The sequence below is a fragment of the Neofelis nebulosa genome, chromosome 17, assembly GCF_028018385.1.
Source record: "Neofelis nebulosa isolate mNeoNeb1 chromosome 17, mNeoNeb1.pri, whole genome shotgun sequence".
NCBI classification, from domain to species: Eukaryota; Metazoa; Chordata; class Mammalia; order Carnivora; family Felidae; genus Neofelis; species Neofelis nebulosa.
Genome location: NC_080798.1, coordinates 43426787 through 44494622, shown reverse-complemented (window position 1 = coordinate 44494622; position 1067836 = coordinate 43426787). Strand labels below are relative to the sequence as shown.

Sequence of the window (1067836 nt, the reverse complement as noted above, 5' to 3'; positions counted from 1 at the left end):
GTGCTGGCACTCTTACTTGTTGGCTAGCCAAATTAAAACAAACATGCCTTTTAATCCTCACAACAAACCGCTAAGTACTACTACCCGCCCCCCCCCCCCCATTTCACAGGTGGGGAAACCGAGACCCAATCAAATAAAGTGTTTTACCCAATGTCACACAGCTAGGAGCTGAAAGGCAAACCTGAACCTTTGATGTGCTTACTCACAAACTCTCCTGACCAGCCATACAGACTTCATTCCCCTCCTTGAAGGCCTAAAGCCCTAAAAAGAGATGGGAGTTGAGGCAGAGTAGAAACTCAAAGTCTGAATTGTGACAGGTGCCTCTCGGGGATTTTAGGATTTTGGCAGCTCCTGGGAGATGTGAGAGGTGATTGCTTCAGCGTCTGGCTTATCTGGGGTTACACTTGGAAGGGAATGTGTAACAGACACCAAGGTGAGCATTTCGGAAGAAAAGTCTCACCCAATAAAAAGCTCCAGAGAGCAAACAGGGATTTCCATAACCATCTGGCAGAGGCAGGACAGGTCCAGCAGGCAGGCCCCAGGGGGAGCAGCAGCCAGACTTCCTTACATAGCCTTGCAGGGCCCAGGACCTGGGAGGACCCAGATCTCCTTCCCCGGTGAGCTTGACATTAACCCTTCTCACAGATGTGAGTAATCATGAAGTGAGTGAGTTTGAGGGACAGGGGAGTGGGTGTCTGATGATGTAAGGAGATTCCCAAAGCAGGTTTCTGTATTTGTTTTTTTTTAAGCCCAGTTTAATTAGGAGGCCTGCACCCTGTTTCTACCACCTTTCAGCACATCTTTTAGAAAAGGGGGAAATGGATGTATTTAATCCACACAAGTGGGTGCTTGAGAGCTAGGTCAATCCATCAAGGAGCCAGAGCTCAAACCCAAAACAGAAGCCCTGTACACCTGAAACCAGGTGGTGAAGCAAAGCAAGAAGCCATTGGTTTCCAAGCCTGTCTGCTTTTTGCAGCTCACCCCTCAATCAACTTAAAGCTGAAGGCAATATGAAATAGCCGGGGTTTCTCAAACCAGTTTATGCCAGAAAAAAGAAAAATTCTCAAACTCTAGAGAACCAGTTTAAAGTTGTTTGTTTTTTAAATCATTCTCCATTCTAGAACCTGGAGAGTTACCAAAGACATAGATTCAAGGCCGAGGCCGTGGGGTCGTCCATCTCACAGAGCACAACAATCGCCCCAGCAAACCACTCCAGGGTCCCCTGAGTTCGGTCAAACCCTATTCGTGACACCCTATGGCAAACGGTGGACAAAAAGTAACAGGTTCCTTATTTCCAAACTCCCGTGAAGCGAATATTTAAACCTGGTGCTAATGTCATATCCTTCCACTTCCCTGGAGGGTCCAAAGAGAGTGAGGCCACCACCCTAAATCCTAACTGCCTTTTAAGTCACAAAGCCAGTCTTCTAAGGTCACATGTGTGATTTTACCAGAAGGGCACTTCCGTCCTGGGGTAATTCCACACTGGACTCGGAGGAAGGTCTAAATGGTGAAATGTCAGAAAATCTGCTGATGGGATGGCTCTTGGACATAAAGGACACTGAACCCAGCCACACAGGCGGCTTTCAGAAGCTGCCTCTCCCACCAAGCTCACCACCACAGGCCTCCCTCCACTTCCCACCTGTTGTGACCCATCTCCATCACCACCTCCTCCTGTTCTCGGGGTCCTGCTATATCAACACCTCTGCTCTCTCAGGCACACAGGGAAGACAACGTTTACTGCACAATGGACACTAATTCTCCAAACACCTCTTTTTTTGAAATTATTGAGAGGGGGAGAGAACAGGACAAAGACCAGCTGTGGATCTCTGAACAGATTACTAAATTGCTTTATGTTTCAATTTCCTCCCCTGCAAAATAGAAATAACAGTGCCTACCCTCATAAGATTCTTGGGAATAGATATACATATTTTTTAATGTTTATTTTTGAGAGCAAGAGTGCAAGTGGGGGAGGGGCAGAGAGGGAGAGCAGGCTCCACACTGACAGCACAGAGCTGGATGGGAGGCTCAAACCCACAAACTAGGGAATCATGACCTGAGCCAAAGTCAGACGCTTAACCGACTGAACCACCTAGGTGCCCCAGTTCTTGGGAATATTAAGTGGGATAAAATCCAGAGTCTGGTTCAAAAGGAATAGGCTGCTATTAATAATAATGGTAATATGTATATTATTATGCAATAATATTCTTGGTCGGACCAAGAGCTTGTCTGGGGAAGAGGGGTGCAGGAGTGATAAAAGCAGACTAACTCACATCTGGACTTACCAAAAGCCTTGGTACGGGAAAACAAAGTGACCAGCGCTTGTCTTGGAACACCCCCATATACACAGGCACACCCCCAATTTCTAACTCCTGCCCCAATCTTCAAGGCCGGGTCAACTTTGCCTCCTCCAAGAAGCCAGCAGCCCTCACTGCCAACTGGTACTCATCAAAACATCCCACACCACCCACATTCTTTGGCACCTGAATGCCCATGTCCCACAGTGCCCTCTAAGCGGGTCCTGGGGCATTCTCCATAATCTGCTGGAACGTGAAATACCAACAGCAGGCTGGAGTGTCTCCATATCTCTTCAATTCATTCCTGAGTTACCCAGCACAGGGCTGGGCAAGCTGTCAACCATCGACTAATGGTGGACCCACTGCAAAATCAGACACTTCCTTTCTCACTTCATAGAAAGCTCCACACAACACAGGGAGGCCTCAGAAAACGAAGTATGTTTAATCAATGGAGCTGCAGTTTCACTGTTTGGGGGGTGGGGCGGGGCGGGAGGGAATGCCGCCCACTATTGGAACAACTTCCAAAATTCAAACAATTTTCACACAACAGCGTGATTGCTCAAGTTTTCATGTGGCCAAAGACTGGAAGAATAAACGCAGTGAATTTCCTCAGGGGAATTGTGGGTGATTTCTCATTTTAAAAAGTGTCTCTTTTATACTTATACTTGCCCAATCAACTGAAATCAAGAGGAAGAAATCATTTGGTAGGAAATAAGCATCTGGGAATCAATGAAACCAGAAGAGAAACCAAGCTTCCCTTGCTCTCTCATTTCTGGGCAACAGTGAAATAAAGCTAACTCTAGAATCCTGATTATCACAGTGATAAGGCCCAGAAGTACATTGTATGTGTTTTCATTCCTGAGTCACAGCTACTGGTTTTTTTTTTGGTTTTTTTTTTTTAAACCATTATTCATTGGGGGAATAGTAACTGTATCAAAATGTTTTCATCTCTTTGAGCAAATGCCACAACCCTTGGCACCTCAGTCATCCCAGAGATGGTGCAGAATGGGGCCTGGGAATCAGTCCTAGTTCAAATTCCTGCTTGGCAGACCTGGGGCAAGTGGACTCCACCCTCTGAGCCTCCGTTTGCTCATCTGCAAAACGGGAATTACTGCCGCCCCTCATCCCACACATCAGGTTTTAGCAGCCTGAAATGACAGACTCTCAAGTGGTCAGGACAATTTGAGACACATTAAAGGCCTCTAAAAAAATGCCCCCCCCCCCAACATAATTACCAATACCATAGCTCTCTCAACCACAGTAAAAGTTTAGATCGTTACATCTGTGTAAATTCCAAAGGGGTGCCATTTGAGCCAGGAAAAAAGGGTTTGCGCAGTCCAGCCCAGAGCCGTGGGAGCAACTTCTCGGACCTTCCCACTCCCACCGCACCTAGCTCAGAACCCCAGCAGTAGTCCTCACCTCTGCCCAGGACTCGGCCTCTCTCCAAATGTCGACGGGGCACGGTGAACGTGTAGCTGTCGGCGCCAAAGCCAGGACGGCAGGGCTCGGGCTCCTGGCAGAGCCCTGATGTGACCTGGAGTAGGGGAAAGGTATGGAACCAGGGTGATCGGGGGAGGGGGGTTCCCCCCGGGGAGGAGGGGTCGCCTCCTGCCCACACCGAAACCAACCGCGCCGCCCCTCCCTTGCTCCCAGCGTCGGCCTGTGGGAGGGATCCACCCTCACCCCCAACCCCCAGGGCAGGCAGCCACGCCAAACTCTTTCATTCCGAAACTTGCTGCCGCCAAGCTCCCAGGTACTCCCGGGAGAGGGGGGCTGCTGGGTCAACCTCCTCCCGACCAACCACTCCTTTCTTTGCATTCTCCTTTTTAGTTTCAATAGAGGCAACTTTACTGTTCCCCACTTCACTTTCCTTATGCTGGGAACACCCCCACTCCTAAGTCTAGTTCCTCACACCGAGGGGCGCCCCAACACCTTTTGAGCCCTTTATTAACCCACGGCGCCCCATACCTGTTTACGAGCCTTTCTTTACAGGCAAGTGCTTTTATTTCTGTTGATTTCCCTTTCCTTACCTCAGGGGTCATCTCCACTACTCCTGGCTCCCCCGACTTGCAGCGGGACTCCCCTTTTCTGTACCCCGGCCCCCACCCTGCCCCACGCCCCCCAATGCCCGCCCCCAGCCTCTACCGCCGCCAGCTCGGAGTCCCCAGAGCCCGCAGCGAGGCTCGCCCCCCACCTCTAGTATTTGCGCGAGGGAGTGGGCAAAGCCACGCGCTCTCCACCCGCACCCGCTCCCGCTCCCACTCCCACCTCCGTGGAGCCCAGAGCGCGGCGCAGCTTCCAGGCCATTCCTGGACCTAAACTTTCTTGGAAGAAGAGGGGACGAGAGGAGAAAGAGGAACGGGGCCGGGCGCGTGATGGTGGGGCCGGAAGGCGTCCCCCGCAAAACCAAGGGACGCGACGTACCTGTAGCAGCAGCAGGAGCGCGGAGACGCTACGGGACGGAGGGCCCATGGCGGGCCGGGCAGAGGTCGGGTCGGGCTGGGTCCCGCGGAGCTTGGCCGGGCTAGAGTACCGCAGGACTTCCGCGAACCCACAGGTGCTCTGCGGTTCCCGACGCCACTGAGCCGGGCAGCGTCGCGGCCGCCAGGTGAGCCTGGAAAGCGCCGCCCCCCACAGCGCTGATTGGCTGAGGGTACACCTGCGAACCGCAGCCAATGAGCGGCGCGGCTGGGTCTCGGCTTTCCCCGCGGGCTGGGGGCGGTAGGCCCGCCCCTGACCCCGCCTCGCAGCCTCCAGCCGACCGGGTGACCGGCTGGCCGGCTGGCCAGCGATGGATTGCTAGTCCGGGTAGGAAATAGGGGCTCCAGGATTCCTGTTTCCACCAAGTTCCCTCCCAGCCGCGCGGTGGCTCACTAACACCTGGGGGCAGAAAGGACTTCTCTCTTTATCGGGGCCTGTCTTCTTAACTGCAGATCTCCACAGGTTCGTGAGTGTACAAATCAATCCACTGGGCAGGACCTACCTTTCAAGTCTCAGTTTCTCCACCCTCCAAATGGGAATAATAATCACAAAATCCTCTCTATGTTGTTGTGAGGTTGCCAACCAATTAATAAGACCAATGTTTTGGGGCGCCTGGCTGGCTCCCTCGGTAGAACATCTTGATCTCAAGGTCGTGCCCTCAAATCCCACATTGGGCATGGAGCCTACTTAAAAATAAATAAATAAATAAATAAATAAATGAAAATAAATAAATAAGGGGCAACTGGGTGGCTCTGTCGGCTCTTAGTTTGGGCTCAGGTCATGATCTCACAGTTTTGTGAGTTCCAGCCCCGCATGGGGTTCTGCCCTGACAGTGCTGAGCCTGCTTGGGATTCTCTCTCTCTCTCCGCCCCTCCCCAAGTCGTGCTGTCTCTGTCTCTCTCGCAAATAAATAAATAAACAAACAAATAAATAAGACCAATGTTTCCTGCACCATAAAAGCTCTATACAGATGTGAAGGATAAGGATAACAATAGCAACAATAGGTGCAGAGCATTGAAAGGTACTGAGCCAGGCTCTATGCCAAGCATTTAACATTGACCCTCTCACTTAATATCATCTCCAAAACAGCCCAAGAGCTTTTATTATTCTCATTTGCTAAGCAACTGAGGAATAAACATTTGGAGGCAAGGAGGTGAGGGAGGTGCTCTGATTCCAGGACCCTTCTTTCTATCAGCTTCACCGCGTGTAGACCCCAGATTGTCTTGGAGCTAGAGCTGGAGTTTTCAATCTGTCCTTTTTTTTTTTTTTTTTTTTAATGTTTATTTTGAGAGAGGTAAAGAAAGAGAGAGTGTGAGTGGTTGGAGGGGCAGAGAGAGTGGGAGAGAGAATCCTAAGCAGGCTCTGAGCTGTGAGCACATAGCCCTATGTGCTCTCACAAAGCTGGAGATCCTGACCTGAGCCAAAATCAAGAGTCGCATGCCTAACCAAGTGAGCCACTCAGGTGCCCCTCAATCTGTCTTTTAATGTTGACCTGGAAGAGACCCTTTAAAGATCATCCAAGCCTGTTATTTGCAAATAACTTTCTTTTTTTTTTTTAATGTTTATTTATTTTTGAGAAAGAGAGAGACAAGAGTGTGAGCCGGGGAGGGGCAGAGAGACAGAGAGAGATCCAGAATCCAAAGCAGGCTCCAGGCTCAGAGCTGTCAGCACAAAGCCCAAGGCAGGGCTCTGGCTCGTGAACTTCAAGATCATAACTTGAGCTGTAGTTGGACACTTAAGCAACTGAGCCACCCAGACACCTCTGCAAATAACTTTCAATGTCCCATAGCAAGTTAACATCAAAGCCAAGACTAGAACCTGAGATCTCCAGATCCCTAGATTGGGGCTCTTAACACCATGCTCTTGCCACCACTGCCTTCTCTAGAGAATTCTGTCCTTAGTGAAATAATTTTAGGGTAAAAAAAAGAACAGACATGCAAACGTTGGGTCAGATAGCTTCCCTGTCCAACTGCCAGAGGCCAGCCGTGTCAGTGTGCTTTGGCTACCCTGACAAGGACACTATGTTTCCCTTCACCCTCCTAAGCACGGTCAGAACTACAAAACAGTGTGGAGTCAGCCGCTCACCAGCTGCAGGACTTTGGGCAACTCGATGCTCTCATCTGTATAAATGGGTCGATGGAAGCCATGCAGGAAAATCACTAGGGAATACTTGGCACCAGGTAGCAACTGCTTGGTAAATGTTTGGTGTGGTGGTTGTTCTTTAGGAGGGATCACCCCGTGTCCCCCTTCCTCACTGGGGAGGCCCCGTTTAGAATACCTCATGCAGACCTAAAGGTGAATCTGAGCTCGCCGAGGCTACTTTCTCAGCCCAGAGGAGAGGTATTTGTTGCCAACCAAGGCGATCTTTGGAATCAGCCCAGCTCCCCTCCCCCACCCAGCCCCTCAGTTGTAATGGGTTTCCTCACCTGTCCCCACAGTTTTAATGGGTTTCTGAGCACCGGCCCAGGCCATTTGGATTTCTGCATCTTGGCTCTCTCTGCCTCTTAACCCACCAGGAGGCTCATAGGGAAAAGGCTCCAGTATTTCCTTTCCCACTGCGGCTCCTGCCCGACTGTGCATTACACAAGATAATGGAAATACGGAAAGAGGCGTTTCCCCCATGGGGTGGCTTGTCCGTTTCTTTTTTTTTCTCCCAGTTATGTAAAAATACATATTTTATACCATTGCTCAGCCCAGGGAGCCTTTAGGGCTTTGCTTTTCTCCACCCAGCAGGCCCTGGCCTTGTAACTCTGAAGCGACTCTCATCGACTCTTCCATTACACTCTGATAATTCAATAAAAAGGATTTTAGAAAACAATTAGGGGCAGTGAAGACAGGTCAGCATGATGCTCTCTTCAGACTTCTCAGCAAGTCCTTCAAGCTCCAGGGAACGGTCATGAAGCACTGCCCACTCTCAGCTTATTGTTGTGAGGAGGGGACACATGGGGGTTGGAAGTGGAGCACTGAGTGACTGTGGCCCTCAGTGAATTGCCTGTTTCCTCTTCCATCAAAAAAGGATGGCCTTTGATCTTAGGCTGATGGAGGCCTCAAATTCCCCCTCGGCCACTAACTGCATAGCCTTGTCACTTGAATTTTTCTAGTCTCAGCTTCCTCATCCATAAAATGGGGATGCTGGTAGCACTTAATTCACAAGATTCCTGTAAGTGCTCTATAAAGTTAGCTATCAGCACTCTAGGCTCACTACATTCCCTTCCCAGTGCTAGGCAAAACTGTGAGCCCCTGTGCAGCCTCCCCACCCCAGCATTAAAATCTCTTACGCTATCTCTGGCCAAGCTTGGAAAAACTCTTTCAAACAGGCTGGTTAGTCTTTTCAACCCTCCCAGGGATCATTTGCATTTTAAAGAGGGCTCTAGGGTGTGCTCCTTTCAAAAGAATGAGAACTTTGAAGCTGTAAACTCCGCCCAGGGTTCTTAAACTGGTGTCTGTGGATGGGCTTCTGGGAGGGCCATGTACCTTCTGAAATTGTATCCAACCTTGTCAGTGCAGGTGGTAAGGTCCACTGCGTTCATTAGCTTCTCAACTGAGGGGAAGAAAAATCAAAATCTTGGAGTTAGATCTCTCTGAAGGCCGGTCCGCTGTTAATGGTAGAATTTCGAGTATCTACAGTGAAAAGAAATGTTGACCAGAGGCCTTGCTGGAGCTGCTCCAGGTGGATGACAGACCCTACCGCCGGTGTTCACTGGGCATCCATCACTGGGACAGCAATAAGATTTCCTTATTGCAGGGTGTGACTCGGATGAACTTTCATTTCCTGGGTGTCCTCGCCACTGATCGGCCAGGAGGCTAATGATTAATTCCTCAGGCACTCTGGTTGCTTTCATCTCCTGGCAAAGCGGTGGTAGTACTGGTACTCAGACTGAGAGGGGCACCCCCTCCCCAAGCCTCTCTGACAGGAGCTTAACCCACCGCTGGCTGGAGAGGAATCCCGGGGAAATTGAAATTCCTAGAAACTCCAGCCAGATCAAGCACCCAGCACTGTGGAGAGAGGAGGCTCTGTCTTAGGGGCTCCTGGAACCTCTGCTGGGCCAGGCTGCCTGCCAGCACACATGGGAGGGGACTGGATATCCAGCTTCAGCCTCCTGTTAAAATAATGGTAACCGATAGGGGTGCGGCCCTTGCCCTTTGCTGCTCAACCACTCACGTCTGCAAAAAACATTTTTCTTTCAAACACAAAGTAAAGAAGGTAGTGTACTGCGTACCATGTAGAGTGTAATGAAATACCACGTATCTATCATCTAGGTCCAATCATTATTTTTTGCAATTTTCATAATTTCCTAATTTGTAAACTTTATAGTTGTACCAAGTCTTGTTGCACCTTTCACCCCTCTTTTAAAAAAAAAGACTGTTTTACAGCAGTTTTAATAATTAAACATTTTTTTAATATTTGTTGATTTTTGAGAGAGAGAATGAACACAAGAGGGGGAGGATCAGAGAGAGAAGGGGACAGAGTATCAGAAGGGGCTCCATGCTGACAGCAGAGAGCCCAAAGTGGGGCTTGAACTCATGAACCGTGAGAACATAACCTGAGCTAAAGTTGGAGGCTTAACTAACTGAGCCACCCAGGTGCTCCAACAGCATTTTTACGTTTACAGCAGATTTGAGAGCAAAGTACAGAGATTTCCCAAATACCCCTTGACACGTCATAGCATCCCCTAACACACCCCACCGGAGTGGTACATTTGTTACAGGTGATGAGCCTACATTGACACTTACAATCACCCAAACTTTACATTACAATTCTATGAGTTTGAACAAATGTATAACGACATGTATCCCCCATTATAGAGTCACACAGAGTCACTTCACTGCCCTAAAAATCCGCTGTGCTCAAAACAAAACAAAACAAAATAAAATCCTCTGTGCTCTGCCTGCCTGTTCATCCCTGCCTCACTGCTAACTCCTGTCAACCACTGATCTTTTCACTGTCTCCACAGTTTTGCCTTTTCCAGAATGTCATGTGTTTGGGGGCACAAGTCAACCCCCCCCATATGCCATTTTGGCATATCAATTATTTTAAATTATTTAAGAAATAGCCAGTGCAAAAAAGACACTTGGACCCTCCTTTGTCTGCCTGAAAGTAGGAAATAAATCTCCCATGTGAAAGGTACCCTCCCTGTACCAGGAGGTAAATAGACATCCATCCGTATGGTGAGACACAGAGAAGTGAGAGCCAGGGAAGCTTATATAAATAAACCTTGTTAGTTGTACTCATTTACTACCTCAGCCCAAATTCTGTTTAGAATTCCTTATTAATTGGAGCTCCCAGGGCGCCTGGGTGGCTCAGTTGGTTCAGCGTCTGACTTCGGCTCAGGTCATGATCTCACGGTCCGTGTTTTCAAGCCCCGCGACGGGCTCTGTGCTGACAGCTCAGAGCCTGGAGCCCGTTTCAGATTCTGTGTCTCCCTCTCTCTCTGCCCCTCCCCTGTTCATGCTCTGTCTCTCTCTGTCTCAAAAATAAATAAACGTTAAAAAAAAAAAAAAAAATTGGAGCTCCCAACCTAAATTTTCTTTATCCTGTCAATTCCTCACAGATTATATTTCTTCATGTAAAATGTATGAAAGCTCTGTGGGGGATGCCCAGCTGGCTCAGTCAGAAGAGCATGTGACTCTTGATCTCTGGGAGTTCAAGCCCCACACTGGGTGTAAAGATTGCTTAAAATAAATAAATAAAATTTAAAAAGGGGTGCCTGAGTGGCTCAGTAGGTGAAACGTTCGTCTTTGGCTCAGGTCAGGATCTCACGGTTTACAAGTTTGAGCCCTGCATTGAGTTCTCTGCTGTCAGCACACAGCCTGCTTCTGATCTTCGGTCACCCTCTCTCTCTGCCCACCCCCCCACCCCTCTTGTGCTCTCTCCCTCAAACAAACAAACAAACAAACAAATAAACCAATAAACATTAAACAAACAAAAAAAAAAAACTTAGAAAAAAAAAGCTCTGTAGAAAACAGTATGGAGTTTCCTCAAAAAGTTGAAAATAGAATCGGGGCTCCTGGGTGGTTCAGTTGGTTAAGCATCTGACTCTTGATTTCACTTCAAGTCATGATTTCCTGGTCTCCTGATTGTGAGATCAAGCTCCATATCAGACTCAGAGCTGAGCATGGAGTCTGCTTGGGATTTTCTCTCTCCCTCTCTCTCTCTGCCCCTTCCCTGCTCTCTCTCTCTAAGTAAATAAATAAACATTTTAAAAAATAAAAATAAAAATAGAATCACCATGTGATGTAGTAATTCCACTACAGGGTATTTACCCAAAGGAAATGAAAACATTAATTCAAAAAGATATATGCTCTACAATAACCAAATTATGGAAGTGTTCCAAGTGTCCACTGATAGATGGATAAAGAAGATGTGGTATATATGCACAACAGAATATTACCCAGCCATTAAAAAGAATGAAATCTTTTCATTTGCAACAACATGTATCTGGAGGGCATAATGCTAAATGGAATTAAGTCAGAGAAAGACAAATACCTTATAATTTCACTCACATGTGGAATTTAAGAAACAACACAAACAAAGAAAAAAAAGACACAAACAAAAAACCAGACTCTGAACTACAGAGAACAAACTAGTGGTTGCCAGAGGGGAGGTGGGGGGACGGATTAAGAGTACACTCGTTATGGGGCGCCTGGGTGGCGCAGTCGGTTAAGCGTCTGACTTCAGCCAGGTCACGATCTCGCGGTCCGTGAGTTCGAGCCCCGCGTCGGGCTCTGGGCTGATGGCTCGGAGCCTGGAGCCTGTTTCCGATTCTGTGTCTCCCTCTCTCTCTGCCCCTGCCCCGTTCATGCTCTGTCTCTCTCTGTCCCAAAAATAAATTAAAAAACGTTGAAAAAAAAAATTTAAAAAGAGTACACTCGTTATGATCAGCACTGAGTAATGTGTAGAATTGTTGAATCACTAATTGTACACCTTAACATAATACGGTATGTTAATTATATTGGAATTAAAATTTTAAAATGCATAAAAGCTGCATGCCTTGATCATTTCTTTGGGTCTCAATTTTATGATTCGGCCTCCACGTGCATGTAATTAAGCTTTTTTTCCTTCTGTTAATCAGACTCATGTCAATTTTATTCTTAAGTCACCTAGAAGAATTTTGAAGAATAAAGAAAAATTTTCCCTCCCCAACTGTTGGAATCATAAGGTTTGTAGACTTTTCAGTTGGCTTTATTTATGTATGTATGTATGTATGTATGTATGACTTCTTTTTTTAATATAATTTAAGATTTCTCCATGGCTTTTTGTGGCTTGCTTGTTTGCTTGGTTTTTTTTTGGGGGGGGGGGCACTGAATAATATTCTACCGTCTGGATGTACCATCATCTAACTATGCACTCACCCCTGAAGGGCATTTTAGTTGCTTCCAAGTGTTGGCAATTATGAATAAGGCTGCTATAACCATTCGTGTTCAGGTTTTTGTGTACATTTAAGTTTTCAAGCCCTTTGGGTAAATAAATACCAAGGAGCATAGTTGCTGGAATGGATGGTAAGAGTATGTTTAGTTTTGTAAGAAGTTGTCAAGCTGGCTTGCATGCCACCAGCAGCGAGGGCTCCTATTGCTCCAGGGTGTCACCAGCATGTGGTGGGGTCATTTGGCCATTTTAACAGAAGTGTACCTCTGCATTTTATTTTATTTTATTTTTTAAGTTTATTTATTTATTTTGAGAGAGAGAGAGCACGAGAGGAGGAAGGCAGAAAGAGGGGGGAAGAGAGAGCATCCCAAGCTGGCTCCTGTGCTGTCAGCTTGGAGCCCAGTGGGGGGCTCGAATTCATGAACTATGACATCATGACCTGAGCTGAAACCAAGAGTCGTACACTTAACCGACAGAGCCACCTAGGCACCCCTACCTCTGCATTAAATTTTTTTATTTTTGCAGAATATTTTTTTAAATCCCAGATAACATGTCACTTCTCCTATGAATATTTCAGTCTACATCTCTGAGACATTTTTAAAGCATGACTATCATCCCATTATGTAATGATGCCTAATAAAATTCACAATAATTCCTCAATATCATCCAATGGCTAGGCCATATTTTTAAAGATATCTTTTTTACACAGGGCACCGGAGTGGCTCAGTTGGTTAAGTGTTGGACTTCAGCTCAGGTCATGATCTCGGGGTCTGTGAGTTCAAGCCCCACTGAACTGTGCTGACAGCACAGAGCCTGGAGCCTTTTTCAGACTCTGTGTTTCTCTCTCTCTTTCTCTCTCTCTCTCTCTCTGCCCCTCCCTGGCTTGCACTCTGTCTCTCTCTCTCAAAAATAAGTAAACATTAAAAATAAATGTCTTTTTTACAATTAGTTCATTTGAATCAGGATCCTGGCAAAAGTCACAGTTCACATTGGGCTGTTATGTCCCTTAAGTCTCCATAACAGTCTCCCCACCCCTTTTTGTTTAGCTTTTGAAATATAACTGTACATATTTAAAGTATACAATTTGATGATGAGTTTTGGCATATGCTGTGAAACCATCAACACAGTCAAGGTAATGAACAGATCCTCTTTTCTCTAATTTGATATAATCCCATTCTATTTTGATTTTTTTTTTAAGACACTGGATTATTTGTCCTGTTGGAGGTCTTATGTTTTGTATTTGGTCAAATGCATCCTCACCATGTCATGTAACATGTACCTCTATCCTAGATGTGACACAAACTAGTCCTCAGATCCAGAGGCTTGATTTGATTCAGGTTCATTTTTTTTTAGGCAAAATATTTCATATGTGATACTATTTCCTGCAACATCATATCTGGAAGCAAGAAATTCGTCAGCTCTATTAGAATACTAAGATTCAGTTAGTGTCACCCGATCCCCCATTATCAAGTTCTCCAGCAGCCTTTTACCTTGTGGTTTTAGCACCTCAGATGACGGCTGCCCAGATCCATAACATTAGGGCAAACAACAAACATTTATGAAGCACTCCCATGTGCCAGGTACTCTGCTCAGCACTGGGGACACAGAAATAAATATGTTTCCTGCCCTCGGGGTGCCTGGCTGGCTCAGTTGGTAGAGCATGCAACTCTTGATCTTGAACTCTTGGGGTTGTGAGATGAAGCCCCGTGTGTGGTGTAGAGTTTACTTAAAAAAATTAAGGCATCTTCTTCCTGATTGGTTTTTGGTGCGTTCTGTCTCAGGGCTGCTGACAGCAAGAAGTCTTGAGGAAATGCCAAAACTGGGCATCCCGCCCCCAACTTCAAAGCCACGGCTGTTATGCCAGATGGCCAGTTCGAAGACATCAGTCCATCTGACTACAAAGGAAAATACATTTTGTTCTTCTTTTACCCTCTTGACTTCACCTTTGTGTGCCCCAAGGAGACCATTGCTTTCAGTGACAGGGCAGGAGAATGTAAGAAACTTGATTGCCAAGTGATTGGTGTCTCTGTGGATTCTCATTTCTGTCACCTAAAGGGGAGCCCTGCACCCAAGAAACAAGGAGGACTGGGACCCACAAACATTCCCTTGGTATCAGACCCCAAGGTACCATCGCTCAGGACTATGGAGTCTTAAAGGCTAACGAAGGCATCTCGTTTAGGGGCCTCTTTATCATTGACGATGAAGGTATTCTTCGGCAGATCACCGTGAATGACCTTCCCATCGGCCTTTCTGTGGATGAGACTCTGAGAGTGGTTCAAGCCGTCCAGTTTACTGACAAGCATGAGGAAGTACGCCCAGCTGGCTGAAAGCTTGGCAGTGATAGCATCAAGCCTGATGTCCAGAAAAGCAAAAAACATTTCTCTAAGCAGAAGTGAGCACTGGCTCATTTTAGGGCCGGGCTGCAGTGGGGGGCCATGAAAACAGAATCTCTTTTGTATTATTGTCATGCTTAAAACACAAGACTTCAGACTCAGTGCAGATGTGGTACGAGACAGGACAGGCCTTTCCTTCAGGGGTTGAGGGGGCCCGCCTTTCTTCCTCTGGAGAGAATGGCCTGAGCTGTGCTACGAGGGTAGGCCAACTGATCTGTATGGTAGTGGGGCATCCCTTTGGATCTTTTGCCATTTCTATTAAACTTGAACTGAGACCATAATATAATAATAATAATAATTTTTTTAAAAATGTGTCCTGCCCTAAGAAGCTCAGAGGTAATGAGGGATGCAGACAGGTAAACATTATCCATTTATTTATTAAATATTTATTGAACGCTAACTATATACCAGGCATTGTGCTAAATGTCCGTAATTGCAATATGTGGTATCATCAAGAAGATAGCTTGACAAGATTTGTCCAGGGTTACACAGTACAAGTGATAGAACTGGAATCTGAACCCAGGGCCACTGGCCTCCAAAGCCTCTTAATCTCCATGCTACGCTGCTAGGGTCAGGGCAGGCTTTATTTATAGGTACCATTTTAACTGAGAGGCAAACCTTGCTTCATTGAGCAAGGATTGATCTGTCAAGTTGACCTGAAATTCCGGACCCCAGGGCAGCCGGGAGAAGGTGGTAAGGGCATGGCTGGAGCTGGTGATTGTTCAGCCAGGCTGGGGCTTCAGTGCATCAAGGGGTGGGGTGGGGTAATGATGAGAGCTAAAACCAGAGGGGTGGGCCCTGGTGGGGGTGGGGGGGGGTCATGTGGTTCTCCAACCTGCCTACAGAGCAGAATGTATTATACCCATTTTCCAGAAGAGGTGACTGAGGCCCAGAGAGATGAACAACCAGGTCATAGCAGAGTAGGCTTGAGGCTGGTGATCGGGCTCCAACACCAGTATGACAAAATGGTTCCCAGCATGGAACTGGCATGGATAGGTGCTCACTGCCTGAGCCTGAATCCTGCTCCTCCACTGGCTAGTTAAAAGCCTTTGAAGGAGTCAAACTCTCTTTGGGTCTCAATTTTCTCATCTGCACAAACGGGGATAACAGCAGCACCTACCTGGTTCGGTGGTCGTGAGAAATGGGTGAAATAACCTAGGTAAATGTGGCAGACAGGAAGTACTAAATGAACATTAACTATTACAATTTCCACATTTCACGATGCTCAGGGTTTCCCGCAGTGCAGTCTATGGGCAGCGGGCTCCCTCCAGCCTCTCACGCTCTCCCAGGCCTGCTGAAAGCGGGGGAGCTCCATAGCTGGCTGTGTGCCCTCTCTTTGCACCAATATCTTTTTACCCGGTAACTCAGGAATGACAGATAAGCTGCTGCAGAACTCCTGTCCAGGCGGGCCCCACAGACCTGTCTCCCACCTTCCAGCAGAAAAGGCCCCTGGCCTCCTCTCAGAGCCAAGGACACTACCCAGAGGGGATGGAGAGAGAAAGCCCCTCCTACTCTTACCTTCACCTTTGACAAGGCCACCCTCCAGGCTCTGCCAAGGAAATCTTGTCTCTAAAATGACTCAGCTGGCCTGGAAGGATTCTTCAGTTTCCTTCTGCCTCTAAAAACCATGACTTTGGGGCGCCTGGGTGGCTCAGTCGGTTAAGCATCCAAATTCAGCTTCGGCTCAGGTCATGATCTCCAGGTTTGTGAGTTCAAGCCCTGCATTGGGCTCTCTGCTGTCACCTCGAACCACCGTTTCAGATCCTCTGTCCTCCTCTCTCTCTCTGCCCCTCCCCCCTCGCACTCTCTCTCAAAAATAAACACTAAAAAAAATAAAAATGAAAATAATAAAAACAATGACTTTGAGCTTCTTGAGATAGGAAATTGGGTCATGGGCCAGGTTCACGTTTCCTTCTTTTGGAGGCCAGGGGTTCTCAAGTGAGTGACATTTATGGAATGCTGATGTTGCCTTTTGCTTTCAGTTTTTAGATTTAACCTCCAGACAAAGCACAGAAGACTTAATTATAGTCACAGACAAAATATAAGTATTATGAATAATATATAACTATTAAAAATTGGGTTGGCGTGCCTGGGTGGCTCAGTCAGTTGGGCGTCTGACTTCGGTGCAGGTCATGATCTCCATGTCAGGCTCTGTGCTGATAGTTCAGAGCCCGGAGCTCCTTTGCATTCTGTGTCTCCCTCTCTCTCTCTGCCCCTCCCCTGCTTCTTGCACTGTCTCTCTCTCTCTCAAAAATAAACATTAAAATTTTTTTTCAAAATTAGATAAAAAAATTGGGAGTTGTTTGAGAGGGAAGCTGGGACGGTTGGGAGGACACCAAATCCTCATCTTCCCACAGATATTTCTATGAAGAGGGAAATTTGGGGTGAGTGGCGAGTGCACAATTACCCATTATATTATGTTTTGTAACATATATATATTTCTTCTTCTTTTTTTATATATTTATTCTTCTAAAAAACCTCAAATATTATCTCTTTAAAAGGTAAAGAAAATATAAGGGGCACCCAACTGGCTCCGTTGATAGAGCATGTGACTCTCGATCTTGGGGTCATAAGTTCATCTGGGGCATCAGGTGGCTCAGTCGGTTAAGCATCTGACTTCGGCTCAAGTCATGATCTCACGGTTTGTGCTGACAGCTCAGAGCCTGGAGCCTGCTTCAGATTCTGTTCCCTCTCTCTCTCTGCCCCTTCCCTGCTTGCGTTCTGTCTCTCTCTTTCTCTCTCAAAAATAAATAAACATTAAAAAAATTTACAAAAAAATTATAAAAGTAAAAAAATAAAATAAAATCTGAGCGGGGGGGGGGGGTGTGCCTGGGTGGCTCAGTTAAGCAACTGACTCTTGGTTTCAGCTCAGGTTATGATCTCACGATTCGTGAGTCTGAGCCTCACGTGGGGCTCTACACTGACAGCACAGAGCCTGCTTGGGGTTCTCCGTCTCCCTCTCCCTCTGCCCCTCCCTCCCTCTCTCTCAAAAATAAACATTAAAAAAAATAAGCAAAATAAAGACAAAAAAGATTTTAAAAATCAATAAGGAAGGGCAAAAGAAAATGTAAGATATAATGAATAAAAGAAACAGATATAGGGGCGCCTGGGTGGCTCAGTCGGTTAAGCGTCTGACTTCGGCTCAGGTCACCATCTCGCGGTCCGTGAGTTCGAGCCCCGCGTCGGGCTCTGTGCTGACTGCTCAGAGCCTGGAGCCTGTTTCAGATTCTGTCTCCCTCTCTCTCTGACCCTCCCCCGTTCATGCTCTGTCTCTCTCTGTCTCAAAAATAAATAAATGTTAAAAAAAAAATTAAAAAAAAAAACAAACAGATATAGCAAAAATAAAAAATTATTTGGTCTCTGTCTCCACAAGCTCAAACTTGTTCTGACTTGCCGAGTGTCTAACCCTTTCTAGATATATCTAAAATGGATTGAAGGGGGGCGGTGGGGTGTCAGGCATGAAAAGGATGAAGGTCTGATACACACTACTGACATGGATGAACCTTGGAAACATGGTGCTCAGACAAAGAAGCCACATAGTTTATGGTTCCATTTTTATGAAATGTCCAGAATAGGCCAACCTATTAGAGAATAGGTTAGGGGTTGCCTAGGGCTGGGCAGGACTGGGGGGTTGGAGGGAAAATTGCGAGCGACTGCTAACAGGTACCGGACTTCTTTTAGAGAGGGAAGTATATGTTCTAAACTTAGATTGCGGTGATGACGGCACAACCTTGTGAATACACTAAAAGCCACTGAACTGGATGCTTGAAATGGGTGAATTGTGTGGTTTATGAATTTTATCAGAAGAAAGCTTTCTTTTTTAAGTGGGGAGGAGAATCTTGCTAAGAGTAAGCTTAGCCGAGGGGTGAATTTTGTAGCCCTATACCTCCTACATTTTCTGTTTTACAAATGGAAAAATCCAGAAACCTTTCATCCATGTACATATATAGTTGTAACAACAACAACAACAACAAAAATGGCCCTCATTTATGTAATACTCATTGTGTTCCAGGTACTAGTACCAGGCACTTTTCATATTATTGACTCATGCACATCTCTGAGGAAGATACTATGCTGTCCCCTCTTGAGGACGCCAAGAGGTGAGGTGATTTTCCAAGACTAGTAAGTGGCAGAGCTGCGGCAAACCCACCACGTGCCTGGTCCTGGGCTCAGCACCAGCAACACAGAAGTCCATCTGAAGACCATCACCCCTCCACTGTCCATGAAGAATGACTCAACCAACCTTCAGTGCTAGAGACCAATCATCCCTATTTGCCAGGGATAGTGGATGTTCCTGGAGTATAGGACCCTTGGTGTTAAAACCAGGAAAGTCCAGGGGCATCTGGGTAGCTCAGCTGGTTGAGTGCCTGACTGTTTTGTTTTTTTTTAATTTTTTTTTAATGTTTATTTATTTTTGAGACAATGCAAGAGACAGAGTGCAAGCAGCGGAGGGGCAGACAGAGGGAGACACGGAATCTGAAGCGGGCTCCAGGTTCTGGGCTGTCAGCCCAGAGCCCGACACATGGCTCAAACTCATGAACCCGTGAGATCATGACCTGAGCGAAAGTCGGACGCCTAACTGACTGAGTCACACAGGCGCCCCTCTTTTTTTTTTGTTTAATGTTTATTAACTTTTGAGAAAAAGAGCACTCACATGCAAGCAGGGGAGGGGCAGAGAAAGAGGATCTAAAGAGGGCTCAAATTCACAAACCATGAGATCCTGACCTGAGCCAAAGTCGGATGCTTAACCAACTGAGCCACCCAGGCACCTAGAGTGCCCAACTCTTGATTTGGACTCAGGTCATAATCCCAGGGTTGTGGAATTGAGTCCTGTGTCAGGCTCTGTGCTGAGCATGGGACCTGCTTAAGATTCTCTCTCCCTCTGCCCCATGTGTTCTCTCTCTCTCTCTTTCTCTCTCTCTCTCAAAAAAAGTAAAACCAGGAAAGCCCAGGGTAAACCAGGCTCAGTTAGTCACCTTACCACAGTCAGTGAGCATGCTGACTGTCCCCTCTTGTCTTTGTGCGTGTTTGCCTGTGTATATGGACACACGTGCTTGTCTACTCATGGGCTCATGAAAGAAATGGATCCATCTTGGTCCTCTCAGGGTCAGCAGTTCTCAGTGACAGTCCATGTTTTATAGGAAGGGAAAGTGAAACTGAGAAAGACTGTGGCAAGTGGACGGAGCCTCCTGCAGGGGTGGAGACCAGCACAGAGATAAAACCTGGGCAAAGAGCAAGGTCTCCATGGCAGGAAGGAACTCCAGAGTCCAGACGGAAGATGAGAGGCCTGTAATTTTCCGGAGTGACTCTCCAACTTTTCAGGCTGCATTCATTCCTCACTCACTCATCCATCCATTCATTTGGTAAACACACATCAGGCACTTAGCATGTGCCAAGAGTTTTGCTGGTGAAGGGGGTGGCTTCCTGCCCTCAAGGAGCTTTCCATTTGGTGGAATAAACGGACAACATAACCAGGTGTTTACAACCCAGGGCAATAAGCAAGAATGACATTAGTAATATTTAACAACTGGCAAACCCAGGTACCACTCAAAATAATAAACACCAGCCCTTAACACCAGAACAGGGACCCCAGGCCCTTTACCCTTTTGATTACTGGGTGGTAGGGAGGTTTGGGGGCCATGGGGGCAGGCAGCAGGTGTGGGGAGTCCTTGAGGGCCTCAGGGAAGCAGTTGATTATGAACTAATATGAAAAAATGTCAATATAGTATCTTAGCAACTAGAATAGCCGTATCAGTGACCCTAGTTGGAGCATGTGACTCTTGATCTTGGGGTCGGGAGTTTGAGCCTCATGGTGGGTGTACAGATTACAACAAACAAACAAACAAACAAACTTTAAAAATAATAATAATAAGGGGCGCCTGGGTGGCGCAGTCGGTTAAGCGTCCGACTTCAGCCAGGTCACGATCTCGCGGTCCGTGAGTTCGAGCCCCGCGTCAGGCTCTGGGCTGATGGCTCGGAGCCTGGAGCCTGTTTCCGATTCTGTGTCTCCCTCTCTCTCTGCCCCTCCCCTGTTCATGCTCTGTCTCTCTCTGTCCCAAAAATAAATAAAAAATGTTGAAAAAAAAAATAATAATAATAATAAAAATTAAAAAGTAACTTTCTGGGGTGCCTGGCTGGGTCAGTCAGTAGAACATGAAACTCTTGATCTCAGGGTTGTGAGTTTGAGGCCCATGTTAGGTGTAGAGATTACTTAAGATTACTTAAAAAAAAAAAAAAAAAAAAAAAAACCTTAAAGAAAAAAAAAAAGTAACTCTTCCTCTCTGGTTCCCCAGCTACTCTGTTCCTCTCCCCAAAGACAAGTACTGTTACCATTTTTAATGTATCCTTCAGGAATAAACTACCTAATTCTACCTGTTCTATAAAGTAACCTGTGTTTTACTCAACAGCAGTTCGTGAGCACCCTATCACATCAATAAATAGAGATTTCCAATAGCATTTTAATGACTGTATACTTTTCCACTGTTAGATGCCTATAATTTTTTTTTTTAATATTTATTTTGAGAGAGAGAGCAAGCATGTGCACGTGTGTGAGCAGGGGAGGGACAGAGAGAGAGAGAGAGAGAGAGAGAGAGAGAGAGAATCCCAAGTAGGCTCTGTGCCATCAGCTCAGATCCCAATGCAGGGCTCACTCTCATGTACAGTGAGATCATGACCTGAGCTGAAATCAGGAGTGGGACACTTAACTGACTGAGCCACCCAGGCACCCCGATGCCTATAATTTATTAAACTAATCCCTTTTCTGGTAGACCTGGGGGTTTTCCAGTGATTAGTCTTATAAACAATGTTATGAGGAACTCCTTTATATATACACTTTTGATGAATCTCATGGATAGGTTTTGCCAGGGGAGTTACCGAGTCAAAGATAATGTGCATATTTCAGGGGGTTGAGCCATATATTGTGCCCACCAGCAAGAAGAGAGGGTATTGTCTTTAAGAGGTCTGGCAGCAGACCTGGTACTGTGAGGTCTTTTGTTACTAAAGCTACTTTAGAGGTTATTCACCAGCAAAGCAATGTTAACCATTCCCAGGACCTCCCTGTGGGGTAGCAGGAAACGGGGTGGCTTCTCTGGCTGAGGAAAACAAGTCTTTATTAAAATGCTATACAGCAAGAACGCTTTATTAGTACAGATCTTGGCCTTGCATTTGGGCAACTCCCTGCAGTCTGGCATGGGACTATGTCTCCTTGGAGAAGATGAGCAGGAGTTCAGGGTGTACCAGGCTCCTTACCATCAACCCTACTTCCGTTCATCACTATGCAGTTATTATCATGCAGTGGGTAAGAGTTCGCACTGGAGCCAGATGGCCTGGATTAAAATCCTTGTTCCTCCACTTCCTGGCCGTGTGACTTTGGGCAAGTTTAGAATCTCTCTAGTTTCAGTTTCAGTTTGCCCTTCTGGAAAATGGGGCTAATGATACCCACATCCTGGGATTGTTCTGGCATTTAAATGAGTTAGTATACAGGGGTGCCTGGCTGGCTCAGTCAGTACAGCATGTGACTCTTGATCTTGGGGTGGTGAGTTTGAGCCCGACATTGGGAGGAGAGTGTATTTTATTTAAAAAAAATTTTTAGGGGCGCCTGAGTGGCTCAGTCGGTTAAGCGGCCGACTTCAGCTCAGGTCATGATCTCGCGGTCCGTGAGTTCGAGGCCCGCGTCGGGCTCTGTGCTGACAGCTCAGAGCCTGGAGCCTGTTTCAGATTCTGTGTCTCCCTCTCTTTGATCCTCCCCCGTTCATGCTCTGTCTCTCTCTGTCTCAAAATTAAATAAACGCTAAAAAAAATTTTTTAAAAATAAAAATAAAAATAAGTAAAAATCTTAAAAAAAGAAAAAGGGAATGTGGGCTGGGAATATTAAGGCAGAGGCCCTCAGTGAGCTCAAGACATAGAGGAGATGGACACAAAACGCCTAAGAGTTAGACTCTCATGGGGCACCTGGGTGGTTAAACCTCAGACTCTTGGTTTCAGCTCAGGTCATGATCTCATTTCTCATGAATTTGAGCCCCATATTGAGCTCTGTGCTGACAGTGTAGAGCCTGCTTGGGATTCTCTTTCTTTTCCCCTCTCTCTGCCTTTCCCGTTCTCTCTCCCTCTCTTTCTCTCTCAAAATAAATAAGTTTTAAAAAACTTAAAGGGGCACCTGGGTGGCTCAGAGCCTGGAGCCTGCCTCAAATTCTGTGTTTCCCTCCCTCGCTCACACTCTGTGTGTGTCTCTCTCTCAAAAACAAACATTAAAAAATAATAATAATAAATAAAATAAAATAAAATAAAATAAAATGTTTAAAGGAAAAAAGAGAGCTAGGCTCTCATGAGCTCTACTAGCATAAGGAACAAAATGTCAAGGGAATAGGTAATTCTGACTCTCCTAGGATTATATGGAAGGCTTTGCAGAGGAAATGCTTGTAAGAGTTTACCAGATTCAGGGACAGGTGGGGTGAGAAGGAAAGACTCTCAGACAGGGGAACAGCACAAGCAAAGGAGAATAGGAAAGCGTATGTTCTGGAAAAGTGAACTGCCCAATGTGGCTTGTGGGGCCTGTACCTGGTGAGAGGTGATGAGCAGGCAGGAATTAGGCCTGTAAGGTCAATTCAGGCCAGGGTTTTGAGAGGGCTTCACATGACATGTTACTTGGACTTCATCTAGTAGGTCATGGGAACGGAACTGAAGTGTTTAAGCAAAGAAGGGACATGATGAGATCTATGCTCTGAGAAGGTCACTCTGGCACAGAGGGGGGAGGGGTAATCCTTGGGAGGCAGCGAAACTCAAAAGCAACAGTATTTGTCTTAAGCAAGAAACCTGGTAGGTACAGGGAGGATGGGCAGAGTGTTTGTAAGCAGCCCTCTGAAACACTTGAAATGAAAAACCTGAAGTTATTCCCTGGTGGCTCATGAGTCAAGATGCCTAATACCTCTGGAAAAATAAACTTGCTCCTGACCCCAGCCAGCAGGAGCAAGAGCAACCTGATTAGCATTAGGGAAACTTTTCCTCTTTAATTGTGGGTCAACTGAATTACTAGGGGGAATAAAAAAGAGTGACGTATAAGAATGAATTGACTTGGTTTTATTGTTTTTTCCTTAATGGAAACAATATATGAGATCCACATTTAAAATATTTCTCAAGGATCATAAAGTGCATTCCACCAAAAACAATCTTGACTTCACTGCCATTGAGACATAGGGAGGGAGGGAGGGAGGGGAGGGATGGAAGGGTGGAGAGGTATCAGGAGGAGAAAGAGGGGGAAACACTGGCCAAGGGCCAATATCAGTGGGAGGGAGAAAATGCCACGCCAGGGAGGATGATGTGTTGGGCCTAGAAATGGACTGCATAAGGACCTCAGAGCTAGGAAATCCTGAGTTCAAATCTCAGCTGTTTCCCTACCTATCTTATCCCCATTTTCTTATTTCTTACTTATTTTTTTAAAGATATTTTTTAGGGGCGCCTGGGTGGCTCAGTCGGTTGAGCGGCCGACTTCGGCTCAGGTCATGATCTCGCGGTCCGTGAGTTCGAGCCCCGCGTTGGGCTCTGTGCTGACAGCTCAGAGCCTGGAGCCTGTTTCGGATTCTGTGTCTCCCTCTCTCTGACCCTCCCCCGTTCATGCTCTGTCTCTCTCTGTCTCAAAAATAAATACACGTTAAAAAAAAATAAATAAATAAAAAAAATAATAAAGATATTTTTTATTTTTATTTTTTAATTTAAATTTGCTTTTTAAAATTTTTATTTACAGTAAAACCTTGGTTTGTGAGCATAATTCGTTCCGGAAACACGCTTGTAATCCAAAGCACTTGTATATCAAAATGAATTTCCCCATAAGAAATAATGGAAACTCAGATGATTCTTTCCACAACCCAAAAATATTCATATAAAAATGATTATAATACTGTAATATAATACAAAATAACAAAGAAAATACAAAATATAAAGAAAAATAAATGAACCTGCACTTACATTTAAAATACTTCATGGCTCGTGTGAGGGAAACAAGAGAGAGGACAGTTATTATGTAGGACAGATTTTCCTATCACTAATGGAATCACTGCTATCTATTGGCTCAATGGAATCTTCTTCTGCATGGGGGCCACTGTATACACTCACATGTGTGTTGACTACAGTAAAGTATTGATAAACTCTTGTCATATACTGTATTTAATGTAACCGGCAATAAGGCAGCAGAAGACAGGGTCTATATCTGCAGGCAGCCTGACCTAGAATGAAGCAAAACATTTCTAAGCTTACGCTTGTTTGGAAAAGCAAAGGACTGTCCATACATGCTTTGAAGTGAGAAAAAATAGGCTAGTGCCAGTTGTGGGCACCTTTTAATGTTCTGGAAAAGTCACCGATTTCTGCCAAACACCGGGCTGAGACAGAGCATTGGAGCATAGCAGACAATCACCCACAATCCCGCAGCAAGAGAAAGAAAGAGAGAAGAACCACTTGCTTAGTTGTGATCATGTGACATTCAGCATCACATACTACTCCTATTGTAAGACGTCGCTCGTTCATCAAGTTAAAATGTATTAGAAACGTTTGCCCGTCTTGGGGAACACTTGTAGAACAAGTTACTCCCAATCCAAGGTTTTCTTGTATTTACTTTTTTATATTTATTTATTTAAGTGTTTACTTATTTTTGAGAGAGAGCACAAGCAAGGGAGGGGCAGAGAGAGGGGGACAGAGGATCTGAAGCAGGCTCTGTGCTGACAGCAATGAGCCCGGTGTGGGGCTCGAACTCACCAACTACGAGATAATGACCTAAGCTGAAGCCAGAAGCTCAACCAACTGCTCCACCCAGTCATCCTTGTATTTACTTTTTTAGAGAGAGCATGAGCAGGGTAGAGGCAAAGAGAGAGGGAGAGAAAGAATCTTAAGCAGGCTTCATGCATAGCACGGAGGCTCGATCTTATGACCCTGGGATCCTGACCTGAGCCAAAATCAAGAGTCAGATGTTCAACCAACTGAGCCAGCCAGGTGCCCCTCCCCATTTTCTTACCTGTCCAATGGGGGTCATAATATCCTTATCATAGAGCACAATGAATGTTATCAGATCTATATCTTAAAAACATTAGATTGTCTGGCCACCTGATTGGAATGGGTTAAAAGGAAAAAAAAGTATTCTGCAAACTACTTGGCTTTTACAAGTTTTCTTAAGCTCTTGAGACAAGGGGGTTATTATTATTATTATCGTAGCTTTACTGTATTATCATTTCGTTTGAAGTTCTCATTGGCTACTTGTTATTCAGCTTTTCAGCTGCTCTTGTTGAAACTTTCATAGACTCATTGATTCATGGGGTCATCCAGGATGGGGGTACTCTCTTAGATTTTCAGTACTGGGGTTGGCCCAGTGACATCCTACTTCCCCTATCCCCAAGATTTCTCACTGCTGGGCTGCTAGGAAGCACAGGGGTAGACTGGGTACCTTGTTCCTCTTACTGCCCGTTCCTCCCAATTGCCTGGCAAGTCATGAGATGATAGAGCAGGGTCCCTGAAGCTCTGTCTCTCCTTCCTGCCCTATACTTGGGTCTTGTCCCTCAGCTTTTACTTCTTTCCCCAGGAAACCACTCCATAGAAATGAGAATTATGACATAAAGATCTTGAAGGGTCTCCCCACTTCTCCTTTACTCTTCTTCCTTCCTCTCTATCTGGTGGCCACTTCCTTCTTCTTCCCATCTCTAGTGGGAAGCAGGATGGAGGCTGTGGGAAGCTAGCACCAGTGCCCCTCCCTTCCAAGGTCCCCTGGCCTGGGTGTGGCCCAGACCTCTCTCCACAGCCTGATTCTCATATAACTGTACTGCATCTGAACATCTGCACTGACATGTCCCATAGGCACCTCAAAGTATTCAAAATACAGGCATGTCCAAAACCAAACTCATCACTGCCCTTCTCCAACCTGTTCCTCTAATTTTCTTCTTCATTTCAGAAAATGGCACCATTATCAACCAGTTGCCTAAACCAGAAGCTTGAACATCTAGTCTGTAACACCTTCCTTATTACTTTTTTCTTTTTTTTTTCAACATTTTTATTTATTTTTGAGAGACAGAGAGAGACAGACAGACAGACAGAGCACAAGCGGGGGAAGGGCAGAGAGAGAGGGAGACACAGAATCAGAAGCAGGATCCAGGCTCTGAGCTGTTGGCACAGAGCCCGACGTGGGGCTCAAACCCACCAACTGTGAGATCATGACCTGAGCTGAAGTCAGAGGCTTAACCGACTGAGCCACCTGGGCATGCCCCCTGCTTTTTTTTCGAGTAAATCTACCCCCCATGTGGGGCTCCAACTCACAACCCTAAGATGGAGAATCACATGCTCTACTGACTGAGCCAGACTGGTGTCCCTGTAAGTCCATCCTTTCACTCACCTATCAGCCCACATCCAATCAGCCATCCAATCCTCCCAAATATCCCTGAATCTATTCACTTCTGTCTACTCCTCACTACCACTCTTGCCCCACCCATCATCACCTCTACTTGGGTCACAGCAATGTTTTCTGTGCTGGTTAGCTCCCCTTTCCACATGTGGCTATTTAAAGTTTATTTATTTTCTTATTTTTAGGTAATCTCTACACCCAATGTGGGGCTCGAACGCACAACCCCAAGATCAAGAGTTGCATGCTCTTCTGACTGAGCCAGCCAAGCATCCCTCCACAAGTGGCTATTTGGATTTAAATTTAATAATTAGGTAAATTAAATGAAAGAAACATTCAGTTCCTCAGTCACACTGGCCATATTTCAAGTGCTATGTGTGGCTAGTGGCTACAGTGTCGGTCAGCACAAATACAAACATTTCTGTCATCACAAAAGGTTCTTTTGGATGGTTATTCTATTCTATCCTAGAGTTTCTCTCTGCATGTTTAGGTAAACAAAAACAAAAACAAAAAAACTCATACCCTCATTCCTCCCCCCCCCCCCCCGCTTTTTTTTACGCAAAAAGTAGCACACTTTACACATTGTTCTCTAACTTGCTCTCTCACTTGGCAGATACCTTAGAGATCTTTCCACATCAGTCCTTAAAGAGCTTCTTCCTTCTTTGCTTTCAGTTGCAGAATATCCATCCCAAGCCGTGAATATGGCAGTTTATTTAAGCAGCAACCCCCCCCCCCCCCACCGCCAAAGTAAGCGTTGTTACCAATCTTTTGTTCTTACAGACAATGCAACAACATTGAATGGCTTTGTCCATCTGGAATTTTGTATATATGCAAGTATATCGGGGACACATGCTAGAGGGATCATTCTAGAGTACTAATTTGGTCATGCCCCTCTGCCTGCTGATCACATGCTGTTCCTCCTGATCTCCTTCTCCAGCTCCTGACAAACTTCTACACAGACCTCAGGTCTCAGCTTGGGTGTTACCTCTTCTAGGAAGCCCTCCCTGACTCCATCCACACCAGGTCAGGCTAGGTTCCTCCTGGTCTGCATTGTAATTGCCTGGTTCCTCCTGGAGCTTTATGAGGAAGGCATGGGGTGGGGTCTTCTTGTTTTTCCATATATTCTTAGGTCCTGGCACTCAGTAGCAGCTCAATAAATATTTGCTGAACGATGAGGCAGGCACCAAGTTCTAGTAGTTGTTCTTCCCTGTACTCCATGGGCTCCCACACCTCACGAAGCTGGAAAGGAGAACCCCAGAGAGCAGAGCAGGTGATTCAGATGGGAAACTGAGGCACAGAAGTGGCAGCCTTCTTATCAGCATCCTTTTTTTTTTAATAAATTTTTTAAAAAATGTTTATTTAGGGGCACCTGGGTGGCTCAGTTGGTTGAGCATCTGACTTCGGCTCAGGTCATGATCTCACAGTTCATGGGTTCGAGCCTCGTGTTGGGCTCTGTGCTGACAGCTTGGAGCCTGGAGCCTGTTTCAGATTCTGTGTCTCCCTCTCTCTCTGCCTCTCCCCTGTTCACGCTCTGTCTCTGTCTCAAGAATAAATAAACATTAAAAAATATATATTATTAAAAAATGTTTATTTATTTTTGAGGGGGAGAGAGAATGAGTGGGGGAGGGGCAGAGAGAGAGGGAGACAGAGGATCTAAAGTGGGCTCTGTGCTGACAGCAGAGAGACAAACGTGGGGAGCCACCCAGGCACCCCAACACATTTTTTTTAAGTTTATTTACTTGAGAGAGAACAAGAGTGAGGGAGGGGCAGAGAGAGAGGGAGAGAGAAAATCCCAGGCAGGCTCAACACTGTCAGCTCAGAGCCCAATGTGGGGCCTAAACTCATGAACTGATAGATCATGACATGAGCTGAAATCAAGAGCCAGACACTCAACCGACTAAGCCACCCAGGCGCCCCTTGATCAGCATCTTGACTCCAACGTCTTGTTTTTTCCAGTCCACCCTATAGTTAGTAATAATAATAACTATAAGGATTAATATTTATTGAGGACTTGCTATATACTAAGTGCTGCTCTAAGTTTGTTACATGCATCAACTTATTCAATTGTTATAGCAACCTTGTGAGGAATGTACCCTCATCATCCCCTTCTTAATGAGTAGAGAAATGGATAACTTGTCGTGAATGACAGAGAGTGACTTGAACCCAGGCAGTGGGGCTCCGGAGCTCATGCTCTTATGCACTCGGCCTACCTGTTTGCTGTTCTTAGGGGACTCTCCCTTTTTCCAAAGCCCACTGGGACTCCTTACTGCCTCAAGCCCAAAACTTCTCTTGTCCTCTCCTCCCCACCCCCACTGCCACCCTGGTCCTTGTTGTCCCTCCTTTCCCTGCCACCCCTGGTCCTACCTCCCCTGGCTTGGCTTGGTTTATTTTCTACTTCATTGGGTTCCCTCAAGACTTGAGCTATAACTACTCTCTGGGCCTCAGTTTTCTTACCTTACTCGATGGCAAGTGAAAACAGGGTACTCTTCTTTTTTTTCAGCCCTTATCTAACTCCTATATATACTTAAAACAATTTTTTTAATGTTTATTTACTTTTGAGAGAGACAGACACAGAGAGAGAGAGAGAGAGAGAGAGAGAGAGAGAGAGAGAACACGAATGAGTGGGGGAGGGGCAGAGAGAGAGAGAGAGGGAGACACAGAATCCAAAGCAGGATCCAGGCTCCAAGCTGTTAGCACAGAGCCCGATGTGGGGCTCTAACCCACGAACCGTGAGATCATGACCTGGGCCTAAGTCAGATCCTTAACTGGGCGCCACCCAGGCGCCCCTAACTCCTATGTATATTTTAAAGCCAACTCAAAGGGCTTCCTCCTTCAGGAAGCTTTCCTGGATTTCTCCAGTCCCTAAAGTTCCCTCCCATTCTCCTCTGAACTATAGGCAACTTTAAAAAAAAATTTTTTTTTAATGTTTACTTATTTTTGAGACAGAGAGAGAGCATGAAAAGGGGGAAGGGGGATCAGAGAGAGGGAAACACAGAATCTGAAGCCAAAGTTGGACTGAGCCACCCAGGCACCCCTGTAGGCAACTTTTAATACCCAGATTAGCACATAATTTTTCTTTTATTTTCTGGATGTAAATTGCCACCCCCTCCAAAAAAAGTGAATACTCTTTGAAAGAACATCTAAAATGTAGAGCATGGATTTTAATTTTATAGCTTCATTCTTTGAAATACCACCTTCACTGCTAATGGCTCCCCTGAGTTCTACCTTCACTAATGTTTACTTAATATTGTTTCTTTAAGTGGATTCACTATTTGTTTATTTGTTTAAAAAATATTTATTTTGGAGAGAGAGAGAGTGTGCCCACGTGCATGTGTAAGTGAGCAGGAAAAGGGCAGAGAGAGAGGGAGAGAGAGAATCCCAAGCAGACTTTGCACTGTCAGTGCAGAGCCCAACACGGGGCTCAAATGAGATCATGACCTGAGCTGAAATTAAGAGTCAGATGCTTAACCGACTGAACCATGCAAGTGCCCTTAAATGGACTATTTTTTTTTTAATTTTTTTAATGTTTATTTATTTCTGAGACAGAGAGAGACATAGCATGAGTGGGGGAGGGGCAGAGAGAGAGGGAGACACAGAATCTGAAACAGGCTCCAGGCTCTGAGCTGTCAACACAGAGCCCAACGCGGGGCTCAAACTCAAGAACCGTGAGATCATGACCTGAGCCGAAGTCGGATGCTCAACCAACTGAGCCACCCAGGCACCCCTTAAATGGACTATTTAAAATTTAAGGAACTATTATTTATTTATCTATTTATTTATGTATTTATTTATGAAATATATTTTGTTTTAAAGTTTTACTTAATCTCTACACCCAACATGGGGCTTGAACCCATAACACCAAGATCAAGAGTCACCGTGTGTTATTCTAACTGAGCCAGCCAGGTGCCCCAAGAAAATATATTTTATCTCATGAAACCTCATTCATTTATTTTGAGAGAGAAAGAGAATGCAGAAGGGGCAGAGAGAGGGAGAGTGAGAACCCCAAGCAGGCTCTGCACCATTAGCACTGAGCCGATGCAGGGCTTGAACTCATGAACTGTGAGTTTGTGACCTGAGCTGAAGTCGGTCGCCTAACTGAGTGAGCCACGCAGGCGCCCCAAGGAAATATATTTTGAACGCAAAACATTTACAGTAGTGTAAATGGAAAACCAGCATCATTTGCCATAACTAGAAAGTAAATACAAATATAATAATGACAGAATGATGCCGTTAAATTCTAGGCCTTCTAAAAAAAATTTTTTTTAAATGTTTATTTATTTTTGAGAGAGAGAGAGAGGTGAGGGGAGCAGAGAGAGAGTAAGACACAGGATCAGAAGTAGGCTTCAGGCTCTGAGTTGTGAGCACAGAGCCCAACCTGGGGCTCGAACCCAAGAACCATGAGATCATAACCTGAGCCGAAGTCAGACACCCAACCGACTGAGCCACCCAGGTACCCCTAGGCCCTCTTAGCCAGAGAGAGAACCATAAGTCTTAAGTCATTAGACTTGCTAAGGACAAAAAAGGAGGACTCTTTCCTTGATGCAAGCAGGATTGCAGGAAAATTGAAAATAGAGTAACTTTCTAGGTGAGTTAGGATCATTTAATACTTCCATACCTGCCTGGTGTATGGGCCAAAGTCACCTCAAATCCCGCCACAGGCAAGAAGCCCTTATTACACAAAACAGTGGCTTGGTCAGGACAGAACCAGCTTCACCTCCAACCTGTGCCACTCTCCGGCCTTGGTTTGCTCCTCTGTAAAATGGGATGATCATAACCTTTCCTGGGACTGCTGTCAAGGTTAAATGAGATGTCACACATGCTGTTCCTGGATTCTCTCAGCTCTGCTGCTTGTCATCTGTACATGACCCCAGGTGACTTGCCCTGCCTCCCTGGGCCTCAGTTTCCTCATTTCTGAAAAGGAACTTCTAAAACCTGCCTTGAGAATTTAAAGCACCTTTATTCAACAAATATTTACTGAATACCTGCTATGTTCCTATCACTATTTTGTGGCTTGAGGATGTAACAATGAAGAAAAGGGACAAAAATCCCTGCCCTCACAGAGCTAACCTTCAAAGGGTACGGGGAGGAGAAAAACTAAATAGGACGATAGATGAAATATAAAGTATAGTATGGTGGGGAACAATAAACACTATGGAAAAATAAGGTGTGGTGAGGGGGCAGCGTTGCCAGTTCTAAACTGGGTAATCCAGGCATTGAATCTCTGACAGACTGACATTTGGATGATGTCTCAAGGAGGTGAGGGAGTCCTGAGATATCGAGGAGAACGGCAAACCAGGCAGAGGGCACAGCAAATGCAAAGGCCCTGAGGTAGGAGCCAGCCTATAATTTTTCAGGACAAACAGGAGGCTGATGTAGTCATAACAACAGTGTGAATGAAGAAAAAGAGCAGTAGGAGGTGACGTCCCAGAGGCAAAGGGGTCAGATCCTGTAGACATAACTCTGTTTTTGATTTGGAGTGAAACTTCAGCATATTGCCTGGTACATGGTAAGTATCTAATTCACACAAGCTTTAACGATAATAATTGCTGTAATCACTTAGCACTGTCTCCCCACAATGTCTTGGTCGTCAGGTTCCAGGGTGACACACAGAGGCCTGCCCTGTCCTATCAGCCGGCCCTGGTTTACTGGAAGGCAGGGGGCACAGAATGGATGGAACCCAGCCCAAGCATTCCTGGCCCACCCATCCCCTCTCAGATTCCTCCCCAGGCCTGCCACACCCCTGCAGCTTGCTGGGCAGTGGGTACAGGAATGCTGAGGCAGCTGAGGGTTGGGCCTAACTTGGAGAAGGCCACATAACAAGCAGCAACAACAATAACAGCAGTCACCACTTACTGAACGCTAACTGAACACGAGGCAGAGCGCTGAGTGCTTTCCAAGTGTTACCCCCCAGCAGCCTCTTTTCAGCCCTGAGAGAGAGGGCCGTCTTAGGAACCTGAGGCTTAGAGAGGTCACACCCTCAGGTGACTCACACCCATTCTGTGCCCTCTAGGGGCTTCACTCTTCACCAGGACTCTGCCCCACTGGACTTTGAGGACCCTTTCTGACAGGCTCCCCCACCCACTGAGAGAAGAATCTCGCAGCTCCTGCCTGCCAGCTCTGCAGCTGCCCGCAGGCCTGGACAGGTCCTGGCTGCTGCCTCCTCAGCGGCTGTGGATGGAGCAGAGGAGGAATCAGGTTTCACCAGCTCTGGGAGAGAACCCAGGTTGCTGAGTCAGGCCTTTTTCCAGGGCTTCTTAGACTTAGCCTCCAGCCCTGGAGTAGAGGCAGCGGTCCAGAACTGGGAACCCTGGGCCAGGCATCTGACCTCACCTCCCACTGCCCTTTGACTCCTGCTCTGCTCCAGGCACACTGGCCTCCCTGCAGAATCCCACCCAGCACACTCTTGCCTCAGGGCCATTGCATTTGTTGTTCCTTTTATCCAAACATATCTGCATACTTGCTCCCCAGTACCCTCCACTCTGCTCAAATGCTCCCTTCTCAGTGAGGACTTCCCGACTATTAGAACTGAGCCCCGCCCCCAGCCCCATCCCTCCTGCACCCGATCCCAGCTTTCTCTTCTATAGCTTCACCTTTCATTGTACCATGTATTTTACTGATTTATCCTATTTATGGTATGTCTCCCATTGAATGTTAGCAGGATTGCCCTTAGACTGGGCAGAAAGGGCCTCTGCACTGTGCTCTAGAAGGCCCTGCTCTGGCCCTCCAGCTCCTTCCATGAGGCCAACGAGTTGTGATTGCTAGCACCTGGGTCCCCTCCCTTGCCATCGGGACCTTTCCCCGACCAAATGGCCCTAGGCCTTCACCAGGTCTGTCCAGAGGGCAGCCAGAATAGCCCAGGTACATATTCCCAGGCTCAGGGGATGGAAGGCTGTCTGTGGGGGATCAGTAGACAAAGCTTGGATGCATGGGCTGCGGTATACACACAGGAATGTCATGGTGTGGATGGAGCATGAGGTGGGTAGAAAAGTGGATTGACCTTTGCTCCTGGGCTGGGGGCTAACTCTGCCTGTGCAGCCACATTCTGGCCCAGTACTCTGGATGTGTGAAGAACCAGATTAAAACCTGGCCTTCCAGATAGCTGTGAAGCCATGCTTGTTCCAGCAGGAAGATAGAATATCTTTTATTTAACAGTTTGAGTCAACTCATATGGTTTGTGAGTCTTATCCACAATTTTACCCAAAGTCCCCAGTATATTAAGGGCTGGGATTGTGAATATTTTCTGCATTTCTGTATCTCCAGCACCTAGAACAGTGCCTGGTACAGAATACACGTTCAATAAATAGTTAAGTGAATGAATGAAAAAGATGTAGGGCAATGCTCCACATAATCAAGGGGACCCCAGAAGTGGTTGGAAATGCTGTGGCTTTTCAGTGTCAGGGCCTCAGAATCTCAGGGTCAGGTAGGGTCAACTCTGCCTTGCATGGGGGACACTATGCCTTATATGAAGACCCTCTCTCACTACCTGTCAGCATCCACACCCCCATCATGGCTGGAATTTTTATTCCTTTTGTTTTTTTTTTTAATTAAGATTTTAGGGGTACCTGGATGGCTCAGTCGGTTAGGCATCCGACTCTTCATTTCTGTTCAGGTCATGATCTCACTGTTCTTGAGGTTGAGCCCTGCATTGGTCTCTGTGTGGACAGCATGGAGCCTACTTGGGATTCTCTCTCCTTCTCACTCTGCTCCTTCCCAGCTTGCATGTGAGCTCTCTCACGAAAGAAATAAAGATTTTAAGTAATCTCTACATCCAAAGCAGGGCCTGAACTTAGAACCCCAAGATCAAAAGTTGCGAGCTCCAGGGGGCCTGGGTGGCTCAGTCAGTTGAGCATCAGCTCAGGTCACGATTTCCCAGTTCATGAGTTAGGGCCCACGTTGGGCTCTGTGCTGACAGCTCAGAGACTGAAGACTGCTTCAGATTCTGTGTCTCCCTCTCCCTCTGCCCTACCCCTTCTCATTCTCTCAAAAATAAATAAAAACATTAAAAGCAATTTTTAAAAAAAGTTGCAAGCTTCACCAACTGAGCCAGGCAGGTGCCTTGGAGTTTTTATTCTTAATAGTAAAAAGAGATCATACTTGGGAATCAAGGAAACCTGGATCCCAAAACTGCCTCGGTCATTCATTGTCTGTATATGGCCTTTACTCTCTTTACTCTCAATTTCTTCTTAAAAAGGGAAGCATAAAACCTGTTATGACTGTTGGTGGAAGAATGCAGGTAACTGACTCCACCCACGTGAAAGGCAGGGCCAGTCACTGCCCAATACTGACTGCCGCTGCCTCCACTATCGTCACCAAAATGTCCAAGGCATTTCCTGGCGCACAGCAGACTCCCGTTGTAAGGTGCGTGCCAGCCAGGGAGACTGTTCTGCCCTCAGATTGCCTTCCTGTAGACTTTGCCCTCAGTCGCCAGAGTGGAAGGCGCTCGGGACGGTCTGCGGTTCTGATGAATAGTGCCCTCTGCTGGGCATGTGGGGAAGGGCTTGCGGAAAAATCATGGCTGCCCTCACTACTTTGTGCAGACAGGGAATGTCTCTCTCCAGGTGGGAAGTGCAGTTTCCACTCAGGCTGTGGGTGTGGAGATAAAGGAGCAGTAACTGGACCTGTCAGTCTCAACAACCACCACAGTAGAGATCACACTTAACGCAGCTTTGTATGCCAGGCACCCTTGTAAACATTTTACAGATACTAATTTATTTACTATGACCATTTTACAGATGAGAAAAGTGAGGCACAGGTAGGCTAAGTGGTTTGTCTAAGGCACATACACTGGAAGTGCCAGAATTTGAATCTGTGCCCTGAACCGTGGCTCCTTAGTGGAAGGTGGGAAGTAGCTCTACCTTTAGCCCAAGAGTTGGCCCTGTGGAGTTCCCATGCGAGTTTGAAACTGGACATACAGGCTGCGGGCTGAAAAAGGGGCTTTCCAGTGATTGCCCCCACCCGTTCAATGGCAGGCCACCAAGCTGACCTCAGGGCCCCTTCCCGACTGGCCATCCTTCGGCATTTCCTTGCCTGGACCTTTCTTGGAGTGCCTTTGTGTGGGCCTGTGGTTAAGAAAGGTCCATGCCTTGCAATGGAGGCCATGAATTTGAGGCCTCAGCTACTTGCCCACCTTCCAAGGATGATAGTCATTTTCCTCAGGCCCCTTCAAGGGCCTGGACAAGCCCACCTGGGGAGATGGGTCCTATCTGCAGCCCCTCAGTTCAGGTCAGCAAGGGAAAACGCACTGTGTGAAGTGAGGCCTGGGCTCTGCCCATCTCTGCCCTGCTGGATGATCTTAGGGGAGGGCTTGCTTTTGGAACTTGTATCTTTTCCTATCTGAAAAATGACAGGGGTGGGTTGGGGGCAATTTTCAAAGTGCTCTGCATTTGGGGGTTTAAGGAGAAACACTGGGAAGATGAGGCTAAACAGGCATGTCTCTTGGCCATCTGAACTCTTATTTCCAACAATTTCATTTTTGTAAGATTTTTAAGCAATCCCTATACCCAAAATAGGACTTGAACTTATAAACCCCGAGATCAAGAGTTGCATGCTCCACCAATCAAGGGAGCCAGGTGCCCCTCCAACAACTTCAGGCTTTTTTGGATTAGGGATCTGGGACCTTGGCTTTTAAGTCTGGATGAGGGTGAGGGGGGAATCACTTAAAACAATGAGCCCAAGGGGTCCTTTCAGCACCAAGCTGTCATCCTTGACTGAACCCTCCACTTGGAAAACAAGCAGCCTTGATCCCAAACAGAACCACAGGCCCCTCTCACCCTAGTGAGACTCATTCCTAGTCACTGGAGGACTGGCTTTGAAGCATCTGCAGAGTTGGGTGCTCCAAGGAGTTTATTTCAACATTGTTAAGGGCAAAAAAGTAGAATCATTCATGTCCATGGATGATGGTGGGGACATTGAATAAATGCTGACATCCAAACTGGGTATGTCATAGGCAGAAAGGCAGCCTCCGAGGCCCTGTTGTGAAAAGGTATAACGCAAAATGTGTGTGTAATGAATGCACAGGGGGAAAAGGTTGGAAGGACACGTGCCAAACTGTTGCACCACAAAATATGAAGGATTAACATTCAGGTGGTCCTCACTGGTATGGCCAAACACACTGGTTATTTATGGGTGCTAAACTTTACTTGGATTCCTTATTATAGGCCCTAAAGGCCAGAGTCCTAAAATCCCATTTTGCAGATGAGAAGCAGGCCCAGAGTGAGAAAAGGATGTTATATATCCATCCCCATCCCAGAGCCCAGGTTCGTTTTCTCCAACTCACTCAGAGTCTGGTGACTAGTTCCAGTGCCAGGGGAATCTAGATCCATCCACAAAGACCAGCCTTGGCTAGAAAAGGCCACTTCTCCTCCTCAACACCTTCCAAAAATCCCAGGGGAGGAAGGCCAGTCTGCACAGTGGCTGTTTGGTTTTATTATTAGTCTCAGCTGAAGATAGGGTTTCAGGCTTTTCAGAGAGGAGTTTAAGATAAGGGGCAGCAGGTGTTTGCTGGCTGAGACACCGAATCCTCTCACCTTATCAGCAAAAGCAGCAGGGCCCTGAGACAGGGGAACCTGAGGCCACAGGAGCCAGAGGCTGCAGCTTGAGGGAGAGCCAGGAGGTAGCCTTGACCTGCAGGCTAAGGAGCTGTGGACCAAGGATGGATGAGAAGGTTTCTCACTTAACTTCGTTCCCCTTTGACTTCCCATCCATGATCTGAGACTTCGGACACCCTCAATCACATCCTCCTCCAGAGCCTTGGTGGCAAACCTGACTGGACATCAGAATTGCCTGGAAGGCTTGTTAAAGCAGATTGCAGGGTCCCACCTAGAGTTTCTGATTCGGCAAGAAATGCAGATGCTGGCAGTCCAGGAACTGCACTCTGAGTACCAGTGCTTTAAAGCATTAGTCCCTCTTGTGGAAAGAAAATTTTTAATTCAACTTCAGCAATCCCTATGGCTTCACTTGAGATTCTTCTCTCTTGGTTCATCGCAAAGAAAATGTTAAACTTCGCTTTAACAAAGGAATGCACGGAATAGTTCTTTCCCTGCTGTCTCTTCATCCTTATTCCTGCATCCGTGTATTGTTGGGATCACTCCAATTTCACATACATCCTGGGTGAGTTCTCTAATTTTCTGTCTGGCTTGATTTTGATGATGATCAGGTGTCATTAAAAAAAAAAATACAATGAGGCCATTCTTTAAAGGAGGAAAATCCCCTCAGAGGGTGATTGTGAGGATTTGTTTAAAGGAAACAGTGGAAGTTAAGTGGTATTTGGCCCTAAAATGTATCAAATAAATGGTAGCTATTACCAGTGAACACAAATTGCACCTACAGTGTGGCAGATATGAAGCCATCCGGTCTCCATAAAAATTCCCCATTTTATACATGAAAAATGTGAGGCAAGTAGAGGTTAAATTACGTTGCTAGGAAGTGGCAGTATCAGATCCTCCCCAAACCGCCCCCCCACCCCCCCGGCCCCGGCTTTTCCTTATAGAGCCCACCACACAGAAGAGGAAATGCTTGCCCACATGACAGCAGCCACTGTTCCAGAAAAGACGTTGCCTGCAGTCCTGGTGGGGGCTCAGCCTGGAGGTAAGGGAGTTAATGTTTCTGTCCCACAGAAGAGAAGCTCAGAATTTGCAGAGAGATGGGTGCCTGGCTGATTTAGTCGGAAGAGCATGAGTCTTGATCTCAGAGTTGTGAGTTTGAGCACCACGTTGGGTGGTTAAAAAAAAAAAAAAAGAATTTGTAGAGAGAGGGCAGGCTCACCCTCTTCAGGCCTCCTCGGGCACGTACACAAATCCTGAGCTTCCTCCATCATCAGGACAGGACAAAGTTGGGTGAAGCCAGCAGGGTTAGATGTGCTCACTCCCCTTATAAAACTCTGAAAATTCTAAACACCTCTGAATCGGACACCGAAGTAGGTGAATGGTATGGTATAGGACTCATAGGGCAATAAAATGGCAATAAAAAAAAGTTCACTCCCCAGGCACCTCTGGGAAAAATTCCTTTAATAAAAAAGTTGTAATACATTTACACGATTGTCATCACCCTTTTTCTACAACACTCAATAGGGAAAATAAAAAATAAAGGACAACCTAGTCGCGCTCAGTATAAAAACGCAGTAATTCATTCCAACAGGAGGCCTTATCGCCTGGAGAAGAGACACAAATCCATGAGGGCATGTAAGTTGAGCAGTTGAGGTCTGGACTTCTGGAGGAATCCAGAGGACAGCTGAAGACCCGCCTCTAACTTTTTGAAGACAGTATTTAAAAAAAAATTAAAAAAAAAAAAATCCAGGTTGTGATAAGAGGCCTCATTCTAAGGAGCTGGGTCCATTCCAGAGAAAACATCACTGGGGGGGGGGGGGGGGTGTGCAAGGGGGTGGTCAGAGTCTGTCCAGTCTCAGGACATACAGCCAGGCATTTTATGGCAGGTTATAGACTCCTGGAAATTTGGTCTCAGAAGCAACCCTGGCCTAGTCTGAGAGGTTTTCAGAAGTGAAATCAAACTGCCCATGGCCCTCTATTCTGAAAGGCTCAGAAACCACCCCTTAATGTCAGACTGGACACCTCTCTCCTCCAAGTTGCTAAGGCCACTTCTTGACAAGCTCCCAAGTTCTTGGCTGAGGAGAGGACTCAGGCTCCTTGGAAATGCCCCTGCGGCCCACCTTTAGCCCGGGTCCTGTTGGAAGGCCTAGTCGTCCTGGCCACCACCATACATGTCTGCCAGCTTCTTGAAGCGACTGCCCCACTCGTTCAGATAGTCATAGTCTTGGTCCTGGTCAGAGGCTGAGGAGGTGAGGGAGCTCAGGGACGCGGCATCAGAGCCGCTGCCCTCGTAGTCAAACACCAGCAGGGAGTCGTAGGGCGGGGCTGTGGGGTCTGTGTTTGCCGCCTTCAGGTTCTGTGGCGACAAGAGCAGGTGGTTAGGGGCGGCGGTCAGACACTCAGCAGCTGTGGGAGCTCGGGTAAGGTAGCTCACGCTGCCAAGCCTGCGTTTCCTCATCTGTGAAGACCTCTCTTTCCTCCATTCAGGTTTCAAGGGTGAAATGAAATAATGCACATGGATACTTAGCACTGAGCCCAGCATACAGCAGGTGCTCACTGTGGCAGGTCAAGAGCAGGGAGGAACTCTGAAACCAGACAGCTTGATTCAGAACTCAGACTTCACATACTAGTTTTGTGACCTTGGGCAAGCCCCTTTTTATCTCTAGGTGCTGTTTTTGTCTGGTCTCCAAAACGGGAGACTTCAAATAGTTTTAGAGGAATACACTAATACATGTAAATATATGTAAAGTGTGTATTAGAATAGTACCTGGCATATAGGGGAACATCATTTTCCTCATTTGTAAAATCAGGACAACAATAGGATTCCTTCCCTGCAGTCGATGTGGGGATTGAATGACAGGGTATTTGCAAACTATCTGACACAGAGACATTCTGGAAATGGTCTTCATTTAACTGGAGGAAAAAGTTCCAGGTATTTAGTTCCAAGGCATCTTTTCAAACCATCTGCTCTGAGCAACTTTCCCCAGATGCTTTTGTTTTTGCACAGCTCTCTCAAATATGCTCATGCTAAACAATAGAGTCTAACCACCAGGCTACTTCTAGAAGGCAAGAAGGGGAAGCAGAAAGGTTCAAGCCAGAGTGAGGTATTTTAACAAGCCACTGGGCCCTCTGCCCATCATTGCTTCCCCAAACCCATCTATCTTTCCTCCCTTCCTTCGTTCTTCCCTCCCTCTTACTGAGCACCTCTATTTTACAGAGCACCCAACTGGCTCAGTCAGTAGAGCAAGCAACTCTTGATCTAGGGGTCGTGAGTTCAAGCCCCACGTTGGGTGCAGAGCTTAAGGAAAAAAAAAAGAAAGAAAAACCTCCATTTACTGCTAATGGGGTCCCAGGCTGTGAGAGGCTCCTATCATTTATTTCCTGTGTACCTAGGTCAGTGGTTATCACAACCATGCCTGTATATTTGATTTTAAGCTTGGGGAGCTTTAAAAAAATTAGAGTCTTAAAAAGAAATCCCTGGTTTCCAGGAATTGTTATTTTTCAAAATCCCACAGATGAATCAAATGTATGATCAGAATTAAGAACACTGGAGACACTCAGCTATTATCAACAATAACTGTCATAACCTAATAAATGCCAGGGGTACCTGGGTGGCTCAGTTGGTTAGGCGTCCAACTTCAGCTCAGGTCATGATCTCACGGTTTGTGAGTTTGAACCCTGTGTTGGGCTCTGTGCTGACAATGCAGAGCCTGGAGCCTGCTTAGAGTTCTGTGTCTTCCTCTCTTTCTGCCCCTCCCCACCTCACCCTCTGTCTCTCTCTCAAAAATGAATAAACATTAAACAAATTTTTAAATAAAATAAAATAAATGCTACATGCCAGGCCAGTGGTTCCTAGACTCAAATTACTTGGGAATATTTAAAAAATTCTGAAGCCCAGGCCATATCCAGATCAATTAAATCACAATCTCCATGGGGAGTCAGAAACGTCAGTAGTTTTTTAAGTTCCCCAGGAGATTTCAATGTTTGGAAACTACTGTTCTAGGTGCTTACTCATCTGACCCTTAAAGTGACCTATAACAGCGGGTCCCCAACTCTGTTCCACATTGGGATCAGCTGGGATCTTTAAAAATTTAAACCCAGGTAGTCTGGCTGCACAGTTTTCAAGCAACTGTTATGTGTGTTGCATAAATGAATAAATTATTCTTAACCTACTGTTAACCACTCTGCAACTTAGGGTTTTATGGAGGAGAAAACAGAAGCCCAGACGTTAGCCAAATGTCAGGAGATCACACAGCTGGTTGGCAGGGGAGCCAAGATTTGAACCCAGAGCCAAGACTCCAAGCCCATGCTTTTTTTCCCATGCTGCTGGTGCTAGAATCAAGGGCTTCCCTTGGCTGGCCCCCTATGCCTCACCTCGATGATGAAGTTCCCAATCTCATCTGGGTTGGCTGGACGTGGACGGTACATGGGTGTGGGGATGAAGGACGGCGCCACATCATTGCGGAGAACGACCTCAGGCCGGGCCTCCAGACCACGGTGGAGTTGGGTGATGTCATAGTCCTTCATGAAAGTCAAGGACAGCATGGGGTTGAGAAGTGAACTCCTCCACCATTTGTATGTCATCCCATTTCCCTGCCACTTGGATGTTCTGGTTCATGGGTAGGTCTTAAAAGATAGCCTTTGTCAGATATTTCTGAAAGCCCTTGTTCCCACAGCTCCTCCTCCAAAATTAAGCACAGGCTCAAGGTCACCTTAGCTGGGGCCAAAGGGACTACAGCAGTAGACCAGACACCCTCTCAGAAGAGAAGAGGTATCAATCTTACATGAAGATGGATGCTTTAGGCCAGAGTCTGGTCAACGTAGCTAATATGGTTAGTTGGTTAACCCAACCATCCCTGCCAGTGGCCCTGGAGGCATCCATTTCCCAACACTTAGACCTTCCCAGTGCCTCACCTGGTCCTCCTCACCACCTCCCTCTTCGCCATAGTAGAAGACATTGTCACGGGTGTCATCTTCTGGGAGCAGAAGGGGCTCCTTGACCTTCCTCTTCTTCCTCACCAACAGGAGGAGGACCAGCAGGAGAACTGCAAGAGTTAGGGAGTGTGAATATTCACCCCTCACAACCACGGAGCTGGCCAATAGCCCCAAACCCTTAGCGCCCCATCTAATTTTAGACCCCTTCACTCCTCAGCCAGGGTTGAAAACACTTCAGTGGCTCCCCTGCACCTAGGAAAACCCCCAACTCCTTATCAAAGTGTACCGGATTGGCCCCTGTCTTTCTCCACACATCTACACCCCCACGTGGGTCTGGTCACATTTCCCTCCTTGGAGTTCCTCACACCTAGCAGTTTACCACTTCAGGAGCTTCATGTGGGCTTTTCTCATCTGGAACATTTTGTACACGTGGCTCTCACCCTTCAGGCCTCAGTCTACTATCCCCTCCTCCTAGCAGCAAACTGACTTCATTCCCCCACCAACAATTCTGTGCCATTTATTGTCAGTCTTCCCTTATCGGTGATACTGGTCCTCAAGGAAACACTCCTCTATGGGGATGGGAATCTCCTAGCAGATGTTACTTTTCAACAAGACTCTTTTTCAATCCCCAGTGACCCCTACATTAGCCACAGATTTTAAGTTAAAAAGCGAGACGGTGAAACTCTGATATGGTGCAGTAATTTGAACTTAGGTGCAAATACTATTTTGGTGTTTCAAGAGAGGAACTTAGCTTTTAGTAATATGGTTTGAAAGGTTGGCAGGCCATGTGGACATGGGAGTATTGGCCAACTAATGCCTAGCTGTTCTCCCTAATGCCAGGACTACCCCCAGCTGATCCCATATGAAGAAGCGACCCCAGGGTCCTCTCTGTGGCTGTCCAATGTGAGAGGATACACCCACCATTTAGCTTTAGCACTTTTTTTGGCCTGTTTACACAATTCCTGTCCATCTCTGGCCAGTCAAAACAGACCTAGCCTTCTTGGGGAGTCTGTGGGTTATCAGCATGCACACCCTATGCGGGCCAGACTGTAACCTTTGCCTCCCCTTTTCCTCCTCACTGAGTCTGGGGAAAGGCAGGAAGGAGGTGAAGTGGACTTCTCACCTGCACCAAAGTTACGTGTCTGCCTACTGATATCTCCATTTGGACCGTCTGGCAATTCTCCTCCCATGATCCTTTCCAAGCTGGCTAATGGAAACTCCAGTTTCTACTTGTTTGGGTATTAGAATCATTGATGGTTCTTTTCTTCATACCACATATGAATCTGAATAGATTCTGCCTTGAAATACAACCATCTCTCACCATCTCACTCCTAGAATATGGCAATAGCTCCTTAATAGTCTCCCTGTCTCCACCCTTACCCCTGTACAGTCTGTTTACTGGGAATCCTATAAAATTCAAGTCAAATCACATCACTGCTTTGCTCTAAACCTTCTGATGACTTCTCATTTCACCACATCCTCACAATAGCCTACAAGACCCAACAGGATGCTCTGCCACAACCATCACCTCTCTGACTTCATCTCCTACTTTTCCCTTTTGCTTTTTCCACTCCAGCAATTTATTGTTTCCACACACCAAGCACAGTGCTGCCTTGGGGCCTTTGCACTTCTTGTTCCTGAGATAGCTGCACGATTTGCTGCCTCACCTTTTTCAGGTCTTTACTCGAATATCCCTTCTCACCAAGGCCTTTCTCACCCATCCTACTTAAAATGGCAGACCTCATCACTCCACTTCTTTTTCTCCATACTAATACCTATTTCTCTGCCAGATGATTTACTGTCTGCTCTCTGCATGCAAAGTAAGCTCCATGAGGGCAGAGAGTGGTCTGTGTTATAAAATGCTGCACCCCCAGCGCTGAAACAGTGCTTAGAGCACAGTATGTGGATTCGTTAAAGTTTGCCCTTGTTGAATTCGTACTGGATTGTGTTTCTGTGTGAGGAATTCAGAGGGTAGAAAAAACAAAGGTGATAGGTGCTACCTTTAAAGAACTTAGCTTGTAACTAAACACTTCCGCCCACTAGACTCGTGACTCTCAAACTCTAGCATACATCAGAACCCGTGCTGGGCTTGTTAAAACACAGGTTATTGGGTCTTACCCCTAAGTTTCTGAATCAATGGGTCAGGAGTGGGCCTGAGAACTGGCCTTTTTAACAAGTTCCTGGGTAATTCTAATGTCGTTTGTCTGAAGATCACACTTTCAGAACCACTGCTCTAGCCTCTAGATGACATGACAGTCGGGCTGGGTCTGTCTGTTCACGACTGTATCCCCAAAGCCTGGCACATTCCAGAAGTTCCATCAACATCTATTGACTGAATGACACTCCTAGAATTAAGAGTATCAGGAACAGATATGCAATGTTGGGGATGTCTTAGTCCCAGCAGTCCAGGGTAGAACTGGGCCTTCTAACTACCCCATCCAGAGAGTGGGAGAGGGCACGGGTACTCACGCAGCAGAGCCAGGACAGCCCCCAGGACCGGGAGGAGGAAGCCCCCCTTCCAGGGTTTGGGGCAGGTCTCCACATGGCCGTGGCAATCACACACCGTGGCGCTGATCACTGTGAGCTGTTCCTTGTTGCCATGGTCAGATAGAGAAAGGTGCACATTGTATGTGTCTTGCTTCAGGAACTTCTTCAAGGACAGGGCCACTGTGTTTCCTGGAGTGGACAGATAACATTCACCCTAGGAGACCCCCAAGTGGAACTGGGCAGATCATGTTGGAGGTCTGAGGAGACAGCCTCTACATCTGGGCAACAGGGAGAAATATCCCAAAAGCACACCTATGTCAAGTGTTAAAAGTTGATATTTGGCCAAAGCCAAATATGCACCATCATGGAAAGAATTACTGGAATAGGAAAATTTATTTATTGGGGCGCCTGGGTGACTGAGTCAGTTAAGCATCTGACTCTTGATTTTAGCAAAAGTCATGATCTCGCAGCCTGTGGGTGTAGGCCCTTGTGTCAAGCTCTGTGCTGACAGCATGGAGCCTGCTTGGGATTCTCCTTCTCTTTCTGCCCCTCCCCTTCTCACACTCCCTGTCTGCCCCCTCCCCTCTCTCAAAAGAAATAAACCTAAAATTTTTAAAAATAAGGGAAAAGAAATTCATCATTTTCCTCCTTAAAATCAATTACACTATTTTTATTTATTTATTTATTTTTTTTTTTTTCAACTTTTTAAATTTATTTTTGGGACAGAGAGAGACAGAGCATGAACGGGGGAGGGGCAGAAAGAGAGGGAGACACAGAATCGGAAACAGGCTCCAGACTCCGAGCCATCAGCCCAGAGCCTGACGCGGGGCTCGAACTCACGGACCGCGAGATCGTGACCCGGCTGAAGTCGGACGCTTAACCGACTGCGCCACCCAGGCGCCCCTACACTATTTTTAAAATAACGAAGTTTTTTAAAAAGTCATGTCATGCAAGGCCAAAAATTTCTCAGCACCATTAGCTGCTAGACTGTTCTCTGCCTCAAAAAAGAATACATTGGAATAAATTCTTTCTGAGAGATAATCAACTCATGAACCACTAGATCATGACCTGAGCTGAAGTCAGAGACTCAACTGACTCAGCCACCCGGGTGCCCCTCAAGCCATTTTTAGTTCAAAGTTTCTGCATGGGGTGCCTGGGTGGCTCAGTCGGTTAAGCGTCTAACTTCAGCTCAGGTCGTGATCTCACAGTTCGTGAGTTCGAGCCCCGCGTCGGGCTCTTTGCTGACAGCTCAGAGCCTGAGCCTGTTTCTGATTCTGTGTCTCCCTCTCTCTCTGCCCCTTCCCAGCTCATGCTCTGTCTCTGTCTCAAAAATGAATAAAGCATTAAAAAAAATAAAAAAAAAAAGTTTATGCAGACTCTCTGGCCTCCTCCTAGCAAGATGGCTAGAAGGGAGAATTTGCCCTGTTCCAATTCAGTGATGGCAAGCAGAGAGGGAGCTCTGCAGGCTGAGAATTTAGTCTACTACATAGAGGCCAACATGGTGTGTTTCCCTGAAACATCCCTACCACCATCCTATCCCCATGCTGGATGGCGATTTCTCAGGTGCTGATGACAATGGTGGTGCCAGTGACTAAGCAGGCACTAACTGGGAGCCACGCCCTACTCTTCTCCACTACCACTTTAAGAGGCAGGTACTATTTTTTTTAATGTTTATTTACCTTTGAGAGAGAAAGTGGGGGAGGGGCAGAGCAAGAGGGACAGAGGATCCAAAACAGGCTCCACTGACAGCAGAGAACCCAATGCAAGGCTCAAACTCGTGGACTGTGAGGTCACGACCTGAGCTGAAGTCTGACATTCAACTGACTGAGCCACCCAGATGCCCCAAGAGGCAGGTACTATTATTCTGATTTTACAAATGCAGAAATTGAAGCTCAGAGAGGTCAAGTAACTAATGTGAGATCACACTGGGGTAGAGGATGGATTAACTCCCCTGAAAACAAGGATATGATCAGTTAGAAAAACTAATCTAAGCTGAGGCACCTGGGTGGCTCAGTTGGTTAAGCAGCCGACTTCAGCTCAGGTCATGATCTTGCAGTCCATGAGTTCGAGCCCTGCATCGGGCTCTGTGCTGACAGCTTGGCGCCTACAGCCTGATTCATATTCTGTGTCTCCCTCTCTCTCTGCCCCTTCCCCATTCGCACTCTGTTTTTAAAAAATGAATAAATGTTAAAAAAAAAACAAAACAAAAAACAAAAACTTAAGGGGCCACTGGGTGGTGTCCGACTTTGGCTCATGTCATGATCTCACAGTTCCTGGGTTTAAGCCCTGTGTCAGGCACTATGCTGACAGCTCAGAGCTGGAGCTTGTCTCGGATTCTGTGTCTTCCTCTCTCTCTCAGCCCCTCCCCTGCTTGTGCTTACTCTCTCTTTCAAAAATAAACAAACATACATTAAAAAAAAAAAAAACAAAAGGAAAGAGAAACTAACTTAAAACCAAGAACCAGGTATCAATACTATCACCAGGTGTTGGTACCAGTGGGCTTTGGTCATAATGCTCACACCTGACTGAACCAGATCTGTGATTGCTGCTGGGAAATAGTGGTGATGAATGAAGGTGGCTGTTCACACACCTACTGAGCACTGATGTACCAAACAACGTGTCTCTTGTGTCATCACTTAATCTTCACAATAACCGTATGGAAGTAGGTACACTTATCGGCACCATTCTACAGATAGGGATAACTGAGGAACAGTGAGGTTCAGTAGCTTGTCCATAATCATAAAGCTAGTAAATGGAAAAACTGGGTCTTGAACTAAGGCATTCTGGTTCCAGAGTCCATGCTCTATAAATGATAAGGTCAGGGATGGGGAAAAAATGGCTTCCAGGCCACAACGGGGTAACAGGAGACCAACTTGCACTCCTCAAAGGAAAGGTGCTGGTCATACACAACCAAATCACAGGAATCACAAAATTGAGATCATGTGGGTATCTGAAGCAGGTCTCCTGACCTTTCAGGGATAGGCTCAGCAGCAGTAATAGACACTGGACATATCCAAGTAGGATATATAGATAAATATCCTATTTATAGGGGCAGAACCTATATATACTGGTTCCCCATTTCCTTCCTAGGGGATCTTAGCCCCAAGAGGAAAGGGGACACATTTTAAACCAAAGTGAACAGTGTCTCTCCAGGGGCCTTCCTGGCACTTGAGGCTGGATCCACCTTTCTCACACACCCCGGGTCCTCACCCACTTGATACCAAGTTAGACCCCTTTTCAGTCCTGTGACAACTAAAATACCATGACAGACTGAGAACCTCTGGGTGGATGGAAAGAGAAAGCACAGGGAGATGGATTGGAGCGGGGGTGTGGGGGAAAGGGACTGTGGCTTCAATTTCTGCTCCATACTTACCCACTCTGTGCCCTTGGGCATACTATTTAACCTCTCTGAGCCTCATTCTCATCTTTAAATAGGTATAAAAATACTGACCACAGAAGATGGTAGAAATATTACAGAAGGAAAGAAAAAGCATTTTGCATATTGTTCAATATGCATTCAATAAATGGTAGGAAGCAGAGATCTAATGATAAATCAGACTGTCTGGATCCAAATTCTGGTGGCCATCATTTTCTAGCCATAAAGCCTTTGGCAAGCTATTTAACCTGCTGTAAGCCTTGGTTTCATCGTGTAAGATGGGTGCATACACATTTATGTGTGTTAATAGTACCTTCTTCACAGGGTTGTTGTGAGGATTAAGTCACCTAATCTATGAAGCATCTGAAGTGGTATAGTATATACCATATATAGTATATACCAGTGCTATACTAGCACATAGTAAGTATGCTCACGACATGTTAGCTATTATCACTGCAGGAATCCTAGCTCTTTCATTATGTGATACTGAGAAAGCCACACCCTCTCTCTCCCGGCCTCAGTTTTTCCATCTGTACGGGAAGGTGGTTGGACAAGAACAGTCTTAAAGGGCTGCTGTGGATTTCCACAGGCTAACACAAAGTTAAAAAGTAGCGAAAGTGTTGAATGGTGTCTCTCCAACATTTTTTGTCTTTTTTTCCTTTTTTTTAAAAGTAGGCTTATGCCGAGCATGGAGCCCTATGTGGGGCTTGAACTCATGATTCTGAGATCAAGAGTTGGATGCTTAGGGGTACCTGGGTGGATTCTCCTTTTCTCTCTTTGCTCCTCCCCCTCTGGTGCATGCTCACTCTCTCTCTCAAAATAAATAAATAAACTTAAAAAAAAGTCAGATGCTTAACCAACTGAGCCACCCAGGCACCCATTGGTTGACGTCCTTAACTCAGTGACCCACAAGATGCTGGAATGTGTACAGGGTCCCGATTTGGGGCAGACACCCACCTACTACCTACCACCACTCAATTACCTTTCTCATTGACCTCTGCTGTCCAGTAGATATCCGAGTCATGTGTGAGCTGGGCCTGGAAAGGCGAGGTGTGGGGGGACAGGTCCTTGTCCGTGATGTTCAGCACTTGGGGCACAGGGCTTTGGTTGCAGATAGTGATCTGTCGGGGCTCGGGGACCGGGCCATGGTCGTTGATGTCCATAAGTGTTAGCAGGAGGGTCCCAGTGCCAGTGGTGGGAGGGCTCCCTGTTCATAATTACATATAGGATCCTTTTAGTATCTGCCGTTGGTTGGGGTGATGAATGAGTGTTAAGCTCTCCTATGACCTATCCAATCAGCCCCAGGGAGTTTCCTTTTTACTGCCCAGCTGTAACTTTTCAAGACCTTCCATGCCCTGCCCTGGTCTCATCATAGATCAAACCAGTGATGGTAAATCCATGGCGGTTATGCCATCTTTCCCATAGCAGACATTACTAAGTGATCCTAGCACCCTTACAGCCACTTCATCCATATGGCCACTACCAATCTATCACAAAAGGAAACCTACTGGCCATCTCAGGGCTGATGCAGTGTTTGCTAATGAGCTTTAGGGATGCTTCCCTTCACAGTCCTGCGGGAACCTTTCATCTGCCTCCAGACCTTGCTTCACTGTGTCAAGCAGCAATGTCAAGTCACATCCTAACTCCCAATCCTGTCATGGTATGACATCACTAATCAATCATGGCACTTCCCAGGCAGCCCCTTTCAGTCAATCACAGGGCCAATTCTGGGCTCGGTGAACCACACACTTAGGCTAAAAGAAGTCATTCTCCTAACACTTGGGTCTTAGGGAAACCATAGCCAATCCTGGTCTTTGAAAGACTCCTCTCAAGTCCCCTTTGACCCTCCAGATTGGTTTGCTGACATCTTTCCCTGACACCATACTCTGTGGAGGGGATGTGCTGTGCCATGGGCTCCAAAAGTACCCAAGTGGAGGGATTGGGAGGAAGCTCTCACCATCATCTGTGGCCAAGACCATGACTTCATAGACATTGTTCTTCACAAACCGTTCATCCTCACGGTCTAAAACCCCCGTGGCAGTGACCTGTCCACTGTCTGGGTCCATTGCTAGCCACCCTGCTGGGTCTCTGAGGATGTGGTAGCTGGAGTGGAAAAGTTGAAAAGAGTCATATCCAGAATACTTAGAATTCTGGTTGTCCTCCAAAGCCTACTCATTCAACTGGCAGATACTGTTACGGGTCTCGGGGCTCCTAAGCAAGATCACATGAAGAACGCATCTCACCCCAAATGGAAGCGAGAGCGGCAGAAAGAGGGCCCAGCAGGGACACATGAGAGAGAGTGGGAATACCTACCCCCTAGACCTCTGTTCAGAGTCTTCAGTGTTGGGGAGGGTAGGAAGGGAAGGTCCCGTGCGGGGATGATGTTCAAAATATTTAGCAATCTTTCTGGTAATGGGAGCAAATGCTGGCCATAATAAATAACCCGTCCAATACTACTAATGCTTTTGGATGCATCTGAGCCCAGCTCCTGTGTACCTGATCTTCTGATTTCCCTCGTCAGGGTCCTGCGCAGTGTAGGTGCAGACAGACTCCCCGACAGAGATGCCCTCCTGGACCTCGATGACTTTGGAGGGTGGGACAAACACAGGTGCCTCATTCACATCCTCCACATGAACTACTATGGTGGCCGTGGAGGTTGGGAGCTTCACCACAAAGGGAGCCTCATTGGTCACTTCAACGTACAGGGTGTGTTGGTTTTTGGCCTCGAAGTCCAAGCCCTGAGAGAGAAGAGGAAGGAGAACCTGAGCCACCAATTTGTGAGGAGACCCCATGCAATGCTTTTAGGTCAGAAGGAAAGGGCCCACAGTGAGGGGCTCAAGGTTTCCAGGAAAAGCAACGTTGCCCTTTCCATATAGCCTCCTGCACTTTGAGTGGACAGCCAGTGGGGCCTCTCAGACCACCCCTAAACCAGAAAGCCCTACAGTTGGTTCCCAACAGGGTGGTGGAGAAACTCGTGGAGGCCTTTCTGGTGATCCTAATGACTGGGGATGCCGCTGGCATTTATAGGCTGGGGCAGGGGAACCAAGAACTGTTCCACAGGCCGTGTGACTTGCCAATATCCCCCTGAACATTCATGTACTTGTGGGTGTGAAAAATCTGTTGATAATTCCAGTCTAGAACACGTTTTATGTATTTCTGGTGCAGTTTTCTAGGAATGCAAGCTTCTGAGGGGAGCCTGTAATTTGATTTGTTCAGGCCCTTCCCAAAAGCTGTTTATTTGCTGTCCTGTAAAGATACCAGTATGACTTGTGGTGTGTATGAGCCGACAGAGTGACACGCAGCATCCGCTACAGTTGGATGAGTCTCCAAAGAGAGGCAAGTAACTGACCACCTTCATTGTGTTTTCTAGTATGTTCTCAGAAGCTTGCGTACAGAAATATCTTATTATCAGTAAATTTTCCTGTAAAATTCTTCTTTATTTCACAGTTAGGGCAATCTCTTTTTCTAGAAATTATGTAAGTTAGGTAAGTTTAATTATAAATGAAATTCATTTCACAATGTAAAAAGGGCATTACAAAGTTTTTGTTGAAAGAAGGGGATAGTTTTTAAAGTATTATATATAAAACTCTGCTTCTCAAACTAGGCCATTCTAAAAGCATCAATTTTATTCAAAGACTTTTTGAGAGACAACCATACCTCAAACTACTAACTAACATAAAATATTTTGCTATGCAAAAACCTAGATATGTGTTATGGATTAAATGCAAAATTTGCAAGCATTCCAATAAAACAGAGCCTCTCTGTTTAAGAAGGCTGACTGGGGACAGCCACTGGACACCAGGATCTGGGAGGAGGAGCTCTACTCATCTGCCTTAATCAAATCAGTGACTTCCACCTGTTTTTTTGAAAGGAGTCCCTGGTTAAGATTTAGTTTGAACAAAGCAATACACTGACACAAGAGGGATGGGAAAGGGTCAGAAGCCACCAGCTTGCTGCACTCCCAGTTGAATGGTTTAAAGTAGGTGTCCCCAGGCAGATGGTATCTCCTTTTCCCAGAGGCTGCAGACCTGACTGCCCCAGGTGTGGGCTTGTCTAAAGCCCAAAATGACTCACCTTCCTGGTTGTCAGAATGCCCTGGTTGCTCTCGGGGTGGGTGGTGATGGTAAAATGGTCCCCATCGTCACCTTCCAAGATGCGGTAGGTGGCGTGCCATGCGGGTGAGTTGGGGGCATCCAGATCAGTCACTGTCAGCCTCTGCACCTCGTGCCCCACCACGTTCTCAGGCACTTGGGCCTCGTACTGTTGGTGTGGGAAGCACAGCACAGTCAGAGCAGAGACTGAACACCCTGAGACCGTTCCACGCTTCACCAGCTATGGATCCTCCATGTGATTCCATGGGAGCTCCATTCCATGCCGCTCACTCTTTCTGGGATGACCCAATACCACACACCAGGGTTTCAGGGCACACACAGATGCAGAATGTCCTGAGACTCAGCCTTCCAGCTTCTGGGACAGACCACAGGGATGGTGAGCCTACTATTCGTACATCCAGGGCCTACTACTCCAGTAATCACACTGGTCTGGGTGCCCTAAACCCTGCCATGCCTAGCCACCTATCTAGCTGAGATCAGAAAGGTATGGAGAAGGTGGCAAGAGGGACTAGCTGCCTGATTGCTTTACGGCACTGAGCAGGAACTTTTTTGGAAGCTCTGGAGTAAGTGGCAAAAGTTGGGAACTTGGCTGCTCAGAACACATTTCTAATCAAGCCTAAATAATGTTCAGTAGCCAGAATTATCGAAGGATGGAAGGGGGGGGTGGGTGTCATCTTGACTGGCACTGAATCCCCCGTCGCTGCAGGTGTACGAAGTATTCACTGGGTGAAGGTGGACAGGTATAGGTGTGAGGCAAATTATAAGTTTTCATAACAACACGGATTTTGTTCCTTTCTTTCCTCCTTCCTTCTTCCATTCTCTCTGTCTCTCCCTCTCTCTTTCTCTGTAAAGTAACCTCTACCTCTAATGTGGGGCTAACAGTCACGACACCACGCTCAAGAGTCACAAGCTCCCCCTGACTGAGCCAGCCAGGGGCCCCTCAACAAAGATTTTCATATTAAGCACTTATGTACCAGGGATTGTGTTATGAACTGTACATAGATTATTTCATTTAAAACTCAGAACAGGGGCGCCTGGGTGGCGCAGTCGGTTAAGCGTCTGACTTCAGCCAGGTCACGATCTCGCGGTCCGTGAGTTCGAGCCCCGCGTCAGGCTCTGGGCTGATGGCTCGGAGCCTGGAGCCTGTTTCCGATTCTGTGTCTCCCTCTCTCTCTGCCCCTCCCCCGTTCATGCTCTGTCTCTCTCTGTCCCAAAAATAAATTAAAAAAAAAAAAAAAAAAAAAAACCGTTGATAAAACTCAGAACAATGCAGCAGGTATTATTATTATCTCCATTTCACATATTAGGAAATGGGGCACAAAGAGGTTAGGTAGTTTGCCTCCGGTCTCACATCTAGTAAGCGGTGGCACAGGACTGGAAGCCATGTGGGCTGTTTCCAGAATTTCATGAGAAAGAAAAACCTCAGGGGCATCTGGGTGGCTCAGTCAGTTAAGTGGCTGACTCTTGATTTCGGCTCAAGTCATGATCTCACAGTTCAGGAGTTTGAGCCCTGCATGGGGCTCTGCACTGACAGTGCAGAACCTGCTAGGGATTCTCTCTCTGACCCTCCCCTGCTTGTGCGTGTGCTCACTTTCTCCCAAAATAAACAAACTTAGAAAAGAAAGAAAGCTCAGTCCTTCATCATCTGATGAGGAAAGAAGGACTGAAATCAAATTTACCTTCTGAGGATCAAACACAGGAGCATTGTCATTGGCATCGAGGATTTCCACTATGGCCACTGCTGTGGTGGTAGAACCATCTCCATCCATGTCTGTAGCCTGGATGGTCAGTGTGTACTCAGGGACTCTCTGGGGAGGAAAGGCAAGTTCAGGCCAAGAGGTCCCTCAGCCTGGGTTCACAGAGGCACAGCTCTGGATATACGTGGAAGGAAGGGGAATGTTTCCCCTTCTCACCGTGCTCTCTTGAATCCCTGCCCCACTACTCACCCATGGCAGAAAAGAACAGAGGCAAAGGGTGGAGGGGGAGGGGAAACACAGAACTAAATCGTTCTCCTGGGCCAACTGTGGGGTGGAGCCTGGGGATTGCCCCCTGACCCCGGGCTGATACAGAATGGGAGCTTTGAGTGGGGATTCGGGTAAAGGTATTAATTAGGAAACAGTAGGCAGCTCCAATATCCATGGAGCTAATTCTACTTTGTAGCACACAAGGGACAAATCTGGGCAACGTGCATGCTAAGTGAGCCATTCCGAGAGGAAATGAGAAAACCTACAGAAAATATCAAACGCTTGCATTTTACAGCTGCCTCCTCAGCCTTAACGAGATCATTTGGCAGCAGGCCATTGGCCCAAGAGAGCTGTGGGACATCAACATGGGAACACAGCAGCAGCCATTCCCAGCTGACTTGGATTCTCACTGCTCCACCTTGGGCTTTGGAGGCTTGGCTTCTGCTCTTGAGTGTCAGGCCCCAGCCTGAGAAAGCCTGGGTAGGCAGCACTTTCCCTAAGGGCCACTCACCTCCCGGTCCAGGCCACTGGAGATGACACTGATGGTACCCGTGCTCCGGTGGACGGTGAACATGAGGTCATGTGGGTCCTTTGGCTCTTGGCTATGGATAGAGTAAGCAACCACCCCATTGTAGGTGTTGATGGCATCGTCCTCATCTGTGGCTGTCACCTGCATCACAGAAGTGCCTGAAGAGGAGAAGGAATGAGTGAGCACCCTTCTCTCCCAGCTCCGATTACAGCATTGCCTACTTCTGGAACTATGAGAGGCTCCACCTTGGACCCATCCTCTACTTTGTGGCCGATTGCTAGGTGGTGTCCTTTTTCCTTTCTCTGCTTCTTTCTTAAAAAAAAAAATGCTCATCATCATTTTAACCTGAGCACAAGGTCTGCCTGGGACAAAGATTATTTCCTATCCCTTCTTGTAGCTAGCTGTGGCCTTGAGACTAAATTCTGACAAATGGGATATACGACTTTGGGAGAAGTGTTTTTCTGAGTTTGGGGCTTATTCTTCCCATCGCTTCCCTCCTTCCAGGTGTAATGGTTGGAACTCCAGGAGCAACCACAAAGTAATCTTGGAAATAAAGCCCCAATAGCAGAGCAATGAGAGAGAAGGAGCCTAGGTCTCCAACACTGCAAAGCACAATCTAGTCTTGATTGTCCACCTCTAGATTTCTTGAATATAAGGAGAAAGTAAGGTTTCATCTCATTTAAGGTCCTGTTCTTCTTTGGGGGATTTCTGTATTGGCAGCATAACCAATTCATACTTCTCAAATCTTCCACAACTCAGAGAGGAAGGAAGAGGAGAACCCCTCCCCACCAGCATCGGTTTTTGAGGTCATTATGTGTTATATCCAATCTTCACAATTATGAGTATTATAATTCCCATTTTCAGATGTGAAGATTGAGGCTCAGAGATCATGAACTTGCCCAGGGTCACAGAAAAAGAGGTCACATGTAAAGAGGCAAATCAAGATTCAAATCTAGATCTTTGTAGCTCTAAAGCTAGTGGTTCCCAAACCTGAAGCTTCTGGGAAACTTTTAAATATACAGATTGCAAAGCTGTATATTTAAGATCATCCTTATTCAGGGATCTTGGGATAGAGTAGGGGGAATCTGAATTTTTAAAGATTTTTGCTTTATTTTTGTTTTTAAATTTTTAATTTATTTTTTTAGAGAATGTGTGTGCAAGTGGGGGAGAGTGTTGGAGGAAAGAAAGAGAGGGAGAAGGAGAGAGAGAGAGGGAGAAAGAAAGAATCTTAAGTAGGCTCCATGCTCAGCTGGATGCAGGGCTCAATCCCACAACCCTGGCATCATGACCTAAGCTGAAACCTAGAGTGGGATGCCCACCCTACTGAGCCACCCAAGCACCCCAGGAATCTGATTTTTTAAGATTATCCCAGGTGATCTGATATACAGCCAAGGAAATCAAGTATGGAGGGTTTTTCCAGCCTTTAACGGTCTTGGCTGACTTCCAGATGGTTCTAGAAGTTGACCCAAGGCTATGTCTGGGACTAGCAGACCTCTCTAGGTGTCCCCTCCCAGTCCTCTTACCGGGTAGTACCCCTTCCAAGACGCTCCCTCTGAAAACATCCTGGGTGAACTTGGGCTTGTGGTCGTTCTGGTCAGTTACAATGATGGAGATGTTCATGGGGTCTTCCACTGAGGCACCGTTCTCTGATACAGCGTGGCCAAAGAGCTGTGGGTGCACAGGTCTAGGGTCAGCCTGACCCCACCCTCCCCACCTGGCAACGGGGCCCTGCTTTTGTTGGATGCTCCAGATTACCTACCTCATACTTCGCAATCTTCTCCCGGTCCAGCGGCTTATTCAACAACAACCAGCCTGTTTCCTTCTCTATGGTGAAGACACCCTCAGGGGGGCTGTCTGCTCCAGGGCCTGTGATGCTGTAGAAAATCTTGGTGCCTCTGTCCTTATTAGATTTGAGCTGGAAGCACAAGAAAATAGCTGACAAAGTGACAAATCTCTCACGACTGCCAACAAAAGTGAGGAGAGGTGAAGCCTTATCAGAAACTGTTCCCAGTACAGAAGCTTTCAGGGTCAAGAAACCTTATAGTAAGGCCTTTGGATGAGGGTCCCTGTACCCACCAGTGACTCCCTGGGAGAAAGCACAGTCATACCTGATTGAGCTTCTGGGGGAAGGGACCCTTGCCATTCTCAGAGACGGATATCGGTGGAACCACCCATTCTCTCTTGCGTCTTCGTAAGATACGGTTGGATGGGGAGATCTTCAATGGTTTCCTCTCCTGCAAGGAGAGAAGACCCCTTAATCTAGACACGCAAACAGCTGGAAGATACTCGACATCCTCTCACAGACATTAAGGGTGAGGAGGGAGACCTAAATAGGTTTATTGCACAAGACAAATTGAAAAGAATCCTAAGTGTTTATTTACAGAGAACCAATTAAATACACTAGAATATATCCATCTAGTGGAACTGCTATACAGCTCTAAAAATTAGGAATGAATGAAAAAGAACAAAGTTAACCTACAGTATAACTAATTAAACTACAGTATAGTTTAGTATTTTAACGTTTTTTTTTTTTTTTTTTTTTTTTTTATTTTTGGGACAGAGAGAGACAGAGCATGAACGGGGGAGGGGCAGAGAGAGAGGGAGACACAGAATCGGAAACAGGCTCCAGGCTCCGAGCCATCAGCCCAGAGCCTGACGCGGGGCTCGAACTCACGGACCGCGAGATCGTGACCTGGCTGAAGTCGGACGCTTAACCGACTGCGCCACCCAGGCGCCCCTTATTTAACAACTTACATAATTAGTATGTACCAGCTTTTGTGTATAAGTGTAGCAAAATAAAGCCACATATTCATAGTGGCTTATATGTAAACAAAACCTATTTTTAGATGCAGAAAGAAAGTGCATACATGTAAATAATATATCTTTTTGCATAAAAGAGAGGAGAAAAAAGTATTTTTAGATCTGTAAATATATAAAATACATATGTTTAATATAAATATAGAATATATAAATAAACTTCAAAAGGAAAAATAACTGGTAACAGTGGTTATCTGTGTATTCTCTTGGAAAGGGCATTAGGTAAATGCAGAGAAACAAAAGGAGGTTATTCACTGTGTAACTTTTTAATATTTTAAAATTGTTGAGCCACATGGATATATTAGCTATTCAAAAAATTAAAAGAAAGAAATGTGGCTGAGTGCCTCAGGTCTGTCTTCCCAGAGGCTCATGGATGTTCATGGGGTCTTGAATCACCTTCCCTTGGGGTTTAGCAAGATGATATGGGAAAGAAGGAAAGGGTGATGGGAAAGGGAATGCGAGGGGCAAAAGGTACTGGGCCATGGTTCACAAGGCAGTTCTTTGCCCCACTGGCAGGACTCTCTGGCGCCCCTAATGGAAGGGTGCAGGCATTACCCTGCTTAGATCAGTAGCCACGCCCATAGGTGTGAGCAAACTGAGGGCTAACATTGTCTCTTCTGAAGGGGTAACATGGTTCATAACCCAGCAACCTCGAACTTCTGGCCAGCAGCAAGCTGGGCATGCACAGAGAACATCTTCCTTCCTCCTGGCAGGTGCACGTGGTATCTTACCTGGACTGTTCTACCATTCAGCACAGCAAAGTCACCATCAGTGCTAAGCAGGGCTGACTCTTGCCCAGGGCAGTCCACGAAAATCACTGTGGGTAAGACAGAAACAGAGTATTAGGAAGAAGAAGGCTTCCGGAAGCTACCCTAGTGGAAGCAACACCTGACGACAGCCTCCTGGCTGGATCAAAGATGGTTTCAAGCCACTGCAGGAGACCTGGCTTTGGTCTCCATTATAATCAAATACAAGTTTCAGATGGGGCTTCCAACTTTGGCCTCAAGAGGGAGGACTACATGGTGGTTTGTGGGCCAAGCTGCTTTCTTTGTTCATGAGACCAAAGAATCAAGATCATATACATTCAGCAACATCAGCCCCAGATGGCCTCATGAGACATAGGGTTGACCTGAGGTCATGGTTGAAGGCAGGAGATTTTCAGCATTTCAGAAGACCATGAGTCCACCTATATCCAATATGCATCCTGCTACACTGCTACTCACACAGATCATTCTGGACAATCTCTAGCTGTTTCAGTTTTTCATGTTCCCTCTGAACCCCCCTGCTTAGCCACCTTTTAAATAAGCACTCCGAGGTGATAACTACCACTCACTAAGCCAGAGACTGGGCCCATTTCATCCTAAACTACCTTAGCTAAGGTAGGTATTATCTCCTTTTCAAAGGTAAGAAAACTGAGGTTCAGAAGCCCTATCAGCCTGACTCCAAACCATTGGCTAGAGAGTACTTACAACCAATGTTCTTAACCACCCTTCTTTGAAGCCAAAGCAGGAAAAGAGGGTACCTGCTGAGGGAACACATGGGCCCATCAGCACCTGCTCTGGCCGAGACACCAGTCTGCATCGTTTTCCTAGGCTGCAGCACAACGAGGACCACAGGGACAGTGCTGTGCCACAGAGATGTCAGCGTGAGGCCTTCCAAATGTCCTTTTTCAAAAAATTGTCCTTTAGTCTCAGATGATGAAGATTGTTGTCTCCCCACCCCTGCCTCCACCATTCCCTCCCTCATTTTTTAAATTATTTATTTTGAGAGAGAGAGAGAAAGAGCGAGAGAGCATGGTGGGGGGGGGGAGGGGGAGAGAGAGAGAGAGAATATAAATGAATATGAATCCTAAGCAGGCTGTGTGCTGTAAGCATGGAGCTCAATGCGGGGCTCGAACTCAAACTGAGATCAAGACCTGAGCCAAAACCAATAGTCAATCGTTAACCCACTGAGCCACCCAGGCACACCTACAATAACTGTTTTAAAAAAACCCTTCCTTGGGTTGCCTGGGCAGCTCAGTCAGTTAAGCCTCCAACTTTGGCTCAGGTCATGATCTCATGGTTCCTGAGTTTGAGCCCTGCGTCGGGCTCTATGCTGACAGCTCAGAGCCTTGCCTTCAGATCCTCTGTCCCCTTCTCTCTGGCCCTCCTCTGCTCATTCTCTCTCTTCATTGGGGTGCCTAGTTGGCTTAGTCTGTAGAACATGAGACACTTCATCTCAGTGTTGTGAGTTCAAGCCCCACATTGGCTGTAGAGATTACTTAAAAATAAAATCTTAAAATCTGGGGTGCCTGTATGGCTCAGTCAGTAGAGCATGTGACTCTTGATGTTGGAGTCATGGGTTCAAGCCCCACATTTGGGGTAGAGATTACTTAAATAAAATCTTTTAAAAACTCCTTCCATAAAATAAGAAAGGGTAATAGATGAGTAAACTACAAATGTAATGTGAACATGCCAAAGAATTCAAACAGTATATAATATAAAAAAGTAGAATTCTAAATTATAAGTATCCAAAATATAAAATCTCCTAAAACTCATATTCAACAAACATTCTAATTAAAGAAAACAAAAAAACGGGGGCGCCTGGGTGGCTCGATCGGTTGAGCATCCGACGTTGGCTCAGGTCATGATCTCAGTTCCTGAGTTTGCGCCCCGCATCTGGCTCTGTGCTGACAGCTCAGAGCCTGGAGCCTACTTCAGATTCTGTGTCTCCCTCTCTCTCTGCTCCTCCCCTGCTCATGCTGTGTGTGTCTGTCTCAAAAATGAATAAACTTAAAAAAAAATTTAAAAAAGAAGAAAAAGGGGGGACAAAACATAAGAGACTCTTAAGTACAGAGAACAAACTGAGAGTTGCTGGAGGGATTGTGGGTGGGGGGGATGGGCTAAATGTATAAGGAGCATTAGGGGAAACACTAGTTGGGGTGAGCACTGACTGGGTGTTATACATAGGGAATGAATCACTGGAATCTACTCCTGAAATCATTACAGCACTACATTCTAACTAAATTGGAGGTAAATTAAAAAATAACTAAGTAAATAAATAAAAGCAAGAAAAAGAAAAAAGCAAAGGACCTGAAAAGACATTGACCTAAAGATATACAAATAACCAATAAGCATATGAAAAGATGCTCAGTATCATTAGTCATTAGGGAAATGTAAATCAGAATCACATTGTGGTACCACTTCACACTTGCTAGGAAAACTACTTTATTTTATTAAAAAAAATTTTTTTAATGTTTTATTTTTGAGAGCGAGAGAGAGCGCAAGCGAGGGGAGGGGAAAAGAGGGGTACAGAGGTCCAAAGCAGGCTCTGTGCTGACAGCAGAGCCTGACGTGGGGCTCGAACCCACCAACGGTGGGATCATGACCTAAGCTGAAGCTGGATACCCCCAACCGACTGGTCTGCGCAGGCGCCCCTGGGAAAACTTTTTTTTTTTTTAAAGAAAAACAAAGTCCTGCCAAGGTAGGAAGAAAATGGAACCCTCCTGTATTGGGAATGCAAAATGGTGTGAAAAAGTTTGGTGGTTCCTCACAAGGTAAACAGAATTACCGTATGATCCAGCAGTTCTACTTCTAGGGGTTTACCCCAAAGAAGTGAAAGCAGGAATGCACAAAGAAACTTGTACACTGATGTTCATAGCATCATTTTTCACAATAGCTGAAAGGTGCACACCACCCAAGACTCCATCAAGATATGAAGAGATAAACAAAATGTGTTATATACATGCAGTGGAATGCTATTTGGCTTTCAAAAGCAATATAATTCTGATACATGCTACGATATGGGTGAACCTTACCAACATTAAGCTAGGTGAAATAAGCCAGTCACAAAAGGACAAATACTGTAGAATTCTGTGTATATGAGGTACCTAGAATAGTTAACAGACATAGAAAATAGAATAGAGTTTACCAGGGGCTGGAGAGAGGGGCAAATGGGGAGTTACCATTCAATGAGTGCAGAGTTTCTGCTGGAAGTAATGAAAAAGTTCTGGAGATGGATTATGATGCCAGTTGCACAACAGTGTGAATGTGCTTTAACGCCACTGAATTGTTTACTTTAAAATGGTTAAAACAGCCAATTTTAGGTCATGGATATTTTACCTCAGTAAGAAAAAACAGCAGAAGTCTGATGTGGGAGTATAAAACGGAATAGTCATTTTGGAGAACTGTTGGGTGGTATTTACCAAAGCTAAATATACACATTCCCCAAGACCCAGCAATTCCCCTTTGCAGTAGAGACCCAACAAAAACACATTCACCGGAAGGCATGTGTTATAATGTTCACAGCAGCACTGTTTCTAATAGTGAAAAACTGGAAATAACCCAAAGGTCCATCAAGGGAGAATGGACAGAAACACTGTAGTATATTCACACAATGAGATCAACCACAAGGACAGATAACAACGTGGATGAACCTTACAAACATACAGCTGAGTAACAGAGGCTAGGTGTAAGAGAGGACACAGGTATGATCACATGGACAGGAGGTTCAAGAACAGGCACAACCAACCTAGGTAAAAGAAGTTAAGACATTGGTCATCTTTTGGAGAGAGGGGGTCAGTGAATGGAACGGAAAAGAGGGGAGGCTTAAAGGCATACAGAGGTGTCTTCAGCACCCCAGAGCCCAGGGCAAGCTCCCTAGAACCCAAGAGCCCCACAGAGAGAGGCAGGATCCAGTCGGGGAAGGCTGGAATGTGCCTGTGACAAAGAGAGAAGATGTTTAAAAATCAGATTGCCCTACTGACAAGGTCCCCACTGAGGGGTGGTGGCCTGTGTGTGATATGCTTGGCCAGTAGGGGAAGAAAGTGGGATCTAGGCCTGAGTCAGTTCCAGGAGGCCCTGGAAACCGCAAGACTCTCAGGCCACCTTTCAGGGTGACCCTGACCTTTGCCTTGAACACAGCTCATTGGTCTCATCATCTGAGGAATTTGCTCTAGGGCTAAAAGGCCCAGGAATGAGATGTGGCAAAGGTTAAATCACCTTAATATAGAGCAACAGTTAAATAATCCATGGATTTACACTCCAGTGTTTACACTCCATGGATTATTTATCCAACTATGCAAAATGGTATTTATAGTCGAGTTTTTAAGTTACCTAGGGAAGTTCTTATGCTATGAAGTGAAACCAAGTAAGCAGAATGTAAGCAGAATGTAGAAAGACCTATATAATATATGCAACTATGCACATATAAAAAGTTTGGAAGGGGACACCTGGGTGGCTTAGTCAGTTAAGCCTCCAACTTTGGCTCAGGTCACCATCTCACAGTTCCTGAGTTCGAGCCCCACATCGGGCTGTCTGCTATCAGCGCAGAGTCTGCTTCAGATCCTGTCTCCTTCTCTCTCTGCCCCTCCCCCACTCACACTCTCACTCTCAAAGATAAACAAACATTAATATTTTTAAAAATAATAAATAAAATACCGGAAGGAGGGGCACCTGGCTGGCTCATTTGGTAGAGCACATGACTTTTTTTTCCTTTTTATTTTTGAGAAAGAAACAGAGCGTGAGTGGGGGAAGGGCAGAGACAGAGGGAGACTCAGAATCTGCAGCAGACTCCAGGCTCTAGCTGTCAGCACAGAGCCCGATGCGGGGCTGGAACTCAAGAACCACGGGATCATGACCTGAGCCAAAGCCCAACATGTAACCAACTGAGCCACCCAGGTGCCCCAAGCATGTGACTCTTGATCTGGAGGTTGGGTTTGAGCCCCTCTTAAAAATAAAAATCTTTTAAAAAGACTGGAAGGAAATAAACCTTTCCGATGACTGTGGTTACTAGCAACTACTGTTTACATTTTTCTGTAGATCCATTTTTCTTTTAACATGAATCGTCTCCCCACCCCCCGCCCCCACTTCAACTCATATGTTTAAGTCCTAACCCCAACTACCTCCAAATGTGACTGTATTTGGAGACAGGGCCTTTAAAGAGGTGACTAACTTAAAACAATGCCATTAGGGTGGGCCCTAAGCTAGTATGACTATTGTCCTTATATGAGGAAGGAATATGACCACAGATACAGAGAGAAGACCATGTAAAGACAGAGAAGACAGCCAACTACAAGCTAAGGAGAGAGGCCTGAAACAAAACCGACCTGGCTGATACCTTACTTTTTGTTAAGACCCTCAACCTGGGTTACTTTGTTACCCTAGCAAACGAACACAGCATACACCATTCTCAGCAGTCAAGACTCCCTGTGCTCCTGAATTCTCCCAACAGCTGACATTTAAATCTTTTTATTTATTTTATTTTATTTTTTTTTAAATTTTTTTTTTTTCAACGTTTTTTATTTATTTTTGGGACAGAGAGAGACAAAGCATGAACGGGGCAGGGGCAGAGAGAGAGGGAGACACAGAATCTGAAACAGGCTCCAGGCTCCGAGCCATCAGCCCAGAGCCTGACGCGGGGCTCGAACTCACGAACCTCGAGATCGTGACCTGGCTGAAGTCGGACGCTTAACCGACTGCGCCACCCAGGCGCCCCTAAATCTTTTTATTTTAAGATTTTATTTTTAAGTAATCTCTACAACCAACAAGGGGCTCAAACTCACAACCGTGAGATCAAGAATTACATGCTCTGCCAACCAAGCCAGGCAGGCGCCCCAACAGCTGACACTTAAATACATCTTTTGGGGGGCGCCTGGGTGGCTCAGTCGGTTAAGCGTCCGACTTCGGCTCAGGTCATGATCTCACGGTCCGTGAGTTTGAGCCCCGCGTCGGGCTCTGGGCTGACAGCTCAGAGCCTGGAGCCCATTTCAGATTCTGTGTCTCCCTCTCTCTCTGCCCCTCCCCTGTTCATACTCTGTCTCTCTCTGTCTCAAAAATAAATAAACGTTAAAAAAAATTTTTTTTTGCCTGACATGGGGCTTGATCCCACAACTCTGGGATCACCACTTGAGCCAAAATCAAGAGTCAGACGCTTAACTGACTGAGCCACCCAGGCACCCCTTAAATACTTATTTAATCTTCACCAAGCACTCTATGAAGTAGATTTAATGTCTATTTTCTAGAATGGAAAACCGAGAGGTTAAATGAATTCACTAAAGTTACGTAGCTAGGAAACAGAGGAGCTAGAAGTGGTATCCATATCTGTCACAGCCTGTCATTTTCTTACCCACTAAGGTTAATCTTTCTGATACACCCAAGACTTAATTAATATCTTTTCCCTACCTCCCATTACCTCTTCTCCTCCAACTACTGAAATAGCAGACTCTGATTTCTGGATGCCCAATGAGGCAGTGTGAGATTTGGAATAAAGCACTAAACTTGGAAGAAGTAACAGCACTTCTCTTACAGTGTTGATGTGAGCACTGAATGAGAACACCAGTAAAGGGCTGACAGAATAGGATGCATCGGGTCAGGGTCTGCTGTTGATGCAGTTAATGGACACAGAGACCCCTGTAGGCATTGACATGAACTTGCTTGGTGCTCCTGGGTAAGGCACTTGAATTCTCTGGGTCTCACAATCAATCGTTAGCTCAAGCTTTGAACCTGAGGCCTGGTTTCCCTTGGTTTGAAAAGAGAAATGCATGCTATTAGAGTTACTCAAGAGTAGTATGGGGGCACCTAAGTGGCTCAGTTGGTTAAGCATCTGACTCTTGATATTGGTTCAGGTCATGATCTTACGGTACTAGGATCAAGTCCCATGTTGGGCTCTGTGCTGGCAGCACAGTCTGCTTAGGATTCTCTCCCCCTCTCTCAAAATAAATAAACTTAAAAAAAAAAAAATAGCAGTAGGACCAAACGTATTTGCTCCTTGATGTAATAAGAGTAAGAAAAGCTTAAAAGGAATACCTAAACCTCCTTAGGTGATTCAGCACCCTGCAGGTGTTTTAAAGATGCATACAAAGATCCCACAAAACTGTCAGTTGGAAACATCATTATGTTCATGCAGAAGTTGAAGCAACTTATTAGGAATTTATGTTTTCTCATTTGGAAGATGGAAATTAGACTTTACAGAGCCATCTTCAACACCAAATAAGATAGGGCTCAGGTCATCAAGGTTCTTGAGTTCAAGCCCCACATCGGCTCTCTGCTGTCAGCATGGAGCCCGCTTTGGATCCTCTGTCTCCCTCTCTCTCTCTCTCTATACCCCTCCCGAGTTTGCACTCTCTTAAACATTTAAGATAAAAGTCTAGGGGCGCCTGGGTGGTTCAGTCGGTTGGGCATCCGACTTCGGCTCAGGTCAGGATCTCACAGTCTGTGAGTTCGAGCCCCGCGTCGGGCTCTGTGCTGACAGCTCAGAGCCTGGAGCCTGCTTCAGATTCTGGGTCACACTCTCTCTCTGCCCCTCCGCTGCTCATGCTCTGTCTCTGTCTCAAAAATAAAATAAAAGAACATTTAAAAAAAACCTTTATAAAAGTCTAAACTACAAATTTGTGAGCCCCAAAAGCTTACCTGGATTCTTATGCCACATGAGGAAACTGAGGTTCAGAACTGAGATGATAGCCCAAGGTTACACAACTAGTGAGCAGAAGTGGAGTTAGAACCCAGGGTAGTCAGATTCTAAAGCCAGGTTCCTCTTGTTCATTCAAGAGCTAGTTGAGCGCTTCCTTTGTGCTCAATTTTCTTCTAGAAACTAGAGATGCATTGGGGAACAACTATCTATCCTCAAGTATCTTTATTTAAAATTTTTTTTCAAATGTTTGTTTATTTGAGAGAGCAAGAAAGTGAGCATGAGTGGGGAAGGGGCAGAGAGAGAGAGTTGAGAGAGAGAGGGAGAAAGAAAATCCCAAGCAGGCTCTGTGCTATCAGCGCAGAGCCCGACTCAGGGCTCCATCAAACAAACCGTGAGATCCTGACCTGAGCTGAAATCAAGAGTTAGACACTTAACTGACTGAGCTACCCAGGCGCCCCTCAAGTACCTTCAATAAGTACAGGATACTGCCTCCTGTCCAAAATCAACTTTTTCAGCTACTTACCAAACTAATTAACAATGCATTGACTGTAATAGCAAAACTCCAGACAATCCAAATGCCCATCAATAAGAGATTAACTTTATGTTATAACAACATCTATATAAGAGAACACCATGCAACAACAAAAAAAAGCTATAAATGAGGAGCAATCTCCTACGTATTATATGGAAAGCTTTGTAAGACATACAATTAATTAAAAAAAAGAGATACAGGTCAATATAGTCTTTGCTAATTTGCTAACATTTGTATGTTTAATTTTGTTTGAAAATACCTTTGAAGGTAACCCCCAAACTGGGTTTATAGGTGGAAAAAACAGCAGGTAAGGAACAGAGATGAGTTTTTCTGTACACTATTCTGAATTCTGACCTGCATGAATGCAGTAGTTATTCAAACACTGATAAAAAAAAAAATTAAGTCACTTTTCCCATTCATTTTTTTTTTAATGTTTATTTTTGAGAGACAGAGAGAAAGAGACAGAACGAGTGCAAACAGGGGAGGGGCAGAGAGAGAGACAGAGAGAGAGAATCCAAAGCAGGCTCCAGGCTCTGCTGTCATCACAGAGCCAGATGCAGGGCTTGAACTCATGGACCATGAGATCATAACCTGGGTTGAAGTCAGACACTTAACTGACTGAGGCACCCTGGTGCCCCTCCCACTCATTAAAAAAAAAAAAAAAAAAAAAAATATATATATATATATATATATATATTTTTTTTTTTTTAAATAGAGAGTACACACACTTGCACAAGAGGGGTAGGGTCAGAGAAAGAGGGGGGCAGAGAACCCAAAGCAGTCTCTGTTGACAGCAGTGAGCCTGATGTGGGGCTTGAACTCATGAATCATGAGATAATGACCTGAACCAAAGTAGATTAACCTACTGAGCCACCCAGGTGCCCTGCACTTTTCCCATTCTTAAAACAGCCTTCTTCCTAAGGTTAGGTCTTCAGCTAGCAGAGGGCTGGCCAGGTACGTCTGTCAGCTGTTTCCCTAAACCAGAGACTATCAGCTTTCCAATCCTCTCCTATCAGGTTGTCCAGCCAACAGCTAATGGACTGACTCCCCCAAAAGAAGCCTTAATTCCCCAACTCTAAAAGTTGCCAAGAACCCAGAAACCCTCTCCTTGTTTTCTACCAAATCTGCCCTGCCCCCCAAAATGTACAATACACTTCAGTGTCCTGTGTGCTGGCACATTTCCATTATCATATGGTTCCAAATATTTATAGTTGGCCTGTCCTATTGTTAGAGAGGACAGGGCAACAATCAAGAAGTCAACAGCGATGCACTCCAAGTGTACGTGCCTCCCACTCAGGCTGCATATTCCAGTTGCGTCAGAGGGCCTGGCCCCATCAGCTCTAACCTGCATTCAGTTAGATACAGAGCACATCAAGGGGCATGATTCAGGCAGGCAGGAACAAGCTTCAACCCACTCTGCCTGAGACACCTGGCTAAGTGTTTTCCTATCCAAATCCTCAGAAAATAACCTGCAAGGTGGCTATTACTGCCCCCATTCTCACAAGTCAGGAAACAAGAGGCTGCCTGGAATTGAAGTGCCTTAGGAAGCAGCTTCAGAAGGATCTGAGGCCCCACAGGTAGGAAGCAGTAGGACCAGATTTCAAATCCTAATGGCAAGTAAATGATGTGGGATTTCAAGTCCAAAAGACTTGGGCTCAAATTCATATTGTGTGGGGTGCCTGGGTGGCTCAGTCGGTTAAGCGTCCAACTTTAGCTCAGGGCATGATCTCACGGTCCATGGGTTCAAGCCCCGCGTCGGGCTCTGTGCCGACAGCTCGGAGCCTGGAGCCTGCTTTGGATTCTGTGTCTCCCTCTCTCTCTGCCCCTCCTCTGCTCATGCTCTGTCTCTCTCTGTCTCAAAAATAAATAAAAACACTAAAAAAAATAAAAATAAAAAAACTTCATATTGTGTGAGCATATGGAAGTGGTTTCCTCATCTAAAAATGGAGATGCTACTACCTAACTCATAAGATTTGGGGGAGGATTACGTAAGACAATGTTTGTAAAGCACTGAGCACTATGTCTGACCCACAGCAAGCCCTCAATAAAAGGCACCTCTAGCTTACTCACAACTAATCGAGGTTTCTGATTCCAACTCTGAGTCTCTCCCTACACCACAGAGAAACCATCAGCTACAGCCAAATGCTTTACCTGAGGGATGAAGCACCAAAGCAAGGAGGAGATACACAGGACCAAAGAGCCTAAGAGGGAGCTGGCTTGGTCTGCAGTTGGAAAGGACTGTGTTGCAGGGGTGCTCCATGGTTTATCGGGGACCTCAACAGACAAGTTCAACTGCCCAGGGAAACTTGCAGAGGCACCTGTAGGAACATGAACAGTTTTTTTCTGCAAGCCATGAGTCACAGAAAGGCTGGTAAATGGTAAGCCCTGGGGCAGATCGTTACAACTTCCTCCCAGATGTTCCTGGCACCACTGGCTTGTATTACTGGTTTCAAAAGGTAATTGATCTGAAACCAGGTCTCATCATCACTCATCCCCTTTTACCCCACCTTGTAACAGCTAGTGAAGTAAGCTGATTCCCATTCCTGACTGCAGCCTAGCTCCACAAGGCCACACATCTTGGCCAAGTCATGGGGGCATGAATGGACTTGTGTCAGACTCTTTCTGGGGCAAGCTGGTGAGCACTGATGAGCACATGGGGCAACAGTTCAGATCCTAATACTGGAAAAGACACCTAAACACAGGTCTCCCACACCCACCTGGACCTTAAAGTCATGTGACCGCTTTAGACTCAAGAGATTCTGAATCACAAAGTCAATGAACCTGATGGAGAGTTCAGTATTTCTACCAATATAAATTGATAGCTTTCAGCCCTGAGCTTAAGTACACAATTCCTAAAATATTGTTGGGGAAGGGATTAGAAACTTGAGACTGCTTCCCGACAAATAGTTAAAAAATCAGAGCTCTAGATCTAGTATCTGCACTAGATAGAAAGACATCCAAGGGAACCAGGAGTCTCTGGCCTGTGCTCAAAGCTCCTGTCTAAAGACCATCCTACCAAGCCCAGCCTCAGACCCTGAACTGGCACCACTATACAAGCTGGTCAAGAAGAAGAGTTGAGTCCCTTGGGGTAAAAGAACTGTTGAAAAAAAGAAAGCTTTTTTCTTAATATTTATTTTACGTAATTTTTTTAATGTTTATTTTTGAGAGACAGAGCGAGAGAGACACAGTACGAGCAAGGGAGGGGCAGAGAAAGAGGGAGACACAGAATCCGAAGCAGGCTCCAGGCTTTGAGCTGTCAGCACAGAGCCTGAACCGGGGCCTGAACCCATGAACCGTGATATCATGACCTGAGCTGAAGTCAGACGCTTAACCGGCTGAGCCACTCAGGTGCTCTTTCAAAAGAAAGCTTTTAAAGTAGACTTCTAGGAACTGATGGATACTGGGCTGAGAATTCATCCCAGGCCAGCTTTTAGGTCGAATTGCCTAGACACCTCCAAACTGCCAAGGGAACACCCTTGAAGGGCAGGTAATTGTCTTCTCAGCCATGACACATAGGTACCATATTGTCCCAAAGTTCAACCTTACAGGGTGTTCTGACAAAATAAAACCACCCATCTCTCGGGAAATAAAATGTCCTTCAAGTGATCAATCTTGGCCAGTTTCCTGCTGATCTTTGGGCATTTTGACTAGAATGGAAGGGTATTATCAGTTTTAAAGTATTGCAGCCCAAAGGAAGCTTGTGGGGGATGGAAGAAAGATAATCAAGTCTCCATTCTGGCTTGGCTTAGGGATAGACCTAGCTCATAAAGCAAACGTGTGCTCATAGCTATCACTGCTTTCTGGGGTAAGTATGCAAAATTGCTTGAAAAAAAGATTCTGGCATTTTCCTGAGTAAAACTACATATAGAAAAAAGTTCACTAAGAAACACAAAAGAACAAGTGTTGTGGAATACTTTGGAAACAGGTGCTGCTATATACTATTAGGGAGGAGGGGAGTGTAAAGTGGCACAACGTTTTTGCCAATTAAGAAGCCTTAAACAAGCCCTTTGGCCCAGGAATTGTGCCAGAAAGCATCCCAGACAGGACAAAACCATACCTGCAATTATATCCATAACTGTTGCTCAAATTAAAAAAAAAAAAAAAAAAAAGAAATTAGGGGCACCTGGGTGGCTCAGTCGGTTGGGCGTCCGACCTCAGCTCAAGTCATGATCTCAGGCCCTGTGAGTTCAAGCCCGGCATCAGGCTCTGTGCTGACAGCTCAGAGCCTGGAGCCTGCTTTGAATTCTGAGTCTCCCTCTCTCTGCCCCTCCCCTGCTCATGCTCTCTCTCCCTCCCTCTCTCTCAGAAATAAACATTAAAAAAAAGATTGTAAAAAAATAAGTCAGTCTCAACCACTTAACGTTCAACAGAATAACTATGTGTGCCACTGTCACTCAAAGGTCTCACCTACAGCATTCAATGTCATAAAAGAAAACCTATGGGCAGGGGGTGGGGGGGTGGGGGGTAGCTGCTGGGTGGCTGTCAGTTAAACATTGGACTTCGGCTCAGGTTGTGATCTCACAATTTGTGATTTAGAGCCCCGCAGAGGGCTCACTGCTATCAGCGCAGGGCCTGCTTCAGATCCTCTGTCTGCCTCTCTCTCTGCCCCTCCCTGATTTGCACTCTCTCACTGTCTCTCAAAAGTAAATAAACATTTTTTAAAAAGTTAAAAAGAAAGGGGGCGCCTGGGTGGCTCACTCAGTTAAGTGTCCTACTTCAGCTCAGGTCATGATCTCACAGTGCGTGGGTTCAAGCCCTGCGTCGGGCTCTGTGCGGACAGCTCAGAGCCTGGAGCCTGCCTTGGATTCTGTGTCTCCCTCTCTCTCTGCCCCTCCCCTGCTCACACTCTTTCTCTCTCTCTCAAAAATAAATAAACATAAAAATAGTTTTTTAAGTTAGAAAGAAAGAAAGAAAGAAAGAAAGAAAGAAAGAAAGAAAGAAAGAAAGAAAGAAAGAGGGAAAGAAGGAAAGAAAAAAAGAAAGAAAACCTATAGGGTGCCTGGCTGGCTTAGTAAGAAGTGCGTTCAACTCTTGATCTTGGGCTCTTGAGTTCGAGCCCCACATTGGGTGTAGAGATTACTTAAATTAATAAAAACTTTTTTTTAAAAAGAGCATTTATTAAAGAAAAACTGCTCTGCTCAGAAAAAAAAAACAAAAACAGGTCACAAAACAGCTATCTATTTATGTTTATTTATTTATTTTTTTTAAATGTTTTATTTATTTTTGAGACAGGGAGAGACAGAGCATGAACAGGGGAGGGTCAGAGAGAGGGAGACACAGAGTCTGAAACAGGCTCCAGGCTCTGAGCTGTCAGCACAGAGCCCGACGCGGGGCTCGAATTCACAGACCACGAGATCATGACCTGAGCGAAGTCGGCCGCTCAACCAAGTGAGCCACCCAGGCGCCCCTATGTTTATTTATTTTTAGTAATCTCTACACCCAACACAGGGCTCAAACTCACAACTCCGAGATCAAGAGTCCCATGCTCTTCCAAATGAGCCAGCCAGGTGCCCCACAATGCAATCATTCATAGTTTGACAATTACAAAATATTAGTATTTTTATACCTGTAGAAGAGAGCAGAGAGATGGGGGAAGAAAAGACACAGAAAGAGAATGGGGCTGAGTCTTGGCACCAGTAAGGTGGCCCAGCTATCCCCAGAACCAACAATCCCAGAAGCAAAAGAAACCAAGATGGCAGAGGGTGACCAAGACCTAACTTAAGGCACTTAGATTGGGTCAAGGGAGCAGGTGCAAAGGAAGCTGGGAGTGGGTGGGGAGAGTCCATAAGGCATGCTGGGAAGCCAAGGGGCTCCAGGGGTCCCCAAGGCCATCCTCAGGACCTAGACTCTCCTTCCAAAAGCTGAGAGCAGAGCTAGCCAACTTGCTGTCATAGAGGTGTTCCTGATGATTCATCACTACCAGATCACCATTTTAGGGCACGCCAAGGAGTCAAGTACTGTGCTCGAGCGGAAGCACTCGGTGGAAAGTGGCTACAGGGGCAGCAGTGGCTTTGCATAGACAGCCAGCTCCTGGACAACAGCGTGACCCTGGCAGAGTGTTGCCATACCTGGCAGATGGCCCCCTCAACGCACCGCTCATCTTGGACCTGGGTCTTCCAGCAGATGGGGCCAATGGAGCTCTAGAGGCCCTCGGCATGGAGCCTTCTCCTACCCACCAAAGTAGAAGATGAAGCTGGATTGCTAGGGAAGTGGGACTGGAGGGTGAAGTGTAGGGCAGTGAAGGAGTGGAGTGGAACTCAGGCCTTTTCCCTCAGATCAGGCATCAGTGAACACTTGGTTAGGGAAACAGACCTGGAAGATCTATTGAAAATGTTCATTTGAAACGACAAAGGTCCTTTATGGATGGTGGGCTTCCATTTTGCTTATCTTCCAGTTTTCCATAAACATGTTTTTGATTTGTTATCAGAATGAGACGTTGTGATTCCCCCCTCTCCTGACTAGAAAAGTTGTATGGTAACCCCATATTGTTGAGGAGAAAACAGTTCTTTCTAGCAAGTTCCTTTTGTCTCTCTGTTGAAAATTCTGCAAAGAGCTCCATTATTCAGGTTCCTCCTTACCCTTGGGAGCAGGGGGGGTCCTCCCTTATAATCTGCAGAGAGAAACCCAAGATGGGCTGTACTCCACAGCACCCTGGAGTTTGGGATAGGGCTGACTCAGAATTAAGCATAAAGTGTGCTGTCTGGCTTAAGGATTCCCACCCTCAACAACCATACCAGAACAGGGATCCTAGCTATCACCTTGGGACATCTGGGATAGCAACTAAGGGTCTGGTAGCTAAAAGCATTGGTTCCCATTCATAGCTGAATGGTTCACCTGGAGAATTTTTGAAAATCCAGATCCCCTACTTCTAGCCCACCCATCACTTCTTCTGAATCATCTGGAGGTAATCTTGGGAAGGCAGTTTATTGGTTTTTAAAAGTTCCTGGGGGTGCCTAGGGAGCTCAGTCGGTTAAGCATCTGACTTGGCTCAGTTCATGATCTCGCAGTTGATGAGTCCAAGCCCTGCATCAGGCTCTGTGCTGATAGCTCAGAGCCTGGAGCCTGCTTCAGATTCTGTGTCTCCCTTTCTCTCTACCCCTACCCTGCTCATCCCTCTGTCTCTAGCTCTCTCAAAAGTAAATAAACACTAAAAAAAAATTTTCTTTTCACTTTACAGACAGGATACATTTATTACCAAGTCTATACAAATAGTATTAAAATAAACCTTATAAACCAACCTCAGTATGAATATAGATCCAAACACTTTATTTTTAAAATTTTTTTAATGTTCATTAAAAAAAATTTTTTTTAAAGCTCCTAATTGTTTCATTTCTCTGAAATAGGCCAATTGGAATTGCTTTTTGAGGGCACTTCAAAAGATGTTATCAAGATTTCAAACATCCAGATCCTTCCTCTGAACAGCACATTTATCTGTTTATTCAGTATCACCCCCTGGAGGTTTTAAAGGTGACTTGAAATCAGTATGTCAAAAACCAAATCCATGATCTCAGCCTAAATATGGTTCTTTTCCACTGTCTCCTAGAGAAATGACATATCATTCACTTAGGTACTCAAACCCAAAATCTGGGTCTCAGAAGCAGCTCAGTCTGGGTCTAGAGTACCTGGGCTCAAATTCTGGCTCCACCACCAACCCTGGGCAAATTTGTTTCCTCACCTATAAAATGAAATGATGCTAATAGTATCTATGTCAGTTAAATGAGTTAATACTTAGCACAGTGCCTGGCATATGGTTAGCTAGAGTCATCATCTTCTATGACCATTTCCCCTTCAGACTTTCCTTCCAAGTCAATCACCAAGACTCATTATGCCTCTTCATCTCTACTCATGGTACTTTAGTACATACCACATCATATTCACCCTGAGAGTGCAAATATTTCCCTTTTAAAAAAAGGATCTTTTAAAAATGCAACAAATGATACATTTGAGAAAATGAAATAAGATCACTTCCTTGTTTGAAACTCATGCATGGTGTGCCATTTTTGTTCTTGAATGTGCTCATTCTCAGTTTCCACTGTCTAGTCACAGTAGTACTCTCCTTAAATACAGCATAACCCCCTTCCCACAGGACCTTTGCACATGCAGCTCCCTCTGTCTAGAACAGTGTCTCCCTACACTCTCACTCCAGTTTACCCAGTTAACTCCCACCATCTTTCACATCCCAAAGCAGGTTACTTTGTCAGGAAAGCTCTATGTAACTTCCTGCCGTATAACTCATTACAACTGTAATTATATGTTTACTTGTTATTATCTAAATGCCTATCTCCCTTAATACTCTCAATATATGCCCAAAGGCAAAGACTATGTTAGAATTTGCTTATCACTGTATCTCAACACTTAGCTCAGTGCCTGATACAAGGTAAGTGTTCAGTAATTGTTGAGTGAACTATCAAAGTCCTTTGACCTAGCAATTTTGCTTCTAGGAATTCATTCTTTTTTTTTTTTAATTAATGTTTACTTATTTTTGAGAAAAAGCAAGAGCAGGGGAGAGGCAGAGAGGTGGGAAGAGGATCCGAAACAGGTTCTGTGCTGCCAGCAGGGAGACCAAAGTGGGCCTTGAACTCACAAACCATGAGATAATGACCTGAGTGGAAGTCAGATGCCCAACTGACTGAGCCACCCAGGCGCCCCTGAATGCCACATTTTCAAGCTCTCAACACCCAAGGAAAATAATGCAAGTGCTAAGAGATTTGACAGTTTACTTCTGAATTAAGCAGTTTACATTTTTAAAATTTTTGATGATCTGAAACATTCAGATAATTAAGTCATCAAACAATAGTTGGTGTGAAAACTAATGATTTTTAAACAGCATAGTAACCTTACTAAGCTTACTGCAAAGCCTATCTTAAAGGTATTACTCAAACATAAAAGCTTAATTTATCTGAATGGGGTTAAATGAACAATTCATGTGATCATCCTTCTCCAGCAGTCTTTCCTAATAAGGTGATTCCTGACAGTCAGATTTCTGAAAATCCAAACACTTTACAACTTTTATGTTAACTCCTCCCCACTTCCACATCTGCAAAAGATACAAGTTGGGTTAGCTAAATAAATCATGTATATCCACCACATAGAGGACAATGGAGCTGTTAAAAACAAGATAGATGTGTATTTAACAGTCTGCAGAGATGCCTGTGATTCAATTAAAAAGGCAAGTTGCAGGGGCACCTGGGTGACTCAGTCAGTTAAACCTCCAACTCGTGGTTTTGGCTCAGGTCATGATCTCAGTTGTGAGTTCGAGCCCCATGTTGGGCTCCACGCTGGCAGTGTGGAGAGAGAGACACTCAACCGACTGAGCCACCCAGGAGCCCCACTCCCAATTCTTGTTTTAAAAATTCCTGAATGCACACAGAAGCTTCCCCTAAAGAGAAAGGTCTACAAGGATTCACATTAAACCATTGGATGTGCTCATCCTTAGGCAGGAGAACTAAGAAAGGGAAGAACTTTCATGAGTTTATTTCTGGTTTGCTTCTATTGAGAGGCAGTGGCATTCAGTGGTTAAAGCTTGGGCTAGTTAGATTTTAATCCAAGCTCTGCTACTGACCACTTGTGTGATCTTGGGCAAGTTACTCAACCTCTCTGGCCTCAGTTTCCTCATCTGTAAAATGGGGATAATAACAGTACCTACTCCCAAGCATGTTATGGTGATTAAACATTTTATATTTATATATACACACACACACACACAAATATAATTATATAACACATATAAGATGGTAAGAGCTGTACCTGTCACATACTAAGTGCTACATATTTTACTAAAAAACACGGTCTTTACAGTGAACATATATTCATGTATTAATGTAAAATTCCAACCAACCAGCCCAACCCTAATAAACAATATAAAATGGTACATATGGAGGGGGATGTGATAATAATAAAAAGCTCCCTAGGCAATTCTGATATTCAGCCAAGCTTGCAAACTACTGACTCAGGGGCCAAAGACACTGACTGGTAAACCAGTTGGAGTGTGGTTGAGTCCCAGCTGGGGAATGCAGGAGAATTCTAGAAGCGGAAAAAGACCATAAAAGACAAGAAAATAGCAGGTCAGGCAGCCCTGGTGGGAAGCTCTGGCTGAGGCCGACTCCACAAAGAGAGGGCAGGGTGTGGGCCTGGCACCTTGTTCTGGCTTGTAGACGAAGAGCCCACAAGCAGCTATCTTTTCTCTCTGCCTGAAGCTACAACAAGATGAGACTCGTTATGAAAAGGCAGCCAGCCTTAAGCAAGATGCCCAGCACAGTAGCATAGCACTCCAATCCTGCCCTCTTAGTGACCAGCCAGCAGTCCACCTCCTCATAGCTCCAGGGACATGAAGGCACTTCTCACACACAGGACAGTTAGAGCCTCAAGGCCGAGGAGCTGGGACCGAAGTAACTTGCCTCAGACCACATAGTTTGGGATAAGAAACCAAGTTGAGAACCCCCATCTTCCCCTGCCTGTGCCCAGATGCACACCACCAGGTCTGTCCCCACCACTGGGTTTGACAAGACTCTGAAGAACTGAATGGACGTGGGCTGGCGGCAGGGGCGGGCGGTTTGTGGGGACAGTGTAGAATATGTTAGGTTTGCCAAATTTGCGGTGGGGGGGGGCACGTCATCTCAGAAAAATACATAGGCAGTCTTGGACACAATGAATTCCAGGGGAACAAGGACTTCCTAAAACTAACATGAGACCCTGAGGTCAGAACTCTAGGCAAGATCAACCTACTTCTAGCCTCCACATAGGTTTAAGGTTTCTTGGTAAGAGAGATGGAACACTGAACTAATCTTATGTGCTCTTAAGCAAAAGTTAGGGTCCTGAGATTGAGAGGGAAGAGGAAACCTTGGGATTGTGCCTCCTTGGCCTGATCTCCTCATCCAGCTCTTGAGATGCCTGGGTGTCCCAGTGGAGAACAGATCTCTCCTCCCTGGAGGTCTGTTTAGCCTAGAGAGGCTCTCATGAAGTGAAAGCAGCCACCAACTTGCCCACCTCCTGGCTGTGGGGCCCTGGCTCTGAGCACTCTCCTCGGATGTCAGACAACAGAGTCAGAGTTCTGAGTTCAAAGATGGGTAAGGGGAGAAAGGAAGGTGTCTGTTTGGCTTTGTTTCCAGGATAAGGCATTTTGGTTTACTGAGAGCATAGCAGGATGCCGGCACCCCAGACCCACTACCATAGCCTGGAGGGGATTCTGTCAGCTTGAGGAATTTGCAGACCACTGATGCTCTAGTGACCCAGAATTGCGAGGATGCCCAGATTTGGCTGGGGGAGGGGGAGGGAGGCAGAGTATATCAAGCTCCTCCACTCAGAGCATGGTGGGGGTGGCGGGGAGGTGGGGGTGGCGGGGAGGGTAGGGGTGGGGTGAGGAGAGGCAGAAGATAACCAGCCAGAAGGCAGATTCTCTCTGAGAACTGTTGGAGACAGTGCTTGCTATCAGGCCTGGTATCTGAACCTGCCCTGTCCTCCCACATCCTAGAAGAGGCCAGGGGTCCTGGAAAGAAATACCCCCGCCCCCCAACTCCAGCTCCTGGTGATTAACAAGAGGCCTGTGGAGGGAAAAGGAATTCAAATCCCTTGGGTCAGAAGTTAACTATTTCTCATCTTCCTTTAGCATGCCTGGGGTCAGAGGACTCACAACCTCTTCCACTCTCTCACACTCAGGGAGAGGGAGCTGGGTTCAAATCCTACCTCCACAATTCACTAGCTGGGGGACCTCGGATAGGTTACAAAGTTACATGCCTAGGTTTCCTGTCCAGCTAAATGGGGCCAATTTCACCCCTCCCCCAGTGGGGCTTTTAGGAGGATTTTAAGGGCTTATTACATAAAGTACATAGCATAGTCTCTGGAACTCAGTAAGCTCTCAGTAAATGGTATTTAGGTTGTGATTTTTTTTTGGTTGTTTTGTTTTGAGCCCTTCCTTGCGGGTAGCCCTGCTGCCTGGCAATGACAGGTAACTAAATGAAATGAGGGGGGAAATTTGACTGAGACTTATAACATCCCGAGGTCTGAGAAAAGCCAGGAAGGGGAGTCAGGAAGAGATGCTGGAGGTGGGGCCCAGCATCCTGGTTCCAAAGGAGACTTCAGCCGACTCTGGCTTCCATGAAGGCATAATTGGGACTTCAGCCACATGTGCCTTTCCCAAACACCTTGCTGCCTCCCTGATGGGGTGGGTGACAGTCTAAACTGGACTGGGCCCTGCCTACTTCTTTTATTTACCTCTCCCCACCTTACACTCCATGGTCCAGCCAGACTAACTGTAGTTAAGTTCCTGGCCCCCATGCTGTTCCCTTGCCAGGAAAACTCCCTGCTACCTCTCATACCTCAACTCCCCTGCAGAATTCTTCCTCAGACTTCAGTGTGGACATCACTTCTTTCAGGTCCCCCCAAGAACATGTCAGCAGCCTTTCTTATCTGACTCCATATTTTTTCTCCCTCACTTCCTGCTGGATCATATGTATATACAACATGTGAGATATATATATAAACATATATATAACTTATATAAAAACATATATATATAACTTATTTTGTCTATCTTTCTCCACTAGCAGGTAAATGGCCCCCAAAGCCTGGGTTTTGTGCATGTTTTCCTCATTAATAGAACGCTAGCACTTAGAACAGCAGTATCTGGCACTTAGTAGGTGCTCAATAAATACCTGTTCAGGTCAGATTCATAGTTAAAACTGCCTGGTGGCTGATCTGCTTCCTCCTCTAATTGCGGAGCTCATGATGTTAATGAGCTATGGGTTTTTGTCATCTCTGAACATCTACTAATATTCGTTGGCTGAATGACCACTCAGCTGGGCCTTGGGTCTCAGACACTTCACTGCCTCCCTAATGAGGCAGGAGCTAGATTTAACCACCTCATCCATGTGAGGAACTTGTTGCCCACTTATACACTGTCCAGGATAAACATCATCCAGGAAGCCCTCATCTAAGAAACCCAGGGCCATTTCCAGATTCCCTTTATATTTGGGGGGACAATAACAGGCATTGGCTTAAGGACAAATAAAGGGAAGGATTTCTCCCTCAACACAAAGGATGTGACCAAAGACATAATAAGATTTGCTGTCTCTTAGCATAGTGCTAAGGGAGAATCAAAAATCCAGCAAGGGTGGGGCACCTAGGTGGCTCAGTTGGTTAAGCATCCAACTCCTGGTTTCGGCTCAGGTCATGATCTCACAGTTTGTGGGTTCGAGCCCCGCATCGGGCTCTGTGCTGATGGTGCGAGGCCTGGAGCCTGCTTCAGATTCTGTATCTCTCTTTCTTTGCCCTTCCCCCACTCATGCTCTGTCTCTCTCTCTCTCTCTCTCTCTCTCCCTCCCTCCCTCCCTCTCAAAAATAAAAGCTGACTTCTCAGTACAACAGCCACAGTACTGAGATACTCAGGTAATCCTCAGTTAACCCAGCAATTATGCTCGCAGGTATGTACCTAACAGATAGTGTATGCTGAGACCGTCCACGGAGACTGGAACGATTATGTTCACAGCAGCACCAGTCATAATGGCCAAAACCCATAAACTCCTCAAATACCCATCGACAGTAAACGTGTCAATTGTCACATAATGGAATACTACAGGACAGTGAGAATCACCTACAACTACCTCCAGAACTATGGAAGCATCTCACAAAATGTGTGATACCCAAGAGGATATTCTGTATGGTTCTTTTACATAAAATTCAAATACAGGCAAGTAAACCTGTGGTATTAGAAGTCAAGATAGTGGTTTTCTTGCTGGGAAGGGTAGAGAACAGGAAGGGGCATCTGAGGTGCTGGCAATGCTGTTTCTTGATCTTGGTATGTGGGTGTTTTAAATCTGTGACACTCATTGAGCTGTACACTTAGCATTTGGGCACTTTCCTCCATTTATGTTATTCTTCAATAACAGTGATTCTCTGAATGGAGACAGTTCAGCCTCAGAACCAAAGCCTCAACTGATTTGGACAGGGGAGGTCCTTCTCTCCCTCCTGCTCCTCCATCATCCTCCAAATGCTTTGCAGAACTATAGTTTCCAGCCTTAGAAACCCACTGCTTAATGTAAGCAATGCCTTCCTCATCACACAGCAGGGAGGTGAGGGCACCCAGCACTGGGTAACCTAGGAACAGAGTGCCATGTGAGGAAGTGGGAAGGGAGATTAGAGGTTTGGGACCTGCTCCCCAAGCACAAGCTAACAGTGATGTGCAACAGGCTTTAGCAACCTACCCCAGTCTGCTGCTGAGCCAGGAAGGCAGCCAGCCATGCTCAAAGCCTGATTTCCCAAATAATTCATTCCTGAGGCAGATTTATTTGGCCCTGTGAAATCCCACTGGATTTAAAATCCTGGCCTTACTGCTGACTGCCCCCGTGACCTCACACCAAGTTGCTTACCCTCTTTTACAACAAAAGGGAGTTACCACCACCTGCTTTGCAAGACAATCGTAAGCATAAAAAATATTGGACTATAAGCTCCCCAAGGGCAGGAGCTTAGTTTTGTTAATTGCTTTAGCCGTAGTTCTAGAATCCTGCGTAGTTCTAGAATCCTGCCCGATACATGCAGATGCTAAATATATGTTTACTGAAAGAACAAAATGTAAAAACAGAGGACATGGCCCAGGCTGGAGGCCCCAAAACAAAAGGCAATTTTTACACAAGTTCAAATAGCCAAACCATCTTGAAGTGAATTCATGCTCAGTCAGATTCATTACTGAACTTTGAAGTTTCCTACCGAAGCTAATGAGGGTTAGCTTTAATCTTACTCAAACACTGACTAAGGGTGAGTTGAACCTGCTGAGGGGCCATAATGAAGTACTGGATTTCTTTTACTGTAATTAAGCTGCCTCTCTCAACTGTTTGCCATTAATGATGTATAGACCACAGTTAGGTCAATCACTTTTAATCACTGTACTAATACCATGCAAATTCCTTCCTCCCACCTCTTCTTTGTCTTAGCTTCCAGACCACACTTGAAGGCAGCCCCCCAGACTGTGGGGTGGGGGTGGGGAGAACATTCCAACTCTTCCTCCAGATTAACCTCTTGCTCTTAGTCTAGGCACCCAAGCCCCACCACTAGGACACTTAGAGACTGTATCAAAGCCAGTTTCCCTACAGGAATGTTTCTGGAAAACCTTACGATAAGAATGAACAAATGATTAATTGCTCTTAGGACAGGGGGTGGTAACTGGTGTCTTTAGGATCTGGCGCTCCAACATTCTACTTCATTTCATCCACTTCCCACTTTCTGGTAGTAAAAAATGCCACTGAACTCAGGAGTCAGAAACTTCCATTCAAGTCACTGTAGTAATGACTTTCGTGAAGCCACAACCACTCAGGTTTCATTTGTAAAATAGTCAGACCTTCAGCAGATTGTCATGATTCACGTGAACACCTACTGGGCATCCTGTGAAGTATCAGGTCCTGGGAATAAACCTAAAGGTACAAGCGATGGTTTGTGACCCTCACGGAAGCTCATGAGCTGTTCAGCCTAGCAAACTGAATCCATTAAGCTGTTCCTGTTTCTCCACCTTTAAAACCTCCAGCAGGGCTGGGCTACAGGTTTTCTGAAGTACCAACTCTGAGATTAAGAGCTCAAGCTGTTTAATAGTTACCTTACCAGCTTTGAGAGAATGTCAGGAGGACAAAGCAAGCTCAGAGTTGTGGAAGTGCTTTGAAGAGGAAAGTGCACATGCAAACAAGGTATTAATTATATCAGATAATTTCTCTGAGCTCGACTTCATAGACACCTGTGATATTCATAACCCAGGGGCGAACAACAGAGGCAATTGTTCCTTAGCAATAAGGAAACTTGTCTGCTTGGCCAAACTTGAGAGTTTGTATGTACCCTCAGGATAACCCTTTCAACATGGCTGGATCCATCCTGTGCACAGAGGACAGAGAGCCTGGGGTGGAGGTGGGGAGGTAGAAAGATGTTAGCAACTGAGGACTAAGAAGAGAAATGCCAGTATTTTCTGTTGAGGTGTGTCAATTAGTTGAGACCAATTGGACTGAGAAACTCGATTTTACTTAAAAAAGAAGGCAACAGTCTATTTCACAGGAAAACCACTCTAAGAACCAGTCATGTTGCAGGGAGGCTCAAGGTTAGCCAAGCACATTAACCTCCCCCCCCCCTTTTTTTTTATAACCCAGGTGTGCTCCTGGCATGAACCCACCATTTTCACAACCATAAACCAGACATCCAAGAAAGCAGAATTTTCTCAAAAGGTTTAAAATGCCTGACGTCACTGGGAAGCATTCACCAGCCAACCGGACCATGAAATCGAAAACCTGATCACCGCTTCCCCTCGACAACCTCAAGCTTAGTGAAGTGACAGTTAATCTGATATTTCTTGCTTCAGTAAGAAAGATAAGGCACAGTCAACACTCAAAAGCCACGAGATTGTAGCCAGAGAACTTGACAATGAGGGGGAGTACAGATCTGGCAGAGGTCTGGTTACCAATAAAGCTTCCTCAGGGAGCCGGAATTGGATTTGGGGCCCTGCCCAAGGTAACATTTTTACAGGTTGGCTGAGTTGCAGTTTGTTAGCCAGTCAGTAATAAACCCATGTGCAAGAATTTAAAGTTTATGAGGCATGGCCTCTTAATGCCTCTGCTTGGCTCCCTACAGCCAAGAGTTTAAGGAGCCTGGCCTAGCCTGGGTGTTAATTGTTTTGTCAATCTGCAAGGTTATTCGGGGAAAAGAAAAAAAAAAAAAAAAGGCCCCAACAAACTCCAGACCCCAGTCCCCTTTTGGAGAAACAAAGGAGAGCCATCTGTCCCCTAGGCACTGACACCCCAACATTCAAACTGTGGAAATTTGTATGTGGGGTGAGGGGTATGCTGACGAGGGCATTAGATTAATGCTAGGTGGCAACAGTTTTTAGTTGTTTTGAAAGCCAGGTAAACTGTAGGTCCTCTCCCTGGGAAAATGCATACACAAATTCTTAAACAATCTCACAAGTTAGGGATCCTCTGGAACCCCACCCAAGGATCCTGGGTAATAGCTCTTTTTAAGAACTTGGGTTTGATCCGTGGAGAAACCCCCACTGTCCTGGATGGAGGCAAAGGGGCCCCCATCAGCCGGCAGCTGCAGGGGTCTCCTAACACCAAAGTGACTCCCCACTCTCCAGTTTTTGAACTTGGGGGTGGGGGTGGGGGTGGGGAGAGGGAGACACAAGTAAACTGGGTGATCAAAAACATGCTTTGATCACCCAACCACCGCCCCCTCAGCTCAAGACCTTCCAGCTTGGGAACCCCCCCCCCCAATTCCCCCAAGTACCCTAACATTCCAGTCTCAACACGGGGGTGGGGTGGGGCGGGGGTGTCCCCAAGTGCGTGATGGCCCCAGCCCAGGTGTGCCAAGCCCAGTTTCCAGGAAGGCTGCGGGGGCTCAGGCCCTCCGGGAAGGGCAGGGTTAAGAGTGCATTCCAGAAGGCGGGGAAGAAGGGGGGCGGAGGAGGGGAGCGCGAAGAAGAGAAACAGACCCGGTCTGTCTGTCGGGAGACACAAAGCACGGTACACAAAGGGGGCCCGAGAGGGGCGAAGGGGGCTGCCCGGGGCACGGCTCATCCCCACACCTGCGCGGGGGTTGGGGGAGGAATGTGGACCGCGCATTCCTTTGCTGGGGCCAGTGGGGGAGAGCTTTCCACGTCCAGGCTGGGTGAGGAGCGCAGGCGCCTCGCACCCCGAAGCAGGTCAAGGTAAGCCGCCGCAGAGGGGCAAAGAGGGGTTGGACGTCAGAGGGCGCTATGCTCTCCATCCGCCTCGGTCCGCCATCCACCCGCGCGTTAGCCCCCGAGAGCCTTTCTGCGCCTTCTCCATACCTGAGGCGGAGCCGGCGGCGCCAGAAGTCCCCCGCCCCGGCCTGGACACCCCTCGCGCGGATCACACCGCGGCGGACCACGTGCGACCCCCCGCCCTGCGGTTCCACGGGGCTACCTCCCGGAGGGTCCTACCTCTCCTCGGCGCCTGGCCGGGCTCCAGCTCCGCGCCTCCCGACTCCAAAGTCACTTCAGCTTCCCCGAAGCCCGCCCGGCACGGCTCGGAGGCCACGCGAGGCAGCCAGCAGACCTGCGCCTGAGGGAAGAGGGGGAAAGAGGGAGGCCGGGTCACAGGCATGCCCGGTTTCTGCATACCCATCCCGAGATTCTTTACTGGCCTTTCGGGGCCACCTTGACTCCAAAGAGCCCAGCCCCGCACTCTCCCCGACGCCACCACCGCCTGCGGACCCCCACGCAGCCAGAACTGCCCGGCCCGGGCTAGGGCAAGACAGTGGAGTACCTGAAGGAGGAGGAGGAGGCGGAGGAGGAGGGACGCGAGAAACCCATTAGGGAGTCCCATGGCTGGAGAGAGAAGAACGAAGCTGCCGCGACGGCGGGCTAGCGCTCGGCTAAGCTTTCCGCTCCCCTTTGCGAGCAGCAGCCCGCGGGAGCGAGCGGGAGGGGGCCAGGTGAGCGCAGGTGGGTGCTGATTGGTCCGGCGCCGCAGGGTCCCGCCCCCTCGCAGGTGGGGCCGCGGCTGGCTTGGTCGAGGCACCGGCGAACGCCCTCCGGTCCTCTTTGATGCCTTCCAGGGATCCCTCGGCTTTTCTGGAGCTCCTCCCGGCAGGCGCGGAGGCCTTGTCTCACGGATTCCGGGTTCGAGGGGAAAAAACAAAAATCAAACCAACAAAAACCCACCCCGTTCCTCAGCCTCCGCAGCACGCGAAGAAAAATGTTTTGTGCCTTGCGGCTACAGTGGAAAAAACAGTGGAGATGCATCTGAACCCGACTGGAAACAGAGGCGCCCCATTCATACTCCCCCGAGGCATTCTGTTATCCAAAGCTTTGATGGAGGCCGGGTGTGTCCGCCCCACACCCGGCTACAGCCCGGGCTGCCCACTGCCTCTTTCTCCACCTCCCACGCCAGCCAGCCCGCTTCGAGGACACAGAGTAAGGTTTAAAACTGGCAGTGAGGTGCAACTTGCGGAAGACTCATTACGTCCACTGCACAGCCGAACAAATGGAGGCTGGAGAGAAGGTCCCAGTTTGGAACAGAGTTCGGAGGCTGTCGTGGGGCCCAACTGGGCAAGGTAGAAGGGTGGTTATTAGCCCCACCATCTCCAGCAATCCCCTTCCCCCATTAAATATAAATAACACTTTCTCAACTTTAGGTAACTTTTATTTTAAGTTTTTTAGTGTTTTTGAGAGAGACACAACGCAAGCGGGGGAGGGGCAGAGAGAGAGGGAGACACAGAATCCAAAGCAGGCTCCAAGCTGTCAGCACAGAGCCCCAGGCGGGGCTGGAACCCACCAGCTGTGAGATCACGACCTGAGCGGAAGTCAGATGCTTAAGGGACTCAGCCACCCAGGCGTCCCAACTTTAAGTAATATTTAAATAAAAACTTAAAAAAAAAAAACATAAAGACATTTACCTGTTCCTGAGTGGTTCAGTTGGCTGGGCGTCAGACTTCATTTGGCTCAGGTCTCGGTCTCAGGGTTCGTGGGATTGAGCCTGCTTGGGATTCTCTCCCTCCCTCCCTCTGTCTTGTCCCTTCCCACCCCACCTCAAAATAAAAAATAAAGACTTTTCAAAATGCGGCTGTTTTTATTGATCTGAAATACTGATATAAGTGAAAACTGTTATATGCAAGCAGCCTTCCAGTGAGCCTCCTTTGGCAACCACTCTCCCACCACCCTTCTCCCACCAACCTTCTCGAGAAATGCTGAACCAGCGGGGCTGGGATTTAGACCTACTTTAGACCTGAAGTGCTTCCCTCTTCAGGAAACACAACTGGGCCCCAGGCACAGAAACTGTCCTGAGACTCAGTCCCTCCACTCTGCCAGCCTTCTCCCAATCAAGCCGAGTTTCCCCATCTTCCAGTTCCCTGAGGTCTCTCCACCTTCTCTAGATGCCCTGAGAACCCAAGCTGACACCTCCTCGACACTCTCCTTCGTCCTCCCCAGCTCAGATTCAGGGGTTTGAGGAGGGGACTAGAGTCTCTAATTAGAGATTGTTTGGCCCTCAAGGGCTAACCTGGTGGCCTCCCTGGCTTTCCAACTACCAGTCCTGTGGCTATGAGGATGACACTTGCCATGAGACCATGGTAGTCCTCTCTCAAGCTGAGCATCAGCTCTGGGGCCCTACCACCTGCGTTCAAACCTGTGTTCCACCACGATTAGTGCTACAGCCTCGGGCAAGTGAAATACCTCTTTGAGGCTCAAATGGGACTGTGAGCATCAGATGGGACTATTAAGACATCTGCCCTGTAAAGTACTAGGATTAAGTGAGTTACTACATATAAATGAGGATTAAATTAATACGTTTAAAACCAAATCTCAGTACCTGGCACAGAACAAGTGCCCAAATGCTGCCTGGTATTATTGCTTTAGGATCTGGCTCATTTGTCCTCTGCCTCGTGAATGGTGTCTGTCCTCCTTGGCACCCTCACATTCCCCAAACTAAGAAATGAGAAACACTGCAACCCTTCAATTTCACGGCTGATGGTAGAAGCAAGCAATTGGCATCTGGTGTTAGGGGAGAGCTCCTTTATCTGGCCTGTGGTCCCAGCAGCTGTGGGTTGGGCGTGGACAATGCGCAGGAATAGCCTGAGGCAGCTTGCTGAGCTCCAAGCCTGCCTTGCTTGCCACGCTCCTCCGCAGGGGTCGCTTTCCGTGCAGGAGAGAAGGTTAGATGTCCGCGCTGGGGAGCATGGTGGCAGCGAAGACCCCAGAGGGTACCCCGTGGCTCCACCTATCTTCGCCTCGAAGGTTCCGCTGAGCCGGCCCGGAACCAGATGAAGCCATTAGGTGGACCGTTAAACACAGACGAGCCTCGAGATACAGGCCCTAATTAAGTAAACACCCGGCTAGAGGGCTGTTGAGCGCGCTCATTTCCGCCTCCTTCCAGGGCACTCAGCATTCCGGGAGAGGGCGGGGAGAGGAGAAATGGAGAGTCAGCTCTTCTGCCTGCAACTTGGACCACACTCCTGTCTTCTTTGTGGCTCCCCCTTATTGGTCATTTATTTATTCATTCATTCATTCAACAAATATTTGCTGGTAGCATGCTATGTGCCAAGCACCGGAGATACAATAGTGAACAAAACAGATAACTCTGCACCCTTGGACCTTCCATCCTCAAGTGTGGGGGTGGAAGGACTCAAGGAAAATAACCAAATAAGTAAATGTATGTTAGATAATACATGCTGTGTAGATGAACAAGAACCAGGTGGGAAGTGCCAATTCATGAGACATAAGGTAGGGTTGGAAATTGTACATAAAGTGATCTGGAAGGTGTTTCAGTCAGGGTCCAGCAGAAGACAGACTCCAGGTCAGGTGGTTCAAGTCTTAGTGAAGGGACTAGAGGAATGGGCAGGGTTCAGAGAATCAAGAGGGATGTTGAGGCACCAGGGACCCACAACAGAAGAAAGGCCTTAGAACTTTGAAGCCTGAAGGGCAAAGGGAAGAAATGGTGTCATTGAAAGTTGGGGGTTGGGGAGAGCTAGAGAATGAAGGACCACCCCTCCCAGATGCAGCTTGTGTCCAAGCAGACACAGGCACTGCCCAGAGCAGGGAGGATGTGGGAAAACTCCAACATCTCTCTCTGCTTGCCATTCATCTCCTGGCAGCGCTTCCCATGGACTAAACCCACCCAGAAGCCTGAGGGCAAGAAAGCCCAAGTAGTGGAGTGTCTAGGGGTCATTCTCCCCAATCACATGGCAGGATGGGGGAAGACAGAAAGAAAATGGATGAGGGGTGGGTGAGCAAGGGGCAAAGTCCAGACGCCTCAATGAGAAACGGACATTTGAACAATACCTGAAGGAAGTGAAGAAGCAGGTTACACAAGGATTCTGAAGAAAGAGTATGCCAGGCAGAGAAATCTGGGCAAAGGCCCTAAGGCAGTAGTTCACTTGGGACAGAAAAAAAAAAAGAGAGAGAGAGAGAGACAGTGGCTGGAGTAGAGTGAGCAAGTAGGAAATGAGTCAGAGTTGGAAGGGTGGGGAATAAATCATAGGCCACTGTCAGAACTTGGGTTTTACTGAGTGGGAAGGAAGGAAGGCACTGGAGACCTTGAGCAGAGGAGTAGTATTGAGACCGCAGAGGATGAGGGTAGAAGCAGGCAGGTCAGCTGGGATCCTACCGCAATCATCCAGGCAAAAACTGAAAAGGCTTGGTTTAGGGTGGACATTATAGAAGGGACAAGAAATGATCGGGTTAAAAACCAAAACAAAACAGAAAATAACAAGTGTTGGTGAGGATATGGAAAAATTGGAACATTTGTGCATTGTTGGTGGGAATGTAAAATGGTGTAGCCAGTATGGAAAACAGTGGAAAACAGCATGACAGTTACTAAAAAAATTAAAAATAGAATTATCATATGGTCTAGCAATTCCACTTCTAGATACATACTCAAAAGAATTGAGAACAGGGACTCAATTAGATATTTGAATATCCCTGTTCGGGGCGCCTGGGTGGCTCAGTAGGTTGAGTGTCGGACTGCGGGTCAGATCGTGATCTCGCAATTCGTGAGTTCAAGCCCCGCGTCAGGCTCTGCGCTGACGGCTCGGAGCCTGGAGCCTGTTTCAGATTCTGTGTCTCCCTCTCTCTACCCTTTCCCCGCTCATACTCTGTCTCTCTCTGTCTCTCAAAAATGAATAAACGTTAAAAAAATTTTTTTGAATATCCATGTTCTTTTTTTTTTTTAATGTTTATTTATTTTTGAGACCGAGAGAGACAGAGCATGAACGGGGGAGGGTCAGAGAGAGGGAGACACAGAATCTGAAACAGGCTCCAGGCTCTGAGCCGTCAGCACAGAGCCCGACGCGGGCCTTGAACTCACGGACCGCGAGATCATGACCTGACCTGAAGTCAGCCCGCTTAACTGACTGAGCCACCCAGGGGCCCCTTGAATATCCATGTTCATAGCAGCATTATTTGCAATAGCCAAGAGGTGGGAGTAATCCAAGTGTCCATCCACACATGAATAAACAAGATGTTGAACAGGTACAGAGTTTTAGTTTTGCATGATGAAAAGAGTTCTGTGGATGGATGGTGGTGAGGGTTGCACAACAATGTGAATGTACTTAATGCCACTGAACTGTATGTTACATGAATTCTACCACGATTTTTAAGAAGTTACTTTAAAAGAGTGATTAGGCTCTGAGTATATTTTAAAGATACAGCCAGGACACCTGGCTGGCTCAGTCAGTAGAGCACGGGACTCTTGAGCTCCCGATCATGAAATCCAAGCCCCATTTTGGGCATAGAGATTACTTAAAAAAATTCTTTTTTTTAATAAAGATATTGCCAACAACAAGATTGGCTAAAGGATTGGATATGGGTGTGATAGAAAGAGTAGGTCAAGGATGACTCCAGGGTTTGAGGCCTGAGCAACCAGCAGGATGGCAACACCACTTTTTGAGTTTGGGAAGGTATGTGTAGTAGACACGGCGAGGGTACCACTCAGATCCTCCCTGAGATCCCTTTGATGGTTTCTGAGCTCCCCTTTCTTGGCTTGTGTGTGCGGATGCTTCTAGCAGCCTGCACATGTGACCCTCTTCAGAGACCTGCCCGTCTGCTACTGGGGTTCCTTTGCTCTTGTAAGGAAGTGCCTAGGAGCTCACTTCCCCAACTCTTAGCCAATAACCAACTGGTACAGGAATATGGAAGCCCAGGTCCCTTTCCCCCAGCCTGACAAATTCAGAGTAACTTATATCTAGCATTCTTCTGTGGGATCAGGCTGAAGCTACTCTCTGGGGACTTGGTCTGAAATCACACCCCTGTTCAGCTTCTTGCCTCCCCGTCCTCCTTCTTCTTTTTCTTCTTCTCCTCTTCCTCCTCCTCCTGATCCTCCTCCTCTCCTTCTTCTTCTTCTCCTTCTTCTCTTTATCCGTCTCCTTCCTCTTCTTCTTCTCCTTCCCCTCCTTCTCCTTCTTTTTTAAATTTATTTTTTTCATAATCTTACACCCAACATGGGGCTCCAACACACGACCCTGAGATCAACAGTCACATGCTCTTCTGACTGAGCAAGCCAGATGCCCCGCTAAGGGCCTTTTTTGTCCTGTTTCTCCCACTCCTTTACCTACTCCTCTTGGGATCGCTTCCTTAGTAAGTCATCCAGGCACATGAGTCCATCTCAGGTTGGGCTTCTTGGAATCCCACTGCAGATGGAACAAGTTTGGAATTGGGGGAAGATCAGGACTTCAAATTGGGGCATGTTTAGAGATGCCTGGTAGTAGCATGTTGAGGAGGCTGTGGTTGGAGACACCAGGTCTGGGGGAGAGGTCTTGTCTGGGGATATACATTTGTCATGTTGGGAAAGCATCAGTTCTAGGGGCAGTCTGTAGAAAAAGACCTGCCTGGGTAGAATTCTGAGCCTCTGGGGCCTTCCCATCTCTGACAGAGCATGGCCTTCAGCAGTCAGAATGTCTATACTGTCCGGGACACCCTCCACGTACACAGAGCCAGGAGTCTTTCATTTTTTGCTTTTTCGAAAAGAAGTACACAAAATGAGAGAGAGAGAGAGAGAAGAAAAGAACATAAGAAAAGTAAACTTTTCTCTGATTAAAAAAACAAGAATTACACTTTTCCTGAGTTTCTTGTCTGCATTTAAACTCCTGGTAGGGGTACCTGGGTGGCTCAATCTATTAAGCATGCAACTTGATTTTGGCAGTCATGATCTCATAGTCAGGTCTTGAGATCCAGCCCTGTGTCAGCTCACACTGGGCATGGAGACTGCTTAAGATTCTCTCTCTCTCTCTCTCTCTCTCTCTCTCTCTCTCTCTCTTTCTCTGTACCTCTGCCCCTCCCCCAAGCATGCTCCCATGTGCTTGCTCTCTCTCGCTCTCTCTCAAAATAAATAAATAATAAACTCATGCTACTTACTGTGGTGTGCAGTCTCTGGCATTGTTACTTTCCTCTGTCTTTCTACCTCACTCTCTAGCACCCCTTTTCTCCCTCATTGGGAGCTCCGGGTCAGGGATCAGAATATAACTTCTCCAGATTCCCCCACACCACCCAACCTGGGAAAGGCCTGTGGCATTGAAATTAAGGTTGACAGAGTCTGAACCTTGCCTCTAAAGACGACTGCCTGGGTGACCCGGGGTGAGTTATTTAATCCCGCAAAGCCCTCTGGAGTTAGTCGTTCCTATTTGATGGGTGATGGTGAGAATTATCCCAAACTGAACTTCTGACTTCCCCTACAAACCTGCTCCTCTCACAATCTGTCCATCTCAGTGAAAGGCAATTGCATCCTTCCAGCCTGAGGTGTCTTTCACTCCCTGACTCATCTTGTACTCACTCTGCTTTTCCAGCACTTGCCTCCCTGCGGTTCTGTGAACACACCAAGCGCGGGCCTGCCTGCAGCCTCTGACTTGTGCTTCCCTCTGCTGGATCGCCCTTCCCAAAGACGTCCACCTGCCTCTCTCCCTCACTCCTTCAGGCCTCTGCTCAGATGTTGCTCCTGTGAGATGGCTTCCCTGACCATCATGCATAGAGAGCATTCTCCCATCACCCTCTTTCGCCCTTCACCCTGCTTTATTTTTTCAGAGCATTTATCACACACTAATTTATTAGTACATACATTAATTTTTTTTTTCTTTTTGGAGGCAACACACAGTAATGATTAAGAGCAAGGACTCCAGGGGCGCCTGGGTAGCTTAGTCAGTTAAGTGTCTGACTCTTTATTTCGACTCAAGACATGATCTCATGGTTTGTGGAATCGAGCCGTGTCTTGGGCTCTGTGCTGGGGGTAGAAACTACTTAAGATTCTCTCTCTCTCCCTCTGCCCCCTCTCCCCTGTGTACTCACTTGCCTGTGTTCTCTTATCCTCCCTCCCTCTCTCTCTCTCTAAGAAAAGAAAAAGAAAAAGAAAAAAGAGTAAGTGGCAAGAGCCACTGTCTGGCTTTGAATCCTGAATCCAGCTTTTCTGACCTATGGGATTAGGTAGGTGATTCTAACTCCCGTGTGTTCCAGTATTCTCTAGGGGTTCCGGGCTGGCTCAGTTGGTAGAGCGTAAGACCCTTGATCAACTCTCTTGTGCTCCAGCAGTCTCATCTAGAAAATGGGATAAGCATAATAATACCTTCCTCATAGGTTATGATTTACTATTTGTAAAGCACTTTAGAACATTATAAACATAAGTGCTTATTAAATTGTATTTATTGTCACTCTCCCCTCATTGAGTGTATCCTCTGTGAAAGATAGGTAATTTTTTAAGTTTATTTATTTATTTTGGGAGAGAGGTGGGGGAGGGGGGAGAGAGAGAGCTGGAGAGGCCAGAGAGACAGAGGGAGAGAGAATCCCGAGCAAACTCCACGTTGTCAGTGCAGAGCCTGATGTCAGGCCTGAACTCATGAACCATGAGATCATGACCTGAACCAAAACCAAGAGATGAATGAAGGTTTAACCGACTGAGCCACCCAGATGCCCGTGAAAAGTATTTTTGTCTGCTGTTCACTGTTGTACATTCAGCGCCTAGAACAGCCTAGCATAAAATACTCAAGTATTTATTGAATGGATGAAATCAACAAGATCTTCCTGATGAGAGATCCAATGAGCTAATACAGAGATAAATGTTTTGCAAAGTGTCATACAAATAAAACAAGTCATAATAAAATGAACTACTGCTATTTCCTGAGCACGCACTGGACACAGACTCTGTACTAATTACTTTTATGCATGAACTCATTCGAATCCTCACAACTTGACATAGTAGTTCATATTATTCTCTTTTCACAGACAAGGAAACTGGGGTTAAGTCCCTTGCCCAAGACCACACAGCTAAGGCAGAGGCAGAGCCACAGTGCAACCCAGTTCTGCCTCACTCCAGCATTCATTGCCTGAACCAGTTGCCAAGCTGCTATCCATCAATATTTGCTGGAAGAATGAATTTGTGAAGCAGGTCTTTGGTATATTAGGAAGAATTCCACAATATCCAATCCTTTCTCTTAAAAACCTCTTAAAATAAACATATTTGCCCCTGGTTCAAGGTTAAATTCTGGGTCCTCCAAGAAACACTTAGAAAGAGCTTTCCTGCCCATTTTTGGTAGCAAAAATTCCCAGATCTCCACTCCCACACAGCACATTTATGGGGATGTGTCCCAAAGACAAGCGGGTATTTTGTAGTCTTTTCTAGGAAGTAGCCTTAAAACTGGGTGAGGTCCTATTTCCTGTCCCTCCCCTCCACTGCCCAGTGCTCTGAACAAACGATTCCATAGTCTTACTTCTTTATATTTGTTCTTGATTTTTCTGAGACCTTCCTTTTTGTCTGGCAATGTCACTGGCCAACTCCTTCCATCTATCACTTCTGAATCCTTTAAGGTGCTGAGACAGCTGATCCCCAGCAAGAAACTTGATCCATATTCCTTCCCTTTCCGTGAATCTTGGGAGGGGCTGTGCTGCCTTCAGCACTGGTGAAGTTTTGCCAAGGTCTGAGCTGTCAGTTTCCAGAGATCAGAGGCCAAGCATTTATGTATGTGTGTACACCGAGCACACAGAATCAATTAATCGATAAGCACTCACAAAGCCCTGAAGACTTGTGGTTGGCCAAGGTCTAGAGACTTTGAGAAGTGTATGGCCAAAAAGGGCCTTAAGGAAAATAATAATAACAATAAAATAATAATAATAATCTATCCTCAAAGCCATTCTTCATCCTTCCTCTAAGAGGCAGGTGACCTGCAATTTAGGTTTCCCAGGCTCCCTTGAGAGATAACTTCCTGCTGGGGTCGGACAGTGGGAAGCACTAGAGGGAGACTAGAGGGTGGGACAATGGAAAGGCCAGGGTATTTCTTCTCCTACAGCAGTGTCTTGGCAAAGGCTGTGTCTTGTCTACAGCTCCAGCTCCTGCTGTGGTTCCAGGTTCTGCCAGACTCTGGGCTCCAGTAACACCACCGTTTCCCTCTCTTCTTCCTGCTCAGTGGTGGATGATTTCTTGCTGCCTAATCTGTAGGTCACATCACTGTCCTCTATTTGACTTCTCAGCCTCTCCATCACTTCTGTATTAAGCTCCCTTTGCTTTAAAGACTCACAGTGTTTTTTGCCTTCCCTATTGGAACTTGACTGATAGAAGAGTTAAAACTTACACAGTGCTGGGGCACCTGGGTAGCTCAGTCAGTTGGGCATTTGACTCAGATCATGATCTTGAGGTTTGTGAGTTCAAGCTCCGCATGGAGCTCTCTGCTGTCAGCACAGGGCCCACTTCAGATCCCCTATCCCCCTCTTTCTCTGCCCCTGCTCCGCTCATGCTCGCGTGCTGTCTCTCTCTCTCTCAAAAATAATAGACATAAAAAAAAGAAAACTTACAAATACGTGCCAGTGTCCTAAGTGTATTATGCAAGATAACTTTCTCAATTCTACCATCTGAGGAATGATTACAGTCTACAGATCACATTTACATCACAAAACTGAGGCACAAAGAGTTTGATCTACCCTAGTAACATCCCAAATCTGGATGCATATCAAAAATTTGCTCAGGAAGCAAATTAAAAATAGAGGAGATGATGGATGCCATCCTATACCTACTGAATCAGACTCGTTGGTCCATGGGGCCCAGGAATCTGGATATTTAAAAGATCCCCAGGTGATTCAGATGCTGCTAACCCAGCAGGCCTCCATGAACTGGTATTCAGGAAATCCTGACCTTGTTCTGGTGATGAAGACACCTAGATCCAGATCAGGAAGGTGGCCTGCCCCAGCTGCACAGCAAGCTCTCTGGCAGACAAAAACACCACCAAGGGCAGCAGTTTCTGCTATCTTCACTGCCTTCTCCTTCAAGGTCACATGGCTGGTTCTGACGTTTGGACTTGCTTTCCCTAGGAGGCATCTGAAGCCACTTCTTATAAGAACTGTTTTGGAAAATTCAGTGTATAAACAGACATGTACGCAGGATTTCTGACTGGCTGATCAGTGTTTGGGAAAGAAAAAAGGAGGCACTTTAATCCACATAATCTCTTATTTTCAGTCCTTTCTGAACAACTTCAGGGAGTTAGTTAATCCTGCATTCTACCTTCCCTATTCTGACCAAGACTCTGGTTGGGTGAAGAATATATATTTTTTAACAGGAGCCCATGGCGATCAGACAATTTTGAAAAGATGATCAAAATCCAAAAAGCCCACAATCTAAATGGACTTCATAATAACCAACCCCATAAGGGCTGGATTTTTGTCTCCTCTCCGCACACCATTACTATATTCCCAGCACCAACGGCAGTGCCTGGCACTTAGCAGGTGCTTAATAAATATTTGTTGAATGAGATAATAATAGTAATACTTTTTCCTGAATTTTGAAAATATTTTTGGTACAGTTATTCCCTGATCCCCACGATGGACAGGATAGATATCAGAGTCTTCATTTTACAGATGAAACTGAGTTCGGAGAGACTGGGTGCCCTACCAGGTCACACAGCTAATGAGAAGTGTTAGAAGCTCTCTCTATGAAATTCTCCCTCCCAGCCAGTGGTGATGAGGAGAAACACTAGTGGGAAGACGCACATATGAATGAAGAATAAACTGTCAGAATACAGTTCAAATAACTTGACAAGGGAAGAAATTCTAGCCTTTCACCAGGGGAGGAGATTGGGGGCTCAAAAATTCCAGAGGATACACAAATCTCTCTCTCTCTGAACTCAGCACTTTCCTTAGTCAGTTCAGGCAGCCCTTGCTTGCCTGCTTTATTGGTAATAGTAACTCCCCCTTTGTCCATATCATCAAATGCTAAACGCTTTGTGCATCTTATTCTACCATCTCTCTCCTGGACGACTGCAGTAGCCTTCCTTAATTCCCCTCCTACCTGTTTTCCCCACTCATGTCAGACTGATCACTTAAAACTGCCTAAATAGGGGCGCCTGGGGGGCTCAGTAGGTTGAATGTCTGACTTTTGATTTGGCTCAGGTCATGATCTCACGGTTTGTGAGTTTGAGCTCCGCATCGGGCTCTGCGCTGACCGCATGGAGCCCGCTTGGGATTCTCTCTCTCTCTCTCTCTCTCTCTCTCTCTCTCTCTCTCTCTCTCTCCCTCTCTCTCTGCCCTCCCCTGCTTGCATTCTCTCTCTTTCTCAAAATAAAGAAACGTTTTAAAATAAAACTTCCTAAATGAATAAGCAAATAAAACATAAAACATAAACAAACAAACAAACAAACTGATCACTTTATCTGATTAAAATTCCTAAAGGCCTCTGCACTATGCTCTGTCAAGGTTCTGCCTGGTCTAGTCCCCACCTACCTCTCTATTTATTACATTCAAGAAATACTTATTGAGGGCCTACCATGTGTCAGGTGCTATTTGGGGCATCGAGGATGCAGCAGTAAATCAAATAAACAAGGTCCTTTCAAGGAGTTTGTAAGAAAAAAAGTAGAGAAGTTAACAAACAAGATAATTAGAGACTACTGAAAGTGCTAAGGTGGAGATAAAGTAACAAGAAAATCTCTAGGGAAGCCAATTTATTGACAGAATGGTCAGGGCAGATGCTCTGAGGAAGCAACACTGAAGCTAAGACCTGAAGGCTGAGAAGGAGTCAGTCATGGAAAAGTTGGGAGAAAGTATTCCAGGCAGAAGGAACAGGCATGTGCCAAGGTCCTGAGGTAAGCAACTTCTACAAACCAGGAACAAAGAAGTCAGTGTGGCCGAAGCAGAATGAATCAGAGAGACAGATGAGGTAACGGCAGAGAAACAGGTGTGCGCCAGATCATATAGGGCTCTGTAGCCACAGAGAGTAGTCTTTTATTCCAGAATAAAAGAAAATCACTGAAAAATTTTAAGCAGAGGAGGAATATTGCCTGATTTATATTTTGTAGCAATCCTTCCGGCTGCTGTGTGAAAATGAACTGGGGGCAGGAGGAATGAATGAAGGACAAGAGAGAAGGCTGGTGCTGGGTCCAGGCAAGAGATGATGAGCTTGCCTGGGGCCACAAGACAAGATGAAGTAGAGTGGTCAGATTCCAGATAGAGCTGTGGGGTGAAATTGACAAGACTTGATGATAGATTGATTTTGAGGATGAAGGAAAAGAGGAGATGGTGCTATTTATGGAGACAAAATCAAGTGCAGGAGGAATCAAGTTACATCTGGATTGTGAAGTTGGAGCTAGCCAGATGCAGATGTCAAGTTCACCATGGGCTATGGGCAGGGTTGGATATACCAACATGGGTATCTCCGAACAGTCAACACTCAGATGCATTGGATTAGCCCTGTTGCCCTGTGACATTTGAAGACTGGGCAGGGAAGGAGGGACTAAGAGAGGTAAAAGGAAAACCAACCATAAGATTGAAGTCCACAAATGAAAGGGTTTCAGAAAAGAGGAAGTGATCAGTTGGGTCAAAGTTGCTGGGAGCTTGAAAGATGTGGTCAGAGATATGTCCATTGAATTTGGCTGCTCGAGTTTGTTGGGAGCATAGTTTTAGCAAGAAGTCAACCCAGTAACAATACTGGATTAGACAGAAGAGTAAATTAGAGGTGAGGAAAAATGTATGGACAATTCTTTTCAAGTTTCCTTCAACAGAGAGTGTAGCTGCAGGTGTGTATGTGCAGCCAAGTGACAGTTTGTTTTTCTAGCTCAAATTTACTAGAACCATGTTCTCCAAACTTCAGTCATTGAAGAATAGTCTTTGGGGGTGCCTGGGTGTCTCAGTCACTTGAGCATCTGACTTTTGATTTTGGTTCAGGTTACCATCCCAGGGTCATGAATTCAAGCTCCACATTGGGCTCCACACTCAACGTCGATTCTCTCTCTCTCTCCCTCTGCCCCTCTCCCCCGACTCCTGCTCTCTCTCTTTCTAAAATAAAAAAAATAAAAAAAAATAAAAAAATTAAAAATTGTTAAAAAAAAAGAAAAGGAATCATTTTTGTTTTTGCCCCATCCATATCCCAGGAGTACTCTATATGTAAAATTAGTATTAAAGTCAACTCACTTTTAATTTAAATTTGCTGGAAATATTTACTTAAAAAAAAAGCAACATTACTACATCAAATGGGAAACCAACACCACTTGCCATAAATAGTGAATCAGTTCAATAAAAATAAAACAATGTCACTAGGTTCCAGCTGGAGATTATTGCCTGCTGGGGGCCGAGCCTAGGATAAGCTCTGTTTAAAAAGGGAAATCACTAAGTGTTAGATGTTGAAGACATACGGACATCAAAGTGAAACTTTCTCCTTCAAGGACTGAAAGAGAATTAAAAGGAATTTTGGAGGGGCAGGGGGTGGCCTATGTGATTTAAAACCACCTAATGGTAGGCCTATACTCTGAGAAATACTTCTTAGAACATTTTATTTTATTGAGAAATAACTTACACTTAGTTGAGTGTGCAAATCTTAAATGTGAAGCTTGAATAATTTTTACAAATGTATATACCAGTGTAACCAGCACCCAGCTCAAGCTCTACAATTTCCCAGCAAGCAGGCCAGTGCCAACCTCGAAACATAACAGACAAGGTGTGTGTCTTCATGGGATTTACAGTTTGCTCCCCATGATATCGCTAGCTCCTAGCACAGTGCTAGTACATACTAGGTGCTCTCTCTCTTTCTTCCTTTTTGGCTTGTCTATGTTTTGTGTTTTGTTTTGTTTTGTTTTTTTTCCTATTAGTTTTCTACAGAGAGCGTGTGTTATTTGTGAGTTAAATACCAGTCTTATCCAGGACACCTGGCTGGTTCATTTGGTTGAGTGTGCAACTCTTGATCTTGGGGTTGTAAGTTCGAGCCTGATGTTGGGTGCAGAGATTACTTAAAAATAAAATCCTAAAAGAACAAAAACAACCAGTCTTATCCAAACTCCAATTTTCCAGAGTGTCTAATCGAGAACTTATCAAGGAAAACCAAAAAGAACAACATCAGGATCTCCCTGTGGATATAAAACCCTGGACTGACAAGAGGGAAGTGTCCAAACAGAAGAATCCAGGAGCAGGTCTCCTGATTCCAAGCCTCTCCCTCACCTACTAATCTGTATTTTATAGCCCTCTGCAGCGGTCTTTGCTCTCACACCCTCACACACAGTAGTTAAGGACACCAGAACCCATTTGTGTGCCCTCCTCATTAAAACAGGGACAGCAAGACAAAACATCACCAACAAGTCTTTAAAAATTTAAAGAGCCTGATAAAGTCCTTCATTTGGCATCTGCCACGGAAGGAAATCGCCTCTGGCGTGTGTGTCTGTTGTGTTCCCCCTTTCTCAGACATCTTTTGTACAAACACCCCTCCCTAAGGTTTACCTGCAGCTGATTGTAGGAGGGTGTCAGGACCCCTTGCAGTGGAGGATGGGGAAAGCCCTTATTTTCAGACAGTGAAGCTAATGAGTTGATACTCTTCAAGCACGTTGAGGATCAAAGCGTGAGATCTGAAACTTCGGCAATAATACAGCCACCTGCGGGCATGGGTGGGCCCAAGCTGGGGGGCCCTGGAGAGCAGTACCGGGTGCCGTGCACACTGGCTGAGCCTGCCTGTGACAAGACAGGTGTCAGGGCTGACTGGAGAAGGCCAGGTCCCCAAGCTGCATGCAGGAAGAAAGAATTCAGAACAATTGTAATTAAATTAGTTACAGGAATTTGGGGGTTGGAGAGGGGTGGAAGTAAAGGACAAGGAAGAAAAAAAATATTCCCACCAAACCAAATGAACAAATGTTAGAGTTTTAGCTTTAGTTTGCTTCCAAAATGATGCAACCAGTGTCCTTTGTGTCCAAAATGTGCAACCGGAATATCGTGATTAAGGTAAAAATACTTGATTTCTACTTAGAAATTCATTCCCATCTTTACCTCCAAAGATGCAAACACTCTGAAGTGGTTTATGTGCTCCTCCCTGAATCTAAAAAATAGTTTTACATAATTGTAATAGCCCGACAACTTACTTTTCCCAATAAGTCACATATTTGTAAGAATTGTCCAAGTTGATATACATGAATTTACTCCTTTATCACCTCCAGCACATACATGGACCACATTTTGTTGGTGGCCATGTAATACCCATAGCCAACACTTAATAGCATTCCTCTCTCCCAGAAACGTTTCCAAGTCCTCTCTGCATATTAACCCCTTTAATTCTCACAAGGACCTAGGAGGGCATAGGCATAAATCAAATTTCTCATCATCACACAGCTGGTAAGTTGTCAGGGTATGATTTGGGGCCCAAGTCTGGAGCCAAAGTTAGGCTCTTAACCACTACATCATCCAGCCGGCACTTGGGTTGCTTCCCAAGTTTTGATCTTTCAGGCAAGTTGTCCCAGTATTGTATCAATCAGCTATTGCTGGGTAACAAACCATCCCCAAAATGTAGTGGCTTAAAACAATAATAGTTTGTTATTTCTCATGATTCTGTGGGATGACAAGATGATTCTTCTGATCTCACCTGGACTCACTTAATGGCTGTGGTTAACTGAAACAAGCTGCGGTTAACTGGCAGCTTGACTGATTGGCTTATGGTGGCCTCAATGACATGTCTGGAGCCTCAGCTGGGATTTCTGGCTGTCTCTTTCCAGCTGGACTTCTTCAGAAAATGGTGGCAATGTTCTAAGAAAGTGACAGCAGAAGCTCCAAGGTCTCAGCAATATTGGTTTAGGAAAGTCACAGGGGTGCCTGGGTGGCTCAGTCAGCTGAGCGCCCACCTTCAGCTCAGGTCATGATCTCACTGTTCCCAAGTTCGGGCCCCTCGTCAGGCTCTGTGCTGACAGCTCAAAGCCTGGAGCTTGTTTCAGATTCTCTCTCTCTCTCTCTCTCTCTCTCTCTCTGCCCCTCCTCTGCTTGCACTCTGTTTCTCTCTCTCAAAAATAAATAAACATTAAAAGAAGAAAGAAAGAAAGGAAGGAAGAAAGAAAAGAAGAAAGAAAGAGAAAGAGAAAGAAAGTCAAAAGACCAGCTCAGATTCAAAAAGTGGGAAAATAGACCCACCTTTGATAGGAGAGAAAGCAAAGAATTTGTGGTCACCTTGAATCTACTAAAGTAAACATCCTTATATATACCTCTGGTGCATGGGGAGTGTGTGTGTCCCTAAAGTGTACCAAGAACTAGAATTTCTGGAACTGGATTTTCTAACTTCATAGTTGTTTTTATTGAGATATAATTCACATACCATAAAACTCACCATTTTAAACTGGTGAATTCAAGAGTTTTTAGGCTGTACAACCATCACTGTTATTTAATTCTGGAACATTTTTATTAACCCCAAAATAAATTCCTAACTCATTGGTAGGAAATTTCCATTCCCCCTCCTCCTCAGCCTTTGGAAAGCACCTTTAGATTTAACTATTCTGGACATTTCATATAAATGGAATCATGTAATATATGGTCTCATATCTGGCTTCTTAAACTTAGCATAATGTTCTCAAGGTTCATCTGCATTGTAGCATGAATCAGTACTTCATTCCTTTCTACGGCTGAATACTAGTCCATTTACTGACTAACCACATTTTGTTTATCCATTCACCAGTTGATGGACATCCACGTTGTTTCTACTTCTGAATAATGCTTCTATGAACATTCATGCACAAGCTTTTGTACAAAAACACATTTGCAATTCTCTTGGATATATATCTCAGAGTAGAACTGTTGGGTTGTGTGGTAACTCTATGTATAACTTTTTGGGGAACTGCGAAACTGGTTTCCATAGCGGCTGTCCCATTTTACATTTCTCCCAGCAATTCATGAAGTTTCTGAATGTTTCTGAAGTTTTCCTCCATGTCTTTGCCAACATTTGTTATTTTTCATTAAAAAAAAATTATAGCTACGGGTCACCTGGCTGGCTCAACCTCACGACCCCAAGATCAAGAGTCACGTGCTCTTCTGACTGAGCCAGCCAGACACCTTCAATACTTTGTCCATTTTTGTTTTTTTGTTTTTTTTTTTTGTTTTTTTTTCAACGTTTTTAATTTATTTTTGGGACAGAGAGAGACATAGCATGAACGGGGGAGGGTCAGAGAGAGAGGGAGACACAGAATCGGAAACAGGCTCCAGGCTCTGAGCCATCAGCCCAGAGCCTGACGCGGGGCTCGAACTCACGGACCGCGAGATCGTGACCTGGCTGAAGTCGGACGCTTAACCGACTGCGCCACCCAGGCGCCCCATGTCCATTTTTGTTTTTAAAAAAGTTTTTAACATTTATTTTTTAATGATTTTTTTAATGTTTATTTATTTTCGAGAGAGAGAGAGACAGAGTATTAACAGGAGAGGTGCAGAGAAAGAGAGAGGAAGACACAGAATCCGAAATGGGCTCCAGGCTCTGAGCTGTTGGCCCAGAGCCTGATGTGGGGCTGGAACTCATGAGCAGGGAAATCATGACCTGAACCAAAGTCAGACACTTAACTGACTAAGCCACCCAGGCGCCCTGTCATTTATTTATTTTTGAGAGACAGAGAGAGACAGAGTGCAAGCAGTGGAGGGGCAGAGAGAGGGAGACACAGAATCCAAAGCAAGCTTCAGGCTCTGAGTTGTCAGCACAGAGCCCGACGTGAGGCTTGAACCCATGAACCGTGAGATCATGACCTGCGCCAAGTCAAACGCTTAACCAACTGAGCCACTGAGGCACCTCTCCTTTGTCCATTTTTAAAATTTTTTATTGTTGAATTGTAAGAGTTCTTTATATATTCGTTAATAGACCCTAATCAAATATATGATGTCCAAATATTTTTTCCCATTCTGTGGGTTGTCTTTTCACTTTCTCAATAGTGTCCTTTAAAAAACACAAGTTTTAGGATACGTGGGTGGCTCAGTTGGTTGAGCGTCCAACTTCGGCTCAGGTCATGATCTCACCGTTGGTGAGTTCGAGCCCCGCGTCAGTCTTTGTGCATACAGCTCAGAGTCTGGAGCCTGTTTCAGATTCTGTGTCTCCCTCTCTCTCTCTGCTCCTCCCCTGCTCGTGTTCTGTCTCTCTCTTTCTCAAAAATAAATAAACCTTAAAAAAAAAAAAACTGAAAAGAAAAAAACCACACAAGTTTTGGGGCATCTGGGTGCTCAGTCAGTTGAGCATCCAATTCTTGATATTTGCTCAGGTCACGATCTCGGGATTGTGGAGTCGAGCCCTGCATCAGGTTCAGGGCTGAGCATGGGACTTCCTTGGGATTCTCTCTCTGTGCCCCTCCCCCACATGTGCTCTCTTTCTCTCGAAATAAATACATAAGCATTAAAAAAAAATAAAACACACAAGTATTTGTTTTGATTTATCTATTTTTTCTTTGGTTGCTCGTGCTTTTAGTGTCATATCTAAGAAATCATTGCCTAATCCCAGGTTATGAAAATGTGTACTTATGTTTTCTTCTAAAAGTTTTACAGTTTTAGCTCTTACATGTAGGTCTTTAATCCATTTCTAGTTCATTCTTTTTTTTTAATTTTTTTAACATTTATTTATTTTTGAGACAGAGAGAGAGAGAGAGAGCATGAACAGGGGAGGGTCAGAGAAAGAGGGAGACACAGAATCTGAAGCAGGCTCCAGGCTCTGAGCTGTCAGCACAGAGCCGGACGTGGGGCTTGAACCCACGGACCGCGAGATCATGACCTGAGCCGAAGTCGGCTGCTTAACCGACTGAGTCACCCAGGCGCCCCTAGTTCATTCTTATATATGGTATAAGGTAAGAGTCCAGCTTCATTCCTTTGGATATCCACTACCATTTGCTGAAAAGACAATATTCTTTCCCTGTTGGGTAGTTTGGAGATCGTTGTTGAAAATCAGCTGGCTACTATTACAATATCAAATAGTAAGAATAATACCCAGCATCCTTGCCTTGTTCCTAGTCTGGGAATAGTTTTATTGTTTCACCATTATGTATGTTGTTTGATACGTATGTGTCAGGAACAGGACTTTCTCTTTAACTCTGGTTTACTAATGTTTAATCATAAATGAATATTGAATTTTATTACCTACTTTTTGCAGTTATTGAGACGATCACATTTTTCTCCTTTAACCATACAGTGAGGTGCATGTATTACATTACATAGATTTTCTGTTGTTGAAATGCCTCTGCATTCCTGGGGTAACCAATTGCAATTATTTCCTATTCTGAGTTTCTTTTATAGCTCCCTGTCTCAGCTCATGCTTTGAGGGTCCATGTTGTTTCATGTTCTGGATCTGCATCAAAAGGTCCAGTTTCTTAGTTGGAATGTTCTCCTAGAAGCTTCCGGAAGCTCAGGTTTGCTCATTAGTGATGTGGTGGAGGTGGCCAAGAGGCTCTAGGGCAGAGCCCAGTGCTTTAGGCTGTGTGCGTATTTGCCACAGAGGAGCCAGATAAAAGCCAGGTGCCGAGCAGGTAGCAGCATTCCAAAGTCACTACTTTGGTCTTTAAGCAACAGAATTCAAATTCTTTGTCCTTGTCTGTAAAGTTTATTCTGTGTTGTAAGCACTGTGCTAACTGTTCTACAGTAGAGTTTCCTTTAATCCCCTTAACCTCCCTGTGGAGCAGGTATTATCGTCTCTCATGTACACATGAGGAAACTGAGGCTGAGAGAGGTTAACTTGCCAGTGGTCATCAGACAGAGAGCCACGGTGGCTCTCTGACACAAAATTAGGTTTGTGTCATTGCAGAGTCTGTGCCCTTAGCCACTGCTATATGTGCTATGTGTAATCAGCTCTGTCAGCCTGAGCTCCCATGATCGATGTTAAGTACCAACAGCTCCGTGTGACCAGAGCGTGACCAGGCATCACCAAGTGTGATTGGCTGGAGTCGTTTGTGGTCGGCTTGGTCTCAATGTCAGGCTGTGACCCACGCTCACATGAGGTGTTCTGCAGTAAGGGCCCCCTTAGGGAAATTGTGCTGTGTGCTTTTCTTTCAAGCCTTTAAGAAATAACAGCTTTATTTGTGATGTAACTAACCTACCATACAGTTCCCCAATTGAAAGTGCACAATTCAGGATTTTTTGTACATTCACAGACTTGAACAGCCATCACCATAATCAATCTTAGAGTATTTTCATCACCCCTAAAAAGAAGCTCTGTGCCCCTTAGTAGTCCTCATTTCCTCCCAGACTCCTCACCACCAATCTGCTTCCTGTCTCGACAGCCTCGCCTTTTCTGGATATTTCATCTAAATGGAATTGTACAATATGTGGTCTTTACTGACCGGTTTCTTTCACATTAAATAATGTTTTCAAAGATAGGGTATATGTTTGTAGCATATACCAGTATTTTATTTCTTTTTATTTTCAAGTAACATTCCAATGTATGGATATACCCCATTTTCTTTTTCCATTCATCATTTGGTGGACATTAGGGTTGTTTCTACTTGTCGACTATTAATAATAATGCTGCTATGAATATTTATACACAGGTTCTAATGTGGGCATATGTTTTGTGGGTTTTTTAATTTTATTTTTTAAGTAGGCTTCACAGCCAGCACAGAGCCCAAAGAGGAGCGTGAATTCACAATCCTAAGGTCGAGACCTGAGCTGAGATCGGGAGTCAGATGCTTAACGAACTGAACCATGCAGGCGCCCTGTGCACTTCTCACTTTCTAATGTAATATAATTTACCTTTTCTTATGATCATCGTTCTCGCATCCTCTTACACTGCCGTCCCCACCCTTGCCAAATCAGCACAAGGAGGGCTGAGATTTTTGAGTAATTTTTTCCAAAGTCTGGAACAGGCCTGGCACTGTTAGATGTTTAACAGATACTTGCTGAATGAATGATCCAGCTGCTAGGTTAGATCAGCCCATCCCAAGCTGCTCTCTTTCCTCCTTTTCTCTCTCCTGATACAAACACATCTTAGGGACACTCTTAGGTTCTTTGCTTTCTGCTCCCCACTTTCACACCAGCTAATTTCCCACCAGCAGGTAATGCCTGAAACTTCCTTTCAATGAAGCTGCACTTTGGGTTAACATTTTCTTTTAAGCTTATTATTTTGAGAGAGACAGAGAGCACAAGGGAGGGGCAGAGAGAAAGGGAGAGAGAGAGAGGGAGAGAGGGAGAATCCCAACCAGGCTTGATGCTGCCAGAGCAGAGCCCCACATGGGGCTTGAACCCATGAACTGTGAGATCATGACCTGAGCCAAAATCAAGATTCAATGGCTTAACTGACTGAGCCACCCAGGTGCCGCTGGGGAGGCCCACCCTCCCTCGTCCTTCCCTTCCCCTTCCCCTTCTTCCCCTACTCCTTCCCCTTCCCTTCTTCCCCTTCCCCTTCCCCTTCCCCTTCCCCTTCCCTCCCCTCCCCTCCCCTCCCCTCCCCTCCCCTCCCCTCCCCTCCCCTCCCCTCTCCTCTCCTCTCCTCTCCTCTCCTCTCCTCTCCTTTCCTTTCCTTTCCTTTCCGGACTGGGAGCCTGACTGGCTCAGGCCAGCCTGAGAGTTACTGTCCCAACTCTCCCGGATCTGTTGTCCACTCTAAGTTCAGTCAGCCCTGGCCCAAGCGGTGAGTGATGAGACACAACACAGCAGCAGAGGTAGTGGGCTGAGATCCTCTCAGAACTGCATGTGGCTGAAAAGACAAGGAGCAGCTTCACTGGCTCCCCCAAGAAGCACAAATGCCAGATAAGAAAGCAGGGCAGCGGCTGTGCTCAGGATGTCTCCTGGCAATGCTGAGGTGGATCTCAGTTCTCCATGCTGCCTGCTGGCTGTCCTAGCCAAGGGACAGCAATAAACCATCAATCCTGCAGGGTCATCTCTGCTTGTCCAAAAAAAGCCCTAACTAATACACTCTCCTCTCACAAACCAGTGCTGGGGGGATTTGCTGAGACCTTTTCCTCTCAATTCATAGAAATTTCAAGAAAGAGAAATTTTGTCAAAATAGGGCAGCTCCAACCACAATGCTGCTAAAGCCCCGACTGATTATTATGGTGAAGACAGTAAGAGGGAAAAATAAGAGCAATGAAAAGGAGTCTCCTAGACTCTGTAAATTTAGGGAGGACTGAAGGTAATTTTATTTTATTTTTGAAAAGTACTATGATAAAAAATATATAGACAACTCCAGTTGACTCCAGCAATCCATGTGGGAGAAGGGAAAAATTCAACTCCAGTCCACCCTAGCCATCATATCCCAACTACAGGGGGGAACAACTGAGAAGCACATGTGAAGTTCACAGTCCAGAGGCACAGGCTCACAAAGAGTCTGAGACCTAATCATAGGACTATAGAACACTTCTTCTCTCAGCAACACGTTACTACTGTATTACTTAGCCTATTTGCAGAAGTTCCTTTTACATAGTGCATCATGACTGGCTATAAAAAAAAAAATTACAAGACATACTAAAAGGCAAAAAACACAGTTTAAAGAGACAGAACAAGCATCAGAACCAGACTCAGAAATGGCAGGGACGTTGGAAGTATCAGATTAGGAATTTGCCACAACTGTAATTAAAATGCTAACAGCTCTGGGGTGCCTGGGTGGGTGGCTCAGTTGATTAGGTGTCTGACTTCAATTCAGGTCATGATCTCTGAGTTTGTGAGTTCGAGCCCTGTGTCGGGCTCTGTGCTGACAACTCAGGGCCTGGAACCTGCTTCGGATTCTGTGTCTCCCTCTCTCTCTGCCCCTCCCCCACTCAAGCTCTGTCTCTCTCTCTCAAAAATAAATAAACATTAAAAAAATTTTAATGAGGGGCGCCTGGGTGGCGCAGTCGGTTAAGCGTCCGACTTCAGCCAGGTCACGATCTCGCGGTCCGTGAGTTCGAGCCCCGCGTCAGGCTCTGGGCTGATGGCTCGGAGCCTGGAGCCTGTTTCCGATTCTGTGTCTCCCTCTCTCTCTGCCCCTCCCCCGTTCATGCTCTGTCTCTCTCTGTCCCAAAAATAAATAAAAAAACGTTGAAAAAAAAAATTTTAATGCTAACAGCTCTAATGGATAAAGTAGACAACATACAAGAAGAGATGGGTAACCTACACGGAGAGTTAGAAATTCTAAGAAAGAACCCAAAGAAATGTTAGAGATACAAAAAAAAAAGTGTAACAGAAATGAAGAATACCTTTAATGGCTTATTAGTAGATTGGACACAGCTGAGGAAAGAATCTCTGAGCTTGAAGATATTTCAGGAGTAACTTCCAAAACTAAAAAGAAAACGGAAAAAGAGTGGGAAAAAACCCATAATATCCAAGAACTGTTGGACAACTACAAAAGGTGTTACAGACATGTAAATGGAAATGCCAGGAAGAGAAGAAGGAACAAAAGAAATCTTTGAAACAATAATGCCTGAGAATTTCCCCCAAATTAATGTCAGACACCAAACCACAGAACCAGGAAGCTCAGAGAACACCACATGGAATAAATGCCCCCGAAAAGCTATACCAAGGAATATCATCTTCAAACTATAGAAAATCAAAGATAAAGAATAAAAAAGTAGAGGGGCACCTGGGTGGCTCAATCGGTTGGGCAGCCGACTTCAGCTCAGGTCATGATCTCGCGGTCCGTGAGTTCCAGCCCCTCATTGGGCTCTGTGCTGACAGCTCAGAGTCTGGAGCCTGTTTCCGATTCTGTGTCTCCCTCTCTCTGACCCTCCCCCATTCATGCTCTGTCTCTCTCTGTCTCAAAAATAAATAAATGTTAAAAAAAATTAAAAAATAAAAAGAATAAAAAAGTAGAAAGTAAGAAGATAAATCCTGAAAGAAGACAGAGGAAAATATACCTTACTTATGGAGGATCAAAATTGGGAACTAAATTTACGTTCTCCTCAGAAACCATTCAAACAAGAAGAGAGTGGAGTGAAATATTTACAGTGTAGAGAGAAAAACTCCACCAACTTACAGTTCTGTACCCTGTGAAATTATCATTCAAAATGAAGGAGAAATAGGGACTTCTGGGTGGCTCAGTCAATGGAGTGTCCAACTTGGGCTCAGGTCATGATCTCCTGGTTGTTGTCAGTGCAGAGGCCACTTCTGATCCTCTGTCCCCCTCTCTCTGCCCCTCCCCTGCTTGTGCTCTCTCTCTCAAAAAAAAAAAAAAAAGTAAAGGAGAAATAAAGTTTTTCTCAAACAAAAATTGAGAATTTGCTGCCAGTAGACCCGTTTTGCAAGGAATTTTCCTTTAGAGATAAGGAAACATATAGGTCAGAAGCCCAGATCTACATAAAGAAAGAAAGAGCATTGGGGCACCTGCATGGCTCAGTCAGTTAAGTGTCAGACTCTTGATTTTGTCTTAGGTCATGATTTCATGGTTCATGAGATTGAGCCCCACATTGGGCTCTGTACTGACTGTGTGGAGGCTGCTTGGGATTCTCTCTCTCTCTCTCTCTCTCTCTCTCTCTCTCTTTCTCTCTCAAAATCAATATACACTTTTAAAACAAGGACCTCAAAGAAAGAATAAGTGAAATTAAAATACAAACTTTTCTTTTTCTTATTCTTTTTTAAATGTTTACTTATTTATTGAGAGAGGGAGAGAGAGAGAGCAAGGGAGGGGCAGAGAGAGAGAGAGAGAGAAGAAATCCCAAGCAGGCTCCACACTGTCAGTGCAGAGCCCAATGTGGGGTTCAATCTCATGAACTGTGAGATTATGACCTGTGCTGAAATCAAGAGTTGATGCTTAACTGACTGAGCCACCAAGGAGTCCCTCTTTTTCTTACTCTTAATTGATCTACAGATAAATTTGTTCAAAATAATAAATAGCCACAATGTATTTGATTATGTATATATATGCTTATGTATATGTCAAATAAATGACATCAGTGATACAAGGGACAAGAGGGAGAATCAAGATTATTTTGTTATTATAAGGTACTCACACAACCTGTAAAGCAGTCTGGTGTTATTTGAAGGTAGACTTGGATTAGGTATAAATGTGTATGGCAAACTTAAGGCGATTACAAAAAAAAGTAAAAAAAAAAAAAAAGAAAAGAACAAGAAGTAAATTAATATGCTAAGAAAGGAAAGAAAACGGAATTATATAAAATGCTCAATAAAAACCACAAAAGCAAAAAAAGAGCAGGAGACAAAAATAAGAACAAGGAGCACCTAGGTGGCTCAGTCAGTTAAGCATCTGACTCTTGATTTTGGCTTAGGTCATGATTTCATGGTTCATGAATTGGAGCCCAGTGTTGGGCTCCATGTTGACAGTGTGGAGCCTGCTTGGAATTCTCTCTCTCTCTCTCTCTCTCTCTCTCTCTGCCCCTCCCCCACTTGTTCTCTCTCTCAAAATACATAAACATTAAAAAAAAAAAGAACAAGGAGAGCAAATAGAAAACAGGTGCAAATATGGCAGATATTATTCCAACTATATCGATAATCACTTTGAACATCAATGGTCTAAATGCACCAATTAAAAGATACATTGTCAGAGAAGATCAAACCCAACTATATGTCATTTATGAAAAACCCTCCCTTTAAATATAAAGACACATATAGATTAAAAGTAAATGGATGGAGAAAGGTATACCATTCTAACACTAATTAAAAGAAAGCAAGAGTAACTATATTAACTTTAGACACAACAGGGGCGCCTGGGTGGCTCAGTCGGTTGAGCGACTGACTTCAGCTCAGGTCCCAATCTCACAGTTTATGAGTTCGAGCCCCGCATCGGGCTCTGTGCTAACAGCTCAGAGCCTGGAGCCTACTTCGGATTCTGTGTCTCCCTCTCTCTCTACCCCTCCCCTACTTATGCTCTGTCTCTATCTCAGAAATAAATAAACACTTAAAAAAAAATGTTTAAAAAAAAAACTTTAGACACAACAAACTTCAGAGCAAAAAAAGTCTTCAGGGTTAAAGAGGGGCACTGAATAATGATAAAGGGGTCAATTCTCCAAGAAGATATAACAATTCTTATTATATATATGTCTAACAACAGAGATTCAAAATCTGTGAGGCAATGACTGATAGAATTTCAGGGAGAAATAGATGAATCCAGTATTATGGTTGAAGATCTCAGCACTCCTCTATCAGAAATGGATAGTCCTCTCTGGGCTCAGATCTAGTTTGAAGCAACATGGCTAAATGCACCAAGAAGGATGGAATTGTCAGTAAATATGGGACCCATTATGGTGCCTCTCTCAGGAAAATGGTGAAGAAGATGGAAATACGCCAGCACGCCAAGTACACTTGCTCCTTCTGTGGCAAAACCAAGATGAAAAGATGAGCTATGGAAATCTGGCATTGTGGTTCCTGCATGAAAACTATAGCTGTGGTGCCTGGACCTACAACACCACTACAACAGCACTTCTGCTGTCACAGTAAAGTCGGCCATCAGGAGACTGAAGGAGTTTTAAGACCAATAGAAACTCCACCATTTGAAATATTGCTAGCCTATAATAAATGGGTTTATATAACAACAACAACAAAAAGAAATGGATAGACCCAGCAGTCAGAAAATCAGTGAGTACACAGTTGAACTCAACATCACCATCAATCAACTGATATAATGGACATCTATAGACTACTTCATCCAACAACAGCAGAATACACATTCTTCTCAAACTCACATGGAACATTCACCAACATGGGCCACATTCTGGGCCATAAAATACACCTTAACAAATTTAAAAACATAGAAACCATACTATGTCTGCTATCAGACCACATGGAATTAAAATGAGACATCAATAACAGAGAGATAGCTGGAAAATCCCCCAAAACTTAGAGATTAAACAATATACTTCTAGATGAGTCAAAGAAGAAACCTCAAGGTAAATTCAAAAATATTTTGAACTAAAAAAATGAAAACACAACTTATCAAAATTTGTGAGATATAGCAAAAGTAGTGCTTAAAGGGAAACTTACAGTATTGAATCATAGAAAAGAAAGATTTAAAATCAATCATCTAAGCTTGAACCTTAAGAAGGTAGAAAAATAAAAGAAATTATTAAATCCAAAATAAGGAGAAGAAATAATATAAATTAGAGCAGAAATCAATGAAATTGAAAACAGGAAATCAAAGAGAAAATCAATAAAACCAAAACCTGGTTCTTTGAAAAGATCAATAAAATCAATAAGCCTATAGCCACACTAAGAAAAAAAGAGAGGGTACAAATTGCTCATATCAGAAGTGAATGAGAGGACATTACTACAGATCCTGTGGATATAAAAAGGATAATCAAGGAACAAGCCTATGTCCACAAATATGATAACTAAATAAAATTAACCAATTCCCTGAAAGACACAATCTACTAAAACTCATACAAGAAGATACAGACAATCTGAATAGCTTTATATCAATTTAAAAATGGAATCAATAATCAATAACCTTTCAAAACAGAAAGCATCAAACTCAGATGGGTTCCCTAGTGACAACACTGAATTGAATGACAACATTCAAGGAAGAAATTATACCATCTCACCACAATCTTTTCCAGAAGATAGAAGCAGAGGGAATACTTCTGAACTCATTCTATGAGGACAACATTACTTTAATACCAAAACCAAAGACATTACAAGAAAAGAAAACTGAAGACAAATATCTCTCATGGACATATTTGTCATATCAACAAAACATTTGCAATTCAAATCCAACAATGTGTAAGAATTGTATACAATGATATTTATCCCAGGTATGCAAAGCTGGTTCAACATTCAAAAATCAATTAATGTGGGGTGTCTGGGTGGCTCAGTCACTTGAGCATCCGACTTCGGCTCAGGTCATGATCTCAAGGTTTGTGAGTTTGAGCCCTGTATCAGTTTGACCTCAGAGCTGTCAGCACAGAGCCTGGAGCCTGCCTTGGATTCTGCGTCTCCCTCTCTCTCTGCCCCTCCCCCACTCACGCTCTATCTCTCACAAACAAACATTAAAAAAAATCTATTAATGTAATCCATCACATCAACAGGCTAAAAAATATTTCATAATCATTATCAATAAATGCAGAAAAAGCATTTGACAAAATTCAATATCCATTAATGATAAAAATTCTCAGTAAACTAGGAATTGGGGGGAACTTCCTCAACTGGATAAATAGTATCTACAAAACACCTGCAGCTAACATCATAGTTAGAGGCAAGAAACTTAAAGCTTTCCCACCAAGATGAGGGACAAGGCAAGATGTTCCCTCTTACTACTGCCTTTCAACATCATACTGGAAGTACTAACTAATACAATAAGATGAGAAAAGGAGGGGCACCTTGGAGGCCTGATCAGTTGAGTGTCTGAATTCAGCTCAGGTCATGATCTCACAGTTTGTGAATTTGAGCCCCTCATTGGGCTCTCTCCTGTCAGCACAGAGCCTGCTTCGGATCCTCTGTCCCTCTCTCTCTCTGCCCCTTCTCCATGCTTGTGCTTGCTCTCTCTGTCTCTCTCTCTCTCTCCCCCTTTCTTTCTCCCTCTCTCTCTCTCTCTCTCAAAAATAAATAAATATTTGGGGTGCTTGGTTGGCTTAGTCGGTTGAACGTCCAACTCCTGATTTCGACTCAGATCATGATCTTGTGGTTTGTGAGTTTGAACCCTGCATCAGGCTCCATGCTGATGGTGCGGGTCCTGCTTGGGATTCAGTCTCTCTCCTTCTCTCTCTCTGCACCTCCCCTGCTCACTCTCTCTCAAAAATAAATTTAAAAAATGGTCTTTTTTTTATTAAAAAATGAATATTTTAAAAAAGATGAGCAAAGGAAATAAAAAGGATACAGATTGGGAAGAAAGAAATAAAACTTTTTGTTCACAGATGACATGATCATCTATGCAAAAAATGAGAAAGAATCAACAAAAAAACATCCTGGAACTACGTGATTAATAGCAAGCTGTAGGATATAAGGTTAATATATAAAGAAAAAAAGTCAATTTGTTTTCTATGTATCAGCAATGAACATGTGGAATTTGAAATTTAAAACATAATACTATTTATGTTAGCACCCCCCAAATAAAACTTACATATAAATCTAACAAAATATGTACAACATCTATACAAGGAAAACTATAAAATTCTGATAAAAGAAATCAAAGAAGTAACTAAATGGATAGTCCATGTTCCTGGATAGGAAGATTCAGTATTATCAAGGTGTCAGTTTTTCCAAACTTGATCTATAGATTCAATGTAATCCCAATCAAAATCCCACATAGTTATTTTGTGGATACTGACAAACTGATTCTAAAGTTTATACGGAGAAGAAAAATGAGACGAGAAAACTGAAGGGACCCCATGAAAGACTGCATCTTTGCTGTCTCTATTCTTGCCAGAACCTACATCCCTGCCCTACACAGGCCTCTGGTACAGATGAGGTATGTCCTCCTTATAAAGGTCAAGGACTTAATGATTTCTTTGGAGTCTTCCAGCACAAGAGATAACATCTAAGCATCTAAGGAGTGACTGAGTGAGGTCATCAGGTACCTTTTCCAAGACCACAGACTCATAAGACCCTTGGCTCCAGAATATAAGTGACTTATGGAGGACACCTAAACACTTGCCTTTGTTTTAACCAGTTCCTGGACCCTTCAGGAGACACATCACCAGACCACAATCCTCAATAAAAACCCCAGATCCCAAGCAAAGATGAGACTCACTCTTCTTTCCTTTCTGAGTCTTCTGGACACTCTGTCCCTATCTATACTCTCTCTATATCTTTAACAAACTCTGCTCTCACTTCCTCTCAGCTTGCATTTGATTTCTATTCTATGACAAACCAAGGACCCTCCTGACTGGTCCTGCAGGACCCTCTCTGAGTTCTCAGACCCAGCCAGCCTGAATCAAAAATGTGAGAAATAAGCCCACCGACCCAATCAAAGGAGGGATGCAGAGACTCGGAGCACAGTGACGCGAGGCTTTAATCAATGTTCTTGTTGGGGAGCCTGGGTGGCTCAGTCGGTTGAGCATCTGACTTTGGCTCAGGTCATGATCTCACAGTTTGTGGGTGTGGGCCCTGTGTGTCAGGCTCTGGGCTGAAAGCTCAGAGTCTGGAGCCTGCTTTGTATTCTGTGTCTCCCTCTCTCCCTGTCCCTCCCCCACTCAGGCTCTGTCTGTCTGTCTCTCTCTCAAAAATGAATAAACATTAAAAAAAAATGTCCTTGCAAGATTGGGTGTCTGATGGACAGGCACACTCAGGGAGTCACAGCCTACAACTTATCTCCTAGCATGTATTGGCTAAGTACTATAGAGGTTACAGCCTTACTTGGATGTTGCCTATGCCCATGTAAGGCAAAAAGTAATCTGATTGGACACTCCCTGAGGTGACTCAGATACTTTCAGTCCCTCCTCTCTCTGTTCTTCAGTGCAGGCTCATTTCAAAGCCCACAAAAATAAGCCCATGAAAGGGAGGGGGAAAGAATAGGAAGCAAAGTGTCTAAGGGTTTGGGACTCCATTGTGTGAGGGGGGTGGGTTTCGTACATATTTCCAATAGGTTGTAAACCTATTAATTAGCACAGATTTTATTTGGTATTTCTGAAAATGAATCATCTCCCTTACTTCTCATAAAAAAGACCCAGAATAGTCAACACAATAATGAAGAAGAACAAGGTTGGAGGACTGATACTACCCAACTTCAAGACTTAATGTTAACCTACAGTAATCAAGACAGTGTGATATTAGCAAAAGCATAGACAAGTAGATCAATAGAACAGAATGGAGTGCCCAGAAATAGACCAACATATAGTCAATTGATCTTTGAAAAGGAGCAAAGGAAACACAACAGAGAACAGTCTTTTCAACAAATGGTGCTGGGACAATTGGACATCCACATGCAAAAAAAGAAAGAAAGGAAGGAAGGAAGGAAGGAAGAAACAAACAAAAAGAAATAAACACAGACCTTACACCCTTCACAAAAATTAACTCAAAATGCATCATAGACCTAAGAGTAAAATGTAAAACTATAAATCCTTTGTAGAAGATCACATAGGAGGAAATCTGGATGCCCTTGAGTTTGGCAATGACTTCTCTCTCTAAGTAAACTCTACCCCTAAGATGGGGCTCGAACCCACAACCCCAAGATCAAGAGTCACATGCTCCACCAACTGAGCCAGCCAGGCACCCCAGTAATGACCATTTACATACAATAGCAAAGGCATAATCCATGAAAGAAAGAATTGATAAGCTAGACTTCATTAAAATTAAAAACGTCTGCTCTGTGAAAGTCTCCTTGAAGAAAAGAAAAAGTCACAGACTGCATTTGCAAAAGACATACCTGATAAAGAACTATTCAAGAAAACAAACAACCCAATTAAGAAACGGGCAAAGGGGCGCCTGGGTGGCTCAGTTGGTTAAGCAACTGACTTCAGCTCAGGTCATCATCTCGCGGTTTGTCGTAGGTTTGGGCCCCATGTCAGGCTCTGTGCTGACAGCTCAGAGCCTGGAGCCTGCTTCAGATTCTGTGTCTCCCTCTCTCTCTGTTCCTCCCCTGCTCGTTCTCTGTCTCTCTCTGTCTCTCAAAAATAAATAAAGGCTAAAAAAAAAAAAAAAAAGAAAGAAATGGGCAAAAAACTTGGGAAGATATACAGCTGGAAAATAAGCATTTGAAAAGATGCTTCACATCCAGTCTTCAGGGAAATGCAAATTAAAAAAACGTTTTTAATCCTTATTTATTTTTGAGAGAGAGAGAGAAAGAGCATGAGAAGGGGCAGAGAGAGAAGGAGACATAGAATCCGAAACAGGCTCCAGGCTCTGAGCTGGCAGCACGGAGCCCAACACCGGGCTTGAACTCATGAGCCAAGCTGTGAGTTCATGCCCTGAGCTGAAGTCAGGTGCTCGACCTACTGAGCCACAGAAGTGCCCCAGGGAAACACAAATTAAAACCATGAGATAACACTACACACCTAGTAGAATAAGCCAGCAGGCAGAACACTGATAACACCAAATGCAGACAGGGATGTGGAGCAACAGAAGTCTCATTCATTGAGGGTGGAACCCTTACTGCAAGGGAGTATGGGAAGTGTAGGGTTTAGCTTTCCTACATCTCCAGCTAGAAGAGGGTGGAATGAATGAGTTTGAGAGAGCCAATCTACTACACCCTCCAAAGAGATGGCACCATATTACACTCCCAACAACACAGAATTTAACAACTCGAGCTTTACCAATCTAGCACATGGAAACCTAGTACCTTCTTGTTTTAACTGGCATTTCTTTTATTATGGGAGAGGTTGAGCATCCTCTCTTATAGACCACCACAATGTTCATCTCTGTGAATAGCATTCAGTGTGAATGCTGCCCCCTGGAGTTGTATAATATGGTGACCCTGTAATATGGTTACGTACCATTTCAATTTCCTTTTGTGAGTTCTTTATGTATTTTGCTCACATGCTGGCTTTCTTTTTTCATGATATATTTAACTGGAAATACATGGGGCCTGAGACTATGGTATCTCCAGTAGCACACTTTTCTAAACCTAAACCTTACCTAGTGTGATGTTTAACTTTTTTTTAAGTTTATTTTTATTTATTTTGAGAGACAGAGAGCATGCACGAGCAGGGAAGGGGCAGAGAGAGACGGAGAGAGAGAATCCCAAGCAGGCTACTCACTCTCAGCGCAGAGCCCGACTCGGGGTTTGATCCCATGAACCTCGAGATCCTGACCTGAGCCAAGATCGAGTCAAACGCTCAACTTGACTGAGCCACCCAGGTGCCCTGGTGGTTAATTTTGTGTCAGCTTGACTTGGCTAAGGAATGCCTGCATAACTGGTTAAATATTACTTCTAAATATGTCTCTGAGGGTGTTTCTGGAAGAGATTAGCATTTGGGTCAGTAGACTGAGTAAAGAAGACTGTCCTCATCAATGCTGGTGGACATCATCACATTCACTGAGGGCCTGAATAGAACACAACGGCAGAGAGAGGGTGGCTTTGCTTTCTTTTTGAGCTGGAGACATCCATCATCTCCTGCCGTCAGATATTTGTGCTCCTGGTTCTCTGTCCCCTGGACTCAAACCGGGACTTACATCATTGCCCCTCCCCCACTTCTAAGGACTTCAGGTTTGAACAAGAACCACATCACCAGCTTTCCTGGGCTCCAGCTTGAGGACAGCAGACTGTGAGACTTCTCAACCTCCACAAATGCATGAGCCAATCCTCATCATAAATCTTGTTCTGTCTATATATGTCTATCCTATCGGTTATGTTTCTCTAGAGAACTCTAACTAATATACCCGGTGACCCAACCTTTTTTTTCTCCCTTTGGGTCATCTCCCTCCCAAGGGATGGTCCCAGGGAGGGGTAGGGAGGAACAGCCTCAACTCAGAATGCCACAAGAATTTCAAGGTCTGGAACACTAGACCTTTGAGATTAAATTGTCATCAAAATGCTTCTCCAACACCAGTGCACAAAATTCTAGTTTGCCTCCTGCCTGCCACAGATTTAATTACGAATCATGCTGGATGGACGGAAGAGGACACAGTGTGCCCAGTGAGCTGGGTGGCCATTCCTGTCTGCCAGGCTTGTGTTCTTGTGGTTTATAATGTCTTCGAGGGTGAATAATAACCTTGCGTTCATGCCAGGCCCTTAGGTCTTTGCTGATGACCTATAGAGCCTGGAAGCCTGAGATCTCAAATTCAACAGCAGGCCTTTTAAGCCTGGTCAATCAATCAGGCCACATAGAGGCACAGAAAGCAGAATCTGCTGATGCAGAAGGACCCAAGAACCCAGAGGAACATACCACTTGCCTGGAAGTGTGGGGCTGAGTGTTTTTTTTTCTTGAAAATGCCCAGTTTCCAGGGGGCTTCAGGTGCTCAGTGGCAGGGCCAGCTAGTAAGTATACTTAGGGACTTTCCTCTAAGTCCTGATGTGATGCACCGAATTCCATCATTAGATATTCATTCCTTTGGCTTAAACCTTCCCCTAATAACTCAGTACTCCCTCCTGACTTACTGATTATTTCCCATTTGGTCAGGCTCAAAGTGTCCCAGTCATTTTTAATCCCTTCCTCTTTTCTTCCCCTCCTCCCCTCCCTCATCTAATTAATCATGAAGACTCCTTGATTATTCCTTCAAAGTATCTCTGGGGAAAGCCTACTGTAGTGGTAAGAATACTGGTTGTGTGGCCTTGAGCAAGGGATTAAAACTCTCTCTGAGCCTTAGTTTCTTCACCTGTAAAGTGAAGCTAACAACATCCTCCCTCAGAGGGTTTTTTTGTAAAAATGAAAAATATATGGTCTTATTTAAAAAAACACCCACACCATTTCCTCCAAAGCCTCTTTGGCTGATTATTGTCAAGCTTAGAGATTTATAAGATGCTTTGTACATACTATATTTTAAAATACACACACAAATAGTACATGGTTTTATAAAAATGAGATCATATTCCATACTTTGAAAAAAGCAATGTGGCCCAAGCTGGTCCTTTCCTTTCTGTTTCCTCCTCCACGACCCTAATTTAGGTCCTCATTCATTTCTGTAACAGCTTCTTAACTTCTTAACTAGCCCCCGTGCCCCCACCCCCACCTGCAGTTTTCCCCTCTCCAAAACATCCTCCTCCTCACTGCTGCTTCTCAGTAATTTTTCTAAAACTCTCTTCTGATGATGACCTCCTGATGCTCAAAATCTTCTATGGCTCCCATCACCTTTGAGTATTACGTCCCAACTCCTGGTAATGAAGGCTCTCCTAAAGTGGCCCCAACCTAGTCCAGTTCAACAGGCATTTCCTGAATGCCCACTGTGTGCCAGCCTCAGGCATGGCTCAGGGATAGATTCAGCAAGAATAAGATGTTGTCTCCTCCACCATCTAGTGGGGAGTCAGATAGATGAACAGACATTTTCTAGAATACATAGTAAACAATAGGATAAAGGTAATCCCAGGGAGCTACAGGATCTTCAGGAAGCATCTACCTTTCTGGTCATGTCCTCATCCCCTATTATCCAAATCCTCCCTATTCTGTATCTCAAACATATCATGGCAACACTATCTTTACCCCCAGGTGTGTAGGGCCTGGTGACTCAGATAACAACACCTGCTGCACATTATTCCATTCATTTGTTGGGCCACTGTCAAGACGTCACATTCTTCAAGGGCATCGACAGTAGAATGGATAAATCAATTGATGCAGTCACTCAGTGGAATACTGCACAGAAGTGAGATGAATGGGCTCCAGTAACGTGCAGTAACACGGATGAATCTTACAGACACAACATTGAGTGAAAGAATCAGACACAGGAGGGTACATAGCATTATGATTCCATTTACATAAATCCAAGTATAGGCAAAATTAACCTATGGTGTTAGAAGTCAGGACACCAAAGTTTCATGAAACAATGCTCACTCTTACTGTGTGTGATGTGCTCTATTGTTTCTTTTTGGCTCTATTTCTTTCTTTCCTTTTTAAGTGCTAGTCATCACTCATTTAATTGGCTCGATAAAGGATCAAAACCCACAGTTTGAAAAACACACTACTCTAGGGGTGCCTGGGTGGCTCAGTTGGTTAAGTGACTGACTCTTGATTTCAGCTCAGGTTATGATCTCACGGTTTGTGAGATCGAGCCCCACATTGGGCTCTGTGCTGACAGCACAGAGCCTGCTTAGGATTCTCTCTCTCCCTCTCTCTCTGTCCCTCCCCTTCTTATGCTCTCTCTCTCAAAATTAATAAACATTAAAAATAAATAAAAAGAAAGTGAGCGAACTAAGTAGTCCTCCTTCAACCCCACTTTTTCCTTGAGCTCCTACTTCATAGCATGCTTCCCCTTCCCAAAAGAGCTTCTGCCCACACTGCTGTCCCTCTCTCCTCCTTCCTTCCTCACTCTGCACTGGCTAACTTTGACTTATCTGTTGCATTGAACCCACTCTAGCAGCCAACAACTTCCATGTCGCCAATCAAGAGGTGACTTTTCTGCTAGCTCTGACTTTGCTTCTCACTGGCATTAACCTCTCTTGGCATCTGTGATGGTTAATTCTATGAGTCAACTTGGCTAGGCTAATAGTGCCCAGATTTGGCCTAACATTATTCTGGATGTTTCTGTGAGGGTGTTTTTGGATGAGCTTTACATTTAAATCAGTGGACTTTGAGTAAAGCAGATTGCTCTCCATAATTGGGTGGTCCACATCCCATCAGTTGAAGGCCTGAGCAAAACAAATGGCTGACCTCTCTTGAGCAAGAGGAAATTCTGCCATCAGACTGCCTTTGGATTTCATCTGCAACACTGGCTCTTCCTGGTTTGCCAGCAGACTGCCTTTGGACTTGAACTGCAAATCTTTTCTCCAGTCAACTGGTTCCCCCAGCAGATTTTTGACTCCCCAAGTCTTTGCTATTGTGTGAGCCAATTCCTTAAGAAATCTCTTTCTACATATATTCACATTCTGTTGGCTCAATTTCTCTGGAGAGCCTTGACTAATACGGTATCTAACTCTGCACCCCCTGGTCTGCTCCTTATTCACTGGCCTGTGGGAAGATTTTTATTCATTTAATAAATATAAATAAGGTTTAATACATACACAATATTTATAAATTGAATTATCATTGTCATTCTTCTTTAAAGAGCCCGTTTCCCCAAAGTACTACCTCCTGGCTCAGTGGGGAAGCGCCTCCATCAGCAGGTTTCTGAATGCCCATCTTCTGCCCCCAGTAGGTTCATAAGGTAGCTTTCTGGATTCTACTTTCTAGATCTTATTAATTGACTGGATGCCTGCCATTCCCAGCTGTGAGATCCTCAGCAAATCATTTACCTCTCTGCCTCAGTCCCCTCATTTATAGAATGGGAAAAATAGAAGAACCTACCCCATAAGGTTGTGGTGAGGATTAAATTAAAATGCTCAGCATGCAGTAAGCATTAAGTAGATGCTTGCTAAGTGTGGTCTTTCATCTGTAACATTGGGGCCATCCCAACTGTCTCCTACCTTGTCTCCTCTCTAAAGGGCTGTATTGGTTAGCTATTACTGCATAATAAGCCATCCCAAAACTCGATGGCTTGAAACAATTCCTTGTGACTCTGTGGGCCAGCTGGGCAGTTCTGCTGATCTGAGTGGACTTGCCTCATCTCTACTGGGCCCATTCATGTATCTACAGTCAGCCAGCAAGCAGCCTGCCAGTGGCTGGTGGGTCTAGGATGGCCTCTTTCACATGTCTGGCATTTGGCTGGGCAGCAAGAGTGACTGGGTCATGATCAGCAGTCTAGCCTTCCTTGTTTTCATGGAAGAGGCAATGTGCCAAGAGAAAGAGCAGTAGCATGCAAGGTTTCTTGGGGCCCAGATGTGGTACCATTACTACCATTGCATTCTAATGCTGGTCTAGATCCAAGGGCTGCAGAAATAGACCCTACCTTTTAGAGGAAGGAGGTGCAAAGTCATATTATACAGGGTAAGGACACGGAGAAAGGTCAGGATGGCCAGTGTTGATATCAAACTACCACCAGAACATTGATGCTGGTGTGGGGAGTTCAGAATATCCATGCCACTTGAGGTAGCAGGGGCATCACCTCCTAGTTTTGAAGCCAGATCAAACTGGATTTAAACACCAGCTCCATCAGCTACCTTGGGAAGTCTTTGGGTGATTTACTCGACCTCCCCCAGCCTCGGTTTCCTCATAGGTTGTTGTGAGGATTACACAAGGTTATTCAGGGAAGGGGCAGAGCACACGCAGCCCATCCTGGGCTGTGCCAAATCCTCCCTCTGCTTCCCACAGCTGAGGAGATGGAAACCAGGCTAAGCAGGACTGTGATTTCAGATGGGGAACTATGAAATGGCAATTACAGAGTAAGAGCTTAATTACAGTTCTCTGGGGGGGAAAGCGAGGAATGCAGTCTGGTTGGTAGAGGGAAGGGGACTGGTGGGGGGGCGGTGTTAGTGGAGGGGAGAGAGAAAGGGAGGCCTGAAAATGGAAAAACTGAGCCATTGAAAAGGCATCTCCCCTCATCCTCTAAAAAAATATCAATGATATTTTTATGTCACCTTTTGTTGCTCTGATTACAAAATTACTCCCGGGTACTTGGCTGGTTCAGCTGGTTGGGCCTCTGACTTCGGCTTGGGTCCTTTGAGTCCCATATCAGGCTTGCTGCTGTCAGGGCACAGCTTGCTTCAGATCCTCTGTCCCCCTCTCTCTCTGCCCTCCCCATCCCCAAAATAAATATTTAAAAATTAAAAAATAAAATTGGGGCACCTGGGTGGCTCAGTCAGTTAAGCATCTGACTTCGGCTCAAGTCACGATCTCATAGTTCATGCGTTCAAGCCTCACGTCAGGCTCTGAGCTGTCAGCACAGCTGAGGAGCCTGCCTCAGATTCTGTGTCTTCCTCTCTCTCTGCCTCTTCCCTGCTTATACTCTGTCTCCTTCTCTCTCAAAAATAAATAAACATTGTTAAAATTTTTACATAAAATACAAACAAAACAAAAAACAAAATTACTGTGTGATCACTTTATGCAGTTTAAAAAATACATACACTGAGGGAGTTTTGCTAAGTCATATAAGTCAGAGAATGACAAATTCTGTATGATCTCACTTATAGGTGGAATCTAAAAAAAAACAAAAAAACAAAAAAACAAAATCGAATTCACAGACACAGAGGAAAAACAGGTGGTTGCCAGAGGTGGGTGGGCAAAATGGGTGAAGGTACAAAGTTTCAGTTAGAAGGTAAGTCAGTCTTGGGGCTGTAATGCACTATATGTATGATGACTATAGTTAATACCATAATGTATATTTGAAAGTTGCTAAGGGAGTAGATCTTAAAAGTTCTCATCACAAGAAAAAAAAATTGTAACTATGTGTCATGATGGATGTCAGGTGGACTTATTTTGGTGATCCTTTCACAGTATATACAAATATTGAATCATTATGTTGTACACCTGAAACAAATACAATGTTACACGTCAATTATATCTCAATTAAGAAGTACAGAAACTATTTTACCCATAACCCCACCAATCATAGTGGCTGATATTTACATGCATCTCAATACAAGAGCCCCTACTCACAAATGCTTTATACTCCAGTGACTCATGTGACTACCCCACACTGCTATCCCTATTGCACAGGGGAGGGGCGGAAACAGGGGCACAGAGAATGTAAGTAACTCACCCAGGGTGTCACATCTAGTAAACAGCAGAGTGGATTCAATCCAAGCCACCTAGTGCCAGAGGCCTTGTGTGTCACCACTGGGTCACAGTACCACCTGGACACAGCTGACGCCTGGTATATCGCCCTCCATCGTCTTTCACTTTCAGGGAAGTGTACCACTATTTCATTACTTCTGAAAGGCTATGTGAAAAAACTTATCTTTCCCCAATTTTATTTTTGTTAGTACTATTCCCAGGAGAGTATTAGTTTATGTGCTTTTCTCCTTCCTGCCTTTTTTGGTAATTTATAATTTTGATACAATTTCCAACTTACATAAAAGTTGCAAGACTAGTGCAATAAACTCCCAGAAACTTTTAACTTATATTAACCAGTTGTTTACCATCTGCCTTATCATTTTCTCTCTCCATATAAATATATATAAGGGCGTGTGCATTTTTGTGAACAATCTGGGATTAAATTGGAGACATCAGGGCCTTTAACCCCTAAATACTTCAGTGTGTATTTCCTAAGAGATTTCCATCCATAACCACAGGCCAATTGGCAAACTGAGGGAATTTAATATTGCAACAGTACTATTATTAACAGTACTGATCTACAGTCCATATTTAATCAATCAGGGGTGTGTGTGTGTGTGTGTGTGTGTGTGTGTGTGTGTGTAATTCTTTCCCAATCCACTATCTAAACTGGGATCTTTCTTTGCATGTAATTGTCATATCATTTTAGCCTCCTTTAAAAGGGAATAGTGTCTCAGCCTTTGTCTTTTTTGATCTTGACATTTTTTTATGATACAGCCCAGTTACTTTACAAAATGTCCCTCAATTTAGGTTCCTTCCTGTCTTTTTTCTACGCAAATATATACATCCATATTTTAAAAATTAGTATCACATAGTCGTGCTATGTTTTTAAATTTTTCATTTAAACAGAAAAGTGAACAGATCATAAGTGACACTGAACACATATGTCATCAACACTCAGAGTAAGGGACAAAACATGACCTGCCCCAGAAACACCCTTGTGCCCTCTGTCAGTCCCTGGCCACCCGCCAACCCAAAGGTAACCACTAACTTGACTTTTAAAACAGAGATTAGTTTTGCCTAATTTTGGGCTTTATATAAATGGACTTGTACAGTGAGTAATACTATTTTTGAACCTGACTTTTTCACTTAAAAATGTTGTGAACGCTTTTCCATATCATTGAAAGTTCTGCCCCAGCATCATATTTAATGATTTCAGAGTATCTCTTCCAGGAAGTACACCATAATTTATCTGGTCAGCGCCCTGTTTTGCAGCCTGTAGCTTATTTTCCATTTTTCCATATTATAACTCATACCGCAGAATCATCCTCCCAAGGAAGAAGCAGCACAGGGTAGTGGCTAAAGCACAGGCCTCAAAGCTGTCCTGCCTGGACATGAATCCTGGATCTAACACTTGCTATGTAACTTCAGGCAAACTGCTTCATGGCTTGGTGCCTCAGTTTCCCCACATGTAAAATGCGGGTGATGATAATGATGATGATGACACCCACGTCCTCTCGTTGTAAGGATCTAAATGTATTAATAGAAATATAGTGCTTAAAATAATGCCTGGCACAAAGAAAATGCTCAATAAGTGTTAATCACTATTATCAGTCATTGGGAATATTTTCTAGAAGGAAAAAAAAAACCATTAAGTTGATCCTAAAAGGCATTTGATGTTTTTTCTTTTATGTATGGTATTTGTTGGTAAAGTCATTGAGTGGGATTTATGTCAGAATATGCTGAAGTGAGAAAGCCCTAGAGTGGAGGGAACAAAACCCTGGGCCTCAGCCTTGATTGCTAGTTCAGGAGCTGCTGTATGATCTTTGAAAAGTCCTCTGATGTCTCTGAGCTCCTATTTCCTCATATGAAGTAGTGGGACAACTATTGCATATAGTCCAGGGTTAATTAGGCCGGCTTTGGGCTCATGCAAAATTGAGGTTCAATTCTTACTCTGCCACTTATTCTCCTAAAACCCTTGGGTAAGTTATTTAACTTACTTAAACCCGCTCACAAGGCTGCTGTGAGGACATAAAGATGCTCGGGAAAGCCTTGCAGAGGGCCACGCACATGTAGATTCACTATTGCTGCCTTTTTTTTTTTTTTTTTAAAGTAGGTTCCAACACCACATCAAGCCCAATGCAGGGCTTGAACTCACAACCCTGAGATCAAGACCTGAGCTGAAATCAAGAGTCAGCTGCTTAGCCAAATGAGCCATGCAGGTGCCCCTATTGTTGCTAGTATTAATGTTACCAATCCTAGCCCCAAATTAAAGTAAGAAGAAATTACAAACTTTCAAGTGTTATTATTGACTAAGTTAGGAGCATGAGCTCTTAAATAGGAGGGCTGTTTGGCAAAGTGGCAAGTCAGGGTGAAACAGCAAACAACAGAAGTTCTAAAGTTTGGGGGGAAAGGGATAAATAAGAAGCAAAACAACTTCAAGTTGGGCCAGCCCCATTTCCCAAACTTGCCTGATTATAGGACTCACCTGGGGAGTTTTTAAAACTATAGATTCTGAGCAATAGGTCTGAAGTGGGGCCCCAGAATCTTTATTTTTAACAGATGCTCCAGATAATTCTTGGAATTATCAGTTTTGGAAACATAGGTTCTGAGCAGAGTAGAAAGCATGGACTTGCTCCCTGGGGCCGCTGGGAGGGGTCAGGTAACTACATGGAAATCATCGTGTACCAAGCACCTACTAGGGGCCACGTACCAAGCTCAGTATGTTCCTACAATGTTAATCGTTACAACAGATCTAAGAGACAGAGATTATTGTCCCAGTTTTACAGACAGCAGCCTAAGGATCAGAGTTGAATGGCTTGCCTGAGGTCATAGATAGCAAGATATCCAGGTGTCTCTGATTTCAAAAGTCTTAAGAACTACTCTAAACTGGCCAGAACACTCAGCTCTGTCCATTAGGATAGATCATTTCCTATGCAAGTGAGTATCACTGTATCTACTACTTTACAGTTTTCAGAGCGCTTTAAGAATATTCTTTTTAATGTTTATTTATTTTTGAGAGACAAAGAGAGACAGAGCCTGAGTGGGGGAAGGGCAGAGAGAGAGGGAGACACAGAATCCAAAGTAGGCTCCAGGCTCTGAGCTGTCAGCACAGAGCCTGACGTGGGGCTGGAACCCATGAACCGTGAGATCATGACCTGAGCCAAAGTTGGATGTTCAACTGAATGAGCCACCCAGACTCCCCTCATAGCACCTTTTTTTTTTAAGTTTGTTTGTTTGTTTGTTTATTTTGAGACAGTGTGTGCAAGTGCTCGAGGGAGGGGCAGAGAGAGAGAGAATCCCAAGTAGGCTCCATCAGAGCCTGACGTGGGGCTTGAATCTACAAACCTGTGGATCGTGACCTGAGCCAAAACCAAGAGTTGGATGCTTCACCGACTAAGACACCCAGGCGCCCCCAGAGCACTTTTAAAAAACAGCCTTGGGGCGCCTGGGTGGCGCAGTCGGTTAAGCGTCCGACTTCAGCCAGGTCACGATCTCGCGGTCCGTGAGTTCGAGCCCCGCGTCAGGCTCTGGGCTGATGGCTCGGAGCCTGGAGCCTGTTTCCGATTCTGTGTCTCCCTCTCTTTCTGCCCCTCCCCCGTTCATGCTCTGTCTCTCTCTGTCCCAAAAATAAATTAAAAAAAAAAAAAAACCTTAAAAAACAGCCTTATTAAGGTATAATTTACATATAAAATTCATCCAGGTTAAGTATGCAATTCTCTGGGGGGTTTTTATGAAAATTTTTTTTAAAGTTTATGTATTGAGAGAGAGAGAGCATGAGAAGGGGAGGGGCAGAGAGAGAGGGAGAGATAATCCCAAGCAGGCTCCACACTGTCAGCACAGAGCCCCATGAGGGACTGGATCCCACGAACCATGAGATCATGACCTGAGCTGAAACCTCGAGTAGGAGGTTTAACTGACAGAGCCCCCCAGGCACCCCAATTCACTGGTTTTTAAATCTATTTACCGAGTTGGGTAACTATTACCACAACCAACTTTAGAACATTTCTATCACCCCAAACAGAAACCTCGTGTCCATTTGCAGCCAGTCCCATCCCCTCCCCAGCCCCTTGGCAACCACTAATCTATTTTCTGTCTCCATGGATTTGCCTATTCTGGACATTTCTTATAAATGCAGTCACATAATATGTGGCCTTTTTGTGTCTGGCTTCTTCCCTTTAACATAATGTTTTCGGGTTTGTCTCTGTTGTAGCACGTGTCTGTTGCAATACTTCATTACTTTCTATGGCTGAATAATACTCCAATGTACGGATGTGCCACATTTTATTTGTCTTTATCAGTTGATGGATATTTGGGTCCTTTCTACTCCTTGGCCATTCTGAATAATGCTGCTGTGAATGTTTGTGTACAAGTTTTTGTGTGGACACACATGTTCATTTCTCTTGAACACATACCTAGCAATGCAATTGCTGGGCCATATGGTGACTCTACATTTAATCATGTGAGGAACCACCAGAATGTTTTCCCAAGTGGCTGTGCCATTTTGCCTTTCCACCGGCAGGGTAGGAGGGTTCCTTTCAGAACATTTTTATAGGTACAAACTTGGTTAATCTCCACAACAACCCCAGAGATAGGTATCCTTACTTGTATCTTCCTGATGAAGACAATGAAAGGCAGAGAGGGGACATGACTTCTCAGAAGACACCAGCTATGAGGGCTGGGCTCCAACTCCAGGACTCCCTTCTTTCCTTCAAGAAGCCTGTTTTGGGGGGCCAATTCAGTGGGTTCTGGGTCTTTAAGAGGTGATGGATGATGGGCAGAGAGAAGGAATCTGTGGTGCAAAGCCTTGGAATGGAGAGGGAAGCTTCCAGTTTTCAGGATGGAGAGATCAAAGCCACTTCTGTTTGTGTTTTAATAGGCGACAGCTGGAGCCAGGTTCTGACTAATTAATGATGATCAAAGTGCTCTGACAAGATGGAGTGCTCTGCAAACGCCAGCCATGAATTATTCACAGCCGGTCTTCCTAGCTGGAGGGGAGGAGGCTGCCCAGGAGTAGAAGAACAAGAGGCCCTTACTCCTTCCTTATTTTGCAAGAGCCTGAGCCTTCCCACATGACTCAGTTTCTCAGTCCAGAAAATGGGTCCAGCTGTGAACTCTCATTCCTTTATGCTCCAAGCCAGGACCTGACAGAGAGGGGCTGGTGACCTGAGTCCTGTTCCCATCAAGGCAGCACACACTCAAGCTGCCTCCACCAAACAATAAATAATTAATAATAATAACACCAACATGTAGTTCATGGGGTGGCAAACATTTTCTATAAAAGGCCAGTTGGTAGGGCACCTGGGTTGAGCATCTGACTCTTGATTTCAGCTCATGATCCCAGGGTCATGGAATTGAGCCCAGTGTTGGGCTCCATGCTGGGTATGGAGCCTACTTGAGATTCTCTCTCCCCTTCTCTTTCTACACCTCTCCCTTACTCACAATCTCTCTTTCAAAAGAAAGAAAGAAAGAAAGAAAGAAAGAAAGAAAGAAAGAAAGAAAGAAAGAAAGAAAGAAAGAAAGAAAGAAAGAAAGAAAAAAAAAAAGAAAAGAAAGGGAGAGAAAGATCAGAAGGTAAATATCTTAGGCTTTGCAGGCCGGTCACACAACTCAACTCTACCACTATAGCTTGAAAGCATCACAAACAATACATAGCGAATGATGTAACGGTCCAGTGAAACTTTAGTAGTGGCCACTGAAATTTGACTTCTATGTGATTTTCACATGTTACAAAATATCATTCTCTATTTTATTTTTCTCAACCATTTAAAAACATAAAAACCACTCAGCATCTAGACTGTATGAAAACAGGCGTCGCCGCAAAGTGTGAAACATAGGGGTGCCTGGGTGGCTCAGTTGGTTAAGGGTCTGACTCTTGATCTCAGCTCAGGTCTTGATTTCAGGGTTGTGAGTTCAAGCCTTGCTTTGGGCTCCATGCTGGGTGTGCAGCCTACTTTAAAAAAAAAGTGTGGAATATAATTACTCTTTGATCCAGTGATTCCATTCCTGTCTCCAAAGGAAATGAAAACATACGTCCATATCAAATGTGTCCATCCAAGTATATCCGCACTATCCGTGATAGCCAAAAAGTAGAAGGAAAAAAAATATGTGGTCTATCAGCTAATGAACAGAGAAACAAAATATACAATGAAATATTGCTCAGCTGTAAAAGGGAAAGGGTTTTATATATGCTACAACATGGACGAGCCTTAAAAACATGCTGGCCAAGTGAAGAACCAAGAGGGCATGTTGTGTGACTGCACGGACAGGAAATGTCTGACTAATTAATGATGATCAGATTAATTAATGATACAGACAGAAAGCACAGGAGTTGTTGCTTGGGGCTGAGAGGGAGAGGGGTCTGGGGTGATGGCTGAAGGGTACGGTGTTTCCTTTGGGGTGAGAAAATGTTCTAAAATTGATTGTGGTGATGGTAGCACAACTCTGTGAATGTACCAAGATCCACTGAAGTATACACCCTAAATGGGTGAATGTGTGGTAAGTTAGGTCTCAATAAAGCTGTGAAAAAGGAAGGACAAGAGGTGCAGTGTAGTTTGCGGACCCCTGACACAGCGCATACTTGTTTAGCTTTTCATGAAGCACCTTTCCTCATGCTGTCACAAACAGCCAGGCATTCACACCTTCAACCTTGAAGAAAGCCAAGGCTCAAGAAGGGACCGACTTGCTCTAGGACACAGGTTACCAATGGTGAGGTGTGAGCACAACTCAGGTCTTTAGACTCCCTCTCCAGTGCTCACTGCAGCGCAGACCTTCCCAGAGTTACAGAGTCTAGGTAGTCACTCCTCAAAGCCCCAGAGGGGAGGAGATGAGAGGCAGACCCCTCCCTAGACCTGTCTGTCCCAGTGGCTGGCTCCTCTGCCACTCCCCTTCACTTTCCTTCCCAGCACTACTAAGCAAGGCTTTCCCTCCTTATGCCTCACTCAGGGGGCTGAGAAGGGATTGGGGGAGAAAGAAAGAGCAGGCTTCTTCAGAAATTCAGTCCATAGGACATAGCTGGAAAATGGCTCAGGAGGGAGGAGCAACGGGTCCAAGGTTGTATAGCTGATATCTGACCTTTGATTTCCTTGATCTGAATGAAATGAGAGGGTTTGGGGCTGGGGTAGGATCCGAGGCAAGCAAAGCTCCATCCTATTCCTGATTCTTTGCCCCATGCTGTTTACCCCAGCATCTCCTGAAGTTGCCATTTCCAAAGGCATCAACACCTACAAGGGAGCTAGGGTGAAGAATCCTCCTTAAAAAATTAGTTGTAGAAAAATCAGGAAATAAAGATAAAGTAAATAAGGATCACCTTGGTCTGTCTCACTTCCCAGGAGTAACTATTCCTTGGGGGTATTTTGTGGTGGCTCTGGGGCCAGTGTCTGGGTTCAAATCCTGGGTTCATCACTTACCATCTGTGTGACCTTGAGCAGCTCATTTCACCCCTCTTGGCCTCAGTTTCTTCACCTGTAAAATGGGAATAACAACAGGAGCACCTGGGTGGCTCAGCTGGTTAGGTGTCCGACTTTGGCTCAGGTCATGATCTCACAGTTTGTGGGTTTGAGCCCCATGTTGGGCTCTGTGCTGACAGCTCGGAGCCTGGAGCCTGCTTCGGATTCTGTGTCTCCCTCTCTCTCTGCTCCTCCCCCACTCACGCTGTCTCTCTCTGTCTCTCAAAAATAAAATATTAAAAAAAAATTTTTTAATAAAAATAATGGGAATGACAACAGCGCCTATGCAAAGAGTTGTGTGAGAATTAAGTGACGCTGTAAAGCACTAAAAACAGTGTGTGGCCCTTAGCAGTACATTATTGCATTTTCCCAGCATTTCCTACTCACATACATATTTTCCTTACAAAAATGAGACCATTCTGTATCCACTATTTTATAACATGAATCTCTCCCCCCATCGTAAAGGAATTACTAAAATTTTTCCATTAGCATTAGAAATCCTATAGAATATTTTTCTTGTTTTTTTAATCTTTTTTTAAATGTTTATTTATTTTTGAGAGAGAGAGAGCACAAGTGGAGGAGGGGCAGACAGAGAGAAACAGAGAATCTGAAGCCGACTCCGCACTGACAGCACAGAGCCTGCTGCAGGGCTCCAACTCACAAACTGCGAGATCCTGACCTGAGCCAAAGTTGGACGTTTAACCAAATGAGCCACTCAGGTGCCCCTAGAATATCTTTCTTAAGATAGCATACATAGTGTAGCAAAGGTGGTCATAAGAGGGAAGTATTTAGCAATCCAGGCCTTCCTAAAGAAGGAAGAAAGGTCTCAGATACACAACCTAACCTTACACCTTAAAGAGCTGGAAAAAGAACAGCAAATACAACCCAAAACGGTAGGACACAGGAAATAAGAAAAATTAAAGCAGAAATCAATGCTATCAAAACCAAAAAAAACCAGTAGAACAGAATGAAACCAGGAACTGGTTCTTTGAAAGAACTAACAAATTAATAAACCCCCAAACAGTTTGATCAAAAAGAAAAAGGAAAGGACCCAAATAAATAAAATCAAGAATGAAAGAGGACAGATCACAACCAGCACAGCAGAAATAAAAATAATAAAAGAGAATATTATGAGCAATTATATGCCAATAAAATAGGCAATCTGGAAGAAATGGACAAATTCCTAGAAACATATAAACTACCAAAACTGAAACAGGAAGAAACAGAAAATTTGAACAGACCCATAACCAGTAAAGAAATCGAATTAGTAATCAAAAATCTCCCAAAAAACAAGAGTCCAGGGTTGAATGGCTTTCCAGGGGAATTCTTCCTAACATTTAAAGAAGAGTTAACTCCTCTTCTTGAAGCTATTGCAAAAAATAAAAATGGAAGGAAAACTTCCAAATTCTTTCTATGAAGCCAGCATTATCTTGATTCCAAACTAGACAAAGACCCCAATAAAAAGGAGAACTACAGATCAATTTCCCTGATGAACATGGATGCAAAAATCCTCAACACGATACTAGTCAACTGGATCCAACAATATAAAAGAATTATTCACCACAACCAAGTGGGATTTATACCTGGGATGCAGGGCTGGTTCAATATCCGCAAAACAATTAACGTGATTCCTCACATCAATAAAAGAAAGGACAAGAACCATATGGTCCTCTCAATAGATGCAGAGAAAGCATTTGACAAAATACAGTATCGTTTCTTGATAAAAACCCTCAAGAAAGTAGGGATAGAAGGAGCATACCTCAAGATCATAAAAGCCATCTATGAACGACCCAACGCTAATATCATCCTCAATGGGGAAAAACTGAGAGCTTTCCCCCTAAGGTCAGGAACATGACAGGGATGTCCACTCTTGCCACTGTTATTCAACATAGTATTGGAAGTCTTAGCCTCAGCAATCAGACAACACAAAGGAATAAAAGCATCCAAATCAGCCAGGAGGAAGTCAAACTTTTGCTCTTCACAGATACTCTATATGGAAAACCCAAAAGATTCCACCAAAAAACTGCTAGAACTGATCCACGAATTCAGCAAAGTCACAGGATATAAAATCAATGCACAGAAATTGGATGCATTCCTATACACCAATAATGAAGCAACAAAAAGAGAAATCAAGGAGTCGATTCCAATTACAATTGCACCAAAACCCATAAAATACCCAGGAATAAATCTAAACAAAGAGGTGAAAAATCTATACACTGAAAACCATAGAAAGCTTATGAAAGAAATTGAAGAAGACATACACATAAAAAAAGGAAAAATATTCCATGCTCCTGGATAGGAGGAACAAATACTGTTAAAATGTCAATACTACCCAAAGCAATATACATATTCAATGGAATCCCTATCAAAATAACACCAGCATTCTTCACAGAGCTAGAACAAACACTCCTAAAATTTGTATGGACCAGAAAAGACCCCTAATAGCCAAAGCAATCCTGAAAAAGAAAACCAAAGCTGGAGGCATCACAATCCCGGACTTCAAGCTGTATTACAAAGCTGTAATCTTCAAGACAGTATGGTACTGGCACAAAAACACTCAGATTAATGGAACAGAATAGAGAACCCAGAAATGGATCCACAAACGTATGGCCAACTAATCTGTGACAAAGCAGAAAAGAATATCCAATGGAATAAAGACAGTCTCTTCAGCAAATGGTGCTGGGAAAACTGGACAGCAACATGCAGAAAAATGAACCTGGACCACTTTCTTACACCATACACAAAAATAAACTCAAAATGGATGAAAGACCTAAACATAAGACAGGCAGCCATTAAAATCCTAGAGGAGAAAGCAGGCAAAAACCTCTTTGACCTCAGCCACAGCAACTTCTTACTCAATACGTCTCTGGAGGCAAGGGAAATAAAAGCAAAAATTGAACTGTTGGGACCTCATCAAAATAAAAAGCTTCTGCACAGTGAAGGAAACAATCAGCAAAACTAAAAGGCAACCGACAGAATGGGAGAAGATATTTGCAAATGACATATCAGATAAAGGTTAGTATCCAAAATCTGTAAAGAACTTATCAAACTCAACATCTGAAAAACAAATAATCCAGTGAAGAAAGGGGCAAAAGACATGAATAGACGCTTCTCCAAAGAAGACATCCAGATGGCCAACTGACACATGAAAAAATGCTCAACATCATTCATCATCAGGGAAATACAAATCACAACCACAATGAGATACCACCTCATACCTGTCAGAATGGCTAACATCAACAACTCAGGCAACAACAGATGTTGGCGAAGATGCAAAGAAAGAGGATTTCTTTTGCACCGCTGGTGGGAATGCAAACTGGTGCAGCCACTCTGGAAACAGTATGAAGGCTCTTCAAAAAATTAAAAATAGAACTACCCTATGACTCAGCAATTGCACTACTAGGTATTTATCCAAGGGATGCAGGTGTGCTGTTTCTAAAGGGGACACACACATGTTTATAGCAGCGCTATCAACAATAGCCAAAGTATGGAAACAGCCCAAATGTCCATCGATGGATGAATGGACAAAGAAGATGTGGTATATATATATACAATGGAGTATTACTCGACAATCAAAAAGAATGAAATCTTGCCATTTGCAACTACGTGGATGGGACTGGAGGTTATTATGCTAAGTGAAATTAGTCAGAGAAAGACAAAAATCATATGACTTCACTCATATGAGGACTTTAAGAGGCAAAACAGATGAACACAAGGAAAGGGAAGCAAAAATAATATAAAAACAGGGAGGGGGACAAAACGTAAGAGACTTTTAAATACAGAGAATGAACAGAGCGTTGCTGGAGGGGTTGTAGGAGGGGGGATGGGCTAAATGGGTAATTCCTTAAGGGGCATCAAGGAATCTACTCCTGAAATCATTGTTGCATTATATGCTAACTAACTTGGATGCAAATTTAAAAATGAATTAATTAATTAATTAATTAAAGGTTCCTATCACCTCCTAAAAAAAAAAAAAAAAAAAGATAGCACATGTAGTATTTCATCTCCTAAAGTCAGATATTTAGGAGTGATTTTTTTTTCCCCCCCAGCTACCAAACACTTTTCTCCTTGTCTTTCACCAGTTACTGCTTCAGGACAAATTCCTAGGAAATTTTCTGAGTCAAAGTATGTGCAGGTATTTAAGGCTTTTGTCAGACTGGCCTTCAGAAAGGTTTAGAACTAGTTTCACTTCTGAGCTGGAAAAAGAAGGCCCCATCCTCTGCAGCATCATTTCCAGTTTGACCTAGAAGTGTTATTTGTTATCTTACTCTGATTTGCAGTCCAAGCTCTTCCTAATGGTACTCAGCTTCAGCATCTTTTCAACACCATCATCCCTGTGGGTGGCCCTGGGCTGGAAATCAACCTCCCTGAACCCAGAAGTCTCAGTTGTAGTCTCCGAGATTTCTAAATTGAGATGATATAAGTAAAAACCCAACTCAAGGCCCAATTCTTATTATTTGAAACATAAGATTTCAGAAACGGGGATGGCATTTCGGAAGAGCCTTGTAGGTAACTGTGGTGCAGAAGTGGAAACTGAGACCGAGGAAGGGGGAAGTCTTCCCAATAAGAAAAAGTCAGAAACATCTGCTAGAAAAATGGGTAAAGAACATGAACAGACAATTTAGAGAGGTAACCTAAATGGATGCTAGTATACAAAGAAATGTCCCCACCCATTAGCCATTAGGGAAATCCAGGCCAAAACAAGGAGGAGATACAAATTCACACTGGCAAACATCAGAACGTTGGAAAACACCAAGTGTCAGGAGGGTGTGGAGGAAATGGGGCTCTCGTGCACCACTGCTGAGTGTAGACTAATACCCTGAAATCCAGCAATTCCACGCCTGGGCAAGTATCCCAGGGATCTTCCCACGCAACCAAGGATGTTCACTGCAGCTGTTCATGGTAGCTGTGGGAGTAGGAAATAAACAAATGCCCCTCGTTGGGAATAGATATGGGATCTATTGGCAAATAGATCCAATATCGGCAAATATTGGCAAAGTATGGGATATTTTGGAATTATGGAATTATTGTGCAGCAGTTCAAAACAATGAAACAGACCAGAGGTCAATACACAAAGGCCTCTGGACCAAATTTGACTTGTTGCCTGTTTTTGTGCAGCTTGGCTCATGAGCGGAGAATGATGATTACATTTTTTAGTGGTGGGGGAATAAAATCAAAAGAATATTTTGTGACACATAAAAATTGTATGAAATTCAAATTTCAGCATCCATGAAGTTTTATTAGAAATACAGCCATACTCATTCATTTATATATTGTCTGTGGCTGCTTTTGCACTACATCAGCAGACTTGAGTTGCTGCAACAGAGACCATATGGCCTGCAAAGCCTAGAATATTTACAGGTAGCTCTTGACAGTAAAACTTTACTGACTTCTAAACTAGACAAACACAAAGAAACCTGAATGAATCCACAAATGTTATAGCTAAATTTAAAAAGTAAGTATCAGGCCACCTGGCTGGCTCAGTTGGTAGAGAGTCTGACTCTTGATCACAGGGTGGTGAGTTCAAGCCCCACGTTGGGCATAGAGCTTGCTTAAAAAAATAAAAGATGAAAGAGAACAACGACAATAAAGTAAGTATCGGTTTATCCATTCCTGTGTAACAAATTACCAAAAATCCTAATGACTTAAAACAAGATAAACATTTATTATCCTACATAGTTCCTATGGGTCAGGAATTTGGGAATGGCTCAACTGAGTGGTTTTGGCTTGGGATCTATCATGAGAATGCAGTTAAGATGTCGCTGGGGCTGATGTCATCTGAAGGCTTGACTAGGGTTTGAGCATCATTCAAGGTGGTTCACTTACATGGCTGGAAAATTGGTGCTAACTGTTGGCAGGAGGTCTCATTTCCTCTTAGACCTCTCCATAGGTCTGCTTCAGTGTCTTCACACCGTGACAGCTGGCTTCCCTTAAGGTTGGTGACCCAAGAGATGGCAGGGAGGATGTTGCAATGTCTTTTATCACCCAGTCTTGGAAATCACACATTGTTACTCTTGCAATATTCTCTTTTGAGTAGGGTCAGCTCTGTTCAATGCAAGAAGGGACTGCTCAAAGATGTGAATACCAGGAGATTTACTGGGAACCATCTTGGAGGCTGGCTACCACAGTAAGAAATAGAACGTGATCTATAGCCAGATACTTTTTAATTAAAAAACTAAATTCATATTAGCAGGAAACAACACTATATATTTGACAAAGCTACATACAAATTAAAAGATATTTATTAGGGGTTCCTGGGTGGCTCCATCATTGAGCGTCTGACTCTTGATTTCAGCTCAGGTCATGATGTCACAGTTTGTGGGATCAAGCTCCATGTAGGGCTCTGCGTTGACAGCACGGAGCCTGCTTGGGATTCTCTCTCTCCCTCGCTCTGTGCCCCTCCCCTGCTCACCTGTGTGCATGCATGCCCACTCTCTCAAAATAAATAAATAATTAAAACATTAAAATATATTTAATTATATATCTCACGAATTGTGAGATCATGACCTGAGCTGAAGTCAGACGCTTAACCAACTGAGCCACCCAGGCACCCCAAAAATATTTTTAAAAAGATATTTATTGAACAGAGTGGGGGAGGAGGGTAATGGAAGTGGAAGATAGGGATAAAAAAAAAAAAGAATGAGTGAGTGAATTAATAAAACCAGAAAGCAGTCTTACACAATTAATTCAACTCTCTTTACTCAAGTTCCCCCCTCCCTTGAAAAAAGAGAGAGAGAAATTGAAAGAACAGTTTCCTTGTCCAAGATCACAACCAAGATCACAAGAACCCAGCCTCCCTAACCAAGTCTGTCTCTCTCTGCCACATTCTCCTTCAGTTCAGGGTTGACCTGCAGAGACTTCAGAGAGCTCTGGTTCCTGGCTAAGTAGGGAAGATTTTTGCCTGCGGGGAGGGGTGTGGGGACCAGCAGAACTAGCCTGGGAAGAAAAGGCTTAGTTATTACCCAAATAGTGGTGCTGGTGGATTGCTCACCCTTCCTGCCAGGGTTCTGCCTTCTCTGGAGACAAAGGACTCTCACAGCCCAGAGCCCTGTGAACACCCCCAGGTCCAGCCTGTTAGTAGTGGAAGAACTGAAACTCTCATTTCTTTAAAAATATACCCTGGGGCTCTAGGCCTTGTGACTTCTTTTCTTTATTTCTTTTTATCTTCATAAGCTCACCAGGTAAGAACTGTTATTTCAAGAAGTGAGTTGAATAGATCATTTCTGTTTTACCTCCCTGTGAAGTCACTCACTCGTCATTTCAGCAAATCCTTATTGAGCATCTACTGTGTGCCGGTACTGGGGATACAGCAATAGACAAAGCTGGCAAAGCCCCTGTCTTCATGAAGGGTGGGAGTAATAGGAACAGACATTCGACAGCAAACAAATAAACAAAAAAAAGTAAAGATAAAGTAAAAGAGGTGAAGGAAAGGAAAATTATTGTGTTATCAGGGAAGACTTGTATTTGAACTGAGATCTGAAGGTGAGAAAGAGCCTGCTCACTGGAATGAAGAGCAATTTACAGCAGGTGTAAAAGCCCTGAGGTGGAATTCAATGTGCTGGGTTTGTGGAGATTAGGGAGGCAGGCAAGGCCCAGATCAGACAGGCCCTCGTAGCCATTTGTCAAAAGAGTTTGGAATTTATTCTGGGCATCAGATGGAACTCACTCCACCATCATTAGTTATATGATCTCAGACAAGTTACTTCACTCCTCTAAGCCTCAGCTTACCTTTCTATAAAGTAGAGTTAATAATTATGTCATTGTAGTAGACAGCCTCTAAAGTCCCCCTACAACAACTGTGCGTCCTGGTGTTCACACCCCATGAATGTGGGCTGATTCGCTTCTAACCAGTACAGTATGGCAGAAGTGATGGTGTAATCATCTCCTCTTCCTGCTGGAAAAAATCACCACAAACATAGCAGCTTAAAACAGCACAAACCTACTACCTTGAAGTTCTGGGGGTCAGACATCTGCGTGGGTCTTACTGGGCTAAAATCAAGTTGTTGGAAGTTCCCAGGGAGAATCCACGTCCTTGCCTTTTCCAGCTTGTAGAAGATGCCTGAATTCTTCAGCTCATGGCCCCTTTCTCCATCTTCACAGGGTATCACTCCAACCTCTGCTCCCATTGTCACCTCTCCTTTTTTGTCACCACTGTCCTGCCTCCCTCTTTCCCATATAAGAACCCCGTGATTACATTGGGACCCATGTGGCCAATGCAGGATAATCTCCCCCACTTTAACTAAATCCTTAACTTTATCTGTTACCTTGCCATGTAAGGTAACAAATTCACAGGTTCTAGGGATTAGGACTTGGACATCTTCGGGGACCATTATTTTGTCTGCCACAGATGGTAGGTCAATTTTGTGATTAGGTAATAAAAGACTGTATCTTTTGTCTCAAGTGCTTTTGTCCCCTACCTCCTTTCCCTTTTTCTTTCTTTCTCCTCCCTTCCTCATTTCGACTCTCTCTCCCTTCCCCCTTTCTTTCTTTTGCTCATCACTTTGGGGGGAGCCAGCTGCCATGACATGAGGCAGCCTTGTGGAAAGGTCCGTGTGGCTAGGAACTGAAACTCCCAGCCAACAGCCAGTGAGGAATGAGGTTTGCCAACAACCATGTTTGTAAGCTTGGAAGTGGGTTCTACGGCCCCAGCCAAGCTTTGTGATTGCTGTAGCTCTGGCCAACACTTGACTGCAGTCTCATGGGGAACTTGAACTTAAACCACCCAGCTAAGCAGCTCCTAGATTCATGACCCTCAGAAACCATGTGAGAGAGTCGTGATCTCATGGTTGAGAGTTCAAGCGTCACATTGAACTCCATATTGGGCGTGGAGCCTACTTTAAAAATACATACACACACACACATACAGACATAAATACACAAACTAAAACTAAAAAGTGCCTGGGTGGCTAAACTAAAGTGCCTGGGTGGCTCAGTCAGTCAAGTATCACTTTTTTAAAAAAAAATTTTAATGTTTATTTAATTTTGAGAGAGAGAAAGAGACAGAACATTAGTGGGGGATGGGCAGAGAGAGAGGGAGACACAGTATCTGAAGCAGGTTCCAGCCTCTGAACTATCAGCACAGAGCCTGACATGGGGCTCGAACTCACAAACCACGAGATCATGACCTGAGCCAAAGTTGGACGCTTAACCAAATGAGACACCCAGGCACCCCCTAAGTGTCTGACTCTTGATCTCAGCTCAGGTCTTGATCTCAGGGTCATGAGTTCAAGCCCTGCATTGGGCTCCTACTTAAAGGAAGAAAGGAAGGAAGGAAGGGAGGGAGGGAGGGAGGGAGGGAGGGAGGGAGGGAGGGAGGGAGGAAGGAAGGAAGGAAGGAAGGAAGGAGCAAGGAAGGAACCATGTGAGAGAATGTTTGTGGTTTAAGCTGCTAAATTTTGGGGTGATTTGTAATGCAGTAATAGATAACAAATACATTCATTCATTGATTCAGCATATATGTATTAAGGACTATACTACGCACCAAGTTGTTTGAGGTGCTGGGAACATAACAGTGAATAAAGCAGAGAAAAATCCCTGCTCTTATGGAGTTTACATACTATCAAGGGGAGATGGACAGCAAACATGGCCAGTTATGTGATCTGTCAGAAGGTGACAATTGCTAGGAGGAGAAAGTAGAGCAGGGTAAGGGAGATAGGCTAGTCAAAAAAAGCTTTGCTGAAAAGGTGCTGTTTGAGCAAAGACTTGAAGGAAGTGAGGGAGGAAACCATGCTCTTCATGGGGAAGAGTATTCCAGGTGGAGGGAAGAGCAGGTACAAAGGTCTCGTGGCAGGACAACGCCAGACTCTTAAGAAAAGCAGTATGGAGACCAGTATGATTGAAATGAAGAGTACAGAGGGCAGAGTGGTGGCAGATGATGAGAGAAATGAGGTGGGGATTAAAGTAGATAGTGCATGTTAAGCTTTTTGAACCTAGTAGTTGCTCAATAAATTAAAGCCTTTGTTTTCTTTAAGAAGCTACATTTTATTTTATTTTTTAAAGTAGTCTCTGCATCCAATGTGGGGCTCACACTCACAACCCTGAGATCAAGAGTCACATGCTCTATTGACTGAGCCAGCCAGGTGCCGTGCTACACTTTTTTTTTTTTTTAATTTGTGAAATAATCTAAGGAGAACACAAAAAAGGAAAGATAATAACATAATGAACACCCATTTAACCATGACCTACTCTAATAAATAAAACCCAAGAGCTACTACTGAAGCCTCCAACATACCTTCCCATATCCCAATCCTCTACCCCAAATATCACTCACTGAATACAGCGTTATCATTCATATACATGGCTTTATATTTTTATATATGTGTGTATCCATAAAGAATCTCCAGCACTGTCTTTCAGGAAATAAATAAATAAATCTGATAAGGGATGAATATCCAGAATATATAGAGAACTCCTAAAACTCAACAACAACAAAAAACCAAAGAGCCTCAAAATGGACAAAGGACTTGAATAGGCATTTCTCTGAAGAAGATAGGTGAATGGCCAATAAGTACATGAAAAGATGTTCAACATCACTAATCATTAGGGAAATGCAAATCAAAACCAAAAAGGTACCACTTCACACCCATTAGGATAGCTATTATTAAAAAACAGAAAATAGGGATGCCTGGGTGGCCTGGTGGGTTAAGCTTCTGCCTTTGGCTCAGTTCATAATTTCATGGTTCATGAGTTTGAGCCCCTTCAGCTCAGGTCACGATCTCATGGTTTGTGAGTTCAAACCCCACAGCACAGAGACCGCTTCAGTTCCTCTGTCCCCCTCTCTCTGCCCCTCCCCAACTCGTGTACTCGCGCGCTCTCTCTCACACTGTCTCTCTCTCTCTTAAAAATAAATAAACTTAAAAAAAAAACCAGCAAACACGTATTGATGAGGATATGGAGAACTTGGAACCCTTGTGTACTGTTGGTGGGAATGTAAAATGGTATATAGCCTCTGTGAAAAACAGCATAAAGTTTCCTCAAAAAAATTAAAAAATAGGGGTGCCTTGATGACTCAGTCGGTTAAGCGTCCAACTCTTGACATCAGCTCAGGTCATGACCTCACAGTTCATGAGTTCAAGCCCTGCTGAACTCTGCTGACAGCACAGAGCCTGCTTGGGATTCTGTCTCTCTCCCTTTCTGCCCCTCCCCTGTTTGCTTTCTATCTCTCTCTCAAAATAAATAAAAATAAATAAACTCTAAAAAAATAAAAAAAAAAAATAGAATTTCCATATGACCCAGCGATTCTACTTTTGGGTATATACCCCAAATAAGTGAAAAAAGTCCCAAAAAGATATTTGTACACCTATGTTCATAGCAGTATATTTACAATAGCTAAAACATGGAAGCAACTCAAGTGTCCATCGACCAATGAATGGATAACTGAAATGCAGTATATACAGCCCCTGTATTATTCTTTGGTCTTAAAAATGAAGGAGATTCTGCAATATGCTACAACATGGATGAACTGGAGAGCATTGTGCTAATAATGTGAAATAAGCCAGTCACAAAAACCAAATAGTAATTCCACTTATGTGAGGTATTTAGAGTAGTCAAAATTTAAAGAAAGTATAATGGTAACTGCCAGGGGCTGGAGACAGGGGAAAACAGAGAATTGTTTCTAAATAGGTATTGAGTTTCAGATTTACAAGATGAAAAGAATTATGGGGATGGATGGTTGGTAATGGGTTGGATGGGGAGGGGATGGCTACATGACAATGGGGATATATTTAATACCATTGAACTGCACACTTAAAAACTGTTAAGATGGCTAATTTTATGTTATTTGTATTTTAACACAATAAAAAAGAGAGAAAAGCAAATCCTGTATATCATATATATTACACCCTCCCTATATATAAGGGTATCATTGGTATATCAATTGTATCACTCTATAATTTATTTTTTTCCACTCAACATGTTATTCCTGAGATTTATCCAGCATGATAAATCTTTTTCCATTCTTTTTGGCTGTATAATATTCCATCGCATGCATATATTATAATTTAATATATTAAAATGTTTTGAAATGATAGCCATGCCATTATCACACCAACAAATTCTCAGTGATTTTTATGTTTTTTTTAATTTTTTTTTTTATTTTTTTCAACGTTTTTTTTTTTTTTTTTTTTTTTTTTTTTGGGACAGAGAGAGACAGAGCATGAACGGGGGAGGGGCAGAGAGAGAGGGAGGCACAGAAGCGGAAACAGGCTCCAGGCTCTGAGCCATCAGCCCAGAGCCTGACGCGGGGCTCGAACTCACGGACCGCGAGATCGTGACCTGGCTGAAGTCGGACGCTTAACCGACTGCGCCACCCAGGCGCCCCTAATTTTTTTTTTTAATGTTTATTTATTTTTGAGACAGAGAGAGACAGAGCATGAACAGGGGAGGGTCAGAGAGAGGGAGACACAGAACCTGAAATAGGCTCCAGGCTCTGAGCTGTCAGCACAGAGCCCGACGCGGGGCTCGAACTCACGGACCGCGAGATCACGACCTGAGCCGAAGTCGGCCACTTAACCGACTGAGCCACCCAGGTGACCCATTGATTTTTAAATATTATCTATACCCAGTCCATATTAAAATGTCTCCAATTATCTCAAGGATGTCTTTTTACAATTAGTTTATTCAAATCAGGATTCAAACAAGATCTATCCAATATATGTGGCCATATGTCTCTTCAATCTTTCATTCTAAAACAGCCTTTTCTTCTCCTCCCCACCCACACCATTACATAGATGGTTAGAGAAACTGGGACATCTGTTTCACATCCTGGATTTAGCTGTTTGGTTTTTTGCTTGTTTTTGTGTTTTAAAGTTTATTTATTTATTTTGAGGGAGGGAGAGATAGCACACAAGTGAGGGAAGGGCACAGAGAGAGGGGGAGAGAGAGAGAATCTTAAGCAAGCTCCACACTGACAGCACAGAGCCTGACACGGGCTTGATCCCATGAACCGTGAGATCATGACCTGAGCTGAAATCTTGAGTTGGATGCTTAACTGACTGGGCTACCCAGACACCCCCCCACACACCCTTTTTTTTTTTAATGTTTATTTATTTTGAGAGAGAGAGAGCATGAGTGAGGGAGGAGCAGAGAGGAAGAGACAGAGAGAGCGAGAGATAATCCCAAGCAGTCTCTGTGCTGTCAGTGCACAGCTTGACTCAGGGGTCAAACTCGTGAACTGTGAGATCATGACCAGAGCCTAAATCAAAAGTTGACCTGAAACTAAATCAAGAGTCAGACACTTATCTGACTGAGCTACCCAGGCATCCTAGCTGGTTGCTTCTGACAGTGTCTTGATCAGATTCAGTTTTGTTGGGGAGATAAAGGGAAGTACAGGAAACTCATGTAGCCCAGTGACCAAACCTCGTGTCACCAATATGCTACAAGTCTACAAGATGGGCTTCCTGATAATGATGTAATGGGAAATAGATAACAAGGGCTATTATCTATTTTACCAAAAGTGATGTCACTTGGGGTGCCTGGGTGGCTCAGTCGGGTAAGTGTCTGACTCGGTTTCGGCTCAGGTCATGATCTCAGGGTTAGGGGGTTGGAGCCCTGCATCGGGCTCCGCACTGCCACTGCTGTTAAGGGCCTGCTTGGAATTCTCTTTCTCGTCCCTCTCTCTGCCTCTCCCCTGCTCGAATGTTCTAAGTAAAAAAACTTAAAAAAAAAAAAAAAGTGTACCTGAATCTAACTATGAAGAATAAATAGGACAAATTCAGATTGTGGAATCTTCTACAACTTGTTTGGATTCTTCAAAAATGTCATAAAAGGGGGCGCCTGGGTGGCGCAGTCGGTTAAGCGTCCGACTTCAGCCAGGTCACGATCTCGCGGTCTATGAGTTCGAGCCCCGCGTCAGGCTCTGGGCTGATGGCTCGGAGCCTGGAGCCTGTTTCCGATTCTGTGTCTCCCTCTCTCTCTGCCTCTCCCCCGTTCATGCTCTGTCTCTCTCTGTCCCAAAAATAAATTAAAAACGTTGAAAAAAAAAATTAAAAAAAAAATGTCATAAAAGAAAAAATGAGATGAACATTGATCAGATCTTGGATCACAAACAAAACAAAACTACAGCTATACAGGACATAACTGGACAAATTGCGGAAATTTAAATGTATATAAATGTGGAGTTTCTTAGATGTGATAACAGCATTGTAGCTATATGGGAGAATGTCCTTGTTGTTAGGAGACACAGGCTTAAGTATTTAGGGGTAAAATGTCAGAATGTCTGCAAGTAACTGTCAAATGATTTAGCCAAAAATAAAATATATGTGTGTATATAAATAACCTGGTAAGGTGTATTGACAATTGATGAATACAGATGAAAGGTATAAGGATATTTATTCATTGCAGTTTTTAAAACATTGCTATTGGTTTGAATTTTTCTTAAAGAAAAAGTTGTGGGAAGAAAAAAAAAACAACCCTCCTTTGCTCTCAGAACTGCTGGGCACCCTCTGCATTATTACCACAGGGGCGCCTTGGATTTGCGAGTCTTCACCATAGCTGACATTGACGCCAATCTCTTTTATTGCCGAGCGCTCCCCACCCCCCTCACCTCCCCCACCCCCCTCACCCCCCCCCACCCCCCACCCCCCGCGCCAACCCACTCCCGTTGCAAGAGCCATGGTTAGAAGCCCCAAGAGGCCGGATCCTATCACTTCCAGGCTGCTAAATTCCAAACACTAGAGGAGGAAGAAAAGGAAGGCCCTGACGGTCCCCTGGCACCCTCTGCGGTCCGGCACCGCCCCCTGGTGGCCGCCAGCATGCACGCGGCGTGGGTGCCGGGAGGTGGGCACTTCCGGGGAAAGATTCCGCCCACCCCCCCCACCCCCCCAGACTAGCGCCCTCGCAACCCCAGCCTGTTCACCCTGGGACTGCACATTTTAAAGAACACCAACTACGTGCCCAGCATGGTGCAAAGTGCTTAACAGATGTTATCTCGCTTAAGTCTCACATCATCGGCCCTTACAGGTGTGAGTATGGCAGGCCCCATTTTAAGGACAAAGTGAGGTGCAGAGAGGGGAGGGGAAGTGCACAAAGACTGCAAGGCTAATGTCACATTTTTTCTTTCTCTTTCGTTTCATTTCTTTCTTTCTCTTTCTTTCTTTCTTTTTCTAAATTTACTTTTGAGAGAGAGTGTGAGTGAGCAAGAGGCAGAGAAAGGGAGAATGCAGAGCCCAAAGCAGGACTCAAGACCTGAGCCAAGTCACATGCTTAACCGACCGAACCACCCAGGCTCCCCTAGTGTCACATTTTCTAACTCAGGTCCAATGCCCATTACACTATGTGCCCATTACAGCCCAGTTGATTCCAATGATGGTGACGTGATGATAATTACCACAAAATAATAGCAAGATAACCTACAGCGCTTTGAGCCATGCACTGTGGGACATTAACACATTTAGTCTACAATAGCCCCAGGGGGTAGGTTCTATTAATATGCCCATTTTACAGTTGAGGAAATTGAGGTACAGAGAGTATTAAGAAATTTGTCCCAGGGCACCTGGGTGGCTCAGTCAGTTAAGTGTCCAACTCTTGATTTGGGCACAAGTCATGATCTCATGGTTTGTGAGATGGAGCCTCACATCAGGCTCTATGCTGACAGCGGGGAGCCTGCTTGGGATTCTCTCTCTTCCTCTCTCTCTCTCTCTCTCTCAAAATAAATACATTTTTTAACTTAAAAAAAAAAGAAAAGAAAGAAATTCATCCCAGGTAACTCAGAGAGTAAAGAGTACTGTGAAGGCATCAGGAGACGTGGAATTGTCCAATGGCTCTGTTCATAAATCTTTACTGCACACCTACTAGGTGCAGGCCCCTGAGCTGAGGCCTGAGTGCAGCACAGAGGAGGACTAAACAATGCTAGCACAATGAAGCATGGGAAACTACAGAGCAAGTCTAAACACCAGAAATCTATTATTGAAAATGAGATCCTCAATGAGGAAAATGGTTTAGGATCAGCCGGAAATAAAAGTAAACACAAACAACTGACCACTTCTGGGGGAGAAGAGGATAGTTTAAGTAAATATAAACACTGTCACTGCAACATGCCAGCAGGGATAACACAATGGTAACACCTAATTTGAGGCTTGGCTGAGCATTTGCTTTGAAGAAAAGTAAAAGGCGCTGCCATTCTCCTGAGAAATTCGGAAAAGGAGTAGTATTTTAGACACGAATTAAAATTCCTACTCCTAATAAACAGAATCTAGCGATTCAATCTGACTTTCAGAGAAGGCCATTAGACCACCACCTACAACCAACTCCTCCTGCTCCAAGCCTGGGGCCTCAAGAATCCCCTCCCTGGTTCTAGGAAAGTCCACTGTTCTCTGGCCCAGCCGCCTACCCTCTCCCTCCCTCGGGTGCCTCCCAAGCTGGCTGCTGAGCATGTCTCCTTAGGAAGGTTCCAGACTTGGGGCCGCCGGTTCATTGCCAGAGATACACCCCTTCCTTACCCGGGTGAGACCCCAGGGCGAAGGGACTGTCGCAGGAGGCCAGATCTAGGGCCCACTGTGGGCTGCCGCTGGGACTGGAGCACTCTCAGGGCCAGCCCAGCGCTGCCCCTCTCTGCCCACACATTTTTCTCTTTTCTTGTAGACATTTTGTAAAAAAATGAAGAACATAAAGCTTTATCATTTTCATTAACCAACCCCCCCACTTTATTAAGGTATGATGGGCATACTTTAGCTGTACATAATGTTTACAACATGTTGTTTGGGTACCATTTTTTTATTGAAGTATAATTAACATACAATGTTTTATCAGTTTCAGGTGTACAGCATAGTGATTCAGTGCTCACCAGGATTAGTGTAGTCACCATGCAACATTATTACAATATTACTGAATATATTCCTTATGCTGTACTTTCCATTTCCCTTAGCTTATAACTGGAAGTTTGTACCTCTTAATCCTCTTTACGTATTTTGCCCATTCCACCCCCCACCCACCTCCCCTCTGGCAACCACAGATTTGTTCTCTGCATTTAAGAGCGTGGAGTATCATTTTCATTCTTGCCATTCTTGTTACTATTTTGGTCTGTATCATCCATGAAATGTTGTTTGGACATATTTGAGGGAGAGATAAGGCTGGAAAAATTGGCTAAGAGTTTGAATAAACTGGAGAAGAGTGTTTGAAAAACAAAACAAATACAGCTTCCCCTAAAAGTAGCTGTAGTTTTGATAACCTAGATTAGCAGGACTCAAAGTGTGGTCCCTGGACCAGCAGTGTCGGCATCATCTGCAGATTTTTTAGATCTGCAAATGCTCTGGAAGAGATCTGCTGAATAAGAAAACAGCAGGCTGGAGCCCAGAAATCTGTTTCAACCAGTGCTCCAAGAGATTCTGATGCGTGTTCAAATTTGAAAACCACTCTACTACACAATAACCAAATCTCCTGTGAATTCAGTCATATTTTAAAAATGAATTTATATTTCCCTAGCCATAACAACAACTTCTATCTGAGACACTATGGAAAGAGGAGCCCGGAAAATGCCTGGTGTGGGGACAGAGTTTTCCCACCCAGAATTTCTCCTGGAGGTAACAAGTAGTATGAGTTACAGGCACCCAGATGGGTTGGGCAATGTCAAGGGTGTGGTTCCTTAATCCCCACCCCCGACAAAGTGTTTGTAATGAAACTGGAAAATAAAATGAAAGTGGAAAAGGACCAAAATGTCCTTCCTGAGCCTGGCTAAAGGTAGGAGTGGATGGGCATGGAGGAAAGGGTTACTGTAGTTTGTGCAAGATCTCCCTTAACTGAACACCCTTGAGCTCCCAGGAGGGGTCCCCTGGGTGTTTTTTAGGCTCCCACCCCTCTGTCACTTGTCTTCCTCTCTTCATCCCTTTCAGGTCTCCTTTTGATCACCCTGGGGCCCATTTCCCCTGGCTCCATCTTTTTACTCTCTACCTTTTCCTGCACCCCACCACACACAAGCTCCTGGGTCTCCAGCTGCTGACTCTTCAGCACAGAGAGCACAGAAGTCATCACCTCCTTTTGATCCCTACATAACCCTTCACGGACTTCAGGGGCAGAGGGCAGAAGCGGTGCAGGTGAAGGAGGATGTGCAGAATCCTGCTAGGCCTGGAAGGAGAGGGGGACCCCTGTAGGGCCTGCAGGGGTTCATAAAGCTCCCCAATTTGGAAGCCGTTTTTGTCCCAAGGAAAGGCCACAAAGCCACTACCTTTTGGGGAGGCTCACCACTGCTGTTCTGCTGGGTCTTTGAGTCAGTGAAGTCACCCCCACCTCTGGCTGGATCCCTGAGCCAAGAAATGCCACTGACCTGGCAACCTTTGGGGAATGTCACACACTAAAAGGGGAGGCAAATAAGTACTCCTTTTCTCTCCCTGCCTTTGGCTGTTTCCTTGCTGGACTCCTGTGCCTTTGCCCCCCACCCTTATGGACACAGGGACTATTTCTGGGCAGAGGCGTGGTAGGTGAAAGCCACTCCTTTCCAGAAGCTGCAGAATTTCTTCCAGATCAAGTTGGGATAGTGAGGCAGGGTGTCTGTGGCTGTGGAATCCTGGGATTTCTCTAGGCCAGGGCTGGCATCCAGCCCATTACCCAGGTCACAAGTTCCGGTTCAAGCCTGGGTCTCAGATGAAACTTCATCTGTCCACTGACCCCCACAAATAAGAGTCAAATTGCCCATGGTGACTCCTCAGCTGGATTTGCTACATTTGTGGATATTCAGAAGGCTCTTGACATGTTTTTTTCTCACCTTATGAATTAATGAAATATCTTTATTTTGTTCTTTCCATTAGCTTGTTAGACACCTGTGAGGTTTTATTTTGTTTTGACCATTCTTTCAGTATTTACTCTTTAAAGGTAAAATGCCTTTTTTTTCCTTTTGCTGTTTTTAATGTTTTCTAGTCTTTTTCAACCGTTTTACAATTATGTGACTAGTACAGTCAACTGTCTCTGTGGGAGAGGAGGCACTGAGAATGCTGGGCTTGCCTCAGTGAACAACCCTTCTCTTTGGCATCTTGGATCCTCAGTTCCTGCTGCTTTGGGAGCTCTCTAATGCCTTCAAATATATATATATATATATATATATATATATATATATATTTGTATTTTATCCATCTCTTCTAGCTATCTCTAGTAGACGTGTTAATTTATAACACGCTATTCTGTTAACACTAGAAATGGAAGCATCACTGTCTTGGATTTTAATTCTGTATGTTTATTTTTTTTAATGTTTATTTTTGAGAGAGAGAGAGAGAGAGCGAGCGCAAGTGGGGGGGGGGTGGTGCGGAGAGAGAGGGAGACAGATGACCCCAAGCAGGCTCAATGCTGACAGCAGAGAGTCCGATGTGGGGCTCAAACTCACAAACCCTGAGATCATGACCTGAGCTGAAGTCAGACACTCAACTGACTGAGCCACCCAGGTGCCCCTAATTCTGTAATGTTTAAAGACATATAAATAATACTGTTGTTTTGTATACTTAATTATTTATTCACATATGATCACTTTCTTTGGGCTTGATTCTTTCTTATGTCTCTGACCATCCATCTGGGATTATCTTCCCTTTGTCTGAAATACAGCCTTTACAACTTCATTTAGGGTCTGCTCATGATGAAATTCCTGTTTTTAGCTGAATAAATAGGTCCCCATTCCTGAAAGATTTTTGCTATACACAGAGTTCTAGTTAGGCACATATTTTAAGTGAAGATTTCATTCTTCACTCAAGTGGCTTCCCTTAATGATACTGGGAAGTCAGATGTTACATCTCTGAAGTTAATTGATCTTTTTGTCTAATTGTTTTAAGATTTTATGTACCTTTTATATTCTTTAACCATGATGTGTTTAGTTGTGGACTTATTTTTATTTATACTCTTTTGAGTTTCATTTGGCTTCTTGAATCTGGAGCTTGGTAGGTCTTTCATCAGTTCTGGAAAACTCATAGCCATTAACTCCAAATATTTCTTGTTTTCCTCTGGAATCTAATTAAACTTATGTTGGGCTTTCCTACCCAAAGGTTTCATGTGTTTTACTTTGTCTTGTCCCTTCTTCTGTCTCTTCATCTCACTGTCTCTGCCCACCAGTTTCTGGACAATTTCTTCCTACCCATATTCCAGTTGATTCTCTTTTATGTGTAATTTGCTGTTAAAAAGGTTGTTTCATTTTTTTTTTCCAAAGGTCAATCTTTTTAATTTTTTTTTAACATTTATTTATTTTTGAGAGACAGAGACAGAGCATGAGCAGGGAAGGGGCAGAGAGAGAGGGAGACACAGAATCCAAAGCAGGCTCCAAGCTGTCAGCGCAGAGCCCGACGCGGGGCTCCAACTCACAAACCGCAAGTTCATGACCTGAGCCAAAGTCGGACGCTTAACCGACTGAGCCACCGAGGCGCCCCAAGTTGTTTCATTTTTAATTAGCTATTTTTTAAAGTTGTTTGGTCACTTTTCCAAACCTACTACATGAATTTTTTAAGCTTTCTTGGTTTTGTAGGTATTTTCTAGTTTTTTTTTTTAATAACTCTTTAAAAATACTAAAAATTGCTATTTTATACTCTGATAAACAATTCTAGTATTTGGAGTTTTTGCGTATTTGTTGTGCGTTATTTCTGTATGTTCTCTTTCATGATGTCCTACATCTTTGTGTATCTGGTTATCTTTGAGAATGTGCTGGAAGTTACTAAGAAAATGGCTGTGTGTGAATACTCTGATGTCTGAGATGACAATACCTTTCTCTAAGGGTCATTTTCATTTGCTTCTGTCAACACGTGGACACAACACTAGTGTGGTAAATACTGAAGGTTGAGATTCCTTTACACGTCCAAGATAACCTGAATTTGGGAGACATGTCTGCGCCAGGGCCTTTTTATCTCAACATTTACTTGAGGGTACCTACATTTGGGGGTCCCTGTTCAAATGTGGGGTGATTATTCAGACTCCCAACTTTCAGCACTTCTATACTTGTACCCCTTATACTGCAAGTCCACCAATCTTACAGCTGGAATTGTCAGTTGTCTTCTTCCATCAGCAAATGCCTTCAGGCAAAAGCAGCTTGAGCGACGGATTTATTAAGTCAGTCTGTTTCATCTCTTGGAGTTTGATTCCTAATTCTTCACTCTTCTTGTTAGCTCTTTTGAATGCTGTCGTTTTTCAACATTTCAACCAGCTCAGGTTATTTTGTATGTTAGAGTTGGTCCTAATTACCTAGACTACCATTATTGGGAGTGTGGCCCTTCACTCAAGGCTTTATTATTCTCCCTCCAGCCTGCCTGCACAGGACCGCTCCTATCCAGAGTTAGGGAGAAAGGAGAGCGGAAGAGGAGATGGTGTCTCTCTTTTTTACAGCCTTGTTTCAGGGGAGCAGAAACTTACACTTCCTCAGGAAGAGCCACATTTTCTCAGAGAGATAAGATATGGTTACCTGGTTTCTCCACTTACCTACACAATCCCATTTGGTTGAACTTATCCCCATTTTGTCGGGTAGGTCACATGATCGGAAACGGTCGTGTTATTAGGGCGAAGCGCGGGGAGAAGAGGGGCGGGGCCTGGCCTGGGGTTTTCTGGTCATGGGACTCCCGTGGCTGGTGGCGGCCACTGGAAGAGGGTAGCCTGGCCCCGGGAGCAGGACGCTGGGCACAGGTCGCGAACGCCCTTGCTCCTTTGCACTCCGCGCACACAGCGCGATGGCCACGCCGACGCAGACTGGAACTGGGTGTGCCGGTGTCAGCGGCGGATGACGTCAGACACGGTGGCATAAGTGCGCCGACGCGAAGGCTTTCGGGGAATGTAGTCTCCAGCCGCGCCACGCGTCTCTGCAGGCGGAGGCCCTCTTGGTGCGCGTACTCACCCCGCTTCCCACCTAGCTCCCGTAAAATGTGAGGGCACGCAAGTGGGCCTCCTTTGACCTCTTTAAAAGGGCACACTTAGCTCTTCCTATTACTAATTCTAAATTTGGTGGTACAAACCCTTCTAACCTGCCTTCTCACCGCCGCCACGCTGTCACATCCCCTTTTAAGATGCTTAACCTGAGGGAAAGCCAATTTGTGCTTACTAATGGATATTGAAACTTACAGTCTAGCCCTGTTTAAAACTCCAAACTCAAACCTTACTCTCAGATGGCCGAATGCCCTGCCTGCTCCGCGCATGGGTGAGGGGAGAGTGAAGGAGAAAGAAGATGCCCGTTTGCCGCGTTAGGTCCTGTTTGGGGGCCGGTGGCCTGCCCTCATCGGGAGATGGGCACCTGTCTGGGCGCGGCATTCAACTTCGCCCCAGTCCCAAGTGTTCATTCACAGCGGGCCGTCTCTCATCTCTTTGGCCCCATGCAGTGCTTGCATTTTTTTTAACCCCTTGGCAGATGGGTTGGTGCGGCACCTCTAGCTTGGTGCAGCAGTCACTGGGTCACAGCCCTATGGCTCCTGCCATCCTATTTTCCTTCCCTCTTCTGAGACCCCCAGGCACAGAGAAAAGATTTGCCGCGGTTTTCGAGAACCGCCCCCAGCTTCTTGTTTGGTTAGCTCCCCATTCATTCTCAAGGGTCTTGGTTTCAATGGTCAATTTATATAGTCACCCTCTTCAGCGTCTAGTGAAATCCTGCCTTGGGATCTTTGGCAGCAAAGAAAACAGTTGGAGTGGCCTTATCCCTTGCTTCCTAGGCACAACACGAACTCGGACCCTTAGAGGGCTTCATGATCTGCTGGTAGGGGCTACTCCAGCAGCAGCCGCCCCTCCTTCAGAAATCTCGTTTAGCCCCTGCCTGTTTTGTTCCTCCCCACCCCCTCACCACCGCATATACACTCTTCAGAGGTAGGTACACGGCAAGCTCTCCCAAGAAGGGGGCCTGTGGTTTGCTGGAGATGGAGCCACCAAGCTCCAAGGATTTCTGACGTCCCCAATATCTCCAGTTATTCTCTTGGTGTCGGAGTCCCCCCCACCCCTCCCCATTCTATGGAAAGGGCAGAGGCCTTCACCCCAGGGCTATAAGGCCCCTCTCCTCTGGATCTGAACCTTGTTATATGGTAACATGTCAGTGGAGGCCCAAGAGCAAGAGGTTGTGTGAATCTTAAACCTCCTAGAGTCTCCTGTGGGACAGGGTGTCCGAGCCTTGTGGTACCCTTTAGAATGCAGAACACGAGATTTTGCCTTTGGGGTTTTATCAGCAACTCCCAGCCAACAGAAAAGTTCCTGTCAAAATCCTGTGATAACTCTTCTGAAAACAAGCACTAAAATTCAAGAGCAAATGCTAATTGCTAGTTTCTTAATGCATACAGTGTTACAAAAACCCCGTTAAATTATAATTAATACTTATCTGTTCATAGTGCAGTAAAATACCATGTATACTTCAGGTCCAAATTCTTGGTTCCTTTATCCACTAAAATGTGTCCAAAAACTGTTCAAAGGAGTGTTTTTCCAAAATAACAAGGTTTTTACTGAAATGTATTATCAAAAATCAGTTTTCTCCTCCCACCAACTCCTGCAAATAATCACTTGGGTTCTGGATCTACAGGAAGTTCTCTGCTCCCCTGCCCTTCCCCCCCTTCTTTTTAACTGGTCCCTAAAGAGGCATTTACAGGGAGTGGAAATGACTTTGCTTGATCTTGACAGTGCCAAGAACCTTTTTTCATTCTTAGGGTTGGATCAGCTTTTCACCCTTGAGAAAAGGAATGTCTATTTTCCTTCTCCTAAATCCTCCTAAATGTTTGATGTACAGGTCAAACAGGCTCATACCCTGAGGGGAACCAAGCTTTGCGGGAGGAGGGACCGGATAAAAGCAAGGAGGCAGACTTTAAAAGAGTTTGAACATTCAGAGTTGCACATATGACATATGCAACATCCTTTAACACGTTAGTATTTTGCCATGTTTGCTTTTAAAAAAGAGAAATGATGCTTTAAGCTTTATCGTATTCCTTCCTACCCTCTCCCCTGTAGCCCCAGAGGAAACTACCATTCTGAAGCTGATATTTTAATACTTCCCTACTTTTACTTCATATGTTTATTAAAAATAGGTATTTAAAGATTTTTAAGTTATAACACCTCACACTTTACGTATCCCTCAACTTTATTTTCAACACTAGCCTCATTAAGACATGTACATCCAGCACAACCATTTATTACGTATTTATGTATCTCCTGTGCTGAGGACACAGCACCGAATAAGATGCAAACATTGCTGCCCTCGATCACCACGCTGTTTACTTGCCATTGTGCACTTTTCTTTTTGTTATGCTTCAATAGTTTGTCTCCTCTTCCCCCCACCCCCAAATTCCTACTTTCATGGAGTTTACCTTCTAGAGAAAGACATATAATAAGTAAAATATTTAGATGGTGGTAAGTATTATGGGAAAAAATGAAGCGGAGAAGGGAGATAGGGTGTGCCATGGAGGCGGGAGTCTCTTTGGATAGGGTAGTCAAAAAAGGGCTGTTGAGAAAATCTGGAGCAAAGATTTGGAGGAGATCAGGGATAGACTGTGTGACATCTAGGGCAATGGACTCCAGGAAAGGGAGCAGCAAACGTACAGGCTCTAAGGTGGAAGCTTGTTGTGTGTGTAAGTTACTGCAGGGGTTCAGTGGGCCCAGAGCAGTGATAAGAAAGTCGTAGTGGGGGGTGCCTGGGTGGCTGTCAGTTTGGCTGTCAGTTAGGTATCCAACTTTGCCTCAGGTCATGATCTCATGGTTCGTGGGTTCGAGCCCCAAGTCGGGCTCTGTGCTGACAGTGCAGAGCCTGGAGCCTGCTTCGGATTGTGGCTCCTTCTCTCTCTGCCCCTCCCCCACTCACGCTGTCTCTCTCAAACATTAAAAAGATTTTTTTTAAAAAGGTAGTAGTGGGGCGCCTGGGTGGCTTGGTCGGTTAAGCGTCCGACTTCGGCTCAGGTCATGATCTCACGGTCTGTGAGTTCGAGCCCCGCGTCGGGCTCTGTGCTGACAGCTCAGAGCCTGGAGCCTGTTTCAGATTCTGTGTCTCCCTCTCTCTCTGCCCCTCCCCTGTTCATGCTCTCTGTCTCAAAAATAAATAAACGTTAAAAAAAAAAAAAAAAAAAAAGGTAGTAGTACGTCAGAAAGATCAAATAGGGAAGCAGGTGGTAGCAATATTATGTACAGGTTTTTAATTTTTATTCAGTGAAACGAAAGCTATTTGAGTACTTGAGATGAATGACATGATCTTAGGTCACTAAACTATCACTCTAGCTGCTAAACTGTAAACAAAGGGGGGCAAGGATGGAAGCAGAGAAACCAATTAGGCCTTTACAAATATCTAGGCCAGAGATGATGATGGTGACTTGGGTTAGGGTGGCAGAGGGAACAAGAAATGGTCATCTGCAGGGGCGCCTGGGTGGCTCAGTCAGCTGGGCGTCCAACTTTAGCTCAGGTCATGATCTCACAACTCGTGAGTTCGAGCCCTGCATCGGGCTGTGCTGACATCTCGGAGCCTGGAACCTGCTTCGGATTCTGTGCCTCCCTCTCTCTCTGCCCCTAACCCACTCACATTCTGTCTCTGTCTCTCTCAAAAGTAAACATTAAAAAAATTTATTTAGAAATGGTCATCCGCATATACCCTGGAAGTTAGCATACAGGACTTACTGAGGCTTGGATGTGGGGTGCAAAAGAAAAGAATCAAGAACAGTTCCCCAGTTTGGGGACTAAGCAACCAGAAAAATGGGGTTCTTTCTCCAGAAGGAAAGACTGAGGGAAGAACATGATTATGATAGGGCTGGGAGGAGGAGATCATGAGTTAGTTCATGGACACATTAAATTCAAGATGTGTTAGGCATCTAGGTAGGGATGTCACATATGCAGCCCATCATACAAGTATGGAATCCTGTGCTAGAGATACAAACTTTAAAGTTGCCAAAAAGTAGATATTTAAAGCCACGAGACACAGTGAAAGGCACAATGAGTGTGACTGTAGAAAAAGAATCCTAAAGATTGAGCCCTAGAAGAATTCCCATGTTTAAAGAAAGAAATTTAAAAAAACTGGAAGTAGCTGTCAATAAAATATAAGGGAAAGTGTGATAACCCAGAAGCAAGCAAAAGCAATGTGTCAAGGGTGAGGAAGAGAAGAACTGTAACAAATAATGCCGAAAGGTCAAGCAAAAGGACTGACAAAAAAAACCCAGTGCATTTAGCTACATGGAGTCCCTCAGTGCCCTTTAGCAAGAGCAGAAACAAAGACCTGACTGGGAGGGTTGCAAGAAAGAATGGAAGGAGAGGAAGTGGAGACCATGCGCATTGGAATATTCCTAAGTGAAGAAATGGAGTGGCAGGTGGAGGGGGATGCAGTGCGTATATTTACAAATATATATTTAAGATGAGAAAAACCACACATTACTATGTTAATGGGAAAGATTCTGTAGACAAGGGGGAAAAAAGATACAGAAAAGAGGACACCTGTAGGAGCGATGTCCTAGTTTAAGGACAGGATCTAATACAAGAGAAGTTGGCTGTAAAGAGAACCAAGCATCACCCCATAGTAACAGGAAGAGCAGGAAGAACACAGACAAGATGCACATAAGTGACAGTAGTTATCTTCTAAATGCTTTTATTTCTCACTTAACTAGGACACAAGGTCTCCAGCTGAGTGAGGACTGGGTAGAAATGCTGGAGGCTGAGAAGAGAAAAACTATAAAATTATAGTTCAGGAGACTGGGACCTTAGGAGACTGGGACAAATGACTGGACTAGGGAAACAAAAGTTTGAGGTTTGCAGTCAGGAATTTAAGGTCTGGCTACTCACCATGGCTCTGTTTTTCTGCAGTCTCATCTAGCTCCATGGGGACAGGAGTGATATAAGCAGAACTAGAATTTTTTTTTTTTTCTTTTGGCCAGATGCTCTGGTTACTTCACTTAAAACTGTTTTGTATTTAATTATAATATGCCACAACCTATTAACCACTTCACTTACTGATAGACATCTATCATGCGTCCGTATTTTTACTATTGCAAACACTGCTGCAATAAACATCCTTGCGCATCTTTGTGCTCATGCAGGAGTTTCCAGTCCGGGGTACACACCAAGTGGTGGAAATGCTGGGCCATGAGGTATGCTCAGCTTTACTCTTAACTGGATATTGCCAAGTTACTCCCCCAAATCATTATGTTTATCCTCTCACCAGCACTGTGTACATGTTCTCATTACTCCCCCTCCCAGACTTCTAAATTTTTGCCACCCTAATGGGTATGAACTAGTATGATGGCTCAGTCAGTTTTAAGCATCCGACTCTTGATTTCAGGTCATGATCTCACAGTTTGTGAGATCGAGCCCCGTATGGGCTCTGCGCTGACAGCATGGAGCCTGCTTGGGATTCTGTCTCTCCCTTTCTCTCTGCGCACCTCCCCCCCCACCCACCTCACCAAATAAACTTTAAAAAATATATAGTATCTTATTGTCTTCTTTTGTAAAATTCTGATTTCAAGATTAAACATCTTTTCATTTATAAGCCAGTCTTCTTTCTCTAACAACAGATCTCCATTCCATCGCTCACTTAGTAAAACTACAAAAGTACCTACTATGTGCCTGGCATTGTGATGAGCAGGGGAACAAAAAAGTTACCAAAATAGAAATAGACCCTGCCTTCCCAGAACTCACAATCTAGTGTGAGGTGGAGGTGGGGAGAACACCAAATAATCACAAATACATACTATGGTAACATAAAGCACATTAACAATAATCTCTGAAAATTTAAAAGAGGGTGACCAATTTAGTTGAAGTAGGGAGGCAAAACCTTCCCTGAAGTGACATTTGCACTTCAACAGCTGAGTAAGAATTAGCTAGTTCAGCAGCTACAAAGAACCAGGCACCATCATCAGCATGGCTAAGAACTGGAAAAGTGTTTTCTTTCCATGCTGGCACAGAGGTGTGCTAGATGCTGTGACAGAAATAATGCCTGCCCTGGGGTCCTTCCCCAGACACACCCAGGGACCAGGAATGGAGGTTTTCTCCTGGCTCCCTTCTGCAATTTTGGACTATTACTCCTGTGCTATTGTATCCAGTTTATTCCTGTACGAGTCTCACACCATCTGATTATACTAACATATACACACTGACCCAGAAAACTCATTTTTGGATATTTTAAGAAAAAATTCTATAAAAAGGAAGGGGTGCTTCAAAAGATAAAAGTATTAAATGTCATTATTATGAAAGCCAATAACAAAGCCAATCCAAATGTGTCCCAACAGTAAGGGATTTAAGGAGATCTTGAGACTGTATAGCAACACAGAAAATATTTACGGAAAATGGTGCTTCATGTATGGGCAAATGTAAATAACAACTTGATATATTAAGGTATGAGGGTTATGGGTGAATTTAGGGGATTTAATTTACTAAAGTAGTCAGGAAATGTATTGCAAAACCCTTCACCATTTTCTCCCTGTTTGGTCTCCAACCTTACATATCACCGTATCCCTTCATCCACTCCTCCCAAAACAATACTACCTTACATGCACCTCCTTGAACAGAACATGGCTCTGGGTACATCAGAGTTAGAGGTAAAAGGCCAGACAGTCCTGGGTTCAAAGCCTCAATCGTCCATGGGAAATACTACCTCAAGGGAATTGCTTTACCTCTCTGGTCCCCCCACCCCCGTTAGAAAACAAAGATACGTGTATTAGGTTTCTTTAATGCAAACAACAGATATCTGACAAATTAGCTTAATCAAAAAAGGGTAATCACTGAACTGACAGTAGGGAGTCCACTGAATCCCAGGAAGGGCTTCAGAAATTGAGCCAGGTCCAAAAGGATCTCAGGATTAGAAATGAGAGTACCTGGGCACCCAGCTGGCTCAGTCAGTTAAGTGTCTAACTCTTGGTTTGGGCTCTGGTCAGGATCTCATGGTTTGTGACATCTGCGCTGACAGCGTGGAGCCTGCTTGGGATTCTCTCTCCCCACCTCCCGGCCCCGCCCCTCCTTGGTTCTCTCTCAAAATAAATAAACTTAAAAAGAAAAAAAAAACTTAAGAAAAAAGAAAAGAAATGAGAATACCATCATGTCAGCTGCATCCCCTCCTACAACTGAACTCCTCTCTCTGGTAAGGAATTGGGCTCTAGGCAGTTCTAGAACTTCACCTTTCCAGCCTAGCAACACAAAATAAAAATGGCCCTGTCAAACCTATTTTGAAAATATTCTGGCAAAGGACTCTGGCTCAGCTAGGTAACAGACTTGCCCCTAGAACTATTACTGAGACCCAGGGATATCCTGACTTGTGTTCCTGTGGTCAGTACAGCAGAGATCTTACAAGAGAAAGAGGGAGGGAAAAGTTGGGCAAAGACAAGAGCTACCACAAGATCTAGAACAAAGAGTTGTAAGGATTAAATGAAATGATGGTTGGGGCGCCTGGGTGGCTCAGTAGGTTAAGCGTCTGACTTCAGCTCAGGTCATGATCTCACACTCCGTGAGTCTGAGGCCCATGTCGGGCTCTGCGCTGACAGCTCAGAGCCTAGAGCCTGCTTCAGATTCTGTGTCTCCCTCTCTCTCTGCCCCTCCCCTGCTCATGCTCTGTCTCTGTCTTGAAAATAAATAAAAACACTAAAAAAATAAAAAAATAAATGATGGTTATGAAATATTTCACACAATTTCTTTCTAGTAAACATTCAATAAATCATACCTATTATTAACTCACCTGACTGTGATAAGATTAGCAGTCAATCCCTCCTTCTTGACACACCATGGTTTTAATCTTAGCCATGTTGTGAAAACTGAAAAAGACAAACTGACTCCCATTCAACTAAGAAGGCTATTTATTGAAATAATACAATGATGTTACAAGGATGCATTTCATGTGGCCTAAAAAGTTGGGTGTTCGTAAGTGCATGGTGCCTGGTTGCTGGAACTAGAGAATCCTCTGCTCAATCAACCACGCATACCATGAACATTCTGGGCTCCTTCACTATGAATGAAGATGTGCTGATATTCAGACACTGGGTGATCTAGGCCAAGCTCCACACACAAACCAGTGGTTTTCTTTGAGTCTTCTGGAACCAAGTCTTTATAAACTTTCATAAAGGTAGGATAGCACTCAACTGGTTGCAATTTATGTCATTCTTGCAAACAGTCCTCTATGAGGATCCCCAATCGGCAGCAAATAAGCTCCTGATAAGAATGGTAGCCACTCAGTAGTGGAGGGTCTATGTAGAATTACCCATTGTCAAACTACGTATCTGACAACACGTGGTCTTGGCACTATGTGTGTGTGTGTGTGTGTGTTTAAGTATGGAACATCACAAACAAGGTGTTTTTGAACAGTTAATGTCTTGGAAGAGCAGATTCTCATCTTGTTCCACTTATTGGGCTGGAAACCACACATTTCAGCCCCCACGCACATTTTTCCTGCAAAGAATTATGAAGAATCATTGGGAGCTACCTCATGTGGTCCAGGATGAGACAAGGATGATGGATCCTGCTACTTGGCATGCAAAGAAGGCAGTAAGGAAGGCTTACCATCGCCACTACCCATATAACTCCATCTCATGATTCATCAGAGTGGGAAATTTTTATTATCTTAAAGGGGGAGAGGCTCTTGTGTGAAAGGGGTCAAAGTGCACACTTGCTTCCAAATTTCTCTCCACTGTTGGCACCATGAACAAACAAAGGTTTAGGAAATTCCTTTGGGATAGCCCATGGGAGGCATGAGAGAACATTAGGGATTGGAGTGGGCTATGGAAGCTTAACTTAGGCTTTACGGACAGAAGAGCAACACTGAACTAAAAAAAGTAAAGGTCATTACATGGATTCCCTAAACTGATTTAAAGACAAATTTTATGACAATGGGTAATTACATTTATACTTCTCCACAGTAAAATTAATTTGGAGAAAATATTCCCTGTTAGTCTTGTGTTGTTTTCCCATTGATCCAATATAGGAAGCTTGGAGCAGTGATTTTTCATGGGAGTGTCATAAAAAACACAATAAGAGAATTTAATAGGTTTATGAAACTGACATATGTTAGATTAAAGTATAAATATTACACTTGGGAAAAGGCAAAAAGTCACTAGTAGTTGAACTATTCACAGCTTTTGTTAACATTTTGGTATGTAAGCCCCCAACAAGTTGTTTAAAATAGGCCCGTGACAAATGTGCATGTATTTTGTTGTCTCTTATGCTTTTATGAATTCCCAAAGTATCCAACTTGAGTGCTCATCAAATGTTTGTGCATCTGATTTATTTCAAAATTTACTTTAAAGCCCTCTGAATTCCAAAATACCTTTTCAGTGGACAGACCACTGAAAGATCCAGGCAAAAGAATCTTTTTTTTTTTTTGAAAGGGCAAAAGATCCAGGAGATCTGCATTCTCCACCCAGCTTTGCCATCATAAGCTCTATCACACGGTGCAAACCACTTCACATCTTTGGCTTTTGGTTTCTTCATCTGTACAACGAAGTGGTTGAACCAGTTGATCTCATTCTTTGAATGACGAATTCCTGGGGGTGGAACTGGTTTCCATGGTGAATTTAACTTAAAAGCTGCAGATGAATGCAGTTGTCAAGCAATTTTAAAAGTAAGTTTTGGTCATTACTGCAGGAGTTTTATTTATTAAAAAAGGCTGTAAACAGAGTGACAAGTCAAACTGTTCAAAGTTGATGATCTCCTGCACAACTGTATTTAAAAGCTTTATAAAGTCCAATACATAGGCATATCATTTCCAACTGGTTATATATGATGTTTATAGTTGTTTTTACAAAAGTCCGTAATCAGATTTGAGAATGTAGCTTCTATTTATTAAAAAACATGGTCTACTAGCATAGAGCTTTCTTCTCACACCACACACATGCATGCACACACACACACACACACACACACACACACACAGACACAAATTCATTACATTCTCAAGCTTCCTCTCCATTAAGAATCTTCTGATACTGAATATGAACAATATTTTAGCTAAAATTTTCTGCACATTCCTTAATTTCAGGGTTTCTACAGTTTATTTCGTGTATGAATTCTCTGATGTTTAGTTAGCGCTGAGCTTCTACTGAAGTTTTTCCCGCATTCCTTACAAGCATAGGGTTTTTCTCCAGTATGAATTCTCTGATGATCATGCAGATTGGTTTTCTTTCGAAAGGCTCGCCCACATTCATTACATTCATAGGGTTTTTCTCCAGTATGAGTTCTCTCATGCTGAATTAGGGATGAACTTTGACTGAAGGCTTTCCCACAGTCAATACATTCATAGGGTTTCTCTCCAGTGTGGGTCCTCTCATGTTGAGTAAGTGATGAACGTCGACTAAAGGCTTCTCCACATTCATTACATTCATAGGGTTTTTCTCCAGTATGAATTCTGTGATGTTCTATGAAGCTTGTACTCCTTTTGAAAGCTTTTCCACATACATTACACTGATAGGGTTTCTCTCCAGGATGAGAAACAGGTTGTTGATTAAAGTTCTGCTCACATTCATAGGGGTTCTGTCCGGTATGGATCCTCTGATGATCAGTAAAGTCAGTGATGTGACTGAAGTCTTCCCCACAATCATTACAATGATAGGATTTCACTTCATTGACAGTGCTTTCATCTTGAGTAAGAGATGAGCTGTGCTTGAAATCTACACTGTAGTTATTGCTTTGGTAAGGTTTGCCTCTCTTATGAATCCTCATATGCTTATAAAGGGACGGGCTCTGACCAAAAGCCCTCCCACATATGCTACATTCAAAAGGTTTCTCTCCTGTATGAGTCCTTTCATGCTGGACAAGAGAAGAACATCTACTAAAGGCTTTCCCACACTCCTTACATTGGAAGGGTTTCTCTCCACTATGTGTCACCTCATGTTGAGTGAGGGATGTGCCATGCCTAAAAGATCTCCCACATAAATTGCATCGATAGGGTTTCTCTCCAGTGTGAATTCTCTGGTGTTGAACAAGGGAGGAGCTGCGCTGGAAGGCTTTCCCACAGAGACTACACTGATAAGGTTTCTCTCCGGTATGAGCGTTCTCATGCTGGCCAAGCGATGAGCTATGCCTGAAGGCCTTCCCACACACATTACATTCGAAGGGCTTCTCCCCAGTGTGAATTCTCTGATGCTCAGTAAGTTGTGTCTTCCAGAGGAAGGTTTTTCCACAGTCAGTACATTCATGGTGTTTCTTTCCAGGATAAATTCCCTGATCTGTACCATTGGGGCAAGCTCCCTCTCCTTTATGAGTTTTCTCGTGTTTAGTAAGTGATGATCTATGAATAAAGGCTTTTCTACATTTATCACATTTATAAGGTTTCTTTTTTGCAAGGATATTACTCTGATTAATTATATCTGAATTCTGTCCCAAATTGCTTCCAAGTGTATCACATTCACTAGGCCTTGAAGGAACATTCAGTTGTGTAACCAGAACTGTATTCAATCTGGGGTTTTCACCAAATTTACTTTGCTGAAAATTTTCCTCTGGTGTGATTGTTTTCTTCTGGGTGGATGCATCTGGCCCCAGATATCTTTTCCAGTTTTCCTGGTGTCTTTCTAACTGGCTACTAACATCCCAAGTGTTTTCGAATGTGGCACGTGAAAGGCCATCTGCACTACGGGATCCTTCAGATACACTCTGCTGCAGATGTGATGATTTGCCTTCAGGCCTGGTCTTCCAGTCTGAAAGAAATCCAAAGTGCAAAAGTCCCCTATTCCCTCCTATTGAAACAAACTGCTACAGTAGGAATAGGGAAATGAAAGAGATAAAAACTATTCATGATTCCGTCTTGAAATTAATCCAGGAGTTTGGAGAGAAGAGCCAAAATGAAGGAAAGGAAGAGTAAAGAGAAGCGACAGTGCAGGTTGCAGAGCCAGAGTGCATGGCAAGTGTAGAATGAGGAAGCCCACCTAGGAGGGCTGGTTACGAAGTAAGGGAATAAGTGAGCATGAGAATGTTGGGCACAGATACTACTGGAATAAAATCATGGTATGTCTTGCAAGATCCTATCTGCTCTCCATGCTTCTTGTCCATTCTACAAATTATCCCCAAATCTGTCTTCCTAATACAGCCATTTCACAATTTCTTTAAAAGTTACCTCTGAGGCTCCAAATCTTTAAATCCTGCTGAGAAGATCTGCAGCCACTGATGTAACTGAAATCATTCTTTGATATACTTGGAGATCAATGGCTATACTTCACAAGCTGAAATAAAATAATATTTCTGGAGGCAAATCATCCTTGCCTTTACCATTAGGGCTGTGGTTTTTAGTCTGAGTTCTGGTTCCATACTATTCACCTCTCTTGACCAAAAAGGATTTTACTCTGCCTAATAAGTTGATCTCTAAACCCCTGTTTAACCTCAGAATACTAGTAGCAGATAATTAATTAGTTTCTAGGTTCTAAGAATGGTAACTTTTAAAAACTAAGGGGAAGAAGGGTTCTGGAATGATGGAAATGTTCCATATCAAAATGAATTTGGATTAGATGGGTGAATGCATTTGTCAAAGTCAACTGGATGGTACTTAGAAGAGTTGTGTATCTTATTGTATGTACATTTTTCTTAACAAAAAAACATAAATACTGAATTCTGGTTAATGATACATATGAAGTATGCAGAAGTGAAATGTACTCGTGCCGGCAACGTAGTTGGAAATGCATCAAAAAGACAGACTGAGAGACAGGTGAAGAATATGTAATAAAGCAAATATAATAAAATGTTAACAACTATAGAATCTTGGTGGTAGGTATACAGTGTTCACTGTATTAATTTTTTTTAACTTTCCACACGTTTGAAAATATTCACAGTAAAATGTTAGGAGGGAAAAAAACCAACAAGGGACCCTAACCCCCCAAATTCCTTACCCTGAAATAACATTCAATTCTAATTTCCCAAGGACGGAAAATGCTTTGAATTTCTTTTAGAATACTTCTCAGAGAGACATTCAAGAAATGCTTGTTGATATGAATGAATGAGAAAGTTCTCTCCCCAACCATATTCCAAAACAATCAAGTAATTCCTGACTGCCTTCTATGTGCTCTGCAACACAGACAGAATACATAGACATATAACAGTTTCTTTCTCCATGCGTTTGAAATCTTAGAAATAAGACTTAATCATCTGACAAAAAAGGAAAACCATCAGATGGTATATTTTTAAATCTGAGTTTGTGTAGTAAAGATGATATAAATGGTACTTGTGATCAGGGAAGGAAAAAATACACATATTAGTATATATTATGTTTATGGACAGACACCTTGAACATAATATATAGCTTTGGATAGGGAGAAAGCATTATCCAATGAGGGAAAGTGTACACTACTTACAGAAAACATTAAAAAGAAGTTCAACCCAAGTGAAGCTTGTTTTAGTGGGAACAAAAAGAGAATACTGGAAGGTATGATAGGGGACCTTTAAAATGAGTGGGAGTTTCTATTTCCTATAATGAGCTACAGGGAGTGACCGCAAGAGCTTGTCAAAGGCGGGTGGTTTATGAAGACAAAACGTTAACATCCAATATGGTCCACCCAGTGATGAGTAGAGAAACAAAACATGGTATGTCCATACAATGGCATATTATTCAGCAATACAAAGTAAGGAGGTACTAAAACATGCTACAACATGAATGAACCATGAAAATATTACACTAAGTGAAAGAAGCCAGTCACAAAAGGCTACATATTATACAATTCCATTTACATAAAATACCCAGAAATGGTAATCCATTGAGAGAAAAAGATTAATGGGTGCAGGGGTAGCGGGGAATGGAGAGTGCTTGCTAGTGGGTATAGGGTTTCTTTTCGGGTGCTGAAAATGTTCTGTAGTTAGATAATGGTGAAGGACGCACAACTCAGTAAATATGTGAAAAACCATTACATTGTAAACTTTAAAAAGGTCAATTTTATGGTATGTAAATCATATCTCAAAAAAGCTAAGATTAAAAAAATCCAATATAGGTTATAAAAGAAAACACAGGGTGAGCAATTTCAACTGGGAATTCTAGTAATCTCCACCCAGGGCCTGGTTTAGGAGGAAAATAACCTGAATTGCAGGAAAACACTAAACTGACTGGGGTGTCTGGCCTGAGGGATTAGAAATCCAGTGGTTTCTAATGGGCAAAGTAGCAAAATGTGCTGGCTGGGGATGAAAGATGATTTAGACTTTAGGTATTTACTTGCATGGGACGTCTACATGGAGAGGTCCCGTGAGAAGGGAAAAAGGTGACCAGGGTAGAAGTAAGGATGATTTCTGAGTCCACAGTAGAGATTCAAGAGCTGTAACTACCAGAAGGCAGGTGCCCTTTTAAGGTGGTAACAAAGAAAGGGGAAGAAGTTGGAGAGCAGACTCCTTAAGGCAGATTTGCAAACTCCTTATGGCAGTCAAAGACCTAAAGCCAAGAAATACTTAGCAAGCCAGGATACCAGGCGAGGATGATATTCCAGGAACTGCAGGGAGAGGCAATGAAGCAAACTGGCATAAAGGCATGATGGAAAGAAGGTGGTACTACTCCCTAGACAGGTTTTGTAGGAGTACAGTCAGGGAGAGAAGTCTGACGGAGGTTAGGAAAAGGCAGAGAATCAAGGCTGTGAGTATTTCCTACAAGTCTGGGGCCAGTGACAGTAAAAGCAGCAAGACTAAAGAAGACGGGAGTTCAATTAAAGTCTGAATGAGTAAGAAAAGGGATCGCTAATAATGAGAGACTGAGGACACCTGAGGAGAAGACAATCGAGCAATAGGGTGACAGTATAGGGAGAAATGGTATTCTGTGTAGGACAAAGGGGCACGTTTTCCTCTAATGCCTGCCAGCAGCAGGAACACCCTATTGGAGAAGGGAGACAGAGAGAAGTGTCATCCAGGAGATGGTGCAGTCTCCTGCAGGTGTAGAAGCTCCCAAGGTACCAATTTGAAGGTGCTTCCCCCCTCCCTCAGCTGTGCCACTGTCTGTATTGATTCCTGCACGCCTGACTCCCCCTCGTTTACCTGGACAGAAAGGTCTTTGGATTTCTCCCTCTGATATCCATGGCTCTTCTCCTTGTTCCAATTTGAAGATCACCTCTGGCTTGGAAACTTGATATCCTGCTCATGGGTAAATACACAAGATTTGGTTGTTTGTGCAAGTGGACAAAGACCCCTCCTATAAGTCAGTACTAGTCCTTGATCGTCAGGAACTCTGAAGGAAAAAAAAGGTGCAACTTGAGGAGTCATGCAATCAAATGACCTATTTCCAGTTCTGCAAAAGAAAGAACTTCACTTAAAGAACAGTCTCAGAAAACTGTAAAGCTGAGTCCCAAAAGGGAGAACAAGCTCTAATGGTGAACATCCTCCTCACAGCCACCCGATCTACGAGCCCCACAACCTTAGCAAATGAGAGAGGAAAGACCTGCCAGTAGGCAAGATACTGAATTGGTCCTTACCAAGAGAAACCAGGTGGCTATAGTTCTCCAGCATCACATCCCTGTACAAGCGCCTCTGAGCAGGGTCCACGTGGTGCCATTCTTCCTGGGTGAAGTCCACAGCCACATCTTTGAATGTCACGGATTCCTGTAGGATCACATTCCTGTTCAACTAGGGATCAACATCAAAAATGTTCCCATGGCAATACTGGGAATATACTGTAGGGTCATCAGGAACAGTGATCACACATTTGATATCCTGTGGGGGCAATGTTGGGTTAAACATACTAGATGTTTATGTAATTTTGTAAAGGATCCAGTATGGCAGGCAGGAAAGTCATGAGGGGCAGTATGTCTTGCAATCCCATATCCCTATTAGCTGCCTTGTTTTCCTGCAAAGCCAAGCCTTGTCATACAATCACCAATTCCTCACTGCCCATGCACTTCCTTTGTTAGAAAATCCAAATACAGCGGGGAGTAAAAACAACAGCCCTCCTTTACCCGCATCACCAATCCCACCATGCTCCCTAGAAATAATGACTGTTTAACAGTTGGGTATTGCGTTGAATTGCTTCATAGTACTCCACATGCAAGTATCATAACATATTCTTGATTACAACCAACAGCACTCCATGCTACTGTGGAGAAGATCCAGATATTCCCACCACTTACTGGGCTCTAGCCAGGCTCACCTTGCTGATCCCTGAACACATCAAGCTTGTTTCTACCCTGGGCCTTTATGCTTGTTTCTCCCTCTTCCCCTAGGATATCCATGTGGTTGACAACTAGTTACTAGTTATTCAGTCTCATTTTGAGCACAGCCCCCTCAGAAAAGCTGTCTTAGCACCCTCCAATTTATTCTCCATCACATTACCACATTAATCTCTCCCCAAGCACAGCTATCTCTCATGGCCAAATCCCTGCCACCTGAACTCAGGAACCAAACACATTCAGGTAAAAAGTACTTGTACTTCCAACAATAATCTGCAATTAGCTTACTTGTTAGCTTCACTGTCTCCTCCACCATGAGCTCCACAGGAACAGGGACTTGATCTATCTTGATTGGTTTTATACCCAACACAGAGTGGATGCTTAAAAAATGTTTGGTGAGGGGCGCCTGGGTGGCTCAGTCGGTTGGGTGTCTGACTTCGAGTCAGGTCATGATCTCACAGTTCGTGGGTTCGAGCCCCGCTTCGGGTTCTGTGCTGACAGCTCAGAGCCTGAAGCATGCTTCAGATTATGTGTCTCCTTCTCTCTCTGCCCCTCCCCTGCTCATGCTCTGTCTCTCAAAAATAAATAAATGTGAAAAAAAAATTTAAAAAAAAGCTTGGCGAATGAATAAATGGAACAGTCCCTGTTAGTAGACATTTGGATTATTTTCAGTATTTTGCTACTACAAACATCCCTACAATAACTCCTTTGCATAAATATAGCTAGTAAGAATTGGAATTGCTGGGTCAAAGGTCTTTTCCTGCTTCTTACCCCCTCCAATCATTTCTTCCTCACTACCCCACTGAAGCTGTGCTGGCTGAGATCCCTTCAATCCGATACTCATGGACTGATTATAGTCTTGACTTACTAGGCCTTGTTAAACCATGTCACCATGCCCTACATAAAATATTTCCTCTGGTCCTGGTTAGACTTCAAAAAAGTCTATATAGTAAAATATGGTAAAGACAATTAGTGTGAAAAGACTTTGAAAGCAGAGCTGACTACAGCAGTGAAGGAAGTTTCAGACTTACTTTGTATCCCCCCCCCCCCACCCCAGCTGCACTTAGCTACAGCTGAACTGGAGTTCTTTCAATTTCCTGGAGGGTACCACTCTCTCCCCACCTTCCCACCTGTCTTTTCTTTGCTAATTCTGTTTCATATTTCAGGTGCTGGTTAAAAGATCTTCAGTGAAGTCTTCTGATCCCCTACTGGAGGGCCAATCCTCTTATTATGTGCTTTAAGCATTTTGTATATCCACAATTACCGATTTAATACTTGTTTTCCTAGTTAGATCATGAGCATTATGAGGGCAGAGACTCTATCTTTTTTTTTCTTTAACTTGAAAATACCAGTGTCCAGCAAGTGCCCGATTCATACTAAACTCTGGTTTCCTGACAGAGATTTGAACTTTACAGAAGACAGGAGTGGCCCCTCACTCCCCTGAGTGAGGAACATGACCACATCCACACATACCACTCACTCATCTGTATCGTATTCTGGCTCAACACTGCAGCTAGGTTCCCGAGGGAACAAGGAAGTGCTGGAACACGAAACTTTTCTGACTGAGATCAGGGATCTGAATGGGCCAGGTAAGATGATACTCAACATTTACTAGGCACCTGGCTTTACCAGATGCACTATGGCAGGAAAAAAAAAAAAATGCAAATGAAAAACACTGCAGCCCTTGAATACATTCCAGTTTATTTTAAAATGTGCTATTTATTAGAGCACAATATGAGATGATACATAGTGAGGTACCACAGGCGTTCAGAGCAGGAAAAACTGGGAAAGGGAGAGAAGCTTCAAGGCAGGCAATGTACTGAACCTGAAGAGGCAGAAGTACCATTTGGACACGTGAAGGAAGTGGGAATCCAATCCAGGGATTACCAAGCTTGAAAGGGGAGGCTGGGGCACCTGGGTGGCTCAGTCGGTTGAGCGTCCGACTTCAGCTCAGGTCACGATCTCACGGTCTGTGAGTTCGAGCCCGCATCGGGCTCTGGGCTGACAGCTCAGAGCCTGGAGCCTGCTTCGGATTCTGTGTCTCACTCTCTCTCTGCCCCTCCCCCGTTCATGCTCTGTCTCTCTCTCAAAAATAAATAAATGTTAAAAAAAATTAAAAAAAAAAAAAACCCTTTAAAAAAAAAAAAGAAAGGGGAGGCTGGGCTTGAGACAGGCATGGGCAGCAAGGAAAAAGGGGTTGGATCAAGGCAAGGCAACCTAATTATAAGTTAGGTTGTGAGAAGTAACACCTTCTCCCCACTGCCTACTCTGTCCTGTAAACATACAGCCCGCTCTGGTTAGTAACAGGTGGTTATCAGCCAACCTGGACTCCTTTGTTCAACTGGCTCCCCTTATTTATTTACAGTTACTTACTTAATTAATTAAAGTAATCTCTACACCCAGTATAGGGTTCAAACTCATGACCCTGAGATCAAGAGTCACATGCTCCTTCTGACTGAGCCAGCCAGGAGCCCCCAGGTCCCTCCCTTCCCCTTCCCCTCTTTTCCTTTTCTTCTTTCTTTTCCCTCTTTCTTTCTTTTATTTTAAAAAATAAAAAAAATTTTTTTTTAACATTTATTCATTTTTGAGAGAGAGACAGAGTGTGAGCAGGGGAGAGGCAGAGAGGGAGAGAGACACAGAATATGAAGTAGGCTCCAGGCTCTGAGCTGTCAGCACAGAGCCCGATGCAGGGCTTGAACTCACGAACAGTGAGATCATGACCTGAGCCAAAGTCACACGCTCAACTGACTGAGCCACCCAGGCACCCCATTCCTTCTTTCTTTCTTAAAGTTTATTTATTTTGAGAGAGAGAGAAAGAAAGAGCAATGCCTTCTTAAAATTAAAGAATTTAAAAGTTAACAAGGTTATCATGAAGTATCAAGTATTTCGTCTTCCTCATGTTGACATAAAAGGTCCAAAGAACTAGAAACAGCATATACTAACTTGAGAAGACTCAATTTCCTGGGCCTGTAAAAAATGGCACATTAATAACGTATAATATCCCTTGGGTAAATCACAGACCTCCTGCTCCAATCTTCTTATCTATAACATGGGCTCCCTGAACTAAAGATACAGGAGTTTTAAGAGCAGAAGGGTGAAAGGTCACTTCCAGCTGTACAGGACAACACTTGCAAATACAGATAGCCCTCCAACTCTAACATGTGCCAACTCTGGAGGAGAAATCTGCTCAAATTCTAACTCAGGAAACTTTGTAACTTAGAAACTTTGCAAAGCTGAAAACCAGAGAACAGCAGCTAGTAAGTAAAAACAATCAAATTTATAAAAACGACTCCCTCTGCAACCAAAGTTGATTTGGAACACATTACATCTGCTAAGACATAGTGCAAGGTTTTCACTCAAGTACTCAGTGCTCTCTGATATCAGGCCAATAATAGTTTGGTAAACTGGGTTAACAGCATATCTAACAATTGAGCCCGGAGAGAAGAAACTATTCACTGTTAGCCTTTACACACACAGATGCCCTACTTAGGCTAAGGGCATCATCTATTGCATCCTAACTGAAAACCCGGACCTCATCCTTGACCTTTCATTTTTCCTTTACGCCCTGGAATCCCCAAGAGCCTCAAAAACATCAACCTATAGTCCCCTCCCCTTCACTTATCAAATCCTGCTCAAATCCTCCCCTGCCAATGATGCCATTAAGCCAGGAAGTAACTTTCTAGATCTATGCTAATACGGTAGCCACCGGAAACATGCGCACTACTGACACTTGTAATGTGGCAAATTCAAATTGGGATATGTGGCAAGTGTAAAATACACATTGGATTTCAAAGACTTAGCACCAAAATAAAGAAATAAATAAAATGCCTCGTTAAAAATTTTAAAATATTGATTCATATAGAAATATTTCAGTTATATTGGGTTAAATAGTATGTGTTACTAAAATTAATTTCACCTATTTCTTTCTATCTTGTGACTACTAGAAAGTTTTAAATTAAATATGTAGTTTGTATTTCTTTTGGACAGTGCTGTTCTAGACTGTCCTAGCTCTCCACCTCAGCCACTCTCCAACTGAATCACCTTTCTCTCTTGGGGGGAGACGGTGGAATATGAGGATTTTAGGCTTGCCTCGTCCTGTGGATATACCTAGATAACATCCACATCTGTGTAAGTAATCCAGAAAACGACCCAGAGACTGGCAGAATAGACTCTCCACAGCGAAATGTAGAAAAGAGTAGGAAGGGCAAAGACTGGTGAAGGGCCAAATCGATCTGTGGGACAGTATACAGGAGGGAGTGACAATGTGGGCATGGAGAGGAGAGATGCAGACCTCCACCTGAGTCACCCCAGGCACACAGGACTGCCACTGGGAAGATGAGTCCCTACAACATTTGGCTTTGAAAGCCAGAAGGGCCTAACTTTGAGAGTTGCTACAATAAGTGGGGGCTTAGCACATAGAACTAAATATCAGTGGGTTCGGCTCTGGAAGAGCCAGACAGGGTGACAGGAAACTGAGTGCCTGCCCTAAAAAGAGCACAACAAACAGCCCCACTGAGATAAACCATAGAAGCAGCAGTTTGGAAAACACCTGGGGTATAGGGACAGGAGATTTATTTGCTAATCTCAGGGCATGTGCTGGAGGAGCAGGAGTCTTTGGGAGATCTCTCCAAGAACAAAAGAGCTGGAGGGCACCACTTCCCTTTCCCACTCCCCAGCCTGGATTCACCCAAAGCAGTGCCACAAGCCTGGCAACATGCAAACAGCCCCGACAGGGGCCAGCACCACTCCAAAGTTACTCATACCCCAGAGAAAGGGGAAAATAACCACACGCACCAGTCCCAACTGTGGCCCCAGCAGTGGGCTGGGGGCTGACAATGGGTCTGACTGTAGGCCCCGCCCATCAACAAAAGCTTCTCAGGGAACACCACCACAACACCAGGAAAGCACCCTGCAATTCCGTGCTACCACTAACAAAGCTCTGGCAAATGCTCGGCATGACTCAACTCAAGCTCAAGGCAGCCCCAGACCGGCCTGCTAACAACAGAGCGACTAAACTCTTCCCACAACAGGCAAAGAAAGTCCAGACAACTGGACTGAAGGTTAAACATGGCTTAGCCACAATAATGGGGCACACAAACACACACAGGAGACACCCCTCAAGTGCCAGGTTCTGATGAACAAGGGATAGTGCACTGCAGGGCACTAAAGAACCTCTTCTTCATAAGGCCACTACTTTCAAGAGTAGAAGACAGGGGCACCTGGGTGGCTCAGTCAGTTAAGCGTCCAACTTTGGCTCCGGTCATGATCTCACAGTTCTTGAGTTTGAGCCCCACGTCGGACTCTGTGCTGACAGCTCAGAGCTTGGAGCCTGCTTCGGATTCTGTGTCTCCCCTCTCTCTGCCCCTCCCCCACTTGCACTAGTTCTCTCTCTCTCTCACACACACAAAAATAAATATTTTAAAAAATTAAAAAGATAAAAATAGAAAATAAAAAAGAGTAGAAGACATAGCTGACTTTCCTAACACTGAAACAGTCACAGAGAATTAGACAAAATGAGGAGACAGAGAAATGTGTTCCAGATGAAAGAACAAGACAAAATCACAGCAAGAGACCTGAATGAAATGGAGATAAGGAATATGCCTGATACAGAATTTAAAGTAATGGTCATAAAGATACTCACTGGACTCAAGAAAACAGTGGAGAACTTCAATGAGACCCTTAACAAAGAGAAACCATAAAAAAGAACCAAGCAGAGATGATGAACTCAAATAACAGAAATTAAAAATACACTAGATAGGGGCGCCTGGGTGGCGCAGTCGGTTAAGCGTCCGACTTCAGCCAGGTCATGATCTCGCGGTCCGTGAGTTCGAGCCCCGCGTCGGGCTCTGGGCTGATGGCTCAGAGCCTGGAGCCTGTTTCCGATTCTGTGTCTCCCTCTCTCTCTGCCCCTCCCCTGTTCATGCTCTGTCTCTCTCTGTCCCAAAAATAAATAAAAAACGTTGAAAAAAAATTTAAAAAAAAAAAAAAAAAAAAATACACTAGATAGAATAAAGAACAGAACAGTGAAAGCAGAAGAATGGACCAGCAACCTGGAGGACAGAGTAATGAAAAGCAATCAAGCTGAACAGGAAGAGAGGAAAAAAAAAAAAGATAAATGAAAACAGACTTAGGGAACTAGCAACACCATCAACCAAAATAACATTCACATTACAGAGATCCCAGAAGGAGAAGGGAAAGAAAAGGGAGCAGAAATTTTTTTTTGAAGAAAGAACAACCAAAAACTTCCCAAATATTTCCCAAATCTGAGGAAGGAAACAGAAATCCAGATCCAGGAGGCACACAGAGTCCCCCAAAAAATCAACCCAAAGAGGTCCACAAAAAGACACATAGTAATTAAAATGGCAGGGGTGCCTGGGTGGCTCAGTTAAGTGTCTGACTCTTGATTTTAGCTCAGGTCATGATCTTAGGGTTTGTGAGTTTGAGCCCAGTGTCAGGCTCTGCACTATTGTGCAGAGTCCACTTGGGATTCTTTCTCTCCTTCTCCCCTGCTTTTGTGTGCACACCGCTCTCTCTCTCTCAAAATAAATAAATAAACTTTTATTTATTTAAATAAATAAATAAATAAATAAATAAACAAACAAACAAACTAAATAAGTAAAATGGGAAAAAGCAGTAATGAGGAGAGAATTTTAAAAGCGGCACAAGAAAAGATAACAGTTACATACAAGAGAAACCCCATAAGGCTATCAGCTGATTTTTCAGCAGAACCTTTCCAAGCCAGAAGGGACTGGTATGATATAGTCAAAGAGCTAAAAGAAAAAAATCTGCAGCCAAGAAAACTCTATCCAGCAAGGCTATCATTCAGAATAGAAGGAGAGGTAAAGGGTTTTCCAGAGAAACAAAAGTTAAAGGAATTCATGACCACTAAACCAGCCCTACAAGAAATGTTAAAGGGGACTCTTTGAGTGGAAAGGAAGGACCATAAGTCAGAGTAAAGAAAAGTAGAAAGCCCAAAAGCAGTAAAAATCAATATATGTCTAAAATGAGTCAAGGGAGGGATACCTGGGTGGCTCAGTTGGTTAAGTGTCCAACTTTGGCTCAGGTCATGATCTCATGGTTCATGGGTTCGAGCCCTGTGTCTGGCTCTGCGCTGACAAACTCAGAGCCTCAGAGCCTCAGATTCTGTGTCTGCCTCTCTCTCTGCCCCTCCCCCACCTTGTGCGCTCACTCTCTTTCTCTTTCAAAAATAAATAAACTTCAAAAAAATGAGTCAAGAGAGTCACAAAATAAAAGGATGTAAAGTATGTCACCATATGCCTAAAGTGTTGGGGGCAGAGGAGTAAAGAATGGGTTCAAACTTTGGTGACTACTAATATGGACTGCTACATGCATAAGATTTTATATACAAACCTAATAGTAACTACAAATCAAAAACCAGTAACAGATATGCAGAAAATAAAGAGAAAGGAATCCACGTATGTCACTAAAGAAAGCCAGCAAACTGAGAGAAGAGAACAAGAAAGGAACAGAGAAGAACTACAAAAACAACCATAAAACAAGGAACGAAATGCAATACATACCTATTGATAATTACTTTGAATGTAAATGGACTAAATGATCCAATCAAAAGATATAGGGTAACACAATGGATAAAAAGCAAGGCCCATCTATATGCTGCCTACAAGAGACTCATTTCAGACCTAAAGACATGCAGATTGAAAGTGAAGGGATGGAAAAGCATCTATCATGCCAACAGAAGTGAAAAGAAAGCTGAGGTAGCAATACTTATATTGGACAAAATAGACTTTAAAAACAAAGACTGCAACAAGAAACAAAGAAGGACACTATAGGGGCGCCTGGGTGGCTCAGTCAGTTGAGCGTCCGACTTGAGCTCAGGTCACGATCTCACAGTCCATGGGTTCGAGCCCCAAGTCAGGCTCCGTCCTGACAGCTCAGAGCCTGGAGCCTGCTTCAGATTCTGTGTCTCCCTCTCTCTCTGCCTCTCCCCTGCTCATTCTCTGTCTCTGTCTGTCTCAAAAATAAATAAAAACATTAAAAAAAAAAAAAAAAGGACACTATATAATCATAAAGGAGACAATCCAACAAGATATAACAATTATAAATATTTATGCACCCAACATGAAAGCACCCAAATACATAAAGCAGCTTGAACAAACATAAAGGAAATAATCAAGAGTAATACAATAATACTAGGGGACTTTAACACTCCCCTTACATCAATGGATAGATCATCAAAACAGAAAATCAACAAGGCAATAGTGGCTTTGAATGACACACTGGACCAGATGGATATAACAGATATATTCAGAACACTCCATCCTGAAAGAGCAGAATACATATTCTTCTCAAGTATACGTGGAACATTCTCCAGAACAGATCGTATGTTAGGCCACAAAACAAGTCTGAACAAATTCAAAAAGAATGAAGGCATACCATGCATCGTTTTCAACCACAATGCTATGAAACTAGAAATCAACCACAAGAAAAAATCTGGAAGAAACACAAACATATGGAGGTTAAATAACACGCTGCTAAACAATCCAATGAAACCAAGAAATCAAAGAGGAAATAAAGAAATGCATGGAGACAAATGAAAATGAAAACACAATGGTCCAAAATCTTTGGGATGCAGCAGAAATGGTTCTAAGAGGGAAGTTAGAGGGATACAGGCCTGTATCTTTCTCTCAAATTTTGCCTCCTGCCATACACCCCGTGGTCCTACTACATGGACTCTTTGCGCTTATAATATCATGTTCTTTGTAGTCTCCTTGTCTTTGCACATCTTATTCTGACCACCATGTACTTTCTTCCCTCGGCCCTATAGGAAAAATTCCTACTCACCTTTCTAGAACCAGTTCAATGATGCCTTCCCTCATGAAGCTTTTCTGGAAAAGCTCCCTGCCTCCCCCTTCAGCATTTGGTCCACATCTCCATTTCAGAACTGTAGTTGTGTTGATGCTTTTTTAAGTAAATATGCTTTTCTTTTTTAAATTTTTTATTAAGTAATCTCTATCCCCAAAATAGGGCTTGGACTCATGACCCCAAGATCAAGATCTGTATGCTCTACTGACTGAACCAGCCAGATGCCCCTAGTACTGTAGTTGTTTATTCACATTGTTCTCCCTCAACATTTTCTCAAACTCCTTTTCATTTCTGTATCTCTAAAACCAAGCACGTTGGAATCATCCAGAATCATGGGGGCAAGTGACAAAACCTGCCCATGCATGCATGGAGACCTCTGCTAAAAATTTTTTAAAAACTCCTCAGGTGATTCATTATCAAAGAGCAATAGCTAACATTCAGTGAACATTCACCCTCTCACTAAATTTCCTCATTGAAGCCCTACTGCTGCCCCAAAGGAAGCAGGTACCTTCTGCTGACAAGTTATGAAGTGTGGGCCTAGTCAAGAACCACTGTCTGGCACAGAGTAGGTATTCCACTGCTGAGTGAACAAATACAGAGTCTGGGTCATTCTTAAGAAAAATGAGGAGATTTTGAGGCTCCAAAAAAAATCAGGTGAATTAAATTCTTGGAAAACAAAAAGCAGCATTAAGAGCCTAATTCAAAAGCTGGTTCCTCTTAAATACCAGCCAAACAGAAAGAGTTTTGAGAAATCTAGTATATCAAAGAAACAACTGGGGCACCTGGCCAGCTCCATCAGTGGCGTGTGTGACTCTTGATCTCAGGGTTGTGAGTTCTAGCCCCACATTGGATGTAGAGATTACTTAAAAATAAAATCTTAAAACAAAAAGAAACAATAACAAAATAAATGACTTTAAAGGGAATAAACAAACCCGTAAAATATATAGCAGGTATTAAGAAATGTGAAAAATCTTAATGAAGTGGGTAATTTTTAAATTTTAAATCACCAGTGTTGACAGAAAAAAACCTTAATAATTGAGGAAGAAACAGAGCAAACTGTTCCCAATTATCCTTTCCATTAAAAATCCTAGATCTAAATGTTTTATAGGTAAATTCTTTCAAAAGGCAGAAAAAGATAATAAGCAATCTGAATGCTTCTGTAAGTTCAGGATAAACATATCACCAAAACCTGTAGTAGATCTTTCTCACTCTAAGGGCTATTTAACTTAAGAATACAGATGCAGGGGTGCCTGGGTGGCTCCGCTGATTAAGCATCTGACTTCAGGTCAGGTCATGATCTCACAGTTTGTGGGTTTGAGCCCCACGTTGGACTCTCCGCTTTTCAAGTGGAACCCATTATAGATCCTGTTTCCCTCTTCACTGCCCCTCCCCTGTTTGTGCTCTGTCAAAAATAAATAATAAAAAAAAAGTGGTTTTTTTTTTTAAGATTTCCTTTAAAAAATACAAATGCAAATACTTTTAAAAAAAATTTTTATTTACTTAGGGAGAATATGCACACAGGGGAGGGGCAGAGGGAGAGGGGGAGAGGGAGAGGGAGAGAAGGAGAGAGGGAGAGAGGGAGAGAGGGAGAGAGGGAGAGAGGGAGAGAGGGAGAGAGGGAGAGAGGGAGAGAGAGAGAGAAAGAGAGAATCCCGAGCAGACTCTGCACTGACAACATGGAGCCTAACTCCAGGCTCAAACTCACGAATTGGGAAATCATGACCTGAGATGAAATCTAGAGTCTAGAAAGTAAGCCATTCAGGCACCCTGCAAGTAATGTTTTTAATTGTATTTTCAAAAAAAAACAAAAACAAAAAACTATCCACTGTAACCAATTTTATCCCAGTATTATTTGTAATTGTAAAAATTTTAGAAAACAACCTAATGCTGAGAAAATGGTTAAAAAATTTTAGTATGCTCATGGAAATCAATATAAACAGGGGCACCTGGGTGATTGTATGGAATCACCATACATTGCCATTGAAAGTGATTTTTGGGGTCACCTGAGTGGCTCAGTCACTTGAATATCTGACTCCTGACTTTGGCTCAGGTCATGATCCCAGGGTCACGGGATCAAGCCCAGAGTCAGGCTCCACACTGGAGCTCGCTTAAGATTCTTTCTCTCTTTCTGCTCCTTTACCCTGCTCGCTCTCTCATTCTCCCTCTCTTTCATGTTAAAAAAAAAAAATGATTTTTAAAAAAACATAAAGGGGTCACCTACGTGGCTCAGTTGGTCTGACTCTTGATTTCAGCTTTGGTCATGATCTCAGGGTCGTGCAGGGTATGGAGCCTGCTTAAGATTGTCTCCCTCTCCTTTTCCCACCACTTGTGCACTCACACTCTATCTAAAAAAAACTAAGTAAATAAAACAAAATAAAACTCTTCATAAAAATTATATGAAATTTAGGGGTGCCCGGGTGGCCCAGTCGGTTGAGCATCTGACTCTCGACTTTGGCCCAGGTTATGATCCCAGGGTCATGGGATTGAGCTCTGTGTCAGGCTCCAGGCTGAGCATGGAGCCTGCTTAAGATTCTCTCTCTTTCCCTCTGCCACTCTCCACCACCCCGGGAAAAAAAACTTACAATAAAACCTTGGATTGCAAGTAACTTGTGCAAGTGTTCCACAAGATGAGCAAACATTTCTAATAAATTTTAACTTGATAAACGAGTGATGTCTTGCAATACAAGTAGTACGTGATCACATGATCACAAGTGAGCCAATGGTTCTTCTCTTTCTCTCTCTCTGTGGGATTGTGGGTGATAGTCAATGCAATGTCACATTTCCATGAAATCCTCAAAAGGAGGCAAAAGCAAGTGTCATTGGATAAGTTCCTTGTTAAAGTTGCACAAACTTTCTTGCTTCCCTCACACCAGCCACAAAGGTTTTCAAAGGTAAGTGCAGGTTAATTTATTTTTTTTTATATTTTGTATTTTATTATTCTGTGTTATATTAACAGTATTGTAATCATTTTTATATGAAAATATTTCGGTTGTGGAATGAATCACCTGAGTTTCCATTATTTCTTACAAGGAAATTCGCTTTGATATTAAGTGCTTTGGATTACAAGCATGTTTTTGGAACGAATTATGCTCACAAACCAAGGTTTTACTGTAGATGAAATTTAAAATGTTTTTATTGAAAATGTTTAAGGGAAAAACATGCATTAAGGAGAAAAGAAGGAAATTTATTACAACAAATACAGAGGTGCTAAAGAAGGATGACAAATGACTCTTTTCTGTTAAAAAGTCTATGTTAGGGAGGAGTCAAGAGGAGTCAGGCAGAGGAGTACGGAGACCCTACGCTTGCCTCATCCCTTGAACAGAGCTAGATAAATATCAAATCATTTTGGGGGTATCTGGGTGGCTCTGTCAGTTAAGTGTCCAACCCTGGATTTTGGTTCATGTCATGATCTCAGTTTGTGAGACTGAGCCCCACATCAGGATCTGCACCGACAGCATGGAGCCTGCTTGGGATTCTTTCTTTCTCTCTGCCCCTCCCCCACTCCCTCAAAATAAATACATAAACTTTAAAAAGATATATCAAATCATTTTGAACATCCAAGAAATTGATCTGAGGATTCAGAGAGTAAAAATGCACAACTAGAGCTGAAAAAAACCTACCACATTGTGGAAAGTAGTAACTGCAAAGAGTTGATTTGGGGAGGAAAAGAGCTCTAGGTGCTGCAATGGGGAAGGAACCCTGATCGCAGAGAGAGGAACACGAGAGACAGAAAGAGACAGAAGAAAGAGTGAAAGTGCACGTGGGGAACTGCATAAGAAAAACTCTTTCCCCAAAACCACTGCCTTGGGAAAGGAGAGGGGCTCAATACCACAAGTTCGAGTGCAGAGTCTGAAGTTTCAGAGGTTTGCACCATCACCAGAATCTCACTTGGCAGGCTGAATCGTCATCTGGTGGGGAAGGAGGGCAGAGACACAGAGCAAGCACCATGGTCTGAAGATCCCCTGGATCACATGGGGAGAAGCAGTTATGCTGCTTCAAGTGCATTTGGGAGAGGTGGCACAGTCTCTCTGGGGGCAAAAGATCTGGCAGGTGCCACTGAGCTGCTCCATTCGCTAACATAGCATAGGACGCTAGCTGAGGGCAGCAAGCCTTGGTGCCAGCTTTCTGCTGTGCTTTACATTTTTTTTAAGTTTATTTATTTATTTTGAGAGAGACAGTTTGTGTGCAGGAAGGGTAGAAAGAGAGGAGAGATAATCCCAACCAGGCTCCACACTGTCAGTGCAAGGAGCCCAATACAGGTCTTGAACTCACAAACTAGATCATGACCTAAGCTGAAATCAAGAGTCATGCTCAAACACCTGAGCCACCCAGGTGCCCCTCTGCTGTGCTTTACTATAAATAATGAACTGCTGTGCGTTTGCATAACCCATTTCTGCAACAAGCTGGCACCGGGCAGTCTTGCAGAGCAAGACCCTCCTCTAGAGGATCAGCATGGGTACTCCCTGCGCAATCTCTAAAATGTGGAGTTTTGAAACTCGGCCAATGCACCTGAGATAAAACACAGAAGTGCTGTGGCCTGTCAGGTGGACAGCTTAGATACAGGCAGGATGAAGTTGGGGATCTGGCAGAAGCCAGCCACACAAGAAAGGTGATTGTTTGCTCTCCTGTGAGGGCTTCCTGAAGAGTGGTGGGTGTGAGCTCCTCGCTGGGGGAAAAGGGAGCCAGGTGACACAATTTTCACCCCACCCATCAGCAATGATCAACTTCAGTGAGCAAAACAGCACCACCAAGGGAGGCCAGAGTCATTTACACCAACCCCTGCCCCCTGTGCCCTGCAGGTGTATCTCCACTAGGGCAAGTCAGTCTGAATCAGTGCAGCAGCCTGCACCTCCAGAAGACAAGCATAAACCCTCACATGCACAAGTTTACTGATCATAGAATGTTACAAAGCTTCAGCTCTAGGGGAAATATTTCCCACTCTTCTTGGGATACAGAAAAAGCAATTTTTAATATTTAAAAAATTTTTTTAAATTTAATGTTTTATTTGTTACTTATTTATTATTTTTTTTGATCTAGCTCCTTTTAACAAGGAGACCAAAACACACCTAGGATCTAGCTTCCTTTTTTGTTTTGCTTTGTTTTTTGACCTGGACAATACGAGAAGACAGGAATTCACCCAAAAGAAAAAACAGGAAGAAGTGAAGGCATGGGATTTAATAAATACAGATGTAAGTAAGATGTCTGAACTAGAATTTAAAACAACAATTATAAGGATACTAGCTGGGCATGAAAAAAGCATAGAAGACACTAGAGAATCCCCAACTGCAGAGATAAAAGAACTAAAAACTAGTCAGGATGAAATTAAAAATGCGATAATGGAGATGCAAGCTCAAATGGATGCTGTGATAATGAGGATGGATGAAGCAGAGGAACGATTCAGTGATAACAGAAGATAAAATTATGGAAAATAATGAAGCTGAAAAAAAGAGGGAAAGAAAGGTATTGGGTCAAAATGCAGACTTAGGGAACTCAGCAACTCTTTAAAGCGTAATAACATTTGTATTATAGGAGCCCCGGGATGAAGAGAGAGAAAAAGGGGTAGAAGGTTTATTTAAGCACATTATAGTTGAAAACTTACCTAATCTGGGGAAGAAAACAGACATCAAAATCCAAGAAGCACAGAGAACTCTCATTAAATTCAACAAAAGCAGCCATCACAGGGGCGCCTGGGTGGCTCAGTCGGTTGGGTGTCCGACTTTGGCTCAGGTCGTGATCTCACCGTCCATGGGTTCAAGCCCTGCACTGGGCTCTGTGCTGACAGCTCAGAGCCTGGAGACTGCTTCGGATTCTGTGTCTTGTTCTCTCTCTCTGCCTCTCCCCTGCTCAAGCTCTGTCTCTCTCTCAAAAATAAATAAATATTAAAAAAAATTTTTTTAAAGCAGGTATCACCAAGACATATCATAGTCAAATTCATAAAATACACAGTTAAGGAAAGACTCCTGAAAGCAGCAAGGGAGAAAAAGTACTTAACATACGAGGGAAAACAGATCAGGTTTGCAGAAGATATGTCCATAGAAACATGCCAGATCAGAAGGGAGTGGCAGGATATATTCAATGTGCTGAATGAGGGTAATATGCAGCCATGAATACTTTATCCAGCAAGAATGTCATTCAGAATAGAAGAAGAGAGGGGCACCTGGGTGGCTCAGGCAGTTAAGCGTCCAGCTCTTTGTTTCAGCCCAGGTCATGATCTCATGGTTTTGTGAGTTCAAGTCCTGTGTTGGGCTCTGCTCTGGCAGCATGGAGCCTGCTTGGAATTCTCTGTCTCCCTCTCTCTTTGCTCCTCTCCCACTCACACAGTCTTTCTCTCTCAAAATAAATAAACTTAAAAAAAAAAAGAGAGAGAGGAAGAGATACAGAGTTTCCCAAACAAAAACTAAAGGAGTTCATGACTACTAAACAAGCCCTACAAGAAATATTAAAGGGGACCCTGTGAGTGGGGGGAAGAAAAGGACCAAAAGTAACAAAGACTAGAAAGGAACAGAGAAAATCACCAGAAACGCTATTTTTATAGGTAATACACAGGCACTAAATTCATATCAATAATCACTCTGAATGTAAATGGACTAAATGCTCCAATCAAAAGACAAAGGGCATCAGAATGGACTAAAAAACAAGACCCATCTATATGGTGCCTATATGAGATTCATTTCAGACCTAAAGACACCTGCAGATTGAAAGTAAAGGATGATGTAAAGGACGGAGAACCATCTATCATTCTAATGGAAGTCAAAAGAAAGCCAAACTTTCATCAGACAAAATTGACTTTAAGCCAAAGACTGTAATAAGAGATGAAGAAGGGCATTACACCATAATTAAGAAGATCTAACAATTATAAATATTTATTTCCACAACTTGGGAGAACCCAAATATATAAATCAATTAACATAAAGAAATTTATTGATAATAATACAATAATAGTAGGGAGCTTTAACACCCCACTTAAAGTAATGGACAGGGCATCCAAACAGAAAATCATCAAGGAAACAATGGCTTTGAATGACACACTGAACCAGATGGAACTTAATAGGTATATTCATAACATTTCTTCCTAAAGCAGAACACACATTCTTTTCAAGTACACACAGAACATTCTCCAAATAGACCACATACTGGGTCACAAAACAGCCCTCAACAAATATAAAAAGATTGAGATCATACCATGCATATTTTCAGACCACAATGCTATGAAACTTGAAGTCAACACAGGAAAAAATTTGGGACGACTACAAATACATGGAGGTTAAAAAACATCCTGCTAAAGAATGAGTGGGTTAACCAGGAAATTAAAGAAGTAAAAAAGTACATGGAAGCAAATGAAAATGAAACCACAACAGTCCAAAACCACTGGGATGCAGGAAAGGCAGTCCTAAGAGAGAAGTATGTGGCAACCATACAGGCCTACATAAGAACCAAGAAAAATATCAAATATTCAAGTTAACTTAACACTTAAAGGAGGTAGGAAAGGAATAGCAAATAAAGCCTAAAGCCAGAAGAAGGGAAATAATAAATATTAGAGCAGAAATAAACGATATAGAAACAAACAAATGAACAAACAGAACATATCAATGAAACTAAGAGCTGGTACCTTGAAAGAATAAAATTGATAAACTTCGGGCACCTGGGTGGTTGAGTCAGTTAAGCATCTAACTCTTGATTTCAGTTCAGGTTATGATTTCATGGTTGTAAGATTGAGCCCCACGTAGGGCTCCATGCTGGGTGTGGAGCCTGCTTAAGATTCTCTCTCCCTACTCCCTCTGCCCCTCCCCCACTCACGTGAACGCTCCCCACTCTCTCTCAAAAATAAATAAATAAATAAATAAATAACCCCCTAGCCAGACTTTTCAAAAAGAGAAAGGAGTCAAATAAATAAAATCACAAATGAGAGAGAAGAGATCATAACCAATACCACAGAAAAACAATTACAAAAGAATGTTATGAAAAATTATACACCAACAAACTGGGCATCTGGAAGAAATGGACAAATTCCTAGAAACATACAAACTACCAGAACTGAAATAGGAAGAAATACATAATTTGAACAGACCCATAACCAGCAAAGAAATGGAATCATTAATCAAAAATCTCCCAACAAACAAAAGTACAGAGCCAGGTGGCTTCCCAGGGAAATTCTACAAGACATTTAAAGAAGAGTTAACACCTATTCTTCCTAAACTGTTCCAAAAAATAGAAATGGAAACTTCCAAACTCATTTTACAATGCCAGTATTACCTTGATTCCAAAACCAGACAAAGACTCCACTAGAAAAGAGAATTACAGGCCAATATCCTTGATAAACATGGATGCAAAAATTCTCAACAAGATACCAGGAAATCAAATCCAACAGTACATTAAAAAAATTATTCACCATGATCAAGTGGGATTTATTCCTGGGCTTCAAGGGTGGTTTAATATTCACAAATCAATGCAATATATTACATAATAAAAGAAAGAATAAGAACCATACAATCCTCTCAATAGATGCAGAAAAAGCATTTGACAAAATCCTGCAACCATTTTTTTTTTTTTTTTAGTTTATTTATTTCTTTGGGCGGGGGGAGGGGCAGAGAGAGACAGAATCCTAAGCAAGCTCTGCATTGTCAGCATGGAGCCTGATATGGAGCTCGAACACACAAACCCTGAGATCATGACCTGAGCCGAAACCAAGAGTTGGACGCTTAGCCGACTAAGCCACCCAGGTGTCCCTACAGCATCCATTTTTTATAAAAACCCTCAACAAAGTAGGGATAGACAGAACATACCTCAAATCATAAAGGCCATATATATTAAAGACCCACAGCTAATATCATCTTCAATGGGGAAAAAAATGAAAGCTTTTTTCTTTAATCAGGAACAAGACAGCGATGTCCACTGTCACCATTACTATTTAACATAGTACGGGAAGTCTTAGTCTCAGCAATCAGACAACAAAAAGAAATAAAAGGCATCCAAATTGGCAAGGAAGAAGTCAAACTCTCACTATTTGCAGATGGCACAATACTCTATATGTAGAAAACCTGAAAGACTCCGCCAAAAAATTGCTCAAACTAACACATGAATTCAGCAAAGTCGCATTTCTATACAACAATAATGAAGCAGAAAAAAAAAAATCAAGGAATCAATCCCATTTATAATTGCACCAAAAACAATAAGATACCTAGGAATTAACCTAAAGAAGTAAAACTATAGAACACTTATGAAAGAAACTGAAGAGGACACAAAGAAATGGGAAAACATTCCATGTTCATGGAATGGAAGAACAAACACCGTCAAAATGTCTATACTACCCAAAGCAATCTACACATTTAATGCAATCCCTATCAAAATACCACCAGCATCTTTCACAGAGCTAGAGCAAACAATCCTAAAATTTGTATGGAACCACAAAAGAACCCGAATAGCCAAAGCAATCCTGAAAAAGAAAAGCAAAGCTGGAGGCATCATGATTCCAGACTTCAACCTATATTACAAAGCTGTAGTCATCAAGACAGTATGGTACTGGCACAAAAACAGACACATAGATCAATGGAACAAAACAGAAAACCCAGAAATGGACCCACAACTATATGGTCAACTCATCTTCAACAAAGCATCAAAGAGTATCCAATGGAAAAAAAGAGAGTCTCTTCAATAAATGGTGTTGGGAAGCTGGACAGCAATGTGCAGAAGAATGAAACAGGACCACTTTCTTACACCATACACAAAAATAAATTCGAAATGGATAAAAGACCTAAATGTGAGAGAGGAAACCATCAAAATCCTATAGGAGAACACAAGCAGCAACCTCTTTGACCTCAGTCACAGCAACTTCTTACTAGACACCTTGCCGGAAGCAAAAAAAAATGAACTATTGGGACTTCATCAAGATAAAAAGCTTCTGCATAGTGAAGGAAACAATCAACAAAACTAAAAGGCAGCCTATGGAATGGGACAAGACATCTGCAAATGATATATATATCTGACAAAGGGTTAATATCCAAAATCTATAAAGAACTTACCAAACCCAACACCCAAAAAACCAAATAATCAAGTTAAGAAAATGGGCAGAAGACATGAATAGACACTTTTCTAAAGAAGACATCCAGATGGCCAACAGACACATGAAATGATGCTCAACATCAATCATCATCAGGGAAATACAAATCAAAAGCACAATGAGATACCACTTCACACCTGTGAGAATGCATTAAAATACCTGTGAGAATGCATTAAAATTAACAACCCAAGAAACAACAAGTGTTGGTCAGGATGCAGCAAGTGTTGGTCAGGATGTAAGGGAAACCCTCTTACATTGCTGGTGGGAATGCAAACTGGTGCAGCCACCATAGAAAACAATATGGAGGTTCTTCAAAAAGTTAAAAATAGAACTACCCTACAAACCAGCAATTGCACTACTAGGTATTTACCCAAAGGATACAAAATTACAGATTCGAAGGGGTACATGTACCCTGCTGTTTAGAGCAGCATTATCAATAATAGCCAAACTATGGGAGTTAAGATGGCAGAGAAGTAGGGGGACCAGGATTTCCCTCTTCCCTCAAACACAGCTATATTGAGGTCAGAGCACTTGGAACACCCAGGAATCAATCCTGTGTCGCATCTTGTGTTGTTAATTTTATGCATTCTGACAGGTATGAAGTGGTATCTCATTGTGGTTTTGATTTGTATTTCCCTGATAATGATGCAAAACAAACTAGATATAGTGACCAAAGGAGAGAATAGAAGAAGTGAAGAGGACAGAATAGAGAATAGTGAAATAGAAGATAAAATTATGGAAAATGATGAAGCTGAAAAAAAGAAGAAAAAGAAATTCCTAGACCATTAAGGGAGAATTAGAGAGTTAAGTGATTCCATGAAACAAAATAACATCCATATTATAGGAGTTCCAGAAGAAGAGCGAGAGAAAGGGGAAGAAAGTTTATTTGAACAAATTATAGCTGAGAACTTCCCTAATCTGGGGAAGGAAGCAGGCATCCAAGTCCAAAAGGCACAGAGAACTCCCTTCAAAATCAACAAAAACGGGTCAACACAACATATCATAGTGAAACTGGCAAAATACAAAGATAAAGAAAGAATTCTGAAAGCAGCTAGGGACAAAAGGGCCTTAACCTACAAGGGTAGACAGAAGAAGGGTGGTAGTAGATCTGTCCACTGAATCTTGGCAGATCAGAAGGGAGTAGCAGGAAATATTCAATGTGCTGAAAAGGAAAAATATGCAGCCAAGAATCCTTTATCCAGCAAGGCTGTCATTCAGAGTAGAAGGAGAGATAAAGGCTTTCCCAGACAAACAAAAACTAAAGGAATTCAAAACCACTAAACCAGCCCTGCAGGAGATCCTAAGGGGGACTCTGTGAGTGGAAAGCAGCAAAGACTACAAAGGACCAGAGACATCATGACAAACACGAAACCTACAGATAACACAATGACACTAAATCCGTATCTTTCATAATCACTCTGAATGTAAATGGACTAAATGCCCCAATCAAAAGACACAGGGTATCAGAATGGCTAGAAAAACAAGATCCATCTATATGTTGCCTACAAGAGACTCATTTTAGACCTGAGAACACCTGTAGATTGAAAGTGAGGGGATGGAGAACCATCTAACATGCTATGGGGCATCAAAAGAAAGCCAGAGTAGCCATACTTATATCAGATAAGCTAGATTTTTTACATTTTTTTTAATGTTTACTTATTTTTGAGAAAGAGAGAAAGTGAGAGAGATAGTGTGGGAGGGGCAGAGAGAGAGGGAGACAGAATCCAAGGCACGCTCCAGGCTCTGAGCTGTCAGCACAGAGCCCAACGTGGGGCTCAAACTCACAAACTGAGAGATCATGACCTGAGCCAAAGTCAGACGCCTAACTGAGCCACCCAGGAGGCCGCAGACAAGCTAGATTTTAAAATAAAGACCGTAATAAGAGATGAAGAAGGGCATTATAGCTTAACTAAGGGGTCTATCCATCAAGAAGAGCTAACAATTATAAATGTTTATGCCCCCAACGTGAGACACCCAAATATATAAATCAATTAATCAAATGTATAGATAATAATACCATGATTGTAAGGGACTTTAATACTCCATTTACAACAATGGACAGATCATCTAGGCAGGAAATCAATAGGGAAACAATGGCTCTGAACGACACATTGGACCAGATGGACTTAACAGATATATTCAGAATTTTTCATCTATAAGCAGCAGAATACACATTCTTCTCGAGTACACATGAAACATTCTCCAAAACAGACCACATACTGGGTCACAAACAGCCCTCAACAAGTATAAAAAGATTGAGATCATACCATGCATATTTTCAGATAACAATGCTAAGAAACTTGAAATCAACCACAAGAAAAAATTTGGAAAGCCCCCAAATACATGGAGGTTAAAGAACATCTACTACTAAAGAATAAGTGGGTCAACTAGGAAACTAAAGAAGAAATTTAAAAATATATGGAAGCCAATGAAAATGAAAGCATGACAGCCCAAACCCTTTTGGATGCAACAAAGGCAGTCTTAAGAGGAAAATATACTGCAATTCAGGCCTGTCTCAAGAAGCAAGAAAGGTCCAAATACACAACCTAACCTTATACCTAAAGGAGCTAGAAAGGCAGCAGCAAAGAAAGCGCAAAGCCAGCAGAAGAGAAATAATAAAGATAAGAGCAGAAGTAAACACTATAGAATACCAAAAAGCCAGAATAGATCAATGAATCTAAGAGGTGGGGTTTTTTTTTTTTTTTTTGAAAGAATAAACAAATTGATAAAGCACTAGCCAGACTTCTCAAAAAGAAGAGAGGACCGAAATAGATAAAATCATGAATGAAAGAGGAGTGATCATAACCAACACCATAGAAATACAAACAATTACTAGAGAATACTATGAAAAATTATATGCCAACAAACTGGACAATCTGGAAGAAATGGACAAATTCCTAGACACTCACACACTACCAAAACTCAAATGGGGGAAGAAATAGGAAATTTGAAGAGATCCATAACCAGCAAATTGAATCAGTTATCAAAAATCCCCCAACAATAAGACTCCTGAGCCAGATGGCTTCCCAGGGGAATTCTACCCGACATTTAAAACAGAGTTAATACCTATTCTCCTCAAACTGTTCCAAAAAATGGAAACAGAAGGAAAGCTTCCAGACTCATTCTATGAAGCCAGCATTACTTTGATTCCAAACCACTAAAAAGGAAAATTACAGGCCAATATCCTTGATGAACATGATGCAAAAATTCTCAACAAGATACTAGCAAATTGAATTCAACAGTATATTAAAAGAATTATTCACCATGATCAAGTGGGATTCATTCCTGGGCTGCAGGGCTGGTTCAATATTCATAAATCAATCACTGTGATATTAATAAAAGAAAGAATAAGAACCATATGATCCTCTCAATAGATGCAGAAAAAGCACTTGACAAATTACAGCATCCTTTCTTAATAAAAACCCTCAAGAAAGTCAGGATAGAAGGAACATATCTTAACATCATAAAAACCATATATGAAAGGCCCACTGCTAATACCATCTTCAATGGGGAAAAACTGAGAGGTTTCCCCGAGATCAGGAACACGACAGGGATGTCCACTATTCACCACTGTTTAACATAGTGCTGAAGTCCTTTCTTCAGCAATCAGACAACAAAATGAAATTAAAAATGAAATTAAAAAGTATCCAAATTGGCAAAAAAGAAGTCAAACTTTCACTCTTCACAAATGACATGATACTCTATGTGGAAAACCTGAAAAGACTCCGCCAAAAAACTGCCAGAGCTGATACAGGAATTCAGCAAAATCTCAGGATATAAAATCAATGACCAGAAATCAGTCACATTTCTATACGCCAATAATGGAGCAACAGAAAGAGATATCAGAGAATCAATCCCATTTACAATTGCATCAAAAACCATAAAATACCTACAAATAAACCTAACCAAAGAGGTAAAAAAAAAAAAAAAAATCCGTAAGCTGAAAACTATAAAAAGCTTATGAAAGAAACTGAAGACGACACAAAAAAATGGAAAAACATTCCCTGCTCATGGATCAGAAGAGCAAATATTGTTAAAATGTTGGTAATACCCAAATCAATCTACACATTCAAAGCAATCCTAATCAAAATAGTACCAGCATTCTTCACTGAGCTAGAACAATCCTAAAACTTGTATGGAACCACAAAAGAACCCAAATAGCCAAAGTAATGTTGAAAAAGAAAACCAAAGCTGGAGTCATCACAATCCCAGACTTTAGCCTGTATTACAAAGCTGTAATCATCAAGACAGTATGGTACAGGCACAAAAACAGACACACGGACCAATGGAACAGAATAGAGAACCCAGAAATGGACCCACAAATATATGGCCAACTCATCTTCGACAAAGGAGAAAAGAGTATCCAATGGAAAAAGACAGTGTCTTTAGCAAATGGTGCTGGGAGAACTGGACAGCAACTTGCAAAAGAGTGAAACAGGACCACTTTCTTACACCATACACAAAAATAAACTCAAAATGGGTCAAAGACCTAAATGTGAAGCAGAAAACCATCAAAACTCTACAGGAGAAAACAAACAGCAACCTCTTTGACCTCAGCCGCAGCAACTTCTTAACTGACATGTCTCTGAAGGCAAGGGAAATAAAAGCAAAGATGAACTATTGGGACCTCATCAAAATAAAAAGCTTCTGCACAGCAAAGGAAACCAATCAACAAAACTAAAAGGCAACCGACAGAATGGGAGAAGATCTTTGCAAATGACATATTGGATAAAGGGTTAGTATCCAAAATCTATAAAGAACTTACCAAACTCAACACCTCCCAAAAAAATAATCCAGTGAGGAAATAGGCAGAAGACATGAATAGACACTTTTCCAAAGAAGACATCCAGATGGCTGACAGACACATGAAAAGATGCTCAACAGTGCTCATCATCAGGAAAATACAAATCAAAACCACACTGAGATACAACCTCACACCAGTCAGAGTGGCTAAAATGAACAACTCAGGAAACAACAGATGTTGGCGAGGATGTGGAGAAAGGAGAGCCCTCTGTTGGTGGGAATGCAAATTGATGCAGCCACTCTAGGAAACGGTGTGGAGGTTCCTCAAAAAATTAAAAATAGAATTACCCTACAACCCAGCAATTGCACTACTAGGAATTTATCCAAAGGATACAGGAGTGCTGATTTTAAGGGGCATATGCACCCCAATGTTTACAACAGCACTATCAACAATAGCCAAATTATGGAAAGAGCCCAAATGTCCATCAACTAATGAATGGATTAAGAAGATGTACACACACAGGAATACTACTTGGTAATGAAAAAGAATGAAATCTTGCCATTTGCAACATCATGGATGGAACTGGAGGGTATCATGCTAAGTGAAATGAGAAAGACAGATATATAATTTCACTCATATGTGGAATTTGAGAAACTTAACAAATGATCATAGGGGAAGGGAAGGTGATAGGCATTGATGAGGGCACCTGTCGGGATGAACAATGGGTGTTGTGTGTAAGTGATGAATCACTGGAATCTACTCCTGAAGCCAAGACTACACTGTATGTTAGCTAACTTGAGAATAAATTAAAGAAAAAAAAAAAAAGCCAAACTATGGAAAAAGCGCAAATATCCATCAACTGATGAATGGATAAAGATGTGAGGAACGAACACACACACACACACACACACACACACACACACAGGAATATTACTCAGCCATCAAAAAGAATGAAATTTTGCCATTTGCAATGACATGGATGGAGCTACAGTGTATTATTCTACGTGAAATGTCAGGTAGAGGAAAACAAGTATCGTTAAGATTTCACTGATCATGTGGAATTTAAGAAACAAAACAGATGCATCTAACATATGGAAAGGGAAAGAAAAAAAGGAGAGGGAAACAAAACATAAGAGACTCTTTATGACAGAGGCACCTGGGTGGCTCGGTTGGTGGAGCATCTGGCTCTTGATTTCAGCTCAGGTCATGATCTTGGGGTTTCTGGGTTCGAGCCCTGCCTGGGGCTCCAAGTTGATAGCACAGAGACTGCTTGGGATTCTCTCTCTGACTCTCTGCCCCTCCCCTGCTCATGTGCACGTGCTCTCACTCTCTCTCTCTCTCTCTCTCTCTCTCCAAGTAAACAAAAAAAAAAAGAGAGATTCTTATGATAGAGAACTGAGGGTTTGGGTTAAATGGGTGATGGTCTTAAGGAAGGCACTTGTGTTGAGCACTGGGTATTATTTGTAAGTGATGAATCACTAAATTTTACTCCTGAAAACAGTATTATACTGTATGTTAACTAACTAGGATTTAAACAAAAATTAAAAAAAAAAGGGGGGGGGGGAGTCTATATGTATGCTCACATGCTTTGGTTAAGATATATTTTTAAAAAATTTTTTAGTGTTTAATATTTAAGTGACAGAGAAACAGAGAGCACAAGCAAGGGAAGGGCAGAGAGAAAGGGAGACACAGAATCCGAAGCAGGCTCCAGGCTCTGGGCTGTCAGCACAGAGCCTGATGCGGAGCTTGAACTCACAGACCACAAGATCACGACCTGAGCCAAAGTCAGATGCTAACCAAGTGAGCCACCCAGGTGCCCCAAGATATGTTTTAAGGAAAGTAGTACAAGACATAGAAAACTCAGGAAAATAATCATATTTTTGAAATAGGTCTTAGAAGAGGTTTTGACATCCTAACATTGTCTTAAAGACAAAATTTCTTAAAACCGTTTAGTGAGAAAAAAAAAAACTGTTTAGTGAAACTTAAACTGTTTCATGCAATTATTTTACCAGAAAATTGGGGTCACTGGAAAAATATAGTTTTTCTATGTTAGGAGCAGAAAATGCAGAAAGCACAAAATTACTGCTTGGCATTAAGTGGTTATGAGTGTTTGCTGTGACACCCACTTACAGAGTATGTACTTTGGAGAAAGGGATGAAACCAGTCAAATGGCCCTGTCCTAAAGGAGCTGAAAGCCTAGTACAGAGATGGATGGATAAACACATACATCCATATGACATAAAAACAGTACTAGGACAGCTGTGTACATGTGCTGTCGGAATGCACAAGAGGGGCACCTGACCTTACCCAGGGGCAAGAGTGTCTCGGCTGAGCTTAAAGCCCAGCTCCAGTGAGCTCAGGAGAAGGCTGAGAAAGAGGATCTCTGGACGGAGGCAGCCTGAACATCCCTGACTGCAAACATCCTGAGCTGGTTCAACAAGTGGCCTGGCTGCCCCTGGGGGTCCAGGAGCATCTCGTCTGAGTTTGGATGACCTGGGCCAGCTTTGGCTGAGCCTGTTCATCCTGATGATATAACCACAGAGCTCTTGGGATCTGGATTCAATGGAGACCAGGTCCTGGTCCCTATTTCCTCCCCTTCAAGGTAAATTTGGTCTTCATTTGCAGCTTTTTCTTCTAAAACTTTCCCCATTTCTTACTCTCCTGGCGGTTTCACCGTTTTTTTAATTCCTCCTGAAAATGGAGTGCACATATAATGAAGAAAAAGATACATAACGTCTATGCAGATATAGCTACTAATGATCCCACAGATCCTAAGGATTTTCAGGGTATCCCTCCTTTTGCTCCCATTCCCCTCCACTTTGGAGCCACTTCAGGTATTAGCAGAGCACGGGGGGGAAGGTCCTATCTACCAAACACCTCTCCACAGGAGCTCCAAGCTTCAAACTCTTGTTCCTACACTTCATCATTCACAGAAATCTTTAAAACTAAGAAGAAATCGTCCTAGTTTCCTGCTCAAGAACAGTGACTCAAGCTCTATTAACCATTAACCATTTCCAACATTCTGAACACACCAGACACACCCATCCTGCTGCTCATCCACCCAGAGCACTCTCCTCCAGACCTGTGCATCGCCTCCTTCTGTACAGATGTCACCATCTCAGTAAGGATAAGGCTTCCCCTGACCACCTTATTTAAGCTGTACCCTTACCATAAGCCACTCAATCCCCCTTACTTTTCTCTACCGTTTTTCCCCCCAGGTACTGTCACCTTCTAGGATATTATAAAAGTTACCTACCGAATCTTCCTTTCTCCTCCTTCTAGGATGTAAGCCCCGCGAAATCAGAGATCATTATAGATTTTGTTCACTAATGTACCCCAACTACTTAGAAACGTGTCTTAGCACATCACAGGGGTTCAATGGCTATTGGCTGAATGAATAGATGAATGAATGGATGGATGGATTATGAAGGCCAAAAAGAAAAAAGTCCAAAACTCCTTTCTATTCTCATCTACCCACTGCCTGCAGCCACACACACTGTCACAAAGAACAAGGGTTTTGTGAACATGCCCTTCACCTTCTGGCCTCCCAATGCCCTGACCCACAGTCAATTGGCTCTATCTCCACCCCCTTCATTTTCACTTGTTGGACTCTGCTCCTATTCAGTGACATCTCCACTCACTCTTTCCCACAAGCAGAATTTCCTCTCCCCTCTCTGTACTCACAGCAGCCTCTGGACCTCTGAGACAACACCTGACACCACCTCTCTGGTACTATATACTTCTGCCAGATGCTTCCCCCACTCAGTTAACCTCCTGGATAAACAGTCACATGACTCAATTACTCATCTCTTGCATTCCCGGAGGGCCAAGCTCAGAGAAAGGGAACCTCCGACAAAGGGAAATTTCTGCCTAAAAAGCCCCCTTTGTAGAGTCCCTTGTCCTGTCCTTTATCCTGTCCTTTATCCACGGTCATCACCTGCAGCCTGGGTTAGGTAACCCAAGTGGACTGTCAGGCCATTCCATGAGAATATAACTGAACTAGAGTATTTAGGGAACAAAGCTTTGAAAGTGTTGTTTAAAGCAGTCCCTAAATTCACTGCTCAGAACACAAATCCACTTCCACCATTAAAAAGGCAACCCTTATGGAAAGGATTATCACTCCACCTTGGATCATCACCCCCATGAAATGTTAAGTGTGTTAAGTGATTCTAATTCTCACAGCCTGCTGAGGAAACACTTTCTATGGAAATGCACTGATGACCAGTGATTTGCTCTGGCTCACCTCAAACCAAACTGTCTTGTACTAGTGTTACTTGTCTTCCTCCTTAAGGCTCACCCTTATAAAGCAAAAACATATAACAAGAAGTAAAAGATATAAAGGCATTATACATACTGTGTGTGTTTAATTTACAGTAAACTGCTTTTAAATGACATTACTAGTCAGTATTTTTATCTGGATTGATTTTTTTTTTTTATTCTACTTTTAAGTAATCTCTACACCCAGTGTGGGGCTCAAACTCACAACCCAGAGATCAAGACTCACATGCTCCACCAAGTGAGGCAGCCAGACATTCCTGGATTGATCCTGATAGTCTAAAACACTCAACAGCTAGAATCTGTGATTTTTCCTTAATTCTAAAGAGAGTGTAGATTAAAATACCATCTGAAACTTGTTATATTTTCATGGATATACTCTATGCGGATCAATGGATAACCTCAGAGTTGTGATGCTTCTAGACAACGCCTCCTCCCTCACAAGAATAAATGAGTTGAGAAATCAGCTTCATAAAATTAACGAAAGCTGAAGGCTGGACGCCTGGGCTGTGCACTATTATACCTTTGTTAAAGCAGAAAAGTACACAAAAAGTAATGGGACAGGTCCTTCTTGTTCTGTTTTTTCCTCTGGGCCCAAGAAAGCCTATCTCCAGCCTCTTCCTACGCAAATCCTGACCAAGCTTCTTTGGCTCCTTAAGGTCTCTTTATGGCCCCTGGGTCGCAGACTGGGGCTCCTCTCTCCTTCACTCACTAACAGTTACTTCCTCCTCTACAGTTGTCTATCCTGTGACCCTCTCCATTCCTTGACAAGAGTTCAAGGAATTGGCTTGGCACTCAGGACTCTCAACAGTGACACTTCCCAACATGTTCACTCTTAACTCCTCCAGCAGAACCGCACCTGGTCCCCTCCTTTTGGGAAGCCCGCTCCTCCCAGCTCTGGACATCTTGGGTTTTCGCAAGGCTAGGAAGCTCAGAGGCGAAGACCGAGCTAGGAAAGGGAGTCGCTCAGGCGGAGAACAATGACCGCTCTAAACCTGCCCCAGGGGCCTCGCTGGATGGGACGCCCTGGGGTAGTGTGAAACCCGCTGCTCACCTGGGGCGCGGCCATCGGAGGCCTCGGAGCCATGCCTGCCACGCCGGGGTCGGCTTCCAGACCGGGGCTGGGGAGAGAGGACAGGGCCCACTCACCCGGCTGCAACCGCCAACCCCTCACCGCCGCGCCGCACCCGCCTCTGCCCCTCAGCCAGTTCTCTGTGGAGAGGGAAAAGGGGCTGCGCGGACAGCGTCTGGGCCTGCCGTTCCCCCACCCCCAAATTAAAGGGTCGCCGCGTCCGGGACACCGTCCTCTGGCCACGCCCAGTCCCATCCGCAGGATGGTGGGCGCGGCCCGGCGGATACAAGCCAAACCCGTGGGAGGTGCCGCCTGGACCCGCGCACTCTGAATTACCGCTTCCTGGGGACTCCGGATTTCACGACCTCGGGCCCACGCAGGGCTCGGGCCAGCTCCTCCTACACCTGCTGCAGGGTCCGTCCTCTCCAATGCTGATGTGCGGAGGGACGGCCCAAAGCGGCCTCAGCCGCACTGGGGCCGGACAATGGCCGCAGCGGCGGGGCAGAGACGGAAGTGCGCTTGCGCACGCGGAGGCTCACTCCCGCAACTCCCGGGCAGCGGCCGACTACACTTCCCAGAGGCCTCCGCGTGTGGGTCCCATAGAGGCAGCCTGGGAGGTCTCTTCGCCACTTTTGGGCCGCTGTGGTGGGGTCGGCAGTGTGGCTTGGGTACTCGTGCGTCCGTTTATTCCAATAATAGTCACTGAGCACCTCCTCTGTTTGGGGCATGTTGCTAGGGGCGAGATTCAGCGGTAGATCAGAAAGAAAAGACCCTGCTTTCGGGGTGCTAGCGTGCACTCCTGTGGACGAGGCCAACAAACACGTAAACATATCAAGGTACTGACTTCAGCTACAGGAATTAGACAGTTAAGCGAGTGGGGCAACGTTGCATATTCATCACAAGATGCTACTTCCTTTTCCTCTTCTGTGCCATCTTCACCCATGGGTCACTACGGAAGGTTTAAACAATGATTCCCCAGATCACACTTATTATGACTAAGATACTTGAGTCACTTATTGCTCCTAGAGGATAAGAGAAACTTTTTCTTTTGTCCCAGAATTGGTAACCCGGAATCAGCTGAGGACTTAATTCTTCTTCATCCTAAAGAAAGACCAAACATTTGAGACGAGACATCATCAGGTCTTATAAAAGGGGGGCCAGGTGCTGAATTTTTGCCCTATTGCTATTAACCGTTGCCTGGACACAACCCCTTTCCCAGGTTCTATGAAGAGACTGGAATGGGAAAGAAAACAATTCCTCATAATGGCATGTTCCCAGGAAAAGGGGAGGTTGCATAAACTACCCCCAATGCCTGCCAGAGCAAGAGAAAGGGAGTTAGAGAAGAGGCTGGGTGTAAGGAGAGCAGCCTGAATTCTCATTGTGTAGTAAGTGGATACACTGGAAAACAACTGGGCTTTAGCTCTAAGGGAGTGAGAGGGGTGCAGCTCACAACATTACTGGGTGTGAAAAGTTGCTGAGGAGGTTGGAAGAGGTTGAAGCAAGAGCCAGATCTCCCAAGTCAGATATCAGTTGATTTACTCTAAGAATCTCACAAATGCACTTACGTTTCTCCCAGTGTAGCTAAGCAACTTTAATGCTGGATGAAATCGTTTTAAAACCTTTTAAAATACACCAATGCACTGAAAATTGGTAAGATACACTGAAATCAAAAACGAAGCAAAAGTAACAACTTAAGAGTGGTAGGTGGAGGGGCGCCTGGGTGGCTCAGTTGGTTGAACCTCTGACTTCGACTAGGGTCATGATCTCACGGCTTTTGTGTTTGAGCCCCGGGTCAGGCTCTGTGCTGACAGCTGGGAGCCTGGAGGCTGCTTCGGGTTCTGTGTCTCCCTCTCACTCTGCCCCTAACCCACTCACATTCTGGCTCCGTCTCTCTCAAAAATAAATAAACATTAAAAAAAAATTTTTTTTAAAGAGTTGTAGGTGGAGCACTAGAGCCAGCTCTCACCTGGAAGACTTTTGCAAATAAGGCAAAGTTGAACTTTGTTTTCCATGGTCTCTTACTTTCCTTTCAAGGATGCCCTCTGGCCGGGAAGGCCAAGGGTGGGGCATCGAGATGGGAGCCACAGGCTCCTCTCAGGGGGAAGTGCGGCCCTACCCGGCAGGCTCTGCCGCTGAAGGTCACGACGGTGGCCAGGTGGGTTGATGTCCAGCCGCACGGAGAAGACAGCAAGCTGGCCAGTTCCTCCTAGGCCAGTGCACACCTTAGGGTTGATGGCAACCTCTCAGGCGTGGGGCGTGGCGCTAACCTGTCTTCCAGCCAGTGGAGTCACATTCTTCTCCGAGCCTCCTGTTTCCATGACAACCGCCTCGGAGTCCCGGAGCTGAAAAGACCAACTCGCAGGTTCAGTTGAGGTCCCGGGGCACGGGGGCTGGGCCAGGGACATCGGCGGGGGCTACCAGGTGCCCGAGTGGTGCTCCAAAGCCTCTCACGTCCCCGCTACACGGTGGCCAAGAGGCTGCCCCTGTGCTGGGGAAGTGACTAATAATGCTGTATTCAGCGGGTTATTGTCCCAGCCACGACAGAGGCGAGAAGACCAGTCGTTAATGCCAAATGCCTTCCATATTGCCTTCTCTGTCTTTTTTTTTTTTTTTTAATTTTTTTTTCAACGTTTTTTATTTATTTTTGGGACAGAGAGAGACAGAGCATGAACGGGGGAGGGGCAGAGAGAGAGGGAGACACAGAATCGGAAACAGGCTCCAGGCTCCGAGCCAGACGCGGGGCTCGAACTCACGGACCGCGAGATCGTGACCTGGCTGAAGTCGGACGCTTAACCGACTGCGCCACCCAGGCGCCCCTCTCTGTCTTTAATATCCACGTGGATTTGACCTTCAATTCCTCACTTGGCCCGCCGTGGGTCCAAGGCTTCTGGCTGGGGCCTTCCCCACAGCACAAGAATATCCAAGTTCCAGTCCCTTAAAATGTTCATTAAACTGTTCCACCCTCTCGTTTCCAAGAAAATTCGTGAGCAAAAAGGCGGGGGGGGGGGGGGGGGACTTGACGAAGGTAGCTCGTCCAGATCCTACCCTGTTAAGCCAGAGAACCAGCGATTCCTGAACCAACAGTGAACTTGGGTCCCCTGTCTTCCCTGCATTCCCGGGCTGGCAGGACACGAATGAGGCGCTGAGTGGAGGCTGTGTAGCTTCAACCACCCACTGCTAGATCTGAAGCCGACCTTCAAGTCGGACACGAAGGGAAGCGAGTTCTCAGCGCCCAGGTCCTCTCGCTCACATCGACCAACACCTGCTTTAAGTTTGGAACTTAAGGGGTCAGTCCGCAGAGCGCTGGGGCTCTAGCGCCACCTGCTGGCCACTAGGACCCTCTACTCCTGTAAAGTTTTCTGCATAACAATATTGAGAACATTAATTTGACAGCTTCCGGACCATTGCCGACCCTGCCAACCGCCCACCCTCAAGTTAAGCTTCCTCCATACGGCCCAGAAAATGTTTTTCAATTCAACAAAATTTCACTTAACACCTATGTAGCCCTCATTCCCTGAGCCCCCGCAGCCCTCTATTTCCTCACAAAACCTCCCTGGTGGTCTCCTGCTACTCTGGGCTGAGCTGAAGATTCAGCTCTTGCTCCAGACTCAGCTGCAGCTACTCAGGCTGGACCCGAGTGGTGTCGCCTCAAGGGCAACGTAGTCCCCACAGGTCACAAGAGCCAGGTGTCAGGAGACCTTGATGTGGTTTTGGGGTGATGGTGGGGTTCGGAACTGACAGCCAAGAAAGAATTCTTGAAGTCGTCTTTGGTGCAAAAAGGTGATTTTATTAAAGCACAGAGACAGGACCCCTGGGCAGGAAGAGTTGCACTGGGGTTGTGAAGAATGGCTGGTTATATACTATGGGACTGGGGGAGGTAAAGTCGAGAGGAACTTTCTTAGAGGCACCTGGGTGGTTCATTTGGTTAAGCATCTCACTTCAGCTCAGGTTGGCTCAGGTCATGATCTCGTGGTTTGTTATTTCAAGCCCCGCATCAGGTTCTGTGCTGACAGCTCAGGGCCTGGAGACTGCTTCAGATTCTGTATTTCCCTCTCTCTCTGCCCTCCCCCCCCCCCATTTCTGTCAAGAATAAATAAACATTAAAAAATATTTTTTTGATTAAAAAAAAGAGGAAGTTTCTTAAAGGGATTTTCCAGATGCTAAAGACTCACAGATTACTGGAGGCCTAGCTATTGTCAAGCTAAGGTTGTTTTTCCCTTTAGCAAAGCATTAACATTAAGACAGTAGGGAGTTCCTGGAGAAAGCTTTACTCTGCCTACCTCAAGTAGTTGTCAATGGGCTGTAGGTTATAAGGAAATTTAATTTTATATGCCATGTCCTTCTTGCCCTTGTTCCCCACATCACTATGGAGGGGAAGGTGATGTTGGGCTCCAGGAAACTGAGTCTATAGGTTTCTGGAGATTAGGCTATTGATAAGATTGCCTTTTCCTTGTAATTTACTAAGGTATTTGTAAACCAATGGAGACTCTATCAGTTTAACCATTTGTTTCTGTCCTTTCCTTTGACCTTGGGCAGCCAGGAATGCCTGAGGAATGTCACACATATCCCACAGGCGTGCTAGCTTGTGCTGGGCCCTCAGCTTGCTTCTTGGTCCCTTATCAACCTCATTTTGGCTTCTGGCTCAGCCATCTTGCTCTCCCTGTCGCTTGCTCCTTGTTTATCAAGTCTCCTTATGTCTCAGTGGTGCCTTAAGTGTATCCTGGCATCTCATCTTTGCCCTGGCAGTGTGGCCTGGTCCCATTCTCTCCCCTTATGTCTCAGTGGTGCCTTAAGTGTATCCTGGCATCTCATCTTTGCCCTGGCAGTGTGGCCTGGTCCCATTCTCTCCCCGGGTTTGGAGTCATGAAAAATGTCTACTCAAGGAAGGTTTTCCTCAGATACCTCTGTTATCTGAGACAAGGGTGTTCAATGACTGTGAGATGTGGTTAGTTGTGTGGGAAGATTGATCCTACCTGGAGATCCAAGATGCAAACATCATCTGAGGGCTTTTCTGGACAAACACAGGGACACTTCTTAGAGACCAAGAAGTGGACAAAATGAGCCAAGGACAGAATATGGAAGGAGGGCAGAGAACGGATGAGGTGTTAGAAATAAACAAGATTATATTATACTTTTTGATTAACCGTGTTTCTGAGTTTTTGTTTTTAAAATAAACTTGCAAGTTAATTAACTTGAAATTATTCTCAACAAGGTAATTTTTGTTCATGGCTAACGTTCTCTAACATTACAACCAGATATATGAGTCCAAGGGACCTGAGTTAGGCTGCCCTTAGACTAAGCCTGCCAGGAGCCCAGTTCCAGAGACATCTGTGGACTGTAGCCCCAACTGGACTGTAGCCACAAGTGGATCTTGCTCACTTGCATGCCCAATAAACGTGTGCCCAGTTAACCTGGCTGAGTTTATGAAACGAAGGCTTTGCTTTATTAAAAAGAGTAATGGGCTCTGAGATCAGCTAGACCAGCTTCTTCCTTTTAAGGATGAAATAGAAGCCCAGAGAGGGAAAGACACTAGTTGGAGAAGAAAGAAAATGGCACAGGAAGACAAAGCTGCATATGATCAGCTGAAGGAGATTCATAACTTACATGTGGCATTGGGCTGGTTTTTTAAAAATGTTTATTTAGGGGCGCCTGGGTGGCACAGTCGGTTAAGCGGCCGACTTCAGCCAGGTCACGATCTCGCGGTCCGTGAGTTCAAGCCCCGCGTCGGGCTCTGTGCTGACAGCTAGGAGCCTGGAGCCTGTTTCGGATTCTGTGTCTCCCTCTCTCTCTGCCCCTCCCCCGTTCATGCTTTGTCTCTCTCTGTCCCAAAAATAAAAATAAAAAACGTTGAAAAAAAAATGTTTATTTATTTATTTACTTAATATTGAGAGAGAAAGAGAGAGAATCCCAAGCATGGGGCTCAGTCTCACAACCGTGAGATTATAACCTGAGCGAAAATCAAGAGTCAGAAGCCCAACCAACTGAGCTTCACATTGTGTGAATCAGGTGAATGCTGAGGTTTAAAACAATTTAAATTTTCAATTTATTTTTATTTTTGAGAAAGAGAGCACATGAGCGAGAGCGGGGCGGAGAGGGGGAGACAGAATTTGAAGCAGGCTCATGTTGACAGCAGTGAGCCCACCCCATGTGGGGCTTTAACTCAAGAACTGTGAGATCATGGGGAGCCTGGGTGGCTCGGTCCGTTAAGCATCCAACTTCGGCTCAGGTCCTGATCTCACAGCTCTCCTGAGTTCAAGCCTGGCGTTAGGCTCTTGTGCTGACAGCTCAGAGCCTGGAGCCTGCTCCGGATTCTGTGTCTCCCTCTCTCTCTGCCCCTACCCCACTTGCACTCTCTCACTCTCTCTCTCAAAAATAAATAAACATTAAAAAGAAGAAGAAGAAGAAAAGAACTGTGAGATCATGACCTGAGCCCAACTTGAACGCTTAACCGACTGAGTCACCCAAGCGCCCCTAAAACAATTTAAATTTTAAAATGGTAATTAAAAAACAGAACACATTCTAGATTAGGTTTTTGGTCATTTGCATCATTTTCTTCTTTTCCATTTTCTATTCAGCCTTATTTGAAGGACTGCAGTTGTATGGTCACCAACAAGTGTGTTTCCTTCTCTGGGTTCTATTTCATCTGGAAAATGAAAGATCTGGTGTGCTGATCCAAAGCCAAATTTTATTTTTCCCCTACAACTGTTATGCCTGGCTCAAACTGCATAGGTGTGACCCGCTGGGAGGTGAGAAAACGTGGAAGTTAAAATCAGCTGGGTCTTCGACCTGCCTGGGCCTTTGCCAGGAGCTGACTGCCACACATCCGCTGGCATCTGGGACCCCATACCTTGGGCGTTTCCTGCACCTCCCGGCACAGAGGCACAGGTCTAGAGGGCTAATGCGGGAGACAGGCCCTGCCGTTACCATGGTGACCTGCCGGCTGCTACAGCCTTGGTTGCCGCCTAGCAACCAGGGCATCCAGGGCACCTGCAGCTCTATCATTTCCCTCTGGCCATGTATTGGGGGCAGCTGTGTTCAGGGAGATGGCTGGCTACCTGTCCCTCTACTGCTAGGCCCGGACCTGACCTCTTTAGCACTTGTGGGTTCTCTGCCTTGGGGCCAGGCTTCTATGACTTTGTTTCCCCAGGCCCAGAAGTCCTAACCACCCACCCCTTCCAGCCAGGGTCCTGGGAGCTTAAAAAGAGTTCTTACCTCGGACACTCTTGAGTCCCTCTAGAGGAGCAGAAAGGTCCAATGTGGTGTGAACTAAAACACCTTTCTCTCCGCCACACCACCCAGCAACCGTTGATTTAGGCCTCAGATTTTGGAGCCACTTTTCTGGATGGATAATCTTTGGGATGGGATACCATTGACAGGACAGCCTGGCTAGAACCCAGGGAGGCATCAGTGTTGGGGGGTATCACCAGAGCTGGGGATCCCTTCCACTGGGAGATGGGCAGGCATACAGACAAGCTAATCCAATATAGGTAGGGGTGGGATGGGCAGTGACAGGGTTGGTGGCACAGGGTGTACCAGGAGCCTGTATGGGGAAGGGGACTCACCCCAGGCTAAGTCAGAAAGGAATGTTTCTTGGGGGACACGATGCCTGAGTTGAGGCTGGAAGGGTAAATAGGCATCTAGGTTGGAGTCGAGATTTCCATGACGGTGGGCTTTAGGTGGACTGGGAGGTCTTCAGAGTCTGCCTTTCTGAGGGTGTGATTCCCCATCCAAACCCCACTGATCTTGTGTCTCCTTGTCTGTTTCCTCCTCTTATCCTGTCCCCTTTCCCTGGGCGATCTCCTCCAACTCCATGACTGTAACCCACACTCCTTTGTCACATGTGGTCCCTTCTCCCTGGGCTACTCACAACTTATTTGTCCACCTGGTGAACTCTTACTCATTCTTCAAGACCCAGCTTGATGTTCACTCCTTTCTGGCCTTACCAGAACCACCCTTTCATTCATACATTCAATTCACACACTTCTAATGAACAGCAAGTGTTAGGCCTAGAATGTGACCCTATATTGTAACTGTCTGTTCACTTGTCTGTCTCCTGGGGGGGCTGGAGATGGCAGGGCTCTTTTGTTTTTCTTTTTTTTTTTTTAATTAATTTTTTAAGTTTATTTATTTTGAAAGAGGGAGAGAGAATGCAAGAGAAAATACACCCAAGGCTCAGAGAGAAGGGGAGAGAGAGAATCCCAAGCAGGCTCCGCACTGTTAGCAGAGCCTGATGCAGGGCTCAAACTCATGAACTGAGAGATCATGACTTGAGCTGAAATCAAGAGTCAGAAGCTTAACCGTCTGAGCCACCCAGGCCCCCCACCCCACCCCATCTTTTGTTTTTCTAATCCTCAGGCTTTAACATTTACTCTCTGAATGGATGGATGGATGGATGGATGGTGGATGAATAATCACACAGTTTCCTGTAAAGCAATGAAAATAAACACCCCAGGTAACTCTCTATCCCAGTTCTATCCCCTGACACCAACCCAAAGGGATTTGGCCATATGTTATTAAATTATAGTGAATTAAAATTTGCTTGAAATAACCACAGACTCCCCCGCTCCCCTGAGCCTGCAATGACCAGATTACATCTCCTCCAGGCACAGAAGTTTGATATTTCATTGCAAAGTCATTTTCTTCTCATTTCCTTATGTTGCTAAAATATTCTATTTCTCTTCACTTCCCCTTTGTGTCCCCATTACTCATGTTTAGTTAAATTTATCTGCTGCCATTTTTAATCATCTGAGATAGGCTTGCTGATGTAGATGTTCCTGGGGCACTGCCTGGCCTTCCAGACCATCTGTCTCCTCCTGAGCCACTCTGAGAATTGAGCATGGACCCCTCCCTCAGGGATTCTGGGTTGACCCTCAGACCCAAGGTTTTTCCCCAAGGCGTCTCTGACTTCAGGGTTCTCCCTTTCTCCCCACACTCATTATCTTCCTCCTTCCAGTCTCCTCCTCTCCTGTTTCCTGGGGCATGGTTTTCATTCTACTTCAAGGCCTGGTACTTCCTGAGGTCCCTTTGGTCACACTGAGCAAGGGCCTCCTAATTCTTCTCTCATAAGTTCCCTAAGTAAGTCCCTAATGGGACAAAATAGCCAGCAGCCAACGTGGGGATTATTTGGTGCTTGCCTGGGACACTGCCATACCCATCACATTTCTGTGGCTGGATGGATATCTTCCTCTTTCTCACTAGCCCATCCATCCTCATAATATAGGGGTAGGGATACTGTTCTCCCTGGAGGCAGTTGGCAAAGAGCAGAAAGGAATATTTTGGCTTGGAGTGGAATCTCAGTTTGGCCTCTCAATAACTGTCTCACTTAGGGACCTGGAATTGCCTTTGGGACTTAGGGCTTAGAACTACTCAGGAAGGGGCACCTGGGTGTCTCTTCCCTTACCCCTAGGCCTGGAATTTTTGTTCCCCATCCTCAAGCAGGCTCATTTCTGCTCCCAAGCTTCCCTGGGCCCCTCAATCCCCCTTTAAAAAAATTTTTTTTTAATGTTTATTTATTTTTAGACAGAGAGATACAGGGCATGAGCAGGAGAGGGGCAGAGAGAGAGGGAGACACAGAATCTGAAACAAGCTCCAGGCTCCAAGCTGTCAATACAGAGCCCCTTAATGGAGGTTTCTTGCACTCTCCAGACTAGTTGCTGCTCTTGAGCTTCTCTGGGGCACTCAATTAATAAAAATTCCTTTATTTTCAGTACGTTAGGTGCCCAACTTTGGCTGAGGGAATGATCTTACATGTTGTGAGTTCAGGCCCCACGTTGGGCTCTCTGCTAACAATGCAGAGCCTTCTTCAGATCCACTGTCTCCCTCTCTCTCTGCCCCTCCCCCTACTCAAAATAAAACAAATGTTTAAAGATTAAAAAAAAAAAAAAAAAGAACTGCTCAGGAAAGGGGCAGTCATTTCCCAGTGGCCATTGAGAGGCAGGTAGGTCTCTGGGAGGCAGGATCAGAAGGCTGGGATGATTGCCATTTACTGAGCATTTGCAGTGCACCGGGCTCTGTGGACATATTTGGGGAGTTAGGGTTGTGAATCCCCTTTCTCCAGGGTGATAGTAAAAGATGCTTGTTCCTCACCTCAAGCTTAGGGAAAGGAGCTTCTGTGGGATCACTCAGAAGGCTCAATACATGTCCTTTGGAGTTCAGGGATACAGCGAACTAGGGCAGGGAAATCTTAATGGCAGGAGACAGGCTGGCCAGATGTGTTCACAGTGCAGCTAGGAGAGGGGCCGCATTGGGGTCTGCCTGCAAGGCCAGAGATCATGGGGGCGAAAGATGAGTGAATGTTTCCAGTGGACCAGAGGTGGCTGCTGACATGAGAGAAACAGCATGGGGTCATTTTACAGCTTGATCACAAAAGCCTCTGGGAGGAAGAAAGAGCTGAAAATTACTGCCAGGCCAAGGGGTAAAGAAGAGGTCATATGGGAATTTAGCTTATATTTCATCCAAGAGCAAGGCAAACGATTTTATAGTTCTATTTTGTGAGTCATGTTTATAGGGCTACACATAAATTACCTTATTTTCTTTTTGTTTAATGAAATGTACTTCACTCTTGTGTCAATTCAAAACATATTTCATCTTTCTAGAATAAGATCATATCTCCAATCTACACTCATCTACATTTTCTATGATTTCCAGCTGCATTTAGGCCAAAGAGGTCTATTATCTTTATTATTTCCCAAATAGTTTATGTTTCTGAACTCTTATCTCATTTGATTCTCATAACAACCCTGGAAGGAAAGTGCCCTTGTTATCTGTTCCACTTTTGGGCATCAGTGATTAAGAAAGGAGCTCAAAGGTACACAAGAGTGAATGGCAGAGTCAGGTTTATTATTTTATTTTATTTTATTTTATTTTAATATTTTATTTTATTTTATTTTTATTTTTATTTTTATTTATTTTTTGAGTCAGGCTTAATTAGATAAGTAAGGCCGGGATTAGGGTGGGAGTTCAGGCAGTAGTGGTGCCAGTGTGAGGAATGAGAGGCGTCAGCAGCCCTCCCCCAAATCTCCATCCCTGCTCCCACCTTAAAATATGGGCAGCTACTTTCTAGACAGGTTCCACGTGGGACCTCCTGACAAACAGTGGCCCTACCGCTGCCCAGGACTTTGACACAGGTGCTTGGGGCACTCTGTCCCTGGACACCCTCCACAAAGGGGCCAGAAGAGGGTTTCCTTGATTGATAGTGGCTCTCCAAGCACTGGGTCAAGTGCCATGACCAGATGAACCCAGAGTCATGTTTGTAGGAGTTCAAGTTTTGGGAGGGGAGCAGGAACCAAGAGCGCACCTGCAGAGAGGGGTGCCCAGAAGCAAGAGATGGATGAGCAGCCTCAGGTCTGGCGCCAGGGAGGTGCTGCCTGTGACCAGACAGCTCCCAGGAGGCCTGGACTGCTCTCCCATTTGGCTCCATCCCAGGATTTCCTGGTGCCTGCGGGTACCTGCTCCACCCTTGTAACCTTGGCTGTTGATGGTTTTATTTTCACATCAACACATCTTTGACTGAGACAGAAATTCTTAAAAAACGTATTTCATTAAAATTTACAATTCCCCTGCATGCACTGGCCCACATCAGATTCTTCCTTCCTTTTTCTTTCTTTTTTAAAATTTTTAATGTTTATTTATTTTTGAGATTGAGAGACAGAGTGCAAGCAGGGGAGGGGCCGAGAGAGAGGGAGACACAGAATCTGGAGCAGGCTCCAGGCTCTGAGCTGTCAGCACAGGGCCTGACGCGGGGTTTGAACTCGTGAATGGTGAGATCATGACCCGAGCCGAAGTCAGGTGCTTAACTGACTGAGCCACTCAAGCACCCCAGATTCTTCCTTCCTTAATACCACTTACTCATCAGTACTATACCTCCAGGAATGCAACATGCCCCCAAGAACGCCATGCATCCTGTGCTCGCTTCGGCAGCACATATACTAAAATTGGAACGATACAGAGAAGATTAGCATGGCCCCTGCGCAAGGATAACACGCAAATTCGTGAAGCATTCCATATTTAAAAAAAAAAAAAAAAAAGAACGCCATGCATCCTGTCTAGTCCACCAGCCTCTTTCTGGCCACTTTGTTTCCTTGGAATCAACGGAGAAAAATGAGCAGACTGGCCTAAAAGCAAGGGCCTTGAACAGACACACGGCTGTAGCTTGCAGCAGGGCTAGAATGAAGTCCCGTGGGTTTTTCTCAGCCCAGCTGCATCTGCCTGGTGGCCAGAGGAGGCGCCAGGGGCTCAGACACACAGACATCTAGACTGGTTCTGAAGGAGAAATCTTGTGCTTTGCCCGCCACTGGGACTTCACCGGTGATTTAACGGGACTCTGGAAGAGGACACAGCTGGGGTGTCCCACTGGTGTTATTTGAATCAGAAGCTCCTCTTTCGTTTTTTTCCCAGTGAAGCAGCTTCAGCAGGTGTTGAAAAGTCTGAGGCAGCCGAGGGTGAGCTGCAATAAGCAGCTTGTGTCTGGCATCTAATTTGATTTGACTTGTTTTCCTAGCCATGAGAACTTGGAGCCAGGAATAAAAAGCACAGGCTGCAGAGGTGACAGCTCCCTGCTTCAAGTCCCTGCCTCTCTCAGCTGGAGGGTTCACTCTATAGCCACAAAGCTATGCATAGGGAGCATAGCCAAGGACTCATGTCAGGCACACACAGCATGGGAGATTATTTTTTATTATGTTTGAAAAGCCCCAGAAAAATTGCTTCCCCAAACTTTCCATGTTCAGGCAAGGGAGTGATTTATTAAGCATGAGTCGGGACTGGGCCAACTCTCCTGGTCGGCTAAAATTGGTCTGGAAAATAAAGTAATTTGTGGTTGTCAGATCCTAAATTAAATGATTCAAATACTACTGTGGCTGATTAAAGGACTTTATTCAATTTCCTCTTGACCACATGCTCTTCTGTGAGGGCAAGAGATACTGTTTCTGGAAGAAATGCAATATTTGGGGACCGTCGATCTAATCTAATGGGTGGTGTTTATTAAGTATGGTCTCCCCTCCCTTTTTTGATGACAGGTAAGACTTAAGTGGGAGGAAGAAGTGACTTCCTGTTTATGAATGATCCTCCCCATGCCAGGCATCTGGGGGTAGGAGCCACTGCAATAAACCAGGCTGGGCGCCTGAGGAATTTTTTAGGACCCTGAAAAGACCTCAAGACAACAATAACAAAGGCCAAAAACTGAAACACGAGCATGAGTAAACAATAAAAAAAAATGAATCTGGGACCGTAGCAGACAGTCTAATAGTGGTGTCTGCATCACCCTGGCCACTGGCAGAAGGGACAGCTGGCTACCTTGGTGCCCTACCTTTTTGGCCCCAGTGGTTGAACCCGGATGGGACTATCCAGAGATATATGATGTGCCCTGGCATAAAATAGATGAGCTGGCTTGGGGACACAAATGAAGAACTCCAGGGCTGAGGTGGCCAGTTTCTGATACAGATGCTGAAAGGAGAAAAGAGAGAGGTCAAGGAGATGTTCAGATCAGTGACGTGGTCAGATATGAGAAAGCAGCTCAGGAAAAAGAAGCTAGGAGCCAGGGAAAGGAAACTTTAAGTAAATGGGGGACGAAGGTGCTGCTGGTGGAGAAGAGAAGAGAGCAAGCTCAGAGAGAGACTCTGTGACCCTGGGAGAGAGATGGAGATACCAGCCGGCCCTCCCCGGGCAGCCCTTATGCTAAGCTCCTTCTCTTCCAGGTTCTGCCCCAGTTTGTGCTCATCTTGAAAACAAGCTCACCCCTTCCTAAGGTCATCCAAGCAGGACTCAAAAGAACCCAGGTGGACACAAGAATCAACAGAAGTTTTCAACACTGAACCACAGGGCAGTTCACCATATAAAACATAAGCAGTTTTTAGAGAGTGATTCATCTTATCTCAAAGGGATGAAATGAGACCAAACCAGTAGGGAAAATCATGGCCTTTTGGCCACAGCAAGGAGGAGGTGGCAGGCACTGAGAAAGAATTGGGTTCACCTCCTCTGGGGCTACCTGCTCTCCCTCTGACCTTACTCTTGGGTTTCTGTCTCTGGAGGAAAGGAGACCCTGCAGACTACAGTCATGGCCTGGCCCTCCTATCCTGGGGCCAGACAGGAAGCTCACTAATGGGACATTTCACTCAAAATCCCAGGTGCCTCTAAGATCTAGTGAGGAAGACCACAGAGACCCGTGAAGGGAACACAGAAGCGAGAGCATCTGGATCCTGCTGGGACCACTGGAAGCTGCAGATGCACTCATCCAGATTCCCTCAGGCCTCTCAGAGTCTGGGCTAAGAGTTAGATGGTTCCCCCGGTAATGAAACTTCTCTCACCGCATTTAACAGGGCTAAATTTTGCTGTGTCCCAGCCCAGAGACCTGGAACCTGGGTCAGTTATCCCCACCCCCAAATATTAGTGGGGGCTTTCCCTTTCACTTCCCCAGATCCATCCACCTTCTGCTGAGACCCATGGGGGATAAGTGTCACACTGGGCCAGTGGCAGGGAGGTGAGTGAATACTAGGAGCAAAGATGAGCATCATCCCCACTGAATGGTTAACATGCAAGTCTTCCTCCCCAAATGTCTAGCACAGTCCTGGGCACAGGCAATGGATCACAGCAGCTGGACAGGAGCCCACCAACTCCTGTGGACTATACAGACAGTGCCTTCAGCAGTGGCTTCAGGGACCTTGCTCTCCCTAAAATGCTCTCCCCACAGATAACCACGAGCCTCCCTCCCCCACTTTCTTTAGGTCTCTGCTCAAGTGTCACCGTCTCAAAGAGAAGGATCTGATCATCTGATTTAAATATCCCTTCTTTTCCCCTTTACCCTGCTATTTTCCCCCCAAGCACTTATCCCACTTGCCACAGAATATAGTTTCATGTTTATTTATTTATTTACATTGGAATGTAAGTTTAATGTTTTGTGTGTTTTGGTATCCATTCCTCTGCACACAGAATAGGACCTGGCTCACAGTAGGCATGCAGCAAATACCTGTAGAATAAATTTATTGAATGGATTGTTTTAATTTACACTTTGTTTTTTAGCCAGAATGTACATTTTTCATATATTGACAATCAGTCTAATACAGTGAGTAAGGCCATAGACTCTGGTGTCAGGCCGCTGGGGCAGATTCCTAGCCTTGTCACTTTATGTGTGGGCTTGAGCAAGTTCTGCGCCTCAGTTTACTCATTCATAGAATGGGAGTACTCTGTCTTCCTACTAGTGTTATTGAGAGATTTAAAGGAATCGATGTATGTAATGGCTTGCAACAGATCCTGCCTATGTAAACGTCAGATTAACGTTTTATTGGGCATTTGTGTTTCATTCCAAATGTTTCTGTTCCTGTCCTTTGTCCACTTTTATGGGGGCTATTTTTCTAGCTGATGGGAGCACCCTCCTGGGTCTGGGCTGAACGCCTGCAGTCCGCACAGCCTCCAGGGGGCGCCCGGGGCCCGCGCTGCGGGGATGAGGCAACCCGTGAGTGGGCAGGGAACGGCGGCCAGAGCCGCGATCTGGGTCCCCCTGGATTTGTCCCCATTGTCCCGAATCCTTTTCTCGCTGCCCCATCCAAGTATGGTGAGCTGGAGAGGGGCCTGGCGCTGGCGGCTGGAGCGTCGTCTGGGGACTACAGCCTTCAGGATCGATCCCACTTTTGTCCCACCTTTGTGTGGGGACCTCGAGTTTTCAAACCAATGTTACATTGTTTCTCCACCTTCCCGCCCCGCCCCCGCCCCGCGCCCTTGGGAAGCAAGCGGGGGGATGTTTGCCCTAGTGTCTCAGAAGATGCCCCCTGCCTGTTGCCTGCATCTGAGGCGCGGGGGGGGGGGGGGGCAGGGGGGGTGTCTTGGTTATTTTACTATTAACACGTTTTCACGGCCGTTTCGCTGTGACCTTAGGAACTGGGGACAGAAGGCAGGGAGGGGTAGGGGCGTGGGAGGCTGCACGGTCAGGATTCCCTCCGGGGCTGGCTAGTAGGGTCGCCAAGCAACAGCTCCATGCCCAAGCAGGGGCCTTAGATGGCAGCTCCTGGGCTGAGGGATGGAGATGATGGGGTTCAGGAGCCCCAGACAGAGTAAGAGGGATGGCCACAGCGTCCCAGCCAGAAATGAGGCCACAAAATCCTTGGGGCTGGGGACCAGAGGCCTCCGCAGGAGCAGAGGGTAGGGGAGATACAGGGCGCTCACTGTGGCCAAGGTGTCACCTAATGGCTAAGATTATCAGGTCTGGACATGGCAGCCTGGTTGTGAAAGCAAGTGGAAGGGTATCAAGGAAGTCTGTGACCTGGCCAGTGCAATGGGCCGTTCACACCATGTTAAAGTTACCCAAGATGAAGGCAGTTCTTTGAGGTGAGAAAGGGTAAACCAGGGCCCAGAGCAAGGGCTGAGAAAGGGGGGAACAGCATGCAGGAACCTCAGAGGCTGGGTGGGGTTGTTCAAGGGCACAGAAGCCATGGTCTCTGGGAGTACTGGGGGTCTGGAGAATGAGTGGCAATGCTCAGGGGGTATGGGGAAGCTTAGCAGGAGGGGTCAGGTTCCAGGCAGAAGATGGAAGGAGAGGTTGTGCATGTGTCAGTGGGAGATGGCCCGTGTTTTCCAGGGTGGGAGGAATGCAGATGGGGGCAGGTGAGGTGATACAAGACTTCTCAGGTTGGCTGGACAGGATAGGGTGACCAAGGAAGGGTATGAGGGCTGGACAGGCCCCAAGGCCTCACGTGGGGCCCTGGACAGAGACAGGGCAACAGAGAAGTCATTCATGCTCCAGGCCTCAGCTGCTGCTTCAAAGGACCTATCTCCTATTAAGAACCCCCTGCAGGGGCGCCTGGGTGGCGCAGTCGGTTAAGCGTCCGACTTCAGCCAGGTCACGATCTCGCGGTCCGTGAGTTCGAGCCCCGCGTCAGGCTCTGGGCTGATGGCTCGGAGCCTGGAGCCTGTTTCCGATTCTGTGTCTCCCTCTCTCTCTGCCCCTCCCCCGTTCATGCTCTGTCTCTCTCTGTCCCAAAAATAAATAAAAAAATGTTGAAAAAAAAAAATTAAAAAAAAAAAAAGAACCCCCTGCACCACGATATATCCTTAGAGGGAGCCAGTCATGGGCTCTCAGCGCACGCCAAGGAGCCCCACACGTGCAAACACTTCCTGAAGCATTAAGTGCTTTAAAAGGCCCTCTGCCTGGCATGTCAACCCCATTAGAGGGAACATTTATCACAATGGAGGCACAAGTGGGTTGTTTGATGGTAATTGCTTTCCTAACCCATAGAGAAAATGCATCACAAACCCACCACAATTAAGTAAAATGGTCGCATTCCTCTTTTTTGATTTAGAGCTGTTTAGAAATATTAGCAACCGACTTTGTTTCCAGTTGTTGTTGTTGTTTTTCTCAACTGAAACTTTTTTCTTTTGAATCCCATAAAATATTCTAAGTGCTCCAGGAGAGGGGAATGAAAGGGTGTTTGCACTTCCAGCTCGGCAGCCAGCCATTGCTCAAATAATACCCTCAATATGTAACCTGGGAGCTTAACATCCTCAAATATTTATAATTACACAAAAATGGCCCTAAGAAATGTTCAGCTTACTCACAGCTGGATAATTGTTGGCATCCAACGTTCACAGACTCAGAGCTGCTTCTGAAATTTCAGTGGTGTCCCTCTGCCACTCAAAGCATGCACGGTACGTGGAGTCTGTGGGCAGATCCCCAGTGGGGCAGAGAGATGGCACATAGAGGCCCTAGCTCTCCCTGGCACGTTGCAGCCTCCTCTCCTGCTAAGCCTGAGTTCCCTTCTCCTTCTCCAGAGCGTGAGGAAATGCAAACGGCACCCAGCCTCCTGGTCATGAGGAAGAGCCAGTGTGTTGTACAAACACACATACACAGGTGGACTCAATCATTCCCAACAAATCCTTCAGCCACTCGTGGATGAAGTCCCATATCTGGTGGTGTCCCATGGAGTCTCAGATGCTTCCCATAAAAGGGTGCTGTGGTCAGATGAGCATGCGACTGACTGCAAATCCTAACCTATGCCCCTTTGGAGATGCATATCCTCTACTAATACATTTTCCCTTTCCCGTGGTCTCTCCTGCTGCTCCCTGTGCTCCATGCACATTTCCAGAAGAACATCAAGAAAAGTATTTTCCCTGCATAATTATCCGCCTCCTCCCCACCCACCTACACACATCTTTCCTGCTTTGAAGTGGCAGCTGCTCTGATTTCTTTAGGTGGACTGCACTCTGCATTTACTAGTCAGGTGGAGTTAAACTGCAGGAGCTGCCAGCCAAGGCTGGGGCGAGGGACCCTGGCACCAGCCCTCCCCTCACCCCACCTGCCTAGACTTTTCTGTCCATATTCAGGTCTCCTTCCCACTTCTCCTGAGCTGGAGACACAAGGCTGTTGGTCCTTGGATGGGTCACTAACCAGTGCCTGCCCCTCCTTCCCCAAACCCAGACTGCCTTTCAAGGTCAAGAAACCAGATTTGAAATTCCTCTTCGGTGAGATCAGCGAGTATGCTCTCAGCTGCAGGACACAGACAACCCAATCCAAACTAAATCACACAATAAAGAGAGTGGATTGGCTCACATAACCTCAGAGTCCAGAGGTGGCCGAGGTGCCCGCCGAGGTTCAGGCAGGGTGCTGACTCCACTGCTCTGGGATTCCCTCAGGCCTGCCTAGCTCTGGCTATGGGCTTCATCCCTAGCTGAGCCACACTCAAGGCCGTAAAGAAGTCAAAGCTGTTCCAAACCCATGTCCACACTCTGACCACACAGAAGAGTCTGTGGGTCTTTCTCCCCATGATCAAGAAACCATCTTCCCAAGGACCCATCAAAAGTCCCTCTGGTACGGTTGATCCAGATCGGGTCTGGTGTCTACCCATTGGCCAATTGCTGAGGCCAGGTGGATGGGACGTGCTGATTGGTTTCACTCTGTCGAGACCTGCCTGTGTAGCTGGGGGAGGGTGGGAAGTCTAGAGGCTGCATGGGGGAAAGATGAACATTCAAATAAAGTGTGTAATATGTCATCAAAGGGAAGAAGAAATGGATGCCAGAAGGCCCACAATGGTGAACATCCACTTCCCTGGGTAACTTGTAATAAAGTCCCCTCAGCTTATCTCTCTGAGAAGCAAAGAATCGATCTCTTTCTCTGTGCACTTCAATAAAGAGCTTTCCAGGGGCGCCTGGGTGGCTCAGTCGGTTAAGCGTCCGACTTCAGCTCAGGTCACGATCTCGTGGTCCGTGAGTTCGAGCCCCGTGTCGGGCTCTGGGCCGATGGCTCAGAGCCTGGAGCCTGCTTCCGATTCTGTGTCTCCCTCTCTCTCTGCCCCTCCCCCGTTCATGCTCTGTCTCTCTCTGTCCCAAAAATAAATAAATGTTAAAAAAAAAAAAAAAAAAAAGAGCTTTCCAAACAAGGTCCTGCCCTGTGGTCACAACATCTAGAACACTGGCTGGCCCATCTGGTGCTCCACCAGTTAAGAGTGGAAGGAAAGGATCAAAGACAGGAAGAAAAAGGAAAGCCAACTTCCCATTTGCTTGTTGCACGTGGCTCTGGGGCTCTGGGGCTCTGGGTGAGTCGATGGACTGAGACAGCCCTGGGATCAACGGTGCTGGCTGGTTGCAGTCTAGGACCCAGAGTGACATATGCCCTCCTCCAAAGACCTCGCTTCTGAGACAGCCAGGAGAAGGAAGAGTTTTTGCCAACAGCACTATGTGGCCTGTCACGTAAGTATCCACTACCTGAGCTGCAGGGATAATTCAATGAAATTCTGGAAGCATTTATGGAACATCTACCTATGCCAAGCCCAAGAATGGTCACTGTAGAGCTCACAAGTGGACAAGACACAGCTAGTCCATGCCCTGTGGGTGTGTAGCTTGGTGGATATGGGTCACAACAAAGCCAGGACAAAAACAATGGGAACTCCATCACCAAAGGTTGAAGGAGCCCCCTCTGCATCACCTTAGACCTCTCTCTCAACAGCAGGAATGAGCCCCTCAGTGCTCTCACACAGCTACTGGGTGTTCTAGATACTCCTTTTATAAACATAGATTAGTGACAAACCATTCCAACCTTCATGTTTCCATCTTAGTTGCGAAGGCTTAGAGGAAAGGGTGCCTCCCCAATTTTCTTTATGAAGTTGGTACCTTGGACACAATGTCCAGTTTCTTTGAAAACTCTTCTTAGTAAGAAGAATAATTTTTTTTTCTTCAGCAAAATAGTCTCTTCCTCCAAGTTTTTGAAAAACATTTTAATCTCTATGCCCAGTTCCAGAGTGGATGGGTGTTCAATGTCAAGAGCTAACAGATGCCCCAGGTCAGGTGTTAGGGCAGCAAGATGGGATCCTGTGGCTTCCTAAAGCCAGATCCCATTTTCCCAGAAACAGGGGTGCCTGCCTGGCTCAGTCGGAAGAGTATGTGACTCTTGATCTTGGGATCAGGAGTTTCAGCCGCACACTGGGTGTAGAGATTACTAAAAAAATAAGTAACAAACTTAAAAAAATAAAAACACACAAATAAAAGTCACATGGCACTATGTAATATATGAGACGCAATGGGGACTTTTCATAATCTGCTTATGTTTTGTAGTGTGCTTTGGTTGAGAAATTTTTGAGTATGTTTGCAGTTTTGGTTGAAACTACCTGGTGGCCCTTCCCCAGCTGACTCCACTGAGGTTCCCTGAAGCCCTTGGGTCTAAAGAGGGGCACTCTTGGGGTCGGGACCCATGATTTTCAGTGAGAGTCCATGTCGGTCACGCCTCGAGGGCATTTCTTCTCCTTACTGAGCTATTCCAATTCAATCACCAGACTGAAAGGTATTCATTTACTTTGCAAGTGTTTTTGGGAATTACCAGGTTTAAAGTCCTGTTCTAGGTACTGGGTCTGAAACTCTGGGCAGCCTGTTCCTTAGGACAGTCACACTGAAAAGGATCTCCATGTTCTCTCCCACTTTTCTCGGCCCTGTGAGGAGGTGTGCTGCAAAGACGAACGTGAGAATCAGGACATGGCCATGCGGTGACTCCCAACTTACCAACAGTATTAGTTTCATATTGCTGCTATAACAAATCAACACAAACTTAGGGGTCAAAACAAATGTATTCTCTTATGGGTCTGGAAGTCAGAAGTCCAAAATCAGTTTCACTGGGTTCAAGTCAAGGTGTCGGCAGGGCTAGTTCTTTTAGAGCCTGAGGAAAGAATCCTTGCTTTCTTGGCCTCTGATGGCCACCTGTATTCCTTGGCTTGTGGCCCCTTCCTTGGTTTCAAAGCACATCACTCCAACCTCTGCTTCTGTCATTACATCACCTTTCCAACTTCCTTCTTTGACCTTTCCTCCCTCTTCTAAAGATACTTGTGATTATTTTTAGGGCCCACCCAGATAACCCAGGATAATCTCCCCATCTCAAGGTCCTTAAATACATTTCAAAATCCCCTTTGCCATATAAGCTAACGTTCACAGGTTCTGGGGAAGGCCATTATTCATCCCACTGTACCAGCCCAGAACAAAGCTGGGTGAAATTTCTCTCTCATGCCTCATATCAGAGCATAAACTCCTGCCAGTATCTGGCTGGGTTTTACACCCTATCCAAGCACCCCCCCCCCCAACCTGAAAATCTAAGATTTTCCTGGGGACTTAGAGATTTTCCTGTCAGCTTTTTGGCTATGAGGTTGCCTCTGTGGCCTGGGACCCTGAGATGACCACATAGCTGAGCATTGCTGGCCTCCCTGGCTACTCCTAAGGCCCCACTCTGGCTTCAGGAAGGGTTTCTTCTTCTTCTTCTTTTTTTTTTTTTTTTTAACTTTTTTTTCAATGTTTATTTGTTGTTTTTTTTTTAATTTTTTTTAAATGTTTTTTTATTTATTTTTGGGACAGACAGAGACAGAGCATGAACGGGGGAGGGGCAGAGAGAGAGGGAGACACAGAATCGGAAACAGGCTCCAGGCTCCGAGCCATCAGCCCAGAGCCTGATGCGGGGCTCGAACTCACGGACCGCGAGATCGTGACCTGGCTGAAGTCGGACGTTTAACCGACTGCGCCACCCAGGCGCCCCAATGTTTATTTGTTTTTTGAGAAACAGAGCTTGAGTAGGGAAGGGGCAGAGAGAGAGGGAGAGACAGAATTCAAAGCAGGCTCCAGGCTCAGCTGTCAGCACAGAGCTCGATGCGGAGCTCGAACCCACAAACCGTGAGATCATGACCTGGGCCAAAGTCAGATGCCCAACAGACTGAGCCACCCAGGTGCCCCGGGTTTCTTCTTCTTAGAGCCAAGAGATCTGTCCTAACAAGCCTCATTGCCAGATGTCAGCTCTTCTAAAGTCATTCGCCTCAGAAATGACTTGTCTTTGGCCACTGCCAGGGCCTCCACTGTGATCACCTGTCAGTGCTGCCACCGACCCTTCTAGCCAACAGCAGCTGCCTGGTGGGACCTCTATTATCTGTTCCCCTGCTCTTTCCTGCCTCAATGTGAGCACTTGGTCCCCATGCTGGAACCACCCAGACATCTCCATGTAGGGTGACCAACTGTCCCACTGGCCTGGGACTGAGGAATTTCCTGGGATGCAGGACTTTCATTGTTAAAACTGGGATGGTCCCAGGCAAACCGGGATGATTAATCCCCATCTCCATGTCTCAGAATCCAGAGGCCTCTCAAGCAGCCCCAGAGAGAAAAGAAGGCTCTCTGTCATCCAGTATTAGGACTAATTTCATTCCTGGCCTCAAAAGTAATCATTTCCAGGATAGTTACCTAAGCCAATTAGTCTTTTCATGGGCAACTGCCCCTCATCCTCCAGGACCCAACTAGACAATCAAATAATCTGAGAGGGGTCCAAATCCCAAAGTCTGGGGGCTCTGTCCAACTTGGGCATTACCCTCCTCGTTAGAGCTAAAATAAAACAGCCTTCCTTATCAACTGAACATTTTGCAGGCAACTCAACAGGATGTATGCAGAGGCCCCAAACAGTGAATGGCTGGGAATGACAAAGTAAAGCATATCTATTATTGAATATCTTCTGTGAGTCCAGTACTAAACTAGGGTTTGCAGGGGAGGTTGATAACCTAGGACTTAGGCCCTCAAGAACTCATAAACCCCAGATCTTGGGGGATCCCAGTTATTTCCTATTGGCTTGACTTGAAATCTGGATATTGGGGTGGGTCTGACAAAGAGGGGTTGAAACCTAGATTCCAACTGCTCCAGGAGAAGAGGCAACCCTTTGCATCCCTTCAAGGAAAAGGCTTTCCTGGGGAAAATCTCATTTCTTGATGGCACACTCATTCCTGGGGCTGATGCTAACCTCAAGAAACACAAGAACATCAATTATCTTGTCATTTCCCCCCAACACGTAGGTCAAGGTTTCCTGTGAGCCAAATCAGCCCTAGCTGTAGGTAAAACGTCACCATCAATGTGCAAATGAAACTTCCAATTCAGACTTCTCCTGGGGCAGACTGTGTTGCTAGAACATGCGTGGGCTTTGCTCAATGTCAAGCAGACAAATGCATACCTGGTGCTATCTATATTCAAGGCTGCCTTACCAGGCACTGGGAGGGCATCCCTGAATAAATCTCGTAGGCTTTAGTGGGAAGAATCCCCAGCGACTCTCAAGTTCATCTCCTTTATTTGAAGGGTGAACAAACTGAGGCCCCAGAAAATAGGGAGGGATGCCCAGGAAGCCATTAGAGCAGGAGGGGGACAGAAAGGTGAACTGAGTCCTGGACTCCAGATCCCCCAGGCAACATTCCTATCAGATCGATTAATTAGGCAGGGTGCCTGGGTGGCTTATTCAGTTAAGTGCCTGCCTTCAGCTCAGGTCATGATTTCATGGTTCATGGGTTTGAGACTCGCATCGGCTCCACACTCACAAAGTGGAGCCTGTTTGGGATTCTCTCTCCCTCTCCCTCTCTGCACCTCCCCCACTTGAACTTTTTCTCTCTGTCTCTCAAAAATTAATAAATAAACTTAAAAAGGGAGAGAGAGAGAGAGAGAGAGAGAGAGAGAGAGAGAGAGAGAGAGAGATAGGGGCACCTGGGTGGCTCAGTATGTTAAGCCTAGGACTCTTGATTTTGGCTCAGGTCATGATTTCACAGTTTGTGAGTTTGAGCCCTGCATTGGGCTCTGTGCTGACAGTGTGGAGCCTGCTTAGGTTTCTCTCTCTCCCTCTTTCTCTGCCCTTACCCTACTTGCACTCTGTCTCCCTCTCAAAATAAATAAATAAACTTTAAAAAATATTTAAAAAAATCGATTAATTAGGGAATATACCAATAGTATCAGCTGACTGCAATGGAACCTGGATGAACTGCTTGCACTGGGCTAGTTGCTTTCTGGGCATTATGTCATTTACTAGGGGGCCCAATTGTCCTAGTTTGTCAAGCACTGAGGGGTTTCTCTGGAAGCAACACTTCCAGTGTGAAAATGGGAAAGTCCCAAACAGCGACGAGTTGGTTACCCTACATTTAATCCTCTTAGAAACTCATGAGGGAGCCACTGTGGCTGCCCATTTTACAGATAAGAAAGTTGAGGTTTAGAGATGCTATGTGACTTCAGGTCTCACAGTCCGTAGGTAATAGAAGCAGCACTGAGACTCAGGAAATTCAACTCCAGAGCCCACCAGTTTAACCACTAAATTATAACTTCCTGAAAGATGGGGAATCTTGCAAATTTTGGCCTTTGACCATATGTATTTGGGAGACATTTTTTCTGGAAAGAGACTCTAAGGCACTCTTCAGGACCCCATACAGGCTGAAGAGAAGAGAAGGTATAGGGTGGTGCAACAAAGGGTCCTGCACTGGGTTTACTTCCCTCTTACGCTGAAGATAAGAAAGTGCCAGCCATGAGATCAGGACTCAGGCACACCCCAGGATAGCATACAGAGGGTGGGAGCTAAGCAATGCTGGACCAGGTCCTGAGGAGTTGTGAAATCACCTTCCCTGGAAGTGTTTACAAAGGGGAGTGTCCCTGTTCAGCTGCTGTGACTCAAGCTTGACCTCCACAAGGTTCTGAGGATGTGATCCCTTGAGGAACCCAATTTGAAAAGGCAGAAAACAGCTCTAAGCTTGACCAGCTCAGCAAGGCCACTTCCTCTGCTGCCTGCTTTGGTCAGCAACTAGCAGGGGGTTAGGGACTCCACTAGGAAGGGCTTTCCTCATACACACATATATACATACTCCACTGGTTCATACACACCATATACGCTAATACTCACTGGGTATTGAAGTACTTTATGTGAGAGAACTCATTCATTTCTCACCATAGCCTTACGAGATAGATACTTTATTATAGCTGAGGTCACCCACGTGATAAGAATTGGCCCTGGGCTTTGAACCCAACCAGTCTGAGCCAATCACCCCTCTATCAAACACTTGGCTGTGTGCTTCTTCAGCCACTGCAGTCTCTGTGGCCTGGTTAACAATGCCTGCTCCCCTCCTGTGGGGCTCCAACGAGCACTCTGAATGTTATTCCTCCCGCTTGGTGCTTACCCTGTCTATGGAGCCCATCTGTGGGCACTACAATCATCAGCATGGTGACAGAAGTTAACATACCTGCATTAAGGATGGAAAGTGAAAGGAGAGAGAGAGTGAGGCCTCCTCATGACCCACCTTTGTGTCACCCACTCCTCAGGATGAACTTAGAGAAGGCAGAACTGAGGGGCTCACAGCTACTCAGCCCTGCAGAGAATCAGGGGGTTTTCATCTGCAGGAAGTGAAAGAAAAGTCTAGCCCTGGAAAGGGAGGGCTCTCAGCCCACACCTTTCCACATCCCTGGTCCTTCCTCCCTATTTTGGCCAGGGAGCCACTAACCCACACAGCATCCAAATAAGCATCCTACAAGCTAATGGCTCTTCCCCAGTCCCAGATAACCCCCTGAGCTCCAGACTAGCGCATCCAGGCTACCATGCAGAGTTGTATAGTTTGTTTGGGGCACGAGGGTGCATGGCCAAGGGGACTGATGGAGCTGAGGTCCAGCTGTGCTCTGCTCACCAAGCCACATGCCCCGGTAGGAGGCTACATTTGCCTGGAGGAAAGGATGTCCTTCTCTCATTTGCACAAAGGCACCATATGCATCCATGGAAGCTTTGCATTTATCTATCTGGCTCCTGGACAGCTCTACTTGATATCTGACAAGCATTTCAAACACTGCATGACCCCTGATTTCCGGTCCTCTCAGTCTGCTCCACCCCAGACTTCCCCCTCTCAATGAGTAGCATCTGTGTTTACCCAGTTACTCAATCCAAAAACACTGGACTCTTCCCCTTTCATTGCCCCTCACATCTAAACCAGCAGCCTGTCTGTCAGCTCCACCACCATCCCAGCCAGCTCCCCTGTCTTCCACAGCTCCCATCCCAGGGAAAATAGCATAGTCTTTTGCCTGGACAATTACAGTAGACACCTATCATGTCCCTCCACTGCTGCACAATCCCTCTGGGGGATTCTCCACATTTTTATGGTGCTAACATCCAAACTTCTCACAGTGGCTTATAGGTGCCTAGGCTCCACACTCAACCCCAAACCGCCAGCAGGCAGGACCTGGCCTGGGGTCATCATAAAGGAATCCTGCCCAAGAGAGCATCCTTCCAGGTGAGGAGGCAGTGAAAGAGGCTGTGGTGGGCCACAAGCAGCCACTTGAGGAGGTGAACACCATGCCAGAGAACTGTTTGGGAGTTCCTAGTGGGACAGGAGGAGAAGGATCTTTGAGGAACCCACGAAAGTGCCCAGCTGGGAAAGATCCAGAAGTTATACATGTGCCACGGAGAAAGCCAGAATGTCAGATCCAAGATTCAGTGAAAAGAAGCCCTTTGGGGCCTCGTGCTCCTCTCCCCACCTCACTCTCCCACCTTAGTCCATCCCCAAAGACATGGACAACATAGCAGCTAGCAAATGGAGATAAGCTGGAGCAGGAAAGAAATTAGAGGCACAGTGTAACCTGCTATCCCCACTTCAGGCTTCCCATGTTGCAGAAGGGAGAGGTCTGAATAGGGTATATATTTGGTTATGTAATGGTGGCTGGAAAAGATTTTGTGTCTACCTGAGTTTTTCTAATAGAGAGAGTTGACGGAGAGGGGGTTTTCAGAAGCCAAATCCAGCTCATTCCATAATTTGCCAGCATGAAAGTTGGAGACAGAAAGTGCAAGGCATGTCCAGGAGACAAGTCACTCCATGCAACTTGTGGGATATGGAATATGCTGGGGGCATTTGGGAGAGTAGTGATGAGGAGCTGGCAGGGACAGATCACATTGGTCTTATGGGTTTGGTCAAGTAATCTGAACCTTACCCTGAGGACAGAGGGAAGCCATGGCTGGTTGTAGGCAGAGAGGGCCATGATCTGATTCATGTGTGCTAAAGTTCATTCTGAGTGTGAAGAATGGACTGAGGGTCAGAAGAGAGGTCTGAAGAGGCCTGAACAAGGACAATGACGGTGGGGCTGGCAAATGGCAGTGGACTGGTGAGAAATTAAGGAAATGAAACTGGGAGGGCATGCTATATTGGTCCTAGGGTCCCCTGCTACCCCAATGAGTCACTGAAGCCTGTGGGACGAGCTCAGTAGCTACTGCATGCCAGGCCCCAGGCTGGGTATTTCCATTTGTTCTCTCACCCAATCCTCAAATGACCCTTGAGGTACAAATCATCATCCCTACATGGCCAGTGAGAAGCCCAGTGACTTGTTAGAGGCCATACATCTGGGTAGTGAAGCAGCCCAGACTGGAATCCAAATCTGTCCCAAGGCAGGGGCACTGGCCTACACAATCCTGAGTCTGTTGACAGATATACCTGCTGACAGTTGGGAGCAGCACCTCACATGAAGGACATCGGGTGTGTCGATACAGGCAGCCAGGTACATGCTCACTGGGGCACTGAGAGGAAAAGCCAAAGTCCCAGAGAGTCACTGAGGGTCCTGACCAACATGGCAGGCACCAGACATGGTGCACACTGAGAAGAACAATGAGGACAAAGGTTGTGGAGCAAAACTGAGAACTTGGCCAAGGTCCCTTCCTAAGCAGAGGAACTTGGGCTGAGAAGTTACAGGGAGAGAAGGGCTCAAATCCTACACAAGCTTATTGCCCTAACCAGGTGGAGCTATGCAGCTGGCAGCCTGCCCTGGCCTCACTGCCAGCCTGAAGGCCAAGGTCCTTTCTTTCCTGCCCCTTATGAGAGGAGAGGGTCACAGGTTACTGACTGTCCTGTCATCTACTCACAAAGGGTCAGAGCAGGGTCAGGTCGGGGCTGGGCCATAGGGGACTGCCCAAGTGTCAGGCACATTTCTAAGTGATTTACACTAAACTCATTTAACCATTTCAGTGGCCCTTGGTATAAGTTACTGTCATCATCCCCATTTTATAAACAGGTAAGTGGAGGAACAAAGAAGTTCAATAATTTCCCAAGGTTATACAATATCTGGTAACTGGCCAAGCTGGGGCTTGAACCAAGGTGACCTGGCTCAAGTATAATATCCGTGTGCTTAGAGCTACTCACTACTCCCACACCCCTCCTCAGCTCTCCCCTGCCTGCATCCCTTCCCCAGCTTTCTCACAAAATGGTCCCAAATCCTTTTGCTTGAAGACCTAGGTACAGACCAGGGCTGAGTGACCTTGACCCAGCCACGCCCTCTGACTCAGACATGACCCTGGCTATCCAGTCAACCCCTAGCATCTGCCTTGCCCTGCTCAAGTGCCTCAGGCAGAAGCCTATGGATGGACCTTCCCTGTCCATTTGGTCTGAGGGGAGTCAAGCCAGACCTTTGGGGTGGAGAATGGGCATCCCGCAGGCATGCTGACCCACAGTAGGTCAGCTGGGGACCTGGGATCTAAGCCTACTGGTGTCCTTCCCACCACAGCCTTGCCATGTGCACAGACCACAGACCACAGAGACACCGAGGCCTTTGTTCCGCCCAGCTTAAAATAAGTCAGGCCTTGCTCCATAGTGAGAACTGCCAGGCCACCCTCCTAAATGGACTCATGAGCCAGGGAGAGCTGTGGCTGCAACTTTGTGACCCACCGTGACCATGTTAACTCCTGCCTCTCCATGGAGGGCTGCAGAACAGCCCCCATTCCAGACAGGACCCCGCTTCCCATCCTGGCCTGGTCACTCTGGGCTCCCCTGCTTTCTGGGAGAGTGGTCACAGCAGAAAAGTGGGAAGGGGGAGCAGTTCTGTGGATCACAAAAGGCATGGGGACAGGAGTCCTGGGCACCTAGGGCAAGCCAGAATTGGGCCTCAACCTTTCCTGCTCTTGCTGCTAAGCTGCCTTTTATCATCTCCAAGGGGACTGTGCATTCCAGCCCACCAGGAAGCTGAGCCAGCCTTTAATCCCATTTTAAAGGTAAAGCAGGTGAGACCTGGAGGCGTAGGACCTACCCAAGGGCAAAGCCAGGATTCAAGCTCCAGGCTGTTCCTACAGCACCCTGCTTCATGAGCACCCCATAACCACACCCAGGAAAGGTCTTGTCTTGTTCTGACGCCTCAGGACACCCCAGACATGCCACCAAGTCAGTGAACATAAAGCCTGCCATCTCCCCGGCAGGTTTTTCTAAACCACAAAACTGTAATTTTCCCTTCCATTTATTTTTCTACTCATCCACATGAAGAAGACATAAAGAAAACATAATAAAAGAGTACCCAAATTAGAGATGCATCAAAATGGCAGAGAAGTTTAACTATAAATAGGAGAAAACTGGCCTCTCTTGGGATGGTCTAATTAGACAGAGGCCTGTACCCTCTCATTAAGCAGCCTCACTGTCCTACCTTGGACCCTCAGAGTCCAAGCCGCTTGGTGGGTTGTGAGGCAGTCAGTAGGGCTAGGGAGGCACTTCTTGGGTGACCTATACAGACAAGTTTTTGGGGAGGGAGCCTCAGCATCCATCTAATGTGGGTGGCATTCCCTCAGCTAGGGTGGGAGGTCAAGGGCAGGCAGGAGGTCAGGTTGTGGACAGGGGTCACCTTGGCTTGGGCAAGATGACTGGTGCCCTCCCAGTACATATTCTTCTCCCCCCGCAAGTACATATTCTTAAATAAGAACCATGGATGTTCAAGGAGAGTCAGAAAAAGCAAGTTTAGCACCATTGACAGCTGACCTTCCTTGGGTATTTACTGAATGCCAGGTCGAGCACTGCCAATAAACGATCTCATTTATTTCTCCCGACAACCCTGTGCAGTAGTATTATGATGTCCCTTATTTTACAGATGATGCACAGAGAGGTTAAGCAACTTTCCCAGGGCCACACAGCAGGCAAAAGGTGGAGACAGGGTTTGAACCCAGGAAGCCATCTCCAGTGCCTGTAGATCTAACCATGATACTACACTGCTCCCCTGAGAAGGCTGTGGAAGAGACTTATATCAGCCCTGAGGGGGTCTCTGGCAAGGGGCCATTGGGCTCTGGCCTCAGTTGCATCTGGTTTGACAGGCCCTGGATAAGGAAAGAGATAAATAATATGCTGGCAATGTCTGAGTACATCAGGAAGCCAGTAGGGAGAGTGGAAGGGAGGGGCTGCTGACATGGAGGATGATGTTCAGGATCTTCAGAGCTACCCAGCAGGAGTGACAAGTTGCATCCATCAGGTTGTAACATTCCCAGGGGAAATGTGAAGAGCAAGGATTAATCCCCGGAAACAAAATCTAATGTGGGGCAAGGCTGTGCCAGGTCTTTTTGTTGTTGTTAACAGGTTTGTTTTTGTTTATTTTTTGTTTATTTTTAATTTTTAAAAATTAAACTCAGTGCCCAACTTGGGGCTCGAACTCACGACCTCAAGATTAAGATTTGCATGCTGCTCTAATAACTGAGCCAGCCAGGCACCCCATGTGCCAGGTCTTAACAGGTACTCATTGAAGGGGTCAGTTAGAGAGGTCCACATACTAGAGGCTGGCCCAGGGTCACAAGCCCCAAGGTCAGCAGGCACTGGGGGCTATGAGTCTCCTGGGTTGAGGGAGGTAACCTGGGCTGCAGATCTTTAAGTTCATAGACCTCCAGGGTCTTTAAAGTCAAGGATCACCAGCCCCAGAGCTGAGAGCATCTAGGGCCATAGATACTGGCTCCCAGCCCATGCCTCCATCTACCTCCGCTGCTTTGGCCGGAGAACCATCCCAGAGGTTACAAACGAGTTCACAGAATCCAAGGCAACAAGGCTCTGCCAGGTGGGGATGGTTCTGCATGGCATCAAGATGTCTAGCATAAACAGGCTGGTGTGAGGTGCTCTCTTGTGAGGGGCCCAAAGGATGATGTGGTCTGACAGGATTTATCTTGAGGGACAGTGCCAAAACAAAGGAGGAAAGAGGCTATGCCACGCAGAGTCCTGCTGGGGGAGGGTGTTTAAGGGGACCAAGAAGGAGCCATCAGGCAGTAAAGACCCAAGCTAAGGCAAAATAGGATGGTCCCATGCCCCCAGGCTGCTATGGGCAGAGGGCAGAACCAGTCCCCGGACTCAGGGACTGGGTAATACAGAAAGGATGGCCATCTGGGAAGATGTCAGGAGCTCTCAACAAAGTCCTGAGATTTGTAAAAAAGGAAACACTCTACCTTTCTTTAGGCTTGGAGTGAAAATCACCTGTGGGGTACTGTGGGGGAATCTATCTGGTTTCCTTCCTCAGATCTGCAAATCAGATGTCTTTGTCCATCAGGAGCCTGGCCACAGTGCTCAGGGCAGGGAGGAGGATGCCCTGAAGCCCCAGACTGGCCCAGACCACTCGGACCCCAGGAGTGGCCTAGAAAGCAAGACAAGGGAGTAGGAGAGATAGCTTCAGCCTGGCCTGGACACTGGGGGCCCAGCCTTTCCAGGGAGCTAAGTCAGTGATAAGAAGGCTGGCTTCTTTCTCTTGAGTAATGTGCTGGTACTAATAAGGCCACTGCCATATAGATTTACAGAACCTCTGATTTCACAATCACAGAGAGCCTCACAGTGAGTATTAATTAAGGCTCAGAACCCCTGGAGTCTGGAACAGATTCTCATTAACCTCATTCTGTAGAGGCTATGACTCCGCTTCCTTTTTAGAACCCCATGGATGTGGCAATAGCTCTAGCCCAGGGAGCCGGGCCAACAGGGTTCCCTCCTCATGTTAGTGGGTGGTGTGGTGGGGGAGGTTCTAAGGTTCCTGATGACTCTAAGAAACTCATGTCAGAGCACACAGACCTCGGCTTCTATTAGAGTAGCTGACACAGAAAGGATTTTCCTTCTTTTGGCTTTTTATGTTTTTTTAAAGCACATTAATTGAGATATAAACTCCATCCATTTAAAGCATTCAATTTAATGGCTTCTAGTATATTCGCAGAGTTGTGCATCCATGACCACAATCAATCTGAGAACATTTCATCATCACATTTCATTACCACAAAAAGAAACCCTGCACTCCTTACCCATGACCTCTCATTTTCCTGGCATCCTCCTCAGCCTTAGGCAACCACTAATCTACTTTTTGTCTCTATAGATTTGCCTATTCTGGATTTCTTTTTAATGTTTATTTATTGGGCAACTGAGTGGCTCAGTTGGGTAAGTGTCTGACTTCAGCTCAAGTCATGATCTCGTGGTTCACAAGTTCAAGCCCTGCACTGGGCTCTCTGCTGCCAGTGCAGAGCCTGCTTGGGATCCTCTGTCCCCCTCTCTCTGCCCCTCCCTATGTTCTTTTGTGTCTGGCTTATTTTACTGAGCATACTGTTTTCAAAGTTCATTCTGGCTTGTATTTTTTTTAATTATGAAACATTTCAACAAAAAGTACAGAAAACAATATGCAACACACCCCTGTGATTTAAGTCCTAAATCTCAGATTTGTTAAATCTATTTGCTAGCCTTTTGCCATATTTGGTTTTTTGTAATGCCTTCCCTAGAGCTAATTCAGTTCTGAAGTTAGTATTCATCTTTCTTGTTCATGTTTTTATATTTCTAAGTTTATAATCATAACAATATATGGTACTATTTTGTCTTTAAAATATACTTAATGTACATAACTATAGTTAACGCCGCCATATGATATATTTGAAAGTTTCTAAGAGAGTTGATTGTAAAAATTCTCATCACAAAGAAAAACATTTTTTGGTATCTATATGAGAACTTACTGTGGTAATCATTTCACAATATATGTGAGTCCTGCTGTATACTTTAAACTTATACAGTACTGTTTGTCAATTATCTCAATAAAACTGAAAAGAATTAAAAAGTGTTTTTAAATGTAATTTGATATTTTTGAAGAATCTGCACATATAAATACAAGGTGTCCAACTACTAAACAAAAACTTCAATGGTGTCATATATTGTCTAGCTTGTCATCTGTTCTCCACTCCACATGGTATTTTTGAGATCGATCCATGTGGACATGTGCAGCTCTGGTTTGCTCATTTTTATTACTGCTATACAGTGTTCCTGTGACTGTATACCCCACATGCTGGGCTTATCCAGGGGGTTCCCACATTCGGATTCTTACCAGAGAAGCAAGCGTTACTCCTATCTGAGCTGGGCAGACACAGATAGTTCCCAAGCAGAGAACCAGCCACCCAGCAATAAAACTGTGTACCTAAGTGAGCCCAGAGCCCCAACACTCTGCCTCAGCTCAGCTCCATGTTCAGAGCTGTGAGGGGCATGGCCCGGCCAGCTTGTGCAAGATCAGCACCTCAGAGAGAGAGCAAACCCTTCCCGGGTCCTTATGATTTGTTCCTCACCTTGGTCTCTCTTTTATGAGTTGCAGAATCCCTTGTGAGGGTGACAAAGCTAGGAATTCCTCTCCTCATGAAAATGTACCCACAGAGAACCTTCAAGCTCGCCTGCAGGCCCCCAGGGTTGGGCTCTCACCACATCTTCCTGCCAGTTTCTCTATACGACTTAGGGAGCCGTGGGGCTTGAAGGCGTTAGAGAGGAGTAATTAGACATTGTGCACCTTGTGGAGGCATCAATAAATGCTTGCTGAATGAGCGAGCAAATGAGTGGATGGATGAGAAAACACTCAGAGCCCCTGGCACAGGGCCTAGTAGGTGCTCAGAAACAGTGGCTGTGATTAATGTATGCGTGTGTGTGTTTTAAATCAGGTTGAATGTAGTATTATTTATAGACCGTAAAATCCACCCTTTGTAGTGTACAGTTCTAGGAGTTTTGATAAATGCACGGTGGTATAATCACTACCACAACCAACACAGAAAATATTCCCATCACCGCAGAGGGTTCCCCGGTGCTCTTTTGTAGTCGAGCCTCTCTACCCCCACTCCCACCTCCACCCCTGGCAGTGCCTGATCTCTTTGCTGTCCCTGTAGGTTTGCTTTTTCCAAAATATAAGTGGAATAACATCATAGAGCCTTTTGAGTCTGGCTTCTTTCACTTAGCACAACACACTTGGGATTGATCCCTATTTTTACTCATATCATATCATACATTTGAAAGTTTGATTTCCTTTTTATTGCCAAGGAATATCCCACCATATGGATGTACCACAGTTTGTTTATCTACTTGCCGGTTGAAGGACATGTGGGTTATTTCCAGTTTGGGGCAATTAGGAGTAAGTTCACTATAAATGTTTGTATACAGATTTTTGTATAAGGGCAAGTTCATTTCTCTTGGGTAAATATGTAGGATTGGGATTTCTGGGTCATATGGTAAGAGAACGCTTAACTTTATAAGAAAATGCCAAAGTGTTTTCCAAAGTGGCTGCACCTTTTTGCATTTCCTCCAGCCATGTTTAAGAGCTCCAGTTGCTTTGCATCTTGACCAGGACTTGATATCATTTTTTTTTTCTTTTGACCAATCTAATAGTTGTGTGGTGGTATCTCCTTGTGGCCTTAATGTGAGCTTCCCTTAGGTTAAATTGATGTGTGTTATTGCTAGTTAATCCTGTAGTGTGTGGTCTGTGGCTGGCCAGGTCTTCAGGCCCAGGCCCAGACACTGCTTCCCTGGAGTGCTGGGAGAACCCAAGACACCATGAGGCCTTTTCAGGGGCAGATGGCATGTTCAGGGCTCTGCCAGGAGCCCTATTTTGCTCAAAATAAGTGGGTGCCTGCAGTCCCAGCATGCTGAGTTCCTCACCTGTGTGGGCTGGTTGGCTGGGTAATGACTTTGGCCAGGCTGTGACCACTGGTGCTGAGAATACCTCCAGCTACCTACAGTGGCCTTGCTCAGGCAGAGATGCACTTGTGGTACGAGAAGTAGGAGTAAAGGATGGGGCGGAGCTGCCCATGCCAAAGGCCCTATGGTTGCCTTCAGTGAGTGCCATTCTAAAACTGCCAGAAAGAGGTGCTGTCCCATTTAAAAAGTAGAGCTTATGGGGGTGTGCGTGTCTGCTTCTGCACCCAAAATGGACTTTCTAGTGACTCATGATCAGATTTGTCACTCTGCTCTACTGCCTGGCCCCTGCTACCAAATCTCCAGGGAGACTGCATGTGGTAGGACCTCGGCCTTTGCCTCACCATCCAGAGAGACACAGACCCAGGTGTCTGCCTTTCCTCTATTTTGCTATATATTCCACTGACCATGGCCACAACTAGTACTCCCAGTGAAGCGTGTGCCTGTCCCTATCGGCCTGGCCCTCCGACCAGGGCTCCCACTGTTCATCTATCCCTGTTCCTCACCCCTGATGGTACAGATTTCAGAGAGATGACTACCCCCTCAGGCCTTCTTTCTTGGGAGCTCTCTACTCCAGGCCCCTGCTTGGCTGTAGATAAGCTGGCTGTGTCTTGCTCTCCTCCTGCCTTCCTTCCCTGGATGCCTCCTCCATCAGCTCCCTACCCTATCTGGGACTGGTACAGATGGGAACAGATAAAGGCAGGAAGTCTGCGAGGCCTGGTGCAGCAGGTTAGGAAGAGGACTGAGCTGGGCCCGGGGGCAGGGAAGGTTTGGAAGAAGGAGGAAAGGATGGGCAAAGAGCCAGGAGTAAGAGCATTGCTGGGAATATAAGGGCATGAGGGGAGAGGGAAAGGGTAGTGTCTGTCCACATCTGAAGGATCTGAGGTTTAACTCTGGAAGTGCTCAGTGACCATCAAGAAGCCAGGGTCGGAAGCTCATCCAGCCTGTTCCTTTCCCCCACCATGCCCCAATCCAGATACGCTAGAGCCCTGGGTCATCCTCCCCCCGCCCATGCTTGTGGGTGCAAGGCCTGGGAGCTGAGGGACCTCTGTGTGGCCACCTGCTCCTCCCTTTCCATCACTCATGCAGCAAGCAGCCAGGGGCATCTCCTCTCTCTTTAAAAGGCAGGGCATGGAGGATAAAGAGAAAAGCCCAGAAGAAGGAGGTGGAGGTGACTCATGCCACTTGAACTATACACCCCACATCTGCAGCTCCCAGGTGGCACTAGGAGGCCTGGGGGAGTGTTTGTGGCACAAATATAGCACAAAGATCATGGCCTCTCTTCTCAGACCATGGCCCACCCAGTCCTTCCGCATTCCTCCCCACTCACCTGAGACAGCTGCCCCAGGTAGGCCTCCTGGCAGAGCCATGGAGATTTACAGGTTGCCCCTCTGCTCCAAAGTTTCTGAGTCACTGGCAGGAATCCATGCCCTGGGTCCAGGGATGCCCAGCCTGTACCATCTGGCCTGGGGCCAAACACCTCATCACCAGGCCTCCTTCTCAGGGTTTCTCAGGCTGGCATCACCATTCGGTCCCTGGCTCTGACTTTTACCATCAAATCCAGGCGAGTACCCTGGACCGAGAATAACAACAACCGGGCTACCTCCTCTGTGTGCCAGGCACCACCCAGCTCATCATAAGCCTTATCTTATAGCACTGGGCCTCTGCCGTCCCCTCCCCACCCTTGGGTTCCTCACCTCCATTGTCTGTACCTGGACCACTTTCCCCCCTCCTGCTGCTATTATTGCTGCAATATAGCCTGGCGGACAGGAAGGTCACATTCACCAACTAGGCATGACCAGGCAGGCTCCCTTCTCTAAAAGGTTCAACAGACAAGGGCAGGAGGGCCCTGTTGGCGGTGCCACAGGGCAGGGAACAGGGCCAAGGCTGTTCCGAGTCCATGACCACTGGGTGCCTCCTGTACTGCAGCAGCCCAGAACACCAAGCACTGAGGTCCCCCAGACCCCCTCAGAGCCCAAGTGGACAAGCTTGGCCATTTCTGCTACTCGGCCTCAGCTGCTCTTCCACCTTCTCAGGGCTTCTATTTCCTCTCACAGCAAAGGGTTGAGGGGAAGCCACTCGGTGCTCTCCCAGCTCTGAAACACTAAGACTGAAATTCCAGGTGATTCAAAAGGTTTGTGAGCACCCCCCAGGCCAGAAGCAGATGACCACACAATCATGTTCCTCATGACCAAATCAAAACCCTGAACCTAGGCTGAGAGCTAATGCCCGGGCCCCAGATTTAGAAATATAGCAATTCACTCACTTTCAACACTTGGCATCAACTCCCAACAAGTTGCAGCCTGAGCAGAAGCAGGAGTGAACATCTATGATCTGTCTTTTCAAACCTGGTACCTCGACCCTCTTGGGGCCCAGATTGAAGATGAGGGAATGCAGACATAGATGTCAACTTGCAGACCATGAGATCAGAGTCCAGATCAGCTCAGACAGGTGGAGTGATTCTCTCTTGTGGTCGCCCAGGGGAGGGGGCACAGGGGATTGGAACCCAGGATGCTAGGCTTTTCCTACATGTCAACAGTGCTCTTTCCTCCACATCATGCAAGTCCAGTGGCCTGTGCCCACAGCCCCTCCATCCTTCCCCCTCTGCCCCTGCACACTATTTTGGGGATGAACTCTGGTTATGGTGAATGCCATTCTGCGGTCCCCTGTGGATGGAGCTTTCACGAAGCCATTAAAAACCACAGAAAAGCAGGGCACCTGGTGTCTCAGTCAGCTGAGCATCTGACTCTTGATTTTGACTCAGGGCATGATCCCACAGTTGTGGGATTGAGCTCCACATCATGCTCTGGGTTGACAGCATGGGGCCTGCTTAGGATTCTCTCTCTCTTTCTCTCCCTCTGCCTTTCTCCCACTTGCATGCTCGCTCTCTCTCTCTCTCTCTCTCTCTCAAAATAAATAAATAAACATTAAAAAAAAAAAACAACAGAAATGTGTCTGGACAGTGCTGTACTCACTGTGCTTAACCAGACAAAGATCACATGACATTAACACTCAGCGATCACGGCTGTGACCCAACTCCTTAACAGGCATCAGGCTGAGACCTTTGACCTTCCTACCAGGATCTGGCTTGTCTTGCCCTCCCCTCCTACCCCCAAGGATGGGGTTTTCATGAGAAACTGAGGTCTTTCCTTCCTAGAGGTTTAAAGCTTTGGTTCCAGGGAATCCTTCACTAATTTAGGAATCTAGGACAAGAAGGGACTGCAGTGCCCTTGTTTCCCAGGTGACTAACTGAGCCTCCAGGAGTCAGTCTATGCTGAAAGCTGTCAGCCATGAGTCAGTGACATCCTGCTGGACCAGGAGGACACCTGAAGTCCCCATCTTCACCTCACTGAAGGATGGCTGCTCAGGCAGGAGGTGATAGAAACATGTGTGGAGAGATGTATGTCTTGGCTCACTCCTGAGCCCCAAAGCCATCACGCTATCCTTCCAAACATCCCTCTGCTTATTTATTATTCATGCAGTCCGTGGTTGGTGGGAACTGGGAGACAGCAATGTCACTAAAGTCATGAGAGAAGAGAGCTAACAGCTGTGAGGTGGTGTTGACTCTTCTCTTTCTCAACCACACATTGGTCCCAAGTTCCTTGTCCTCCCACCGCCACTGCCTACTCAGATCTTCCCTTACCTCTTCCTAATGACCTCCCTACCTGAGGTCTGCCACACTCAAATCCATCCTCCACACTGGCTGCCAGGGTCCCTTTCTAAAACGTAAGCCTGATATAATCACCAGGTTATGCCCCTTCCATAAAATCCATCCAAAAGTCTGGCAGAGACTGGAAGATTTCACAACGTGACCCCAACTTGCCTCAGTCATCTCTACTTCCAAAGAGGCACTAATGAATGTGAATGAATGAACAGCACACTCAAAACTCTGGCAGGGCTCACACCCTACAGACATAAGCATCCAAAAAAGCCAGGCCCCAGCAGTGGCCAGAAGGACACAGACTTGGTCTTGCTCTCTACTCTTTGATACTGCTCCGCAGCTCATATCTGTGGGGAATGTACCTAGATTAGCAACCTTCACCTGGGAGGTCTGCAGAGCTCTGGAACCCTCAGTTTTATGGCTCTTCCTAGAACAGTGTGGCTGGGATGCCACCTCCCTAGAACAGGGCTCTGACCCAGAGACCACGGCCACTCCCACAAGTGGTTGGGGCCCCAATCCAACATAAGCTAAAATCATTTATTTACACAAAAATTCATTTCTGTAGAATTTGGGCTTTAATCTGTGGGCTTGTGGCCTCTTTGGGTCCAGAGGGATTTTCTCAAGTTCTGAGCCAGAGGTGTCCTTAGTTCATTATCCTCAGGTGCCACTCAATTCCCCCAGCTCCTGGGGCAGTATCAATGACAAATAAGCCTCTCAAAATGATGCCAAGTCTTATCATCTTCAGGAAGGATTTTCAGGATGCCCTTCTTACCTTTCCTGGTCCCAAGGAGTGCATGTCTCAGGGCTTCAGTTGTAGTCACTAGCTGGGCAAATCCAAAGGAGACTCAGTTCTGAAGGTTCATCCTGCAGTCTGTAGGCAGTCAGAAAAAGATATGTATAGGAATATAAAACACAGTTTGGTAATTTCTTTAAAAGTTAAACATGGGGGGGCGCCTGGGTGGCGCAGTCGGTTAAGCGTCCGACTTCAGCCAGGTCACGATCTCGCGGTCCGTGAGTTCGAGCCCCGCGTCAGGCTCTGGGCTGATGGCTCGGAGCCTGGAGCCTGTTTCCGATTCTGTGTCTCCCTCTCTCTCTGCCCCTCCCCCGTTCATGCTCTGTCTCTCTCTGTCCCAAAAATAAATTAAAAAAAAAAAAATGTTGAAAAAAAAGAAAAAAAAAGTTAAACATGGGGCACCTGGGTGGCTCAGTTGGTTGAGCACTGACTTCAGCTCAGATCATGATCTCACAGTTCTGTGGGTTCGAGCCCCACAATGGGCTCTGTGCAGACAGCTCGGAGCCTGGACCCTGCTTCAGATGCTTTGTCTCCCTCTCTCTGCTCCTCCCCTGCTCACGCTCTGTCTCTGTCTCTCAAAAATAAATAAACATTTTTTAAAAATTTAAGTAAAATAAAAGTTAAACATATATCTGTCATGGGAATACAAGCTGGTGCAGCCACTCTGGAAAACAGTATGGAGGTTCCTCAAAAAACTAAAAATAGAACTACCCTATGACCCACCAATTGCACTACTAGGTATTTATCCAAGGGATGCAGGTGTGCTGTTTCAAAGGGACACATGCACCCCAATGTTTATAGCAGCACTATCAACAATAGCCAAAGTATGGAAAGAGCCCAAATGTCCATCCATGGATGAATGGATAAAGAAAATGTGGTACATATATACAATGGAGTATTACTCGGCAATCAAAAAGAATGAAATCTTGCTATTTGCAACTACATAGATGGAACTGGAGGGTATCATGCTAAGTGAAATTAATCAGTCAGAGAAAGACAAATATCATATTACTTCACTTATATGAGGACTTTAAGAGACAAAACAGATGAACATAAGGGAAGGGAAACAAAAATAATATAAAAACAGGGCGGGGGACAAAACATAAGAGACTCTTAAATATGGAGAACAAACAGAGGGTTACTGGAGGGGTTGGGAGGGGGGATGGGCTAAATGGGTAAGGGGCAGTGAGGAATCTACTCCTGAAATCATTGTTGCACTATATTCTAACTAATTTGGATGTAAATTTAAAAAATTAAATTAAATTAAATTAAATTAAATAAATAAATGCATGCATGTGCACGCACACACACACAAGATGGAGGTTTTCAAAGGTAGAAGTACTCAGGTAGAAAAATAAAAGAAAAATATGAAAAAAAACCCATACATCTGTCATATGACATGACCATTTCATTCCTAGAGATTTACTCAAGAGAAATAAAAGCACATATTCACACAAACACTTGTACACAAATATCCATAGCAACTTAATTTGTAGTAGCCTGAAAGTGGAAACAACCCAAATATCCATTGATAGGTAAAGAGATAGCCAAATTGTTGTATCATTCATGCAATAGAATACTACTTAGCAATGAAAAGAAATTAACTGTTAATATATACAATATGGATGAATCTCAAAACAATTATGCTGACTGATAAGAAGAACAAATAAAAATATTACATACTAGATGAGTTCATTTATGTAAATTTCAGACAATGCAAACTAATCTACAGTGACAGGGCAACAGATGGGTGGTTGACTACAGATAGTGGGGATGGGAGGGAGAGATGACAAAGGGACATGAGGAAACTTTTGGGAGTGATGGATATACTCATTATGTTGATTGTGGTTATGGTATTACAGGTGGTCGCATGTGTTAAAACTCACTATATTGTGTACTTGAAGTATGTTCAGTTCATATATATTAATATATAACTTAATAAAGTTTATATACATTAATTATAACAATAAAGCTATTTAAAAAGAAGAAGAAGAAAGGGCAGAGTCTCCCTGTATCCCCATTGTGGTCTTCTGTTGCCCTCAGGATATAAGAAGCACCCAGCTCAGTCTGCAAGTCCTTTCTAGCAGCCTGGTCACCCTTTCCAGCCTCATCTCTTGTATCTCTCTTGTGTGGCAATGAATCAGTTGTGGCTCCCTGAATGTACCATGCTATTCTTTTTTTTTTTTTTTTTTTTTAATTTTTTTTTTTTCAACGTTTTTTATTTATTTTTGGGACAGAGAGAGAGACAGAGCATGAATGGGGGAGGGGCAGAGAGAGAGGGAGACACAGAATCGGAAACAGGCTCCAGGCTCCGAGCCATCAGCCCAGAGCCTGACGCGGGGCTCGAACTCACGGACCGCGAGATCGTGACCTGGCTGAAGTCGGACGCTTAACCGACTGCGCCACCCAGGCGCCCCTGTACCATGCTATTCTACACTTGTGCGCGCTGTGCCCACTGCCAGCAGGGCTGTCTCCTGCCTCAACCACCCAGAAAATTCCTACTCCATTGTCAAGGCCCTGCTCAGTAGTGCCCTCTCCACAGAAGGCTTCCCAGCCCTAGCAGGTCACTGTGAACAGCAACTTCCTCTGTACTCCACAGTCCAGGTACACAATTTGCTGTTAGCATCCGTTCATCCCAGCAGACTATGGGCTCCTTGAGGCTAGCGACAGCATCACATACATCCCTGTCTTGTCTGTGCCAGGCCCATGAGCATCCGTGAGGCTTTATTCAGTGAATTTAATATGCCCAAGAAAGTGGGGTGGGTCAGCATGGGGTGGGGCATGAGAGATTCAGAAGAACAGGAGCTAATAGGTGGGAAGAGACAGGAAGGGCAGAAGGCACAGCCTCCAAGGAGAGGCAGACTGCTTCCCTATAAAGAGAAGAGATTATACTATTAGGACTCAGCCAGAGCCTCAGGTGGGTGGGGTTGGGTAAGGTGGGCCCCCTTACTCCCCACACAAGGAGCTGAGGACTCTGCTCCAAGGCTCATCAGGAAATTCCAACAACTGTTTGTTTGCCTGCATTCCCCAGGCCTGGTGAAAAATGGCACCAGAGACTCCATCTGCACTAACAGCTCCGAGGGGTGGAATGGGCGGCAGGCCCCTCAGTGACTCCTGGACACAGTAAGAGAGAGAAACACTGCAAAAGGAACCCCATGAGCCCTGATGACTTGAGTAACTGCCCAGCAGTCCTGGCCACCTCTTCCTCCATGGGTTCGGGGGTCCTACGCAGCCTTCTGACTGGATGACTGTGTGGGGGCAACCCTTTCTCCATTTAGCCCTGCAGCCTTGGCATTCCCATTCAGCTGTAACCTATTAGGAGCTGGACTACACAGGTGGAAGAGAGCTCCCACTCTTCCTGATCAATCAGGGAACAGTGCCAGGGACTAGTACAGTCGGCCCAGAGGAAATCAGTCTTCGGGATCAAATCTGGGAGAATAAATACCCAGCAATGATGGGTATTCCCACAAGCATCTAGATTGGTAACTAGAGACACATGTGTGTGCCAGGGGCTGAAAGTCCCTGCACCACTGGAGCATACTCAGGAGGAGGGACAGCCAAGAGCCAGAGGCACTGCCCCGGGGTAACAAGTCTGGGCCCAAGTCAGAAATGCATCATTTGTCCAATGATCATCAAACTATTTTCTGATGCCACAGGCAGATAATCGTAAGTGAAATTCTTCTTTCAAAATACAAGGGATACCACCGGGGCCGATCCCATTATTTACTCTTGAGCAGAACCAGCCATGACCTTGTTGCTCTTGGGTCCCATCCAAGCTGGTTAAGTAAGGCTTCCCACCAAAGGGCTCATTAAAGGTCAGCCTCTCTTAGAAGGTATCTTGTGGCACCTCTCTTGGAGATGGGCCTTCTAATGTCACATTGTTTGAAAATTTGTCAAGCTGGCATCCCAAAGTGAGATCCTACAAACTCATTCTTAAGCCTACACACTCTAGCTTAGAAAAGTTGCTAAGACACTTGGCACCTCGGCATCTTCGATGACAAAGCGTCTGTAATTCACTTCTTTTCTTTCAATCCACAAATGTTCTTAGGTTCCTGCCGCATGTGGAGCACTGTGCTAGGTATCTCAAAGAAGAGAGATGAATACCTTACCAGATAGAGGCTTGCAGCCAGCACTCAGACACTCACTGACCCTCACAGCCTGAGAGCCAGGTCCAGTGAGAGTGCTTAGGGATGTTGAAAGTGAGGGCAAGGGCAAAGGGCTCACAGCACAGTGGCCACACAACACAATTCAGAGTGCTCTATGAACTGATCAAAGATGTTCCAGAGCAGGTGTAGCGGGAGCAAAGTGGGAACGGCATCTGGATTATGTCATTATCATTCATATCTCACTCTCCAGCAGAATTAGATGAGCTGGTCTTTCTACAGGGAGTGTCAAGGGTCAGGGAAGGCTTTGTGGGGAGGGGCTGTTTCAACAGTCTCCGAGTAATAAAAAGAGGTTTGCCAGACGGATAAAGGGTGAAAGGGAAGCCCAGGCCAAGAAAACAAGATGAGCAAATCTGAGAGAAATGTCTTAAGATATGAGATAAGATGTGCCTTAAAAGAAGTACAAACTTTGCTATTCAAAGAATTCCAGAGAAATTCCCCAAATTAAAAAAAAAAAAAAAAAGATGCAGTAATATTGGCCTCTTGATACAGGAATGTGCGCCTGAGTCTGGCACTGGCCTAATTCTCCTCCCTCTGTGTCTGCAGAGAATTTCTTGGAGATAGCTAATGCTAAAAGCCCTTGTTAATGTTTTCTTCCAAAGACACACCGATTCCCCACTGGATAATTAGGATGTAGCTGAACCTTTGGAGAACAGTTGTTTTCTCTAAAGGGTATAAACTGCGGCAGTCCAGGGACTGACTAGGGCTCCTTAATTGATGTATTTTATCTGCATTTGAATCTCATATTCTATTTTGTAAGGGCATGCACCTTCTTTTTTTTTTTTTTAAGCTGTTTGAGCTTATTTAAAGAGCTGTCTATTTTATACATTCATATGAGTAAAACGGCATAAAGTGCCGCATTTGATAAGAAAGTGGTTGCATTATACAATGTAGTCTATAATGATTTTGGATCATAGAACTGCTCTTTCTTCCAGACCTGGGCTGCTCTATAGCCAGTGCAATGATTTCCAAACTGCTGCCTACCCCACCCGATGGAAATCTAGAAAGGTCTCTCTAGGCAGGGACCGTGCAATACACATTGTCAGAGTGGACGTGTCCAGACCTCACCTCCCAGGGAACTGATATAAGGGCCATAGGGACAGGAATGACTGAGGTTAAGCTCAGGAAAGGACAGGGGGTTCCCTAACCAACACCAAATGGTCTGAAGGGACAGGATACTGCAGTGTCATCTGAGTTTTGGTAGCTCTTATTTTTTCTAATTTTTATTATTATTATTTTTTTTAGAGAGAGAGAGTGCATGCGAGTGAGGGAGAGGGGCTGAGGGACAGGGAGAGGGAGAGGGAGAGGGAGAGAGACAGAGAGAGAGACAGAGAGAGAGACAGAGAGAGAGAGAGAGAGTGTCTTAAGCAGGCTCCACACTCAGCACAGAGCCTGACATAGGGCTCGACGTGGGGTTTGATCCCATGACCCTGGGATCATAACTTGAGCCAAAATGAAGAGTCATATGCTCAACCAACTGAGCCACCCAGGTGCCCCTTTTGGGAGCTCTTATTAAGAAGAAAATGTGGGGCGCCTGGGTGGCGCAGTCGGTTAAGCGTCCGACTTCAGCCAGGTCACGATCTCGCGGTCCGTGAGTTCGAGCCCCGCGTCGGGCTCTGGGCTGATGGCTCGGAGCCTGGAGCCTGTTTCCGATTCTGTGTCTCCCTCTCTCTCTGCCCCTCCCCCGTTCATGCTCTGTCTCTCTCTGTCCCAAAAAAAAAAAAAAAAAAAAAAAATGTTGAAAAAAAAAAATTTTTTTAAATAAAAAAAAAAAAGAAGAAAATGTTATTGGGGCTTCTGGGTGGCTCAGTCAGTTAAGCGTATGACTTCAGCTTGGGTCATGATCTCACTGTTCGTGGGTTCAAGCCCCACATCAGGCTCTGTGCAGGCAGCTCGGAGCCTGACGACTGCTTCAGACTCTGTGTCTCCCTCTCTCTCTGCCACTCCCCTGCTCAAGCTCTGTCTCTCTCTCTGTCTCTCAAAAATAAATAAACATTAAAAAGAATTACAAAAAAAAAAAAAAAGAAGAAGAAGAAAACGTTATCCACAGAAAACAGGTCTGTGACCTTGGAAACAGAAAACCCTCTGGTGTCAGGGAGAACTGTTGTGAGCTGGGCTGGCAGGGGTGGCCAGGTGGGGGGCTGTAATGGAGTGGGAAGAAAGGTCAGAATTGACTCTAGGAAGAGCCTGCTTAGCCCCCAGGGGAGTCTCTTGTTGCAGCTTCCCATGATGGGGATGGACACTCCTGGCCTCCTGGCCCCAGGAAGCCGGTTCCTCTGGGAAGGGACACTCACCAGAAGCCTTCTAGACCCAGGGGGAGTGATTTTCCCAGAAGTTCAGCTCGTAAGCCAAGGCACCCCAAACCATCTGCAGTCCAATACCCTAATAGGCCTAATGGCACTTCCGGAGATACTACTGAGGCCATGGTCCAGACTTCCTGAGAGGCTCTTCATGCTCCCCAGCACTAGAGCTGCTGGTCAGGCGCCTCTCCTGAGAAGTGAAGTGACTTATGTAAGGTCAAATAGCATGAGAAGATCTGCCAACTTCTGTTTTAGGAAATATAGTTGCTGAAAATAACAAAAACTGCTGGCTGAAACATGAAAAATGCCTTCTTGAGAACAATGAAGAACTGGGGAAAGAAAAAAGAATATGGTCAAAATGGAAGGAGAGGCAAAAACCTAGAGAAGTGAGGAAAACTGAAGTCCTTCTGGCTCTCTGCTAATATAGGCATATCTGAATATCAATTTTAATGGCCTTGAGGGGCAATGTGGATAAATGTCAAAACTCAGGACCTGACCCAAGTAAGGAGTCTACCAAAAGACACTCCCAGATTAAATTGGTACCCAGGGGATGAAAAAGAAGGGGAAGGGGCTGTTCCTGAGAAGTTACACCATCAGCTGACTTTCACACAGAGTAGCAGCCCCAATTCACATCATTGGGATGGTTCAAAAAACCCAAAGTCATGAATTTAGCTCAAAGTACTCCTGCACTGCTAATACTGTGGGGCACCTGGCAGAAGGATGTGTAAATCCTACCTGGGGGAAGGCATCTTCATCCTAAGCCTCAACAAATACCCACTAATAAATTTTCCAATATACTGAGTGGTACACAAGCTAGAAATAACCAAGCACACGAGGAAACAATGAACAAGAACCAGAAGAGACAGCACATAGCCCACATGAACCTACACCTTCAAATGACAGGATTGCCAAGCACAGATTATAAACCAACCATATTTAATATGTTTAATGAAATAGAGGACAAGTTTGGAAATATCTGCAAAAAATAGGAAATTATAAAGAATGACCTAACAGATCTGAGAAAGAAGCAAACAGAACTTCCAGAAACGAAAATACTATAACTGTAATTTTAAAATGCAGTGGAAGATTAGATTTAGCTAAAGGGGCCATTTGCAAACTGGCAGATGGATGAGAAAGAAAGCAAGAGGAATGAGCAGAGAGAGACCAAAAGACAGAAAATATGGAATCCACATACTGCAAAATTCATCCCTTTAAAATGTACAATTTAGAGGCACCTGGGTGGCTCAGTTGGTTAAGTGTCTGACTTTGGCTCAGGTCATGATCTCACGGTTCATGGGTTGGAGCCCCGTATCTCTATGCTGACAGCTCAGAGCCTGGAGCCTGCTTCGGATTCTTGTGTCTCCCTCTCTCTCTGCCCCTTCCGCGCTTGCACTCTATCTCTCTCTCAAAAATAAACATTTTTAAAAAATTAAATAAATAAAATATATAATTTAGTAGTCTTTAGTGTATTAACAGAGTTATGCAACCACCAGCACTACCTAATTTTAGAATATTTTCATTACCTGAAAAAGAAACTCCATACCATTAATAATCACTCCCCATTCTCTCCTACCCCCAGACCCTGCAGGTCTATTGTCTCTGTGGACTTGCCTATTCTGGATATTTCATATAAATGGAGTCATACAATAAGTGGCCTTTTGTGTCTGGTTTCTTTCACTTGGCATAAAGTTTTCAGAGTTGATCCCTGTTGTAGCTGTAGCCATACTTCATTCCTTCAATGGCTGGGTAATGTTGCATTGTGTGGATATGCCATTTTTATTTGTCCATTCATCTGTTGATGGACATTTGGGTTGTTTCTACTTTTTGGCTATTAAGAAGCATGTTGCTATAAACATTTGCATTTAAAAAAAAATACAGAGGAAGGGCTCAGAGACATGGAAAAGAATGGCCTAAGATTCTCCTCTAGAAGGAGAGAGAGACTGGAGAGGCGATTCTTTTTTTTTTTTTAATTTTTTAAAAATGTTTACTTATTTTTGAGAGAGAGAGAGAGACAGAGTGTGAGCAGGGAAGGGGCAGAGGGAGAGGGAGACACAGAATCCAAAGCAGGATCCAGGCTATGAGCCATCAGCACAGAGCCGGATGCAGGGCTCAAACTCACAGGTCAGGAGATCATGACCTGAGTGGAAGTCAGAAGCTTAACCAACTGAGCCACCCAGGCGCCCCTAAAGAGAGGCAATTCTTGAAGAGATACTGGCTTAGAATTTTTCAGAACTGATAAGAGATGCCATTCAGAGATAAGAATACCAAGAAAATTCAAGCAGGATTTTAAAAAGGAAGAGGAAAATAAAGAAACACATATAGTAAATTGCAGAACACAAACATAAGAGACAGAGACAGTGACAGAGAGAAAGAGAGAGAATAGCAAAGAAAAAGTAGCGTACCATATATCAACAGCTCATTTGTCAATGGCAACAGTAGAACCTGGGGGTGGAAGGGACCAGACAACCCAGAATTCTTCAACCAGGGAAAACATCTTCCATGAATGACCACAAAGCAAACACATTTTCAGACAAACAAAAACTGAGAGCATGTGTAACCGGAGAACTCTCATTAAAGGATATTGTAAAGAATGTATGTTGGGCAGAAAGAAAATGATCCCAGATGGAAGATCTGAGATATAAGAAGACGTGAAGAGCCAAAAAAGTAGTAAGTATGTGTGTAAAACTAAACAAATGTTGGCTTATACTATAATGATAATTACAAGGTCTTGTGAGGTTATAGCAAAACAAGACAGAATTAAAGCACAAAACATATAATGAAGGGGAAAACAGAGTTAAGATGCTTTAAAGTTCTGCACTACCAAAGAGGAAGGTAAAGTAACTAGCTAACTTTAGGCCTTGGTAAGTATACATGTGGTAATTTCAAGGTAACCACTAAAAGGAAAAAGAAAAAGAAAAAGAAACACAATGTGTAACTTCTAATTAGTAGAGGAGAAAAAAAGACAGTAATAATACTAAAAAAAAAAAAAAAATCAGTCCATAAGAGAAACAAAAAAGAAGACTAAAAAGCACAAAATAGGATAAAGGATTCAACATCACATTGTGTGTGTGTGTGTGTGTGTGTGTGTGTGTGTGTGTGTGTGTGTGTGTAATGGAGCCGGGTTTTGTTCCCTGCTCCACATGGCTGCGGAAAGTCACCCTCCCTCCCCAGGGGACCCCCAGTGCCTCCTGACACAGCCCCCACACTACTTGTCCACTTTAGACATCTGAACGCTACCAGGCTTCACAGCCTGCCCCTTCCGGTGCCCTCTCCCACAACCCCCAGCAGTGCTGGGCTTCCTGAGGCAAGAGACTCAGACACCACATTAACAACTGTCTGGTGCAGCAATACCTCCATTCACTCCTCAAAGCTACTCCACAAGTTGGTGTTAACATCATCCCAGTTTCATTGATGAGGAAACTGAGGCTTTGAGAAATGAACTAACTTGCCCAAGGTTGCCCAACTATAAAAGCAGCAAACCTGGCTTTGTTTGTCTGACTCAGAGGTCCCATGCCCTTAAGCATTAAGCTAGCTAGCTTTCAAGGTTGTTGTTGTTGTTGTTGTTGTTGTTTCAGTTGTGGTAAAATACACATAACATAAAATTTACCATCTTAGCCATTTAAAAAAAATGTTTTAATATTGATTTTAAGAGAGAGAGACAGAGCACAAGTAGGAGAGGGGCAGAGAGACAGAGGGAGACAGAATCTGAAGAAGGTTCCAGGCTCCGAGCTGTCAGCAGAGTCAGACGTGGGAGCCTGAACTCACTGACCTGAGCCAAAGTTGGACGCTTAATCGACTAAGCCACCCAGGCACCCCCATCTTAGCCATTTTTAAGTGTCCAGTTCCATGGCATTAAAGTACATTCACACTGTTACATAACCATCACCACCATTCATCTCCAAACTTCTTTACATCTTACAAAGTTGAAACTCTGTGCCCATCTAACAACTTCCCCCTTCCCAAGCACAGCTTGGGAGACCAGGGCACATTCTCCTGGATCTTGGCATGTACAGCATTCATGCCTATGCTGTGTAACCCTCCCAGCCACATGCTCTCCTTGTGTGTGAAGCAACAGGGAAGTTTCTGTGGGCACGGGCACTCCTGGGTGGTCTAAAGGCTGGTTCTGAATTTAGGAGTTGTCTTATGTGGACCTTCTTACCCCTCTCACCTTCAGAGGTGAACACTGGCTTCTATTAACCCCAAGTCTCCAGCCTGGACAGTGGTATGCACCTCTGTACCATCACACAGAGTTTTAGAATTCCTTTCCAGAATTCATAACAAAACTATACACTGCAAACCTCCCACCATTCTGCCAAGACTCAGACCCAATTGAAGCAATCCATATAGATACGGTGCTGTGTGGATGACACCAGGTGCTGAGGGGCTATGATGCAATGAGGAAGGTACAGACCTGTCTGTGTCCAGAAGGAGCTGACAATCGAGGTGGAGAGATAAGTCCCGTGGAAAAGCTATGAAGACGGAAATGGGATGAGGCCTAATTACCAGTTTCAGGCCACAGGGGAAGAGGTTCTGCAAGACCGAGCCTTGGACACAGGGTTAGTACATCTGAGGGTGCCAAGGCAGGAGCAGGTCCAACCAGCTGACAGAAACTGAAATGCAAGCTGGCTCATGAGAGACCAAGTGCAGGGGGTACTCGTGTACACAAAACTGAGGGATGAGAAAAGTGCACACCAGGTAAAGGGTATGGATGTCCCTGAGGCCACCAGCCTGTCTGGGTGGATGGAGGCTAGATGAAAGAGCCAGGTAAAAGAAGCTGAGGTTGGAAGTGGGCCACGCTGATGACATCAGGCTGAGAAACTTGGGTCTTCATGGGGACAGTGAGGCATTGTGGAGGGCCTGATGAGTGCAGGACTGAAGGGAATATACATCAGGTAGCCCCTACTTTCTTTCCTCCACAGTCTCAGTGCTATGTACTGAGCCCTGAACCCTACAGGAGCACTTCCTTTCTGAACCCAACAAAGGGCAGAAGAAAAAATAAAGCCCAGATCCATCTCACAAAGGGAAAACCAGCCTCTCCCAAACCTAGTTCTTCAACTTACACCCAAGACCTTAAGTATGCTCTTTAAAACCTTTCACCCATTGAAGTTCCTTTTCTTTGAAACCATAAAAGAACACGGGACTAGTTTGTCCTTTTGGCAGGAAAATCCCACATGCAACTTGCCACATTTATAGAGTGGAAACTGCTGGCCTGGGAGCCTGGGTCCTTTGTGGACCCAGGGATTAAGGCACTCTGTGATGAGCCAGTTGAGTGATCTTGGACAGGTCACTGAATCTTATGAAACCTCAGTTTGCTCACTCCTGGTATGATGATAACAACAGCTGGTCCCACTCAGAAAGACTGCCTCCCTTCCATACACGTGGGTTGTTGCAAGTGCCAACAAGGATGTCAGGCAAGTTGAGATTCCAGTTGGTTTTTAGAACCCTAAGAGTGGTTGTCTCTCCCACTGGGGAGTTCCAGATCCTTTGGCTGTCACAACAGGAAACAGATGTCAGGGAAGGCAAATTATCACCAGAACCACATGACCATCAAGCACGGAATGGCCTCAAAAGGATGTCGTCTGGTCTTTGCCTCCATGACCAATGCCAGAGGGAAACACCAGAGCATCCAAGGCACGATCCCCACCAAGTGCTTGAGTGTCCATCAAGAAGTCAGAGCCTGAATAGTTTATGAGACATCAGAGACTGGAACAGGATGGTGGCTTCATGAAGAGGTAGAGATGGAGGTGTGGTGGGGAGAAGACAGTACTGACCCAGAGCACTAGGAATCTTGAAAGAAAATGAACCTAGATTCTTACCTCACATCAGATACAAAATTTAAAATGGATCACTGACTTAAAGGTAAGAACAAAAACTACAAAATGAGTAGAATAAAATATAGGAGAAATTCTTGATGGCCATGGATTTGGCAAACATTTCCTACACAGTACACAATAGTACAGGCTTTAAAAGATAAAAATCAAGGGGCGCCTGGGTGGCTCAGTTGGTTAAGCATCCGACTTCGGCTCAGGTCATGATCTCGCGGTCTGTGAGTTTGAGCCCTGCGTCGGGCTCTGTGCTGAGAGCTCAGAGCCTGGAGCCTGTTTCAGATTCTGTGTCTCCCTCTCTCTCTGACCCTCCCCCGTTCATGCTCTGTCTCTCTCTGTCTCAAAAATAAATAAACATTAAAAAAAAGATAAAAATCAATATATTGATCTAAAAATCTTCACCGAGATTTTAAACTTTTGTACTTCAAAATACACTGCTACAAAAATGAAAAGGTAAGCCAAAGACTAGGAGAAAATATTTGCAAAGCATACATCCATCTATTAACAAATATAAACATTAGTCTTTTCATTGATATTTCAACATAGTTGTTACCTTGTGCCACTTCACCACGGAACTTGTCAATAAACTCCAAGGGGGAAATATAACATATTTGAATATATATTTGAAATACAAGCCTTTTGGTGGATAGTTTATAAATATTTATAATATATATAATTTTATATAATATGTAACACATTATAATATGCAACATATTTTAATGTATCATAACATATAATATACTATAAATTATAATTATTTTATATATTATATTAATATGAACACCCCAACTTTAAAAGTGGGAAAAAATTTGAAGAAACACTTTACCAGAGAAAATATATAAATGGCAAGTAAACACATAGAAAGATGCTCAACATCATAGTTATTAAGGATATGTAAATTAAAATCATAATGAGATACTACTACACACCCACTAAAATGGCTAAAATTAAAAAGACTTATCATACCAAGTGTTGTCAAGGATATGGGCCAACTATAACTCTCATAGAAATTGCTGGTAGAAATATAAAATGATTCAACCACTTTGGAAAACAGTTTGGCAGGTTTTTACGTTTATTTATTTATTTTGAAAGAGAGAGAGAGAGAGAAAATCCCAAGCAGGCTCTACACTGTCAGCTCGGAACACGACATGGGGCTCAAACCCACGAACTGGGACATCATGATCTGAGCTTTTGAAACCAAGATTCAGATGCTTAACTGACTAATCCACCCAGGTGCCCCAGTTTAGCAGTTTTTTAAAAATTTAAAATGTACATACACCATATGTCGCAGCCATTCCACTCCTAGGTAATTACTCAAGAAAAATAAAAACACACATTCACTCAAACACTTGTACATGAACATTCATAGAAGTTATATTTGTGGTAGCCCGAAACCAGAAACAACTCAATTGTCCATCCACAATTGGATATGGATAAACAAACTGTGGTATATCCACACAATAGACCACTACACAGCAATAAAAAGAAACTATTTATACATGTAATGACATGGATGAACACTAAAATAGTGAAGCTATGAAATAAGGCAGACAAAGTGCACCTACTATGATTCCACATATATACAATTCTAGAAAATGTAAACTGATCTACAGTGGCTGATAGCAGATCAGTGGTTGGCTAAGTGGGACAGGAAGGACAGGGATGAAGGATTTCAAAGGGGCACAGGAAAGTGAGTGATGAATACATTCCTTGTCTTGACTGTGGTAATGGTTTCACAGGGATAGACACATGTCAAACTCATCAAATTGTATGCTTTAAATATATGCAGTTTACTGTACATAAATTATATTTCAATAAAACTGTTCAAAAGAGGGGGAAGAAGGTGTCCACACTTGGCCCTTTGGTGGAGACCAGTCACTCTTCTTCACCTACTCATCCATACCTCTCTCACTTGTTCTAGGGTTCTCAAGGGAAAGGGCTGTATCTTCTGTGTCAAGTCTCCTGTAGAGGATGAGGGTGACATCATATGATGGAGGAGACTCCTTGGGCAGCAGCAGAAGGCCAGTGGTGATTACATTTGGCTCCTGGAGGAATCTACCCAACCACGGGACATGTATGCCACTGTCATTCCTGCCTTATTTGTGGAATGTGCAACAACTGACTCTGGAAATAGTCCCAACATTGCTGCAGAGCTGGATAAGGAAGAGGGGAGGTGCTGAGCCATGCTTGGCTCTTGAAGGAACTGAACTACCCAGGCTTACACTTCAGGTTGGGGCTGTCAGACAAGATGGTCATTATATAACCTACAGTGACTCGTCAAATTCTGGAGCCAGAAAGCCAAAGCTATGTGCAAGGTGCTCCTGCAGCAACTGGCTAAACCTAGATTCCAATCTTTCCTACGCTGACCTGATTGAAGTCTTTTGAGGTACTGACTCCTGAGGGCTAAACACTTGACTCTATACGAGGGAGTTAATTTCTATGGCATTCAACTAGGCTAAGAATGCAATCCTCCACCCTGTTGGCAGTCCTGCCAACAAGTGTGACCTGCCCTCAACCTCTGTGTGTTTTCCTTGATAGCATGAGCCTTACTAAAAGAAAGCTGGATTCAAAAATATCCAACCAGGGGCACCTGAGTGGCTCAGTTGGTTAAGCATCCAACTTCGGCTCAGGTCATGATCTCGCAGTCCATGGGTTTGAACCCCATGTCAGGCTCTGTGCTGACAGTTCAGAGCCTGGAGCCTGCTTTGGATTCTATGTCCCCCTCTCTCTGCCCCTCCCCTGCTCGTGCTCTGTCTCTCTCTCTCAAAAATAAATAAACATAAAAAAAATGTTTCTAAAAAAAATCCAACCTTAAAATGGACTTACGTGTTAGGGTTACTACTCACATGACTAAAGGAAAAACTGTTTCCTCTACTCACAACACTTCTGATACCAAATGTGTGGGTTTTCCCCTCACCTTAGGCAATTCTGACACTAACTACCCAGAGTTAGTGCAGACCCTGCAGGTTAAGGGCTCAGGCTCACAAGATTGCATATACTTCAGATGCCAACTGAAAGTAGTGGGTGCCCAGGTAACCCACACTTCTGCCCAACTTGGCTATAAATCAAAGGTTCCCATGAGCCCCTTTTCAGGTTCAATAATTTGCTACATGGCTCACAGAACTCAGGGAAACACTTCACTGTTCCCGGTGTATTATAAAGGTCACAACTTGGGAAAAGTCAAATGGAAGAGTTGCATAGAGCAAGGTCTGGGGAAAGGGTATGGAGGTCCCATGCCCTCTCTGGGTGCACCACTCTCCCAGCGCCTCAGTGTGTTCACCAACCCAGAAGCTCTCTGATCCTCCCTTCATTCACAGATTTTATGGAGGCTCCTTTGCAAAGGCACAAATTGATTAAATCATTGGTTGTTGATGTTTAAGTCAATCCCCAGCCGCTTTCTCCTCCCCAGAGATGGGGGAGGGTGCAGGGCAGGGACTGAAGTTTCCAAGGCTCTAATCACATGCTGGTTCCTCTGGAAACCAACCGCCATTCCCCAAGAACCATCTCATCAACATAAATTCAGATATGGTTGCAAGGGCTTATAGGAGTAACAAAAAATACCCCTCTCACCTCTATCACTCAGGAAGCTGCAAGGATTTGAGAAGCTCTGTGCTAGGAACCAGTGACAAAGACCAAATATCTATTTCTTATTATATCACAACATTACAATGACAAAGGAATTAGACACCTGATGGACAGGCGTTCTGGGTGTTCCTTTAAATCACACACTCTATCACCAGCATCCACAAAATGATCTGGTTTCCAGAAACTGCCTACAGGTATATTTTCAGGCATGCCTGAGAAGCAGGGTGACTCTTCCAGTGACAGTCATCCTCTCCCCGCTGGGTTCTAATGTGGTTCCATTTCCTTAGGAAGTTCACCTTGATTGTGACAAGGGCCAGGCTGCAGGGACAAGGGGCTGTGCTCTGGATCACTATCAGTGCTCCAGTGACCTTTGTGGATGCCACAGGCCTTGCTCTGTTCTCTGGCTCAGGCCCACATCCATGTTCTCTCCTCAGCTCACTGTCTCTGTAGGCTCAGAACCTGGAATCACTCCCCATCCTCCCACACATTCCTGACGGAGCTCAGCCATCCAAATGGCGGGGAAAGCTTGCTTTCTAGATCTCTCACCCAAGAGACACTAGCTAACAACTCACCACCTGGCCAGATAACCAGGCAAAGTCTGATGAATTTTAATTAAAATCATGTGCCCAGAATGGCCATCCCAATAGGCAAGGCAAAACTAGAAGTCCTCTCTTCTAACCAAGCACTTGTCCAGGGCTCACATTGGCACAGCACATTTCCCATTGGTGTTGTAACAGAATACGGTCTTCCCAGGAGAGCTTTGGTCCCTGCTGGCATTCCGAGAAATAAGGGTGTGAACAAGAGGGCACTAAAGCCAACTGTAGTCATGTGTGGAAGGACACAGAGCTCTGCTATCTGTCTCAGTGCCCCAGTACCTGGCCTTTAATGTGTACCACACACAGATGTACATCTATGCAGCACAGGGTGGAGGGGGCATCAGGGACCTGATCTGATTAGGAACTCAGGCCCCTGATCAAATATTTACTGGGCCCTTACTATGTGATGTTACTGTGGATTCAGCCTCATTCAGATGGATGAGGCCCCTGCCCTCATGGTTCTCACAGCCTCAGCCCTGTAACATTAGCCCTGAGAGGTCATGAAGCAAGAACAGGGCTGACCAGGTTGGATACCAGAAGCAGCCCAGGTAGAACTCCAAAATCCCATCCCTGAGTGAAGGGAGAAAGAACTCAGGACAGGATAGGGCAAGGCCAGATACAGGAAGAAGCAGTCAACACCTCAGCCAAAAGCAAAGAGATGTGTATAGGGAGTATATCTGTGAGTGAGTGAGTGAGTGAGTGAGTGAGTGAGTGAGTGAGTGAGTGAATTCTGGTAGGATTTAGCAAGTGGCCAAGGCTGGCTGGGTGCCAAGGGAGTCTAAAGAGAGTGAGGGCCCCCACCAGAGCTTCTCCCGAAGGCTTGATGTGCTGCTCTTGGCCTTAGCAGGGCAGCTCCTGTACTAGCCTTGGGCCAGAGGTCCAGCAATGTGGGCTGGGAGCAAAGGCTGGGCTTTCAGGGATGTAGTGAGGAATACACAAGTGAGCAGAGAAGTTCAGAAGGTGGGCCTGACAATGCAAGCAGCACACGATAGTCAGGACTATAGACCATGGCTACATCTCCCACACATTTTCTGCTGAGATGCACGAGAACCAGAAACGCTTAATTGCTGCAACTGGCCTCCAGGCTCTGCTTTTCACTCACCAGTTGCCTCCCATCCCCCTTCCCCAGACTTTGGCCTTCTTGGCTGTGCCCAATTAGAGCTTGCCTTGTGAACTACACATCAGACTTGGACTTCCATGGCCTGCCTCCTGGGTAGCCCCAGTTCACCCACCCTCTTCATCCTCCTGCTATTACGGCTCCTATCTGATGCAGCTCTAACTCCCACCCCACACTCACCTGCCAAACTATCAAAGTAGCTGGTTGTGCCCCACAAGGCTTTCTTAACTCTAGTTGATGGGAGTTGGTCAAGAAAGATCAATGATGGTGTGGCTCTAGGGAAGAGAGCAAAGTACAGGGACTTTTGTTACGAAATTAGGGGTCACTCAGGAGCTGAATGGGGAGGGGACCAAGGACACCTGAACAGGCATGGGCTGGAGGCAGGTCTACCTCAAGATTCAAGAGACAGAGTTGGGGGGCACTCATGACTGAATTTGGGAAGCCTCCTGGAGACCCCAGGAGTTGAGGTGAGAGGTGTCAAGAGTCACTAAGTGGGGCTTGAGGCCAGGAACCTAAGAGACTGCAGGGAACTCAGCTGGGGACAACTATCAAATTGGGCGTCTTTCTCATCTGGGCTTTCTGTGCTCTTGTCCCAAGGCATCTCAGAGATACTGCTGGCCCCTAAAGGTCGAGCAAAGCAAAGAAGACAGATGGGACAGGCCAGCAGGAAGAAGAGCCACAGTGACCAAGACAGCTCCACACTTGGGGTAAAGAAGCCTGTTGGGTGCTCTGAAGAGACTGCTACCTTGCTCACCTTACAGCCTGAGCTACATTCTCCCCAGGGCATGGCACACCATGGGTATAGCACTTCAGAAGATTTCCTTACTTCCTGCAGGTCACAAAGATACAGTTAGTAAATCTTGCCCTGAGGAATTTCAGATTAACTGCTCCCATCTGTTCAGCACCCAAAATCCGGAGCAGAGTTGGGACAAGACATGAGACATGTAACGATTCCAGATTCCAGGATCTCAGATATCAAAGAGTTAATTTGATTTCAGAAACATGTCATCAACTCCCAAGGAGAATGTGGCTCCAAGGCTCCTAATAAGTGAGAATGACAAGGCGATGCCAGTACCCACCAGTCCTACAAGTGCCATCCACAACCACCTGCAGCTGCATGGCACAGGCTAACCAAGGTGAAGACGGAGAGCAGCCTAGCGCCAAGCCAGGCTCTTCCAGTTTACTGCAGGATCCTGGACAGATCACTTCTCTCCTGGCCTCAGTTCCGGATCTGTAAAAGCCTTCTGCCCTGTGTCAGGCTACCTGGGGCAATCCTGCCCACTGAGCATGCCTTGCTCTGCACAGGCTGAGCTCTGGGTAAAGGCTGTCTGGGCCATTCACCTCCCCCCATCCGAGAAACTGAACTTCCTCTAAACCTCTGTGGCTTGTGGAAGGCTCAGCCAGCACAGAGCACTCAGGGGCCTTCCTCTGGAAGCAGCCAATTCTAGCCGTGTGGCCCTAAGTGACCAAGGATGGCTAGCTGAAAGGAGAACAGAGAAAGGAGAACCAGACTCAGAGAACACTGTTTCTGCCCCCAGACCACTGGGCTCAGCACTGCCAGACTCCCTGCTGTTCTTGAGGGAGACAGTAGTTTGAACTGACAGCCCCTAGGGCTTCTATACACTGTGGCCTCGACTAAGTGACTGCCCTGCTCTGTGCCTCAGTTTCTCCACCTGCAAGTGGCTCGGTTGTGAGGATTAAATAAGGAGATGTGTTAAACAAGTGTCACAGAAATGTAATTTCCCTCCTTGCTTTTCTTCTAACCTCACAGCCACCTTCCCTCAGGCAGGGCGAGCTGCGGTTCTGCTGCTCTGTTTATCATAAGACAAATTCAGAACCTGACCCCCAGATTCTGGGTGAATCAGTTAAGAAATGACTATAAAAATGCGTGGCTACGTTAGGAATAAACAAACATGTGGGTGTTCCCAGTTGCTTCCTTTACATTTTTTTTTTTTAAGCAAACTCTACTGGTAGCCGTAAAGACCCCAGTATTTTGGAAAATTTCAGTGGACAGGAATAGCAAAAAACTGTTAGCCCAAATAACTTTTTTTTAAGTTTAATTTTTTATTGAGAGAGAGAGAACAAGCAGGGGAGGGGCAAAGAGAAGGAGAGACAGAATCCCAGCAGAGACTGACATGGGGCTCAACTCACAAACTGTGAGATCATGTCCTGACCTGAGATCAAGAGTCCAATGTTTAGGGGCGCCTGGGTGGCGCAGTCGGTTAAGCGCCCGACTTCAGCCAGGTCACGATCTCGCGGTCCGTGAGTTCGAGCCCCGCGTCAGGCTCTGGGCTGATGGCTCGGAGCCTGGAGCCTGTTTCCGCTTCTGTGTCTCCCTCTGTCTCTGCCCCTCCCCCGTTCATGCTCTGTCTCTCTCTGTCCCAAAAATAAATTAAAAAAAAAAAAAAAAAGAGTCCGATGTTTAACCGACTGAGCCACCCAGGCACCCTGCCCAAATAACTCTTCAAATTTTCTATTCTGACCCAAATCCAATTTTAGATCACGTTGAGAATGCCTTATACTCATATTGAACAGAATATGAAATTAATATTTCTATTCTCAATATTTGTTGAGAAAATAGTCTTAGAATTTTAAAAACAAATTTGTTTAGAAACATTGCAAAACTAGCTTTTACACTATTTCTCATCATGCCTTATTATTATTTCTGGTGGAGTATAGTTGTGTTAATCAAAATTGCCTTACTTTTACTGGTGATTATCATGTCGACTTTGTATTTCACAAGATTAGACAAAGAGCCACACATTGTATTAGCCAAATAGAGCTGTAGCTGGCTTGTCTCTAGAGGGAGTTTCCATGCTTTTCCATCAAATAGTTTTTTTAATTTATTTTTTAAAGCTTATTTATTTATTTTGAGGTGGGGGTAGGCAGAGAGAGGGGGGGAGAGAATACCAAGCAGGCCCCATGCTGCCAGCACAGAGCCCAATGCAGGGCTCAATCCCATGAACTGTGAGATCATGACCTCAGCCAAAATCAAGAGTTGGATGCTTAACTGACTGAGCAATCCAGTTACACCCAAATAATTTTAAACATTATTTTGGTACTTGAAGACTTAACCTTAGTGAATAAAAACACTGCTACATTATTAAAACAAAGAAAAACAAGAGAAGAATTAAGTTAAGTGACTGAAGCCGTTGGGGCAAAAGGAAGAATGCAAACTCCAGACTTGACAATTTGGGGATCTTTTTGCAAAAACCATGATGCCTGTGCCAATAAAATTCAACACACTCACAGTGATTTCTCCAGCTAATCCAGAATATGGCAGGCAAGCAGATCTTGGCAGCTGGGTCTGAGGGGTGTGGCACGTAGGGCTGGCTTCATGGATAAGCGACAGTGCAGTTGTGCTTGGCTCTCCACTCAGGATTTCATACTCTATAGTGGCTACCTCAAAGTCCTTAGTAATTTTATTTTTGAGCTCATGCTTTGTAAACGAAGTCCAATGGGACAAGAGAGCATGCACCAATGGTAGGGCACCTCGATTCCCCCGTGGCCACCCTTCCTGGGACAGGTTCTCTGCTGTCTGCCCACTGTCCCCACCCAGTGGCCGCACCAGCCCTGGAAGGGAGGATCATGGTTGGGTGTGTGTGCCGCATCACAGGGCAGGGGCCTAGGCACTGTGAGGGTCTACATATGCAACTGTGAGTCACCCTTGTGCCTGAGGAAATGCAACATTAAACAACGAATTAAAAACACTGCTACATGGGGCGCCTGGGTGGCTCAGTTGGTTGGGCATCTGACTTTTGATTTCGGCTCAGGTCATGATCTCGCGGTTCGTAGGTTTGAGCCCCACATCAGGCTCCTCACTGTCAGTGAGGAGCCTGCTTGGGATTCTCTTTCTCTCTCCCTCCCTCTCTCTCTGTCCCTCCCTTGTACTCACTCATTCTCTCTCAAAATAAATAAATAAACTTTAAAAAATTAAAAATTAAAAAAATAAAAACACCACTACAGGTCAAGACAAGAAGGAAAAGGAGAAGGAGAAGGAGAAGGAGAAGAAGAAAAAGACAATTCCTGCTTTTTAAGCAAGGGGCCCCACTTCCTACAAATTACGAAGCTAGTTCTGGCAACAGGCACTCATAGGAGAAAGTTCTAATCCTGAAAAAGTTGGAAATAGCTTCAGTGTGGAGCATGGGGACTTCTCCCAGCAGGGCTTAAGCAAGAAGACAGCCCAACACCACTGAGGGCCCAGGCAAAGATGGAAAGCAGACACTAGGGTCTGGTGTGGTACCCACATAACCATGTGGAATGCTCTAGCAGCAGGGAGATGCCTGGGAGCAAGGAAAAGTCAAGGTGGAGCTTTCACCTTTACCTTTGGTTTAAAATGTTGGGGACTATTATGCAAACCAGTAGGAGTGCACATTGGTACAAACTTTGGAAAGCAACTTCGCATCTCATCCACTAGTAAAATCCAAGATACACACATACTAGAGAAATTCTGCACATATGTACAGGGGACCCATATGAGAGTGTTACAGGGCATTGTGGGAATATAAAAACCTAGGAATAATCTTAATGTTCATCAGGAGAATAGATATAGCAGTATATCCACATGGTGGAATAACACAGAGCAATGAAGATGAATGAATTACAGCTACATGTGTCAACATAGAAGAGTCTGGACTGTAACATGAAGCAGCCCTGTGGGCATACAGCCTTCAGGAGTGACAGCTCTTATGTCCCCCATGTTGGTTGAGTCCTTGAGCAGGGAAGGGGATGGCCTCCTATAGTTGAATATCAGACACTTAGAAGGCCTACCTCATCCAATCCACCAAAGGTTCAATGGCAAATTTCCATTATTAGAAACTTACTCCTCTGTGTCAAGGCTATGTGTTAGAAATCAAAGAGACTGATGGTATCTAGTTCTACAGAATTCTGCTGGGCAGCCACTGGCCCAAACCCCTTGTCACTAAAAAGCTCATGGAAGGAAGCCAAGGTAGAAAGGTTGAGAAGCTGGGTCAAGGACGGGTCAATATCACGAGTATTGAAGGATTGGTCAGATGAAGAGAGGTCAGAGGAGGCAGTAGAAAGCATCAGGGGACAAGAAATGCCAAAGAAACCAGAGATTTAAGGAGGAGTTATACGTGTGCCTTGGTGGCTCCATTAACGGCCTGACTCTTGATTTCGGCTCAGGTCATGATCTCACAGTTGGTGGGATCAAGCCCCACTTTGGGCTCTGTGCTAACAATATGGATTCTCCCTCTCCCTCTCTCCTGTGCCTTTCCTGCTCGCTCTCTCTCTCTCTCTCTCTCTCTCTCTCCCTCAAAAGAAATAAACAATAAAAAAGGGGGGGGGTAGTTATAGAAACTGATCACATATCAGAGGTACATCAGTGAAGATTGCATTTAATAATTTGACAATTAAGAAGCTGCTGGTGACCTTAGCAAAGGCCACTTTGGTAGAATGATGGGGGTAGAACCTACACTTGGTGGGGAATAAAAGAAACTGAGGAAATGGAGGCACAGTATGTAGGCTACTTTCAAGAAGTTTATTTACAAAGTGCAGGATGGGAGCTGCCAGAGAAGAGAAAGTGAAGGTTAGAGCACCTGCCTAGAATAGGAAAGAATTATGTGTGCAGGGTAGAGGAAAGGAAACAGACACAAAGGAAGGATTAGAAAATCAGAGAAAGAAGGTAATTTATTGTCCTGGATCCTGGAAGAGTCAAGGGGGGCAGGGGCGCCTAGGAGGATTCGTCTTAGAAATGCCATGTGGATCCTTTAGAAACAAAAAAGAGAGGAGCTGAGAACCTGATATGCTTCATTGTCCCAGGACAGTAGAAGTTAAGGTCATTGGAGATAAAGACAGCAGTGGGGTGGACAATTTGAGGAGAGCTAGACAAGCAGGAAACAAGCCACCACTGGGAATGGCATTAGTGTCTGGCTAGGTGTGAATAAAAGGACTGGCAAAGAGCTGGCTTGAGTTGGAAACCACATCTCTGTGTGGTACTAATTTTCTTTTGTCCCAGTAGAGCTCAATAGCTCTGAAGTCCTGCAGACAAGATGAGAGGCTGGATTATTCCCAGGTTAGGGTAGGCAAAGTGGGTACAGGTGGACATAGGGTTAAGGCCACAGAGAGTGCTGGGCAAATGACAACAGCTCTGGGAACATCTGCAGTTGCTAGACAAAAGAGACTTTTCTGGTTTTCTTTCCTTTTCTTTCTTTTTTTTTTCTTTTTTTTTTTTTTAAGATTTTATTTTTAAGTAATCTCTACACCCAACTAGAACTCACAACCCCGAGATCAAGAGTTGCATGCTGTACCAACTGAACCACCCAGGCACCCCTCCAGTTTTCTTTTATAGAAGAGATAATAGTCTGTTGTAACTTAAAATATAGTAAATAGAAAAGCCATTCAAATGAATAGAGTTGATGTTTTCAACATTGAAGTAGCAGCCCACACCCCACCTTGCTTCTGGGTCAGCAATCAAGGTCAAGTGCTTCTATGGGCACATGACCTTGCCTGCCCACATCTCTCAGCATTATGTCCACCCCACAAACTCAGAGGTAACAATGGGATGAGATTCTTATCTGTACCTCCCACCCCTGTGCAGATGACTGGTGTCGAAGGTACTTAAAAAGAGAAGTTTACAAGTTTCTAAAATGCAGTAATTTGGTCAACTTGATGAACTATTATTGGAAAAGGGGGATGAAAATGATTAAGTCCTTGCTTTTTGAATAGAAACCATGCTGCTGAACACTGCAGCAATTTTATCACCCTCTTAAACATCTTTCAGCAATTTTATCCTTTTTTCAGAATTTAGAGATGGAGTCTACTTTTTGTGCTTTATAATTTTTAACTATTTTCAGCCAGTTATTCCTGCTCTGCACTGTTTTATATTCATAAAAGTCAGAATTACTTAAATAGACAACAATAGGATTTGTTATATAGCTCTTTTTTTTAAATGTTTGAATATTTTATTGAATTGCTATGACTCCCTTCCTTATCAGTGGTATCTTTCTTTCTTTCTTTCTTTCTTTCTTTCTTTCTTTCTTTCTTTCTTTCTTTCTTTCTTTCTCTTTCTTTCTCTTTTTTTTTTTTTTTGAGAGAGAGAGAGAGAGAGAGAGAGAGAGAGAGAGAAGGCAAGGGGCAGAGAGAGAGAGGGAGAGAGGGAGAGAATCCCACAAGCAGTAGAGTGAGAGAAGCAGGGCTTACCCAGAGTGGGGCTCATGTTCACCCAAAGTGGGGCTCGAGGTCACCTGAAGTGGGGCTCAAGCTCACCTCATGTGGGACTCAAACTCATAAACCATAAGATCATGATCTGAGCCAAAGTCAGATGGTTAACGACTGAGTCACCCAGGCACCCTATAGTTCCTTATTTTAATGTTTATTTATTTTGAAAGAGAGAAAGAGAGCGCCAGAGCAGGAGAGGGGCAGAGAGAGAGAGAGAGAGAATTTCTTTTTTCTTTTGAGAAAAATAACTCATGTTAATGACAGGAAAATTTTAAACTACAGATAGGTAGAAGGAAAACTGGCAGCTAGTTAATATGTAAGAATATGTCTTCCAGCTCCTTCTCTAACCTGTATACAGTGGGTTCATACTGTATTTACTTTTTTCAACCACCTGTAAGGAATCTAGCTCTCCAGGATTCAAGTGCCCTATCTACCTGACACATATCTGCCTGCCCTGGGCCCTAGGGAAGGAGTTTTAGAAGAAAGAGTAGAGGGTGCTGTGAGCTTAACCTAAGGAGAAGAAAGACACTATGGGCTCTCCCTGGAAGGTGAAATGGCCACTTCTGCTTCAGGGACCGCAATGTCTTCACTGAATAATCATGTTAACAACCACCTCCGGACATCTGTGAATAATCTGGAACCTTGTAATTTGTGCTTTTGGAGAGTTCCACAAAACCATGGTGTGGGTCCCTCAACCAGGGGCATTCAACTCATGGCTGAGAGGAGCCAGTGAAACTTGAACCTGAGCCATAACAAAGTAGGAACAAAGTTCAAAAGATTAAACCTGTTAAAAATGCCAACAACGACCCTGAATGGTTGTTATCCTAAAATAACATAGCAAGTGAGCCTTTTTTCTCATGGAGCATCCCAGTGTACTCTCACTTGGCCTGTTCAGGAATGAGGGGATGTGCTCCAGACCCCCAGAGGTACTGCCTTCTTCTGCCCACAGTCAAGTCCTGTGACCCCTGCTCTTTCAGCCTTCAGTACCAGGAAGATAGAATATGGTGTTTCTTTCATGCTCCCAGGACATAGCAGTGGGCCACATTGCCCATGAAGTCTCTAAGAAATTGATGGGTAAACTGGCCTCAGGTGGCCACATGGTGTATGGAGAGAGCAGAGGCCCAGATAGACCAGGATTTTCAACTTGGTCCTGCCCCATTCCAGACCTTGAGAAACTTACCTAATTTCTCTGATTCTCCAGTTACTTGCCTATAAAATAGGGATTCTTGTAAGGTCATGAGGATGAAACTGGGACTACATAGGTAAAACACCTGGAAACTTATGTGGCATATAGGTGATGCCCAATTAAGTATTAATTTCTTTACCTCCCAGCCCAGTGGACTTTTCAGACTTGCCATGACCTGGAGCACCCTGGATATTGAGATGAACAACATTCATTCATTCAACCAACATTTACATAAAGTGTCTATACATCTAACACCCCGGAATATCAACTTCATTTAAAGTTTTTAAAATGTGATTTTAACACTAAGACAAATATTATGGAGGAGAATGCAAATTTTGTATTAAATTTGAAAGAAAAACATAAGTCATTAGGCCCATGCCCTGGACTTCCCAGGGATCCCATTCACGGCAGCTTGAAGATGCTAAGATGCCCAAGGATATGACCTCAGGTCCGATTCACACAGATCTCCACCTTTTCCTGCTGTAAGATATGAACCAGAAGTGACACGGCCCCTTCCTAGGAAATCAGCGTAGAAGCAAACTGGCCCAGAAGACAAACCAAACAATTACACAGTGAGTCCTCGGGCTCACCACCCTCACTGTCCCGACAGCCTCGCTTGCACAGTCTGTCTTTCTGACTTGCGAGCAAAAATCGGGGCAGATTCTTCCAAGATTATCCTCAATTCTCATGAAAAGACACTCCCAATTCTAGGAAAACTTTGTGAAATTTGTCACATCTAGGATGTTCAGCCAATTCAAAGTTGTTTTCCTTACTCCCTCCCATTCTAGCCTTCTGCTACTTCTTGGATCACCTTCTAAGGTCAGATTCTGGGGTGTGAACCGGAGTGACCCTATCTATTTGTTACCTGTGTCTTGCTGGACTCACATCTGTTGCTGCTCTTAACACAGGTTGACCTGGGCTGGAAACCAGATCTCCTGTGTTTACTTTCTCATCAGAAAAATGTAGCTCCTTCCCTGAATCTATCACCACGTTAACTAATTTCAGTATTTGATAGAAACAGAGAAATGGTGACAGTGATCACCTCTGAGTGATAGGACTAGAAGTGATTTCTATATTCATCATTTTGCTTACCCATATTTTTTTTATTTTTAACAATGAGCATGTAATATTTGTGTATAAACAATGAGAAAAATGTAAGAACCAGCAATCTTCTCACTTAGCTCTTTCTTAATGATTTTACGTTCTGAATTTAAGCTCAACATTCAAAGCAGAAAGTCACAGAACGTTTTTCCGAAAGATAAGATACGAGAAATCCAATAATTCCTGAAGGCACTTAGGATGAGCACTGGGTGTTGTATGTAAGTGATGGATCACTAAATTCTACTTCTGAAATCATTATTACACTAGATGTTGACTAACTTGGATTTAAATAAATTAAAAAAAAAAAAAGAATAGGGGGAAAGAAAAAAAAAAAAAAGAACTCCAGTAATTCCTGCATATTGCCCTTTACCAAGCTAAACCAATTTCTGGTTTATCCTTAGGTTTACAAGAACAAATGAAAGATTTTTAAAAGTTTATTTATTTATTTTGAGAGAGAGAAAGAGCATGAGCAGGGGAGGGACACAGAGAAAGAATCCCACGTAGGCTCCACGCTGCCAAAGCAGAGCCCAATATAGGGCTTGAACTTATGAACCTAAGAGACTATGGCCTGAGCCAAAATCCAGAGTCGGTTCCTTAACTGATTGAGCCACCCAGGTACTCCTAAATGAAATTGTTTTTAAAATAGGATTATTTATTCAGTGTACTTTACATACAGTTAAGGTTATCTTCCTATGAATCAAAATCACAACAAAACTAGAAAAATTGCTGGTGAAGTAATGGAAGAAGAAATTCAAAGCCATGGTCTTGGGAGATCACATTATTCTCCAAAACAACTTAGTAACCCAAGGAAGTAACACCAGATGTAGATTTTAATTCCCTTTTTACAGACAAGGATTCATTTAATTCTAGTAATTTTTTTTAATGCTTTTATTTATTTTTTTTTTTTTGAGAGAGAGAGAAAGAGTGTGAGCAGGGGAGGGGCAAAGAGAGGGAGACACTGAATCTGAAGTAGGCTCCAGGCTCTGAACTATCAGCACGGAGCCCAATGTGGGGCATGAACCCACAGACTGTGCAATCGTGACCTGAGCCGAAGTTGGATGTTTAACCGACTGAGCCACCCAGGCACCCCTAATTCTAGTAATTCACTTAACAAATATTTGAATATTTACTATGCTCCAGGCATACATAGTTCTAGGCACTGGGGATACAACAGGAAACAAAACTAGCAAAAATTCCCACCCTCATGAAGCTTGCCTTCTGGCCAGAGAAGCAGAAGATTCCCATGCAGCAAAACAATCTTTAGCACAGTTTTAATACTATTTGTACTGTTTTGACTGTTTTATTGCCATTTTACTTAGAGAAAGAGAAATTTCTACCAAGTCCTTATTTACTTGTTTGTTTATTTGTTTGTCTGTTTTTGAGAGAGAGTGCATGCAAGCAGGGGAGGGGCAGAGAGAGAGGAGGACTGCAGATCCAAAGCAGGCTCTGTCCTGACAGCAAGAGAACCCAATGCTGGGCTCAAACTCTTAAACTGTGAGATCATGACCTGAGCCAAAGTCGAGCACTCAACCAACCGAGTCACCCGGTATCCCCCTACCAAGTCCTTCCTAAGTGTGGCTAGGTTTACTGTTTCTTGCCATAACTCTGCCAGGAGTGGGACAGACTGCATGCCAGTACCTTTGGAGTCAAAGTAACTAGAAAATTGGTGAGCTACCCAACCATAACCTTCCTACAGTGAATGTCTTAGGATTTAGTGGATACAAAATGGTTCAGATGCTCCCAGAAGAAGCTAAAGTGTCCCCAGGTATGACTGGAGTAGAGAACTGAGCTAAAAGGTTGAGATACCTCAACCTGGGATGTTGGGACTGCCATGGTGGGCTACTGGCATAAGCAGAAACAGAAATGGTACTAACTTAGTGAGAAGGAGATTTTTAGCTTTATGTGAGAGAAAACGTTTCAATAGCCAGAGATGTTCCACAGTAGAATGGGCAGTAGGAAAGGCAGTACTCAGGCTTTGACAGTGGATGGCTGGCACATCTCTCCCATTTATTGGCTGTGTGACCTTGGGCTAGTCTTAGAACCTCTATAGGCCTCAGTTTCCTTGTCTGTAAAATGGGAATTTTTTTTTAATGTTTATTTATTTTTAACAGAGAGAGACAGATTCAGAGACAGAGCATGAGTGGGGGAAGGGGGAGGGAGGGAGACACAGAATCTGAAAGAGGCTCCAGGCTCTGAGCTGTCAGCACAGAGCCGGACGCAGGGCTCGAACTCACAGATTGCAAGATCATGACCTGAGCCAAAGTCGGACGCTCAACCAACTGAGCCACCCAGGTGCCCCTGTAAAATGGGAATTAAAACGGTACCTAGTTCCGGGCACCTGGCTGGCTCAGTCAGTAGAGCATGCAACTCTTGTTTTCAGGGTTATAAGTTCAAGACCCACGTTGGGTGTAGAGATTACTTAAAAACAAAATCTTTAAAAAATATAAAATAAAATAAAATAAAATAAAATAAAATAGTACCTAGTTCATGGGATTATGGTGAAGATTAATAAGAGAAAGCAAGAGAAGCAGAGCTCACCCGAAGTAGGGTTCATGCTCACCCAATGCGGGGCTCAAACTCATGAACCGTGAGATCATGACCTGAGCAAAAGTCTGTTGGTTGCTTAACTGAATGAGCCACCCAGGCGCCCCTATTCTATGCTGTTTTTATGGTGGATTTTATTCTATTTGTTTTGATATCAAAATAATATTATATACATTCATATTTGGCAAAATGATTAAAATTTGGTAGTTGTGATGTTAACATCACAAAATCCATGGCTATAGCAGGGATAGAACCTACAACTCCCTACGAGGATTCCTCTCAACAATGCTTGATGCTACCACATTTTGGATATGACCATGGTCTGAGCCCAGGACATGACCCCTGACTAATCAGGGAATGCCCTAAAGCAAGAGCACCACCACCCATACACACACCCAACAGGGCTGATTTGAAAGGCATCAGGGGTTCAAGACAGAGAGTCCCCAGGGAGGCTATCCTCAATGTCACAAAGATGCCAAGAGCCAACATCTGAACAGAGCAGCAGTGCCAGCCTGAGCCCCACTCTGGGATACCAGAACTGATAGATGCAGATGGCAGCCTGCAAGGCAGGACTCTGGAGGCATAGCCAAGCTGGGCTGGAAAGCCAAGTTGTAGCTCAGTGGGATGAAGGGCAGCCTAAAGGTAGCACAGGACAGGACCCCAACCCAGTCATAACCCCTCTTGTGATTGGGGCGTGGGGGGGGGGGGCGGGGAGGGGGCAGATATTCAGACAGGATTCTTCTTCCACCCCAGTGAGGACACTCCAAGGGCAGCTGTCCAACCCCAAGAGACTTGCTTTACAGCCCAGCCCTACCTCCTGGCCCTGGCTGTTGGTAACAGTCCAAGGGCAGGAGACAGCAAGCAGCCAATCTACTTACGTGTGCCCGGCAGGACCTCTGGCAGCTGCCATCCCCATACCAATGCCTTAGGGTCAGTGGGCAGCCTTACTGTTGAGCCAAGGTACAGGCCACAAGTTCCTGCCATCATACCCTCCCACTGGCCAGCTTTCCAGGCATGCCTAGGCCTGTCTGAACTCTCAGCAGGTAGAGTTCAGGCCTATCTCCCCCACTCCCCTCACACCCACTACAATAATGTCTTGTATGTGTGTGGTGCTTAGCGCTTTCCAATACACTTTTCATATCCTGTATGTACTGATTAGGATTTTTAGTTGTAAGCAAAAGTAACTAACTTTGGCTAATGTGCACAGCAAAGGACATAAATTAAAAGATAGTGAGTAAGTAGCTCACAAAATTTCCAAGAAGGTAGAAAATCAGGCTTGGAAGCACGCAGTCAGAAACAATGCCCTAAACCCCAACTCAACAGCGGTCTAAGAACACATGACTGTGACCACTGAGTCTGGAATGGCAGGATACCATCCCTGCCACCTACACCACAGACACCCTCATACTGGATGCTGCCGGGAAAACTGCTACCACTTAAACTGAGATTGTACCCATCAAGTCACTAAAAATAGACACTGCTCCTTTGCCGTCATTGGCTTCCAATTCAAAATTGGTGAGGTGTAGCAGGAGGAAGGGGGCCTGTCTGACTGGAGGAGCCCGAGCCTCAAGCCAATGTCCACGCCCTAGCTGTAAAGGAAGATGGCTCCACCTCATGAGGCATAGGATTCCTCAAGCATAGGAAGGAGGCTCAGTTGCTAGGCAACCAAAATGGGTGACAAATGTTCAACTGTGCATTGTACTCAATCATCACACTAACACATGAAGTTGTCAGAATGACTCCTATTTTCCCCATTTTATTTATTTTTTAATGTTTATTTATTTTGGAGAGAGAGAGAGCACACACACGCGTGCATGGGGGAGGAGCAGATAAAGAAGGAGACACAGAATCTGAAGCAGGCTCTAGGCTCTGAGCTGTCAGCACAGAGCCTGATGTGGGCCTTGAACCCACGAACTGCGAGATCATGATCTAAACTGAAGTTGGACACTTAACTGACTGAGCCACCCAGGTGCCCCTTGTTATCCCCATTTTAGACAGCAGGAGTGTGACCAGAGCAGCTTCTCTACTGATATATTGATATAAAACAGGGAGAAAAGCAAAGTTTTGTTTTCAGGTTTAAAAGATCAACTGCATGGGGCGCCTGGGTGGCTTGGTCGGTTAAGCGTCCGACTTCGGCTCAGGTCATGATCTCACAGTCCATGAGTTTGAGCCCCGCGTCGGGCTCTGTGCTGACAGCTCAGAGCCTGGAGCCTGTTTCGGATTCTGTGTCTCCCTCTCTCTCTGCCCCTCCCCTGTTCATGCTCTGCCTCTCTCTGTCTCAAAAATAAATAAACGTTAAAAAAAAAAAAATTAAAAAAAAAAGATCAACTGCAGAAGTGTGTGACCTGGCTACAGGTCACTTAAAGAAGGTCTCAGAATCTCATCTAATCTTAAACTTCATATGAACCCAGCTGAAGAGGTGGCTGATATACCACTGCAGATTTATGGGTGGGACAGCATCTTGGGTTCTAGGCCTGCTGGACTTATCCGGGCTTGAACATTCTAGTCTGGCCACATACTTGCAGAGAGGGGCAGCCAAGGTAAAGAGGTTCCGTAACATCTGGTACGTGGGCTCTGAGCTTCAGAGGGCAGAACTGGGGCCACACGGGAACCACAGGGATGAGGGGCCACCTCAGTACCTGTAGAACCTGGCAAAAACAAGATAGACTTCCCCATGAGGTTGTGAGTCTCTATTGCCAGGGATTTGCCAACAGAGGCTAGACAGCCATCTACTAGAAATTTCAGTTGAACTAGATGATAAACACAATCTCTTCCAACTCTAAGATGCTATAAGCCTCTGATGTGTGTTAAAAAGGGCAGGCATGACCCACAAGTTAGGACAATGGCCCTCCAAGAACCTCCTAGGGACCTAGTGAATTAACCAAAGACAAAAAGATAAGAAAAAAAAGAAAACAAAAAATGGACACTTTTACTAGACATCAATTATATGCAAAAATACAAAGAAGAATCATTTTATACTTTACATCAGCCAAAACAAAAAGAAATGTCTAATGCTGGAGAGGCTGGGATAAAATTGGAATTTGTGCTGGTGACTGGATAAAGTGGGTACCACTTTTTTGGAAATCGACATGGCAAGTAATATCAAAACACCAAAATTATTTTTAATCCTTCAACTCAATAACTGTTCACTTGGGAATTTACCTTAAGGAACAGTTTAAAGGATAATTGCTATTGACTTGGAAGTACTCATTACATCATTATTAATAATAAACAGTAAGCCTTAAATAGGGAAGAGATTAAATATAGTATAGTTTTGATGGAATATTAGGCAATAATTACAGATGGTGTTTATAAAGAATCTTTGTTCCTTGAGGGCAAGTCCTGCATCCTGTTTACTACTATAGATCCAGCTCTGTCTGAAACACAGAAATAGTTCATTAAATATTTGTTGAACGAATGAGTGAATGAACAACTGAACAAATGAATTCAATCTTAGCAAGAGAAAATGCTTATTACATGTTATGTTAAAAAAAAAAAAGCAGAACTCAAAATTATATCTAAACTATGATTTCCAGAATATGAAAGACTATATATACATGTGTCCTACATGTAGAGTGTAATGTGGAAAGAATTTTTAAATAAGATGTTTGGGTTACATACTAGGGATGATGTGTTATTCTTATTTATTCAACATGTCTTACTGAGTATCTATTATATATCAGGTGCTGTGCCACATGCTGTGAATACAACAGTAAAAACAAAAACAAAAACAAAAAAACAGACAGTCTCTACCCTAATGGGTAGTTTATGTTAGTGGGTTAACTGGAGGTGTGAGAGTGGGAGAGAGATCGAAAATAAACAGATAAGAGAATGTATAATATGTCAGATGGTGATAAGTGCTATTGGAGGAAGGAAAAAAAAAGCAGAATGGGGGATAGAGAGTGTTAGGAGAGGAAAGGCTGTCATTTCATATGGGTGTCCATGAGGATATATAGGAAAAGAGCCTCCAAGCAAAGGAAACAACAAGTGCAAGGGCCCTGAGGCCAGAGTGTACTTGGTACACTCAAGGAACAGCAAGGAGATCAATGTGCTGAAACACGGGGTACTAGGAGACAAGGCAGAGATGCTACAGGAGTCAGAGTATGTTTGCTTTCAGTGAGACAAAGAAGCCACTGGGAGTTTGAGCAGAGGTGTGATGTGATTTGACTTATGTTTAGAAAGAATCATTCTTTTTACAAGAATACTTTATGAGAGTTTAAGATAAAAGGAAGTATTTCAAACAAAGAACAAATTATCATAACATTCATGAACTGATTTACAAAATACTTTCTGAGCACCCCCACTATTCTCAGGGTCTGGAATAGCAAAACTACTTCAAGATTACAAAGACATTAACCATACAAAAATATTTTTAAATAACATTGGGTTTTTTAAGACAAAGATTGTTCATAGCAATGCAGCGATTTTGTCATTTTTCTTTAAAAACTATGAAAAATCATTTTTCTCAATTAACATTTAGATGCAATTTCATATTCTATTCCAAGTCCCATAATTGTAAACTGAGCTGCTTCTGGGAAAATCTTTTTTTTTTTTTTTTATCTTTTAATGTTTATTTATTTATTTATTATTTAAAAAAAATTTTTTTTTACGTTTATTTATTTTTGGGACAGAGAGAGACAGAGCATGAACGGGGGAGGGGCAGAGAGAGAGGGAGACACAGAATCGGAAGCAGGCTCCAGGCTCTGAGCCATCAGCCCAGAGCCCGACGCGGGGCTCGAACTCACGGACCGCGAGATCGTGACCTGAGCTGAAGTCGGACGCTCAACCGACTGAGCCACCCAGGCTCCCCATAATGTTTATTTATTTTTGAGAGAGAGACACACAGAGTACAAGTGGGGGAGGGGTAGAGAGAAAGGGAGACACAGAATCTGAAGTAGGCTCCAGTCTCTGAGCTGTCAGTGAAGAGCCCGATGGGGGGCTCCAACCCACGAACTGCGAGATCATGACCCGAGCCAAAGTCGGACGCTTAACTGACTGAGCCATCCAGGTGTCTCTGTTGGGAAAATCTTAAAGTTGGCTGCTTACTTGACTTGTCTTACATAGCTCACATACAGCACTCCTACAGCATCACTCACAACCCAACATTACTGATAGGAGGCCCTTGTGGAAAGTCTGTTATGTGCTGGCAAGATTATCTGAAAAACTAATAAAATCCTTGTAATCCTTTTCAAGGATGCAGAAAGGAAAATGGCTGCATTTCAAATTCATGGCATTTCAAAGGCATGAATTAAGCTCTAAACTCTACATTTGAAAAAAAATCAACACAAGTTCTCTAATTTATGTTCTAAACTGAGAAAACAAATCGTTGCTAAGAAATGAAATTTGCAAAATTTTTAAAACACATTTTCTAGTTGATATGCACATACTTAAATCTACAAACTACACCAAAATATAAACTGCAGGAAACACTACATTGAACTTGGTTGATACAACTTCACCATGAAATCTAGAATTGTTTTTCGGTTTCATTAAGTTTATTCCTAGACATCCTGCCTTTTAGGTATGTATAAAACTGATCATGTTGAGATGATACCTCTATGAAAATGTATAAGAAAGTCATGGCTCTTATGAGAGTGAGAGGGCTTCTTCTTAGCTCTCCAACATCTTGATTTCTGTGTCACTCATGTCAGAGGTTTCTGCACCCTATCCCTCCTTCTTACCATCTGTTAACTTCTCACTTACTATATATTTTGACACAGAACTACCAGGATTCCTCTCTCCATCAAAGCAGCCATCTTTATGAGTGACCTGCCAATGACCTACAAAATTGCCTTTCAATGCCTTCCCATGACCTCCTCTGTCCTCTCCAGTCACCCTGCCATTGCCCCTGACCAGACTTCCTTTACCTCTGATCAGCACTGCCCGCCCTCCCTGCTCTTCCCTCCCACCCATCACATCATTCTTCTTACTATACTAAGAACTCCACCCCTCCACCTCCACCCCTCTGCCCACTCCATCCTGGCTTCACCTCCTTCCTCTTAGTGGCCCAGCACTCCTACCTCTTTTGTCAACATCTCCAACTTCCTTGCTTTATGGTCTCCTTTGTCCAGCAAAGCCCAGCCCTGGAACAGCCTCACCAATAGCCTTTCCCACACCTATCTCATCGTTGATAGGATGCTGAAGAAAGCCTCGAACCCTACAAATTAGTGCCCCATAAACCCATGGCTTTCAACCACAGCAAGCCCTCACTACTGCCCTGTGGTGCGTGTGGGCTGCTATTAACTTTCCGTCCTCTTTTCCACAGCAGCCATCTTGAACGTTTTCACTCTTTTTCCAAGCTTTCCATTCCATCCAATTCCCTCACACTGAGCAGATATCCTTGCCTCTGACATCACATAAGAAGTAATGGCCACTGGGTATGAACTGCCTCCATTTCCTGAGCCCATCTCCCAACCACCTGGTACCTACTGACCTACCAACCTACTTGCATCTCCAACTCCTCCTTCCTTTTTCCCCTCCCATCTTAAATGAAAAGTAGGCCCTCCTCCTGCCTGAGGCTGAGTCTGAACTCTACCACCTTCTACCATCTTGTTGACCTCACTCCATCCTTCCACCCTTCTCTTTCCTTTATCTTCAACTGTCCCTCTACTGGCTTTTCCCCATCAGCATTTTTAAATGTCCTAACCTCTCTCAACTTAAACCAAATTGTCTCTCAACTCTACATCCTTTCTGGTTTTCTCCCTCCTCCCCTTCAAAACCATTTCTAAGAGTTGTCTACATTGGTATTTCCCAAAGGATTTTGGTTTTCTCTTTGACTCTCTCTGGTGAAGGATTTTATCCATTCCCATGGTTTTGATTATGATGTATGTACTCCTAACTTGTTAACTTATGACTCTTTTTTCCAGATCAGATCTCTCAAGTATGATAGGCTCTCAGGATCTGTTTTCTTGGTTTGAATTAGTTTTAGGGTAATAGTCCCTCTGGTTATTTCTTCTTGGACATGAACTCCCAGATATTAAGGCATTTTCCCAAGCCAAACCTACTGGACATCTCACCTGGTTGTCTCCCACTCATTTCAAACCCACCTGCTCCTTTACTATTCCTCACCTCAGGGGAAAGTACCACCATCCGTCCACCAAGTTTTCCAAGGCAGACATCCAGGCATCATCCTTAACACACCACTCTCCTCCAGGCCCTCAACTCATCACTCACAAAATCCTTTGAATATTTACCTCCCTAACACATCTCAGATCTACCCTCTCTTTTCTATCTTCATAGATGCTGTGCTGGATCACTGCAGTAGCTTCTGACCTACATTCCAGCCTCATCTTCTCCTGACCATTTTCCACACAGGCCTCAGACTTTTCAGAATACATGTCTCCCTAAAAATCTTCATCTTTAGAATAAAGTTATATTCCTTAGCCTAGTATACTAGGCTCTTCAAAACCCAGCCCTGGTTAATCCAACCCCATGTCTGAGATTCAACATTCTGGTTAATCCCCACAATACTTAATCAGAAGACCTATGGAACTTCACTGAGACCTTTTTTTCCCCTTTAACACGGTAGGAGTCTAGCTCAATGTTCCCCTAAAATCCTTTGTAACCCTAGGTTCTAAGTAGCTAGAATTCCATTCTCTTAGGCTTCTATTTTCTAAAACCACCCCTAAAAAATGGCAAAACAAATATATTGAGCATATACCTGACCAAAATCATACCATTAGTAAGAGAGAGAACGGAAATTTGAACCCAGATTAGCCAGGACACCACCTCCTGCTTGTTTATTCACAGTCAAACCAATTTCTGATAATCCAAGATGAAGAACATTTTATTAAGTGCTTAATATTTGTGAAGTGCTTTACATAAGGCATCTCATTTATCTATTAAAACATTGTCAAATAAGCAAACTGCAGATCTGATAATGTAGTTTGCACAAGTTTGAATCCCCCCACCTTTACCCTATTAGCTGCTCCCTAAAACCAATAAATACCATTTTACAACTGAAGAAACAGGTCCAGCCCAGGGTCACACATCGAATTGGAGGCAAAGTCAGAATTAGAATCCAGATTTTCTGACTTCACTTGACCATGTGGATGATGCTATTTTAGTCCCTGCTTTCCGGGAGAATCACGGAACCCTAGTTTTCACTATTTGCAACGATTTCCTGAAAAGTAGCCCTACAACTTAAGGCTACGCTGACCTCCGGAGTTTCAGCTGTGGCTCTACGCAGCATTCTTTGTTAACCTTCTGTTGATAACTCTGCCAATGCTCTGTTGATGCCCATCCTGTGGCCTAGTCTTCCCCCACCTACTTTTCCAAAAACCTCTGCTCTCACTGCATCCAGAGAACTAGGCACTCTGTGTCAGCACAAATCCTATTTCTTCCCCTTCCTTATAGTTTTCTCATCTTCAGTAATGAGGCCCCCCCATTTGTTTATCCAGCTCCAGTGGCCTTCCCTTATGGTTTGGTCTGGATCAAAGTCCCTCTGCCATGCCTCTTAGAGGTCCTGTTATTTCCTCCCCAAATGCAACCCATTTTACTCATTCCCCCATCCTAGCCTTCCCTCCGTGGATATCATCAACTCAAGAATGACAGCGTTGCTTTTTCTCAGGATCTGTCTCTTGGGTTTGAAACAGGTTCAGGGTAACAGTCCCCCTGGTTATTTCTTTGGCCATGAATTAATTATACCCATATATTAAGGCATTCTCCCAAGAATGCTTTAGCTGAAATACACCCAAAAGTCTGGTGGGGTGACATATGAAGCATGTGTGGGATTAATTGGACCATCTGGCCAACACCAGAGCCCTGAGTGGGAAAAGATTCAGGGAAAAAAAAAAAAAAGCAAACTAGCAAGGTGGGACATCACCACCAGGGCCCTATGATGCTGGCAGAGTCTGAAAGAAGGGCAGGCATCTCAGACTGTCATTGCTTCACAACTGACAGGGGCAGAAGATCTTTCCCAGAAAGGGAGTGGGAGGTAGGGAATTTAGGCACAGAAAGAAGGGCAAACAGCTAGAAATAGGGGAACATGAAGAACTGATGACCTTTAGTGGAGAACTGACAAGACTTCCAAGTAATGATCAGCATGAATCTATCATTCCCTAGTGTCAGAGGATTCTAAGGACTCTCAAAGCACTCAGGCAAAATTCCAATCCATTATATGAATGACAAACATTTCATCATGAGGGTGGCATTCCTCTAGTTGAACGTTTTCAACAATGGAAAATACACAACCTTAGGAAATTAAGAGCACGGAGGTGTGAGTAAAATTCAATTAGTGTTCAATTCATTTTCAACTCAACAAATATCTCAGAGTACCTACTATGTGTCAGACACTATAGGCACTGGCTTATACCTATGAATAATACAGACATGGCCCCTGTTCTGTGGATCTTATCATGTGGAAGATGGATACATAAGCACACAAATGGAATAGGGGAAGTAGAGGGTGCTGCTCATATGCAAGGTGGAATACCTAATATGGAGCCAGACATCTAGGAAGGCTTCACAGAAGATGCAACATCTAGGCTGGGGCTTGAAGAGTGTGAGGGGTTAGCTGACTACAAGGGTGGAGGGAACCACCAGAGTGAGAGAAAACGGGTGGTTAAGACTTCCCAGCCACCAAAAGAAGTTCAGAGTGTCGCAAGAACAAGGTGGAGACCAGATTTAGAAGGGCCTTTAGAGCAATGTTCAGAGGAGTGTGGGCTTAATTCCATAGATAATAAGAAGGAGTAGCGCCCTCTGGCTACTCTGGGAGAAATGTTGCCGTATCAGGGATGGCGTAAGGAGGCCAGAATCCTGGATGGGAAGACTGGATAAGACCTTGACGGCTCAAGGGATATGACCAAAGTAAAGCACTCCTCTATAAGTTCGAGACAAAACTAAAGCGATAAAGTTCAGAATGCCACACTCTCAAGCCACAGGTCTCCTCCGTCCTCTCTCACCTTTGCTGGGCAAACCAGAGCGGCTCGACCTCGGTTTGCCCCATCACCGCGGACTGTGGGCAGGGGGACGGCTCCACACCCTTCTTCTCAGGTAGGAAAACTGAGGCCCAGAGTCCCGTGGAGGGTGCCGAGGACAAAAAAAAAAAAAAAAAAAAAAAAAAAAAATCGAAACGCCCTCCCAAGAGGCTGCCGGTAGTCACGCACAATCCGAGGGTCCCGCGGCCTGCCCCATTTCTCAGTCAGCCAGCCCCAACCAGCCGCCTTTGCTATGGAAACAGTCCTCCCGCCCTCCTCAGCGCCTCGGTTTCTTCATGCACCCTGGGAAATGCAGTCCACCCCCGGTAACCTGCCCGCGGCATAAGCCCCCTTCGCGTCCTTAAAGGACTACGAGTTCCAGAAGGCAGTACAAAAACTCCGACAGTCTCTAGGGCATGCGGTCTTGACGAAAAGCTAGAGAAACCCGCCGGCTGGGCCGAAGAGAGTGGAGAAGGCGCCCCCAATGGGCGGCCTTCTGGGCGTGGCCAGGATCTCCATTGGCTACGGCCGCGCAGGGGAGGCGGAGTCAGCGGAATGAGGCGCGGAGCTGTTCGCCGCTCCAGGTGCTGAGTCCGAGGCAGGCTCCCGACGCGAGAGCCGCGGTCTCCGCCGCCGCCGCCGCCGCCGTCACCGCGAGAGCCACCGCGGGAAAGCCGGGGCAGTGAGGAGCGCAGAGGAGCTCGTTGCGCTGCCGAGCGCTGACAGCCCTCCCTCCTCTTTGAGGTCGGTGCTGCTAGATTCTCTTTTGTTTTATTGGGGACGGAATGAACTGAGATGAGGGGGCCTGGGGAGTTGATGGGACCTCTCCTCACCGCCCTCAAGACCATCTGTCCCGGAGAGCTGCTGACTGACTCCTTGCGGGCCTCTCTGTGGCCTGTCGCCTGAAGTCGGAGCAGCTTGCGTTAGTTTTTGTTCTATGGTAGAGGGGATTCTCGAGTGTGAGGGGCAAAGGCTGGGGGAACTCCCCCCGTCTCTACTGAGGGGGCGTTGGGGAGGTTGCAGCCTTCCCCCACCCTTGTGCCTGAAAACGAGGCTGCTTGGATTATTGAGGATGGGAAGGAGTGTTATGGGATGAAAGGTTCAGAGGCAGGGGGACCCTTCCCCAGAACACCTGTACTGCTTGAGGTTACAAAGGGGGTCTGGATGTGATGGATGACACCGGGAAACTGCTCCTCCTCTGCTCAGACCCTCCTGGGCTTATTGAGGAGGGGCTGTTTGCGATGTCAGGAAGATCCTTTCCGTGCCCACCCCTCTCCAGAAGCCTAGGTTTTTGTGAAGAGGAGAAACGGGATGGAGATGGAGATGGGACTCTTCCCCCTCCCACTTGGACCCGCCTCGGTTATTGGGGGAGGGGATTGGGACGTGAGGAACTAGAGCCGGGGAGACCCTTCCCCACAGTACTTGAAGTCGCTGGCACAAGAAGGCACTGACGGATTCTTGGGGTCCTCCATTCGGGGCCCCGCGCCTAAGGTCTGAGTGGCCTGGGTGTGGATGTGCGGTGGGGGAAAGTAAGAAGGGTGCTGGGAATCCACCCGACCTCCCCCTACTTGAACCTTACCTCTCAGGCCCTCTCTACCTGGATCCAGGTCAGGGGCCCAAGTCGAGAAGACCCTCCCTGTCCCGCTCAGTCCCGCCCCGCCCGGCGACCCGGCTCCTGCACCGCGGCAGGGAGCCAGACGCGGATGGGCACGTGCGGGGCGGGACGGGGCGGGTCCCCTCTCTAGCCCTACGAAGCTCCAGGCAGACGCCCCCTGAGCCTCCAGACCTTTGGGACTGCTCGGCTCCACGCGGGGCGCGCCCCAGATCCGGCTACCGAAACCTGCTTCCAGGGCGCGCGGCGGCAGCTTCGCGAACAGGGCTTTTGCGCTCGGCCCAGGCATCCTCGTTAGGACAAAGCGGCGGTCTCCGTACTGGCGGGCCTGCGCCACCCTCTGGGCTGGGGGCGCGGCTAAGGGAGGGGGGGCTCCGGGCGCGGCGCGGAGAGCTTCCGCGGAATCACGCCGGGAGCCGGGCGGGAGACAAAGCGCGCTAGCTTCTCTCGGGCCTGCGCGAGCCGGCATGGAAAATCCCGAGGGAGGAAGCGGCTGCGCCCTGGCTCGGTACTATGCCCTGCACCCTTCTTTCCCGCACATCACCCCCTAACGCTGGCCGGGCACCCCAGGTTGCAGTGTGTGCAGTGGTAACCAGGGTTCCTCCTGGGGGACATTCAAGATCTGTGGCCACGAGGACGCACGCGGACAGGCAGGGGGCTCCGCCTGAAGGGTAGGGTCCCAGGATTCAGGAGATATAGATGGGCCAGGGTCTGGAGAGGCATCCTGACTCCATCTCGCTACGCTCCATCAACCATGTTAGGTCAGGTTTGATTCTCGGGTTCGAGTGTATGTGTCACCGTGTGTTTGCATGGGTGATGATGTGGGTCAGAGTGTGAATATTAACGTGTATGACTGTGTGAATGTGCCAGTGTGTGCTCCAATGTCCATGTGTGTGTCATGATGAGCTTGTGAATCTGTGTGTGCTTGTGGGAGGAGGAACCACTCTCTGCTGACCTTAGATGTTGGGGGTGTGGGCAGGTTGGTTGTCTCTTCCACTCTAAAGCCACAGTAATAATTTAGGGTTCCAGTGGGTGCCCTCAGGGTGAAGGTAGCTTCAGGCTGCCTTGGGCCTAAACTGCATGCTTGGGTGTGGCCTAGAAGATAGGACATCACAAGTATGTGGAGCCCTCTTCAGCCTTTCTGGGGTCTCAGATCAGACCCTAACATCTCCACCATTGCCCTGCCCTTCCCATCCCTCAGAAATCTTATCCTGCTGCAAGGGGTTGCCCTGAGGCCCAGAATTCCACCCCACCTCTCCACGTGGGCTTCCAAGTGGGGCTTGGGGGGGGGCTCATCAGCATAGTCTTTTATGATTTTGGGGTGCAAGATATTGTGGCAAGGAAATTTCCTCAATTTGGCCTCTATGCCTGGAAGGTCTATGGGTCTGGGGTTGCCAGTCAGTGGCAGGTGGCCTCTCAGTAATACCAGGTATACTCACAGAGAGGGTATGAGTGTGGCACACAGATACCACTATGAGTGGACACCCCTAGAGGATGACAGCCCTCCCAGACCTGCCCATTCCCAGTGAGTGACCTCAGTTTCATAGTACTTTACAGCAAAGGTGTTGTGTGGCTTTGAGACAATACCCACCAGAGACCCCCTTCCCATAGGATGAGGGGCTAGACCGTTTTGAGTGCAACCACAGAAAGACCCGTTATTAGACAGTGGAGCCACCATCCAGCCCAGCCCTGCCTGATCCAGTCTGAAGTATCCACTGCCAGTATCCACAGCGACCTCTACTGGGAAAAGTAGTAAATTTGCAACTAACACTCTCCCTGAGTGTGGAGGTTCAGAGTGGGTGTGGGCACTGTTAGGTAAAAATCACAAACCCTTCCATATGGGGCTCCCTATCAGCCTTTCGAGTCCTAAGTTGATATTCTTAATGGAAGTGACTTCAAACTAGTCCAAGCAGTGAAATTGCCACTGTCCTTGCCCATACAGAAGTATTTGAAGAGGGCCAAAAGGCCTTTGTCCAAGTTTCCATCCAATTGGGGATGGTCATCAAATCCATTTGTGAGGAAAATGCATGGAAAACACTTATCAAGTTCAGGGAGTTTTAAGCATCTTTCTTATCTCTTCCTCTCCTACTATGATTCCCACCCTCCCCTTCTTATTCCACTTTCTCCTCCTCTCTTCCTCATTATTAGCCAATAACATATTTTTGTTTGTTTTCTAATGTTTATTTTTGAGAGAGTGGGGGTGGAGGAGGGTCAGAGAGAGAGGAAGACACAGAATCTGAAGCCGGCTCCAGACTTCGAGCTGTCAGCCCAGAGCCTGGTGTGGGTCTTGAACACATGAGCTGTGAGACCATAACCAAGCCAAAGTTGGATGCTTAACCGACTGAGCCACCCAGGTGCCCCGCCAATAATGTATTTTGAAAGATAAGCCTTCTTTTCCTTGTTGAAAATGTGGCCCAGAAAATGCAGAAATCAGAAGGCTATTACTAAGTGCAAAGAACTGGCAAACACTGGCTCTCCTAGATCTAACGGGAGTAGGGGAGATGGATGAAATATGCTCTGTCTTAAATGCTTACCTGGTGACATGTGTCTCTTCTCCCGGAATTGCTCTGAAGAGATTTCACACAGCCACAAAATCTTTAGAGCTCCTTAAAGGAAAGGAGGTATTTAAATACCTAGTATTGTTCTTACTTTGGCATCCATGTGATTTGCATTGAACTACATGACTCAGTATCATAAAGTAAAAATAGGACTTAATCTCTTCCTTGCCTGTTCAGAAGGTGACTGCATATGTGTGTTGCATTCTGCATGAAAGAGTGAAAAGCCAAATTATCTCATAAATTGAACCACCTGCTTATTCTGATTAGAGAATGGCACTTAACATCACCTACAGGCAGTAACATTATTTTATGTTTCTTTTAATTCATACCTGAATCTCTTTGTCTTGTAAAACCTTTCTTCATGCTCATACATTATTACTTTCACTTGAACTTAATCAAGAATGTTTAATCCTTGTACAAAAGCCAAACAAATTAAATATCAGCAGATACAGGAAGATGTGGGTGGTGTTTCTGTTCTTGGGCTCAAAAAAATCATTGGAGTTCACAGGAGAGTAGTAAAGGGGCTGAAGAGTTAGTAAATCTTATGGGTGTAGTTAACAGGTTCCTGAAGAGGAGAAGCTCCTCAAAATTTTTCTAGGAGTGCTGGTCGTGTTGAAGAATATGAGGATGCAAGCAAATAGTATGCATGCTGTGAGTGAGAATGAATGAGTGGGATTCCTAAATCCAAGTATTAATACAGCCTTTGTGGGAAAAATCCACCAAATCCCTCCTGTTCTCTCAGGTTGCCAGTAGCCAAGAAGGAGTGGAGCTGTCCAAGGTTCTGGAACTCTGCCCTCAACCCCACTAGTGGAGAAGGCAGGATCCAGGGCAGGGAATAGAAGGAAGCTCCGAGGACCAAGGCTTCTGTAAGGATTTCCCCAAAGCTCATCACAGAAAGAAATAGGAGGAAACAGAGCTGTAGAGGCTTTTATTGTATTGCTTCAAACGAAGCCATTGGCAAACCCTATTTAAAGAATTACAAGCTAATAATAAGAAACAGTATTTCTGAGTCAGGCTTTTCAAATGTATTTAATCTTCACAGTCCTATGAGGTAGGTGGTGGTAGTGTTTCCACTTTCAAGAAGAGGAAATGAAGCTTTGGGAGGAAAGGGACTTGCCCATGATTACACAGATCAGAAGGAATAGAGTTTAGATTCCAAACTGGATCTCTTAAACTCCAGAGTCTCCTCTTACCATTATTTTTTCCTACTGCTATTGTAGAAGCAAAATTGAAGTTTCAGACTGTCCTATAAGAAATTCTAACTAACTTTTAGAGGAATGGATTGGGGACCAACAAAGATTCAGACATAAGCCATAAAAAGTCCTTTCAAATGTATCAAGGATATTACCACAATACTTTACATATTATCCTGACAAAAGGCTTGTTGCCTGTACTTGGTTATAGGTAAAGAAGGAGAAAAAGGAGTACAATGACCCTGACGGCCAGTGTCCCAGGGTTTTCTTTCCAGAGTGGAACAATTTCACAAGAAGCCAAGCTTTGATGGCAGCAAAATGTATTTTTCATAATCTGCAAGAATGGGGGTGGGGAATGAGGAGGCTGTTATTATTTCACAGAGTACACGTAGAGCCAAAGAAATAGGGCTTATATTTGCTGGTGTCCTGTTCCAATGCTGAGGACACTTGGATATTGTTAAGAGGCTCCTTCTCCCTATTCCCACTCTCAGATTTTTACAGCAAAGTCTTTAACACCAAAATAAAAGTTTTCATTGTTGTGAGCCTCAGCTAATCCCAGGGAAGTGCCACATTCCTGCCCTTGTGTCATCATAACCAGTGTTCTGCCTTCATATGTGGCTGCACGACTCCTGCAGGTTGGCAAGTTTGGGGTGTGATATGCTTCAGGCCACACATCCTCTGGTCCTCCCAGGGTGGCAGTGCCAACTGCCCCAATCTTGCCACACACACAAGTGACCTGGGCCTGAGAACTCCCCATTCAGTGGCTGTCAGTTTAGGTGTCTAAAGAGAGTAGAGAGCAAGAGATTTGCTTTTTCTCCTCTCTTGACCTCAGTCTGCACAATGCACAGAAAGGGGGCCTCACCTTTTAAGAAAATGCCTCACATCAGGCTAGGTCTCCTGTCCATTTTGAGTCTTTCTTTTCCCTTCTAGGTTTGGGCTTTGCAGGATTCTGATGCATGCAACAAATCTGCTATTGCTTTTCCCGAGTGCACTCGGAGGCCAAGGACCCAGCTCCCATCCGGGTCTGTTCTGACTCATATGACTGCAGACAGATTTGATTGTTTTCTTATTTAGAGTCATTAATTAACTCTCCTCAGCATCAGAACAGCATGTATTAAGAGGGGAGCCATTCGTGGGGGTCTCTAGGAAGCCATGCCTACAGCTGAGTACTGTCTCTTTTTCTAACAGGATCAGGAAATGGTTTTTAATTCTGGCTGTAACCCTTCAGTAAGCTTAGATTGTCAAGATTTTATGCCAATATGAGGAAGGAAATAAAATTGTAATTAATTGCTAAGGCTGCTATGGTTATTCTGGCAAAAACTGGGAAATTCCAGGGTCACTGAAAGAGCAGGACTTTCATTCATTCAACAAATATTTCCTAGACCTGCAATGTGCCAGGCACAGAGCTCTGCATAGTGAACACAATCCAACGTGGGATAAGCCCTGTCATATCGGAATCTTAAATGGAAAGTGCAAACAGATGCAGAAATGCTGACAAGGGTGTGTGCTGTAAGCAGAAAGAGTCTTTAGAGGGCACCTGGGTGGCTCAGTCAGTTAAGCGCCCACCTTTGGCTCAGGTCGTTTCACAGTTTGTGTGTTCGAACCCCACATCAGGCTCTGTGTTGACAGACCCTGGAGCCTGCCTCAGATTCTGTGTCTCCCACTCTCTCTTCCCCTCCCTCACTCACACACTCTTTCTCAAAAATAAACATTAAAAAATTTTAAGAGTTTTTAGAAATGGAAGGAACCTTAATAATCATAAGCCATCATCTCTTTTTTAACATAAGGAAAGAGGCTGAGGGAAATTGAGTGTTGCCACTAGCCACACACAGCCCTGGTTAGTGGCAAAGAGGGGGATTAGAACCCAGGTTTTATTAATTCCTAAAATTTCTTCTCTCCACTGTACTCAACTGCTGCTCTGCTCACCAAATTATCCAAAGGGCAGGTTTCCATCAACAGAGACTTTTTAGATCTAATCCTAATGCAAAACTTAAGTTGAAATAGAAACAATAGATTAAATGGGAAAAGAAGAATGCCCACTTATATCCGTGTTGTACAATATAGTAGCCACATGCTATTGAGCACTTGAAATGTGGCTAGTCCAAACTGAGGCACCAGATTTTGAAAAATTAGTATGCAAAATATATATAAAATAGCTCAATAATAATGTTAATAGTATAAGTTGAAATATTATTTTGGATATATTGAGTTAAATAAAATATATTAAAATTAACTTCACTTGTTTCTACTTTTAATGTGTCTACTAGAAAATTAATAATTATATACATGTCTTGCATTTGTAACTCATTTCTACTGCATAACACTTCTCTAGAGTGCTTCCACTTAGGAGAAAATGTTCTTCACAAACTAAGGCATTTAGCAAAGTAGGTTTTGTAATCAGTCAGCCAGAGATGAATACTAGCTTTACCACTTAAGCTGTGTGACCTTGGACAAGTTGATTAATCTCTATGCTTCCATTTCCTCACCTGTAAAATGATGATGATAATAGAACCTACCTCCTTGGTTGAGTCAAATCACTTAGAACAGTGGCTGGTACATAGTGAGTACTCAGTATTAGCTATCAGAGGAGACTTCAGTATTAGCTATCAGAGGAGTACTCAATATTATTATCAGACGAGACTTCTAGAATCTTACAAGACAGGGGCAACAAGAAGGAGAACAAGCAGACAATTTTCAAATACATGAAGGAAAGGACTTACTACTACTTAAAAGATGATTGAAAATGCATGCTCAGTACAAGCTCATGAACTACTTTGATGTGGCCCCAATTTTCTGACAGAAAATGAAACTGAGGAAAGACTTCAAGCCACTTACATAAGTACACAATGGGTAAACACATTAGCTAACTGCATTATGCACAGGTCCTGACCTCTGCTAACAAGTTGAGGAAGAGAATGATTAGTGTGTACTGTTAACAGAGGACCCAAGAACTCTGAGTCTCTTGGATTCCAAGATTCCTCAGAGAAATGTAAGCCTTATGCTCTAGGAGAAAGATCCTGGACAAGAGTCAGACCTATGTGAGGTCAAAGCCATTCTGCCATCCATTGGTCTTGATCAAGACACTGTCAATCTCCTCCTCTGTAAAATGGAGACAGTACCACCACTCTTGCAGGCTGTGGTGAGGACTAAATTAGATAATGCAAATAAAACATCTCATACATAGTAGGTACTCAAAAGATGGTAGCTTTGATGAAATGAAATTTCAAATGTTAATAGAGAACTTGTGGTTGTTTAATAGAGAATTTTCCATTCGGAATCTCCGTGGTCTTTTCTCCAATTTTTTTATGTTTGTATTTTTAACTTATAGAATTTCTTTCTAGACATATAAAAACATGTGCTGTTGATATTATTTTATATTTTCACTCTTTTCTACAGTTTCACTGCTGCATTCTGCATCTTTGCTTTGTCTCTGAAAAAGGTTGAAAGGACAGTTTCATCTGATTGTGTCTACACCAAAATGTAGGGTCTCAGTAACTTTGGGCATATTACACAGTCTGTCAGGTTCTTCTCTCTCTCCCATTAACATACATGAGCTTTCTCTCCTGGGATGATAAATTAAGAACCAAAATGGGCATTGTTCTCCATCATATTTATCCTAAGGTTCTGACATTCTGACCTTAGTGGTTAGAGCACTTTACATGCAGCTTTGCTTTAAAAAATAGATGGGACATCAATCTAGAAACCATAGCCCCAGAAGAATCATGTTCTCCTGGCTCTTACAGCAGGTGACAGGTCCATTCACTGCATAGCTCTGAGGGAGCACATTGCTGCTGTCCTTGAATATCTAGTTCTCTCCCAAAAGTTTGCTTTCTGGACCAAAGAAATATAGGTTAAGCTCAGTGAAGACTTATGTTAACAAAGCATGTAGAACTCTAGAGAAAACACTGACTAGTCACACAGAAATTGTGGGGAATCCCTAGAAATATTTTGGCAGGAGAGCAACATGGTCAGATGTCTGGGGTCAAAGTGTGGTGGGTGTGGGTACCTAATTGGCTCAGTCGGTTAGGCATCCGACTCTTGATTTTGGCTCAGCTCATGATCTACAGTCATGGGATCAAACCAGATGTCGGTATCCATGCTGAGCATGGAGCCTGTTTAAGATTCTCTTTCCCTCTTTCTCTGCCCCTCTTCCCTGCTCACGCTCACTCACTCACTCTCTCTCTCTCAAAATAAACATTGGAAAAAAAAAGTGTGGTGGGTGTGTTGAGGTGGGGAAGAGCCTGGAGGGCAGACTCACCCCTGATTTTGTTGAGACACCCATGACTTGCAGGGACCTAAGTACCATTACTAAGTTCTCCTGGGATAGGGTCTGATCTTGAAATGGATTTTTCCCATCCATTCACTCTTGTTCACTCAATGAATGCTGAATGCTGCATTTTGAAAATGCAGCTCTGGAGGAACCTAGGGTCTGGCTGGGGAGAAGGGAGATGCCCATGTGTAGAGTGAACGAAGGAACAAAGGCTGAAGTAAACACAAGAGGCTTGACTACGGTGCATTGGCTATGGCAGTTGGCTAAAGCTGTAGATCCCAGCCCCCCGACCTGAATCTGAATCTCAGCTTCACAACCAATATGTGAGCAAGCACTTGAGCAAGTGCTTTAACCTTTCTGAGCCTCATTTTTCCCATCTGGAGCAATAAAACATACTTTCCTGGGCTGTTATGGCTATTACATGACAATATATATGAAATTTCTTAGGGTAATACTAGCCTTTCTTAATGGAGTGCTTACAGTACATCAGGCATTGTGCTTAGCAACTTATATGCATAAAAGCTACCATTATTATTCCTATTTTATGGCTGAGGAAAGCAATGTTCACATACTTCAAGTAACTTACCCAAGGTCCCAGAAGCAGTAAGGAGTGGGACGAGCATCCCAACCCAGGAAATTTGACTGCAAAATCTTCTCTTAACCATTGTGATCATTGCCTCCCTGGTTCAAGGTCAGCAGGAACCCAGTAACTTATTTTGAAAGAGGGCAAAATGATTTGTTAATCAACTTGCATAGAGGTCTTCTGCTTGGTCTTCAGGAGTGGGTACAATATGGAGAGGCTCTGAGGAGTGTGTATGGTACAGAGGGAAGACAGGGAAAAGCTGTGATCCAATGAACAGGGCTGGGAATGCCAATGATGTGTTCTGGGAGTCCTGAAATGGAGAAGAGGTTTTCAGTAGGAAACAGATGTTTAGAAAGAAGAGTTTGAAAAGCCTTGGATATCAGGCTAACAAGTGTTAGAAAAACAAAAAAGTTCACAGGAAAAAGATGGGATATGAAATCTGAAAGCACCAGTTTGAAGCATCTCATTGAATTTGGGCATATTGTTGCAGTGAGGAGCAGGCTCACCAAGCATGCCCAAAGCCAAAGTTTGTGGAGAGTGTGGCCAGACCACAGTCTAGCATTCCTACCAGTGCTCTTTGCTATCTAATGTGCATAGCCTTTTCTTTCATTTGGTCTTCACAAAAGCCCTAGGCAAGAGCCAGGTGGGAGGTCTGCTACCAGCATTGCTGACTGTATCAAGTGGCAGGCAGTATGGGCTGCCAGGAAACGCAGATGCCAAGCACAGCTGCAGTGCTCAAACCCAGGCAAAAAGCTTAGGAGGACTTTTTCTGTGGGGAAGGAGGCAGATGCCTTGCCCACAGGACTCAGTCCTTTTCTCTGTGCTCCAGGAAGCAGGCAGTGTCATCCTTTGGTCCATGATTTCCCAGTGACACCCCTGAGTGGTGGTGAGGGCCTGACTCAGGGTCATTGCAAACAAACCCCATGCAGCATCTGTCAGCCAGTGGCCCCCTCCCGTGCAGAGAGCTTGTTTCACAAAAGGAGATTTTTCTGAATTTGCCATCTTGAATTCATTGTGTTCATTTCTCTGCAAACTACAGGGACCAGAAACCAAACCTATTCTCCTTAGGGGGGTTAGAAGAAAAATCTATCTTTTCTAATGGCTGCAGTCACTGCTGACCACCAGATTTCTCTCCATGGCTACACTTTGAATAACAGTGGAAAACAAAGGCGGGAAAGGAGAGGGGCACAGATGGGGCACTTCTTCCAAGAGGCACCTGCGGTTCTGTGAAGGATGTGAAGCAATGGGGAGGGAACTTGCACAGCTTTGAGAGAACCCCTTGATGAGTAAAGGAGGAGTTCTGATGTGCAAGATGATAGAAGATGAAAGAGATCATGGTGCTTACTATGTTTTCTCTAGAAAGTCATGGTAGGATTCCAGGTGCCCTCCACAGTTCTGGAAGGATAAATAAACTGGTGGGCAAGGCCACAGAAATTTTGACAAGTTATCCAGGAATAAGTCCCTAGGGATTTTAAACGTACTGCTAATGAGAAATGACACACACTTGGTAATAGAATGTCAAGGACTCCTCTGGCCATTGACCCCATAATGATTAATGTGTGTCAGACACTGAATACAACAGGGTGGAATGGTGACTTCTGAAGGATAAAATCAAACTGGAAAATCAAAATAATAATACTAAAGGTATAGATGTTTAGAATGGTTGGGCATCAGGAAGTACAGCTGATGTTACTGCAGAATAACTTTACCAGCCAAGTCCCTTTTACCTCATCATTCTGACCCCGAGGGTCAATTCTTAGATGTTCCTGTGATCAGCCCCCAACTCAGGGCCTAGCACACAGTAGGTGCTCAGCAAGTGTTCACAGCTTGCTCACGCATTTAACACTACTGTGTGCTAAGCCCTGTGGCCAGGCAATGGAGAGATAGAAGTGAATGAAACACAGTGCCTGTCCATAGAGGGTTAGTCAATTCCAAAATAGAACAAGGAATACACTGTAGGAAATGTGCAAATGAACAAAGTTACCTCATGATGTTACCTTCTAGGTGCTTCCTCACACCTCTGGAATAATGTAGCCCAGCAGGTGAGCCAAATTGGGATCTTCTACTGGCAACCTTATCTCACATCACATCTGAACAGGTCCAGCTGTGGAAGCTGAGATAGCAGCATGAAAGTGAAGGAGGCAGAGGCTGGTATATTGCAGAAACGTGTTGGGTGCACTCACTGGAGATGTTTTTCCTTTACATGCTTTGTTTGAAAGACCTGCTCTTGAGACGCTTTGCCTGCAATTAGAGCATGCTGCCACAAGGAGCACCATGAAGCACCATGAAGTGTGGTCCAAGTAGACACACCCTCCACAGGCATGGCATGCTGAGCAAAATAGCTTTCCAGTTGTTAACCTTCAGTTGAACATAATTTTAAATTAATTGATCAAAAAAGAATTGCACATTTAATTGGACCAAAGCACTGTAACCTATGTATATACAGTGAGTGGAATTATGAATTCATCAACATTCATTTAACAAAATTCATGTATGTCTACTGTATACAAAGAGTGGCACAAAGTCCCTGCCCTTAGGTACTGCCTCCTACAAGGAGAACAAACACAGACAGATAATTATAGTGCAGCAAAGTAAGTGGTGCAATGGGGGGATGAGCAGAGAGCACTAAAGGCACAGAGAAGGAGTGACCAACTCTCATGGGGGACGAGGGGGAGTAACACACACTCTCTCTCTCTCTCTCTCTCTCTCTCTCATGGCCCAGATGTTAACACCTAAGTCACAGGGTTTTACATCAACACATATAGAAGGGAAAAAGCAAATAGGTTGAAATATTGGGACACTGAAAGGAGTTGGGATTGGCCTGTTGAGTGACTTTGGATGTATCTATCTCTGGACCTCAGTTCCCACATCAGGTACTCCAAGGATGTGATAGTGGCCATCCTGACCATGTGGGCCTGGAACAACATGGAGATTAGAGGGATGAGCTTGATCTTGTTGGCCAAGGCCTGGACTTGTCCCAGTCTCAAGGCTCTGGACCCTCTTTTAAAAAATATTTTTTAATGTTTATTTATTTTTGAGAGAGAGAGAGAGAGCAAGTGGGTGATGAGTAGAGAGAGAAGAAGACACAGAATCTGAAGCAGGCTCCAGGCTCCAAGCTGTCAGCACAGAGCCCAACATGGGGCTCAAACCCATGAACTGTGAGATCATGACCTGAGCCAAAGTCGGACGCTTAACCAACTGAGCCACCCACGCACCCCTGTCTGGACCTTTTTAATTCTGGCTGAAATATTCCAAGGGATTCCAGAGGATCAGCTGAGATGCTGGGCATAGAGGAACTTGTCATTTGTGAGGGCTTTTGGTATCCAAACAAATCGTCTAGCTCTTCTAAATCACTACTTGGTTTTACCACCAATCCCAGAAGCCAGGCCGGCCCCCTCAAAACTCTACACTGCATGTGCTATCCTGCTTCCTTCTTACCAGCAGGTCTGAGGCCTGCTTTGGAAAGCCTTGGCCTGGTCAGGGGAGGGTCACTGCTGGCAGACCAGGCCCACCCCTGCCTCCAGGCCCTTGAGAAGACAAAGACCTGTGGCAACCATTTCTCAACATGCTTACGTACCAAATCATCACATTGGACACCTTCAACTAACATGTTGTATGTCAATAAGATCTCAATAAAGCTGGGGGAGAAAAAAAGAAAAGAAAAGCTTTACTCAGCCTGTGTCTCCCTCTGGAGACCTTCTTCAGCCCTGGCAGGCTGTCCTCCCCATACAGTCCCACCTTGCTGTTCCTGGGGACCCAACCCACCCTTGTCTGTGGGTGTGGCAGTGCCCTTCCCAGAACTGGGACCTCTGTGTTGGGAATACAGAGGAGCAGCTATCTTGCATCAATTTTTAAAATGCCAGAGTGTTTAATTTAAGCAAGTCATTTAAAGCTTTTAATTGCTCCATAGAGAGAATTTTAGTATACAATACATTACAGCAATACCTGGTTAAGAGAGAAGACAAATGGAGGCACTGAAAAAGCCCTCACTGAAATTCTTTTTACAAGTCTTAAAAAGCATTTTTTCAAATAATTCATGCGCCCAGGAAATTTCATGCAGAAGACTGACAGGCTCTGAACCACCTCTCTAGGCCAGAGCCAAGACCCAGCCAGCTCAGGTCTCCCCACTCTCCCTCTCATCCTTCAGCCTTGCGCCCCTCTCTCTGCAGAGAGCTCATCATTGCCAGCTGGGACCAGGTCTGTGCAGGGTGCTTTTCTCCACTGAGAGCCAGCAGGCACCTCTTCCTGGGGCTTCCACAGGCGATGCTGAGGACACTTCCTGCCTTGCCACCTCACCGTCACCAAACACACCCCCCCCTCTGGCTGGGGCCTGGATGGTCCCTTCATCTTGCAGGAAGCGCGACTGGGCAGCTATGCGGGACTCCCTTCCCAGAGTGAGCAAACAAAGAAAAATCAACAGAGGGCCTTTAAAACCATTCCACAAAGGATGTCGCCTCCACCAAAGGAGATGAGAAGAGGCCAGGCTGAGATAAGCAGAGCTGCTTAGAAACCGAACACAGAGACAAATCAAAACATTCATTGGAGGCAATAGAATGCAGATCAGTGGAGTGAGAAACAAGATGTCTCCCTTCCAAATCACTGCAGAAGATAAAAGAAATCATCAGCTATGGCTCAAAAGTCAGAAAAGAAAGGAAATGCAGAAAACATAAAACAAGGTGACAGGAGGCTACCCACAATGGTTAGGACAATAAATGTAAGCATTTAACATTCCCTTGTTCCAAGACAAAGGCTTCCAGATTAAATAAATACAAGAGACTCGCCCAAAATAAAACAATGCCAGGGTGGGCAAAGCTATACCAGGTAAATGCAAACAAAAGAAAAAGCCTGAGTGCCTATGTCAGACAAAGCACAATTTAAGGCAATAAGTAGCATCAAGCAGTATAAAAAGGGCAATTTTATATTCATAGGAGCAATTGTGAAAACCTAACTGTTCTGAACATTTGTACACTCAGTATTCTAGCATCAGGACACTTGAGCAAAACCCATCACCATTGGAAATACAAGATGAAGACAGTTGTGGGCATTAATTTACATACTATTCTCAGAACCTGATGTCTAGTAGCCAGAACATATATAACAACAGAAATGAGTAATATTCTGAAGAAGATTGAATTAAAAGGTGGGTGCTGAACTTTATACCAGTCTGAATGATGTTTGCCACGTTTTAAAAGACCATCATAGATTGGTACTTGGGATATAAATGTTAAATTGAGCGCAGATTTATATATACAGTATAATTATAATCACAGTTTTAAAAACCCTTAGCCACTGAAAAACCACCGAAAAACCACTGAAAGAAAATAGACCAAAATGTTAACATTTGGTGTGTTCAGAAAGGTTCAAATTCAGGTATTTAAAATTTCTTTCCACTTTCTCTTTCCAAATGTTCTTTAATGATCATATAATATTCTATGAGTTTAAGAAAGCGAACTGGAAAAAAAAAAAAAAAAAGTTAGTTTTAGACTCATCCCCATGGCATAGGGCTTATGATTTTTAAGATTTCGGTAAAATTTAACAAGAACAGCAAACAGGAATCCCAGCAGGCCCCACACAGCCTGGGGCTCCCAGCCCTTCTAGAACCACAAGGTCTCTCCCTCCTCAAAACCCTGGGGGCAACTGTGTTTTCCCAACTCCACTCCCACCTCTTCTACTGAGCCTTTGCAACCCTTCTACCCTCCAGTGACAGCTTAACTGTGGTTTCCCCAGAGACAGACCTGGTCTTGCTTTTCCCCTCCTCCCATGCCCCTGGTGACCTCACCTACTCCTGTAAAGGGATGCAGTTCCCTCTGTATGCCAAGAACTCATGAATGCATCTCTATCCCCAGACTCCTCACAGAGTTTCCAGGGTGTGGGTTTCCAGGTCAACCCACAGATGTGGGACAGGCACAGTGGACATGCCTAAAGAGGAAACAGTCAGTGAAGCCTCTCTCAACACATGATGGTAGGGCACAGGGATTGAATGTGAAACAGGGATGCCCCAAGGGGTAGTGGTGAGAGCATGTAGGCATCCATGGTCAGAGGTCAAAGAAGGTTTCCATGAAAGAATCAGATAAACCATCACCTTGGGCATAGTTCTGTCTATGCCACCTGCAAACAACACTTACATCTCTGATGTACAGGGCAATGCATCAGGATTGTGGTAGTAATCAAGCAAAACAAAATCAAATTTAAAAACCAGGCTTAGGGGCGCCTGGGTGGCTCAGTCGGTTGAGCGGCCGACTTCAGCTCAGGTCACCATCTCACGGTCCGTGAGTTCGAGCCCCGCGTCGGGCTCTGTGCTGACAGCTCGGAGCCTGGAGCCTGTTTCGGATTCTGTCTCTGACTCCCTCTCTCTGACCCTCCCCCGTTCATGCTCTGTCTCTCTCTGTCTCAAAAATAAATAAACATTAAAAAAAAATTTTTTTAATAAATAAATAAAATTAAAAAATAAAAAATAAAAACCAGGCTTAGACTGACCTGGCCCTTGGAACACTCATGTGGGATACCTCAAATTCTCTTCTGCCCACCACACACATCCAGCTACTGGTTCAGCGGACAGACCCGCTCCACCACCGAGATTTGCTGGGCAGTAGTTTCTGGTCTGGCCTCCTAACTTTTCAGGGCAGAATAGAAAGTCTGTAAATAACTCTGAAGTCTTTAATCTACCAGCCAAAAGAGTAAAGATGAGATCAGTTTTTTAGCCCAGTGATGTGGTATGTTAATTTTAAGGTACAGTTTCTTTTGAAAATGATAAAAATAAACTTAACTACTAACCCTAAACATATATTCTTATCAATCTCAGCTCTAAGTACATACTCTCAATGGGAAGTAAATGACTGTAACAGAGCTTTCTAAAATTATTGCATATAATTTCTCTTGCATTCCTAGGTCTGGGTTGCTATCTAGTTACCATTTTGTTTTGAAAGACAAACATGCATGAGACCACTCTTTAGCAACAGGGTTTCATGAAATACTATGCAGCTACCGGGCTCCAGAGAAGAGACATTGCTAAGTCACCTCTAGCAAGTCACTTAACTTGTCTAATTTGCAAGCTCCTCTTCTTAAAAGTGAAGGGAATCATACCTACCTTAAAATACTGTTGTAAAGAAAATCGTGCTTCCCTGCACAACAGGCCTAGTACAGTGTCTGCTTGCAGCAGGAGCTCAGTAAACATAGCAGTTATGCTTCTATCAAGCAGCGCATTTTAGCCTCTGTGCCCCTGCCACTGCACATAATGGATGCGAGTCGTTCTGGGAAAAATTCCTGGGCTTCCCACAATTCCCAGCCATACAGCTCTACTTCCACAACCTTTCTCCGCCCACTCAAGAAACATCCAAAGGCACGTGACTAGAAATGAAGTGATAATAGGAAAAGCTCCCAGAATCTTTGCTTACTTGCCTTTTCATGGAAATTAGTCAAAACCTTCATTATCGTACCATCAGTGACAAATAAACAGGAATGCACCAATGTCTAAAAGACAACTCCCAACTATTTGAGAACCTAGTTTCTCAGAACCAGGCACATCACAGCTTCCTTGGAGCTCACAAGCCCTAACATCCCCCTCCTTGTCCTGTGACACCAGAGGCCTGTCTTCTGAGCCCAGACTCTCAAGCAATTGGGTATCCAGAACCACATTTTCTTACTCCCCCCAAACCACGTGCTCTCCCTGGTATACTTCCTTGTCTTTAGCAGACAGTTAATAAATGTTTCATAAATAAATACATCTGAATTCTGGCTCCACTTTTGTGCCTCCCTTCTCTGGGACTAGCAAGTGTGCATTATGAGCCAAAATCAGGTCAGGTGACCTGGCTTCCAGCAATAATGTGCACAGAAGGCAAATGATTAAATAATGCATGTCTATCCACTTGACATGACTATGACATTTTGAAGCCACTGAAAATGATGGGCTCAAAGACTCAAAGGCCACATGGAGACACAGTTAACGTTAACTGAATAAATAGACCATAAAGCGAGTGTCCTTGTCCAGCCATCACACACATGGACCCAGACGGAAGGGGAAAGCTGTAGAGAATTTGTTGCTATGGGAGGGGCGGGATTCTGCCTGATAAGTTTCCAAATTCTCTTCTATGTTGCTTGGTTTTTACAATGAACAGGAGATGGCAGGGAACAGCCCCCAAGATTAGAAATTAGTCCAGGGCTTCCTCATAGGCACATGGCCAAACTCAGTGTGCTGAACTCAAAATGAAGGCCGAGGAGCTGGACCTGGGAAAGGATGCAGAAGCCAGAGTCCATTCAGGAACAAAATGTGGACTTGACCCAAAATAGCTGTCATGCTCAGCCTCACAGTCTGAATTAATCCTCTTTGTAGTTTATTGACATCTATGAAATTGATTCTTACCACAGAATCACAGCCCATGGCCCTTTTTACAGTCGATAAAAAGCATGACTGGGGAGGCGGTAGAAAGCATCTGTACCAAATACTCACAGAGCGCCCCATGGTAGGCTCTACTGAGACCTATGTGTTTCTGGAAAATGTTCCCAGGAATTCCTGGGAAGAATGAGAAAGGGGAGAGGTAGACTGACAGGTCGGGGAGAGGGAGCTAGGCAGCTTCTGCCGGTGTCAAGTCAAACCTGACCTTGAGGGTCACCTCCTCTACGCTCACAGAGGAGGTCTGACCCTGCCTTAGGTTCCTTTCCTTGAAGCAGACCTGAACATCACTCCCCTCTCCTAAGACAGGACCCAGTGCTTGGTCCAGAGAACAGTTTCCCTGTCTTGGTCCTCAAGTCCTTCATTTGGAAAAGAACGGGAATAGCATAGCCCAAAAGACCCATAGAGACTCACTGTGGACAAGGATACCTAGGCCAGCCAGGCCAGTGTCAGCCCTGGGCTACACATCCCCCCCCCCCCCCCCGCCCCTGCCAGCTGGGCTATAACTGATTGTGTTACACTACAAGCCAGGGAAGAAGGGCCTGTGGTACCCATCACATGTACCCCAAGTTTTGCCGAGAGTAGGAACCGGTCTTCTCTTAGAATCAATGCAGTAGAGGCCCAGTGACCCCCAACCTACCCAGATCCCTCAGAAGATCCAGCCCTATACCAATGTTGCCAGGGCAAAGTTTCCTGGTCACTGTACACAGAGGCCTCCTCACTTTTTCAGAAAAATACTGCTCGAACACAGAGCACTAACCGGCTCTCGTATAGCCCTGACTGCTGTCTGGCTCAGGAAACCCTTATTACAATGAGCCTTACTTTTAGTTCAGGATCTGGCAGGCAGATTGCCTGGACTGAGCCCACTGTGTCTGACAGGAAAGCAGATAGGCTTTGACTTTGTCCACATTTGAATCCAGATCATCAGTGATCCTTCCTGAGGGTTTCCATGTACCTTATCTCAGAGTATCTGGTGGGCCAGAACCAACTCCAGATTAATAGCCCTGCAATGACCTAGACCCTCACCCACGTCTGCCTCACCTAATGTACAGCCTTGAGAATGGGGTCACTTCCCACAGGGCAGACAGGTTTGGTTATACCACTAAGAGTCTTCCCTGGCTCAGCCAGATTGGTCTGCTCCAACCACAGCCACCACCATGTGCTGGGACTTTTGACGTACAGTAGTTCCCAGAATCAAGAATCTGATGGATCATGGCCTCCTCCGGGCTCTCTACACATACCACACTGTGGCCATCTGTGGCCATGTCTGCCTTTCTCCACCAGGCAGGGACCAAGGCTGACCCCATCCTGCCCCAAATCCAGGCCCACGTGTGGGATGGAGGGCTCTTTTATGTGGGGACCACAGGGAGTGCCTCTTGCAAACCTCCCAAGCTTACCCTTTCTTATTCCATAATCAAAACAGAGAAGAAGGAATTAGATATCCTACTTCACAGCATGACTTCCTGGAAAGGCCCTTTTCTCCCTGTGACTGGTTCTGCTATGGACCTTCTGCCATTGAAGTCCAGACTCAAGACAGTATGACGACAGGAGAGTAAACCCACCCTCTCCTTTGAAAGCCCAAGGCAAGAAGCCCCCTCTGGAGCAAGTTGTCCAGCTTGTTCTGCTGCTGCACCTGCTTCCCCCGATTTTCAGGGTAGGGTGAGAGTGAGCTTAAGGGTGCTTTCCATTTGCAAACCAGAGGCAGAGGAGCTGTTGGAGGCAGCCTGTGTGGCTGTCCTATTCGAACTGTGGCCTCCAATGCCCCCATCAGGGATTTGTCCTTAGTCTTTCTGATCACAGTTTATTGCCCTCAGCTTCCTAATGTCTTTTTCCATGGCCAAATCTTCTCAGGCAATGCTCACAGAAGCAAAAGGGCCTTCAGGCTGGAAAATCATGGGCCGTTAGCCACTGTAAGTGGAGTCAAGTGATTTTGTCTCCACGGTGATGTTTGTTTCCCTGCTCCCAGGATGAGGCATAGGCTGCTTGGATGCTCCAAGGCAAACAAGAAGTAGGAAGCAGACAAAAGTGGTCACAAGCTCGTAAGAAGTCTAGGGCATCCTGCAGAGGGATTGGAAGATGCTTTCCTTTGGGGCAGGCCTATTAACTGGCAGTGAAACCCACTCCTTTCTCAGAAGATTTCTTTCCTTTGCATTACTGGGGCTTTAGCACAGGGAACAAGGGGCTGGGTCCTCAGGTGAACCCATCTTGTACCTGCCTCCACTTTCCAAGCCCCATCTCTCCTCTCTGCCTTGACCACTTCCTCCCTCCTTTTGTTCTCTGATTTAATGTCTTAGCTCCCACATTTAGAGGTGACTGCAGAGACCGCACCCACTGAAGCTCAAGGACACAGCGTATCAGGGTCTCTCAGTTATTCTCAATTCCCTGTCCTGTTCCTATGACTCAAAGGCAAGAGTTACACACATCCTGACCTAGAGTCATCCTGTTGGTTTCTGCCCATAGTGCTAGGTATGGTATGGTCTAGATTAGTAGCCCCCAGCCACATGTGGCCAATTAATAGGAGTTAAATAAAATTTGAGGTCTGTTTTCTCAGTCACACTGGCCACATTTCAAGTTCTCTATAGTCATGCATGGTTCGTGGCTACCACATTCGACAGCACAGATACGGAACATTTCCATCATTGCAGAAAGTTCTATTGAACAGTGCTGCCCAGGGCTGCAGGCTATTTCAGGGTCCTGGTTCCTTCACTGAATGCATTTACTGTTTTTCCAGGCTCTTCCCTGTCACCTACAAGTTTGATGACCAGAGAAAAGTAGGGAGACCATCTTGTTTTAAATGAGACAGACTTGAGTTTACATCTCTGAAACCTAAGAGCTGAGTATTCCTAGGATGCTCTAGCCGCCTCATCTGTAAAATGGGAATAATCCTATCAACCTAAGTACATTGATAGCAAAATTCAAGGAACAAATGTAAAGTTCCTGGCAGAGAAGCAGTTCATAAACATAGTTCTTGTTCTTGATAAAGTGTCAAATAGCACAGAGTTGAAGCCTGGGTCTGCGAAAGAGATTAAATGCACTCATGGTCAGGACTGGAGAATGAGTGCAGGGACAGAAATAGCAATGAGGAGTGTAGATTGGTCCCTTGGCCTCTTGGGGGTATTTCTATTTTTGGTGCAATTACATTGCCAAATGGATTTTAAATCAATTGTTAAGAGCTTTTCATTGTTTCACAGTTTTCTGAAGCGTGTCTCTCTTGGATACTCAGTAGTTGCCACTGGAAACCCCCATCAATGAGTCACTTCTGTAAGAGCCAAACTGGAGTGGGGAGCTGCTAGGCCATCTGGGGTCAGTTTGAGGTCACCATCAAGAGACCCAGAGGAACTGCTTGGTATTGTCACAAACTGGTTATTAGTAGGACCTAGGCCAGCCAGCTCACCACCCTTTGTTTCTTCTTCTTCCAGAGCCCCGTCCCCATAATGGCATAATGAATGGGGTTGTCAAAGATCAAATGAGGTTATTGAATCAACATTCATTTCCTTGTGGGTGCACCTGTGTCTGGCACCCGTGGGGCCTGGTTCTGTATGAAACCTGAGTAGATGCTCAACAAACATGTTGACTGGATGACTGATCATATAAAGATCCCATTTAGAACTAGTTTTGCAGTTTGCAAAACTGGGGCAGGATTATTAATATTACAATATATAAGATAGTCTAGAATAGAACCTCCACTCTCCTACTCTCTGAAGTTTGTTTTCTTTGAGGAAAATCTGGCCCATGGTCAATACCAGAGGTCCCTGTTCCCTTTTTGGTCCAACTCACTCCCTCAGCACCCCTCTGAGCACTCTTCACACACCAGGCTCCATGCTAAGAGCAGATCTTCAACCTCAGAGAACCATATGCGACTGGCTTCCTGGAGCACAGCACAAGAGGGGGGACTAGCAGCCCCAGGTGCTGTCCTTTCTGGGTCGTGCACATCTCCCTCTCGCTCGGCAGGGCTGCTGCTTCTCCAGATCCCACCACTCAACACTAGCCTGGGTTGGGCCGCAGCCAAACACGAAGTGTCTACCAACCTCCAGTCTCTAGGTTCACCCATCTTCAACTTCTTGCAGCTCTAATAACAATCTCAAGAGCTTAGGATTTGATGTTTCCCATGGGGCTCCATCTTTTTTTTTTTTTTTTAATTTTTTTTTTCAACGTTTTTTATTTATTTTTTGGGACAGAGAGAGACAGAGCATGAATGGGGGAGGGTCAGAGAGAGAGGGAGACACAGAATCGGAAACAGGCTCCAGGCTCCGAGCCATCAGCCCAGAGCCCGACGCGGGGCTCGAACTCACGGACCGCGAGATCGTGACCTGGCTGAAGTCGGACGCTTAACCGACTGCGCCACCCAGGCGCCCCCCCATGGGGCTCCATCTTGCTGCCTTTTTCTTTCTTCCAATCCCAGATCTGCTCCAGCGGTCAGCAAAGCCACTCTGGCTTCTCTCTGGGGACCTTCCCTGGTCCCCATGGCATCCAATGGAATCTGCCTCCTACTCATACCGTATGCTTCAGGAACCAAAGACGCCTGGAGAGATGAGGAAGCTGGGCCCTTCCCTTTCCCCTGGGGCAAACCCAGCCACTGACTCTTTATATGGAATCTTCTTGTCTATGCCTGGAGGAGACCTTCTTGGCATACAGGGCTCCTACCAATGCTACCTTTACCCCAAGCAGCCTACTTCTTTTGCGTAGGAGAGGTCCTCCATCATCAATTCCAGCCTTGAGTGGAGGGCTCCTCCAGGGACATCCATGGCATCCATTTTTTGTTCTCCAAGTGAGGAGAATTGACAATCATAGGCCCAAAGCCAGAGGTTCTGATTCTGCCCTTTGTAAGCCCCATTGTCTGATGATGAGTGGGAATAGGTGCCACAACAGGCACCCTCCCATCAGCTGAGAACCAGGCCTCTCTTCCACACCTTCCTAGGAGATTTCCACACCTTTTTATTAGGGACTATTTCCTTGAGAAACTTCTGGTTTATAGTAGAGTCATCAGAGCCCCATAGATCTGCAGGAGAACACCACAGCATCGATTGAGCATTCCGATGCCCTGCACAGTGCTGAAACATTGTGCATGGCTTTTTAATGTCCTCTCAACCCCCTTTTGATGTGGCTTCTGTGAGTACCTCCATTTTACAGATGGGAGAACTGGGGGCTTAGAAGTGAAATCACTTTACTCGTGTCACAGTGAAGTCATGTCCAACTTGACTTCCATGATGCCACAGACCCCTGGACACTGTATCTGTGCTGTATAGAGAGTACCCAGGAGTCACTAGGGTCTCTGGAGATGCTTACCCACACCCCTCCCCCCCCCCCGAAGTCCCCATGGCACCATGTGGAGGGGTGAGTGAAGCAGACAGGAGAACAAAGTTGATACCCTGGGTGAGAGCACAGGATTCAAAGCTCTGAGATAGTATCTGGCCATGTACACAGAGGGACTCTAGTAGTGTAGACATGGCAGTACTCATGGTCAAAGAGAGGAATCAGAAGAGACAGTTGTCCCAGTGGCCGGGACAGGAAAGGCTATAGTCACCCCCAGTCCCTGAGGCCTACCTTGCCATGCTTCCAAATGTGCGGACCCAGCATCCCCAAACTCATAGCTGGAACCCTGAAGGGCTCAGCAGGTGTTTCCCACTATGAAGCAAAGAGAAGGACTTGTGAGGAAGGCAACACCCAGCAAAGGCAGAACCAGCTCCTCTGGCTTTGGTGCAAGAAGGACCTGGCTAAGCAGGGGATCTCCCCAGGCCGACTCCTTGGTCACCTCAACTTCTTACCCACTCACTGTGGACCATGTCCACTGTCATTGTGGGCTGCCCGCCCCCTACTGAGGCCTCTAGACTCTCACTCTCCCAGCATGACTCTGCTGGATGGCGTCACCCTGATGGCTCCTGTAGCACCCCCAGAGCCAACCACACCAGTGTCCAGGACTCGCTCTACCTGTGTCCGTCCATTCTTCCATGCTCAGAGCTGCCCACAGAGCCTGGAAGAGCACCACACTTAGGAAATACTGGTTAGTGGGTGGACAATGTGGTGGACAGTGGACAGAAGTCCAAGGTCTCTTGTCTAGGCCCGAAGGAGAAGTCTGGGGTGCAGGGGAAAGACCCCGGGAAAAAAAGACCCAACCGAGTTTGCTGGCAACTCCCTGTGGTATGCCAGGAAAAGCCCTGGGCCTCACAGAGCAAGGTCACAGAATAGCAGTGAACAGGATGATCTTTGAGCTCCCTTCTGCATCAGAGGAAGGCCAGGAGGAGGCCGGAAAAGCTGGGTCAAAATCCTGACTCACAACCAACTTAACGGGTCATCTCTCTGAGCCTCAGATTCCTCAACTGCAAAATGGGATGATACCAGTATCTGCCTCAGAGGTTGCTGTGAAGATCCATGAACTAGTCCCCCTGAGGATTGTGTGAATGTTACAATCGTAACTAAAATCCTGTAAACCAGGGCAGGGCCGTATATTTGTACAATGGCTAAAGACACTTCCTTTTCAAGGAGAATTTGACATTTTAAACTGAAAGGAGGTCTCACATGTCCTTTGACCGCCTCACTGTAATAAGGAGCCCGTGCAGCTGGCACCTCCCAGGCAGTGGCAGAAGCACCCAGAGGAGACAGAAATTCACCCTCTGTTCCCAGGAGGTCAAGCTGAGGAGACTGCAGAGGAAACAGTTTGCAATCACCCGGCTCTGTGGCTTAGGAGAAAGCTCCCTCCGCCTTCTTTCCAGCTCCTAAGCAACAGCAAACTACCACAGAAACCCTCAGCAGGAGACGGAAGCCTCACCTCTGGTTGTCCCCTCAGCCCAGACCTCTAGCAGCTGGAGCTCACACTCAGCGATGATAGCAAAATGCGCCTTTTCTCCCTCCAACCGCTTTCCTAGCCTCTGCCTCCAGTGCCCTTCCGTCCCCTTTCAGGAGGTTCATCCCTCTGTCTTCCCCATACAAACCCTGACCAAGGCTCAGATGAGGGCCAGGCCCAGGGTCTATGGCTTTCCCGGTTTGGGGCAAGGAAAGAGATCGATTCTGAAACCGCAAGGGCCTCTGCAGAATCGACATAAACCTTTTCCTTTGCCCAGGATAAACTGCACCTCCTACAGAGAATTTTGGTTGTAGTTGTGATGCTGAGGGTTATCTTACCATTATTTAAGTGCATTACCTTACAGTTTGGGACGCCAGAAGTCTAAGATCAATTTCACAGGGCTAAAATCAGAGTGTCAGCAGATTGGTTGCTCCTCTGGAATCTCTAGGGGAGAATCCATTTCCTTGCTTTTTCTAATCTCCAAGCGTTAGCTGCATTCCTTGGCTCGCGGTGCCTTCTTCCACCTTCAAAGCCTAACACTTCGGCTTCTACTACCATCCGCCTGCGCCACTTTGGTGTTCTTGCCTCCCTCTTATAAGAACCGCTGTGATTACACCAGCCCACCTGGATACTCCACGATCATCTCCCCAGTTCAGAGCCCTTAACTTAACCACACCTGCAGAGTTCCTTTTCCCACAGGTTCTAGGGATTAGGGCATGCGTGAGCTTTTTTCAGGGGCCACAATTCAGCAGACCACTGCAGGTCACTTAACCCCAGAGCCTTGGTTTCATCAGCAAAGCGGGGAGCAAATGCCCACCCCCCAGATTCCTGTGTGGATCAAGCTCAATGGTGCCTTGGACTGTCCATGGCCCAGGAATGGAGGCTGAGGTCTGAGTGTGAGGCCTCACTCCCTGGCCAAGCTAGAAAGGATGGTGCCTGGGAGATAGTAGTCCAGGAAGTAGGTTTCGGGCTTGGTTGTTCTACCTGACATGATTTCTCTGGGGCAGCTGGTTTGCACTAACATTGCCAAGTAGGTCATAAGTTTACTAAGTGCAGTGCCAGACACAGAGGGCACAAATGCCCAGTGGAGTGGATCTGATGACCAGGAGCTTCATCTAGACTTCCTCCTTCTACCTCATCCTTACCTCCAGGTAGTCACCAAGCCCTGTTAATCTTGTTTCCAAATGCCCCTCAAGTGCCTTCTCCACCCCACTGCCATGGCCAAGTGGAGCTCTATCCGTACTCCCCTGGCTCACTGTCATAGTCAATGACCCCAAAGCCTCAGGCCTCCCCATCCCTCACCCCACATACATATCTCCCTGAATTTTAATCACAAAACACAAAGTCCAAGCTCTTTACCCTCAGTTACGCAGTCTCTTCTCACCTCCCAACAAGCTCCAGGATGTCAGAACCACAGGAAGCAGGTGGCAGATGTATGAAGGCAGAGCTGGGATGGGAGTGAAGCAGATAAGTGATAGGGGCTGGGAGGGCGGGGGTACTGTGCGGGTGGTATGGCAGGAACAGGCCTGACCCAAAGTCCCGATGTCCAGGTGCAGTAGGCTCTGATATGCCCACAGGTGCAGGCTGAGCTACACTAGCTCCTCGTTAGTTTAGGTGGACCAGTGTGTGGGCACTAGGCAGGGCCCAGCCACAGAGCTGTTGGCCTAACTCAAATGGGGAATGTCTTCCGAGGGCCCGTTATTATTTTGAAGTCTGGAGGGACAAGTGAGGAAATCTTTTCTCTGCAAATGATTTTGGCCAAACTCCAGGGACGGCAAATGCCCACTGGGGCCTGGCAGAGCTGAAGGCCGTGGCTTGTTGGGGGAATGATTTGGTCTCTGTCTGCATCAGCTAAAGACATGTGAAGTGGATTCAGGGCCCCCACCGACCTGAGCCACCACCACAAAGCTTAATTAATGCTCTCGAAGTGCTCCGAGGCCTCAGCCGAGAGGCCTCACACACACGCAGAATGTCCTTATTAATCACTGCCGCAGCGTCAAGTGGGGTGGCCTGTGGGCAGCTGCCTCCATGCATAGAACAATGGATGCAGCCGAGCAGTTAAATTGTGATTTTGAAGAGCGGTCGGTCCTGATCAGCTGGCTCAAAAGCAGCTTAGCAGGAGGAGGCAGGCCTGTGTAGGAACCACTTAACTCACCTGGCTGTTATCTCCGTCCATTAAGTAGAGGTGATAAAACTCCCACCCGGCTGAGCAGGGATAATGGGAGGACTTTCAGGTAATAGTAGAGCATCTTTTCCAATTCTGGGTGCCCAGACTATTCTGCCTTGCCAAGGTGAACCAGGTAGAGGAGCACATGGACTCTGTATCAGGATGGGTGTCTTTGGGCAAGTCCCTCAACTTCTCTGAGCCTCAGTTTCCTCATCTGCACAGTGGGGTAATAATAATCGTACCCTCTCCCTTATAGGATTGTGAGATTCAAATGACATTGCCCATGAAAAGGCCTACTGTAATGAGACCAAGAGGAAGAATAGTAAGAATACTGCATATCGGGCATTCTGCTAATTAGCTACTCCTAAATAGCCATTAGCTATTATAGACAAGGGAAAAGAAGCAGCACAAAGAAGTCAAGTGACCTCCAGTGTCCCATAGCTAGTGAAAAATGGATCCAGGATATGGGCCCAGGCAGTCTGGCTCCAGAGTCTATTCTCTCCTCCATTGTCAGGCACTGCCTTTATCAGTATTGTCATTATACTTATTTTAGCAACAAGGCTGTGTGCTTCCTTATGATTGCCATTATCATCATCATCATCATCATCATCATCATCACTCGGGGTAAATGTACCAGCCGGTGCTTGGAAACTGGACCCCGAGGCTTCTGTGCTGTCGGGCATGGGGGTGGTATCTTCTCTAATCCTCCGTCTGCCATAGGAAGGGAAGAAACATTGTTATGGAGATAGAGATGAAGTAGGTGGGTTTTCTCACTCATCAAAACTCTGGAGATGCAAGGAAATGTGTAGGTAACATATTTTTAGGGAGAATAGTCAATAGATGCTGGGAGAGACTGAAAACTGCAGCCTCCCATCTCCTTCCTCAGGTTATGCATTAAGGGGGACATTGTCCCCACATGTGACAGACAAGGGGCTGCCTGTAGGTGATAGAGCAGGAGGGCTTTGGTCCCCCAGGCACTGACTGTCCCTCTCACACTGGCTGATCCCTCAAAGAAAGGCTCCTGAGGCCTCACCCAAAGTCCTGAGGCTGATTAATGTGCTTAGTCCATGTCCCAAGACGTCAGCAAATCCCTGCAAAGGGCTCAAGACCCGTCAACTCTGAGCCTCTCCTTGCCTCAACAGCTCTGAGACAGCTTGTCTAAGGCCCACCTGGTCCCTCCCAGACCGGTCCAAAGGTGTGGCCTAGGATCCCTCTCCCCTCCAGGACTAAAAGCCCAGCCAGACACTTACTCTGCCCCCTAACCTCCCTTCACTTCTCTGCTCCTCTCCCCCCCCTTCCCTGAGGCCCACTCCTACAGACCATCCCAGGGCCTGCTCTGCACCCAGGTTTGCTCTCATGACACTCTCTCTCCATCCTGCCTTCACACTACCCACCCCCCCAAGATGATGCACCCTGGAGGCCAGTTCTAGATGGTTCCCTGCTCCAGACTCTTCATCCCCAAGAAAGACAAGGAACTCCAGTTTTATACCCATCTTTGGACGAGTTCAAAACTAAAGTTCAAGTCCAGGCTGCATTTATGTAGGGAAAGAGCCAGGGGCAGGTTGACTTTAGAAATGGACAAAAGAAGGGCTCCTGGGTGGTTCAGTTAGTTAAGCGTCGACTTCAGCTCAGGTCATGATCTCACAGTTCGTGGGTTTGAGCCCCACATTAGGCTCTGTGCTGACAGTGTAGATAGAGCCTGGAGCCTGCTTTGAGTTCTGTGTCTAACCTCTCTCTCTGCTCCTGTGTCTCTCTCTCTCTCTGTCTCTCAAAAATGAATAAACATTTGGGGCACCTGGGTGGCTCAGTTGGTTAAGCGTCCGACTTCAGCTCAGGTCATGATCTCGCAGTCCGTGAGTTCGAGCCCTGCGTCGGGCTCTGTGCTGACAGCTCAGAGCCTGGAGCCTGTTTCAGGTTCTGTGTCTCCCTCTCTCTCTAACCCTCCCCCATTCATGCTCGGTCTCTCTCTGTCTCAAAAATAAATAACGTTAAAAAAAATTTTTTTTAATGAATAAACATTTTAAAAAATTAAAGAAAGAGGGCGCCTGGGTGGCGCAGTCGGTTAAGCGCCCGACTTCAGCCAGGTCACGATCTCGCGGTCCGTGAGTTCGAGCCCCGCGTCAGGCTCTGGGCTGATGGCTCGGAGCCTGGAGCCTGTTTCCGATTCTGTGTCTCCCTCTCTCTCTGCCCCTCCCCCGTTCATGCTCTGTCTCTCTCTGTCCCAAAAATAAATAAAAAATTAAAGAAAGAAATGGACAAAAGAAAGGCTTCCAAGTCACCTGCCCTTTGAAATGGGCTTTTCTGTTCCAATATGGGTTCCAAACTGGTTTGTAAGGTAACCTGTAGCATATGGGGTGCTAGTGTCCACTGGAATACATAAAACCTCCTAAGTTGCCTAGAGGGGGATGTGATGCGGACAAGGATGTTATTCTTTGCTGTCCCTACTTGCCTTTTGGGGAACGTGGCCCTATCAGGAAAGTGAGTCTCTCACCCTAGGAAAGATCTCAGCTTTAAAAAATTTAGTGCAATTCTTTTTATATCAGATGGTTATATTTAAAGTATCCAAAGGCCTAGATTTACATCGTCTTGGTTAAATTACTCATCTCCAACCTCTCATCTACAACCTTTTTTTCCCCCATTTTCTGAAGGCTCAGTTTACATAAAGGGTTTTGGTTTTAGTTTTTCTCCAGCCAAGTATGTGGTCATTTATGCCATGGCCATTTTAACTGTGTATCCACCTACCTGCATTAACAATCAGTAAACATCTCCACTGGCCCTTCCAATGGTCCACACAGTCTGCTGTGAGCTGTGGGCGCCTGGGTGGGAATCTTGCTCCCATAAGAAAGTAAAACCCAACAGGCCAAAAATGCATCTTGGCTTACAGCCAGCATGCTCCAGAAACAAAGGAGGAAGTTCCAACCCCCCACATGGTAGGACCTGTTGGTGAGAGCAACGTGATTTTATTAAAAAATTGTTATTCCTGTCTACCCTTTGAGCACTTGACATGTACCAGCCACGTGCTTACTGTATCTATCTTGAAAATAATTCTGTGATACAGGCACCAGGCCCACTCCCTGGCTGAAAAAACTATGGTTTAGAGAACTTCTAACTTGGCAGATGTCCCAGAGCTGGTAACCAGCAGCCGGGCCTCTCTAACAACACACCCCTACGGCTGTCTGCGTATGTTTACTCATTTTTAGCCCACCTCATCCAAACACTTTGAGGCAGCTCGGAGGGAACTGTGTGATATAGTAAACCAGCACAAATAACAATAGTGAGAAAGGGACTTTTAGGGAACTCAGAAAGCAACAAGTGTCTTGTCACACGTGAACCTTACACCTGGCTTCAAGATTCCTAGCAGCCAAAGCCAAGAAAGCCCAATCTCTTCCCCAGTTACTGGTGTCAGTAGCATAGACACGAATCAAACACAGACTAAAGGCCCAAGAAGCACCATATTTCCTAAGTTCAAGTCCAAAAACAAACAAATGCCTCCCAAGTGACCTCTTAGGGACTCTTGAGTGTGTACCAAAGGAGTGTAACAATACAACAATCAAGGCACCTCAGCAGCCCAGGTGGCCAGGGTGGCGCTGGAGGTGAGGAGGGGGGCCACGGGTCGGCCCAGCCTCTCTCTCTTAGCTAAGCCGTGGCAGCTGTCTTAGACTGTTGTGTGTGGATTTGATGGTGATGCGAAGAAATGAAGAAGGCAGGATGGAGCAGAGAGACAAAGTGACCCGGGCTATGGTTGCAACTGAGGCCTCGGCATTCTACAAGGAACGAAGGAGCTGAGGTGGCCCCTCAGAGATGTCCCAGTGGAGACCAAGGGGCCCAGTCTCAGCACCTCCTTGCCATCCACCAGTCATTGACCACAGGCCAGCCTCCGGGAGGGGGCTTAAACCAGAGTGAGGCAGCTCCCCTCAGCCGAGGGCTATTCCCGGGGAGGGATGCAGCTGTGAGATAGAGCATCTAGGGATGGATGGGTCAGTCCCGGGGCTGGGGTCTAGGCAGAAACCACAGCAGCCACTACAAAAAGCCTTTGGGTACAGTGTTTGTGACTGAGAGCCAGAGCAATCCGTAGGGAGCTTTCCAGCCACAGCACTTTTGTGGGGGCTGAGGCATCCTCCAAGCATCCAGTCTCCTACCTGGGTTTGGACAAGGCAGGCACTAGGACCACCCATGATGGCCTTGGAATATAGCACTGGCTGTGCTCTGGCACCGGGTAAATAGGGCTGAAGCCCCAGAGGCTGCTCCTATTAGCATGGGCAGCAGTAACTTGGGCCTGGAAACTTAAACACCCACCTAAGGCACACCTACCTACACACACACGACTTCAGAAATAAAAAGTCCATCAAGCACCTGGCTTTGGCAATATTACTGCTTCCTGGTGAACCTGCCAAGGTAAACTGTTTGCTAAGCATACGAGGAGGAGGCAGAATGAGGGAACAGGTCGGGTGGTGCCATTTAGAGGAAACCTGCCAGGGTTGGGAGAAAACGTCAGTGGGGCCTTAGACCCAGACTTTGTGCGGTTTGCCAGGGACATGCTAGATGAGAGGGTCGGGAGGGATCAGGAGCAAACCCTGCTGGAGAGGCTGCAAGGGCTTGTGGAGGGAAGCATGGGACAAGGAGCGGAGGCCTGGAACAGCTCGGGGTCTGCGGCCCAGGGAGCAGGAGATGGGGGGAAGCTGGCAGGGGACTGTGAGGAGGTGGGAGGTAAGGCACAGAGCAGCCCCATGAGAGTTTTCATTCGCTGTGAGGAGTCTTCCCTGCCTCGGCCCAGCAGGAAGCAGCTGGCACAGGCCTGATCATCAGGCACGGTTAGGACAGCAACCTGTCACTCTTCGTAATGGAGGCCTGGTTTCAGAGCCTCGTGGACGGCAGGATCCACGGCCCCATCCAGACTCCATTTGGTTCTGCCTGGCCTCGCCTCGATGCCCTGGCAGCACAGATGTTGTCGGTTTGAATCTGATGCGATGAACTCTTTAAATAGCTGCCCTAATGGATAATCAATTATTTTGGAGCTTTAACACTAAACCAGGCCATTGGACACATTTGGGGGCACAATTGCTGTATCTGAGCCAAAAACTGCCCTTTCTCTTTGACATTGCAAAGCAGAACATGTCACATTAAATCCCTAATGGTCTAAGATGGGTCTCTTGTGACCTAAAAAAGAAAAAAAAGCTGAAGAGGTAGACTCTCCAAGATTTGTATAGGTAATTTATAGACCTTTTCAAAATAGGCTCTTCATGTGAAGAGTATAAAGGATAGTAAAATAGAACCTCTTGCTGCCGTTTAAAACAAGTGTCTGCTATAAATATTTTTTCAAGTCAAGATTGAGAGAATGTAAACACAGTGGCCATGGTTATGCTTTTCATGCTACCTATATTAAAAAGTCCTTAAGATGTGGAATAAAGTTTCTGCAGACAGATCTCTCGGAAACCCCCAAGAAAGCCCACTTTGAACCTCCCATCCAGAAAAACAAACCATCTGCAAAGCTGCCGAACTGGCTGAAATCACAGCACAGCCACGGCATTGCTGACCAGGCAGGATCCCTCTCAGTCCTGCACAGGCTAACGCAGCCTAGAGCCCAGGTTCTAAAGCAACCCTCGCTGTGTGCCGCCCCCACCACCGCAGACTCTCGAGGTCCCCCTGACTCCATGCTCTCCCAGAAACCTCTCTGACCACTTCTTCGGCTTCTCCACAAGTCTGTTTCCTCAAACTTGAATGTCAGTGATTCCCGGATCTTCTCTTCCTGTCCCTCTTTGGATCTCACCCTGTACTCGCCCTGTGGGATCTTGTCCGCTCTTTGGCTTCACTTGTCGGCTCCCCGTGTGCTGGCCTCATCCACTTTTCTACCTCTGGCTCGACTGTCTCCCTAACTCTGCACTTTCATGCCCTGTGCCCCAGTGGACAGGTCCACTTGGACATCCCTCAGGCAGCTCAGTTGCTACCTGCCCAACTCTGCCTCATCACAGATGCCCAAACCCATGCCACCCATCCCCCATCTCATCTCATACCGAGGCATCGGCATCCACCCAAGCGCCACAGGCTGCAGAGACCTCCTCCCAGGACCACCTCTTCCTCACCCTCCATGTCCCGCCAGTCAGTCCTCCAGACACATCTCCTGTATCCCTGCCACCTCATCCCTGGGTGACCAAGGCAACCCCCTACCTGGTCCTGCTGCCTCTGAGCCCTCCCCCCTCCCCGCAGCAGCCGTGTAACCTTTGTAGAACACAAATGAGACCTGTCACTCGCCGGGTCCTATGTCTGCGGGATCTGGCCACTGCCAGCCTCCTTCATCTCCTGCCACACCCCTGCTGGCCAGAACCACGAGCCAGCACTCGCCCATGCGCTCCTTCTGTTCTACTTGGACACAAGTCAAGAAACAAAAGCCAGCTCCCGTTTGTGGGGCTTGGAGTCCTCCCAGGCCCAGGGACTGCCACCAGGAAACCTGACTCCACCAGTGGGTGGGCTGATGTGGGAGAGACCGGGCTGGGCCTACCCCCGCAGGCAGGGCTGCGCACAACACAGCAGAGATGGAGCCTTGACTTAATGACGAAGAGGGGACACAGCTGTTCCTTATCTTCCCAAAGACACTCGAAGATCTCCTCAAAGTTCTTAATTGGTAAAGAGGAAAGTGAGGATTTTCCTGTCCAGGCTGTGTTTTCAAAACACTCTCTCATTCTCTAGTTGCTGGCTCAGCTTGACAAAAGCAGTTGAATTACCAAGTGCCCCTTTAAAATGTCCTCATGTTAGGGATCTCGCAGATACTTGTTTATTTTCCAGCTGTAAGGACTTCACAGGTCACCCAAGTGCATGTGTGGCCGAGCCCTGTCACAGTCTGGGGACGTCCAGTGGCCAGAGGCAGGAGAGGAAGTCAGCGCAGGATCTGTCTCCAGACTGGGGTCCGGTAGCGCCCTCCTCAGGGTCTCCACTGGCAGCAGGCCAAGCCAGGCCTCACCTGTCCTGCCTGGTGGAAACCATGGACAGGACGGTAGAAGTTTCTCAATGTCCACCGGCCTGGACCTTACCAGGCAGTATATTAGACCTCTAGGAAAGGGTGGAAATGAGGAAATCTTTCCCATTTTTCAGGTGAGGGAACTGAGGCCCGGGGAGGTGAGGCTTCCTGCTTCAGCTTTCACACTTGGCAAGCAGCAGCTGGTCAGGGATTCTGACCCAGGACCCTGGTCCGTACGGTCCTTGTTCTATACATTGAAAGTCACTTACTTCGTGTCCTTGAGCCTAAAAACAGGAATTTAATGCACACATAGTGGAGAGTAAGGCAGGGGGATTATTACGAGCTGTTTCCAAAGGAGGATTAAATCCTTTTTTGGATCCATTTTCATACACTGCCACGTTTTCATGACTAGCCTGGGTTTCTCTGAGTCCACTTATCTTTTTATAGTTTGACCTTTACACAGGAAAAACCTCAATGATTTTCCACTGTTTTGAATAAACCGAAATGGATGTATTTTTCTGAATGATTAGAGAATGAAAAACAGGGCCTGTCACCATCAAAGTCCTTCGGGAGTAATTCCCCTGGAGGATGGGGTTCACAAGACTACTGGTTGTGATGGGGCTCTCACAGCCATGTGTTTATCTGCCAGCTACAAGGACTTCACCGCTCACTGTCTACCCGCAGGGAGAGGGGAGCTTTGTCCTGAAATCAGAGGCAGGAGCAGGGCTGGTTCCCCACCCCCACCCCCCCCAGAGTAGCCAAAGCTATGGAGGCCTGGGCGGGAACTTGGGCCGCACAGTGAGCTGACTGGACAGAGAGCATCACCACCTCCCTCGAGGGCAGCCCCTGAGCTCAGGCTCAGGCCACCCACCTGTTGTCAGAGAGTAGGTGGTCCGCAGGAGCACTCTGCCTGGAACTGGGGGGAAGCGGGGGGTGATATGAGAAAAGCATTAGAAGGCAGTGTAAACTGGGACAAATCACTTCAGCTGTTTAAGTCTACTTTCTTTTCCCTAAAATGGTAAAGATTACAGTTACCTGTAGGATTGTTAGGAAGTTAACAGACTTAAGTTGGTGAGTACACAGTAGGTGCTCAATAAATGTGGCTCCATTTCCTCTTCAATAGCCGGAACTTTTTAAAGAACAACTTCCTGACATGGACCACACACTGCCTTCTTAAGCAATGGAGATGGAACATTATTTCACAACGTCTTCTTAACTTGGGGATCCTCCTCACAAAAATATGAGAACCACAGAATATCAGCCTTGAGTGGGAATTGGGAGCCTGTCCAGGCTAATCCCTCACCCTGATGATCTCACACAGTTCAGATTTTCTAAGCCACTTACATTGTATCTTTTCTCTTGATTTTGATTTTTTTTTCCCAATTGAAACCAGGTAACAGTGTTTATCAGAACTGTGTGTTAAATAAAAGTAGGATGGGGTCCTCTGGCTGGCTCAGTCGAAGAACATGCAACTCTTGATCTTGGGGTTGTGAGTTTGAGCCCCATGTTGGGCGTGGAGATTACTTAAAAATAAAATCTTTTTTTTTTTTTTTTAAGTTTACTTACTTATTTTGAGAGAGACAGAGAGAGACAGAGAGAGACAGAGAGAGAAAGCACAAGCAGGGAAGGGGCAGAAAGAAAGGAGGGAACAAGAATGCCAAGTAGGCTCTGCACTGCCAGCTCCGATGAGAGGCTCAAACTCACAAACTGGGAGCTCATGACCTGAACCGAATCTGACACTTAACCTATTGAACCACTCAGAAGCCCCAAAAATACAATCTTGAAAAAATAAATAAATGAGGGGCAACTGGGTAGCTCAGTCGGTTAAACGTCTGACTCTGTTTAGGCTCAGGTCATGATCTTGTCGTCCCAGAGTTGAAGCCCCCCCATCAGGCTTTGTGCTGGCAGCAGGCAGAGCCTGCTTGGGATTCTCTCTCTCCTCTTTCTGCCCCTCCCCCCACTCGCACTCTCGCGCGTGCTTTCGCTCTCTCAAAATAAACAAATAAACCTTACAAATTTTAATAACAAATAAATAAATACATGAGTAAAAGCAGGTTGGCTCTGAGTGAGGGCTTCAGGGTGTCTCCTTACAAAGCAAAGCATGCTGGGGGCGCCTGGGTGGCTCAGTCAGTTGAGCGGCCGACTTCGGCTCAGGTCATGATCTCACGGTCCGTGAGTTCTAGCCCCGTGTCGGGCTCTGTGCTGACAGCTCAGAGCCTGGAGCCTGTTTCAGATTCTGTGTCTCCCTGTCTCTGGCCCTCCCCTGTTCATGCTCTGTCTCTCCCTGTCTCAAAAATAAATAAACGTTAAAAAAATTTAAAAAAAAAAAAAAAAAAACAAAGCAAAGCATGCTGGTATTGGAGGCCCTGTGGCAGCCGTTTTGACTATTCAGAAATATTTTCGATTTGCCTCTGGATTCACAGCTACATTTTGGGAGGTAGATGTGGCCGGAAATCTGTTGCATTTCCTGATCTTGACCCTTTATGTATATTTGGCATTAACTGGTTTGATCTCTTGTGGGACTTGGGGGCTATCATCCCGGCTGTGGTCTCCCCCCACCGCTCACCGTGTCTGGCAGCCAGGAATGGCAGTGTATCTCGGCACCGGGCATTGGGCCAGCAGGCACTCATGGTTCCTAGCAGGCTGCTGGGGAAGTAACTTGACAGTCAAATCTTCCAGGTCCTCGCCATCCACTCATTCCTCGTGATCTGTACTTTGTGCCCTCCCTTCCTTATTGCTTTCCCAGGAAGGTGTGCAGCTCTCCCATCTCATCTGGCACAGCTCTGCCCAACGACTGCCACTGCCTCCTTAGCCTCCATGCATTGCGTTTTCCCAGCATCCTTCTACCTCCTCTCCTCCTTCCGGTTCTAGATGCCAGCCCTCCCCACAGCCTGTCTTTGGCTTCTCTTCTCAGCAAATGTCCCTTGGCTGTTCACGAACTTCCTGATGCAAATGACCCTTACCCACTGTCCACCTCTGTGGTTCCCCCTGGTCCAGGCCCACACCCCAGCTGCCTGCAACCTTCTCAAACACATCATGTCCCCAAATACCTTACATACCCTCATTTCTGCTTACGGCACACTGGCCTCCCAGCCACCCCATCTCCAAACCTAATGATCCAGATTCCTGAATTCCCATTCCTAGCCCCCAACTCCTCAGCACTTCTTTTTTGTTTGTTTGTTTTTGTTTTTTCAGCACTTGTCCATGGCTGCCTCACTGCCCCGGTATCCCAGGGTCTCACAGTCACTTCCCCCTGGGAGAGCATCAGGAACTCCATTTCACAGAGTCAAAAACTGAGTTAATGGCCCAGCTAGTTTTACAAGGATGCAGTAGATGCTGGCTCCATGGTCCTCCACTGCTGGGCACAGGCCCCATTTTCTTGGCTTATTATCCATCGTCATTTCCACCCACCCAACCTCAATTCTGGCCTCAGTGCGGCCCCCATCCTTTCCCCACTCCCCACTTCCCCCATTCCCGCCCCCTAGTCTCCACCCCTCCACTCGTGCCTGCTGGGGAGTGAGGAGCAGCACCAAGCAGAGAATCAAAAGAAGGACTGGTTTGGGTCCCACAGGCCTAGGCCTCCAGCCTGAACTGTAGTGGTCCCTTTGGCAAGGGATGGGGGAGGGGGTCGGCCCCAGCTCTGAGCCCCTCTTGGCCAGGCAGCCTGGCCCCCATAACTGGAGCTCCCCACTCCAACCTGCTAGCAGTGTCCAAATACCAGGTGCCCAAGGAGTTTGTGCCCACCTGCGATCACCGGGCTAAGGTGGTCCAGGCAGGAGGACAGGCCTGGGAAGAAGGGGACTGGGCCGGCCCTCCCTGTGGGTCTGGCCACCTGACAGGCCACACGCAGGCCTGCTCTGCCTGGACACTGCCCTCCTCCAGGCCCACAGGGGCATCCTGGCCTCAGAGCAGTACAGCCACATGGTCTCGTTCTGCTGGCTTCTCAAACTTCACACCTTCGTGTTGAGCAGCAGCCACCTCCCATTCTGCCACAGTGCCAGTGACGCCCAACTGATTCCTCACTTACACAGAACTTGCTAGCATCTGTTGCAAAGTCTGGGCAGTTGCCGCCCTGACATTTTGGGTGCCGTGTTCCTGCCCTCAGCGGGCTTCGCTCTGCCTCCACTCTCTCTGTCAATGATAGGGTTGGGGCCTATCTCTCTCTCTCTCTATTTTGCCTACACTACTTGTAGCGGGAGTGTTGGGCCCTTCATCTGGCTTATGTTATAAGTCCTTCTGTATGTCTGGGGAAATTTTTGAGTTAAAAAAACAAAAAACCCAAGCTCTATTCCAGTATATCCATTCATAGTGGCAGAGAGATAATATGACTCTCTGTTGAACCCTGTGGCAAAGTGAGGATTCGTAGTCGAGGATGCCCCTGCCCTCGCAGCTTTCTAGGAGTCTTAGGAGTCCGATGTCAGGCTGATTTAAATCCAGTCGCTTATGCAGTTTATTCTTAACCCCTTCGCTTAGAGCTGCCAGGTTTCGTGTATAAAAATATAGGACAGTCCTACCCCTGGGGCTGGGGGTGGTGGCGAGACGGGGAGGGGAATTCGTGCGTCATTTGTGCATGGAACTCACAGTGGCATCTGAACTGACGACACCAACAGTGTTCAGGTCGGTGGGGCCATCTGAGGTCCGTGGACAACAAGGACCAGCCCTCAGCTCTCCCAGCTTCCCTCTCCCCGCTTCCGCGAGGAGCATCTCCCCCCAACCCCCCAGCCCCAGCCCTGTGCTTCCTATAGTCCTCATGGAGTAATCAGTTTATATTCCCACCGCCAGCACTTGCTGGGCACTTGTGTGTGCCGGCCACTGAGCTATGGGTCTTCTTCCTTTTCTTTTTTTTTTTTTAACTTTTATTTTTTATTTTGAGAGAGAGAATGCGTGAGTGGGGGAGGAGCAGAGAGAAAGGAGAGAGCGAGAAGCCCACGGGGCTTGAACCACCAGCCGAAGTCAGCACTTAACTGACTGAGCCACTCAGGTGCCCTGAGCTGTGGGTCCTCTAAGTGCTGTCCTCAGTCCTCCAGAGGTAGAGTCAGGAGCAGGGAAGTGCCTCTCCAGCGTCTTCACAGTGCTCGATTCCCACAGCACTCAGGGGACAGGCAGGACTGGATGCCCTACTTCTCACGAAGAGTCACGGAGGCCATGAGGCTCACCTGAGTGGGTTCTAAGCTCAGCTTCCTCTTCGGAGGGTGGAACCCACCAATGTCAAGGACTTGAGACTTAGGGAAGAGAGCTGGCGGGTCCTTCAAGCTCCAGGAAATGATAACAAGCACAGTAATCATGACCACACCAAGTGCCGGGCTCTGAGCCAGGCACTATGACAGGACACCTTGATCTGGCGTGACTGACATACTATTCAAATCCCCACCTCAGAGATGAAGAAAACCGAGTCCCCAGAGGGGAAACCTGACTTATCCAAAGCCTCCCAGCTTGGCAGGAGGTCTGCTGCTGTGCCCAGAGGCAGCGCCCCCCTACCTTAGACGCCAAGCCCCCAGCACAGACCCAGTGTGGGTAGGACATGAGGGACACAAACACCCTGCCTTTGCCACAAGCAGGTCTTGCTTGCAGATATATCTGTCCTCCTGGGGGCTTGATGTCCAGGCCATGGCCCTCCTCCCTCCCTGCATCGCACCCTTCCCCTCTGCCAGCATATCCAGACCTCTGGGGCCTCCAGAGACTGCCTGCCAGAGCCTGGGACTTCATTTCTCAGAAAAGGCATTCCCTGCTGGGACCAAAATGAGGCCTCCAGGGATTTTTCAAAGAAAATGGTGAAACACAAAGGCTCTTTAGAGCAGCACAGGAATCTGCGCTGAGTAATTGAGGATGAAAGGCGGCTGCAAACCAACTGTAAAACGCAGTGCCTGCTGGAATCCCACCCTAAAGCCAGCTGGGAGCACGGCTAGAGACAGGTCAGCATTGTTCATGAGATCCCCTCCCCCCACACGTCCCTCCTGTAGCCCTTGGGAGACCTGACACAAGTCTGCCCAAGGGGACCCCTTCCGGTGAGTGCCCCATCACAAGGGCCAAGGCAGACCCTTGTAAAATGAGGCCCCAAATCACAGCTGACTAATCCCTCTAATGCTTCGTAACTGCCCATCTGCTTCTGGGCAGGTCCATCCACAAGTTCCCCACAGTGAGAGCTAAAAACTAGAAGATTCGATTGTTGTCACTGGGAGTTGCAAAAAAAATGCCCCCACTACATTGCAAATGGTGTTTGTTGTTTTATGAATACATTTCCCATTTTTAGCTTCCGAGCTGTCATCCTCCAACACTGAGTGGCTACTAGTAGCTGGCAGATACCCAAGGGGTGCTGGCACCCTGTCCGTGCCCGCCTGGGGTTCTCAACCCAGGGGAGACAGAGCCATGTTTGAGTTCTTTATGGGCAAAATATACCAGGCACTGTCTAGGCAGAGCAGAGAAAAGGAACCCAGCCTCTTCCTGAGGACGGGCCAGACACGCTAAATACCTGGGTCCTGGTCCGAAGTGATTCATTCAGCAGTGAACCAACTAGTCAAATCCGAGCTATCCCAGGTTCACCCAGATCTTAGTGGGAGTGTCTATCATTGTTGCCCAAGTTTTGCCTCTCACAAGAAAGTTTCAAAACCCATCTCTTCCTTTCTCAATATTTAAAAAATATCCCCCCATGTTCCCAAAAGTTTCCTCTACCTCTCTTTTTTATAAAGTCATGGAAAGTTAGTCAAGAATTGACATAGTTTGTCCATTTTAGTAGTTGAACTATGTAATTAATTATGTTTCCCTTCTCACCTTGGATTCCAGGAAGCTCAGAGCTAAATTTAGAGGTTGGTCACAAAAGTCAGGTTAGCCATTGTAGTTAGAAAATTTGTATGCTCTTTTCTGACTGCTTTCTAATTTCCCATTTCTATTTTAATAACCTCACTGTCGTATCTTTTGTTATAAATCTCTACAAATTCTTTTTTGATAAGAGGAGAGAATAAATTAAGTCAATTTTTAAAAAGGAATGCTCTCGAAGCATTCTTGCAAAAGAGGTTATTGATTATTTAAATTATCTTTTTCCAAGGAAGATAGCATTAATTTATGCCTATGAGCAGTGTTCCCCTCACTGCCATGATGCTGTCTCACACATGAATTTGGTAAATTGATGGGGACGTTCTCATTGCCTATGGTTTATTTTCCCTTAAAAGCCCTTAGCAACCTGTGTGCAAATCAATGTAACTTGCCAAGACACATTTACGGTTAGCAATAATTGTAACGTGCCTGGACCTGCACCTCAAATGTTTCACCTCAAGCAAGATTCCTGTCCCCTTTAATCTCCTGATCGAGCTTCTGCCCCAAGTTGGGCCCCCATACTTCAATTTCACTGAGAAGTAATTTGAAGACCACATTAATGAACAAATAGCCTGGAACACCCATCTGATTTTAGAAGATTCCCTCAGGCGAGCATTAAATCCTCAGTCTCCACCACCCCCATCCCCTGCCCTGATGTGCTGCTGTGAGCAACTTTCATTCCTACCACAGCTGATTGTGTTCTGCAAATGTTTGTAAATTTCAGTGGCCGTGTCTCCTCCACGCTAGGGTGAGTTTCCGCCCCCTGAAACTGTGTTTTCTGAGCCTTTTGTGTCTCCTAATGGTGCCTGGAACATTTTGCACATGATAAGGAACTCAAATAAAATGAACAATAAGCGTCCCCAACCAGCTAGAGCTTTTTATGAGGCTCTCAATGAAAACACTGAACCGCATCGACGTCTGATCAAGGCAAACATCTGGAGATGCCAGTGGCAGATGCCCAATTATGCTGAGGCTGATGAATGGGCACAGAGTTATTTGGGGATCAGCAGCATCACTCAGCTGGGCCCGCTGCTACTTAGGCGCCAGCCTTCCCCCTCCCACTGCACCATGCTGGCCTGGAGGGGGCTGGGAACACTTGCCCACCTACCAGCCCAAGCACTCCAGCTACCCACAACCACAGGTCTATTGCCCTGTTCCCAAGGAAGAGGAGGGCCAGGTTAAATTCACTTTCTCATTCGCTTATCCATTTCACAGAAACAGCGTATTTTCTATAAGAAAGTGTTAATTATACCATATACCATCAAATGTCACTAAGCGATAACCAGACGTTCAGGAGGTTGACATGTATATTTTTCAAGTAGCCCTGTGATTTATTATCCAATTTAGGTAAACGGCAAATAGTGATATCATAATAGCCCCCTTTTCTTCTGGTTTCCGCCTCATTGTCTCTGGGTATAGAATAAGAAATGAATCATCAAACGAGCCCCATGGGAAGAATCACAAGCTAGCTAAGGGCATAGGCTCTAGCGACACAACCCCGGGGCTTCAAATCCCAACCTTGCTGCTGACCGAAGGCAAAAGCTGTGACCTCTGAGAGCGTCCCAGACTAGGACTGGGTTGAGGATTGAGTGAGATAAGCTGTGAGGCACTGGGTCCGGCATAAAGAATGTTCTCCTTTCCTTCCTTCTGTGTTAGTTGTTGAGTCTTGGGTTGAGGGAAGAGGGACGTCTCTGGATTTTCACTCGCAAGTAAGGCCCGGCTGGGAGAGGGGCACGTGCCCACATCAGCCTCCAAACTGCACCGAGCAAGGAGGGGGAGTGAAGTGAAGGTTTAACCATGAGGGGCTGTGCCCGTGCTAGGCCATCCTGTGGCTGAGCCAGCATGTCTCCAGGGCCTATGCCATGTTTATTTATGATTCTGAAAGAGAAAAAGGCCTCTTAGGCCACATGCTTTACACGAAGCCGCCATATTCATGCGACCGACCATTAGGCCTCCCAGACAGAATGATTCTGTGCGTCTCCTTTTTAAATTTTTAAATGTTTATTTATTTTTGAGAGGGAGAGACAGAGCGCAAGTGGGGAGGGGGCAGAGAGAGAGAGGGAGACACAGAATCCGAAGCAGGCTCCAGGCTCTGAGCTGTCAGCACAGAGCCCGACGCGGGGCTCGAACCTACAAACCGTGAGATCATGACCTGAGCCAAAGCCGGACACTTAACCAGCCGAGCCACCAAGGCGCCCCTGTGCATCTCCTTTCATGGAGCATGGCCGGGCAGCCACTAGAGGCGTGGGAACCGTGCCGGCCAGGCCAGCAAGACTGAAGATGCAGGGCAGGTGTGAGAGCCAAGCCTGTGGCCACAAACCCTCATTAAAACACCTGTCTTGCGGGGCACCTGGGTGGCGCAGTCGGTTAAGCGTCCGACTTCAGCCAGGTCACGATCTCGCGGTCCGTGAGTTCGAGCCCCGCGTCAGGCTCTGGGCTGATGGCTCGGAGCCTGTTTCCGATTCTGTGTCTCCCTCTCTCTCTGCCCCTCCCCCGTTCATGCTCTGTCTCTCTCTGTCCCAAAAATAAATAAAAAACGTTGAAAAAAAAAATTTTTTTTAAAAAAAAAATAAAATAAAAAAAAAAACACCTGTCTTGGGGGAAGAAACCCCGCTGTCTGAACCCAAAAGCTGGAGATTAAACAAGTGATAAATCCCCAAAGTTAAAAATCAAATCAGCAGAAGAGGGAAATCCCATTTTCTGAGAGTTACCAAACATCTGGGTAGGAGCCAGGTTCTACCCCGGCTTGGCCCACCGAACCTCGCCAGTCTGCACCCTGTGACTGGAGCTACAGGGGGGAAACTCACAGCTTCCCCACTTCTAGTCAAGAACAGGGCCTCCCACAAGGTTCCAGGTGACTAGAGTGGTCTGGTCAAGTAAGGTGCCTCTTGTTTCCAGTTTGGGTGGGCAGGTTTCTGTTCTATGTTATGTTCTTGGAAACATTGTTTCTTGCTGTCATGACCCCCAGGTTTCTGTACTGGACTGAGCTGCAAACACAACCGCCTCCGGGAGCTAGTCCCTCAATGGCAGGGATATAGGTGACTCCCTCCTCCTCCTTGAGAGACCCCAACTTGACCCTACAGTCCGGCTACCGAAAGTCCCTTGCCAGACCCTCCTTGTGCACCACTCTCTGCACACCCACTCTTGTGTTTTCCCAACTGTGGTCATGAGGATACGAAGAGAAAACAGAGAAACCATGCCAGGGGTTGTAATGCTACCTGCCATCCTGGCCATGGCGCAGCCCTACCAGGAAGGGCTTGTGCTTCCTGGCAGAGAAAGGGCATGGACAGCTCTCTTTCCCAACAGCTCTCAGCCTTGGCCCCTCTGACTCCTGTGTAACTCTTCTAATCACGGGCCCTCTGTAAGGATGGGAGCCTTCTCTCCTCCGTCACAGGAAGATCCAGTGGAGTATTCTTCAGGGCGTGATACCTGGCCACCAGTTTTCAAAATGATCCAGGGTGAATATCTCATCATTTGATGAGACATCAGCAAATCCATTCTAATTCACTCCATTTAAAACTTTTGTTTTCCATAAAGGATTAGGTTAGAAAAGAATTTAATCACACCAAATCCACTTCCCAAATGGTTACAGATCCTAAGATCAAGAGTAATGATCAGAAGAAAAGACTAAAGTCCTGATGTCGAGCAGTCATGTTTGGTGCTTAACTGATCAAACCAGCCTTCCTGACACCAAGAAGCAACCTTCCTCCAGGCTGGGGGTGCTGTCTGTGGTGTTTTTGAGCACAAATGAAGACACAGGTAGAGGTGAGATCAGGACACTTTTCTTTACACGGCGATCATTCTGACCTGCAACAAATTTGCAATGGTGTCTGCTACGAGCCAGGTGCTGTTCCGGGTGCTCTGGACAAGACGGACGTAAGCATTGCCTTCATGGAGCTTCGCCTTCTAGTGGAGGAAGAAAGACCATGTGGAAATGCATCATGTGTTAAGTGGTTATATTTTGGAAAGAAAAATGGAGGAGGGTAAGGGCACAGAGGGTGATGGAAGGGGGCATTAAGTTTGCATGGGGTGGCACAGGCTATACCAAGGGGGTGGCATCGAGTGGGGACCTGAGTACAGTGAAGGAGTGGGCCACGCGGACATCGGCAGCAGGTGATGCACCACCCTGAGACAGCATCTACAGATCCACTCTCCAGCTTCGATGGGGGAGGACTAGTTCGTCATCAGGGGAGCGGAGCCTCCTCACTAGCAAGTCAGCAGAGTGTGTTTCTGTCCAAAGAGCCATTCTCGCTCTTCTCAGCAGCTTCTTGGAAGCCTCCTAACTCAGCACACACCGGCTTCCCGGCGGAATGATGTTCCAATTTAGGGTTGCGTTCCCGGCTAAGACACCAGCGTCCAATCAGGCTCCGACCAGCCATTGCCTTAAACACTCCCTCAGAGCACCCACAGTGCTCCATAACCAGTCTGACTACTGGAGGGACACCCCACATCTTCTGCCACCAGTATAAATGTGTCCACTGACCTCACAGGGCCCTGCTCTGTGGGGCTCCTACAGCTGGTATTAAGATGAAAAGCCCGACCGAGTCATGATGCTGGCCTGAAGCTTGTCTGCAGACTATGACAAATGTACATGCTGGCGTCAGTCCCAGGTTCAGGCCCACCACCCAGACTCAGCCCCCTTACTGGAACCTGTATGTCTCACACCATCCCCGTTTTACAGGGGAGAGAAATGAGGCCTATCTGAAGAGGTGGGTGCTTTATCACTCAGGGTTCAATCAAGGAGGCAGAATCGCTGTAAGTGTGGTGGAATAAGGAATTTATTATAGGAGTTAGACCTTAACAACTGTGAGAGGAGACAGGGGGGCGAGAGTCCAAATGAGGGACTTGGTGGATCAAAGGTCACCAGCCAGCCGTAGTGTGGGTGAAGAGGTGTTGAAGCTTGCACAGAGGTCTGGAAGGCAGGCCCATACAGCTAAGGGAGGCTGGGGTAGAAGTCTATGGAACATTGTCGGCTCTTAGCGGCCACTGCTTCCGTAAGTTTGCAAAAACTGTCTGGTGTGGGTCTGGTGTGGGCCTTGCTGTTGGTCAACTCGGCTGGCAGTTGGGAAGGAAGTGGGGACATAAAGTTCGATCCGATGCAAAAGTAACAGATCCAGGGTATCTGGGTGGCTCGGTCGGTTGAGCATCCAACTCTTGATTTCAGCTCAGGTCATGATCCCAGGGTCATGGGATTGAATCCCACATTGGAGTGTGGAGTCTGCTTAAGATTCTCTCTCTCTGCCCTTCTCCCCCACTCATTCTCTCTCTCTCTCAAAGAAACAAACAAAAAGTAACAGATCCAATCACGATGACCCAATCAATAATCTGATTATTATTTAGCCTACGTGACTCCCAAACCACCAAGCAAAAGAGAAATTCTATCCCACTCAGAGCTGGGGAGGAAGTCTGCCAATATACCTAAGCTCTGTAGCTAAGAGTTTTAGGATCCTCGGGCACAGAAGGGGTAGCAACAGCCAGCCCTGCCCACCATCTGATCGCCCATGTTGGCTTTTGAACAGGAAGGTGTTCCAGGCGTCCAGGCACTTGTGTCAAGATTTGAAGGATGAGCCACGGGCAGGATGAGACTGAGGTATGCAGGTGGCCACTCCAAAAGATGCCCTTGTCTGTGCCTGGAACACACGAGTGTATGTAATAACGTACAGTACTGGAAAAGTTTGTCTCTTCCACTTAATTTTTAAAACTGTCAGCAAATGGGTTCTTCTTGTCTGAGTCTAATCCAACCACCACTGTTGGCTATCTCACAGGACCAGCTTCTGTATCTTGATAAATGTTACTTAGAGCCACCATATTGAATTAGGAGCTGATTATATCTGATTTACCCTGTAACAGAGTTAGGTCCATTTCCCAGGATGTAGCAGAAGGGCCTGATGGTCACCAAACTGATCCATAATTACCTTATAAAATTGCAGTCCAAATGGGTCGTGTCAACAAGGGCCTCCAACTAAGGGGGCACCCCAGCAGAGCTGGGCAGGACTTGACAAGAAGCGCCACAGCTGCTGGTACCGCCACAGAGCTCCCTTACCCAGGGCCATGGCGCATGTATTTGAGGGTGGCCCCTTCCAGAGGCCACGTGTCAAGGGCAGGAGGTGGGCGCGGGAGACTCTGTGGCAGGGTAGATGGAGAAGCGCTCTGGCTTCAGAGTCAGATGGATCTGGGTTCAAATCCCACCTCCTCCACTGTGATCTTGGGCAGTGTGCTTCATCTCTCAGAGTTTCAGCTTCCACGTCTGTACAAAGGCGACAACAGTAGCCGCTCTGCTGCGCTGTAGAGTGGAGAGGTGTGATGATGGCAGGAACTTGGCCTCAGCCCCACACACTCAGGAGCTTCAGGGTATCATGGACATCACTGACATACCCCATCTGTAAAGAGATGCTCTCCTCTAGACAAGGTCACTACAGAAGCCATGTCAATACCTGGCTGCTGGGGGTGTCCTCAGTCAATGGGGACAGGCAATGAGAAGCTGGTAGTGTGGGCAAGAAGCAGCTGATTGGGCACTGAGTCCTCCCAGAGCATGGGGACCGCCACCCAGCCCCACGTGGTAGTCAGCTCTTCCGGGGCAGCCTGGGCCTGCAGGGCCCTTCTGTGTGGGTGTTTCTAAGATGGGGTGGATGGCACTTAGCTCTTCTGGACCTTATGGGACTGGAAGTGATCCTCTCCAGTCCCACTATTCTCCATCCCAGGCAGCAGACATGTCAGGGACAAGGTGACCAGATGTGCAGTGGGGCATCAGGCAGGCTGCGGGGCAGTGGGAGTAGGAATGGGCGCCCCCGCCCCAACCTGCATCTGCAGCCTGGGCAGTCCTGATTTTGGATCCTGAAGTGACCTCCCCCTCCCCTACCCAGAGGGACTGTTTTCTTCTCTCAGCGTTTGAAAGAGAGTCCCAGAGCCTCGAGGTGCCGGGAGAGGCTCTGTGGCCTGAGGAGGCCTTGCACCGAGCCAACAGCCGCAGCCTCAGTGTTTCGAAATGATAGAGGGACTGTTCATCAATATTTTAAAAAAGAAATGTAATCAGAGGTTGGTGAACCCCCAGAGCTCCTGGCCACGGATGTCAAAGGTTTCCTTGAACCCGAGCCGGGAACAGAATGAAAAACGGCCGCAGACGTGGTCCGTCGCGGTGTGTCCTGCCACAAACCCCACCTGCAGGCGCTCCCCACCGAGGCTTGGAAAAGGTTCTGTGGCGAGTGGAACAGCAGGTCACACACATCCACGTTCTTTCACTCCCAGGTGGTTTTTCCTTCTAAACTTGGGAACATGGATGTTCTATTTTAAGAACATTAATTACCGTCCAACTTTAACGTGCTGATGTGAACAACAATAACAACAACAACAAAACAACCCAAATTGGAACTGAGGAAAGGAAACAAAAGTAATTCATGGAGTAATTTGGTGCTCACATCCTTTACGTTTGCCTGAGAACATTTGTCTAATGCATTTACTCCTGCTCAAGAGAAGTGAATAGCCGGCTTTTTGGTGGTTTCTGGAGAACGAAGCGAGGGCTGGCCACACTGGCCTTGGGGATGCCAGCTGGGGCCACCTCAGGCCAGGAGCCCTCCTCAGGGCTCAAAGAGGTAGTGTCAGGAAGGTAAAAATAGAGCGAGGGATTCGGCAACAGCTTTGACACATGGTTTTCTCATCCAGGGACTGCCACGTAGGGCCCTCCTTTTCCAGCTATTCTAAGTGAAAACGAAAAAATGTAAGATTATCTGAGAACTAAATAAAAAAACACAGGGCTATATTTTAGCCACCTTTTTTGCGTTCTTCTGCCTTCTCCCAAGTGCTCGTTTTGGCTCCTTTTTCTTCACCAAGACAAAAATGGGATGAGTCCCGTGGTTCTGGCCTTGACCCCCTTTTGTCCTCTGCCTGTCCTCATCCACAGCTGTGGCTACAGCACGGGGTCCACGTGGCCACAGTTCAGGCACATTCCACACACCTGCCTGCCTTTTGGACAGCCCCCTCCTCCTATGAGGCCCCTAACTTCCCAGAACCAGATTCAGCACCTCCCTTGGGGAGCCGCATCTGGGGCATATTCCTCCCACCCCACCCCCCCAACGTTGTCCTTCCCCACAGCCTTGTCTGAATACTGGTAGCCAGGACTGTTTGGTATGTGACCCTGGTCTCAGCCTCTTCAGAGGCAGGGATGGGAGCAATGGGTGCTCCCTATGGGAGTCCCTAATAATAAATGTGAGGGGAGACTGGGAAGGCTTCCCTGAGAAAGAGACATTCCAGCTCAGGTCGAAGGGGAGGAGCAGCTGGCCAGGTGAGCAGGGGTTCCAGCGCGATGGGACAGTGTGAGCAAAGACCTGCCTTGAAAGAGACCAGGGACTGTAGGAGGAAACAGGAGGGCTCTGGAGGCACGAGCAGGGAGGATAAGGTTGGTGAGGAGTGACACAGGAGAGGACGGTGGACCCAGGGCATAGGTTTTATCCTGGGGGTGTTTTCAGCTGGGAAGGTGCTGGGGTTTGTAAGTAGAAAGAGGATTCTGGCTTCTGTGTGGAAACGAACGGTGGAGGCAAGGCTGAAGGACCCAGTGAGAGATGATGGGGCTTGACCACGGTCCCCCTGACTCCCAGAGATGCCCCCCAACAATATCTATGCCTGGCTGCTGCTGGCTCACACCTTCCCAGCCACCCCAGCTCTCTGCCCAGTCAGACGTTCAAGACAACAATCCATGGACTGATTCACACTCAGGTGTTAAGGACAAATAGTGGCACCATCCACTTCATATGTCTCCAGGACACAGGAGGGTGGCAGCAAAGAGGGAAGGGTGGCAGCTACCAGCCTTCCCAGACTTCTGGGGGGTTCCTTCCCTGTCTGTGGGTCCCTTCTGAGCATTAGAGAGCCATGTGGGGGTCAAAACTGGCCAGGATGGGGCCACAGATAAGTCTTAATCACAGAGTCTAGGCTCTGCCACACTAGCTGTGTGATTCCAGAATCTCCCTTTACACAAGGCAGCCTAAGTGATGCACTAGTTCAAACAATTGGGAAGTTTTCTCATAGCTCCTGCTGTGCCACCTGCTACACACAGAGGGAATTGAACCTTTCGGTAATTGACATTCTGGTCTGGCTAGAAACCAGTGTATTAATCCAATCAAGGTTCCCTGAGTGCCTTTCAGGGACTGGCCCCTATGCTCAGTGCTCAGGGGGTTCTAGGCTATGAGTCTAATGCCTGGTGGGTGTGCGATTGAGGGATGGGGGCTGACAGCTGTAGAGTTGAGCCGTAGAGGATGGGTGCCAGGTGGACCAACCGGGGAGGGTGTTCCGGACACTGGGGACAGCATGTGCAAAGGCACGGAGGCGTGAATGAGCATGGTATGTTCCAGGAAAGATGAAAGCTAGAGGTTGAGACTGTGAGAACAAATCAGTGGGAGGGAAGGAAAGGCAGAAGTGAGACTGAGGAAGGCTGGGTCTCATCACCAGGGGCCCCCAAACCAGGCTAGGTAGATGGATTTGTTCCGTGAGCAGAGGGAGATCTGTAGGCACTGGACAGAATGAATGGGCAGAGAGAACTCAGCAGTTCGTGGTAGAGATCCCAGCTTGGACGTGAGCATGGTGGACGGCCCCACGGGCCATGTAACTCTGCAGGCGAGAAGTGAGGAGGCCCGAGGAGGGAGGGAAGAGGAGCTGCAGGGACCAGAAATGGACTACGGAGCTGGTAGTAACTGGCTTTGACTCTGGACATGACAGGTTGAGGGTGATGGGAAGGCCCAAGAACAGAGCCTCTGCCCACTGACCAACTGACTGACGGGGGCTGGGCCCACTGAAGCTTCCAGGGGACGGAACTCCGCTCTCTGCCTCCCCTCCACTGCTTTCGGTCTCCCTCTGCTTTTCTCTCTTCTCTAACTGCCACCAAGAGAAAATCAAATACTTTTTAATTGTATAATAATACTACTCTAAAAAAATTAGTAAGTGGAATGTTTTCTATTTCCTTTTCAAAATGAAAAGCAAAGTTATCTGTACATGGTCTCTCATGTGTATGAATGCCTAGATTTTTATTTTCCCTTGGTATATTTAAAAAAAAAAAAAGCCATTTCAGGCATCAGGATGAGATTTGGCAACAGCCCTTTGGTGCCCAGCTGCCCCTAGCGCCCTCCGTGCCACCCGAGAGAGCTCAGGCTGGGTGGCACACCAGGGCTCACCACCTGAGGGTGCATGTAAGACCCTGACCTGACAGCTCTTCACCTGTGGGATCTGCAGAGCTTCCCTCCAAGTCAGAGGGCACGTTCTGAAACCCCAAGACGATGACATTTTGATAAAGTTTTAAAAAGCGATCTTACTTTGCAAGACAAACAGCTAATAAAATAGATTCTTTTTTGGTAACCACCCATACACCAATCAATCTGTCACTCGGAAAACTGTTTCCTGAGAGGTGTGAAATGAGGCCACTCTGGAGTTCTGTGGGAACAGAGAGACCCCAAGAAGCCTTCCACTCCCAGACTATACTTGCCACCCCAAAACAGGGAAACTATCAGATTCAGGGTACAGGAAATACACAGAGGATCAGTTGCTCAGTCAATACCAACTTTTGAAAGATGAGCAGGAGGCTGCTGACCCATTGTTTACATGCAGCCGGCCCACACTGTCACGTGTATCTTGCCTGTTTCTTTTCAATTCCTTCCCTATTGGGAAAAAAATTTTAAGTAAATGTTTCCCACCTAGGGGGCTTACAGAGTGAGTCATAACATGGGGGGGCCTCCTCTGTGCTGCAGCCTTTCAAGGAAGAACTTAAAACAAAGGACCATTTCAGCACCACCATCAGAAATCAAAAGGAGAAGCCACAGTCATAAGATATGTCCCTTCTGTGCCCACCGAGGCCACCATCAGAATAGACACTCTCACTTCCTGCATGCTACCTTTGTATCTCTGCTTGGCTGCTGCTTGCCTTTTCTACCTTTATTTTCCTTTAACTCTAATTCCCTCACTGCTAGAAAAAAAAAAAAAAGTCTCATTATATTGTACATAGAACAAAGTTTAAGTCATCTTAAATCTTCTTTGGAACAAGATGGAATAAATGGTTGTTAACCAGAACCTCCCTCAAAGCAGCTCTAACTGCAGAATTCTGCTGCACCTAGAAGCTCAGCAGGCCCCTGCAAGTGCTAAATGCAGAACAGCAATGTCTGCACACAGTAGGCCCTCAATAAATGTCCACACATTTGTTTTTTAAATGATGGAATCTGAAAGGACCCAGGAACAAATAAGATGAACTTACTGGGAAAAAAAGTGACAAAAAACATTACTAACAAGAACAGATCATAACCGGGGGGGGGGGGGGGGGGAAGGCTGTAATCCCATGGTGGAAACCATAAAAGAATTGAAACATGTCTGGAAGCAGTAGTTGGGATAACTGAAACAATAGAGCAGAGAAAGCAGTGATGTTGAGGACAAAGCAAGACATCAAACCAGAAATACAGATAAAAGACAACAATCAAAGGTAAACATAACCCACCTGGGAATGGGAAATGGTGTCACAGCCCTACAGAAGTTGAGAGAAAGATAAACAGGATGAGGTATATACCATGAGGAAACCTCAGAAAAGAAACAATACAAGAAAAGTTTCCAGAGATGAGAAACAGCTCAGCCTAGAAATAAAGAACGCACACAGTGTGCCTTTCAAGTGTAACTCTGAGAGAAAGAAATCAGCATTTGCTAGTTACAATGTGGTGTGATAAATGATCTAGCAGGCTGAAGGGAGATATGTTCTTTTGCAATTGGATAAGAATGATGAAAGAACTGGTATCATAAATAGTGAGGATAAGATGAATCTCAGGAAGAAATGTGCAATTCGAACCATGCATGAGTACCCTAATCACATGTCAGTTATGCTCCTAAGTAAGACTTGCTCTGGGTAAGTAGAAGAAAACAGACTCCTTTAAAAATTGGGGAGAATTTGTGCACAATTATACAACAAAAAAGAGAGAAGGGATGGTTGACTTTTTATAAAAATATGAAAGACAAAACCTGATCCAACACTCATTGGAATTAGAATGGACCAGTTGAAAAAGAAAGAATAGGTGATCTGACAAAATTCAGCCACTCCTAAGATTTAACCTACACTCTAATAATTCCCCAGTCTTGCTCCAGCCCAGACCTGTCTGCTGAGCTCTGGGTCAGAATATCCCATTGCCACCTGGACACATCCATGCACATGTCCCTCAACACCACAACCCTGCCTTCACCCACCCCACCCATGGCCAGTGAGCAACTTCAGCACCCATACAGTTGGATGAACTGGAAGCCTCTGCATTCATTCCTGGTCCTCTGCCATGCTCCCCGTGCTCAATCCCATCCACTTGTGTTAGTCTGCTGGGGCTGCCATAACAAAATATCAGACTAGGGGGCTTAAACAACGGAAATGTATTTTCTTACAATTCTGGAGGCCAGAAACCCAAGATCAAGGTTCTGGCTGATTGGGTTTCTGATGAGATCTCTCCTTCTGGCTTTGCAGTCTTCACATGGCCTTTCCCCAATGCATGGGTGAGGCCTTGAGATCTCTTAGATGTCTTTTTTATAAGGACACTAATCTGATTGGATCATGGTCTCACCCTTATGACTTCATTTAACCTTAATCACTTCCTTAGAGGCCTCATCTCAAATACAGCCACCTTGGGGGTTAGGGCTGTAATATACGGATTTGGTGGGGAGCAGCTCCTCTCACAGGCCATTCCTAGAAGTGACTCTGGGGTACTTCTGCACCCTGCCAATGAGGTCTCCACCAAGTGCGCAGACAGGCCATGTGAGTATGCCTGTCCAGCCATGCCTCTCCTCTTGCCATGGTGCTGGAGGTTTACGGTAACTCCTTCACCAAAGTTCATTCAAGACCTTTCCCCAAGGCCAGCAGCTGCTTCTCACCCTCACCCCAAGGGGATTCCACCAACCCAGCCTAGTCCCAGGCTGACCCTGACACTCAGCCAGAGGGCTGTGTGACTTTGCAAACGTTTCCAAACATCTCTGGGCTTGAACCTCATCAAAGATACTTGGCCCCAGCATTACCATGTGAATAAATAAATCAACCTCCTAAGGCGTCAGGCCCTTTGCACAGATCATTTCTGGAACTTTAAAGTCAGAAGGAAAGGAGAAACTGTAGAAAGAAAGTAGAAACTGAGGCTTGGAGAGATGCCCCTGCCAGAAGAGACCACTCCTTCCTGGACTAGGGAGCAGGTCCATCCAGCTCCAGAAATGGTTCTGCTGACTGGGGATTATCTCAGGAGAGGTAGAGGTATTCAGGAACCTGGACCAAGCATCCAAGGACATGGTCTCACTTAGAGCTGCACGTCCATCAGAGGTCACCCCAGGTGCTGGTCTGCGGTCTAGAGGCCTGTGGGCTAGAGGCTCCTGGTGGACAAGCAGGCAGGCGCGTGCTGAGGACCACTGCTGGATCCCCAGACACTGCCTCGCTGTGCTGGGTAAACAGCCCACTTTCCATGCCCGCCCCCCAGGCTCGCCCTGCCCAACTCCTGCTGCCTATTTAAACAAGAGGCCCTGACTCCACTCGGCCCAGGCACCACCAGCTTCCGGAGCTAGAAGAGCAGCCCTGCAGGCCTCGCTCACTCGGGGATGAAAGGTCCTTCTGTTTCACCATTTCCTACCGGTGCGTTTTGAACGATGATGCTGAGCTGGGTTGTAGCGGGAGCCGATTCTGCTGGCCTACGAGTGTATTGAGATGTGTAGCTGGCCCGAGGGAGGCTCTGATTGAATTTTTCCCATTTTGAATCCTTGACTTGATGTGATCTTATTTTCAAAGAGGGTGAAAGCCTGTAGTTTGTGAAAGGACAGAGGAGAGCATATTTCAAAACAAGGTCTGGCTGAGAATATCAATGATCTGACATGTTTTTCTTTTGTTTTGAGAAAAAAAAAGGTCCTGTAATTTCATTTCCCCTTGGAAACCCCTCCCTAGATAGTCAGTTCCTGTCAGTTAATTCTATTTTGAAAAACCATGCAGAGAATTTTTTACAAGAGTCTGGTGGGGAAGAGAGGTTGTGTAGCTGGAGGGGGACAATTTGGAGAATGTCTGGGGACACAGGGCCTCCTTGAGAAGCTTCTCCTTGGGAGCTGAGGAGTGAGCTCCTCCCCATCCGAGCGTGGAGGGAGCTGAGAGTTGCATTGGTTGCGCTGGCCCAGGAGAGGCCTGCCTCCTCCATGTCCACTTCTAGATGCTTGTCAGCCTGTGGCCTAGGGTCAGGTCAGCCCAGGAAGAGGGTGAACAGAGGTGCATGCAGGTCACCAGCCTACAGAGGGTGAAGAGGCAGAGGTCCCAGGGACAGAAAACAAGACCTGCCTGGAGGCCACCCTCTGACCTCCCAGCAGGCTGGACTCCCCAGGCTACGGGTGGGGAGGGATGCCTGCCAGGTGGTTAACTCAGAAGAAACAAGCTAGAGTGTCCACATGGGAAAAAGGGCCCCTAGGGGAACACATGTCCCAGGGTCTACGGCTTCCTTCTTCCCACCCTAATCTGTCAACATCTCATGCTCATTTGTCCTGGTCATAGCTGCCCAGGACCATCGAGTGACACCCCCCCCCCACCCCCAGTGTTACCAAGAAGGAGGCATCTGAGACTCAGACGGATGGCAGACCCAGGACTAGAACCCAGGTCACCCGGAAGGTTCTCGATGTGGATTCCTAGGCAGGAGGGAAGCCAGTTGCCTGCCAAGTGAAGAAACACTCCTTCCAGCCCTTCTGCAACATCTTTGGCTTGTGGGCAGGGGGACTGGGACTTAAATTTCAGATTCTTCTGAAATACAGTTTGGGTGATTTGCAAACTAAGTGTGTATAAAGGATGGAAGCTGGTCCAGAGGAGCGCTGGGGAGTAACGGTTGCCTCGACATGTCACAGTGGTAGAGAGGGCTTTGGTCCCGGCAGCCAAACTGGCTGGATTAGGTGGAGGGCCAAGGGGCACCGCACACGGAGCCTGGCGGGGTGGGGGTTGAACTTCCTGGGCCGGGTCCAGGAGCCTGGCGGGGTGGGGGTTGAACTTCCTGGGCCGGGTCCAGGAGGCCAGGCCCGGAGCCAAGGATGGGTCTGGAAAGTCGAGGACCAGACTTGGGACTGGAAGGCGGGACTAAAGAGTCCGAATAGCGGCTCAAACCAGGGGGCGCGGTCCAAGAGGGGCGTGGAGGCCTAGGAAGAGGGGGCGGGGCCAGAGTGTCGAGGGTGGGGTCAATACCCGAGGCCAGGGGCGAGGTTAGAAGGGCAGGGCGGGACCAGAGAGCGAGACCCAGCCTACCAACCCCCTGTGGGGCGCTTGTGTCTGGAGCTGCTTATGCTCAGGCCAAGCCAGCAGGAGATACAGGGAGCCGGTGGCATCTTGTCCAAGGCCTCCCCTCACACGAGTGCTCTCCCAACCATCTTCTAAGTAGACCCTGTTGAGGTCACGAAGTGTCTCTGCTGAGCGTCCCCTAGGCCAGCCTATCTTCACCCTTATCTGCTGTGAAAGCCCTCTCTTTCTCTCCACGCAGCTTTCTCCTCCACCCGACCCGGGTCCCGGTGGCCACTCTCCATCTTCTGCTGCCTGGGTTCAGTTCTCTCCACCCCCACATATCTTTGCGAGGCGGAGATTACAACGAGCTCCTGGGGGAAAACTCCAATTGTTCTAGCTTCGCCTATCAGATCAAACCCAGGCCCCGAGGCTGGAGCTCTGAATTCGCCTTTCTCCCGTCCGACCCTGCACACTCTCAGCGGCCTGGCCCAGGTCCAGCTGTCCACGAGGAGGTTTCATCCCTCCCGCCCGTCAGGCAGAGTCCTCCCCACTTGTCAACCCTCCGACCCCCAGGCCTGTGCACATTTGTCGCAGAAACCTCAGCCCCCACCCCCTCTAGCTGTACTTCGTCTGCAAGGACCGGGTCCACACCCTCCCCTTGGCGACGTGGAGGGTGTGGCGCAGTCTCTGGCGCAGGTGGGGCCCCTTGGTCTTTGTACCTGGCTCACCTGTTCTGGGCTGCTGGATGGCTGTCGGTTGAGTTCCGGACACCTCTGTGAACCGCTCATCTCGTTTCAGGTCCTGACTGCAGTGGCGCCCCCTCTTCAGACGAAGATCAAGAGGGTCCCAGTGGCTCCTCCTCAGGTAAGATAGGGGTTTCTGGAGAGGGTGGGAGTTGCCTCTCCAGGCCTCCCCTCGTAGGCTGATTAGTGTTTTATATAAAGAGGTGCTGGGTGAGATTGTTTAAGAAAAGGTTCTGCTGCTTGGTTTAAAAGTTTGAAAACACAGCTGCGCAGTAAGCCATCAGGGGGCTGGCGGTCTGATCCTGTCCAGAACTCCCTCTTGTGGAGTAGAATGCCAGTGGAGGGGCGTGTCTCACACACCCAAATCTATGGAGAAAATACAAATTCCTTCGATACCTAGGGAAATAATTGAGGTAACACTTCGCAAAAATGAAGGAATACAAGTTAAATATCTTGGGAAATGTAACCAGATATCATTACCCACTAAACTATTGAAAAATGTTTTAATTGCTTAAAACCCAGAGCTGGTAAGGATGCTATGAAACAAGCACTGTCAAACAACTGGTGGAAAGTAATTCGGGCAGGGGGTGGGGAGCTGACACTTGCCTACTATGTGCCCAACACAGCTATAGTCAGGTGACGGACTAAAATATTGAGTGCTTGCAAGGGGGGACAAAGTCCTCAGAGTTAGAAAGCAAAACCTGCATTCTCTGGGACTGGGAGTAGAGGAGGGGTGGGGCTGAGCAGCTCCCAGAGTGCTGGTGTCAGTCACAAGAGCAGGGTCCCTGGTCTACAGAGACAATCCATAGGACCACCACTTCCACCTTTTGCTTTGAGGAATGGCATTTGCCAACATTGCTCAAGATCAAATTCTGTTTCTAGCTTGGAAAATCTGAAGATGTGAGGGGCTGGTCACCCTTCTGGTGTGCAAGACTGCAAATGTGTGCAATAAGTAAATGGACAGAAACTGCCAGGTGTCTAGAGAGAAATGACCTGTTTCATCCAGGTCAAAGGTCCTCTGGCCATAGAGCCAGGGACTGGCTGGGACTTGGTAAACAGAACATCATTGTGACTTTCTGACCCCAAGCCCCCTGCTGAGGCCTCATCCCTGCACACAGATGGTGGCTACCAGGGAACAACCCCAGCAGAGGCATGGAGACCTAGAAGGGTATGGAGGGGAACTGCGCACAGCCCCTGGGACTTCAGAAATAGGAGGCGATGCAGAGTGATCAGGATGCTGAGTCTGGCCTGCCCTTCCCTGCCAGGTGTTTGGGCATCTTCCTGGGGTCAGCAGGAGCCACTGAAGAGTTTAGCAGGGAAGTAATGTGGTCTACTGTGTAGTTTTAAAAGACCCCAGTAGCTGCCATGTGGACCAGAAGAAGGGAGGCCAGCTGCAAGGAGACAAGTGGGAAGGGGTGGGGCCTGACCCCGACACACCCCTGGGAATGGATATGAGGGGTCAGGGAGGTAGAACTGTGGTCCGGTGGGAAGAGGCATGGTATGGAGGAGGTCCAGAGCCTCAGGGATGATTCAGGAGATAGAGCTGGTGGTGGGGCAGTGGAGGAAGAGGTGATCTATCAGGAGAGACACCTGGGAACAGATGACCCTGAAGGATCAACCAAGAGAGGAGAAGAGTCAGAGGAAGGTCTAGCTCCTCAGGGTAGGCAGAGGAGGAGGAGACAACAACAGGCTCTGAGAAGAAGCAGACCCAGAGACAGGAAAGGAACGAGAAGGATGGTGGTTCCAGGACTGAGGGCAGAGAGCAGAAGGACAGATGAGGATCAAGTGGCTTGCACCTCCCACTGGGCCTATTTTTAAAAGTAAAATCAGGTTGAAATTGCATAGAGTGTTTTCTCATTGGTGCTGACCTCTGTTCTGGCAATTTTCTCTCCAGAACTTTACCAGAAAGCACGGTGAGACACCCTGTCTACCTTCTGTCTGGCTGTGAGGGTGGTGCAGGGAGCTTCAAACTAGGGGGCTTCCCAGACACTCAGCCATCCAGAGCGTCGCTCGGCCCTCCCTGCTCTGAGCAGAAGACTGGCTCCAGGCTAGCCTGATCTGTGTGGTGTCAGTGGGAAGCCACTGGGACATTCTAAGCATTTAAGTTAAACAAGCCCAACTCAGGATAAACTGTCAGTGAATGCGCTGGATCCTCCCTCCAGGCCCATTTTCCACAACTGCTCCTCCCGGCGTCTCCTCCCCGGCCTCCTGGGACTTGGTGGGTCATTGTGGTCAGGGCTTGGCCCTGCAGCCTGGACTATCTGAGTGGCTCTGCCTCCCACATGCCTACTCGCAGCTCTCTCTGACTCTCCACTTCATCTCCCTCCCTTGCTACTGCTTGCTACACCCACCACCTACCACCTTCCTGTCTCAATGCCCTTGAGAAGGACACCCCCACACTAAAATATACACACCTAGAAAGCAAAGGCTCCACCCCCGGAAATTCCCAGGACCTTGCTGTGAAATCCCAAGTAGTCACAGTGCTGCATCTGACTCATCAGAGCTGGATTTCGAGCCCCCCCCACAAGCTCCCAGGCCTCCCCCACCCCGCACCAGCCCCGGCACGCACCGCTCAGCCAGCACAACCCGGCAGTGTCTGACCCCCAACCATTAAGCATAGGTTGCTGTATCCATCTCCATCTGCACCACCTCAGTGGACTCTTGACATTCCCTCCTGCCTGTCCCCTGTGGGCCTTGCTTGGCCCCTGGAACCAACCTGTACACTGATCCCTGGTAGAAGTTTTCAGGGGATTTACTTCCCCATGCCCATGGATTTACTTTGCTACTTGTATCACTAGCAGTGGCCTCTTCTCTGAGCAGAAATGGTTTCCACTAAAAATTAAAAGATTATGGCTCAGCTTCCCTGATGCCTCATGGTCCTGAGTGGGAATGGACTGTTCAGAACATACCCTGAGAGAATGGGAATGAGCCAGGTAGTGAGCTCCCTACCTGGTCTGGATTTAGGGCAGAGGAACATCATTATTGCCATTTAAAATGAAGATCTTTCTTGAAGAGATTTAGGTCTGGAGGGTGGATCTAGTTATATACCTGGGAAACTGAGGGCTGTTGATCAGTAAGGCCTTGTTTTTGGTAAATGGATTGATGAAACAAAACCAGAAGCCTTCCTCTATTGGTCAGGCTGGGATGGGCTATGCTGCGGTTTATAATCTTAAGTTTTCTTTTCATTCCTACTACACGTGGGTTAGCTGGGGCCCTGCTCCGTGTGTCCTCACCTTGGGACCCAGGCTGATGGAGCAGCCACCATCTTGAATGCTGCAGGTAGATGTGGCAAAGGGAGAGAACTCTGGAAGGTCTCACGCCTGCTGTTAAGGACTCTGGCCCCGCAGTGACCCATATCATTTTCACTCACAGCTCATCTGTCAGATGGAGCTGGTCACATTATTCCACCCAGCCTGGTCCACAAGGACACCAGGAAGCGCAACCCTGCCTCAATGCCCGAAAAGCAGGCTCTGGCCTCGCCAGGGGCTAGAGGAAGTAAGGCAGGAGTCCTAGCCTAGACTTGGAAGCGGCGGTAGAGACAAAAAAGGAAACATCTGCCCAACTCTTCACAAAGATAAAGCGTGCTTATAAGTAGTCATTCCTGAATGGAGACATGTCACTGTCTACACTAGCATGTCTATACCAGCAATCTGAGGACACGAAGCCTCTTTGGCCAGACCCAAGGGTTCTTGTTTCCCTTTTCACAAGTGCAGGATTCAGTAGCCAAGAACTGTGTAGAAATGCTACCACGACCAGAGGGGTAGGCGTTAGTTGGAACCCAGAGCCTCAGAAGACCCTTGGAAGGCAAGTTTGGTGGCAGCAGTTAGAGGGAACTTGGGGGCTATAGATCCCCACCATCTCTTCTCCCCTGGCTTTGCTGGGGACAAATGACTAATTCACAGTCTCACGCAAAAGAAGCTCAACATCTCATTCATGGGGGAAGCTGACTCCAGCAGCCCCCAATCCCCTCTCACTTATACATTCTGGAGTGGGCGCTGAAACCCCACAGGCAGGCCAGAGGCCGTCTAAGTCAGGCAGTCTTTGGTTTAGCCTGAGTGGGGTTTCCTCTCTCAGGAGGAGGGAGTTCTTGCCCATTCTCTCAGAGCGAGGTGCTCCAGTGGTAACGTGTGTGAGGAAGGACCTGAGTATGGCAGAGGCCTCGGACTCCAGGCCTCTGCGAGGGCCCAGGATGAGTGCCTGAGTGCTCCATGGTACATGAGACCCAGCCTCTGTCCAGAAAACCCAGTTGCCCAGGGCTGCAGGGAGGCTTGGCGAGACACTCACGCCTGATTTTATTTACTCATTCACACTGATTTGCTTTTTGATCTCTGCATAAATTCTCCTCTAGGACTCAGTTTGTTAAATGTTCTTTGCACAGAAAACTTTAGGTTGAATGTGAAATGATTCCCTTCAGAAGAATTTTAGCAAGTCTGTTCTGTTTTAGGAAGGTTTGTTGTCTTCATCTGTGTTCTCTGATGCCTTGAAATGCCTACACACCACTCAGGCGGCCAATCCATTCCAGGAGGAAATACTGTACTTGAAATGCAGCTGAACACTGGGTCTGCATAAATCCTACCATTTGTGTGGACTTGTATTTAAAGTTCTACTCCCACAGAAAGTATGTTGTCATTTCTTCTTAAGCAAAGGATGTTCCAAGCCTTGTTCAGCTCATGAACCATTAACATCAGCCCTCATGTCAGGGAAGCAGGGACTTCGCTGGGACAGCAGCCTCACTAGCGGAGCCTGAGAAAAGTGTGATTCCTCCTGGTCTCCATCCCTCAGGAGGGTCTCCCCTGAGGGTGGAAGTAGGGCTGGCCAGAGGGAAGCATGCTGGCACTCAGCCAGTCACGCAGGAGACACCCCAGAGCTCACCTGAGGCAGGTGATGTGACCTGCTGGGCAGTTCCAGGACCCCCTGCTCATGTCTGTTTGTGAGGACCAGCTCGGGCAAAGACCTCAGCACACGGGCAGGCTCAGGCCACTTGAGGTAGGAGCCCCATGCCAGTCTAGATGCTCAGCTATTGGCACGTGCCTCCTGATTTGGGCCTTGCTTAAGGATGTTGAAGCCTCCTCTCTGGTAGTCACAACGGCCTGCTCCAGTCCTGCCTTGGAGCTGCCCTGTCAATGCCTGTGTGGAGAAGACCCTGGAACAGACTGATCTCAGACCTGATTTTCATCATGGAGGAAGCACTCACCCCCAGCTTCCCCATGCCCTGGGCTCAGGTATAGACTTAGGTGCCAACCGCCACCTAGCCTTCTCCTTAATGGCCCCCTTTCTGGTCACCAATAGATGATTCTAGAAAGGCAGAAAGTAGAGGGTGGGGTGCCAGATCTTCAAACTTAGCCCCATCCTGTGATGAAGCACATGGTCTCAGGGCAGCTGCCCCATGGCACTGTTGTAGCACAAGGTCTTGAACCCAGAAGTGTTGCTATTTTAAATATTAGATGGATTTGGCCACCCCTGGCACATATACATCCAACGTGGCTTGAGATTTGCTTTCCAGTCATGCAGGAATCAGCTTCATCTGGGCTTTCTGAGCTCTGACATGGAAATGCCAAGGCTGACTGACTGAAGGGGTGCCACGGAGCTGCTTGCAGCCTGTTCCTATTCTCAGAAGCCACGTGATGCATTAATAGCTCCCTTGGAAAGTGTCTTTTTGAAAATTTTATGGCCCCTTGGCCTGTACCTGCACAGGTTTCTGCAGAAGCCTGTGACTTGGGCTTGCACAGGCAGCCCCCACCAGACCGTCCTGCCAGGAGAATGAGGCCCCCATACCCCCTGCACCATCCTCACCCCTTGTTTGGGATAGCACGGCACCCTGTTGTCAAGCAGCCAACCACACAAGGAGGAAACTGTGAGGGCTCCGGCTGTATCTTGAGGGCCTTTGCAGCAAGAAAATTAACAGTAGTAGCAGTAACAAAAATATTACTAGAGATGTGGCAGGCACTGTGCTAAGTCTTCATACATCATTTCCAACTATCCTGAGCTAGTTATGTTATTATAGATGCCTAACAGATATGGAAATCACAGCTTAGAGTCAGTGGCCTGGCACCTGACTTTGTGCTTGCGACATCTGCACTGCTGTCTCCTGAGGGATGCTCAAACCATAGCGGCACAAACCCCAGGCACCAGTTCCTGCAGGGCCTTCCAGAACTCAGGAGAAAGTCCCCCACCCCCATCCTTTGCCCAGTGGGCAGGCCATGAGGTGCCACAGAAGTGTACCCAGGAGACAAACTGATTAAGAATTGAGTTTTAGAAGGATCAGGTCGCTGGTATATATTAGATAGGATCTCTTTGATGGCAAGCGACAGAAACGCAACTTTGACTAGAGCAAAGGAAATGGTAATTTGGTAACTCACTCATTAGAAAGTCTGGGGTGGTGTTGTCTTCAGGCCCAGGGAAACTGGAGCTCAAAATGTCACCAGGACTCCCCTTCCAGCCCTAAGGTCTATTTACCTTTGAATTAGATTTGTTCTCAAGGAAGGCTCCAGAAGCTTCAGGCTCTTAGTGCCTCCACCTCAGAGAAAATGCAGGCCTCTTTCCTGAGAGGTCCAGTAAGAGCACCCATGAGAGCGTGAGTCGTATGACCATTCACCTTGCGATCAGGGGGCTGTGGTGCCGGTTGACTTAGTGTGGCTCACTGCTCTCCCCTCGGATTGGAGGGGGACAGACAAAAGCAAGTCTGCCACCCTCAGAGAGGTGGAGCAGGCTCGGACTTGGGTCTGTGCTGGTGCCAGAGACTCCATCAGGTGCTCTCAGGCTGCTGGGGCGGGGGGGGGCCCGATGTGCAAACAGACATGTGCCTGGTTAGAGGGCCAGCTGGGGGTGTGTAGGGAAGAGAGGGTATAGGCAGGATGGGGAAGTCAGGGAGAGCTTCAGAAAGAAGGGGGCAGGTACTCTAGATCTAGAAGGGTGAATGGGCATTTACCTGACACACCATGTCACTGGGAGTCGCTGCTATGGCACACGTGTTAATGCCAGACCCCATTTCTGTGGATTTCAGGGATTAGCCTGGATTTGTCTGACCCGCATCACTTTTAAAGGCGTCCTCTTCAATCTTTCTTTCTGTCCTCCCAATGACGAATTGACTCCAAGTTTCAGCAGATCAGAGCTCATGTTGCTATGCCAACCCTTGTGCGGCTGGCATCCAGGCAGAAATGGGCCGGCCCGATCTCGGCGCCACCGGCGGATGCAGGCACATTTGAGTAATTGGATTGGAGGGATCCTCTCGGTCTTTCCTGCAGAAACCTGGGGCTTGGCCCAATGCCTGTTTAGACATGAGCCTGTGGACACAGAGAAGATAGGAGGAGGTCCCTCTGCCCCAGGATTCCCAGCCCAGCTGCTGGGAAGACAGGGCTCAGCAGGCATACGGACCAGAGCAAAGGGCTATGAAGGAGGGACAGGTCCCACCCTACACCCAGCCTGGGGCAACTCCCAACCCTCATCAACTTCCCCCAAAGTTCCCCAAAGCTCAGAGATCCCTCAAGACAGTTCAGGCTTCCTTGAAGGGGCCAGGGCTGGCCTTGGCCAGCAGGACTGGTCTGGCTTGCTTACTTTCCTGCTGCAGGAAAAATTCAAGTCCAAAGTCAACCTTCATCTGGGACCCTCTGAGCCCCAGTGCAGCAGGCCTTGTGTACCAGCATGCCTGCCAGGTCCATTTCCCAGGGAAGTGGGAAGTGGGGTGGCTACCCTGGTGCCAGTGCCACCTGGTGCCTGTAGCAGAGGTCCCGCCCACTGCAGCTTCCCCGGGGCAGCTGCTGGGAACCTCCCCCCAATCTTCAACACCAAACAGGACAGGCCTGGCCAGGCCCTATTCCTGCAGATGCCCTCCCCAAAGGATAGCAGATCAGCTGGTCCCCGACATCTCAGGGAGATGTATGGGAGAGCAGCTTTGGCTTAGCTTGGCCTCTGAGCAGTCCAAGTCTTCCCTTCCTGTGCTGAGGCATCTGCAGGTCAGGTCACCACAGATACCAGTAACCCACAGGACCCTGATGTAGAGCTTCTCTCTGTCAATGTCCTGTGCCTGCCCAGGAGTGGCCAGCCTGTGACCACCTCTTTCTCTCCCATCTGGACTCCAAACCTCCCCAGGCAACTTCCCCTCCTTGCTGGATCAGCCTGCAAACCTCTCTGCTCCCTCCGTCTGCCCTGGTTCTGCAGCCCAGTCTCCTTGTCACAATTAGGCCCCATCCAGTCCTCACTGTAGGGAGAGGAACACGTTTGTGAAGGCCAGCAGCTCCAGCCTAAACAGTGCAGATGGGTCTCTGAGGATCTGAAAGCATCACAGGTCAGTCAGGAGCTTAGAGGATCAGGATCGGGGGCAGGGGGTGCGGCTCAGGCTGCCCCCAGCACAGTGCACGGAACCAGCTTGTACCATCTTCAAAATCCACTGAATCCACAGGTCAGGCTGAGCAGCCAGGACACACAGGAGCCAGCTTCAGGGGAGGCGGCTCCCTCCTGACCTGGTCAGGGAGGTCCTACAAGGAAGAGGAGGGAAGGTAGGGAAGGATTAATCCTCATGATTAGCCCTGGAAGGCAGATATTGCTACCACTATGCCATAGATAACGAGACAGGATCAGCGAGCCTGACCCTCCAACCCAAGCTGAGTGTTGAGCAGGGCAGTTGGAAGTGAGGGGGCAAGTCTGAGGTCTCCATTTGTAGGACAGAGGTTGACTCCCAAGAGCCCTCCCTTGGGGCACCGGGTAGCCCCCCACAGTGACCCCAGAGCTCAGGAGTGACCATGAGGAACTGAGGGTATCTGGGACTCAAGCCCAGCTCTGGAGACCATGGTATGGGGGCAGGGGAGGGGGCATCCTGAGCAACCCTGGAATCCCCTCACCAGGGCTTATAAAAGGAAGAAACCCAGGAGTGATTGTTGCTTTAAATAGGAACCTGAAAGAGCAATCCAGCGTGTGGGGTTGAGTGGCTATAGTTCAGCACATGTGGCCTTTGAGGAACCTGTCACCCTGATCAGAGATGCCCATGGTAGACTTTGCTTGGCAAAGATGCCAGTTCTAGAACAGGGAAGCAGAGAACTGGGGCATGGAGGTGACGAAGGCATGCCTCACTGGGAGACTGAGCCTGGGCTGGGCCACCCACAAGGTCCTGCCCCGCCAGGGGGTGTGGGCAAGACAAAGGGCCCAGGGATACAGGCTGGGTGCCCTGCTGCATCCCCCTCAGCACCCACACCCTCAAAAGCTTCTAGGGCTCTCTGAGAAGTTCCCAGCCTCTGGCGTTTAACTTCTACTCCCCTCTTTCATGGGGAAAGCGTAGATCAAACTAATTAATGTGTTGTTGTTTGTTTGCCCTCCTTTCATTTCACTGAGACAAAATAATTAACCACACAGCTCTAGAAACTGGCTCCATCCGTGGCAATTCCTTTTGTGTCAACTGCTTCAGCAGCTTCCGTGCATAGATGTAGGGACTGCATGCAGGAGCGGGTGGCTGGGCAGCACCTGGGGGCTCCTTATGTCCAGGGCACTGAGGGACAGGAGGCAGGGGAGGGGCCCCAGATGGGGGACCCAGTGGCCATGAAGAGCTAGGATGCTCGGATCTGCCACATCTTAGAGGAAGACTGTGGTGGCCCTTGGGCTGCCAGCCACCTCAAACCCACTGATGCCTGCATTGAGACCAACAACATTCTTGGGACCAGCCTGGGGGAACCAGAAAGATCAGGCCTGGCCGCTCACTGCCGCTGCAGGCAGGGCTGGGAAGGAACTTGCCCAGAAGGGTTCCTGTGGCCACAGCAGAAGTGAGGTGGACACAGGGCAGCTGGAGAGGGAGCCAGTCCCCACTGATAGTGCGGTCACAGCTGATGGCAGGTCCCTACCCTGCCTGGCCAGTGTTAGGGATGGGCCACATGGGAGAGCAGAAGGTTTGGGAATTTCTCTCAGGAACCTTTGATGAAGTGGGGCTGCATCTACCTCTGAGGTGCTAGGGACCCTTCCAGGGTGGGGCTGGGTAAGGAAAGAGGGGCAGAAGCACAGAGGGCCCCTAGACAGAGACTGGGAGATTGGACTTTCTCCTCCAAGGCCACGGGACTGCCAAAGGGAGGATCTAGTCAGATTGTTTAGGAAGCTCCTTCGACCACTATGCACATTGTGGCCTGAGATGGAGGATGGTGACAGGGTGCAGTAGGTGCTCAGGTAAGGGTGGTGTCGGCTGGGCTGGTGACCTCAGGCCACAGAGAAGAGGAAGAAAGAGCTAAGGAGATTTGGGAGTGGGCCTGCTCCATGCATTTGGGGGTGACATCTGAGTGTCCCCAGCAGTCCGGCCTAGACCCCTACCCCCAGCACCTTGGTGCCAAATGCAGTGGCTGCTGGAGACTTGGGAGATCCCATTCCACCTTCCCCACCTGTAGGGACAGGACCTGCCACCTCCTCTAGGTCCAGTTGGTGCAGGCGGCTCTGTGGCCTCCCCTACAGCTTTCACTGCAGCCAGTCTGAAGATGGCCAGTCCGTGCATTGCTGTATGCGGCACACTGTGCTGAAGGCAGCCAAGCCCACAGGCTCAAAGGGAGCCAGTGGGCTGTTGCCCCAGCTTCGGGTTAAATTCAAATGAAATTTTTGGGATTTTAAAGAAACAACAGGCGAGTCTGTCAGATAGCAGGTATGGGAGAACTCTGGACAGCCACCAATCTAAGTACTAAGCCACAAGCTCTGGGCCACAGAGATGACACAACTCTCCTGGGCGTTAAAGATCGTGTGCACAGAGGGTCAGCAAGCCTGCCACAAATCCTCCAGTTTCAGCCACTGTCATAAAATTGGTTTCAGGGTCTCAGCCCAGGAGCTTGGCGTAAGTTAAGGACCTCTGAATCAGCAAACCCCAAAGGAAAGGCCATCGGGGTTAGGACACCCCACATACAGAGCCTGGCCCTTGGAGACCAGGGCTCAGGCTGGGTGTGGAGGAAATGGTGAAGGCCACTGTCTGGTCTGGAGCTTCAGGACAGGATATCAGGGTCTCCTCCTATCCTCTCTGAAACAGGTTCCCCTTCCCTGCCCCATGAAGAAGGGGAAAGGGACACAGTGGCTGGCCCTCTGGCCTCACCAACATCCTTGACAGTGAACTTCATTGCCCACATCTGAGTGAGAGGCCTTGCTACTTCAGCACCAGACAAAGCCCCATGATCCCAATGCCCACAAGCGGAGGGCGTGCCTTTCCCAGATTAAACCAAGTTGCAGCACAGAGCTGTCTGCAAAGGAGCTGTTTCCCATGGCTCCTGGCCAAACAGCTGTGGTCTGAGTAGACACACCTGCTTCTACAAATTGTAACCTTCCGGCGTTTGCTTCAAAACGATTTCCTCTGAAGAAAGTAAAATCCTCATGAAATATATTCTCCAGAACGAGACACAGACATCGGCTTAGATTCGTCTTTAGACATTAAGATCTGGTCTGGGACAAACACCTCGTCCCCGTTAACTCAGCCCTGGAGATGTGGTTACCGGAGTGCACTTGGGTGACAGGTACACAGCAGAAACTCGGCACCCCGTCCACCCTGCACCTCAGGCCTGGAGGCAGAGCAGATTGACCTCCACTCACCCACCCATTTCTTGAGCTCCTGCTGGTGCAGCTCCAGGACCCACCACACCCTCAAGGCAGCCCCTTCTTTCAGGAAGCTCCCAGTCTGCTGGGGAGGTGGCCGTGTCCCATGAGCATTTATGACCTAGAAACGCAGAGACCAGGCCATGAATGAGGGGAACAGGAGCCCCCAGTGGACGTACTTAAGCTACTTGGCAAGAGGGGGCAAAAGGGCCTCTCTGAGGAGGTGATTTCTGAGCTGAGTCTTAGAAGAAAGGGGGTGAGTCAGGTGAGGGGCAGGGCATGGGCAGGAAACCACATCCTACTGAGTGGGAGATAGGGCTGCAGACACGGAGGCCTGGCTAGAAGACAAGACGCCCAATAAGGGCCAAGTGAGGCTCCAACTTTCAGAGGGTTTGAGGTATCTGAGGGATGGTCGGATCAGACAATGAGTCGCCCCAGCCACTGTGGCCTAATGGATAGGAGGCCAAGAAAGTGGGCAAAGCTGCAATGCAGTCGTGGACCAGCACAAGGGCTCCAGGAGAGCTTGGGGAGGATGTGCGGACTGAGGGAAGGCAGGACCCAGGTGACACCAGGTACTGGCTGAGGTGACCAGGGAGGCAGCAGGAAGACAGGCTGTGAGGCCAGGATGGATGGAACATGGGCACAGACCCGCTGGTGCCAGGGCAGAAGCTGGACTGGGTCGGTGAGACAGTGAGCGGGAAATGAACTCCCTGACAGAGCTGGTAATAAAGACTCTGGATTTGCTTATACCAGCTTCACCACAGAATGATCACCAACAGGTCCCCGGAGGCTGGGCAAACACTCCAGACTCTGGTCTTTATTGATTCTACATTCAGCATGATGATTGCACCTGGCAGTCTCTCCTAGGCAGGACCCCAGGGCCTGTTCTGAGGTTCATGCACTGGCTGGGACAGGGACCTGGGATGGACTCATTTCTGCAGCTGTGGGCCTCAGCTGGGCCCTGGGGTTGCATCTCAGGCTTAGGGGAGAAGCTTGGGCCAGATCTTTGCAGCCCCAGGACACTTCTCCGAAAGTCACAGGGACCATCATTCTAGAAGTTGTTTAGGCCGGGGCAGCGCCTGGGTCCTGGTCAGAAAGGGATTTCTGCTGGGGGTCACCAGGGGTGGGAGCGCAAGAATGGTCTGTCTGATGCTGTAGGCGGGGGCCAAGTGAGAGCCTGGGTGTGGGGGTGGCCCTCCTCTCAGGGTTCTGCCAGCCACACTGCCCTCTGCCCCAGGACTCTCTGGCCCCTTTCTCTGCAGTTTGCTCCCTCTCTGTTGGGACCTGAAGGACACTCCGTGACAAGCAGATGTGTTTGAGGCTCCTCTGAATCAGGGTCACCTCTCACTCATTCCAAGCACACCCCTGGCTCCTGATGGGCTTCTGGCTGCTCCAGGCTAGTGTCAGGTCCAGCCATCCTCTGGGATCCCCAGCCTGCCTCCCAAATGCCTATTAAGCTGGGCCCCTCCAAAATCCTGGGTCAGTTTTCAAGCAGTTACAAGATCAAGATGGTCAGCTAAAGGTGGTCATGTCACCAAGCTGTTTGCTCCAAGAAAACCAAACACACACAGGCAAACAGAATGCTCCTGCTCATGTTGGAGGAAGGGGACAGGGTGAAGGGAGACAGTGGCCCCTGCTTTCGACCTGCTTCCCTAAGGGTGAATAAAAGCCCCCTTCCTTTCTGTCTTGCAGGTTCTCCAGCAGGCCTTGGTGGCCCAGCATGGCCCACTGAGGTGAACCATGACCAGTTGGCCAACACTCGCCACTGACCACTCAGAGACGCATCTCACCAGGAGGTGACCCCTCCTCCAACGGACCCCCGCCCCCCGCTCACCCACCCCTCCCAGGAAAGTGCCCGCACCGCCACAGACATCATGTAGTAGGGCCGGCTGCGGCGCCCAGTGAGCTGCGATGGTTTTGTACACGGCCCCCTTTCCCAATAGCTGTCTGTCCGCCCTGCACGCCGTGTCCTGGGCCCTCATCTTCCCATGCTACTGGCTGCTGGACCGGCTGGTGGCCTCCTTCATACCCATTGCCTGCCAGAAGCGCCAGCGGGCAGATGACCCGTGCTACCTCCAGCTGCTTTGCACCGTGCTCTTTGCGCCCGTCTACCTGGCCCTCCTGGTCGCCTCGCTGCCCTTCGCCTTTGTTGGGTTCCTCCTCTGGTCCCCACTGCAGTCTGCCCGCCGGCCCTACATCTACTCCCGGCTGGAGGATAAGGGCCCGGCCGGTGGGGCGGCCCTGCTCAGTGAATGGAAGGGTACAGGTCCTGGCAAAAGCTTCTGCTTCGCCACTGCCAACCTCTGCCTCCTCCCTGACTCGCTGGCCAGGCTCAACAATGTTTTTAACACCCAAGCACGAGCCAAAGAGATCGGGCAGAGAATCCGCAATGGGGCCAGCCGGCCCCAGATCAAAATCTACATCGATTCGCCCACCAACACCTCCATCAGCGCGGCCAGCTTTAGCAGCCTGGTGTCACCGCAGGGCAGTGATGGCGTGGCCCGGGCTGTCCCTGGGAGCATTAAGAGGACGGCCTCTGTGGAATACAAGGGTGACAGCGGGCATCACTCCAGTGACGAGGCTGCCAACGGCCCGGCTTCCGGGGACCCGGCCGAAGGCGGTAGCCTTGAGGACGCCTGCATTGTGCGCATCGGAGGCGAGGACGGGGGCCGGCCCCCTGAAGCTGATGACTCTGCCTCTGGGGGCCAGGCCAGGAACGGGGCCAGTGGGGGCTCGCGGGGCCAGACGCCCAACCACAGTCAGCGGGATGGGGACTCGGGGAGCCTGGGCAGCCCCTCGGCCTCCAGGGAGTCCCTGGTGAAGGCGCGGGACGTCGGCAGCGGGGAGCCGGGCGCCACCAACAGCAAGCTCCCCTACAAGGCCTCCGGGGTGAAGAAGGCTGCAGCGCGCAAGAGGCGCCACCCGGACGAGGCCTTTGACCACGAGGTATCCGCTTTCTTCCCCGCCAACCTGGACTTCCTGTGCCTGCAGGAGGTGTTTGACAAGCGGGCAGCCGCCAAGTTGAAAGCCCAGCTGCACGGCTACTTCGAGTACATTCTGTACGACGTCGGGGTCTACGGCTGCCAAGGCTGCTGCAGCTTCAAGTGTCTCAACAGCGGCCTCTTCTTTGCCAGCCGCTACCCCATCATGGACGTGGCCTATCACTGTTACCCCAACGGGCGTGGCTCCGATGGCCTGGCCTCGAAAGGAGCGCTGTTTCTCAAGGTAGGAGGCTGTGGCTCTGCAGAGTGGCCACACATCAGCCCGTCACAGAGCCACCGGAGGAGGTGGGCTGCAGCCGGGGGTTCCTCCTGGGGGCTGGGGGTAGGCGAGGCCTTTCGTGGAGCCGAACGGGTGGGTGCCCAGCTCAGGGACAAGGAGAATAAGGATGCAGGGACAAGGGCCAAAGGTCCAGGCACAGACAGACCTGACTGGGTCCTCTTGGGCAAGCTCCTCAGATCTCTGAGCCCTCTCCCCATCTGTAAAGTGGGGGCGACCTAGTGCCCAGTCATAGGGTGGGGAGTGAGCTTGAGGCCTGAGGGGTCTTGTGGGTTGGTGGTGAAGGTGGCTGGCAGCGATGGCAGTGATAAAGGGAAGAAGGGGGAGGCAGGGGCCCCTTTCCATTAAGGGGCAAATGCCTGCTCGCTTAGGCCTGCAGCCTCACTGGCCCGGTGCACCCTCCCTCCTGGCTGTCACACAGCTGCCATGCCAGGCACCCTGCCCACCAGCCCAAGGCTTCGCTTCCATAGTCACTAATTAAAGTGAATCATAATTATTTCTGCTAATTTGGATGCAATTGGAGGAGTTTTTAGACCATGGTAATTTGGTCATTACCCCTTATCTTCTACTGAGCCTGACACACTCTGAGTGCTGACTTTTTGTTCCCTATGCAAAAGACACTGTTGGTGTTTCCAGACTTTTCAGAAGGAACATTAGGCCAGTTGATACAGCACAGGCCCCAGGCCCCACTCCAGTGGTTCTTGTGTGGCTCTTCAGGCCCAGACATGGGGGTCCTTGACTCTCCATTCACAGAGAAAATTGAATGAACTCCTTTTACCACCCCATTTTGGCATGTGGTTCATCAGTGTTCTGTTGCTTGGATATATTTTTGTCTCAGCAGCCGGAGTGACTTTTTGGGGAAGGAGGGGAAATGTTGTCAAGCTCTCAGGAGGAGAGCGTACCCTCTCCCTCCCACCCCCTACCACAGATGGTTCAGAGGCTAGGGACCCCCTTGGTGCTGCCCCCCAGCCCACACACCCTCATCTCCCTCCTTGGTATTGCACCCTGACCACCACGCCCACCAGGGTCACAACAGTCTCCTTACGACAGTCCGTCTGCTACGGGCTTTCCTCTTACCTCTCTGGCCGTTCCTTCCAGACTCTTGGTCACCTGCCCAGCCTTTAACTGCTCCCTCTGCTCCTTAGCCTAAAACTGGTCTGCAGATATGTTTGACTTGGTCCACACCATTAAAAAGTTTCCTGTGTTGGCCAGCACTGAAAAATCAAGATTATTCCAATAAAACCCAGTTTGCAACTTCTCTCTCACCTCACAGATCTGGCAGCACCTGGCAGGGCCTCCTGCCTTCCTCCCAGCTCTCAGCCTGAGTGAGGATTGGCAGCCCCCACAGCAGGGTGACCCCACTTGGCTAGACCTCTTCATTTCCAAGGGGACACTATGGCCAGCCCCACACACCTACCCCTGGGAAGTCAGTCCACAGACTCCATTTCCATATTTGCTGAGGGCTCTCAGGCTTGTCCCAGCCCAGATCTCTCCCCAAAGCCCCCAACTGTGTCCGGCTGCCCCCCTAAACACAGTCTCTTTCACTTATCATATGCCCATCTCCATCGGCCAGGTTCCACCATCCCCACCTTTACTCTTCCCTATGACCTGAGCCCATCCAGGCTCTTAATTTCACTTCCATTTCCTAATTTCCATTAGGAGTCCATCCAGACTTCTAGTTTCACTTTCTAAATACATCGGGGTCCATCCCACATCCTCAGCTGCACCTCCAAGGCCCAGGCCACCATTCCTCTGCTTTTCCTTTCCCTTCCAATCCCATCCTCCTCCTGTCCCAGTTCTGACTCCTGGTGCCTACTTCCTGCTGCCTCGGGGAGAAGCCCATCTCATAGCGGGGCCCTTCCACCTGCCCTGGCCTCTGCTCCAGCACTCCACACCCCAGGGTCCTCCACGAATGGCTCCTCTTGTCCTGGTCCCACCCTGGGTTGGTCACACCACCTGTGTGGCACTTTCCTCAGCGCAGCCCGCACAAGCCGTATTTCCCGCCATAGGCCCCTCAGCCTTTGTCCCCAGCTGTCTTACTGTCTCTCTAGTGAGACAGAAATGAAAGCCGGCCGACTGAGCTCCCTATGTGGCAGACCCAGCTGTCTGTTGATGAGAGCAGACCTGTTTCTCCAGCCTGGAGGTTTCAGGAGACAGGCCATCCCCCAAGGGGCCAGGGGCTAGAAAGATAGCAGCCATGGCTGTGGCCTTGGCTGCAGGTGGAAGCCAGCGCTCCCTCTATCTGTATCCCCTTCCCCCCCCCCCCCATTTACTCTGTGGCACGGCTATGCCTGAGGAAAGTGTGCTTTCCTGCTGCTGTCACACCCTGAAAAGGGACTAGAATCGCTGTTGTCCCCCTTGCGGGAGAGCCTGATTCTGGGCACCTTCTCTATTGACAGTCTTTGCCCACCAGGACTAAAAGACACAATCTCTTGGTGTGATTATTTGTTTTTGCAAGAGAAACACAAGCCTCTGCAACTCCTGAGGACTCACACTGGAATCAATCAATCCAAGCACGTAGTAAAGTGGCTATTGGCAGCTCACGGGCTGATGGAGAGCGGGAGGGGCTGGAAAGGGCTGAGGGAGGGGCAGCCATAGCCTCGCTGCTGTGTCTTCCCTCCCTCGGGGGCCAGTCTCCTCAGGGGAGGGCTTCCCCGGTCCCTGCCCCACGTTTCAGCACAGGCAAGTGACACCAAGTGCAGAGTGAGTGATGGGTTGGCACACTAAGACCATCAAATGGGTGAAAAGCCTGCCAAGTCACCAGGAGTTGAGAAAGCAGCAGAGAGTAGGGTGAAGAGCTGGGCGCAGGGCAGCAAACATCTGACAAGAACTTGCCTCCCCTATCTGAGCCTCATGACCCCCAAGCCAATTCTGGTATAATTTTACTTTAACCTTCGTAATTGTTGTGAAGCCCTAGGGGGGCAGTGTCCAGGAAGCACTAAACACTAGTGCTCACAGCATAGTATTATTATTATTATTATTATTATTATTATTATTGAGGGGGAACAGTCACTGCCTGGGGAACACGGGGCAAGCGCGCCATCGTGTGGCCTTTGGAGGCACTGTGGTTTTAAAACTGTGTTGTGTTTTTGCAACACAGTGCATCATTGGTATGTGATTTCCCAAGACATTCCAGGGTGGTGGTACTAAAGGCTGAGGTTTGGGTCTGGAATGTGGGCAAGAAGTGAATGGTGGACATAGGAGTTTATAAACAGCCCCAAATTCAGGCTGTACAGCCCATTATCAAGTAACCAGATGTTCATCCCCCCCACAAGAGCTGGGAAAGGAGAGATGTGCATCCATCCAGGCTGGGAAAGGAGATGAAGAGCTGTAGGAAGCTAAGGATGCTTAATGATGTGAAAACCCATATGGAGGAGAATAATGCCAATTTGACTTTGGCAGCGAAAAGAAAGATGGAAGCCTGCCCAGGCTCTCTGAGTGGAGGGCCTGTGATGTGGCAGTGGTTGCAGCCGTGAGTCCAAGACTCTCTTAGCTGGAGGATGGGCAAGGTCATGTTCAGGCAGATGTTTGCCTCGTAGCCAAGAATAGGCCTCTATGGTCACCTTCCCTGGAGAGTTCCCAGGGTCCAGGATCTCTTCTTCATACAAAACCAATTCTGGAATGGATTAAAGAAGTGTGGGAAATACTGCTGAGGCCTAGGTGGGAGGAGAGTCCAGAAAGAAAGAGGAGGAACCAACCAGAGGCCTCTGGGGAAAGGCACCCACAGATGACCCAAGGGAGCATGCCTGGAGGGGGAAGGGGTAATCTCCTATTGCAGCCTCCTGCCACTTGCCATGGACAGAGGGCCTGGGAGAGCAGCTGGCTGGGCAGCCACCCCTTCCTTACCTCCACAGCCACAGCCCTGACAAGGGTTCAGGCTTGTATCAGTGTCACCACTGGGGGCTGTTTCGGGTTGTCTGTGATGTCATTATGCCAGCCTGTAGAGAAAGCCCACCAGGGACATCTGCACTTGGGCAGGGAGTCACAGAGGAGCCCCTGGCCCCACTTCACCCCCTGGGGACTCTATCTCCAGTGAAGGAGGTGAGCAGGAGGCAAGGACTAGGTCTGGGGAGAGTGCAGCATGAAGGCCTGGAGAGGCTGCTGTGGAGGAAGGAGGGCTGGGCTCTGGATAGAGGCTATGGGACACCTGGGGCAAACCCATGTCACAGGTGTCATAGAGACATAGCCCATACTTGTCATGCCAGATCAGGGGACCAACAGAAACCACTGCCAAAAAGCAGATAAAGTGGCTTCTCATGAAGTCACAGGGGCAGAGAGAGACTGGGGAGAGTGGAGGGCAGGGTCCACTCACGTTGAAGGGATGGGTGGGAGGCTCTGCCTGCTAGGCTGCATCCCAGAGGGGAGACCAGCTTGGATTTTGGAGGGATGGGCTCCAGGGCAGTGGGATCAGGGGAAAGAGCCAACAGACAGGAGTGGACAAGGAAATGAGGGGCTGGCACATGAGGGTCATCCATGTGGACACTCTGGTCACCAGGAGATGGTGGGGGTTCAGGGAGGGAATCAGCAGTGATTTCTGCATTTTCCTTCCTGTAAAGCCTTGCATGAATTGCTAGTGGCACTCATCATGCCACAGGCTGGTATTTCTTTAAACATCTGCCTCCTGCCCTGGACGAGAAGTTCCTATAAGCATGACATGTGCTGTTCCTATCTGGGCCCAGGTCTAGCAGGAGCTGACAGAGATGGGCTCATACTTAGAGCAGTCATGACTCGTAGGCTTCATCATCAACACCTCGCCTCCTCCCCAACAGGTGCAGGTGGGAAGCACACCTCAGGACCAAAGAATCGTCGGGTACATCTCCTGCACACACCTGCATGCCCTGCCAGGTAGGGTCTGTTGGCCCCTGCTTTCCAGGGCGGGGGGGGGGGGGGGGGCAATCTGCCCGCCGCGGGCTGGGATTGGTGCCGGGGCGTGGCTGGGGTCTAACTGCAGCTCTGCCATCTGGTCTCTATGGCTCTGCCCCACAGAGGACAGTGCCATCCGTTGTGAGCAGCTGGACCTGCTTCAGGACTGGCTGGCTGATTTCCGAAAATCTACCTCCTCGTCCAGCACAGCCAACCCCGAGGAGCTGGTGGTGTTTGATGTCATCTGTGGAGATTTTAACTTTGACAACTGCTCCTCTGGTGAGGTGGTGGTCCTCCCCAGCTGGGTGGGCTACTGGGGAAGGCGTGGGCTCCAGTCACACTGGAAAGGATTGGGCTCCACAGCTTGAAGAACTTCCTGCTGCTTGTGAGCATGTGGGTGGGATATTAGCAAGACTCTGATTTCTGTGGCCCCTAGAAATCCTAAAATGAGAAGAGCCCACGCTCTGCCTAGAAAGCTGAGAGGCCTCCTTGCTGGAGACAAAGAGATGCCCTAAAAATGAACTTCTGATGGAGAAGCTTGGGGCTTCTGAAACTCAGACTGTGGGCAAGCTAGCTAACACTACCCACCAAGTCGTTACTCGTCTCCTGCTTTGCACCAGGCACAATTCTAACAGCTGTTTGTGGGCCAGCTGTTTCATTTAAATCTCATAATGACCCAAAGAGTGAGCACAGTATTAATTTACAGGGTGTGGAAGAGGAAGCTGAGACCCAGATAGGCTGAGTAACTAGTCCCAGGTCACACAGCCAGGAAGTGGTTGAACTGGGATTTGAACCCTGGCAATTATATCTTTACCCCTTCGGCTAAAAGACTAAAAATTCATCATGGGCAAACTTTTAAATAATTGACTTAAATAACTGATCTGGTGATCACGCTGATCTCAGTTTACTCCTGGGAGTTTATGCAGCTCTGAGCTTCCCTTTGCCCAAGGAGCTGATGTGAGGACCCCCCCCCCCCCCCGCCACTGGCTCCTGGGCTCCTTCCACGCCAGCCCCAGCCCAACTACAGATGAGTGAGTGACATGGGGTCTGTGAGCTGAGGCTTAGCCCTCAGTGAAGGCTGGAGACCTAAAGGTCCTACCTGGAGCACAGGGTGGTGCCCTCACTTGGTGGCAACTCTAGGGTGGGTGGGGAGACCAGTGCCTACCGTGGAACATACAGCCCCTCGATGGTAGCCCTGTGGTCCCCTCAAAGACACATTCCTGATACCAGCTCCAAATGCTAGGTGCTCCTGGGATCCTCCTGAGTCAGGGTGGGGATGTGGTACACACAGGAAGAGGCTGTCAGAGAGGGTCTCACCCAGTCAGGCCCCACTGGTGCCTGTCCTTCCTCCCAAGGGGTCTCAGAATGGCCCTCTGGCTCCATGAGTTGGCAAGACAAACTGGAATTCAGGGCAGATCACCTCTCTCTCCTAAGTCCTATATGGTCACTCTTGATTCAACCTGGTCACCCAAGTCTGTGAAGGGCAGGGGTCCCTTCCAGGACAGCATAAGCCAGCCCCCACAGGTTTTGCCACCAGATCTGGGAAGACCTCAAGATCACTGTCCCCTGGAGGCCAAGTGGGACCATGACCAGTGTCCTCAGAAGGATAGCTCACTCCCACCCCCGCTGGGGGTAGGGGGGCATTCTCAAGGACACAGAAAACCAGTGACAAAGGAGACCCCACCCAGAGGCAGTTACCTGAGTTACTGACTAGAACCTAAAGCAGGCAGCCCTCCAGGACAGACACCCTGAGCCCCACAGCATTCCCTTTCTCCCTTCACGCACAGATGACAAGCTGGAGCAGCAGCACTCCCTGTTTACACACTACAAGGACCCCTGCCGCCTGGGGCCTGGAGAGGAGAAGTCCTGGGCCATCGGTGAGCTGGGGCTGGACACAGGGTTGGGGGCCCTGAGGGGGAATGGCGGAGGGGCACTGCAAGGCCTGAGCCCACCCTGCTGAGACCTGACACTGAACCAAGGCTGGGCTCCCCACAGGCTTCCCAGAGACATTTCAGGACCTATCCCCAAGACCACTCTGCAAGGGGCAGGGGTAGAAGCCCTCACCCATGCCTCCTGCCCCCCAGAGGCAGCCCTCCTAGAGGCTGGCTGGGCCCTGTTCACAGTGACCACTCTTGCCTCCTTGTTCCTAGGTACCATGCTGGACACAGACAACCTCTACGATGAGGACGTGTGCACCCCTGACAACCTGCAAAAGTAAGCAGCCAGCACCCATGTCACTGCAGTTGTGCAGAGGTGGATGGATCCCAGGGCTGGGATGAACACTGAGCACTGACTCTGGTGTGGAGAGATGGGCTGTGCAGGGCAGACTAGAGAACGCAGTTCCATGGGAAGGAAGCCTGTGAAAGCCTCAAGGACTAAAGCTGGGGTTGGGCGGAAACCAGGCCACCTTCATGCCCCAGGGACTGGCCTGACTGAGAAGCCTTCAACCAGGAGGAGGCTCTAGAGGTGGCACTTCCTACATCAGCACCAGAGTCCAGGCTCATTTTACAAGAGCTTGGCCAGCCCTGAGCCATAGCCTGCTTCGAGGCCCTTCTGGGCACAGGGAGAGGGACAGAATCTCTCAGGGTGAGGCCAAGGGCTGCTGAGACCCCTGCAGAAGAGCCATGGAGTGGCGTCCATTGCAGGGAGCCTGGCAGCTAGTAGCCACCAATCAGGCAAATAAAAACGCAAGCGGAGCTAACACTAAGTAGACATTTTCAAAGCAGAAACAGTTCCACTGCAGCCAAGCTTCATACTTGAACCTGATGAGAATTCCATACAGGGCCGATATGAGAGGCCAGCAGCAGAACCAATTTGTAACTCACAGCCCGAGACTGCACAAAGCCATGGCAGTGGCTCCTCACAGCTAATTTAAGCCAATTAATTAGATTATAGACTAAATTTGAAACACCATCCTATGCCGAGAAAATTATCTTTTTATGAGATGATGATTAAAAAATGACTATCAGTAACTCTTAGATCATTGATGCTGGAATTAATTACCAAAGGCCAAGGACGGTAATGGATTATATTTCTGAGATGTAGTGATGCTCTGCATGTCATTAGTGTATTTATCTCAGGGCTGATAAAGGCCTTGTAGAAACCCACATTTGCTGGCTGTGCCTGTCCAGGCGCCCCTTCCATTTGTTCAATGTCCATTGGCCTCTGCAAGTCTCCCATGAAGGCTGTCCCCAACCAGTGCTCAGGCTCCAAAGGAAACCTGGCAGGAAGGGAATGGCAGACAGGAAGTCAAAAGGCCTGGATTCAGAGTGTTAACACCCAACCTGAGTCCCTTGCACATCCTGTAGAGAACCCTCACCCACATTTAAGTACCCACATCAGTTTTCTTCCTGTAAGAAATGTTATGGCAACCACATCCCACATTTATTTTTAACGTAATTTCTACACCCAACGTGGGGCTCAAGCTTATGACTTCAAGAGTCACATGCTTTTCCTACTGAGCCAGACAGGTGCCCCCAAAATTGTTCCTTTCTTGGCATTCCTGGTCCCCCAAATGTCCTGGGGCCCACAGCAATCAATCATCCTTGTGTCAGAGGAAAGCTCAGGGGTTTGGTGGCACAGCTGCTCAGAGAGAAACCAACACAAGAGTCCAGGCCCAGGATAGGGCCTGGGTGCTCTCCTGGCTCCCCCACCCCTGCTGACTTGAAACAACGGTCACAGAGGGTGGGGGTGGGTGGTTCTGAGGACCTATAGGAGAGAAGGGTCCCTGAGGTTCACTGCAAAGACCCTTTCCCACCCCACCCCCACCCCTGCGACTGGCTCTAAGCAAAGCCCTGTGTGCAGAGGGGGTGAGCACTTCTGTTCCCAACTCGGTACCACAGGCTCTGGGCAGTACTATGTCCAAACTTCAGCGACAGTCAAGCCCAAGGTGGACATGAACAGACTCTGGAGTGGCATGGCTCAGTCAGGAACTCACAGGGTCAGACTGGGTTTCCCTCCACACTAGTCCCCTTTTTTTGGGTCCCCCGGGAAAATAGATCTTAAACACAGGGTTTGGTCTGACCTGCATCTCTCCCACTTAGGGACTAGAACATGGTTCCACACTCAGGATCTGGGGTCTGGAGAATGGGGCAAGGGCTCACCTTGCTTCCTGTCCTTCCTGTCTGTCGAGCAGGGTCTTGGAGACCGAGGAAGGCCGCAGGGAGTACCTGGCTTTCCCCACCAGCAAGAGCCCTGGGGCAGGCCAGAAGGGACGCAAGGACCTGCTGAAGGGCAACGGCAGACGCATCGACTACATGCTGTACGCAGAGGAGGGGCTGTGCCCGGACTGGAAGGCTGTGAGTCGAGTGGGCCAAGCAATGCCTATAGATAGGGGATCCTGTGCCCTGTACCCCTCAGCAGCACTGAGCTCTTCTCTGAAAACGAGATCTGTCAGTCTCAGAGTCCTTGGGGCCCATGGGATGCTCCCATTCCTCTGCCTCCAGGAAGATCCTGGCTAGACCCAGCCCCCACCTCTGCCCAGAAGCCCCACCCCTGCCCTCCAGGCCCCTCCTGTGTAGGATGCCCTCTGGATCTAATAGGACTGCTTCTTTCCAACAGGAGGTGGAAGAATTCAGTTTTATCACCCAGCTGTCTGGCCTGACCGACCATCTCCCAGTGGCCATGCGGCTAATGGTGTCTGCAGGGGAGGAGGAGGCATAGACCAGCCACGTCATTCAGAGCAGTGGGGCCTTGCCAACCCTTTGAGCCGCAGCACCTCTCTGGCCATGTCCCCTCCAGCGAGCACCAGCAGTGCTGGGGGAGGAGGGCAGAGACCTGGGGGGAGACTTGGTTAGTCCCAGGTGAGCTGGAACCAGCGCTGCCCTGCACCTCTGGGCACTCACTGTGGACAGAAGGGTCAGGCTGGTCTTGGGAGCCACAGCTGCCCAACAGTGCCATTCTTTCAAAACGTGATTTTCTACAAATCTACAGCACAACCTAGTTTGTAACCCGGGGGTTAGTATGAGAACCGGGTTTCTGTACTCTTTGTATCTCTTCTCAAGCTTCGTCCAGGGTTCATTATTTTTGTCTGCTGCCATGTTGTCTCGCATGCCTGCACCCTCGCATGCACGCTGCCCGCATGTCATGTGCCACACTGTAGCCACACAGACCCCTCATTCGGGCCTCACCCAAGGCCAAACTCCAAACACAATCAGAACCAGCCAAAGAAGCATTCCTGGGCATAGGGCCGCCAGCTCCCGCCTCCAGGCCGGACGGCTAATGAGCAGGGACCATAAGGGCCGTGTCCAGTTACCAGCAAGCCCGGGCTCTTCCCAGGGTCTTGCATTCAAGGGCGATTATTTTAAAAAGAAAAACAGAAAAAGTTAAGAAAACAACCCTTCACTTTAGAAGGTCTGCAGACCGTGAGGGAGAACACTGCTCAGGCTCCTCTCTCCCAGCCAATCAGGGCCCCCGAGTCTCCCCTGAGAGACTTCAAAGTGGGCAAAGGGAATCTGAGGAGAGAGCATCACTTTTTTATAGGAAGAAGGGGAACTCATGACATAAAGTGGTCAGGGAGCTTCAGGTTTTCCAAATGATAGATTTATAGCTTCTCTTCTGTCAAAACCAACACATGCCCTTCTTTCTGCCTGATCCCATTTCCCTTCTGGACACCTCTCTGCTTTGGGACCAATCTTTCCCTGGCTGAGCTCAGGAACTGTCTGCCTGCCTCTGGGTGGGGCTGCAGCTCTGTCCTCCCAGCCCCATCCTCAAAAAGTGACCCAGGGCCCTGAATGAAGGGACAGGAAGCCAAGGTGCAGAACGGCATGTCCCGTCACCATTACCAGTGTGTAGGCTGGGGGTGAAGGCCAGGGGCCACCGCTTGCCTGGGGCATGGAGTGGTACTGGTTGGCATCCAGGCCAGTAGACACCCACTCTGCCACCGTGTGACCTGGGCAGGGCATGGCAAAGCCTGCAGGTGAAGTCCACAGCTCCCCACTCCACGGCAGCTCTGCCTCTGCCTACCTGACTTTTTAAACATGCCCGGAGATACTCCCCAGTCACACGAGGGAGGGTTGTGTCTGTTTTCCCATGCAAGGACCCTCCAACTCAGACTGTTCTTGACAACCCCCCACTGATATCCCCTCCTTGAAGTGCCCTGACCTTGTGCCCACCTGGCTCAGAGCCAGCTCTGCCTATCAAGGCTGGGGAATGCACCAGGATCTTTCTGCCAGAAGCCTCCTCCTGGTGCTGGCACACTGATGCTGTGCCTTGTCACCCAGTTGAGCTGCAAGAGGGACCAAGATGGGGCCAAGCAGCCAGTCAGGGGCAGGCCCTGTGCTGGCGGAGGACACACTTGAGAACCATACACACGGAGGCACTGGTTTGTTTGGGGCAGTGGGCTGCCGGCTTTGTTGCCAGGAGCATTCACTGACCAAGCCCCCAGCCCTACCCTGAGTCCAGAGCCAGGAGGGGCTGCTCACCACTGAAGGCACAACCCCACCTGGGCTCTCTGCTGTGCCTAAGGGCCTGGCCTTCAGGGCCTTGGCTAAGCCAAATGGGGCCCCCACTCCCAGGAGCAGCCAGGAATCTCTGCTCACACAGGTGGGGCCCAACTAAACACACTCAATGCCTGGATGGCTGGGACTGAGCAAAGGCCCCAGGCTTCGAGTTGGATGTGTGTCCAGGAGAGCAGCAGGGACAGAGGCCAGGGTTCCTGAAGCAGAGAAACTCCGGGCCCAGCCTGCATCCCTCCGAGGAGTCACCTCCCTCCCAGGGCAGCTCTATGGGAGCCACAGCACAGGGGTACATGCTTCTCTCCCTACTCACAGGGCGGCCTTAGGCAAGTCACACCTCCCTGTGCCTCGGTCACTTCCTGTCCTAACAAGGTCACCTCTGCCCAGCCTGGCCCTAGTATCTGGAGCCGGACCAGCCTGTGTCCCAGCTCCCCTTGCACTTCCCTCTGGCGCAGCTTCAGCATCAAGGACGCCACTGCCCAACCACATGTTTCATCAAGGCTGTGGACTCCTAGGGCCATGCACAAGCCAGACTTTTCCATTTTGATTTTAAAAAACAAAACACTACCAGAATCTCAGATTCTGTGGCATCTAGGCCTAGGAGGGGTGGACACAGGGGTCACTCAAATCCCCAACTGAGGCCCCCATGCCCACTCCAGGCCCAGCCTCCTCCAGAGAAGCCAGGAGGCAGGGGTCAGCTTTAGAAGGAAACAGTCATTTCCATTTGTCCAAACCACCTTGAGTTTTAAGTATGAATATTAACCTTGATGCTTTTTAACTACTGTATTAACTTGCTGAGATTTAGAAATACTGTTTTAAAAAAAAAACAAAATTTTTTAATTTCTGTATTTTTTTCTGTATTGTATCCTCATGGGACATTAGGGGTTTTATATGGTAAGCACACCTAAGGTTTTGGTAAAATTATTATCAAATATATATCCAGACGATTCTTCCCTAGAAGAAAAACAATCTTTACACCTGATAAAATATTTTGAAAAGAGAGGTGTTTTTCCCCTTTACTGGTGCTGAACAGAAAGATGGATAACAAGGATAAAATAAAACTGTGAGGCTCAAGGCTGGTATTCTCTTATTTGAGCGACAAGCTGGGGCCAGGCTGGGGGGGGGGGGGGGGCCCACCTTTCCCGGCTTCTCCCCAACAGGATGGGAATAGGCCAAGTCTGGCCTGAACTGCCAGAAAACTGGGCCACCTGGGTTCCTACTGTCTCCCTGTTCCCTCTGGAAGTGGGAGTAAACAGTGAAGGACACCTTGAACGTAGGGAGAAGCATGGCTGGGGCCTCCTCAGGATTCTACAGCCTTCCCTAGCAAAGCAAGGCCCAGGCTAGGGTGGGGTGGCTGCACGGCACCCACCTGCCCCAGACTTCCAAGGTGGAATGGGGCACACAGGAAAAGGTTTACCTCCTGATTCCCCCTCCTGATGGCTGGTTTCCTGGTCTGCATCTCAGGAACTGCTATGAGACAGCCTCTTCCCTGTCCTCTGAACAGTAGCCTGAAACCAGGTGTCAGTCTTGGGTACCTGCTGATGCTGCAACACCAATGGCAGATGTTTATGGATGTGCCTTGGTAACATTACCCAAGAGATGAAAAGGACGGCCCTGTCAGGGTCTTTCAGGCCCAGGACTGAGCCACAAGTCAGCATCTCCACCCCAGAAGCCCCTCCTAGCTGGAATCAGGCAGGAGGGACCCCAAGGTTCCCCACAGGCCAGTGGCTCACAGAGGGGCAGCACACCCACCGCAGCACTGCACAGCTGAGAGCAGCACATAACTTGCCTGGCCCAGCCAGCTCCCAGGACGGTAGAGGGAAACGCCACACTAGAGCTTTCTGAGCATTTTAGAACCATGGCAGGGGGGCTCCCTGGCCCCTCCTCGGCTCCAAATTCAGTCAGCAGTTTATGCCGCCCATCACACCCAAAATAAGGAACTGGCAGAGCAAAAACACAAAAAGGGAAGAGGGCTTTGAGCCCGGAGGCCAAGATGGGCCCTGAAAAGAGAAGTGCCTTCACCTTCCCTCCTAGAAAGCCACGCCAGTCAGAGCCCAGAGCCCTCAGGCCACTTTATTTCTCAACAGGTGAGGGTCACTGCCCATCGTCCAGAGTGTCTGAGAGTGAGAAATCCATGGTGATGTCTCCAGTGTGGGGGTGGAAATCCACAGTGTAACTGACAGTCTGAGGGCCGCCCAGCGGCGCTCTGGGGTCCGCCATGGTGAAGAAGTACACTGCCTGCTTGCAGTGGGGGTTCCAGCAACAGTCCCCCTGTAGAAGCAGCGAGAAGATAGTGAGGGCTACTAGCACCCAAGCCCCTTCCTGGCCAGTCTCCAGGCCAAGCAACTCGCAGTGAGAAGCTGGTCAGAACCAGGTGACCTGGGGCCACTGAAGAGTTACAATCGGGCTAACTTGTAACCAACCAGCTCACAGGGTGGGCCTGTTCTGGGACTCACGTGCACAGCACTACCTTGTCCTCTGCAGACTTCAGGAGGCCAGTGTTGACAGTGTTGTCCGGCGTGAGGTGGTATTCCATCCAGAGGACGGCCCCATGGCTCCTCCCAGGCCTGGGGGTGGGGATGTTGGGTCAAAGACAAACAGCCACACAAGAGATGGGCAGGCACAGCCACAGTTCCTCACCTCTTTCCAGAAACCTCTGATCTTTCTTTCCTCCCCAATCAGGAGGCTGCTAACATTCCACCTGACTAAAGGCCGCTTGGTAAAATGCTGAGCAAGAACCACAACCCAGAGCCCCACCTGCTCCCTGCAACCTGGCCAAGCACTTAGAGGAACCAGGGGACAGGGGTTTTTCCTCAGGGAAGCAGCAGCTCCTCCCTGGGAAGGGAGGTGGAGCAGGATGGCCCAACTGTGCCTCACGATGAGTAGCCCTTACCAATTCCTAACCTGCTTTAATTCCCAGCAGGGTTCAGGAAAATGGCCCACTGAGTAACCATAGCAACAAAAATCACTTTTCTCTATAGCTGTGATCCATCATGACACTTAGCTCAAAGGAAGCTGCAGGTGTGGGGGGATGTGCAAAGCTCACTCTGGCTCTCCCTCCCCACCTGTACACACCCAGAGGCTGTGGGGACCCACTATACACTCAGGGCCACTTTGGACCAGGAAGGGCAAGGCCCAAAAAAGGAGGCCACGCCACCCACATGAAAATGGCCAAAGTAAGTGCTTAGTCACCCAGGCAGTAACTAGACAGAAAGCAGGCCCTACCACTCCCTTCCCCAGCTTACTGCACCCTGGAACCTGTTCTTACCTCCTCAGCTCAATGGAGCCCTCAGCATGGATCAGGTGTGGGGGTACTGGCTGCCGAAAATCAAAGGTCAGGATCTGCTGGGGCTCAGACAGACAGCGGCATGGGTACTCCCACAGCGGGTGGGGTTCGGCCTCCTTGCTCTCCCTGAAGTCCAGGGCACGCTGAGAAGGGAAGGGGAGGTGGCAGTGGGCAGAGACAGAGACAGAACCAGAGCCAGTGGCCTAGGAGATAAGGGGCTCTTGTCCAGTCTCCAAGGTCTATACCAGTGGTCCTTTACCTCCTTGGCCCAGGTCCCTTAGGGTAACTGCCACAGTCAGATGCCTCAGTGGGTCCTCACAGAAAGACCACACACACCGGGATCAAACCAGCTGCCTTCTCTACTCTCAGCTGCCATGCACAAGTGTCTTCTCAGAGAGTTACTTCACCTGAGCCTCATTTTTTCCCTTTTTAAAATGGGATGACGCTGCCTGTCTCATGAGCTACTCTGAGGACCAAACGTCAACACTGGTAAAAACATCTGGCACTTGGACACTTGCCCATTCAGTGACCATTACTGAGCACTACAGCTGCCAGATCTCTCCTACATGAGGCTCCCAGTCTAGAGGGAGACAAGGAATCACAGTGCCTTGACACACCAGGGTCTGGCTGAGAATGGGGTTGGGCAGGAAAGCTGACCCACACGTGATCTCTGAGCAGCTACCTGAAGGTCACACAGGAGTTGGTAGAAAGAAGAATGTATAAAGCCAAGGAGTGAGAGGGCACAGGGCACAGACCAAGTGGCAGGGGTGATGGATGGGGTAACATATGGGGCCAGACTCAGGATCAATAGGTTCACCTGGACTGGGTAAAGGAAAGCCAAATGGGAGGGGTAGGAAACTGTGCACATGGAGTAGGTGGGTGGGACACTACAGGCAGGAACTGTGCCCCACCTACCTTAATCATGTCATCCATGATGTGTACGTCAAAGCCTTCGCAGTCACCACAGGGACTCCGGATCCGCCACAGGTCCTGTGAGGAAGGCAGAGCCCTTGTCGACACCCAGTTGGGGATGGATGTCACAGGTTTGGTAGGACAGCACACAGACATCCACACCCACCCAGAGACATGAAAGCATGGTGACAAGAGCGAGAAGAGTCAGTGAGGTCAGGTTGGGGGGAAGGGGACAGCCCCAAAAAGGCACCCCTTGCTATTCCCACACACTTGGAAGAGACCCCATGATTGAAAGGCCTCAGAGATACCAAGGATCTGGGAAGGTCACTGAAATCTGCAAAGTGTCACATGATCAAGTCCTCTCCTACAGGGGACAATCAAAGAGAGCCACTGGGATGGGGTTTCTTTGGGAAGAAATCTGTAAACCAGTTCCTGAGGCTCTGTGCCTATAAACAGGATGTGAGGACATTGGGAGAGAAGGGACCAGAAGTGCACTCAGGCTAGCCAATTTTGTGTCCCTTTTCCTGGATATATGTCTGGGAATGAGCATCATTCCCACATTCCCTCCTGGGCCATGAAAGCCAGAACTCCTGTGGAAATCTCGCCAGGTAAATAGACAACACAGAAGAAATGCCCAGAAAATCAGTGATGGAGCCACTAAGCTACCAATGGGTGAAGCCGTTCTTATCAAAGAAATATCAAATGAGGTTCACTCTACTTCTCAGGTTGAAAGCATTTCAAAATCCTTTTAAGAAGAAACGTCTTTCCCAAAATGACTTTGTGACTGGTTCTGCTTTGATGAGGAAATTAAAATGAAGCTTTTCAATTTTTTGTTACATAAAGAAGCTGACTTTCCATCTCAAAATGCTTTTAACAACTGGAGCGTCAACTTTTAATAAGAACAGAGTGAGCTGCACAGCATGTCTTCTGAAACTCTTCATTCAGTTTTTTTTAATTATTCTGATAAGGGATAATTGTAAAATGACAACACACAGCCATTTCCATTTCACATGCCAAATTACCGCATTTGTACAAAGGCAAGTCTCTTCCATTCAACCCTGCAGTGTGCTGATACAGAAAAGCAGAGGCCCATATCATTAAAACTCACATTGCTCTATCTGCACCCAAGGTCTCTGCAAGAAAATAAGGACCCCCAGCCCCTGCCCTTTCTGCAACAACTTCTGAGGGGCCTACCCTGAACTCCACGACCACAGCGTGCAGCGAGGCAGTCTGGGGCATCACCACAGCACCAGGCCCTAGATGCTGGTCCACGGCAGTCCGCACATACCAGAAGTACAGGTTGTGCCAGGGCAGCAGGCTGGTAGTGAAGAATGGTTCACCCAGGAGGAGAGAGATCTGGCAATCAGAGCAAGAAGGGGGGCCAAGATGTCAGAACAATTTTGCTAAAGGGTGAAGGACAGGTCACAAGGTTCATGGGAAACATGGAAATAAAAGGGCATCCATTCCCTCAACCAACAAGCATGCCAGGTCTGCACCTGCCTGAAGACACAAAGATGAGCAGACATGAGCCCTGTCCTCGGAGTGCAGAGTAGAAGAGGGAACAGACAGGGCTGGGGTTATCCTTGTACAGTGTGGTTTGACAGAAGTGAGGAAGGGACATGTGGAGGGACCCCAGGGTCGGGCCCTTCATGGGAAGGGCCAGTGTAGATAACATCTTCCTGAATGGCATCCTGTGGGTAGATTCCCATTCAAAGCTTATCATAACAAACTGTTATCAGTGCTCCTCTAGCAGTCTTCCTCAGGAGGTTCTGAGCACCACAGAAGTGGGGACATTGGCAGCACAGTATCCCCAGCACTTTGCAAAGTGCCTGGCTCAGAGCAGATGGTTAGTATGTATTTGCTGAACAAATGAACAAATGTATGAATAGGAAAAGCAAAGGACTGGGGATTCTAGCAGAGGTATGCAGGGGAAAAAGCATGGGTGTGAGAGCAAGGCCCATCAAGAGCTTTTTACATGAGTATGCAGGGTAGGATGGTAAAGGGTGAGGCCAGAGAGGTGGAAAGGAGTAAGGTTGCCCAAAGGCAGCTTATGAAAGGTCAAGGAGGCTGGACTCCTTCCTGATGGTAAGAGGGGATCTCTAAAAGCTTTAATTGGGGGTTCAAAATGAGAAGGAACGTGTTTTAGAAAGAGCCCTCCGACGACCATGAAACATATGGAGAGACCACCCACAGGGACTTGGGTGAGTACTGCAGTGGTCCAAGAAAGGAGCAGGGAGTGTACAGAAGGAAGGACTGGGAGACACAACAGATGTGGAGGACACAGGGCACCCAGGGCTGGGCCCAAGCAGAAGGACCTCAAGGGAGGGGCCAATCTGAGATGACATCTAGGTGTCTGGCTGAGGTAACAAAGATGTAGATGGAAACACCAAAGACAGAAAAGAGCTGGTCCTGAGTATTCCCTGCCCTGCAACAACAGAACAAGGCAAGAATGCCTGCTCTCACCCCTTCTATTCACACACTAGTCACCTAGAGTCTAGCCAGCGCACCATTATCAGTGGCTTATAGAAATGGAGTAACTTTCTTTTTAACATTTATTTCTTTTTGAGAGACAGAGAGTGAGCTGGGGAGGGGCAGAGATGGAAGGAGACAGAGAATCCAAAGCAGGTTCCAGGCTCCTAGTTATCAGCACAGAGCCCGATGTGGGGCTCGAACTCACAAACTGTAAGATCGTAACCTGAGCTGAAGTCAGACGCTGACCAACTCAAGTCACCGGGGCTCCCCAGAACTAGAGTAAGTTTTTAATCCTCATCTATGAGAAAAAAAAGTGCAACTTGTACTGAGTGTTCATGGCAGCATCATTTATAGCAACCAAAAAACAGAAACAACTCAAGCGTCCAGCAACTAATGAACAGATAAACAAAATGTGGCCTATCCATGAAATGGGATGTTATTTAGTAGTGAAAAGAAATGTAGTACTGATTTATGCTACATGGATGAACCTTGAAAGAAGCCAGTCTCAAACAGACCACACATATCCCATGATTCCACTTACATGAAATGTCCAGAATTGGCAAATTCGTAGACAAAAAGTAGACTGGTGGTTCCCTAGAGGCTGGGAGGGCAGGGGGCAAATGGGAAGTCACTTCTAATGGGCATGGGTTTCATTTTAGGTGATAAAAATGTTCTAAAAATTGACTCATGATGATTGTACAACTGTATGAATATACTAAATCATGGAATTTCACACTTTAAGTGGGTAAACTGTATGGTATGTGAGTTAGATCTCAAAAAAACTCTTCTTAAAAGAAAAGGCATAGGGAGAAATGGGCAAAAGACCTGAAGAGTGATTTCAGCTAGCTAGACATGGAGCAATAGGCACAGGAAACGTATTCAACACCAGTGGTTACTAGGCAAATACAAATTAAAACTCACACCCGTGAAAATGACTGTAATAAAAAAGACAATACCAAGTGTTGGTAAAGATACAGAGAAACTGGAACCTTCGTGTGTAATGGGGATGTGAAATGGTATGGCTTCTCTAGACAGTTTAGAAGTACCTTAAAAAGTTAAACAAAAATACTACACAACCCAGCAATTCTAAGCCTAAGCATTTGAGGGAACTGAAAACACATATCTTCACAAAGACATATATCAACGCTCACAGCAGTATTATTCTAACAGCCAAAAATGGTTAACCGTCCAAATTCAGCTTAAGTCCTGATTTTGTGGTTTGTGAGTCTGAGCTCTACATGGAGCTCTGTGCTGTCAGGGCAGAGCCTGCTTTGGATCCTCTGTCTCCCTCTCTCTGCCCCTCCCCTGCTCACTCTCTTTCTCTGAAAAATAAACAAACATTAAAAGAAGAAGAGAAGAGAAGAAGAGAGAAGAGAGAAAGAGAAGAGAGAAGAGAGAAAGAGAAGAGAGAAGGAGAAGACAGAAAGAGAAGAGAGAAGGAGAAGACAGAGAAGAGAGAAGAAGAGAGAAAGAGAAGAGAGAAGAAGAGACAAAGAAAAGAGAGGAGAAGAGAGAAGAAGAAGAAACAATCCAAATATCCACCAACAGGTAAACGGATAAACAAAATGTGACATGGCATATTATTCAGGATTAAAACGGAATAAAATACTGGCACATTCTACAAAACGGATGAACCTGAAAGGTGTGACTAGTGAAAGAAGCCCAACACTAAAAACCATGTATCGTTCTACTCCATTTATATGAAATGCCCAAAAAAGACAAATTGATACAAAGAAACCAGATCAGTGCTTGCCTGGGGCTAGGGGCTGGGTGATGGAAATGCTCTAAAACTAGAATGTGTGATAGTTGTACATCTCTAAAAATTTATTAAAAAATCACTGTACACTTGAAATGGGTTAATTTTATGGTATGTCAATTACATCTCAGTAAAGCTGTTAAAAAGCTGGTGAAGAAAGGTGATGGATTCCAGCTTGAAGGGCCTGCAGGATATGCAAGGAAAGCATCCAGTGGGCACTTGGACATGAGAGATTTGCAGACCCAGCTTTGGAGGCCAAAGATTCCCTTATGGGAAAGGACATGATCACTTAGAGAGGAGACACAGAGGGAGAGGAGAGAACAGACATGGAGAAACCATCAAAGACTGCTATGGAAGGATCAAGTGAAGGAAGAGAAACCCATGAAAAGCTCAGGAAGAGCAGCTAGAAAAATAAGAGAAAAACCTGGAAAAAGCAGTTTCTTAAGGCCCTAAAAAGAAATGTGTTGAGAAGGGAGAGGCCCCTGAGTCATGAGGGCCCAGGGGGCCAGTGAGAGGAAAGGCAGCAGAAGACTGTGTTTACATCTCAGGTTACTAAGGGGTGGGAGTAGTTTTAGAGGCAACGGGTGGTGGGTGGGTTGTGTGACAAGACCAACCGTAGGGGACAGAAGATCAACTGCCGAGGTGCAGGAAGTAAGCAGAACGGTGAAAAGTGAACCAAAATAACAGGAGTGAACGGGAGCTGGAGCACTGTAAAGGGATAAGGCAGAGAGGCCACAACAGGCGGCTATTCATCCTAACAGAACCATTCTGTCCTCACTCGGAAGGAGCAGAGATCGGTCAGAGTTCAGAGTAGCTCATGTATTTGCAGACCAGACATCTATGCAATGCCTCACCACATTCCCACAGGGGCTGAGTTAGGTATGGGACCCACTGCATGGCCTGAGAAGAGAAGGGGGACGCAGGCCATCTTGGTGCTGTGCTGTCCATGCAAATGCAGAGCCCCTGCCACTCACCTTTTTACCCTCCAAGTCTGCAGATGTTAACAATTCAGGCCGTTTCTCTATTATATTAATTTTATCTTCCAAGTGATTAGCCTTGAAAATCTTATGAGGAAAAAAAATGAAAGTATTGTTTTTGTCCAGAAAAAACACCTCAAAGTTGTTTTGTATGCTTGCAGTTTTCTGGCCAAATTGTTCTAAGCACCACTTTTATCTGCTTTGTAAAAATCCTCTCCTCCAGGGGCATCCTGTGCACCAAGCAAAATGTTGTAACAGCAAAAGAAATTTCTCTTACAGACGTATCAGCAGGACTTAGCAATAGGCTTGTAGTTCTGGTAGTTTCCTTCAGAAAGGAAATCAAAACCAATCGATGGCCAAGGGAAGAAATACCATCATGGAACCAATCAGTCAGGTCAGCTTGTGAATGTTGACTCCCTGGGCACTGGGTCCCAAAAACAAATCATAAATTCAGTTATATCACTGCAAAGATTGTAGCTTTTCTAGTTTTATGTGAAGCGAGGAGAAAAGCCATAAAAAATAGAGTCTAAATGTTTGCTGCTATTCAGCGACAGCCCCAGAAGACTTCTACACCGGCTCTCAAGGTGGGAACTCTCACCAGCTCCCTTACTGCCGAGACAGCATCAGAGCAATCAATCCCAGACTCAGCAAGGCAGGCCCCTGACCTGCCTCCCTGCCCGATAGTTTAGTAACAACAGTCACTTACTTTTTTCATCAGTCTATAAGAAGCTGCTGAGCTCTCTACTGTAAATACCTAAAAAGAATACGATGCTATTAGAGATTCATTTGACAAAGAAATTAAATTAACGGGCATCTGGGCGGCTCAGCTGGTTAAGCATCTGACTCCTGATTTCAGCCCAGGTCATGATTTCATGGTTGTGAGTTGGAGCCCTGCATCGGGGGTCTGAGCTGAGCATGGAGTCTGCTAGGGATTCTCTGTCTCCCCCTCTCTCTGCCCTTCCCCCACTCGTTCTTGTTCTCTCTCTCTCTCTCAAAGTAACATTAAAAAAGAAGAAATTAAAGATTAAAACTGGGGCACCTAGGTGGCTCAGCTGGTTGAGTGTCCAACTTCGGCTCAGATCACGATTTTGTGGTTTGTGAATTCGAGCCCCACATCAGGCTCTCTGCTGTTCAGCGCACAGCCCACTTTGGATCCTCTGTCCCCCGACCCGCCGCCCTGCTCTCTGCCCCTCCCCTTCTCTCTCTTTCCCTCTAAATAAAAGTTTAAAAAAATTAAAAAAAAAAAAAAAAAGGTTAAAACCCAACAAGATAATTCCAAGGCGGAATGTACCACCTAACCAAGTCTACCTGTGCTCACTACCCACTGAGACAGCACCTACTTTCTGCACTGATGCTAGCAAGGTGCACTCAGACACTGGAGCTGCAGCTATATGAGAATAGCTATAGCCTGACTCCTGCCTGCACACGGAGACAATAAACCCCAAAGCCCCCACATGCATGGCAGCTGCACTTGCAAAGGCCTTTAGTCACAGAACTGTGTACCCAGACCATGTAATATTCAAACTCAAGAGCTGCCCTCAGGAAGCTGGCAGAATGCGGTCTGGTACCTGCTCTGCCCCAAGGTGATGGGCCAACAAGGAGAGCAGACTGCCGTCACTGACGCACAGGCAGACACTGTCTGGCTTCAGTACCTGCAGGAAAATAACAACCTCAATACTTTTTCTTATAGCAGGTCAAGAAATTCTTGTTGGAAAACTGACAGAAACACTTCCTTTCTCCTAGCCCCATTAACTCACTCTGTGATCATTGAATCTACCCCTCAACACCCAGCTGGATCTTCTTGTAGCCCCAGACTTGTGCTTGCCTTGTAGGCAGTAAGCAGCCCCCACCCTCCAATGCAACCACCTCACCCACCTCTCCCTACCCAGACCTCACTGTCAGGAGAGACTATCCCCAAGCTGTCCTACAAGGCCCACCTGAAGACCTGCCCCATTTGCTAGAGGCCATCTCTCAGTTTACCATAAGCCTCTTCCCTCTCTGGTCACAGAACAGACAGCTTGGGCTTTTGAGTGACTTGCCAAAGGCAGGGATTACTTTATAGGTCATAGATCCCTTTGAGAGAAACTTTAGATGGCTGGGATCTTCCCTCGTGCCAAAATGCATGCATGTACATATGTGCACACATATTTCTGCATACAACTCCAAGAGGTCCAAAAGACACTTCTCCAAACCCTTTGTATAGTCCTGAGCTGAGAGACTCCTGCTACACGCAGCAGGGAGCAAAGGTTTCAGGCAGGAGAGTTACATAATCAGACTCATATTTTAGAAAATTTTAGAAAGAATGCAGCAGATGAAAGGAAGAATGGGGTGGCTGAATCCACTGGGATTATCCATAGGAACTACTAGTGACCACAAAGGCAAAGTATCTAGAGGGACAATGGCAGCGGCTGAGGTAAGGCTCCCAGGCAGAGGTTCTCACAGGACAGCAGAGAACAAGCCCTCAGAAAGTCTAGTAACATGCTTCCTGGCTACTATCTGAGTGCCCACCCAAAAGCCAGGTAGTACAGAAATCAAAACCTGCAAATTATAAGCAAGCAATGACCTGAGGCCCATGCTACAAACTCCTTCTTGACTATAACCACCCAAAGGGCTGGACACTTACTGTCCGCAGAGCCTGGATGTATTGATCAGTTCTGTCCTGATCGTTGATCTCTCCAAACCGAGGCCGGTTCCAGAGCAGGTGAGCTTGGCAGTCACACACGGGGCGTGCTGGATAGACTCTCCTGTCCTTTTCAGGGCTAGGCCAGGAAATAGACACACATGATGAGCATAACCTGCTAGACACCGGCAAGCATGAAGGCATGGCACAGAGATGGGCACAGGGATCTGCCCCACTAAAACTGAAACAAGCCATGGTGGGCACACCCACATCCTCTAGAGGGCATGAGTCCAGCAACTGGCTTTCAAGTAGGCATTAGAGGTTGGAGGGTCCCCCAATCCGAGACTTCTCATTCATGTCTCCCCCAAACAGGGGCCCTGCAACCAGGGCAGTCTCTTCTAAGAACATGCCAATGGGCACTAACACATATACTCACAAACTCTTGCTCTTGTTTTATTCTGTTCAGACACAAGCATGCCCACTTGTGCCACTACACTGTTTATAAGGCGAACTTACGTTAAGTACACAGTATCACAGGCCCAGTGCTTCCCCCCACCACAAGACTTGGGGCATACCTGGTCCTCTGGAGGCTGTACCATACACAATAGTCATCATGGTGCGCTACCAGGTAGATGCTTGAGCCTTGAACAACAGGCTCTTCTTGTGGCAGGAAGTACACACACTGCATCCAGTGGTCCCGCCACTGAAACAGGGAACAGAGATATCAGCTGTCCCCAAGTTGCAAAAAAGAGCAACGTCTCTAATCCAGGAGCCAAAATCTAAGCCAAAAATCAGCTTGCAGGGAGACCATGCTGCGGACTACAGATGACTACTCTTGCCACAGAGATAAATAAGAAGATTCTCAAGTCAGAGAGGTTCATGTCCTGAAGGCTTGCTGGCTTCAAGTATACCGCCCAGGGAAGCAGTCTTCCAGAAGGGTTTAAGAGAGGGGACTCCAGCCTCCCTGTCATGTGTGTGTATGTGTGTGCACATGTGCATGCCTCCACCTCACGTGTGTGCACACACACAAAGGAAGACAGAGAGGGAAGGGGGAGAGAAAGCAAACATGGCAAATGCAAATAACTGTTACATTTAAGTAAAGGGCATCTCAATGTTTATTTTCATTTATTCTATGGATTTAGAATTTTTCAAAATAAAAAGTTGGGGAAATAGTACAGAAAGGTTTTGTTCTGTTTATTCTTTTGAATTAAATATTTTTTAAAGACCTGAATACTCTAAATTGTGAAACATGGTATACAATGATCCGGAATCAACTTAATACGCTGTGTTGATCCTTTTTGACACTACAAACTCCACATACAGGATTCTATGCTAAGAAAATGCAAACAAAAAAGGAAAAAAAAGCTATATTCTCAGGAACACCCATATTACAGATTTATACTAGCAAAAACTGGACCAAATGTCCAGTTACTCTCTTAACCTTTAAGCTTCTTTTTTAAAAAGAAAGAACTGTCCTAAAAAGTGGATGCCTGGCTCAATTCTGATGACACAAACGTGTGTACTCATTCTCTGTCATCACCAGGAACTAAGAAAAACTTGGCCCCTGGGAGACTCCATCACTGCTGGGCGCAGACGCAAATGAGGCTGACACCAGCCTTACTTCTCAGGAAGCATTCCGCCCTACCCAGATTTGGATCTAACTAAAACGCAGGTGAATGACAGCCCCAGGTATCTAAGATGTCTATTTGAACATAAAAGCTAGAAAATGACAATGTAACTAGACACACTGTAGAATAAGGAAACACAAGGAGGAAAAACAGATTCTCCAAAACCTGTAGTTCATTCCTTACTATGCAAATTGACCCAAAGACAAAAGAAGCCGTCCCCAACCCCTCCCGGGCTCCCATAATGCTCCCTGATCATCCTCAAGTCCTTCTCAACACGCCAGCCTCCCAGGTTCTTAAGCTAAAGGTCTGCTGACAGAACCCACTGACCAAGGTGAGACAAACTGAATATATTTCAAACCAAGAGCAGTTTAGTGAAGTCAAGAGAGAAATCCATTAGCAAGCAGCTCTTCACATTTCTAACAGTCCACAGGCCACCACTGGTAAACAAAGGGCACAAACTGTACAAAACACTGGTAAAGGAAGGACACAATGTCAGGAGACCTGGGGACAAGCATCCACTACTGCCGCCTAGATAGAAGGCCCTGCTCCAATCACTCACTGGGTTGGGTCTCAGTCTCAGTTTGGGCAGTATGTGGTTACGCAGCAAGTCTTCCATGGGAATTCAAGGAGAAAATATACATAGTAGCACTTTGAAGATATGCAAATGAGATCATTAGCATTTCACATTCTTATGCTAATTTGTATCCTCACACTCCGAAAGGGAAAGAAAACAGCCCAACGTCAACCTCAATTCTGTAGGAGAGTTCTGACCCACGCCCTCCTCCCACCCCCAAATACACCCTGAGCCTGCAGAGGATCAGGATATGCCGAGGAAGTTCATACACACTGCTTGGAGTCACACACACCTAATGCCAGACAAGTGGAGGGCAGAAAGGAGAAGAGGGACCTCAAAGGCCCGGGAGGGGGAAGGGGACCAAGTGCAATCCTGTAGCAGGCATGACCCTTTGGCCTAAGCAGTAACTCAGAGAGCAGGGGAGCGGCTAAGGTCATCCTTAGAAGTCACACTAGAACTAGCAGATGAGCAATCAAGATAAACCCAGTGCCCAGCAAATGGTTAACAGGACAACAAAACACAGAGAGAGGATGGTGCCCCAGGGCCTCCCAGGCAGAAAAGGAAGGCTTGATTCCTTGGCCCTGAACAGGCACCTTTCCCACTTTTTTTCTCTTTAGGTGTGCATATAAGGGGTGGACAACACGTGCACTTGAGAGAAAATTCAAAAGATATAAAAAGGTCATGGAGTAAAAAGTAAGTTTGCTTTTCACCCCTAACATCTAGCCCCCTTCCCAGAAGCAACCATTTTTACCAATTTATGTAGATTCTTCCAAATATATTCTTATATACACCCACCACACATATACACTCATAAACACATACATCTTATTTTTATTGATACCAACGTTGGCATAGCACACACTGTTCAGCACCTCTATTTTTGTTTCACTTAATGATCATCCTAGAGATTATTCTCCATCAGTGATAAGAGAGCTGCCTCTCTTAGCATCAGTAAGGATGCAGTCCCCTACTGGTGGCTTCTAGGTTGTTCCAGTCTTTTCTATTACATCAGGGCTGCAGTGAGTATCCCAGCACACGTCATTATACACAGACACCAATCTGTCCAGAACCTAAATGTCTGGAAGTGGCATCCTTCCTCTGATGACAGATTAGGCCTCCTTGTGCTCCATGGAAGCTCTGATGCTCACTGGCCGGTTGTCCCCACAGCTCTCCCGACAGTGCGTTACCAAATTTCCTGAACTTCATCACTAACAGGTGGAAAATCATGTCTCACTGCAGTTTACATGTGCACTGCTCTTATGAGTGAGGCTGAACAGCTTTTCACATGTTAAACAGTACTGTGCATTTCCTTTTCTGTAGTTCACGTCCTCACCCACTTTCAATTGAGCTAGAAAAGGTACCCGTTTTTTTTTTTTAGAAAAGCTAGATTTTGAGGCCACGCAGAAAATAAGTCTGCAGACAGACTGTAGTCCTCCATTCCAACTTGATGTGAGACTCCCTGGGATTACTCGAGGGCAAGGGGTGTGGGCTCTGAGAGTAGCTGTGCTAGGACTTGGGAGAGCCAGCACATCAAAGTTTCCCCAAGGCCCCCTCTGTGGCTGCTGCCTGAATTCGGCTGAGAGATCTATTTTATATCTTATTATGATAGGTAGCCTTGCCTTTTGGGGATTTTTGTTTGTTTGTTTAACTCTTCTCTGACATTGATTCTGACATAGCCCCTCCGGTCTCTAAATTCTTGTGAATCTAAGGTTCAACACGTTACTTTCCCACAACCAGAAGTGGGTAAGTTTCCTGATTTACATGAAAATGTGCTCAGGTATTATCTCTTACCTGTAGCTCCTCTGGGTCTGAGTGTGCCCAGAAGGGGGCCATGCTGCACTTAATCTTCCCCTCAGGGTCCATTTCAATGTCCCACCAAGAGAGAACCACCTGAGCTCGACCAGATGCCACAGGTTCAAACTGCCGGCTGTGGCAGGCTGCTGAGCTACTGACTTGCTTGCTGAAGTCCACACTGTGGAAGAATATGCAAGAACTTAAGCATATTTTAAGCCCACACACTCTATTTTTAAGCTTTTATGGTGACATCACTAGCAATGGGACTTGTCTGCAATGGACTCCTGCCTTCAGAAGCAGGTGACCTCAGCTAGGTTTCCTTCTCACTCATGAAGAACTTCTAAAGACCCCAATTCCACCAAATATCTTAAAGCGCCGTCAGCTGGGGTGGTTTCTTGGTACCTGAACATAGGCAGCACATCACTGAGGACAGTGAAGTCAGCGGATGACACTTGGTTCAACTGAATGTCATAGACAGAGGGTGCACCAGGGCACCTCTCCAGTTCGAAGGGGGGGACGATGACCTGCTCTCCACAGCTGGTATGCACAGGGATAGGAAAGAGCTTATTCCACGACCACATCCTCCTGGACTCCACCAGCTGAGCATAGACAGTTGCTCTGTGAGGCACTGCCTCACAGTTTTCCTAAGTTTGTTAAAAAAACAAAAGAAGAAAAAACAAACCAGTATATTATCAGAAAATAAACCCACAGTAATCCTCATGGATCAAAAGAGGTTTGCTCCAGGCATGCCTAAGTGGCTCAGGCTCAGTCAGTTGAGCATTAGACTCTTGATTTCAGCTCAGGTCATAATCGCAGGATCTTGGAATTGAGCCCTGTGTGGGGCTCCACACTGAGCATGGAGCCTGCCTAGGATTCTCTCTCTCACTCTCTCTCTCTGCCTCTCCCCCGAGCGCGCCCCTCTCCCCTGCTTGCACTCTCTGTCTCTCTCAAGAAAAAAAAAGAGAGAAGAGGAGAGAAGGAGTGGGGGGGGGGGGGGAGAGGGAGAGAGGGAGGGAGGGGGGAGGGGGGAGGGGGAGAGGGAAAGGGAGAGGGTTTGTTCCTTAATATCAGGTCAGTTGAGCAGCATCTAACGCCTTACCACTATCAGAACAGTGAACTATTTTTGGCCTAATGTCCTTGGGAAAGGAGAAAAAAGGAACCACATTTCAAAAAGAATACATGCTATATCTAAAATGATTTATGTCAGATAAATTCCTGGCTACATGACACTTTTAAATACTTCAAAAATAACCCTTAATTGTTATCATGCTGATTAACTCCCACATCAATTTTGAAGAAAAAGTCCAAGACTTCCTGCGAAGCAGTAATTCTGGCACTGGGCTCAGAGTTTCTCTTAGGTACAGCTCTCACCCAGACGCCAGAACCTTATTGCACAGCCCAATGGACAAGTGTCCACCCTCAGATGACCTAATCTCCTGGCCTCACTGGGCACTGCCAATTGCTCCCCTTGTTTGGTTTTGGCTGAAACACCTCATCCAGTTTCCCTCCTACCCCATTCTTTCACCTGACAGCCTCTACGCACCAGGCACCAGGGGCCCAGCCATGAGGAAGACACAGCTACTACTGGAGGGAAATGACAGGCATAGGGTTTCTCTACCTTAGTACTAGTGACCTCTTGGGCCAGATGATCCTTTGGTATGGGGCTGTTTTGTGCATCATACCATGTTTATCAACACCTTGGCCTCTATCCACAAGGATGCCAATAGCATCCCCATCTCAGTTGTAACAATGGAAATGTCTCCAAGCATGACCCCTGATGAGAAGTACTGTTCTCCCCCTCTGTCTCCTTCAGAAGGCTGAACTTCCCCTGTTCATCCTTCAGAGAGAACTCCAGACCTGTTCTGGGCCCACCTTTCTCTCCCTCCACATACTCTCCCCTGAGGGAGCTCAGCCAGGGAAATTTGGTATTTCGTTTACCAAATACCACGTGTCCAAAAGCCTTCTGGTCCACTCCATTTGGCTGACCCTCAGATAGCTCAAACTCTGTCTAAACCAAACAAATCACCTTCACCTCTCCCCCTCCTTCCCAGGTCTGGTCCTCCTCCCATTCAGTAGGGAACACCAACATCCAATCTAATCACCTAGCCCCAAACCCTGGCATCATCCTCAATGTCTCCACATCTAAGTAATTACCAAGTCCTTGACCACCTTCCTCCTCCCCAAGTCTACCTCTCCAGGCCCATTTCCCTGGTCTCAGCTGAGGCCCGTCTCAGCCTCAGGGCCTGGATGACCCCAACCACCTTCCAATCAGTCTTCCTACCTCTGATCTTATACCTCAACTGCTCTCCAAATGCCTGCCTGCATGAATCCAATGTCAATCCCCTCCTGTGGTACCACACTGCCTTCTGGAGCACAGGGGCCCATCTGAATGTAGCCCTGCCTCCCACACTACCCATAATGCCAACAACTCGCCCTGTACCAGCTCGTCTTCACATCTTTGTGCATGCTGACCTCTTCTACTGAGAATACCCTCGTCTGCCAGGCCAATACTTGATGACTCTTGAAGACAGACTCAGCTCAAGCTTTATCTCCCTTCATGCTCCCCATCATACCCTACCAGAGCGGACAGGATCTCACCCCACTGACCATCTGAGCATAACTCTAACTGTACTGGGATAACCTGCTCACCTACCTGCCTGTCTGGGAGTGCACCTTCATATTCCTGGTACTCAAAAAAGGAGCCCAGAAAAATGAAGGCACTTGATAAATTTACCTTCTCAGATTAATCACTGGGTCATTCATCACCACATGGACACCAGATGGACTATCTGTCAGACATGCCAGCATCCTAGTTCCATGACCCTCAACAAGGCAGGAAGAGGGACAGGGCAATGGAAGCCTTTGTGTAAAGCCATAACTCTTTCAAGCTCAGAAACAGGGTGGACAGATGGGGACAGCGATTAGAACAGACAGTGGAGGGGCACCCGGGTGGCTCAGTCAGTTAAGCATCTGATTCTTGGTTTCGGCTCAGGTCATGATCTCACAGTTTGCGGGATCGAGCCACACATTGGGCTCTGTGCTGATAGCATGGAGCCTGTTTGGGATTCTTTCTCTCCTCTCTCTCTGTCCCTCCCCCTACTTGCTCACTCTCTCTCAAAATAAACATTAAAAATAAACAAACATTAAAAAAAAAATACCCCCAGACAACGGACACCTAGCTGCACAGGTCAGCTGAGAAAGGAAACTGCAGATGGCTGCCTGCACAACTCATAATTATTAAATGAATTAGAGAAAAGACCAATTGGGCAACACTAACATAATTCAAACATCCTCATTCTCTGTTTCAGGGATTCATCTAGTTGATAGTTTTTGTTTTGTTTTGTTTTGCTTTAGCTGATGGTTTTAATGTGAAGAAACAGCAATAATTACTACTAACATTACTAGAAAAAGATTTCACATTTTGGAGACAATGAGACATCTCACACAGCGTAGGGATCTGTGGAACAATCACCATCACATGCTGACCTGTGAGTAAAGTGGACTATGGCCCCAATTGCCCTGGAAGGAGCCACATTCTTCATTGTGCGAACACCAAGAATCCCCAAAGAGGGCCCCAGACTGGGACAGTTGCAGGCTCACCTGGATGGTTCCCACAGGACAGGTGGCAGCAAAAGAAGCAGACACTCATACCTCCCCACCTGGCTTTTGCCTCTGGGGAAGCTTATGTCCATAAAAAAAAGACCAACATCCCTGAGATAACACTTTCAACACTCTTCTCCCTTCCCCCAAAACTGTCAACGATTATCACTACCCAAATTCTTCTACCTGGAATGGTTTCGCATTCAAGGCCTTCCACCCTCTCCCCCACTCTCCACCATTAGCTCACAAGCCCACTCAGTGTGGTGTTCTCACTGACCTACCAAATAGGTCCTCTACCTGGGATACCTCTCTCTCTTCTCAGTTCCTTTCCAAATTCCACCATCTCTATACATGACCTCATCTCCTGATCCCAGACCCCATCCAGTCCTAAAACAAATGTTAGTGGTGCTTCTGTCTGCCTCTCCATTTGGCCCATCCAGTCTTTACTGTCACTGACGGTGGATCTTAGAAACAAGAAGGATGTCTGATATTTCTCCCTGGATGCTAGAACACCTTATACACAGGTGACATTCAAAGAATGTTTGCTGAATTGAATTGAAGTGAAACACAGTTTCTTGCCTTTTGACTCTAGCCTACGAAGACCTGATAAGAGATCCAGAAGTCCTAATTGAGAAGAACCAGAGTCTTGCAGGAATGAAGGGCACCCTAAGGTGTACAGAGAAGTACTGAGGGCTCAGGCTGTGCAGAGCACATTGTATCAATGAGACCTGTGTGAGCTGGCTGAGATCACAGCAATATGTGCGAGGGAGGTCCTTGATTCCCTACCTGCACGAGATGCCTGTGTGCATGTTCATAGGAAGGCAGCGCTCCCTCTCCAATCAGTTCCGTATCAAACAACTCCGTTATCAGGATATTGGCACGGCATGGCATGTCACCATCTAAGAAACATGAACAAAGAGCCAGAAGCAAGCGGTCAAAAAAATATTTACAACAAATACGTGAAAGATAAAAGGTTAACAGATCACTAAATTGAAAGCATATACATATACCGAAGAATTCAATAGTGTCATGCAACTAACTTTCCAATGGCTCACCAAAGAGCCCATTTCGATGTACATATACACATCAAAATACCAGCAACTGATAAGTCTTGCTTAAGAGAATGTAAGTGTCCACTACACCACTCTTTCAATTTTTCTGTACATTTAATATTGCAAGGGACTTGCAGAACTGATAAGAAAGCTATAAATACCCAAAAAGAAAACCAGGCAAAAATACAAATAGACAATTCAAAACAGAAAAATCAATCGATCAATTATATGGAAAATGTTATTTATTTATTTATTTATTTATTTATTTATTTATTTATTTATTTATTTTTAAAGTAGGCCCCATGCCCAGTGTGGACCCCAACACAAGGCCTGAACTCCTGACCCTGAGATCAAGAGTCAGGTGCTTAACCAACTGAGCCACCCAGGCACCCCAAAAATGTATCATTCTTATTAGCAATTGGAGAGATACAAATTAACAATTAAATAAACTATTAATATGTTAACAACAATGATTTGAAAAACAAAAACTTAATACTTCTACTTTTTAAGTTTATTTTTTATTTATTTTTGAGAGAGAGAGAGAGAGAGAGAGAGAGAGAGAGAGCGCGCGCACGAATGGGGGAGTGGCAGAGAGAGGGGGAGAGAGAGAAATCCCGAGCAGGCTCCATGCTATGAGCATGAAGCCCAACCTTGGGGCTTGAACCCATGAACCATAAGATCATGACCTAAACTGAAATCAAGAGTAGGAAGCTTAAGTGAATGAGCCACTCAGGTGCTCATGAATGCTGGTACTTCTATTTCTAGGCTGCACAGAGAGAGAAAAACCAAAGCAAGAGAGATTGCATGATTCCAATGACACTACAAGATCCAGGATTCAGAATCCCCAGTTCCTTCTACTAAATCCTCCTTAATTAAGTTAATTTCTTGCTACCAATCAATCCCCCAAATAATAGTTGTTTTAAAATACTAGGATTAGGGAAGATCTTTTTGCTGAATCTATTTCTCAAACCTCCATCATGTAATGTAATGTTACTTCTACAATTACAATTTTTAATGAGCCAAGAGACAGAAGACAAGTCTCATGGATAACACAAGGAAAGAGAAGCATTTAGGAAGCTCAAAGGAGGGTGAGGTAGAGAAAACCTGAAGTCATGGAGACCTAGGCTGGATCCCACTTTCTAGCCTTGAACCTTCAGTGCTGACCATCTTTAAAACAAGAGTAATGAGGGGCGCCTGTGTGGCTTGGTCGGTTAAGCATCTGACTTGGTCTCAGGTCATGATCTCACGGTCCATGAGTTCCAGCCCCGCGTCGGGCTCTGTGCTGACAGCTCAGAGCCTGGAGCCTGTTTCGGATTCTGTGTCTCCCTCTCTCTGCTCCCCCCCGTTCATACTCTGTCTCTGTCTCAAAAATAAATAAACGTTTAAAAAAAAAAAAAAAAAAGAGTAATGAGATATGGTGGTAGCACAGCAAAGGTGAAAGCTTTCCTTTCTTTCCTTTCTTGTGCACACATGCTCAAGAGCAAGGGACAGAGAGGGAGAGAGAAAATCCCAAGTAGGCTCTGCATTCTTAGCACAGAACCCAAGGCAGGGCTCCATCCCAGGAACCTGTGAGATCATGACATGAGCTGAAATTAAGAGTAGGACACTCAACTGACTGGGCCACCCAGGTATCTACTTTCTATGAAGTACCCTTGTGCTCAATGGCAGTATGCCATGAAAGGTGGCTGACAAGAAACATCTGTCTCTTGGCACAGAGACTGCCCTCCTGAATGGCACTGCCCACATCTCTGATATCATGCCAAACTCGAACGGAAATATATTATCCCAAACTGCACCCAACCCCTACACAACTGCTTCTCCCTCCGATGCTTCTGCCTCAGTGGATGGCACCACCGGTCACACAGCCCTGAAACCAGGGCATCATTTGTCAGCTCCAGGAGAGCAGAGACCCTACCTGCTCTGCTTGCCATTTTACCCCAATGCCTAGAACAACACCTAGCACCCACAACAACCAGCAAACATTGGCTGAATTCTTGATTCCTCCCTGTCATCTTACATCCAATCAGTTACCAAGCCCTGCCAATTCTACCTCCTGAATAATTTTTAAACCAATTTTGTAACTTAAAATGATTTATTACTCAATTTGCTTCAAATAAACAAAGTTTTATGATCCACTGAATCTCAATAAATACTCTTGAAGAGCCTGGTATCTAGCATGTGAGTGCTAATACAGGAGGGTGCAGTGGGAACCCGAGGAGGGTGGTTACCCCAGTGCCTTGTATGTCTTTGCCACATGACTAGATGGACAAATGTTGCTCCCCAAGTTACCTGTGGAGTACTTGGGATCAAACTTACCCATCCACTGTACTCAACTAGAAAACTAGATAAAATATATGAAACAAGTGTTTTCAGATGTTGAATAAGAGGAAACAAATTTGTTCTCTAAGAAGAGAAACAAAGTGACCCCTGCAACTGCTCTGGCTTTCTGCCAGTAGGTAGTTTCCAGATGCTGTACAAAAAGCACGATGTCAGGCAGAACATAGCAATCTTGCTGAGGCAAAGAGATAGCAACTGAAGCTGAGAGAGGGCAGGTGGCTGGGGCTCACCACTGGGGGCGGGGACCAGAGAGGATGTTACACAGAAAGCAGGCTTCCAAAATCTGCACAGGACTCCCCCGAAGCCTCTTGTTGAATATATTCACACATACAGAAGAATATAGAAAGTCTGGCAAAGGACGACCATAGAGCTAGAAATTGAATAATTTCCAGAGCTCACAGAGGACTGGGAAACATTCTAGTTCCAATCAGCCAGCACCAGACACTAAGCAGAGACCCCAGAAAAGCCATGCTTTGCTAGTGTGACCAAGGTAGTCTTAAAACAGGGGCGCCTGGGTGGCTCAGTCAGTTAAGAATCTGACTTTGCCTGAGGTCATGTTCTCTTGGTCCATGAGTTTGAGCCCTGCATCTGGCTCTCAAACAGCTCAGAACCTAGAGCCTGCTTCATATTCTGTCTCCCTCTCTCTCTCTCTGTCCTTCCCCTACTCATGTTCTCTCTGAAAAATAATAAACATTAAAAAAAAAAAAAAAGAAGAAGAAGAAGAAGGAACACTGGTTTTCAACAGAGGGCAATTTTGCCCCTACCCACCCCCAAGACATTCAGCAATGTCTGGAGACATTTCTGGTTGGTACAAATGCTAGTGGGGGAGTAGGTGATATCAGCTTCTACTGGTTAGAAGCCAGGGGTAAACATCCTCCAATACACAGGACAGCTCCTCCCAACAAAGAATTATCAGGCCCAAAATGTCACTGTTGAGAAAACCTGACTTAAAATTATTCTAACCCGGGGTGCCAGGTGATTCAATCAGTGGAGCATGTGGCTCTTGATCTCAGGGCTGTGAGTTCAAGTCCTACATTGGGCGTAGAGATTAAAAATAAAAATCTTTAAAAATAAATAAATAAATAAATAAAGCTATTCTAACCCTGCTCCAACAAAGCTTAAAAACAAGCCCTGAAAGGATCAAACTAACCTATTAGTAGCCCAACTGCATGCCAGGCAAAGCCTTTTTTTTAATTTAAAAAAAAAAATTATATTTATTTTTGAGAGGGAGTGAGCAGACACAAGACAGAGAGAGGGAGATAGAAAATCCAAAGCAGGCTCTGTGCTGACAGCAGAGTCCAAGGTGGGGCCTGAACTCACAAACCATGAAATCATGACCTGTGCCAAAGTCAGACGCTTGACTGACTGAACCACCCAGATGCCCCCAAAGTTTTTAAAGGGAGACAATAAACTCTGGTACTCAGCAATGCAAAACTCCCACCATACATGGCATCCAAATAAAAATTATTAGACATGTGAAGAAGAAAAATGTAATCCAGAATCAGGATAAAAATTAGCAGAATAAACCCAGGAAAGACTGAGGCAGTGGAAGCAGAAGATAAGGATGTTAAAACAGCTACCTGGGTGGCTCAGTTGGTTAAGGGTCCAACTCTTAATTTCAGCTCAGGTCATGATGTCATAGTTCATGAGATCAAGCCCTGTGTCAGGCTCTGCACTGACAGTGTGGAGGCCTACTTGAAATTCTCTCCCCCTCTCTCTCTGCCCCTCTCCAACTGGCTCACACATGTGCGCGTGTTCTCTCTCTCTCAAAATAAACTTTAAGTAATGTACTCTTAAAAAAAAATAAAAACAAAAAACTCCAGCTAATATGACAACCATTTAAAAAATCACATGAAATAAGAGCAATGCAAGTTATAAAAAAGAATCAAAGGAAACCTTTATATATGAAAAATACAATATGAGAAATAAAAAGTTCACTAGATGTACTCAGCAGATTAGACACCACAAAAGAAAAAAAACAGTAAACCCCAAGACCTAAGAAACTAACATGTCCATCAGTAGGTGAGGGGATGAACAAATTAAAGTATGCACACACACAGTGCTACTCAGCAACCCTTTATCCACAGAACGTGGATGAAACCCAAAAGCATTATGCTAAAGAAAAGAAAGAGTACATGTGGGTGATTTCACTTACTCAAAATTCTAGAAAGGGGGGGGGAACTAATCTACATTGAAGAAAGCACATCAGGGGCGCCTGGGTGGCTCAGTCGGTTGGGCATCCGACTTCGGCTCAGGTCATGATTTCGCGGTCTGTGAGTTCGAGCCCCGCGTCAGTCTCTGTGCTGACAGCTCAGAGCCTGGAGCCTGTTTCAGATTCTGTGTCTCCCTCTCTCTCTGACCTTCCCCCATTCATGCTCTGTCTCTCTCTGTCTCAAAAATGAATAAACGTTAAAAAAAAAAAAAAAAAAAAAAAAAGAAGAAGAAGAAGAAAGCACATCAGTGGGTGCTTAGGATCAGTGATATGGAGGCAAAAGACTATAAAGCGTCATGAAGAAATCTCTTTGTGCACGGTAAAGACTTTCTACAATTTGGAATGCAGAAGAGGTTACAAATGTGTTTACATTTGTCCAAACTCAAACTATATACTTAAGACAGATGCACTCATTTTTAAAAAAATTTTTTTAATGTATATTTTTGAGACAGAGAGAGAGAGAGAGAAAGAGAGAGTGCACACCGCACTGGGGAGGGGCAGAGAGAGAGGGAGAGAAAGAATCTGAAGCAGGTTCCAGGCTCTGAGCTGTCAGCAAAGAGCCTGATGTGGGGCTTGAACTCCGGAACCGTGAGATCATGACCCGAGCCGAAGTTGGGTGCTTAACTGACTGAGCCATCCAAGTGCCCCAGATGCACTCATTTTATGTACATTATACCTCAATAATGTGGACTAAAAAATGAGATAATTATTTGCACACTCTTTTGTAGGCGTCAAAAATAAGGGGACACTAATCCTTTCTTTTGGGCGTGTTTCAGATTCTCCATTTAAAAAAACATTTTTTTTAAATGGGACAAAAACGTTGATCTTATATAGATGCTTCCATCTAAAATACTGCATTTTAAAAAACTGGTGATATACATAACCTCATTCCAGAAGCTTCTTTTGCAAATCTTTCCACTGTCTCTCCAGGTACCAAGTGGCATGTGAAATTTTAGAAGTCTGACTCAAATACCTAGACTATAAAAAATATTCTGAAAACCTGGAGAGACTGTGCTATATAGGCAAATCTCTCATGTTGCATGCTGAAGCAGGATGTCAGCACTAAGCAAACCTCTTTCTGCTATCTACTTAGTTTTACTTCTGTCGATAAAACTCAAATCTCTGAGAACTGAGTCACATAAGAATTTCAACTTGCTTAAAGCAAAAGGAAGTTTCATTTGTCTCACCACTGTTGAGCATTAGTTTTGGTTTACTCACTGCTGATTTATTTTCACTAGTAGAGAAGCAAAGTACTTATCTTCAGACCAAGTGGAGAGGCCCCATTTCTCTTCAATAACCTGAATACGTTTATTCCAGATAACTAGAATAAACCTTTTCTTCTCTCCTATAAGAGTGAATAAGGCTTTTAAAACAGTATGTTTTGGCTTTTTTTAAGTTTATTTATTTTCAGAAGAGACAGAGCACGAGAAAGCACACTATCATGAGAGGGGCAGAGAGAGAATCCCAAGCAGGCTCCATGCTGTCAGAGCAGAGCCCCATGAGATCATGACCTGAGCAGAAATCAAGAGTCAGATGCTCAACCGAATGAGCCACCCAGGCACCCCTCAAAACAGTATGTGTTGATCCTACCTGGCCCCATCGTCACCTCAGTGGAATGCTTGTTAATAATCTTAATCTTATCACTGAAGCCATTTTTCTCCACGATCTTTACAGCAGCATCAGCCATAGGCTTGAAAACCTAGAAATTAGAGCCAAAACCCAAGTAAAAATGAGCAATAAATTAAATAACATCCTAACATCAAAGATTAGTAATCTCTCTTTAAATGGAGAATCAAGACACAATATGTCTTGATACAGGTTCTTAGACTTGAAGTAAAAGAGGTCTCCATTACAGAGTTACCTTCCGAATATATAAAATGTACCTCTGTTACTGTTTGATACAGGCAAAATATTTCTTGGGCTGATTTGATCAAAATAAATGAGACTTCACCTTTGTAACTTAAATAGTTTATTCTCCAAATGTATGTCATAAAAATGAACACAAAGGGAAGGCCATCCACTGGGTTTAACTTGCAGGAGTTAAACCTTACATGCTAGGCACAATGGGGACGCAGGGCTTCCCAGGAAGGTTGCACTACCTAGTAAGGACGGCAGGTGTCAGAGCCAGGCTAGAAGAAGGCAGCAAGGGGATTTGCTTCACAAAACCACACCCTGGGGGAATGGGGCTGGACAAATGTACTCTCTAGAAGGAAGTGAGACTGTTACTGCATTAGTTGTTAAATGTAAACAGGCGTCAGCTCAAAACTGTCCCAAATCCTCGCTGCTGGCATAATACAGCCTCTATTTTATGGCATTCGAGGACCTCCATAATATGAACCACCTTAGTTCCCCCAGCCTTATTCCCCTCCTAATCCATCCCCACCCATGACTGATGCTCCTGCCACACTGATCTTATTGTGCACTAGGGAAGCCGTAGCCTTCTCTGCCCTACCCCAACCTGCCAAGGCAAACCCAACTTTCCAGGAAGCACGAAGCCCCCGCTTCTCCAAAAGCCTTTCTAAACCCTTCACTTATCCCTAAACACAAACCCCTCCAACTCTTACTTTCTAGCTTGCCCAACTTAGATTGCACGGCTCCAACCACGATAGTGCATAAAAAATACAGATGCACATGCGGCCACACCTACAGAGTGGAAATAGAACAAAATGATAAAGTAACTGGTCACAGGACAAGATTTCCATTTTTCCTAAGTCCTTTTCTGCGTTTTCCATATTTTCTACCATGAACACATACTTCTTTTATTAAAATCAAGAGGAAATGCTATATTCTTCTGTAAAGGATACATATGTGCTTACCTAGGAAAAAAATCATTCCAATCTGTTTCAAATTATTTCTAGGATCTGGCTTGGTGTTTTTAGATGTAGTCTGAGGGCCTCAAGACCTCAGTTCTCACCCATCACTTTGCCTCCACCCCAAAGTATCACAAGTTTTTATCATCCCCTCAGCCCTCCTGCCTCTGGACATTATCACTCATCTCTTCTGTTGACCCTTCAGGCTTGACATTCACAGTCTCCTCCTTAGCTTAAGACCTCAAAATCTCTCCCAGAACACTTCTTTCTGGAATGGCCCCTGAAGATGGCTTCCCAACATCATTCTATGTACTCCCCTGCACCTCCAGTCAGTTTGGGGGACCGACTGTATCACTTCCAAGTGGTACACCTGTCTGATCTAAGTGTAACTGAATCTCTCAGGCCATGTCACTGAAGTAAGTTAAATAGGATTGAACCTTATTCTGGCCAAAGATACCCAAAGAGAGGTTTGCTAGAGATTTCTGAGAAAGTTCTTCTTGCTCTTACAAAGAAGGAAAATAAGTGAGGAAACCAGGACCATGCTTTATTCTCAAAACATGTGCCAAAGAAATCACTGTAACTAATACACCTTCCCAAAATATTCCTCACTTTTCAAACGTGTTAAAAGAGAAGTTTATAGTCACTGTCTGTAATTCCTTGTATGCCATCTACTCCTCAAACCTATTCCCCTGAAAATACCATTTAAAGGAGGTCACCTCCTAGCTGCCAACCTAACAGCTTTCTCTCAGCCCTCATCCTACTCAACTGCTACATCAGTGCTAATACAGTGACCACATGCATTTAAATAGAAGTTGATTCAAACTGAGTGAAATTTAAAAATTCAGTTCTCAGGGCGTCTGGGTGGCTCAGTCGGTTAAGTGTCCGACTTCAGCTCAGATCATGATCTTGGAGTTTGTGAGCTCAAGCCCCACGTCGGGCTCTGTGCTGACAGCTCGGAGCCTGGAGCCTGTTTCAGATTCTGTGTCTCTTTCTCTCTACCCCTGCCCGACTCACACTCTGTCTCTCTCTCTCTGTCTCAAAAAAAATAAATAAACATTAAAAAAAAAAATTCAGTTCCTCATACTAGTCACACTGCAAGTGCTCAGCAGTCATATGTGGCTACGGACCACTATGTTGGCCAGCAGAGCTATAGAATATTCAGCATCACAGAAAGTTCTATATGACAACGCTGGGCTAGAACATCCACACTTGCTGACCACTTCCTTTTTCCCATGAATCCCCTGCAACCTTGGCTTCCACCTCTGCCCTCCAGGATCTCTTTTCGTCTGTCTGAACTTGCTTTTACTGGCCACCTTTCTTCCTTCACAGGCATGTCCCCAGCTCTGCCCTTCTCATTTTACTCTCTCTTTGAACAATCTCCTACAATGCCAGCTTCACCTGCCGCATCTGCAAATGAGTTTGGAAATCCGCCTGTACATGCCACTCTCTAAAGATTCAGACGTCCATCTCCAGAGACTAGCAGGTTCTCACTCATTGTTCTAGACCTGTCTTTCCAGTTGTGGAGCTCAAGCAGAGTTGAAAACCACAGGGCAGTCCAGCTAGAACTGAGTTGAGAGGTTCAAAAGTTGGTCACTAAAGTAAAAGCTGGGAGGCCACCATAAGATGTCAAGAGCCAAAAAGAAAAGATCTGAGAATCACAGACCAGAGCACCAAGACAGAAATTAGAAATCCAGGTAACTGAGATGGAAATATACAGAAAAACCCAACAGCACAGTCCTACCAATTCTGCCAGAAAACATGTTCTTACCGTAAATATATATATACATATATATTATACATATACATAATATATATAATATGTAAAATACATATATAACATATATATACGTATGTGTGTACTTTTTTTTTAAGTTTATTTACTCATTTTGAGAGAGAGATCGAGCAGGGGAGGGGCACAGAGAGAGGGAGGGAAGGAGAAATCTCAAACAGGCTCTGCACTAAGAGTGAGGAGCCTGAAGTGGGGCTCAAATCACAAACTGTAAGATCATGACCTAAGCTGAAATCAAGAGTCAGACGCTCAACCGACTGAGCCACCCAGGTGTCCCCTCACCCTGTATTTTCAATTAGCAGTCCACGCATATAGTGACTCCTGCCCTGGGACCTGTCTCTCTCATACTTACCACATCCAACATGAAATGCATTATCTTTCCTACAAAGTAAGTATCTTCTTGAGTTCCTCTCACCAGTCAACAGCATCACTGTTCCCCCAGACAACCATGCTAGAAATCTCACACTCACACATCCTCTCCCATCAAAGATACCACTATAGGGCTAGCACCTTAATTAGCAACCAAAAGACCAAGTTTCCAGGTCTAGCTCTCCTATTTATTAATTGTGAGATTAAGTCTTTAATCTCTCTGGGTCTTAGTTTCTTCATTTGTAAAGTAAGGATAATAAAATTTACTTGAGACTAACTAAGGTAACTATCCTAAAATATAAATAAATTTCTTTGTATCTATTTAAAAATCATGATGATGGAGGCACCTGGGTGGCTCAGTTGGTTAAGCATCCGACTCTTGATTTTGGCTCAGGTCATGATCTCACAGTTTGTAAGACTGAACCCTGCATCAGGTAACCATGCTGGATGTGGAAGCTGCTTGGGGTTCTCTCTCTCCCCCTCCCTCTCTCCTGCTCATATTCTCTTTGTCTCTCTTCTCTCAAAAAAAAATCTTGATGATGCCCCAGAAGGCCAAGAAATGACTCTTGATCTTTTTATGAAGTCCTGAGACAAGTGCACAGAGTCATACACTCATACACATACACACACACCACTACCTCTCTCAGGTCTCTCCATGGAGACCTGAAGCCCATTCTTCTTTTTTTTTTTTTTAAGATTTTCTTTTTAATGTTTATTTATATTTGAGAGAGAGAAAGAGCACATGTGGGGGAGGGACAGAAAGAGAGGGAGACAGAATCCAAAGCAGGTTCTAGGCTCTGGGCTGTCAGCACAGAGCCTGATGTGGGGCTCGAGTGCTGAGATCATGACCTGAACTGAAGTCGGGCACTTAAATGACTGAGCCACCCAAGGGCCCCTGAAATCTATTCTTTTTTTCTGTTTAATGTTTATTTATTTTTGAGACAGAGAGAGACAGAGCATGAATGGGGGAGGGTCAGAGAAAGGGAGACACAGAATCTGAAGCAGGCTCCAGGTTCCAAGCTGTCAGCACAGAGCCCGACATGGGGCTTAAACTCACGGACTGCGAGATCATGACCTGAGCTGAAGTCGGACGCTTAACCGACTGAGCCACCCAGGCGCCCCTGAAGCCCATTATTCTTATTTCAGGTTAAGAACAACTAATTCAGGATATTGAAGTTAGAAGTCTTTATTGTAGCACTCAGGTCCTCCATAGTGTGGCTACAATCTACCTTTCTGGATTTCTACCCTGACCCTGTTTGCCACGACTCTGGACAATACAATACGGGATTCCCTCAGCCTAAAATGCCCACCTTTCTAGACCATGAGCATGAGGGCCACACTATAGGGAAAGAGGGGTGGGGAGCTAGAAGGAGTCTGAGTAGAATACCCCAGAGTGCTGCCTCCAGACTTTATGTGAGAAAGCAAAAATCTTCTATCTTGTTTAAGCCACTGTTATTTTGGGACTTTGTTATTCACAACTCAATCACCATACAAACCAAATCTTGTAGGAAAAAGTGTTTAAATACATTCCACCTTTTCCCAAAAGCTGTGAAGAACATATGCCAAAATTTCAACGATGGTTAACATTGTGTTAACATGCTATTTTTGTTTTACATTTACCATATTTTCTATGGTAGAATGCATTATTTACTTTATCAGCAAAACAATGTATGTTTAATGTTACAATAAAGAAATGAAATGACAGACTGCCCAACTACTGACAAACATAGTAAGATAGCAGGCTCAATGGAGACATTTAAACTAGCAGGTCTCAGGCGCCTGGGTGGCTCAGTCGGTTAAGTGTCCAACTTCAGCTCGGGTCATGAGCTCACAGTCCGTGGGTTCAAGCCCTGCGTCGGACCCTGTACTGACAGCTCGGGGCCTGGAGCCTGCTTCGGATTCTATGTCTCCCTCTCTCTCTGCCGTTCTCCCGCTCATTCTCTGCCTCTCACTCTCAAAAATGAATAAATGTTAAAAAAAAAAAAAAAAAAAAAAAATTAGGGGCGCCTGGGTGGCTCAGTCAGTTGGGCATCCGGCTTCAGCTCAGGTCATGATCTCATGGTTCGTGAGTTCGAGCCACGTGTCCGGCTCTGTGCCGACAGCTCAAAGCCTGGAGCCTGCTTCAGATTCTGTGTCTCCCTCTCTCTCTGCTCCTCCCCCACTCATGCTCTCTCTCTCTCCATCAAAAATAAAAACATTAAAAAATTTTTTTTAATAAAAAAAAATTTAAACGAGCAAGTCTCAACCTTAGTGCACAGTTAAAACTCCCAATGCCGAGGCCACATCTCAGAATAATTAAATTAAAACTGGAGTCAGGATAACGGGGTGGTGAGGCAGGGTAGGCAGTTACACATCAGTATTTTCTGAAGCTATTTAAGTACTTAAGTGATTCTGACATGAGGCCAAGACTGAGGACTGCTGTTTTCAGAGGAAAAAAGGAGACCCTGGGTTAAGGAAAGGTGTCTGATTCATCTCCATATCCTTAGAACCTGGCTCTATGCCTGAAACAGAGTGAGCACTCCATGAACATTTGTAAACAAACGGATAGGCAAGGTACATGACGGACTTCCCACACAACACACAGGACACATATCTGAACAGTGTGGCTCACCTCAATGGCATAGCAGTAGTCAGCCCCTGCTGTGACCGCCATCATTGACAAGAGTCCCGTGCCAGTGCCAATGTCAAGAACCAAAGCCTTCTGTCCTCTGTCCTTCACCCTGCTCACAGCAGCCCGGATACCCTGATAATATTTTATATTCTAAGAGAAAAGGAGAAACAGCTATCACTTCATACCAGTTACTATAAACAAATGCAAGGATACTTTGTGAAGTTTGGGAGTCATGGATGGCGGCAGCAGCAGTGTAAGTCATGGCTCCATGGCTTTCTGGCCTGTCAAGGAACAGCATTGGCTAGTTGAGTAAAGCAGGCCTTGACAGACTCCCAGAGCACTGGGTCAGCCTCTTGCCTTTTATTTGATGACTGTCCCTCCCTCCACACCCACTCTTTTGTACTCTGCTTAGAGGGGCTAGGGCTCTGCCAACAACCTTCTCCTTTTCCAGCTATTAGGTATGGACAACAGGGGAACTACAGGGCGACCGGCAGGTAGGAAGAGGCAGAAAACTTGTTCCTTCCCAAATGGTTGCTGCTCTCATCAGGGTCCTCCCAGAAGTGGCAGCCAGCTCCAGATGCCAGCTCCTCCCCAGCTCCTCTCTATACTCTCATCACCAGCCTCCTTGGGCACCTCAGAGACAGGTGCAGCACTCATGCAGCTGTCCCTCTCGGAGAGCTGAGCACCAGTTCCACAGGACCTCTCCTCCATGCTTCCAGACTCATGAAGCTCACTCTTCTGTATCATCAGCCCTAGGCAAGTTAGCTGCCTCCTGCAATTACTACGACTAGGTAACCTTGGCGCTCCCATTTGCTTCCCAGGTTTCCCACATCTGTGTTACCAATTCCGCCTGTGAAATTCCCTCTGTTGAAATAGTAACATGGCTTTGGATTTCCTTACTGGACTCTAATTCACAGGGGTTCCTTGTCTCAAAAAATAATCCCCTCCTCAGGAAATCGTTTCTTTGTTTTTAGTTCAGGTCTTTAGCAGCTGACACAGACAGATTTCCAATCTGTAACAGTTTGGCTCCATAGGTACCCTGACCCTTCTGATGAAAACAATAATGATACGGAAAATACATGCAAATCTTTTAAAATGCACTAATGAGCTGGCAAGTTAGAAAGAAACATTAAGAGGCCAAACTCCTGGGGGCGCCTGGGTGGCTCAGTTGGTTAAGCATCTGACTTCAGGTCATTATCTCACGGTTGGTGGGTTCGAGCCCCACGTCGGGCTCTGTGCTGACAGCCTGGAGCCTGCTTCAGATTCTGTGTTTCCCTCTCTCTTTGCCCCTCTCCCACTCATGCTCTGTTACTGTCTCAAAAATAAATAAACAAACATAAAAAAATTAAAAAAAGAAAGAGCCCAAACTCCTCTGAGGGGAAGTAGATTCCCCTCAACTGAGCCTTAAGGTGACTGCCTGACAGGGTGACACCTTGATCACAGCCCTGCAAGGGACCCAGAGTCAGGGCACACAGCTAAGCTTGAGCTCAGATTCTGAACCCATAGAAATGATGAGACAATAATAACTCTTTTCAACCATTAAATTCTGGGATAACTTGTTATACAACAGAACATAATACAGGACTGATATCAAAAGGGCAACATTCTCAGACCTGAGTGCAATCAAGTCAGAGATCTCAATAACAAAAATATAACTAAAGAAAAAGAGATTTTTTAACTTGAGAAATTCTAAACTCACAGGTAAAGAACTAAATCAAAAGAGAATTAGAAAATATCTAGAACTGAACTTTTTAAAATTACATTATCAAAATTCAGGGGATAGCTAAAAGCAATATTTGGAAAGAAATACATTACAAAAGACAAGAGATAAGGTAAGCATCTGTCTCAAAAAATTAGAAAGAGGACTGCAATATAATCTCTAATCAGCAGATAAATAAAAATAATAAAACACAAAAATTAATGAACCAGGGAACAAATATGGAGATTTTATAGAAATTTTTTATAAAAGTTATTTCAAAAATCTAATTGATGAGCCTCTGATAAGTCAAAAAACAAAAGGGAAAAAAGAAGTAAGCAAAAACTGGGAATAAGGGGTGGGGGAAAGAGCACTACGGTACCACTATATATGCTGCCAATATTAGAAAGATTAAAGATTATAAACAACTTTTAGCAAATACATTTTGAGGTACACCTGGGTGGCTCAGTTAGGCATCTTTTGATTTCAGCTCATGATCTCACATTTCGTGAGATGGTGGCCATATTGGGCTCTGCACTATGAGCTCAGAGCCTGCTTGGGATGCTCTCTCTCTCTCTGCCACTCCCCCTAGTGCATGCACGTGCTCTCTCCCTCTCTCTCAAAATAAACAAACATTAAAAAAAACTTAAGATTACAGAACTTCAAATCAATAAATAAAAATCAACTGAAATTTTATATATCAGCAGCAGCCTTTAAAACCTTGGCAGAGGAGGGGCACCTGGGTGGCTCAGTTGGTTGAGCGTCCAACTTCGGATCAGGTCATGATCTCACAGCTTGTGAGTTTGGACGCCGCATCGGGCTCTGTGCTGACAGCTCAAGAGCCTGGAGCCTGCTTTGGATTCTGTGTCTCCCCCCTCTCTCTGCCTCTTCCCCTCTTGCATGCGCTCTCTCTCTCTCACTCTCTCTCTCTCTCTCAAAAATAAATAAATGTTAAAAAAAATCAACGGGGCGCCTGGATGGCTCAGTCGGTTAAGCATCCAACTTTGGCTCAGGTCATGATTTCGTGGTCCATGATTTTGAGCCCCGCATCAGGCTCTGTGATGACAGCTCAGAGCCTGGAGCCTGCTTCAGATCCTCTGTCCCCCTCGCTCTCTGCCCCTCCCCCACTCATGATCTGTCTCACTCTGTCTCTCAAAAATAAATGTTAAAAAAAAAAAAATTAAGAAAAAAATTAAGAAAAAACCTTGGCAAAGGGGCAGCACCTGGATCAAGTGTGGGACTCTTGACCTTAGCTCAGGTCATGATCTCACAGTTCATCAGTTCGAGCCCCACATCAGGTTGGGCACTGATGGCGCAGAGCCTGCTTTGGGGTTCTGTCTCTCTTCTCTGCCCCTCCTTGCCCATGCTTTCTCTCTCTCAAAATAAATAAACTTAAAAAAAAAAAACCTTGGCAAAGGGAAGGATTTCTTTTTTTTTTTTCAACGTTTTTTATTTATTTTTGGGACAGAGACAGAGCATGAACGGGGGAGGGGCAGAGAGAGAGGGAGACACAGAATCGGAAACAGGCTCCAGGCTCCGAGCCATCAGCCCAGAGCCTGACGCAGGGCTCGAACTCACGGACGGCGAGATCGTGACCTGGCTGAAGTCGGACGCTTAACCGACTGCGCCACGCAGGCGCCCCAAGGATTTCTTAAACAAGAAACAAAAAGTACCAGCCAACAAAGATTAAAAAATAAATCCTGACATTAAATTTAAGAACTTGCATTTATCAGATGAAAAAACAACCCATAAAGTAAGACACCTACAATACATGTAACTGACAAATGATAAGTACCCAAAATACATAAAGAACTCTTATAAATAGCTAAGTATTAAAAGAAGAAACATGAAGGGCACCTGGGGGGCTCAGTTAAGCATCCGACTTCAAGTCAGGTCATGATCTCGCAGTTCGTGCATTCAAGCCCCATGTCCGCTCAGTGCTAAAAGCTCAGAGCCTGGAGCCTGCTGTGGATTCTGTGTCTCCCTAACGCTCTGCCCTTCCCGTGCTTATGCTCTGTGTCTGTCTCTCTCTCTCAAAAAAAAAGAAAAAAAAAAAAAAAAGAGGAAACACGAAAAGCCAAGGAACAAAAAGAGTTCATACTCAGTAGTAACCAGAGGAATGCAAATTAAAACTGACAATGACAGGCTGGATCATACCTATCAGACTGTCAAGAATGTAAATTGGTTAATACCAAATAATGGCAAGGACATGAAACAAGAAGAACTACCATACACAAGTATGAGAAAGTAAAATGGCATGATCCTTTGGGAGACAATCTGACATTACCTCATAAAGTTGAACAAACTCAATGGGCAGCAACTCCATTCTTAGATATACCAATCTAGAGAAAAGTATCCCAGAGTACAGGTCCTAGAATATTCTAGGAGCACTACGTACAACAGCAACAAGTTAGAAATAACCCCAAAGTCTACCAACAGAATAACAGGTAAGCGATGATATATTTATACAATGGAATCCAAACATCATGAAAATGCATGAACTACAGCCTCATGAAAAATGGATGAATCTCAAAAACAATGGTGAGCAAAGAAAGTCATGAAGATTAAACAGTGTGACTCCATTATATAAAGTTCACAAACAGGCAAAACTAAGAATTTACTTTTTTAATACAACAGGCGGTAAAACTATAAAGAAAAGTAAGGGAGTGACTGATATAAAATTCAAGACAGTGGAAACTTCTAGGGGAAGAAAAAGGAATGCAATCTAGGAGTACACAGGGGAATTGTGAGTAACTGTAATGTTCTATTTCCAAGCTGAGTGGTAAGTCTATGAACATTTACTATTCTTTTTTAAACTATACATACACATTTTATACTCTTCTGTATGTCTGTCACAATAAAAAAGTTTTTTAAAGAGTAAAGAATGCTAATAAATCTTAAAAAAGCAGCACTGAATTCTAAAAGAAAATGAATAGTGGGGCGCCTGGGTGGCTCAGTTAGTTGAGCGTCTGACTTCAGCTCAGGTCACTATCTCGCAGTTCATGGGTTCGAGCTCTGCGTCGGGCTCTGTGCTGACAGCTCAGAACCTGGAGCCTGCTTTGGATTCTGTGTCTCCTTCTCTCTCTGTTCCTCCCCTGCTCACGCTGTCTCTCTAGCTCTCAAAAATAAATAAAAATAAATAAATAATGAATAGGGGGTGCCTGGCTGGATCAGTTGGTGGAACATGTGACTCTTGATCTTGGGGTTGTGGGTTCAAGCTCCAGGTTGGGTATACAAATTACTTAAAATCTTTAGGGACACCTGGGTGATTCAGTTGGTTAAGCGTCCGACTTCAGCTCAGGTCATGATCTCGCAGTTATTGAGTTTGAGCCCTACATCAGGCTCTCTGGTGTCAGCACAGAGCCCACTTCAGATCCTCTGTCCTCTCCGCCTCCCATGCTCACACTCGCTCTCTCAAAAATAAACATTAAAATAATAATAAATAAAAGAAAATGGATAATGTCAAAATTCTGACAAAAAGTGATTTCCCAATCAGAATCCATATTCAGCCTAAGTCTTAACTGTAAGGACAGAATAAAGAAGTTTTCAGATTAGCAAAGTTTTTAAACTCTCACCTCCCATGCACCCTCTCATAGGACACTGAGGAAGAATGTGCTTCAACAAAAAGAGAGGGTGAACCACAGAGGAACACAGGGGAACCAGGAAACATGGGACTCAATATAAAAAGAGAAGAAAAGGGGGGGTGCCTGGCTGGCTCAGTCGGTGAAGCACCTGACTTCGGCTCAACTCTTAGTCTCACAGTTCATGGGTTTGAGCCCCATGTCGGGCTCTGTGCTGACAGCTCAGAGCCTGGAGCTTGCTTCGGATTCCGTGTTTCCCTCTCTCTCTGTGCCTCCCCAGCTCACTCTGTCTCTCTCAAAAATAAATATTTTTTAAAAGGGGGGGGTTGGGGCGCCTGGGTGGCGCAGTCGGTTAAGCGTCCGACTTCAGCCAGGTCACGATCTCGCGGTCCGTGAGTTCGAGCCCCGCGTCAGGCTCTGGGCTGATGGCTCGGAGCCTGGAGCCTGTTTCCGATTCTGTCTCCCTCTCTCTCTGCCCCTCCCCCGTTCATGCTCTGTCTCTCTCTGTCCCAAAAATAAATAAAAAACGTTGAAAAAAAAAATTTTAAAGGGGGGGGTTAATTAATGAAGAGGTAGGAACGTTCCTCAAACAAGTTTTGATTTTAACTTGACAACAGCGAGAGGCCACCGAGGATGGTGCTAAACAGGGTTCTGAGGGTTTTAAGCAGAAGAATAACATGGATTGGCATTTCAGAAAGACCCTTTGGGCTGCTATGTAAAGAAAGGAAGAGAGGTCAACACTAGTAAATGAGGTCTGAGCAGGCAGTAGGGTTGAAAGATTCACACAATTTGATGACAGACTGTGTGCTCAGATGAGGAAAAGGGTGCCATTTTTCTGGCCTGGCTGACTGAATGAATGGCAATGCCATTTGTTCAAATCCCCTGGAATTTGAGTCAAAAAGGATCATCTTTGCAGATGATACTAAAATCAGAGAGGCTCACAAGCTCAAGAAACCAGTAAGAAGCCAAGACCACTAAGCTAGAGAGAATTAGTCAAATTCAGAAACAATGTCTGTCCACATCCTGTAATTCCCCAATAGCTCAGCAAAGGCACTCAGCTATTTGATAAAAATCAGGGAAGCACCTAGCCCCTTTTGGTGTATTCTACACACTAATGATGCTCAAGGAGACTGTTATGTCATGATGTTGCCAAGAAGTATGCATACTGAGCAGTTAACCAGGGCTGGATGAAGTAGACACCAACAACAAAGCCCCATGACCAACCTGACCATGTGCCCTGATCTTTCTCTTACCCTACACTGCTTAGCTCTTAAGCCTGAATCCTTTGCCTTCAAGCCTCCGCATTTCTGAGCCATCCAGATGAGAATGACCAGTCAAGCACTCTGGTAGGCCAGGAAAGCTTGCATTGCTAACCACCGTTAACACCAGAACTGTAACATAATTCAAACAGGAAAAGAAAACTCAGATGAAACAAAAAGAAACAAACAAACAAAAAAAAAAGCTGAAATGTCACAGTGCAACAGAAGTCAAATTTGCTTTTACAAAACAGTCTGCAGTGGCCTCTAGAGATATGATTTTAAAATTACAAACGGACTACACGAGGTAAAACTGTGTAATTAGAGAATCTGTATCTAGAGGAGATTATGGAGATCAGCTAGTATATCCCACTCCTTTTAAATCCTAATAAAAAAGATCTGCAGAGGTCCCATGTTTTCTCCAAGGCCACACTCAAGTGAACAGCAGAGCTGGAAGTAGGACAAGGCCTCCCCACTGATTTCCTGACCATTCGTTACACCATACTGCCTCTGTACATTATTCTAACATCATGTCTCTGGAGGAAACTTTTGATCTTGTAACTAACTAAAGGTTTCAAACACCACAGCAAGATAATGGTTTCCTTTTACACTTACTCTGTCTTTGTCATGTAACATATCAGCATAGGAGGATCTAAAAAGAAACAAAAGGTCAGAACCTCTATTAATGATATCCATTAACATATGAGAGCATTCACATATATAAATGCATTCCTAAGTCAAATGGAAAAACATCCAGGCCCACTTTATTTTTTATTTATTACTGAACTATAATTGATATACAATGTTACGTTAGTTTCAGGTGTACAACATATTGATTCACAATTCTATACTCAATGTTTAATATGTTAAGTGGAGTCACCATACATTATAACAATGTTCCTTCTGCTGTACTTTTCATCTCTAACCCAGGCCCATTTTAAACTATTTTAGTAGAGTTATAAGCTAAAATTCTCTGGTATTGCAGGAAAAAAAAAATCTTAAAGATGTTTACTTTCAGCAAAGAACCTCAGAGCTAAAAATGGTCTGGGAGTTAGCCCTGTCACAGCCACCAGCATGCTGATCATGTTATATGTCACACATTTTTTTTTCTCTCCAGAACTCAGACTCAATTTGTCTAATACTTTACATAATCTTGCATACATTTGCACATTACGATAATCACAGATTCAACACTGCAGAGACGAATCAGGGACCTGCTGTATAAGTGAGGGGTATCATGCCCAGCACTTTCCATTAATTCACAAACTTGAAAAATCTCTGGCAGAGTCAGGATAAGCTCCCAGAACTCAGCAGGCCCAGCCCAAAGATGCTTTCTGAGAGATGCAGGTGAGAGCTAAGGTGCTTTCACTAAACAGAGGACCTCCAGCTTCAGATCAACACCAGAATCAACGGAGACCTATTTTTTTGTTTTTGTTTTAAATAGACTCCATGCCCAACATGGGGCTTAAACTCACGACCCTGAAATCAAGAGTTGCATGTTCTACTGATTGAGCTAGCCAGGGATCCTTGGAGAGCTTATTTTAAGTGCACATTGCCAAGGCACCTGGATGGCTCAGTCAGTTGAACTGAGTCTCTGACTTTGGCTCAGGTCATGATCTCACTGTCAATTCAAGCCCTGAGTCGGGCTAGCTGCACTAAGTGCAGAGCCCACTGCAGATCCTCTGTCTCCCTCTCTCTCTGCCCCTCCCTTGCCTGCACTCTCTCAAAAACAAATAAAAATTAGGGGCGCCTAGGTGGCTCAGTCAGTTAAGCAGCTGACTTCAGCTCAGGTCATCATCTTGCAGTCTGTGGGTTCGAGCCCCATATCCAGCTCTGTGTTGACAGTTCAGAACCTGGAGCCTGCTTCAGATTCTCCGTCTTCCTCTCTCTCTGCTCCTCCCCCAGTCATGCTCTCTCTTCCTCTCTCTCTCTCTCTTTCTCTCTCAAAATTAAACATTATAAAAAAAATTTTTAAGAAACACTGAAAAAAAATTTTTTAATGCAGATTCTCACGATACATGCAAACAGATCCTGATCCAGAAAATCAGGCTGGAGTCTGGAAATACGCACTTGAACTGGTACCCCACACAACTGTGACACAGGCAGCTCATACTCTAAACTCCAAGGAGCACTGTACCAGAAGAATAGCATTCTTTTCGTTTTAATGGCACACCATGGCTTTTACATGTGAACCCACCTAGGAATGCTTAGTTGAAATCTGGTTCTGTCTTTCCCTACCTTCCAAGAGGCATTTCTGGTCCCCATCTTCATAGCCTCATCATCCACTCTCCCCACCACTCCACAGACATCATTCTGCCTAAGCACTATCAACCAACTCCATCACTAACATCCAGGATTTCTGTCTCTGTTGGACACTCCCTCTTCCTGAAACACTTTCTTCTTTTCCACTTGCTGGCCATTCCCTCCTGGTTCTCCTGCCTCCCCTATTCCAAGATTCTTTCTTCAGCCCTCTACCTTTCTCATCACACACCCTCCCTCAGAGCCTGCCATCTTTTCCATCTTGAATTCTAATAACTGCAAACTGGCTCCAGACCCATGTTTATCTGCCCACTGCATCTCTACCTGGATGTCGAAACCCAGATACCTAATCTCCATCACCTTCTCCTCTCCAGCAACACTCATTCCTCCTGTGGTCATCCCTCTCACAGAACACAGCTCCATCCACTTAGTCACTCTAATCAGAAATCTTGGGTGCTTCTGGAATTTCTCTCTCCTTCCACCACTGAACCAATGAGTTATTAAAACTCAAGCTCCTTCAAAGCTGTCTCCCCACCTCCACTGCCTCACCTGTAGGGTTGCAATATCCACCCAAATGGCTTCCACTCCCTCCAACCCACTTTCCACACTGTTCTCAGTAAATGTCCCAAAATGCAGCTTAATCTTTTTTCTCCCCAGTTTAACATCTCAATCACTTACAAAATGATGTTCAAAATCTTTTGAAAGAAGGTAGTATCTTTGAGCCCTTATTCTATACCACACATTGTATTTGTCACCCATCAAAGAGCCCTAAAATAAGGCTTTATATGTGAGGAAATGTACATTATTATATGCATGGAGACATATATTATCATATTGAGGCTCAAGGAAGTTAAGGAGCTTAGCCAATGTCAGAGTTAAGACATGACAGAGCCCAGACTTACCCTCATGCTCCTCTTCCTGCATTTTGCTACCACCCTTTACAACATGATCCTGCCTACCTTTTCGGTACCCTCACCAGAGCCCTGCTTTTGTACCACATTCCAGCTACCTCAAACTGCTAGCAATCCCCCAAACTAACTGTTACACGTGATCCCTGCTGCTCAGAAAGCAATTTCCCTCCTTTTAGATTTGGGAAATCACTCACATATCACCGCCCCCGCGCGCGCCCCCCCCCCCCCCCCCCCCCCGCCGGTTCTTACTGCTTCCATGAACTTTTGCACCCATGTCCAGTGGCCTTTCTTCACTGTGTCATGATTCGTTACATGTCTGTCTCTTACAAAAAACTGCATGGTCCTTGAGGATGGGAACCCCATCTTCTTCATTAGCTCCACCACAGGGCTAGTATGTTGTATGCACTTAATGACTGCTAAAGAATAGTAACGCACTCAACAGTTTTAAATATCCCTTCCCAAGTCAGGGAAGAATGCATTTTTCACATTTTCCATTCAAAAGAATTTAACTATATGATAAATATGTCTCCATTTCAGTGACACAATGAATGAATTTCATAAACTCTTCAATTATCACTAGTACTACTGAGGTGGGTCCTCTCTGCTCCACTAGACAGATCCTCTGAGACTCTGATAAAGCTGTTACATGATATGTGACTCTCTACACAGAAATGACTTTGCCTAATTCCCACACAAACCTACCTGGCTGAGCAGACCTGCTCATGACCAACATCTGCCCTGATGAGAAGCACTGGGTAAAGTTTATTCCACATTTGGACAGGATTCTAGGGCTCCTACTTTGAGAGCCAGTGTCCCCACCCAGCTGCAACCAATAGTGAACACGCCCTTGTTACCTTGCAATCTCCTGGTGGTAATCATAGTGCTCATCCTCTTCCAGCCACTCCACAGAGCCAGTGGTTGGATTGGCCCGCCCGCAGAAGACCTTCATGGTGCCAATCAGCTTCTCAGTTTCACCACAGAAAAGCAGCCTTGCCAGCTCACTTCTTGTGGACAGGTCTAATCATCAGAAATCTATTCACATCATAATGCCCAAAATGTAGAGGAAAATAATTTTAAAGACAAAAAAAAAAAAAAGGAAAAAAATCATAAAATGGACAAAAGCATCAAAGCCAATGAAATTATTTGTTAATCGGTATTTTAGGGGCACCTGGGTGGCTCAGTTGGTTAAGTGTTCGACTTCAGCACAGGTCACGTTCTCCTGGCTTGTGGATGCGTCCAAGGCCTAAGCGGGGTTCTGCACTGACAGCATGGAGCCTGCTTGGAATTCTCTCTCTCTCCTTCTCTCTCGAAATAAATAAACTTTTAAAAAAAAATAGTATTTTAATCTTTCCCACAAGTTATTTGGTTTTACATTCAGCATGTAACATCAAAAACATCAAAAGCTATCTGGAAACTTTGGCAGTCCCCAGTGATTTCAGGTTAAATGAGCCTCACAGGTGCAACTCGACGCAGCCTCAAGGTAAAGGCAGATGAGAGAAGAGAAATAAAGCAAAGGAAACAGGTGGTTAACCAGAAAGGAGAAACAAAGAGGCTGGGGTAGTGGGAAAAGAGTGCCACCAATACTGCCTCAGGATATTAAATAGTTTAAACACTAGTGCCTGGGTGGCTCAGTCAGTTAAGTGTCCGACTCTTGGTTTTGACTCAGGTCATGATCTCACGGTGTGTGAGTTCAAGCCCCACATTGGGCTCTGTGCTGACAGCTCAGAGCCTGCTTGGGATTTTCTCTCTCTGCCCCTCCCCTGCTTGCTTGCTCGCTCTCTCTCTCAAAAATAAAGTTTTTAAACACTTAGTTTAAGGAAAAATACAAAGAGCAATTCAAGCAAACTAGGAAAACTTTCATCTAAACAAATATATCACAGCTATAAGTGTGGATAATCCAAAAATATCATGTTGAGCCAAAAATAAATAAGCAAATCACAGAATACGTAATGATTACATTTTTATAACATTTATAATGATGCCGAACAAGAATATATTTTTAAATTTTTTTTTTTTAATTTTTCTTTTCAACGTTTTTTATTTATTTTTGGGACAGAGAGAGACAGAGCATGAACGGGGGAGGGGCAGAGAGAGAGGGAGACACAGAATCGGAAGCAGGCTCCAGGCTCCGAGCCATCAGCCCAGAGCCCGACGCGGGGCTCGAACTCACGGACCGCGAGATCGTGACCTGGCTGAAGTCGGACGCTTAACCGACTACGCCACCCAGGGGCCCCTTAAATTTTTTTAATGTTTATTTTTTTTATTTTTGAGACAGAGAGAGACAGAGCATGAATGGGGGAGGGTCAGAGAGAGAGGGAGACACAATCTGAAGCAGGCTGTCAGAACAGAGCCCGATGCGGGGCTCGAACTCAAAAACCCTGAGGGGCGCCTGGGTGGCTCAGTCGGTTGAGCGTCCGACTTCAGCTCAGTACCTGAGTTCGAGCCCCGCGTTGGGCTCTGGGCTGATGGCTCAGAGCCTGGAGCCTGCTTCCGATTCTGTGTCTCCCTCTCTCTCTGCCCCTCCCCCATTCATGCTCTGTCTCTCTCTGTCTCAAAAATAAACATTAAAAAAAAATAATAAAAAAAAAAAAAAGACCCTGAGATCATGATCTGAGCCGAAGTCGGAGGCTTAACCGACTAAGCCACCCAGGTGCCCCAAGAACAATATATTCTTCAGGGATCACACTAAAATGCATAGCAGGGAATAAGGATAGTGGTTACCCCTAAGAGGAAAGGGAAAAGGCTGGGATCAAGGAGGGCCATACAGGGGGCTTCAAAGTAATAGTACTGTTTCTTCTTAAACAGGATGGGGAAGTGCCACCTGGGTGGCTCAGTCGGTTAAGCATCCGACTTTGGGTCAGGTAAGTTCAAGCCTCTGCATTCTGTGCTGAAAGCAGAGAGCCCACTTTGAATCCTCTGTCCCCCTATGTCCCTCCCCAACTTGCACAGGCTCCTTCCCTCCCTCTCTCTCAAAAATAAACATTAAAAAATAAACAAAACTTGGTGGTGGGAAGAAAGATGTTCATGATACTGTCCTCCTTTATGACTTACCATTTTTAATAATGATTACTTGTTACCTACTCAATATTTGATTTTAAAAGTAATTTTCTTTTATTTTTTTTTTTAACATTTATTTATTTTTGGGACAGAGACAGACAGAGCATGAACGGGGGAGGGGCAGAGAGAGAGGGAGACACAGAATCGGAAGCAGGCTCCAGGCTCTGAGCCATCAGCCCAGAGCCCGACGCGGGGCTCGAACTCATGGGCCGCGAGATCGTGACCTGAGCTGAAGTCGGACGCTTAACCGACTGAGCCACCCAGGCGCCCCTAAAAGTAATTTTTAAAAATTCTTCATCGAGAGATGTCTGGCTGGCTCAGTTGGAAGAGTGTGCAACTCTTGATCTTGGGGTTGTGAGCTCAAGCTCCACATTGGGTGCAGATTAAATAAATAAAATTTAGGGGCGCCTGGGTGGCGCAGTCGGTTAAGCGGCCGACTTCAGCCAGGTCACGATCTCGCGGTCCGTGAGTTCGAGCCCCGCGTCGGGCTCTGTGCTGACAGCTCGGAGCCTGGAGCCTGTTTCCAATTCTGTGTCTCCCTCTCTCTCTGCCCCTCCCCCGTTCATGCTCTGTCTCTCTCTGTCCCAAAAATAAATTAAAAACGTTGAAAAAAAAAAAAAATTTAAATAAATAAAATTTAAAAAAATTCTTCATCTTAAAAAATCCTTCAAATTCTCCAGATTCATCTTGTATGCCCTATTTCTGCAGAGATTTCTGACAGAGAAACACCACAGCTCAAAGTCTGAAGGCACCTGTCAGCAGGTATGGGCTCTACCAGCACCCTCCATCCTACCTTCAGAAAACCTCAAGTGTTCTACACTCCCCTTCATTTCTTGTTAAACACTGATCTATCTTCAGGAAACCTTAGAAAAAACGCCTACTCCATAGGTCCCTAAACATCCCTGAGGCATTTTACTGACCAGAGTTATTGCCTTTCTCTCAAAGTTATTTAGACTAAACACTTAATTCTCATAAAAGAGGATGGGGAAAAATCTTTTCTTAAAAGACTCAGGCAGTCAGTGGTCTGGTTCAAAGTAGTCAATTTGTCCTTCAGTGAAACTCTACTTCTAAAATCTCAGTATTACTCACACTCTCTTCTAGTGGCTCCCAAACTTTCTGGCAACACCAGAAAGAAATATACTTTACATAAAGACACAACACACACACGTACATACAAACTTTCACTAGTGTTTAGCCATTCTATGGGCAAAGTCCTTTGATACATTCTACTGTATTTTTTTTTTTTTTTAAGTTTACTTATTTGAGAGAGACAAAGAACACATGTGTGGGGAAGGGGCAGAGACAGAGGATCCAAAGCAGGCTCTGCACTGTCAGCGCAGAGCCCGATGCAGGGCTCAAACTCATGACCTGAGCTGAAATCAACAGTCAGGCGCTCAACCTACTGAGCCACCCAGGTGCCCTGATTTTTCTTTTTAAATTGATCATGATCCACTAAACTGATTTCACAATTTTTTCAATGTTTATTTTACTTTTTACTTTGAGAAGCATTTTTCAATGTTTATTTATTTTTGAAAGGCAGAGAGAGAGGGACACAGAGGATCCAAAGCAAGCTCTGCACTGTCAGCGCACAGCCTGATGCAGGGTCTGAATGCACGAACCGTGAGATCATGACCTGAGCTTAACCAAATGAGCCACCTAGGTGCCGGATTTCACAATTTAACTGAGTTGCAACCTACAGGTTAAAAAGTTTTGCCACAATCAGCTGTGAACCTCTCCTATGTTAATTTTTTTAAAGAGTATCTCCAACTATCAGAATCTGTAACGTGCTTTAAAGAAGTGTGTCCAGGGGCGCCTGGGTGGCGCAGTCGGTTAAGCGTCCGACTTCAGCCAGGTCACGATCTTGCGGTCCGTGAGTTCGAGCCCCGCGTCGGGCTCTGGGCTGATGGCTCGGAGCCTGGAGCCTGTTTCCGATTCTGTGTCTCCCTCTCTCTCTCTGCCCCTCCCCCGTTCATGCTCTGTCTCTCTCTGTCCCAAAAATAAATAAAAAATGTTAAAAAAAATAAAAAATAAAAAAAAAAATAAAGAAATGTGTCCAAAAAATGCCACAGTAGAAAGAAATAACCCTATCTGGCTGAATGTTCAGGGAAGGCTTAAAAGATGGCTAGGATTTAGATGGGCATGGGAGGGAGAGGGCACTTCACCAGATCAGACTTAGACAGTCATGTACCGTTAATAAACCAGTTTAACTGAGGTGAAACTGAACAAGAGGTCAAACATATCAGTGAGGTACATACGGTGCAGAGTCCTAAAACCCTTATCCTGTGGGCCATGTGAGATCAATTCTGAAGTTATTTAAAGGTTAAGAGTGTAATACAGAACTCTAATCTATGGAATTTCCTTTTTGTCTGTGCTGTTGCTTAGGCTATAAATAGGACTATAGTTTTTTGATAACTTAGAGAAGTTACTAGTTTCATATAAGTTTAAATAAAGGTTGCAGATGGGAACCCTGTCCTGTAACCTCTTTGAGTACTACACATCTCCTATGAATAAATCTCTTTTATTATTATGACTTGTCCTCTCCCAAAAGGACCTCACACTCCAGATTCAGGAGCTATTTTGACCCCCTCCTCATTCAAAAGACCTGTGAACTCACATGATAGTTTATAAGGCTGGAATGGAAACCACCATGCCAAGCCCTAAATGGATTACCAACCAGATTTCAGAGCAGATAGCTGCTTCATTCATTCAAATTTTAGTAAAATTTATACAATATCAGACACTGCGTTAGGGACTGGAGAACTCCCATTAAGTAAAATAAAGGAGATCTTTATCTTCCAAGGGATTAGATTCTAATAAGGGAGAGACTAAATATACAATCACAAACTATGTGATTGCAAGAAAGGAAACAGGCAGGGTGCTATGAAAGAGAATTAACAAGGTTAATTGTTAGACTCTGAGGAAGGTGGCAATTAAGATACTACAAGGTAAGAGAGAAAAGTAGGGCTTATGTTTCTGGAAACCTTACCCCTACTTTTCCAAGAAAAAGTCCTAAGGGAAAAAAGACCTGTGTATATAAGCAAGACTGACAAAAGCCGGAATGACTGAAGCACTTCCAGCAAAAGTACCGAGAAAGATAGATTAAGCGTGGGCTACTGTAAATCACACTGGACCATGCCAGCTTCGGAAACGCGTTTGGATATTGTTCTCACTCGCTGGAAACCACTCAAGGTCTTAAGCACAAAAACGTCCACGTCAGATGTACGCTTTTACAAGACCCTTCTGACTAGCGTGTGGTGAATGGACTGGTTTCCAACTACTCAGAACACAGTGACTGGGAAAAGCGAGCCCATCAGCAGTTCCCTGAATCAGAGAAGCGTGGGTCAATTAAGGATGTGATGGCTGGAGCTCCATATGATTGCGGTTCGAATTTCTGTAGCTGAAGGGAGACGCCAAGTACTAAAATCCAGGTCCCCGTAGAGGTCACCCTACAGAGTCGGGGCCCAACCGTATCCCAGTTTTCTTGCCGGCCCAGGCTCTCCCCACCGCCGCCCAGTGCAGACTCTAGAAAGGTCCTCGAGAGACGCATACCCCGGTGGCCTGGAAAGCCCACGTCAGGCCCGTCGGCCAAAGCCGCTGGGCTGACGGCCGGATGATGGCGGCACCCGGGACTCTAACTGCAACCCCACCTTCCCTACCTACCCATGCGCCTCACCCGCAGCGGGAACCGCTCCGTTCACTTCCGCCGCTACCTCCACCACGCCGAAGCCGGCGTACGGGGGCGGGATCTCTCAGGGCCCGCTGAGAATGCTGGGAGCGAGGCCCGGAAGCGGAACTTAAAGGCTCTCCCGTCGTACCCCACGGGTTCCCAGAGTCCTCCGCGACAGCCAGTATGGAGGCCGGGAGGACTGCAGTGCTTCGCGTGAAGCGGAAGCGTAGCGCAGAGGCTGTCGAAGCTCTTGTCCTCTCTTGTAAGCGCCTGCGGAGGGGCGGCGTCGAGTCGGTAGCCCAAAAAACACCTCCCGAGGATGTGGAGAGAGAGCCAGAGAATAATGTCTTCCAGTTGGTGGCCACCGTGCGCTCCCAGGTATTGGGCGGGATGGAGCCGATGTCTGAAGGGGATCTTAGGGCGCAAATGGGGGGAAATTGTATCCCTGACCCCTTGACGAGCCGCCTGCTTACTCCGGCTGCTCTTCCCTACCACCTCCCAGGAGGAGCCAGTCCAGGAGCTCGTTCGAGCCGCCCTGCGCCCTTCCCGGGGCAGCCAGCAGCGTATCCGCCGAGAACTCCGCGCTTCGGCTCGGGAGATCCGACAGGAGGGCCGCTACAGGGTGATTTCTAGCCGCCGATCCTCAGGAATTCCGTCGGGTAGCCTAGAGGCCGAAGACGTGCCGGGAAACCCAGAAGCCACCGAGGACGGAAGCTTCCAGCTGTTCGACCTAGTCCACGAGGAAGGAGACCCAAAGACCACCGCCGCCGCCGCCGCCGTCTCCTCCAAAGTGAGTAGCCGCCGGGAGCAGAGCGCTGGCCTTCCCGCGGACAGATAGTGCCAGGGTCTGGGCACTTAGCACACAGTCAAGAGGAGGCACACAGCTTCGCCCTACTGATGAATGAATGATCTATCAGCCGAGATAACCTCCTTTTACAGATTAAGTTATTCATTCAACAGTATTTACTGAGTGCCCACTATGTGTCAGGCATTGTTCTTAGGTTCTGTGGCTATAGCTTTGTGGATTTAACATTCAGGTAGAGGAGAGAAACAGAAAGCAAATTTAATAAGGGCTGTACAGGGAAGGGGGGGGGGGCAGGAAAAGACTGGTTCCATTACAGAGAGGGTCTCAGAAAATGACATTTCAGTGAGGACTTGGAGGAGGTGAATGGCAAAGTACTGTGGATATGTGAAGAAAAGGCAGTTTGGTGTTTTCAAGACCAGTGTGCCTGGAGCTCAGTGAACTCTGGGAGAATAATAAGGAATTTGGGAAAGGATTCCTGTTAGACCCTGAAGATACTTTTAATTTTTGTTCATTTTTGAGAGAGAGCGGGAGCAGGGGAGGGGCAGAGAGAGAGAGAGGGAGACACAGAAACCAAAGCAGGTTCCATCCAGGCTCTGAGGTGTCAGCATAGAACTTTATGTGGGGCTCAAACCCACGAACCCCGAGATCACGACCTAAGCTGATATCAAGAGTTGGACACTTAACCGACTGAGCCACCCAGATACCCCGACCCTGAAGGTACTTTTAAAAATTTTTTTTTTAATGTTTATTTAATTTTGAGAGAGACAGAGACAAAGTGTGAGTGGGGGTGGGGGAGAGAGAGAGGGAGACACAGGATCCAAAGCAGGCTCCGAGCTGCCACCATAGAGCCCGACGCGGGGCTCAAACTCACAAACCGTGAGATCATGACCTGAGCCGAAGTCGGTCGCTTAATCGACTGAGCCACCCAGGCGCCCCTTGAAGATGCTTTTAGGGACACATTGCCTTTCACCCTTAGCTGGGTAATTACTGGAGGGTTTTGAGCAATGTAAAGATAAAACAGATGGAAAAACTCATCAAAGGAAGGTTAAAGGACTAGTTCTCCCTAGCGAATCAAGTTTGAGGCAGATTTAAGTCTAGAATGCAAGTCTCTTCACATTTAATCCAGTGTTCTTTCCATTGTTAGATTTACTAAATTTGTTTTGTACTTCAGTTCCAAAAAACAAAGGCTACCTGTATTCAGACTATAGAAATAGAAAACTCTCAAACTAAAAGGTTCACCCCCCATTGATTTAACAAAAAAACTTGGGGCACCTGGGTGGCCCAGTTGGTTAAGCCTCTCACTTTGGCTCAGGTCATGATCTCATGGTTCATGAGTTTGATACCCACATCAGGCTCTCAGCTGTCAGTATAGAGCCTGCTTCAGATCCTCTGTCCCCCTTGCTCTCTGTCCCTCCCCTGCTTGCACTCTCTTTCTGTCTCTCTCAAAATAAACTTAAAAAAAACTTAATAAACTTCACTCTTCACTCCTTTTAAAAGTTAAAGTTTAAAAACTGAAATTTTAATTCCAAATATATCAAGCAAAAAATATTTCATCATGATGCTGGTATACTTGGATAACAATTTGTGCATGATGATGACAGCCACATCTTTTACCAAAACTAATTGAAAACTGATTTATGAGTTATAAGTCAAATAGCTTAAAAAGTAAACCAACGTTCGGTGGAATTGAATCAACCAAAGAGCTCATTCAATTTTAAAAGAAAAACTAGTATGTAAGCTGATGAAGGATGTAAACACAGACTTCCCAACAATGCAATAAAAACTAAACACATCAAAAATGTTTGCATATCAGAGAGCGGGACATCCGGCTTGCCAGTGGGCATCTTCAGTCTCCATGTGAAGAAAGCAATTTAAAAATGGGTGACGTTGAGAAAGGCAAGATTTTTGTCCAAAAGAATGCCCCGTGCCATTCTGTCGAAACGAGAGGCAAGGCAAACACAAGACTGAGCCAGATCTCCATGGTCCAGTGGGTGCAAGATAGGTCAGGCCCCTGGATTTTCTTACACAGATGCCAACAAGAACAAAGAAGCCCTGGGGAGAGGTGACACTGATGGAGTATTTAGATAATTGCAGAAAGTACATCCCTGGAACAAAAATGATCTTCACTGACATTAAGAAGACAGAGAAAAGGACAGGCTTGATAGCTTATCTCAAAAAAAGAGCTACTAAGGAGTAGTAATTGGCCACCGCCTTATTTATTACGAAACAAAAATGTCTCATGTCTTTTTTTATATGTACCATAAATATTTTTTTAATGTTTATTTATTTGGAGAGAGGGGAGGAGTGCAAGTGGGGGAGGGGCAGAGAGAAAGGGAGAAAGAATCCAAGGAGGCTCTGTGCTGTGAGTATAGAGTCCAACAGGGGGCTCAATCTCACAGACCAAGAGATCATGACCTGAGCCAAAATCCAGACGCTTAACCGCCCCTCAGGATTGTCTTTTAAACAGCTCTTCAAAAACACAGCTGTAGAATTAATCACAGGTTTAAAAAAATGCTTGTCCATAGTAATTATCTTTTTAAAAATGGATTTAAACTGAAAGCAAACTTGGGGTTTTATGTCTACTAGACTAGCAGGGGAAAGATTGATAGCACTGCTGGCAAGGCTAGATTAAAATGGTACACAATTGTAGTGCTTACAGTTGATGCAAGGCTTTTGGAAAACAGCATGGCTTTATTTATCAGCAATCCTAAAAATAGCTTAGGACCTATTTTAAAACTACTTCAATTTATTTTTTTATTTTTATTTTTTTTAATGTTTATTTTTGAAGGAGAGAGAGAGAGAGACAGAGTGTGAATGCGGGAGGGGCAGAGAGAGAGAGAGACAATCTGAAGCAGGCTCCAAGCTCTGAGCTGTCAGCACAGAGCCCAACACGGGGCTCGAACTCACAAACCGCGAGATCATGACCTGAGCCAAAGTCAGACGCTCAACCGACTGAGCCACCCAGGCGCCCCTATATATACTTTTTATTTTTTTATTTTATTTTATTTTTTTTTTTTAATTTTTTTTTTAACGTTTATTTATTTTTGGGACAGAGAGAGACAGAGCATGAATGGGGGAGGGGCAGAGAGAGAGGGAGACACAGAATCGGAAGCAAGCTCCAGGCTCTGAGCCATCAGCCCAGAGCCCGATGCGGGGCTCGAACTCACGGACCGCGAGATCGTGACCGGAGCTGAAGTCGGACGCTTAACCGACGGAGCCACCCAGGCGCCCCTATATATACTTTTTAAAGTGAAAAAGTTCAATTCATTTTATCTAGTGATCTCAACCCCAGGATTTATCCTAGGGAAATAATTCAGAAGCAAACAGCTATGGTCTTAACAAAAGCTACTGTTGGTTTACTAAGTAATTACTGTGCATTAAGTACTATGCTAAGTCCTTACTGTGTTTTCTTTTAATTTAACTCCTTTAATCCTCATGCAAACCCTATGAGGTAGGTGTTTTATCCCCATTTTTCACATGCAGGAAACACATTCATTGCAGCATTGTAGATGTAGGCTAAAAACTGAGAAATTGACATACACAACTGCCTGCACCATTAAAGTGATAACCATGAAGACTGGCAAGATAGTATGTATGTTTATACCAGCATACACATAGACTAGACTAAAGAATAATTTTTCTTTTATAAAAATGATAGATGTTCCTTATAGAAATTTTGGAAAAATATAGGAGGGGTGCCTGGGTGGCTCAGTTGGTTAAACGACTAACTTCAGCTCGGGTCATGATCTCACGGTTCTTGGATTTGAGACCCACGGCAGGCTCTGTGCTGACTGCTCAGAGCCTGGAGCCTGCTTTGGATTCTGTGTCTCCTCTCTCTGCACCTCCCTGGCTTGTGCTCTCTGTCTCTCTCAAAAATAGACAAACATTTGAAAAAAAAAAAAAATTTTTTTTTTTTTTTAAGAAAAAATACAGGAAAGTAAAAAGGGGAAAAAATCACCTATTTTACCCCCATCACAAAGGTAATTGGAGTAAAATCAGCTTATTGTCTTCAGAGTATAAAATCAGCTTATTGTCTTCAGAGTATGGCATTTTTCTGTTTGCTAGTCTTTGTAAATATTTTAATGGCTGCATGATTTGCTGGACTAAGGGTGGGGGGCTTATAAATGGGAGCCAGAACTTTGCTTGTGAACAGTTTTGAGGTTGGTCAACAGCCTGCACAAAAAGTGACATCTCTAGTTCCTTTTGACTTTGGAGCAAGAAAGAATTAATTCTCTTCATCTTCTAAGTCTGGTCTCCCTTTATCTGCCTTAGCTATGCAACATTCCTCCCAATATGGTATCTGGTTTGAGCTACACAGCCTCCTCTGATGAACCCTTTGAGAGGGGTCATTTGTAGCATGCCCCCCTGGGTTTGCAAATTGACCTATGCTACTCTGGATGACACAGCCTGTTGCCCTGGAGTACCTCTTCCCTGGGCCAGTTCTATTCTGGGGCAATCTATCCTGAGCTATTCTTTCTAGCAGTAGGATTATAGGGGAGTTCACTCCTGGTTTGTGATTAAAAGTGGGAGGGACATCATTAGAGCACCTGGGTGGCTCAGTCACTTAAGCGTCTGACTTTGGCTCAGGTCATGATCTCACAGTTCATGAGTTTGTGCCCCACATCAGGCTCTCTGCTGTCAATGCAGAGCCCGCTTCAGATCCACTGTCTCCCTCTCTCTCTGTCCATCCCCTGCCTCACACACACACTTTCTCTAAAATAAACATTTAAAAAAGAAACTTAAAAAATATTTATTGAAAAAAAAAGTGGGACATCATTGTGGGCAAGCCAGGTGGTGGTAGTCATGAGTCCAGGAATCGCCTTTAGACCCCTGTAGGAGGTCACACAAAATGCAGATCCCTAAGGGGAGAACATCATACTGAAGGAGCTTAGAAGACGTGGGGACAAGACCAGCCAGCTCTGCTGGCCCTCTTCTCAGGCCCATCTTTCCATGTGCTCTCTTCTGTCAGCCAAGCACAAAAGGACAGGAGCCTATAAGTATCTATTTCAAAAGAAAAACTACACATTAAGTTTTTAGAGATAATTGAGTTTTTAATTTCATTGCTAATTAAGAAGAAACTAGTAGGACATGGGAATAAGAATCTTGAATTTAACATAGACAACTATAGAGAGGCTTCTTTCACTCAAATCTTAGATTCCTCCTTTTGGAACATCAATGGTTTAGATCATGTATGTATTATCTCTTGATTTCTTTATAGATCTCTGACCCAGATGTGATCCTCTGCAATTCTATAGAGTTGATCCGTGAGCGGTTGGCTGTATCTGAGGATGGACCAAGAATTGGGCACCAGGAGGAACAGAAGGATGACTATGTATATGACATTTACTACTTGGAGATGGCCACTCCAGGATGGATTGAGAACATCCTCTCCGTGCAGCCCTATAGCCAGGAGTGGGAGCTGGTAAGGGGACCCATGAGGATGAGGGGCATGAGGTAGCCTAAGCAATTCTCTGGTCAGGATGCTTTGCATCCACTGGGTTCAAGGTTGTTCTTACCTCTTCTTGTTCTTGCTTAAATGGAAACGTTTATTTTAAATGCTTCCTGGGAACCTGGGTTTAGTGCAAGAAATTTTGGGAACGACGGTCTACATTGATAATGTTTGCTCTTAATACATCTTTTATAAGGTTTGCAATATCATTTTTAACATTTATACCATCCACCCTTGGGGAAAAACATGGGGACTTAAAGAGAAAATAAACCAGAGATTCTTAAACATGAACGGTGGGGCGCCTGGGTGGCTCAGTCGGTTGAGCGGCTGACTTCGGCTCAGGTCATGATCTCACGGTCTGTGAGTTCGAGCCCCGCGTCGGGCTCTGTGCTGACAGCTCAGAGCCTGGAGCCTGTTTCATATTCTGTGTCTCCCTCTCTCTGACCCTCCCCCGTTCATGCTCTGTCTCTCTCTGTCTCAAAAATAAATAAAACGTTAAAAAAAATTTTTTTTAAATAAATAAAAAATTTTAAAAAACCATGAATGGTAATAAAAGCTTTTTTTAAAATTATATCTTAAAAGGGGGGGATCCTTGGATTAAGAAAGCTAACATCCTGGGGCACCTGGGCGGCTCAGTCAGTTAAGCATCCGACTTTGGCTCAGGTCATGATCTCACAGTCGTGGGTTCGAGCCCTGCATCAGGCTCTGTGCTGACAACTCAGAGTCTGGAGCCTGCTTCGGATTCTGTTTCTCTCTCCCTCTCCCTCTCCCTCTCTCTCTCTCCCTCCCCCTCCTCCTCCTCCTCCTCCTCTTCCTCTTCCTCCTCCTCCTCCTTCTCCTCCTCCTCTTCCTCCTCCTCCTCTTCCTCCTCCTCCTCCTCCTCCTCCTCCTCCTCTTCCTCCTCCTCCTCCTCCCCTTCCTCCTCCTCTTCCTCCTCTTCCTCCTCCTCCTCCCCTGCTCACGCTCTGTCTCTCGGTCTTTCAAAAATAAATAAATGTTAAAAAAAAAATTCTTTTTTTAAAAAGAAGAAGAAAACTAACATCTTGACATCTTTATTTATTTTTCTTAGTGAGCTCTACATCCATCGTGGGGCTCACACTCATGACCCCAAGATCAGGAGTCACATGCTCTGCTGATTGAGCCAGCCAGGCGCCCCTTGACATCATTATTCTGTTTTGTTTTTTCTTAAGTTTGTTTACTTTGAGAGAGAGATAGAGGGCGTGCCCCTGCACATGAGCAGGGGAGGGGCAGAGAGAGAATCCCACACAGGCTCCTTACCGTCAACACAGAGCCTGCCATGGGGCTTGATCTCATGAACCGCAAGATCTTGACCTGAACCAAAATCAAGAGTCACTTAACTGAGCCACGCAGGTGCTCCTGACATCCTTATTATTTTTTTCCACCAGCGGGGGAGGGGCAGAAAGGGTGGGGACAGAGGATTCAAAGCAGGCTCTGCACTGACAGCATCAAGCCCATGAGATCATGGCACCATGAGATCATGACCTGAGCTAAAGATGGATACTCAACCAAGCCACCCAGGCATTCCAACTCTTTTGTTGATATTGTTTGTTTATTTTGAGAGAGTAAGAATGTGCAAGCAGGGGAGAGGCAGAGAGAGAATCCCAAGAAAGCTCCATACTCAGTACAGAGCCTGATGTGGGGCTTGATCTCACAACCATGAGATCATGACCTGAGCCAATATCAAGAGTCGGACACATAACCAACTGAGCCATTCAGGCGCTCCAGACATCATTATTCTTAAAACATTCTAAAATGGTGAAAGGCATATTTATCCCATACCTATACTGCAACCATAGTCTCACAGTCACACACCCACCCTGGACCATTGCATAGCCCCTCTTCCTGCCCTTACACTCAAGTTTTGGTTCTGATTTTTGGCATCACCCATAATCCATTTAATCCCTCTCCCACCTGGCTATCCTAAAGTTTGAAGATCACTGCCATCACCTGCTCAGAGCTGTCTCTCCTCCCCAGCCTGGTGTGTTCCCTTCGGGTGGAGTTCATCCTATCTTATCAGGATTGTAATGCCTGGAGCTGGACTCTGAGTGGGGAATAGGGCTGTTGTCACTATCTTGTAGCCTAAGGTTACTATAGCCTCTTGTGCAGCAGATTCAAAGCAGCTCCTAGGCTGCCTCATTTTCACACAGCGCTCTTAATTTTTTTAATGGTTTTTTTTTATTTATTTATTTTTGAGACAGAGAAAGACAGAGCATGAGCAGGGGAGGGGCAGAAAGAGAGGGAGACATAGAATCTGAAGCAGGCTCCAGGCTCTGAGCTGTCAGCACAAAGCCCGACACGGGGCTCGAACTCACCGTAAGATCATGACCTGAGCTGAAGTTGGACACTTAACCGACTAAGCCACCCAGGCGCCCCTTTCACACAGTGTTCTTAAATGATCTCTCCAAGTTGGTATGCTAATAGCTTCCCCCCTAAAACCTTAGAGGTTTTGATTTATACTCATGATTGTGTTGAGATGTGCAGGTGAATGATGACCAGCAACCAGAAGACATTTATGAAGATGATGATGATGAGAATAGTGAGAGTAACTGGCGCAATGAGTACCCAGAGGAGGAGAACAGTGATGGAGATGAAGATTCCAGAGGTACATGGGTGGCAGTGTTGGATGGGAAGGGACTGGTGGGATCTAAGACTGAGGTGTGAGCACGGTTCACTTACATCTTAACTGGCTTTCCTTCTCTACCATTCCCAGCAGCTCACCCACAAGCCATTGGAGCTCTAAGAGCCCCAAAGACCAGTGTTTCCAGGGGGCCTACTGGGGTTTTAATCTCAGTCAGGCCTGGGTTCGAACCCTTGGTTCTTTCATGGCCTATCTGTGGGTCTTGGGGACATAGTTAATGGCTCACTGAGCCTCATCCTGTCTCCAGAACAGTATTGCACTAACTTTAGTGATTGGGATGAAGGGAAACATCTAGCTCAGTGTCTCTTCTCTCGCTCAGTCAGGAAAGTATTGGAGAGGTTTGCCAGTAGGAGCAGAGCTAGGATTTTGACAAATCAGTTATATAACTTCTCAAAGAAGTTGCTTTGTTTATACCATTTTGAGGAAGCTGCAACACAGGCATGGTACCCTGGGGAAGGAAGAAGGAGAGATACTCTGATGATAAAGTTCCTTCAGTGATTATGTTCTTTGTGCCAACAAAAAGAACTTCTTGGTCTCTGTTAATGGAGGAACAATTAAACTATGGAATATTCTTTTGGGGAAGTGCCTGTGATATGTTGAAAAGGGCAGACATGAAACTATATTTACAGTATGACTACAACTATTATAACAACAACAACAAAAAAATCCTATACTTAGGGGGAGAAATGAAAAAATATTCCAGTGTTGAGGGACTTGGTTTAGGCGGTAGAGAAACAGGGTTGCCTTTTTTTTTGTTTATTTTTGAGAGAGAGAGCACAAGCAGGGCAGGGGAAGGGGACAGAGAAACCAAAGGGGCTTGAATTCACAAACCGTGAGATCATGAACTGAGCCGAAGTAGGATGCTCAACTGACTAAACCACCCAGGTGCCCTCCCCTGCTTTTTTAAATTCAAAATTCTCTTCACTAAGCAAGTATTTTAGAATAGAGAACAAAAAACCCAGACCTTCTTGAGATGGTAAAGGGTTGTCGTGGCCACCTAGAAACTCAAACAGCCCATTTCTTTTATCATTCTAGGCTCTGATGAATACGACAGCTTCAGTGAAGAGGAAAGAGGCAGCAGCAGACCACAGATGTGGAGCAAATACCCTTTGGATGTGCAGAAGGAGTTTGGCTATGATAGTCCCCATGACCTGGATTCAGACTGATGATCCCATGAGATTCTATCACAGGCCCTTGAGGGCTCTAACTGCAGCTTCAGCCACCCTAGTAACATCCTTGGGTTTCTTAGCTTAACAAGTAGAAGGGAAAACCCATGTCCAACAGCACCCTCCTACCAGTGAAAACCTGTGCTAAAGGAGTGTGTCTTTTTCAGTAACAGTAGGGCCCCTTTGCCTCAATCAAAAGTGACTCTATAGTCTGGGGAGAAAAAATGCTGTAAAAATGATGCTTCCTGGCCTGGGGATTTTCCCATTCTCCTCCTACCCTAAGGCCAGTAAGTGGAGGAGAGCCTCCTGTTTCCTCAGCACTAAGATTTAGCTTTCTCATACCACCCGGCCACCTGCCTCCAGTAAAAGCCTTTCTTTTGATGGAATCTAGAAGGGCTATAGTTGGTCCCTTATAGCAGCAAAGACTGGATAGTTGTGGCCATAGAGATGGAAGTAGAATCTGCTTGAGCTATGAGAGGTTTTAAGTTAACAGCTGTCTCTACCACCCTGTTTCCTGACTCTGATAATGGTTGTAAAGACTGTTATCTTCCTTTGGCAGTGGTGCCAGAAAGAACAGGATATGTATGAATGTGATACTCTTATGTTTAATAAAAACTAACTTTAAAAATAGGAGCAAGTCATTCCTTAAAAACCTTTTAGTTTTTATTTTTTTTAGAGAGAGTGAGTGGGGGAGGAACAGAGGAAGAGAGAGAAACTTAAGCAGGCTCCACAATCAGCGCAGAGTCCAATGCTGGCTTGATCCCACAACCCTAGGATCATGATCTTAGCCAAAATCAAAAGTTGGATGCTCAATGGACTGAGCCACCCAGACACTCCTCAAAAACCTTTTTTTTAATATTTTTTAAATGTTTATTCATTTTTGAGAGAGAGAGACAGGGTGAGTGGAGGTGGCCAGAGAGAGGGGGAGACACAGAATCCAAAGCAGGCTCCAGGCTGCAAGCTGTCATCACAGAGCCAGACGCAGGGCTGGAACTCACTAACGATGAGATTATGACCTAAACTGAAGTCAGATGCTTGACCAACTGAGCCACCCAGCTGTCCCTCCTCAAAAACCTTATATTTTTTTATTTTTTTAATTTTTTTAATTTTTTTTTTTCAACGTTTTTTATTTATTTTTGGGACAGAGAGAGACAGAGCATGAACGGGGGAGGGGCAGAGAGAGAGGGAGACAGAATCGGAAACAGGCTCCAGGCTCCGAGCCATCAGCCCAGAGCCTGACGCGGGGCTCGAACTCACGGACCGCGAGATCGTGACCTGGCTGAAGTCGGACGCTTAACCGACTGCGCCACCCAGGCGCCCCTCAAAAACCTTTTAAATCTGAATGGCTTTACATGTTTTCCCACTGTACCTCCCATCTCCTATCCCCACCCTCGACCAAAAATGGGCGGGGGGGCGGGCGGGGGGGGGGGGTGGTTAGTGAGACAGCTTTCAGGATTGACCTTAGACACTAAGGACTTCAGTCAAGTGAGGAAAAGAAAAGCATATCCTGAACTTAGCTTTCCAATGAGAAATGTTAACTGTGCACAGTACTCACCAAAAAGTGATTAACGGAACTTGGACTCCCTATAAACAAACTCTGTCCCTACTTCATTCCATACCACACATCTTTGCTCTGAGTTGGCATTTATTCTTCTAAGAGAACACTGTCCCATAGAACTTCATGCACAATTACATTCTATATCTGTACTGTACAATAGTAGCCACTAGCCATATGTGGCTCAGCTCTTAAAATTTATGATTAGTGCAACTGAGGAATCAATATTTTTAAATTTAATTAGCCATATGTAGCTAATAGTTAACTGTACCGGATAGTACAGGTCTAGGAAAATAATACACAGAAACTTTGATTCAAAATGTGCCTTCTTGCCCTGTGGCACGAACACCCATCACATGGAAAGATGAGTTGCACAGGGATGTCTTCTACCCACATCTTTTGTAATTTCTTAAGTATCTCTCTTTTTCTAACCTGCCTCCACCCATTCTTTCACTTTATGTTCATTTTGTGGGTCTTTCCTATATTCCTAGATTTATGTTAAACCTGCCAAAGTGATTAAATTCCATATGTACTCTTGTGGCTACAAAACCAACAAAATGTTAGTTTACCATCCTAACTATCCACAAAGGTACAATTCAGTGCTGTAAGTAACAGGCAGCAATTTACATGTGTAATACTAGTCATCTTAGTCTCCTGTAGGCATAGAAACAAAGGATTAAAAACTACTCAGTGCCATTATAATGTGCTCACTGCTGTTTCTATACTCATTAAGGTTTGCCAACATTAAAGGACTGACAACCTCACATACTGTACCTACTGCAAAAGGGATTAGCACACCAGGAGAAGGATTGAAGGAGATGAACAACAAAGACCTTGCAGAAATTTAATTCCACCACAAAGCTTGAGTGCTGTAGGGAGTCTCTGGCTTCCCTCCCACAGATGGGTTCCTGGGTGAAGTCTGTATCCAGCACAGAGGGGAAAAATGCAGATGCCATCCAGTAATGAGAGGGGGATGACATGGCTCACTAAGCTTGTATGGGGTCACTTAGGGTGTGAGGCCCATGCTTCCCCCAGGAGCCAGTGGGGGGCAGCAAGTTCTTGGGACTAGCTGGTCATTTACTTCAGTGGAGAAAGCTAAAACCTTGGTCAGGGATCCTCAAGACAAGCACACACCACTTCAATGATTAGCTCCAGAGGATCCCTGGGAAAAGTGCCATCTTGCCTCAGACAGGAGTCAAGTTTACACAGTCTAGGCAAGTCAGCCTTTGCACAGACTCCCTATTGCCCCAACCCATGACAGTAGGAATGTCCTCTCATTTTCTCATCCATGCATGCCCTGAACCGAAGACAGCTGTGCTCATGCTCCCCTGATTGTCTTTATTGAGCAAGTATGACCAAGGCCATTCCCCTGACTGCGACTGGGGCCATTTGGTGGAAAAGAATGATCAGGAAGGGAGATTGCCTCATTCTTGTCTTTACAATTGACCAATTCTAAAACCAAAGGATAAGAAGTCCAGGCAGGGGATGAGCCAAGTCTGCAGGTTCCTCTGGACCCAGGATAACAGTGTCTGGACACGTCACAGGACAGTTGTACAGTCCACCGCAACCATGGCTGTCCATGAGGGAACGAACATCCATTAGGCCAAATCTGCTCTGGCCTGACCTGGATGCTAAAGCACAGCCTGAGCACCAGAATTAGTTGCTTCCAATCACGCAGTCTGCTGAGGAGCCAGATTTGAGGATGAAGCAGCTTTTTCCCCCCCTAAGTCTTCACTTATCTCCACAGGGAGAAAATAGAGGTCCACACAAGTACCAAGCTCTTCCTGAGACTGCAGGCCCACCAAACCTCCAGCAAGCGGAGGCAGACAGGACAGGTATGCACTATCCTGATGATCCACACCAAGACAGCTCGGAGTGTAAACAGAGCCCAGTGTTGGGGATAGAAGAGGAGCATGCAGCGTGATGTGAGGTTTTCAGAAAAGGGAAATGACCACTTCTAGCACCAAGGTGGGCTTGTGTGGGTCTGCACAGCATCCCTCACACCGGCCCTTACAGAAAGAAACAAGCTATTTGGTGGCTTGGGTCCATGAGATGGTCTCTAAGCCATTGACAGCTGAGAGAATTCAGGTAATCCACTTGAATTCTAGAACAGTTCATGTCCTCTTAAAGTTCATACCAGAAACCCAGAAATTTACCTTCTATCATCTAGAACAAAGACCTAAGGTCTCAAGTAAAATAAAGGATTATCCTTCAAAATAGCAGTATTACCAGACTTCTGACTCATGAATTTGTTCATTTGTCCTTGCTGATTTGAGCCAGGTGCTTGTAATCTGTGACCTATTGACTAACGTGTAATTGATACATGAGTTTAAAAAAATCTTTAAAGTTCACCTTTGCAGCTAAGACTCAACAGAAGAATGTGCTAAAACCAAAAAATCTGTGGTCTGAGTCTGATCCACCACCACACAGAGACACCTCTAAGGGCAGAGGGACTCAGTTTGGAGTAACTTTGAATTTTTAAACACAATCAGCCTGTGGCATTCGGTAGATGAATGAACACCAATGCTTTGCTAGAACTGGGGTTCTGGATTAAATAATATCAATAAATAATGGAATACAGCCGTCTTTCCAGGGAAAGATTTTGAGTCACAGGAAGAAATGATAGCATTTTAGGCCTCTACAGTCAGATGCTTGGACCTGGTCAGAGGAAAACTTGCCATAAAGCAGCCCCTTTTGTAGAGACTTCTGATTCAAACCTCAAATATCAAATTCAGAACCACCAGCCACAGCTATTAACCTAGCACTTCCTTTTCCCCAGTGCAACTTGCCAAGTGTTTGGTAAGCTGTACCTACTCACCAGAAACAAAACTAAACAACTATTCCCCTGACCCCAAGCCCTCCCACCACCACTTTCTATACAGTTCCCACCTTCAGGCTGGCCTCAGACCCTGAGTCTGCTCCCAATGAGAGTGACCACCAAAGCAGGCCATTGGCCCTGAGCCCCCTTACATAATGTGGCCCACAGGATCCTTTAGAACAAGAGAGTTGGGCCTGTACAGTCTTGTCATCTGGACTTTGGTGGCTGTGGCTGGTCTTCCAGGCCTCAAGGGACATCACCTCTGGCCTCTAGTCAGTTTTCCTTTCAACCTTTTTCTCTTCAGCTACATCAAGCTCGGTCAGGACACAAAAGCAAAGCTGCTGGGTGACTTTGGTGATAGCAGCTAAATGAAAATAGAGAACAGAATTCAGCAAACTGATGGTTAGCTACAACCCCAATATGAACACCACAATGTTGATTAAAGCACATCTATGGCCCCCTCCCACTTGTCCCTTGGGTATCCTGTGCCAGGCTTTGCCTCTTAACCCCATAAGCCTCACTGTCCTCCATTTCATGCCCAACCAGAAAGTGATGCATGACTCCCCATCTCCCCACATGGATTGCACTTTCAGGAGGGAGTGTTTTAAACCAAAAATAGGACTCTAAAGTTAGAACTAAAGTGCTCATGTAGGGGCGCCTGGGTGGCGCAGTCGGTTAAGCGTCCGACTTCAGCCAGGTCACGATCTCGCGGTCCGTGAGTTCGAGCCCCGCGTCAGGCTCTGGGCTGATGGCTCGGAGCCTGGAGCCTGTTTCCGATTCTGTGTCTCCCTCTCTCTCTGCCCCTCCCCCGTTCATGCTCTGTCTCTCTCTGTCCCAAAAATAAATTAAAAACGTTGAAAAAAAAAAAAATTAAAAAAAAAATAAAGTGCTCATGTCACTGAGAAGTCACGTGGTCTCCAGTACATCACTAGTATAGGGGAAGCTTTTAGCCACCACTCCCACCTCTGCACACATCTGTGTGTGCACGCGTGCATACACACACACACACACACACACACACACACACACACACAGGCAGTGAGTGATGGGCAAAGAAACTTACCCAGGACATTCCGAATAAGGAGTGGCCTCTGGGACTCTGGCAGATAAACACCCACGAAATAGACAGGAACCCCGGAGAGGGCAATCCCGATGCCAATGAGGGAATTGATGGTGTCACTGAATAGAGGCACAATCACCAGAAACACAGAGCATGTGCAGAACACGATGGGAAAAAACAGGCTCAGCTGAAATGGAGGGAGGTGAGATACGAGGTAAAGCACTATGCGGGAACAGGGTACAGAGAAGTCACCTACAGGAGATGGCCCACCCCTCCTAGTCTGTCCACAGTCACTGACCTTGAGAGGCCGGAGCCGCTCAGGCTCCTTCCAGCGAAGATAGAGCTGTCCAGCAACAGACAGGCCCACGAAGAACCAGTAGCTAAAGCTGAAGTAGTTGATGAGCAGGAAAACATCTTCCACAGTGAGGTAGATGAGTGTCATGGTACACTGGAGGAGGAGGGGATGGGAAGGAGGAGTGGGCATTGTCACCAACAGGCCACCCCAGGAGACTCCAACCACCCAGCAATCAGTACGAGATCTGCTGTTCATTGCTGATTTAGCTTACCAGACTACCTCCAGTTCTTTTCAGTGACCCCTTGGCATCAGATAGGTCAATTCTCTGCATTAACCTTCAAGGTGGCATCTCTCCCTCTTCTGTTGGCTCTTCCTATACACAATGCCTCCCTACTTTTTTGCAAGCACTTCAATAAGAAGCCAGACTCCTTTCCCCTTCTGATGGCAGATATTTAGGCCCTCCTCACTTTGATGCATCAACCTCAACATGAAACACACTGCCCTCTGGAGACCATCACTCCTGAGTCCCAACTACCTGGCTTAAAAATGGAGGAAATGCCTCCAGAACCAACTCACTGTCCTGGGGTCTTAGAAATGTAGATTGGCAAAATGGATTATACCCCTGATAAAAGAGGTATGACAGAATTTGCCCTCTGGAACAAAAAAGTCCTAGAAGACAGAATCAGGGACTAGAGTCCTGGGAAAGGTCAGATTTACTTAAACTTCAAAAATATGGAGTTTCCCCATTTAATCTTTTCACCTATTATCAACAAAGGATTTAAAACAAAAAGAGCCCATTCTGGGGATAGAAGGGGGACTGTATTGAAAAAAGTGGGGTGAAAGAGGATTCAAAAACAAGATGTCAAATCTCCCCTAAATTTATAAATTCAATGCAATCCCAATAAAAATACTGAGAAGATTTTATGTTATTTTGACAAAATAACGAAGTTCATAAAGAGAAATACAAATGTAATTGCCAGGAAAACTTCAGGGGGGAAGAAAAAACTATAGAAGTATCCTTAGTCCCTCTTTAGATTTCAGAAATTCAGGGCGCCTGGGTAGCAGAGTCAGTTGAGCCCCCGACTTCAGCTCAAATCATGATCTCGTGGTTCATGAGTTCGAGCTCCACATTAGGCTCACTGCTGTCAGTTGGGAGCCCACTTCAGATGTTCTGTCCCCTTCTCTCTCTGCCCCTCCCCTACACATTCCCTCTCTCTCTTTCTCTCTCAAAAATAAATAAGCATTAAAAAAAATAGTTTTTAGGGGCGCCTGGGTGGCTCAGTCGGTAGGCGGCTGACTTCGGCTCAGGTCATGATCTTGTGGTCCATGAGTTCGAGCCCCGCGTCGGGCTCTGTGCTGACAGCTCAGAGCCTGGAGCCTGCTTCATATTCTGTGTCTCCCTCTCTCTGACCCTCCCCTGTTCATGCTCTGTCTCTCTCTGTCTCAAAAATAAATAAACGTTTAAAAAAAAATTTAATAAAAAAAAAAGAAGTAACCAAACCTTCATTAAAAAAAAAAAAAGTTTTTAGAAATTCAGTACAAAGCTAAATAATTAAGGTTGGTGTTAATGGAGAAGATAAGTTGAGCTGATGATACTACTTAAGGGGTATGTAATTGTACTTGGTACATATGAAGCACCCTAAAAATTAGCTATTATTTTTATACGAGAATAATTTTAAACTGTGGATAAATGGATTATTTAATAAATGATATTGGTATGGCTGGCTAGCCATTTGAGAAAAAATTAAGTGAATTCTCCCCCCCTCACTCCATACACTATAAATTCCAGATGAATCCAAAATTTAAACTTAAGTATTGAAACCAGAAAATAACTAAATGACAAAAATAAATAAATAAAACTGTCCACCAAATCTTGGAGTAAGGTTTCTCAAGGCCTTTGTTGGCCTTCATATATATAATACCTTAGTGCAAATGAGAAAATGGCAGTCCTACTTCAGGTCTTTTCTCATTTGTTAGAATACTTTCATAATTTACTGATTTTGTTAGAATAAAATGCTTTACTGCTATCTACTATATATAAATCTATGATGTCTATAGTATGAATAGAGGCCCCTAGGTAGTTGGTATACAACTGGACTGGCTTTTCTAAATATGGTTTCATTAAATTAAAAAAAAAAAAAAAAGAGCTAGAAAGGAGGAGAAGGAGAAGAAAAGAAATACTGACAGAAAAGATAGATAAATTTTACAAATTCATTTTTATATTCTTTTGTACTGTTTCCTTCTCTAATATAATTGTTTTACTTAAAAAAAATTTTAATGTGTATTTATTTTTGAGAGAGAAAGAAACAGAGTGTGAGCATGGGAGGGGCAGAGAGAGAGAGAGAGACATGGAATCTGAAGTAGGATCCAGGCTCTGAGCTGTCCGCACAGAGCCCAATGTGGGGCCCGAACTCACGAACTATGAGATCATGACCTGAGCTGAAGTTGGATGCTCAACCAACTGAGCCACCTAGGTGCCCTGTTTTACTTTTATATTTTTAAAAAAGTTTAAGAAAAGAGAATAAACACTAAGAGGCTTGGAAAATATCTTAACTGACCAAGCCACCCAGGTGCCCTTTGGCTTGGGAAATGTCTTAAGAAGCTGCTATACCTCCCACCCAGTCTTCTCATAATGTCAGCAGGGGGACTACAATCCCCACACCCACCCCAGCAGAGCTTACATTGAACAATAAAGCAGGGATGGGTGTAAAACGCTCAATGTGGATCATGGACAGTACATCTGGGAGGTGGCCCTCACGGGAGCCCACGAAGAACAACCTAAAAGGACAAGAAGTGTGTCAGGATGATCCTTTCACTTAGCCATGCAGCCATACTCCTCAGACAAACTAGGCTCAGAGCTCCAGAAAAAAGCAGGAGGCAGTGTCTCAGGAGCATCACACGCTCTCTATGCATGCCCAACCCAACCTACCCTCACCCTCACCCCAACTTTACCCACAGATGTTTCCAACCTCCAACCATGGGTACGGTACTTCAACATTATCCAGGCACGTCCTACCTCACTGTTGGCCATGGACAGCCGCCAGCCCCTCAGCTATAAAACCCACCAATCACCCAATGAATGCCTCACCCTCCCATCACTCACTGGCACTCCAATCCATTCCACCAAGGGTACCTCCACTCTATCACCCCACAAATTTCATACTTAATACAATGGCTGTTTAAAGAAGGGCAGCCAGGGGTGCCTGGGTGGCTCAGTCGGTTAAGCGGCCGACTTCAGCTCAGGTCACGATCTCGCGGTCCGTGAGTTCGAGCCCCGCGTCGGGCTCTGGGCTGATGGCTCAGAGCCTGGAGCCTGCTTCTGATTCTGTGTCTCCCGCTCTCTCTGACCCTCCCCCGTTCATGCTCTGTCTCTCTCTGTCTCAAAAATAAATAAATGTTAAAAAAAAAACTTTTTTTTTAAAAAAGAAAAAAAAGGGCAGCCAGCTCTCTCTATCTTCCCCGAGCTCCTGATATATGATAGGACAGGACAAGCCTGGGGCTCAAAGAGACAACCCAGGCTTCCTCTCTGTCCCCAAAGAGCCCTACTGATTGAGAAACAGAGCAGCAGAGAAATGAACCACAGACCAGGGTGTACAGCATCATCATGGAGCACATGGCATTCACCAGGCTTGGGTGGGCTGGGGGAATAAGAAACCTTACATGAGATAACCATATCTGGGCTGGGAAGAAGAGTTGGAGTTTGCCAGAAGGTGAGTGGGTAGGTGGGAAACAGCATAGGCAAAGGCAAAAGAAGCTTGGAGGAGTGAAAGAGGGTGGCCTCCTTGAAGGTTGGTACTAGAATGCCTGCAGTCCCAGGATAAGGTGTGTGAGGAGACAGCTGGAAAGAACTTGCACACAGGCCATGCTGTGGAGTCTAAACAAACACTGAGAGTCAGCTGTGGCTCTGAAGTAAAGGCCTGACAGGATTTGACACAGAGACTCTGGGGGCATCATGGAAGCCAACTAAAGGAGGGAGAGGCTAGGGTATAGGGAGAAGGCCACACAAGAAAGCAATCTGTGACAACTGTCCCATAAGAGAAGAGGCCTGAATGAGGGTAGACACCCTGGCTTAGGAGAGAACAAGACATATGTGACAACCGCAAGTAAATTTGGTGATACATTACATGTGTGTGTGTATATATGTGTGTGCATGCATGTACATGTTTGAGTTGGAAGAAGAGGGTAGACACCAAGGGAAAAATAAAGAGGCCACACAAGGAGAACTGATAGCACATAACATCACAACTAGAGACAAAGCACAAGTGGAATGCATTGAGATACCTGTGGGCCATCCAGGTGGAGCCACAGGAGTTGAAGATAGCATCTGGAAGGGTCATAGGGCAAGATATTGGGAGGTGGCTCACACGAGGTTAATAATTTGTGCTAGGTAGAGAAGAAATATGGTAGAGGGGATGCTGGAAGGGGACATAATGTCCTGGTGCAGCAAAGGTGTCTAGTACAAAGACAAAGACAACTACATAGGTAATAAAGAAAAAGTGAGAAGGTAAGACAGAAACAACTGTGCATTATCTTGACATCACTGCAGTCCCCTTTATATGCAGACCCTTACTCTCTGCATCCCCTATCCCCACCCCCACCCTGTCAATGCCACAATATAGTTGAATGAGGTTAAAAGGCACCTACCACATAAATATTTTAAGAAGACTGTCAGAGCTGGGGCACCTAGGTGGCTCAGTCAGTTAAGTGTCCGACTCTTGATTTCAGCTCAGGTCATGATCTCAAGGTGTGTGGGATTGAGCCCCACATCAGGCACTGTGCTGACAGTGTGGAGCCTGCTAGGGATTCTCTCTCTCTCTCTCTCTCTCTCTCTCTCTCTCTCCTTCTCTTTCCCTCTCTCTGCCCCTTCCTTGCTCTTTCTCTCTCTTGCTTTCTCTCTCTCAAAATAAGTAAATAAACATTAAAAAAAAAAAAAAAAAAAGAGCGGTGTCTGGTGGCTCAGTCGATTAAGTGTCCAATTCTTGGTTTCCACTCAGGTAATGATCTCTGAACTCACAGATTGTGAGTTCAAGCCCTACCTGGGGCTCCGCACTGACAGCGCAGAGCCTGCTTGGGATTCTCTCTCTCTTTCTCTCTCTGCCCCTCCTTGCTCATGCTCTCTCTTTCAAAGATAAATAACCTAAAAAGGAAGAAAGGAAGGAAGGAAGGAAGGAAGGAAGGAAGGAAGGAAGGAAGGAAGGAAGGAAGGAAGGAAGGAAGGAAGGAAGGAACGGTGCCTGGGCGGCTCAGTTGGTTAAGCATCTGACTTCGGTTCCGGTCATGATCTCAGTTCATGGGTTTGAGCCCTGTGTCAGGCTCTGTGCTGACAGCTTGGGAGCCTGAAGCCTGTTTCAAATTCTGTGTCTCCCTCTCTCTCTGCCCCTCCCCTTCTCATGCTCGGTCTCTCTCACTCCTTCTCTCTCTCAAAAATAAAAAAAAACATTTAAAGAATTAAAAAAAGAAGAAGAAGATTGACAGAGCCAATTGGGATGTCTTAGGAATCAGTAAGGGTAAGGCTATAGGAAACACCATCTCTGGGTGGGGTAACTTGTTAAGAGTCACATCTGGTGCAACCCTGGCCACACCAGGCTGAAGCAAGGGAAGATGACACCATACTGTTTTACAAGACTTTGATTTCTCTATTATTCTGGTTACCCTAGGGAGACCCCAGGTACATGGACTGGGGAGTCAAAACTAGTAAGAAAAATAAACAGGATGAAACTATTTTATTAGTTCATCTTATCTGTTCATGCAGAAAGTATCTATTGAATATCTATTACACTCCCAGTCCTGGGACAGCAACGTTTATAAGGTGAGTGGAAGAGAAATCGGGAAAGAAGCCTTTCTCTCAGATATCAGAGAGTCACAGAGTCACAGGAATAGTTTCCGAAGTAGAGGGTGGTAAGCATCACTTGCTTTGGGGATCCAGTAGGATAAGGACTAAAAGCAGGCTAAGAAGGAGGTCACTGGTACACAATGTACACAGGTACAATGGTAATAAGAACATTTTTTTAGGTAGTAGAAGCCAAAGTATAATGGTTAGAAAAATGACTGACAGTCAAAGTGCATACTATTCCCTCAAGAAGTGTGTCCATAAGGAAGAAGGGAGATAAGGAAAGTTGTTTTGTGATTTCACTAAGTAGAGATGAGAGAAGCACGGAGCTGGCTCCAACTGAACATCCACCAAAGAGAAGGGCCAAGTGATGAAGCAAAATGCTAAAGAAGAGGGTGGTACTAGAACCCAGAGTGAGCCTGGAAAAGCAGAACTGCTCTTTTCTCTGAAACAGGAGGAAAGACAAGTGCTCCTATAGATAAGTCTCTATGTATAGAGGAGAGCAAGAGCCTACCTGCCAGCCTTAGTGTTTTTGAAATGAGGGGCAGAGTTATCCTGTACTAATACCTGGTACACAGCAAGTGCTCAATAATAATCTTCTAAAGGAATGAATCCTGGGGCTGCAGATAACCCACTCTAGGAGCCTAGAGTATAGTCCCTGACAGGATCACTACTCCAAGCTACGACCTTCCTCCGCTCTACCTCTAACCAGTTTGTCCTCGTCTCAGATGGAAGTGTGAGCTTCAAGCACACAATGTTTGCACAAAGGCAAGCATATGCATGCACATTAGCTTACACACACATACACCCTATATATCCAAGAGAAAGAAGGGCTCTTACAGGCTCACCTAGAGCCTGAGGGGATTAAATACCGCAGTCTGTTATTGATAAGGCAGAAACACAGTACCTTGATGAAGCAAAGATAGACGCATTGAGGCCCCCAAAGCAGGACAGGGCAACGGCAATAGGAATGGTCCAGCTGAACATGCCAAATGTCTGGTCAGCAAATGTCTGAGGGCAGAGCACAGAAGGCACTCAGCACAGGACAGGCTTTCATAAGCCTCCTGTACCTATGCTGTCAGGACAAATGCCATCATTTGACCCACCCTCTAACCTAGACCCATCATCCCACCCTGCAGAACTGGAATGGCTGCAGAAAGAAAGATTGAGCCATTCAGTATGAAAAGGTGATGAGCAAATGGGTACTCACCACAGCCACAGCATCACTGTCAAGGACATCTGAAATGCTCAGCACTGTGTAATAGGCCACATTGGTCAGGATGTAGATGAGCGTCACAATTGGCATAGAAATCCCAATGGCCAGGGGCAAATTTCTGTCAGGACAAGTGAGACAGGACTACCTAGAATCAACTATCCTTGGAGTCAAAAAAAGTTAACCCAAGGATTTGTCTGAAGTTTAACAGTTCCCTGGTTCTAAATCTTTGAGGCAGGCTCCTCTTCCCCACATGGTCAAAGGTGGATATGAATCCCATGCCCTTTCCATGGAGAAACAGAGAGAGCGAGGGAGAGAGGGAGAAGGAGAGGGGGAGAGAGAAACCCTTCTCTGTGAGGATAGCTGGGGATCAGTATTTGATCCTCACCACAATAGGACCAGTGGACCCCACTGAAGGAGCAGTGTCCTCCAGGGACTGGAGGTCAGGCTGGGGAACTGGCTGCCCAGAATAAGCTCCTGGCTCCTCAGGCCTCAGTGTCAGCACCAGAGACGAGGTTCTAACACCTTAGCCCCAGCTGGGTCAGCTACTGCCCACTGAAGGACCTCTCCTTGAGCAAGGACCCTGGGGATCCTTCAGTGTAAACCTGAGGGTGAGGAGCCAGGGGCTTTCCCACCTTCACTCATTCCCAGCTTACCCCCTAATTCCTCCAAGCTAGAGAAAGGGCAGTAGGGAGAAGAAGAAGGAATGAGAGAAAGAGAAAGGAGGAGAGGGAGGAGGGCAAGTGTGCCCACTATTAGCAGGAGTTCCAGCCAAGTTGGGGGGAGAGAGTGTGATCCCACCGTTACCTTTCTGGGTTTTTGATTTCTTCTGTTACAAAATTAAGGGTGTCCCAACCTGAGTAAGAGAAGAGGGCAGAGTAGAGGGCGAGAGAGAGGTCTCCCATGTCCCAGGAGGAACCCTCAAAGGCATCCTGAAAGTGCTCAGAGTGTCCTGTGGGGGCAAAGGCAGGTAGGGGAAGGGGTTCAGGGAGAAGGAAGAGGAAGAAGGAGGGGAGAGATGGAAGGTATAGGGAGAAGAGGAAGAACAGGGAGAGGCAGTAAGAAAGAGGAAGTGAAGAGGGAAGAAAAAAAGAGGAGGGTCAAGAAAAGGGAAAAGCAAGCGGGCAGAGGGAAGAAAAAAAACATAATTTAACACCAAAAGAACAACCACCAGCTCCCTGTACTTTATCACCCCACCCACTCCCTCAAGAAAGTTCATATTCCTTTAGCAAAATTACACAATCTCAGAAAAACAAAAACATTCCTGGCTGCCTTCTGAAGTGATAACACCTTTTCCAAAGCTCTGCTGAATTTCCAAGTGACCTCAAGGTAGGCCAGAGTTCTTCCTATTTTTAGAAATAACCCTGTTTTACATTTTTAACTAACAACTAGACCTTCCTGTGGAACTATCTCTTTTGGCCAAGACCACTGCATGATGTGGTCAAACAGTTTTCTCATTCTCATGGAGGGAACTCTGTTGCTCTAATTGCAGGGGCTGCGGTTGCATGCAGCAGGAAATCACAGGCTATGTAGGAACTGGGGTCTTCTTATCTCTCACTGCGCCTGGGGTAGGCCTAAGCCACTTCCACCTGTGGAGAGCCAGCCTAGGCACCTGTCGTTCTCCTTGGAGGCATCTGGAGCCCACACAGTTGAAAGCCAAGGGAGCAGCACCCAGTTGCCCAGAAGAGAAACCTTCTAGACACACTGGAGGTTTTTTAAACAAGATCCATACTTTTTTTTTTTTCTTACAAGATCCATACTTCTAAGGAAGCCTGCTGTAATCCCCTGCAAAAAGCAGACCTATTCCTTCAATGTGTCAAAAAGGGATGGGTGTGCAGCAAGAGAAGGGAAAATAGGGGTTTTCATGCCCGAGACGTGTCAGTCATCATTCACAGCAGTGGTTTCCTAAGGCACAGATCTTGGTAGGAGGCTAATTCAGCTACCCAATTTGACCTGAGATGTTCCTGAGACTCCAGGGACATCCAGGTGGCTGGCTGTACTAACTTGGCACATACACCAAGGTACTGGACAAGAATCACCGAAGGCACTTGAAAACAGAGCTTTCTGAATTCCAAAACCAAGAGATCTGAGAAGGGGGTCTCACCTCTCCCTGGTAAATGTAAACACAGCTGAGTTTAGAGACAGACTATATAGAACTGGGTTGCTAAGTAAGTGATTGAGATATCCTTGGCCAAAGACACTACAGGACTTCCCTAAGAGCTCAGGAGACCTCATGAGGCCTATTACCCTCCCTGCTAGTTTACTCTGATTCAGGAATGAAACGCTTTCTAAAGCCAACATGTAGGAAAGCCAGTGCTTCATACTATTTTAATATTTTGCTGAGAGCTGACTTTGGGTTCAAATGCTAAATAAAAACAAAAAGTAAAGACTCCAAAATAATCACTCATTTCCACATTCCATCCACCTTCTATGCACACCTTCCCACTCCTCTCAAGGAGGGCCAAGTCTTCCTACTTGCTGCCTGGCAGTCACAGACCAAAAACAGGGCCACAGTAGGGCTCACTCTATCCCCATCAGCTACATTTATGACCCAATTACACACGACCCAGGTTTCAAGAATTCCTAGGCTCTCAGCTGCCTTCTTGCAATGTTCCCAGCCTCCACAAAGGGAAAACAGCCCTGAGGGAGGGACTGACTCATGTTCAGTTGGCCAAGCCAGCCTGGTCCAAGGAGCCCAGGAATAGATGTCTTACTCTCAATGACAGTCTAGGATATACATAGAATGAGCTGATCAGTTAAGCCAAGATTTCCCATGTCCTCCTCAGGAAATCCACACAAATTCCTGGAGTCATTCACCCTCCTTCCAAGCCCAGGCCCATCTTACCCTGGCACAGTTTAACGAGGCCCATGACAATGATGGCAATGAGCGCTAAGACCTTGGCATAAGTGAACGTGTCCTGCACACGTGTGCCCCACTTGACATAGGCACAGTTGACAAATGTCAGCAGACCTAGAAGGAAAAACATAAAATCACTGGCAGGCTTGAGCTGAGGGCACAGTGACCCAACCTCTCCTTAGAGAGCATCACTTCTGTCCTAACTAAAACCAAAGGGGCCAATGATCGAGTCAGAACCACAAGAACAGGCAAATGGAGGGACATCCACCATCTGCCCATCACTGTTGACAAGTTAAGATACAAAGGCATGCATTAACACATATTCATTAATTCTGACAGCCAGAATCATTTTTGGAAATTGCCCCCAGGCCCAGAAATAATGGATTTCACCCACCCTTCCCCACTCAGACTTCCAAGGTTCCAAGCCACCCAAGGCACAAAACATTTCCATGGCCATATTAGAAAGTGGGGACAAGAGAGGTCCATCAATAAATGAGGTGAATTTAAATACAAGTGGCAAGTCACCTAGGAATTAGAGAGACAATGTTTTGCATGTAAGTATATATTTTTAAAAGCCTGTTATGTACCGGACAATTCCACATGCATCCTCTCGATTAATTCTCACAACCTTAAAATACAGGTGTTCCTATTCCCATTTTATAGATAAGGCTAACCAACATTCCTAAGCTTACAAGGACCCCCTCCCCATCCACCCCCTCCATTTCTATCCAAACCTCCTGATTCTCAGTGAGGCCCATGCAAAACGAAGCTTGCTTGGACATTCTCTAGGCTCCTGTCTGCACTGCTGGCTTTACGTTCCAGCTCTTCGAGGACATCAGTGATATCTGGGCCCTATGCAGAGTGTCCCAGCACCTTACTGTTGCTGAACAGGGACTGCTCTGACCCACCAGGAAGACACAAGAACAGAATACAAGAGGCTCCACAGTGACACTGCTAAGTACTGCTCTAAGCCTCCAACAATAGAACTTTTATGTGAACCTCAAACATTATTACAAAATCTTTTGGGTTCATCCTCCAGGCTGCCTCCACCTACTCCCACCCATTTTGCACCCTCTCCTTCAGCCAGACTCTCTTCTTACTGGTGCCATATATACATTTAAAAGAAATGTCCTTTCTTCCTCCTCCTGCCACAGCCAACAACTCCCACTTTCAAGATCTAGCTAAATCCCCACCTCCTCTGTAAAATCTTCCCCAAATATACCAGGCAGCCCCTCACTGAGCTCTCTCTCCCTGAACCCTATGGCCTTCCCACTTCACAGCACAGCTTAGTAACTCATGCTATGGTCATACGGACATCTGTCTCATGAAGGTCTCCCCCTTGGGCATGTGCCCATAGAAGACCACAACTATTAGGGGGAAACAAAAGCATATTGTTTTCTTAAGCTTATTGCCAAGCAAAGAGGGGAACTGATAAACTCTGGTTGGAATCAAGATGTTGATGAACTTTGGAGTGTCTGGGTGGCTCAGTCGGTTGAGCATCCAACTCTTGATTTCGGCTCAGGTCATGGTCTTTGCGGTTCATCAGTTCAAGCCCCATGTCAGGCTCCCCACTGACAGTGCGGACCCAGTTGAAATTCTCTCTCTCGGCCCCTCCTCCACTTGCACTTGCACTTGCGCGCACGCGCGCACACACACACACACACACACACACTCTCTCTCTCTAAAATAAACATTTAAAAAAAGATGGTGATGACTTTCACTTAATCACCAATTCCCTAGAGTGAGGCAATTGTCACAAAGTTGACATTTCTCTACTCAGATGTGAGGGAGCCTAGAGCCTGTGGAAATAAACATGGTGGCTAAACAGCCTCTATAGCCCTTAAAGACCTTTCACTCAGTACTCTGGCAAATGATACAGGTGCTCACTAGTTAGTCATACGGGGGATGGAGGAAGGCAATGGTCAAAGAGGAGGGAAGGCCAAAGGAATGCATGCTGCTGGCAGGTCTTCCCAGGGACCTGCCCTGCTAATCCAAGTTCTCTGTGGGGGTTAAGCCTAGATCAGCTAGCATAAGGATTACCAAGTTAATAGCCACCAGTAATCCACAGACCCCTATCCAACACAGTAAGCATATTTTGAGGTATCTGCCAGGCCCCTTCTTGGGAACTGCCCCCCCTCACCTATCACAGCTGATCACCCAAAGTGAACCTATTCAATTGTCTTTCCCAGGAACACAGAGTGGGGCAGCAAGAAATGGAATCTATCTAACAGTAGCAGAGTTGGGAGACACAGCAAGTCGAAGGTACATACAGGCCCTTGTAACAGAGGAACAAAAACCACAAAAAAGCAGAGGAAGGAAACAGGACTATGAAAAGAAGCAGAGGTGAGAGGGTGTGCAGCTTGTGAGAAAAATACTAACAGAGAAAGGTGCAGAAATACACAGAAGACAGGGGAGAGAGAGATAAGAGACAGACCAAGAGAGACAGAGAGAAGGGACAAAAAGAGTGACAGACAAAAAGACGGACATACACACAAAGAAAGAGACTATCTCACGATGCCCTAGCTGTGCTCACCGTGCTTGTGCCTTACAGCACCAAGATGTGGCTGCAAGATGGGGGAGAAAAGAAGACATACTCCACAGCCTCACTGACAGGCACTCCCTCTCACTCCTGTTCCTTCTCCTTCCCTCCATCCTGCTACACATCTCTCCCCTGGCTTGATCCTCTCAGCACACAAGTAAATATTGCACATAGTGCAATTCAATGACTCCTGCCAATAAGTGAAAGAAGGCAGCTCTTCGTGGAAATCCCCTCAGAGCCCCTTCTGAATGACAGCTGGAAAGATACAAAAGAGCTTGGTCACAGTGGTTGCCTCTGGGGAAGAAGACCAAAGCTCTGGTGAGGGAGAGACACTTTTTCCATTGCACACTGTTTTACACTGACTTATTTACCATGCATAAATGCTTCTTCCTCAGTAAAAATTAAAATACTTAATCTAAAACAACGTGTAGCCAGGGAGCAAGGCCAGAAGTAGGGTGAGGTAAGGAGGGTGTCTGGGGCACAAAATTTAAGGAGGTGCTCACTTTCAGGGTCGCCTGGAGAACCTCAGAATGAGTGCATCTTTTTTTTCTTTTTTTTTTTTTTTTAAGTTTATTTATTTATTTTTTGAGAGAGAGAAGGGAAGAGAGAGAGCAGGAGCAGGGGAGGGGCAGAAAGAGAGAGAATCCTGAGCAGGCTCTGCATCGTCAGGGCAGGGCTCATACTTACCAACTGCTAGATCATGACCTGAGCCGAAACCAAGAGTCGGACTCTTAACCAATGGACCACCCAGACACCCCCAGGTGTCTGAGGTACTCACCCCCAGAGTGAATGCATCCTTAAATGCTGTCCCTGGAGCCTTACTTGCTTCACCGTACTCTCAGCCCTGCCAGAGAACAGGGAGCTCCAAGAACAGTCTACCATGCAGAAGCCAAGTCCCCTTAAGGTTTTCCTGATTTTAATTAAGTAAGAAACATATCACTATCTGATCCCACCCCTCCAAGCCTCCCCAAATTCCCATCCCCATCTAGCACCATAGATTCTGTCAGGGCTTAAGCACAAAGCTGAGCCTGGAGGCCAGGTGCTCAGACGCAACTGAGCATTACACATCCACAATTACAACATCCAAGACTTCCCTCTTCTCCCGATCTCATTTCCTGGCTGGAATGCCTGTCCAGCAAGTGTGGGGTCCATGTGAGGGTCTTCAGTCTCTAGGGGCTTTAGCAGATCCATACCCAACCCCAAAGCAGAAACAAATCCCTAAAGTCTCTCTGTGGCAAAAACTGCTAGTTATCTTTTAATATCTCTTCTTCCATTTTTTCCTTAGTAATAGAAATTTTAGCGTAGTCATGGCCGCCCAAAATAAAGTTGACATTTCCCAGCCTCTCTCCGCAGGCAGGTATGGCCAGATAACTAAGTTCTTGCCCCAGGGATGTAAGCAAACATTCATATAAATAAGACCTCAGGAAGTCTGTTTGAAGGGCAGCACATGCCTTTCTTTGTTCTCTGTATCAGCTACAGTGCAGACTTGACAGCTAGAGCGTGAGTAGCCATCTTGGACCACCAGCTAGATAGAAGTCGCATGCTGAAGATGGCAGAGCAGTAAAGCAGAAGGAAGGAACCCGGCTCCCCGAAAAACTATAAAGTCACCCTACCAGCCCCACGATGCTGTGAGAGAAATAAACTTCAATATATTTGAGCCATACTGCTTTCGGTTTTCAGTGTTTGAAGCCGAAATTCATCCTGGATAATACATGTGCCCTACAACAGAACTGTGCCTCTCATATTCTCTTTCTGATGAGGAGATGACTTGGCAATCTGCAGCTATAGTCCCAGTTATGCTGATAGTCACAGCTCCCTTTTCCCACAGCAACAGGGAAAGGAAGGAACCCTTCCAATTCCTCCCACAAACAAGCTGGGTGTTACTAAGGGGCACTCAAGGACAGAGGAGTGCAATCCTTAACAACAGCAGCTACGAGGCAGAAGAAGAAAAAAAGCAGGGGAGAGACCATCTACAAATATATTAGGAGAAAAATGTACAACAGTCCAGGAGAAGTAAACCCTTCCAAATGTAAATCCTGGAATCTGGAGCTACCTCTCAGGATGCATATGAATATGTCAGGTATATGCCTTGTTAAGAAACCCCCTTGTTTGTTTGCTTAAAGTCTATTTATTTATTTATTTATTTATTTATTTATTTATTTATTTAGAATATATGTGTGTGCTCATGAACAAGCGGGAAGGGGCAAAGAGAGAGAGGGAGAGAGAGAGAATCCCAAGCAGACTCCGGGCTATAAACACTGAGCCCAATGCAGGGCTCAAACCCACAAGCCCTGAGATCATGACCTGAGCTGAGATCAAGAGTCAGACGCTTAACCAACTTAGGCACTCAGGCACCCCCTCCCTGTTTTTAATTACACAGATATACACATTTACTCTTATTATCAAACCATTCATGCTCTATACAGGGGTAGACTCCAGGGTCTTTGTACTGCTAAAGACCCAGTCCTTCTGAGGCCTGTCACTTTCAGAACATGAAAGCTGTCTATCCATAGCAACAACTGACCAAAAAAGGGGAGCATACCCTTCCTTCTCAGAACCCTGCCCACGCTAGCGCCTAAGACAGCAAGAGACAACAGAAAGTTATTCAGGAATTATACAGTGTTTCTTCACTCGTCTCCCCCTTGGCAGTCTCCCTCCCCCATCTCCTCCAGCTCCTGCTCCTCCTCCTCCAGCTCTTCTTCACTGTGGGCCTTGCCAAACAAACCACGGGGGGGGGGGGGGGGGTGGAGGGTGGGGGAAATGGATCTCAGTGTGAGCAAGCCTCTGCTTTGATGCCAGTGTCAACGCTGAATGACTTCTATACTGAAACCTTTACAGCAAATAATCTCCAATGATACGTGTGAGCCTACACAACAGGCAGGATCCCACAAAGATAAACAGAATGACAACACCTAAGACAGAAACATCACAATCAAATCAAGTACTCCTGGGCACCTGAGTTATCAAGAATACTGCTGGTCACCTGGCCAGAGAAGGGACCTATGGACCTCAAGAACTGCCATTTTCCCCTACAGTCCCATAAGTGAGTAAGAGCCTCTAAGCGTACTGAGTCCAATTGGCAGCCTGAGGCCCAACCCACCACAGAAGAGTCCAAGCTCCCAGCAGAGATATGAGTAGAATGCACCTTTAGAATAGTTTCTCAACCTCGGCACTATTGACTTTTGGGGCTAGAAAAGGCTTAATTGTACGAGGCTGTCTTATACTTTATAAGATGCTTGTACTTTATAAGATCTGGCTTCTACCCACTAGATGCCAGTAGCACCCCTTCCCAGCAGGTGTGACAACCAAAAATCTCTCCAGACCTTGCCAAATGCCTCCTGGGGGACAAACTCACCTCCGGTTGAGAACCACTGCCCTAGGATAGTAAGTAGCTAAGATAGCCTGCAATTTAAAAAAAAGTTGCTAGGATCTCTCTGCCAGTGTAACCTGGGAATAGGGTAAGGGGCTGCTAAAAGCCAGGATTTGAATCAGTAACACCTTCAAGGTCCAAGTAGGTAATACAAGTGAGCAATGGTAAGAATGTCTGGGTATAAAACAAGAGGGAGTGGAGGGCTGTAGCAGACTAAAGAGTGTGTGCTCCTTTAAAGAGAGCAACCACTACTCAAAGGCAGCTGATTGTGTCAGTAAGGAATGTGGGTCCAAGGTTACCAGAACTTTTGGTTTTTCAAAAGAAAGGTCCAGTCCTGATTTTCATATTTTGGCAAGTAATTCAAAATTGCTTACAACACGAGGCCAAACAAATATATCTGTGGGTCAAGTCTGGCCCATGGGGCACCAGCTTGCAGCTCTGACCTGGAGTTGTTATATGGAGACTATCTGGGCCCTTTCTTCTAGAATGGAACTTTAATTGTCTAGCTTGGCATGGTTATTATTTCTGTAGACAGTCTCCCAAACAACAACGTGGACCCCTCTCATATCTCAATTTTAGACTAACTTAATTATCCTATCCCACCTAAATTTCACCATGGTTACAAGTGCAGATTTTGGGGGTTTCCCCCTTAATTATGACCTAATTGGTTTCTTCCAAATTTTTGTCTCTTAAGACCACGTCGCTCTCACTGCCACCCCTGCCCAAAGAGACTCCCTTCAGCACATTCCAGATTTGTTAGATGATGCATCAGCCTGATTCTACACCCTAAGTTCCAAGAAGAGGAGCAAGCTGAACTCCAAAGTCTTGTCAGTTAAAATGAGACATGGTTTTATAACTTCGGCCCGTCTCTGACAATTTCCTGCCTACAGACATGCATTGTGAAAAAGCCTGGGCTTCTAGGATAGGGGCTTGAAGGAATTCTGATCCTGAGTACTCTGGGTAAAAGTACACTTGAATAAAAGCAGCTACAGATGCTATGACTGCACTTCTAAGAAGTGAGGTCTCTTCTCCAATCAAAAGAGCAGTTCCTGATATGGGGATGGGCTTCCTAAGCACAAAAAAAATGAGGAAAATCATAAAGGAAAAAGGATTTAGCAAATAAAAATCTTTTGCACATGAAAAATTATATATAGAGGTGCCCTTTGACTTGGTTATTTTTGGAATTCACCCTAAGGCCAACACGAGACCAATGCACAGGCACTCTCAGTTGCTTAGATAAGAGCACAAACTCACAAAACCTTCTAGAAGAAAATTGGGTAACACATGAAGAATCTTAAAACAGTTTATTTCTTTAGACACAAGTATTTCTCTTGTATAATTCTACCCTAAAAAAAGATGCAGAAACTCTGAAACTATATATACAAAGACTCCCACAGCAATATTATTTATAATGATATTACAGAACACTTACTATATGCCAGACACAGAGAAGTACTATACATGTATTGATTCACTTACTCCTCATAACCATCTTTTCAGTAGGTACAATTGCTATTTCCATTTTACAAATGAGAAGACCAAAGCAACAGTTAACTAACTACTCTAAGGTTAACAGCTAGAAAAACAGCTGGTAAAGCTGGAATCAATCCCAGTCTGGCATGGAAGCCTGTGATCTTAACCACTATACCACACTGCCAGGAACCTACTTACGTGTCCCTAAACCATGTTTTCTAAGAATATATCATGAAAGGGATTAAATATTAATTTTTTATAAGTATTACACAAACCACACAGAGTATGATCTCAAAAGTACTTGTAAAAAATGAGATAAGCACAGGAAAAAAAAAATACCACAGGTATTTCACACAAATAGCAGCAATAGTTCTCTGGGAGTTAAAATTATGGGTGATTTTCTTTTCTTTTTTCTATTTTTTTGCATTTTCAAAGTGCTTGTAACATTACATATTACCTCTAAACAATAATAGTAAAAGAGACACTACTTTAAAAAATGTTTCTTTTGAAGAACATTCCACAAAACGAAAAAAAAAAATGATATACTAAATTTAAAATGCAGAATATAAAGTTATACGCAAAGTATGCTACCAATTCTATAAAAAGAAAGAAATGAAGACATGACTTAACTATTAAAAGTGCTCATCTTTTGGTGGTAGATTATGGGTGATTTGTGGTCAAGTTAATTTTCTCCTTAATGAATACATTTTATTTTATTTTTTCTTTAATGTTTATTTATTTTGAGAGAGGGGGAGGGGCAGAGAAAGAGGGAGAGAGAATCCTAAGCGGGCTCCGCTCTGTCAGTGCAAAGCCCAACGCAGGGCTCAATCTCATGAACCCATGAGATCATGACCTGAGCCGAAATCAAGAGCCAGATACTTAACCAAATGAGCCACCACCCAGGCACCCCCTAACACATTTTCTAATCAGAAAATTATTATTATTTTTTCAAACTGAGAGAGACTGAGAGCAGGGAAGGGGCAGAGAGAGGGCAGGAGGGAGAGAGGACCTGAAGTAGGCTCTCTCAGCAGACAGCCTGATGTGGGGCTCGAACCCAGGAACTGTGAGATCATGACCTAAGCCAAAGTCAGATGCTTAACTGACTGAGCCACCCAGGCACCCCAGAAAATTATTCTTTTTCTAGACAACTCAGTCTGGCCAGAGTTCCCCTGGCCAGACCCTACCAGACATACAATACAGCTGAGTACCCACTTTCCCTCTTCCTGGGGCTATATGTGGAGGGGTTCCCTTTAACATTTGTCTTTAACAAATCCTTAAAGTCAGGAGGCCCAGTGTACAGTACAATCCTTTATTGCTAACTCCAAGGTACTCTCAGCCTATTTTTAACACTGTGGATAAACTACACACACTGCCAAAGCTTTTGCAAGCAGAGATACGGAAAGGACAGAGTATAATTAAGTGCTTCTGGCAGCACAGTGCTTAAGGAACACAGGGAATTCTGGGCCACTTCTCAGCTAAAACACTAGCTCTATAAGACTGTGTAAATTCACAGCAATCTTCTTTCCTTTTCAGTGACTTTAGGCAGAATCACTCTTCACCACCTCGTAAGAGAAAAAGGAAAATAAAGAGGGATGAACTGGAATCTCTCAGGTTCTGTCCTCAGAAACCCAAATATGGGCTAGAAGCCACCTTCCTGTCACTGGCCACAAGCAGAGCTTGTTTACAAAGTCAGTGTAAAGAAATCTGAAACACCAATGGGAAAAAGCCATTTTGGTGTGGTGCCTGCTGCTTAGAATGGGCTGCAAAGAGGGGCACCTGGGTGGCTCAGTTGGTCAAGCATCTGACTTCAGCTCAGGTCGTGATCTCACAGTTTGTGGGTTTGAGCCCCGTGTCGGGCTCTGTGCTGACAGCTCAGAGCCTGGAGCCTGCTTAGGATTCTGTGTCTTCTCTCTCTGCCTCTCCCATGCTCATGTTCTGTCTCTCTCTCTCAAAAAAATAAACATTTAAAAAAATTAAAAAAAATAAAAAACACAATGGGCTGCAAAGAGTGGAAGTGGCAGGGAGCAGTGGTCCTGTGGGCCTGATGGATAACACTTGGGACCCCCTCACCCCCCCCACCCCCAACAATCTAGAGAAGCTCTTTTCTCAGCCTCTAAACTGGTTTGTTTTCTTTTTTTTAACTGGATTAAGATAAAAAGCTGGGAAGCAAAATAAAGTCCTCAGCACTGAGGTTTTTTTCTGGGTTAAGCCACAAGTAGTGCTATTGACTCCAATCAAAACATCTGATAAGACAAAAATAAGACATGCACCAACCTGTCACATAGACTGGAGCACAGAACTCTGTAACAGCAAGAGTTGAAGGAATGTGAGGCACCAAAAGCCACAAACAGACTCAAATTTCTCTCATCTCTATCCCTTACCCTTACTTATCTCTCAGGGTTAAATGGCTTTGGTGAAATTACTTCTTCAAAAGGTAAGATGCCTCTCTTCCTCCCATAAAGCAAAATATACTGTTCAAATATGAGGTACCATTAACATTATTAAAAGAACCCACATCCTCAAACATACTTTCCCACTAAACCCCAGACTTACATATGCAAGCAGCAGCGAGGAGACGGCAGGCCAGGTACGGGGGATCACAGGTGGGGAACGAGGGCTGGATGATGTAGTTGGCGAAGGTGATGGCAATGATGGCCTGACTGGTGGGCTCAACAATTAGCAAGGAGGCCCAAAGGCGGATGAAGGCAATGAAGCCCCCAAAAGCTTCTAGAATATAGGCATAGCTGGCCCCAGACTTGGTGATGGTAGTCCCCAGCTCCGCATAGCAAAGGGCACCAACAACTGAGAAAAGCCCACCAATGGCCCATATGACTAGTGACAACCCATAGGAGGCAGTGTATACCAGCACGCCTTTGGGTGAGACAAAGATTCCTGAGCCAATCATGTTGCCCACCACCAGGCTGACCCCATTCAACAGAGAGATCTCCTTTTTTAGCTGCATAGTTTCCATGGTCTGTTGAGGTTGCATGCTGACATCTTTCTCTCTGGGCTGGCTGGCCTCAGGAATGAGATGGTAGGTTGGCGTGGGGCTCTCCAGCTCCCTGGCTTCCATGGCAAATGTCTCCTTCACACTTGTGTTTCCTATGACCTGGCAAAGAATATAAATGTATTAGTCTAGGGCAGGAGCTGGTGAGTCTCTGGTTTAGAGACCTGCAAAGCCAACCTCTTTTGTAGGAATGGCATGCCTTGCACATAGATCTAAATACAATGACCTTGTATCAGTTCCCACCACAGGACACAGAGAAATAAATGGAGGTAGGCAGACATCTAGTGCTCCCAAGAAAGATGACAATGACAGGGTTCAGGCGATGGCAACTTCCAACAAGAGGTACCTGGCTTGACACCCAGACATTAGGTTGGCATTAGGCCTAGCCATAGCACAGATTCTCCCTAAGGTATAGGTTTTAGTCTGGTTAGTTTTTGAGACCAGTGCTCTAACCCCTGAGCTACAGAGTCTAGTTTGGTCAGTTTAAAACCTGCAAACCAGGGGTGCCTGGGTGGCTCAGTCAGTTAAGCATCTAGCAATTGATTTCGGCTCAGGTCATGATCCATGATTGGATCATGATGATCCATGATTCATCAGTTCAAGCGCCAATTGGGCTCTGGGGCTCTGTGCTGACAGTGCAGAGCCTGCCTGGGATTCTCTCTTTCTTTCCCTCTCAAAATAAATAAATAAACTTAAAAACAACAACAACAACAACAACAACAACAAGCTGCAAACCTGACCTGCAGAGACCAAACTCCCAGCACCAGGTTTATAGCTCTAGCCAGCCTGATAGGTCCCTCACTGCCCAAACCCACTCACCTCCATCCAAACATAAACAGGAACTCCTGCAGTATCTAGCCACAGGCAGAGAAGTCTGTAGCTACTCTCAGGCCAGCAAAAAATACGAAAGAATATGAGCAGGTGGTGAGAAGGACTAGGAAGATGCTAAGACCAGGGCCATTACAAAGACTAGACCAAGGAGAGGATCTTCATGAAAATACACACCTGTGTGTTGCTAAGTCCACCACTTCCACCTTCCCTCATTGCTGCTTTCCCTGTTCAACACATCTCTTTTTCTAAAGTGCCCAGAAAAAGAGACAAGACCAGATGGAGAAAGAACACACAGAGGGCACCCTAACCTGGGGTTCAACTGCTATCTGTTTATTTGTTTTCCTTCTCAGCATGTGCCTCTCACTACCATCTGGATTGCAAAGAGATTCTCCCAGAATAGGGCCCAGGAATTCTGACACTCAATCAGAGCTACATGACTTTTCTTATCCACAGACCCGGCATCAGAAGGCATCCTGTATGGAGATGGCACACACACTACTACTTTTGGTTTAGAGTTGGGCCAGTCCAGAAACCTCAGGAAAATTAGACTCCACACCAATCTTCATATAAAGAACCCAGAATCTGTCAGAGGAAGACAAGAACCTTCCTATGCCCCAGGAATCAGGAATTCAGATCACCTATTTACTCCCCCCTCGTGTTCTGGATAAAGGAATCCTGTAAGCCGTTTGATTCCCACCCAGGAGTCAGTCTTTTAAGGTCACAGAGATAATTTCCAGGGATAAGAATGAGATCAGTACATCATCTTCCCAGAAGCCTCTCATCTACTTAACAAAGATGGAGATGCCAGAACCTTACCTCATGGAGCTCAGAGTAAGGGAACCACAGCCACTCAAGAGTAAGTAGTTCTCAGGGAAAACTCCAGTCTCCACAGCTCCATCCAAAACTCCTGCCTTACCTGTTCTGGTCCCCTTCCAGAGTCTGGATTGGAGACGAAGTGAAAAAACTCCTCTGGGCACTGATAAGCCTTCTCTCACTTCCAGAGTGGAGCCAGCCTACCTCCGCTTAGATGAGAACTGGCTTTAAGGCAGCACCACTCTTCCTTTCACTCCTGGCACCAAGCCATGCAGGTTTCCCTCTGCAGGCACAGACACGTGGGAACATACTTGTTTTCACGTGTCTGTCAGCTGAGCCAAAGCAACCATGAAAACAAACTTGGAAATAGCAGAGGAGCTTATATTCGCCCATGAGTCAGGTGCAGAGAGATCTAGATTGCCTTTTTCCACCCAATTCAACCCAGGGCAAGCAGAGAAACCTGGTCCCTGGTCCCAGTGCCCATTCCAGCCTCTCCCCTATTCCATCAAACCCTCGCTAGCTGGCGGGAGGAGGCTGGGGCTCCCACACATTCTTGTTTGGACTTCTGACACCAGATGTATGGTTTTCCACACATCAAGCAATTTTGCAACACTTAACTTACTCCTGACACTATCCACCTGGAGATCTCACAGGTTAAGAGCTCGGTCCCACAAAACTTTCCCCTCTTCCGATGCCAAATGCAGGTTCAGGTTGTTACCAGGGCTTCCACTATGCCTGGCTATAAATTGAAGGGTCCCACTGCCCCCTCCTTGGGTTCAATTAATTTGTTCGAGTGGCTCACAGAAAAACAGTTTACTTACTAGATTACCAGTTTATTAAAAAAAGATATAATTCGGGGGGGCACCTGAGTGGCTCAGTCAGGTCATGATCTCACAGCTTGGGAGTTCCAGCCCCAGGTAGGGCTCTATGCTGTCAGCTCAGAGCCTGAAGCCTGCTTCAGATTCTGTGTCTCCCTCTCTCTCTGCCCCCTTCCTATTATGCTCTGTCTCTCTCTCCCTCAAAAACAAATAAACATTAAAAAAATATAAGAAATAAAAAGATAAAAAGGATATAACTCAGGAACAGCCAGATGGAAAAGATGCTTAGGGCAAGGTATATGGAAAGGGGTGTGGACTTTCCATTCTCTCTCTGATCAAGCCGCTACTCACCCAGCACCTCCACCTGTTCACCAACCTGGGAGCTCTCCAAACTCTCTCCTTATGGGATTTTTAAGGAGGCTTCATTACAAAGGCATGATTGATGAAAATCATTGGCCATTAGAGATTGACTCAATCTCCAGCCCCTCTCCCCTCCCCAGAGGTCAGACTGAACCTAAATTACCAATCTCCTAATCACAGGTCTGGTTCCTCTAGCAACCAACCTCCATCCTGAGGAGATCAAGATGTTTTCCAAAAATCACTTCATTAACATAAACTCAGAGGTATGGTTGAAAGGGGATTGTTATATAAATAACAAAAGACATCCATTTCACCTTTATTGCCCTTGAACTATTTCAGGAATTGAGAACAAACACAATATAACAAAAAAAAAGCCTTATATAGGAAATGGCTCTTATAGAGGAAATTATATGGCTCTTATATAGGAAATTATAGGAGCTGTGTCTAGAAACAGTTGATGAAGACCAAATATATATTTAATCACAAATTAGATTTAAGATGTAGGGGCGCCTGGGTGGCTTGGTCGGTTAAGCGTCCGACTTCAGCTCAGGTCATGATCTCACGGTCCGTGAGTTCAAGCCCCGCGTCGGGCTCTGTGCTGACAGCTCAGAGCCTGGAGCCTGTTTCAGATTCTGTGTCTCCCTCTCTCTCTGCCCCTCCCCTGTTCATGCTCTGTCTCTCTCTGTCTCAAAAATAAATAAACGTTAAAAAAAATTAAAAAAAAAAAAGATGTAGAAAGATGGTGAAAGCATCACTCCCACTCCAACGACAAGAAAAAGCCAAATAATCTACATAACTGATATGGTTTGGAGTGTTGGGGTTTGGAGATGACGGCTAAGAAAGAATTCTTGGTATGTCTTCAGTACAAAAAGGTAGTTTCATTAAAGCACAGGGACAGGACCTGTGGACAGAAAGAGCTGCACTGGGGTTGTGCAGAGGAACCAATCTTATACTTGGGAGTTGAGGAAGGTAAAAGGTACCTGGAGGTTTCCAAACAGACTTTCATATGCTAAAGACACACAGGATCCTAGGGGCCTAGGTATTGTCAAGCTAAGGTTGTTTTTCCCTCTAGCAAAGTATAAACATTAAGATAGTTGGGAGTTCCTGAAAGAATGTCATACTCTGCCTATCTCAAATATCAGTCAATGGGCAGTGGGTTATATATTTAATTTTATCTACAGTTCCTCAGCTTTGTTTCTTACATCAAAAGCTGTGACTTTTCTTGAAGCCATCAGAGAGCTAAGGTTACAGGGTAACCAAGTGGACTGAAATTTAAGGAAAAACAGGCACCTCCACGGAGAGATGTAAGGTCTGGCTCATCAGTGGCAGAGGGAGAATGGTGGGACCAATATACAGGCAGGTAAGTAGAATTCAGGTATAATTTTTAATGAATTACTAAGGGTCTAGCATGGGTTAGGGGCACGTGGGTGGCTCAGTCGGTTAAGTGTCTGACTCAGGATTTTGGCTCAGGTCATGATCTCACAGTTTAGGAGTTCAAGCCCCACCTTCACTGACAGTACTGAGCCTGCCTGGAATTCTCTCTCTCCCTCTCTTTCTCTGTCCCTCCCTGCTTGCTCTCTCTCTCTCCGTCTCAAAATAAATAAATAAAACTTAAAAAAAAAAAAAACCAATAATAAAGGTCTAGTGTGGGTTAGCAAGAGCATAGACACTTGGATGTTTTTTCTCCACAGATCTCTGTGGATTGGATGCTCATAAAAAATACTAGGCAGGAGGCCAGAGATAGCCTCTCCGTAGTGCTAGTCTGGAGAAGGAAAGCAATCACTATTCCAGGAAAAATACAAAGGTCCACCAGGTGCCCTCTCTAGAATAAAAATCTTTTTTTTTTTTTAATGTTTATTTATTTTTGAGACAGAGAGAGACAGAGCATGAACAGGGGAGGGTCAGAGAGAGGGAGACACAGAATCTGAAACAGGCTCCAGGCTCTGAGCTGTCAGCACAGAGCCCAACGCGGGTCTCGAACTCACAGACTGCGAGATCATGACCTGAGCCGAAGTCAGCCGCCCAACCCACTAAGCCACCCAGGTGCCCCTAGAATAAAAATCTTAACACTGCTGGGGAAAGAATGGCAAAACTCTGCCACTCCCAAGGCAGCTAGGGCAGGGTGAAAGAAAAATAAAACAACCCTTTACTCCTGGGGGAAGGCAGGACATTCTGATCCAGACCATTAATGATATCCTACCTCTGGGCCAAGAGCAGGATCACCAAAAAGATCCACACCCCTCCCTTTTCTCCCCCCACTCAGATCCAGAAAAACAGGGCCTGCCTAAGACTGAGGCTGAACCAAGACAACAGAGAATCCCTGCTCCCCACCACCAGGTATGCAAGCACCCAGCAACAACAACAACAAAAAGACCTAAAGCTGAGGGCAAAGCATAAACATTGAAGAAAAACCTTCCCTCCAGCAAACCAATGCTAAGCGCAAGGAAACACCAGAGGAATTTGAAGCCATGTGTGCACCTAAGGTAACCACAAGAACAACAAAACCCAAACCCAACTCAGGGTTGATGGAGGGAAGAGGGTAGGAGATGGACTAGATGGATGATGGGTATTAGGAGGGCACTTGTTTTGATGAGCACTAGGTGTTGTATGTAAGTGATGAATCACTGAATTCTACTCCTGAAAATAACTAACTAACTAACTAACTAACTAACTAACTAACTAACTAACTATGATTGGGGCCCCTGGATGGCTCAGTCTTTTAAGCATCTAATGCTCTGGTCATATCTCACAGTCATGAGACTGAGGCCCTCCTCGGGCTCCGCGTGGGGCATGGGGCCTGCTTAAGATTCTCTCTCGTTAAACATCCTACTCTTGATCTTGGCTAGGGTCATGATCTAACAGTTTGTGAGTTCAAGCCCCATATCGGTCTCTGTCCCTCCCCTGCTTATGAGTGCTTGTGAGTGTGCTCTCTTTCTCTGTCAAAAAAAATAATAAACTTAAAATAAAAGATACTCCCTCCCTCTGCCCCTCCCCTGCTCGTGTGCGCACATACTCTCCCTCTCTCTCAAAACATAAAAATATAAAATACAAAATAACTATGATTAATACATTAAATGCTCTAGTGGAAAAGTTGGGCAGCATGCATAAACAGGTGAAATTTCAGCAGAGAGATGAAAACCACAAGAGTCAAAACAGGAAAAAAAGTAAAAACCTGGAACAGTATCAAATGGTCTATGGTAAATATAAAAAAAAAATACTTTTTGAAAAAAAAAAACTCTTTTGGGGGGCCATTTAATTGCTGTAGAATATAATTGACTGCCTCAAGTAAAAATTCACTAGCAGTGAATTGTGGATTTATAGCATATATGAAAGTGAAATGTATGACAATGACAGCACAAAGACAAGGAAGAATTGGAAATTATACTGTTGTAAGGTTCTCATATGTGAAATAATGTAACATTACTTTAAAAAAACTAAACTAAAGGGGCACCTAGGTGGCTCAGTTGGGTAAGCATCCGACTCTTGATTTCAGCTCAGGTCATAATGTCACAGTTTGTGAGTTTGAGGTCTGTTTTGGGCTCTGGTTTGACAGCACCAGAACCTGCTTGGGATTCTCTCTCTCCTCTCTCTCCACTCCTCCCCCACATGCATTCTCTCCTTCAAAATAGGTAAATATTAAAAACTAAACTAAACTAAAAAGATTAAAAGAAGGGGTGTAAATAACAAGCCAACAGTGGAAATAAAACATAAAAAATACACACACCAAAAGTAAGTGAAGTAGGTCAGAGAAAAATAAGTGTCATATGATCATACTTACCTAAAAAACAAAACAAACAACAACAAAGAAAGGGACTCATAACTACAGAAATCAAACTGGTGGTTGCCAGAGGGGAGGGAAATGAGGGGATAAGCAAAACAAGTGAAGGGGATTAAGATGCACAAACTTCCAGGGGTGCTTGGGTGGCTCAGTCAGTTAAGCACCCAACTCTTGATTTCAGCTTAGGTCATCATTTCACAAGATCTGCACTGACAGTGTGGGCCTGCTTGGGATTCTCTCTCTCCCCAATTCCCCCCCTCAAAATAAATAAATAAACTTAAAAATAATAAAATAAATAAGATGCAGATGAAAAGTACAGCATAGAGAATATAGTTAATATTGTAGTAATGGTGTATGGTGACAAATGGTAACCACACTTATCGTGGTGAGCATGCGCGGAATTGTGGAATCACCATGTTGTGCAACTAACATAATGTTGTATATCAACTATACTTAAATAATAGAAATTTTTTAAGAAAGCAGAAAAAAAGACATATGGAACTAATAGAAGCAGAAGACAAGTAGCAAGAAGGAAAGATTTTAATCCAACCATCTCAATAATAACATGAAATATAAATGATCTAAACATACCAATTAAAAAATAGACACTGACAGATAAAAATGCAAAACCCAACATGTAGTCTACAAGAAACCTGCTTTAAATATAAAGGCATAAGTAAACTATAGGTAAAACAATAGGAAAAAAATAAACCATGCAAACACTAATCAAAAGAAAGATGGAGTAGCTATAGTACCATTATATAAAATAAACTTCAGAATAAGAAATACTGCTAGGGATAAAGAAGTCAATTCATCAAGAAGACAATTCTAAACATATATTTCCTCCAACAACAAAGTTTCAAAATACATAAAGTGATATATATCTAAAAAGAGAAATACACAAATCTACAATTATAGTTGGAGACTTCAAAGCACCTCTCTCAGTTGTCACTAGAATAGATAGACATAAAATTAGCAAGATCGCGGGGTACCTGGTTGGCTCAGTCAGTAGAGCATTCGACTTTTAATCTCAGGGTCATGAGTTCAAGTCCCACACTGCATGTGGAGCCTACTTTAAAAAAATCAGCAAGATCTGGAAGACCTGAAAACGGAATGTGCCAACAACATAGCTCTTGTCTAAGTAATTAGGTGAATTCTGAGGAAAACAAACAAAAACTGGCAACTGCAATAGGGTTTACCTCCATCCAGGAGACGGGGGGGCAGGCTAGGGGTAGGAGGCAGCCTTCTAGCAGGAAAAACACTACTTTGGCTCCTCAAATTTCACAACAGAGTATCAACCCTACTATCTACTCTGTTGGTATCAGAGCACAGTTAGGAACCCTCCCTCAGGTGCTACCTGAGGCCTTTAAGACCAATTCCAACCTACTTATCAGGTCCTTATCACTACACCCCCCACACCCACCCCTACCTCCAACCCCGGCTGTCCCACCCAAGGTCCTATCACACTAAATTCCTTGCAGCTTCCAGAACCTGGAATAGTCCAGGGTTCCTAGAGCCCATCAGACAAACACACCTTTGTTCGTACTGAGCCTCTGCTTCTAACACCCTACTTCTCTCACCTTTTCCCCAACATCCTGGCTGCCATCTTTCTCCACCTATCTCCTTGTGTCTGTAAGGTTTCTAATACATACTTCTGCCTCAGCAGCCACCTCATTCTGTTGCATTTACTTACCTTCAGTCTCTCCCAACTAGTTAGTAAGTTCCTTGTCTGTTTTAACAGCACCCAGTACAAGGCCCAGCACAGGCTTGGTACTCAATCTGTGATCACTGAATAAAAATATACCAAGAACAGGGGCACCTGGATGGCTCAGTCAGTTAAGCATCTGACTCTTGATTTCAGCTCAGGTCATGGTCTCGTGGTTTGTGAGTTTGAGCCGCACAATGGGCTTTGCACTGACAGCCAGGAGCCTGCTTGGGATTCTCTATCTCCTTCTCTCTCTCTACCCCTCCCCCGCTCACTCTCTATCTCTCTCCCCCCACAAAAAAAATAAATAAATAAATACCAAGGACAAAAAATAGCTAAAAGAGAAAATACACAACAAACCCTACTAAAAGTCTAACACCTTGAGCCACCTACTCACCTGCTTGCCAGAACAACAAACAAACAAGGCTTAACTAAATGAAGTGATCATTCAGAGAATTCAGTCTGAGATGGTGGTTCTTATCATTTTGTCAAAGTACTTGTTCTTTAGATGATGAAAGAGGAAAAAAAGGATAAAAAGCAACTATGACTACAATAATGGTTTTGAATTCAAGTACATTTAATTAGTTGCCACAGTATCTGCATACATTCTCAAAAAGGCAATCCTTATCTGTGAGATGCATTGTTTATCCTATCCCCACAGAAATGGGATGAAAATCAAGGAGCTCATAACTAAGCCACTATCTCCAGCTAAGTAGCCTGGTATTTGGGGGGAAGAGTGTACAACAAAATCTTACCAGATCACCCTCTCTGAACTGGCTATCCTTCTGTCTTCAGTTTTTATCCAATTGATAAGAAAAATCAGTATGTGAAGATCACAAACAGTATAGGATTCTCAGTCTCTCTCACACAGTCTCTAAAATCACTACCTAAGACAATTTCCATTAAATCATTCAGTGTACCCTGTAAGTTCCTGTTTTGAAAAACTAGTCTTAAACCCTGCCTGTAAGGGCACAATGCAGTTTTCTAGCAGGTTTTCATACTATTTTACAGGCTCCTCTAAGCAGATAATAAAGGAATTCATCAGACCACTAAAACTGCTTCATGAAAACTTAACCGTGAAACTATCACATGCAATTTCAGGGGCAAAAAAAAGAATCTTTCAGAGTTCAATTACAAGGAATACTTTACAAGCTGGATTTAAAATCTCTTTTACAATGGGTAACTATGAGGGAAAATGCTGTTGAGAAAAATATCAAAATCTTTTTTTTTTTTTAATTTTGTTAACGTTTATTTACTATTGAGAGACAGAGAGACACAGAGCGTGAGCAGGGGAGGGCTAGAGAGAGGGCAGACACAGAATCCCAAGCAGGTTCCAGGCTCTGAGCTGTCAGCACAGAGCCTGACGCAGGGCTCAAACTCACGAACTGTGAGATCATGACCTGAGGCGAAGTCGGTCACCCAACCAACTGAGCCACCCAGGCACCCCTCAAAATCTTAACTGTGGTAAAAATATAGAGGACTCTCTTTTCTATACACCTCTGAGCTTTATATATTTTCCACAATTAGTATACTTTAGTTTTCTTAATGTTTAACTGTATCTATATAATATACACACACATACTTACACTCCTATAAAACAAAAAAGTGATGTGACTCTATATTTATCTTTTTACCCAAGAAAATAGGAAACTCAAGATCCAATTCAGTTCCCAATCACAGTGAACAGATAACCTTACTTTCAACAGTACATGGTATCTATTCTTGTCCATGACTTTGGTTTTCAATTTCTTTTTAACAACCTCATTGCAAGTAGCTTTCATTATAAACCACCACAATTACTCTTTAGAAAAAGATATAATATATATACAATTTATATAATACAGTGTTACATAATTTTTAGTTATATATGAGCCATTCTCATCACTAGTATCCTGTTCATAGTGTGCAAAAATAACTGAAATTCTTTACAAATCACAAAGATCCAAGAAAGTTAACAGAGGACAGAGCAACAACATTCACCTGTGAGGAAATGAACAAACATCACACTTCCATAAGCTGCCTCATTATGAAGGGTCAGGATGTGAGAAGAAAATGAAGCCTCCACATCAAGGCCTAATTCCACCTGTCTGTCTTGGCCACTTAACCTCTGCAACAAAGAGTAAGAGGCAGCTTATCAAAAAACGAGCCTAATAAGCAGCTGGATATCTCCCTTTGTAAAATTTATGTTTTATATGCCTGGCAGGGACAGCATTCTCAACTGAGAAGTTCCATCACACTCACAGTGGAGTGTAACTGAAGCCACCAGCCCACACATGTGTCAGAGAAGTAGCTCGGTCATCTCAAATCATGCATATCTAGACTGCTGCTGCTCCCGGAGTCCCAGGTCCTGTGAGCACTGTTTGCGTCACTTTTGTAGAAACGTATCCACATCCTGGAGGCTACAGCAGGAAGCGCACAAGACAGAGGTCAGGAAATTTCCTGTACCAAGAAGTGCCAAGGAGATAAGTCACATAACTGGTATTTACTTCTGGTCTGCAATAAAAATATGTCCGCAGCCAGAGAGAGAAGAAGAAAGACAGGGAAAAACTGGGTTTGTGGTTTTCCACATACTTGTCAGGAGAGGGAAATCAAATATAAGAACTCAAATGACAGTCTGAGACCAAAGTTGGGAAGCAAAAGCCGTGAGCGCACAACGGCACCTTAGCAAAGTAGGCAGCCTGGGCAGCTTCCTCCTAAGGGCTTCACAGCAAGCGAAGAGAGACGAAAATGAGCTCAGGAAGCACTCAGACTTTCAAAAGTCTGCTGCCCCCAGATCTTCAAATCAGGGAGCAGCTCTCAGAGAAGCACCAGATGGCTGAGCATTCTGCTAACACGATGCTAGATTCGCTGGCAGTGCTTTTTTTCCCCCATCAAGGGCAGAGACTGAATTCTTTTGAACCGTGTCACCAAGCCCACAGCCCAGTGCACACAAGAGGTGCTCAAGTCTGTTAAATATTGATTCCTATTTATACCGACCATTACACAACGTGGTACCCACGCTGTTTGCCTAGCGCTTAGTGAAGAATTCTCAGAATGTTTTACAAATATCTCTTTCCATTTACAACGTGAGATGATCAAACAAGATGACAGGACATGAGACAGGAGGAGGAGCCTTCATGGCAGCAGCACGCGGTTCCCTAGCCCTGCAAGCCCCCGCCCTAGACAATCTCGCAGCATCCCAAGCTCTGATCCTGCCGGACATCCTCAGAGTCTTGCACGCCGTCTTTCTCGCTTGCAGACTTTTTCACAGCACAGGCTCGCTTTCTTCCCGTCACGCTCACCCTGGAGCACCTCTCAGTCTCTTACACAGCATCACACTCGGGGCCTCTGTCGCCAGTCTCCCTCTCAGTCTCTCGCACACTCCTGGAACCACCCTCACACGCTCAGAGAATCACCCCCAGGCTCTGGGTTTCACACACACAGCCTCCCGCTAGTCTGGGGGGGGGGGGGGGGCGGTGTGCCTCACGCACACCGAGTCTCCTTCACACCAAAGTCTCTCCCGTACTGTCAACATCATCTCACACACTCTCGGCGTCATCTTCTCACTCAGGGTCTTTCTTGCACACTCACAGTCACCCTCAGACTCAGGGGGGGTCGCTCACACACACACACTCACACAGACACAATCTGACACGCTCAGTCTTACACTCAGGGTTCCCCACACTCCTGGAGCCACCCTCACGCTCGCGGTCCCTCTTACACGCACAGCGTCACCCTCTAGCACGCTCTCACCGCGGCGTCTCTCACGTGCCGCCCGCCCGCCCACCCCGCGCCGGGTTTGGCGGGCCCGAATTCCGCACGCGGCGACTGCGGCGGCGCGGAGAGTTCGGCCTCCAGGACGCGGCCCCCCGCCCCGGCCCCGCTTCCCCCGCGCGCCCGCCCGCGGCCCGTTACCTCGCGGTAGCCAAGCGCCAACAGGATGCTCAGCAGCTCGACCGCCACGGCCGCCCGGGCCGCTGAGGCCCCGCCCCCGCCACGTCACGCGCCGCCGGATCGCGACAGCGCGCGCCGCGTCGGGACAGGACGCCTAGTTCCGTGCTGAGTCCGCAGGCGGCGGCGCCTCTGGGCCTAGGGGGCGTCGCGGCGGCCTCAGGGATCAGAAGGCTCTGCTCAGTGTGCCGTCCCGACGTCTGCGTGCACTTGGCTCCCTGGCCCCAGGCGGGCCGTGACCTGGGCCCAACCACCCTCGCTCTAAATGGCCCCCGCAGCCCGTTCCTTTATGGCTGTTGGCCATACAGCTTACACAAGTTGCGCTAGATAGCCTCCGTACCCTGTTCTCAGCCAACCCCTCCGCTACGCACCCTAGGAAGACACACAGACCCAAAACGTTTTCTCCCAAACTCCTAGCTCAGCCCAGCTCCCGTCCATCGAAGCCTCAGCAGACACATGGACACTAACTGGCTTCTGTAACCAACCCCCCGCCTCCCTAGGGCTCAGGCTGGGGGACATTTTTTTGATCCTTATCTTGTCTGACCCTACCGACACTCTCTTGGGGGAGCTGCACCCTCCTATCCTCTTCCTCTACCTCGGCTGCTGCTTCACCATCTCCTTCTAGGGGTCCTTTCCTTCTGATAGCTCTGGGGCTTTTCTAGGGTCTCTCTGACCTCTTGGACAGCTGAGCCCTCCCCCTTAGCTTCCTGTCCACAACCTCAAGCCATAGCTCTCTCCTGGGCCATGGAGTCATTTCCCACAGACACGTGTTTACACCTGCACATCCTATAGTTTGAGACTGACCATACCCAATCTCCTGCTCTGCATCACCCAATGATGCAGCCAGAGATGGGCAGCACCCTGGAAGCTTCCTCCTCCTGTCCCCCAAAGACCTGCAGGTTTTCTCATGGTTTTCTTCTCCCCAGTTATAGTAGCCTCCCAATCCCTACTCTGCTCCCTCTAACCCATCCCCATAGGGTAGGGATTGCTCCTAAAATACACATGGGAATGACTGTATCTCCTCTGCCTAAAAACACTTCCATTCTCCTATAGACCTGAGACAGTGATCCTTGAAGAACCCTCATTGCTACTGCCCTCCTTGTGCTCTCTGCTTGGAATACCGTCCTTTAGTGTGAATGAGAGTATGTGCATATTTGGAGTCTTTAGAATCTGACCCTTTGTCCCCTGGATCCATTCCTTCTGCTTCTCTGGCCAGGCAAAGTAAGAACTCTGCTCATATGTGTCACTCGGTGGCAGCCAGTCCACTTACCCTTGCAACAGCCACGTACATGACCTGCCAGCATCCAGATCTCTGGATAGAACCCAGTTATAACAATCCACCATCTGAAAGCCCATTATGCACCAAACACCGAATTAGATGTTCTCCAGCACCATCAGTGTTCCTCAGGACCACCCTGCAGGATACATTTATTCAGCCGCATTCTGCAGATAAGCAAGCTGAGGCTCAGAAAAGTTGGAAGACTCCGTATGTAGTAGCCTGGAGCTGGTAGAACTCAGATTTGGACCCCAGTAGCGTGAACTATAGCCTGCTATGACTCCATGCCCTCTCTCAGCAGCTGTGAAATCGAACATGGCAGTGGGGCTGAAACAGGTCAGGGGTGAGTAGGCAGCTGTAAGGCCACCACAAGGGGAGCAGGGGACGGTGGCTGTCAGGGCAGAGCTGGGAGTCAGGCTGGGTACGACCTGGAGGTAAGGACCTTTTGTGTTGTCATCCTTTCACCAAGGCCAGCAATTACAGCTGGACCTGTGTATCCCTTGGCATCCTCCCCCTCTTTGGGCCACATTTCTTCCAGGTTTTGCCAATAAATAGTGCTGTGAGAGGGTTCAGAGTGCCCTCTAGTGGCCCAGGGTGTATTGAAGCCTGAAGCCCAGGCTGGCCCAGGGCAGGAACTGGGGCTCTCACCACCCCACTGCCGCCAACCCCCACTCTGGGCTCTGCACCATAGAATTAGGGCTTGGATGCCATCCCTATGCATGTTTCCCTGTCTCCGGCTCTGTTTCTCTGTCTTTATCCATCTCCACTTGGTTCCCAGTGTTGTTCCTTGTCTCTGTCCACACCTAGTCTCAGCCTAGTCTCTCCTCTTCTGTCAGTCTCTGTCCCCAGAGAGGGACAGACAGTGGGCAAACTGAAGAAACAAAGAAGAAGGATGGCGTCCTAAAAAGAACTCTAGGGTCAAAAGACACTGAGACCTGAAAGATGAGAGAGGACAAAAAGGCTGGGAGCGAGAGTCCAGCCAGGGTGACCTGCGGGATTGTCCTCAGCCCCCAGCTGTGGGGCAGCATGTGGGGTTTATACACCAAGCAGGAGTAGAGAGAGGGCAGGAGCCCTCCCTTTCCAATGGGAATGTTTCAGGTCCTGGTTCTTAGGTCCAGGAGGGGAAATAGATTCCAGGAGAGGGGGCAGGAGGATCAAGCCCAAATAGGTGCACAGGAGCAATGCTTTGGTGCTGAGAGAACCCATCAAGGCCCCAGGAAAGGTCTAGCCCCTGATTACCTACCTCTCTAGCGTCTTCACCCCTCCATTACCTCCCTCTTTTCATGCTCAGAAGAGACTCTAAGCCAGGGTACTTTACAGCATCCAGAGTATTTTTATTGCCAGAATCAAGGTACAGCCTGCTCAGAGCCCCAGTACGGAGCACACCACTCAGGAATAAAAGGAGAGAGATGCTGGGTATGTTTACCACACAAAAAAATCCAGCTTCACAGAAATCTTGTGGGAGAGCAGCACAGTCCAGCCTGACTGTGGCTCTGGGGTCCCATCCTAGAGGTTAGACTCAAGTCTTGGCCTAGAGCCATTGACCACTTGGAGATCACTGCCACCAAGGCAGATCCAGATTCTCCATCCCTGCTATTATAGGGAGATCCATGCAGCACCTCTGGAAAGGAAGGAAATTACCAGGGGAGCCCCAAGGTACCTGGCTCTCTCAGGGGCGACTCAAGCTTCTGGGTTAGTCTCTGCAGACTAAGCACCACTGAGCTGCCTGGTGGGAGTAGGTGCTGGGCAAAATGGGAAAGAGTTCTACCTCCTCTCAGCTCTGCACCAGCCCACACGGGTGCTAGAAAAACCCTAGGGCTGGGTGGCAACGTGGTGGTGGATTTAGCAGGGATACCCCGAGCTGCCTTAGCTGCTTCCTTGAGTTCTCTTTCTTCATGAATACCTAAAAGGCCATGGCACTGGCCCTGCTCTCATCCTTGAACCACATTCCCAGAGGGAAGGGAGCCAGCATCAATACTGTGGGTAACAGCCCAACCACAGGAGTCAAGGCTCCTGGAATGCAGCCCCCAAGAACTAGAGGGCCATATGCTGCCCAATCCTGAGCTAGGCTGTTCTTGGAGGTGAGGGAGGTAGGAGTGAATGTCCCAGGACCTGGGAACCATGGAGAACACAACTCGCCCCTGCCTGCAGGAGGAACCAGGCTGCCTCCAGAAAGTGACAGTCAAGCTGCTGAGCAACTAGGCCACAGGGAAGCCAGCAGCTCCAGCCACCCACAGCCACTATCAAGCCTACCTGTGGCCAGTGTGTGGGAAGGATCCCCTAGGGACCAGACCATCCCTGGGACCTTTAGGGACAGGAACCACACCTCAGTAATATCCCCCACAAGAAGACTAAGGGGCCAGGGCCCAGTGGGTAAATGTGAAAAGGCCACAGGGGTAGGAGAAACAAATGACCCCTCAGTCCAGGATTGAGGCCAGGTGCCAGCCAGTCCACCTGCGGAGCCAGTCCTGAGGTCACAGCAATTCCATCATCATCATCAGCAGCAGCAGCAGCAGCAGCAGCAGCAGCATTCTTTTCAGCAAGGATCCCTCAAGTGAGTCCAGACTATTTCTTCTTTCCTCACATCCACAGAGAAAAGGATAAGAAACAGCACTTCCCAATGGCAGATATTTCACAACCCCAGACTGAGGACATTAGTCAGTCAGTCACAAACTGCTAACCTCACGGGCCACGGTAGCCAAGAGAAGCAGGTGTGGCCACGCCATCCCACAGCCCTGCCTGGCACAGGAATCAGGGCCCAAGAAGCACACGTTTCAGATAGGCCAGGGTAGTGGCGTTGGCCAGCATCTCGATGTGCTCGCTGCCCGGGAGCGCCTGCAGTGACACTTGGTGCTCCTGGCGGCTGCGCCAGGCCTGGCACTGCAGGGCGCTCTGCAAGTTCACAGTGCCATCGCCATCACCAAAGCAGATTTTGGGATCACGGTCTGGGAAGCTCTCATAGTAGAAGGAGTCTGGTGTGGGGACACCAGTGCCATAGAGGCAGTGCAGCGGCACGCCAGGGGGCACTGTGGCTTCGACCAGCCCCTCCGTGTCCTGCCGCATGAGCCATCCATCTTTGAAGCCAATGTCCTGGAAGAACTGGCGGTAGTCCCGCAGCGTGTAGTTGGCTGTGGGTGTACGCACAAAGATCTTCTCAGGGGACCAGGTATAGTTGTAGGGCAGCAGCCAGCTGGTGGAGACGGCAGACCGCTGCTGCTCCCGAATCTTCAGGGGCCCAATGACTGGGATCCGATTGTTGTCTCCTGCAGGGAGACGGCTTTCTCAGTCTGTGCTCAGGACAAGCTGGCAGGGCAGCACGGTCCCCACCAGGCCCCCCGCTGGGCCCCAGTCAGGGGCCCAGTCAGCACTCCGGCACCTCTACACTGTCGTCCTCATTATAACTCCCCCACGGTTCCCTTTATTTTTGCTCTATCTGGGAAGCACACCGCCATGACTTGTTTCTTTCCTTCTGCATTTCCTCACCAGAGGTTTAGGCAGCACATACCCACAAGGTGATTCATTGTGTAAACAGTACCCTCCTCTGAGCATTTGTTACTAGGCTTGTGGGCACTGACCTTGTGGAAGGTGAATCAGCAGGCTGTCAGCCCAGGGACACATTCATGTTTCTCTTTTCTTACACTGAGTTACAAAAACATTTTTCTTTTCCTAGGCTCAGACCTGCAGCCAGCCAGCCCTGGTCGTACCCCACTCTCCTACATGTCACTGACCTGGGCAGCCAGGTCTTTGGGAGACACAGCAGGAGGGGAGGCTGCAGGCAGAGCGAGGGTCCTTCACACACAGGAATGCCAACAACACAGAGCCAGGGAGGCCTCTGAGGAGTGAGCCAGAACTTGGAAACAGGGGCCCTCTGACCTATTCAGGACCCTGGCCATCCATCAACCCACCTTCTGACTGACGAACAGGCTTTCAGCTCTGCCTTGTGAGGTCTGGCTGTAGGACCCCTGAGGAAAGGAAAGCCCCTAGGTAGGGGTCCATGACTACCACCCCACCCCCTACCCTGCCCCTAATCCAGACTGCCGGGACCTGACAGAACAGTTTCTCAGAATCTGAGGCAGAAATCTAAGGAGACTCACAGGGAAGCTCTGAAAGGCTGAGACCTGAACCTCACCACGGTTTCCTGTCTCAAATTCACGCGTGCCCACATCTGTCCTTTTAGGTCCAGGTTGGACAGAGTAGATGGCTGTCATGAGTCCTTGTTATATCCGGACTCGTTGTCCAGCCAATCCAAGGTCACTATCGGGAGACGCACTGTGTCCGACCTGATTGCAACCATCAGTTGTCGAGCAAGTAGGTCAGGCAGTGTTGATGACATGAGGAAGAAAGTTCCTCAGACGCTTGGCATAGTGGCTCGTGGCTCCTAAAATGAGGGGCCACGGGTTCATTCCCAGTCCTAGCAGAGGGAGGAAAGCCCCATGGCTATAGCTGGCAGGCTCTGATAGCCCTGAAAAGGCAGGTGGATTGGGGAGAAACAGGGAAGGAGGTGACTTTGCCAACTGCCAGGCAAGCAGGCCCGAATAAATCTGCACCTGCTTCCTCCCTGTGTTACCCACAAAGGCTCCCCGCTGCCACAGATGGACGTATGACTCATAAACAGGAAACTGGAGTCCAACCTTCCTTCCCTGGGGCAAAGGTGGGCATGAAGAAGGAAAGATGAGGGTAAGAGAAAGGGAGAAGGCTCCCTCAAAGAACTTTGGGTCAAACCAAGTTAGGCCAGCCAGGCCAGAGCATAGTGTACGTGTGTACACATGTGCACAAGCAAATACCTGAGTGACCAATAGTTGTGCCACTCTGTGAACATGCAGCAAAAAAACTTACACAGATAACAAGAGCCATCAACTAAAGAGATGAAATTAATTAATGATAGATCCTCTTTTGGAAAAGGAGATGTTTAAAAAAGCATCCCACTCTGGAGAAGAGACATGAGGGTGGCCCAGGAGGACACTGTAGAAGGAAAGAGAGGGCACCATCCCTGACATCAGCCCCCCAAACTGGGTCAGGCAGGGTCTTACCTGAGGCCAGGACACGCAAAGTCTTGGCCACGCCCCCCCAGGGCGCACCCAGTGCCACAAAGGCACGGATATACTTGTTCTTCCAGGCCTGTGGCTGCCGCTGCAGAAAGTAGAGTGTGTACATGTTGCCCATGCTGTGGGCAACCAGCACCACAGGGCCCCCATACAGCTGATGCATCTCCTCGATCATCTCCCGGAGAGCCAGGAAGTAGGGCCCGTTTTCATCTGTAGGCCAGAGCCAGGCGGTGGTCAGGAAGGAAGGGTCCTGGGGCCTGAACCATTGAATGTTTTTCAGGCCAGATCCAGGACTAGGCGGGTGGGGAAAATGCTAAAATCCAACTGGGAGTGGTCTGGTTTTCCCTCCTTTTCCAGGAAAGGAGGAAATGTAGGAGGTCCTTTCCCCCTCCTCAGCCTCATTATCTCTCCCCAGGGCTCAGAGGCCCAGAAATCCTAGGGTGAGGGATGGAGAAGGGCAGGACAGATTGACCAGTGGTGGTAGCTGTGACTGCTAGGCTAGACACCAGAGGCCCTGGGGGACAGGGGAGAGCCCAGGGCCCCTGGGGGCTGTGACCTCCTCGTCCCCACCTCCTAAGACCTCAGAGAGGAAGCAAGAGTGACCACTTACTTGGGGCTCGGCGCCAGTCGTAGGGGGCCCCCCGGACATCCTCACCCCGTGTGTAGCCCCAGCCCACAAGACTCTCTACCATGGTATGGAAATAGGAACCTGTAGACAGAAATGTATGAGAATTGTAGAAAGGATAGCCAGTGCCAGCCACCCACACCATACCCAACAAGGAGACAGTGACATCTACTGTAGGAAGATCCCTGAAGGAGTGCTATAAGGCTCTGTGCCTACACTGATTAGAGACAGTTTACAGGCTCATTTCAAACTAATAGCATTCCTCCCACTCTAGGAATACAGAACTTCCAGCCCCATTCCCTGGAGGGCATGAGGAAGGGCTACATACCCACACTGCTTCTGCTGGGGTCCAGGAACTCCAGTGAGAAAGTCTTCCCAAAGCCAGGAACACGCACATCTACACCATCTGGAAACTGGGTGGCCCGGGATGTTCTGTTGTAAACCAGCCTGTCGGGGGTGGGGGTGGGGATATTGAGCTGGTGATCCAGGGATGACACTGAACATGGTGTGTCCTAATACTTCCCTGTATCCTAAGCCACACTCCCTTACTATTCTCATGTGTGATAAGAAGTATATAAAGTATATAAAAAGTAACAAACTTTATAAAGCACAAATCAGAGTAACCAAGTCCAACAGAGGACCCCAAACAAGACTCATTCCAAAGATTAAACCCAGGGTCCCTGTCAAGGCAATATTTTCTTCTCCTCCTCAATGTCATCAACCTCAGAATGCAGGTCTTGGATTTGGTTGGAAAAGGGAAGTATCAGGCCTGGCTCTGCCATCAACATCATGCTTGACCCAAAAGGCAGGTAGCCTAATCTTACAGGCTCCCATTCCCCATCTCCATGGATTTAGCTCCTACCACCCACCACAATACATCACAGGGCAAAGGAGATGGTAAGTGCAGCATACAGACCCAAACAGAGAAACCACCACCTTAGGGCCTGAACACCTGTGGCTGTTGTGTAGGTGGGTGGGCAAGGTGTGGAAAAATGATGGGACAAGGTGGTGGGAGACAGAAGGAAAGCTTTGTACTAGGCCAGGAACTTGGTTCTGGCCTCCCTGATACCAAGGAGGCAAATGTGCCCAAGAAAACACAGGTGCCTAGACCTGAAGTTCTTGGTGGTCCTGAGTCCTAATCCCCATAAGATCAGCCACAGAAAGCTGACCAAGATACCCAACATAGACCTAAATAATAGGTCCGGGGGGCCCACTTTCTCTAAGGTGATCTGTAGATTATCCCTACAGAAAAGTGTTGAAAACTTTCTACAAGGACAAAGCAGCTCTGTGCCAGATGAAAGTCTAAACAAGTCAGATGTCCAATGAAGGTAGACAAGCCACTCTCAGTATCAGCCTGCACCTCTGATTGGCAGTACCTGAGACCACATCTCTGGTGTAAAAATAGAATTGCAGATCAACAGCCCAGAAATAACCCTGATCACATACAAAAGAGGAAAGAGTCAACAAAGTAGGCATCATAAACAACAGGGAAAGGCAAGGCACCTGAAGAACTAGCTAATATATCTCCAGAAAAAAAACTTTAATTTGTGAGACTCCATTCAGCTCAAACATTTACTGAGCACCAATTTGTTCCTGGTTCTACCACTATAAAGATAAATGAAATATACTTTCTTTCTCTGCCCCTCTGCTGCTTGCACTCTGTCTCTGTCTCTCTCTCAAAAATAAACATTAAAAAATTAAAAAAAAAAAAAAGATAAAAGAGATATGCAACCTCTGCCTTCAGTGAGCTCAGTCTTAGCCCGGGGTCACATAATTCTGGGTTCAAATCTTAGTTCTGCCACTCATTAGCTGAGTGACCCTAGGCAACTTTGTAACCTTTTCGAGCTTCCAGGTTTCCTCGTCTGTAAACAAGGTTGAAAACAGTACCTGTTTCATAGGGTTGCTGTAAGACTAAATGAAAGAAAGTATGTAGCACAGGCTGTGCCTATATTCAATAAGTGGTAATTTTCTTTTTTTTTTTTTAATTTTTTTTTTTTTAACGTTTATTCATTTTTGAGACAGAGAGAGACAGAGCATGAACGGGGGAGGGTCAGAGAGAGGGAGACACAGAATCCGAAACAGGCTCCAGGCTCTGAGCTGTCAGCACAGAGCCCGACACGGGGCTCGAACTCACGGACTGCGAGATCATGACCTGAGCCGAAGTCAGACGCTTAACCGACTGAGCCACCCAGGCGCCCCAATAAGTGGTAATTTTCAATACAGTATTATTTTATTATCAGGGAAACATCCTTGGAAACAAAGTTTGGCAACTGATAAAGATTAAAGGGAATAGACATGTGGCATGGAAGAAGGAAAGGTTAAGAGTTCTGGGGGAGTGGCAGGGGAAACTTTACAGAGGGACCAGGCTCAGGTTTTAAAGGGTGAATGGGGGGCAACTGGGTGGCTCAGTCGGTTAAGTGTCTGACTTCAGCTCAGGTCATGATCTCAAAGTTTGTGAGTTCGAGCCCCACATCGCGGTCTGTGCTGACAGTGCAGAACCTGCTTGGATCCTTTCTCTCTCTCTCTCTCTCTCTCTCTCTCTCTCTCTGTCCCTCCCCTGCTCACTCTCTCCTTCTCTCTCTTAAAAACAAATAAACATTAAAAAAAAAAATTAAAGAGTGAATGGAGGGAATTTATCAGGCAAAGGGTATAGAGCTAGATTCCAGGCTGAAAGTATAAAGACATGGAGACATGGTATGTCCCAGGAGGAACAAGAAGTTGAGGGGCCAATGAGTGGTCAACTCAGAGGCAAGGGAAGGGATGGAGGCCACGTTGAGGCTATTAATAGGGGCTGAAGCATAGAATCCACATGTAAGGGGGTGCCTGGCTGGCTCAGTCAGTAGAGCATGCAACTTTTCTATCAAGGTTCTGAGTTTGAGCCCTACGTTGGATGTAGAGATTATTTAAAAATAAAATCTTCTGGGATGCCTGGGTGGCTCAGTTGGTTGTGCGTCCAGCTTTGGCTCCAGTCTTGATCTCACAGTTCATGGGTTCAGGCCCCACATCGGGCTCTCTGCTGTCAGCACAGAGACTGTTTTGGATCCTCTGTCCCCGCCCCCCCACCTCTCTCAACTCTTTCCCTGCTCACTCTCTCAAAAATAATAAACAAAAAAAATTTTTTAATAAAAAAAAAAAAATCTTCTGGCCAACTAATCTTTGACAAAGCAGGAAAGAAAATCCAATGGAATAAAGACAGTCTCTTCAGCAAAAGGTGCTGGGAAAACTGGACAGCGACAAGCAGAAAAATGAACCTGGACCACTTTCTTACACCATACATAAAAATAAACTCAAAGTGGATGAAAGACCTAAATGTAAGACAGGATGCCATCAAAATCCTAAAGGAGAAAGCAGGTAAAAACCTCTCTGACCTTGGCCACAGCAACATCTTACTCAACACCTCTCCAGAGGCAAGGGAAACAAAATAAAAAATGAACTATTGGTACTTCATCGAAACAAAAAACTTCTGCACAGCGAAGGAAACAATCAGAAAGACTAAAAGGCAACTGACAGAATGGGAGAAGATATTTGCAAATGACATATCAGATAAAGGGTGAATATCCAAAACCTATACAGAACCTATCAAACTCAACACTCAAAAAACAAATAATCCAGTGAAGAAATGGGCAAGACATGAATAGACACTTCTCCAAAGAAGACAGCCAGATGGCTGACAGATACATGAAAAAATGCTCAACATCACTCATCATCCGGGAAATACAAATCAAAACCACAATGAGATACCACTTCACACCTGTCACAATGGCTAACATTAACAACTGAGGCAACAACAAATGTTGATGAGGATGCAGAGAAAGAGGATCTCTTTTGCACTCCTGGTGGGAATGCAAACTGGTGCAGTCACTCTGGAAACAGTATGGAGCTTCCTCAAAAAATTAAAAATAGAACTACCTTATGACCCAGCAGTTGCACTATGAGGTATTTATCCCAGGGATACAGGTGTGCTGTTTCGAAGGGGCACGTGCACCCCAATGTTTATAGTAGTGCTATTCACAATAGTCAAAGTATGGAAACAGCCCAAATGTCCATCGATGGATGAATGGATAAAAGAGAATTGGTGAGTATATATACAATGGAGTATTATCAGCAATCAAAAAGAATGAAATCTTGCCATTTGCAACTATGTGCATGGAACTAGAGAGTATTATGCTAAGTGAAATTAGTCAGTCAGAGAAAGACAAATATCATATGACTTCACTCATATGAGGAATTTAAGATACAAAACAGATGAACATAAGGGAAGAGAAGCAAAAATAATATAAAAACCGGGAGGGGGACAAAACATAAGAGACTCTTAAATACAGAGAACAAACAGAGGGTTACTGGAGGGGTTGTGGGAGGGGAGATGGGCTAAATGGGTAAGGGGCGTTAAGGAATCTACTCCTGAAATCATTGTTGCACTATATGCTAACTAACTTGGATGGAAATTTAAAAATCAATCAGTCAGTTAATTCATTAATTAAAATCTTAAAAAAAAAAAAAAAAGAATCCATGCATAGGGTGTAAAGCACAAGGCATGAACTAGAGAGAGTAGAGCCAAGAGCTGCAAGAAAGGGAGGAAGAAAGTTCTGTCTCCGAGAGTGCAGAGGTGGTGCTGACTAGACAGGGGAAATGAGAAGGGCAAGAGGTCAGTGACCTCAGGGTCTGTTGAAGCAGGGATGAGACAGAAATAGGTTCTAGAAATTTCTTTAACCTCGGTGAGCAGCACCCCATCTGTGCCCCAGCCCCCACCTGATGTTGTCGATCCAGCAGTCAATGATGACAGGTAGCAGCAGCTCGAGGTTCAGCCAGAGGGTGAAGTAGTTGTCCGTCCTCTTGGAGCAGAGGTAATGTACGACCGTTGGCTTGTCCAGCTTTGCCTCCAGCTGGTTGCCCAAATCACCAGGCACTGCAGGGGGACACAGAACAGTCATGAGGCCCTGGACCGGCAGGCTGGAGATCCTTGAGGCTTGAACCCAAAGGCCTCCTACTATAGCTGTCCCAGGCTACAGAGTAGGGCCTTGTTTATTCAAAGGAATGGCAAACAGGACAAAGCACTGGGCCACTTAACTAGCCAAAACTGAATCCAGAGAAGGCACTCTAGGACAGGCTTGTGGATGGGGTGGCAATGAACAGAAACACAGTTGAGAGAAGTTCGTAATGGTACCTGCCAACCTCTTGAGAGCCCAGTAATCTTCCAGAGGGCAGATCATCTGGAGGGCCCTAGGCTCTCAGCACACCTGGACCCTGTGTCAGAGATGGCTACCCTGAAACAACACAACAGTCCAGCCACAGCCAGGTAGGGGAGGGTGTGACAAGGCCCAAGGATAACTTCTCTCTGCCCAAGCCAGTCTAGTCAGTCTATACACACAGAGCCCTCAGGCCCTTGTGAGACTCAAACCCATTCCCATGGCTTCATCACCCAACATTCAAGGCCCTTCCCAGAATATTGTTCCCATTGGCCTTTCAGGCCTCACTTGGTTCTACATGCCATGCTCTTGCATCTTCCAAGCATATCACCATTTAGGATCCATGATCACTGAGTGAACCATCAGCTCTTGGCTCTCCTGGGCATTCTTTGGGTTCTACAAACCTAGCCCTGCACAGGGCATGCCCTCCCTTTGCATCATCTCACAGTGTCCTCAGGACAACCATGAGACGCAGGTGTGGCACCTGTGTTCACCTCCCCTAACAACACAGATGCAGAAATGGGGAGTCCTCAGCATGACAGTGCAGAGACCTTGGTCACTGTCTGCAGCAAAGAGGAAATGGCTCAAGGAGGAAGTCACCAGATTTGCTGTGCCTGAATGCTCTTTGTCCTGGATAGGCTGTGTGGCCTCTAAAAATAGCAGTGGTCACTTCCTAAGCCCCTTTTTGCCTAAAACTAGGACAAAAGACATCCATGTAACTTTCACCTCAAATAACACTGGGAGAGAACATCCTTACTATGCTCACTTTACAGATGAGGAGACTGAGGTTGGGGTAGAAATGACTTGTTACAGTCCTCCACCAGCCCAAAGTCTTCTTCTGTATCACTTCTTTGGTCTCTACCACCAATTTGGGTCTCACTCATGGAAGGTGGTCACCCTTGGAGGCTGATCCTCTGATGGTCCCTGCTGTGTGTCCAGGAACAGCTCCTCTACTGCCCACCATGGGGTTTCCCAGGATTAATGCCAACAGCTTCACTCTCTGAGAAGCTGGGCAGATTAGGATTCTGTGACTCTGGCTGTGGCATAAGGCTCCTCTGCTGTGACCTAGGATCAGCAAGAACTGAACTGAATGAATTGAGTATAGTTAGCATCAATCCAAGCAAAAAGGCTGCCACACATCAGGGACCCCATCAGGGACCACACATTTCCCGATGTCACACCCTTCATACTCAGAACTCCTTAGGCCTACCCATGACTTCTTGTGTGCTTACAGGATAAAGTCCAGATGAGCCAACCAGTCACAAGCCCTGCACAATTCACTCCTCCCCTAACTCCATTCCAGACATCCTGGATTGCTCACCTCTCTCCCTCGGAGATGTAATTTCCTCTGCCTGGAACTCTCTCCTGGCCTCACCTATAGCCACATTCTCCAGGCAGCCTTCCTTAACTGGATTGGTAGACTCTTTGTGCTTACCCAATACAGACCTCATCTCTAGGGATCCCTGTAAACTTAGGGAACACAGGGCCAAGTCTGCCCAAATCCCGTGGTGAACCTGAACCCAGCATCCCCCTGGAGTATTTCCTGGCCTAGAACTCCTGGTGGGAACCCCCAGGGACCACATTGTCAGCCAACCCTACCCTTCTGTGATCTGCATCACCCCCATTAAAATACCCCCATCAGAAAGAACATGGGGGTCATGCTGCAGCACACTCAGTATGTGACATATACCTCAGCATGTCTCTGCCCTTATGAATCCTAGATGGCCACCAACTCAGTGCTTGAATGAGGCATCCAAGGCCCCCAAGACAGAGAAGTCTCATCTCTGCCCACCACCACAAGGAAACACTGTGGTTCCTGTATAATCACAGGGGCCAGGGCCAAGGGGTTGGCCAGGAAGGTCATCTAGACCCAACATAGCCCAGTCCAAATTGGTCTGGAAAGGGTAAGATGCTCCCTGACATCTGTTCATAGCCATTGTCCCAACCCTTACCTCTGTCTTTAGCCATCCTCAGATTCCCTTAGGCCTCCTCCCTCAGGCCAATGCCACCCATTTGGTAAGTTGGGGAGGGGGGTGTCTTGGTGGCAGGATAGGAGAGTCATTCTTTCCCCCCAAAGCTTCCTTTCAATAATGCCTCCTGAAACACATGGGGCTGGAAGAGTCGAGACAGCCTCCTAGCCATGCCCAAATCAACAATTGAGGACCCTGGAGACCAACTCCGAGAACACCCTATCCCCCCGCCGACCCTCAGGAGTGGGGCCAAAGGATCTCGGTCTCTCCAGCTAAAAAATGGACATAAAGCGAGGCAAAGCTTGGGACTGACGTAGATAGCATTACTGATAGACAACAGAACAGCAGCCCTCCCATTTACCCTATTATTCTACAGGGGAAGGTGAAGAGAGGTTGACCACACCCGCGCCCAGCATGGCGAGAGGTGGACGGACCGAACCAGGTGACAAGACAGACAGTCATATGCTCCCCACCCCACGCTTAGAGCACAGCAGATCTGGAAGACGGCTCCGCCCGCACCCTGTCCTGCCGGATGCATGAGCAAACGGACCCACGACTGTACGCGCGCCTCACCCAGCACCACAGGAGGGGGACGTCCGACCGGGAGCGTCGGGTCTACGAGCAGCAGGAGGAACAGGAGGCCACCCAGGAGCAGCGCCGCAGAGTAGGGACAGAGGCGAAGACCCATTGCGTGCCACGGCCGCTACAGGTCCGAGGTGCGGATTCAGCGCCCTGGGCTGGCGCCTAGGCCGGGGCGGCGGCGACGAGCTTAACCCCTTCGCCCGCAGTAGACCACAGCCGCCGGGCCAATCAGGATCCACCTTCCCCAAACGGCCTGCCAATAGGAACTCGCCGCCAGACACGTCCCTCCCGTTTGGAGCTCGCTGCCTCGCCCCTGCGGATCCCCTGCCAGCTCCTTGGACCGTCCTGCGCGCCGAGCGCATCGATCGATCCGGGCTCAGCCTGGCTTCTCTGCCCTGAGTCCCCGACCGGTCGCACCCAACTCGCCGCTGCTGGAGACCCAGCACAGCTTTGGGTGTCCACAATCCACGCTGCGCAGCCCGATTCCTGGTGCGTCCCTGCTTTGGGATCTGGAACGGGCTGGGCCGAGGGAGGATTCAGGGTCCAGTGCTGGCAGCTGCTGAGAAACCCTGGTCAGAGCAAGAAGAAGGGGAGAAGTGAGTCTCGGAAAGTTCTTGGGCCTTAGGGGACCGGGAGCTGACCAGGACCTTTGAGCAAACCCTACACCGATTCTATACACCCTGCTCCGATGTCACCTGGGTTCAGGCAACGGGTTCAGGGACCCCCCTGCGTCTGTCCAGGGTTTAGGAATAAGGGCAGGACAGGTAGAGGCTAAGTCAATGTGTTTCGTTTCCGAGTGAGAGGGCTCCCCTCCTGTTTCAGTTGCGCTCAGTATGGAGCCACAACATCAGACTGAGCAGTACTCGCGCCCAGTTGAAAGTGGGTTTGAACCTCAACCTTGCACCATGGCCCATCAGCAAATTTCCCAGCAGAGCAGGGCAGGGACTTTGGAGTCCACCTCCCATCCCAGGCAAACTGGGGATCCAGAGAGGGCAGAGGCTCCCTGCTAGAGGAATGAGAGGTGAACAGAGTGGCTAGATCCGAGGGCTGGCAATACGGCCAGCACCATGGGTCACCCTATGATAGGGAGACCAGCATGTTTGGAAACTGGAAGTCTTGATCCTCCACACACCTCCTCCTGAGGATTAGACAACACCCTGATCATCCCCTGGCTGGTCTCAAGACCTCTAGCCCACCCATTCCTTCCTTCCTTCCTTCCTCTTGGTCAATGGCAACACTTTCTAGCCTTTCAGAGTGCTGCTAGTAGTCACCATTTTGGCCTGCCCCTCTGTGTTCTTATAACACTGGTGGTTGGAGTACCTTATTTTTTTTTTTTAATGTTTTTAATTTATTTTTGAGAGAGAGATTGCACGAGTTGGACAGAGGGAGAAAAAGGGGAACAGAGGATCTGCAGCAGGCTCTGCGCTGACAGCAGTGAGCCCAATGTGGGGCTTGAACTCACGAACTGTGAAATCTTAACCTGAGCTGAAGTCGGTGAACAGTGAAATCATGACCTGAAGCGAAGTCAGATGTGCAATCAGCTAAGCCACCCAGGTGGCCCTAGAGTAGCTTACTCTTTTAAGGTCCACCTATCTCCCACCTCAGGCCCTGGCAAGGACCCAAAACTTCTGCCTCCCTCCATCCTAGAACCCAGAAGAGGGGTTGCCAAGGACCAATCTGTTGCAGGCCCACGGTGGGAGACCATAGAGATCATTTTTGTCAGTACTAGGGACAGGCAGGAGTCCACGGCCAAGAGTTAAGTGAAGGGAGGGTAGGCATCAGGATGGCCTGGGTTGCTTTGGACTTTGGATAGTCTGAATGTCTTGTCAACCCAGCAGCCTCAGGTGACCATGGACCCTTCACAGGGTGGCCCTGTCCTCTGGAGCAGTTCCGTGGTGCCCCAGTCCCACAGGCCTTGCAGATGATAGGAACCATGGCCATCGGGGAGAGGATGTTAAGGCCTAGTCACAGTGATCTGTGCTGGCACTGTGGAGAGGAGAGGAGTAAGAAGGTAAGGGTCTCCCTTTCTCACAATGACCCTGTCATCCACATGAACCTCCTGGCTGCAGACCTGGGTTCATCCTGGACTCTAGATACTTCCCTGATTCTCAGACCCACAACCAGGTGGTCACCAAATCTTGCCAGCTCTACCTTCCCAATGCCAAACTTTCATCCCCAAAGTAGCCTCCTTGCTGATGTCCCAATTTATGCCCTTATTCCTATGGATTTCTCTCCCTGTGTCAGGTTGTCATCATTAAACATTAAATCAGGCCCATCACTGTCTGCCTAACCCCACACATAATCCTCCTACTGCATGCATCATATGCATCTCAGTCATAGTGAGTGAGGACCCTGCAGGGGACTCAGACCTTTCCCCCAACTTCCACCGCCCCTCTCTCCCAGCTCCCTCATCTCCAGTTTCAATAGCTTGTTGGATCTATTCATCCTTGCGTAAGACAACTGAAAAATCCCTCAAGTTACCAATAGTTTTTTGGGTAAATATTTTTTTTTTTATGGCTTCAAAGGTTTTTTTTGCCTTACTGATACAGTATAAAAGGGGAAAGAATTCAGAAACTATTTCCTAAAGTAGATGAATGATACAAATGTTAGTGTGATGCTGTACACTTCAGTTTTATACAGCAAACAGTTCCAACTGTCAGCTTATGGGTGAGCTAGCAAGAAACATTACATGAATTAATTTTAAGATGTAAGCATATTTACATACTTGCTTATTTAGCTTTGAAAATCTAGTGTTCTTTACCCCATGGCAGTCAAGACTGGGGCTTAATGCAAGATGTTTCAGCATGCTTCGCCATTTGCTTTTATGCATATGACAATAAATGCAGTTTTGAAAAAAAAAAATAACCTCATTCTTCCTCAGGACTTCTGCACTTGTTGCATTGGGATCACTCTGCAGCCCCCATTTTGGGGGACTTAATTGAGCTCTGTATTTAGGTCTCAGCCCAGACATGACCATTGATTGACTCTGAAGCAGGCCCTACCTGGCTCCTATCAGAATATAATCACCAGAAGAGCAAGCCCCTCACCTGCCCATTACTGAGGCTATTGCCTTCTTTGGTTACTAGTTACCACCAGCACAGTCCCAGGCACACAGCAGGTGCTTAACATATATTTAATGAATGAGTGATACACCCCCCGCGCCCCCCCCCCACCGCCTTCTCTAACCCTTCCCCCTTCCAGGATATGGTCCTAGTGCCAGTCAGACCTGGAGGAGAGAAGGAAATGAGAGGTCCACAGGGCTGGATGTGAATTCTGGAAAAGATTGGGAAAGAAGGATAATATTCCTGTGGAGAACACTCTGGGCAAAGGGCAGATGTGGGAATAAGCCCAGAGACTGGGGAGTCAGGTCAGGTGTGGTATCTTTCTCAGGAGAGAATCCAGCCAACAGCCTTTACCTTTTCTCTTTTACTGGGCCCTTTGCATTCCCTCTTGCTCACCCAAGTTCCAAGCTCCCCTATCTGGACCAGGTGTGTGCCTGGGCTTAGGGCAACCCAACCAAGACCAGGGCTTCTGAGCTGAGCCCATTTGAAGGCCAACTGATTCTCCCTTAAAGCTCATGGCTCATGAGGCTCCTATTCTTCTGCTCCTAGTGTCTCTCTGGGGTCATGAGAGGCCAGACTCGGGGGTTCTGAACAGGGGCCCAGAACAGGGTGTCTAACCTGGCTTAGGCATCAAAGAATGTTGCCTGGAGGAAGAATTATTAGAGATGGGTTTTGAAGGATAAGTAAGAATTTGCCAGGAAAACAATAGGTGTAGGTAGGTGGGTGGTCCAGACAGGGAGCTTAGTATGTGCAGCAGCCTGAAGACCTGAACAATCATACTGTGTCTGGGGTACGTGGTGGGTGGGAGTGGAAGAGAGGTTGAGGGTTCTGAAAACCAAGCTTAACAACTTGGTGTATGTCCAGGAAGCCCGGAGCCACAAAGATGCTCAAGCTGGAGGGAGGCAGAATCAAGGGTCTTCCCTTTTCACTTCTCTCCTGGAGGATTGCCCTAGGTGGAGCTCTCCAGTGGAAGATCCTCCTTCCAGCCTCAACACCTTGTCCAGGGGACAGAGTCAGTGCGCCCTCTGGTGGGTACTCAACAGCTATATGGCAAAGGCGCGTAGCTGGGAACCTGTATGGAGGGGCAATGCACTGGCTACCCTGGAGGCCCAGGAGATAAGAAAGGGTAGTAGCGATTGACCCAATTGCCGGCCAAAGGGCTGCGGAGGGTGGGGATGGGCCTGAGCTTGGGAGTGTGGATCGCCTCTGTGGATACCACAAGGCACCCCAGTGTAGAATCCTTCCTAGAGGGGTGCCTGGCTGGCTCAGTCAGTAGAGCATGTGATTCTTGATCTGAGGTTGTGAGTTGCAGCCCCACTTTGAGTGTAGAGATTACTTAAAAATACAATCTTTAAAAAAAGGAATCGTCTCCTGCAGTGGGATATTTTCTGGCTTGGGGGAGAGAGAGAGAGAGAGGAGGGTGCTTTTACACCACTCCTAGACGCCCTGTAGGTCCACAAGGATGGTCACACTCCTGGCCCCATGTAAGGATCTCCACTCTGTATCTGTCCCAACTTTCACGTCCCAAAGGCTGGAGTGCCACTGGCCTTTGTAGCAGCCCTCAAAGAGCCAAGGTAAGGATGGGATTCCACAAGCTTGTGGTCTAGCTCACAGGACCAAGTTCCTTGCCCCCAAGTACCTGGATTACAGTTTGGGAAATGCAATAGGCTGGACCGTTGGAGCCTTACCCTTTTCACCCACCTGATTTCCAGTTCATTCACTAACAATTCATGAACTCTAGTAGCTGGGTTGGGATGGGAGACATTCCCAGTGAAATACAGAAATCTCAAACTACAGTGGGGGCCCCTGCTACAGAGGGAGGGGACTTGAGAGGAGAAAGTCTGGAGGAAGAGCAGGGGTTAACTAGGGCAAGGGCTGGGTTGGTAGGAGAGGAAATAGCACACGCAGGAAAAACCCCTTATCCCCAGGTAAGGTTACTAGTTCTGAAATAGCCAAAGGCTAAAGGTGCAAAGCACTTAAGACAACTATTTATTCATTCATTGTCTTGAGCAAGTACTATGTGCCAGGTGCACTGATAGGCACTGGGGATGAGCCTGTCCTTTAGGATCTGATGTTTGGGTGGGGGTGATGTAGGGAGACAATCAATAAACGTTCTATTGTGTTAGAAGTTACTTTAGTGTTGGGGGAAAGGAGTGAAGGTTGTGTACTATTAGTGGTATGATCTGAGAGGACCCATCTGAAGATAAGTAAAGGAGCTCAGCAACGCAGGGGCTCTAACGTTATTTTAAAGAATTTAGTTTTTCAAGAAGAGTCCAAGCACTATAAACTGTCATGAAGGAGGGCGTGGGCGGATGGGCGAGCAGGAGCTTAGGGGAGCCGCCCCACGCTGCCAGCAGGGATAGAGCTGCCACACTGGACAAGTTACTTCTTTTTTTTTTTTTTTTTTTTTTTTAATGTTTGTTTATTTTTGAGAGAGAGAGAGAACAGGGGGAGGGGCAGAGAGACAGGGAGACACAGAATCTGAAGCAGGCTCCAGGCTCTGAGCTGTCAGCACAGAACTCAACATGGGGCTCGAACCCACGAACCGTGAGATCATGACCTGAGCCCAAGTCGGAAGCTTAACCGACTAAGCCACCCAGGTGCCCCAAGGACAAGTTATTTCAAGAGGGTGGCTTCTCTGAGGAGCTGGTGACGTCGAGACCCACGCAGAAGGAAAAATACGGAAAGGCCTAGCGGGAAGGTTGAACGGATGGGGGCGCCAGGAAGGGTCAGACCGAGATCAAGTAAGCACCCAGATGGCAGGGTGGTGACTCCGGGAGACAGGAGCCCGACAAGGAACAATGTACGTCAAGGGAGTTTAGGAGTGCCGCTGGGGTGAAGAGTTTACTGCAAAGGCTTGGATAGAGGAAGCCCCAACTCCGCCTGGCGCAGGCGCGCTCCAGGAAGGGTACGGGAGGAGCCTTACTTCGTTGTTGGGCCCTGCCCGGAGAACAAATATTTGACATTCCAGGCTTATCTAAAAGGGTGCAGGACCCGAAGAGCGACGTTTCCCCCCTCCCCCAGGGCCTGATTGGCCTAGGGCTTCCGCCAGTCGGGACCAGCGGGCAGGCGCCCGAGTGGGCGGTCCCCAAAGGGGCGGATACCTGCCCAAACCAGGGGGAAGCGCTAATCGCCCGTAGCCCGTAGAGGCTGGAATACCTGTCTACTTCCCACTCCCTCCATACCGCCGAGTCCTGGCGCGAGTCAGTTCCGTACTGGACACCTCAGTCTCTTTATCTGTTAAGTAGGGACGCGTTGAAGTGTGGGTTCAGTGGTCAAGGTGTCGGAAGCGCCCCCTCCACCCTGGGCTCTTTCTCCGCCGTCCGAAGGTCCACGCAGAGCCCAGCTCTTACGAAAACGCGAGGCGCGGCTCTCGCCTCAGTTTTGGCGCGGGCTTGACAACCCCACGTCCCTTCTTCCCGCCGGACTCTTCAGTTTCTCAGTCATATAAATGGGAGAACTTAGGGTAGTCCGGAGCGGTCTGGAAACGCGCCGTAAAGGAGCCTCACTAAGCACAATCGGGCGAAAGGGTGTGGGGAGCCCTCCACGCGCGACGGTCCTTATTGGTTTGCTTGTCTCGGATGGAGAAGAGACTGAGGATCTGCAGCCCTCACGCCCCCATTACACGGCCAGTGCGCTCACATCTCCAGGCAACAGGCCCGTCGTCAAGCTGGGAGGGCGACGAAAACAGGCTGCAGTCTCCACCTGGGGTAGAGGTGAGGCTCGAGGCCCAGATCATCCGGCTTAGCCCCGTCTCCCAGTGGCGCTCTCTGGAGTTGGAACGGGGCGCTTTCTGCTTACCAAGTACCGAGGCCTGCACACCTCCTACTGGGTTTTGGCATCGAAGGCACTTCCTGGAGCCAGGCTAAGGCCAGGTCTTCACACCTGTGTGGACGAGCCCTGACCTGTGACTTCTGGTCTCTCGACCCCGTGGCTCTTAGGACCTCTGTTGATCCCTGACCCTCCCCCCAATCCCATTGGCTTATGGTGACTCCCCCCCCCCCCACGCCTAAGGGTGATATCCAATAACTCACCGCCCTCTTTGACCTTTGGTGACTTCTATCATCCCCAGACCGGCCGTCGTGACCCCCACAGCCCCTAGACTGCCTTCTGGTGATTTTCACAAATCCCGTGTGACCCTTAGGGACTGCAGAAAGCCCCTGGCTTTGCATTTTTCTTGGCGTAGGCCTCATGGTGGGGAGGGACTTGGAAGAAGATGAGATCGCCCCAGTAGTTAGGCAGGGCACGCTGGTGGAGCGGGAGTCCGGGCCATGAGCGCGAATCCCAGCCCGGCGTCAGAGCGCGCTTGCCCTGCGTTAGGCTCTAGCAGCCTTCTCCCTCGGTTCCCCAAGACGCCCTCGGTCACGTGGCCGGCGGGGAGGACAGGTAACTCGCCCAGAGGGGGCGGGGGCCAGTAGCCGCCCCGCCCCTCGGGGCGCCGCGGGCGGGTCTCAGCAGCGCCCACTGTGCCAGCCGGGCTGCAGGTGCCGCCCCCGACACACGGTGTCCCGCCCAAACTGATTCGTGTCTGCCGTCGGCCGGTGCGTGCGTGCACCTCGTCGGTCCGCGTGTGTCTGGCCGAGCTCCCCCTTCCTCTGCGGCCATGACTCCGCCGCCTTCCCAGCCACCGCCCCCGGGCTCGAACCCCGCCTCAGACTCCGCCACCGACCCCCGCCCAGGACCTGGACCCCTAGTCGTACTGTTCGGAGCCACGGCCGGTGCGATGGGGCCGGACCTGGGCTCCGACGAGACCGACTTAATCCTCCTAGTCTGGCAAGTGGTGGAGCCGAGGAGCCGTCAGGTACGATGAAAAGGGGGCAGCAGGGTGTCCAGGTTGTTTCAGGATCTGAGGCGAACAGTGGATGATCGGTTACCCCCGCCGCTCGTAGGTGGGGACGTTGCACAAGTCATTGGTTCGCGCTGAGGCGGCCGCACTGAGTCCGCAGTGCCGCGAGGCGAGCGGCCTGAGTGCCGACAGCTTGGCGCGGGCCGAACCGCTGGACAAGGTGCTGCAGCAGGTGAGTGCTGGGGCCCGGGTGAGTGGAGACATGGCCGGGCCGCGGGACATTTCTTGGCGGGAGAGGAGGCAGGCGGCAGGGCCTGGCATGCTGCGACCAACTGGCCTGGGCGGTAGGACGAGTTCCTGTTGTTTAAAAATTTCAGAGATTCCCGCGTGTGCCGGCCATTCCTGGGGGCACCTTACTTTTCAGCCTTTCCAGGGATCCACTCCTACTGAGCCGCGGGATGGAGGCTACGAGACCCCTGCTAGGGTCCCTGCCGGCGTGGCTGTGAGGCTGAGACGCCTCTGGGGACCTGCCTCACCAAGTCTCCCAGAAAAGCAGTCGGAAGCCAAAAGGGCCGAGGGACCTGGTCTTGGCCATAGGTCACGGTCCCTGCCGCCTGCGTCCTCGGCCCACCCACCCTCCTAGGAGACGCAGGAGCGGGGGCGTAGGGCGGGGTCTGCCTCAGAGGCAGACGCCGCCAGGTGTAAGCTGCTCGTCTAGGCCTGTCCCGGCCGGCTGGCCAGGCGTGGGCGCTGTCCAGACCCCGCCTGGAGGCTACCTGACTCCTGAGTGCAAAGGCCCGGGGTGCCTCCCAGCCCTGGCTGGAGTGGGAGGCGGTTCCCATTGCTGTTTTCTTTTCACTACTGTACTTACCCTGTGCCTGACTGTTAAGTGTAATGAGTTTAAGTGCTTTACACGCACAAATACTTTCATTTCTCAACAACTCCTCCGGTGGTTCTTGATTTAGGTACAAAGATGTTGAACCTGAGCCTGCTCCTGAAGGGCTCCCAGGCTAGCCCCTACTTGGGGAGTGTGCTGAAGGAGAACTGGGTTGGTTTGCTCTGGGCCCCCGCTTAGTGCTTATACCTGTTCTCCAGAGGTAGTAAGGCTGCTGGAGACTGGGCGAGGAGTGCTCCCTCCCCCCCCCCCCCCCCCATGAGTAAACAAGCCCGTGCCAGCCGGTCGATAGGGTGTGGGTCAAAGCTCATGCTGCCCCTGGCGTCCAGGTATGGGGCTCTGTCCTTGGATTTTCTCTGCTTCTTGGTTGGTCAGACTTAAGAGGTGGGGCTGCCATTGACCGTGAGCCAGCTGGGCCTCAGGCAGGATTGGGCCTCCCCCACCTGTCTGAGGGTGGTGCCTGGTCAGGGACAGGTTTAACCTGCTTTGCCCCGCCCCTTCCTACCTGCTTATCCCACTCCACCAGGTGTTTGCTCTGGCACCACTCCAGACTCTTGGAGTGTGTGTGATGGGGGCTTGGGTGATATGTGACTACCCCCATTTGGCCTGGAAGAAGTGACCGTGGACTGGGGAGAAAAGGGACACAGAGCCAGACCCAACAGGTGTGGCCAACTCCTCCCCAGGCAGGGTAGGGCTGAACATCTAGCTGAACCAGCTTTGCAGCCTGTGTCCTCCCTCCTCCTGCCCACCCAGCTGTGAGTCTGTCTGTCTCTCTCCCCACTCCCTATCCCCAGTTCTCACAGCTGGTGAGCGGGGATGTGGCTCTGCTGGGCGGGGGCCCCTACATGCTATGCACTGATGGGCAGCAGCTGCTGCGACAGGTCCTGCACCCTGAGGCCTCCAGGAAGGTATGCCACTGAGGGCACAACAGGGGGTAGGGTTCCCAGGACCCCCATCATGGGGGTGGGCAGGGCAGCTCAGTTCCCTCCATTCATGCCCACTCCCATGTGCCCCTAGAACCTGGTGCTCCCCGACACCTTCTTCTCCTTCTACGACCTCCGCAGAGAATTCCATGTGCAGCACCCAAGCGCCTGCCCTGCCAGGGAGCTCACCGTGGCCACCATGGCACAGGGTATCTGTGACCCCAGCAGGGTTAGGGTGGAGGGGAAGCTGCAGGCGGTTTTTGAGTATGTGTGTCCTAGAGGGTTATGTGAACACATGCAAGTTTACATTATCTGCTGGGTCCTTGAGGGCACATGCCTCTGTGTCTGTGCTGGGGTGCACTTGAAATATGGACATATGTTTGCATATGTCTGGGATGGGGACTTGTAAGGGCATATATTACCTGGATCCAAACAAATGTTTGCTGGGACTCTGCATTTGTCCATGTAGGGGACTTGGACCTAGGTGGGACCAAGATTGGTGCTCATGCTGGGATTTCCTCACTGTTTCTTCCCTGTTCATAGACCTGGGGCTGGAGACAGATGCCACAGAGGATGACTTTGGGGTCTGGGAAGTGAAGACAATGGTAGCTGTCATCCTCCACCTGCTCGAAGGGCCCAGTGGTAAGGTTCCCCTGCCACCTGTCACCTGCTCTCAGGACTGGGTGAATGTCTACCTCTTAACTTTCTCAAAGTCCCCCTCCCCACTTGTTACTTTCTTTGAGACCACAGGTAGATGCTCCTTTGTCACCTCATCCCCCTCAACTGTCCTCTTTTTGCAGAGCTTGGTGGGGAGACCCCCTCCACCAGACCCTGCTGACCCCCATGCCATCTCCTCTCAGGTCAATTGTTTTCGAAGGCAGAGGTGGTAAAGCAGAAATATGAGACAGGTCCTTGGTGAGTGTGGGAGCAGGGGTGGGGGTGACAATAGCTGGACAGCTCTGATTCTGTGCCCTGCCCCCACAGCAGCAAGGCCGATGTGGTGGACAGTGAGACTGTAGTTCGGGCCCGTGGGCTGCCCTGGCAGTCATCAGACCAGGACGTGGCTCGATTCTTCAAGGGACTCAACATTGCCAGGTGGGTACAGCAGGCAGGATGGGTGGCTCAGGAGGGCAGGCCCGCCCAGGAAGCACTAACCCAGCACTGGCTCCGCAGGGGTGGTGTAGCACTCTGCCTCAACGCCCAGGGCCGCAGAAATGGCGAGGCCCTCATCCGGTTTGTGGACAGCGAGCAGCGGGACCTAGCGCTGCAGAGACACAAGCACCACATGGGTGTCCGCTATATTGAGGTGGGGCTTTGGGCTGGGAGTGAAGAAAGACAGAGCTGAGGCCAGCCAGGCTGGAGACCCATGGGCTGCCCCCACTGTACCCACAGGTATATAAAGCAACAGGAGAAGAGTTTGTCAAGATTGCAGGGGGTGAGTGTGCTCCCAACAGCACCTAGTTCCCTTGGTTCTTGATCCATGTCCCACTTGCCCACCACCCCCTGCCTTTCTGCTCCCCTGTGCCAGGTGTAGGTGGGTATTTGGAAGGGCACAAATGAAGTCAGTAAGTGACTCCCATGCCTCCCACCAAGGCACATCACTAGAGGTGGCTCGTTTCCTGTCACGGGAAGACCAAGTGATTCTGCGGCTACGGGGACTGCCCTTCTCAGCTGGGCCGGCAGATGTGCTAGGCTTTCTGGGGCCAGAGTGCCCGGTGACTGGGGGTGCTGATGGGCTGCTCTTTGTGCGCCACCCTGACGGCCGGCCCACTGGTGATGCCTTTGCCCTCTTTGCCTGTGAGGAGCTGGCACAGGCTGCGCTGCGCAGGCACAAGGGCATACTGGGTAAGCGATACATTGAACTCTTCCGGAGCACTGCGGCCGAGGTGCAGCAGGTGAGCACCCAGGGCTTTCCCTACCCTCTGTGTGATCCTCCAGGGTGCCCCTTCCGTCCCCTGTGCACCGGCCCTACTCGGCGTGACCAGCCTGTTGCTGCCTTCCTTACCAGGTCCTCAACCGCTATGCATCCAGCCCACTCCTTCCTACACTCACTGCTCCACTGCTGCCCATCCCCTTTCCACTGGCAGCTGGGACTGGGAGAGATTGTGTACGCCTTCGAGGCCTGCCCTACACAGCCACCATTGAAGACATCCTTAGCTTTCTGGGGGAGGCAGCTGCTGACATCCGGCCCCACGGTGTGCACATGGTGCTCAATCAGCAGGTGAGGCTGCTGCCAGTGGGGAGACACACATAACTAGGAAGGGGTGTGTGGTTGGGAGTAAGGCATTCTTGCATACGACAGATTGCTTACAAGACCACCATGTGTACAGGGTCGGCCGTCAGGTGATGCTTTCATCCAGATGACATCAGCAGAGCGGGCTTTAGCTGCTGCTCAGCGTTGCCATAAGAAAGTGATGAAGGAACGCTATGTGGAAGTGGTCCCCTGCTCCACAGAGGAGATGAGCCGTGTGCTGATGGGAGGCACCTTGGGCCGTAGTGGCTTGTCCCCTCCACCCTGCAAGCTGCCCTGTGAGTGTCTCGGGCTGGGGAAAGGAGGCATGTGGGGGCCAAGCTGTTGTAACTCTCACTTTCTACAGTGGGGACTCCTTTCTGACTGCCTCATCCAGGGCAGTGCTGGGCTCCCTGCAGATGCACTCTCTACTTCTGCCTCCAGGCCTCTCACCACCCACCTACGCCACCTTCCAGGCCACCCCAACACTCATTCCCACTGAGACGGCAGCTCTATATCCCTCTTCAGCACTGGTCCCGGCTGCTAGGGTGCCTACTGCTCCCACCCCTGTTGCCTACTACCCAGGGCCAGCCACTCAACTCTACATGAACTACACAGCTTACTACCCCAGGTATCTGCTGCTAAGAAAACTCCAGTCTTGTCCCCATCCTGGTTTGGGGGAGGGTCATGATCCCCTTCCTCACCAGATAATCCAAGGTCTGTTAGAGCTCAGACTTATACTAAGATGGACACGGGAGTGACAGATGTGGCCTGGCTGATGCCATCTACAAATCAGAATGGAGATGACTCTGTAGAGGCAGAGGTTTTAGGCAGGAAGAACTGAACTAAACAAGGCACAGGCAAAGGAAGAGGGAGGCAGGTCTTGGTCTAGGCCATAAACGGGACTGCTTTCCTAAATTCCTTCCTCTCCCATCCTAGCCCCCCAGTTTCCCCCACCACTGTGGGCTACCTCACCACACCCCCTGCTGCCCTGGCCTCTGCTTCCACCTCAGTGTTGTCCCAGCCAGGAGCCCTGGTCCGTATGCAGGGTGTCCCATATACCACTGGTATGAAGGATCTGCTCAGCATCTTCCAGGCCTATCAGGTGAGGTGTGGCTGGAGGGCTTGGGAACCTGATTGAGGCTGGAGCTTCCTCCCCTAAATCTCTTTCCCTTCTGCAGTTAGCCCCTGATGACTACACCAGTTTGATGCCTGTTGGTGACCCGCCTCGCACTGTGCTACAGGCCCCCAAAGAGTGGGTGTGTTTGTAGGTGAGGGAGCCAGGAGGTAAGATCTGGCTGATGTCTAACATGACTCTCTTGCATCCAGAAAACCAGCACCCTCAACCAGGTGGCTTCTTTCTGGCTTGTCAGAGCTCTCAGAAAGCACCTAGAGGAGCTCAAGCCCTAGCTCCACCTCCCACTTATTGCCCTGCCTGTTCACCCCAAAGACGATGGCTGGACCCTACATGCAGGACTGGGGGTGGAATTGTGTTACCCTGCTCCCAACGGCCTGATCTGGGCCTCCTGAGTAGCATCGAGAGTCTTTGGTCAGCTTTGGCCATGGCCCATACCCTCAGATTCTGTGGGGCTGATGTCCACAGCAGGCTTGTTTTCTTTTTAAAAATGTAAGCCCTGGTGCCTTCAACGTATGACTCCTGGGAACTTCTGAGTAAAGATCCCAATGTTCTACCTTCCCCTATCCCTCCTAGTGGGGGGCAGGGAGGCAGAGAGTGCTGGCCCCAGCTCCCACGATACTTGGACCTCAATGGCCACGTTGTGCCAGGTGGTCCCATCTAAGGGACTTCCAGCTTGGCACAAGCTTTGTGGCAAAATCACAAGCTGTTTTGATGGACTATACTGCAATATCCCCAGAGGACACTAGGGGGCAGGAGGCCCTCACACAAGAACTCAGGCTCAAATTTTAAAGGGGACTTTCTGCCTACTTTTCATGCACACCTTGGGCAGGCCAGTTGTCCTGAATTCAGCAGACACCGTGGAATGTCCTTTGCACCCATTAGAGGGTACAGAACTGAAGCTTCGGAAGGAATTTGGAACTCTACTCACTCCTCCGTAAAATAAACAAAGGTTCTAACCAAGTGGACTTTTTAAAAGCCAAAGTCTCCTTAGCTTCGGACCCCAGAGTGAGGGGCTCCACACCTGCCCCAGGCAGAGGAAAACTCAGGCAGATTTCAAGGACACCGCTGACCGATCACCATTTATTATTTCAGCACTGTAACTGAGGAACCTGAATTGCTGGCTCTTCTCTGTTATTTGTGTAAGGAGCACTATACTCCTACAAAAGGTTTTAAAATACAAAATATGTAAGAAAACAATCCCAAGTGCTGTAAACACAACTGAGATCCAGTTCCTTAACTGAACATTGCCCATTTTATAAAATATAAGGTTTCAACTTTAGCTCACCTGAGCCTTAAAGATGACCATCTGTTCGGAGTATTAAAAACAGGGTTTCATAGGCAGACCCAGCAGAGCTCTAGTGATAGTGGTTAGCCCTGGGCAGGGTAGGTTGCCCTTCAGACAGCAACACCACATGTGCACCTGAAGACAAGACCTCTGTTCCCTTTCAAGCTGTTTTCAGCCATGTTTCTGTGTGTATCTCTAGTAAGCAGAAGACTGCTTAACCCATGGCTCAATTCAAGATCTAGCACAAGCTGGAAGGGGTAGGAGTGGGTGCTAGGACATGCCCAGTTGCTAAACGTTGCTACTGAAGTCAACTTGCATAGTTCAGTGGATGTGTGCTTTAACACCACTTATGTTGCACAAAGGATTAAAGTCTTTACCTCCAAAGCCAAAAAATACTGACTCGTAAGCCAAAGATTTTACAAAATGATACAAGACTGCTCATATAGTATATAAAGCTCTATTTTAAAATTTAACTTTTATTTTAAATAGGAAAGCATTTCTAGTGCTACAGGCATCAAGGTATTTAAAAGGCATCAAAATTTGGTGCATAGCAACTCTGGATCATAGAGGCTTTTATTCTTGAGGGCAGCAGAGCAACCCCCAAAGGGTCTTGTAAGGGGAACTCTTACAAGAACCTCCTGTGAGGCAGCTACCCCAGGGGCAAGAGGGAGGAGGCAAGTCTGACCAGCTGTCTGAAACTTCGAGTCAGGGACCGCCTCCCACAACCCCTCCAAACCAAAGGAAGCTGTGGGCTTCCAACTACAGGCCCTGAAGCAAATCTCATTATCCACACTCTGACATAAAACTTACTTTAAAAAGAAAATCTAAAAACACCCAGCTCCAGGAGGGACCAGAGTGATTTGCTGAAGGACAGACATTTTTTCTCTAACTAGTTTTAAGGAAAAAATATAAATCATCATGGTTTAAAGAAAAAGAAAAAAAAAAAAACAACCCATACTTCATCCTGTAGGAGGTCAACAGCTCCTACCCGGCTGACTAGAGGTGGTGGGCAATGAACTGGCTCCCTCTGCCTAGGCCCCACTTGGCTTCAATAGAGAGTCCTGGCATCCAGAACTCCTAATCCCCAAGAGTAACAACATCAAGCCCTTTGACCAGCTCAGCACACTGTCACACATAATAGGCACTCAAAAAATTTGCTTCCTGAATAAATGAAATTACATGAGTTCGTTTGAAAACATACTGCAAGCTTCAGGGGCTTTGAAATGGGCCCGGCCTTAGAACAGGTACCTAATCCCATTAAAGGGAGGGATAAAGGGGGGTTTGGAAAAAGTACCCAACTGGGGCACCTCCTTTGGTAGACAGCAGGCTGGAGTTTCTTGCTGGCCCCGGCCTTGGGCACCAGCCTCACCAGCAGCAGCACCAGGGTATCTTTGGTGTGGAGGGTCAGGTCTATGATGCTACTGCATGTTTGGGTTTGCCCCAAAGCCTTTGGGGGAAAAGGCTGGTTTTAGGCCACATAGACGGGACACGGTAGGCCAGAATCATTTTAGACTGTAAACAGAATGAGGGATAAGCTTTCCATGCCACTGTGAATCTTAAAAAGCTTCCCATCTGGAGTCCTGCATTTTCTCTACTGTTCTAAAGCATAGCTCATTTATGCTTAGCTTATGACACAGCATGGCCTCTAGAAATTAGTTAGAACCAGCAAATTTGCCTAAACCATCATGAGACTGTGGCTTCAAAGGTTACAGAGCAGCCAAATGAGGATACTCCCATGTGGAAAAGGTCTGGACCAGAGGGCACAAAAGGGAAAAGCAGTCCACAGCCTACTTGTTTGCAGGATGGCAAGATATTAACGCTACGAAGCTAAAACAACCCACCTTTCAAAGTCACCTTACGTGTAGCTATCTTATCCAAGGCCCTGAGGCAAAAAAGCAATTTCAACATGGAGTCAGTATGGAGAGATTGCAGAAAGATCACCTAGAAAGTTACAAAAGGCTATGCTCTGGAATGTCATTTAATATTCCAACACTTCAATGATTGGAATGGTCTCCTCTTACTTTAACAGTTTACTTTTATAAAGAGGTATGAGCTACATTTGGCTTTATTTCCTATAAATCTATGAAAGGCTTTAGGACATGCTGTTTCTGAGGCATAGGTGTGGGCTTGGGAGAATTTTTTTTTTTTTTTTTCTATTATGTTTGCCTCTGGAAGGTTTTATCAAAAGTTCCTACTTTAAAAATAATCATCAAAGCTAAAGAGTCCTTCAAATGACCATAAAGGAGTACAAATCACCAATCATAGCTAAGCAACCAGGTCACTTGCAAAAGCAGCACCTCTGAAATGCGAGAGCCTGCTGCATTCACACTCAAAAGCACCCATCATATAAAAGTATCCTATTTAAATATAAAAAGCAAAGCTCATTTCCCCAAAGCTCAGTCTATGCTGCTCTTGTTCTTTCACAATCTACCCAAGGCCTGAGGTGGAGGAATGCTGATTTCCCCACATATAGTGATCCCAACTCCTGGCGCCAGTCCTGAAGGCCACAGAGTTGGAAACCCAGGGTCCAAGGAGAGAAACATGCTGAGAAGTACATGGTGGTAGACACATGGCTGCAGGGAGCACTGTCAGAGCCCATCGGATCTTCCCAAATCCAGGGAATCGGGACCAGGGAGGGGAGCCTGCCTGCTCGCCCCTGTTCCTTGGGAAACAGAAATCTGGGACATGTCTCTCCCAATTATCTCGTTCACTGAAAAACAAGAAAAGGGAGAGTGATTAGTGACCTTTGTGTGACTGACCATATGATGCTTAATGGCGAGTTCCACTTCAAAGACATTTTTTCCCTCTCCATGGTTTTCTATAAAGGTAAATGCAGTGCTTTAAAGCCTGCTCCTGGATGGAATGAAGACCTCCTTCCAGAAGCTGTTCCAGACACCTCTTTCCCTTTCAGTTCAGTTTGGGTTGGGAAGGGAGATGGCTCAGAGAATAGGAAACATTTTTACCCTCCCTCTAAAAGCTTATGCTCTAGAGCAAAGGATAGGATATATCTGAAATGTGTTAACATTCACCTAACTTTTCCTTAATTTACATCTCTACAGGAGGGTTTTCCCTTTCTGATTCCTGCAGTGTACCTGTATGAAAAGTGAATGAAAATAAATACTTTGGTGAGAATAAGAGATTTGGAAGTTATTTTGTTATGCTAATAAACCATTCTTTACTATATGGGCCTTTTTTATTGTTTCTCATCCTTTCAGAAAAGACCTTGCTTTTTCTTTTTTTTAACATGGACCACTTTGTGAATTTGCATGTCATCCTTGCGCAGGGGCCATGCTAATCTTCTCCATATCGTTCCAATTTTGGTATATGCACTGCTGAAGCGAGCACCTTGCTTTTTGTTGGTTTCTGTGACAAGCCAAGCATTCCTAGAAGCATAGTGCTCTGTGAGGTCTAATACAAAAAACTCCAATCTTAAGAAGCGAGTATGGAAAGAAAACCCCAAAGTCCCCCTCAGTAAGAACCTTCAGTTCTCTCATCATGAGAATTCTTTGCTTTGAAATGAAAATTCTTTGCTTTGTCAACTGAAGATTATACTCCTAAGCCTATATTCAAAAGAACTGAAAACATACGTCCACATAAAAACTTACGCCTGGGTGGTTCAGCTGGTTGAGCATCTGACTCTTGATTTCAGCTCAGGTTATCATCTCATAGTTGTGGGATCGAGCCCCACATCAGGCTCCACACTGAGCTGAGTGTGGAGCCTGCTTGGGATTCTCACTTTCCCTCCCCATCTCCCTCACTTGTATGCCTGCACTCTCTCTCAAGATACACATTAAAAACAAAAAAACTTTGTACCTGAATACAAATTCATAGCAGCATTTTCATAATAGCCCCGAAGTAGAAACAACCCAAATACCTACCAGGTGATGAATGGATAAGCAAATTATGGGCTATCCATAGAGGGAAATATTATTCAGCTTTCAAAAGAAATGAAGGGGTGCCTGGGTGGCTCAGTCGGGTGGGCGTCCGACTTTAGCTCAGGTCACGATCTCGTGGTCCGTGGGTTCGAGCCCCACATCGGGCTCTGGGCTGATGGCTCAGAGCCTGGAGCCTGCTTCTGATTCTGTGTCTCCCTCTCTCTCTGCCCCTCCCCCGTTCATGCTCTGTCTCTCTCTGTCTCAAAAATAAATAAACGTTAAAAAAATAAAAATAAAAAAAAAATAAAAAGAAATGAAATTCTAATACATGCTACAGCATAGGTGAACTTTGAAAGAATTATGCTAAGTGAAAGAAATCAGACACAAAAGATCATATATTGTCTGATTCCATTTGTATAAAACAGCCAGGACTGACTAACCACACAGACAGAAAATAGGTGGTTGACAGAGGAGTTATGGTGAGGAAGAAAGGGGGATGACTGCTAACAGGTATGGGATTTCTTTTTGGAGTAATAAAAATTTTCTAAAATGAGATAGTGGTGATATTGCAGAACTCTGTGAATATACTAAAACCACTGAATGGTATATTCTCAAGGGTGAATTTTATAGCAATAAATTATATCTCAATTCAGCTGTTATAAACAAAAATAGGCCAAGACAAAAAAAGTTCTATACTTAGAATGTGATGTGATCATACAGCCAAGGAGACACTAATAGTCACTTAAAAAAACTTCAAGTATTAACAGCTTTTTTTTTTCTTTTAAAGAGAGAGAATTGAGAGAGACAGCATGAGCAGGAGCCCAATGCAAGGTTTGATCCCATGACCCTGGGACAGTGACCTCAGCCCAAATTAAGAGTGCAATGCTCAACCTCTGAGCCACCCAGGCGCCCCTTTCAAGTATTAACATCCAATCTTTTTACAGTTCAGGTAATTTAAAAAAAATTTTTCAAATTCATATACTCATGGCTATCAGAAAGGAACATTCACTTCATATTTATTGAGCATCTATGAGAGTTTGCAACTGAAATTTTATATCTTATTTCAATCTTCACAACATTTTAAGATAACTATTACCCCACTTTACAGATCAGTTAACTGAGGCTTTGACAGTTCACCTAATTTGCTCAGTAAATAGTGGGATCAATTTCCAAACACCTATCACTTCTTGGAGGCCAAGAGTAGAGAAACTGGTTGGGCGGGGGGGGGGGGGGGGGGGGGGAGGGGGGGGTGGAATCATTTAGACAAAGAAGATGCAAAAGATCCAGACACATGTGTTGATGCCAGGGGAGGGAGAATGAGTGTGTTAACAGAGAGGAGAGGGAGTCAGGAAAGAGAGAATATAAAGGGGACATAAATAGACAAGGCAGCCGTTGGCACCTGTTATTCCAAGCCACATAACGAGCAAGGAACAGTGTTTTCAGTGTGGATTCCATGTTTAAGTCAATGGGCTAGTCTCATGCTGAGAGGGAGCCCAAGGATGGCCCATGATCTCCATGCATAACCTCTAACATAATACATCACATTAGATTATCAGTAGGGGTCATCATTATCTGTCTCTCCAATAGCCTGTGAGCTCCTGAAGGGCAAGAACCTTACTAATGAGGAAACATCAATTTCAGATGACTGAATAAATGGATCCTAATTCAATACAATTTCTTGGAGACTATTGGGAACTAGTATACTGAAAGTTCAGTAGGTGATAGGATAGGAAGGGGACCAGAGAATGTTATTAAAACTAACACATGACATCTGATTTTGATTTTGACAGTCTCTATGTGTCTATTTTAGACAGGTCTCCCAGCTGTGGCAACAAGCCAAATATAGAAGCAAGTACCAGCTGTCAGTCATCTTTTCCCAACACTTATCCCTTCCAAGGATGGTGACTTCAGAGATGTTCCAAGCTGCCATGTAACATTGTTAAATTATCTCACTGTTCAAGTTTTAAAACTACAAGGTGATTACAAATGGTGCTTTATCATCATCAAAAACCAGGACGCCTGGGTAGCTCTGTCAGTTGAACATCCAACTTTGGTTCAGGTCACAATCTCAGTCCATAGGTTTGAGCCCTGCGTCAGGCCCTGTGCTGACAGCTCAGATCCTGGAGCCTGCTTCGAATTCTGTCTTCCTTTCTCTGTCCCTCTCCTGCTTGTGTGCACACTCTCTCTCTCTCTCAAAAATAAACATTAAAAAAAAAATAAAAAGACAACCCCCCCAATACAATGTATTGTTTTCCTGTGTCTTTATGAGAAAGTCAGTGCTTACATTTTGAGGATGAGGGTATATATCCAGCATTATCCACCCACTTACCAAGTACACTTTGATGATAAACACATCATTTTTTAAGGTAGCCAGGTAATGCTGTTTATAGCAAAAGCCTGATCAAAGCTATGTTATTTCTGCTCCCCTTTATCAAAGTTCTGTTGTTCTTTTGCCTGTTGTGCCTAATCTCACACAGCTGAAGCAATCTGGAAGGTTCCTTGACTGGGATTTAAGACTGTAATAAAGCTAAGAAGATTTTGCACAAAAAAGCACTCAAGCTGACTATACTCAAACATACTTTAACACATAATATTAATACATAATAATTAGTAGATTTAAGTTCCAGTAGGGCAGGGACATTATCTATCTTGTTCTCCACCAAACCCTTAGAGCTTGGTACATTCTGAGTGCTGAGTAAAATTAACTTGCCAAGTTAATCTTTTAATATAATTTGGGGACTTGGAAAAACAACAACAAGAATATATGCTCAAATAATTGCTACAGGTGAATAGTGAATACGAATTTTAGGACAAGGAGTCAGAACTACAACAAAGCAGTCCTTTTGCCATCCTTTAGCAAGGACTCTAGCGCAGTGCAGTATACAGAGTCAACTGCTCTTCTTCGCATTTCACTTCTCCCTAAGGCTGGGAGCTTTGGGCTCAGGCGTCTACCTCTAGATTCCTGAAATATCTTTCCATTGTGATCAAAATTTGAGTGTCAACTTAAGCAAGTTAAAATTATTACTGGTAAACAAACTTATGGTGTAATTTACATGTAAATTATCAGCAACATTTACAAAACAATATTTAAGTTACTTTTTAAAAACATTTTTTTAATATTTATTTTTGAGAGAGAGACAGAATGTGAGTGGGGGAGGGGCAAAGAGAGAGGGAGACACAGAATCCGAAGCAGGCTCCAGGCTCCGAGCTGTCAGCACAGAGCGTGCTGCGGGGCTTCCTGAGTATAGATGACATGTTGCATTAGTTTCAAGTGAACAACTTAAGTGATTTGACATTAAGTTATTTCTCAAAAATACTAAGGCTTACAACTTCATTTTCCACTTTCTTTTAATATATATATGCATGAATTTATTCATTTATTTAAACCCTAGTCTAGAAAGTATGTGAGATGGCTTTTTTTCCCCACCAATTTAAGAGCAGAAAGAGTTGTATACCCCTACTATACAATTTTATCATTTCTCTCCTTTAAAGAGTAAAGTGAATTAAAAACATAGAACAAGAGTCAACAACCCTCAACACCCATGTGAACAGGTTATATGGGTCACAGCATTTGGCCCACTTGTGACAGGTGCCATCAACTCCCACTAACCCAACACCTGGATTGTCTGTGCCACCACAACAGAAGCAGTCAGAACCATGAGCAATATTTGCTGTAAGAACAATTTTTTTTATACAAAAATTGCTATCCAAATTACCAGTCCATTGGAATGCTATTTCTCCACAAAAGAATATGGTGTCTGAGTAACAAAAGGCCTCTTATTTAGAGCTTAAGGTTTCAGAGCTAGAGCTGACAAGCATGGTATGGTATGAAATCTCACCATCCGGGGGAGAGGGGCAGGGTAACAAGACACTGCTTCTGGAGTAGGCAGATACACAGTCATGTATGCAAAAGCCCAAAAGGGCCTTTCTAACAAGCAACTGAACATCTTGGAGCATTTCTGTAAAGTATTTCTGGGTATAATTAGACTCCATTTATGTGTTATTTCATCTTGAAACTGCAATGAACATTCATCCAAGTTTGGCAAATTCACCTTTTCTTCCCTTCCCTGTACCCCAAGTTAAAGGTATTGTCTGGTGAACCATTTTATGGAGACATTATTGTTTTAAGCTGATTTATTTATGTATTTAGAGAGAGAGAGACAGACAGACAGACAGACTGGGGAGCTGGATCTGCACTGCCAGTGTGTAGCCCAATGCAGGCTTGAACTCATACACCATGAGACCATGACCTGAGCCGAAATCAAGAGTTGGGATGTTTTAACAACTGAGCCACCCAGGCACCCCTGGAGAAGTTTTTTGGGGTTTTTTTAGTTTTTAATTTTTTTAAATGTTTTATTTATTTTTGAGAGAGAGAGGGATAGTGCATGAACAGGGGAGGGGCAGGGGGAGTGAGACACAGAATCCAAAAAAGGCTCCAGGCTCTGAGCTGTCAGCACAGAGCCTGACACGGGGCTTGAACCCACAAACTTTGAGATCATGACCTGAACCAAAGTCAAACACCTAATGGACTGAGCCACCCGGGTGCCCCTGGAGAAGTTATTTTTTACAAAATGAAGATTGCAATCATTTTCTGAATTTTACTTGAAATGAAAAAATGAGAAATTTGGAAATAAATAGAAATGATTTTAAATGGATGAGAAACATAGAATAATAAACCATAAAGTAATACTAGAACAGTTTTGCTAAGATAGACTTAGGTTTTTGATGAGTTGTAAGAATACCATCTAAACTAAATACATTAAATAACTGAATTCACTGATTTATGGCATGACCTGAAGAATTAATCTGTATTTATAAAAGTTTGATTAACATACCTTCTTAAGCTAAAGACAAAAGAAAAAAAGAAAAAAAAGTTCCTGAAAATTTAGAAGGTGTCTATAGTAGACTGCTAACTGTCCTAATTCATTCTTAAGTAATTGAATTTAACTTGTCACATGGCCACTTAGCTACAAACTACATTCACAGCTTCCCTTTCATAGGTAGGTATGGCCATATAATTTGTTCTTTTCCAATGAAATGTGAATAAAAGTGTATCTTACTCACTGCAGACTCAATAACCTCTTCCCTTCCTTTCCCCCTACCTCTAGCTTCAAAGTGGTGACTCTACTCTGACAATACCTAAGGAAATAGAGGAACAATGAAATAAAGGAATCCTTATCTCTGGATTAACCTGGGGTGTAAGAGAAACTTCCAATGTGGTAAAGCCACTGTATTTGGAATCTCCATTATAGTAACCTAGCTTATACTGTTAACAAAAATAAAACTCACCACCATAAAGTAACACAGAAAGAATAATTAAGTATTTTAAGAACCAAAATAACCAGTTTGAGCTTTATCACACCAAGTTTTTAACTAAGTCATTTTAAAATTCACCCTGAATACTAGACAATTTCCAACCACAGGACAACCTGAATATATATATACCGATCAAAAGAGACCTTTTACTTTTAACGCTAGCTTTAAAAAAAAGTTTATATATTTGTTTTTGAGAGAGAAAGAGACAACATGAACAGGGGAGGGGTAGAGAGAGAGGGAGAGAATCCCAAGCAGGTTCTGCACTGCCAGTGCAGAGCCTGACTTGGGGGTCAACCTCATGGACTGTGAGATCATGACCTGAGCTGAAATCAAGAGTTGGACACTTAACCGATTAGCCACCCAGGTGCCCTTTCACACTAGCTTTTAATACTAGTACAGGAAAATTATGACACTTGTTTTCAATGAACCTGACTAGGGGGGTATCAGTCTTGTTACTGAGAGTCCTTTCTTTTTTAAGAAATTTCTTATGTGTGTGATGCTATACTCAGTGTCATACAGACCTTTCCTCTAAAAAAGGTTGTAACTCAAAACATTATTCAAAGAAAAACAGTATATCTCCAGCTGAGTAAACACTACACAGGTACCTAAAAGTGTATTCAAGTATCAGCATGTATCCTTTTGTATCAGCAAAAAGTGAAATGTGAAAAAATAAAACCCCCAAATCAAAAACCACTTCTTTTTTGTGTTAAGACGTTGGATTCAGAAAAATTTTAAGATTATAAGAAGATTCCTTCCTTATACCTATTTTTTGTCACATTGTACATTTTCTGTGAGTAGTCTTGTCCACTTTAAAAAAATTTTTTTTAGGGGCGCCTGGGTGGCGCAGTCGGTTAAGCGTCCGACTTCAGCCAGGTCACGATCTCGCGGTCCGTGAGTTCGAGCCCCGCGTCAGGCTCTGGGCTGATGGCTCGGAGCCTGGAGCCTGTTTCCGATTCTGTGTCTCCCTCTCTCTCTGCCCCTCCCCCGTTCATGCTCTGTCTCTCTCTGTCCCAAAAATAAATAAAAAACGTTGAAAAAAAAAAAAAAATTAAAAAAAAAAATTTTTTTTAATGTTTATTTATTTTTGAAGGAGAGAGACAGAGCATGAGTGGGGGAGGGGCAGAGAGAGAGGGAGACACAGAACCTGAAGCAGGCTCCAGGGTCCAGGCTGTCAGCACAGAGCCCGATGCAGGGCTTGAACTCACGGACCAGACCGTGAGTGAGATCACGATGTGGGCTGAAGCCGGACACTCAACCGACTGAGCCACCCAGGCGCCCCCTGTCCATTTCTAAATACATACTGTTGACACCCAAATTTCTGACCTCCAGGGGCCTAACCTGAGCTCCAAAGCCATAAATCTACATGGCGCATTCACCATCTGAGCTACAGATGCTATATGCTTCCCTCTTGAAGACATGCTCCAAGAATTTTTCTTCACTCTTCCAGCTCTTCAACTGATCTACCTACCTTCCCTTCTGGATCTTTCTCAACATTGAGAAGTATGTATGTCTATCTTAAACAAGCAAGCAAACAAATAAAAACCCTAGACTCCATGTAACCCTCTATATCTATTTTTTTCTTTCATTGCTTAACTTTTTTTTTTTTTTTGGGGGGACTTGGCAAAGAAAGCTTTTTTGTTTGTTTAGAGAGGGAACAAGTGAGTGAGGAGTGAGGGGGAGGGGGGAGGGAGGAGAGGGAGAGAGAGAGACAGAGAGAGAGAGAGAGAGAGAGAGAGAGAATATCCCACGAGGGACAGAGAAAAAGACTGGGAGAGAGAAGCAGGACTCACCCAAAGCAGGCCCCAACTGAAGCACGCCCTGTGTTCACCTGATTCAGGACTTGAACTCGCAAACTCTGAGACCATGACCTGAGCTGAAGTCAGATGCTTAACCAACTGAACCACCCCCAGGTGCTATGATTGCTTAATATCTTAAAGGAGTTATCTACACTGCCTGCTGTTTCTATGTTCTTACTTCCTGTTCACCCCTTAGTCATACATTGATCCCCTCATTCCACAGAAATGCTTCTTACCAAGATCACTAGGACCAACTTACTTATTGCTTCATGCAAGGGAAGAGCTATGGGGTAAACTCTAAAAGAGAGCAAACTTTAATCTTTGGTTCAGCTGAGATATAACTAGGGTGAATTACTTAATCTTCCAGCGATAAAACAGACAAGTCATGGGGTTGTAATGTACAGCATAGGAAATATAGTCAATAATATTGTAGTAACTTTTTATGGTGAGAGGTGGCAACTAGCCTTATCACAAGCATCATTTTGTAATGTATAAAAATAGCAAATCACTGTGATAGACACCTGAAATGTAACAGAATATTATATGTCAACTATACTTCAATTAAAAAAAAAAACAACCTTCAGGTTGTAACTCTCCTTAGACAGATGCAGGAATTTAGTTGCTATTTCTACTCCTCTCATGACTAGAGACAAGAGTGATGTGAGACCAGGGTAGGCTCAGTTTCTGGGAGAAGCCAATGTTTTGGTGCCTTGTCTAATCAGGAGGCTTAGTATCTCATATATAAAGATCTGGGTAGTTCCCTTCCAAATCTAAATTCATTAAATTTAAATTCAAATGGCATGTTGAGAATTACAACTTATATATTTATAATTTCTATCACATATGTTCTCAGTGGCTTTCAGAGTCTTTATTCTATTACTCAATTAGAAAAAATTTTCACGAAGCACCTGGGTGGCTCAGTCGGTTAAGCGTCCGACTTCAGCTCGGGTCATGATCTCACAGTCCGTGAGTTCAAGCCCCGCGTTGGGCTCTTTGCTGACCGCTCAGAGCCTGGAGCCTATTTCAGATTCTGTGTCTCCCTCTCTCTCTGCCCCTCCCCTGCTCATGCTCTGACTCTCTGTGTCTCAAAAATAAATAAAAACATTTAAAAAAAATTTTTTTTTCATGGGTGCCTGGGTGGCTCAGTCGGTTGGGCGTCCGACTTCAGCTCAGGTCATGATCTCACAGTTGGTGGGTTTGAGCCCCATGCCAGGCTCTGTGCTGACAGGTCGGAGCTTGGAGCCTGCTTCGGATTCTGTGCCTCCCTCTCTCTCTGCCCCTCCTCTGCTCACTCTGTCTCTCAAAAATAAATAAAAATGTTGAAAAAAAATTTTAAAAATCTTTTTCATAATGTTTATTTTTGAGAAAAAGAGAGTGAGCACGAGCAGGCAGAGAGAGAGGAAGACACAGAAACTGAAGCAGACTCCAGGCTCTGAGCAGTCAGCACAGAGCCCAACTCAGGGTTCAAACTCATGAGCCGTGAGATCATGACCTGAGTCGAAGTTGGATATTTAAACAAACTGAGCCACCCAGGCACCCCTCAGAAGCTTTCAGAGTCTTCAAAGAAAGGAGCTGCATGATAGTGAGGGAGAGTTGTGTTCCTGGTGGGTTGCTGAGGTAGAGTGGCCTGAGGCCCAGCCCCCTCCCTCATGCAGACTTCACTTATATGGATTCTTTCCAAATGGAGTCCCAGAAGAATTATTAGGAATGCACACATGGGTCTACAGGGGAGGCTCAAGGGTAAAGGATCCAGGTTTCCTCTGGCACATGGATAAAATGTCCTGCTTTATTTTCATTCCAAACTGTCTCACGTCAAAACTTAAGAGTACTTGATTGACCAGAGATGAGCAGACTTATACACTTGACTGACAACCAAGTTTACTCAGCACCCAAGCCATAGAATTTTTTTAAAGTTTATTTACTTATTTTGAAAGAGAAAGAGAGGTGGAGAAAGAAGGAGAAAGAGAGAATCCCAAGCAGGCTCTGCACTGTCAGCACAGAGCCTGATGCTGGCTTTGATTTCATGAACTGTGAGATTATGACCTGAACTGAAATCAAGAGTCAGATGCTTAACCAACTGAGGCACCTAGGCACCCCCAAGCCATAGAATTCTTACAGATGGGCTTCTCTGCTTTGATTTAATAAATTCAGTTAAACACTTGCTTTCTACTCAAACCAGATTAAATTCATAAGTACTAGTGTACAAGCCTGAATATGGTTCGATTTATAAAGTAGTTTTGGGGTGCCTGGGTGGGTCAGTTGAGCCTCCAACTTCAGCTCAGGTCATTATCTCATGGTTCATGGGTTCAGGCCTTGCATCAGGCTCATTGCTGTCAGCATGGACCTTGCTTTGGATCCTCAGTACCCTTCTCTCTCTGCCCTTCCCTAGCTCACGTTCTCTCTCTCAAAAATAAATTAAATAAATAAATAAAAAGCAGAGTCTTGGGGCCCTGGGTGGCTCAGTCAGTTAAGCATCTGACTCTTGATGTTGGCTCAGGTCATGATCTCACAGTTCCTGGGATCGGGCTCTGCCCTGACAGTGTAGAGCCTGCTTGGGATTCTCTCTCCCTCTCAGCCCCTCCCCCACTTACACAAGTTCTCACTCTTTCTCTTAAAATAAATAAATAAACTTAAAAAAAATTTTTTTTAATAAAAAGCAGAGTCTTGCAGTCAAAGTGTAGCTCCAAAGATAATGAGTGGACCTACCAAGATGCCCATGTATACCCCATCCTCTGTAGCACATGCAAATCCAGCCACTGCATGCAAATACCAGACTTGGGTATAAAAACAATGACACATTTCAATCAACACTCACCCTCTAGATTCTCCAGAAAGGAGCTGGACATGAGAGCTCACTGTGGTTAGGCCATTTCTCTGCTGAACCTGATGGCTGGTGTTCCAAGTCAGACATAAACTGGTCTGTGTCAAAGAAGACAACATCACTACTGAATGGAACAAACCAGAAAGTAACTTAATCTACTACATGCCCAGCCTGTTTTTTCTATAATAGAGGAATTTAATCATCCTTTGTCTGTCAATCACTACATAAAATGGCTCACCAAATTACATTAGATAATATGAATATTAGAGTCTAGAGAATTTAGGTAATGGCTGATTGATTTCCTAAAATTAAAAGGGCAATAATTTTAAAGGTCATGATGATGGTTTCAGCAATTTTATTTTATTTTTATTTATTTATTTTTTAAGCAAACTCTACCTCCAACATGGGGCTCGAAATCATGACCCCAAGATGAAGAGTCACATACTCTACTGAATGAGTAAGCCAGGTGCCCCATTTTCTGCAATTTTATATGACATATTTAGTTTTAAACAAAATAGTTTATATTATATTGGATATTATTAGTTCCCAAATACTTGCCCAAGGCTACATCAAAATTATCACTTAATAAAAACAGAAACTCCTGGGTTCCACTTTAGGCCACGGAATCAAAATGTGTAAGGGCAGAAGCCCTGAAAACTTCACGCACAGGTAAATTTAGGGGTCATGGAGGAATATTTTTTAAACTAAAGTGCACATTTATTTGCAAGATTATGAAATCAATTCAGCAAGTTGAGATCAGTATCTTTTTAAAAAGAAATAGAACAAAACAGAACATAGTAGGCTGCATCTTCTTTAATAAGAGTTAAGAACTGGCCTTTGAGGGGCACCTGGGTGGTTCAGTTGGTTAAGCATCAAACTTTGGCTCAGGTCATGATCTCATGGCTTGTGGGTTTGAGCCCCACGCTGGGCTCTGTGCTAACAGCCTGGAGCCTGCTTCAGATTCTGTCTCCCTCCCTCTGTCTCTCCCCTGCTTGTGCTCTGTCCCTCTCTCTCTCTCTCTCAAAAATAAATAAACATTAAAAAGAATTAAAAAAAATAACTGGCCTTTGAGACTTTCATGTTAGTTGTATATATATTTTTGTTATGTACTAGGTCATGCTATAAAACTTACTTTTTTAATGTTTATTTTTGAGAGAGAGAGCATGAGCAGGGGAAGGGCAGAGAGAGAGTGGACAGAGGATCTGAAGTGGGCTCTGCTCTGACAGCACCAAGCCTGACGTGGGGCATGATCTCTAACTCATGAATTGTGAGATCATGACCTGAGCTGAAGTCAGACACTCAAATAACTGAGCCACCCAGGTGCCCCAAACTTACTTCTTATTGTAGGAAGCTATCCAAAATGTTTAAAAGTCACTGTAGTCAAGAAGAGTCACCACTGGTCAGTTTTGTGATAATGGCTGACACATTCAGATGGCCAGTTAGAGAGCCCCAACACAAGGGATGCAAAGCCTCTTCCTTTGGCCTCTAAGGATTTATTTTTAGCCTTTGTTTGCTCAACCTCAAGCAAAAGCACCTAACCTTTTAGACTCTAGAAGAATGCTTATTTTATCTTAGCAGAGGATAATCTGTATATAGTCTCTGTGAATAATAATCAATACCCTTGTCTTAGGTTGATAAAGGAGGTAAAATAAAGGAGGAGGGAATCTGTGCAAAATGCAGCCTTAATTAAGAAGTCAAGGGGCGCCTGGGTGGCGCAGTCGGTTAAGCGTCCGACTTCAGCCAGGTCACGATCTCGCGGTCCGTGAGTTCGAGCCCCGCGTCAGGCTCTGGGCTGATGGCTCGGAGCCTGGAGCCTGTTTCCGGTTCTGTGTCTCCCTCTCTCTCTGCCCCTCCCCCGTTCATGCTATGTCTCTCTCTGTCCCAAAAATAAATAAAAAACGTTGAAAAAAAAATTTTTTAAAAAAAAAGAAGTCAAAACAAAACACAAAAGCCAGAAATTCTTCGTGTTTACAGGCAAAACTTTCCTAAGCTTATTACTAAACTTGAGATCATTCACCAAGTTTTCAAAGGGGATTTAAGGATTACAGTATATGTGAAATATTTTATTTATTTTTTAAAATGTTTATTTTTGAGAGAGAGAGAGAGCGAGAGAGAGCAAGAGCGTGCGCACGCAGGGAAGAGGCAGAAAGGGAGTTGGAGGATCCGAAGCAGCTCTGTGCTGGCAGCAGAGAGTGATGCAGGGCTCAAACTTACAAACTGTGAGATCATGACCTGAGCCAAAGTCCACCCAAGCGCCCCATGTGAAGTATTTTAGAGACTGAATATGTATAGTCAAAAGTCTCCTTTCTGTGGATGCCCAATCTCCACAACTGAATCCTCCAAAACAGACATGAAGGTATAGACCATTTGATTCAAGGTACAGTAGCACATAAACAAGAAGAAAGAAGCCCAGGAACAAAGCTAAGAGGCCAACAGATCCTAGTGACTTCTATGAGTTGGTTTATGCAATGGTAGTTTCATACTGTGCTTATGGAAAGCTGTCCTTAAGACAGCTTTCTATTTCTTGAAACATTGTTGACAGATTCAAAAAATATCTGATTCGTTTTTTCCTATCACAAAAACTTTGACAAAACTCTTGAAGAAGAATTAGCATCAATCCTCTCTTAAACTCTTCCAAAATATTAAAGAAGAGGGAATACTTCCTACTCATTCCAAGGTCAATATTACTGATGCCAAAGCTAGACAAAGACACTACAAGAAAAGAAAACTACACAATACACCCTATGAATACAGATGCAAAACTCCTCAACAAATACTAACAAACCGAATTCAGTAGTATATTAAAAGTACTATAGCAAAAATGAACTATTGGGACCTTATCAAAATAAAAAGCTTCTGCACAGCAAAGGAAACAATCAGCAAAACTAAAAGGCAACCAACAGAATGGGAGAAGATACGTGCAAACGACCTATCAGATAAAGGGTTAGTATCCAAAATCTATAAAGAACTTATCAAATTCAACGCCCACAAAACAAATAATCCAGTGAAGAAATGGGCGAAAGACATGAATAGACACTTTTCCAAAAAAAAATCCAGATGGCCAACCAACACATGAAAAAATGCTCAACATCACTCATCATCAGGGAAATACAAATCGAAACCACAATGAAATACCACCTCACACCTGTCAGAAAAGCTAACATTAACAACTCAGTCAACAACAGATGTTGGCGAGGATGCGGAGAAAGAGGATCTCTTGCATTCCTGGTGGGAATACAAGCTGGTATAGCCACTCTGGAAAACAGTATGGAGGTTCCTCAAAAAATTAAAAATAGAACTACCCTACGACCCAGCAACTGCACTACTAAGTATTTATCCAAGGGATACAGGTATGCTGTTTCCAAGGGACACATGCACCCCAATGTTAATAGCAGCACTATCAACAATAGCCAAAGTACGGAAGGAGCCCAAATGTCCCATCAATGGATGAATGGATAAAGAAGATGTGGTATATATACAATGGAGTATTACTCAGCTATCAAAAAGAATGAAATCTTGCCGTTTGCAACTACGTGGATGGAACTAGAGGGTCTTATGCTAAGCAAAATTAGTCAGTCAGAGAAAGACAAATATCCTACCACTTCATTCATATGAGGACTTTAAGACACAGAACAGATGAACATAAGGGAAGGGAAGCAAAAATAATATAAAAACAGGGAGGGGACAAAACAGAAGAGACTCTTAAATATGGAGAACAAACAGAGGGTTACTAGAGGAGTTGTGGGAGGGGGGATGGGCAAGGGGCATTAAGGAATCTACTCCTGAAATCCTTGCTAAACTATATACTAACTAATCTGGATATACATTAAAAAAAATAAAATTAAAAAAAAGTACTATACATCAAGGCCAAGTGAGATTTATTCCCAGAATGCAAAGATGGTTCAGGATATGCAAGGCAACAAATGTAATTTACTACATATTATTAGAATGAAGGATAAAACATTACAGATGATCTCAATTGACACAGAAGAAGCATCTGACAAAATTCAATTCACTTTCAAGATAAAAAAACACCCAATAAACTAGGACTAGAAGGGAATTTCCTCCACATGATAAAAAGGCCATACATGACACATCATACTCAGTGGTGAAAGACTGAAAGTTTGTTCCCTGAGATTAAGAACATGATAAGGATGTCCACTTTTGCCACTTCAATTCAAAACAATACTAGAATTTCCAGCTAGAGCAATTAGGCTAAAGAAATTTTTTAAAGGCATACAAATTGGAAAGGAAGAGGTAAAATTATCTCTGTTCACAAATGACATGATCTTACACATAGAAAGCTTGAAAGAATCAACACATAACAAATATTAGCATTAATAAACTAAGTCAGTAGTTATAGGATATAAAATCAACAGACAATATTGAGTTGTATTCTATACACTTTCAATGAACAACCAAGAAGGAAATTTAAAAATCAATTCCATTTACAATAACATCAAAAAGAATAAAATATTTAGGAATTAGACAAGAAGGAATAGGATTTGTACACTGAAAACTAAACATTTCAAAACTTACTACAAAGGTACAGTAATCAAAACAACATGATACTGGCATAAGGACATATGTACACACCAAAGGAACAGAGAGGCCAGAAACAAATCCTCACAATATATGCTCAATTCATTTTCAAACATTCAACGGGGAAAAGGCAGTCTTTTTAAAACACAATACATGTTTCCACTGGATATCCACATGTAAAAGAATGGAAGCTGGACTCCTATTTCACTCCATATACAAAGTTAACTCAAAATAGATCAGAGACTTAAGAGCTAATATTATAAAACTCTTGGGGCATCTGGGTGGCTCAGCTGGTTGAGGGTCTGACTTGATCTCAGCTCAAGTCATGATCTCATGGTTCATGAGATTGAGCCCCACCTTGGCTTCTCCACTGACAGTGTGGAGCATGCTTGAAATTCTCTCTCCTTCTCTCTCTCTCTCTCTCTCTGCCCCTCCCCTGCTCACATGCTGTCTCTCAAACATTAAAAAATTTTTTAAACATTGCATCTGGATCATTAAAATAATAAATAATAAAATAAATAATAAAATAAATAATAATAATAAATTTAAAAATAATAATAAAATAATAAAAACAATAAATAATTATAATTATTAAAATAATAATTTTTTAAAAATAATAATAAAATTATAAAACTCTTAGAAGAAGAAAACATGGGGTAAATAAATCTTCATGACCCTGGAGATTTAAATAGAACTCTAAAAGCACTGGCAATAAAAGAAAACATAGATTACAAGGACTTGATCAAAATTAAAAACCTCAAAGGACACTATCATGAGTGGAGAGAGGGGCACTTAGTTGGCTTAGTCAGTAGAGCACAGTGTGGCTCTTGATCTCTGGGTTGTGAGTTCAAGCCCCAAACTAGGTGTAGAGATTAAAAATTAAACCAAAAAAATCTTAAAAAAAATAAAAAGAGAGTGAAGAGAGAGCACAAAGAGTGGGAGAAAATTTTTGTAAATAATACGTCAAGTAAGAGATGAGTATCCAAAATGTATCAAGAACTCCTACAACTCAACAACAAAAAAGCAATGAGAAAATGAGATTTGACTGTTTTCCCAGAGAAGAAATAGAAATGGTTAAACAAGAAAAGACCATGAGAAGAAAAAAAAAAGAAAACAGAAAGAAAGAAAGAAAAGCTTATGAAAAGGTGCCTAGCATCATTAGTTACTAGGGAAATGCAAATCAAAATCAGAAAGAGATACCACTTAATATCCATTCAGTATGGCTATTATTATTTTAAAATGGAAATTAATAAGTGCTGGCAAGGATGTAGAGCAATTCGAACCCTCAATACAATGTAAATGTAAAATGGTGCAACCACTGTGGGAAAAACACCAATTCCTCAAAAAGTTGAACAAAGAATTTCCATATAACCCAACAATTCCACTCGTAAGTACCCAAAAGAATTGAAAAGAGAGATTCAAAGAGATACTTGCACACCAATGTTCACAGCAGAGTTATTCACAACAGTCAAAAGGTAGAGACGAATGTCTTTCAACAGATGAGTGGATAAACAGTATGTGATTATACATAAAATGTTAATATTATTTATTCATAAAAAGGAAAGAAATTCTGATATATGCTTACAACATGGCTGAACTGTGGATACATTATGCCAAGTGAAATAAGCCAAACATTAAAAGGACAAAAGTTTCCTTTTGGAAACTATCAGTGGAAAATATGATTCCACTATTTACATGAGATACCTTGAGCAGGTAAAGTCATAGAAACAGAAAGTAGAAGTTACCACAGGCTGGAGGTGGGGAGAATGAGAGGTGGGGAGAACTGCTTAATGGGTACAGAATTGTTGTTTAGAGTGAGGCAAAAGTTCTCAAGATAGTGGTGACAGTTACATCATACTGTGAACGTACTTAATGGTACTGACCTGTACACTTAAAATGCTAAATTTTTGGTTATGTACATTTTACCACATTAAAAAAAATTTCAAACACCAATCTTGGGTTTTCTCATAGGAAAACACTATATGAAAAGACTGAATTAGGTTTTCACAGCTCTAACCATTAACTCAAAGCAAGACCTGACAGATGTTATAACTTCCTCTTATCATTTTAAAATCTGGAATACAGAATTTGTTCCTTTTTATCTCAAAGTTTTAACAAGTTAACTATTTACAAATCCTGGGGTGCCTGGGTTAAGCATCTGACTTCAGCTCAGGTTATGATCTCACAGTTCGTGAGTTCAAGTCGCACATCGGGTTCTCTGATGTGAGTGGACAGCCTGCATCGGATCCTCTGTCTTCCTTGCTCTCTGCTTCTCCCCTGCTCACGTGCACTCTCTCTCTCAAAAATAAATAAACATTAAATAAATAAATATTTACAAATCCTGAAATATGTTTGTGGAAAGATGAGCAAAATTTCCTACTTGTCCAAGCTGCCTCTCCAGTCACTTGACTAAGCTGCTTTCTTTACCCACCTAATCAATATATAGACATTTCTGGTTTATACAAACAAGGCCATGGCCTGGTGGGCATGTAAAAATAAAGGCTTTGGAACGCTAGTTTCATCCTTTACAGTAATGGTGACCCAAAGGAAGTCATTTAATCTCTGTGAATCTGTTTACTTATTTACTCAAAGAAGGTAGAATCTCCTGAAAGGTATGTGCAGTCACTCTACAACATTATAAAGAAACACAATTATAATATACTTAGATTGATAAAAGCAAGGCAAGTAACTTATCACTTAGTGACCTCATCTAGTGTCATGGCTTCAAATACCATCTGCATGCCCTCAACTCTCAAATTTGTATCTTTTTTTTTTTTTTTTTCAACGTTTTTTATTTATTTTTGGGACAGAGAGAGACAGAGCATGAACGGGGGAGGGGCAGAGAGAGAGGGAGACACAGAATTGGAAACAGGCTCCAGGCTCCGAGCCATCAGCCCAGAGCCTGACGCGGGGCTCGAACTCACGGACCGCGAGATCGTGACCTGGCTGAAGTCGGACGCTTAACCGACTGCACCACCCAGGCGCCCCTCAAATTTGTATCTTTAGTCTAAAACTCACTTCCAAACTCTAGACTCATTCATCCAACTGACTACTTGATTTCCCTACTTGAATGTTCAACAAGTATCTTAAATGCAACACAACCAAAACTGAACACCTGATCTTTCTCCAAAGCTTGCTTCATCTATAGCCTTCCCCATACCAGGTGATGGCAACTCCATCTTTCCAGTTTCTCAGAAACAAAACAAAACAAAACAAAACAAAACAACCCTTGGTATCATCTTTAACTTTTTCTCTCATACTTTATATGGAATCTGTCAGGAAATGCTATTGGCTTTGTCTTTAAAATACATCCAAAATCAGACCATTTGAAGGCCCCTTATTTCACCACCAGTCTAAAACATCATTTCTGGCCTAGATTACTACAATAGCATTTTACCTGGCCTCCTTGTTGCTGCCCTTGCTTCCCTACAGTCTTTTTTCTAACCAGGATCAATTTCTCAGACATTCCACCAAAATAAATTCCTGATCAATTAAAGATTTACAACATCATAGAAGCTATGGGAGACAAAACAAATGATTTATAAGTTATATAAATGCAAAAAAAATTCTTTATGTAAAGAATTCATGTTACCTTGGGGAAAAACTTTTGTCAACTCCTAGCTCAATGAGGGAAGGAACCTAAGACATAAAGAGCTTCTATATTCTATAAGTGAGTAAGAAAGGATTAATAATCAAATAGAAAAGTAAATAAATACTATCAGAGATCACAGATTTGTGACAAAGATTTTCTCTTAAGCACATGAGAAGGTACACAAATCTTACTCCTAAATGAAGTGTAAACTAAAATTATACTGAGAAGCAGGTACCAGGGTGGCTTAGTGGGGTAACATCCGACTCTCGATTTTGGCTCAGGCCACTATCTCACAGTTGGTGAGATCGAGCCCCACATCAGGCTCTGCACAGAGCCTGCTTAGGAGTCTAACTCTCCCTCGCTCTCTGCCCCTCCCCCACTTGTGCACACTTGTGTGCGCGCGCTCTCTCTTACTCAAAATAAACTAAAAAAAAATTGTATCAAGAAACTATTTTCCACTTATCCCACTGGCAAATAAGATGTCTGACAGCAGAATGTGCTGGTGAAGATACTCTCTTACAATGGCAGTGGCAATGTAAAAAAAATTTTTTTAAGTGACATGCCACATTTTTTTAAAAGTTTTATTTATTTGAGAGAGACAAAGACAGTGCAAGTAGGGAAGGAGCAGAAAGAGAGAGGGAAAGAGAATCCCAAGCAGGCTCCATGCTGCCAGCACAGAGCCTGACTCAGGGCTTGAACTCACAAAACTGTGAGATCATGACCTGAGCTGAAACCAAGAGTTGGACGCTTAACCAACTGAGCCACCTAGGTACCCTATAAATTGGTAAAATTTTTATGAAAGACAACCTGGCAATCTTTCTCAAAACACTTCTAGGAATTTATCATATATACAAACATACACAGATGTCTATAAAAAGGTAGGAAATGAAATCTGTAAAAAGTTATTTATTATACTTATTAAATAGATAAAACTACAGTTCTGAAAAATGTCCAAGAGTCAACATATAGGAAAAGCAAAATGCTGAACAATACACATACTATACTAGTAAAAATAAGGAAAAAATGAACACAATTGCTTACGAATGCATAAAATACCCCTTTGGTGACAGCCAAGCAATTGGTAACCCAACTGTCCATACAGAGGACAATTAGGTACCTAGGAGAGAGAATTTTCACTATGTACTTTGTTGTACCTTTAGCATTTTTTTTTTTTTTTGAGAGAGAGAGAGAGAGAGAGAGAGAGAGAGAGAGAGAGAGAGAGCGAGCGCCCAAGTGAGGAAGGGGCAGAGAGAGAGAGAGAGAGAGGAGAGAAATAGAAGCAGGGCTCACGGGCTCGTGTTCACATGATGTGGGACTTGAGCTCACCCGAAGCGGGGCTCATGCTCACCCAATGTGGGATTTGAACTCATGAACTGTGACATCGTGACCAGAGCCAAAGTCAGATGCTTAACGACTGAGCCACCCAGGCACCCTAAAACTCCCATTCTACATAAAACCATCTACAGATGCTTTTAAATACACAATATGATTATAAGGGACTTAATTTATTACGATTCTTATAGATGTAAAGCTAGATTGCCTGTACCCAACACTCTCAACCCTATCCTATCTTCCACCAGAACTTAAAGAGTTTCATACTTTTCTTCCTGACCAGATAGACAGGCTAACGGTAGGTAATGTAAAACAAAAAAAAAACAAAAAAAAACAAAAACCTTTTTAAAATCAGATATCTTCAGAGAAAAGCTGTTTGAGTATATTTAATCTATGTTTTATCAAAAGCTAAGATCCATGGCAAGAGGTTAACCCTGTCACACAAAGCCACAGAACTATCAATTCCCACCAAACCATAAAAAGCTGAACTGGTCAGCCTAAAATTATTTCTTTCACTTAAAATATTTTTCTCTTTGTGAATGATCCATCTCCAAAGGAACTCAAAAACAAGATATAAATTTTAAAACATAATACATTTTTAGACACTGGTTTTGTATCTTACACATGGAAGACACAAGGAAGTTACAATTTTTTGTTTTTGAATGTTTATTTATTTTTTATTTTTTTTAAAAAAAATTTTTTTTTCAACGTTTTTTATTTATTTTTGGGACAGAGAGAGACAGAGCATGAACGGGGGAGGGGCAGAGAGAGAGGGAGACACAGAATCGGAAACAGGCTCCAGGCTCCGAGCCATCGGCCCAGAGCCTGACGCGGGGCTTGAACTCACGGACCGCGAGATCGTGACCTGGCTGAAGTCGGACGCTTAACCGACTGCGCCACCCAGGCGCCCCTTGAATGTTTATTTTTGAGAGAAAGAGCGCATGTGCACAGGAGTGCAAGTGGGGGAGGGGCAGAGAGAGGGGGACAGAGGATCTGAAGCAGACTCTGTGCTGACAGCAACAAACCCCATGTGGGGCTTGAATTCACAAACCACAAGATCATGATTTGACCCAAAGTCAGACACTCAACTGATCAACTGACTGAGCCACCCAGGTGCCCCAAGAGTTACTATTTATTGTGTTTATAAAGGTGAGATTATAATCAATCATAGCTATTTCAGAAACCACTGAACATTTGAGACAATCTAAATTTCAGGCAGACTTGGATTCAAATGCCAGTCCCAGTGTTTGTGGCCATATAACACTGGGAAAATAGTTAAGCTTTCTGAGCCACATCTCTAAAAATAAAGCTAATAACTCACTTTTCATAAATTGTTGGGAAGAACTAATGAGCTACTACTATACTACCAAAGAGCTCAAAAAATGATTATCAAGAAATAGTAACCATAATTCATTTTTTAAAGTGTATTTATTTTTGGGGCGCCTGGGTGGCGCAGTCGGTTAAGCGTCCGACTTCAGCCAGGTCACAATCTCGCGGTCCGTGAGTTCGAGCCCCGCGTCAGGCTCTGGGCTGATGGCTCGGAGCCTGGAGCCTGTTTCCGATTCTGTGTCTCCCTCTCTCTCTGCCCCTCCCCCGTTCATGCTCTGTCTCTCTCTGTCCCAAAAATAAATAAAAAACGTTGAAAAAAAAATAAAAAAATAAAAAATAAAAAAAATAAAAATAAAGTGTATTTATTTTTGAAAAAGAACGAAAGCCCAAGTGGGGGAGGGACACAGAGAGAGGAGGACAGAGGATCTAATGCAGGCTCTGTGCTGACAGCAGAGAGCCTGATGCAGGGCTTGAACTCACGAACCAAGAAATCATGCCCTGAGCCAAAGTCAGATACTTAACTGACTGAGCCGCCCAGATGTCCCTCATTAATTATTTTTAAATATAGTTTTTTTTTTTAATGTTTATTCTTGAGACAGAGACAGAGTGTGAACAGGGGAGGGGCAAAGAGAGAGGGAGACACAGAATCTGAAACAGGCTCCAGGCTCTGAGCTGTCAGCACAGAGCCTGATGCGGGGCTCAAACTCACGAACTGTGAGATCATGACCTGAGCCGAAGTCAGATGCTTAACGGACTGAGCCACCCAGGCACCCCTAAATATAGTTCTTAAAGTTAACTCCTTTTGAAGGCTTTTTCATTTTTTATTTGAGAGAGAGAGAGAGAGAGAGAGAGAGAGAGAGAGAGAGAGAGAGCGCGCGCGCAGGGGAGAGGGGCAGAGGGAGGGGGATTGAGGGAGGGAGAGAGGGAGAGAGTGAGTCTTAAGCAGGCTCCACACTCAACACAGAGCCCCACTTGGGGCTAGATCCCATGACCCTGGGATAATGATATGAGCTGAAATCAAGAGTCAGGTGCTCAACTGACTGAGCCACCCAGGCAGGCACCCTTTTGAAGTCTTTTGATATGCTGTGATATATGCCAGTTATTTAGTGGTAGCCTATCTTGGGTTTTTCCTAGTTTATGTACAAATCTGTGTCAAGTTGATTCAAAGAAAAATTTTTGTTCGAATGGAGTAGTTAATTTGTGTCTATGGAGATTACAGACACACTTGACATAAGAAATAAACGATCTTTTCTGGGGCACCTGGGTGGCTCAGTCGGTTGAGCGTCCAACTTAGGCTAAGGTCATGATCTCACGGTTTGTGGGTTCGAGCCCTGCGTCAGACTCTGTGCTGACAGCTCGGAGCCTGGAACCTGCTTTGGATTCTGTGTCTCCTTCTCTCTCTGCCCCTCTTCCACTTATGCTCTGTCTCTGTCTCTCAAAAAAAAATAAATGTGAAAAAGAAATAAAAAATAAATAAATAAAAGATCTCAAATGCTTGCAGTTGCTTCATTGGTTCTGAAATTAAACTTTCTTATCATATGTCTAAGAGTTGCTATGTCTAAGGTCCTGAATCCCCATCATGGTCTGTTCTGTATGAGCCACTATCCAAAGCCTACCTGGGCATTATTTATGGAACTTTCCTACCTCTGGAATTATTCATCATAAATATGTTTGATGTTCAGGAGTACATGCATGCTTCCTAGACGAGGACTCATGAGTTATCCAGAGTCCCAGTTAAAGGAGAAGGTTCAGGGGCACCTGGGTGGCTTAGTCAGTTAAGCGTCCTACTTCGGCTCAGGTCATGATCTCGCAGTCTGTGAGTTCAAGCCCCGCATCGGGCTCTGTGCTGACAGCTCGGAGCCTGGAGCCTGCCCTGGATTCTGTGTCTCCCTCTCTCTCTGACCCTCCCCCGTTCATGCTCTGTCTCTGTCTCAAAAACAAATAAACGTTAAAAAAAAAGAATTAAAGGAGAAAGTTCAGTACATTCTACCTCCCTTTTACCTCAGTGCCCCAAAGTGATTAAATACCTCATTTGTGGCCCATTCTCACCATCAGCTATGTATGGCTTTATTTCATTTTACTTAAATACAATAAACAGCAGTGAAATTAATATCCAACAGGTAGAAAAGAACACTGACAATATTTACCTCTGCTCCTCATACCAGCCTCTTGCTTTCCCCATCCTTAATCTTGTGTTCATCATTCCCTTGCTACTCAAAAGTAGGCACTTCTGCTTACCACTTATATACTGAACTGCAGTATCTGAGGTCACGTCTGGAGTTCCTGTTTACAGTCAAGTTTGTAATTGCCCTACATTTAGGATCAGCAAGTTATTGCACAGAGCCTGCAAGTGTCAGTGTCAGTTTTCACCACAGCAGTAGGTCAGGCTATATTTAACATGGAGCCTCTTCTCTGCTGAAAAGCTGCAGCTGCAGCTCTCTTAGTTTGTGAACAAAGGAGGATGGGTGGGAATTCAGGGACTCTGTAACGGGATTCAGCTCAATCAGAAATTAAATGGGCCTGTATTTAAAGGTGAAAGACAGTCTAGTTTAACAATACTATAATCTTAATTAAAATGCTTAAAACACACCTGTGACAATTTCTATATTTCTGTACTGTTTTAATATGTATCATTTGGTCCAAAGACTGGGACATACACCCTATAATGCACAAGGAATTTTTAGGAAAAATAACAACTCCAGACATACAAACTGTAATATGTGAGTAAAAACTCACTGATAATTTTATAGATGTAAAGAGCACACTTTTTTTAAAATAGGAAATGTATTTTTTTTAATGTTTATTTTTGAGAGAGTGGGAGTGGGGGAAGGGTGGAGCGAGAACTCATGAACCATGAGAACATGACCTGAGCCAAAGTTGGATGCTCAACCGACTGAGCCACCCCGGCACACCAAGAGCAGAGTTTTCAAGCAGGGGCAATGGTACATTTAGGTAGCAAAGAAAAAAGAAATAGCAAGAGTTTTGAACAATGTTTGAATTCGTTGAGTAAGTACATGTTACAAACTTCCAAGAGGACTTCTTGAAAGAAAACATCACTTGGTAAAAATCAGTATTCTGTTGTTATTCCCCCGAAGATATGCTTTGAGGAGAGAGCCACTCTATGCTGAAATGGACTCTTCTAAGTATGGAATATGAGGGGCCAAAATCACTTCCATGAAAATGAAAAAGGATAATTGTAAAGTTTAGTCTTGGGTTCCAAAACCAACATATGCAAAAACCCAAGGGGTAGGGAGTGGGGGAGAGAAAGGATGTGATTTAGCATTACTTATGACTCACTAAATCAACAGTAAGATGGAGCTAAGAAAATCCCCTGACCTCAGGCCTTATTGATACAATAAAGACTTCTGAACAAGGAAGGTGATAGTCCCAATACACTCTGAGCTGGCTACAGTATGCTCCCCTCTGGATATTTCGTAACAAAAAGGAATTAAAACACCAGGGTTAAGCAGAGGGTGGTGATGGTGCGGGAAAGGTGAAGTTGCTGGAGTGTTTTTAAGATGGGGAAAGAGATCAGATTTCACAAATGTGAAGGGCTATTACAAGAAGGATTAGGTTTGTTTTGCATGATTCCAGAGGCATCAGAGCCCACATAAAATAAGGGTAGCCAGAACTCAAAAGGCCCAGAGATGTTCCAAAGAAGGTAAAAAGGAAGAGACGAACAGGAATACAGTATCACTAAAGATACCAGAGTATGAACCCTGGTGTCAGAGAGGAGGAGAAAGAACCGTAGTGTCAGAAAGTCTTTTAAAATTCTTTTATAGTGAGAATTTAAAACTACCCTGGTCCCTCTCATAAACAGAAACTCTATGCAGAAAATGGCTGTTTCTTTCACATATTTGGCTTGCTCTACAGCAGCAGTCTCAATTCACAGACGGATAACAAACATGAAAAACACCTAAAATACTGAAGCAGGAACCAGGAGACTTGGGTTTTAGTCATGTCTTTTTTTTTTTTTTTTTTTTAAGAGAGTGAGAGCGTGAGAGTGGGGACAAGGGACAGAGGGGGAGAGAGAGAGTCATAAGCAGGGTCCACATTCAGCACAAAGCCCAATGAGGCGCTCGAACCCACAACCCTGGGATCATGACCCGAGCTGAAATTGAGTCAGATGCTCAACCCAGAGTCACCCAGGTGCCCCGGTCTTTAGTCTTTATATGCTATTAACTGTGTGTTACCCTGAACGAAAACCTTAGGCTCTGTAAAACTCAGATTCTTCATCTATAAAATGAGAGAGCTGTATGAGAGGTATTTCTAGCTCTGTAAGTCTTCAATTTCTGAGCTTAGGGGCACTAATATCTTCTCTATTAAATGTCACTAAATTTATAATAAAAAATTAAGGTGTGAATGTCCACATTTCTAAAAGTCACAAGTAATGACTGAATGATTCTTGACTCCATCTTATTAAAAACTGCAAAATAGGGGTGCCTGGGTGGCTCACTCAGTTAAGTATCCAATTCTTGATTTCAGCTCAGGTCATGATCTCCCGGTTGGTGGGATCAAGCTGTGTCGGACTCTGTACTGACAGCATGGAGCCTGCTTAGGATTCTCTCTCTCCCTCTTTCTCTCTCAAAATAAACATTAAAAAAATCGTAAAATAAAAAGGATATTTTATCTTTAATCTTTTAAAATCTCTAACGGGATTTTTTTTTTAATGAGGGTTAAATAAATATAAAACAGAAATATGCTTAACACAAGTTATTAGGATTAGGGGCACCTGGGTAGCTCAGTGGGTTAACTACCCAACTCTTGTTGATTTCGGCTCAGGTCATGATCTCACAGTTCCTGAGTTCGGGCCCGGCATCAGGCTCTGTGCTGACAGTGCAGAACCTGTTTGAGATTCTCTTTCTCTCTCTCAAAAATAAGCAAACACTTTTTAAAAAGTTCTTAGGATTAGTATATTTAACTAGTATATTTAAGTATATTTAAACTAGTATATTTAAGTTTATTTAACTAGTATAATACAAATTAAGAAAAATTATTTGTGTCCTCTAGTTGTAGAGTAGAAATTAATATTTAACACAATATAGAAAAGTTAATATAAAATCTGAGCTTAGGCTAACTGCTAAGTTCACTTTAAGTGCTTCTAATCCTTTTTGGGATGTTTCATGGCTTCCTTTTAAAGGTAGCCAGAAAGGGGACATTAAAATGCTAGGAGTGCCAGGCCTATGAGATATGTTGTTGTTTTTCAATGACTTTATACTAAAACTTTGCAGAACTGTAGGGTTTTTTTAAAACATTAAAAAAAATTATTTTTATTTATTTTTGAGAGAGAGAGAGACAGACAGACAGAGTATGAGTGGGGGAGGAGCAGAGAGAGAGGGAGACACAGAATCCGAAGAAGGTTCCAGGCTCTGAGCTGTCAACACAGAGCCCGACGCGGGGCTTGAATTCATGAACCGTGAGATCATGACCTGAGCCAAAGTTGGACACTCGACTGGCTGAGCCACCCAGGTACCCTTGTAGGACTTTTTAAGTACCTAGAATTTTACCTTCAAAGGCAAATCAAAATAACATTATCAATGAGTTAGTTGGCAAATCTCTTACATCTAACAATTCAAGGTGCCCAGGACTGCATTTTCGTCCCTGCCCCCTTTAATTATTGCTAGCACCACTGAGGTTCTGTCAAGTCTCATGATAGGTGGCAAAGAATTCAACAGCCAGTCTTCATCCTCTGTAGGGCTACAATTTGGGAACTTTACTTGATTGTGTGGCTTATACAATGAATGGAGCAAAAATGAAGGGTTTTTTTAATACGTGCCCTCATAGGCCTCATCAGCAACACATTTTCACATATTCAAAAGGTGAAATAAAATTTTAACAAAACCTTTCTAGAAGGTTCCAATTTGTTGCCCCCAAAATATCACTCCATCTGTGATAGAGCAAGTTCCACCACCTTTGTCCTTTTTTGGTTCATTCAGAAAGAAAATGAGCTAGAATACACTTTGAGATGTGTTCAATGAATCTCGTGTCTTCAGTTCCATCACAAATGGGTGGTAGGTTATCATTCAAGGTCTCAACCCTTGTTTCAGGGATTAAAATTCTAAACATACACCCTAAAAGCATGATGAATAGTCTAAAACTGCTGCAAGAATGAATAGGTAACATTTCTAAAAGCCTATGTTCAATTGAAAATCTTTTACTTATTTCACACCTGTTTTGCATCAAAGTAGAAGCCTCCTCTCTACCTGGTGCTCTAAAGTATGACACTTATGCCAGCTGTGCAGAAAAAGCACAGCAAGACACTTATACAAGAGCCATCAAGTACTCCCAATACAAACGTGACAGATCAGGTACAGTTGTGAATATGTGTTCATGTAGTGAAGTTCTGCACACATGTTCCTCTAGGAATTAAAAAAAGCTTGAGGGACCTTCTTTAGTAGAGTTCTAACCACCATGGCCTGCTGTTGCTGGAAGGCAGCTATAGTGCTGCAAGAAAAAGACCAGAATGAAAAGATCTGATTCCAGTCTTAGCTCCTACTTAACAGACGTGTGACCTTTAGAAAGCTCAATTCTTTAAATCATCACTATCTAGGTCAGAGACAGGATTAATAAGGATCAAATGAAATAATGAATAGGAAAATACTATTCAAATTGTAGATGATACTGGAGTTTACACATATACAGTTGACTCTTGAATAACATGGGTTTGAATCATAAGAGTCCACTTACATGTGGATTTTTCACAGCACAGAACTAAATGTATTTTCTCTTCCTTATGATTATTTTTTCTTTTTAAAATTTTTTAAATGTTTACTTATTTTTGAGAGAAAGACAGAGTGTGAGCCAGGGAGAGGCAGAGGGAGAGAGGGATACAGAATCCATAGCAGGGTCCAGGCTCTGAGCTGTCAGCACAGAGCCTGATATGGGGCTCGAACTCACGAACTGTGAGATCATGACCAGAGCCAAAGTCGGATGCCCAACGGACTGAGCCACCCAGGTGCCCCTCTTCCTTATGATTTTCTTAGTAACACTTTCTTTTCTCTAGCTTACTTTACCATAAGAATATAAAATATATATAACATACCAATATGTGTTAACTGTTTATGTTATCAGTAAGGCTTTCAATCAACTTTCAATCAATAGTACACTATTACTAGTTAAGTTTTTGGGGAATTGACAGTTATATGTGGATATTTTGACTGAGTGAGGGTAGGTGCCCCTAACCCCCAAGTTGTTCAAGCGTCAACTGTATCTTGTATTTACACACAAATTACCTGGCACATCCCCTTGTGGCTTTGAAAGCCATCTTTTACTATGCCATTTACCCACTGATAATCATGCTTTCCCAGACACAGCTGTTTCTGCTTATGTTGTCTGATTTGCCCTCTGATACTCATTTACTGAAAACATATACTCAATCCTCTAAGACTTGGCTCAAATGTCATCTCCTCAGGGAACCTTTGCTGAATCCTTCTTCTTCCTCTAAGCCTGATGTGGGGCTCAAACTCACAACCGCAAGATCAAGAGTCACATGCTCTACTGACTGAACCAGCCAATCGCCCCATTGCTGAACCTTTCTTAAGGAATCTGTCACATCTCTCAGATGATCTCCTAATATGCTTTTTTTAGATCTTGGTTATAAGTGTCCCAGACCCACTGTGCTATAAAGTCAGCTATGTACTGATCTGGTGGAAGCCCTGGGAGTGGGGATGCCACATTTTATTTACCTTCCTTTCCCCTTATGTTTGGAATCTGGGATGTAACACCAGCTTTGCAACTAAGCAGTAAACTCAGTTCCTCCACATGTATAAAAGAGATGGCTAACAAAGAATTACTTTTCTATACAAAAAAGTACAGATTCAGAGAGAGAATTAAATTTCTATATCGATGTTTTTAGAATTGTTAGAATTTTCATGATGAACAACAGTTACAGGTAGCTTTCACTAAATTCCTATTTAGGCAAAACTTCACTACCACATAAATGATACAGCCAAGAATAAACTCTAAGTCATTACATGAAAATCCTATCTTGGGGAATTTTCAATTATTGAAATAATTAATATTCTAGAGTTTGTTCTCTAATTTAAAAAGAGGTCTGTATACCAACTTGCTACATTTATATAAATAGCTTCTTTTTATCCTGGTGCCAACAGCTGTACCAGCTACAGCCAACCAATCTGGTCTTGCACCATCACCACTATCTGACTCAGCAAGCTGGCAGAGCCAGAGAGCAACAAGTTCTTTACTTGTGTGAGTCTCAAGGACAGGAACTCTATCTAAACATATTCCTAGTATTCCCAGCATCTAAATCGGTGCCTTCCAAATAGATAGCATGTAGCAATATTTACTGAATTCCATTTTCCAGACACTGTGACCAACTGTATGTTCTAAAAGAAGAGATGCCCAATAAATCTCATGTCCTTAGTTCCATCACAAATGGGTAAGAGACTATGATTCAAAGTCTTACCTTTTGCAGTAGGTATTAGTGGTAAACTAGATTTCAAAGTATAAATTTTCATGTCTATTCTCAAAGTCTTTAATTAACATATTTCTAGTGACAACAACTATTAAAGAAAAAAAAAAAAAGCCCAACCATAGGCCATATGCCAATAAGCAATCCATGGTAACTTTTTTAAGACTATCAGAGAAGAAAGTTCCTGGATCTTCACTGCTTGAAGAACAGAAAGATGAACTTACCATCATCTAAAGTGATGTCTTGTAGACCAATTGTTGAAAAGTTAGGTTCCTGCTCTTCAGGTTCAGGCTTAATGTTCACAGTTGCCTCATCAGGTGGAAATGAAGCTGGATCACACAAATTGTGACATATTAAGGATGAAGGTGCAGAAAGACCTCCCTGGCCTGTACTTTGTGCTTGAGTTGAGTGCTGTCCAGAATGCATTCTGGTGGCTAGAGATGGCGATGAGGCAGTTCCTGAGCTAGGAGATTGGTAAGGCATAGGCTGTAGCTGAGGAGATGGTGGCCCAGAAAGTGGTGAACTAGCCAGGGGATGAGAGGCTACTGGGGAAGCTGCTGTACCAGACCCTGAATGTGAAGGACCATATGTAATGGGCTGTAACTGAGGGGGAGGCTGGCCTGCGACCTGGTCAGCCCCTGGAGAAGAAAGAGATCTCTGTCCTGTGGTTGAACAATGGTATCCCATTGACTGCAGATGAGGCAGGGTCTGTACCGAATGAGGTGTGTGGGCTAAGAGATGTCCTGTTGGGCCTGAATTTGAAGAATGAAAAGGTATGGATGACGATGGTTGACAGCCAAGATTTATTAAAGTAGGAAGAGCTGCATCCTGTGGAAACAAAACCGGATCAAATTCTTGACTAGAGGCAGCATTAACTGGAAGACAAGTTGGTCCGTTGTACACAACATTAGTTTGCATAGGCTGATAGGAAGACCCCACAGGAGGTGTTGGTGTGACTTGAAAAGGCTGGTGCATGACTGAAGAAGGTAACATATGCTGCTCTTTACCAGCGCTTTCATCCCTACACTGCAACTGTGGCAGATGAGATGAAGTTACCATGGATGCATATGTTTGCTGGATGGGACAAACCAAGCTTCTCTGTGTTGACAGTACACTGTTATGTGGGTGTCCTGTGTCTGAAGAAGGCCTCTGGGTCTGGGCAGGATGAGGCACAGACAATGACGGAACTGAAGACAAGTCAACCTCTTCTTTGTGTTCTTGCTTCATCAAAACTAAAAAGAAAATGATTAAAGCAAACGTTATTACATAATACATACAATGATTATCAAAGGACTTCATTCTAGGCTACATAACTATAGCATGTATCCAAGTCAGGGGTTAAAAATTCAAATGCCTTCGAAAAAAATTCAAATGCCTTCAGAAAAGGCAAATAACATAAAATATGTGAAGTCAGCAAGCAAAAGACAACAGGGAGTGGTTCTTGTTCTAAAAGTATTCACATTAAAAAAAAACAGTACCACATAGAACTCTATGAAGAGATGTGGAAAGACCTCTAATACGTTCCTAAGTAACAAAAAAAAGTGAGGTGCAGAACAATGTGTACATATTACAATTCTTTTAAAATACAGTGTATGTGTGTGTGTATATATATGTATATATGTGTGTGTGTGTGTGTGTATATATATATATACACGCATATGTACAGGTACACATGTTTTTGCTTATATAGGTATGGATACACAAACCTGGTAACTGCTGTGTTTACTGCTGGGAACAAAACTAGGTAACTAGGGAATAAGAGCAAGAGGCAGATTTACTTTTTACTCTGTAAATTTTTGTGCTAGACTAGCAATACACAATCTCAATGTTGTTGTTTTTTTTAATTTTTTTTTTAACGTTTATTTATTTTTGAGACAGAGAGAGACAGAGCATGAACAGGGGAGGAGCAGAGAGAGAGGGAGACACAGAATCAGAAGCAGGCTCCAGGCTCCGAGCTGTCAGCACAGAGCCCGACGCGGGGCTCGAACTCACGGACCGTGAGATCGTGACCTGAGCCGATGTCGGACGCTTAACCGACCCAGCCACCCAGGCGCCCCACAATCTCAATGTTTTTAACCAAGTATATACATTACCTATTTAAAAATAAATGATTTTTATGGGGCGCCTGGGTGACTCAATTGGTTGAGTGACTGACTCTTGATTTCGGCTCAGGTCATCTCATGGTTTGTGAGATTGAGCCCTGCATCAGGCTCTGTGTTTGGGATTCTCTCTGCTCCTCCCATGCTCACCCTTCTCTCTCTCTCAAAATAAATAAATAGGGGCACCTGAGTGGCTTAGTCAGTTAAGCGTCTGACTTCAGCTCAGGTCACGATCTCCCAGTTCGTGGGTTTGAGCACCTTGTCGAGCTCTGTGCTGACAGCTCAGAGCCTAGAGCCTACTTCAGATTCTGTGACTCCTTCTCTCTCTGCCCTTCCCCCACTCACACTCTGTCTCCGTCTCTCTCAAAAATAAACATTAAAAAAATTTACATATTTTAAAAAATAAATGAGTTTTTAAGATACCCCAAACTCTACAGCCTAATAAAAAAGGTTGAATTTGCAATCTCTGATCTGAAACCTACCAGTCCACTGTTTTTGCATAATGCATCATATACCAGAGATCATGAATCTAATATTCATAGAGTTTCTAGTTTACAACGGTTTTCACATGTACCTCATCTGAGGAACCTCATCTGAGGCACCTCATGTGTACCTCATTTTATCCTCAACCATCATCAGGTACATTTACAAGAGGAATAATGAGTGATCAAAAAAGTACTGGGATGCACAAAAAAAATGTCAGAGCTAGTAAACAAATTCAACAAAGTTGCAGGACACAAAATCAGCATGTAGAAATCGATTGTATTTTTATAGACTAGCAATACACAATCTGAAACAGAAATTAAGAAAACAACCTCATTTGCAATAGCATCAAAAATACTAAAGAATAAATTTGACCAAGGTAGGCAAAACTTATACACTGATAACTACAAAACAGTGCTAAAGAAATGAAGGAAGACCTAAATACATGGAAAGATACCCTGGGGTCATGGACTGAAAGACTTAATTAACCACGAAGAATGCAACACTCTCCAAAACAATTTTCAGATTCAATGAAATCCCAACTATGTTTTTTGCAGAAACAGACTTATCAAAAAATTCATACCAAATCCCAAGGGACTTCAAATAGTCAAAAACAATCTTGAAACAGAACAAAGACAGAGTACTCACACTTCCTAATTTCAAAACTTACGACAAAGCTACAGTAATAAAAACCAAGTGGTACGGGCCTAAGGACAGATGTATAGACCAATGGAATAGAGAGCCCAAAAGGAAACCCTAACATAAACAGTTAATTGCTCTTCATACAAGGGTGCCAAAACCATTCATTGGGGGAAAGAACAGTCTCTTCAACAAATGGTACAGGAACAATGGGACATCACATTCAAAGTAATGAAGATGGAACCTTATCCGAGAATCATACACAAAAATTAACTCAAGTGGATCAAAGACCTAAACGTAAGAGCAAAAACTAAATTCTAAGAAAAAAACCAAGGGCAAAAAAAGCTTCATGACATTGGATTTGGCAATGGTTTCTTAAGTATCACATACCCTGAACATGCAGACAACAAAAACAGATAAACTGGACTTCATCAAAATTAAAAACTTCTGACCATGAAAAGACACTATCAAGACAGAGAAAAGATAGCCCACAGAATGGAAAATCTACTTGCAAATAATATTTCTGTAAAGGGTTTAATATCCAAAATTCATAAGAACCCCTACAAATGCCAACAACAGGACTGAACCAAAGACTTGAGTGTGACCCCAGGACTGATCTAGATGGAAGTGTGTGTGGGTGGGGGAAGGTACCAGCTCTATTCTCTAGGATTGCTAATTATGAAGATGAAACAAACCTAGAGATGCCATGTAAGTAAAGCCTGCCCTAGAGCAAAGCCAACAGAAAGAAAAGCAATGTTAAGATGAAGAGAAAGCCTAAGCCCTGGGACCACATTGCTTGAGCTGAAGCATGCCTAAAGCCAGCATTCCAATTAACTGTCCAGTTACATGAGCCAATACAATTTTTCTTGTTAAGCTAGCTTGAATGGAGTTTTTGTCATTTGTACCCAAAAGTCCTAATTCACTTCAAAACAACCTTTAAGAGGCAAGGATTATTATTACCCCTGAAGACACTAAATCTCAAAGTCGTATCACAAGGACCTGAATCCAGGTTTTTCTGCCTTCAAAGTCCATGCTTTTAATCACTGCACTATACTATATTAACAAGAAAGATTATAGTTCATCATTCCATCACACAAGCAGAGGCTATGAATACCAACCACTATCCTTTATCACATCAAAAAATGTATTTAAGATGATTTAAGATCTACCTGGTGAAAGGACTGCTTAACATAGAAATCAATGTATTTTGCTTATTTTATTTGTTTATCAAAACAGAAAAGAACCATCAGTTAATTTTTTGTATGTCAAAGCAATGGACTTTATTGTTTCTCTTGGGCAATACTTCTTCCAGTCCACTTTTCTAAAAATTACCAACTTTATCCTCCTACTGAAGTACTATAATTCATTTAAAAATAATTTTCCTGGGGCGCCTGGGTGGCTCAGTCGGTTAGGCGGCCGACTTCGGCTCAGGTCATGATCTCACGGTCCATGAGTTCGAGCCCCGCGTCGGGCTCTGTGCTGACAGCTCAGAGCTTGGAGCCCGTTTCAGATTCTGTGTCTCCCTCTCTCTCTGACCCTCCCCTGTTCATGCTCTGTCTCTCTCGGTCTCAAAAATAAATAAATGTTAAAAAAAAAAAAAATTAAAAAAAATAAATAAAAATAAAAATAATTTTCCTAGGGGCGCCTGGGTGGCTCAGTCGGTTAAGTGTCCAACTTTGGCTCAGGTCATGATACCACGATCCGTGAGTTTGAGCCCTGCGTTGGGCTCTGTGCTGACAGCTCAGAGCCTGGACCCTGCTTCAGATTCTGTGTCTCCCTCTCTCTCTGACCCTCCCCTGTTCATGCTCTGTCTCTGTCTCAAAAATAAATAAACATTAAAAAAAATTTTTTTTAATAATTTTCCTAAATTGACATCTCATTGTTCCAAGTTTGTATGAGTTAAACTAACATAATTAAAATTTTCATGATCTTCACTAAAATGTAAGTACTTCATTTTATGTCAAAAGAAAGTAACAGTGAGAAGCCAAGCATAGTCAAACCTCATCTGGCCATTTAACAAACCCATCAAGTACAAGTCTCCTCACAAAAGCATGTTCTCAATCTGAGGAAATGAAAGTAAGTAAGATTTAAAATAGCCCTGAGGTGACTGGGTGGCTCACTCAGTTAAGCGAACCAGGTCGCTCGGCTCAGGTCATGATCTCATGGTTTGTACGATCGAGCACTGTGTGTGGTGCTCTGCGCTGATGGCGTGGAGCCTGCTTGGGATTCTCTCCCTCCTTCCCTCCCTCCCTCCCTCTCCCTCTCCCTCTCCCTCTCACACAAAATAAACAATCTGCCAACTGGTGAGCCCACTCCTAACAATGAGACAACACTTAAAAGAGAAAAAGTGTATCATGAGTCTTCTTATTGCTTCTGCACCAAAGTTAACATTCTAAACTAGGCTTCCATCCAGTTTCTGATTCTTGCTCAGGTATTTCAAGTGTGGTTCACCATATCTAACAACTCCAACCTCTCTAATGTTTTGGCGTACTCACTTTTTTTTCTGACTTTAGCACAACTAGAACTTTTCCCCTGGACTATTGGATTCTTTTTTCCTCTTCTACTTCAGCTCCTACTCTGGTCCCAGGAAAGTCACAGTAAATTCCATATGCAGAGTTACATTTCTATATAAAAGAGGGAGAATATGCAAAAAAGCCTACTCTCATCTTAATTAATCCTGAATGGAGCAGGTAAGGCCCTTGGTTACCTAAGTGACTGGTTGTCATGCACTAAAAAGGAGACAGAGGGACTAAAAACTGTAACATAGTATCTTTTTTTTTTTTTTGCATGATCCAATCTTTATTTTTATGTTCCTGACCCACATCTGTGTACTCAGATTGAGAGTTCTGCTTTCCTAAATTGAGTATACTTTCACTCTGCCAAATCAACTGTCACTTTTTGTCTATAAAGGATTAAGACTCCAACCAAATCTAAGAAGTCCTCATTGACAGTCTATAGTAATTTATTCTTATTTGGAGGGAAGTACAGTTAAAGAGACCGTACATAACTAGAATGAGTTGAATTTTAGAAACAGATTAACTCTACCTTTTGTGTTAAATATCCTCATTCTCGGGAAAAAAATTTCCTGGTCTAGTGCTTTTGAAACCATAAGAAGCCTCACTGTCTTCTTCAAGTAGTGGATGTAGAAGAGTAGCATTCAAAGAGCTGGAGCTCTCTGGTTTTCCCCCTTCTAGTACAACCAGAGTATCAAAGCTAGATTTTATCCTTTTTATATATTGCCTTGTTGCCTAAGATTTTGTTTGGGGAGTAAAACAATTTAAATTTGAAAAACCCTGCTTTAGACTTATGCCCTCATTGTATAGAGATTAACCAAGAGGGTACAGTCTATGGCAGAGCTGAATGTGACCTAACTGTAAGGCAGGCTTTCTCTCCCAAATAAAGAATCACAATCCAAAAGTCTGTCCAATCAACTATTTAGAACATAGAATACACTTTCCTACAGGTAAAATATTATACATGAAAGTTTATCTCTAATGTTGTCCCCTAAAGCCCCACTAGTCTAAAACCAGAGATCACATGGTACGTCCAGTCACAAGTAACTACTGCTACGCCTCAGAGGGAGGTATATTCCCTCAAAAGCTTCAGGGATACTGGGGTGGAAAAGAGGGCTCCCACATCAGAAGGTCTGAAGCTAGTGGCTGGGCAGAAATTCAGGTAACGCCACTAAGGAAGGGTTCTGTAATTAGGGTAATTTGTGAATCATACACATAATACTGGGAACAGTCTTCAAATTACTAAGTAAACTTGACTATTGGACAAATAGTGCTAAATGTAATTTCTTTTCTTTTTTTTTTTAATGTTGCAATTTCTTTGTTTTTTAAGTTTATTTTTTTCTAAGAGAGAGAGAAAATCCCAAGTAGGCTCTGCACTACTCATCCTGCACTACTCTGCACTACTAATCCCAATGCAGGACTCGATCCCACAACCATGAGATCATGACCTGAGCCGAAATCAAGAGTTAGATGCTCACCAACTGAGCCACCCAGGTGCCCTACTAAATGTAATTTCTAATTAAAAAAAAAGTTATAACAGGGGCACCTGGGTGGCTCAGTCAGTTAAGCATCTGACTTCAGCTCAGGCCATGATCTCATGGTTCATGACTTTGAGCCCCACATTAGGCTCTCTGCTGTCCATACAGAACCCACGTTGGATCTTCTGTCCACCCTCCTCTTTCTGCCCCTCCCCCACTTGCTTCTCTGTGTGTGTGTGTGTGTGTGTGTGTGTGTGTGTGTGTATGCATGCACTCTCTCTGAAAATAAACATTTTTTAAAAATTTTAATAAAAAATAAGTTATTACACCTGAAAGTGACAAAGTATTGTACATCAACTATACTTCAATGATAAACGTCAAAACAAAACAAAACAAAAAACTCAGAACAGTTAGCCATTTGCAACTGATTATTCTTTCATTGGATATTTATAGTGGTCAGACTGCTACTGCTAGAGGGTTGTCAAAAAAGTAACAAATGGGGGCGCCTGGGTGGCGCAGTCGGTTAAGCGTCCGACTTCAGCCAGGTCACGATCTCGCGGTCCGTGAGTTCGAGCCCCGCGTCAGGCTCTGGGCTGATGGCTCGGAGCCTGGAGCCTGTTTCCGGTTCTGTGTCTCCCTCTCTCTCTGCCCCTCCCCCGTTCATGCTATGTCTCTCTCTGTCCCAAAAATAAATTAAAAAACGTTGAAAAAAAAAAAAAAATTAAAAAAAAGTAACAAATGGACAAATCCTTGAATAATAAAGAAGCAACTTCTGAATATCTAAAATTTTTGAAAGTAAAATTTAAAAGAATTGTCAGAAACAAAAAAAGGCTAAAATCTTTAATATAAATAGTTCATACAAATTAATACAACAAACAACTCTAATATAAGTATCACAAACTAGAATATGAGAAGCTATTAAAATTCTATAAAATTCTATCTGTTCATGAAGCAAAATAAAAATGTTTAGGTTACAAAATTAGTATACCGTATACATTTTGGTCCCATTTTTATTAAAAAAAACCTTTTTTTAATGTTTATTTTGAGAGACAGACAGAGACAGAGACAGAGCATGAGTGGGGGGGGCAGAGAGAGAGAGGGAGACAGAGAATTCGAAGCAGGCTCCAGGCTCTGAGCTATCAGCACAAAGCTCAACATGGGGCTCGAACCCATGAACATGAGACCATGACCTGAGCCAAAGTCAGACGCTTAACCGACTGAGCCACCCAGGCACTCCCAATTTTTATTTTAAATTGTGTCTATAAATGGATCAAAAGGATCTAGGACAGAATAACAATTTCAGAGTGGAAGACAATTTTGGGTGTTTGAAATTATATTTTCAACTTGTCTGTTTTAAAAAATAAATTCACAGGAATATATTTGCTTTTGTAAAGATTTTATTCCAAATTTCACTTTAGAAAAAAATGAAAAAAGCCAAATGCTACAGAGAAAAGATAGTAATCAACCAGAACAAGGGCTGTCCAAACACTTCTTGAATCTATTCTTCCTTCTGTTAGTGTGTGCCACCTGATTTGTATTTTGTCAATCATAAGCCCAGTAATGACAGTTGTAGTCCAATCCAAAATTCTTTCTGCACTCTGGGGCCCCAATGATTTCCATTCTCATATAGAATGCCCTCCAGGACTCTGCCTTTATGTTGTCCTCCCAACTCATGAGCTGATAATGTAAGGGCATTATATTCTCTTTGTTCAATTACTACCACTATGATGGTAGCAATCAAAACCTCTATTCACTTATCCTGAGCTTTTTTTTTTTTTTTTTTTTTTTTTTTTTACTTTTTTTATTTTTGAGAGACAGAGCAGGAGGATGGCAGGGGCAGAGAGAGAGGGAGACACAGAACCCGAAGCAGGCTCCAGGCGCTGAGCTGTCAGCACAGAGCCCAACGCAGGGCTCAAACCCATGAACCGTGAGATCATGACCCAAGCCAAGTCTGACACTTAACTGATAGAGCCACCCAGGCACACCTCTGCCTTTTTTGTTTCAACAGTCCCAGAAGCTCCTCTTCTTTCTTATTCAGGTTAGATTCTATAGTCTCTCATCTCCACAGCATTTGATAACATTCTTGGACTGTATGTCTTTAATAAATATCACCCTGGAGGAACCCTACTATTAATATTTTACCACCTGCCCTAAAGAATCTGAGTGCTGCTTAAGAAAGTTACAAAGCCGGGCTAATTAATATTCATAAATTCATTAATATCAACATTAAAGGTACCCTGTGATCATGCCCAGAGTCCAATTATATTTCTGTGGTAACTTAATCCCCCCTTTCTTTACAACTATTTCAAACTTGTCCATATTCTTCAAACTGCCAAAACACCCACACTTCCCTCTACTCACAAAAGACTGCATGTCATTCTTTAAAGAAAAAAAAGTCAATGCTATTATATGGAAACTCCCTAAACTCTCCACTATTAAATTTATAAACCTAATATATATCTATCTTTTTCATCTTTACCTTCCCTCCTTTCCTTCTCCCAACTAAGGCCCATTCCAACTTTTATATTTGAAATTATATTCCTTCCCACCTTTCTCAGAAACCTGATATGCTTTATTATCATTAATGTTGTCTCTTCTGTATATTCAAAACGCTCTAGTTATCTGAAGCATATTTTTAACCTTCTTGGGTCTCTGCCATACAAATCTCACTCTCTATAGTAATCTGAGGAAAGACTAAACTGGTCATTGACACCTTATAAGAAAACAGTAGAAATATGAGAGAAATGATTTTAATTTTTAATTTTTTAATGTTTCTTTATTTTTGAGAGAGAGAGAGAGAGAGAGAGAGAGAGAGAGAGAGAGAGAGAGACAGACAGAGTGAGCAGAGGAGGGGCAGAGGGAGAGGGGGAGACACAGAATTCGAAGCAGGCTCCATGCTGTCAGCAAAGCGCCCAAAACGGGGTTCAAACTCACAAGTGTGAGATCATGACCTGAGCCGAAGTCAGATACTCAACCGACTGAGCCACCCAGGCACCCCTATTTTATTTGTTTTTTGAAGTTTGTTTGTTTATTTATTTAAAGAGAGAGGCAGAGCAGGAAGGAGAGAGAATCCCAAGCAGGCTCTTCACTGTCAGTACAGAGCCTGATGTGGGGCTTGAACTCATAAACTATGAGAACGTGGCCTGAGCAAAGTCAAGCAGGCACTCAACCGAGCCACCCAGGCACCCCTATTTTTAACTTTTTTTTAATTGAAAATATTTGACATATAACATTGTGTAAAATTTAAGGTGTACAAAATGTTAATTTGATACATTCATATATTGTAGAGAAAATGATTTTATTTTAAAGTAGGCTCCACACCCAATATGGGGCTCAAACTCACAACCCTGAGATCAAGAATTGCATGCCCTACCAACTGAGCCAGCCAGGTGCCCTGAAAAAAATTTTTTAATACATATTTGATCATGTCACCTCTCTGTTAAAGCTCATTTCTTTTTTTTTTTTTTTTTTTTTTTTTTAAATTTTTTTTTTTTTAATTTATTTTTGGACAGAGAGAGACAGAGCATGAACGGGGGAGGGGCAGAGAGAGAGGGAGGCACAGAATCGGAAACAGGCTCCAGGCTCCGAGCCATCAGCCCAGAGCCTGACGCGGGGCTCGAACTCACGGACCGCGAGATCGTGACCTGGCTGAAGTCGGACGCTTAACCGACTGTGCCACCCAGGCGCCCCAAAGCTCATTTCTTACAACTCTTTTTTTCTAAAAAAATTTTTTTCTTAAACCTTTATTTATTTTTGAGAGAGAGACAGAGTGTGAGCAGGGGAGGAGCAGAGAGAGAGGGAGACACAGAATCCGAAGCAGGCTCCAGGCCCTGAACTGTCAGCACAGAGCCTGATGCGGGGCTCGAACCCACAAATCATGAGATTATGACCTGAGCTGAAGTCAGACGCTCAACAGACTGAGCCACCCAGGTGCCCCATTTTAGAACTCTTAATACTCCATTATCCAACCAACCACACGACCTTCGTATATGTTGCTACCTTTAATTGGAATGTTTTCCCCCTACAGCCAGATTGCCTGGATTCAAATCTCACCTCTGCCACTTACTAGCTGAGTGACCTTGGTTCACATATTTGCAAAATGGAGAGGGCAATATTACTTATCTGAGATGTACTCTAGCTTAACAGTTAGGAGCCCAGACTCTGGAACCAGATTGCCTGTGCTTGACATGTGGTTCTAAGACTGTGAGACTCTGGGCATATAACTTAGCCACTCAGTTTCTTCTTCTGTAAAATAAGATAATAACCTACTATAAAGGTCTATTATGTGGATTAAAAGAATAAATACACAAAGGGCTTAGACAGTATTATTTTTACATACATTATATATACCATATATAGAGTATGTATATATACGTATACACACACACACACACACACACACATATACATATATACACATATATCCTGGTTTTCTCAAGCAGTTAACCCAAGCAAGGGTCCCTCTGTTATTTTTACCTATAGTATTGTATCCCTTTTAATCAGAGCCCTTATTTCAGTTTCTAATTATATACATTTGTTGGTAATTAATTTATTGATCCACTATATTATAAGTTCCATGAAAGAAGGAACTGAGAGAGGTTTTGTCCACTTAGGAGGCACCCTCAAATACTTACTGAATTAATATTGAAATGACTAACCAAAATCTTTCAAAAGGGTTGTATTCTATTTGAAAATGAATAGAAATATTTTATTACCAATAATGTATTAACATGATCAAGTAATATTAATTTTCAGATCTGGGAATATAAATGGCCTTTAGAGGCTTAAAGTGGAATACAGCCAGGCTTTAAAGAATATGAATGACAAATAAGTGATCATTAATAACTAGTACCTTCTCAAATTTAAGTGTTTCTGTTTTTCATTTACTATAAACCATTTAAAAGTTTTTGCAACAGGGGTGTGTGGGTGGCCAGTCAGTTGAGCATGTGACTTCAACTCAGGTCATGATCTCATGTTTCATGAGTTCAAGCCCTGCACTGACACAGCACCTAGTACAGAGAAGGCCTCTAGAAATATCTGTTCTCTAACTACGTAAACATCAGCATGAATTACTGCATATAATATTTATGTGTTACCACCAAGAGCTGGAAAGTTACAGCATTTGAATTGCTGCAGAAAGAGGTATGGCAGCCTCCTTTGTTAGGGCACATCTATAAAACCAGAAACTCTGGAATCAACTTTATATAACCCACAGACCACAGTATACTACAGTTGCTACTTGCCAAATGAAAATCTAATGAGAGATTTTTCATCTGACTGGAAATGCTTGAGATGAACACACTGCCTTCTTGCAGTGTGCTAAGGGCACAAAGGAGTTTCACACATATTCACAAACACCTGCCTTTACTGTAGCACTGGGGATTTCTGGTAGCTCCAGATAAACAGACTTAAAATTAAAATTCAACCTTCTAATCTCCTTATAATAAATAACTACAAATAACAGCTAATATCACATCTAATATTTAAAGTCTACACAAACTTTACAGACAAGGCATATGTTAGGATTTTTATTGATTATAAGTACTCTATTGTAAACATTCTAATACAGGTTTCATTGAGTAACTTTTTATTCATTATGAAAGCAAGCTCTGTGGTAAACCATCACAACTCCCCATACCTGGTGTATAAGTAAAACGTTGAGACTGGCTTTTTTTCCTCTTGCCATTGCAAAGATAAAAGTGCACCTGCACTGCAGCTGTAACTGCTGGGTTATGATATGGAGGAACTTCAAGGACAATGTGAGCCTAAGGAGCATGGAAAGTAGTAAGATTGTGTTACATTCAGAACTAAAAATGAAATGCACCTGCTAAACTCAGCACAACTCATGAGGCTTAACTACCCAGTGTCTCCCATCATAGATCATTATGCACATCAATTGGTCATGTAAGTCATCTGGAGATTTACTCTATGAAACTCTAGTCTCAACAGAGATAAACTCTTGAAAGTAAACCATTAAAGGAGAGATTGCCTTTTAGTCATCCAATTGGGTTTCTAGTTGGAGCAGAAATAAAAACAGTCTTATTATGTACCATGTAGTGAGATATTCTGCACTACTGAATATTACACATTACTATGTATCTTAACTGGAAGTCTGTCTTGGTTTTCAATCAGGTTTAATATTTCCTCAGTTGTGTTATAATTTAGATTTCTTACCTTAAATTTGATATTCAGAATGTTCGAATCTAGCAATATAAAAAATTCATTTCCATATAAAAAATAATTTTACATAAGCAGAGTGAAACTGCAATCCTTAATCTAATTTCTCCAGGTCTCTGGAGAGCACTGTGGAAAGTGTTATTCTCTACCCCACAAAAAATTCTGTCTCCATTCCAATCAGGATGAAGGGACCACAGTGTTTAGTGTTGAATCCCGGAAGGCTTACTGCTGAAAAGTTGCAAAAATTGTGCTAAATACACAAACTCCTTAGGGCTTGTTCTCTCCCTATTTTTTCCCATTCTATGTGGGCTTTACTGAATTTGATTTTTTCACTGAATTCAGAGAAATAAACTAATGATAACAGTAGTAAGAACCTTTTAATTTCTCCTTTCCTATACACAAAAAAGGCAAAGACACCAATTGTTTATCTTTCCTAAACTTTAATTTTAGAAAAAGGAGAGTACCTATTTCATGTCCAAACTTCTAAAAATTCTAATTTACTTTTCTATTACTCATTAGATAAAAGACTCCTCATCTATAATATAAAGTAGCATTATCCAATGTTCTAAGCTTCTTAAATGTTTCTAAAGAAATAAATTTCTTACCCCTTGACATTTTTCCCGGATTATTTTCCCTTCTACCTCCCACTGAGGCCGTCCATCTATTAAAAGAAACAATTTACAGTTAAAAGTAATTCAAGTCAGAAAGTATATAAACAAAATCTAATGTATTTAGTATCACAAGCTTATTGGCAAAGGGAATCTTTTCCTCAATGACTTCCATTATGAAAATAAAATGTGTACCCATGAGAAAAAATGGGGAGAAAGACTTTGGGCTGCCTTAGTTAGCAGGCCTCACAGTTTATTTATGTTGGAAAATCCTCTGAGAGCACCTTCACCAAGTGGTAGCCAACTCCTGCTTGTATGCCTTAGGTAATGGGAAACTCACTCTCTCACCAAGTAACCCATTTGATCTTTGGACAATTGCTGTTCGAAAGCCCTTCAGGACAGATGAAATCTGCCTCCTTCCAGTATCCCACCACTGGTTTAAGAACTACTCTTTGCAGCCCCCAATCCAAAATATTTTGAGTGGTTTTCTGAGACAGTATTTAAGATGTTTAAAAACAGCTATGTTTGGGGGCCCCGGGTGGCTCAGTCAATTGAGCATCCAACTTTGACTCAGGTCATGATCTCAGGGTTCATGAGTTCGAGCCCCACATCAGGCTTGCTGTTGTCAACACAGAGCCTGCTTACGATCCTCTGTTCCCTTCTCTCCCTGCCCCCCACTCACACGTACTCTCTCTCTCAAAAAAAAAAAAAAAAAAAAAAGCCCAGCTATGTTTACATGTGTCTCCTTCTACTGATTAACACCCCCAGTTCTGCATTTACGTCTTACACAATATTTAGCCTTCCTGCCCACTCTTCTATGAACACCCCTCCAGTGTGAACATCTCTCTCCAAATGCATCAAGCCCAGAACTGAATAGCCCAGGTGGGAAATGACACAGCATGGTACAGAGTGACTAAGGCTCTTATTTCCACTTTATGTGAAGATGCTGAGTCTGTTAATAAAAGTTTTCTGGGGTAGGTGTGCCTGGGTGGCTCAGTCAGTGGAGCATGGACTTCAGTTCAGGTCATGATCTCGCAGTTCGTGAGTTCGAGCCTTGCATCGGGCTCTCTGCTGCCAGCACAGAGCCTACTTTAGATCCTCTGTCCCCCTCTCTCTATGCCCCTCCCCAGTTGCTCTCTCTCAAATATAAAAACATTAAAAAAAAAGTTTTGGGGTAGCTGCACCATGCTGCCTTACACTTAGCGTGTGGTCAGCAAGATTCCCTCAGTCTACTACACTTCCTACTGCTAAGTTCAAACTCCCACGCTGCACTTACCTGGTTTTTCCCCCAACCCTTCTTAGGTTAACTTCTCCCTACAAGACTTGGTTTGCCAGGATCTTTTTAAATACTGACAGTCTTTAGGCGCCCGGCTAGCTCAGTCGGTAGAGCATGGGACTCTTAAATACTGACAGTCTTTGAATATATTTGCTAGACTTTCCAGATTTGTGTCACCTAAAGATCTGGCCAACACATTTTCTGTCTCTTCATCCCAAGTGAATTGTCACCTGGGGAGAACCCCAACTGCTACTATAGCTCTTACTCCAGTCTGATGTTCAGTACTCTAAAGCATTCTTTTTAAGTCATGAGCATCTGCCCATTGACTAAACCCATATAAGTATCTTCACAGCTTGCAGGACTTCTTCATCTGGTCTGTGAAAACATCAGAAAAGACTCAATCCAATGCCTTCTAAATTGTGACTCTCATTTTTCAGTCCAATAAATAGGTAATAGCTAACCCTGTGTATAACAGACACTAGAGACAAATGCTATGTCTACAAAGAAATACAGCTTAGTTCAACAATCATTTGTTGGGTCCTGACATGCCAGGCACTTTGGGTTACTGAGATAGTGAAGATAAGATACTCTTACCTTCAGTCTATGAAAGGCAAATAAAAACAGTTCATCATAATAAATCGTGGTGGTTTCAATGACTAATAAAGGTGTACTCTAGATATGCCAAGAAGACAGAGTTCAGGGTCCTTACCCTACTCTTGGCATAAGGATAAGGGACAAGGAAGGCTTCCTGAGTTCTTGAACTGAGGCTGAAAAAGAAGGTAGAACTCAAGTGATATGGGTGGAAGGTTGGTCTAGGCCTAAGAGCACAAGCAAAGCCAAGATGGCAAGAAACTACACGACAGAGGAAATCATAAGCAGCTGTGTTGATGGAGTAAAAGTATGAGGTAGGGAAAAATAAGAAATGAGGCTGAAAAGAAAGGCAACAGATTGTGACCTAAATGCCACATGAAGGGCCTTAAAATATGAAGAGATTACTGAAGGTGCTTTCAGAATGGGAGTTACATAGTCACAAAATGCAATCTCATCTGAAACCAGTAATTGTATTAAGACAAAAGTTCTTAAAGGTAAAGCTCTAGTTAAATGAATTCTATAATGAAACTGCATTATATACATACATATTTATTATATTCAGGCACAAATGAATTTTTTTTAATGTTTGTTTATTTGAGAGGGAGGGTAAGTGTAGAGAGAGAGGGACAGAGGATATGAAGCGGGCTCTGCACTGACAGCAGAGAACCCGATGTAAATCTCGTGAGATTATGACCTGAGCTGATGTCAGACACTTAACCAATTGAGCCACCCAGGCGTCCCTCAGTGGGTACTTTAAAGTGCGTGTTAGGGGGCTTCCAGCTGGCTCAGTTGGTAGAGCATGCGACTCTTAATCTCAGGTTTGTAAGTTCAAGCCCCACATTGGGCATGGAGCCTATTTAAAACAAACAAAAAACAAAAACAAAAGAATAAAACACATGTCAGAAGTTTGAAAGAAATAATGTAGTTATAGACAAAGATTTGACCAGCTGATGAAATTTCCTAGAATGAGGGAATATAATGAAAAGAAAGCTGAACCACAGAACCTTGGGAAACATCTATTTTTAAGGGCCAGAAAAACTGATTAAAAAAACCAAAACAAAACAGTGGAGACATTTAAAAATGCGCCAAAAACCAGGTGAGTACAATCACACAAAGGTCAAGAAAGAAAAGAATGTCAAGGAGGAGGGTGGGTAGCTGAGTGTCAAATTTTTAGGTTATGATTTCAATATACTGGAAGTCAAAAGAGTACATAGCAGGTAAGGAAATGGCAGATGGTAGTTGACAGATTACTTGAGAGGCTGGATGATAAATGAAAACAAAATAAAACAACAGCTTATGAGGTTGACAGAGTCAAGGGAAAGGAAATGGTTTAGTATGAAAAGATTTAAACTTACTTAAACTCCAAGAAAATGTATTCGGTGAAAATAGAGGTAATAAAATCATAAGAGATAGGCAATGAAAGCAATGTATAGCCTTAAATCTGTAAGTTTCAAAAGGATAAAAAACAAATGAGATTACCATTTAAGAAAAAGAAACAGGGGCGCCTGGGTGGCTCAGTCGGTTGGGTGTCCGACTTCAGCTCAGGTCATGGTCTCACAGTCCGTGAGTTCGAGCCGTGTGTCAGGCTCTGTGCTGACAGCTCAGAGCCTGGAGCCTGCTTCTGATTCTGTGTCTCCCTCTTTCTCTGCCCCTCCCCTGCTCTGTTTCTCTCTGTCTCAAAAATAAATAAAAACAAACAAACCAAAAAAAAAAAAGAAAAAGAAACATATTGGGGCACCTGGGTGGCTCAGTCGGTTAAGCGTCCAACTTCAGCTCAAGTCATGATCTCATAGTTTGGGAGTTTGAGCCCCGCGTGGGACTCTGTGCTGACAACTTGGAGCCAGGAGCCTGCTTCAGATTCTGAGTCTCCCTCTCTCTGCCCCTCCCCCAGCTCATGCTCTCTCTCCCAAAAATAAATACATTAAAAAAAAAGAAAAGAAAAGAAAAGAAAAGAAAAGAAAAGAAAAGAAAAGAAAAGAAAAAAAGTGAAAAGAAAAAAAATACAGACACTTGGAAACAGAAAACAAATACACAACTTAAAGGACCAATAAAGCCAAAGTACTATGGAAACACTGACTAAAAAATCAGAGATGGCACAAATAAATAATAGCAGGAATAAATTTTTTAAATTTTTTTTTTTTTCAACATTTTTTATTTATTTTTGGGACAGAGAGAGACAGAGCATGAACGGGGGAGGGGCAGAGAGAGAGGGAGACACAGAATCGGAAACAGGCTCCAGGCTCCGAGCCATCAGCCCAGAGCCTGACGCGGGGCTCGAACTCACAGACCGCGAGATCGTGACCTGGCTGAAGTCGGACGCTTAACCGACTGCGCCACCCAGGCGCCCCAAGGAATAAATTTTTTAAAAGGGATAGAATTCCAGGGGTGCCTGGTGGTTCAGTCAGTTGAGCACCCAACAGTTGATTTCAGCTCAGGTCATGATCCTAGGGTCGTGATCAAGCCCCAGGTCAGGTTCCACGCTGACAGCAAGGAGACTGCTTGGGACTGTTTCTCTCTCTCTCCCTCTCTGCCTCTCCCCCTCTCTCCTGCCCGCATGTGCGCTTGCTCCCTCTATAAAAAGGGAGGGGACATAATTCAAATGCAGAAATAGAGTATTATAAGCGAATAAATGTCAACAAATTTGAGAACTTGGGTGAAATAAATAAAATCCTAGTGTGAAATAATAGGGAAAATATATATTGATCTCTGCCTCTGGCTCCTGGTATAAAGCTCCTAAAATTCTTGTAATTTCCAAGTGGTAAGAAGAACACTAGGAGTACCTTTTGTTTTTATACTTGGTCTTTGACCCCAGTTATGACACACAGAAGTCCTAAATCCCTTGGAATTTCCTGTGATAAGACTATCTTTTGTTCTAAGGAGGTGATTCTTAGTAGGCTCCTGGATGGAGGCTGGTCACTAGAAAGACTTTCAGTTCTACCCCTATTCTCCAGAGAAGGAAAATGGGCTGGAAATGGAACAGTCAATCAAACCTGTGTGAAGCCTCCATGAAAATTCCAAATGCAGTAGAGTTCAAGGAGCTTTTGGGTTGCTGAACACATGGAGGTGGCTGGGACAGGGGCAATGTCTATAGAGGACACAGACGCTTCATACCCCCTTCCCACATACCTTATTCTATGTATCTCTTTCATCTGGATGTTCATCTGTACCCTCTGATATCCTCTATTATGTAACAAACTGGTAATGGTACCTAAGTGTTTCCCTCAGTTCTGTGAGCCGCTCTACCAAATGATCAAAACCAAGAAGTGAGTCATGGGAGCCTCTGATTTGCAGCCAAGCCAGACAGAAGTGGGTACCTGGGCATCTACTACTTTTGATTGTCATTTCAAGTGGCAGGCAGTCTTAAGGGACTGAGCCCTTAACTTGTGGGGTCTGCACTAACTCCAGTTAGTGTCAGAACTGACCTCATTCAGAACACCCAACCCAGCTCATATCAAAGAATCAGCTGATATATGGGAAACCCACACATCTGGTGTCAGAAGTGTTTTGAGTGTGGTAACACTATGAGAGTAAAGGAGAAACACAGAGTGTGTTTTTCTATTTACCTGGAAAAATAAAAATCATGAAAATTAACTCAAGAAGAAATGGTCCCATACCTATGAAATGGCCCATACCTATTTAAATGGTCCGATACCTCTGAAAAGAATTATATCAGAAATTAATAGTACTACAAAGCCCCCAGCCCAGAAGGTTTCAGAGATGAGCTCAGCCACATGTTCAAAGGAAGGTGAAATTACAGGGCACACACTTGGTAAGTGGGAAAAAATGAGGCACTTTCCCAACTTGCTTTGACATCCAGAATACATAAAGAATACTATAAGGTAGTAAGAAAATGAAAACTGATTCAATGGGAAAAAGTGGACAAAAACATAAAGACATTACACAAAAAAGGAAACATGAATGACTAATAATCACCTCAAAAAGATGAGGAAAATTCAAATCCAAAGTTCAAGATACATTTTACATCTACCAGATTAACAAAATTCAAAAATTATGACATTCTTACCTATGTCTACCAGGTGATAAGAACCAAAATGTTCATGGCCACACTATTAGCTATTGTTTGGTAATGCCAAAAACTAGACACAGCCCAAAAGTCCAGTAGGAGAGCAGATAATAAATTGTAGCACGTTCATACAGTGAAGCTATATAGTAGTAAAAGTGAATGATCTTCTGTTACGTGGATCGATCTTAAAACATTAATGTTGACTTCCAAAAAAAAGCAATTTTCAGAAGAATACATGAAATGTTATATACATAGCTCAAAACCAGAGAAAACGCATAAAACTATGAAGAAAAGCATGGATTGACTTAGGAGTGGGATCCATTTGGGAAGGGACATCAAAAGGCCTTTCAGAGATAAATGTCTTATACTTCTTCAACTGGGCGTCAGGTGTGTGGGTATCTCTTATATTATTCTCATAAAAAGGTATTTCACAATTTTAAAAATGCTTAAAAAATGAGAAGGAATAATAGATGAAAAAATGTTTTAAATACGCTCAGAAAGGTTTTAAACACCCTGAAAGACATAGGATTCTTCTACACTTACAAAAATGAAGATATAATTTATATATTTATATATAAAATACATAAAATTCACCCTTTTAAATTATATAATCAAGAAGTTTTCAGTATATTCACAGAACTGTACAACCACCATCATTATCTAATTCCAGAAACCCTGTGCCCATCAGCAGTCACTCTCCACTGATCCCTCCCTCCAACCCTGGCAACCACTAATCCACTTTGTCTCTATGGATTGCTGATTTTGGATGTTGTGTGCTGAATCCTTTCACTTAGCATGTTTTCAAGGTTCATTCATGTTGTGTTATGAATCAGTACTTTATTCTTTTTTATGGTTGAATAATATCCCATTGTATGGACATCCCCATTTTGTTTAGCCATGTAACAATTGATGATTGTTTGGGTTGTTTCCAGTTTTTGGCTATTATGAATAATGTCGCTGTAAGTTTTCTGTGCAACACATCATCAATTCTCTTGAGTGTATATATATATATATATATATATATATATATATATACACTCATATATATATATATGAGTAGAAATACTGGGGATTCTTCTACTTTTGAGATCCCCTTAATGAGAATTTAACATTTATATGGAAAATTTAAGAAATATACGGCTTATCAAAAAATCTGTGTAAATGATGTTTGTAGCTTTAGAAAAACTATTTTGTTTTTGTCCATGAAACATGGGAATAATTCATTTTACTCATTTTGCCCCTTATTTTGAAGCCAATCAACTCAAATCTTATGTTATTACCTTGTCCTTTCTCAAGAAAAATGATTTTGGATTCTGGAAGAAAATTAGATCCAGTCACAATCATTTCATGACCTCCATTTACAGAACAACTGTTGATACTATACTTCTCAATATGAGGAAGTTCTTGAGCAGACCGCTGAGCTGTTTGTTTGTTTTTTAGGAGTTGAGAAGAAACAAAATATTAGTTTACAATCTTTCATATGTAAATGACAAATTCAAGCTATACAATGAAAATAGAAGCAAACTCTGGGCTTTGAAAATTCAAGACAACGGTAACAAAATCCACTAAAATAACCACATTATTTAGAAAATAAGACTTATTAGATTTGTGATTTCTAAATAATTTTCTTACAACTGTGAAGAAACCAATGACGAAAAATTAATCAATGCTTGCAACTTCATATTGACTCCAAAACATTAATTTCACCCACTTTCCTCTTTTTAGCTTAAGTCTTCAATGTATTTCTTCCCTACAACTGTTAAAATTGATGAATTTAATATAACTATAAAAAGCAAATTAATCCAAACATATGTAATTATACTGCATACAATTAAAAGACAAGTTTCTGAAGGATAAACACAAATTAGCTCTTTCATCAAGAAAATATCCAGGTCAGGGGTGCCTGAGTGGCTCAGTCGGTTAAGCATCCAACTTTTGATGTCAGCTCAGGTCATGATCTCACGGTCGGTTGTGGGATCGAGCTCTCTCCCTCTCTCTCTGTCCCAACCCCTCCCACATGTGAGTGCATGTGCTCTTTCTCTCTCAAAAATAAAAATCATGTTTTTTTAATCCTCTTAAATAAAAAAGAAAGAAAATATCTAGATCATCACCAAGACAACAAGATGCCATTCTGGACAATTTTCCAAATAACTAAATAACTGAAGCATACATGAAGTACACACTAAATTTTTAAAAACGGAAGTAAACGTTTCTACAGTGCACTGCACTTTTCCTTCTAGGGTATGTGAACATAATTTTTAATGCCTCAGAGCCATTCTTTAAATTATCAACTTTTATAAACAGTACCCTTAGTGCCACCTTTCTCTGATATTGCCTGATTCCAAGTCGTTATATTTTGTGGAGATCCTATTTCTGGATTCTCTTTCTTTATTTCTTTTTTTTAACTGCTTGAGCTTTAAACTACACATTACAATTCTTTTGAGGGCTTAGATCCTCTAGGGGTTTCTTGCAAATGCCTAGTTAGGTTTTTCTCTGAATTAAAACAAAAAAAGTGTGGATTATGCTCTCTTCTTCACAGTTGGAAAATAGGTCTACTTTTCTACTTCCTGGGTGGAAAACTGGTAGCTCTGAGGGTCAGCTGTTTTGTTTGAGTAGAACAACATTTTAAAGAAATTTAAACTTGAATGCCTTTAGGAAGCACACACTCTCAGTTCACTGTGGCTCTTGTTTCTCCCAACTATTTAAAACCAAGCCACAAAATGTATTTAAATTGGGATCAATGCTCTATTCAAAGAGAATGCTAGGGGCACCTGGGTGGCTCCGTCAGGTAAGTGTCCAACTCTTGGTTTCAACTCAGGTCATGATCTCATGGTTCGTGAGTTCAAGCCCAGCATCGGGCTCTGCGATGACAACGTGAAATCTGCTTGGGATTCCCTCTCTCCTTCTCTCTCTGCCCAACCCCTCTTGCACACACGCATTTGCGCTCTCTCACTCTCTCTCAAAATAAACAAAAATGAAAAAAAGAGAAAGCTAAAATAGACCCTTTCATAGGACATGGGTCTGGGATTCAGGACCAACTATCACTTGGAAAGTATCAAGCACCAACCTAGATCTCAGAAAATACTTATGTCCCTACTTATGTTCCAAATGACTCACAGAGAAGGGGCATGAAGACAAGCACTGGCTGGCCTTGGAAATACATTAATTCATGTTTTAGATATTTATGGTGGAAACTAGCCATCATGGGTACATTCAAAGTAACAGCAAAACTGTGTTCACCAGGGGAGCCTGGGTGGCTCAGTAGGTTAGGTGTCCAACTTCAGCTCAGGTCACGATCTCAGTCTGTGGGTTCAAGACCCGCATTAGGCTCTGTGCTGACAGCTCAGAGCCTTGAGCCTGCTTTGGATTCTGTGTCTCCCTCTCTCTTTGCCACTCCCCTTCATATATATGAAGATACTTCATATGTGTGTGTGTGTGTGTGTGTGTGTGTATACATATAAACAATAAAAGAAAAAAGAAAGAAAATCCAAAGAAAGGTTAATAGTGACTACACCACAGGGTAGTGATTACAAAAGATTTTGGTATTATTCCTTGTTCCATTCTGCATTTCTTCTTTTTCCATTCTGTGTTTCTATATTCTCAACAATAATCACATATTAATCTAATAAACTAAAAGAAAAAATAGAAAATCATTTTAGAATAACTTCATCTCAAAAACTCAAACTACTCTATGAACTTAAATTACTTAAATTAACTCTGGGGCACCTGGGTGGCTCAGTCTGTTAAGCTTTCCACTTCTGCTCAGGTCATGATCTCATGGTTTGTGAGTTTGAGCCCTACATCGGGTTCTCTGCTGTCAGCGTAGAGCCCATTTCAGATCCTCTGTCCCCTTCTCTCCCTGCCCATCCCCACTCTCAAAAATAAACAAAACAATTGAAAAATTATCTAAATGAACTTTGCTAAAAAATAGAGGCATATATGCTTATATGGGCATAGAAAAGTCTGGCAGGGTAATAAAAACGCTGGCAATGATAGCTGCTTATAAATTTTTTTCAACATTTATTTTTGAGAGAGAGACAGAGCACGCACGTGAGCACAGGATGGGCAGACAGAGAGGGAGACACAGAATCCAAAGCAGGCTCCAGGCCCTGAGCAGTCAGCACAGAGCCGGACACGGGGCTCAAACCCACAAACTGTGAGATCATGACCTGAGCCAAAGTAGGACGCTTAACTGAATGAGCCACCCAGGCGCCCCCCAATAGCTGCTTCTAATAAGGGGAAATAGTTGACCTGGAAATTTGCTTTTCACTCTATATTCTTTTTTAATTTTAGTAAGTACCTGTATTGTCTGTTAAAAATACAAAACTATTTCTACAGTGAATTCTATTACTATGTATTTACTCAGTGATTTCTCAGTTAACTGTGAAATAATAAAGTAATAGTTCAATTTCATAAATAGCAAAAGGAGGCACAGAAAGGTACTACAGTAGGTTTGATCCCAAATAAAGAATGCACGTGTTTAACAGAAATAACATGGTATAATTGAAAGAGTACTAAGAAAACCTGTGTTCTAAGGACAGTTCTGTCACTAACAAGCAAATAAGCTTGCAGGAGTACTTCAGACACTTGTGCCTCAGTTTCCTCCAACACAAAATTAAGACATGAATTGGAACACTTGTAAGTCTATGCCCTAAACATCTAAACAGCAGTTTCAATACTACAGTACTACCAGCTAACCTACCAGAGGCCCACAGTTCTCCAGGGTGTAAGTAGGTACATGTTCTAGGGCCTGTTCTCATTTCTTGCCTTTGTAAATCAGGGGGAAAAAGCATTCACTTTCTCAATCTGATGTTGTAAACAGGTTAATGGTTTAAAAAAAAAATCCTTTAAGTCTTTATTTAGCTGAGGTGTCAGCTTGCAGAGATAGGCATCTTCCAACAAGGCGGCTCATGTTTTAATGAAACAAAGGTGACCAAGGGATACTTAATCATAGCTTCATTTTGTCCTCAGGTGTCATCAAGCCCACCTTCCTCATTTATAGGTTAAAAAAAACTGTGGTCAATGGGGCCCCGAGGTGGCTCAGTTGGTTAAGTATCCAACTTAACCTTAGCCCTGAGGTCATGATCTCAGGGCTCATACCCGGACCCACATCACGCTCTCTGCTGTCAGCACAGAGCCCACTTTGGATCCTCTGTCCCCCACTCTCTCTGGCCCTCCACCCATCTCTCAAAAATAAACATCAAAAAAACAAAAACAAAAACAAAAACCTGTGGTCAAGAGAATGTGTTTATAGTCCCACACAACCTATGGTCAAATTATAATGAGAACCCATTTTCTAACTCCAAGATCTGTATTCCTCCCACCTAAACACATAGCATATTTCCATACAAGAAAATCTCATCAGCTATCCAGACTCTGTACCTCAGTTTATACTTATAATCCAAATATTACATTAAAAGCAAAATAGGAAATTGCCTATTATAAACAAAATTTGAAAACATCATCACAAGCTCACTTACAGCACTCAACAGGTATGGAAGCTGTCTGAAGAGAAAGGACTTTTCCATTGGGCTGTGGGATGTGCACACGGAATACAAGTCGTACTCTAGTATTCTTTCTGCCAATATCAGTTTCTCCTTTTCGAAGTTCTATATCTGAATTGCGGAGTTTCAAAATACCTGCACAGTCAATACTAGGGAGAAAAATATACACATTTTATTTGCTTACTGGTATTTAATGGTTCCCAACAACTTAGCTAAACGTGGCAGGGAAGAACTATCACTACCTAAAATAAGGTCCAAAAAGAAAGATGTATGATTGCTATTTCAATTCTGAGATTAAAAATGTTTTGAATGACAAAAGTGTAATAATGGTAAGTATGGTAGATTGTCTAAAAAGATGGCTGTCAATTATTCCCCATTCTTGCACCTGCATGCCACTTTTCCCATTAAGAGGTGAAAGCTGGCCTTATGATTTGACAAACAGAATGTAACCAAGTGATGCAGTGTAAGTTATGAGCCCAACATTAAGCCTCTTTTGCTCTCTTGGAGCCCTGAGCCACCATGAAGTCCATCCAGGAAGGTGGAGAGAAAGGCCAAGCCAATCCTCAACTACTCCGGCCACCCCAGACAGCTTGTATGTTCCAAATCCAGCTGAGCTCCCAGCTGAATTTAGGTGCATGAGTGATCTCAGCTGATACCACATGAATTAGACCAGCTGAGTCCAGCCAACCCTAAGAATCATGAAAATAATGAACAGTTATTACTTTGAGCCACTAAATTTTGGAGTGCTTTTACAGAACTAGATAAGTAATACAAAGTAAAAAGACCTTAATTCTATGTAAGTAACTAAGCCAGAAAAGATTAACCTGTAGGACTCTAAATCAGTCATTAATAGCATATTTAGACTTTTCTAGTGATAGGTTTATTAGTAAAAACAATCCATCAGGCTAAGATTCTTTTAGTTTTAAAGAATACACATATAAGATTAAAGTTTCGGCATTTAGGGTCTAACTTTTCATTATCTTCAAAATGCATTACTTGTATGACTGCTTAACACACAATCAGGGTAGGAAACAGTACCTACAACATGTGTTTGTTATTCACATATTGAAAGAATAAAGCAGATGGAAAGCTAGCAATCAACATCCTAAAGTTTACTCTCTCTTGTGGTATTACTTGTCATCCATCCCTTTGCCTTATCTATCAATAGTCCCAACTCTAGTGCTCAACTGTCCAGAGGCCACAGAAGTTGCTGTAAAGGACAATATGTGTTAGAAAACTAGGTTATCAAGTTAAGAACCAGTAAAGCACAAGAAAGAATCCCAAAGGGTGAATATTTTCACCTTCAGAAAGACACAGGAGAAGAAATTTCCAAAAAAGGAAAACACTCTTGAAAGTATTTGTCATTTATGGATAATGAATTATACTTAATTAATATTGAACAATTGCACTTTATCTCAAAGCAGTACTGATCAAATTGTATCAAGTAGTGATTATTCATGCTAACATGCCAATGAGCCTTTAGGGGGAAATGCCAGAGATCATCCATTTTATTGAGTTTTGAGGAAAGGTATTTTATTTTATTTAAGTAACTCTACCCCGGACATGGGGCTCAAATTCATGGCCTCAAAATCAAGAGTCATGTGCTCTACTGAGGAGCCAGCCAGGTGCTGAGAGGGAAGGTATTTTAGCAGAGAGCTAAGTTTCTAAGAGAAGAGTTAGAAGAAGAGTATCAGAAATGACGATCTTAAAGCTCTGCCTATGAATTTCAAGAAAAGATAAGACCAGACCAACAAGAAAACTACACATGTAGGAATAAATCACTATTAATTCTGTTTACAGATACAACTATATTTTATTTATTTTTTTAAGTACGAGTATATTTTAGATCAGAGTATAATAATGCCACATCCGTTTTCATCCAGTTTTAAAAACAGGGAGGAGTTATGAGTAGGATAAGGCAGTAAATACTGGAATCCATACTGAATGGCCAGAAAAACTTCAGGTGTGTGTGTCTCTAAGCTGGGTGGAATGAGAGCAGTAGCTGTGTTTGTTAACTAGAAACAATGATATTTCTGCAGCTTTGTCCTTTCTGGATTTATCCAGGTAGGCAGTATATGCCAGAACTGGTTGGGCAAGGGACACGAATTCTGACTACAACCTATTTCATGTGCTAATAGATGAGAAAAGGAGAAGGTAGATATGTTCAGATCCTACTATTTTTATTTTTTCACCTTATTTGATATGTGAAGCTTTCCCAATTTCTTGAAAATCTTACAAACTCATGTACTCTTTTTAATTTAATTCACTGATTTATACATCACTTTTAAAAGGATGAGGCATTTTACAACATAAATACAAATAAGGTCAAGGAAAAACAGAAAAAAAAATTAAATAGAAGCAACAGGAAATAAATATGTTCCAAATCTAGGGGTATACAAATTACTATACCTGAACTTGACCGAACTTCCCAGAAGCCAAGGCAAAAAGGAAATGTGATAAAGTTTACAGGTCTCTCCTTGTCTGGTAAAGCAAAATCTACCATGTCATCAGCCTTTTCCCTTTAACTTGAAAAGATTCTGTGTGTGTGTGTGTGTGTGTGTGTGTGTGTGTGTGTGTGTGTGTGTGTAATGACCAAGAGATAATATCTTCAATAGTGGTTTTTCAGATTACGAAGAGTTATTCATATGGATATTTCTTATTCTATCCTTCAAACAAAGTTAAGAAGTATAAGAAGCTTCTGGTGATTTTCTATTTAAATTTAACTTGATTCAAGTCTAGTGCTTTGAACACCCAGAAGAATGAATGGAAACGTGGCCTATAAACCATCTCCTAGGGATCAATTTTATGAGTTCTTAGAAAAAAATGATTCAAAACTGAGTTTTAAATTCCCCTCTGCAGCTACCTGTATATTCATATACTTTTTTTTAATGTTTATTTATATTTGAGAGAGACAGAGCATGAGAAGGAAGGGGCAGAGAGAAAGGGAGACAAAGAATCTGAAGTAGGCTCTAGGCTCTCTGAGCTGTCAGCACAGAGCCTGACTCAGGGCTTGAACCCACGAACCATGAGATCATGACCTGACCCAAAGTCGGACGCTTAAGTGACTGAGCCACCCAGGCGCCCCAGTATATTCCTATGCTTTTGATTCTAGATGAAAAAGTAAGATCTTAGAGTAAAAGAAACCTACATGCATGCATTTCTCATTCAATGGTTGGCTACCTCACTTATTTGAAAATGGGTCAAGGGGCCATTAAGCGTCAAACTTTGGTTCAGGTCATGATCTCATGGTTCGTGAGTTTGAGCCCCGTACTGGGCTCCATGTTGACAGTGCAGAGCCTACTTAGGATTCTTGCTCTCCCTCCCTGCTCCTCCCTCATTTATGTGTGTTCTCTCTCTCTCTCTCTCTCTCTCTCTCTCTCTCTCTCTCCCTGCCTCACTCCAAATAAATAAACTGAAAGAAAGAAAGAAAGAAAGAAAGAAAGAAAGAAAAGAAAAGAAAAGGAAAAGAAAAGAAAAGAAAAGAAAAGAAAAGAAAAGAAAAGAAAAGAAAAGAAAAGAAAAGAAAAGAAAAGAAAAGAAAAGAAAAGAAAGAAAATGGGTCAAATGGATGCCTGGAGGCAGATCACTGTTCTCTTCAAGAAAGAGCTTTGCTCAAGTGGGAAACAAGCATTGGTTGAGATTCCAAAGTTCTTTCTATATCAGAGAACACAGAAATTTTAAGAGTAGAGACCACTGGGGCGCCTGGGTGGCTCAGTTGGTTGAGCGACCGACTTGAGCTCAGGTCATGATCTCATAGTTCGTGAGATCAAGCCCTGCAATGCTGACAGCTCAGAGGCTGGAGCCTGCTTCAGATTCTGTGTCTCCTTCTCTGTCTCTGTCTCTGCCCCTCTCCCATTCATCCCCCCTCCCCCTTTCTCAAAAATAAACATTAAAAGAAAAAAAAAAAAGAGTAGAGATCATCACGGCTCAGTTAAGCATCCAACTCTTGACTTTAGCTCAGGTCATGATCTCGTGGCTCCTGAGTTCGAGCCCCACACTGGGCTGACAGTTTGCGGGGCCTGCTTGGGATTCTCTCTCTCCTTCTCTCTCTGCCCCTCCCCTGGGCTCTCTCTCAAAAATAAATAAATAATCTTAAAAAAAAAAAAAAAAAAAGAGTAGAGAGCATCAGCTAGCTATCTGCTTTGCCTTAAAAGAACTCTGTAGTAGCCCCTGTGTGATGACTTATTGGGTTGGGTTCTCCTGTACTGCCCATTTGAACAAAGCAGGTAAAAATAAGGTTTTTAATCTCAATATTAACTTGTCTTTCCCAGTAATAAGTAGGTAACAAGGTAAGTTCTTAAGGCAATTCTTATTTTATAATAATATAATTATATCACAATATTCAGTTTACCTAAAAAAGTTATTTAAGTATAAATTTAAAGGAAGAGATCTAGAGACCAAAATCTAATTTTATATAACTGTTCTTGCAATAGCCTGGGACAGACGTTACTGCCATTTTAAGAAAGGTAGTTTGAAAAAATTTCTGTAATAAACCTCACTATAAGTTTCAAATACCTAGTTGTGATGGGATTAACAGTTGCCTACTAAATAAATATCTATTTCCCCCTTCTTTCTTAGTAATAGATCCCTGTATCATTAGAGGTAGCAATGTGCTCAAGTAAAAACAAAACAAAACAATCCCAGACCTTCCTTATTTACAAGGATGAACAATAAGATATGCTAGATAGGTTTCTGTAACAAGCCTCTTGATAAAGACAGATTAGACAGACTAACTTGTGGCACCTGACTGGTTCAGTTGGTAGAGCATGTGACTCTTGATCTTAAGGTTGTGAGTTCAAGCCCTACAATGGGCAGAGAGCTTATTACTTTTAAAATATATATAAACAAATACAACACAATAAAATAAAGAGGCTAACTCAGATGGAAGTTTTCTTTAGCCCTTTTTCCTTATTCCTTCTGGGACTATGGTTGTGATGGTTAGAGTTCCAGCAGCTATTTTGTAACATGAGACAATCTTGAGGACAGAAATCACACGTTAAGAATAGCAAGGGGGCGGGGGGCACCTGGGTGGCTCAGTCAGTTGAGTGCCTGACTTCAGCTCAGGTCATGATCTCGTGGTCTATGAGTTTGAGCCCTGCGTTGGGCTCTGTGCTGACAGCTCAGATCCTGGAGCCTCCTTTATATTCTGTGTCTCCTTCTCTCTCTGCCCCCAACCCTCCACTCTCTGTCTCTGTCTCTGTCTCTCAAAAATAAACATAAAAAAAAAAAAAGAATAGCAGAGGGGGCACACGAGTGGCTCATTTGGCTGAAGTGTCCAACTCTTGATTTTGGCTCAGGTCATGATCTCAAGGTTCATGAGATTGAGCCTCACATCACGCTCTGTGCCAACAATGCAGAGAGTGCTGGGGATTCTCTCTCTCCTCTATCTGCCCCTCCCCTGCCCACATGTGCACACACTTTTGATCTCTCTCAAAATGTACACGCACACACACGCACGCGCACACACACACACACACACACACACACAAAGAGGGGCACCTGGGTGGCTCAGTCAGTTAAGCGTCTGACTTCAGCTCAGGCCATGATCTCATGGTTCATGAATTCCAGTCCCGCCTCAAGCTCTCTGCTGTCAGCACAGAGCCTGCTTCAGATCCTCTGTCCAGACCCTCTCTCTCTCTGCCCGTCTCCCACTTGCTTTCTCTCAAAAAAAGTATTTTTTTTAATTGAAAAAAAAAAAAAAAAAGACCAGCAAAGAAGAAAAACAGAGTTTGGGGCCCCAATGACTCAATGACTTATGGAGTTCCTGTGCTAGCCCTAAAAATGCCTATTTGTACATTTCTTTTATGGAATAACAAACTAAACGTTGTTTAAGCCACTGCATTCCTTGTGTGACATATAATCCTAACCTGAACAAAACTCTAAAGCATTCTCATTCAGAAGCTAGCCACCTCATTTTGTTTGGAAAGGAGTCAAACAAGTAAGCCTGGAGACAGTAAAAGTTTCCTTAAGGAAATTTGACAATCATAATAATTGTACTGCAACTGTTCTTTTGTCTACCCTATTAGACTGTGAGCTACTTGCAAAAAGTCCATATATTTTTATCTTTAACATTTAACAAAATGCTTGGCTGGTACCACATGGTTCATAAACTTCTGCTGAAGTGCATTTCCTTTCTGGAAATCTGCTACCAACTTTAGCTAATGTCTTACAATTATTTACATAATGTTATTCTGTTAATTTAGAACCATGAATAATTCATTTCTGTACTATAAAAAGAAGTATGTTTTTCTCTGAAAGTTGTTTTAGGGGAAAAAAAAGAACTGCCCATTTTGGGGTATGTTTCCAGATACCTGGCTGACATATTGTTTTCAGGAAGAAGGGGAATTTCCAGAACCTTTGTGCTGGCAATTATTATCTCTTGACTTGCAGTAGCAACAGTCTTCCCAGTGATTCGATGCACCTGGTAAAATGCATGAGGTCGTAAATATCGATCATCTGCTGTTCCAATAAACATCTGTAGATTTATCGGCTTTTCATTATAGCCCAGGAGCTAATTAGAAAGAACAAACAAAAATACAACTCATTATCCATTATATTTATAATAAGTTTACAACAGGAAGTTTATTATATCTGTAACATATACTATTGATACACAAAATGTTATTTCAAGAAGGTAACAATAAAAATGTAATAAATGAACAATCTTCCAAATTTCAGAAGATTATGAGTTGTAAAATGCTGGAATGTTACAAAGGAATGAGGGGGTTTTGGTTTTTTTGTTTTTTGTATATATATCCGGAATAAAAGTTTTGCAAAGCTTTCTTATAGAGTAATGTGAAAAACCACAAGGAAAGGGTGCCTACATGGCTCTGTTGGAAGAGTTGCAACTCTTGATCTTGGGATTGAGTCTGAGCCCCATGTTGGGTGTAGAGATTACTTAACAATAAATTAAAAAAAAAAAACAAAAAAAAGGTGCCTGGGTGGCTCAGTTGGTTGGGCATCCAACTCTTGATTTCGGCTCAGGTCATGGACCCAGAGTTCTGAGATCAAGCCTCGTTTTGGGCTCCGGGCTGAGTATGGAGCCTGCTTAAGATTCTCACTCTCTCAGCCTGGGTGGCTGTCAGTTAAGTGCCCAACTTCAACTCATGGTTCGTGAGTTCGAGCCCCATACCAGGCTCTCTGGTGTCAGCGCAGAGGCTGCTTCAGATCCTCTGTCTCCCTCTTTCTCTGCCCCTCCCCCAGTTTACTCTCTCTCTCTCTCTCTCAAAAATAAATATTAAAAAAAAAAAGAAGATTATCTCTCTATCCCTCTGGCCCTCTCCCCAACTCGTGCTCTGCAAAGAGAGAAAGGAAATAAGGAAGAAAGGAAGGACAGACTGACTCTGTACTTTAGGCAACATTAACCATCCAGCCCAGACTTAAAAGACGTGGGTGTACAGGGGGCACCTGGGTGGCTCGGCTAATTAAGTGTCCAACTCTTGATTTTAGGTCGGGTCATGATCTTGCATTTTGTGGGTTCAAGCCCCATGTCGGGCTCCATGCTGACAGCGTGGAGCCTGCTTGGGGTTCTCTCCCCCCCCCCCCCTGCTCCTCCACTGAGTTCTCAATCAATCTCTCTCTTTCTCTCTCTCTCAAAATAAACAAGTAAACTTTAAAAAGACTTGGGTGTACAGGAAGGTCCTCTAACAGGCTATTAAAATCAGAAAGTTTGTTTTAGTAAAAAAATCTCAAAAAGCCTATTATATATGTTATCAACTTAAAATTTCAACTGACTTAACAGGCTGGGCTACTTGACTTTCTCTGGTGTCCTTCACCATTGAGGTTAAGATGTGTATATAGGAGTAGGACCAGGAGGTGCTGGAGGTAAAAATAGCAACCATCAAAAAAGGAGGAAAATAAAAGAAATAGAGCCTGAAGAAGTACACATATAGCACTTAGGGAGATTCCCCTGTCTACTCTGATGCTGACTAGCACCCAAATGACCCACCATTATGCAGGTAACAATGACCAACAGGAACAAACATAAAGAACTACTTCAAAGTATGGAGAGCAAATATAAGCATACACTGGAAGCAAAGTGACACATGCTAGAATTGTAACAAAACAGTGTTTCCTGTTTTTAAGGCTTTCAACCTGAGGGAAGGCCACAGACCATGCCTTACAAAGTGGTTGAATTTCCTATACAAAATCTAGTCTTGAAGGGCCTCAAGAACCAAGGACAGAGTTTGGGACAACTTCAGCCTCTGAGGAACTCTGAGTTCCCTCAGAGTAAAAGGGAACTCCCAGAAAGGAGACAGCCAGAGAAGGGGAGCTCCAAGTTATACAAATAAACTTTGTCCAGTCCTTTGGCTGACCTGGAAACCATCCATGAACAGGTCAGATCCCAAGGAGTCTAAGGCTAATATAACTGAAATGAGACTATGAGCTCCCACCAACCAGAGAGACAGATTTTACAGACTGACTCTAAACAAGTTAAGTGACTGCTTTAACAACAAAAAAATTCATTCTTTGGGGTTACATTTGGGTATATATGTATATCTGGTTTTGAATTGAATTTCTTTATATATTCTGAATCATTAATCCCTTGCAGATATAGGATTTTTACAAATATCTTTCATTCTGTAGGTTGTTGGGTTTTGTTTTGTTTTTTTCACTTTCTTGGTGGTGTCCTTTGATGCACAAGTTTTAAACTTTCATGGGAGTCCAATTTATCTAGTTTGTCTTGTTGCCTGTGTTTTTGTTGTCATACTTGAGAAAGCACTGCCAAATCCAATGTCAAGACTTCCCTGAATGTTTTCTTCTACGAGTTTTTAGTTTTAGTAAAGTCTTACATTTAGGACCTTGATCCGTTTTGAGTGTATTTTTGTCTATGATGTAAGGTAAGGGTCCAACTATATTATTTTGTGGGTAGATATCCAATTTTCCCAGCGCCAATTTTCCCAGCACCATTGGTTGAAAAGACTGTCCTTTCCCCCAGTGAATAGTCTTGGCATTCTGTAGAAAATGAATTCACCATGCGTGAGGGCTTATTTCTGGGCTTTCTATTCTATTTCATCAATCTGTTTGTATGCCAATACCACAGTGTTTTAAACACTGCACCTTTGTAGTAAGTTACAAGTTAGGAAGAGTAAGCCCTCCAAATTTATTCTTCTTTTTCAGTGTTGTCTTGCTTATTTGAGGCCTCTTGCAATCCCACATGAATCTGAAAATATGCTTTTCCATTCAACAAAAAAGGCTGTTGGAATTTTGGTAGGAGCACTCACTCTCTAGATTGCTTTGGGGGGGGTACTGATGGCTTAATGTTAAGTCTTCCTATCTATGAACATGGATATCCATTTATTATGTGTACTTACATTTGATTTTTATTTTACTTGTTTCCATCTATTTTTATTTCTCTCAGCAATATTTTATAGTTTTCAGCATATAAGTCTCGACACCCCCTTGGTTCAACATATTCCTAAGTATTTAATTCCTTCAGATGCTACTATAAACAGAATTACTTTTTAAATTTCCTCTTCAAGTTGTTCATCACTGGTACACAGAACCACAAATGGTACCTGTATTTTGATCTTCTACCCTGAAACGTTGAATTCTTTTATTAGCTCTAGTAGCTTTATTGTGGATGATGTGATATTTTCTATGTACAGGAATATGCCATCTATGAATAGAGACTATTTTACCTCTTCATTTGCAATTCAAATGCCTTTTATTTCTTTTTATTGTATAGTTCTGGCTAGGACTTTTAGCACAAATGCTTAACAGGGGTGGTGAAAGTGAGCCTCCTTATCTTGTTCCTAATCTTAACTCAGTCTTTTTTTTTTTAATGTTTATTTATTTATTTGAGAGAGAGGTAGAGAGTGAGTAGTAGAGGAGGACAGAAAGAGGGAGAGAGAGAATCCAAAGCAGAATCCAAATCCACACTGTCAGCACAGAGCCCAAAACAGGGCTCAAACTCACAAACCATGAGATAATGACCTGAGCCGAAATCAAGTTGGATGCTTAACCAACTGAGCCACCCAAGTGCCCCTAGCTTTCCGTCTTTTACCATTAAACATGATGTTAGCTGTGGGCTTTTCATAAATGACCTTTCATGGTAAGGAATTTTCCCCTTTTCCTAGTGTGTTGAGTGTTAGGGTTTTTTGGTGGCTTTTGTTTTTGTTTTTAATGAAAGGCTGTTGGGGCACCTGGGCAGCTCAGTTAAGCATCTGACTTCGGCTCAGGTCATGATCTCACAGTTTGTGTGTTTGAGCCCCGTACTGGGCTCTGCACTGACAGCTCAGAGCCTGGAGCCTGCTTTGGATTCTGTGTCTGTTGTGCGCGCTCTCTCTCTGTCTGCCCCTGCCCCCACTCACATTTGCTCTCTCTCAAAAATGAATAAATTACAAAAACAATTTAATGAAAGGCTGTTAAATTTTGTCAAATGGCCTTTTCCGTGTCAGCTGAGACGATCATGTGTTTTTTATCCCATCTATTAATGTGGTGTATTACATCAACTGATTGTCCTATGTTCAATCCCCTTTTACATTTCTGGGATAAATTCCACTTGGCAATGCTATATAAACCTTTTAATGTGTTGTCGGATTTGGTTAGTTTTTTTGTTGAGAATTTTTGTGTTTAGATTCATTAGAAATCCTGATCGCTAGTTTTCTCTTCTTGTATCTTTGTCATTATTATCCTTTTGATTAAAAATTTTTTTCATGCTTCTACAGAAATCCCTCCATCTCTTCACATACCTAGCCTACTTCTACTAACTGGTTTAGTATTTTATTATGGTTAAATGAAAGACTCTTTCTGGTAACTCCAACATAGATGAAGAGGTAGAAGATCTAAGCCATCTCATCTCTAGGTCTGCTTCTACTGATTGTTTTCTTTTCACTGTGGGTCACACTTTCGTGTGTGTGTGTGTGTGTGTACTGTTGAGCATATACTGAACATTCTGTATGACAGACTTCTAAAGACTCAAGTAGAAATGTATTTACCTCCAAAAAGAGGTATGCGATTTCTTTTGTCAGGTTACAGTTCTTAAGCTATGTCTCGTCTTTGTTGCAGATTTAGTCTGATTCCTCTGCTTTGAGTTAGTCGCTTCCTTATAGTTGGTGGTCTTAAAAGCTTCAGAGAGATTTCTCTCAGTAATCTCCACTGCTACTTTTAGCCACAATTGGGAGAAAGATGTGTTCCATGGCTGCTTTAATCCATTGAACCAACAAGGGAGCGACATGATAATATAGGTTGCATGAAGTCCATTTTTCAGTATGCAGAGTGGAGGAGGTGTCCAGCACTTCAAGGCAGTACTGGAGTTTCTGGCACTCAGTCCCTAGTACTGTCAGAACAAGTTGTGGTCACGAGTTACAGTGTCAGTGATGTTTTCGCTACAGCAGTACTGGGTAGGATGGCTAGACAATGTTCTAGACCATGTAGCTTCCAAGCCTGAGATTTTATAATACCCTTTAAAAAAATTATCTTCTATTTCTGTACTATGACTTATAAATTATCCTGATAGATGATACCAAATATAAAGTGCCTAGTCATGTCATATAGGCAGTGATAAACAAATATTAGCTATTATTCTGCATCCATGATTCTAGGTATATAATATAGTCAGAGTTCAAATGTGTACAAAGAGTTTTTTTCTACTATGTAGTCTTTCAGATGAACACTTTACTCCCCCTGCTTGCCTATCCCTAGATTACAGTGGAGTTTGTAACCAAGCAACATCATAATTCAGTGATTATCCTCTACTTAGGAAAGGACATGAAGATTTTTGCCTATTATTGGGTAGTATAATTTACCTAGGATGGTTTCCAATATTGTAACATTTATAAAGAAGCAATTAAAGCTTGGACCATTGCAATAGCCTTGTAACTGTTCTCCTTGTTTTCACTCTGGCTCCTTTACAGCCTACTTGCTGTGCAGAAGCCAGAGCAAACTTTAACTAGATAATTTCAAGCCCTGCTCAGAATTCTCTAATGGCTTCCTTTCAACACTCAACTAAATTAAAATGTCCTATGATGATTTACAAGGCCTATGTGATTTGACCCCTGGCCAACTTGTTGCCTTACCTTCTTTAACTCTCTTCCCTTCAATGATTTGCTCTGACCATCCTGGCCTTAATGCTTGAACCACCCAAACTCATTCCTAACCTCATGGATTTCACACTTGATATTTTATCCCTCTGGAACATTCTTCCCTCTGATCTTCATATTACCTCACTCCTTTAGTTCCATACTCAAAGGTTACCTCCTAAGAGAAGACCACCCTACCTAAAATACCACATCTCTGTCCCCTTATCCTGTTTTATTATTTTTCATAGTATGGATCACTATGAAAAGTGTATTATGTATTTATTATCTATTTCCCTCAGTACCATAAGTTCCAAGAAGGCAGACACTTTGTTTTGTTCACTCCTCTACCCTTTCCTTTTTTAACTGAGGATCTATTATAAAAATATCCATATTGAATGCCACTGCTTCAGCCAATATTATATAGGTGACACTAAAATAAAGAACATACGCTATATATTAACTAAAACTTATTTAATATTTATTTTTGAGAGAGAGAGCGTGGCCAGGGGAGGGGCAGAGGTGGGGGGGGGAGGAACAGAGGATCCCAAGTGGGCTCTGTGCTGACAACAACGAGCCCAATGTGGGGCTCAAACTCACGAACTGTGAGATCATGATGTGAGCCAAAGTCAGACACTCAACCACTGAGCCACCCAGGCACCCCAACTAACTAGAATTTAAATAAAAACTTGAAACAAAAAGAATTTTTAAGAAGTAAAATTTAAAAAATAAAATAAAGAACAAAGTGGCATGTACTAAACTTTAAGAAATTAGTGAAGACTCTAAAAGGCAGAAATTTACTTATAATAAAAAGGATGTACGGAAGCATATGATAAAAATCAATGAAGGCTCTATGAAGGAGAGAGAGGACAGAATCATGGAAATCAGTTAAGAGGCTGAAGCACTAGGTACTAACATCACATGTATTGGAAGTTTAAATTAGGGTGGAAGTGAGAACATAAACAGAAAATAGAAATGAAGAGGGATGAATGCAATAAATATTTCCCTAAAGAAATTTTCTTTAACTGACTACACACATAATAATGAGAAAGGAAAAAAAAGAGGTTAGAAGTTCTGAGCTTCAGTATCTAAGAGAATGGTGGTATCACTAGCAAATAAATGAAGAAGTCACTGATTCAGAACAGGTTTGGAGGGAGATAAGGTAAGGTTTTCAATGTTAGTCATGGAGTATTCAAAGTAACAATGAGACAGCTAGATGGAAATAATGAGGCTATATAAGATGTATATCCTTTTAGCCCAGCCAAAAAATTACTGAACAATAAACACAATGCTTTGCTATCTATTTTGATAACAAAATAATACAGTCTAATATTAAAGGATGTCTTTAAAGGATGACATTTATCCATTTTCCTTTCCTTATTTTGAAATGATGAGCATGGACTGTACAAGTTCCAGTATAGCAATACTCAGAGGACTTGAAACACTAATGAGTTGTAACTTCAACATTGTGGTTGACAGTGCCCTGAGCAAAGTGTGAAGTGGGAAGAGTACCACACATGTTCTAACTACTCTACCATCGTTGCACAAAAACAGTCACAGTCAATACATAAATGAATGAGCATGGCAACACAATGAGTGAGGTATATACTACAGGCATTTTATGACAAAGAGCCAAAGACTGAAATTCCTATCAATGCATGGGATAACTAGTTCTTCAAAGTACAGAACTAGCCTATGTTACGTGGAACTTCAGAATGTCCCACATATATTTATGTATACAGAGAAACTTATGAACTCAGAACCCAACTCCTTAGTATAAATAAGTGCCAAAAAAACTGCAGTTTTAACACATGAATTTGTAATGAATATGACCACCATATAAATTGAAGAAAACTTTAGCAAGAGTTCATCATTTCAGAAAATCATGTCATTGCCAGTAATGCCACTCATTCATGGAATTTAGGGTGCTAATCAATATGCCTGCCTTTGTACCTGCAACACTTGCAGTGATACTGCAGCTACAAATATCTAACTGCTTCACTGTCAAGCCTTTTCAATGTCAATGTCAAGCCTTTTCATTTTGAAATGTAACTATTTTGTTATAATTTAGTTCTAAATTTATTTCCCTGTAATATTACAGTATTATATTGATATTCTTACATTTGTATGTGCAAGTTGATTATATAATCTTTGCATTTCCATTTCAGGTTAATGAAGTAGTACTATAAAATATTTGTTCAAAACAAAAAAGTGGGGTTGGGTATGACAGAGTTGAGAATCATTAGTCTAAAGATTTGCAAGTTGAGGCACATATGAATTTTCTCTTGGACCGGTCTGTCTAAAAGCAAATCTTCCAGTCTCGTCTAGGGAGCATAAACTTGTCATAAACATTTTGAGAGTTAAGAAAAGGGGTCAGGGGCGCCTGGGTGGCTCAGTTGGTTAAGCGTCTGACTTTGGCTCAGGTCATGATCTCACAGTACGTGAGTTCGAGCCCAGCGTCGGGCTCTGTGCTGACAGCTCAGAGCCTGGAGCCTGCTTCGGATTCTGTGTCTCCCTCTCTCTCTGCCCCTCCCCTGCTCATCCTCTGTCTCTGTCTCAAAAATAAATAAAAACATTTAAAAAAAAGGGGGGGTCAGAAGTCTCCATATTCAGTATGCAGATTTTCATTATGCCTCTCCCTCCATCCACCCTCCATTTTCTGTACAGATCTTCAATCTCTGCCTTCAGGTATTCTAGAACCTAGAATGTCTATTTCATTCCTGCTGAAGAGCAAATCTCCAATATTCTCCCAGGGTAAGACAGTGATAATCACTTCACTATACTACATAAGAGAAAAATCTGTGAACTCTAACTGCTTCTTTTGTAGACTTTCAACTAATCCTGTTTTCAGCTTCATCTCACACCCCACTTTCAGAGATACCCAGTGCCTCAAATTCCTGAGTCTTTCCACAGTTCTTTGATATAAAATGACTTGTGCTCTTCATTGACTCTTTCTCTCTATCCAACAAGGTTAAGTTACAGCTGTCTAATGTCTAATGAGAGTAAACACATGTGTTCAATTTACTATCTTTAACTGGAAGTTGCAGTTTTCTGTAAATATTTATATAGTCAAAAAAATCTATCAATATTTTCCCTTTTAAAAAAGATTTTATTTTTAAGTAATCTCTATACCCAATGTAGGGCTCAAACCTATAAGCGCTAGATCAAGAGTTGCACACTCCACTGACTGAGCCAGCCAGGTGCCCCTCAATGTTTTCAGTTGTGATTTCTTTTTATATATTTTGGTAGACAAAGTTAATAAATTTTACATAGGTTTAATTAAATTGAAAATATTCCAGGGGCACTTGGGTGGCTCAGTCAGTTAAGTATCTGATTTCGGCTCAGGTCAGTTCATGATCTCGCTGTTCATGGGTTCAAACCCCACATAGGGCTCTGTGCTGACAGCTCAGAGCCTAGAGCCTGCTTCAGATTCTGTGTCTCCTTCTCTCTCTGCCCCTCCCCTAATCCTGCTCTGTCTCTCACAAATAAATAAACATTAAAGAAAAATTTTTTAAAAAGAAAAAAATATATTCCATAAAAAAATAAAATGCCAGCGTGATCACAATAAAAACAAAAAAGCCTAAATAAGTCAGTAACTGAAGAAGAAATTGGAAACTCATGGCTAATAAGTGATTATTCTGCTATATCCATTGCTCTTTCATGTCTAATCTAAATTGAACAAATTATTCTATGGAACTGTTCATCTAGGGGAGGAAGAAACACCAACAACTTTACAATTTGCCCCTAAGTACTGTGAAGGGGACAGGGTCCCCAGAGCCCAATATGTTATCCCCAGAGCCCAATATGGTACCTAGCACATTACAGGCATTCAATGATTGTTGAATGAATGAACTTTGGAATAAGAGTACAATTTGGTGGCAAAAAATAACTCATGAGGTTTGTCAACAGAATTATTTAAATAAGAATTATAGCCACTAAAGTAGGCTGCTCAAAATGAAGTTTAAAATAGAAAATACAAATAAAAACTTTATTACTATCTATTAAGCTACCCAAATATCACATAACGTACCTAAGTACTATATACCAAAGTGTCCTAGTCATATTAGATAGCTCACTTTAATACCAGCTTGGCAAAGACATAAGCCACCTGTCCTTTATACTTCAATAGTAAAATAAACCAGTGATGGGGGAACGTAATCATGCATATAAGATTTCAAAGGGAACATAGTTCATAACACATACTTCAGCCAACATATGCTCCAAACATATGTACTATATAATATATGAAAAATAGCATTTTTCCTATGCATCTTAGGAATTTTAAAGCAACATCAAATAAATTACCCAGTCTTCCCATCTCATTTCCAGATGAGCATTATGTTGAGATCATAAACAAATTATTGCTTTTAACAGTACTCTCTAAAAAAACTCTCATCTAGTATCAGTATACCTCTTTTCAGGCCACCTTCTGCTTTGTAGAAGAAAGTAAGCCAAGTTGTTTGTTATGTTTCGTATCGTTTCCATAGCAAAAGTCTGTGCCTGCTTAATTTAACTAAAGCTGGAGCGTTAAAGCCGAAAGGTCACTATAGGACAGACTAGAGCAGCTTCAATAAGAGCAATTCTATTATCAGGTCTGCTAAATTACTTGGGGGGAAGGAATCTGAATATATCAGAAACATGAGAACACATCATACAGATACTAAAAATAATTAAATTTCCATAATATAAACTGCTTCAAACTGAAAATGTGCATATAACATCATAATAAAAAATCACCTGGAAAATGATCTTGGCATATGATGAAATATAAAGTCGAAATATGAAAAAAATTCTACAATCCCCATTTTAAAAATTTCAGTAGCTTTTGGGGCGCCTGGGTGGCTCAGTCGTTAAGCGTCCGACTTCGGCTCAGGTCATGATCTCACAGTTCATGAGTTCAAGCCCCGCATTGGACTCTGTGCTGACAGCTCAGAGCCTGGAGCCCGCTTCAAATTCTGTCTCCCTCTCCCTCTGCTCCTCCCCCATTCATGCTCTGTCTCTCTCTCCTTCAAAAATAAATAAAAACATTAAAAATAATAATAAATTAAAAATTTCAGTACCTTTTGAGCTACTGAATTAAAATATTTATGTCTGTTTTTAAAATGTTTATTTATTTTTGAGAGAGACAAAGAGAGGGCAGGGGAGGGGCAAAGAGAAGGAGACGAAGAATCTGAAGCAGGCTCCAGGCTCTGAGCTGTCAGCACAGAACCCGACGCAGGGCTTGAACTCATGGACCACAAGATCATGACATGAGCCAAAGTTGGACATGTAATCAAGTGACCCATCCAAGTGGCCCTAAAATATTTATGTCTTAGTAAAATTATTACTGTATAATATAACATATGTGTGGTTTTATGTAATTTTATCCCATGTGTAGATTCAAGTAATCACCATCACCATCAAGATAAGGAAGTCTTCTGGGGCGCCTGGGCGGCTCAGTCAGTTGAGCATCCGACTTCGGCTCAGGTCATGATCTCGCGGTTTGTGAGTTCGAGCCCCGTGTCAGGCTCTGTGATGACAGCTCAGAGCCTGGAGCCTGCTTTGGATTCTGTGTCTCCTTCTCTCTCTGCCCCTCCCCGACTTGTGCTCTGACTCTCTCTGCCTCTCAAAAATAAAATAGAAATGTAAAAAAAATTTTTTTCTTTTTTTTTTAAATTTTTTTTTTTTTTCAATGTTTTTTATTTATTTTTGGGACAGAGAGAGACAGAGCATGAACGGGGGAGGGGCAGAGAGAGAGGGAGACACAGAATCGGAAACAGGCTCCAGGCTCTGAGCCATCAGCCCGGAGCCCGACGCGGGGCTCGAACTCACGGACCGCGAGATCGTGACCTGGCTGAAGTCGGACGCTTAACCGACTGCGCCACCCAGGCGCCCCAAAAATTTTTTTCTTTTTAAAAAGATAAGGAACTCTTCCATCACCACAAAGCAACTCTCTTGTTCTACCCCTTTCATATTTGCAACGTTCAACCTATCTCTGTTCCCTGGCTTCTAAACTAGCACTGCCCAACAGAATTTTGTGCAACGATAAAAATCTTCTACATCTGCATTCCAAAAAAAATCCATGAGGGGTGCCTGGGTGGCTCAGTCGGTTGAGCGTCTGACTGGCTCAAGTCATGATCTCGCAGTTTGTGAGTTTGAGCCCCACGTCAGGCTCTATGGTGATAGCTCAGAGGCTGGAGCCTGCTTCAGATTCTGTGTCTCCTTCTCTCTCTGCCCCTCCCCCACTTGTGCTCTCTCTCTGCCTCTCAAAAATAAAATAAAAATGTAAAAAAAAAAAAATTAAAAAAAAAGATAAGGAACTCTTCCATCACCACAAAGCAACTCTCTTGTTCTACACCTTTCATATTTGAAAAATAGAACCTGTCTCTGTTCCCTGGCTTCTAAACTAGCACTGCCCAACAGAATTTTGTGCAATGATAAAAATCTTCTACATCTGCATTAAAAAAAAAAATCCACAAGGGGCGCCTGGGTGACTCAGTCAGTTGAGCGCCTGACTTCGGCTCAGGTCATGATATTACAGCTCATGAGTTCAAGCCCCGCGTCAGGCTCTGTGCTGACAGCTCAGAGCCTGGAGCCTGCTTTGGATTCTGTGCCTCCCTCTCTCTCTGCCCTAACCCACTCGCATTCTGTCTCTGTCTCTCTCAAAAATAAATAAACAATAAAAAAAATCCATGATTCATGTACAATCAATTCTTGTGTAAGATGTGAGGTTTAGGTTCCAATTTATTTTCTTGCCTATGGATGTGCAATTGCTCCAGCATCATTTGTTAAAAAGACAATGTTGTCTGTCATTAGCCACATGCCTACCAAGTCTTGAAGTTCTGTTGATGCAACTCAGAACTGAAATTTTAATTTTGGTTAATTTAAATTTAAATGTAGCTAGTAGCTACTGAATTGGATAGTGCAGCTCTAAACTCTTCCCTAAGGAGGTTCCGTGATTCAGTCAGTTAAGCATCTGATTCTTGGTTTTGGCTCAGGTCGTGATCTCACGGTTCATGGCTTCAAGCCCTGCATCAGGCTCTGCTCTGACAGCAAGGAGCGTGCTTGGGATTCTCTCTCCCTCTCCCTACCCCTCCATTGCGCTCGCTCTCTCTCTCTCTCTCTCTCAAAATAAACTTTAAAATAAATAAACTCTTCCCTCTGCTTCATACCTTTCCTTACTTAGTATTTACCTTTTCTCTGGCTAATGTTTTTAATTAGCTAGGAACTTTCCTCAAATAAGCAGTGCCCATTTCAACCCCTTCAGCTATGTCCTCTTTGAGAGATGTGAATTTCATCCTTTAAACCTTTATCATACTTTATTGTTATCTCATTTGCAAGCTTCACCAAACTGTAAATTTCATGGGAGTAGGAAACATGTCTGATCTCCCCCCACTGAATCCCCAGCTAAGTAACAGACTGTCTTGGATGTATTAAATAGTTGCAGACCACATTAATTACTAAGGTTGTTTACTTTAAATAAAAGAAATCAACTTATTAGATGGCTAGAAGGTAGGAGGTATTTTGCAAAAGCTTCAGTTTTGAGTTCTTCCATAATTTCAAAAAATATATACTTCAGAAACTTCTTAGCTCTCAATGTAAAGTATACTGAGAACATCTGAAATTGTCCTTTAACAAATACCAGAAAGATTTCTACAACTAGTGCTTAAGTGCCCTTCTCTTTTCATTTTGATACAATACTAGCCCATGGAATGCAAACACAACTCTTTCAAATGACACTAATCATTCCAGGTGAATTCTAGGATGCCAATGTTGATATCTTACTCGGCTACTTACTCTTCTTCAGGGTTCACAGAATACTGATCAACATTTGTTGACATTTTCTGAGCATTTACTATGTGTAAGGTACTATGCCATGTTCTGTCCATGCAGTGTTTCATTTAATCCTCCTATTAGCTCTTAGGGTGTTATCCTTGTTTTATAAAAAAGGAACCAGAGGTAAAGTTCCTCCCATAATTAGCCTCTTATATCATATTCTAATTCTCAATATTTTACCTAATACATTACAATATTATTTTATTTACTTACTCATTGTCTCCTCTCAGTATAATGTAAGAAAGGCCCATGTGGGCAGAGACTTTATTTTGTTCATCTCTAGATCCCCAGCATCTACAATACTGTCTGTAAGGTAGCGAGCAATCAAAAAATATTTATTCAGTGAACAAAAAGATAGATGGGTGAATAAATTAGGCAATGAATGATTTAATAAAAAAAAAAATCTACAACATTTTAGTTACTTGGCCAAAGACACAGTACAGCCCAGGATTCAAACCTAAGCAGTGTGACTGAAGAACCCATATTAGTCACTTAGCTACTACTAAACTCCTGAATATAATCAAAAGACCATACCGTATAGGGGATATGGCAGAGGACACACTGACACCAAAGATTTATGCAGAGCTGTGATGTATAGTACAGTATAGAGTTGTTGCTGAGGAAAGGCTCCCAACAACAACTACTTTTCACAGGGACTACTTTTCACAGTCTCCTTGTATTTAAGTAGGGCCACATGACTACTTTTGGCCAGAGGTCTGTGAGTTGTAATAACTGGTAGTAACTTCCAGGTTCAAGCATCTTATGTGCCTTCCCTATACTCCCTTTGCTTTTCTCAGGAACCATGGAGGCTATGTGTTGAAGATGATGACATCACAAGAGGACAGACCTTGAATTCATGAGTGACAATCTAAAAGAAAATAAATAAGCTTCCTTTTTTTAGGTCCTAAACCACTGAGCACTGGGAAGTATTGGTCACAGTAGTTAGCCTAACATGATTAATCCAAGAGAGTTTAAACTACAATAATGGTAAACAAAAGTCTAAGATTTTGACTGAGGACTTTATATAAAGGTAGTAGAAATAACACATGACTTTAAATCAAAGACCAGCGTTTCTAAAAAGGCTTATCTGGAGAATTAAATGAGAGAATCTGAAAGTACTTAATAAAAAGAACTATGACATTATAACATAGCTGCAGTCTAAGAGGCAATATGGTAAAACAGAAAACAGAGTAGCAGAGTCAAAAGACCTGGGTTTAAGATCTCTGCCAATTACATCATGTGTAATCTTAAATCATCTGCACAATGTACTTGCCTTGCCCTTTACCAAGAACTCTTGTGAATATTAAATATAAACTCTGAGAAAACATTTTATAAACTACAAAGCACTGAAAAAAGCAAGTTTTTGCAATTAACATCAGCACAAATCTGCAAAATGTCACTGAATTTGGCATTGTTGTGAAGTTGCATGTTGACTTTTAGCACTTTGGGGATACGTGTCCATTTGAAAATCAAATTATTTTATTTTATTTTTAAATTTTTTTTTTAACGTTTATTTATTTTTGAGACAGAGAGAGACAGAGCATGAACGGGGGTGGAGGGGGGCGGGGGTCAGAGAGAGGGAGACACAGAATCTGAAACAGGCTCCAGGCTCCAAGCTGTCAGCACAGAGCCCGACGCGGGGCTCAAACTCACAGACCGTGAGATCATGACCTGAGCCGAAGTCGGACGCTCAACCGACTGAGCCACCCAGGCGCCCCTTTTATTTTATTTTTAATGTTTATTTATTTTTGAGAGAGAGGAGACTGAGTAAGAGTGGGGGAGGGGCAGAGAGAGAGGGAGACAACGAATCTGAAGCAGGCTCCAGGCTCCAAGCTGCCAGCACAGAGCCAGACAATGAACCCTGACATCATGACCGGAGCTAAAGTCAGACACTTTGACTGAGCCACCCAGGTACCCCAAATTCTTTTAAAATAACTGTTCTAAAACTTACTCTAAAAGATAATGAGAATCTGTAATATGTTAAAACATTTAAAACAAAATTCAGAAAGTTAAGAACTGCAAGACTCTTCCAATCCTAGTGAATGAAAACGTACATTTTCACTATACAACTCCAATAAAAAACTATGGACTTTATTTTCCCGTATTTAGATTAAGTATTAAAAAGAAAAATAATCTGGGGCGCCTGGGTGGCGCAGTCGGTTAAGTGTCCGACTTCAGCCAGGTCACGATCTTGCGGTCCGTGAGTTCGAGCCCCGCGTCAGGCTCTGGGCTGATGGCTCGGAGCCTGGAGCCTGTTTCCGATTCTGTGTCTCCCTCTCTCTCTGCCCCTCCCCCGTTCATGCTCTGTCTCTCTCTGTCCCAAAAATAAATTAAAAACGTTGAAAAAAAAAAAAAAAGAAAAATAATCTGATTAAATACTACTTATAAACTATATTAAACTTATTAAAGATTAATTTCCTGGCAACAAGTAAACAATTTAGTTTCACTTCAGACTAAACAGCATCTCTTTCTCAATTGTGCTTATGCATTCTAAAGGCACTATAGAAATTTTTTACCCCACAAAACAAAAACACTGTGAATGTGTAAAACCCAAAAAAACCCCACTGGTAATGTGGAAGAACAGTGCTGCATAATTCTATAGTCCCTAACCATAAACTAAAAAAAAAAAAAAAATGAGACTACACACACACACACACACACACACACACACACACAGAGACATGTACCATACATCTACCAGACCAATTTAATAATAAAAGAACATTTAGTTTCTATTTTTGCACTCTCCATTTATAAATTCACCACATTTTTCTTTTTCCCCTTCTGGAAGACACATATTAAGACTAGGATATTAAAAAAACAACTGCATATTTGGGGAAAATTAGAAACTAAACACTCATGCTTAGGGAAAGGCTCAGAAAAGACCAGGAAAAAAAAAAGACCAGAGATCTTAAATTTACACCTCAGGCTGATCCTTGGTAAAGAAACAGCCTACAGCAATCAAAACAGCAGAAACAGGGGTGCCCGGGTGGCTCAGTTGGTTAAGAATCCGACTCTTGATCTCATCTCAGGTCATGATCTCACAGTTCGTAAGATCGAGCTTCGCGTCAGTCTCTGTGCTGACAGCACGGAGCCTGCTTGGGATTCTTTCTCCCTCTCTCTGCACCTCTCCTCCCTGTGAGCATGTGTACATTTTCTATCTCTCAAAATGAATAAACTTAAAAAAAAAACAGAAACAATAATAAAAAACAGCAATCCTTGTTGTAAGAGGGGGGGAATCTGATTTCCAGTTGTAAATTCATAACTTTATAACTTCAGGAACTAGAAAAAGGAGGACAAACTAAACCTAAAGCTAGCAGAGGGAAGAAAATAATAAAGATTAGAGCAGAGATACATGAAATAGAGAAGAGAAAAACACTAGAGAAAATCAATGAAACCATAAGTTGGTTATTTGAAAAGATCAACAAAGTTGACAAACCTTTCATTCACTAGATGGACTAAGGAAAAAGAGAGAAGACTCAAATTACTAAAATCAGAAACGAAAATAAGGACATTACTACCAACTCTACAGAAATAAAAAGGATTAAGAGTACTATAAATATTTGTATACCAACAAATTGGATAACCACACTGGACAAATTCCTAGAAACTCAAAACTTTCTAAGACTAAACTATGAAGAAATAGAAAATCTGGGGGTACCTGGGTGGCTCAGTCATTTAAGCATCTGAGTCTTGGTTTCGACTCAGGTCATGATCTCATGGTTTGTGGGATCAAGTTCTATGTCAGACTTTGCACTGACAGTGTGGAGCCCGCTTGGTATTCTCTCTGCCTTCCACCCCCAGTTCATGCACTCTCTCTCAAAATAAATAAATAAACTTAAAAAAAAAATAATAGACAATCTGAAAATTCCTATAACTAGTATGAACACTGAATCAGTAGTTAAAAATCACCTCAAGAAGGAAGTCCTGGACCCAGTGAATTCAACCAAACATTAAAGAACTAATACCAATCTTTCTCAATATTTTCAAATAAACTGAAGAGTACTGAACATTTCCTAACTCATCCCATGAGGTCAACAGTACCCTGATACTAAAGCCAAAGACACAACAAGAAAACTACAGACCAATATTCCTTATGAACACGGATGCAAAAGACCTCAACAAAATACTAGCAAACTGAATGAATCAGCATGTTAAAAGGGTTATATACAGTAACCAAGTGAGATTTATTCCTGGAATGCAAGAATAGTTCAACATATAAGCATCTATCAATATAATATACTACATTAATAGAATGAAAGGAGGAAATCACATGATTATCTCAATTGGTTCAGAAAAACTTCAGCAAAATCCAATACTCTTTCATGATAAAAACACTCAACAAACTATGGGGCGCCTGGGTGGCTCAGTCGGTTGAGTGTCCGACTTCAGCTCAGGTCACAATCTCACGGTCCGTGAGTTCAAGCCCCGCGTCGGGCTCTGGGCTGATGGCTCAGAGCCTGGAGCCTGCTTCCGATCCTGTGTCTCCCTCTGTCTCTGACCCTCCCCCATTCATGCTCTGTCTCTCTCTGTCTCAAAAAAAAAAAAAAAAAAAAAAAACCACTCAACAAACTAGAATAGAAGGAAATTAGCTCAATATAATAAAAGCCATATATGAAAAACCCACAGGGGCGCCTGGGTGGCTCAGTCAGTTGGGCGGCCGACTTTGGCTCAGGTCATGATCTCACGGTCTGTGAGTTTGAGCCCCGCGTCGGGCTCTGTGCTGACAGCTTGGAGCCTGGAGCCTGTTTCAGATTCTGTGTCTCCCTCTCTCTGACCCCCGCCCCCCTCCACCCCCGTTCATGCTCTGTCTCTCTCTGTCTCAAAAATAAATAAACGTTAAAAAAAATTTTTTTTTTAAAAGAAAAAGAAAAACCCACAACGAACATCATACTCAAAGGAGAAAGACTGAGAGCTTTTCCTAGAAGACCAGGAACAACCCAAGTATGACTGCTTTCACCAGTTCTAGTCAAAACAGTACTAGAAATTCTAGCCAGAGCAATTAGGCAAGAAAAAGAAATAAAAGGCACCCAAATTAGAAAGAAAGAAGTGAAGTTATCCTTGTTCTTAGATGATATGATCTTATATGAAGAAAACCCTAATGATTACACACACACACACACACACACACACACACACACACACACAGCTATTCACAGAATTCAACAGAGTATCAGGACACAAAGTCGACACACAAAAATCAGTTGGTATTTCTATACACAATCAGAACAATCTAGAAAAGAAATTATGAAAACAATTCCATTTACAATAGTAAGAATAAAACATTTTGGAATTAAGTTAACCAAGGAGCATGATCAACAACAACCAAACTATGGAAAGAGCCCAAATGTCCATGGATGGATAAAGAAGATGTGGTACACACACACGTACGCACACACACCCACCCACACACACACAGGAATATTACTCAGCAGTCAAAGAGAATGAAATCTTGCCCTTTACAAGGACGTGGATGGAGCTACAACATATTATGCTAAGTGAAATCAGAGAAAGACAAATACCGTATATTCCACTCACATGTGGAACTTAACAAACAAAACAGATGAATTTTGTTTGGGGAAGGGGAAGAGAAAGGGAAGGAGAAGGGAAAAAAGAGGGTAACAACTATAAGAAACCCTTAAAGATAGAGAAGAAAAACTGAGGGTTGATGGAGGCAGGTAGGTGGGGAATGGGCTAGATGGGTGATGGATATCAGGAGGGCACTTGTTATGATGAGCACTAAGGTGTTATATGTAAGTGATGAATCACTGAATTCTATTCCTGAAACCAATATTGCACTGTATATTAACTAACTAGAATTTAAATAAAAATTTGAAAAGAAAAAAAAAGCTTATCAAGGAGGTGAAAGACTTGTATAATGAAAACTATGAAACACTGCTGAAAAAAGTAAAGACATAAATAAATCGAAATGCATCTCCTGTTCTTGGAGTCAAGATTTATACTGTTAAGATGACAATACTACCTAAAGCAATCTGCAGACTTAATGCAATCCCTAAGTAAATCCCAATGACATTTTTTGCAGAGATAGAAAAACCTACCTTGAAACTCATATGGAACCTAAGGGACCTAAAGAGCCAAAACAATCTTCAAAAACAAAGAACAAAACTTGGGGCCTCACAATTCCAAGTTTCAAAACTTACTACAAACCCACAGTAATAAAAACACTGTGGTACTGACATAAAGCCAGACATATAGAGCCACAGAATAAAATTAAGAGCTTCGAAATAAACTCTTGCACATATAGTCAAACAATTTTTGACAATAGTGTCAAGACCATTCAATGAAGAAAGGAATAGTCTTCAACAAATGATGTGGGGACAACTGGATATCTACATGCATAAGTAGAATGCTGAACATCTAACTTGACATTTATCAAAAATTAACATGAATGGATAAAAGATCTAAATGTATGACTTAAACTACAAAATTCATAGAGGAAAACCTAGGGCAAAAGCTTCACAACACTGAATTTGACAATTCTTTCTAGGATATGAAGACAAAGTCAACAAAATAACATACAAATTGGACTTCATGAAAATCGGAATTTGGGGGCATTAAAAGACATTATCCAGGGGAACCTGGGTGGCTCAATCAGCTAAGCATTCAACTCTTGATTTTGGCTCAGGCTGTGATTTCATGCTCATGGAATCAAGCCCCAACTCAGGCTCCATGCTAAGCGTGGAGCCTGCTTACGATTCTCTCTCCCTCCCTCTCCTTCTGCCCCTCTCCACCGCTCTATCTCTAAAAAATCTTTTTAATAGTAAAAATCATAAGGGGCGCCTGGATGGCTCAGTTGGCTGAGTGTCCAGCTTCATGAGGATTTGATCTCATGGTTCGTGAGTTTGAGCCCCCTTCAGGGTCTGTGCTGACAGCTCAGAGCCTGGAGCCTGCTTCAGATTCTGTGTCTCCCTCTCTCTCCACCCCTACCCTGCTCATGCTCTGTCTCTCTTTCTCTGTCTCAAAAATAAACATTAAAAAAATTTTTTTAATAAAAATCATAAAAACTAGAAAGATTAAAAAAAAGACATTATCCATAGAGTAAAAAGAGAACCAAAAAAAGGGAGAAAATATCTGCAAATCATACATCTAATAATATAAATATATAAATTACGTAAATATAGAGGCCCCTGGGTGGCTCAGTCAGTTGAGCGTCTGACTTCAGCTCAGGTTATGATCTTGTGGTTCGTGGGTTCGAGTCCTGTGTCGAGCTCTGTGCTGACAGCTCAGAGCCTAGGGCCTGCTTCGGATTTTGTGTCTCCCTCCCTCTCTGCTCCTCCACAACCCCCCCACCAAACCCTGTCTCTCTCTCTCTCTCTCAAAAATAAACATTTAAAAATTTTAATTACGTAAGTATAAACTACATATATATCTGTGTATGTGTGTGTGTGTGTCACACACACACAAACATGTGTTTTTATACACATATACATACACAGAGGAAGAGAAAAAGAGAGAACTCCTAAAACTCAACAACAGAAAAACACACCACCTATTTCAAAAAACGGGCAAAAATTTGAAAAGACATTTTCCCAAAGAAGTTATACAAATGGTCAATAAATCTAAAAAATGCTCAAACTCAATGACCAGAAGGAAAATGCAAATCACAACAATGAGACACCATTTCACACTCACTAGGATGGCTGCTATCAAAAAAACAGAAAACAAGCATTGGCAAGGACGTAGAAAAACTGGGACCCTTGTACACTGTTGGTGGGAATGGTGGTTAAAAATTAAAAGTAGAGGGGCACCTTGGTGGCTCAGGTGGGCATCCCACTCTTGATTTCAGTTCAGGTCATGATCCCAGGGTTGTGGGATAGAGCCCTGCATCAGGCTCCATGCTGAGTGTGGACCCTACTTAAGATTCTTTCTCTCCCTCCCTCTGCTCCCTCGCCTACTAATGCTCACTCTCTCAAAAAAAAATTTTTTTAATAAAAAATAAATAAAAAATTAAAAGTAGAATTACCATATGATCCAGCAATTCTACTTCTGGGTATACACTGAAAAGAAATGAATGCAGGGTCTCAAAAAGATATTTGCATATCCATGTTCATAGCAATGTTATTCACAACAACTGAAATGTGGAAGCAACTCATATGTCTATTGGTGGATGAATGGACAAGCAAAATGTGTATACAATGAAATATTATGTAGCCTTAAAGAGGAAAGAAATTCTGTTATATGTTACAACATGGATGAACCCTGAGGCTATTACTAAGTGAAACAAGCCAGTCACAGAAGACAAATACTGTATGATTCTACTGATATAAAGTACTTAGAGTAGTCAACATCATCATAGAGACAAAAGAAGAATGGTGGTTTCTGGGAGCTAAGGGGACAAAAAAGAGGGGTATAGAGTTTCAGTTTTATACGATGAAAAGAGCTATGGAAATGGATGGTGGTCAAAGTTATACAACATTATGAATGTATTTGATACTACTAAACCATACATGTAAAAATAATTAACATGATAAATTTTATGTTAAGTGTATTTCACAATAAAAGTTTTAGGGAAAAAAGGTATAAAAATTATAAAGAGGTAAAATGGTTATTATTCAAAGATGACCCAACTATTTAGAAAACCCAAAAGAAGCTAAAATAAACCGTTAGGTCAAGAAATATAAAGTCAGGGGCGCCTGGGTGGCGCAGTCGGTTAAGCGTCCGACTTCAGCCAGGTCACGATCTCGCGGTCCGTGAGTTCGAGCCCCGCGTCAGGCTCTGGGCTGATGGCTTGGAGCCTGGAGCCTGTTTCCAATTCTGTGTCTCCCTCTCTCTCTGCCCCTCCCCCGTTCATGCTCTGTCTCTCTCTGTCCCAAAAATAAATAAAAAACGTTGAAAAAAAAAAAAAAGAAATATAAAGTCAATATTTAAGAAAATCAATTATATTTCTATATTCTAGAAACAAAAAAGTAAATAAAATAAAAAATACAATAATAGCATTAAAAACACTGAAACTGGAAATAACAAAAGATGTGAAAGATTTCTACCTTGAAAACTATAAAACACTGCAGAGAGGAATTAAATAATACCTAAATAAGTGAAGGGATAAACTATATCCATGGACTGGAAGCATCAATACTATTAAGAGGTCAGTTCTTTCCAAACTGACCTATACTTTCAAGGTAATCCTAACCAAAATCCCCATGGGTTTTCTTTTTTTTTTTTTTTTAAGGGGGGATGGAGGGTGACAAGCTGACTCTAAAATTCATACAAAAATGCAAAGGACCTAGAATAGTCAGAAGAATCTTAAAAGAAGACTCACACTACCAAATCATAAGATTTATTGTAAAGCCATTGTAATTAAGGCATTGTAATGATGGTACTAACATAGACCAAATAGTCCAGTGGCATGGAATGAAGAGTTAAGAAAGAGTGCCACAGTATATAGTCACCTGATTTATGACAAAGGCACCAATGCAGCACAAGAGAAAAATGATGGGCTTTCAATTATGGTACTGAGTCAACTTTTATCGATAAAAAAAGGGGGGCTTAATCCTTACCTCTTTAGTCCATACACAAAAAATAATTTGAGAAAGACCATAGACCTAAATATAAAAGGTAAAGCAATAAAGCTTCCAGAATAAAACACAAGAGACTGACTGCCTTCATAACCTTGGTATGTAAGCAAAGGTTCTTAAACAGGATATAAAAGCACTATTCAGGAAAAAGAATACTAATAATTTGGACTTCATTAAAATTAAAAACTTCCATTCATCAAAACACACATCAATGGGCACCTGGGTGGCTCAGTGAGCTAAGCGTCCAACTCTTGATTTCAGCTCAGGTCATGATATCAAAGTGGTGAGACAGAGCCTCACCCTGGGCATGGAGCCTGCTTAAAAGTCTCTTTCTCCCTCTCCCTCTATCTCTCCCTCTATCTCTCCCCTGCTTAAGCTCTCTCTCAAAACAAACAACAAAAAAGTAAAACAAAACAGTGAAAAAGCAAGCAAAAGACAATGAGAAGAAATTATATTTGCAATGCATATACCTGACAAAAAACTTACATTCAAAACACTAAAAAAAAAAAAAAAAAAAAAAAAAACAACCTACAAATCAAAAAGAAAAAGACAATTTAAAAACTGGTCAAGAAATGTGAACCGACATTTCACAGAAGAGGACAGCCAAATGTCTGAAAACAAATGTGAAAAGATGTTCAACATCACTGGTCATCAGGAAACCACAAATTAAAACCAGTGTGATTCTTCTACAACCCCACTGAAATAGTTAAAAAATACCAGCAACCAAGTGTTGGTACCAGTGAAGATGTGGAGTAACTGAAACCTCCATATTATGACTGGTCAGAAGTAAAAACTGGTATGGGTACTTTGCAATACCAGCAATTCCACTCAACGGACATATTACCAAAACAAGTGAATGCCCTGTCTATCAAAAGATAGGTGTAGTACACCTGAAACTAATGTAACACCATATGTTAACTACAGTGGAATTAAAATAAAAAATAAAAGAGATGTGTTAAAAAAGAGAAAAAAGAACATAGGTGTATTCAAAATAGTCCAGCAGCTTTATTCAAAATAGTCCAAAACTGGACACAAACCAAGTGTCTATGAATAGGAGGACAGATGAAGAAATTATAGCAAATTAATACAATATTGTACTGCACAGCAAAGAAAAAGAAAAACTACCCGCCGCAAATGGATGAACCTCACAGTCATAATGTTGAATAAAAGAAGCCAGACAGAAAATAGGATATTCTATATGATCCCATTTATATGAAATTCAAGAATGAAGAGACAAATCTATGATGAGAAGAAGTTCAGAAGCATGATTAACTTTGGTTGAGGGACACAAACTGGGAAGGGCACAAGGGAGTCTTCAGGGTGCTTAAAATACTCTGTATCTTAACCTTTGTGGTAGTTATATGGGTATGTGTATATTAAAAATTCACTGAGCTGTACATGTTAAGACTTGTGTACTTTAATGATGTGTTCTTAGCAACAAAATGTTTAAAAGAAAATAAGCCACTACTCAGAGAGCAAAATCAAGGCTTTTTTTTTTTTTTGTCTTGAGAACCAAGCATGCCACTCTTACGTGTGATGCTCAGACCAGTCTGGAATAGCAAATGATGCCGTCCTTTCCCGAGCATTACAAAATTCTCAGAATAGCAGAGAAATCTACAAATAGTCCTCTTAGTTGCTGAAAAAGGGCCACCTCTGTTAATGGAAAAAATGAAGTCTCAGAAGTGGACATACAGAAATGAAGAGTGTCCCTACAAAGCACACAACCCTGCAAGTGTGGTAGAGTATATAGAGTCAGGCATCAGTTTCATTTCCAATTTGAGATGACCTGTTCTCATCATGTAATGCTTATTTGTCTCTGATTATGAGGAAAATGATTTCTCTGATTATCTGATTTTGCATAAAGACAATGGAATGAAGTAGTATCACAATCTTCTTTACTCAATAGCTAACAAAATAACCAAAATGTATGTGTGTGTGGTGGTGGTGGCAGTACGAGGAATGTGAAACAGAGGATTAAGATTTATATGGCACAACTACTAACTAATCCATACCTCATCCACCAGGAAAAGCAACAGCAGTAAATAAAATTAGTAAGTATAAACTAACTAACTAACTAACTAACTAACTAACTAAATAAATAAATAAATAAATTGGGGCACCTAGGTGGCTCAATCAGTTAAGCATCCAACTCCAGGTTTCTGCTCAGGTCATGATCTCATGGTATTGAGACTGAGCCCCAAGTTGGGGTCCGCACTGGGGTGGAGCCTGCTTGGGATTCTCACTCCCTCTGTCTTTCTCTGCCCCTCCCCCAACTCGTGGGCACATACTCTCTCACTCTCTCCCTAAATATAAATTTTAAAAAATAATAAAAATAATTACATTAATGGTATAAAAGTAATAAAATGAGAAAACAAAATAGAAAACACTAACTCATGCTAATTTACAGCAAAGTAAATCAAAGTTCTAAGTAGGTAGCTCTGAAAAAAGTTAAGGAAAAACTTTCCCTCAAGAATAAAAGATACTACATTATGCTCCAGGGCTTCTGGCAGGGCAGAAAAGGTCAGGAGTGCTGACCATCTTCCAGGACTCTGTGCTGTATTAGGGGAATAAGCACAGCTCATGAAAATATGATACACACTAGAGTTCTGGGAGTGGGCCATAATACATGATATTGTTCACTCTCTTGAGCCAAACCCAACAAGGCCTACCCTAAAGTAACTCTGTACCTCTTTACCCCAATCTCCTCAGGCTACAGACCAAAGCTCTCAAACAAAATGGAGGAGATAAGGCATGACAATTAGGCAATCATAGTATACAGTTTTTGTTCTTGTTTTTATTTAATGAAAAATGGAACAAATTATATAAGACATTTGACTAATGAAATAAAAATGAAAACAAAACCTCCCCCTCAAAAAAACATACACACAAAGACAAAACCCAGAAATTGATTACCAGTGAATGTTCCACACTAAAAAATCTAAGAATATAAATTCAGTAGGGGTTCAGTCCATTGAGTGTCTGACTTCAGCTCAGGTCACGATCTCATGATTTGTGAGTTCAAGCTCTCATCGGGCTAGCTGCTGTCAGCACAGAGCCTGCTTCGGATGCTCTGTCCCCCACCTCTCTCTGCTCCTCCCCTGCTCACACTCTCTCTCACACTCTCTCTCAAAAATAAACATTAAAAAATATATATATAAAGTATTTTTTATAAATATATTTATATAAATATAAAGAAATTCAATAAATCATGAGATAAAATATAATGATAAAATATCAAATGAGTGGAAAATGGACCTAAAGAATCAAATTAAAGTTCAAGACACAACTGCAGATCTAAAAGCTAATTTAGAGAAGCGCCTGGGTGGCTCAGTCGGTTGAGCATCCAACTTCAGCTTAGGTCATGATCTCACGGTTTGTGGGTTCAAGCTGCACATCAGGCTCTGCGCTTACCGCTCAGAGCCTGGAGTCTGTTTCAGATTCTGTGTCTCCCTCTTTGTCTGCCCCTCCCCTGCTCACACTTTGTCTCTCTCTGTCTCTCTCAAAAATAAACGTAAAAAAAATTAGAAGCTAAATTAGAAACAGCAAGTGACGAATAGATCAAAAACATCAGAGCAGAGCTTTAAACACACACACACACACACACACACACACACACACACACACACACACACACAAAGTAGTAAGACATTAAAATAACCAGAGGAAAAAACACAAAGACATGGGGGATAAACAAAGACAGTTGACATTTGACTAGTAATTGGAGTCCCTGAAGTAAAGGACAAAACAAATGGACAGGAAAGGTATACAGATACATAATACAGATTTTCTTGTACAAAGGAAGAAATAATCTCAGATTGAAAGGGAGTATCATAGGTACTTGGAAAGACTGATAAAGAACCATCAACATCCAGACATACTCTGGTTAAGTCAGTAATTTCAAGTGTAATGATATAATTCTTCAGGTAAGAAGTTATAAAAAAAAAAAAAAAAAAAAGTCACTCACAAGGACAATATAAAGCAACGATGATGATACCAGAAGTGCCAGTCTCCCCCTAAGAAGAGAACCAGTTTGGTTTTTAAAAAAAAATTTTTTTTTTAACATTTATTTATTTTTGAGACAGAGAGAGACAGAGCATGAACGGGAGAGGGGCAGAGAGAGAGGGAGACACAGAATCGGAAGCAGGCTCCAGGCTCTGAGCCGTCAGCCCAGAGCCCGACGCGGGGCTCGAACTCACGGACCGCAAGATTGTGACCTGAGCTGAAGTCGGACGCTTAACTGACTGAGCCACCCAGGTACCCCCAGTTTAGTTTTTTAAGTAATCTCTACACCCCAATTTGGGGCTTGAATTTACGACCCTGAGACAGAGTTGCACACTCCATGGAGCCAGCAGGAGCCCCAAAAGAGAACCAGTTTTTATTTTTTATCTTTTTAATTCTTCTTTTAAATGTTTATTTACTTATTTTGAGAGAGAGAGAGAGAGAGAGAGAGCAAGCGAGCAACCATACAAGCAGGGGAGGGGCAGAGAGAGTGAGAGAGGGAAAATTCCAAGCAGACTCCACACTGTCAGCACAGAGCCTGACACAGGGCTACATCTGATGAACCATGAGATCATGACCTGAGCCGAAATCAAGATTGGCTTCTTAACCAACTGAGTCACCCAGGCACCTCAGAGAACCAGTTTGTAATTAAAGGAATACTGTGGCAACAAACCACTTGGACTCTCAAAAAATTTTTGTTCACTTAAGGACTTGTAAATAATTTCTTTCCTGGTAAGAAAACTCAAAGATACAGTAAATGAAGCAATCTTCTTCCTTAATAAAACTGAAATAAGCTCTCATGTAAGAGCAAAATGTGACTCTAAGAACAAACGGCAGGGCACGCCTAGGTGGCTCAGTCAGTTGAGCATCTGACTTCGCTCAGGTCATGATCTCGTGGTTCATGGGTTCGAGCCCTGCATCAGGTTCTGCCCTGACAGCTCAGTACCTGGAGCCTGCTTCGGATTCTGCGTCTCCCTCTCTCTCTATCCCACACCCACTCATGCATGCTTTCACTCTCTCTCAAAAATAAACATTAAAATAAATTTTAAAAATTAAAAAAAAAAAAAACAAATGAGAGAATTCTTATGACAATTGACATAAAATAGTACATAAATTTAAGGTATATAAATAACTTGATTTTTATGTTGTGAACTGATTACTATGATAAATTTAGCTAACATCCATCGCCTCATATACTTACCAAAAACTGACAGAGATAGAGAAACAAAAAGGTTGTTTTCCTTGTGATGAGAACTTTCAGGATCTACTCTTAGCAATTTTCAAATATACTATATAGCAGTGTTAACTGTAATCATTATGTTGTACACTACATCCTCAGTACTTATTTATAACTGGAAGTTTGTACCTTCTGACCACCTTGATCCAGTTCCCTCACTGGTAACCACAAACCTGATCTCTTTCTGTAACTGCTATTTCTTGCTACAAGTCGTTTAAAAACCCACCTAAAATGTAAAGCTTTGTCAAGAACCATTAAATATTGTTTAGATAATAATGATAAATCATAAATCATGGCTGATACAGGAAATGATAGTTCATAACCTGTATTGTTCAAATTCACTTCAGATAAAACTAATTCATCCACAATACACAATGCTGTTAAGACAAGTCCTGAGAGAGAAAATAGGTGACTCAAGATTATTATATACAGGCCATTCTGATGTTTGAGTATTTAAGCCAACAAACATTCTCAAACATGAAAGAACCCAACAAATACAGAATCCAAAGCCCTCCTTAAACAAAACACTTAACAATAAAACATGTAAAAATCAGTAGTAATCACTGAATTCAACTAGACATAGGACTAAAGCTAAACAATGGAGTGTGGAAGGGTACAAGGGTGGGAAGATGGCTGTAGATCTGCAAGGGAAAATAACAGAAGCAACAAAATTCAGGAGGTAGAACCTGGGTACAGCAGGAGAAGTTTAAGACAATCATCTCATTTTTCAAAGCAGGGAGTCAAAATTCAAACCATCTAAAACAGTGATTCAGTTTCTCAATAATTTAGTATCTTTAACCTTAGATCTTCTTAGGATCTCTGAGCGGGAAGAACAATATCTAAGATTCAGTAGTTCTTACTTTTTACTTCTGTTTCATTTTATAAATATTTCATTCAAATATTAAAATTAACATTCAACTATTACGATTCAAAATTTACCTATTAAGTATATTTCACATGCTCAACTATTACATATTTTTATGATTTCATGTTAGTTTTTCCTAATAAATTCAAATAAAAATAAATTAAACATTTTCATCACAAAGATGTTCAGTATAATGCTATCCATAAAAAAATTCAATCTATTTTCTAGCCATCCATTCAGACTTACACTAAATATACACAGAGAATTATCTGGAATGTTAATCAAATATTAACAATTGCTTATTTCTGAGGGGTTTGTATTTGGGGTAATTTATTGCTTTATTTTTTTTATTTTTTTTTTTAAAATTTTTTTTTTCAACGTTTATTTATTTATTTTTGGGACAGAGAGAGACAGAGCATGAACGGGGGAGGGACAGAGAGAGAGGGAGACACAGAATCGGAAACAGGCTCCAGGCTCCGAGCCATCAGCCCAGAGCCTGACGCGGGGCTCGAACTCACAGACCGCGAGATCGTGACCTGGCTGAAGTCGGCCGCTTAACCGACTGCGCCACCCAGGCGCCCCTATTGCTTTATTTTTGGTATTACTTGGATTTGGATTAAAAAAATTTTTTTTAATGTTTATTTATTTCTGAGAGAGAAAGACAGAGCATGAGCTGGGGAAGGGCAGAGAGAGAGGGAGACACAGAATCTGAAGCAGGCTCCAGGCTTTGAGCTGTCAGCACAGAGCCTGACGTGGGGCTTGAACCCACGAACTGAGAGATCATGACCTGACCTGAAGTCGGAAGCTCAACCGACTGAGCCACCCAGACGCCCCAGTATTACTTCGATTTTAAACGAGCATGTATTATGTTTATAATACAGTTGTTTTTTGTTATTTGGGGTTTTTTAATAAGAAAAACAACTGTTTGACCACTACAATCTTTCCTCTCAGCTGGAGAGTCAGTCCACAAGCAAAAGAGTATGTTTCAACTTAGCAAAAAAAATAACCTCAATGCAGAAGTGCCATATGAACAAAAACATAAAACCTCAACAGAAGTTTTAAGCTTTGAATTTTCTTTTTGTGCTCAGCAGTACCTGAATGAACAGACTTTATCATTAAAAAATGTATGATATCTCCAAAATAAGTCCCAACTCATACCTTGACAACAGGATGTCCCCCAGTAGATGCTTTTACTGCTCCTCGGCTACCTTCAGTTTCATAATGGGCTCGATGATGAGTTTTAGGTTGCACTTCTATTTTCAGTTCACATTGTCCAAAATGAGTTGGTAAAGGCCAGTCTAGTGGAGGTAATGAAGATGTGCTATAAACGAAACACACAAAAAATGCATTTCACCATGCTATTACTGCCAAGCAAGGATTTAAATCCCTTCTTTGCCAGCAACCAACATTTTTTTCCTCCTGTGATCTCTGAAGCAGAGTATTCCAAAATAAAATTTTACTTAATAAGTTATAACACTGGATATGATGGGTACTTACGAAATAATTCTTTAACTCAATTTCATTTACATTTTGGTTTCCTGTATTTTTTAAAAAGGACAAATTCTAACATTTTGCAAAACTAAATGATTTTCAACTATGTGTACCTAATTATAAAAAAACAACCAAAAGAATAATTTAATTTTTAAGCAAAAATGTCCATTTCTGTGTATGTGCTATCAGTGTCTAAGGATCCAAATACTCCTGTATCTCAGTATATATGTCTCCATCCCTGGTGTGTAGCTATAGAAGTTAGTCTATTATACCTGTTGCTTACCCACTTCCTTCTTATTCTTGTTTCTCTGAAATACTGTACACCGCTTATAGGCAGCAGTATACTGCAATTTGAGGTATAATTTAATTTCACTACACATTTGGCTGAAAAACTATAAGGTCTATCATTGCAGATTCTAAATGTCAATTTTAGAGAAAACATCAATTGATCAATAAGATAATTTAAACAGCTTAAAGGGATATAGGTTCATTTAGATATTTATGTATACATATTTTTTAAATGTTTATTTATTTTTGGAGAGGGGGGGAGGGCAGAAAGAGGGAGACACAGAATCTAAAGCAGGCTCCAGGCTCCAAGCTGGCAGCACAGAGCCAGATGCAGGGCTTGAACTCACGAGCTATGAGATCATGATATGAGCCAAAGTCAGATGCCTAACTGACTGAGCCACCCAACCACCCCTCATTTAGATATATTAACAATGAAAATACGGGATTTAAAAAAGAAACAACTTATATGTCTGTAGGTCAAATGCTAAAGGACCCAACCTACAATAATTTATATTAAAAACATCTTTTGGGGCACCTGGGTAGCTCATTTGCTTGAGTGTCCAACTTTGGCTCAGGTCATGATCTCCTTCAGGAATTCGAGCCCTACATTGGGTTCACTGCTGTCAGCCTGTCAGCGCAAAGCCTGCTTCAGATCCTATGTCCCCCTCTCTCTGCCTCTCCCCTGCTTGCGCTCTCCCAAAAAATAAATATTAAAAAAAAAAAAATCTTCTTAGTGACTGGTGAAATTGGACTTTTAAGGTCTCTTCCACCAATGAAATGCTACCATTCCCACATTGCTTCATTCATTCACTGCTAGCATTCCTAAATTGCTTCTCTCAATGTCCTCAGCCTAGCTTTATTATGAAGCTCAAAGGTATTAATTTTTATTAGTCTGAAACAACTCAACTTCAACTCTCAGCTAGTTTCTACACTTGTTCTGCAGACTTAAGCAAACCCCTACAAAGATTAAGATACTTTTCAAAAGCAGAATGATAGGCTCAAAGATATCTTCAATACCATAATTCCACATATTTTTCTAAAGATCTGGATCCAGAAATAAACACTCATACCACTGAAAAAGCATTTTAAAAAAAGTTGTCTCTTCTAAACAATTATATAGACTAGACTGATTCTATAAAACAGGATTATGACAACTGAGAAGTCATTTGGAATGAGTCATGCTGTTCTTACTCCAGTTATCTAGAATTCCTTACTTGCTCTTACACTCTTACTTACTTACTTTTAAGCTGTTCTCTACTCCAGCTCCTAGCTAGACTCAAAATTCAAATATATATTCATATATATACAATTATTAATATATAATATATGCATGTACATATAAATATAATATGTATTATATACATTATAAAGCTAATGTAGACATAAAAATTTTATTAAAAACATGTGCAAGTTAGATTGTTATTTGTAATTATTTTAGACTGGGGTAAGGCTTTCAAATATAACACAAAATCCAAAACCCACGCAGAAGACAAATTTAAATACATAAAATGTTAAAATTTCTCTACAATAAAAAAGTCAAACTTATAAAATCAAAAGATAAAAAATAAATTATGAAAAGAACTTGCCACAATAAACAAATTTCATTTGTATAATAAGGTCTTAAAGATATAAAACACATGTTCCCAATTAGTATTTTTTTTGTAATTTAACTCATACTGTAATCAATGTTTTACAAAAAGCTTTTTAAATAAGAAAATTCTTTCTAGGGAATCTTCAATATAATTTATTACTATCTACAATTCATTATCTATATACTTTTAAAGTGATAAGCCTAGCCTATCTGAAGGCTCTTTTAAGACTAAAGGGAAAATAAATGAGGACTTTAATTGATTTGTCTGGAAGACACTAGAAAAAAAAGGGGGAGGGGCATCAAACCATTCCATATATATAATGCAGTCACATGCCACCAGTAACACATAAGCATGAAAAATGACCAGCAGCCATTTCCATCAACTCACCGAAATATTGGGGTGTGGCCAGGCTTTGGTTTGCTCCAGGTAAAAGGTGAAGGAACTGAAAGAAATTGGTCACCAGATGAATCTTTCTTTAAAGGATACTGAGATCCAAGGCCATCATCTACTGAAGTCTCCCGGGATGGTGATAAACTCCCTTGGTCATCTGAACAGAGCTCTAATTTTCCTGGTAGTATGGTAGCTTGATCTTCAGAAGTCTTCCTTGTTTTCAGAGGGATATCAGTCTCTATACAGTACTGAAATGGAAAAAGTGCAGGGCCAAGGCCTGATCCACCCTGGACAGAAGCATTAAGCCAGGTATCTTCTGTTACACTTCCCCTGGGGGAGTGACCAGGAGAAGGAACAGGTGAATGATGGGGTGAAAGGGACCCAGCATAACAAACCTCAGCACTGGAGTGCCGTCGCTTCCCACAGGGGGAAGTAGGCCTTGATGAGGGTCCTGAGGCTGGCCTGGGGCTCAGCCAATTCTCATCAGTAACACTAGATCTAGGAGAGTGGCAAGGAGATTGCCTGGGTGACAAGGAGTGTCCAAGTCCATATTGTTGATGCCAGGACTCTTCTCCAGGGCAACCTCCTGGTGAGCCACCAGGAGAAGTCAGAGGGGATCCAAGAGTAAATCGGGCGGCAGCTTCATTCAATTCCGAATCCACATCATCATAAATGTGTGAAAGAGATTCGCAAGAAGATGCATCTGAGAACCAGCTCCTAGAAGAGATGCTGCTGGCAGGACTAGGACTAAGGGAAGACTCCCGGTAGGATGGCTCAAGAGGAAGATAGAGATGATCTCTAGAAGGCCTTTCCAAATATTCCCTTTCTGGATCATTTATGTGTAGGTCATCTTCATGAGTATCTATTTCTTGATGACAGTTAGGAGAGATGGATGTAATTTGAATACTTGGACACTCAAAGGGTTTGGGACCACTTAAAGGGCTGTATTTAGATTCAGGAATCTCACAAGTTCCTTCATAGTTTTTGTGACCTTGGAGCTGAAACGATGGTGACAAAACAGAAGAGTGAGACGGTAATCCATGATGTGGTAAGCAAAGTGGTGAGTTTAAAGTAGATGGAGGTGGATCTACATTAAAGATGTAAATGGATGCACAATCATCTGGCTCAAGATCTATGGGGGGAAAGCAAAACAAAAACAAAAACAAAAACAAAAAAGAACAGAAAAAGAAAAAGAAAAAAATCAACAAAACAAGAAATTAGAAAATTTAGATGTATAAATTACTGGATGAGAAAGTAAATAATAATCTTGAGAGAAAAAAGTAGGACATAAAATGTGTACCATTAGCTCCACTAAGAGAATGGTATGTATGTTTTATTTACATTCAAACCACTTCTTTGCCAGCACCAACAATTTTAATTTTTTTTAAGTAATCTCTACGCCCAACGTGGGGTTCGAACTCACAACCTCAAGATCAAAAGTCACAAGCTCTGCTGACTAAGCCAGCCAGGCACCCCGACGTGTGTTTTTTTAAAAAGTTACCTGGTTATTTCCACAGATACATGTAATTATTACATATTTATATTTGTGGTTATATATGTAATTTTTTTCTCTTGTTTCCATTTTCTAAAATGAGAATCAGAAACCATCTGAAAACAAATGCTTCTATAAAAGAAATAATCATATCCATAATTCTAAAAAACATTCATAGAACTATAAAATGATATAATCACGTAAATTCAGCCTCATCTGGGGTCTGCAAGTCAAAATGGAATAAAGGATAGAACAAAGTCTTTGAAAGGTTTTTAGTTATAAGCACACACACTACTAAGTTTACTAATTAAAAGAATTACAGACTCAACTCAGAAGACCTAGATTCTATGAGCTCTTAGTCATATCATTTAACCTAAGACCTCGGTTTCCTTATAGTAATCCTAGAACTTTTCGATAAAGAAATTTTTATGATTAACAGTAGCTTTTTGCTCCACTGTCATACCATCAAGAATTTGTATCTTTTAATATAGCAGACCAGGTTGCAAGAGCCACGTGATCCCACTGGATCCTTTACCTCAATTAGAAAATAACTCATCACAGCTTTTAACTTATGATGGATTATTAAAGTAAACCTCATAATGGCAGAACTTTTAAAATGTGGTTAGTGAACACATTCAGTAAAGAGTTTTTACATGTACTAAACAACAAAACCCTCTAGGTTTAAACCCTGGCTCTGCCATTCCAAAACTGTGCAAACTTGGACGAGTTATTTAACCTCAGTTTTCTAAGGCAGGCTTTTTTTCTATAAAATTGTCAAGAGGAGAGGATCAACATCAACTAAAACACACAAGACAATCTGAAGACAAGCAACCTAATATAATGACTAATATTTAGCAAGAACTCACTACCTGCTAATAACCTTATCTTTCCCTTTTTAAAATTTAAGATGGGAATGTTATATTATTTTTTTTAACTCTGAAGTATTTCCTAATAAACTGAAACATCCTTTGAAGTACATCACTCAGTCAACTCTCTCACTCCACTTACTGAATCAAGACAAGTAAGAAGGTCAGAGCTCCAAAGAAGAAAACCCACATTTGACATTAACAAAAGGTGGAGGAAAAAGCTTTTAAAAATAAACAACTGTGGTGAGCATAGCATAATGTACAGAGATACTGAATCATTACGTTGTACATCTGAAACTAATGTAACATTGGGTGTCAACTATATTCAAATAAAAATAAATATTAATTTAATAAACAACAAAAAGAAGAGGTTTGGGGAAAATGGGAAGTAACTTCTAGTGGATATTGGGTTTCTTTCTGTACTGATGAAAATGTTTTCATATTGACTGTAGCGATTACACTACTCTGTAAATATTGTATGGTATGTGAATTATATCCCAATAATGCAGCTATAAAAATATAAATAAAAAGCATAGCATTGTGTGTGCATGCTATGCTTTTTATTTATATTTTTATGGCTGCATTATTTAAATATATATATAAATTTTTATTAAATTTATTAAATTTTTATATTATTAAATATGTATATATTTAAACTTTTAAGTCAACTCTGCACCCAATGTGGGGCTTGAACTCATGACCTGGGGATCAAGAGCTTCATGTTCTACCAACTGAGCCAGCCAGGCATCCTTAATATTATGCATATTTTATCACAATTAAAAATGTTTTTTAAAAGTTAAAAACATTTGCTTCTTATCTGACTTTAAGAAAATCATAAACAAATGCTATCACCTAACAATATTTTCATGTATATATTTGTCTATATATGTATATATTTTTATAAAGCCATGGATCATAATATTTTGGAGGTTTTTTCCTAAAAAAACCTTTTATTAAAGTACAAGATACATCATAAAAGTGCACACATCATATATAGCTCAATAAACTGTCACATAAGACATACCCTATAACATTACCCTTAAAAAAAAAATCCTGGGGCGCCTGGGTGGCTCAGTTAAGCATCCGACTTTGGCTCAGGTCATGATCTCGCAGTTCATGGGTTTAAGCCCCACACTGGGCTCTGTGCTGACAGCTCAGAGTCTGGAGCCTGCTTCAGATTCCGTATCTCCCTCTCTCTCTCTGCCCCTCCCCCACTTGCACTGTGTGTCTCTTTCCCCTAAAAGCCCCTTTTGGCTTGCTTCCAAGTCATTACCTTTCCACCAAAAGTAACCACTATACTGACTTCTAACAGCCTAGATATGTTTTGCCTATATAACATACAACCTTGTCCTTTAATGTTTTTTATATTTTATTGAAGCTTATAAGAAATTCCTAAGCAATTTTCAAGGCCATGTAAAATGTCAAGTCAATGATCATAGCTATTTCCTACTTTTTATTTTTATAAATAATGTAGCATTGAACATGTCTATACATACAGCTTTTTCTCTTGTTTTGAATCCCTCTCCAAGAATAAATTCCTAAAGGTAGAGATACTAGACCTTAGGGCAACCATTTTTAGCACTCCTACTATGTAGAAACATTTGTTTTAGAAGACTTGTTTTAATATACAACATTAGGACATAAGTATCAGTTTTACTTTAGTTTCTCCAATCAGGATATTATTTTTAATTTTAATGTAATTTAGGAGTTAAATGGTTCTGTATGAAATACAATGTTCTAGGTTGCAAAAACCAGAAAACCCAATTAAAGTACCTGAAGGGAGGGGAGGGTATTTTCCAACATTAACAAGAGGTCCAAAGGTAGGATAGTCCCAGAACTGGTTATTTCATCAGTTCAACAAGGTCATCAAGAAATCAATTTCTCTGTATATTCCCATTTTGCCACTTCTGGGGTGCTAACTTTGTGCTTTTCACTTTTCAACCATATATGTGTATTTTGTCCGAAACCAGAAGCAATGTGATCATTCATTTAAAAAAAACATTTTCTGAGTAGCACTATATAATGGTTCAAGGCATGTTCAAGACACTGAAAACACAAGAGTGGACAAAACAAAGTCCCCATTCTCATAGAAATTTTATTCTACCGTGAAAATTAATAAAAGGAAACTTTATTTAAAATGGAGTCAGGAGGCCAGCAGGGGGAGCTCTCACACCCTACAAGTGTGAGAATGCACAATTGCAGAATGAAAGGAAGTTAGGAACATTCCAAGCGGATACCAGTTTACCATCCCAAGGAGGAAGAAAAGCTTTTCTCCTCCCCAGGCAACCACCCAGCCAATGAGAGGCTGTCACAACTCAGCCAATGAAAAGCTAGTATACTTTGAACTCCAATTAACGTCAAAGTACTTTTCCTTTAAAACAGCCCTCCTAGGGGCGCCTGGGTGGCGCAGTCGGTTAAGCGTCCGACTTCAGCCAGGTCACGATCTCACGGTCTGTGAGTTCGAGCCCCGCGTCAGGCTCTGGGCTGATGGCTCAGAGCCTGGAGCCTGTTTCCGATTCTGTGTCTCCCTCTCTCTCTGTCCCTCCCCCGTTCATGCTCTGTCTCTCTCTGTCCCAAAAAAATAAAATAAACGTTGAAAAAAAAATAAAATAAAATAAAATAAAACAGCCCTCCTAACTCCCCCCACTTTACTCTGTAGAAGAGCTTTCCTCTCCTTTGTTCTCAGACTTGCCTGTGGTTTTGCCATTGCTTGCTCGCCCCAAATCACAGTTCTCTGCTATTCTAAACAAACCCATTTTTGCTGGTAAAATAACTGACTGGTTGATTTTTTTTTTTTTTTTTTTTTTTTAAGTAGTCTTCATGCCCAGTGTGGAGCTCAATGCGGGGCTTGAACTCTCCACCCTGAGATCAAGACCCGAGGAGAGATCAAGAGGGAAGCTTAACCGACTGAGCCAATAAGCCAACCTTATTTTTTTTTTTAATTTTTTTTTTACATTTATTTATTTTTGAGAAACAGAGTGAGACAAAGCCTCGAGTGGGGGAGGGGCAGAGAGAGAAGGAAACACAGAATCTGAAGCAGGCTCCAGACTCTGAGCAAGAGGTCAGCACAGAGCCTGATGCGGGGCTCGAGCCCACGAACTGTGAGATCATGACCTGAGCTGAAGTCAGACGCTCAACCGACTGAGCCACCCAGGCGCCCCAAGCCAACCTTATTTTTAAGGTTATGTCAGGTAGTGATATTTGCTATAAGGAAAAATCAAACAGGTAAGGAGAATAGAAGTGAGGGAAGGAGTGAAATTAATTTAGATAAGGGGGTCAGAAAAGTATTTTCTCCAATATTTGTTAAGATTTTATCCAATACCTGTGACTATTTCCCCAAAAGGATATGAGGAGCTGAGCTATACAGAAATCTATGGGAGGGGCACCTGGGAGGTTCAGTCGGTTGAGTGTTGGGACTCTTGATTCTGGCTCAGGTCACAATCTTGCCGTCGGTGGGATTGAGCCCGCACGGGCTCCATGCTGACAGTGCGGAGCCTCTTGGGATTCTCTTTCTCCCTGTCTCTCCTCTGTTCGTGCTCTCTCTCTCTCTCAAAGTAAGTAAACATTAAAAAAAAAAAAAAAAAAGATGATGAAATCTATGGGAAAAACACTGAAAATAGGAGAAATAGCAAGTGCAAAGGTCTGAAGACAGAATTTTTGGATTTTATGAGGAAAAGCAAGGAAGCCAGTGGGAAGAGAACTGAGTGAGGGGGTACAGTTTAGGGCTGGGGATAGAGCAGCACTGACCATAAAGTGAGGTCTCATAGAAAAGTAAGGACATTACAACTGGTTTTTATTATGAGATGAGAAAATACTGGAGGACTCTAAGCAAACGAATGACACAATCTGATATATTATACATATTTAAGAGACTACTGTAATAATCCAGATGCAAAATAATGGAGCATAGGACATGGGTAGTGGTAGGCTGTAAAGGTAGAAGAAATAGTAAGAAGTGAGTTGTGGTTTCTGTTTTGTTTTGTTTTTAAGGTAAAGCTGACAGAAATTAGACTGGATGTGAGAAAGAGAGGAAAGTCAAGGATGATACCAAGGTTTAGGGCCTGAACTATTATAAGGTCAGTATTCCTAATTACTGAAATGAAGAAGAAAAGTGAGATAAATGTGGGAGACAGGAAATCGAAAATCCTACTTTGGACATAAATGTGAGATGCTAATAAGCTTTCCAAGTGGAGGTATCAAGGAGACACTTCTACCTAAAGTCTCAGGTTGGCCATATAGATTTGGGAGTTATTAATCTATAAATAATATTTACGGTTATTAAGACTAGAAGAGAGGACAAGGGAGTGAATGCAGAAGGAGAAGAAAGCAGGCAAGTGAGGCATAGGAGATTCCAAGTTTAGGGATCAGGGAGACAAAAATGAGGAAGGAGAAGGGACAGTCACCTAAATGGAAGAAGAATCAAAAGAGGGAGGCATCCCAGAAACCAAGTGCTCACTCATTCAACAACTATTTATAATGTCATTATTTTCTAGCAACTGTTCCATATGCTAGATATCTGGAATAGTAAATGAATAGTAAATAATATATAAGCAGATAATAAGACATGCATGGTCCCTGCCCTCATAAAGTATACAATCTCAGAGGAGATTGACAAAAACACAAATTAAACACTGAAACTACTACTAGGTGATAGAAATTTCAGAGACTAAAGAAGGAACATATTTTACAGAAAGTACAGGGAAGGCTTTTTGAGAAGGTGGTATATTAGCTAAAACCTAAAAGATTAATAGGAACCAGAAAGAAATGAAAAGGGGGGTGAGTATGGGCAGGCATAGGTGGAGAACACAAGGAGACAGTATAAGCAAACACTGAGTCAGATATTACCTTAGCTTCTTTGAGGAAGTGGAAGTCCCAATATGTGGCTAGAGCTAATAGAAGGAGGAGAACTGAAAAGCAGTAGAACGTAGAATGACCACGGTAAGAAGTGTAAATTTTATTCCAAGGATAATGGAAACCATCAGTTTTAAAAAGGGAGTGACAAGATCTCTATTATATTTGAGAATAAGGGACCACTACTTATCTAGTACCTAGAAAGTTCCTGATGTTTATTGGAAGGTCTATTTAAAAGACCTTCTAATATAATTGGAAGGTCTATATAATATATTTGTTAAAATTGTTGTCTTAAATGTCTTAAAGCATTGCAGAGATCTGAATACAAAATTTGGGAGAGTGATGTTTTATCTTCTTCCCAAGTATCACCAAAGCCCCAGCTCTGGAAAAATATGGGCATCTGCTATAATCTCTCCACAATAAATAATTCTAGGTCCAGATTTCCAACTGTAGAATTCTCGAATTCATGGTGCTTCAGAAATTTGACCATCTCAAGGCTTATTTGCTCTGTTCCTTCAGCCATCACAGGACCCCACACAAGAATGTGGTAATATACAATGTCTTACAAGGGTTGGCAAAATATAGCCCATGGACCACACCTAGCCTCCACCTGTTTCTGTACAGCCTGCAAGCTAAGAAGAGTTTCAAATGCTTGGGGAAAAAAAAATCAAGTAATACTGTGTCAATGACACATAAAATGATATGAAGTTCGAATTCTGATGTCCACAAATAAGGTTTATTGGAACATATTCATATTCATTCGCTTATGTATGGTCTATGGGTACTCTGCTACTACATGGGTAGAGCTGAGCAGCTGTGAGAAATGACTGCTTCCCACTGCTACTTGGTGAGCTAACAAAACTGCAGTGACACAGTTCTAACTTAACAGCATTTTGAGTGCAATGCATATTGATGTACTGCAACACTGTTTTAAACTTAGCAGTACACACCTATAAAATCAAAACAGGACAGAGAAAAAGGGACTTCAAATTGAAATCCCACTTCTAAGGCACATTGGAATGTGGGTTATTTCGTTATCAAATTAAATGGCAAAGCATTATGTTTATCATGCAATGACATTATGGCTGTGCTGTAACAGTACCTTATTCATCAGCATTACTGCATTAATACACCCAACCACACAGAAAATACACCCAAACACAAAATACACCCAACCCACAGAAAAACTAGAAGAAAAATTAGAGGGGCACCTGGGTGGCTCAGTCAGTTAAGCATCCAACTTCAGCTCAGGTCATGATCTCACACTCCGTGAGTTCAAGCCCCACATAGGGCTCTGTGCTGACAGCTCAGAGCCTGGAGCCTGCTTCGGATTCTGTGTCTCCCCCTCTCTCTGCCCCTCCCCTGTTCATGCTCTGTGTTTCTCTGTCTCAAAAATAAATAAAACATTAAAAAAAAAAAAAGAAAAATTAGAAAACAAAAACAAAAATAATACCTTATCACAAGAGGATTTCTTCACAAAAATAAGGAAAAATGAGGCTGCAACCAAAAAACATTTCTGAATGACTCATTTGTTAGCCAACTGCACTAATGGTAATTTATTTAAATTGAATGCAACAACTGAAGAAACCAGCTCAGAGAAAATAAACTTGTATTAGCCTTTCAGCAAGAATGGTTGATTTAAAAATTGAGAATGTTGTAGCAACATCAGTAGGCAATTACAAAACAAGGCAAATGGTTTTCAAGTGGTTTTCTCTAGGTCCTGATGTGTAACCAGATGTTACAGATTCAATTACTATTTATTTAAAGAGTCAAGGCAAAACTTAAAAGTGACTGAGGAATTAGCCTCTATGAATAGTTGGCATGGAACACCTTCAGGCAAGAATACTTCTGAAAAAGTTGAGAAAACAATAGTTTTAGTACAACTTAAATGGACCCTGTTAGGATATATAATAACTGTTGGTGGTAAAAATACATATGAGAATACTATGATAATAATACTATGCAAAATTAACACCACCAAATTAGACAATGTAGAACAAATGAGCAAATTCTTACAAACACACAAATTACCAAAACAGACTCAGAAGAAATAGGAAAATCTCAACAGACCTATACCAAGTAAAGATATTGAACTGGTAGCCAAAAAATCTCCCAACAAAAAAGTCCAAAACAAAATGGTGTCACAGGTGAACTCTACCCAACATTTAGAGAACATTCCACGAGACTACCCTATTACCAAAGCAAGACAATGATATAAGAATACTACAGACCTGGGGTGCCTGGGTGGCTCCAGTCAGTTAGGTGTCCAACTCTTGATATCAGCTCAGGTCGTGATCTCGCAGTTGTGGGATCATCCTGCTTAGGATTCTCTCTCTTTCTCTCTCTACCCCTCCCCTGTGCGATCGTGCTCTCTCTCTCGTTCACTCTCTCTCAAAATAAATAAACTTAAAAAAAAATACTACGGACCCTATCTCTTATGAATATAGACCTAAAAATCTTCAACAAAATACTAACAAACCATATCTAACAGCATATTTTTTTTTTAATGGAATTTAGCCCAGGAATACGAGGGTGATTTGACATTTGAAAATTAATTACTAGAATGAAGGAAAAAAACATGATTGAATTGATACAGAAAAAAACATTTTACAAAATTCAACACTCTTTCATGATAAAAGAAAAAAAAACTTAGCAAATTAGGAACAGAAGGGAACTTCCTTAAAAATGATCAAGGGATTTATGAAAACCCCAAAACTAACATCTTGCTTATTAGTGAAAATTGAAAGCTTTTTCCCTAAGATCAAGAACAAGACAACAATGCCACTTTCATCAGTGCTATCCAACATTGCACTGGAAGTCCCAGCCAGAGCAATTAGGCAATAAAAAGAAATAAAAGGCATCCAAATTGGAAAGGAAGAAGTAAAACTATCTCTTTGCAGATGGCATGATTCTATATATAGAAAATCACATAGAATCCACAAAACACAACTAGAGCTAACAAACAAATTCAGGAAAGTTGCAAGGTAGAATATCAACACATAAAATTCAGTTTCGCTTCTATACACCAACAAGGAACAATCCAAAAAGTAAATTAAGAAAATAATTCTATTCACAAAACCTCCAAAAGAATACAGTACTTAGGAATAAATTTATGTGTACACTAAAAACTACAAAATATTGCTAAAAGAAATTAAGGAATTAAATAAATGGTAAGAATTCCTCCCTTTTTTTTTTTTTTTTTTTTTTGACAGAAAGAGACAGCATAAGCAGGTGAGGGGCAGAAGGGAGAGACAGTATCCCAAACGGGCTCCACATCCAGCACAGAGCCCAACATGTGACTAGATCCCAAGACCATGAAATCAGGACAGAAGCTGAAATCACGAGTCAGATGCTTATCCAACTGAGCTACCCAGGTGCCCCAGTGGTTAAGAATTCCCTTGTTCAGGGATTGGAAGATATTCTTGACACTGAAATATTCCACAAAGCAATCTACAGTCAATGCAATCTCTACCAAAGTTTCAACGGCTTTTTCTGCAGAAACAAGAAAACTAATGCTCAAATTTATATGGAATTGAAAGAGGCTCGGAACAGCCAGAACAATATTGAAAAAGCAAAAGCAAAAGGATTCCCACTTCACAACTCAAAACTTACTACAAAGCAACAGTAATCAAAACTGTGGTATTGGTATAAGGATAAACACATAGACTAATGGAAGATAAAAGAGTCCAGAAAAAAACCAAAATATCTATGGTCAATTTGATTTTTTAAGATGATTAAATGGGAAAAGAATAGTTCCTTCAACAAGTGGTGCTAGGACAACCAGATAACTACATACAAAAGAATGAAGTTGAACCCCACCTCACACCACATACATAAATTAACTCAAAATGGATCAATGACATAAATATAAGAGTTAAAACCATAAAACTCTGAGAAGAAAACATAGGTGTACACCTTCATGACCTTGGATTTGGCAAAAGTTTCTTAGATTTGATATTAAAAGCAGGAGCAATAAAAGAAAAATTGGATGAAATGGACTTCACAAAAATGAACTTTTGTGCATCAAAAGATACTATCAAGAGAATAAGAGGGTTCCTGGGTGGCTCAGTTGGTGGTCTGTCTGACTCTTGATTTTGGCTCAGGTCATGATCTCACAGATCATGAGGTCGAGCCCTGTATTGGGTTCTACGCTGACAGAGCCAGTGTGGAACTTACTTGGGATTTTCTCTTTTCTCTCTCTGCCCCTCCCATGCACATGTGCATGCACACTCCCTCTCCCTCTCCAAATATATACACCTTAAAAAAAAAAAAAAAAAAAAAAAGGACAACCCTTCCTTAGCCATAAAAAGAATGAAATCTTGCCATTCATACCTAGAGGGTATTATGTTCAGTGAAAAAAAGGGAAAGACAAATACCATACAATTTCACTTATATGTGAAATCTAAAAATCAAAACAAACAAAAACCAGAAAAAGACTCATAAAGAGAGCGAACAAACTGGTGGTTGCCAGAAGGGAGAAGGCGGAGGGATGGGCAAAATAGATGAAGGGGATTAAGAGGTACAAACTTCCTTAAAATAAATTAAGTCACAAGAATGAAAAGTACAACATAAGGAATATAGTTAATAATACTGTAATAACATTATTTAGTGACAGAGTAATTGTACTTATGTGGTGAACATGAGGTAATGTACAGAATTGTGGAATCACTATGTTGTATACCTGAAATTAAGATAACACTGTATGTCAACTCTACTTCAATAATAAAAACTTCTAAATTAATATTTAAAAAACAGTTCTTGAAAAATGCCAGACCCAACAAGCCCCTCTGCAGATGATTTTCTGTAATAATGACATTTTCCCTTCAAAACTTGATTTCCTCCATATATTAAAAAAGAAGGGTACTTGTGTGGCTCAGTCAGTTGAGCGTCCAACTTCAACTCAGGTTCATGAGTTCAAGCCCTGTACCAGCCTCCCTGCTGTCAGTGCAGAGCCCGCTTCGGATCTTCTGTGCCGCCCCCCCACTCAAAATAAACATTTTTAAAAAAATTAAAAATCTGAAAATTGACAGTGGGGGGGTGAGACAACCCGGAGAATGAAAGAAATTACTTGCAAATAATATATCTGATAAGGGGTAAGTATCCAGAATATATACAGAACACTTACAGCTCAAAAACAAAAAGACAACACAATTTTTAAAATGGGCAAAGGACTCAAACAGACATCCCTCCAAAGAAGATATGTAAACTGCCAACAAGCACAAGAAAAGATGTTCAACACTGGTCATGTAAATCAAAACCACAACAAGACACTATGACACACTCGCCAGGATGGCTTTAATTTAAAACAAACAAAAAAACAATGCTGATGAGGAAGCAGAAAAATGGGAATCCTCATGTATTAAGTGGCAATGTAAAAATGGTATAGCCACTGTGGAAAACAGTTTGACAGTGCCTCAAAAAGTTAAACACACGGGGCACGTGGGTGGCTCAGTTGGTTAAGCATCCGACCTCGGCTCAGGTCATGATCTCATAGTTTGTGAATTCAAGCCCTACATAGGGCTCCATGATGACAGCTCGGAGTCTGGAGCCTGCTTCAGATTCTGTGTCTCCCTCTCTCTCTGCAACTCCCCTGCTCATACTCTCTCTCTCCCTCTCTCACTCAAAAAAATAAACATTGGGGGAAAAAAAAGGTAAACACAGAATTAGCATAGGACCCAGAAATTCCACCTCTAGGTATATACCCGAGAAAGCAAATGTACAGTCTTCATAGAAGCTTGTACACAAATGTTTACAGCAACATTATTCATAATAGCCAACAGGCAGAAACAACCCAAATGTCCATCAATGGATAAACAGGTAAGCAAATTATGGTGCATACAAACAATGGAAGCCATAAAAAGGAGTCAAGTATTCACAGATGTGCAACCTGGATGAACATGGAAAACATTCCCAAAAAAATCACATATTGTATGATGTCTTTTATATGATGTACCCAGAATAGGTAAATCATGCAGACACAAAGCAGATTAGAGGTTACCAGAGGATGCAGGGAGAAGGAAATGGGGAGTGATGACTTAATGGCTATGGGGTGTTTTTAAGGGTGATGAAAAAGTTTTGAAACTAAAGAGAGCTGTGGTTGTACAACATTGTAAATATACTAAATACCATTTAATTGTATACTTTAAAATAGTTCATTATATACTTTAGAATGGTTAATTGCATGTTGTGTAAATTTTACCTCAATAACAACAAAAATAAATAGAACTGCCAGAGAACTGAAGACATACATTTGCCCATTCCCTACTGAAACTCCACGGAATGATAGTAAAGGATATTTTTTAAGGGTATAAATTCACACAGACCACACACACAAAACATTAAGTCATAGCAACAAAACTTTTAGAAGCTGGAATGCAGAGCACATAGTAACTGATATAGCATATGAAAACTGTGAACACTGATTCCCAACAAAGAACTCTAAACACTCAGGAAATGAACTACCAGGTACTTCCAGTGAAAGCAAAAATGAAAACAAGATTGGCACAAAGTTTAATGAGTCACTAACCTTCCCAATTTCCCAAACCACCTCACTTTGGGCTCCTGGATGACTGTCTCCCTAGGCAGAACACTGGAGACTTTCTGAAGGGGTAAAACAGAAGGAGAAAGAGAACCAGGGTAACCATACTGGAAACAGAGTTGATGAAATAAATGTCTCTCTAAAACTTGCATATTAAAGCCCCCAACACTCTTTTCTCCCTTGGCTCACAGTACAATGTGCTTATACTCTGCAAGCAATAAATGAAATTCTTCTCTTGGGAACCTCATTAACCTAAGAGAAAAGACTTACAGTCAATGACATCACAAGGTAACCTAGTAAAAACTCCTACAATGAGGCCTGTAAGTTAACAAGTGCCACTTCTAAGCACAAAATTGCTATTAAGGTTTGGTGCCTCTTTTTTGTTTAAGATTTTATTTTAAGTAACCTCTACACCCAACGTGGGGTAACCTCAAATAACCCCAAGACAGAGTCACACACCACCAACTGAGCCAGCCAGGTGCCCCTTGATGCCTCATTTTTTTTTTTTTTCAACGTTTTTTTATTTATTTTTGGGACAGAGAGAGACAGAGCATGAACAGGGGAGGGGCAGAGAGAGAGGGAGACACAGAATCGGAAACAGGCTCCAGGCTCTGAGCCATCAGCCCAGAGCCTGACGCGGGGCTCGAACTCACGGACCGCGAGATCGTGACCTGGCTGAAGTCGGACGCTTAACCGACTGCGCCACCCAGGCGCCCCGATGCCTCATTTTTTAAAATAAGCAGATAGCCACAGATCATGGAATATCTGAGAAAAGGTTCAACGATGAATAAAGAGGCAAAAAGAGAAGTGGGGGGAAAGGCTATGCAGTAAGATGGAAACCTCAAAAATAAGAACAAAACCTACCCTCAATAACCTCAAAGAAGAAACAAGATACTGTAACCTTGAAACAAGAACATGTGCTTATTTAAAAGATGAAATTAGAGCCCCTAGGAATGAAAGCAAATTGAAGTCTCCAAGAAAAACTGAAAGATCAAGTTGAAGAAATTCTCCAAAGAATTAAGCAAAGAGAAAAATAGGAAATAGGAAAGTACATTAGAATCTGTCCAAGATTAGAATCTCAGAGTTGAAACTTCAAGTTCCAATAGAAGAGAATACAAAATGAAGAGTAGGGGCACCTGGATGGCTCAGTCAGTTAAGCATCCAACTCTTGATATCAGCTGAGGCTGTGATCTCACAGTCATGTGATCGAGAGCCTGCTTAGGATTCTCTCTTTCCCTCTCCCCAGCTCAGCATGTGCACATGTAAGTGCTCTCTCTCTCTCAAATAAATAAACATTAAAAAAAGAAGAAGTAAGAAAGAAAATGAAGAGGAAGAAATAAAGGATCACTAAAGGTCAGATAAAAAACAGATCCATACTGGGGCGCCTGGGTGGCGCAGTCGGTTAAGCGTCCGACTTCAGCCAGGTCACGATCTCGCGGTCTGTGAGTTCGAGCCCCGCGTCAGGCTCTGGGCTGATGGCTCGGAGCCTGGAGCCTGTTTCCGATTCTGTGTCTCCCTCTCTCTCTGCCCCTCCCCCGTTCATGCTCTGTCTCTCTCTGTCCCAAAAATAAATAAAAAAAAAAAAAAAAAAAAACGTTGAAAAACAGATCCATACTAATGCACATTATCATGAAATTTCAGAACACAAATGACAAACAGAAGAATCTAAAAAACTGGGAGAGAACAGGTTATACATGAAGAATTAAGAATCAGAATTTCATCAGACTTCTCAAAAGTAACAATGGATCCCAGAAGAAAGTGGAAAGTAGTACCTCAAAAATTTGAGAAAATATTATATCTAATGTAGAATTCTACAGCCAGCAACAATTAAGTGTGACAGGAGAACAAAAACATCTTAAAATATGCTTCCCATTGGAGTGCCTGTGTGGCTCAATCAGTTGAGAGTCCAACTCTTGATTTCAGCTGGGGTCATGATCCTGGGGTTGTGGGATCAAGCCCTGCACTGGGCTCTGAGCTGAGCGTGCCGTCTGCTTAAGATTCTCCCTCTGCCTCTCTCCCCCGCTCATGCTCTTTCTCTCTCTAAAATAAAAAAATTATTAAAAAATTAAAAAAATATACACCTCCCACTACCTTCAGTAACCTACTGGAGGAAGTACTCTACTAAAAAGAGTGCAAAGTAACAAGCAAAAGGAGAACATGTCCAAGAAACAGGTGATCCAACACAACAGAAAGGCAAAGAAAAGGCACTACTCAAGATGATAGAGGAGATCTCAGAATGACATGTACAACAGCCTGGTTAACAACCATTCCAGATTACAAAAGTTCAGAAGGTTCTGAGAGAGAAATCTCCAAGAAAATAACAGACTAATTAATGTATTTACAAGTACTGAGATTGAGATTAAAGCACCAGGAAGAGACTTTAGGAACAAATTAGCATAAAAGTACACAGAACTTTAACAACAACAATCATTAACTCTAGAAACAATAACAAATTGTACAAGGAAAGGAAATAATAGTATACTATAATGACTTGACTGTGAATAGCACAATATATAGTTATAATATAAACAATATTAATTTAACCACAATTATGATACAACCACATTGAAGAATGAGAAATGAGCCCATTGTAATTGGGAATGACTGTGTGCTAAAACTTCATTTTCCATAATGGGAAGTCAATAGAAAATGACTAAAACTGAAAAATCAACAAATTGCTGTGCTGTATGTATGTATGTAAATACCAAAAGAAACTGATGCAAGGGAAAAAGGCAAGGTAGAGGCAGAGTCAAGGAACTACTTTTATCCAGAATTAGCTTTACTGAACAATTTGATTCTTTTTTTTTAATAATTTTTTTTTACATTTATTATTTTTGAGAAACAGAGTGAGACAAAGCATGAGCGGGGGAGGGGCAGAGAGAGAAGGAGACACAATCCGAAGCAGGCTCCAGACTCTGAGCAAGCAGTCAGCACAGAGCCTGATGCCGGGCTCAAACCCACGAACTGTGAGATCATGACCTGAGCTGAAGTCTAACGCTAAACCAACTGAGTCACCCAGGTGCCCCTGAACAATTTGATTCTTTAAACAAAGGCATGTATATCACTTTGATAATACTTGTAATAACTAAAAAAAGAAATAGTACTCTGTAAGAAAAATGAGAGTTAACAAGCTATTTATGGGCTAAATTCAAAACGACTCAGAAACTTGTAAAGGAAAACAGAACACTGCAAAAAACGATAAGTAATTTTAAACAGGGAAAATTACCAGGGGCGCCTGGGTGGCTCAACCCGTTAAGTAACTGACATGGGCTCAGGTCATGATCTCATGGTTCCTGGGTTCAAACCCTGTGTCGGGCTCTGTGCTGATAGCTCAGAGCCTGGAGCCTGCTTCAGATTCTCTTTGCCTCTCCCCCAACTGTGCTCTGTCTCTCTTTCTCTCTCTCAAAAATAAATAAACATTAAAAAAAAAATTTAAGGGAAAATTATGTTGAAAATGAGATTATATTAGCACAGCTAGAATCTGAAAAAATAATGCAAAGAAGAGAAAGTGAACTAATTTATACCTCAAATTCATTAAGCAAAGGAAATCCATTTTATTCTAGAACATATTAAGAAGCAGTATGCTAGAATGAATGTGGAATTTTACACAGGTACTTAATTATACTATATCCCACCAAAGCAGGAAGAAAATACTTACTGAGTTGTTTGTTTCTTTTTTAAATGTCTGTTTATTTTTGAGAGAGGGAGAGAGAGCATGAGTGGGAGAAGGGCAGAGAGAGAAGGAGACAAAGAATCTGAAGTGGGCTCTGTGCTGACAGCAGAGAGCTCGACACGGGGCTTGAACCCACGAACCATGAGATCATAACCTGAGCGGATGTCAGACACTTAACCAACTGAGCCACCCAGGCATACCTTGAGAAGAGTTTTAAAAAGCAAAGGATTCCCTATCTTTAGGTTCCATCACTGCTAAAAACAAACAAACAAAAAATAGTAACAATGAACAATTGCTCAAAGGAATTCTCACATGAAAAGAAAAAACCAGGAGAATCATTTAGCACTATTACACTTGATTACAGGGACACAGTCAACAATGAAGAAATGATGCTGCAATGACAGCTGAACATCCACATACAGGAAAAAATAAGTAAGGTCAATTTATAGTCATCTAAGAAAATACAGAATATATACTAGAATGATTTTGTAAAAAAAAAAAAAAATACCAGAACAATTTAATTTTTTCCTAAAATAGCCATTATAGTGGGCTATGAGAAGAAAACAATTAGGAGAAAATCAAATCTACCTAGATTATAATAATAAGCCTTTGTTTGACTCCATCACATATGATATTATGACCAACAGGGCAAGAAATCATGGTAGCAATTAAGTACATAAATTGTTTTGGAAACAGTGAGTGACCCATAGATATCAACTTGTCCTTTTCAAATTACTTATGAATAAATAATATATATTCATGTTTCCAATTTTTATAGTACAGTAAAACCTTAGATTGCGAGTAACTTGTTCCGTGAGTGTTCCACAAGACGAGCAAACATTTCTAATAAATTTTAACTTGATAAACGAGCGATGTCTTGCAATACAAGTCTTAAGTGATGCCCAATGTCACATGATCACAACTGAGCCAATGGTTCTTGAAATTTGCTTTGAAACAAGTGCTTTGGATTACAAGCATGTTTCTGGAACAAATTATGCTTGCAAACCAAGGTTTTGCTGCATTTGTAATAACTATACATAATGGCACGGGAACTACTATAGAAGACAAAATTCTAAATGACTATGAAAAACTATGGCAAAATTTCCAAAAAGCAAAGAGAAAGCAACAGTCATAGAATTATGATTACAACATAAATACAGACTACAGTAAGACCACATTAGACAAAAAATGGATTGTGTATCATTTAGAAGGTAGTGTAGGCTAACACACAAGTCAAAGGTGAGGGGGAATCAAAAGAGAAAAACACAATGAAGAACAGTGACTCAGGCACCACCTGGGTGGCTGGCTCAGCTGAGCGTCCAACTTCAGCTCAGGTCATGATCTCACGGTTGGTAGGTTCAAGTCCCACATTGGGCTCTGTGCTGACAGCTCAGAGCCTGGAGCCTGCTTCAGATTCTGCCTCTTCCTCTCTCTCTGCCCCTGCCCTGCTAGCACTCTGTCTCTTAAAAGTGGATAAACGAAAGAAAGAAAGAAAGAAAGAAAGAAAGAAAGAAAGAAAGAAAGAAAGAAAGAAAGAAAGAAAGAAAGAAAGAAAGAAAGAAAGGAAGAAAGAAAGAAAAGAAAGAAAGAAAAAACGAATGAACACTGACTCTGGAATCAAATATACCACTTACTAGGCACCTTTACCTTCATCAAGTTAATTAATCTGAGTTTCAGTTCCCTTATCAGCAGATAAGGATAATATCTACACTGAAAGGTTGTTTTAAGGATTTTGGACAATCTGTATCAATACCTGCCATTGTAGCTGGAACAGACATCAAATAAATGTTTATATATATAAAATATGTTGAATATATGGGTAACATTTAACAGAACAGAAGTATATCTGGTTCTCAAATAATCTATGTATTACTATTGACTATAATTTTTAAGTCAACAATAGAGTTGCATTATTTAAAAAACAGCACATTATCAGAGAATAATAAAAGCATAATACATGAACTTTAAAAGCAGTCCTCTACTTAGGGGTGCCTGGGGGGCTAAGCATCCAACTCTTGATTTTGGCTCAGGTCATGATGTCAAGGTGGTGAGATAGACCTAGGGTCCAGCTCCCTGCTGGGCATGGAGCCTGCTTAAAATTCTCTCTCTCCCTGTGCCCCTCCTCTACTCTCATGTACTCTTTTTCTCTCAAATAAAAAATAAAAATAAAAATAAATGTAGTCATCTAATAAACCACATCAGTAAGTCCTTTACCATAGTGACACAAATGCTGACCGATATGCTTCCAAGATCCATGATTTCCAAAAAAAAATGTCATGTACTATATAGTCCCTCCATTTCTCCCAAAACCAGCATTCTCTTTTAGATACCATTTCTTTTCTTAATCCTTTATTACTTCACACTTTTCCCCTAGACATCAGGCTACCAACAAGAATGACACCTCCCACCAGACCCCTCTCTGGTCTTAATCTCTTAACAGAAGAGATCCTCCATCCCCAGCTCTCAAACTTAAGGCTAATTCCTTTGAGGACACTGCTTCTCTGGAAGTCACTGTAGTGTACAGCTGTTCATTCACCAATTCTCAAATGTGTACTCTGGGGCCGTTCTCTCAAGTACTCCCACACATCACTTTCAGTTTTTGGAACATTTCTTAACAGTCTTAGGAAGGCCCATACCATCCAGCTAAATCACCTTCCATCTGTTATTACCATTATCTTATGTCCTCTAGGTCACTGGCATCTGACACAGGCTCCCTGTATACTCCAAGTCTACTTGACCCTGGGCATCTTCAACAGTCAAGTCCCTCACCATCACCTCAGTTCAGCATCCAACTCCCAAGAACATAACTTGGACTTTGACATTGCCAGGGCCCATTTGGTTACTATAATATTAAAACTCTAAAATTCCTATCTCTGACCACTATCCCTAACCATTCTTCACTCTGTCTCTTACTTCATTACACCGTGTTATCTCACCTACATGCACAGTCTCTTAACCCCTCCCCTTTCTCTCAATCTGTCTTTCATCTCCTGGCTTTACTTATTACCTTATCTAGTCTATATCTTAAATTCCATCACTTCAACTGCCTTCTTCCAGGCAGCGCATTTCCATCCACTCTTTAACCTTCCACCCAGCAAATTTCAGCCCAGAATCAATCCGCTCATCTTTTTCTGTTATTACACACAAGCAGGGGGGATAGATGGGGTGAGGTGGCACATAAGCAAGGGGGATAGGTGGGATGAGGTGGTTGGAACAGGACAACAACCATCCAGACTGGTAGAAAGACAAACAGCAGATAGCAGAGACGCACTCAAAAATATATGATCTCTACAAACATCTATATTTACCCTTTTCATTGTTTTCTTTCTCAGAAAAAAGTGACCTGTCTCCCAGATAAAGCTACTCTTCTCCATCTATGCTCTAAATTCTATTCCCTAAGTCCCATCAGTTATCTTCACTTTCATAGCTGTAATCTTCACATTCTCTCCACTGGCTACTTCCTTCAGTCTGTCAGTTCCTTTAAAAAGTTTCCCTGAGGGGCGCCTGGGTGGCGCAGTCGGTTAAGCGTCCGACTTCAGCCAGGTCACGATCTCGCGGTCCGTGAGTTCGAGCCCCGCGTCAGGCTCTGGGCTGATGGCTCGGAGCCTGGAGCCTGTTTCTGATTCTGTGTCTCCCTCTCTCTCTGCCCCTCCCCCGTTCATGCTCTGTCTCTCTCTGTCCCAAAAATAAATAAAAAACGTTGAAAAAAAATTAAAAAAAAAAAAAAGTTTCCCTGAGATCGGAATTCTTCAGGGTCTTCACTCTTCTTCACAGTCTAAAACACTGTTCTCAAGACTAGGCAATTTTGTCCCCAGGGAAATGTGACAATGTCTGGAGGCATTTTTGGTTGTGACAGCTGAAGGAGTACTACTGGCAAATAGCAAGTAGAGGCCAGGGATGCTGCAATGCACAATTCAGCTCCCTAAAACAAAGAATTATCCAGTCTAAAATGTCGACAGTGCCAAAGCTGAGAGACCCTGCTCTAAAAACTACACTTCAGAAAGAGTTGTATACTGTTACTGTCTCCATTTCCTTGTTTTTCAGTGTTATCTGGCTTCCATACACTCTAACACTTCTTAACACAGCTAATTTTTATCCATCTCCCTGAAGAAGTAGATATTAACCCCTTCTCCTTCCTAAAATCTTCTACTTGAAAAGCAGCAATGCAGACAGGAAAGCAAAAAATAAATGAAACAGAAAATAGAGAAAAATAAATGAAACCAAAATATGATGCTTTGAGAAGATCAAGTAAACTAAAAACTTATGTTTACACAAAAACCCGTGTGTAACTCTGTACAGATTTATTCATATTTGCCTAAATCAGGAGGAACCAGGATGTATTCCGAAGGATGAATGTATAAACTAACTCTGGTACATATATAATGGAATACTTCATAGTGATTAAAAATAACTAGCTATTGATTCATACGATGATATGGATGAATCTTAAATGCATTTTGCAAAGTGAAAAAAACTAGACATAAAGGAAGAGGGAGTGACTACAAAGAGGACTCATGGGAGAATTTTTAAGATGAGGAAATGTTATATGGTAATGGGGTAAAGAATATGTAACTCTATGCATTTGTCAAAACTCAGAGAACTGTACATCACAGAGAATGAACTTTAATGAATGCAGACCTTTTAAAAAACCAACCAGGAGTTTGGGGAGTTCCAGGATAGAATGCACACAATGTAAAAAGAATGTACTGTATACAGCATATGCTATAACCTCAAAAAAGTAGCCATAATATAGAAATAACTTTTCCAACTCAACAACAAAAACTCAATTTTATTAAAAAAAAAATTTTTTTAACATTTATTCATTTTTGAGAGGGAGGCAGAGGGGCAGAGAGAGAGGGAGACACAGCATCCAAAACAGGCTCCCAGCTCTGAGCTGTCAACACAGAGCCCAATGTGGGGCTCGAACCCATGAACCATGAGATCATGACCTGAGCTGAAGTCGGAAGCTTAACCAACTGAGCCACCCAGGCACCCCAAGACAACTCAATTTTATTTTACTTTATTTTATTTTATTTTATTTTATGTTAACGTTTATTTATTTTTGAGACAGAGAGAGACAGAGCATGAACGGGGGAGGGGCAGAGAGACAGGGAGACACAGAATCAGAAGCAGGCTCCAGGCTCCGAGCCATCAGTCCAGAGCCCGACACAGGGCTTGAACTCACGGACCGCGAGATCGTGACCTGAGTTGAAGTCAGACGCTTAACCGACTGAGCCACCCAAGTGCCCCTCAATTTTATTTTTTTTTAATTTTTTTAATGTTTATTTATTTTCAACAGAGAGAAACAGAGCATCAGTGGGGGAGGGGCAAAGAGAGAAGGAGACACAGAATCCAAAGCAGGTTCCAGGCTCCAAGGTATCAGCACAGAGCCGGACGCGGGGCTCGAACTCACAGACAGTGAGATCATGACCCGAGCCCAAGTAGGACGCTCAACTGACTTAGCTACCCAGGCACCCGGACAACTCAATTTTAAAACAGGATTATTTTTAGGACTTGAATACACATTTCTCCAAAGAAGATATACAAATAGCAGATAAACACACAAAGAGATGCTCAACACCATAAGTCGCAAGGGAAATGGCAATCAAAACCACAGTGAGAAACCAAAAACAAAAAATAACAAGTATTGGTGAGAATGAGAAAAAAATGGAACTCTTGTACACTGTTAGTGGGAATGTAAAATGGTGCAGCTAGTGTGGAAAACAGTTTGGCAGTTTCCTCAAAAAGTTAAACACAGAGGGGTACCTGTTCAGTTCAGTTCAGTCGGTTAAGCATCAGACTCAGTCAGTTAAGCATCAGACTCAGGACATGATCTCAGGCTCAGGTCATGATCTCACAGTTCATGAGTTCAAGCCCCGCATCGGGCTCTGTGCTGACAGCTCAGTGCCTGGAACCTGCTTTGGATTCTGTGTCTCCCTCGTTCTCTGCCCCCTTCCCTGCTCCCACACTCTCTCTCAAAAGTAAATAAACATTAGGGGCGCCTGGGTGGCACAGTCGGTTAAGCGTCCGACTTCAGCCAGGTCACGATCTCACGGCCCGTGAGTTCGAGCCCCGCGTCAGGCCCTGGGCTGATGGCTCGGAGCCTGGAGCCTGTTTCCGATTCTGTGTCTCCCTCTCTCTCTGCCCCTCCCCCGTTCATGCTCTGTCTCTCTCTGTCCCAAAAAATAAATAAAAAGCGTTGAAAAAAAAAAAATTAAAAAAAAAAAAAGTAAATAAACATTAAAAAAAAAGTTAAACACAGAATTAATATATGATCCAGCAATTCCACTCTCAGATATATACCCAAGAGAAACGAAAACATGTCCACACACAAACTTAGTCTATCAATGTTTACAGAAGCACTTAAAATAGAAAGACCTACACACTGAAAACCATAAAATATTACAGAGAGAAATTAATAGCAATATATAAAATAATAATAATGATATATAACAAAATAATAAAATAAATGGAGACATTTTATCTATGAGTTGGAAGATTCAATGCTGATGAGGTATCAGTTCTCCCAAAATTGGTCTATAGATTAAACACAATCCGGGGTGCCTGACTGGCTCATTCGGTAGAATATATGACTTTGATCTTGTGATCATGAGTTCAAATTCCACTTTGAGCATAGAGATTATTTAAAAAAAAAAAACAACCAGATTCAACATAATCCTAATCAAAATTCCAGTAAGTTTTATGTTTATTTATTTATTGGGGGTGGGGGAGGGGAGGAGGCAGAGAGAGAGAGAGAGAGAGAGAGAGAGAGAGAGAGAGAGAGAGAGAGACAGAGAATGCAAGCAGGGGAAAAACAGAAAGAAAGACAGAGAGACCGAGACAGAGAACCAAGCAGGCTCCGGGCTCTGAGCTGTCAGCTACTTGACTGCCTGAGCCACTCAGGTGCCCCATAATTTCAGTAGGTTTTTTTTAAAAAAACAGAAATTGGGGCGCCTGGGTGGCTCAGTCGGTTGAGCATCCAACTTCAGCTCAGGTCACGATCTCACAGTTCGTGAGTTCGATCCCCGCGTCAGGCTCTGGGCTGATGGCTCAGAGCCTGGAGCCTGCTTCCGATTCTGTGTCTCCCTCTCTCTCTGCCCCTCCCCCATTCATGCTCTGTCTCTCTCTGTCTCAAAAATAAATAAACATTAAAAAAAATTTTTTAAATAAATAAATAAATAAATAAATAAACAGAAATTGACAAGCTGATTCTAAAATTTACATGGAAAGGCAAAAAGAATTTAGAGTAGTGAAAACAGGGTCGCCAGTGTAGCTCAGTCAGTTAACTGCTGACAGCACAAAGCCTGCTAGGGATTCTCTCTCTCCCCTGCATAACTCTCTTCCTCTCCCTCTTTCTCAAAATAAATAAACAGACAAAACATTAAGAAAACAAACTGAGGGGCGCCTGGGTGGCGCAGTCGGTTAAGCGTCCGACTTCAGCCAGGTCACGATCTCGCAGTCTGTGAGTTCGAGCCCCGCGTCAGGCTCTGGGCTGATGGCTCGGAGCCTGGAGCCTGTTTCCGATTCTGTGTCTCCCTCTCTCTCTGCACCTCCCCCGTTCATGCTCTGTCTCTCTCTGTCCCAAAAATAAATAAAAAACGTTGGAAAAAAAAAAAAATTTAAAAGAAAACAAACTCAAAAAAAAAAAAAAAAACAGAATAGCCAAAACAGTTTGAAAAAGAATTAAGTTGGAAAAGTGATACTGATTTCAAGACTTATTATAGGGGTGCCTGGGTGACTCAGTTGGTTAAGCGTCTGACTTCAGCTAAGGTCATGATCTCGTGGTTTGTGAGTTCGAGCCCTGCATCAGGCCCTGTGCTGACAGCTTGGAGCCTGGAGCCTGTTTCGGATTCTGTCTCCCTCTTTCTCTGCCCCTCCCAAACCTGTGCGCGCACATGCTCTCGCGCTCTCTCGCTCAAAAATAAACATTTAAAAAAATTTTTTTAATTATCATACAGGTACAGTTATATCACGATAGTGTAGTATCAATAAAGAACAGACATAGTACAACACAGAACAGAGTTCAAAACTAAAATCACACATATACGGTGAACTTATTTTTGACAAAGGTACAAAGGCAATGCTATGGAGAAAGAATAGCCTTTTCAACAAATGGGGCTGGAAAAATTGGATATCCATATAACAATTGGATATCCAGTAACAAATGAACTTGGGTTCATACCTCACACCACACAGAAAAAAATTAACTGAGGGGTACCTGGGTGGCTCAATCAGTTAAGTGTCCAACTTCAGCTCAGGTCATGATCTCACAGTTTGTGAGTTCGAGCCCTGTGTCAGGTTCTGTGCTGACAGCTCGGAGCCTACTTCAGATTCTGTGTCTCCCTCTCTCTCTGCCTCTCCTCCACTCATGCATGCTCGCTCGCTCTCTCTCTCTCTCTCTCCCTCCCCTTCTCTCTCTCAAAAATAAAAATAAACATTAAGAAAAAAAGAAAAGAAAAAAATTAACTAAAAATAGATCACAGACCTAAATGTAAAATCCCAAACTATAAAATCTCCAAAAGAAAACCTAGGAGAAAATCTTTGTGAACTTAGGTTACACAAAGATTTTTCAGATATAACATCAAAAGCACAATCCATAAAAGAACAAATTGATAAACTTCATCAAAACTAAAAACTTCTACAAAAAACCACTAGTGAAAAGACAAGACATACATTGGGAGAAACTCTTTGCAAACATCTATCTGATAAAGGACTTATGTCTAAAAACAGTAAAGAACTCTTAAAAATTAAACAATAAGAAAACAATCTAATTTTTATTTATTTATTTATTTATTTATTTATTTATTTATTTATTTATTTATTTATGAAAACAACCTAATTTTTAAAGAGGCAAAGACATGAATGGACACTTGACCAAAAATGATATACAGATGATTAAAAAAATGCTTAATAGTATTAGTCATTAGGGAAATATAAATTAAAATCATAATGAAAAAACACTACACACCCATCAGCAGCTAAAATAAAAAATTGTGATAATACCAAATGCTGCCTAAGATTATAAGAAACTGGGTAATCTGTGCACTGCTGTTGGGAATATAAAATTTTGGCAGTTTCTTATAAAACCAAACTCACATGTTGGAGGTTGGGAGGCAACTGTACTTTTGTGCTTTTACACAACAGAAATGAAAAACTTCAAACAAAAACCTGTATATAAGTAATGTTCACAGCAACTTTATTCATAATAGCCAATAACAGGAAATAACCAAGTGTCCTTCAATGGGTAAAAGGTTAAACAAATTGTAATACATCCCTTTCATAAAATACTTCTCAGTAATTAAAAGGAACAAACAATATAGACAACAACTTGGAAGGATCACCTGAGAATTATACTGAATGATGAAAGCCAAACTCAAAAGGTTAAATACTGTATGACTCAATTTATATAACATTTACTTGAAACAAAATTATGGAGATGGAGAATAGATTAGTGGTTGCCAGGAATCAGATACTGGGGCGGGGAGGAAGGAGGGAAGTAGGCGTGGTTATAAAGGGGTGAAATGGAACTTTGTGGTAATGGAACAGTTCTGTATCTTGATTATGGTGGTGGTTACATGAATCTACACATGATAAAATCACACAGAATTACACATACAAATACAAACACACACACACACACACACACACACACACACACACGAATGAATGCATGTAAAACTAGTGACATCTGAGTAAGTTTGGTGGATTGTATCAACGTCATTTTCCTGGTCTTGATATTATACTGTAGTTATGCAAAATGTTATCATTGGGGAAAACTAACTGAAGGACTCTCAGAACCTCCCTCTCCTTACATATATTTTTTGCAACTTTCTGTGAATCTATAATTACTTCAAAATTCAAGGTTTTTAAGTTTATTTTTTTTTAAATTTTTTTTAACGTTTTATTTATTTTTGAGACAGAGAGAGACAGAGCATGAACGGGGGAGGGGCAGAGAGAGAGGGAGACACAGAATCGGAAGCAGGCTCCAGGCTCTGAGCCATCAGCCCAGAGCCCGACGCGGGGCTCGAACTCACGGACCGCGAGATCGTGACCTGAGCTGAAGTCGGCCGCTTAACCGACTGAGCCACCCAGGCGCCCCTAAGTTTATTTATTTTGAGAGAGAGAGAAAGAGAGAGAGAATCCCAAGCATGCGCCGCACTGTCAGTGCAGAGCCCAATGTGGGGCCCGAACCCATGAACCATGCAAGACCTGAGCAGAAATCAACAGCTGGATGCTTAACTGACTGAGCCACCCAGGTGCCCCCCAAGGTTTTTTTAAATAGGCAAAAAACCTGAATAGACACTTGATGAAAAAAGATATACAGATGGTGAAAAAAAAAGCACATAAAAAGATGCTCAACAGCAGTAGTCCTTAGGAAAATATAAAATAAAACCACAAGGAGATACTACTACATACCTATTAGAATGCCTAAAATTAAAACGACTGACAATACCAAATGCTGGTGAGGATGTACAAATGTACATTTCCACTAACAGGAATGTAAAATGATACATCCACTTTTGAAGTGGAAACAGTTTGACAGTTTCTCATAAAGTTAAACTTATACCTATCATATGATCCAACCATTCTGTTCCTAAGTATTTATCCAAGAGTAAAGGAAATGTCTGTTCACATAAATACTTATACATGAATGTTCACAGCAGCTTTATTTGTAATAGCCAATAGCTGGAAACAATCCAAAAGTACATCAAGAGGTGAATGGATAAACAACTGTGGTATATGCATACAATGGAACTACTTTCCAATAAAAATGACCTGATATACTCTTTAATATGAAAGAATCTCAAAATAACAATGCCCAATAAAAGAAGTCAGACCAAGAAAAAAAGTACATACTCCATGATTTCATTTACATGTTTTCTATAGTGACTTCAGTGGTTATCTGGGTAAAGAGGAAAGGTGAGTGGGAGGGAATGACCACTAGTGGGACACAAGGAAACTTTTGGGGGTAATGGATATATTCACTATCTTGAATGTGGGAAAAGTTTCATAGATACACGTGTCAAAATTTATCAGACTGTACACTTTAAATAAGTATTACAGGAGATCAGAATATACCACCCCAAATATGTCACTTTGGCACAAGGATTATTTGAGCTGAAGGCAATTAAAAAACACCAAGCACAGGAACAACTCTGCCCTCTCCCTTTCTGCCTAAAAGCAGGGCATAAATTTTCCTTCACCAAGGTGATATAAATTTCCATTTGTAAGTGTTCCTCCTCTTCAGTACCAGGAAGAGAAGCACTCTTATCTGCTTAACAAATCTTACTAAACAACCCTTATTTATCATACATTTCCCAATCGCCTTCCCTCAACTAACACCACCACGCCCGGAAGCCCAAACCCCCTTTTTACTTTGTCTAGTCTCTTCTCCACCATTTATCACCCAGGTAAAATGGTATATAAGCCTCACAGACTTTTCATAATGCCTAGCACATTTTATTAAATGGAATTACCTTTCCCTCTCTCCACCTCCAAATCTGCTTCTTTCCCTACCACAACTGACCTGAACTAGAAAAGCAGAAATAATCTAGCTTCCTTCCTCTCCTTATTCAATGGATACCAGGTCCTATTGATTTATTTCCCCTAAATCTATTTCAGTTTTATTTCCACCTTGCCATCTCTACTCCCTTGCCCTTAACTATTTCTCAGATACATTTGCTGCCCCCACCCACCCCACTCCCTTGATTCCTGCCTTAATCCATGATCCAATGTAGCCCAGTGATCTAAGCCACAGATTTGGCATTCCTACCCAGTTTCAAATCCTTCAGTGGCTCCCTGCTATCTTCATTCTCATATCCAAACTCTTCATTATGGCATACAAGGCTCTCCTTCTCAGACCAAATCTGGATACTATAGACTGATCTTCAACCTTTCCAAATTAAAGGACTCTCTCTCTAACTTGGGTCTCTGGATCTGGTCATCAATGAACCTGAAATATACTTGCCTCCTTTATCTATCTATAAAACTCATTCTACTGGATTCAGCTCAATGTAACCTCTTCACTGACCTCTCAAAGTTAAGCTCTTTCTCATTTATGCTTTTAGAGGACCTTCTCTGTACCTGTATTATATAGATATTGTTGTGTTCATTTACATGTCTGCTCCAATAAACTGAACCATATTCAAACATAATATTGATATAATAAATTTCGTTAAAAGATTGAATGATTTTGTACATTTACTCAGCTAATGGTTTTAAGGTCCCCTCCCTCTCAGTTACTTTAAAATCTTATATAATGTTCCTGTCTGGTTTCTACTTTCTCTTCCCAGTGCACATCCTTCTATTTTACCACTTAACAAATGCTAGGTTCCTTTCAGACTAGTCTTAAAGACAAAGAGTGAAATAAAACATTTAACCTATGCAATTTTGAAAAATCAGGATTGGTTTAACTAGGTGACTGTCTTTATGCTTCTGTATGTCCACACAGCCACCCAATTCCACTTGAACAGAAGGAACATGAATTTGCTGTCCCACATATCCCACTTATCAGACACCAAGCCACCAAAACCTACTAGCCATAACTCATTCTTTCTCTGCATTTATAGGAGTTTCCATGTCCACCCCAAGAACTTTGACAAAGCAAGAAAAAAAGCATGTGCCAGAAAAAGTAACTGCACAGTAAAAGTTGCATTTACATTTTAAAGTTCTTCAACTGCTAGGGGCACCTGGGTGGCTTAGTCAGTTGAGCATCCGACTTCGGCTCAGGTCATGGTCTCACCGTTAGTGGGTTCAAGCCCCGCATTAGGCTCTGTGCTGACAGATCAAAGCCTGGCACCTGCTTTGGATTCTGTTCCCCCGCTCGCTCTCTCTCTCTCTCTGCCCTTCCCCTGCTTGTGCTTGGTCATTCTCTCTCTCTCTCTCAAAAATAAACATTTAAAATAATAATAATAATAATAATAATAAAGTTCTTCAACTGCTAACAAAGTGCAGAGTATTCTTTTGGTTGATCCTCCCTTCCCCCTCCATTTTCCCCTTCCTCCTTAATATCTGTTCTTCCATGCATCCACTCCTCTCTCATGTACCCTGCGCTTCAGGGGAAGTCAACCAGGCCAAGGGATGGGCCTGGTTGGCTAAGAATAATTCTCTCGGTCTTTACCAGTGACTAATTTAGGAAAGGGAATGTAACCCAATTTTGGTCAATGAAATGAGAGGTTAAGTTTGCTGTAGGCTTCTGGAACAGTCCTTCCTCGCTCTTAGAAAGATTCCACGGGTTTATGTCTGTTTCCCCTACCAAATATATTTTGTTTATGTGTAAACTAGTATTTAAAGTATTACTATTTCTTTCAAATAGTGATCAAATTATAAAAGTCAACAAAGTTTCAAAACAGTGATCAGTCAACATTTACTAAGTAATGTAACAAAAAGGCTTTCTTGCCTTTGCTCTGAAAAGTAGAGTTCTGGTAAAGCTCAGAGACAATTGGGTGCATGTAAAAACAAACAGGTAGTAGACAAAAACAAGCCCAAAAGGCAGTGCTGATCCTGAGAGATAAGAGTAAGTGACAGATGGCAAACTGACCAAAATATCAAGGAAAAAAATGTGAATCAGTGTTAGTGGCTATAGAAGGTACATCAGTTTTTATTTAGGTTCTAAATTCAACAACAACAACAAAAAAATAGTATGTACATATCTTTTGGAACACATGAAAGCAAAATTCAAACTTAAAACAAACAACCAAAAAAAAACTGCCCTGGGGCACCTGGGTGGCTCAGTCGGTTAAGCATCTGTCTGACTTCAGTTCAGGTCATGATCTCACCGTCAGTGGGTTTGAGCCCCATGTAGGGCTCTGTGCTGACAGCTCCGGGCCAGGAGCCTGCTTCGCAGTCAGTGTCTCCCTCTCTCTCTGCCTCTCCCCCGCTCACGCTCTGTCTCTCTCTCTCTCTTTCCTCAAAAATAAATGTTAAAAAAAAATTTTTTTTTAATTTTTAAAGCAACAACAAAAAAAAAACTGCCCTAACTAGTAATTTCACATTTTTTAAATTCTGAACTTTTCCCTCATTTCAGTTTAGAGCAATTCTGATGACTAATCGAAAAATGCTTTACATTTTAAATCATAAGCGCAAAATAGCCTGCAAAGGTCACAAATCAGACCCTAATCAGGACAACACGGGAGGGAGTTGCCAAAGAGAAAGGCCAAATCCTCATTACTTGAAAACCTAGAACAACATGACCTCTTGACCTCCAGGTCTGCAAGGAAGCAAAGAAAAGAGGCTTAACGGCTAAATTTGGGCCTAGCACAGTTAGCCGTGCAGTACCTTCTATTGATCTGGCTGTAATGCTATACCATTTTTCTAGAGCAGGCAGAAGTAGAAGCATCATCTCTCAAGCAGCCATTCTGAGCCAAAAGCAGAAAATCTAGTCACAAGAACACATATGTAACTTGTAAGCCCTGTTTCACCATGAGTCTTGGTTTCATCAAATGAAAAACTGACTATTTCTGTACTTCACCTCTGAGAGGTGAGAGGCATAGGAGAAAGAGCCGAGGGGGGGGCGGGGGGGGGGGGGGAGGAGGGAGGAAAAAAAAGGGTTCAAATGCCAAATCTTCCACTCTCTAAATGCTCAAATCTGGCATTTCTGTTTCCTCAGGTATAAAACGGAAGTAACACACACCTCTTCAGATTATCCTAAGACTTAGGAATAATGTACATAAAAATATCTTGCATACAACAGGTACTCAATTAAATTAAGTACTTACCTAATAGAACACTAACAAAATAGGAACAGTTACCAAAATAATCAAAATTATAAGCCTTGCAAAAACAACTCTATAATTTTCAAGCAGAAATCAAGCAATTTACTAGACAAGAATGAAGGAGTAGGAGTCAGGTCCTCAGATCTTCCTTTTAGAAACTGTTTAAATAACCCTGGACAAGTAAACTTAAACCTCAGTTTCCTCTCTTATAAAACGAAAGGACTAAATTAGCCTAAAACTATCCTGTGCTTTTTAAGCAGTGTCACACAACCAGCATCAAACAGGAATCTAGAACTTAGACCTAGCTCAGCACTACCTCAAAATAATATTTCTAGAGTGACTCAAAAGAGAAAGGCACATGGATGGCAGAGGCAATTCAGATAAATGGGTTCAGGGAAAGATTTCACACTGGGACTTAAAAGAGATGAATAAAATTAAAGATGACAAACTTGTTATTAACATACAGAGTGAGGGATATAAAACAGGTAGAGCATAATGAAAAAGACCAGTGTGGAAGCAGGTTATAGATGCAAGCAAGGAGCAGGAATCAAAGATGCCCTTAGCTGCGACTTTCAAAACAGATTTTGGGGGCGCCTGGGTGGCTCAGTCGGTTAAGCCACCGACTTCGGCTCAGGTCATGATCTCACGGTCCGTGAGTTCAAGCCCCGCGTCAGGCTCTGTGCTGACAGCTCAGAGCCTGGACCCTGTTTCCGATTCTGTGTCTCCCTCTCTCTCTGCCCCTCCCCCATTCATGCTCTGTCTCTCTCTGTCCCAAAAATAAATAAAAAACGTTGAAAAAAAAAATTAAAAAAAAAAAAATCTAGTCTTAAAATTAAGACCAAGTTCAGTAGTTTAATTTTATCATAAATCTAAAAGTTCAAGGAAAGTGACAGTACTTAATAAATATTAGACTGATAGATACAAGCAATATGATCAAACATTAACATTTTAAAAAACAATTTCAGGCCCTTAAATTACCAAACAATAAGCGAATTATTATGAGCCCACAGTTAGAAAACATTTTAAAAATTAAAAAATACCTATTTAAAAAAAATTTTTTTTTAACGTTTATTTATTTTTGAGACAGAGAGAGAGCGAGCATGAACGGGGGAGGGGCAGAGAGAGAGGGAGACACAGAATCCGAAACAGGCTCCAGGCTCTGAGCAGTCAGCACAGAGCCCGACGCGGGGCTCGAACTCACGGACCGTGAGATCATGACCTGAGCCGAAGTCGGCCGCTTAACCAACTGAGCCACCCAGGCGCCCCCAAAAATACCTATTTAAAAGCATGTCGTAAGATCCATTCACCTCCTATTTATGTATTCTAACTCACTTCACCATCCTACTACTAATTAAAGAGTGAAATAAGTTTTGTAAATCAGATATACCACAACTAATTTTTATCCTATTTATTTGTTAAACCAGTTTTTTAAAAAATTACACGCAACACCAAATCTCACTAACTTCACAATGCTATTTTAAAACACTTTTCCTGGGGTGCCTGGAGGGCACAGGCAGTGAAGTGTCCAACCCTTGATCTTGATCTAGGCGCAAGTCATGATCTCACCGTACGTGAGTTCAAGCCCCACATCGGGCTGTGTTGATGGCACAGAGTCTGCTTGGGATTCTTTCTCTCCTTCTTTCTGCCCTTCACCCGCTTGTGCACGTGTATCTCTCTCTCTCAAAATAAACTGAAAAAAAAAAAAATTTTTTTTTTTTTTTTTACTATCCTAACCTAGAACTTTAAAAACTTGAAGAGTTTCTGAATGCCATTTTTGAAACTTTCTATCATGGAAATTTAAAAACATACACAAAAATACAAAGACTATTACAACAAACTCCCATATACCCATCATCTAGCTTCAACAATTTTTTAAGTTTATTAGATTTTTTAGGTAATCTCTACACCCAACATGGGGCTCAGACTCACAACCCCAAGGTCAAGAGTCAAATGCTCTTCTGACTGAGCCAGCCAGGCACCCCTAGCTAGCTTCAACACAACTTTTGAATGTCATTTTTTTCCTGTCATTTTTATTTAACAACCTTTTTTACTTCAAAGCAATACCAAAAAATATTTACATTTAAGTACAACTCAAACTGTCCATTAAAGTGTTCTGGCCAGGGGCGCCTGGGTGGCGCAGTCGGTTAAGCGTCCGACTTCAACCAGGTCACGATCTCGCAGTCCGTGAGTTCGAGCCCCGCGTCAGGCTCTGGGCTGATGGCTCGGAGCCTGGAGCCTGTTTCCGATTCTGTGTCTCCCTCTCTCTCTGCCCCTCCCCCGTTCATGCTCTGTCTCTCTCTGTCCCAAAAAAAAAAAAAAAAGTTTAAAAAAAAAAAGTGTTCTGGCCAACGACTACCTTGATAGGAAAAAATGCTTTCAGAAATATTTTTCAGGGGCGCATGGGTGGCTCATCAGTTAAGCATCCAACTCTTGATTTGGCTCAGATCATGATGTCATGGTTAGTGATATCAAGCCCCGAGTTGGACTCTACACTGATAGCCTTGAGCCTGCTTGGGATTCTCTCTCTCTCCCTCTCTCTGCCCCTCCCCCTCTCAAAATAAACAAATAAACATTATAAAAAATAAATAAACATTTAAAAAGAAGTATTTTTCAATGACATAAATTAACATCACCAGAAGTTATTAATATTAATCTCAAAGCTCATACAATCCTAATTTCTAATTAAAATAAACAGCAAAGCTGATAAAAATTTAACACAAAATTCAGAACTATAAATATTATTTTAAAATACTAAAAACAGTTATTTAAGACATTTTAGGGGCGCCTGGGTGGCTCAGTCGGTTAAGCATCCGACTTCAGCTCAGGTCACGATCTTGTGGTCCGTGAGTTCGAGCCCCATGTCGGGCTCTGGGCTGATGGCTCAGAGCCTGGAGCCTGCTTCCGATTCTGTGTCTCCCTCTCTCTCTGCCCCTCCCCCGTTCATGCTCCATCTCTCTCTGTCTCAAAAATAAATAAAAGACATTAAAAAAAATTTTTTTAATAAATAAATAAAACATTTTAAAAAATTTAAACTCTCACCTGCTTTTGTAATGTAAGACATACTGAAACTTTACATTTTGTAGTTAAATGGGGCTTCAAAGTTACTTCTCCGGTGTACCTGGGATTTTCTAGCTTTCACAGACATGTAGTTCCCTTACACACAGGAATACCAACATGATAACCAGAACTGTCCCAATGATTAAATTTCAGCTAGCAACTCAAAGAAAGTTCACAGCCAACACTATTTACTTATTTATTTGTTTCTTTTTAGGTTTTTTTTTTTAAGTTTATTTATTTTGAGAGAGAGAAAGAGAGCAAGTGTGGGAGGGGCAGGGAAAGAGAGGGAGAGAGAGAATTACAAGCAGCCTCTGCACTGTCAGCACAGAGCACGATATGGGGCTCGAACTCACAAAGCATGAGATCATAACCTGAGCCAAAACCAAGAGTCAGAAGCTTAACCGACTGAGGCACCCACGTGCCCCTAAACCACACTACTTAAATCTTTCAGGTCCAATTGTTCTTCTCTTCTAAAGTGTACCAAGCAGATGAGACTCATGCAATACAATTATATAAATATTACCAGAAATGCTAAAATATATGCAGATTCACACTATGTTTAAAGTTAAAAGTATGGCTCTTTAAAAAGCTTACTCCTGTTTGTGACTCTGCTAAGCCTCCAAGAACAAACTCACTCCTCTTAAATTCCACTGTTACGTGAACCTCAGACGGCATGCCTGGGCAAATTTGATGACTTGGATTTTGTTTTAGAAGCCAGGCTTACTGCCAACTCGGCTGTGTCTACTCCCCTGACCCACCAGGACAGCTTTAGACAACACCTCCCTTATTTATGTTACTGCTGTGAGCAAACTACAGCTTACTATCAAATGTGACTCAACCTACTCAGGTTTCCTATCTCTTAAGAGTAATGCGACTGACTTCACGGTATTATGGCTTCCTCAACCCCACCTCTTATTTAAAATAAAACATCACCATCATCATCTACCATCATTATCACCATCACCAACTACTCAATACTAATAAGGAAAGTAAAGGATGCATTAAACTTCATCATCAGTAACACAACTGCATATTTTCTCTTAATAGGTATCCATTTTTGTATATCAGTATTTTATTATTTTCTCTGAAATGTCCTTGTGATCACATCTCATTGAAAAAGTAAATAAAGGGGCGCCTGGGTGGCGCAGTGGGTTAAGCGTCCGACTTCAGCCAGGTCATGATCTCGCGGTCCGTGAGTTCGAGCCCCGCGTCAGGCTCTGGGCTGATGGCTCGGAGCCTGGAGCCTGTTTCCGATTCTGTGTCTCCCTCTCTCTCTGCCCCTCCCCCGTTCATGCTCTGTCTCTCTCTGTCCCAAAAATAAATAAAAAACGTTGAAAAAAAAATTTAAAAAAAAAAAAGAAAAAGTAAATAAAGAGCAAAACTCAAAAGCAGGACTTGGGATTTGCCCTCAATAAAAATATATACAATTACTGGCAAAGTTTACTGGTTGCCCCAGAAAAAGCAAGTCATAATAGTAAGTTGATTCTACAACTTACGCTAAATTAATAACTTAAATGACTTTATATGCCTAAGATACAGGCCTTACAAAACTCCTACAATTTCTTGACCATGTATGTAATACTCAATTGTTATATTAGGTAATATAACTACTACAGTATTACCTCTACAAATAGTTTAGAATATATTCCAAAATATCCCTTTTGTATTGGCAAACGGAAAACCTAACAAAGTGCAGGTATAGCAATGCTCTTCCATTTTTGAAGTTTCAACACAACATGTGACATTGAAATTTTTTTTCTTCAATTTTCCCCATATTCACTCAACTACATTTATTCATTAACCTCCATCACAAAATTCTGCTAATGCCCCCAGGAACATCTACCCTTATCAGGGAAAGTGTCAAACAGAATATTAAGTTATTCTTCCAACTGAAATGCTGAAATGTTTATCAGTGATGCAATCACCAAATACATATTCTCACTTACATTCAAGACTAAAGAAAAAGCTGACCTATGGTATGAAAGTAAGGCTCACCAGTAAACATCTCCTCTATACACTACCTAACGTGCTGTACAAACATACCATTAAATTTCTACAGGAAACCAGAGAAGTAACTTCCCTTTTTTCATACTGATTTAAATATCCAATTATACTTAGTATGGGTAGCAAATCTACCAACTTTCACACCATACTGAGTAACAATTTGATTCAAGACACTAGAAAAATATAAAAGCTAGTGACCTTCAGCACTTTTATTTAGTAAGATATGACAAATGAGGTTAACAAAAAGAATAAAAGATAAAATACAAAAATCTATGACAAATATTTCAACTTAACTAAGTAAGGTTTAAATAACTGGATCTCCTATCTGCCCCTATTCTCTCTCAGTGTTTTAGTTTAGCATAGGGAAAAGGGTCTAGGGAAGGAGAGGAAATAAAAAATAACCTATCATCAGGGGGTGTGTGTGTGTGTGTGTGTGTGTGTGTGTGTGTGTGTTAAGAAATGTTAACTACCAGCACTTAATGAGTACTACTGGACCAAGAACTGTGCTAAGAGCTTTAAATACATCATCTCATTTAACATGGATAAAACAAACACTTTAAAAATTATCAATAGGGGCACCTGGGTGGCTCAGTAGATGAAGTGTCCAACTTCAGGTCACGATCTTGCAGTTCCAGAGTTCAAACCCCACACTGGGCTCTGTGCTGACAGCTCAGAGCCTGGAGCCTGCTTCAAATTCTGTCTCCCTCTCTCTCTACCCCTCCCCCACTCATGCTCTGTCTCTCTCAAAAATAAACATTAAAAAAAAATAATAATAAAGACTATGACAATCATCTAGGAAAAGTTCCTCAACTTTATATGGGAAAAAGTTGTGTACTGAAGTGCTATCTGATGAAATTACACTTCCTATCCTAAAGCAAATTTCTTATAAAAATACATATTGTATGGGGCGCCTGGGTGGCGCAGTCGGTTAAGCGTCCGACTTCAGCCAGGTCACGATCTCGCGGTCCGTGAGTTCGAGCCCCGCGTCAGGCTCTGGGCTGATGGCTCGGAGCCTGGAGCCTGTTTCCGATTCTGTGTCTCCCTCTCTCTCTGCCCCTCCCCCGTTCATGCTCTGTCTCTCTCTGTCCCAAAAATAAATTAAAAAACGTTGAAAAAAAAAATTAAAAAAAAAATACATATTGTATCCACGATATTTCTCCCTCTTAAAAAAGCAACATTAGGAAAGATATTATGCAGTCAGTATACAGCACACACTCCTCCCAGTGACTCTCATTCAGGACTAGAGAGTCAGTATTTAACAACGAACCAAACCCTGAGAGTGAAACTTTGAATGTGAAAAATTATGACATCAAACTAAATTAGAGATATACAAATAATAAATAAATAAATACATAAAGCACCAGAGGCTGCCCTTTATAATGGCAAATAATGCTAGTGAAATACATGAAACACTTATCAATTTAAAATTCTCTATTTACTATTGAAGTATGTCTTCATTTTGAAGCTAGGTTATTAAGAAAAAACTTAAAATAGTTTGATTCATTTATATATATATATATATATATATATATATATATATATATGTTTATTTTTGAGAGAGAGACAGAGACAGAGACAGAGCACAAGCAGGGGAGGGGCAGAGAGAGAAGGAGACAAGAATCCAAAGCAGGGTCCAGGTTCACCTGTCAGCACAGAACCTGATGTAAGGCTCAAACTTGGAAATGTTGAGATCATGACCTGAGTCGAAGTTGGATGCTTACCATCTGAGCCACCCAGGCGCCTGTGATTCATTTTTAACTGAAAAATTAAAACTAGCACTGACCTCATATTAAAAAAGAGAGAGAGAGAGAAAGAAAAAGGCTAAGGACTCCAGGGTCTTAATCTCTCTCTTCTCTCTCTCTCTGCTCTCTCTTCTCTCTCTCTCTGCCCCTACCCCCTTGCTCTCTCTCTCAAAACTAAACAAGCATTTTTTTTTAAAAAGTCAATCATAAATGTATCCAACATTATCAAGTATCAAATCATCTAATGTGTACTTTTAATAAGCTTGCTCTTAGGACATTTACTAATTCGGCCCCTTAGCTTGTCCTCAGTTCCCGTCCATTATCCTCTCCACCAAATATTTTTCAAAAGTCTTCTGTATGGAAAGTTAGAGGTGATACAAGGACTCTTACACCCTCAGACAGATGGAAAACCTGCTGCCAAAATTACCAAGATCTACTGTCTTATGGAACTGACTGATAAAAGCCAAAGAATTGAAACAAGTCTCATTAACTTCCTCTACCACAAAAAAAAAGTGAGCAATGACTCAAAACTTAAGAAGGAGTATTTATTAATTCAACAAATACTGGGTGCCCACTCTTATGATAAAGGCACTGTGCTAGGCACCGATCATATAACTATGAACAAGATACAGACACTATCCCTGCCTTCATGGAACTTTCAATCCAGTGAGGAAAAGAATCCAAAAACAAGTAAACACACTGATATAACCCAACATTGATCTGAATTCTACCAAGCAATTTTATTCTCATGGCCCACAGTACTGCATATTATCATCCTAAAAGCATGTCAGTTAATCCACTTAGTTCCTTCAAGCTACACACTCTAATTATGCTTATTAAAATGAAAACGTGGGGCTCCTGGATGGCTCAGTCGGTTAAGCAAATGACTCTTGATTTCAGCTCAGGTCATGATCTCCTGGTTCAAGAGTTCGAGTTTCGTGTCAGGCTCCACGCTAATAGTGTGGAGCCTGCTTGGGATTCTCCCTCCCTCTCCCGCTACCCTCCCCCTTTCTAAAGATAAATAAGTAAATTAAGAATAAATTTGGGGGCACCTGGGTGGCTCAATCGGTTGAATGTCCGACTTCAGCTCAGGTCATGATCTCACAGTTCGTGAGTCCGAGCCCTGAGTCAGGCTCTGAGATGTCAGCACAGAGTCTGACTCAGGGCACGGACTCGCGAACTACTGACAGCTCAGAGCCTGGAGCCTGCTTCAGATTCTGTGTCTCCCTCTCTCTCTGCTCCTCCCCTGCTCACAAGCTGTCTCTCTCTCAAAAATAAATAAAGATTAAAAAAAAATTTTTTAAGAATAAATTTTAAAAAATAAAATAAAATGAAAACTAATTTTGCAAACAAGTAGTTTTGAATATACAAAACATCCTGCCCAGCAGAATTTTTAACTTAGCTGCTACGTGTTCAAAGCAGCACTAGTCAAGATAACCGAAGGATAGAAACAGCCCAAATGCTCATCAATGGATGAATGGATAAAATGAGGTATATATAAAATATTCAGCCATAAAAAGGAATGAAGTACTGCTGTATTCTACAACATGCATGACCCATGAAATACCACGCTAAGTGAAAGAAGCCAGACACAAAAGCCCACATTTGTATGATTCCATTTGCATGAAATATCCAGAATTGGTAAATCCATACAAACAAATCCCATATTAGGGACTGGGAAGCCAGGACTAGGAAGGGACAAGGGAGAATGAGGAGCAACTACTTAAATAGGTTTGGGATTTCCTTCAGGAGTGATGGAAATGTTTTGGAACCTGATAGAAGTGGTTGCACAACACTGTCAATGCACTAAATGTCACTGAATTGCTTACTTTAAAATGGTTATGTCATGTATATTTCATCTTAATTTGAAGAAGAAAGAACACTTAAAAACAGCTGCCATAATATTTTAAAGTGGACTTTTTGTCAAATGAAACTATTCAAGTTTAAATTTGGGAATTTCAGTTACAAGTCAAGTTTCAAACCTTAACACCTACTAGACCCATTTTAATACCAAAATGGTTTGGAGAGTTTCATGGCAAAGGTAATCTCTTAAAAAGCTGTTTTCATAGCTTTAAATGCTGTCCAATACTTTGGATGTACATACAATTCCTACTTACATGAGAATACTACTTTATTGATCATGAATTTGCTTTACAGCATGCTCTAATCACATTTGTCCTCAGTAAAAGTTTGCAGACATCAACTATTTATTTTCTTATAATAAAAATACTCATTAAAACAAGTTGTTTTTACTTTGTTAAATCTCAATAACCTAAACACATAATTCAGTGCCACTACTCTCCACACATGTCACTTTCCCATTTGTGCCTATGTTATAACACACACCACCATTCAGTCTGCCTGGAAGCAGAATTACTTGGGTTATATGTCCCTCTCCCATTTCCCAAGCTCCTTGAGGGCCCTTCAGTCCTTTTTTGCACCCATCATAACACTACAAAGTACCTAACAGTATCTTCAACATACAAGGTGCTCAAGTAATGTCAGTGGAATTGAAATAAATGTATTTTGCTGAAATAATTATGCTAAAAAGACAACATATGAAGACTAAAAGGACTAATAAGACAATACCGTCCAGAGAATCCTTAAGCCTCACGTTTAGGCATGTTTTTCATTGCAACTCAACTGAACAGTCTACTGAACATCAATATGATCATGAAGTAACTCAACTAATACCCAGAAAGAATAAGGATTAATCCTATCCATCTCTTTTGAAGTTCGTCTACATATGAAATAGGGAAACTGAACTTAATGAACCACAGTATTCCAAACCAGGTCACAGGAGAGCTCTAAGTCCCCAGCCATCCTGTTTCTATTTCCTGATTGGTCTGACCTCCAAGCATTACGGTGTTCAACCTTCCCAATTCACGACCTCCTTTAAAACATCTTCTGAGGTGGGCTTTTAATTAAAATAAAAACTGACTCCCAGAACTTTCTAGAATTATGAACAGGGCACCCCACTTTTCTTAATCTTTCAAAACACTCTGCTCAAGAAATGTAGTTTTCAGAAAAGACCCGTTATAATTACACTTCGAATTAAATGTGGGCCATAAACTTGCCCAAGTGTTAACACGATGGCATTACTCTAAGAAAGCATATTTAAACAGACATGTGCACGAATTTCAGAGAACTCCTACACCTCAAGAATGTGCATCTTTAAAACAAAAAATATTAAAAAAGATGAAAAGTTAAGTGCGCTTACACTTCACAGGGTCAGCTTTTTCTCCGCACCACGCTGGCAAAGCAACGACAAGCAGACACCACTTGGGCAGCGGCCCCGACCCTCAGCCTCCAAACCGCAGGCGTCCACTGGCCATAGGAGTCCCGGAGTCGAGTTCCCCACTAGTTCGCATCCAGCCAAGCCCGCGGCCACTTCCACGTCGCTGCGACCCACACAACTCTTCAAGCGATTTAAATCTGCTCTTCATTCACCGCAAGCACAAACACACACTAACACCCACACCCACACACACAAATCCGCTCTTCGCTCATCGCGCGCGCGCACACACACACACACACACACACGATATTACTAAGCCCCAGACAACCAAGCCACCAGGGAAGCGGCGAGCTCTTGCGAACGAGGAGAGGAGACGCTTTTCGGTCCCGCCCCGCCCGGCACCCACCTGCAGGCCGCGAGCCCGAGGACGGCGGCGCCGGCGCCCCGTCCTCGCCAAAGACGAGTTTGAAGTCGAGCTCGTCGTGGGCGCCACAGTTTGCAGTAGTCATCGGCGTGGCCCAGGGTGCTGCGGATCCTCCTCTGGCGGCGGCGGCGACGGAGGCGGCGGCAGCGGCGACGGCAGCTCCTCAGCGCCGCTTCATGCCCGGCCGCTCGGGCCAGGAGGTCGCGGCTCCGCAGCAAAGTTTCCGCGCAGGGACCGTGACACCGAGCGTTCCGTTCCGAACTTGAGAGCTGGCCACGCGCCGAGCCGCACCAGGAGCCGCCGTCACAACCCGTCGCTGGTGCCTAAGCCGCCACGGTCGCCTTAGCTGATATTCCCCGCCCCCCAACAGCAGCCTCAGCCAGCGCGCTGCCGCGCAGGGCTGCACGACTAACCCCGCCCCCTACCGCGCGCCCATCAGAGCGTGCTGCGCATAGGCCGCTAGCGCCCCTGCTAGCCCAATGGCTCCGCCCCATCAACGGCCTACCGCGTGATTCCCTCTCCGGGAGAAGGAAGTCACGTGCATAAGGAGAGCTGGATAACCCCAGTATCTCTTGGGAGTTGTAGTTTGGCCGCTATCCTTTCCTCAACTTCTAAACCAGGGCCCTACACCCGCGTGTGAGGCAGATAGCCCTCTGTTATTGGATTGAATGCAATCCAATCCACCCCCCAATCGAAGATCCCATTCCTTACTGGGCAGAGCTCACGTCGAATATGGTTATGGCTTCGGTGAAGGGCGGCTGAAATGTTACTCTAATGGCTGGGTTTGGGGAAGGTGTCAGGGCTCCGGAGGGGTATTACGTGAACGCCACTCACACTCTTATCCCGCCACCCCAACCCTAATGGCGGAGCCTGGGGTGAGGCCCGCTGAGCTTCCAGCTCGGTTGGGGCGGAGTCCGAGGAGACCTGCGCGGCGCGAGGAGTCCGGAGTCTCTGCTCCTCAACGATGCAGATCCACCCCTTCGGGGCGGGGCCCGCTCCCGGCAGCGGCGCCTTTGTCCGCGTCGGCTAGCGGGCAACTACTCCCTGGCGGACAGCCAGCGCGTTAGAGGACTCGGCAGAGCCCCATGGGCAAAGTCTGCCCGTTGCTGTAAGCCGACTGAACCAGAAAGCCCGTCGTGAACTTGCACCACTCACGGGCTCGGAGACCTCAGCATCCCGGTGCACATCCGTGAAAGGAGGGCCCGATACCCAAAATGAGTGGTTTGTTAGTGGAGAGGAAGTGACACTGTCTGAAGAACTGTTTTTCGCTCTCGGTTCCTCCCCAGCGAGAATGTCTTCCCTTGAGACCCAAGACGCCTCCTCCTGGGCCTGGGGTGGAAGCTGTGCCAGGGGACGCTGAGCCTGGATTGTTTACCTAGGACTCCAAGAGGCAGGGTGGACTGGGAGCTCGAGAATTGGGAGAAGGAGCGGCGACCTACTTCCCTAGCTCTAGGCCCCAAAGGGCACAGTATCAATAGAAGCATGTTGCGTAGGAACTCAGGGCACTAGGTCTCGGCCTTGGGTGCAGGTGCAAAGGCCCAGGAGCTCTCCCACAAAAAGGAGAAGAGGGCAAAGTGGAGTGCTTTGCAGAAAGGTTTCAATATATGGACCGATACCTGAGCCCTAGGGAAGGCCTAACTAGGCCTCAAGTCAGGAGGACAGGTAATGTCCAGAGCAGATAAGACGTTCATCTTGGATTGGGCAGAAAACTTTTCCTGCTGAGTGCTCTGTACCCATACCTGTGCTGAACCTAGGAAAGCAAAGATAAATTAGTCTCCCTTCAGGAGAGGGGGAGAGGACAGCAAATCTATAATCACTGTGTGAAGAGATTAGGCTTGTGCCAGGATCTCCAAGAAGGTTCATAATTCCACTGGGGTTACAGGGCTTCCACAGGACTAAGTAGGAATTGGAAAGATGGCCAAGAAGTGAGGAAGATGGTTCCAGGCAGAAAACAGATTGCCAAAAACTTAGAAATCAGAAAGTACCTGCAGTGAGCAGAAGCCAAAGATAAGGCCAGATGAATGGGCAGAGTGCTGCAGGCCACTACAAAGTACCTAGATTTTATCCTGAGGGAAGCAGGGAGCCATAGAAGGGTTTAGAGCAAGGAACCGAACATATTCAGAATTTTGGATGAATTACTGAGTTGTACTGGGGGAGGGTGAAATTAGGGGTAGAAGAAAATAACAGGTCAAGGAGAGGGAGCCAATGGCATTGTGTGGGTGGTACCCTCCTAATGAGCAATTTCAGGATGTGTTGTCCATCACCACCCCTGACCTCCCCCCAACATACTTTCCAGGTTATTTACCATCTGGATTGAGAAAATGGATCTTTACCTAGCCCCTCTGCCCTCCAAACAAGGGACCCAGCTAGCCAGGCCACAGAGAGTGCAAGAGGGAGACCCTGGACCTATCAGCCCTACCACCGGGAAGGGACCACAGAAGCTGGACATGGTTTGAACAATTCACCAAAGCATCCATCTGTGTGACTGTTTTACTCATCTGTGTTCCCAGCCACTGTGCACCTGGAGAACACTTAGAAGGGGTCATTTCTTGGGAAGGCTTATGGTCTGGAGAAAACAGAACTCTAACCTAGACTGATAAGGGCTAGAGCATCAGTAGGCACTGACTGTAGGAAAAGTGTCACCATCTTTGTAAGAAAAGCAGCAATGGCTTAGAGCTCTGCAGGGTGGGACAGAGGTCTACCCCACTCACACACACCAAAACCTGAACTCTCTCCACTCCTTTTCCTCAGCCAAGGCCTCCCTATCAGCTCTTCCTCAGGCCAGCTCTTCCTCAGTCCAGCTCAAAAGCTCTTTTAGATGGTAAGAGGCCATCTGACCTGCCTCCAGCCTTCTGAGGGCCCTGTGAACCAGGAGGCCAAGGGGACCAGTGCAATGGGACTCCTGACTGGTGGACAAGGACTATGGGGATTGCTATTCACCCCCTTCTTCCTCCTCTATGAATTCCGGCCAGGCCTGAGACTTAAGAAAAGCCATTACTTTCATCAGCTGCCATAGGCCTGGACCTGAACCCCACTGCTGAAGGCTCTCCCATGGCCTCTGAGCCATGGGATGGTACAGCTTAGCCCGGCAGGGCCCAGCCCAACCCCTTTTGTTCCACATTAGGGAAAATAGGAGCTTTGGAGGAAAGTCAGAGTTTAGAAAAGTTCTTTCTATGCCACATATCCCATGCAATAAGCTTATTTGAGTCTTCTTTTGTGCCTGTTCCCTACTCCCATGCTGAGGCTGGCCATAGGGAACACGAGGACTGCCCTTGAGCAGCTCTCAATCTGGGCAGAGGCAATACCAGCCAACTACAATTGACCAAAGTTGTTTGCTGAAGTCAGCACAGGGTGCTGAGAAGACAGGGTCAGCATTTTGTCCTCAGATGCCAGGCTGAGGAGTTTGGACTTGATCCAGAGGGGAGTGGAGAGCCATGGAAGAATTCTGAACAGGATTGACACTTGGAAGGAACTAAGTGTGCAGGGCTGGATGGTTAAGAGATTCCCCACTCATCTTTTTACATTTTCTTTCTTTCTTTTTCTTTCTTTCTTTCTTTCTTTCTTTCTTTCTTTCTTTCTTTCTTTCTTTCTTTCTTTCTTTCTTCCTCTCTCTCTCTTTCTTTGAGAGAGAGAGCATGAGCTAGGGAGAGGGGCAGAGGGAGGGAGAGAGGGAGGGAGGGGCAGAGAGAGAGAGAGAGAGAGAGAGAGAGAGAGGATCCCAAGCAGGCTCTACACTCAGTGCAGAGCCCAACATGGGTCTCAATACCATGACCCTGGGATCATGACCTGAGCCAAAATCAAGAGTCAGACACTCACTTGACTGAGCCACTCAGGCGCCCCAAGATTCCCCACTTGTCTTTGCACAAAGTTGTCTTCTTGCTGTGACCTTTGGAAGATGCGCCACCCTCTCCAGCTTTATTCATCCCTCCTTTTCATGTGCCCCCAAAATGTGATGAGCTAAGAGCAAGTCCTCAATCTAGGTGGCTGGAATGGATGACTACGTGTCGTGGACACTAGCCCAGAGAGAGGTTTGGGCATCTAAATGGCCTTAGTTTAAGGTGGGCATGGTGAGAACAATGAGTGGAGCTTTCAGACCCAACTGGGCCCTCCCAGTTGGTCCCAGACCTTGGGAAGGTCACTGTGAGACCATGGCAGGCATCATTGAGGTATGCTAAGATGAGACCATTTGAGAGCCAACATATTCAACCAGGAACTTTGCCAGACATCCTCAGTTATGGAACATACACTAGCCCCTCCCTCACCTGCTCCCCTGTGAATGCCCCTCTCCTCAGTGCTTTTCCTGGGCCCTCTAAGTCCCCATACTCCAGCCTCTTTCTTAACAGCTGACCTCTACCTCACCTCTCCTTCTCCATAGCCCAGAAATAAACCTGACGTACCAAAGAAGGGGCTTCCCCAGGGAAACTACACTGGTGGAAGAGGCCTGAGGGTACAGTCCAACCCCACAGGAAAAATGGATCTTAAGACTTGGTATTTGGCTCCCATAGGATCCTTCCATAAGCTCTGACTAGCTCAGGATGCCTGGGGGTCCACTGGGGCCTCTCTGTCTGCCCTGTTCCAGTTGGGATATGAGGAAAGACCAAGGGGCATTTTAACTGAGATAGTTTGTGAGAAAAGTCAGAAACTGTGCCTAAAGCTTGATGGTTAAGACTGCAACAAGCCTCAGTCTGTCTCCTGGGTGGGGCTCCTTCTCTTGGAGCACTGGTCTGGGAAGCTAGGGCATCCCCGGCATAGAGTGACCCCATTAGCCACAGAGTGCCCTATCATAGGCCTATTTATCCTCCAGTCACTCTCATGCAGGCAGAGCAGCTGATCTCCCTCTCAGATAGGGCCCTTAGGCCCAAAGAGAACTAGAAGTGACTTGCCCAAGGTCAGACAGCAATGGGCTCTGGGAGGCAGCTGGTAGTGCAGTATCCTTATCTGCATACAGAGGAACAAGTGTGCAGACAGGTGCAGCTCCAGGACTGAAACAAGGGCATCGCCGCCTGATCCCAGGCCACCAGGGCCAGGGGCTGCTGGCTGGCATAGGGGCCTGACCCTAGAGACATGGGAGAAACATGGCCTTGGCCTAGAGGGGAATGCCCCTCCCTACAGCACTTGGAAAAAGGGAGGAGAAGTAGTGTGTTTACAGTGGAGGAAGCGGGGGTGGTGCAGGGCAGGGACCTTTGGTCAGAACGCCCCTCCCAGTAAGAGGGGGAGGCCCCATGAGATGTGGTAGCCGTTTGTTTGCTTCTCACTGCCAAGAGGAAATTAAAGAGAATCTGCCACTTCCTTCCGGCCCAAGTGGGATAGTGGGGGCTGGGGGCAAGCAGCGGCGTGGGTGGACAATTTTAAGGGACCCAAACTGCTGGCATCAGCAACCTGTGTTCTCAGTGTCCCCTACCCAGAGCAGACACCTCAGCAGGTCTGAACTCCAGCCAGCTGGGGGTCAGACCCAGGACCTGCCCAACGTATCTGAGCTGGTCCCTCACTAGGGTACCAGATACCCTAGCTGTTCCCCAGATTCTATAGCACCTCTCATCAAGAAAGTCAGTTGATGGGCAGTACCTCAGGTTTGCCATCAGTAGAATGGGCTTCTTGGGCCTTTCTGGCTCAGCCCAAGTCCAATGAGCATTAAAGGATACACCCAACCCCCTACTTCCAACCAGATCCATAAGGATGGGTAGGGGATATGCTGTTGGAAGCTCTAGCTCTGCACAGAGGGTGGGAGTGAAATAATTATGCCAGGCCATGAGTCTGTGTGTGACAATGCCCAGGGCTGAAGCAAGTAGCCATGGGTAAGGGTAGAGGTGTCTTTATTGCACTGTACCAATGTCAAGTTGAGGAGGTGCCACCCAAAAAGTTCCTGTTTTCAAAGAAAATACTGAGGTCACTAGGAACTTGGCCCTGTTACTCAGATCCACCAAGGAAGATGTGCACCCTAGAAACCCTTTGGTTCAGGCTGATGGACCAGGCCAGACCTCTTAACTCCTGCCAGGAACAGTCAGCAATTTGTCCAATGGCATCAGGTTCATGCTTTGCACCCACAGCCACTTACGGCCAGGCCCCTAGGGGGGATGGCCAAGGTAGGGACAATGGTCACCAGCCTTCCAGGGGGCTCTCTTCACCACTTCCCAAGGCCACAAAGGGCTTCTTGCACAGCTTCCCAGGCACTGCTGGCTCCTGAGCTCTGGGACCCCCAGGATCTTGGTCAGGGGCTTCCCGCTTGCGCTTGTGCAAGGAGGGGCTCTCTTCACCCAGCCGACCTTCAGGGAGGCCCCGGCTCCGCAGACAGACGATGGCCGCAGCCTGCTCTGCCAATTTCTTAGACTTGTCCCTGGGCAGATGAGGTATGGGACAATAAGGCAGGTAGACAGGCAGGCTGGCTCCAGGACTAGAGGCTGGAAAGGCCTGACTCTACACACCCTTGACAAAGATTCTGACAAAACTGAGGAAGGGGTCATTACCCAGGGATGCCACTGCCCAGGTACACCATCCTCCCCAAACCCTCTTACATCAATGTTGGGTACAGGCCCCTCATCCCAAGCCCCAAGCCCACTGATGAGGAAACTCACCACAAGGTGGACTGGTACTTTTGCTCAGCAACAGTCACAACAGAGCAGAAGAGGCGATCCAGGGGGCGCTGAACCTGGTGCAAAGAGAGCAAAGGCAACAGGGATGGCTACATGGGGACAAGAGGAATGAGCCCTGGGGCTCACCTGCCAGGATCACAAGGAAGGCAGATAAAGGAAGTACTTCCCACCTAAGTTAAATGAAGGCTACTTGTATCACATGTTCCTCCCTAGCAGAAGTGCCTGGGCATCTGCCAGGGAAGAAAGACAGATACACAAACAGGTAACGACATTCCAGTATTTCAGGAGTTCAATCAGGGACATAAGCAAAGGGCCATCAGAGCCCTTAGCTGCGCGTGACTATGGATCCTGCTTCTACTGACATCTGGATGGGCTAGGTCACCCAAAATGAGGAGGAGTTCAACAGATGGCAAAGGGGTAAGAGGGGGCAAGGATGTGGCAGAGAAGGTACACTTGGCAGAGTGACCAGATGATGTGGCTGGACAGAGAGCAGAGTGGATGAGACATGAAGCAGAAAGGCATGTGGGGTCCCTGTGCTCTGTGTTGAGGTGCTGGAGCTTGATCCCAAAGGCACTGGGGAGAGGATGAGGACTTGAGCAGGGACGCAGAAGTCAGATTCGCTTTGGAAAACTCACTCTGGGAGAGGGGGACACAAGTCCCAGAAGGTACAAGTTTAGAGGTCAGAAGGTCAGTCCAGAAGAGACAGTGCAGCTTAAATAAGACATGGCCATGGGGACCAGAGGAGGTGAAGCAAGACTGTCTTAAAGTTTCCACCAAGGGGCCTCAAGTCTGGGGCCCAATTCTGTGCCCCAGTGGCTAAGGCCTGGTCCAAAAACATGTCTAACTTTTAGGTTTGAGCATTCTTCCTAAGTAAGCCAATAGGCCCTTTCCAGAGAAGTCTCCCTTGTCTAAGCAACACCACTGGCAGGGACTGGCCCAAGCAACCCCTTACATAGGCCTCAAGTTCAGTGTTATGAAAGTGGCCAGAATTAGACAACAGGCCCACTGACACAGAGAAGGGGCTATCATATCAGCAACTGGTCCGGCCACCAGCAACCATCGCATATTGCAAGCCCACGGAAGACAAAGCCAGGCTCCAGCCAAGTAGTCTTGAGTTCAGGGTACAGGCTATGAGTGTGTTGGGGGTGATGACATCGGCCGTGGGAGCACTCTAGGGCCAGGTGCAGGACCTCACCGTGTCATACACAGGCTGCGCCAACTTCTCCCTCCGGCACCACTCCAGCAGGCACATCTTGGGGGTGATCTGGGGTGAGTATGCTCTCCTGGGGAAAGGAGAGGAAGGAGTCAGGGCTCACCCACCATCACCATCAGGCTTCTGCCTCAAGACTTCTGTACTTATTCCCCTGAGCTCCCATTTCTGTTCCACCAGTGGGGTGGGGCCTAGGTTCTGCCTAAAAGTCAGATGGGCTTCAGCATGCTTGAGGAATTGCGATAGGATGTGAAATCCCGGCACTCTGAACTCTAGCCTGGAAAACAGCCTTCAAAAGCCAAAAAGGAAGGTCCAGTTTGCCTCTTAAAACAAGACAGGAGGACTGGGGCGCCTGGGTGGCTCAGTCGGTTAAGCGGCCGACTTCAGCTCAGGTCACGATCTCGCAGTCCGTGAGTTCGAGCCCCGCGTCAGGCTCTGGGCTGATGGCTCAGAGCCTGGAGCCTGCTTCCGATTCTGTCTCCCTCTCTCTCTGCCCCTCCCCCGTTCATGCTCTGTCTCTCTCTGTCTCAAAAATAAATAAAACGTTAAAAAAAAAAATTTTAAAAAAAAAAAACAAAAAACAAGACAGGAGGGAGTGGGTGGTGGTTGGGAATATAGATGGCCACACAGCGGTCTCGGATCTAGCTTACTACCCACCCTTATCATGTCCCCTGAGTATCAAGATGATCTGTTTCTGCCTTGGACACAGTGTACTCTTATTTCCAGAGTCAGAGCCAGTCGGTGATAGGGTGACAGAGTGGGAGGCACTACGTTCCAACTTCCCACCAGGAGCTCTCCCCAGATATGATTGACCAACTATGCCCACACTCCGTCCTCCCAAGCCCTTGCCAGACAAGACTGGCTACCAATATGGGCCCCCGGGGACCTGAGAAAGGCTCAGATCCCAGATGGCAGAAGACAAGGATGAGGACCTTACTCCAAGCTGAGTCACACTCTGAAGGAATAGTCATCTTGAGGCTACTTCTGCCTAAAGAGGGAACCACAGGGCTGGTATGGGGCAGTGAGTATGGGGCAGTAGGTATGGGCAGGGGTTGCACAGCCAGATGAGGGCGAGGGTACCACTGCCTTGGAGGCAGCTAGATGCTCAGGGCCAGGGGAATAGCATAGGCTTTCAAGAACAGGAGACAAGTTCTCCATCCCAAGTTGTGGGAGGGGGTGGATCAAAGAAAAGGTGTTTAGTCACACTTGAGACAACATGCACACCCCTGACAGTGCTGCCTGGGCTTTTTCAGGGGCCGTGTTCCTCAAAATGCCATCTCTGGGACACTGAAAAATGAGAATGAGTATCCAAACCCAGAAGACTTGTAGTCCCTAAGCTTAGCATTAACCATGTACAGCAGCCAGCTGAGGGCACTGGCCCCAGCCAAGCTGAGGCCAAGCTGCGGACCTACCGGTCAAACTTGACAGCCATCTTAATGATACCAGAGGTGTCTTCAGCTGGTTCCCCCGCTGCCTCTGGGGTCCTGGCTAAGAACTCAGCCCGCCGGGCATTCAGCTCTTGTGTCATCTCCTCGTAAAAGGCACCAAGGCCAAAGGCCTCACTGTGGAGGGATAAGCAACGCAGTGTAAGTCCTTCAGTGGAATCAACATCTAGGAAACTACTGCAGGAGCCCAGGGCCTTGCCATTGAGAAATGCCCCTCCTCCCCACCGCCGCCCCACATATATATGAAAACACCACTGAGATCTAGCCATCAGGGGGTGCCTCCTACCTACCCCTGGGATCAGCCTGGACTGGCAAAGAGTGAATGTGAGCCTCTGGGGGTGGACACTGGAAGACAAGCTGGGGTGGGTGGAAAAGGCTGTAAAGGTCACCTCTACCACCTAAGCCCAGCCTCTCTTCCAAAGAAGAAAACACATGCAAGTGACCCTACCCAAGAGTGAACTGACCTACACTGAACAAGCGCCTGGCTTATGCACAGCCTCATCCTCATGTGGACCCAAGGGAGAAAGAGACAGAGGCCACGACCACTAAGTGGTTCCCCACTTCCTGCCCCGGCCACAAGCAGTTAGGCCTAGACTAAACTGAGGTACCATCAAGAGCTACAAAATTATACTCTTTCTCTTGAGCTCATTAGACACCTGAGTCAACCCTGGTTAAGCTATGTGGGATAGGGACTGAACCAACACCACAAGCACAGGGTTGAGAAGACCCTTCTGGCAACTCTTTTCCCTGCTAGGAAGCATCTTGAGGACCAGAGGGTATTTGTGAGGATGGGTGCCTGGGCACAAGCATGGTTTAGAAAAGTTTCTTTGATGGGGCACCTGGGTGGCTCAGTCAGTTAAGTGTCCGACTTTCAGCTCAGGTCATGATCTCACACTTCATGGGTTCAAGCCACACATCGGGCTCCGTGCTGACAGCTTGAAGCCTGGAGTCTGCTTCAGATTCTGTGTCTCCCTCTCTCTCTCTGCTCCTCCCCTGCTCATGCTCTGTCTCTCTTTCTCAAAAATAATAAACGTTAAAAAAATTTTTTTAATTAAAAAAGAAAAGTTTCTTTGAGGAAGGAGGAAGCAGACAGCCAACATGAGGAGGAGAGAGCATTCAGGCAGAAGACCCAGTTTGAGTACAGGTGTGGGCCTGGGGAAATAGGTAAATATGGAGCCAAAGGAACAGGTACTAGGCCACGTTGTGAGGGGCCCCAAAAGTCAACCACCTGAACTGGAGCTATATCAAATGTAGAGGACCATGGGGTAGCCTCCCAGACTGCAAAGTGATGCGGTGTGGGCATAGGCTCAGGCCAGGGGCTCAATTCTGACCATTGGGTCTTGATGGCCTGGTGTGTGACAGATCTGTTACTGGGAAAGTCCCTTCCTCCCCAGGAATTCCCAAGCCCAGTCCCCAGATTCCTCCAACCTACTGGCACTCTAGTTCCCAAAATTCTGCTGTGAGATCAGTCCAGAGATGGAAATTTCCAAAGGTTTCTTAAGCATCCTATTCTGTGAGGCAAAACTGATCACCACCCCACTCCAGTACATCCACCTCCAGAAGCTGTATCCCTGGTGCCCTGATAGTCAACTAGGGCTCATAGTCAAGTCTGGGCAACGTCTGCAAGTAATTATGGGCAGCCATTGCCTCTCTCACCAAATTTCCTGAGAAGACTGGGCGGCATGGAGCAACCTTCCCTGGGGCGACTCCAACTGTTCTCGTAGCATCTGGCACAAGCAATACTTGGTGTTGGTGTAGTGGTTTTCATACTGCACAGCCTGAGGGAAGAACCAACATGAGCCTACTTGCTGCCCAGACAGGTTCTGAGGCCTGAGCTATGGCAGGGAAAGGGCCTCCAAGAGGGCATCAGAGGTATGCTTGCAGATGAGGTAGTGTGACCTCATAAGAAAAGCCACCTCCATCCTGGCCATTTACTCCTCCTGTTAGTGGCACAACGCTCAAGAGTCATAGCTGAGGGTCAGGAGCATATTCTACTGAACAGCCTGACAGAAGTCCAGATGTGTGGGGACCCCTTCCTGCTTCAGCCACCATAGGCTACCACAGAGGACCTGCTGCCATTCCAGGGCAGGGAGGAGGAGCAAGTCAAAATCTGGTGCGACAGGAACAGCACCAGGACAGGGGTGAGATTCTTCTATTTCTAAACACAGTGTAGAACAGCCTGTCTCCAGTCTACGGCCATACCACCCTGAACGCGCCCGATCTCATCTGATCTCGGAAGCTAAGCAGGGTCAGGCCTGGTTAGTACTTGGATGGGACAACAGCCTGTCTCCAATCTCCCCCGCCATGGGTAAGGCACAGCACAATGTGCCAGTCGTGTTCACATGTTACTTGTCACTTCACTGAGCTTCACAAGCATGAGGTGCAGTTGTTACCCCTACTCCACAGACTGAGAAATGCAGCCTCGGGAAGCAAGCTGACTGCACAGGGATACCCAGTAGAAGCCTGCCTAGCTGGGCAGACAGAAAAGCAGTGAGTGGAGGGTGCCCCAGTCTCTAGAACACCCTCCCACCCTTCACCCCCTACACTCTTCTAATCTCTCCACCTAGGCCTGTATCTTCAGTAACCGGGAAGGTACCATGACATGCTGAGGACAAAGCAGAGATACGTTGGTAAAGCCCCAGCCGGTGGCAAGGCCTTGATCCAGCTTGTCAGAAGGCACCTGACTAGACCAGCAGCAGCCCTGCCTAAGCTTGAAAGCCACTCCCCTCCTTCAGGACTACAGCTCTTGAGAAGCTGCCAAAGGATGGACTGAGCAAGAATGACATCACCTTTTACCCAGTGAGCAAGCTCAGCACAGCTGAATGTATCTTCTCTGCTACAGACTTGCTACTCAGGTGGAAGAGCTAGATAGGCGACCTAGGCTAAGGCAAGGTCTCTAGCTGACTCAGGGTACTGGATGGCCTGGTGGTCACAAACCTGCCCAACAGGACACCTGGAACCCAGGGGATGAGGGCTGTAGTATCAAGCTGGGGAGGCTCTAGGGACAGAAACTGCCCATCTTTGGACAGTTAGAAGCCTCAGGGCCTCCTACCATACCCAGCTTGCACAGTCCCAGGGATACCCACATGCCATGGCAGCCACAGAGCCAAAGGCATGGCCATGGCCTGAAGGGGGCATGGGCAGTCTGAGGATCTGAGAAGCTCCTGACCCTCCTAGGAGGGTGCAACTCCCAGTATCGAAGAGGATGAGGGCTAGACTCTCTGCTCAGGCCCAGTGCACTGATGAATTAGAAGTCTACCGACTGTCTCTCTGCCTGCAGACATGTACAGCTAATCACAGAGACTCACACAATTCCAGGATTGTACCAAAGGGATAGGGCAGGTGAACTGGTCAAAAAATTCCTTTAGAGGGATGGGGCACCTGGATGGCTCAGATGGTTGAGCATCTGACTTAGGCTCAGGTCATGATCTTGTGGTTCATGAGTTCAAAGCCCACGTGCTGACAGCTCAGGACCTGGAGTCTGCTTTGGATTCTGTGTCTCCCTCTCTCTCTGCCCCTCCCCTGCTCATGCTCTCTCTCTCAAAAGTAAAAAAAAAAAAAAAAAAATTTAAAAAGAATTTTTTAAAATTCCTTTAGAGGGAAATGTTTCTGGCACTACAATCAAGCTCTCAGTGAGAGGAAAAAGCTAGTCCCTAAGGAGAGGGTTAAAGTTAGGCTATTCCCTAAGTCAGAGGTTAAAGCGTTCTGGGAATGAGCAAGAGAAGAGTTTTATTTTATTTCAAATAAGTCAACTCTACACCCAGTGTGGGGCTTGAACTCACGACCTCAAGATCACCAGCCACATGCTCCACCAACTGAGCCAGCCAGGCACCCCAGCAAGAGAATAGTTTTAGAAGTGATTCTGATGCATGACAAGATGCAAAGTCTCTATACAGATAATCTATCCTCAACAATAGTTACAATGGCTTTTCTTAGCTGTAGCTGTTCAGGCACCAACCACTGGCATGAGTGTCTTCAGTGACACAGATCCCATTGTCGTTGTGCATGCGTGTATATGTGTGTGGAGGATGTGAGAGAGAAAGATTCACATGTTTGGGCCTTAGCAGCATCCTGAATCCCAGGGTCCTTGATAGGACCTCATTGCCTAGAAAGCTTTAGAAGGAGGTGATGGTAGGGGTTGCCCCAGCATCCTCTCTTCACATTGAAACCAGGGAGACCCAATGCTACATTATAAGAACTACAAAGAGAAGGAGAGGGACAACAATGGCTGCTGGGGGCTGGGGGCTCACCCAAGGCACCTTCTGCAGGAATGTGGCAGACAGTGAAAAATGTTTCTTTTGAAAAAGTGCATAGACGTACATATCGGATGTACTTCTGCATGACCTCCTCCAGGGGTCGCAGACCCTCCTTGAGGAAGATGGATGGGTTCCACATGGCGGCTCGGGCCACCATCACAGAAGAGGCTGCTGTGGCTTGTCGAAAGTCCTCTATGTCCAAATATTCTTGGATGTGGTCATGTGATCCTCCGCTGAAAGGCAACAGGGGAGTGAGGGGTATCCTCATACTAGCATCTTCAGAAAAAAGCAACTCCCAGATCTGCTACTCATTAACCATGTAGCTTTGACCAAATCCTTCAGCTGTGAGTACTTTGGGAGACTGGAGGTTATAACACACACCCCACTATGGGGTCAGAAACACCAAGTGAGATAACACAGTGAAACAGCCTGAACCAGGCCTGGCACTTAACAGGTGTCTCAGAGATTTTACCTTCCTTCCCTCCTCCTCATCCTAAACAGTGGCTAAAGCCAGCCCAAATCTGAAGACATAGGTCTGTTAAGTGGATGCTGGGATCACAGAAAGATCCCCAGCCTGGAGCACCTATATACCTACTAACAGGTGGGTCAAAAACCACAGACACAGTGGTGATCATGAGAGGAAGGAAGGAGGCCCAGTTTGGTTGCAATTTCCCTTCCTGCCACCCCGAGGCCCCAAGGGCCCCCTTGGAAACTGCTCCATTTGCATCTGTTCCATTGGGGGCCAGGTGGCAGCCTCAATCCAGGCACAGCCTTATATGTATGGTGGGGAAGACCCTCAGGTGGCAGCAGCAGCAACAGGATCCATGGTCTTGAGTACCCTACCCTCTCCATGCCAGCCCTAAAACTCCTGGCCTGGGAACAACCAAGCCTGGCTACCACCCCCAACCTTAACTCGCTCCCTCCTTCCTACCAGGCAGGCATGCCCTTTGTCAGGACTTCGGGGCTTTAGAATTTCTGTTCCCATCTTGCCATCAGGCTCTATGCCATCCTAAGGTACAAGGCTGCAGTGGACTGGCCCACATGGCCAGCGCCCCAATGACAACTGGACACTGTCTTACTGCTAAGCCTCTGGGCTGGTCACTGGTACCTCAGAACTGTCAGTCTCATCCCCTGGTCCTATGGCTGCCCAGAATGCTTGTCTGGGCTTTGGACTGTGACCTGCCTTATGCCCCCTGAGCCATACGTCTGTATGCTCTGGCTTGGGACTACTCACCCTACACCCTGCACACCTAACTCTGGGTGTGACATCACTTTTGCCTTGGGTCTGCGTCAGAGGCCACTTTCTTGCTCTCCCTGTCTCCTGAACACTCCTACCCTCAACCCATCTATCAAAATGCCCTCGGACCCTGCCTACTGCACACCTACATCGGCCACTCACCAGAGGCTAGTGGACACAATAGGTACTTTTCAGCTTCATGTCCAACCTCATTTTTTTGTACTACCCTTTTCTCCTTTTCCCTTAGGTCATTTTTTAATGCTAGCTCATTCCATTTTTTGTATGCCAGCTCAAACTTCTCTGAGTGAGGTGGAGCACAAAAAAGTAAACGATGAAGAAGAGAGGCTTACTTGGCTATGACAGGAATGGAGAGGGTTTCAGCAATGGCTCTGATGGCTTCACAGCTTACAGGGTGCTGAGGTCTTTCTTCCCGCTTTCTTGGAGATAAAGAAAAAAGGATGGGCTGAGGGCTGAGGCCATATCACAGTTCAAACTAAGGTTTACCTTAGCCAAACCCTACCATCCTCCCTACTGAACCTCAGGAAGGCCATGTGGCCATGAAGGACAGGGTTCTGGGCTGCAGAGGATGGCTCTCCATGACCTCTGTTGTAAGGGGCAGGAGCAGCAGAAGTCCCTGCTGAGAAGGCAAGTCCAGCCCTTGCAGGCCTGCAGGTGAGGCGTGGCTGCACAGGGCTGGTGTGGGTGGCCTGGCTCCCAAGGTCACACTGCCTTTCCTTGGCTTCCCTTCACCTGTGCCAGAGATGAGGGACAGTGCTATAAGAATGCTGCCCCTACTGTCCCGGTGCTGCCCTCCCCACGAGACTGGGAACAGCTGCTGCCCTCAGACCGGCCACTCCCACACAGCTGCCTATGCTGAGGCTGAGTTGGGCAGCTGATCCTGGGGAGAGGCACCTGGCACAGGGCAGACCCAGCAGGCAGGACAGGCCACAGATCATGGCTGTCACAACAAGCCCTGGAGAGGTAGGACCACAACCTAAGCCCTCTCCTTCCAAGGTCAACTGCAAGAGGTTCTTGTGTATGAGTGAATGAGTCTTAGAGATGCTGAAGTGAAGCCTGATCTAAGCTATGCTCAGGAAGAAGCAAGAGAGATGGTCAACCAGACAGCCCTTGCTCAGGTCTTGTCTGCGTGCATCTCCTCTGGTATGCTCCCTAACAAAAGGGTCAGGAGGCTCAACAAAAGCCTCAGAAGGCCCTGTCAACCCATCCTCACCTCTACCTCCCCACACCCCAGCAGCCCGTTTCAGCCCAGAACCCATCCTCAACAGCTTTGATGGCCAGAAAGCCCCTCTTTAAACTCACCCGAATCTGTCTTCCTGGTGTTTCCAACTACTGGTAAAAAGGAATAGCTGTATTTATTCAGAGAACACCATATGCCAGGCACTGTGCCAAGGCTATATATTCACAACCTCATAAAAGCCTCAAGACAACCTTATAAAGCAGAAACTATCTTAATTTCCAAATGAAAAATGTGGTACTCAGAGAGGTTAAGTGATTTATCCAAGGACATACAGCCAACAAGCAGCAGAAATGGGAGCCCAAACCAGGCAGTCTGAACCTAGAGCCTGCTGCCACAGGGAGGAGCTTGCATGTACACGTGTGTAGCCTTTCCCCGCCCCCTACTGGCTTCAGCCCACACAGCTCTCCTTTTCTCTTACACATGTTGGGAGTTAACATTTTCTCTGAAAATGCTGTCATAGACACATCCAGCAAAAAGTGGGCTGTTCCTATAAGAACGCTGAACCCAAAAGGAACATCACTCAGAGAAGAGAGGTCACTCTGGCCAAAGTCTGTTGACCTGGGATTCTGTACAAAACTACATCATAGGGGTGCCTGGGTGGCTCAGCCGGTTAAGTGTCCAACTCTTGATTTCACCTCAGGTCATGATCTCACGGTTCATCAGGCTCTGGATTGACGGCACAGAGCCTGCTTGGGATTCTTTCTCTCCCTCTCTCTGCCCCTCTCTCACTCGCATTCTTTTATGTGCTTTCCCTGACTCAAAATACGTAAACTTTACCCAAAAAAATGTACATCATGGACACACAGAACAAGTCTAACTGGGAAACCAAAAGTAGCCTTTAGCAACACCTCAGCTCCCAGAAGACGGCATATTAGCTACAGATACAAGAGCTGTTTAAAGTAGTCACTGTGACAGCTGGCAGTCCAAGAAGGGCAGACAAAAGAGACAATGCCATTAAAAGCAGAGCCATCTGCATGGGGTCATTTGGGGGAGAAACTATTGCTCAATGTAGTGGAAAGCAAATGAGATTCAGAGTCAGAGTTCTAATTCCACCACTTCCTGGCTGCACAGTACAACTGTGAACCTATCACTCAATCTCTACCATTTACACATCCTGAGGGTAGAGGCGTTTCCCCTTCCTCTTGTGTCTTTAAACTCAATCTTCCTCTCCTTCTCTGTCTCTAAACTCAGTGTAGTGTCTACCACCAGTAGGTGTTCAGTGAATGAAACAAAGAAAAATGCCCACCCATGAAGGGTTTAGCTGCCCTCAGGACTCAAAAGATGTCAAAGAGCTAGGCAGAGGCAGGCTGCATATGTAGAAGAAAAGTTGGCTGTCACCTAGGGTCTGACAAAGGATTGTTACGATGGTTGAGGACTGCAAGTCAGTCACTAGATAGGGAACCACTCACCTCCCATGAACTGCAACGGCAGCAATGCCAGTCCTTTCTATCCGCTTCACAAGGCTCAGGGTATCTTCCAGCTGGGGAAGAGGACAGTCCAGGGTGGTTAGAGAAGCTGCCCAGCGAATAGCTGCCAGCTCCAAAAGTGAGCTCAGCCCCACTCCCTCCTCCAACCTAAGTCAACTGTCCTCGAGAACCATTCACCTCCTCCCAAAACAACATCCTTTGAAAAAATGGACCTTGAAATGTAACACGTCATCCTTACCGAGGGCAGGATGCGAATCTTGCAGGTCACAGGTCTGCGAGTCCCTTTAACAAGAGTGCTGAGGATCTGCAGAGAGGAAAACACAAACACTTCTGGAAAAACCACCACAACTGCTCATACTAATTAACTCTGTTACAGACCTGTGCATTAGGCGCATACAGTGATGTATGTCAATTTCTTGGTAAAACTAGAAAATCTTTTCAATTTTTAAAAAAGTTTCAGCTTGGGGCGCCTGGGTGGCTCAGTCGGTTAGGCAGCCGACTTCGGCTCAGGTCATGATCTCGCAGTCCGTGAGTTCGAGCCCCGCGTCGGGCTCTGTGCTGACAGCTCAGAGCCTGGAGCCTGTTTTGGATTCTGTGTCTCCCTCTCTCTGACCCTCCCCCGTTCATGCTCTGTCTCTCTCTGTCTCAAAAATAAATAAATGTTAAAAAAAAATTTTTTTTTAAATAAAAATAAAAAAGTTTCAGCTTAACATACTCCCTCCTCCAAAGGATTCTGAGGCCTAGTCCTGGTTGAGAACACATGGCTGACAGCTTCATTCCTGCGTGAAAGCAATGTTCCCTGAGTGCTGTTCCAGGATCTACTGAGCGAGAGAGCAAGGAAGGTTTTACAGGTCCTGGGCCCTGTCCTCATATGCCTCTCTTTAGGTGAGTCAGATATACAGAAGTGAAATGGCAAAGGAAAAAACAACATATTCAACACATTATAAAGTGTTAATTTGCACAGTAATTGCAAAGGACTTCAAAGAAAGATCAAGAAGTTATACAGGAAAGTGTCAGAGAAGTGTCAAGGCCAGGTCACGTATGAATCAGAGATCAAGAGACATGTAGATGACAGTGAATGTCTGTGGCATTGCTATCTTCTTCCCTTATCGAAAATTTCAGGCCAGGGGTGCCAGGCTGTCTCAGTCATACAGCATCCAACTCTTGATCTCAGGGTCATGAGTTTGAGCCCCACATTGGATGTAGAGATTACTTCAAACTAATAATTTTTAAAAAACTATTTTTTTTTTTTTTAAATTTCAGTCTAGACAAGCTGGAGGGAAGGTGATCCCAAGAGCTCTCTTCTAAGAACTGACTGCCAGAAGAGCAGAGAGGACACCCATGCAGCTGGTGCCAGTCTTGGTTCTAGACAAGTGGGGGCAGCAGAGAGCGAGACTGAAAGAACCAGTCAAGGAGGCCTTTCAGGGACATTCTCTGGCAAACCGCTCCAGAAGACATGAGACGAAGAGGCTGGGCTGACAAGGCACGTTAACAGATCACAGGCAAGACAGGGCCTGTTGGCCCAAGGACCAATGCCAAAGACTGGCAGGAAGGAACAGTCCCCAGATGCTGCCCCAGGAGGCATACTGGACCTGTGGTCCTAGGGTCACTCTGGCAGGCCTTAAGGGGGCAGCTACCCTTTAAGGCAGTGGGGGTGGGGAACTGCCAGATCCACTGAGATACACAATAAAAAATTCTCCCTTGAGTCCTATCCCTCACGCTAACCGTAGCATATCTGGAAGGTTCCTTTGCTATTGTGGACTTAGAATCCCATAATGTTTGGGGTGCCTGGGTGGCTCAGTCAGTTGAGTGTCTGACTATTGATTTCGGCTCAGGCCATGATCCCATGGTTGTGGGATTGAGCCCCGCTTCAGGCTCCGCGCTGAGTGTGGAACCTGCTTGGAATTCTCTCTCCCTCTCCCTCTGCCCCTCCCCTACCCATGTGTGTGTGTGCTTTCTCTCTCTCTAAAATAAATACAATGAAAAATTTTTTTTAAAAAAATACAAGAACCCCCTGATATTTGGTGACTGAAGCAACATGAGCTGGTTTGATCCAGTTCTCTGTTTTGCAGAACTTCCTTTGCTGTATTTCATCCAAGTAGCTCTAAGCACTTTCTTTGGTATTTCTGTTCATTTCATGTGCTTGTTCAGAATCAGGAAGGAAATTAGTAATCAAAATGCCCAGCCACCTGCAAAGGTCACATTAAGGGGAACGGGTGACGAGAATCTGTCTTCTGGCTAGGCCCTAGCATGAAACCCCCCTAGACTCAACTCTCCCAGATCCAAGTCACACCACCTGTCTCTGTAGTATGAAAATCAGTGAGGGAGAAGGACCTGAGATAGGCTCATAACAGATAACACAGATAACACAACACATCTACCCACAAGCAGGCTCAACTCACCAGATCTACCAGCTGACTCAAGAAAAGCAGACTCTTAGCTCCCCTGGTTGTTGGGGAATGAGTGGAAAGGAGGATGGAGAGCATAGGCTTAGGTATCACTGAGAACCGAGTTCAAGTTCTGGCCCTGCCAGTTGTTAGCCTTGGCCCAAGTGCAACATGCACAGGGGGATGCCCTGGGCAGCCACGGGGGTCAGATCTTGGAGTCCAGGGGTTAGAGAAAGGATATTACCAACTAAGAGTCTAAAACTAAGGTCCTTGGGGCACCTGGGTGGCTCAGTCGGTTAATTGTCCGACTTCAGCTCAGGCCATGACCTCGTGGTTTGTGAGTTAGAGCCCCGCATCGGGCTCTGTGCTGACGGCTCAGAGCCTGGAGCCTGCTTTGGATTCTGTGTCTCCCCTTCTCTCTGCTTCTCCCATGCTCATGCTCTGTCTCTCTCTGTCTCTTGATAATAAATAAATGTTTAAAAAAATTTTTTATTAAACTAAGGGTTTTAACCTAGGAAAGATGTATCAGTGTTACCAAGAAAGATTTTTCAAAAGACTAATTAATACTTCCTCCCTGCCCCTATCTACCCCACGCCTATACAGAATTCTCAACAGATAGAACACCAAAAAGAGAAGAAGCAGAATGAACTGAGCAGTTTAACTCTTCTGCCTCATGTGTGAGACATGTCTTATCCACAGAGGGGCAGTGGAGAAGACAGAGCCAACAGCCTAGGTAGGAAAAGCCAGAAAACTGGAGAATAATAAAGATGTCTGAGTGCATGTGTTGTAAAGCAACACCACCCCATACCGGGCCCTCTTCCCCAAGGGGGGGGTGATGAATTTGACATCCACAGTTGTCCACATCCACTCCATCCTACACAGAGGGGTCTGACTAGAGGTTCCTAAGTACAGATGTCAACTGATCCATAGCTAGACACTTCTAAACTACACCCAGGCACCTCTAAACTGAGATGCCATCAAGAGGGAGCACTGATATTGGCATAGGGGTCACAAGACCATGGCTCTAGACACTGCTCTGCCTGCTACTTACTTGCTATATAATCTTGGGCAAACTACTTTTATCTCTCTGTGCTTTAGTTTTATTATTGTTGATCAAATAGAGATAACAAATGCCTGCCCTATTTACTTCAAGGGGTTTGAAGAACAAATGGAATAAATGCTAGAATATATTTTGAAAAGGAAATTACCCTACAAACTGCAGGGATGTACTATAGGTACTATATACATATATAGGCACGTTATATATATTACTACAGTACATACTATATATATTACATGTTATGTTATTTATATATAAGTATTATATATTATTATTATACATACAGTGTGCACATATATGTGTGTGTGTGTGTGTACCTATCTTCACATGGGGAAAATGAAAAGGCACCAAGCTCCTCAACACATTGATCTTCCAATATCCCAAAGACAGTGGGGCTGGAGGAATATATATGGTTGAGCTGCTGACACAGCAGCCAGCACAAATAATGGCAGCTTTCATTGGTGGTTCCCTATCTCAAGTTACTCTAGCCTATGAGAGGCACTAGAAGGTTTAAAGCGCAGACAGGGAAGCCGGAATGGAGGATGAAAACAAAGGAACTAAGAGGGGCAACAAGGAGAGAGCTGGTAGACTGACAAAGAAGTAAAAGGTGCATATGGCTTGGTAGAAAATGTCACCCCTACAGGCCCTGGCAGCTCACAACACGGTGACAAACGCCAACCTGTCTGCAGGGCCTCATAAACCTGACTTTTGGAATCACCAAGGGAAGGGGAGCAGAGGCGACCAAGTTCAACTTGCCTCACATGACACTGGCCAGGCTGCTCTCAAAGGCTGGTGGTGGACTCTGCCAGTGTGGAGGGGACCCACTTTTGCTCTCAGCAAGCCCGCTGGGAGAGGCCAACCCCCACCACCACTGGCACAGAGTCTGTCCACAATCTACAGATAGCCTGGCCTATGCTCACATGATCTTCTCAGAAGGTAGATAGGCAATACAGAGGAGCCTCTAAATGACTCCTTAAGCCCCTCGGCTCTCAGTTGACATGTCTCCAAGCCCCGGACTTTGGAGGAACTCCAAGGCTGCTATGGGTTCGCTCAGGGGTTCCCAAACCTGACTGTATGTCACAATCACTGGGAAGCCTTTCAAAAATTTTCCAGACTCCAGGGGTGCCTACCTGGCTCAGTCACTAGAGCATACGACTCTGGATCTTAGGGTCGTAAGTTTAAGCTCCACACTGGGCACAGAGCTTACTTAAAAAAAATTTTTTTCAGACTCCAGGTGGAGTAACTGATAAACTGAGTCATTAAATCTTGGGGGAGGAGGGGTTCCTGGGTGGCTCAGTTGGTTAAGCGTCCGACTTTGATTTCGGCTCAGGCCATGATCTCATGGTTCATGAGTTCGAGTCCCACATCGGGCTCTCTGCTGGCAGTGCAGAGTCCACTTTGGATCCTCTGTCCTCCTCTCTCTCTGCCCCTCCCCTGCTCACGTGCACATTCTCTCTCTCTCTCTCCGTCTCAAAAATAAACTAACATTAAAAAAAAATCTTGTTGGGGGAGATGAGGGTGGGTGCATGTTCAGACAACTCTAGTTCACAGGCAAGTTTAAGGACCTCTATTTTCACTCCTGCAGGACTTACCTTCTCAATCTTGTCAGGGTCTGACAGCAGAGCAGCTCCCATTCCCCCCTAAGAAAAAGCACACAGAGGGTCTTCTTACACTTGGAGAAGGGTGGTCCCTCCCCATGGTATGGCAACGTGGTGTGGCAACCTGGCACTCACAGCTAAGAGACCAAGCAAGGTTCACTGGCAATTAGCACTTCCCCTCAGCAAGAAGGAAAGCAGCGGCAACTAGGCTCACAATGCCAGGGATCAGAGTTTGATGAATTCTAAAAGTCATCACTCTGATCCTCTTAGCAAAATCCACAGATCTATCCAGAAGTGGGTTCTACAAAAATTGTTTTTCAGGAGTGCCCATTCCCTACTCAGGATCTCAGTGTCTCAATAAGCTAAACCCCACAATCTGCCAAGCCCTTTAAAAAGCAATGAAGCAGGGGCGCCTGGGTGGCGCAGTCGGTTAAGCGTCCGACTTCAGCCAGGTCACGATCTCGCGGTCCGTGAGTTCAAGCCCCGCGTCAGGCTCTGAGCTGATGGCTCAGAGCCTGGAGCCTGTTTCCGATTCTGTGTCTCCCTCTCTCTCTGCCCCTCCCCCGTTCATGCTCTGTCTCTCTCTGTCCCAAAAATAAATAAAAAACGTTGAAAAAAAAATTAAAAAAAAAAAAGCAATGAAGCATTCTCCCTTCGAAATGAGATCCAATGTACCTTCATCTTATCCTACCAACACTTGCTTTGGTACCACCACCGCCAGCAAAGCCACTTAGAGGAATATAACCTGCAAATCTTGTCCAGGCTCTTCTTCCCTGCCAACAACAATGCTCCAGACCAGCATCAAACTCTAGCAAAAGCCCCAGCTAATGGAAACCAACAACTTGAGGAGCTACTTAAATCCTGACATTAACACCAGTTGAGTTTTGACGGTGAGATTATTAGTGATTGGTGTTTTTTGTTTTTTGCGGTTTTTTTGTACTTTTCTATATCACACAAGTTCTGGACAATGGTATGAATTACTTTAATAATCAGGAAAGGGGAGGATCTCTACAAGGGTAAAGGGACAAAAACAAACCCAATAAATAAATCGCTTGTCAGTATATAGACTGCATACCAATGAATGCTCATAGGATGATGGGCTCAGAAGTTTTAAGTTATTACAGTGTAATTTCCTATTTAAGGATGACAGATTAGAATCAGAGAACTCTGAACCACCACAGACTCAGCCAGCCTGAGCTTGCATTTCAGAGGAAAATGGGAAAAGCAGAGGAGCTACCAGCCCTGGACTATCTTGTTACAGATACAACCTTAGAGGCCTTAAGGAAAGCCCTGGCCACTCACCCCAACTCCGTGTGTCCTCACGCATGATCCAGCCCTTCCTTGGGTAATCACAGAATCTAAAATCCAGTCTTACTGGCCCTTCCACAACAATGGTTTTCTCAATTAGTATTTCCTTCCTTCCTTCCTTTCTTTTTAACTTGTTTGCTTTTTTGAACAGGTGACACATTAAAAATTTTCAAGGTTCGGGGCGCCTGGGTGGCTCAGTTGGTTAAGCGGCCGACTTCGGCTCAGGTCACGATCTCGCGGTCCATGGGTTCGAGCCCCGCGTCGGGCTCTGTGCTGACAGCTCAGAGCCTGGAGCCTGTTTCAGATTCTGTGTCTCCCTCTCTCTCTGCCCCTCCCCCGTTCATGCTCTGTCTCTCTCTGTCTCAAAAATAAATAAACGTTAAAAAAAAAAATTAAAAAAATTTTTTTCAAGGTTCAAAAGGGAAAAAGTAAGAACTCTCCTCCCTTGAGGAATGGAAAACTTTTCATATTATGTTTTCTATAAGGCTTCAATTTTTGAACCACGAGAAGAGAGTGGCTATTCAGGTGGCATGTACTGGTATAGCACACTGGTAGACATCTGTTCTGACCGGTCAGGGCCAGTGCTGTACCAGTTGTTAGTTATTTTGAGAAGCACCCCTATAATGGGAATTTATTCCCTATGCCAAACCAAATAAAAACTTGGTTTCCTTCCCCAGGGAAAGGCAGTGTTACTAGTTTCCTGTGTGTCTTTCCAAATATATTCTATGAAGAGAAATGTAAATATATACATAAATATTCATTCCCCATTCCTCATATATAAATGGTGGTATACCATATCTAATTTGGCTCCTTGCTTTTTCATTCCACAACGTGTCAGGGAGATTATGCCACTAATTTAAACTCTGCTCCTTACATAACTCAGAAGCACAAAGGAGTAATTAGAAGACAGCAAAATATGGTCCCAAGTTTTCAACTCCTCATAGACAATTTCAAACCTCCATAATCCCTTGAAATAGCTGTCGACAAGCCCTGTGGTTTTCAAGCATCCAAAGATCCTTTCCCTCAAGTAGCCTTCTGCCTCCTGGCCTAAAGCCAAAGCCCCAAGCCACATAACTCCTGGGAGCAGAGTGCCTGACTCTGGGCAGTGGATCCAGGGGGACATCTGCTATGTCTACACTGCAGATCCTGACCATGAACCCTGTGATAAGATTCCCAGCGGCAGCCCTGCAGTCAGTCCCAAGCTGTTCTTGTTTTCTGCCCCACACATGCTTTTCTTCCAGCAGTCCCAATCACACTGAAGACCAACTGTCCTCCTGGCTACTGGTCTTTCCTCCCTCTCCCGCAACCACTCACCCCACCTCCCCACACCCGGTCTGATCATTTGCCACCCAACTCCTATCAAATTCTACTCCAGTTTCACTTCTCCTCTCCCCATCCCTGGTCTCCCCTATGAGCCCAGGACGTTCATCTCCTAAATCTGTGTTTCTAAGTATTTCTACACAGAATATATTTGGAAAGAGATAAGAAAATAGTAACACTGGTTTCCCCTAGGGAAGGAAACTAAGTTTCTGATCACATGCCTTCTCTGTTCAAAAAGGTGAGAAATATCAAAAGTCCAAGTTCAGCTAATCTGGTCCTAACCAAAATTTACAATCCTGTGCTCCTCTGCTTTCTCTTTGTCTTCCGCTACCCAACTCTCAAGTCAAATCAAGGTTCTCTGCCTCTACCTCATGTTGGCCTCCAGGCCCCTGCCTCTGCCACTCCCTCTGCCTGCAGGGTCCCAAATCTCCTCATCAAGGACCACATTTCCCTATATGATACTGAGTTTAAGGGCTGCCTTTCCACTCCTTTCTGTGAGCTACCCTAGCACTATGTTCTGACCTTCTGATATGACAATGGGGACACATGTATTGCATGCTCTATTTTTTTAAATATATGTCTCAGTTTTATTCGTGAAACAACAAAGTCCTGTTCACATTTTTTCTTTTAACATTCACATCGTTAATTACTCACGCATAAGTGCTCTGTGTGTGTTTATCTATGTGTGTATGTGTATGTGTGTGTATATATATAAAATTTTTCCTGAACTATTTCCAGGTAAGTTACATTACATGATAGCCCTTCACATTGAAATATTTCAATGTGTATTTTCTAAGAATAGAGATATTCTTGGGATGTCTCATTGGCTCAGTCAATGGAGCATGCAACTCTTGATCTAAGGGTTATGAGTTTGAGCCCCACATTGGGTATAAAGATTACTTAAAAATAAAATCTTAAGGGGCGCCTGGGTGGCTCAGTCGGTTAAGCATCCGACTTCGGCTCAGGTCACGATCTCGCGGTCCGTGAGTTTGAGCCCCGCGTCAGGCTCTGGGCTGATGGCTCAGAGCCTGGAGCCTGTTTCCGATTCTGTGTCTCCCTCTCTCTCTGCCCCTCCCCGTTCATGCTCTGTCTCTCTCTGTCTCAAAAATAAATAAACGTTAAAAAAAAAAAATTTAAAAAAAAAATAAATAAATAAAATAAAATCTTAAAAAAAAAAAAAAGAATAGAGATATTCTTACAAAACCGTAGAAGAGTTATCAATTTGATAAATTTACACTGATACAGTATTTCTAGCTAATCTACTATGGTCCATATTCCAATTTTGCCAGTTGATCTAATAATATCCTTTTGAGCATTTTTCCCATCTACTACAGGATCTAGTCCAGAGTCAGGTACCATACTTAGCTGTAATGTCTTGTTAGTTGCCTTTACCCTGTACCTTGTACTTGTAAGGCATATAAACAAATCAGTTTACCTTGGTGGAATACTCTTTTGGGCAGCCCATGTTGACATCAATCCCAGCCACATCATTTTCCCTGGAAAAACATGAAATAGAAAAGGTAATAAATATTCAACTTAAGGAGAGAAGTTAGAGTCAAAGGCACGGGTCTGTGTTCATGAACCTCTTGCTGTGTGCCTCAGTAACAGAAGGTGAAAAAACTGGTCTCTGAAATGTACAACTGCCTTCCCTGAGCAGAGCTCAAGAGGAAGAGCATTTTGTGCTCAAACATCTACAAAGGGCTAGTTGTAGAGGACTTTGCTACTTGGGAATTTTACCAGATAATCCAAATACTGAGTGACAGCCACACTGAACCCAGTCCCCAGAGTTCCACTTCTGACTGGGGTAGTGAAAGCTATTTGTCAATGCAAAGAAGTGACATGAGTATAAGAGCCCCTTCCCAGAGCACTGGTTCTAGTAGAAGTTAAAGGACTGTCTTTTGTTTGCTGGGCTGCACAGATGGCTTACTCCAAACAATTTTCCGATGTGGAAGGACCCTTAGCTCATCTTCCATTATGTATACAGTTAACAGTCTGTAGCTACTGCCTGAATTCCTTCTCACCATTATTGTAATTAATAACAACAGCTAACAGGGCGCCTGGGTGGCTCAGTTGGTTAAGTGTCTGACTCTTGCTGATCTTGGCTCAGGTCATGATTTCACAGTTCGTGAGATCGACCCCTGCGTCAGGCTCTGTGCTGACAATGCAGAGCCTGCTTGGGATATTCTCTCTCTCTCTCTCTCTCTCTCTCTACCTCTCCCCAGTTCACTCTCTCTCTCTCTCTCTCTCTCTCTCTCTCTCTCAAAATAAATAAATAAACATGAAAAAATTTTTAAAAATAATAATAGCTAATACTAAATGCTACGTGCCACTTACTGCAAAGACATCTATATGCATTATTTAATTTACCCTCCCCTATAATGTTAGAGGTAGGTAGTACAACAGGTCTCTTTTTTTTTTCCCTAAGATTTTACATTTTATTTATTTATTTATTTATTTAATGTTTGTTTTTGAGAGAGAGAGAGAGAGTGGGGGAGAGGCAGAGAGAGAGTGGGAGACAGAATCAGAAGCAGGCTTCAGGCTCTGAGCTATCAGCACAGAGCCTGATGCAGGGCTCAAACCCATGAACTGCGAGATCGTGAACTGAGCCGAAGTCGGACACTTAACCGACTGAACCACCCAGGCGTCCCTATAGGTCTCATTTCAAAGATAAGGAAACTAAGTTCTCAGTATGGTTAAGTAACTTACCTACGGTCACTCAGCAAGCAGCAACCCAGAATTCCAACCCAGGTCTGTCTGACTCCAAAGCCTATCTCCTTAACCACAGTACACTCCCACCTTCATTAATTTAGGCAGCAATGAGCCTTACCTACATTTCATGAGACTTAAAACCTTAGGGCTCATAGTCGTAAGAATCCCTGGAAATCCATGAATAACCCCTAAAAAATAGTCACCCAAGCAGAGGTTATCTGGGATCTGGGCACAGTGGGTACAAGTGAGTCCCAGGCCCGCCCTTGAATGCCACAAACAAAGAAAAAGAAAACAGACATTCTTCACCTGGAAAGAGAAGGTAATGAGTTAAGAGTCAGGAGGGTGGTCACCTCCAAAGTCACCAGAAATAGTAAAGCTTCACAGGAGAGGCAAGGCAATCCCAAAGGGAGAACTTACACAAGTCTGGCCACAGCAAGGGCTCGCTCTGCATCTGAAGTCCCCTGGGAACACAAGAGGCTGCATCAACCACCATCCCTGACACAGAAACACATGCATAGACAAACACATCTGTGCATGCCATACGTGCGCATGCGTGCACACGCAGCCACAAATAGAATCTGCTGGCATTCTCTTAAACAGCCAGCCAGCCCACTGGACTGGCTGTCGGAGGTAAAAATTGGACTTAGAAGGGCTAAAAAATGTCCTCAAAGCTGTGATTACTTTCAAACATATAAAAAAGTTAACAAAATTTTATAGTGAACATTCATATACTCACTACTTACATTCTACAATTAACATTTTGCTATATTTGCTTTATCATGTCTACCCCATTATTCTTAGCATTTTTTAAAAATTTTAAACATCATTCAAAACCTATTTCTGAAAAGTCACCAAAAATGCCCAAAGTGAGAGAAGAGCACTAGGAGTCATTATAACCCTAACATGAACAAACTACTCTTGAGGAAACCTAATTTTCTTTCTATGGGAAATATATACAGACTATACAAAAACAAAGAACATGAACTGAATAACCAATTGTAGGGGGTAAAAATATTTAAGTCATGCCAAACAAATAATTAAGGAAATTAAACTTGGAAAGGAAATTAAACTTGACACTGGAGGCATGTAACAGAGAACTATGGCCTGATTTCCTTAAATTGTTTCTACCAGTGTAATTGCGCATGAACAAATCTTTGAAAAACATTAAAGCAGAGTCTTAGGAAACCACAACTATGCAACAGAGCCCAGCCGTTTAAAGATGGGTGAGCCTTGGGAGGGCGCTCAGCCCTGGGATCTCATACCATCTGGAAGACAACCCTGCTCTGTTCTCTTTTGCAGGTGCGGAAGACTACTCGGTCATCAGGAGCAACAAAGTCCACAGTGCTCAGCACCTCTGCAAGAAAACACAAACACATGGGGTCACCCAATGAGGAAGCGAGTTCAACCTAGCCTATTCCCTGGAAGAAAACACAGCAAAAGTATCACTTTGAAGGGGAAAAAGGGATACTGGAAGTACACACAATTCTTAAAAGAAATCAGTGTATACATGGAGGCTTCTGAGGTGCTGATGATGGTCCCTTCCCTGACTTAGGTGATGGTTAGTTACATGGTTGATTGCTTTACAGCTATTTGTTATACTGCATGCTTGTGTTTTATGCACTATCTTGGTGTAGTGTTTACATTTCACAATTTTTAAAACACTGGAAAAAAATGTACATACAAGAAACCTTGTCTATGTTTCAGATTTGGCCCATATTTTCCCAGATGTCACTCTGAAGTTCAATAAAGTTGCCCTTTCTTTTTGTTTGTTTGTTTGTTTGTTTGTTTTTAATGTTTACTTTTTAGAGAAAGGGAGAGAGACAGAGTGCAAGTAGAGGAGGGGCAGAGGGAAAAAGGGGGTTGCACAGAATCCAAAGCAGCCTCCAGGCTCTAAGCTGTCAGCTAAGAGCCCAATGCAGGGCTCGAACTCCACGAACCGTGAGATCATGACCTGAGCCAAAGTCAGACGCTTAACCGACTGAGCCACCTAGGCGCCCCTTAGTGGTTCTTACTTAATTATTTATCATGTGCTAAGTACTATGAGTGGAGATTTATTCAATCACAGTCAACTCTCATTATGTGGACTTATGTACTTGCAGATTTGCCTGCTTGCTAAAATGTACCTATAACCCCAAAATCAATATGTAGAACTACCAAAAAATATTCGGTCACCTGATGCATGTCTTCCCAGCTGAGATCAAACAAGGCAATACTCTACCTTCTTGTTTCAGCTGTCATTCTGTAAATAAATGTCCTTATGGTGGTATATTTAATGCCACATTTATGTGCCTTTTGTTGCTCCCACCATTTAAAATGGTCCCAAGCACAGTGCTGAAGTGCTATCTAGTGTTCCTAAGCACAAAAAGGATGTGAAGTGCCTTCTGGAGAAAATGCATATCAAATAACCTTTGTTCTAACATGAAGTTGTAGTGCTGCTGGCTGTGAGTTCAATGCTGGAGTAGAAACACACATAAAACAAGGTTATGTATTGATCTGTTGGTGAAAATGTTGTGACCAGAGGCTCGCAGGAATCTAATCCTCTATTTCCCTTAAGAACAATGGTTCAGTATTTGCTAGTTTGGGTTTCAAAGCAACTTTATAGAACTATTGCAAATAACAAGAATTTCATATGCTCCTTCAGAACAGAGCTCTATGGTAGGTACTACCATTATTAGCTTTCAAAGATGACTGCCACATGAAAGAGATCCAACGTAGCAGATGAGAGTACACCTACCTTGTGCATTTATTTTAAGAAATAAATGAGATCTTTAATACACGTCAAGCACTTCCACAAATGGAACCAGTTATTATCACCCCAGCACTAAACAGATTAGAAGGTTAAAAATGTAGGATAGAGGTGGTGACACATTGGGAGCGGTAATTGAAAAGAATTCCCACAGTACAGGCTCATGACTGGCAGTAGGGAGACTGGGAGAAGAACCACAAAAACTCAGTGTGTTTATACAATAGCTTTATTATAACAGCAAAATACCGGAAACCCCTGTTAAAGCACGGATGAAATCAATTCTGATATAGTTATCTGTAGGTACTAACATGGGAAAATGTCCTAGCAAAAAAGTAAGAGGCAAAATATGCACAGCCTGATCCTAAGAAAGGGTGTAGATATAAACATGTTCTATTTTTATATACACGCTTTACTAAATGTATAAAAAATATACATTATTCCTCTCTGTGATTACTTCTTCAAATAGGAGATTATGGGGGATTTTCATTTTCTAGGTTATACAGGTCTATAATAATAAATTTTTCATAACAAAAAAACTATAAATCTAAAACAATTAAAGACAAAATTGAGTCATAACTTCTGGCAAACTGATATTAAGGTTTCACAAACGTGCGTACATTTCGAAAACCTCAAACAATACCACAATTCTAATCAAAACAGAATCAGCCTCATCAATAAAGCACCAGCAAAACCACAATTTAGCACAACCACTTCTATCTGCAAAGTACTTACATGTACCTTATCTTATTTGATTCTCACTCCAACCCTATGATTTAAGTAAAGCAGGGATTTTGATTTCAATTTTACAGCTGAAGAAATGGAGGCAGAGAGGTCATATGACTTGCCCAAAGTCACACAGCTATCGGGTGGCAGAGCCAGGAACAATGCTGAAGCCATCCCAAGCCCAAGGCTTTTCTATGTCAATTTCTATGCCAGCAAGCCTGTGATGGAAGGTTATCTCAGCCTGTTCCACATCTGGCTCTTTGTCACAGTCTCTGGAGAGTAGTGACTCTTTTCAAGGGAGCACATGATCCACAAAATTACACAGCCAGAAAAGGAGCACAATGGAAGGACACCGTCACCGCAGGCAAGGGCAGTGATAGTGCTGCATGGCCCTGACCAGGCACATGCACAATCCTGGGACCAGAACTGCACTCACCATTAACAACTCTCTTGCACTGAAGCATCTTGAGGTCAATCAGCTCCTGCAGAGGAATCAGAGGGCATTTGTCAGTGCTGGTCATGTAGGTAATGGGTACAGGGGGAGGGACCTTCATCACAAACCTAATGGGGGTCACTTGGCCTGTCACCCTACTACTAACAACAAATTATGGCTTTGGGGAAATGTAGTGCTGACCTCCTCACCTAAACATGGCAAGCAGGAGCCTGAGTGAGCTACCCTCAATCAGCTGCTCTTCCCAGGGCCCTTGGAGATGCTGGGGGCCTAGAAAGGGTGAGCCACTCAGGGAGCCAAAGACAAGACAACGGCCCAGATTACGGACACCTAGACACTCTCCTCACCTACTAATCTCAGCTCCAGTCGATCCCCTCAAAGAACCTCGCACCTCATCCTTATACAAACAGCAGACAATGAAGGGCTGCTAGGAAATATCCAAATGACAGAAGCGGGACCAGTGAATAAAAGCAGAGGGAGAAGATTTGAGTCTAAAACTCCTGTCCAACATGGGTCATACTGTGTGGAAACAAAAGGGGTGAGCTCTTTAGCTCTGGACATATTCAAACAGACTCGGGAAAGAAAGGACAAAGAGGTTTCTTCAAAATCAGTATCATGAAAATGAATGACAAGCTGATGTCTCCTGAAGGATTGAGATTCTCTGCCTCTTGGTAGGAGACAACTGTTTTGCTTTGTTCAGCGATCATTTCAACAAATGTGTAAAATAAATCACAAGAGCCAGGCACCTGTCACACTTCCCAGAAACTTATGCCCAGGGGTTCTGGGGGTTGAGAAAAATACAGGAAGGAACTCTGTCCCCTGGTCCTCATCCCCATACTGACTACCCATGAGCCTCAGCAACTCTAGCCAGGTAGGCACAATAGCCTTTGCTCCCTCAGGGGAGCACGTAGGGCTAAAGTGGCCAAAGGGCACCTACAGCATCCGTGGGGCTCCCCCTAGCATACTCATCATCAAGGTTAGTACACACTGTTGGTGTTTCTGTGGCTCCCCACTCCATGTTGCAGTCAGGTCAACAAGTATCTAATGTCCACCAGGCCTGGCCAAACAAATCACCACTACCAAACAGTTATGGATAAACAGATGCCATTTAAGCCCCAAGAATCAATGTGGTGTCTCAAGGGATGGACAGAGCCCAACCAGACCCCTATCGCCAGTGATCTCAGTTGCAGGAGCAAGCAAAAACGCAAGGGGACAAGTGGGCAGCACTGAGTGGCCTGTACTCATAAAAAGAAGTTCTGCAAGGGTGCCTGGGTGGCTCAGTCTGTTGAGTGTCCGACTTTAGCTCAGGTTATGACCTCACGGTTTGTGAGTTTGAGCCCTGCATTGGGCTCTCTGCTGTCAACATGGAGCCCACTTTGGATCCTCTGCCCATCTCTCTCTCTCTGCCCTCCCCCACTCGTATTCTCTCTCTGTCTCTGTCTGTCTCTGTCTCTCTCTGTTTCTCTCTCAAAAAATAAATAAAACATTAAAAAGAAGCAGCAGCAGCAGCAGCAGCAGCAGCTCTGCAGCCAGGCTGGGCTTTGGCTGGAGAGGAGCTGGGTAAAGCAAGGGTGGCCCGTGCTGGGGCCCCAGCCCTGCCAGCAATAACTTGTCCTCCCCAGGATTCCCAAACCACCCTCTGCCGAGTCCACCTTTACTACTTCTTCATATGCCAGTTATAGATACACCTGTCATATCTTTACCATTAGACTGTGAACCCCCCCGAGGAGGATCCTGTGTCCACACAAGAATAGGCTTTGAGGACCCAGGCCAGGTAGCCTGAGTCCCAAGAGGAGGAATTAAGGCAAAATGGTCCTTGAGATGTCTTATTTTCTTTTCCATTGCCCCACCATACCAAAAGAGCTTTTGGGGCCTGGGTACTGTCTTCAAATCACCAACATCCAGCACGTTGCAAGTTCTCACTTAACATCTGCTGAAACCTCAAGACCTTACACAGACCTTACACAAGATCTTACACAAAACCTTTCTCAACTGCTTAAGTGGAGAAATTCATTTAAATTGTCACCAATAAAACCACAAGTGTGTCCGCTTACTCACGTACCCTCAACACCACTGTTCATTTTAGTTAGTTCTATGGGTATAAAATGGAACCTCATAGTTTTGTTTTGTTTTTCACTGTATTTCCTTAATTAGTGAAAACAAACATTGTTTTTCCAAGTGGGACAGTTTATCATCTGTGAATCTTTGTAGAAAACTGCCTTTTACATCTATACAAGTTGCAGGAAAAAGTCTATTCTTTGTCAAATTTCATATTGAGTTTTTCTGTCTCTATTATCACAAATACTTTTCCTATATCACTACCACTCCTCAATTTTTTTTTTACCTACACCCCATTTTTTTCTATTTTTAATTGACATAGTTGACATCATTTTTTTTTTAAGATTTTATTTTTTAGTAATCTCTACACCCAACATGGGGCTTGAACTCACAACCCTGAGATCACCAGTTGTATGTTCTCCCTGCTCAACCAGCCAGGCACCTCAGCTGACATATAATATTACTTTCAGGTCTATAACATAGTGATTCAACAATTCTATATGTTATGAAATGCTCACTACAAGAAGTGTAGTTAGCATGTGTCACTACACAAAGTTATTACAATATTATTGACTCTCTTCCCTATGCTGTACTTTTCTTTTTGTTTTTTCCTTTTAGGGAACTATGCTATACTTTTCAACCCTGTAACTTTATAACGAAAAGTCTGTACCTCTCAATCCCCTTCACCTATTTCACACATCCCCCCTACCTCCTCTCCTCTGGCAACTACCAGTTTGTTCTCTGTATTTATGAGTTTGTTTCTCTTTTCTCTGTTGCTTTTTGTTTATTTGCTTTGTTTTTTAGAGTTCACACGCAGTGAGATCACACAGTATTTTTCTTTCTCTGTCTGACTTATTTCACTTAGTATAATACTCTCTAGCTCCATCCATGTCGTTACAAAACTCAATTTCTATCAGACATAACATTCTATTTTTATAGAAGAGACCACCCTAACTTTGCCATGAACAGTGCCTTCTCATTGCTAAATATATCTCTATCGTATGGTTAAGAATATAATTTTAATTGTTTTTTCTTTTTAAAACTAATATAGCTTTTTAATTTATCTGAAAATTAAGGCCATTTCTAAGTCACTTTTTCCTCACATGGCTATCCAATGTTCTGAACATTTAATTTAATTTAATTTAATTTAATTTTAATTTTAATTAAAAAAAAAATTTTTTTAACATTTATTTATTTTTGAGACTGAGAGAGACAGAGCATGAACAGGGGAGGGGCAGAGAGAGAGGGAGACACAGAATCTGAAACAGGCTCCAGGCTCTGAGCTGTCAGCACAGAGCCCGACGCAGGGCTCGAACTTACGGACCATGAGATCATGACCTGAGCCGAAGTCGGACGCTTAACCAACCGAGCCACCCAAGCGCCCCAATTTTAATTTTTTTAAAGTAGGCTTCACACCCAACATGGGGCTTGAACTCACAACACTGAGATCAGGAGTCAAGTGCTCTTCCAACTGAGCTAGCCAGAAGCCCCACAACACTTAATTTAAAAAAAATTTTTTTTAACATTTATTTATTATTGAGAGACAGAGAAGAGACAGAGCATGAGCATGGGAGGGGTAGAGAGAGAAGGAGACACAGAATCCGAAGCAGGCTCCAGGCTCTGAGCTATTAGCACAGAGTCCGACATGGGGCTTGAACTCACAAACCGCAAGATCATGACCTGAGCTGAAGTTGGACACTTAACCGACTGAGCCACCCAGGTACCTGATCACAACATTTATTTTTAAAATGCCTTATCAGGTGGGAATGCAAGCTGGTGCAGCCACAATGGAAAACAGTATGGAGGTTCCTCCAAAAACTAAAAATAGAACTACCCTACAACCCAGCAATTGCACTACTAGGCATTTATCCAAGGGATACAGGAGTGCTGTTTCGAAAGGACACATGTACCCCAATGTTTATAACAGCACTATCCACAATAGCCAAAGTATGGAAAGAGCCCAAATGTCCATCGATGGATGAATGGATAAAGAAGATGTGGTGTATATATATACAATGGAGTATTACTCGACAATCAAAAAGAATGAAATCTTGCCATTTGCAACTACATGGATGGAACTGGAGTGTATTATGCTAAGTGAAATCAGTCAGTCAGAGAAAGACAAAAATCATATGACTTCACTCACATGAGGACTTTAAGAGACAAAACAGATGAACATAAGGGAAGGGAAACACAAATAATATAAAAACAGGGAGGGGGCCAAACATAAGAGACTCAAATATGGAGAACAAACTGAGGGTTACGGGAGGGGTTGTGGGAGGGGAGATGGGCTAAATGGGAAAGGGGCACTAAGGAATCTACTCCTGAAATCATTGTTGCACTATATGCTAACTAATTTGGATGTAAATTTAAAAAAATAAAAAATTAAATTTAAAAAAAAGTTAGCATACTAAAAAAATTAAAATAAAATAAAATAAAATAAAATGCCTTATCAGGGGCATCTGAGAGGCTCAGTCAGTTAAGCACCTAACTCTTGATTTTGGCTCAGGTCATGATCTCACAGTTTGTGAGATTGAGCCCCACGTCAGGCTCCATGCTGACAGCAGGGAACCTGCTTGAAAATTTCTCTTTCTCTCTCTCTCTTGCCCCCGCCCCTGTTCACACATACTCTCTCTCTCAAATAAATGAAATGAAATGAAATAAAATAAAATAAAATAAAATAAAATAAAATAAAATGCCCTATCATTCATGTATGGGCTTATTCTTCTTTGTCTGTCACATGTTATGCTCCTGTGTCTAAAATATGCCCTGCACCTTCATCTCCTCCATTCTACTGGGCTTGCTTTCTGTATGAGCTGGTCATAAAGTTTATCACCAGTGTGTCTCTTGGGGCACCTGGGTGGCTCAGTCAATTGAATGTCCATCTTGATCTTGGCTCAGGTTGTGATCTCATGGTTCCTGGGATCATGCCCAAAGTCAGGCTCTGTGCTGATGGTGTGGAGACTGCTTGGGACTCTCTCTCTCCCTCTCTTTCTGCACCTCCCCTAGTCAGATGCATGCACACAAGCTCTCACTCTCTCTCTCTCAAAATAAATAATAAACTTAAAAAAAAATCCAAATGTCAATCAATTGATGAACGGATAACTGAATTGTGGTGGACACATACAATCATTAGTCAGCCACTAAAAGGAATGAAGCACTGATACATGCGATGACATGGATGAACCTTAAGAACATTATGCTACAGGAAAGAAACCAGGCATAAAAGACCACATATGGTATGATTCCATCTATTTGAAATGTTTAAAACAGGCAAATCCATAGAGACAGAAAGTAGAATAGTTTCCAGAGATTGGGAGAGACGGAAAATGGGGAGGGATTGCTAACGGATAAGAGATTTCTTTCTTTTTTTTGGTTAAGGTTTCTTTTTGGTGTGATGAAAATGTTCAACAATTGACTGTAGTGATGGATGCACAATTCTGTACATATACATATCTGCATACAACCATATCTCAATAAAGATGTTAAAAAATGCTTAGAGGAACAAAGTTGGGTCAACTGACAAAATTAGAACATGGAAGGTAGATTTTAAAAAAGTATTGTATCAATGTTAAACTTGCTGAAGATGATGCCTATGTCATAACAGTACAGAAAAAAAGACTTTATTTTTAGAAAAAATATATACATTATATATAATATATATATATATATATATTAGATACAGCACAATTTATAAAACAAATCAAGCAAAAATGTTGACCATAGGTCAATCTGGGCAAAAGGTATATGGATACTGTCTATTCCTGCAACTTTCCTATAATTTTCCCTTTTTTTTAATTTTTTTTAAAAATATTTTCTATTTTTTTAAATTTTTTTTTTCAACGTTTTTAATTTATTTTTGGGACAGAGAGAGACAGAGCATGAACGGGGGAGGGGCAGAGAGAGAGGGAGACACAGAATCGGAAACAAGCTCCAGGCTCCGAGCCATCAGCCCAGAGCCTGACGCGGGCTCGAACTCACGGACCGCGAGATCGTGACCTGGCTGAAGTTGGACGCTTAACCGACTGCGCCACCCAGGCGCCCCAAAAATATTTTCTATTCTTGAGAGAGAGAGACAAGCGCGAGTCAGGGAGGGGCAGAAAGAGAGGGAGACACAGAATCTGAAGCAGGCTCCAGGCTCTGAGCTGTCAGCACAGAGCCCAACATGGGGCTCAAACCCACAAACCATGAGATCATGACCTGAGCTGAAGTTGGACGATTAACTGACTGAGCCACTCAGGAGTCCCTAATTTTTTCCCTTTCTAAAAATTTTATTTTTTAAATCCTTTTTATTTTTTTTTAAGTTTATTTATTTACTTTGAGAGAGAGAGAGAGAGAGAGAGAGAGAGAGAAAGCAAGTGGGGGAGGGGCAGAGACAGGGAGAGAGAGAGAATCCGAAGCAGGCTCCTGACCCTGTCAGTGCCACCTAGGTGCCCCTAAAAATTTTATTTAAAAAAATTTTTATTTTTTATTGAAGTATAGACATACAACAAATTATCTATAAATCTGAATACTTTTTTAAGTTTAAAAAAATTATCTATTCTGGGCAGAGGACTTGAATGAAAATTTCTCCATGGGTTCCTGGGTGGCTCAGTCAATTAAGCAACAGACTCTGGGTTTTGGCTCAGGTCATGATCTCACCATTTATGAGTTCGAGCCCACGTCAGGCTCTGCACTACTGGTCTGGAGCCTGCTTAAGATACTCTCTCTCTCTCTCTCTCTCTCTCTCTCTCTATCTCATTCTGTATCAAAACAAATAAACTTAGAAAGAAAAATTTCTCCAAAGGTGATACACCAATGACCAACAAGCACATGAAAACATACTCCACATCACTCATCATCAGAGAAATACAAATTAACACCACAATGAACTATCACTTTTCACCCATTAGGATGGCTACTATTTAAAATAAAAATAAAAATAAAAATAAAAAAGAAGAAGAAGAAAGAAAAGAAAAGAAAAGAAAAGACACCAAAGGGGCCCAAGGGATAGCTCAGTTGGTTAAGTATCTGACTCTTGATTTCAGCTCACGTCATGATGTCACCATTTGTGAGATCGAGTCCCCCATCAGGCTCTGCGCGGACATTGTGGAGCCTGCTTGGGATCCTCTCTCTCTCCTTCTCTCTCACCCCTCCCCTGTGCACTCTCTCTCTCTCTCTCTCTCTCTCCCAAAATAATAAATAAACTTTAAAAAATAAAAATATAAAAGTAAAAATAAATTTAAAAAAAAGAAAAGAACAAATGTTAGCAAGGATGGGCAGGAATTGTGCACTGTTGGTGGAACAGCAAGATGGTGCCTCTGCTAGGGAAAACAGTACAGAGTTTCCTCAAAAAATTAAAAATAGAACTACCACCTGATCTAGCAATCCCACTTCTGGCTATATATATCCCAGAATTGAAAGCAAGATCTCAAAGATTTGCATATCTACGTTCACAGCAGCACTATTCAAAATAACCAAGAGGCGGAAGCATCCAAATGCCCATCAACAAAATGTGGCATATATATACAATGGGATATTATTCAGCCTAAAAATAGAAGGAAATCCTGTCACATTCTACAACATGGATGAACCTTGAGGAAGTTATCCTAAGTGAAGTAAGCCAGTCACAAAAAGACAAAAATCGCATGCTTCTACTTACAGGAGGTAGCTAAAGTAGTCAAATTCATAGAAACAGAAAACAGAATAGTGGTTACCAGGAGCTGGAGAGATGAGGTAAGGGGGATTCGTTTTATGGGTATAGAGTTTCAGCTGTGCAAGATGAAAAGGTTCTAGAGATCTGTTTCACAACTTAACCCTACTGAACTGCACACTCAAAAAAATGGTTAAGATGATAAATTTAATGTTATGTTTTTTTTAACACAATAAAAAAAATTTTTTAAGTACCCATTCTGGCCATCGGGGCCTCTTAAGAACACTGCCTCGTCCCTTAATCTTGCTTATTAAAAGTTTTAAATCTAACAGGTAGGTGTCCTCTCACAGTCTGGGCAACTAGAGACCCCTTGTTTTTATAAAAAGGAATAGATACAGGCCATTTGAGGAACTCCTAGAAAACCCCTATCAATGTGGCAGACCTTAGCAGGGATTCAGACTACTCCTCCCTTGACTTTGGCTAAGCTAGTTCATCCTTTCTTCACCTCCAGCTGCTGAAGGCTCTGAAGGGCTTTTAAGGAGGTGCCTGCATGCCTGGTATGCCCTAGATCCTATACTCTGGTTCTGGGAAGTGGGTGGGGTGGTTTAACTAATCCACAGATGGGCCACCTCATGTGAACCCAGGAAGATCATCCTGCAGAGAAATGCCAGCCTGCACAGACAGCCTGCAGAGAAATGCCAGATCCACCAGGGGGCACCAGGCACCATACTACGCCACACCACACCACATCCAGTACTCAGCCTAGTCCCTAGCCACCTACCCATGCCAAGCAAGGGTCTCTGGCCAGCTTGCTTCTGCTCTCCATAGGGTATAGGCCTGGATGGAAGGCCTAGATGTCCTCTTCCAGAGGCCCCTCTGTTTGTTCATAAGCCATATTGACTCTCCCAGAGTAAGCGTCTATCAAACATGCCAAGGGGGCATCACAACCAACAAAACAAGTTAAGTTCTCTGAGATTTGGTCTTTTGATACCTGTTCCTCAGGTTCTGAGACCACGAGTCCTCACAATCCCTCACAGTCCATGAGTCCTCACAGTCCTTCCTTCCTCCCAATCCCTTTCTAAATCCAAGAGGTTTTTCTGGAGGGCAGGAGGGTGCAGGCCAGGACAGGCTATATCTAACCCATGGCTGACCACTTGGGGGCCTGAGTGTGGGCTCAAAGGATGAGTGACAAGATTAATAATGCTCAGTGCACTACCACATTTCCCTGGGACTGGCCCCTGGACACAGGTTCCTCCCTGCCCTAGGCACATTCTAGCAGCCTGCCCTCAGCACATTCTGGCAGCCTGGAAGGCTTATGGATGCCCAGCTCTCATTTCTTGGAACTCCTTGCCTTTATTTCAACAAACTGCTTAGAAGTCGGGTCCTAAGCCTGTGATCCTGAACACGGGAACCTCCTTTTCTGACTCCCACATTTGGACAACACATACTCCCTCCCTCCCATTTCACCTTGCTAGCACCCTAGATGGCTCTGCCCCTGCTGTGCTATAGACACTGGCATGCCAATCCCAGCCATGGGCATCCCCTGCCAAGCTTTGCAGATCTCCTTCCCATAAAGCTAAAAATCAGTATGACTATACACACCTAGCTGCTAGGCAAACACCCAGCCCATTCTCCACAGGAACAAGACCAAAATGCCCTCACTTTCTTTCCTCGGTCCCCACCCCACTCCCACCACCCTCACTGCCAAGATGTGGGACTGGCTTCCCACATCTTGTAAAACAAGTCTCTCAGGAAAAAACCCTTGGCTTTCCTGCCTTCTATGGTCCTGCCACTCTTCTCCTTGCCCTATCTTGGAGCTAAGCCCCACCACCTCATCTAGAATCTATCCCTCCAAGACCAGGCCCTACCTACTCCCCACTGATCTGCCGAATCTTCAGGTCCCTCCTCACTGCTAAGTGCTTCCTCTTATGTTGCAAACATGCAAGTCACCCAAACACAATTCCCTTCAGGGGTGCCTGGGTGGATCAGGAGTTAAGCGTCCCATTCTTGACTTGGGCTCAGGTCATAATCAAGCCCCATGTGGGGCTTGACGTGGGGTCCCACACTGGGCATGGAGCCTGCTTAAGATTTTCTCTCTCCCAAAAAAAAACCAAAAAAACGGAGCGGGGGGTGAGCCTGGGTGGCTCAGTTGGTTAAGCATCCGACTTCGGTTCAGGTCATGATCTTGTGGTCTGTGAGTTCAAGCGCCGTGTCGGACTCTGTGCTGACAGCTCAGAGCCTGGAGCCTGCTTCAGATTCTGTGTCTCCCTCTCTCACTGTCCCTCCCCCATTCATTCTCAATCTCTCCCTCTCTCAAAAATAAACATTAAAAAAAAAAAAAGATTTTCTCTCTCCCTCTGCCCCTCCCCCACTTGCATGCTAGCTCGTGCTCTCTCAAAAAGAAACAAAAACCAAAAAATACCCAATTCCCTTCATCCAGCTTCTTTTGCCTCCACTACCTACATGTACTCTTTTCCTCCCCTCACCTCCTGAATTCCTAAGGGGTAGTGAGCAGCTCTGCTTCTACTTCCCCATTTGCTGCTCACTCCACAATCCATTGCCCTGTCAGATGTATCTCGGTGCACTTTGGATTTTCAAATCAAACACATTTTTGGTCTTTTTGCAATTGGACTTCTATGCATCATCTGTCACACCTGACAAACTTGACTTTTGCCTTCCCTGACACGTTCTTCTTAATTTGCCTATTTCTCTCACTCTTTTACTTTACTTTACTTTTCTTTTTTTTTTTTTTTTTTTTAATTTTAAGTAGGTTCCATGCCCAACATGGGGCTCGAACTCACAACCCCAAGATCAAGAGTTATATGCTGTACTGACTGAGCCAGCCAGGCGCCCTGCTCTTACTTTTCTATCATAAATTACTAGCCTGAGTATCCAAAATCTGTAAGAGCTCACCAAACTCCACACCCGAAAAACAAATAACCCAGTGAAGAAATGGGCAGAAAACATGAATAGACACTTCTCTAAAGAAGACATCCGGATGGCCAACAGGCACATGAAAAGATGCTCAACGTCGCTCCTTATCAGGGAAATACAAATCAAAACCACACTCAGATATCACCTCACGCCAGTCAGAGTGGCCAAAATGAACAAATCAGGAGACTACAGATGCTGGAGAGGATGTGGAGAAACGGGAACCCTCTTGCACTGTTGGTGGGAATGCAAATTGGTGCAGCCGCTCTGGAAAGCAGTGTGGAGGTTCCTCAGAAAATTAAAAATAGACCTATCCTATGACCCAGCAATAGCACTGCTAGGAATTTACCCAAGGGATACAGAAGTACTGATGCATAGGGGCACTTGGACCCCAATGTTTATAGCAGCACTCTCAACAATAGCCAAATGATGGAAAGAGCCTAAATGTCCATCAACTGATGAATGGATAAAGAAATTGTGGTTTATATACACAATGGAATACTACGTGACAATGAGAAAAAATGAAATGTGGCCTTTTGTAGCAACGTGGATGGAACTGGAGAGTGTGATGCTAAGTGAAATAAGCCATACAGAGAAAGACAGATACCATATGGTTTCACTCTTACGTGGATCCTGAGAAACTTAACAGAAACCCATGGGGGAGGGGAAGGGGAAAAAAAAAAAAGAGGTTAGAGTGGGAGAGAGCCAAAGCATAAGAGACTGTTGAAAACTGAGAGCAAACTGAGGGTTGATGGTTGATGGGGGGTGGGAGGGAGGGGAGGGTGGGTGATGGGTATTGAGGAAGGCACCTTTTGGGATGAGCACTGGGTGTTGTATGGAAACCAATTTGACAATAAATTTCATATATTGAAAAAAATAAAAAAATAAAAAAATAAACAATTTAAAAAAATAAATAAATAAATAAATTACTAGCCCGTCCCTCCCACACACAACATCCAATACATTAGGGTGTACTCTTTCCAAATCCCCTCTTAGGCCCTTCCTTCTCTCTATACCAGTGGCTTTCTTTTCAATGAAAATTTTTTTTATTTTGAGATAATTAGAGGCTCACATGCAGTTGTAAGAGTGTGAGCTCCTACGTACTGTTTGCCCAACTTCCCCAATGGTAATATCTTACAAAAGTACAGTATAATGTCACAACCAGGATACTGACATTGATACAGTTAAGACACAGAACAGCTCCATCCCCACCGGGATTCCTTGTGTTGCCCTTTTGTAGCCACAGTCCCCATCCCACCACCAGCAGGACAAAAATATCAGAAGCATTTGAGCAGCTTCTTCTTTAACTTCTCACACATACTAGGGGGACATATCAGGACTGGGGACTGGAGGGAAACTCTCCAGATAATTCTGTTAGATATCCAGCTGAGAAACACTGCTCACACCTCCACACTATCCAATATCAGCTACTCCTACAACGCTGTTTTTCCTAGAAAATGCTTTTATTTTTTAAAATGTACGTATTTTGAGAGAGAGAGAGAGAGAAAGAGAGAGAGTGCACATAAGTGGGGGGAGGGGCAGAGAGAGGGGAAGAGAAAGAGAGAGAGGGGGAGAGAGAGAGAATCCCAAGCAGACTCTGCACTGTCAGCAGGGAGCCTGATGTGGGGCTCACACCCACAAACTGGGAGATTTTGACCTGACTCCGAAAATAGGAGTCAGACACTTAACTGACTGAGCCACCCAGGCGCCCCTAGAAAATACTTTTGAAACCTTGGTCTGAAGTCATACTATTCTCCAGAGCAGCCAGGACATAGGCAACCTACCAGTTACTGCCACCAGAAAACCCTACGGCTCCCAAAACCAACCCCATACAGCTTCCTTCTCTTCCTAACCTTGAGTTCATTCATTCATGCACTGAATGTATATTAATTCCTACAGGGGCCAGGGCTGTGACCTGATACAACACTCATCTATCCACCTGGCCCAGGCGTTCCGCAATGCCTCCTTGCTGCCCAGGCTCCTGGCCCTCAACAGGGCTTAGAGAACTCCTAAGAGTCATACATGTTTATCTCCCACTGCCTTCAGCAAGCACCTGTGATGTGAGTGCCCATTCTGCCTCCCACCAACTCCTGATTACTCCCACCTACAGAGAAGGAGGTTGCACTGGTGAGGAAAAAAAAAAAAGAAAGGAAAAAGCCCTCCAGGAAAATCAGGAGCCCCTTACCTCACAGTATACAATGTCTGCTCCATAGTCCAGGGCCAGCAGCCGCATTGGGAGAGTGCCTACCCGAACCATAGGGGCTAAGATAAGTTTGTTGTGGTAGCACAGCGACAGGCTGTGTTCAATCATTCCTCCTCTGCTACTGCCTGCAGAAAGGGAAAACAAGAGTCAGAAATCCAAACAAAGAAATATCTTCTGGGGCGCCTGGGTGGCTCAGTCTGTTAAGCATCCTACTCTTGATTTTGGTTCAGGTCATGATCTCTTGGTTCATAAGCTTGAGCCCAGCGTTGGGCTCTGTGCTGACAGTGAGGAGCCTGCTTGGGGTGTCTCTCTCTCTCTCTCTCTCTCTCTCTCTCTCTCTCTCTCTCTCTCTCAAAAATAAATAAACATTAAAAAAAAAAAAAAAGGGAAAAAAAAATCTCTTCTGTTACCCAGGGCAGGCTTTTCCTCTTCTTTCCAACACACAGGACTTTGTTTTCCTTTTCTCTGATCATAAAAATAATGCTTCCTTATTTATTCATCTAAAGAATATTTATTGGGGCACCTGGGTGGCTCAATCGGTTAAGCCTCTGACTTCAGCTCAGGTCACGATCTCATGGTTCATGAGTTTGAGCCCCACATTGGGTTCTGTAGCACAGGCCCTGCTTCAAATCCTGTCTCCCTCTCTCTCTGCCCCTCCCCCATTCACTCTCTCTCTCAAAAATAAAAATAAACATTAAATAAATAAATAAATAAATAAATAAATAAATAAATAAAATTTATTAAGCGCCTAGTCTTGCCAGTCACTGTCCTAGTCTGATACATGGACACAATTGCTGCTCTGGTAGAGCTTTCAATCTAGCAGGGGAACAAAGGCAGAAAACAATACCTAACAAACTATACAGTATGTTGGAAAAGTGGTAATGCTACAGATTAAAAAAGCAGGGAGAAAGGAAATTGAAAACACTGGGGATGTGACTGACACATAATGCTGTATCAGTTCAAGGTGTACAACAAAGTGATTTGATATACATATATACTACAAAACGATTACCACAATAAGTTACGTCCATCACCTCACACACTAATAATTTTTTTCTTGTGATGAGAACTTTTAACATCTACTCTCAACAACTTTCAAATACACAAAATTATCAACTATAGTCGCTATGTTATACATTACACCCCTAGAACGTATTTATCTTCTCACTGCAAGTTAACACCTTTTGACCACCTTTACCCATTTACCCCACACCCCAGCAGGAAAAATGTAAATAATTGGTATATCAATGGTATATTTTATATGAAAATATTTACATTAAAATATGAAAATATTTATATTAAAATATAAAATTTTAAATAGGTAAACCAGGGCACCTGGGTAGCTCAGTTGGTTTAGCGCCCAACTCTTGATTTCGGCTCAGGTCATGATCTCATGGTTCATGAGATGAAGCCCCAAGTCGGGCTCTGTGCTGACTGCACACAGTGTGCTTGGGATTTTGTCTCTCCCTGTCTCTCTACTCCTCCCCCACTTATGCTCTTGCTCTCTCTCTCTCTCTCTCTCTCAAAATAAATAAATAAATAAACAAACCAAAAAAAGCTCAAAATGAAATAAATAGGGAAAACAAGATAGACTTCATTGGGAAGATAACATTTGAGCTAAGATATGAGTTAGCCAAGTTGATATCTAGTAGAAGAATACACAGAAGAAACAGCCAGTGCAAAGGCCCTCGGGCAGGAGCTTGCCTGGTATGTTAGAAAAACATCAAGGAGACCAACATGGTTGGGACACAGAGAGGAGAAGAGAAACTAATGTTTCTCATTACACGATGTTTCTCAGATACACGATGTCACAGCAGTAAACAGGTAGGGTCAGATCCCATATGGCCTTTGTTAGCTCTTCATGAAATAGAAGTCAGCAAAGGGTTTCAAGTAGAGGAGTAGCATGACTGAACATGTTTTCTCATGATCATAGTGATTGCTATAAAAAGAGCAGTCTGTTAGGGGCCAGAGTAAACACAGGGAGACCAGGTACAAGGCTCTTTAGTAACCAACATAAGAGATGAGATAATGGTCGCTCAGGCCAGGTGGTGAGAAGTGGTCATATACCAAAACTACTTTGAAGGTAGAGCCAACAGGCATAAAAAGAAGAAAATCAAAATCCCATATCCCAGAGAGAACTGTTCATATTAATTAATTTATTCTAAGCAAATATGGACCCCTCCAAAAAGTCATAAAGCTGGCTAATAAATGCTGTGTTCTGCTCCATTACTAATACTGTCTCCATTTTCTTTTTACTATTCAGCCCATTCTGGTTGGCCCCCACCTCCACCGTTCTATCAAAACTGCTCTAATTAAAGTCACCAATTACCTGGAAGTTGAGCAATCAACCAGACACTTACTTATGACATGGTTGAAACTCCCCTCATCCTTGATCTCTCTCCTCCCTGGGCTTCTCTGATCCCACACTTTCCTGGTTTTTCTCCCACCAGTCTGCCCTGTTTTTCAGTCTTCTTTGCTGGTTTCACTTCCTCTACTTACCTGTTGAGGTTCTTCCTTAGTCTTGAGTCCTCTTTCCTTCTAATTCCACACATCCTCCCTTGAAAGTTTATTTACTCCCATGGCTTAAAATGTTGATAAAATGCTGGTGATCTCATACCAACTGCTCAAAACACATCCCTACCCGGCTATCTTAAGGGCATCTTATACCAAACATGCACAAAACAAGATCTTTATCTGCCCTCCTAAGCCACCTCCTCTGTCTTCATCAATTCATTCAACAGAAATTTATCGAGCCCCTCTGATATGCCAAGCACTGGCTGGCACTAGAAATAAAATGATGAGGAGAAGGAGGTACAGTAGAAGAGAGGGTTATAGAAAGGGAACTTAGAAATACGTGTGAAATTATAATAATGTACAGTGCTATGTGAAGGACATGAGGATTTAGGAATTTGTGTCAGAAGGAAAGGGATGGATGGGGGTTGAGGAAGGCTTCCCTTAAGAAATAGCTTCTGATTCGAGATCTCAAGGGAGAGAATTAATCAGGCCAATACACGGAGAGAAAATGTTTCCCATTTCAGCAATTAGCACCTCCATTCACCCAATTACTCATCATTAATCCACATTCTCCACATTCAATCTGTCACTAACTCCTGTGAAACAACCTTCAAAATATAACTCTAATCCATCTGCTTTGCTCCAGTGCTATCCATCTCCAGTGCTACCACTGTGCACAAAGCCAGCCTCCTAATGGGTCTCCCAAATCTAATCTTACCTCCTCCTATCCTCTTTGTGATACTGCGTGGCATTTGAAAAAGGCAACTCTGATAATACCACTCCCCTGTTTATACCCTTCAATGGCTTCCCACTAAGTTTAGGATAACTGCCAAACCCTTCTGCTGGCCCAAGGAGCCCTGCATGACCTGTCCCTGCCCACGTCTCCAGCTCACCTTGAGCCTTTCTCCCACTCACTCTCCTTGCTCTGGCCACACTGACCTTTGGAAGTCTCCCACACCAAGACCTCTGCTGCCCTGGGGCCCATGTACTCGCAGTCCTCTGACTGGAACACTCTCCCCGACTCAATCACACACACTCCCACTAAGATCCTCTTGACTTTGAATGTCCCCTTTTTGGAGACATTTACCTACCAGACAACCGTACTTCAGGTCCCTGGTCACATGCTCTCACAACACTCTGTGCTTCCCGATAGCTCAGTAACAATCCATGTGTTCACACTTACTTGTGTGGTCTCTTCTTTAACCCTTAGCTGGTCCTCTAGATCACCAGCACAACAAGTTCCATAAAGACAGGAGCGTGGCTGTCTAGTTTACTGCCAGGCTTTAGCACGGAGCCCAGCACTTGACCCTTAGCAGCTGCTTTGTAAGGAAGGTGTGACTGAACACCCACCTCTCTGGTGGCTGAGGACACCCTCCTGCAGCATGGTTGATCCAGGAACTCCCTCTGGCACCAGGCCAGCAGTGCCTGACAGGGCCTGCCTCCACGAAGGCTCCTCTCAGAGAAGCTAGGCAGCCCTACCCTTTCCCAGCTACTGGCACAACCATTCACCGGGCCCTGAGATCACACCCAGATCACCATTTTAGCACAAACAGAAACAATCTCTCTACCATTCTTTCAAGGAAGGGCTGGTCTTCTCTATGACAGTTTTGATTGCCTTCTCAGACTATAACCTTAACTTCAGTCGCATGGATACAAAATTCCATTAGTTATAATGCCTTCAGATTGAAGATAACAGTATTCAGGAAAAGCAATGAATGGAAAAAACTTTACCAGTCCCATCCATGTAAATTTTCCTGTAGACTACGACCTTGCTTAAAAAGCAATTTCTTTAAAATACAAATTTAGGGGTGCCTGGGTGGCTCGGTCAGTTAAGGGTCTGACTTCGGCTCAGGTCATGATCTCACGGTCCGTGGGTTCGAGCTCCGCGTCGGGCTCTGTGCTGACAGCTCAGAGCCTGGAGCCTGTTTCAGATTCTGTGTCTCCCTCTCTCTGTGACCCTCCCCCATTCATGCTCTGTCTCTCTCTGTCTCAAAAATAAATAAACGTTAAAAAAAAAAATTTTAAATACAAATTTAGAGTTAAAATGACAATTAGGATTAAATACTTAGAGAATTATCCTATTTCCCACTCAAACCTGTGTAGATAAGAAAAAAAATTGAAGCAATCTATTATATTTGTAAGACAAAGAGGTGATATAGCATATCACCATTAAGATTCTGATCTCTGGAATCAGACAGACCTGCAGTGGAATCCCAACTATGCCCCAGGCAGATGAATTAACCTAGTGGAGGCTCAGCCTCTCTCTCTAGAATGAATTAACCTAGTAGAGGCTCAGCTTCTCTCTTTAGAATGAGGCTCCAGCAGAATCTATGTCAGGTGAGACGCTGTGAAGAGTCAATTCTAGGACACACAATAGTTCTCAACACAGAGTAAGGGTTAAATGTTTTGTTTTTTATGTTTATTCATTTTTGAAAGACAGAGAGAGACAGAGCACAAGCAGGGGTGGGGCTGAGAGAGAGTGGGACACAGAATCTGAATGAAGCAGGCTCCAGGCTCCGAGCTGTCAGCACAGAGCCCGACGCAGGGCTCGATCTCACGAACCTTGAGATCATGACCTGAGCCGAAGTCAGATGTTCAACCAACTGAGCCACCCAGGCGCCCCTGTAAGGGTTAAATGTTAACTGCTCTCATTATTGGGCTTTTTACACTTGCAACACATTCTATGATTACATCAACAAACATCTACCAGTTCTTTTAGGATCAAGGCACTGTGTGGGGTGTTGAAGGTAAAGAAATGGAAGGAACTAAGCTCTTGACTTCAAGGAGCTTCTCGGTTCTGCCACTGCCACCTATCAAGTGAATGATGGCAACAGCCTACAAACCAGTCTCTGCTTCCAGGCTCATTATGTTCAATTTATGTTCTTTCCAGCAGTCAGAGGAGTCTTTCAAAACACAAATCAGGACAAGATATTCCATTCTCCAAATGGAATTCTTGCCCTTAGAATTAAGTTGCAGCTCCTTAATATTGCAAACAAGTCCTCCCCCTGCCTTCCTCAGAAGCACTATCTTTCATCACTTGCCTCCTGCCCTCTTACCTCCCCCATGCTAAGCTTCAGCTATTCTCAAGTATTTCTAGTTCCCAAATTGGCCTGCTCTCTCTCTCTGAACAAGTTGCCCCTACATAGAACACACATTCCTATTCCCCCACCTGGCTGACTTCCAGTAGCCTTTCAGAACCTCAGTACAGATGTCACCTGCTCCAGAAAGCCTTCCCTGACACTTACCTTCCAGAGTAAGGGCACCTCCTCTTAGCTCATGTCTTTCTTAGCATTAAGTACACTCTTGTAATTCCAAGAGCAACTAACTATCAATCTGCCTCCCACATCACAAGGTGAAGGCAAGCACTGCACCTTGCTCATCACCAGGTCCTGTCACAGAGCACACAGTCTGGCATAATGTAGGTGTTTAGAGTTTGTTGTAAAAAGAAGTTAACAAGTCAAGTGGCAACGAGAATTTATGGTTCATGCTTCAGCCACAGAAGAGCTCTATCAAAGACAAATGTGCTCTATCACAGAGCATTTAAAGTGCCTCATCACAACCCCTATCAAAATAACACCAGCATTCTTCACAGAGCTAGAACAAACACTCCTAAAATTTGTATGGAACCAGAAAGACCCCGAATAGCCAAAGCAATCTTGAAAACCAAAGCTGGAGGCATCACAGTCCCAGACTTCAAGCTGCATTACAAAGCTGTAATCATCAAGACAATATGGTACTGGCACAAGAACAGACACTCAGATCAGTGGAACAGAATAAAGAACCCAGATATGGACCCACAAACATATGGCCAACTAATCTTTGATAAAGCAGGAAAGAGCATCCAATGAAATAAAGACAGTCTCTTCAGCAAGTGATGTTGGGAAAAGTGGACAGCGACATGCAGAAAAATGAACCTGGACCACTTTCTTACACCATACACAAAAATAAACTCAAAATGGATGAAAAACCTAAATGTAAGACAGAAAGCCATCAAAATCTTAGAGGAGAGGGGCACCTGAGCGGCTCAGTTAAGCGTCTGACTTCAGCTCAGGTCATGATCTCACAGTTTGCGAGTTCGAGCCCCGCGTCAAGTTCTGTGCTGACAGCTCAGAGCCTGGAGCCTGCTTCAGATTCTGTGTCTCCTTCTCTCTCTGCCCCTCCCCCACTCATGCTCGCTCTCTCTCTCTCTCTCTCTCTCTCTCTCTCTCAAATATAAATAAACATTAAAAAAAATTTTTTTTAAATCTTAGAGGAGAAAGCAGGCAAAAACTCCTTTGACCTTGGCCACAGCAACTTCTTACTCAACACGTCTCTGGAGGCAAGGGAAACAAAAGCAAAAATGAACTTTGGGACCTCATCAAGATAAAAAGCTTCTGCACAGCAAAGGAAACAATCAGAAAAACTAAAAGGTAACCGATGGAATGGGAGAAGATGTTTGCAAATGACATATCAAATAACATACCAGCTAAAGGGTTAGTATCCAAAATCTATAAAGAACTTATCAAACTCAACACCCAATAAACAAATAACCCAGTGAAGAAATGGGAAAAAGACATGAATAGACACTAATCCAAAGAAGACATCCAGATGGCCAATCGACACATGAAAACAATGTTCAACATCACTCATCACAGGGAAATACAAATCAAATCACAATGAGATACCACCTCACACCTGTCAGAATGGCTAACACTAACAACTGAAGCAACAACAGATGGGGGTGAGGATGCAGAGAAAGAGGATCTCTTTTGCACTGCTGGTGGGAATGCAAACTGGTGCAGCCACTCTGGAAACAGTATGGAGGTTCCTCAAAAATTTAAAAATAAGGGGCGCCTGGGTGGTGCAGTCGGTTAAGCGTCCGACTTCAGCCAGGTCACGATCTCGCGGTCCGTGAGTTCGAGCCCCGCGTCAGGCTCTGGGCTGATGGCTCGGAGCCTGGAGCCTGTTTCCGATTCTGTGTCTCCCTCTCTCTCTGCCCCTCCCCCGTTCATGCTCTGTCTCTCTCTGTCCCAAAAATAAATAAAAAATGTTAAAAAAAAAAAAAATTTAAAAATAAAACTACCCTATGATCCAGCAATTGGGCTACTAGGTATTTATCCAAGAGACACAGGTATGCTGTTTCGAAGGGGAACATGCACCCCAGTGTTTATAGCAGCACTATTGACAATAGCCAAAGTATGGAAACAGCCCAAATGTCCATCGATGGATGAATGGATAAAGAAGATGTGGTAGGGGCGCCTGGGTGGCTCAGTCAGTTAAGTGTCCGACTTCGACTCAGGTCATGATCTCGCGGTCTGTGAGTTCAAGCCCCACATCGGGCTCTGTGCTGACAGCTCAGAGCCTGGATCCTGCTTCAGATTCTGTGTCTCCCTCTTTCTCTCTCCTCCCCTGCTCATGCTCTGTCTCTCTCTTCTCAAAAATAAATAAACATCAAAAAAAATTAAAAAAAAAAAAAGATGTGGTACACACACACACAATGGAGTATTACTTGGTAATCAGAAAGAATGAAATCTTGCCATTTGCAACTACATGGATGGAACTAGAGGGTATTATGCTAAGCAAAATTAGTCAGCCAGAGAAAGACAAATATCATATGACTTCACTCCTACGAGGACTGTAAGAGACAAAACAGATGGAAGTAAAAATAACATAAAAACAGGGAGGGGGACAAAACATAAGAGACTCTTAAATATAGAAAACAAAGACAGGGGGCGCCTGGGTGGCTCAGTCGGTTAAGCGTCCGACTTCAGCTCAGGTCACGATCTCATGGTCCATGAGTTCGAGCCCCGCGTCAGACTCTGGGCTGATGGCTCAGAGCCTGGAGCCTGCTTCCAATTCTGTGTCTCCCTCTCTCTCTCCCCCCCCCCACCCCGTTCATGCTCTGTCTCTCTCTGTCTCAAAAATAAATAAATGTTAAAAAAAAAATTAAAAAAAAAAAAAAAGAAAGAAAACAAAGACAGGGTTGCTGGAGGGACTGTGGGAGGGGGGATGGGCTAAATGGGTAAGCGGCATTAAGAAATCTACTGAAATCATTGTTGCACTATATGCTAACTAACTTGGATGTAAATTAAAAAATAAATAATTAACTAAATAAAATTAAATAAATAAATAAATAAAAATAAAGTGCCTTGTACCTCCAGTTTTGGTTACAGAGCAGACAAATGCCACCCCACTCTCTTGCTCACCCAGTAAAGGACTGTAAGCTCTTTATCCTACTCAAATGAGAGCTACCACTTGAGTGAACAAAATTCAGATAAGAAAGCAGCAGGAGATGAAGTTGAAGCCAGATTCTGGAGAGTGACTAGGAGATAAGCTGTAGGCCATGGGCATCCATTGATGGCTTTTGAGTCAAGGGGTGACACGGCCATGGCTGTGCTTAGGAAGATCACTTGCACAACAGACGATGGGCTGGAGGGTAAAGGACAGGAAGGAGATAAGGAGTTGGATTAGAAAGAAGGTGAAATAGTCTAGGCATATAATGACAAGAGCTGAAAAGAAAATGGCCAGTACTTACACAACAGCCCTGATGTAGGCTGGGAAATGAAGGAACAGGGAGGGAATACTAATAGCCACTTTTCATTTTTATAATATCTTGCAATTTCCAAAATGCTTCATTTATAAGTATTGTGATTCTCAAACCTGGCAGCACATCAGAATCATCTGAAAGGCTTAAAAAAATACCAATGTTCAGGGGCACCTGGATGATTCAGTCGGTTGAGTGTCCAACTTCGGCCCAGGTCATGATCTCATGGTCTGTGAGTTCAAGCCCCGCGTCGGGTCTGTGCTGACAGCTTAAAACCATGGAGTCTGTTTCAGATTCTGTGTCTCCCTCGCTCTCTGACCCTCTCCCGTTCATGCTCTGTCTCTCTCTGTCTCAAAAGATGAATAAACATTTAAAAAAAAAATTTTTTTAAATACCAATGTTCAGGCCTTACCCCAAACGAATTAAGTCAGAATGTAAACTCCTGTTTTGTTCACTGTCTCTCTGAATAGTACCCAGCACATACATGGTGCTCAGGAAATATTTATTGAATGAATAAATGAATGAATGACTATACCATTATCAGCTGAGATCCAAGGGACAATTGTGTTGAAAACTTACAGAGTAACCAGGCAATATGAATTACCATGGCAGCCCTGGGACAAAATACTACCAAGTTAGGCCCCTACTCCCAGGAGCTTACATTCTTTCCACAATAAGTAAACCTTTCTTATTTCTAGAGCACTATACTATAAAACATGTATCTCAATAACAACTAGAGGCTACTCAATGTCTGCTGTGAGCAGAAGGAAAATAAAGGGGACTTATTCAGTGGCTGATGAACTGAGAAGAAATTAAGGGTCATAGGCAGAGACCAGCTCAGACAGATTCCAATCCTTATGAGATTTTGAGTTAATCATATTGTAAGGGCTCAAGCATGATGAGAAACCAGCCATATACTAACCAGCTTCCCTGCCCCAAATATTTGGACAGAACCCAAATGCAAGTACATACCTATGTAGTATTCTTTTCTGATAATTCTTTTAATGTATCTGTTCTGGCTTTGTGCAAATCAAGTCTTTGTTTTACATCTGAAATAAGCAGTGGCACATGCAAATGGATAAAACCTGTTGAGTTAGATATACATAGATAAGAAACAAGGAGCCCTGAGTCCTTGAAAAGAATCATAAAAGTAGTATAGAATTACAATCTGTCTGACCATTCATTCAGAGTCTCAACAAAGATATGGGCAATTCTAGTTGTTACAGCAGTTCTTTGTATCAAATTCAGAATCTGCCAGTTACCTATAGGTCCTAGTTCTGCCTTCTGGAATGGTATACCTCACAGCATACCTCATCTCTTTTCTTTTCTTTTTAATGTTTATTTATTTTTGAGAGAGAGAGAGAGAGAGAGAGAGAGAGAGAGAGAGAGAGAGAGAGAGGCAGAGCATGGGCAGGGGAGGGGCAGAGAGAGGGAGACAGGATCCAAAACAGGCTCTGCGCTGACAGCAGAGAGCCCAATGTGGGGCTCAAACTCACAAACTGTGAGATCATGACCTGAGCCAAAGTCAGACACTTAACCAACTGAGCCACCCAGGTGCCCCTGATCTCTTTTCCATCCGGTATACTGCCCAAATACATGAGGACAGTTTTGTACTCCCTAAACTTCTCTTCTCCAGCTTCACTCTCTTGAATCACTTTTTCTTGCGTTTATGATTTTCAGGGTCCCCAACGTTCCTGATCTCAAGGGCACAGCAAGCAATGGCATCAGTGTACTTGGCTACAGATTCTGGGGAGGAGGCGGACTCAGTGCAAGAGCTTCCCAAATGTGCCTACCTAAAGGGAAAGTTACATGTACCTCAGCCTCTCTTCAGTCCTCATCCTGTATGCAGGGTTTCTCAACAACTCACTATTCATGTATTGGTCAGATAATCATTTTTTGTTAGGGGCTTTCCTATGCATTGTACAATGTTTAGCAATATCCCCAGCCTCTACCTACTAGATGCCAGTAGCAACTTCCCAGATGTGACAACTAAATATGTCTCCAACCTCTGTCAAATCTCCTGGGGCGGGGGGGGGGGGGGGGGGGGGGCGGGCAGGTAGGGAGGGAAGGATACAAAATCACCCTCACTACAGAGTCACTGCTCTATCCAACGACTCTGTTCCCTGGTACTACTCAAAACTCTCTCCTCTGCTGATTCAACAGGTAACTCTCCAGGAAGTCTACTTATATATCAAAATGGCATTTGAAAATTTAAAAGTATTTATCTTTTTGGAAACAACATTTGTTGGCGAGGCTGTGGAGAAAAAGGAACCCTCCTGCATTGTTGGTGGGAATTCAAACTGGTATACCCGCTGTGGAAAACAGTATGGAGGTTCCTCAAAAAATTAAAAATAGAATTGCCACATGACCCAGCAATTCCACTACTGGGTATTTACCCAAAGAATACGAAAACACTAATTTGAAAAAATATATGCACCCCTATGTTTATTGCAGCATTATTTACAATAGCCAATCATGAAAGCAACCTAAGTGTCCCTTGATATTTGAATAAAGAAGACCATAAACACACACACACACACACACACGATACATATATATATATCGTATATATGATATATGTATATATCATATATACGATATATGATATATATATCGTATATATGATATATATAATTCAGCAATTAATAATGAAACCTTGCTATTAGCAACAACATGGATGAATGATCTAGAAAGTATAATGCTAAGTGAAAGAAGTCAGTCAGAGAAAGACAAAAAAGACACGGGGGTTTTGTAACCTAAACATCTGAATTCAAGTAAAATACTCTGTCTGACTAGGGCTATGTGAGGCAACCCACACATGTGAGGAAGGACCCTCCTCACCACTGTTCAAGCAATTTAGCTATCTGGCTGGGATGCTGGTAGAGGTGAGCAGACTGCAAGAATGTAAGGTTCAGAATGAAAAGTTGGGAGTGGTGGCAAGAGAATGGAGAGTGAAAAAGAAGGGGAGAGGTATAAAGAGAAGGGTCTGCTTGAAATAAAGCCTGAAGGTCTTACCTCCCACTTCACAAAGAAGCCATCACCCTCTCGGCTCTCAGCTCTCGGCCAAGAGGAATGGGAGTGCCTAGATCTAAGACATCTGGCTCTTGTCTTGTCCCCCAGGCCTGACCATTCATTCAGAGTCTCAACAAACATTTATTACCAGACCTTGCGCGTGGACCATATCTGGGAAGGCACCACCGCACCCTCCGAATTTACAGGAGGAGACCAGCACTGTACAAGTCATCAAAGGTGCGGTGAGAGCGAGAAAGGAGAATGGCAGGGATCGGACACCCGATCACCAGAAGCCCTCCGCCCTCTGGTCCAAGAGGCCAGGCCTCCATCGCCGCTTATCGCCAGACCCGGGAGCTGCCTCCATCGCGCCCTTTTCCCCAAGGTTGGTCCGGGTCTGGATGTCACCAACCCCGGTTCAGACCTACAGACCTCACCACAGTTGAACTTTACAGATTCCCCCTCCTTCCTCACGGTTCGCCGACTCCGCAAGCCTTACTGAGCCACGCCAGACACCGTCCTCGAGGCTCTTGCGCGCCCGTGACGTCACTGCCGTGCGCCTCTCCTACATCAAAGAGACTATGGATCTCACACGGCCGCCGCGGTTGGTGTGGCTCGCATCTCGGTTACTTCTCGCTCCTCGACGAGGCCTGGTGGTCCGCCGACCCGACGAACCCTTGCCCGTGGTGCGCATCCCGCGGGCTCTACAGCGGCGGCAAGAACAGCGGCAGAGCGGGCGGAGCCCCCAGCGGCTGGTGTTGGCGCGACCTGGCCCGCTGCTGATCTCAGCGCGGCGGCCAGAGTTAAACCAGCCGGCGCGCCTCACGCTGGGCCGGTGGGAGAGCGCGCCACTAGCTTCGCGTGGCTGGAAAAATCGGCGCTCCCGCCGGGACCACTTCTCCATCGAGCGTGCGCAACACGAGGCGCCGGCTCTTCGGAACCTCTCGTCCAAGAGCAGCTTCGCGGATCTGGGTCTGGAACCTCGCGTGCTGCGTGCTCTACAGGAGGCTGCTCCTGAAGTCGTTCGGCCTACGACCGTGCAGTCAAGCACCATCCCCTCCCTACTTCGCGGCTGCCACATCCTTTGCGCGGCGGAAACCGGCAGTGGCAAGACTCTCGGATACCTACTACCTCTGGTTCAACGGCTCTTGGGCCAACCAAACCTGGACTCCCATAGTCTGCCTGCTCCTCGAGGCCTGGTCCTTGTGCCTTCGCGAGAATTAGCCGAACAGGTGCGGGCCGTGGCGCAGCCCTTGGGCAGCTCCTTGGGCCTTCAGGTGCGGGAGCTAGGGGGAGGCCATGGCATGAGCAGGATCCGAATGCAACTGTCCAAACAACCTCCAGTAGATGTACTAGTGGCCACTCCAGGGGCTTTGTGGAAGGCCTTGAAGAGTCAACTAATCAGCCTGAAGCAGCTCTCCTATTTGGTATTGGATGAGGCAGACACGCTTTTGGATGAAAGCTTCCTGGAACTAATGGACTACATCTTGGAGAAGAGCTATATAGCAGAAGGCCCAGCTGACTTAAAAGACCCCTTCAATCCCAAAGCTCAGTTAGTGCTGGTGGGGGCCACATTTCCCGAAGGTGTAGGCCAGCTGCTGAGTAAAGTTGCCAGCCCAGACTCTCTGACCACCATTACCAGCTCCAAGCTCCACTGCATCATGCCTCATGTCAGACAGACATTTATGAGGCTGAAGGGAGCAGAGAAGGTGACTGAATTAGTGCAGATCCTCAAGCAACATGACAAAGCATATAGGACTGGCCCCTCCGGAACTGTTCTAGTGTTCTGTAATAGCTCAAGCACTGTGAACTGGCTGGGATATATTCTGGACGATCACAAAATCCAACACCTAAGGCTGCAGGGACAAATGCCAGCCTCAATGAGGGCCGGTATCTTCCAGTGCTTCCAGAAGGGCTCCCGAGGCATTCTTCTCTGCACAGACATAGCCTCTCGGGGCCTGGACAGCTCCCACGTAGACTTAGTTGTCAATTATGATTTCCCCCTCACTCTGCAAGACTACATCCACAGAGCCGGGAGGGTGGGCCGTGTAGGGAGTGAGGTGCCTGGCACTGTCATCAGCTTTGTAACCCATCCCTGGGATGTAAGCCTGGTTCAGAAGATTGAGCTGGCAGCTCGCCGGAGGAGAAGCCTTCCAGGACTAGGGTCCTCAGTGAGAGAGCCTTTGCCCCAGCAAATCTGATGGCAGCCGGCTTAAATATGATGACATTAACAGGGATCCTTCCCTTTGTCCTGGGTGGGTGAGCACACTTATCGTAGGATGCCCTGGGCTGCCCAGTCACCCCCCCTGAAGCCCTGGTGAGCTGCTATCTGGCTTCCAAAGGTAAGATGTGGCCAGATGTAGAGAATGAGCTACTGAGGATGATTCCTTGTGGGCTTTGACATGACTCATGAAAAATAAAGTAGATTTTTGTCTTTGTATTATGTCATAGTTTCTAACAGTAAATGATGTGTTCATTGAATTGTGAGAAGATTCACACTCCAGACTACCACACCTAGGACAGAGGCTCTTTCAGTTGCTGTTTGAATTAATAAACGTTTAGATTTTATTTCCTGCCCCCAAAACATCCATTAAGCCCCCAGAGAAGGGAAAGGGGATGTGACTAGCAGTAGAGAGATTTTCTTCACCAACAGTGCCCATGGCAAGCTTGGGCATTCTTGGTGAAATCTCTCTGGGAAGTACTGGCAGAAGAATAAAAAACAGGCTGACACAAAAGTATTGCTTGGTGTGCATTTCCCGGCTCTACCTTCTTTCTCATCTCTTCATGGCAGGGGAAGAGAAGAGAAACAAAACTGTTTACAAAATTGGCAAAATAAGCATATAGCTTCCTCTCACTATCTCCTAGGTTCCGGCTTCTGCAGCATTATATAAGCCTAAGTAATGAGGAGCAGCTGAGGTCAAATATAATACTGCACAAAACAACTTAAAAATACTTCCACACTGAAACAGATAAGGAGGCAAAGAACAGAAATGGACCCATGGCAATCTTTGCCAGAAGACAAAGTTGTACTAAATGTATAATCATAGCTCTCTTTTTCATATGAGGAAACTTGAGGCTCAGAGGGATAAAACAACTTGCTCAAAATCATACACATAAATATGATAGAATCTGGTCTGTCTGCACTGGGGGTTGAGTTATTTACCAACTTTTAATAGTGCCCACTTGGACTCTCAAAAGCAACCCAATTTGGACAATAATTTGGTCACTCTGTCCATAAATCAGTGTGGCAAAACTGCCCAGGAGGCTTGTCTAAAGTACAGATTCCAGGGGCCCCTGGCTGACTCAGTCACTAGAGCATGCGACTCTTGATCTCAGGGTTGTGAGTTCAGGCCTCAAAATGGACGGAGAGATTACTTAAAAATAGTCTTTTTTTTTTTTTTAAGTACAGATTCCTGAGCTCAGAACCATTTGTCTGTGCCATTCTGCTTTCCCCAGAGACCCAGCCAGGTCCTGATAAGGTATCAGTAACCCCACCAGGTCAGAGTGATGTTCCCAGACAATAACCTCTCTGGAGCCTTGGAGAATCTTAAGTGGTCTTATGCTGGCCCATCTGCCAGAATGAACCTCCTCCAGAGCTCTCCCCTTCACATTTTACCTCCTAGCACTCCCTAGGGGCAGACCTGATTTTGTGTGTCCTAACTTGCATCACACTAATTCAAGCAACTTAGGAATAGAAAATGATGTGGTTCTCAACCAGGGTTGCCCAACCTCTAAAATAGTGGTCTAATCATTCTCTACCTCCGGGACATATCTCCTTCCCAACTGCCCCAGGAAACAAGCATCCCATCTTTGCACGTTCGAGGTCAGCAACAGAGGGCCCCCTCACAAAGAAGGTTATCTCTCATTGCTAGGAAGTCCTTGGCTGCACTGTATCAAAGTCGGGCCCAAATATGGTTCCTTCCTATAGGCCTGATCAGGCTAAGGGCAGAGTTATCTCTTTACTCCTCCTCTCAGGAGGATCCAGCCAACATAGTAACACCTCTTCACAGTTTGACCACGTTTTTCACCTGGACTTCTCCTAAGCCCATCCTAAGCTTCATCCTTTCATGGTGGTAGTAGCATTGTTAATACAGTATTTGCCTTTTGGGGGGAGAGATGAATGTAATGATTAGGTTGTCATTTTGTGTTATGTCATTTTGTCATGAATTTGTTTTGAATTTTATATTAAAATGGGCCCACTATTCCCACTTTGTGAAGCCATTCAGGACCCTCATTTTGCCTTGGAACATGTTTGATATCTCTCCCAGTGTCACTTTGAAATGTGATGAGCTTGCGCACACACTTCTATCAGGTATAAATCCAGAGCCCAACATGAAGCCCTTCCGTCCAGCAGAACACTTCTCCGCTACCTGTGGAACCTTGGCTAGGCCCCTTAACCTCCTGGTTTTTTGAGCCCTCAGTTGTAAAAACGTGAGGGGTATGTGAATTTACATTTGGGGCACGACAAGTTCAGTAAGAGCTTGTCTTTGCTTTTATTATTCCCAGCTGGAATGTCTTCCCTCACCTCTCCATGGGTCCAAATCTAACTTGTCTTTCAGGCCCACTGCCAAGAAGCCTTCCACACAAATTTCTGCCTGTCTAGCTATTGAATACTTAGGGTCAGTACCATACAATCAGGCTGTGTCTTAGGTTAATCTTGCCTCTCAAGCCAATGGCAGAATGTGGGTTTCTCTTGCCCTCTTTTGGTCCCTGGGGCTGTGCCGGCCTATAGGTATGCTCCACGGGGACTGGCTGGGTGAGGAGAAAGATGGGAGGGCCCAGGCAGGGTGTTCCTCTGCCTCCACTCTGCTCTCCTCCAGTAAAACTCAGAGAGCCTAAAAGCTGCCCCTCAAGTCACAGATTCCTTATGTGACCTCACTGGGTAGTGATGACCTCACAGGCCTTTTCACAGTTACCATGACAGGGTAACTACACAAACGTGGTGCTTTCAGGAAAGCTTCCCTACCAGTTCTCTACCAGATACCAGTCTGTTTGGATGCCTGAGAGAGAATGTCTGACCGGATCTTCTATATTCATTCTAATTTGTCCTCTGTCCCCTGGGAGGGCAGCACAGCAGGTAAGCGTAGGCCAGGCATCTGTACAAGAGTCACTGGTGTACACACAACTTCACAGGGCTGCCACATGTTGCTTTGGGGCTTGCCCGCCACACCTCTGAGCTTCTCCAACTGTAAGTAATAGCCCTCAGGGACCCACAGTGTTCCTGCTCATTGCCGAAGACACGTAAAATGTCATCCCTGGGCAACTATTCAGAAAGCTTCTAAACTTTATAAATGTAGCTTTTCCCTTTTGGGCTACAAATGCTTCCATTCTGACCCTTTCCTGATTGGCCTCTTAGCAAAAGTCGAGCGAATTTTTGTTGGCAAGTAAGAAATGGAGCAGTTTGAGGAAGAACCGTTGAGGTCTGCTCATGAACCTCCCCTTCAAACCCAGGCACCTTCACCATGCTGTCGTGTAAACATCCACATTGGGCCCCTCAAACACACCCCGGCGGAGCTGCTGAGTACTGGGGTAAGGGTGGTGGTGTCATGTGCACGGGCAGAACAAAAGAGCCAAGGAGAGTGATGAAGTGATACCAAGACTGGAGGGTTGATGAAATGGTGTCCCAGGAGGTTGGGTTGATGTGAGCCTAGACTTGCTACCCAGAATCTGGCTTTGAACCTCCTGATCATTCTGCCTTAATATTTGGCCATTTTCTAATCTAGATAAAAATATTAGAGGGCTAGAGGACAGTGTGGTTGAAACAGGCAGTATGAATGGGGCCCAAGAGGAGTTGCCCAAGAGGAGATGGGAGGGTTTCTTAATCCATTTATTTTAGGTTATTTTTTCCAACACTTGAAAGGTATTTCCATTAAAGCTTCAGAAGTTACAGACCTTAGGAATTTCCCCCCTATGGAAGGGAGAGATGGAGGGGATCCTGGTTGCAACTGTTTTCAGGCTCTACTGTTTCCTCTGAGAATGGGGAACAGATTTCCAGGTCTCCTGCTGCTGCCATGAGCTCCAGAGAATCACCTTTGCAGCCATGTTCCTTCTCTAGGGGACCCATTGGGGTGACTGGCCAAGGCTGTGTTTTGAATACCAAGCAGATTAAAGGGCTTCAGCCAGAAACTGGGAGAGACATGAGAGGGGAGGTCCTGGCAGGACACTGTATACAGCAGAAATGACTGATTAGATCTGATTTTCTTTCCAACAGCAGGGGCTCCCTCTTCTCCTACACCTGGTCACTACCATGTCCTCTACCGAGGGTGTGGAGAAACCCAGGTGGGCTGGCATGGGGAGACATACTGCCTGGTTGGTGGCTACCGGACCTATGGGGATGCTCCTGTGGCCACCCCAGCAAAGATGGAAGCAGAGAAACCAATTCCCAGCCAGGCTCCCAAAAGACGTCGAGCTATGGCAGAGTCAAACAAAGATGTAGGTTGCTCCAGCCCCAAAATTCGGCGATTGAAGCACGGTGGCAGGAGGCTGACCCCAAAGAAGCTTGCTGACTGAGCCACTTTACAGGAATGGAAAACATTTAACTGCCTAAGACAGCTAATGCCTCTTCCTGAAGTGACCCCCCACTGCCCACCACTGGAGATTAGAACCTGAGCCATTCTGTCTGAGCCTTCCTCAGCCAGGAGCCTCCTTCCATACTAACTCGCCATGGGCAAGGAGCCATAGAAGCTGAGATTTGAAATGAAAGCCTGCTCTGAACATCCCAGAGCCAAAACTGGCCTGGAAGAAAACCTGATGTTTCTCCACTCAATCCTGTAGAGTCCCTTCTCGGGAAGAAGAAAGCAAAGTTTGCACTCTTTGAACCAAGGAGGATGCAGGAGCAGAGGGAGGGTTCAGAGTGGCCGTAGCAGGGACTCAGTCCATCAGATGGACTCTTGCCCTGAGTCATTCATTGCCAGCAGTCACCAATTAAACCAAGAGGAGCTGGACTTTTTTAAACTGAAAAAAGCAATATGGGTCTACCGAGGGAGCCTCTTGTCTGGAGTGGCAGGAGGCAGAGTAAGGAAATCCAGGAAGACCCGCTCCCCAGAGCAGGAAGAAAATGGAGAGTTGGGTGGCGCCACCACTGAGGCTCACGTGCTCCTTCATTCCCAGTCCTTCTTAGCCCCAGTGGGATTTCTTACTGTTCAATAAAATGGTTTTCTCTAACATATTTGACTTGAAATTCAGCTTGTCCAAGGCCAGGCCCCAAATCTTCCTTTTCCCTTGAAGTACATTTCCACATGGGGTATCTGGTGCTCTAACACCTTCTGCCTCCAAAAAAGACCCGTGAGTGCAGCTTCTAACTGTATGGCTACCATAATGACACCCGTGCAAATTGGGGTAGGACACAGGCAGGTTCTTTAGGAGCCCAAGGGTGGCTGGGTGGTTCAATTGGTTAAATGTCTGATTCTTCATTTCGGCTGAGGTCATCATCTTACAGTTCGTAAGATTGAGCCCTGTGTCAGGCTGCACGCTGACATCAGGGAGCCTGCTTGGGATTCTCTGTCTCCCTCTCTCTCTCAGCCCCTCCCTGGCTCATGCTCTCTCTCTCTCTGTCTCTCTCTCGCTCTTGCTTTCACTCTTGCTCTCACTCTCGCTCTCTGTTGCTCACTCTCTCTCTCTCAAAGTAAATAAATAAACTTTAAAAAATGGTGAGCTTAATGAGAACTTCCCCCCTGTTTTGTGTGTGTGTGTGTGTGTGTGTGTGTGTGTGTGTGTGTGTGTGTGTAAGGAGATGGGAGGCAGGACTGAGAAGATGTTCTGTGTGTCAATCCACTTTCCAATTTACTCAACAAATATTTATTGAGCGCCTGCTAGTTGCTTGGAGTATATCAGTGAATAAGATGATTGAAATCCCTCTCTTCAAAATACCCACAAACTAAAGAGACAAGTAAATTTATATAGTTTCAAGTAATTATACCTGGTATAAAGAAAAGTAAAATAGGATAAGAGTATAGTGTGATGAGGGGGTGCTAGGTTCCACAAGGTAAGCAGGGAAGGCTTCTTTGAGGAGGTGACATCTCAGTGAAGATGTGAGGGAATCCTGTGAAGAGCTGGAAGGAAACTATTTTTGGAGGAGGAAATGGCAAGTGCAAAGACCCTGAGGTAGGAATGAGGCTGGCCTAGAACACTAGGACCAATAGAAAGGTCAGTGTGGGCAGAGAAGAAAGAGAAGAAAGAGATGGTTGGAAAAGTAGACATGGGCCAGACCATAGCAGGCCTTGTCAGCCATGTTGAGGAATGTGGATCTGAAGTGTGAGGGGAAATCCTAGGTGGGAGTTGAGCAGAGTGGTGAAATGATCAGATATAGATGCTAAGATCATTCCAACTACTGTGTGCCATGGCAGCAAGGTGCTGGCTGTTACCAATAAATGTCTCTCTCAGCAGTTACGGGGACAATTGGTCCTGAGGAGTGGGGGTAAGAGAAGATCCTCAGAGAAGAAAGAGCACAGGGTGTGTGTGGGCCTCTGTGCTAGGCCCACCTGCCTCAGCATCCCACATCAAAAGGGGGCACTGTCAGCAGCATGTAGCCCTCAGGCCCAGATGAAGCCACTCACCCTGTGGATGGCACACACACCCTCAAAGGCCACAACAGCGAGAGTCTTGCTCCTCCCTAGACACCCTCAAGGCCAGGAAAGGTCCCGATAACTTAAGGAGTTTCCCTAACCTGGGTTAGAGGAAGGAGGCAGCACAGGCCCTGCCTGGGGCATTCCTACTTTGAGTCTCAACTAACCCACAAAAGACAGCTAATGCCTCTTCCTGCAGCAGCTCCCACTCCCCACCACTGGAGATTAGAACCTTACATTGCTGATACTTGGTATGACTGAGGAAGATTTGCGATCCTAGAGGAGTCAGGTAGGTTGGCAGTTCCCAAACATGAGGCAAACAGATTCACCTGCGGCTCCTAGGGAAACCAGAGATCCCCAGCACCTGTATCAGTCCTACTGAACACATTTTTAGGGTGGGATCTGGACATCTGCAGTTTTACATTTTTCTCATAATCATGATTTCATAGCAAATACAAGTGACCGAGGAACCTGTAAAAGAACACCATGGAATACAATCAGCAAATTCCAAGACAAAAAACTCTAAATGACAAAGGACATGATTTTTTCAACAAATAAATTGCAAGGAAGAAAGAAGAGGAACAACAACAAATGCAATGCAGTTGGCTTTATCTACATTATAATTAAAACAATTATTTAAAAATTAGGCAACCAGGGAAATTTGAACAGAATAGATAATTTATGATATTGAGGAAGTATTGTTGACTCTCTTAGGTGCCATAACGTTATGGTAGTTGTCTTTTATTTTTTATTTTTTTTAATTTTTTTTCTTTACGTTTATTTATGTAGTTGTCTTTTAAAAGAAGCTGTTATCTTTTAGAGATGCAAACTTAAATATGGAAGGACTAAATGTTTGATTTGCCTTAAAACTATTCTGTAGAAGGGGATGAGTAAGGTATAAATGAAACAAAATGGGCCATCCATGCTTGTTGAAGCTGGATGATTGGTACATAAGTGTTCAATACACTCTTCTACTTTATGTTTGAAATTACCCTAATAAACAAATTAAATTGAAAGTAACCCTAAGTTTAAAAAGGTGCAGCATCAGGTACAGCCAGATGTTCAGCCAGATTTGGAATCAGTGAGGACTCGGGTGGTCAGCATCATAGGGTAAACTAGCTGGCAGGAGCCACGGCAGCCAGGCAGAGGAAGGCAGAGTTCCTGCATAAAAACAGGAGGCACGGAGGGCTCTGAGGCAGGGTGTGCCGTGTAGCATGTTGTTGCAGATCTGACAGGCCTCAGAGACAAGCACGCTAGGTTGAGCAAAGAGATAGCATGTCTGAGCTTGAGGCTAAATGACAAATCACATACGCCAGACGGTAGATGTTTGTTTGATCAGAGCTGGTTCCCGACACCTGGTGTCCACGCAGCCCACCCTTCTGGATCCTTATGTCAGCCGATGTGGTAGACAACTGAAGACTCGTCCAGCCCCCTCACTGCGTATCCCAGTAAGGGGCCAGCTCCAGGGGCTGATCAGTAGTGAATATCTAGACAAACAGATGATGTAAGGGGCTTAAAGCCCCTCCTGGTGAGAGAGGCAGCAGCTGGAAGTCAAGAAGTCCGTGGAACCCCTATCTGACTTGGCCAGAAGGGCATGATGTGGTCATCTGCCTGTCCAGCTGCTGGTCTCCCTAACTTTCCTCCCCTTCCCCCAGGGTCAAGGAGGGTTATGTCCTAGGGCTAGTAGACTACTCTCTCTACCACTGCTGGCTTCCCCAGATGGCTTCCTTATGTCCTGTAAGGCCACACTGAAGACAGAGCCAGTCTAGTCCAACTTTGGCGAGCCTGGCAGTGGTGAACAGGAGATGAGTGCCATGTGCAGAAGCAAACAGGACAGACCTTATGAAATGGCTGGCAGTCATTCTCCAAAGTTCTCTTTCTTCAGGGCCTGGAGCACCCACAGAGGAGGAGCCCAAAGAGATAAAAACTCTGAGTAACTCTGGCCTGGGGTCCCAGAGAGCCCTGGAAATCAAAAGGCTAAGTACATTCCTCCACCACAAACTCAGTCCCATTGTCCTCACGAGGTGACCCAAATTCATGAATCCCCCTGCCCAGTGTTCTGGATTTGGATTCAGGGAGGTCTTCCAACAGAGGTATACAGAGGTTAAGAAAGGGCATCTATTAGCTGGGGCAACTGCTTTATGCCTGGAGTGGTCACAGATGAAGAACAGATTTAGAGAGATCAAAGCTTGAAAATCTAGGAATAAGGGAATTTTGGTTTCAGGTCTCAGCTCCACCTGCCAGCTTTATCCAGCTGAACCTCAGTTTTCTCACCTAGAAAATGAGACTGGTAAAAACCTACCTTGTGGGCCATTGTTAAGATTTAATGGACTGAAACGCATCAAACTGGTAGCACAGTTCTGGACACACAGTAACTTTGACTGCTCTGACACGTTGTTACTGTTGTCACATGCTCTTACTCCCTGAAGGAAGGAAAGGCAGAAGTCTCCTGAGCTCTTCCACGAATGTTGGTTGAACATTTGTTGTGTGCAGGTGTGGTACTAGGGGCCAGAATATGGTGGTCATGGCCTCACTGAGTTCACATCCCAGCTTCGTCCAGGCCAGCCGCTGCAGACTTCTGTGAGGAGGAGGCAGATGAAGACGAAGCGGGTGGGGGGGGGGGGGCGGGGGAGAGAGAGAGAAGTTCCAGCAAACCTGAACCAGAGCAATCTGAGAGGCTCATCCATGTTCCTGTTTTTATTTTTGTTTTTAATGTTTATTTATTTTGAGACACACACACACACACACACACACACACACACACACACAGTATGGGGTTAGGAGCAGAGAGAGAGGAGAGAGAGAATTCCAAGCAGGCTCTGCACTGTCAACATAGAGCCCAATGTGGGGCTCGATCCCACAAACCATGAGATCATGACCTGAGCCGAAACCAAGAGTCGGACGCTTAACTGACTGAACCACACAGGTGCCCCCATGTTCCTGTTTCTAAAGAGGGTAGAGGTGGGGCATCTGTGTGGCTCAGTCAGTTAAGCAGCCAACTTCAGCTCAGGTCATGACCTCATGACTCATGAGTTCAAGCCCTGCATTGGGCTCTGTGCTGACAGCTCAGAGCCTGGAGTCTGCCTCTGCCTCCCTCTTCCCCACTTGTATGCATGTTCTCTCTCTCCCCCACCCCTCAAAAAATAAACAAACATTAAAAAAAAATTTAAAGAGGGTAGAGGTACCTGGATGGTTCAGTCTGTTGAGTGTCTGACTCTTGATTTTGGCTCAGGTTGTGATCCCAGAGTCGTGGGATCGAGCCCTTTGTCAGGCTCCGCACTGAGCATGGAACATGGTTGGGATTCTCTTCCTTTCCCTCTACTCCTCTCCCCCACTCATACTCTCTCTCTCTCTCTTAAAAATAAAAGGAAGGAAGGAAGGAAGGAAGGAAGGAAGGAAGGAAGGAAGGAAGGAAGGAAGAGGGTAAGTCACCAAAGAGGGTTTGGATTAGAGTTCTCCATGATATGCCCCCCTCTCTAGGTAACTGCATATCACAGTCCAGAAGGTGCCATCTGAATCCCAGGGATGCCCTGTAGGATCTTCCTCAGTAGATCTCCTGTACCTCATGCCCCTCTAGCCTCCCCCCAGCTGATGCACTACCTCAAGAACATGGGACAGCATGCAGGACAAGAGTCCCAAGCCCTGTGGACTTTACACTTAAAACACCAGAATATCTGGTCCCAGGAAGCAGCCCAGTCAGACACTTAAAGCCTGTCAGACACCATTGTGACTTTGCTCTGGGGACCTTGTGTACTGGATCTTCCATACTGGCTGAAGTCAGGCAGAGCCTGGCTGCAAGAGACCCGAGATGGGCAGAAAGGCTGGCAAGGACATGGAAGACAAAGCTGGGGATTTGGGAGAAGGCCAGGTGGAAGCAGGAAACACAGATGCATTAGGGCTTACTGCATTTCTAGCAGAGTAGATGGTGGCTGCCTTTTGAAGAAGGAAAATGTGCTAGCTGTTGGTCACTTCTGGAAAGGTAGCCTCAGCTTTGTGATTAGAGGATGTGTGTCCATGGTGGCCAAGCTGTCTTTTGGCCAGGGAGACTGCTGTTTCTTGAGAATTTGGCTATGTCAGTCATTATGCCAATGGAACCAGAGCAACACCCAGAAAGAAGCAGGGGCAGCATGAGTCTCTAGGAGCAAGGAGCCCTGAATGAGGATGAACATCACCTGGGCAATGCTGGATACTGAGGAAGCTCCCCCACCCCATTCCCCTGCACTATGAGCATGTGAAGTGGTCTGTGTGATTACCAGTCAGTCGCCATTTTTCTTCCTCACATATTCTTGTAATACATTCTGGAGATCAGAGGGGGTGGGTCAGCTCTGCCACCGTACTAAGCTTGGTCCCAGCAGAAGCCTGTTTCTACCACTGCCTCCTCTGCAGATCTTGATTTAGGTAAACACTGCACAGGTGAAGAATTAAAAGAGAAGGTGCTTACTCACATACCCCTACCTGGTGTCAAGATTTCCTGTGCTGGCCCTGCTTCAACAGCCCCACCAGGTGGAGGCTAAGGGGATAGCACGTAACAAGGCCCTGTGGTAGTAGGCAGCAAGGGAAGCAGTGGGGAAAGAGGATTTGAGCCATTTGCTGAGACTGGAGAGGCCAGTGGGACACTCGCCAGGAATTGAAAACCAAATAATGGAATGTGGTAGCCAGACCTACATTGGTATGGTAATGGCTTTCTTCCTAAAAGCAAAAATCCTCTTCAGATTTCTTTTGACTGGCAAAAACAAGTACTAAAGTAGATCTTTTGTAAAAGCAAAGTGGCATAATGCAAACTTCCGGAAAGCAGGGATACCATCAGTTTACACCGTTCTGAAAAGGTTTCATGGGAAAGTTCTGATTGCAGCCAGTGGGGAAACCTATATCCTAAGAGCAATGGGAAGCCATGGCAGAACTTTAGGCAAGAGGACGACAAGTTTTTTTTCAAAGAGAGATATGTCTGACTGCACACTGGGGAAAGGACTGGAGGTGGGGACACCAGGAGAGGATGAGAGATAAAGGTTACCAGTACTGGGGAAGAGGTAGTGGGAATGAAGAAAAGACACAACTGGTAGATGTTTGGAGGTTGAACCAGAAGGATATGGAGATGCTGTCAAGGAGAGAAGTGGGCAGAGGGTGGAAAGCATCACAGATAACATTCAGGTCAGGTCTGGAGCCAGGCCCTGGGCTTCCCTGCCTCCCCTGTTTCTTCTTCTGTCCATAGCCAGCATGCTCTTTCCCCAAATTGTCCAGGTCTGTCCACAGACAGTGTGTACTTTTTTCGCTAGTGTGTACTTATTTCCTCCTCCACAGGACAGAACAGAGAGACGGTCTTGGGCAAGGTCAAAAAGAGAACAGGCCACCCAGATGGCTGAAATCTGCTTGCTACTTGAGTAAGAGTATGCACATGTCCCTGAGTGTATAAGGGTCTGGGTATGTCTGTGTTTCTGTGCCTGACTTTATACGGTCATTTCAAGGCCATGACTAGCAGTGCCAGCCTGTTTAAGGACTGAAGTTAAACGTTACGAAAAAATTGTGCCGCATAACTAATCTTCTACAGAGATGGTACCCACTTTCTATGGTTCAGCACAGACTGTCTCTACTGGGCTAGAGTTCCAAGTCTTGGGGTGTAAGACATCTGGCCCCTGGGGAAAAGCTTTAAAAAAAAAAACCTCGAAAAACTAAATTCTCCCTTCTCATTTCTCTGTCAGCAGCTATTTATTTGAATAGACTTTTTGCCTCTTCCCCATTGTTTATACTCCCCACTTCCTGGGGGCGGAGGGGGGGGGGAGATGCTAACAAGAGTGGAACAGATAAGTTGTTCATCCCCCAAACCAACGTTTTTGCCCTGGAGATCAGAGGACCCAAGAGTTTTTCCTCCCTTTCTCCACTCTGCTGGCTGTGTGGGTGGACGTGGGGCTGCTGACCAGCATCAGGGGGAAAGAGAGGAGAGAGACCAGTCTGAGTTTGGGTTCCCCAGCCACCCAGGGCACAGACACACCCTAGGGGACTCACAGTCCGGTGGTGGGGCTGCCTAAAGACCCCTGCAGCTGCAGTAGTCAGAGAGTAGACCCACCTTCAGCATAGTGCCACTCCCTGGACACTGGACACCATCACATGCCCAAACACTCAAACATACCCAAGCTGTGACCTGTCCCCTCCTAGGTAGCTCTGGAAAAGTTTTGCTCATTTCCTTTCTAGGATGGTTTCTAAGGTCTCTAGTCCTCAGACTTAGGTCACTACCTCTGTGCTGGTCACTCCTGCCACCTGGAAAAGGTTCCAAAGGTGAAGCAGCTCCAGGGGGTGCCAAGGTTCACAGCAGAACCTTGGGAGGCTGGGGATGAAGGAGTTTGGTCAGAAACTCTGAAGCCTCTCAGTGGCAGAGCTTCCAGAAGATGCCATCCCCATTTGTGAGGTGTGTGAAGGGAGGTGGTTCCTGGAGAAGGCAGCTAGGGTGAAGGCCTGAGGCTAAAATGGAGGTGGGGCCTTCAGAGGAACCCAAATGCCAGGCCTTTCCTTAGGACCCATACCTCTGACTTCAATGAAGATGGGGCTTCCACACTGAGGTAGGAGGGACCCTAGCCAACAGCTCAGCCAGCAGCTCGGGGAGGAATGTTGCTGGGATGGGGGATAGGGTGCTATGCTGACCTAAAAATGACTTAATTTCCTTCCACTCAAATAGCTTACTGAGTTCCTGCTCTGTTCAGTAAACTGTCCCTGACCCCCCAGATGGTTGCTCAGTTCACGTCCCAAAAGTCCCTCCATTCAGACTGTAGGGAGCAATAGCATTTCCTGAGGAGGGAGGTCTTTCCTGAGACACACTGGGAAAGACAGGGGTAGGGGCACCCCTGACAGTTCCCAGTTCTGGCTGGAGTCCCCAGGGGACAGACATGCAGGCAAGGGAGTAAAGTAGGGGAGAGAGAGGTCAGGGGCAGAGGGCCTCTTCCTGAATGCAAAGTCCACAAGGTTAACCCCTCATTTCCAGAGACTTCCTCCTCCCACCCCACCCCCACCCCCACATGGCTCAGCACCAGGAACCCGAGAGCCCAGAGACACTTGCGTGCAGCCCTCAGGGTGGCCGGTGCAGGATGCAGGCAGGTGGGGACATAATGTTGATGACAGAGGCCTCAGAGCCCAGGGCTACACTCTGAAAGGAGTAACCTTGCCTCTCTTGGAGAACAAGGTTAGAGGCAGAGCAACCTGGGTCAGCCCCTCAGAGCGCTGGGAGTGGGGTGAGGGGTAAGAACAGAAAGCCCGCCCCTCTGGTGAAGCCCTGTAGGCTGGGGCAGGGGGGCGGAGGGAGGGGAGGGCGTGCCTTCGCCTGGCGGCCAAGCTGCTCCGCGTCGCGGCTTTCCGCGGCTGGGTCCGAGGTCCTGTGACTCGGCTCTCCCCTTGCAAGACCGCACCGCCGCGTGACCCGAGTCGACGGTCGGGACTCCATCGTCGCCCTCTGCCCCTGTCGCCCCCTCAGGCTCTCGAGACCGGCCCCTGACCACCTGTCCGGCTCGTGCAACATGCGGCCCCTGGGCCTCGATGGTACCTCCCCGCCCTGCCGGCGACCTCTGCTGCGTCTGCTGCTCCTGCTGTCGCTGCTGCCGTCGCTGCCGCCGCCCTTAACGCGCGCCCAGACCGCTCAGGGAACCCCCAGCGCCCCGACTACGCCGGCCACCTCCAGCACCCCAAGTCTGCGGAAGCGCGCGCGGGCTCTGATGCGAGACTTCCCTCTCGTGGACGGGTGCGTAAGTGCGATGTGGGGGCAGGTGGAGACTGAGCCGACCCCATGGCAGGGCTAGAGGTCCTCATGCAGGGCTCCTAAGGAAGCTCCTTCACATCACCCCTGGATTCACTCTCCCATCATCCGTGGGTGCCTTTTCCCTTCCTCTGTCACTCCCTCCCTGGTGGGAACTCCCCAGCCTAGGCCTCGAGGGGTCCTACTATAGTCTGTGACAGTGTGGTGTGGGGGACATCCTCCCCCCTCCCCCCCAATGCTGGCCCCATGTCCTGCCTAATCCCAAGGTCTAAGGAGCCCACCCATTTCCCCCTGACTTGACCTTGCCTTGCTCTCCCTCCAGCCACAATGACATGCCCCTTGTCCTGAGGCAGTTTTATGGCAACAGGCTACAGGATGTTAATCTGCGCAATTTCAGCCATGGCCAGACCAGCCTGGACAGGCTTAGAGACGGTCTCGTGGGTGCCCAGGTATCACAGGGACACATAGCATGGCTGAGAGGGAGTGTTGGGGCCCCAGAAACCATGAGTTAGTCACATGGAAACTCAGTTATCATAGGGCCCCCCCAAATTCTACAACATGGATGCTGGGGGCTACAGGGGTTGCAGTGAACCAGTTTGGTGGGCATCCAAGTACCACCAAACAAGCAATGCATCACATGTGACCCCATTTGCTGTGTGGGCTGTGGAGGCTATGAGAAGTCCAGGGAGCTCCAACCCCTGGCCTTCCCCCAGTTCTGGTCAGCCTACGTCCCATGCGAGACCCAGGAAAGGGATGCTGTGCGCCTCACCCTGGAGCAGATTGACCTCATTCGCCGCATGTGTGCCTCCTATTCTGAGTTGGAGCTTGTGACCTCAGTTAAAGGTAGGTAGACTGGTGGGGGGTGTTAGGGACTTGATTGAGATACCCCAGCCTCTGAAAGTGATCATCTGACCTACCTGCCCCCAGCTCTGAACAATACACGGAAGTTGGCTTGCCTCATTGGTGTGGAGGGTGGCCACTCGCTGGACAGTAGCCTTTCCGTCCTGCGTACATTCTATGTGCTGGGTGTGCGCTACCTGACGCTCACTCACACCTGCAACACACCCTGGTGAGCACAGTGCAGATGGTATGCACCCACTGATGCAGCGATCTGCCCAAGATCACACTGGGGCTCAGACCAAGCTTTACCCCTGGGATCCGGCACTGACCCTGGAGTGGGGGGGGGTGGGGGTGGGGAGAGCAGGGGTTTGCAAAGCAAAACTGGATCCCAGTAGGGACTCCCTCCTGCCAGGCCCAGCCCAACTTGGGTCCCTACTCTTGCTCCAGGGGGTTGCAGGTATAGAGAGTTCAGTAGGCTCTTGTGGCCAAGTCATGGCCACCATTCAGACTGTCTCCTGGCCATCCTGCAGGGCAGAGAGCTCATCTAAGGGCATCCATCCCTTCTATAGCAGTGTCAGTGGGCTGACCAGCTTTGGTGAGGTGAGGACCCTGATTCCATACCCTGCCCCGCATGAATGTGCATGCCCCACCAGTTCCTACAGATAAATGCACGCACATGTGCACCCCTGACGCCCTTTCCCTAACCTGTCTCTGCAGAAAGTGGTGATTGAAATGAACCGCTTGGGCATGATGGTAGATTTGTCCCACGTCTCTGACACTGTGGCACGGCGAGCCTTGGAAGTGTCACAGGCACCTGTGATCTTCTCCCACTCAGCTGCCCAGGGTGTGTGCAAGAATGCCAGGAACATTCCTGATGACATCCTGCAGCTTCTGGTGAGAGACTACCCTGACTTTCAAACCTAAAACAAAAGGTTTAAACCAGGAGTCCTTGAACCTGAACCCCTGTTCCCTCAACTTCCTCAAACCCTAGACTGAACATCTTCTGCCCTCACAAACCCACAGTCCACAGCCCGTGAATTCTTGAACCCAGGTGTGGGGGGTTCTAAGTGGTAAATACTCCTCTACTCTATAAGCCCCCCATGGTCAAGACATTTCCACACCAACCAGAGCTGAGACTCCTCCATTCACATAATCCTAGAGTGTAGAAAGGTGAAGTCTCCTCTGACTTCAAAACCAGAGCTGAACACATTCCTCACAGGAGCCTAGAGGCAGGTGGTTGCTCTGGGGGCCAAGCTGAGTGTCCATTTGTCCACCCCTGCAGAAGAAGAATGGTGGTATCGTGATGGTGTCTTTGTCAGCGGGGGTGCTGCAGTGCAACCTGTTAGCCAATGTGTCCACTGTGGCAGGTAAGCCCTACCTGGGCTCTCTGAATAGCTCTGATTTGGGCCCGAAGCCTTGGGGGGAGGGCCTCAGAACAGCCCCAGTGGTCTGACTCATTGTTGGCAGTAGACACAGTGCCCAAAAACTCAATGATGGACAGTATAAAGCATCTTGGTGCCATGTGGAACTGAAGATACAGAATTGATACTACAATACTGATGGGTAGAAAGGAGGCAGTCAGACATAGAGCCCAGGTGCTAACCATCTGTGCTTCTCTAGGGGCTCATAAAGCTCCCTGCCCCTGCCTCTGGCCAAGGGATTGGGCAGCCCCTTAAGTCTCTTTGGTCTTTATCAGTTATATTCTTTATCCATCTCTCATCCTCCACACCCATGGAAAGGGGCCCCCATGGTTCTCAAGGAGACTGGAGGCAAGGTGAATCCTGAATGAGAAATGGCCAACTGGGGTCCACTCCAAATCTAAATTCCAGTCTAGAGCCAACTGGAATCTACCTCCTCAAGTTGGCACACTGGGTGCCAAGCCATGAAAGAATTGGCCTCCATAGCCTACAGGCTTCAAGAAGGGGAATCAGTAGAGACCAGTCCCCACCTCACCCCCGTCCTAGAAGCCCCACACTGCTGACCCTTCCTTCATCCCCCAGATCACTTTGACTACATCAAGGCAGTCATTGGATCCAAGTTCATTGGGATTGGTGGAGATTATGATGGGGCTAAAGGGTAAGTGCTTCTCTGGGGCTTCTCTGGGGCTAGTTGTGCCACAGTAGGGCCTTGATAGTCACCGTGCTCACCACACTGTGATCCTCATGGACTTTAGGCCCACCTGGCATCTTCCCACACACAGAGTGTGTTTCTGTTTGTCTGCGACCCATTGGTCCCACCCCTAGGTCATGATCTGCCCACCCTTAGTGCCCCACCCTTAGTTCCAGCAGACCCACTGCCTTTTTTTTTAAGTTTTATTTATTTAAGTAATATCTATACCCAATATGAGGTTCAAACTCATGACCCCGAGATCAAAAGTCACATGCTCTTCCTACTGAGCCAGCCAAGTGCCGCTGACCCACTGCTTCTGAGCAGACTCTTAGCAAGGTCTGGTGTGGACTGACCAACTCCTCTGCCTACAGCTGGGTCTTAAAAAGCTTTCCTTCTAGGGGCGCCTGGGTGGCTCAGACAGTTAAGCATTCTACTCTTGATTTCAGCTCAAGTCACAATCTCACTCTTTGTGGGTTTGAGCCCTGCATCGGGCTCTGTGCTGATGGTGCGGGGACTGCTTGGGATTCTCTCTCTCTCTCTCTCTCTCTCTCTCTCTCTCTCTCTCTCTCTTTCTCTCTCTCTCTCTCTCTCTCTCTCTCTCTCTCTCTTTCTGTCCCTCTCTCTCTGTCCATGCTCTGTCTCTCTCTTTCTCTCAAAATATATAAATAAACTGAAAAATAAATAAATAAAAGCTTTTCTTCTTTTCATAAATGGAGGAAAACCTTGCATTCCGTGAAAGGCATAGATCCAAAAAGTATAATTTGATGAGTTTTTATGAATATTCAAAGAGGTTGGGAGTTTCCTTCTGCAGGATGAAGAACAGGGGTGAATCACTTACTCTCCCCAAGTATCCATTTCCCGTGTCAGACAAGGGCTGGGATTCAGTAGTCCCTGGACACATAAGGCTGTGGTTTTGAGTCATGAACAAGGAACAGGGCTGAGGTTCCACAGCTGACTGGCTCACGACCATATAGGTTCCCTCAGGGGCTGGAGGACGTGTCCACATACCCAGTTCTGATAGAAGAGTTGCTGAGTCGTGGCTGGAGTGAGGAAGAGCTCCAGGGTGTCCTTCGTGGAAACCTGCTGCGGGTCTTTGGACAGGTGGAACAGGTATGCTGGGCTGGACAAAAGAGTAGCGCAGGGGCCTGAGCAAGTGTGTTGGGGCTTCTGTGTGAGCTGCTGACCACTGACTGCCACCTCCAGGTACGGGAGACAAGCAAGGGGCAAAGCCCCTTGGAGGATGAATTCCCGGATGAGCAGCTGGGCAGTTCTTGCCGCTCTGTTCTCTCACGTCTGCCTCAGACACGGTGTCTGGCTCGAGACCAGAAACTAACTGAGACTTCGGCACATTGGGCACCTAAGTGTTCACCTAAACAGTTATTGTCAAAATCTTCCCCCAACGTGGCCCCAAGCCTCACAGTTATTGCTGCCTTTTCAGTCCTCATTCTGTGGCTCTGGTGACTCAGTTAATCCTACCAGATGTTACTATGGCAGTTGTAGATACCCCACATTGCCCTCCCCACCCCCCATCATGCAGACAGGCACATTTCCTGAAAATAAATGTTTTACACATGGAAACAGGCATGAGTGTCCTTCTCTGTGGCGGGGTCTGGTGGTGCCAGCTCCCAATTCTGGTAGTTAGTGGAGGAACCTGCAGTTCAGCCACCATTTACTCTAGTAACACCTGAGTCTCACTAGCATGGCCTGAGAAGGCCCAGATGGTTGGGCTCAGCACTAGAAGAAGACAATGAGTAGCTCTGGCTGTGGGAGAGTGGACCTTCCTCTGGGATGCCTCTCAATAGCTCACCTCAGTCCACATCCTGACCCACTGACCACCACCTGGGGATCTTGAAGGGAACTCTGGTTCATATTCCCAAGAAAGGAACCTGCCTGGATCACAAATGATCTTTGTTCCTGTTTGGATAGAGCCCAGAATGCCAGGCTACAGGATAGTACATGGGCTTCCAATGACTGAATTTCCCTGGATATAGATCCACTCCTTGCCCTGCCCTTCAGGGACTTCCTTTCTGAGAGGCACAAGCTACTTAGACAACCACACTATCTTACCCCCAGGCAATTAATGGCAATAGCAACTCTGTTAATTATAGCCAAAATTAAGAGTTAATACTCATGGCAGCAGCTAATAATAATAAATAACATGATAATAGATAATGGCTAATACAAATAATAGTTAATACTAATAGCCTATGCATACCCCATGACTGAGCAGTTTTGCCCCAGGTATATATCGCAACGGGAATGCATACATAGGTTTTCCAAAAGGCATACGAAATAATATTTAAAGCAGTGCTGCTCATAATAGCCCCAAACTGTGTACTTTAAAGTTAGACTGCAAGAAGACAAAGACAGGAGATTGTCTTAAAAACAGTCATATTTTTAAAAAATCATATTAATTTGAGGAACATCAATAAAACTGACAAATGAGTTTTAATGGAAATAATAGAAATCCATACACAGTGGAATATCTTTAGCCTGATGAATGAAAGTAACTACCAATGTTCCATTCTATGCACAGTGAAAATATTCTTCAAAAATGAAGGGAAAGTAATACATTTTCAGACCAATAAAAGCACAGTGAGAAATTGAAGATATACAAATCATGAGGCACCTGGGTGGCTCAGTCAGTTAAGCATCTGACTTCGCCTGAGGTCATAATCTCATGGTCTGTGAGTTTGAGCCCCGAGTCAGGCGCTGCGCTGACAGTTTAGAGTCTGCTTCGGACTCTGTCTCCCCCCCACCCCCTCTCTGCACCTCCCCTGTTTATGCTTTCTCTCTCTCAAAAATAAATAAACATTTTTTTAAAAACATATAGGAACACATTTTTCCTTTTGCCTCAGCCTCCAAATTGGCTGTACTCTGCAGTGTACTCAGAAAGTTCCAATAGTGTTTTCTATTCATTTTACCTATTCCCTCTTTTCTTGACTTCTTTTGGGCGGATTAAGTAGCACTCTGAGATGGCCTTAGTCCCTTTACAGACCCTTTCAAGGGGAGCTGATCCAGCTCACTGTCCATTTAGGGGAAAAATGGGAAAAGGTGGTAGAAGATAGAAGCTTACAGCAGGGCCCTGTGTTGCTAGGGAGCAGACCTCTAAGGACAGGGCCCTGTGAGGTGGTGCAAGTGTTCTAAACATGAGCTGGCAAGGCTACTCGATGACAGCCAGAAGTTGCAGACTGCAGCCAACTGTCACTGTTGGAACAGGAAAACCTCTTTCAGTTTGCTCTGTCGCCCCTATTGACAGAATGTAACAGGAAACCAGCTAGGCTTCTAGGAAATGTGGTTTTGAGAGTTTGAGCACCAGGGGCACCTGGGTGGCTCAGTCAGTTAAGTGTTGGACTCTTGATTTCAGCTTAGGTCATGATCTCACAGTTGGTTCTCATGGGTTTGAGCCCGGAGTTGGGCTCTACACTGACAGTGAGGAGCCTGCTTGGGATTCTGTCTTTCTCTCTCTCTGCCCCTCTCTTGCCCAATCTCTCTCGCTCTCTCTCAAAAATAAATAAGCATTAAAAAAATAGGGGTGTCTGGGTGTCTCAGTCAGTTAAGCATCTGACTCTTGATTTCGGTTCAGGTCATGATCTCACGGTTGGTGAGTTTGAGCCCCACATAGGGCTCTACACTAACAGCACAGAGTCTGCTTGGGATCCTCTCTGTCCCTCTCCCGCTTGTGCGTGCTTTCTCTTTCTCTCAAAATAAATAAATAAACTTTAAAAATATAATTAAGGGACACCTGGGTGGCACAGTTGGTTGTCTGACTTCAGCTCACATCATGATCTCATGGTTCAAGAGTTTGAGCCCCACATTGGGTTCTCTGCTGTCAGCACAAGCCTGCTTTGGATCCTCTGTCCCCTTTCTCACTGCCCCTCCACCGCTCACTCTCTCTCTCTCCCTCCCTCTCTCTCTCTCTCTTTCTCTCGATAAATAAGTAAACTTTAAAAATATATTTTAAAAATAGGAAGAGTTTGAGCCCCAGCCTCACAGAGCTGAGAACAGAAGACTGCATCTGGAGTTGAGAGACAATTGCTTAATAACCAGAATTGCTGCAGACCTGGAGTAGAAGGCCCTAATTCCAATTCATTCTTTCTCCTAGGTACATTTTTTTGTGTTCCAACTCAAAACTAAGTGTTCATCAGGATTCTCCTTATTTTGGTGGACCCTGGACACTAATCTCTGCCTCTTTAGAGCACCACACCCCTAGTAGAAGAACTAGCCCAAAAGTTGGGCTCATCTCTAGGTTTCCACTTTCCTTGGATCCTCATCAAGTAATTTTTTAATATCTTGTTTAACTTTCTGATGTCTTCAGGAAGATCTTTTTTATATTTTGCCCAACATTTCCAGTTATCAGGAAGAGTATAACTCTGATTTACTTAGTCATCCAAAATCAGACATGTGAAATGGTGTTTATTTATTAATTCAATAACATTAAAAATCAATCATAGGGGCAGTTGGGTGGCTTAGTTGATTGGCATTCCAACTTCAGCTCAGGTCATGATTTCTCAGTTCATGGGTTCGAGTCCCACATCGGGCTCTGTGCTGACAGCTTAGAGCCTGGAGCCTGTTTCGGATTCTGTGTCTCCCTCTCTCTCTGCCTCTCTCCCCCCACCCAAAAATAAATAAACATTTAAAATAAATAAATAAATAATAAATAAACTTAAAAAATCAATTATAAACATTATGTTCCCTACTTTCACCTAAGACTATTACAGGAAACAGCTGTTTGTGCAATACTTCTGAACTTTTGATAAAGTTTTGAATTAACAAATTCATCATTCACTATATTGTTTATATCACTTAAATGAAGACCTCCCCTGGCAAGTCAGCTTGGTATATGAGACCAGAATAAACATTCCCTCTCTTTCTCCCTCTCTTCTGAGATAGCCAAAGCTGAAGGCAGCAGGGTCAGACTTAGTCCTTAACCACTAGGCATGAGAAGGGAGCAGTGATGGACAGGAGGCAGTAGTGGCCAGAGGTCAAGGCCCTTCTTCTGGCACCCAAAAGGGGAGGCCCACCTATCAGGGAGCCCAGGTGGGAGAACAGCTGACAGACACAGATACAGAAGGGGGCAATTCATATTTTAGTCTGTGTTATAGACCCCTTTCAGCCTGGTAGGACCTCATGCAGGCCCAGGAGGCCCAGACGCCACCCAGGTGCAGTTCTGAGATCAGTTTCCCCTGTGTCAGGGCTTTTTTCTGCAGAAAACAATGAATTATACCGCTCAGGCATCCAGCCATCCTGGAAACCACCTTACCTTGAAGGAGGATTTCTGCCCCACATGAAGTCATGTCAGACCAAGTCCCCTCATGTTCTTAGCAGTAAGAATTTTTGTCCCACTGTTCTACACCTTTGAGGACCTTCCAGCTCCTCCCTTACAGACAGCCATCCTGTCGGAACTAGACCTTTGCTTGAGCTATTGGCCAACTTGGGATGCCCTCTCCACCTCCCTGCCCAATGCAGACCCCATCCTTTCCAGGCTCAGCTGCTGTGGTGCCTCCACTAATCTCTTACCAAACGGGCCAGCCCTCACCAGCACTACCCACAAAATCCCTCAGCCAGGATGACCATATTACAGAAAAACATGTGACATAAATTGACCAGGGAGTAATTTACCCCCTTTCCAAGATGGCTATAGTTAATTAATGTTTAGAATCTAGAGTCTTTTTTTTTTAATTTTTTAATGTTTATTTTTGAGACACAGAGAGAGTAGGGGAGGGACAGAGAGAGAGGGAGACACAGAATCCGAAGCAGGCTCCAGGCTCTGCACTGTCAGCACAGAGCCCGACACAGGGCTTGAACCCACAAACCATGAGATAATGACCTGAGCTGAAGTCATACGTTTAACCAACTAAGCCACCCAGGAGCCCCTAGAATCTAGAGTCTTTTTTGTGTGTGCCCATATATTAACAAATGTACAGATGCAAATTTCAATACTAGTTACTAAAACAAAATGGTTTCCCATAATATTATTCTTTTTTAATTTTTTTAATATTTTTAAAAATGTTTATTTATTTTTGAGAGACAGGGAGAGACAGAGCACGAGCGGGACAGGGGCAGAGAGAGAGAGGGAGACACAGAATACCAAGCAGGCTCCAGGCTCCAAGCTGTCAACACAGAGCGAGACGCGGGGCTCGAACTCACGAACCGTGAGATCATGACCTGAGCCGAAGTCGGACGCTCAACCGACTGAGCCACCCAGGCGCCCCTCCCATATTATTCTTAAATTTCATTTTTATTAAAAAATGTATAGGGGCACCTGGGTGGCTCAGTCGGTTGAGCGTCACGCTCAATTTCCGCTCAGGTCAGGATGTCATGGGATCCAGCCCAGGTTAGGCCCTGCCCTGAGCACGGAGCCTGCTTGGGATCTCTCCCTCTCTCTTTGCCGCTCTCCCACTCGCGTGCTCTTGCGCGGCAGAAGCTGGTCTGGCCCCCTGGGGCGCCCTCTAGTTGAGGGTGGAGGTCTGTGTCGCCCCCTCTGACCACGCTGCGCAGCTGCGTCGCGGATCCCTGCTCGTCTGGAGAAGCATTTTGCCTGCAGCCCCTCCTCACGACGGGTCACGTAAATCTGGTCGGGACCCCACCGTCGCCCTCTGCCCCTCGCGCCCCTCCTCTCGAGACCGGCCACTGCCTGCCCGGCCGACCCTGCGCAACATGAGGCCCCTGGGCCACGAGGGCCCCCACGCGCTTCGCTGGCGACCTCTGCTGCGTCTGCTGCTCCTGCTGTCTCTGCTGCAGAGGGCGGTAACCCGTTCCCAGACCACTCCTGGCACCCCCAGCGACCCGACCACACCCGGAGCCCCCAGCAATCCGACCACGGCCTTCTCTACTTCCCCTACCACGCAGCTTACCTCCAGCACACCAAGTCTAAGGAAGCGCGCGCGCGCCCTGATGCGGGACTTCCCTCTCGTGGACGGGTGAGCAGGGGCAGTGTGGGGGCAGGTGGAGACTGAGGCCACACCTGGGTAGGGGAAGGGGTCCTCAGCATGCAGGGCTAGTGAGGAGGCTTCCTCACACCACCCCTGGATGAACTCTCTCCTCCATCAGCCAGGTCCCCTCCCCCCACTACCCTGTTCCTGGTGTACACTACAGGCCCCCACCTCTCCCCAAAGCTGCACCTCAGGAATTTTTCCATATTGTCTGTGTGAGGTGGGGGGGGGGGGGGGTGGAGAGGGAGGGGGAGAGGACATGCCCAGGTACTTTGACATGCCCTGTCTGACCTGAGTCCATGTTCTCCACTCTACCTTTGTCCTGATGCCCCCAGCCACAACCACTTGCCCCTGCTCCTGAGACAGCTTTTCCAGAACAGGCTACAAGACGTTAACCTGCGCAATTTCAGTTATGGCCAGACCAGCTTGGACAAGCTCAGGGATGGCCTCGTGGGTGCCCAGGTACTACAGGGATACACAGGGTGCCACGACATGGCTGCTGGGGAATGTCGGGGGCCACAGAAACCTGGGTAGGCAGGCCTCTCAGTGATTAGAATCGTAGAACACACAATGTGTCATCGCATGACTGCTGGGAATGTGGGGGCTCTGGAGGCCAAGACAGGCCAACCACATGGGTACCCAGGTTCTGTGGAGACACACAGAAAGTGACCAGAAAATCCCTGGTGAGCGTGGGGTTAGAGTTAGAGCCACAAAGGATATAGTGGATTGGCCTTGGGGCATTCACATAGCACATGGACAAACAGCAGACAATGATATTTCACAGTCCACAGTTTGGCTGCTGGCAGCAAGCTTAATAGGCATCAGGATACCATAGGGTCATGTAGTGTTTCGTTCTGGGCCAATGACCCAAATGAGCACCTTGGGGGCTGAGAAGGAGTGGCAGGCCAAGGGCATTGGAGACCACTCTAATCTCATTCTGGACCCCCGGGGCCTACCTCTAGTTCTGGTCAGCCCAAGCCCCATGCCAGACACAGGACCAGGATGCTGTGCGCCTCACACTGGAGCAGATTGACCTCATTCGTCGCATGTGTGCCTCCTACTCTGAACTGGAGCTTGTGACCTCAGCCAAAGGTGGGCTGGCAAATGGGGAGATAGTTAGGGGCTCACTCTGATGGTTCTGGCCCTGGGCCCTGACCACTTGATTATCCATCCTCTTCTAGGTCTGAACAGCACTCAAAAGCTGGCCTGCCTCATTGGTGTGGAGGGTGGTCACTCACTGGACAGCAGCCTTTCTGTGCTGCGCAGTTTTTACCTGCTGGGAGTGCGCTTCCTGACACTTACCTTCACCTGCAACACGGCCTGGTGAGCATAGTGCCTAGCCACGGTGAAATGGTAGATGACATGGTGGGGCAACTGCCAGACAGGTGAGGACAGAGGGATCCACAAAAGGAGGCTGGACTCTCAACAGGTCCTTCACACTCCCAGAAAGCAGCTGGCCCAGGTCCTTACTCTATTCCAGGGGTAGCGGGGGGGGGGGGGGGGGAGGAGGTGTGGATAGACAAACAGAGGGACTGCAGAGCCCCCAGGCTCTGATGCCTAGGATGTTGCCTTTGAGATTGCCTTCTTCTGGCTGTCCCACAGGGCAGAAAGTTCCACCAAGTTTAAACACCACTTCTACACCAACGTCACTGGGTTGACAAGCTTTGGTGAGGTGAGGATTCCTGTTCCATACCCTACCCCACCCGTTCTCCACCTACAGATAGTGTACACGTGTGTGCATCCTTGACATCTCCCCCACCTCAAAAAACAAACAAACTGTCTTTGCAGAAGGTGGTAGGGGAAATGAACCGCCTGGGCATGATGGTGGACTTGTCCTATGCGTCAGACACCTTGGTGCGGCAGGCACTGAAGGTGTCTAGGGCTCCCGTGATCTTCTCCCACTCAGCTTCCAGGGCTGTGTGCGACAATTTGCTGAATGTTCCTGATGACATTCTGCAACTTCTGGTGAGCAGCTACCTCAGCCCTCACACCCAGAGCTAGGCGCGTTTCATGCAAACATTCTTGACCTTGAACAAAGCTACCAGTCCAGACCTCACCCTTGGACCCATGGCTGGTTAACTTTCCCCATCTCTGAAAATTGAGGCCAAATCAGCTCCACTCAGGCGCCCACAAACCCAGAGGTGAAACCTCTTCCAGCCCCTGAAGCCAGGACTGAGCACTGTCCTACTAGGCCCCCAGGGCACAGAGCAGGCCATCAGGCTTGAAGAGCCAAACTGAGGGGGCTGAGTGTTCATTTCTTTATCCTTCTAGAAGAAGAATGGTGGCATTGTGATGGTGACGCTGTCCATGGGGGTGCTACAGTGCAACCTGTTGGCTAATGTGTCCACCGTGGCAGGTGAGCCTCACTTCAACTTCTTGTGCAGTTTGAGCTTGAGCCTGTGGCCATGGGGCCTTCAGGACAGCTCCAGCAGTGTAGCACACCTGTTGGGCAATGGGCAGACCTCTGACAACCCAGGAGAGGAGACATGGCTCTTCGCTGCCACCCAGATCTGGGGCCACAGTCAATGTTGATGGGTTTGGGGGAAGCAACTGCTCCTGCCTCTGAATGTCTTTTGCTGTCACCTCTCTGGACAGGACAGATGGGTTCTCAAGGAACCCAGAGGCAGGGTGGCTTCTGGGCAGAAAAAATTCTAAAGAGACACAGTTCAGCCTGTAGTCACTTCAGAACTCATAATGGGCTGGGAGCTCCATGAAGTCAGCTGCCATGGCCTGGAGTGCTGTGGGCAGGAGAACTGGTCAGGACTGAGTTTCCCCAGACCAGGGCTGGTCCCAGGGCCTGACTCCAGTGTAGTGCTGCTCACACTAACCCCTGCCACCTAGATCACTTTGACCACATCAGAGCTGTCATTGGATCAGAGTTCATCGGGATTGGCGGGAATTATGATGGGTCTGGTCGGTGAGTATTTCCCTGGGGTTTGTCTTGAGCAGGGCACAGCAGGGAGTCCTTTAGTCTCTCCATTCCATGGTCCTCCTACCCTTCAGACCTCATCTACTGGCTCTGGTTTTCCAGCTCACTTGACGTCTCTCCACTCCCAGGGGCTGATTCCTGGGCTCTCCCTGTCCCTCCTGGCCCGGTGGACCCACTGCCACTCCAGATCGTCACATTAATTAAGTATTCCCCGACACCCCACCCCAGCAGAGCCCGTTTGCCTAGCACCTGCTGCAGTCCCAGCTCAGCAGATCTGTTGTAGGCCAGCCATCTGCTCAGGGGGTAGACACCACAGAAGCTCTGTCTTCAAGGAGCTTCCAAAGTGACATTCAGTAGCCTGGAGAATATGGCCTTCAATTTCACATGTGTGATTGAGGCTGGTGGGACACTGGGCCCTAGACCAGGATCAGGGCTCAGGTTCCACAGCTGGTGGCCCATGGCCACACAGGTTCCCTCAGGGACTAGAGGACGTGTCCAAATACCCAGTACTGATAGAGGAGTTGCTGAGTCGTGGCTGGAGTGAGGAAGAGCTCCAGGGTGTCCTTCGTGGAAACCTGCTGCGGGTCTTCAGACACGTGGAACAGGTATGCTGGGTTGGGCAAAAGGATGGTGCAGTGGTTAGAGTGGGTGAGAGAGGTGCTATGGGAGCCACTAACTGCTGACTCCCACCCCCAGGTGAGAGAGGAGAACAATGGACAGAACCCTGTGGAGGATGAGTTTCCAGACAGGCAGGTGGTCAGGTCTTGCCACTCCCACCTCCTATCTCAGCTTCAGAGTGAACACCTCGCCACACACCTGGAGGTGACCGAGTGGCCAATCAGTCAGGTCCTCCGAAGGCCCTCAAAAGCTTCCCCATACTTTGTTCTAAGTTTCTTGGTTGCTGCTACCTTCTCAGCCCTCATCCTGTAGTTCTGGTGAGCTGGCCAGTCTCCCAGAGGTCTCTGTGGCAAAGTCTCACAAAGTCCCCTTCCTAGTCATCCAGGCACAAGTGTATGCTGAGAATAAACATTTTGGGTATGGAGCCAAATGTGAAAGTCCTTCCTTCTCCCTGGGGAGCAGGAGAGTGGGGTCTGGTGGGCTCTTGGTTGGTGAGGGGTCTTGTAGGTCTCACCTCAGTTTCTCAAGTGAGTGGCCTCCAACTTTGTCTCTTTTGGGAAGGGCAGAGGCATCTTACCATGTTATTATGATAAAAGCCTGAGCCCACAAAAGAGCACAAAGAAATCTAGTTCAAGTGTGGTATCTATCCCATCATGGAGTGTAACAATGGGTGGGTTACCAGTCTCTGAAAGGTTTACATTTGTTTGTTTGTTTGTTTGTTTGTTTGTTTGTTTTTAAGAAGCTGAACCTAGAGGGTGCCTGGGTAACTCAGTGGGCTAAGTGTCAGACTCGATTTTGGCTCAGGTCATGATCTTGTGGTTTATAGGTTCAAGCCCCACATCAGGCTCCACATGAGGAGTCTGCTTGGGATTCTCTCCCTCCCTCCCTCTCTCCTTGCCCCTTCCTCTCTCTCTCTGTCTCTCTCTCATGCCCTTTCCCCCCTCTCAAAAATAAATTAATTTTTTAAAAATTTAAAAAGAGTGAAAGAGCAAGCCAAAGAGTAAATTTTCAACGTATATAATTGACGAAAGGCATATATCCAGAGGCAGACAACCCCATATAAAAATGGGGAAGATATTTGAATAGGAACTTTACAAGAATGGATATTCAATTGGCCAATAAGAAGATGAAAAGATAGTCAACCTTATTACCCATTAAGGAAATGCAAAATAAAACTCATAGTAAAGACAACTAAAATTTAACAGGTGAACAATACCAAGTGTTAGCAATGATATGGAGCAAGGAGCATACCCTGCTGGTGGCTGATTCAACTGATAAACACTGCTTTGGAAGACAGTTTGATTTTTTTTTTTTTTTTTTACTAAAGTTGAAGACATGTACCCAAGGACAGTTACACACAACGTGCAAGAATCTCTCAAAGTAATGTTGAGTGAAAGGAGCCAGTACAAAATAATATATATTATGTCATTCCATTTATATAAAGTACAAGCAAAACTGATCTATACCATTACAGTCAGTTTTCGGGGAGGTATTGCCTGGAAGGGGGCATGAGGAAGAGCTTCTGGGTTTCTGGTAAAGTGCTGTATCTTGGGTCCTGGTTGCATGGGCGTGTTCATTTTGTGAACATTTCAGCATGCTGTATACATTTATGTGAACTTTTCTGTATGGATATTTTTTTCTCAATAAAAAGTTTTTTAAAAAACTGGGGCCCCTGGCTGGCCCCTGGTAGAGCAGGCAACTCTTGATCTTGGGGTTGGAGTAGAGCCTTCTGAAAAAACAAAACCCAGAAAAGACTAAACTTAATGTTCAGGGATGCATGCTCAGGTTGAGACTTTAAATAAGAAAACAAGAGGGCACCTGGGGGTTCAGTCATTAAGCTCTGACTTCAGTTCAGGTCATGATGTCATGATTCAGGAGTTTGAGTCCCACATTGGGTGAGCTTGAGCCTTGCTTCCAGTAAAACACAAGCCCTGCTTCTCCCTCCCTCCCTCTCTCTCTCTCTGTCTCCCCCACTGCCTCTCCTGGGATTCTCTCTCTATCTCTGCCCCTTACTCACTCGCACCCTCCCTCTCATAAATAAATAAATAAATAAATAAATAAATAAATAAGAAAACAAGAAGTGGTATCATCAAACTCAGATACTTAGAAAATGCCTGACTTACACAATGTTATGTGTCAATTGCATCTCCATTTAAAAAAACAAAGACTAAAAAAAAAAAAAAAGTGTCTGTGGTTGGTGGGGAGAGATGGGGTGGCAATTGGAGGAGGCATTAAGGAACTTCTGGAGTTCTGGCAATGTCCATACCTTGCCTGGGATGGTGGTTATTTAGGGGTGCACTTTGTGGTAATACACTGAGCTGCCAGGTGAGCTGAAGAGTCAGCTCCCCAACTTCTGTCCTCACACTCCCATTCCCCAATTCTGTTCTCCCAGCAATCACTCAGCACTTTTAACTGTTGATATTTACTGGTATTTTCCTCCATATTTCTAAATAATGTATTTAATTGCCAGCTGTTTATTTGTTTTCAGTTTATTTATTTGAGAGAGAGAGAGAGACAGAGCATGCACATGAGCAGAGGAGGGGGAGAGAGGGAGAATCCCAAGCAAGCTCTGTGCCCAACAGAAGAGCCCAACGTGGGTGGGGGCTCAAACCCACAAACTGCAAACGCATCACCTAAGCCAAAACCAAGAGTCGAACAGGCTCAACTAACTGAGCCACGCAGTCATCCCAAATGCCAGCTGTTTAGACATACATTTTAGATATTATTTATTGACTCAGTAATTTGAAAAGTGAGGATTTTGTTTTTATTTTCTTAACCCTTTTTAAAGTTTATTTTGAGAGAGAGATCATGGAGGAGAGTCAGAGAGAGAAGGAGAGGGAGAATCCCAAGCAGGCTCCACACTGTCAGCATGGAGCCCAATGTGGAGCTCGAACCCACGAACCATGAGGTCATGACCTGAGCTGAAACCTAGAGTCAAGACGCTTAACCTACTGAGCCACCCAGGTGCCCCCCAAAATGAGGACTTACAGCTCTCACTCCCCCTCTCTCCTCCTATCATCCTCTAAATATTAGAATTATTTGGTTAATTCCATCTTGGATTTTTTGTTTGTTTTTAAACAAGTTTACTGAGATAAAATTGATATACCACACAATTCACCCATTTGAAGTGTACAGTTCAAGGGCACCTGGGTGGCTCAGTCAGTTAAGTGTCCAACTCTTGGTTTCAGCTCAGGTCATAATATCACAGCTCATGGGTTCAAGCCCCGCACTGGCTCTGCACTGCATGGAATTCTTTCTCTCTCCCTCTCTCTCTGTCCCTCCCCTGCTCACGTGATCTCTCTGTTTCTCTCTCAAAATAAGTAAATAAAATTAAAAAAATAAAGTGTACAGTTCAGTGGTTTTCGTATATCACATTATTTTTTTAATTGTAAAAGATATGTAACAATTTGCCATTTTAACCATCTTCAAGTGCACAAACCAGTGGGCTTAAAAACACTCACAAATGTTGAACAAACATCATGGTATTTCCAAAACTTGGTCATTATCTCAAACAATGTAATGTAATTATTAAGCAATACCTTCCTGTTTCCCCTCACCTCAGCCCCTGGTAACCTCTATTCTTTTTTCAGTCTCTATGAATTTGTCTATTCTAGATAACTTATATACAGCATTTGTCCTTTTGCATCCAGCTTATTTCATTTAACAAAATGTCTTCAAGGTTCATCTACCTTGTAGCATATATCAGACTTTATTCCTTTTTATGGCTGAATAATATTCCATTGTAGGTATAGATCACAGTTTGTTATCTATACATCTGGTGATGAAAACCAAGGTTGCTTCCACCTTTCAGATGCACAATGAACACTGGCATACAGATACCTGTTCAAGTCCCTGCTTTCAATTCCTTTGTTTTTTGGGTTTTTTTTTTTTTTAAGTTTCTTTCTTTATTTTTGAGAGAGAGAGAGAGAGGGAGGGAGTGCAAATGAGCAGGGGAGGGGAAGAGAGAGAGAGGAGGACAGAGAATCTGAAGTGTGCTCTGAGATGACCACGAAGAGCCTGATATGGAGCTCGAACTCACGAACCATGAGATCATGACCTGAGCCAAAGTCAAATGCTTAAACAACTGAGCCACCCAAGCACCCCTGTGTCTGGCTTCTTACATTTAGTGTGTTTTCAAGGTTTGTTCATGCTGTAGATTTTCTCCATTTTTTATTTTACTCTTTTTCTGGGGTTCCTGTTGTGCAGATATCCTATTTCTATCCTCCATCTTTGTTTTCCCTTTCATTGTTTTCTCTTTCTTCTTTTGGGACGATTGCTTAATTTGGTCTTTCCAATTTATTAATTCATTCTGAATTACAAATTTTTTTCAAATATTATTGTGATAACTTTAATACATGGTCCCATATTTCTTTGATACTTCTCCCATCCAGAGATGGGTTCAGTGCCTCCCCACCCTCTCTTGAATCTGGGCTTGGTTATTGCTTGAGCAGTAAAATACAGCAGAAATGATGCTGGGCCTGTTTCCAGGCCAAGACCTAGAGAAACTGTCAGTTTCTACTCCCTGCTTCTTGGGGTGCTTATTCATGAACTGCAGCCACTATACCATGAGGAAACCAAGCAGCCCGTGGAGAGGTACACATGTTGGGTACCCAATCCCCTGATCCACAGCCCCACTGAGCTCTTAGCCTACAGCCAGTAACAACTTGCTAGCTGTGTGAATGAGTCATCATGGAAATGGATCTTCTGGTTCCAGCTGATGCCATGTAGAGTAGAGCGGAACTTTACTCAGCCAGCAGGTTTGTGAACAAATGTTTTTGTTGATTGTTATTTTATTTTTAAAAAAAAATTTTTTAACGTTTTTTTAAATTTATTTTTGAGAAAGAGAGAGACAGAGCATGAACGGGGGAGGGGCAGAGAGAGAGGGAGACACAGAATCAGAAGCAGTCTCCAGGCTCTGAGCCATCAGCCCAGAGCCCGACGTGGGGCTCGAACTCATGGACCGCGATATCGTGACCTGAGCCGAAGTCGGAAGCCCAACCGACTGAGCTACCCAGGCGCCCCGTGTTGATTGTTATTTTAAACCATTGTTATTTTGGGGTAATTTGTTACGTACTAATAGACCCCTGGAACAATTATATTTTTTATATCTTGTATTCCTTCTTGAGCTTTTCAATATTTTCTGGTTTTGTATTGCTAATATTTTACCTTATCTTTTTGTAATGTTTATTAAGCTAATTTGGAATTTTTGTTGCATGTGTTCTAATAATTTTCCTGATAGATGTATTCTTTATATATATATATTATATATATGCATATAATATATAATATATATATATATATAGTTTTGGCAGTTTAAGTGTTCTTTTTTTAATTTTTTTAACATTTATTATTTATTTTTGAGAGAGAGAGAGACAGAGCACAAGTGAGGGAGGAACAGAGAGAGGGAGACACAGAATCCGAAGCAGGCTCCAGACTCTGAGCTGTCAGAACAGAGTCTGACACGGGGCTTGAACCCATGAACTGTGAAGTCAGACACTTAGCCAACTGAGCCACCCAGGCGCCCCTAAATGTGTTCTTTACATGTGAATAGGCAATTGATTTTTTAAAAATGTTTATTTATTTATTTTGAGACAGAGAGCACACAAGAGAGAGTGGAAGCCGGAGAGGGGCAGAGGGAGAGGGAGAGAGAGAATCCCAAGCAGGCTCTGAACTGTCAGTGAAGAGCCTGATGTGGGGATCCATCCCATGACCATGAGATCATGACCTGAACCGAAACCAATAGTCATCACTTAATTGACTGAGCCATGCAGGCATCCCATAGTTCTCTTTTGAAGTGTCTGTGCCCCTCAGATATTTTTCTTTTTGCCTGCATGTACCCTGATGTTACAATCTCCTTGGTCAGTCAGTAGTAACCGGGGGAAGTTGTATCCTAGCCACAAGCTCTCTCAGAGTCTAAGGTCGTCAGTTGGGCTGCAGTGACCTATCTCCTTCACACAGTACCTGACCCCACCCCTGAGGTGAGGCTGCATGTGAGGGTGCAGTGGGAGCTTTAGGAACTTTTGCAGAGCATTAGGGAAGATGGGAAGGAGGGGGCACTTATTCATTCTTTATTCAAAAGATGTGTTGGGACAAGGGACTGAGAATACCAAGGCAGCAATACCGAAAAGGTCCTGTCCCTGTGAAGTCTACAGTCTAGTGGGCATGAAAAATGTTAATCAAAGATCCCCACCAACACATTTCCCCCTGCAGTGGGGACTGTGAAGGAAAAGTGCTTAAGGACAGCCCAATCCAGTGGAGGGTGAGGTGGGGTGGATGGATGTGGGTCAGGGAAGTCTTTGGGGGAGGAGGTGGTACTCCAGGATGAGACCTACCCTAATAGCAAGGAGCTTGGGGCAGAGGGTAGAAAGGCACTCTGTCAGAGTGAAGAACAGGTAATGCGCGGAAAGATGAGTTTGGGGAAGTGAAAGAGGCCAGAAGGCTGGAACTGTGGAAGTTGGAGGAGCCACTTGGAACAGGGCCTTGTGGGCCAAGAGAAGAACATGGGCGTTCTCTTCAGAAGAGGTGCCGCTACCATGAGCAGTGGGAGAGAACAGGGAGTCCATTTGGAAGGCTGCTACTGTGGACAGCTGAAGGTGGCGTGAAGGACAGGAGGTCAAGTCAACAGGCCCTGGCCCGGTGACTGTGGGGTAAGGGTCAGAATGGTGGTCAGCTTGGAAGTCCTCCTACAGGACCCAGTGACTTTCCTCATTCCATCCCAGAACTAAGGCTGAGAGGAGACGGTAGTCAGAGTCTGAGTTCTGTTGGGAGATACCACTGATTCTTCCACTATGTTCTAAAGCTCTCTGAGCCATAAAAGAGAGGGAAAAAAGCAGATAAACAAGTCAGATGGGCTTGGGAGTTTTCTGATAGAGAAAGAAATAACTGAAAGGATAGCCTAGAGAGATAAAGGATGTTAAAGTAAAGCCAATGAGGATAAGTTATCTGAAGCAGGGGAGTGAAAAGTGAAAGAAAAGTTAAGAGTGAATAAGTAAACGACTTGGTAAAGGAATCCCCAGGAGGTGAGACAGTAAAAGAAAATTAAGATGAAAGAACGTGGCTAAAGAACATAGTGTAGTGTTCCAAAGGGGCAAACGGGCCACCGAGGAGGCGGGTGGGTGTCCTTCCCACCAAGGAGGCAGCAGCTTCTGGGGAAGAGGCATGAAATTCCCAGCCACCTTCAGGGAGAGAGTGCAGTGAGGGGCACGGGAAAGGGACGGCATCTTCAAGGGGGTTCGGTTTACAGGGACATGGAGGACAGGTGGGAGACAGAGATCATGGAAATGGGGGGGCGCCTGGGTGGCGCAGTCGGTTAAGCGTCCGACTTCAGCCAGGTCACGATCTCGCGGTCTGTGAGTTCGAGCCCCGCGTCAGGCTCTGGGCTGATGGCTCGGAGCCTGGAGCCTGTTTCCGATTCTGTGTCTCCCTCTCTCTGCACCTCCCCCGTTCATGCTCTGTCTCTCTCTGTCCCAAAAATAAATAAATAAATAAAAAATAAAAATAAAAATAAAAAAACGTTGGAAATGGGGAGGGAATACCTTGGAATGGCAGGAGGCCCTGGGCAGGACTGGGATGGTCTGTGTGGTCCTGCGCGCCGGTCCTGCCTCCTCTTTCCCGTCCCTAAGTAACAGAAATGTCGCTGGATGCTTGCTAGGGCAAGCATCTTGCAGAGAGTGCAGAGCCAGTGCACCCAACGCCCTATCTCACGGAGCACATTTCACCATTTTACAAGTATTGCATCTGAAGCTCAGAGAGGGCGGCCCCTAACCCAGGGTCACACAGGAACCGGGCTCTACCCAGGGCGTGGAGCCGCCAGCAGCACTGCCCCCGGGGGAGGGGGGGGGGGGTTGCTTCGCGACCCCTAGACCCCCCTCGGGGAGGAGCCGGCCAGAGCCCCTCCTGCTCCCCGCCCCCGAGGGGCGGCCCGGGGGGCGGGCGGAGGAAGTGAGCGCAGCGGGGAGGAATGCGAGCGGGCGGGGCGCGGCGGCCGGGAGCGGCGGGGACTGCCCGGCAGGCAGCCGGGGCGGCGGGGCCGAGCGCGCGCGATGCCTCACTTCACCGTGGTGCCGGTGGACGGGCCGAGGCGCGGCGACTATGACAACCTCGAGGGTCTCAGTTGGGTGGACTACGGGGAGCGCGCGGAGCGGGAGGACTCGGACGGTGAGGGCGCGCGGGGTGGGGGCCTTGGCGGGGGCAGGGGAGCGGGCCACGCGTGGCCCGCGCTCGCACATACATCCGAACCGTGAGAGCACACGTCGATGCGGGCCCAACTTTTGTTAGCCTGCGCCGCCTCCACCTCCCTCGCTTCGCGGGCGCGGACACTATTTCCCGGGGCCCCCGGCGCCCGCGGCTGGGCTGCCCTCCCCACCCCAGCTCCTCCCATGCGGGCGGCGGGCGGGGGCTGCAGACGTGGCCGACGAAGGAGGCCAGGCCAGTGGGGCCGCCCGGATAGTGAATACCACCGAGCACCCCCATCCCTGGCCCTTCCCGGCTGGGAGCACAGCCACGTCTCGGAGCCCAGTTCCTCCACCTCTGTGAACCTCCCCCAGCCTCCTCTCGCCTCGCCTGTCCATTTGCGCTTCAGTGACTCTTTCCCAGAGACTAACCTACCCTCTCCTCCCCCAGCCGTATGGCGCCAGGCTTTGCCTGCCTGAGGGGGTCTATGGCTAACTGCCTGTGAGCGCACTCGTGTTGATCCCACCTTGGGGCTGTAGGTACAGTGGGCATCTGTAGAGCACTCCACAGAACCAGGCGTGTCTAGGCGCTTCACGTGAATTAACTCGTTTAATCCTCCCAATTTCTCTCATGGGATGGGTCCTGTTACTCACACTTAGGAAGGAGTGAACTGAAGAGTGGAGCAGTTATATAATTTGCCTCAAGGGATTCAAACCCAGGCTTAAGAAACTCCAGCACCCTCTTAACCTAGGTGTTAGAACTGAGCTTAAAGGTATATCCACCACCCCCCCTTCTCCCAGGTTCCTGCCTCTCTCCAGACCCCTTTCTCCACCTCCCACCAGGAGAGGCCAGGGGTGGGGGTGGGGGAGCTGTCATTGCCGAGACTCACTCTTGGAAAACGTGTCTGTACATATAGCAGCAGCATATGTATGTGCTTGTGCAAGTGTGTAGCTGTGGCTCTCACACCTGACTGCTATGTGTGGAGATGGCACCGGACAGTGGTGTGGGCTGCTGGACATGTAGGTTTTACAGGCTTGATGGTGTGTGCATGCACACACCCCACCTCCACCCCCTGCCCCGAGCCTTGTTCCAGTGGTCAGCAAGAGCCAGCATCCCCTGCTTCCCTGTTAGCTCTGGAAGGCTCTTCTCCCCCAGAGGCTGGGCCAGCCTGCATCCCTAGGATCAGCCTTGCAGCAGCAGGCCAGCAGAATGAGCCTAGCCTCTGGCCCCGCCTTGGCTTCTCAGGGTGTCTGGAGGGACCTGGAGCCACATTGGCTGCGTCCTGCTAGGTCCCTCCAAGCCGGACGAGCTCCTCCCACTATCCCCCTCCTTCTTCTCTTGCTCCTTTGCAGCCAGAACTTGGCTGTGTCTGCGGTATGGGGGACACAATGCGCCCTGGTGAGTGCTTATGATCCTTCTTGGTGGGTACTGCAAAGGGTCAAAGGGCACAAAACAGCCTCAGATCCATCTCGTGGGGCCACACCAACCTGGTACCTGAATCTCTCAAGGCCCCTACTTCTGCTCCAAGGGGTGCAGATGGGCCTCTCATCCAGCCCACTATGGCCTGTGGGCAGGGGTGGGGAGCTTCCAGAGGCGTACCTCTGGCAGATGCCTGTGAGCACGGGGATGAGGAATCTCACCTGGGTCCCCAGTTATAGCTGGTGTGTTCACAGCTGCTGGTAAGGACACACATATATGTGTACCTCACAGGTAGTCCCCAAGGCCCACACCATGCTCTGATTCACTGGGGGGGTCTCAGGTTGGTATTTAAGCAGCTTTGGCCTGGCAGGCAAGCCCAGACCTGCTCTGGAATTTTTGGAATAGCTGAGGGCTGTACAGACATCCAGGCACTGCTTAGGTCCCTGCACATTCCCACAGTTCTTGTCATTAAACAAGTCTTTGGGAAAATCCAAGGAATGACTGGCGTCAGATTGTCCCTTTTCTGATGCATCTGGGTAGTTGGAAGAGTGGCTGTTACTTATCTCTACTTCATTGAAGAGGAAACCAAAGCAGCACAGAGAGGGTAAGCAGATTGCCCTGGGGTCACACAGAAGGATGTTCTGGAATCGAAGCCAGGCAAATTGCAATCCCAGTCACTCTTCTCTAGTTAAAGGCTTATAGCGCACCCTGGGATGAACTGGGACCCAGAGTAGGAGTAGGAAACCTGAAGGTTAGCTCTCACCTGGTTCTAGTGGATCCTGGGACCCAGATTTGGGCCCTCTCACTGGGTGACCTTGTCTCTGACTCTCTCTGAGCCTTATTTCGTTGTTACTAAAAGGGGGCAAATGGTATCTACTGAAGTGTTGCTGTGAGGACCAAACACAACTCTTAGATGGGCTCTCAGCCACTCTGGAGTCATGGCTGAAAGGACAAGGGATTGGCTAGATTTTGGAGGAGTATTCACAGGCACTTTGGGAGGACTGCTACATGCTGAACTCTGCAGTTTTTGGATACTAGTGCAGTTTTCCTCAGACAGACAGGCAACAGTGGTGGGATAGACTGAAGTGCATGAGTTTAGCATAATTTATCATTTATTTCCAACCTACTTCCACAAAAGGGTCAGAAGAGATAAATGCAACAAAAGTGACTCCCCAAAGGACTGTCACTGTCAGATCATAACCATGAAGAGGAAGAGGGCAAGGATGAGATGAGACAGAGGGTGACTGCATCTAAAGAGTAAATTTAGCTTAGAGATTCCTGGCAGTCAATGCACGAAGGGAAATAAGATGGGCTCTATAGTTGCCATTTTCTGACAAAATGAAGCATCTGATTCATTTAGGGCAGACACTTTTTTTGTTTTGGTTTGGTTTTTCGGTCACAAAACCCAAGAGTACGTTTCAGAGGGCTTCTCACTGAAGGGCTGGTAATATAATGAGCACTGTTACTAGGTTTTCTGATTTTTCTTGTGGCTCTTTATCCTGATCTTGAACAAATATCAAGGGCACGGCAAATGTCAGAGGGCATCTGAGGAGCTAAATGACCCCCTGAGGCTTTAACATGACTCGGTGGGCTGGCTTGACCTCCCACTGCCTTTGTCACTGTGTTGTTGACGTTGACCTACACACAATCATGTAGCTCATGAGACTGAGCAGCTTGGCTCACTTACCTACTCCAGATTACTGAATGAGGCAACGTACTGTTTTCACATGCTGTGGGAAGGAAGAGCTGACTTTGCCCTGAAAATTGTCATCGACACGCTTTACTTCTCAGTCTCTGGGTCATAAAGAATCCATAGTACAGCACCTACTGAGTTTTGTTGCCTCAGAGAAGGCAAGTTAAACCTTATACCAATGGCGAGAGGATATATCAGATGGACGATGCATCATTCAGCATTCTTAGCTCCAAACAAGAGAAGTGACTTTTGGGCATTTAACCAGAGAAGGCTGACAGATAGCTCTCACAGAACAAGGCATGGCCAGTGCATGGATGGAACATTCCACTAGTCTGAGTCGGTGATGACAATTCTGTTGCCACCTCCATCAATGGACACCAGGCTAACACTGCTGCCACAGTTATTGCCATCCAACACCCACATGGCTCTTTTGAACTAAGATGAGAGATTTCCATTTGCTATGAGGCCTCTAGGCACTACAGCAGTTGCCATACCGTCTTGAGGAGGGGGTGGGGGGGGAAGCATTTAACGATCAGAAAAGGAGCCCTTCGTGTCTTCTGCCTGCTCAGTGGAAAACTGGGAATGTCACCCACCGAAACTAACAAAGGATAAAGTTTGGAAAACAGGGCAATCAGAAAAAACAGACAAGCTTTGAGACTTGAGTCAGGTTTATTTAAAAAAAAAAAAAAAAAAAAAAAAAAAAGCTCATCTGGCTCCTTTCTGGGAGGTTTCCTTGGCAGGAGACACTCTGACCAGCCCCAGGGTGGGTGCCTGGAAGCTGGTAATGGCCGCGCACCTAGTCTGGGGCAAGTCCCTGAGATCTGGGGACAGGGAGACCAACAGGGCTCCCGCTAGTAGCCCTTGCTCAGTGCAAGAGCCACGTAATCCGGCTTTGGTAGGGCTTTCTTAGGAGACCCTTGATGGCTTCTTGCAACTACTTCCGCCGGCTGGACAGCCCTTGCCCCTCCTCCCAGCATGCCCCGGGTTGCCCTCCAGGACGCCTCCGCGTGGTGCATGGTGGGATAGCTAGCAGGGGGCCCGCTGGCCATGGCAGCTGAAGGCGCCTTGTGTAGCTTCATTTATCTGGAAGGCAGCACCCAGTCAGGCCCTGAGGACGCCGAGCCCTTGGCGCCTAGCACGCTGGGTATGCCGGATAGGCCTGGGAAAGAGGAGTTGGGGCACAGGGGTGGGGGTGGTCTGAGGGCAGGCTAGAGTCTGGCCACGCCCCCCCCAAGCTGGCTCCTCCCCTCAGCGTTAACACGTGGTTGTGCCAGTATGTCTCGGGCCTTCCCACCCATGCCCTAGGGCAAATGATGCGCACTCTTTTGATCATTTACCGCCCAGGCCATTCCGGCCCTTCACGGAGGCTGGCAGGGTATGCTGGTGAGCCTGAGGCCCAGCCTGGTAACACTGGCCCCTGAAGTGCTCCACAGAGATGATGTTTTGTGGGCTGGCTTGTTGGGCTGGTGTGCTAGGGGCTCAAGAGGCATTCCCTAACTGGGATTCTGCCCCTCTCTCTTCACAGGACATGGCAACCACAGAGAGAGCAGCCCTTTCCTTTGTCCCTTGGAGGCTTCCAGAGGAAGTGACTACTACGACAGGAACCTGGCACTGTTTGAGGTAGCTGAAGAGCCATTCTGGGCCACAGGTGTGGCAGGCAGGTGGGAGTGGGGGCAGGAGCCTTTCACAACTCAGACCTTAGCTAAGCAGGCAGTCTGGACAGTTATGTCACCTAATGTCTCAGCTCTTCCTTCAGTCTCCCTTTGTCTGTTTCCCTTGGCCCTTTCAACTGAAACTGCTCTCCCAGAGGCCACTCACAATCCCCACCTCCATCGCCGCCTCCACGGGTGATTTCCACGTAGCCCCTCAGCAAGGTAACCATCTGTCAGGATTTCTCCCCTCAGGATTTCTTTTTTTCCCCTTTACTCACAGTATTTCTCTTTCTTCCCTCTCCTGTGAACTCTTCCTTGTCCTCTCTGGTTGGCTCCGCTGACTCTGTCCTCGTGTTTACAGAGGCCTGGTCCTTCTTTTTTTTTTTTTTTTTTTTTCAATGTTTTTTATTTATTTTTTGGGACAGAGAGAGACAGAGCATGAACGGGGGAGGGGCAGAGAGAGAGGGAGACACAGAATCGGAAACAGGCTCCAGGCTCCGAGCCATCAGCCCAGAGCCTGACGCGGGGCTCGAACTCACGGACCGCGAGATCGTGACCTGGCTGAAGTCGGATGCTTAACCGACTGCGCCACCCAGGCGCCCCAAGGCCTGGTCCTTCTTACTGGATCTACTTTCTCTCTCCACACCTGCAGCCTAATTGGACACCTGTCTGGAAACATTCCCAGTTTTATGCCTCTGAACTTGAGTTTTATCCTTTTCAGACTGAAACTCAGAAGTTGGATGGAGATTTTTAAGACATGGTTTAGGCCTCTAAACTCTGACACACATTCAGCTAACTGTCCCATGAGAATCTCCTGGGCTTCTCAATCTCCACATGCCCCAAAAGACCTCCATCTTCACTTCTCACTCCAAACCGGTTTCTCCTTGTGTGTAGGGTCAGAAGGGAGCTGACAGACAGGGAAAAACTAAATCTGGGCAAGAGGTAGGTAGCGCTACGGTGCTGGGGAGGGTGCAGGTGCAAAGCCTAGACTCAGGTGGCGGTTGGGGAGCCTGAGCCCTGGAAGGCCTCCTGGCCTAGAAAGCAGCAAATTTCTGCAGCAAAGGCTTTGACCTGGCTCCACCCCAAGATGGGCCAGGATCCTACCTTGGGGACTGAGGTGTGTTACAAGGCCTGGGGCCTGGGGGTAAGTCCATCTGTTCAGCTCAGGGTTTGGGCAAATAAGAGAGACTTCACTTGTTCCAGACATCCCCCTTTTGGCTTCCTTGGTCACTGTGATGACTTTTTTATGGGAGAGTTGAGGGCAGACGTGAGTCCCAGAGGCCCACTTACAGCTGGAAGGAAGCCAGGCAGAACAGGCAGGATGAAGTGTTCCGTTTGCCTGTCTGCCAGCCCTGCCCTGCCCTGCCCTCACCCCTGAGGCAGGTCTTTTTCATAAATGTTCTGGTAGTGACTGTAGCCAAGATGAGGCAGAGAGAAGCAGTCACTGGGCTGAGTCTTTGAGTGGCACGTGCTGGGGTGTGGCACCCACACCTGCCGAGTAGGCTGGCTTGGGCTTCCCCAGGCAAGAGTGGCATCAGGCCCGGGCCTGCCTGAGGGCTTGCAAGGGGACAGAGGCCAGGCTGCTGGCCACCACAGGTAGCCTGGCACTGGCCAGGCCCATTGCCAGATTACCCTGTGGCTCTATTTACAGGAAGAGCTGGACATCCGCCCAAAGGTATCATCTCTCCTGGGCAAGCTCGTCAGCTACACCAACCTCACACAGGGCGCCAAGGAACATGAGGAAGCTGAGAGTGGGGAGGGCACCCGCCGGAGAGCAGCCAAGGTAAGCTGGTCAGGGGCAGCAGAGGGGCCATTGCCAGGAAGACTGACTCAACGCTCTGGAATTGGCAGTTGTGAGCAACCCAGGGGAAGTGGGTACCAGGTATGGTGAGCATGGATGATGGGCACTGAATGCCTTGGGCTCAAGAAGGCTTTAAGGGGTGGGCTAAAGAGGAGACCCTGAAGGGGACAGAGGGCCAGGTAGGCCCTCAGCAATGATAGTGAGAGTGACAGCTGCTTTTTCTCTGACCTCTGTGTGTGACATCATGCTCAGCAGTGGACTTGGCTTCTTGCATTGTCATCTTTACGACAAAGCTATGAAACGTGCTACTTTCACCCTTAGTTTACAGATAAGGAAATTGAGTGTCAGAGGTGTTAAGTGACTCACCTAAGGTGACTCAGCCAGACAAGATAATTGTGTACACTAGAAGGCAGATTTGTGGATTCACCGTGAGCTATACTACGTAGAAGGCCAGAGCTCTGGCTCTATCCGTCAGGATAGATAAGGGTGTTACCTTGGGAATCAGAAACCTGGTTGTCCATTGGGACTGTGTAACCAGGTGACCAAAACCTACCCATCATTGTGTTGCCTCCATTGGCAGACTTCTCCAACAGCCCCTCTGAGTGCCAGGGTTAGGGGGGTGATTGGAACAAAACACTGCCTCTTGGGGCTTCCCTATCCCTCTCCTGGCCCCATCCCCCATTGCTATCCAGGCCTCTGGCCCTCCAGCCCTCCTCTCTCTTCAGAATGACTTTACATGTCTTTGCTCAGCTCCCCTATAGGCGGGGCTCAGTTTAACTGAAGACTGGAGGGTTTTTTTTGCTTTTTTTTTACATTTTCAATTTGGAGGCAAGGAGCCCTCCCTCTCCCTTACTGACTCCCTGAGGTTTGGGAAATAGCTGTGACTTAGAAGGAGGTTGGGTTTGGCTGGTACCAGCTGTAGCGTTCTTGCTGGAGTTCAGCACAGACCAAAGAAGTTCTTGGTTGGGATAAACTGGGGACCCAGCCTCAGACCTGGTCATGAAATGTGGACCTTGAAGGGGTGGCCCAAGGAGAGGGTAGATGAGGCCGTTGTGCACCCCTCACTTTACTCCTCCAGGAGGCAAACCAGCCCCCACTTCAGGGAGGGCAGCTGAGATCTTGAGGTCACACAGACTGGACCCCCACCCTATCCTGCTGGTTGTGATTTTGCTGGCATTTTCTGGACTGCACATGGCAGAGAACCCTGAGTATCCCTGGCTATCCTTATTTAGCCCTGCAGAGGGTAGCCTCTGAGAGTGTTGCCTGCAGTGGATGGTAGAATCCTTTAAACAAAAAAAAATTTTTTTTTAATTTTTTATTTTGAAAGAGAGAGAGAAGGAGAGAGCTCATGAGCAAGGCAAGGGCAGAGGGAGAGAGAGGGACAGAATCCCAAAACGGGCTTGATCCCATGATGTGAACCGAAATCAAGGGTCAGATGCTTATCCAACAGAGTCACTCAGGTGTCCTCTTTTTAAAATTTTATGTATGTATGTATGTATGTATTAGAGAGAGAGAGAGAGAGGGAGAGAGAGGTAGAATCCTTGATGAGAGCCTCTCTTTGTTCCTTAGGGCCAAGTCCAGGGACCTGGTGACGAGGAGTAAAAAGGTCCCTGAGAAAGGCTAGTGCACATCCCAACAGGACTGTCACAAGGAAGTCTGGGTTGGTAAAGGGTCATGGTCCCTTAGCTTTATGAGGAGGCTTTCAGGATGTTGGGACTCAATTTCAGCTTACCCACCCAGCTTATTGGCCCTAGGGTTAGGATGTGGGAGGATAGCAAGACTGTCTCAGTTCCAGTGGCTTTTCCTATGGAGGAAGGAGAAGGCTGGTCCAGTCCCTAGTGAGTCAGCAGGTATCTAGGGAGTCGGAGCTACTGAGCTGTGGTCCTCACCCAGGATGGGTCCGAGCAGGGCAATCATGAAAGGAGGCATAAAGCAGGAAGGGTGGGCCCCCAACCAGACCCAAGGCAGCCTCTCCATGGCAGCTGCTCTGGCTCTGGCCTGATGACCTTCGCAGGCTGCCAGAGGTTATTTGGGGATGCAGAAAGCATTTCCGGCCCTGCCCTTTCCCACACTGCCCTTTCCCCAGAGTGACTCAGCTTAGAATGGGGGTGGGGCTGGGAGCTGCCACTATCCAGTGTGTGGTCCAGGGCCTCTGTGAAGGGCTCAGAGCCCAGATAAGGTGTCACCAGTTCAAGGGACCATTTGTTTTTACTTGTGCCTTTCCAGGCTCTTCTGAGGTCCCTTTATTTTATTTATTTATTTATTTATTTATTTATTTTTAATTTTTTTTTAATGTTTATTTATTTTTGAGACAGAGAGAGACAGAGCATGAACAGGGGAGGGTCAGAGAGAGGGAGACACAGAATCTGAAACAGGCTCCAGGCTCTGACCGTCAGCACAGAGCCCGATGCGGGGCTCGAACTCACGGACCGCGAGATTGTGACCTGAGCCAAAGTCGGCCGCTTAACTGACTGAGCCACCCAGGCGCCCCTGAGGTCCCTTTAGACTGCACAGAGATCCTGTCCCAGGCCTGGACCCTTCAGAAAAGTTCCTGTGGCCACATAGTTCTCTTTGCCACCCCACTCCAGCTTGCTGGGTCTGTGGTGGAAGCTCTTAGGGCCCTGCTACCCTAGGCTGCATTCGTGGGGGCTCAGTTTTTCAAAAGATGCTAGCCTTGCCTCTTGTGTCAGCTTCTGCCCTGGCCTCCTGGCTGGCCCCTACTCTGCCCTTAGAAAGTTGAGAAATCCTGCCTGGATTTGCCCACTGGACCTTCCTTACCTGATCTTCACCTTGAGTTTTTATTGTCTATGCAGGATTTTCCTAGCAGGTTATCCCAGGGGCCTTCCAAGACACCACTCACTGGGCTCAGGACCACCTTCTGGGTACCTTTGGGGCCTACTCGTGATAGAAAAGTAAACAAACCAAGTATAACCCGATATGGTCATGAGACATTCAAGTGAACTGTTACCATGACCTGTAGTGACTACTGTGCTAGAAAAGTGTATCAGATGTGTTGAGGGGATGCAAGAGGAAGTACCAACTCAACCTAAGGCAACCCAGGAGAAGTTCCCAGAAGAGGTAACAGTTAAAGCCCCCTGAAGGTGTAACTGAAGAGTTTGCCAGGCAATGAGGCAGGACTGACCCTTCCAGGCAGAGATGAGCACACGTTGTCATCAGGGGCTGAAGCTGTCAAAGAAGGTGATAGGGCATACCTGGTGGCCCAAACTGGGGAGTCTGGCCCACACTGTGGATTATAGGAGAGACAATGCAGAGGGTTTTCGACAGGGATGATGAGATTGGCCTTGGTATTCAGTGACCCTCTACGGCCGCAGAGTGGGCTGGAGTGTAGAGAGGTTGACAGGCACCTGAAGGCACCATCCGGGTGCTACAGGTATAGTGCCCCAGGTTCAAGGGGCTGAGGCTGAAGTAAGGCAGGCTGATTTAGGGCAGCTTGGGAGGCAGACTGGGCAGGACTTAGTATCCACCTGGACTGGAGTTGACTGGAGTTGGGGGCTGGAGAGGGAGTCCCAGGGACAACTTCTTGGACTCTGACATGGGTGACATGACACCTGCTGGGTGAGATGGTGGGCATCAGGACAGACCTTTCTTTCCAGAAGTTTAGCAGAAAGGAGGAAGGGAAGGGAGCAGTACCTTGAGGGGGAGGTGAGGCTCAAAAGCTCACAGGTGGGGTTTTGAAAATAAGCAGGTTTTGTACCTTTCCAGTCCCAAACACCTTCATATATGGAAATCAACATAGATACCCCAGCTGTCACCCACCCACCCTGTGCTCCCCAGGACTTACACTTGGGATTTCCCTCTCCAACCTATTCTCTGATAGAACACCCTGGGAATAAGGGGATTCTGAGTGATCAGAGGCTGACCTTCCATGGTGCACCTGAGACCCCCTGATGTTCTTTGTTACCCCCCCTCCCTTTTTGCTTCACAGGCACCCAGTATGGGCACCCTAATGGGGGTGTACCTGCCCTGCCTACAGAATATCTTCGGGGTTATCCTGTTCTTGCGGCTGACCTGGATGGTGGGCACGGCCGGTGTGTTGCAGGCTCTCCTCGTCGTGCTCATCTGCTGCTGCTGTGTGAGCATCCTCACCGGGGTGCGGGCCATAGCCCCTTCACAGAGCCCACCCGGCTGAGCTGCTCACCTAAGCCCTCCTTCCCACAGACTTTGCTGACGGCCATCTCCATGAGTGCCATCGCCACCAATGGTGTGGTTCCAGGTGGGTAAGCGCCACCCAGGCCTGATGGGAAGAAGGGGCCCAGGATCTGCCTTGACATGCCCAGGAACCCTCATTGCCAAGCCACGCCCTCCTTCCCCCCAAACAGTTCTCTGGTGAGGGCGTATTTGCTGACTCTGATGGTGCCAACACTTAGGAGCATCCTTGCTTGACAGAGTTTGAGATTGCTGTTATGTTTTATGTTTTGTTTGTTTAGTTTAAAAGTAATTTTTTTAAAGCGTACTGGAACTGACAAAGAAGATGATGGAACACATAGGGTGGCCCAAACCAAAAGTCTGAACACTATGGATTATAGGATAGACAATGTAGAAGGTTTTCATTTTCAGCAGGGATAATGAGATTGCACTTAGTTCTCAGAGACCCCATTTATTTACTTATTCAACCATTAAAAACAATTTTTTTTAATGTTTACTTTTGAGAGAAAGGGAGAGAGAATGATAGAGGGAGGGGCAGAGATTGTGAGACAGGATCTGAAGCGGGCTCTGTGCTGAGAGCAGAGAGCCCAATGTGTGGCTCGAACTCATGAGCCGTGAGGTCATAACCTGAGCTGAAGTCAGACGATTCACTGATTGAGCCACCCAGGAACCCCTATTTAACCATTTTTTCAAAAGTTTTAATTTATTTGTTATTTTGAGAGAGAGGGTGAGAGCATGAGTGGGGAAGGGGCAGAGAGAGAGGGAGAGAGAGAATCCCAAGCAGGCTCCATGGTGTCAGTGCAGAGCCCAACTTGGGGCTTGAATCCATGGACCTTGAGATCATGACCTCGGCAGAAATCAAGAGCCAGATGCTTAACCAACTGAGCCACCCAGGTGCCCCTACTCAACTATTTTTTACACTGATGTGGATTTCTGAATATGTATTTTATTTTTTGGATCATAATCTAGCACTATCGTTATTTATTTTGTTGCAAATGAATATTGAAGAATAATTTGTTCAAACTGTTTCACTTTGGCTGCTTAGCTATTCAGGTGGGCTTCTGTGTCTGGATTTTTTTTTTTTTTTTTAATAACAGCTTTATTAGTAGTCGTGTAAAAGTAATAGGGGGAAAAAGGGAATATATGATTACCATAAAAAGGTTTGAAAATGAAGAAAAATATTTAAAAGAAAATTGAAAGAATCCATAATCCCACCATCCTGAGTTAGAAACAGTTTATTTGGTTATTTAAACAGGATTGATAGGATACCTATAGCTGTACCTAATATATATGGATTTTTCTCCTGCTCTTGGGATCTATTTCTCCACTGTTGTAAACACTGTCATTAGCAGCTTTGCACACAGATCTCTGTTCACGACCCTGTCAGTCCCTTAAGGAGAAGATCCTAGAGTTAGGATTACAGCATGGTGGCAGGCCCTGTGCTGGGCCCTGGGAACAAAAAAATGACAACACAGCCTTTGCCTTTGTCTGGAGGGGTCAGACTAACAGACACAGCCCTAGGGAAGGGTAAGGCAGGCTGAGATGGGACATACTTAGCTAGAGGAGGCTGTAGGGACTGGCCCGAGTGCAGGGAGTTGGAGGACAGTGGGCCAGCACTGGAGCACTGCTGTGGATTAGAGCTGCCCTAGCAAAGCAGTCATTTTACTGGCCCATGCTGGGTGTTGGAATCAGATGGGAGAGGGGTTCAGCCCCAGCCTGGCCACTTACTAACCACGCAGCCTTGGGCAAACCTCCCAACCCTCTGTTCATCTGTAAGTGGGAAAAACAGTCCCTGTCACGCTGGGTGGTTGTGAGGGGTTGTCTTGGGGGAAACCCCCTTACAGAAGAACCAGCCTTGACTTTCTCTGTTGTAGCCGGGGGCTCCTATTTCATGATTTCCCGCTCGCTGGGGCCAGAATTTGGAGGCGCTGTGGGCCTGTGCTTCTACCTGGGAACAACATTTGCTGCAGCCATGTACATCCTAGGTGCCATTGAGATCTTGCTGGTGAGTTAGGCTAAGCTCTGGCCAATTCTGGTCTTCTCCATGTAGTCCCTTTCCTATTGGTTCAGGCTGCTCATGCTCCCCTCACCTCTGGCCAAGGTCTGGGGCTTCTAATATGAAAGGCCTTCTCGAGGGAGAAAGATCTGTGCTCACGCCAGTCTCCCCTTCAACCCTTACCAGTTTGGGCCAGGCAGGGAAGGGGCCTGGCTGCCTTCACCTTGGCCCTAAGTGTTCCACCCATCTGGGCATATTTCAGCCATAGCAGGTGGTCTGTAAACTGTTGCATTTAACTGAGTGATCTTGGTGATCATGCAGAGCCTACTTCCTGGGCTTGTGTAGACTCTGGCCAGGTCTGTCTCCCCCAGGGCTCTATGCCAAGGATCTATGTTATCCTCATCCCTAAACCAGGGTGAACAGGACCTTGTCTGGAGGCCAGTGCCCCCTCCATGAGCCCCATGTGTGCTCTGACTCAGCTTCCCCCTCCCCACTGGACTTCCCTAGCTGGTGAAGAAGAGATGGAGGGGTAGTGGGGAGTGCAGGGTAACCAGTGCCCACCCCTGGAGATCCAGACAGTAGATGTTTAGAGGAACTGCCTGGCTACTCCCACCTCCAGGTTCTTTGCCTGTAGAATGGCTCTGCTCCTGGATCTCTTCTGGGGTAGGGGAGGGGGGTTGTTTTTTGTTTTTCTATTTCCCACATTCCTACATTTATTATTTGGATTTTTTCTCTAAGGAAAATGTGTCCTCTCTCCCATTTACTTATTTAACCGTGTATTTATATCAGTGTGGACTCCTGGGTATTTATTTTATTCTTTGGCTCACAACCCAATACTATCATTTATTATTGTTGGCTGTTTATTTGTTGGTTGTTAGCTATTCAGGTTGTCTCCTGTGTCTGAATTCATTTTTTTTTAAATAATAGCTTTATTAAGATATAATTCACATACCATATGATTCACTACCTATTTAAAGTATACAAGTTAATGGTTTTTAGTATATTCACAGTTGTGCAACCATCACCACAATCGAATTTGGAACATTGTCATCCCCCCAAGAAGAAGAAACCCCATACTTGTTGGTAGTCACTCCCCATTCCCCCCAGCCCTAGGCAACCATTAATTTGCTTTCTGTCATTGATCACATTTACACATTTTGGACATTTCATATAAATGGACTCGTATACTATGTTTTTTTGTGTGTCTTTTTCTGAATATTAAAGGAAAAAGAAAACCAAAATGACAGGACTCACTTTCCAAATAGGAAGATCGAACTTTCTTTATCTGTCTTGTTTCAGACCTACATTGCCCCACCAGCTGCCATTTTTTACCCAGCGGGCGCTCATGATACATCAAGTGCCACCTTGAATAATATGCGGGTATATGGGACCATTTTTCTGACCTTCATGACCCTAGTGGTGTTTGTTGGTGTCAAGTATGTGAACAAATTTGCCTCACTCTTCCTGGCCTGTGTGATCATCTCCATCCTGTCCATCTATGCCGGGGGCATCAAGTCAATTTTTGACCCTCCTGTGTTTCCGTAAGTAACCTGGAAATACCTCCAGACATGGCACTGACATTCCTCCCAAGCAGTGGCCTTTGATGCCATGAGTCCCGAGACTGCAGGATGGGCCTCTAGCTGAGCAGGTGCTGATGCTTCTGCTCCCCCTCCCCCCCCCCCCCCACAGAGTGTGCATGCTGGGCAACAGGACCCTGTCCCGGGACCAGTTTGACGTCTGTGCCAAGACGGCCATGGTGAACAATGAGACAGTGGCCACCCAGCTATGGAAACTCTTCTGCCACAGCCCCAACCTTACCACTGATTCCTGTGACCCCTACTTCCTGGTCAACAATGTGACCGAGATCCCTGGCATCCCTGGTGCGGCTGCTGGTGTGCTCCAGGGTGCGTCCTCCCTCCCATCCTCCTGCTTCTGACCCACAGGCTGAGCAGGAGGCAGGCAGTAGAGCACAGAGCTGTCCTTGTGTGGCCAGCTCAGGAAGGGGGGCAGGTCTGGCTGCCTTCCCAGCCCAGCAGTGTCCTCTCAGCCTGGCTCCTGGCAGCTAGGTTTTGAGTGAAAAGAGCCTGTTTGGCCAGTATCCCAGGCATGCAGCAGCCCCCAGAAAGTTCTGGCAGCCCCTCTCCCCAGTCACCAGCCCCTGACGCTGCCTGGGATTGTTCTCACAAGAGCCATAAAGGGCCTCTGTCTAGGAGGCAGGCAGTGGTGATGCTGTGGCCGATGGTGGTTCAGCCACCTTTGCCTGTCAGACCTCTAGCCAGAAGAGCTCCTTCCCTGTGGCTGATGCTACCCCACCCCATCCTGAACCCCCAGAGCCTCTCACATCTGCAGCCTCTGGCTGGGCTGCCCCAAACTGCCCCTGGGAAGTAAGTGGGGCTGCGGTAGTGATACTGCTGCCCCCACAGAAAACCTGTGGAGTGCCTACCTGGAGAAGGGCGAGGTCGTGGAGAAGCACGGACTGCCTTCCACAGATGCCCTTGGCCTGAAGGAGAGCCTGCCCCTGTACGTGGTGGCTGACATCGCCACATCCTTCACCGTGCTGGTCGGCATCTTCTTTCCCTCCGTAACAGGTGAGTACTTCTTGCCCACCCACCCAGCCCTGCCCTGTCTCCCGGGGGAGCCCCTGAGGATGTCTTGTTTTTGGAGGCATTATGGCTGGCTCAAACCGCTCCGGGGACCTCCGGGATGCCCAGAAGTCCATTCCTGTGGGGACCATTCTGGCCATTGTTACGACCTCCCTTGTGTGTATCCTTTCCTGGGCCTGGAGTGGGCGGGGAGGGGGGCGGGAGGCACTCGCCTATGTGTAAGTTACCAGCTGGCACTCACAGACATACCACACACGTGTGGACACATACACACCTTACTCTTCACGTGCATTCGCTTGAGGGGTGTGTGCACAACACGAAATCCTCAGCTGCGTCTACTGGCTAAGGCTAGGACAAGGGGCGTGTGGGTTCTGTGTGGGGAATGAGTGGGGACAACAGTGGCAGCAGAGGCCTAGCTTTCCTTGACACAGCTGCAGACTTCAGCAGCGTGGTTCTCTTTGGCGCCTGCATCGAGGGTGTGGTACTCCGGGACAAGTGAGTGACCTGGGCCCCTCCCTGTGGCAGGGGGCTCAGCTTTTGCCTGCCCTGACACCAGCTCCCCTCGTGCGCGTGGTCCCACACATGTCCTCAGGCTGCTGGTTGCCAATGGTGGTCTGTGCCACCAGGTGAGTCCGGCCCCACCAGGACTTTTTCTTCTGAGAGGATGGTGACATCAGGACCAGGGCTGGGCTGAGGGAGAGGATAGGGGCTGGTGGACTAGCCTTCTCTGCTGAGGGGCCAGAGCTCTGCCCACCATAGCCATCCTTCCTGACTGCTGACATCCCTTGCTCTGGGCAGCCCCACCCAGGGCTTGGGGGGCTCCTTGCCTGGAGCATGGCCTGAGCCTGGCCCCTGCAGGTACGGTGATGGCGTCAGCAGGAACCTGGTGGTGGGCACATTGGCCTGGCCTTCGCCCTGGGTCATCGTCATCGGCTCCTTCTTCTCAACTTGTGGTGCCGGCCTACAAAGCCTCACTGGGGCACCACGCCTATTGCAGGCCATCGCCAAGGACAACATCATTCCCTTCCTCAGGGTGAGCCCATCTGCACTCCCCCATAGCCTGGGTACTGCGGGTCTCTCACACTGGCTGGGGTAGAGGGGTAGTGGATATGGATGCATTGCATCCTGCTGGGGCCTGTGGTGGGGCCTCTGGTGGCCCCAGGGCCACGTAACCTTCCATGGGAAGTTGCTGAGGGCTGCCCTGGCCCTGCCCTGATGTTGGCAGAGCTCCTTGTGGCCACAATCCTCAGGGCCTGTCTATGGCTCATCCATAACAGAGAGGCCCGGAGAGATGGGAGGGGAGAGAAACTTGTGGTACCTATCGGGACAGGCGTGGGTGTGACCTGAGCCCCAGAGGGGGAACTTGGGGATGATGGAGGCCAGGCTGTGGCTTATGGCCCAGGGTGTGGGATGGGGGTGATGGGACCAGCTTCTTCCCTCACTGACCCTACTCACTCTGGTGTATGCAGGTATTTGGCCATGGAAAGGCAAATGGTGAACCAACGTGGGCACTCCTCCTGACGGCATTCATTGCTGAGCTGGGCATCCTCATCGCCTCCCTTGACATGGTGGCCCCCATTCTATCCATGTGAGCTGGGGGGCAGGACAGGGGAATGGTCTTGGGAAGGGCTCCACGCACCCTCAGCACCCCTCAGCCAAGGGCCCTAGCACCTCCCTATGACTCTGTCTTGTGTTGAGGATGCAGCTGGGAGACGTGTCAGGCTGTATGGGGAAAAGTGTGCGTGGCAGAACGCAGCCTACCTCTACATGCAGGAGTGAGCCTGGCACTTATGCAGGAGTTTTACAGAGACCAACAGGTCCCACACTCCTCCGTGGGAGACTCCCAGAGTGAACAGCCAGAGCCCTCCCCTCCCGGACACAGCAAGCACCTATTGCCTAGTGCCTTGAGGAAGCCACCACTGCTCCACCCATATGTTTTAGAAGTTGTTTGCTTTTACTTTGTTATTTTTAATTTTTTTTAATGTTTATATTTGAGACAGAGACAGAACGTGAGCAGGGGAGGGGCAGAGATAGAGAGGGAGACACAGAATCTGAAACAGGCCCCAGGCTCTGAGCGGTCAGCACAGAGCCCGATGCGGGGCTCGAATCCACGAACTGTGAGATCATGACCTGAGCCGAAGTCAGACGCTCAACCGACTGAGCCACCCAGGTGCCCAGAAGTTGTTTGCTTTTAAAGTTCTGTAGTCGGCTGGGCATTTGAGATCCCCAGTGCCCTGCGGGAGGTGATCAGCATGTGGCAATTTCTGGGGATCCCTGAGGCAGAGCTCATGTGGTTACTGTGTTCACCTCTGCCAGTGGCTACTCCATTTCTCCTCACACACATCTCATTCTATTGCCCATGTTCCCTCTTGCTCGCTCGGTTATCACAGGACTACTACTCACTGCCCCAGTCAACCTATAGGCCTGAAAGGTCCTCCTTCCCCCTGGAGGTAGCCCCCCCAGCCTCAGCCAGGCCTGCCAAAGTCTCTTATTCCCCACTGCAGCCCAGCTCCACCAGTGCATAAATGCACACCTGAAACTGTTCTTGCCACCATCATAGGGTGGTGACCCCTCACTGCCTAAGCCAGAGCATGGATCTCAGCCTTTATCAGGTGGCTCTTCCTTGCAGCCCTAATGGGACTGACCATTTCCCCTTTCTGGGGGTTTCTGCCCCTGACCTGCCCTCTCTAGTAAGACTTCCTGCCTTCTTGTTTGCCCTTTCTTTCCAGCCAGCTGAAGGGCTCACGCAGCAAGCCTCGCCCATGTCCCAGTCTCCTACACCCACCACGGTATCCCTCAAGCATCTCTAGTTCAGTGTATGCCAAATGACCCTTTTGTATTCCCTTGAGGTTCTCTTCTCCACACTCATGACAGCCCCTCATCCAACTGGTCAGCCAGGCCAGGGGCCTGAATATTGTCCAGCCATCTCCAGACACTGAGCAGTCCTCAGCACCATCCTTTCCGCTGTTCCCCCTGCCTGCAGCCCACCTTCCCACCTTGTCAACCTGTGGATGCTTGCCCGTCCTCTAAGACCTGGCTCTGTGGATGCCCTTACAGAAGTCCCATCTGCCTCAGGCTGTGAGGCTGAGGAGACCTGGCTGAGCCCACATAGGGCAGGGCCTTGACACTCAGTTCCTAGTCCAGCTCCAGCCTGGGGAAGATCAGGTATATCAGGCACCTGGATCCCAAGGAGGCCGCTCTGTACCAACTATTCCCTGTGCTGCAGGTTCTTTCTGATGTGTTACCTGTTTGTGAACCTGGCCTGCGCTGTGCAGACACTCCTAAGGACACCCAATTGGCGGCCACGGTTCAAGTACTATCACTGGTAAGTGCCAGCTGGACCTCTGAGCCAAGTCCTCTGACACAAGAACTTTGAGGGAAGCTAGGAGCCCCATCCAGGATGGAGTTTGAATTTCGGCAACAGTGTTTGCTATTGGTGAGAGATTGGGGGGTTGGAGGCTTGGCTTGGGGCCCTACTGATCTTTCCTGATTCTGGCCCTTCCCCACTCTGGCCCAGGGCGCTGTCCTTCCTGGGCATGAGCCTCTGCCTGGCCCTTATGTTTGTCTCCTCCTGGTACTATGCCCTGGTCGCCATGCTTATTGCGGGCATGATCTACAAGTACATTGAATACCAAGGGTGAGTGCGGGGCTGCCGCCTGGCTGGGACAAGTGGGGCAGTCTGTATGCTGGGTTTGGGGGAGCTGAGCCATCTTTCACTAGCCACCATGGGTGTGGGGCTGGGGGTCTGTGACTCGGGGGGCTGGCTGCCTTCCATCTCACATACACATGGACAGAATCCCATGGGTGGGCCCAGGGGCTCACCAGCTTGTGGTTGGCCCCTGCAGGGCCGAGAAGGAGTGGGGTGATGGGATCCGAGGGCTGTCCCTGAGTGCTGCCCGCTATGCACTGTTACGGCTAGAGGAGGGGCCTCCTCACACGAAGAACTGGCGGTGAGTTCACATCCAGACTGACAGGAGCCACTCAAGGTACTCAGGGGGTTGCTGTGAGGGTGGAAGGGTCAAGAGGTGCTGGTTCTCCCTCCCTAGTCCATGTTCCCTGTCCTGGGGTTGTCAGTGGTGCCCTTGGATCCCTGCTACTCACACTGGTGGGGGCATGTGAGCTGAGAAGGGAAGAAGAGGGGCTTCCTGGAAACCTCTGGCCCAGGTCTCAGGCTCCCCATCTGGCCACTGCAGGCCTCAGCTGCTGGTGCTGCTGAAGCTAGACGAGGACCTTCACGTGAAGTACCCACGGCTCCTCACTTTCGCCTCCCAGCTTAAGGCTGGCAAGGGCCTGACCATCGTCGGTTCTGTCATCCAGGGCAGCTTCTTGGAGAGCTATGGCGAGGCCCAGGCTGCTGAGCAGGTGCCTGCTGTAGGGGGTGGGGAGCTGACTAGAGGTGTCTGGGCTGCAGCTGGCTCCTAGGAGAAGGGGACTAATCCTGACCAGCCAGGTGGACTGCACTGCTGCCACGTGAGAGCTGGAGCAAGGGGGTATGGCTGTCCCATCTTAAAAACACGGCCTCTGGGTGGGCAGCTTACCTCCTTCTCCTCCCCCACCCGCACCTCCAAGTCATTCTGTTGGGAGGGAACCGAGGAGAGGGAACGCTAATGGCCTCGCCTTCTGACCCTGGTATGTTTCCTACAGACAATCAAGAATATGATGGAGATTGAGAAGGTGAAGGGCTTCTGCCAGGTGGTGGTAGCCAGCAAGGTGCGAGAGGGGCTGGCCCACCTCATCCAGTCTTGTGGCCTGGGTGGCATGAGGCATAACTCTGTGGTGCTGGGCTGGCCCTATGGCTGGCGACAGAGCGAGGACCCACGTGCCTGGAAGACCTTTATTGGTTTGTGATGGGATAGATAGGTCCTGGGCTCGGCTGTGTGGGAGAGGGGCTGGGGATCAGGTGAGGGCAGAGGCCAGAGAGCCACGGGCTGGCAGTCAGCAGTGGCCTTCTTCCCCAGACACCGTGCGCTGCACCACAGCAGCGCACTTGGCCCTGCTCGTGCCCAAGAACATCGCCTTCTACCCCAGCAACCATGAGCGCTACCTAGAGGGCCACATTGACGTGTGGTGGATTGTGCACGACGGTGGCATGCTTATGCTTTTGCCCTTTCTGCTGCGCCAGCACAAGGTGGGCCTGGTGGGTGGGCCCTGGTGGCAAGCGCTGGGCCCTTGGAGGGGTGGAATGTGACTAAACCACCCACCTGCTCCCGTGCCACAGGTGTGGAGGAAGTGCCGGATGCGCATCTTTACGGTGGCCCAGATGGATGACAACAGCATCCAGATGAAGAAGGATCTGGCCATCTTCCTGTACCACCTACGCCTTGAGGCAGAGGTGGAGGTGGTAGAGATGGTGAGTCACCTGCCCCTGTGGCCCTGTGGATACCCTGTCCCATGCAGCCCATTCTTCATGGCCCACTCTCTCCCTAGCATAACAGCGACATCTCTGCATATACCTATGAGCGGACACTAATGATGGAACAGCGGTCCCAGATGCTGCGGCAGATGAGGCTGACCAAGACAGAGCGGGAGCGAGAAGTCCGTGGCTTTCTTGTTTGGGGCAGGGGTGGGTGGCAGGTCAGGCCTTTGGAGACACCATTAGTTTGGGACATCAGAATGAGGCCCCCCTTTTCCCATGGAACTGAGGCCACCTCCTCTGATTTTCCTCAGGCCCAGCTGGTCAAGGACCGGCACTCAGCCCTGCGCCTGGAGAGCCTGTACTCGGACGAGGAAGATGACTCTGCAGCTGGGGCTGACAAGATCCAGATGACATGGACTCGGGACAAGTACATGGCAGCTGAGTCCTGGGACCCCAGCCACGCCCCTGACAATTTCCGGGAGCTGGTGCATATTAAACCGTGAGTGCAGCAAGAATGGACTCAACCACACTGGAGTGTGGGGGTGGGATGGGGCCGTACACAGTCTTTGGGGGGGGTGAGGGGTGGGGCCCATGATCAGCTGCATTACCTGCAGGGACCAGTCCAATGTCCGGCGCATGCACACCGCTGTGAAGCTCAATGAAGTCATTGTCACTCGCTCCCACGATGCCCGCCTGGTCCTACTGAACATGCCTGGCCCACCCAAGAACAGCGAAGGTGATGAGAACTGTATCCTTTTGTGGAGAGGCAGGCAGTGGGGAGGTGGACACACAGGAGGTCAGGCCAGGAGCTCTTCTCTCTAGATGAGGGGGTGAGAGCTTACCCCAGCTCTGATTAGTAGGCCAGATTTCCCTGGGTGCCCTTGGTCCTGGTGCTGCCTCCTTGACCTGATGTTCTACAGACATGGAGTTCCTGGAGGTGCTGACCGAAGGCCTTGAGCGTGTGCTGTTGGTGCGTGGCGGTGGCCGTGAAGTGATCACCATCTACTCCTGAGCCTCATATACACTTGTGGCTTAGAGTGGAGGTGTCCAGGGTAACAGCCCCCTCCCAGCACCCACCCGCCAGCCCTGCTTTGCCTGGCCCTGCCCCGGACCGAGCTTTGCTAGGTCTCCTTGGAGACTGGGACTGGGCCTGGCAATGGAGAAGGATCCAAGGTACTGACGGACCCTGAAAGGTTTGGGGACTTTCCCATCCAGCACCCCAGGAGAGGACTGGTGGGAGCTGATGTGGGATTTGAAGGCAGCCTGCCCAAGAATGCTATTTATTGCATATTTATTGTTTGGATGTCACCATCAGAGAGGAGGGGAAGGGTGGTGAGGAAGGGGGGTCTGGCCCAGCCCACCTGCAGGAAGATCTGGCTCAGGCTACTGTGGGCAGGGACCCCCACGGAGCAAAGCGCAATGGAACTGTCCAGCTGAGGCCTGACTTTTTTCAATAAAACATTGTGTACTTCTGGGCCTCCTACTGCCCCGTCTCTGTTTCCCTTGGCACCAAGGGAAGAAGGCGGAACTGAAACCAGGCCCAGAGCTGGCTCCCTGAGGCTATGTCCCTTTCCGGCAATGTCTGGCCACCCCCATTGGCTGGGCTGTCCCTCCCACTGGCCTTAGGGCCCCTCCCACCCCCACTCCAGATAAGGCCAGCCTGGGACTGCTTCCCTGGGCAGTAGGCACTAGGGCTGGAATGGGGCCGTCGGGCTCCCCATGGCAATGGGGGCTGCTGCTGCTGGGGCTGCTGCTCCCCTCTGCCACCCCCTTCTGGCTTTTCAATGTGCTCTTCCCCCCGCATACCACGCCCAAGGCTGAGCTCAGTAACCACACACGGCCCGTCATCCTCGGTAAGCCCCCACAGGCCCCTGATGCACCAGGCCAGACCTCAGGGAGCTTGGGCCCCAGCCCCTGGTAGCAGACCCTGCCATGGCCCTTCTGCGCCTGCATTAGCCCTGATACCTGCCTCAGTGTTTGAGGGTCCAAAGGCTTGTCCTGCAGAGAAATCCACCCCTTCCCCCACCACCTGTTCCAGTCTCTGAGCTGATTTCCCTAGGGGGGTGGAGTTGGGGGCGGGTATGCCTGAGGGCTTAGCCAGGGCGTTACAAACTGTGGTCAGCTGCAGCCACTCAGCCCCCACCCCAGCAAGAACAAGGTGCCCGGCCCCTGGAAAACAGGTCTCCAGCCCCCATTCTCCCATACCTATTTGTTTTCACCTTGGACTTTGGCATTAATGGAGAGCCAAGCTAGGTGTTTTCCTTATGGGGACAGGGGTCAGTGGCCTTGGCCCCTGCACCTCCCCTGCCTGAGGGGAACCAGGGCTTTGGGCTGCCGGGGGAATGGGGTGGGGTGGGGGGTGTTATCAGAAAGGATCACATCCTTAGTTCCTGGGGGTTGAGGGCATGGGAGATGAAGGGGTGGAGCTGGGGGGACAGGCAGAAGGGCGGGAAGGAATGCAAGGAATTCAGAATGAAGGCTAGTGCCCACAGTGCCTGGCTGCCTGGGGAATCAACTGGAAGCCAAGCTGGATAAACCAGATGTGGTGAACTGGATGTGCTACCGCAAGACAGAGGACTTCTTCACCATCTGGCTGGATCTCAATATGTTCCTACCCCTTGGAGTGGACTGCTGGATAGATAACACCAGGTGTGTGCCACCCCCTCTGCCCCAGCCCCCACACTCTGCCCCTTGGCTACTGGGCTGCTGAATGTCCCACTGCCCTCAGGGTTGTCTACAACCGCAGCTCTGGGCGCGTGTCCAATGCCCCTGGTGTACAGATCCGTGTCCCTGGCTTTGGGAAGACCTACTCTGTTGAGTACCTGGACAACAACAAGCTGGCAGGTGTGTTTACTGGGGAAAGGGCAGGGCTCCAGCTGTGGTCAGCCCACAGGAGCCATGACCAGAGCCTCCAATGTTGCTGCCTCCCCTACAGGTTACATGCACACACTAGTGCAGAATCTGGTCAACAACGGGTATGTGCGCGATGAGACAGTGAGGGCCGCCCCCTACGACTGGCGGCTGGAGCCGAGTGAGTGTCTCTGAAGGCTTGGGGCAGGGCAGATGGGCCTTGACCCCATCCGTTGCCCTGACCCCATCCACCCTACTTCAGGCCAGCAGGAGGAATACTACCAGAAGCTTGCTGGGCTGGTGGAGGAGATGCATGCTGCCTATGGAAAGCCTGTCTTCCTCATTGGTCATAGCCTTGGTTGCCTACACTTGCTCTATTTCTTGCTGCGCCAGCCCCAGGCCTGGAAGGACCGCTTCATTGATGGATTCATCTCTCTTGGGGCTCCTTGGGGGGGCTCCATCAAGCCCATGCTGGTCTTGGCTTCAGGTGAGAAGGCCTTGGACCACCTGTGTCAATGAGGGGGTTGGAGTGAGGGGGATGAAGCTGACCATGGGCCTGCCCTCACTCCTGCTTCTTCTCACCATGTCAGGCTAAGTGTGTAATTTACCACCCCTGAGGCATGGCCCTGGTCACTGGCCCCCTAGCCTAGACAATTAGAGTAGCTCCTGCCAGAAGTCTGGGTGATTTGGTGCTTCAGTGACAAAAGGAGAGTAAACAGAAAGGAAGTGAACCCCAACAATCTGACTCATGGACCTAGGTCTGTTTCTTGTGGTTTCAGGTCCTGCCCACTCAGCTTTCAGCTGCCTCTGTTTCCAGGAGCCCATTTTCCCAGGGATCTGTCTATTAAGGACAGATCTGCCAAAGCCAGGGCCAGACCCTAGAAACCCTTATGCCCTTCTCTGAGAAGTGGCATAGCTATCACTTGTTGAGCACGCACTGTATGCAGGGTATAGCCAGACTCAACTTGCCCCCTAGTAGCTCACAGTCTGCTGAGGGCAACACTCATCAGACTATGTCTGTAAGTGCCAAACACAGACACAGTCTAATATCCTTCCCAGAAGGGAGCTCTGACCCCTGTGCAGCGCAGGCCACAGGGGCCAATTAGCTGAGGGAGAACCACCAGCACCATCCTCCCACATTCACACATGTACACCCGTCCTCAGGAGGCCCCTCCTTTCCTGGCCTCCTGAGGCTCTACAGCTGTGCCCCACAGACATGCCATCAGGGCTTCTCATTTAAAAGCACACATTGAACACCTACTGATTGCCAGGCCTGCTCAGAGGCTCAATTTGGATTGGGTAGGGACAAGATTTAGCATCCAGCTGAACTTGGGTTGGGGGCAAGTTGTGGGCCCAAGGGACCCAGACTGGCTCCCTGACCCACCTTGCTTTGTGTTCACAGGTGACAACCAGGGCATCCCGATCATGTCCAGCATCAAGCTGAGAGAGGAACAGCGCATAACAACGACCTCCCCCTGGATGTTTCCCTCCAGAGAGGTATGGCCTGAAGACCATGTGTTCATTTCCACGCCCAGCTTCAACTACACAGGCCGTGACTTCCAGCGCTTCTTTGCAGACTTGCACTTTGAGGAAGGCTGGTACATGTGGCTACAGTCACGTGACCTACTGGCAGGCCTCCCAGCACCTGGAGTGGAAGTATACTGTCTGTATGGAGTGGGCCTGCCCACACCCAACACCTACATCTTTGACCACGGCTTCCCCTACACAGACCCCGTGGGGGTACTCTATGAGGACGGTGACGACACTGTGGCCACACGCAGCACTGAGCTCTGTGCCCGCTGGCAGAGCCGCCAGCCACAGCCTGTGCATCTGCTGCCTCTGCATGGGACACAGCACCTCAACATGGTCTTCAGCAACCAGACGTTGGAGCACATCAATGCCATCCTGCTGGGTGCCTACCGACGTCGTACCCCTACACCCCCAGCTGCCAGCCCAGGGCCCCGGCCCCCTGAATAAAGACCCTCTTTTGCTCTTTAAGTTTTGACATGTGTGTTGTGGGTTGCAGAGGAGGCAGTGGCATCCAGGCACCAGTATCCACCAAGCAATAGCCATAGGCCTGGTGCTTTGTGGAGCATAAGGGCAAGATGGGCTTTGATGAAGCCTGAGATTGAACTGAGCACCAGGATGATAGCTTCCCACTCTCCCGGTTGAGCTGTTTATGTAGCACATAGCCTGCCTTGTGCCTGCCTCTGCTCTGGGGGTGGGCGACTGGAGGTAATTGCACACATAGCTGTGGGATGGAGGCACGTGGAGCTAAGGGTACAAGGCAGGGAAGATGTGAGCTGTCCCACCCACTCCCACTCCCCCAAGGGAAGGCAGAACCCACCTGTGGACATGGACTTGTGAGTGCTAAGCCTGTGACAGAAGCACAAGAGTTTAGAATCTGAGGGAGATCCAGTCGCTAATCAGATCATTCTTCTAATGAAAGATTAATTATTGGAGCTAAGTGGTCTGAGAGAAAAGTTTAGGGAGCACCAAGGGGCAGAATCTTGTTTGTGGGTCAGGGAAAGCTTCCCAGAGGAAGTGATGGCTATTCTGAGATCAGATGGGATGAGAAGGGTAATGTGGGCCACTGAAAAGACTTGGGTTTGAGCCTAAGGGCAATATGCAGTTGCTGAAGGGGTTAACTAGGGAAAGTGTAACCAGATTTCCAATCTAGAAAGAGTCCCTTCTCTGAAAGGTAAAGGGGAGCCTGGGGGTGGTGGGTAGGGGCAGAAACTTGAGGAAGGCAGGGAGGACAGTGCAGTACCCAGGAGAGAGAGGATGCTAGCTGAGGCTAAAGCAGTAGGAGAAAGATGTGGATAAATAAAGGGTCATTTGGAATGTGAAATAAGGCTTGTCCATGGGTAGAGCCCAGCATGCTTCCGGGCCACTAGATGGGCAGCCCCACGGCACCTGTTCTGTTAGAAGACACCATCTGAGACAGGGAAGCTGGAAGGATCAGTGTCACCATGATGGAGGACTGAGCTTTGGGGTTTCAAGTTTCAGGGAGGAGGCAAAGGCAACAAAAGAGAGGAGCTGAGAGAAAGTGGATGCTGAAGGACAAAAGGCAGCCATGCCTGATAATGTTGGAAGGCAGTAACAGAAGCCTGGCCAATATGACAGCCATAGGGCTGAGGGACTTGAGGTTAGAGTTGGGGTCAGGACAGGCAAGGCTTGGGTCTCAGGCTGGAAAAGGCAGAAGCTGCTGAACGGTCAGAGGGAGGGATCTGTCCCTCTGTTAAGACGGAGTACTAGGGAGCATGATGGAGAGCCAAGCAAGGAAACCTCCCCTTTGCCAAGCTGCTTAGGACCAGAAGGAGAAGATGCACAAAGGTGACAGCCAGGCTCTGAGGAAAGGTGAAAGTGAAAGCAGGAAGAGTCAGACGCCAAGGGGGGCGTGGGGAAGACGCTGACAGAGGACCAAGGCTTTGGTCTTTCTCACTCTGCGTTGGTCCCACATCGACCCCCAACCCCTGGACCAGCCTGCCCACCTCAAGATGCTGAAGCCAGCGCTAGAGCCCCGAGGGGGCTTCTCTTTCGAGAACTGCCAGAGGTATGTGGGGGTGAGCTGGCTCTGCAGCTTCTACTCCCAGAAGCCCCAGGACCTTTATTTCTGGAGGGGGCAAAGGGACGGCAACATGTGTTGGGCGACTTGTATTCCCAAGCTCACTCTGAGAAGTGAGGGAGGCTGGGACAGAGTTGGAGGATGTGATGGAGGCCCAGAAGAGCCTCAATCTGGGCCTTAACACTCTGTTTCCAGAAACTTATCCTTAGAACGCGTCCTCCCGGGGTTCCGGAGCCCTCAAGCACACAAGACTGGTACCACCATCGCGGGCCTTCTGTTCCGAGTGAGCAGGGAGTTGGGACTGGGGTGTTTAGAGGGGCTGCTGGGGGATCCGACAAACACTGAGCTAGAGGCCCCTCCCCCTCCCCAGGACGGAGTCATCCTGGGCGCGGATACGCGGGCCACCAGAGATTCCGTAGTGATGGACAAAAGCTGTGAGAAGATCCACTTCATCGCCCCCAAAATCTAGTGAGAAATCCCCGACCCCGTTCCCCCACGCATCCCCGACACAGCACATCCATCTCAGCCCCGCCCACACCGACCCTCCCTTCGTTCTCAGCTGCTGTGGGGCCGGAGTAGCCGCGGACGCCGAGATGACCACGCGAATGGCGGCGTCCAACATGGAGCTACACGCCCTGTCCACAGGCCGCGAGCCCCGCGTGGCCACGGTCACGCGCGTTCTGCGCCAAACGCTCTTCCGGTGCTGGGCGGGGCTAAGATGACCCTGGGGAAGGGCTGTTGCAGGGAGGGTGGGGCTGAGAGGAAGTGGGACGGGATGAAAGGCGGGACTGCGACAGCCCCGGAGACCGGAAAAGGCAGGCCTAAGTGGAGCTGGGCAACAGGAAGGAGCATTGTTGGTCAAGGGACGCCAAACAACAGAAAAGGGTGGGGGAGGGGTGGGTCCGGGGCGGTGTCACGGAGGGGCGGGACCTGGAGCCGTGTGCTTGCGGCTCACCACGCCCATTCTGCGAAAGGTACCGGGGCTACGTGGGCGCGTCGCTGATAGTGGGCGGAGTAGACCTGACCGGACCGCAACTCTACAGTGTGCACCCCCATGGCTCCTACAGCCGTCTGCCCTTCACAGCCCTGGGTGAACACTTCCGCCCCTTCCCCACGAATCCCGCCCCTGCGACCCTGGCCTCACCTTCATCCGGCAATGGGATGGCAGCGACTTACCTCAGATGCCCTCCTGCCTGCAGGTTCGGGCCAGGACGCAGCCCTGGCGGTACTGGAGGATCGGTTCCAGCCCAACATGGTGGTGAGCAACACCTGTCGCCCACTACGCGTTCATTGATGGGAAGTGCACGCTGGAGCTGGGATAACACAGAGATATCCTGACCTAGTCTAGAGGTCAGGAAAGGCTTCTTGGAGGAGGTGACGACTGAGTCAAGACTGAGGGGCCAGTGGAGTTAGAGTGAAGAAGTGCTATTCCAGCAGACCACCGTTAGTGCCAAAGTTTGTACTCCTGGAGAAGTCAAAGCTCAGAGAGGACCGTTTGAAGCTCAAGGAGGAGGGAACAGCAAGTGGGGTCTGGATTTTGTTTGGGGTGGGATGGAAGTGGATGACATGTGTTGCTTCAGAGGTGCCTAAGGACCAGAAGGGAAAACGCAGTGAACCAGTAGATTGGGGATCAAGACCATATTGGTTGGGTGGACAGCCCTGGAAGCAGAACCACAAGTGTTAAGTGACTCAAAGAGGTTTATGAAGATAGGGAGCAATAGAACACAGGGTCTTCTGAGAGAGGGAGGCAGAGACCAGGGCAGGGGAGCTTGGGCTGGAGATGGGAGTAGGGAAAGAGAGGGGTTTGGGTATGAGCAAATGGCAAATAGTCTGGGCTTCGAGACGAGCAAAACCTCTAGGCTGTAGCCTGAAGGTGATACCAAAAGGGTCCATCAGGCATCACACACATGTATCATCACAGCTGGAGGCCGCGCAGGAGCTGCTAGTGGAAGCCATCACTGCAGGGATCCTAGGTGACCTGGGCTCTGGGGGCAGTGTGGATGCATGTGTGATAATGGGGACTGGCGCCAAGCTTCTGCGAACATTGAGCTCACCCACAAGGCCCTTAAAAAGGTGAGAGCATGGGAGATGGGGGACCACTAGGGAGGATGGGGCAGTAGCAGGGGAGACAGGGGGTGCAAGAAACAGATGGGCCACATGATGGGCCCAAGTTGAGAGGCCATCCCTTCCCTCTCCCAGGCCTAGCCAGTACCGCTTTGCCCCTGGGACCACAGCTGTCCTGTCCCAGACAGTGAAGCCACTGACCCTGGAGCTGCTGGAAGAAACTGTGCAGGCCATGGAAGTGGAGTGAAGTAGGATGGTGCTCAGAGCTTGGAACAAGAGGGAAAAAACCCAGGAAATAAAAAAAAAAAATATTTAAACAGATGGCTATGTTCTTCCTGGGTGGAGGGGGAAAAGCAGCCATGAGAACTCTGTGGCCAAGTTACATCTGCAGAAGCCACTCCCTGCCAAGGTTTCAGGGCTTGGCCTAAGAGGTGACCACCCATCGCCTCAGGCATCTACTCCTCCAGTCCCCCAGGCAAGCATTGCAGCTCCAGCTGGAAAGCCCCCTCCTGACTCTCCACACTGCAGAGGCCCCCCTGCCACTCCCATGCACTGCTCTTGGCCTCTGGTCCACTGGGGACTGTTGTAAAACCCGGATGGGCCACATGTGCTGCCCCTACCTAGTCTTTCCGTGGCTCATCAGTGTCCCAGGACAAAGCCCACAGCTCTCAGTCAAGGAGGCCCCCATGGACCCCACTGAGGGCTAAAGTGCTGACCAAGGAACTGCTCCCTGACTCCAAGAGTACGTTTTCACAAAACACTCCTCACCCCTGCGACACTTTTACCTGTGAAACCCCTCCCGTGACCAGGCACACCTGAGGTGCTAACACCAAACAGGGCTTCTATTTGCACATGCTGAGCTGTGAACAGGGGAACTGACTCCCAACTTTGCTGGGCTGACTGGGGTCAGGGTTCCTGCAGAGAGAGATGACATGACACATTTATCCAGCAAACCCACTGCTGAGTACCCACTGCGGGCCAGCCTAGGTGCTGTGTGCTGGCAGGAGCATCCTGCCCTCAGAACGGCTGACTGAAACGGACCTCCGGAACGGTGAGCGTCTGCCCAACCTCTGGGGAGGGTCTACTCTGGGATGGACATCCTTGGGACCCTGATTATGCTTTTCCCCCCAGTATTTTACTATGAAGATTTTAAAACACAGAGGTTGAAAGAATTGTACACCAAACACCTATACACCCACAATCAACTTTGCAATTAGCATTGTGTTATAACTGCTTGATCACATTTCTGTCCCTCCATCGCTCTGTTCAACCACTAACTCATCTTATTTGCCTGACTGATGCTTTGAATCAGTCAGAGCCCCCACACCTCTAGGAGCCCAGCCAACTTACCCACTACAGCTTTGCACACAGGGTCGTCTTCTCTTCCTCAGTGCAGGCTCAGCCTGGAGCTCTACAACAAATGGGCTACAGACACCAAGAGCTTGCCCACAGAAGCCCCAAGGCCTGGAGGCTGTCAGAGATTGATGGCCGTCACGCTTGTACCTGTAACCTCCATCCAAGGTCAGCCAGTCACCAAGGACTCACACCTTACCCTCCTGTGTGCTAGGCCCCTCCCAGATATCATTTCATCAACAAGAATATGGGCTTCAGAGCCAGATAGATGAAAGTTTGGAACCAAATGCACCATGTGCTGGTGGGAGAGTCACCATCTCTCTGAGCAAACCGACTCCTGTTCAAGTTGGTGAGGGATCACAGAGATGCTATCTGTTAGGATTTGTGACCTGCCAGAACCCCTGTGCTGGCCACATGGCCCTGGCCTTCCTCAGCAGTGCTGGTACAGCTGGACCTTCCCTCCACCTGTCAGGATCACCCCCGGGTGCAGGGCAGGCTTCTAAGTCTGATGCCCCTGACAGCCCTGGGAAACTTCCCTGATCCCAGCCACCAGGTGGTTACCATAAACCTAATTTCACCAAAGGTCCTTGCTACCCAGTCCTCAACACTTGGGATGCGAGGTAGTTCAGGGAGCCAATCAGAGACCAGGTTTTGGAGGGTGGAAGTGAGAGCCTCACACCTGGGCTCTGATAAGTCCAGGCCTGAGTCCAGGACCTTGGCCTAGAGACCCTCCTCCTGACCGGAGCATGGCTTGCCTCAGGCCTGGGACTTTGGCCCAAGGACGAGGAGATCCATAAAACCAGGCCCAGTTCTCAACCTCACATCTGCCACAATGCTGCTGCTCAGCCTGACCCTTAGCCTGGGCCTCCTTGGCTCCTCCTGGGGTGAGTGGGCCTGGACCAGCCCTGACTGACCAGCCCTCAAGCAACCTAGCCCCCAAAGCCAGCCCAGGCTTCCTGCCCAGGGGCTCAGCTGGGCTGCCGGGAAGGGAACCAGGTGGACAGAATGGGTAAAGGAGAAAAGGATGTGCCAGGGCTGGAGGGGGGCAAGAGGTGCACAGGGGCTGGCCTCAAAATGGGACAGGAGGTAAGGCCAGAGCTAGGAGCCAGGGAGGGTTTAGGAAACTGAGAAATGAAGGTTGGACATGTAGTTCAGGGAGAAACCTCTGGCTGTGGAGGCCTGGAGCAGGTGCGAGGCTAGAGAGGAGACTATCCCAGGGGTCGGAGAAAAATGGCGGGTGGTGGTGAAGTTGGGGAACAATGGGGAGTAAGTTGGAGAGAGCTGTCAGAGAATGGACAGAATTGGGGGCCAGTTGGACATGGGTAACTGAGATACCTAAAAGTGCTGTGGGTGAGAAGGGGTAGTGACGAGCCCTCTCTGATTTTGACCTCTGGGGCAGAGCCGGGGGCACCGAGGAGGAGGTGGGGAGAGGTGGGCAGGCTGGTGTGAGAAGCAGGTCCTCACCAGTCCAATGGCAGAGCAGGCTGCGGCATTCCTGCCATCAAGCCGGTACTGAGCTTCAGCCAGAGGATTGTCAACGGGGAGAATGCAGTGCCAGGCTCCTGGCCCTGGCAGGTGTCCCTGCAGGTACATGCACCCTAGGTGTGGGGCAGGGTACCAGGTGCTTCCTGCCTAGGCATAGCCTGAGCCCACTCCCACTTCTGACTTCTGACCCCAGGATAGCAGTGGCTTCCACTTTTGCGGTGGTTCCCTCATCAGCCAGTCCTGGGTGGTCACTGCTGCCCATTGCAAAGTCATGTGAGTACTCCCACTCTGCCCCCTTGCCCTTCTCTCCAGTCTCCTTTCCCTGGATGCCCTTCTTTTGTTGCTCTGCTCTCCCTGCGGCTGCCCAACCCCACTCTCACTGCAGCCCTGGCCGCCACTTTGTTGTCCTGGGCGAATATGACCGATCATCCAATGCTGAGCCTTTGCAGGTTCTGTCCATCTCAAAGGTGAGTGTCTGGGCTATAGACACGGAAAGGAAGAGTGGATGGGGCAGGTGGGTGGGCTCTGGGGATGAGGAATTCAAGGCATGCCCTAGGCTAGCCCCTCAGCACCTATCAACACTGGAGGCCTGTGCCCACCCCCCATTCTACGTGGCCCCTTCCTGGTTCCACAGGCCATCACGCACCCTTTCTGGAACCCTACCACCCTAAACAATGACCTGACACTACTGAAGCTCGCCTCCCCGGCCCAGTACACAAAACGAATCACACCAGTCTGCCTGGCTTCTCCAAATGAGGCACTGCCTGCAGGCCTCACGTGTGTCACCACTGGCTGGGGACGCCTCAGCGGCGTGGGTAGGAACTTGGGCCAAAAATCTGGGTGAGAGCGCTAGGGTGGGAACAAGTCATCCCGGGCCTAACCACCCCCTTCTGGCCCACAGGCAATGTGACCCCAGCACGCCTGCAGCAGGTGGCTTTGCCCCTCGTCACTGTGAGTCAGTGCAGGCAGTACTGGGGCTCACGTATCAGTGACTCCATGCTCTGTGCAGGCGGCTCAGGGGCCTCCTCGTGCCAGGTGAGCAACAGCACCCTGTCTTATCCTCTCGCTGTCCTGTGGCACCCCCTAATCGCCGAGCTGACTTCCCTCTCCTTCCCTCAGGGAGACTCTGGAGGGCCTCTTGTCTGCCAGAAAGGGAACACGTGGGTGCTTATTGGCGTTGTCTCCTGGGGCACCAGCAACTGCAACGTGCACAAGCCTGCCATATACACTCGGGTTAGCAAGTTCAGCACCTGGATCAACCAGATCATAGCCTACAACTGAGACTATCACAGGCCCTCTCCCCATCTCAATCCAATAAAGACACCATGCTCTGTCCTCTTGTGTATTCTTGTCTGTCCTTATAAGGGAAGGGAGAGGCTCCTGGGAGTCCCCTTCCCCTCTTGCGACTTTGACTTCTGGCATGGCAGGTATCTCCTCCCCTGGTCCACAGCAAGGAGCCTGGGCTGTCAGAATGGATGGGCAGCCTTCCCTGGGGAGGGCAGCCTGTTTATTGAGTACAGAGGATACATTTACAAACTGAGTACACAAAATAAATAACTGCACACTCTCCATCTACGGTTCATGGCATAAAGGCCCATGTCTCCAACCTCCCTCTGTCCTACCCTTAGGGTCAGGCCTACCTTGGACAAGAGAGGAAATAAATCCCCAGGGTTCAGGCCTCCAGAGGCACTTGGGGAAGTGAGGGGAATTCTGAGGCCACAGGGCTTGGGCTCTCTGCTGCCTTGTGCCAGGAGCACTGAGGATAGGAGGGAATGTTTAAGGCAGTCGACATGGCCCAGAGTGTTCTCTTTGGCCTTGTTTCCCACTGGAGGTGGCACATGCAGAAGGAGGAGGGCCTGGCCCAAGGCTACCCACGGGGAAAAACTGAGTGAGGGCCAGTCTCTCCCTGCTGGCAGAGGCCCTGCAATCTAGCTACAGCTAAAGCTGGGCCACACCTCCTTTCCTGCCACTGAAAGCAGCTGAGAAAGAAGGGGCCTTGGGTTCCAGCCTTGTTTGTGGTGGTGGGGAGGCACCTTGACTAACACGGGGATGGTCTGGCTCAGGCCTCCGGGAAAGCAGCCACCCAATTCCACCCACCTCCTGCAGGAGCTCCCTCCAACCTAAGATTCGGCAGGGCCCAGGCTGGACAGGTAATGCTGTGAAAGGAAGCAAGGACAGGCTGGACCAAGCAAGGCCAGCTGTGAGAAGGCCAGGGCCCCAGGCACTCAGGGTTCAGAGGCAGGTCACACAGTATGGCTAAGTTCCAACTGGAGCTGTGCAGAAGCTCAGCAGAAGGGGAGGGCTGAGCAGCCTGGGACCTTTCCTCAACACAGCAGCTCCTTCCTTCCCACTTCCTCTAGAAGATGAAGGGTGAGTACAGTGGTCATTCCCAGGCTGCCCATACTCATGCCAGACACTAGATGGCGCCTTTATGCCACTGCAGAGCCTGAAGGGAAGGGACATTGGGCAGTACCAAGGGTAGAACCAGGGCTGACACTGGAATATTGATGGGGCTCTCCCTGGGAAGCCCCTGGCCTGTGCCTTGGCCCAGGTGCCCCCATTCCCCAGGTAGCAGCAGTGGGGCTCCCTTTAATCCCCCACAGTTGGGAAGGAGGCACCCAGGGAATAGAATGGGCATCCAAGGGGGAGAAAGAAGTGATAGTGGGCTCTGCAAAGAAGGCACTGAGAGCAATGGGCTGGTGGGCAGGAGCTCTCCCTCCCACTGTCAGAGAGAGGTTACAGCCTGGAGCAAGCCTGCTACCAACATGGCCACACAGTCCAGAAGGGCCAAGGACTATGCCATGGCCCTACCACCAGAGGTTCTAGCCAGTCCTGAGTCCAGGAGGGGCCTCTGGGGGTACCACAAAGGAAGAGAGATCTTGGGTGAGAGGTGGGAGACTGTTTAGACTTAGCTGGGAGTCCAGCCAAGACACAAGCTTTGGGCCTACCTGGGCCTCTCTCTGTGTTACAGATCAGGATGCAATGGAATGTGGGAGGCCAGAGATGAAGGTTCAGTGGAGGAAAGAGGGTTTCAGAAGTAACTGTCCCAAAGAGTCCTGGGACAACAGGACACCCTCTACCTGGCACAGCTTGCCTCTTTGGTCTTGGGGAAGAGCCAAGGGGTGAAAGAGCCCGAGGCCAGGTCCTGCCCTTTTCCCAACTGGTAGCAGAGCAGTTGCCCACCAAAAGGAGCACCGGTGCCAGTTCAGAGGGCTCACACGTCCCCAGGCTCCCTCCACTTGGTCACACCAGGCTCAGGCCCAGGATGAGGATGGGGGCTGCTGAAGAGAAGCGGGTAGGGCCATTCACCTGCTGCCGGCCATACAGGCCTATCTCCAGAGAGGGCATCAGGGCCAGATGGCACAGTGATGCACGGCCAAGCTGGGACCACGGGATGTCTGCGCCGTAGCCAGCAGCTCAGCCGTTGTACTGCTGCTGGTAACGCAGGTTGAGCTCCCGCAGTTCCCGCTCACGCACACGGCGTGACTTGTTGGAGCGCGTAGAGCGGCTAGAACGCGTGGACTGGGCCGACTTGGTGCTCTGGCAGCGGGAGGAAGCACGTTTGAGGAGGTTCTGGGAGATGGAGCGGTGCAGATTCTTCATGGATGAAGAGGCTGCCATGCTTACCACCCACGGGTGCCTCAAGGCCTGCAGTGCAGTCATACGGGCGCCAGGATCCACCGTCAACAGGCGATCAATGAAGTCCTTGGCCAAGTTAGACACACTGGGCCAGGGCTAGAGGCCAAGAACAAGCATTAGAGCGGGAGCACTCAACACTGCTCTCCCCATCCTGATGATGCCATCACCATAGCACTTAGCATTATGCAGCATTCCAGCACTCTCCCCCTAGAGAGAGGCACTGCCCAGCTCCTCCCAAGTACAGCATTCTTTCTGGACCTCCCCTTCCTACCCAACACTGGCCCAGGCCACCAAGCAGAGGCTGTTCTCTGGGTAAGGAGTCCATCTGACAAGTAGGAGAAAGACCTGTTCTCCCCCGTTCCCCCAAGCAGCAAACTTCTAAGGTATCTGGACTCGAAGCCTGGCTCAGGAAGGTGGTCCCCGTCAAGATCCCCCAGCTACCCCCAAATCACTATAACTCAGGAAGATTTAAAGAGAATGACCCAAACCTTCCACCATATCCTGAGCCAGACTTAAGCTCCAAACTCTGGATGTCCATATCAGGCCACTTAGCAGGGAACTTCCTTGTCTTTTAAGAGGTGACCCACCTCTCTCCATCTGACAGAGTGATGGTGGGCAACCACTGCCTTCCCCACATCAGCCTCCACCCCTCAGCCATGGGGAGACAAGGAAACAATTCAAGGCAACTAGATTTCTCCATCTGCTGAGAGGGCAGGGAGCTCTTGGGGGATAGGTGGGACCAGGGCCTTTCTTTCCAGTCTTCACGACCTCTTTAAACCACACAGGGGATGCCTGGCAGTGCTCTAGACCAGCCTCATTTTAGTACATTCTGTCCTCAGAGAAACTGCACAAAGCCTGATCTCCTACAAACACCCGTGGCTGCCTCACCTCAGCCATACACCAAGCAGCTGTCTGTCTCAGGGACTCAGCCTGTACGGCTTGTCTTCACCTGGCTGAATCCTCAGGTTCTCAGGGTAAAGGACACTTTCTCAGGCTTCCTCTTAGCCCCCAGAGCTAAGCAATTATTCCAGTGATTTCAAGTTCATTGTTCATTCCCATTAGACCAAGCTAAGCTGGACGAGCCCTAGTGCCTGGTGCTAGGCATACAGAGGCCCTCAAGGCCCTCAAGCCCCTCTACTGGAGGAGGGTAGACACAGAACTGTTCTGAGTGTCTGAGTCTTCTGGGAGCACTTTGGCATGGGTTCTGATATTCCCAAAGAGTAGGCAAGTAGGACCTTTGCTGAGCCTACGGCAGGTTTGGCCGGGATATTAAGGGCACCGTCACCCTCCTTCCTGCCGAATGAGGTCTGCCTGTTCCACTTTATGGTGCCCTTTGCCCTGGGGCACAACTGAACTCAATCTCCAGGGGGTTCAGGAAAATCTAAGAGCCCACATTCAGGGCAACTGTATGCCCATTCAGCAGATACACTTACACACTGACTATTGCTTCCCCCAGTTCAACTTCCTTGACCTCCAATTCTTCCCCCGTACCCTTCCCCACTTACATACAGGAGGTGGAGGGGGAGCACCAAGGAGAACACTCTTCTGAAGTCCCGAAGAAGGGGTGGGGACTACTTGCAGTTGCTACCCTAACCTGGTTTTTGGAAGGCAAATCTCAGCTTTTACTAAACTGAACTGGTGGAAAATGACAGATCACATTACCGAACAATCACTTAACAGGGTCCTCCTCACCAATGTGCTAGCTCCCAGCAATTCCTGGGGAGACAAGAGCCCTCAGGAGGAAGACAGGGCCTCAGGATATGCAGGCAGGGGAGCCCATAAATACCTTGCTGAGAGCAGTGAGGGGGTGCAGAGCGACAGCCCTCCCACACACACAGTCTGGTCCAAGTTTCCCTGCAGGCCCGCGCAGCTCAGGGCTCCGCTACAGAGGCTGACATGTAGGGGGACTGGACTACACAGCTGCCACAGTAGCTTTTGGCTCACGGTTCAAGAAAGCCCCATGTCTTGCTCCTGCCATCTGAACACAAGAAGCCACTGTGAGGGGCCAGCCAGTCGAAACCACCGACACTCGCTGCAGCCCCAATCACTCACTTAAGTAATGGAAAGAAAGGCATAATGGGGCCCCCGATGGACAGAGCAAAACCTAGAAGCTGAACAGACTGGGTCATGGGAATACCTGTGCTACCCTACCAGCCTTTCTGGTCTCCAAGAGAAAGAAAATCACTGAGAAATACATTGTGGTTCAGCAGGGCCTACTGGTGGGATAGCCCAAAGACAGAACTGGCAGCCCAGGCTAGCCAAACAGGGCTGGGACATGGATTCTGCCCATGCCTCCTTGGTCCAGCCAAGAGAGAAGAGGGACAACTCCTCTGATGACAAAAGAAACATTGGTGAAGCTGGACTCACAAGCCAGGAACCTAAACATAGATGGGTCAGAGACACCCCCACTTCACATCCATACCCAGCCAGAACAAGCCAGACCCCTGCAGTTCCACACAAGTCCAGTGCAGTCCGAGACTGGCCTCTCACCAGACCCATCCTGTGAGCTTAAGCATTTTCATCTCCAGAGTGACACATACTCACACCAGGCATCGACCCCTGCTGCTCGCCGAGCGGCCAGCCTGTTAGTGACAAAAGTGAGCCAGATTGATCTGTGCCTTCTGCTCCCCCAGATGCTTGCCTCCCCAATTACTGTGTACACGCAGCCGTGTGCAGAATGCCAATGAACTCATTTATCTAAGGGCCAGCCCGGCCCTCTTCAGCAGGCCCTGGCTCTCCCCATCTTTCAGGAGCTATAAGCAGCTGGACCAGGTGGGTCCCCCAAGCCAATGTGACTTAAGCCATCCTGACTTGAGAATCAGGCTGTGCCAATGGCACCCGGCCTAACCCTCATACCCTGAGAGGCTTGCGGCAGGAAGTCAGGCAGGCCAAAAGCAGGTAAGTGGTCCTCAACCCACCCCACTACAGTGAGACAGGGGCTCAGGCTGCCCTTCAGAACAGTGCGCCCCTGGGAGCACTGCTGAGGCCTCCAACAGTACTCAGCAAGGAAAAGCAAGACTCCACACTCACCCAGGGCCATGCTTCTGGTCAAGTCCAATTCAGTACCTCCTAAGAAAGCTTTCAATACCCACAGACCAACCCACTTGTTTCCGCAACATACTTGGGCCTCTAGAGCTCCATGAGTATGTCTGTCAGCCCATGACTGACTGGCTGGGTAGCACTGTGGGCATGAGAAAGAGAATAGTGATAAACAGTCATGCCTTTGACTTTCCATAGCTCTAACTGCTGGCTCTGGGTAAAGAACAGAACTCTCACCTCAGTAAACTTGGAGTCAAGTCAGGGACACATGTGAGGCTCAGATGGCTGACAGAAGGGACAGGCCCCAGGTACCACCTGGCCAGTCTCCCAGAGGCTTCCACCTGTTTCTGGACTGACTGAGAGTATGGGGCATGGAAGGGAATGTTAAATGTCAGTCTGCCATGCCTCCAGATTCAGGTCTCCCTCTGCTGTGGGAGCCTAGGGCAGCTTCAATACCCAGGGTGAGAGCCTACACTGTCCTTTCCATGAGCCTTTTATGAGCTGTGTGTGTGAAGGGCTGGGCCCTGTCCTGAAAAGATAAGGAGAGACTGTAGGAGGAGGGACATCACCTCCACCCTGTTTCTGACCATCAAGCTGGTTGTCCTTTTCCCTAGTCTGTGGCCCTTGAGTCCTCCTCCCCTTGCAGTTAGGGTACCTACCTTTTTTTTTTTTTTTTCCAAGTAAGCTCTGGGCTCAACCTGGAGCTTAAACTCATGACCCCAAGATCAAGAGTCACGTGTTCTACTGAGTCAGCCGGGCACCTCTAGGGTATCAACTCTTGATACTGTAACAGCAGAGAAGCCAAAAAGGGATAGATGGAACTCTCCCAGAGCACTTCCTTACCAACTTCACCTTCCTCATCCCCTGTTTCTGAGGGACCAGTCACTCCTCAGCAGCAGAATCCAACATTCCCTTTAAAGGGAAGCACAAAATCAGAAAGGACTTTCCACTCCAGCTCAGAGGATGAACTTCCCTCCTCCCCAGCCCCTTTTACCTGCTCTAGCTCTAATGTCACAGGGCCTGGGAAGAACACTGCCCAGGCCACACTACCAATGGTTTCGCCTTAAGCCCAAGGGCTAAAGGAACAAAGGATGAAGGCAGCTCTCTGGCCCAGACTGCCGAGAGAGGAGGAAGCTGCTTCCCTCCAGAAGCAAACCTAGCTCACAGGCCTTGCCCTAGACTCCCTCTGAGAGGCAGGTCTGACCACTCTTAAGTGAGGGCAAAGAAAGGCCTGGCTTTTCTGGATGGCATCTGGGTGACAAATTAAAGCATTAGGCTGAAAGCCCAGAGACTTCTAGAGCTTCTAGACATTCTAGGTCTACTTTCTCTGTGCAACCTTAGAGAAAAGAAGCCTCCTCACTTTTAATATGAAGGAGCCAGGGGCGCCTGGGTGGCTCAGTCAGTAAACATCTGACTCTTGGTTTTGGCTCAGGTCAGAATCTCACAGTTTGTGAGTTTGAGCCCCATGTCAGGCTCTGCACTGGCAGCACAAAGCCTGCTTGGGATTCTCTCACTGCTCCCCCACCATCTCCCCCCACTTGTGCTGTCTCTCTCTCAAAATAAATAAACTTAAATTTTTTTTTTAATGTTTACTTTTGACAGAGAGAGACAGAGCATGAGTGGGGGAGGGGCAGAGAGAGAGGGAGACACAGAATCCGAAGCAGGCTCCAGGCTCTGAGCCATCAGCCCAGAGCCGGACGCGGGGCTCGAACTCACGGACCGCGAGATCGTGACCTGAGCCGAAGTCGGACGCTCAACCGACTGAGCTACCCAGGAGCCCCTCAAAATAAATAAACTTAGAAAAATATATGAAGGAGCCAAATGCAATGGATTTTAAGTGTCTTCCAGTTGCTAAAGTCCTGGATTCTAAGGACACGGCTTCCCAGCTTTCTTCCTCACTTGGCTGCATGTGAGAAACAGAAGCATAGCATCTAACATTTAAATGGCCTTGACCTCTTGACCTCCATGGGTTCTTTTCTAGGCCATGATGACTCGGGAAGGTTCCCTGGCAGAGAAGGTAGCCTCACCAAAGAGCTGCAAGAGCTGCTAGAGCTGTTAGGGGAATGAAGGGAGGAAAGAAGCCTGGGCTTTGCTCCCATGACTCAATCTTCCCTCAGCTTTGTCTCAAGATGTATTTTCAGACCCAGTATTCCCACCCCCAAAGGCCTCCTTCCTGTACTTACGTGGGCCTGAACGAGAGCAGAGAAAAGAGCACGTTTCTGGGAAATGGAGCTTTGGGTTTACACAGGAGAAGAGAACTATTAGTACAACAAAAACAGCACACTCTGACATTGCCCATGAGGCGAAGTGTTTTGAAAAATTCGGCAGAGCTAGACATAGTGTGGCAGTGGAGCCAGCAACCCCTTCCTCTGGTCAAGACACTCACCATCCTGGTGCCTGGGCTTCCACACCAAACAGAATCCACCACCCTAGGACCTGGCAGGGGATGGGTGGGGGCTGAGCAGCAGGAAAGAGGACCTTAGGGGAGAGAGCCTGAAGGGAGAAAAAGAAGGAAGATAATAGAATTTTAAAAAGACGCAGAGAATGAAGATAAAAATAAAACAAGAAAAGGCGTGACAACTTAAAGGTTAGCAAAGCTGTGTTCTGAAACTTGAAATGAGTAACAAAATGAAATCCTGGGGGCACCTGGGTGGCTCAGTCAGTTAAGCATCCTGACTCTTGGTTTCGGCTCAGGTCACGATCTCATGGTTCGTGATCGAGCGTCACATCGGGCTCTGAGCTGGTAGCGTGGAGGCTGCTTGGGATTCTCTCTGTCTCCCTCTGTCTCTGCCCCACCCCCGCTCATGCTGTCTCTGTCTCTCTCAAAATAAACAAACTTAAAAAAAAAAAAAAAGTAAAATTCTGCACCCCCACCTGTCCCTGTCCAGAGTCCACAAAATGAAGGACAGGGACAGGAGGGAGACAGGGTACAACTCAAGAATCCGCAAGGATGCTACGTGCTCACTTTGGAATCAGGGGGATGCTGGCAACCTGTGCCAGCAACCAAGTGCTGTCTGCTTTTAATAATGTCTTGGAGCAGTCCTGGAAGGTTCTGGATTTTAGAGCATACTGCTGAGTGGTCTCTTTTAATTCCACTCACAGATTTTGCTGAGGCCAACCTGGCTCTTTAAAAAAAAAAAAAAGTAAGAAAAGAAAAAACAAGGGGCGGGGGGGGCGTCTGGGTGGCTCAGTCGGTTAAGTGTCCAACTTCATCCAACTTCAGCTCAGGTCATAATCTCACTGTTCCCGAGTTCAAGCCCCACATCGGGCTCTGGGCTGACAGCTCAGAGCCTGGAGCCTGTTTCAAATTCTATGTCACCCTCTCGCTCTCTGCCCCTTCCCTGCTCACACTCTGTCTCAAAAATAATAAAATAAGCATTTAAAAAATAAAAAACATAGGGCACCCGGGTGGCTCAGTTGGGTAAGTGTCTGACTCGATCTCAACTCAAGTCTCAATCTCGAGAGTCCTGTGAGTTTGAGACCCCTTTTGGGCTCCGAACAAAACAAAACAAAACAAAACAAAAACACACACACACGAAAACAAAACAAAAAAACTTCCTCCCATTCTAATTTCTGAGACAGTTTGGAGCCCTGGTGGCTATTAGCATGTAACACACACTGAGACTCTGTCCCTGAACCCTGGGTACACAGGACTTGGACAACATGGAACGACAGGATGAGTGAAGAGATGAAGGAGACTTCTGCTCCAAGCTGGCCAGGCCATACTGAAGCAAAGCTCAGGTCTGGGCACCATACTTGCTCTGGGAGACAGATGAACTGAGGCCAGGCAGGCATGCACGAGAAGAGTGACCTTGTGAGATGGAAAACTGACCAAGGAAGGAGAGTCTGGAGAGGCATGGCCGGTGGGGAGTGGTTGGACCAGGTCATCTTTAGCCATCCCATCCACCTGCAAGTATGCTTCCGCCTCAGTGGGGGCAGGAGGGGATGAGTGTGGGAGGCCGTCAGCGGATTTAAAGAGGTCAGATCGTGGGAGAGACAACAGCCGTGGCAGCTCCCAGAGGAACTCAAGAGCCTAGAAGCGACAGGGCCTGTGAGCAGGCAGAGCTATCCAGGTGGAGACAGACAATGAGAAGAGCAGGAGAGGGAGGGGATGGATGGCACACACCAGGCACTGCTCCAACACAACCCACGATAACAACCCTTTGTTGGAGAGGCCTCGGCGGGGCCGGGGGTGGGAAACAGCAGTGATGAAAGGAGGATCTGACCCTGAGTTAATGAGAAGCTGGAGGTGGTCAGGGCCAGGCATTTTGGTAGGAATGGCTGAATGCAGCAATGTAGGAGATGGGCCTCTGTTTCTGCCACCACAGGAGAGAACTGCTCTCTGGGGACTGTGTAACCAAGGCAGCAGCGGCAGAGGGAAGCCTAGAGGAGAGAGCTCCAGGGAGCTGAGCAGTGGACCAGAGGTGGCACAGGAAGGGGATACTGCCCCCCTCCGCTCCAAGCCTGCCTCCTGCCCCCACCAGGAGGAAGCTACCCCTGCCTTCCTCCAAGAGGTCTCCAAGCACAGCGACCAGTGAGGGTCCAGTAAGGCCCTCACCTAGTAGACCAAATCATATCACCTTCCAGTGACCAGTCAGGGATCTGGACTGCCAGCGTCTGCTCCTACAGTTAAGGAGGGAGACTTGTCTGTTGAATACTTACTGCGTACCAGGAGGTGTGGTGAAGTAGGGACAGCCCTTCCAGAGGGATCCCTCCTGGACAGGTATGGGGGCATCATGGGATCCTGGCATAGAGCCAGCACCATCACTCAGCTCTTGGCACGCAACAGCCACCAGCAGAGAGGCAAGGAGCAAGGCCTTAGAGATACCTCACAGCAAGGAATTCTAAATCAATTTGTGTTTCCTTGTGCTGTCAGCTATTGAGACAGACATGGGAAAGCCATCCACTTACTCTGGGAGCAGGAGGCAGCAAGAGAAGAGTGATGAACTGATGGCCCGTCACAGCCCCCATCCACACTGGAGGTGGGAATGTGAGGCAGTTAAAGACAGCCAGCAGAATCCAAGCACAAGCCTGGAAACATGCTACCTGCCTCTTTGCATTTCATCTGCTGCCTGCACACAACGTCCAGTCTCCAGCTCTCCCACATCCCTGGAGAAGTCCTCTCCATGGTTCTGGGCCAAGGTCCTAACCCTACTCAGCTGGCTGCTATCTATCAGGGCATATGAATGATCAGCCCCCTCACAGGCGCATGATCAGCCCCCTCACAGGCGCCGATGCCCTTCACCTACAGAGCAACAGGACATGGCACATTCCCCATACCTCCTTTTATCTTCAACATCCCAGGGTTGAATGACAAGCGTTAAGGTCATTTAAAGAAGTAGGGCTCTCAGAACTACAAGATGGTCCAACTCACGCCCCTGAGCGCCTGCCCCTTGGTGCCACGTGGATGGGTAGTCAGACTGCAGCCCAGAGGCCATCCCTGAAAAGCCACCTCCCTCCAACAAAATCCCCCAGGGAGTAGCACGCTGGGTCTGCAAGTGGCCTTCCTCTCCCACCAAGATTCTGTCCCTTGCCTGGCAGCACTCTCTCTCTGAACAAGGCACTGTAAGAACCTCTGCCCCAGCCCAGCTGTTCGTGGGGCAGTCACTTGGGCTTGCCCACAGCTCAAAGACTGCCCAAGCAGAGGGCAACAATTAAAGGCTGCCAAATGAGGCAGACAGCAAAGCTGCTGATGGTACCACTTTGCCATCAATCCCACAAGAGCCTCTTCGTCTGTCCTTACTCTAGGAATAGAACTCTTGAGAAAAGCAGTAACATTAGGCCGGCAACATCACATCTCACATCAAGTCAATCATAGAATCTCCAAGTCAGTGGGACCGTAACAGTCCTCTAGTATGGGTCTTAACAGATGATGACTCACCTTCTGTGTCACTCCTTTAGAAATAACTGCTCCAGCCTTCTGGAATCTCTCATGACAAGAAGCTCCCTCTTTCGAGGTGGCTCTTTGTGTCTTCAAACTGCTCACACACTCAACACAGGCCTTCTTCACATCTGGCCAACATGTGTCTCCCATCACTTCCCACATGACCCTGGCTTGGCCCTCTCCACTCTGGCACCTCTGGTCCCCAGAGAAAATGCAGATTTCTCTTCTCAAAATTATCTGTCATAGCCGTCTCCTTCCCAGCATTCCCTCCTCTTCCAAGATTCCTGCAGCTGCTTCTAAGCAGGTCTGGTCACAGACTACTAGACACATCTCCAGCAGGCTCTTCACTTTTTCCTAGAGTCCAGCCCCCAGAAGAGGGGGCTGCCCCGTCTGCCTGCCAGCCACTTTTGGGTCCTTTCCCAGGGAATCACCGACCACCAGTGCTTCCCTCAGGAGAAGCCAGGAGAAAAGTACCGGGAACATAAGTATTGATACACATGCTGTCTTCAAGGACCTTACAGGCCTAAGAGATGTCCACAGACAACAGCCCAAGAAAGTGCTGAAACAAAGACTCCAGCAACATGCTGAGACATGTATGTCAAAGAACATAGACTGTGGGGATGGAAAAGCCAAGAACTCTGACACCAAGATGGCCTGGATTCAAATCCTAGGCCTGCCACCCTCTAGCTGTGAGACCATGGACAAGTTACTTAACCTCGCTAGCTTCAATTTCCTCGTCTGTAAAATGGGGCATTACACCCACCTGGCAGCACTGTTGTGATTAAACATGTTGGATACAGAACCCCTAGCCCTGTGTCTGGTACTCAGTAGGCACTACACAGCACCATTCTTGATGGAAGCAATCTTTGAATTGAATCTTTTAGAGCTGGTCAAGTTTCTACGGCCAACAGTGGGAGCAGAGTGAAAAGCCTGAGCTTAGTACGTGGAGTGAGTGGAGCAAACATCTTGGGCCTATAGTGTGTAGGAAATGGGGCAGAGAGTGGGGCCAGGGCTATGGCCTGAGTATCTAGAGTGTCAGGGTTGTGGGGTAGGAGCCAGGCACTTGGTGTATTTCCCTCCACCACTGGGCCCCACCCGGGGATGTCAAGGCAGAAGCCTACATACTCTTTGGACCATAGGGCAGTCAGGTGTCTCTCAATCTGCCCCTGTAAGATGATGCTCCTACAGAGCTGCAGGAGGATTCTCTCATCTCACTATGGTTCACACCATAGTGGAGCTCATTCTCTGGAATCGCTGATCTGCCCCAATTACCCCAGGACATCAGGTTCCCCCATCCCCAACGGGGATTACTCCAACAGCACCCAGTAAGCCTTCCTCCTGCAGGTCTCTCACAATACTTTCTGCTGCATTCCCCCTTTACTACCAAGAACACAAAGGACTCCCTCACACCTAATGCTTCCAATCCCCAAGTAGCCTCTGCAATTATGGAGCTCCCAACAGCAAACGGCAGGCCTGGCCCAGCCTCATCAACCTGTACTCCATTACCTCCAAACAATCTCCCATTTATTCTGAGCACAGTCAGCAATGTCCCTTTCTCTGAGCCTCCTCCTTCTCAAAGCTCACCTCCTGTAGAAAGTCCACAGAAACCACTGAGCCTGACAGGGGGCTGCAAAGACATAGGCTTCAGGAAATAAGCACATTGGGTAGGCACATACAACACCACTACTAGAAGGAGGGGGGCAGGAAAAATGCCCCTAGAAAGGCACTACCATGCAGCTTACTGTCAGGTGAGGAATGCACATCTCCAAACCTTGCTGAGCTCAAAGTGGGTGGTCCTTCATTTGCAGAAGAAGCTAGATTAAAACACCCCCTTAACATGACATGGTCTCAGACAGGTTTTCTCACAGGGCCTTCCTCACTTAGATGGCCTTCAGAAGGGCAAATGACCATCACACAGAAGAAGACAGATGACTGGACTGAGGGTGGGAGCAGGGCCCAGCCCAAAGAAAGGGGACCAGTCCAGCCACCTGATCTGAGCCACACAGCTCACGTTCCAGACTGCCCAAGCCCTGTGTTGGCATGTGCTGCCAACAAGGATTTGTTCTGTGGCCATTTCCTACTCCTAGTCCTTTCTCCCCAGGCAATCTCAATCTTCATGGGGATGGAGAACATGACTTCATGTCTCTATGCATCTTCCCCAGGTGCACTTATGGGTAAGGCAATGGCCAGGGGAACAGAGAGATGCTTGGTCCCCACCTCAGAGCACCTGCTCTAATGATGAGACCTCCCCACCCAGGAAATACCCCAGACAAATCCCACCCAAACCACAACTCTCTGTAGATGGTGGTAGAACCAGTTTTTGGAGTCAGATGGCATCTGTCTACTGTAATAGACAGGTGCTATCAGGGTTGGCCATGAATTTGACTCTGGAACTGGGAACTCATGCTTTCAGCTTCAAGTGAGGGGTTGGGAGGCAAGGTTGGACAGTGCCCCATTCCCCTTGCCACACACACACTGGAGCCCCAGACTGTGATTCCAACAGAGCAGGAAGCAGGCTCAGGACCCAGTCCTGTGGCTACAGAAGGAGCAGGAAGCCTGAGTCTATTCCTCACTACATTCATTTGTCATTCTCCCAGACACGGATAATCAACAGCCAGTTAGCAAGACTGCAAGCTCCAATTAGATAAACTGCTTGATCGATAACTGCCAGAATCAGGAACTCTTGGGCAAACCTACAGGCTTTTGAAAGAGTCAACACCTTCGTCAACATCTCTTGGGAAACCTCCCTCTCTGCTATAGCTAAGTCCACTACTCCCTCTGCCAGGAAGAACCCTAACAGCCTGGCATCACACAGAGCTCCTAGTGCACAGCAGCCAGGTCAGGCCTTGGCACAACACTGTCTCTGGCAGGTGGATGCTGGGTCTTCTGGCCAGTGATGAAACCTGGCCCAGAGGGTGAGCAATGAGGTGTCCTCTGCGACCACACCATCACAGCCTGCACTTCCCAGCCAGTCAGGGTTTGTTTTGTTGAATCCATTTGGTGCAAAGAAGATGTGAGAAACTTTAAGAGAGAGCTAGAGAAAACCCCACTTTCTCCTTCGCCTGTGGCCAGCACAGAGCTGGTCTAAAGATGAAGGCTTCTAGGGGCATCTGGGTGGCTCAGTTGGTTAAGCATCCAATTCTTGGTTTCGGCTCAGGTCATGGTCTTGTGGTTCATGAGTTCGAGCCCCGCATCAGGCTTTGCACTGACAGTGTGGAGCCTGCTTGGGATTCTCTCTCTCCCTCTTTCTGCCCCTCCCCCGCTCACTCTGTCTCTCTCTAAATAAATAAATGAATGAATGAATGAATGAATGAATGAATGAATAAATAAATAAATAAATAAATAAAAACTTTAAAAATAGATGTATATTTTAAAGATGAAGGTTTCCCTCCCTTCCTCATACAACTCTGACATGTGACCTGGAAATCCCCCTAGGGAATGCCAGCCCCCAACCTCACAGGAAGTCCTTGACTGACCCCACGACCACATCTGGAAGCTGATAGGGAATTGATGGAGCACAGGACATTAAACACTGAAGACAAAGTGGCAAGAGGCTTTGGGGTAACTTCTGCCAGGAAATGCTGCTCTGGACCAGTTGGCTGGGGCCAGAGAGGACCCAGTCCAAAGTCCTTGGAAGGAAAGCTAGGTTTCAGAAGGAAGCTGGTCCCAGAGCTCCTTCCCCTCCACATGGGTAGTTCAGGAGGCATGGACAGCAGTCAGCAGGCCCAAGCCTGAGAGGAACACCATGGGGAGCATTCTGCAGGGGAACTTGGGGAGAGGCCCTCACTGCCTTGGCAGAATCCTGTTCTCCTACAAAGCTTACTTCACCTCCTATTTAAGCCATCACATATTCTTTTATTCACAACCTTCCCAAGCCCACCATTATGCTTGTAGCACCTGGTGGTGCCTATGGTCAGCCTCCTCTCCTACCCAGTCAGCATCCTGCCTAAGAACCAACCAACTCTTTTTTTTGTGCACCTTCCTTCAGCTCCCACCAGTACTGAAACCTAGAAGATTTTTTTCAGGTATCAGGGAAATCCGCGGATCCAAAGACACAAACTCCTGGTTGAATCTGGCCTGCAGGTTAGTATTTGTTGGCACAGAAGATAGTACGTAAACCTGTGAATGGATTCCAACATTTTACAATCAAATTTTCTGGCTTCTCTTTAGAAAACTGGAATGTCTGGGTGCACAGAATCCTCTGGGCTGTGTGGCAAAACTGGGAAAAGATGAGCAGCAGCGGCTCCTGTAGACAGGGCGTGGTCACGCTAGCTTGTCCCAGGTCCCTGTGGAGCAGATGTTGTGGCTGCCCTGTCCCATGTGCTCCGGCCCGCGCCTACGGTGCTGCTCCTGTGCATGTGGACAGCTCCCAGTGCCAGTGCCTGCATCTCCCTGCTTCTTTGCCTGAAGATTTTCTCCAGCACTAGCTGGCATTCAGGACAGCCCAGAAGTGCCAGGGATTTAATGCCCCACCCCCTAATAAATTCTCGACTCATACAGGAGTCAGTGTATTAACACCCACCCACCTTCTTGTACCTCAGTGGTACAATTCTGAGGCATGTCCCATGTGATTATTCACAGGGCTCCCAGTGGGAGTTCCAGTGGCCCCCAGGAAGTCTACTTCTTCATATGCCCTTTAGTGGCTTCCTCCCTTTCTGCCTTACCTTCCCCACCCTTCATCTGTGCTTACTGGAATCATATCCCAATTAAATGATCTGCTCCCAAGTCTCAGAGCTCACTTTTGGGGAAACCCAAACTGAGATATCCTACTATTCTCTACCTGCCTGGCCCCATGAACATGGTCCTCAGAGCACATCCTTCTGATCAAGAGCTGCAAGATATCCCCCCACCCAGGGGCCTCCCAACATCCCTGAGACAGGGCAGACTCACCTCCCCCGAGTAACTGTACTTGCCCCTGAGGATTTGCCGGTACAGCCTGGTGCGGTTGTCATCCTCAAAGGGCATGGTGCCGCTGAGCAGGATGTAGGCAATGACACCCAGTGCCCACATGTCAACTGAGTTGGTGTAGGGCTTGCGGACCAGGACCTCGGGAGCAATGTACTCGGGTGTGCCACAAGTGGTCTTCATCAGGCAGTCATCACCCTTCTTGCGGGCACTGGCCAGGCCGAAGTCAGTGATGATGATCTTGGAGTCAGTGCCTGGGTGGTAGTAAAGCAGATTCTCGGGCTTGAGGTCTCGGTGTGTGATGCCCAGCGCATGCAGATATCGGACACCGTCCAGCACCATCTGCAGCACCCGTGTGGCATCACGCTCAGTGAAAGAACCCTTGGCGATGATGCGATCAAAGAGCTCTCCACCAGTGGCCAGCTCCATCACCATGTACACACGCTCCTGCGTCTCAAACACCTCCACCAGCTGGATGATGTTGGCATGACGCACCCGGCGCAGCACACGCAGCTCTGACTCACATACCTCTCGCCCTTCCCGGTACTTGGTCTCAATCATCTTGATGGCATACGGCTGCCGGGTTGCACGGTGCTCCACGCGTACTACCCGGCTGAAGCTGCCTCGGCCAATCAGGGCTTTGATGTCGTACTTGGCTGTCACACGTGGGTCAAACTTAGCCCTATACTTAGCCACCCTGGCCCTGCGTGGTGGTTCTGAGGGAGGCTCTGTGTGGCCGGCAGTGGGGGCACCAGGGCAGGGGTTTGCACACTGACTGGCTGCTGGGAACCCAGCTTTGAGAGCACCAACACTGTCCACCTCTGTGATGAAGTGCTTGTACACATCACTCTTAGTGCCACTGAAGGGCTCCACCTTCTTGACGAGATCCAGCTGGACATCCTTTGGCGGCTCAGGAAGGACCTTGCTTGTCCCACAGCCCATCACGGACACGGGGGCATCCTCTCCAACGAGGCTGGCAGGACCTGCTCTGCAGGCAGTGCCCCGTCTACACCTACGCAGACAGAAGAAAGGGCAAATCAACATAGCCAGAGATAGCTCTGAAAGGATAGCAGCCACCCTCCTCACCTATTCTCCCTTGCCCCTCAATAAATGTAGCCTGAAGACCTGACTCTAATATGGTTGCCTGGAAGGGAGGATGGTGTTGGCCCCTGAGTGCTCAGTGAAGGGTCCAGATGAAAGGTCGGGTCTGAGCTCCATGGTCTTGACTTACATCTCCCTGGATCTGATTCTCATGCTGCTTTCCAACACCAAATGAAGGGCAGGAACATGCATGGGGCTCAGCTGTCACTGCCCCCACCCTCCTCCCTACTCTGTCTGGGCCCCTTATCCTAGTTGAAATTCTGTTTTTTTTTAATGTTAAAATCATTCCTCTTATTACTCTGACTCATCTTTCCTGAAACGGGGGTGTGGAATGTTGGAAGCCGACTCTCCAACACTATCACCCAGTAGGGCTCAGAAAGCAGCTTCTCCAAGGTGTCCCTCGTGGATATCTTTCCTCGCCCTCTAGCCTCCTGCAGGGGTTGATTCCTTCCTACAACTGCTGCCACCACTACCATCACTACCCTGGTTCTCTGCCCTAACCTTACTCTTTTCTAGATGGTTCTCATTACTTTGCTAATGCACCATCTTCACCTGGCAGTTTAACATCTTGTTCCAGGGTCTTTCACTTCCCCAGTTCACCATACAATGCCACACAACCCAAGGCTGGCTGAAATCAAACCCTGTGAACTTAGGACTACAAACCTTAGCACGTTGCCACCAGGTAGCCACCAAACTATCTTGGGCTTCATTTAAGAGACAAAGGAGACCATGAACTCAGAAAGGACACTAACAGTTTCATCTAGATGTGACTCAGGCTGTGGATCAGAGTACTCTGCTTCCTTGGGATGAGGATCCAAGAGCTTCTCCATTTGCTTCCCAGACAGAGATGTTGCAACCATTAACACCCTGTGGCTGGTAGGGCCTGGATAAGGTAAAGTGTTGAAGTAATGCTTTCCAGAAGTCACTTCTACCCTGGCCATCCTTCTCTATCTTGAGGGCCCCATGGGTGAAAGAAGAGGGATGAGAATTTCCTATTGATGATGCCATACAGAATTAGGAGTAAAATTATCAAATCAGAGCAAACATTTATTAAACATTGTAAAGGAAAAAATCAGCTATTCCCCCTTCCTATGTAAGGATATAAATAGTTCTTCCCTACTGTGTATTTTTCTTCACTCTGTGTGTCTCCTCTACCTTCACAGAGAACACTTCATTTTGACACCTCTGATCACATGTGTGGAGTCCCCACCCCAAGCAATTCTTGTAACACCAGCCAGATGTCCTACAATTTAACTCAATTCTGACACTGTCTACCCAAAGGTAGCATCAGATCCCACAGGGTAAGGGCTCAGGCTCCCTAAGACTGCCCCCGCCCTTACACACACTTCAGGTACCAGTTACAAGTCTAGGTTATCACCTGTGTTTCTGACCAACCGATCACAGACAGGGGTCCCAACAACCTCCTCCTTGGGTTCAATCAATTTACTAGAGAGATTCACAGAATTCCCAGAAACACTTACTTACATTTACAGTTTATTAAAGGATATGATAAAGGATACAAGTAAACATCCCAATGGAAGAGATGCACAGGGCAAGGCACGTGGGAAGGGGCACGGAGCTTCCATGCCCCCTCTGGGTGCACCACTCTCCCAGCACATCTACGTGTTCACCAACTCAGAAGCTCCCCAAACACCCTACTACTGGGATTTTATGGAGGCTTCATCATGTGGGCACAATTAATCATTAACTCCATTTTCAACTCTTCTCCCTTCTCAAGAGAATAGGAGGCAGGGCTGAAAATTCCAAGCTTCTTATCATGGCATGAGTCTTTCTGGTGACTAGCTCCCGTCTAGGAGTCACCTGGGGGCCCACTCAAAGTCACCTCATTAGGATAAAAAAACACTCCTATCACCCAAGAAATTTCAAGGGTTTCAGGAACCTGTATCAGGAACTAGAGTCAAAGACCAAATATTAGAATAACTGATGCTCTTTATGCTCTTATCAGTTAAGAAATTACAAGGGTTTCAGAAGCCATGTGCCAGAAACTGGGGGCAGACACCCATATGTATTTTTGTTTACCTCACAAACATCTACTAGGTGCTAGGGATTCAGGAATGAGTAAGACATGGTCCCGTGTAGATTATATTTTAACACACACACACAGACACAAAAGCAAAACCTGGTCACTAAGGTCACAGTGCAAATGAAGAAAACATCATAAAAACAGATCATTTCAATATAGCATGTTAAGTGTTAAGCTTGAGAAACAACAGTAGACATAAGGAGAGACACAGGAGTTAAGGAAACCTTCCTGGAGGAGGTGACCCCACAGTGAATTTCGAGTAAGGATGAGTCAGGTGAGGAAACGTGGGAATGGTGTTTCAGGCAGAGAGTACAATATACTCAAAGATTCAGAGCCCCAGAATAATACCCTGTGTCCGGGAATGGGCAGTTTGGTGGTATGAAGACAGGACTGGGGGTGGGGTGGCTTCAAGTTCTTGAAGCAGCAGGAACCAGGTTGCAGAGAGCAGCACAAGGTAGGGTGAGGAATCAAGACCTTCCAGGAAGGTGACTGGAACTACCAAAGAGTTTACAAAGAGAGGCAATCAATCTGTGTTTAGAAAGAAGTGAACTGGAGGAGGGTCAAAGTAGATTAAAAGGGCCAGGGAGGAGGGTGGTGGCCCAGATAGCAGGGTGGAACGGAGGGGTGTCAGCAGGAGAACTCACAAGGACTAAAAGCTAGATATAAAGAGTGAAAGGAAGGAGAGAGGGTGACACGCTAGTCCTTTGCTTGGGCTCCTGGGCAAAACAGTCAGCAGCATACCAGGAGGGACAGGTTTGGGAAACGGTGGGAAAAGATCAGTGTTGGGTGTGTTGCAGGGCACGTGCAACATCCATATGACATTCACTATGGATCACTGGAAGTAGAATCTGACATTTGAAAAGAATCAGCGTCAGAGATTCCATGGCTAACCACGGGTGGTGCTTTGAGCTAAGGGGCAACGCCTAACCCACCCCCACCCTCACCCCCGGGAGAAGCCAGCAGGCCATCCCATCAAAGGCAGCGGAGGGAGACACAGGCAGGTTTTGCTGTGGCAACTTGGGCATCACAGAGAACCCACAGAGGCCACCAGATTCCAGTGAGTCAAGGGCCTGCTTCTAAGGTGGTGATACTGCCCAATGTGGCTAATTCTTTCAAGGAACAAGCTCATCACTGAAACATACCCAAGAGCTCGATTATCAATCAATCCATCAGATAAAAAGGAAGAATCTGGAGACCACAGATTAAGGGCTCAGATTTTAATCAACATGTGGATATGACTGTCAGTCGAATGAGGTATATCTTTCCTCACACGAGGGAAGATTCCTCCATCAACTCATCCACATTTGCTGCAATTCTCACCCAAATGTCGAGGAGATCCCACACAGTAGCTTAGGAAATCATGTTTAAACAAAGGCATTTAGAAACAAGCTTCTTTTTCACAGAGGCTAAAGATTAGAACCGTGGACAGGAATTCTGCAGATTCATCTCTTCTTTCAGGGAAAACACAATACTCTCAACGTAGCCAAGGGCTACAGCTCAGGAAGAGGATAGTTCTTGGGCCAGGTTTCCTGAGGCACAATACAGGGCCCTGATCCCCAAGACCACTGGTAAGCAACATCTATCACCATTCAGAGAGAAGACAAATGGCACAGGTGACCCAGCACGGCCACTCAGATGTCTTCTCCCTGGTGAGGCAGAATCCTAGATTCACAAAATAAATAACTGTTTCCAGGCATATGCACTGGGTCTTTTTGTTTAAATGTGCACATCTAGTCTGGTCTTGCTGAGAAAAACTAAGGTTTACAAAAGACAAGGCCTGACTTCTCACTTTAAACAAATAAAGTATGGGCAGGGATCTCAAGTCAGCACTAAGACAGCCAAGGAGTATCCCTCTCTGACCTTCCTTCTTCCTTTCTGGGACACAGTTTCTCCCACATCTGTTTCAATTAGAAACTCTTCAAAGATAAGCTGATGCTGATACTCCACCTTCCCAACTACAGATGAAGAGGAGAGGACAGAGGCTGCTAGCTCAGGGGGAGGGCAACAGCCGACAGCCTCCAGGTGATCACAGCTGCTCCACACTTTAACCACATCTGTAAAAGTCTCGTTCGGCAGAGGTCAGGTGAAAAGGCAAACGGGGACAGGGAAGGCATCTGACAAAACTTCTGGGAATAAGGGCAGAGTGTTTTCCTGCCCCCCAGCTCTCCTGTGTAGCCCCCAGCACAGTGACCAGGGTGTGAGACAAGACTCAGGAGGTCACACCTCGCCAGCTATCACAAGTCACTACTCCCTTTCGCGACACCAATCCTAACACATCTTTCAGAAAGAACTGAACTCTCTAAAGTCGGCCTCCATACCCTCAACTCCCAACCTCCTGCCAAGCACTCCTCAAGGAGTGCCAGCATGTTGGATAGAGTATGGTAGTGGGCATGAGCATTCAGCACTACTGTCCTAATACTCTACAGAAACGAAAGGCCGAGAAAAACATAAACTTGTCCACAGCCACTGAAGATAGTGACTGCCAAGGAAGGACCTAAATCTCCTGGTTCTCCATCCAGAGCTCCTTCCATCACAAGGGAGACCCCGCAAGTGCCTGGATCTCAGCAGAGGTCGCCAGGTCAAGGCCTCTACCCTTCCTCATACCACTCTGCTAATGAGTTAACAAACCTTTACTGAGGACCTTTTCTGAAGGATCTGTATTATGAAACCTCCATTCCAAGTACACTCTGGGTCACACTGCTCACTGCTGTACTCTAGATTGCCTTAGAACACTAGAACTGTCAGCCCCCTTGAAGGAAGAGGCCACTTCTTGGGTTTCTAGAACTCTCTGGCACCCAGCAAAGTGCTGAGCTCAGAGCAGTGATTCATGTTTGCTAACAATGAGTGAAAGGTGGACTGGCTCTTGGATTTCTACCTGCTACAAGGCACCAATTTCAGAACCTCAAAAATTTTCAAGTGTCAGGAAGAGACCAGATTGGTGGTTAAAAGAGAGCTGTGCTCTTTCAGTGCCTGTGTAAATGTCCTCAGTGACAAAGGAAGCTGGAGCTCTCAGGTCTGTTTGAGTCTTACAGATTGTTAATTGAACTCCAAATCAAATTTGTCCACAAGCTGCCAGACCTGACCCATGGGAGAGAGGGGGCGGGGCCTACAATGGATCTTGAAACAATTTCCTGGCCACAGAAGCCAAGTGTGTGGCTCTATCCAAGGCAGGGGCCCATAGGCATCCAGCCCTCTCCAGTAACACCCCCTAAGATTGTTCTCCACAGAAAAGCTTCATAACCTTTCACCTGTAAAAGGTTATGCTCTATGTTTTGAAAGACTATCTATCAAAATGAAGTAGACAGTAATCTCCCAGTAATCCCAGAAATAAGGAACTATTAAACAACACTTCTAACCATCATGGGGCAACAGAGATACCAGGCAAAAGAGCTTGTCACTTTAGATGAAAACTCCTAAACAAGGACCTCTGCAACCTTAGGGAGAGCTATGTGATTCTGCTTTTTCAAACTGGGAAACTGACACTGCATCTAGCAATTCCACTTTCAGAAATAATGCTATAAAACCACTTTCATGAGTATACAAAGGTGTATTTGTACAAGGAAGTCCATGGCAAAGTTCTTTATAATAATAATGGACATTACCCAAATATCCATCAGTAAGAGAATAATTAAATAAAGATCCATTCATTCAATAGAATACTCTGAAGCTGTTGAAATGAATGAGGTAAATCCGTATATACTGACAAAGAAAGATACCAGTCAATTTTATTGAATGGCTTCGTGCCAGGATCCATATCCGTGATATAGTAAGTCGTTTAAAATAGCATCTGAAGTATACATCCAATGAGGGGATTAAAAAAAGATACAGACATATATGTAGAAAAAATATCCTAGAAAGGTAAAAGAGAAACTTGATGGTGATTGCCTCTAGGGTGAAGGGAACAGAAGGAAAGAAGGAAGGAGTGGAGGGAGGAAGGAAGGAAGGAAGGAAGGAAGGAAGGAAGGGAGATAGGAAGGAAGGAAGGAAGGAAGGAAGGAAGGAAGGAAGGAAGGAAGGGAGGGAGAAGGGGAGGGAGGGAGAAAGGGAGGGAAGGAGGAAGGCAAGCAGGCTTTGTCTTCTCACTTTACATATTCCTGTGATTTCTGCAATGCTATTTTTTTTTTTTAAAGTAAGCTCTACACCCAATGTGGGGCTTGAACTCATGACCCTGAAATCAAGAGTCCTACGCTCTACTGACTGAGCCAGCCAGGTGCCCCAGCTATTTTTTAAAATCATCACTACATATTACGTTTTTAAAGTTAACAAAAATATATACTGTAGAAATGTACAGACTATTATACAAATTTTTTAAAGTGCCAGAGGAATATACACCAAATTATTACAGTGTTTGTGTCTAAAGACACTGTGCATTATTCACTCCTATGTTTTAACTTTTTTTTTTTTTTTTTTAAGTAGGCTCCATGCCCAACATGGGGCTTGAACTCCAGACCCTGACATCCCAGAGTAGCATGCACTATAGACTGGGCCAGCCAGGCGGCCCAGTTTTAACTTTTAATATTATTTCATAATAAAAATTGTTATGACTTCCTTTTTTTGTTTTAAAACAGCTCCATGCCCAGCCCACACAGGGTTTGAACTCACAACCCTGAGATCAAGACCTGAGCTAAGATCAAGAGTCGGACGCTTAACCAACTGAGCCATCCAGGCACCCTGATTTCTTTTTAGAATATAGTAACTCAGGACACCACTTCCCAAGGACTCCAGTTAGGCATCACTGCTTTACATGGTAATAATTGGTGGGCAGAGACTCCTGTCTTAGGGCTGAGAGGAGAAAGTTCAAAAGTTTGCTGTGTCCTCATTTAATCATGACCCCAGCTCCATCTAACACATCCCACCACTGGCCATCCCACCATCAGAAATACAGACTCTGGCAATGTACCGGGAGTTCTCCTTCCAAAATCCCAAAGTTCAACCCACAAATATTTACTGAACTCCTGCTGTGGGCCAGGAACCCTGCCAGGGGCTGTGACAGGCAAAAAGAAGGTTGCCATAAACTCTACTCTCAAGGAACTTACAGTACAGATGGTCCCACATCAAGAGTCTCTCTTATGATGCCCTTTGAGGCCACTTCAAGACTGGTAGCCTGGAAAGGGACCCTCTGAGATAATTTTCCTCCGCAAAATGGAAACACGACATTTTTTTTACTTTAGCATCGTATCAGACACCATGACAACAGAAGACTGTCCCAAGAATTAGCTCAGTGATGACCTAGCCAATACAAATCCGCTTAGTATTCAATGAGTAAGATTCTTGGAAGGAAAGGGATTTCAAATAAATAAATCTTCTAGCTCTCAACAAGCAGAATTACTTCCATTCTTCCAGGGCTGTACTTCTCAAAATTTTCTCTATGCACCCTGGTATTGAGGGGGACAGCTGTTCTCAGCTATCTGGAAACTCAAGGGTCAGTACTTTGGCATACCTACAGCCCATTCATATCATACAGTCGGGAAGCTCTGAAAAGGACAAAATTGCCCACATAACATGTGAACACTTGTAAAGTAAAACAGAAGGCCAAACCAAAGCCTCACTCATTTAACTATGAACTTGTGACTGACAGAGATCCCCAGTATCTATTTCAGATTCCAGAGACAGTAGGATCTTCAGGGGTATCCCATTCCAAGTGAGGTGCAACTCTAGCTCGGTGTCAGGGGCAAACAGGTTTCCTGACAGTTGTACTTTCTCTAGCTCATTTATACAACTTAAGAAGTTCAGGAATTGCAATTAAACAGGGAGAAAGCGCTTATACAACAAACCTACCCTCTAAGGAGTCAGCATTCCAAATTTCTTCCAGGGGAAAGACCAACTGCAACTGCCCTGAGGAGAAGCAGTTTTGTCATAGCTTTCCTTGATAAGCAGAAATTACCTTGAGGAAATTACATAAGGCAGCTTCCTACATGAGACTCAATTTGAAGAGCAAACAGGCTTCCTGAGATCTCCTTTTGATAAGGGACACACTCTGGGAGAACAGCCATTAATAAAAACGATGTCTTCCATTTCCTGAGTTCCAACTGTGTTAAGTATCTTATATGCACTCCCACTCTTCTATGCAACTACACACAGTAGCCATGATTACTGCTATTTTGGGATGAGCAAAGTGGGACTTCAAGGACCTCAAGATCTCACAAACACCAAGAAATGAATCCAAGTCTTTCTGATTCCAAAGCTCAAACTACTACCACAAACTACTCAAGCGAATCATACTGCCTCCCCAAAGTATGGGCAATGAGACTCTAACAGGAGTCCATATGGCACAGCTAAGCCCTTCCCAATGGACAAAGAAGACCCAACAGTTTCCTAGTGCAATGACAAAGATGTTCAACTAGGGAGCAAAGTCACCTGAAGTGTTGTTTTTTGTTTTTGTTTTTTTCCAAAATACAGTTTCCTACCAGATTCCAGATATTCTGAATCAAAATATCAGAGAGTGAGACTCTTGAATCTGTATCTTGAAAAATTACCCCATGAGATTTTAGACCATCAAAGTTGACAAGGCTGCACCACCTACCACATGCATACATGTGCATGTGCAAACAAGAGATACACATTTGCTGTGCTCATCTCAGATCGCGGCCCCTAATAGGGGCTCAGTAATATAGCTGAATCTGGTTCTAAAACCAACAACCCATCCCAGTCCATTCAGCTCCTACTTTATAGCAGGCACAGAGCCAGCCAGACACTCAGATGCAAACAGGAGACTCACTCCCACCATCACGCGACACAACATGATATACTCAACAGTAGTCACATGAATAAAATGACCGAGGAGCCAATGGTTACTTGTAAAGCAAGAGAGGCTTTTCCAAGGAAAGGTAATCTAAGATGGATTTTAAAGGATAGATGTAAATTTTCCATTCTGGTGGTTAGGGGTGGGGTAAAGAAGAGTATTTCAAAATGTATTACAAGTACAAAAATGAAAAAGTAGAAAAGTATTAAAACACTGAGCTCAGAAGGTAGAAGTGCCCAGGTATTGACTTCCGGGTCATGCCTCTACCAGATTATGAAGAACCCTGAATGCCTTACTAGTGAAGCTTGGACCTCATCCTATAGGCACCAGGGATCCAGTTTCATGCAGTGAAGGACTTATTCAAATTTTCAGGTGGAAATTATCGCTTCAGCAGCTTCGTGGAGGGAGAGTGGGCGTGGGGAGCTGAGTGTCCCCTTATAAACTGAAGGATGATGGTTTGCGGAGCAGGCAACCCGGCTAGGCTCAGGCCTGCTTTTTCCCAGGCTGAACACGGAAGTGACCAGCTGCCCCGACAGCTCCCAGCGTTCAGTCGCAAAGGCGAGGTGTGAAGTAGGTGCCGGACACGTAAAGGCAGTGAGGACAACCTGCTTAGTTCACCGTGACCGACGCCGGCTGGTTGAACAGGGGGCAGGGCAGCTGACCACGTCCACCAGGCCCACACAGCCCCAGACATCGGGGCCACCCAGCACAGCAGCACGTTTCGAGACCAGTCCAGCCTCGTACACCTGGGATCCCAAGCAGCCACCTGGCCTGTTCCCCAGTCCCGCAGGCCCCTGCACACTGGGCTCCTGCGGGGCTCCCTGGGCAGGGATAGGCCCAGTGCTCCAGGAAGCGACCGTGGCCGCAGGTCGTCAGTCCCTCCCGCCCGTCGGGCCGTCGCCCTGCGCCGTGCCGCCTCACCTCGCACGGGCGGCAAGGTCTTCGGCGTCTCGGCGGCTGTGGTGACCCTCTCCGGACCGCGGACAGGGTCGCCGCCGCCGCCATCCTCAGGCGTCAGCGTCGTGACATCATCACAGCGCGCGCTTTACGCCAAAACAAACCCAGGCCGCCCCTGGGGCGGGGAGGGGGCGGACCCTCGGGAGAGCCCGGCTACGCGTTTAGCTCCTCTCCCAGCGTGGCCTGCCAATCAACGCCTTCGGGCCCGGGACTTACTCTCTACCGGCTGGGTGAATCAAGTTAACCCTGAAAGTAGCTCGACCTTAGGCACCGAGAGGAACCGCGGGAGGTAGAGACAGAAGTGTCAAAATTTCTTGTTAGGGCAGAGGGTGTTCTGTAGTGCGAGGGTGGGGACATAGTGCGTTTCAACAGAGGTTTCTGAGGTGCCTCTGGAACTCCGCTAAGGATCGTTTTAAAGTTCATTAACAAATCAAAAATTTGTAACTGCAATTAAAGTAATTTAGGCATTCAGAAGTGTTAATTTGGCTGTCATCACGGTGGAGTTGCAAATGGTTGAGGATTGGTGAAGGTTAAGTCAGTCTTGCGCCTAGCTTCGGAGTAATGAGTTTTAAAATTTTTGTTATTGTTATTGAATTTAAGTGTATCCTGAGACTTTGCAAATCAAGTAGATTTAAAAAAAAAAAAATGCTACCATTAAGACTTCTCTATAAGGGGCGCCTGGGTGGCTCAGTCGGTTAAGTGTCCAACTCAGGTCATGATCTCCTAGTCCGTGAGTTCGAGCCCCACGTGGGGCTCTGTTCTGACAGCTCAGAGCCTGGAGCCTGCTTCGGATTTGGTGTCTCCCTCTCTCTCTGCACCTCCCCCGCTCGCATTCTGTCTCTCTCTCTCTCTCTCTCTCTCTCTCTCTTAAAAAGTAAACATTAAAAAATTTTTTTAAAGACCTCTATAAGATCAGAATTATCTCACTACTTTACAATAAACTCAAACTGCCCGGGTAAAAAGTAGATGACACAGGTGATAAGGGCATTGTAACCTCCATCCATCTACCTCATTTCAGTCTGTTCATTTGTTAAAATATTGAGTATTTATTTCGTACGTGCAATTGTCTTTGACTGTATAAGCCAATGTTATACTTTAAAGCTAAAAAATACATTAACACCAATAAAACATCATGGTTTGTTTTATGCAGTAGAGTTTCATAAAAGATTTTATTTAAGGGACACCCGGGGGGCTTAGTTGGTTGACTGTCCAATTCCAGCTCAGGTCATGATCTTGGTCATGAGTTCCGGCCCCACATAAGGTTTGCTGCTGTCAGAGCAGAGCCTGCTTGGGATCCTCTGTCCCCCAACTCCCCCGGCCCTCCTCTGCTTGCACTCTCTCTCTCTCAAAAATAAACATTAAAAGGGGCTCCTGGGTGGCTCAGTCAGTTGAGCCATCAATTTGGCTCAGGTCATGATCTTGTGGTTGGTGGGTTTGAGCCCCACTTTGGGCTCTGTGCTGGCAGTGCAGAGCCTGCTTGGGATTCTTTCTCCATCTCTCTGTGCCTCCCCACTCACACTGTCTCTCAAAATAAATAAAGAAAAGCTTTAAAAAATTAAATGTTAAAGAAAAAGATTTTATTTAAAAAACACCTTTAGGGGTGCCTGACTAGCTCAGTGGAGTGGATGACTCTTGATCTCAGGGTTGTGGGTTCGAGCCCCATACTGGGTGTAGAGATTACTTTTTAAAAAAATTAAAGGGGCACCTGGGTGGCTCAGTCCATTAAGCACCTGACTTTTGATTTTGGCTCAGGTCATGATCTCACAGTTCATAAGATGGAGCCCCAAGTGGGGCTCTGTGCTGACAGCACTGAGCCTGCTTGGGATTCTCTCTCTGCCCCTCCTCTGCTAGAGCTCTCTCTCTCTCTTAAAATAAATAAACATTTTTTAAGCTATAAAAACATGTTTTAATTAAAAAAAACCCTTTCAAAATCACTCCTCTCCCCCGCCCCCACAAAGAATCACTTCCAAAAGTCTAGTGTGATAATTAAGGGCCAAACAAACCTGGGATCATATCCTAGATACTTCCACAGCTGTGTGACTTTGGGCAAGACATCTCCCCTCCTTAAGCCTCATTTTTCTTATGTTTTATGGGGATCATAATCCTGACCCCACATCATTGTTGTGAAAGGTTAAAAGTAATATGAAATTCAATGGGGCACCTGGGTGGCTCAGTTGGTTAAACATCAGACTTTGGCTCAGGTCATGATCTCGTGGTTTATGGGTTCGAGCCCTGCATCAGGTTCTGCCCTGACAGCTGGGTGCCTGGAGCCTGCTTTGGATTCTCCCTCTCTCTCTCTGCCCCTACCCCACTTGTGCGCTCTCTCTCTCTCTCTCTCTCAAAAATAAGTAAACATTAAAAAAAAATTTAATTAAAATAAGCGTCTCTTAATTTCCACTCAGGTCATGATCTCACGATTTGTGAATGGAGCCCCACATCAGGCTCTGCACTGACAGCGAGGAGCCTGCTTGGGATTCTATTTCTCCCCCTCTCTTTGCCCCTCTCCCTGCTCTTTCTCTCTCTCTCAAAAATAAATAAATAAACTTAAAAAATAATAAGGAATTCTAGGGTTGATAAGGCGTAGAAATCCACACAACACCCCAGTTTTACAGACATTCAGCAACTTAATTCAACAAGTATTTATTGAGCCCTTGCTACTGCCAGGTGCTGGTCTGGGCTCTGGTAAAGATCAAAGGGCCTTGAGATGAAGAGGCATGTTAATGCAGAGGGACTCAGCTCTGGACATTCAGCCCCCAGGCTCTACCCTGAACAATAAGCTTTTCCATAGCCACAGAGCTGTAAATGTAAGACACATTATCACCATGATGCTCTGGGCTGGGCAGATGTGTCTGGAGCCCAGTCTGCCTATCAGCCCACCCCTCTCCTCCAGCTCTGGGATGAAACATACAAAGCTCTTAAGCCCTTGGCCAGAAAGCAGATTCTATCCCCACCCCCATGCACACACTCCAGGTCACTCACTTCCAGGGAAGAGCAGGGACTTAGCAAAAACCAGGGGAAAGTAGGGCACAGCAGGAGGATAGTAATCCCTCTGATGGCTGGCCATCACAGTTGGGCCCCTGCTCCTAGCCACCAATCAACAGTGGCTTTGAGAAGACTTTTGGGATTTGGATCCCCAGCATCATCCTGCCCAAAGTATGCCCAGGCTAGGTAAAGGGGCTGCCCCAAATGACATATCCTCCATGCTGAGGTCGTTCTTGGTCCAAGCTCTTATTGATATAACACTTTCTATGCTAGGCTTAGAGATTCTTTCATTCCACACACTTCTACAAGTGCAGCCTTTATACCCAGCCCAAAAGTGGGTGCTAGAGACATAAAGAATGAAGAATTCTGACCCAGACCCAAATAGTAGCAAGTCACTGTTATCAGTATTGAGACAGAAGACAGCTGGGGAGCTGTGTGGATCTGTAGGAGGCTTCTGATTCAGCTTGGAGTCAGGGTTATGAAGGAGGTGATACTGAACAAGAAAAGGAGTTCACCAGGAGGATATGGGGAAGGGTATTCTGAGTACAGAGAATAAATGTACAAAGACCCAAGGGAATAAAAGGCTGGCATTTCCTTCTGGAAAATTCTGGTCAAAGGGGGGCAGTTGTGGGAGGAGTTTTCTCCTGATTTTTCCCCTTCAAGTCATGTAAGAAGATGGGTAATGACTGGTTGGGAGATAGAAGTGGAGATAAAAGTACAAGTGAATGAAGCACAGAAGTCAAGGTAGGGCAGAGATTGCTGATTGAGGTATCTGAGCTAAGTGGAATGGGAAGGTGTTTGGGAAGCATGGATGAAGTAGGGCTCCTACATGTGAGGATGGAAGTCTCTGGAGGGACCTATCACCCTGGAGCCAAACAATGGTTCAATTAGGCCCGATTCTGTCCTGGGAACAATAGCTCCCCGGCATGGGCTCTAGTGTATATCTAGTCTGCCAAGCTCTAAATGCCAACCCTGATTCCTTTGGGCCCCTCTTGTAAAGCCCTGTCCAACTCAGCCCCATCCATTCTGACCTCTTCTATCACCCTCATCACATGCCTTCCCTGAAGGCTCCCCTGATGTCAAGGACTAGGTAGGCAGATCACTGCTCCATGCTCAAGCAGAAGGGAGTTGCAGGAGTGGACTGAAGCAACTGTGGGCAGAGCTGGTTTATGCAGGGCCTCACAGAATGAGGGCCTCATAGAATGAAAAAGAGCTTAACATCAGAATCAGTTCTCAATTTTTAAAAATGGCAAATAAGGCAGAGGGAGTGTGAGCAGAAGTCAGTGAGTTCACGGCACTGCCCACACAAGTCATGGGGTGGTGGTGGAAGAATGACTGAGAGAGGGTCTCACCCTCTCTGAGGGCTCCTCCTTCCCTCAGGATTCTGCCCATGCAGATTCTTGCTCTTCGCCAGAGTGGACAGGGGCTCCTCACACGCATGCTCATTCCATGCTTCCAGAAAGTCTTCTGGGATTGTTGACTTCACAATGCATACCTCTTCTCAAAGAACAAGCTTGAGTAGAGTCCAGAGGAATCCTCATTATGACTGCAGTTTCTGCAGCTCCAGGTCACCTCAGGGACTTGAATACAGACCCCAACAGGGACTCCCCACTTTCTGGAACAGGCTCCACTCAAGTAGATCAGGACCCCGGAGAGGGAGAGGACAGAGCACTTAATCTGTCTTGAAGGCTAAGGTGGTAGTTAGCAGAGGGAGGATGAGGTGGTGGCATGACAGGAATGTGGAGGCTGGAATGTGGGGATGGGGGTGGACTGGCTTGAGGAGCTTGGGGGTGAGGTGGTACACTCCATGCTCTCACCTTGCCTGTAAAGGCCAGGATATGAAGGGCAGGCAGGGGTAGGAATGACAGCCTGGGAGAACAGAGGAAGGCTGTGCATTCCGGTAGATTTCAGGTCACCACCAGAGCTCTTGGAACCTGCACACAATGGAAAGCTTTGCACAGCCAGCCCTGGGAAATGAGTGTCTGTAAGTAGAAAGATTGAGTCCCCTGTGGCAGCCATGGGCCCCACCCATCCAGTCCTGGGGATCAGCTTCTGGAGGCCTCCGCCCCAGCCAAGCAGGCTATAGCCAGAAGAAAGGAAGGAGCTTAGTACAAATATAAATACCTTTAATGAAAGCCAAGGGCACTCTGCAGAGCCCCAGCAGCAGCCACCAGAGCAGGGTAGGAGGCAGGGGTGCCGCTACTCCACTAGACTGGCTAGGCCAGAGGCCCTAGGAGGCAGGCAAGTGCCAGAGCAGCTGCCAGCAGTGGGGGTGCAGGGGCTGGGCTATGTGCAGACCCTGTTGCCTGCAGTGTCTCCTGGTTGGTCTCAGGGCCCGTGCCATGCTCCCTAATGCGCACAGGGGTGCCACACAGAGCATGCAAGTTATCTGGGTGTGGGGCGCGGCGAGCTTCTTGCTGTAGTGACTCCCACACGGCGGCAGCCTCCTCCGGACAGCGCAATAGGACTCGGGAGGCACAGATGTGGAAGTCATTCCAAGACCTGTTAAAGGCTTGGGGTTAGGGTAATTAGGTGGGGCAAAGAGACTTTTCTAATGGGAAGGAAAAGGTTCAGGCCCCAAGGGCCTGGTGGTGGGGGTCTGGTGATCAGGTGGCTGTCATCACACCTACCCTTACCTGCAGACAGTCTCCAGTTCGCCTCCCAGGCCCATGCTGTCCCCCAAGCGGATGAGACATTCAGCAAAGCCCTGGTATATGGTGTCACAGCCCCCTGGGCCTGTTGCAGCTGCTGCCAGAGGAGATACAAGGACTAGGGGTGGGGGTGGAAAATGGTTGATAGCATGACTCGCCTGGCTCCCCTTCCCCGCTAAGCCCCCAGGGGCTTGTTTACCTGAGTATGCTCTGGGGACGTGACTCAGCGTGAAACAGAGGTACCCAAGAGAACCAAGGGGCATGCCTGGTGATCACCTGCATTGACCACCCCCCCTCTAGATGCAATGGGGACAGGATACATACAGAGGGGGAAGAAGGTGTCCCATCCCAAGGGGCTGACTCTTCCTCTGAGCTTCTAGGGCTGCAGGCCAGGTGAGGATGTTCCAAATGCAGGAGTCAGGACACAGAGAGGAGGGGCAGAGTCCAGGGCTATTGGGCTTCCTGAACTGTCCTGCAGCCTAGATAAGCTTCGCCTGGCCTTCCCACCCCATCCCCAAAGACAGGTGTTTTCAGCCAGGTAGAACAGGATACAGGGGTCAGGATCTAGGTGAGACCCTAACAGAGGACTTCAGGGGTCCCACAGCTGGTCTAAGAGTCCCATCACATCCTATGTCTCCATTTATCGGAAAGGGGCTGTGGAATTTCAGGGTCCTTTCCGCACGACTAGGCCTCAGTTCATGCCCATTTTGCATCCTGAAACCACTGGAACACGTTATTCCTTCACTGGAGCCCTTGCACCTCCTCTCCAGCCTGGTTCTCAGCACTCAAGGCTGTGCCTCTGCTCCCACACACCCTATACCCAGACTGGGGAGAGTGTGCCGCCCGGTTGCCAAGCTGGGTCTGGCACTCCCGCACTCACCAAGTGGTAGCAGCAGCAGCAACAGCCCCAGCACACCGGATGGTCGGGGCAGTCGCTGGCGGTGGTGACAGGAGGAGTAGCTGCGCATCATCCCCGGCTGGGAGCCTAGTGCCAGAGCTAGCAGCTTGGAAGCGCAGCCCTTAGGCCCAGCCTCTGGAAGAAGGGCCTGTGATTGGATGGGAGTCGGGGGCGGGGCCCAAAGCCAGCTGGCGGCCCCACCCCAGTAGGGAGATAGGCAAAGGCGGGTAGGACCAAAGAGAGAAGAGCTGGGGACACAGGCATTGCAGAGCTGACCCCAGGGCCCTGTCTCAGAGATGGAGACGGGTTTCTGGGAAGAAAGTTGCGCAGATGAGGGTGGGTGTCCAGGCACCTGGGTTAGCCTAGACAGAACTCCACACAGGGAGGAGACGGAAGAGAGAACAGAGGCCCTTATCAAAGTTACACCAAATGCACACACATGCTCCATTTTATTCCAAAAGCATTTAATCGAATTTCTCAACATTTTTCAAAAACAAAAAGATCCAAATCGGAGGTAAAAAGGAATATGGAAAATTCAACTCAAGTGGTGTCACGATCTCAGGGGTCATGCTCCAGGCATGGCAGAACCCAAGAAGGCACAATACCCACCCTGGGCCCAGCCAAAACCTGCTGGCTACCACAACCTGTAGACCACATCCAGTGCTCTCCCCTCAAACACCCCAGAGGTGGGAGCCTAAGCAGGTAAAAGGACAGACACTAGCCTAAGCCTGTGTGCTGGCCTTCAGGGCCTCCCCACCCCTGGGCAAGGCAGGCTTAGCTAAGGGAGGCTAGGGGTTACAAGGCCGTGCAGCATGAGGCTGAGACGCCGGGCCACTTTGCCAAGTGAGTTGTGCGGCTCAGCCTGCAGGAACTGAAAGAGCTTCTGGCGCACCTGGGCCATGACGGAGCCCATGTGGTCCCGAGTGATGGGGTCACTGTGGTCCAGGTGCATCACAGCCTCTTCCAGGTAGCTGTGGTGGAAGAAAGGGACAGGATACAGGTGGGTTCCGGCAAATGGGAGTGCCCCCTAGTGGCACTGAGGCCCAGAGGGACGGCTGACAGGGGGTGGGGGGGGTGGGGGGTGGGTGGGCGGGGAAGGGTCCTCAAAGCCTGAGATGGGTGGGAACAGAGATGGAGAAAATTAGGAAGCAGAGTCAGGCAGAAGTCTCTGCTTTGAACTGCTCCCCCACCTTCACCCCAGCCTGTCTCCTGACCTGAGTCCACTCACCTGAGCTTGAGGTCAGTTCGAGTACCAAGGTCAGAGGCCAGCTGCTGGATGAGGGAAAGGAGCACAGGCTGGGAGAGTGGGCAGGGTGGCTGCCCAAAAACCTGCCCTGGGTCCACAGTTTCACACACATACAGCACCAGGTTCAGGTCAGCAGCCGTCAGGGCCTAGGGTAAGAACAGTATTTATAGCTAATGTCAGAATGGAATACCTACTTGTCTGGCTGTGTGGCCAGGGAAATAATGACCAGGGTAGGGTACCGAGGGCTCCAGAGGGGGATGCTCAGGGGCCCAGAGACAGTAATATAGGGGTGTGTTGTTACTTTAAGAGATCAGGAGAGGTTTCCTAAGAAGGGTAGTCATGAAACAAGGTAGACTGAGGTAAAAAGACCCTGGAACCAGGCAGAGAAGTAGGGGGAAATGGCCAGAAAGGCCAAAGAGAACCAAGAACAGCCTGTTAGGGTCAGATTGCCCAGAGCCTGACAGGTAGAGTATGGTATGTGGGCCTTGTCAGGAAACACCTAACCCCTACCTGGACCTAATGCCTGGCGTACCTGCTGGAAGGCCTGATTGAGGTGGCCCTGCTGCAGCAGCTGTAGAATATGGGCTTGCTGGGCCTGGCAGTCGAGGTGGGCAGCGGGGACAGGTGTGCCAGCAGCTGAACGCATGGCCTGCATGATGCTAGACGTGACAGCGGCCTGTTGCTCCTTAAGTGCTACACTCACCTCACCTTTAACGATGCGCTGTACCTGTGCTAAAATTGACTCCTGCAGGCTGCAAAGGGAAGTGAGGGAGATGAGGTAGATAAGAAGTCCCATCTGGCACTTTCAAAACACACCACCTTGCCCAGCACCCTGCCCACACACCTGCCCACAGCCACGTGCAGCTGGTGCTGCACCTCAGCCCGAACGCTGCTGGATACAGTGGCTGCCATCTGCTCAGTGGCACCCTGCAGTGTGCTGACCAGGCCTCGCAGCTGGGCCAACACGGGCTCCCGTGCTTCCTGTTCTCGTGCCTTCCGGCTCTTCATGTGGCTCTCTAGCTGCTGCAAGTCTGAGAGGTCACCATAGGGGCCATGAGAGGGATAGTGGGGGAGAGGGGGCCAGCCCCTCCCACCTTGAAGCATATGACCCCACTCACATTCTTGCGTGCCCAGTCGGAAGCTATCATTGATCTGCTGGAACATGGCCTGGCAGCTCTTCTCAAAGGCTGGCAGTACCACGCTCTGGAAGGCTTCACGGTAGGCAGCCTGCATTGGCCCCTGTAATGTGTCTGCAGCTGCTCGGGCAATGGCATCTGTCAAGTTCTGGGGGAAGAGGGAAGGCTGAGTTGAAAGGCTGAGCCCAAGTTGGCCTGACCTGGCCCACCAACCACCAACCTGTCATCTGGGGCCCTACAGCACCTTGGACTTTAGTAGCTTGGAGATATTCTCTTTCATGCTACCCTCCACAGCTGTGAGCTTGGTGGCCACAGAATTGCTCAGTTGGCCTGCCACTGGCTCCAAACTCCTGGAGACACCTGGGGCAGGGTGAGAAGGAATAGGTAGAGCCATGAAAGGCAGCTTGACAGATAGGAAGCCCCACTCCCACCTGGCCCACCCAGAGTCTCCACACAAAACTCACATGGAGGCACAGTCTTCTTGATCTCATCCCGTATGCTGCGCTCTAGCCGACCAGCTATAGCTGAAGACAGTGCCTGGGACAGCTGTTGCGTCAGCTGCTCCTGCAGCTGCCCACCCCGCTGCTGCCCCTCAGCCAGTGCCCGCTCCAGCCGCCGCTCTGCGTTGTAGCTAAGGAATAGGCCTGAAGCGGGTCCCACATCCCTTCCTGGGGCCAAGAATGCTGCTGCTTCAACCGACCCCTGTGCCATGCCATGCCGCAACCCATAAGGATACGGTCTTGCTCATGCCGTGACTCTAGGGCGCGTTCTACGTGGCCCGTGACTGTGCTCTGCAAGCCTTCAAGTTGGGTGCAAAGACGCTGCAGCAATTCTTCCTGGCTGTGCCGCAGCTCTGCCAGCTCTCTCTGCTGTTGCCAAATTAGTGCTGGCCAGTCTTCAGGAGCTTCTGCCACCTGCCAGAAGCACTGACAATCAGGTGATGCCGCCCCCTACATTCTCACCCACCAGACCAGGGAATGGCCCAGAGCCCTTCCCACCCTCACAGGGAGGCTTCTCAGAAATGGAAAAGGTGTTACTTCACTTACCTGGTGCTCCATGAGCCGGGATCCTACGGCCGAATCCCTGCCATGGGCAAGAAGCACCTCAGGCTACGTCAGGCACGGCAGCCTGGGAACCACCCCTCTCCCTGGCCCCAGGACCCCACCCCCTACCCGTCATCTTTCTTGCCCTTTCTCTTAAGCTTGGGTGAGGCTCGAGGAGATCCCTTGGTCTTCCAGTCCTTGGCTGGCAGCCGTGGAGTGGGAACTTTGGTGCCAAAGCCCCCTGCAACAGAGGCAAGGCTGGCCACTTCATCATCATGGTCACTGTAGGAAGGGGAAAGAGAAAGATAAGCACCTACCCACTTGCTGGCTCTCCCTATGAGAGGAATAGTGTAGGGTGGCACCAACCTTTGCTCAGCACTGGCATCCTGGCTATCATGTTGCTGCAGGAGGTGATAAGGTGGTCGGTGGAAGGCCAGGCTCTTGTGCTTCTCCTGGAGGCCATTCCTGGGACTGAAGGAACAGGCCGACTCAACAGTGCATGACTCTATCTGAAACCCCTACCACCAGCACACTTTGTCCTGCCAGGCTCCTCACCTCTCTGCCAGGCTGCTGCAGGTCTCACGAGTAATGTCTGGTGCCGTAGGCCAGACCTGATTGTCAGGGGCTGTGGCTTCCTGGGTCAAGGCTGCCTCCAAAAGGGAAGGGGTACTATGCCGATCCCCATCCCCAGGGCCTCCATCCAGGCCAAGCTGAGAGCCAAGCTCAGATGCTGGCCGGGGCCGTGGGGACAGCAGGTGTAGCGCTGAGGCAGCCGAGGCCATACTATCTGGTTCAAGACCCTCAGGAGCAGAGGAGACAAAACCACGGGAGAGGGCCTCAGATGCAATCTCAGGGATGTCCTGGGACAGGGCAGTGGAAGCTGAGGAGATAACATCAGGGGAGCGGGTACGGCTAGGGGAAGCCTGGGGTAGCCCCAGGGGCTCCACTTCCTGCAGCTCCAGTGATAGTGCAGAAGCAGCAGTAGGCACCTGAGGTGGAGCAAAGATGGGACTTAGGTGGTGGGACATGGGGATGGGAGAGCACAGAGATGAGGCCCTGACGTTTGTAGAGAGGAGACACTGCAGTGGGGGATGCAGATCAAAAATCCCACAGCCCGGGAGGGGAGGAGATAGGAAAATAGGCTATGGGAGGTAGAAATATAGGATATAGGTTGAGAAGTTGCCCTCCAGGGAACAGGGAAGGCTGGAATGACCTCAGAGAAAGGCCTCAGGTGCTATGGGAGTAGAGTGCCACCAAGCTTCCCACAACCAGATACCTGCCACCCTGTACTTCATACACACTCCTACACACACACCTGTCCAGGTGCTTTGGGAGTCAGTTTGTCAGCTGGACCTGGGAGCAAGCTAGGCAAGAGGCTACGCGGGCTTGCCTGCAGGCTGCTGCTGCTGCTCATTGTCAAACTGCCATCCAGCTGCAACTTGGGGCTCAAAGTCAGCTCCTCGGGTGGCCTGGTGGCAGGAAGGCTAAGGTATAGCAGCCAGAGTTTGGTATCACCTGGCACCAGCCCCTGCCATCCCCCAACCCTGAGCCTCGCTTCACCTGGGCAGGGAGGGGTCCACAGCTGAGGTACTGCTCATGGCAGACACAGCTGTAAGAGAGGAGGAGCTGGAGCTGGAGCTGCTGCTGCTGTTGCTGTTGCTGGGGGAGGCAGCAATCTGGGGAGAGGCAGGGGATCAGCACTATATGGCCTGCAGATGGGACATTCCCGGGTCCCCTTGCCCTGAGCCCCACACTCCTCCACCAGCATACCTGCTGCAGGGAGGTGCTAGGTGTCATGAAGGCGTCAGGTGTCATCAGCTTGGGCTTGGTCTCACTGCTCAGACTGAGGAAGTCAGCAGGTGCAGGTAGCTCCACTATGCGTCGGAGGTCAGGCTGGGAGCCTTGGGTAGCTGACCCCAGGCCCTCAGAGCCCAGTTCGGGCCGAGACTCTCCAAATGCTGTGGGGAAAGCTGCCACTTGAGTCAGATCTCAGAACCTGGTCAGTCTAACCTGCTTCCCTCTTACTCCTCACTCACCGAAGTCCTCATGGGCAGTGTGGGTGGGGAGTGGGGCCACCACATCAGGGTTCAGCTGTGGCTGGAAGCGGATCTGTACGTCTTGCAATGCCCTATAGGCAGAGAAGAGAGTAGGAGAGGACTCAAAGGGGCCAGAGCAGTAGGGTGGGGAGGGGCACAGACAGGGCACAGGTGAGACTTCCCAACGTACTCACTTAGTATGCACACAGAAGAGTTTGATGAGCACACCAGCTGCAGACTCCACGGCACCAGCTCCGTGGGTTCCATCTACAAAGACAGTGTGGGCAACTAAGCCTGGCCCTCTCTGACTCCACACTTCCCTACATACATATACCCTGATCTTGACCAGCTCACCAGCCCCTAGGCTGTCATTCTCTTCCTCAGCAGGTAGCACTTCAGTGTGCCGCAGCCGGCAGCGACTCACAACCTGGATACCAAAGCTCAGCACAGGATGGGTGAGCAGGAACTCAGAGATGGAGCTGAAGCAGGCACGGCCCTCCTCCTGGTTCTGCAGCAGCTCCATCACGTAGAGGACCTGCACAGAGAGTAAACTCACAGCTGAGCCCAGTGGCTGTGAGGGTTGTGGATGTGCCCAACACCCCTGCTGCCCTGAAGATACCGGCTCTGCCCAGGGTGCCCCACTATAGGTTACCTTCCGTTGCACATCGCTGAGAATAAGGTATTCAGCTGAGAGGTCCAGACAAACCTTGAGGCTGGGGGGCACACTCACTGAGCTAAAGATATCTGGGGAGAAACTGAGGGGCCGGGAAGGCAGGATTAATGAGACAGAGAGTGGAAATAACCCACATCCATAACTCTGCTGCCCCTAGCCAGCCTCTGCTTACCGAATTGTCTGCAGACAGGTCCAGGACACTGTGCACCACATCTTTAGCTCTCGATTCTGGTCAGCGCCAGTAATAAGGAACCTCCAGAAAGGGACTCTGCAAAGCACCAAGGCATCGAATAGCTGGCTGGGCCCCCTACTGGAGAATTAAGGTCCAGCCCACTACCCACCTGCCTGCCCACTCACTCACTCAGGGTCCTGTTTCTTATGGTTGTCACAGAACAGGAGGCAGGAAAGGGACCTCCCATCATGAGGCTTCCATTCGTGCAGACACCTGCAAGAAGGCAGGTGATGGGCCTGAGTGAATGATCTGGTCCTCACCTTGGTGGGGGAGGGGTGTCTCGATCCCTCAGGCTCTGCCTTACCTTGGTTCATCCTGCCCCTCAATGTAGATCTGCCAGAACTTGACAAAGCCATCATGGCTTGCAGTAGCCAGGACAGTCCCATCGGGTGAGAGGGCCCCTTCACTTAGACACTGGGAAGAACCCAAAGAGCCTTGCTTTGCCACCTGCCTAGTGGTGGGAGCAAGCCCTTCTCAGGTGAGGATGGTAGTGAGCTAAGCTGACCCACAGTGGGTGCGTACGTTTTTATGAAAGACCGATTAAATGGATGACTGTACAGAAGATCAGACCCCTAGGCTGAAGCCAGGCTAGGCAGGCATTCCATAGGTAAGGGTCACTTTGTGTTCAGAGTTCCCACGGGCAGAGTGCCAGTAAAGCCACCTGGGCAGGTGTGTTCAGCGGACAGATGAGGAACATAAGGAAAGTGGGGAGAGCAAGGAGGCAGTCAGTTGCAGGCTTACCGTGCTATGGCCTTTGACCACGATGAAGCCTTGCTTGATCTGGCTGACACGCACAGGCCAGGTGCTGTGGTTGGAGCGGAGCATGTCCAGGTCCCACACCTCAGCCTGCAGGGTACAAGATGAGTGTTCAGCCCATGCCCACACCATGGACGCTCTGTCCCCTCCTCTCCCCTCATGCATGGTTCCCTCACCCGGTCCTCATGCAACAGGGCCACCGTTGGGCTGCCCTCCTCACAGCAGTCCTCACTCTCCTCAGGGATGAAGGGGCACCAGATGATCCTACGGAAGTGGTTCAGTGGTGTACCCTCTGGCTGCTGGATGTGGACCAAGATCTCTTCTCTGAGCAGGGTGTTAAGGGCTAAACAGGTGGATGATGAGGTGTGTCTGGTAGCCCCAGTCCCACCCACCTTTCTTCAGTCCCCCATCCCACCCCAGGGAAAGGATACTGAATTTTGCCATTAACTAGAGCCAAGCGCCACACAAACAGGTTGCCTGCCTCATCTAGGCAGGCCAGCTGTGAGGAATTCAGGTGTGCAAAGGCCAGATCAGCCACGCTGCCTGTGAAGCCCTTGAGCAGGGTCCGCTCCGAAGTGCTTACACTGATCACCCGCACCATCGCTGAGCCATTGTTGGCGGCTGGAATCAGAAGAGCAGTAGGCCACTGAGTAAGGCCCAGGCAGCGGCAGAGAAGCCCTGCCCTTGCCTGCCTCATTGTCACTACCAGTCTCAAGCTCAGTTTTTCCGCTTGGCTCCCCAAGGCCTGTCTGAGGTGGGGGCAGCACAGATAAGCCTTCTATTGTACCCTAAAGGCTGAGTGGGCTGAATGGCCTGACAGTGGATTTGCATCTCTGAGGCTTCTAGCAGAACAGCTCCCTCCTCTCCCCTGCCCCTACTCACCCCGAATGGCATAGGCCAAGAAGGAGTTGGACACAGCAATCAGGTTGCCGTAGTAGTATTTCTGCTCCCAGTCATACTTGGCCACAGGCTGGATTTTCACCTGAGAAACAAGGGTGAGAAAGGTTGTAGAGGCTGAGGGCTAGGTTAGTTCTGCCAGAGCCCAGTTGGTCCCCAGCATCCCTGGGGACAGAAGATGCCCTATGTGTGAGCCCAGCCACACATTCACAACTCTTGAGGCCAGATTCCCACAGAGATTGGCAGCTAACCCTGGCTTTCTGAGACTGAGGCACACTACCTGTCAAGTTGGTTCCCATAGGAATTGGCAACATGGGTTAGGGGAGGGAAAGGCCGAACATGTCCCCATCCACCATACATGCCACAACATCCTGGCACCCACCTTGTTGCTGCCCCGTGCCTTGCTTGAGATGCTAGAGTCACTGCTGGCCACAATCTCTACCTCCTTGGCCAAAATCCCAATGCACGTAGAGCTGTCATCTCCTGAGAGGCAGCTATGGGAAGGGATGAACAAGCTTGACTCCTGTTCTCACAAAGTCTCAATGGGCATGGTCGGGAGGAGGAGAGAATACAACCACTCTAGTAAAGGTGTCAAGTCCCAGGTGCTCAGCTATGCCTAGTCTACTGGTCCCCAGACCCACAGTTCCCTTTGCTCACCTCCCTCCTTGGTAATGGGCCTATTTCCATGCTAAAATGGAAGCTCAAACTTCAGATCCAGGCCAAGCTCTTTAGCTTGTCCTTTCCTCTCACTCTAGCACAAATATAACATGATTAAGTGCATCATCCCAAAGACCCAGCACCACCACTGCCATTTCCCAGACACTCACATGACCTGCTTTTCCTGAAGATTAATAGGTGGCATGGCCCGGAGACCAGACTTGTTTGTTGAAGTACCATCACCTGAGCAGAGGGGGTCTGGGACCAGAAGCCCATTGAGATCTCCATTGTAGGCATTAGATGGCCGCTGGCTCTCTGCACTGGGACCTGGGGATAGAAAGGGCTGCTCTGAAGGTTGTTCCACCTGCTCACTGGCCTCTCCTCCTGTAGAATTTCATTCAAGAACCATGAGGTGCTCTAGGAACATTGCACTGAGGGAGCCATGTCAGTGGGGAGGAGGGCCCTTGGTTCATCTTTTGTTCCATAAACTCTGATAGTTAACTCAGTCTCTGCCAGGACCAAGGATGTGCATGGGGCTCTTCTACCTGAAGGAGGAGTAAAGCTATCAAGAACCTGGTGAAGTCAATTAATACTCAGGCTCGGGTCGGCACAGAGGGGCTCTGCGTACTTCAGGGAAGGCATGGGAAGGGTCAGGACAGACTTCATAGAGGAGATGCCATCACAGCTTGTGTGGCTGGAACACACAAACAGGAAAGATGGAGGGAAAACAAGCTACAGAGGTCTCAGGTATGAATCTTGGGTGCTTAAATTCTCCCTGCAGCAATGAGAGCCACAGAAGAGTGAGTGTGTGTGTGTCTCTCTCTCTCTCTATATATATATACATACATACACACACATATTTTTTTTTTTTTTTTTTTTTTGAGAGGGAGAGTGAAAGAGCACGTGCGTGCACATGAGCAGGGGAGGGGTGGAGGGGGAGAGAGAGAATCCCAAATAGGATCTACGCTGAGAGGACAAGGAGCTCAATCCCACTACTGTGGGATCATGACCTGAGTTGAAATCAAGATTCAGAAGCACAATCGACTGAGCCATCCAGGTGCCCCTAGAGAGCCACAAAAGAGTTTTAAATGGGAAGGTGACATGGTCTGCTATGGCCAAAAGACTGACTGCTTTAAGTCAGCATGTAGCATAGTTGAGAATCCACGTAAGAGATACTAGGTCCTAGACCAAGATAGTGGTAGAAGATAGACAAGCAAGATGGACTCCTAACACATGAAAGGACATCAATAAGGAAGTAAGAAAGAAAGGAACCTGCCCCTCACAGAAATGGCTCAGAAGACGAACCACCTTGGGCATGTAAACTCAGAAAGAATGGACATGAAGGAGTTGGGACAAAGTAAAGAGAAACTATAGTCGGAAAAGACAGCATTTCAGTTGTTTGCCATTGGCTGTTTCAAGCACCCTCACAGTCTCAGAAACCACCCTAAAACTCCCAGGTGACAGAGACTAGGGCTCCACATTGAAAAACATGGTAAGTTTCTAGTCACAAGACAGTATGGAGTTTGACATGGTGCTCCATTGAGAGGAGACCAGCAAGAGCTACTTGGAAAACTGGGCAATTAGGTACCAATCAACAAATAAGGAATTAAGTGGAAAGCCTGCAGGCCACTTCACTTGGATCAGAGCCACTTCAGCTGTTCAGGGAGAGGCTGGCCACTCTTCCTCCCAGGCAAGCTACCATGAAGACAAACAAGCTACAAAATACTGGCCACATCAGACTCTACCAAAGCTTTGTGCAGTCTAGTCTGCACAGAGGGGATGAGCAGGAGAGGTCCAAGCCAAGCTCACAAGTAAAGGGAGCACACATTCCAGGTCTGGGATGAAGTGCTTAGTGGTTTCAGGCAGCAGATGGATTTTCCTCAGGGGGTAAGGGGCAGCTTAACCCACCCAGGGTGAGCACCAGTGCCTGCTTCCAAAAGCAGCCAGTTTGGGCCTCCCAGCAGGTTTAAGAACAGGGTCCCAGGAAACACCAATTCTCAGCTGTGGTCACTGCATACCCACACCACCATCACCAGCCAATCTTTCAACCACTACAACTTTTCACAGGTTCCTGCACCTGCCAGGAAACTTTGGTGCCTTCACACATTCTATTTGTTCTTTGCAGAAGGCCATTCTTGACACTCAATCACCTGTTCATATTATAACACCTAACCTAAACACTGTCTTCGGTCTCAGATCTGTTCTCAGGCACTCTCCAGCCCCAACCCCATCTACCATATCTCCATCACAGTACCAAAATACTCCTTTTTTTCAATGACAATTCCATGATGTTACAACCTCATTAGCTCTCTATGTTCTCAAGGCTCCTTGAGGGCAGGAGCAGCTCTATCACTACAAGCCCAAGTAAAGTTTAAGTAAATAGAAATAAACTAGGGCTTGCAAATGTTTGTAGCCTAATCCAATCAGTATCATGCAGTCTGTGATTTGTTTTAATCCCAGAAAGGACACGGAAATGGGGCTGGTCATCTTTCTCCTGAAAATCAGTTTTAGAACAGCAGACCTCGAGTCTGTATTCCAGAGTGAAGGGCGAATTGCAGAGGGACCAGTGGCTCCTCAGCCCAGCGCCTAGGTCTAGACCCAGAACTCCGCACACCGAGGCCAGACCAGGCCTCAGAACTATGGCACAAGGATAGGGAACCTGAGCTAGCCCCAGTAACACTACAGACCTTGGGGCCAGGACACGAACCGAGCCCTGCGGATTCAGAGGAGTCTCACCTTCAGCAGAGACGCTGAAGGACGCGAGGCAGAACGGCCCGGCTCCGGAATGGGAAGGGATTTGCACCCTTGACGGGCACGGTCAGCAATTTACCGCTCCAACCCCCGTCTTGCCTCACCAGCCAGGAGGATGCGGAATTGGTCCTGAGAGACCTGTGGGCCCTGAGGACGGCCCAGACCCGCGCCGCCCTTATGCCCGCTCGCCGAGAGCCCACCCCCGGTGTACTGGCTCACCCCCCGCGGGCCGGTCCAGCTTGAGGATGTCCCGCAGGTGCTGCGTGGCGTCCTCGATGTCGATGCTCGCGCAGGAGGAGGCCATGGGCCCAGGCGCAGGCGCCTCGTCCACGCCGCGTTCGTTTCGCTACCTCCGCGCAGAGTGCAGCCGCGCACAGCCCTGCCAGGACCAGACAGCAAGACAGCGGTCACTAAACTCGGTCCACCCGCCGCCCGCAAACCGCCGCCCGCGCCGCGTCCCTGTGCCCCACCAGCACCACCAACCGCCTCCACTTCCGGCCCGCCAGAGCCCTGGCTCCCGGAACCTGCGCAGGGTGAAGAAGAAAGGTTCCGGGCTGGGGGCGGAAGCTTCACCCCTCCCGGACCCTTTGGTCAACGGGTGAGGTAAATCAACCTTCTTCAGGGCTGAGGCAGAGCAAATATCTACGTACTGGACTGCCCAAATCCCTGTGCACCTTGGGACATCCCGTCCAGTTTATGTCCATTACCAGAACATGAACTCATTGAGCCCAGAACTGGATCAACTTAGCCACCCAGGTTAGTCCCTCAGACCCTATCCAGGAAAAAGGTGAATTGGTAGGCCTCCCCTTTGCGAAATGGGGCAGGGCGACCCAAGGCCTCAGGGGAATTGTAAACCCAGGAATTGTAAGGGGAAGATAGTCAAATCACAAACATCGCATTGTTACTTAATATCCCCCAGCATCCCCTGCCCACCCAGGCCTGACAACCTCAGGCAGGAAGAAAGAAACCAGAGTTTACAAACACCTCTTTATTGCAGAAATTTCAGGCACAGGTACATGGAAGAAGCTGTATTGCAGATTTTATACAGGGTGGTTTAAGAGGCAGCAGGCATCTACCTCTCTCCCAACCCCCATTCCCCCAAACACATAGCATCCTAAATCAGTCCCACTGAAATCTCCTAAGTGTGGTCTTCTAAACACAGTTCATCATCCAACCCTGTACCGAGGGTAGCCAGGCAACCTGTGGGGGGTCTGAGGAAGTCCTTGGCCTCCATCCATAGTGCAGGGGGAAAGGGGAGTACAGGTCAGGCTTAACTGTGGAGCCCTCACCAATCTTAAAACCCCTAGCAGGGCACCAGCCCAAGACTTGGGTTTGGTTCTAGCTTTTGGTTGCGATCTTGCCACCAGACTTTGTAACACCAGAGGTCTTAGGGCTAAGGGCTAGATTTGTAATGGGCAAGGCCTCTGTCCCCCAAACTGAGCAGAAACTGCCCTGATAGTTAATATTTCCTGGGACTTGAAGAAAACGTGAAGGTATGTGGTGAGGCAGGAAACAGAAGGCCTAGAGATGCCTTGCAAAGGTCTGAGGGGTATGAAGTCCCAAAGCACAAATCCCTCAGTCTCAGACTGCCTAGTTTCATAGCTCTAGATCTGTACCCCAGCCCAACTGGGCCTGGCTCTGCACTCTGCAGGCAAATGGAGGCTGACTGTTCTGGGCACTCACCTCTGGGCAAGGATATCCAAAACTGGATACAAAACTGGAGCTGCCCTCTGCTTGGCTTGGGGTTTATGGGGCCCCCTGGATGTGATCCTGACTGTTCTGGGGGTAGAACAGGATATTCTCCCTCAAACCTTTGCTCATTTTATACAGGGTAGTTTTGCTGAGCCCTCAGCCCAGAGCACCTGAGCTTGATGAGTCATTTTTCAGTGGGATTCTAGATCATCTCTATTACCAGAGCCCTGACCTACCCAATGTAGGAGTTGTCAGAAGTAACTGCAAAGGCTTCAGTGCAAGGGAAGCTTCAGGCCAGACCCAAGCTGTCTGCAGCTCAGTTTTCCAGGACCAGGTGGGCTGAGGTGGGGCATACTATGCCCTAAAGGCTTCTGAGGGAAGCTATCTGGGAGTGCTGCTTCAGCAGTTTCTCTTTGTAACATGTATTGCTGAGTTGGGGGGAGAGGTGGGAAGGTGAGACATGAGAGAGACAATGGGGCAAGGTAGTTATTGATGCCCAGCCAACTATTAAACTCATTAAAACGATTTAAACTGTTAAGAAAATTTTTGTGGTTTTATTGTATCATGAGGCATTGAAACATCCGAACAAATCAATATCTGGGCGGTGAGGCAGCTGCTTTCTCCTTCACTTCTTTGGGTTACTAGAGCAACTTGTCAGTAGATTAAAAAACAAAAAACAAAACAAAACAAAAAAAAAACAACCTTTTGCATTACTTAAGTCTTTCCAAGGCATGCGCTGGTACAACACAAACTTCTCCTGTCAGATGCAACTAGTCTAGCGTCCAAACATCATGCACAATACCTCAGTAGCAGCAGCGCACTGCGCCCGCTCCCACCGCGGCCCTGCTCATTTGTGTATGATATTTGGAGCATCTGGAGGAGTGTGAATAATATTGGGGAGAGGAGGGAGGAGGAAACAGCATGAGTGCCTGACTGGGAGGAGGTCAGCCGAAGTTGTGCAGGGCAAGCCTGAACATGTCATTGGTGCAAACCCAAGCATCGTTGATGTTCTTTAATAGGAACATCTGGTGGAACCCCATGATGGGGTCTTCATCAGCCTGTGAGGAGAAAAAAAATGATTCAGTAAGTAGGCCAAGGAACAGGAAGGGAGTTTAGTGGCAAGGGAACAGGACAAAAAATGCTGACTTTGAGATCAGGCCCTACGGTCTTGGACTCAAATCCCAGTATAGCCAAAGTGTATTTATGAATGTGAATTGATATAATGTACAAAACATGGCACTGGGCACATAGGGGCTACAGATGGCAGTTCTCACTGTTACATGCACTTAAACTGTAGAATATATCACCAATTAGACACCGTAAGAGAGCAGAAAACACACCTGCCTCTGAGCCCATGTCTCTAAGCAGTGATCAATTTGAAAAGAGTTCTGTAGTGCTCACCGCATAACTTACAGTACCTAAAACCTAAATAATCTTAGCGTCTGATTACACCAGTTAGTCCAATTAAGAGAAACTACTGTTAATACTGACTGTGGCCAAGTAGGTGAGAAAAGACTCAAAATGGAGTTCACACTGTAATCACAGCTCTAACAAAGAGCAAAACAAAGAGCAAAAACGAAGCAATGTCACCTGGTGATGTTTCCTGTCATGTCATATATAACATTTGCAATGAAAAAAAAAAAAAAAGACAAGACACCTCCAGCCAAACTGCAGAAGATCAGGATGACGCATAGTTAAGGTAGGAGCCCAGTTAACCAGTGCTATCTCTAACATTGCTGGGGTTTCTGGGAATTATCATCAGCAATTAGGCAAATCAGAATTTTAGGGACTCTTGAGTTGGGACAGAAACAGCAGAATGAACCTGAAGCCAAGTGGGAGATGGGCCATGCTTACTGACCCTATCCTGGAAAATAGGCACCGAGCCCCCTGAAAAGACCTCTTCACTCCCAACGGCCTATCTGAATACAAACTCTGGGCAGGGCATGTTGGACAGGCAGGAAAAAACTGACAGGAAAGTCCAGGCCACAAGGCAGGTCCTTCTGGGCCCATGGCAGAGGCCTATGGGGCCCCTCTTTCTGCCCTTTTATTTAACCCAGAAGGCCCCACCTAACCTACGGAGAAGGCCATGTGGGCCTATTATTCAGAGTCCCACCGTGACACGGGTCCAGGAGACTGGAACCTGGTCAACGGGCAGCCAACCTGTCCTGCTTTGGAAAGGAGGAGAAGCTTTTCGGAAATTAAAAATCTGGCTTCAGTCTGCTGGAGCACAACAGGTAGGAGTTCCCATGAGAGTTCTTGGGGGACTGAGGAGCTGAAGGCTTTGAAGAGGATAGGTCTTGGAAGAGGAAAGGAGAATGCAAACAGAAGCAGGAGTTCCAGGAATCTGCTTTGCTCAGCAGGTGGCGGAGCCAGTAGCCAGCTCAGGAAGTGGCAACATGGACTCCAGCAAGGGACTGCAACTCAGCACCCAGCTGGCCCATCTAGGACCAGCTGCCGACAGAAAGCCCACCTATACCGCAGGGCAGTATGAAGGCCCAGTAGCTTAGCACCACAACCCCACCCTGCTCCTATACCTCTTGTCCCTTTTCCAGAAAGGCTCTAAACCTGTACTCTCCAATAGTACTTTCTGTAACAACACAATCAGTCTGTGTCTGCACTGTCCAATAGGAAGTCACAGTGACTGACTATAAGCACTTGAAATATACTTAGTTTGGCTGAGGAACTCCACTTTAACTTTCATTTTAATTAATGCAATTTAAAAATTGCCATTAAAATTGAAATATAATTTAAAAATGTGACTAGTGGTTATTGTATTGAATTATACAGCTCTAGACAGAGTGTCCCTTGATAAGCAGGTCACATCACAGCGAAGACAGGCGTGCAGGGCTCTCCTCTGCCTGCCCACTCCTCCCTACCAGCACTATTACCTTGAGCTGGCCCACAACCATGCTGATGATGCAGCTATCTGGCGTGGGCTGATGGTCCTGCGCCGTGATGCTGTGCTGGATTTTCTGGAACGGAAGGCTCTGCAAAAGAAAGAGGGGGTGATGGGCTGTGGCCAGCAAGGCAGGGAAGTAGCTGCTTGCAGCATGACCCTGGCCTTTACTTACAGACAACTTCTCCACAATGGCAGCTTTCCCCTGGAACTGCTGTCCTTCCCACGTAAGGCATGATGCGTCAATCTGAAAACCAGAAAACATGGGGTCAGGGCCTCAGAGAAAAAGGAATATATCTCTGAGTCCCTGAAAAGGACCTTGTTTGGAAAAATGAGTCCAAAACTCAATTACCCTATCTATAAAGAAGGGAACTGAAGGTAGTTTCCATACTTTACACTACTAACAACCTCTTTAATTACACCCTATCTTCCCAGAGCCCAGGCTCTGAAAAGCTAACAAAATACAAACCTACTTAGTAAGTTCATTTCCTGGTTTTTATTCAAGAAGTTATATGCCCCCTGGGGGCATCTGGGTGGCTCAGTTGGTTAGGTGTCTGACTCTTGATTTCAGGTCAGGTCACGATCTCACAATTCATGAGCTAGACCCCTGTGTCCGGCTTTGAGCTGATAGCATGGAGCCTGCTTGGGATTCTCTCTCTTCTCTGTCCCTCCTCTCTCTCTCTCTCTCTCTCTCAAAATAAGTAAATAAACTAAAAAACAAAAACAAAGAAATTATATGGCCTCTGATATGCATGAGCCCGAGGCTGCCTATTATGTGGTCAAGGCTCAGCCAAAAGTCATCCTGCTATGTGGTCAGTCAGCACCAGTACTAGAGAAGCCCATGAGAAATAACTTGGAAACATTCTATGTTCAATTACCATCTCTAGAGCTCAGGCTGAATTCTACTGAGGCCACTCCTATAAGGACACCCATGAGGTGAGGGAAGAATGGAGGCTGACAAGGCCTCCCAAGGCCTAGCCTGGGACCCTCCCTACATCAACATGCAACCCACTAGTTTCGTCCCCTCCCCTCCATATTTTTCCTGCCATAGACTTCAGGGGCAGAACTCAAAACTGCCTTTGCTACTTACCAGCTATAATATTTGGCAAGTTACATATTTTTCTATTTTCTGATCTTTAAAAGAGACATATGCTGATGATTATACAAAATGACATACATAAAGCATTCTTTTAGGACCATGCTCTCTTCTCTGGGTCGGGGCTGCTTTCATTGATTTTAAGAAGCAAATAAAACAGAAGTGCCAGGATCCCAGAGTCATATCAGTTCAAGTTTTTAAAACTCTCTATGATGACAACCAAATAATGCATTTACTGGATTTGGCTTTCCACTGGTAAGATCCCTTTCTTTTCTTCAGACTTGACCCCGAGTTTCTAGAGACACAGAGAGCTTTGCCCACAGCCCAGTCAGGTTCTCAGGCTATGCTAGATGACTCCTATCATTTCCATTCTGGACAGACCTGCTAGAAATGGCCTGATCAATCACATTACTGTGACTGAGTCCTGGCAGGGTCAAATACAAGTAGCTCTTGGTATACATGATCATTAAAATAGCAAGTGCCTGCCTAGAAGAGTTAAAGACACACCAGTCTCCCTGGGCTAACCCCATTTGTTTACCATGAGCATTCAGGGGTGTTTGGCCCTCAAAAGGAAACTTGGACCTAAGACCTCCAGGAGAACTCAGTTTTGCATTGATGATGCTCACACCTGCCACTTCCAGAAAGCACCATGAGCCCTAGCATCTGTCTGCTGCTGCCCAATCTGGAACCAGAGGCACTCTCAGGACCATGGAATGGCAAGCCCATAACAACCTGCCAAGGATACAGGATCCCTACTCTTATGGAAGATGACAGAAGGGAACGTGTAGACCAGGTAGTTGGGCTAAGCCTCAGGCCCCTTGTGCCACAGACAGAAGCTTAGATAGAAGAGTATAGCCAAATCCGGTAAGGGCTGCTAGAACTTGTGAACTGGACACACTGGCCCAACATCTGAATTGATCCCTTGGGGATCCTGTTCAGGCCCTAGAGCTGGAGACTTACATAAATTGCGCCTAGTTGGGTTCTGTCGTTATCAAATAACTGGTAGTAATGTTGAATGAAGCTGGATCCAATCTGCTCCCAAATTGGCTTGTCTCCCATTCTGGAGCGTCACCCGGCCTCACTGAGACCTGCAAGATCAGCAAGACATGGAGGGAAGTGTTGGTACCAAGGGAACAGGAGGTAGCCAGCTGCGGTTTCTTCACTGACCCCTACCCCTCCTGGCCTCCTCGAGGAGGGAGTCTTTTGGTGAGGTCTGTTATAGAGAGGTCCTGGGGAATTGGTAGGAGGCCCCTCCCAATACAGACCAGTGCAGGGAGCCCAGAGGTGGACCAGACTCAGACTCTCCTTTGAGGAGCTCTGGCTAATGAAACAAAGGGGCTCCCGGGATGTGGAGCACATAGAATAGGTGCTGAGGGTGGAGCCAGGACAGTCAGAGCAAGCCCTTCAATGCCCAATGGGGAGTGGGGCTTTAAGAAGGAGCTAATGACACACACTCTCCCCACATGTTTTCATTTAATTCTCTCAACAATCTGTTCTTCCCACTTTGCAGGTCAGAAATTACAGGTATCTGTGTAATGTCCTTAGTCCCATCAACATTGCCCCAGGGCTATATCAAGAGGTGGAAGAAGACCCAGTGAGAGTGGGGGGGAGATGTCTCCTCAAGTCCCCACTTGCAATAAAACAGCAAGTGATCCTCCATTTTAGTCTTAGGGGAGCTGTTTACTTCTTTGAGCACAGGTAACAGCTATTCATGTCTTCATGACAGGGTTACCCCTACCCACTTCAGAGATGGGAACATGAATTCAAAGAATCAGAGAGTAATACTGAGGGGTTCTGGGAAGGGAAACAGAGGCGATCATCTCTTCACACTCCCCATCCCAGCACTGCCTCCGTTGGAAGGGGCTGCCCTTCTCTGGTCTTTGAGGTGGGGGCGGGGAGACCCCCTCCCAGCTATAGACATCACAGCTCCAAGGGTTGCTAGAAGGAAAACTCAAGCCGTAGACGAGAGCCACTATGGCTTTGCTAGGCCCCTTCCAGATAGGAAGCCCACATCTCACTGAAGGATACCACAATGGCAGACTTGTATGTTGTTCTGCAGTTGTGTCTGACTACCTCCCCATCTTCTGACAACAGGACTCTGAACCAAAGCAGTGAGGAGTTGCGTTGTGTCTGTTAATGGCAGACAACCATTAACAGTGGTGGGACCTGATGCAAGTCATTGCCCCAAGAAGGGCCTCATCTCCCTCCTCTGTAAGGGGGTGGAACCCTGATGTTGCCAGTGGTTGTGAAGCCTCACCAAGGGAACCTGCTAGTTCACTCTAGTCCCTATGACCTCACCCAAGGCCAGAGGAGCCAGCCGGGATAGATAATGTAGAGGGCCAGTGGCTTAGTCCCAATCCAGCCAATCTCCCAGCCTATGACCAATACTTCAGCCAATGAGGGGCCAGGAAGATGAGCCAGCTTTATTTTAGGTCCCATAGGAGGTGGTGGCACTAAAAATAGGAGCTCAGTGCTAAGATGACTAAGAAATGTCCAAGAAAAGTCTAAAACAAGCAGAAGAGAAAGACTGGACCCAGGCACGCCTGCTACACAGGAATACAAGGTGTGTCCCAGTTTATACTCTGCCAAGAAACAAATCAACTTGTGGGAAAAGCATAGGGTCAAAAGCTAGTCTTAGCTGCTGTCATGGTCACATTTCCAAGGGGTCAGACTGTAGCTACCCCCCCACTCCCGGCCATCTCTGCTGCATCTCGAATCTCTGCCTCTTCCAACCTAATATTCACTATGTTTGGCTCATTCACTGTGGCCCAGCCCCATGGTATCCTACCCCAAGAGCTCTGGGGCAGAGGGAAAGCTAAAAGAATGGGTAAGGGCCATCTCTCCCTCTGTCCTCAGCAAGGTTGGGCAGTCCTCAGGGAAGGTCTTGGAGAAAGAGTATGCCGATCAGAAGAAAAAGCATAAGTATGTGTCTGGGCACAAGGAAAGAGATAAGGGCAGGGAACAGGAAAGCTGGAGATGGAGGGTAAGGGAAAATAAGGCTAAGTAAAAGCTGACCCAAAGACAAGAAAAGTGGTGCCATGTGGTAGGACAGTGATGCAGAGGAAGTATGGGGGGGGGGGGGGTGTCTCCTTTTTCAATATTGTTCTTAAGGTATGTTAACTTGCCAATACAAAAACTACTTGGCAGAAGTAGTGGTGGAGTGAAGAGAGTGGACAGATAAAGGGACAGAAAGACACTTTGGTCCAGTGGGGCAGGGCAAAGTGTGTTTTCCTAAGGAATGAGACTGCTTGGGGGTACCAGAAAGTGTGAGAAGGAACCTTCGAAACTATGTAGACTGAGGCCTTTTCCAAATAGGGTCCCTGAAGCCAATACCAACCTTGTTCTTGGCCTGTTTGACCTGATATGTTTATTTCCAGGTACTGATCATGGTAGCCATGTGGTCAGATTCCATTGTCATCCCACTTTACAGGTGGGAAAACTGAGGTTTAATGATATGTCTTGCCCCAAGTCCATCTAGTACATCAGGGCTTATACTGGGTCCTCTGGTTGAAGTCAGCGCTTTCTTTCTGCTAAATATGTGCCCCTGAGCTCTAAACCACAAAGCTGGCCATGTCTCTTCTGTACAATAGCCTCACCTTTGTATTAAATCTTGAAACTCCACAGATGTGCATCCATACCTGTCCCTGTCTCCCTAGCATTCTGTCCTACCTCCATCCAGCTCACACACAAATAGAACAGAACTCACTCAGTGCTTGCTCACTGATTTTTGCCCCACCCTCACCCTTTGAGTCCCCATACTGGGATGTCCTCCCTCCTCTCATCTGTCTGGTCAAGTTCCTACTCTTCCCTCAGATTCCATCTATTTGGGTCCTCCTTCCCAGACTCATGTTGACCCCAACCCCATGTGCAAAACCATATTAACACAGCCAGAGCTCACTCCTCTGCCTAAACATTATGGCTCTGGGCTGGGAGGGTTCCAGTGTGGTTTCTGCCACACCCACTCCATCCCACCCCAATCCCTTAGCACAAAGTGTGGCTCAGCAAACTACAGGATTTACAGTTTGACTCCAAATCTCCCATAAAGCTTTCAACTCTTGGCTGGGAGGCAGCATTCCTGCATCCAGAAAAAGAAGCAGGGAGCAAAGTCCCCCCCCTCATCCCAAGCAACACAGGGATGGGTCTGGGCCAAGCTGGGAGGATGTTCCCCAGGATGGCCAGCAAGCCCTGACCTTGATTCTAATACATATACTGCAGAAAGAACAGTCTAAAAAGAAAAATGCCAAGGCTCAGAAGCAGCCTCATATCAGGTTGGGGACTGACCTTCATGACGGCTTCTCCTACAGTTCTTCCAAGAGGACCGCTGACCACGCCATCTCCTGCTTCACCCCAACAGTCCGCAGGCTGAGTGAGGCCAGGCTCCTCGAGGAGCAGAAATGACCTCGATGACCTCTCGCCCACTGAGCATCAGCCTTCACTGACCTTTAGGTCTCTGTGGGTGCAAAGACCCTCTAAGAATGTCTCAAAAACTGTGACCCTCTCCCAATAAATTTGCACAGAGGTAGGGATGTCCCAGCCTTGCGAATAATTTCAGATTGTTCAGACTCCCTGAGGCTGTCAAAGATCCCAGGTTAAAATCTTTTGCACCCCCCCCAAAAAAAAAAATCTTTTGCCCAGAAGACCCCATTAGACAACAGAAAATTTTCATTTTTATCTTCAAATTCTGGGTCAGTGTTTCCAGTGACAAAACTTTTTAAATTTTTAAAAAAATTTTTTTTTATTTTTGAAGGAGAGAGAGACAGAGTGTGAGTGGGGGAGGGGCAGAGAGAGAGGGAGACACAGAATCGGAAGCAGGCTCCGGGCTCTGAGCTGTCAGCACAGAGCCAGACGCGGGGCTCGAACCCATGAACTGTGAGATCATGACCTGAGCCGAAGTCAGACGCTCAACTGATTGAGCCACCCAGGCGCCCCTCCAGTGACAAAACTTAAATAGCAGTGTCTACCTGATAACATCTCATTTTTACTAGTATGTATTAGGTATAGACATGTGCTAAAGGCTTTACATGCATTTGGTCCTAACACCCTATGACTTGATTCCCACATTAGAGACAAGCAAAATGAAGCTCAGAAAGGTTAGCTAACTTGTTCAAGGCCATAAGCCTAATGGGTGGTGGAACTAGATGGAACCAGGTTTAGTGGACTCCAGAGCCAGGACTCCCCGAGACAATAGATTGGAGGTAAAAATGAGTAGACCACCCAGTGAGAGAGGTGCTCCTGGGCACATAGCACTGAAGCCCTGACCTCTAACCTTGACTTTCTCAGAGAGGGGCAAGACAGGCCTGAACCAGGGCTTCTGCCTCCAAACAAAGGCACCAGGCAGACTTCCACACCAAACCCAAACAAAAGGCGTTTTCATGGGGGATGATCTCACAGTTTTCCCAAACGTGCAAAGTCACAGCCCAGTTCTACCATCTCAGCAAGTCAGAGATCCTGGCCTAGCTGGACCTGGGGCAGGGCTGGGGGCAGGAGAGTGATGGGGAAGAGGATGTTCCAAACTCCAGACTGATACAGAGAAAGACCCATGTTTGTCTTTTTTTGAGCACCCATCACCAAGGCCTGCAGGGCATGTCAGCAGATACACCAAGCTTCTAGGGGGATCCTTGAAGTCAGCATCAACCGTGGCCTTTACTCTCATACATCCTATGGCCCTCCAGTGACTTCCCTCCCATTCTCCACTGACAGTCTCAACCACTTAGACTGCCTTCAAGGCCCCTGGGTGACCTGCCCTCCTGGCTGTCCAACCTCATCTGCCACCCAACCCACCCCTCGCCCCTCCTCTACTGCCAGTCTGGGCATGTCCCTGTTCCTGGAACATGCTGAGCCTGTTCTCACCCAAGAGCTTTGCAACTGTTGATCCTTCTACCCAGATCACTATTCTCCCTGGATCTTCATTTGTCTGCTCCTTGTCACATATGTGTCAGCTCAAATGTCACCTCCTCACAGACACCTTCTCTGTCCGTTCAAAGTAACTGGTCACTCATTTCACCATCTTGTATTGTTTTCTTAGCACTTATCACTGAATGAGATTGTCACACTTAACATATTTGTTTATGATCTGTCTCCCTGACCCGGGCATCCCTGTTGCCATGGTGCCTGGCCCAGCTCTCCTTCTCTGGAGGAGGAGCAAATTCTGGGTGAACCCTGCCGAATTTAAGTGGCCCACCTCCTCTCTACCTGCGCCTTCTGTCTAAGTCATCAGGAAACAGTCCTTTGTCAACTACCCAGTCATCTGTCTATTGGAGGGCTTGGCCCAACCCCCTCACTTATTCCCAAAGCCCTGGTCACCTGAAAGAAGGTCAGCTGTGGCTCAACAGCAGGCACACAACCACACCCTCAAAGGCTTGGCCTCTAGCCTATTCCTCCTCTCCCTCGTTGTATGACCCTTTGACCCTGTTTCCTCACCAGTAATTGGGGATGTTAGGGGTGATCAACTGAGGGTATAAAGGAAGACCCAGCTGCAAGGAGTCAGTCAGGTCCTAAGTGAACACTGAGGTCAAGAACTAGAAAGAAGGTGGTTACCTCAGCCTCCTGCAAAGATACCACACCATGGAACAGCCTCAATCCAGGACTCCCAACTGCCTAGTCCACCATTCCCCTGCCTGAAGTCTGGAGAGAAATCAGCCAAGGTCTAGTGCTGGAATGGCTGGCCAGGACAGAACCCTTTCCTGGGGCAGACCCCTAAGGCCTAAGTGCCTCCAGTGAGGGCCTTTTCCTCCTCTTTGGCCTGGAGGAGGGATCCAGAACCTTCAGGATACCCTGGCCGACCCAGAAGCTAATTCCTGAGATCTGCATTCTGGTCCCTCTGCTCTGCACTTACTCAGACCCTAAGTAGCCTCCCTTTCCCACATGACCCAGAGATTTCTAGGGACCCTGTCCTAGACAGCTCCCATCCATGAACTGAACCCCAGGCCATGAACTTACTTGTCAGGTATACATGGACTTGGCTCCCCAGTTGGGCCTAAAGCCCCTAAGTGACCACCCCCATGGTCTGCTACCACCATGCCTGGCTAATACTGCCATGACACTCTGAGACTGAGGTGAGCAGAGGAATAAAGGGATGAACACAGAGTCTCCGGAGTGCTGAATGGAATGACTTCTTCTGTAAGCAAAACAGTTACATGTGAGGGCGCCTGGGTGTCTCAGTCAGTTGAGCGTCCAACTTCAGCTCAGGTCATGGTCTCACAGTTTGTAGGTTTGAGCTCCATGTCAGGCTCTGTGCTGACAGCTCAGAGCCCGGAGCCTGCTTCGGATTCTGTGTCTCCCTAGCTCTCTGCCCCTCCCCCACTCACGGTCTGTCTCTCTCTCAAAAATAAAAAAAATAAACGTAAAAAAACCCAGTTACATGTGTTCTCTCATTTGAGCCTCACAGCTGCAAAGCTAGTATGATTACCATCATTTTATAGATGCAGAAACCAGGACTCCAAGAGGTTAAGAAAAAATTCAAGACTACATAGGGCCACTGGCATAGCCAGCATTAAGATATCCACAAAACGGGCTTGGACTAGAACAGCTGTGAGCCAATGTCAAGTAGCATAAAGTGTAGAGGTAACAAATGAAGTGCTGAGAAATGGAGCCCAGGCCCTTTCTTGCCCTCTGAAATCAACAAATTCCATTCCCCTCAGTACAGAAAGACCCTCAGTGCATGCTCAACTGGTCAAGTAGGACTATACCATAGGGACAAGTGAGTACTTGCGTTCGCCGGGGTGTAAAACCACCTCTGCAAATGGAACCAATGTCTCTACACACAGACATCACTCCAGGGGGCAGCAGTCTCTGCCCTGGTGAGACCCAGTGGCTCTGAAGTATCAGAGGCTTTAAGAAACACATTCCAGGGGTGCCTGGGTGGCTCAGTCGGTTGAGGGTTCAACTTCAGCTCAGGCCATGATCTCGCAGTTCATGAGTTCGAGCCCCACATCGGGCTCTATGCTGTGAGCGTGGAGCCTGCTTTGGATCCTCTGTTTCCCTCTCTCACTCTTTCTCTCAAAAATAAATAAACATTAAAGAAAGAGAGAAAGAAAGAAGGAAAGAGAAAGAAAAAAGAAAAAAACATCCCAGAATTTCCTCAGTTTACTGAAGCAAACAGTCCTGAGTTCCCAGGCACCTCAAAAATACCACTCTCATGAGGAGGAGGTTCTCCTTCTCAGGAGTAGCTCCTCTCCACTCTAGGGACTTAGGGAGTCGGCACATAGCAGGTACCACAAACAGATAAGGAGTAAGACCCAGGGCAGTAAAAGAAAGCCATAGCAGGTCAGGTGGTGGTGGGAGACCCAGGACCAGTGAGCAGGGCCAACCCCAGCCCTCCAGTGTTCTTCCCTGGCCACTAAGACACTTCCACAGTCACAGCCAGACCTGCACAAAGGATTCTTCCCAGGAAGACACATTCTAGCTGACAGGATGAGAAGGAGGATGATGCCACACAAACCTGGTGCCCAGGATGCTGACCAAAATGATCATATCACGTGGGCCTGGAAGTCACTCTAGGGATAACCCACACACTGCTGACTCCCTCAGGGAGCGATTCAGGAATTCTTATCACATATGGTCAAAGCAAGAAAGTCTCAAAGCCAGGGAAGGGATAACCAATTCAAATCCAACCTCAAATACACAAACATTCTCAGAGGGCCCATCAGCAAAAATTAAATAAAAAAAAAATTTCCATGAGGAGGTTCAGTTCAACCCCTGCTCTTTAGAAATCCTGCTCAACTTTCAATGTCCATCCTGCGGAAACGTTTTTGGATCCCCTCTCTCCAAAAGGACTATTCCCTTTTATCTCTGGGGGGCGGGCAGCTCTGTTTCTCACTCTGGGCAGATGTCCTCATGGGTACCATTCAGGAGCACTGGGCATTTGAAAAAAAGTGACCTGAGAGGGTCTTACTGAAAGGGGCAGAAGCCACATACCCAGGCTCCACTCAGGGAATGGGAAGACCACAAAATGCTGGTGAGAGTCCCAGACAGTGGGAGAATGCCCAGCAGAGACCCCTGGGACAGAGAAGCAGGCTGTAGAGGACAGCAGCTAGACCCAAAAGCCACAGCAATCTGGAGTGGTGACAGCATTGCTCAAGGGACCCCAGACCTTCCTGCACCCACCAGTGAAAGAATGCCTTGCTCTACGGTTCCTGCTGGAAGCAGAGAGGAGAGGAGGCTCACTAACAGCCTTTCTTCATCTGTGCTCTAGCCCCTTCTTCTGTGCCAAAAGACCCTAAGTACATAATAGTAACGTTAGCCCTAAGTATGTAATAGTAACATTTCCTCCTTTCCCCAGCACCAGGACTGGGTAGGGCTCATTTTGCTACCTTCAGTTTCAGCTCAGAGCCTATTACACAAAAAGGGCCAAAGAATGGTTGCTGAATAATAGTAATCATTGGTGAGAAAGGAAAAGAAAGTTCCAAGAAAGATACTAATGTCCCAGTAGAGGAATCCTAGAATATTTTAATATAAGGTGTCTTCCAGTTCTAAAATTAGACAGCAGAATAAAGTGAGATATGGCTCAGGGGCACCTGGGTGGCTCAGTCGGTTAAGTGTCCTACTTTGGCTCAGGTCATGATCTCACGGTTCATGGGTTCAAGCCCTGAATCAGGGTCTGTGCTGACAGCCCAGAGCCTGGAGCCTGCTTCAGATTCTGTGTCTTCCTCTCTCTCTGCCCCTCCCCCACTTGTACTTGCATGCACTGTCTCTCAAAAATAAACAATAATTTTTTTTTTTAAAGTGAGATGTGGCTCAGAGAGGAGAGGTGCAGGGGCTCCTGGATAGTTCAGTTGGTTAGGCATCCGATTCTTGACATCAGCTCAGGTCATGATCTTGCAGTCATGAGATACAGCCTCGAGTCATGCTGAGAGTGGAACCTGCTTGGGATTCTTTCTCTCCCTCTCTCTCTGCCCCTCCACCTGCACACATGCGTGCTCTTTCTCTCTCAAAATAAATAAAAACTTAAAAAAAAAAAGGAGAAGTGCACTCTATGTCACTAAAGGACCTAGTTTAGAGTTGAGAACCTAGGCATCCTCACACCCTGCCCCCATGATTATGCAGCCACATCTCGACTGCTTCATGCCAAACTCCACTTCCAAGTCAGCCCTATGTGAATAGAAGGTGCAGACAGATTCTGGAGAATCTCAGGATTCTCTTCTTATCTCTGAGATACAGATGGCCTGCCAAATTCCAGAAAGATCAAGGACTTCTGGGGGTCAGGATGCCGGGTAATGGCTAGTTAAGCCCAGACACAGAAGTTATAGAAAACTTCTAGGATTGGAATGAGGGAGAAACCGGAATTCTTCCTCCTACTGGGTAATCTTCAAGAAGGAATGGTATCTTTTTGACCCTGAAGAAAACCATTATCATAAAGTCACTTAGGGCCTTGGAATGTGCAAACTGATCCATAGCAGTAAGCCTACCTCACGTGAAACCTGTGTCCTAGACAAAAGGAATCCTGACAATCTTCAGAGGGTCTTGAAACAGCTGTCTCTAGTACTAAGAGATTCTATCAGAGGGATCCTGTGCATGTTCTTAGGGCAGTCCCTTCTTCTTGCCCATGTCCACTAGCAAACCAGACCTCTCCTGAGCTTGCTGAATGAACCTGACTTCCACATGTTTATGGGCCAGCATGTGGACTAGGAGGTTTGAGTACAGAGGGAAGGGAATCAGGAGATCAGGACAGATCTTTGCCTGTTCTCCTTAATCAGGGAGAATGACTAGACAAAGCAATTCAACTGCAGAAAAACTGCCAAAGCTAGAGCCCAATGACCAGAAAAATATCACCCGGGGAAATACTCAAGGAAAAAAAAAAAAAAGTCCAGCGGTGTTGGCTTCCTGCATCATGGGCCTAACTCAACTTTCTTAAGAGATCTGCTTGCTGCTGAGGCCAGGCCTACGGAGACGTAGCTGCTTCTTTAATCCTCACAAAAACTATAGCTCAGAAGCTATACTGGGTCAGAGGAATCAAGACTCGACAAGCTGTGTCTTCCCAAAATCCCATGGTCCTCTCTGGACTGGTCTCTTAATATATCATCACTCAATCAGAAATACCTTTACAAAGCCTGTCAGAAGACTACTCTAAGGCTAGATACTCCTCTTCTCCCAGGACTCAAGGGGGTCATTGGATTCATCAATGAAGGCAATTTCTCAAGGTTCAACCAGCCTCCTGCCTGTAAACAGGTTACTCCACCTGGTGAGAAGTGAGCAAGCATGTGAGAGAAGCCTGACTTTCTGCAACTTTCAACTCTAGTTCTCCCACCCACGCTTCAGAAGAGCCCCAGAATCTGAATCTGAGCCCCGCGGCCCAAATGTGCTCACCGCCAATGTCACCTCAAGCCCAGTCTCTTATTTGGCACTGGGCTTATGGACTTCAGGTCTGAATCCTACTTTCCCCTCCATTAAATCCAACCTTATCACCACCAATCTTACGGAATCATTCTCCTCTGGGGAAGAGGGCAAATGACTGGAAAGGGCAGATGTGAGGATTAGAATGCACTGGAGCAGGTCTAATAACGTGTTGGGGGCTCTCATATCCAACCTCACCTCCTAGGCTTTTTCTTCCCCTCCTCCACTAACACAGCCGGCCAACCCACCCACAGCTGAGGCCTGGTCTCTGATAGAAGGGCGGGGTCTGAGCCTACCAGTCCAGAGCCGCTTCCTCGCATCAGGCCAGATCCTCCAAGGCTGGAGGAGGGTTGTCCCACATGGAACCCTCTCGCTCCGGATTCCCTGACCCTACTCTCCACGCAGGAACCTACGCATGAGTTCCACAGAGTGGGAGTTAGGTTTTGTGCACTCCCAACGTGCAGACAAGCAGGGGAGCAGCGTTCACCTATATCCTAGCCTTGCTATGGTCGGGAAACGGATGGGAGCCCTAATCCCGGGCTGCGGCAGGAAAGCGCCCTTACCCAATGCTGACTCCGGAGCGGGCCGGGTGGCGCTTGCCCATCCCCGGATCCTTCGCTGGCGGGTGGCAGGACGTGGGGCTGGGGTCGTCCCGCTAGCCTGCCTGCAGAGCTTACGGGACTCGGGCAGGCCGGGCTAGGCCAGACGGGGCGGGGCCCGGAGAGCCCCATCCGGGTGGTCTGGACCAGAGAAAAAAAGGCCTGGCCACAGCGCAGTCCGCTGCACCCGCTATAGGCACCACACTGCCGGATAGGCGCCTGTCTCTGTGTTCCCCTCGGCCGCCGCCTCAGAGGACCGGCGGGAGGCGGAGCCGCGCGCGACACATGGCCCCGTCCCCGCGCGGCTTTGGGCCGCCGGTGGGGGGGGGGGCGCCCGGAGACTGGTAGCGGAGGCTCCAGGCGGCCCAGAGCGCGGCTCTAGCGGCCTAGCCCCCGCCCCGGCGCGCTAGCCCCGACACTCACCCGAGGGGCTGGCACGATGGCGGCAGCGGCGGCGGCGGCGGCGGCAACCCAGCGCGGTCTGCGACCGACTGTCCCTTCCCCCCTGCCTTCCCTCGCCACCCCGCTGCACTCTGGGAAACGCAGTTCCCCCGACCTCCTTTCTGGCGTAGGTGCGCCAGGAGAAAACTACAGTTCCCAGTGTGCTATGCGCTGGGGACCAGACACAGCCCTCAGCGCGGGAGGTGAGGCTAAGCCAGGGAGGGAGGCTGCCAGGGCGAGCCCCTGAGAATTGTGGTCTAGCGGAAGCCTCTGGAACACCCGAGGTTGGCGCCAGGCAAGGGTCAGGGCTCAGTTGTCGCCAGGTCCCAGCTGGTCTGGCCCCGCCCAAGTTGCGCGGTCTTTTGGAGTGGGCCCCGCCTCCGTGCCTGGCCAGGCCCCAAGCAGGCCTAGCCGCCCCTCCCTGGGCCCCTGGGCTGTTTCCGCTCCCGAACTCCCCTCCTCTTCGGTGCTCTGGCCACCACTTCGACTCTTCGGAGCGGTTCTCTAAAGCTAGCCAGGGCAAAAGCCATAGTTTCTGCTGTCCCAACGTTCATGCGCCCAGCCCGGCCCAAAGCTGGTTTCGAGCAGTCGAGGCTTTTCCTTCGGCTGGAGACTCAAATGCTCAAGTGGGGCTCAGCTGGAGACAAAGAGTAATCTTGTACAGTTCGGGTCTTCAAAACCTAGTCATACGGTGGGGTTTTTTTTGTTGTTGTTGCTGTTGTTCGTTTTATTTTATTTTTTGCAGCAGGCGGGGCCCCGAAGGGTTTAATTTTTATTAACGAGAAAAGAACTGGCTCACCCAAACTTTCCCCAGGATTTAAGTGACCAGATTGTCAATAATTTACTTCCCACCCATTGCCCTTTCATCACTTATTTTCGTCGTTTCCTGGGCAATACAAACATTTAAAGTAAGGCCTGTTTCTAAGTCAGGGCTGTTGGGTAAATGCTGTGCAGCTAACCCAGGTGAACCACAGGTAAGGAAAATATTTTCCTGGCAGTTCCATGCGTTCCCTCCTGCCAAGACTCAGTATTCCTATTCTTCCATAAGTTTTGCACCTTCACCAATACCCACACACACACATATTCGCTTTTTGGGGATGGCTGGTAAACCCAGGCCGAGCTTCTGTTTATTAAATCCCAGGTCTGTACTAATTTGCCTGACTAGATGCTTCTTACTCATCCAGTGAAAACTCTGCATTGTCCTGCTTGTGTGCATCTGGGGCCTCCCTTGTTAAGCTGTCAAGCCCCCTCCCCCTAAAAGCTAAAACACTGGATAGGCTGTGTGCACATAACCTCCAGACACCACAGTCCTGGCCAGAGCCTGGCCCTCACCTATCCTGGGAGTGCTGCTGAGAGGTCCAAGTCAGCCAAAGTAGAAAGTGTTAAGTCCCTTCAACAAATAGGAGCTAAGATACACTAAAGGACATAGACTGAGCCTAGGAAAGCTCTCAACCCTAGTGGAGAGGGGGGACATGTGAGAGACTGGTTCAGTAGCCGTGCACAAAGGGGAATGCTGTGCTTCCACCACCTTATTTATGATTAGTTGGAACTAACCCTAGGAAGGCAGAGAACCAGTTCCTTCCCCAACCAGGCACCTGCACAACCTGTATTCCACCCCTCCTCCCCACCAGAGACTTGTTTGTTTCTCAAGTCAGTGCCAAGGGGCCAAGAGCAGAGACTAGAGAAACATTTGTCATTGCAGTTCACAGATAAACGGAAGTCCCCAGGGAAGTGGCTTTTTCTAAAGTAACAGAGAAGGGGGTCATGTTTTATGGAGCCCAAGAAGTGTCCATTTGTGCCCAAATACCTACAGTAAATAAGGCTAGCTTTAAAGATATTTGCCTTTCCCTATTGGCTTTGAGCTAAATTACTTGGACCTATGGATAAAAACATCACCTCACTCCTGTAATCTCCCATCTAAAGAATAAAAACAGCCAAGAAAATGAATCACGGGGTCACAAATCCCAATTCCTCCACACTGAAAGTGTACCAGGGCCAAGGTATCTGTACAAGAGTTATGCCTGCAGGAGCCATGGCTGGCTCCAGCTGTGGTCTTCACTGACTTAAGTAACTGCAAGCCCATGTGTGCCAGACGCTGTACTAAGTGTCAAGGCTAAAATGGTGAGTGAAATTCAACCCCAGCTTAAAATCATGAAGAATTCAAAACCCTCAAGAGAAGTGAGGGGTCACAGTCGGTTTAGTTCTCAGTTGCTCCTTCTCCCAATCCACTGACAAACTGGGACCATTTGGTGCAGTTTCCAAACTCTGGAGTGAGCTGGGCCAGGAACTCTGTAAGAACCTTACGAGGCCAGGGTCCATGTGCTCAGGGCCCCTTTATGGAGAAACATGGTCAGTGAAGCATTTCTACTCTCAGGATCAGCCTGGTCCTTGAGACCTAGGGCAGAGGCCTGTTGGGAGGCCTATTTCCCCATGTTTCAGGAATACTTAAATGAGTCTTTATCAAAATAAAATGGCGAAACCCAAATTAAAACCTTACTTTCTGTTTAATTTGTTTTGCCAAACAAACACAGTGAAAACTTTAGTCTGACTAATTGTACAGAAAATAGAATTTGTAACCAGTAGCAAACATAACAAGATAAACCTAAGTCCCTGGCAAGCTGGATCTTCAACAGCAGGTCACCTAGATCCCCTTGTAGATGGCCTCCTGGGGAGAGAGGTCCTAAATAGGCAGAGGCACAGTTCCCATCAGAATCACAGTCTGCACCTGGGAAGGAAAAGCAGGAAAAGGAGAACTGATGTTACTTGGATCTCTTATCACTACACACGGAAGAGTTGTCCCAATGCTGGCCAACCTCAAGGTGTTGTCTTCCTAAACCCATAGTCCTTGGGCAGCCGACCTGCATTCTGAGGGGTTAAGTTTCAAGTTCAGTGGTTCTGAAGCCTCTGCTTAACCAGAACCTGCAACATAAACAGGGGGTGAGGTGAAGAATGGGGGACAAAGTCATAAATGCTGGTGTCACCCGTGCAGAGTCTGAGGTCCCAAACTTCAGGACCTTGCTTCAGGAGAAAACAAGAGTGGGTGTCAGGTCACCAGCCAAAGAGTCCAGCTGCCCTAAGCTTCAGTACTGTCAACCAGTGTCCCAGGAATATAGGGGAGTTCACCAGCAGCGGCCTAAGGTCCCTCTAGGTCCGGGAGTCCAGCAAGCCAAGGGGGGGTGGGGGGGGGGCGTTCACATTCCGTGCTTCTTTCGGATGACAGCCATGGCCAGCAGCCGATCCTTCTCGCGGAGTTCTTCTCGTAGCTTGGCCTCAGTGAGACGCAGGTGGCGGATGCTGCCTTTCATTTCCTTCATCTTCACCTCCATCAGCGCCAGGATGTCCCGCTGCTCGTTCAGCTTGCGCAGGAGCTCCTCCTCCGTGGTGCCTGACGACAACGAGTATGAGTGGTCGGAGCCAGTATCAGGGAAGCCCTCTTCACCCACCACCACCAACTGGGGACCCATAGGGCACTCTGCGGCCTCCAGCCCTGCTGTAGCAGCCTCTAGCTCCGACGCGGCGGCTGCGGCGGCTGCGCCCTCGGCGGCGGCGAACTCCACTTGCACGGTCAGGTCGATGGGTTTCACGTCTTCGCCTGTGGGAGTGGTGGGCGCTGGGGGCACGGACCCCGGAGCCTGGCTGCTGTCTACAGCGGCCTGAAGGGTGAGGAGCACAGCAGCAGAGGCAGACACCAGGTTCGGCTGCAGCTGGGAGGCCTGGGCAGTGGAGGCTGACGGCGACGACTGCTGCTGCGGCGGTGGCTGCTGCTGCTGCTGCTGCTGTTGTTGTTGCTGCTGCTGTTGTTGTTGCTGCTGCCTGCGGCGAGCGGCTGCAGCCCCGGCGGGTCTGCGTGCTACTTTGCGCTCGTTGACGCCACGCAGCGGGAAAATGGTAGGGACGCGCACCGTGTAGGTCTTGCGGCCGCCCTGGAAGTGGACGCTGCAGAGACGGTGGCCCGTGGTGGGCTGAAAGGTGGAGAAGCACCCACTGACGCCAGCGCGGGACACGTTCTTGAGCCAGAGACGCCGCAGTTCAGCGTCCTTGGGAAACGTGTAGAAGTGCAGCGCCTTGTCCCGGTGTGAGTTGTTGTAGCAGCCCGGCACGCAGCACGTAAAGCCTGGCATGGCTGCGCCGCGCGGCCCGCCTCGGCCCTGCCCACCGGCCTTCTAAGCCCTTCGACGGCCCGGTCGGTCTGCCGCCGCCCGCCCCCTCGACGGGCGGCGCCGGGCGGGTCTTTAGGCGGCTTCCCACTAATGCCGCCCGGCGCAGCCGGCCTGGCCCGGCGCCCCGTGCCCAGAATACGCTTCCCGCCGGCCCGCGCCGCGCCACCCACCCGGCCGCCCGCCTGCGCTCCAGAGTCGGCCCCGGGGACGCCGCGAAGGACCGCCCGGGAAGGAGGACTACGCCCCCCACAATGCACCACGCCTGAAGCTGCTCACTTCCGGAGCGGGGGCGTGATCATTCCAGCCGCTTTCCTGGGCGCCGCTATGGCCCACGCAGAACAGATTCTTACTCCCACCCGGCTAATCCCCGGCCGACTATAGAGGCGTATTCGGTTGCAACGCCGTCTCCTGACCGCCCTTCGCAAGAACCTGGAATCCTAATACGGCGGCCGGGGGGTTGGGGGCGGGGGGAGGCGAGAGGCGCGCCTCTGTAGTGCGCAAGCGCCCTGGGTAAGCGCCCACAAAAACTACAAATCCCGCAATGCCTTGCGCTTAACTCGGCTGCTGTGGCCTGCAGCGCCGCCTAAAGGAGAGGCCGGGTTACAGGGGACTAGGAGTTGGGTGAGGTTGTGCCAGCGGACAACCTTGCCGGAAGCGGTTCCCCAATCACTGGCGGTTGTGAGTCTACGGCATTCCTGCGGGGCTTGGGTGGGCGACCGGGGCTTCAGTGCCCAGAAAGACCTCAGGAGCCCCTTTCTCTGCGTTGAGCACTCTCCTAATTCAGCCGCTGTTTGCGATGACTCACTTACTGACCTAAACACCAGTCACCAATAGATACTTACTGTGTGGCGGGCACAGGGCAGTGAGTTGGGAACCCTGCAGGAGCTGACTGACCAGGCCTGACTGCTGCGAGGGATGAGGGTCCAACTTTTGGATAATAGATGTGAATGCACCTGAATGGATTTCTAATCACAGAAATAAGTGCTACAAAATAATGAACAGGACAGAGGAAAAAATGGGAGGCGGAGTCCCAGGAAGAAAAAAAACGGTGAAAAGCTGGAGTGGGGACGAGTAGCGGGCCCTGAGGCAAGAAAGAACTAGGCTCCGCCCTTCAAAACCTGGAAGATGCCAGGCTGGGTAGCTGGAGCGCCAAAAGATACCAAACTGGGCTAAGTTAAAAGATTTGGGATTTAATTCTGCAGAGGACTGGGAGCTGTTGAAGTGTGTTGAACCAGAGGATGGACAGGATTTGTATTGTAACAAGACCCCTCCCCACTCCTCTACTTCTAAGGAGAAAACGTTCTAAAGGACCAGAGAGGCTGTGGAAAACCAGGGAGGTGGCTGGGAAGTCTTTAGGGAAGTTACTTGCAAACAGCCCTCCTTTGCTGAGTTCCCCCTTTCTCGCTTCTTGACTTTCTTCACCCTTTCTCCTGATTCTCCCTCCTAATTTTTTTTCCCTCCTGATTACAAACCATGGGTGTGAAATTGGAGCCGACTATAAACTACTTCTAAGTATTTGATATAAAAACAAGAAAGATTCGGCTATTTACAAGCATGTGAAAGAAAAAGGAACACCCCAAGTTAACTGTTACATTTTTAAAAGTGTTTAATTATAAGAGGAACCCATTCTTAAAATATTTTGTAAACATTAAAAAAAATTTTTTTTTAAATGGGGCGCCTGGGTGGCTCAGTCGGTTAAACATCCAACTTCAGCTCAGGTCATGATCTTGTGCTTTTATGAGTTCCAGCCCCGTGTTGGGCTCTGTGCTGAGAGCTCAGAGCTTGGAGCCTGCTTCAGATTCTGTGTCTCCCTCTCTCTCTCTGCACCTCCCCCATTCATGCTCTTTCTCTCTCTCAAAAATAAACATTAAAAAAAAATTTTTTTTTAATGTTTTGGAAAAATACGGGACAATGGAAATGAACTATTTGTCTGGTCCAACATGCAAACATCACCCTTGCACTTTGTGTTCACAATCAACGTGCTCCATGGTTATTGGCATGGGTTTCACAGACCCATACCAGAAAGAAGTTCCATTCCTCCTGGCCTATGCAGCTGAGGTCCACAGCTTGAACCCCCTTCAAACTTAGAAATGCAGTTCATGTTGAAAAATGTGCATTCATTTGGATGAATATACAACAGTAAAAACATGAATACACACTTTGTTAAATGATTAAATGTTTATGAAATGTAAGCAGTAGAGGTAAAGCAAAAGATCATTGTTACATTGTTTTGTATTTTCATTGTCATACTATTACTGATAGAATTCTATTCTTGTCTCAAGAGTACCTTCCTCAAAAAATGTTAATGAGGTCAAATTTATATCATTTCTTCATGCACAGAACATTGAAGATGCTCAATAAAATCATACCTTCCAGTACATAAAATCACCTCTAATCTACACATAATCTTTTATACTTAAAACATACCTAGAATGCATAGCTCTCTCCCCACCCCTACTGCCCTGCCCACCCTCTATCTTGTCACCTCTGGAAAAAGGCTACAACCTTGTCACAAGTCTCCCTGCTGCCAATCTTGCCTCCTCTACAAAATCTGTTGTTCACATGGATACCAAAAAAATATGGTTATGTAATTCCTCTGCTTAAATCCTTCCAGTGGCCTATTGCATTAAGAATAACGTCCAAACTCCTTTCCCGAGCCTGTAAGACCCCACATGGTCTGCTCCTTGCCTGTCTTACTCCTCCCTCCCTTGCTTCATGCACTCAGTATTTTTTTTTAAAGTAGCAAATATAAAGTTTAATCAATTATGTAAAACACATAGACACCTGATCTAGAAGCAAAAGGATAAGTCCATAACTCAGAACTCAAGTTCTAATTAAATTTCCATGAAAATTTAAGAAAGGCTGTCTTGGTGAAAAATGTGCTAATAGAGTCTCTAGCATTAACAGAACTTTGAAAGCCAAATTTCGTCTCAAAATTGCACGTGTTTGGAGATCGTAACATTTCTGCTGCATCACAAACAGCCCACTAGCTTTTGAGCCTGCAGCCTGGTCTCTTCTGAGGCTGAGTAGTTTTCACAAATGCAAATCTGACCAGATCACATATAGGATAAAATTATTTTTTCCTGGCCCAAGTGTGCCTACTCAACTAGGAGAGGGAGATGGGAATAAGAGACATTCTAATAGTGACTGCTATTTATTAAGGGCCTAGCTTACTATATATCAGACACTGAGCTAAACATTATCTCAATGAGGGGCGCCTGGCTTGCTCAGTAAGTAGAGCATGTGACTCTTGATCCCAGGATCCTGAAGTTGAGCCCCATGTTGATGTAGAAATTACCTAAATAAACTTTAAAAAATTATCTCATTGGATCAGTACAAGCCCCTATTAGGTGGGTATCATCCTCAACTTACAGATGAAGAAACCAAGTCTTCCACTGATGGCACACATTTGCCCAGGTTCACTCCCTGGTAACAGTGCCTCCAATCCAGAGTTTACAACGACCGCGCCAGGGTCCTCTGAGCGGGTAGGGTTGGAACCGCAACTCCCGTGAGGCTGTGCGGCAGCCTCGCGGCCTGCCGACTCGCGAGAGTTGGCTCAAACGCGACGGCGGGAAGGCGGTGGAGCGGCCCACCTGAGCAGTTGGGTGGGAGAGCGAATGGCTGAGGCAATGGCGGATAGCTACAGCCAGGACAGCGAGCCTACCACACGCACGTTATTGCGGCGCGTGCTGGATACCGCGGACACGCGCACCCCGCAGCGACGCCGAAGTGCCGGAATTGGGTATGTGAGGGCGCTGCGCGAGCATATGAGCAACCAGAAGGATAAGGGGGTTAGGTGTCCGTGGGAGACCCCGTTTGGAAAGGGAAAGGGGAACTGAGTCTCGGAGAGGCGCAGGACTCAGGGTTCTGAGAACTGGCTCCACCCTTCTAGCTAGGCTCAGGTCAGCTGTTGTGCCCGCCGCCCAGGCACTCCAGGCTGACAAGTCTCGGGACCACGGACCTCAAATCACGTTCGGGTCTTTGGGTTTCGGCCTCTGGTGAAGGACAGGCGCTCAGAATCTGGCCTTTTGGCCCGTTCTACGGGCCATCTTCCCCCACATCAGCCCAGAGTGTGTCCAAGCATCTGCCCTGCCTCCTGCGTGTCCTCCACCTTTCTCTGCACATTCACTCCCCTTTTCCTGGAGGGTCCTTCTGAAAGATGGAACAGGAGCTATAGAGAACAGCCTACGTAGAATTCGGGAGGCAGGAACTAGAAAGATGTTTTGCTAGGGAGTAGGGAATTGGCTTGACGTAGTGGCAGTGACAGTGGATGAGGGCTGTGGTGAGCTCATGGTGCAGAGGGTGTGGAATTTGGCATCAGCCAGACAGGGGCAGTGCAGTTGTTTTATAGGCGCTGGGAAGCTGTTCGTTGTAGGTTTTAGACCTATAAGTGATGAGGTGGGAGCTATGCCTTGAGAATTTGAGGGAGACTGGAAAGAAGAGACTAGGACTGGCGTGACCCATGTAGAAGTTGCTGTCAAATCCTGACAGGCACTTAAAAGCCTTCAAAATATTTAAAATCCTTCTTGGGGGCGCCTGGGTGGCGCAGTCGGTTAAGCGTCCGACTTCAGCCAGGTCACGATCTCGCGGTGCGTGAGTTCGAGCCCCGCGTCGGGCTCTGGGCTGATGGCTCGGAGCCTGGAGCCTGTTTCCGATTCTGTGTCTCCCTCTCTCTCTGCCCCTCCCCCGTTCATGCTCTGTCTCTCTCTGTCCCAAAAATAAATAAAAAAAAAACGTTAAAAAAAAAAAAAAAAAAAAAAACGTTAAAAAAAAAAAAAATAAAATCCTTCTTGGGTTGTTTTTTTTTTTTTTTTTATGTTTATTTTTGAGAGAGAGAGAGAGCATGTGCACTAGAGGGAGAGGGGCAGAGGAGGAGACAGGGAATCCCAAGCAGGCTCCACACTGTCAGCACAGAGTGCGATGCTCAACCGACTGAGCCACCTAGGTGCTCCCTTGGGTTGTTATTTTAATGTCAGGAATGGATACTGTTCCATTTGCTTCTCTTGTCTGTGTGGCTAACCTCTGCTTCTAAGAAAGTCAGTTCTGTAAAGGTTTCCTCAGTCCCTCTCTCTAGGTAGGTCATTATGGTCCCTCTCTATTCCCATATCCTTCAGGTTCCCCTTCATCCACAACCTTGTTGATACAGAGCTGAGAACAGGTGCTAGGGGAGGGGCAAGTGGTTTCTGGTTCCTTGGCCTTGAGGGAAAAGGGCTTTAGGCCAAGATTCCTGATGAAAGCACATCTCTGCATCTTCTAGTTTCCTGTCCCTACTTAATTCTCAGAGCAATTGGTCTTTACACAGTGCCCAGAAATCCCTACTTGAAACACCTTCCTCCAGGAGGTTGAACAGCTCAACAAAGACGAATGCAAGGCGGCGTTCCCAAAGAGCCAGGGTAAGTGCCCCAGCCCATTGACCCCTACAGGGCTCTTGCTGCATTCAGGGGACCCTGAGGTCTAGCTCTGCTCTTGAGCCCACCTTGAGGGAATCTCAAGGCAAAGAAACAGACTGATTACTTGATGCTTTCACCCAAAGTCTATTGGCAGATTGGCCCATGTTCAAACCAGTGGGCACCTGGAGGAACAGACACCCCGGACTCTGCTGAAGAACATCCTTCTAACTGGTGAGTGAACACTGGCTTGCTGGTCAGGGTTAGACACCAGTCCCATGGTATCTCTCATTCAGGGCAGCCTGCCCTGCCAACCTTACTTTCTTCTTGCTATTTTGGCAGCCCCAGAATCTTCCATCATGATGCCAGAGTCACTGGTCAAGCCAGTGCCAACACCGCAGGTGGTCCAATCCTCTAGACAGGAAAGCATTCGGGGCAGGTGCACAATGAATTCTCCCCTTGCACTGGGCTGTTGGGTAGCTCTGATCAGGGAGCCTCTTGAGGGTCCCAGAAGCCAATATTGGGCTTCCTGGCCTGAGATAAGTTTCATCCTTGTAGCCTGGAGCTGCAACTTCCTGAGCTTGAGCCCCCTACAACCCTGGCTCTAGGTCTGCTGGCTCCTGGCAGGAGGAAGCGGAGGCTGAGATTGTCAGTCTTTCAGCAAGGAATAGACCAGGGGCTGCCTCTCTCCCAAGGTAAGACGCTGGACAACACTTGTGGCCACCCTCTCTTGTCCTCTGGAGAGGCTGAAGAGGCCTGAGACAGGGCTGTCATGAGCCTAGAACTTATCATGGTTTCTTTTTAAATTCTCTTGCAGAGCCTTGTGGGAATGCCAGTGCCTCCTCTCTCACCAGGTGCTGTTGTCTGTTCTGGGGGTTGGTGGAGAGGCTTGGGGAGGGAGGTATTGATTGGGATGGAATCTGACCATATTGGTCCCTGCCAGTATTAGCTTCATAGCATAATGGCTGTGTTCTTAGAGATGAGAGCCCCAGGGCAGATGGGAGTATTCTCCCAAAAATTGGGCTTCAGGTACCTGACTTTCCTTCATGGTTCCTCCCTCCCACCAGTTCCCTCAACTTGACCTTTGCCACACCTCTTCAGCCACAGTCAGTGCACAGGCCTGGTTTGGCTCGCAGACCTCCCACCCGTCGAGCTGTAGATGTGGGTGCATTTTTGCAGGATTTGCAAGATACTTCCCTGGCCTTGGCTTCTCCAGGTAAGGTTGAGATTTCCTTCTGCCCTGTGGGGAAAGCTCCCCCACTCCCATGGGAGGTATGCTGAGTCCAGGATTACTCCTCTGTCAGGTCAAGGACAGTGAGCAAGCCTGATTAGTAGGTCTATGAAGAGTTTCTGCTTCCTTTCTACAAAATGTCCCTTGTCTAAATGGAGCCCCAGTCTTAGCCCCACATTCTTGAGAAGCTAGAGGGCTGAGGGTAGGAAAGGTGTGGTATGGTGACTGGAGCTTTTGGGAAGATTGATTGATAGGGCTCAGGTTTAAGGATCAGCTGGCCAGTCAGAACTGACTGGGGAGCCTGCTTCCAGAAGACAAGTCAAGTTTACTAGAGTAGGAGGATTCCAGGTAGAGGGAGCAGAGTGAGAAGTGGAGGCATGGGTGAGCAGTTTGGGTGAGACAAGCTGTGGTGGGTGGGAATATTAGGCCTAGAAGCAGGAAGATCACTGTGGAAGCTCTCTTAGAATACTAGGAGGTTTTCTCTAAAGGTCACTTGGGGCAGACTCATGGAGCCCACTGCCCAGGCCCTGGTGATGGAGTGTCAACTGCCTTTGATCTCCAGGTAACAGCCTCAGAACCCCTGTTGCTACCCTGCCAACCGACACCGTGTTGGAGGACACTCAGCCCTTCTCCCAGCCCTTGGTTGGCCATTCCCCCAGTGTGTACCACTCCCTGCCCTGTCTCTCTTACACTGAGGCTAAAGATGCTGAGAAGGCTGTCAGTCACAGGACACAGAGGAGTGGGCCTAAGCTGCAGAACCACAGTGAGTATGTGGGCTTTTCCTTCTTCGGGCCCATTTGTGTGTCCTGCAGAGCCCCCTGGCTGTTGGTCCCTCTTACATCTCAGAGCAGAGTTAGTGTTGGGCCAGGATACTCCACAAACAAGTACCCTGGGTCTCCCTCTGGGCTTTTCTCCTCAGTGAGCTAGAGTGGATTTTATTACTTTATCCTTGAGCTACATCCTTCTCTAACTTGTATTCTCTCCCTTGATTCAGGTCCTGGAAAACCAGCCCAACTTCTGGCAGGAAAGGCAAAGAAGGTTGATGCCCTTGCTATGAGCTTCCCAAACACCAGCAGTGCTATCGCTGGAGAAGATGAAGTAGAGCCCTTACAGGGTGGAGTTGGTGAGAACGCAGAAGAGAGGATGGAGGAAAGTTTGAGTGTGAGTGAAGTGAAGGACACAACAGGAACACAAGGATCTGTTAGGACAGACAAGTCTGACAGAAATGAAACGTCAGAAGCTGTTGAGGCAAAGGAGCCAGAGGGATCTTCAGGAGATGAGAACATCTCTGGTAGGACAGGTAAGGGTCCCAGTGCAGGAATGGGGGAGTGACTTGGTGACAGCTACATTCAGTCCCTAATCTGAGGAGTTATATATCTGGGTTGTGTTTCTGGGCACAAGTAGTCTTGGGTCAGGGAGCCTCTGAGGGGCCTGTTGCTTGGCGGGCCAGACGTAAATGGGGTCCTTCAGGAACAGGACAAGGAGGCTGTGGGTCTTCAGAGTTGGGTGAGCCCCCTATAATCCTGCCCTTCCTCTACAGCAAGTCCAGAATTGGCCTCCAGCACCACTGAGTTTCTTCAGGCCAGGCAACTTCAGTTTCTTGAGTCAGCCCCACCGCCTAGCACTGCCATGTAAGATTCTATGACCTTGTTTTGCATGGGCTTCTCGGGAAGGGAGCAGGCTTCTGAGCTTGGCATTGAGTACCACAGGATTATCCCCCTTCTCATTAGTATGCAGATGATCACCCAGGAGAGCACCCTGAGGTGGGCTCAGTGAGGCTCACTGAGTACATCTGTCATCCTGGTGCATGCTTCCACATTCTGAGAGGAAACTGGGTAGGGGGATGTTTCTAAGTTGGTATATAGTCAGAGAAGGCTTCCTGGAGGACGATTAGCAGAATCAAATAGGCAGAAATGGGCTGAGGGGAAGGAATGTCCGTCCATACAGAGGCCTGAGGGTCATGGGCCTGAGCAAGTACCAATTTATGTAATAAGTCTAGACTAGGACATTGGGTCCAGACTGGAGGATCAGGACTGCAGGGAAAGACCAGACCTCAGTGTGGTCCTCTGTCCCCACTACCCCTCAGCACATAGTTGGAGTTATTGGTTCAGGTTAGCCAAGGAGTAAATGGGCCCTAGTCTTGGCAGGAGCCAATAAGACTTGTTTTTTGTTTTGTTTTGTTTTTGTGTTTTGTTTTGTTTTGTTTTGTTTTGAAGTTTATTTGTTTATTTTGAGAGCAAGAGAGAGAGAGAACCCCAAGTAGTCTCCACACTGTCAGCACAGAGCCTGATTCAGGGCTTGAACTCACGAACCAGGAGAGCATGACCTGAGCCAAGATCAAGAGTCAGATGCTCAACCAACTGAGTCACCCAGGCACCCCAAGACTTGTTTTTGACTAGGGGACTCTTCGTGTAGCATTTTAGCTAACTATCCACTCTTGCCCCCAGCTTATCCTCAGAGCCTCTGGAGCCTCTACCGACCAGGCTTCCTCCCAGGGCCAGAACCCTTGGCCCCAGGCCCCGTCAAGATCCCCACAAGACTGGACTGAACCACTATGTGAAACTCTTCAGCTTCTATGCTAAGATGCCCATGGAGAAGAAGGCTCTTGAAATGGTGGAGAAGTGGTGAGTCCTGGACACTCAGGGTGGGGAGAGGAGCCCCTCAGATCATGAACAGTCAGTTCAGTCTTTTCTACCCCAACCCTCTTTGGCAGCCTGGACAAGTATTTCCAGCATCTTTGTGACGACCTGGAGGTGTTTGCTGCTCATGCCGGCCGCAAGACTGTGAGACCAGAGGACCTGGAACTGCTGATGCGTCGGTAAGTGGGCAGAAGCAGGGAGGTGCTGGATGTTGGAGTGCTGACACTGATTCTATATCTATCCTCTGCTACAGGCAGGGCCTGGTCAACGACCAAGTCTCTTTGCATGTGCTTGTGGAGCGGCACCTGCCCCTGGAATACCGGCAGCTGCTCATCCCTTGTGCATTTAGTGGCAACTCTGTCTTTCCCGCTCAGTAGTGGCCAGGCCTCAACACTCACCCAGTCCCTACCTAGGGCCACTTGGCCCCACATATTCTTCCAGGTCTCCGCCCATCCCTCCTCACCATCAATAAAGTGTCACAAACAGAATGTGCTGTGTTTTGGTGCATATCCTGGGGCCAGCCAGGCCGGGACCAATACTCATCCCTCTTCTCAATTCCCCAGCACAACCTGGAGAATAGGTTCAGACAAATAATTTTATACTAAAAGTTAGGGGTTAGGAGCACTAGAGCACTGGAGCACTCAGGCTGCCCATAGCAGCCCTAGCTTGCAGGCTCCTGCTCTCGAGGCCCCATGCGCCTGAGGTCAATCATCTGAAGCTGTTCCAGGGCAATCTGGAGCTGTTCCATAATGGCTTCTTCCTTCTCTTCACCCTCCTCAGGCAGTTCTGTCATGGGGAGCTGGAAGGCCTGGCTCAAATAGCTATTCAGGGTCTGTTTGTCCAGGCCGGGATCAATGTTCATCAGGGCTTCACGTACCTTGGGTAGGGTTACTTTATCATGGCTACCCCACAAAGAAAGAGAGATAGGCTTTGACCCTTCTGTACCCCAGACCCCAAGATGTCCTCTGCTGAGCTTGAGCAGTATATAGTGCCCAGGAACAAACTCAGTGCACAGGGAGATCCAAGGTAATGAGATGCCACCCTGTGGCCCAACCTACAGGATATGCCTATGGCTAAGTGGGCCTGAGGACCTCAGGAGTTACTCACAGTTCCAGGCCCAGCTCCTGCTTTAGCTCCTGTAAGTACTCATCCTTTTCATCCATGTACTGTTCCCACAGCTTTTGCACAAAGGGCATACTCTGGCCCTCCTCATCCTGGGAGGGTCCGTAAGGCAGGGTGAGGACACATTGGTTGGGGTCCAGCAGAGGCCAGGGCAGGGCTGGGCAAGTTCCTGGACAACTCCCACTCCCCGACACACACCCATACCTACCTCTATAAACAATGAGTGGTAGTTGAGCAAGTCTGCATTGCTACTGTTGGAATGCCAGCCCCCTGCCTCCATCAACTCCTGGATTCTCTCTTCCTTCTTGAAGGGGAAGGTGCTCTTAAGGACAGTGCTATGGGGAGACACAAGGGCCAACAGGCCTGGCTCAGGCCTACCCACTTACCTTCCTGTACCACTCTGCCAGCCCCACTACTGCTCAAAAGGGACAACAAGTGTTGGGGCTGTGAGCCCTTCCTGTCAGGCTCCCCTTTCCCCTGCACACCTGGGAGCCTGGCCAGAGGAAATGTTGGGCAGGAGTTTGTGGTGGCTGGACTGGCCTCTCACCTTAAGTTTTCCATGGTTATCAGCCCCTCATTGTGACTGTCAGCATTTGTCATCTCCTTCAGCAACTGTACTACGGTCTCCTTCTGCTTGATGTACACACTCTCGCTCCTCTACAGGGAAGGAAGCATTGACTAACTTGCTGCTTCCTGAAGTGATAGGGATAGACCTGGCCTATGGTGGGGACAAAAGGTGGAGGGCCAGGTCCAACCTCACCTTTCCCATCAAGAGTGCATAGAACTGGCTCATGACCTCATTAGAACGGAAGAGCTTGATATTTTCAAAAATGGTGTAAGCCCAGGCCATGGCATCACCAGGTCCAAAGCGATTCTCCAGGAAATTGAAGAAGAAATCTGGGAATTTCTCTTTCTGCAGGGTTGGGGACGACTGCTTAGTAACCCTGCCCCATGGCGGGTTAGCCCTCCCCCCTAACACCTTGATGGAATTCCCTGGAGGATTCTACAGGCCACACCAGGCCCAAATGGCCCATGAGATCTGACCTGCTCCTCAACAAGACGTTCCTTCCAGGCATCCTTGAGTAGGTTTACCACATCCTTCTTGGTTGGCTTCTTGTTCTCCACAATGCCATCAAATCGAAGGAAAGAGGGGATGGCTTCCCCATAGCCCTGCAAGGTAGAATGTCAGCTCATCTCTGGGCCCAGGCAGAGCCCAAGATGGTTCCCCAGAATCTCAAGTCTTAGCAGCAAGGCCTGGCTGTTCTGACTCTGGCCCCAAGCCTCCCAAGCCCAGGGACCCCTACCAGACCAGGAAAGAAGTCTTTCTCCCGGAGCAGGCCCTCGCCAATCTCCTCCAAGAGCACATCCACCAGCTGGTCACTGTTTTTGCCCTCGGCCAGCATTTGCCAGCGATCTGGGCCCCCAGCCACCACATCTGCAGGTGGGAAGAGGGAGCTGGAGTCCAAACCACATCGTTGAGCACTCCCTGGGAGTCCAATGGCCATCATTACCTTCACACTTGGTCCAGTCAGGCCGTGGTGTAGAGGTGCGCTGGATCTCCTGGAGCTCAGAATAAAACTGGTCCCGCTCCTTCAGTGTGGTCATGTGCAACTGTAGCAGTATATCGTGCTCCTTGCAGACCTCTTCATAGTCACCTCTCAGGCTGTCCAGCTACGGACAAGGTGATTGATCCTCACTACCCACCTGCATGACCCTTCCCTACCCTGCCTGACCTGCCTGCCCTGCCTGCCCACCAGCACCTGCTCCTGCAGATCCTTGTTGGTCTTCTCCTGCATTTCAAAGTCCCTCCTGGGCACCACATCTCCAAAGTTGGCTTTCATGGTGTTGAGTTCCATCTGTGTGCGGGTCAGGTCTTGCCGGGTCATCTTCAGAGCCAGTGTTAACTTAACGGGGTCCTCGCCCCAGATACCTGTCAGGGTACCGGCCAGCTTGCATCACCCTGACTCTAAGGCCTGTAGCCCAGGGCAGGGTTAGAATGTTCCTCAGGGCTTGTTCCGGGTCCTTCTCTCGCTGCTTGGGAAGCCCTGGGTCTTTCCTACAGCACTAATATCTTACAACTTCGAGCTTAAACAGAGAAGTCCAGGACACGAGGTACCAGGCCTGTCCTGCTCTCAGGGAGTCTCAGTTGCCTCAGCGGCCAACAATTGTTTCCTGCTTAAACAAGGAGTCTATGATTCTCAGTCCAGCTCAGAAGATCCACAGACCCAGGCAGCAGCAAGAATATCCCCACCCCACCCCACCCCACCCCCCAGCATTGTGAATGGGCATGGAATGAACAGATGTAGGAGAGTTGAATGGGGATGAGTGGCGAGACTCCTCTAGTGCCTCCTCAGGGGAGAGAAACCCACCTCAGGCTTACCTGGGGACTGGGCTAGTGACATGTCTTCCCGCTGGTACCGCAGCTCATTCAAGTCTGAAATGAGGATCTTGCGGGCATCTCGCTCACTGAGGTAGTGCAGGTACTCCTCAGCCAAATTCTTCCTCAGTTTGGACACCTGTTGGGAAGGTGGCTGTGTGGTCATGGGACTGTACTTAGCGAGCCATCAAAGGGGATGGGATGGATGCTGGGTGGCCACATCAGGGCCTGGGAAGAGAAAAGGTAAAAGAAGGAGGCTGGCCATTCCTGAGAATCCAACAAAGTGCCAATGCTTCCTCCTGTGGAGAAAGTCTGGGAGCCAAGAAGCAGGACTGTTATTATTTGGGGCCACATGGAACCAGTGCTAAGCCAAGGAGGAAGACAGAATGTGGAAGTAGGGCCTCTGGAGGTAGGTGGTGGCTCAGTATATCATTCCAGGCAGAAGGGTAGAGAGTTAGGGGTCACCTTAGTGCCCAAGGCTTCAGGTCACCCCTGGGCTGGAGGTAGCAGTAATTCAGGGAGCTGATCACCACACTACTCCCATTCACCTCGCTCTGCAATGAGATCTTCTCCTCGTTCTTTTTGTCAATGAGTTTTAGCAAATTCATCTTCTCTTTCTTCAGCATGGAGATTTCATATCTCTCCTCAGCCCGCATGGCCAGGATCCTCTCGTTGCAGTCCTCATTCACAGTGACAAGTTTGGCCTTCAAGGGCTCCAGAGCCCGAATCTTCTCCCTCTGGTGGGCTAAGCAGGGACAGGTGGGAGACTACCTTTGGGACCATGGAGAACAAATAGCCAGGAGACACTGATCGAAGGTAACAGTGAGTGGCTATGTCCCTTGCAAACTCCAGGAGTCTATGCATGCCTTGTTCAAAACATGGCTCCTGCTTAAGGCCTTCCTGCATTGGCTTTTAAACCAGAGACACAGTCTAGTTGAGGACTGGGATTTCATCTATGCCCTTTCTCTCTATAGCCTTTAGTCCTGTAGTTGTACCATGCCCGGCACCTCCTAAGCCTGTTTGGGAGCCTCTACTTCCCAAAGGTACTCACTTACTCCTGGGCTTCACTCTCAATAGTGAAGTTGCTCTCTTACCATACTTCCCAAGGACAGGAGGTGGTTAGGTGCTCTATCACAGGACAGTGTAAGCAACAAGGCTGAGCAAAGCTTGGTGACTTCAAGGCCTAATTAGTAGCTGCCCAACATGGTTGCATAACCCCAGAAGGTAAGAGTTGGATCCTCTCCATGCCTTCCAGACTGGACCCAGGCACAGAGGCTGCAGTCTTACCCAGCATCACCTCATATGCATTCTTGATGGAAGATAGCAATGGCTTGTACGTTTTAAAGTCCTCTATGAAGAACTCAAAGATTTCTCTGTAAGGCTGGCGAGAAAAGGGGACCTGTCACCTCCTGGCCTATAGCTGCCACTCTCTTAAGTTTAGAAATATTGTAGCATGAAGTTACCCGGTGACCCACATTCAAATAAATACCCCTGGGCACCACATGGGTCGCTCATTGCCAGGAAGCTGAGGGGTAGCTATGTCCCTCTCAACTGTTCTCTGGAGGCTGTTCTCCTGGTGCTATCTCTGAAGGCTAGCAGATGACCTGGGTCAGGGCTGTCCCTTCTGTATCTGAGCCCCACTTTGGCTCTCCAGGCAGCCAGCCTCCAAGCACTGTGCCTTAGTTAGCCTCTCACCATCATCCCGTTGCCATCTTACAGACCTGTGAGGACAGGACATTCAAGCCTCTAGCTTTGTATTCTCACCTCCAAGTAAAGGTGTGGTTTCCTGTCCAATTTGGACACAAGTTTTGGGGCACAGCATTATGTCCTGGAATTAGCACAGGCTCTAGAATCAGTCCTGAGTTCATATCCCAGCCCTACCACTTCATAGCTGTATGCCTTCTCTGAACTTCTGCTTCCTTGTTGATGAGGTACCTTCAGCCTATGAGATTGTATACAAGGCCTCATTCAGGGCCTGGCACACAGATGGTGCTCAGCAAGTGTTTCTATCTGTGACTAAGTCAGAAGTAAGGGATTTCCTGTCATCATCCCTGTTAGAACAGGGATGGTGATTCCCTCCTTAGTATGTACCAGAATCTAATCTGCATCTAAGTTTCTCTATGTGTCTGGGCTAAGTTCCTCAAGCTTGAGTCTGTCATCTCTGGGCTGGTGAATACCATATGACCTTTGCTTGCCCAATTGCCAGGATTCAGGCTCCATTCACTGATGTCCAATAACCCAAACTAGGCACTGGGGATCACAAAGCTGAAGGAACTGGAGACAGCATCCAGTTCACCTGACTCAGGTGTGAAACTCAAGCCTCAGGAGAGTTTTGGTTCCAGCTTTGCCTGCTCGCTGACTTTGTCATAGAACCTGTTTCCCTTACCAGGAATAGGGACCCAAAAGAGAAGGGAGAGGATAGTCTCTCCTGAAGTCTGAATGCTGAGTCCTAGTGAGTAAAATTTCCTCCCACCTGTCCTCCTGCCCTCCCCACAGTTATTCTGTGGCTCTGACCTGCAACCTCAGCTCCTGGGCAGAATCTGTGCTCAGGTCCAGCAGGAGAAGCTCCTTGCGTAGGTAGTTCTCTAGCTGCTCCAGGTACCTCGGCTTAGTAGTGCCCAGGGGCTGCTGCTGCCAACTACTGCAGGGTATGGTGGGATGAGATGTGATGGGCACACCATGCGGCTCTTGCATCCTTGGTCTGGGGCAGCACACACCCCTGTGCTGTCTCTGGGCCCAATGCTAGGTCTGTACCAGCCCATCCACCACAGTGCTGACCCTGGCTTACCCTGCTCGTTTCCGGTAATCATATGAACAGGGCTTTCGATTATGCAGAATGGTCTGACCACTGGTGTATGTGGGCCATGGGGACAGGTGGCCACCAATGGAGAACTGACAGGACTGCAGGAAGAGACAGGTGAGGTTACCAAGGCAACATTGCTCCCATTCCTGATGCTCCTCTCCATCATCCTCCTTCTATTCTTAATTCCGCCCCCCCCCAACATCTCTTTTCTCTCTCTCTTTTTTAAGTAGGCTCCATGCCCAACATGGTGCTTGAACTCATGACCCCAAGATGAAGAGTCACATGCTATAGCAGGTGTGTGCCTGAGCCAGCCAGGCGCCCCTCCCTAACATCTCTCTCTGTCTTTTTAAATTTTTTTTTTTTTTCAACGTTTATTTTATTTTTTGGGACAGAGAGAGACAGAGCATGAACGGGGGAGGGACAGAGAGAGAGGGAGACACAGAATCGGAAACAGGCTCCAGGCTCTGAGCCATCAGCCCAGAGCCTGACGCGGGGCTCGAACTCACAGACTGTGAGATCGTGACCTGGCTGAAGTCGGACGCTTAACCGACTGCGCCACCCAGGCGCCCCTCTCTCTGTCTTTTTAAAAGTTTATTTATTTTTGAGAGAGAGCGAGAGCGAGCAGGCAGGGGAGGGGCAGAGATAGATGGAGACAGAATCCAAAGCAGGCTCTAGACTCTGAGCTGTAAGCACAGAACCCAACATGGGGTTGAAACTCACGAGCAGTGAGATCATGACCTGAGCCGAAGTCAGATGCTTAACCGACTGAGCCACTCAGGCACCCCCCAACATCTCTTAATATGGTTCATAATTAAGAATGTGGGCTCTAGCACCAGGTAGTGACTAAAGCCAATGCAGATTACCAGGTAGGGATGGGCCCTGACTGGAGGGGACCAGAAAAGGATAACATCTTGGAGGAGGAGGTGATAATATCTGTGATGTTCATTCAGTAAAACTTGAATACGTATATGAGAGGAACTGAGGCCACTCTGGGAGAGGGGGTGTATCTCAGGTTTAAAGGTGGGGCACACAGACTGCCTGGGTAGCACTAACACCTCAGGGAAACAGCAAGAATTTTTTTTAACATTTTCATTTATTTTTGAGAGAGAGAGAGAGAGAGAGACGAGAGCAAGGGGGATACAGAATCCGAAGCAAGCTCCAGGTTCTGAGCTCTCAGCACAGAGCCTGACGCGGGGCTCAAATTCATGAACCACAAGATCATGACCTGGGCCAAAATCAGACACTCAACCAACTGAGCCACCTAGGCACCCCAACAGCAAGAATTTTAAAGAGCTACGGGGGTGGGCGCCTGGGTGGCGCAGTCGGTTAAGCGTCCGACTTCGGCCAGGTCATGATCTCGCGGTCTGTGGGTTCGAGCCCCGCGTCGGGCTCTGGGCTGATGGCTCTGGGCTGATGGCTCGGAGCCTGGAGCCTGTTTCCAATTCTGTGTGTCTCCCTCTCTCTCTGCCCCTTCCCCGTTCATGCTCTGTCTCTCTCTGTCCCAAAAATAAATAAAAAACATTGAAAAAAAAAATTTAAAAAAAAAAAAAAAAAAAAAAAAGAGCTACGGGGGCGATTGGGTGGCTCAGTCGGTTGAAAGTCTGACTTCGGTTCAGGTCATGATCTCACAGTTGGTGGGTTCGAGCCCTGCGTTGGGCTCTGTGCTGACAGCTCAGAGCCTGGAGCCTACTTCAGATTCTGTGGCTCCCTCTCTTTCTGCCCCTCTCCTACTCATGTGCTCTCTCTCTCTCAGAAATAAACATCAAAAAACAATTAAAAAAGAATTTTAGGGGCACCTGGGTGGCTCAGTCAGTTAAGCATCCGACTTCGGCTCGGGTCACGATCTTACAGTTCGTGAGTTCGAGCCCCGTGTCGGGCTCTGTGCTGACAGCTTAGAGCCTGAAGCCTGCTTCAAATTCTGTGTCTCCCTCTCTCTGCTCCTCCCCCGCTCATGCTCTGTCTCTCCTTCAAAAAAAAAAAAATTAATAAAAAAAATATGAAAAAAAAAAAAAAGAATTTTAAAGAGCAATGAATAGGGGCCAATGTCCAAGGAGAGCAAGCTGGTTGAGGCTGAGGCCTGGGGTGGCCAGTGTAGAGGGAGTCAGAGATGGAGCAGCAGCTTTATGCAGAAGGGCTGTCCTCAAAGCCTTACTTATGACTGTGGAAAAATTAATAAATTCCTAAATACCCAGAAATTAGAAAACTCCTAAATGTCTAAAAAATAAAAGTAGTCATGAAATGTTTACAAAAAGATTTAATGTGGAAATATGCTAACCCTACAGCTCTAAGGGTTAAGTAAAGCCTGAAATTAAGGAATAAGCACAACTAGGTAAAAATGGAAGTCTAGAAAAAAACAAGAAATAATGTAAAAAGTTATCAACAATTATTATTCTCTAATGATAGGCCATTGGATGCTTATTTTCCTACAATTGTACATTTTTCAAAAATTTCTGGGATCCCGGGGGGTGGGCGGTGGAGGGGCTCAGTCAGTTGAGTGTCCGACTTGGGCTCAGGTCATCATCTCCTGGTCTGTGAGTTCAAGCCCACATCAGGCTCTGTGCTGACAGCTCAGAGCCTGGAGCCTGCTTTGGATTCTGTGTCTCCTTCTCTCTCTCTCTGCCCCTCTCCTGCTCATGCTCTGTCTCTCTCCATCTCTCAAAAATGAATAAACATTAAAAAATTAAAAAAAAAAAGAAAGAAAGCCTTAAGATTTCTTTTTGTTTGAGTTTGAGAAGAACTATCAAGAATAAAATTTTTAAATAGTTAAAAAGAGAGTAAAGTATAAATAGGCAAACTGGAAAAATGAGAGAATTAAAACTGCTAAAAATCAAGCCAGAAAAACAATTTTTTTTGAAATTTTATCAAAATTGTGATTTTGTGCCAAGTAATTCTGAAAGACATCTGGGAATTTGTCAAAGAAGCATCTAACCCTAGTGAACTGATAAGTTTTTCAGACTTTCAAAAGGCCAGGACTTGTGTTCTGTCTGCCGTTTGTGTGGGGAGAAAACATGGTCATCCTACATTGATTCTGGGACAAGTGCGGCTTCCAGGTCGTTGTTATCATTACTAGCTGGCCTCCACCAGCCAACGGGTGCAAAATGTTACACTGGGGCTCCTACCTCTCTGCTTCCTCCTGCAGGTGAAAATGGGAAGGGGCGTGGCCAGGGGGCGGTGTGAGGGAGTAATGCCCTCTGGTGGTTGAGAATGGTGGTGCCCTCGCAGGAAGAAAGTGCTTAGGCCCAGGTACACCGTGGGATGGCAGCTGGGTGGAGGGGGGATCATGTGCCCCGTTATCGGTCTTCCGAGGCCCTGGCTGCGCTTGGTCTCTGCGAAGAGTCCACACTGATTCCCTTTCCCTCTCTGGAGTCTGGGTCCCCACGTTGGGAATCTCCAGCTTCATAAAGTGTGGGTCCCATGTGTCCTTAAATTCCCCATAGGGGACACACACAAAACTACCACACAGCCCATAATGCTCCACTGTGAACTGGAGTTATAAGTTTGCTAAACTGTGTGTGTGTTTTTTTAAAGTCAGTTTGCTAATTAAATAATTACAACCCTATGATTGTATCAACAAAAGTTCAAAAGTACTTAATAAGACAGCATTCATTATTTTTTTTTAAAAGTAAGCTGTACGCCCAACATGGGACTTGAACTCAAAACCCAGAGATCAAGAGTCTCACACTCTACGGACTGAGCCAGCCAGGTGCCCCAAGACAGAATTCATTTTTATATAAAAAAATTAAAAGAACAGGAATGGTGGAAGGGCAGTTTCCTGAGGCTAGTAGAATCTCTTGCCACCAACCCAGAGCCAGCAACACAAGGGGGTAATAACATCTTTTTACTCGTGCCTTCACACATTTACTCACAGCATTATGGAGCTCTCAACATATGCCAAACACTCAAGTACCCTATCAGGGATCAGGGCCATACAGAAAAAAACAAAACAAAACAAAACATATAGTCACAGCCCTGAAGGACTTTGGTAGATCTGGTGTGACCATCCCAGCATCTAGCACAGTGCCTGGCATATGGCAGGCTGAATGAAAAAATGAGGTCCACTCCAGAACATTGAGCTGCAGGGGAAGGGTGTCGGGAAGGAGCTGAGTCTCTCTCTGCCAGGGGAGGTCTGGAAAGGCTTTTCAGATGAGGTGCAACCAGTTTGCAGACCTCTACCCTAAAGCCTGATGGGTCTGGCCACTGTAAGCCATGCTTCCCTGACTGGAGAGAAGCTGCTGGCTTCTGGGGCGGGGGGGCATGTTTCAGGTGGGTGGTGCTTTTGGGTTGCAGAGAGGGAGGCAGCTAGGGTCTGGGAGCTGACATTTGGGTTTCCAGCAAGACATTGCCACTAACCAGCGTCTTCTGTCTCTGGGAAAACTTTCGGTTCTGGGAGCTCTTGGCTTCTGTGAGGTAGGAGTCATCTACGGTCACTCCTGAAGGCTGTATGTGTGTTCTGCACAGAGAAGGGGAAGACAGTGGTAGATGACAGAGCTCTGAGTAGGGAGAGCACCTCCAACCTTCCCAGATCAACAGGACATGGCCTCTTTTCCCTGCAGAGCTAGGCTCTGGGTGTTCCCAGCAGTGCCTACAGATTCACAGAGATGTTGCCAACAAGTTCCTGGCCATGGGCCCAAAACATTTTCCTACATTCCTGGAAACCTTCTCATGCTGAGGATCTCATCAATCCCTACAGTGACAGGATACCTTCATGAGTGCCCTTCATGAGCCCAGAGAACTCTGTGGACTTAAACTTTCACTCAGTGTTCAGAGGAGTTTCATGTTTGTGACTGGCACATTCTGGGGGTGTGATACCAAAGGCAGGTGTTAGGACAAGAAGCACAAGGTCTGAGGTCCAAGAGCTGGTGTGTGAGTCCCCATCCTGCACTTACCGGCTGAAAGACCTGGGGGTTGACATTTGGGGTTCCAACAGGAACCCCCAGGCAAGCCATTTGACCTCTCTCAGCCTAGTATGCTTATAAGGAAATGGAGACAATTCTTGCTTTTCCTATCTTATAAAGTTGTTGTGAAGTTTAATACAAGGAAAAGAGATATGCAAAAACAGCCTGTAAACTGCAAGGAGCTGTGCAGATGTTAATGATGACAGTAAGATGGGAGAAAAGTTGATTCTAAGAAGGTCTTTAGCTCCTAGACCTCTTGGGAGGGAGTGCCATCCTTCCTCAAGCTAGGAAGGCATTTGGGGATCAACAGGGAGGGCTGCCCTGGGAAGGCAGACCCAGGTGAAGAAAAGGGAAAAGTAATTCCAGAAATCCATGGTGGCAGTGGGTGGGGGTCATTTATGCTGCCAGACAGACCTGTGTCTTCGTTCCCTTTGCTAGCCAATGACCTTGGGCATACTGTTTAACCTCTCTGAACCTCAGTGTCTTTGTCTATAAAAGTGAGACTGGGACTACCTGTATTCCAGAGAAGTTGAGAGCAGTAAATGTGAATCTAGTTGGGAACCTAAGGACTTGGTTCCTTAGTCCTACTCCATAGTGCGGTGACACCCCAAACGGTAGTCCTCTCTTATCTCTCAATGGGACAAGTATGAACAAACCATATCAAATAAACAGCAGCTATAGAAAAGGAAGGGTTTTTGCATTCGTGCACTCTCTCCATCTCTCAAAAATAAATAAACATTAAAAAAAAATAGTCACATGCTCTACTGACTGAGCCAGTAGGGGACTGCCCCTATATTTCTTCTTTTCTCTTCCTTCCTTCCTTCCTTTCTTCCTTTTGATACTTTTTTTTACAGTTTATTTATTTTGGGGGAGAAAGTTCAAGCCGGGGAGGGGCAGAGAAAAAGGAGGATAGAGGATCCGAAGCAGGCTCTGCACTGTCAGCTTGAACAGTGCTGGGCTTGAACTCACAAACTGCAAGATCATGACCTGAGCCAGAGTCAGATGCTGAAGCAACTGAGCCACCCAGGCACCCTTATGCTTCCTCCTCCTCCTCCTCCTCCTCCTCCTCCTCCTCCTCCTTCTTCTTCTTTTTAATGTTTATTTTTGAGAGAGAGAGAAACAAAGCTTGAGTGGGGGAGGGGCACAGAGAGAGGGAGGGAGACACAGAATCCGAGCTGCTGGCACAGAGCCCCATGCGGGGCTCGAACTCACAAACCGCGAGATCATGACCCGAGCTGAAGTTGGTGTCTTAACCAACAACGCCACCCAGGTGACCCCCTATGCTTCCTTCTTAAAATAGATGAGGATTCTCCTTCTGAATCCATTTCATATCCCTTTCAAACATGACTGCAGTTTCCTAAATCATTCCAGTGCTGGGTAACAACACTCTTTCTCAAGCCTGCTGCCTGGTTCTTATAGTTTCATTCTAACTCTGGATAAAATAATCAAATTGGCAAACAATTTCCTGACTTTTGTAGGCTTTCTCTGTTGAGGTAGCAAACCCTGAAGGATTAGAGTTTAGATGAGATCAAGTTTTTGCGTTGGAAATGAGTAGAAGGGAGAAACTATGTTCATTAAACAACCAAATGTTTAGTATATGCAAGAACTGTGATGAGAGCTTCGCATATTCTGCCTAAATTTTCCTGGCAATGTTTGTGAGGTGGGCTGTAACATTCCCACGTTTGAGATACAGAAGCAGAAGCCCAGAACTTAAGAGACTTCTTGGGTTCCCAAAGCTAGAAAGACATTTACCCCAGAATTTTGTCTTATTATGTACATTTTGTGGCTTTCCTGGCTAATAGAACTTGTCAAATTTTGCAATGCCCAGAGGCTGCAACCTCTGAATAGACAGCAATTCGATAAGCATCTTTGCCATAAACCAATGGGTGAAGAGGCCATTTATCTCTGTGGCTAAGAGCTAAGAAGTCTCACATGGCTGGGTTCAAATCCTAGCTCCACCACTTGTAAACGTGTAAAACACATGATCTCTCCAGACTTCTATTTGTAATAGAAGTATCCAGAAGATATTACTACTTCATAGAGTTGTGAGTTAAATATGCTATATATAAAGCACTTGGCACATCATATACGCTCAATATAAAGAGGCTGGCTCTTACTAATGTTAAAGTGCGCCAGCTCTTTTGCTAGCACGTAATGTCCGCATTCTGTTTCTGCCCCAGCGATCCGGTGGGGCTGAAGCCCCGAATCAACGGACAGAAGCTTTTCTCTTTCTGCAAGTTCTCCAAACCCTCCTCTCCGCCCTCAGTCTGGCCAGCGCCTACCTCGAAGTGGTCGCGAAGCTGGAGCACCGCGGCTTCGGGGAGGCCATGACCCTCGGGCAGCCGGACAGCCAGCATCCACTGCCTGTGAAGTTGTGGTAGTGTACAGCCGGTCGCTATGGCGACCAGGCCCCAGCATCCCAGAGGGGGGCGGGGTCAAGGTTGTGCCACGCCCCCTCACCCCAAGGCCCAAGGCTAGGAGGAAAGCCAGTTAGCAAAGGTGGACTCGGACCCCGGGAGCAGGGTTCCCTCAGTCAATCACTACAGCGGACTTGACCCTAGCTATCACAACTGAGGCGAGGGGATAAACAGAGAGAGTGGGGGAGAGAGGGAAACTGAGAGCCTGGAGCTACGTTGCCAGCGGGAATTGTAGTTTTTGGTGTCTTGAAGTCTCTGCCGGGCAGGCTTATGACTGAGCAGATTTGTACTACATCTCCCTAAGTTCTTTACGATCCCGGGTTGGCCCGCCTCTGGAGAACTCTGCATTGTGGGATATGGAGTCCGAAATGTGGCGAGGCGTGGCAGTGTCCAAAGAGAGATGCCGGACTCGGACTCGGTTTCCCTGCGGCCTCAGTAGGCTCGCGGGCCATTGGCTGAGCGGGGAGGATCTCGTCCCGCTCCTCCCCGCCCCCAGTGACACAATAGCAGCTCCCTCCAAGATGGCGGCGGCGACGGCGGACCCGGGAGCTGGGAGCCCGCAGGCTGGAGATTCCTCTGGCGGGGGCGCTGGGGGCGGGCTGCCCTCCCCAGGGGAGCAGGAGCTGAGTCGGCGCCTGCAGCGCCTGTACCCCGCGGTCAACCAGCACGAGACGCCGCTGCCGCGCTCCTGGAGCCCCAAGGACAAGTACAACTACATCGGCCTCTCCCAGGGCAACCTCCGCGTCCACTACAAAGGTATCGGCCTGTTTGGCCCTCTGGGGTCCGGCAGAAGGCCAGAGCATCTGTGGGGCGGCTGTGCTGCCCGCCCCTGCCCCTGCCCCATCACGTCCCTTCCCTGGCCTGGGTGCTTCGGGTTAGGCCTTAGCCCCTGTGGGGTGTCCAGGGTGTTGAGGCTGACCAGGCCGAGGGTCGACTGCCTAGTCTGCTCTTATCTGAAACACCTAATGTCAAAAGAACTGCAACAGGTGTCCATACCCAGTGCTGGGCTGGAGCTTCCACCCCTGGGGGCCTTCCTGCTTGTCCTGGGATAGCTCCCAACTCCAGCTGAACCCTTCACCACTGCTTAGTTTTTGGAGTGTCTGAAGAAAGGGGTGGTCACATCCCCTCCATTAGCCAGAAGCCTGTGGGTTTGCTCATCTGCCAGACATCACAGACAGGTCTTGGAGTTTTCTACTAAAGTTGAGGGGGGTGGTCTTCCAGAGCTCCTCCACCTCCCCTCCTCTCCCAGGTGGACTGCCTGTATTCCGGAGAGACCGCCAGCAGCACTTGGAAATCTCTCACATGTATGCATATTGCCCGTACCCTCGTTTAGTTTGTATGGGAGACAGTGTCTCTGGCAGGGCTGCTATTCACAGAAGGAGGTGAGCCAAAGGTGGGAGGTTTATGTGTTTGCTCAGTTGTTGTTTAGTTGTTCCTTGAACAATGTAAGGGCTTCCTCTAGCCACGAAGGGTTCACCCCTTCGTTGCCATGGAGCAGTAAAAAATGAGGTTTCTATTTACATTTCTTCTGAAATTTCTTCCTTGCTTTCTCCTCTTAGGTCATGGCAAAAATCACAAAGATGCTGCCTCAGTGCGTGCCACCCACCCCATACCTGCTGCCTGTGGCATTTATTACTTTGAGGTGAAGATTGTCAGCAAAGGAAGAGATGGGTAAGCCCCTTCTTACCACCTTTTTCCCCCAGCACTGACCTGTTTCCTGTGGCCAGAGTTTGATGACTACTGGCCGACACTTGTGACTGATGTGAGCTGCTGAGCCTCACGGGTCTGGGCTGCAGAGGGTTGAATAGTGGGCTGCCTCTGTTTCCTGACTGTGAGCATGGCCTGGTGTAAACAGAAGCCCTTGGTAGCAAGCATTGGGGGTAGAGGAGGGGACTTCTCTTCAGTGATGATGTAATGAAATACCTCACAGGTCAGGGAAACAAGTAACAAGTTTACATTAACAATTCAGTGTCCAGAATGGGATTTCCCCTACTGCTATATGGCGTTTGTGACTTCCCTCCTTTCACATTCTTGCTGTATTCAGGGTTCCTTTTTATGGCATTTAGTCATGTAGAGGCCCTTATAGGCTTCAAAGGGATAGTAGAGTCTTCACAGCATTCATCACAGCTGTGGCAGTCACTGGCCTGTCATCTCAGGGTAAACATCATGCACATGGTCAGAATCAGGTGACCTTGCTGCTCATAAACTTGTTTTTCAGTCCAGGGATTTGAACACCAGTTGGACCAGCTTTAGGAAGGTCCTCATTAAAGTCAGCATTAGGGAGGCTCCCCATTTTAGGGTGATCTAAGCAGACACAGGAAATCAGAGGAGAGATTTTTCAGTTTTCTTTTTTTCCTCCTTCTAGTCAACCTTTTTTACCATTGATTGTGACAAAGCAGGTGTTTAACTTATAAAAGAACATGATTTCAGCTGTCTTGGAAAGGCTTTCCTCATCAGACCTTAAATCTGATGTGGGAAGTTTGCCAACTACACCAGTGACCTTCGTGCCAACCCTGAATGTGTGTTGTTGAGCATTCAGAATACTTCCTCTCTCTTAGGGACTGCCCCTCTTATGGTGCATGCAAAATGCCCAGCCAACGGGCTGTGCTGGGGGAGGATTGCCATAGTTGGAGGTTTGCCTGCTTCCTCAGTAAAGTTGTAACGTCCTTTCCTGGGACGGCTGTGTGGTCATGGGTAGATGGTGGGGCTTCCATCTCCTTGTCTATACTGTGGGGAGCTAGGCCAGTGTCTAAGCTGCCTTTAACCCCAGAACTCTATGATTCTGAAATTCTGGTCATGGCAAGCTGTTGCATCTTTTCACTTTTATCCCCATCTAGTGGATTTACTGATAGGAAACATCCTATTGGAGGGTCTTAAAGTTTCCATTTTCCCTTTCCACCATCTGATAAAAACACATATATACCTATATAATGTGTTTGAACACCAGTGTGAATGAGAATGATCTCTTAAAACAAAACAAACACTACAAAAATAATTTTAGTATAGACTGAAATGGCAGTGGCAGGAGTCTCATATTGCCAGAAATTGAGGGGCATTTCTTAAACCTGTAGGGAGGAAAATCACTTGTTTTCTCTGTAGTCTGTATCATGATAACAGCTGAGCTAGAGAGAAAAGAACAGTTTTTCAAAAGGGGAGTGTTTACATGTAGAGACCTGGATTCCTTCAACTGGCTTTTCAAATTTCAGTTGTTAAATGGATCTTGAGTGTGAGTGGGGTAGGGGCAGAGACAGAGGGAGACACAGAATCTGAAGCAGGCTCCAGGCTCTGAGTTGTCAGCACAGAGCCTGTTGTGGGGCCCGAACTCACACACTTCGAGACCATGACCTGAGCTGAAGTTGGATGCCTAACCGCCTGAGCCACCCAGGTGCCCCTGTTAGTGGCCTGTGTTAATTGACCACTGTCAGATGGCAAGTATGTAAATGTCTCTTCATGGCTTCTTTACGGAATCCCTGAAAGCGTTCTCATGGTTAGGATAGCCAGATATTAGTATGGCCCAGGAGTGGTTTTGAGGAGTCCAAGGGCAGTTACAAGGCATAGTGATCAGCTTGTTTTTTGTTTCCTGTTGATATCAGAGGTGTGCTTCTTACCTGGCTTTGGTCCATGACTCAGGTGTTAACCGGTTGTATAGCTTTCCTGTATTATCTAGTTCAAGCCTCACAGCATCTCTGGAAAGTGGCTGGAGCAGATGATAATTTACCTGTTTTGTCAGTGAGCCCTGATCCCTAGAATGTTTGCCGGCCTACCCAAACATTGGTGCCATTGGTGGCACTGCTTTGGGTGTGCAGTGGAATAGCCTAACTTGTTAGATGCCCTTGCCTGATCCCAGACATGGGTGTCCATGCTGTTGCTGACTTTCCCCATTGAATCCATTCCCTGGGTAGAGTGAAGGAATGTCTAGTTGTATTCTTAGGGGATCACAGTGTTCTTAGGCGACAGAGCTACAAAGTGCTTACTGCTCAGTGGGGCTAGAGAAATGTGGCATGCTCTTTACTGGACTTGATTGACTTACTGAATCTATAAACCTATTTTTCTTTAGATTTGAGTACATTTGTAAAAGGTGTTTGAACCCAGTTATCGGTGTCATTTTCTAGAAGGGGTTTGTTCTGATGATGCCTTTTGTAGAAGAACATACTAATCTAGTCTAGTTATAAAGTTTTATTTTGGGAGTTCAAGGAGTATTTATTCATACCTACTATGTGCTAGGCCCATGCTGGGTATAGAGAGAATAAAGGTAAAGCCAGCACAGGCCAGCTTTGTCCTCAGGGCACTTGTGGCCTACTCAGCAGAGAGTGGACTGAAATGTTCTCTGAAAGAGGTGGCAGAATGTGGGCTTGGTTTTGAGGGATGAGCAGGAATTTCTTAGCAGGTGAGACCTGTTGGACCTACAATGAGTCTGAGTCTACAATGAGTTGGTAACTGGCATGGAGTCAGAGTGCTGGGCATTCTGGGCACTCCTTAAATGTAAGAAAGAGCTGAAGAAGGAGGGGCTATGTTTCAGCTAAGAGCTTGGCACAAATTGATGGGCTTCAGCTGCATTTTGCTGAGTCACCAATACTAGGAACCTCAGGAGTGGGTCTGGTGGGGTGAGGAGACATCAGAGCCCTGCCAATGGTGCCAGGAGATAAGGGCATCTGGGTTGATCTTGTTAGAAAGCCAATAAGGCCCTGAAGCTGAGGATCCCTAGGGGAAATGATTGTTTAAGCAGAGTTTGTGGACCTGTGGGTGTCCCTGGCTCTTAGTGATGACACATGGAGGGTGTGGCTGGCCAGGCTGACAGATGCTCCAGTGTGACCCTCAAAATAGACTGTAACATCATCCCAGCAGGAGCAGTCTTCTGACATGTGATGGGTGGCTCTACCCAAGAACAGTAAGCCTGGGCTGGAGCACTGGATGGAGTTGAGGTGGGGCTCTTCTTTGCAGCTGGGGCCCAGGCCCAGGCCCAGGCCCAGGCCCTGGCCATAGTCAGCCTGCCTCTGCTTGAACTTGCAGCTGACTTCCTTTGGCCAGGCAGCAAAGCATTCATCATTAATTCTGTACACCACAATGAGGCACCCATTGTTTAGTCTTAGTCCCAGGCTGGGACCCATGAGCACAGGCATGAGGCCCATCCAGAGAGGAGGCAGATATGCCTATGCACATGACCTCATGGGGTGGTATAGAAAAGTCCATTCTATAGTGTACGCTATACCCAGGAGTGGACCAGAGGTTGGGCTTCCTCCTGTACCTGAGAGTTTGGGGAAACCTTCATAGAAGAGGTGATGATGCTAAATCTAGAAGGATGAATTAGAAGATTTCAGGTTCTCACTTTGTTGAGAAACATGCTGTAGGTAGAAGGAATGGTGCATAGTGCTCTGTGAGGAACACAGAGCATGAGGTAGGCAAGGGCCACATTGGAAATACCTTGTATGCCTTGGCAAGGGAGTATGGGCTTTATTCTGAGGGCAGTAGCAGTGTTTGAGGACTTTTGATCTGCCCATACGTTTGAGAGTGGATAGAGTAGAAGAGACTGCTGCTCTGGTGCAGCCAGTCCCCTCTTGGTGAGAGCCCTGTCCAGTGTGGTCCAGTAGCTTTAGGTCCTACACTCCAGGCATGGTTTTCCAAAAGCACATGTCTTCTCTCTCTCTTGGCTGGTCTTTCTTCTGTATGGTGAGATATATAGAAGAGGGATGTAGAAAACTGGTGGGCAGAGAGGCTTTCTGGGGGTGAAAGACTCTGCATGTGCTTACTCTTTGGTTTTTTGGTTTTTGCCAAGTCCCATCTGAAAGACAACACTGTCCATAATTTTCCATGGAGACTCAGAGAGCCACTTACTCAATCAAGATCTCACCTGCCATGTTCCTGGTCCAGAGAGCAACTTGAGATCGGGCCCTCCAACCTAGAGACAGCATGTGACTGGTCCCTCACCCTGAGTTCCTTCACTCCAGTCTCTGTACATTGTACAGAGCCATTGAGAAGTAGGTGTTCATCTGTGGACTTGGGGAAGGCTTTGTCCTACCTGCCCTCAGAAGTAGGGTCTGTCCTTGCCCAAGGCAGGTACAGATGGTGGTTGTGCCCTGTTCTTCCTGACTGCCCTGCAATTCTGGTGGCCTCATGGGCAGATGCTGAGCTTTGGGTTGCATCTCTCCCCAGCAACACATTGCACTGTTTCTGGAGACATGGAGTATTTGGGTTCTGGAACGTCATGGAGTGTGGTATTGCTTACCTGTGTTGGGGGTTAAAGCCCAGGTCTATCTGGGCATACTGAGGTGAAGCTCTGGTACAGGGTGAGAGGACTGGAGTCCACATGTTGTCCACTTTTCTGGTAGGACTTGTTCCTGCACTGAGCACATCTGGGCTTCCCTGGGACCTCCCTGCTCACTGTACATCGTCACCCAGGCTCCAAGTTGTGAGCTGAGAGTGGGGAGTATGACTTCTTTCTTTATAACTGGGGACTTCCTTAGTCAAGCATCAGCCTCTAGAGAAATTCCTAAAATTCACTGCGTATCCCTCCTCCCCAGTTCCTGTCCTCATTGTTTTTTGTTTTCTGGAATGTTTGTTCTTTTCCCTAGATGGGTCACCATGCAAGGGAGATTCCCTGTTAGAGGAGAAGCAGGAGCTCATTGTGCTAGAGCACAGGAGGATGGACTCAACAGCTCTGCATGGCAAGCGTGTGCTATCCTATTCTGGGGCCATTAGGAAAGAATCAAGGGTCCCCGAATGGGTCTCTGTGGTCAGGGGTCAAATTGGAAAGAAAGGACTGATCACTGGGAGAGGGATGAATAACACCTATGTCTAAATGCAAGAATGTTCCTTTGCTTCTCCAGAAATTCTGCTCAAAATCCACATGAAATATCTTTGTAGCTCCAGGATCCTGGTGTTTTGTTGTAATTGAAGTGTGAGGTCATGGCTCTACTGCTAGAAATGAGGCTGGGGAACTTAGTGATAGAACAGAGCTCAGCCTCTTGTCATGAAGGGGCCGGAAAGCACAGCTCTGGATTGTAGGTAAGTGGGAAGGGGCTGGTCTTTTGCACCCCTCTTAATGTTCTCTTCCTCTTCTACCTCTTGGACCTTAGAGATGACCTGGCATTTCAGGGAAGTTTACCTTAGATTATAGAGATGGTAAGTGTCAAGGCTCAGATACCCCAACTGCTCACTCAGCTTCGGTAACAAATGTTACTGACTGATAACAGTGCTCGTCCTTAGTCAGAGCCCCAGAAGTTTTCCTAATGGGCAGTGTACCAGGCAGCTGCTATTTTTTGGTCAGAGTTTCATCATGAGACAAAACCTACTAGCTCCGGGGGTAGAGGCAGTTGGAAGATGAGAACCAGTGGAGAGAGGAGAAAGGCAGTTGTGCCCAGATGGTGAAAGGGCTCAGCTCATCTCTTCTGGAGGACATTGCTGAGGTGGAGCTGAAACAGAAGGAAAGAAGCAGAGGGGATGGTTTGCTGAGTAGAACTGGTTATAATCCAATTTGCAAAGCCATATATCTGTAATTTGCGTGGGCTGTTTTATAGAATGCTCTCTTATTTTTTTAATTTTAAATTTTTAAATTTTTAGTATTTTTAAACTTTTATTTAAATTCTAGTTAGTTAACATACAGTGCAATATTGGTTTCAGTAGTAGAAATCAGTGATTATCACTTACATACAACACCAGGTGTTCATCACCATTGCCCTCCTTAATACCCATCACCCATGTAGCCCATCCCTCATCCACCTGCCTCCATCAACCCTGTTTGTTCTCTATCATTATGAGTCTCTTATGGTTTGCTTCCCTCTATCTCTTTTTTTCCCCTTTCCCATATGTTCATCTGTTTTGTTTCTTAAATTCCACATATGAGTGAAATCATAAGGTATTTGTCTTTCTCTGATTGACTTATTTCATAGTACATAGTATTAGCATAGTATACTCTAGTTCGATCCACATCATTACAGATGGTAAGATTTCATTCTTTTTGGTGGCTGAATAATATTCTGTTGTGTGTATATATACCACATCTTTATCCATTCATCAGTCTATGGACATTTGGGCTCTCTCCATAGTTTGACTATTGTTGATAATGCTGCTATAAAAATTGGGGTAGAATGCTTTATTTATTTATTTATTGTTTATTTATTTTGAGAGAGAGTGTGGGGGAGGGACAGAGAGAACGGGACAGGGAGAAAATCCCCAGCAGGCTCCACACTGTCAGCACGGAGCCCTATGTGGGACTGGAATTCATGAACTAGGAGATCATGACCCAAGCCAAAATCAAGAGCTGGACATGCAACTGACTGAGCCACCCCGGTGCCCCTAGAATGCTCTTATGTATGTATATATGTATGCAATCATATTTTTATCTTCAATTTTTTAATGTTTATTTATTTTGAGAGAGAGAGAGAGAGAGAGAGAGAGAGAGAGAGAGCAGGAATGGGGCAGAGAAAGAGGAGCAGAGAGAGAGAATCCCAAGAAGGCTCCATGCTGCCAGCACAGAGCCCGATGCGAGGCTCAAACTCACAAACTGTGAGATCATGACCTGAGCCAAAATCAAGGGTTGGACACTTAACCTATTGAGCAACCCAGGCACCCCTATTTTTTATTTTTTTTAAATGTTTCTTTATTTTTGAGAGAGAGTGTAAACAGGGGACATATAGAGAGAGGAACAGAGGATCCAAGCAGGCTATGCACTGACAGCAGAGAGCCAGATGTGGTGTTCGAACTCATGAACCAAGAGATCATGACCTGAGCCAGAGTCAGCTGCTCAACAAGTGAGCCACCCAGGCGCCCCTAGAATGCTCTCTTTTTTTAAAAAAAAATTTTTTTTAATTTTTTTTTTTTTTTCAACATTTTTTATTTATTTTTGGGACAGAGAGAGACTGAGCATGAACGGGGGAGGGGCAGAGAGATAGGGAGACACAGAATCGGAAACAGGCTCCAGGCTCCGAGCCATCAGCCCAGAGCCTGACGCGGGGCTCAAACTCACGGACCGCGAGATCGTGACCTGGCTGAAGTCGGACGCTTAACCGACTGCGCCACCCAGGCGCCCCAAATTTTTTTTTTTTTTAACGTTTATTTATTTTTGAGACAGAGAGAGACAGAGCATGAACGGAGGAGGGTCAGAGAGAGGGAGACACAGAATCCGAAACGGGCTCCAGGCTCCAAGCTGTCAGCACAGAGCCCGACGCGGGCCTCGAACTCACAGACCGCGAGATCGTGACCTGAGCCGAAGTTGGCCGCTTAACTGACTGAGCCACCCAGGCGCCCCTAGAATGCTCTCTTTTAATAACAACTGTTGTGCCAGGAGTTTGTTGGTAGTTATATTTGCTTTTTTTAAAAAACCAAAATGTAAATAATACATAGAATTTATCAACATCTGACACAGTGTACATATTTATTTATTTATTTAAACTAAATTGTTCAAAAAGATTTTATCTCTAAGTAGTTTCTACACCCAGTGTGGGGTCCCAACTCACAACCCTGAAATCAAGAGCTGTACACTCCACTGACTGAGTCAGCCAGGTGCCCCTGACTCCATGTACATTTTAAAAATGGCAGAAGGACAGAGAGACGCAGTTTTAAACAAATCTAGGTTATTGCCGTTATGTATGTTCTGTCACTTGAGGCCAGTGCAGAAAGCAGATACCATTCCAGATAGTTTAAGCAGAAAATGATTTAATATCTGGAATTTGATGTTTTCTTTTTTTTTTTTTTAATTTTTTTTTTCAACGTTTTTTATTTATTTTTGGGACAGAGAGAGACAGAGCATGAACGGGGGAGGGGCAGAGAGAGAGGGAGACACAGAATCGGAAACAGGCTCCAGGCTCCGAGCCATCAGCCCAGAGCCTGACGCGGGGCTCGAACTCACGGACCGCGAGATCGTGACCTGGCTGAAGTCGGACGCTTAACCGACTGCGCCACCCAGGCGCCCCAGGAATTTGATGTTTTCAAACTCATTGAAACTTAGAGCTTCCAGGTAATGGTGGGTGAGGTTACTTAAATAAGACGCCCTCCTGAAAATAATGAAAGATGCTCAGTTACAAACCAGCAAACTCAAGGCCAGTTTCTGGATGAATACTTATAACTAGAACATTAAGGGTAATGTCTGAGTAACTAAGGGCATTTGCTGTGTCCACACTCAGCTATGCTCTAGCTCTATAGTTACATAGGGCCAGAGAAGTAGAGGTTAGGGCCCGGAGCCTACTGGATATGGGGTCTGGTGGGAACTCTTTCATATTAAGTTAAGGTACCAACTAGCTATACACTCTGGTTAAGGGCAGTGTATTTGGTTTCTGAATGTGACAGGCTCTGGAAAGGCAAGGCTTGGTACTTGAGATTCCCAAGATTCTTAGGGAAGAAGCCAGAACCCGGAGTGTGAGTAACCTCTCTGGGGCCACCCATGGGGACTGTTGTCCCCCTTTCTGTCTTGTGGGCTCTGTGGGTGTTTTGACAGTGCCCTTGGCAGTGGATGCATGAGGCACTCCAGACCCACATTCAGAAACACCTTCTTCCCAAGAAGCACATCCTGACTCAAGGCCCTTTTGCCTCAGGCATGTTCTTCCTTGGATGGTGCTGGGTTCAGTTCATTCATCTCTGTAATGCCCCGTCTCTCAGTGGGGGACCTGCACAGAATTGGGCTCAGCAGGTAATTGGATGGCTTCTTAGCAGAGGGGCAAAGTGGGGCTGTGGTTGCTAGAGGAGCAGCTTGTATACAGCAGCCAGTGTCCTGATGGACTGTGGCTTTAAGCAAGCCCATCAGACTATGAAATAAATATTAGCCCTTATTTCAGACCTAAATGCCAGTTGGTGTTTTCCCTGAAATGTCTCCCAGGGGCCATTTGTAACCGTGGTCCTAGAGATCTCTTGTTAGAGAGGCTGTTGATTTCTTTATCTAGGGCAGGTTCTGATAGGAACAAGATTGCCAGTCTGCTGAGCTGTGGCTAAGGGGTTAGATGTCAAGATGAAACTATCAGGTAAGATTCTAGTAGCTCTTCAGGGGTCTGGGGCAAGGGAGAGGAGCAGTGGTGACAGACAGCAGAGCCGATACCTTCCCTTAGCCTCCAAGAGCTGTCTCAGCCCTAAGGCTGAGGAGCTTGTCTCTTTTCTCTCCTCTTTGTCACTTCCTACCAGAGTTCTGTGGGCCTGGAGACATTCAGTTGATGGAGCTTAAATTTAAAATGTTCAGGTCCCATGATCCTTGGTTCATATATTTTAAACAGCATTTATTAAAAGTGCCTGTGGACTTGCCAGCCCATAAAATCCACATTTTGTATAAGAAGAAATTGATAGAAAATAAAAAGAGCTAGGTCTGTGTTTTTTACTTTTGTCATCTGTTATTTGCTTATGGTGAGGGACTTCTTTTGGCCCTGGTATAAGGCCAGAATCCTCTGATGCTTTCCACTGTACTCTGTGCCAAGGCCTCCTTGTCTCATCTGGAAAAGCCAGATGAGGCTAATGCTGACATGCAGGGCCCTAGGAGTGTTCTTGGTGACTGTGTGTGTGTGTGTGTGTGTGTGTGTGTGTGTGTGTGTGGTAAAATACTGGTAAAAAAAAAATGTCATTTTAACCATTTTTAAGTATACAATTCAGTGGTATTAATTGCATTCACAGTCTTATGCAATCTTCACCACCATTTTCCAAAACTTTTTCATCACCCCAAACAGAAACTCTGTACCCATTAAGCAATAATTCCCTATTCCCACCCACCTCCCAGCACCTGTAACCTTTCTGTTTCTATGAATTTGCCTATTCTAGGTATTTCATATTGGTGGAATCAGACAAAATTGTCCTTTTATGTCTTGTTTATTTCACTTAGCATAATGTTTTCAGGATTTATATTTATCTCCTGAAACGTGAGATCATGACCTGAGCCGAAATCAGGAGTCAGAGGCTTAACCGACTGAGCCACCCAGGTGTCCTACCTAAAATAATTTTTTTTTTAAATCTTTATTTAAATTTGAGAGAGAGAGAGAGGCAGAGCATGAGCATGGGGAGGGGCAGAGAGAGAGGGAGATGGAGAATCTGAAGCAGGCTCCAGGCTCTGAGCTGTCAGCACAGAGCCCGACATGGGACTTGAACTCACGGACAGTGAGATCGTGACCTGAGCCGAAGTCAGACGCTCAACTGACTGAGCCACCCAGGCGCCCCCTAAAATAATTTTTAAGTAGGTTTCATGTCGTGGAGCTTGAACTCACAACCCTGAGATCAAGATTGTGAATTCTACTGACTGAGCCAGCCAGATGCCCCCAAAATTTTAATTTTGATGAAATCCAGTTTATCTAATTTTTTATTTTGTTAATCATGATTTTGGTGTCTCATCTAAGAATCCATTGCCAAATCCAAGGTCATGAAGCTTTTCCCTGGTTTATAATAAGAATTTTATAGTTTTGGTTCTTATATTTAGATTGTTACTCCATTTTGTGTTAATTTTTATAAACGATATGGAGGAGGGGTTCAACTTCATCCTTTTGCATGTAGAAGTCCAGTTGTCCCAACACCAATTGTGGAAGAGACTATTCTTGCCCCATTGAATGGACTTGGCACCCTTGTTGAAAGTAATTTGACCATAGATATGGGTTTATTTCTGGACTTTAAATTCTATTCCATTTGTCTATGTTCCTACCTTATGTCAGTACCACACTGTTTTGATTACTGTAGTTTTCTAGTAAGTTCTAAAATCAGGAAGTGTGAACCCTTTAACTTTGCTTTTCTTTTTTCAAGATTATTTTAGCTACTTGAGGTCCCTTGCATGTCCATATGATTTTGAGGATTGACTTCTCCAATTCTGCAAAAAACACTGTTGAAATTTCGGTAGGGATTGAGTTGATTTTTGTGGATCAGTTTGGAGAATATTAACAATACTCTCCCATCTTAACAATACTAAGTCTTCTAATCCATGAACACAGGATGTCTTTCCATTTATTTGTGTCTAATTTAATTTTTTTCAGCAGTGTTTTATAGTTTTTAGTGTATGACTTTTGTTTCCTTGGCTAAATTTGTTCCTAAGTATTTTATTTTTTTGATGCTATATTATAAATGGAGTTATTTTCTTAATTTCCTTTTTATTTATTTTTTATTATTTATTTAAAAAATTTTTTTAACGTTTATTTAATTTTTTTTTGAGACAGAGAGAGACAGAGCATAAATGGGGAAGGGTCAGAAAGAGAGGGAGACACAGAATCCGAGACAGGCTCCAGGCTCTCAGCTGTCGGCACAGAGCCTGACGTGGGGCTCGAACTCACAGACTGTGAGATCATGACCTGAGCCGAAGTCAGATGCTCAACCGACTGAGCCACCCAGGCGCCCCTTTATGTATTTTTTTTAATGTTTATTTTTGACAGAGAGAGACAGACAGACAGACAGAGTGTGAGTGGGGGAGGGGCGGAAAGAGATGGAGACACAGAATCCAAAGCAGGCTCCAGGCTCTGAGCTGTCAGCAAAGAACCTGACACAGGGCTTGAACCCACAAGCCATGAGATCATGACCTGAGCCGAAGTTGGATGCTCAACTAACTGAGCCACCTAAGTACTCCTTAATTTACTTTTTAGATTGTTCATTGGTAATATATAGAAACACAACTGCTTTTTGTATGTTGATCTTGTGTCCTGCAACTTTGCTGAATTCATTTCTTTTAGCTCTAGTGAGCTTTCTGTGTACTGATGGGATTTTTTTATAAGATCATGTCATCTGCAAATAGAGATAGTTTTACGTATCTCTTTCCTGTTTGGATGACTTTTATTTTTTTTTCTTGTTTGATTGCTCTGGCTTGGACTTCCACTACAGTGTTGAATAGCAGTGATGAAAGGTAGCCATCCTTGTCTTATTGTAATCTTAGAGGAAAAGCTTTCAGTCTCTTACCATTGGGTTTTCATAAATACCCTTTATTGTCTTGAGAAAGTTCCTTTTATTCCTAGTTTTCTGAGTGCTTTTATCATGAGGGAGTGTTGGATTTTGTAAAGTTTTTTTTTTCTACGTCAATTTAGATGATCATATAGTTGTGTTTTTCCTTTGTTCTATTGATGTGTTTTATTATATTGGTTGATTTTCTTATGTTAAACCACCCTTGCCTTCATGGGATAAATCCTACTTGGTCATGGTATGTAATCCTTTTAATACACTGTTGGATTTGGTTTCCTACAGTTTTCTTGAAAATTTTTGCATTTGTACTTATGAAATATATTGGTCTGTAATTTCCTTTACTTTTGATGTTTTCTTGGTGGCTCTTTGATTCCTGTTTCAGGGTCTACCCCATCTTGGGCTTTCATCTGGGTACAGCACATTTGTAACAGTATCCAGACATTATTTTGCCAAGAATTAAAGTCTCTAGGTCAGAGCGGGGAAGGAGCTTAGGAGCCCTTTAGTCCAACCTCTCCTCTTCTTATAGGGAACTTGAGATGTGGGGTGAAATCTAAGACCCACAGTCCTGAATTAGACTCGAGTGTCTGAGACCGGGCTTCAGAGTCTGGGGTATTATCTCTGGAGCCCGGCTGCAAAGTGTTCCAGTTACTTTAAAACTCTTCAGGTGCTTCTCATCAGGAGGCAGGAAAGGAGTGTCAGACTTGTTGCCACAGAGGTTCCTCTGGTAGAGTGCTCCAGGCTGTCTCTCAGGACTGGTTGGGTGATAACAGCAAAGTGGTGGTCTCCTTCCCTCCACATGTTGTTGTATATCTCTGGAGAGTGTGAGATTCCAGAGGCCTGGTTTCTAAGGTCCTGTCGTCTGTTCACCACTAGACCAGTTTGGGTCATGGAAGAAACTCTAGTCAGTTGGAGCTGTGCTGAGCCAGTGTCACTGTAGGAGGGTCTCCTGGGTGTGTGCTCTGGGTTGCGCTTGGGCCGCACAGGGTGCTACATGAGCCAGAGTCCCAGCTTCTCCGCTGAGCAGGGATTTTGACCATTTCCTGCTGTTTCTGAAGATGTGCTTTTCTGAGGTAGCCTCTGTCCTCCTGTCAAGGCTCAGGGAAGTGGGTGTACTGAGGAGCTGACCATGAAGGCCAGGTCCTCCAGTATGTCCCTCTGGCACTGAAATGTTGCCTTGGGACAATCCAGGGAGAGTCTGATGGGTGAGAGCCAATGACCTTCACAGTATGTGACCACCAACTGTCTCGAAAATGATTTTTCTCTATCAAAGTAATTCATGTTAATTGTAGAAAATCTGGAAAACTGAAGAGAAAAAAGAAGAATCCAAGCTGATCGGAGTGTGCTCGCATCTCCACGTGACTGCAGGGTTTTGCAGACAGTTGCTTTTATGGGAGAGTCAGCAGAGGTGGGAGGTGGGGGGTGAAGGGCAGCACAGGCCCCAGAAACCACCAGTCCATTTTCATTGCAGGTCATTTTCCAGGGCCCCAGTTTGCCCCTACTGCCTGCCTCCATGTCTTCAGGGCAGACATGGCTCTGTGGTCAGCTGAGGGCCTTGCCACAGCTGCTGCTCTCCAGCTCAGCTGAGGCCATGCTCACTTGCTGTCCTCTTCTCTCTGGAGTCCACGAGAGACAGAGTTGCTCTTCTAGCTCTAGCTTGTGTTGTGTTGTTAGCAGTGAAGGATAGAAACTGAGAAGGTAGAGGCCAACTCATGGTCTCACTGCCATGAAGAGCTTATCCTCTGTTGTCCCTCCTCTACATTTACTGGCTGTCTCACATCTCTGACAAATAGTATTTTCCATTTTGCTGCCCTTTGGAAGAAAGGAGTAAATCAAATGGGTTTACCCTACTTTCAGTCATGATATGGGGTAATAACTTTGCCTCCAAGCTCCTCAGATATATCCTGCTGCTTGAAAAGAAAGCCCTAGTGAAGATGCTAAATATAGGGGAGCTAAGTGCTGTCTATTTCAGTTATCTGCTTAGGGAATGAGAACCCCTTGTTGCCTCTCTCCCGTGACGAAGTCAGCTTGTATCTGTTAGTGTTCCTACCATTGTCTGACCCATTACCAAAAAGGAAGCAAATGCTCACCTCCTTTTTTCCTTGGCAATTGTTTTTTAATGTCCCAAGATCTAGACCTTTGAAAATGGCCTACTTTACTAGATTCCAATGCTAGAAAAGCCTCTAGTGCCTGAACTGAAGCACAGTGGGTTTGTCCAGTGTCCACCAGCAGCTCTTCCAGCACCGTGCCCAGGATCCAGTTCAGTGGCTACATTAACGGCTGTCTGGACTGATGGAGATAGCTGAGGAATAGTCTCTGACAAGCTGACTGGGGTGTATGATGAACCCAGTGGCAGAGGTGAGATTTGAATCTGGGTTTGTCTGATACGTTTGCGCTGATGCAGGTGTTTTTTGTTTGGGTGCTTGAGCACAGTGTAAACTCCAGGGCTGGAACAGAGCTGGAAAAGGACTACTACTGACAGGCCAAGCACCCGGGCTCCAAAGTTTGCAAGTGGGTCTCAGAGAATTGCCCTTTCTTTGGTGACTGGTTGTGCTTGGCTGTGTCCTGGGCAGCTCCTCCCCCGTGCATAAGTTTACTGTGTTCTAAAGAACACTTGGCTCAGGGTTCTCTGGCTGGCTCAGTCAGTAGAGCATGGGACTCTTGATATTGGGGTTATAAGTTTGAACCCCACATTGGGTATAGAGATTACTTGAAAATAAAATCTTTAAAAAAATAAAGAGCACTTGGCTCTCTCCATGTCTTGCCATCCTCATTGCTTCTGTCCTGTGCAGCCCTGTCATCTTCCACTGAGACATTTTGGTAGCCTCTAGCTTTGCCTTTTCTTTTCTTTTTTGAAAAAAACAATTTTTTTTAACGTTTATTTATTTTTGAGACAGAGAGAGAGACAGAGCATGAACGGGGGAGGAGCAGAGAGAGAGGGAGACATAGAATCGGAAGCAGGCTCCAGGCTCTGGGCCATCAGCCCAGAGCCCGAGGCGGGGTTCGAACTCACGGACTGCGAGATCGTGACCTGAGCTGAAGTCGGATGCTTAACCGCCTGAGCCACCCAGGCGCCCCTCTTTTTTTCTTTTTTAAACGTTTTTATTTTTATTTTTGGGAGAGAGAGAGAGAGAGAGCGCGCGCGAGTGAGCGCGCAAGCCCATGTGCGTGGGGGAGGGGCAGAGAGAGAGGAAGACAAAGAATCCAAAGCAGGCTCCAGGTTCTGAGCTATCAGCACAGAGCCCGATGCGGGGCTCAGACTCACAAACCTTGAGATCATGCCCTGAGCCGAAGTCGGGCGCTTAACCTGAGCCACCCAGGTGCCCTTAGCTTTTTTGCCTTTTCAATCCATTTTACAGATATCAGTGGTTTGATCAGTGGTGCCCGTTTCTAAACCCTTTCTGCATCTTCCTATTGACCTTCTATGAAGTTCAAACTCCTTAAGCTAGCACGCAAGCTGTGCGTGAATAGCCTGTTTCCTGCTGCAGCTTTGGCTGTTTTTAGGTCTACCCAAGCTATGATGAGCCACACTGATTTCTCTCAGTTCCTTGACTGTGCGCTGCTTTTTTGCCTTTATGCCTCAGCACATTCTGCTGCTTCTGCATGGAATGTCCTTCCTCTTATTTCCCCTCATCTCCTTTACCAGGGCTTGGCTCAGCCTTTATTTCCTCTGGGAATTCCCAAGTCAGTGCACCCTGAGTCTCTGGTTTGCCCCTGACGTGCCAGTGGAAACTGTCAGAGTGCAGGGACTGAATCTAGGTCCTACCCTTGTATCCCTAGCACCATATTGGGCACAGAGAATCTTTATGGAATGGGTGAATGATCTCAAGAGCCTCTGTAAAAAGAAACTTACCACACCTGGGTTTTTTTAAGCTTATTATTTGACAAAAAGAGAGACCCAAACTGAAATTCTGTCCCCATTAAACAATAACTCCTGATTCTTACCACCCTCTAGGCCCTGGTAACCACCATTCTACGTTCTTTATGAATTTGACTGCTCTAGATACCTTGTATAAGTGGAATCATACAGAATTAGTCTTTTTGTGACTAATTTATTTCACTTCACGTGATGTCTTCAGGGTTCCTGCATGTTGTAGTATACATCAAAATTTCCTTCCTTCCTTTTTTTTTTTAAAGTTTTATTTTTTAAGTGATCTTTATGCCCAACGTGGGGCTCAAATTCACAACCCCAAGGTCAAGAGTTGCATGCTATTCCATCTGAGCCAGCCAGGAGCCCCGGAATTTCCTTCCTTTATAAGGCTGAGTAATACTCCATTATGTATATGTGTCACATTCTGTTTATCCATTTCATCCATTCAGCAGTAGACACTTAGGTTGGTTTGCTTCCACCTTTTGGCTGTTGTGAATAATGCTATGAATACACGTGTAAAGATACCTGTTCAAGTCCCTGTTTTCAATTCTTTTGGGCATGTACCCAGAAGTGGAATTGCTGGATCATATGATAATTCTATGTTAAAAATTAAACATTAAAAAAAATTTTTTTTTTATTAACATTTATTTAGTTTTTGAGAGTCAGAGAGAGACTGAGCACGAGCAGGGGAGGTGCAGTGAGAGGGAGACACAGAATCAGAAGCAGGCTCCGGGCTCTGAGCTGTCAGCACGGAGCCCAATGCGGGGCTCAAATCCACGAACTGTGAGATCATGACCCGAGGTGAAGTCAGTCGCCCAACTGACTGAGCCACCCAGGCGCCCCCAAAATTAATTAAAAACATAGTTTAATTAAAAATTTTTTCCAAGTTAACCTATTTTATTTTCAAATTTTTATTTAAATTCTAGTTAACTTATAGTGTAATGTTGGTTTGAAGAGTATTTACATTTTTTTAAAGTTTTTTATTTATTTAAGCAATCTCCACACCCAACATGGGACTTGAATTCATGAACCCCAGATCAAGAGTCTCACGCACTTCTGACTGAGCCTGCTAGGCGCCTCTAAAAATATAGTTTAATTTTTTAAACTTAAAATTGCCATATAATTAACCGCCATACTGATTTCCACAGCTGCTGCATCATCAATACACAAGGGTTCTAATCTTTACATCCTCACCAACACTTGTTATTTTCTGACTTTTTGTTTTGGTTTGGGTTTTGTTTTTGTTTTTGTTTTTAATGATAATAGCTTTCCCAAAGAGTATGAAGTGGTATCTCCTTGTGGTTTTGATTTACTTTTCCATAATGATTAGTGATGTTGAGAATCTTTTCATGTGTTTTATTAGCCGTTTATCTCTTCTTTGGAGAAATATCTATTCAAGTCCTTGCCCTTTTTTTTAAAGCAGTTTTATTTATTTAATGTTTGTTTATTTTTGAAGGAGAGAGAGAGAGAGTGCGTGTGTGGGGGGGGAGGGGCAAAATAGAGGGAGATACAGAATCCGAAGCAGGCTCCAGGCTCTGTATCGGCAGCGCAGAGCCCTATGTGAGGCTTGAACTCACCAACTGTGAGATCATGACAGAGTCGAAGTTAGCCGCTTAACCAACTGAGCCTCCCAGGTGCCTCTTAATGTTTGTTTATTTTTGAGAGGCGCCTGGGTGGCTCAGTCGGTTAAGCATCCAACTCTGTTACAGTTCAGGTCATGATCTTAACAGTTTGTGGGTTCGAGCCCTGCGTTGGGTTCTGTGCTCACAGTGCAGAGCCTGCTTGGGATTTTCTTTCTCTCCCTCTCTCTCTGCCTCTCCCCTGCTCACGCTGTTTCTCTCTCGAAATAAATAAACTTAAAAAATTTTTAATATTTATTTCACTATTAAAATTTTTTTTAATGTTTATTCATTTTTGAGAGAGAGAAGAAAGAGGGAGACAGTGCGTGAGTGGGGGAGGGGCAGAGAGCGGGAGATACAGAATCTGAAGTGGGCTGCAGGCTCTGAGCTGTCAGCACAGAGCCCAACACGCAGCTTGAACTCCCGAACTGCGAGATCATGACTTGAGCCTAAGTCGGACACTCAGCCGACTGACTGAGCCATGCCAGTGCCCCTAGTGTTTATTTATTTTTGAGAGGGAGAGGAAGAGAGTGTAAGCAGGGGAGGGGCGGAGAGAGAGAGAGGGGATCTGAAGTGGGCTCTGTGCTGTCAGCGGACAGCCTGATGTGGAGCTCCAACCCACCAACTGTGAATTCATGACGTGAGCTGAAGTTGGATGCTTTATCAATTGAACCACCCAGGCACCCCATTTTTAAATTTAAATTAAATTAAATTAATTTTTTTTTTTTTTAGAAAGCTTGCACACCCACAAGCAGGGGAGGGGCAGAGGGAGGGAATCTTAAGCAGGCTCCACGGTTAGTGTAGAGCCCAACACAGAGCTCAATCTCACAACTATGAGATCATGACCTGAGACGAAAACAAGAGTCAGATGCTTAACCTACTGAGCCGTGTTTTTTGTTTTGTTTTGTTTAATTAAAAAAAATTTTTTTAAGTAGGCTCCACACAAGAGTCACATGCTCTACCCACTGAGCCAACCAGGCACCCCTGTTTTTTGAGTTGTATGAGTGCTTTGAATATCCTGGATATTAAACCCTCGTCAGATAGATGACTTGCAAATATTTTCTCCTTTCTCATCGGTTGCTTTTCACTGTGTTGATGGTGTCCTTTGAGGTATAAAAGTTTAAAATTTTGATGTGGTTTGCTTTTTTTCTTTTGTTGCATGTGCTTTGGGTGTAATATCCAAGAAATCATTGCCAGTTCTAATGTAAACTTTTTCTCCTATGTTTTCTGCTAAAAGTTTTACAGTTTAGGTCTTTGTATTTGATCTGTTTTAACTTAATTTTGCACATGGTGTATAGTAAGTCTTCAACATCATTCTTCTGCATGAGGCTATCCCATTGCCCCAGCATCATTTGTTGAAAAAACTGTCATTTTCCAATTGAATGGTCTTAGCATCTTTGTCAAAATCAATTGACCATATATGGGAAGGTCTATTTCTGTGCTGTCTATTCTATTACTATGGTCTTTATGTCTGTCTCCACCACTGTTTTGATTATCATAGCTTTGTGGTAAGTTTTAAAATCAGGAAGTGTAAGTCCTCTAACTTTTTTCGTCTTTTTCTAGATTGTTTTGACTAATCAGTGTTCCTTGAGATTCCATATGAATGGCATTAAATCTGTGTATCACATTGGGTAGGTAGTATTGGCATTTTAACAATATTGTCTTCCAATTCATGAACACAGATGTCTTTCCATTTATTTGTGTCTTCTTTAATTTCTTTCAGCAACATTTATAGTTTTTAGTGTACAAGTCTTTTGCCTCCTTGGTAAAGTCTGTTCCTAAGTATTTGATCCTCTATAATGCTATTATAAATGGAATTATTTTCTTAATTTCCTTTTTTGATTGTTCATTGTTAGCATGTAGAAAAATAACTGCTTTTCATGTGTTGATTTTGTATCCTTCCAACTTCGCTGAATGTGTTTATTAGTTCTAACAGTATTTTTGTGGAATCTTTAGGGTTTTCTACATATAGAATCATGTCATCTGTGAACAGAGATGGCTTTACTTATTCTTTCCCAATTTGAGCTCCTTTTATTTCTTTTTCTTGTCTAACTGCTTTGGCTAGAACTTGTAATACTCTGTTGGATAGAGTGGCAAATGCAGGCATCTTTGTTTTGTTCCTGATCTTAGGATACGTTTTTCAATCTTTCACCATTAGATATGCTGTTAGCTGTGGGCCTATCATATATGGCCTTTATTATGTTGAGACAGATGCCTTTTATTCTTAGTTTGTTGCGTATGACTGAGATGTAACTTAACATACCATACAATTCATCCACTTAAAGTATACAATACAGTGTTTTTTAGTATATTCACAGGGTCCTTACACCTTTTTTACCCTCTGCTTATCTCAGACTGGTTGGATAATAGTTTTCATGTGCATGAAGACTTGCTGGAAGGTAGAAGGCTGCATCTTTTTGTAATTTTAGAACATCATACTTTTGGAATAATGTCACCCATTGTTTGAAGAGTTGGGACTCATTTCTTTTGAACACCGACTCAGTGCTGACTTCATATGAATATGCAACTTAGGCTCCTGTGGGGCTGCTCCCAGTGTCATTGACACCTGCAGGTGACATAGCTCCCAAGTGTGGGTAATGGATCCTCTGGGTGCTTTACCCTTAGTTCATCCACTTGGATCTGCAAGTTGACCCTAGAGTTTATGTAAAGGCTTCCAGGCCATCCACTGGTAACCACTATCCCATCTATGGGGCAGAGAGTTTATAGGAGGGTGTTGAGGGCTAGCTTCTGGAAAAGGCTTCCACAGTGCAGAAGCCTAAGCAAGTTGTGTTTGAATACTTGTGCCTTAGTAGTTCCTCATTCCCATGGAAGCTTGTGGAATTAAACTCTTGTTGCTGTGGCCAAGCTGTTTGACCTTCCCTATTTGCATTGACCTTAAGTGGTCAAGGGTCATCTAGGAAACATGTGCTCCAAACACAAACCCTCATCTTAGTGTCAGGAAGCCTGCATGCCAGGGATGGGATAACATGTAGTATTGAGCAGAGGCTCAGGCCCCTCCAAACAGGGCAGGGTAAGTGGGTCGACATCCAAGTCAGGGAAATCCCTGGTTATGTTGTACATGATTATGTTGATTAATGACTTCAGGGCAGTTGAGGTCATTTGCTGCTTGGTCAGCTGAGGCATTAAGAGAATAGAGACCAGCTTTTGGTGGCCTCTACCATATAAAGTAAGGAAGCTGATTATTTGGGCTGCTGTTTTTCCAGGAAAAAGTACAGGTTTTAATCTAATGGGAATCCTGCCAGCAGTCTTACACAGCTTCTCCCAGTGGTTCTTCAAGGTCCTTTTTTGGCAGGAGGTAGCAGGCAGTTTGAGAGCCTGGGTCCTTTGAACTGTGCAAGTCCCTCTTTGAAGTGCTGTTCCTTTCCCTTCCCTTCTCTTTCCCCTAACTTCTGAAGGCCAAGTTATCAGGGTCATGTGTTAGTTGGTGTCCTTTCCTGGTTCCTGCCAGCATGATGGGGTAGCTGGTTTCAGAGGAAGATGTGTGGGTCAGAGCCTTCCTTCCTTGCTTGATCCGATCTTTATTTGGATGGTAGAGGCTGCTCCCCCAAAACCCAGTGGCACAGCCAGCCAGAGAAGGGCAAAGGGGCATTACTGCAGATGAAGGACTTGCAGAGACAGTAGCACCATATTGTGGGAACTCTGGTAGTGGTAGAAACAGGTACATAGGTGCATGGAGCATGTCAGGGGTAAAAAAGAAATAGTCCAAGATGAGGAAATGTATGTGGAAGTGTTCCTTGCAGAATCATTTACAGTAGGGAACAGTTGGAATGTAAATGTATAGCCACTTGGAAGTGGTCAAAATAAGACAACCCCGTGTAATTGCTTTAAAAAACATTTTTTTGTGTGTGGTAAAATACACATAACAATATTGACCATTTTAACCGTTTTAAAGTGTAAGTTCAGTGACATGACCTGCAACCATAAAGTTAAACCTCAGCCCTCTTAGTTGGTGTTTTTAGTATTCTAAGCTTCTCAACTACCTGTTGGCACTCACATGTAGTTGATATCAGGCATCATGTGTGAGTTTCTACTATTTAACTCTTAGAAGGTAATGACTTGTTTCTCATATTTAAGTTCTTGGGGAAATACCTGTTTCCTTGTACACTATAAACAGGCTAGAAAACCCTGTTCATTTCCTTTTCTTTCTTTCTTTTTTTTTTTACATGTATTTATTTTTGATAGAAACAGAGCACAAGTGGGGGAGGGGCAGAGAGAGAAGGAGACACAGAATCTGAAGCAGGCTCCAGGCTCCGAGCTGTCAGCACAGAGCCCGACCCAGAGCTTGAACTCACAAACCATGAGATCATGACCTGAGCCGAAGTCGGATGGTTAACCGACTGAACCACCCAGGTGCCCCTGTTCATTTCCTTTTCTGGCCTGCCCACTCATGAGTGCCACTGAGACATCTTTGACAGAGGTGTGCAGCATGGGCCCTGCCTTGCTGTGGGTAGCTTAGTTGTTTAGGTACCTGGGTAGGAGGAGTGGGGTTGGGGGGTGTCTCTCAGGGACTTAAAACACCCTCCCCCTAACATTGGATGATCAGGGAGGTCAGCAGTGAATGTATGCAGTGAGGGTAATGAGTTTGGAGATACCCAGAGAAGAAGCCCCGTAGGAGGGGTCTTGACAATCCTGTGTAAAAGTACATTACATGGCTGTGCTTTTTCCATGTCTTGGTCCTTGTTGAAGAGTGGCATGTCCCCATGGGCTTGATCTTGTATTGCTCTGCCACGTACAGGATTGAACTACTTACCTTAGGCACTTCTTAGGGACAGATTCCACCACCTTAGCCGGAGCCAGAAACCAAGGGACTGGAAGCAGTGATTTCAGGAAACTTTCCTCTGAAACTGAAGGCAGTGGTTCCTGGGTACAGATACCACCTCTTGTTTCTCCAGCTACTTAAGGCATTGAGATGATTTTCATTAGAAAATCAAAATGTGGGCCCCTGGGTGGCTTAGTCAGTTGGGCATCTGACTCTTGATTTTGGCTTGGAGTCATGATCCCAGGGTCATGGGATCGAGCCCCATGTCAAGCTCCATGCTGAGTGTGGAGCCTGCTTAAGATTCTCTCTCTTCCTCTTCATCTGCTCCTGCCCTGATTGTTCTCTCTGTCTCTGTCTCTCTGTTTCTCTCTCAAATTAAAAAAAAAAAGAAGGAATCAAAATGTGAAGGTTCTTTAAGAACCACTAGTGTGTTAAGAGTCACTATATTCATTGCTTGTCCTATTTTTCTTTTCCCAAGAAATATTTTAGAAGGGAGATACATAATCATTTGCTAACAAAAACTTTTATGTGTGTGATTTTTTTGAAGGTACATGGGAATAGGACTCTCAGCTCAAGGCGTCAACATGAACAGACTTCCTGGTGAGTCACTGGTTAAGAGAATATTTGTTTTGCTCTCCTTATCCATTCTATGATGAGAATCATGGTGGCAGCCAAGAAGCTAGAGAGCTTTTCTGGCTGCCCACTCAAAGCTAGGCCATTGGGTGGAAGATCCTGAAAGTTGGCCATGGCTGGGATGGTATGGGCTTCCATTCCAAAAAATTAATTGGCAAGTGATTGTCATTCATGGAATTTGCAGTCAAAACCAAGCAACCTGAGCTTGCTCCTAGTGGGGATATGCCTTAGTAGCTCTTCCTCCCATTGACCTTTGACCAGCCTGGGACTCTGGCAGCATATATAGAGAGGAAGGCTGTTGCCAACACTGGCTTTTTTGTTATTTTACCATATTAATGATCAGAGTCTTTAAGTGACCTCCCACTTGGGTTACAGTTGAGGCAGTTTCTTTCCTTTTTTTTTTTTTTTTAATGCTTATTTATTTTGAGAGAGGGAGAGAGAGCATGTGAACAGAGAGGGGCAGAGAGAGAGACACACACAAACACACACACACAGAATCCCAAGCCGGCTTCTTACTATCAGCACAGAGCCCAATGCAGGGCTTGAACTCATGAACTGTGAGATCATGACCTGAGCCGAAATCAAGAGTTGGACACTTAACCGACTGAGCCACCCTGGCGCCCCGAGACAATTTCTTAATAAATAAGAGGATTTGTGCAAGACTTAGGTTGGCAGTCAGCAACCTCAGATTTGAGGAATGCTCTGGGCCCCACAGATAGTCCTTCTTTACTACCTAAGCACCCTTTCAGCTATTTTCTGCCCAGTAGCTCATGCCTAATCCTGGGCTCTGTATAGTTGAGGTGATAGAAACCTCTCCCAGAAGCTGATGAGTTCCAGAAGATGGTCCTAAGTCCATTTGTCCCTTCAGTGGCATAAGTGACATGGTACAAGCTGCCCCAACACCAGCATGGAGACAGGCAAAGTCCCTATGTTTTGGCCCTGGCCCTCTCTAGTGTTTGTGCCTTGGACACAAGAAGGCAACTGTTTTTTTTCCAAAAAGAGAGCAGCACTTAAAAGTTTCATCTTTTCCCATCTATGTTTAATATCACTCACAGATTTTTTTTCTCACTGACTAATTTCAAGTACTTGAAATCTACACTTATTCAGGATTCAGCTAATTGTCAGGAGTCTGACATTTTTTTAGCTTTGATCTGAGTAAAAACTGTCCTTGAGTTATTAACCAGAGTGCGTGTGGCATGTTTGGCTTTTGTGTAGCATGCAGCTGTGATCTTTGTTATGTAAGCCACTGGCCTGGGCTGACTACATGTGTCTATAGTGTTGGTAGCTCTGCCTCTTAGTAACCAAGGAGCTTAGAAAAATAATTCCCCATCAAGGGTAAACTGATTGTTAATCTTTTTCGTATTCCAGATATGCTCTTTGAACTTTTGCACTGCTTTAGTGGCAGAGAAAAGAGGCTTTCATAGGCTTTCATACAGAAGTAACTATTAGAATCAGTTATTACACGGCACTTAAGCAACCATGAACACTGACTGGTTAAATGAATTTTTGTTAATCCACAGAAAAGAATACAATGCCGCCATGAAGAGAATGAGGAAGCTTTTTAGGTACTTATTTGGAGCAATCTCTAGAATATATTGTTAAGTTGAAAATATAAGGCATAGAACAGAATTTAATATGCTACCAGATATGTAAAAATAAAAAAGGCAAAATGACCATACCTATACCTGCTTGTACCTGTACCTGCTTGTACATGCGTAAGATACCTTTGGAAAGTTACAGGAAAACTTGTAGTATTGTCTGTCCCTTGGGAAGGGACAGGGTGGCTAGAGATAGGACTGGGAAGGAAATTTTTCACTTTCAAAGTTTTCAAATTTTCTTTCTTGTGAGTATATTATCTGTTTAAATAGAAATAAAGCAAAATGAACAAAAGCAAATGCCTTTCTATCAAGAAGTCTTGATGTCTGTCTTTCAGGTGGTTTTGGAGTGCAGTCTTTTACCATGTGCTAGGCATGGTATTGTAAGTTCCACATTCACATCCTTCTTTAGTAAGAACCGTTTTTGCATGGCTCATTGGGTTTGGGATCCATGGAGTGGAGCAGATTGGGGGTGGGGAGTGCTTCAAGGTCTACCTGGGCTGATCTGAATCTCAAATTTTGAGTTGGAGCCATATGGAGCTGGCTTGGTCTGTTTGCCTTGTTCATAAGATGGGGTTTTTGACTCCCTCTGGGCCTGTTGGAGGCCAGCTGCTGATCATGTGCTTTGACATTGGTTTTTCTTGTTTTGTCTTTTAATGTTTATTTATTTTTGTGTGTGTGAAAGAGAGAGCGAGAATGAGCAGAGGAGGGGCAAAGAGATAGGGAGACAGAGGATCCGAAGTAGGCTCCAGGCTCTGAGCCATCAGCACAGAACCTGACTTGGGGCTTGAACTCGCAAACTGACTGAGCCAACTGACTGAAAGTTGGATGCTTAACTGACAGAGCCACCCAGGAACCCTTTGGTGTTGTTAATACAACATTGTAGGGAAATCCATTTTGGGCCCTTGTGAAGTCAGACCCTGTCCAGGCACAGGGTGTGGGTCAGTAGGGAGAAGGGGCTTAGAGACAGTGGATGAGGTGTTAATCCCCACACTAACACATCAGGAGAGTTGGCACTTTTTTTAGCATCCCTCACTGGTGGATGTCTTGTTTGGCAAGAGAAAGGGGCCTCTGTGGGTATTGCTTCTGTTTTCATTTCACTCTGCCTGCCAGCGCCTGAGGGCTTTCCTTCCTGCCCTGATAATCTCCCTGATTATTCCTTAAGGTGGAAAGTAAGAATCAGATTGCAGCTAGATAGGGATTCTTCCTGGGAAGGATGGATGCCTCTGGCTTTCCCAGGTTACAGGGCTGGCTAAATGGCTGGGCAGAGCTAGTACTGGACAGATGTAGGGATAGAGGGGTGGCACTCTTAGGAATGATGGTGGGCCTGCCATTGTTCATCTCATTGCTGGATTTGGAAGATGAGAATCCCCTTTGGCACTTGCCATTTTCTGGGATCACTTTTTTCTTTTTTGGTGGGGGGGTGTTAATGAGCATACATCCTCCATAACTGAAAGTATCATCATTCATGAACAGTTGGACCTGAAAGTACTAGCATGTATTCCAGCAGGGACATGATATGGAGGATGACAGTAACTGAGGCCTTTCTGCCAGTTACTTCTGATTTCCAAGAGACCCTTGGTTGCAGTGAAGGCTATTTAGACTGCTTGGATGTATGGATGGTAGGAGGGGAGTGATGATGATGGTCTAGGCTGGGTCTGGAATTTGAGACTTTGGTGTTAACTTCAGATGAGATGTTTGAGGGTATATGTACCTTCTTGATAGATACAGGTGTGTTTGGTGGAGGGTAGTGGTTGGGGTGGTTACTGCAGCTTCAGAGTGGTGTTGAGAGACAAATAGGAGTTTGCCAGGTGGGTCTGGGTACAGTAAGGCCTGTGAGTAGATCTATAAGTTGTCTAGTGCAATGAGATGGCTTCCTGGTCACAGGATGAACCCGTTGAGGGATGAGTCTTATGTTCCTCGTCAAGGGGACTGGACATCTTTATTTAAGGAGTGCGGGCTGCAGGAGTATTTTGAGCATAGACAAATGTGATCAGATTTGCTAATTGTACAGGAGACCTTCTAGAGGGGTAGAGGCTGAGCTTGGCCTCCTGGGCAGTAAGAACTGTTAAGAGCTTAAGCATGTGATGGGACTTCAGGAGGTGCTAGATGATGGTTTAAAAAAAAAAAAAAAAAAAAAAGGATTCCTTTCCCTTATTCTGAAATATTTAACTGGAAGCATTTAATCAGAAGTAAACAGTTATATTTATAAATGCCTTAAGTGTGTATTTTGAGATAACACAGTATATCATGTTTAGTTAAGAAGACTCCTACTAGGTCATTGGGAGGGGTTCCTTATTTTCATGGCTATATGTAGATTACTTTCAATTTGTAAGTTTAGAAAAATTTATCAGTGAATCCGTCAGGGCTGAGTGATCTTTGGGGGAGGACTTTTTTGAAAAACTCCCTTCCTGTCTTGTTAGCTTGTTCACGTAACTTTCTTGTGGCATCACTTTCAGTATATTGTGCTTTGGCCATCTGTGATTCTCTTTATAGGAAAATGGCTATGATTTTGATTAATTATCAAAACCTATAAAAAATCTCCATCATCTTTTAGATTAATTGAATCCATTTTGTTAATAAATTTTTTTTTAATGTTTATTTTTGAGAGAGAGAGAGAGAGAGCAAGCAAGGAAGGGGCAGAGAGAGAGAGGGAGACACAGAATCCAAAGCAGGGTCCAGGCTCTGAGCTGTCAGCACAGAGCCCATTGTGATGCTCGAACTCATGAACTGTGAGATCATAACCTGAGCCAAAGTCAGACGCTTAACTGACTGAGCCACCCAGCACCCCTTGTTTATTTTTAGAGAGAGAGAGAGAGAGCGCGTGAGTGGAAGAGGGGCAGGGAGAGTGGGAGACAGAATCCCAAGCAGGCTCCACACTCTCAGCGCGGAGCCAGATATGAGGCTCGTTCCCACAAACCGTGAGAGAGGAAGAGAGGGAGAATTCCAAGCAGGCTCCATGCTGCCAGCACAGAGCCCAACTTGGGGCTTGAACTCAATGAAACTGTGAGATCATGACCTGAGCCTAAACCAACAGTCGGATGCTTAAGTGAGCCACCCAGGCACCCCGATTCTGACTTTTCTATGTCCTTGCCAATACTTGTTATTTTCTTTTTGTTTGATGTCCAAGAAGTATTTTTAATTTTAACTTTTTAATATTTTAGTTAATATTAACAGTGTTAATATATATTACTTATATATAACATCCAGTGCTCATCACAACAAATGCCCTACTTAATACCCATCACCCACCTAGCCCATCTCCCACCCTCCATCAACTCTCAGCTTGTTCTCTATTGTTAAGAGTCTCTTGTGGTCAGGGCACCTGGGTGGCTCAGTCAGTTAAGCGTCTGACTTTGGCTGAAGTCATGATTTCGTGGTTCATGGGTTCAAGCCCTGCTCTGTGCTGACAGCTCAGAGCCTGGAGCCTGCTTTGGATTCTGTGTCTCCCTCTCAGTCTGCCCCTCTCCCCCCCACCTCAAAAATAAATAAACATTAAAAAGTCTCTTGTGGCTTCTTTTCCTTTCTTTTCTCCCCCTTCCCATATGTTATCTGTTTTGTTTCTTAAATTCCACATAGGAGTGAAATCATATATTTGTCTTTCTCTGACTTATTCTGCTTAGTGTAATACATTCTAGTTCTGTCCACATCATTAAAAATGGCAAGATTTCATTTTTTGATGGCTGAGTAATATTCCATTGTGTGTATGTACTGTATGTGTATATATACACATACACACGTACACTACATCTCTGTGTGTATATGTATGTGTATGTATATATGCATACATATACGTATGTACGTATACACACACACACACACACACACACACACACACTACATCTTCTCTGTATGTTAGGGCTCAGTGTTGTTGAACCAACTATAGGCTCACATTTAGTCATGTGAGGAAACAGACCTTTAGGGTTGTGGTCAGCTTGTGGAGCAGTATGTAGCTCAGTGGTTAAGAGCATGGACTCTGGAGCCACCCTCTGCATTTGTATCCTGGCATCCCGAGATAAGTTACTTAACTTCTCTGTGCTCAGTTTTCCTTATCTGTAAAATGGGAGTGATATTAGTACTTAACTCTTATATGGAATGGTTATGAGAATTTAGTGAATTAATTCCTATAATGTGCTTAGAATAGTGCCTGATAAAAAGAGGGGTACTGGGGCACCTGGGTGGTTCCGTCAGTGAAGTGTCTGACTCTTGATTTCAGCTCAGGTCATAATCTCACCCTGCTTTGGGCTCTGTCCCGAGTGTGGAACCTGCCTAAGTTTCCTTCCTGTCCCTCTTTCCCTATCCCATATGCACGGGGTGGGGGGAGGGGGGGCTTTCTAGTTCCCCCGCTTTCCCCCCCTCAAAAAAAGGGGGAGCATGCATGTTAGCTTTTGTTGTAATTGAAAAAAAAGTATTTTTTTCTACCTGAGGAAGAAAGTATCTATACATTTAAAATTTTTTTTACAGGAGTGCCTGGGTGTCTCAGTCAGTTAAGCATCCGACTTTGGCTCAGGTCATGATCTCATGGTTTGTGGGTTCGAGCCCTGTGTCAGACTCTGTGCTGACAGCTCAGAGCCTGTTTCGGATTCTCTGTCTCCCTCTCTGCCCCTCCCCCACTCATGCTTTGTTTCTCTTTTTCTCTCAAAAATGAACATTTAAAAAATTTTTTTTAAAAATAAAGTTTTCAAATGTTTGTATATCAGAGTACAGTTAGATGTAATTGAAACAGTATTTTCTGTCAGTGCTTGTGTTTTCTGTATTTGAGTAACCATGTTTAGTACCTGCTAGCTGGACTTGAATTATGGAGGGTGAAGATGGTACAGCAAACAAAGTCAGGAAGTTGGTATTTCAAGTATTTTCTTGTAGGCTTTCCTTTCCTGGCTCAGCCAGGACATCTTTGCCTCTAGGGCTGTCACGAGTAGAGAATAGCCACTCTAGGGGTCTCACTTAGCCCTGGGGCAGATGATAACAGAGAGTACCTCTTGTATGAGATTGTGGTGGTCGGACTTTCCCAGGAGCATATGGACATGCCTTAGCTTGCATGGTTAGAAGTTTCTGTTGGAAGATGTGGAACTTTTGATGTTTACCTTTTGTAAGACTTTTTGGCCACTGTTAAGTGTGAAACCAAGGAACACTTGTGGTCCAAAATAAGAATGTCAGAATCCTTGGCCAGATGCCTTGAAAGCAGGGCAGGATGATCTATCTACAGGCGGGTGAGTACCTGCAGCCCAACCCTCCCATCATTGAGCTGGCAGCAAGCAGCATAGACTGGGATCCCTGGATTGAAGAAGCAAGGAGAAAAAGTCAGGGTTGTGGATAGAGTTTTGGGCTGCTTCTAATCTTGGGTGCTTTGAGGAGGGTGAGGATGGGATAGATCTTCCTTTTGTGCCTAGCCCCATCTGCCTCATAGCTGGGCAGCTGATAATTTCCTCCTTGCCATTTCTGTGGAGGAGGCAGGTGTTTTCTTGGTGTGGCATATATTACCTTAATTACTGCAATCCTACAAAGGAGAACCCTTGGGGCACACTTTCTTCGAACTGTTGTAAAAGAAGCAGCTAGAAGAACCACAGCTGGGGACTGGGGGTGGGGGAACATGTCTCCTGAAGCAGATGGCACCTTGCAATGAGGCCCTGGTAGGGGGGTTGGAGGGTAGTAAGGGGACTGTGTGCCTTGCTCCCACAGGATGGTCATGTTCAAGTAAGCATCTTTTCCCCCACCTAGGGCTTGCCTTGCCTAAGCCTGCCCTGAATGGTCTGTTAGGAGCATGTCCCTGGGACTGTTTGTGTCCTGATCTCTGTGGCTGGGGCCTGATTCTACTGGGTGGGACACTTTCTGCAAACAGCTGATATTTCACATTTGCACGTGTCATGGGAGAGGAACAGCAGATAGCAGAGAAGAGGGCAGAACATGGGTGTTTGTGCCAGGTTCACAAGTACAGAGGCTAGCCCCTGTCAGTATGACAGGCACTGACAATAAGTAACAAGGTGTTCAATATCCTTTCTTTCTGCCCTCGTATCTTGTAGCATAAGGTGCCTATTCAGAGCAAATATCAATAGCAGTGGCTTTGCTCAGTCCCTCCGTGAGTCCAGTTGGGTGAATTGAACCATCAAAGCCCCACTGGAAATCTGGGTGTGCCTTCTCCTAACCCTGGTAGAGCACCTGGGAATAGTCCTCTGCAACACTGGCATGATTGTAGATACCATACAAGCCTCCCAAGTGAGTATCAGCTTAGGCTGGTAAAGGGAAGAGGCTGACTGGTGATGGCCTTGCAGTTCAAGCCTATAAGGTGCCTCAAAGTAGCCCTGCCTAGAAAAGTCAGGCAGCCAGGAGATTCTCTGAAACCAGGGGAACAGCTGCTCAGGACCGCAGCTGTGGGAAGAATAGGTTGGGGTTTGTGTGCATGGTGCTGCCCAGCCCCTCACTGCCTTGATCATTTTGTTTTGTCTCTGTCTGAGATATCCTTGGAAAGTGACCTGGAGGGGAGTGGAGGGGTAGATACCCACGTTCCACTGGGAAGTCCAGAGCAGAGGGTGGTTTGACAGTTGGGGCCCAAGGGCCAGGTAGCTGTACAAAATCCCTGGTGGTTTCCATAGATGTTAATGGTGCCAGTGCTTTAAGACCCACCGTAGTCCCTACTGCAGAGCTGCTTTCATGTAAGAGGCTCTCTGCTTCCCTGCCACTCCTTCCTGAGCCAGCAGTGGCCTTGGCTCCATGGCCAGTTGAATCATGGTCCTTTTCTGTGGGCCTCTTTTCTCACTCACAGGAAGACCTGTATTAAGTTCTTTGAGGTAACAGGTTTCATCGACAGCAGAAGGGCCAGCTCTGAAACCTGAGTTTGTCAGTGTCTGAAAACAGAGATTCTCAAGTGTCCTCTGGTGTGGTTGGAGCCTGGGGCCACATCAGGGTGGAGCTGAGTGTAGACTAGTTACTGCTCAATCCCTTGCCTTACTAGTGTTGGGCAGGAATCTGTATCTAGGGGTCCTGGAAATACTGTACTACTATGCCTGAGTCTCCTTTTGGGAAGGGTTTTGCACATGCCATCTCTCAGGATCTGGCAATGTGTGCAAAGTCACAGGCTCCTACACTACCAAGGGTCAGCCATCCACTGACTTTCCCCTGAGGTTCAAAAGAAGTTCAGTGGAGACAAGGAGAAGCCAAACCTGGCTCCAGAGGAAAGATACCAAGGTCTCAGAGCTGAGCTTGCTCCTCGGTCTTGTGGGACAGTGCTACACCTTTCCATAGCCTGATTCAGCATAGTAGATGACAGACCTAGCCTGTCCTGTGGGATCCTGAGATACAGGCCGGTAGCTCTGTTAGATATGGCAGATACTACTTGAGCCATGTTCTAGCCAGACCCAGCTATACCCGTCCTGGCTTCCCTGGGCCTCCCTGGCCATCAGGTATCTGTTTCTTTTGGGGTAGAGAAAAGGTATGACTCATGGAAGGCTGCTTTTATGCAGGTGCTGGCTATGTAGCCTCTCACCTTGCCCATGGTTTTGAGCTGACACCTGTCCCTATCTCAGTATAGGGCCTGGGTACCCCTGCGAGGGCAAGCTCCACCTGGTATCAGTCCCTGGTGTCACCAGCTACCTACCTGCAGAGAACCTTTTTCTCCTGCTCTCCTTACCTTGACTTCCATGCTGAGCAGACCCCCAGGGTACCCCTGACCCCTCTGGCCTGGAGCCGCCAGAGGCATAGCCCTAGGGTTGTGTGGATCCTGTTCCTTGGTTCCATGGTTCTGAGAGCTTGGGGTAACAGCCATGTGAGTACCAAAATGGACCCTCTGTAATGTCACTGCACTGTCTGCTGAGTGAAAAGATCTCTTTCGCTTTCCCATTGTCCATTGCTGAGCTGCTCCAGGCAGTGGATCCTATCATATTTTTTAAAGATACTTGAGGTTTGGGGAAAAGCATTTATCTGATAGATTCCAGGGAGGGATGCCTCTGAGGAAGTGACCATCTTTGAGAAGCAGCCCTGCCAGGAGGTCTCCCAAGGCACATGTGCTCTCTCTACAGCAATCCCAGGCTCAATAAGCACCCTGACCAAGCTAGTCCAGCACCTTTCCTCCATAGCCAGTCTCATAAGTGACATTTTGAGAGCCACCGGGGATGGTTGTTGAGCTCTGTCAAGTGCTCTGAAGGCCAGATGGCCTCCCCGGGAAACCGGGGACAGGCAAGAGTGGAGCAGGCCTGGGGCTGCCATTGCTGGGTGTTAGTTAGGAGAGGTGGGTGGTGACCAGTTCCATCCCTGCTTGCTCCCTCAGGGAAGAAGGAAGTACGAAGTCTGAAGTGCCTAGGATTCACCATGGAACTGGTATTAGAAATGGAGAGGGAAGAGAAATTCGAGGGTGAGTGCCTCCTTTGGGCTGGTATTCCCTAGCCATTCTTGTTTAATTCTCTCACCAACCCTGAAAGAGTTCAGTCAAGAGAATTCAGCGGGCCAAGTGATAGAACTGGGATTCAAACCCAAGTCTGTCTAGTCCCAAAGCCCAATGGTGACTGGGACCCATTTCTTGGGGAGAGATGGCTGCCGTGGTGGCATGGAGGCCAAGGCTCAGGCTTACTTTGTGAGGCGTGGGCTAGACTCTGTGTGCTGGCTAGCCACAGGCCAGGACTAGAACCTCCTGGGCAGGCACAGCACCAGCCCCCTTCCAAGATTCTGTGTTAATGTGCTGAAGATGCAGAAAGAAGTCTTTCTACTTGGCAGTGGGAGTCCTCTCCAATTGCTAGCTTCTTGGGACTAAGGCCCCTGACATGTCCTGGCAGATGGAAGTTGCAGTGGGTGGGCTCCTGGAGCAATTGTGTTGGAGTCCCTGGCACCCCCATGGGAGTCTTCTACCTCCAGGTCATTGTAACCAGGGATGGCATCTGGGAGTGCCAAGATGATGAACCATTTCCTTTCCTCAGCTGCCCCCACACTTCTGTGATAGAGACTTCCCCTCTGAGTGATCATGGAAGGGGAAGTGGGTGGTGCCAGAACATCGGAAGTGGGCACCTAGGGCTCCCTGGCCCAAATGTGGCTTGGCTTCCCCTTGCATCACTGGCATCTAATAGGTGTCTGACATGGCAAGGGGTAGGCTTTTCTGTGTGGGCACCCATAGGCTGGCTACCCATTCGTTCTCTCTGGGAGTGTCAAGGCTCATTCTCTTTGGAGAGGGAAGAATGATTAGTTGGGTGGCTCTTCTGTCAGAGTGTTTTCCCCATTGTATGGTCTCAGCTATCCTCTGACTCAGAGACACCTGGATCTGACTTCCTACAGGAGGGTGTGGTGGTCCAGGCAGCTGTGCCCCCTTGTTTTCTTCCGGCCCTAACCTCTCATTGTCCTCTCAGACAGCTCGTTCCAGCCCTGTGATAAATGTGACAACTCTCATTCCCGGGCCTATCACCCCAGCTTCACACCAAGCCCATCCAAAGAGGGTGATTGCTCCTGCTGCCAACTTAGAAAGCTGCTGACTTTGGGTCCAGAAGTTCTGTTTGGGGTTCTCTTCTGAAGCAGAGGGTGGTGGGGCTGGAGGGGAGGCTTACCCAGAGGTGTGGGAGTGACCATAGCTGCTGGACACTCTTAATGGGGAAGGGGACTTAGAACCATGGACTCTTCCAGAGCTGGCAGAGGTATTTACATCTGCTTCCTTGTTTCATAGATGAGAAAACTGAAAAGTTAAATGACTTACCCAGGTGTAGAGCCAGGTCTCCAGCCTATCGGTAGTCTTCTTGCCAGGACCCAGAAGTAGCTTCGTCATTAGTCTGTGTAAGTGGGGGCATGATGCAGGCAGACAGCTCTAATTGCTTTGCTTTTCTTACAAAGAAAAATGACAACAAAACTCCTTACACTCAAGCCTAGGATTGCCCACAGGCAGTGTGTCACAATATGGTCTGATCATTGACAGTCTTGTATTTCAGGCTTCTTGCCATCCCTTGACTACATTTCCCTTTTTATTTCAACAAACATTTCTTGAGCATGTACTCTGGGCCAGGTGTTATGCAAGGTGAACAAAAAGATGCTTAGATGTGGCCCCGATAGCCAGAGAACTTTGGTTGCTTCAAGGGAGAGAAGCCCAGGGCGCCTGGGTGGCTCACTTAGTTGAGTGTCTGATTCTTGATTTCGGCTCATGTCATGATGCCAGGGTTATGGGATCGAGCCCTGCATCAGGCTCTGTGCTGAGCCTGGAGCCTGCTTAAGATTCTCCCTCTCCCTCTCCCCAGCTTGCCCTTCCTCCCTCTCCCTCTCTCCCTGTCTCCCTTTCTCCCACTCTCTTAAATAAATAAAATGATTTAAAAAAGAAAAAAACAAAAAGGAGAGAAACCCATCTCTAACCAGCTGGTCAGCCAGAATTCAGGCGGGGCAAACAGAGGAGTGAGGTCTCAGGGATTCAAATGCTGTCTTGGACTTTCTTTCTCTGTCTCTTTCACCTGCTTTGTGCTTACTAGTTTTAGTCTGTCAAACTGGCATTCAACATAAGATTGGAACAATGGCAGCACAGAGCTTTGAGACCCACTCTCCTCCCAGCATCCTTGTAGAAAAATCAGGAAGATCTCTTATTGATCCAGTTTGGGTCAGGGAGGAGGAATTACTAGGATTAGTAGTCCACCCTGGAGACAGAATTGGTGTGGGGGTGGGGGGGGGTACTTCTTAAGAGAAGGTGAGTACTATCCCCTAAAGAAAGGGGGCTGGCAGGCAAATCCTAGCACTCCTTGTTCACCTACCCTACTGCTTGTTCTTGCAGCCTTGGGGGAGGGGTGACAGGAGGCTTTGTGCCCAGGATGGAACTCATCCAGATACCAGTAGGGAGTAGTGTTGGACAGGTCAGCCAAATCTGGAGTTCAGAAACCTTGTAGGGGTTACGTGAAGTGTTTTCTAATGGAGCCCAGTCTTTGAGGAACTCACACTGTTCCACTTTCAGAGCATCTTCCTTTTTCCTGAGATTGAATTGTGGGCCACCTCAAGAAGGAGGAGGTGGTAGCTTCACCCTTGTGGGTACCTGCTTGGTACACACCTGAATGTCCCTCAGAGGAAAGGAGAATTGAGCTTCTGAGAATGTTATCTACAAGACCACAAGCCTTCACGTAGCCTCGCAGTGACTCAGTTTTCTCAACCTTCAGATGGGGATTATTGTACCTGCTGATTGGTTAGAGACTCAGTGTTTCTTCTAAGTAGATCTTAGGGCTCTTTGACCACGCTAATTGCTCCCACCTCACTTGGTAGAGAAGGGAACCTAGGTCCAAGGAAGTGAGTGACTGCTGAGGAACTGCCATCTTGGAGGGACAGGGCTGTATCCAGGACCAGACTGCAGAAGGCTTTCAGGCCATACTGCTGCCCTACCACCAAGGGTGATAGTGTCTCTTTCTAATAGAGGCCAGACTGCCCTCTGCAGTACCCTAGATTGAGACTGACAACCACAGACTATCTACAGAATGTGCAATGGCAATTTGACCTTGGCCTTGTTGGTTTGTCTCCTGTCTGCCTGATTCTTCAAGAATGGCAGGAGAAGTACCTGCTCCTTTCTGCTGTACAGCTTCTCAAGGCCTGGGGAGAAGTTTCATTGAGAGCGGGGTAACTTAATCCGTTTAGAGTAATTTCGTGCCCTTTAACATCTCTTCTTCTATTTTGAGCATCTAGTGCCTTGCTCTGTGTTTGCTCTGCCCTTTCTAGTCTTTGGTCTGAATTTTTCACCAGAAGGAAAAACAGGAAGCCATTGTATCAAGACAACACAGTAGGAAAATCCTCCATTGACTTCATTTAAAATTTTCTGTTTATGCTGTTTGTTTCATGAGTGTTCCCCATCACAATTTTGAGTGTCTGGGATAAGCCACAGTCATTTCACTGGCCTTGTATAGCCACCCACCTACTCAAACTTAACATGTCCAAAAGGCCTGCTCCTTCTGTTAGTAGGTGGTACTACCATTCACCCTTTTGTCCAGGACAGAAACCTGGGAGGCATCCTTGTTCGCTTTCAGACCAGCAGCACACACATCCAGGGAGTCCTGTCAGCTCTGCCACCAGTCTTCTTCTTTTTTTTTTTTTTTTTTTCAACGTTTTTTTTAAATTTATTTTTGGGACAGAGAGAGACAGAGCATGAACAGGGGAGGGGCAGAGAGAGAGGGAGACACAGAGTCGGAAACAGGCTCCAGGCTCCGAGCCATCAGCCCAGAGCCTGACGCGGGGCTCGAACTCACGGACCGCGAGATCGTGACCTGGCTGAAGTCGGACGCTTAACCGACTGCGCCACCCGGGCGCCCCCCACCAGTCTTCTTAAATCTCTCTCTGCTCCAGCCCAACTGGCCGCCTTTTCCTGTTTTTCAGACATGCTGAGCTCATTCACTTTACCCCTCAAGTTCTTTTTTCTTTTTTTGTTTTAAATGTTTGTTTATTTATTTTGAGAGAGAGAGAGAGAGAGAGAGTGAGGAAGTGCATGCGCACACATGCAGGGGAAAGGCAGAGAGAGGGAGATTGAGAACCCCAAGCAGGCTCTGAGCTGTCAGCACAGAGCCCGATGCAGGGCTTGAACTCACGAACCTTGAGGTCATGACCTGAGCTGAAGTCAGATGCTTAACCGACTGAGCCACTCAGGTGCCCTGAAGTTCTTGTTTCTGATTTTCTCATCAAGCATGCCTCTGCTTAGGGATCACTCCTCGGCAAAGACTAACTTGACTACTCCATCCCAGTTAGTCCCTATCCCCACTCCCTTTTCTAGCCCATCACCTTGCTTTGTTTCCTTCAGAGCATGTTTTATCTACCAGGTGTTTTCTTGTTTGCTTATTGGTTTACTTATATATTATGTGTTCTCTGCTGCTTTTCCACCTCCCACCACCCCGTTTGTCAGCTCCATGGAATAGGCAGGCCTTTGTTAGCTAATTGGTGGCAAGTGGGTTGGTTGCTCTTCCTTTCCAGAGAATGAGAAGGTAGCACAGTGGCCCTAAACCAAATTGCTGCCACAGCTGTTATTACTGAATGAGGTGTATAACATTCCATTTTTCACCCCAGGCTGCCTTTCATATGCATACATAAACACTTTCTGTACATACTTTCTGTATTTAATTGTGTTTGGAAAAAATATCGGTTATAAAAATGATAGCTCCGAATGAAGATACATTATAGGCCTGTGATTTTCTTGGAAAAGCTTTTAACTTCATGGCACTTTGAGGAGCAAGAGACAAGGAGCTTGAGGTGTTGATTGTTTTACACTGATCGTTCCAGATGCTCAGTAGGTTCTTCTATAGCTATAAGGGACCATATTGGTTTTCTATTGCTGCTGTAATAATAATAGTGACTTAAAGTAATTGTTTTAGGGGCATCTGGCTGGTTCAGATGGTAGAACATTGGACTCTTGATCTTGGAGTTGTGAGTTCAAGCCTCACGTTGGGTGTAGAGATTACTTAAAAACAAAATCTTTAAATAAGTAAATAAAATAATCATTTTACAGTTCTGAAGGACAGAAGTCCTAAAACCAAGATGTCAGCAGGGTAGCATTCTTTTTAGAGACTCTGTGGGGAGAATCTGCTTCCTTGCCTTTTCTGGCTTCTAGTGTCCACCTACATTTCTTCACTTGTGTCCCCATCTCTCCATCTTCAAAGCCAACAGTGTAGCATCTTCCAGTCTCTCTCTGCCTTCACATCACCTTTTCTGACTAGACCCTCTTGCCTCTCTCTTACAAAGACCCTTGTGATTGCATTGCTTCTCCATCCAGATAATCCAGGACAATCCACTCTCCCATTTCAAGAGCCTTAATCACTTCTGCAAAATCTTTTGTACCATTAAGATAGCATATTCACAGGTTCTGGGATTAGGACATGGACATCTTTGGGAAGCCTTACTCAGTGTATGACAGGGACTATGCATTTTCTTCCTCTGGGTAAATCTATATAAATGGTAAATGATTTGGTAATTGAAAACAAAAACAGGAAAACTTAACCTATTTTCCAGACAAACCAAGATGATGGTGAATCTTAAATCAATTCTAAGTAAATACTTTTTTTTTTTTTTTTAATGAAGCTCTTCAGGTTTTTGTTTTTTTTTTTTTAATTTAAAATCCATATTTATAGCTCTATGGTAGTTTTTGTCAAAATAATTACATAGTTTATTTTTGTTTTTTGTTTTTTTTTAATTTTTTTTTTTCAACGTTTTTTATTTATTTTTGGGACAGAGAGAGACAGAGCATGAACGGGGGAGGGGCAGAGAGAGAGGGAGACACAGAATCGGAAACAGGCTCCAGGCTCCGAGCCATCAGCCCAGAGCCTGACGCGGGGCTCGAACTCACGGACCGCGAGATCGTGACCTGGCTGATGTCGGACGCTTAACCGACTGCGCCACCCAGGCGCCCCCATAGTTTATTTTTGAAGAAAAGTATTCAAAATACTTAAATTTCTGTATTAGGTCTTTGGAAATGTAAGCCTCTGTTGTTTTGGTGACAGTTATTGAGCTCCTATACATGGCAACAAAAATAGCTTCCAGATATCCTTGAGTCATTGACTTAAGTAGGAACTGGTTCTTTTGGGCAATTTCACTATTTTTGATGGATCACATGGCTACATTTTTATTAAAATTGTTAGAGTAACTACCGCCTCAATCTGAGAAAGCTAAAACAAGGAAAATTTTCTAGTTCAAGTCTTGCACCTTCTAGCCAGTAAAATCTGTATACAAAATTTGTCATGCAGGGTCATCCTTGTGTGAGAGAGAAATGGGCTAAGACTGGTCACTACACACAAACACACAGACGTGTGTATATGCATGTGTACCACCTCTCAGACTCGTGACATCCTGGGCACTGGAGGAACTTGTGATGAGATCATGTAGACCCTGCGTCAGGGAACTCCTGTCTTGGCCAAGGAAGATAGACAGGGACAGTCCCAGGACAAGTAACTACTGGTGACTGGAAAGGTTCAGTAAGATTCAGGATTGATCAGGGATGTGAGCAGTGTGCTAGGGCTAGGGGGAGGGGGGAACCAAACAATGTTATGGAAAACAAAGGAGCAAGCGTTGGGGTTGGATCATGATGCACTGGCACAAAGGGAGGACCCAGTGGGCATGAGCAGCTGTGGGCATGGTTCTGAGAGGGCGCATAGGACAGCAAGCAGCTCTCCCTAAGGATTCTTTGGGGAGGGCTAGAATGGGCAGTGGCTTTCCTGGGCAGTGTTCTCCCACAGCCACATGGCCTCAGGAGGTGGTGAGTGGTGGGCTTGTCTTTAGGGAAATCTTTTCTGCTCAAGCAGCATTGAGGAGAGCCACACCTCTGCCCCTGGCATCCCAGGCCCCTGGAGCAAAGTTTGGTCTCTAGTAGCTGTAGGGCTCTATAGCAGAGCAGCCCATCCTGGGGGATTCCATGCTGAGACTTTAGGCCTGTGGCCTAAAGTCAAGTGCTGCTATCTTTGGCTGGATCATATGTATGTTCTTTATATGTGAGAAGCGGGGCTTTGTGCTTAGGAAGCCTTTTTTCAGTGGGCACTGGGTGGAAGTGTGTGTTCTCGTCAGCTGGCTGTGGCTGCCTGGTGAGGTGGGAAGGTGGGGCCTCCCTGGAGAGCAGAGACGGCCAGCTGTAGCCTTCAGACAGGAGGCACCAGTACCTTTGTCTTCCTCTAGGGCTGGGGTCTGGGCCTTGCCCCATTTCTGGCCTGACTCACTGCAAGTCAGAAATCCCAGGTCCACAGCTCCTTAAAACCAGTGCATCTGACCACTGTCTTCTGGTGATGGGATAGGGGATTGGGGACAGTTTTACTGCCTGAGTGGTTACCACCTCAAATGAGACAAGACACATGACAGGAAGGATGTGGGTTTTGGAATCTGAAGATTTGGTCAAATCCCATTTCAACCATTTCTCAGCTTTGCGGGCTGGTGACCAAGGCCCCCAGTCTCTTGATGAGGTGGAAGTGGCAGTAACTGTTGTGCCACACACACAGGGTTATTGCTGTGCTGCTCTCTTAACAGGTTGTCATGTTGTGGTCAGTGACTGTGTTGCATGTGGGAAGCCCTTGTGCTCCGTCTGGAGGATCTAGGAGGGGAGCCAGGGGAGGCCTTCTGTGACTGGTGTGGCATGTGGATGTGGATCCTGAGGCAGGGGAAGCTGGTGGGCATGCCCAGGGTCACCAAGTACAATCTGAGCCAGACCTAGAGGGATGATTGTCACTTTGGTCCTCACTGCTGTTCAGCTGGCACCCCTTCATTTGTAGCCTTCTGTGGCCCAGAGGAGCGGCTGCTACTGCAGCTGCTGCTGCCAGGAGCCATAGAGCCTCCTGTGTTGAAGCCTGAGGAGAGGCATTGCCTATGGTAGCCTCATCATCCTACCTCTCAGGGCAGCAGTGGGCATCCCTGTGCCCGAGGAGAGCTGCTTCCCTGAGGCCAAATGATCTGTGTACTCACCAGCAGTAGAAAGGCCCCACCCACCCTTGGGGTTAAGGAGCTTAGAAGTTGGGTTGGTGCCCAGAGCAGCACCTTATCCCCTGAGCCAGGCAGTCCCAGTATCTCTGGAGAATGGGAAAGGTGAGAACAGAGCCTGGCTCCAGACCTTGGGCTTTCTAAAGCCAGCTCTGGGCAGTTCTCACAATAGTTTCCTTCTGATTGGTGGAAAGCTATTAGGAGGGGAGCAGCAGGTCTCTAGGTCCTGTACCCGCTAGTGAGAGCCGTTCAGCTTTGGCCTGCTGCCCACTGTGGGTTCTGGGGAAGCTTCATTTAACCAGGAACCAGGGTTCCTGGCTGAAAAGACATGAAAGCTCAGGGTATACAAGGCTTGGGATGGATACTGTGATTATGAAGGACACCTTGCCCTTGAGCTCACCAGTCCAAATGCAGGGCAGAGTTTGGGTTCCAGGGTGTGGTCAGTTCTACCTCTCCAGCCTTGTCCTGTATCTCCCATGCCAACCAATGGCCCTGTCATCCATCTGTTTTCACCCACATACCTTTGCTTACAGCCTGCTCATACCTCCCTACCCTCTCCCTACCCGCCTTTCCTCACCACACACATACTTACACACACTGAGAATGTTTGAACCCTGCCTTTCTTTGTGAGCTACTCAGATCCTTAAGCACTCTGCCCCTCTGGAGAGAGCTTCCCTACCAGAGGAGAACATCTACCCATGCCACTTGGGGGTGGGGGGAGGGGAAGGATGTGCTTAAGTATGTTGACATGGGCATGCTGCTCAGACCCCAAGAAGGCAGCAGAGGCTAGGAAAGCTATTTGGAGCCGCTACTTTGGGGAGCAGACCTGCTTGTCAGCCAGTCAGGCTTGCCTACCCTGTGTGGGTCCTGGCTTGCCATGGCTCTGTGAGCTCTACTCCTATTCCTTAGCCAAGCAGGCAGGCAGGCAGGTCCCTCTGTAGCTCACACCCTCTGGTCCCACCTGTGCTCATGACTTTACTGTACTTCTTCCCGGAATGACCTTTTTCACTCTTTTCCCTGTACCAAAATGTGGTGCACTTCAGAGGTGTCATTTTTGCTCTCACTATTTCTATTCAGGCAGGAAAAAGAAATAAAAGACATGCAGAGTAGAAAGCAAAAATACAATTGTTTTTATTTCTCAATATGTTTAGAAATCCCAAAGAATCTTCATAAAAGCTCCTAGAACTAATTGGTGAGTTTTACAAGGTTTCAGGACACCAGGTGAATATATACAAAGTCAAATACATATGTGTGTGTGTGCTTAATAGCTTTATTGAGATAAGATTTTATGCCGTAAAAACCACCCATCTAAAGTGTATAAATCATGGGCCCCTGGGTGGCTCAGTTGGTTAAGTGTCTGAATCCTGATCTCAGCTCAGATCTTTTTTTTTTTTTTTTTTAATCTTTAAAAAATGTTTATTTACTTATATTTGAGAGAGAGATAGAGAGCGGGCAGGGGAGGAGCAGAGAGACAGGGGGAGACAGAGAATCCCAAGCAGGTTCTGCACTGTCAGCGCAGAGGCTGATGTGGGCCTCGAACTCACGAACCATGAGATCATGACCTCAGCCAAAGTCAAGAGATGGTCGCTTAACTGACTGAGCCACTCAAGCATCCTGTCTCAGCTTAGATCTTGATCTCAGGGTTGTGAGTTCAAACCCTGCATTGGGGTCTTCGCTGGGTGTGAAGTCTACTTTAAAAAATAAAACTAAAAACATTAAAAACAAAACAAAAAAAACCCTGAAAGGTCAGTTGAAGCCCCCTCTCCATCATGAGACTTTCTCTGACCGCTTCCTTGCCGTGTGCATGGCCTTCTGGTAAGTCTTTTCCAGGTCAGTCATGGTTTTGGTTCTTGTTAACCACAGGTTGGCCCCCTTGACTGCTTCAGCTACTCAGGGGTGGTGACCTGCTGGAGTCACTGCTCCTTTGGCGTAGCCAGAACCTGTCCACAGTCAGCTCTGAGAGTCCAAGAGTACTGACTGAGGTGTTGGCAGGCTGGGGAGAAGGGCTCAGACCCAGGCAGGCTTCTGTGGCTGTCTCAGGCACCTCCACTCAGCTGTTGCTATTCTCTTCCCCAACAGGTTGGGATAAACATTCCTATGGTTACCACGGCGATGATGGGCATTCGTTCTGCTCCTCTGGGACTGGCCAGCCCTACGGTCCCACATTCACCACAGGAGACGTGATTGGCTGCTGTGTCAACCTCATCAACAGCACCTGCTTCTACACCAAGAATGGCCACAGCCTTGGTGGGTGCACAGGAGACCTTAGAGGGTCTGCCCTGTAGAGCCACTTTGGTTGGTGAGAGGCCTAAGGGGAGGCTTTAAAGCCAAAGCAATGCCACTGATGCTCTCCTGAGCTCTGGGGAACTGCAGCCATTTCCAGGCCTTGGAGCCCTGCCAGGTGTGAAGGGAAGGTAGCAGTGGTGCTTCCTTTGTTAATCCATCCATTTAGCAGCATTATCAAGCCCAAGGTCAGTGCTGAGAAAGTAGCAATGTCATGGTCATGCTCCTGGCCTGTGTGACACTTGTTGGAACAGGTTTTGGCATTCATAAGAAGTGTGAGGGGCCCGAGTACATACCTGACAGTGGTCGGGGTTTGCCTGTGCGTGGCCTGGGCCCTGACTTTGCCTGGCCCTTCCAACATGCAAGATGCTGGTTGCTATGGAGCGAGCAATAGGAGGTCTGCTCTAGTACAGGAGGTAAACAGACAGGCTGGAATCAGGTGGAGCCAGGTCTCTTCTGGCCTTTTCACTGGTTAACAGATAGCAACCTGGACAGAGTTATATTTTAAAAGGTCCTTTGGTATAACTGCAAAAGATGGACTGACTGGAGGGAGGGCCTGGGGAAGAGGTTGTGATGTGTGCAGGGCATGGGGAACAAACTTGATAAAGGCCAGGGTGACCCAGCAGGTTTTAGTGACAGATGCAGTGCACTAGCAAGAAAGGAGGATGGGAAAGTGGCTGGATAGTGGTGCTTTCGAACAGGATCAGGACCCAGGAGGAGCAGCAGTCAGTGGAGGGAGAGGGGGCCCTGGAGGATCTCTTGGAAGAGCAACCCTGTACATGTGAAGAGATTTAGGATAAAAGCGTGGGAGATAGAGGGACATTGGCTATTGTGATGCCTTGTCCTACTGAGGCTGACTGGTATATGGTCCTTGAGTAGTGAGAGGAGCCTTTGGCCACAGTGGCCCTGAGGTAGTGCCTAACTGCTGGGCTTGCCTGCTTGGGTTTGCAGAGGTCTGATCTGGTAGAACCGTACCAGCCAAGCTGGCCACAGGCCTTGTCTAAAAAGAGAATTGGACATTTTACTTAGAAGCCTAACTTCTAGGAGGCCTGCATCCCTGGCCTGAGGGGCAGTAAAAAGATGGCTGTCAGTCCCCACAGAGACAACTTCTGTGTGGGTTCTCCATGAGATGAAACTGGGCTGAATTAGGGAACCTGAGTGGGAGTTGGGTTTGCTGGAGGCTGGGTGTCCAGGAGTCAGCATTCCCCAACAGGACAGATAGATGCCAGAGTGGGCAGCCAAGAGCATAGCACAGACACTGTAGAGGGGACCCAGGTGCATATCCAGAGAAACCCTCCTCTGAAATCCATAGCCACCTAGCTGTAATTGCATCCAGCTGGCATCCAGCTGGTGAGCAAGCATTTAGGAGCAAGGTCTCAAGGTGTCTTCTTGATCCCCACTCTGCTCTCTTACTACAGCTATTTCCTGGCTCTCTTTCTGCTGTCCCAGGGGCCTCTGTTGTGGGTTCTTATTCTTTACCCAGGCCCCCCTGTACCTGTCCCAGTCTCGGTCCTTCCCCTCTGCTCTGGATACCTGCCCTCATCACATCCCTCCAGGTTGTCCGCACTTTGCTTGGAGCATGGCACCTGCCATGGGATGAAAAGTTTGGGACATACCCTGCTGTCCTCTCTGCACCTTCAGCTCCTTCATCTGGGCCCTACATGCATGCCAAGCCTCTGAGCTCTTTGTCAGTTGGGTCCCTAGTTCCGTAAGGAACACAGCCACCTTAATGTCAGCCCAAACCCTCTCATTCTTTTTAAACTCTTTTCTCCCTATTTCATGCGTTGTATAGACCTCCTTCAAGACCTCACTCTGCTTATATTTAAACTTCATGTAGGAGTCTGTTGCCTATTTTTCTGGCCTGTCAGGATCTTCTGTGATCTTCCTTGTTCTTTCCCAAATATTTGATAGCCTTGTCAGCATTGTGTTAACCTAAAATTTGATAAATATGTTTATGTATGTTTTCATTAAGGTCTTGATAAAAAATAATGGAGGAGGACAGGCTGAGATTTGAGCCCTTCAGGATATATTAAGAATCACTTTATTGTGTTAGTTTGAAACTTGTGTTTTCTGTCTTGTCCACGAGGATATTAGAGAACTTATTAAAAAAATGTATCTGGCCTGGGGCGCCTCGGTGGCTTAGTCGGTTGGGTGTCTGACTTTGGCTCTGGTCATGATCTTATGGTCCGTGAGTTCGAGCCCCACGTCGGGCTCTGTGCCAACAGCTCAGAGCCTGGAGCCTGCTTCAGATTCTATGTCTCCCTCTCTTTGTGTCCCTCCCATGCTTGCTGTCTGTCTATCTGTCTGTCTCTCTCTCAAAAATAAATAAAGATTAAAAAAAATGTATCTGGCCTGTCCCCTGCATTTTCTAGATCACAAAATCTAATAGAAAGGCAGTGAACTTGGAGTAATAGACTACTTGGTGAATCCTTATTTATTTAATTATTTATTTATTTAAATTTTAGTTAACGTACAATGCAATATTGGTTTCAGGAGTAGAACTCAGTGTGATTTATTACTCACATACAACACTCAGTGCTCATTACAAGTGCCCTCCTAATACCCATCATCCATCTAGCCCATTCCCTACCCATCTCCCTCTATCAACCCTCAGTTGGTTCTCTCTTGTTAAGAGTCTCCTTTGGTTTGTTTCCCTCTCTCTTCTTCCCCCTGATTTCCATGTGTTCATCTGTTTTGTTTCTTAAATTCCACATATGAGTGAAATCATATGGTATTTGCCTTTCTCTGACTGATTTATTTCACTTAGCAGAGTACATTCTAGCTGCATCCATGTTGTTGCAAATGGTAAGATTTCTTTCTTTTTTTGATGGTTGAGTAATATTCTACTGTATATATACCACATCTTTATGCAATCATCAGTTGATGGACATTTGGGCTCCCTCCATAGTTTGGCTATTGTTGATAATGCTGCTATAAACATAGGGGTGCATGTACCCCTTTGACTCTGTATTTTTGTATCATTTGGGTAAATACTTAATAGTGCAGTTGCTGGGTTGTAGGATAGTTCTATTGTTAGTTTTCTGAGGAACCTTCCTACTGTTCTCCAGAGTGGCTGCACCAGTTTGCATTCCCATCAGCAGTGCAAGAGGGTTCTCCTTTCTCCATATCTTTGCCAACACTTGTTGTTTCTTGTATTGTGGGGTGACTGAATGGCTCAGTCAGTTGAGTGTCCCAACTTTGGCTCAGGTCATGAGCTTGTGGTTTGTGAGTTCAAGCCCTGCATCGGGCTCCATACTGACAGTACAGAGCTTGTTTGGGATTCTCTCTCTGTCCCTCTCCCCTGCTCTCTTATACTCTCTCTCTCTCAAAGATCATAATAATAAAAATGGGGGCACCTGGGTGGCTCAGTCAGTTAAGCATCCAACTTCAGCTCAGGTAATGGTCTCACAGCTCATGAGTTCAAGCCCCACGTTGGACTCTGTGTTGACAGCTCAGAAGCTGGAGCCTGCTTTGGATTCTCTGTGTCCCTCTCTCTCTGCCCCTCTCCTGCTCTCTCTCTCTCTCAAAAATAAACATTAAAAAAATAATATAAAAATAATTTTAAAAAGTCACCAATACCTGTTGTTTCTTGTGTTGTTAATTTTAGCCGTTCTGACAGGTGTGAGGTGGTGTCTCATCATGGTTTTGATTTGTATTTCCCTGATGATAAGTGATGTTGAGCATCTTTTCATGTGTTTGTTAGCCATCTGGATGTGTTCTTTGGAAAAGTGTCTTTTCATGTCTTCTGCCCATTTCTTAACCAAGTTAATTTTTTTTAATTTAATTTTTTTTTTCTTTTTTTTTTTTTCCAACGTTTTTTATTTATTTTTGGGACAGAGAGAGACAGAGCATGAACGGGGGAGAGGCAGAGAGAGAGGGAGACACAGAATCGGAAACAGGCTCCAGGCTCCGAGCCATCAGCCCAGAGCCTGACGCGGGGCTCGAACTCACGGACCGCAAGATCGTGACCTGGCTGAAGTCGGACGCTTAACCGACTGCGCCACCCAGGCGCCCCTAATTTAATTTTTTTTTAATTTACATACAAATTAGTTAGCCTATAGTGCAACAATGATTTCAGGAGTAGATTCCTTAATGCCCCTTACCCATTTAGCCCATCCCCCCTGCCACAATCCCTCCAGTAACCCTCTGTTTGTTCTCTATATTTAAGAGTCTCTTCTGTTTTGTCCCCCTCCCTGTTTTTATATTATTTTTGTTTCCCTTCCCTTATGTTCGTCTGTTTTGTCTCTTAAAGTCCTCATATGAGTGAAGTCATATGATATTTGTCTTTCTCTGACTAATTTCACTTAGCATAATACCCTCCAGTTCTAGCCATGTAGTGCAAATAGCAAGATTTCATTCTTTTTGATTGCCGAGTAATACTCCATTGTATATATGTACCACATTTTCTTTATCCATTCATCCATTGTTGGACATTTGGGCTCTTTCCATACTTTGGCTTTTGTTGATAGTGCTGTTATAAACATGGGGGTGCATGTGTCCCTTCGAAACAGCACACCTGTATCCCTTGGATAAATACTAGTAGTACAATTGCTGGGTCGTAGGCTAGTTCTATTTTTAGTTTTTTGAGAAACCTCCATACTGTTTTCCAGAGTGGCTACACCAGCTTACATTCCCATGAGTTAATTTTTTTTTAATGTTTATTTTTGAGAGACAGAGGCAGAGAGAGAGGGAGACAGAGGATCCAAAGCAGGCTGTGCGCTGTCAGTGCAGAGTTTGATGCGGGGCTTGATCTCACAAACTGTGAGACTGTGACCTGAGCTGAAGTCGGATGCTTAACTGATTGAGCCACCCAGGCACCCCTGGGTTGTTTTTTGGGTTTTGAGTTTGATAAGTTTTTTATACATTTTGGATACTAAATCTTTATTGGATATATCATTTGCAGGTATCTTCTACCATTCTGTAGGCTGCTTTTTAGTTTTGTTGACTGTTTTCCTTTGCTGTGCAGAAGCTTTTTATCCTTTTTTTTTTTTTTTTTTTTTTTTTTTTTTTACAGAGAGAAAGAGAAAGTGTGTGCACATACATGTGTGAGCAGGGTGGGGCAGGGCGGGGCGGAGGGAATCTTAAGCAGGCTCCATGTTCAGCATGAAGCCCTACTTGGGGCTCAGTCCCAAGACCCCAGGATCATGACCTGAGCTGAAATCAAGAGTCATATGCTCAACCAACTGAGTCACTCAGATGCCCAGAAGCGTTTTATCTTGATCAAGTCCCAATAGTTCATGTTTGCTTTGGTTTCCCTTGCCTTCGGTGATATATCTAAGAAGAAGTTGCTCAAACCGAGGTCAAAGAGGTTGCTCCCTGTGTTCTCCTCTAGGATTTTGATAGTTTCCTGTCTCACATTTGGGTCTTTCATCCATTTTTGCATTTATTTTTGTCTATGGTGTAAGAGAGTGGCCCAGTTTCATTCTTCTATGTGTTGCCATCCAGTTTTCCCAACTTGGTGAATCTTTTAAGGACCTTGTTTCTTTTCCACAAGCCAGCTTATCAATATTGTGCTTCAGAGCCTCACCTGGAATCAGTCACTGCTCTCTAACCTCAGAACCCTACTCTTTCCCCTTTAGAGAAGCAGAATTATGTTTCCTGCCTCTGGCCTCCCCACTCCTTTGCTTTGCTCCATCGTTCCTCTGTCATAGCACTTGCCCTTTGTGTCAATGGTCAGTTGCCTGTGTAATTATTAGTTGCATGGAGCCAGTAGCACTTTCAGGGCCTGGCTCCTGGGAGGTCTCAGCAGATACTTGATAGAAGGATGAATGAGCAAATGAATGGAGACAGGAAACTGATGTCTCACCTACAAGTGGTCCATGCACTTGCATTTTTATACAGTTCTGTGTGCTTGTAGGCTTTATACCCTCAGCCTCGCTGACCTCTGACCTATGACTCTTTGGTTCAGAGCACTTCTTATCAGCAAGTTTGAATGTTCTGTTTGCATCCTGGATCTTTGCCTGACCTTTTCCCTAGATTTTGCCACTACATTGGCCTTGCAGAGGCTCCCAGAGATCTGCAGGGCTGGGGGAGCAGGGTTGCCCTTGTCCAGTGCAATAGGGGGTGGAGTGGCCTCTTTCCTCATTTTCCTGGAAGCACCTCAAGGCCTTGTCCTTCCTGAGTGCCATTGTGAGGTAGATCTGGGCAAGCAAGGGTAGGTCATCCCCTGCCCAGAAATGTGGCAATTGCCTTACCCTGTGGCACAATTGCAGCCAGCTTGTACCAAGACCTCATAGTTTTTGAAGCAGCTTTCACCAAGTATGTCAGTTTCTCCTTTCTTTCTTTAAGTGTTAGGATTAATGTTCCCTCCTTTTTTCAGATGGGCTCAGAAAGATGGGGTAAATGATCAGGGTCACACTGCAAATAACTGATGGAGCCTCGACCTCCTTCCAGGGTCTGTGGGCCTTCTCCCTGAACTGGAGTGTAGCAGCACCAGCAGCCTGACCACACTGAGATCCACAAAGGCAGCTCCTGTGCAGACCTGGAGGGTGGACATGAGGTCTTCTCATGGGTGCAGAGGGGCTTACAGATTCCATTCTGCCAGCTCTGTGACTGCCACTCTGCATGTGGGCCTGAGAAGTGGCCTTAGGCAGGTAGATCATGGAATTTATGAGCTTCCCTCCCTAAGGAGCATAATAACCTGGCAAAGAATGTAAACAGTTTCTCTGCACCTTGATTTTTTAATCTGTAAACTAGTGTTAGAGATGGTATACACCTTCCAAGGTTGTTCTGAGGATTAAATGGTTCCTTGTAGGGCAGTGAGCCCGGGGCCCAGCACAGTGGAAGCGCGTGGTATACACTGGTTGGCTGTCAGGATTCTGACCCCAGGTTTACTAGGAGACTATTATCAAACCCTCACCTGTTCTTCTGTCTTGCTGGGTTTCGGTTTCTCTTCTGGGTAGGAGTTAGGGGAGCAGACTGGGACCTCTAAGGAGTGGTTTAGAAACTTGTCAGTCCATGGGGCGCCTGGGTGGCGCAGTCGGTTAAGCGTCCGACTTCAGCCAGGTCACGATCTCGCGGTCTGTGAGTTCGAGCCCCGCGTCAGGCTCTGGGCTGATGGCTCGGAGCCTGGAGCCTGTTTCCAATTCTGTGTGTCTCCCTCTCTCTCTGCCCCTTCCCCGTTCATGCTCTGTCTCTCTCTGTCCCAAAAATAAATAAAAAACGTTGAAAAAAAAAAAAAATTAAAAAAAAAAAAAAAAAAAGAAACTTGTCAGTCCAAAAGCTCAGGAGCTTCTAGAAGACATAAGAAATTTTCTAAAAATGGGAGGGCTGTGAGTCCTTGGAAGAGTCTCCTTTGGCCGTGAGTCATTTCTCACTCTAAAGAACATGAGTGTTCTGGTGGATATTCTGAGGTTCCTGCCCTGCTCATTTATTTGAGATCCCACTTTCCTCCCTTCTCACTTCCAACTCAAGGCTGAGGTACCTGGGAACAGCCCCTTCTCTTTGCAGAAGGGTTCAGAGGGTACACAGGTCATTTGTCAGCTTGAAACTTCTGGAGACTCTGGATGGGTGTGGGATGGAGATCGGCAGCTGCCACCCTCCCTGTCTCCACCTAGAGCTGTCTCTGTCAGCTGTCTCTGTCAACTTAGGATGTTGGAGTGTTAGACTAGGAATGAGTCTAGGCCAAACACTTCAGCTAGCTTTATGACTGTTGGGAAATCTTTCAACCTCTGAGGCTTACTTTCCTCATTTGTAAAATGGGGATAAGAAAGCCTGCTCCCTAGAGCTGTTATGCAGATCACATGAGATGATGGATGGAAAAGGGCTTGGCATACACAGTAAGTCTCCGTAAATACATCTTGGATCAAAAGAAGGATCAGACTTGAAGAGACCTTAGGGTAGATCATTTGAGTTTAGTCCTTCCTAGTGGGCTTTCCCTGAGAGGGTGGAAGAACTGTGAGTGAATATTCAAGTATTTGACTTTACTTCCAGTCAGACCCAGCAAATGGAAGGCCAAGGTCTAAACCTACCAGGCCCTAGCACATGCTTGGCCTCCATCATAGGGAGATGTGGTGACCAGCCCCTCCCCAGCCATCATGATGGACCTTCTGTGGTCGCACAGAGGGGTAGGAGACCAAGTAGCTTGATTTCTGTTCTTTCCCTTCGCAGGTATAGCCTTCACAGACCTCCCGGTAAGTACTATTATTGGGTCTTCTCCCTCTGGGCTCTTTGGGGCTAACTGGGTTGGAGTATGGTGGAACCTGCAAGTACAGGGTGTGGAGTCTGGCTCTTTCCCCAAACAGGGATGTATGCTATGCCGTCAGCTTGAGAGTACCAGTAGGGGTACCTCTTGGCCTTCCTCTCTCTCCAGCAGCAAGGCCTGGTCTTCCTCCATGACTTTTAGCAGGTGACAGTGATCTGTGGCATTTCCAAAGGCAGCTGGGGGGATGGCATGGGTGGAGATGAGGGTGGCTCCATGGTTTAGCTAGTCTGGGCCAGTTCTGTGTGGCTTACAGCCAGTGGACTGTGGTGTATAGAGAATTGTTCTTGAACTGTGTTGGAGCCCAGTCCCAGCGCCTACTCCTCAGAGATCCCTGAGGAAGGCCACTACCCTAGGGGACTAGGCCTGCTACTGTACAAGGTTCACCCAAGCCAGAGAGGTGAGCTTTGTTGGGTTTTCTTTTCTTAAAAAAGGGTGAGGTTTCTTGTTGGCTGAGTTCAGGACTCATCCCCATCTCTTGCACCCTAGTCCTTCATTATTATGAGTCATCACAGGCCTCGTCACATGCAAGGCCTCCACCCAGACTTCTGGGAGCCTGGACTGGCTCTGTGTACCCTGGCTGGGTTCTGGAAGGAGGAGAGGTTTGCTGACTCCAGTGGTAGCCTTGGGATCCTGAGCACCCCTGTGATGCCTTAGCAATGCCCTTGTATCTGTGAGGCCTTCTGAAGCCCAGACTACAGCTCCCAAGATCCTGTTAGAAACTCTTATCTGTAGATCAGAATCCTTCTCTCCTTACCTGGAAGCACCAGAGAGGGGCTGTGGTCTCAGGCAAAGAGAACAGACAGAATTCTGACCCTGGCTAGGGAATGGTCTAGTTTTAGAGCTATGAATGTGGGCAGTCATCAGGTGCTAGAAAGTGTATGGCTGCTTCAAGGTAGGGGGCGTCACTGAGGGCATTGATAGGTAAGATTTGCTGGAGAGGGTGGGCTTTGCCTATGGCATGGAGGTTGGGAGGGGAAAGGAAGCTAGAGATCTTAGGATTCAAGGTTGTGGTGGGCTGAACCCAGTATTCAGTAAACCCAGTGTTCAGTAAAGTAAAGCACGTGATACTGAGGAATGACAGACAAATGGCCAGAGGATGGAAGGTGGGAGAGAGGACTGGGGCCCAGTGACAATGAGGAGGAGGCTGGCGAGACACTTGACTAGCAATGGGGAGCCACAGGAAGCACTGAGTGAGGGAGTGATCTGGCAAAAACTGGCCATGGCAGCGTATAATGGAAAACAGGGAGCCCCACACCCACAGAGGGACATGCCCAAACCTCACTGGCCAGAAGATCCTCCTCTTAGTGAGCCTTTGACAGGAAGGGCAGTGGCCTCTCTTTACCCTTTGCCAGCATCTGGGGGTCCAAACCACCTACCCCCTTTTGCCGTGCTCTCCTCCTCCCCGCCTTCCTTTCCTGTCTCCCGCATCCCTTCCTGCCCTGTCATATACTCCTTTTTTTTTGTGGCAAAGGGATCCTTGGTCATTCTGAAAGGAGCCATTATACGCCCATGTAGCAGATCTTTATGGGTATACCTGCAGGGTTGTGGAGCCTGGCCTTCCTCCCATGTGTCCTGGATGAGCCCCAAAGGGGGACCTTGGGCTTTGGGGACACCATAACCTCTGATGCAGGGCAGGAGACTCCACTTTGAGCCTGGCTTGATTTTCTTTTGCTTTCTCTCCTGAAGCTTTGGGGAGTAGCATCTCTGGTAGGCAGGTGGGCAGAATGCGGCTTAGCTCTGCCTCCTCCAGCCTTACTGCAATTCTCTCAAAGCCGGAGTAGTGGCCTGCAGGAGCCAGCGCCTTCCCTCTCTGCACCAGAGGTAAGGCGAGGTCCTGCTGCCCCATTGCACTCAGGGCCCAACTGACATTTCATTCTCCTCCTCAGGCCAACCTCTACCCCACCGTAGGCCTGCAGACACCTGGGGAGATTGTGGACGCCAACTTTGGGCAGCAGCCCTTCCTGTTTGACATTGAGGACTACATGCGGGAGTGGCGTGCCAAGGTCCAAGGCACTGTCCATTGCTTCCCCATCAGTGCCCGGCTTGGAGAGTGGCAGGCGGTGCTGCAGAAGTGAGTGCCCCACTCCCGCCCTTACCCAGCCCTGGCCCATCCCAAGAGCCTCATTCTCCTCCTGTAGGCCCCTGTACTGCTTCAAACTACACCTATGAACTCTAGTGGGTAGCTGTTCCTTCTGGAAAGCACTCCCAGGGTGACTCTGCCTCCTGCTCTCTTGCTTCCCTCTTAGTGAATGGACAGCTTCTGCTCAGTTCTCCAGATCTGTTCCTAACTAAACCTTTGCCCCCTCAACTGGATTGGAAGGCTCTGCCATATAGTATCACCAGCAGAGCTGTTTTCCTTCCCCACGTTATTTTGCAGAGGATGTACTAGGATGCCCTGTGGTCTCTTCATTTGTGGACTTTTTTCCACCTAGGGAATATCCATCATGCTGTGACTCTTGCCTGAGATCACCTCTCAGGGTCATCATCTAGCTAAGTTCCACACATTCCTGGCAGTGGTGGTGGGAAGAGAATCATTCTGAGGCCAGCCTATCTGGCTCTTGGATGATTAATTGCTAAACTGTCCTGGAAACCAGTCTTGCTGCATCCCAAGGGAGGCGAGGTTTGGGTCTCCCTTCTACTTGCCAGCTGCAGGCCTGAGTGAGGCAGTAACCAGTACCTTCTCTTCCAGGAGGTGGGTTAGCTTATTAGCTTGGCTTCCAAGGGTGATCAGGGAAGGTCTGGGCTTCTGCTAGCCCTGGTTATTGTCCCACAGAGGCACCCAGGTAGCAGAGTCTCTCAGGTGGGGCTGGGTTGCACACTGGGCTCTTTGTGCAGTCTTCCTTTCTTAAAGGATTAATGTTGAGGCAGGTTATAGGGGAGGGCTGAGGCAGGGGCTATGTGGCCAGACCCTTCTCAGGAGGAGCAGCACTGTCTTGTTTTCAGCCCTCAGAACTATTGGGAAGCCCTTCCTTGGAGGACTAGCCAGTATATGCCAGTCCCTGACACAGGCTTGCTGGGACAGGCAAGGGGAGAGGTGGAGCTGCTCCAGCTATTTGGGGGAGGGAATGATAGTCTCAGCTTACAGTGTGTTTGTTTATATGTGTGTATATGTGTGCCGGTGGGTGTTCATATGGAGTGTTTGCCAAGACCTACATATAAGCTGTATCCTGGCATTTCATACGACTTCATTTTATGAACATTGTTAATGTCTGTATTATCTTGGAGACAAATTTACCACAAGCTCCTTGGTGAGCTTGGTGAGCTCGGTGAGCTCCTTGGTGGTTCAAGTTATTTCCTCTCTTTTGCTTGTATAGGCAGCATTTTTGCAGGTAAAGAGTTTTTCATATTTAAGATTACTTTCTTGGTGTCCTTTCAAGAAGTGGAATTATTGAGTCACTGGACCAATTATTGAGTCACTGGACCATCATATTGGTGGCATCTGATGTACATGTGGACCATTCATCTGAACCATGTTTTGTCAAAAATGTTTGCTCTTGAGTTTATAATAATAATAATAATAATAATAATATAGTTATTATAATTATTATTTAGGAGGTTTATTTCATTGACTTCTTACTTTGTGCTGGGCACTTTATATGTATCGTCTCATTTACCCTTTAAAACATGAGGGGACACACACCTGAACTTCTGTGCCTTTCACATTTGTGTTTGGCAGTTACAATAAGGACATCAGACACATATTTACACCAAGGTATTCACTTCCATACACATCAGATGTGAGGGCTCATCCTTCTGCTCTGCGTGTGTGCATACACATATACGCACATGTGCCACCGCTCAGCCAGCTGTGGTGGGATTAAATGGCTACTGGGTGTTGGGCTTCTCCAGGCCATTTCCCAAAAATTGTGTTCCTGTTGGCTGCATTGATGCCTATATCTTGGCTTCCTGAGCCCCTGACTTGTGGCATATTGTGGAATAATTTGGGTCATGGGTTAGCTTCCCATCACCCGCTAGAGCCAGCACTCCTGAGGGCTAAGTTCACTGGGTGAGCTGCAGTGCTTATGCTGGGCACACGGGGTAGCCTGCAGAGGAGTTTCTGTGTCTACAGAGGGTACGCACATGGCACACATCGTCTCTGTCTGGGCAGCTCCCGGGCTGATTGGCCAGCTGCCATTCCAGGAAGCTCTCAGAGAGCCTATCAGCCAGCTCTGGGCTTGCTGCAGTTCACAGGAGGCACCTGTTTCTGTAAGGAGATGGTATGTGCCTGTGTGTGTATTTTTGTTATCATATTTGCCCACTTGTGGGCAGCATATTGCAGAGAAACTGCATCCCCTCCTCCAAGCTACCAGGACAGCTCTGGTGACCAGCCCTTCTCCAGCCTGACTGCATGAGCACTGGGGGAAGTTTTCATTTTGTTTCAGCCTCTTTATTCTTATTCTGTGGAGGTTGGACCTCCATGATGTGTGTAAGGGAGCCCAGACAGGGAGATAGTTTGTCCCTTCAGGTGGTCAGTGAGAAATGCAGTTCTAAAGTGTCACCTTGAGCATTTCCTTTCTTCTAGCATGGTCTCATCTTACCTGGTGCATCATGGGTATTGTGCCACGGCCACAGCTTTTGCCCGAATGACTGAAACCCCGATTCAGGAAGAACAAGCATCCATAAAGAACAGACAAAGTAAGGTTGATTCTCCTTTCCTCTCTCCCTCCCTCCCTCCCTCCCTCCCTCCCTCCCTCCCTCCCTCCCTCCCTCCCTCCCTCCTTCACCTATCCCTAACTCTGCTGTCTGGCTCATGCCAGCCTTGGGTAACCTGTCAGGAGTCCATTCAGCTCTGGTCCTTACCACCAGGAGACTAGCCTACAGCCCCAGCCCAGCAGCATGGGAATGAATGTCTCAGTGCAGCCTCTTCACTACACACTCTGATGGCCCGGCACAGGCTGGGGCCTGGCATGGCTGGATCCCACTCCTCCATGCTTGTTTCCTTCCCCCAAATCCTGGCCTCTACTCAGCCTCCTGTTCATGGTCTTTTGGAAGAGTGTGTTTGCATCTTACCAGACCAATGTCCTGCCTTTCCCATTTACTCAGCTTTAGTAGTTCTGCTTGTTCCCGGCCAGAAAGAGGACTGAAGTAGTCAGACAGGGTGAAGGCTGGTTCTCAGTGGCTGCTGCGGTGGCACCTCTCTCTGCTCCCACTTCTGGTCCTGCCTTTTGCAGACAACCAAAGGAAGGAGTCAAAGGAAACTTTCCCAGTGTACATACTGGCCTGCATACTGTGTGTTTGGGGCTCTTTTGTGGAAGGAGGGTGTTGGGAAAGAGGAAACAGAGCCCAGTAAGAAGATAGGAAGAGGAGAGGAGAGTGAGGGAGAATGGGTGTGTGTGGATGTGTGTCTGTGTGTGCCTGCTTGCGTCTCTCTGAGCCTGTCGTCTCTGTGTATGTGCATGTGTCTGTGTCTCCCAGAGAAGCTACGCCCAGCCAGACAGACGGAAAGGGATCCCAGACTTGGGATCTACGAATGAGAGCCTCAGACCCAGAAGTCGCTCCCAGCAAGATGCACCAGGCCCCAGAGCAAGAGCAAGATGCTGATGGCCTGAAAGGTGTCAACGTCAGAGATGCCAGTGTGAGGAGGATGACCTCCTCTCCCCAGCAGGGAGCATTCTGCAGCCCCTGAAGATTGCCAAGACTTGGGTCCTGGCCCAGAAACCATTGTGCTCCCTATGCCACCCCCCTGTGAAGCCTGACAGGAGAGAAATCTATCTGAAGAGGAGCCCCTAGGGCCACCAAGCTGCCTGGGTGCCCAACCCCAGATCATGTTCCCACAGCCAGAGCCCCTCCCCATGCCCAGGTCCCTGGCGAACTGACCTCCACAGGAGCAAGCCTCCAAATTTGCTCTCCTGCCTCTGCGCTGAGTCCCACTTGTTTTCCCCTGTTATTCTTTGAAGACTCCCGACACTTGACAGAAACCAGGGTCTATTTGGGGGCTGGGAGGCCAGTTTCTTTCTTCAGCCTCTTCTGTGAGCATCTCAACCATCATGCTACTCTGAACTGGCCCACCTGACCATTGGCTAGTCCATGCTCAGAGCTGGTAGTATTGTAGGCATGTGATTATGAAGGAGCTCTACAGCCCCTCACTCACTGCCATGCTTTTGCTCTCTGCAGAGATCCAGAAGCTGGTGCTGGAGGGCCGTGTGGGTGAGGCCATTGAGACCACGCAACGCTTCTATCCAGGACTGCTGGAGCATAACCCTAACCTGCTCTTTATGCTCAAGTAAGTTTTGGGCACCACCAGCTGCCCCATAGTCCAGCCCCTCCCAGCTGGTGGTCGGAACATATAGCCCAGACCAAGCCCAGAGCATTGCCGCTCTGCTCCCTCTGCAGGTGCCGACAATTTGTGGAGATGGTGAATGGGACTGACAGTGAGGTCCGCAGCTTGAGCTCCCGAAGCCCCAAGTCCCAGGACAGCTACCCTGGCTCCCCCAGCCTCAGCCCCCGACACGGCCCTAGTAGTTCCCACATGCACAACACAGGTCAGCCACTCTCCAGAGGGCTCGGGGAAGAACTGGTGTGGAGAAGAAAGGCCACCCATATGCCCTTTCCTGGGCTGGGCTCAGGGCTCGCTGCTGGATTTGGGGGAAGGGAAATGGGACCACTGTGGTTATTCCTGAGACCCCATTTGATGGCAAACTGCCCCTCTTCTTCTGACTACCCTCTGGTTTCTAGGAGCAGACAGTCCCAGCTGCAGCAATGGCGTCGCATCCACGAAGAGCAAACAGAACCACAGTAAATACCCTGCACCCAGCTCCTCCTCCTCCTCCTCATCCTCCTCGTCTTCCTCATCCCCATCCTCCGTCAATTACTCCGAGTCCAACTCAACAGATTCCACCAAGTCCCAGCCCCACAGCAGCACCAGTAACCAGGAGACCAGGTGCCTGTCCTGCTCTGCTTCTTCCTCCTGCTTTCTGCTCTGCACCAGCTGGGCTTACTGCAGCCTGTCCTTTAAGTGCCACCCCCTGTCTTTCACCCCCACCTCCATCCCAAGTCTGTGCCTGGAGTAGTAGCTGCTGACCTGCGAGACCAGGCATTGGCTCCAGCTTCTGGCCCTACCCATGATCCAGCTGCCACTTTCCTTGGCCCTGACTTTTTCCAGAGGCACTGGTACTGCCAGGCTGAGAATGTGGTCTCCTGGGAGCAGACCTGGCAGAACCCCTAGGGTCTACACTAAAGAAGCTTTTGCTGGGTGGGGCTTGAGGTCAGATAGGTTGGGCAGCAGAGGTATTAGGCTATAGACTACAGGTGACTTTCAGCAGCCCCCAGGCATGCCTCAGGTTTGACCTGGGTGTGACACCTAGAGATTCTTATCAGGGGTCTCTGGTCACTGGGGGGTAGGGGAGGAATGTGTAGAAGGGGTGCACCAACTCAGAGGAAGTCCAGGAAGGGGAGAGCCGCAGAGGCAGCATTGAGACAAGAGTGAGAATCAGATGAGAGGCCTCTGGGGATAGCTGGTGTCACACTAGGGTCCGAGTGTTGGAGCCTGGGAAGCCTTTCATGCTCCTAGGGTCCTTTGGTTTACCCACAGCAATCTGTGGCTAAAGCCTGAATGGAAGCCCAACCAGGTTGCTCCAGCCACATCCCTCTGGCCAACTCCCACCTCAACCCTTCTCCACAGTGACAGTGAGATGGAGATGGAAGCAGAGCATTACCCCAATGGTGTGCTGGAGAGTGTGTCCACACACATTGTCAATGGCGCCTACAAGCATGAGGACCTGCAGACAGATGAGTCCAGCATGGGTAAGAATGATGGCTCAGCATGGTGATCCGTGGGTGGTAATGGCTCTATCCAGATGTCTTCTGTCCCCCAGGAAGGGATTGGGAAGGGCAGGCTTTGACAGCCTGAGAAACTCTAACCAGACCTGGTCCACTGCCGCCTTAGCCGATCATGAACGGGTGGTTGAAACGGGAAAGCCCCTGCCCTGCTGCCAAGATCAGGGTCCCTGTGTCTGAGGCTAGAGGCAGTTGGTGAGGGTGGGCACTCTTATGAACACCCGTGCATCTGTACGGGGTGGGAGAAGGGAAAGGTTCTAAGTCCAGACCCCTAGACAATGTGCTTGGTGGACTAAAAGCACCTTAGCTACAGATGATCCACCTGTTCCTCCCAGCCCTAACTTGCCTCTGGCAGTCTCCCCAAGGTCCTTCTCGCCATGTTCCTTTTGGGGTCCCCACCCCAGTTCTGCCCTTCTCTCCTTACTCTTCCTGATTTGTTCTCTGCTGGGCTCTGGGTGCAGATGATGGGCATCCTCGGCGGCAGCTCTGTGGGGGCAACCAGGCTGCCACAGAAAGGATTATCCTGTTTGGTCGCGAGTTGCAAGCACTGAGTGAGCAGCTGGGCCGGGAGTATGGCAAGAATTTGGCTCACACGGAGATGCTGCAGGTATAGAACAACCTGACCTTCATACAGAGCAGGCCTCCATTGTTGGGGAGGGAGCAGGGTGACTCTGGGAGGGCTGTGGGGGCAGCAGCAGCAGGACAGAGCGGGTTCTAGTGAAGTCCACAATGGGAAGCAGGACTTCGGGGGCATATGCTACTCTCTCTAGGCTCTGGGGAAGGCACAGTCCTTTCTGACCCTATGCTCACAGGGCACCATGCAGGGCTCTGTATGCCCCTGGAGTCATGGAGGTGTGTATGTGTGTGGCGTGTGCCACAGTCCTCTCAAGAATGTCCTGTCCCTTAGGATGCATTTAGCCTGCTGGCATACTCAGATCCCTGGAGCTGCCCAGTTGGCCAGCAGCTTGACCCCATCCAGAGGGAGCCTGTGTGTGCTGCCCTCAACAGCGCCATTTTAGGTAAGCAGCTCTAACAAAAACAGAAGCTGGTCCATGAATGCCTAGGGTGGCTCCTCCCTCTCTCCCTGGGGATTGCTGGTATTTGTCCAAATTAGGGCAGTGTGCTCTGCCCAGGCACTCTCTGGTAGCCCACAGGACTTGGGCTTCCATGGCTGAACTTAAATCTTGACCTCTCTCTGCCCAGCTGAATTGGCTGGCTAGATCATGATAGACTCTGGCCTGTGTCTATAGGCCTGGGCCAACACGTTGCTCTAAAGAAAGTTAAGGTCCTCAGGTTCCTAGCATGGCTGCATAGCCATGCGCTGGTGGCTGGGACATACTCACACAGATATGTGAACACCATGTTCTAAGAGATTCTGTCCACTGACCCCACTTTGTGCTTCTAAGGGAACTTTGACCTGAGCCCAGTTCCTGGGCAGAGCATTTACCAGGCCTGTCTCTCCTTCACAGAGTCTCAGAACCTGCCAAAGCAGCCCCCTCTGATGCTCGCCCTGGGTCAGGCATCTGAATGTCTACGGCTCATGGCCAGAGCGGGCCTGGGATCTTGCTCCTTTGCCAGAGTCGACGACTACTTGCACTAGCTGACCACGCTGGCTGGCCCCACCTGGCCCTTCCTCAGCCCCAGGGCTGGAGCAGCCCTGCCCTCCATAGGCATCTGGCGCAGGGACCTGGAAGCCATGGGCAGAGTCCATTCCTCCTGCCTGGCCTCCCCAACTCTGTTTTCTTTTCTTTTCTTTTCTTTTCTTTTCTTTTCTTTTCTTTTCTTTTCTTTTCTTTTCTTTTCTTTTCTTTTCTTTTCTTTTCTTTTCTTTTCTTTTCTCTTTTCTTTTCTTCTCTTTTCTCTTTTCTCTTTTCTTCTCTCTTCTCTTTTCTTGTTTTCTCTTCTCTTTCCTTTCTTCTCTTTCTTCTCTTCCCTTTCTTCCTTCCTCCCTTCCCGCCCCCCCCCCCCCCACCCCGCCAGCCCTCAGTCTCTGTCTTCACGTGCAGCGGCCTCTGACACAGTATTGGCTGGTTACTGTCATGTAGCGCCTTCTAGTTTGAAAGGGGGGTTTTGTTTTGAGGAGGGGTTGGGGTTTTTTAAATCTTTTTGTTTTTTTCCTCCTGACTGAGCCACCAGTATTTATCTCTGGAGAGCTTGTGCTGAGCTGGTTTCTGCTCATTTAGTGATGAAGCCTATCCAAGTTGGTGATAGCTTACTATTTTCATAAGTAAAAAAAAAAAAATGAGATTATATATATAAATATATATATTAAAAAAAGACACAGTATTTATCGTAGTGTTAGTGATCCAGCACCTCTTGGGTGAGGCTGTCCGGACACCATATGTTTTTATTTGAGACCAACTCATTAAAAAAGAATCATCTCTGTCACCTCAGCCAAGTGATTTGTTTATTTCAGGCTTCCCCTTTGTTGAGCCACAGGCCCAGCTGCAGCTCCTGGAAGCCCAGTAGGCTTTGGGGGGGCCACTTAGTGGGCAGGTCAGGCTAAGCTGGTTTGCAGCATCCGAAAGGTGTGGGTCCCTAGGCCCCTGAGAGTCGGGCTGGGTGGACAACTATAGGGCTGAGGCTTCAGAGAAGGAATGAGTTGGTTGGCCCAGGGCCACACAGCAAAGCAAGGGAGTAGAGGGTCCTTGGCCAGCACGCTATCTACCGTTCTACCCTGCCTCTCACTGCCTACCTTGCCCCTCCCTTTCTCCCCCCACTCAGCATCCTGTTTTCCCTTGTTAAGATGGCCAAATAATTCATTTACTCTAAATTGATTGCCTGGAAACTACCTGCCTTTGACTCGAGAGCTGCTGTGTGTCAGGCTGCGGGGAGGATGTCTCCATTCCAGGACAGAGGCCCTTGAGTACAGGGACTGCCTTCTTTCTGCCTGGATCTTCACCATCTCTGCACAGCTCTGATGGAATCCATGCTTTCTGTTGTGAAGCTAGGACCTTGTGGAGGCAGATACTTGGGCCACCAGTTGCTGGAGTGGATGGAACTCTTGACCTACTAAGCCAGGCTTCACTGCAGCTGTGCCAGGCAGCTCCCTGCAGCTTGGTCCCAGCCACTCTTAGAAAAGACTGTTATGAGTATTTGTTGGCCAGAGGAAGGGACCTCATGGGCTCTACAAATGTCCCACCAGCCGTTTCAGATGGATCTTCACAGCTGGTGGGGTAGAAACAGTCCCGGTACTGCCATCAGGGAATCAGGAGAGGAAGGGCTGAGATGACTGTTGGGACTTGAGCAAGCCATCAGTGGAGAGGACTGACTGCCCAGGAGGAAGAAAAGGAGGAGGCCTACCCAGAGGAGCACCAGGAGGGGCTGGGCTTTCCCTACCTGCTTCATAGTGAGAGGGAGTGCACAGGTAGCCCTTGCCAAGGGGCAAGGCCAGAAATTGAACTTTGAGTCCCTGCCTGGGAAAGGGCTAGATAAGCTCCTGCTCTCTGGCAGCAGACATAGGGATGGTTGGTACAGCCTGAGATTCATTGCCTGTCACGCCCATAGCTGGACAAGAAATGTGACTCAGTTGGACCAACTGCTCGTGATTGGTGTAAGGGCCCTGGCCCTGTGCTTTCCCCCAGTTCTGCCTTGGGGCATGATCCTATAAGCTGCTGCTTTTTCTTGGTCCCCACCAGGGCCTTGGCTGGCACCCCACAGACCATGGCCTGTTGGAGAGGTGTTGTCATGTCTGTAAAGGAAAACTCATCCTGTGCGAGGCTGGGGATGGCTAGCTCCCAAATGCAGAGGTTAAAAACATCAAGGTGTTAAAATGATCAGAGCTGAGCAGGATTGGGCATTAAAACCAGAGGCTTTTTTTAGCTGGAATGGGGTTCAGAGACCATCTACTCCATCAGTCCTCTCATTTAATAAGGAAACAGGCCTGGGAGATTAAATGACTTAGCCAAAGTCACAGAGCAGGTTAGTGGCAGAGCTGGGACTAACCTCATCCCCTTGGGCTGTACGACACTGTTTAGTCTTGAAGCCAAATGGTGAGTGAAAGGCTTAGGCTGGTGAGGCCCCCAGCAGTGTCTAAGCAGCTGGTATCTTCAGGGTGTGTCAGGGATGGGGATGGGTGGCTGGGCTTGAATTGTGGAGCAGCTGAGAGAGGGCCCAAGAGGGCCCAGGACAGCTGTGTGCTGCTTGGGGTTGAGTGTCCACCTGGCTCGCGCTCAGTTCCCATGGCCATCTCCCCATTTTCTGTGCCTTATCTCTCTGTTTCAGCTGAGTCCAAGTTGTTTACTCTGTTCCTCTCCAGAGGGGCTCTCTGTCCCAATTGGACAGCTTACCTTTGGGACATAAGCCTTTGCCCCACAAGCCATGGAGAGGATCAAAACCAAGCTGCTTGAGTCCACTATCTTGCTGATAGTCCAGGGCTGCCTGCCAGCCAGAGGAGCCCCTTATGCACACCCAGTCCTACCAGCCTGTTGTCTGGGAGCCAACAGTGGGGAAGGCACCTGGGAGGAGCCCCAGTGAAGGGCTGGACCTGACCCAAGAGGACAGGAAGAAGACCTGGCTCTGTTGGGTCATCCAGCCCTGGGGGAGCAGCCTTCCCTGTTTACCTTTTCCCCTTGTGCCACCAGATGTTACCTTCCAGAGCGGACACTGGCAGATGATGCAAAGAAAGCCAGAACCTCTGATCCTCACCCACATGGGTCTGTGGCTGGGGGGTAGGCTGCCAGAACAGGGACACTAAGAGATGGGGAAGTGGGGACTGCCCAGCCACCCAGCACCTTCCTACCCCTTAAGCAAGCACAAAGAAGATGAGGCAGAGAACTGTCAGCGCTGAAAGTTCCTTTGGTTGCTCACAACTCAGGTATGCATGCATGTGGCAGCCAGGCAGCAGAGCCCCCACTTGACTGCCAGTCCCGTGCACCGGACCTGTGGCCAGTTCATGGACTCTGGCTGCCTCAGGTGCCACCTCTTTGCATAGGGTTTTCCTCCATTAGTAACTACAGCTGAAACAGATGTCCTCCACATTGTGCACACTGGTTCTGCCTTTGTCCTTGCGAGTTGATACTTGGCATTAGCATGAAACTTGTGGGAGGGATTAGAGAGAATTCTAACACAAAACATCCTATTAAATTGTACTTGAGAAATGAAAAAACTCCTGTTGTATTTTGACAGAATTATTTTTATTAAAATATACATCCATGAGCAGTCACGAGTGTCTAGTCTCTGTTTTGAGTCTTATTGGGGTTTGTACCCTTTGTGTGGCACAGTCTGTTTTGACAGTTTGGCCCCTTCTCAGCCCACCTCTTAGGTTGCCAGGCCCCTGGTACCCTTCAGGAACCTTCAAGACTTCAGGTGTTTGCGAGAGCCCAAAGAGGATAGGAACTTAGGCTTCAGCTTTCTCCCCCCAGACAGCTTTCATCTAAGATAAACAAGGAGCAAATTCAGCTTCCAAAAGGTGGCCACAGGTCCTCCTGTCCACAGGGTAAGATTTTAATGGACTCCAAATACACTAATCCCAAACACTGGGTAGTCAGAGCTCTTCTGAGGGTTATTGAATTAGCTTCCAGGCAGTTTGAGGAGAAAGCACTCATACTCCAAATCCTAGTTCTGTTTACTAACTCTGGAAAATTAACCTTTCTCAGCTTCAGTTTCCCCACCCTTAAAATGTGATTAATCCTACCCCACGGAGGTAGGGGATTATAGCACATATAGGGCAGGCTTGACAGAGAGGGATAGATACAGTACATGCGTGCTTCACTCGGTTATTTTATAAGACTATTACTCGACAGAACTCTCTTAGGGAAAAGTTACTGTGGAGGGACAATGGAATGTTAGATTAAGAACAAAAGTCCTGGTTCCATAAAGCCAGAGTAGATTAATTTCTCTCCAGTGGTTCTCTACAGGGAGTGATTTTATCCACCCACCCCCACCCCTACCCCCACAGGGAACACTTGGCAGTGACTGGAGATATTGTTGGTAGTCACAACTTGAGTGGAGTGCTAGGCTAGTGGCATCTACTGGGTAGAGGCCAGGGATGCTATAAACATCCTACAATGCATAGACAGTTCCCAACAACAAAGAATTATCAGGCTCAAAATGTCAACAGTGCCACTGTCGAGAAACCCTGTTCTAGGGTGAATCTTGGGACAGAAACAGAAATATCAAGCACAAACACAAGCACATTTTGATTCTGCATGGCTGTTCAGAATCCAGGGGAAAAGATTAAGGGGATAAAACCCTATCAGAAGAGGGAGGTTAGAGGTTACAATTTCTCATCACTCTGGGAGTCTTCCATGCTCGGAAGGTGGCAGCAGTGGCAGGAAGTCCTGTCTCCTAAAGCAGTTGGACCCGGTTGGTCAGCAGTTCTAAGAATAACTGCCTCAGCTCAACTGACATATTCTATTGTCACAGGTTGCTCTGGAACCATGGCTGGGACACCTTCCTAATACCACCTGAGTGGGGGTCCAGACTCACCAGGAGTCAGAAAAGCAGGGGAGGGGCTCCCCATGTAGGAACAACCCCTAATCCTACATTTCCAACATAGCCTGTTTTACAGTAAGGCTTACAGGTTTCACTACTCCAGCGGACAATATGGTGAACTAAAGAGAAGTCTTGTTACAAAACGGTATTGACTTGGGAGGACACAGGCTCCAGTAAAGAGATCAGGGGCACTGAGGTCACCGTAGGACCACTAACATGTAAGTAACAACCGAAGAACACGCAAAGGAAGAGAAAGGAAAGAAAACAGGAACCAGAGAACAGAAAAGACAGTCATTAGTAGGAGTCAGGAGGCCAGGAAGTACGGCGAGTTCAAGAGAACTACCGTTTGCAACGACAGGTCGTTGTGTCCAACACCAGACCTTCCTTCATTCCAGAACAACCAAGGCCCACCACAGTTCCCAGAACCTGGTTGTTTTTGATGCTGGACGGAGGCCCGAAACAAGTATACGCAGTAACACACTCGCCCACCAGCCACCACCGCCGGAAATAAAGGACCTAGCCCTTCAGCCAAGACACTTAACCTCCGCCCCTAAAGTGCGAGCATGCGCGCATGCGCAGCCCTCAATCACGGCACCTCCCAGCGCAGGTCCACCCCCCGTCAAGGAGCATGCGCAGACTACTCGCCGTCCCGCCCCTCCCTTTCCAGAGCTCCCGGTTCCTTAGAAACCAGGCGGCGCGTTCCCGGTGGCTGCGCTTTAGATTCCGGGGCCCGCGCGTCCCCGCCAGCCTACCTCTTGGCGGGCGGGTGGTGGTCGAGACCGGTCCGGACCCATGGTCTCTGGTACAGCGCGGGACGGGCGATGCCAGCATGCCAGGTGAGAGGCGGGCCCGCGGCGGCGGGTGAGGATGAAGGAGAGCGCGGGCATGGCGCGGCAGCCAGCGGGCGTCGACCGGGCCTCCGCGGCCCGGCGCCCGAGGTCGGAGGCGGAGCTACTCAGAGCCTAGGCTGGAGGGGGCAGTTCTAACTGCCACCGCGGTCGCCGAGTTCGGGGGTCGCCCCGGAGTTTGTCCTCCCCACCGCAGAAATAGGACCTACAGATTTGGTCATAGAATTGTAGAATTTTGTGTCCTGAAAGGACCTCGGCCATTACCCATCCCTTTACCGGACGCGGAAACCTTGGTTCCCCTGCCTCGTGCCGAACAGACCCTACCTGTGTGAGGACTGACGATTTGTGGACGAGGATGTGAGGTGTGGAAGCCTCAGACAAAGGGCGCATAGGGTAGCTGGTACATCGTCTTTCAGAGTGAGATGGGACTTGTAGAAGGTAAATACTTTAAGGAAAGAGAGTTCAGGTGGCAGATGGGAGAAAGGACACTCCGGAAAGTGCAGGTGGCTCTGCCAGTTACAAAATGCCCACTGGCCAGGTCTCAATGCCCCTGGCCTAGCTTTGAAGCCCAGGAAGGAAGCAAATGGACTAGCGGAGACAAAAGGTGAGGTAAGGTGTTCCAATCAAGATGTTATCACACGAATGAGGTGGAAGGAAATGGGGGTGGGGAGATCAGGACTTGTGAATGGTTGTGTGAAAGTTTACCTTCCCTCTGCTGCCAAAGGTAAAGAACGGGACAAGAATAGAAAAGTTTAAAGTTGCATTAGCTAGACAGCAGGAAAGGTTATAAACCATCTTATAGAAGAAAGTGGGTGCCCTGTGAGTATCCAGAACCAAGTTGGGGCACTGCCCAGAAGACTTTTGTAGGCTGTGGGGCATAAAGGTCTCAGAAGGAAGAGCCTGTAGAGTATGACCCTTCATTTGAAGGGAACGCTATTTAAGTTAGAAAAGACACTTAACACGTTATTGAGATATGGAGAAGACAGTTGTCTTTGTGTTGGGGAAGATACATTCATTCTTGATAAGCAAACTCCTTTTCTTCTGAAAAGCTATGTGCACCAGGGAACAAAAGACTTTTTTTTTAACGTTTATTTTTGAGAGACAGAGCATGAGTGGGGGAGGGGCAGAACGAGAGGGAGACACAGAAACCAAAGCAGGCTCCAGGATCTGAGCTGTCAGCACAGAGCTGACTCGGGGCTCCAACCCACAAACTGCGAGATCAAGACCTAAGCTGAAGTTGGACACTTAACCAACTGAGCCACCCAGGCACCCCAAACAAAAGAGTTTTTTAATTAAGGCCATCCATTTTACAGAAAATGTGAAAAAGTACTGGGTTTTGACTTGAAATATGGAGACTGGACCAAGAGATGAAAATTTTCAGCAGACAGTTCTGTTGGACTCCCCATTTTTACAGTTAAAAATTCTGTTGTCAGGCTTTCTCTTAGCACCCGGTTGTCTTACTTTTCCTATGGAATGATTGGTCTGAGTCTGATCACTTATATTTATTTGAGGGGGAAATTCAGATATTTCTTTAAGTATTACTAGAATCCACTAGAAGTAAGATTAGCAATAACACCCCTTCTCCCCCTTCAAAGACATAAAGATTTGTAATATGGTCAAAAGAAGTGTGTCATTTTTAGAAGATGGTCCCTGATTCTAATCATCAAAATCAATTTCTTACTAGCTTGATGAAACTAATTATCAACGTATATTCGATTTTGCAGTATGTTTTCTTTCCCCCTCAGAGCGATGAGATACATTTAAAGTATGATGGTGTTAATAGGTCAGATTAGTTTAAGAAACAAAACTTTGTCTTAGGTTCATAAATCACTGCCAGACCTTATCTGTGATGTTGTGGCTGTGCATTTTATTGATTTTTCCTTCATCTGTGGAAATATTTTGTATAAAATATATCAAGAGATATAATGTGGTGTTATTAGAAGGGTTTGTAATCTGTGCGGAAAATTGGCACTGTTAATCAGATCCTGTCAGAAAAGCTTTATGAAAATCATTGTATTCTTTGTAGAAACTCAAATTACTTTAGCGCTGGCCCAGATAGAAGACAGGCTAATAGGCCAAAATCAAGGTAAGATGGAAGGGAGTAATTACCATCTGTGGAGCTGGATGCCGTGTGGGATGCTTTGAATGTAAGTGCAAATACTTTCTTGAATGCGCAGTTGAAGAAGATATTGCGTAAATGTGGTGAGTGTTCCCCATTGATTGGTGTACATTTTTTGAGCTCCTCTGTATAATCAGAAAGACACTGATTTTCTTTTCGATTTTCAAACTAAAAGACGGACTTACAGACTCTTAAAGTGTTTCTGCGTTGCTATAGCAATGAAACTTCGGACAAATAATTGCTTAATCTCAGCTCTGTTTTCTGGGGCAGCTGAGGGCAGTTATCAAATCTGACCTGTAATAAAGTAATCAGCAGTATTTAACAGGCCAATATACCAGATAAACCAGTAATGTTAACAGGATCTACTTTCACTGAACTGATTTTCTGGTTATACAGTAAGAGGAGAAATGCAGTAGAGATGCAGTGCCATCTGATAAAAGAAGTTGTAACACAGACGTTGGTGTTCAGAAAACACAGGAATCGGAGACCACTAACTTAGAAGTAGGAGAAGAGCCTTTCTGATGTCTGACAAGTCACTCAGGCATATTTATAGTAGGAGGTCCAAGTCCTGGATGAATTCACTGTTGGAATAGGACAGTCTCTAGGAAAAAATTTCAGATTTTGCTATTTTTGAGAATTCATGTACAACATAGTAATGGAACATTATTTTTCTTAAATTAAAAAGTAGCAACTTTGTATTCCAAGGGAGTCCAAATATCCAAGTTACTTGAAAAATTTAAATGTTGGGTGTTTTTAAAAAATGGGCTCATGAAAATCAGAATGGTAAGAGATACTGAGAAAAATGTGAAAGCATTAAGACTTCCGACATTAACACTTACTATGAATTAGCCATTAGGTCAGGAATGAGCTCACTCGAGTATTATCTGTATAAACTGAGACAAAAGAAATGAGAAATGAAGTAAGTATTTCTGTCTCACGGGATGGGAATAAACACTTAGATAATACAGTTTAAACATTCAGAAGGAAGAAATGAATATTCCTGCATTACTTAAATACACTCAAACTCTATCCTTAAGCACTTGTTCTTTAGATCCTTCTCTTAGAAGGAAAGTTGCAAGTAGTGCCTTTGTCCTAGATACTCGCAGTTTTCAGAGTAGCCATTGACAAAATGCCACATTCTTTGGGACCCAGGATAGACAGGAATTGCGGGAGAGATAGCTCTCCCCTGCCACTTCTCACAGCTATTCCATAAGGGTTTCTACCCGTCCTCTACCATGAAAGATTAGGAATGAAGGCTGTGAGGAATGGGAATGGAGTATCGAATGCAGTCCTTTTTCCTAGCTGGAGATAACTGGTACTCTCACACTGTCAGCTCTCAATTTCTCATGAGAACAGATAACCCCAAAATAGAACCTGCAACACTTCTAATTGGCTTTGAGATTTACCATATCACTTTACAACGTCAGGATCTTTTGTTATTTACTTTCATAATTACATTTTGCTTAGAATGCTGGGGCACCTGCCTGGTTCTTTCGGTAGAGCATGTTACTCTTGATCTCGGGGTTGTGAGTTCCAGCCCCACATTGGGTGGAGAGGTTACTTAAAAATAAAATCTTAGGATGACTGGTGGTTCAGTCAGTTAAGCGTCCAGCTCAGGTCATGATCTCACGGCTTGGGGGATCAAGCCCTGCATCAGGCTCTGCCCTGACAGTGCAAGAGCCTGCTTGGGATTCACTCTCTCTGTCTCTCTCTGCCCCTCCTCACCTCACTCCCTCTCTGTCTTTCAAAATAAGTAGATTAAAAAAATAGTTTTTAAAAAAATCTTAAAAAAAAAAATGTTAGGCAAATCTTACAACTTGTGGACCATAATTTCATAATGTGTATAATTTGTAGCAAAATAAATTGAAAATAGTACAGTTGTCTAACACTAGAGAAATAAAGAGCTGGTTCATGGAGTCAGTGAAATACGCAACCCTTAAAAACTGTGGTAACATAAAAAATGCTTATGTCAGAATGGGTACGTGAAAAAATCAGGATACAAAGTTATGAATACAGTTTAATCACAATATATTAAACAAATCTAAAAAAACCCCAAAAAAACAGAAGAACACAGAATAATTGTCTATGATGAGTATATATTTTAAAATACAAACCTTCCTGGGGCGCCTGGGTGGCTCAGTCAGTTAAGCGTCTGACTTCAGCTCACATCATGATCTCACAGTTTCTGAGTTCGAGCCCCGTGTTGGGCTCTGTGCTAACAGCTCAGAGCCTGGAGCCTCCTTCAGATTCTGTGTCTCCTCCTCTCTCTGCCCCTCCCATGGTCATGCTCTGTCTCTCTCTGTCTCTCAATAATAAATAAACATTTTTAAAAATTTTAAAAAAATAAAAATAAAATACAAACCTTCCTAAGAGTTTCTTGCTGATGTAAAAGATGATTTGGAACTTTCTTTCTGCAGGCCTTCATCCCTTCATACTCTTTGACTGTATTAAAGTTCTGGGGAGGAGGACTGGCAGAGGACAGCACTGTTGTTTCTTGTCTCAGGTGTCAGGGGCCAAACAGTAGTGTGGTTACCTAGATAATGAATTTTCATGTGTATAAATGAAGGATACACTGTACATCTTATGTGTTCTCTGAGACTTTTTTTGTTGTTTTAAGATTTTTTACTTGTAAGTAATCTCTATACCCAACATGGGCTCCGACTCACAACCCTGAGATGAAGGGTTACATGCTCTTCCTTCTGAGCCAATTAGGCACCGCCTAAGACTGTTTCATTGTTGTTGTTGTTTTTGGTGCTTGTTGATAGATAGTCTTGAGCCTGAGGGTCTCTTCAGTGTGTTTTGATGGATGCTTTAGTAGCAGTGTTCCAAAGTATATTAGAGGATGTTCCATGTGGTTAATGTTTTCTGCCTGGTGGTGTGGTGGTTCCTGCTAGGAAATGGTTATCATCTCTGCGGGACCTCTCTGGGAGTAGCTCTGGGAGCATGTGAGATAGAATGTTTGTCTTCTCAGGCATCCTTTGTTTGTCCGGGAGAAGGGGGGGTGGTAGAGACAGCCATATTTCCTGTTACTTTTCAGCCTTTTGCATTGGTTGACAATCCTGTGCCAGTGGCTTATGTTTTGGAACAATGGAGAAAATGATTGAACATAGTATTCCTTATCCGATGTTATTTTCAAAATTAAATCAGTATGCTTAAGTGGCTTGTTTTGGTTCCTCCAGGCCTGAGCTTGCTTCTGGTCATGGTGGTTATTCTTTTAAAACTATCTCTGTTTCTCGTTTCCTTTAATGACTAATAACCCTAATATACTAAGGTTGTTATTCAAAGAACACTTAAATGTCTTTAAGTAATTTCCAAAGTGTTCTGGGATTGTTACCAAAATACTTTGAAGTGTGAGGTTTCAGGGAACTGTTTTCTTCTTAAAACCGTATAAAACCCAGTCTTGGTCCCAAAAGAGCTTAGAGTCTCAATAGTGAGACAAGACATTGTGTGTATCATTTAAATAATAACCAAAAAATCTAAAATATAAAATGAATGGCTGTTTTCAGGAACGCATATTCCATATACATGCTGTGTTTTATAACTGGTCTTCTCCATTACACATTAAACATCTCCCCTCTCCCCTGCCCCCCCCCCAAAAAAAAAGGTAAAAAGAAGAAAAGGTGGTATGACAAAGACTGTCCTGAGATTAGATTATTTTAGATTTCACATGTAATAGCTAGATGATCGTTAAATGAAACCACAGCTGAGTGTGGTCATGGCCTAGTTGATAAGCAGTTTTCTTGCATATAAGAAGGAGATATGTGGGGCACCTAGGTGGCTTAGTCAGTTAGTGTCCAACTTTTGATTTCGGCTGAATTCAGGATCTCATTGATTGTGAGATTGAGCCCCAAGTTGGGCTCTGTGCCAACAGTGTGGAGCCTTCTTGGGGTTAGGTAGGTAGGTAGGTAGATAGATAGATAGATAGATAGATAGATACATAGATAAACTTTAAAAAAAAAAAAAAAAAGGAGATGTTTGTGAAGGGCTTTGGGCATTTCCAGTCACCAGAGAACCACTTCATATTTAAACTGTTTGGTGACCAGAAGCCATGTAACACAGAGTTAGAGAATGACAGTCTGAGTTGCTATGCTCCAGGGTGCCCTACAAACGTCCTATACCCAAGAGACTCCTGGCTGGCTCAGTTGGTGGAGTGTGCACCTCTTGATCTCTGGGTTGCGAATTTGAGCCCCACATTGGGTATGGAGATTATTTTAAATCTTAAAAAAAAAAAAATGTCCCAAACTGAAATCCAGTGTCTATTACTGTCATAGATAAACCAGTTTTCCCAGGAGAAGAGTACTTTTCTCCATGTTGAAGGTGGAAAACACTTAGAAAACTTCAGTAAATTAAGTGTGCATTCTTGGTCCCTAGGTAAAACCAAAGTTTGTAATACACCTCTCTACAGTTGGCTGTTTCACATGCATCACGGCCAAATGTGTTTTACCTAAGTGATTTAAAAGTAAAGGCAGAGTCTTTGTTCACATGCCTGCTACAGTGAAAGATCTCTGAACACTCATTGTGTTTCTGTGTCAGATCAGTCCTTGGTATTCGGCTATGGGTGTAGCAAGAAATAGAAACTAAGCTCCAGGGACCTAGCCTGCCTGTCTAGATCACTGCTCTGTGTCCCACCTCCTGGCATAATGCCTGACTCATTGTGGTGCTTAAAAATATTGGGGAATAAATGAGAAGAGGACTCTGGTGACTGGATAGTGTGCCACTGAAATGGGTGGGGGTGCGCAGAAGGAGGTTTGTGTTTGAGAGGAAAGACAAATTTGGGATGGGAGCAGCTGGTAGGTCACTTATGTGGGGATTTCCAGTCGACACTTAGACATTTAGTAGAGAGAGAGCTGGAACAAGTTGTTGAGGCTGGGAATTGGAAGTTAATATTTGCATGAAGGTTGTAGTGAAATTGAAGGATTAGATTATGTTGCTTCAAAAGAGAGAGGACTGAGGATGGAATTTTCAGGTTGATGTCAACCTGGAACTCACTGTTAAAGTAGTCTTAGCAAAAAAATAATCTTCTTGTTCTTGCCAGATTTTCAAAAGCAATAAAGAACTAATATGGAGGGGGTGGTGCCTGAGTGGCTCAGTCTGTTAATTGTCCAACTCTTGATTTTGGCTCAGGTCATGATCTCATGGTTCATGAGATCAATCCCCACGTTGGGCTCCATGCTGGGCGTGGAGCCTGCTTGGGATTTTCTCTCTCCCCCTCTCCTTCTGTCCCACCTCCTGCCCCTATGCGCGCGCGCTCTCTCTCTCTCTCTCTCTCTCTCTCTCTCAGTAATAAAATAAAATCTTAAAAAAAACAACAACAATGTAGCCAGTAAATAAGTAGTTTTTCCTACTGTAATCATCAGCTGAAGCTTTTAGACCTGATAGCAATCCAGATATTTCTGTGGGTGTTAAATTTTTTCTTTATGACCCAATTTAGCTGACCCTTTTGTAGCTTGGGTAGTTATGCCTCATTGAACAGGTCATTAGGTCTTTCATTAGTGCCCTCGTAGGACACTGTGTGGACTGGAGCAGGGGGGCAAGGAACTGTCCTCTTTGGCCAGCTCTGGGTGTGCCCCATCACGTGGTAGCTGCCTAACAGTTTACCATCATATCAGCTTGTGGACCTGAGGGAATAGCACACCTGTCCTTTGTCCTGTTTGTGTTTTTGCTGACAATGAGAAGGTAGGAATCTGTGACCATGTCACTGAGTCAGTGTGGGCACTGTTAAAATAAAAAACAAATCATAGGAAAATGAAACCTTCTCCAGAGAGCCTCTGGATTTTTGAAACCCAGGGACCAAAACATTTATCACAACTAATTTGTAAAACTCAACACCTGTTTCTTTAGTTTGGCTTTTATTTTTTAATGGGAACATAAATGCAAGTAAAGAAACACTTTCACACATCTGTCTGAAAGCAGTCCTGCCGAAAGCATTCATGTTATCATATCAGACTCTTAAGTACATGCTGTAGGTAGTCCCTCTGCTATGAACTTGAGGTTTAGAACTCAGGCTGCATATCCCCACTCCCCCTCATGTTTATGCTCTGATGATGGGGTGTGGTTGTCTTTCCTCTTTGGGTCTGGCTCTTGTACTCAGGCATTGACCGCCTGTCTCCCATACTGGCTCAATTCCAGGTGTTAGGAGGGGCCAAAAGGAAGGCTGGGGGACAGTTAGACACCTCTTTCTAATTAATTCTTGGTACATGACTGGCGTTGAAGGCCTGATAGAAGGCATTCCTGCTTATTTCCCCAATAGGTCCTAAGTTTTGCAAAACAACAATTAAAATTGACCTTCATGGTTTTATTTTATCTCCTTTATCATGCTCAAAAATTAAGCTTGATGCCTGGATGGCTCAGTTGGTTAAGCGTCTGATTCTTGATTTCAGCTCGTGTCCTGATCTCACAGTTTGTGGGTTTGAACTGCATCGGGATCCTCTGCTTGGGATTCTCTCTCTCCCCTCCTCTGTCTGCCTCTCCTCTGCTTACTCTCTCTGTCTCTCTCTCAAAAATAAATAAATAAACTTGAAGAGAGGGAGGGAGGGAGGGAAGGCAAAGAAGGAATTAGACACAAAAAGCTATTGTCCTCTAACCAGTGCACCATCTATACAGGTTTAACCCTACTTCCCGATCTATTCATTCTCACACTTACTTGTACATTCATTCTTCAATGATTACTCAGCACCTACTCTGTCAGCACTCTTTTGTCCTGGTGACAGCAGTGTGTGAGGTAGGCAAGATCCTGCTATCATGACAGATGCTAAATAGGTGATCCCAGTGAATCATGATGGGCACTGTGAAAACCAAAGCCCAGGCTGCTGGGAACTGTAAGCTGAATCACTTAACCCAGCCTAGGCCATGCTGGGTTAAGATGTAAAGAAGTAGTGTTTAAGTGGAGACCTGACAAATCTCCTGAGAATTAGCCTGCCAAAGTAAGAAAAGATTGTTCCAGGCAGAGCAAAGAGCTTGGACCAAAATCTCAGAGCAACTGAAAGAGATGTAGTAGCTGCTAGCATGTCAGGTACAATGTAAGGGAAAAGTGGTAAGGTGGAGAGGTGGGGAGGGGTCCATCTCATATTGGGAGATGCTTTGTGGACCTCATCAAGGAATTTGGGGTTTATCCTGGGGGCACTTAAAGTCTAGGGAAGGAAATGGTCAGGACAAGGAAAAATGTTAGGTGTCTGTTAGGAGACCAGAACAGTGGATGAATTCCAGGGGCATTGAATCCAGTTGGTGAGATGTAGTGACGGACTGGCTGTGGGGCAAATGGCGTCACTGCAGCCAGAGTGGTTTCTTACAGACTGGTTAGGACTGAATCACTGTCACCTGTTTGAGCTACTCTCACTTGCCTTCCCTTCACAATTACCTATTGGTGTTTGACTGAACATAGTCACTGGGTCATTGTGGTCTTGTAAGGCCCTTAACATACAGTACACTTCTGTTACATGGAGGAAGCTTGACTGCAAGGGGATTGAGCTAATGAGTAATCATGAGTCATGTCATGTGGAGGAGGGAGGTTAGTTGAAGAGACAGCTCTAGATGAGGGTGCCCTCTTAGCAGGTCAAATTGTAGCTTAAGACTGAAGTAGCAGCTCGTTTTCCTAATCCCAAGTGGCAGGCAGAGCTATTCTGTTATCATATCATGCTTGTTTTCTTTCCTGAACTATTAAATCAGATTTTGCCCCAAACTACTTAAATTCATGACATAAGTAATCTCTATTATATTGATGAACATATCCCAAGACCCTACTAAATTATATGCAGTTTTGATGAGTTCAGTATATGCATCTTGGTTTATTAACTAACTGTGCAGGAACAAGATCTGCAATCTTTATTTTTTCAGCAGTATGCATTGAATACCCACTATATATCAGGGCTTGTTCTAGGCACTGGGGATGCAACAATGAATAAACAGACAAAAAATCGCCTGTCTTAAAGAAGCATACATTCTAGCAGGGGTGATTGAGGGAATCAAACAATGAGGTAAGTGAGGGAGAGAGTAAGCCAAGTGGATATCTGTACAGAAAAGGGAACTGCAAGTACAAAGGCCCTGAGACAGGAGCATACCTGTCATGTTTGAGATATATTTAGTACTGAGCCACTGCTGTGGAGGCAGAGTAAGCAAGGGAAAGAGAGATAGGACATAAGGTGAGAGATGTAAAAGGAGGAAGGGAATGAGGGCAGACTATGTAGGACCTTGTAGGTCAGTGGAAGAGCTTGGGCTTTTATTCCAAGAGAGATGGGAAGCCTGTGGAGAGCTTGGACAGAGGAATGACTTTTTACTCTAATTTAATTTGAGTCATTCTCAATGCTATGTTGAGACTAGATTGGGGTGCAGTATGGGGTGGAGGAGCAGGGTAGAACCTGGGAGGTCACCTAAGCTGTTGCGGTAATGTAGGTGAGAAAGGTGGTTGTGACTTGAACTGAGATAGCAGTAGGTGTAGTGGATATATCTTGAAGGTAGAAAGCCAGCAAGATTTGTTAACACATCAAATGTGAAATGTGAGAGAAAAATAATAATCAAGGATTACTCCAAGATTTTGACTTGAGCTGTTGGAAAGTTTGTTACCAATTTCAGAGATGAAGCCATTGTGCACAATTTTGGCAGGGGCGGGGGATGGAGGATTGGCAGGGGGTGGCATGGGAATTCCAGGAGTTTAATTCTGGACATTTAAAGTTTGGGATGCCTACTAAAATAAGCATCCAAGTAGAGATATCGGATAGGGAGTTGTTGTTTATACTAGTCTGGAGCTGAAGAAAGAGGACCTGGCTAAAATCTTTGGGAGTCCTCAGAAAATAGTGTGTATTTAAGCCATGAGACTGAATAGGATCATCATGGTTACCACGGGAGATTGGGAAGTAGCCAGAGAGATAGGAGAATAGCAGGAGAAATTTGTGTTCTGGAAATTAAGAGTGTTGCAAAGAGGGTGGAACATGCTATATCAGATGCTACTGCTGTGTCAGCACAAAGTGGAATGAAGATGAGAATTGGCCCTTGGATTTTGGGATTTTGGATTTTGGATTTTACAACATTTTAATTGTATTTGACAAATATCGGGTAGCTGAAGTATTTATGACCATTCCTATGGGGTTGTCAGCCATGATGCCTTGAATACATAAGATACACAATTACAGTTTGAAGTTCTGAACATTTCATTCTTCTCCTACTTCCTTTGGCCCATTTTATTTTACCTTTTATTTATTTTTTTGTTTTTTAAGTAAACTCTTTGCCCAGTGTGGGACTTGAATGCATGACCCTGAGATCAAGAGTCGCATGCTCTACTGACTGAGCCATTGGGCGCCCCGGACCCATTTCATACTGAGGAAATACTGTTAGGTAGAGGCTTGAACACTACTCTAGGAGACGGGAGTGTCTGCCAATTACAAATTGACTTTTTAATGTGCTTGGACTGCTGTGCTCTTTACTGAACTACCAATATGTCAGTGTTTTTTCATAATTCAATCCTGCAGTGTGAGTAATGCCTTCCTCATGTGGAACTCGGAGTGCATTACAGATATGTCATTTAACTTTTTTTTAAAGTTTATTTATTTTGAGAGAGAGAGAGAGAGAGCATGCGTGTGAGAGCGGGGGTTGGGGAGAGAGAGAGAGGGGGAGAGAGAATCCCAAGTAGGGTCCACACCATCAGTGCAGAGCCCGATGCGGGGCTCGAACTCACCCAACTGTGAGATCGTGACATGAGCCGAAACCGGACACTTAACCAATGGAGCCACCCAGATGCCCCTAACGTTTTTTTAAAGATAAAATTAATTCATATCCTGTTGAATACTCTTGTAGTACCCTCTTTGCCTTTATAATGCTTTTCTCAAATTATAATGACATATTTATGTGATGATTTGTCTTCTCACTCCTGCTAAACTGTAAACTCTATGCAAACAGAAACTATCTGGTTTGTTCACCAATATAACCTGTGCGTTGCCTTGGCCTGGCCAATAGTACGTAATTAAAATAAGTATTTATTAGTGAATCAATGTGCATAAATTACAGGTGTCATTTTATATATGAGCATCTGAAACACAGACTGTGATTAGCTAAGCTAATGTCGTAATCTGTTTTAAAACTAGGTTGAGGCCCCATCTCACTTAATAACTAGGGTCCTGGCCTCACCCCTGGCCACAGTACTTTATTTTAGCATATTTTATATGAAGATATAATTACTAGAAAAACTCATCCACAGAAAAAGCTGGCCTCTTGATACTGGCCCTTTGGAATGTTTGAAGGGTCAGAGATCTGTGGCAGTCTGTAGAGGCATCTCAGAGGAAGAAGGAGTGCCCTAAGGATACACAGCTTGGGATGGCTGCTTGCACTGGGGAACTGCAGGTGTAAGGCTGGTTCCAGGGAAAGACGGGGGTGGGCACTGAGTGAAGGCTTCTCACTCTTGTGGTGTTCCAGGTCTTGTTGCCCAACCTGTACAGCTACAGCCACAAACTGTTACACATCATTTCTCACTTAGAACCATCATTAACTTTATTTGCCTAAAGCAATACACAAGAATTCTTTTTGAACCCTCCCTTCCTTAGTATGAGTTGTTCATGAGTGGTAAGGACTTACTTACCTAATACCTGAAGCTCAGTAGCTTGTCCAGTTTGGCATTGGTTAGCGGAAAGTGCCATCTTCAGATACCCTCAGCAAGTGCTGAGACTGACTAGATCATTGGGCCTTGAAGTTAATTCATCAGAAAACTTACTCTCTTGGCTCCAGCCGTTGTCTCTGTACTGTTGATATCTCCAAAAGTAAGCTGACAAGGTTTTATGTTGTTTTTAAGGAAAGAGACTTTTAGTTCACATGTATCCATTTTGTTTGATTATGAACCTGAATCTTCAAGATGTGAACAGGTCGTTCTATGCTCTTAGAAACAACAACTTCTGGGGGCGCCTGGGTGGCGCAGTCGGTTAAGCGTCCGACTTCAGCCAGGTCACGATCTCGCAGTCTGTGAGTTCGAGCCCCGCGTCAGGCTCTGGGCTGATGGCTCGGAGCCTGGAGCCTGTTTCCGATTCTGTGTCTCCCTCTCTCTCTGCCCCTCCCCCGTTCATGCTCTGTCTCTCTCTGTCCCAAAAATAAATAAAAAACGTTGAAAAAAAATTTTTTTAAAAAAAAGAAACAACAACTTCTGATTAAAAATTGAGGTATAATTTACTTAGAAGTAATGCACAGATCTTAAGTATTCAGTTTGATGAGTTGTTACCAGTTGCATCACCATGTAAGTACAGTGCAACAAGAATGTAGAATATTTCCATCACTCGAAAATGTTTCCTTGTGCCGCTTTCCAGTCAGTCCCATACCCCTACCACCACCAATACCTTCTGCTATCACTATAAATAAAGTTCACCTGTTCCTATACTTCAGATTAGTGGAATCCTACAGTATGGGGTGTTTTGTTTTGTTTTGTTTTGTTTGGTGTGTATGTCTGGAATCTTTCACTATACGTATTTTTTAGATTCATACCTGTTGTTGCATGTATTCATAGTCCATTCATTTTTATTTCTTTACTATATTGTATTGAATGATTCTACCGTAACTTGTTTATCCAGTCTCCTATTGATAAACATTTGGATTTGTTTCCAGTTTGGGGCTATAATGAATAATGCTACTGTGAGCATTTTATTTTTATGTTATTTTATTTTTTAATGTTTGTTTATTTTTGAGAGACAGCGAGCATGAGTGGGGGAGGTGCAGAGTCAGGGGGTACAGAGGATCCAAAGCGGGCTCTGTGCTGACAACTGGGAGCCTGATGCAGGGCCTGAATTCGTGAACTGTGAGATCATGACCTGAGCCGAAGTCAGATGCTCAACCTACTGAGCCACCCAGGTGCCCTTACTGTGAACATTTTATGTAAGTTTTTGTGGACATACGTTTTTGTTTTCTTGGGCAAATATCTACAAGTGGAATTGCTATGTTATTGGGTTAATATATGCAGGGTTGTTTTAATGTTTATTTATTTATCTTTGAGAGTAGGGAAAGGGCAGAGAGAGGGAGCGGGAAAGAGAATCCCAAGCAGGTTCTGCACGGTCAGCACAGATCCGGACCCGGGGCTTGATCTCAAGAGACGGAGATTATGACCTGAGCCAAAATCAAGGGTCAGCTGTCAGCACGGAGCCTGACATAGGGCTCAAACGCATGAAACTATGAGATCATGAGCTGAAATCAAGAGTCAGATGCTCAACCAAGCCACCTGGGCACCTCCCAACACTATTTCTTTAAGAGTTTCTTTTTAGGGCACCTGGGTGCCTCTCTGCCCCTCCCCTGCTCGTGCTCTCTTTCAAACTAAATAAACTTAAAAAAAATTTTTTAAAGAGTTTCTTTTCCCCATTGAATTGATTTAATACTTCAGTTGAAGATCAGTTGACTGCATTTGTGTGGCTTGCAGGGTAAATATAGTATTACAAGGCAGTAACTTTGTCTATAGAAATCCCTAATGGCTCTTTTTGAAGCCTGGTGCTGAAAAGTAGAAAGGTAAAATGTGGAAGCAACCCATGTGTCCCTGGTCAGATGAATGGATAAACAAAAAATGTAGTGTATACATAAAATGGAATATTATTCAGCCTTAAATAAGGAAGGAAATTCTGACACACCCTACAACATGGGTGAACCTTGAGGACATGATACTAAGTGAAATAAGCCAGTCACAAAGGTACAAGTATTATATGATTGCACTTATAGAGAATCAAACTCATAGAGATAAAGTAGAATGATGGTTGCTGAAGGTTGGAGGAGATAGGATGTTCTTGTGTAATGGATCTAGAGTTTCACTTTTACAAGGTAAAAAGAGTTCTGTGGGTGGTGGTTGGTGGTGATGGTTGTGCAACAATGTGAATGTTATTAATGCAGCTGACCCATACGTTTAAAAATGGTTAAGATGGCAAATTTTATGTTGATGTGTATTTTGCCACAATTAAACATTTTTAAAACCTAACGATATACGTACAGAATAGTTCTTAGGACATGTGATTCCTACTGTGTATTAGGATGACAAGGTTGTCTAAATTCTATAATGAATGTAAGCTGCTTAATAGGAGTATAGTATCTAAAGGAAGAAGGTCAGACAGAGTATGCTCAGGATATGGCATTTAGTTCTGGGGGCCCCATTTCAGGGGGATGTTGGCAAACCAGAGATTGGGCAGGCCAGAGCGACCTTGGCTATTCTTTTGATAGAGAGTATGAGGAAGGCCCGAGGGAATTAGAGTTCTGTCTGTAAAGGAGTGTATCAGTAAGCTTTTGCTATATAACAAACAACCTCAAAATTCAGTAGCTTAAGACAAATATTATGTCTCATGATTCTTTTTCCTCCCCAGCTTTATTGAAATATAATTGACACATAACATTGGGTAAGGTAAAGGTTTACAGTGTATTAATCCGGTTTTCTTATGATTTTGGGGGAGATCTGGATGGTTCTGGGTTAGGTGGTCTCAGCTGGAACTGGATGACGTGAGATGATCTCACTCATATAACTGGCGTTTGGCTCAGTGCCAGGTGGGGCAGTGAGGATGACTTTGGTCACATGTCTCTTGTGATCTAGCAGGATGGCCTAGGCTTGTTCACATGGTGATGGTCCCAGAGAACCCACGAGCAGTGTAAGAGAGCAAGCCTCCATGCATAAGTACTTTTCAAACATCTTGTGTCATTTTGCTAATTTCCCATTGGCCAGAGCAAATGGCATGGCTAAGTCCAGAGTCACTGTGGGAGGTGATTGACTATCTGATGGCATGAAAACAGAAAAGGGAGTTATTGTGGCCATTTTGCAAACAGCTTATCACCACCTATGAAGTTTAGAGGAAACATGACAGTTTGATTAGAAACATCACAGATAGTTCCACAGTGTAGAAGACCAAGGACTTCAAGTCCATCCACAGAAGAGTTTTCGGACTAAAATGGCCACAGAACAGAATCAGGCCACTAATAAAGGGAAGGTCTTGTCATTCGATGGGTTGGACAGGCTGTGTGACCTCTTGTCTTTCTGACCAACTTGGACCTGTTACATCATCTCTTCCAGGAAGCCTTTCCTGCTTGCATACCACCTGTGGCCCCTGTTGTTAATGATGGCTGTTCTCCATGTGACACACAGATTTGTTGCTCTACCTGTTGTAATGAATAACAAATGTGTTTACATGCCTGTCTAGTCCATGAAATGGAGTTCCTTAGGGTGATTCACCATTTTAGTACCAATGTCTGTGGGAAATTGTGTTCCATCCTCAGGTTGCCTCCTGGTGGTCATTTGACTGTGGCAACTCCAGCCATAGAATCTTACACTTAAAGCTGAAAGGAAGGAGAAAGGGGGGAAAGTGCCTGTCAATGGAGATTACCTCCTTACCTCCCTTAAAGAATGTTCTCAGAAGCTCAACCAAACTGTATCTTCATCCTATATTTATCTTCTTTGATGCGTCTTTTTTGCAGGAGAGGCTGGGAAATACAGGTTTTAGTTCTGCATGTCGCATCTAGTAGTAAAGTATTCATAGGCACCTTCTGCCCAGGGTCTGACTCCTACTCAAGCTGCCTAATCGATGAATGACCTGTCTGACATTATGCAGGTAACACCAGAATTCCCAGAATCTGTGACTCCTCAAACAATGAGGTAGAATGGTTTTTAATCATAATCCTGACTATCTTCATGATTAAATTCTGTCATTTGAAGCTCCTAGCTTCATAACTCATGGGATAGGGCAGGGGTCAGCAAATCTTTTCTATTAAGTGCCAGATGGTAAATATTTTCAATTTTGTGGGCCATATGCTCACTGTTGCACCTACTTTGCTGTTATATTACAAAAGTAGCCATAGTTAAAGGAATGGATATGACTTGTGTTCCAGAACTTATAAAAACAGGGGTAAGACTGGATTTGGCCTACCCCTATGGTGGGGAATGAGTCTCTTCTTATGATTTTGCAGAAGCTGTGGCTCCATGGACCAGGCATACAGAAGGTAAGATGATATCCCACCAGTCTGGGAAGAGCAGAATCCACAAATCCCAGCTTCTGCACAAGTTTCAACAAGTCAGGCCTTTTGGGTTCCCTGTTTCTCTAAATGACACTATAACTTGTCATTTTTTGCTTAGAACTTCGGTGTCATTTTTAGGGTGTCACATTTATTTATTTATTTGTTTGTTTATTTGTTTATTAAAATATAGTTTACATATCAGTAAATTTACCCCTTTTAAGTATACAGTTCTGTGAGTTTTGGCATGCACACAGTCATGTAACTAACAACCTTGTCAAGATAGAGAACAGTTCCTTTACCACCTACCCCCCAAAATTCCCTGTAGCCCTTTGCAGTTGACTCATTATCTTTGGCAGTCACTATTTTCTGTCCCTGTTTGCTTTTTCTGTAATGTCATGTAAATGGAATCACACAGTATAGAGCCTCCTGAGTCTGGCATCTTTTAGTTAGCATAATGCACTGGAGATTCATTTTGTCATTGAGTCCATTAGTAGTTTGCTCTTTTGCGTTACTGAGTAGTATTCCATTGCATGATACACTACTATTTGTTTATCCATTAACCACCAGTTGAAGGACATTTGTGCTGGTTCTAAGTTTAGGCAGTTACAAATAAAACTAGTGTTAAACATTAGAAGATAGACATTCACATACGGGTTTTTGTGTAAAAATCAGTTTTGTTTTTCTTGGTAAAAACCCAGAAGTGGGGCTACTAGATTATATGATAAGTGTATATTTAACTTCGTAAGATGACAAACTGTTTCCAAAGTGGCTCTACCATTTTTCATTTTCACCAAGAATGAACAGTTGCTTTATGGCCTTGCCAGTATTTGATACCAGGTTTTCTGATTTTTAGACATTTTAGTAGGTGCGTAGTTGTATTAAATAAGTTTTAATTTGCATTTTTTTTACACAAAAATTTTTAACGTTTACTCACTTTTGACAGAGAGACAGAGACAGAGTGTGAGCGGGGGAGGAGCAGAGAGAGAAGGAGACACAGAATCCAAAGCTCAAACTCCAAGCTCTGAGCTATCAGCACAGAGCCCAACATGGGGCTCAAACTCACAGATGGCGAGATCATGACCTGAGCCGAAGTCGGACACTTAACTGACCAAGCCACCCAGGAGCCCCTAATTTGCATTTCTAATTAATGCAGTCTAATAACTAACTACTATTGATATGGTGGATTATAGTAATTGATTTTATTTTATTTTTATTATTTATTTATTTATTTATTTATTTTAAATGGTAGATGTCTTTTAATGTTTATTTTTGAGAGAGAGAGAGAGAGAGCACACATGAGTGGGGCAGGGGGCAGAGAGAGAGGGAGACAGAGGATCTGAAGCAGGCTCTGTGCTGACAGCACAGCCAGATGTGGGGCATGAACTCACAAACTGTGAGATCATGACCTAAGTTGAAGTTGGATGCTTAACCCACTGAGCCACTCAGGCGCCCCTATAGTAATTGATTTTAGAATGTTGAACCAGCCATACATTCCTGGGATTAAATTCTCTTAGTCATGCTAAGACTCTGATCTCCTTGAGGTACTTCCCATTGGCTGGACCCAGAAAGTCCAAACTCAGGTTAGTGCTTGGTGCCACCAGCTCTGGCTCCTACACACTTTTCTGACTTATTGGCCCCAAAATTGGGGTGTTTTGTTGTTGTTGTTTTTTTTAATCTTTTTATCTCCACAGCCTCCCTGTTAGGCCCTCAATAAAGGTGTGATGTATGAACAGATCAACATTGGTTTGAGTGGGGGATCTGAGGCAAGCACTTGCCGATCCAGGCAACAGAATGGACTTTCCTGGCTCATACTTCTCACAAAAGAATGAAAGATTTATTCCACACATATAAAACCTCTGTTTTTACAGAGGCTCAGAGAAGCTAAGTAATCTGCCCAGGGCTTCACAGCTGGTTGTGGCAGCTCTAACATACACAGCCAGCTGCAGAGCCTTGGAAAAGTTGTCTAGCCTCTTTGAGCTTCTGTATCCTCATCTGCAAAATGGGATTGTGTGGACTTAGATGTACTATATGTTATACTAAACATTGTTTGGCCTATTGCATTTCACTGCATATTAGCTCAGAATATTATCTTCGTATTCCTACACAGCTTTTGAAAAGGAGACATCTAAGTCAGTCATAGAAATCTTTTTAAAAATTATGGATGTATGGGGCTTCCTCGCTGGCTCAGTTGGAAGAGCATGTGACCCTTGATCACAGGATTGTGAGTTCAAACCCCACGTTGGGTGTAGAGATTACTTAAAAAAGAAAAGTTGGTTCGTTGAAAAGATCAACAAAATTGACACACTTTTAAAAATTAAATTAGGGGCACCTGGGTGGTTCAGTCTATTGAGCGTCTGACTTCAGCTCAGGTCATGATCTCGCAGTTCCTGAGTTTGAACCCCGCATTGGGCTCTGGGCTGACAGCTTGGAGCCTGGAGCCTGGAGCTTGGAGCCTGCTTCAGATTCTGTGTCTCCCTTTCTCTCTGCCCCTCTCCCACTCATTCTCTCTCTCTCTCTCTCTCTCTCTCTCTCTCTCTCTCTCTCTCCCTCTCAAGATAAATAAACGTTAAAATTTTTTTAATTAAATTAAATTTTTAAAAATGGTGTATACAGTGACTTACTATTATAGGCCCTGTAATAAATGCTTTACAAATATTAACTCGTTTGATCCTTAACTCCCCTATGACGTAGATACAATTATCCCCATTTTACAGATGAGGAAACAGAAGCATAGAATGATTAAGAATTAAGAAACCTATCTGAGGTTACCTAGCTGGTAAGTGGTAGAGTCAAAACTTGAGCCAGGCAAGGTGGCTTTAGATTCCATGCCTCTAATCTCTGTGCTATCTTCCCCATAGCCTTGTGAAGGTGTGTATAGCCAGTCCTGTCCCAACCAGTGTGTGGTGATTGGAATGCATGTGAGCTAGGTAGGGTTGAGTTTGTGGAGATCTTTGGAGAATGCAAAAGGTCTACATATATACAAGAAAGTTAGGGGCTGGGAGTAGGGAAATTTTAGGGGTTAGAAAAGGGTAGTCACTGAAATAAAAAAGGGAAACCAGCTCTGCCTGCTTGAACAGGAAATACCTAGTATCAAGCCTGCCTAGCTTCATGCCATCTGGCTTCCTCAGAGGCCAGCTGATGCCCCTTTATGGGTGTTGATGAAGCTGCCCTTTAAGTCATTGTAGTAAAACAGAGGTTATTAAAATGTCTTCTAATCCATTCTGTTCTTTTAAACCACCCATGCAAACATACATCCACATATAACTACAGCATGAAGGAATGAAGTGGGAGAGAGGAGCAAGTGTGCCCTGGGCATGAATTTTGAGAGAACGTGGATGTCTTTGCTTACAGTGGCTGTGTTTCACTCCTCTGGCCCTTATAGCTGTTGGTAATTAATGACCCATAAAATTTATGCAGAACCTTACTTGTCTAGTGCTACAGATTTGACACTCAGGCTCCCAGAATATCCATGATCTGAAAGTAGCAAAACAACAACAACAAAAAAAAAAACAATAACAAACTGCAAATGCAGAAGGTGACCAAAATAGCTGAAGAGGAGAAGTCCAGGACATGATAATTATAGAAAATACTATGTGACTTACCTGTTTCTAACTAGAAAGGAAGCCTCTAAGGGCAGAATTAATCAGCAAAGAGGAAAGAGACATAGCTGAGAGTCCACAGACATTATTCATCATTATTAGAAAGAAAGATGATTAAGATAAAACCCAGTGGTAGAGTACAGGAGGCAAGCCAAGATCCACAGCCCCAGAGGATAGAGACAGGAGCACAGGAAGCTGACTGGGGTCTAGAGTTAGCCCCAGTCATGCTTGTTTCAGTGGTTCACAGAGGCACAGGTGTCCTTCGGGTAGGGTCAAGCAGTATAGGATGCTGTATTGGGCAATACCAGCCAACCAACCCCTAAGATAGACATGTAGTTTACATAGTACATTTGTATCTATACTAGAAGCAAAAGAACTGAAATGAAATTAAGAAAACAATTCCATTTACAGTAGCATCAAACAAAATTAAATACTTAGAAAAAAATTTAACCAAAAAGTGTGTTACTCTCTAAAAACTATAGAATATCATTAAAAAAGAAATTAAAGACCTAAGTAAATGGAAAAGCATACCATGTTCATGGATCAGAAAACCTAATATTATGATGACAGCGTTCCCCAAATTGATCTACAGATTCAAAACAATCTCTACCAAAATCCCAGATTGAACCTAAATTTTATAGGAAAATGCAAAGGACCCAGAATAGCAAGAACAATATTGAAAAAGAACAAAGTTGGAAGACTCACACTGACTTCAGAACTTACTGTAAAGCTAAAGTAATCAAGACAGGGTGGTACTAGCATAAGGACAGACAAATTGAGCAGTGAAATAAAATTGAGAGTCTGTAAATAAACCCATACATTTATGGTCAACTTTTTTTCAACAAAGATATCAGAGTCATTCAGGGGAAAGAATAGTCTCTTCAACAAGTGGTACTGAATAACCACGTGAGGAAGAATAAAGTTGGACACCCCCCCCCATACCTCCCAAATCCTCCATCCCCGCTATCTCCTGCCACTAATTTACTTTCTGTCTTCATGGATTGCCTGTTCTGAACATTTTCTATAAATGGAATCACAATAAATGGCCTTCTGTGACTAGCATCTTTCACTTAGCATAATGAAAGTTCATCCTTGTTGTAATTTGTATCAGTAGTTCATTACTTTTTGTGGTTGAAGAATACTACATTGCATGGATATACCACATTTTGTTTACCCATTCAGCAGTTGATAGACATTGGGTGTCAACTTTTTGGCTATTAAGAAAGATTGTCCTATGCACATTCATGTACAAGTTTTTGTGAGATGATACGCTTTTAATATGATATAAAAGGGTCCAAATAAACAACTGTTCTCCACTATTTAATTTTCCCAGAAAGAAAAGACATACTCTTCATCAGTTACTCTGAAGCCATTTTTGTGATTTTGAGTAACTGTCTCCCCAACTTTTAGTTGATTTATACCTGACAATTTTGCAGAGTGTTCTTCTTACTCTGTTATTTAAGTATGTGTTTTGAAACCCATTTCTCTTTGAGATAATCTTTGAAAGTGACCCTGTACAAAGCTAGACCTGTCTGAAGATTTCTGGATCATGCAGGACCTTATAAGTCATACTGAAGAATCTGGACTTTGTGAAGTGTTTTGTTTGTTTGTTTGTTTGTTTGTTTGTTTGTTTTAAGGATCTATTTTATTTTATTTTATTTTATTTTATTTTATTTTATTTATTATTATTATTATTATTTTTTAGAGAATGCAAATGGGTGAGAGGGACAGAGGGAGAGAGAGAGAATCTTAAGCAGGCTCCACACTGAGCTTGGAGCCTGACGAGGGGCTCAATCCCACAACCCTGGGATCATGACCTGAGCCAAAATCAAGAGTCGGACACTCAACCAACTGAGCTACCCAGGCAGGTGCTATTTAAGAATCTGGACTTTATAGAGGCGCCTGGGTGGCTCAGTCGGTTAAGCTTCCGACTTCGGCTCAGGTCATGATCTCACGGTTTGTGAGTTCGAGCCCCGCGTCCGGCTCTGTGCTGACAGCTCAGAGCCTGGACCCTGCTTCGGCTTCTGTGTCTCCCTCTCTCTCTCTCTACCCCTCTTCAACTCGTGCTCACTCTCTCTCGCTCTCTCTCGCTCTCTCTCAAAAGTAAATAAAAAACTTTTTTTAAAGAATCCGGACTTTATAGTGAGTCCAGTGAGAAGTCAAAAAAGGTTTAAAAAGGAAGGAAGTGATGTGATCCCATTTGCATTTTAGAAAGATCTCTTTACAATATGAGGATTAGATGAAGGAAGGAAAGGATGGAAGGAAGAGAGATAAAGTAGAACGTTGTTGCAGTCATCCAGGTGAGCGGTACTCGGGGCTAGACTAGGGCAGTGACAGAGGTGATAACAATGAAGGGATGGATTTAAGAGATAATAAAGGGATAGGATCAATAAAACTTGATGAGTTACTTGTACGGGTAAGAGAATAGAGAAGTTACGGATGATGGCCAGCTTTCTGGGCTAAAGAATTGAGTTGATGATAGTAACATTCCATAAGAGAGAGAATATGGAAAGAAAATGTTTGAGTGAGGATTTATGATAATTATTAAATGCTGACCATATATACTTGGCTAGGCACTTAAAACTGGACCTCATTTGGGGCACCTGAGTGGCTCAGTTGAGCGTCTGTCTTTGGCTCAGAGTGTGATCTCATAGTTGGTGGATTTGAGCCCCACATCAGGCTCTGTGCTGATAGCTCAGAGCCTGGGGCCTGCTTTGGATTCTATGTCTCCTGCTCTCTGCCCCTCCCCCACTCACACTCTGTCTCTCAAAAATGAATAAATGTTTAAAAACAATTAAAAAAAAAACTTGACCTCATTTAATCTTCAGAAGACCCTGGGAGCTAAATAGCATTAGGCCTGTTTTACCCATGAAAAGAGTTGCATAAGAACTGGTGAAGCCAGAATTTGAACTCAGGTATTTCTCAAGCCTTCACTTCAGGTGCTCTCACCATCTCACTTTACTCTTTCTGTTCAGATTTAGTCATGTGGGTGTGTGGGTTATGGAAACTATAGAACATCAGTGTATATTCAGGAGTAGAATATGTGGGTGTGAAACTCTGGAGGGAAATCTGGGCTTATTCTGCAGATTTGGGAGTCCCTGGTATACTGATAAAGCTTTGGACATGAGTGGAAAGAGTATGTGGAACAAGAAGAAAAGAAGACACCTATGACTTGAACCTCAAAAACCTCAGCATTGAAGGTGCTGGGAACCCCAAAAGTGGCACTCAGAAATGACCAGAAAGGTGGGAGGATGTTGTGGATGGGGAGGGAAGAGATGTATATCCCTAGTACTTGGAGTTACTAAAGGAACACCATGTCTCCTTTAAACTGTGAATAGGTTGGGGCATCTGGGTAGCTCAGTCGGTTAAGCGTCTGACTCTTGGTTTTGGCTTGGGTCATGATCTCTTGGTTCATGGGTTTGAGCCCCCCATTGGGCTCTGCGCTGACAGTACAGAGTCTGCTTGGGATTCTCTCTGCCACTCCCCGCTTGCTCTCTCTCTCTCTCTCTCCCTCTCTCTCAAAATAAATAAATAAACTTAAAAAAAAAAAAACTGAAAATAGGTGGACTCTGATCTGTGAGGAGATGCAAATGAAGCAGTGTTATTGTGGATTAAAGTAGAACAGCAAAGTTGTGTGTTTGGATAAAACTTCTTAAAATTTAGGATTTGTGGTGAGCAAGATCAGTGGTAAGGTTTTTAAAAGATAGTTGGAAGACTAAGGGAACGTAAAGTGTTTATAAAATTATTACTTAAAATGGTACAGCCCCAGTGGGAAACAGTATGGTGGTTCCTCAAAAACTTAAAAATCTACTGTATGATCTAGCAATTCTACTTCGGGGTATAAATGCAAAGGAATTGAAAGCAGGATCTTGAAGAGGTATTTGAACACCCATGTTCATAGCCGCGTTATCTGTTGTAGCTAAAATACAGAAGCAACCCAAGTGTCTGAACAGATGAATGGATAAGTAAAATGTGGTATATACATATGGAATGGAATATTATTTGAATTTAAAAGGGGAGGAAGTTCTGACACATGATAAAACATGGATGAACTTTGAGGACATTATGCTAAGTGAAATAAGCCAATCACAAAAAAACAAACACTATGACTCCCCTTCTATGAGGTACCTAGCATAGTCAGAGTCATAGAGACAGAAAGTAGAATGGTTAGAGCACCTGGCTGCTGTCAGTAGAGCATATGACTCTTGATCTTGGGGTAATAGGGTCTTGGGTTTGAAGCCCATGTTGGGTGTACAGATTACTTTAAAAATATATATATATATATATATATATATATAAATATATATATATATATATATATATATATATATATATACACACACACACACACACACACACACACACACACACACACAGTGACTAGGGAGAGGGACTGGAAAGAGGAGTTACTGTTTAATGAGTATAGAGTTTCAGTTTTGCAAGATGAAAAGTTTTGGAGGTAGGTGGTGGTGATGGTTGCACAATATGAATGTATCACTGAACCTGTACACTTAAAAATAGTTAAGATGGGGCACCTGGGGGACTCAGTAAATTAAGTGTCTGACTCTTGATCTCAGCTCAGGTTATGATCTCAGGGTTGTGAGTTCAAGCCCCGTGTTGGGCTCTGCACTGGGTGTGGAGCCTACTTAAATTAAAATTTGGAGCACCTGGGTGGCTCAGTCAGTTGAATATCCAACTCTTGGTTTTGTCTCAGGTCATGATCGTGCAGTTTGTGGGTTCGAGCCCCATGTTGGGCTCTGCACTGACAGAGCGGAACCTGCTTGGGATTCTCTCTCCATCTCTGTCCCTCCCCTGCTCGTTCTCCGTCTCTCTTATTCTTCCTCTCTCTCTCTGTGTCAAAATAAATAAACACTTAAAAAGTTAAAATTTTAAAAATGTGTTAAGGGGTGCCTGGGTGGCTTAGTTGGGTTAGCATCCAACTTGATTTCAGCTCAGGTCATGATCTCATAGTCATGAGATCGAGCCCCTTGTGGGGCTCCCCACTGAGCATGGAGCCTGCTTAAGATTCTCTCCCCCGCCCCCCCCTCCCGGCCCTACTCCACTCCCCAACTTGTGCTCGCTCGCTCTCTCTCTCTCTTTCTCTCTCTCTAAAAAAAAAAAAAAAAAAGTTTAAGATTGTAAATTTTATGTGTATTTTACCACACACAAAAAAAGAATTTAATTTACTATGAAAAGAAAATGACAGTGACACAGCTTCATCCCTTTATATGACTCAATGGGTATGGAGTTACCATTGACCTAACACACAGCCAGAGAGGGTACTACTGGTTTAGCAGAGGGGCTGCTGTATGGGGAAACCTGATACCCTAAGCACACCTAAATCTCATCTTGGTTTCCAAGAAGACTTTTGTCTGGTTTTTATTTCATTTAATAACCCTTGTGATCAGAAGGAAAAATTCCACAGTAAGACATACTCATTGTATAAAATTTGGCAATGTTTGAAAAACAAAATTCATCCATAATCTCATAATTTGAGTAATCATTATTAAATTCAGGTGTATTCTGGTCCTTCTAGTGTCATGTGTGAAATATATTTACAGATAATATTATAGATATCCTTATATGTTTTCATTCATATATATTTATTTTTTTCTGTGCTTTAAAAAATGGATATCATACTTCACATATTGTTTTGTTTTCCCTCTTTTCAGTGAACATATGGTGATGTCTTGCAGGTCATTGAGGGCTTGGTTTTCAGTGACTTGGTTTTCCCCTTGGTTTTCAGTGACTTGGTTTATCCCCTTGGTTTTCAGTGACTGCATAGTGTTATTTATCTTACCCATTACTGTAATTCAGCATCTAGATTGCTTCCCAGTTTTTCACCTATCATAGCCAGTGTTGGAGTGAATACAAAAAATACCATTTTAAACTTCCTGTTACTGTTATTGCCAGTTTGGTAGTTGAAAAAAAAAATTTTGTTTGTTTCTAGTGAACGTTCTCTATGCTTGCTACCATAAACTTGTAAATTATAATCTGCACAGCACTTAGGTAGTTCTCTTCCAACTTGTATTGGTTTTTGTTTCCCACTCCTCTTTTCCTTTTTCTTATCTAGTATCATAGAATCATGAACTTTTACAGTTAAGGCCCTGATAGTTAAATGATTGGACCAGAGTCACACAAAACATTAGGTAACAGAACAGAGATTTAACCCAGCTTTACTCATTTTTCATTTTTCTTCCTTTCAGTAGATGTATATTACTAATATCCTTAAGTCTCCATGGGAAAAGCTTTTGCAGCTTTTCATTTTGGAGTAGTATTTCACTTGTGCTTTTGTGGCAGAGAACTTGTCACTTCCAAATAAGTCCAGAAGGTAGCCTCGGCTGAGTATGCCATCCACTAATAGCCAGTATAATGCTTGCTGTTCCAGGAGCCATGTTTGACCAGGACTGTGGGAAGGTCGTATTCATGCTGGAGGCTCTTGTGAGGAGATGAGTTGGTGAACAGAGAAGCCGGCATGAAGATGCTCCCAGGAGTGGGCGTGTTTGGGACCGGCAGCTCTGCCCGGGTTCTGGTCCCACTGCTGAGGGCAGAAGGGTTCACCGTGGAGGCCCTGTGGGGGAAGACTGAGGAGGAAGCAAAGCAGCTTGCCGAGGAGATGAACATCACCTTCTACACCAGCCGGACCGATGATGTCTTGCTGCATCAAGACGTGGATCTTGTGTGCATCAATATCCCCCCTCCACTCACCCGGCAAATATCTGTGAAGGCTCTAGGTACGGATAGTCAGACGATAGCAAGGGTAGGATGTATCTCCTTCTGGGTGGTGTCTTGTGTGTCACTGTTCTCCTCTTGGGCCTATGTGGTCCTTCTTGGGCTTTGGTCTGCAGGTAATGGTACTCTGGGACAACATTCACCCTTAGAGCCGTCCTGGGGAGGGCACACTGGGGGTGTTACAGCTGTGGAAAGAAATGCTCCAGGCTTACCTACCTCCCATAAGTAACTCCCTGAGCAAAAATTAAGCATATGCCAAGAGTTGTCTTGTCACAGGGACCAGAGATCATTACATTACATTACATTTCATGCAATGTAAAGTTGGCCTGTTTGAAGTCGGAGTTCAAAGACTTGGGCAATGGGAAATTGTGACTGATGTATTTGTTCTTCCATTTCCGTGGCACGTAGCACCTCAGAAAGGATGGAGAGGAGGGTGTAACGAGGCTGCCATTTCCCATGTTTTGTCAGTCCTTCACTAGATTGAGTGCACACCCTTCCTGCCACATTTTGCAATCTTGTGTTCCAGAAGTCAGGAAGGCCCTCAGACAGTGCTGGGCTTCCCTGACAGGATCCACAGGACAGCCAGCTCACATGTCTGCCCCCTTGGGAAGCACAAGGCAGTATAGGGCTTGCTGAGTTGTTCTCCTGCAATTCCTGTTGGGCATCTCTTCCCAGTCAACTCTGGGCAACCTTTTCTCTTTTTCTAATGTAAATCAGAATCTAATTTAGTAAGAAAACAAGCCAGTAAATAGTCATCCAGCATGTTTGTTGTTGTTGTTGTTTGGTGTTTGGTGTTTTTTTTGTTTTTTTTTGGGTTTTTTTTTTTTTTTACATTTTTTATTTACTTTTGGGACAGAGAGAGACAGAGCATGAATGGGGGAGGGGCAGAGAGAGAGGGAGACACAGAGTCGGAAACAGGCTCCAGGCTCCGAGCCATCAGCCCAGAGCCCGACGCGGGGCTCGAACTCACGGACCGCGAGATCGTGACCTGGCTGAAGTCGGACGCTTAACCGACTGCGCCACCCAGGCGCCCCTGGTGTTTGTTTTTTTAATGCCTTCTAGGTGCCAGGCACTGTCCTGATGTCATTCAGGACATTCAAAGCAGTGTTGGATCAGAGCCCTCCCTGCCTTCAGATTTCACAGTTCAGTTGGAGAGACTAGAGATAACACACATTACAAAGTAAATGAGACAATTCAGGTAGCATATAATTAATTGACAGAGAAATTATTTAATGAAGGTGATAGGAGCAAAATATTTCTCTGATGCAGTCAGAGATCTCTGGGCCCAGAAACTGGTATGCCACTAGGCTTGACCACTCCTCCTGGACACTACCATGATGGAGAGTCCAAGCCACTGCTACTTGTTTCCCTTGTTCTGAGGAGAAGAGGATGTTGGTCACCTCTTGCTTGCCTAATGCATTGGTAAGGATAAACGTTCATTGGAGTGAATAAGAACATGAGTGTCTGGTTGTTGATTTGGGGGCATGTACATTTTGGCCAAAAATTGTAGATGGTTTGTCTTTTCCAGAGAGCACTCTAAGGATGTGTGACACTGGAGCTATCCACTGGACACTAGATTCTTAGGAGGGCAAGTAATGGCTTTCAGATTGAGTTTAGAAGTAGGCCTATGCCAACACTTTAACAGAAGGCTGCTAGTTCAGGGGGATCAAGCTATTGTGGTCACTTGACTTCCTGCCATCCCTGTGACATGAATACAGGCTGGTGATGCCAGGTGTATCCAGAGGCAGAGTTCTAGAGGCTCTAAGTCTGCTTATATATTAGGGTTCTCACAGAGACCATTGCCAAGCTGTGTAGGAAGAAAGAGGAAATCCCAAGTTCTTTGGCTACAAGCCTGCTGTTTTCTGGTTCCTGGTATAGGAAAGCACCAGACTTTGGATCTTTTAATACAAATAGGAAGGACAGGAATGACCAGAGGCTTCTGGAATCTTATGTCCCAGCCCTCAGTGAAGCAGGGTCATCTGTCTTCTCACTGCATCTATGCTGTCAGGAGGAAGAGGGTGTGAATGAGTCCTTGGTCTGTTCTTATAGACACACAGTCCCAGGGTCAAGTTGGTGGGACTGGGAGAGCCATGTCAGCTGGACCTTCCTTGAGGCACTGCTCACTCAAACCCCAAAGGAGTCACTGAGCATATTGTGACCATGAAGTTCACTTCCTGTGAACAAAGAGGTGCTCTGGGACACTTTACTCCTGGGTAATCTGGAGAATATGAGCTGGAGAAAGGATTGCAGCTTGAAATTTGTTCCCCCTCCAAAAAATCTGAGCTAATAAGCACTCAGCATTCATGCTTTTCCCACTCCCTGGAGACAAAAATCAGTTCCCAGCTTCTCTGATCCCTCCTTTGGCTTCCTAGCAGGAATGCTAGATAACTTTAAAAAAAATTTTTTTTTTAATGTTTATTTATTTCTGAGGAGACAGAGACAGAATGTGAGGGGGTTAGGGGCAGAAAGAGAGGGAGACACAGAATCCGAAGCAGGCTCCAGGCTCCGAGCTGTTAGCACAGAGCCCGACACGGGGCTCGAATTCACGAGCTGTGAGATCATGACCTGCGCTGAAGTTGGACATAACCGGCTGAGCCACCCAGGTACCCCAGGAATGCTGGATAACTTAAATATGTCTTTCAAGATAACCCAGGTCCTCCTAAAGTTAAAGACCCTGTGTGGCTGGCCTTGCAGGAGCCTGTTTAACTTAAGATGGCCTTTAGCTTCCCTACTGATAATACTACTGAGTCTTAAGTTAAAAAGCATCCCCGTTGTTTGGGCTCAAAATGGGAGGTCTCTCCCCTTTCCCTGACCTCTCATGACATGGAACAGAAATTTCCTTATCCTGGTTTTACCGTCACCAAACTCCCAGGAGCCACAAAAGTCCTTTTCCCCCCTGCCCACCTCCTTTCTGCCCCATGCTGCAGTGTCCACCCCAATTCCTACAGTGAATAGTTACAGCAGGTAGTTTCTGGGTTGGCCAGAGCTACAGCCCTCAGATGAGGTGTTAGTGTCTGAGAATCTAATTTCCTCATTACTTTCCTGGTCAGCTCTATGTGTTCTGCACTCAGGTGGCCAAATTGTCACCCAGTATGGTGATTCTCCAGTCCCTAATCCTAAAATCTCACATGTGTAAGGAAGCATTAGAGATTCTCCGAGAGCAGATCGTGATAACAGTCAGGGGCTATTCTCCCTGAAGGGCCCCCTCCTGCGAGACCCCAGTGTAAGGACCTCTTCCCTTGGTTTGGCACCCATTACTTCTTTGGAGGTATTAACATAGGGAACCACCCCAAGCTCTCAGGAGTATCCCAGGTATTGTTGTCTTGTGACTGCTCATACCCTCATGAGCTTTCATTTTAAAACATCTTTAAAATATTGATCCTTTCTGCTTCCTAAAACAGAAGCTGCCCAGTTCTAGCTCTCTTCGGGGCTTTTTCTAAGGCTTTTTTTACTCTCTTAGTCCATCCCACCTATAGTATACTCGGAACAGGCATGAGAGCATAAGGGTTAATTTTACTTTCTTTCCCTTCCTACCAGAGCCAAACATTTTCTGGCCTTTTGACTACACCAAATTGTTGGATCAGTGTTTTTAGAGAACAATCTTTGGGAAATCTTAGAGCCCTTTCTGCAATTGCAACTGAGAGTACAGAGCCCATCCCCTAGAGTATAGATTAAATACTTTTGCCCAAAGCTGGTGATCTACTAAATGTATGAAGGTACACAAGCATGTCCTCTCTCCAGCCCATGTGTATTAGGCAGTGTTCTTCAGAGAAACAGAACCAATGAGGGTATATATAGAGAGAAAGGAATTTATTTTAAAGAATCCTCTCTTGATTGTAGAAGTTGACAAATTTGAAATCCACAGGGTAGGACAACAGGATAGAAATTCCAACAAGAGTTGATGTTGCAAACTTGAGTCTGAAGGCAGAATTCCTTCCTCTCCATGGAACCCCAGTCTTTTTTCTTGAGGCCTTCAACGGATTAGATAAAGTCCACCCACATTGTGGAGAATGATCTGATGTACTCAAAATATACTGGTTTAAATGCTAATCACATCTAGGGGCTCCCGGGTGGTTCATTTGGTTAAGCATCTGACTTCAGCTCAGTTCATGATCTCATGGTTCGTGAGTTTGAGTCCTGCATCGGGTGAGCTTGAGCCCTGCTTTGGGTGAACACAAGCCCTGCTTCTCTCTCTCTCCCTCCCTCTCCCCCTTGTGGGTTTTTCTCCCTCTCCTTCTTTCTCCACCTTCACTCACCTGTGCCATCTCTCTCTCTCAATTAAAAAAAAATAAAATAGGGGCACCTGCGTGGCTCAGTTAGTTGAGCATCTGGCTTTCGCTCAGGTCATGATCTCACAATTCATAAATTGGAGCCCCGCGTCGGGCTCTGTGCTGATGGCTCCAAACCTGGAGCCTGCTTTGGATTCTGTGTCTCCCTCTCGCTCTCTGCCTCTCTCTCTCTCTTTCTCTCAAAAAATAAACATTAAAGAAGTTTTTAAATAAATGCTATTCACATCTAAAAAATACCTTCATAGCAATGTCCAGACTGGTATTTGATGGACACCACAGCCTTGCTGGGTTGGCACATAAAATTACAGATTTTTAAAAAAATTTTTAATGTTTATTTATTTTTGAGAGAGAGACAGAGCGTGAGTGGGGGAGGGGCAGAGAGAGAGGGAGACACAGAATCTGAAGCGGGCTCCAGGCTCCAAGCTGTCAGTACAGAGCCTGACACGGGACTCAAACTCACCAGCTGTGAGATCATGACCTGAGCAGAAGTTGGTCGCTCAACCGACTGAGCCATCCAGGCACCCCATAAAATTACATATTATACCTCCTCTCTTTACTTGCCATTCCTGGTTTGCACCTTCTACCTCTACTCCTTTCATTTTCCCTTAAGAATTTACTCTTCATTCTGCAGTCTATAGCTTGTTCTCCAGTCCCAGTCACCAGGTACCATTTTTATCCAAGCTGTTGCCTTTCCTCTTGTCCCAGGCCACCATCTGATACAGGAGGCTTTTCCGAGTTCATTTGCCTTCAAGAAAATATTTTTTCCTTCATTGTAAATCCCTTGGAACTTTGAGACTTCTTGGTGTGTTTTATTCTCAGGTATTGGGAAGAATGTGGTTTGTGAGAAGGCAGCAACTTCGGTGGATGCATTCCGGATGGTGACAGCCTCACGTTACTACCCACAGCTGATGAGTCTGGTGGGGAATGTGCTGCGCTTTCTGCCTGCCTTTGTGCGCATGAAGCAGCTGATCGCGGAGCACTACGTGGGCGCGGTAATGATCTGCGATGCGCGCATCTACTCAGGCAGCCTGCTCAGCCCCAACTATGGCTGGATCTGCGACGAGCTTATGGGTGGTGGGGGCCTGCACACCATGGGCACCTACATCGTGGACCTGCTGACCCACCTGACTGGCCGGAGAGCTGAGAAGGTGCATGGGCTGCTCAAGACCTTTGTGAGGCAGAATGCAGCCATCCGTGGCATCCGACATGTCACCAGTGATGACTTCTGCTTCTTCCAGATGCTCATGGGTGGAGGCGTGTGCAGCACGGTAACACTTAACTTCAACATGCCAGGTGCCTTTGTGCACGAGGTCATGGTGGTGGGCTCTGCAGGACGCCTTGTTGCCAGAGGAGCTGACCTCTATGGGCAAAAGAACTCTGCCACACAGGAGGAGCTGCTCCTGAGGGACTCACTGGCTGTGGGTGCAGGGCTGCCCGAGCAGGGGCCCCAGGATGTTCCACTGCTCTACCTGAAGGGCATGGTCTACATGGTGCAGGCCCTGCGCCAGTCCTTCCAGGGGCAGGGGGACCGCCGCACGTGGGACCACATCCCTGTTTCCATGGCCGCCTCGTTCGAGGATGGGCTGTACATGCAGAGTGTGGTGGATGCCATCAAAAGGTCGAGCAGATCCGGGGAGTGGGAGTCCGTGGAGGTGATGACGGAAGAACCTGACGCCAACCAGAACCTATGCGAAGCTCTCCAACGGAATAACCTGTGAGCCTGCACATGGGCTCCCTGCCATGGGGCAGAAGGGATAGGGAGGGACCAGAAGGATGAGACAGGAGGTCTTGGCCATTGCACACATAGTGTATTTCATTTCATGAGTCAACTTGGGCAGGGTCCAGGTGAAGCCCAAGGTGGCCTTGGGAAAACACCCCCTCCAATGCTCAGACCTGGAGGGTGGTGGTATAGCTGAGGGCTAGCAGCTCCCACAGTGTAGCCAAGTAGAGCTGCCCCCAGGTCTCTGCATAGTCATGCTGGTGAACAGAGCCAGCAAAAGCTTGACTTGGAGGCTGCTTCAGCCTATTTGTGGCCCTAACTAGGTGAGAAAGCACAGCAAGGACCCAGCTTGGCTGATTCCTCAGGCCTGAGGGAAAACGACAAGAAGCCTTGTTTTCATGCCCTTCCTGGGCTAGAGCATCTCAGGAATGGTGAGGGCAGCAAGCTATCCCTCAGGGATCCGTACCTGCCCTCCTTCCCATATGCCCAGGCCTTTCCAGCCTCCAGGCTGCCCCTTCCCTGGCAGGGAGGAATGGGTTCTTCATTGGGTGAGCTCTCAGGGGCTATTGACCTGGGGCAAAGGGTCCCTGATTTGGTGGAGAGGAGACAGGGAGAGTTCTGGAATATCTGATAAATATTAATAAATCAGAAAGTCTGACACTATGGCAATTGGTTGTTGGTTGTTTGGTAAGTTCGGTTTCTTTAATAATGAGAGGCTTGTTTATTGTAGTTTGTTTATATTTTTCTCTCTCCTTGTGGCCACAGCAGATCTGGCCTGCCCTGGATCCATCATGGTCTGGTGGGCATATTCCCTTGTGACAGAATCCCAGGAGTCCTCCAAGGAAAAGTCTTTTCTCAGGGAACAAGACTCAAGACTTCCTTAACCTCAAGACTTCCCTGACCTGGTAGGCAGGTGAGGGAGATAGGGAGAGTTTAAGGCCTTCCTGGGCTGGAGGTCAGGAAGAGTTCTGTTCCTACAACCATGGATTTGGCTCCGGGAAACCCTGGGAGAGGGGAGGTAAGAAGTGGTCCCGGGGAGCCTGGATGCACTGCCCTTGGAGTAGGTACAGCCTAACGCTGCCTGACCTAGATAGCCAGTCACCAACCATGCTTTTTATTAACTATTCTACACTGGGACTGCCTTTTAACAAAGTCAGTCAGAGCTGAGGTGGGTCGGGGGATCGGGGAAGTGGACACACACACCCCCTTCGTTTCCTCTGCCAGCCTGCCAGGATTAAGCCTAGACTGAACTCTTCCCTTCTCTAAACTTCACTCTCTCTGCCTTGCCCTGGGCTCCTTGCCAGAGAGAGAAAGGCTCAGGGAAATCTCCCTCTTCTTCTTGGCACCCTTTCTAGAAGTCACTAGGCCTATTTTCCTGTGTGTGGTCCTGATTTAAAACTTTGTCCTTGTGAGCTAAAATAACAGTGACTAGTGCTGGGGAGTGTGCTTACTGAATGCTCCTCGCCCGGAGACACTTCACACATATTTCATTTGATATCCAAACCACTCTGTGAGGCCCTACTATTAATATTCTCATTATTCAGATCATGAAACTGAGGCAGAGAGGGGCAAAGTTACTTGCCTCCTATAAGTTAAAAGTGATGGAGCCAAGGAGGAGCATGGTCAGGGTCATCTGACTACAGAGACTGACCCTGACCTACTCTTTCCCCAGCACTTAAAGATCTCAGAGACTGAGTGCCCAGACATTGCCCCTCCCCGCTCAGGTCCTGCCCTCCAGGTTACTGCCTTCTCTGTGGAGCAGAAATCTGTCTGCCCTCAACTAGGAGAAGGAAGGACTACAGAGAGCCCTGCGAGGCAGGATGCTGGTAGAGTTCAGAGAGGCTGTTCCCTTCCTCCTGACTCCAGGTCAGTCCCTCTGAGTGTTACTAGGAAGATGGGATCCCTCCTAAATTGGGGGATTTACTAAGAAAGCTCATGCACCTTTCCCAGTTGTACCTGACTCAGGTTTACTGCCCCACAGTGGCACTTCTTAGGTTTTATAGGGCTCTACAACAAACCCCTTGTTGACAAAGACAGGTTCCCAGAAGTCCTAGGGCAGAGTGCAGTGGGCTTGGTGCACAGCTACTTTTGTGAGGGCCCTGGAGTCCTCTGTTGGTACTCACTAGAGCCTAGGTCCATGGCCATCCTTCAGACATCTTTACCATTATAAATTTCTTGGGTTGGTCCTGGGGAGGAGATGTACCTTAAAATGGCCCAGGTGCCTGTGGCCTAGGAAGTCAGCAGGGTTCTGGCCCTCAGGATGGACTGTGCCTACACATGGATTCAGGCTTGTCCTGCACCGCCCCCTCCTGGAGGAAAGCAGCATCACCTCCCAGGTCCTGTTTCCTAAATTTCAGGATCTTTTTGGAGTCAGAGTGAATGAAGTTTTTCTAGGCTTCTGAAAATGGTTTGTTTTTCCTCTCTCTGACAACAACCAGAAAATAACTTACTTTTTTTTTTTTTTTTTTGCTTTTATTTGCATTTATTTTATGCAGAATTTACTCCCAGGCCATAAGTTTTGTTTCTTCAGTTTCTTCTGGCGTACCTTTTTTTTTCTGTGCAACTTCCTCTTCTGGTTTAGGAACAATCTGTTTTTTGTTTTTGTTTTTCAGTAAGGATCATCTCAGTGTGGCAGGGAGAGCTCATGTATGGATTAATCTGACCACGAGCCCTGTAAGTTCTATGCCACATCTTGGGGGCTTTGTTCACCTGGATGTGCTCAATGACCAGAGAATCTACATCTAAACCCTTAAGTTCAGCATTACTCTCTGCATTTTTAAGCATGTGCAATAAAAATTCAGCACTTTTTTTGGCCACCAACCCTGTGTCCAGCCCCACTGTTTGGCCTGGGTACAGCTACCAACTCCACCATTGTAGCGACGGAATGGCACACACTGCTTCTGCAAAGTGACATCTTTCAGATACTTGGTGGCTTTTCGGATATATATACCCTTGATTACCTGGGAAGTTTCACATGTGTTCTTAAAGTGAACACAAAGATTTGAACCTTTTGTTGGCATGATTTTGTCGGGTTTTCCAGGTCAAGTGAATAGCGAACCATTTTCAGAGATCACCTCAGGCTGCTTACAGGAAGAGCCAGAAAAGAACTTTCAAAATACTTTTTGCTTATTTCTCAACCCCCCAACCAAATGTAGGCCTCATACTCACTCAATCAGCAGTCTCCTCACCTCCCTGTCCCCAGTCTCCCTTCCTCATTCTACCCTTCTCACTGCTGCCCACATGACCTCTCCAAAATATCAGGCCAAGATCCCTCCTTGCCTGCACCCCTTCTCATCACTCCCAGACTTGCCTAACCTGGTCTCCTGATGTCCATGCCTCTGCTTCAGCCATGCTAAATGGCCCTCCTGAGTGAGGCTGACTTCTATACTAGCAAGGCTTTGTGTCTGGTGTATTCCCTGCTTGGAAGGCCACCTAACTCTCCTTCAAGAGTCAGCTGAAGGGCTGCCTCTTCATTGCTTCCCTAGGCAAAACAGCAGTCCCAACGCCCACACCCACCTCAAGGTCCCACAGCCTTGGTCCTCTGCTCTTCTGTGGTACCTGTCTCCTTGCACCCTACTCAGCATTTCCCCCTTAGATTGAGCTTCTAGGAACAATAGTAGTTACTTGTTCCTTTCTGTGGCTATTGTCACCCACCCTGCTTTAGGAAAACCTATCAGGTAATAGACCTGCAAATATAGATCAGTTCTTTGCTGGTTACTGAGTATTTCCTGTGCCACCTGTTGGAAGAGAGGAACAGAGTTTCCTTGTCAGTGCTGGCCTGGGTCAGGCCTTAGCCAGAGTTTTCAGGTCCACAAATCTACAGGGTTCAGGAAAGGGTGCTGCCTCCCTGGTGCCCAGGGTGTGATTTCGTGCAAGGCCACTTCTCTCCAGGTCTCTCCTCCCTCAGCCATAAAGTGAGGCAGTCAACTCAGTTATGTGAAGAGTCCTTTACCTCTGAGAAATTCCAAAGAATCCATGCTCATCCCTATGGACAAGATTTGGTCTGCATGGTCCCTGTGGACAGTATCTTCTGGGGTGGTCCAGTCACTAACCAGGGAAACGTATGGGCAAAAATGTCCTGACCCCATGACTTACCCTGTAGTCTTGCCACCAGGCCAGTGAGCTTCCAAGTGATTCCTAAACATAGAAGCAGCCTGGGATGATGTGCATTTTCTTCCTACTTCTATCTGGGCTTGCCCACCCTATCCCTTCCAATGACCTTGCCAAACCAGTATTCGAGGGGCCCTGCACATGGTTCTGGACTTTGGATGGCCTCAGCCTTTCAGATCCTGACCTGCCCTCTGCAACTTCCTCAGCTCCCCACCTCGGTCTCCTTATCTTTGTGTCTTTTATGGGGGCTCTCCACTAGATGGGTGCAATGCAATGATGTATGCCCTTGGGGAGTTCACAACCTAGTTCCAAGAACAGGTCTAACCCACAACGGCAGTAACATGTAAATGCTATGACATAGGGCAACATTGGGTGCTGCCTGGCTCAGCACGAAGTAAAGTGCCCGAGTCTTCAAGGTAAGAGTGCACTAGTCAGGTGGAGGGGTAAAGGAATGAAGGCACTTTAGGCAGAAGAAGGCCCATGTGCAGAGTGAAAGAAAGTTGTGGCTGGTCAGGGACTTATAGAAGCCACTGAAAAGTTATGTTTTGTGGTTTTTTTTAAGTTTATATATTTTGAGAGAGAGAGCAGGGGAGGGGCAAAGAGAGAGGTAGAATTCCCAGCAGGCTCCGCACTATCAGCATGGAGCCTGATGTGGGGCTCGAACTCCCAAACTGCCAGATCAACCACGAGATCATAACCTGAGCTGAAATCAAGAGTCAGATGCTTAACTGACTGAGTCACCCAGGCGCCCCGCCACTGGAAAGTTTTTAAGGCATTTGGAGCAAGAGGAGCAACATGCCAGGGAGAAGCAACACCATCAGGTTCAGGTGTGTGTGTACCAGGATCAGTGGGGTGGATTGGTTGGGGAAGGAACCACAGGCAGAGAAACTAGTGAGCTCTCACCTGGGAATACCAGTGTCCCAAGGCAAAAGTGCTGACTATGAGATACGAAAGGTTCTCAATCTAGAGGGCACATTCACCAGCCTTGATGCCTGATTAGCTTGTAGGAGTCAATGAGCAAAGAACAGGATGGGGTCTGGGGTGACACCCAGGATTTTGGCTTGAACAATTGTGTAGATGAGACACAGGAGGGAAAGCAGATTGGAGGGAGGAGAGGTTACTCATTTAATTTTAAATTCTTTATGTTTAAGGTATCTGAGGTACGTTCGGGAGGATGAGGAGGTGGCACGATATGAGGGTTTCCAAAGTGGCCAAACTGGATAATTTCAGTTATCCGGTGGCTTGGCTGCAGGGCTCCAGGAGAACATTCACATCCACCACCACCCCCTGGCTGCTAGGAAAAAGTCACAGATGCCTCTGTTGGCAGGGCCACTCTGGGGGCAAAGTCTGGTCCAGCTTTAGTCCCCAGTATGTGGAAAACATTCCAAAGACACCACTCTTGGGGCAGGCAAGTGAACTCTGACACCTTGGTGGGAGATCCCAAGTATTGATCCCCTGAGGTCAGACCAAATGCAGGCCCCTTCCCTGGAAGACAGGGAGCAAAGCCAAGCACCCGCTTCCTGTGACCTGACAGTCCCTTTCCTTTTTCTGCCTCGTTTCTCCCTTATCACCTCCCTCTGCATCCCCACTGTTACCCTATCTGACCTTCAGGTTCATGTGAAGAGCCTTTAAATGCACAGAACTAGGCCCCACCCCTGCAGATTCTGATTCAGTTATGTCTGGGATAGTGCCCAAGAACCTGTATGGTTGTCAAGTTCTTGGATGATCCAGGTGACCAATCAGGCTTCACACCCTGCACCCACCTTCCCAGCCTCTCTTCAGCCATTTATTTTGGGAAATCATGAAGTCTGAGAAAAGGAAAAATGTTTATTTTCAGTAAGTCCAAGGCCCCAAGTAGGGAGAAGGGCCAAATTTTCCCCTCCTCCTGAGGCCTAGGCTGCTGCTCTGGTTTGGGCTTGGGAGAAGGGGAGACTCCAGTGGAGGCGGGAAAGTCACTTGTACTGAGGAGAGAGTGGAGGTACAAGTGGGGCGGCACAAACACTCAGCATCTTATCGATGTCCACCTGGGTTGACTTATCCACCTCAGCCTTGAGGCGGCCACTGATCCCCAACTTGGGCAAACACCCTGGCTCTTCTCCAACCTCCTCTCCCAGGGGAGCCAGTGCATGGGTGGGGGACACGAATGTACTGGGGCAGGGCAGAGTGAGGCCTGACCCCAGCTCACCTGTCACAGGCAGCAAAGCCTGCAGTTGCTCCACACCTGCCTCCTCGGGGACCAGGGCCAACTCCAACTCAGGCTCCACGTCCACCTCAGCCTCCCTGTCCCCCTCCCCTGCCTGATTCAGCTCAGGATTGCAATAGTTGATGTACTGGTACAGGGGCCGCAGGCGCTGGGCCTTTCCTGCAAACGGGCAGGGCAGGGCAGGGGCTGGAGCACCAAGCTGTGCCATGACAGGGGTCCATCAGGCAGGAGAAAAAGGGAGGGCCCAGGGGCTGCCACTCACGCTCCAGCCCCAAGGTCTCTGGAGGTGCAGACACTGTGCTGGCCACAGCTGGGAGCACTGGAGCTCCCAGACTCTTGCGCTTCTTGGCTTTTTTGTGCTGTTTGGCAGATGGTGAGGGCTCAGTCTGGCTACCCTCTGGCTCCTCCCTCTGCGGTGGCAGCCCCTGTGGCATCTCAGCTTCAGCTTTGGGATGGACTTGGTGGCTAGGTCCTGGGAGGCTGGGGGACAGGAGGCCTAAGGAGCCAGCCTCCAGCTTTGGCCCCTGTGCCCTGACCATAGGGAATAACCCTGCCTATCCACCACCCCGGGCCCAGATTCTTGTCCCTTTCCTGGTCAGCGAGGCTCTGGGCTGGACAGGGAACTAAAGCTCATGTGAGCTTAGTACCCTACATAGGCCTGAGACCCCTCCTCTGGATGCTCCCTATGCCAGGGTTCCTCAGGGACAGAAGGAGTGAGGAGTGATGGTGGTGGCAGGAGATAAGGATGCACTATGTAAGAGTGCAGGATTTAGGGATCCTGCTGGAGTGTGAGCCTACCCTCCCCACCAGCCCTATAGCTCCTTCCCTCTGAAAGCCCCCTCACTTGACTGGCTTCCTCTTCGGACCAGGACTGGGCCTCACAATGGAGGCCATAGGCCTGGGAGGGCCTCTCTCCTCTAGTGACTCCACCTCTGGCTTGAGCCTCTCTTCCTTCAGCTTGAGTCGTTCCTCCTGGAGCTCTGGCTCTGAGACTTGGACTGTTGGGCACTTGTCTTCACCCAGGGTCTGGCAAGCTTCATAGTGTGGTACCAGGCACTGGTCTGCCATCACTGGACACTAAGGGTGACACATAGGTAACTGGTCACCAGGCAAAGGACACAGGGATCAGTAATTAGACACCCGAGGAGGAGCTTGTCCTGGCATTTAGGGGGGCCTCGCACAGAGTTTGGCCTCCCAGAGCGCCGCGGACAGTCGCTTGGAGACCACAGCCTGACGGTCACCTCGGAGGTCTAAGCGTGGCCGCCAGGCGACTCTACGAGCATTGCCTGCCCCGCGGCCGTCCTCTCCTGGGACCCTGGCCGCCTCTCGACCCCTGCTGAAGCTACGGCTGCGCAGGGTCAGTACCTCCTCGACGGTTGCTTTCGGGGAGCGGAGCGAGGGGCCGGACCTGTGGACCTGGCGCTGACCCCAGAGACCGGCCGGTCGGCGAGGGCAGACGGGTGGAAAGGGTGCCTGACCGTGGCTCTGTGCCCCACTCCCCAAAGCTGGAACTACAAGCCCCAGAAGGCTTTGCGCCAGGGGGCCTTGGCCCCTGACCTCAGGGACGGAAATTATTGTTGCCCGGCAACAGCAAGCCCGTCGGGTCGCAGCAGTCGGTGGCAAAAACTGCTCCGGTGAGCCCCTTGTCAGAGTGTTGCGGGGAAGGGGTCGCGAACGAAGCAGGGAAGTGGGTTAGGAGGGGAGGCGGCGAGCGCTTTGCGGGGTGAGACGGCGGGGCAGGGGCAGGGAATGGAGGGGCACCGTTAGGGTCAGGGTCTGGGTCCAGAATCCGGGAGGAGGCACGAGGCTGGGAAAGGGGCCAGGGGCCGGAAATGTGCAGCCCAGCAGGCCTCGGTACACCGTTGCAGGGTGACGAAGGCGGCATGTGCGAGGGCCCGTCCCGTATCTCGGGGCCAATCCCCCCAGACCCTACGCTCTTCCCTGACTACTACCGGCGGCCGGCCTCGGGTGAGTTAGGGGGTGGCACGGCTGGGTGAGGCCCGAGTGAGGGTCTGGCTCTGATCCACCACTGAGCCCCGCGCTTGGCCCCATCTGGCTTCTCAGCCCAAGGACGCCTTGAGGGAAACGCGCTGAAGCTGGACCTGGTCACTTCGGACCTCGATTTGGACGCCACCCCTCCGCGCGGCCCCCGCATAGGTCCTGGAGCCAGACAGATCCTGGACCGTGGCAGGCATGGCGTCGGAGGAGTGCTGCTGCAATTTGGGGGCATCTCCCTAAGCCCAGGGGCCTCTTCCAAGAGTAAGTTCGGATACAAGGGGCAATGAAGCTAGTACGATGAGGTCAAACGCTGAGATCAAAAGCGTTGCTTCTCCTTGCTAGATTCTGGGCTCAGGGTTTGCCTCTCTGAGTGTCAGTTTCCCCAACTATGAAAGGAGGGGGAAATGCGCTACTTCCTCAAAGAAGAGGACTGAATGCAGTAGTCCCTGGGAAACCCAAGCTCAGCTTAATGAATTCATGCATCAGCAAAACGTGGTCTGTTGAGTGCCTACTGTGTGCCCTCTTTATAGGTGCTAGAAAAACAGTAAACAAGTAAAGAGATGTCTATGATAGACGAAATGATTAATGGTCTACTTCACAATAAAAATGTAGAAAATAATCAGGGACAGAAGAAGGTAATGACTATGTCAGGAAGGGAACAAAGTGATGAGGCAGAGTATGTGTATACTGTTTTAGATGGAGAGGTCATGGAGATCTTTCTGTAGGAGGCAAGGTGTGGGCCTTTGTGTGAACTGATGGGAGTTGGATCTCATGGGCTGTATGTAGGGCAGAGTCTGGCAACATCTTTTTCCCAGGGAAGGACCCTAAAGACTATGAGAAGGAGAACCTGAAGCGGATCAGAGAGATCCAGAAGCGCTTCCGTGAGCAGGAGCGCAGCCGGGAGCAGGGCCAGCCCAGGCCCCTGAAGGCTCTGTGGCGTTCACCCAAATATGACAAAGTGGAGTCCCGGGTCAAGGCCCAGCTGCAGGTACCTGCCTTGGAGAGCCAGAAGCATTGTTCATCTTGTTGACCAACAAGCAGTTATACTCTGATCTGAGTTATGGAGATGAAAATCACAGGGGACTAGGGAAACAGGGGCTAAGAGATAGCCGGCCTGCTGCAGAGTCGGGCTGGGGGCTTCCTCAGGAGTGGTGATGGCTTGGGTCATCCTGAGGGGCAAATAGGTATTAGGCAAGGGGAGAATTGAAGAGAACCATTCTAGTGAGATGGAACCTCACAGATAGAAGTCCTAAGACCAGAGGGAGTATGCGCAGTGGGATGTTATGTTCAGATCAATGTGAAGGGAGAAGAGCATGCGGTTAGGCTAAGAAGTCAGCTGGACCCACCTCATTTAAAAAAAAATTTTTTTTTTCAACCTTTATTTCTAAGGGCAGTGAGAAGGGCAAGTGCAGGGGTATGGTGGTGGGATTGTCTTGGGTAGATAGTACCATTTCTCTGTCCAGGGTTCTCAGAAGGAGGAGCAGAATTGAGAAAAGAGACAATAAGGTCATATGTGAATTTGTTGAAGCTGAAGCATTTGTGGGATTCCCAGGGGGTAGGAGTGTGTCCAGGAAGCAGATGGAGAGTCAGGTCTGGATCTGAGGAGTGAGACCCAGGAGTTATTGAGCATTGGGCTGAGGACAGTGATACCAGGGAAGTGACCCTGGATTTAATGGCTTGGAAGCCAGCTGTGAGTGACCTTGGTGGGGACAGAGCCAGGAGGCTTGGCAGGGAAAGACAAAAAGAGAATGGTAGTCAAAAGCCAGGACTGAGGTAGAAGGAGGAATGGTTTGTTGTTTTCTTAAAGATGTGAGAGACACACATATTTAAATGCTCATGGATAGAAGTGCTTCTTCAAGAGGGAGGAGGCCCATAGGGCTAGATACAGAGAAATATCCTCACAGGCAGAAGGAACAGAAGCTCAGCTGTACGGCCAGCTTAAGACTCTGACCTCAGCCTGGCTGATTCCTCTGCTATGCCCTACCCTCCAGGAGCCCAGCCCAGCCTCTGGAACAGAGCCCACCCACTTCCTTCGGGCACACTCCCGCTGTGGCCCTGGGATCCCACCACCCCGTGCCCCCAGTCCTCAGCTAAACCCACCAGGCCCCAATGCTAAGGTGAGAGGATGTGTGGGGGTCGGGAGGTGGGGCAGGGATCTTGGGTTCAGGAGCACAACACAGTACTGTCTGCCCCATCATGCTTGCCATGTCCTGCAGGGGCCAGGCCTGGATGTGGACTTCATTAGCCACAATGCCCGCACTGCCAAGAGGGCCCCCCGGCGGCATTCCCGCTCCCTGCAGGTCCTGGCACAAGTGCTGGAGCAGCAACGGCAAGCCCAAGAGCACTACAACACCACGCAGAAGGGCCACGTACCCCATTAGTAGGTCCCACTGCCCAACACCCAGGGTGAGGGGTTCCTGTGGAGGGTGGGAGAAAACCTATGCCCTGGGACCATCAACTCTGAGCCTGTGCATCCACAGCTTGTTGCAACGCAGGGATCTGTGGCGGCGGGAGGCTGAGGCCCGCCAGCATAGCCAGCCGGACCCTGCCATGCCCCCTGGTCACACTTGCATGCCTGAGAACCAGCGGCTGGAGACACTGAGCAATCTGCTCCAGAGTGAGTCCATAGGCAAGAGGTAGGGGGGTGTAGATGAGGAACCCACTGGGGACCACACACCCCTGCCCAACACTCACTCTTCCTGGATCCCTCATAGGCCAGAGCCAGTTGCTACGTGAGCTGGTGCTGCTGCCTGCTGGGGCAGACTCACTGAGGGCCCAGGGCCACCATGCTGAGCTGGACCAGAAGCTGGTGCAGGTAGAAGAGGCCATCAAGATCTTTTCCCGCCCCAAGGTCTTTGTGAAGATGGATGTCTGAGCCCTTTTGTGGGGGCGCTTACGGGGGTCCTCAGTGAAGATTGCCACACAGTTGCAGAGGGCAGGATCAAGCCCCATCATAGAATGGGGGTCCAAAGACAGGAGCAGTGGTGTGGGCAGTATCCCCAGAGCACTCTTCCCAGCCACCGGTGGCTGTAGAAGGGCCAGCCCAGCCTCTTAATCCCTTTGTCAAAATTAAACCTTTTGTACACAATGGGGTTTGTTTCCATAAGAGCTTTTCTTACCCTAGAAATGCAAAGCCTGGTGTCCCTCCTGCTGCTCAACTGCAGGGAGGTCTCTCTGTTGTCCTTATCACTCCTGCCTCAGGTCCAGGGCAGGAGGCAAAATTGTTAGACCATGGAGGATGTTAGGGCTGGGACACAGAAAGACCATGACTGCATTTGTAGAAAACTTTTAATGTTCCCCAGACGAAGAGGCCCCTGCGAGCAAGCTAAAAACCCCCACTGAGGAAGTCCCTGCCATGTCTCAGCAGCCTGGAGTGGCAAGGGGCTGCATCCTTGCCTGTCAGAGGCTAAAGCCACTACCATCTCCTCTCATGCTACTTCCCCAGCCAGCGCTGGCCTGCTCTTGATCCAGGGAGGGCAGAGAGCTGCGGGCACTGGGAAGTAGGGGGCCCTGGCGCAGGTCCCAGCATGGAGGCCCTTGAGACAGCCCATTGGAACAGGGAGGCTGGCGGTTCTCAATGACCAGATCACTGCTGTCATCGTCACTTTCGGCCTCAGCAGGCCCAGGCCCAGCAGAGGGAGGCCCTGTCAGACGACCAGAAGCCCCACGCACCACATTATTGTGCTGATTGGCTGGCTTGACAGTGACAATGAGGTTGTGGCTGTTGGCGACCATCATGTCCGTCACTTGGTCCAAGGTCTTTCCAGCGACCTCAATACCATTGACCTCGAGGATCTCGTCACTGACTGCCAGCAGCCCTGTACTCTCAGCCAGGCCCCCTCGTACCAGGCGGGAGATGAAGATGCCTGGAACCCGTTCCAGGCCCTGGGGAGCTACACGTACACTCATGCCATCTCGGATGTAGAAACCAAGGGGACGGTCAGAGCCATGCTTGTGCAGCCGCACCCTTCGGTGTGTCTCAGGCAGTAGGTCCACATCTATGACTGAAGAAACCTGGCGGAAATCTTGGGGCAGGCTAATTAGCAGGGGTGGCCGGGTGCGCAGGGGTGCCACTGGCCGAAGTAGAAGCCCTTTCTTGCGCCGTTGCAGAGAGTTGGAGGCAAAGGCCAGGCCACTGGAGTCGGCTTCTGCTGCAGGAGAGGGGGAGGGGGGCGCTGAGATCAGAGACTCTGCTCTCCCACTTGAACCCTTTTCCATCAGGCCCAGGCCTGGGGAAAAGGGCACTGTAGCTATTTCCTACCACTTGGAGGTCAGGGCAAGGGCAGGGACTCCAGAGGGTGAAGCCTGGACGCCCTGGGCATGGACTAACCCTTGTAGACCTGCCCTGCTGTCCTACCCCACAGAGGCTGCCCGCTGTACCCCATCCTCCTCACCCCGCTTCTGTACTAGCAGGCGCAGCGGTGGGGGCCCGCTGGCCAGGGCCCGGTGCAGGCTGTCGTCGTTGGTGAGGGGCAGTAGGTCGCCGTGAGCATCTGTATAGCCAAGCAGCACGTCCAGGCCCGGGATCTGGTGCACTGCCCGCAGCAACCGCGAAAATTCTTGGAAGCCACTCACCGAAGCGCGGGGCAGCGCGAAGCGTCGGAACTCAGCATCAAACTGGAGGCAGGGGGTGGGTGAGAGGAGAGGTCAGCACGGAGCCCGTGCCCTTTCCCACCACAGGTCCGAGGGTGTTAGAGGTCGGAAAGGGCTGTCGCAACAGCTGCAGCCTTGCGCCCAGACCTCAGTTCCAGTACAAGGGACGCTGTCCAAGGTCTTCTCCCCGCCCTCCAGGTACCAAGGCCACAGGACTCTAGTGGCCGGCAGTGGAAAGGAGGATAGATGGAGGAAAGCGAGAGGAAAAGCCAGATAATGGGACATGAATGATGGAGGCGAGAAAAAGGTGGTGGGGACTAAGGAGCCAGGAAAAGGGAGAATAAGGGAATTGGAAGCGCCTAGGGCCGAGGCCGGAGCCGGGGCCAGAGGGGCCCTTACTTTGCTCTTCACCTCGACGATGTTGTCTGGACTGCGCGCCGGAGTCCTCTGCGGCCTGGCCATGGTGGGGCCGGGCGGGCTGGGGACGGTGCCCCAGGCGGCCCGCGGAGGCGCAGGTGCACAGACCCTGCCGGCCGGCCCGTGCTGCCCCGCCCCTGGCGGTAGCACTCGCCCCGCCCCCCCATCCTGACCATGACGTCAAGGGGGCAGCGACAGAGAGTGGAACGTGGAGTCTACGTTTCCTAGGAAACGGAGATGGGGATGGAGGCGTCTTCTTTTGCTCTTACGTCATTACGCTACGGTGCGCAAGTCTCTGGAGCCTGGGGGCGGGGCGTGGCCAATCAGAGGGAAGGGGTGGGGGAAGTGACATTTACTGAGTGTAGTCTGTGTACTGTTACTTCTACTGGCCTTATAAGACTGCACGTTTTAGAGGAGAAACTGAGCCATAATAAATATTTGCTCAACTCTTCGGTTCACAAGGTGAAGTGGCTTTGGGCCAACTCGCTTGACCACTCCTGGCCGCAGCCTGAAGCCCTAGATCCCTCCCTCTCCATTCGAGCCAGCCAGGCCGGTGCCACAGAAGTCTTGACGAATGGCCCAAACGCCGGGCCCCTGCTCGGAGATACCCTGGTAAGACCAAGCAGGTTGGCATCCAATCTTCCCAACAAGAATCTGCCCGCAAATAGCCGAACAACACGGGCTCGTGCGCACGCGCGGACACGCATTTGGGCGTGGCCTCGACCTTAGGTTCCGCCCAGCCGCGGTGCGTTTCCTCTTCCGGCGAGAGGCGGGGCCGCGGCGTCCGCGGGAAACCCAGGCTGGTGGTGCTCCACTAGGTGCATCCCGGGAATGGCAGGCTCGGGGAGCTTGGTCCTGCGGCCCTGGATTCGAGAGCTGGTGCTGGGGTCAGATACACTCTCAAGTCCGCAGGCGGGGCAGCTGCTAGAGGTGAGTCCCGCCACCCTTCTCAGAGACCAGGGCAGGGCCCGAGGGCGGTGGGATTGACGCCGGTCGACGCCGTCAGGTGCTACGAGAGGCCGAGGCTCCGGGCCCGTCCCGCGCCCCTGACTCGTCTGATGTCGCGGCCACACTGCTTGTGTCTGACGGGACCCACAGTGTCCGATGCCTAGTGACGTGGGAGACCCTGGACGCCTCGGATTGGTGAGAGAGGAGCCGCGGGGTCTGGGGAAATCGGAGTCTAGTGGGAGTGCGCGAGGCGGAGGTGGGAGGGCCGCAGGCGGGCCGGGCCGTTGCCGTGAGGGTCGTGCTTGCCGCTTGCCGCAGGGAGGAGAAGGAGTTCGGCTTCCGAGGGGCAGAAGGCCGGCTGCTGCTGCTGCAGGATTGTGGGGTCCGCGTCCAAGTCGCCCAAGGCGGCGCGGTGAGTGGTGAGGCTGGTTTGGGTGGGTTAATGAGCCTCTTCGTGACAACTCCTAAGACCCGTCCCTTAATTCAATCCTTCAGCCCGCGGAGTTCTACCTCCAGGTGAACCGCTTCAGCCTGCTGCCCACTGAGCAGCCCCGGGAACAGGTGATTGGTTGGTAAGTGATGCCTCCCCCCACCGGCTGTTCTCTCTACTCAGGCCTCGCTGACTTTGGTGTAGGTCTTTTGGGTGGGAGGGCTTAGGCCGCTGGAAACATTGCCAACTACCTCCCTTTTTTTTTCCCCCAGCAACCAAGACCCGGATGTGCAGAAAAAGCTCTATGACTGTTTGGAGTGAGTAGAGGGTTGGGCTCTGGGGCCGAGTGTGGCTCTGTCAAGGGCAACTGTGTGCAGACAGGCCTCAGGATTGTTCCTCAGGCTTGTCCTCTCTGTTTCTATAGGGAGCACCTTTCAGAGTCCATCTCCCCCAGTGCAGGTATTTATAGGGGTTGGCCAATGACCCTAACTCCCTGTAGAGTGACCTCCTCAGCCATCACCTCTTGCTTCTTTAGTAAGCTTTTCTTCCTACCCACCCTGCCTTTCTTAAGTTTTGGCCCATCCTCTGGTCCCCTGCCCTCAGGCCTTTCACTGTCCCAACTTCTGGATGAGGTGCAGGAGGACCAGGAGCATCGGGGGGCGTTAGTGCACCTGGCTGAGAGCTGTCTGATGCTGGCAGGCCCTTACACAGCACCCCCTCTTACCCGCTGGACCTCCTCCCACCATATGACCACGGTCAGTCTGGGGCTCCCCCTGGGAAATGTCAGAGGAGTTGAACAAGGGCTAGGCTGAGAGTTTATGCCCCACAGGGAGAAGCTGTGTACACTGTCCCCAGCTCATGGCTGCACATCTCTGAGAATGACCAACGAGTTCTGAGCTCTCTGGGCCCAGGTCAGAGGACACAGGGTAAGGACTGGAGAGGTCAAGATGGGAGTACCTGGGGACCTAGTGCCCACAGTGCTAATAAGCTCCCCCTGACCCTCAGACCCTGAGCTGCCCCCACCAGACCCAGCTCTGGAGGACCTATCGCTGACCCTGATCTCTCCTTCCTCACCTACGTCCTCAGGTAAGGTGGTGCGCAGGCCACAGGCATTCACTGCTATCAGCCAGGTGGGGGGATGAACACAATCCCTGTCGGCCTGCCTAAGCTAATGAGCCACTGAGAGGGCTGTGCCCACAGTCGGTGCCCTCCTCTCCAGGAACCCCTGCTTTACCCGGCCACATGTCCTCTGAGGAAAGCGGTGCCAGCATCAGCCTTCTGCCTGCCCTGTCCTTGGCTGCTTCAGACCCAGTGCAGAAGGGCAGCTCCCGGCCTGTGCCAGCCATCTGTTCAGCCCCTGGCCCCCTGCCCCCCAGTTCCATACACCCTATCCGTGGAGCCAGATCCCCACTCCTGAGCTGTGCCCCAAGTCTCTCACCCCTTGGTCATGTACCCAGTCCACGTCAGGCCATTGTGACCAGGTCCCAGAAACCTAACTTGGAGTTCAAGGAGCTAGGATTGCCCCCCAAGAACCGGCAACACTCTCCAAGGACAAAAACGACCACAGGAGCCCTGGAGTCCAGCCCTGTTGGGGTGAGTATAGCCTCTCTACAACTGGATAGTAGAATGGGATGGGTCTTGAGTGGGGGTGGGGAGTAGCATTAGATGGGGTTAGGGGTCCTTGTAGACCCCTCTCCAGATACCACACCACCTTCAGGACCCTCCAAAGAAGCATCGTGATGGTTCTGCCTTTCAATATGAGTATGAGCCACCCTGCACCTCCCTCTGTGCCCAGGTGCAAGCTGTCAGGTGAGTGCCTGGGGCTGCTCCTACTCTTTTGGTCACCAGGCCCAGTCTCCATTGACCTACAGCCATGGTTCTTTTCCCAGGCTTCCTCCCCAGCTTGTGGCCTGGGCCTTGCACCTTCTGATGGAGCCACAGCTGGAGTCTGAGCTCACCCAGGTGTGAGGGGTCATGTGAACATGTGGGAAGATGTGTGCACACAGGTCCATGGCTGGGGATAAACCAAAAGTACTCCCCACTCTGCTTCGAGTTTTTTAATAAAATAATCTCATGCGGCAGGAAAAGGAGAGGGTCAGGGGTTGGGGCCGCCGCCTCTTTGGTCTGTGGCTGGGGAGGGTGGCTTCTGCTCAGGACTAGAGGGCTCTGTGGGTTGTGGGGGCAGAGGTTGGGCTCCAAGGCCAGATCCTGCAAGGGAAGGAGGAAGGGAGAGGAGGGATCAGGACTGGACTGAGCAGTCCTGCCACCCTCCCAACTGGCCCTAGCTTCCTCTCACCTAGGCCTGGAGATGAGGGTGCCTCAGGCTTTGGCCTCCGCTTGAGAACAGGGGAGCGCTGCAACCGCAGGGGCCGTTCTGAAAGACACAGAAACACTTGGCAGGGGAGGAGGTTGCTAGGGGCTTGCTGCCTGTCCCCAAGCGTTCTCTCCCACCTCCAGTGCGTGTGTGAACACACACTGTTGGCTTCAGAGCCACCTCCTTCCCCTGCATCCTCCCACCCCTGGCAAAAGCTGTTCTCCTGGAGGTGGAGCCAGGACTAGTGGGAAGGGCTTGTCAGACCCATGCTCCTGGCCTTCTGGCTCCCTAACTTCTCAACCCCTTACACTATTGGTGGCCCCCTCCAAGGACCAAAACCACAAAGGGAGCCATGGAGTCTACCCTCCCCATCTCCTTCTGCACTCAAGCACACAGGGAGGTGTTCCCCCTCACCAGAAGGGGTCTGGAGCTGGTCCTCATGCACAGACACTGCTCGTCGCCCTGCCGAGAGAGGCCTCGGCCTCAGCTGGCCATCTGGGGGAGGCCAGGGTATCAGGGTATGGTCTCAACAGCTTTCCCCACTCCAGCCCTTGCTTCCCCCTCCGCCGTCAGGGTCCCCAGCCCAGTATTGGGGTGGGGGCTAGGTGCCTGCTTACCTTCGTTCCTAGGGCCCAAGCAAGGGTCCTCTGGGAGGACCAGGCTGTCAGGGGAGGGGCTGGTTCTTCGTGGACTGGGGCTGGGACAAGGGGAGGGGGGGCCTGGACCATCCTGTTGGCCCCAACCACGGCCCCTGAGCTCTGCATTCAGCTGCTGTCCTAGTGTCTTCCAGGTGGTGGACTCCGGACCTTGGCTCCCTGGACCAAGTCTGCATGAGGGGTCTACAGGGAGAAGGGTGTGAGCCTAACCAGTGGTCTGACCCCCTCCTATCTTTGCATGTCCCTCAACACACACAGTGGCCCTTACTCACCAGCCGACACGGAGTGGGTGCGGGACTTGATTGAGATGGGAGGGTCCTCTGTGGAACTGTCCATAATGTCACCTGCAAGGGGCTGGGGGTTCAGGCACCAGCCTTTGGGAGTGAGGGGAAGAAAAACCTGGCCTCTTCCCCTCTTCCCCCAGAACAGCAAGTACCTTGGGGACTATATCTAAGGACAGTTCCTTCACCAAAAATGTACTGCCATAGCACAGGATCCCACTTACCATCCGAGCCAGCCTTCTTGATCTCTCCATCCTTGCTCTGTAGGAAACAGGGAAATCGAGCTCAGTCCTGTCCTGTCTTCACTCTAGCCTTGTTCTTGTAACCACTACTAAATGCCCACCAGGAGATGCAGGGATGGATGAAGAGGAAGCTCATGTAACCCACAGGTGGCGATGAGAGGCTAGAAGTAGCCAGGGAGGAGTTCCTGACACAGGAACACGTGGCAGGGTGATGAGATGAAAGAAGTGACAAGGGCTGAGGCCTTGGGGCAGGATTAGGAGGCAGGGCAGTGTCTTGAGAGGAAGTACCTGGAAGACTTGCTGTTTCAAATGCAGGTGACAAGGTCAGAGTTCTGTTAGATCTACAGAAAAAGGACCACCCCAGTCCAATGACCAGGGCAGAAGCCAAGAAGGAAGAAAGGTGGACTCTGATGACTGTTCTGAGGGGGAGGGGGTGGAACTGACAGAGCCGTCTGTGTGTCATGAGCCTCCTTCTGGTCACATATGTCACCCACAGATTGCCACAAGCCACATGTCGCCTGCCCCCTCACTTTGCACTTGTGTCCCTCCCAACTTACTTGCTTCCTCTTGCCTTCAGCACTCCCGCTGCTTCTGCTCACACCAATCCTCTGCAGCATCACTTGTACCCGCTGTTCAAAGGATGGGGCCAGCTCTGTGTCTCCCCGCTCCAGGGGCCGCCGCTGAGAACACAGAAGCCCAAGTAGGAGAGAGCCCATTGCCTCAGTCCTAGCAGAGCCCTCACCCCTTGTCACCAGGCCTACCTTGTCAGGTCTGGTGCCCAGTGTTTCCTCCTCCTCAGCAGGTAGTAGTATCATTGAATAGGCCTTGCTTTCCCGGGTGTAACGAGGCCGGCTCCTATGGGCCGGGTCTGGGCTGCTGGTGCCCCCCTCAGCTCCACCAGGCTCCTCCCCACGACCGGGGCGGGATGGTGGCCGCAACAGGTCTCCAAGTGTGGTCTTTCGAGTACGGGGAGCTGCCCCAGGGCTGGTCTCTAGATCAGGCCGTGACCCCCGCGTTGAACGAGGCTTCTTAAAGGCAAACAGGGTACCCAGCTTCTTTCTCAGTGTACGGGGGACAGGGGTGGTACCCCCTTCATTGGCTGAGTCCTCTTCAGGAACCCAGCTGTGGGAATAGCTGGCAGTGAGTGGTAAAGCAGACAGACCATCCCACCTTCTCCCACCCCATACAACTGCCCCTCACTCACAGGCTATCCTGCTGGATCAGCCTTTTGGAGAAGAATTCCTCCACGCCTTCGTCCACGCGGGCACTGAGTCCATTCCCTTCCTGCGGCAGGGCTGGGAGCACCTGGGGGACACCATAGGGTGAGGACTGAGCACAACCATATATTCTCTCCACCCCTTGATAAGCAGCCTAGCCTGGGCAACTTCTGTACCTGGGAGCTGCAGTGACCTTAGGGGGCTACTGACAAACATTCCTGCTGTCCAACTGGTGGGCAGAGATGGTTTCACATATCCCCTAATCAGAAGCTGGCCCTGGACACACACACTCAGCTCACACCTCTTCTTGTCCCATGGAGTATCGACACCCGGAACCATCCTGTCACCAGCAGGCTAAAACCTACAGGCTCCTGGGTCACACGTTCCCATTTGCTACCCTCTCTGCTCCAAACAGTTCCCTGCAGTACCCTCCACCCCCACCCCACCCGGCCTGCTGGCAGCTCAGCGGCTCCTGCTGCTGCGTCAGACCCTCTGGGGGGCCTCAAGCCAACTCCTGCCTGCCTTCTACCCTGTGTCCACTGTCCCCACCAGTACCCAGCCCACACAGAACATCTCCCCACATAAACAACTACTGGACGTGCAGTAGATGCAGGATTGTCCCCGCAGCCAGGGGGCCCAGGATCTTTGAGTAACCCTGGGAGAGGGAGGATAAGATGGACACCCTCTCTCGCACATCCGTTCATGCAAAGGGCCAACCTAAGATGCAGTTCTAAACTGAGATGTACCCCAAATTAAATCCACACGTTCATGACCCTGCATGGGAATGGCCTGGGGAAGGGGTGGCCAGGAATAAGCCAAGATTCGGCAGCACGACCAAGTACTCTTGGGTCCCGACAACCCACCTCCCTAGCTGCTTCTCTCCTGAGAAACAAATGAGGCACCCGTGACCCCCCAGTTCCACGAGCTCTGGAATGGGGGAAGGGCACTCACCTGGGGGCCCCCCGGTGGCGGACGGTGGTGGTACTGGCGCCGCGGCCGCGGCCGGGCCCGGGTCGGATGGCGTAAGGGTTCCCCAGAGGGTGGCAGGTCCATGCAAGGCAGTGGGCCGGCCTGGGGACCCGGGGTGGCAGGGCTCGGAGAGCCACGGGCAGAAGGCCCCGCCTGCGGCTCTGCATCTTCCCCCGGAGCCGCCAGCTCGGGCTCCGGTTCCTCAGCAGCACCTAAAGGGAGAGCACCAGAGGAGTACCGAGGAGCAAGCCTGGGGAGGTGGTGGCGGCAGCAGCGGCGCTGGGGCGGCGGGGGACCCGCCCAGGGTGCGGGGAGGGGCCCGACTACGCCACCCCCACCCCCCACGCCCGCCCCTCCCCCCGTCGCCGCTGTCCGTGGTGCTGAGCGCGGCCCCGAGCGGCGCGGCTCTGCGCTGCCGCCAAGCATGCGCATCCTCGGGGTAGGGAAAGGGGCGGGGGAGACGAATGGAGAGTAGATCCTGGTCTGCTCAGGTCCTGCTCCATGCTGACCACAGTAGACCCCAACCTGCAAGTCTGCATGGGGAACCTGGCCTGGCTCAGTCAAGGGTCAGGTAGTTCCTAGGACAAGACTAAATGAATATGACCATGTGTCTAGGTCCCCAGATCTAATGGAGGACCTTCAGCTCAACCTGGTTAACTCCCTTTCCCCCAGACCGACTTACTGTGAGTGGAGAGGACCAGGTGAAAACATTGGCTGGACTCAGGCCATTTCTGTGGAGGACTGTCATGCTGGGTGGGGAGGGCAGAAACTCAGCCTGGGAACCAGGGGAGCTGCCTCCCTGCCTTCCAAATTTCTGGAACCACCTACCTTCTGTTCCTCTTCATCCTTCTGCTTTTCCCTCACCTCCTCAGAGAAGAAAAGACCTTCCAATTCCCCAGGCCCAAGGGGGCTGGGCTCACCTCCATCCAGTGCTGGTATGGCAGGAGGCACTGTCACTGTTGCCTGCTGAGCCAGACTCTCCACCTGCAATAAGGCACCCTAAAGATGAGCAGGTAGGGCCTCAGCCATAGTCCCATCAGTGCTAAGGAAACCCTGAAATAACCCTGGGCTATATGACCCCAGAAGACATTAAAGAACCCCTGCAAGGCAGTGGCCAGGTCACTGTGTGTGTATGTGCGCCTGTGCACGCATGCACATGCCTGCATGCACAATTCTCCCTCACCAGCCGATCACGGGCTGCATTCAGCCCCTCCAAGGCCTGAGCCACAATGCTCTCTGCCAAGGTCCCCGTGACTGACAACCGCATATCCCTGAGAGCAAGAGAGAGCAAAGATTAGTGTGCTATCTATGCCCAGTCCTGTCTAGTCCAGTTTAGCCCAGTCCCATCCAGCTTACCGGAGCCTAGTGAAGGCATCTTGCAGCAGGTGCTCTGGGAGCAGTTCTGGGAGGCCCCTTGAGCCCACCAGAACCCCCTCTAGCTGCTCCCTCCACCTGGGTCCCTGTAGCATCTGTGGGCAGAGGCTCCTTGTTGTGTCCAATGTAGCCTGAGTGAAATCCTGGGTAAAGATCAGAACATGGAGGGTGTGGCCTGAAGCTCCAACCTTCACAGAACAGTGATTCAAGGAATATCACAGTCAAACCTATGGGATAGGGGTCAAGCCTATTATGGAGGTGGAGATGGGGTTGGGGCTAGGATACCATCTTACTTGAATATCTTTACGGCAGACCTCGCCCACCTGTCCCAGGAGGCCCTCTAGCTTTTGCCGCAGCTGCCACTGATGACTTGGGGAGCTTCCAGCCTCATACAGAATTGGGAGAATCTGGAGGCCAAGGAGGAGAAGGAGTTGCAAGTTGACACCTGATTAAGTGGGGGAGGGTCTTTTTGCAGTGGTGGGGAGGGGAGTACTCACACTGAGAGAGAAGTTGGCATTTTGGATGGCATCCTCAGCCTGGTGCACAGCAGCTTCACCCTGGGGTCCAGCCCCACAGCCCAGTAGCTCTACATGCTCCTGCACTGACTGACACAGTTCGTTCACTTCCTGGGGGGTATGCATCAAGCATCAGTCCGATCTTAGTCCCCTCCCAGCCCTCCAGACTCTGCCTCCTTCCCAGTGTCTCCAACAGGGTGGTAAGGTCCTGAAGCCAATCCCATCAGGCCAGTCACTTAGGAAACCTATCTGTTCAAGGAGGGCAAGCAGTGTCTCCTTTGGTTCATTTTAGAGACTTTATATATACTCCCTAATTGTCCTGAATAGGAAAAAAAGGAGCTGTTAGTCATGTCTGTATTTTAGAAGCTTGATCTGCTTATCATCCACATAGAAGACAGACTTAGTGGTGGGCAGAAATGGGAGTGAGGTGGGGTGCCTGTGTGGCTCAGTCGGTTAAGCAGCCAACTCTTGATTTTGGTTCAGGTCATGATCTCATGGTTCGTGGGATCACAACCCTAGTCAGGCTCTGCACCGTCAGATTCTTTCTCTTGGGACTCTCTCTCTCTCTCTCTCTCTCTCTCTCTCTCTCTGCACCTCCCCTGTTCTCTCTCTCAAAAATAAACATTAAAAAAAAGAAATGGTTGTGAGGAGCCATAGATGAAAGACCAGGCGGAGCAAGAGATAGTTAGGGTGGGGGTAAGGATCAGTGTGTGTGAGAGTTAGCAGAGGGAGGACTAAGGAGGTCTGTGGGGGCTCTAATGTGGCCTGGAGAGACCTGGTCCAAACCTCTGTCCACAACACTTGGTGAGTGTGGGCACCATTGAGATTGGGTTCCAGGATAGAGAGAAGAGTTTGTGCAAGGTGATGAGATCACTTGAAAATATGTAGAATGTGAAGCCCCTGAAGGATGTCTGGGTTGAGATGCCTGAGCTCTAAAGCCTGGGATTTGAGAACAGATGGGTGGAGGGATCTCACAAAGGTAAGGTAGCAGAGGGAGATGAAACCAGAAAAAGTGTCGCTGAGTTTGGCCCCAGCAGAGGTGGGTGGAGAGGGCAGAAGAGCCCTGTGAGCAGGAAGTCCATACATGAGGCTATAATCACCTGGGGTGGGGGGTAGGGGGCCGGTAGGATTAAGGGAGGATTTCAAAATAGCTCCCATCTTGAACAGGAGACCCTATTTAAATGCTTTTAAAAGGCATCCAGGGGTGTTATTTGGGGGAGCTACCAAGAAGAGGGACTTGTCAGGGACAGCATAATTCAGGCACCCTAGCCCCAAGAAAGTCAGACCCTCAAACTCAGAGGATCTCGAGGGCCAAAGCTCATCCCATCCCCTACCTCCTGTGCCTACTCAAGGTTATGGGAGGGGACACTAACCTGCTCTGAAGGGTCGGAGACCAGACCCGGTGGCTGCGGACAGCAAGTGCGGTCAGAAGAGGCATGGTCCGCACGGTTATTCCTCAAAAGACAGGCTTGGATCTGGGGACAAGGGATATTGAGAAGTGGTAGGAAGCGGGGCTACCAAGCAGAGCAGGGCAAGGGAGGAGAGGGACCCACACCTGATGCACTGCACGTGTGGTCATTTCCGGGCGGCTGCGATGTGCCTGGGCCACGTCGTTCAGTGGCAGAGGCATGGCCTTTAGGCTGCGGTTCTGCTCCAGGGCCTGCGCTACGTCCAGCAGGCCCAGAGCAGACGTGTGGTTCCGGTCCCAGACGACAGACCTGGGCCAGGCCGGGCTTCAGTCAAGGGCGGAGCTCCACAAGCTCCACCCAACCCGCTGGCCTCGTCCATTCGCCTCGCACACAGGCAGCAGCATTTGTTCCTCCACATTCAGCCCCGCCCCTTAGCCCAGTAAGCCCCGCCCCCCTCCCCGCACCACGCACTCCTCCCCCCTCCGACCCCGCCCACCGGAGCCTAGTGTTGACCCGAAGTGCCTTGGCCAGCATCTTGGCGCCGGTATCCCCCATGGCGTTGCCGCTGATATCCAGCGCCGTCAGGTTAGGATTCGTGCCCAGGGCCCGGAGCAGGACGCTGGAGGCCAGCTTCAGCCGCGACTCAGCCACCGACAGAGACTGTAGGGGCTGCAGTTAAGAAAAGCGGTCAGCAAGGAGGGCAAGTTACAGAGTCTGAGGGAGCAGGAGTCACAGGGGTCCATTGCCTGAGGATCCCACATTGTCCCAAGAACTCACACAGTCATCATCCTGCATGAGCTGGACAATCCGGTGCAGGACGTCGTCCAGGGTCTCCCTGTGGGGCAGGGGCCGCGGTTTGGAAGGACCTGGGTGGGGTGGTGGGGTGCTGTCTGGGAGGCCCGGGAATGGGATGGGGACTCACTTGCACCGGACGTTGAAGTTCCTTCCAAGTGCCACATGTCGCAGGGACCGACTCCTCCCGATGGCCAGCACCAGAGTCACCATGTCTGAGCCGAAGCCTAGGGGTGGCTCGGATCACGCATACGGCGAGGCTGGGGATGAGGTGGGAACTGGTTGGGCAGTGGGAGGGTGGGTTTCCGGGCAGCCTCACCATTATCCGCCAGATCCAGGGAGCTCACTGCGCCGGCGTCGCACACTAAGTCCTGTATCACCTGAGCGCCCGCTGAACGCAGCTGAAGTTGGAAGGTGAAACAAGCTCAGACCGACAGGCCACAGGTGCAGAGGCTCAGGCGCCCAATGGCCGGCGCTCACCGCCTCGCGGCCCCACTCCGCGTGCGCCCACTGCCTGATCACGTCTCGGGCCGGGCGCTCACCTCACAAGCGCTGAGGTCCAGGTGCAGGTCGCCCGTGTGCGTGTTTAGCGCAAGGCCTTCCAAAAGGGCCCTGGGAGAGGATGTCACAGGGGGTGGCGGGAGCTGGGAAAGGGGGCCCCAGGGCGCGAACGAATAGCAAGAAGGAAGGGGCAGGATACCGGAAGGTCGAGGGGGCGATAGGAGCGGGGTGAAGCTCTGGGGCCCCGGCCTGAGTGGTGGCCGCACACGCCGGGGCGTAACCGTAGGCAGCGACACTGACCTGAGCGCGTCGGGCGGCAGCTTACAGCCCGCCAGGCCCAGGTGCCGAAGCGTCTCCGCACGGCTGAGGAAGAGTTGGAGCGCGTCGGGCGCAGCCCGGGACTTCCTGGGGTGGGCGAGCAGGAGGAGTGGGCTTCCGGGCGCAAGGAGGCGGCTCCCCGCCGGCTCCCCCGACCCCGCCCGGACCCGCCCCCCTTACGTGCGGGAGAAGACGTTCCTCGAGGCGTCCAGGTGGCTGAGGCTAGTGCAGCAGCCGCCGGCCAGCGCTGCGAAGAGCTGCGGGAAGAGTGTGTAGGCTACACCGGCGATAGATTGAGCCCCCCTCCTCCCCAACACGGGTCTACCCTCAGGTCTCGGGCCCGGCCACCGGCCCTACCGATCATCCCCCCACTGACCACCCTCTCACAGTGTCCAGGGCGGTGTCGGTGCCCGCGAGATTCAGGAACATCAGAACATTAGGACGGCTCAGGAAACTATAGAGGCCCTGGTGGGAGGATGGGCGTGGGAGGGAGGGAGTCAGGGATCACCTCACCAAGAGCTTCCTGACATCCCACTGTCTGCAGCGCCCCCAATCATTGGCCCTAAAGAAAGCCACTCACCCCACTGTCCTCCGAGGACCCCAGCGCCCCAGGGTTCCCGGAAAGATCCAAGTGGGTCAGGGCAGAGTCAAAGGCCACATTGGAAGCCAGTGCCCGGCCCAGAGACCTCATTCCTGTGGTGGAGAGAGTGGCTCAGCAATCAGGCGGATTCACCTCCTCTCCCCGCTCTGACCACCCCACCTACCTCGAGCTGTCAACCCTGTCTGCGCTAGGCTGAGTTTCCTCAGGGCTCCAGGACGATACTCTAGGTGTCTGCTGAGAGCAGCCATGCCTGGGGAATGGGGGCAGCTGTGTGGCTCTCACCTCCTCTAGCACCAGCCTCCTGGGGGTCCCTAGGTTCATCCGTACCTCGATCATCCAGCAGGTTCCCCGCCAGGCTAAGCTCCCGGAGGGCAGAGCTTGAGTGCCCTGCCAGTGCCTGGGCCAGTCGCCGGACAAAGTCTCTGGGGACGAGACCCCAGGTGTGAGACTCTGACCCTGGATTCCCATCTCCTCCCCAGGCCACTAGCCTCCCAAGCCCAAACCCAAGCCCCCAGACTCCTGTCTCCAAGCCCTACCCTTTCCCCCTTACCCCCTCAGGCCACAGTTCTCTAGCACTAGCTCCTCCAGGTGGGACGATTGACTCATCATGTGCAGAATCTGTTCCGAGACCTCAAGGCTCTGAGAACCAGAGTGGAGGCTCAATGAGCTGCACCCTGGCCACCACACCCTTGGCTCCTCCCTGCCCCTACACTCTCACCAGCTTCATGTCCACACAGGAGAGGCACTGGAACCACAGGTTGTAGGACAGGGCAGCCACACTCAACGCCAGGTCGCTGGGTGAGAGAAGGGGAAGGGGCAGGGCTCAGGGTCCTCCTAGGCCCACCCCCCCCCCCTCCATGGAGAGGCTGAGGCCCAGGAATGTGGGTCATGGGATCTCCTTCCCTTCCCAGTCCTGGAAGGCCACACACCGACTGCCCAGATGGCTGAAGTCGCCTAGGCTGAAGTGGCGGCAGCCCTGACGATGGTAGATGGTGTCCACATCCTGGATGGGAAGAAGGTGTCTCCAACTGGCTTTGGGCCATAAAGGGTAGAGGGGACCCAATGCATGTGGGGGGTCAGATGTCTCCAGAGCTCCACAAGGAGGGCCCTACTCTCACCCACTGAATCTCCTCTCGGAAAGGGAAGCCATTGTAGTCACACAGAGCCTCATACGTCTCCAAGAAGCCACCTGGGGGAGGTGCCAGGGGTGTAATGGATGAGGAAGAAGAGAGAGACAAAAGGTTAAAGATGGAGGAAGATCAGACTCGAGTTGGGTGGTGGCTGTGCCTCGAGTGACTGTTCAGTTTGGGGGACGCCCAATCCAGGGGTCTGGGGCTGCAGGATGGGGGGAGGCTGAAAGTTCTGTGTGCCCTTTTCTTGGTCCTTACCACAGGGGCTGCTGGGCAAGGTGTCTTCGGAGGGGCTGCTTCTCTCTAGCCGAGCCAGCATGGAGGAGGATGTGGGCTTCCGGAATAGCTTCCTGGGGAGGGGGATAAGGGAAAAGGGGGCAGGGGACTTGTAGCCCCTAGGATGGGAGGCAACCCACTTGCTCATTCAGAGCACCCCCTGCTGCCCTCCTTTCCTGCTGGTCCCTTGTAGTTGTCTGGCCTCACCCAAGGTTCGAGCGAGGGAAGACCTTCTTGATGGCTGCAGCAATGTGCTGGGCCAGCTGTTCCAGGGCAGCTACACCAGCAAACTCCAGGACCAGCTCAGGCAGAGACTCTAGCTCAAAAGTGACCTGGGGAGGGAGGGCTGCTGGGTTGGGCTCCATGTGTGGGGGCAGGTGGAAAAGGAGGCAAAGACCAGGCTGCAGGCTGTGGTGGGGTACCAGGTGTCTCACCTGAGGGGGTGTCTCCTGCAGTGCCATGGCCTGGACCTCCAGGTAGCTGAATGTGCAGTCCACCTATGGAGTGCCTGAATCAGCTGGAACCAAGGCCTTAGCCCTGCCGTTCTGGGACCCCAGTCCTCCGTGCAGTCCAGAGTTCAGAGCAAGCCCTGCTTGCTGTGGGGAGCCCAGTGCTATTGGCAGGGCAGAGCCCACAGAGCACAGACAACTCAGCGGAGGCAGCCCTCATCAAAAAAGCTGCTGGAGGGCAAGGGGTGAGGGGTGGTGGTCAGCCCCTGGCACTCACCCTCAGGGGAAGGCAGGTGTGGAGCAGGTAGGCTCTCCATCGTAGCAGTGCCTGGGGGAAGAGAGTGTCTCACCCCCTGGGCAGGACAAGGACTCTATTTTCCTGGGCCCCAGTGGCCCTCCCGAGCTCTGCCCCCTGCCATACCAAGACATGACCTCGCTCAGCACCCTCCCGTTCTGGTAGCCAGGTTTTCAGCAGCAGCTCAGCCTCCTTGGGCCACAGGAATCTGGTGATCTCGCCTGTGGAATGGCAGCCTGCTGGGTGACTTTGGTCCTCCTGGGAAGGTCAACTCAGGCCCATGGTCTGCACCAGGCTTCTGGCCTGGGCTCATCTATGGGCCAGTAAGGAAGGAGTGGAGTGGATGTGGGGGCACCAAACACTTCCGAGAAGCAGAGAGAACTGTTTGCAGGTGCTCCGGGACGCTGGATGGGCTTCTGGCTTTGGAGCCAAGTACGCGGGAAGGGCCAGCGCTTACCTCGCAGCTCACAGGATATGCCGTCGGGGGTCTGGGCCATGGGGCCGGGCCGGGCCGCCGGATGGCCCAACGAGCTCCGACAAGAAACAGTAGCGGGCGGGCGCACACACAGGAAGCCTGGGGGCCCTGGCCCGCACTGTAGCCACCTGCTCCTCCTGCAGCGGAAGGTACGCGCTGCTTCCTGCCAGGCCGCCCCCAGCCCGGCTCCTCCCCGCCCCGGCCTCCGCGGGACAGGAGATGTAGGAGGGGGGCAGAGTCCCAGCTGTCCGCCCGCCCAGTCGCGCAGGAGCTACTCTGGCAAGACAGACACAGGGTAGGAGTGGTGTGGCCGGGAGGGTCGTGCGTGTGGCCCGCGCCTCTTGCCATTCCTAGCCCCCTACTTCCACCCCGCACCGCAGTGCCTGTCGCGAGCACCAGGGGGCGCTGCCCGCTCGGGGATCCCTGCGGCCCACCCGCGTTGGTCCCCTCCAAAACCTAGCTGGGGAGGTGGACAAGGGGCGGGCCGGGAGGAGTGCCTATTCAGCAAGGAGCAACGAATCTCTCCCAGTAGCTCTCCCAACACCCGGGTCCTAGCCTGAAGGGCCTAATCTGTTGCTCCTAACCTGGAGTATGTGACCCCGTGGGATAGCCACCAACTTTTTTTTTTTTTTTTTTTCCCTTTAGCAATCTGCATGGGGGGGGGGGGTAGAACTCACAACCCCGAGATCAAGGGTCACCTGCTTTACCAACTGAGCCAGCCAGGTGCCCCCGAGATCCACTAACTTTTGAAAGGCCGAAAAAATGCCAGATGGGCTCAGATACCCTTTTCTAGAGCACAGAGTCCCCAGCTTTCACCAGGTTTGGGCTGAAAGGTGGGGAGTACCTTCATGGGGCAGCCTTGGGCCAAGGCCTGAACCCCAAGTGTTTCAGGCAGGGGTGAGCAAAGGCTAGGTACATGGGAGTCCTCTCCTGTGTCTGTGTCTTCTCCCTCCTGCGCGCCCTTACCTCTGCTAGAGTTTAGGGAGGGGGGAACCACTGAAGGAAAGAAAAGTTAGTGTCTCCAGGGCTGGGAGGGGTCAGTAGGTCATGGGGTGAGGTCCTGCTAACCAGAGCATGCTGCCAGATAAAAGACCAGGGACCTAGATTCTGGAGGGTTCACAGGAAAAGAATTACTGTTTTTTTCTTCCATTACAATCCAGTTAAACTCCACTTATTAGGAACAGCCCTCTGCCCTGCCCACAGCTCAGCCAGGCAGAGGTGAAAGAAATAATCTTGAAAGTAGATGAGGGATGCTGAGCAGGGTGCCTTGGTCTCATTCCCATTTAGCTATCCCTCCCCACTTCAGGGCTTGGAGATAAGTGGAAACATCCTCCAGTCACCTGATCATCCCGCCACCCCACCCCCACCTCCACCCCCTCACCTAACAAAATCTCATCTCTACCAAAGATTGACACAAAGTGGCAGTAGAAACTGAACAGTAGCAGCTTGGGCAAAGCCTACCCTCAAGCAAAAGGCCAATGGTGTGAAAGCACAGGGCTGACTAGGGTTGATGGGAGGATACAGCGGGAGAAGTTGCTGAGAGTTTCTGCAAACAGAGGCAAGAGATAGTCCTACTCTGCCGTCTCCCAGTTTGAAAGAAGAGTTTGGTTTAAGATCTAGGATTCCTTCTAAGACCACATAGAACCCACAAGCTGCTTTTAGGGTGAGAACTCAGTAGGTCTCTTGCACTTGAAGCGTGACCAAGTGGTACAAGAATGCTGTTTCTAAAGGCCGACTGCCTGAATTTAAGTCCTGACTCCCAACTCTTTCCAGCTGTTCCACACTAAGTTACTTAACCTTTTCGGACTTCCTTTCCTGTTTCATAAGCTGGAGCTATTAACTTGCCTCAAAGTGTTGCTATAAGGATTAAATGCTTTTTAAGTGCTCACAACAGTGCCTGGCACTCAGTGAATACTCACATCTGCCAAGTCTGCCATGGCAACCCCAGGACTCCGTAATAGAAAACCCACCTCAGTGGGACTTCTCTGTTTAGAATGGGCTAGGATAAGAAATACAAGAGGGATGTCTGCCAAAAGGGACTCTAGAGGCCAGCAACACATTGGTGGCATCTACCCCTGTCTGATGAGTGCTGTTGGGGTGGGTACAGGCTGCTGAAACCAGAATCAGCATGGAGATCAGGGCGGCAGTGACAAAACTACCCCACTGCTATCAGAAACCAAGTGAACACATGGGACTCAGCTCCTAACATGTTGAGTGACTGAGAAGGGGACAGGCCCTTCAACCTTGTCTGTGATCTAGATGGTGTGACACTCCGTGGGCGCTCAGGAAATGCTAAAGCTCACAAGGAAGCATAAACCCCGCCTGCTCCAGCAGCACAGGATGAGGCCAGGCCAGGCTGCACCTCCCAGGTTTGCCACAAGTCTCCCTTCAGATGGTTTTAAAAGACTAGATCCTGGGGCGCCTGTGTGGTTCACCAGGTTGAGCTTCAAACTTTGGCTCAGGTGATGATCTCGTGGTTTCATGAGTTTGAGCCCCACATTGGGCTCACTGCTCTCAGCCTGTCAGCGCAGAGCCCGCTTCAGAATCTCTGTTCCCCTCATTCTGCTCCTCCCTTGTTTGCACTCTCCCAAAAACAAATGGTTAAAAAAACAAAAAAACCAGCTAGGTCCTGACCAAAGGCAAGAGGACTCAGGTGCTTGCTGGGCACCTTGCTGGGCAGCAGGGGAGGGTGGTACCAACCCAGGTGTGGAAAGAGAATATTTTACTCCAGTACTTGCTATTGGCTTAATAGTGGGGAACAGCAGACAGGTCAGAGAACTTCCGCATCAAAAGTTCTCTGGTGAGGACTAACCATGAGAATTGGCTTCTGTACTTTGTTTATATATAAATATAATAAAAATATATTTAATTTTTTTAAATTTATTTTTGACAGACAAGTATGTGAGCATGAGCTGGGGAGGGGCAGAGAGGGAGACACAGAATCCAAAGCAGGTTCAAGATTCCAAGCTGTCAGCACAGAGCCTGACGTGGGGCTCGAACTCATGAACTATGAGATCGTGACCTGGGCCAAAGTTGGACGCTTAACCGACTGAGCCACCTAGGCGCCCCTATATTTATTTTTAAATGTTTATTTTTGAGAGAGAGCAAGCAGGGCAGGGCAGAGAGGGAGACAGAGAATCTGAAGCAGAGGCTCTGAGATGTCAGCTCAGAGCCTGACGAGGGGCTCAAAACTCATAAACTGTGAGGTCACGACCTGAGCCAAAGTTGGAAGTTTAACCAACTGAGCCACCCAGGTGTCCCAATTTATATTTTAAGTATAAGACTGTATGTATATAATGGACTCACACAGGATACATCATGAGCTATGCAATGAGGAATCACTTTTCAGCGTCTCTTCCATCAGAATGTGACTTTTCTTGCCCCCTCCCCATCCCAAACATACTTTACACTTTCAATTTGAATGTACACAATGAGAAAAAGCTATGCTGAAAATACAGATAAAGGCCTCACTGTTCTGCAGAGATTTTGTCATAAACACCAAGAAAGTTTACAAAACTCTATGGCCACTGGAACAATTCTGGAAGGGGGTACTCTGGCCCCCACGTGGGTTGGCCCATGCATGACAGAGACTCAATATTCTGACAACTTTCGACCCAAGGAACTGACTGCAAGGCTCAGAGTTTGAGGCCTCAGCTACCTGTTTTCCTGGGAGACGGGTCTATGTAGACAGTATGAGCAGCCAAAGGCCACACACATCTCAACTTTTGTTACTTCTCACTGAAAACCGCTAATTTGGGATTCTGGTTTAAAAGCCCTATAATTAGTGGCTGAAGATTTTACCTAAAATGGGTTTGCCAAAGCTATCTGCCCAGAAACGGCCAGCAGCATCAAGATGTTTCACTAATGCATCAACTTCCTATTCCAACTCCCTTTCCACCCTGTCTCCTGCAGTGCTTAACAAGCTACGCCATCTGAGTCTCTCTCCCTGCAGCCTGGTGACTAGACTACATGTGTCTCCCCCTCCCAAATTAGCCTCTCTAGAGCAAACTGGGCCCAGCTTCTGTTGTCCTGCACTTGGGCTCAAGTGAGCCCAGCCCTCAGTGAGCGGAGATCCAGAGTGCAGAACTTCCCATGAGCCCCTTCTCTAACATCTGTGGTTACCCCTGCCGTAGGAACCCACTCCTAAGGTGGACCATGGGGGCTGATAGCAGTCCATCCACACCTCGCTACTCACACACACCTTTGGGGAGTTAAAACCTGTGACAGGATGCACTCGATCCAACCATTTACCAAGATCATCTCCTAAGTGCTAGGGAGGAAGTGGCCATCCTGTGGTACAGAGCTTGCCTCTGAAAGGTGACCAGGCTTGCACTGCCTGAGGCCAGGAGTGTGGGCCCTGTGGGGCCCCCATCAGGCAGAGATCACACACGACGGAGTATCTGGAGCACTTGTTAATCCGTTATGATTTATTAGCTGTACAGCAGTAGGTCCTCCTCCCCAGCTTTCAACCCCATTACATATTTTATTACAGGTCTCATGTTGGTGTCCTAAAATAATGAAAAATATCACACAGTACAGCTAAGTACAAAATGCATCAACCTAGAGTTTGATAGCTAACTGATGGCTCTTTTAAAAGCAATACACAGAAGAAAAAAGTGTTTGAAATCAGCAAGACTGAGGCTCTCTAAAAAACACATTTTAAACATGTGACAGTTCATGTGCAAGAATCACTTTTTAGTTGGTTTTGTTTCACATTATTATTATTACTTTTTTTTTTTTTTTTTTTTTTTTTTTTTTTTTTTTGCAGATCCAAAGTTTAAATTACTGACCTAGTGAAATTTTCTGGCCCAGCTTTTAAGGGCTGCTGTGACCCACTCATAATCATCCTTCTGCTTGAACAGAGGAGTTATAAAACACAAAATTCAGCTACAAACAGAGCAAAGAAAATGTGGATGGGAAATCATAACTGAAAGTTAATTGTACAAGGTTCAAATGCTGGCTCCATGGGCTGGAAATCCGATCTTCCACGTGGGTGTCCATCACTAGCGGCAGTAGTCTGGGTGCCGTTCTGCTACATGATTGTGATCCAATTCCTCGTCAACATTTACACACTACAGAGTCTGTGGTGACTTAATTTGCAAGTAATTAAAATGCTGGGTTTTCTTACACTGCACTTCTTTTCAACCTCTTAATTAATGGAAAAGATTAAAATGTAAAAAAAGTTATTTACAAGCTTGACCATACCAGAAACTCTGCCAAGAAAGAGGCAAAGCCTTCAGGACAGAAACCGATCGCAGCATGCCGTACTACTGGTGTGCAGCTGGCTCCGAGCAAAGGGAGTCAGGGAGAAGCAGAAGCAAAAACCAGTTTAAAAGTGTAAGTCCTTCCCAAGTCTGCATTTACAATTAAAAACTCTCCTGGGAAGAAGACCTAGAACTCTGGGAAACCTGGTGGCCATTCTGGAGTGGTTTACCATAGCCAAGAGAGAGGGTTCAATGTCTCTGTTTCCGTCTAAGAAAACCAGTCAGGCATCAACACTGTCCTCAGCACTTCACAGTAAACCCTCAGGGACTCAGAACATTCCATGATTTGCTAACATCAAACAGCAAGTTCTAGTTAAATCACATTTTTCTAACATCATCCTTGAAGTTTTAGTTCTCAGTATGTTTGGTAAAATGGTGTAAAATGATGCTTTTCCCAAAGCCAAAAGAAGAAAGAGGGAGAAAAATTAAGATGCAGGCCGTTTAAACACAGCCCAGAGCAGTCCTGGCGATGAGCAACGCCCTGCCATCACCGGTCCATCATGCTGAGGATCATCTCAGGCGTGAGGTCTCCGTTGGGGGCGTCTGTGGCGGCTGGCTGGGCCTCCTCCTCCTCCCCTTCCACGGGCTCGGCGTCTGGCTCTTTTTTTACTTCAACTATAATGTTCTCAATTGCACCTGTATTCTGGTCTTCCACCTGGATGATGGCTGTTGCTGGCAAGAAAGAGCATGAACAAAACAAATGCTCCATTAAAGCCCCTGAGGATTGCAAGGGTCCTTTCAGACTTGACACTAAGTGGATATCAGCAATGCAGGAAAGCCTCAGTAAGAACACAGAGAAAGCCAATTAAAAAAAAAAAAAAGGCTCAATGACCTAAAATGTGGCCATTCAAAAATCCCCAATACTCTAGAAACCATCAGTGAACAAAAGGCATTCATCTTTATATGCCTCCAAATTACATATTATAAGCCTTAGTTTTCCTTTATATCATAAAGTTGAGCTTTACACCAATGCAAGATAAACAAAAGATGCAGACAGCACATGACGAAGAATACCTCACACTGTGTGTGATGCAGGACTGTGTTAGAGGCGACCCGCCTCTAGCGAGAACATGCCATTCCTGATTCTGAAGGTCTCCCACACCCAGGGCCCTCCACCAGTTTTTTCACTCAAGTATGTGTAGGCAAAGCAGTTCCCAGGACCTATAGTTAACCAACCTCACACTCTCCTGTGACAGACATCTATACATGGGGTTCAGGAAGTACGTTAAAAAAAAGATTAAATCTTACATTTGTTAAGGAAAAAAACCCCACCAGCTTTCAGGTATCCAGGCAATGAGTAGAATAGAGGCCTGAGTCCCCCAGAGCCTGCTGTCACGGGGGCAGTGTCCAATACAGGACTGCTGCCCACTGCCACTTGTGATGTGGGGTACAGGCTAAATACCTCCTCTGCGTCCTCTCTTAAATCAGAAGGCGAGCACTTGAATCCAAAGGCCTGGAATTCTTAGGAGGAACAATCTCAGCACAGAAATTGCTTTATCCCTCCATCCTTTAAAATTTAGCTCTTTTATATTCATTGCCACATCAATTTTGCCAGCTGACTCTAACTGTGATGGTCTTGTAACCCCTACCACATTAGCAGTACCTATCTTGTACAGCACGAGTACCCTTCTACTCTGGACTTCTCACTGAAGCAGAAGAGGCCTCTAGCATCTTCCTCAGGTGTTACCCAGTAAAAACTAAACAACTGCTTCCTGAGAGTTTGTTCAGGGTGTGACCTTAACTTATTCTCATGGCTTAGTTCCTATCTTTCCCCAAAACAAGGACCCATCTGGCTCCTCCACATGCTGGGAGAGGATGCCAGCCTACTGAACTGAGACAAGTAACTTACGCTGGGTCTGTTTGGGCTGGTTGGTTCTGCCAGGGGGGCGTCCTCTCCGCTTCTTGGCAGGTGGTGGGGCTGGGGTCACAGGCTGAGGCTCTGGCTCGGGTTCAATTTCCACAGCAGGCTCCTCCTCATCCTCATTGTCATCCAGATCTGGCTCAGCATTTTCTTCTCACGAAATCAGGAATAACAGGTGGTGGGGCAAGAAGAAGTATGGTGGAAGAAAAATATGACACACACATATCACATATTCTGTTATGTCTAGTTACGTATTTATTTTAATAGAAATCCATTTAAAAATGCTTTTGCTAGGATTTTTGCTATCAACATTGACAGAGTAAACTGGTATTGTGGTCCAGTTAATAAGCAAATCAGCTTGAAGACTACTCTTCATACTTTATATGGACTGGATATTACTTTTTTCTTTTAGCTGTAGACATCAGAATATTGAGTTTCAAATTCTTAACAGGCAACTCCATCATATGCTAGATAGACAAAAAAAAAAGTGTTTAAGCTGAAAACATACGTTCCCTCTATTATATGAGGACAAAGCAGGACACTTAGCCTGAGACAGACCCTTGAAGATGTGCTCCTGCTTATCTCTGAGAGGCAGGTGTGTGTGTGTGTGTCAGAGAGCAAGACATAACTTCCTATTGCACTGTGGTGTCCTATTATTAGGATAAGCAGCGAAGAATTCTTTTAGGACTATTATTGATGTGTTTTTTTTTAAAGCCAAGTTTTTGGACTTAATTCCCAGCTATGTCAGATTCAGTGGGTCATTCTTAACTCTCTAATTTTCTCTCTGATGCCATGATCACAGAAAAGGAGACAGGACTATTATAGAAAGAATACTGACAAGGAGCCTGATGATATGGCTTTGAATCCCACATATCTTACTAGGTGTATGTAAGGTGTCCCTTACTAGGGACAATTACCACAGTGAATCCCAGTTTCCTTGTATGATCTCTACACTTACTGGTGATTTGAGGATCAAAAGGACTGAACTAACAACACATGTAACCATGCTCTATAACTTCTACTCTCTAGCACAGACATAGCTCTTATTTACACCACAGATCACAGTTTTTAAATTCTCCACTATTCCATTCAGGCTTCATTACTTCATTTAATAAGAGGTGTTACCCTCATTTTATAGAAAAAGTGAGAAGCCAAGTGATTTGAAAGGCACGGCTGAACTGCAGCAGGCAGAATTCACCTCTGGCCTCTGTCTGGGGCTGTCCTGCTGCCCCTCCCCACTCACCACAGCACACAAAGCGCCTTCCCTGCCTTCCTCTCAGAAGCACAGGTTATACAATCTTCCCCTGGGTCCAGACATTTAAATTTAGAGATCAAAGACTAAATGCTTTATCTTCAGGACAAAATGCCTTATTTGTCAAATCCTAAGTGAAAATGTGGGGAATACATTGGTATGTGGCAGTGTGTCAAGAACAAGATGCTTCCCTGTTGAACTTATTCAAGCCCCCTATTGCCTAAGTTGGCATAATGCCTAGAAAACCAAACAAATTCATTCAGAATTGGGGGAGAAAGCCACACAAAGAAGGTTAATAGGGTCAAAGGCTTATTGGCTTGGAGAGATTTTGGCAAAAAGCCTTGAAAATAGCAGTAGACTCTGCTGGTTAATCTCTGCAGGCAGAACTTCTGGGAGAGAACAAATATGACTGTGGCCTTGGTCAGCAAAGGGATGGAAGGCCCTGACTTTCTGGGGGGGCGGGATACAAAGACACTGGGTACAAGGCCCAGACCCAAACTGTGCTCTACAAGCCAGCAGTGCAGAAGCCAAAGGAGGAATGGCAGAAATCTACTGGGAACCATCAGTAAAATCTTTAGCTGAAAGATGCTCTGGTGAAACATAATTAGGGAGTGAGGCTGATGGTGCACATCACCAAGAAGACTAAGGGCCAACGTCTGTGGCAGAAGGAGGCTCTGCAACTAGAAGCACTTACAGACATCCTTGAGCTCAAGGTTACCCATGGATCTCTGGTGGCATTTGGAGCCTGTGACTTCCCCTGGCTTCTCCCAAGAGTCCATTCATTCATTTCTTAGCCAAACAAAGGGGTCCCACAAAGATTCTCAGTAAAGGGTGGTGTGGGGTTTTTGTTTTTTCATGTTTATTTATAATTTTTTTTTTTTTAATTTTTTTTCAACGTTTTTTATTTATTTTTGGGACAGAGAGAGACAGAGCATGAACAGGGGAGGGGCAGAGAGAGAGGGAGACACAGAATCGGAAACAGGCTCCAGGCTCCGAGCCATCAGCCCAGAGCCTGATGCGGGGCTCGAACTCACGGACCGCGAGATCGTGACCTGGCTGAAGTCAGACGCTTAACCGACTACGCCACCCAGGCGCCCCTATTTATAATTTTTTTTAATGTTTATTTTATTTTTGAGAGAGAGAGAGACTGTGGGGGAAGAGGGGAGGGGCAGAGAGAGAGAGAGGGAGACAGAATCTGAAGCAGGTTCCAGGCTCAGAGCTGTCAACACAGAGCCCGATGTGGGGCTGGAACTCGGGAACGGTGAGATCGTGACCTAAGCCGAAGTCCGATGCCTAACCAACTGAGTCATCCAGGCGCCCCGATGTTTATTTATTTATTTTAGAGAGAGAGAGAGAGTGTGTGAGCAGAGGAGGGGAAGTGAGAGAGGGAGAGAGAGAATCCCCACACTGTCAGCGTAGAGCCCGATGCGGAGCTCAAACTCACAAACAGTTATAGCATGACCTGAGCCGAAATCAAGAGTTGGACACTCAACTGACTGAGCCACCCAGGTGCCCCAAGGGTGGTATGCTTTTTTTTTTTTTAATTTTTTTTTTTTGAGTTCATTTATTTTTGAGACAGAGAGAGACAGAGCATGAACGGGGGAGGGTCAGAGAGAGAGACACAGAATCGGAAGCAGGCTCCAGGCTCTGAGCCATCAGCCCAGAGCCTGACGCGGGGCTCGAACTCACAGAGCGCGAGATGGTGACCTGAGCTGAAGTCGGACGCTTAACCGACTGAGCCACCCAGGTGCCCTGAGGGTGGTATGCTTTTATAAAGATTAAAGCAAACCGACATTTTAAAGGAGGCATGTTTACTTAAAACCCAGTGATGAAGATAATGCTTAAAATAGATTTCTAGAAAAGACAGCAAAAAATAAATTACTCTTATGCTTACTGGATGAATAATCTCTCAGAAAAGTTCTAAACAGAAAAGTAAAGGCTTTATTAAAATATACAAAATACACAAAAACTAAAAAGGACCTTGTTACAGCTCTAAATATAAAAAATCAGTACTTTCATAAGCAAGTTTTAGATAAAATCAATAAATTCACTGAAGTTCTCAAACATGTTCAACCTTCAAAAATTTCAATCCCTCCTCATTATTACTGAAGCTTCTCCCCCCCTAAGTTTGTTTATTTTGAGAGCGCACGCATGCGCGTGCACATTGAATGGGGAAGGGGCAGAGAGAGAATCCCAAGCAAGCAGGCTCTGCACTGTCAGTGTGGAGCCTCATGTGGGGTTTGAACCCACAAACTGTGAGATCACAACCTGAGCCAAAACCAAAAGTCAGATGATTAACTGAGCCACCCAGCTGCCCCCACTCCCCATTACTTCTAACAAGCATGCAAAAGACAAAATGAAGAGCCTTAGAAACACATAAGGCGCCATCTATAATCTTTCCAGTCCGATGGTGCTTCTGGGGTAGTGTATTCCCCAAAACAAAACCCATTTACATACATCTTTTACCATAAAAAACTTAAATCTTTAGTCACAAATGTGCATTCTCAACTACTTGGCCAGTAGTCCAAGTATCCACATTGAAAAAGCCTACCACCATGAAAAAGTGTGTACAATCAAATGTGACTCCTATGTTACCGACACTCTTGTTCTCCCTCCCTCTTCATGACTCTAGCACCTCAAAACCATACCAGAGCACCTGGATTTCATGACTAGAAAGGCAAAAACACCCCAGAAAGCATCAACGGTAGGAAAATAGGCAAAGTGTTACATTTTAAAATTCAGAGATTAAGGTAGGAAGAGAAAGGCTGACCTTCATGGATCTGATCAACACATCTCAAGGCTAGGCTGACACAGGCAGTCAAACCAGAAGTTGGTCAAGATGCTTAAGCAACCTTCTTCACGTCCATTAGATTCATTGCTCAAATCTAGACCAGCTTCCTAAATGTAAAAGTTATGAACATAGAAAAGAAACTCTGCTGGCCTTAGAATATTACTAATCTGAGTAAACTGAGTCAAGATATTAATTTTGCTTTGGCTTTAACTGAACACATAACATATAAGACATTATCAAGCAATGGAATACCAGGAGAAAAAAAATGGCCCCAGAAACATACTAACTGCTGCTGTAAAAATATACACATTAGGGCGGCGCCTAGGTGGCTCAGTTGGTTAAGCGTCCGCTCTCAGTTTCAACTCAGGTCATGATCTCAAGTTTCATGGGATCAAGCCCCGCATCAGGCTCTGCGCTGACAGTGTGGAGTCTGTTTGGGATTTTCTCTCTCCTCTCTCTGCCCCTCCCCAGCTCTCTTTCCCTCAAAAACAAACAAACAAAACCCCCAAAAAACAAAAACAAACAAAACAAAAAACCCCACAAAAAACCATACACACATTAGGAAGACTAGAGGTTACAGAAAGTAAGAGTGATTGGCCTATCTCTATATCCCAGCACATCCTACATAAATGTACTGGCAGCTGGGCACCAAAATCTCTATGTGTAACTAAATCAAGAAACAAGGTACTCACCACTGTCAGAGGAGTCTTCTTTTTTAGAACGCATCTTTCTTTTTCTTCCACGTTTACTCTTCTTTGTTTCCCCTCCATTTTCCCCTTCTACGCCATCTGGACCAGCACAATTATCAGCATGTCTTGCCATGGTATTCTAACAAAAGAAATAAAACCTTCATTCATATTACTAAAAAAGTTGATATCAGAATTAGATGTTCTCTTATTTTAGCTTAATAAATAAAAATTTGGGGTAACCATATTAAGTCCAAATGTTCTAGTATGTGTTACTAAGCACATTCTAAACATATTCTCCTCATTCAGGGGAAATGGCCTCCCTCTGGAGGGGGGAAAGGGAGGGGGGAAAGGAAGGGAGCGAGAGGGAGACAAAGAAAAGTCCGTCAGAAGAGGAGGCTGCATCCTCTGAACAGGGGCTCAGCAGCCTGCAGACAAGAGGAACATGGGAGATCAGACCAGCTCCCTGTCCTGTACAGAATGGCTCTAACGGAAGATCCAGGACAGATCTATTCACAGATACTGAGTTCCCGTTCAGCAGAAGGGTTCACACATGCACAGAGAACCTGGAGGTGGGGATGAGTGGCCCTTTCCAAATGATAAGGCATCTCTGTGCTTATAACCTCAGTGGAAAATCAAGAACATGGTATTAAGAACCACAACAAGGGAAATAAAGTTCTGACTCTTACCCGGCGTGTAAATGTTTTCCCACACTTAGAACAGACAAAGGCTGCAGGGACAAAGTTGGGGTCATGATAACGTTTGAAGTGCATGTCAAGGAGTTGCTTCTGGCGGAAGGTCTTGTCGCAGTGGCTGCAGGCATAAGGCTTCTCCCCGGTGTGGGTGCGCTTGTGCATGATCATGTGCCTCTCCTGAAAGAAGGTGGGGGGGGGGGGGAGGGGGGGAGGCCTCAGAGCCTGTCACAGGGCTGCTATACTAGCCACAACCTACATGCATGTGGTTGACAGGCCTTTCTCTCTGAAGGATCTAGGCTCAAAACTACCTGTCCAGAGGATAAAGTTGTCTTTACTGGGGTATAAAACTGCTTCCATCAATTCTAGTATAGATATGCTCCCCCCTCCTGGGCTGCTTGTCTTGATCTCCCCCAACCAATAGGCCCCAGGAACAGATTCTTCTCTCTTCTCAAGTCCTGGACTTAATTCCCGCAGTTCTGAGAAAGCAGCCAGTATTTGGCCTGAGGGGGAGGTAAGCTATGACAGAATAAAACATCAGCTGGGGACTGAGATGATAAAATTGATGAGTGAAACCTTTGGTGACATTCCTCATACATCAGTCTGAAAATACCATCCTTAAAAACAGCCACCATACAAGGAATATAAAAACCCTCTGATAAAACCTGACACTGACAGGGAATCAACTGCTTTCTAACTATGAAGGTCTCTACCTGTCTGCAAGCGTAATCACACTGATCACACTTAAAGCGCTTCTCGTTCTTGTGTGACTTCTGATGCTGTATGAGGGCATAGCGCTCATGAAACACAGCATCGCAGTATCGACATTTCTTGCCTTGCTCAATATACGAATGCTGCTTTCGCAAGTGGACACCTGAAAACAAAACACAAAGCCCAGTCTAACTTGTGAAACCACAAACAACATTTTTTCTCCTTCTGAAAATAATTACTCTGGCTGCTGTACTGAAAATGAATTAAAAGGAGGAGAGAGACAGGTGAGAGAAGATGGTGGCCTGGAAGGAGCAGGGAGAACTGTTGAGAGACTCAGGAAGTGAAATCAACAGGATTTAGTGACCAAATACAGAGCAAGGAAGAAGGTAGGTGTCAGAGACGATCTCCAGGTTCCTGGCTTCGAAAATCAAGTAGGTGGTATAACCATTTGCTGAGACAAGGAACAGTGGAAAAGGGCTGAAGCCCTTTGTTTGTTTTGGGGAAAGGGGGTTGAGGGGACTTTCAGACCTTCAGTTCTAGATATGTCAAATTTGAGATGCCAATGATATCCAAGTAGGGATAGGTATGGCAAGGGCTAGATAAGCCTAGCTCAAAGGAAAGATTCAGAGTATGAACTGGAGTTGTTAGGATTTGAGTTACACCATGGGAGCTGATGAAATCACTAAGGCAAAAAGAATGAAAAAGAAGAGTTAGGGTCTTGCTTTAAGAAATCTATTAGGTTAGGGGCGCCTGGGTGGCGCAGTCGGTTAAGCGTCCGACTTCAGCCAGGTCACGATCTCGCGGTCCGTGAGTTCGAGCCCCGCGTCAGGCTCTGGGCTGATGGCTCGGAGCCTGGAGCCTGTTTCCGATTCTGTGTCTCCCTCTCTCTCTGCCCCTCCCCCGTTCATGCTCTGTCTCTCTCTGTCCCAAAAATAAATAAAAAATGTTGAAAAAAAAAAAAAAAATTAAAAAAAAAAAAAAAAAAAAGAAATCTATTAGGTTAAAAAAAAAAAAAATCTAATAGGTAAGGAGTGCCTGGGTGGCTCAGTTGGTTGAGCATCTGACTTTGGCTCAGGTCATGATCTCATGGTTTGTGGGTTCAAGCCCCACGTTGGGCTCTCTGCTGTCAGTGCAGAGCCTCGTTTGGATCTTCTGTCTCCCTCTCTCTGCCTCTCCTCTGCTGGTTCTCTCTCTCAAAATAAATAAATAAACTTAAAAAAAAATCTAACAGGTAATGCTAGTGGGAGGAAAAGAGGTTAAAACAACGGAAGGCTGAGAAGGAATAGAGAAGACAGATAACAAGCTATAGTGCCACGGAAGCCAAGGAAGAAAGTGTTTTAAGGAGGATGGCACAGTCCACTATGAAGAACACTCTTAAGAGATCAAGAGACATGGGAAGTAGAATGCTCCCTGCATTCAGCAATGCGGTGTTCTTACTGATCTTAGGAAGAGTCACTTTACACAATAGGGTATAAGTCAGATGGGACGGAAATTAGGAGCTGAGGAAGGGAATACTGTGAGGGACAGAATTCTTTATGAGGGCTGGCAGAGAAAGAGACAAGAGTCAAACCTAAACACCCAAATAACATAAAAAAATAAAATAAATGAACCAAAGATGACTCCTAGAGATCTACTGTACAGCGTAATTCCCATAGTTAAATTTTTTTAAAGACTGTATTTTTAAGTAATCTCTATACCTAACGTGGGGCTCGAACTTAACAACCCTTAGATCAAGTTGCATACTCTACTGACTGAGCCAGCCAGGTGCCCTGAATTCCCAGCATATAATACTGCTATTACATATTAAACATTTTCTAAGAAGGAAAAAAAATTTTCTAAGAAGGTAGGTCTTATTTAAGTGTTCTTATCACAAAAACTAAATAAAAAAAAGGAAGTTTCTGTGTACAAAAATTTCCAAATTTTGTTTAAAAATTTTTTTAAAATGTTTATTTTTGAGACAGAGAGAGAGAGACAGAGCATGAGTGGGGGAGGGTCAGAGAGAGAGGGAAACACAGAATCTGAAACAGGCTCCAGGCTCTGTGAGCTGTCAGCACAGAGCCTGATGTGGGGCTTGAACCCACAAAACAGTGAGATCATGACCTGAGCCAAAGTCGATCACTTAACCGACTGAGCGACCCAGTCACCCCCAAATTATGCTTTTTTTAAATTATTTTTTTAATGTTTATTTATTTCTGAGACAGAGAGAGACAGAGCATGAGTGGGGGAGGGGCAGAGAGAGAGGGAGACACAGAATCAGAAGCAGGCTCCAGGCTCTGAGCTATCAGCACAGAGCCCGACTCGGGGCTCGAACTCACAAACTGTGAGATCATGACCTGAGCTGAAGTCGGTCGCTCAACCAACTGAACCACCCAGGTGCCCCACCCCCAAATTATGTTCTAACAGGAAAAACTAGAGACTATAAAAAAAAAGTCAAACCTAGAGGAGGAAAACCTGTTCTTTTCCTTTTTCAATGTTTATTTATTTATTTTGAGTGAGAGAGGATGTGAGCAGGGGAGGGGGCAAAGGAGAGAGGGAGAGAGAATCCCAAGCAGGCTTCAAAACGTGGGGCTCAATCCCATGACCACTGAGATCATGACTTGAGCCAAAATCAAGAGTCAGTAACTTAAACCAACTGAACCACCCAGGCACCCTAAGACTTTTTCTTTCCTTTTAATCTTCAATAAAAGGTTTTTTTAATTTACTTATTTTGAGAGAGGGAGAGAGCGAGAATCCCAAGCAGGCTCCAGTCAGTGCAGAGCCCAACACAGGGCTTGAACTCATAAACCGTGAGATCATGACCTGAGTCGAAACCAAGAGTTGGATACCCAACCGAATGAGCCACCCAGGTGCCCCCAATACTTTTTCTTTTTTTTTTTTTTAAGACAGGAGAAATGTAAGCGTGTTTAGAGTTGAGGGGAAAGATAGGAAAGAAAGTGTGAAGATGAGGGTAAGGAGGTGGTACAGGATGGTATAAAAGCTGCAAAGAAGACAAGACAGTAGGATCAAGACTAAGGCAAAAGGACAGGCCACCAACAAGAGGAGTGATGCCAACTCTCTTGCAGCAAATGAGAAATGAGAAGATGAATGCACACTGGCTTACAGATTTGATAACAGGAATTTGGGAGTTTCGATCCTTACTTTTTCAGGGCTTGAACCCATGAACTGTGAGATCCTGACCTGAGCCAAAATCAAGAGTCGGATGCTTAACCGACTGAGCCACCTAGGTGCCCTACAAAGTGATAAATTTTAATTATGGCATATTAGTGTGAAATCAGGCCTGCTTTGAAGAGGGAACACAAACTTCTTTGGGACTGGTTTTGGGAAATAACTATTATTTGACAGCTCCTAGGCAATTATGTAGGGCCTAAGGGGTATCATGCAAATATAAAACATCCAACATATTTATTTATATCATAAAAGTGAGTAATTTTAAAAAATTGAATAATCCAGGGGGTGCCTGGGTAGCTCAGTCAGTGGAACGTCTGACTTCGGCTCAGATCATGATCTCACAGTTCCTGGGTTTGAGCCCCGTGTCGGGCTCTGTGCTGACAGCTCAGAGCCTGAAGCCTACTTCAGATTCTGTGTCTCCCTCTCTCTCTGCCCCTCCCCAACTCATGCTGTCTCTCTCAAAAATAAACATTAAAATGTTTTTTGAATAATCCAGACAGTGGCCTAGTAGCTCACACACATTGCCATGAGATATTATTAATTTAGATTTTGGTTTCTGTACCATAAGAATAGAAAAACTCACTCATTTATCAGAGGACAGTGCCTCTTACATCTTTGCAACAAAGTCCTCTTAACAGCAGAGTAGGACGAACACATGACACATGGGTCTTATGTGGAGCCCAAAGTCCTCTGCTCCAAACTTGTGGTTTCATCTTAAAAATGAATGTTAGATGTTAAAAAAATTAAAAATCTTACAACTTGAAAAAATGTGCGTTAGTCTGCATTTTGCTCAATATGGTCATGTTAATACAAAAATGATTTAAGACACCAGCTAAATTATAGAACTTTACATAAAATCTTTGAGTAAAACCAATGTTGCAGAAAGATAGGGCATGTTTATGCTATGGCTCAGTATGCTCCTGATATGACCCAAGTACTTCTATGTTCCTCAGTGGAACTAGAGGCTCTTAAGAGCACTCAAGACCAGCTTGCCATTATAAGCTGTGTTGTGTAGCAGCTCTGCTCAAGATACCTGTTGGAGCATCAAGTTTATCACCTATAATACTAAAATACATATGCCTTGGTAACTTCATATGGTTGTTGTGAAGATCAAATGAGTTAAAAAGTAAAACAAAGCTGGGGCACCTGGGTGGCTCAGTCAGTTAAGCGTCTGACTTCGGCTCAGGTCGTGATCTCACAGTTCCTGGGTTAAAGCCCTGTGTTAGGCTCTATGCTAACAGTTGAGAGCCTGGAGCCTGCCTTGGATTCTGTGTCTCCCTCTGTCTCTGCCCCTCCCCCACTCACACTTGGTCTCTCTCTCTCTCAAAAAGAAAAGTTAAAGTAAAAGATATTTTGTAAAGTATAGCATTTTACCTAAATATAAAAACATTTAGAAGAATAATATTCAAGGAGCAATACATCTACCATCAGTGCAGAGCTCGATGCGGGGCTCGAACTCCCAAACCATGAGATCACAACCTGAGCCGAAGTCAGATGCTTAACTAACTGAGCCACGCAGGAGCCCCAGCAATGGCTTTTATTAAGTGGCAGGCCATTCATATACACAAAGCTTATATGAATCAGAAAAGGAAGTTATTTATGATCTTCATATTTTTGCACATCCTCAAAAATATTTTTCATTTACTTACCCAAATCACTTTTTCGGGCTATGACAGTGTCACAGTGGGGACAGTGAAATTTGGCCACATTTTCTGTGTGCTTCTGTAAAATGTGCATCTTCATGGTACCACTTTGGGTAAACCGAGCATGACAAATATAACATTCATAAGGTTTTTCCCCTTAAAAGAAAATACAGAATGAACAAATTAGACAAAATGAATATTACCATTTAATTGGAGGGTAATTCAGGAGGCAGTAAAGCTAAGCCACAGAGAATCTCTGGGTACTACCCAGACGGCTCAGGCCCACTGCATGGCTTGCACCTGTCTTGAGAGATGGAAAAGTCCCAAACTGCTGCCACCACCCCTGCTCTGCCAGCTCTACCAGAGTCATTCACATGAGAAAGAGAGCAGTTCCTATGACAAGGCTTGCCTTTGGGGGGCAGGAGATGGATGACAGGAGGACCTACAAGTTCTTTTCTTTTTCTTTCTTTTCTTTCTAAATTATCTCTACACCTGATGTGGGGCTCGAACTCACAACCCCCGAGATCAAGAATCATGTGCTCTATCACCTGAGCCAGCCAGGCGCCCCTACAAGATTTTCTCTTTTAGAAAAAAGATAGTACGGGGAAAACTGAATGAGCTAATTAGGGATTCGACCCAGACGACTTCTAATAGTGAAACTTTCCATTCTCCAATGTATATTCAGAGCAATGAATTCAGAAGATATTCCAGAAAAGCATCTGTTAATTCCATTACTTTCATGCTAGTTTCTATTCAGGTAAAGAATAGGGGCGTGAGGGGCGCCTGGGTGGCTCAGTCGGTTAAGCGTCCGACTTCAGCTCAGGTCACGATCTCGCGGTCCGTGAGTTCGGGCCCCGCGTTGGGCTCTGGGCTGACGGCTCAGAGCCTGGAGCCTGCTTCCGATTCTGTGTCTCCCTCTCTCTCTGCCCCTCCCCCGTTCATGCTCTGTCTCTCTCTGTCTCAAAAATAAATAAAAAAAAAAAGAATAGGGGCGTGAGGTGGTTCACAGGGTCGCATGGAATCCACTGAAAAGCAGCTCATCAACACAACAAGGGAAGATGTCCTACCTGAATGCGTTCTCATGTGCCTCTTCAGCTTGTATGTGTCCCTGCTGGCATAACTGCACAAGCTGCATTGGAATGGACGCTCTCCAGTATGAGAGCGAATGTGACGTTTTAATTTGCTGACCTGAAACACGAGAGCAATCAAACTTCTTACTTCTGTTAACACTGATTGTAATGTGAGTGCTGTGGGCTAGGCACAAAAGCTTAGCTTTTGGGCACTGAAGTTCACAATACAGAAAAAGCCTAAAATATAATATTTCTTCCTCATTACTTGTAACCTTTGTCTCTCAAATCCTTATCATAGTCCAAAGGAAGAGGGTAAACAAATGGATGGGGCACAGATGAGTCAAGATTGGTTATTATGTAACTATTTAAGCTGGGGGATAGATTCATGGGGGGTGTATTATCCTATTTTATCTATTTCTATATATGTTTCCACTTTTGAAATTTTCCTTAATAGTTTAAATAATCTATGCTTATTTACAGATAATTTCCTCACAGATACAGAAGTATCAGATTTTTTTTTGTTCAGTTTACCCCTAAATGATTTTATTGCTATTAGAATGTAAACCTGTTTCCTACTATTGATCATATAAAGTTACTGACTTCTGTGTATTTGTCTTATATCTGGCCATCCAAATGGACTCTGTTTTAAGTTTTCAGCTAATACTCTTGGATGTTCTATGTAAGCAAATATGTCTGCCACAAATACCATTTTTTGTTTTTCCATTTATAATTCATTTCTTATTTAGCTAGGATTTCCAATACAATTTTGATACAGTAACGGTAAGAAGAGATGTCTTGTTCCAAATTTTAATGGGAATACTCCCAATATTTCAGAGTTAACTAGGATGGATTGACTATAGGTTTCTGGTATACACTCCTTATAGTAAAGCCATTTTCTTCTACTCTTAACTTGCTAGGACTTTAAATGGTAATAAATAATGAATTTTAGTTTTTCAGTCATCTATAGAAATGATCATATGGTTTTCTTTAACCTCTCAATATAGCACAAACCAGTAATTTCTTCATGTTCAACTATCCTGGCATTTTAGATATAGTCTATCTCATAATCACTTATTTTTATAATATATTACACTAAATTTGGTTAATAATTTTACTTAGTAATTTAATTTTTCTGTGAGAAAAAGATACCCTTTTGTTTTTGGTCGCATTCTTACTCAGTTTTGGTAACAGTATAACCTCAAATAGTAAAGGAGATAAAATTTTCTATTTTTAAATACTCTAGGTGCAGTTATTTATTTCTTTAATGTTTGGTAGAACGTATCTGTAATAACATGTGGAACTAATGCTTTTTTTTAAAAATGGGTAAATCTTTCACACTCATGACAGTTTTTTTTTTTTGTTTTTGGTGCCGGGGAAAGGGAGTGGGAGTGTTAATAATCTGGTAAGATTTTCTATCTCATCTTAAGTCAGTTTGGTTAGTTTTTATCCTTATACTAGAATCATGGTCTTAAGACAGGAACCAACAAGGAGCTGAACACTTACTTCTACACTGGCGTAATCGCACATGGAACACTTAAATGGCTTCTCATGGGTGTGTTTATAACGACGATGCCGCACCAATTCTCCACTAGTCACAAAGGCCATGTCACAGTCTGGGCACTTGTGAGGACGAGTACCTAGGGAAAGTAAGTTATAAAAGGAAGACAAGATCAAGGGCACAATTAATGACAGTTCAACATGTGACACAAAACTGCATGATGTTGAACTCTGGTCATCTCAACAATCTTGTACCAGCCTGAGAGTAGCTCCAAAAGCTATGGGAGGGCCTGGTCGACTTTCTAACAGTAACCCCAGAATACTGGAAACATGTGCCAAACATTTAGTTTCTCTTAATTATCCATGTGAGTGATGCTTTTGAATACAAAATTTTTTATCCCTAGTTTATAAATTCTGATCACTATGGATCAAAAGTTAATAAAAACACAAGTCTGCTTCAACTCTTGGTAAAAAAAAAAACAACAACACAGAACATCTTTTAAACTTCAATGTTGTGGGGAGTCAGGGTAGCTCGGTCAGTTGAGTGTCTGACTTTGGCTCAGGTCATGATCTCACGGTTAGTGAGTTTGAGCCCCGCGTCATGCTCTGTGCTGACAGCTTGGATTCTATGTCTCCATATCTCTCTGTCCCTCCCCCTCTTGTGCTCGGTCTCTCAAAAATAAACATTAGAAAATTAAATAAATAAACTTCAATGTTCTGTCAAGTACAGGCCACAGAATTAATAGTTACTTGACCCAAGATTCCTTTGCACATCAAATCTTACTATATTGTGACTATACACAGGGCCAAAGGGCTGTCCATATTGATACTTTTTTCTTAAAAAACAAAAAAACCTCACATATGTAATAGCTTGTTTTCTATATAAATTTGTTTTGATAAATCTAGAAATTTATCAAAGGCTTTAAAAAGTAGTACTGCCTTTTATGTGATTTAAATAGATCATTTATTTTTTAGTAGGCTCTATGCCCAACATGGGGCTTGAACTCACAACCCAAGACCAAGAGTCACATGCTCTACTGACTGAGCCAGCCTGACACCCCTGAACAGATCACTTTCCAACATCCAATGTCTAATACTATGTGATCTGAATGTCAATTCGTAGAATATTTAAACATTTGTACAAACTAATACATTTTTTTTCTTTTTTCCTTTTACTGAAGGAAACTTACATTTCTTAATTTTTTAATGTTTATTTATTTTTGAGAGACAGAGACAGAGAGAGAGAGAGAGAGAGAGAGAGAGAGAGAGAGAAGGCATGTGTGCACATGAGCCGGGGGGGGGTGGGGTGGGGGTGGGGGAAGAATCCCAAGCAGGCTCCACGCTGTCAGCACAGAGCCTGACATGGGACTTGACCTCATGAACTGTGAGATCATGATCTGAGCTGAAATCAAGTTAGATGCTTAACTGACTGAGCCACCGAGGTGCCCCTTACTTTTTTTTTTTTTTTTAAGGAAGACTCTTACTGTTTTTAAGATGTTCCCACATAGTAGACCCATAACATAACTGATTGATTACTTTAATGGATCTTTTCTAGTCATTTATATTCTAAATATAGCATTGGAAATATGCCCAGGTAATAATGACAATAAAGAGATAAGCTGACAGCAGAAAACAGTGCTGTTTTCATAAACCACTACTCAAAAACTGGGAACCATTTGTAATTATGCACCGCAAGTAAGGGGTGACAACAAGGTAACCCCAAACACCAAAACCAAAGGAAGACTTCCCCTGAGAGTGGTATTAAGAAGAATTACAATGCAAAGAATAGGACTACCCACCTGCAGAAATGATTCTGAGATTGAGAGAACCCACAAGAGGAAGTGTGATTAAAGTATGACAGTAATGAAAAATTCCAAGAAATTCCAATGAATGTTCACATGCTCATTTTGCTTCTTTAGTACCACTAAGGATGTAGGAGTGAAGGATAGAGTTCTCTCTATGAAAAATATAGTCTGGCAGCACAGATAGGTAAGTAGAACAACAATTAATGAGAGGAGGAAAGCAGGATCCATTTCTCTTAGGACAAAGTGAATTGAAAACCAAGAATTTCTAATGTTTACCTAGTACTATCTAGGGGACAGAAAGAGGCCTGCTAGTGGTAGACACAGCATGGCAATTAGGGAAGAAGTAGACACTGCTGTGCAACAGAGATTTTCATTGAGTTGCACCACCTGGCTGCTTATGTCCCTATGCTCAGGGCCCATGCTCACCAAGTCACCTGTCAATTGCTACATCATCTCAATATAGGTAAGAGTGTCCCCTAGAAAGCAATACAACTGCATCCAGAAAATGAAAAGGTGTATTCCTCACTGTAAGCTGATTTTCTGATATGCATCTGACCGCTGAGGGTTTGATTAGTATGAATTAGTTCTGCCAAATTAGCTCTGAGCACCAGACATACCACACTCTTATTTTCAAAGCTGAGGACTAGACCATGACACACACAGTCTACATCAAGCATTCCCATTTTAGGAGGTCCTATTATGGGGCCATACACTTTTATCTAGTCATATGCACTTTCGTAGTGTCTTCAAACTACTAAATACATCATATCATCAAGTGTCTGAGTAGAAAGCAGGGACAATGAAAAGTGACCAGGTCATATTAGCAAAACATATATTAATGCACAGCATACTGCTTACAGGGCAAACTCAACTTGATCATGCTCAACAAACAACCAGTACATCAATCAAAAACAAGAGCCATATTAGGTGGAGAATCTGGAGAGGAAATCTACTCTGCATGAAGAACCGTGTGAGAGAAGTTTCTATTAGCACTTGCAGCCAAATGCCAAAACAGAAAGAGCAAAAAGCCCAGAAAAGACCCTAAAGAGAGCTCCAGCACACTGTCCCTCCAACTTTAATGATGCCTGGAACCTAACCATAGCCAACACAAAGCTAATACTAGAATATTAAAGTATATATGGAGCACAAATGAAGAAATGTTTGGATTGCTAGAATAATGCCTTTAACTTTCCATTCTGCAATTCTGAATTACTTACCTTTGTTGAGGCGAAACAACCAGAAACCATGGTTTTTACCAAGGTAGGATTTTGTTGCTATTTTTAATGTTTGTCCTTACAGTGCCTGGCAATTGTTGCCTGGGAATTTTCAGGGTCATTCTTTGTCACTGATGTTAAAACCTTAGCAATGCAATGGTGAGGTTCTTCAGGAAATACTACAGATTAACTATCATAGATCAGCTTTTCTGGATCACTATCCTTATATAATTTGGATTATTTTCCACTAAATTTTCTTTACATTTGCCTATAAATTCATCTGCTTATAATAAATCAGGATTACAAAACAGCATAAGAAATGGGGCGCCTGCGTGGCTCAGTCAGTTGAGTGTCCAACTTCGGGTCAGGTCATGATCTCATGGCTCATGAGTTCAAGCCCTGCATCGGGCTCTCCGCTGACAGCTCAGAGCCTAGAGCCTGCTTTGGATTCTGTGTCTCCCTCCCTCTCTGCTCCTCTCCCACTCATGCTCTCTCTCTCTCAAAAATAAACATTTAAAACAAACAAACCAGCATAAGAAAGAACAAAAGTTGTTCTTCTTTAACTTCCCACTAGAACCAGTTTTGAGGATACTTAAAACCCAAGTTTTAAACTTTGCTATGCTGCAGCCCCCAACATTCATATCCAGCACCTGTGTGTGTGTTAAGGTGATTCCTCAGGAGGGTGACTGTTCTGAATGCCCTGCCACAGAGATGGCACTTGTGTGGTCTCTCATCAGTGTGACTTTTCATGTGACGATCCAAATTTGAACGCCGCGGACATGTGTAACTGCAAAGCTCACACTGGAATGTCTTCTTTACACCTATGTGCAAAATAAAACACTTACTTGTTCCAGGGTTTCAAAGTGTTAAGTTTAACCCTAATGTTAAATTTCTACAAATAAATTTCATTAGCTTTTTTAAACTAAATCCAATTTAAGTCATATTAAATCAGAATTATTTCATGCCACTAATAGATTTACTTCTTTGTCTTCTTCAGGACTTAAAAAGTACTCAATTTGGAAAAACCTCTTTTAGACTGGTTAAAAGGATTGGTACCCACCTCATGATCTTAAAAAAAAAAAAAAAAAAAAAAAAAAAAATCCATTTACTTTAAAATAATTTGCGTACACCGTGTTATATATGCTTTATCCCAAAATGACTTTATGAGAGTTTAATGGATAAACTAATTTTACCTTTCTTTTTAATTTTTGTTGGTTTTGGAGGCTTCATGTTACCAACCACTTTCTCTGCATTAACCTCTGATAGCAGACCCTCCTGCTGCTCTTCCTCAAAATCGTAGACAGACACATCCACATCTTTGCCCTCCTCTGTGTAACGCAGTTTGCTCTTTTTGGTTTTCTTTGTTTTTTTGGCTGGCGGCTGATAATCTGGGTCTTTTTGCCAACTAGGATCTTCTTGAGGTGGAAGTTCCCCTTGCTCTAGCGTCTCCACCTCTCCATTGGCCCCTACTTTCACCACTTGAAACCCTTCAGGCAAAGGTAAGGTGTGACATATCATGGGTTCGCTTTCTGCAAGACCCTCTTTAGACACTTCATTCTCATAAGCCCCCTGAAGTTCTTCTACTGAAGTGGTAGCAACAGGTACAGTCACAGGAACAGGTACTTGGACAAGCTGAAGCTCTCCTATGTTTATGGGCTGTTCCTCCATATTTACAACCTGTAAGGTTATGATCTGGGTATCGTCCACAGCAGCCTCTGCTTCTGGAGCGACTGTACCCTCCATTACTTCAGTCTTCATCTGAAGAAGGGTAGGATCCAGCTGTTCCATCATTACCATCTGCACACTGTTATTGACATCCTGGACCACCTCACCCCCATCAGTCTGGTTCTGGGGTAGGTGGCAAGTATCTTCTTCCTGGCCACCTTCCCGGCGTCGCTGGTAAGTCTTTCTTTCCTTTCCTTTAATGAAAGTTTCAGACTCTTCCACAATGGCTTCAACCGCCTCACCTTCCATTTCCCCTTCCTTTAGTAAGGGAGAACACAGGTTGTTATTTATTTATTTCACAGATTGTCATTTAAAGTAAAATTTGTCCAAATGAAAATAAATACATTTTAAAACAAAATGACCCTTGGCAAGTGAATTAGGAAATCAACAGTTGTTAATATGACAAAAAGACAAAACAGATATCATGTGTCTCCTGATGGAAGAACAACCTATATATGAAGCAATCTTGTTAATAAACAAAACAAAAAATCCAAAACTAATCAAGCCTCTAGATCCAACCACCAATTAACAGGAAATTGGTGACAGAGTATGTTAAATTACACTACAGGGATGACTCAGTGAAATCCAGACTGAAGGAAACTGCAGGATTAACCACCCAGTTTCTTCTGCAAATAAATCACCAACACAAAAAATGGGAAGGATAGAGGAAGAATCTACACCTCAGTGGTTCTGGACCTAGGGTGACTTTGCCCTCAGGGGACATCTGGCAAGGCCTGGTGACATTTCTGGTTGTCACTACTGGGTGGGTATGCTACTAGCATCTAGGGGTAGAGGCCAGAGGTGCTACTAAATGTTCTGTTATGCACAGGTTCAGTCCTCTACAATGAAGAATTATTGGTTCACAAATGTCAATAGTGCTGAGGTTGAGAAACCCTGATAGATGTAAGAGATTTAAGAAAACATAGCAATCCAAAAACAAACAAACAAAAAGAAAAAGCAAAAACAAAAACAAAACAAAAATCCAACAGTCAATCACAACATATGGATCTTCTCTGGATCCTGATTCCTGATTCCAACCAACAAATGATTTAAAAAAAATATGACATGAGACAATTAGATTTAACTCTGGGTATTTTTTTTTTCCAACTCTGGGTATTTGATGATACTAAAGAATTATTAACAAATCTAGTTTACATCTTATACATTTCCTGTATCTATTAATAAAAACACTGGCAGAGGGCCTTGCTATTTTTAGCTAAATTCTACCTTAGAAAATATTCCATGTCATAGTGTTTTCTCACTGTTTTTTTGGAGCCAGAATCAGACCTTGGATCCACACTCCTACGGTCCTGACTGTCCACACAACACTACCTCCTGTGTCATACCATCAACTTGACATTCATTGTACCTCTCTCCTCTGTAAGACCACAAATTCCTTGAGGACAGGGACCATGTATAACAAGTAGTTTTTACTCTTTAGCACTATGCCTAGGTTGGTAAGTACTCAACTGTTAACTGAACATTAAAAAAAAAAAAAAAAAAAAAAAGGTGGGGGTAGCTTGGGTGGCTCAGTCGGGGTAAGCGTCCGACTTCAGCTCAGGTCATGATCTTATGGTCCCTGAGTTCAAGCCCCATGTTGGGCTCTGTGCTGGCAGCTCAGAGCCTGGAGCCTGTTTCGGATTCTGTGTCTCCCTCTCTCTCTCTGCCCCTTCCCTGCTCATGCTCTGTCTCTCAAAAAATGAATAAATGTTAAAAAAAATTTTTTTTAATGGAAAAAAAAATCAGCTAATTCATAGTTTCTGGCTCTTAAGTCTTGTGAATACTCAAAGTACCCAGATACCTAAGAGTAAAATGGGTCTGAACAATCATCCAATTCATAACAATAATCCAACTTAACAAAACCCACATATATAAGCTTAATTCAAAATTAAAGTGTTTTGTATTCTTGCCCTAGTCTCACAAAAAGCTTTTGCTACTTCTATTACAGACACATTTTTCCAATTCTCTGTCTGGGTACCTTAACACTGTACCCATGCTGGCAGTCAGGACCACCCGTAAGGCAATACAAACACTACAGGAGAATGGGTAAGGCTTGGTCCTGCATTCAAAGAGTTACTACCTATTTTTATTTATTTTTTAAAGTTTACTTATTTAAGTAATGTCTACAACCCAATGTGGGGCTCGAATTCACAAATGTGGAGATTAACAGTCACATGTCCTTCCACCTGAGCCAGCCATGCCAGGCACCTCTTCAGGTTCTCCTGGACTCCACACAAGCAGAATTTGCAACTTAATAGATCTCCAAGTGGTTTCATATACTAAAGTTTGAGAAGCACTTATTTATACCATCGTTATTCACAGATATTTTAAGAGAGAATTTTCAGGTCAATAATGTCCCAAAATTAGTACCCCAACAAGGATGGGATAATTCTAAATGCTGGCATTAGGGAACAGAGAAAAGGCCCATCTACCTTGGCACCATTCTTGGGAAAAATACCAAAGTACAAAGAACAAAAAATTCATAAGCCATAAATGCTAATGCTGACCCTGTCAGAGGCTCATCACACAACCCCAGGCTATTTAGATATCTTTAATGGTAAAACTAGTGGAAGGAAAACATTTAATGTCTAAGTTCTGTTGGGTTGTGAAGCACACAACAATCTGAAGGACACAGAAAAATCCATCCCCTCTCTGCCTTGAATTCGAGAACTTTTAAATATAAATAACTTGTAAAAAACTTGCTTGTAAATAAGTCTAACCTAAAAGAAATCACTGGAATTATAAACCAAGTAGAAGAAGTGGTAGAAAGGAGTACAAATTGAAACCAATTGTGTTGCCAGGGAGCTGAGCTGACAGGAGTATTCTCTCACTGTGAAAAAAACACATGGCATAAGGTTCCTGAACATGGGCCTCTACTCAGGGTACTAAAGCAGCAGCTTGTTTTTACAGAGAAAAATCAGGCACAAAGTAGCAAAGTATTAGCCTCTCCCAAATACTGCTTAGAAAACTGAATGCATCCCCTCAAGCACTTTACCTAATATTCTCCATGAGACCTCCATGAGACGGGAGTCTCTCCTTTGAATCAATAACTAACCTAATAGGCTGTACCAGGTCTCTCTTCCCACTCCGTAAGGACTGTGCTCTGCTAGCTGTTGTCACCCCTTTGGCAGTTCTGATCCATTTCTTCTCTTCCTCCAGGGACTTGGCTCTGCTTCTACTCAGTTTCTCTTAGCCACACAACACACAGAGAACAAACTTACACTTACCCAACTCCCCAATTTTCTGCCTCTTTGCTTGAGTCAGCCATGCTTTCTAGGTTTTATCAAACCTTTCTGAGGACACCACCACTAGAAAGGGGCTTACATTTATTTCCAGAACACATTTTTTAAAGATTATCAAAGTATAGTAGCTTATTTAGAGAAATCTGAAAAAGGAAGCACATGAAGATTTTTTTAAAGTTATTGATAGGATGCCTGGCTGGTTCAGTTGGTGGAGCGTGTGACTCTTGATCTTGGGGTTATGGGTTCAAGCCCCATGTTGGGTACAGAGATCACTTAAAAAACAGAATCTTTAGGGGCATTTGAGTAGCTCAGTCAGTTGAGCATCCAACTTGATTTTGGCTCAGGTCATGATCCCAGGGTCACGGGAATGAGCCCCGTGTCAGGCTCCGCACAGAGTGTGAAACCTGCTTAAGATTCTCTCTCTTTCCCTTTGCCCCTCTCCCCAACTCATGCTCGCTCTCTAAAAAAAAGTTAAATAAATACAAGATAAAAAAATAAAATAAAATCTTAAAAACAGTTACTCACAATTCCTTTACCTAATCACCTACCATTTTGGTATGGTTTTTTTTCAGTGTTTTTCCCCTTATGGATATTTATACATAGATGACATTGTATTATACATATAGTGTGCACACATTTTTATACGGCTTTGCTCTATCTTCAGAACCTTTCCTTACTGAAAAGGACTCCACTTCCTCTTTAGCTTTCTATAATCCCCTTTGCTTGGTCCACAAGCACCAGAGCAACCAACCCAAAGACCTTCCTTCCCCTTACCTTCAATCTCAGTTTCTCTGGCATCTGATGGTATGAAACTTGTATTCCTCCTTCATTAACCTCTTTTCTCCCTTGGTTCTGTCTTTCCTAGGTCTCTCTCTTCCTTTGTCTCTGAGAGCTACTCCACCTACCTTCTGAGCTTATCAAGGCTCTGTTCTTTTCTCTGTAGCCACTCTATTCGCCAGCCTTTTTTTACTTCAGCTGTCTCCACAGAGGTCTTCCAAACCCACATCTGCAATTCTCTAATTTTTTCACTGCCTACGAGAGCTCTCGCCCAGTGATGCTTGGCTATCACCTTCAATTCGATGGCACTTGAGAAGGAATAAGGAAACCTGTACTCCAGTCCCTAATGCATCACTAGCCAAACGAGGAGCTTACAAAGTGGGTTAGTCTTCTGAAGAACTTGTCTTCTGAATTTACAAAGTGGGTTAGTCTTCTGAAGACATTTTGTATTCTCTGTCATCTTCCTGACAAAGTAAAGCATAGGGACATTTATTTTATTTTAACCAATAACTTTTGGTATATGTATTTATTTAATTTTTAAAGTAAACTCTACTCCCAACGTGGGGCTTGAACTCATGACCTTGAGATCAAAAGTTGTATGCTCTACTGAGCCAGCCAGGCACCCCAGGAACATTTCTTAAACATCATTCGACCAACTTCTGGGTAGAGGGTGGGGCAAGAGGAGGTTCCCTCAGACTGTGGCAGGATGATTCTGGCACCTGTGAGTGTTGGGGTTGGCAGAGAGGAAAACTGGCATCTGAGCACGTCCCTGCTCTTGACGACTGGGTGAGTGGGAGGATGTGGAAGCCTAGCCTCTAACAGAGGCCCCTGAGGTCTGGCCATACTCCTAACTAACCACCAGCCTGGCCTGCATCCTTGGGAGCCTACTGGATCAGCCCTCGCCCTCTTGCCTCAGTGTCTTTTCTACCAGCTCTATGTTGCTCAAATCTTTCCCATCTTAAAACTTCCTTTAACCCACTTGACAATTTAGCACCTGCCATTTCTGTATTCCTTCCACGGTCAACCCCACACTGTCTCCACTCTTTTCTCTTCCATGCCTTGGTTCACCAGTTTGTTCCTCAATTCTCTACTGAACTGCTCTAAGCCTAGCAATGGCCCTTAATTGGCAAATCCAAAGGAGACTTTTCTGTCCTTATCTGACTTGACCCCTCAGTGGAATTCAGCATTCTATTCTAGGCTTTATCCCAGATTTATGCCAGACCATCAGAAAAAAAGCTTGGTATATTTGGGTCACATGGTCTTATCCCTACAGAACTGCTTTCACCAAGTTTTGTTTTGGCATTATGCCCTTGGCTTATACTAAAGGATACGTGGCAGAAATTTTCAATTACACACTTGGAAAGGTCTTCTTCAATTAAGGATTTTTTTCCTTTCATTGTTGAGACCTATGTTACAGGATCATGAGTTACCTTTTTAGTTGGGCCACACCTTGTTCAATTTTTTTCCTCTCAAGCTATATAATAACTTCCTATTCTAAGTTGTATTTTCTAGGGTTTTTACTTTATATCATTTATCATTTATATTTTCTGTACACTTCGTCAAATTGTAGAATAAGATGGGCTTTAAACCAGGGGCACATGGGTGGCTCAGGTGGTTAAGCATCTGACTCGATTTCAGCTCAGGTCATAATCTCTCGGTTCCTGAGTTTGAGCCCTATGTCAGACTCTGCACTGATAGCATGGAGCCTTCTTGAGATTCTCTCTCTCCCTCTGTCTGCCCCCCCCCATCCCTGCTCATGCATGCTCTCTCTCAAAAATAAATAAACTTAAAACTTACAACTGTATATATGTAGATGTGTGTGTGTATACATATGTAATAGAAAACACAAAAATACAGAAATATAGGGAGTCTTACCATTCTTAAAATATATCAAAATAGAAATAACTTCAACTAAAAACGTGCAAACCTATTTGAAGATTATAAAAATCTTCCAAGAGGCAAAACAAACAAACAAAACCAAAAACCAAAACAAAACAAAAAAACCCCTAACAAACAAAAAAACCTCTTGATTCTAAGAAGCATAAAAGACCTCACTGAACAGGGACACTACTGTCTGTATCCATGATCAGAAAAGCCAAACATCATAAAGCTGTTAATTCTTTCTACTTTATATAAAGTCATTTTCAAAGTGTCTGAAAAATAAACAATGATAGCAATAAAATTTCCAAAAAAATGAAGGCAACCTTCTATTTCCAAATATTGACATATTATAAAGTCACAATAATTAATATAATGTATACTATCACTATCACAACCAATCAATTTAAACAGAAGAGAGGATTGGGGCACCTAGGTGGCTCAGTCGGTTAAGCGTCCAACTTCAGCTCAGGTAATGATCTCATGGCTTGCAAGTTCAAGCCCCGCATTGGGCTCTGTGCTGACAGCTCAGGGCCTGGAGCCTGCTTCAGATTTTTTGTCTCCTTCACTCTCTGCCCCACCCGTGCTCAAGCTCTCTCTCTCAAAAATAAATAAATATTAAAAAAAAATTTAAACAGAAGAGAGAATCCAGAAATAAACCCTAGAATATAAAAAGTTGTCATTTTAAAAATTAGTGGGGAGAAGAGGATTACTTCATAAAAGGTACCAAAAAGCTATTAAACTATTTGGAAAATATTGAGCTATATGTTTTTTTAATTTTTAAAAAATGTTTGAGAGAGCATGTGCGCGTGTGCGCACAGGGGAGGGGCAGAAAGAAGAGGGAAACACAAAATCCCAAGCAGGCTCCAGGCTCTGAGCTGTCAGCACAGAGCCCCATGCAGGGCTCGAACTCATGAACTGTGAGAGCATGACCTGACAGCCAAAGTCAGATGCTTAACTGACTGAGCCCCCAAAGTCCCCTTGAGTTATATTTTTAATCCATCTGGAATATGATGTCATTGTAAGAGTTAAGGAGATATTAACTGCCCCCCCCCCACACACACACACTTAAAAGCCCTCACCTTGAAAAAAGATATAAGGTGAACAGCCTTCTGACCCATGAGGAAGGCTTTGTGCTTAGACACAGAAATAACAGGAGACACCAGAGTAAGATTACTGAAATTTTAACCTTAAAGTAAAAAATTTCTTATGACAAAACACTGAACAAAATTAAAAAGAAAACAGTCAACAAGAAAATTGTTTGCAGCAAATGTGACAAAGGACTAACATCCTTATCGTATGATTGTAAAATGTGTAAGAAAAAGATGAACACCAAAAGAAAAAAGCTGGGCAAAGGACACAAATACATGACTCAAAGAAATACAAATGGCAGATGAAAAAAAAAAGAAACCAAACCTCAACACTAAAACAAAAAAGGAAATTTAAAATAATGCGACAGCATGCTACCTCTGTTAAACTGCTACAGCTGTTTTAAAGCAAGGTGCTTTGAAATTAGCAAGGTAACTGGTGATATGAATCAAGAATTTTTAAAATATTCAAATTGTGGGGGTGCCTGGGTGGCTCAGATGGTTTAGGCATCTGACTCTTGATTTCAGCTCAGGTCGTGATCTCAAGGTCCTGAGATCGAGCCCCATGTTGCACTAGGCATGGAGCCTGCTTAAGGTTCTTTCTCTCTCTCCCTCCCCACTGGCATGTGCGCACGCTCTGTCTCAAAAAAGTAACTACACTTCATTTTATACCCAAATAATCAGAGATGAACATCAAGATTTCAAGGATATTATTAATCAAAGTGAATAGTTTTAAACAACTCTAATACATCCGGAGGTAATTAAAACTTGGTAAATGATATATCCACCAAGTGGAATACTATACAGACATTAAAAATCATGTTTCAATATAACACTTAACATGAGGGAAATGCTCATTCCATATTTAAAAAGGACACGGACGGGGCGGGGGGAGGGAGTGTCAGAAGAAGCAGAATAGAATAATTATTAAGAGCTCAGGACCTTCAGCCAGAAAACTTCATTCCAATTCTGGTTCTTTTACTTAACTAGCAGTTGATATGGAGTGAGAGATACTACCCTTCTGTGCCTCGGTTTCCTTTTGTACAAAAAGGGACAATAATAGCCCTATGAAGGGTCATCCACTTCATAGGCTGTCATAAAGATGAAACAGAACAATGTACACACACAGCCTGGGTCCTGTGCTCCTCTGTATCCTCCACCCCAGAGGGTAATGAATACATGTTAGCTGAACAAATACATAACCTCCCAGTTTCCTAGAATACTAATCACAGACCTTACATAAATGTACCCCACTAAAATGTCTGATAAACTACTGAATTTCTGTAGAATGAAGGTAGTAACCAATGGAAAAAACCTGGAGACTGACCACCTCTAGGAAACAAACAGAAAAAGAGCCAAAAAGGAACACAACAAGCCTCCCAGGCTGGTGTCCCTCATTAGGTGTGTCCAGCATATTCCTACCCAATGAAATCTTCCTTTCTGAAATTTGGTGCAAAAACTCACTGTGGTTGAGGTTTACTGCATCAACTCCAAACTCTTCCCCCATTTATTTATTTGAGAGAGAGAGAGAGAGAGAGGGAGAGGGAGAGAGAGAGAGAGGGAGAGGGAGAGGGAGAGGGAGAGGGAGAGGGAGAGGGAGAGGGAGAGGGAGAGGGGGAGAGAGGGAGAGGGGGAGAGAGGGAGAGAGAGATAGCACATGAGTGGGGGAGGGGCAGAGAGCAAGGCAGACACAGAATCTGAAGCAGACTCCAGGCTCTGAGCTGTCCGCACAAAGCCTGAAGCGGGGCTTGAACCCACCAACCGTGGGATCAAGACCTAAGCCAAAATCGGATGCTTAACCAACTGAGCCACCCAGGTGCCCTTCTCCCTGCTTTTTAAAAGCAATCTCTGTGCCCAACATGGAGCTCGAACTCACGACCCTGACATCAAGAGGTGCATGCTCTACTGACTGAGCCAACCAGGTTGCCCTCAATTCCAAACCTTTTAGCTTGGCTCCCAGAAGTTTGTTCCCGTCCTTTCCACCCACTCAACCTCACCTCCTGGGCATCTTCTAAATAACTGCTTACTGTCTTGTACCCTCCAAGCTCAAGTGATCCCCTAAATCACATCTTCTCAAGTGCAAACTGACTTCATGTTTGTTTGGTTTTTACTGTAGTATACTTTTCTATGTCTATGTCTTTACCTCAAATAGACTATTAGCTTGTTGAGGGGAGGAACTATGCCTTTTACTTCTGTATCCTCCACAGCAATAAATACAAAACAGTGTTAGGTAAACAACAGACACTCAGTGTCAATGTTACTGTCACATGAAACATATAAATGGTTCCTGCACGCAAGAGCAGGAAAGGGATACGGAAAAACAAAATATCATATGCTAAGTGGAAGCTTAATTATGTGAATTTATTTCCTTTATTTTTTAAACTTTATTTATTTTGAGAGAGAGAGGGAGGGAGGAGGGAAGGGGTGGGGGGGGGAGAGGGAGAAAGAGAGAGGAAGAGAAGAGAAGAGAAGAGAAGAGAAGAGAAGAGAAGAGAAGAGAAGAGAAGAGAAGAGAGAGAGAGAGAATATATCCCAAGATCCCAAGCAGGCTCTGTGCTATAAGCACAGAATCCAACACAGGGTTCAAACCCATGAACTGAGATCATGACCTGAGCTGAAACCAAGAGTCAGACGCTTAACCACCTAGATGCTCCATGAATTTGTTTCCTTTATTGCTATGTTTGCGTCAATAAAAAGTCCTAATGACACAATTATAGGTTAGAGTAAAACAATCCTGCCACATAAAAATAAAGGCTAGGGGCACCTGGCCGGCTCAGTCAGCAGAGCATGAGTCGTGAGCTCAAGCCCTATGCTGGGCACAGAGCTTTGATAGACAGATAAAAACGCACTCGTGTCATACACTGTATGTACTCAATACATATGTTCTATGTGAAAAAAATTTTTTTAAAAAGGCTAACTGTGACTGCGCTAATTTTGAGGACAGTAAAATTTAGTAACTTATCACCTGGATTACATGGCTGTACAGTCAGTGTGTCAGGTACTTCCCAAAGGAAATCAACCAAAATAACCTTCCACACTCACCAATGCAAAGTTCAGTCCTTTGGAGAGTTCAGTTATTATAAAAGATACACACAAGGGGTGCCTGGGTGGCTCAGTTGGTTAAGCATCTGGCTTTGGCTCAGGTCATGATGTCACGGTTTATGGGTTCAAGCCCTCCATCAGGCTCTGTGCTGACAGCTCAGAGCCTGGCGCCTGCTTCGGATTCTGTGTCTCCCCTACTCTCTGCCCCTCCCTCACTGACACTCTGGTCTCTCTCTCTCTCAAAACTAAATAAAAAACATTAAAAAAAATACACTAAGAGTACATGCACACTAAGAATAAGACAGTGGAGAAGAATGATTTCTAGTAGTCTATTTTCTTTTTTCTTTAAATGTTTATTTATTTTTGAAAGAGAAAGACCAAGTGGGGAAAAGGTAGAGACAGAGAGGGCCAGAGAATCTGAAGTGAGCTCCATACTAACAGCAGAGAGCCTGACGCAAAGCTCAAAATCAGGAACCGTGAGATCATGACCCGAGTCAAAGTCAGATGTTTGACTGAACCACCCAGGCACCCCTATTTATTTTTTAAAGATTATTTGTTTGGAGACAGTGGGGAGGGGCAGAGAGAGAGGGAGAGACAGAATCTCAAGTAGGCTCCATACTGTCAGCACAGAGCCCAACATGGGGCTCAAACCCAAGAACCATGAGATTATGACCTGAGCCGAAATCAACAGACACTTAACCGATTGAGCCACCCAGGTGCCCCTAGTAGTCTATTTCATAAACAAAGCTACCACATCTTTTTAATTTTTTTTTTTTAACACTTATTCATTTTTTTGGAGAGACAGAGTGGGGGAGGGGCAGTAAGAGAAAGAGAGACACACAGACACACAGACACACACACACACACACACACACACACACAGAATCGGAAGCAGAAGCAGGCTCTAGGCTCTGAGCTGTCAGCACAGAGCCTGACGTGGGGCTCGAACTCATGAACCATGAGATCATAACCTGAGCCGAAGTCAGACACTTAACCAACTGAGCCACCCAGATGCCCCAAAGCTACCACAACTTTTTAATATATACCGTCCTTTACAAGGGAAAACTGACTGCTAAAAACTCCTTATTTCCTGGAGCACATTTGAAGACTATCTATACACTCTTCGCAAGAAATAATAATCCCAAGTTCCCATGATTATAAGAATACAGTAAATAATATATGCAACATACAAAACACGTGTGTAATCAACTAGGTTATCAGTGAGGCTTCTGTTCAACAGTAGGCTGTTGGTAGTTAAGTTCTTTGGAAGTTAAAAGTTATACTCGGATACTCAAGTTGGAGGTTGGGGGTTTGGGGGGCGCTGAAGTCCCTAACTCCATGTTGTTCAAGGGTCCACTGTAACGTGATGGGTGCTGTAACAGGGGTTAACATGCTTCCTACCAGCCTGGCACAAAGGATGGTTTAAGTGGGTAAGAGATGGGTCCAAGAAGAGCAACTGCTAAAGCTGGACCCTAAAGGATGAGATGAAACTTGACAGGCAAACTACAGTAGAGAGGAACTCTAAAAGAGGAAATTGTATGTGGGAAGAAACTTATGTATGGAATTAGACAAATTTTCTGCAAAAAATTCAACATAACTGAGTGGAACTATACTAAATAATCTCAAATTTATTATTGTGACCTGGTTTCAGAGGCCATGTTCTAGTTCCTCAGTAAGGGTAGCCTGTTTATTTACCCAACAAAATAAAAGACAAAGTTTATCTGGGAGTCAACATTCTAATGCCATTGTACTGATTGAAGGTTGCCTCCCAAGCACATGCTGTCCCTCTCTGCTTTCTATAGCCTGAAAGAGACTTTTGCTAGCATACAACAACTTAATGCTTCACTTCTCCTCATGCTCCCAAGGGTGACTATGTCAGGAACCACCAGATCTCTCTTTGTTCTGCTCCAGGCCCAAATACTTGAAAGCAGCTCAGAGTTACACTCTCTTTGGAGCAGTCCTACAGTCTTTCATTGCTGGGAATATGAGAAAGGTAGGATCTATGGAAAGTCTATTACTGTGAATAAATAAGTATGTTATAAAAAGAAGTAAGTTATACACACACAGTATAGAATTTATACAACATCTAACAGTCACATGGATTTTGGTGCACCTTCTACCTGAGCAGTAATTCCCAAACGTGGATGGTATCAGGATCACCTAATAAACTTTTAAATACATAAATCCCGGAGATTCTGATTCAGTAGGCCTAGGGTGGAAGAGACCTTATTCCAAAAGGTCCCCAGGTGATTCTGATATAAAATCTCTGTTGACCTTGGTTTGGAAGTGACTGACCTAGAATACAATACTTATCTACCCTAAATACAGGTCTACATAAATCCAAGCTACTCAAATACCCACTGTTTCCTAATATGAGAATTTTTGGTTCATTCTTTAGAACAAAGAATTATTTTGTTTATTTATTTAAATAAAGTGTATAAAGCCTACCTCAAAACTAGTATGATGTCCATATAAACAATAATGGAAATGTATCACCCAAGATGGAAATTCTAACGTTTTACCTCTACCATGGGTACCATCAATACCAAAATATCTCTCTAGATGGTATGGACAAGCTCAACACATGACAGAAGGAAAAAAGTAAAAAGAGAAGTGGAAAAACATGGTAAGACTGAACTCATGGTTTTGCAGTGTGTTTCAGTGACCATGTGGCCAACGTTTGAGTGTTTCTGTAACCCAGTACTCACTCATGAAGGCTACTTAATACCAAGATAATTTTTATTTGATAAACAGGGTCTTACATAGGGTCAATATTAAATCAGAAGCCAACAGCTTAAATTCAACAATGCATACCTATACCAAAGGCATAATAATGATAATAAATGGCAATAGGAGATCTCTGAACAAAGATCAAGTAATACTTATATTAAAAAAAAAAAAAGACAGGGGTGTCTCGGTGGCTCAGTCAGTTAAGTGTCTAACTTTGGCTCAGGTCATGATCTCATGGTTTGTGAGTTTGAGTCCTACACTGCGCTCTCTGCTGTCAATGCAGAGCCCGCTTTGGATCCTCTGTCCCTCCCTCTCTCTCCCCCCTCTAGCTTGTTCTCTTTCTCAGAATAAATAAAAATAAACTTAAAAAAAAAAAAAAAAAAAAAGAGTAAGATATCCTCAGTGAGTAAATAGTATAATAGCATGAAATATGGAAAATAGTTAAAGTGCTGTTCAATAGATAGAACAAAAGAAATCTGAAAAACCACAAAGGATACATATGTATAGGAATACAGACATACAGAAGTTTAAACAAAAACAAAATGTTACTCTAAACTAATATTAATCATGAAAACAAATAATTTGTCAACTTGATTGCTCCTTAAAAATACGGAAACAGGGGCGCCTGGGTGGCGCAGTCGGTTAAGCGTCCGACTTCAGCCAGGTCATGATCTCGCGGTCCGTGAGTTCGAGCCCCGCGTCGGGCTCTGGGCTGACGGCTCGGAGCCTGGAGCATGTTTCCGATTCTGTGTCTCCCTCTCTCTCTGCCCCTCCCCCGTTCATGCTCTGTCTCTCTCTGTCCCAAAAATAAATAAAAAACGTTGAAAAAAAAAAAATACGGAAACAAATACAGGAAAGAAGGAAATCTAGGCAATAGGTTAACCAAGAAATGGGGGAGGGGGATTACACATTTATGAATACCCAAAAGACATGACAAGGAGAGAAGGAGCAAAAGACCTTGTCTAACAAGTGGTCAGAAAAAAAAATTATAAATAAAATTTACTACAAAGAGGTAACCAAGTCACTATATTTTAGTCTCAATATACATTCACAACAAAAAATTTTGTTGTGAGGGGCGCCTGGGTGGCTCAGTCGGTTAAGCGTCCGACTTCGGCTCAGGTCACGATCTCACGGTATGTGAGTTCGAACCCCGCGTCGGGCTCTGTGCTGACTGCTCAGAGCCTGGAGCCTGTTTCGGATTCTGTGCCTCCCTCTCTCTCTGACCCTCCCCCGTTCATGCTCTATCTCTCTCTGTCTCAAAAATAAATAAACGTTAAAAAAAAAAAAATTTTGTTGTGTGAGAGAGAGAGAGAGAGAGAGAGAGACCAACTGAGCGCACGTGCATGTGTGTCCAGGGGAGAGGGGCAAAGAGAGACAGAGAATCCCAAGCTAGATCCATGCTCAGTGTGAGCCCAACATGAAGCTCAATCCCACGACCCTGGGATCATCACCTGAGCCAAAATCAAATATTCTAAATAGGAGTGGAAAGATAAAGATACAAATAAAACAGGGAGGCCTGGATGGCTCAGTCAGTTAAGCGACCATACTCTTGATCTCAGCTCAGATCAAGCCCCAAGGTGGGCTGTGCACTGGCAGCAAGGAGCCTGCTTGGGAATCTCCCTCTTCCGCTCCTCTCCTGCACACACTCTCTCTCAAAATAAATAAACACTAAAAAAAAAAAAAAAAAAAAAAAAAAAAAAAAAAAAAAAAAGGAAGACACATGGAGCACCTAGGTGGCTCAGTTGGTTAAGTGACTGACTCTTGGTTTCAGCTCAGGTCATGATCTTGCAGTTCTTGGGCTTGAGACCCACACTGAAAACAATTAGGGTACCCTCTATTATTATACAATAGTTATATATCATACCTCTGGGAATGTAAACTATCTTGTATCTGCTTTATGATATATGATAATGACCATGTTATGTCAGAGTTTTGTTATACCAGAATTTATAAAGAAATAAAAAGTAGTGGGCTGAAACAATTTAGAACTTTCAGTGGTCCAACTAGACAATACTAAAACTACGTACTAACCAACCCTGGCCTCAAACCATGGTCTGTTTTTACCACAGGGAAACTACTGAAGGACTCTGAAAAGGTTCTGAGTTAGAAGAGGTAAATAAGCTCAAAATCTGAACAGTGGTGGTACTAGACCTTTAACTTTAGCGACAGCCAGAGCCTAATAACGCACTGTTTACATGGACAACCTTTAAAGTTGGTGACCAAAAAAAATAAATAAATAAAATCTGACAAATACATACTGAAAACCTAATGTGTGCCAGTGCACAGGTACACTATACTCAAGTGCAGTAATGATGTATAGTTTTCATGCTGTTTTTCTATAGATATACACTGATACATATTTCTGTCAAAAGAGATCTAAAAATGAATACATATAGGGGAGTCTGGGTGGCTCAGTCGGTTAGGCGTCCAACTTCAGCTTGGGTCATGATCTCACAGTTTTTGAGTTAGAGACCCACATCGGGTTCTGTGCTGACAGCTCAGAGCCTGGAGCCTGCTTTGGATTCTGTGTCTCCGTCTCTCTCTGCCCCTCCCCTGCTTGTGCTCTCTCTCTCAAAAAGAAATAAACAAAAAAAATTTTAATGAATATGTATCAAATAATTAGCTACAGAACCAAATGCAGCAGGATATTCTGTGAAACCCATAGACTATTCAGAGCCAGTATGGGGAAGAATAAAAAAGGCAGATGCACTTGTCCTACATCTATGACCTCAGGTATATCACTTTGCTTCTTAGGTTTCTTACCTGTAAAATGAGGGGATTGCCAGATGACTTAAAATTTCCTCTGGCTTTAACATTCTACACTTGTTTTTAGGTTATTAAATTCATCCCTGTAGGTAAGAAGGGAACAAGTATCCCCACTTCCCAGCTATAGAAATCAGATGGACATTTTAACTGCATCCATCAAAGCTGTACAGGGGCGCCTGGGTGGCGCAGTCGGTTAAGCGTCCGACTTCAGCCAGGTCACGATCTCGCGGTGCGTGAGTTCGAGCCCCGCGTCAGGCTCTGGGCTGATGGCTCGGAGCCTGGAGCCTGTTTCCGATTCTGTGTCTCCCTCTCTCTCTGCCCCTCCCCCGTTCATGCTCTGTCTCTCTCTGTCCCAAAAATAAATAAAAAACGTTGAAAAAAAAAAAAAAAAGCTGTACAAAAGGATGGAGCAAAAGGTAACTTCCTAGCTTTGCAGTCCACTTGTCTGTAACCAAGAATTAGGCAGAAGTCTCTAAAATCTATTTAGATTAAGATGGCTAAGGCACACCACTCTACTGAGTGGCATTTATATCTGAAGTCGATGAAATTTGATGAGGTATCTCTGTGTCAGGCGAAAACACCACAAACATTAGACACAAACCTACCAGACTGGTTCTTTTCTCCCTCCATTAGGATATGTTTTTTATACTAGACAGTCTGCTCAAAGTGAAGGTACAATCACTATTTGTGTAACTCCCCACACACTCCTTGCACACAGAGTATCAAGACATCTGCTTTTCAAAAGCCCTAACAATCTAGGACATTTTAGGATTTGGTTGCCACCTTTCTTGCTGGGGAAACTACTGTATCATCTACCCTCCTACAAAATAAGACACTCTATTTCTTTAATTTTAGTGTGAAAAATGCTTAAAGCCATAGTTATATACTTGATAGGATACTATTTAACCATTAGCTAAGATGAACACTTACCTAGAAGTCATTAAATTGGCAAATATCTACTACTGAGAACAGTTCAGAATGAAAACAGGACTCTGAATAGTTATTACAGACATCTCAAAATCTATGTACAATTTGGCTCTTACTCAAAGTCCACTTACTCTTATATTAAAAATAATTAAAACAATGGGGATGAGGAGGGATAAAGTATTAGAAACAAAAAGCTCGGGTTAAAAAGACACTGGTCTCCAAAGGAACAGGTTAAAAAACATCCAGCAATAAGAAAGTACATTCCTGTTAATTTAAAGTAACATAGGGTATCTAACGGGAAAATGTGCATAACATACAACATGAAGGAAGATTACAAAAGAGGATGCAGAACAGGATTCCAACTTTTCCAACTTAGTTTTTTATTTTAAGTTTATTTATTTTAAGAGAGAGAGAAAGAGAATTCGGGGGAGGGGCAGAGACAGAATCCCCAGCAGGCTCCGCACTGTCAGCACAGAGCCTGATGCAGGGCTCAAACTCATGAACCGTGAGATCATGACCCGAGATGAAGTCAGACACTTAACCGACTGAACCAACCAGGTGCCCCCCAACTTAGTTTAATAAAATGAAACAAAACTATACAAATAGCATTCCTGGTGAGATCCCCCTACCTTAAGTCAGGTGGGTATTGAATCTTGCCTGGACTGATGCAATGGCCTCTGAACTAGTTTCCCTGTTTCCCTTCTTGCTCCCTTACCACCCATTTTTCACACATTGGCCAGATTTCTAAAATGGAAATTCATGGGGTGCCTGGGTGGCTCAGTTGGTTAAGCATCTGACTTCAGCTCAGGTCATGATCTCGCAGTCCGTGAGTTTGAGCCCCATGTCCGGCTCTGTGCTGACAGCTCAGAGCCTGCAGCCTGTTTCAGATTCTGTGTCTCCCTCTCTCTCTGCCCCTCCCCCATTCACATTCTGTCTGTCTCTCAAACATGAATAAACGTTAAAAAATTTTTTTAAAATAAAATGGAAATTCATGATCAGCAAGGAGACTTCCCTTCTGAAACCTCCCATGGGAAAACTTGTAAGCTCAAATCTAAACTCTTTCACCTGGCCTACAGGGTCCTTTAGGGCCCTATCAGCAGATCTGCATCTAGCCTCATACACTCTGCTTTAATCATATTAAACTGCTTTTAGTAGCCAGAACATTTTAGGCTTCTCTCCTCCTGCCTCTGGACCTTTGTACATGCCATTCCCTCTTCTAGGAATATATAAACAACTAAACTCCTACAAAGTCATTGTATAAATACACTAGTACAAGTGCCCAAAGAGGTGTAGGCAAGAAAAATATTGTAACATCTTTATCTAACATCAAGATTAAAAAAAAACTCAAATATCCACACTATGTGTATAGTGTGCTGTCCTCTGTTTTTTAGGAAGGATACACAAACACATATGTTAATACATGAATAGAATTTTCTCTGGAAGGATGTATGAAAAACTGGTAATATTTATTACCTGTGGAGAAGAAAACTGAGGGATCAGAAGTGGAAAGAAATTATTTTTCATTATTACCAGTTTGTACTGTTTGATATATCTCTCCCCACATGTTTGTATTTAATGTGGTAGTTACAAAATACTTGTATAGCACTGTTACATTTTGTCTTTAAAACTGTATTATTACCTGTACATGTCCATTTACAAAAGTGCAGGGAAAAAACCCAAAAGGAATACACCAAACTGTTAATAGTGTTTATCTCTGTGGAAAAAAAATAAAAGGGCTACTTCTTTAGGGTTTAGTATAGTTCTACAATTATTAGACTCTTCCAAAGAATGAAACTAAATGCTACTCGGATGATACAAAAACAGATTAAGGCCAAATGCGAGGAAAGTTCTAAGAATTGCCTCTGTAATGTCAATTCCTTCTACACTTGGGCAGATACATGGCTGCCAGTACCCTCCCCCTCTTGCCTTCTTTCCTTCATGCCTGCACTTCTCCGACAGTGTCCTAGCAAGGCTCTGAATCCACCCAAGAAGTCTAAAGTTTTGAGAGAGAGAGAGCGGGCGAGCGTGTGCACATGGGAGGGCAGAGTGGGAAAGAGGATCCCAAGCAAGCCCTGCACCACTGGCGCAGAGCACGACGTGGGGCTCAAATCCATGAACCATGAGATCATGACCTGAGCCGAAATCAAGAGTTGGACGCTTAAGTGAGTGGTTACCCAAGACACCCCAAAACCACCCAAGAAGTCTAGACTTTACTGTCAGAGTAAACTAGACAAAAACTACTTTTATTATCTCATTATATTTATCAGAAAGCTTCAGTCCTATTTCCTACTATATTGGATTCCTTTCAAAATTATACAATACAGGGGCACCTGAGTGGCTCAGTTGGTTGAGAGTCTGACTTCGGTTCAGGTCATGATCTCACAGTTTGTGAGTTTGAGCCCTGTGTCAGGCTCTGTGCTGACAACTTGGAGCCTGGAGCCTGCTTCAGACTCTGGGTCTCATTCTCTCTCTGCCCCTCCCCCATTTGTGCTTGGTCTTTCTCTGCCTCTCAAAAATAAATACATTAAAAAAAATTTTTTAATTATACAATACAAACAGAAGAAAACTCAGATCATCTAGAATATAAATCTATAGGGTTTTTTTTTTTTTTTTGAGAGAGAGAAAGAAACAGAGTGGGGAAGAAGGGCAAAGGGGGGATGGGGGAGAGGGGAGAGAGAGTGAGAATCTTAAGCTGAGAATCCATGCTGATCCCACAATCCTGGGATCATCACCTGTGCCAAAATCAAGAGCCGGACGGACACTCAACTGACTGAGCCACCGAGGTGCCCCTCTATTGGTTTTATATAAACATTCTGGTTTATATCTATAGTCTCCTCCCTATATATACACACATACATTTGTGCATGCATTTGATAATTTGCTTTATGTAAAAGGTCTCAAATCTCTCCATTTCAATGTATTACTATACATAATATAAGGGTTTCATGACATTCTATTATATAGACATTCACAACTTAATCAGTCCTCTATTGTTGAATATGGTTAGTCCCAAATTTTGGTAATTCTACTTTATTAAAAAAAAAAAGGAAAAATTTATTTGCGTTACAAAATCTTATACAAACTAGAAAAGCTAGAAAAAGTTACTCCAAACTTAACCACCCTTGCACTACTAGTTCTTTATTTTATTTTGACCAGTGTTTTCATGTCTGTTTTGTCTTTTTCCTGGGGTATTCATTCAATTACACACCAAGTTCTTGCTATGTGCCATGTTTTTGGTTTTCTTTACTTTTATTCCATAACAATTTCTTTTTTTGGAACTACATTAAAAAAAAATCATAGACATTTTGCTGGCTAAGAGTCTTCCCAATTAGTTTCTTTTTGTGGTTGTCAAACTTCACTCCCACATGGGGTATAGCCCTGTTTACTCATCCATTTCTCTGCTGCTCAAGAGATTTTGATTAATGTCATTTTCTCATCCACAAAGTCCCAATTTACTTGATTCACTTAACTTCTGTACAGTCTGGTGGTCATCAGTGTAGCTTAATGCAAAATATATACATTGACCCACCATTCTAATGTCTACAGATTATCACTTTACTTCTATATAGCACATTACCATTACAAATACATGGATTTCCCCCTAACAATACTTCATCTAACTGCTACAGCCTATAACAAGGTAGATACATCATTTTACCAATGAGGAAAGGAAGGCACAAGGAAGTCACCCTTGATGGACTTGCCCAAGGATACATAGCTATTAAGCTGCAGTGACTAAACCTTGGTGCCCTAATGGGATTAAAATCGAATTTATACTGCTTCTGAATTTCTTGATATACCTAGATCAAGGTCTCTCCTCCAGAAAGCCTTTCTCAAAATCTTTCACCAACTCCTGTAACAGACTACCCTCTCTGCATCCTGAACACACTTTTATCAGAGCACAAACAACACTTAATCTCTTCCCTATACTCAAGACTCTCAGAAAAACAATCTTTTTCTTATTTAAGAAATCCCTGGGGATTCAAATCCCCAGTATGTAACACACTGCCTGGCACAAAGCAGAAAGGCAAGTGTTCAAAGAATGGAATGAATACAAGTATTCAACAAATACTACAAATATTTAGAGTACATCCAAATATTCAGGTTGATCCAATTCAAATCATTTCAGAGAAATTCACACTCCATGATATCTAGAACAAATTAGGTTCAAATATAAAACTTGTATTCAAACAGATATTGTCAGTATAGAAAATGTATTTCTTACGTGCCACTTATATTAAGAGCAATACACTAGTAACAATAGGTAATAATAAAAAAAATAGACACTTCTAAATAACTGTCTTAGGAATCACAAGGTCTACAAGCTTAAGATTTAGACATATTATTAAGACTCTCAATACTTAACTTGAATGGGGAGGTAACAAATTAGTATAAATTGTTAATTATGCTGGAGTTAATATGACATTTGCTTTCAAAATCTTGTTTTGTAGAATTTATTTTACAGTTAAAAAAAATTTTTTTTTGAGAGACAGCACACGTGTAAGCAGGGGAGAGGGGCAGAAGAGAGAGAGAATCCCAAGCAAAATCCACACTCACTGTGGAGCCTGACATGGGGCTTGATCCCATGACCCTGGGATCATGACCTGAACTGAAATCAAGAGTCAGAAACTCAACTGACTGAGCCACCCTGGCGCCCCAAATGATATGTGGCCTTTTACAAAGTAGGCTCCATGCCCAAAGTGGGGCTTGAACTCATAAGAGTTCCTGCTGAGATCAAGAGTCTCATGTTCTATGGACTGAACTAATCGAACACCCCATTTTACAGTTTTAGACCTGAGTCTGTTCATTGTTTAAAAAAAAATTTTTTTCTTTTTAAATTATAATTAGGTCATTGGAATAGTCTTAATGACAGTATTTCTGTCTTGGTCCGCCATCTACAACTGTCTACCAATCGGTGCAGAGCTCTTGTGCATGTTGGGCACCTGTAGAAACATGCATGCAAGCAAACAAGCACCGATTTAATACAATTTAATGTCTATATTCCACAATAGGATGCTACAGGGAACAAAGTAAGGAGCTGGATGACAGAGCTGTTCCATAGCTCAGAACTATTGCTTCTCAAATGTTTCCACTGTAGTACCTAAACAAAGGGCGATTCTTATTCCCTAGGGACTCATGACCCACTTTGCTGAAAACCTGGGTTCTCTTCAACAGTCTATACAGAGTTCCCATTCTGATCCTAAAATATGTATTTGCTTTAATGTAAAAATTTAAAAATTACTTACCAGTCAAATTACTTAACTCACCGCCCCCTCAATGAGCACAATTGAAGCTCCAAGAAGATGGGTCATGCTTATCTTGTGGCTTCAAGTACCCCGGAATCATACCACTTTGTACCCTAAGGGTATTCATATCCCAGTTTGAGAAACAGGGATCTAAACAATTAAATTGCCATAATACTTAAAAGTGACCAACACGTTCCTACAACCCCATTCCCCAAACTCTTAAGGCTAGTTTTCTCAACAGCTTTTTAAATCAGTATTGTTTTTCTTTTCAGGAGCTCATTAATATGTACTCTGTGTCAACACTCCTTAAAAAAACCTGCAGGGCACAAATTATTTCTTGAGTGACAGAATCCTAGCACACAGACCTGATCCTTGCCACCTATCAATGTACTAAGCTGCTCATGGAAAATAGATTTGAATAGTAGAGTTTTCACTCCTGTTCCCTTCCTCCTATTTGCTCCAACACAGCTTGTAAGAAAAATCTTAGTAGTCACTTAGATGATTCATTCACATAAGCTTATCTAATGTCAGCATTTATAACTCCCAACCTTTCCCTTTTGCCGTTACACAAGTGCAATTAAATTATTTTCACATTTTCTAAGGGACAAGAAGGATGTGTACTCTAAAAGCCTGAGAAGAGATAATTTTCCTACCCAGAACCCTACTTTGTTGTTTATGAGATTCCAAAGCCTAGTAGATGTCAATATTTATGAGGCCTGTTTCAAGTTCCCTATAATGTCCATTATATTCTATAGTCTATAGTCTTTACTTGTAGGCTACAGTAAATTGTAAGTGACCCCTTAAAATGTTTCAAAATGTTACTCATAATGAATATAATACTGATACAAAAATGGGTCATCAACTAGACTAATTAAAATTAATTAAGACAACTTTTATCTAGGATCCATTTCCAAAAAAATAGGATTCCATCTATTGCTCATCAAAATTTCAAATTGCCACAGGCCATGGACTCTTGACGTCTTTTGTTAATAATCAAAATATACGTTCCAAGGGTTTCTGCAGAAAAACAACTATTTCCCGGGGTCTATGTACATGCTCAGAATGGTACTTAATGCTTTATACACATTCTCACCAACCTAGAGCCTAGCCTCTGTAATTGGTGTTCTCTCACAAATGGGGACCATAGGAGTAGAGAAGTTAAGTAACGTGCTCAGTGTCACCCAGCTAGTATATGCCAGTGCAGAGTTTCAAACTGAGGACTCTGACTATAAAACTTGTATGCCCCCAATTATTCACTGTCCTGCATCTTCTATACCCAAGAACAACATAGCAAATCCTCCAGCCCCAGAAAGGATTTATTACTCCCATTTTCAAGACCAAGAAATGGAAAGAGCATTTACCTCTCCGTGGCTGCAAAGTCAGTTTCAGGAAAGAACACAGAACCCAGCTCTCAAGCCCCTGGTCAGCAACCTGTCCACTAGTGCATCTTGGTCTTTGGCTCCAGATCTGTGACCATTCTAAAACAAAAACATAAATCATTTTATGAACACCAAATACACACAACTGCACATATAATATGAAAAGCAAATTGAGGGCAAGATAAAAGCTGACAAAATTGGTTAAAAAACAATATACTTGTTCTGATACATCACATTACTAAATGAGGCATTCCATAAATTCTACCAAACCAATAATAAAACACTTATTTCTTTATATATTTGCTAAATATATAAAGGACTAAAGATCTGTGGTTATCAAAATAGCACCATTGGGGTACTTAGTTGGCTCAGTTGGTGGAGCATGAGACTTGATCTTGGGGTTGTGGGTTTGAGCCCCATGTTGAGCCTACACCCAACAGATTACTGAAAAAATAGTAACTTCATATTACTGAAAAAAATAATAAAATCTTAAAAAAAAAAAATACCCCATTATGACCTTGCAGGGAAATAATGGCATACGTATATATATTCGAGCTGACAAAAAAATTAATTCTTATAGATGTAGTAATTAATAGTCCTTTAACAGTATTATTTCCTTATCTTCAGGAAGGAAGGGCTTTCACTGTCTTGAAATTCCTAGAAGTACAGCAATGAAATACTTTTTTTGTTAGCTGATAATTTTATCCCCAAATTACAAATATATGAATCGTCAAGTTTTAAGCTTTAGGTAATAGTAGAGTGGAACTTACTTCCAAAAGAAAAAAAGAAAAGAAACTTCCAAGTGAAATGGAAGTGCTAAATTTGAATTAAGAGTTTCCAAAGAATTTGGCATATAAGGTACAACTACAAAGGAATCTATCTCGTAATTAACTAAAGCTCACAAAACTAAGCTAATATAATACTTTCTTAGAAGCTAAAGAAAAGTCTTCTCTGTTGAGAGGCAATTTACATCTTGAAAAGAGGATTAGCATATCTAGTCCAAGAAACACTTTTGTATTAGAGTCCATATAGTGTTACTAGCATGCCTCAAAGGGAGGAGATTTTATATACCTGAACATTCTAGAGGTAACTAAAAATGAACACCAAGTATAGAAAAATCACTATTCTCAATGCATACATTAGCAGTCTATAAGCAATGTCCCATCTTTGCACTGAAATATTAATCACTAAGAAAATGCAGACCTGCCGGTGAAGATCTGAAGATGGTGACTAGAGAAAGTTTAATGTTTAGAAAAACAAACATGGTACGCCAAATCCACACATCCAACTGCAAACCAGGGTCTTCAAGGCTATGCATTATTTGCCATTATTGTTCTTTCCAAACCTGTATGCTCTTTCTCAAAGTATTAAATTATGACAAATTTTAGTTGTTTGAAGAGGGACCTAATTTTTGGCCAAAGAGCCTAAAGTCATCCGGGACTGAGACAGGTCAGTAAGGTAAACAGATGATCAACTAAGTCTCTGGTTTAAAAAAATGAAATGGAAGCTATAGATGATGGGGAGTGAATTTGATGCCAGTAGCAAAAAAAGTTTCTAGAGGTGGACTTTTTACCAGCAGACACCACTGTGAAAGGCTCTGCCACAGGACTCTCCCTTGGGGCCCTAGTCAGCCGCAGGTGGCCTCTGCACTCCCAAAGAACTCCCTAAGCCACCCAAAGAAGTTCCTCATTTTTGTGTGTTCTTTAAAGCTATATCTTAAACCTCTTAGAATTGGAATAGTCTTAAGAATGACTTTTACAACTTCTAAATTTTCTTATGTTGGTTAAATAGACCCCTAAGGATGACTTTCACAATTCCTCTTAAATATTTTCTTAAGTGGGCAAACATTCCTGTTGTAATCTTCTTCATGTTATTGATTTAAGTTATAAGCTCCTTTGGGTAACCTTATATCCTCAATTCATTCTCTGTAGATTTCATTTTCCAATAAAAACAAAGTATGAATCTGGCATATAGGAAATCTCAAAGGACAGCAACTCTGTGGAGTCTACACCACTAAAAGAGCATAAATAACATGGAAGACTAAGAGGCTGATGACTGCATATGGCAGAACTAAACGAAGAAACAAAACATGGTTTGTGGAGCATAACACTAACCAGGAAAAACAAATTTTATTCCTGGCCCAATATACATCTTCTGGATTTTAATTTTTAACCTGTGTAGAGATTATTTTTATAAGTAAAACAGACCACCTGCCATCCACAATGTGGAAAATCTCACAAACGCAAAAAAACTACATAGACTAATTTATTAAACAATTAAGCATGGTTCTATTACCAAACCTGCACTTCATCAATACTACTGTATTTGTTAGTGCAATTTTACTTTTACTGTAGGAGGGGGGAGAAGGGACATTTTGTAGAATTTGAAAAAGGATGTTGAAAGACTACTGTAGATGCAGACTGCTGCAAAATCCTACAGGTTGAGCAGACCCAACAACTTTGTTTAGTGCCAGCCTGTTTTAATTTCCTCATAAATTTAACAGTCTTAAAAAAAAAGTTAATCAAGATTTCCCTCTCTCCAAAGCAACCCGAGTTAATGTATCAACTGCTGCTGCACGATACTATATTAAAGTACTAGAATACTTGAGGAAAAGGGAAAAAGAGGTAACTCTGACAATTCAGCAGGAAGCTTTTTAATGACTTAAGACAGCTGAGGACAGTAAACTTAATATACATGTCCTGTTTAACTTCTTTTGCCGCCTATAGGGAACTTAGATTTTTAACTTTCCTACTTGATTTAAACTCAAAGCTTGAAGACTACTTATGCGAATGTTTACTTAACGCTGAACTCTGAGCTACAGGAAGTCAGCTACTAAAGAGTAGTTACATTAGGCGTAGATATTTATAAACCAACTGCAGCTAGCGACCCAGGATTCAATTACAACATCAACCCTCATATTTCAGCGTATGGGCAAATTACCAGTGGAGTCAAGAATAAATTCATTCTGCCCTACTGGAGCTTTAGATCAGGTTGCACAATCCCGGGGCAGAAGTGCCTTCGCCTAGCCCTAAAGCATCAGGTACTAAATACTGTACTAACTCAGTGTCAGGACATTTTAAAGCGGGAGGGAAACTCAAGGGTCGCCTAAACCAATTCGACAAGCCCATAATCCCGAATTCAGGAATTTGTCACGTCACTTGAGATCAGAATGAAATTAAGTTTCGATCCCTTTGAGATCTCTTAGCGCACAAAGTCAGGCTATCATTACAAGAGGAGTCCGACCCTGGCTGTAGGAAAACGACTCGGTGCGGAACTCGAGTCTCTTCCGCCCACTGTGTGGGGCCGCACCAGTCAGGTCCAGCGAGGAGCTGGGGCGCGAGTTTGGGGGCGCAGCCGGGCCCGGCGGGGGCGGCGAGCGCGCGTCCCCCCGCCCGCTCAGGCAGCGTCGAGGCGCGAGCAGCTCAGCCAGCCTTGCAGAGGGAGCTCTCGGCAGCTCTGGGGTCTCTCTGCTCGCAGCCGCAGCAGCGCCGCCTGCGCCACTCGGCGGAGACGGAGACCAGAGGCGGCGGCGCGCGGACTGGGAGCGACCGCAGAGCAGCCGAGCGGCAGGGGTACGCTCGCAGAGCGGCCGGGGTAGGTTCCGGGGACCGGGCAGGCTGGAGGAGGGGCAGCCAGAGAGGCGTCGGCCAGGGCCCGACACTCATACTACCCGGACACCGGGCTGCGCGCGCGCGCGCGCGGCGACAGTGGGTCGGGACCCTCGAGCAAGGCGGGCGCGGGAGCCGGGATGCGGAGATCGCCTCTCGGCTGAGGCCACCCGCCGCGGGAGGGGCGGAGGGCAGAGGGCGGGCCGCGGCCGGGCAACCAGTCGGGCCAAGAGCCGGCCTCGAGGGCAGAGACAAAGGAAGGAAAATGGAGTCGCCGGCGCGCGGGCCTCTGTTGCTGCCGCCGCCGCCAGAGGCCTAGCGCGCCGCCAGGAGGGAGGCCTAGCGGGCGGGTGTGGGGGGGGGGGGTGGGGGGGAGGCGGCCGGGCCGCGGCGGCGACGGGCAATGGCGGCGGCCGCGCCGCAGCAGGGACGGTAGAGGGAGACAAACACCCCCCGGCGGCGGCGCTGGCGCCGGGCTGCAGCCAGCGCCGACCGGAGCGGCCCCATCGTGACACCTAGAGGCGGCCCGCGAAACCTCCTCCACCCCGGGCCCCCTTACCTCCGCGCCACACCCCCTGCAGCGCCCGCTCCGCCGCCGCTCCACCGCTCCGGCCACCCGGCGTCCCCGGACAGCTCCGCGCACCCGCACCGGCTACCGCCGCCGCAGCTGCCGCCAAAGAAGCAGCTCCGCGCACGGTTTAATCGCTCCACAGGCTCGGACACAAAATGGCGGCGGCGCGGTGCAGTGCGCCTGCGTCGGCGCTGCCGGGGCCGCGGGTGCTGATAAGGGAAGGGACGGGTGGGGGGGCCGGCCAGGCGACGAGTGGAGGGCGGGGGAGGAAAGGTGAGGGGAGGGGTTGGCGCAGGGCAGCATGGGAGGCGGCCCCGGGCGCCAACTTTCAAAAGCGGGCGCGATGGCGTCACGGGACGCGCTGCGAGTCGCGTCACGCCGCAGGCGCCCTCCCGCGCCCTCGCCCGGTCGCGCGTGGACTCTGCGGGCGCCGCTACGTCCGGGCTCCTGCTGGGTGGGGCTTCCTGGGCGGAGGCCGCCGCCGCCTCTGGGCGGTACAGGATCCCGGGCTCTCTTGACCTGGTTCCCCAGCCGCAGTCTCCCTTCCTGAATACGTAAAGAGGGTGGGGGCGGGTGGTGCGAGAGAGGGTGTTTGGAGGAAGCGCGCGCGGGGCTAGGCGGTGGGGTTGAGGCGGTTCTTGGGTCGGGCCCCGCCCTAATCTCCGCCCTAGCCGGGCCGGCCCCTCTCTCCCAGCGCCCCACCGCCGCCAGCTACCGAGTGAGGCCGGACTGGCCCCCATGCACTCCAAGCTCATCAGAACAGTACAGGGTCCACGAATGAGGGCGGGAAGGGGTATCCTTTCCCAGCGGCTTTTAAGGGATCTCTCCGCCCTTAGAAGAGGGCCTCCTAAAACCGGGTGCAAGAGGACAAGGGCTTCTTGGTGTCACCAGGCCCCTTAAGCCGGAAAGGCCAGCAGAAGACCAAATTTGATGCTTTTTACACGACCATAGCAGTCTTTGGCCAAAAGGGTTTTCTTACTCGGCGCTATATAATGCTGTATTTTTAAAACGTGCACTTGTTGCCTTTGCTTGAGAGTGAAATTCTGTGTGGGTGGCGCCCTTAAGCCCCTCACAGTGCAGTCGCCCTCCCCCTCCCCAGGACGCACCTGCGGACTTTACCCAACTTGCAATGATGAAGTTCACCTACCACAGACTGGAGGATGTTCTGGTGGCTCAGGGAGGAGAGCCTTTGGTACTGATGGGAACTGACTCAGGACTGTATTCTGAACTCCCTTACTTCCGATATCACGGATAACAAGCAGACCCAGCATCAAGGAGACAGCTTCTGCGCTATTCAGCAGATTGTTTCATTATGAGGATGCCAGCCCAATATTGACAGATTTTTCTGGGTGTTTCTGAAAAAGGAAATCAGACGGGCGCCTGGGTGGTACAGTCGAATAAGCGTCTGACTTTGGCTCAAGTCATGATCTTGGCGGTTCTTGGGTTTTAGCCTCGCATTGGGCTGTTGTGCTGACAGCTCCGAGCCTGGAGCTTGTTTTGGATTCTGTGTCTTCTGCTCTCTGCCCCTTACCTGCTCAAGCTCGGTCTCTCAAAAATAAACATTAAAAAGAAGGGGGGGGGGGATCAGAAATCTAGATTTTTGTAATGTAAATCTTCAGATATTTAGATGTTAGCAACTAAATCAGATGTTTTTAAAATGCATAAGCTTGATTAAACCATTCGTGTGGGCTGTCAGTGTATGGCCTCTGACTTGGAGAGGAGAATGAAGAGAAATTCCAAGGCCAGATCCTAGACACTCCAGCATTTAGAAATAGGTAGGGTAATGAAGGAGACTGAGAGGGAGCAGCCAGGAAGGCAAGAAAGAAATCCACAAGATTGTTGAGTTTGGAACCCAAGGGCAGAGAAGGTTTAGGGTAGGGAGGAGTGGTCAACTGTGCCTAGTGCTGCTGAGAGGTCAGCTTGGGCCAGAGACATGGCTGTTGGACTGGTCACCTTGGAAGTCACTGGAGAATATCAATGGTGACTGGCTTGATTCATGTTGGTAAATCAACAGATGCAGATCTCACTAGAATGAGTTTGAAGAGTGAATGGAAAAGTAAGGGAATAGAGGTAGCACACATAAGCAAGATGAGAAGTTTTGTTGTGAAGGGAGCAAAGAAATTTAGGGATAAATGGAAGGTAATGGGTCAAGGGAGGAGATGTTTTAAAACGTGAGAGTTCTTGATTGTGTTTATGTGCCATTGGGAGTGATACAGGAGAGAGAAGGCTTGCTTGACTTACATAGGAATGAAACCCATGAGAGGATATAAGGGCACAGAGAACTGACCTCAGGAACAGGATGCTTCTGCCGTGAAGTAACGAAGGTGAAGATGGATGCAAATGCTGGGGAGAGGAAAAGCAAGTTTACAGCTTTCCTTAGTAGGACTGCCTTGTCAGCATTGGATACCCATTTGAAGTTTGTGATCATGACTTTAAAGTTAAACCAGTTGGCCCAGTATGTGTTTTTTTCCCAGCAACATTCAGCTGCTTGGGTGCAGACATGCAGAAAAGGGATAATTTGGTTTCTCAACACCAGGTCCTAAGTTTTCTGGTTCCTAATCTCAGGTACTTGACTTATGTGACTAGCTAATATTATAGAAATATGTGAATATTTGGAAAATTTACATGTGACCCCTTTTTCTAGAAACCAAATGATCCCATTTGTCTTTTATGTACACCTGAGGACTCAAAAATAAAACCCTCAAACTTAGAGGGAAATTACCATATACCTCCAGAATATTTGTATCTTGCAGTTTCTTCAGCTCTCAACCCCAAATACCTCCTGGTATATCTAGGAACTATGTACCAGAAACAACAAGACTGACTTGCACTTAAGTTCTTGGCTTCTTTTTCTTTCTGGTACCTTTAATAATCTGATTAATAAACTTTCTGTACAACTTTACCTGAAACCATAAGAGTAAGCTATGAGAATGTCTTCAAGGGACACCTGGGTGCCTCATTCAGTTGAGCGGCCCACTTTGGCTCAGGTCATGATCTCATGGTTTATGAGTTTGGGCCTGGCATTGGGCTCTGTGCTGACAGCTCAGAGCCTAGAGCCTGCCTCTGATTCTGTGCCTCCCTCTCTCTCTGCCCCTCTCCTGCTCTGTCTCTCAAAATAAGGAAATATTTTTTAAAAAAAGAAAAAAAAGTCTTCTAAAGCTTTAATATGGGCAAATATAAGTCAATGTATTTAGATGGAAAAAAACCTCAACTATATTTACAATTATATTAACAGCTGCTATGGTCTGAATATTTGTGTCCCTCTCAAAATCCATATGTTGAAATCCTAATGCTGGAGTGCCTGAGTGGCTCCGTTGATTAAGCATCCGACTCTTGATTTCAGCTCAGGTCATGATCTCGCAGTTCGTGAGTTTGAGCCTGGATTTGGGCTCTATGCTGACAGTGTGGAGCCTGCTTGGGATCCTCTGTCTCCCTACCTCTCTGCCCCTCCCCTGCTTGTGCTCGTTCTCTCTCAAAATAAATAAATAAACTTAAAAAAAAAAATCCTAAACTTGATGGGATGGTATTAGTAGGTGGGGCCTTTAGGAGGTACTTAAGTCATGAGAGTAGAACCTTTATAAATAGGTTAAATGCCTTGTAAAAGAGCTTCACAGAGATCCCTAGTCCCTTCCACCATGTTAAGGACACAGCCAGAAAGCAATGGCTATGAGCCAAGAAGAGGGCCTTAATCAGAAAGCAACCATGTTGGTACCTTGATCTTGGACTACTGAGTCTCTAGAACTGTGAGCAATAAATTTCTGTTGTCTATAAGTCACCCACCCAGTCAATGGTATTTCGTTATAGCAGCCTGAACTGACCAAGACAACTATGTTTATACCAACTATATCAGGGGTGCCTGGCTGTCTCAGTTAGTGGAGACTTTTTGATCTTGGGGTTGTAAGTTCAAGTCCCACATTGGGTTTAGAGATTATTTAAGAATAAAATCTTAAAAAAAAACCAAAACCCTCCATCTGGGGTGCCTGGATGGCTCAGTCAGTTAAGCATCCAACTCTTGGTTTCTGTTCACGTCATGACCTCATGGTTCATGAGTTCGAGCCCCTGTCAGGATCTGTGCTGGTAGCACAGAGCCTGTTTGGGATTCTCTGTCTCTCTCTGCCCGCTCCCCCCCCCCCCCCCCCCGCCCCATCCCTCCTCCACTCATGCTGTCTCTGTCTCTCTCAAAATAAATACACGAACTTAAAAAAATACCTTGGGGCACCTGGGTGTCCCAGTGGTTAACGTTAACCGTCCGACTTTGGTTCAGGTCATGATCTCAGTTCATCAGTTCGAGCCCCACGTTGGGCTCTGTGCTGACAGCTCAAAGCAGGCTTCAGGCTCTGTGTCTCCTACTCTCTCTGCCCCTCCCCTGCTTGCATTCTGTTTCTTTCTCTCTCTCAAAAAATAATAAAAATATATAAATAACAAAATATTTATCAACTATATGACCTCTGAGGCATCAGAAGCCAAGAATGGGGTCCAAGTGGCCTTGGAGCATGCTTTCTGAAGACAAAGATCCTAGAGGCTATTCACTAGGAAGGAGCAAATAGAAATGTTTTCTTCTCTTTGTGGAAAACTGTGAGATGTCCTACTTTACGGAATTGACTCCAAAAACCAAGAAATGGAGAGCCAAACCAAAAGGATAGGATGTTTCAGGCTGGACAGAAATAAGCTGAGAGGGAAAAGCAATATGATGAGAGTCTGTGAAACAGTTGGTATAATAAAAATAAGGACAGATTTGTTCCCTGCAGTACTACTCCAGACTACCTCACCAGTGAGAACTATGGTGGTTTAAAACCACTCAGTAATTTAAGGAAGAGTTCTTCCCATGAACTCTGTCTTAGGTTTGTAGTCCACAGGAGTTTAGGGCATTATCAGCTGAAGCTGTTGGCTTACCACATGGCATTAGTGAAGTCACCACGTTCCAGGATCTGGTCCTCAGCCTCACAGGCAGGACCAGAAATATAGTCTGTATCCTGAGAGTGTATTCCTTCTTTAGGGACTTGTCTGGTTCACAGGAGCTTGAACAGGATAAGCAGAGTGCTGCTGTACTAACTGGCAAGTGGACCAATGCCCTTGTGTTGGCAAAAGGCACGTTCTTTCCTTGCAGGAGAGCCTCCTGAAAATCCATATTACTAGAAAGCTTGGTGTGCAGTTAATTAGATTAAGAGATGTAAATTATATAACTTAGACATTTAATACCACCCTTTCTGGATGCTAGAGTGAAATTGTCCAGCATTTGAGTCTTATCCTGTCTCTTTATTGGTTTTATGATCTTGGGTGAATTATAACAACTGTAGATTTCTTCGCTATAAGATAGGGTGGTAATTGTACTTCACACAGTGGTAAGGATTCAACAAGAAAATTCAAGTAAAGCTCTTGGATAATTCTAGACACCAGTAACCATACAAAAAATGTAAACTATTATTACTATTTTATTTTTATGCTTCTTGTTACCTACCTTCACTCCCAAATCTACCTTCTGATGGACATGGTCTTTCTAGATTCATTAACAGAATCCATTACTGACTAGGCTTTCCATTCTTTCTGTGAAGGGCGTACTTTGCTCTATAATCCTTAGAAAACAATTCCATTTCCAAGATCTCCCTTGATTCCCACTGTTGCCCCATATAAAGTCTGCAATTACTACAAGATTTATGTGGTTTTTAGAAACTCTTTCAGCAAGAGAATTGCTAAAAGAGGAGAAGTGTTGATTTTCTAAGTAATGATGGTAATGGTAATTCTAAGTAATGATTTCTTGCCTGCTTTAAGGGTAAGATCTAAAGTTACATCTGAATACTCCTGTCTGTATCTGTTATGTGACATATAATCCAGTTTAGCAAACATTTATTGAGTACTTGCTGTTCTATTCACTGGGGATATAAAAATGACCCAAGATGTGTTTCCTGTCCTTGAACTCAAAGTTTAACTGGTGAGACTAGTTAAAAAAACAGAACAAAACAAAATAAAACAAAAAAACAGGGGCGCCTGGGTGGCTCAGTCAGTTGGGCGTCTGACTTCGGATCAGGTCATGATCTCACGGACCGTGAGTTCGAGCCCCACGTCGGGCTCTGTGCTGACAGCTCAGAGCCTGGAGCCTGTTTCAGAGTCTGTGTCTCCCGCTCTCTCTGACCCTCCCCCATTCATGCTCTGTCTCTCTGTGTCTCAAAAATAAATAAACATTAAAAAAAATTAAAAAACAAACAATTATTGCAATAATGGCTATAATGGGAAGAAATGGATAGATAAAGGGGTAAATCATTCTCTAGGAGTATCTCATTTCAGCTGGGTGTTAAAGGATCAGAAAGCATAAACAAGCAAGGCAAAGGCATGTAAGGTGAAAAGAGCCATAATCAAGAGCATAAAAAGGCACAAGAATGTTGGGGGACAGCAAGTCATTCCACGTCATTGGACTAGGGTGTAGAGTAGTGACACTAAACCTTGTAAGACATTTGGAAAGCTTCCAATGTCAACTGCCAAGGGCAACCACTTTCTTGTAACATATTAAAGACTTGCCCTTTCATATCTCCTACCCAGACCACAAATTTTTTTCTTTACTGATGTCTTTAGACCCCTGTAAAAAGCCACGTTTATTTTTTACCTCACAGCTCAAATTACTGCTTTCTAAACTCTAACAGACTTTACCTAGACCTACATCCCACATTTGTTTTTTGTGCTCTTACTTGCATTTTTCAGGCATGCATTGATCACCCTTGTAACAATCTCATCTGTACATTTTTCATTTTGCAAAACTTTTTCACGTGTGTTCTTTGAATTGATGTTCACAGCTGTATTTGAAGAGCCAGACACAGGTTTGTCCTAAGCTCAAGACATAATGTGACTTGCTCAGAGTCATCCGGTAACTTGTTGGAAAAATCAGAATGAGTGCTCAGATCTTCCAGCCCCACCTCCTCTCTTCCAGTTCTTTCCCTGGCTGCTCAGAGGTCTTCACTGCCAGATAACATTTCCATTTTTTTATGTGTATTTATTTTTATTTTTTTAATGTTTATTTTTGGGAGAGAGACAGACAGACAGAGCATGAGTCGAGGAGCAGCAGAGAGAGAGGGAGACACAGAATCTGAAGCAGGCCCTGGGCTCTGAGCTGTCAGCACAGAGCCCAACACGGGGCTTGAACTCACAGACCACGAGATCATGACCTGAGCCAAATTCGGATGCTTAACCAACTGAGCCACCCAGGTGCCCCTGTTTATTTTTGAGAGAGACAAAGACAGAGCGTGAATGGGGGAGGGGCAGAGAGAGATGGAGACACAGAGAATCTGAAGCAGGCTCCAGGCTCTGAGCTGTCAACATAGAGCCCGCCATGGAACTCGAACCCACAGACTATGAGATCGTGACCTGAACCGAAGTCGGACGCTTAACTGAGCCACCTAGGCGCACCTGGAGTGATGAATTTTTAATCTAGAAGTATGTTCTGAGTAACTGCTTGAGATCCAGATCAATGCATCAATGCCCACACTGGGTAATACTGGACATAGATTATCTCCCTAGCTCTTAAGTGCCTTATATTTTTGTCTTATGTTAGTCTATAGAAGCTAGACTAAACTTCATGAGCATTAGTAGCTAAAAGTCAAGGATGAAGAGACAAGTATAAAGCATGGACTGCAGGTATGGGAGGAATAGATGGATCACTGGACATCACAGTAGTTCTATAAGACTTCATAGTAAAGTACGGATGACCCTTAAGCTGCCTCTGGTCGACACCCATCTCTCTTTGCCCTGGATCTACATTTCCAGATTTTTTCTGGATACTTCTTCCTGGAAAGCTCCCAGATCACCTTTCCAGCTTGTTTACTCTCCTCCCAACCTGTTAAAAGGGGTCTCCCTTTTCAGTGAAAGATACCACCCTCCATCCAGAAACTTGGGCTTCATCCTCTCACCTCCCACATCCTATCAGCACCAAACTTTGTTTTTCCCTTCTGTCTTTGGAACATCTCTTCAGTATCCTATCCATCCATCCCACTGCCTCCATCCCAGCCCAGGCCATTATCGTTTCTCCTAACTACGGCTTCAGACTCCTCACTGTTTCCTGCCTCCTCTCTCCACACAACTGCTAGAGGACCTTTCCAAAGACCAGCTGTGATCACAAAATTCCCCTGCTTCAAGCCCACATGTGGCTCCTCGGTTACCTGGGAGTAAATTCCAAACTCCACAGCCATTCCACCAGGCCTTATGACCAAGCCCCTGCTTACCTCTTCAGCTTCGTTTTTTTTTTTTCCCCTTCATTTTTTTATTTTTAAGGGGCTCCCAGGTAGCTCAGTCAGTTAGTTAAGCATCCCATTTCATCTCAGGGCATGATCTTGCAGTTCCTGAGTTCGAGTCCTGTATCGGGCTCTCTGCTGTCAGCACGGAGCCCACTTCAGATCCTCTGACTCATTCCCCTCTGTCCCTCCCCTGCTCACGTTTTCTCTCTCTCTCAAAAAAATAAACATTTAAGATAAACAAATAAACATTTTTAAAAAAGATTTTATTTTTAAGTAATCTCTATACACAACATAGGGCTCAAACTCACAACCCTGAGATCAAGAGTTGCATGCTCCATCCACTGAGCCAGCCAGGCGCCCCTCTTCAGCCTCATTTCTAACGCCCCCCTCAGGCGCCTATGGATTTAGGTTGCTTGCCTCCTCTACCAGTCCAACCTCAGCTCTCCCTCCCTATATTGTTCCATGCTCTGGCTTCCATTTTATTCCTTAATTGGGATCCCAGTGTAAAAGTGCATTCTAAAACACTGTGTTCTGTAGGGCATATGAAGAGTGTTTTGAGTGTCTAAGCTTTTTCTGCGTTAAACATGGTACTTTCATACTTGAAATGTTTTGGATGGTGCCTATTACCTAGTAGAATAGTCAGCAAATACTTATGGTAACATGTATACATACTGGAGGATACAAAGTAAATGAGGATACAAAGTAAATAAGCAATTGCAATGGGATGTGATTACTACTGGACTAGGGTAAGTGCAGGTTCCTATAACAGGACCATAGTGGAGGGACCCACTTCTGAAGAAATCTGTAATGTCTAGGTTGAAGCCTATCAAATGAGCAAGCATTAGCAAGGCAAGATGAGGCCAGAAGAATGTACCACAAGGGGCAAGCAAGCTCTGTAAGTGCATCAGTGCAGAGCAAGAAGTTAGGTGGCAGACGGGGCACCTGGGTGGCTCAGTCAGTTAAGTGTCCGACTTCGGCTCAGGTCATGATCTCATGGTCCATGGGTTTGAGCCTCACGTCGGGTTCTGTGCTGACAGCTCAGAGCCTGGAGCCTGCTTCGGATTCTTTGTCTCCCTCTCTCTCTGACCCTCCCCCATTCATGCTCTGTCTCTCTCTGTCTCAAAAATAAATAAACATTAAAAAAAAAAAAAAAAGAAGAAGAAGTTAGGTGGCAGAAGTGAAGCTGGCTTTGTGCCCAGGTTGAGGGGGCTGGACTTTTCCCTAGGAGAAAGGAGAGCCTCTGTGGTGGGTTTGTTTTAGAAACCATTCTGAAAGGTGTGCCTGGGTGGCTCAGTCTGTTAAGTGTCTGACTTCAGCTTGGGCTATGATCTTGCAATTTGTGAGTTCGAGCCCCACATCAGACTCTGCACTGACAGTGTGGAGTCTGCTTCAGATTTTCTCTCTCTCTCTGTCTCTGTCTCTCTCTCTCTCTGCCCTTCCACTTCTCTCTCTCAAAATAAATGAAATAAAACTTAAAAAGAAGAAAGAAATCATTCTGATGAACCATGGAAAATGGATGGAAGAAGGGTAAGACCTGAGGCAGGAAGCCTGTGAGGGAGTTTCAGTGCCTTAGTGAGAGGTCAACATGTCTTGAATTTGAGTGGTGCCAATGGGGATAAACAGGAGTGGACAGAATTTAGAAATATTTAGGGCATTTAATTGAGAGGATTCTGGTGGCTGGGATGAGGAGACAAAGGAAAGAGTCAAGGTTGAGTTCATTGTGTGGCTTGTGTCCCTGGTAGTTTGGTAACCTCAAGAGACCCGGAGAAGAAACAAGCTTTGAGATACTCAGTTTGATTTTGGGCATGCTGAGTTTGAAACACCTTGGCTATTCAAAAGGAGGTATCCAGCCAGCAGTTGGATATGGGGTGAGGAGACAGCCATGTGAATCATTGGATTCAGCCTCAGCATATAAATGGGAGTCAGAGGAATAGATGCGGTAGTTCAGGGAGTGTTTCAAGAGAGAACAGGAAAGAGCCTAGAATAGAATCTTAGGGAGTGATGTTTGTAAGAGGATGCTTGAGGAGGAGGTGGCAGAGAGGATTGTAAGGAGATTCAGAGGAAATAGCTAGAGATGTAGGTTTTAGCCGTGGCAATTCAATTACTTATTCAGTGGCTCTAAAGCAGCATTTATTGAGAGTCCATATGCCCTGGGTATGTTTAGAGACAAACGAGACTTGACCGTTGGCATCAAACTCAAACTCAAATGTGGTCACCACCATATTGTAACCTTTTGAAAAAAAAGGCTCCTCTCTTGCAGGCTATTGACGGTCTCATTTTCTAAATGATAGACTGCTTGTCCATAGCTGTTCATATAGGCCCTGGAGTCCTTACCAAGCTTACCCTTCCAATATTACCCAGGCACAGAAGATCTGGGTCCGACAGCCAAGCCATGGCAGGTAGTTGGCCTGAATAGGACACTCCAGGGCTGTCTGGTGGCTGGAAAGGAGGTGAAGGAGCATGTCATATGCCTAGGGTTCAGCAAATTGTACCCACACATCGTGCATGGAAACACACAAAGAAGGCACCCCCACTTTGTGGGTGAGACAAAGAAGCAAGCAGTCCTCTTCCCACATGCCAACCCATCTGCTTCTTTGCCTTCACAAACATGCCTTTCTTTCTTCTTTTTTTGGTTCTCTACAGCTTTGAATACATGGAGAAGAAGAGTGGGAGACAGGAAAAAAGGTAAGATTAGAAGACGAAAGGGGGGAGAAAGGGGAAGCGCTGATGACCACCAACACAATAAACTATCCTGGACTACCTCAGTCTGGTCCCTTTTTTGTATCCTGCACTTATATTTTTGTCGTGGGAGAGCTCCAACTATGATGGCAAAGGCATAGCTGTGGCCTTGATGGACTTGATTGATGGGGCACTCCTCAGTATGTAACACTTCTGCTGTCCTCTCACAGAGGCTGGCACAGGCTCCACAGGACAGCTACGCATAGGCTTTCCCTGCCCTGGTGCCTTTGAATCCTGATGGTGTCATCAGGCCCCCTCCCCCCCATCACTTTGAGCAGCAGGAATGAGTGCCTCCCTGAACCTGTGTGACAGCAGGTAGGAGGTGGAGGGAGTGCCGGGTGGTGGGGGAGCACCTGTGAGGCTGTGTGTGTGTTGGGGGAGGGGAGGGTACGAGAGCCTCTCCCTGTCCTCAACTATATCACATACATGGGCCTGGGCCTAGGTGTAGGAGGCCATTCAGCCTGACATCAGGGCGTTAATGGAGAGGGGTCGAGTGGCTGTTCTGGAATTGATCCACACTGCTCTAAGCTAGGTAGGCTTGATGGGACAAAGGCCTGAGACTTTTTTTGCTTTGGTCTTGATAGTCCTTCACCTGTACCTGGCTGTGCTCACAGTGCCCTAATTCTGGCTCCTGCTCATCCTGACCCTCACACTCACCCTCAGCTAGAGCTGAATACTAGGCTCTGGCCTTGGGACTCTCCTTGTAAAGGACAGAGTTAGGGGCCCTATCCCTTCTCAGCATTGGAAAGCAGGCTGCTCAGATTTTTGGTGACTGCTTCATTTAACCCTTGGTTGGGATGATATTTTTCCATCCTCTACTTCTTGCCCAGGCCCTGTGCTCTCCTGTGGATTGAGCTGTGAGCTCATCCTGGCCCAGTCACCCCTGTCTGCACTTTCCCAGGACCTGGCCAGTGAATGTTCACTTCCTCTTTCCTGACCACACAGGCTAAAATTTGGATCCACGTGGATAGTCCTGCCCCACTAGTGGGCCTCTTGTGGGGCCTCAGGCCTGATAGGCTCCCTGGGGTGGTTCTGGGACTGTACTCTTCCTATAGGGGCTCTTGGGGCAGGCCCAAACTGTGGCCAACTTTGGGTGCTGGCTTGGTCTCTATCACTTGTTTGCTTTCTCCACCCCCTGCCACCCTAGCCAACCATCCAAAAAGCTGAGCTGCACAACATCCACCATCCCTCCACGCCACCCTTCATAGTTATAGAGGGAGCATAGAGCTGTGTCATGTGCTGAGGGCTATCTGCCTGCCACCACCCCCACTCCAGCCCCGACGCTTCTGGAATGAGACACCTGTATCCACACGCAGGTGTTTCCTGTGCTCCTTCCTGTTGGCCGTTTTTTCTGCTCAGCTTGGCTTCCCCAGCAGGTGGTTAAGGGCCCAGCCTAACCTCCTCATACACAGCTCTAAAACACTGGGGAGCAGGGCTCCCTTGGGGATCTGGGTCACCCCTCCCCCACCTCCCCCGGGGGACTATTGGCACCTCATTGGCTCCTCTAGAGTGCAGGCACACACACTTTCCCCAGTGTCACACTGCTGTGCTACCACCACAGGCACCACAACAGAGTGGGTTCAGGGAGTAGGGAAGTCCTTGTTTCCCTTGTCCCTGGATGATGAAAGCTCTGGAGGGACAGAGGAAGGGTAGAGAGCCTGTTTGTCCAGCCTTGGGTGTGGGCCTCCCTCGGGCCCTCTTTGAAACAGGCCCGCCATTCTGAAATTCCACACACACACCCCCCCCCCCCTAGAATTCTTAACCTTCTGGGGTTAACACACTCACGTGCCAGGTAGCTCTAGGAAGATGTGAGTCCTTTCCCTGGAGCCCTGCCTCCCGAAGCAGCAGTCTGCCTGTTGGGGGGCCTGGGGGCAGCGCACAGGGTTCAGTCAGATTTGTTATTACAGAGAGGAGAGGCAGCTTGGGGAGAGAAAGGACTTGCTGTTTAGTATCACAGGGCAGCTGCCTGAGTTTCCTGCCTCCTAGGCCCCAGCTCTTCCCCTCTGCAAGAATCTCCTCTCTCTTACTACCCAGCCCCCAAGGAGCTCCTTGGGTTCAGCTCAGCCACCTCCGTAGGAAGCTGCCTGAGCCGAGAGAAGACCCAGAAGCCTCGTGTTCCTTGATGGGATTCTGCTGCCCCCTTTTGGCCAAAAGCTCACGCTCTTACCGTGCCTTATCCTGCCAGCTTCCTCTGTCTGCAGGCTACCTCATGCTAGCTGCTAGTGAGCCACTCTCAGGACTGGGACCTTTGGGCTTTCTCTAGGCCAACTCCACAGTTCAGCTCCAGCCTGGACCCATAGCTTCCAGGCCCAGGGCACCCCCAAGCATCCAAACTGGACCTCCTCAACGATACCCACTACCCTCTTCCTCTGCTGTTTTGCAACCCCAGTTTCAGTCTCTGGGCTCTCTTCCACCTGAATTTCCAGGGCCAAAACACAGTTGGAATGCAGATAGACCAGGGTCAGGAAGGGCCATAGCCAGAGAGTGCTGGAGCAGAGGGTCAGGAATGCACCAGGCCAGGCCATGTAGGAAAGGCATTTTGCTTTTTTATTTTCTGTAAAACTCTGTAAATAAAATATAAAACCAAGGGATGTGGCAGGACACTGATTTGTGGCAAGTGTGCTGAGCCGAGGCTGGGAGGCACTTGACTGCAGGCACTGACTCTACCAACCCAAGGGCAACAGAAGAATATATTAGATTTTCATTGATAGGAATCTGTGGGGGAGAGGTGTCTGGAGCCAGCCCTCACCCTCCCTGCCAGTGCCTGGTGAGCCCTGAAAGTGAGAGGAAAGGGCACTGGAAGCCAGTGGGTAGGAAATTTAGAATGCTGTGCTGGCCATGCTGCCAGGCCCAAAGATGCGGGGCAGGGCGTCCAGTGATTCCTCCAGCCGTCGATGGGCAGACTGTCCCTCTTCCCCTGTAATGGGTAAGGATGGGGTTAGGAGCGATCCTAGCCCCATCTCGGCCCTCCCATCCGTGACTCCACTCACTCCTACTCCCATCAGTCAAACTGTTGTGGAACTCTACTTGACCTGTATCTCCCATCCCCCAGCCTCACCACACTGTTGCAGGCTCTGTCGAGCGGCTTCCCTCACAGCTTCTGTGTCTGTTTGGCACAGGTACACCAGGGGCTCAATGCCCTCAGGAGCCTACCGGGGGAGGGAACATTGAGGTGGGCCCAGTGGAGCAGGTGGGAAAGGCCCACAGCCCAGGGCTGGGGGAACTGGGAGGGGCATGAAGTGCAGGGGTTGGCAGGCATTACCTTGATGCAGCCCAGGGCCAGGCAACCAGCCACTCTTGTCTGTACATCCTCATCCTCGAGTTGGTCCAGGAAGCACAGTAGGGCCTGGGTAAGGGTGGGAGGGCAGACTTAGCCAGACACTGGGAGCCTGGGACCCCAAGCCTTTTCCTCAAGAAGGGCCTGCCTGACTCTCACCCTTTCCCTAAAGACGGGGCCCAGTGACAGGCTCCGGAGCTGGGTGCTGACAGCAGCCATGACCTTGTTGTTGCCATGGACAAGCAGGGAGCTGAGGGCCCGAAGCCCATCCCTTTGCAGTCTCCCCTCAGGAGCCAACCTCAGGGCCTTCAGCACAACAGCTTGGTCATCTGAATTCAAATTCCGCACCAGTAACACTGAAAGAAGAAAGGAGAGTTGGGACAAGGTAGCAGGGCAAGGAACCTTGTGGGGTAGGGTCTTGTATACTCATGTTCTCATCCACACCCACAGAGTCAGGCCCTTTGTGATCAGGGCCTCTGGCTCACCCTCCTCGGCGGTCTCAGTCACATAGGCCTCCATAGAGGGGCTGTCCAAGGCTTCGACATAACTCCAGAACTGGAAGATGGTGAACTGCTCTCCAGGGCCTGTCTGGGGCCTCCTGGGCAGCTTCTGCCCCAGGGCATCCTCCAGGAACTTGACACACACTGTGGGAGGCAGTGCTGCAAGCCTCAGGGTTTGGGTGGAGCCAGACCCTTAGAGGGAAGAGTGCTCCCATCCCAGGTTCAGGTCCAGGGGCCCCCCATCCAAACCCTACCCTTCTGGGTCCTTCCATGCAAAGAAACAAGACTTCATTATTTCCTCCCACTGCTCAGCTCAGCAGGTCTGTGTAGGCTGACCTGGCTTTTCCTGAGATCCCATCACTAGGGATCCAACAAAGGAGGTAAGAGGGGGCAGGTAGGCAGCCCACTCACCAGCCTCAGCTAGGCCTGGCTGGCGCAGGGAGAGACGGGCACTGTATTGATTGCAGAAGGTGAGGAGCACTCTCTCTACGGGGCAGATGAAGGGGCTGAGTCCCTCTGTGCACTGGTCCCAGAAGGTGAGGAAGCTGGGCCGAGAGGCTGAGAACTGCACCACTACGAGGAGGTGCAGACAACCATCAGCAACAGAGCAGGCAGGTGGGCAGACAGGCGTGCAGATGGGGCTAGGTAAGGGAGGAGCTTCAGGGCAGACAGAGCCCTTACCTTCCTGGGCAGAGGTGGCAGGGACTTCCCATCGTCTGCTAAGCTCACATACGGCCTCTAGCACTCTGGCTTCCCTCAGCAGCCGCTCCAGGGCCCATGCCTCCTGGCAGCGCAGGGGCCCAAATGTGCCCAGTTTCTGGAGAATAGGGATGGCCTTATCTCAGGATGAAGCTTGGGGAGGGTGGAGCCCAGGGACTACAAGTCCCAGCATGCATGGAGAGGATGGGGGAAGCCAGAGTATGGGAGGTGTTCCACTCAGCAAGAGCCAAATGCTAGAGCCCTGGGGCAGTGGGGAGTGGAAGTCAGAGGAGGCATGGAGGGTCAGTATTGAAGTGCAGGGCTCCCTGGGGTAGGGGATTACAAAAGGAGGGTGTAGAGAATACCACTAGCCTCACCAGCAGGAGGCGGCTGCAGTGGTACAGGTGCTGGACCAAGGCAGCGTCCAGAGCTGGACACTCCGTGCTGAGGGGGCGGGCACTGGGTAAGTCGAGGCTGTCCTCAGCCCCAGGCTCCAGGCTGTTTGGGGGCCTGAGAGAAAAAGGGGGTCAACCACCCCAGGAGCACACATCACCATGTGGTCAACAGTTTATTTTTATTAAGGTCCCCCCCCAGAATGGAAGAGCAGACGATACACAGACAACAGACAATGGGTAAGTTCACGGAGGACTTCCAGAAGGAGGAAGAGACTACGACCAACAGGTGTTAGTGGGGGTCTCCAGGGTTCGTCTGTCTTTTCCCACCTCCAGCTACAACTTCTGGGACCACCAGGGCCGCCGGGGTTGGGATGGCTGGGAGTAGGGTTGCAGGCGGGATGGTCTATATAATGTGGACTCCAAGGGATTGTGGCCCAAAGGGTTCAGGGCACAGGGCCCTAACCTGGGCAGCAGCAGAGAGAGGACAGGCCAGGCAGGACTCTTAACCAGGAATTGGCAAAGGCCACTCTGGGACAGAGAGCCAAGGGGCTGGGTTCTCGGGGAAAACCTGGGTTGAGACAGAGGGGGTTGGTGCTGAGGGACCCAGGGTGCATGGAGAGGCACCAAAAGGGCTTGTTCATAGGGTAGGTCCAAGGTGAGTCCAAGGGAAAGAGGAGGAGCTGGAGGATCACAAGCTGATGGGGACCAGCAGGAGAGGCAGGCATTGCCTGGACCAGAAGGAGGGAGGTCAGAAGCACTGAGGATACAGATGGGGTTGGAAACAGGCATCAGGGACACATGAGGACTACATGGGGTGAGGGGTGGGGGTGTCAAACACAGATGCACCTGCTGGCAAGTGTATCCCCTCCTGCCACCTCCAGTCTTGCCACTCTCCTTGTGTGCTCTACCTGGCTCCACCTCACCTGTTCCCCTTTCTGGCCTTTCCCCTTCACTTGGCACTCCCCTCACCTCTTCCCCCTCACCTGTCTCCAGGACTATCGATGTCTTCATCTTCATCCTCATTGAGGAAGCTGAAGCTCTCCAGGGCATGCTCCACAGTGATACTAAGGCTGGAGGCCCGGCTGCGAGTGAGGCCTTGTTTCTGCTGGGGTTGGGAAGGGAGTCAGTGCTACCGCCCACTGCCTTGCTGCCCTCCCTGCTGCAGCCCACCTGGCCCTCCTTACCATGAGCAGACTCTCCAGCCGGGTCACCTCCTGCTCTAGGCCCTGCAGCTCAGGGAACTGGCCACGATAGTCATCCAGGGCAGCCATTAGGGCCCCTAGTGCCTCTTCCAGCCTCCTATCCCCAGCCCCTCCAGCTGCTCCTGGAACTGGGGCCTGAGTGGCCACAGCCAGGCTAAGGTCTAAATGCTGGGCCACAGGGGCTACAGGTGAGAGAGGGGGACTTGGACTCTGAAGGTCCGGTTCTGGGGAATCTGGGGATGGACTTGTGAGCGGTTCGCAACTGGAACAGGCAGGACTTGGGTAGGAGGGGCTGGGGGCTACAGGGTCTGCCTGAGTGCAAGGAGTGGAAAATGGGTAGCTACAGGACTGGGTGTTGGTGCCTGGGAGGGTAGGGTCTGCCTTTGCAGAGGAGCTGGGAAGCATGGCATGGTCTAGAAAAGTGGAAGAGCTTACAGTTATAAGGGTGGGGCTTGTGACAGGATGGGTGGGGCTCCTAGTGGTCTGGACTGGGTCCTTAGCCTTGGGGGTAGGACTCGTAGTGGTGTGAGTTGACATCCTGGCTTTGTGAGCAGGGCTTGTACTTGCATGGGTGGGGCTTGTAGTGGCATGGGTGGGGCTTATAGTGGCATGGGTGGGGCTTGCAGTAGTGTGGGCAGGGCTTATAGTGGTTTGGGTGAGGCTTGCAGTGGTATGGGTAGGGCTTGTTGTAGTGTGGATGGGGCTTGTGGTGGTCTGGACTGGGCCTGTAGTATTGGTGGTAGGACCTTCAGTAGTGAGGGTGCAAAGCATTGGCTTGTGGGTGGGACTTGTGGTGGTCTGGACTGGGGCTGTGGCACTGGGAGTAGGGCTTGTAGTGGTGAGGGTAGAGACCATGGGCTTGTGGGTAGAAGCTGTGGTAATATGAGTGAGGCTTGGAGCACTTTGGGTAAGGCTGATGTCATTATAGGTAGATCCTCTGATGGTGTGGGTAGGGCCTGGCAGTTCAGAAGGGCTAGAGTCTGTGATCTTGTGAACCAAATCTAGGTGTGCAGACAAAGCAGGGTCTGTAGATATGTGGGTGGGGCCTGTTGTACTGAGGGTAAGGCTTGTGGCAGAATGGCAAGGGTCCACAGCAGGAGGGACAGGACCAGGTTGCTCCCCATGGGTGGGATCTAGGTGTGCAGGCAGGCTAGGTCCCTGAGCTAAGCATTCTAGGCCCAGAGCCTCCACAGAAGCCTCAGCCAAGGCAGCATCCACACTGGCCTCACTGATGTGGCTCAGAGTCCGGCTATAGGGGGCATGGCCATTGGCCAGGGCTGGGGCCGTGATCCCCTCTTCATCCACAGGTGCAGAGGTGGGGGTCTCAGGCCTACGGAAGGTGACTTGAATGGGCAGAGGTTCAGGTTGCTGCACCAGAGGCCTGGGAGCTGAAGAGTGGCGGGCAATGCCTGAAAGCTGGGGGCTGGATGAGTCGTCTGAAGATTCGGATGACAAGGACCATGCCGTCCCATTCTCCAGCTCCTCCTGCCGCCTCAGCATATTCTGGGAGAGAGGAAAGGGTGCTTCAGGACCACCCCAGGGAGCCCCTGGAGGATGGTGGGGCCTAAGCCTGGCCTGTGACTCACATAAAAGGCCTGTTCCCGAAGTGAGGGCGTGTCTGGTGGGCTCTGGCTATAGGTGGAGAAGCGTTTGGTGACTGTGGAGGCCTTGTTGACAGTGGAAGCAGTTGAGGGCTGGTCATCCTTGTCGAAAGGGCTGGGGAGGTAAGAGGCTTTTAGCAGGTGCCACAGGCCCCTTGGTCCTGTCCCCAAGCCACTCAACAACACCAACCTCCATGTGACTTCCAGGCTGAGCTTGATGGTGCCGAGGTCATTGATGTCCACAGCCACAACTTGGGGCAGGGCAGCAAACAGGTCCTTGGTCTCGCAGGAGACACTGCCTACAACCACATGGTTGGCCAGACCCTTCAGTTCTGTCACCTGTAGCCAAGAATACATCATAAGGTCACAAGGGTATAGGGATCATGAGGTTGTGGGAGATCAGAGGTCTGAATATGCATAGACGTTATGTGATAGTCACAGGGTCATAGGGCTATGACAAGGTTGCAGGGATTGGAATTCTCTGAGTGATGAGGCCATGGAGGATTGAAGCATCCTGGGAGCATGTGGATTGCAGAGGTCTAAGGTCATTGTGGCCATGGGGGTCACAGTCTCATGAGGGTTTAGGGAGTCAAATATTTACAAGATTAAAAGATCATAAGAAAATCACAGAGTTATGAAGGACATGGGGATTACATATTCACAGAGCCATGAAGCCAGCTGGGAGTTACAGGGTAAGGGTCTTAGGGTCATGAGGGGTTCACGGGTCAAGGAGTCACAGGATCATTTGACCTGTGGTCCTGGGCAGACACATCACCTTGATAGACAGGAATTCCGTGAGCAGAGGAAGAAAGACGGTTTCCTCGCTGTCCCACACCTGCTTTCCGCTACCCTCAATTCGGCCCCGTAGTTTCCAGCGTTGACGCCCATATTTCATGCAGATCTAGGTGAACAGGCAAGATGAGGCAGCCCCTGGTGTTGTGACCCTCTCATTCCAGCCCTTCCTTGCCATTCTCATACCTCATACTGATCCCCCACACACAGCCTGGCGAAGCCAGCCAGCCCTAGGAGTAGAGGAGGAGATGAGCCATGGTGAGGGGTCTCAGGCACACAATCCCCTCTCCCTAGCACCAGTCTGTCCCCATCACTTAGTACCTTTCATCCGGAGATGGAACTCGCCCAGCTGTGCTTCCAGCTCACTCTCCAGCAGACACATGCTCTGGGAGGGGTGGGCAGGGACAAGAGCGGATCAAGAACCAGTCCTCTCTCACCAGCTCTGCTATACCCTGTGCCTCTGCCTTCTGGACACCCATCCCTCACCTCTGTGTACTCGCGATGCCCTCGAGTGGCTTCGGCCAGGCTGTCCCGGGCCTCTCGGCTCCCTGGAGATCCAGTGCTGTAGGCACGGATCATGTTGTAGGCACCATCCCGGAGACGCCGCTGGACACAGTATGCTTCATACAGCTCATCAATCTGGGCAGGTGAGTGGGGTGATATTGGGGGAATTGAAACTCACTACTGGGGTTGCTCACCCAGGACCTAGCATCCCCCTATCTCCCACCCGCCTTGTGTGCACACTGCACACATGTGCATGCTGCACATATACCTTGCTGGCATGGAACTCCAACCGTCGCAGGAAGCGTTCAATGGACTTGACTTGCTGAGGGAGAGGTATGTCAGGAGGGGCCGGAGGCCCCAAGCCCTTACCCTCCCCAATGAGCCAAACTCTTCTGTCACCATTCCCTACACACTTACCTTATCCAAGTCATACAGGAAGCCCTGCGGGGGAAGATGAGAGGGGACACTTAGGAGGCATGGGAAGTATTCCAGCAGGGGCACATGTCTACCCAGGCCCATCTAACTCCTCTTTCACAGCCTTCCTCCCCCTCATACCGCAGGCCACAGCCACTCCAGTCAAAGTATGGACTGACCCATCTTCCCTCATGCCTGGCCTTAGGTGCATGTTAGTGACATAGGGTCTGGTCCTCAAGACCCCTCCCATACCCATCCCCCCATCTCTTCCCTTGGGATCCCTTCCCCGGGCCCACTCCCTTTCCTGCAACCCCTAGGAAGAGGTTCCCTCTACCAGGGAACTCCTATTCTTCAAGACCCAGCAGAAGCGTTTCCTGCTCTGGGAAGCCCTGACCTGTTTCCAGAGAAGAACCATGACTCTCTATCAGAATTACTACAATATAGTTTCCTGTCATCACGTCTGGGGGGGGTCTGACCCACCCCACTGAAAGCTCCAATGGGCAGACACTGGGTCCCAGACAGAAAGCGTACAAAACCTGGGGAAGGTGGGGCTAGAAACCTGCCCAGCCTTTCCTGATATCCCGTATTCTAGTCACAACTGGGCTAAATCCAGGGCATCCTTGTCAACCCTTTACTTACCAGCCGGGAATTCCTCTTGGACTCCCTAATCTGTCCCTGGAGTTTCTCCTGTTCCTGCTGGTGCACTTCCAAATAGGCCCTGGGGAAAGGAGTGACTGCAAGAATTAGCTTACCTTTCCAGCCTCCAGCTGCCCAGGGTACAAGCAAGCAGTGGAAAGAAGATAGGAGACTGGGGAAGGCTCCTACTAGCAGGAAGGGGATGAGGGCTTAGGGAGGAGTCCTGGGATAAGGCATTGGGAGGCGTTCCTTACGTCAGGCCCTGCTTGAGCGCAGTGTACACCAGGTCCAGCCGCTCAGGCTGTGGGACCTTAGGGGCTGGGTGCGCCACGGAAAACATCCTGGACACTCGGGAGAGCGCTGGGGGCTTCCGTGGGGGCCCCGGGGGACTGAAGGCCGGGAAGCTCCTGGAGAAGAGGCCACACTCAGAAAGGTACGAGAAGGATCCCCAATCCCTCACTGCACACCCAGCTCCAGCCCCGTCACACTCGCTTGACCCCATTAGCCCCTCTCTGCTGCGTACCTGGGGCCCCGCTCCTGGCTGCCGAGGACGCCTGCGAAGGACTGGCTCCTATTGACCCGGGCGCTGAGCAGGCGGCGCTGCGGCCGCACCGACAGGGACATCATGGAATGAGTCCGCGCGGGGCTCCCTGGGGGGTGGCGAGGGCGGGTGTCCAGCGCCAGTCAGGCTTTTGAAGCCCCCTCCGGAGGCCCAGCCTCTGTATCTTAGTCCAGCCGGATACCGCCTGACGCCGGGAGTCCGACAACCCTGCCGGCCCCAGCACTAATGACAGGGCGGCCGGGCGACTCGGCCTCGGACTCAGCGTGGCCTGGGCTCGGCCCCCACTTCCTGCAGAGGTGCAGGCTCCGCCTGTCCCGGGGCAGGAAGGGGGGTCGCGCGGGGACCCCCCTCCCCCGCCCCTGGCTGGGAAGGGGCAGGAAAGGGGCGGGGCGCATGAAGAATGTGCGGAAGCGCTTGTTTACCCGGGGGCGGGGCGGGCTCCCCAGCCCTGCCCCTGACCTCACCCCCTATCTCCGCAACAGTGACCAGGAGCTCCCGCGCTCCAACCCCGCGAGGCTGCGGGAGGTCACCTGGCGAGGTGAACGCTCTGAGCCTAGCGGAGCTGCCCAACAGGCCCGGCAGGCCCAAGGTTGGCTCCCGCGACCCTCCCGCCCCGTGTAAACTGCTCCCCTCCAGCCCCCACCGGGGATGCCAGAGCCCAGCAGCCTGGGGATTCCCAGAGTCGGGGGCAGCGACAAGAAGTGCCCTGCCTCCTCCACTTTCCTGCGGCTCAGGCCTGGAAACTTAGTCATAGATGGACTCCTTCGCCCGCGCCCTTAGCGGGAAAGGATCCTCCGCAGACCCCCACCCAGATCCGGCGAAACACGTGCCCCTGTCCCCCAGAGTCCAGCCCGCACCCCCTGGGGCCAGCCTCGCAGCCATCGCAGCCTCAGGCCGGGTCCTACCTCTCTTCTTGGCACTCATGGTAGATCCAGGACAGCTCCCCACCCCCTGCGTTTGCCCTCCCACCCCTACGTCCCCACAGGCCCAGGGCCACTAGGTGCTGGTCGAGCTGGGCTCCGCGCTTGCTCCCAGCGACTCTGGCTCGGGCTTCAGCTCCTCCCGGCGCCGCCCCCCGCCCAGTTCCTGCCGCCTGACTCAGCCCGCCGGGATGGGCGGGACCGGCTGGACCACTGGGCGGGGGCACCGCTCAAACTGAGCGGCCTCTGGGAGGGGTACTGGGGGCTCCCTTCGGGGAGGATACTGAAGTGGGTCTTCTCAGGTGGGGTTCGGAGTTTGGGTAAAGGGAATTGAGCCCGGCGGTGAATAAGGAGGGATAAACAGAATGAAGACCCTGAGCGGAGGCTGGATTGGATGCAGTTAGAATAAGGGGCTCATAGAGTGGCTGTTGAGGGGTATTAGAGGGCTGAGCACACACAAGGCTGGGAGTTGGGGTTCTGAGTATGCAGACTGGAAAGTGGGGCTGAGGGAGTAGAAGGAAGGACTGTGGGTGCCGAGTGGATGGCCTGTGCCAATAGAGGGCAGAGTCAGGCACTGAGCATGAGGGGTCTGGGAAGCTGGGAAAAGAAAGAGGCTAAAAGTGTGGGACTGGACCAAGCTCATATTATGTGTTGCTGCCCCAAGAAGGAAGCAGAGAAGGAACTGGGTTCAGAGTCCCATAGCCCATGCACTACCCCATCCACAGAGGAGGTGATCATTCTAGGCACATCCTCCCCACCCTCAAGCCCTAGGGAAGAGGATCAGGTCCCAGTGCCCAGCCAGGGCTACCTCTCTGGTAGAAGCTGCATCCTACGGCGAGGCCCCCATCCTTCTGGCCACCGGCTCACATGGCTGAATCCCCTTGGTGTTGGCCCTTTCCCACCCTGAGTATTTTTTCCTTGAGTTTCCCTCATCCACCTCCAGCCTGAATAGAGGCTATCATGCCCAAACTCCAGTGGGCATTGGAAGGGCTGGGTGCTCCCTCAACCCATAAATACTCCTGCTCCTTGTTGCTCAGTTCTGCTTATTTTCTCCCCAAGAGGCTGGAGTGGGCCCAGGGGTCAGCATTTCCAACAAGCCCACCACCCCCCTATAGAATCAGATGCAAGATACCCAAGGACCCCAGTTTGAAATGTGCTATCCTCCTCTCTCTCCTTGAAGACCAGGTGCTCTGCACCCTACACTAGCAACTATGTATTCCTGTGGATTGCACGCCCCACACTGACCTTTCTGCTCCCATCCCAGTCTGCACGCCCCACACTGACCTCCCCCCCCCCACTGGCTCTGGAGTGCCCCTTTCCTAAATTGCAACCACAATGATGCCAACCTTAAGACTCTCTGCATCACCCCCACCTACACTCTCTTCTACCTGAGACCTCTTGAAACCTCAGCTCATTTATTCAACTATTCACTGAGTGGCAACTCTGTGCCAAACATGTGCCAGTCACTAGAGATACAGCCCGGAATTTCACAGACACCATCCTGCACAGAGCTCACAATTGGCCTCTGCTTCCTTTCTCTCTGCCAGCTCCCTCCCACCTTCTCTTCCCTGCACATCCTTCTCTCCCCTGCACATCCTTCTCCCCAGCCTAGATCCACAGGCACCACACTCCATAGCTCACCTGCTGCTAATATGCCTAGCACTCTGTGCTTCTCTCCTACCTGGCAGGAAACAACCCTGGGCGACCCAATGCCCTGCCTTCTCTACACCTGCACACAATGGCAGGAGCCGCCAGAGGTCTTTGCACAGCAGCTGAGCTGGAACCACAGAGCAATTCTCTCAACCTCAGCCAGGTGCTCATTTCCCACCCAGGAAATCTCACGTGTGGCCCTACTCATCTTTCTTCCTTCTCATAGACAATGAGTGTTTCAGACTTCCTCCGCAAGCCTTAAACAAGTTCAAGTCACTTGCCCATAAAAAACTAAAACAACCCTGGAAACTACCCAAATGCCCATCAGTAGATAATGGAATGCTATACAACAAAAAGAACGAACAGTATACATCTGCACACAAAAATATGGATGAATCCCACAGACATAAAGAAGAAGCAATACCACAAGAGAGGACCTATGTATGGTTCCCTTGATATGAAGTTCAAAAACAGGCAAAACTCATCTATGGTGATAGAAGTCAGAATACTAGTTACCCTTTGGGAGTAGTTACTGGAAGGGGACACAAGAGGGTTTCCAGGGGGCTGGTAATGTTCCATATTTCCTCATCTGGGTTCTATTTCCTGGTCCTAGATGGGTGTATGTTCCCTTGTGAAAATGGATTGAGCTGTACACTTTGGACGCTCACCCTCTCTGTAGATATTTTTAATATAAAGTTGGCTTTAATAACTCCAACAAGAGGGGCGCCTGGGTGGCTCAGTCGGTTAAGCGTCCGACTTCGGCTCAGGTCATGATCTCGCAGTTTGTGAGTTGGAGCGCTGCGTCAGGCTCTGTGCTGACAGCTTGCTCAGAGCCTGGAGCCTGCTTCAGATTCTGTCTCCCTTTCTCTCTGCCCCTCCCCGCTCACACTCTGTCTCTGTCTCTCTCAAACATAAATACACATTAAAAAAAAAAAAAAAAAAACTCCAACAAGAAATTATTCCTCTGTGGACCCCATTTCTCTTCCCAGTGACCCCATCCATCGCTCCATTTGGCCCTTTCATAATCAAATTTCTCGAAGAGACAGATGTCTACCTTGATTTCCTCTCCACAACTACGCAGTCCTCTACCACCCTGGGCTACCTTCCACACCCACCACTCCCCTGACTGGTCTGGACAAGGTCACCAGTGACCTCCCTGTTGCTGAATCCAGTGTCCAAGGTTTAGTCCTTCTCGTGCTTGATCTCAGTAAAGCTTTTCACTTTGTGGCTCTCTTTCTCTTCTTTGAGCCTTTTCTTTCCTTGAATTTCAAGAGGCAACAACATGCTCCCGGTTTTCCACCTATCTCTCTGGCTGTACATCTTACTTTCCCACAGAAGATCTCATCTTTCTCATCATCCCGGAATTGGCCTCATCCTCCTCACTCTTGGGCTGGGTACATCTCCCACACCTCAATGCCCTCGAAATGTTGCCAGCTTACTTATCTCTTCCTCACCCAAACAGCTCTTCTGAGCACCAGGCCTATATATCCAACTGCCTGCTTGTTGCCTCCCCAGAAGCTAAGCAACAATGCAGAGTGGGCTATTAGGGGTGTGCTGAATTTGAAGTCCTCAAGCTGGATTCACCAATTTCCTTCTCAAACTTGACTCTTCCCAGTCAACCTCTCTCCACTCAGCCACACGCTCTGGAATCTGTCCCCTCACCTCCATCCCCATAGCTAGAAATTGGGTCCAAACAGTCACCAACTCTCAGCTAGAACCCTAGTGGAGCTTCCCAATCAGCTCTCTGTCTCCACTGTAATCCACAATGATCTATTATTTTTGGTTTGTTTGTTTGTTTGTTTGTTTGTTTATGGGTATCCAGCATTATTTTACATGATTGCCTACTTTTTTTTTTTTTTTTTTTTTTTTTTTTTTTGTAAGTAAGCAAGAGTCTCATGCTGTACCGACTGAGCCAGTCTGGTGCACACCCCCCTCCCATTCTTTATTCAATAACAACAGTGCTCTTCTTAAAATGCCAGTCATCTGACAATGCCAAAAACTGTGATTTGTCAAGTGCTTTCTATAGGCCAAGCACTGTGCTTAATAACAAACATCATCTCATTTAATTCTGGTAACAACCTTATGGGGTCAATCCTATTAGCCCCATCTCACAGATGAGAAACGTGAGGCTAACTAGCTCTGTGACCTTGGGCAAGGCATTTCTTAACCTTTTTGGGCTTCAGATACCCCTCTGTTAAATAAGCCTAACAACAGCAACAACAGCAACTGCCTCACAGGGCTGCTGGGAAGATGAAATGAGATAGTTCTCTTTCTAGGCACTTGTAGGGAGCATCTGGGCAAGTGAAAATTGTATGTGGGGTAGGGAAGTTCGGGTGGACACACTGCCACATTGTAAACACAAAACAAATATTAACTGTTGTTGTTAACAATTATTAATGTGCCCAAGATTACACAGCTGGTAAGTGGTAGAGTCAGGATTCAAATCCAGGCAGTCCAACCACAGGACTCTTAAGTGCTAACATCCCTCTCTTTTGCCTCTTGCAAAACATCCATGGGTGACCCCCTATTCCAGGGATAAAGTCTAGGCTCTCTGACATGACCCCAAATAACCTTCAGGCTCTGTCCCTTCCCTCATATACCTTCTACCACTGATCTACTCAGTCCCCTTCTTCTCTCATGGTCTTTCTGTTCCAGCTACTGTGACCCTTTCTCTTTTTTCTAAAATTTTCTTTTTATTACTATAGTTAATTTTTTTTAATGTTTACTTATTTTTGAGAGAGAGAGAGAGAGAGAGAGAGAGAGAGAGAGAGGACACATGAGCAGGGGAGGGACAGAGAGAGAGGGAGAGAGAGAATCCCAAGCAGACTCCACACTGTCAGCAGGCAGCTTGACAAGGAGCTCGAACCCACGAACCATGAGATCATGACCTGAGCTCAGACGCTCAACAAACTGAGCCACCCAGGTGCCCCTGATCCTCTCTCGATACCTACAAGGCTCTTCAGCCTTTCAGCAGCAGCCTCCATTGCTCCTATACCCTCTTCCCATACTGTCAGCCTTACCAATTCCCTCTCCTTTTTCAAGTTTTACCCTACGGGTTCTTCCTCCTCCTGCCCTGGGTTGGTTCCTCCTTTTTAGGCGCCTCATAGCTTCCTTCCTCTGATCCTGGAAGCCACATAGTTCAGTTGTCAGTTCTCCTTTAGCCTCTGTCTTCCAACCAGACTGTGAACTCTGGGAGCAGGGGCCTGTTTGCTGGGTTCACTGCTGTGCCCTCTGGGCCCCGCACCAGAGAGATGAGGGAGGGGGCTGAGTATGAGTTCGGAGCTGAGTGAACTGGGCTGCCGGGACACAGGAAGAGCAGATCCTGGGCTGTTGGAGGGATAGATTTCAAGTCTGTGCCTACCCTAACTCCCCTACTCCATTTACAATTTTCTTTGTCCTTCCCCCACTTTATGATTATATCATCAAGTAGAGTTCTGCTCCCTGAGCATAGGGTAGGGTGAGGACCCCTGGGCTTCTGGGACTGAGTGGGTAGACTAGACTCAGAGTAGGCTAACTGTCCCAGCAGTTTTCTTTCTCTCTCTAACTAGGGCTCTGCTGCTACCAATTCCCTAGTCCCACCAATGTGTAATTGTTGGTCCACACTCTTGCCAAAATGACCATCAGAATATCCGTCTGAGTGACGATTTCAGGGGGGTGGAGGCAGGGTCTTCCCTGCTGCAGGGGAGAAAAGAAAAATTGCTGAGCTCCTCTGAGCTAAGTAGAGGGCCCACCTTAACTGGTGGGGGGAAGCTGGCCTCATACCAGCCCTGAAGTCTGTTCTGGACGTGGGACAGATCTCAGGTCCCAAAGATTATGGGGCCAGCAGCACAGCCAGCGTCAGGCAGCAAGGAATGGAACCCTGACTGCCTGCATGGCCCCAGATTCCTCCGCCCCCAAAACCCTCTACATGCCAAAAGTGGTGCACTTGTGTGGGACAGGAGGTCCCACCACCTGCACTGCCCAGCTCAGTGGTAGGCCAGGAGGGTCCAGCAGCCTAGCCAGGAGTCCCCCATCTAGCCCCGCCCAGGAGCAGGGCTGCCCCAGACAGAGGTAAACAGACACTAAAAATAGCCTGGGCAAGGGGAGGCTGCAAGGAGAATGGGGTCCCTACTGAACCTGTCCCTGTCTCCATAGCGACTGCCACCAAACCCGGCTGCTGACGTCATGCCGCAGCTGCCGGAGCCGGAGGGAGGGGTGTGCGCGCGGCCTGGGACCCCCCACCCCGGAACCAAGCAGAGACTCCCGGTGGCTTCACTTCCTGCCGGCCCCCTCCCTGGTCAGCTGGTCACATTCCCTGGCTGGAGGCTGGCGGCTGGCGGCATGCTGGAAGCCGAGTGGCTTCCCCTGGGCCAGGCCTGGAAGGGTCAGGAGTCTCGAGCCTAGCTGCAGTGAGAGGCAGGGGTTGACTGAGCCGCGCCCTCTTCACCTGCCTTTCCACCCAGGGTGGACCCAGCCTGGCCCCCTGCGGGCTCTCCTCACCCCCACTCAAATCCAGGCCTCTATCTCTGGCTGTTGCCTCACAGGACCCAGAACGGGTGGGTGGAAGTGGAAGCTAAGCCAAGCCTCCTTGTCCCACTGGAGTATTTTGTACTTCACTCTCTAATTCTCCTTTTCCACACCCCTTCTGTGCCACAAAGGTGGTAGTGCAATGGCAAGGTTTGAGGTCTTGGTCTAGTTCCCATTTCTCCCTAAATCAGCTGTGTGACCTTGAGAATACTACTTAACCTCTCTGGGCCTCTTTTTCAGCCTCTGCCAGATTGTCATAACCCTCCTCAGAAAGCTGTGCTGGTGCTGAATGCTGCAGGCCCGGGGTGAGGTCCCACAAATGGTGACAGGAGAAACTTTATTGTTATGTTTGTTATATTTAGACTGCACACAGTAGGTGCTCTGCCAGCCAGTCTGGACCTGAATTAGGATTAATCCAGTAGAACTGGCTGGACTGAGGCCTCAACAGGGAGAGGAGGACAGGGGGTGCTGAGGGCAGACAGCCAGATCCCTAGCCTTGGTAGGCAGCTCCTTCCCCCAAACAGTTCTTCAGGGTGCCCAAGCCTGGCTGCTTGCAGAGACCATGCATCAGCCTCCCATTCCCAGGGACAGGGTCTGTTCCCCCACCCGGCCAAGGCGATCAGCTTCAGCCGCTTGGGCAAAGAGCCGGGCCACAGGCCAGGATCGGCCACCTCGGGCCGAGCCCCAAATCCGCTTAGGCCGGCCGGTGTGTCCAGGAAGATTAGCTCATCTCCGAGGCTAGCCTGCAACCCTCGTCGCCCCCTCTCCATTCCCAGCTCATCCTTTCCCCTCCCCGCACCCAGCGAGGACAGCGGGGGCTCCCGGAGAGCGCCCTTGCCAGCGCCCAGACAGGCGTCTTGGGCCCGCCCTCAGGCCCGGCCCACCCTAGAGCCCCGGGGCACGGGCCGCCTGGGCCTTGCCTTGGGAGGGAAGAAGGCAGCGCGGCGCGCGTCAGGCCCAAAGGCGGCGGCTTTTGTGGGCGTCCTCCGCGCCCGGGGGGAGGGGAGGAACGCGGCCCGGGTCCGGGGGATGGAGCGACGTGGGACCGGGCCGCAGCCGGGGCAGCAGATCCGGGACCGATGCGGAGGCACCCGAACTGCCGCATCCGACCCCCGCCTGGCCCGTGGCCCCCCGAAACGGCGGTGACACTCACATGGCTGCGCTGGGCTGCGCGGACCTCGAGCTCTCCGTGCGCTCGTCCCTTCCCGGCCTGGTCGCGCCGCAGCTGCCGCTGTCCCCGCCGCCGGCGTCCGCCCCTCCCTCCGCCAGTCGCCCGCCGCCCAGTCACCCCGCTCCTCCCCCTCCCGCTGGGCCCCACCCACTGCGCTCGGGAGGCTCCGGGACCCAAGGAGGCGCCCACGGCTCGCTCCGCCCTCTCGGGTAACGGGGCAGGCCAGTGGCCCGCGGGGTCCACCAGCTTGCGGGGAGGCGGGGCCCTGGACGACGCTAGGGCGGTGGGAGTTCTTAGCGCTCGGGATTCGCGGGAATTGGGCAGCTGCTTGCAAAGCCAGTCCCATTCCTTCCCACGCAAATCCCAAAACAGGGTGCGCCGGAGAACCCCGCTTGCCTATCCCCCTTCTCAGAATCTGTGGTCTCCAGAGATCTTCCAGGCCCTCCTATCTATGACCATCCCGGAGCAGCCACTGCTGGGTTGGGTTGGTTGGAGGAAAGAATCAGGGCCAGTTTCGGGGACGGGAACAAGGGGTCCTGAAGCCTAGCCATTGGATACTTGACCGCGCATTCACTACTCACTGGTTACTAGCTCTGGGGAGCCTCAGGCCTTGCTCACAGAGTGCGGGAGGGTCTGGGTACCTGGGCTTGGACACATGCTGGCCAAAGGGGGCCAGAGCCAGTCCTTCCCAATAGGGGACTGGAATACTGACTCTCCCCTCCAGTGGGTTGAGGTGGAGCTGAGAGCTCTGGGTCCGTACCGGAAGGGTTTCACCCCGTAGTCCTTTACCTTTAGAGGGAGCACAGACATACCCGGGAGCAGGTTGAGGGACTTTGAGAGGTTTTTGACTATCTGCACCCACAGGGTTGGTCTTAAAAACCCAGAATTAGTGGTAGGGGGTAGAGGCCCTCAGGGACACAGAGGTCCCCTCCCTCACCAGCTCTTCCAAGAGACACACCTCATTCTCTCCCAGTTCTCCCACCTCCTGGCCCCTCCTCTTTGCCTTCCTTTACAGCACACCTTTCTCTACAGTCCTTGAACCTGGGGATTGCTTCCAGGGACTGGGTTCTCTTTATTTCCTCACCACACAACATCATCCAGTCCCAGGGCTTCAATCCATCCACTGCTGAGCGCCCCAAGCATTCCTCCCTACTCAGAGTCCTCTCCTATTCCAGAGCCTCTGGTCAACCTGCCAGATCACATGACCTTCCCCTGGGGGACTCTTCTTCCTTCATCCTCATATTTGCAAAGCACTTCCCTCCACTCAGGCTCCCACCTGAGCCAGAGACTCAACCTCTCCACAGCTCTCAAAACCGGCACCAGTTAGTCCCTGCCCACCTCCTCTGCAAGGCATCCACTGACCACCTTCTCTGAAGATTCTCTTGTTACTTTCTCTTTCCATGTCCTGTGGACTCCTACCTTCACGTCAGTCATCACCACCAGGCAGCATGTAGGCCCATGTGCCTAAACCTGCCTCACTGTGGGTCTCTAAGTTCTGTGGAGGCAGGGATCATGGAAGTCCTCATTACCACTGTCCCTGGCTTGTAGTGGGAATTCAAGAAATATTTGTCAGATGAGCCAGTGAAAGAATGAGTAAATGCATGAACCATGACATCCCCTCTCCTACTCCCACCTTCATTCAGCCTTCTAGTCCTATTGATCATCCTCCAAGACGTGTTTCAAATTCATTCCCTCCCCGCACCTCACCTCCCACTTCAAGTACTCTGTTTATTAATTAATTCAACAAACACCCACTGAGCACTGAGGGCTGGGAACTTGCTGGCTCCTGGGGTGGCGGTGAAATAGAGCTGTGCCTGTGACACTGCTCAGAGCTTTGATGAGGCAGCACTGATTGTAGGGGCTCACCAGAGCACTGTCCAAAGAATTCTTTCTCATTCTAGAATTCTGTAATTCCACTTCCAGAAAATTTCCACTTTTTTTTCAGGTTTTTTTTTAATGTTTATTTATGAGAGAGCGCAAACGGGGGGAGAAGTAGAGAGAGGGGACAGAGGATCCAAAGCAGGCTCTGTGCTGACAGCAGAGAGCCCGGTGTAGGGCTTGAACTCACAAACCATGAGATCATGATCTGAGTCGAAGACAGAGAGACACAACCAACGGAGCCACCAAGGTGCCCCATAAAAAATTCTTTGTTTTAAGTAAACTCTACCTCCATCATGGGGCTCCAACTCACTACCCCAAGATCATGAGTCACATGTTCTGGGCGCCTGTGTGACTCAGTCAGTTGAGTGACTTTGGCTCAGGTCATGATCTCATGGTTCGTGGGTTCGAGACCTGCGTTGAGCTCTGTGCTGACAGCATGGAACCTGGATCCTGCTTCAGATTCTGGGTCTCCCTCTCTCTCTGCCCCTCCCTCACTCACTTTCTGTCTCTGTGTCTCTCTCAAAAATAAATAAACATTAAATTAATTTTTTTACGTTTATTTATTTTGAGAGAGAGAGAGAGAGAGGGAGAGAGAGAGAATCTCAAGCAGACTCTGCACTGTCAGCACAGAGCCCCATGGGGGGCTTGAACTCATGAACCGAGAGATCATGACCTGAGCCAAAACTGAGTCAGACATTTAACTGACTGAGCCACCCAGGTGCCCCTGAAATAAATAAACATAAAAAAATTATTTTAAAGAGATGTATGCTCTACCAACTGAGCCAGCCAGGTGCCCCCAAAATTTCCACTTAAAAAAATTTTTTTTAAATGTTTATCTTTGAGAGGCAGACAGACAGACAGACAGAGCATGAATGGGGAAGGGGCAGAGAGCAAGGGAGACACAGAGTCTGAAACAGGCTCCAGGCTATGAGCAAGCTGTCAGCACAGAGCCCGACGGCGGGGCTTGAATTCACAAACTGTGAGATTATGACCTGAACCAAAGTTGGACACTTAACTTACTGAGCCACCCAGGCACCCCCAAAATTTCCACTTAAAAATTTTTTTTAATGTTTATTTTTGGGAGAGAGAGAGAGAGAGAGAGAGAGAGAGAGAGAGAGACATAGAATCTGAAGCAGGCTGCAAGTTCTGAGCTGTCAACACAGAACCCAGTGCAGGGCTTGAACCTACAAACCTTGAGATCATGACCTGAGCTGAAATCAAGAGTCAGACGCTTAACCGACTGAGCCACCCAGGCACCCTCAAAATTTCCACTTTTATTTAAAAAAATTTTTTTAACGTTTATTTATTTTTGAGACAGAGAGAGACAGCATGAACGGGGGAGGGTCAGAGAGAGGGAGACACAGAATTTGAAACAGGCTCCAGGCTCTGAGCTGTCAGCACAGAGCCCAACAAGGGGCTCGAACTCACAGACTGCGAGATTATGACCTGAGCTGAAGTCGGCTGCTTAACCGACTGAGCCACCCAGGCGCCCCAAATTTTCCACTTTTAATGGATAATTCCCTCGTCCTTCGCAGCCATTCTGTTCTGTGTCTGGCAACGTCTCTACATGGTCACAGTTGGTGTCTAGGCCTGGGCCACCATCTTTTCTGGCCTCCCTGCCTTCACCTTTATCCCTTATGGTTGTTCTCCACCTAACAGCTGGGGTGATCTTCTAAATCATAAATCAGGTCATTCTGGTTCACCATTGCCTTCAGGATAAGTCCACACTCTGTAGTGGAGCCTCTAAGACCCAGGAGGTCTGGACTAAGATGACCTCACCTACTCCTCTCCCATGCATCCTGCCAGCCTTTGCTGCTCTGGTTCCACTACACCATCCTACCTGTGGGTCCCTGAGCGTGGTCCCCACTGTCTAGCCTTTCCCTCTTGTCTCAGCTTCCCTTCTACTTGGGATGCTCCTCCCCTTATCCACTTGGAAAAAGATTCAAATGTCACCTCCTCCAAGAAACCTGTGTCCTCTGGCTTCCCACTCAACTCTTCTGAGCACCCGTCACTGCCTGTTGTCCTTGTCTGTGACCAGGCTTGGATTCTCATCCTGTGACCACAAGGGCCAGGCATGGATGGGGCCACAGTGAGCAGATGGGGCACCTTAGCCTTCAGCTGGCCCCTCCCCCTGCCTAGGTGCCTTGAAGAAGGTATAGTAGTTGACGGCTATGGGGTGCTGCAAGTCTCCCAGGCTTCTCCCCAACCACCATGAGCCACGTGAGGAAGGACACAGCTGAAACCCATTTCACAGAAGAGCCACCTGAGGCTCAGGGAAGGCAGGGACTTTCCACGGTTCTGTGGTTAGGAAGGGGCAGAGTCTGAGCTACAACTCAGCTCACTGAATCCCAATCAGTTTGGCTTTGTGTCAGCCATGATTCCCTGAGGACATACTCTGCTTGGCACTGGGTTGGGAGCTCAGGCAGAGCACCAAACCATCACCATTTCTAACCATGAGCACCGTAAGTTCACATTCCTGAATGGATGGGCTCTGGCCTGAGAAAAGTGCCTCTAATAGCAGAGGGTGGTGAGAACCACAGTGGGCCCTAGGTCCTCACGTATGGTGTAGCTAGTTCCACTTTCAGAAGTAATGCAGTTCACGTCCCCAAACCCAGAAAAATGTAGGCTTCCTTCACCCCAGCCCACAGCCTCTGTGGCTACAGCTCTCTGGTATGCAACTTCACTCCCCAGCCTTCTGTGAGGGGACAGAATAGAAGCCTGCCCTATACTGTGCCTGTGGCCACATGCCTTGAACAGAATGTGCGTCATTCATTCATTTGCCAGATATTCACCAAGCAGAACCTGCTATATGCTCAGTCCTTGAAGAAGTAGGGGGACCAGAGGTGAGACCATCCAGTCGGTGTTCATGGGGGCTCACTGTCAGTCAGGGCAGTTATATCCCTGAGTCTCTGTATCTCCTGTGTCACCAGTGTGAGAGAGAGAGAGACAGAGAGTGTGTGTGTGTGTGTGTGTGTGTGTGTGTGTGTGTGTGCGCGCACGCATATGAGAGAGAATGTGAGTATATGCTAGTTAGGAAGGGCTTTGCAGGGAAGGGGCCCTTAGCATGGAAAATTGTCGGGGCTCCCTAAGCAGGTGGAGGGTAGATTTTTGGAGAAGTGTCTTGGGCAGAAAGCACAACAGAGTTCAAGACACAGGAGGGAGGAGCTGTCCCCCGTGCTCTTGGGGAGCAAAAGCTTCACGTGGCTAGAGAATTGTGTATGTGTTGGGATGGAGCCAGTCATTAGGGACCTTGGGGATTGTCTAAGGATGATGGATTTTACCCTTGGGTGATGAGAAGCCTGGGCTTTAAGCTGCAGAATTTTGTGGTCCTATCTATGCTTTCTAAAACTCACTTAGGCAGTATATGGAGAGGGAAGGTAGAGGCAGCAATGAAGCAACTACCATTTTCCAGCCAAGGCATGGTGGCCTGCGCCCAGGTGGGAGCAATGGGGACAGAGAGAAGGAGACATTCAAGAGATGTTCAGGAGGCAGAATGCAGGGCTTGGTGACTGATAGGATGTGGTGTCTGGAGAGGGAGGCAGCCCAGATGATGCTGGGGTTTGGGGCATGGGTGATGGGTGGATTATAGTGTTTTTCAATGATGTGGGGAGGCCTAGAGGGTCACGTAAGCGAGAGGGTGTTGTGGTCAGTTTGGGCAGGTGGAATCTGAGGGGTCTGGAGACCATTCATCCAGGAGGAGGTATCCAGAAGGCAGCTGAACATGTGGGTAGAAGAAAAAGGGGTCTAGAGTAGAGACAGCTTTTGGAAGGGACAATGGTCAGTTGGCTCACTAAGAGGTCAAGTAAGAGAGGGCCCAAGGTGCCATACCTTGCTAGAACACTTCAGTGAATAGTGGGGGCAGATGACGACTCCAGAGGGAGGACATAGAGGCTCGTAGGTATGTCTGTATCTGCAACCAACCTCCACCTCCCTCTAGCCTCAGGTTGGACTCTACTTCCCAATGTGTGTGTCAAAGGGCAAGGGCCAGGGATGCTGCTCCATGTTCGAGTGGCTTTACCACTCTTACCTTGTGGTTCCTGAAGCCACTTCTCTTTTCTGATGCTTTAACTGAACCCATTCATTCACCCATTAAAATTGCAATTTGGGGGCACCTGGATGGCTCGGTCTGTTATGTATCTGACTTTGGCTCAGGTCATGATCTCATGGAGCGTGGGTTCAAGCCCTACCTACATCGGGCTCTTTGCTGAGAGTGCAGAGCCTGCTTGGGATTTTCTCTCTCTGCCCCTTCCCCACTTGCCCTCTTTCTCTCTCTCAACAAACAAACAAACAAACAAACAAACAAAAAACACCCAAAAATTGCAATTTTAAGAGGCGTTCTGTCTTGTTAACAATCAATACAATGCAAATATAAACAAACACCAACAAGAAACTTTTTTTTTTTTGCCTCTGAGATTGGCAGTGAGAAATGATGTGTGAGTGGACACTCTCAAGAGAGTAGGAATTGGTATGAGTGTTTAAGACTAGTTATTTCAAGGGGGCACCTGGATGGCTCAGTCAGTTAAGCGTCTGACTTTGGCTCAGGTCATGATCTCATGGTTCATGAGTTCGAGCCTGCTATGAATCCTCTGTCCCTTGCTTGCTCTCTCTCTTTCTCCCTCTCTCAAAAATAAATGAACATTAAAAAAATACTATTTCAGTAGTTTCAGGATATCAAGTGCAAACCCCTCTTTCACCTAGAAGTACCACTTCAAGAAATTTATCCCAAAGAAAGAGTTGTACAGGCAAGAAGAGATCTGTGCCTGAGGATGTTATGTTGATTACTGGCTTGCTTGTCAGGAATAAAGGGACGGCATGGTCCATGTGACCATCAGTGGGCAATTGAGCATTGAAAGAGGGTCACAGATGCCCTGAGATGCTCTGTGGCCACTGAAAATGGAAACGAGGCATGGAATAAACACCTACCATGTGCCTGGCATCATTCTAAATGCTGGGGACACAGTGGCAGACCAGACAGGCAAGGTCTTTGCTCTCAAGAAGTTTACACTCTAGCCAGAGGAGACAGATAATCATCAAGTTAGCATATAAGTATGATGACTTCAGAGAAAGTGAAGAGCTGTGGAGAAAACGACCAGGGTGATGTGATGTCAAGCAATGGGGCTGAGGGGCTACTTCAGTCAGGGTGGTCAGGGAAGGCCACTTTGATCAGAGAAAAGAATGACAAGAAAGAAATAGTCATGGAATGATCCAGAGAAAGGGTATTCCAGGCAGAGGGAACAGCAGGGGCAATGGCTGGGAGGTGGCAACGAGCTTGCTGTATTTGAGTCACGTGGGCTGCAACAGGGAGAAAGGAAGTCTGAGAGGCAGTAGGGTCAGGTCAGGGTAGGGTAGGGAGTAAGGGTTTTGTTATCTCTAGAGGGGGAAATGTGCTCAACACAATAAGCACGGAGGAGTGGCGAAGGCACCAGAACAGCTGCCAGGTCTCCTGTAGTGGGAGTCTCCTCAGCGCAAAACTGCCTCCACTGACCCTGAGAGCTGTTGGGATAGTCACCCCTGCACCACTAGTGACCATCATCTCTGGGCATTGTAATTCACTTGGTTCTATTTTTTTCTTTGTATTTACTTATGTAAAGAATGGTTTGCAATGGACATAACATTGTTTTCAAAGACAACATGGCCACCACTTCTTGAGACATTTCCAGGCCAGCCCCTGCACCTAGGAGGCACAAGTTTCTAGTCCAGGGTTTCCAGGGTCCACAGGTGACATCCCAGGGGGACTCTGCCCCAGGTGGGGTGATGTCTCTGCTACTGTCCCCGCTGATCCAGCTTTGGCCTCCAGGGGGTGCTGTGGGCAGGGCTGTGCTGGGGTGGGGTGATTGTGTCCCATAGCCTGGGCCAGGCGTTCTTCCTTCCTTCCTGACTCTCTTCTCCCAAAGGATAAGTGGGAGGGACATCCCTGCCTCTCCCAGATCATGGGATGGGCTGTTCCCCTGGGACCCTTTCAAGCCAGGCCCCTTGCCAAAGGCTGCAGTGTGTGATGTGTAGTTTATTTCTGAGCTCCTACCACTAGGAGAACTGTTCTGACAGAGATTTGGAGGGCATCGTTAGTGGGGAGGGTCCTAGCCATCCTGTATCTGGCTGTACCCTCCACTCATGCTAAGATGACATTGCCCCGGAGGATGCAGACCCCTGCCCTGCCCCAACCTCTCCCAAGAAGTACAGCATTGGTCTTTGGCGCCACCTTGTGGTAAATATCCACACTGCAGTCACAAGTTTCACAAAATACCACTCAACTCCGCAGGTAGCCCCTTGCCCCAAGTTCTGTTTTTGTGAATGGACAGCCACTGGAGTGTGCAGTGCACAACCTGTTCAGCCTTATGCAGCCCCTCTCCTAACACTCAGACCTAGTGGCAGATCATGGTCACTGGAAAGCCCGCCACCACCGTTAAAATATCCTCCACACTCTGAAGCCTCTCCACAAATGCTCCCTGGCCCTTCACTTCCCAGTCCTCTCCTCCTTTGACCTGACCAGGTGTGTTGAATATAACTAATCCTTCCTCTCTTCTGAAACTCCCTCTGGCTTCTGTGACTGCTCTTCTTGGATTCCTAGCTGCTTCTCTTGTTTTTCTTCATGTTGCTTGGTGGGCTCCTCAGGGCGTTGGGCTCCCTTTGCTTTTCCCCAGGCCTTAGTACTTTTCCCCAGGCCATCCTGACAACTTCCAGGGCCTTGTTTTCATCCCCACAGTGATACCTTGAGTCTTACTCCCCCCATCTCTCATTCCATTTACCTGTTAAGATGACCCCTGAGCTCCCCAAACTCATTGTGGAAAGTCAGCCTATGACCTCTCGTCAGAACTGCTCCCCCTCTAGGGTCCTCATGTTAATCTGAGTAGCCTTTTCCCTGACACTCCACCAGCCACCAGGTCTGTTTTGTCCTCCCCACGTCCCCACCTCCCCACCCCACCCAGACGCACCACTTGCACCTCCTTTCTGGCCTCTTAGTGTCCTTGGTTTCATCTGCCCTGGTCCATTCTCCACAGGGCAGCTGTTGGCCTCTGCATATTGGACCCTGTCCCTTGTCACTTCTGCACTGGTCCCTCATTTCTGGCCAGTTCCTCTCCAGGAGGTCCTAGTTACAGCCAAATCTGAACTTCTTTGTATTCTTTCAAGTCTGAATACACCCCGCTTCCCATGCCTCCATGTCTTTGCACAGGCTTCTTCTCTGTGCATCTTTTTCCTCTTTCCTTCACCGGGCTAACTCCTGCCTACACTTTAAGCCTCAGCTCAGACATCACTTCCTCTGGAATGCCTTCCCTGGACCCCAGGCTAGTCAGGACCCTCTTGGTCATGCTTACATGACCCATGCTTCTCCCCCCAACAGCCTTGTCTGCCTCCCCTTCCGAAAGGGACAACGGCTCTTATACAGGCTCCACACAACTGTGTCCAATCATTCTGCCCGATTCTTGGACTCAGAGGTCCTAGACCTCAAAAGTTATCGAGTGCACCATTGTGAACCAGTGGTCAGGCTGGGATGGAACCCAAGGTTCTTACCTTTCCCTCTGGGGCTCCCCTGTTCCCCCAGATGCCATTGTGAGCTGAGTCAGGACCCTTGAGAGCCCATAGGAATTTAATGGGCAGAGAATCAGTAGGTTCGTGGCCTGGGAGGAAGGCAGCCATCAGCCTGGGCCCTTGAGAGCCCAGGGTACCGGTAGAGACCGTCCAAGCAAGGGGACTGGTGTGCAGGTGACTCCGGGCCAGCACATCTGCTGAAAATTTTTAATGAGATTCCTTTCTCCCCCAGAGTTGTGTGGAAGGAGTGTGGCCTAAATGTCATGCAGGGA

The 1067836-nt window shown here is 46.3% G+C and overlaps 35 protein-coding genes, 4 long non-coding RNA genes, 3 other non-coding genes and 3 pseudogenes across 144 annotated transcripts in view; 23 read left to right on the top strand and 22 right to left on the bottom strand.

Moving 5' to 3' along the window:
- The window catches only part of CDH1 (cadherin 1), an 82522-nt gene extending 77632 nt beyond the window's left edge, over window positions 1-4890 (bottom strand). The window contains exons 1-2 of the mRNA XM_058706159.1: window positions 4719-4890; window positions 3714-3828 (exon numbers count right to left, since the gene is read on the bottom strand). Of these exons, the coding sequence (XP_058562142.1) occupies window positions 3714-3828; window positions 4719-4766 (163 nt within the window). The 5' untranslated portion in view covers window positions 4767-4890. The remainder of the gene's footprint in view (window positions 1-3713; window positions 3829-4718) is intronic.
- LOC131499206 (peroxiredoxin-1-like) lies at window positions 4765-14566 on the top strand (annotated as a pseudogene).
- Window positions 14567-38892: 24326 nt separating this feature from the next.
- CDH3 (cadherin 3) lies at window positions 38893-153335 on the bottom strand. 4 transcript variants are annotated; one of them, XM_058709687.1, is made up of 19 exons: window positions 153066-153335; window positions 131655-131709; window positions 99731-100008; window positions 98090-98299; window positions 84512-84632; window positions 58400-58485; window positions 56960-57085; window positions 56611-56766; window positions 56375-56519; window positions 54834-55009; window positions 54038-54166; window positions 52321-52506; window positions 50743-50984; window positions 50204-50349; window positions 49229-49453; window positions 44853-45059; window positions 42363-42493; window positions 41823-41969; window positions 38893-39804 (listed from the first exon to the last, which is right to left on the bottom strand). In XM_058709687.1, the coding sequence occupies exons 4-19, from the start codon at window positions 98096-98098 to the stop codon at window positions 39595-39597; spliced, it is 2442 nt and encodes an 813-aa protein (XP_058565670.1). In that variant the 5' UTR covers window positions 98099-98299; window positions 99731-100008; window positions 131655-131709; window positions 153066-153335; the 3' UTR covers window positions 38893-39594. The 4 variants fall into 4 exon arrangements, with proteins under 4 accessions (XP_058565670.1, XP_058565671.1, XP_058565669.1 ...); XM_058709688.1 differs by lacking the exon at window positions 131655-131709; XM_058709686.1 differs by lacking the exons at window positions 98090-98299; window positions 99731-100008; window positions 131655-131709; window positions 153066-153335 and adding an exon at window positions 84837-86104.
- Window positions 111330-111609, top strand: LOC131499205 (60S ribosomal protein L37a-like; annotated as a pseudogene).
- An 8000-nt stretch (window positions 153336-161335) lies between the features above and the next one.
- Window positions 161336-277937, bottom strand: ZFP90 (ZFP90 zinc finger protein). 10 transcript variants are annotated; one of them, XM_058706133.1, is made up of 6 exons: window positions 277497-277937; window positions 266925-267116; window positions 237751-238076; window positions 168914-169040; window positions 168480-168575; window positions 163390-165181 (listed from the first exon to the last, which is right to left on the bottom strand). In XM_058706133.1, exons 3-6 carry the CDS (start codon window positions 237760-237762, stop codon window positions 163533-163535), a joined length of 1884 nt encoding a protein of 627 aa, XP_058562116.1. In that variant the 5' UTR covers window positions 237763-238076; window positions 266925-267116; window positions 277497-277937; the 3' UTR covers window positions 163390-163532. The 10 variants fall into 10 exon arrangements, 8 of the variants coding, with proteins under 8 accessions (XP_058562118.1, XP_058562117.1, XP_058562111.1 ...); XM_058706135.1 differs by lacking the exons at window positions 163390-165181; window positions 237751-238076; window positions 266925-267116; window positions 277497-277937 and adding exons at window positions 161336-161942; window positions 198578-198644; window positions 198932-200288 and having other exon boundaries at window positions 168914-169064; XR_009255590.1 differs by lacking the exons at window positions 163390-165181; window positions 237751-238076; window positions 266925-267116; window positions 277497-277937 and adding exons at window positions 161890-161942; window positions 198578-198644; window positions 198932-200290 and having other exon boundaries at window positions 168480-168669.
- LOC131500542 (U6 spliceosomal RNA) lies at window positions 210499-210605 on the top strand. The gene has a single exon (XR_009256347.1). It is a non-coding gene; the product is annotated as a U6 spliceosomal RNA (small nuclear RNA).
- Window positions 277938-278082: 145 nt separating the features above from the next.
- SMPD3 (sphingomyelin phosphodiesterase 3) lies at window positions 278083-361989 on the top strand. Of its 3 annotated transcripts, XM_058706125.1 has the most exons (10): window positions 278083-278255; window positions 334836-334901; window positions 342961-343064; window positions 348011-349543; window positions 354367-354442; window positions 354584-354739; window positions 356248-356337; window positions 356611-356674; window positions 358596-358758; window positions 359021-361989. In XM_058706125.1, the coding sequence occupies exons 4-10, from the start codon at window positions 348230-348232 to the stop codon at window positions 359120-359122; spliced, it is 1965 nt and encodes a 654-aa protein (XP_058562108.1). In that variant the 5' UTR covers window positions 278083-278255; window positions 334836-334901; window positions 342961-343064; window positions 348011-348229; the 3' UTR covers window positions 359123-361989. The 3 variants fall into 3 exon arrangements, with proteins under 3 accessions (XP_058562108.1, XP_058562107.1, XP_058562109.1); XM_058706124.1 differs by lacking the exon at window positions 342961-343064; XM_058706126.1 differs by lacking the exon at window positions 278083-278255 and having other exon boundaries at window positions 334817-334901.
- LOC131498789 (uncharacterized) lies at window positions 323587-358688 on the bottom strand. Of its 3 annotated transcripts, none has more exons than XR_009255593.1 (7): window positions 358564-358688; window positions 350675-350811; window positions 346320-346439; window positions 341709-343254; window positions 334766-335146; window positions 332431-332596; window positions 323587-332176 (listed from the first exon to the last, which is right to left on the bottom strand). It is a non-coding gene; the product is annotated as an uncharacterized LOC131498789 (long non-coding RNA). The 3 variants fall into 3 exon arrangements; XR_009255594.1 differs by having other exon boundaries at window positions 323587-332596; window positions 341709-342977; window positions 343152-343254; XR_009255592.1 differs by having other exon boundaries at window positions 323587-332596.
- Window positions 361990-362962: 973 nt separating the features above from the next.
- On the bottom strand, window positions 362963-410315 carry PRMT7 (protein arginine methyltransferase 7). Of its 13 annotated transcripts, none has more exons than XM_058706111.1 (20): window positions 410135-410315; window positions 404586-404737; window positions 404272-404449; window positions 400863-400899; window positions 393715-393864; window positions 387726-387834; window positions 381321-381433; window positions 377337-377578; window positions 376932-377112; window positions 373514-373641; window positions 372942-373077; window positions 371887-371970; window positions 371025-371072; window positions 370596-370742; window positions 370316-370405; window positions 366308-366469; window positions 365117-365191; window positions 364184-364344; window positions 363372-363482; window positions 362963-363186 (listed from the first exon to the last, which is right to left on the bottom strand). In XM_058706111.1, the coding sequence occupies exons 3-20, from the start codon at window positions 404364-404366 to the stop codon at window positions 362979-362981; spliced, it is 2277 nt and encodes a 758-aa protein (XP_058562094.1). In that variant the 5' UTR covers window positions 404367-404449; window positions 404586-404737; window positions 410135-410315; the 3' UTR covers window positions 362963-362978. The 13 variants fall into 13 exon arrangements, with proteins under 13 accessions (XP_058562094.1, XP_058562098.1, XP_058562099.1 ...); XM_058706115.1 differs by having other exon boundaries at window positions 363383-363482; XM_058706116.1 differs by having other exon boundaries at window positions 363386-363482; window positions 410135-410288.
- SLC7A6OS (solute carrier family 7 member 6 opposite strand) lies at window positions 410300-420853 on the top strand. The gene is made up of 5 exons (XM_058706140.1): window positions 410300-410519; window positions 410644-410931; window positions 416165-416368; window positions 418898-419018; window positions 420090-420853. The coding sequence occupies exons 1-5, from the start codon at window positions 410325-410327 to the stop codon at window positions 420218-420220; spliced, it is 939 nt and encodes a 312-aa protein (XP_058562123.1). The 5' UTR covers window positions 410300-410324; the 3' UTR covers window positions 420221-420853.
- LOC131498787 (cytochrome c-like) lies at window positions 410938-413942 on the top strand (annotated as a pseudogene).
- An 8-nt stretch (window positions 420854-420861) lies between the features above and the next one.
- On the bottom strand, window positions 420862-421632 carry LOC131498788 (uncharacterized). The gene is made up of 2 exons (XR_009255591.1): window positions 421550-421632; window positions 420862-421294 (listed from the first exon to the last, which is right to left on the bottom strand). It is a non-coding gene; the product is annotated as an uncharacterized LOC131498788 (long non-coding RNA).
- Window positions 421633-421847: 215 nt separating this feature from the next.
- On the bottom strand, window positions 421848-458534 carry SLC7A6 (solute carrier family 7 member 6). Of its 4 annotated transcripts, none has more exons than XM_058706136.1 (10): window positions 458437-458534; window positions 445784-446339; window positions 435837-435962; window positions 433799-433943; window positions 432989-433112; window positions 432686-432789; window positions 428630-428726; window positions 425952-426101; window positions 425657-425840; window positions 421848-424957 (listed from the first exon to the last, which is right to left on the bottom strand). In XM_058706136.1, the coding sequence occupies exons 2-10, from the start codon at window positions 446301-446303 to the stop codon at window positions 424863-424865; spliced, it is 1545 nt and encodes a 514-aa protein (XP_058562119.1). In that variant the 5' UTR covers window positions 446304-446339; window positions 458437-458534; the 3' UTR covers window positions 421848-424862. The 4 variants fall into 4 exon arrangements, with proteins under 4 accessions (XP_058562119.1, XP_058562122.1, XP_058562121.1 ...); XM_058706139.1 differs by lacking the exon at window positions 458437-458534 and adding an exon at window positions 456523-456637; XM_058706138.1 differs by lacking the exon at window positions 458437-458534 and adding an exon at window positions 447985-448187.
- Window positions 458535-461061: 2527 nt separating this feature from the next.
- PLA2G15 (phospholipase A2 group XV) lies at window positions 461062-473695 on the bottom strand. Of its 7 annotated transcripts, none has more exons than XM_058706210.1 (7): window positions 473148-473261; window positions 471371-471669; window positions 470168-470324; window positions 465747-465865; window positions 465404-465502; window positions 464779-465003; window positions 461062-463011 (listed from the first exon to the last, which is right to left on the bottom strand). In XM_058706210.1, coding segments are annotated over exons 2-7 (1113 nt in total). In that variant the 5' UTR covers window positions 471372-471669; window positions 473148-473261; the 3' UTR covers window positions 461062-462499. The 7 variants fall into 7 exon arrangements, with proteins under 7 accessions (XP_058562193.1, XP_058562191.1, XP_058562192.1 ...); XM_058706208.1 differs by lacking the exon at window positions 473148-473261 and adding an exon at window positions 472557-473088 and having other exon boundaries at window positions 471362-471669; XM_058706209.1 differs by lacking the exon at window positions 473148-473261 and adding an exon at window positions 472557-473088.
- A 6585-nt stretch (window positions 473696-480280) lies between these two features.
- On the top strand, window positions 480281-490610 carry ESRP2 (epithelial splicing regulatory protein 2). Of its 7 annotated transcripts, none has more exons than XM_058706188.1 (16): window positions 480285-481019; window positions 481108-481236; window positions 482694-482807; window positions 482917-483031; window positions 483366-483464; window positions 483683-483737; window positions 483807-483917; window positions 483996-484128; window positions 484215-484257; window positions 484416-484717; window positions 484831-485043; window positions 485153-485351; window positions 485497-485683; window positions 485992-486157; window positions 486234-486339; window positions 490535-490610. In XM_058706188.1, the coding sequence occupies exons 1-15, from the start codon at window positions 480822-480824 to the stop codon at window positions 486321-486323; spliced, it is 2154 nt and encodes a 717-aa protein (XP_058562171.1). In that variant the 5' UTR covers window positions 480285-480821; the 3' UTR covers window positions 486324-486339; window positions 490535-490610. The 7 variants fall into 7 exon arrangements, with proteins under 7 accessions (XP_058562174.1, XP_058562175.1, XP_058562171.1 ...); XM_058706187.1 differs by lacking the exon at window positions 490535-490610 and adding an exon at window positions 487020-487387; XM_058706192.1 differs by lacking the exon at window positions 490535-490610 and having other exon boundaries at window positions 480284-481019; window positions 483780-483917; window positions 486234-487387.
- Window positions 487919-628120, bottom strand: NFATC3 (nuclear factor of activated T cells 3). Of its 6 annotated transcripts, none has more exons than XM_058706185.1 (11): window positions 627716-628120; window positions 585132-586266; window positions 582532-582694; window positions 552213-552412; window positions 545878-546050; window positions 541678-541818; window positions 534504-534559; window positions 533360-533486; window positions 520734-521741; window positions 501278-501407; window positions 487919-490185 (listed from the first exon to the last, which is right to left on the bottom strand). In XM_058706185.1, exons 1-11 carry the CDS (start codon window positions 627816-627818, stop codon window positions 489903-489905), a joined length of 3519 nt encoding a protein of 1172 aa, XP_058562168.1. In that variant the 5' UTR covers window positions 627819-628120; the 3' UTR covers window positions 487919-489902. The 6 variants fall into 6 exon arrangements, with proteins under 6 accessions (XP_058562168.1, XP_058562163.1, XP_058562167.1 ...); XM_058706181.1 differs by having other exon boundaries at window positions 490047-490185; window positions 501278-501381; window positions 627716-628119; XM_058706180.1 differs by lacking the exon at window positions 501278-501407 and having other exon boundaries at window positions 489922-490185; window positions 627716-628119.
- LOC131500552 (U6 spliceosomal RNA) lies at window positions 490714-490820 on the bottom strand. The gene has a single exon (XR_009256356.1). It is a non-coding gene; the product is annotated as a U6 spliceosomal RNA (small nuclear RNA).
- Window positions 628121-628217: 97 nt separating the features above from the next.
- LOC131498820 (uncharacterized) lies at window positions 628218-630209 on the top strand. The gene is made up of 2 exons (XR_009255605.1): window positions 628218-629395; window positions 630030-630209. It is a non-coding gene; the product is annotated as an uncharacterized LOC131498820 (long non-coding RNA).
- Window positions 630210-633529: 3320 nt separating this feature from the next.
- DUS2 (dihydrouridine synthase 2) lies at window positions 633530-684965 on the bottom strand. Of its 4 annotated transcripts, none has more exons than XM_058706196.1 (16): window positions 684828-684965; window positions 672265-672407; window positions 659444-659489; window positions 656801-656892; window positions 655956-655999; window positions 654265-654325; window positions 650196-650243; window positions 645395-645460; window positions 645139-645209; window positions 642822-642908; window positions 641299-641467; window positions 638635-638756; window positions 636946-637095; window positions 635519-635606; window positions 634306-634379; window positions 633530-634067 (listed from the first exon to the last, which is right to left on the bottom strand). In XM_058706196.1, the coding sequence occupies exons 2-16, from the start codon at window positions 672388-672390 to the stop codon at window positions 633830-633832; spliced, it is 1482 nt and encodes a 493-aa protein (XP_058562179.1). In that variant the 5' UTR covers window positions 672391-672407; window positions 684828-684965; the 3' UTR covers window positions 633530-633829. The 4 variants fall into 4 exon arrangements, with proteins under 4 accessions (XP_058562179.1, XP_058562178.1, XP_058562180.1 ...); XM_058706195.1 differs by having other exon boundaries at window positions 684761-684875; XM_058706197.1 differs by lacking the exon at window positions 684828-684965 and adding an exon at window positions 684335-684744.
- On the top strand, window positions 684910-686771 carry DDX28 (DEAD-box helicase 28). Its single transcript, XM_058706193.1, has one exon. The coding sequence runs from the start codon at window positions 684910-684912 to the stop codon at window positions 686527-686529; it is 1620 nt and encodes a 539-aa protein (XP_058562176.1). The 3' UTR covers window positions 686530-686771.
- A 2168-nt stretch (window positions 686772-688939) lies between these two features.
- DPEP2NB (DPEP2 neighbor) lies at window positions 688940-691338 on the top strand. The gene is made up of 2 exons (XM_058706213.1): window positions 688940-689405; window positions 690540-691338. Exons 1-2 carry the CDS (start codon window positions 689339-689341, stop codon window positions 690836-690838), a joined length of 366 nt encoding a protein of 121 aa, XP_058562196.1. The 5' UTR covers window positions 688940-689338; the 3' UTR covers window positions 690839-691338.
- An 8588-nt stretch (window positions 691339-699926) lies between these two features.
- On the top strand, window positions 699927-710107 carry LOC131498816 (dipeptidase 2-like). 7 transcript variants are annotated; one of them, XM_058706201.1, is made up of 11 exons: window positions 699927-700060; window positions 700349-700612; window positions 700950-701076; window positions 701341-701470; window positions 701555-701696; window positions 701998-702067; window positions 702185-702361; window positions 702750-702834; window positions 703468-703543; window positions 704551-704686; window positions 704780-707505. In XM_058706201.1, the coding sequence occupies exons 2-11, from the start codon at window positions 700392-700394 to the stop codon at window positions 705035-705037; spliced, it is 1422 nt and encodes a 473-aa protein (XP_058562184.1). In that variant the 5' UTR covers window positions 699927-700060; window positions 700349-700391; the 3' UTR covers window positions 705038-707505. The 7 variants fall into 7 exon arrangements, 6 of the variants coding, with proteins under 6 accessions (XP_058562184.1, XP_058562187.1, XP_058562186.1 ...); XR_009255602.1 differs by lacking the exons at window positions 699927-700060; window positions 704780-707505 and adding exons at window positions 707682-707853; window positions 710001-710107 and having other exon boundaries at window positions 700185-700612; XM_058706204.1 differs by lacking the exons at window positions 699927-700060; window positions 704780-707505 and adding an exon at window positions 710001-710106 and having other exon boundaries at window positions 700185-700612.
- Window positions 710108-710125: 18 nt separating this feature from the next.
- On the top strand, window positions 710126-714482 carry DPEP3 (dipeptidase 3). Of its 2 annotated transcripts, XM_058706198.1 has the most exons (10): window positions 710126-710499; window positions 710847-710973; window positions 711474-711603; window positions 711693-711834; window positions 712114-712183; window positions 712300-712476; window positions 712783-712867; window positions 713353-713428; window positions 713910-714045; window positions 714137-714482. In XM_058706198.1, the coding sequence occupies exons 1-10, from the start codon at window positions 710237-710239 to the stop codon at window positions 714368-714370; spliced, it is 1440 nt and encodes a 479-aa protein (XP_058562181.1). In that variant the 5' UTR covers window positions 710126-710236; the 3' UTR covers window positions 714371-714482. The 2 variants fall into 2 exon arrangements, with proteins under 2 accessions (XP_058562181.1, XP_058562182.1); XM_058706199.1 differs by lacking the exon at window positions 712300-712476.
- A 7545-nt stretch (window positions 714483-722027) lies between these two features.
- SLC12A4 (solute carrier family 12 member 4) lies at window positions 722028-744393 on the top strand. Of its 3 annotated transcripts, none has more exons than XM_058708189.1 (24): window positions 722028-722215; window positions 726868-726962; window positions 728646-728777; window positions 732742-732888; window positions 732975-733029; window positions 734837-734967; window positions 736258-736499; window positions 736648-736862; window positions 737382-737546; window positions 737623-737721; window positions 737999-738056; window positions 738420-738594; window positions 739031-739149; window positions 740788-740886; window positions 741079-741198; window positions 741407-741511; window positions 741755-741923; window positions 742206-742401; window positions 742520-742689; window positions 742780-742911; window positions 742989-743096; window positions 743229-743416; window positions 743532-743665; window positions 743838-744393. In XM_058708189.1, exons 1-24 carry the CDS (start codon window positions 722101-722103, stop codon window positions 743927-743929), a joined length of 3261 nt encoding a protein of 1086 aa, XP_058564172.1. In that variant the 5' UTR covers window positions 722028-722100; the 3' UTR covers window positions 743930-744393. The 3 variants fall into 3 exon arrangements, with proteins under 3 accessions (XP_058564172.1, XP_058564173.1, XP_058564174.1); XM_058708190.1 differs by lacking the exon at window positions 722028-722215 and adding an exon at window positions 726375-726486; XM_058708191.1 differs by lacking the exons at window positions 722028-722215; window positions 726868-726962; window positions 728646-728777 and adding an exon at window positions 730380-730455.
- A 144-nt stretch (window positions 744394-744537) lies between these two features.
- Window positions 744538-747765, top strand: LCAT (lecithin-cholesterol acyltransferase). 2 transcript variants are annotated; one of them, XM_058708194.1, is made up of 6 exons: window positions 744538-744770; window positions 745410-745566; window positions 745646-745761; window positions 745853-745948; window positions 746030-746254; window positions 747170-747765. In XM_058708194.1, exons 1-6 carry the CDS (start codon window positions 744617-744619, stop codon window positions 747742-747744), a joined length of 1323 nt encoding a protein of 440 aa, XP_058564177.1. In that variant the 5' UTR covers window positions 744538-744616; the 3' UTR covers window positions 747745-747765. The 2 variants fall into 2 exon arrangements, with proteins under 2 accessions (XP_058564177.1, XP_058564176.1); XM_058708193.1 differs by having other exon boundaries at window positions 745401-745566.
- A 1018-nt stretch (window positions 747766-748783) lies between these two features.
- PSMB10 (proteasome 20S subunit beta 10) lies at window positions 748784-751714 on the top strand. Its single transcript, XM_058708197.1, has 8 exons — window positions 748784-749323; window positions 749531-749618; window positions 749706-749803; window positions 749895-750035; window positions 750310-750425; window positions 750535-750593; window positions 751257-751408; window positions 751535-751714. Exons 1-8 carry the CDS (start codon window positions 749268-749270, stop codon window positions 751644-751646), a joined length of 822 nt encoding a protein of 273 aa, XP_058564180.1. The 5' UTR covers window positions 748784-749267; the 3' UTR covers window positions 751647-751714.
- A 1798-nt stretch (window positions 751715-753512) lies between these two features.
- Window positions 753513-755572, top strand: CTRL (chymotrypsin like). The gene is made up of 7 exons (XM_058708198.1): window positions 753513-753636; window positions 754236-754339; window positions 754431-754510; window positions 754623-754704; window positions 754872-755052; window positions 755139-755272; window positions 755357-755572. Exons 1-7 carry the CDS (start codon window positions 753585-753587, stop codon window positions 755516-755518), a joined length of 795 nt encoding a protein of 264 aa, XP_058564181.1. The 5' UTR covers window positions 753513-753584; the 3' UTR covers window positions 755519-755572.
- Window positions 755573-755701: 129 nt separating this feature from the next.
- PSKH1 (protein serine kinase H1) lies at window positions 755702-782635 on the bottom strand. 2 transcript variants are annotated; one of them, XM_058708196.1, is made up of 4 exons: window positions 782513-782635; window positions 771690-772716; window positions 763302-763408; window positions 757775-757972 (listed from the first exon to the last, which is right to left on the bottom strand). In XM_058708196.1, exons 2-4 carry the CDS (start codon window positions 772644-772646, stop codon window positions 757921-757923), a joined length of 1116 nt encoding a protein of 371 aa, XP_058564179.1. In that variant the 5' UTR covers window positions 772647-772716; window positions 782513-782635; the 3' UTR covers window positions 757775-757920. The 2 variants fall into 2 exon arrangements, with proteins under 2 accessions (XP_058564178.1, XP_058564179.1); XM_058708195.1 differs by lacking the exon at window positions 763302-763408 and having other exon boundaries at window positions 755702-757972.
- Window positions 782636-785172: 2537 nt separating this feature from the next.
- Window positions 785173-789563, bottom strand: NRN1L (neuritin 1 like). Of its 2 annotated transcripts, none has more exons than XM_058706502.1 (3): window positions 789062-789563; window positions 788167-788299; window positions 785173-788032 (listed from the first exon to the last, which is right to left on the bottom strand). In XM_058706502.1, the coding sequence occupies exons 1-3, from the start codon at window positions 789561-789563 to the stop codon at window positions 787747-787749; spliced, it is 921 nt and encodes a 306-aa protein (XP_058562485.1). In that variant the 3' UTR covers window positions 785173-787746. The 2 variants fall into 2 exon arrangements, with proteins under 2 accessions (XP_058562485.1, XP_058562486.1); XM_058706503.1 differs by having other exon boundaries at window positions 788167-788278.
- EDC4 (enhancer of mRNA decapping 4) lies at window positions 789510-801002 on the bottom strand. Of its 4 annotated transcripts, XM_058706468.1 has the most exons (30): window positions 800977-801002; window positions 800726-800885; window positions 797926-798082; window positions 797481-797592; window positions 797084-797183; window positions 796633-796822; window positions 796378-796525; window positions 796187-796291; window positions 795750-795859; window positions 795575-795658; window positions 795386-795481; window positions 795193-795295; window positions 794895-795075; window positions 794735-794807; window positions 794541-794632; window positions 794275-794474; window positions 794065-794180; window positions 793820-793988; window positions 793060-793493; window positions 792871-792975; window positions 792634-792786; window positions 792508-792544; window positions 792198-792375; window positions 791926-792081; window positions 791706-791821; window positions 791444-791609; window positions 791170-791356; window positions 790858-791077; window positions 790308-790471; window positions 789510-790050 (listed from the first exon to the last, which is right to left on the bottom strand). In XM_058706468.1, exons 2-30 carry the CDS (start codon window positions 800808-800810, stop codon window positions 789858-789860), a joined length of 4230 nt encoding a protein of 1409 aa, XP_058562451.1. In that variant the 5' UTR covers window positions 800811-800885; window positions 800977-801002; the 3' UTR covers window positions 789510-789857. The 4 variants fall into 4 exon arrangements, with proteins under 4 accessions (XP_058562451.1, XP_058562453.1, XP_058562452.1 ...); XM_058706470.1 differs by lacking the exon at window positions 800977-801002 and having other exon boundaries at window positions 793820-793973; window positions 800726-800970; XM_058706469.1 differs by lacking the exon at window positions 800977-801002 and having other exon boundaries at window positions 794275-794462; window positions 800726-800970.
- A 1721-nt stretch (window positions 801003-802723) lies between these two features.
- Window positions 802724-818670, bottom strand: NUTF2 (nuclear transport factor 2). Of its 3 annotated transcripts, XM_058706507.1 has the most exons (6): window positions 818544-818645; window positions 810472-810640; window positions 807151-807278; window positions 805270-805341; window positions 805087-805185; window positions 802724-803256 (listed from the first exon to the last, which is right to left on the bottom strand). In XM_058706507.1, the coding sequence occupies exons 3-6, from the start codon at window positions 807247-807249 to the stop codon at window positions 803143-803145; spliced, it is 384 nt and encodes a 127-aa protein (XP_058562490.1). In that variant the 5' UTR covers window positions 807250-807278; window positions 810472-810640; window positions 818544-818645; the 3' UTR covers window positions 802724-803142. The 3 variants fall into 3 exon arrangements, with proteins under 3 accessions (XP_058562490.1, XP_058562489.1, XP_058562491.1); XM_058706506.1 differs by lacking the exon at window positions 810472-810640 and having other exon boundaries at window positions 818544-818670; XM_058706508.1 differs by lacking the exons at window positions 810472-810640; window positions 818544-818645 and adding an exon at window positions 818085-818449.
- A 2376-nt stretch (window positions 818671-821046) lies between these two features.
- Window positions 821047-823138, bottom strand: THAP11 (THAP domain containing 11). Its single transcript, XM_058706501.1, has one exon. It carries the CDS (start codon window positions 822680-822682, stop codon window positions 821753-821755), a length of 930 nt encoding a protein of 309 aa, XP_058562484.1. The 5' UTR covers window positions 822683-823138; the 3' UTR covers window positions 821047-821752.
- Window positions 823139-826266: 3128 nt separating this feature from the next.
- Window positions 826267-832466, top strand: CENPT (centromere protein T). Its single transcript, XM_058706482.1, has 13 exons — window positions 826267-826463; window positions 828024-828114; window positions 828255-828342; window positions 828451-828547; window positions 828667-828803; window positions 828926-828962; window positions 829176-829324; window positions 829902-830102; window positions 830334-830639; window positions 830880-830970; window positions 831787-831963; window positions 832053-832157; window positions 832232-832466. Exons 1-13 carry the CDS (start codon window positions 826339-826341, stop codon window positions 832353-832355), a joined length of 1728 nt encoding a protein of 575 aa, XP_058562465.1. The 5' UTR covers window positions 826267-826338; the 3' UTR covers window positions 832356-832466.
- An 89-nt stretch (window positions 832467-832555) lies between these two features.
- Window positions 832556-845971, bottom strand: TSNAXIP1 (translin associated factor X interacting protein 1). Of its 6 annotated transcripts, XM_058706472.1 has the most exons (16): window positions 845458-845971; window positions 842631-842730; window positions 838266-838378; window positions 837992-838118; window positions 836765-836858; window positions 836026-836222; window positions 835481-835616; window positions 834861-835030; window positions 834612-834771; window positions 834405-834535; window positions 834145-834270; window positions 833861-834013; window positions 833648-833757; window positions 833309-833435; window positions 833086-833192; window positions 832556-832880 (listed from the first exon to the last, which is right to left on the bottom strand). In XM_058706472.1, the coding sequence occupies exons 1-16, from the start codon at window positions 845502-845504 to the stop codon at window positions 832640-832642; spliced, it is 2139 nt and encodes a 712-aa protein (XP_058562455.1). In that variant the 5' UTR covers window positions 845505-845971; the 3' UTR covers window positions 832556-832639. The 6 variants fall into 6 exon arrangements, with proteins under 6 accessions (XP_058562455.1, XP_058562457.1, XP_058562456.1 ...); XM_058706474.1 differs by lacking the exon at window positions 833861-834013; XM_058706473.1 differs by lacking the exon at window positions 842631-842730.
- Window positions 845972-846073: 102 nt separating this feature from the next.
- Window positions 846074-911704, top strand: RANBP10 (RAN binding protein 10). 3 transcript variants are annotated; one of them, XM_058706479.1, is made up of 15 exons: window positions 846074-846348; window positions 847152-847263; window positions 870240-870292; window positions 880181-880264; window positions 890362-890529; window positions 898675-898697; window positions 900655-900839; window positions 903291-903403; window positions 904883-904991; window positions 905102-905250; window positions 905444-905648; window positions 906390-906511; window positions 907006-907151; window positions 907452-907563; window positions 908014-911704. In XM_058706479.1, the coding sequence occupies exons 1-15, from the start codon at window positions 846114-846116 to the stop codon at window positions 908142-908144; spliced, it is 1947 nt and encodes a 648-aa protein (XP_058562462.1). In that variant the 5' UTR covers window positions 846074-846113; the 3' UTR covers window positions 908145-911704. The 3 variants fall into 3 exon arrangements, with proteins under 3 accessions (XP_058562462.1, XP_058562464.1, XP_058562463.1); XM_058706480.1 differs by lacking the exon at window positions 880181-880264 and having other exon boundaries at window positions 846080-846348; XM_058706481.1 differs by lacking the exons at window positions 880181-880264; window positions 890362-890529 and having other exon boundaries at window positions 846076-846348.
- A 740-nt stretch (window positions 911705-912444) lies between these two features.
- Window positions 912445-950043, top strand: GFOD2 (Gfo/Idh/MocA-like oxidoreductase domain containing 2). Of its 6 annotated transcripts, XM_058706492.1 has the most exons (5): window positions 913677-913815; window positions 940871-941216; window positions 946323-947217; window positions 947989-948136; window positions 949836-950043. In XM_058706492.1, exons 2-4 carry the CDS (start codon window positions 940958-940960, stop codon window positions 948122-948124), a joined length of 1290 nt encoding a protein of 429 aa, XP_058562475.1. In that variant the 5' UTR covers window positions 913677-913815; window positions 940871-940957; the 3' UTR covers window positions 948125-948136; window positions 949836-950043. The 6 variants fall into 6 exon arrangements, with proteins under 6 accessions (XP_058562474.1, XP_058562473.1, XP_058562472.1 ...); XM_058706491.1 differs by lacking the exon at window positions 940871-941216 and having other exon boundaries at window positions 912445-913815; window positions 947992-948136; XM_058706490.1 differs by lacking the exon at window positions 940871-941216 and having other exon boundaries at window positions 912446-913815; window positions 947989-948128.
- A 3097-nt stretch (window positions 950044-953140) lies between these two features.
- On the bottom strand, window positions 953141-955172 carry C17H16orf86 (chromosome 17 C16orf86 homolog). The gene is made up of 5 exons (XM_058706505.1): window positions 954902-955172; window positions 954381-954613; window positions 953799-954016; window positions 953519-953722; window positions 953141-953294 (listed from the first exon to the last, which is right to left on the bottom strand). The coding sequence occupies exons 2-5, from the start codon at window positions 954602-954604 to the stop codon at window positions 953167-953169; spliced, it is 774 nt and encodes a 257-aa protein (XP_058562488.1). The 5' UTR covers window positions 954605-954613; window positions 954902-955172; the 3' UTR covers window positions 953141-953166.
- ENKD1 (enkurin domain containing 1) lies at window positions 955102-958622 on the top strand. 3 transcript variants are annotated; one of them, XM_058706497.1, is made up of 8 exons: window positions 955102-955170; window positions 955405-955504; window positions 955601-955795; window positions 956350-956522; window positions 957526-957651; window positions 957751-957914; window positions 958015-958151; window positions 958249-958622. In XM_058706497.1, the coding sequence occupies exons 2-8, from the start codon at window positions 955420-955422 to the stop codon at window positions 958407-958409; spliced, it is 1041 nt and encodes a 346-aa protein (XP_058562480.1). In that variant the 5' UTR covers window positions 955102-955170; window positions 955405-955419; the 3' UTR covers window positions 958410-958622. The 3 variants fall into 3 exon arrangements, with proteins under 3 accessions (XP_058562480.1, XP_058562481.1, XP_058562479.1); XM_058706498.1 differs by lacking the exon at window positions 955102-955170 and adding an exon at window positions 955175-955259; XM_058706496.1 differs by lacking the exon at window positions 955102-955170 and having other exon boundaries at window positions 955351-955504.
- Window positions 958623-958804: 182 nt separating this feature from the next.
- PARD6A (par-6 family cell polarity regulator alpha) lies at window positions 958805-960887 on the bottom strand. 2 transcript variants are annotated; one of them, XM_058706499.1, is made up of 3 exons: window positions 960527-960887; window positions 959929-960151; window positions 958805-959685 (listed from the first exon to the last, which is right to left on the bottom strand). In XM_058706499.1, exons 1-3 carry the CDS (start codon window positions 960587-960589, stop codon window positions 958934-958936), a joined length of 1038 nt encoding a protein of 345 aa, XP_058562482.1. In that variant the 5' UTR covers window positions 960590-960887; the 3' UTR covers window positions 958805-958933. The 2 variants fall into 2 exon arrangements, with proteins under 2 accessions (XP_058562482.1, XP_058562483.1); XM_058706500.1 differs by having other exon boundaries at window positions 958805-959682.
- A 20-nt stretch (window positions 960888-960907) lies between these two features.
- Window positions 960908-964009, top strand: ACD (ACD shelterin complex subunit and telomerase recruitment factor). 5 transcript variants are annotated; one of them, XM_058706484.1, is made up of 13 exons: window positions 960908-961156; window positions 961363-961474; window positions 961551-961687; window positions 961811-961904; window positions 961988-962064; window positions 962195-962239; window positions 962347-962381; window positions 962526-962677; window positions 962752-962833; window positions 962928-963008; window positions 963142-963515; window positions 963610-963731; window positions 963812-964009. In XM_058706484.1, exons 1-13 carry the CDS (start codon window positions 961119-961121, stop codon window positions 963888-963890), a joined length of 1428 nt encoding a protein of 475 aa, XP_058562467.1. In that variant the 5' UTR covers window positions 960908-961118; the 3' UTR covers window positions 963891-964009. The 5 variants fall into 5 exon arrangements, with proteins under 5 accessions (XP_058562467.1, XP_058562466.1, XP_058562470.1 ...); XM_058706483.1 differs by having other exon boundaries at window positions 960911-961156; window positions 962752-962848; XM_058706486.1 differs by having other exon boundaries at window positions 960912-961156; window positions 962752-962848; window positions 963640-963731.
- On the bottom strand, window positions 963965-976038 carry CARMIL2 (capping protein regulator and myosin 1 linker 2). 8 transcript variants are annotated; one of them, XM_058706465.1, is made up of 39 exons: window positions 975719-975902; window positions 975388-975482; window positions 975244-975294; window positions 974952-975014; window positions 974725-974849; window positions 974500-974591; window positions 974230-974300; window positions 974041-974114; window positions 973830-973905; window positions 973662-973750; window positions 973439-973533; window positions 973275-973361; window positions 973091-973203; window positions 972898-972975; window positions 972691-972767; window positions 972493-972597; window positions 972234-972303; window positions 972011-972092; window positions 971822-971918; window positions 971677-971734; window positions 971396-971568; window positions 971046-971208; window positions 970864-970965; window positions 969473-969601; window positions 969269-969382; window positions 968958-969118; window positions 968785-968872; window positions 968430-968600; window positions 968284-968350; window positions 967584-967813; window positions 966620-966720; window positions 966177-966537; window positions 965973-966095; window positions 965398-965434; window positions 965165-965266; window positions 964854-965075; window positions 964651-964731; window positions 964219-964296; window positions 963965-964130 (listed from the first exon to the last, which is right to left on the bottom strand). In XM_058706465.1, exons 1-39 carry the CDS (start codon window positions 975756-975758, stop codon window positions 964018-964020), a joined length of 4254 nt encoding a protein of 1417 aa, XP_058562448.1. In that variant the 5' UTR covers window positions 975759-975902; the 3' UTR covers window positions 963965-964017. The 8 variants fall into 8 exon arrangements, 7 of the variants coding, with proteins under 7 accessions (XP_058562448.1, XP_058562445.1, XP_058562444.1 ...); XM_058706462.1 differs by having other exon boundaries at window positions 964651-964698; window positions 972234-972597; window positions 975719-975921; XM_058706461.1 differs by having other exon boundaries at window positions 969299-969382; window positions 972234-972597; window positions 975719-975919.
- Window positions 976039-980137: 4099 nt separating this feature from the next.
- CTCF (CCCTC-binding factor) lies at window positions 980138-1028564 on the bottom strand. 3 transcript variants are annotated; one of them, XM_058707466.1, is made up of 13 exons: window positions 1028358-1028564; window positions 1024173-1024289; window positions 1022812-1022924; window positions 1000584-1001373; window positions 1000041-1000211; window positions 996378-996511; window positions 994872-994992; window positions 993811-993960; window positions 988996-989156; window positions 988280-988462; window positions 987597-987732; window positions 982850-983011; window positions 980138-981672 (listed from the first exon to the last, which is right to left on the bottom strand). In XM_058707466.1, exons 4-13 carry the CDS (start codon window positions 1001362-1001364, stop codon window positions 981488-981490), a joined length of 2184 nt encoding a protein of 727 aa, XP_058563449.1. In that variant the 5' UTR covers window positions 1001365-1001373; window positions 1022812-1022924; window positions 1024173-1024289; window positions 1028358-1028564; the 3' UTR covers window positions 980138-981487. The 3 variants fall into 3 exon arrangements, with proteins under 3 accessions (XP_058563449.1, XP_058563451.1, XP_058563450.1); XM_058707468.1 differs by having other exon boundaries at window positions 980138-981666; XM_058707467.1 differs by lacking the exon at window positions 1022812-1022924.
- Window positions 990027-990111, top strand: TRNAQ-UUG (transfer RNA glutamine (anticodon UUG)). Its single transcript has one exon. It is a non-coding gene; the product is annotated as a tRNA-Gln (tRNA).
- Window positions 1027566-1031106, top strand: LOC131499458 (uncharacterized). The gene is made up of 2 exons (XR_009255886.1): window positions 1027566-1027784; window positions 1029469-1031106. It is a non-coding gene; the product is annotated as an uncharacterized LOC131499458 (long non-coding RNA).
- A 10747-nt stretch (window positions 1031107-1041853) lies between these two features.
- RIPOR1 (RHO family interacting cell polarization regulator 1) lies at window positions 1041854-1058254 on the bottom strand. 7 transcript variants are annotated; one of them, XM_058707461.1, is made up of 22 exons: window positions 1058139-1058253; window positions 1049871-1049997; window positions 1049602-1049754; window positions 1049351-1049429; window positions 1048715-1048738; window positions 1048566-1048619; window positions 1048280-1048432; window positions 1048115-1048178; window positions 1047980-1048023; window positions 1047777-1047902; window positions 1047192-1047340; window positions 1046987-1047116; window positions 1045383-1046903; window positions 1045182-1045303; window positions 1044181-1044313; window positions 1043786-1043921; window positions 1043516-1043677; window positions 1043090-1043248; window positions 1042764-1042960; window positions 1042590-1042673; window positions 1042386-1042476; window positions 1041854-1042244 (listed from the first exon to the last, which is right to left on the bottom strand). In XM_058707461.1, the coding sequence occupies exons 2-22, from the start codon at window positions 1049972-1049974 to the stop codon at window positions 1042147-1042149; spliced, it is 3783 nt and encodes a 1260-aa protein (XP_058563444.1). In that variant the 5' UTR covers window positions 1049975-1049997; window positions 1058139-1058253; the 3' UTR covers window positions 1041854-1042146. The 7 variants fall into 7 exon arrangements, with proteins under 7 accessions (XP_058563444.1, XP_058563445.1, XP_058563448.1 ...); XM_058707462.1 differs by having other exon boundaries at window positions 1045182-1045300; XM_058707465.1 differs by lacking the exon at window positions 1058139-1058253 and adding an exon at window positions 1050815-1050938.
- Window positions 1058255-1067836: the final 9582 nt, after the last annotated feature.

Bases quoted from the DNA above. Each gene is read 5' to 3' on its own strand.
- CDH3 (XM_058709685.1), bottom strand. From the start codon at position 84,695: ATGGGTATGCAGAAACCGGGCATGCCTGTGACCCGGCCTCCCTCTTTC. The intron at 58,486-84,511 runs GTAGGACCCTCC...TCTTACCCACAG, and splicing joins CGGCCAGGCGCCGAGGAGAG to TGATTTTCGTGGACTGCCCT. The intron at 54,167-54,833 runs GTGAGTGGCCCT...TTTCCTCCCCAG, and splicing joins CCAGTGGCCTGGACCGGGAG to AGAGTCCCTGAGTACACACT.
- ZFP90 (XM_058706128.1), bottom strand. From the start codon at position 198,610: ATGGCTCCGAGGCCTCCGATGGCCGCGCCCCAG. The intron at 169,065-198,577 runs GTGAGCAGCGGG...GTTGATCCCTAG, and splicing joins CTCCGATGGCCGCGCCCCAG to TTGAACAGGAATGTGATCCT. The intron at 168,576-168,913 runs GTAAGGACCAAT...ACCCATGAGCAG, and splicing joins TAGCCACCTGGTTTCTCTTG to GATATCAAGTTTCCAAGCCA.
- SMPD3 (XM_058706124.1), top strand. From the start codon at position 348,230: ATGGTTTTGTACACGGCCCCCTTTCCCAATAGCTGTCTGTCCGCCCTG. The intron at 354,443-354,583 runs GTAGGGTCTGTT...TCTGCCCCACAG, and splicing joins ACACCTGCATGCCCTGCCAG to AGGACAGTGCCATCCGTTGT. The intron at 356,338-356,610 runs GTGAGCTGGGGC...CCTTGTTCCTAG, and splicing joins GGAGAAGTCCTGGGCCATCG to GTACCATGCTGGACACAGAC.
- PRMT7 (XM_058706111.1), bottom strand. From the start codon at position 404,366: ATGAAGGTCTTCTGCGGGCGGGCCAATCCAACCACTGGCTCTGTGGAG. The intron at 371,073-371,886 runs GTACCAGACCGC...TATTCTTTTTAG, and splicing joins ATCACCTTGGGGCAGAGCAG to GTATTTACAGTAGAGAGCTC. The intron at 370,406-370,595 runs GTAAGAGAAATT...TTTCCTCATAAG, and splicing joins TAAGTCCTGCTGATACGTCT to ATTTTCAAGGCTAATCACTT.
- SLC7A6OS (XM_058706140.1), top strand. From the start codon at position 410,325: ATGGAGGCCGGGAGGACTGCAGTGCTTCGCGTGAAGCGGAAGCGTAGC. The intron at 416,369-418,897 runs GTAAGGGGACCC...TGAGATGTGCAG, and splicing joins ATAGCCAGGAGTGGGAGCTG to GTGAATGATGACCAGCAACC. The intron at 419,019-420,089 runs GTACATGGGTGG...TTATCATTCTAG, and splicing joins TGGAGATGAAGATTCCAGAG to GCTCTGATGAATACGACAGC.
- SLC7A6 (XM_058706136.1), bottom strand. From the start codon at position 446,303: ATGGAAGCCAGGGAGCTGGAGAGCCCCACGCCAACCTACCATCTCATT. The intron at 433,113-433,798 runs GTAACGGTGGGA...TTGTCCTGACAG, and splicing joins GAAATCAAAAACCCAGAAAG to AAATTTGCCCCTGGCCATTG. The intron at 426,102-428,629 runs GTAAGCTCTGCT...CTCCTCCTCCAG, and splicing joins TCCCTGCTTTATTGTTCAAT to TGTACCATGACACTCATCTA.
- PLA2G15 (XM_058706206.1), bottom strand. From the start codon at position 473,262: ATGGGTCTTCGCCTCTGTCCCTACTCTGCGGCGCTGCTCCTGGGTGGC. The intron at 465,866-470,167 runs GTGGGGGCTGGG...CACCCCCGACAG, and splicing joins TGCTGGATCGACAACATCAG to GCTGGTTTACAACAGAACAT. The intron at 465,004-465,403 runs GTAAGTGGTCAC...TCTGGCCTACAG, and splicing joins CGACTGGCGCCGAGCCCCAA to ATGAAAACGGGCCCTACTTC.
- ESRP2 (XM_058706192.1), top strand. From the start codon at position 480,822: ATGACTCCGCCGCCTTCCCAGCCACCGCCCCCGGGCTCGAACCCCGCC. The intron at 481,237-482,693 runs GTGAGTGCTGGG...CCCTATCCCCAG, and splicing joins TGGACAAGGTGCTGCAGCAG to TTCTCACAGCTGGTGAGCGG. The intron at 483,738-483,779 runs GTGAGTGTGGGA...ATAGCTGGACAG, and splicing joins AAATATGAGACAGGTCCTTG to CTCTGATTCTGTGCCCTGCC.
- NFATC3 (XM_058706185.1), bottom strand. From the start codon at position 627,818: ATGACTACTGCAAACTGTGGCGCCCACGACGAGCTCGACTTCAAACTC. The intron at 552,413-582,531 runs GTATGAGTTGGG...CTTTCTAATTAG, and splicing joins GGGGACATCCTGTTGTCAAG to CTCCTGGGCTATAATGAAAA. The intron at 546,051-552,212 runs GTATCTGGAAAC...TTTTCTCCCTAG, and splicing joins GAAAACAATATGTCAGCCAG to TATTGACTGTGCAGGTATTT.
- DUS2 (XM_058706194.1), bottom strand. From the start codon at position 676,180: ATGCTGCAGGAGGGTGTCCTCAGCCACCAGAGAG. The intron at 641,468-642,821 runs GTAAGCCTCTCT...GTTGCCTTTCAG, and splicing joins TCCATTCCTGTCATAGCCAA to CGGAGGATCACATGACCACA. The intron at 634,380-635,518 runs GTGAGGTCCTGC...TCTTTGCACCAG, and splicing joins CGCAGCCTGTGTATGACACG to GTTCAGCGCCCCCTGGATCG.
- DDX28 (XM_058706193.1), top strand. From the start codon at position 684,910: ATGGATCTCACACGGCCGCCGCGGTTGGTGTGGCTCGCATCTCGGTTA.
- DPEP2NB (XM_058706213.1), top strand. From the start codon at position 689,339: ATGTCTGACCGGATCTTCTATATTCATTCTAATTTGTCCTCTGTCCCC. The intron at 689,406-690,539 runs GTAAGCGTAGGC...TCTTTCCAACAG, and splicing joins CTGGGAGGGCAGCACAGCAG to CAGGGGCTCCCTCTTCTCCT.
- LOC131498816 (XM_058706201.1), top strand. From the start codon at position 700,392: ATGCGGCCCCTGGGCCTCGATGGTACCTCCCCGCCCTGCCGGCGACCT. The intron at 701,697-701,997 runs GTGAGCACAGTG...GCCATCCTGCAG, and splicing joins CACACCTGCAACACACCCTG to GGCAGAGAGCTCATCTAAGG. The intron at 704,687-704,779 runs GTATGCTGGGCT...TGCCACCTCCAG, and splicing joins TCTTTGGACAGGTGGAACAG to GTACGGGAGACAAGCAAGGG.
- DPEP3 (XM_058706198.1), top strand. From the start codon at position 710,237: ATGAGGCCCCTGGGCCACGAGGGCCCCCACGCGCTTCGCTGGCGACCT. The intron at 710,500-710,846 runs GTGAGCAGGGGC...TGATGCCCCCAG, and splicing joins GACTTCCCTCTCGTGGACGG to CCACAACCACTTGCCCCTGC. The intron at 713,429-713,909 runs GTGAGTATTTCC...ATGGCCACACAG, and splicing joins AATTATGATGGGTCTGGTCG to GTTCCCTCAGGGACTAGAGG.
- SLC12A4 (XM_058708189.1), top strand. From the start codon at position 722,101: ATGCCTCACTTCACCGTGGTGCCGGTGGACGGGCCGAGGCGCGGCGAC. The intron at 742,690-742,779 runs GTGGGCCTGGTG...CCCGTGCCACAG, and splicing joins TTCTGCTGCGCCAGCACAAG to GTGTGGAGGAAGTGCCGGAT. The intron at 742,912-742,988 runs GTGAGTCACCTG...CTCTCTCCCTAG, and splicing joins AGGTGGAGGTGGTAGAGATG to CATAACAGCGACATCTCTGC.
- LCAT (XM_058708193.1), top strand. From the start codon at position 744,617: ATGGGGCCGTCGGGCTCCCCATGGCAATGGGGGCTGCTGCTGCTGGGG. The intron at 744,771-745,400 runs GTAAGCCCCCAC...AATGAAGGCTAG, and splicing joins CACACGGCCCGTCATCCTCG to TGCCCACAGTGCCTGGCTGC. The intron at 745,567-745,645 runs GTGTGTGCCACC...CACTGCCCTCAG, and splicing joins TGCTGGATAGATAACACCAG to GGTTGTCTACAACCGCAGCT.
- PSMB10 (XM_058708197.1), top strand. From the start codon at position 749,268: ATGCTGAAGCCAGCGCTAGAGCCCCGAGGGGGCTTCTCTTTCGAGAAC. The intron at 749,324-749,530 runs GTATGTGGGGGT...CTCTGTTTCCAG, and splicing joins TCTTTCGAGAACTGCCAGAG to AAACTTATCCTTAGAACGCG. The intron at 750,036-750,309 runs GTGCTGGGCGGG...ATTCTGCGAAAG, and splicing joins CTGCGCCAAACGCTCTTCCG to GTACCGGGGCTACGTGGGCG.
- CTRL (XM_058708198.1), top strand. From the start codon at position 753,585: ATGCTGCTGCTCAGCCTGACCCTTAGCCTGGGCCTCCTTGGCTCCTCC. The intron at 754,511-754,622 runs GTGAGTACTCCC...CTCTCACTGCAG, and splicing joins GCTGCCCATTGCAAAGTCAT to CCCTGGCCGCCACTTTGTTG. The intron at 755,053-755,138 runs GTAGGAACTTGG...TCTGGCCCACAG, and splicing joins GGGACGCCTCAGCGGCGTGG to GCAATGTGACCCCAGCACGC.
- PSKH1 (XM_058708195.1), bottom strand. From the start codon at position 772,646: ATGGGCTGTGGGACAAGCAAGGTCCTTCCTGAGCCGCCAAAGGATGTC. The intron at 757,973-771,689 runs GTGAGTCTGCCC...CTTGGCCTCTAG, and splicing joins AGTACAGTTACTCGGGGGAG to CCCTGGCCCAGTGTGTCTAA.
- NRN1L (XM_058706502.1), bottom strand. From the start codon at position 789,563: ATGTTGAGAAATTCGATTAAATGCTTTTGGAATAAAATGGAGCATGTG. The intron at 788,300-789,061 runs GTGAGTGCGGGA...CCCCACCCCTAG, and splicing joins GCTGCTGCTGCTACCACTTG to TCCTTGTATCTCCTCTGGCA. The intron at 788,033-788,166 runs GTAAGGGTAGGT...AGCCTTTAACAG, and splicing joins GAACTGGAGACTGTCTGCAG to GTCTTGGAATGACTTCCACA.
- EDC4 (XM_058706468.1), bottom strand. From the start codon at position 800,810: ATGGCCTCCTCCTGCGCGAGCATCGACATCGAGGACGCCACGCAGCAC. The intron at 795,296-795,385 runs GTAAGCAGAGGC...CCGGCCCCTCAG, and splicing joins ACCTGTCTGCAGACAATTCG to TTTCTCCCCAGATATCTTTA. The intron at 790,472-790,857 runs GTACGCCAGGCA...TTCTTACCCTAG, and splicing joins TCAATCAGGCCTTCCAGCAG to GCCCTGACGGCTGCTGACCT.
- NUTF2 (XM_058706506.1), bottom strand. From the start codon at position 807,249: ATGGGAGACAAGCCAATTTGGGAGCAGATTGGATCCAGCTTCATTCAA. The intron at 805,342-807,150 runs GTAAGTCTCCAG...TCTGGTTTTCAG, and splicing joins CCCAACTAGGCGCAATTTAT to ATTGACGCATCATGCCTTAC. The intron at 803,257-805,086 runs GTAATAGTGCTG...TTCTCCTCACAG, and splicing joins TGGTTGTGGGCCAGCTCAAG to GCTGATGAAGACCCCATCAT.
- THAP11 (XM_058706501.1), bottom strand. From the start codon at position 822,682: ATGCCAGGCTTTACGTGCTGCGTGCCGGGCTGCTACAACAACTCACAC.
- CENPT (XM_058706482.1), top strand. From the start codon at position 826,339: ATGGCTGAGGCAATGGCGGATAGCTACAGCCAGGACAGCGAGCCTACC. The intron at 828,548-828,666 runs GTGCACAATGAA...TCATCCTTGTAG, and splicing joins CAGGAAAGCATTCGGGGCAG to CCTGGAGCTGCAACTTCCTG. The intron at 830,640-830,879 runs GTAAGGGTCCCA...CTTCCTCTACAG, and splicing joins GAACATCTCTGGTAGGACAG to CAAGTCCAGAATTGGCCTCC.
- TSNAXIP1 (XM_058706472.1), bottom strand. From the start codon at position 845,504: ATGGCCTCCCCGAAGCCGCGGTGCTCCAGCTTCGCGACCACTTCGAG. The intron at 838,379-842,630 runs GTTAGTGGCAAT...CTCTTCCTGCAG, and splicing joins CCCAGAGACAGAAGACGCTG to TCCTGTCAGTTCTCCATTGG. The intron at 834,014-834,144 runs GTCAGATCTCAT...CCAACCCTGCAG, and splicing joins AACGTCTTGTTGAGGAGCAG to AAAGAGAAATTCCCAGATTT.
- RANBP10 (XM_058706479.1), top strand. From the start codon at position 846,114: ATGGCGGCGGCGACGGCGGACCCGGGAGCTGGGAGCCCGCAGGCTGGA. The intron at 870,293-880,180 runs GTGAGTCACTGG...TTGCTCCCTCAG, and splicing joins CAACATGAACAGACTTCCTG to GGAAGAAGGAAGTACGAAGT. The intron at 905,649-906,389 runs GTGCCTGTCCTG...CCTTCTCCACAG, and splicing joins ACCAGTAACCAGGAGACCAG to TGACAGTGAGATGGAGATGG.
- GFOD2 (XM_058706490.1), top strand. From the start codon at position 913,551: ATGCGCAGCCCTCAATCACGGCACCTCCCAGCGCAGGTCCACCCCCCG. The intron at 913,816-946,322 runs GTGAGAGGCGGG...TTTTATTCTCAG, and splicing joins GGGCGATGCCAGCATGCCAG to GTATTGGGAAGAATGTGGTT. The intron at 947,218-947,988 runs GTGAGCCTGCAC...TTGTGGCCACAG, and splicing joins GCTCTCCAACGGAATAACCT to CAGATCTGGCCTGCCCTGGA.
- C17H16orf86 (XM_058706505.1), bottom strand. From the start codon at position 954,604: ATGGCAGACCAGTGCCTGGTACCACACTATGAAGCTTGCCAGACCCTG. The intron at 953,723-953,798 runs GTGAGTGGCAGC...TTGGTGCTCCAG, and splicing joins AGAGACCTTGGGGCTGGAGC to CCCCTGCCCTGCCCTGCCCG. The intron at 953,295-953,518 runs GTGAGCTGGGGT...CTCTCTCCTCAG, and splicing joins GGCTTTGCTGCCTGTGACAG to TACAAGTGACTTTCCCGCCT.
- ENKD1 (XM_058706496.1), top strand. From the start codon at position 955,369: ATGTGCAGCCCAGCAGGCCTCGGTACACCGTTGCAGGGTGACGAAGGC. The intron at 955,796-956,349 runs GTAAGTTCGGAT...TCTTTTTCCCAG, and splicing joins CCCAGGGGCCTCTTCCAAGA to GGAAGGACCCTAAAGACTAT. The intron at 957,652-957,750 runs GTGAGAGGATGT...CATGTCCTGCAG, and splicing joins CACCAGGCCCCAATGCTAAG to GGGCCAGGCCTGGATGTGGA.
- PARD6A (XM_058706499.1), bottom strand. From the start codon at position 960,589: ATGGCCAGGCCGCAGAGGACTCCGGCGCGCAGTCCAGACAACATCGTC. The intron at 960,152-960,526 runs GTAAGGGCCCCT...CCCTGCCTCCAG, and splicing joins TCGTCGAGGTGAAGAGCAAA to TTTGATGCTGAGTTCCGACG. The intron at 959,686-959,928 runs GTGAGGAGGATG...CCTCTCCTGCAG, and splicing joins CCTGCTAGTACAGAAGCGGG to CAGAAGCCGACTCCAGTGGC.
- ACD (XM_058706483.1), top strand. From the start codon at position 961,119: ATGGCCCAAACGCCGGGCCCCTGCTCGGAGATACCCTG. The intron at 961,475-961,550 runs GTGAGTCCCGCC...CGACGCCGTCAG, and splicing joins AGGCGGGGCAGCTGCTAGAG to GTGCTACGAGAGGCCGAGGC. The intron at 961,688-961,810 runs GTGAGAGAGGAG...CGCTTGCCGCAG, and splicing joins ACCCTGGACGCCTCGGATTG to GGAGGAGAAGGAGTTCGGCT.
- CARMIL2 (XM_058706460.1), bottom strand. From the start codon at position 975,758: ATGGCCCAGACCCCCGACGGCATATCCTGTGAGCTGCGAG. The intron at 968,601-968,784 runs GTGAGGGAGAAT...GCTCATCTTTAG, and splicing joins ATGCAGCCCGTGATCGGCTG to GGTGCCTTATTGCAGGTGGA. The intron at 967,814-968,283 runs GTAAGTCGGTCT...CTCTCCCTTTAG, and splicing joins CCTGGTCCTCTCCACTCACA to GTGCTGCTGAGGAACCGGAG.
- CTCF (XM_058707466.1), bottom strand. From the start codon at position 1,001,364: ATGGAAGGTGAGGCGGTTGAAGCCATTGTGGAAGAGTCTGAAACTTTC. The intron at 996,512-1,000,040 runs GTGCTGGATATG...TACTTTCCCTAG, and splicing joins TCACCTTAACACACACACAG to GTACTCGTCCTCACAAGTGC. The intron at 993,961-994,871 runs GTAGGACATCTT...TTTTCTTTTAAG, and splicing joins GCACATGAGAACGCATTCAG to GGGAAAAACCTTATGAATGT.
- RIPOR1 (XM_058707464.1), bottom strand. The intron at 1,048,179-1,048,279 runs GTGAGGGATGGG...CACCCCTCCCAG, and splicing joins GGCATCGCGAGTACACAGAG to AGCATGTGTCTGCTGGAGAG. The intron at 1,045,304-1,045,382 runs GTAAGGAGGGCC...TCCCAACCCCAG, and splicing joins GGCTGGAGAGTCTGCTCATG to CAGAAACAAGGCCTCACTCG.